Source organism: Arctopsyche grandis, chromosome 6 (genome assembly GCF_051622035.1).
Source record: "Arctopsyche grandis isolate Sample6627 chromosome 6, ASM5162203v2, whole genome shotgun sequence".
NCBI lineage: Eukaryota > Metazoa > Arthropoda > Insecta > Trichoptera > Hydropsychidae > Arctopsyche > Arctopsyche grandis.
Window position 1 is genome coordinate 29,728,392 of NC_135360.1, and position 945,691 is coordinate 30,674,082.

Below are 945,691 nucleotides of genomic sequence, written 5' to 3' on the forward strand. Positions count from 1 at the left end.
AATACATATAAATTAATATCCACATAGACATCTATGATAATTTGTAAATATGCAGCATTTTAAACAATTCAGCGAAGTTCTGTAAATACATATGAATTAACATCCACGGAGACATTTAACATCCAAATTAAATTTGTAAATTTTATGATCATTTGTATTTGTGACTCCAAATTGATCGTTTCTTATCAGAGTTTGCCAATTTTATCTGATCATTGTTTATTTATTTATTATTTATTTATTTATTAATAGTTTTGGACCATTGTGGCATCACAGGAAGAACCTAATGCGCCTTCATTTAACAAAGATAATACAAGTAAAAAAAAACAGAAAAATTAGAAAGCAGAATAAAAAAATAATAAAAAGTAACAAAAGAAAAATAATAATACAAATAAAATAGTACATAAAATGTACAAAGGAGAAAGAAAAAGTAAAATAAATCAACAAAATATGAATAAAAAATAAAATCACAGCGAGGCCCAAATGGAAGAGAGTAGATTAAGATTCCACACATTCATCACATTCAAATTAAGAAAGTAATGATGAGCGCAGGTTACCAGAAAAATATGGTAAAATAACATCCGATAATCTACGCTCCCCAAGGTGGAAAATATCACATTCAGGGACGGCAGCAACGATTTCATTGAGAAGTCGAATAGTTCTTGGAATAGGAGCCATTCGAAAAAGAACTGTGCGAGCAGCAGGTACAACCATCAAATGATGATGTCTACCACGCACATAATTATTAGGGACATAAAGTCCCAACTGTTCCAGCAACAACGGGCATGACGTATTACCACGCAATAGCTGGAGAACGAAACGAATTAACGAGAAGTTTCTCCGAAGTTCAAGGGAAATATACCCAAGCATGCCCAAAAGGAAAGGAGTAGGATAGAGATATGGATAGTACCCATACTTCTTCTTATAAAGAAAACGAAAAAATGCTTTTTGCACTTTTTCGATTTTTTGTTGAAACGGTTCCTCAAAATTGGCAAAAAATCATCTTTCCTGCTGTCATAAAACTTCTGTATTTTTTGGGTGTATAATTTGTAGAAATTATGTACAAAAATCTAAATCCATAGATGTCTCAATGGATTAATTCTGTAATTTATTAATTAATTAATTGTTATTTCGTGTTCTTCAGCTTCTGGAAAAACAGTGATTTATGTAATAATAAAATGCTGCATCGTTTGTAATTAATTGTCCAGGAAGGCGCATTGGAGCTTCCTGTCAAGCCTTCATGGAATGTATTATGTCTACACACATATGTAAAATACACAATCATATAATTTTGTTTGTTTAATAACAGAGGGTATCTGTCCCCATAAGGATAATGTTATCAGTCGTTGTTGTAAAGTACCACGTCGAGTACACCAAAAACGTACTTAATCTCCCCTGCACACATCTCTACAGTGTCTGATACATTTAAACGGCAAATCAGCTTGACAAATGAACATCGAAACACTCAAATATCATTTAAAATGCACGGTCGCTTTGTCGATGTCCATTTGGAGCCAGTATACCACTTGTTTTCTGCGGTCTAATTTGAAGCGACCGTGTTCATTAGTATGCGGACTGTCCGAGAGCAAGCCGGTGCTCTCGGTAGAATGGTCGCCATTAATCATGACCGCATGTCTTTGTATATGTATTTACATATATACCAGGATGGAGATATGGCATGTAGCTCAATGACTGCATTTTTCAATGCAAAAATTGTCCTTTTGATCGATTCTGTTTCGCAACTGTTGGGTACTGTCTGCGCTGTATATTTGCGTTGCGGTGATTCAATTCGAATCAATCGCGATCTCCTATGGGATGAATATATGGGGATATTTAAATTATGCAGTCATGGACAACCAATAGAATGACCGATTTCAAAATTTGTACCGTTATATATGTATGTTGATCGGATAAATGCACCCAAGGGAGCCGCACTATCGAGTCATCCAAAATTTCAAAGGTGCTCAAGAAGAACTAACGCAATAGAATCTCACAAAAATGCGTCAAAGAGTTTTTGTATGTTATCTTAAGTTGCTGACCCTTTTTGTGGAATTTTAGTGTGTGATTTCTTTTTGAGAGACTTTGAAAATTAGGATTTCTCGAGACTGCAACATGACACTCTTCAGTGCATTTGGGTGCATTATTTCTGGAACCGATATACGTACATTTGTATATATGGATTCAGGTAGAATTGAGTTCATACTAGACTGAGACTTCTTGCAAATTTCTCATCAATCTGACCCATTGAATTTGAATATGATAATGATTTTTGTTGGTTTCTTCCCGCTGAGATATGCGCGTTTTAGAAAATGCGCAATTTTTACAGATTTTTTCCTTTTACTGTCTTTAACTCAAAGTCTCGTATTTTTGTGCCAAAATTGAGTATTGAAATCCATAGTCAGATATTTTCCCTATTAATTTTGATTTTTATTGCCTAAAAATACTTATTTAAAATTATAAAGCAAATTTTAAATGTCAAAAATTATACTTCTTTTATGAGACTATAAGGATCCAGAGATCCACCATCTTGCTGAAGAACCGCTGTGAGGTCGAGTGCAGCATTCCTTACGCAGTTTCTGGAGAAGCATCAGCCGTGAGAGGAGTGACCGACCAGAGGACCGCAGAGCCAGCTCCCGACCACGAGGAGGCTGCTATCAACGAGACGATTTGCAGTCAGGAACCTCCCCGACTATATAAACTGTATCCCGAGGTTAGTTCACGTTTCCATATAACCCGACCCTTGGAAGAAGAACGACGTATGCGCCCTCTGGACCTCCCACCGCGAGATCAGATAAACGCGCGTAAACCCATTCGTTACAATGTTTCATTTCCAAATAAACAAATGCTCTTAGATTTATAGCGATTTTAAAGATGATATTGTTTCGAATTTATATTTGAAACAGAAATTCAAAGAAAATGAGTGATATACCGGCGCCAAATGAACATCGACAAAGTGACCATGTATTTTAAATGATACATACTTGGGTGTTTCGATGTTCATTTTTCAATATTGATTTACGGTTTAAATGTATCAGATTTTTGTAGAGATATGTTCAGGGGATATTTTATATACAACGACTATTAGATTAGAACAGGATTTAGATAATGCTGATAATATTGTTCTTATAATTAAAAATTCTGAACAAAAATTGACTAAAAATTTCATTCAACAGTTGAAAACCAAACCTTTTATTTCTTAATTTAATACAACCTGGTCTATCTGTTTGTTTATGGCATTAGTTGAAATATTGATGTATGTAAATACTTGTTAAACAGATAACATGTTTTGTCCTTAACTAATTTCTTTTAACTATGTACTAGAAAGACTTGTTTTGTGGGCGATATGTATCAGATCATTATTAAACATTAGTAAATCCAAAACTATTCGTAAAGGAACAGTTTTTAATTGTTCATGTAGGATTATACATAAAAGTATGTATATATTATCCTTGTATAAAGTCACAACTAACTCAAAAAAATGTCTATTTTGTTTGTTTCTATTTTTAAAACCTTATCGTTCTTCATAATGTACATACATATATACAATACGTTTAAGGTCTATTCTTATTTGTAGTTAGTTAATATAATCTATTTTACACATTTCTCATATTGTTTTTTTTTTCATACATATTAGGGGTACCGGAAAGAAATCCATTTTTTTTGCCGATCAACTTAAATATTCAGTTTTTCATTTTTTTTTGCATATTTTACTCCGAAATATAATCTCCTCTACTTTTCATGACTCTTTACCATCTTTTTGTCGATATATCAATCCTTTTCTTGAAAAATCTTGCCAGTTTTGAATTAATAAATGTTAATAGTTGGTTTACCACATCACTCACGCTGTTGAATTTTTTTCTTCTTAATGTGGCCTCCATGGAACTAAATAGGTAAGAAGGAGCGAGGTTTGGTAAATAAAAAACCATAAAAAAACCATATTATGGTTTGAGGTATAAAAAGGATAGCGTTTTTCCCTGAAAAGTGGAAAAAAAACCACGTGTTCCATCACTCTTCTTTTTCGTGCGTGCAGGACAAAAACCATTGTTTGTTTTTCCGATCCTTTAAAATGTTCCTATATTCTCTGTGATAGTTCTGTGGTAATTTATAAGTTTCTGTGATAGTTCTATAATTCGATAATTTTTTGTGGTTATTAAAAACATAGATAGAGTAAAAATGAGTAAAGTAAATTTCTTTCCGGTACCCCTAATATTTCATCTCCATTTATTATCTTTTACTTTAAATATATATTTCGGGATCGGTTTCAAAATTGTTATTACACATTATCATATTGTATTTAACGTCGTACATACATACGTATACGTATGTACATGTGTTGTTACATCATCATAGAGCGTATTGTTTGGTCCGGAACCCGTTAAAACAACTTCACTAAATCTTAGTGAAAAGTTTGACCGTAGATCGGCCGCAAACCTCTCATTGAGATCCCCTACCCATCCCTTCATGCCGGTCGTCTGCGGCTGACCAACCCACTCAAAAACCACCCCTGAGTGCTTCTCAAATCTTTTACCAACTACTTTCCGATTCTCCGACCGACACTATATATCCTCTTCGGGGGGGGGGGGACGGGGGACTCCAGAGTAGCTTAAATAGTTTCGCAAGGGACAGACATCCGCCACACATCCTTTACATCGTTAATGTATAAATAAATAAACCGATTCGTCCGAAACTATATTTCATGTGATATTTTTGGATCAAAACTCCAATATAATCCCACTCCCCTTATACACGAGCTCGGTGATGCAAAGTTTGTAACTTTTCATTGATGATTGGAGTTACGCTCGAAACTGCTATCCCCTTGCAGCTTACAGTTTCAAAACATTGTTTTTCAGTGAGGCTTATGGTGTATCGGATCTATCCGAAAAGCAGAAACTTTCTGACGTCAATTCAAGTATTCATATGTATATGTTATATGTATACCATCGATCGAATCATCCGGTTGAAACTATGATAAGATGATTATATTAACTATGCTTTCTACTTATACAAAGCTCAGGAGAATAATTAAACACATATTACACACAGACGTACATAATACTAACAAACGCAAAATCTACTATATACCCACCGAGCAAAATATATATCAGTTTTATAATGTATTATTTTTTAGCTATGAAGGGGAGAGCCACAATAGGGACTTTATTTAAATGCAATATTTAAGCTTTGAAAATATTTGTGACGTGTGAAGTTACTTCAAATTAATTCACTAAACTATCTGTAAAGAAGTTTTAATTTTAAAAAAATATGGCTTTAAGTTCATACCTAGTTGATATTACCGTGTTTTAGCCTGAAATTTTAGCTACTGAGAGCTAAAATTGTCAATGATTGATGTTTACTTATATCCATTTTCAATTGTAATTCAACTTATTATACCTCTTAGTCTACAAAGGTTGGGTCATATGAATCAATTTGAAATGCAAATTGGTTAAAATAAAAATTTTATTTCGTTGACTGTAAAAATATAAAGTCCTAATCGGGAAGAAGCTGAGAATTTTAATATATTTTACATATACATATGTATATTATATTATTATGTAAATAATATACATATGTTATATTCTTGAATTTACATAGCTACATATGCGGTTTTTCAATATCAATAAAATTATCACAATGAATACAGTTTATTTGTAGTAAAATCACATTCTAATAGAACCTCAAATAACTTATAAGTTTTCTATTTAATGACAATAAGAAATACTTTTACTCTAAAAGGAAGACAGTCAAATATATTTTTCATTTTAGACATAACTTTACATAAATCTTATTAAATTTGTTATTAAAATTTAGATCCTACTGCTCTTTTCAAAACTTTTATCCCTTTCTATGTTTGGTCATCTCTCAAAAAGTAATTTATTTTATCCCTCAAACGTATGTTATTTTAAGATTTAATTTGAAACCTGAATTAGATAACATGTCAAGGTAATCATGAATATATTTAAATATAATATATGTAGGTCTATTTGTCGTTTAACGGTTCTCGAGTCAACCGAGCCGTTTTAACGACCCACATCTGTAATTCAAATCTCGTTATTTAAAAGGTAGAGAGGCAGTGAATGGGGAATTAGAATGAGTACGTAGAATAAATAGCTTTCGCCTTTGATAGGCGACGAGCTTTGACACTTCATTTCCTCAGGGTGCTTAATGAGACAAACTTCCTGGAATATGATTGTTTAACTAGTTGATGTGATTAGTTCAGGAAAACCACTCCCATTACAGTTATTAAAAAACCTTAGTTTATTTTTCTTTCAGAAAATATCAAACTGCAAACTAACGGGGAGATTATTCAGCAAACAAACTCTATTTTTGTCTAATGCGATTTTGAGATTAATTGACCACATAAACTTCGTCGTTGCATACTATGCATAATTCAAAACAAGGATCACTTGAACAAAAACTATTGTTACCAAAAACCTTAATTCGTTGGCACACACTACTGAATTAAAAGAAACCACTTAAACAGAAAAAGTTAGAGATATGGATGTAATATTATATTGATATGGATGTAATATTGGACATCTGTTCTCTTAATTATCTTATTATTTATAATATTGCGTGGACATAAAGAAGAGTTTCCGAGAATGAAGTGAAAGTCGCAACTAGTAGTGGTAGAGGTAGTTTATTGCTGTTTTGTCGACGAGCCAACTCCAAACTCCAACTCCAACAGCAGCGTGACTCGATAGTTTCGTTTATGCTAAGCACCGAGTAGTCGCTGGGTTCGATCCCGTGAGCTAGCCTCGATTGAAAAGAATTTATTCCGAGTACGATCTTAAATGATACTGATCAGACTTGGATATTTGTGACTCCGGGTAGATCGTTTCCTACCAGAGTTTGCCGATTTATCTGATTTCATTGTTGAAACGGTTCCTCCATCAAATTGGCTAAAAAACATCCTACCCACTATGTGACCAATATTTGAATATGATTTATGTACAAGTTTAATTCCATAGACGTTTCGTTAATATCGAGTTTTTCAGTATATACCTTGTCACGTTCCAGGAAAATATTTATTTAATTTTTATTTACTACTTGGTTAACCAACCAAGTTTCTTTATTATTATTAAAATGTTACATTTATCTTATATTATAGATATATTCGAAAAACGATAGATTATGGAACGATGACTTTTATAATAGGAGACACGTAGAACTATTTCACTATAACTTTAACTTTCGTTCACTTTATTCTGCTGCTATGCTGACCGTTATTTGCGGACGCGTTCTCGGAGTCTTTATGATGACGACTGTCACTCTTGGAGTCGATGATGATGACTGTCACTCTCGGAGTCGATGATGATGACTGTCACTCTCGGAGTCGATGATGATGACTGACTAATGCGATCGAATGGAGATCTATATAAATGATTTGTTATCTTATGGGCTGGGCACATTCCTGTGTTATCTGAATATCCTATTACAGGAATTTTTATAGTTTTGTTATTCACGTATATGAGCGTGTGAAAAGTACATTTGATATTGTGGGAACTAGAGTGATAAGCGGGGTACATAACAACCTATATATGTAAGTCCTTGCGGCCGTATATGTATACATAAATAAATAAACGTACTGAATAAAATTTGCAAAGTTTGTATTTGACCAGGAAGGCGCATTGGGGTTTACCTGTTAGGCCTTCTTGGTATTTTTATTTTATTTATTCAATTTCAATCAATTTATTTATTCAACAGATTGCATCCAAAGAGACGAGTGTACTTTATCAGATCAAGAATCATATCATCGGCCTTGCCGCCTCCCCCAAGTATATTAAATATTAAATATTAAATTACATATAATACATTACCTTCATATACTTTTACATTTTTTGTAGACGACATCTATGGTCAAACATTTCAAATTACATTGCAAACATTTTTAATTATATAATACGATCAATTAGCATTTTATACAGTACGAATATTTTTGTACATTGATCATCCACAGAGACATCTATGGAGAAATTTTTTGCAGCATTTTTGTATAGAATCTGGGGAGGGAATGCCAATTTTTACAGGAACCGTTTCAATGAAAATCAGAAAAATTGGATAATTCCGATAAGAAGCGATCGACTTCAACAAACCAAGGTCTGGCCGACAGCGGGACTCTTGTGGAAATCGAACCCGTGACACTCATGCATGAGATATGTATAATATGCTAACCACTAAACCACGGCGCTGCATATATATGTACATATTTGTGTATGTACGAATGAATCACGGAACAAACCCGCCGATTATTTATACACAGCGTGTACTTTCAATACAGAGAGACCATTGGTCGATGGGTCACGAGACCTTATTGGCTGTTATATACAGATTTTTGTTATATACAGAGGTATTTTTGGCGACCAGTTGTTGAGTGCTATTAAACCAGTGGTTGACGAGCACCAATCACCCAATCTCTACCTTACAGTATATATTATTAAATAATGTTTTTAATGAACATTACAAAGTGGACCATAGTATGTGATAAAAACCTCAATGTTGACTAAGCCCAAATATGTTGGTAGACAAGTTAATCGTAGCCGAGAAACAGCTATTACAAAGGAGTATACCGATATGGCTGCTGATTTGCCTGCTTACTGTCATGTTCCAAAACACAGTTTACATATTTTTTTTAATTACTTGGTTAACAAACCAATATTTCTTTATTATCATAAAAACTTTACATTTATGATATTGGTCGGTGCGGTGCAAGCGCTCGACAATCACCAGACAGACTGAACGACAGATAAACTAGATGGCAGCTTTAAACGCAATTCTCGTCTTCTCAAATGATAGATTGCACATCAGATGACGAGTAACCTTGCGATGTGCACAGATGCAATTATTAAAATGGTAATTATTAAAATTGAGTTGGATCTTTCTGGCGAGAATTGCGTTTAAAGCTGCCATCCAGTTTATCTGTCGTTCAGTCTGTCTGGTGATTGTCGAGCGCTTGCACCAAACCCGATATTGGTAGATAGATATATTCAAAAACTGCAGATTTAATTATAGAACGAAGATGAATTTAAAATGAGATACGTAGAACTTTGTTTCATAAAATAAATTTGGTTCACTTTGTTCTGCTACTTTGCTGACCGTCACTTGCGGGATCGATATTAATGACTACCACTCTCGGAGTCTCGATGGTGATTACTGCCACTCTCGGAATCTGGTGATGACTAACTTATGTGATCAAATCGTGATCATATAAATGATTTTTATCTTTTGGGTTGGGCAAAGTCCGGCACTCCTGTCTTATCTGCCTATCCCTTTACAGGAATTTTAATGGACTTGTTACTTACGTACATGAACGTGAGAAAGTGAATTTGATTATTGTGGGAACTGTATTGATAAGTGAGGTACATAACACTAGACATCTTTCCGTTAGTGAACAGTAATAAGCCATCAAAAGCACGTCTAAAAGGGGCATTACAAGAGATTAGAACGGCAGAGTAGTTTTTTTTTAAGAATCAGGTCGAACTTTCAAATTTAACTTTGGTAAGTATTTTCGACACGTTTTCAAATTGTCCGGTTTTATTTCAGCAGGTTTGCTTGTTCCATTAGCGAGAAGCAGTTAAACATTTCCACGTCTCGAGTGGATTTAAAGTCTTTGGCAGCGTCGCGCTGCAATCACCATAAAGCCTCGCGGAGAAGACTACGTCACGTATTTCCCGGAATACAATTACACTAATAAAATAATTTTGACCGTATACTCAAAATGGAAGCCTCATCCAATATGTAAAGACTGTACGGTCATTTGTGTTCAATAATATCCGAGTGCACTCTCTAAGGCGAAAGTCGAAATTCGCATTATCCGATGTGTTCTGGGATTACGGTGGCGTCTTAAGTGAAAGTTACACACTCGAGGGTGACATTTGTTAACAGATTGAATTTTAATAGGTCGTAACCGTAGACGAAATCGGTGGAAGTAACCATAAACCGTGCATAATGAATGTATGGGGTTATTACGTGTGTAGCTTTGCATTATACGCGGAGATGTTCTCATATAATAAATTATTCGATCAAAAACGCTACCCGATAAAGGAAAACTTCCAATTGACGCAAAAGTCGAGAACCTTGTGAATTGTAATGCAATCAGTAACAAACTTTCATCGTCATCGATTTATCTACTAATTTTATTTTATTTTATATACCAGGAAGGCCCAACAGATAAACCCCAATTCACATTCTTAGCCAGTTACAATCATCGATATACAATTTTAAAAATAATTTTAGCAAAGCATCATAGGATAAAATTTATATATGGATTAATTTTTGATGAACTTTCATGTTTGTAGCATTTTTGTTATATAGATCATCAAATTTCGAGACATTTATGGACAAATTTGCAGCATTTTTACATACCTCCTTTACGTTTCACATGGCTTTCGTGTCAGTGGTCATTTTTATATTTTATCCGATCGTTTTCATACTTTGCCATATTGCTCATTTTGGTCATCAATACAAGTTAATGTATTTGCCATTACGTTGGAGATAAAACGCGTTTTAAATACGCGGAAAGTAAATCTTCTTGACGTTTAATAAGCGTTCGCCCCGTATCTTCCAACCTGTTCGCCTTGATATGGCGATATAAGATTTTAATTGTTTAAACGCCTATAATTCACTCTATATTTTATGAAATTTGCTCTATTGGTTCTCGTTATCTCTAATATATAAATATTTATAGTTTTAACTCTCATATGTATATATAAATTTCAAATTTGGCGTGTAGCTTCTTGTAGGGTAATACACGATATATATTGATTTTTGGCCAAATATGACAGATTTGACATTTCACGGCTAAAAGTATATATCTTCACTGGGTTTTATCTGCGAGATAAGTATTCAATAATAAGTTATGTTGTATCTAATTGTTAATATGATTTACAATAAGCTTACATACATTTAGTTTTTTACAATAAGCTTACATACATTTAGTTTTTTACAATAAGCTTACATACATTTAGTTTTTTACAACAAACTTACATACATACATCACATACAATTATTTTTAGTTATCAGCTGATTTAATTTATCTGATGATTGAAAAGTTCATTTCTGTAAATACATAAACTCATTAATGGACAATCATACATTGATAAACTATTCTTAAAGCAATCTTAGTATTAATAATCTATTCTAAACTGTAAGATTCCCGGCATAACTGAGTATACATATTGCCGGCAGCAACTCATAACCTCAAATTTCATTGTTGATTCCTTCCTAACAAACTTTCTAACCAATACAAGCTACAGATCAAACAGTGATAGTTTTATTTTTAGTTATCAGCTGATTTAATTTTTTTATTACTAGCCTCTTCTTAGCTCGCTTTCGATTTTTTCGTATGACGAAATTTGGGTTCTTATCAGATCGTTTTCAAACTTTGTCATTTTGCTCGGTTTGGTCATCAATGTATGTGGAAATCAAATCCGCCATAACGATGGTGAAAAAAAATCGTAATAGGCACGTTTAAAATACACCATTATCGTTCTCGGTCACGTATTTAGTATTTATCCACACTCTTCCAATCTTTTTTTTCCCTTTTCGTCACCCTCTCGCTATGTCAGATTTTAATTGCTTAAACGCCTATAACTTTTTCTTTTTTCAATCTATGTATATTTTACAAAATTTGCATTATAGGCTCTCTTTATCTCTCTTATATATTTTTACTTCACTCGCAGGTTATTTTAAACAAATCAACGATATTCGCAAAAACTTTAAAATAGCGAGAATTTGAACTCTGATAGGAAACGATCGACCTGGAGTCACAAACCAAGGTCTGGCTAGCAGCAACCAATGGAACTCAAACCCATGACAACAATGTTCGAAAGCATATATGCTAACTACTGGTCCACGCTGCTGGTTATCAGAAATTATCAGAAATATTGATAAACTATGAAAGGAAACGATCGATTTGGAGTCACAAACCTCTGGCCAACAGCTATTAGTGGGAATAGAACCGTGACCACTCCGCTCGAAAGCATAATATGCTAAGCACAAGTCCACGCTTCTGCTTATATAGTAGTATTTATTTATTTATTAAATAGCAAATTGCTAATGAATTATTTCACAATTTCACAATAAACAATTTCAAACTTAAACTAACAACTATAATATAACATAGTTAACAAAATTAACAAAACTACAATTAGTAAACCTAAAATAATATAATATAATTCAACATAGCATTTTATTAAACTTACGTATATATGTATATGTAATTACGTCATCTTCCACAGAGGTATGTATTAACATCCTTCAAGAAAGCACCAATATTACTAGCACATTTAATGCTCTCAGGAAGGTCATTGTATATTCGAACACCTCTGTGGAAAACACCTCCTGCAGCTTTTGCTTTCTTAACTCTACCTATAATTAATTCATTCCTATTTCTAGTTTTATAATTATGTATATTTCTATTCCTAACTATATGATTATTAAAATATTTGGGTAATAGATTCTTATCTAGATTATATACAAATTTTAAAGTGCTCAATTTAAGACTATTTCTAATATCCAACCATTTCAATTCATCTAACATACATACTTCTAATATTATTACGTTTCCTCACATTCAAAATTGCACGCATTGCTCTATTCTGCACCTTCTGCAGTTTATCAATATACAATCCACTAAATAGATTGAGCACTTGTAGCGCAATATACAGTATGAGGCCGTACAATACAATTATATATTAGGATTTATAGGTATAGTTGTTTGCGTGCCACACCCAAGCAATGAAGCGGTTCAATAAATCCTGCTTCAGGATTTCACATTTGCCCTTAAGGTTCAGAGGATATTAGAGCAGACTCCTACGTATCTATGTGCGATGTCAACTTAACATTTAACCTTTGGCCAATACAAACAAATAGATAAGGACCGGAACGCACGCACACGAGCCCCAACCCATCCCGACCGGATCCTTTTAAAGAAATGAAAAGTCGTAAAGTCCCAATTTTACACCGTTTTGAACAGAACCAATGTGGCGAAAGATACACTAAATCCATCGAAATGTATACGTGTTGCGAGTGTGCTCGGTAATATAATGCAAAAACGGCAATTTTCCGTTCTATTGTCTCCCTCTCGGTCGTGGGTGGGGTTTTCGGGTGGTTATTTTTTGCGCGAGACAGCCAGGCAGGACAATATTACACGACGGGAATTAATATCAAATGATAAAAGCGGCCATTTGTAACTGTCACGGAAATTTGCTGCTGATGTTGCTGGTGCTAATATTTTTATCTTAATCCGGGCCAAGTCGGTGTCGTCCGTTATTTATTGCGAGTGCATAATGAACAATAGGTTCACGGTGTTCCGAAGGACACACTTGACTTTTGTACAACTATTCCCCCTCATGATGGTGGCCACTTTTCATACTAATTTACGAGCTATTAAGTCCGCAGGGGAGGAAAATCGCGATCTGTATAAATTTGAAATCGTCTCACGCAATAATTTTTCCATTATTCACGAGAAACTACAAGTCATCAAAACTTGATTTAAGGCACTTGTAATACTGAAACGCTACGTTTGGAACTTTTGATTAATTATTCTTCTTCTCAAAGAGGACTGTTTGATTTCAGACAGTATTTTTTAAGTCTCTGATGAATATATTTTGTTACCACTTATCAAAATCAACTAACAAATAAAAGAATCTGACGCTTATTTTTATATCAACTTTATGAAGAAAAAATTATTTTTGTTCCCGTCTGTCTGTCTATAATAATTTCTAAAGTATCATATGAAATAAAATAGAATCTTTTAGTGAGCGTAGATTATTTTAACCTACATATCTGTCTAGTAGCCTTCCCTCATCCTTCTTTTTAAAATTGTATGTGATGTATGAGTGGAATTTTGATCTTCTCTCTTCCATTTGGGACTCTCATGATTGTTTTGTATTTACGGCTGGTTTTTATATATTGGTGCTACACAGATTACCCAAACACAATCTTCTTTAGGTCATCGACTTGATAGACTTTAATTAATATTATGTATTAGATGTATTATGAACATTTAAAAGAATTGTAAATAGGTTTTTGAGCTCTTTTTCCTATTATGCTGTTCATTAACATTAGAATAATATAATACTATGATTACTAACCAAATTAAATTAAAATTGTAGAATAAAAAATGATCAGTAGATCAGTAGCTATTAAAATAGATATAAGATATATTGTGAACATAATTTCGTAATTATAAAAAGCATTTAAAAATCAAAATATATTGGTGCTGGCTGTAAATGCATAACATTCCATATTATGTATTCTGTCTATTTGATATTTTTATTGTATCTTACATTATTAATGCTATTGTTTTTAATGATTATTTATTAATGTATTTTGTCTGTATAATTTTTCTTCATCTTCTCTATTATATTTTCAACCATTGTGGCAATGGTCTAAACTTCAATAAATAAATAAAAACTATATTAGAATAAATGTATTTAATAGGTTAATAATGCAGTTCCAAATTTTTTTAATTCATAACTAAAAATCAGGACAACAATATTGATATGATCGCACACGCGTTCGTTATAAATTGAATAATTTAAATACCACTGACATAACTCACATGCTTAATTATGTATTCATAGCATTCGTAAAGTCTCAGTATGTTTGAGAAAATAATCTCAAGCTTATTCATGCACAAGAGCAGATCTGCATAAGTCTTCTGCCATGCACAAGTAAATTCGGACTACCGTCATTAAAATTTAACAACATCGACTGTGCTAATTACCAAAAAAGCTTTAGAACTCGCCTGGAATAAGAAAGATAGCACTTTGTTTTCATTTGCAACTGACTATACCTACTATTCAAAATGTATTAGTGTATGTAGAGTTGGTTATTTGGTAAGACCTACATACATACTATGTACTGTCGCTGCTTAACTTCTCGCTTATTTTAAAAGCAAACTCATTCTGTTTATTTCAAAACGGCTATGCATACATCTTACGTAGATTCGTGTCGCGTTGAACTCGTTTTAAATTGCATTATTCAAGTTAGCAGTCGTTTCTTCTGATTATTGCATTCTCTTTTCTGTAAACGGTGAAAACTTTGAATTAATTGAATACCTAAACTACTTCACTTTGTATTGCAAGATATTCGGCATTTGCATTCGCAACAGATCTTAAGGACTTTATAAAATCGTTATTAATGGATGTTCGTTGAATAACTCAAGCGTATATAAATGACTATAAATCTCCATTCTTCTCAAGAAGTCAACTACTTCTTAGTATAACATATCTGGAAGTTTCTTGACTGTCTTTTAAAACTCTAAATTATTTTCATCGCTAGTATTTTTTTATACAATGGAGGATGTTTACAATACTTGAAAACGTTCGATGTTACAGTTGGGAAATTATTATTCTGTATATATAATATATGTATATAATTCTCTTTGTATGAAAATGAGGGCATATAGCTACATATGTAGACTAGAGTTTTGGCGTAGTACTTTTAAAATAAAAATATACCACTCCATTATTTAACAAAGCAAGAGGCAATCGTGAGCCATTTTTTTTACAAACCTGCTTTACGTTCCACTTACTATTGCAATTCAGAGGACTTTTTATCTTTTATCCGATCGTTTGCATACTTTGCCATATTTCTCATTTTGGTCATCAATATACGTAAATGTACCGTTTGCCATTACGATGGTGCAAAAATATCGTGTAAGACGCGTTTGAAAACGCTTCCACGAAAAACTGTTTGACGTTTTTCCAGCGTTTGTTTAGACTATTTTCACTTTTCGCCATGTCAGATTTCAATTGTTTAAACGCCTATTACTTTTTCTTTGTTCACTCTATATTTTATAAAATTTGCTTTACATGTTCTCGTTATCTCTAATATATAAATATTTATAGTTTTAACTCTCATATGTATATATAAATTTCAAATTTGGCGTATTTTTTTCGATTCATAGGCACCGATTTATTTTTTTTCGATTCAATGGATTCACCCCCGGGGGGGAGCAAGGGGTATAGTCCCCTGGGGCTCCGAAGGGGGCGCAGCCACATGGGGCCCCGAAGGGGGCGCAGCCGTCATTGAACAAATGATTCGATTTTTTTTTTTCGATTCATAGGCGCCGATTTGATTTTTTTCGATTCAATGGATTCAAGGTCCCAGCGGGGGCGCAAGGGGTGCAGTTTCATGGGGCCCCGCCAGGGGCGCCACATAGAAGCAAAAAAAAAAGTTTCGATTTTTTTTTTTTTTTTTTTTAATTTTTTTTTTTAATAAAATGTTTACTATTTGATTATAAGTCAAGTTTAAGCGGTTTATGGGGCGCAGCCGTGAACAAACCAATGATTCAATTTTTTTTTTTCGATTCATAGGCGCCGATTCATTCGACTTATTTTTTAAAGGCCAGAGGCTCAGGGGGGCACCGAGGGCGAAGCCCTAGAAGGCAAAGGCTCAGACGGCACGGAGGGCAAAGCCCTAGAAGGCAAAGGCTCAGGGAGCGTCGTGGGCAAAGCCCTAGAAAAAATTTTTTTTTTTAATAAAATGTTTACTATTAGATTAGTCATGTTTAAGCGGTTTATATTATTAATACTGAGCGATGCTGGGTAATACAACTAGTTAAATATATTACCGTCCGTATGTGATGATATAAAAGCGGGGAAACTACAAAGCTAGAGAGCATAAAAAAAGCGTTTCATCATAAAAATGAACAAAGCACGGCGAACAATGAACAATGAACTGCGCAAAGCTGGTCCGCTCTTTACTTATAACCAGTGGCGGCTCGTCCATACGCACTGCGGTACTGCAGCACCCCCAAGGAAATTGAGAAAAATTTAATATTATTATATACATAAATGTATGTATATTATATGAAAATATTATTTAAGCGTGTATATAGCTCGCCCGTACACCGATACATCCAATAATGACCATACATCGCGGTACTAATATCAGAAAGTGAGGCTCGTTTATGATTTTGTGCAGTACGGTCGCTCGACACGCTCGTCACTTTTCGTAATTTCTTCTGTACCTTTTGTCTTTCCTTCTACACCTCTTACACTTTCTACGTTTCTACACTTCCTTCTACACGTCACTTTAAATATTTAAGATGGTATCAAAATCGAGAGAAGCTGAGCCAATGTTTTCAAGAACTTAAATATTCTTCCGAAAATACTGATAAAACAATAACAAATTCTACCAATTTACTGAATAAAATTTTTTATTTTAGTCAGAACTTTTTCACAAGTTAATGCCGCATGTAGAAATCATTTATAAACAAATGCAATCTAGTAATATCGATACATTTTCAATTAAAGAAAACTTAAAAAGTTTTACTAATTTTATTTTATTATATTTTATTGTTACAAATCAATATACACTCGCCATTACAGATTTGTTCCAATGCGACGGGTGTACGTTAACGAAATACAGAATACATAAACAATCAGAAATCAGAAATACAGTAATACATACATATACAATCAGAATATATAGCATATAACAATTAATCAGAAATAATAATCATAGAGACATCTATGGATTATTTTTAGATTTTTTTTTGTATACAATTTTTTTACATATAATAAATAAGAAATTATAGAGATGTCTATAGAAATATCTATAGATTTCAGATTACTGTGTATTATTATTACAAATTATGCACAGGCAGATTTTTGTGACAACAGGATTAGATCTAATACCAATTTTCAGGAACCGTTTCAGCAATGATCAGATAAAATTGGCAAACTCTGATAGAGAAACGATCGATTTCGAGTCACAAATCTAACCAGCAGTGGCGAGGACACGAACCTTTGACCTCAGTGGTGCTAAATATATACGCTACCACTAAGCCAAACTGCTGGCTTAGTGGTAGCGTAATGTCATTATACAAATATGAGATTCTTATAGCGAATAGAAGCCAGAAATATGTGATGCATATATTATATGCATATATTATCGCACATATTATAGAAGCCAAAAATATGTGCGATGTTATTATTAAGGATATAAAAGAAAGATATACTTTTTCTAATCAATTAAAAGCTGTGAAATTATTTAATAAAGAAAATTTTGAAAACTACTGAAAGAACACGCCTATGGAAGATCTACTACTAACCGTTAAATCATATCCAATGCTATATATAAAGAAAAACTTCAAACTTTCAAGAAAGAAATGTATAGTATTAATGATTTATTAATATTTTTAAAACTTATTTTTGCAATCTATTTATGCAAAGTTCGTGTGGAAATAACAAAACTTATTCAAATTCTGCTTACAACTTCAACTACCTCTGAGCCAGAACGGTGTTTTTCATCAATAAATAGAATAAAGACATACATATATAAGAAACACAATGGTTCAGGAAAGATTAACGACTTTGTTTATGCTGTCAATTGAAAAAAAAATGATTATGAACCGTGAAAAATTTAACGAAATGGTGATAGACCTTTTTTCAAGGAAAAAAGACAGAAGATCCTTGAATACTAATAAAACATATAAATCTCTTGGATTCCTACTCCACTCAACAAAACCCTTTGATGATCCTCATGTACTTCAATTACTTTATTTTTCCCTTGTAAGGTCTCACCTTGAATTTGCCTCAATTATCTAGTCACCTTTTATCCATCCCATATTAATTGTATTGGAAAAGCTCAACTAAAATTTATTAAATCCTTACGCTATGGTTTTACTACCTACGCCCATACTACTGCTCCCGATATTTTAAAAATCCTATCCTTTAACAATCTTTCTGTCAGGCGACGACTCTGCTACATTCGTTTTTAAGCTCCTAAATGGTTTTCTTGGTTGTTCCGATTTACTGATTAAGATTGGTTTAAGGATCCTAGTTATGTATTCTAGACACGTTGCACTCTTTTCACCAATCCATTCAAAACCAATTCCCTAAAATATTCCTATCTACAGCGTGTTTATCGTATGCTTGACGGGGAGCTGAATGAGGTTAATCTTTTCGGTATTTTCTTACATCAATTCAGGACTGCCATCAGGAGAGTCTCGATTGATTGATCCATTTATATTTCTATTATATATTCTTTATCCAATTATATTATATCACTTTATATTTATCCAATTAAATTATATCACTTAATGTTCAATTATGCATTGTCCTATTTAGTCATATTTTAGTTTTTATTCTTTTCTTTTTCATATGTTTGTCTATATGTACTAAATACAAACATTATGTATTTTGTAAAAATCTATAATTAATAACGCGTCGAATACTAACCTTTCCAAGCTCCAAGTTATACAAAAAAAATCCCTTAAAATAATTTATAATACACCCATATATACTAACTTGAAAAAACTGCATGCCATAAATAATATTGCGTTTGCTACAGACATTACTAACAAACTAACCAGTAGATTCTAGGACAGAATCGCTAATAACCATACTAACACATTTGTGAAGAGCCTCAGTGATTACAAAAAAAAATGTCTATACCCTTCAGGTATAAACACAGATTACCTACACACAATCTGCTTTAGATTGTCGACTTTAGAGAGTCTTTAAATAATATTATGTATTAGATGTGATTAGATTAGATTATGAGCACATTTGAAAAAGAGTAATAAAGTAAAATACATACATAAAATAAAAAGAAAAAAATACTAAAAGCAGAAAAATATGATTTAAAAAAAAAACAAAAGAAAAATAATACATAAAAAATGAACAAAGGTGTAAAAATCAATAAAATAATAAACAAAATCCTTAACTCCCATTCATAGTTTCAAATTGAACAAAAGAAAAATAGTATATAAAATGTACATACATAAGAAAATAAATAATAAATCACAGCGAGGCCCAAATGAGAGTAGATTAAGATTCCAATCAAAAACACATTCAAATTAAGAAAATAATGATGAGTGCATCTTACCAGATAAATATCTTAAAATAATATCCGATCCGAATTTTGATCTTCTCTCTTCCATTTGGGACTCTCATGAATGTTTTGTATTTACGGCTGGTTTTTATATATTGGTGCTATATAATATTACCTAAACACAATCTGTTTTAGGTCATCGACTTTAAAGAGTCTTTAATTAATATTATGTTTTAGAGGTATAATGAGCATTTATAAGAATTGTAAATAGGTTTATGAGCTATTTTCCCTATTATGCTGTACATTAACATTAGAATAATATAATACTATGATTACTAACAAAATTAAATTAAAATTGTAAAATAGAAAATGATCAGTAGATCAGTAGCTATTAAAATAGATATAAGATGTATTGTGAACATAATTTCGTAATAATAAAAAGCATTTGAAAATCAAAAATCTATAATTGGGCTCACATGTTATTTTGTTATATTTATTCTTTATTTTTATGAATTTCTTCATGTGAGGCGTGTTGATTTTTCAATAAATAAATAAATACAAGCTTGTTTTTAAAAGAGAAAAAGCTTACCAATTTTGTTACACCATTTCCGTAACCGTTTTTCGACGAATCGCCCCCAAAGAGCCTCAAACTTCAACAATGAGAGATCTAGAGGGGAGACAAATATTAATCGCCGATTTTGAAGATTCCCACGGTCACAGGACACCCGTTCGTTGCGGCGCGGAGCGAATTTCGCAAACGGAAGTGAGCGTACATAAACGTCGTTCGGAAATTTCACCTGTTGAATATAAATGAGTGGTTGCCGGGTGTGCGAACTTTAGAGTGGGAGGCGGTGGGTGGTTCGCCGAAAAAAAATGAATTAGCATAGCGCGGGGGCGTGTCGCCCGAAGACGAGCAAGGGCCCCTAAACGCCCCAAATGAAGAAGAATGAGGGGACAGGGGGTGAAGAGAGACAGGGGTGTGGGGCCCAAGGGGGGTTTCGTGGCTTACCGTCGTACGTGAGCCAAATGTGGTTGGCTTCCCGGCGGCTTACCCCGGGATTGCGGCGTGTAATATGGACCCACCCCCCAGCATCCCTCCCCCTGCCTCTTCCCGTTTTTTTTTACTTAAAACTTTAGCGGCGGGAACCACATAAAAAAGTGATGAAAAAAAACCGTCGCTTTTATTCCGCTGCAAATGTGTAGTATGCCTTTTTAGGTACGTGTGCGTGCGTGGATGTGCGCGCGGAAATTTATTTATTTATTATACTAATAATAGTCCAATCAAATTAGACCAAAAAATAAGCGTGAAGGTACATAAATTCACAACAAGCTGAAAGTGAGTAAAATTGTTCACAACATAATTATAAATGACATGTCAAAATTTACCTGAGGTCAAAGGTCAAAAATATGGGTTTTTCGTGATTTTCAGCAAAACGGTAAGTTTTATAATAAAATTACTTCAGACAAAAATTGTAGATCATAAAATTATCTATAAAAAATGTATCAATATTTTTTTTCCTAAGAACCACCGTTTCTGAGGTATAGCGATTCAAAAAGTTGTAAAAGTTGTAATCGTCATAATATGCATAAGTACGCCACGTACATATATTCCAACGCATGAGTATTACTGCAGCATTTCAAGATGAAATAGAGAAATATTTTGAATAGGAATTGGCTCCCTACCCTTTATCTTTGTTTGATGACATCGGGATGCGTAAAACACAGAAGTCTGCTATTTACGATTGTTTTCAAAAGGTAAATATTGATATTAACAACACTAATACGACGTACATCATTGACGGAGGATAATTACTACACCGCGTTTTGTGGGATAGCGAAGAAACATTCAACGTTATTTTAGATAAATATGTTCAGTTTGTACGTCGACATTTGGGTCTAAGAGTTACTGTCGTATTTGATGGCTATAATGATTGTACGAGAAATATTAAAGCTGCAGAACAACGTCGTTTGATATCAACGAGGAGACATGCGATACATCACTTTTTGCGCAATTTACTTACACCCAGAATGAAGAAGAAGAAGAAGAAGAAGAAGAAGAAGAAGAAGAAGAACAAGAAGAAGTATTTGAAGATTATGAATTTAATATTTCTTGAAATATTAAAGAAGATGAAACTATGAAACAGCTTTAATATTTCTTGTGCAATCATTATAGCCATCAAATACGACAGTTTTAGCCATCAAATACGGAGTTTTGACATGTCATTTATGATTATGTTTTGAACAATTTTACTCACTTTCAGCTTGTTGTGAATTTATGTATCCTTGAATGTCTAAATTGACCGGATTATAATAAATGGTGAATAATAAATAAAAATACTAACACAATAACGTAACAATAACATATCACTGCGATAGATCCAGTTATATATATATAGATAAGCGTTTTGAAAAAAACGTGTGTGTGCAATGTGTGTGTAATGTGTGCAGATTTATATGCTAATAGTGAATAGCCCGATGAAACATCATCGCATGGGTATAAAATTATTATATACTCGTATAAAACTAAAAAAAAAAATCCGGAACCGGAACCGTTATTTTCGTAGACTCTCATAGATAGTTTTCAATTCTTTATTTGTAATAATTTTCAATTCTTAAAAATACGCAGACTCCCATAGAGAGTTTTCAATTATTTATTTAAAGACTTCCTATTTCTATTATTATTATTTATTTTCTTTTTCTATTATTATTAGCTATCGCCCCGAGCGATACTGCAAATCGAAATCGATTCACTCGATCCATGACACCCGACTAATTCCGACTTGTTCCGACAACTACCGAAGATATGACTCCGTTTTGATTGGTTGTCCATACGTTCTGTACGATTATTGAATATTAACGTTATTTAGAGCAGTCTTTATATCCGTATCATGGTGTAGTGGTCAGCGTATATTGATTTAGGCGCGAGGGGGGTAGGTTTGAGTCGAATTGAATTGATTTTATTTTTCAAATATCACTAAAATATAAATTAATTTCAATAATTTCAATTAAAAATATATATTTAATTGTTTTATATGAAAAGAAAAAAAAATGGTTCAAAACGTCGCTAAATGAAATTATTAAAATTACGTATTTTTATATGGCGAGAAGGAATATTTCAATTAATGTTTAAAAAAAAAGGCCAAATGAAAAATTGGATTTGGCGTGATGTCCGAGACCATTAGCTCAATTAGATCCATATTCAGGCTATTTGGGGTGATCGGTTCGAGTCGCGACAAAGTCGTCTCGTCGAAAAATGAATTAATCGATTTTTATCAATTCGTTCATTATGTTCGGCGAGAGTTAGGACACACACAGATTACCGTCTTTATATATATGATATGATAATGTAAAATGAATGTGGTGAGTCTGTAGGTAAATTAAGAAATAAGTTCACAATAAAAATAATATCAAGTACCAAGTGACAACAATAAACCTCATAACATAAAAGTTGTACTAATAATATAAACGAAAACGAAAATAGCGAAAAAATTAAGTGTGTTTCAGCTTGTCCAGATCCATTTCTGAATTCACCATTACCTTTGGGGATTTCTCGTTTTTTCGGAGATAAATGTGACAGTTTTTTACCCACACGAACTTGTAACGATTTTTATTAGCGAATTGTTTGCATCTTTTTAACAACACTTTGTTATTCTGTATCAGATGATCGTTGACAAATACAGGAACAGGATTACCGGGAATGAGAAGGTCCTGCGTGCTTATACCTCGACGTTTACGTATACCAGCTATAATGTTGTCTTTAGGGATACGGCCGTTTAGTTTCGCGATGACTACTCGTGGACGTCCAGCCACTCGCTGTCTTGGTTGTACTCGTCGAATGTGAACCACCTCCTGGGGGGACATATTAACACCTGCAGCCTCGGAAATTTTCATTAACACGTTCATCAGATTTTCGGAATCATTCTCTGGTAAGCCCCCAATCTCAAGATTCAACATACGTTCCCGCTGCTGTTGCTGATCCTGTTCAAGTTGCAGGTTTCGTAAATTGGTTTTAAGTTGTGACATTTCATCGGTCATATCATTCTCGTTAAGATTTTTTTCGATTTTGACTACCCGCTCTTGCAGTTTATTAACATGATCCGATGACAATTCCATTGACCGTTGCATTTCGATAATTGTTGTGTTTGTCTCGGATTGTTTCGCGGACATTTCTGCTAGTGAGGTTTTGATACCGTTGTTTTCTTTGTGTAATGAACTAATGTCCGACTTTATATCTGCTATAGTGGCGGATAGTACGTCTAATTTTCCGTTGATATTGTCCAATGATTTTTTCATTGAATCCATTACTGACACAATATATTCCGACGACACGATGTCGGAATCCGGTTGTTTACGTTTCCTCACGTTAACATGTGATACCGACTGGTCTGTCGTACGAGAAATGTCGGATGATTTCGGTGGTGAATGAAGCATCTCAGTACTGAGCCTTCGATGTATGCTGAGTAATGCAATAACTTCAAACGGATGGCGGCAAGGGGTCAAGTTGGTAGGTACGAGATTCACGACGACGGAGTCGAATTCAGCTGAATATACTGTTGTTGTCACCTTCACTCGCGTTCGTCACTGGGGTAATAATAATAGGTATATTACTGACAAAACGACCGTACGTATTGCGTGCCGAATAGCAATTGTGTAGTATGCCTTTTTATGTAGGTACGTGTGCGTGCGTGGATGTGCGCGCGGAAATGTCGTAGGTGTTATGTGGAATACGTGGGTGAAACAGCGGAATTTAAATCAATTGAGCTGTGATTTGGTATTTGAATGCCTTGTGACCTGTAATGGCATGTTTATATCTGCATCAATTGGTAATATTATCTATATACATATATTATAAATCTATATATATAAAAAAATTAATATCTGTCTGTCTGTGTGTCTCGAATAAGCTCCTAAACCACTGAACCGATTAGACCGATGGAACTTTCAGGATTTGTTGTATGCATGTCTGGGAAGATTACTGTGAAAAAAAAACGGGATAAAACCTCTTAACCGCTTAGCTGCCCAGCCGTCAAACGCCACATTCACGCACACGCCCAAACTTTCGGGAATTAATTTAAGTATTAAGACGTAATAATATTTTTTTTTTGTTATTTTTCCCAAAACAAGGACTATTACAACTACCACATTAATTTTTTTCCAATCAAAATTCGTTACTTTTTTTCAAACTTTTAGTGTTGTCATCACTACAAACCAATTTTCCTTATCACAAATAAATTGAAATCAACACTAAATAAAATATCTTTTTTTCTAGCTAGCAACGAATTTCATGCCTCGTTTGTCCTAGGGTAGTCCCGGAAAAATTCATTAAAAAAATTGAGTCACAGGTATTGTCAACCATTTGGTGTCTAACGATACGATCGCATAAACTTAAGTCAAAAATGTATTAGTTTTCGCTTATGCATTTATTCATATACAATTTTGTATGTATATTTTTTTAAAAATATATACATATACATATATGTAATAAAAAGGTAAATTATATATTATTATTACAATTTAGAAAAAATAATTAATTATTTTTTTTATAAAACATAGTGCTATATTCATATCTTATGTTATTATTATATACGTGTAAAAAAAGGAAATTTTAAAATAGCCACTCTTATTTTGTCAAGGGTCTATCTTCAAATGGTGAAAAAATAAATAATTCACTTTATTACGAAAGAAAAAGAACCGACTAATTATAGTGATATTATAATTCGACCACGGAAAAATTTATTTGGAAGTCAATTGTGTAAAACGTCTAATTCTTAGAGCGTTCAACAACAAACTGCATTAAAAATCTGGAAGAATTTTGTCGAAGATATAAAAAAAAAATATGCACGTGTCCTCCGTTTTTGCATATTAGTTGCAATTTGATACCGACTACCGACCATAAAATGTTTATTTAAAGGAAGAAAACATTTTTGTTTCATGATATACGCATTTTTAAAATAAATTTGAATTTTTTTCTATTATTTTCTAGAACCAATGTTTGACGATACCTCTAAAAGTCTAAAAGGGCATTTACGAATAATTTACGATTTTATAATTTTAGCCTAAAAGCCACTGGAAAATGATCCCTACGGACTATTGTAATACGTGTAAAATTGGCTTCTTCGCTTTTGAAATATGTGATATGGTGGCCACATTCTTATGTCATTGTTTGTATGGGAGCCGACTGTCATCTGAGTAAAACGGATTTCTAATTTAATTTGATTACCCACTGCGGTTATATTGTATATTTGGGTTAAGGATAGATGTCACCACAATACTAAATGAAAATATCATAAATTTTTCTAATAAATTTAATAGATATCGTTCGTCAAAGAGCTCGCGACTAAAGGCGCGCGTGGCGTATGGCAGATACAGCTGTTTGCGCCTTAAGGCGCTTGTGGCGTTCAAACGGTTAATAATATGTAATATTCATAATAACGATTTTACTGACGCGAAAGTAAAGCTGTCCTCGCGCCTTCAACGCATCACTACGCATCAACTTATAATAATTTTAATTGAAAAAATAAACCTTAATTAAATTATTTGAGATATGGATTAAAAAAGATAATATTTTCTTAACCGTTTAATAATCAACCGATCAAAAGATTCTTCCTTTGTTCGATTCTATAAATAGATAATCTGGCTTAACTTTCTCGTCAAAATCTTAGTTATTAGAGGCATTAAAAGTTAAAATTGATTCGTTATCTTTTCAAAGAAATTAAGTCACTGGGATTTAAATGCAATAAAACCACGATATTCTTAATGCAACTGCCTTTAGATTACAAGATCACTTTACATTAATTATTTCATTTATTCAATGTCGACCTTCAAAATATTTAGTGTTTATAATTCAAGCTTACAATAAAATATTATTGCGTAAATAAATCATATATTTTTTTTGTAATTTGTAATTATGATTCAAATAAATTTATTAAAAAACCAAATGAATATTTACTATCAGAATCGCCATGTTTAAGCTGTTTATATTACAAATACTGAGCGAAGCCGGGTAAAACAACTAGTATAAAATATGTAAGGTATTCGTGTTAAAAATTGTATTCATATATCAATTCATATGCAAGTCGTAGCTAATTCTAAAACTATAAAATACTTCGATCCGTCGCTAAGAGATGCCGCTGCCCAACCATCCAAACTTTTCCGAGGAAAATTCAATCGATCATTTCCCACGCGTCCATTTATAATATAACGCATTTAAGATCAATTTATTACAATTCCAAACCCATTAATTTATATTACATAAAGTGAATGGAAAAACACGCACAAAACAAACAACCCCACATCTCATCAATACACCTCAATCCAATTCCAACGATCCGTTTCATCTGAACGCAAACACACCTAACTACGTTTAATCACGCTCCCAATTAAGATGATTACGAAACGCGCGTCACGCAAAGAAGAGCGTTTCGACCGCGCTTGAACTTGAACGGGCTCCCAAACCGTGGGTCGCGACCGTTCAACCCCGGACCAAAAGGTTGACGACACATGCCACCACTATTACGTGGAAAACGGCCGTTACGTCGCACTAACGCCCGTATTAACGACGCGACGAAACTTCACACCACGGTAAGTGATAACGTGGAATTACGTGTATATGTATGTCCACGTAAGAAATTGCCCTAGCTTGACTTTTGCTTCTCCCTAAACGTATAAAAATATATTCAGCCATAACGAGAAGATCTCCAGCATATCACGTAAACAGAGTGCAAAGGTGATAACTCCACATATATATTTATAACTCCACTATATAGAGTTATTATTACAGTTCGGTTTCGGTGTTCTTATCATATCAGATTATATTGACAATGCAGAGAAGTTAGGCTATAATTTCAAATCACGCATAAATTCATTTCCAAATCCATCCATTGAAATGTCAACGGGCCAAACACTAATCTACATATATATATATATATATATATATATATATATATATATATATATATATATATATATATATATATATATATATATATATATATATATATATATATATATATATATATATATATATATATATATAAAATTGAATTGTTTGTCTGTCTGTCTGTCTCGAATAGGTTCCTAAGCTACTGAACCGATTACGATGGAACTTTCAAGATTTGTTGTATGCATGTCCGGTAAGATTACTGTGAAAAAAACGGGACAAAACCTCTTAATAATAATATTCGTAATTACGATTTTATTGACGCGAAAGAATGAGGCGCCAGTGTTTAATTAAGGAAATTTTTACGTTGGTAACCAACTTGCGCGCACGCATGCCAACGTACAAATACATTACGTACCACTCATACCAATCCTACATACATATATATATAAATCAATGTTTGTCTGTCTGTCACATATGCGTTCCTATACTTTAGTATTATTTAATTTGATTATTAAATATTTGAAACTGAAACATTCACTTATCGAAACGCATCAAGAAACGGGAACGGGAACGGGAATTGCATGCGTTATTGTACGATGGAACGATGGAAATTTTAGGATTTATTGTATGCTTGTCCGGGAAGCTTACTGTGAAAAAAAATCGGCCAAAAATAGGAATGGAAACGGGAAAAATGGGAATGAGTAGCATTGTAACGCAATAATTTCAAATGTTTTCGCGTCTTGACATGCGTTATTAGGGTAAAATAAATAAATAATCGAATAATTTCAAATGTTTGTTCGCCGCGTTTTTCTGACAAGTGGGAACTGTAACGGGAATGGGAACGGGAACGGGAATTGCATGCGTTATTTTGGCATTGCAACGCATGCCGGGTTCGGCTAGTCTAATATATAATTTCGAAAGAGACTTTGTAACCAAAGAATTGGAGCGGAGAAGGGGCAAGGAAAAGGGGCGGAGCAGTGGAGCGATGAGATTTTGCCCGGAGCAGGAGCGGAGCGAAGCACGTAAACCTTTGTTGTGCTCCACGCTCCGAATATATTTTTGTTTTCAGCCTGGTAAACTGGTTACATCTCGTATGTTAATCGCTTACAGGATAACCGCCGCTACAAAAATATTGCTTAGCAAATGCTTTTTTTTTACGAGATTTGGGCAGTTTTATGTACGGAAATTTTCCTGTCCGACGAATTTTCGTGCGACAGGAGTATGACGCGAGCGATTTTCGTAGCGGCGGTTATCCTGGTTTTGACATACTGTTATATGCATGCTACCAGACAAATAGGTTAAATAATCTCTCATGACCTACGCTCACTGAGGTGGAAAATATCACGAAGACAAGAAGTCGGATAGCTTTTGGAATAGGAGCCATCCAATAAAGAACTGCGCGGGCAGGAGATATAACCATCAAATGATGATATCTAACACGCACATAATTATTAGGGACATAAATTCTCAACTGTTCCAGCAACGTATTACCACGTAGAAGCTGTAGAGCAAAATTAATTAATGATAAGTTTCTCCAAAATTCAGGGGAATTATATTTATGTATGCCCAAAAAGAAAGGAGTATGGTAGAAATATGGCTGTTACACACACTCATTCCTATATAAGAAACGAACAAATGGTTTTTACAGTTTCTCAATCACTATAATATAAAATAAAGGAACAGTTGAAAGATTTATATTATCTTTGAATTTGCTTTTGTGAAGCATTCACCTTAGATTTCTTAAGACATGATATGTTTATCAAATTCATATACCTGTATTGATTCAAAATTGTACGTACTTTCATACATTTTTCAGATTTATTCATTATTTACATACATATATGTATGTAATTTGATTAGTCCAGAGTGCCTTTATTTTATTTTATTTATTTCAAAGGTCTGAATTTGTGTTTAAAGTACGAGTTTACGATCAGTATTCCTGCTATTTTTTTTATTTTTCTATTAAAGTTATATCCTTTGCCCTCCAATGACGTGATATAGTGTGTAAGAATATCATACGTGTGATGAATATGCGAAAAAGTGAAAAATGCAGTTTTCCTAATGCACGTGGTGGCAAGGTGAGCTTTCACTCGAGGCCCATACAATGGAGTGCGAATTTGATTTATAAGCATTTTTTCGTTTTTTTTTTTTTTGGTTGCGAGAAAACCGTAAAGTATACGTTAGGAAGAGTGGGATTCATACGCGGAGAACTATAAAAAGAGGGGTTGAAGAGATTTATCTCTTTTGCAGTAGAATGGAAGAAGCCGAATAACTACTGATACTAAGATGAAAAGCATGTCCGATGGAAAATAATTTATAGCTCGTAAACCGGGGCAACAAAGCAAGAAAATAGCATTTAGCCGTACGACGTTATCCTTATTCGAAGAAATTCGGCAACAATGCCCCCTGTATCCAAATTTAGAATTCTCCTCGCGAAATTTTCGAATTATGTCGGAAATCCTATAATAGATGGATTGATTTCAAAGAAAATATATATTTTAATTTTGACAATAGGTACTACGAACTCGTGAAATTTCTATGTGGGTGTTGTAAGTATAATCCTTTATAAGAGGCTTCGAATTTTTATCTCTCTTTCCTTTTATTGTGTATAAATATAATAATGAAAACAAATTCAAATCAAAATATGAGTATTTTTTATGATACAATCAATAAAACGGGTTTATAAAAAGCATTCAATTTCATATTATATGGTTTCAAAATAAAATATTAAAACTTTAAATATACAACTTATACATTATTTAAATTGATTCATATTTCATTCTTAGAATGCCATGTTGAGATTTGTATGAAACTTCCAATTTATTTGCTTGAAATAAAAGTGCTTTGCTATGTAGATCTTCTGCTGTGGGCCCATTTACTATTATCTGTTTTTTTACTATACGAAATCCTTGAAGTCGTCTGGATATTATACGATCAGTGAAACAATAATAGATTCAAGGTCCACAATGACTATTTTAGATCACTAATTCTCTTGGCTAGCGAACGCGATCATCTGACTAACATTTTTGGGCACTTAAAAGTCACTTCCCAAAACATCCAGTTACATTTGTATCACAGAAAATTAAATATAACCCATTCTATACATACGTATTTACACAAAGGGAGCTCGAGAAATATTTTAATCCTGCCAATTAAATCAGTTAACATTCTTTGACGATATATTTCTGGAAAATTAACAGCATGAGAGCTTTTTAATAAATCGCCAATCTAAATATATATGTATGTTAATAAGTTATCAGAAAATATTGCACTGCTTTTATAATAGGCCTGAGATGTATTAATATATATTTTTTGATTATTAAATGCTTTTTATTATCATTAAATTATGTTCGCAATACATCTTATATCATTTTTAATACCTACTGATCATTTTCTATTTTAATTTTATTTTGTTAGTAATCATAGTATTATGTTATTATAATGTTAATGTACAGCAAAAAAATGTATCCAAAAGCTATTAGAATATCATTTCAGCTAAAGGAAGAATGTTTCTTGGCAATTCCTTCCTCCTTTGGCCTTATTTGAACTGAAGGTTCACCACGTCTTTTTTTTTATTTTTAAATGCTTTTTATTATTACGAAATTATGTTCACAATACATCTTATATCTATTTTAATAGCTACTGATCTACTGATCATTTTCTATTTTACAATTTAATTTAATTTGGTTAGTAATCATAGTATTATATTATTCTAATGTTAATCTACAGCATAATAGAAAAAGAGCTCAAAAACCTGTTTACAATTCTTATAAATGCTCATAATACATCTAATACATAATATTAATTAAAGATTCTCTAAAGTCGATGATCTAAAGCAGATTGTGTTTAGGTAATGTGTGTTTATACCTGAAGGGTATAGACATTTTATTGTAATCACTGAGATCTAAAGCAAATGGTGTTAAGATAATCAGTGTGTTGTGAATTTATATGAATAGTAAAAAGCATGTGAAAATCAAATAAAAAATTCAATACAAAAATTTCAGTACCTTCTTGATGTTTTTGATTTTTATTTTTTAATCCTTTTTATTATTACTAAATTATGTTCGCAATACATCTTATATCTATTTTAATAGCTACTGATCTACTGATCATTTTCTATATTACAATTTTAATTTAATTTTGTTAGTAATCATAGTATTATATTCTTCTAATGTTAATGAAAAAGAGCTCAAAACCCTATTCCTTTATGTTTTAAAACTGTTCAAACAGTTCAAATGATTGCTATCAATATGTGAAAAATTCAATTATATAATATATTTTCATGGTCCATTCTGTATATATATACATATGTACTGCTTTGGCTTGGCATTTGTTCGTAGCAGCTAGTGGTTTATGGGTGTTTAGAACGAGAGGGAGTGAGGAAGAAAGGAGCGTGGGGTAAGTTTGGGTCTGGTAGAAATCAGATTGTAATAAAGTAAGTTACGAAATCAAGCCGAGCGTATTAGCTTAAGTCTTAAGCACGATTAAGGAGAGATATAATCCATGACACACTTGTTCTCGGGTGCTGGCTTAGAACAAAACTTTTTGTCACGCAAATTCACGCACCGCCCCTGGCGAAAATACAACAACAAAGCGAACGTAACGGTGTGGCGGAGCGTTAACTTTGCCCATCCACATACTAATACTATGTAGTACTATGTTATTCAACTAAACCGTTCGTAAAGGTATGCATGTATCCTTGATATTACCTGGGTTTTGTTGATAGATAAATATTAGAATCATCAGTTGGATTTTTTATGTTAAAACATCTTAACCCTGCCATACCGAAGTGGGATATACAAGTGCCCCAATTTTTACATTTTTCGTAATAACTATGTGGTTTTAAAGCTATACACCCTATATTTATTGTATTCCTAGAATGAACTACAGTACATTTATTTTAATAGATTTTGTATGATTTAGAAAAGGGTACATCGTAAAAAAATACATTTATACATTTCTACGTTCCAAAGTATGATCTAGTAGCGATAAGTCATGGTTTTGACTGTTCGCTAGCATATTCTTGTTGATCGATGAATCAATGCGAGAGAAAGAGACAGCTATATTTTCGTAAGCTATTGTTTTCTTCGCTTTTGGCGCGTGGCTATTGAGTCATGCAGTCGCCTGCTGGCCTTACCTATGTGCGTTTGAATGTCGATGCTGTCGTTATTTTTTAATACAAAATATTCAAAAACATGCAATAGGGCTAAAACTTTTTTATGTTGAAATGTATAAAATGATTGATATGATATATATTGAATCCGTTGTTAGCTGTATTTTGATTAAAAAATACTGGGGTCTTTCTCGATCCCGGTTTGGGACACTCGTTCGATCTCGACGCTCCGTCATTCAAAGGTTAAGTTTGTGCTTTGACAATTAAGTGTCGTACAAAAGTTCGATCAATCTTTATTAAGTTTCATTGTTGCTATTGAAATTTCGGTGCCAAATATTCGACATTGACGATCTTGTTAAATACAATTGATTTATGTATTCTTTCATGTTACAACTATAGATATACAAATTTTATATACTACATATACATAGTTCGATTGATTTTCAATTTGTTGTTAAATATTTTTATTCAATGTTTCAAAAATTAAGTTATCAAGCGTTGAATTCACAACTATAATAATAGATTAGTAACCAAATAACAATGCCTTAGGCAACCATTCCGAACTCCATACCATGTCCCCGGGAATTGAAAGTCCAGGAAATCAGAAACTCTAGTACATACATACATATCTATGTACATATAATACAATGTGTAAATTGTAAATTTGTAAGTTTTAGCCATAAAATATTATAAATAATAGTTAGATTGCTAATTTTTCCTAGTTTTAGAATGTTTTCTAATTCATGTTTTACTATAGAGGTCTAAAAATATTTTTCTTATACTGATAAAGCAATCGTCCTTCGCAATGTTTAACAGTCAAAATCTTTTGCTAACAATATAATCATACCAATTGGATGATATTTATTGGGTTTGGTGCATCCGCTCTAAAATCGCCGGAAAAACGAACGACAGATTAACAGAACGGCAGCTTCAAACGTAATTCTCGTTTTCTCGAATGATAGATTGCACATCAGATAACGAGTAACCTTTCGACGTGCACAGATGCAATTATTAAAATGGTAATTCTTAAAATTGAGTTGGATCTTTCTGGCGAGTTTAATAAGGCAAGATTCGGAACTTCTCGAATTTTGCCTTATTAAACTCGCCTGAAAGATCCGACTCAATTTTAATAATTACCATTTTAATAATTGCATCTGTGCACATCGAAAGGTTACCCGTCATCTGATGTGCAATCTATCATTCGAGAAGACGAGAATTGCATTTAAAGCAGCCGTCCGTTAATCTGTCGTTTAATTGGTCTGGTGATTTTAGAGCGGATGCACCGCATCCATATTTATTATATAAGATAATATAATTCTATAGAACAGAAAAATCAGAAACAAAATCAGGAATTTTTTTTTTTATAGAACCTCTATCCACAATATATGTATGTCGTTGCCAGAAAGTAAACAAGACCATATTCTGAAAATTCTATCAATGACTACCTTTATTTCTTGTATAAAATATACAGAAACTCATTTTATCTTAAAGAAATGTATACATTTCTTTGTATGAATCAAGAGGTCGGGAAACAACTCGATATGAATGTTCCTGATTATTAATCTCCATATAAATATCAAATATTACAACGTTGCATGTAAAGTAGTAGAGTAATATAATTCTATAGAACTCTCTATCTCGTCTCTCGACGCTCCGTGAGAACGGACGTGCCGAAGACGTACTCTCTGTGCGAGCGCTCATAATACAGCGATACGCCATACCGTCAAAAAACCCACACCTTTTAACATACACCACAAACACCCCCCACAAAACGAACACCAAACGAACACATGTTGGCACCATGCGAGGATCCAACCTGAAAAAGCGAATTAAGAAGACACTGATAACTACAACCGAAGCTCCTCAACCAGGCTGCTCTCAGACCGCTCAGATGGAGACCGAGTGGCAGTTTCCAAAACATACGGCAAAGAACGTGAAAGATGTTGCTCCTGAATTTAAAATTCAGGATAAAAACAAATTTGAAGGGCTCTTGGAAGTTTCCGATGTCCCCAGAAGCGGTGGAAGAATCCCGCCCATCATCATGACAGCTACTGGCACTCACGGCAGCATGATCGAGTCGATCAAGAAGTTTATAAAAGACTTCACAATGACTTACATTGGTCAAAATAATGTCAAGATACAATGTAAAAGTCTTGAAGACTTTAAAAAACTTCGGGATGGATTGACACCAGACCGACAATTCCATACCTTTTCCAGGAAGGAGGAAAAGGAAATAAAAAGTGTCGTACGTGGCTTGCCGAAATTGCCGGAAGCTGATATTAAAGATGACATCATCAGACAGGGATTCCCTGTAACCAAAGTCATACAGATGAAGACGAAGGAGCCTAGGAGCAACGCCACCGAGCTATACTTGGTGTTCTTCGAGCCATCGGTATCGGCAAAGAAGATTAAAGAAATCCGGTACATCTGTTACACAAAGGTCAGTGTCGTTAAATATACTAGTAAATCACAAAATATTACTCAATGTTTCAGATGCCAAGAATATGGACACGCTGCGAAAAACTGCAATCGGCAGGCCAAGTGCGTCAAATGTGCCGGCACTCACCTCACCGCACAATGCAATCAAGGAATAGTTACCCCTGCTGTCTGCTCAGGCTGTTCAGGATCTCACCCCGCTAACTTCAAAGACTGTCCAAAAAGACAGAGCTATCTGAAAATGCTGGAATCGAGGAAGAATCGAGCATCAATTGTCAAAGCCAACCCTTGGAAACTCCCAGTGGCGCAGCTACAAAATATCCCGGTCGTTAACGATCATAACTTCCCAAAGCTACCGACCATTAAAACTCCTTCACCAAATATCCCAAATATCCCTAAAAAACCCCACCAACCAACCAATCCCAACATTCAACCAACAACAGACCTAACTTCCATGGCGTCTATGACGAAGATGTTGAAGATCCTCCAGGAGATTCGTGCCAAGGCCAGCGGTTGCACCGACAAACTAGAGCTGGCACTCATGCTTGTCGAATATCTCGATGTCTTTGATTAACGGGAGGCGCCTGAACATTCTAGCTTGGAATGCTCGTGGACTTAAGAATAAGATTGACGAACTAGAGTCGGCGATCGGTGAGTACTGTGTTGACATAGTTTTAATCTCCGAGACCTTCTTAAAACCTCATATCCGTATTAACCTACCTAACTTTAACTGCTATCGCGAAGACCGAGAACAGCATGGAGGGGGAGTTGCCATTTTTATAAAATCGTCAATTAAACATTGTCGCGTAATAACTCCGCCACTAAAAAATTTAGAACTAACCGCCATCGAACTAACAATTAACAACACCCGTCACATAGTAGCATCCGCTTACAATCCTCCCCAAAAACGATTATTGGCATCCGATCTTAACAAAATATTTAACATTGGTAGTTCGGTAGTGGTAGCTGGTGACTTTAATGCCAAACATCCGTTATGGAGTTGCGTAAACACTGACCAACAAGGCACAACTCTTTTTAAATACATTCAACTAACAGATACAATCTTACTTCATCCGGATACATACACACACTATCCCACAAATAACTCACAACCATCCACACTAGAGCTTGTCCTCGTCAAGAACTGCCCAAAAATATCGACACCAAATGCCCTTCAAACCCTGTCGTCTGATCATCTCCCGATAATCTTTTCAATCGACGGGAAACCCGAGGAAATCATCAAGCATAGTTGGGATTACGGGAGAGCTAACTGGCGAGAGTTCAAGGCGTACATAAATGACCAAACCATTCTAACTTCTACCACACTCACAAACAAAACCGAAATCGACAGCTCCTTAATACACCTAACGGAATCAATAACTCGATCCAAACACCTTCACATACCTAAGACACAATACATTGAACACAAATTAGAGATAACTGACTTTGTTGCAAATCTAATTAAAAGTAAAAATAAACTCCGTAAAATTTGGCAAACATCAAAAAATCCAGCATTGAAAACATTAATTAATAAGCTCACATATCAAATTAAAATTAGAATCAAAGAAATCAAAAATGAAGCTTGGTCTAAAAAATTAGAAAAATTGAGCTCAGTTGATGGCTCTCTATGGAAATTAGCTAAAGCGATTCGCAGGACAAAAAACTCGATTCCTCCATTAGATGATGCAGGAATCTCAGTGACGCGTAATTGCGACAAAGCAGAACTATTATCAAAATCCTTCCAAAAACATCACACACTCACACAACATTACAATCACATACCAACGCATAATAAAGTCAACCGGTCCATTAAAATCATCACAAAAACTCCCACAAACAGTACTAAAAATATAAAATTGGTGCATCCGTGTGAAATCCAAAATATAATACGTAATTTAAAAAATAAAAAGGCACCTGGGCGAGATTCAATAGATAACATCATAATCAAACAACTTCCATTTAAAGCTTTAGTCTCACTATCTAAAATATTCAACGCATGTTTACTCACCGGGTATTTCCCAGAATACTGGAAAACAGCCAACGTAATTCCCATACTTAAGCCCGATAAAAGCTCAAAAAACCCGGCCAATTATCGACCCATTAGCTTACTTTGCACGCTTTCAAAAATTCTGGAAAAAATAATCTACACACGTTTACTTAAAGTCGTAAATAATAAATTAATAAATGAACAATTTGGATTTCGCACTGGACATTCCACGACCCAACAACTAACAAGACTAACTGAACACGTGACGAAGAACTTTAATATGAAGAGAAGTACCGGAATGGTATGTCTCGACATAGAAAAGGCCTTCGACGCGGTTTGGCACGATGGACTCATTCATAAGCTCCTTATTAACAAAATACCAAACTACCTAATTCTCATCATCAAATCGTACTTAACTCGTAGAAAGCTAGTGGTTAGCGTAAATAATGAATTATCGTCTCCAAAAATAATCGCAGCTGGCGTTCCGCAGGGGAGCTTGCTTGGCCCACTCTTGTTCTCCATATATATAAATGACATACCTATTCCAAAAAACTGTCACATAGCCCTATATGCAGATGATACAGCTTGCTTCACAAGTAGCAAAAAACCAGACACTATTCTTAAAAATCTTGAATTTGCAATTAAAAAAATGACTGAACACTTCACTAAGTGGAAAATTCAAATTAATCAAACCAAAACAGACGCCATATTCTTTAGTGTTAGAAAACATAAGCCAAGTTCAGATCTGAAAATCCCCAATATATCCAATATTTAATCGCCATAGTTCTTTATCAACGCTAAATAAAATAAAATTATATCGCGCGCTCATATTACCATTATTAACCTATGCTTCACCTGTATGGAATAACGCCTCGAATACTAACCTTTCCAAGCTCCAAGTAATACAAAATAAATCCCTTAAAATAATTTATAATACACCCATATATACTTACCTGAAAAAACTGCATGCTATATATAATATTCCGTTTGTTACAGACATTACTAACAAACTAACCAGTAGATTCTATGAAAGAATCACTAATAACCATACTAACACACTTGTGAAGAGTCTCGGTGATTACAACAAAATGTCTATACCCTTCAGGTATAAACACAGATTACCTAAACACAATCTGCTTTAGGTCATCGACTTTAGATAGTCTTTAATTAATATTATGTATTAGATGTATTATGAACATTTATAAGGATTGTAAATAGGTTTTTGAGCTCTTTTTCCTATTATGCTTTAGATTAACATTAGAATAATATAATACAGTGATTACTAACCAAATTAAATTAAAATTGTAAAATAGAAAATGATCAGTAGATCAGTAGCTATTAAAATAGATATAAGATGTATTGTGAACATAATTTCGTAATAATAAAAAGCATTTAAAAATCAAATCAAATCAAAATAGAACAGAATTTTTTTTTATTGAACCTCTATCCACAATATATGTCGTTGCCAGAAAGTAAACAAGACGTTCATATTCTGAAAATTCTATCAATGACTATCTTTATTTCTTGTATAAAATATACACAAACACATGTTATCTTAAAGAAATGTATACATTTCTTCGTATGAATCAAGAGGTCAGGAAACAACTCGATATTTTATTTTTTTATTTTTTTATTTAATTTACACCAAGAAGGCCTAACAGGTTAACCCAATGCGCCTTCCTGGCCAAAGACAATTATATAAACATATATGTACACCATCCATATATACACAAATACTTCCACGTATACACAAATACACATACATACTGTTATGTACCCCGCTTATCACTCTAGTTCCCACAATATCAAATGTACTTTTCACACGCTCATATACGTGAATAACAAAACTATAAAAATTCCTGTAATAGGATATTCAGATAACACAGGAATGTGCCCAGCCCATAAGATAACAAATCATTTATATAGATCGCCATTCGATCGCATTAGTCAGTCATCACCATCGACTCCGAGAGAGACAGTCATCATCATCGACTCCGAGAGTGACAGTCATCATCATCGACTCTGAGAGTGACAGTCGTCATCATGAAGACTCCGAGAACGCGTCCGCAAATAACGGTCAGCACAGCAGCAGAATAAAGTGAACGAAAGTTAAAGGTATAGTGAAATAGTTCTACGTGTGTCCTATTATAAAAGTCATCGTTCCATAATCTATCGTTTTTCGAATATATCTATAATATAAGATAAATGTAACATTTTAATAATAATAAAGAAACTTGGTTGGTTAACCAAGTAGTAAATAAAAATTAAATAAATATTTTCCTGGAACGTGACAATACATACATAAATATAAAAATACACATATATACATATACATACATAGACACCTACACATATATATATATATTCACATATACATACATATATATATATATATATATATATATATATATATATATATATATATATATATATATATATATATATATATATATATATATATATATATATTATATATATATATATATATATATATATATATATATATATATATATATATATATATATATATATATATATATACATATACACATACACATACAATACGTACATCCATATACATACAAACATTATACATGCATATACACATAAACACATAAATCATTACATTTAGTTATTAGTTATATGAATGTTCCTGATTATTAATCTCCATATAAATATCAAATATTACAACGTTGAATGTAAAGTAGTTCTTCTTCTTCTTGTTAATGCCTTGTCCGCATCCGGACGTTGGCGACCACCTCGTCGATTATTTGAATATATCCGCATCGGTCTTCAGCGGCTCGGAACAGCTCTTCGGCGCTCATATCGGTCCACATGCGCATGTTTCGAAGCCAAGATAACTTTTTCCTGCCAATCCATTTTTTTCCTTCTATTTTCCCCATGGTTATCAAACGGAGAAATTCGTATTTTGGACCCCGTATCATGTGTCCGAGGTACTCCATCTTTCTCCGCTTGATGACATAAACAAGTTCCCTGCCTCTCCCCATCATGCCGAGGACAGCTTCGTTTGATATCTTTTTGGTCCACGGAATCTTCAGCATACGCCTATAGACCCACATCTCAAAAGCTTCAATGCGGCTGATCATCTTGGTTTTCAGAGTCCACGTCTCACATCCGTGTAGTAATACTGTCCAGACGTAGCTCTTCGCGAATCTCAACCGCGTATGAAGATTGAGATGCTTGTTTGTAAGGGCCGCCTTCATTTTTACAAATGCTGTTCTAGCCATCTCGATGCGGATTTTTAGATCTTCATCTGGGTCCATCTCTTCATTCAGCCAGGTACCCAGGTATTTGAATCTTTTTACTCTTTCTATCACCTCTCCATCCAAGGTTAGATTCCCGGTGTCTGTTTGCATTCTATCTACTATCATAAATTTTGTTTTCTTTAGATTTATGCGCAGACCTCTTCGAATGCTTTCTTGATGTACACGGTCTAGAGATCTTTGCAGGTCTGCTAAATTTTCAGCGACTAGTGCCGTGTCATCAGCATATCTTATATTGGTGATCGTCTCGCCGCCCACCTTGATGCCCTCCGCCTCTTGGAGAGCATCGTGGAAGATGGATTCGGTGTAGGTGTTAAAAAGAGTAGGTGATAGGATGCATCCTTGCCTGACGCCCCGTTCTATAGGAATCTCATCAGTGAATTGATCATCGACACGTACTACTGCAGTCTGATTCCAATAAATATTTCGTAGCAATCTGACATCTCTGTCATCCAGGCCAATATTTTTTAATGTTTCCATCAGGCGAGCGTGTTGGACACGGTCAAAGGCCTTTTCAAAGTCTATAAAGCAGATGTACACAGGTTTACGGACTTCTCTGCATCTTTGGAGTAGTGTTTTCATACAGAAAAGGGCCTCTCGGGTACCCAAGCCTTGTCTGAACCCAAACTGCTCTCTGCTAATCGCCTCTTCACACCGTGAGTAAATTCTGCCCTGTATTATCTTTAGTAGGATCTTCAATGTGTGACTCATTAGGCTAATTATTCTGAAGTCGCTACACGTCCTCGCGTTACTCTTTTTGGGCAACGGGATAAATATGGATTGTAACCAATCGCTAGGTACTTCGCCTGATAAATATATTTTATTATAGAGTTTTGTTAGATTTTCTATGTTATCGTCGTCCAATAACTTGAGAAATTCGGCAGGAATCAGATCCGGTCCAGTAGCTTTCCGACTCTTTGCTAGTTTTATAGCATGTTCCACTTCGGATTTCAATATATATGGTCCCGTTTCTGGATCTTCAATATGCCCTCCGGTTTCTCTATTGTCTTTAAAGAGCAATTTTGTGTACTCGGTCCATTCTGATTTCTTCTCATCCATATTTAAAATGATTTTTCCATCTTTATTCCTAAGGAGTATGAAATCTTTTTTTCTGAATGATCCTGTTGCTTCTTTTAGTTTTTTATGTACGTTAAATTCGTCGTGTTTTTCTTGTAATTTTTCAATTTCGTTACATTTATTTTCCATCCATTTTTCTTTGATTTCTTTAATTTTCCTTTGTATTTGGCGGTGAATATTTTTATATTGTGTTGGATTATTATGTTTGTGTTTTCTACGTTCTTCCATTAAATGTATAATTTCATCCGTCATCCAAGGTTGTTTTTTATTAATTATTTGATTTGTTTCAAGAAACTTTTTCCCAGATTGGGTCATTGCTGATTTCATACCTTCCCACTTTAAGTTTACATTACTATTTTCTTCAATACATTTTTGTTTAAAATTTTTATTGAGATCTTTTGTAAATTGTTCGTGGATCGTAAGATTTTTAAGCAGCTCTAAATCCAATCTTGGTTTAGGTTTTGATGCTCTTAAAATCTTTTTCAGTCTTATCTTCAATTTCCCACAAAGTAGATTATGATCGGATGCCACGTCTGCACCAGGGTAGGTTTTCACCGATTTTATACTATTTTTAAATCTACTGTTTATCAAAATAAAGTCAATTTGGTTTCGCACAATATTATCAGGACAGTCCATTGGGGATTTCCATGTGTATAATCTTCTTTTAGGTAGCTTAAAGAAAGTATTCAAGATAACATACTGCTCTTCCTGGCAAAACTGAACTAGTCTGTCTCCTCTCTCATTTCTTTCTCCAAGTCCGAAGCGACCAGTTATACCCATTGTTTCTTCGTCTCCAACTTTGGCGTTGAAATCTCCCATTATAATGTTAACATCATGTTTTTTCGTATATGTCATCAATTCTTTGATTTGTTGATAAAATTCTTCAATCTCATTTTCTTCTTTATCAAAAGTGGGGGCATACACTTGTATTATGTTAACATTTATAGGTTTTCCTGCTAATTGTATCATCATGACTCGTTCAGATAACGGAATAAAGTTTCTCACACTTTTACTGATGTCGTCTTCCAGAATCACAGCAACACCATTCTTATGAGTGCCGTCAAGCGATCCCGAGTAGTAAGTCGTATATCCATTGCAATGCATCGTTTTTCCTGCTCCAGGCCATCTAGCTTCGCTTATGCCGAGCATCTGTATTTGGTTTTTTTTCATTTCTATTTGCAGATTTTCAATTTTACCTGCTTGATACATGGTCCTAACGTTCCATGTACCAATTTTTCGTATGTTCACCACTTTGAGTCCGGGGATTCTTAGCACCCCTGTCCCATTGAAGGGACGCCGGAGACTCGGGGCCGTGGTTTTAGGTTTTCTCTTCATGGTGGTTATACTAGGGATATGAGAGCACAGTAGTTTTCCCCAAACCTTCTGCTCCGCAGAATTCAAACCGATTGAGTGGCTGCCACGTCGCTTTGAATCTTCCATCTTTTGCCGTTTTAGTATATTGCATATACTTCCGCCGTGGATGGTACTGACAGGGCTGCTTAAAGTAGTTCTATCTACCCTTAATATAAAGTGTCGCTGAAGGAATTTAAAAAAATGTTTTAAGGTATTCAAATTAGCACCTGCTAAAACGAGAGGGGTGGGTTATAGCAAAAAATATACACACTCATACATACCAAGGTATCTTACATCCACCTTGTCGAAGCAAAGTTAGTCAAGTTTTATGAAAATCTTGTTAATGCGAATCCTGGCGACTGTCTTTTGTCAACTTTAATAAATGGAATTAGCCTGGAGTGGAGCGAGCAACTTTCTCCAGGAGTCCCGAAGCCCGGACGTCCTGTTTCGTCGCACAGATCCGATTTAAGATGTACTGCTAAATAGCTTCTTATCTGATTCGAGACCACCCATTCAATTCAAATTAGGTATGCCGAGAGCGATTTGCGCAATGTCCCTCCCCATCCCACCCACGAGAACTCCCTCAGTGTCTGTCCTTTTTTCGCCTTTTGCGAACCCTTGCCATCGGGTAAATTGCACCCGAGAGAGTTGCCTTTTTTTCCGAGCCGAACCATTTTTTTCCAGACCGCAAAGTGTCGTGTATTATATGACGTGTGCATTTTTTTACGTATAAAACATCGCATTGTATTTTTATATAAACACTATTATTGTTTAAGGTTAATGAGGCGATGATCGTGCTCAACGAGGCAGCGTCGTTCCAGAGACACACTGGGATGTTTTCCTGCTTTCTATAGCAACAGGCTGGATCTGTGCCAAATGCAATTAATCATCCGAGTAAGAAAATTTAATAAAAATGGCAAAACAACATCCCTTACGTTATGGATGTGTTTGGGTGTGTGTGTGTGTGCGGAAAAGCTTTTTTCCGAGATCTTTGTGTAATAATAAGGATTTTCTGCCAGTAATTCGGAATTCACGCAATGTTATATAAAGCTCAGAAAATTTTAATAACATCAACAGTACGCTAAAAATAAATTCAATATAATAATATATTCAATCTGAAAGCACATAAAAATGCCTATATAAGATTTTTCTTCCAACATAAAGTTTTTAATTTATAATCTCTCGACTTTTTTATAACCATTCATATTAACTCCTTTATCCTGAGATAAAATCTACATTTACCATATTGATTAAAATTTCCAATTAAAATTGTAGAGGTATCTGAACTAACTAGCTACTTTTATAATATCCAAAGTCGTCTCATTTTTACAACTTATATCTTAAAAATCGATTATTATATAATGAACTAGTAGAAGTAGATTTAGAATTATATAATGCTTTGTATTTTAAGTCTTCTTATATCTGGTCTAGCTGAATGAAAGTAAACGGATATAACTGGAAATTTCATACAATAATTAGGAGGCTAACAAATAAGTACAAATATTACACACAGGTCTATCAATCGTGATTAATTTGATTATATCGGTATTCTCTTTCATTGGAGAGAATACTGATGTTAAGTTAAAAAAATACTTATTCACTAACTACTATTTTAATAACCAGCTGTTTCTCAATGTTACCAAGTGTTTTTACATTACATTCTCTAGACTTACGTACATACATCCCCTATATTATTTCATTTTCTTATCAATTGCATAGAGTTGATTATGTGAGATACCTTGTAGTTTTACTTGATAGTAAATTACCAACGAGATTTACGAGTTATGGTTACGAGATTTATCAATTTAGAGAACTCTTCGTATTAACCCACCCAATAAACAAATTAAATTAATTTGTAAATAATAATAACATAGTATTGTATTTAAAGATAAAATTCTCGAAAACTAAAACGTATAAAATAAAAAAAAATAGTAAAAAAAATGTTTTTAAAAACTAGCCTCTTCTATATTTTGTTTACAAAATTATTTAACATGTATAAAGAAAGTCAGCATTCATTTCATGATTTAAAGTCGCGTTATTTGCATTGATAGCACCCATATTATGTACCTATGTGCAGTAAATTGAACTAAATTACGATCGAATATATGTATTATATGGGTCTACGTGACGAGACAGAATGTTAATCGACAGAAAACGCAAATATCGGAAGGCAAAAATCGAAAATCGAAAGATCTTAAGTCAAAGATAAAAAAAAAATGGTGCATGGTAAACGGTACATACTCACGTACATACTCACTTAATTTGCGCGTGCAGGATACAACAGGAACAAGAGGAACATGCTTTTCCCTGCCAGCGCACATTAATACGGGAGGGAAACCCTGTTCCTCTTGTTCCTGTTGTATCCTGCTCGCGCAAATTAAGTGAGTATGTATGTGAGTATATACCGTTTACCATGCACCATTTTTTTTATCTTTCGACTTAAGATCTTTTGATTTTCGATCTTTGCCTTCCGATATTTGCGTTTTCTGTCGTTTAACATTCTGTCTCGTCACGGAGACCGGTATTATATATCGGTATATATGTATGAAAGAAGATTCGTGATGAACACAGTCGATAATATCCTTTCAAAACAGTTACGTCGACGGGCATGGTATAATAGTATGTGGCAGCACTTTGCCAAACAGGAAAAGGGAACGGTGCCAATGATGCGATGAGGTCAATGCGATTGTCGCAGACAATAGAGAAATTTCCCGTTGGCTCGGCGTACTAATAAAAGTGTTTAAATTAACAAAAAGAAAAAGAAAAAAAGGAAAATATATCTCGGTAAAAGATACGGAGAGACCCTCGAGCCGAGAGACGTAGCCGTCGGCGGGTTATATTTACGGCGTGGCAAAACTCCTCAGCTTTTGCACCCCTTCAGGTACTGTTTACAGCCGTCCAGTGTCTTCAACAACTGCCACCCCCTGGAGTCCTTCAGCTTCAAGACCTTCAAGGGCTGTTTCATTGTTAGGGAAAAATGCCTTCATTGAAAAAATGGCTTTTGTTCGTTTTTTTTCGAACGACGTGACGCGACGTCTACTTCCTATGAACATTCCTGCAACGACATTCTAAATTGGGTCTTACGACGATTTTATTGTGTAATTTCGAAATAAAATACAAAGCGCTGCGAAAATCACTTTACTTTACTTTACAAGTCCTTTTTGATATAACATACGTATGAATAAAATACACAGAGAAATTTGTCAGCATATTTCACGATTTCTTGAGAAATCAGTTGATCATAAAAAATAAAATAATTACTAAAAATAATATAATAATAAAATTATTGAAATAGTCGATAATATAAAATATCTAGGAATCCACATAGATTCGAGACTGAATTTTAAGGTGCACGCTGAATACACCATTAAAAAAATGGCTAGAAAAGTTGATGTACATATGTATGTATGTAGGGTTAAGAAATATTTTAAGTAAAAAAAGTAAAATTTTAGTCTATAATACAATTGTCTTGCCACACGTGGTTTATTGTGCCACTGTGCTTAAAATGTTTAATGGCCAAGATTTAGGAAAGATACAAAAATTACAAAATAAAGCTATGAGAGGTATTTTGAATGTGGGTAGATTAAAAAGTATTAGAAGTATGTTAGATAAATATTGAGATGGATGAGTATTAGAATTAGTTTAAATCTTAGTACATTGTCTTATGTTTATAAGTTAGATCATAAGTTATTACTTAAGTATTTTAAGGATTATGCAATAAAAAATAGAGATATACATAGTGATTATACTAGAAATAATAACAATTTAGTAGTAGGTAGAGTAAGAATTATTTTGAATAAAAACACCAATAATTTTTTTTTACTATCGCCATCTATGTTTAAAACTAACAAACAAACGTCAACCGTAAACGTCGAATAGAATGTTAGCGGGCAAATTACAAAAGCGTCTTACACGATATATTTGCACCATCGTAATGGCGGAGGCTCCATTTACTTATATTGATGACCAAAATGAGCAATATGGCAAAGTATGAAAACGATCGGATAAGAGATAAAAATGACCACTAACACGAAAGCCATGTGAAACGCAAAGGAGGTATGTAATAAAAAGAAGACAGCTGGTGGTGTTTTTCACAGGGGTGTGCTCATGTACAATGCCCTCCTTGATTGCATCAAGTCTTCTAAGACCGTGGATGCATTTTTGCAAGGTGCGAGGAGACACCTCTGTGAAGGACAGTGCATATAAATTTATACATAAAATTTCAGAGTTAAGTAATTAATAATGTATTTTTTAAATTGGCTAGATAGCTAAAATTATAGAAATATATAAAAAATAAACCGTTTGTAACGACGAGCAATTTGTTTCCCAACTGAAAAGATAACACTATATAATCGGTTGCTTGATACGATAAATTTCATAACAAGCAACTTATTGCTCGATAACGCACTTCATCATTGGCTTTCTTAGAGTGTAAAGCTTGATCAATTTGTATTTGTTTATGTCATTACGTTTCATAGAGTAGCCTCTTTAGTATTATCATTTGTATGTATGTATATTCGTTTTTTTAAATCGTTGATGCTGATATACAGTTCTAGTTCCATAAAACGGTATGAATCCTGTCTAAAACATTTTATAACCAGCAGAATATACTAGTGCTTAGCATATAGTGCTTTGAACAAAGTGGTCATGGGTTCAAATCCTACTGGTTTCTGCTGACCAGACCTTGGATTTGTGACTCCAGGTCGATCGTTTTCCTATCAGAGTTTGCCAATTTATCTGATTTTCATTGAAACAGTACCAACAAGTTGGCAACCTTACCCATTTTATCTCGAATTTCGCAGAATGCTGTAAAATGCTGCAAATTTACAAATTTGACCATAGATATACATACATATATCTGTGTGGGTGTTAATTGATATGTATTTATCTTGTATAATACTTGATATGTATTTATCTTGTATATCTTGTATCAAATGTAGAATGTTTCTGGTCAGGAAAGCGCATTTGGGGTTAACTGTAAGGCCTTCCTGGTAAAAATTAAAAATAAAAAATAAATAAAAAAATATGAGAGTAACTTATAAATATATGTACATATGTAGTAAAATAAATACAGCGCCAAATATAGCTTACAAATGTAAATTAAGTCATTTTAACTTCAGAATGGCACAATGATGAAGTAAGCTTTCATTTGTGTACAATTTTCGGCATCTTCAAAATGAAAAAAAATACTTATTTTATTTTGAAAATAGTATTAAAATCTTGAAATTTCTGTGACACATTTTCGATCGAATGAAAATTTTAATATTACATATTTTTCCATAAAGTGATCTATCAATCATGATATTTCAATAAATTTCTAAAGCAAAGTGTATTATATTCATACATATATGGACATACATATATATATAAAAATATACATACATATACATATATGAACATATTTGTCAATTTTTACTCCAAAACTAGACTAATGATTTTTTCGAAACTTTTCATTTCCCCTAGTTCTGCCCTATAAATTCTAATGGAATGGACGATCTCAACCATGGAAAACATTTAAATATCCTATACATCCTACTCCTACACCTATAATGAACACTGGGTGTGATTAAGATGCAAGATGTAAGCCCAAAATAATGTATTTACATAAGTGGTTTGAAATTTGATCATTGGACTTATGGCCAAACATTATGTATATATATTGCAAATAAATCATTCTATACATCAATCAAAGCCTTCCCGGTTTTGTAATTCAATTTTATATATAGCTTTTGATTTAAATATCGTTTAAGTACATAAGTAATGATTTAAAAGAATATACTACATACCAGTGGCGGACGGTGGGTGTTAATACCGGGTGTGCTGTGTATGCCGTAGGGCATAGGGTATAAAATTAGCAATTAAAAAAAAATACTCGTTTTGCATTACAAAAATGTTTAATTTATTAGTTATTTATACATAAGTTCAATGCGACGTTTCTGAGACATAAACTTTTCAATCACGTCTGCATAGAATGTGTCTTTCTGTTTTAATTCCACCAATAACTTTTTTTCTATTGAAATTAAGCTAAGGCCACATAATCTATCTTGACCTTGCGTACCTCTATAGCAAGTTTTTATTCTTTTCAGCGCCGAAAAAGAACGTTCTGCTGAAGCTGTACTGCTTGGTATCGTTAATATTAATTCTCCCAGCTTAAACACCTCTTTAAAACCAGATTCGAGGTTATTTTTTGTCATGAATTGTATTAATTCATGAACAGGTTTCTCTGAAAATTCAGAGCTGGAATATAGCACAATGAGTTCGTTTTTCAATCGAATATAATCAAACAGTGATCCATAAAAATCTTTTAATTTATTAATTAAAACATTTGGAAAATTTTCTTTATATTCGTCATATTTATCATTACAAAGAAGGTGAAAATATTCTAATTTGGAAAGTGAAGAATATCTACATTCGACTTGTGCGATTATGCTATCAACTATTTTGAAATATAATTGACGAAATGAAGTTTTATCTTCTACTTCTGAATAATTTTTTAATCTTTGTGGCCTACGATCATGATCATCATTTTTTTCATTTAAATAATTATTCCATAACATTTCAAAATTATTATCCCTTTCGTATTTCAGTTGCTGCAAAACATCATTAATTTTTTTACAACAATATAAAACGTCCGAAGATTTAGATTGAAGAATGTTATACAAAACATCAGTTATTCCAAACAGTTTTGAAAAAAATTGAAGAAGTTTAATTGTTTGAAAATCCTCTAAAAAGCCTAAAAACCCTCGTGCTTTTATAACAGTATCTGTGTCCCATAATTCACAATTTTCTATAACATGTCGAAAAAAATCTGTAAATTGACTTCTGTATTGTTGTACTGTGCTACTTAAACGAGATGTAAAATTCCACCTTGTGGGTGAATACTCTTTTGGAAGATTTTGAAAAGTATGTAGACAATCCATTTAAAGTTTGAAAAAATGATTTACTTTCTTTAATATCAGAAAGACCTTGCTGCAATACTAAATTCAATACATGAGCATAACAGTGTGTAAAAAGAGCAAAAGGATAAGCATTGAGGACTTTGGATTGCAAACCATTTACGTGTCCACTCATTACACTTGCTCCATCATAAGTCTGTCCAACCGATTTGTCTTGAATTTTAAATTCTTCAACTATGTTCACCACGTGACGGAATAGACCATTAGATGTTTTATCAGCACTAACGTCTGTAAAACTAATAAACCGTTCATGTACATTGCCTTTACATACAAAACGTAAAACTGTTGAGAGCTGTGATTTTGTCATTATATCTGAAGTTTCATCGAGAATAATAGCAACAAAACTTGCTGACTCTACTTCATTTTTTATATGAACTTTAATAACATGAGCGATTGCTTCGATTATGTCATTTTGTATACTTGGAGAAGTACCACGAAAGGTAGTAGCAGTATTTAAATGAGTATCTAAAACAGAATCATATTCTCGAAGAGCATTTAGATATTCAATGTAATTGCCTTTGTTTACGGAATTACATGACTCGTCGTGACCTCGCAGGGACAGTTCTTGTTTTCCTAGATAGATTATTGCGTTAATAATTCGTTTTAAAACATCTCTATTTTTATTTACTTGTTCATTATGTCGACTTATTTCGGCTTTACGTTGACTGTCAATTAATACGTCGATTCGTTGTTTGCCAAACATTTGTATGGAAAGAAATGATTGAACGTGTGCCTGCGATCCTTCGTGTTTCTTCAGTGCTGCTGTCAAATGGTTGAGATCAGCAAATCCTTCTTTGTTCCACACATTAATATCTTTGGAGAACAATAAACATGGCCAGCAGAAAAGTTTGGATCGAATTTCACAGCCTGTAATCCATTCGAATTTTTTATAATTTGAAACGCAAAAATGTCTAGTGTAAACTTTTGTTTTTTCTTTATGCAAACTGGATAAATTTGGAAGAGACGGACACGGTTTCCCATCTTTAATTATTTTTAATTTTATCTCAAAACTTCTATTTGAAAACGGAATAGTTAAAATGTCTTGAACACTGTTAGCCATTATTAGTTATTAGAGGTATGACTGAGATATGACCATAAAAATACGAATGTGCGAAAAAGTACGAGACCACGTGTCGCATCGCATTGGTCAATTGCCGACTGTTGCGCGGTGCTCTGAAGTCGTAGCACACCGTACGTCTTAATATCGCGAACAAACCTATACAAGCGAATATCCGCCTGCACACTCCAACCAAACCCACCAATTTGCTGCACGGCATAGGTATTCTCTCGTCGCGGCGCACAAACTACATCTAACATCACACAACACGCTGCAGACTGCACACCACACCATACACCATACATTTAGCGCACGCGGTAAATACACCATACACATCAATGCCTGTTTATACAACAACACATTATTTTGTATTAAAATACTACTTTATGTGGTCTTTGGTTTTCACGGGTGTGCGCCGCACACCTAGCACACACCCAATATACGCCACTGCTACATACATATGTATGTACATACACATCTAGTGTTCAGAGGAGTATTTATCAAATAAAAATTTTCACCGATTCGTTCACTCGTTAGGAGGCAGGAATATAAAATTAGTAAAAACATATACTTCGGTTTATATGTATTTATGTTCTTTTACAAAATAAAGTGAAGATAGCAGGGTTTTTTGAGTGGCTGAACAATAAGCTGGATGAATGGGTTAACTTGAAGTTCAGCGAGCATTTAACTGCAAGCCACTCGGCCAGTTTGCAGCGCTAATAGACTCGCGGAAATTACTCGGCATTTCAAATCCAATTATAACGGGGGGATGCACCTGTTAGGGGAGACCGAGACCTAATCCTCCCCCTACTTTTTCTTCAAGATCTCCACTCGAGCGTTCCACAGACGTCGTCTCTCCCCAACCCTCGCCATTCTCAAGAAGAATTACCAGTGCACCTTCCGAGTGGTCATCTTCAACACGAGCCCTCCTTCTTACACTCACCCCTCGATTTTTACATCTCTAATTTTACCGACTGTAATCTTGATGATTTCATACACAATGAATCTGGATTATTTTTACTTACCTCCTTTACGTTTCACATGGCTTTCTATTTAGTTGTCATTTTTTATATCTCTTATCTCTTATCCGATCGTTTTCATACTTTGTCATATTGCTCATTTTGGTCATCAATATACGTTAATGTATCGTCTGCCATTACGTTGGAGATAAAATATCGTATACAACGGGTTTCTAATTTCGAACTCATCGAGTTGCCTGACGTCTACAACGCCGACGTCAACCGCGTTATACTGTCTTCTAACCTTTTCGCCTTGATATGCCCATTACAGATTTAAATTGTTTAAAGGCCTATAATTCACTCTATATTTTATAAAATTTGCTCTATAGGTTCTCGTTATCTCTAATATTTAAATATTTATAGTTTTAACTCTCATATGTATATATAAATTTCAAATTTGGCGTCTAGCTTCATGTAATGTAATACACGATATATATTGTTTTATGGCCAAATATGTCAAATCTGACATTTTACAGCTAAAAATATATCTCTTCATGGAGTTTTATCTGCGAGATAAGTATTCAATAAGAAGTTATATTGTATCTAATTGTTAATATGATTTACAATAAGCTTACATACATTTAGTTTTTTACAATAAGCTTACATACATATGTACATCGCATACAATTATTTTTAGTTATCAGCTGATTTTTTGCTCATTGACTTCGATTTGTGAATCGATTTTGATTAATTCTTTCATATTTACAAATTTTATTCACGACAAACTATATTTGATTTAAAAAAGTCTTTTTTCAAAACGATTTATTTCAAATGCATTTTTAATATTGAAGTGTTAGCATATTTTAACGAGGCGAACGATAAATGCTTCTCTAAAAAAAAAAGGAAAAATTACGATAGAAATATTTTAGTCTCTCGATTTTGTACACTATTATTAATAGAAATTTGAATATATAGATCTATTTTAATTCCAAACCAGCGTGATTTTTTTTCAACATTTCATTGGATAAAATTTGAAAATATAAAAATCTACATAAAATAAAAAAATCTAATATAAAAGAAAAAAAAATAGTTCGAGATTGGAAAGGTTGTATTAATAATACCTAAAATATTGGCATGAAATAAATAAATATAAATTAATTTAATTACAGTTATTAAATCAAATGTGACTTCTCATTATGTAGTATTGAATATAAAATATTGTATTAATAAGGGAATAAAAATAATAACCTTTAGAAGATCAATAACAATGGGAAAATATACATATACTTACATCTATTTTATGAGAAAAGAGTTGTTATATCCTAATTTTTACTTGTTTTTTTTATTTTAGATTGTTTTGACTTTGAATATAATACAAGCTTTCCAATCTCGAAGTATTTTTTTTCCTTTATATGTTCTTGATTTTTACATTTTCAAAGGTATTTTACAAATATATATTTGTAAGAGGTATTTACTCCAGAGCATCATTTTGGCTTAATACATATTCAAATAAACGTTTATTTATCGTAATGTTGAACGTAATTAGGAATCATTTCTATAGTTAAAATCAGATAAATTTTCAAACTTTTAGAGAAAATGCTTACATCTATCGAAATGCAATTTTATAAGTTAATTTATGAAAAGCAACATAATTCCTTGTCCTCCATTTATTATTCATCTTTTAATAAAGCTGAAGACGCTATTAAATTTTATTTGTATGTACTTTGAGTATCAGGAAGATTTTCATCAAAAAATGAGCAGTCAGAAACCAAATATTATACATCACGATCAGAATATGACGATACGAAATCTTTGCGCAAAATTTCCCAAGACATTTCATCCAATAAATTATAAATTACGATATATAGTATGTTTGGAACGTGAGCATTCATCGTCCCCCGATCATTCTAATCCGTGCTCGGTCTTGGATTTATGACGTCGTCTAAATGAAAATATTTGCGGTCGTCGCTCGTGATTTATTATCAAACGTGAACGCGATCGTCGCTTTTAATGGACGACCGGAGGGAAACATGCAAAGTTAATTGACGAAGTGGGGGAGGGGGGGGGGTGAGATAGGGTGTGGGTATATGTGGGAGGATTGCAGCCAAGGGGTTAATAGTGGGGTCAAATCGACGTGGGGTACGCTCAAATAGTTTTGCCGACCTTTTTGCGTTAGTGAAAATCTTCACACATTGCTGAAATTGCTATGCGTGTTATTTCCGCGTAAAAGTGGATTAACTATATTAGAAGTTATCCAGGATGATAATTTATAAGAAAAAACTCGCTATCGACGTTAAATTTGTATTTAAACCATTCATAGAAATGTCGTATAATTTAAATTTAAATTTTCATTCGTACATTAAATTTGATAAATGAAATTCAGAACTTTTAAATCCATTTATAAACGTCCCATAGATCTAAAATTCACTTAGTTAGAAAAATAATCTGAAATTTTTTTACTAATTTAAGCTTCTGGAATTCCTTTGGTCTACAAAAAATTTGATCATGCTTTTACAGATAGGTTTGGTACAGTTAATATTTTTATGAAAATTAATTAATTATAAAAACAGATACGAAAAACGATAAATTTAAACATTAATAAATAATAATATAATTAATATATATGACTATTACTATTCTTATATATTCGCGTATATAAGAAAATTTTACTACTACATCTAATATATTTATTTAAAGTTTCCTAATGCGTCACAATGGTCAAAAATATAACAGAAAAGAAAAGAAACAAAATAATAACTAAAGAAATTAGACATAACAAAAACAAAACATATACATATATACAAAACATATATGTATATACTCATCTGCTATATTTATTTTACATTTTTACATTTTATACCAGGAAGGTGAACCCCAATGCGCCTTTCTGGCCAGTTACAGAAATACAACATTTTTATTTATTATACAAGTCGCTGATTTACGAGACACTGACATAAACTCGCAATTTCACGAGACAACTATGAATTGTACATTAATCATACTCAAATAGTGGTGACAGAGTAGGTAGGAAGGATTTTTAGCCAATTTTTAATCAGGAACCGTTTCAACAATAAAATTGGTGAAAATTGACAAACTCTTATAGGAAACGATCGACCAGGAGTCACAAATATCTGGATGTCTGACCAGCAGCATTACAGATATACTCGTCATTCACGGGATCGAACCCGACGCCTCTCGGTGCTAAGCAGAAGCTTAATGACCAAACTATATTGCTGGCTAAATATATGTATTTATTTATTTAACACTAGAGGTTTTACCCGGCTTCGCTCGTTATTTGTAATATAAACAGCTTAAACAAGGAAAAACAATCTAAAGTTTTTTTATTAAATTTATTTGAATCGAAAAAAAATGATGATGTCGTCTCTCAAAGAAACTTTGATAGGTTTTCGATGCTCTCAACAAATCTTTAAACCTTACATACATACAAAGTCTCCTTCAAAATTATATATTAGATACTTGGAGGAGGTGACAAAGCTGATAGACCTATGGGATTTGGCATATATAAAATAAAATAAAAATAATTAAAGTATTCAAGATAACGATAATAAAATAAAAGAGATGAAAATTTTAGCATGAAAAAAAATAACGAAACTAAATAAAATTTAAAACGATATCGAAATAAAATGGTAAAATGATAACTATGTAAAAGAAAACGAAAATATAGAAAGAAATTAAGATATTGGATAAGAAGAATAATAAAAATTCTTTAAGCTTAATAAATACAATATTATGGTTTTTTATAATTTACTACATTGTTGAGAAGACTAATCCAAATATTAATTTCTTTGTTTGAAAAAAATTAATCTCTTATCAATTTATTCGATTTTTTTTTAGGAGTCTGAGAGAGAGATCTCTAAGATGAGTCATTGAACATTGTAATAATTACTTAATAGTTTAAGCACACGAAGTCGCCTCTTATTTTTTCCGTCTCTTATCGTCTCTAGTGTGGTGAGATTCAATATTTTCAACCTTTCATTATAAGACAAGACAGTGTTTAAGTTCAGAAGGTATTTTATTCAATCTCCTTTGTGCACCCATTCAATACACATACAATTTTTTTAAATGAGGATTCCATATACTAAAAGCGAATTCTTTGTACATTTTTTGTTGAAATATTGTTTAAATTGCCTTTTTACATACCTCCTTTACGTTTCACATGGCTTTCGTGTCAGTGGTCATTTTTATCTCTTATCCGATCGTTTTCATACTTTGCCATATTGCTCATTTTGGTCATCAATACACGTTAATGTATCGTCTGCCATTACGTTGGAGATAAAATATCGTATACAACGCGTTTTAAAAACAGGGAAAGTAAATCTTCCTGACGTTTAACAAGCGTTGTTTAACAAGGCGTAAACTGTTCGCCATGACACGGCCTTATCAATTTTAATTGTTTAAACGCATATAATTCACTCTATATTTTATGAAATTTGCTCTATTGGTTCTCGTTATCTCTCATATGTACAGTCACGAAAATGGAAAGTGGAACAAGGAGATTATGCGTAAAATTTCAGGTTTAAATGTTTAAAACCAACACACAAAGTCATTAAAATAGTAGATAATATCATAGTGCACTATTTAAAAAAGAGAAGTGTTAAAAATATATTGCAGAAAGGGGGCGAGAAAAGTTTTATGGCTGATTGGTTTTAACGACAGTGTGTCGGTGTCGCGCAAGAATGATATTTGGGATTAAAATAACAGTTTAAATGTACATTTTTCATTTTATTTCAGTCATATAAACTATTAACAAATTAATAAAAAAGAAATTAATATTTGGTTGCGGCTAATTTTGCTTTTATCACAGCTTTTATTCTACTAGGCATGGAGTCTATCAAAACTCTCAGAATTTCATCGTTTATCTTTACAGCAGCGATTTAAAACTGCTGTAGAGATAAGAAGAGACCTCTCCAGTGAATTTTCGATCAAAATATGTTTAAATAAGCTTACATACATACATACATCACATACAATTATTTTTAGTTATCAGCTGATTTCATTTTTATTTTATTTATATTTTAGTACATTATTTTATTACTACAGTTTTATTAAACACATTTATTTTTTTACTACAGTTTTTTTTTCGATCTTTTGACTTTCGGTGCCGTGTGGTAGACCCATATATTATCTCAATATTAAATCCAGATTTAATTTTCTGGATGAGAGTAAAAATCAGTGAACAACAACTTCCATTCGACAACTATTGCAGTATAAACAAATAAATTTCCCGGTCGAAATGGGGCATTTAACGAAAGGTAAACGCATAAAGGAAATAGTAATAGTCAGTTTATATAGCGTATTAGGCCCACGTCGAACACCTTAATTCAACGGTCAGAAGATATAAACCGCGTCTAGCATTTCGCGTACCTGTCACCTTTGCAGTTAAATTTAACTGCTCGCGGTTTATTTGCGCGACGTTTACTGCGTGACACGTTCAACGACGTTAACCTGTTCCTTAACATGCCTTTACGGTGTCCAGAGACGTAAAGTCTATCGTCGAACTCGTTCGAAGGATTCAAACAGCCCTTATATTAAAATCTGACATTCAAAAACTAACTACCTCAAACATATAAACAAAGTTCGTATGAACGTATTTTTAGTCATCAATTAGTGTAATGAAATCTAATCTGATGTGTGCGGGGTCTTTCTATCCTTTCCCTTTATATTCGAGCCCTTGCTTAATCAACTAAAAAGGGTTATTCGGCTTTCAGTTCTCCATTCGTTGATGGTTCTTATGAAAGTTTACGACGTGTGACTATAATTTAATCTCATTCACAAATATATTTTCTAAGAACCGGCGTAAACACGTTAGCGACGAGCTTTTCTAGCAAAACATTTACGTAACTGAATTCGACTTCACAAACACGAAATTACATAAAAGTTACCTGCCAGGTACTTCAATGGGCTGTTCGGACTTTCAAGCGTGTTTTAGGTACACGTCTAAGCGTAATGATGAACATTGGGAATTTAGCAACGTTAAACAATAATCATATGAAATGTATGAATTCTAGGAATGAAATTGTTCAAGTATATAAAATCCGTATAGTAAAAATATTTTCAAGATTAGCACTTTTAGTAGAACTCGCTAGGGATATTTAAATTTTGTCTGGAACGTTGGTATTTAAATTAATTTAACATAATATATATTTTTTACGCAGTCTGCTTTAAATTTATTTTCTAATACTACATATTTATGTAAAAAAGTATTAGAAATTTTGAAATAAGGCAGTTTTTGTATAATATGCGATGTAATATTACATTTAACGTTGATGAAAATTTAATTAGTGACGGTTAATCTACAACACCTGTAGCTACCATTTTTAGCACACACGAGAAGAACTATATCATGTAAATTTTATATATGTATATATCCAAAATTTACATAAAATTCGGCAATACATTAAAATTCTAACGTTTCACAAGTAAATTTAATTAAAGTGTACTTCAAGTACATATTTAATTAATACACGTTTGTATTGTATAATGTAAAAAAAGTGTTTTAAAAACATACCTCTTGTATAATTTGTATATAAAATTAATATTTTGAATAAAAACACCAATACTTTTTTTTTACTACCGCCATCTATGTATTAAATTAATGACTACCAACTGTCACCGTGATTAAAAATCTTCGGACTTGAAATGCTTCTTTTACGATATTTTATCTCTATCGTAATGGCAGAGGCTCCATTAACTTATATTGATGACCAAAATGAGCAATATGGCAAAGTATGAAAACGATCGGATAAGAGGAAAACTTTTTCCTGCATTGTAATCATAAGTGAAACGTAAAAGAGGTATGTATAAAATATCATTATCATAATATGTGCTATATGAGCCGTTTTATTTGAATGTGGCAAACGTTCCTATTCTTCATTTTGCAAAACATTGTTTAATAATATTTCAAAATACTGGTGGCCCGTAATATGTATGTATATTCTGCTTAACCGAGATTCTGGACATATTGAACTAAAAGAAATTATAGGAATTTGTAAATTAAGTCTTAAAAAAATGTGTTTTTGACTTTTACATTCCACTTTCAAATATAACATATTATGTAGTATTTTTTTTTGATTTTTAAATGCTTTTTATTATTACGAAATTATGTTCACAATACATCTTATATCTATTTTAATAGCTACTGATCTACTGATCATTTTCTATTTTACAATTTTAATTTAATTTGGTTAGTAATCACAGTATTATATTATTCTAATGTTAATCTAAAGCATAATAGGAAAAAGAGCTCAAAAACCTATTTACAATCCTTATAAATGTTCATAATACATCTAATACATAATATTAATTAAAGACTATCTAAAGTCGATGACCTAAAGCAGATTGTGTTTAGGTAATCTGTGTTTATACCTGAAGGGTATAGACATTTTGTTGTAATCACCGAGACTCTTCACAAGTGTGTTAGTATGGTTATTAGTGATTCTTTCATAGAATCTACTGGTTAGTTTGTTAGTAATGTCTGTAACAAACGGAATTATATATAGCATGCAGTTTTTTCAGGTTAGTATATATGGGTGTATTATAAATTATTTTAAGGGATTTATTTTGTATTACTTGGAGCTTGGAAAGGTTAGTATTCGAGGTGTTATTCCATACAGGTGAAGCATAGGTTAATAATGGTAATATGAGCGCGCGATATAATTTTATTTTATTTAGCGTTGATAAAGAACTATGGCGATTAAATATTGGATATATTGAGGATATACCCCGCATCGCCTTGCATTTCGCTGCCTCAATGTGAGGTGCCCATCTCATTCTTTTATCAAACGTTACTCCTAAATATTTTATTACTGACTGCCATTTCAGACTTTCTCCAGAGGGGATTTTCAGATCTGAACTTGGCTTATGTTTTCTAACACTAAAGAATATGGCGTCTGTTTTGGTTTGATTAATTTGAATTTTCCACTTAGTGAAGTGTTCAGTCATTGTTTTAATTGCAAATTCAAGATTTTTAAGAATAGTGTCTGGTTTTTTGCTACTTGTGAAGCAAGCTGTATCATCTGCATATAGGGCTATGTAACAGTTTTTTGGAATAGGTATGTCATTTATATATATGGAGAACAAGAGTGGGCCAAGCAAGCTCCCCTGCGGAACGCCAGCTGCGATTATTTTTGGAGACGATAATTCATTATTCACGCTAACCACTAGCTTTCTACGAGTTAAGTACGATTTGATGATGAGAATTAGGTAGTTTGGTATTTTGTTAATAAGGAGCTTATGAATGAGTCCATCGTGCCAAACCGTGTCGAAGGCCTTTTCTATGTCGAGACATACCATTCCGGTACTTCTCTTCATATTAAAGTTCTTCGTCACGTGTTCAGTTAGTCTTGTTAGTTGTTGGGTCGTGGAATGTCCAGTGCGAAATCCAAATTGTTCATTTATTAATTTCTTATTTACGACTTTAAGTAAACGTGTGTAGATTATTTTTTCCAGAATTTTTGAAAGCGTGCAATGTAAGCTAATGGGTCGATAATTGGCCGGATTTTTTGAGCTTTTATCGGGCTTAAGTATGGGAATTACGTTGGCTGTTTTCCAGTATTCTGGGAAATACCCGGTGAGTAAACATGCGTTGAATATTTTAGATAGTGAGACTAAAGCTTTAAATGGAAGTTGTTTGATTGTGATGTTATCTATTGAATCTCGCCCAGGTGCCTTTTTATTTTTTAAATTACGTATTATATTTTGGATTTCACACGGATGCACCAATTTTATATTTTTAGTACTGTTAGTGGGAGTTTTTGTGATGATTTTAATGGACCGGTTGACTTTATTATGCGTTGGTATGTGATTGTAATGTTGTGTGAGTGTGTGATGTTTTTGGAAGGATTTTGATAATAGTTCTGCTTTGTCGCAATCACGCGTCACTGAGATTCCTGCATCATCTAATGGAGGAATCGAGTTTTTTGTCCTGCGAATCGCTTTAGCTAATTTCCATAGAGAGCCATCAACTGAGCTCAATTTTTCTAATTTTTTAGACCAAGCTTCATTTTTGATTTCTTTGATTCTAATTTTAATTTGATATGTGAGCTTATTAATTAATGTTTTCAATGCTGGATTTTTTGATGTTTGCCAAATTTTACGGAGTTTATTTTTACTTTTAATTAGATTTGCGACAAAGTCAGTTATCTCTAATTTGTGTTCAATGTATTGTGTCTTAGGTATGTGAAGGTGTTTGGATCGAGTTATTGATTCCGTTAGGTGTATTATGGAGCTGTCGATTTCGGTTTTGTTTGTGAGTGTGGTAGAAGTTAGAATGGTTTGGTTATTTATGTACGACTTGAACTCTCGCCAGTTAGCTCTCCCGTAATCCCAACTATGCTTGATGATTTCCTCGGGTTTCCCGTCGATTGAGAAGATTATCGGGAGATGATCAGACGACAGGGTTTGAAGGGCATTTGGTGTCGATATTTTTGGGCAGTTCTTGACGAGGACAAGATCTAGTGTGGATGGTTGTGAGTTATTTGTGGGATAGTGTGTGTACGTATCCGGATGAAGTAAGATTGTATCTGTTAGTTGAATGTATTTAAAAAGAGTTGTGCCTTGTTGGTCAGTGTTTACGCAACTCCATAACGGATGTTTGGCATTAAAGTCACCAGCTACCACTACCGAACTACCAATGTTAAATATTTTGTTAAGATCGGATGCCAATAATCGTTTTTGGGGAGGATTGTAAGCGGATGCTACTATGTGACGGGTGTTGTTAATTGTTAGTTCGATGGCGGTTAGTTCTAAATTTTTTAGTGGCGGGGTTATTACGCGACAATGTTTAATTGAGGATTTTATAAAAATGGCAACTCCCCCTCCATGCTGTTCTCGGTCTTCGCGATAGCAGTTAAAGTTAGGTAGGTTAATACGGATATGAGGTTTTAAGAAGGTCTCGGACATTAAAACTATGTCAACACAGTACTCACCGATCGCCGACTCTAGTTCGTCAATTTTATTCTTAAGTCCACGAGCATTCCAAGCTAGAATGTTCAGTCGCCTCCCGTTAATCAAAGACATCGAGATATTCGACAAGCATGAGTGCCAGCTCTAGTTTGTCGGTGCAACCGCTGGCCTTGGCACGAATCTCCTGGAGGATCTTCAACATCTTCGTCATAGACGCCATGGAAGTTAGGTCTGTTGTTGGTTGAATGTTGGGATTGGTTGGTTGGTGGGGTTTTTTAGGGATATTTGGTGAAGGAGTTTTAATGGTCGGTAGCTTTGGGAAGTTATGATCGTTAACGACCGGGATATTTTGTGGCTGCGCCACTGGGAGTTTCCAAGGGTTGGCTTTGACAATTGATGCTCGATTCTTCCTCGATTCCAGCATTTTCAGATAGCTCTGTCTTTTTGGACAGTCTTTGAAGTTAGCGGGTTGAGATCCTGAACAGCCTGAGCAGACAGCAGGGGTAACTATTCCTTGATTGCATTGTGCATTATGTAGTATAAATATATACATATGTATGTAGGTAGGCCTCTCATATTTAGTATTATATTTTTAAATTGTTTGATTCAGAATTCCATCCCCGACAGTCAGAACACCTATTTAATGGTTTATTTTATATAAAAAGAAATATATCAAAAATATATTATAAAGATTAGGGTTTTATTTAAATCTACATATAATATAATAATATCGTATGAGGAATCCTCATCTGAATTTTTTTTTTGACATGAAATTTCAACCATTGCAAGAAATAAATTCATAAATTTTAAAAATGAAGCCTTTAAATAAAAGCCTTTTTTATAATCAAAGAAAAAAATTTCATGAAAATTGTAAGTTTTCCACGAACGTCCCAACACGCTCTGGAGATCAATTTTACAACATATGCATATGTAAAACATTTTTATGATTATTTTCGGAATTTCATTTTAGCTTGGCTCACATTTGTACCAAACCCTTCACAAACATGTACAAACCGTCAAGCATACAATTTTTATTTGAAACCAATTCCAAGCCGAATATTGCAATATTTCTCAATGTACAACCGTAGCGAGGCGGAATAGGCGATAATCGATGATCGAACCGGGTAAATAGTGCGCACATTCTAGTAAATTAATTTAGTTACAAACTCGGCAAAGCAGAGGTGTTTTCTTTTTCTCGTCTCATCCCACCATCCCCGTGGTACGACCTGCGGACCGGAAAGAGTCACCCCATCCCATCCTACACTTTTCGAACCCACCCCCTCCCCTCCTGTAGCGCCAACGGTCGCGGTAAATAAGGGGCGAAAGATAAAACCGAAAGTGGGAGAGAGCTGGTTCGAAAGTTTCGCATAGACCAAACATGGCGATAAATTAGAAAACAAATGGCCAGACGGTGTGGCTTAATGAACCGTGGAAAACAAATGACTCTTGTTTCTTATTAAGTTGACACATGACTTATGTAAGCAAACTCCCCCACCTCCCCCACGATGTAGGAGACCCACCCAAACCCACGCGAATACCCTCGCTCATACATCAACCCTTTTTCATTTGCGTCGCACATTGATCTAGACCAGCCTCACTTTCACCTACGTCAAATTGAAGCGGTGGTGTTCCCTCGGATCTTAGGGTGACCAGGAGAAGTTCAGATGCGTCTCATATTTTTATGAGAAAATTCTTTGAATTAATTCTTACAATTCAAAAGTCACAACAGTTTCGCTTGAAAAATCGGAAAATTGGAACAGGAGACGACCGATCTGTGTTTTTTTAAATAATCAGCAGCGTATTTGGCCGGGACTTGAACCCTTAAAACCACTCACTAGTATACAATAACTCTACCAGTACAATATGCTGTGGATTTCTTAGGATGCAAGATAAAAGCCACGTTCTCGTTAACACTCTTGTGCTAACCCTTAAGTTTAAATACAATGAAGTTTTACCGTAGTTTTAACTATACATATATTTTTCTTCTTATTTTTTATTCCTCTCCTCGTAGGAGGTTGGATATCATGACATATATCTTCTCTCTATCCATGGTTGCCCTGAAAAGTGTTGTGGAGTCACATTGGTACCATCCACGGAGATTGCCCATCCATGAGATGCGTCTTCTACCAACGCTTCTTTTCCTTTGTACTTTCCCCTGCAATATGAGCTGTATGATTTCATATTTCGGATTTATCATCACATGACCCAGGTATTCGAGTTTTCTGCGCTTCACGACGCTTAATAACTCTCGTTTTCTTTTCATACGTTTCAATACTCCTTCATTTCGGACTCTGTCCATTCAGGGGATCCTCAACATTCTCCTGAAACACCACATTTCAAATGCTGCCAGCTTTTTCTCTGTAGCTTGAGTCATGGTCCAGGATTCGACCCCATAAAGAATTACTGATAGAACGTAGCAGTGTAGAATTCTCATCCTTAGGTCAAGATTGAAATCTCTATTGCAGAGGAGATCACGCATCTTGAAGAAAGCGTTTCGCGCCATCTCTATTCTGATTTTAATCTCTTGTGAATGGTCCATATATATATATAGAAAGTAAATCATCCTTTACTTTATGCCCTCTATCAAGCAGAGCTTTGTTTTGATATTATATAGTTATCCAAAATAAACTTTTTCAATGCTATAGGATAAAGGAAATTATAAAAAGCGTCGGTCACTTAATTTGGAAATTATTAATATAAAAATAAGAGTATTTTTAGACCGAATTAAATAAACCTAAATTGATGTTGCCAATATTCATTCCATTGGTTGTACATAGATTTACTAGCAAACTAACCAGGGGATTCTACGAAAGAATGACTTATGACCATATTCATAAAATAGTGAAGACTTTTGCGATTACAATAAGATGTCAACAATCGGTCATTTAATGAGCATTTTAGCCATAAAGTCACTAATTCATATAATCTAATGGGATTTTTTAATTATCCCTTTTAGAATCCGCATACTCTAATATTGCTCTATAACAGTTAGGTTCGTAGCAATACGGAGTATGCTTCAGTCATATGGTCTACTAATTACCAAACCCATATATGTAGATCATTTAGAGACAATCCAGAAGCGTTTTCTGCGCCATTTATCCCATAAGACTGGCCTTGTAAAATTGCTGCCAATTGCTTTTTCAAGATCGCTAGTTTGTCTAATCGCAGAAGGGTTTCTGAATTCTTATTTTTATACTACATAGATTGCTAATGGTTTCCTTGACACATCTGTTTTGAACAAAATTAATTTTAACGTTACTGCCCGATTCACCAGGTGTAGAAATCTGTTCTATCCACATATTTGTCATAACAACACTCATTTAATAGTACAATCGCACGTAGATATATTCCGTCTTTACGATGGTATGGATGATTGTCCCGACCTTTTTGCTGACTCTTTCAGTATTCTTAGGGTTGCTTTGATCTGTGGTTGATGTGCTTCTTCACCTTCATTGTCATTCATTTTTCTTTTGTGTTTGCTCTATATTACCATGTGGTGCTCACTGTACATGGAATATAATATTTCAATTTATATTTGTATATTTTTTGTCTCACTGTACTGCTTTCTTTTTTTATCATTTATTCTGTATGTGTGCCAATTTAACTAAAATAAAATGCTTTTAAAGTCACACCCAATTTTCTCTTAATGTCCCAAATTCAAAAAGACATGAAAACATTGGTCACCCGACACGTAGATGGGGGGTCCTTCGAGTCCCACTGCGAGCTCTGTGGTTCTCAGGGTCCTTTTTTTCAGGCCTCGCGACGACGTATATGGGATCTTTACTGCGGTGTTGAACCCTTCCAGATTTATGCGCCCTTCACGCTTGATTTATTTCGTCAGCGTCGCCGTTGAATAATGTCGCTCTCATTATTGTCGACGAGAGTGAAAAAAACCCCAGCGGCCGGGCTGCCCGAATCATCTCCGTGTGATTCGATTGGGGATCCCCATCGAATCCCTCGATATTGTATCGGAGCAGAGGAACGATTAAATTTCGATCGAGTGTGCCCTTCCTCGAATTAACGTCGACATTTACAATGGAATGGTACGAGGTAACGAGATTCCGGTTACGGGTAAGCAAATTCAATCAATTTCGGTCGCCGATTGATGCCGGGTTGATTTTGCACGCGTCATCATAATTGGAGTACAAACAGAGATTCGTTACAATCTTACAATATACTTGGGCAATCGCACTATTCATAAACGATGAATAGAAACAAAGAGGAAAATAGTGCAGAAGTGATATATAGGTCAATGATATTTACGTTTTATCAGATTTAACCCGATTGAACACAATTTAAATATTGTGGACTAGCTGTATTACCTGGCTTCGCTCGGTATTTGTAATATAAACCGCTTAAGCATGACTTATCTAATAGTAAACTTTTTATTTAATTTATTTGAATATATAGTATTTTATTTTATATTATTTTATTTTATATAAATTTATTTGAATACTCATTTGTTTTTTTATTAAATTGACTGTCACGAACAAACAAACATATCTATATAGTAAGTCTCTTATAAAAAATTAGATGTCCGCCCCCGGCGTCTGCGCCCCCTAGGGCTCCGCCCTCGGCGTCTGCGCCCCCTAGGGGGTGGATCCCTAGGGCTTCACCCCCCAGGGCTCCACCCTCGGCGCCTACGCCCCCGGGAACTTCGAATCCTTTGAATCGGAAAAAATGACATCACGGATTTCTAGGAACGAAGGATACATATATATACACATATATATGTATATACAAAGTCTATTTCCAAATTATATATTAGATAAACAATATTAAACTTCGACGTGAAAAATATACACATTTATAATCAGAAATTCATCTGTTATATACTTACTTAATGTCCTTAATTTCCTTTATGTATGTAATACTCACAACGAAACTTTATATATGTATGTATACATATATATTTTTTTTTAAACATTTGTCATGGTGCCATTACGGGTTTTACCCCAATGTGACATATATGGCTAAATTTTTACATACATACATACATACATATGTACTTTATGATAATTTATAACATTATAATTATAAAATAGTGTTGTACCCGATGAAATATTATAGCATGGGTGTTGGCATATTATTTTATTAAATAGAAAAAAATTAAAAGAAATGTGTCGGATCTACATACGTATGTCCGATACGCATCGCGGTTGTATTTTCAAATACTTTTAAAATATAATTAATTTAATATTTATATTTAATTGTATAATATAAAAAAAAATGGTTCAAAACCACGCTTAATCAAATTACCATTACGTATTTTGTATAAGGTGTGACGTAGGCAATTTTTAACTTGTGACAGACCTGTAATAACAGATCCGATGAAAATTTAATCAGGTGTATTATAAGTAAAAACTACCTATATTATATAAATAATATAAAACACCAATAGAACAATTTATTAATTAATTAAATAAATTTTCAATAGATGGCGCTAAATGCTCCAAGACTATTGCACATTAGTATATATGGAAATTTTTTGTTGATCTGTTATTATATTCGTACGTTTTGTTGGCTGTGTTTTAGCTGTGACGTACATATGTCGAATCAAAAAGACTATATTATAAATATGATAAATAAAATAATGAAACCTATATAAGAAAACTACTTCCAGCTGACTCAAGAAAAGCAACACGTAGTTTTCCTGTGATATTATTAACATATGTGGCTTATATCATCTTCGAAATGCACACACAAATTTTCTATAACCAGTTGAAGTGTCTTCACATATTTATACCGAGTACTAATCAGTCAAAAACCCAGATCAAATTTGAAGTTGAGTGAATATGAAATTTGGTTTTTTCACTGTACATTTCCTACTCAATAGGCGATAGCTAAGACACTAAACTCTGAATACTTCCGAAGGAATCGATTCAATTACAAAACGGGAAAAAGAAAAAATCGTTCTCTACAAAGGACACGCCGATGAAGTAAAAATAAGAAAATTGGATCCCTTTAACGTCGCATTATTTTACAACGAGACGCGTCGCCCCTTCCTCTTGTGAAATGCTTGCAAAAATTAAACGAGCTATTGTATCGAACCTCTGCGAATAGATTTCGCAGGAAGACGATGGAAATGCAGGAGGTACTACAAACACCATGTACAAAAAACAATGCAATAAAAGTCGCTATTTTCTCAGACTAAAACGCAAAAATAAATGCAAATAAAAACCAACCCCCCCCCCACCCACCTTCTCGATAAAAGCGCACTTACGAATGAGCGAAACGGCGGATTAAACGCCATTTAGAGAAAACCCCATCTTCCCATCCGGCACGGGAGAAGGGGGAGGATGGCAGGCTTTTCAGGATCTACGTACGAAGTCACAAACACAATTTCTTTGTGCGAAATCCGTAACAGATTTGCCATTCTGCAAATCGGGAGGCTGAATTCACACCCTCTGCCCCATCCCACCCCACTCCCTAAGCGTTCGTCCGAATCCTTTGAACCGTGAAAGGCATTCGTTCCAGATTTTAATTAATTATATCGATCACTTTGAAAATAAGAGGAGCTCGCCGGCAATTTATTGTTGTTGGCCCCGGCGTCTGTGGGGTCGTGTTTACCCCTATCGGATCGCTTTATCTCCTTTCACTTTGTGCGGGATTGATTAAAGGCGCAAATAATTACAATGAAAAATATATAAATGTTCATGTTCGGTCCGACGACTAGCACGATATGTTTTTGCCGTTTGCTTGTTCGAATCACTCGTCAATCACCCGAAGAAAAAGTGTTTTACTTTTCCACACACGCTACAATCTCTGGAAACGACTTTCTTTTTAACCCCCCCCCCCCCCCCCCCAGGAGAATAGCACAATCTTTGAATTGTAAAGAACTATTATTATAATAATTTATTTACCTATTTTATATATATAGTATACATATTTTATTTTTATTTTTTATTAATTGAAAAATCAACAGACAGGATGTACATAGATATGTATAAAAAAACAAATAGTAAATAAATAATATATGTAACATCCGAGTCCAATAATAGATTTTTACAAAAATGAAAAAGATAAATATAAGGAAAACAAATTAAAAAGTAAAGAATAAAGGCATGACAAAATATGTAAAACATTGCATAATTAAACTATAGTATTAAAATATTTGGAAAAGGTTATAAAATAGAATATAAGAAGAAATTGAAATTTACAAATATAAAACAAATGAAAAAGGTAAATACAAAATAAACAAATGAAAAGACAAAGAATGAAAGCTATAATATGATTAAATAGCACATTACATAACTAAACTAAAGTATAAAAATATTGTTAAAATAGAATAGGAGAAGAAATGAATCAATCGGTCAAGATTCTCTTGATGTTAGACCTGAATTGATGTAGGGAAATACCAAATAGATCAACCTCATTCAGCTCTCCGTTAAACATACGATAAACGCGCTGCAGATAAAAATATTTTTGGGAATTAGTATTGAAAGGATCACGTGAAAAGAGTGCAACGCGTCTAGAGTACCGAACTGGGATTCTGAAATTAACCTTATTCAGTAAATCAGAACAATCAAGGAAACCATTTATGAGCTCAAAGAAGAATATATGTAGCATCAGTATGTCGTCGCCTGACAGAAAGATTGTTAAAAGAAAGAATTTTTAAAATGTCGGAAACAGTAGAATAGGTATAGGTAGGAAAAAGGTAGCGTAAGGATTTAATACATTTAAGTTGAACTTTCTCAATACAATTAATATGGGATAAATAAAAAGGTGACCAGATAATATTATTAATATTAATATACATATGTATATTTGTATACAACTTTGAACTTTCAAACAATTTAATTAATATTATACATTTAATATTTAATATTTATTTTAAACAGACCATTGTGGCATAACAGGAATTCCTAAAGCGCCACAATGGTCAAAAAATATAACACAAAAAAGAAAAAAAACAAAATAACAATTAAACATAAACATAAATACATCCATACATACATAAAAAATAGCATATAATAATAACAGATAAAGTAAAAATATCAAATAAAATATAGCATAAGGAATGCCTTGCACCTACAGCCAGTTTCAATAAATATGTAAGACACAACTACAAATACAAAACATCCCTGTAAGGCCCAAATGGAAGAGAGTTAATCAAAATTTCACTCATAAATCACAATCAATCATGAAAACAATGATGAGCGCAGACTACCAGATAAATGGGTTAGAGTAATTTCCGACAATTTACGCTCACTAAGGTGGAAAATATCACATTCAGTCTCGGCAGCAACGATTTCATTAAGAAGTCGGATAGCTCTTGGAATAGGAGCCATTCGAAAAAGGACTGTGCGGGCAGGAGGTACAGCCAGCAAATGATGATGTCTACCACGCACATAGTGATTAGGGACATAAAGCCCCAACTGCTCCAGCAACAACGGGCATGACGTATTACCACGTAAGAGCAGGAGAACGAAACGAATTAATGAGAAGTTTCTCCGAAGTTCAAGGGAATTATACCCAAGCATGCCCAAAAGGAAAGGAGTGGGGTAGAGATATGGGTAATACCCATATTCTTTCCTATATAGGAAACGAAGAAATGCTTTTTGCACTTTCTCAATCATCAGAGAGTAATTTGCTTCATGCGGATTCCACACAATCGCATTATACTCTAGCTTACTTCTCACAAGCGAATTGAAAAGCAAGCGAGAAGACAAAGGATTGGAGAATAATCTTGCATATCTCAAAACAAATCCAAGTCGACGAAAGGAAACGTCAGCGACTTTTTTGATATGGTTGTGAAAGGTGAGCTGAGGATCAAAAGTGATACCCAAATCGACAATAGATTCCACACGCTTCAACAAGACGGATCTAATGGAATATCCGTGACAATAGAGTGAATGTGCACGTCCATAGCTCATAATTGCACATTTGTTTAAATTAAGTTCAAGGCCTAAACTAGAACTGAACTCCAAGACAGCGTTAATATCAGCTTGAAGGAGAGAGGCTTGCCTCTCATCCTTGACAGCAAAAAAATAATTTAACGTCGTCAGCAAACAAGAGACATGATGCATTACATAAAACTCTAGGGAGGTTATTAATAAGAATTGTAAATAGTAATGGGCCTAAAGTGGACCCCTGAGTAACACCAGATCGAGTAAAAAATGAAGGAGATTCATAAAGACCATATCTAAAAATATATAGATAAAATATTATAGATAAAACTAGTTCACCATTTCTTTATAAAGCTATAATATCTTCAGTTATAACAACTTCCATGCATTATTTGCTTTTCAGCTTATAATATATTGAAAATTAAAACGGGAGACACGCAACGAATAATAAGAACATTTTTTCTAAACGAGTCACTGGACTGGACCAGTAACTATTACAGATGTATGTATGTATGTATGTACATATTATGAACATTTATAAAAATTGAATATTGGTTTTCGAGAAATTTTCCCAATAATGCATTAAACACCAAATAATATATTATTATTAAACAAGAAAAAAACACGTAAAATAGATCATTTATAATGAATTGCTCACTTTTAAGATAAAATTCAGATTGTAATGTGAACATAATATATGTATGTACATATAAACAATAAAAATTCACAAATTTATTTATAGACCAAAAATTATATCTCAAATATCAACAAATTGACTACCATATTTATCTGTGATCAAACAATCTTGTCGTAATGATATCCCAAAAATCAACAACTTTACTACCAATAGATGATGATCATATTCATAACCGAATATTAACGGTAGAATTATGTTTAATAGAAAATGATCACCTGACCATAAATTGGAATAGATTTTTGGAATGAAAGTACTGAAATTTCATTTAAAAATATTATTTTTGATGACCTTTTATCATTTTAACACTCTCTGTGCCGAAAAAATCCGCTAGCCATTGTGCTAAAGACCAACTGTCCAGTTAAAAATGTTTGTTTTAAGTTAAAATAATACACAATCTGCCAGGTTTATTATTTTAATTAGCTATAAAATTCATTTTATCACGTATTAAACGTAGAATAATATAAAATAAGTGCAATTAATGAAAAAAATAACTCACTCAAAGGCGGATATCATTCTCACACTGACCGCTGAGTGCGACGCGTACTGAATTTCCCCTCTCTCTCGCATCTGTGGGGCACGTTCATGAAGAGTTTCCTACGAAAATAATTATTTCTGTTAATATTTATCAATGATTTTATTTGGCAATGACAAAATTCGAATCATAGAGGTTTTGATTAGGAATACATAAAATATGAAGACCTTGCATTCAGAATATTTGGAGATATAAAATAAAATATAAGTTCTGGTCACTCGCTATCCATCACAGTGTGGCAAGTGTTAAGGGACGAAGTCAAAAGAAATGTCTCTCGACATATCTGGGGTAGGTTTCTGTCTACCCGAAATATATCCAAAGATCCCACGGGAGACAATAAAAAATAATTTACATATTGTTGCGTTAGGGTGGGTGGATGATCCAAAGAAAAGGCCAAAGTCGCTTCACAGCATTTATTGGGTGAATAAGGAGATGCACGCACTACCAGTGCTCCTTCCAGAATACCTTCATATGGCCTAAGTACCTGCTTATAAAAGGCAGGTCGTTCACTGCATCTTCCTTGACGCGCTTGTTTACCTATTGTTATAGTCACGTACCAGATACGCAGTTCCACTGTCTCGGCATGCAGTCCCATACTTTCGCGCTGTCAGTTCTGAGAACTCTAGCAGGAAGTGACCGAATGCCGTTACCGACCACTAGTCGATTCGGGGGTCTCCATTGCTAGCCGACTGCACTTAAGCCCAGAGATAGTCCTTAAAAACCAATTAAAACGGCGGCTCTTTTTAGCATTTGCTACAATATTTTTATTGCCTCAATCCATGAGACTGATTAAAACATTATTGAAAGAACAAAAACTTGTTTGACAATCTAAGTTGCATGAACAAACATATTTACAGAGACAATGCAAACTTTTACGAAAAACTTGAGAGTGACCCTAGTAAAATACATACTTCAAGTGGAACGTGGTAATCTAGGACACTGGTTAATCCTCGAGAGCGTTATCGATCCAATCCCTGGGTATATAAATTGGGCAATTGTTTCTAGGGTGTACTGCTGTCGTTTCGGCCCTTGTCCTACGCATAATAGCCCAACCCCGTGTCTTCCTCTTCTTCCCTTTTGTCCCGTGTAACCGATCTGCCTCACATCTTTCGACACTTTCAACACCTGAACATCCAAACCGTTCCACTTGCCAAAGTGCGTCAAAGTAAACACCGCCTCGTAAAAAGTTTCGGCGAAAGGTCGTCACATTCGCCATACGACCAACTTTGCCAATTTTCGACCCTAAGATGTGTGTGTGTGTGTGTGTGTGTGTCGTTCAAAAACTTTCCACCTCTGGCTGGATTTTTATTTTAATATCTGCCAAACGTGACTAAACATATTGACTCTCGACAACCCTCTTAGGATGGAATTATTTCCATTTGAAATACGACTTAATTGAAAGCAAACATAAATAGTTGTGATTGCTCGAACAGTTCTCGTTCATTCAATAATAACTCGAAATTGGGGAGATTTCGAATTCCGAACGTTTTAATATCGCTTTGGTACGGAAATAAACATGGAGCCAGGTAACCATTTCCAGTGCTGCAAGGTGGCCCAACTAACACCCACATTTCTAATAAACGAATAGACTTAAGCGTCCTAGGGACCTGAAAGCCTACAAGGGCCCAAAAGGGCCAAAGCCCGAGTACGAGCTTCGAGTATTTGAATTCGATGTTTCACCCCTTTATGACCGACTTTAGTCTGGAATATTTCGCAGAAGACGCTTGAAAGATAATTTGAATTCAAATTACAATCAATAGAAATATGAATGTTTGTATTGAAAACGAACATCAATTCTATTGAATAATATTTTAAGCCTTTAAAAGATGAATCAAATTACCCACTCGCATGCATAAATAATATGCGTATTCAAATAATATGCTACCCGCCAAAGGAACTCACAATTGTAAACAATTATCTAATCATGTCAGTGCTCACCTTTATGGTTTTCAAACTATACCTTACTAGTATAAAATTTACTCAAAATAAATAAAGTGGATTAATCCTAGATTCAGAAACAATAAGTTCATCGAAACAATTATTATAAAGTCAATTGAATAATGTTTTCACTTTATTTTCAACGTAGAGTGGCGTATTCTTTCGAACGATATCCATTATACACTTTGAAAGTTTATCTTTTCTCGTAAACTGATTCTATTAAAAGTTACCAAGTATAAATTCAATATTTCTTCGTAACACCAACACCGTATTAGGAATCCATCACGAAGAATAATATTAAAAAAATATTGCCTTCACCCGAAAGTTTTCCCCAGCAGATATTCCTGGATGAAAGTGGGAAATAAAATCCACCTCTCAAAATAACCTGCCTATAGGCAAGTATATATTTTTTTTATTTTTCGCTGAAACGATACATAAATAAATAAATTATATTCATAGGTAGAATAAAATAAAGTTTAAGGGAACGATTCGGCAGTACGAGGGTTGAAAGTATTCTTCAACTACATACAAGTAGACAACCGTCGAAATTACTTTCCATGGCCATGTTTACTCAACACCTGGAAAACAACCCCAAACCACAGGGTGCTCTTCAAAAACACCGCTTTCCGTTTGCGGTTTTAATATAAGAAAGACGTCGAACCCACCGGTCGACTGAAAAAGCTTGCCAAAAGTACACAAAACAAACATCGAAAGCATTGCAAACAATCAATCACCGAAAAAAGGGAGAACATAGTCAAACAATTACACGCCGATAATACTTTTTCCCGAAATGAAATCGTGGAATTTAATTAAAAATGAAAACGATAAAAAGAGCGGTCGCTAATGATGTTTATTTTGGTCTGTAGCCACAGAGCTGTGTATATTAAATCGTGTCAAAGAACGATTAGGTGTTGACTTCTTATCGGGTGACAAATCAACAGTTCTCCGTTGCGAAATACACGTCAAACAGTGACGCATTTTGAAATATATATAGCATTATATTATTACGAATGCTTAAACTCTTTTGTGTAGAGATCAAATTAACATTTTAAAATTTAAAAAAAAATTGACATTCCACATTGAAATTACCACACCTAAGTTAGTCGAAAATTTTGATAAAATAAATGATTTTTTTACCAATGAAATACAAGTGTTTATGTGTTCACATATTTAGAAAGAGTCTTACGTAATACGACTATTGAATAGTAGTTAGTATATTATACTTTCGAGCTGAGTGGTCACGGTTCAATTCCCACTAGTAACCGCTGGCCAGACCTTGGTTTGTGACTCCAAGTTGATTGTTTCCTACAATAGTTTGCCAATTTATCTGCTTTTCATTGAAACGATTATTGTAAATTGGCATCTCCTTTTCAATTTGTCTTGCAAATCTTAAGTTATTCAGCGTCTTAAGTTTTGCAAATTTCTACAATAAACTTCTGCAAAAGATTTCTCCATAGACGTCACTTTGGATGATGTTTGTATGAATTCGCATTGCATAAATGCTTGTATTGATTATATTGATCGTATCTGTATTAGTACACTTTAGAGCAATATGTAAAAGCGAGTGTACATATTCGATTGAAACATAATAAAAATAAATAAGCATAAGCTTGATTTAACTATGATAAACAATAATAGCACTAAACAAAAAAATATATATTTTTGACTGTTAAAATTCGTTTGATAATTTATTATAAATATTTTAAAGCAATAAAAAATGACAATCAATAGAAAAATAGTCTGACTATTGATTTCAATACTCACTTTTGAGACAGCAAAACTAAATTTTGAGTTAAAGACTGCAAACGCCCAAAAACTGTGCATTTTTTTAAGCTCTCATATCTCATAAGAGCTAACGTACAAAAATCATTATCATATTCCAATAAAATGAGTCAAACTTAGAAGAGATTGATTCGTCTCTACTTCAGCAACTAAAATCATATTTTGTTGCTCAGTGTAGTTATTATATTAAAGCTAATGATATAGCTAATTCCACTCTATTATTGATATTTGAGGAACTCGTATTTCGAGCAATGTGACATTCGAGTAATTGGTTTTTCAACATTTGATTTCAAAATTTATACTGAAAATAAAACATGTTTTGAAAACATTATATGAGTGAAAATTTACATTATATATCTGTGCAAAATACATAAAAATTAATATAAATATGTGAAATCGAGCATATCTGTCAATTGTATACCTATAAGTTATTATTTTAGCAATTACGAACATTTTTCTAATTTCGATAAAATAAAAGGAAAATACAAATATCATAATTTACAAGCCGATAGTATATGTACATATGTACAAATGTATTCTGAAATCTACATCGCGAACACAAAGGGTGCATAAAAGTGAATGAAAAAGCATTTGAGTGCATCGATAACAATGATGCATTGCCGCGGAATAAGCTCGCAATATAGAGTCGTTGCATTCAAGTTTTCACGTTGTCGTTTCTACGTACGTGTATACTTTTTTGAGTTTGATTTTGTTTATTTTTGAGTTGGCGTGATTTAGTGGATACGGTTGTGTTCGAGTTGAATTTATGACCGTCCGGATCGGATTCACCTCACGCACCACCTGAACATCGAAACCCACATTTACGATGAACACAGTTTTTAAAAAAACACACACTTATAAAATACCGTTCACTATGCCAGTGATTATCAACATTTCTATTCAGAGAACCAGTCTGAAATTTTCTCACATTTTTTTCCGTAATAAAACCAAGTAAAAAAAGCGCAAAAAATGCTCTACAGGTTAATTCTCAATATTCATTTAAATATTATTTTATATATTTAATTGATTTAATAAACTGAGAGTTTTCTTATTTTATACCCACCCACCCCTACACAACAACTAACATGTTGTTGGGTAGGGGTGGGTGGAAGATCCAAATAAAAGGCCAAAGTCGCTTTACAGCATTTATTAGGTGATTAAGGAGATCCACGCACTACCAGTGCTCCAGAGTGCCTTGGTATGTCCTAAGTACCTGCTTATAAAGGGCAGATCACTCAGTGCATCTTCCTCGACAAGTTTTTTTGCCTATTGTTATAGTCACGGTCTCGCGCTGTCAGTACTGATACTACTCTAGTGGAAGTGACGTTACCAACCGCTAAGTCCATTCGGGGGTCTCCATTGTTAGCCGACAGCACTTAAGCCTGGGGATAATCCTTAAAAACCAATTATAACGGCGGCTCCCTTTAGCATATGCTTCAATATCAATATCAATCTAATATATAATTTTGAAAGAGACATTGTATATATGTAAATAACTATGTATATAAGGTTTGGGTAGTAGAATCCTTGAGGTAATCGAAAAAAATCAAATTTTCTAAGACGACGATATTGATATCGACTTCGATTCTTTTTTCTGGTCAGATTTCGATTCCAATTCATGTTTTAGTTCCGGATCCCGATTCCTGTTTCAGTTCCGAATCCGGATTCCTGTTTCAGTTCCGGTTTCAGATTCTTTTTATCGTTCCGAATACGGATTCCTGGTTCAGTTCCGGATCTGGATTCCTGTTTCAGTTCCGGTCCCGGATTTATTTTTCAGTTCCGGATGCCGATTCCTTTTTCAGTTTTGGATCTGAATTCCTTTTTCATTTACTGTTCCGGATTGCTTTTTCAGTTCCGTTTCAGAATTATTTTTTCAGTTCTGGTTGTGAGAGTGTAATTAATTTCTGATTGGCTGTCGTTAAAATTTTTTTTTAAATTCAAATAAATTTAATAAAAAAACAAATTAATGTTTACTATTAGATTAGCCATATTTAAGCGGTTTATATTATAAATACCAAGCAAAAGACAGGTAAAACCACTAGTTAACAATAATCCGACCTTAAAAATCTATTTTCTATTCATTATTTTATTGCAAGAATTACTTAAAATGTAACCACCCTATTTTATCTTACTTAATTAAAAACTTTCCTCTGAAGATATCACTTAATAATTTCTAACTTGATTACATATTTCCGGAGAGCAAAAATAGCATGCATTTAATTCATTTAATCGAGTTTTTTTTCACTAAATGCAATAAATCTTTTTATTTGAAATATACGTATGTATGTATATGTATACATTTTTGACATATGTACATATGTACATACTATGTATGTACATGCAACATATGACTATTTTAAATACACAATTTTTTACAACAACGCCTCTTATTCTATTAATTTCATTATTTTACAGATTTTTTTTCCATAATTTTAATGACATTTTTACCATCAGAATCTTACATTAATATAATATATTTATTTTTACTACTTTTTATTTTCTTATAAAAATACTCATAGTATTGTTAATTTTAATTACAACTCTATTCTAAATCACGCAACTATTTTAAGCGCATTTTCCACCTGACAACATTTCAAATCTGATTTTTATAACAATTATTTTAAACATTACAAAATATATATATATGACTTCAAGATAGTAAAGAATATATACATACATATGTATTTATCTGATCTGACGCATTGAGCTTGATTTGCAAAGTCTTTGAGTTTCACTTTGAGATCACTGATTGAGAATTACTCTGCAATAAAACGAAAAAAGCCCTATTCATTCCAAATGGCATTCAGTGTAACGATGCTTCCGCGTGGTGGCCCTTAAAATTTTTCAAATTAAAATGTTCCGGAGATGTTCTTCCACCCCATCCCCCACTCTGGGCGAGTGGATTTATCATTGTGAGGAATTAATGTCTTGTATTGTACGCACCTTATTCATACCCCCCGCAAAATACACTTTTGATGAATTATCGCCCGCCCTCGGATGGGTGTTCTCAAATAAAATATTATATATTTATATTCGCAGGGTTGAAAAGGGCGACCCGAAACCGTTTAATATTCTTTTAGCGACGCCCTGACGTGGAAGTTGGCCCATTACAGTTTTATGCTAATACAGGCGACCGAGTAGCATTGAAACGTTGTTTTGACATGATAAATTAAATACCCACTACGTGTACGTGAGCCGAGCTCTTTTTCAAAACGAAACCTCAATTTTTTTTCCGCTTCTGCCTTTTTTCCCCATTCCATATCATGCGAGAATAATTCTTAATTTCATACGCAGCAGCTTCAGGTCTGAATACGTTCGTAATGAACAAAGGGACAATACGTACGCAGTCGAGTGTATGTTCATACCTACACATGATAAGTTTTAATGATATTAATGTATATAAATGTTACAGCTGATATCGGAAAAAGTCAATTGAAGAGGTGAGAAAATAAGAATTGCCATGAAAAAACACATGATTCGGGGGACGAATGATACTAATGTGTGATGTGTAAAAAACCTTTGCAAAAAGTTATATCCACCCTCGCGACTGGGTAGGTTCCAATCGGGTCGATTGATACTTCTTCCCGAAGTTGGAAGCCTTCCGGCCAATATTTAAAATAAACTTGCTCGTTCTGCTACGAAATGAGTTTCTCAAACTGTATCAATATTGAGGGTTTTATAGGTTGACTTAATTGACATTAAAACATATTTTTACACTTAAAAATTCATATTTTACCATGATCCCATGAACGACACCTATGGAAAACGTGTTGTTTTTAATTTTACGAGAAACTGCTTCAACAATGAAATCATATAAATTAGCAAACTTTGACAGGTAGCGATCAACTTGGAGTCACAAATATCCAAGTCTGACTACAGATTATACTCGGAATGAACTATTTTTAATCGAGATCCAACCCGGCAACTTATCGGTGCTTAGCATTAGCACAACTACCGTGCTATTCTGCTGGCTTCATACATACATTAACACACATAAAAAGATTATTTTGCAAAAACAGAACTACCATTAAAACCGCACTGCTTAACAAATGGAAAAATTCCCACATGTGAAATCATGAAAATGAGTTTTCAAATCAGCACTCATCGCTCGACGAGTATAAGCGAGTTTTCCAATATACTACAATTTTCCACCCCGACATTTCATACTGAAAGGAACCTTCACACACAAACACGAACATTTGTTTTTTGCATAACTACACGATGACTAGGGGTGGGAGGGGGGGGGGTGCAGTTTCAATTTGAACCACTCGCAGAACCGGGTCCGATTCTTCGGTATACGACCGGCTTGTCTCCGGCATGTTCCGATAAACAAAGCGTTTCAAGTGGAGTGAGCTCTCATACGAGCGCCGGAGTAATTACTCCCGAGGCCGGCTCTCAGACCCTCTCTCCCTCTGGTGTGGTACTCAATAATAGACCGGAGGCCCTCTCTGCGGGTGCAACGAGGATCTGCCGTCATTTTCGCAATGAAAAAAGGGCAAAAACGACATTCGAATGTGTATACGGGTAATAAAGCACGAGGAGAGGGCGCCAAGCTCAGGGATCCCGCACATGCCTCCCGATATATTGCGTTCGAAATCCTGTTTACTCTCTTTTTCCCATACCAGGGGGAGCAAACCTTCTTGAGTTCACGTGCTTGGAAATATTAAATTTTAGTTGAAAGAGGTCAAACTTTATATTGGTCAAGAGTCAACATATGTATATATATTTATTTTTTAATAATTATTCCTCATCATTATTATTTATCCAGCAGCATAGCTCGGTCGTTAAGAGGGCTGTACACCCGAAACCTTAATTTTGTTACCGTTCCTTTCTTCGATATATATTGAGTTTATGTATATATTGAGTGAATGCGACAATATATATCAGTACAATAACAGTTGCGCTTCGACCAGATAAAACATATTTTAAATTGACAAAATCGAAGTTTCGTATTCTACTATTTTCTCCTCCAAATCTGGACCAATTTTTAAAAAAATTTCATCATCGTTATGAGAAAGATACTTTCTGTGCATCTATCGGCGTATTTTTTTTTAAATCGACCCTTAAATAAGCACGCTGGACTCGTTTCGTGGGTGTAAAAAAGAGGCGATTTTATAGATGTTTGGTGGCTCCTAGCTCATATAAAAAATAATAAATCAAAAAAATAAAACGATAGATACACCCCAATGGTGGATATCCATAGCATATTAAAAAATAATTTCTCTAGTGCCATAATTGAGGAAGGGAGAAGTATAATACGTTTGTATGGACAAGGCGCTGCTGTCCAGCCCTCTTAACGAAACGTCGACTTTGAACCAAGTGTGAAACAAACACAAGCTTTCAATCAAACAGTCGACAATTTACACTCGCAAACCGAATCGATTCCACTAAAATACACCGCTTTTCAAACCACAGATAGATAGATACATACAGACAGACACAATTTGTTATATATATATATATATATATATATATATATATATATATATATATATATATATATATATATATATATATATATATATATATATATATATATATATATATATATATATATATATATATATATATATATATATATATATATATATATATATATATATATATATATATCATCATCATCATCATTTACAGCCATTCGCCATCCACTGCTGGATGAAGGCCTCTCCAACACGCTTCCACTCGTCTCTGTTTTGCGCAAAACTCATCCATCTCATTCCGCACATTTTCATAATTTCGTTCACCCATCTTCCTTGCGGTCTTCCTTTTACTCTTTTGCCTTCTCTCGGGTACCATTCAAGCACTTCTTTTGTCCACCTTTCGTCCATCCTCCTAGCTACGTGACCCGCCCATTGCCATTTCAATCTCTTCACTCTATCCACTATGTCCACTACCCTTGTCATATTTCTCACCCACGTGTTCCGCTTCCTGTCTTTCCTCGTTATGCCAAGCATACAGCGTTCCATACTTCTTTGAGTGCATTGGATTTTATTTTGCATCTTGGCGTTAAGTGTCCAAGTTTCACATCCATACGTCATCACTGGCAAAACGCATTGATCAAAGATCCTTTTCTTCAGGCAGAGTGGCATTTTTGATTTAAAAACAGCATTCATCCGTCCAAATGCACTCCACCCTAATTTCATACGTCTCTTTATCTCTTCATTTTTACTACCAGACATGTCAATTATTTATATATATATATATATATATATATATATATATATATATATATATATATATATATATATATATATATATATATATATATATATATATATATATATATATATATATATATATATATATATATATATCAAGTGAATGCGACAGTTGCGCTTCGACCAGATAATACGTATTATAAATCGACAAAATCGAGGTTTCGTATTCTCCAGTTTTCTCCTTCAAAACTGGACCAATTTTAAAAAAAAAATTTCATCATCGGTATGAGAAAGCTTTTTTCTATGTTTGTGTGCTCGTATTTTTTTAAAAATCAACCGTTAAATAAGCACGCTGGACTCTTTTTGTAGGTGTAAAGCGGTTTGGTGCATCCTCTCTAAAATCGCCAGATAAACGAACGACAGATTAACAGAACGGCAGCTTTAAACGTAATTCTCGTTTTCTCGAATGATAGATTGCACATCAGATGACGAGTAATCTTTCGATGTGCACAGATACAAATATTAAAATGGTAGTTATTAAAATTGAGTTGGATCTTTCTGGCGAGTTTTATAAGGCAAGATTCGGAACTTATCGAAAATATTCAAGTTATTTGTTACTTTAATTGTGAGTTGACCTCAGTATATACATATGTATATCAGTGCTAGCTGTAGATCAAAGACTTTCCCTTCTATGTATCCTGTTATTTGTTTTTTTTACTTTATTTTTCCTTATGTTCAATTATAAAGAAGTTGTTTTTATACTTTGTATTTTTTATAATATTTTTCTGCTTTTGCTTTTTATTTCTTTTTATTCTATGTAGGCCATTGTAGCGCATAAGGTTCTTCCTCTAATGCCAAAATGATCCAAAACTCTAAAATAAATAAAATTAATTTTAAAATAGTCTAGAAATAAGTCGGATCATCATAGTCCGGCGAGTGCTAAACGTTGGGAGATTAATAATAGGACAATTTTCGTGACTATTTACAATTTTGTGAACTTCGATAAGATGACCTTCGATCCTTCTCGTTTCCAATGTCGAGAGATTTACTCTTTTCAATCTCATATCGTATGAAAGGAACGTTTGAATTCTCTTTCGAACCCTTGAAATGATGCCATAGTTTTGCCACCGCTTTTCTGAGTATATGGAGTACATACATACATACATACATATATTCGTATGCGGTATACATAAATTATCGAAAGTTGGAAAAGCTTAAATATTCGACGATCCCCTGTCACGCTAAAAAGGGTTAAACGTTTAGAACAATTCAGGTCCGTTGGGGATTATGAGATAAAACTATACACAAGTAACAATTGTTGATGATGCGGGTATTGAAAACTGTTAGTCCAGTCGTAATCTACAGCCAAGTCCAGGAAATATATGAGGGCGAATTAATGATTAAATAGAAGTCAACATAAACTATCTTAAAAGGTTTTTTTTTAACTATCAATATCAAGCTAATGAGTCATCGTGGAAAATCACAATTTTCAATTAACAAATGGGTTTGAATTTAGAAATAATAAAATTTATTTGAAATGTATCCAAGTTTATGTACATAATATTATCTCATAAATCTTGATTAAATTATGCGCAAATATTTATAAAGCATGATCATTCCATCAAATTATAATACCTTTACGAAATGACTTATAATCTTATAAAACAACAAATTTTTTGTTCAACTATGGTGTATAACTATCAAATTAAATAGTCATAAGCTACTATATATCAGAATTTTATCAGTTAATTTATCAATTTGATCAATCAATTCTTTAATAAATTAATTTGTGTACATTATGTACAAAAGATATCTTATTGACCTCTTGTAAAGTCGAGTTCATAAACATTGTAACTGTCCAGGAAAGCATATTAGTGTTTACCTGTTAGGTTTTCCTGGCATATATTTACAATAATAAAAATAATTTCAATTCATTAGATTTGAACAATCATTCATTTTTGCGCAAAAACACAATAAAACTTCGTATGTCTACGAACCAATTATAATCAAAAAAAACTATCCACTTGGTTTAAACACAAATCATCTAATAAGTTATTGACAAATCGATATATGTACATATATAGGTGAACATTTATTATATGTATTTACTGAATAATTATTTTGATAACCAAAATCAATTAAATACTGGTCACACCAAATTTGATGCACCTAAAATTGTCGATCTTCATTATGCGAATTTAACTTATAATATCTATGTATCTACATGAAACAGTTTCAATAATGAAGTCAAATTAAATATATAAATATTTAGGATTCAAATCTCTATATAATATCACTAGTGGTTTTACCAGGCTTCGATCGGTATTTGTAATATAAACCGCCTAAATATGGCTAATCTCATAGTAAACATTTACATATGTATTTTTTTTTATTAAATTTATTTGAACCGAAAAAAATAGCATTTAGCGACAGCCAATCAGAAATGAATTACGCACACGCCGATTTTTATATATACATATAAAGGAATCGTAAATTGGAACTGAAATCGGAGTCAGAAATCTAAATCAAAACAGGATCGGAAATCAGAATCGGGAATTGGAATTGAAGTAGGAATCGGGAATCGGAACTGAAACAGGAATTGGAAATTGGAAATTGGAATTGGAAATCGGGACTGAAATCGGAATCGAAATCTGAATGGAAAACGCAATCGAAATCGATATCGGTTTTGTCCGATTCCATCACTAATACTACGAACCAAACCTTACATACAAAGTCTCTTCCTGTTTCAGTTCCAGATCCCGATTTCTGTTTCAGTTCCGGATTCCGATTTATGTTTCAGTTCCGGATCCCAATTCCTTTTTAAGTTCCGGATCCGGATTGGAATTGGGAATTGGAACTAAAACAGGGATCAGTAATCCAAACTGAAACAGAGATCGGGAATCAATATTGAAATCAGAATTGAAATCTGAATCGAAAACGGAATCTGGAATCGATATCGAATGATTTTTACCGATGATGTTATGGATTCTACGAACCAAACCTTACAACGAAGTTTCTTTCGAAATTATATCTTATGTATGTAGATTCCAATCAACTGATATTGGAATACACTTACACTTGAAACAATATAAAATTTCAACACATCCAGTTACTTCTTTTTACATACATAAGTTTCATTGACGAGTAGATAACAGGTTTTTCGAACGAACAAAGTCACAAGCATTGACTTTAAAGCTAAATCCGATAAAATTTAAAGCGTGCAAAGTTCGCTCGACCAAATTTTAAGTGACTCGCTATTCGTGCGTGTTTCCCTCAGCTGTCGGCCCGATTAAGACAAACTTTCCAATTTTTTTTTTTTTTTGAACGAGTTTCCCCATTTCCGGAAAGGGCTCGACTTTTCATCCGTGCTTGCGCTCGAAATCAAACCCATGCAACCGGATATTTCCTCTCGACGGAGGCAGAAAAAAAATCTGAAAGTTTACGGCATCGTGAGCTTTCGTCGGGAAATCGGGAGTGCAGACGATTTCCCGAGATGTTTTTTCATGCGATCCATCGGCAGCCGAAGGCAAGCCTTCCTGCAAAATATTCAACATTTAAAATTCATACTACATATAATATATACATACATACATTCGACTGCATTACTTTACCAAATAGTGTTAGATCCATCAACACATTTCAAAACTTTGACCTATACAAAGTAAAAGGTACGCTTGGGGCAAACGAACTAACTTAAACACTTTTTTATTAGATAAATATGTGTATTATATATGTTATATTATAAAAAAACTGAAAATACAATTACAAAATAAAAAATACTATTAAATTAAGTTTATAGGGGCTTATTAATTTCATTTTTACATACTTCCTTTACGTTTCACATGGCTTTCGTGTCAGTGGTCATTTTTATCTCTTATCCGATCGTTTTCATACTTTGCCATATTGCTCATTTTTGTCAACAATACACGTTCATGTATCGTCTGCTATTACGTTGGAGATAAAATATCGTATACAACGCGTTTTAAACACGCGGAAAGTAAATCCCCCTGACGTTTAATAAGCGTTCGTCCCGTATCTTCTAACCTGTTCGCCTTGATATGGCGATATAAGATTTTACAATGCACACTCGTCTTAACAGATTACAACAATGCGACGAATGTGTTAAACATATTAAGAATTATTATTAATTCTATATAGGGAACAATATTACTAATTATATTTTTACCGAATAATATGCCGCCATCCAATGAAAATTTACTTAATGAATGAATGAATGAATTAATTTTTCTATCGGTATTTTATATTATTTCGTACACCGCGGATTAAGCGAATAGAATCCCAGAGACTGTGTGACCGTTCAAGGATTATCTATTAACGGATTAACTAAGTGCATACCGTGCGACCGGTATAAGTGGTTTCAAGGATTAGCGACAGGCTAAGTGCAAGTAAGCTAAATAATGATTGCACTTCTCAGAACGACTGACCCATACCGTGGGAAGACATATCCGAATACGTGACTATACAATAGGTAAACAGATTAGACGTCCTGAGAGATCTACCCTTTATAAGGCGGTACGTAGGCGATATCGGATCATTCTGGACTGAGCACTGCCAGTGCGTGTATCTCCTTAATCATCAATAAATGCTGTGAAACGACTAAGGCCTTTTCTTGTATCCTCCACCCACCCCTACGCAACAATATTGTATGTAGGTAGGTAGGTATTTTTTACCATTTTTATTTGAAAAAAAATTGGACCGCGTGGGGGATCGAACTCATAACCTTTTATTGTTTTTATTTAATAATTTAATATGCCAACACCCAAGCGATGATATGTGATCGGGTAAGTATTTTTAAGGTAAGGTATTTTTATAAAAGTCAAGTAACACTAATACTATAATAATATAATGTATTATGAACATATATACATTGTTTTTACTATTTTGCCTTAAACATTAACATTAAAGATAATATTACAAATACTAAGATGAAAAATAAAATGATCACTGAATCAATAGCTATTGAAATTGCATAAGATGTATTGTGAACATAAACAACTAGTGAATAGCCCGATGAAATATCATCGCATGGGTATAAAATTATTATATACCCGTATAAAACTAAAAAAAAAATCCGGAACCGGAACCGTTATTTTTGTAGACTCTCATAGATAGTTTTCAATTCTTTATTTGTAATAATTTTCAATTCTTAAAGTTAACGTTAACAAAATGTAATATTTTCCGATTATACACAAACGGTCATTGACCTCGTAACGTTGAATATTATTATTACACATAACAAATTACGTGCATATACATATGATGTGTATTTACAACACGTATTCTGGGCGAGGATATGGCGTGCGACGCGAGCTCGTGAGGGACATTGCGTTTGGATCGGAGGGTCCGAGGTTCGATTCCCGGCGCCTGCGGTGAATGAAATCAATTTTTTTCTCGAATATCGTCAAAATATAAATAATTTAAATTATAATTATAATTTAACTGAAAATAAAAAAATAAAAAAATGGTTCAAAACCTCGCTAAATGAAACTATTAAAATTACGTATTTTTATATGGCGAGAAGGAATATTTCAATTAATGTTTAAAAAAAAGGCGAAATAAAAAATTGGATTTGGCGTGATGTCCGAGATCATTAGCTCAATTTAGACCCATATTCAGGCTATTTGGGGTGATCGGTTCGAGTCGCGACAAAGTCGTCTCGTCGAAAATGAATTTATCGATTTTTATCGATTCGTTCATTATGTTCGGCGAGAGTTAGGACACACACACACACACACACCCACACACACACCCACACACACCCACACATACACATATTACCGTCTTTATATATATGATATATGAAAACAAAACTTTTATAAAAATAACTAGCAACTTTTCGCAGAAAGACGACTAACTGAAGATCACAATTACATGTTTTTCCGATTTCCATTTGCCCCAAGTCCGTTTTCTCCAGACTTGCTACATACAGAATATCTTTTTACAATTATGCAATGCAATTGTGAATGCATTGCCAACCCAAACACCATTCCAACATATTCGGTACAAACACACACTTTCGTATTTATATTCAATGTGCTTAATCATCAATCTTAACGTTTTTCGTGTGTATCATTTACAACTTGTTATAAAACGACGACTTTTTCCACCCCTTTCCACGGTGCGAACGTTACGCCGAGTTAGCATGCAAAGTGAACCTCACACACGAACGTTTTCTGAGGCTTTTCATTTTTCCCGATGACGCCAACATAAAATTTATTGTAAGCCCTACATAAGGTAACCAGATTGCAGATAATACGAAGGCCGAACCCGCACACACATTATACATATATACGTATTATATAAAAATCCTACACCGTACAAAATGAAAATGATAAAAAAAAACACAACGAAAAAAATGGGAAGCACAGAGAATTAAATAAAAATAATAATAAAAATAAATAGGCGGGGGGGGTGCGAGACTATCGCGCGAAACGGTAAAACGGGGTTAGCTTTAACCGCTTAAATATATTGAAATAACGAAATTACGTTGTGACCAAACGTGTATTGCCAACGCGATAACACGAGCTTTTAATCATTCACGAGAAAACCGCTGAAACGTATTCGAATAAATAATATGTTTTCATTGTAATTCATAATATGCTAACCAGCAGCGTGGACTAGCAGTTAGCATATTCTGCTATCAAGCAGAGTGGTCACGGGTTCGAGTCACACTGGTGGCTGTTGGCCAGACCTTGGTTTGTGACTATAATTCGATCGTTTCCTATTAGACTTTGCCAATTTTTCTGATTTTAATTGAAACTGTTCTTGCAAAATTGGCATCTCCTTTCCTATATTTCTTGCAAATCTCAAGTTATTCATAATTGCTTTCGAAGATTATCTCCAGGCTTAAGTGCAAGTCGGCTAAACAATGAGAAACCCCTAAATGCACTTAGCGGCGATAGTGCCACTCGGTCGCATTTCTGTGGAGTTCTTAGACCTGACAATGCCAAAGAGTGGGACTGCACATCCGAGTAAGTGACTAAACAATGGGGAAGTAATCGGACGTCGAAGAAGCCCTGAGCGACCTGTCCGTTATAAGGAGGTAGGTAGACGATATCAAGACATTCTGGACGGAGCACTGGCAGTGCGTGTATCTCCTTAATCATCAATAAATGCTGTGAAACGACTTTGGCCTTATACTTGGATCCTCCACCCACCCCTACGCAACAATATCATATATAATATCGCTATTTCATCTGTGTGTCTGTCTGTCTGTCTGAGATAACGTCGATTCGATTCGATATACATATGTACGGCACAGCTACACCATTGCCAAAACGTATATACGAACACAATAACAAAAGAAAATAAACTTCTAAATATACTGATCGCTACTAATGTTTCCGCTTGGCACAGAATTTACCGCCAAATATTTAAAATGTATCTAATCAATTGATTAATTTTTCTATCGGTGTTTTATATTGTTTATAAGTTGGTAGGTAGGTATTTTTTTACCTTTTTTTCATATTAAAAAATCAAATATAACTATTTAATTAAATGGGTTTGCTACGAATGGTTGCAAACCACGCGGCTGCATGCTCATTTCGATTGAATTTTGACTGTTTGAATTTCAGCATGTAAGAAAGACGAGATATTCATGGGGTTGCACAGATGACATTTCGATGTAAATTGATGATTGGCAATTCTTAAAATTGAGTTGGTTCTTTCTGGCAAGTTTAAAATGGCAAAAGCCGAGACAAGAGTTTGAAATGAGCCTGCAGGGAAATGAGCATGCGGCCGCGTGGTTTGCAACCATTTGTAGCGGAGCGCTGATATGCTAAACAGTCAGAATTTCGAAATCAAAATTGAAACTTTGTATCGCATAGATAGTGCAAAAATTACAATTAATATAAAAGAACAACACGCATAGTAATGATATTCCTTGTGGACATTAATACAGACTACTACTACTACTACTACTACTACTACTACTACTACTACTACTACTACTACTACTACTACTACTACTACTACTACTACTACTACTACTACTACTACTACTAATGGTTTTACCCGTTTTCGCTCGGTATTTGTAATATAAACAGCTTAAACATGGCTAATCTAATAGTAAACATTCATTTGTTTTTTGCTTACCTCCTTTACGTTTCACATGGCTTTCCTGTTAGTGGTCATTTTTATCTCTTATCCGATCGTTTTCATACTATGCCACATTGCTCATTTTGGTCATCAGTACACGTTAATGTATCGTCTGCCATTACGTTGGAGATAAAATATCGTATACAACGCGTTTTAAACACGCGGAAAGTAAATCTCCCTGACGTTTAATAAGCGTTCGTCCCGTATCTCCCAACCTGTTCGCCTTGATATGGCGATATAAGATTTTAATTGCTTAAACGCCTATAATTCACTCTATATTTAATGAAATTTGCTCTATAGGTTCTCATTATCTCTGATATATAAATATTTATAGTTTTAACTCTCATATGTATATATAAATTTAAATTTTGACGTGTAGCTTCTTGTAAGGTAATACACGATATAAATTGATTTTTGGCCAAATATGTCAAATCTGACATTTCACGGCTAAAAGTATATCTCTTCACGGATTTTTATCTGTGAGATAAGTATTCAATAATAAGTTATGTTGTATCTAATTGTTAATATGATTTACAATAAGCTTACATACATTTAGTTTTTTACAATAAGCTTACATACATACATCACATACAATTATTTTTAGTTATCAGCTGATTTCATTTATCTGATGATTGAAAAGTTCATTTCTGTAAATACATAAACTCATTTATAGACAATCATACATTGATTAAATATTTTTAAAGCAAATCATTAAAGCAATCCTAGTATTAATAAACTATTCTAAACTGTAAGGTTCCCGGCATAAATGAGTATACATATGTATTTCGAGCTGCAACTCATAGCCTCAAATTTAATTGTTTATTCCTCCAAAACAAACTTTCTAACCAATACAAGTTACATTCATATGTACACAGATCAAACAGTGATAGTTTTATTATTAGTTATCATATGATTTAATTTATTTTATTAAATTTATTTAAATCGAAAATAAATAATATTCAACTATATCGATATCATCGATAGAAACTTTGACTTGTTTTCGATGCTCCCACCCAAACCTTACATAGTTACATACAAAAGTCTCTTTCGAAATAATATATTAGATTACTTGATAATTTAAATTTATTTTTCAAACATTCCATATAATACACGTATTCAGTTTGTCAAAGTTTAATCCTCGCTATCAAGTTTATCCACTTTGGTTTAGTTTATCGACATACTGATTATTCAATTAGGTAGTGGCACCTGTCTGGACTTTCTTGCTTCGTGCGGTTTGATTTAAACAATCCCACATTTGGAATTCTTAATAATTTGACAGCAAACAAAAAATAGCAAATTAATCACAAAACTACACACAAATTTGAATTTAAACCGTATCATACCAAAGACAATAAACTCTCAATATAAAGCTTTTAAAATAATCCACCGATTTAGTCGCAAAATTTGGCACGCCGACAAACTTTCATATTGAATATCAAAGCCAAAAATCGCACGTTGCCTTTTGAATTAACTGACACCTATAGAAGAAGAACGAATAGTTGGCTCACATGCTAAACAGCGATAAAATCTCACACTGACTAAGACTTTTGAATATAAACTAGGAAGTCTGGCGAAACTTTGTTCAAAACTATGTACATACAAAGACTCGCAAAATTTTAATTTTTACGACCCAAAACTATCTCAGATGTGTCCCCTTATTGTATTAAAGACTCGTTAACTTATAAATATGCAATTCGAGTGAAATATCGATTCTATAAACACATCGGATTTTGGCCACGGTTCAAATCGTCGATTAGAGCTCTGGCCATGTGCACGTTTGCACTATCAAAATCAATTCACTAATTATGTACATATATCGAAAGCGTGCATCAAGTGTACCGGTTTTAGCTTTATGTATAATTTAATATATAATATAAAATGGTGTAACTGTGTTATTTATTCTAATATACATTTTATTTTATAGCATAATACATATATATATATATATATATATATATATATATATATATATATATATATATATATATATATATATATATATATATATATATATATATATATATATATATATATATATATATATATATATATATATATATATATATATATATATATATATATATATATATATATATATATATATATATAAATATATATATATAAGCAGCGTGGCTCGGTCGTTAAGCTTCTGCTTAACACTGAGAGGCGCCGAGTTCGATCCCTTGAGCTGACCTCGATTGAAAAGAATTTTTCTGAGTATATCTGTAATGCTGCTGGTCAGACCAGGATTTGTGACTCCTGGTTGATCGTTTCCTATCAGAGTTTGCCAATTTTCTCTGATTTCATTGTTGAAACGATTCCCGATTAAAAATTGGCTAAAAATCCTTCCTACCCACTATGTCACCACTATTTGAGTATGATTAATGTAAATATTACAATAAAAATGTATGTACAATTCATAGATGTCTCGTTAATTGTCGAGTTTAAGTCAGTGTCTCGTAATTTAGCGACTTATGTATATAATAAAAAATGCTGTATTGTTTGTAATTTGGCCAGGAAGGCGCATTGGGGTTTACCTGTAATGCCTTCCTGGTATGAAATAAAATAAATAAATAAAAAAAATATAGGAATGATTTTTAAACGAGCCGTATGTGTGGTTGTGATAAAGTGTGTGTGGTATGCATGAGGGACCGGATGCGTGTTGCTATGGTCACTTGTTGAAGAACAAGCCGGATGATATGGTTATAATAAATATTTCTGACTGAATCTGCGCTTTTCACTTGGTCTCCTTCACATCCGGATCCTATATATATAATTATATGAAGAAATATAAATATTACACTGTCTTTTTACAAGGTATGCTAGGCTTTGACTCACTATCTTCGAGAAGAATTATTGCCATTTCCATATATTTCTTTAGAGTATTAAAGGGAAGAATCGACAACCCCTCGATTTTATTTGAATTTAAATTTTCGGCGCCTGAATGCGGTAGAGCTTTGCGTCATCATTTACTTTTCCAACCTATTCCTGCGAAAACGTCTGCTTTCAATAACTCGTCTCTTGTAAAGGCTATCCGGTTCCTTAATGTGATTGATGAGCATTTGAACCTGTTCAATTGTCATGTTGATGAGCTGGTTAGGTTCTTGAGATTCAACACGAGACTATTTGATTGAGATGAATGATTGGAATTTTTATTGTTTTTATTTAGTTATTTTCTTTCTTTTCGTTTTGTAAAACTAGTGTGACGCTTTGGGGCAACCTGTCAGGTCACACTGATCATTTTATTGTTATTTTTATTTTAAATAATAAATTAAATAAATAAATAAATAATGCAAAAGTAAGTGCAAAAAGCATTTCTTCGTTTCCTATATAGGAAAGAATATGGGTATTAACCATATCTCTACCCTATTCCTTTCCTTTAGGGCATGCTTGTACATCCTCACTTAATTTGCGCGAGCAGGATACAACAGGAACAAGAGGAACAGGCTTTTCCTACCGTATCCTGCGCGCACATTAAACAAGACTGTGTGACAAAAAGAGAGATAATTTCTCCGCATGCCACTCATATATATTTGTATATATATAATACATAGTACTGTTTACCATGTACCCTTTTTTTTTTTGATCTTTCGACTTAAGATCTTTTGATTTTCGATCTTTGCCTTCCGATATTTGCTTTTTCGGGCTTTTCACTTTCGGTCCCGTGAGGTAGACCCGTTTTATTTTTGTTGTGTCTCATTTTTTTAGTTATTATTTTGTTTATTTTCTGTTGTAGTTTTGACCATTGTGGCGCATTAGGAATTACTGTAATGCTTCAATGGTCCAAACTTTTAATAAATAAATAAAAAATATACCATGGTCAATAAAGCGATGGGAAGTGAATATATATACATAGGTATAGAATAAATGTCTCAACCATCGCCAACACGTTGAATTTTTTCTTTTCACGACACATATTCATCGCATTATCGCGGCAGTATTGTGGATATAATGTGAGGAAAATTTCATTTCAGTGTCGTAATTATTATCTTCGACATCGTCGATAAAATGGCCTATTTGGCGTGCGGCAGTCGCGAAGCTTTCGACTTTGAAAGCTCGAGCGTATATGTTTATTTTCCCGTACATTAACGTTTAATGAAGATTAATCGCACCGATTATATATTATATTGGCCGATTGCGCTTTTCAAACTGATCGATATCGTTATATGCGATGGCGTGTTCGAACACACACCCTAGGTGTTTATTTGACGTCGTCAAACGCCAAAATATACATAAACTTGTTCGGTTTTATGCTTTTCATTCAAACTCGCAATTTTTTCATTCATTGTTTGAAACATAAAACACAGAAAAACATTTTTGTATTCTAGATTTTTTTCATTCGAAGCGAATAAACATTGGAGAAAAAATTCCTGTACAAATTAACGTTGAAATTTCAAGTCACTTTCGGGGAATTGTGCAATTGTTGTTTTGAATTTGCTTAAATATATATTTTTTTAAGGTATTCTCGCTTTTCTTTTATTTTCAAAATATATTATTCCGTTTTACTTTATGTAAATTAGTCTCGATACAATGAAAATATTTATAAATACGTTCTATGAATAGATTCATTATATATGTACATACATACATATACTGTACAACATTTGTCTACAAACATATTATTATTTATGCTGAAAAAGTCAAAAACCTATTCAAAAGCTACATTATAAAATCTTTCTACATACATATGTCATAACATACAAAGTTTTTTTTATTTAAATAATGAACCTAATCAAATGCAAATACAAGATAAAACTAAATATTTATTACTAAAACTAAAACTTTTCAAGTAAATATTTTTGTTGGATTCATCAACATATCCATTAAATAAAATAAAACTAGACCATTAAAATGTGATGAGTGATCGATTCTGAGTTCAAATTAGTCAAAATCTCGAGTTAGAATTTTTGCATGATCACAAAACTTCTACTTCTTCTCATTACTATGTACATACATATGTAGATAAAGTAAAAAAATCACTTCATTTATTTATTTAAGAATACTTGGGAAAGGCTACAAAACCGATGGACCAGGGGATTTGATAATACATACAGTAGTACACAAATACAAATTTCAAATAATATTAGAAAAAAATAAATAATATTTACATATATATAGGTACATACATATGTATATATAAATCAAAAACAAAGAAAACCAAAAAAAATATTTACAACTCAAAATAGATGAAAATAAAATAAACAAGAGAAAATACAAAAGATAAAATTTATTATTTTAAGGAAATCATCAAGTTTATTTTGAAAAAAGTGTAGGTTACTAGAAGTTATAAGAAGAAAACTATTCTAAATTTTATTAATTAATTAATTATTTTTTTTTTTATTATTTATTTTTTTATTAATTAATTATTTTTATTAACCATTCTATTCTCTAATTATTTTGAAGTAAATATCTTTTTGAAGTCTGCGAGTATGAACTTTCAGATGAGTGTTTTTGTTAAGCTTAAGGAGGTTTATCGTATGACAATTGCAATGTTTATTTATAATATATATTTATTTATAATAAATATATGTATATGTAGGCTTCAATTAGAACACTTCTCATCCTTCTCGTCACCAAAGTGTAAAAATTCATTATTTTCAATACGAAAGTGATTTGATCTATCAGACAATAAGCAAACCTTAAAACTTTGTCGGAAATTGATCATTAATTTTCCTAGCATAACTTTTGAATTTAAATTCAACAACGGGCCTTGGCAAAATACAGCTCAAGAGATATAATCGTATTTATAAAAATGGGTTGTTTTTTTTCAGCTTTTTTGAAATTTGATGAATATGGTGAAATTTTCAACACTAGGAGACTTTTTCACGAAGATTTCCGGAAAATTGAGACAAGTTTGGCAATAGTACGCGATCCATTTTCAATGGATATTTGTAGCTTACGAAAGGAGCTAAAACTATCACTATTTCACTCAGAGAGATAATAGATTTTCTGTGTAATACTGATAAAAGTACTCGAACCATTAAAGATTTTTTTCAGCAAATTAAAGAATTGGCTATTTTATAGGCAATGTATATACGTATCTATGTATACACTTTGTACATAAAATGTGAACGAACATTTTAAATCACGAATCTCAATAAAAACTCCGGATCAAACATCACCGATGAACATTTACAAACACTTTAAAAACAGTTGAAAGATATAATATAGTTCCATTAATCCCATTAAATTGTTGGTTATTTATCTCACTAAATGCAACTATCAGTACATTTTGAATCCCCAATATGGTCCTTCAACCAAAAAGTGTGTCCAGATCTGTTTTATTTCCATTTCATTTTGTAGAGATAATATTATATTATATGTATATCACGTCTCACACGCATGAAATTATTCTCCAAATATCTTATACATAGTTTGGTTTTATTTAATGAATAAGTATTTCATTTAATCACTCCTTAATGACAGTACTCATTATCGATCTACATACGCCAATACTACTGTTTCCAATATTTTAAACTTTAACAATCTTTCTGTCAGGCGACGACTCAGTGATGATACATTATTTTTTAAACTCCTCAAAATGGTTTCCTTGATTGTTCCGATTTACCGAGTAAAGTTGGTTTCAGGATCCCAGTTAAGTATTCTAGACACGTTGCACTCTTTTCATTTAATCCTTTCAAAACCAATTCCCTAAAATATTCCTATCTACAGCGTGTTTATAATATGCTTAACGGGGAGCTGAATGAGGTTGATATATTCAGTATTTCCTTACATCAATTCAGGACTGCCATCAGGATTGTCTTGATTGATTGATCCATTTATATTTCTATTTCTATTATTTTACATAAATATATGTATATATACCAGGAAGGCTTGACAGGAAGACCCCCATGCGCCTTCCTGGACGATTAATTACAAACAATGCAGCATTTTATTATTTCATAAATCACTGTATTTCCAGAAGCCGAAGAACACGAAATAACAATTAATTAATTAATTAGTTACAGAATTAATCCATTGAGACATCTATGGATTTAGATTTTATACATTATTTTTACAAATTATACACACAATAAATACAGAAGATTTGTGACCACATGGAAGATGATTTTTTGCCAATTTTGAGTAACCGTTTCAACAATGATCGGATAAAATTGGCAAACTCTGATAAGAAACGATCGATTTGGAGTCACAAATACCCCCAAATCTAACCAGCAGTATGGCGGATTGAACCCACTGATCCCTTGGTGCTAAACATACACGCTACCAGTAAGCCATACTGCTGGAAAAAATATTATATATTCTTTATCCAATTATATTATATCACTTTATGTTTATCCAATTATATTGTATCACTTTATTTATTTTTGTACATATGTATATACCAGGAAGGCCTTACAGGTAACCCCAATACGCCTTACTGGCCAATAACAAACATTGCAGCATTTTTTTTAATATACAAGTTGCTGAATCACGAGACACTGAAAACTCGCAAATTAACGAGACATCTATGAATTGTACATATATTTGATTGTACATTAATTAATCTCAAATAGTTGTGACATAGTAGGTAGGAGGGATATTTAGCCAATTTTACCGGGAACCGTTTCAACAATGAAATCAGAGACATTGGAAAACTCTCATAGGAAATGATCGATCTGGAGTCAAAAATATCCAGGTCTGACCAGCAGCACTACAGATATACGAATGATAATAAATAAATCTTGGTTTGTTAATCAAGTAATTTAAAAAATATATAAACTGCGTTTTAGAACATCACAGTATGTATTTCTGTGGTGGACGCGTGGACAAGCATGGATGCCTCAGATGTAAAAATTCATAATAAGCTTATTTTAAAAAACTAAATGTATGTAAGCTTATTGTAAATCATATTAACAATTAGATACAACATAACTTCTTATTGAATACTTTAAGCCGTGAAATGTCAGATTTGACACATTTGGCCATAAATCAATATATATCGTGTATTACCCTACAAGAAGCTACACGCCAAATTTGAAATTTATATATACATATGAGAGTAGAAACTATAAATATTTATATATTAGAGATAACGAGAACCAATAGAGCAAATGTCATAAAATATAGAGTGAATTATAGGCGTTTAAACAATAAAAATCTTATATCGCCATATCAAGGCGAACAGGTTGGAAGATACGGGACGAACGCTTATTAAACTTCCATTCGCAATAGTTGTCGAATGGAAGTTGTTGTTCACTGATTTTTACTCTCATCCAGAAAATTAAATCTGGATTTAATATTGAGATAATATATGGGTCTACCACACGGCACCGAAAGTCAAAAGATCGAAAAAAAACTGTAGTAAAAAAATAAATGTGATTAATAAAACTGTATTAATAAAATAATGTACTAAAATATAAATAAAATAAAAATGAAATCAGCTGATAACTAAAAATAATTGTATGTGATGTATGTATGTATATAGGCTTATTGTAAAAAACTAAATGTACATATGTAAGCTTATTGTAAATCATATTAACAATTAGATACAACATAACTTATTATTGAATACTTATCTCGCAGATAAAACCGACTGAGGAGATATACAGTGAAATGTCAAATCTGACATATTTGGCCAAAAATCAATATATATGGTGTATTACCCTACAAGAAGCTACACGCCAAATTTGAAATTTATATATACATATGAGAGTTAAAACTATAAATATTTATATATTAGAGATAACGAGAACCAATAGAGCAAATTTCATAAAATATAGAGTGAATTATAGGCGTTTAAACAATTAAAATCTTATATCGCCATATAAAGGCGAACAGGTTGGAAGATACGGGACGAACGCTTATTAAACGTCACGGAGATTAACTTTCCGCGTGCTTAAAACGCGTTGTATACGATATTTTATCTCCAACGTAATGGCAGACGATACATTAACGTGTATTGATGACCAAAATGAGCAATATGGCAAAGTATGAAAACGATCGGATAAGAGATAAAAATGACCACTGACACGAAAACCATGTGAACTTAATAAGAGGTAAGTAAAAATAAAGAATAAATATATAATAAAATGATATCTGAGCCCAATTATTGATTTTTACAAAATACATTATAATATAATCAATAAATAAATACATACTTATCATGGAATTGTTTCAGCCCGAGCCTGTATGGTTCAGCGTAACGCAGAAAATTTCGGCGCAAAATTCCCAAAGTTATCAAATATAAAAAAAAGCTCCAAACTATATAGAATTAAACGAAAAAAGAGCAAGTGAGCTTTGTAAGCTCGGTGGTACACGGGTTTTGCTAATGCGACAGTGTGGAGCACAGGCTGCACCCGACTGCGGTAACAATTAGAGCTTTTTTATTAAAGCTCCGAGTCGACTGCGGCGGTCTTTTTTGCGCTTTCGGTAAATTCAAATTTTATTGAGGCCGCTAAAGGTCTGTTTCGCTCATTTTAAAGTATTTAATAAGCATTATTTAAATTTTGCCACGGGGGAAAAAATTCAACTTGTTCAAATCGAAAGCTTTCGTTAACTTTTCGCCGAGCTACCCACACCTATGTACATACAATACAAAAATATAACATTTTATCCACTTCTTAGTGTTACATACTCAGTTTTAAACGCTACCATTATAAACACTGTATCAAATTCCCAAAATAGAATTATATACCTACATACATATATACAAAGCGGTAACGTCGATTTTCCTCACCCCCCCATTTGAATCAAAAGAATATTTAAATGTCAAAGCGCTTAGTTTTTTATGAAAAATATTAAAGATGATATTTTTCCCTCCTTTATACGGCTTAAAAGAAACGTCTCACGTGGAATTTCAGCAAACCCTAATGACTAAAAAAATAAATATATATCATCTGATATATAGGTATATAAATATACATATATCATTATGATATGTAAAATATCGGTCTCCGTGACTAGACGGAATGTTAAATTACAGAAAACGCAAATATCGGAAGGCAAAGATCGAAAATCAAAAGATCTTAAGTCGAAAGATCAAAAAAAAATGGTGCATGGTAAACGGTACATACTCATTTAATTTGCGCGAGCAGGATACAACAGGAACAAGCGGAACAGGCTTTTCCTCCCGTATTAGTGTGCGCGCGCATAATACGAGAGGAAAAGCATGTTCCTCTTGTTCCTGTTGTATCCTGCTCGCGCAAATTAAGTGAGTATGTACCGTTTACCATGCACCCTTTTTTTTGATCTTTCGACTTAAGATCTTTCGATTTTCGATCTTTGCCTTCCGATATTTGTGTTTTCTGTAATTTAACATCATAATCATCATCTACAGCCTCTTCAACATGCTTCCACTCGTCTTTGTTTTGCGCAACGCTCATCCATCTTACCCCACAAACTTTTGCATTCTCTCGGATACCATTCTAGCACTTCTTTTGTCCACCCTTCGTATATTCTTCTAGCCACGTAGCACCCACATTGCCATTTAAATCTCTTCACTTTATCCACTGCTTCCCGGAAATATGCACTAAATTGCATTGAATAGTAGCGCAGTTTCGACAAGTTCTACTTTTCAAAGGCGCTCAAAAAGAATTCCACAAAAAAAGGTTAGCACCCTCGGATAACATACAAATACCCTTTGACACTATTTTGAGAAATTCTATTGCGTTAGTTCTCCATAAGCATCTTTGAAGGTTTAGATGTTTCAAGAGTGCAACTATGTTGAGTGCATTTTTCTGGTCACCCTATCTACTAGATCCACAAACCTTGTCATACTTCTCACCCACATATTCCATTTCCTGTCTTCCTTCGTTATGTCAAGCATACAACATTCCATATTTCGGTAACGCACATTAATACGTGAGGAAAAGCCTGTTCCTCTTGTTCCTGTTGTATCCTGCTCGCGAAAATTAAGTGAGTATGTACGTGAGTATTTACCGTTTACCATGCACCCTTTTTTTTGATCTTTCGACTTAAGATCTTTCGATTTTCGATCTTTGCCTTCCGATATTTGTGTTTTCTGTAATTTAACATTCTAGCTCGTCACGGAGACCGGTTGAATGCATGTCTGGGAAGCTTACTGTGAAAAAAAAATGGGAAAAACCTCTTAATAATAATATTCGTAATTACGATTTAAGAGACGCGAAAGTTTGAAGAGCCATTGTATAGGCAAGGAAATATGTTTAATGGTAACCACGTTTTCAGTTGGTTTATAACGAGACGGCGTTGAAGAGACGTTAGTAGAGCTCCAACCATCACTTGAAACGGGAACGGGAACGGGAATTGCATGCCTTATTCTGGCATTGCAACCTATGCCAGGTTCAGCTGGTATACATATGTACATATATATATTTAAGTACGAACATATATATTTAAATGTAGGTTTATTTCCGGTTTGTCTGAAAACATTCCGAATCGCTTTCTTTGCGCTTTGTGCGATTCGGAATTTGCACGGAAGCCTTTCGGCAATAGAGAGTAAAAGCCCTGTGGCCTTTGGAACAACGAATTGATTGCCTTTTATTTATTGAAGGGCTCGGCGCCAAGGGAAATTCACCAGTCATTGTGGATAATGTGAAGTGATGCGATAAGCCTGACCGCAATCACTTGTTGATTTAATTACGCGCGCCGGCCGAATCAATCTATCCAATAAGGACGTACACCAGTTGATTTTGACCATTTATTACCCAGATTACCATCCTTTGCTCTCGACTATCCCCAGCCGGCCGTTTCTTCTCTTGTTCGGAAAATTGACGATCAGTTTTAAGAACCGATGATGTGACAGTTGACAAAGTATTGTAAATTTCGTCTTATGACATTTTGCCTTTGTAGGAAATAGCATTATTGCATGTTTTCTTTTCACATATGCCATAATTCCAGGACAGGTCAACATAAAACAACACTATTATTAAACAACTAGTGTTGTACCCGATGATATATCATTGCATTGGTGTTGGCATACTAAGTTCATAAGTCGGTCATATGTTCTATATCCCACGCAGTCAATTTTTTTCAAATACCTTTTAAATATGGATGTGGCTATTTGTACATACAGTATTGACGAATTATTGGCTATTTGTACATACAGTATCGACGAATTATTGGCTATTTGTATATACAGTATCGACAAATTATTGGCTATTTGTACATAAAGTACATAGTACATAAGAAGATTATACGGATTAGGATTTAAGTTAAATAAATTATAAGATTAGAAATTTAAAGTTGATTAAGAAACTTTTCCTTCGGTTGTTGCATTTAACCTAAAAGCGCAACATTTGACAGCGAAAGTGACGTTTGGTATAAACTTTTTAAAAAGTCAACAAAACTCCAGTTCCAATTTGACGGAAAAACACAGACACATTTGAAATTATTGCGTTGCAATGACACACATTCCCGATTTTTTTTGTCACAGTAATCTTCCCGGACATGCATAAAACAAATCCTGAAAGTTCCATCGTAATCGATTCAGTGGCTTAGGAGCCTGTTCGAAACACACAGACAAATAGACATTTATATATATATATATATATATATATATATATATATATATATATATATATATATATATAGATTGTCTAAAATGGTAAAAACTACCTACCTACCTATGTACCTACATGTAAACATTATAAAACACCGATAGAAAAAATAATGAATTAAATACATTTTCAATAGTGGCGGTAAATTCTTTCCCAAGTGGAAATATTAGTTGCGATCAGTATATATAGACGTTTTTTTTCTTTGGTCATTGTATTCGTATATACGTTTTAGCAGTGGCTTAGCTGTGACTTACATATGTATGTCGAATCGAAACGAATATGATAGTACAGCGAGCGTTATCTCAGACAGACAGACACACAGGCGGAATAGCGATATTACATATGTGATATGATTGTGTACATATCAATTCACATTATACAATGTAGGTATACATGTAACAATTACAAACTGCAAGAATATGTAAGCTTGCAACAATCAACAAATTCAGAATATATAGTAAAATTCACGTGTGGGGGGGATGCCAACAATCAGGTCAAAAAAATTAGCCAATTTTTACATAAGACGCTTGATATATGTATGTAGTTATAATAACCATCTAAATATTGCCAGCAGATATACAGCATTTTTTTTCGAGAAATACAAATAACTTACTTATTATTTATATAATAAATAACAAATTCAAGATGCTATTGACTTGTAGCGAGAAATGAGGATAGGTTGCAAATTTGCTGGAACCGTTCCAACTACGAAATCGGATAAGTTGGGACATTATGATGTGACCAGCCTTAAGCCCAATGTATCCAAGGTCTCTTTAGCAACACTGGGCCAGGCAATGAACCCATGACGCTGAGTTGAAAACATTATATGCTTACCGTTGAGCTATGTTGCTGGTTATGCACTCTCCACTCTTCGAGGTTTTAAAAACAAATCCTACATATGTATATACAAACATATATATGTATGTACAATAATACAATTACGTTAGCATACTATCGATGTTGAAACAGCAAAAACAGGTGGCTATCATCACTGCACGCCCCTGGTTTTGTTAGTTTGACAATGCCAACCGACTCGTCAGTAGCGACGCGTGACGCCATCCCATATACATAAACACGCTGTTTTGTCGGTCTAGCTTTGACGTGTTGGATGCAGGCCAAACTGCATTCAAGATCTGATGCACTCTAAGTGCATTCAATTGCACGCAGACCATACATATATTATATGTATTGTGATTCTGTCAATTTTTACTTTTTATTAGCTCCACTCGGTTAGTTTCTAGATGTTGCTAACCGACAGAAATTTGTGATCTAATTTTGAACCACTTCCAATTCTCAGATCGCTTTGATATTTTACCGACATACTAAAAGTAAAGATAAATTTGAAGTAAATTAATGTCTCTGGCATGAAGCTAAAGGAGATTTATCATTAGTGAACTCATTTAAAATTACATCGGAATCTTGTGTCAGATATAAGGATTGCAATACCGGTTTACCGGTAAACTCCCAAAATTTCTAGTATAAAACAGTTATTGCTGGGAACTATTTATCGCGAATTATTATCGCATATATTGGCATATAATTACATAATATTACTTAAAAAATTGATGAAACTGGCATATTGTGGGTTAGGTTGTCTGGATTTTTTTTAAATGCTGTATTAAATGTTGGTATTTCAAATTAATAAATTCACTGGCAATACAGACCAACCATAACGTGATGATTGTCATCAGACGGCTGTTTCAATTATAATCTTAATTTTCAAATGGTCCAAACTCTTATGAATTAAATATTATTTATTTATACACTGGGAACACAGACCAACTAAATCGTAATAAATAAATGTGATCAGACGGTTGCTTCAAATATAATCTGAATTACGTTAACGTTTTTAGGAAAAGGAATCACATACAGTTATCTAATCTACACAAAAATATATTTTCTTTACCGGTAAATACAGGTACACCAGTGGTAAAAAAAATCATTTGCCGTTTTTCGGCCAATGAAATTTGACGGTAAATTGCAATAAATAGTCAGATCGCAGCGATGACAGCTAACTATCCAAACGCGACTTTCTACCCCCCATTCGCAACTCACTTAAACAATGGTAACAGCTGCTCTGTTCACTCTCATTTCATATAAACTAAATATTATAAACTCTCACACTTTCTCTAATTAGATTATTTTCTATAAGTATAATATACTAGCTGTATTACCCTGCTTCGCTTGGTATTTGTAATATAAACCGCTTAAACATGACTAATCTAATAGAAAACATTTTATTAAAAAATAAATAAAAATACATAAATAAATATATAAAAATATATTAAGTCTAGAATCCGGTGGCTGCGACCCGTGTGGCTGGCCGGCGGGTCCTAATGGGGCTGCGCCCCCGGCGGGAACTTCAAATCCTTTGAATCGAAAAAAAAATGTAATCATTTGGTCAATGACGTCACGGATCTACGAACGAACGAACCAAGGATACATATATACAAAGTCTTTTTTCAAATTATACATGTATATTAGATATGGGTTAATGGTAGCGTGTATGTTTGGCACCAAATGATCAGTGGGTTCAATCCGCCATTCTACTGTTTAGATTTGTGGGTATTTGTGACTCCAAAGCGATCGTTTCTTGTCAGAGTTTGCCAATTTTATCTGATCATTGTTGAAACGGTTCCTCAAAATTGGTAAAAAATCATCTTTCCTGTTGTTAGACAAATCTTCTGTATTTATTGTGTGTATAATTTGTAAAAATAATGTACAAAATCTAAATGCATAGATGTCTCAATGGATTAATTCTGTAATTAATTAATTGTTATTTCGTGTTCTTCAGCTTCAGGAAATACAGTGATTGATGTAATAATAATAATACTGAATTGTTTGTAATGAATTGTCTAGGAGGAAGGCGCTTTGGGGTCTTCCTGTCAAGCCTTCCTGGTATACATATGTATGTATATCTATGTAAAAATAAAATAAAATAACATATTACCATTGAGCTTAACTTTTTACAAACCTCCTTTGAGCTTCACTTACGAAAAAATTCAGAAAAAAATTTGCCTCTTATCCGATCGTTTTCATACTTTGCTATATTGCTCATTTTGGTCATCAATATAAGTAAATGGATACTCCGCCATTACGCGTTTGAAACTTCTCCCACGAAAAAGTGCCTGACGTTTATCCAGCGTTTGTTTAGACTCTTCTCACTTTTCGCCATGCCAGATTTCAATTGTTTAAACGCCTATAACTTTTTCTTTTTTCACTCTATATCAAATTTGCTTTATAGGTTCTCATTATCTCTCATATATAAATAAGTATAGTTTTAACTCTCATATGTATATGTATATAAAATTCAAATTTGGCGTATAGCTTCGTGTAATGGCATATATGTAGCCTCTATATATCGATTTACGGCCAAATGTTATATATTTTCTAACAGCTAGAACTACATCTCTTCACTGAGCGTTATCTGCGAGATAATTATTCAATAAGAAGTTATGTTGTATCTAATTGTGAATATAATTTGTCAATAAGTTTTCCACCAACAAACAAAGCTGGGCCGCATTTGACGTTTAACCCATAACCTCAAATTTCAGTTATTTCTTCCTCCAAGTCAAACTTTCTAACCAAAACAGGCTTAATTTATTTTTACTAGGGGTAGGTGGAGGACCCAAGTAAAAGGCCAAAGTCGTGTCACAGCATTTATTGGTGATTAAGGAGATACACACACTGGCAGTGCTCCGTCCAGAATGTCTCGATATCACCTAAGTACCGCCTTATAATGGACAGGTCGCTCAAGGCATTGTTTGGGCATGTACCCGGATATGTATTCCCATGACACTCAGTCCCACGCTATCGGTCATTTCTGAGAAGGGACCGGTTGCCGCTTACTACGCCAATTCAGTGGCCATTGTTTAGCCGACTTGCACTTAGTCAAATCCGAGACAAATCCTTGAAACCAATTATAACTGTCACACAGTATCTGGGATGCTACTCGGCCTAATCCGATTACTCGGTGGTGTACGTAACAATATGTTCACAGATCAAAGAGTGATAGTTATATTTTTAGTTATCAGATGATTTATTCAGTAAATACATACAAGCTCAAAATGTCATTTGACAAAAAAACTTTTTGTTCCACAAAATATTCTCAGAAAACCCACAGATTATCTCTCGACTATATAGAGGCTGTCGTAGCATGTCGTAACTACGACAAATTTCATAGCCAAAGAGCGTAGAAAATAATCACCGACAAATCTTCCATTCAGTACTCAACCACCAATACTCGTTGCATTTATACCTATGTATATAGCATAGATGTTTACTTTTGTACGAGAGAGTTGTTTATTATGTTCGAGATAAGATCCCGCGCTTTATTCGAGTATACATACATACATACATACATATACATACGTGCACATGCGAGTTTGGGAATTTCGCAGACAAAAACAATATATTACAGCGATGGCGTTAATAGATTCAATTAGTCTCTGTTCGTAGCAGAAGATAGTCGAGAGCCTTCTCATCGCAACGACGCAGATTCAACACACACTGTGTATACGCTCAATAAGTATATAATTTTATTTTTTTCCAACACTTACATAAGTGGCCTTCTCTCTTCATCTTGTCCCGAGTCAAGTCGAGTCCGTTCACTGCCGCTTGGCATACATACATACATATGTATGTATGTACATTGGTACGTGGTATCTCTTACATACATACTCACACGCATCTCACCCCTTCTGGGTGTTAAATTGACGACCTCTCTCGCTCTCCTCCCTTGGCTATATAATATATCCATGTCCAGGGTGTGTAATCGTCATTCGCCGCATTCACGTATTTCGTTTATGGTCTACGGTGCGCGTGAGGGTGAAAACAGGGTAAATTTTCAGCACGGTTTCCCTCATTATTGCTTGATTGGGGATTCTTGAGACTTGACATGCCCACTCGGAACCTTTCGCCGAATCTCGTCCTGAATGTTTATTTGATAATTTCGTTGACCATATCTAGATAATATAATATTAGGAAAAATAAATGGGAAAACTGATATGTGATTTCGAATACATACATATATGTACACACATATACGAAACCAGCAGGTTGGTCTATTGGTGAGTATTGAAGTATTTCGTGCTTGATGTCACGGGTTCGATTCCCACTAAGAGTCTCGTTGTTGGCCAGACCTTGGTTTGTCGAGGTCGATCGTTTCTTATCAGAATTTGCCAATTTTTCTGATTTTCATTGAAACGGTTCCTGTAAAATTGGCTTTTTCTTTCCAATTTTCTGTTGCAAACCGTGAATTATTGTTATATCTCAGGTTTCGCCAGATTTCTAACCATAGATGTCTCTGTGGTTGTTTATCGAATGTAAAAATTCGTATTGTCACATGAAAAATGTTAATAATCGTATTTATACGATGTTTGTAATATCTGACCATAGATGTCAGGTATTTTTTCGAATCACATGTGTTTGTATGTAATAATTATGTATTTATATGTCTCGTTAATTATGAGTTTTCAATGTCTTGTAATAAATTAGCCATAATGATGACCTGGAGCTAATATGTAATGTCACTATGGCGAAATTGTAAAAAAAAAATAAATAAATATTATACTATCCATACAATCTAACACGACAGTTTCGATCGATTGGGTTTCTCTCTACAAGCTTATCTTATAATTTTCCAAGACTTAAGTAGTTGCACTACAAACATACAAATCATCAGCTTTAATAAATAATGTGTATTTTTGAATTTTGAAATTTGCTAGATAATTATTTTTACGTACATATGTATGTATGTATACTAAAGCAATAAAAATCACAATAAGTAGAATAAACACCTGTAATATCGATTCCAATTTTAACCTTTGGCACAACAATACTTTGATTTTGAGTTTAAAACTGCAAAAGCCGAAAATTTATAAAAATTGTGCATTCTTTTAAACGTTCATCTGATATATAATTTCGAAAGAGACTTTGTATGTATGTATGTAAGGTTTGTTGGTAATCGAAAAACAAATCAAAGTATCTATGACGACAATTCGATATGATTAAATTAATATTTAATCAATTAATATTTATAATATATAGTATCGATCAAATTAATATTTACTATAAGATTCACCATATTTAAGCCGTTTATATTAAAAATACTGATTGAAGCCGGATAAAAAAACTAGTATCTTATAATGGAAAGGAATCAACAAAAATCGAATAGCAAATACAGATTTTCACCAAATGAAAATTCAAATTCAATTTAGCGACACTGCATTATTAAATCTAAATTTCATTAGTTGATATTTCATTAGTCATACATATGTATATGTATGCAATTAGCCTTATATCTTATTACTACAACCATCAATATGCACAAATTCAACGAAACGTCGATCCCGAGAAGCCTTCAAAGCGCAAAGGCGTACTTGCGACGTATTCACAACTTCGTCGAGACTAACTAATGAAATTCCCATGAAATGCACTCAGATTCTTCATTCCAATTAAAATATGATCTTAAACAAAACCCATGTGCATGCATACATACATATGATACATTGCTCCTTTCGATACACAGCAGCTCCCTAATTGGAAACATCGCATATATGCAACGTCAAAAAAGAACATAGTGCGCAGACGAAGACGAGACCTTTATACGAACATGTATGCTTTAAATTAAAGGATTCTTAGATTAATATATTCATCGTGTACCTATAGTGTGATATAAGAGAGCGGAGGCTGCGTGGGTACTTTCCCGTGGGCTACAAAACAAACAAAACTCTCTGCTTTATTGTTCCCTCGTACTAACTGGATTACACGATATCAGTAAACAAGCTCAATACACGTTTCGTATATGAATGATAATATACATACATGTATGTATGTACATATGTACACAATGATTGTTAAAGCTCGCGTTACTGAGCAATCGGATTATTACAGTAAAATACATCCCTTGCAGCAATATTGTGTGGGTATCTCGTTTAATGATGAAGCTGAATGCATTTCAACGCCTATCGATCATCGTTGCTAATTGGATACGCTTTATGATTTTTTTGATTATTATTATATTCCTATTATTTGCTGTTAGCATTGTCTTTTTATTTCTAGAGGAAGATTTTCAAATGAAAATGGCGAATCGATTTATAATATAAAGTTTAACCGACGAAAATTTGGCATAATGTATTCTCTAAAACGACATATGTATGTATGAATGTATTTACATCGTTAATCGGTGGTTGCGTTGATATTAAGAGGGCTGGATACCCGAAACCTTAACTTTGTTGCCGTTCCTTTCTTCGAATATATATTGATTGAATGTATGTATACATTGAGTGAATGCGACAATATATGTATATATTGAGTGAATGCGAAAGTTGCATCTCATACCTATTTAAAAACGACAGAATCGAGGTTTCGTATTCTTCAGTTACAATTTTAAAAATTCTTCATCAGTATGAGAAAGATATTTTCTATATTTGTGTCTTCCTATTTTTTAAAAAATCAACCGTTAAATTGGCACGGTGTACTCTTTTCGTGGGTGTAAAAACGAGGCTATTTTATAGATGTTTGGTGGCTACTAGCTCTTATAAAAAATAACTAATCAAAAAAATAAAAAATAGAAACATGCCTATGGTGGATATCCATAGCATATTAAAAAAAAATTCTCTAGTGCCATAATTGAGGAAGGAAGAATTGTAATACGTTTGTATGGACAAGGCGCTGGTATCCAGCGCTCTTAAGTACCGAAAGAACGCCCGGTTAGATCCCGTGAGCTGACCGATTGAAAAGAATTTATTCTGAGTATAATCTTAAATGCTGCTGGCCAGACTTGGCAAACTCTGATAAGAAAAGATCGATTTGATGTCACAAATATCCCCAAATCTAACCAGCAGTATGGCGGATTGAACCCACTGATCACTTGGTGCTAAACATATACGGTACCATTAAGCCATTCTACTGGCTGTATGTACATATTAAATACATATGTACATATGTATACATATGCCATATGTATTTAAAAAACAAAAGATCGGAATCATATTTTGTATTCATAAATGCATAAATAGCATACAACATATGACGGTTCTGTGTTTGGAGACAGTAGTGTTCTGAATTGGAGCCAACCGCATTAGTAAGAAGGAAGGGGAGTATTTCTCGTTGTTTGCGCACACGTAGCCGCACGAGAGCAAAGCCACTAAGCCATTTAACCGTTTTGCCGACCTATTATTTCAGACGTCTTAATTGCTGAAATGCGATATTGTACCGGAGGTCCTTTCCCAAGACCCTACGGCTCCGTGGAAACTCCTCACGATGACGACAATGGCGAATTTCCGACGGAGAAGGGGCCAAACCCCGAAAATATCGTTCGCTTATCGCAAAATCAAAAATGAGGTTATCGGCGACCGTTTCGGCGACAAAAGACCGAAAGCCAAAAGAGTAATATTGTAAAATTTCACGAGGTCGTTAAACCTATATTTATTTTCCGCCACTTTTCTATTTGTCGATTTTCCTCTTATTATACGCGAAGGCAGACGTGCAAAATAATACGGACGAAGCGGTCGTTTCTCTTTTCCCAATCTGTTTTTCTTCTTTCCGGCATTCATAAGGGGAAATCGCTTTTATTTAGCAGTTAAGATCTCTCTTTCGTGTACGTCTTTATACAATCAGCTTCTTTTTCTACACACATACACGTGTACATATGTATTTACACAGTTTTACTAGCGAAACTTTGATCGATTAAAAAAATGAAAGAAAACTAAAAAGTTTTCACTGCTGAGAGGCAATAGAATATGTAGAACTCGTAGGAAAAAAAACAACAATGAAATCTACATATAATATGAAACTTTTATCCAAAACTTTTACTTGAATTGACAAAAAATATCAAACTATATTAGATGGCGAATCAATAAACACATTTCCCGTGGGAAAAAGTATATTATTTTATATTTAATTTTTATTTTTACATAGATATATACCAGGAAGACCCCAATGCGCCTTCCTGGACAATTAATTACAAACAATGCAGCATTTTATTATTACATAAATCACTGTATTTCCAGAAGCTAAAGAACACGAAATAACAATTAATTACAGAATTAATCCATTGAGACATCTATGGATTAAGATTTTGTACATAATTTTTACAAATTACACACACATTAAATAAATAATTGGTGAAAACGAACACGTTTGCTTATTCTAAAATAACTTTCAGGTGCAAAGAAAGTGAATTCACAAATAATTATTAAAGATTATGAATAATTCCACGAAGAACAAGGAACATGTGTCGTAATAATAAAATACGACGACGAGATTCAAGACTGACCAATCCCGTCATTCCCAAAAAAAATCTCCAGAGAGTTAGTTAGTTAGTGATTCAGATTTCCAACTATTTTTACATAGATCACATTTTTTTCTCATCTAAATTCTTATTATATTGAAGTAAAAAACCTTCACTTCAATAACGAAACGTAGAAATTTTATCTATCCAGTCCCAAAAAAATGTTCCTACATATATATGAATCTAAAACAGACGTGGTGAAGCACGCTTTCAAAAATTCTAGAAAAAATAATCTACACTCGTTTACTCAAAGTTGTTAATAAGAAATTAATAAATGAACAATTTGGATTTCGCACTGCACATTCCACGATCCAACAACTAACAAGACTAACTGAACACGTGACGAAAAGCTTTAATATAAAGAGAAGTACCGGAATGGTACTTCTCTTTATATTAAAGAGTTTATATTAAAGAGTTTATATTAAAGAGTTTATATTAAAGAGTTTATATTAAAGAGTTAAGACTAACATAGAAAAGGCTTTCGACATGGTTTGGCACGATGGACTCATTCATAAGCTCCTTATTAACAAAATACCAAACTACCTAATTCTCATCATCAAATCGTACCTAACTCGTAGAAAGCTAGTGGTCAGCGTAAATAATGAATTATCGTCTCCAAAAATAATCGCAGCTGGCGTTCCGCAGGGGAGCTTGCTTGGCCCACTCTTGTTCTCCATATATATAAATGACATACCTATTCCAAAAAACTGTCACATAGCTCTATATGCAGATGATACCGCTTACTTCAAAAGTAGCAAAAAACCAGACACTATTCTTAAAAATCTTGAATTTGCAATTAAAACAATGACTGAACACTTCACTAAGTGGAAAATTCAAATTAATCAAACCAAAATAGACGCCATATTCTTTAGTGTTAGAAAGCATAAGCCAAGTTCAGATCTGAAAATCCCCTCTGGAGAAAGTCTGAAATGGCAGTCAGTAATAAAATATTTAGGAGTAACGTTCGATAAAAGAATGAGATGGGCACCTCACATTGAGGGAGCGAAATGCAAGACGATGCGGGGTATATCCTCAATATATCCAATATTTAATCGCCATAGTTCTTTATCAACTCAAAATAAAATAAAATTATATCGCGCGCTCATATTACCATTATTAACCTATGCTTCACCTGTATGGAATAACGCCTCGAATACTAACCTTTCCAAGCTCCAAGTAATACAAAATAAATCCCTTAAAATAATTTATAATACACCCATATATACTAACTTGAAAAAACTGCATGCCATATATAATATTCCGTTTGTTACAGACATTACTAACAAACTAACCAGTAGATTCTATGACAGAATCACTAATAACCATACTAACACACTTGTGAAGAGTCTCGGTGATTACAACAAAATGTCTATACCCTTCAGGTATAAACACAGATTACACAAACACAATCTGCAAGAAATATTCTTCCTTTAGCTGAAATGATGCTAATAGCTTTTGGATAAAAAAAAAGGCATCGCTGATTTAATTAGTAATAAATGAGTATTAAACTCATAATTAATGAATTTTAGATTGAAATATTTAGCCTTCCTTTCAAGAGTGAAAACATTATCCGCACGAGCTGGTTCCATTTAACAAAACACCCACAAAATATCCTATTCGGAAAATCGCTTCACACCCGTGTAACGTTATACAAGCGCGCAATTCTCGCGTGTTTCTTGCGCTAACATTATCATACACACAGTTTATTATAACAACACCATATTACATAATATAATAACCCAAGCACACACACACACACACACACATAGCAAACTATCATACACATCGCAAAAACACACAAAACGGCCGTTATTTTTATTTAAATATTATGCAAATCAACACGCGAAACATATTCGAGCATTTCGCGTTTCGTAACGACCCCTCAGTTCTCACCACCGAATTTTGTACATAGAAAGGAAACTGTGGAGAGGAGGAGGGGTGCGGGGGAGGGTGGGGGGGTGGGGGTCGTAAAGTAATTTCGTTAATTCGACGATTTCGAAGTAACGCACACATTGAACAAACGGCATAACTGCCAGGGACTATCATCAGCGGTTCAGAACCCGCTCGCCAATTACGCCAAGGGCCAAAGGATGCTGCCGAAAGGACACCCAAACTACCCCCACCTACCGAAATTGTGGTCTCTATAAACCACCCACTTTTCCGCCCGCCGCTGTTGCGTTGTAAATCCTAATATGAGGTCCCGAGACGGAGCTTTAATAGTTTTACAAGGCGGCCTCGTAATGCGTGGGGTTTTCCACCCCAGCCACCCCCGCTTTCCCTCTCCGAACTGAAATAATGTCACGGCCTACGAGATTGTATCGTTACCGTTTGTTCGCGGGAGGAAAACGAGAAATAATGGACGATGTGACACCGGAAATGGGTGAATTTTCAGACTTTGCGTCTCTCCGGTTGGCGCGTCGAGACGCTTTTAAGATTCAACGGATCTACGACGAACGAGGAAATATGCCCACGATGCAAATTTTTAAAGGGTGGTAGTTTCCGTAATGGAATTAAAAAGATTCCTCAATATATAGTGAACATAAAAAAACGACATTTCTTCTCAGAAACCGTACACGTAAAGAAAAAAGTTTTTTTTTTACAAAAAAACATGAAGTAACTGTCCCAATCTGCGTTAGTAGTGTGAACAATTTATGATAGTCTTTTAGATATTTATAGATATATTTTTTTTCCCATAAAAATAATGTATAACACACCCAATATATACTAACTTGAAAAAAACCGCATGCCATATACATATAATATTCCGTTAGTTACCGACATTACGAACAAACTAACCAGTAGATTCTATGACAGAATCACTAATAACCATACTAACACACTTGTGAAGAGTCTCTGTGATTACAACAAAATGTCTCTGTGATAAACACAATCTGCTTTAGATGCTCGTATTTAGAGAATCTTTTATTAATATTATGTATAATGAGCATTTATAAGAATTGTAAATTGGTTTTTGAGCTCTTTTTTGTATTATACTGTACATTAACATTAGAATAATATAATACTATGATTCTTAACAAAATCAAATTAAAATTGTAAAATAGAAAATGATCATTAGATTAGTAGCTATTATAATATATATAAGATGTATTGTGAAAATAATTTAGTAATAATAAAAGTATTTAAAAATCGAAAAACAGACAAATGAGTATTCAAATCAATTCAATTTAATAACAACACAAATGAGTATTCAAATAAATTTAAATAAAATAAAACTATTCAAATAAATTTAATACAATTTTTACTATTAGATTAGCCAAGTTTAGTCGGTTTATATTATAAATACCGAATAAAGCCCGGTAAAACCATTAGTTTAATATAATTTCGTATTATACGCTATCAATTATCCAATAAATGACATATTATATCTCACAACCTCACGATGTCAGATATTTACATTTAACGTCCTAAATATTCTCCATAAATGGCACTCCTTTGAAATATTAACATTTTGTACACGTTTGGCTAAAGAACATCGTCCTTTTGAAGATCCTTGAAGATAATAGACCTCTGAAGACCTCTACCTTTGATCCAGCATGAAGAATTATCACTATTCCAATCAAAAAATAAACCTGATTTGACCTGAAATATTGGTCATTTATATCTTCCTCTTGCTGTCTCTACTCTACAATCCATAACTAGAAACAAAGCTGATAGCATGGAAAGTACCTTAAAGTTTGACACAACTACGTATACAAGTAGTCAATTATGTGTCAGAAAATAAAATACTTGTTGAGTAACTTAAAACTTGAAATTAGAAGAAGAAACTGATTTCAGAAAGGCTTCAAACAAATCTAATACAAAAAGTAGAGTAGAATGATCTTTTGATACTCGATCAAGTAGTTTAGACTTTTTTGTAATAAAAAAGCAAGTAATTTTAAAAAATTTTGAATGCTTTAAAAGTGCTGGATTCACCCGGTTTTAATATGAAAATTAATATTTCAGTACTTTTAAAACAACGTTTAGAATTGCTTTCACATCAATGATAAAGTGGAATGCTATATACATGGAGATTTCATCGTTCGGTCTAATTCCAACGCCAAATATTCATTGCAAACGAAAAAGGTGGCACGGTATAATATGAGCAGCTTCCAGTTATGATATAGGAAGGTGCTTCAAGGGGAAACCGGAAGAGCTTTGGGGTAGTTCGAACACATCTGCCCGGAAGTGATGCTAAATCGGAACGCTTCCCCTCGGCGGGAAGCATCCGCGTCGAGTATTATTTATACTGAATACCAATATTTAATTTATAATTGAATACATTACCAACTTTCCATAACTTTCACATAATTTATCAAAGAGCGAAGTGAATGGACGATTTGCAATTCAAATATCCGTTTTGCACAGCCGAGCAAAGGTATTGAAACTTTTGTACTTCCAGTTGGCGCAAAAGTTTCGCGCGCGCGCCAGAGAAATCGAACACAAAAGACACTAAGACACGAAACCCAAATCAAACATTTAAATAGCTTTTTGCTACTGCATATACATACATATATATATTTTATTGTATTAAATACCCAACCAATGTCGAAACTTTTGATAAAAGTAATTTAACTATCACTTAACAAAATGTTATGCTAAATAGTTTTATAACAATCGCATTCGTATTCAAGTGCTACCTTTTTAAAAAATAATGGAAATTTTCCACTGTGGATTTGATAGTGCATTATGACCAGTTTTCGTTGTCTCGAGATGGTTTATTTTAAAACATTTTGCGCAAGATATGATTTGATTTGCGCATGAATAAATGCGAAAGAATAAATGGTGTATTTTCTACCCATAAAAAATCCATCAATGTACCTAATATAAAAGATTTTTAATAATTTTGTATAAATATTGTAGTCATTAAATATTTCTAAGATTATTTCAATTATAAAACATTTATACAGTTTCAATGCCTAGCATATTTTATAAAATTTGCTTTCATGAAATGAAAATGAATTCTTTCAAAGTATATGAACTCATTATTGAGAATAGATGTTTCTCACAGACAAAAAACAGAAATATTAGTTTGTAAGCCCATATCCTAACATTATTTTTGATCTATTTTATATCGACGTTTTTGAACAATTTAAAATTAAATAAGTAGAAATCGAACTAACAGAAAGACAGTCTTTTGAAAATATGTTTTTTATAATGCATTATATTATATGTCTATTTTATCTTAATTATAAGTTGATTATCATTCAAGGATAAAGCCAATACTTTTCCTTTATATGATATTGATTTAACTCCATATTTAATTAATGCTAGTTGAAATCCCCGGCGTTTCTCAGACGGGTTAAATTAAAAAACGGTTAAAAAAGTTTAACTCTCCTATAGTAAGTCTAAGTTGTAGTACCATAATTTATAAGGATTCCAATACCGATATTACTGTCTCAATCCGACCTTCAATAATAACGAATACTACAAAATAGACCGAAATAAAATAATTTCGATTTAATGCAAATGTATCTACTATTTTATATAAATAAGTCGAAAACTGAGCCAACACTCAACATCCTTTGTGATCTTCTATTCAAAAAAACTGCTTAGTGTATCATAAAATTAAATATTCCGAAAATATCGTACTTATCTATGTATAACCAAATTTGTAAATTTGTAGCATTTTTAAACAATTCAGTGAAATTCAGTAAATGCATATCAATTGACATTCACAGATACATTAATGGTCAGATTTGTAATTTGCAGCATTTTATACAATTCATCGAAATTCGAGATTGCTGAAAACTCGAGTTATGCGGGAAAATGGGTAAGATTTCCAATTTTTTGGAACCATTTCAATGAAAATCAGATAAATTGGTAAACTCTGGTAAATAGGAAACGAAAAACGGTAAATAGGAAAATCAGATAAATAGGAAACGATCGACCTGGAGTCACAAATCCAAGGTCTGGCCAGCAGAAACCAGTAGGATTTGAAGCCGTGAGCACTCTGTTCAAAGCATTAAATGCTAGTCTATTGTGTTGGTTAATGTCAAGTACTTTTGGAATCCTTAATAAGTAATCAATCATAAAAATAAATAAATAGATATCTTTATATGGTAGAATCTGGTAAAAACTAACAGTTTTATTTTTTATTAAAATCATTTAAAATAATCATTATATAATTTTTGCAGTTATATTTTTCGTGAGGTGAGATGTAAAATTTATACATCGCAGGGGACATCGTTGAAAAAAGTTTGAAGAGCCAATGAATGTCAAAGCTTTTCAACAGTTCCTCGGAGGCCTGCTCTAAAGCCATAATTAACTGCTTACTACGGTGTGAAAAAATAATTCGCAATTAAGCCGCAAAAGTTTATAGTTGAAGTGCTTCATCAAAAAATGAAACTTCCACGCGAGTCTCCGCTAATACGATATCCAGACGCAAAGTGAAATTTTAGAAAAGCTGAAAAAGTTTTATTTACTCTTCGGCCCGTCGGTTTTTATTTAATCTCAATTCGAAACGCATTACGCAAAGGATAGGGCGAAAAGAAACGAGGATTTTTTTATTTTGCTTTATTTTCACTTTTTTTTTTTTTGCTCCTTTCCTAAAGTAAAATTCTCGTATAAAGTTTACGCCCTGACCATCAATTACGCGGAAACAAACTACCCGTGCGAATTTCCATTTATATTATTTTCACAAAGGTAAACGGTGAGATTGTAGACGGAAGATATAGAAGAAGCAATGAATCGGGACAATTCAATTTTATCTCTTCTCTGCTTTATTTCTTTTTTTTTCTCTTTTTATTTTACATCCGTATTGTTTCTCAACGGCAGTTATCGCTGTCACAGATCCACCAATCCGGCTAAGTAATGCATACATCCTGCGAAGATTGCGATGCAAGGAAATGCACTTTGAATTTAAATCGACTGCATTAAGTCCGAGTAGCACTAACGTAATGTCCTGCGAATGGAACTCTCATAGGACGAAGAAGACAAAGGCTCTCTTTGTCAAAAGATATATTATTCAACTTATTTTCGAAATATGAATATCGCAATAAAAATAATTTAGGTATTGAACCCATAACATATATATATATATATATATATATATATATATATATATATATATATATATATATATATATATATATATATAAATGCTTTTGTAAAAAATGTTCGGCAAACCTTTAACAATGCATTTACAACATGTGAACAATGAACAGCGCGCTCTGGGTCCGCTCTTTAGTAATAACATTGATCAACAAAAAATCACGTTTTTGAGTAACCAGAGCGGAGAACTGAACGAAAGTCTTTCTAACGCAATTACCGCTTGAGTTAGTACGTTTTGATAAAAAAAAATGTTGAGATAGAAAACCAATCCTAATGAACGTGGTGAAATAAAAAACTGGCCAAATAAACGCAAAATAGCACGGATTAAAAATTCATTTTTGACTTTTAAAATTCGCTAGACAATTAATTATAAGTATTTTACAACAATAAAAAATCACAATCAATAGAGAAAATATCTGACTATTGATTCCAATACTCACTTTGAGAACAGAACTATCTTTAGTTGTAGTATATTTTGACCGGTTTGAATGTAATTCACTATATAAAAAACTTAATTTTATATATTTAAAATTCATAATAAAATAAGCCTTTATTTTATGACAAACCGTTTTGTATTTAATATACCATTTTTATTGACTTAGTTTATTTTTGTGTACATCTAAAGACGTTTGAATAGTTAATAAGGAATATTACTCACTGTTTAAATAAAATTTCAGCCTTCAAACCTTTGATAGATGCTGAAAAGTAAAACAAATTGTAAATATTTACTTCATATACAAATATAAAATTTTTATGATATTTAAAATAAAATTTATGTAACATATTTCAATATGTCTCCATAGCCAATGATTCATCTTCTCTGTGTTGATAATTGATTAATTATTTACGCACAAAAATCAATTATTGCACACAAATTCAAAAATATATTTCAAATTATTATTTACAGCGAGTTTCTTTTGTTAATTTAGTTAAGTATAGTTTATTTTATTTTGTTAAAATAAAATAAACTATACTTAACTACTGATTCATATGGAGGGCTTGTTTTTAAGGTTACCAGGAATCTGTAAATATTATTTATTTTTCAAATTTCATCTAATTTTGTTTCATTGTAATTAACCTTCATATAATTTTCATATAAAATCTTTCATATTAGTATATCTTTACACGAAGTATCAATATATGAAGTATCCCCATTGTGTGAAAATTTGACCTTGACATTTTGTCTGATTTTTATATAGAGCTTTTATATTTTACATATATACTGGGCAAATCTATAAGGCCACTTGAAAAAAATGCTTTTGACCAAAAATATTCGAGTATTTAAAAAAAAACCACTAAAAAATCGTATTACGAATTTACCTATTGTTAAACCTTACTTTTTTCCATAGGTTGCTTATTATTTAAAAAAATATATGAAATTTTCCTTTTACGCATATCAGTTCAAGGGTAGTGGTTTCGTCAAGTATTTTTTTAATTATTTCCGTTTCTGTTTTTATTCTTATTTGATTTTTCTTAAATGAAATATAATTTTTATTTTGAAAAATTTCAAAAACACGGGAATCTAGTGAAAGAAACAAGGCTCAGATTGTCTTTATACATTTTCAACGGCCGGGATATATAAAAATTTCCAAATAACTTAAATTATCGCGATGTGTGATACAATCGACAATAAAACGATACAATGAGATTTGTTCTATAAAAAAAATCAATCAAAGAATAAGGAAAAGAACATTATTAAGATCTCATTTTGACGACTATTCTTTTCCAAATCGCAAAAACGGACCTTCTGAGCTATCTGAAAAAGTGAAATGTGATTGAAATTCAAAATTTTCCATTGATTAGTTTCTCAATATATCAAAACACTAAACCACTCAAAAGTTTAATCCTTTATATATACATATGTATGTACAAAAGTAGTAGACTTATGTAGTATCCATTCAAATTTTACAAATCACTGTTTTTTTTAATATCTATTTTAAACCAGTAGTGATTTTACTTGAATTTCGAAGATTTTCACATTGTCTTCCAAAATCATTAATTTTATTTAATTTTCGTTTCCCAATAAGTCTAAGTTTTATAATATAATTTAGACACAGATATAGGCTCCACAATCGCATACATATTAGGTTTACCAATTATATTTCCATTTAAATATTATTAGAGCAAAACTTTCGCACGTACAGTATGCCTTCCGCCATTGTAATTAATATTGCGAATCAATTTAATCGCTCGCGACAAAGGGCTCCATTTCGAAATAGAGCTCGTATTTCGATTCGTGACCCAGTAGGCGTTATGGATACATATTAGAGTCACAGCTGGAATTATTGGCCATTTGTTTAGACGCCGATTGGGTTACATGTGCGGGGTAGTTATCGCCATAATTGCGATACGTTTTGACAGGCCAACCAATAAGACTTCGACGTTTAATTAAGTTATAACCTGTAATGAAACACAGCCTGAGCTATGTGTACGAAACGTCCTGGGAATTTATATATATATATATATATATATATATATATATATATATATATATATATATATATATATATATATATATATATATATATATATTATATGTATATTTATAATGTTAATTAAAATTTTAAGAGTTATTAAATTTGTCAGGGGTTGTTGGGTGTGGGGGAGTCTGTTCGTCTACAAAGGATGGCCTCGTGACAGATTCGTACCATTCGTTAACTTCTACTTGTCGTGTCTCTCTCTCTCACTCTCCTAGGAGAGACTTCGTTTATAACGAGTTTACAATAATTACTCATTAAAAACTTTTAATTATTTCAGTTTGCACTGTGTCACAGCTACGGTGATACTCGCTTTATTGTGATATTCGTGTTTTCGTTGATGCTAAAACCTTTTTATTGATCATATATGTACCAGCAGCTTAGCTTAGTGGTAGCGTATATATTTAGCACCACTGAGGTCAAAGGTTCGAGTCCTCGCCACTGCTGGTTAGATTTGGGGGTTTTGTGACTCCAAATCGATCGTTTCTCTATCAGAGTTTGTCAATTTTATCTGATCATTGCTGAAACGGTTCCTGAAAATTGGTATGAGATCTAATCCTGTTGTCACAAAATCTGCCTGTGTATAATTTGTAATAATTATACACAGTAATCTGAAATCTATAGAGATATCTATAGACATCTCTATATTTTCGTATTTATTATATGTATAAAAATTATATACAAAAAAAATCTAAAAATAATCCATAGATGTCTCTATGATTATTATTTCTGGTTAATTGCTATATGCTATATATTCTGATTGTATATGTATGTATTACTGTATTTCTGATTGTTTATGTATTCTGAAATTTCGTTAACGTACACCCGTCGCATTGGAGCAAATCTGTAATGGCGATTGTATATTGATTTGTAACAATAAAATAAAATAAAATAAAATATTATGTTCACAATACATCTTAGATCTACATATGCATACTAAGAACCACTGACCTAGTAATTCTTATAAATGTTCATAATACATTACATATAAGCTTATAGTGTTTCGGCAATTTGTTTTTATATCTGAAAGGTTATAACGATGACTCTTTACTAGTTTATTAGTATGATTGTTAGTGGTCCTTTCATATCTAAATCTAAATCATGAAATTTGTCTCTTGTAGGGACTCATATCGTAATACATATATCTCTTAATTTGTCTTTCGATTTATCTCTCAATTTAACCAGCAACATAGATCATCAATTAGCATGTACTTCTTTTGATTGTGTGATCACTGGTTCTATCCCTAGCTTTTTTGTTGGCTTGACCTTGGATATTTAACTCCAAGGTCGATGGTTTCCTTTCAGAGTTTGCCAATTTATCTGATTTCATTGGAAACGGTTCCAACAATTTGGCAATCCTGTCCTATTTTTCGCAAAATTTGAATTTTAATGTTTGATGATAAATATTTGTAATTGGCCTTGAATAATACTTATGTACAATTTTGACCATAGATGTCATGTAAGTAAAAAATGGGTGTATAAATAAAAAGTTTGTCTTTGAAGTTGCCTTTCAATTTGTCTCTCAATTTTCCTCTCGATTTGTCTCTCAATTCATTTGAAGCCACGAAAGTTGTAGGAGACGTTATGACAGATCTTAAAGCTTTAAACTTAAATATTCCCAGCCAACTCAGGTATACATGATGCCGAAGTTTGTTCTCTTCTCCTATGGCACGTACTAATTTGATGGTTTCATCGCCTGTTGCAAGGGGCGTCAAGCTTCTCAAACAGATTTTTGCTTACTTGGATTTGTCTGATCTAAAATGTACTGATCAGATCGAAAGATTGTTTAATTTGAGATCATAAACGATTCTATTATTGTATTTGTTTATTTTGTTTTCTATTATTTTTTATGTCTTTGTTTCGTCATAGTGACGACTTGGAACTACTTTATACAAAATGTCATTATGGAATTACAAATAAGTAGCCCTAAAAAATAAATAAATAAAGGACATGTTGATAGTCAAATCTCTCGACTGTTTCTATGAATCTTGAGAAGAACACAACATTAAATTTTGGGTACATATGGAGAATATATAATCAAATTTTATATAAAAATATTCACACAACTCATTTTAAAATAAAAACGATGGTGATTTTAATATACGATTTGAATAATGCAGAGGATTTCACTTAACTGGGATTCAAAGCATTTTTTTCCCATATAGTTGGCCATCTCGAATAAACGAAGTTTAAGGATTCATTTGAACTTCTTCATTTGGTTTTCGTTTCTTGGGATTTGTCTTAAATTGCTGGCATATTCATTTAATTTATCCTTGAATGACTGACAGTGAAGAGCACTAGACTGGTGACATTTTGTTTCCAACAAAAGCATCACATTATGGCAGATAGTTTTTGATAGCAGACATTTTGCTAGTAGTTGTCGATGGCTTGTCTGCTAAATTTTCTCAATTTGCAGCTAGATACTCTTTAAAAGAACTACATCTCAATACTGTACCTATCTCTAGAATTGGCCGTTGTTGCTGTTGTTGTTGGTATGAAATTGCGTCTGGGGCTCTCTCTCTCTCTCTCTGTATAAAAACTAATTACTTTTGTAATTTAGTGGCATACTTGGCCTCTTGTGGATATGACAGCTTAACGGGTGTGCGCTGCACCGCCATGGTATACCCATTGGTTGCTTTAATTGCTTCCCCGTCGCGTTATTGTGCCCTTTTGTTTGCTGATACGTTCCGATTACCACCATTAAAAGAAACAAAAGGATAACGTATAAGGCCGAGGGAAAATAAATGTCATTAAATTCTGAACGTTCGCTCATATTTATACCTGCAGACTCGGGAGTGTGGGCACATGAGTGTGTTTTATACACAATGATCATTCCGAAACACATATAACTAAAATCTATAATCCTACCCTGCTCTGGTTTGTAATAACACATTCAACGCAAACACTCTAAACTATAAAGAGTTTAAAATAAATCATTTATTACCCGCCTATGCAAACTAATGCAACACGATCAGGCCCATAAATCTCCACTCACTACTCTCTGTATAGACGTTTAACTTAAAAAAACATTAAAAATTCAAAAACAAATACACACCAATTTATACAATTACATACATTGGATCCGTCTTGTTGAATCGTGTGAAATCTATGGTCGATTTGGGTATTACTTTTGATCCTCAACTCACCTTTCACAACCACATCAAGACAGTCGCTGATGTTTCCTTTCGTTGACTCGGATTTGTCTTAAGATATGCTAGGTTATTAATAGTCCAACCCTTTGTCTTCTCGCTTGCTTTTCAACTCGCTTGTGAGAAGTAAGCTTGAGTATAATGCGATTGTGTGGAATCCGCATGAAGGAAATTACTCTCTTATGATTGAAAAAGTACAAAAAGCATTTCTTCGTTTCCTATATAGGAAAGAGTATGGCTATTACCCATATCTCTACCCTACTCCTTTCCTTTTGGGCATGCTTGGGTATAATTCCTTTGAACTTCGGATAAACTTCTCATTAATTCGCTTTGTTCTCCAGCTTCTACGTGGTGATACGTCATACCTGTGGTTGCTGGAACAGTTGGAACTTTATATCCCTAATAAAATTATGTGCGTGGTAGACATCATCATTTGATGGTTGTGCCTCCTGCTCGCACATTTCTTTATCGAATGGCACCTATTTCAAAAGCTATCCAATTTCTCAATGAAATCGTTGCTGCTGAGCCTGAGTGTGATATTTTCCACCTTAGTGAGCGTAGGCTATCGGAGATTGTTTTGACCTATTTGTCTGATAGCTTGCGCTCATCATTATTTTCATGATTGAATAAAATGTATGAGTGGAGTTTTGATCTTCTCTCTTCCATTTCGGCCTCGCAAGGATGTTTTGTATTTGCGGCTGGTTCTTATAAATATACTGGTGCTGACTATAGGTGCAAGTCATTCTCTACTTTATATTGTATTATTACTTTATCTGCTTTACTATAATGCTATTATTTTTTGTGATATATGTATTTTTATGATAAATGTATACATATATATTTATATTTTTCTCATCTCACTGTACTTGTTTCAACCGTTGTGGTGCATTAGGGACTCCTCTAATTCTACAAGGGTCCAAACTTAAACTTAAAATAAATAAATAAATAAATAAAATAGATAGAACAGTACCCCGGATAGCCTATTTAGTATCACATGAGGTAGTGCTTGGCTAACTTTGCCTACTTAACTCGCATTGACGAAGCCACCGAGTGCGTTATGTCGAAAATTTAGTACTTATTGTTGACCGAGAGATGCATCGTACAAACAATGGTGGATGTATGTATGTGATTGATCACTATGGTGTTTGCGTCATCGGTCAAATGCGGTATGTACATATGTACTAAAGAGCATACCGTAGTGTCATCAGTAATTAGCAAATGTGTGTTTGCTAACCATCGGCTAACTATGCACGTGTTTATAATTAAAACTGCAAAGCTACGTGCTTTTTGTGGATTCGTATATTCATAGACGAATGTATGAAGTAGACTTTTTATAGTTGGAATTGGAATTTTGAGTTCTCAGCATATTCTAACAGTCACCTACATATTACTGACTATGAAATTGTAAATATTTGTAAAATTCAATATCGAAGTATATTTTGAGTCGACGTCGAGAGCAGTGGTCGGAAACCAGCTACTCTGGAGTCGCATGCGACTCTTTGTATGATGAAAGTGTGGCTCTCATGCTCTTTGAGTAAAATTAAAAAGTACGCATTCAAGTCATCTTTCTCATTTATCCCATCACTGATTCTATATTATATTTTTTTCTAAAAACATTTAAGAGTGGTTTCATTATTATTAGTCATATTTCAGATCTATTTTGTCTTATCAAAGGGAATCTGAAGGTGATCTTAATGAGAATCTCGAAAGAAGGGGTTATTGGATACTTTGAAAAAGGATTTCAGCGGTACTTTGTTAAACTTAAAGTAGAAGAAGCTGCATTGATACAAAATCCATTCTCTACATTTATGAAACAAACGGGAAATTGCAATTTCCTCCAAACAGCGATGCCAGAGTAAATAGGGTTGACGAACTGTTAGCCGAATGAAATTTTTAATTGTTTAAATTTATCAAAAATATCAAATTGTGATTTCTGAATAATGTAACGATTTTTAGTGAATTCTTAATAATTTCCATACACAATTATTATTTTTTATCCTTTTATATTATATAAAAATAATTTCGTTTTTTTCAAAATTGATCAAAACACAAAGTGATTTGAAAATAATATTTGTGTTTGGTAAATAGTAGACGATAAAAACGATGTTTAAGGCACTTGATAGGTTGGCGGCAACTAAAAAAAGTATGCGTGCGATATTATTATTTTATGTTATTTTTAACAAAGCAAATACATTGTAGTTTCTTAATGTTAACCGGCCAAATGTACATTCGGCCAAGTGTCCGTCGGCCAAGTGTATATTCGGCCAAAATCCACGGCAGATAGCTAGTCTAAATAAGAAAAATAAATATTTAATGCTGAAAATTACATTAATACAATGAGCTTCTACATAATTCTAAAGCTAATTTATTTTTCATATATAAGTACATACCTACGATGGAACCGCTGAATTGCATAATATGAATACATAATCAGCTTTGCTAAAATACTGCTTATATTATACATATATTCGTTCTGTGGTTGATTTAAATTTTGATTCCATGCTATTAGTATATTATATTCAAGATCAAATTTCATGTTGTAAACAAATCTTTCAACGGAGGAATACGACTTATTCTTGATTTGGTGGCGTATCAAAACCTGTTAACATATCGATCATTCGTTTGTTTGATGTTTTGCTTACTAAGTGCTCGTATGGAATTCAATTGAGAATTAATGTATTCAAGTCAATTTTCGAATAGAAAATGTCAAAATCATTTCATGCTTCGTATGAAATGCATGTTACGAGACAATTCTGAATCGTTTCGTGTAATCAATCAAACGCTTATCGAATATAGAATGTCATATAAGCACCGGAAATTATACTTTCAACTGTTGAACTGTTTTAGCATAAGAAGAAAAAAAATCATGATTGTCGTCACTATTGTGCAATGGTGGTTATGAATATATATTAAAACGTTTGAAAACTATCGCATTTTAAATAGTGCTGATCAATGAAAGGCGGGCATCCTTTCAGTCGTATCGTTTAATTCGAAATGGTTCTTTATGTTTTTTAATAAGAACGGAAATTGGTTTTGCAGTTGCTTCTGGAAGATATTGTTCGGTTTTAATTGGAAATTCAGTCGAGACAATGCAATGGAGGATCGTTTTGATTATTATTAACCCGGTTATGTTGTGCATAAATGCAACTTGTGTCTGTCTGGTCGAGGTTTTGCGGTCAAAACTGTTTTGCGTGTGTGTTGTTGTATTGTGAGAAACTCATCTGGATAAATCTCACGTGAAATTTTATTCGGGAAACTATCTCCGGGAATGTATGTAAATTTCCGTGAGTTGCTCTAACCCTTGTCTCATTATTTAAACGTACCTCGGACAGGACCCAAATCTTCCCCGCTGTCAATTTCGCATATTTACTCGGTCAGCTCATCAATCAACACGATTATTACAGTCAACTGACCATATTCTGACATTACGTAGGGAATTTCATTTATTTTTTCAATGCATATAAATTTTTCCTTCAAAGGGTTTATAAATCTCCTATCCGAGACCCTTTCGCACGATCCGCATATGGGAATAATAATAACAAGGGAGGTGTTACGATCAAGAAAAAAATTACAATACTTACTTCAACTATCTTATTTTATATTTCGTATATCAAAATGCGAATAATTGATTGATGGAATTGAATCGCCATTTTGTTTGTCTGCCTTTTCTCTTACATTTGTACGTGCGGTCTGAAGGTCGATAATTTACTCATATGATTATATGAAAGATACATAAATGATACAATAAATGACATTATTAAAAATCAATACACGTATAAATACGCATTGATATAAATCATGTATTGACTATTATTCATCAAGTATAACTTGATAAATAATAGTTAGTTAAACAAATAAGTTTTGGCCGAATCGTTTTCGTTTTCGAATTCTTTGCGTCATTGTTTTCAATCTGAAGATCTTATACTTATTATATCGATTCCATTTTGTATGTTTATTATTCTTCTTACATCATATGGAAATTTGGTGTTGAAGTTTTGATAAACTTTGATCTCATTATTATTTGAAAGCCATTATTTCTCTCAAATAATCGTAAATGCGTATATTATATTACGTATTAAATGTATTCAATTCAAAATGTTTGCTGATTTAAAAAATATATACATATTTATTAACAATTGTGTATAATACATCCTCTTATGTCATTAATTTCAAATCATAGTATTTCATTTAATATATTTACATTTTAATTTTAATGTGCTTAAATATGCAATGTATTAGAGTCGACATTGCAGAAGCAAGTTTGATTTTTTTTAAGGTTAATTGAGTTAATTAAAGAACTTTTCGTATAATACTTTGTAATAATTGTAAAATTATCTTTATAAATGTGAATAAATGGCTTTTTTGTAGCGGATATAAATGAAAAATATTTCAAAGCCCTCACACAAACGTCTTTCGCAAATAAATGTACACTCCAACTTATTATATGAATAAAATATGAAGAGCTTCAATTCGATGTCGAACAAAACAATAAAAAAAACCTTATTATTGTGATATTTCTTCGACTGAAAAGGGAAACAAAAAGAAGATGTAGACAAAAAAGAGTAGAAACTCGCGTCCGGAACGTTTCCTTTTGATTTTTTACGACTGCAGAGAGATAAATGAAACTTTTTACAGAGTCCATATCACACACACGCGCGAGCTTTCACAATAAATGTGGTTATTTTTTTACAATTTTGATGGTCAGCATATCTTCTTTCGGTGGCAGAAACAGGGGAAGATTCGGCGACTGACGTCGACAAAATATTAATAATATTCACCGACAAACGAGATTTTGATTGCAGGCAAACGGATGTTTCCGTCGTCTTCTTATATTTTTCTCTTCCTTTTTGTTTATTTATCACTGTTGTTTCCAAAAGTATTATTATTTACCGGAGGCTATATGCCACGCTTATATATGTATAACGTTTATATCGAATTCATAACTTTCGTTTTCCAATTTTAATGGAAAACTTTTATGGCAGAGGCGAAATCAATCACTGGCACGCGAAATAAATAAGACAAATCAATCAAAAATACGAAAAACTTGTTCAACAACAATAATAGAATTTTCTCCCGTCCCCCGACCCAATTTTCACAATCCAATCCGACGCTTTGAAATGATGCGAAATTAAGAAAGTGATTGTTTTTTTTTTCGGCAGGGAATATTTCTATTTTTCGTCCATCATGAATAAGTTTTAAGCACATAGACAGTGTTCGATCGGAAAGATTCAAATCTGAAACCTTAAACCGCACCGTAGTTAATGTTTGAAGGTTTAGAGGGTATATTTTGCATGGGTTCGACCGCAATTAAAATGACTGATAGCTTTTGAACACTGAACGATACCCAATATTCCATAATTTATATACCAGCCCAACTCCATTAACATTATATTAATTTGTAGGGTAAATTTCAAAAGTATACTATATGTTTGCCGAGTATACAAAACCACTACTGCTTTACAATTTTTATTTCAACAGAGCTCATAGTCTGAAAAATATGATACTTTCAACAATGCTATTGTTAATATTAATTTCAAATGTAGATATAAACCAGTTTTATGGTTCATTTTTACATTTTCTAGCATTTTAAAACAAGGTTTATTCATATACTTTAACCACAGTATTGAATGTTGATTAGTTAATTTGGTAACCAAGTAAACAGATACTATATATTTTCAAACATTCAAACTTCTATTACCATTAATGACGATTTACAGACTTTGTAAATACGTTTCAATGGAATGTGATTATTTCTAATTTCAATTAAATATTATATAATCATCATAAATATTATATTTATGTTTGCAAAGTCTCCAAAAAGTGTAAGTAGGTAAAAAAATTATCGTTTTCCATATTCAACATCAAGTTAAATAAAATCATTTAAGAAAGAAATGTACAGAAAGGCAATTCTATTATTCGATAAGCAGCGTATCAGTGGAAAATTCGATGCACTCTTTAGGATGTGCGCGACGCGTTTTTCCGAGCGGAATTTTCCTTGCAAAAAGTTTCTCTCTTACAACAAAAGGGCTGTCCCTCCAAATTACCGCCATCACCTTACAATTGATATCATACGCAAAAAAATGTTACTCGAAAAAGCTTTTCTCGCATTTCCTCTGCTTTTCCATAGCATAGATTTCTCCCCCGCGATAGCGTATAAAATATTTTGAATAAAGCATGAATTTCGCTTCGAAAATGCTATGCATACATCATATGGTGTCACGTTCTTATTATGAGGCCAAAACACATACGCACAAATACCTTATAATTCATTTCTAGGAAGGAGGGAAAATGCGACGAAAGCCGAAAAATGTCTCTAACGTGAATGAAAAATTGTCTGTAACGCTTGTAGGAAATACCGAGCTATATTATACATAGTGCTTTGAGTTTAAAAAAATACCACAAGACATATGTATTATATTCGAAATTGAATTACGTTTATATCTATTTAAATTTAATTCACTCCAAATAAATGTAATATATATTCATACTAAATATGAGCCAATAAGAAATTTCACGAATGATTAAAGAAATCTTTCAAATGAATTAAAAATAAAAAAAAACTTACAAGATTACATAAAAGCACTTTCCTTATTTTCATTTCAAATTTTATAAGAAAATATTTTTTTAATTTAACTTGAACATGTTCATGAGATTTTTCCAGGAAACAATTTGCAATTTCTCAAATTAATCTTCAACTAATCAAAATTTTCAAATTATAAAGAGCATTTATTAAAGATCTGAACTCGATTGATTTTATACGGAGGAATTTAACCCTATATGAAATATGAGATTTTATTATATAAACTAATTAAAAAAGGAATTTATAGACTTTTTTAATATTGCAAGTTTCTTCCTCAGAACACATAAATTTGGTGACAATTTTTTTGTTTGGTTATTAATAACAGTTAGTCAGTAGCTGCCAGATCAAATGGTTAAATATTAAGTTAGTTAATTTATGACTTTTGTAGGATTTATCAGAATACTTTATGTAAAAATTATATAATCACAAAAGCGTTTTCTAAAATTATTATATTAAAATAGAAAAAATTAGCAACATATTTTTTGGTCAGATGTTAATTTACAATTATTCAGTAGCTTTCAAAACAAATGGTTAAATATTTGGTCAGGTAATTTATAATTTTTTGGGATTCGTAGAAATGTAATAAAATAGTAATAAAATTATAAAATCACAACAGCGCTTTCGGATTAAAAACATTATAATATATTATACATATAATATAAGAAAAAATTGGAAACAATTTTTTGGTCAGATCTTAATTACTAATTTATGACTTTTGTGCGATTTATGCTAATTTATGACTTTTGTGCGATTTATCTAAATGATCATTCTTTGTATGTATAAAATTATAAAACAAAAAAAAAATGTTTTCGGATTAAAAATAATAATATTAGAAAAGAACAAATTGACAGTAATTTTTTGTTTTGGTTATTAATTACAGTTGGTCAGTAGCTTTCATATCAAGTGGTTAAATATTTTATCAGCTAATTTATGACCTTTGTAGGATTTATCAAAATGATCATTATTTGTATTTATAAAATAAAAAAAAATGTTTTCGGCTTATAAATATAATATAAGAACAAATCGACAGAAAAGTTTTTGTCGGTTATTAATTACAGTTAGTCAGCAGCTTTCAAATCAAGTGGTAAAATATATGGTCAGTTAATTTATGAATTTTATAGGATTTATCAAAATGCTCATTCTTTATATAAAATTATAAATTAAAAAAAAAAACGTTTTTGGCTTACAAAATACTTTATTAGAATAGAACCTGCATGAAATAACAAGCCATGGATCAGAATCAAATTATCAATCAATATGTCTAAATTGGTAATAATTTGCAATAATTATTAACTGTTCGTCGACTGAACTAAATAACTAATCAAAAGCATTCAATATGTTGAATATATGTATATATGTACATAGATGAATGACTTGTTTCCTGACATTATAAATGATTATGAAATAAGTGACACAAATAAATATATGGTTAAAATATAAATAAAACACTAAGCGACGGTATTGTGATATTTAATTAAGATTTTTAACACCAATCTGTCATAAAATATGACGTTTCGCATGATTTTTTTTCCCAGGTACAGACAGTTAACACAGTCATGTTTTTGTCTTGTTTCTTTTTTTTACTGTTGAACATAAAATCATTTTTATAGCTTTATTTAGCAAAACGTGACATAAAAGCCATTATTTCGCACGCGCTCTAAAATCGCATATAAATTTCGCCACGTTCGTGTGTCCTTTCGTAATTTCCGTGAATAATCAACGCGGAGGCCTCGGCAACAAGCGGGCGGGGTAAAACACACCCCGGTACACAAATATACCTATATATTATATATGTTCGTATTTTTTTTTTCAGAGAAACGCGTACGCGTACGCCACTGTTTCCAGTTTCATAACAATTCCCAGGAATGAATGTGTTCCAATTTATCTCGTAATCTCCGCAACGGCTGAGGTTGGAATGTAAGAAAGCCATTACACGGAGGCCCACCCACCCGCTTCAACCTCATTTTGGAGATTTAATTTTGTGTTTATACATACCTGCGGTTGAGCGGGTGAACATGGACGAGTGGGGGATGGGGATGTAGGGTAAGTTCATCAGATAAACCTATATACCATATTCGTACGTTTTAATCCGAGTTGTGCGTATATCGAGGCCTTAGAACGCAGTGATGGTAAGTCCACGAGACATGTCGTTTTAAATACAATATAGATACTATCAATTACACTGTTCGACAAATGACGACTTTTTTTTGTTCAGAGACGAGATATGACTTTTCTTATAGATCTATGCCCAGTGAACACGAATCTGCTAATAAAAAATGTTGATTGGCTCGATATTCGGAGATATGTGTTTTTTAAATCGCGTGATTTTTCTATCTTGGTTGTTGTTCGGTCGATGTCTCAAAATTTGTCAATTTCGTGTTCTAAATGAATATTGGAATCTATAGTCGGGTATTTTATCTTTCTTTTGTATTACTTTTCAGCTTTCAAATCTCTCTAAATAGTCGTCCAGTTCAAATCAATTAACAGATTACCTAAACACAATCTGCTTTAGGTCATCGACTTTAGAGAGTTTTTAATTAATATTATGTATTAGATGTATTATGAGCATTTATAAGAATTGTAAATAGGTTTTTGAGCTCTTTTTCCTATTACGCTGTACATATTAACATTATAATAATATGATTATTAACAAATTTAATTTAAAATTGTAAAATAGAAAATGATCAGTAGATCAGTAGCTATTAAAATAGATATAAGATGTATTATGAACAAAATTTAGTAATAATAAAAATCATATTTTAATAGCTATTGATCTAGTAATCATTATCTAATTAAGGTTTCATTTTTCTTGTTAGTATTTATAGTATTATCTTATTTTAATGTTAATACTACAGGCATAATACAGTTTTTTCACTCCAAATTTAATATTTTACAAATCAAATTCAAAAATTTTCATTTGAAATTAAATATTTCAAAAATTGAATGAAACGATTCCATAGTTTTCTAATAAATGTTTTAAGTAATCCACCTCACAGAGTACAGTGGTCGGACTACATGCCATCTCGCTTGCACCAATGCTATCCGCGTTAAAAATGTGTACACAACGAAAGCATTTCTATCGCAATTACCGCTTGAGTTAGTGCGTTTAGATAAAAATTTTATGATAGAAAACCAATCCTTATAAACGTGGTGAAATAAAAAAACTGGCTAATAAACGCAAAATAGCACGGAAAAAAAACCGTAAAAAAAATATTTTTGATTTTTAAAATTCACTAGACATATAATTATAAGTATTTTAAAGTAATTAAATATCACAATCAATAGGAAAAACATCTGAAATTGATTCCAATACTCACTTTGAGCACATCAATACTAGATTTTGAGTTAAAGACCGAAAAACCAAAAAACTAAAAATCGCGCATTTTTTTAAACGCTCATTATTATATTCGAATTCAGTGGGTCAAATTTAGAAATAATTGGTTAGTCTCCGCTCTGGTAATTTATTCAGTGTTATTAGTGATTCTGTCATAGAATCTACTGGTTAGTTTGTTAGTAATGTCTGTAACAAACGTAATATTATTTATGACATGTAGTTTTTTCGAGTTAGTATATATGGGTGTATTATAAATTATTTTCAGGGATTTATTTTGTATTACTTGCAGCTTGGAAAGGTTAGTATTCGAGGCGTTATTCCTTACAGGTGAAGCATAGGTTAATAATGGTAATATGAGCGCGCGATATAATTTTATTTTATTTTGAGTTGATAAAGAACTATGGCGATTAAATATTGGATATATTGAGGATATATCCTGCATCGCTTTGCATTTCGCTACCTCAATGTGAAGTGAAACAAGTTTGTTTGATTTTTATGTTCTACTAGTGTTTTCAATGGATAGTTTTGGAATGAAAGCTAAAATTTTTTTTAAATTTTAAAACTTTCATACATTGTATTTTAAATAAATGAAAAGTACCAATATGCTTTGATAGAATTTAAAAGATTGAACACAGCTCTAATTTAAACAAATCGCGAAGTTATCAGCATTGCGTTTTAAGGACACGATGTGTATACAGTGCCGCTTCGGTCTGTCGAATGTGGGGTCTTTTGCTCGCATGACAATAACCGTGCTTTCGCTTACATTATCCCATACAAGAATTTAATATTAATGCTTAATTTAATCTTCATTCTTAATGGGTAGCTAATACGACACCGCCGAGGCAAGGGTAAATTCGAAGGCTTCCGATTCGTCATTGTGAGCGGAGGCTTTTGAATTGATGACGCTTTTCACTCTCGTTTTGTAACGTGTCCGTGGAAGTTCGTATTAATTTTGCGGAATTAATTACCGCTCAAAATGTGTTTTATAAAGGGATGGAACTCATTCTCTCTTCAGAGAATTTGTCCAAATATTATATAATATAATTTAATGGTTTTTTTTTTTGATAATGCATATGTATGTATGTATGTGTTTATGGGCTTGTATTTAAACTTTAAATTACTGTCCGAAACTTTAAATTATTTCGTTCAGTTATTAAGGTCTGACCGCACTATGCGACAACCGAACGATCCGACACTTAACAACAGTACGCGACCAAATATTTTTTGTATGAAATTACAAAGACATAACGCACTGACGTAGTCGCATGACGTAGAACGACGCCTTGCGTCAAGTTGACTTTTCGACCAACTTTGACGCAAGGTGTCGTTCGCAACGTGACGCAAGTGTCGTTGGTTGCCTTGCGACAATTATTCTCCTTCTTCATATCGTGACTTTGTAATAGCATGTAGCCATAATCTTTTGGTTTTTCTCGATTGTTCTTCTTCCTCGCAAATCAAAGATACTGTTGCGTAGGGGTGGGTGGAGGATCCAAGTAAAGTCGTTTCACAGCATTTATTGATGATCAAGGAGATACACGCACTGGCAGTGCTCAGTCCAGAATGACATGATATCGCCTAAGTATCGCCTTATAAGGGATAGATCTCTCAGGACATCTTCAACGTCTTATTTGTTTACCTATTGTTATGGTCACGTACGGATATGTCTTCCCACGACATTCGCTCCCACGGTACAGGTCAATTCTGTGAAAGGAAGAATACCAGCCAACTCGGTCGCCATTGTTTAGCCTACATGCACTTAGCCTGTCGCATATTCTTAAAACCACTTGCACCGGTCACACGGTCTCTCAGGACGCTACCCGGCCTAATCCGATTGCAATTATTCGGCGGCTCTTTTTAGTATACGTAACAATACTATAATAGCGTCCGTTTCGTCCATCTTGCTCCGAGGTACCGAACGAATGATTGACATCATTTACTGCGTAGTGTCGCATCGCTGTCGTTCAAGTGCGGTTTACCTAATATTGTCGCACACTGTTGTGAAGTGTCGGATCGTACGTTTGACGCATAGTGCGGTCAGACCTTAATAACTGAACGAAATAATTTAAAGTTTCGGACAGATTAAATACAAGCCCATAAACACATACATACATACATATGTATTATCAAAAAAAAAAAACAATTAAATTATATTAATATGGATAAATGAGTGTTTTGAAAAGGAATTTATACACGAATTAAAATAAAGTTATATATTATATATAAATATAGTTGAAGGTAATTTATAGGCACGCGCGTGTATTAATCGTAAAAAGTCGAGCGCTCATTAAACGCTCATTAAACACGAATGAATGTGTGTGTGTCTTCATGTCTACATGTCAGACACTTCACACCCCCCCCCCCACTTTCCCGTTACCCCGCTACCTCGCGTCTCCTTGACACACGAATGGTTATCACGCCACATCCCTATGCATATCGTATACTCCTGGTATTCTAAAATTTGTTATTTTGACATATCCATCCTTGTCCACGCGTCCACCATAGAAATACATACTGTGATGTTTTAAGACGCAGTTTATATATTTTTTAAATTACTTGATTAACAAACCAAGATTTCTTTATTATCATTCTGAGTATATATGTAGTGCTGCTGGTCAGACCTGGATATTTTTGACTCCAGGTCGATCGTTTTCTATCAGAGTTTGCCAATTTTCTTTGATTTCATTGTTGAAACGCTTCCCGGTAAAATTGGCAAAATATCCTTCCTACCTACTATGTCACCACTATTTGAGATTGATTAATGTACAATAAAAAATTATGTACAATTCATAGATGTCTCGTTAATTTGCGAGTTTTTCAGTGTCTCGTAATTCAGCGACTTGTATAATAAAACAAAATGCTACAATATTTGTAATTAGCCAGGACGACGCATTGGGGATACCTGTAAGGCCTTCCTAGTATATATGTTAAAAATTAATAAAATAAATAAATAAAAACGTTACATTTATGATTTTGGTAGATATATATATTCGAAAACTACAGATTTAATTATGGAACGATGGTGAATTTAAAATGAGATAGGTAGAACTTTGTTTCAATAATAAACTTTGGTTCACTTTGTTATGCTGCTGTGCTGACCGTCACTTGCGGGGTCGATATTAATGACTACCACTCTCGGAGTCTCGATGGTAATGACTAACTTATATGATCGAATTGTGATGTATATAAATCATTTTTATCTTTTGGGTTGGGCAAAGTCCGGCACTCCTGTCTTATCTGACTGTCGCTTTACAGGAATTTTATTGGACTTGCTACTCACGTATAGGAATGTGAGAAAGTAAATTTGATTATTGTGGGAACTACATTGATAAGCGAGCATACATTGCGTCCATTGTTATATGTATATATTATATTGTACTGTGTTCATGTATAACCTAGGTATATAAATGTGATTGAAAGTATGAATGTAAAATTTAGTCACAAGGCACGTGCTTTTTATCCAAAACGCTCAGACACGTATTTGATTTTGATTTTTAAATGCTTTTTATTATTATTAAATTATGTTCACAATACATCTTATATCGATTTTAACAGCTACTGATATACAGATCATTTTTACTTTATCTTTTACCTTTCCGAAGCCATCCGTCGAAGTCGACGGGCAAAACAGTAGTATAATATAATTCGCGGTATTCAACGGGTTAAAAAAAATTGAAGATTACCTTCAATTTACACGGCACGCGCAATAAAGCACCGAAAAAATCTCAATAGGTCGTTTCTCGGGGGAATTTCCGTTGAAAATATTGTATTTATATTCAGGGAAGGAAAGGCGAACGAGGCTGTAGCGGTTGATGGCGCGTTTACTATCGGGCCGCGCCTCATATGAATAAATACGAGGCGCCGAATTCGGTTAATTGACTTTAAAACTCGATTAGGCGCCGAAAAAACGATACGGCGCCAAAGTGAAATGTTTCGTGCTTAATTTCGCCGTGGAAATATGCGAAAATTTTACGAGCATCCGTGCTTTAGCCGAACTCGACACGTTTTATGCGGACGCATCGAGAGTAAATAGTCCGGAAAATATTGTACGCGCGTTAAACGATTCCGCCGCAAAGAGATTGTCCGGAATTATGATGATCGTTTTTTTCGAATTATGGCCTCTTTATGGCGCGATAAGCTCGTTAGTTTCAAATGGCCCTCGATAAATATCTGCAAGTTTATGGCGATTCTATTTGGTGCATTATAACACTTTTGAAAACGTTCTCATTATTTATTTCATTTAATTTATTCAAGTTTAAATTTGGACCATTGTGCCATTACAGGAGTCCGTAATGCGCCACGATGGTCGAAAAAATAAAATATACATATATAAGAAGACAAAAAATACATTTAAACATAATCATAAAAAGCAATCTATAGGTATATATGTATATAAAATTGAATGTCTGTTCGTTCATTTGAAATAAAAAGCTCGGGGTTCAATTTGCAAAATAGACATGACTTACACTCTCAAACAGAGTGCTTCGAAATCACGATGCGTTCCTCAATCAAAAAGTAATCTATTTAAGAGGGCTGGACAGCAGCGCCTTGTCCATACAAACGTACTATACTTCTCCCTTCCTCAATTATGGCACTAGAGAAATTATTTTTTAATATGCTATGGATATCCACTATTGGGGTGCGTCTATTGTTTTATTTTTTTGATTAATTATTTTTTATAGGAGCTAGGAGCCGCCAAACATCTATAAAATCGCCTCTTTTTTACACCCACGAAACGAGTCCAGCGTGCTTATTTAATGGTCGATTTAAAAAAAAATACGCCGATAGATGCACAGAAAGTATCTTTCTCATACCGATGATGAATTTTTTTTAAAAATTGGACCAGTTGTGGAGGAGAAAATAGGAGAATACAAAACCTTGATTTTGTCAATTTAAAATACGTTTTATCTGGTCGAAGCGCAACTGTAGCATTCACTCAATATATATATTGATATACATATATTGTTGCATTCACTCAATATATATATACACTCAATATATATATACACTCAATATATATATCGAAGAAAGGAATGGTAACAAAATTAAGGTTTCGGGTGTACAGCCCTCTTAAAGCATGAACCTACTTATGTAGGTCTCGTTTTGGCCGAGAAAGTCCTGTTTTTTATGTTCTTTGCGATAATCCCGTCATCTTTGCAAAATTGTTTGATTTGTCACGTTTTTTATTCACGCTTATTTTTCCAAATTAGTTTGTTTCGCAAAATCAAATATTATTATTATCTATATATATATATATATATATATATATATATATATATATATATATATATATATACATATATATAAAATGAATGTCTGTTTGTCTGCCTGTCTCGTATAGGCTCCTAAACCACTCGACCGATTACAACGGAACATTCAGGATTTGTTGTATGCATGTCCGGGAAGCTTACTGTGAAAAAAAGCCATTGTGTAGTAAGGGAATGTGTTCGTTGGTAACCACGTTGCCAGTTGCTTTATGACGACACAGTGTTGAAGAGACGTTAGTAGAACTCCAACCATCACTTGAAACGGGAACGGGAACGGAAATTGCATGCCTTATTCTGGCATTGCAAAGCATGCCGGGTTCAGCTAGTAGCATTATAAAAATAGCATAAAAATTAATAATATCAAATAATAAAATACAAAGTAGGGAATGTCTTCCACCTAGCCAGCACCAATAAATGTATGCATTAGAATCAGTCGCAAATAAGAATTATCATTAAAATAATGATAAGCGCAGGCTACCAGACAAATGGGTCAAAACAATCTCCGACAGCCTACGCTCACTGAGGTGGAAAATCTCACATTCAGGCTGAGCAGCAATGATTTCATTGAGAAGTCGGATATCTCTTGGAATTTGAGCCATTCGATAAAGAACTGTGCGAGCAGGAGGTACAGTCAACAAACGATGATGTCTACCACGCACATAATTATTAGGGATATAAAATCCCAACTATTTCAGCAACGACAGGCATCGCGTATAACCACGTAGAAGCTGGAGAACAAAAGGAATTAATGAGAAGTTTTTATGAAATTCAAGGGAATTATACCCAAGCATGCCCAAAAGGAAAGGAGTAGGTTAGAGATATGGGTAATACCAATACTCTTTCCTATAGAGGAAACGAAGAAATTCTTTTTGCACTTTCCCAATCATTAGAGAGTAATTTGCTTCATGCGGATTCCACAAAATCGTATTATACTCTAGCTTGCTTCTCACAAGCAAGTTGAAAAGCAAGCGAGAAGACAAAGGGTCGGAGAATAACCTAGTATATCTCAATAAAAAATCCAAGTCGACGAAAGGAAATGTCAGTGACTGTCTTGATTTAGTTGTGAAAGGTGAGTTGAGGATCAAAAGTGATAGATCATAGATTCCACACGCTTCAACAAGACGAATCCAATGGAATATCCTTGACAATAGAGCGACAATAGAATCTGCACATCCATAGCTCATAATTGCACATTTATTAATACTGTAACGTATACTAAACAGAGCCGCCGGGTAATTGCGATCGGATTTGGCCGGGTAGCGTCCTGAGAGACCGTGTGACCGGGGTAAGTGGTTTTAAGGATTAGTGACAAGCTAAGTGCATGAAAGCTAAACAATGATTGCACTTCTCATACCGTGGGAATACATATCCGAATACGTGACTATACAGTAGGTAAACAGATTAGACGTCCTGAGAGATCTACCCCTTATAAGGCGGTACGTAGGCGATATCATGTCATTCTGGACTGAACACTGGCAATACGTGTATCTCCTTAATCATTAATAAATGCTGTGATACGACTGTTGGCCTTTTACTTGGATCCTTCACCCACCCCTACGCAACAATACTAAGAAATATGAAATAACTTTTCAATGTGGAAAATTTTACAAAGTCTTCTGAAGTGATTATTATTTGAAATAGTCATATCGTTACTCTAACATGTAACGGGCGTAAATTCAGTCTTTGTCAAAAACAATATTTTTAGAACTATTTCAAATCCTCCTCTATATAACATTTTAAAACCGTAATTCTATAAATAAGGTCAGAAAAGCGCGACAAAAGTGAGACAATTGATACAATACTGTGGTGGATAACACAGTTTTCATTCTCTCTTTGTTCAAGACAGATATATAACTTTGGATTTACGTGTCTTGCCAGTTAAGGTCGTAGGAAATATTATATGTAGTTGGTGTCTTAAAATGTCTTAAATGTAAATGCAATTGTGTATTCTGTATGATAGAATTGTTATTTAGTAAAAATATTTAGATTAAAATTAGCTTATAAAGCGCTGTCATGAAATTTAGAATACTCACCAATAGTAAAGCATTTTCTTTTTCCCGTACGACTTTCGAAGGTTAATTACTCCTACATATGTACATATGTACTTACTTATATTCAATGTAAAAGTAAAGAGTTTCTGTACATATACATACATATAATACATAATTTTATCAAAAGTATGCCATTTTATCGAAAAGTCAAATGGTTATCTTAATTTGAAAAATTTTCGAGAATTTATGTGTACATAAATATTTTCATATAATTTTACAGCATTTGACAATATTTTCAAAAATTTAATCAAAATAACTGAATATTCTACATACATATACATATAATATATAACATTCCAAGAAATTCTATACACAAAAACACTTTAATAACTCAACACGGTTATATTTTATATTGGATAATTAAAAGTATTTAAATTGTATTTGATCCAATAAACTCAATGGTATTTAATATATGGCACCCCAACAAAATCACACATGAAAATTCCGTGCCGATAAAACCACGCATGACAACACCGCGCCGACATAGTCGCGCAGGACAAAATTAAATTCCTTTGCATAGTATTTTATATCAAATATAATTTAAAACATACTCATCTGAGTCATGTTATTTTTAGTATCAGGCGTCAATGATTGACTAAAATTTTTAAAACACTATTTAACCACTTCCGTCATTTAACAATTTTAAAACACATTTAAAAATTTTAAAACACATTTGAAATTATTCAATTGTTTATTTATTTAACCTTAACACCGCAAGTCTCGACGCGAAAGCATTTGAAATTATTGGGTTGCAATGACATTCATTCCCGTATTTTCCCATTTTCGTTCCCATTTTTTTTCACAGTAATCTTCCCGGACATGAATACAACAATTCCTAAAAGTTCCATTGTAATCAGTTCAGTGGTTTAGGAGGCTATTCGAGACACAAAGACAGACATTCATTTTTATATTTATATATGTATATAGAAGAGAAGATATCTACATATGTATATATGTATGTGTGTACATAGTAGAATGAAGAAAATACACAATATAATAATCATTTAAAATAAAAAAAAGTTTTTTAAAACCATACCTCTTCTATAATTTATATACATATATAATTATTAATTTGAATAAAAATGTGAATAATTTTATTTTACTACCGCCATCGATGTTTAAAAACTAGATAAACGTCAGTAACTTTTCATAAATTCAAATTTCAAACGCGTCTCACACGATATTTTTGCACCATCGTAATAGCGGAGGATCCATTTACTAACATTGATGACCAAAATGAGCAATATGGCAAAGTATGAAAGCGATCAGATAAGAGGCAACGTAAAGGAGGTATGTAAAAATGCGGTCTCCGTGACGAGACAGAATGTTAAATGACAGAAAACGCAAATATCGGAAGGCAAAGATCGAAAATCGAAAGATCTTAAGTCGAAAGATCAAAAAAAAAAATGGTGCATGGTAAACGGTACATACTCACGTACATACTCACTTAATTTTCGTGAGCAAGATAAAACAGGAACAAGAGGAACAGGCTTTTATTCCCGTATGAATGAGTAGAATGAGTTTCGTCCCAAAATGAAACATCGCGTTGAAAAATCGTTTTCATTTCCGGAATCCAAGCAAGCAACATTTTTAAATTACTCGCACATGCTTTATGAAATATTTTAACTGCGATAAAAATTAAGAAATTCGCCAGTCGTAAACTTGGCATGTATGCAGTTGGCGCGTGTTAATTTACGAGCGGACATTACCATTGCAACTACATACACACTAACTGCATACTTGCTGCGTTCGGCTAAAAATTTTTCATTAAAATTCGCACCGTTTTTCCGATGCATTTTCCATTCGGATTTTTTTTTATTTCGTCGGTTTTTTCGTCCTAGCACGGGGGAGGAGTTGAACGGGCGCCGATTTCCATTCACGCGGACGTGCATAAAAATACAGGCGGCATTTAATAATGGGAAAATTTCGAGCCGGACGTTTATTGGACTGTAAATTTCGAAAAATTAATTGAATCTTTCCATACGCCGAAACGTCACTGGATCGTGAAACGCCCGCTCCAATAATTATTGCGCGACCGGCATTTTTGCCAGTGGCGTGTGCGAATAGGGATATTCGCATAAATCACGCGTCGAAACGTGTCACACACTAGTTGGTATTACAGGTTGATCGAATTACGATGGCTTCGATCGATTGTGACGATAATTGCGACAGCTGAGAAATTATACAATTTTGGCGATTCGCATCGCGTATTCATGTGATGAAAAGCTCGCGGATCAATTTGCAAAATAGACAGGAGTTGCACTCTCAAACAGAGTGCTTTGCAATCACGATGCTTTCCTCAATCAAAAAATCATCTACATATTTAAAACATGACCTTACATACGTCCCGTTTTGGCCGAGACAGTCCTGTTTTTTATGTGCTTTGCGTTATTCGTAAAATTGTTTGATTTGTCCCGTTTTGTCCGTCCACTAATGCAAAGAAGAATTTTTTTATTTCCTTATTTTTCCAAATTAGTTTGTTTCCCAAAATCAAATATTATTATCTAATATATAATTTGGAAAGAGACTTATACGCATATACATATGTATGTATGTATGTATGTATGTAAACTTCGTTCGTAGACGACAATTTCGATTTACTTATATATTCGATTCATAGGTGCCGATTCGATTTTTTTCGATTCAAAGGATTCGAAGTCCCCGGGGGCGAAGGCGACGAGGGCGCAGGCACCGCCAGGGGCGAAGCCCTAGGAGGCGAAGGCTTCGGCGGCGCAGACGCTGGATTCTGGTAAACATATAATTTTGAAAGAGACAGTATATATGTTTGTTTGTTCGTGACAGTCAATTTAATAAAAAAAAAAACAAATGAGTATTCAAATAAATTTATATAAAATAAAGCTATTCAAATAAATTTAATAAAATGTTTACTATTAGATTAGTCATGCTTAAGCGGTTTATATTACAAATACCGAGCGACGCCGGGTAAAGCCACTAGTTATCTATATATGTACATATATAAAATTAATGTCTGCCTGTCTCGTATAAGCTCCTAAGCCACTCAACTCAACCGATTACGATGGAACTTTCAGGATTTGTTGTATGCATGTCCGGGAAGATTTGTTGTATGCATGTATGCATGTCCGGGAATGAGTGGCATTGCAACGCAATAATTTCGAATGATTACACGTCGCGACCTGCGTTGTTAGGGTAACATTAACAAGCAATTGAATAATTTCAAATGTGTTCGCTGCCTGCATTTTTCCGAAAAATGGGAACGGGAACGAGAACGGGAATGGGAACACAACGAAAACGGGAACGGGAACGGGAATGGGAATTGCATGCGTTATTGTGGCATTGCAATGCATACTGGGTTCAGCTAGTATTTTATATTTAGTTTGATTTATGTTTTTCATACTAACTGTATCCATTTTTTTACTTACCTCCTTTACGTTTCACTTGGCTTTCGTGTCAGTGGTCATTTTTATCTCTTATCCGATCGTTTTCATACTTTTCCATATTGCTCATTTTGGTCATCAATACACGTTAAGGTATCGTCTGCCATTACGTTGGAGATAAAATATCGTATACAACGCGTTTTAAAAACAGGGAAAGTAAATCTTCCTGACGTTTAACAAGCGTTGTTTAACAAGGCGTAAACTGTTCGCCATGAAACGGCCTTATCAATTTTAATTGTTTAAACGCCTATAATTCACTCTATATTTTATGAAATTTGCTCTATTGGTTCTCGTTATCTACAATATATAAATATTTATAGTTTTAACTCTCATATGTATATATAAATTTCAAATTTGGCGTGTAGCTTCTTGTAGGGTAATACACGATATATATTGATTTATGGCCAAATATGTCAAATCTGACATTTCACGGTTAAAAGTATATCTCTTCACGGAGTTTTATCTGCGAGATAAGTATTCAATAAGAAGTTATGTTGTATCTAATTGTTAATATGATTTACAATAACCTTACATACATTTAGTTTTTTACAATAAGCTTACATACATACAATTAGTTCAACAGCTACCCATAACCTCAAATTTCATTGTTAATTTCTCCAAAACAAACTTTCTAACCAATACAATCTACACATGTATACAGATCAAACAGTGATAGTTTTATTTTTAGTTATCAGCTGATTTAATTTATCTGATGATTGAAAAGTTCATTTCTGTAAATACATAAACTCATTTATGGACAATCATACATTGATAAACTATTCTTAACTGTATGGATTACATTGCAATTTCATTGTTAATATGATTACAACGTCAATTTTATCATTAAAGCAATCTTAGTATTAATAAGCCATTCTAAACTGTAAGATTCCCGGCATAAATGAGTATACATAATTCCATAAATTCCCGGCATAAATGAGTATACATAATTCCATCCGGCATAAATGAGTATACATAATACATAAATGAGTATACATAATACATAAATGAGAATACATAACTCTCGTTCCGTAGATGCATATATACAATTTTAAGATTCAAACATCTTTGCAACTGGACTTGATGACTATGATTTAAAGAAATACTACATATTGAGATTTTAAAGTGCCTTTAAAATCATTTAAATGCGATATTACTCAACAATGCAAATAATTATAAATAATAATTAAATTAATTTGTAAATAATTATAATTCAGTATTATAGTAATTTCTGTAACACTAAAAAGTAGAAAATAAAAAAACCCTTGGTAAAAAAAGGTTTTTTAATTACTTACCTCTTATTGTTTAGCTTAGGTGATAGCTTCGAGCTATTCTGTAACATTACTATATAAAATAAAATATATGGCTATTTTGAAAATATACAGTGTAATAAAACGTGAAAATGGGAAAAATCCTGCAATCATAGGCTCAATGTGATCAAATTTTGGACAATTGTGTTATAAGGAGGAAATATTTTATTTTTTATTTTATTTTATTGTTACAAATCAATATACACTCGCCATAACAGATTTGCTCCAATGCGACGGGTGTACGTTAACGAAATACAGAATACATAAACAATCAGAAATCAGAAATACAGTAATACATACATATACAATCAGAATATATAGCATATAACAATTAATCAGAAATAATAATCATAGAGACATCTATGGATTATTTTTAGATTTTTTTTGTATACAATTTTTATACATATAATAAATACGAAATTATAGAGATGTCTATAGAGATATCTATAGATTTCAGATTACTGTGTATAATTATTACAAATTATACACAGGTAGATTTTGTGACAACAGGATTAGATCTAATACCAATTTTCAGGAACCGTTTCAGCAATGATCAGATAAAATTGGCAAACTCTGATAGAGAAACGATCGATTTGGAGTCACAAAACCCCCAAATCTAACCAGCAGTGGCGAGGACTCGAACCTTTGACCTCAGTGGTGCTAAATATATACGCTACCACTAAGCCAAACTGCTGGTATGTATATATACAGAACATACATACATACATACATATATTGAAAAGTTTTAATAAAAATGGGTTGGAAAGGACTGGCGCCAAGTATCATTTGTAGCCGCTCGCCCACCCCATTACGATAGAGTCAAACTAAACTTCTAAATCTAATTTTCCTTTTGTTCTTTTCATCGGTCTTTAGTGTGGCTCAAAGCCATCCTTCTCCCTCGCTCGCCTATCTATCTGCACTTGTCGTCTTATCCCTTTTTTGCACAGGCACAAAGGGCCGAAAGGGAGAGTACCTACGGCCATTTTCTCCCCCCCACCCCCTCCCTGTCTGCAGTAACAATAACGTCTGGTGTCTTATCCTTTATTCCTCAATCTTGCCAGCTGGTGCTGTTGCTTGCCCTTTCTACTCTTCCACACGTACTTGTGGAGTATCTCTCTTTTGTATATACATATAAGCATATTCTTAAATGTGGGTGAATCCAGATCGTTCGTTTTCGAGCTGGTGAACTTCCGGAAGCCGGAACGGCATCGAAAATATCTCGTGCAGGAAAATGAATTTTATCCGAGGCTGTTATTTTAATCAAATGCATGTTTAACCGCCTCAAATAATAATTATAAAATTTTCTAGCAACATTAGTGTTTTTTAGACTGTTTGAAAACATTCAATTCTACTAACGAATGATAATTATTTATGAAAAACTATATGTCTGTATATATACAAGTTTTGATACATTGTATATATACAGACATATTTATGTACATAAATGATTCTTATACATATATTGGTGCTGGCTATAGGTGCAAGACATTCCCTACTTTGTATTTTATTGTTCGATATTTTTACTTCATCTGCTATTTTTATATAATGCTATAGTTTTGTATGATTATGTATAAATGTATGTATTTTTGTCTGTATATACATATGTATATTATTTTTATTTTTCTCATCTCTCTGTATTTTTTTGACCATTATGGCACATTTGCCAGCAGTATAGCTTTATGGTAGTGTGGATGTTTATAACCAATTGATCAGTGGGTTCGATCCGCCATACTGCTGGTTAGATTTGGGGGTATTTGTGACTCTAAATCAATCGTTTCTTATCAGAGTTTGCCAATTTTATCTGATCATTGTTGAAACGGTTACTCAAAATTGACAACAAATCATCTTTCCTGTTGTCATAAATCTTATGTATTTATTGTGTGTATAATTTGTACAAAATCTAAATTCATGGATGTCTCAATGGATTAATTATGTAATTAATTAATTAATTATTATTTTGTGTTCTTCAGCTTCTGGAAATACAATAATAATAAAATGCTGCATTGTTTGTAATTAATTGTCCAGGAAGGCGCATTGGGGTCTTCCTGTCAAGCCTTCTGGTATATATCGATGTAAAAAATAAAAAAATAATAAATTAGGGACTCCCGTATGCCACAGTGGTCCAAACTTAAAATTAAATAAATATAAAAATAAATTAATACTAACCACAAAATTTCATTCAACTTTTAAAATACAATAAATCTTATTTTTACATTCATTTCATGATTCTGAAAGCTACAAGCACTTAACAGTTAAACCATAATTTTCCAACGGAGATTAATTTATTTTTATTTTGATTTTTATATGTGAACTACTGGCAGCGAGTTCAAAGAACGACTGGTGCAGTTGCGCGTCAGGTCAGATGCTTTAAACTTCATAATATTAATAACAACCTTTTTTAAAACGATTATAATCATTCAATCTAATCCTCTTATGGTGCACTGTAGGCGTGCAAATGTGTATTCTTGTTCTGAATTAACATTTATATTTTTTTACACACCAATGTAAATAGTATACAATTCTTATACGTATGTATGTAATGTTAGCGTTAATTTATTTATTCAGTTGTAATGTAAATTGAGCGTTCGCAATAACGATACGTATCGGGTTACGTTTGTGTAGAGATGGCGGCTGTTTTCGCCGAAAAATATATACATTTGAGAATTTTAATTTAAAATTCACTTCAAAACGCCTGCTTTGCAGTCATTTTCAATACGAGCACGTACATTTATTTTTTATATAAAAAATACGTAACATGTTGAGTTTTACGCTCAGAGTAGACGGGCTCGTGATCAGAATATAAGGCTGCTTAATGCACGGGCACAGGAATCACCTCTTTTCAGCATTTTCCGCTGAAAAATCAATCCACCGATAGACGTCTGCTCGTAAGAGATGCCATATTTTAAATTAGCTCCCGCAACCGCCACGTGCGCGAAAATTCTTCTTCGCAAAAAAATAAAGTAAAAAAAAAATAAGTAAGACGATGGAAAAATCGGCTGCGAAAATTGAACGTTTCCAAAGCATTGAGATATTATCGCCGTTGAATACGCATCGATAATATTTCAATCTCGTTATTATTTTCTATTGTGTTTTATATATTTGAGTTAAACTCGTTGTAAATTAGTGTTTTAAAATTTTGCCAGTTCGAAGGGGAATTCTACTGGATCCAATTAGCAACGAGCTTTCGCTGTCCAGGAAGCGGAACCTACATAGATTCTAAACTCTTCTAACGGTTGAAATTAACTATAGGGAATATTAAATCATATTCAACGGCGACGAGAATTGTGACAAGAATAATTCAATTACATTTCGTTTGACTTCAGACGCTGCAAAAAATAGTTTCTATAATGTCCCAGTGTGTATAGTCGATTGCAAATTTAATTACCCGTTTTCCGGAACTTTGCATTGATAAAGTTATTTTCAAATGCAACAGTTGAATTCAATTTTAAGTTTAAACTTAATAGTTTCATTCTTTTTGATACACAGATATCAGATTTTCAATAACATATAACATAAATTATAACAAAGCACTATATTAATTTCTAGAAAACTTACACACTATTAACTTACTATCTTAAAACAACAAAAAATTTAATTCAATAGTATTTAAGCACATTAAAACTTTTGAATAGTTTTGTTGCGGTTGCTCAAGCGGATGAAGTTTAGAATAAAAGACAAAAATTGAGATTTTCCAGAAAATTTTATTAACTACTGTCTAAGTCAAAGTACCATGAGATATTATACCAAATTTGATGATTCGAAATCGAAAACTGTAAATTTTTCACAGTGAAAATAAACATTCATATTTACATACATACATATATACATAGTAGATTAGATAAATTGCCTTGAGCTGCTCAACTGTTTGAAAGTTAGTAAAAATGCAAAAAGTATAGCTTCTCCACAAAATGTGTAAGTATCGTAGGAAAGTAAATCAAATTTAGTTGTTCTAATGTGAACAACTAATTCAAAACAATCATTCATATTTTTATAGAATGGCCTATGAGGAGGCATATTTGGCTTCTTTACAGCCACAGCAGGAGTGCCGCAGGGAAGCGTGATAGGACCTATCATGTACCTGATATATACTTCCGACATCCCAAAAAGCAGAGACATTTATTGGAATATTTGACGATGACACAGTTATTATGTCACCGAGCGAGTCGCAAGCAGGGGTGGTTGATCGCTTGCAGATTGATCTCGATGAAATCTACGAATGGACCAAAGATTGGAAGATAAACTCAAAATTGTCTCATTTACAATCCAACGAAATGATAACAACCTTCAGACTTTCATTAAATTTAAGACTGGACTTCGACTCGGAGGCTTACATGGGGAGCATCATACCAAAAAAGAAAATGGAGCATAATTCATAATCAAACAGAGAAAGACGTACTGGCTAATAGGAAGACACTGCAAATTAGACATGCGCTGCAAAAACTAATTTAACAGGATATTATGAAGACATATGATATTCAACTGTGGGGGTACAGTAGGTCATCCAATATCGAATACATATGTGCAAACATGTCAAAAACAGTGTCTGAGAATCATCACCAATGCATATCGCTTTGTCACAAACGCAGAGATCCAAAAGGACCTAATAATCCAAACAGTTAGAAAGGCGATCTGGGAATGTACCGAGAAAAAAGCATCACGAATTGGTAGTCTGAATATGAGAGATTCAGAAGACCAATTAATGGAGTTAATTTTGTGATGCACTACGTGACCGAAAGAACAGGAATATCATTGGTGATGATTCATCGGAAATTGATAAGTTTGCACCAAAGAAGAGAAGAAATCTACTATGTTAACCTCTACAGTTTAACGCTCGTAGCAGTTGTAAACAGGACATTAGATGCCCTGGCAATGTTTACATACTTTGTGATCAATACCGCATTACAAAGATCAAAGTAACCATTCCATATGATATTCGGATGGTCAATTTAGAGCGAGTGCAAGAATTTTTAGACGACGAACAATTTTAAAGGGACAATGGAGGCAAAAACATTCTGAACCTTTGTTCGTCAATTCATCCATAGCTATTGTATGTAGAAGAAGAAAGAGAGGGGAACAAGAGGACTTTTCATTCAAAGCGTATCGAGGAGACCGTTCTAGATTTATATTAGGTGGATGGGTATACAAAGCGAGCACCTCGTGGGGATCAGAATATTCTCGGTCTATTATATTATATATAATGTAAGACAGGCGGAAGGGGGGAGCAAAACACCGCTAATAAAGTGTCAAAAACAATGCGGATCCGAAAGGAAATACGATTCCGGATGAAAGCCGAGGGAGATTATTATTATTGCCCTGCAACGAGAATCCTTCCGATGCGCGTTTGATGTCCTGTCCGTCACTCACTCTTGATGTCTTTATCCTTTCCTCTTTCGCTTTCAACTAGCGAACAATACCCGAATTAAAATCGCCTTTGAAATATTCGATCTGAGCTGACGTTGGTTCGTTTCATATTTATAAATCTTATTAATAATCTGCAAGCACTGAAATATTTAATTATACGTCGTCAAATTGACAGGTGAAAGCTGAAGAATATAGTAGAAAACCGAATTTGAAAGGTTTTCACCCAGCAATGAATATAAATGTTGATGAATACAATATTCGTATGTTCATATAATCATCCGAAATGACTGTTTAATGTATAAGTCAACTTTTCAAATCTACAGTTAATGGTCAATAGATCAGTAGCTATTAAAATAGATATACAAATAGATATATAAAATAGATGTATTGTGAACATACATATGTAATTTGGTAATAATAAAAAGTATTTAAAAATCAAATCAAAACTACAGTACTATTACCACACTTATCATATATTTTTAAAAAAATATCTTATACCATATTTATTTAATGATAAACAAGGCATATAGGAATTTGCGTTTATTATCCAAGCCCTTTGAATCCCATAATACTGTTGCCTTCTTGTTCAATTAATTTGTTAAAAGTCATCTGGAATTTGGAATCCTTTCTATCGAATATATATATATATATATATATATATATATATATATATATATATATATATATATATATATATATATATATACATATATATATATATATATATATATATATATATATATATATATATATATATATATATATATATATATATATATATATGGCTCCTACATAAACTTTGTTTTTTGTTCTCTATGCAAATCCACAGCCTTTAATATAGAGCCACTAAATTTGATTTACAATATCTAGTACGCTAGCATAAACTGTACTGATTTTTGAAGAGGACAGTCTGTGGATATATCTATATGTATGTATATATATATATATATATATACATATATATATATATATATATATATATATATATATATATATATATATATATATATATATATATATATATATATATATATATATATATATATATATATATATATATATATATATATATATATATATATATATTTATATATATATTAATAAGTCAGAACGCATAAATAAAAAATTTCATTCCTACTGCAATGCCAGAGTTCTTAACAGTTATCATTTTTTTCCTTAAAATCTAGGAGGAAAATTTATGATCGACATATTTTATTTCATTTGAATAAAATATATATGTATAATCGATAGTCCTAATTTATTAAGTGATATCCTATTACAATTTCCAATCAAATCTCTTCATAATTATTCATTATTTCAAATTACTTCCTGTTCTACCAACTATTCCTGTTATTCCTTTTTATATAGATCTTGTTCTTCTTATTACAATACTCCCCCTCTTAGTGATCCTTTTTGTTGTTCCTTTTCTTCTATTGTTTGATCATTTTTCTTAGTAAAATATGTATATTTATGTACATATGTACATATATCCTATATCTACCATTTTTCAGTGCTTTTCTCCTTTGTTTTTATTTATTTTTACTTGATCTAGAAAAAATGTGTGTGCGTGTGTGTCTGTGTGTCACTGTATTTTCTGAAACTTAGTATCGGTTAAGGAAATTCTTATCGATACGGCGTAAATTTTTTTCAAATATTTCTTTAAATATTTTATTTAGAACAAAAACTGTCAATTCAATCTTAATTAATTATTACTAACTGAATCCGGTAATCGTTGCAAATGCCACAATAACGCATTTAATTCATGTTCCCGTTACCGTTCTCATTTGTCGGAAAAATGCAGGCGGCGAACATACATATTTGAAATTACTCAATTGTTGGCGACACGAAAACATTTGAAATTATTGCGTTGCAATGCCACTCATTCTTTTTTCCCCATTTCCGTTCCTGTTTTTGGGTGATTTTTTTTTTCAGTAAGCTTTCCAGACATATATACAACAAATCCTGAAAGTTCCATCGCAATCGGTTGAGTGGTTTATTTATTTATTTATTTATTTTAAACAGACCATTGTGGCATAACAGGAATTCCTAAAGCGCCACAATGGTCAAAAAATATAACACAAAAAAGAAAAAAAACAAAATAACAATTAAACATGATCATAAATACATCCTATTTGTTTAGTAGCCTATACGAGACAGATAGACAAACAGCCATTCTTGTATGGGTCTACCTCACGGGACCGAAAGTGAAATGGTCGAAAAAGAAAATATCGGAAGGCAAAGATCGAAAATCGAAAAATCTTAAGTCGAAAGATAAAAAAAAGGGTGCATGGTAAACGGTACTATGTACATATATATATATATAATATATATATATATATATATCAGTGGCATGTGGTGAAATTATCTCTATTTTTGTCATACAGCCTTGTTTAATGTGCGCACGCAGGATACGGGAGGAAAAGCCTGTTCCTCTTGTTCCTGTTGTATCCTGCTCGCGCAAATTAAGTAACGATGTATGACGGGGGGAGAGAGACTTTTACCGCACGCCACTGATAAATATATTAACCGTTTTTTCATATGTATGCATGATAAACGAATATTTTCGACTTTTTCACGGTCACCGCATTTTTATATACCTATATATAGATTCATTAAATTCTAACCTATAAAAATATCAACCTTCATAAAAAAATGAATATTATATTTACTTGAATCCGTGATTAAAAGAATCGGTAGATGAAATTAATTACAAACTAAAAGCAGATATTAAGATATACCATCTTGAATCCCTTCAAAAAAAATTTACTTAAGTGGTACTTTTCTCAGAATGAGACGAAGCTGTACAAAATCCTAGCTCCCAAAGATAAACTGAAAATACAAGACAACAGACTGCATGTTGAAAATTACATTAAGTTGGCTTAACATTATCTATAATCGCTTTCCTATGTGTGCTTTTCAAAGTTACCAAAAAAATATAACCAAAATTATTATATAGATATATGTATGTAGGTACGAATATGCAAAATGTACATAGAGAATTTTTCCTTATTTTTTGCCAGCATTCGGATAAGAAAACGTCCAAAAAGGAAAAGAAGAAAATGCACACATTATCCTTTATTTATACGATGCACATACTTCGGGCGTATATTGTAGTACCGACTTTGTTGTATACATAGCACTGAGGCATTCATCAAAATGTCTGCGAATATCCGGAGGCCTGTGTCGGCAAATGGCAATCTCCCTCTTGGATGTGAAAGAGCGACGTGTATCGCGAATAAGGAAAACATTGCAAAATAAACAGCGATCTCTTTTTTTCCCCATTCTATTTTATTATTCCGTTTCCGCATAGAAAAACATAGTTTCGCACTTTGCGACGCACTCGAAGGAGCAGCCGTAGCACACCCCAATACTGGAGTCGATTGTTCGACCGAATTATAAATTCGGCAACCGCTCTTAAGATCTGATATACTATATCGGACGTTTCGTTAAAACGACCCAAGCGTCGATTTTAATTGGCGCGTCTTTTGATGTGAACGCTCTGTTGCGAGGGGCGAAGTGATTCGTCTGGCGCCTGGATAAGAGCCCAAAGTTAATTAAATATATTTCGGGAATGGCTTAAATGCTTACAACTATATAATGTCAACAAGGTCTCATGTCGCTCTTTCCTAGATACTCAATTATGTTTATGTTTATTTTCGACCGAGGTATTTTTAGGGGTAACGACGTCAATCGCTCCAACCGTGAGCTGAGTGTCGTAAGCGTCGTTAATTCACACGAGAGCGCAGTTTCCAAAACGATTTCATGTTTTAAATCTGATGTTGATCTTGTTAGTTTGTTGATAAATTCTCATATAAAGATTCTCGTGTATTTATTATTAACCAGCAGCGTGGTCTAGTGGTGAATGTTGAATCATTTCGTACTTGATGTTACGAGTTCGATTCACCGCTAAGTCTCGCTGTTGGCCAGAACTTGATTTGTCTAGGTCGATCGTTTCTTATCAGAATTTGCCAATTTTTCTGATTTTCATTGAAACAATTCCTGTAAAATTGGCGTCTCCTTCCCTATTTTCTGTTGCGAACCTTTAGTTATTGTTATATCTTAGGTTTCGCCATATTGCTCACCATAGATGTCTCTGTGGTTTTTTATCGAATATAAAATTGGTATTGTTACATGAAAGTTATTCATCGTTATTTATCGTATTAATACGATGTTTGTAATATATGTATACTGACCATAGATGTCAGATATTTAAATTTACATGTATCTATGTAATAATTATGTGGACCAGGAAGGCGCATTTGGGGTTTACCTGTTAAGCCTTCCTGGTATATTTGTATATATGTATGTGAAAATATGTATGTAAATAAAAAATAAATAAATTTTTTTTTTTTTTTTTTTTGGTGCCATCTTATCGATTTCCAATAAATCATCACCAGCGATATCGTTGCTCTTCAGATCATGTACGGGCACTACGGAATCATCACTCCGTCCCCAAAATTGTGAATTGGGCTTCTGAATCTCTCACATTCAGAACACCAATTCGTGAGGCTTTTTTCGCTTTAAACGCCTCTGCTGGTGAGTTGTGTCTAATAGCTGCAACGCTTCTATGTTAGGGTGACGGTGCAGTCTCAACTCGTGCCTCCCGGCGCATTCTCGGATGACTTATTTTACTTTTTTGATTTTAAGGTCCTTGTGGATCTCTTCATTTGTGACGAAGCGATATGCATCGGTGATAATCCTCAAAAACTGGTTTTGACATCTTTGCATTTTTTCGATATTGGATGGCTTACTGCATCCCCACAGTTGTATGCCATATGTCCATATTGGCTTCACGATTGCCTGGTATATCAGTTTTTTGCATTGTAGGTCTAATTTGGAGTGTCTTCCTATTAGCCAATGCATTTCTCTTTGTTTAATTCGAATCTGTTCTATTTTTTTTTAATGTGATGCCTCCACGTAAGCCTTGAGTCAAGATGCAGTCCTAAATATTTAGCTGACAAAGCTTGTGGAACTTGGATTCCGTTTATGAAAGTCTGAGTGCTGACACTATTTCGTCGCAGTGCAAATGTGACCTGCATTGATTTTAGCTCGTTGAGTTTCATTTTCCAGTCCTTGGTCCATTTGCTGATCTTGTCCAGTGCACGCTGCAGGCGTTCGAATGCTTCCTCCTGTGACTCGCTCGATGACATAATGACTGTGTCATCTGCAAATGTTCCAATGAATGTTTCTTCGCTTGTCGGGATGTCAGCAGTGTATATCAGGTACAGTATAGGCCCTATTACGCTTCCCTGTGGTACTCCTGCAGAGGCTGTGAAAAAGTTAGAGAATGCCTCCTCATGAGCAACTCTGAATTTGCGTCCGGATAAGTATGATTCCAGTAATTTGACATAATTTCCAGGTAATGACTTGCTGATTTTGTGGATAAGTCCTTCGTGCCATACCCTGTCGAAGGCCTGTGAGACATCAAGAAATACAGCCGGACAATACTTTTTTTCCTCTAGCGATTGCTCTATTTTTGAAATAACACGGTGCACTTGATCGATGGTAGAATGTTTCGACCTAAATCCAAATTGGAAGTCGGGAACATCGATTAAGGGCTTGAGTCTTTTTAATAATAGTTTTTCGAATAGCTTAGAGATTGCAGGCAACAAGGATATTGGTCTGTATGATGTTACTTGTTCGGGTGACTTTTCTGGTTTCTTCAACATTATGATTTGAGCAGTTTTGAAGCACTCTGGCACATGCTTGAGCCGGAAACATGCATTGTATAAGTATGTTAGCATGATAATAGCCTTTTTCGAAAGTTCCTTGAATAGTCCCGGTGAGATTTCGTCAATTCCAGGTGCCTTTTTAGGATTTATGTTGTCATCTATTTCTTTAGCTACTTCCATAGGGGTGACAGTTTTGATTAGTTGATGTGGTTGATACATTGGTGTATAATCAGCATCAGATTGAATATTGTGTGGTTGGAATACTGTCTCTAAGTGTTGTGCAAATAGCTCAGCTTTTTCTTTGTTGCTTCTGATCCACTCTCCTTGCGCATTTTTCAGAGGTGGTATTTGTAGAATTGGTCGTTTGAATTTTCTAGTTGCTTTCCATAGTGAATGATTTTTATCAGCTGCAGGGCCCAAACCTTCCAAATATTTTTCAAAACAATTTTGTTTGTGCTCTTTAATAAGTCGGTTAGCTTTGTTACTTATGTGGTTAAATTCTCTTTTGTCTGCAATATTTCTGGTTCTATGCCATATTCGTCTTGTTCTACGTCTTTCTTTAATCAATTGTCTAATTTCCATGGGGTAATTAATGATTTGGTCTGGTTTTTCTTTTGGTACAGGTGTAGCTTCTTTCGCAGCCTCTCGTACAGAGTCAATAAAATTTTGAGTGTGTAGTTCGAGATCTTCTATAGTTTTAAGTTTCACTATTAAATTTATTGATTGGTCTAGTTTTTTTCTGAACATATCCCAGTTAGTGCGTTTATTTGTCAGGTTCTGTCTCCTTATTCTTTTAATTACCAGTGTGCTCAGTGTCATCAGCACTGGTGTGTGATCAGAAGTAAGGTCCTCTATTCCTTCGACCTCAATGTGGTTTGGGGCTATTCCTTTGGATATAAAAAAGTCAATTAAATCTGGTACCTTTTTACTGTCGGTCGGCCAGAAGGTTGGTTTTTGTGAGGAATGATACTCGCACGAAGAGCTCTGAATCGCGTATAGAAGGTTGTTTCCTTTACCAGGAGTTATAAGTCGTGATCCCCAAGCTGTATGTTTAACGTTGTAGTCTCCTCCAATAATAAATCTTGGCCCAAGGGAATTAAAGATGTTTATAAATTGGTATTTTGTGATAGTATGCTTTGGAGGACAATATGCTGCAGCAATATTTAAGTCAGCATTGCCATATTTAATTGTGATGATAGTAGCTTGCATGAATGGTTCTCTGATATCTTTTTGTTCGAAGTGCTGGATATTTTTTTTGATTAAAATAGCAGTACCACCGCGAGCTCGTTCACTAGGATGTGTTGTCCAATAAGCTGAGTATCCATTTATCTTTATGTAACTTCTTTGTGAAAAGTGTGTTTCTGATATTAGTGCTAGATCGATGTTGTTTGTCTTTAAAAACACTTCAAGTTCATGGACTCTCTGATTGAGTCCGTTTGCATTCCATGTTAATATGCGTAGGGAATTATCTGTCATTTTTATTATGTTTACTTGGTGATTTCCAATGATTTTCAATTTTTTCCACTCTGGTTATGAGCCAGTTGAATTGTTGTTTTATTTCAGTTTGAAAGTCACATAGCAACTGCATCATGCCACCGATGGTAGGTTCAGTTGATTTATTTTTCTGCCCGATATCTTGTTTGCTTTTGTCTGCTTGGGACTTAGCTGCTTCACTATATGTTTTGTCCGCAGTTGTTTGTTTATCAACAACTTCAATTTTATTTTGTTGTACGCGTTGCGTTACTGTTACCTTTTTGGGTTGTGATGATTTTATCTTTTTTTTATAGACCTCACATCCCCTGTAGCTAGCTGGATGTCCTTGCTGGCCACACAGGGCACAAGTTGGGGGAACATTTTTCTGCTTGTTGCATTTTGTTGTGTGATGGTCTGCGGCACATTTGACGCATTTAGGTTGTCGATTGCAAAAATTTTTTGTATGCCCAAGTTGTTGACAGTTTGTACACTGAGGGATGTCTTTTACTTTCATTGGTGGTTCAATTGTTACTCTGCAATGTAGAAGTTCTTTAATACCATATACTTCTTTGCAGTTTTCTTTTGGCACCAGGTCTACAAAAAATAGTGGGAAATGTTTTATTTTTCTTTCACCATCGGTTGTAAATTTCTTCATAATATTTGCCACATTGGCCACTTCATATCCTTTATCTTTGAAAGAATCTTTTATTTCATTAACGTCTGTTGATGGCGGTAAACCTCTAACAACCACTCTATAGCACCTTTCATTCTTGAGTTGATAGGTGTGGTACTCTAGATTGTGAAGGGGGTTTTCGTTGTCTTTACATTCACGTTGTTTTAAATCATTTAGTGTTTTTTTGATTTTGCGATAATCTTCTTCGGTTTGTGTAGTGATTTTGATACTATTATTTGAAATTAATTTAAATTGACATTGAATGGGTGGTGTTTCTGTTGTTGATAATAGATGAGCTCTAAACTTATTGAAGTCAATAACATTGCTCACATAAATAGGCGGTGGAAGCGGTTGTTTGTTAGGTTTATTGGTTTGCTGTTTTTGTGTTTCTTTCAGGTTATTTTGCCGAGAAGATAATACATTATCTATTTTTCTTTTTTTACTTCTTTTCTCTGCATTTTGGCTAAGTTCATTTTCAAGTTCTTCTTCATCCGTGTGGTAGTCTTTATTCATATTGTCAAGACTTTTGCTCCTATTTAGAATAGATGTAGAAGGCCTGGATTTTTTTTCCATTATTTCAATTCTTTTCTTTAAATCGGTTATAGTTATCTCATATTGTTTGCATCTGATTTCATATTGTTGGCATAGATGTGTAAGTTGATCATACGGATCGTACTGCTGCGCCAGTGGCACTGGATTATCTGTGTTCATTTTTCAGAACGGGTGCAAAACTGTGCCGCGCCGGTAACAGCGCGGCAACAGTTTGATTTTGTTGTTGTATATTCACTTATTATATTATATTATTGCAACTTTAAATTTTATTATAATAATAATTATATATTTATAAAATTTATAAATGTTATATCGAACGCGATAAGGCGATAACGCACATCGACCGATTGCAACCGTGAACGGCGACGAACTAATAAATAAATAAATAAATTATTAATTGCAATATATGAATGTGTGTAAATCTACAGGTAGAAATGGCTATAGTACACAAAAAATGTGGTAATGTAGAGAAGTTGTTTGTAATGATTTACAATGTAAAGGAATAAAGAGAAATCAGTAGATCTATGACTAATTAAAAAAAATAACAGAACTCTTAATTATTGCTTTGAATAGTATAATGTAAAATCAGTAAAAGTTTGGAACAATATCTGGACGGATTTTATAAGAAAAATAAGTTTAGAAAATAATTTACAAAGATAAACTATGCAGAATTTACATATGATTTCTTATGATTTCTTTTTGATATGAAAATTGCTATTTTGCAAAGTTATTGCATTAGTTTATAAGTTTATTTATAAGATAAGTTTATTATTTACTAATAGTTTATTATACCCGGCTTCGCTTAGTATTTGTAATATACACAGCTTAAACATGGCGAATCTAATAGTAAATATTCATTTGTTTTTTTATCAAATTTATTTGAATGGAAAAAAATATAATATTCAACCAATTGCACTTTGTTTTGTTTACAATGTTCTCAACCAAATATACAAACTTACAAAGTCTCTTTCGAAATTATATATTAGATTTATTTATTAGTATGAAGAGCGCTATCTATACTGTGCATTTTCTTTATGAATGACATTGAATTTATTTCACCAACCAAACTATGTAATTATTTATTAATGATTTCAAGTGTCTTTCTTGCTATATTCAAATGTTCTATTTCAATATGTATGTACATATAGATATTAGGCCGGAATGAAAAACGTGAATTTTGGATTTTTATCAATGAACCTAGTGGAAAACTTTCATTGTATCAAGGCAACGATAAATAATAAAAAATGTCCTATGCCTCCAAAAAATCGATTTATGTCGCCAAAAATTTCTCAAAAGTAGGTTTTTTCATAAACCTTTTTTTTCGAGAATAGTAGAAAAATAGACGCTTAATATTCATCTACTGAAGTTAATATCCGTCGGTATGATAGGTTTTGACTGATTAAAGATAATTCAAATTTGCCGTTTCGCTAGTCCCCAACTTTGATTTCTTATTAATCAATCAAAATGTTTCATAATTGACTCAATCAAATTCCAATAGATAAATATTGAGTGTTTATTTTTTTATTTTAATAGTAAAAACATCTTATATACATAATCTCCCGCATAATAAACATAGTCCTTTGCCAAAAAAGGATTAACAAGTTTCATAAATGAACTGAAAACTAATTTAAGAAGATTTATAGTTGAATATTTAATGTGTGAGCTTTATTTAGTAAATACACAATGTGAGAATTTCACTATTAAAATTTTTGTTTATTGTAAGATTTAACCTTATCTTATTACATAATACATAAACATTATTCAACTATAACGGATCGTAATATGATGAGTTTCAATAAATTAAAAAGTGGCAATCATGATATGGTTGCGTAGGGGTGGGTGGAGGATCCAAGTAAAAGGCCAACAGTCGTCTCACAGCGTTTATTGATGATTAAGGAGATACACGCACTGGCAGTGCTCAGTCCAAAATGACCTGATATCGCCTACGTACCGCCTTATAAAGGGTAGATCTCTCAGGACGTCTAATCTGTTTACCTATTGTATAGTCACGTATTCGGATATGTATTCCCACGACATTGGGTCTCCCCGTACCGATTCTGAGAAAGGACTAATAGCGGTCATTGTTTAGCCTAAATACACTTAGAGTCCAGATATAATCCTGTCCAGATATAAGTAAGTGCAAGCACTTAGTTAATCCGTTAACAGATATCCGTTGGTCTAAGTGCAAGCATTTAGTTAATCCGTTAACAGATAACCCTTGAACGGTCACATAGTCTCTGGGATTCTATTCACTTAATCCGTGGCGTACGTAACAATATTCACTAAATTTCACGCGTATATATGTACATATATACATATATAAACCATCAATCTTGACATTTAAATGGCTAAAAACAGTAAAAAGGAATAATACGTGGAGAAAATATACACAATAATTTCTGTAAGCTGGTTCCGTTAATTGAAAAGTATGATGATTTTCATGAAAATTTCATTGAGAAGCGCTGAATAGTGTCGAGTTGTGTGAGAGTAACCTTCAAACGTCTCGAATTCTTTTCCGAGACATTTTATTATACATATGTGCTTATATAATAACCACGCGAAAACAAAATAGCGTAAGTCTTCCTCTCCTTCAAAATCAACATAAATGCCCCCACTTAACATATGTACATACATATGTACGTAACTTTTAATAAATAAAGTCAAGGGTCGAAACAGCCCCGCGTTTCACATTTCCATGGAACGATGCCGTATATATTTATATTTATTATATCGTGGACAAAGTACACATGTGCTCTTTTATAATCATTACAGCAACGATAGGATTTAAAGAAGACAAATGGGATCGAAACGAAACGAGGGCGCTGCCGGTCGATAAAGCTGGAATTATCCCCGATATCCATCTTAACATATTGCGGTCGGATTGCGAAGATTTCCGCTTTTCTCCTCTTAAAGTTGTTGACAGAACCCTATGGATGTACATACGTACATATATATGATATTTTTGCTTTGTTTCCGATCGATCTTTCAATACACCTTTTATCTCATAATTGACGGATCCTAATGGCTCACTTTTTTTTTAAATAAAATTGATCGATGTTTACATGAAATTACTTTAAAACTTACTAATTTATTTACATTTTGAATAACAAGTTCCATTAGTTTTTTTTTTTAATTCGTAGGTATATATCTTCTTTGTTTCTTTCATATATATTGAAATCGATACGTTAATGTAAATATACATTTTGATACTAATAGATGGATCGAGGGCATATTTTTGCAAATGCAAATGCAATTTGTAGTAGACATACAACATATGTATGTATGTTTACTACATAAACACACGGTTTTCGTCTACTGACCACTAAATTTGGTATAATATGTACCTTCTCATGGTACGCTGAATACCACAAATAAGTTGTTGTCGGCGTCGAAGCCTTGAGATTTTTTTTCTTACCTTCAACTCCGGGCAAGTGTGTTAGTACGTTTGTATTCAACTCCACAATTTTCGTAAAAGAACCACTAATCATGTGTTGGAAGGGGTCTTAGGCCTTTGAAGCTTTTTTCGCCTTCTTTCATTCGCCGAAGCAATACTAAGAAGCTCCAGGTTTGGTGCAAACGATCGAAAAGCGCCAGACAAATTGAACCACAGATTAACTGGATGGCTGCTTTAAACGTAATTCTCGACTTCACGAATGAAAAATTGCACATCAGATAACGAGTAACCTTTCGATGTGCACAGATGCAATTATTAAAATGGTAATTATTAAAATTGAGTTGGATCTTTCTGGCGAGTTTTAATAATTTAATAAGGAAAAATTCGGAACTAAAGTATCAGAAGCACAGAACGTATACAGGGTAGGTATGTTGGGACTTCGGGTAGATTTCGCTTAGTGTAAGTGCGAACAGTGCACACGCATAAGGTATACGTGTCGTTAATCTGTGCTTCAGTCTGTCTGGCGCTTTAAGATCGTTTGCACCGCATCGGAAAAGAACCCAGAATCTCAGAAAAGCAGAATAAATGTATTACAGGACACCAGTAGTTTTTAATGTTGTTAGACGTAAAACATTATATTTAATGTTTTGAAAAGTATTTTGCCACTTTCAAATATAACGGCTGTAACGCGACGTTCTCCCCATCGTCCCATAGGGCAACACTCGCCCTTTATTTCGTGTGGCCACACAGGAAAAAGCCTTATAGGCGCGCGCGCATGTAGAGCGAGCCTCTCTCACCCGCCATCGACCGACGAAGAAAGATCTCTCCTGTGCACGTCTCCAGGGGGAGACGGGGTCCAAAGATCCACTATCAGTGCTGAAGAACCGCTGTGAGGTCGAGTGTAGCATCACTCCCTCCCCTGCGTTCCAGCACAACGTCCACTGTATTCCTCACGCCGTTTCCGGAGAAACGTTAGCCGTGAGAGGACCGACCAGAGGACCGCAGAGCCAGCTCCCAACCACGAGGAAGCTGTTATCAACGAGACAATTTGCAGTCAGGAACCTCCCCGACTATATATAACTGTATCCCAAGGTTAGTCCACGTTTCCATATAACCCGACTCTTGGAAGAAGAACGACGTAAACGCCTTCTAGATCTTCCCCCGTGAGATCAGATAAGCGCGCGTAAAACCGTTCGTTACACGGCTCATGTAATACATGTTTCTGTAGAATTGAAAATTTATTTTTGAGATTTTGATAATATATAATACAATTTAGACATATTTTTTAGCGTACTTTAATCATGTCAAATATTTTTAACACATGTTTGCCGTGTAGAGAAGTTATTTTGAAAGAGGGTTTTTTATCTTCAATTATTTCATTTTTCCGTAACGGATATTTTTCCTTCAATAAAATATTTTTATATAAAACCACCTCAATTACTATTAATCTTAATTATACCTTTATCAGTCAAAACTAGCAAACTCTAACATGAGACAGTCAACCTGAATTTTATGATCATTCAGATCATGCTAACAACAATAGACATACTCATAATAATTTGAGTTTGGTCAGAGATTGAAACCACAATCCCTCAAACTACGATTTTGGATAGATCACTTATTATTATTATTTTAATTTATGACCTCGATGCCATTACAGTGACTATATGATATTAAACTTGTACTTACATATATAAATTTATAGATTATAAATTTGAAACCATATTCAAGCCAGCAGTGGGCCTCGGTGGTTGCTTTTATGCTAAGTACTGAGAGGTTAATCTTTAATGCTGCTTATCAGACTCCGATATTTGTGAAGTCGATCATTTCATCAGAGTTTGCCAATTTATCTGATTTTATTGTTGAAACGGTTCCTCTATCAAATTGGCAAAAGCCTATCCTACCCAATATGTAACCTATGTATATCTGAATTTAATTTATGTACAATATGTAAATTTTATTTACAAGTCTAAATTTCTAGACATCTCTATGGATTAATTCATTAATTAAATAATAGTTCCTTTCGTGTTCTTCAGCATCTCCAGCATTACATCATAAAAATGCTGCAATGTTTGTAATTGGCTAGGAAGGTGCATTGGGGCTTAATAAATCAAATAAATTGGCAAACTCTCATAGGAAACAGTCGTCTTGGAGTCACAAATATCGAAGTCTGAACAGCAACACTGAAACAATACTCCGAATACATTGTCTTCAATCGAAGTCAACCCAACCTTAAAAAAAAGGTTCACCATATTTAAAAGGAGAAAAATTGACTCATCAAAAAAACCTTATATACATGCGCTTAAATCGTTCTACCAATAATTTAATTAATTTCCCGTTCAATGGAATATCATGTTGTAATCTTTGAGACCTTAGATAACGGCCTTTTCTTCTAGGGTGGGGGAGGACCACAAATGGACCACAAATCGAACGGGTTAGAATAGCACGATAGGGTTACCGGACACGTGTCATCATCGACAGGATGAGCACGTGCGCGTTGTTTTGGCACTGTTGGGCACGTGCTCAATGGAGCGTGGTGCTAGAATGCGCGCGTGCGAGAGCGTTCGTGAGCACGTGAACCAAATCCCTGAAAATCCACAATTAATTCGATTATAAATATTGACTGCTGTGATATATGTATGTATATATAGCGACCCTTAAGTATAAAGGTAATATAAACATGTCTTTTGTCCTGAACCTTGGCCTTTATAACCATTGGGTCTGCCTAGTTTATATATTAATATATGTACCTATATATGTACATATATTAGAGTGTGATTTAAAAAATCAGCTGATAACTAAAAATAAAACTATCACTGTTTGATCTGTGTACAAGTGTAGCTTGTATTGGTTACAAAGTTTGTTTTGGAGAAATAAACAATGCAATTTGAGGTTATGGGTAGCTGTTGAACTAATTGTATGTATGTAAGCTTATTGTAAAAAACTAAATGTATGTAAGCTTATTGTAAATCATATTAACAATTAGATACAACATAACTTCTTATTGAATACTTATCTCGCAGATAAAACTCCGTGAAGAGATATACTTTTAGCGGTGAAATGTCGGCTTTGACATCTTTGGCCATAAATCAATATACATCGAGTTACCCTATAAGAAGCTACACGCCAAATTTGAAATTTATATAAACATATGAGAGTTAAAACTATAAATATTTATATATTAGAGATAACGAGAACCAATAAAGCAAATTTCATAAAATATAGAGTGAATTATAGGCGTTTAAACAATTAAAATCTTATATCGCCATATCAAGGGTTGGAAGATACGGGACGAACGCTTATTAAACGTCAAGAAGATTTACTTTCCGCGTGTTTAAAACGCGTTGTATATGATATTTTATCTCCAACGTAATGGCAGACGATACATTAACGTGTATTGATGACCAAAATGAGCAATATGGCAAAGTATAAAAACGATCGGTTAAGAGATAAAAATGACCACTGACACGAAAGCCATGTGAAACGTAAAAGAGGTATCTAAAAATAATTGCAGATTGAAACATATGGTTAAATCAATGGATTGACAGAAAAGTGTTCGAAGAAACATTATTATGTTGAAATACATACATAAATAAATAAATTAAAATTTTAAATGTTGAGAAGTTTTCGTTTAGCTTTTAGAGTTGGGGATAACTTTCTGATCAAAAATATATAAAGGGATAAAAAAGTCTTACATTTTCATTTTCTGATCAATTCCATCACATTAAATTTTACATAATAGTAAAAGCATTAAAATTTTTATTATTTTTAAATATTTCACAAATATAAAGCTATTTAAGTTTGGACCTTTGTGGCATTACACGAATCCCTAAGGCACCACAATGGTCGGAAAAAAAATAAAAATATATATGTACATACATATACATTTATATATAATCATAAAAAAACTAAATCATTATAATAGTTGCAGATAAAATAAAAAATTTTTGCACCTACAGCGAGTACTAATAAATAAGAACCAGCCGCAAATACAAAACATCCGTGCGAGGCACAAATTCACGATATAAGATCAAAATTCCACTCATGTATCACATTCAATTATGAAAATAAGGATTAGCGCAGGCTATCAAACAGATAGGTTAAAATAAACTCTGATACTCTACGCTCACAAAGTTAAAAAAAATACCACATTCCGGCTCAGCAGCAACAATGTCATTGAAAGTCGGATTGCTCTTAGAATATGAGTCATTCGATAAAGAGCTGTGCGGGAAGAAGATATAACCATCAAATGATGATATCTACTATGCATATAATTACATATGTACATAGCAGTGGCGTGCCGTTATTGTACTAGAGGGACTAAGCGAGTCAGTCCCCTTAAATCATTCACCTAAAATTAAAAATATCAACAATTCAACTATGTATAATAAATTCAAACCATTGTCCATATTGATATTTTTCACTCGGATTAGCCAAGATCACAAGCCGAAATCGGCCCTATCTGAGGTAGTGGTAGTGGTAGTAGAATGTTATGGTACGGTCCGCCGCGTCGTTTGCTTGCACGGACTCGTCTTATCAATTATGTTCCCTTTGCATTACTGGCGAATTTTTATGTATGTATATGCTTTCCATTGAAGACAAAACGTTGATTTTATTTGCCTCTTCAAGCATTTATGGAATTTTCACTAAGAATATTCCGATTTGTGTCTATCAAACATTATTTTGAACTTCTTGGGCACAAATACGACAAAGGACTTCGAATCAATAATGAAGCCTTTAAATGTAACATTCTGGATCGATTGTTCGACAAATCATTCGGAAGATTTATTTTTGAAAACAAACAAGTAGGCTACTTAGTACATTTTTGTTAGCACAAAAATTAAAATGTATACTCATCATTTCAAGACAAATTATTATAATACAAAAAAAAAATGTTCTTCTTGACCATACCTACATAGTCCCATGTTTTAAAACTTACGGCACGCCAGGAAATTAAAAAGAGAATAGTCAGGGATGTCAGGGATTTTAACAGCAAGCTAATAGAAAATACCATTAAGAATAACCGTAGCCTGAAAAAGTGCAAACAGGATCTTTTCTTAGGCAAAAACCAAATGATCGCAATCAGATCAGAGAGAAGAAATAGAGAAGAAATCATAGACAGAGTTTACACGTTCTATGCAAAACTATACGAGAACGACAACGGCCAATTCCCCGCTCTGGAATCGACACACGGCCAAAGGGTTCCTGCAGTATTGCCTAGCGAAGTAGAGGCCGCGCTAAAAACTGCAAAGAACGGTAAAACCCCTGGGGAAGATAATGTTCCCATTGACTTACTAAAATGTGGCGGCCCCCCCCTAATTAATATCTTAGCTAGGCTTTTCAGCAAATGCATCCAGAACCAAGCTATACCAGAAGGATGGAATAACGCAACTATCATTTTAATACACAAAAAAGGCGACAAAAGCGATATCAAGAACTACCGACCCATTAGTCTACTTTCAGCGGTCTACAAGCTCTTCACGAAGGTTATTACAGAAAGGCTGAAGAATATCCTCGACGAGAACCAACCTATAGAGCAGGCAGGGTTTAGGGCAAATTTCAGCACAATGGACCACCTCCAAGTAGTTGGCGAACTAATCGAGCGCGCCAACGAATATCAACGGCCATTGTGCCTAGGTTTCGTCGATTATGAGAAAGCCTTCGATACAGTTAGTCATAATGCAGTACTTAACGCTCTAAAAACACAGGGAGTGCCGGAACCCTATGTGGGACTGTTAGCTGCAATATATAAGAATGCCACAGCTTCGGTTAAAATTTTTTCAGGTACAGATAGATTTAGCATAGGAAAAGGAGTAAGACAAGGAGATACAATCTCGCCCAAGTTATTCAATGCGGTGCTTGAGGGAGTTTTCAGGAAATTGGATTGGGATACAGCCGGAGTAAGCATCAATGGTCGCTTTTTGAGTCACCTTCGGTTCGCAGACGATATAGTTTTAGTAGCTCGTGATTCAGCTGACCTACTTATCAGACTAACACAGCTGGACAGGGAAAGTAGAAAAGTAGGATTAAAAATTAACGTAGATAAGACTAAACTAATGTTCAATAGCTATTGCATGCCTGATAGCATCCCCTTAGATGATAAACCAGTAGAAGTAGTAAATAATTATTTATATTTAGGTCAAATAATTGACATGTCTGGTAGTAAAAATGAAGAGATAAAGAGACGTATGAAATTAGGGTGGAGTGCATTTGGACGGATGAATGCTGTTTTTAAATCAAAAATGCCACTCTGCCTGAAGAAAAGGATCTTTGATCAATGCGTTTTGCCAGTGATGACGTATGGATGTGAAACTTGGACACTGAACGCCAAGATGCAAAATAAAATCCAATGCACTCAAAGAAGTATGGAACGCTGTATGCTTGGCATAACGAGGAAAGACAGGAAGCGGAACACGTGGGTGAGAAATATGACAAGGGTAGTGGACATAGTGGATAGAGTGAAGAGATTGAAATGGCAATGGGCGGGTCACGTAGCTAGGAGGATGGACGAAAGGTGGACAAAAGAAGTGCTGGAATGGTACCCGAGAGAAGGCAAAAGAGTAAAAGGAAGACCGCAAGGAAGATGGGTGAACGAAATTAGGAAAATGTGCGGAGTGAGATGGATGAGTGTTGCGCAAAACAGAGACGAGTGGAAGCGTGTTGGAGAGGCCTTCATCCAGCAGTGGATGGCGAATGGCTGTAAATGATGATGATGACTGATGCATACGTACATATGTACATATATTCACACACATCAGAGACAAGTTTTCCACCGAAAATTCAGATATAATCAATGCTCAGTCTATTCGCGTGTCTCGATTTCATTTCTATAAACAAACCTCGAAGTGCGTCCCAACTATAGATTTGGATTTGGAGAAAGGGTGGGTGGGTGGGTTAGCATTCTAATTGTCTAACCGCGAATTTGTGCGTGTATTTCGATTCGCGATCAATCATAAGAAACTTCTTAATGGTATCGGCGCCATTGTGCGCCTGAATGAGCCTACTTGCTTGGAAATTTTCCCACCACTACGTAGGTATTTAAGTTTTCTCGGCAGTATACCTATGTATATACTGTTATAGGCCTACATGTACTTATCTGTGTGTGTGTGTGTGTGTGTATACACCAGAAATGGTCTTATCTTGTTCCAGCTCGCTGATGATGTAAGCAACATATCCACTCACCTTTTCTTCCACGATTTTGTCACATCAATGGACACGCGCTGTGTCAATACAAGCGACCCCAGCTCGGAATATAATACTAAAAAGCAAAATGGCGATTTTGCTCTATAACGAACTTGTATTTTGCTTCGATTGTCGTAATAATAAAATGATATAAACAATAACATCAGTATTGGAATAATTCATCATTTATTTACTTTGGTCTCGTGTGCTTAGTATACATACGTGGAATGTGTCCAGTTGCTTTTTTCAAGCAATCTCAATTACTTCGCTTATACTTAATGTATGTGATCTTATTTAAATGCATTATATTGTTAGGTGTCAACATATAAAAAATCTAACTCTCATAAATACGATTTTGAATTCAATTTTTTCATGTACGTAAACTCATACTATCGTTCTGATTACTATAAAATCCTTTATCTGGGATAAATTATTAATAGATATGAAATGGTTCAAAAAGTGTCAAAATCTAAGCATTTTACAAGCAACAAAAAAATCGTATTTTTAAGTTACCGGAGCGGAGATTAATCAATCTTTACTAAACTTGACCTGTTCAATTCGAATATGACTGATTTGTTGGTTTGCTTTCGTTTATGAGATATGAGTCTTTAAATAAATTGTACAATTTTTACAGCTTTTTGGCTTTTGCAGTCTTTTAGTATTGCTTTGCAAAAAATGGGTATTGAAATCAATAGTTAGATATTTTCCGAATTAATTTCAATTTTCAATGCTTTAAAATATTCATAATCAACTATCATAAGTCAAAAATATATATTTTTACCAATTTTTTCCCATACATATGTATGTATTTATTGGACCAATTTTATATATTCACTATATTTATAAAGATTAGTTTTTATGTTTTGATTTTTTTTTCTCGCTTTGTGTACAAATTCAATTCATTTCATTTTTACTATAAAAACTCAAATTTCAATGAAATGTAAATTCAAATTTTGCTTTTATCATTTTCTCTTGAGCCAACGTTTATTATTATAAATAAATGCTTTGTCTCGAGAAAGTTTATACTCACTATTAACTCCCTTGAATATTATATACATATACTATGTATGTACATATTTTGAATACATTACATTATTATATAGCATTATTTGATCAGAATTTCGTATATCTTTGATATCCTCACATGTCTCTATTCCATCTTCTTGATTGTTATTGACTATTCTAGTTTCAATTTTTCTTTTTAAATGTTAGTACATACATATATGTATATGTATATATATATATATATATATATATATATATATATATATATATATATATATATATATATATATATATATATATATATATATATATATATATATATATATATATATATATATATATGGCTCCTACATAAATTTTGTTTGTTTGTTCTCTATGCAAATCCACAATCTTTAATATATGTAGAGCCACTGAATTTGATTTACAATATCTAGTACGCTAGCATATACTGTACAGATTTTTGAAGAGGACAGCCTCCTGTAAAAATATCTAAAAAAATATGCATTTATTAATATTCTTCCATTTAAAATGGTCTGAGCAATGCCCCACAATTAAGTTTTCAATACTATAAAATGGCACGTGTTACAAACATATGTAGCACTTTCCCGAGAAACTATTGCGACTTTCAATCAGACCCCACTTTGACATATTGTTTAGAGTTACAGGGATAATATTTTATTTACATTCCGTTTATTTATCGAATGTGTACCAAATTAAATGACATTGTCTGAGGCGAGATGGAAAGCACGGATGTTTGGAGCGGATCGGAGACGTTGTTCAGGGGCGTCCCTCTTGTCGCCCGATATTAATTCGGCCTCACAACGAACACACACACACCCTTCCAAATTTCAGGGGTTGTCAGGGTGGTTTCGTGGAAGGGTGGCTGTATGTTTACATTAAAACAATGTGACGTTATATAAGCAATTAGCGAATCGGGCAAGCGTCTTAGTTAGCTCGAAAATAACAAGTTATTTCCAGTAGCGGTATCCTACATAGTAGTATCTGGGTACTTCCTTAGTAGTAGCGATATTAGCAACATACGTTTGTTTGGAGTCATGACAAACATGTTTACTTACTAATGTTACTATGGGGTGAAAGGTGTAGGTAGGAGGCTGGGGTGGTTCAGATCACGCCAACTATGAATTATATGTACATTATGTAGCAAATCGTCGGAAAATCTAGGAGGAAGTTCGCATAAATTTCCTCTATTTTTCTCGGCTTGCCGAAGATACATTTGCAAATTTTCACTCTTTCAATCTAATGTGTGCAATATAAAATAAATCTTTAATAAATATGAATATTTAATCTATTGGGAAAATTTACAGGTTTCAATTTAGAAAAACTAACTGTATTATGTTAATCTAACTTACTACAAATTTTTCTGAAAATCAATTTAGAGTCTTCGAAACTGTTCCTTATGTACATATATCTAAAGTTTTATAACGATGTCACATATTCAAAACTAGTTAAATTGAATAAAATAATACACAAATTTAAACAAATATAAAATAATTTAATATTTAAACTTATCAACGAATTACATCTTCTATCAATATATTTATATACAACAGATTAAATAAAATTTCAGCACATTCATTCACAAACCCCTTAATTGTTATTTTTCAAGACATTTTGACTTGCGTAAATGGATCTGCTATTTGACAACGTCTTGTTTTTGTTTTTTTTAAGTTTAAAGATCTTTTTATAATATTACAAACATAAAATATTAGACTATGGCATGAATCCTTCATTTGTTTTACCAAGTTCGCCATCTCTTGCAAACAAATCTTTCACGCTTCCAACTTCGTCTTCTTTCGGTCTGGGAACGACTGGGGCCCATTCTTCGGTTGGAGTTATCAAAGCTTTTCCTCGCTACAAGAATAAATAAATTTAAATAATCGAAAAATTTAATAATCATATTAAAATAAAAAGGATGCTTACGACTTTCTTTTTGAACACAATCCACAATAAACCTAAGGGCATTGGAACTATAGTCGATAAACCAATCATCCAACCGATAGCATCAGCCCAAGCAGGAAATATGTAATCTTCATATGAAGCCCTTTCTTTTTGGATCATTGAAAATATGAATACGGCCTAAAACCATCAAAGTGTGTCGTTATTTTAAACATGAATAGTATTCTAGTTGAATCAAAAGTACCAGTCAACTCACCACACAAGCCACAGGTGTTAATATGGTCCAGACGAGCCACCAATATCCTCTTAAGAAGCATCCAAGTTTCATTCCCATGTAATTCAAATCGTCCAAAGCTTTGCTGGCACCGTAGCACCACGCTACACTTGCACACTATAAAATACAATCAAAATTGTAAACATTCTCAAGAATCGTTTTTGACTTAGAGTAAACTGCTTCTCGTGTCAATATCGTTCGTTTCGAATGGAGTTTGAAGAAGAGCAAAAGATTTCGTCTGGGAATTTCATTGGTGTAAAACAATGCTTGCCTTTTAACATGGAATACATTGGATTCCTCTTATTCAAATTAAGGTTTGATTATAATCGAACGCTCCTTCTTTGAGCTGCGAAGTTGCATTTCGTCATTAAAATGCTTCAAAGATAGTATGTAATATAATTGGATTTTTCCAATTTAAGATGCAAACAATGTGACAATGACATTTTTCATTAATTTTATACGCGTTGAGGCAATAAAAAAATAATATATGATACGCTATTTCATATTTTGCTAGTATGTTCGTATTGTCTCACAAATGATAATGAATTATATACATATGTATATTTGATAAATACTCACTTTAATATATGCACGTAAATTTCAATTTAACGTAGATTTATTTATTTAAAATTAATGGGGGAGCAATATTTGATAGAACCACGGAGTTTCACTTACATATATAATAAAAATAAAAACAGAAAAATTCATAACAATTATAAAATAAAAGAAAAAGATTAAGCAGCAGCGTGGTCTAGTGGTGAATGTTGAATGATTTCGTACTTGATGTTACGAGTTCGATTCACCGCCAAGTCTCGCTGTTGGCCAGACCTTGATTTGTCTAGGTCGATCGTTTCTTATCAGAATTTGCCAATTTTTCTGATTTTCATTGAAACGATTCCTGTAAAATTGGCGTTTCCTTCCCAATTTTCTGTTGCGAACCTTTACTTATTGTTATATCTTAGGTTTCGCCATATTGCTCACCATAGATGTCTCTGTGGTTTTTTATCGAATATAAAATTGGTATTGTTACATGAAAGTTATTCATCGTTATTTATCGTATTAATACGATGTTTGTAATATATGTATACTGACCATAGATGTCAGATATTTAGATTTACATGTATCTATGTAATAATTATGTGGACCAGGAAGGCGCATTTGGGGTTTACCTGTTTACCTGGTATATTTGTATATATGTAAAAAGCATGTAAAAAATACGAAATTAGAAGAAATACCAAAAGATAGAATAAATAAGAATATTTGGAACGGTAACGTAATATCTAAAAAAAAAACAAAAATATAGAGAGGATATTGGAAAAGAAGAATTACAAAAATCCTTTAAACTCGAAAAAGACACATAAATGAATATGATTATTAACTTATTTTTTATTTATATATTTAGCTTTCATTATAGTAAGCAATTCAAACTGTATATTAAATCATTACTAAATTCAAACAGATTTATATATACGTCTTATTTATTGAGCGCTTACAAATTAAAACGTGAAATTTCCTTCAAAATGACTGTAAATTTGGAAGCCGAAATTATAATGTGAAAATTCTGATTTTATATAACGTTTACATGTCAAAAGTCTTGGCTTATTTCAGTCTATGTAATTCTTGAATGAATCAACATTTATGTTAGAATCAATGTTGATTTTTTGAATACCTATTGAAAAGTTAGCCCGTGCAATGTATTTTACACGTATGTAAGTAATGAACCGTGCGAGAAAACACTGAATATATCAAAACGAGACAGACAATAACCAAAAACAGATGATACATTTTCTATTAATAGACCAATACAATACCTCTCCAACGCCAATAAGAAGAATAGCCCAAGACGCCGTGTTCCAATCGAGCAATGTAAATAAGTAAACTCCACCGCTGGTGCACATCGGCAAACCCAACAAGAAACAGGTGAAACACGTTCCAGCAGTTACCTGAAAAGCAATACAAACAGTTCCGTGTCGTAACAAGATCAATTATTATGTAAATTCGTGAAAAAGGCTAAGCCAAAAAAACCCCCAGACCATTTTTCGCCGCCTAAACCTTCGGCTTAATAACCGACGTTATCTGTGATGTATGGCGATGGAATCCCGGACACGATACCGACTTTATTAAATGCGTGCAAAAAATTATACGGCTTTTCAACGGCCGGGGTAACATCTATGCGTGTATTGTTTTGTTGTTGTTATTTTTTTTTTTTTTTGCACGATAAAACTTACAAATTTTCGCCGGTTCGCGTGCCAAAGGCCAATTAAGCGCCGTGCCATAAATATTAGGCGGCTTATCGACGCGCGCCGCACTTTGGGAAGCGTCGTCGTATCGACTCTCTGGAAAATCCAACCCCAACCCGCTTTTCCGTCTGTGTGGAAAAGCGTCCGGTTGACTTTGATTGCTTTTGAAAACCGATACGGTCGGAGATAAAATTTCATAAGCCATTTTGCCATTAAGAATTATGTCTGTTTTATATACGCGTATAACTTTCTAACAAAGTATCGAGTTGCTACGAATATATGTACATACATATTTACCATCGTTGTCCTTTAGACTTTGAAGCATTAATTACTCAGGGATGATTTAAAGATTACAATGAATCAGAGGCATGAATATAGGAAATGATAATTGATATTTCAATGGGTAGTTTTCGAAATGGGTTGATACATAATGATAACAAATAAAAGCTAAAATTTATGATTATTGTACATTTTATTGCCAATATGTGATAGAATATGAGAATTTCAACCAAATCTATTCAAAAACTTATCACTATTGAATTCTATGTTATTTCTATATATTTCTTACATATGTACATACATAAGTATTTTTGTAAGAAACTTAAGATGTAGATACACAAAATTATATGCGGGACGTACTTTTTTGCAGATAATTTTGCACATGCAAAAATGGTTAACAATGGTAAAAAAAAAATGGTTAATAATTTGTATATAAAATTATTATTTTGAATAAAAATACCAATAATTATATTTTACTACCGTCATCTATGTTTAAAACTAAAAACTGGATAAACGTCAGGCACTTTTCAGAAATTCAAATTTCAAACGTGTCTAAAACGATATTTTTTCTCCATCGTAATGGCGGAGGATACATTTACTTATATTGATGACCAAAATGAGCAATATTGCAAAGTATGAAAACGGTCGGATAAGAGGCAAATTTTTTCCTGAATTTTAATCGTAAGTGAAGCTAAAAGAAGGTATGTAATATGTAAAAATGGATGGGCGTTTGTCCGATCGGACACTTGGCGGACATTTGTCCAAACGAAATTTTAAACTGTTTACAATTTGATATCAAATTGTAATAAGATCGATATGAATTATGAATGAAGTTTCGGTTTTCAGTTAGTTTTTCGTAATTTTAATACACAATCGGTCAAATGCCCGTTCGGCCAAACGTCCGTCGGCCTAACGTCCGTCGGCCAAGTGTCCATACTGCCAAAAAACCGCTGGCATTGCTTAGTTTATGCCGTCGCAATCTTCCCAAAACTCACCCCTTGGAGTGTTTTCGGAGATATTTTATCCTTTTATTGACAATAGTTTGACAGAGATCGATAACGGTGATTCCCATAGTTGAGATTTGGTGTATTTGTGCCATTATACATATACATATGTACATATACATAGCTATACATACATATTAATGGATAGAAAAATGGAAAAGAAAGTACATGAATGCACTTAAGAAGATTAGAAAGAAATTTTAATCAATGAAAGACAGTAGATGAAGACAATACAAAATGGTCAGATATTCAATTATTACAATCGATGATTGTCAATAAGTATAATGTATTTGTAGAAAAATAATGTGAGCCCTAAGCTTATTTGATTGTTGTGTTTATGATGTGGTTAAAAAATTACATTCTTAAAGTAATTATGTTATAAATTAAATGACCTCTATATTAACTCAATACAATGGATGAGCATTTTCTACATGTTTATGTATGTATATACAAATTAATCCAAATAAGGCAATATCTAGTAATATTGGTTTATGTTCCCCTTCTAAATAAAGCAATGGGATTATCAGTGACGATAACGTTTCCCATAAAAATCAAATTCTATAGATAATTACGTAGTGGCTTCGACCTAAATTCGATGAATGTATTTTACACACTTTTATAATACAAACCAAAAAATCCATTTTGATCGTCAATTGGTAATTATGCATTGTTGGCGTCAAAAGCATTATACATACAATGTATGTATATATAAGCGGTTCTATTTGAAAGTAGCGGTAGTCCAATTTTCAGTTTCAAAACACTATATCACTTATTTTAATTCGATATGTCCAGAATTCCAGAAAATCAGAATAAATGTAATACAAGCCACCAGTATTTTTTAATATTATTAAACGTAAACACTATATTTAGTATTTACGTTTTTTTTATTACGTTATTTAGTATTTATATTTGTTCTGCAAAGTATTTATCGAAATGAATAAAAGTGGACTTTTGCCACTTTCAAATATAACGGCTCATGTTATATATGTTTCTGTAGAATTGAAAGTTTATTTTTGAGATTTTGATATATTTTGATCAACATTCTGGACATATGTTTAGAATCTTGGAAAATCAAAATAGACGTATTTAGGCCATTAGTATTTTTAAATATTGTTAAACGCAAAACATTATATTTAATGTTGATATATTACTCGAAAGGAAGAAAATTGGATTTTTTTTCATATCATATATATTTTTCATAATTTTAAATAGGTTTTTGAGCTCTTTTTCCTATTATTCTGTAAATTAGCATTAGAATAATATAATACTATGATCACTAACAAAATTAAATCAAAATTTTAAAATATGATCAGTATATCAGTTGCTATTAAAATAGATAGAAGATGTATTGTGAACATAATTTAGTAATAATAAAAAAATGAAAATCAAAAATTCTAACGACTTACATATACTCGTATCTGTATGTTGTTTCAATTCTAATTCATTATTCAAAAAAAGTTGACATTTAAGAATTTAAAAGTTCGGTTTTATATCCAACATCTCAAATGGTTAAATGTCAGAAGTTTTATTTGTGTAAATACAAGGACAACTGTTTTTTTTGTGTGAAAAATTTGCCGACATCAAACGCAGTTGCGGAAACAAAACAGAATTAAAACGAAAAATATATTCGAAAAAGTAATTCCAGATACGCGCAATTGAAACTGCGATAGGCTTTATAAGCGGTTTACCGCGAAAATCGTCAAAGGTCGTTCGGAAAAGTGTTGCATAAAATTTTTGCGACAGCACTCGCGGATTTTCCGGTGCCGTCACCATCGGCGCTTATCCAATTACAGCGAGCACCCAGAAAAAAACTTTTATATTACTTTCGGCAATTTCAGCGTCAAAAGTTGTCGTCGTATTCAAGACCGAGAGATAGAGTATGGGAGAGGGAGAATTTCCGAAAAAAAAATTTTTTTCGAGAACTCTGTGGAAAAAATTTCTCACTGCCGCAAGTTGAACTTCAATATTGGACATGTGCTGTCAAGAGCAGACTAGCGAGAATATAGAGGAGGCAATTGAATGACAGGCCGTCCCAGCTCCGAATATTGTCTCGTCCAAACATATTGCTTTTCTTGGTCGAAGTGTGCAGCGAGAGCACAACAACGTGGGGAAATGGGAGGTCACGATGGGAAAAAGCAGACAATGGGGGGAAAAGCGACGGAACCCCATCGAGAAGTTTGTTCGACGAAAGAAAGAGCACTTTAATGCAACCGACCAACACCTACAAATGTTCACTGTGCGAATTTTCACCACTATCTGCACCAACTCTTTCAGAAAACGCTTTAAAAGACTTTTACTAATCCTTCTTCGTGAGGCAACTTGCAATCTGGCTAAACTTATCTCATCCATTCATTCAAAATTTATATACATTATCAGCTTAATGTATCATAAATTGTCTTCTTCGATAGTTGAAAGGGAAAGTCGTACAGACATATAATGTCTATAAGCTTGAAATATTCACTTACAAAGTCGCTTATATCCTTTCAGTTAATATTGACTTTTTTTTATTAATATTTCAAATATAATTTTACAAACGAATGACAGCATATCAATAAGAAATTAAAGCAAGTAATGAATCCCAAAGAAGCTTACATGTGAATTAATTAAATTAATAAATGAAGCCCTGCTATTAGTATGAGTTAATTATATTAGATAAAACTGCATTGTGTTGATAAAGATTAACAATCAATGCACATTGTTAATTAATATCAAAATCGAATACATTTTCTATTGAAGGAATTACAATAAGCCTAATCCTGATGCATGTATGTTTACTCGTTCACATAAGTTCACATAAAATCTCTTATATCCTTTCAGTTAATATTGATTTTTTTTATTAATATTTCAATTATAATTTTGCAAACGAATGACAGCCTATCAATAAGAAATGAAAGCAAATAATGAATCCCAAAGAAGCTTACATGTGAATTAATTAAATTAATAAATGAAGCCCTGCTATTAGTATGAGTTAATTATATTAGATAAAACTGCATTGTGTTGATAAAGATTAACAATCAGTGCACATTGTTAATTAATATCAAATTCGAATGCATTTTCAATTGAAGAATTACAATAAGCCTAATCCTGATGCGTGTATGTTTACTCGTTCACATAAGTTCAGATAAAATCTCTTATATCCTTTCAGTTAATATCGACTTTTTTATTAATATTTCAAATATAATTTTACAAACGAATGACAGCATATCAATAAGAAATGAAAGCAAATAATGAATCCCAAAGAAGCTTACATGTGAATTAATTAAATTAATAAATGAAGCCCTGCTATTAGTATGAGTTATTTATATTAGATAAAACTGCATTGGGTTGATAAAGATTAACAATCAATAAACATTGTTAATTAATATCAAAATTGAATGCATTTTCAATTGAAGAATTACAATAAGCCTAATCCTGATGCGTTTATGTTTACTCGTTCACATAAGTTCAGATAAAATCTCTTATATCCTTTCAGTTAATATCGACTTTTTTATTAATATTTCAAATATAATTTTACAAACGAATGACAGCATATCAATAAGAAATGAAAGCAAATAATGAATCCCAAAGAAGCTTACATGTGAATTAATTAAATTAATAAATGAAGCCCTGCTATTAGTATGAGTTATTTATATTAGATAAAACTGCATTGGGTTGATAAAGATTAACAATCAATAAACATTGTTAATTAATATCAAAATTGAATGCATTTTCAATTGAAGAATTACAATAAGCCTAATCCTGATGCGTTTATGTTTACTCGTTCACATAAGTTCACATAAAATGTCTTATATCCTTTCAGTTGATATTGATTTTTTTATTTATATTTAAAATATAATTTTGCAAACGAATGACAACCTATCAATAAGAAATGAAAGCAAATAATGAATCCCGAAGATGCTTACATGTGAATTAATTAAATTAATAAATAAAGCCCTGCTATTAATATGAGTTAATTATATTAGATAAAACTGCATTGTGTTGATAAAGATTAACAATCAATGCACATTGTTAATTAATATCAAATTCGAATGCATTTTCAATTGAAGGAATTACAATTAGCCTAATCCTGATGCGTGTATGTTTACTCGTTCACATAAGTTCACATAAAATCTCTTATATCCTTTCAGTTAATATTGACTTTTTTATTAATATTTCAAATATAATTTTACAAACGAATGACAGCATATCAATAAGAAATGAAAGCAAATAATGAATCCCAAAGAAACTTACATGTGAATTAATTAAATTAATAGATAAAACTGCATTGTGTTGATAAAGATTAACAATCAATGCACATTGTTAATTATTATCAAAATCGAATACATTTTCAATTGAAGGAATTACAATAAGCCTAAGCCTGATGCGTTTAAGTTTACTTGTTTACATAAGTTAGCATAACAATATAATAAAATGGTATAAAAATCAGCGAAAAGTTCATAATTCACATACATATTTTCATTCATATAATAATCAAAAACATCAACATCAATGTAATCGATCGATAAATTAAATGATAATTTATTTTCTCAGTATTCGAAACAATGTGGAGTTAAATTTCGAATTATCTAACCGTTTAAGTTTTTCGCATAAAAAATTGATATCATTGTTAAAATACGAGATCGAAAATGTTGACAATGTGTTTATCTACCATTTGCAATCAATAAACACTAATCTTGTACATATTTTCCGGTGCGATCGAATCTAGAACGAGTATGTACGATACGATAACAATGCATTTTTGTCCGTGTGATGTCTTATCGGTTCGAATTAAAAGACAATTAATCAAATTTCGCAATAAATATAAAAAAGTTATAATCACCTTCCATTTTTGAGCGCGAAGCTTAGGATAGTGATCGATGATGGCAGTGTTGACCGCTTCAATTCCGGCAAATTGACTTCCTAAACCGAGGATAAACAACATGAAGAAGAATAGTATAGCCCAAAGCTGTGGTACAGGCATCTGAAGAATGGCTTCTGGATATGCGACGAATGCCAAACCTGGACCATCTTGTGCAACCTCTGAAAACGATAAAATACACATTAATGTATCACCATCATACGAACATAAATTTGTATATGTATAGTGAAGATTATCCCTATATATGTATGTATATGGAGCAAACTTTAACCATTCCATATACAATCGGTTCAACGCCATTTAAACTATATAATTGTTATCTACATTATCTTGGGTACCATCTCTCATTGATTCATCGATCAACAAGAATATGCAAGGGAACAGTCAAAAACATGACTTAAAATGACAAAATCTATGAAAATAAATTTATTGTAGTTCATTCTAGAAATACAAGAAATATATGGTTTATAGCTTAGAAAACCACATAGTTATTACGAAAAACGTAAAAATTGGGGCACTTGCATACCCCACTTCGGTGAGGGAGGGTTAAGCACATCTGTGGACCATCTGAAATATTCAAAATTACAAAAAAATACGAACCGCTGACGGAAACTCCCATGGATTGAGCTTGGAATCCGAGCACAGAGAAGATGGCGAAGCCGGCGAATATCGAAGTGAAGAAATTGGCAAACGAAACTATGCAGGCGTCGAAGTGGCAATTATTATTGAATTTATTGTACGAAGCCAGCGTTATGAGTGAACCGCATCCAACTCCGAACGAGTAGAAAATCTGCAAAACAATAATTAATTATGTGGAGTGAGAGTGCGGGAAAAAAATTTTTTTCGACTTGTAAACAATGTCGAAATAATGTCGCTCGGTTAAACGAGCTAGGAAATTTATGTTTGTCACGTCAACGTTATTAAATTTGGTTAATGTCTATTAATATGCGAGCGGTTTTGATGTGGGTGGATCCAACGCGAAAGTTACAACTTCTAAACAGAAATAATCTCGCTTTATTCTCGGACCTGTCTGTATGTATGTATGTATGTGGGGAAAAACGTCACTACACAGTTCGCATTATGTAAAGCGACATTTTTTTCTATGGTTAATTAAACTTTGTTGTCGGTTTGGCGATGTTAAAGCGAGCGTTTAGCTATATTTCAAAGCTGGATGTTCGCACTCACTTACGAGTCGATTTATTTTCTTTTCTTTTAATCAAAAATATACGTAGTTGTACGAAAATGAAGCTCGAAACGTAATTTCGACCGAAAGCTCGCTTCTGATCGAGACGTTTGGATTAAAATTAATTTAAAACATTTGCCGGTGGTTTTAAGCTCGTGGATGAACCATACGCGTTTCAGTCTAATAGTTTACTATGTTTTCTTGTGATAAATCAATTTATTTACGGTTGCTACAGAAATAACAAGGATTTGAGCGCCGTTTTCGTGAGATTAATTCGAGCAATAATATATACGGCTGGATTGAATCATCTCCATATATTTAGTTTTTATATACATATATATCACGTTCAAATTGTAATAAAGGATTAAAACTCGTATAGAATAAACAAACATAGATTATTTTAAAATCGCACGCATTCATTTTAATCGTTGTTTTGACAGATATTTGAATTTATAAGGGGACTATAAAATGAAAATTGTATTTTTTCAACGTAACATAGACAAATAAATTTAAAAATATCACTTCATTATTCGTACGTTCAACTGAAACTGAATCTAATTTTACTGAAAGTTTATACATATGAACTGTTATATTTTAAAGTGGCCAATTTTCAGTCTCGATAACACTATTCCTGTTTGACTTCATTCACAAATTTTTATCACTATTTTAATACAATATGTCCAGAATCTCTGAATAGTAGAATAAACGTATTACATACCACCATTTTTTTTAAATATTATCAAACGCAAAACGTTATATTTAATATTTTGTAAGATATTTCTCAAAATGAAGAAAAGTGGACCTAGGCTACTTTCAATTATAACGGCTCACATATTGAATTACAGCGATCTGTTAAATGTTTAACCAATTATTTAATTCTCTTAAAATCTTTATTACTACGTACATTTTCAAGTCTTTGAAATTTGAAAGTAATATATATGTAGACATAATATATACTTACTATGTAAATGTCATGTTTTACGTCAAAATAGGTCATTTTTGTCTTCTTATATTTCATAGATTTCGTATATTTTTTCGGCATTTTTTGTATTAAATTTAAAGTTATATTTTCAATAACTATATTTTCAAACATGAAGCGATTTTCTAAAAAGACGAGCCATACAAATGAGCGTTGTAAGCGTGGCGCACTTTGTATGGGAGATTCTGGTAATACGGCGACTTTGAATTCTCGTTAAAATTTATCATAATCGACCCACTTTAATAGAAATAGGTAAATATTGAGCGTGCATATTTTTTCAATTAGTAAAAAAATCGGAAATATTCTATAAAAAAAAAGACTTTTTCGAAATATTCGTCGAGATAAATCGATTGATTGTAGGCATTGTTTATGATCGATATTTTATTTTTTTATTCAATATTTCCTTGATATAACGCTATTTTTCCACAAGGTCAATGGATGGAAATCTAAAATTCACGTTTTTCGCCTTGGTTTATTGTATATATGTAGATACAATTAACAATTGATTTATTTAGATTGCTATTTATTTTCCTTTTCATTTTCATACAATATTAAAAAAAATCACATATTAAAAAATTACATGCCATTTGATTTGAATTATAGCGGAAGCCAAAGACAAAACACGTCCCCGAACAAAATAGGTCGCCCACCCCTAATCTGACATATTTCCACCGAACGCGGTTGAATTCAGACGCAAATTTATACAATAATTCGCACCTTTACACAACGACAATACGCTCCTCACGAGAGGGGAAAATAAATGATTTCTTGAATTTCAAAATACATACACAAGCCCGTTTTCGCGCCAGAAGTGTCTAAACACCATCAAAATTTTCCACCCCACACTCCCTCCCTCCCCACCCCACCCACCCATCCAGTTGTTATGGCGTGTGACGCGGTAATCGTAATGACACATTTCAGATGTTCATTTGGGGTCGCTTCTTCTTTACGCGGATACGTCTGCGGGTGGGTGGGATGGGGTGGGGTCTCGTTCGCACAAAGCAAATTTATGTAAATGTGTTAAAATTTCATTTGTAACCTGCGAGGCAGCGTCACCCCAAACGTTGGCGTTTCCTAGAAGCTCCCATTGGGGTGTTATGTAAAAGAGGATGCCCTCTTCTGCTCCAGGCAAAGTCACTCCTCTCACCAGAAGCGCAGTCAGCATCACGTAAGGAAACAGAGCTGTGAAGTAAACTACCTTGCCGGCGCTCTGGACACCCTGTATGCAAAAAAAATCATATTTAGAACAGGAGAACGAAATCAAAGGCGATGTATGATATACGTATGTACATAAATGGATCAATTTTTTCATACTGGAATAGTTCTTAGTATGATGAAACTCGCAAAAAACCTTAAACTACAATCAGGGCCAGCTCAAAGGTACAGCAGACTAAGCACGTCCCTGGGGCGCCATAGACAAGGGGTGCTGCGAGGCGCCCCCATTTTGCTGTTTTTGATTATTAAATTGAAAAAATAACTTGAGATTCTTTGCGCTTATAAAACATTCTATATTCAACTTAATTTTTCTTCTCGAAGTAACACTACTGAGTGTAAAATATTATTATTATTTATTATTATTTATTTATTAATAGTTTTGGACCATTGTGGCATTACAGGAAGAACCTAATGCGCCACAATGGCCTACATTTGATAAAGATATCAAAACATGATATAAAAACAAGTAAATTATAGATAAAGGAAAAAATCAAAAGCAGAAAACATGGTAAAATAAAATAATAAAAAAAAGTAACAAAAGGAAAATAATACATCATTCAGAGAGAGAAAAAAAATAACAAAAGTGTAAAAATCAAAATTAAATCCATAAATCCCATTCTTTGAACACTGAACAAAATTAAACTAGTATATAAAAATGTACAAAGGAGAAAGAAAAAGTAAAATAAAATAAAGCAAAATATGAATAAAAAATAAAAATCACAGCGAGGCCCAAATGGAAGAGAGTAGATTAAGATTCCACCCATACATCACATTCAAATTAAGAAAGTAATGATGAGCGCAGGTTACCAGATAAATATGTTAAAATAACATCCGATAATCTACGCTCCCCAAGGTGGAAAATATCATATTCAGGGACGGCAGCAACGATTTCATTGAGATGTCGAATAGCTCTTGGAATAGGAGCCATTCGAAAAAGAAATGTGCGAGCAGCAGGTACAACCATCAAATGATGATGTCTACCACGCACATAATTTACGAAGAACGCAGGAAGTTGACTGTGAAAAATCAACGACTCACGAATAAAACTTGCCAAAACAGCAAACTGTCGTCGGTACAAATGGTAACTTAGAATCGTATTTTATATTAACCAGCAGCATGGTTTAGTGGTGAGTGTTGAATTATTTCGTGCATTATCCAGCAGCATACTCGGTCCCACTAGAGTCGTTATTGGCCAGACCTTGGTTTGTCGACGTCGATCGTTTCTTATCACAATTTGCCAATGTTTCTGATTTTCATTGAAATGGTTCATGTAAAATTGGGTTTTCATTCCCAATTTTCCGTTGCAAACCTTGAGTTATTGTTATATCTCAGATTTCGCCTGATTTCTCACCGTAGATGTTTCTGTGGTTGTTTATTGAATGTAAAAATTCGTATTGTTACATGGAAAATGTTATTGAACGTATTTATACGATGTTTGTAATGTCTGATCATAGATGTCAGGTATTGTTTCGATTTACATGTGTATGTGATTGGCCAGGAAGGCGCATTGGAGTTTACCTGTCAGACCTTCCTGGTATAATATAAATAAAAATAAATAAATATAAATACTGCTCAAAAGTTATGGTATCATGTGATAGTATAACAAATTTGGTAATAGGCTTATGAGATCTTTTTCCTATTATGCTGTACATTAACATTAGTATAATATACTAATATGATTAGTAACAAAATTAAATTAAAACTATAAAATAGAAAATGATCAGTAGATCAGTAGCTATTAAAATATATATAAGATGTATTGTGAACATAATTTCGTAATAATAAAAAACATTTAAAAATCAAAAAAATTACAAATTTGGTGATCCTTAGTTGGAAATTGTAGATTTTCATAGCAGAAAAAATGGTTTGATCTTTTATAATTTAATAAGTTTACAAACCTTAAATGATTTGTCCTATAAATTGAAACCGTTTTTTTTTTTTTTTGAGTCCGCAAAGTGTTCTCAATTTTAACATGATAAATAAAATACAAACATGCAAGAATTGCTCACATTATATATAGTTAACTTCATGGTCTAGTTTTATCTTTATAATATACATTCAATGACCCAAATTCGCAATTTATAGAAAGTTCGAGCTAAATTCAGCTAAGATCAATTCTCGTAAAATGTTCAGAAATAAAAAGTGAATTTACTTTTTCTTGGGTTTTTGAATATTAACGGTTGAACGACCAACTTTGTATGAATGAAACCCACATTAATGTTGAACTCGACTTGATAATGTATAAATTGACCTCAAAGAGGTTATAATTAAAATTTAGACCTTCCAAATTGATTTATATTAATTGAACAATACACCAACTTATTCATAGGAGATTCAATTTGAAATCCAGTCAGCAGTTATCCTAAATATACATACATATTATATTATATTAATTGAAATCTTGTTAACGATTTTGTTACACAAACCGATGATTACATGATATTTTCTGAATTTATTTGTTGAATTTTATATATGTATAATAAACGACGATTATGATAGAGATTGCATGTATCATGCGGAAATTTCATGACACCATTACTCATCATTAAATCATTGCTGGCTTCTAAATGACGTGAAAACCCGTAAAAAATTCATTCCTTTATATGTACATATTTACTACATAACAGTGTTTTCCAACCCAATTGCAACCCAACTGCAAATCCGATCAATGATAATATTAAATTAAAACCACGCAACCGACTAGTATATATGTATATGTATATCTAAATAAATAATTTACCTTTTTCGCCGTTTTATATGTAAAAGTTCAATGATATATAATCGCATGGAATATATTTTTGAATACAGGTATCCCCCATTAAAAAACATTTAAAATACCAATTACGGGTCAAAAGTCTCACGAGAACATTGTCATTGACCTATCAAGCGTTTTGAAATCGATCAAGACTCATTATCCACTTATCTACAGATTAAATCCAATGACGTTCGTACGAAATTTTATCAATATTTTTATCTGTGAGACATCGCATCAGTTTGTTTACATAGATAAGTCATGACGATCACTCACGTGCACGTGAGATATGTAAAACTTATGCAATCAATAATAATTAGTCTAGTAATTTTGACATGTGAATATTTTATACGAAGGCTGAATCCATACTTATACTTTTATTTTATTTCACAGCGTGTATGATACATAAAGATAAGGCGTGTCAGCTGAAGTATTTTCAACGATATTGGAAAATATTTAATTGACACTAATTGTCACTTTCAGCCTTGATCCGATATTTATTCGATTGTAATAAGTCATAGTCATTATAATCTTTTTACTTTATATATGTATGTAAGTAGTAACAATAGATTAAGTTTTGTAATCGTGCAAAAATTCGACGTCAAAATTGTGATTGCTTTGGAATGAGAATCGATCATTGACCAAGTTTCCAAGGTTTTTAAAAATGTGCCAATTTTTTTAGTATTACATTTCACTTGAATCAACATAAATTTTATTTTATTCAAAAACAACCGACTTGATGTCCTTGAGCTTGGAAAAAAGGGTATATGACGCATTTTTGATGAAAACCTTATTTAATTTATATAAAACTACGCAGCAAATAAAATTTATTTCAAACACTAGCTGAACCCCGGCATGCGTTGCAATGCCACAATAACGTATGCAATTCCCGTTCCGGTTGCATTCCCGTTCCCGTTCTCGTTCTCGTTTGTCGGAAAAATGCAGGCAAAGGAACACATTTGAAATTATTCAATTGTTTGTTTATTTTACCCTAACAACGCAGGTCGCGACGCGAAAACATATGAAATTATTGCGTTGCAATGCCACTCATTCCCGTTTTTCCTGTTTCCGTTCCCGTTTTTGGGCGATTTTTTTTTACAGTGAGCTTCCCGGACATGCATACAACAAATCCTGAAAGTTTCTTCGTAATCGGTAAAGTGGTTTTGGAGATTATACGAGACAGCAGACAAACAGACATTCATTTATATCTATATACATATGTATATAAATATCCATATTTTTAAAAAATTTTAATATTTATAGTTTTTTTTTTATTTTCTTCTTAATATTTTTTCTTTAAATATTTTGGGAAGCATCTGAATGTTTGTTAAAAATATAAAATGTAGTTATAAATATTTAATAGGATTATTTAAAATGTGTATTTGCAACCGTGTCATATTGGGGTAACCTGTGAAGATACTGTGGAATGTATTAATTTAAATAAAATAAAGTCTGTTTATTGATTACTAGTGGTGTTACCTGGCTTCGCTCGGTATTTTTAATATAAACCGCTTAAACATGACTAATCTAATAGTAAACATTTTATTAAAGTTATTTGAATAGATTTATTTTATATAAATTTATTTGAATACTCATTAGTTTTTTTTTATTAAATTTACTGTCACGAACAAACAAACATATATACCAAGTCTCTTTCGAAATTATATGTAAACCAGAATCTGGCGGCCCCCCCGGCGCCTTCGCCCCCAACGCCCCTTGGGACTTGGAATCCTTTGAATCGAAAAAAATCGAATCGGCGCCTATGAATCGAGAAAAAAAAATCGAATATGTTGTCTACGAACCAACCAACCAAGGTTACATATATGCATATATACCTACATATATTCAAAGTCTCTTTCGAAATTATATAATATAGTGAATAGCCCGATGAAATATCATCGCATGGGTATAAAATATATACTCGTATAAAACTAAAAAAAAAATCCGGAACCGGAACCGTCATTTTCGTAGACTCTCATAGATAGTTTTCAATTCTTTATTTGTAATAATTTTCAATTCTTAAAGTTAACGTTAACAAAACGTTAATAAAAGTTTACAAAATGTAATATTTTCCGATTATACACAAACGTTCATTGACCTCGTAACGTTGAATATTATTATTACACATAACAAATTACGTGCATATACATATATAATGTGTATTTACAACACGTATTCTGGGCGAGGATATGGCGTGCGACGCGGGCTCGTGAGAACATCGCGTTTGGATCGGAGGGTCTGAGGTTCGATTCCCGGCGCCCGCGGTGAATGATATCAATTTTTTTCTCGAATACCGTCAAAATATAAATAATTTAAATTTAAATTTAAATTTAATTAAAAAAAATATATAAAAAAATGGTTCAAAACCTCGCTAAATGAAATTATTAAAATTACGTATTTTTATATGGCGAGAAGGAATATTTCAATTAATGTTTAAAAAAAAGGCGAAATGAAGAATTGGATTTGGCGTGATGTTCGTGACCATAAGCTCAATTTAGACCTACATACATATAAAGCGTATACGAACGAGATACATCTCCCTACCTGAATACAAAAAAATAAGGGTCCCTGCTCGCCAGTCAAAATTCGGTCCCACAGAAGCAATAAATCTTCCACATAATTGCTTTCAGACAAAAATTTTTAACGAACTTTACTTAATAGAATAATAGCAAACAGAAACGGTGTTTCCCAACTGTCTAATAGTTCTTTTTCATATTTAATTTATATTAAAGTAATTCGTGTAATTTTATATTCTTTACTAAATTTATTATTAAAATATTAAATTGCAAACCGCACTCACATATATAAATCCGTTGTCTCCAAAGAGGCGTCTCACGATAAAGATCTGTAAAAAAGTAGTATAACAATTGCTAATCTATTATTATCATAACTAACTACTTTCACTTACAAAGTAACCCTGTTAAATGGCATGTAATAACTCATAAGTGATCCAAGTGATACCTAGGATGACTATCTGTCAAAGCTGACCACAGAGAAGAGTCTATGGCGGTAAGAACTCACTCCTTGAATGGAAATCTCTCTCAAGTACCGCCTTTTTCTCAACACATCTTGGATAAATGCGAGAAAAATAATATCCAAACCTCCAACAAGGTAAGAGTGACGATGGATGATAGCTTAGCTAATAGAAACCTGTATTTAGCCACGTACAATGTAAGAACGTTATCGAGTGAAGGAAGTGTGCTTGCATTAGAGAATGAATTAGAAAATATCAAATGGGATATAATAGGACTTAGTGAAGTAAGACGAAAACAGCAAAACCAAATAATCCTAAAAAGTGGTAACTGTCTCTACTGGAGAGGGCTACCAAATGGTAGAATAGGAGGAGTAGGGTTTCTTATCAATAAGAGAATAGAAAGAAATATTATAGAAATAAGCGACATATCGGAACGTATATGCTATATAGTATTAAGAATCTCGAGCAGGTACACTTGTCAAATCTTCCAAGTGTACGCCCCCACATCTAGCCACCCAGACGAGGAAATAGAAGACTTCTACGAAAAAATACAGGACGCATACGATAATAGCCGTCACCACTTTAAAATAATCATGGGCGACTTTAACGCAAAAATAGGACAAAAGGCAAATACTGAAAGAGCAGTAGGCAATTTTGGTACCGGCCAAAGAAACGACAGAGGCGATCGCCTCATAGAATTCGCAGAACACAACAGGCTCTTTATCACTAATTCATTTTTCAGGAAAAACACCAACAATAAGTGGACTTGGGAGAGTCCTAAAGGAGACAGAAACGAGATCGATTTCATCCTAACAAATGCCCTGCACTCCGTTAAAGACGTTAGTGTTTTAAGTAAAGTAGATATAGGTAGCGATCACAGATTAGTCCGTGCCAAGATGGCCATTAATATAAATTGCGAACGTAGGAAATTAATAAAAGGATGCAGTAACTCTCCAGATTTCGCTCAACTAAGGTCTAGGAAAAAGGAATTCGAACTCGAACTTGGAAATCGATACGGGAAATTAAACCCAGAAGCAGACATCGAGGAATTGAACACTGTAATTAGTTCGGTTCTAACCTCAACAGGTAAGAATTTAGGTGGATTCAGGAAACAGATTAAATTAAGCAAAATTTCAGCGGAAACAAAAAACCTAATTAAGCATAAAAGGAATTTAGATAGGGATAATAATAAGCAAGAATACAATCTAGTAAATAAGGAAATTAAAAAGAGAATAGTCAGGGATGTCAGGGATTTTAACAGCAAGCTAATAGAAAATACCATTAAGAATAACCGTAGCCTGAAAAAGTGCAAACAGGATCTTTTCTTAGGCAAAAACCAAATGATCGCAATCAGATCAGAGAGCGGAGTAATAATTAGGAATAGAGAAGAAATCATAGACAGAGTTTACACGTTCTATGCAAAACTATACGAGAACGACAACGGCCAATTCCCCGCTCTGGAATCGACACACGGCCAAAGGGTTCCTGCAGTATTGCCTAGCGAAGTAGAGGCCGCGCTAAAAACTGCAAAGAACGGTAAATCCCCAGGGGAAGATAATATTCCCATTGACTTACTAAAGTGTGGCGGCCCCCCCCTAATTAATATCTTAGCTAGGCTTTTCAGCAAATGCATCCAGAACCAAGCTATACCAGAAGGATGGAATAACGCAACTATCATTTTAATACACAAAAAAGGCGACAAAAGCGATATCAAGAACTACCGACCCATTAGTCTACTTTCAGCGGTCTACAAGCTCTTCACGAAGGTTATTACAGAAAGGCTGAAGAATATCCTCGACGAGAACCAACCTATAGAGCAGGCAGGGTTTAGGGCAAATTTCAGCACAATGGACCACCTCCAAGTAGTTGGCGAACTAATCGAGCGCGCCAACGAATATCAACGGCCATTGTGCCTAGGTTTCGTCGATTATGAGAAAGCCTTCGATACAGTTAGTCATAATGCAGTACTTAACGCTCTAAAAACACAGGGAGTGCCGGAACCCTATGTGGGACTGTTAGCTGCAATATATAAGAATGCCACAGCTTCGGTTAAAATTTTTTCAGGTACAGATAGATTTAGCATAGGAAAAGGAGTAAGACAAGGAGATACAATCTCGCCCAAGTTATTCAATGCGGTGCTTGAGGGAGTTTTCAGGAAATTGGATTGGGATACAGCCGGAGTAAGCATCAATGGTCGCTTTTTGAGTCACCTTCGGTTCGCAGACGATATAGTTTTAGTAGCTCGTGATTCAGCTGACCTACTTATCAGACTAACACAGCTGGACAGGGAAAGTAGAAAAGTAGGATTAAAAATTAACGTAGATAAGACTAAACTAATGTTCAATAGTTATTGCATGCCTGATAGCATCCCCTTAGATGATAAACCAGTAGAAGTAGTAAATAATTATTTATATTTAGGTCAAATAATTGACATGTCTGGTAGTAAAAATGAAGAGATAAAGAGACGTATGAAATTAGGGTGGAGTGCATTTGGACGGATGAATGCTGTTTTTAAATCAAAAATGCCACTCTGCCTGAAGAAAAGGATCTTTGATCAATGCGTTTTGCCAGTGATGACGTATGGATGTGAAACTTGGACACTGAACGCCAAGATGCAAAATAAAATCCAATGCACTCAAAGAAGTATGGAACGCTGTATGCTTGGCATAACGAGGAAAGACAGGAAGCGGAACACGTGGGTGAGAAATATGACAAGGGTAGTGGACATAGTGGATAGAGTGAAGAGATTGAAATGGCAATGGGCGGGTCACGTAGCTAGGAGGATGGACGAAAGGTGGACGAAAGAAGTGCTTGAATGGTACCCGAGAGAAGGCAAAAGAGTAAAAGGAAGACCGCAAGGAAGATGGGTGAACGAAATTAGGAAAATGTGCGGAATGAGATGGATGAGTGTTGCGCAAAACAGAGACGAGTGGAAGCGTGTTGGAGAGGCCTTCATCCAGCAGTGGATGGCGAATGGCTGTAAATGATGATGATGATGACATATATTCAGGCTATTTGGGGTGATCGGTTCGAGTCGCGACAAAGTCGTCTCGTCGAAAAATTAATTTATCGATTTTTATCGATTCGTTCATTAGCTACGTCGATTATTAAGACCTTTCAAAACCAGTTGATAAAACTGCTGAATTATCCAAGTCACCACTGCTGTAGCAACAAACAAAAGATGTTTTCCACAAATGATTATTGCGACAATGAAAAAAAAATAGACACGCCGATCCTGACATTGTTATGACTACAGAATCGGACAGGTGAGTTGTTAAAATTAAACGATACGCAATTGAACGCAACAAGGCAAAGTTACATTCACGGTCGTGACCGTGAAATTCACCTTCACAGATTGGCAACGGAGTGTTTGAAGCGTTGTTCATCCGTATGAGAGACGAGAAAGCAAAAAAAAAAAACACAATAATGGCCTAGTGAAGAGATAAACAAGTGGCTACCAGCATATATGTATGGATACATACATACGTGCACGGCGAGGGAAATTTTCATAGTAAATTTTCGTTAATACTGAAAGGAGTTGAACTGCTTAAAAGCAACACGGAGTGGGTGCGGTAAGTGAAGATAAAGAGGAAACTTTTTAAATAAATCTTCAAGTGGCCCTTGGCTCTTCAAAAGTCTCATCGCGAGCTATGAAAAGGAGTCTGGTTCGCTTCAACAGAGCCCCGCTTGTCCATTAGCGCTAAATTTACCCCAGCCTCCCCTCCAAGTTCCATTCAAGTCTTATCTCGCGGCCGTATTTTGAAAACCGTTGAATTTAAACTGATTTATTCCGCGGGGAGTATTTGCGTATTCGACGTGACTTAATAATGCGATTTATGCACGATATTTAATGCCACATCAAAGACTATCTTATCCGTGCATATTTATGAATGCATATCTTCTAATATATAAAATTCGGAAAGAGACTTTGTATGTATGTATGTATCCTTCGTTCGTTGGGTCGTAGAAATCCGTGACGTCATCGGAAAAATAATTCGCTTTTTTCGAATTCAAATGATTTGAAGTTCCCGGGGTCGTAAGCGCCGAGGGCGAAGCCCTAGGGGGCGTAAATTAATTTTTTTATAAGAGACTTACTATATATGTTTGTTTGTTAGTGGCAGTCAATTTAATAACAAAAACAAATGAGTATTCAAATAAATTTTTATAAAATAAAACTATTCAAATAAATTTAATAAAATGTTCACTATTAGATTAGTCATGTTTAAGCGGTTTATATTACAAATACCGAGCGAAGCCGGGTAATACAGCTAGTAATATATAATTTCGAAAGAGACTTTGCATATACATATGTTACCTTGGTTGGCTGGTTCGTAGATAATACATTCGATTTTGTTTTTTCGATTCGGATTCGAAGTCCCCGGGGGCGAAGGCGCTGAGGGCGCAGGCGCCGGATTCTGGTATACATACAATTTCGAAAGAGACTTAGTATTGTTACGTATACTAAAAAGAGCCACCGAGTAATTGCGATCGGATTAGGCCGGGTAGCGTCCTGAGAGACCGTGTGACCGGTGTAAGTGGTTTTAAGGATTAGCGACAAGCTAAGTGCATGTAGGCTAAGCAATGGCGACCGAGTTGGCTGGTATTGGTCCTTTCGCAGAATCGACCTGTAACGTGTCGTGGGAATGTCGTGGGAAGACATATCCGTACGTGACCATAACAATAGGTAAACAAATTAGACGTCCTGAGAGATCTACCCTTTATAAGGCGGTACGTAGGCGATATCAGGTCATTCTGGACTGAGCACTGCCAGTGCGTGTATCTCCTTAATCATCAATAAATGCTGTGAATCGACTTTGGCCTTTTACTTGGATCCTCCACCCACCCCTACGCAACAGTATATAGTTTGTTTGTTCGTCAGAGTTAATGTTATAAAAAAAAACAAATGAGTATTCAAATAAATTTATATAAAATAAAACTATTCAAATAAATTTTAACTATTAGATTAGTCATGTGTAAACGGTTTATATTACAAACACCGAGCGAAGCCGGGTAAAACCACTAGTAGGTATGTATATGTATACGTATACATACATAGAGTTATTATTATTTTGTTATTTTTTTTATTTGAATTTTTACAATGGGCGATTGTTGTAACATGTGGCGTGAACTATGTGTCAATGCAATTGATCGTATTGAGAAAAGATTTTCATCCTTAGAGCAGTTAATACGAGGCTTGAATTCTCCTGTACTTATTAGAAGTGTTGTGCCTTCTCCTTCTGTTTCTCTCGTTGCTGATGCAGCCGTGAAGATGGGCAAAAAGAAAAGAAATAGACGTAAATCTGGTCTGCGAATTAATCATGAAAAACCTGGACAACCCGCATTACCTGACCGACCTTCGGCTGAACAACCTCCACTTAGACGTAAATTTGAGGTGGGAACAGCAGCTTCCGGAATTATTGTTTCCGTCAAAAGGAATGTCAATATACATATATGGAAGCTCTCATTGGACACTTCGTGTGACGAGGTTTTGACTCACGTTAGTGCCATCTGTGGATTAAAGGATGGCATTGTGGTTTCCCCTCTTAATGCACGAGGATCTTATACATCCTTTAAGGTATCTGTTCCTGCTTCTGTCGCTGGCCTGTTATTTTCTGCTGGTTCTTGGCCTGCTGGTGTTCATTTTGGTAGATTTAAAGATTGGGGAATGAGCATTAAGAATAAAAAATCGAATACTAATACTACTTCTATGTCTGCCACTGACGTTGTTTCATCATTAGAGCTGCGCCCAAGTGTTTCATTTGCTGATGTTTGTACGGGAGCTGCTAGATGTTTGAAGCCTGATATTAAAACTACGTCTGCAAGTATTAGTGAATCTTCTATGGAAACGGTCGCAGTGACGTCGATGTTTGCCTCTTCTCCTACATCTGCCTGCTCAAATGGTCCTGATAGTCGTGATTCTGTTGTGACTGTGTTGGCTTCTTCTTCTGCTTCCTCTTCCGTTTCGTCTCCATTGGCTCAACCTCCGTTGGCTCAATCAAAACTGCCATTTCTTGTCTCAAAGAAAGTCACGCGCCAAACTGGGAGACCGAAAATTGGTAATTTATTACCAAAATGCACGAGGTCTCAGGACAAAGCTGGCTGCGTTTAATTCAGCCGTTTCTACTACATATTTGTGATGATATGGTAGCACTAACGGAAACATGGTTGACTTCATCATTTTTTGATGCTGAACTTTTTGATTCTTCCTGGAGGCTGCATCGTCGCGATAGAGTAGATCGACGTGGTGGTGGTGTATTATTTGCTTGTCGTGATTGGTTTCGGTCAGTCCGGATGACAAATTTTGAAACTCTATCTGGTGAGGACTTATGGAATTCATAACTTGAAAATCATAATCGAGAAAGAATATTACGAAATACAAAAACCTTGTAAACATTCAAGACGATAAACGATATATAATAATAATAATTATTATTTTTAGTTGTTTGTGTATATATATGTTTTGTTTTTGTTATGTCTAATTTATTATTTTGTTTCTTGTCTTTTCTGTTATATTTTTGACCATTGTGGCGCATTAGGAATTCCTGTAATGCTACAACGGTCCAAACTTTAAATAAATAAATAAATAAATAGAGGGAGTCATAAATATCGCAAATTTTTCATTAAATTTCGTTAATAATTCAATTTTTTTTACCGTTAAAAATTGAATGCTTGTTTGTTTATGTATGCTTTTCAAATATACACACAGTTTTCAATTGGATTCACAGTTTCAAATTTTGTCTGCTATATTAATGGTTTTAGGTTAACACTTTCCGCACTGTGATGAATAGCGAGTGACCATGACTTATACTTTATTTTATTTCTCCGAATATACTGAATGCAGGGTCTTCATATTTTATGTATTTCCCGTCAAAACCTCTAGGATTTAAATTATGGCATTACTAAATAAAAATAAATTGATCAAATCAACACAAATAATTATTTTCGCGGGAAGCCCCTTGTATACGTGCCTCATAGATGCAAGAGAGGGGAATTCAGTATATGCCACGCTCAACGGTCAGTGTGAGAATGATATTCACCTTAAAATTACGCCTTGGCTTCAGCCATTGTTTTGTTCATTTCTTACACTTATTTTATATTATTCGAAGTTTAATACATGATTAATTAATTGCTATAGCTAATTATAATAATTTACCTCGTAGATTTTGGATTATTTTAGCTCAACATGCACATTTTTAACTGGACGCTTGACATCCAACATAGTGACTAGTGGTTTTTTAGTATAGTAAAGCAAGTGTCAAGGAAAAACCCTACAAATTTTCCTGACAATGGTTTATTCAAACTTCACTCACCCGAACAACGCCATGAATTTTGACATTTTACTGCATAAATCCTATTTTATACTATGTAAAAGCTAAACAACCGTCTCATTATACGACTTTCAAACTGTATTCGTTGGTGGAATAATAGCCTCATGATAAAGATATTTTGGGTAACCCTTCATTAACCTTGAAAGCAGTTTCAATAAATCAGCCTATCTCTTGACTTTTGGATTAAGATTGTAGACTGTTTTTGTATCGGATCGGAACCCGGAGTCAAGTTCAAGTCAAAGCATAATATAAGTAATAAAATTTCAAACATAATGTACATATATTTAATAAGAAATTGAAATAAAGATGAGAGTCCCTAGCATAAAAAGATAAATTCAAATCTATAGTTTTAAATTTAAAAACAAATTTGAAAATCTTTCTATTGTACTAGCTCTAACTACAAAATTTTCAAAAAAAGTTCCATTTTTACAAGCTTTTTATTTTTATTAGCTTCACTCTATTAGTTCAGTGACAATTCTGCTCGTCAAAATATTCTGATCTGATTTTGAACCACTTCCACTCTTCAGGTCGCTTTAATATCTTACAGACATAAGCTAATGTCTCCGACATAAAACTAGAGGAGTTTAATCATTAAAGAACTCATTAAAATTTTCATCGGAATCTTGCGTTAGATCGGAGCGATGACAGCTAGCTATCCATCCACGACTTTCTACCACCCCTTTTCAACTCAATTAAACAGTGGTAAAGCTAATTCTTTTACTCTCATCTCATATGCCGGGCTGAAAACCAGACTGGTACAAGTGATATTTAAAAAAAATCTGGTTCAAGTGCTAAAATAATAGCATATATGAAATGCTATTATTTTAGCACTTAAACCAGATTTTTTTTTAAAAATGTCACTTGTACCAGTCTGGTTTTCAATCCGTCATATAAACTTAATATTATTTAATTTATTACTAAAAGTATGCCATTTTCAAGCAAAAGCTTTTGATATACTTATATCTCAAAATCCCTATCAAAATTGCAGCAAATTTTACTTGATATGGTGCGGCTAAATTTTTTTATTAAATCCATTTAGACCACACAATGCTTCCGTTACTTATGAAGCACCCTATTAAATTTTATGCTTCGCAGCAACACATGCATAATGCATTTTTTATGACTTTTACTTATACACATGTACGTATGAAATATGTATATATATATATGTATAGTTTTTACCTTTATGACGCACAAAAATGCAATAACCCAAGCGAGTGCAAGACATCCGACCAAGTGCCACTGCATATCTCCAAAGTCTTCCCATGTTGAATTGCCCTTTCCCAAAACTTGTTCGCTGTAAATTAAATTTAAAATACATATGAGTAATAGACAGAAAATTATTATACAGAAAATTTTGGATTCGATTTTGAAACCTATGTATGTGTATATCGAAAAATAAAAGTCGTATATAATGGTTTCCTACCAAAAGTTGTGTCATTGCCAATGAAATTTCGTATTGAATTATGTACGTTGTATGCCATTTGGTTCTATGGCATTTTTCCGTATATAATCCAATAAATTTCGCATGCAAATAATCGTAAACATATACATGGTAAACATACATTTCTACTTGCCATAGGATCGTAGATCAATACTATACTTACATTAATGTGAATAGGAAACTTTGAATATGTCAAACGTGGAATATTATATTTCGTATATATGCAAATAGATTTTTGTCACATTAATATGGGGACGTACAAATCAAGTATTGACATTTGTATGCTTTGAACAAATAAGAAGGCATTGAAAGTGAGACACGTGAGTAAAAAAAATAGTCAAGGTCACCAGCAGAATCAATAAAAACCTTGAATTAAATGCTAGGATGTTATGCTTTCGAGAGAGTGATCACGGTTTGATTTCCACTAATAGCTGTTGGCCAGACTTTGTTTAGTGACTCCAGGTCGATCGTTTCCTTTCAGAGTTTGCTAATTTTTCTGATTTGTATTGAAACCGTTCCTATAAGTTGGCGTCTCCTATACAATGTCTCTTGTAAATCTCAAGTTATTCAAGTTAAAATGGCAAAGTTTGAAAACGATCGGACAAGAAGCCAAATTTCGTCAGACGAAAAATTCGAAAGTGAAGTAAAACGAGGCTAGTAAAAAAGAAGGAATACAATAGAGAGAAGCGTTGGTCGTTGTCGGTTCGTATTTTGGTATTCGCACATTTCATCCGATTTTTAAGTAGCAAATACTTTTTCAAAGATCAAAACAAAGTTTCTAATCCAATCTGTATCCGTTTTTGTAATGTACAGAAACTTTTTTTAAAATACAATTTTTTTTTAAATTGCTTTACTAAATGCACATGTATTTTATAAAATGGACGTTTAAATTGCTCCCTTACATAAATAAGTCCCAACGTCACACTAGACGAATTAATGAAATTAATATTGAAATTTGACTTATTGATTTTGATTTTTAAATGCTTTTTATTATTAATAAATTATATTCACAATACATCTTTATATCTATTTTTAAATGCCTCCTTTACGTTTCACATGGCTCTCGTGTCAGTAGTCATTTTCATCTCTTATCCGATCGTTTTCATACTTTGCCATATTGCTCATTTTGGTCATCAATACACGTTAATGTATCGTCTGCCATTACGTTGCAGATAAAATATCGTATACAACGCGTTTTTAAAACGGAGAAAGTAAATCTTCCTGACGTTTAACAAGCGTTGTTTAACAAGGCGTAAACTGTTCGCCATGACACGGCATTATCAGATTTTAATTGTTTAAACGCCTATAATTCACTCTATATTTTATGAAATTTGCTCTATTGGTTCTCGTTATTATAGCTACTGATCTACTGATCATTTTCTATTTTACAATTTTAATTTAATGTTGTTAGTAATCATAGTATTATATTATTCTAATGTTAATGTACAACATAATAGGAAAAAGAGCTCAAAAACCTATTTACAATTCATATATATAAATGCTCATAATACATCTAATACATAATATTAATTAAATACTCTCTAAAGTCGACAATCTAAAGCAGATGGTGGTATTTAGGTAATCTGTGTTTATACCTGAAAGGTATAGACATTTTGTTGTAATCACCGAGACTCTTCACAGGTGTGTTAGTATGTTTATTAGTGATTCTGTCATAGAATCTACTACTTAGTTTTTTAGTAATGTCTGTTAGTAATGAATTACTAATTGCTAGTAAGTCGACGACCTAAAGCAAAATTTGACTTATTAAATATTAATATCGAGACTATTACTTCGTGCGGACAAAAATTCGTGACTAATTAGTATAACATTTTCATTTCAATACTATCAAAAGGTTAAAGCTTCAAATGAGTTGTAAAAAACAGCCGTATAATCCAGAGTATAATCCTCATAAAATTTTCATGCCGTCGATAGTTTTCCCTCGTGGAAAAGCCAGCAGGTCGAAATTTGGCAAAATTGCCACAGAATAGGCCCGTCTTCTTGCAAGGTAGCATTTTCCCGTCACGAAATAAACATAATGGTAATAACTTCGACTTTAGACCCCGCGTATGAGTTATTCGAACACTAACGACCGTCTTTCGTTCAAACGCACGCCATACAAATTTTTTCCTACCGTTTTTTTTTTCGTCTTTATTTCTATTTTATTTGGAGCCTATGCCGTTTCGACGTCTATCACGGACACCAGTTTAACGGACCGCTGCCGTTAAAACAGTCGCGTTAACGACGAACCGGTCCGAGGCAACGACAACCGGTTGGCTCGCGCCAATTTACATTTTTATAACCGGATTCGCGAGCGTTTTCCCCCACAGTTGGAAAAGTTCGCCGGCGCTTTTTGCGCGACGACGCGTGCTGACGGAGCTCCTCAAACTTCGTGAAAAACCGACGCTTTTCACCGGGGAAAGTCGACCCGACCGGAAGTGCAACGAAGCCAATCGGAAATAAACAAAAATGTGCTACGGAAAATCGATACAACGATGACAAGTGACACTTCTATACTAATCAAAGTTCATTTATACGATACTATTGTGTGAAGTTTTATTTTCTAATATGGGAATTACTGTTGGAAAACCGGAAGAACCACAAAATTTGAGGTATAAATGAATATAAAAATGGAATTTTGTATATACACATATATGAGTGCTCCGTTGACTTATTTTTTGTTTGCTAAGTATACTTTTATAAATATAATACTGTGTGCATGTTCAGGCTGTGCTATTATTTAAGATGTCGTGAAAGTTTCGTCTATTTCAGTCGACCGGAAGTGGTAGTAAAACTGATCGAAACGCAAGATACGATAGAAATATCGCGACGTATTCGATGTCGATTCATGGTCTCGTATGAATGTTATGTAAATGAATTGAGCGTTGAGAATGTCGTGTGGTGGTCGCAGATTTTTTTTTTTCGATTTCAGTTAGTGAAAGTGTTATGTGAATAAATTACGTAAGACAAAACGGTTCGCACGCACGTTTGTTTTCCTTGGATACGATCGAAATTTTTTTTTTTTTTTTGAGTTTTGCAATCTGTGCAGTTTTAAAGTGGCTGCATCTTCGAAATGCAGAATGCAACTGAATTATTGCCGAGCAGTTGGTTGCATTAATTTTAACAGAAAACAAAAGTTCCTTTCTTAATAGTTAAACGAAACATTTTCAACAGCTCATTATAAATTCCATAGGGAATTTAAAAGTTTCGTTTAATAATACTTATCTCACAATATACGAAAGCTATAAAATTCTAAATTAAAATATGCAAACTTTCAAATTTGACTTTTTATTCTAAATTTATAATACAATATAAGTGAAATGTCTCATGATTAATATATGTAAGTGATACCGGTGAGTCACTCCATAAGAAAGTAGTACCATGATGGGAATGGTACGTGCTATTTATATGTATGAACAAATTGCATACTAGAATGGTAGAGAGAAAAGTTTTGATCACTTTTTTAATGATTTTTCTGCAAGAACAGTCAAATTTCCATAAATCTTAGCAGGCATGTATAATAATAATAAAAAATCGTCTCAAGCGTGAACAGATGCGATTTTTTTTCCAAACCAAATTTCAAACGATGAAATTTTATAATTTTTACATGTTTTTACTTACATATATCATTTGAAAAAAAATAACAGCATTAGTTTAAGATTAAGATCCTTTGAAATTCTGTGACAATCACTCTTAGCATTTATTTTATAATAATGTTTAAACATTGACATCTAATAAAGCTATAATATAAACTATATGACCAAATTGACGAACCAATTTTGCAACGTATAAGATTTTAATGACCAAGCTAATTTTCATGTGAAAAATAGATTATTTTATTTTATTTACATATATGTATATATATACTAGGAAGGCCTAACAGGTAGACCTCAATGCTTCCTAGACGATAAATTACAAACATTGCAGCATTTTTATTAAATAAATCGCTGTATTTCGAGTGGCTAATCCATTGAGATATCTATGGATTGAGACTTGTTCATAAAATGTCCATAATTAATTAATTAAACGCAACCACCGAGCCATAATGCTGGCTGTTTACTAGGAAAATTATTGGAAAAACAATATCGAGTCAATGATATATATGATAGAAATTAAATCGGATTCAGCTTAAGAGAGCTTAATCTGAAGAGGATTTTACTTACCTTATCTTTAAAAATAAAAATATAATAATAATCTCATAGTTTTACAAGCGTTAGTCAATTTTTATTTCTTATATTTATCTTACACGCCCACTAAACAACAATAGCAATAATATAAATGATAAAAAGGGGTTGACTTCGCTTTGTGTAGGCTCGCATCTACGAGGTAAACAATGGTTTAATTATTGCCTCAAAAGCAGCGTCTTTGTAATGGTGTGTGTGAGGGAAAGACATTATTCGTTTCTTTATTATATACATGCTGCCATAAATTTAAATTTAATTCGCGACGAAAAAAATATATAAAAATAATACAAACACACAACTCTATTGAAAATAAAAAGCCTCGCCCATATTTATGCGGCAGTATCGCGTGAATTGTCCCGTCAAAATTTTCCTACGGATTTCTTATGTAAACAGACCTGCAGTGATATAAAAAAAGTTTTCCGGCCTTTAGAAAAAAAATAGACGGTGGGAAAATCAATAATTTTACTCAAACACTTATCGACCTTCGGCTAGACCAAGTTTTCCACCAGCCGGTAGTCGTCTACGGAAATTAATGTACGTGTGCCATTCTTAGAAGGTCAGCCTACATTTCCATTTCATTACTCAACACATTTCGAAATAAATTACAGTCACGACAAAAGCCAAAAATGAGCTATTTCACTATCGCCGAGGCAAATTGAATTGACCGTCGGAAAAATTAAAACTAATTTTCAATCGAGATTGTGGACATAAAGTAAAAATACGGCTCTATAATAACAGGTCATTACTATGAACCGCTTTATATTTGTAATTAAATAATAACACAGCTACGAATAAAAAAAATTTCGTGTTACTAATTACATTTCACTTGAATTGGGTTTCAATATCGACCCCAATGTATGAAGCTGGTCTGCCTCTATGCACTTGTATAAATAAAAAAATTCCCGGCTCTAACAAAAGCATCCTATGAATTACAACAAATTATAAATCGTTACCTTAGATATTGAAAATACCATCCCATTACGGAATATTCACTTTTTGAATTGAAATTCCATTCGTAGTAAAGTGTGTGAGGCAATAAATGATTCCGTAATATGAATAGTCGCTCAAATAAGATGTTTTAGCATATTTGAAAGCTCTTCAAATTAAGCGGATCAACGTAGAATGTTTTATAAATACATAGTATAACGAAACTTAGATTCAAACTGTATGAATGAGATTTCTGCAAGTTTAATACGTATGTAATTTATATGACGAATATCAAAAGCAATATATGTATATACATTTACTCGTGCATGTTAAAATTTGTATGCTCAATTTATCAAAATCAACACAACACAAGTATAAAAGTACATATATAGTTACATATATTAATAGATAATAATATAAACAACTTTGAATTTCCCTTTTCCCCTTCAAAGGATACCATTTTTTTGAAGCAGGACTTATAATATTTGTGGTGCCAATTTTTCAATGGAATCGTTGCAACAAGTAAATCAGAAAAAAATTGAAAATTCTGACAGGAGATGACCGAACTGGATTATAATAGGATCCAAATCTTGCCAGCGCATTGTGATACTCAAAGTCATTGAAAAAAATCATATAAATCTTTAATTCATATGAGCAGCTTCTTTTTAAAAGGGATCGATTTGTTATAGCTATGCTAGATTTTTTTACAAAATTTCTGATTTAATTTAAATGAAAAATATTTGAACGAATTAATATCATTCTTATCATTATAAAAAACCGTTATTACCACATAAATTCCCTTGAAAAGAAAAACCTGATTTATTCCAGCATCTACATACAAACTTAAAATTCGATACAAATTCAAAATTGGACAAACAATATCTGTGCACAAAATATCATTATTAAAACTACTTATTAAATTTATAACACCAACAGTTCCTTTTGTTATCTTTAGAAAAATACTAACGGGCAATTGTAACCAATCTCGTTATTTAATGAGACTCATACGTACATATATGATGGATTAAAATAACTTATTGATATTCCTATAATTTATTTACGATAAATGTATCTCGAACTATTGGGTCACAATTTCAAACCAAAACCTTTATATGTATTTTGACATCACAAAAGATTAAACTTTCTTGGGCTAATCTTGATTTTGTTACCCATTTACAAAATACTAAAACAACAATATACTACATTTTATTATATTTGTTTAAGGTATCAAAAATAAATCTATCCTTAAGAGGACTGGATACCAGCGCCTTGTCCATACAAACTTATTACACTTCTCCCTTCCTCAATTATGGCACTAGAGAAATTATTTTTAATATGCTATGGATATCCACCATAATCATGTGTTTGTGGTTTTATATTTTTGATTAGCTATTTTTTATAGGAGCTAGGAGCCGCCAAACATCTATAAAATCGCCTCTTTTTTACACCCACGAAAAGAGTCAAGCTTGCTTATTTTACGGTTGATTTTAAAAAAAATACGAGCACACAAACATATAAAATATCTTTCTTATACCGATGGTGACATTTTTTTTTAAATTGGTCGAGTTTCGGAGGAGAAAACTGGAGAATACGAAACCTCGATTTTGTCGATTTAAAATATGTAGGTATTATCTGGTCGAAGCGCAACTCAATATATATATATATATATATATATATATATATATATATATATATATATATATATATATATATATATATATATATATATATATATATATATATATATATATATATATATATATATATATATATATATATAATATATTGTCGCATTCACTCAATATATATGTACATTCACTCAATATATGTATATATATCGAAGAAAAGAACAGCAACAAAATTAAGGTTTCGGGTATCCAGCCCTCTTAAATATGAAACGACACATTTTTTTCGAAAAAAAAATCAACTCACTTGTAGTATTCTTCTGAAGCCAACACTCTCTTCAATGTTTTTCTCCAAAGGATCGTATTACCAGTATCTTCATCCATACATTGTTGATTATCTCCAAGTATCGGTTTTAAATGTAGAAATTTTTCGCAGATATCTTCCACAGTAGTGCACGTTTTATTATAGTACACCTGGTCCATATGGGTGCCGGGATTATTCTCTTTGCAATCGTTCTCGTAACTTCCACTGTAGCAATCTGAAACGAAAACGACCTTTAGAAACGCATACACAGAATTGCACACATTAAAAGCAAAATAGTAACACGTGTCTAAAGAGGGGTGGGAGTGTGAGTGAAAGCGGTGAAAACACAACTCGTCTCAGAGATGACTTGGAGTCGTCGGTAATTGTCAGCTTTTCCCCCGGTTTCCCGCCAGTTGAACTAACGCAATTTAAATGGTAATTCGCGCCGCTAATATTACCATAATAAGCGTCGCTAATATTACCATAATTAAATTTACGTCTTAATGTTGTATTGCGTTTCGTATCTGCCTCCGGAGAGCAGCGGCTAGATTTTTGCGCTTCGACGCGCGACGATCGATCGTGCAAGCACACCGAGTAGCTAATTTCGCACAGTTGATTGAAATTGAAAAGTTATTAATCTCATTAAATAAGTCCCGATCCAATATTTGAAGTTGGAAGACGCCTAGAAGGGGGGGAGGGGGTGGTGGGGTGGGGAAGGCTTTCGCGTATCAAATTAGGTGAGGGCGTATCGCATTCGACGAAATTGAAAAAGCGCCTCCTACTCAAACCTCCCCTACTCTGCTCTCTCAGAACGACAGATTGCTCTTGCTGAATTGCTTCAGATGGTAGATACAAGTATATACATTCGATATAATTCGATTTCGATATACTTAGTAGTCTCAGTATAAATCTGGAAATGATTATGTGACGTACAAGCCGATTCAATTACGTGAAAAGACTACCAAGATTATCAGTATTTTAAAAATGACTATACGTATTATACATTTCAACTTGCTTTGAAGTCCGGTGAAAGCAATAAAATATATTTAAAAATAAACTTCATACAAACTATTAGGATCAAAACTTAATTGTGGCCAAAGCTCACATACCATTATAAAGTACTAGTTGTTTTACCCGGCTTCGCTCAGTATTTGTAATATAAACAGCTTAAACATGGCGAATCTAATAGTAAATATTCATTTGTTTTTTTATTAAATTTATTTGAAATTAAACAGGCAACTGCTTTTGTCTACTACTGTACAGTACAGTACAGTTTAAGACAGTCAAAAAAGCGTCTTAAAACTAGACTCGTACTCAAGACTAAATGAGACAAATCTATTCCTCCAAACATTGAGTAAACTATTCAATCCATCTGCGGCATTTAAAGAAAGATTTTTGTTTTTTAGAAACCTGCCATTGTTTAATGTATTAACAGAGGCTCAATGTTTGTAAGGATATCAGCACTTTTCAAGACAATTAATAGAGAATATAAAAAGTGAATCCACGCCGGATATATTGGTATTATTGATGGCAACAAAAATTAAATATGAAGAGTTTGGTTGTGCAGTTCTAAAATCTATTTGGTGTCCCGTCAATAGTGTGGATGCTGAAAGATATTTTACTAAATACAATATAATTGTAAATACAGTATAATTGTTTAGTAAATACAATATAATGCTGTGAAGCGACTTTGACCTTTCATTTGGACCCTCAACCCACGCCTACGCAACTATAGTATATTAAATTTGATGATTTTAAATTAAAAACTTGAAAAATCGGAAAACAATAAGGGCAAAAGTTAAATCAATCGATTCGCTACCAGAAAGGGTCATATGCTATATTTAATTGCGTCCTAATAAAATTGTTATCATATTTTTTATATGAAATACGCATTGGATTTAAAAGTATGTATGTATTTGCGTGCCTTGACCTTTACAAATTGAAGTATGACTTTTTCGTAATTTATGATGCCTAATGTTTATTTGAGTGTTCGTAAAAAATGTCAGACGGTGACGTTTTACGTTTCATTTTTATTGTCTTCTTAATGGTTTCGTTAATTTATTTTTATACACATTTATTCTTATGAATAATTTAAGGCTCTTTCAAATGTCTTGAGCTGGAAAAAACACGTTACACATTTTTTTAATTGGGCAATTCAGGTCACCAAACTACAATAAGCTTAAAAAAAATTTAATTAACATCGTGTTGGAATTTCTCAAAAGCTTTAGTTTTTTATTATAATTAATAAAAAATACTATAGCTTTGCAATTAAAAATATATTGTTTTAACCTGTTATTTGAAATTGAATACGTGCTATTTATATATATGTATATATACATATGTGTATAATTCACACTAAAAATGCCTCTGAGCAATAAACTACATATAAGATTTTCAGTTGCTTGTCTATAAATACAAAATAGAAGCTCTCAATTCGAGTCTTCACTTTGAAATTTGACACAAAACAGATCCAGATAAACTTCAACATTTTCGTCTTATGTAAAAAAGACCGGTACACTACATTTTTTTTAATGATTCATATATGCCATTAAGGATTCATCATCCTCGCAATTATTTTTTGAACATCATTGCAATTAACAACAATTACAGTGGAACCGATCTATGTAGCATGAGACTTACGTAAAATTTACATGCTATCGAATTCACCCCCCACTCGACCCGCGATGGCCAACCACATTTCGTTTCAGTTTCGTATTGCATTTTGGTCAAGAAATACAACATTGTTCGTGCGTATAGTGGTCAGTAGAATTTGACTTTTGTTTTTAAGTTCGTGTTTGTGGTTTGAAATATTTACATAAATAAAAATTGAATATAAAATTCGTAAGTTGTTGATATTATTCATTTATTTATGGAATACGTATATATTTTATATTAATGAAAAATTATATTTTAACCCTTTGGCTGCTACGAGGTTTTTCAATGTCCAAGCGAAAAATGCTAACATTTGTAATTACTTTATAAAAAAATAAATATAATATATTTTTTTACATACTTGCTTCGCCGAACGCGCGTAATTTTTTTAATACTTTATATACATTTTTAAGAAGCAGTTGTGGACTCGCGCTCTCTCTTTCTGTCTTGCTTTTACATGCGTGCGTGCGAAAGAGATACCTACATATATACACTAAATAAGTTTTGACGATTGTTTCCGACGCATTATTTTTTTCAATAATCTATTTTTAGACATCGATGTATTTGTCGTTGTTAAAACATGCGATACATTTGAAACAGGTAGCGGTCTTTCTCTCTTTCTTTCTTGGTTTTAATTGTGTATGTGTGAGCGAGACACACAAGGATGCGAAGTTTCTAATAATCAAATAATTTTTCAACATGTATCATAAACATTTTGTATGCATTTCAGTTGCATTTGATTGATTGCTCGAATTCGTGACGTCTCGTGACCTATATAATTGAAAGCGGATTTCTATTGTTTTTTGCCATTTATTTTAACTCTGCAAAATGATATCGGACAGTGAAAGTGGCGAAAGCGAAATAATAGCTCCTCGCCGAGGAACTCGACAAATCAGCAGCTCTACTGATTCTGAAAATGAATTTATCGACAATAATCAATTCCCAAGTAATAACTCCTTATATGACTTTGACAACGAACCCGAAATTTACTTTGATGATGAACCCGAAATTGAAGAGCTTTTAAAAAATTGATAAATATTTATAAAGCTTGATTGAAAAATAAATATAAATACGTATATAAAAAAAATGTTTCGTGCCACTGATGCGCTGGCAAATAAAGTATTGAAATACGACAATTAATGACGACAACAACGATCGTCGTAGCAATCTTCGCCGATTTCAAAACAACGATTTATCGTTGTTGTAGCAGTCAAAGGGTTAAAGACGATAAAACTGATTGTCATCGTCATGTTATGGATAGCAAAACTTACAGTAATATTATTAAAGACCTTGCATTGAATTATATACATATATATTATATATTGTATATATATAAATATGAACGCGATGTATTTATGTTTGTGGTTATGTGGGTATGTGGCTGACGCGTCAACGCTGGCATGTGGGGAAGCAGGGAAGTGGAGGAGTTGTGGAGCATCTGACATGGCCGAGCGACGGGTGACATCAGAGTCATATGCTCTGCGCGGGAGCGTACACACATCCACTTCATCATTTCAAACGGGTGAACGGGTTGAATCGGTGAGCGTGTAATGCGCACACTCAACTTTTTCTATCAATACGTGCGCGCGCACGCCTATAAATTACCTTACATATATTTATATATAACATATAACTTTATTTTAATTCGTGTATCAATTCCTTTCCGAAACCACCCATTTAGATCAATAGGCACAACACTATTGTAATAGTATTATATAGCTAAATAAAAAATAATATAATTTCAAAAGAGACTTTGCATATAAGTAACCTTAGTTGGTTGGTTCGTAGACAACACATTCGATTTTTTTTATTCAAAGGATTCGAAGTCCCGGATTCGCCAGATTCTAGTATACGTATCATTTCAAAAGAGTATATATGTTTGTTTGTTCGTGAGAGTCAATTTAATAAAAAACAACAAATGAGTATTCAAATGAATTTAATAAAATGTTTACTATTAGATTAATCATGTTTAAGCGGTTTATATTACAAATACCGAGCGAAGCCCGGTAAAAACACTAGTAAGAAATAATTTAATAAAAATCAAGAAATTATTTTAGGTCCGTACAAACACATTGCACGCACACGCTACATCGGATCAACTAAATTATCTCGCAGATAAAACCCAGTGAAGAGATATACTTTTAGCCGTGAAATGTCAAATCTGACATATTTGGCCAAAAATCAATATATATCGTGTATTGCCCTACAAGAAGCTACACGCCAAATTTGAAATTTATATATACATATGAGAGTTAAAACTATAAATATTTATATATTAGAGATAACGAGAACCAATAGAGCAAATTTCATAAAATATAGAGTGAATCAAAGGCGTTTAAACAATTAAAATCTGATAAGGCCGAACAGTTTACGCCTTGTTAAACAACGCTTGTTAAACGTCAGGAAGATTTACTTTGTATACGATATTTTATCTGCAACGTAATGGCAGACGATACATAATGAGCAATATGGCATAGTATGAAAACGATCGGATAAGAGATAAAAATGACCACTACCACGAAAGCCATGTGAAACGTAAAGGAGGTATGTAAAAAGTCATCTATGAAAGCTCATACTAAATTTCAAACATTTATCTCGAACTGGCCATTAGTAACCAAGTCATCTAACTGCCCTACATACATATGTAATGGCATAAAAGAAACAATCTATAGGTGGGTGTGTTTCTACATCAAAAAATAAATTCAAATGGAACGCAAACGAATTAAGATTCCACATTTGCCTTGCTATGTACATATGTATTTCGGTGGCTTTAAACGTCACTTTGGATACACTGGGACATTTCCCAAAACATTTTCAAATCCAAAATCCGGACGTTTCAAACGACGGCAATTGAGTTACCTCACGACACGATCACACCTCAACAGGTCAGACAGATTTGACGTTCCAGATTCTTTTAGCGAGTTTAATAAAACGGATTCGCGTCCGACGAAGACAGCGATAGGGAGAGGTGGGCCAGAGGAAAAAATAAAAGAGGGCGTGTGGAGAGCTCTTTGACAAGGGTCTTGTCATTTGTCACATGGCCCCCGGACGGATGAGATGTGGTCGGGGATAGGGAGGGGGCGCACGCTCGGGCCCCAGGCCTCCGCCCCCACCCCTCATGCCCGCATCCACCGCGGCACAGGTGTAAGAATACCTGTCAATCCACGCCAACGTGCGCAATCAACATGTATAATGTATTAGCCTCATATAAACCTAATATTATCGCGAACGCGCCGCCCCCTCCGTCCCTGTGAGGCTTTCGATTACAACGCCTACGAAATTTAATTTCCGGATAAAATATAATTCACTATTTGGATGATTCGCCGTCAACGGTTATTGTATGTATGTGTTGCGTATATGATATTTATTAATACCACATTGTAAAAAGTCTTAGATATTGAATTCATCACGTCTCATACAGCAACAATGCACATTTATGTTTAGCACCGAGTGGTTACTGGGTTCGATTCCGTCTTTAATGCTGCTATACATATATGTAGCAGCGTGGTCTAGTGTTGAATGTAGAATTATTTCGTACTTGATGTTACGAGTTCGATTCCCGCTAAGTCTCGCTATTGGCCAGACCTTGATTTGTCAAGGTCGATCGTTTCTTGTTCTTCGTGGAGAAATTTATAATCCACCAATTCTTAGCGAATTCACTTTCTATGCACAAGAAAATTATTTTAAAATACGCAAATGTGTTCTGTATTCGCCAATTATAGCGAAAACTAACATTCTTTTAAATACTCCTATATGCACAGCCATAGGGCTTTTTAACCATTTAGCTGATCAGACGGACATTGACATATTTAATGTTACTTTTGGTTGGTTTATAGGATCCATTCAGAAAAGTGTGTTTCCTTAATTTTTCCTATCTTTTATTGTTAATTTTATATTATAAGATATTTTTATAATATAAAATTAACTTATAAGATATTATATTATTTATATTATAAGATTTCATTGTATGTTTTTATTATTATTATAAACCAGTAGCGTGGTCTAGTGGTGAATGTTGAATTATCTCGTACTTGATGTTACGAGTTCGATTCCCGCTCAGTCTCGCTATTGGCCAGACCTTGATTTGTCAAGGTCGATCGTTTCTTATCAGAATTTGCCAATTTTTCTGATTTTCATTGAAACGATTCCTGTAAAATTGGCGTTTCTTTCCCAATTTTCTGTTGCGAACCTTTAGTTATTGTTATATCTTAGGTTTCGCCATATTGCTCACCATAGATGTCTCTGTGGTTGTTTATCGAATATAAAATTCGTATTGTTACATGAAAGTTATTCATCGTTATTTATCGTATTAATACGATGTTTGTAATATATGTATACTGACTATAGATGTCAGATATTTAGATTTACATGTATCTATGTAATAATTATGTGGACCAGGAAGGCGCATTTGGGGTTTACCTGTTAAGCCTTCCTGGTATATTTGTATATATGTATGTGAAAATATGTATGTAAAAATAAATAAAAATGTACTTAATCTACAAATTTACCTAAAAAATTAAATTACGCTGTGACGCTTCTATGTGCCTATTTTAAAATCGTGAGAAATCATTTTTTTACAGTGAACTCCACTTCAAGATGCATATATTAAAAATATATATACAAAATACATTAGCCAGCAGAATGGCTCGGTGGTTGCATTTATGTTTAGCACCGAGAGGTTACCGGGCTCGATCCCGTATTTAATCCTGCTATATACATATGTACTTAATCTACAAATTTACCTAAAAAATTAAATTAAGCTGTGATGCTTCTATGAGCCTATTTTAAAATCGTGAGAAATCTATTTTTTGCAGTGAAATCCACTTCAAGATACATATATTCAAAATATACATATATACAAAATACATTAGCCAGCAGTACGTCTCAGTGGTTGCATTTATGTTTAGTAACGAGAGGTTACCGGGTTCGATGCCGTGCCAATCTTTAATGCTGCTAGTTAGACTTGGATATTTGTGACTCCAAGCAGATAATTCCTATTAGAGTTTGCCAATTTATCTGATTTTATTGTTGAAACGGTTCCTCCATCAAATTGGCAAAAATCGTCCTACCCGCTATGTCACAAATATCTGAATTTGATTTATTAACAATATGTAAAAAAATATGTACAAGTCTAAATACATAGATGTATCTATGGATTAATTCATTAATGAAATAATTGTGAATTTCGTGTTCTTCAATTCTTCAATAAAAATGATTTTTGTAATTAATTGTCTAGGAAGACACATTGGGATCTATCTGTTAGGCTTTCCTGGTATATATCTATGTAATATAAAATAGAATATATTAGGCCACTAGAATAAATACAACCGAGAAGTTGCCGGGTTCGATCCCGTGGGTTGAACTCCATTGTAAAGAATTTATTCCGAGTATTTCTGTAGTGTTGCTGATCAGTCTTGAATATTTGAGGATCCAAGTCGTCCGTTTCCTATTAGAGTTAGCCAATGTATCTTATTTCATTGTTGAAACGTTCCTCATCAAAATTAGCCAAAAAAAAACTCATAATCTATAAATTTATATACATATGTACAAGATCAATACCATAGGTACCATAAACTATCAGAAAATATAACTTATTATAATAAATAATAATATAAGAAGTCACATTAAAAATAAAGTAATAATTTTAGATATTTCACTACTCGTAGTGTGAATCTACATAGAATGGTTGATTTTCAATGAAATGGAATAACGTTTATAATATTATTACGATATACATAAGTCAATACAAGTTCTTTAATAATATTACTGAAAGCTTTGCTGTCCATAACATGACGGTGACGATTACTTTTGGCGTTTAAAAAATATAAATTTCCATCTATACAAAATATATACGTATTCCATAAATAAATAAAGATTATCGACAACTTACGTATTTTATATTAAAATTTTATTAATCTAAATATTTGCAAATATGAAACACGAACTCAAAACTAACAAAAAATAAAAGTCAAATTATACACACGATCAATGTTGTATACCTCGACCAAAATGCAATGCGAAACTGAAACGAAATGTAACTGGCCATCACGAGTCGATGGGGGGGGGGGGGTGAATGCGATAGCATGTAAATTTTGGTTCGGTGATTACTGGTCACAAAGCACTGGTCACAAAGTCACTAAAATCTCTATAACGGAACATCTGGCAGCCGAAAAATCCATCATACTAACGATAACTATCATACTAACAAGAACTTGAGTGCCAAATATTGCGTATTAGCGATTTTTTTAGTAAAAAATTGTCTTTGTGATCACCGCAATGTGACGAATAATCCAATTAGCGTAAATTTTACATAAGTCTCGTCCTAGATCGGTTAAAATAAAGTATATTATCAATTCCTTTCCGAAACCAACCGTTAAATCAACGTGCACAACAGTAGTTAACAATAATTCTGTATAATTTTTTTTTTATATTTCATCACTCAATTCGGTCAATTTATTATTTCAAAGCGATAAGTAGGATTGTATTCTTAACATAAAATTTTTATTTTTCAAAGAAAACGTGTTATTTTTACTATACAATACATACAAGGTTGTGCGAATTTTCGTTTAGCAAGTCAAATGGTGCTAGAAGCGATACTATCAGTATGTTCACCGCTGTAAAACCAAGTGCAATAAATTAAATTGGGTATAACAGACGAAGACACAATGCAAGGTTATCGTTTTACCTTCAGACGATCAGACCTTGACCGTGACGATTGACGTCAGCTATATTTCTCATACGCTATTGCAAATCTTCTCAATGTCATTACCAACCATGGAGTCGATGCAAAATTGAACAGATTTGCGTTATTCTTGTTTTTATTTTTATTTTTGTTTTTCATACGACACATGAAATCCTATACATTCTAATCACAACTGGAACGATGCCTATTAAAAACTTCACACAAAGTAATCTCATTTTCTTTCGAAAGTGTTAACTCTTACGGAACCGCATAAATTCTTCTTCTGAAACAAACATATTTTATATACGCTCAACGGCTGTAACTTTTCTCGCATATTTTCGGAAATAATAAGAAGGTCGTAATTTTTCGCATACGACATAAATATAACTGGCAAACAACAAAATAGACGAAAAAAATGTCGTATCTCGAACCTTGAAAACACAGTATTTATAAGCTCGCCACCGGTTACAGATATTTTACGGCTTCCATCGGATAGTAAAAAATTCACATTTAATTAATCGACGAAAAGAATATATATGAAACATTAAATTGAAACAAACCAACGTTCCAAACACTTTCCGTTTTGATGAAGATAAGGTCGCGCGCACTTTGATATTATTTATAAGTTATTATGATTCGCACGCGCGTTTTGTATTTATAGCCATTTCTAAAATACAAATAGAATCAAGTTGGCAATTTTCACACTAGCCAACTATATCCGATTAGTCCAATTTTCACCCGAGCGTGCAAATATTTTTAGGGTGAATTTAAAACGAGACCGCAAACGTCATCACAATCGCATATAAATAAACATGGATGGTAAAAATGCGCAACAAACTATCCGTGGACTCTTCATTGTGTTATTTATAAGACTCAAAGTTCGTGATGATAATGAGGAAATATATGTATTCATTATATATAATACATCAATACGTTATATGTAGTATATTCAGAATATTAAAAAATATAAATTAAAAGTTAATGGCGTTATTTTATCATACCTCTGCCAGACAGACAGCGAGTTATTCATTTTTTGATACATTTTTTGTTTTAATTAAACAACAAAAATTGTAATATAAATAAAATAGGCACCTACAATCTTTTCGTTTCATTATGAGCTTATACTTTTCGCTTTTCAAGGGGAAGTTTAAAAAATAAAAGAATTTTATATTAGGTTTATAAAAGTGCCTTAAAAACAGTAATGACTTTTATATAATAGCGTAATTAGTTTTTTCAAAGTACAATCTTATTACTTTTGTTGAATATTTAAATAAAAATTAAAATGGATGGAAAAATTCGTCGGGCCATTAATTATAATTTGGCAGACACGTAAATTGAAAGTTTGTAAATTATTGTAAAATTGTGAGAATTCAAATATGAACATACATATATAGAATCTTACATGATTTCATTTTTTTATCATTTTTATGAAACGAAAAATCCTGACACACTTTTTATTATTTTTGGCCAAAAAAATGAATACTAATAGTTTATTGTTTAGAATAAAACGTTTATATATTTTTATTTTATTTTATTTTATTTATAGAAAATTCAACAGACAACGGGATGTACATAGATATGTATAAAAAAACAAATAGTAAATATATAATATATGTAACATCAGAGTCCAATTACAGATTTTTACAAAAATTATAAAAAAAAATGAAAATATATAGAAATATGTATATAGATATGTATGTATATTAAATAAAATTACGAAAGAAGCCATACATAAATAATGTGATAAAATCCGCTATATTTGAAAGTGGCCGAAGTCCAATTTTCAGTTCCAAAAACACTATTTCTGTTTGACTTAATACATAAATTATTATCACTTAATTTAATTCGATATGTCCTGAATCTCAGAAAAGTAGAATAAACAAATTACAGGCCACCGGTATTTTTTAATATTATTAAACGCAAATCATTATATTTTATGTTCTGTGAGATATTTCTCAAAATGAAGAAAAGTGAACATATGTCGCTTTCAAATATAACGGCTCATTCATACATATATGAATTTCATATGGTGTATTTGTTTCTAAACATTGAAATGACTATAAAAGCCTGGTTTGGTATTTGATAAGGCAACACGCATGTCGTGTTGGATATTAAAACAGTCGAGTTTTTGTTAATTGTTACAAATGATGATATTCTCGTGAATAGTCGTATGTGAACATATGAAATTAAAGCTTTTATTCTTAAGATGAAGCTTAATGCCAAAATAATGGCTTTTTATAACTTTGACTTTTTCTTATCATGCAAAACATTCAATTGTTCAAATTATTTATTTCGAAAAAGGTCTGATTTTCACAATAATCCTACAAACTGGCAAAATTTAGTAGTGGGTTAAAATAAAAGCTTAAATGTTGTCGATTAGAATGCAACACAGAAAGACCTATTAACCTTTGAACGACGTAGCGTTGAGATCGAACGAGTGTCCCGAATCGAGGTCGAGTAAGACCTCAGTAATTTTTAATCAAAATACAACTTTTCTCAATACAAATGGGATCAATATATATCTTATTGATTATACATCAACATAAAAAAGTTTTAGTCCTATAGCATGCTTTTGACTATTTTTGTATTAAAAAATAACGACAAGCATCAACACGCAAACGCACATAGGTAAGGCCAACAGGCGACTGCATGACTCAATAGCCACGCGCCAAAAGCGACGAAAACAATAGCTTACGAAAATATAGCTGTCTCTTTCTCTCGCATTGATTCATCGATCAACAAGAATATGCAAGCGAACAGTAAAAAACATGACTTATCGCTACCGCCTTTAAATCATACTTTGGAACGTAGAAATGTATAAATGTATTTTTTTACGAAGTACCCCTTTTCTAAATCATACAAAATTTATTAAAATAAATTTTTTGTAGTTCGTTTTAGGAATACAAGAAATATAGGGTGTATAGCTTTGAAAACCAAATAGTTATCACGAAAAACGTAAAAATTGAGGCACTTGCATACCCCACTACGGTGAGGCAGGGTTAATGAAAATCGATTATTTTAGTTACAAATCGTCAAAACAAGCAAAAAATCGTCTTGTTTACGACACGAATACGCCAACGTAGCCTATGTTGATTTTCTTCGCGAATCGAATTTGCATATATTGTTCGGAATTCGTGCGAATTTCGACGTCTGCCACGCGCATTAAATTTTGAATAATGAAATACTTTGAGAACCAAAACGGGAGGCGAGAGGGGAGAGGGGAGCAAAAGGTACCTGTGAGACCGACGCGCGCCAAAATTAAGGAAAATTTAATTTCGCCGTGAAATTTTCCTCAAAGATGCCCCTCCCCCCGCCCTCCAAATTTCCCACCCGCCGACGAGAGGCTGATTATGTTCATTCATCTAGTATTTCGCGTGTAAGCATTGGTAATCCTCTCGAAACGTGTAAACAATTAAATTAATGGGGCAAGAGGGGAGGTGCGTGCGGTGAGATGAGGGGTTATTCCTGAAAAGACGGGAACGCACTATTAATAATTCCGGTCGTGCTCTGCGTCCATAATTATAACAACAATACCGACGTAATTCATACTTGTTACTGAGAAGATGCTGCCACCCAAGATAACCCCCCGTCATCCCTTTGTGCCTTTCGCCGCAACCCTCCCACTCTGCCGCCCTTCAAGATTGCAATCTTAATTAGTGAGGATTTGGTGTTCCTGTTTATTTTTTCTAATTATTCAAATTTCGTTCACCCATTAATTGTTTGTATGCGTTTGTAAGTGATGGAGTGAATCTGTAAAGGGGTGTCAATGAAAACGATCGGATATGGCATATTAAGGGGTGACCGTGAAAAAGTTGAAAATATTCGTTTATCATGCAGTACATATGAAAAACGGTTAGTATATAGTATATCAGTGGCGTGCGGTAAAAGTTTCTCTCCCCCGTCGTACATCCTCACTTAATTTGCGCGAGCAGAATACAACAGGAACAAGAGGAACAGGCTTTTCCTCCCGTATCCTGCGCGCGCACATTAAACAAGGCTGTATGACAAAAAGAGAGATAATTTCACCGCATGTCACTGATATATGTATATTATATATACATACATAGTACCGTTTACCATGCACCCTTTTTTTTGATTTTCGATCTATGCCTTCCGATATTTGCTTTTTCGACCTTTTCACTTTCGGTGCTGTGAGGTAGACCCCATATTAAGCTATTAATCAAAAAAATAAATCAATTATAGTGTGGGTCGTATTTTTTTCCAATACCTTTGAAATATGTATATTTAATTTAATATTTTTATTTAATTGTTTAATTGAAAAAAAAATGGTAACAACTACCTATCTACCTATGTACATATAAACGATATAAAACAGCAATTGAAAAAATAATTAAATAAATGGCGCTAAATGCTCAGAGACTGATTGGCCTAGAGAAAACATTGGTAGCAAACAATATATATATAGAAGACATCGATATATGTACATTTTTTTTAGAGTAATTGTAGCAAAGCATCATAGAGACACGGACTACGGATAAATTTTCTTTCGTCCATCTATCGACATTATTTATTATTAAGATGAAAATTGAGATATTTAAATGACGTATTTCATAAATCGACACTATGACTAAACACATTATACAGGTACACAGATTGATTACAAACCACAAGATATTAATTCCTGCAACAATCAACAAATTCAAACTAGCCAAGTTTTCGGTAGGTACAGAGTGCTGATTTTATTAAAACGTCATGACAATTAAGTTAGATAAATTGGCGAACTCTAACAAACAGTTGAACTGGATTTGAAAACTATTCAGCCATCTTGCCAATAGAAATAGACGTACTCGTCTATTTAAACATATCACTGGCAAGTAATCCTTGGCAAAATATATTGGCAAGTAATCCTTCATGGAGGATGAAGACCAGGATGATCAGCCGCATCGAAGCTTTTGAGATGTGGGTCTACAGGCGTATCCTGAAGATCCCGTGGACTAAAAAAATATCAAATGAAGCTATCCTCAGCATGATAGGGAGAGGCAGAGAACTTGTTTCTGTCATCAAGCTGAGAAAGATGGAGTACCTCGGACACATGATACGGGGTCCTAAATACAAATTTCTACGTTTGATAACCATGGGGAAAATAGAAGGTAAAAAATGGATTGGCAGGAAAAAGTTGTCTTGATATGAGCGCCGAAGATCTGTTCCGCCACTGAAGACCGATGGGGATATCTTCAAATAATCGACGAGGTGGTAGCCAACGTCCGTATGTGGACAGGGCATTGAGAAGAAGAAGAAGAAGAATCCTTCATCCTTTTATAATAAAGTTGTACCATTCATTAGAAAAGTCCACCAATTTCAAACAAACTCAAAATATATTGATTATATTTTTTAATTTTAGTGCTTAGTCCACTGTGCGTCAGTGTTGCCAAAACTTTACATGCACCGACGCCACTTGGCGTACGCTCTCTCAGCTATTGTCAATAACGTTTGACAAGTTGCCTTACCCTTGCTCGCTTTCGTCCTGCTAAGGCGTCCCCGCTTAACGATTATTTATGGCTGGAATTAGTCTGCACTGTTGTCACGGTTTGACATTTCTGCGACAATAATGGCGTCGAGCCGGGCTATTAATTCATCAGCGGCGCTCGCTCGCGATAAAGAGCCACCGCGTGAGACATGGACCATTTGGCGAGCCACCCACCACCCACGTAGTCCAAACCCACCCCTCTCCGACCACCCTTACTATTAATTCCACCATTTGTTATACGAGTCGAGTGGGGCCATTTTTGCGAACGTCAACATTACTCTAGTGGACCTGGCACACAACCGACATTCAATATAATATAGAGTGAAAAAAGAAAAAGTTATAGGCGTTTAAATAATTAAAATCTGATATAGTGAGAGGGTGGTGAAAAGGGGAAAAACGATCGGAAGAGTGTGGATAAATACTAATAGACATCACCGAGAACGATAATGGAGTATTTTCAAACGTGTCTATTGCGATTATTTTTCACCATTGTAATGACGGATTTGATTTCCACATATATTGATGACCAAATCGAGCAAAATGGCAAAGTTTGAAAACGATCGGATAAGAACGCAAATTTCGTCAGACGAAAAATTCGAAAGCGAGCTTAGGAGAGGCTAGTAATAAATAGTCACCGGACCCAGAAGGTGCCGCGTATTGTTCAAAGGTTGTAAATGCATTGTTAAAGGTTTGCCGAACCTTTTTTACAAAGGATTTACAACAATGGAACAATGGATAGCACTGTGACTATCCTACTAGTGTCGTGTCCGTTGATATTTGATTCTGGAAAGGAGTTTCTTAATTTTTTTAAATAAATTCGTTCTGCGAAATATAAATATATAAAAATCACTTCCAGTCTTCAAATCGCTTCAATACTTTCCCAAATACAGGGGCTAGCTATTAGTTAACCAGCAGAATAGACTAGCGGTTAGTATTTTATTTTATTTATTTTATTGTCACAAATCAATACACACTCGCCATTACAGATTTGCTCCAATGCGACGGGTGTACGTTAATGAAATACATAAACAATCAGAAATCAGAAATACAGTAATACATACATATACAATCAGAATATATAGAATATAACAATTAATCAGAAATAATAATCATAGTGACATCTATGGATTTCAGATTACTGTGTATAATTAATACAAATTATACACAGGCAGATTTTTGTGACAACAGGATTAGATTTTTTAATACCAATTTTCAGGAACCGTTTCAGCAATGATCAGATAAAATTGGCAAACTCTGATAGAGAAACGATCGATTTGGAGACACAAAACCCCCAAATCTAACCAGCAGTGGCGAGGACACGAACCTATGACCTCAGTGATGCTAAATATATACGCTATCACTAAGCCAAACTGCTGGCTATATAATGCTTTGAACAGAGTGGTCACGGGTTCAAATCCCACTGGTTTCTGCTGTCCAGACCTTGGATCTGTGACTCCAGGTTGATCGTTTCCCATCAGAGTTTACCAATTTATCTGATTTTCATTGAAACGCTTCCAAAAAATTTGCAACTTTACCCATTTTCTCGCAAATCTCAAGGTTTGAGCAATCTTGAATTTTGCTGAATCGTATAAAAATGCTGCTAGTTTACAAATTTGAACATCCATGTATCTGTGGGTGTTAATTGATATGTATTTACTTTGTATAATACTTGTATCAAATGTACAATGTTTCTGGCCAGGAGGGCCCATTAGGATTACCTGTTCGGCTTCGTGGTATAGATTAAAAATAAATAAATAAATACATTGGTAAAGTGGGCAAACGTATCTGATATGACGCTAGAGGAATTTAATCATTAACGAAACCATTAAAAATTATATCGGAAGCATCTGTTAAATCAACGTGATGACAGCTGGCTATTCAGCGCGCCTTCTCGTCACCATAACGCAATTCTGCAAGTTACACACATAGTTGAACAGCTATATCTCACTATATTTTTTTGGATTCAATTATCTGCTAAGCTATGTATATATAATTATGTATATTTTAATGCAAAAGATGCGTTCCACGGCATACTGCATAAAATAAGACTTGGCTTCATAATTTTTACTAAAAATAGGGATGTGTTCCAATTTACTAGTCATTTATGTATGTAAGTTTGGATAGGAGGAGAAACCCCAATCTCGTCTGGTATGGGCCACATTGTACTGGCCACGGCTTGAGTTTGCGCAAGACAAGGCCGGTTGGGCTTACCTTATACCTTCCTCAACAGCGACATGGATAGATGGCAACGTCGCATTGCGACAAAACGCGAGAAAAACACGGATTTTGCATGTACATAGTGTGTGTAAACAACTAAAGCAATGGTTGTTAATAACGTCAGAAATTATCTTTTATTTTTTTACATTAAAATATAAACCGAATTTCTAATTATTAACTATAAAAATGCATGATTTTTTATGCAATAGGTTTCATAAGTTTTAAATATAATCCCAAGCGAAAGTATATATAATAGTACTTTGAGTCTCGAGTTTTAAAGTTTTTATTCGAACAACGTATAAAGCTAATCATTTATAGAACGAATATAAATTTTTAAACGGGTAAAATTTTTGAAAAATACTCATAAATTATATCAAATAGGGATTTTATAATATAATATCGTATTACATGAATGTATTCATGCGAAATTTTTGAACATTCTGTCGTATAATACATAAATGTATAGTTTAATACTTAGTTTGAAAGTCATATAATAGGAAATTTTGATGATAATTTGATTCGGTACAATGCAGATAAACGAATTTCTTACATTCCATAGATAAATGATTGGCTTTCCACTTGAGACTTATTGATTAATATCAAGTTGAGTGTAAACTCTTGCTTCAACAAATACGTTTATATGAATTGTGAAATAATATTAACGTTAACCATATCTATGGCTGTGTAAACTCAAAGATAGCTTTACCGTATGTTTTTAAGTGATTTGTATTTATTTTGTTGAGTAGTAAAGCAACACTTCGAGTACATTAAATTGAAATTCTAAATTGACCGAAATATACTAAAATTTTGAGAATACTCCATTACCCATTTCAGTGCCTCCCAAATTTTTGTTTGATCATAAAGTTTGACTATCACAGTACGGACTATTTAAATTTTTCAGGGAGTGCTTGTTTCTTTTTACACCAGACTTCCCAATTATCACGAATCTTTAAAACTTTTTAAATGCTTCAAGTATTATCCTAATGAAAAAGTTTTTAAACCTCTTTGAACCATATTATTTTTATAACGGAATAAAATTCACAGCCCTCACTAAAAAATATGTTTATATACATACATATACATACATATATGTATGTAGATTTTGTACGTACAATGTGTGTATGCAACATAAAGAGGATACAAATTTTTGCTAGGATCTTAGCCATTAATCTAATTCAAGATTGCGTCCAAAAATATTGTACGTAATATTATATGTATATATGTTTTTTTATCTACAATTTTTTTAGAGATTTTCATCTCAGATTGCCTCGTCCTTAGTCTTCAAGGGCTATGGGCTTTCAAACTGTTATAAAACAGCGGGTTGAAAGTATTACTAAATACTTGGCTACGTTTGTAATCTGATATTTGAACCAAAACTAGCATTTTTTAACAACTGCCTTTTTCCTTTTTAATACAAATATTTAAACCCATTTAAATAAAAATCACATTTTATTTTATTTTTTACATAGATATATCAAAAAAAAATCATCTTTCCTATTGTCACAAATCTTCTGTATTTATTGTATGTACAATTTGTTAAAAATATGTACAAATCTAAAATCCATAGATATTTCAATCGATAAATTCTGTAATTAATTAATTAATTAATTGTTATTTCGTGTTCTTCAGCTTCTGGAAATACAGTGATTTATATAATAATAAAATGCTGCATTTGTAATTAATTGTCCAGGAAGGTGCATTGGGGTCTTCCTGTCAAGCCTTCCTGGTATATATCTATGTAAAATAAAATAAAATATACTAGATAGGCTTGTCAGGAAACCTGCAATGCGCCTTCCTGGACAATTATGTATGTAATTACAAACAATGCAGCATTTTTATTACATAAATCGAAGAAGAACACAAAATTAACAATTAATTAATTAATCCATTGCACAACTATGGATTTTTAGACTTGTAAATAATTCTTTACAAATCTTACATATACATAGATTAATATAGAAGATTTGTGACAGCAGGTAGGATATTTTTTTTTCCAATTTTAAGGAACCGTTTCAACATTGATTAGATAAAATTGGCCAACTCTGATAAGAAACGATTGACTTCGACTCACAAACATCCAAGTCTAACCAGTAGTATATTAAAGATTAGCCCGGGATCGAACGCAATAATCTCTTGGTGCTAAACATAAACGCAACTACTGAGCTATACTGCTGGAAATATGTATATTATGTGCTACCATTTTGATGTAGTTTCGATATAAAATAATAATCAAAAGCCTGCAATTAATTTAATAAACAGAGAAGTGCACTTCTCGAGCTATTGCCTACTAGTAGAGGTCTTAGGTTAAAGTCCCGGCGGAACACGCTGCTGACGAGGTCTTGTGGTTAATAAAAAACACAAATCCACCATCTTCTTTTACAATTTTCCTAACTTAATTGTTGAGACGGATCCACTAAATCGGTACCCTCCCTTCAGTTTCTCGCAAATTCGAATTATTGGCATGACAAATTTGTTGAATCTTATAAATGCTACCTACATAATTTTTTCCGCAAATTTTCAATGTAACGAAAAATTTACCGATTGTCCATAGATGTCTCTATTGTATTCTATGTACTGTTATGTGTAAAAAAATGTTAGTACTTATTTACAAAAATAATCAAGCCATATGTGTAACCTTGTATGCAATAAATAAATAAATAAACTTTTATAATTTAAGTCGAATAATTTGGCTAGTTTTAATTATGTATATGAAATTTTTACACTCAGCGTATTTTTTCAATGAATCGGCAACTTTTTCATTCAAGACGAGGACAGAAAGAATATAATGGGTTTAGAATGATTTTTTTTTACGAAGATAAAAAGGTTTCGTAGCGGAAAATTGTTGAAAATCCCTGCATTACTGAAAGTCGCCACCCCTACGACAAAAATAACGAAAGGTTCTCATATAAGTCTAGACTAGGGGAGGGGTCGTATGTAAGATCAGTTTAGCTTTTCCACGGAAAAACGGACAGGCAGGGGTTTGTACGAGCGGCTCTAAGCGCATCATCAATCTCTACGATAGTTCGTTACTGCCCCTCATGTTTGCTACCCCTGACTAGAAACTCAGACCCCCCTTCATTGCCCCGATTTTCCTCGCCGAAACCCCCTCCTCCTGCCCCCGTTTCGCGTGTATATTTACAGAAGAAAATATTTCACTTCTGAGTCGTTAAGCATTTGATTGTGGGAAAGCCGACCGATAAAGCCCCGAGCATTTTCACTTCGCGAACCGGCAAACTTGATTCCACTCAGCCGAAATATTTTATACAATTTTCTCTTTTAACTCACTTTCGGCGAATCTCACGCCACTTTTCCGAACTTTCATATACCCCCTCCCCTGCCATCCTCCCTCATCCGTCGTTTTCCTTCCCCGAGAGCTTTGCCGTCACTCATATGGATTTTTTATTATAAGATTTTCCCTCAAAGAGCTAACTCCTGTGTGTGCTGAGCGTTAAGTGATATAGCGTTCCGCTTTCGTAAAATTGCAAAATAAAATATTCAACAATGTGTATGTATGTATATGGCACGCGATACTTCAAAAAAATCAATATAAATCGGCTTCAAACTTTTTTTTATATTATAATGTCGTATTTTTCTAATTAACCAGTATATATCCCTATTGCTTTTGTCTTGGGATCTTTGGGTTTCAACTCCCTGGCAAAGAGAAGAGATTTATTTCTTGGGAAACATTTCGTAAAATTACTTAGAGGAGAGATTCACAATCCCGCTATCTTGGAGAGACTAAAATTCAGGGCCCCGGAAAATCATATAGTTTTGCAAAAGCATGATATCTTTTTGCCAATTAGGGTTAAATCAAACGTGCTCATGAACTCCCCCTCTCGAGAGCTGTTCGAATCCTCAACTTACTGGCACATTACTTGGACATCTTCAATGCCAGTTATGTTAGGTTGGTGGAACACATCCTAATTAGCACGATATAATTTTTCAATATTATTATGTGTACATATTTCTTACTTGATTTTTATTGTTTTTTTATGATTTTTATTATTCTTGATGTGTTTTAACTTGTATTTGTTTTATAGCCCCAGTTACGCTTTGAGGCAACCTGTCAAGTCTCTGTGGTATTGATTTTTTAAGATAAAATAAAATATGTACTTACAGAGTCAAAACGCAAATGTCTCACAACATGCGATAAATTAAAAAAATGATTCTAATCATTTATCTATACGTATATATAAACATTTCTCTGTTACTGCTTCGAACTATCTAACGTCACTTAATCATTTAATAAAAAAAATTGTTAAATAAATTTAGTTACGTTCTAATAATGTGTAATTAAATGACAAAGATACATTTTTAAGATTATACAAAACTTTGTAAAGGTATTAACCCTTTCCACGCGTATGTCGAGCTAGGATCGACATGGCTCTACAAGCTGCGTACTCGTATGTCGAGCTCAGCTCGACACGAACTTCAACCCCACTTTTAAGATGGACTATTAATGCAAACTATATTTTTTTACTATCCTAAATCAACAAGTAAATCCTTGAAAACAGTTTCAACAGAATTTAAGATTTTCTAAAGATCCGGTGTTTCTCAAACTAAAATTCTTGTAAAGCGTTTTTTTTTTCAAAAAAACAACTACATTTATCTAAGTGGTCAAAAATTTGATTTTTCTATAATTATTCTTAAACTGTCTTCTTAAAAATTTTTGAGTCACTGATTATCTATCTTTTTTTAAAAAATACTAAATAAACCGTAAAATTAATTCCGAGCTGGCGAATCTCATACTTGAAATAAATTCCGAGCGAAAAGGGGTAATAACAGTTAGTAATTTTTAAATTAAATGGTCAGTAACCTCAATGGTTACTTACCTACTTAAATCATTACATGCCAATTGACTAATTAACTAAATTCGCAAAATATATATTATTCATACAACACACGTTTGAACATAAAATGTCGCATCTACGAAGATAATAATTTATATATGAATTATTCATATTTGATTCAAAGAAACATTTCAAATAAAGTGTACAATGGTTGTTTTCATTTCATTATATTTAATTCTGAAGTAAGCTATCCGACTGCAATCATATTATTAGAATTTTTAGCTAAATATTAATTAGAATTTTTTGGATGTACATATATAATACATATACATATATGTGTACTTCTCTATAGTAATAATAATCTGAGGACCTTGAATAACATCTTAATAAATGCAATATATCACCCGAAACGTACATATTTATGTAAGTGTTATGTGAGGCGGCAAATTTTTCAAACACGTAACCGTATATAATTTTTCCACCGTTGTTTTAGCTCATTTTTTCTATCCCTTTTGATGTGAGCTTTTGTTCGGGGATTTAACATAATACAATTTCGCGACGAATGTTTTCACCAGATAAATCGCACAAAGAATACACGGGAATTTGTATTTGAAAAAATATATATACTATATGAAAATAATGTTACGTCAAAAGGGCGAATAAAAACCAGTGAGCGACAAATTTAAACCTTAATACTTTCCGCCGATTTATATGCCACGAAAAATCATATTTTGCAAATATTAAAAAAAAAAACTCACTTTTCTCGTTAAGGATAATGTCAAAGTAAATACACAACTTGCTATTGTGTTATACGTTTTATACATTGAATTATAGGATTTTCTTACTTACTCATAGTATTGTAGACGTGATCACAGGATCCCCAGCCGAGGTTGGGGTCAAATGACATAAAAGTGTAGTAGAGAGTCCACGCCACTATAATCATATAGTACATGATAATCAGGGTGATGACCATGAGGGTACAGTAGCCTAATCCCCAAAAGCCTGGGGCTATTCTGGAGAAGACGTCTATCGGTCCGATCGCCGAGTACTGTCCGCAATACAATTCCAAATAGAATATGGGAAGTCCTATCACAATCAACATGATCAAGTACGGTATCAAAAATGCACCTGAAAATAGAACAAAGTATTAATTTATTAAAATGTATATATGTATGTATGTATGTGTACATGTATATAAATTGATGTGCGTTTGGAAAGGGTAACAACTCGTGGAATAAGATTGATGTGCGGCGAATGGTCTTTGCAGGTTCCGATCTCAGTAATGGCTCGAAAGCTCGCTAAAATGACTTGCAAACTTTCCGAAATAGTAAAGTCATTCTATTGGCGCTGATATTCATGTAAAGTAGTTTTTTTTTTCAATCCTACCTTGCCTACACGAGTTTTTTATCCTACATATAAGTATACGTATGCTTTTTATTTATATGAGCGTTTGCGAGTTTTAAAACGACTATTGAATGTAAAAATATATATTTTTCTAGACAAAAATTTATGTTGAACTGTACATGAAGATCTATGAAAGCTATTTTCATTAAAATTTTCAGGAATATTTTTATTTTTCGTCGCATTTGAGCGTCTCAAAATTAGCGAATCATTCCAATGTATCAAGCAATGTCTACAATTTCCTTTGATGTTATTTTGAATAGGGCGAAAACAATTGACTATTGACATATTTAAAATAAACACTTATGTAACTAGTAATTAAATACAAATTGACTAAATTAAAGCAAACTACATACAGAGTCATTTTTTGAAGAAAATGTCACTCAGGTAAATTCGGCACTCTTTTTTCTTCAATTCTTCTATAGATAAAATATATAGTCAACTCTTCTATAAATAAATTCAGTTTAAACATACGCTTTCTTATATTAATAGTTTTATGGAAATAAATCGAATTTAATTAATCATGCAAGCAAAGAGACCTAGCAACATCTCCAAAACGAGACATGACATTCGGGTACATTTTTGGAATTTTTTTCTTGAAATCTGTATCTATTAAGTTATGCCTTATCCTATGGTAACTTTACCATTAAATAAATTTGGAAATTTTATTCAGAAATTCGAAAAATATCTACGTTGAATAAAACTATGAATTGTGTCTGAAAACATGTTAACTTGAAGTCCGATAGATCTCATCTGAGTGGTATATTTTCTTATTAATTATTTTATAAGTGTTCATTTTCAAGATACCAATCTTCCAATTATTCCCGTCCCATGCTTTGGATTGAAATGTTTCGAAATTTTAATTTAAAAAGCACACAATGCTATGCTAGTTTCATTTAATTATTAAAGCAAGCATACGCTAAAAAATACAAAAACAACGGGACAATGTTATTCATTTTAATTATTATACAACCCAACCTCACTCTGGTGCGCAATGCGGGGCAGAAGGCTAATTTAAAATTAAATTACTTAAATTAATTAATTTAAAAAATAAAATTACTTGCTTCAACAAACGAAATGCTGATTTGCTCTTTTTTAAATTTATGACGCATTGAAGTGTCTTACATTATGCAAAAAAAACATGGCAAAGCTCACTGCTTATTATTTACCGGTCGAAAGGTATTATCTATACATATATCTAAATCAAGACTAAAATCAAAAATTCAATAATTTCGATGTTTACAAACTAGTATACCGTTTTTACATCTTGACTAGTAAATGGGCGATATTTCCTTCTATCGAAAAAAATCAAAAAATTTACAATTATTTTTTTGATTTTTAAATGCTTTTTATTATTACTAAATTATGTTCACAATATATCTTATATCTATTTTAATAGCTACTGATCTACTGATCATTTTCTATTTTATAATTTTAATTTAATTTTGTTAGTAAACATAGTATTATATTATTCTAATGTTAATATGTACAGCGTAATAGTAAAAAGAGCTCAAAAACCTTTTTACAATTCTAATAAATGCTCATAATGCTCAAGCCAGCAGCATAGCTCGGACGTTAAGCTTCTGCTTACCGTCAAGAAGGTGCCGGGTTCAATCCCTGAATGAAAATGAATTTTTCAGAGTATGCTGTTGGTCAGACCTGGACTTGTGACTCCAGGTTGATCGTTTCCTATCAGAGTTTGCCAATTTTCTCTGATTTCATTGTTGAAACGGTTCCCGGAAAAAAAAATTGGCTAAAAATCCTTCCTACCTACTATGTCACCATTATTTGAAATTTGATTGATGTACAATAAAAATTTATGTACAATTCATAGATGTCTCGTTAATTTGCGAGTTTTTTCAGTGTCTCGCAATTCAACGACTTATAATAAAAATGCTGCATTTGTATTTGTAATTGGCCAGGAAGGCGCATTGGGATTTACCTGTAAGGCCTTCCTGGTATATATTAATTTAATTTATTTATAATTTATAATACATCTAATACATAATATTAATTAAAGACTCTCTAAAGTCGATGACCTAAAGCAGATTGTGTTCAGGTAATCTGTGTGTTATACCTGAAGGGTATAAACATTTTGTTGTAATCATCGAGACTCCTCATAAGTGTGTTAGTATGGTTATTAGTGATTCTGTCATCAATAATACAATTATTGTTTAGTAATACAATGCTAGTGTACACGTATTCGTTTTCCATACAATTAAAGCCTACCCAATAAAATTAAAAGGTGAGACCACTGCATATTGCTACTGACAAGATCTGGATTATAAAATTTGGAGATCGACCACGTCCTATCAAAGTTTGTCTATTTGACTATAAGAGTTGAGATATTTCCATACAAAATTCTAATCTAATCCCACTTTCGATTCTTTCAAATCCAGAAAGAAAATTTGTAACCACTTGGGATGACAACGAGATTCACTACATACATAGCAAATAGTATAAATGTTTTTCTGTGTGTATTGTGTTAAAAACGTATAAATAAATTAAATTTAGTTACCTCCACCATTTCTGTAGCATAGATAGGGAAATCTCCACACGTTTCCTAGACCTACGGCGTAGCCCAAACAAGCCAGGACGAATTCTATAGGACTTCCCCATCCTCCTCTGCTGATGGTAGAAGGACTTTCCGAACCTGCTTGCGAAACCGTGTCAACTGCCTCCTCGGCTCCACATTCCTGCAAATCAAATGGTAAATTGAACATTTAAGAGGCAAAGGAATCTCACCGAAACGGGTCTGGGGGTAGGCGGTTGGGGCACTTTGCAAACCACTCGAATATTATTCGCAAGGATTAAAATCATGACTTAACTTTGTTATTAAGGCAATTTGTTCGTTTCTTGCTCTCGACCGCACGCGATCGAAATTCGAATAATTTCGGCGAAATTTTCAAGATTCAAAATTCAGGGGGGGTAGGTTTGGAAGCGTGATGGCGCGTTTGAGTATCGATATGCCTGCGAAAACTCTTAATTATAATATCGTTTTAATTAATGGAGGGCCTTCTATACTTTCTCAGATTATTTACTTGTCTTTGAAGAAATTTATGCGATCCGAATTAGCGAAAGTTAAATCCGCGGTTATTAAACTTCCACGAGCTATTTACGGTATCGGTTAATTGAAAACAAGTGTTAATTTATTTCCGTTCAAGTTGACAGACGACATTCTCGCATCTTTTCCGATGTGTTTTATTTTTTTATTTAAAATCAATGAACACATAAGAATGCAGAAATGATCCTGCAAGGCGAATGGTCACCATATGGTGCATCATCATCAAACAAACAACTCCAATACGGAACTATTCAATGACCAGCTGCGGCTCTTTCAATGTTTTTTCCGTTATTAAAAATATAGCACACATTTTTTAAATGCAAAGATTATCCATGAAAATAACACGTTCGACTCATAAACAAAAATATTTCAACTGCAGTATAAATAATAAAAAAATCTTTATATCATATAAATTCCAACTTTAGTTTCGGTAAAATTTATCTTTAACTACATACATACATACATACAAACAAAAGTATGTATGTAGTTAAAGTAATATAAATATTAGATGAATATTGAACTATAATATAACATTTTTCATTGAAATATAATATTTTACTCATCTTACATGCCTTCTACACTAATAAAATAAACAAAATGGTCTATGACACTTTTACAAAGGCATTTTTACTTTTTAAAAACTAAAAAAAATACCAAATTAAGTACCTATTTATTTTATGCTCTTTTTATTTTTATCTGTTAATGCCCAAAAATCGGTAAATCTTAAGTTTTAACTCTTACCATAGTAGGGTAAATTGGTTTGTAACATTCATATGTAAATATATACGCAATAATTAAAAATTATTTTAAAAAGATTTAAATAATTTGGTAAAATTTATTGATGAAACCATAAATTCACTAATTTTCGGGCTTTAACATTTATATAATATTTTATTTCTACACAAATTTGAATTTCGATTTATATTTTATATAAATATATGTGATACTTATTAAATAAATAAATTTCAAAACTCTTGAAAGATTGTTACAAAAAATTTTTCAAAGCATACAAACAGTTTTCCAAATTCAAATAAATTGATTGCTTTATGGGGAAAAATTTTTACATTAACTTTAAACATATTTTTATATGAATATTGAATGAAATTGTGTATGTATGTATGTATGAGAGCATTTTTTTATTTTTTGTGTCATTCTTACTATTACGAATTTTCGGCTAATAAAACTTTCATCAAACGAAATGAACCTGTGGATGAATATGAGGGCAGGTTTTTCGGACGTTGTTATTTTTTTTATCCGGTATAACTAGGACTTTTTCCCCATCGGGGACTCGGTTAATCAAGTTCTTCAGGGTAATCAGGAAATCATTAATAGCGTTCGCCGGGAGAGCAAGGCCAGGGTTGAGCAGCGTTCGCCCCAGGGCGGCGCGCGATAACCGTCAGTATAATAAAACGCTTCTGGCAAACATAGTGTATGAGCGGGGATCGTGCTTATCATCATTTTTCTCAATTTTTCCTTTTTCCGAGGGCGAAATTACCCGAGCATAAATACGGGGAAAAACCGTCCGAGACCAAACCCACCCACAAGCACACCCACCCAGCCACTGGCTGCCCCTCTCTCTCTCCTCACACGTAGGTATCATATAAATTTTATATAAAGCACTCTCACCCCCGTACACTAAAAACTATAATTAATTATATACGAACTCTATCGATCACGGCGAACGGTTTTCTCTTGGCTGAATACAACTTTCGACTTTACAACTGAGGGATTGGCTGCCTTTGAAGCGTCAAGATTGTTTGGGGAAGTTCGTCCGATGAGTATATTCAAACTTGAAAATCTGCAATATATTGTTACCGAGCAGCAGCACCGGGCTGTATCCAAGCAACAACGATCGTAATTGGAATTTAATTTGTTTCGATGCACTTTGATTCTAAGTTCGTTAAAAACAATTTGCCATGGACGAATTTCTCCCGGGTACAATGCGGATAAAATTTGAACCTTCTGCATACTAAAACGATCCAATGTACCCACATTCTCAATTATTATAATATATCACTACTTACGTAACATATATTTATTAAGGGTTTGGTGCATCCGCTCTAAAATCGCCAGATTAACAGAACGGCAGCTTTAAACGTAATTCTCGTTTTCTCGAATGATAGATTGCACACCAGATGACGAGTAACCTTTCGATGTGCACAGATGCAATTATTAAAATTGAGTTGAATCTTTCTGGCGAGTTTAATAAGGCAAGATTCGAATCTTGCCTTATTAAACTCGCCTGAAAGATCCAACTCAATTTTAATAATTACCATTTTAATATCTGCATCTGTGCACATCGAAAGGTTACCCATCATCTGATGTGCAATCTATCATTCGAAAAGACGATAATTGCATTTAAAGCAGCCGTCCGTTAATCTGTCGTTAAATTTGTCTGGCGATTTTAGAGCGGATGCACCGCATCCATTTATTAAACTTCACTTGTATTTGAAGTATATTTGCAGTCGGAAATACGCGAGTATTTTAATTAACCGACAGTTAATTAAGTTAATAATGCTAATTAATGTAACATATAATGTAATAGAATATATATTTACAAATTTGACCAGAGATGTCTCTGTGGATATTTATTGACATGTATAATACTATTTACTTTAATTTGACATGTAACGAAAATTTAAAGCGGTGCTAGACATTTCCACTTAATTGATAAAATAAATTAAAATCAAAAAAGGGTTGTTAGGGTAAAATAAACAAACAATTGAATTATCTCAAATGTGTGCGCTACCTGCGTTTTTCTGACAAATGGGAACGGGAACGAGAACGGGAACAGGAACGGAAATGAGAACGGGAGCGGGAACGGGAATTGCAGGCGTTATTGTTGAATTGCAACGCATGCCAGGTTAATTAATTATTATATTAATTAGCATATAATGCTTTGAACAGAGTGGTCACAGGTTCAAATCCCACTGGTTTTTACTGGCCTTGGATTTGTGACTCCAGGTCTATCATTACCAATAAGAGTGTGCCAATTTATTTTATTTTCATTGAAACAGGTCTAAAAAATAGGCAACTTTACCCATTTTCTCACATTTTCGAATTTCGCTGATTTGTATAAAATGCTGAAAATTTACATATTTGACCATAAATGTCTATGTGGATATTAATTGACATGTGTTTATGTACTTTGTATAATACTAATAATATTTGTATCAAATGTACAATGTTTCTGGCCAGGAAGGAGCATTGGAGTTACCTGTTAGGCCTTCCTGGTATAAATTAAAGATAAAATAAAAATATATATACATTCCACATCACTTACATATTATACATATGTACGTATACTTTTTATACTGTTTACATTTTTATACAAGTAAAAACTTTAATAAGATATAAATAATTGCCTTAAGAAATCATACGTATAAACAGTGAGTTCTAATGAAGTTACCCATACTAAATTTGAACGAGAATCGAATTAGTTTTGTATGAAAATGACAACTCAATAAGTTTTTACCCAGTGAAAGATGACATATTAAAGCTGAAAAAAATACTGTTTTGATAATCTGAATAATATTAGCTGAATGGTAATAATCTCATGTTGAATTCTTTTCTTCAAGAAATTAATAAAATTAATTTATCTCAATCCCAATTTTTTTAAAAACGTATAAAACCACATTTTTCGGTTGAGATATTATTAAAAACAAATTATACTTAATCTACAAATTTACCTAAAAAATGAAATCTGTGATGCTTTTATGTGCCTATTTTTAAATCATGAGAAATCAATTTTTTGCAGTGAATTCCACTTCAAATTACATACATATATTCAAAATATATATATAAGCCAGCAGTATGGCTCGGTGGATGCATTTATGTTTAGTATCGAGAGGTTACCGGGTTCGATTTCGTGCTAATCTTTAAGGCTGCTAGTTAGACTTGGATATTTGTGACTCCAAGTCGATCATTTCCTATCAGAGTTTGCCAATTTATCTGATTTCATTGTTGAAACAGTTCCTCCATCAAATTGGCAAAAATCATCCTACCCGCTATGTCACAAATATCTGAATTTGATTTATTAACAATATGTAAAAAATTATGTACAAGTCTAATTACATAGATATCTCTATGGATTAATTAATTAATTAAATAATTGTGAATTTCTTGTTCTTCGGCCTCTCAAAATACAGCGATTTATGTAATAAAAATGCTGCAATGTTTGTAATTAATTTTCTAGGAAGTTACATATGTTACATATGTAAAATGTAGAATAAAATATCTAGTATGTAATAAGATAACCAATAATGCCAAGACGTATTAGGAATTTGCATTTAAATGTATTCGATGTATGTATATATTACATTTCTCCATAATATCCAAGTTAATTATACTCAGAATTGAAATTCAAATTTCAACATATTGATATTTTTAGACTTGCATACAATTCAGATGAAGAATTCGAATTTACATTCAATTTTTTTTATCATATTACAGATTTACAAAATAATGTTACTAATGAAGCCATATTAAAAAAGATTACATACATACATTTTTTTTTTCATCACTTTAATAAAAATCTTAATCTAAAATCAGCGCATTTTCCGCCCAACAAAAGTCGCATACGACGAAAATCGACACGGTCCGGAAACAATGCGAATATGTACGTCCGACCACGTTGTTTTTCGGAACATTCTGGTTTTGATGTTATTAAATAAAGCATTTCCCAAGAGTAATCACGGCCGTATTCCCGGATTGGGATGCCGGAATGTAAATACCGGTCCGTAATATGTGAACAAACACACGGTCGGCCAAAGACGTGAAAAGCCGTCGTTGGTCCCACGGGCTCTTAAAACCGACGCTATACAAATTAGCCAGCTCGGACAGAATCGCACCAGTCCCCCAAAGTGTCATTCTTGACCACCCCTGATGTATACGGATAATTCCGTATTATATTCAAAATTGCCTCTACAATACAGAAACGGTAAAATTAGTGATTTTCTTTGGAAAACTCAAAATTATCACGAAAATAATCATATTTTATATACAGATGAATCGATATTATAAATACCAATAGGGGGCAAAACCTTGAAACGTGATAGAAGTATTGTATATATGATATAAATATTGACGAAAATTGTTTACTTGGCGAATTACACATATACAAGGTGAACCAATTGTTATTGCAATCGCATGCAATCGATTAATGCGATTTCGTTTAGTAAAATCAAATATAAATATATGTTTTTGCGATAGTATGAATGACGCCAATGATCAAAGATCGTATTTATTTCAATTTTAATCGAAAAAATCAACGCTTTAAATACACTCTGGTATAAATGATACATATCGGAAACTGATAATTTAATCAGCCGCAGATCTATGATAATTGTAAGTTTGACAAAAAGTACATGTAAGCAACTAGAACGAGATCAAAGAGAGTTTATTATAAAATCCCATAGTTTGTGATTTTAATGATAGGAAATGAAACTGAAGAGGATAAGTCATCGATGGGTGCATATTTTCATAATGTATTATCAGAAAATAAATTACTGAAATCAAAATTCAATCTTCATACAATCCGCATGTTGGAAAATTTGATCTCGAAAGCGTAATCCTTTAATAATCCAAAATCAAAAACGTAAAATTTAGTAACGTTAGGTCATATCTGCAACAATATACTGTTGTTATCAAATTTTACGATTACGATCGGAAATGTAGAGGGATGGAGAAGAAGAGCCAGACCCTCGACACAACGGAATGATCTAATAATGAAAGCTATTAGCTTTATTGCTAGTCGTCTTCGCACTGCGAAATATCCAAATAAATGGAGAGGAAGTGGCGAGAATACTTCATTAGCTCGTTCCAGAGGGGCTCGATAATACTCGCTGTAATAGATACGAAAATATTCTGTTTTAAAAAAATTCGAATAAGATTTTATCATTAATTTAAACACATACATAGGTGATGAATCCACAATTTGAACAAATTGAGTTTTGAATGCAGCTTTTTCCGATTCTTTACTTTATTTATTGGATAATTGAATGTACAATGTATATGTTTAATTTCATACGTGATAGTTACAGTTTTCGAATGGTACATGGGCATGAACTTATGCAATCGTATAATATGTACGTAGTAGCTAGGGATTTAAATACCGGTACAACCAAAACTGGTTCTACCGGTTTTTGGCAGAATTTAGATATACCGGTTTTCGGTCAAAATTCGACCTTCGGTACTACCGGTTACCAGTTAAGAATAGACTACAGGTAGTACCGAAATATAATATATATATCGCCTATTTTGTATGGATTAGTCATGGATGAACACTCAACATCAACATTTTTGACTTGCTATGTAAAGAAGCTGCTAAGTTTCTCAAAAAATTTAAATTAAATATAAAATATGCCAAACATATCATACTTCTACTCAACTATTTCCGAGTACATATATTGATACTATTTGAATACTATACACATATTCAAAATCCAAAAATTAATACATAATATTTAAAAGCTAAAACTATCCCTTGTACACAAAATGCTTCAAATCAGTGGACGCGTAATTTTTTTATTTTATATCAAAATTGCTGATTCGTTTTTCGCGCAGTGTAGAACTCAACACATTATATTGTTATTAAAAAATTAAACGCTTTAAATAATTAACATACTACAAGTGATAAATTCATATTTTATTGGAAATTAATTGCACTAAATGCTTAAATGAATCAAAACCAGCAAATATCGGTGCTACTGGTAGTATATACCAATGCTATTGGTAGAACTGGTACTACCAGTAGTACTGAATCCACTGGTAGTACTGGTATATGCCGGTAGTATTAGTATATACCAATAGTACCAGTATATGGCGATAGTATCGGTATATACCGGTAGTACCAGTTTATGTTGAAAGTATTGGTATATACCGGTAGTACCGGTATATGGCTATGGTGTCGGTATACACCGGTAGTACTAGTATATGGTAATAGTATCGGTATATACCGGTATTACCGGTATATGGATATAGTGACGATATCTATCTGTAGTTCTGCTATATGGCGATAGTAGCAGTAACTATCGGTATTACCGGTATATGGCGATAATATCGGTATCTATCGGTAGTACCGTACCGGTATCTTGGGTATCTTCAGTTTCACATTTTATTGGTAATTAATTGCACTAAATGCTTAAATAAATCAAAACCAGCAAATATCGGTGCTACTGGTAGTATATACCAATGCTATTGGTAGAACTGGTATTACCAGTAGTCCTGAATACACTGGTAATACTGGTATATGCCGGTAGTATTAGTATATACCGATAGTACCGGTATATGGTGATAGTATCGGTATATACCGGTAGTACCAGTATATGTTGAAAGTATTGGTATATACCGGTAGTACCGGTATATATGGCTATGGTATTGGTATACACCGGTAGTACTATTATATGGTAATAGTATCGGTATATACCGGTATTACCGGTATATGGATATAGTGACGATATCTATCTGTAGTTCTGGTATATGGCGATACTAGCAGTAACTGTCGGTATTACCAGTATATGGCGATAATATCGGTATCTATCGGTAGTACCGTACCGGTATCTTGGATATCTTCGGTTTTTCGGTAGTACCGGTAGTGATAAATATGTTGATATTGTTGAATCCCTACTAGTAATGATAGAAGTTTTGTGATATTTTATATTTTATCAAAATATAAAAGGTCAGGTCATATACAATTAGGGTTGCCAGATGGTATCCAAAAGGAGTACATGTCCTCCTTTTCCATGTTTTGTCGTCCCGCCCTCCCTTACCTACTGTAAGTCCTCCTTTTTGCTAAACATCGGTCGGGACTTATTTATGATGATTTAGTTTCATGCATTGAGTTCTTGAGCATCAGAGGTGTAGAGATTGACGATATTAAGCTATACGATCAATTTTGTAACTTGATTTCATTTCTTAAATCAAAATCAGATGATGATGAAGCATATTATGATTTGAAGTTGCACGAACAGTGGACAATCTACTTCAAAAGTGTTAAAAAAATTGAATGTTTCTCAGAACTGCTCAAGATCTGCGAGTTTTATTTTTGTATAAGCGCACATAATGCAAATATGGAAAGAGTTTTTTCCCTGATTAATACTCAGTGGAGCAATGAGAGGAATAGACTAAGTGTGCAGTCAGTTAAATCTTTAATTCTTACTCAATACAACTTCAAAAACATGACATGTGAAGATTTTTATAATTATTTGTTAAAAAACCAAGAACTTCTTTCCAAAATTGGCAGCTCAGCTAAATATGATTAAAATAAAGTAAAATAATATTAAAAAAATTCGTTTTATTTCTGAATGTCCTCCTTTTTTACAGAAAATAAAATATAAATAAATAAAAATAAATAAAAAAAAAATAAAAATAAAAATAAAAGAAAATAAAAATAAATTTAGTCCCATCTGTCCTCCTTTATCATATTATCATCTGGCAACCCTATATACAATGTACTTTTATAAAATAAAATCTTAATGAAATTGAAATCGAAAAAGTTAATTGGAGAGTATTGTGAATATCGTTTTTACATACATATATTCAGTTCATCTGATTTATTCTCTTGAAACAATGTATTGCAGAGTTATCACCTATGCGCTCAATATTGAATGGAAAAGATAAGTTAGTTGGAAAATAATTTAAAATAATGTCGCAGCGATGCGATGGCTCTATTGTTCGAGCAAGTTTTCCTCGTGTAACTATTGGCTCGTTAATATTCACTTTTACCGTTAGCGGCCACGTTCTCCGCTCCACACGTGAGATATGCACGTGCAAGCGCCATTCTGGAACTTTTTTACGTTCAATATAAAACTTTTTCTCGAATCATTATTCAATAACGTGCAGTTACCCTTTCAACGGGGAATGAGGAACGAGAGAGAGGTCTTGTTCTTGGGCCGTTCTCCTCCATTACATCTCCAATTGAGCGTTAAAATAAGATCATAATATGATATTTATAATACTTGGCGTGAGAGTTATTCGATTTGCTTTGAGTGTGCTCGACCCTTTTGCTCATTTGTAGAACTAGAATGCCTATTGATACGAAATTTGTTTATTTATTTATACAGGTAAAAACCCATTTAAGCAAATTACATAATTTATTTATTTATTTATTTTTACATACATATATACAAATATACCAGGAAGGCTTAACAGGTAAACCCCAAATGCGCCTTCCTGGTCCACATAATTATTACATAGATACATGTAAATCTAATCAATATCTGACATCTATCGTCAGATATTACAAATATCGTATTAATACGATAAATAACGATGAATAACTTTCATGTAACAATACGAATTTTATATTCGATAAACAACCACAGAGACATCTATGGTGAGCAATATGGCGAAACCTAAGATATAACAATAACTAAAGGTTCGCAACAGAAAATTGGGAAGGAAACGCCAATTTTACAGGAATCGTTTCAATGAAAATCAGAAAAATTGGCAAATTCTGATAAGAAACGATCGACCTTGACAAATCAAGGTCTGGCCAATAGCGAGACTGAGCGGGAATCGAACTCGTAACATCAAGTACGAGATAACATTAAATACATCAACATTCACCACTAGACTACGCTACTGGTTTATAATAATAATAAAAACATACAATGAAATCTTATAATATAAATAATATAATATCTTATAAGATAATTTTATATTATAAAAATATCTTATAATATAAAATTAACAATAAAAGATAGGAAAAATTAAGGAAACACACTTTTCTGAATGGATCCTATAAACCAACCAAAAGTAACATTAAATATGTCAATGTCCGTCTGATCAGCTAAATGGTTAAAAAGCCCTATGGCTGTGCATATAGGAGTATTTAAAAGAATGTTAGTTTTCGCTATAATTGGCGAAAACAGAACACATTTGCGTATTTTAAAATAATTTTCTGGTGCATAGAAAGTGAATTCGCTAAGAATTGGTGGATTATAAATATTTCCATGAAGAACAAGGAACATGTGTCGTGATAATAAAATACGACGACGAGATTCAAGACTGACTAAGTCCGTCATTCCCAAAATAAATTTGCTTGGATATTACCAAATTATGTAGTTAAACTCCAATAGAGACCTGACAAAAGAATTGTAGAGGCAAATTATACAATTGTAATTAGACAGCAAATAAGATTGTCTGATTACAAATGCTAATGATTGGTTAGACTTATTGACAACATTTAAAATATGATTTTTAAATGTGAAATTACTGTCAAAAACTACACCAAGATCACGAATCATAAACACTTGATTCAGAACAATCTCGTCCATTGAATATTGAAAACTTGAGAAGTTTCGCGATCCAGTGAAAGTGATTGCTTTACATGTGCTTAAGGAAAATGACATGCGATTGTTTTGCGACCACAAATAGTTTGATTTTTACTTTATCTATGTACGTAGTAACAATAGATGAAGTTTTGTGATCATGCGAAAATTTGAACTCGAGATTTTGACTGATTCGAACTCAGAATCGATTACTGATCACGTTTTCATGATCTAGAAAATATGTGTGTGTGTGTCTGTGTGTCTGTGTATTTTGGGGATTTTTTGAACATCGTTAGTCCTAACGAACCGAAACTTAGTATCGGTTACTGAAATTCTTATCGACACGACGTAAATTTTTTTCAAATTTTTAAGTTGACCGGAAATGGTACCTCCCCTTATAGGTGTCCTCTTTTTTTTAAGTTTTTGAATTCGATTATCTCCCAAACCGCTAACTTAATCGGATTGAATCTTTTTTACATGTAATATAAATAATAATTTTTATAACCTTATATTTTTTAAATATTTTTATCTGAACCGGACGTAGTACTTTTACTCTAGAGAATTGAGGGTTTTTATATTTTTCTCAGAAACCTTTTGGTTTATTTTTTATTACCAGCCTCTTCTTTCTTCGCTTTCGATTTTTATAAACTTTAGCGGTATGAAAGTACGCCCCGCACCGCTACCTCCGTGCTCCAAAATGTTTCACTTTGACTTTCTATGTTTCATTCATGATATACATATGTATAAGAAATAAAATTAAGATTAATGTTACTAATAAGTTAAGCTTTCAATCAAAAATTCAAATCTTCAGAAGCTTTGCACATTTCATATGTATGTACAATAACTTTATCGCTTGATATTGAAACTATTTTCAATTTATTTTCACCAAGACCTGTGTTATATTACGGATTATACGATATTATTTCAATATTGAAAATAAATGATTCACTATAAATAATCTGATAGCGTTAATATTTTCAGATTATGACTGATGAGAATTTCATTGTACTACATACTTAATTAGTTCAACTCGGCGATAGCGATTGATAAAAAAAATGTAACTGGCCGCAAATTTCACAAATTTTCCTATTTTAATTTTAGAAAACACGATTTTAATTTGAATTTTTTTGTTTTCAAACGGAGAAGTGTAATGGGCTGTCGTGCTGGCCTTTGTTTCAGCGGTCAATTCAAACGCAATGTTTCAGCAACACATGTGTCCTGCTTCTGAAGCCAGATATACGTTTGTTTGCTACTTTTTTTTCCATTTTTATATTTAAATATTAAAAACGGGCGGACAAAGGCTTTCGCATTTCGGACAAATAATCAACCATTTTCCATTTTCAATTCATGAGTCATACGGGCGCCTGTTCGTGAATAGTGACAAATTATATTCGAAAAAATATAATATACTATACATAAATACATATGTCTGAATATAATATTTTTGCACGTATTATATTTATCTCATTTCGAGCTGCTGTAATCCGTTTTTGATGCATAATGAATGTAACGTGTCAACCTTTGTCCGGTAACAATAGATTGTAAAAAAAAATTTCAACCGAAAAATTCGCAATAATATCTACTATCTTTATATGTACATATATATAAGTCTATAAAAAACTATAAAATATTTGAATATCTTCCACTATTATATTTTAATATGCAGGAACGGCTCGTGACATTAAAAATAGGCGACTTTAAAGGGATGGCTCGTGACTTTAAACACCCTAGATATATTTTTTTCCAAAAAATCCAAATTTAATATGGATAATGCCTTTTTTTAGCCAATTATCGACTTCTTTGACTATGTGTTAAACAAAAATGTAATTTATAAAAAATATTTAATGCTAAAAATGATAGAATTGACATATTTTGATTGAAATTTTAAGTATACGTTGCAAAATATAGTTGGAATGTCGAAATACATTGATATATTTTTCGAATCGTATAGAAAATATAGACAACTGAGGCTGACGTGTTCTACCCCGAAGATACCTTTACGCAATCAACTAATAACTACCCTCTGTATACGGAAATACGTATCATTTATTCTGCCTCGACTGACTGTCCACACTCTACACACAATACCACTAGCAAGTGCCAAAGTAGGAGACAGACCGAAGCTGGCGACCACGGGACCACGGCAGATAAACGACTGCCCCGATATGAATTACGACCCAGTTCAACTCACCGCGTAGTGAGCTGGATAAAGAAACATTTCTTGACTTTTCTTGAGTCACCAACAATATAATTTTTTTTATAGAGGCCCCGGTTACCGTCAAAGACGGTATATTCCGTCCCTGGTTATATGTACATATATACATATGTATACAAAGATGAAAGATTGTTTCTGCGTCTGTTTGCTTATATGACAATTTTTAATTTAGAACCAATAAATTTGGTATATTGTCTTTTGGTTCTGTTACATAGGGGTGGGTTCGGGGATTGAAATGATAGACTAAAGTCACTTCACAGCATTTATTCTAAAACTGAAGAGATCGCCACTCACTCAGTCCACCGTGTATTCCTCTTTTTAAAAGCAGGTAGCCGAGTGCTCGGAAATGCAATAGTCCGAGCAGGGCCGGCATTCCCTATAAACTTTATTTTCCACAAACTATAAATGTAGATTACAACATTCTTAAGCTCCGTTATTTACTTTTCAACTTTAAGCCGTCCGAGTAACGTAAGCCGATTTGATCATATCTTGATAAATATGTAGTTAAAAGATATACTAATAATATTCCTGAACAAAATAAAAAGTACAAAATAATCGTGATGATGATAAAAACAACATACAGATTATTTACTCTATCGAAGATTATCAAATGAAAAATCGACCAATCTTAGATTATATTATTTACTCAGTTGTGTAGAATGTTGAATGTGATTGATGTGATTTTTTAATTGATGAAATTGCAACATACATATTTCATTCAAATCGATATTTTCTTATTACATATATAAAGCAATGTAATAATCAAATCTTATGTACTATGAATAATGGATTTAAATAAAAATAAAATCAACAAAACTCACATTTGTGGCTGATATTCTCACTTCTGTCATTTTAATCCGTTACGGGTCTAAAATGTGTGGTGAAAAAGAGATGAGAAAATCGTAACTGCAGATCACAGCTTTTATCATAGATGAGATTCTTTCAAATATGCGACTATCTGCCTAAGCAAAACACATGATTCAAACAATTCAGTTTACCGTTTGATAATAAAACTCGAATCAAACTGACTGCGATCAAAGATAGCCACTTTATATATGAAACCGTATCAAAATCGTAGATAACTTATCCCTAAAGTGCCGCTAATAATCCTAAAATCTCCGAAATCACAAAAAAAAACAACGATATTTCAGTAGCTAAGATTATGAGCCATTGTTTTTCTCGTCGAAATAATTCATTCAAATACGATACATTATTTTTTTAATACATTTCATGAGATAAATTCGCACTTTTTAATGCCCCTTCACATTATGCATATCCAATATCGTTTTCATTATTAAATACATGAAAGTTAACAGTAATCAATTAATACCCGAATATAATAAACATACTGATATCGAATATGACGCAAGACTAAACCATTGTCTCCAATTGGCTGAATTTGATGAAATATTTATCTTTTTATGTGTTATGATGATCTATATAAGTACGATTATGTATGTATAATATACGCACAGGTCATACTTAGATTTTTTTCGCACATATATATTAATATGCAATCTATGTATGTACATATATAATTTGATAAATATTACGCCTCAACAACGAGTGGATATTTAGCCCTCATTTCAAATGTCATTTCTGCATTTAAATACGCCAAAATTTAATATAATTTAAATGCCATATCTCTATATCCATCTTCGACTGTATAAATGTGTTTGTTTTCTGGCGAGATTAAGTGGTTTTTAATTTTAAAAAGTGTATTTTCATCAGCGCATGTGACGTCACGTGTCGCTTATTGTGTCCCATTATTTTTGGATATCTAGAGATACACAAAACATTTATTCAATACGCTATTCTCAAAGTGACGTCCACTTTTAAAATAGTCTGCTTGTTACCTAACGTCATTCTTTGACACTTTTCAAAAAAAATGGCAACGATACAGTTTTTCTGGCACAACATGGCGCACGTGCCAAAATAATAACGACACATATTAAAAGAATGGATTTTTCTAATATATGTATATTATTTATTATGTTTGAAAAAAAATCGTACGTATAATTAAACCTGATGTGATAAATACATACCCGTCATCGTTAAATTTATCTCTGACTTGCTAAATCACTCGGCGTTGCTCGGGCAGATTAAAATCGGTAAAACGCATTCCACACCATTTTAAAAACCATATACCGAGTACTAATTAGATTAATTATTACTAATAAGATAATTTAAATTAAAACAAGTATTCTAGTTGGTCTTTATACGCCATTGGTACCGTGGTCTACATATGTACATTGCGGAAAATAAACAAATAAACGTTCATCTTTATATAGTAAAGTTCTAGAACTGCCTGGCGTTACTTGGGCGGGTAAAAACCAGGGCTGTGGAGTCAGATCAAAATTGACTCCGACTTCGACTCCAACTTAAACGATTTTAGTAAGACAGACTTTTCTAGTCAAAGAATGAAATTATTAGTAATAAAAATAATGGCGATTTCCAGATTAGAAAATAAATTAAAGCAATTAAAAATCACTAAAAGTCGACATGTAACCCAATTTATTCAATTATTGGTGATAAAACAGGCATAAATAAAAAGTCAGTACATTCATAGTATACATAAGTGTATGAATTTCATACATATTTTATTTTATTTTTTTATTTTATTTTATTTATTGAAAAATCAACAGACAGGATGTACATAGATATGTATAAAAAAACAAATAGTAAATAAATAATATATGTAACATCCGAGTCCAATAACAGATTTTTACAAAAATGAAAAAGATAAATATAAGGAAAACAAATTAAAAAGTAAAGAATAAAGGCATGACAAAATATGTAGAACATTGCATAATTAAACTATAGTATTAAAATATTGGGAAAAGGTTATAAAATAGAATATAAGAAGAAATTGAAATTTACAAATATAAAACAAATGAAAAAGGTAAATACAAAATAAACAAATTAAAAGGATACTTACATACATACATACATACATACTTACATATTTACATATATTTCTTCTCCTATTCTATTTTTCCAATATTTCCAATATTTTTATACTTTAGTTTAGTTATGTAATGTGCTATTTAATCATATTATAGCTTTCATTCTTTTCCTTTTAATTTGTTTATTTAGTATTTACCTTTTTCATTTGTTTTATATTTGTAAATTTCAATTTCTTCTTATATTCTATTTTATAACCTTTTCCAAATATTTTAATACTATAGTTTAATTATGCAATGTTCTACATATTTTGTCATGCCTTTATTCTTTACTTTTTAATTTGTTTTCCTTATATTTATCTTTTTCATTTTTGTAAAAATCTATTATTGGACTCGGATGTTACATATATTATTTATTTACTATTTGTTTTTTTATACATATCTATGTACATCCTGTCTGTTGATTTTTCAATTAATAAAATAAAATAAAAAAATAAAATAAAACAGTCATTCCTAATTTCGAACGGGTGAACGGGTTGGATCGGTGAGTGTGTAATGCGCGCACTCAACTTTTTACGATTAATACATTATCTAATATATAATTTCGAAAGAGACTCTGTAAGTTTGTAACTTTGGTTGGGAACTTCGTAAATAAGACAAACTTTCTATGACGACAATTCAATTGGTTGAATATTATATGTTTTTGATTCAAATAAATTTAATAAAAAAACAAATTAATATTTATTATTTAGATTCGCCGTGTTTAAGCTGTTTATATTACAAATACTGAGCGAAGCCGGGTAAAACAACTAGTATATTAATATAGTAAGCGACTAACCTTTATATTAAAGCTAGTCATCTAGTTTAATAGATGAATAGCTTTTCTTTACTTATAGTATAAGGTGATTGTACAAGTTGTTGCCTGTTTACCATTAAAAATCATTCAATTATGCCATCATCCAATATATAATAAAGACTAGGTTGTTTTAGATAGTAGAAAACGATGCCCGGCGTTGCTCGGATGAGAAAATTGAAAGAAAAGTCTTCAAACGGCTAGCCAGCAGCATAGCTCGGTTGTTAAGCTTCTGCTTAGCATCGAGAGGCGCCGGGTTCGATCCCATGAGCTGACCTCGATTGAAAATAATTTTTCTGAGTATATATGTAGTGCTGCTGGTGAGACCTGGATATTTGTGACTCCAGTTCGATCGTTTCCTATCAGAGTTTGCCAATTTTCTCTGATTTCATTGTTAAAACGGTTCCCGGTACAATTGGCTAAATATCCTTCCTACCTACTATGTCACCACTATTTGAGATTGATTAATGTGCAATAAAATTTATGTACAATTCGCGAATTTTTCAGTGACTTGTATAATAGAAAAAAATGCTGCAATGTTTGTAATTGGCCAGGAAGGCGCATTGGGGTTACCTGTAAGACCTTCCTGGTATATATGTAAAAAATAAATAAATAATTTCCAAAGTCCGTTCACGGTCTAAGAAAAAGTGCCATGAAATTGTGTCACAAATTGTTGAATTTAAATTGAAAACTGTAGATTTGCATAGTGGAAAAACAAATATATGCAATGCATTCGATTGCAAGCTAACTGAACGCTTTCAAAACCATTTCGAATTGCATTTTAAGTGCACGTAAACGTCATTAAAGTTTTCGTTCCACTGCCGGCGAGCCTTAATGTTTACACGCCGTTTGCGAAACTTTCCAAGTTTTTACGATCCTACGAAGTTGTTTACTAGACCGCTTGTTCGCTCTGTTGCTCTTTAAAATTTTGCCAAAATGTTCAGACGAGCGTGTAACGAGTAAGTCGTTCCTGAACTTTACCCGAAAAATAAAAATGTAGGATTCACCTTGAGACATTTGGCAATGAAAACATTTTTTTATGTAATTAAACGTAAATATCGTGACGGTGCCCATTCCGACGATAGTAAATCAAAAATAGTTTGGATCGATTACATTTCGTAGTATCGGAAATCCACAGTGATGAAATTAGTTGTTTGTGTAACAATATTAAGATCGATATCGTACTTTAATGACTATTATGTCTGTCATCCAATTTAATTCGATTAGGATAAAAAAAATATCAAAACAAATACTATACAAATAAAATACTAGCTGAAATTCGCATGCAATTCCCGTTTCCGTTCCCATTTGTCGGAAAAATGGAGGCAGTGAACACATAAGAAACTATTCAATTTTATTTTTATTTTACCCTAACAACGCAGGTCGCGACGCGAAAACATTTGAAATTATTGCGTTGCAATGCCACTCATTCCCGTTTTTCCCGTTACCAACCCCGTTTTCGTGCGATTTTTTTTTCACTGTAAGCTTTCCGGATATGCATACAACAAATCCTGAAAGTTCTATCGTAATCGGTTGAGTGGTTTAGGAGCCTACGAGACAGACAGACAAACAGAAATTTATTTTTATATATATAGATATTACAAAATATTAATTGTGTTGCGTAGGGGTGGGTGGAGGATCCAAGTAAAAGGAAAACAGTCGTATCACAGCATTGATTGATGATTAAGGAGATACACGCACTGACAATGCTCAGTCCAGAATGACATGATATCGCCTAAGTATCGCCTTATAAGGGATAGATCTCTCAGGACATCTTCGACGTCTAATTTGTTTACCTATTGTTATGGTCACGTACGGATATGTCTTCCCACGACATTCGCTTGTTGGTTCGTTGGTTGCCTTGCGACAATTATTCTCCTTCTTCATATCGTGACTTTGTAATAGCATGTAGCCATAATCTTTTGGTTTTTCTCGATTGTTCTTCTTCCTCGCAAATCAAAGATACTGTTGCGTAGGGGTGGGTGGAGGATCCAAGTAAAAGGCCAACAGTCGTTTCACAGCATTTATTGATGATTAAGGAGATACACGCACTGGCAGTGCTCAGTCCAGAATGACATGATATCGTAGTAAGTATCGCCTTATAAGGGATAGATCTCTCAGGACATCTTCGACGTCTAATTTGTTTACCTATTGTTATGGTCACGTACGGATATGTCTTCCCACGACATTCGCTCCCGCGGAACAGGTCAATTCTGGGAAGTGCAATCATTGTTTAGTCTCTCAGGACGCTACCCGGCCTAATCCGATCGCAATTACTCGGCGACTCTTTTTAGTATACGTAACAATTGTATTTTATATTTTACTAGTGGTTTTACCCGGCTCCACTAAGTATTTGTAATATAAGCCGCTTCAACAAGACTAATCTTATAGTAAATATTTTATTAAATTTATTTGAATATTCATTTGTTTTTTTTATTAAAAACAAACATATATACTAAGTCTCTTTCGAAATTATATGTATACCAGAATCCGGCGCTTGTGCCCTGGGCGCCCTTCGGGGCCGGAGGCAAATTTATTTGTCGTCATGGAAAATTTGACTTGTTTTCATTTCCCACCCAACTATGTATAGTTACAAAGTCTCTTTCGAAATTATATATTAGATAAAATACATGTAGTATGGCTCGGTGGTTGCGCTTATGTGTAGCACCGAGAGGTTCCGGGTTCGATTCCGTGCTAATCTTTAATACTGCTGGTTAGACTTGGATATGTGTGACTACAAGTCGATCATTTCTTATCAAATTTTGCCAATTTACCTGATTTTCATTGAAACAGTTCCTCAAATAGGCAAAAATCATTTTGATTTGATTTATGTACAGTGTGTAAAAATGTATGTACAAGTCTAAATCCATAGATGTCATAATGGATCAATTCATTATTAATGTCGTGTTCTTCAGCCTCTCACAAATACAGTGATTTATCTAACCTACCTGTCAGGCCTTCCTGGTATACATATATGTATCTACATAAAAAATGAAATAAATGAAGAAAAGATACTGGGCCATCTTTTATTCTTTTAATTTCTTTACGTCAATTGAACCATATAAATTTTCCTCTTTGAAAAACACCTTTTTCTCAGTGTTGTATAAATGCCGCGAATACATGCCGTTAATCACTCGTCAATAGCATGCGATGTACTGTCAAAAGATTGTTTACATTTGGTTTGTTACTAGCGTATATAAACGCTTTGTATATATACCTATACCAATATCAACATGCTTAAATTGTACAGAAATAATTTACATAAAGAAAATTACTAACAGTAGTGAATGGGAGTAGTATTGAGATCAAAAGATTCTCAATGAGTCACACCGATCTATTTTTTTTATGTTCAAAATCTGCACTGGCCTACAATTTAAACATTTTCTCGGGATCAAAAATTATTGAAAACATGAGCAATTATAGTTTAAAAGCTTCAAATAGAAACAGTGTTTTCGTTACATGGGGGGGGTAAATAAATTATTCTAAATTGAGTGGCAATGAAACTCGCGACTTATCATATTTTTTAAAGGTTTAATTGTCCACATTGCCAGATTTATCCACACTATACCGATCGTTTTTTCCCTTTTCGCCACCCTCTCGCTATGGCAGATTTCAATTGTTTAAACAATTTATTATATTTTTTTTATAACTGTACTTTCCATAAAAGTCTGACCTCACTAGGTGACACTTCGCTGCAGCGAAGCAGCGCAGCACATCAGAGTTGGTACAAAAGAAACTTTGACTCGTAGTGTCGCGCCATTCGTAGTGTGTTCTATTTCATACAATTTCATCCAAAAAATATTTGGCCGCGCTGCTTCGCTGCAGTGTAGTGCTGCCTAGTGCGGTCAGACCTTAAAAATAAATAATGTGAAACTTGGACATTGGATTCGAAGATGCTACACAAAATCGAATGCAATGAAAGACAGGGAGTGGATTACGTAGGATAGCGGACATGGTGGATAGAGTAAAGAGATCGAAATGGCAATTTGCGGGCCACGTGAAGAATGGACGAAAGGTGGACAAAAGAAGTGCTAAAATGGTAGCCGAGAGAATGTAAAAGAAAGACCGCAGGGAAGATGGGTAGGCGAAATTAGAAAAATGTGTAGGGTGAGATAAATGAGAGTAGCGCAAAGCAGAGATGAGTGGAAGTGTGTTGGAGAGGCCTTAATCCAGCAGTGGATGGTGGATAGATGATAACATCCCAAATGTGAATCGCTTCCAAGATAGCCGCCGCTATGAAAATCGCTCGCGCGGTCTCCTGTCGCACGAAAACTCGACGCACAGGAAAATATCCGTACAGAAAACAGTCCAAATATTGCTCAAAACTGCTCAAATTTTGCCTTTTTAAACTTGCCAGAAAAATCCAACTCAATTTCAATAATCGCCAATCATCAATGCACATCGAAATGTCATCTGCGCAACGAAATGTCAACAGTCGCAAATTTCGCCGCATGCATGCAGCCATGTCGTTTGCAGCGATTTGTAGAAAATCCCAATAGACACACTTCATCTATTGTTATTACGTACATAGATAAAGTAAAAATAATAAGCAAAGAGAGAAAGAGGGATTTAAACACAAGACTTTAATATGTAGGTTGAAAAGTCAAGAATAAAGGTCTGTTCATACCTAGTCAGCACGTACCGACTTCAGTAGGTATCCGGCCGTACGAAAAGTATTCTTTGGTACATTTTGTATGGGTATATTCATACCAACCGTCACGTTTACGCCACGGCAGGCTTACAGCAGTACCCGATATGTCCTGTTCATACCTTACAGCAACATCCGTCAACGTATCGTATCCGTTTTTTTGGCCATCGTGGAAATATACACGCGAATTACGTGCCATGAGTCTGCCGCTTTGCTGTTTTGGACCAATTATCGATAGTGACAGTTGACAGCCGTTCAATCTTTCGACATGGTTTTAGCGCAAATATTTAAAAAAATTTGTCCATCATCCACAAGCTCCTTATACAGTGTCCAAAACTCTCCTTCGGTTTTTCTATTTTTTAACATGGGTTGCACATCAAAACGCCTCCGTGCTTTTTTATTGCCTTCTTGAGCTTCTTCTTCCAACAAAAACGCGATTATACATAATTTTTCGTTCGATAAACGCCGAAACATTTTTGCTGACTTGTATTCTGACGCGTAGCTACGAATGCACGTGTATGCATTCATATTGTAAGTACTCGACAATACGACGTAAGCAATATTGCGCCGTATCGTCATGGCCTCTAATGTATAAGTAAGCCGATTTTGTCTTGCACTCGGCCAAATTGCTGTAAGCCTGACGTGCAGTGGCGTAACTACCGCGCCCGCAGACCCCGCAATGCGGGGGGGCGCCGAGGCTTGGGGGGCGCCGCAAAGCGGAGTGCCTTTTTTGCAGATTTTTTAATTTCTTCTGTAATTTCTTTGCAATAATTTTTTTAAATACCTCTGTTATTTTTTAGCCTATTTGCATCTCGTTTTATTGTATTTACATATAGCGGACAATTATCTCTTATTATTGTATATATTTTTGTTAAAACAATAAAATAAAATTATCTGAGGCGTAAAAACGTAAAAATTTATAAATTTTTAGCTGTCAACATTAACAGGTGGGAAGTTTTTAAGGAAAATTCATCATCAGTTACTTTAAACATATTGTGCACTGCTTGTTGGTCGTCCAGATTAGACTCTATTAATGCACTTCGATATATATGTAGGTACATATGTACAGATGTCTTAAAATTTCTTACAGAAATAATTTTAAAAATCAAAAGAAATGATGAACTATCAAAAAAAAAGTGACTAAAAAAGAAAATGGAAAGTTTAGAATTTATTCTCCTACTCGTGCTTCTTGAAAAATTCTTCGGTTTCTCAACTTTGTTTCAAAGTTCCTTCAATCAAAAAACGCTGATGATATCAGTGCTCAGTCTATGATTATAAATGCATATTGCGAGATCAGTAATTTTAGAAATAAATTTGAAGGATTCGTAACAATTTCAACAACATTAGGGTCGAAGCCAAAATTGAATCTAAAAGCACTTCGATGAACTTAGTCATGATATACGATTCCAGGATCCATTCAAATAAATTTTGAACAATTTTTAATGCGGCACTAAACGTAACCTAAGTGCAAATGAAGGTTCGTATCACGTTATTTAAACATTGTTTCAAAGTTGGCTTTCCTGCAAAACAATTTCACGATTTACATATATGTACATACATATGTATATCATGAAGCTGTCTCTAGCCAACTAATATGTCAATGATTTTGACAAATCATTACCTGATCAGATACTTGATTTCCGTTCGTGCTTAAAAGAAAATAAACCTTGTAAAAATAAAAAAGATCAACGTGTTCATAATTTGGCAAAGCTCTTCATTTGTAAGTTTTATAATTTAAATTCGTCATTTAAATCATCTTGTTCCTCACGCTTCCGGTAACTGTAGCCACTACGGAGCGCTCGTTCACAAGTTAAAACTTATTAAAAATTACTTAAGGTCAACTATGTCACAACATCGTCTTAAAGTATTAGCAAAGATTAGTATTAAATTTTAACAAAATAGTCGTGTTTGCCAATGAGTCCAGAAAAAAGTTTTTCTACGTAAAAGAGGTATGAATTATTAATTTGGAAAGTTAGTTTGCTGTAAGGAAATAATATGAATATATGGGGGGGGGGGGGGGGGGGGCGCCTGGAATTCACGCTACGCCACTGGTGACGTGACCGCGACGTGTAGGTAGATATGAATAGAAATGTAATAAAATGACATATTTTAAACGGAGTCGTGCAGTGCTGTTAAGTATGAACAGACCTTTAGACGACAAACAAAGTTGAAAATCACATATCGATCGACCCGGTCTAGTTATTTATTGTGTAGTTAACACTGCGGAAACGTTAAACAATCGACTCGGCCTTGGATGTGTTTTCGCGTGGCGCAGCGCGCGGCTGGCAACCCCAGTCTAAATTTACGATTTTTGAAGTATGGCAACCCCCCTCCCCCCCCCCCCCGAGTCGAGACGATAGCAAGTGACAGGTGACGTTTGAACGGAGACGATGTTGGTACGAAGCTTCCGGCGCGCCAGCTCGACCGCAATCGTCGCACGGTGAGGAATGAGAGAGGGGGAAGTGGAGTGGAGTGGAGTGGAGTGGAGAGAGGAGTGTTGATGGTCAGTAGGGCTTCGGCCAGCGCGCGTTCAACACCGCACGAGTACAGGTTATGTGCGGGCGTTTTGCAGGCGGCAGATGTCAAACGGTGACGGGGGCTCCGGGTGCGAGGGGGAAGGCGAGGGGGCGCGGCCCGTGGAGTCGGCGATCCGCCACAAGTTGCAGCGCCAGCTGACGGCCCACCACGTCGAGGTGGTGAACGAGTCTCACATGCACAACGTGCCCGAAGACGCCGAGACTCACTTCAAGGTGCTCATCGTCTCGCAGCAGTTCGACGGACTCACGCTGCTAAGGGTAAGGGTATTCCCATTACACACTACTCACTACTCACTACTCACTACTTGCTACACTTTCTCACTTTTCCCACATGTATATATTCGTGCTCCAGAGAGTGTGATTAGGACCCGCCATCGTCCCCTTTTTCATTTAGTTATGTCCATGTGGCATTTAGTTATTCTCCCATTCCTCGCGGCCTCCGTTTCTTAAATGCACTGGACGGTGCCATTGACATTTGTCACGTCTCTTTTCATTCTCTGCACCACTTCCCAAGTTATTTATTTATTTATTTATTTAACCCTTTGGCTGCTACGAGGTTTTTCAATGTCCAAGCGAAAAATGCTAACATTTGTAATTATTTTGAAAAAAAATAAATATAATATTTTTTTTTACATACTTACTTCGCCGAACACTCGTAATTTTTATAATACTTTATATACATTTTTAAGAAGCAGTCGTGAACTCAGTGCTCTCTCTTTCTGTCTTGCTTTTACATGCGTGCGTGCGAAAGAGATACCTACATATATACACTAAATAAGTTTTGACGATTGTTTTCCGAGGCTTTATTCTTTTCAATAATCTATTTTTAGATATCGATGCATCCTTACAACATGCGATATATTCGAAACAGGTAGCGGTCTCTCTCTCTTTCTTTCTTGGTTTTAATTGTGTACGTATGAGCGAGACACACAAGGATGCGAAGTTTCTAATAATCAAATAATTTTTCAACATGTATCATAAACATTTTGTATGCATTTCAGTTGCATTTGATTGATTGCATGAATTCGTGACGTCTCGTGACCTATATAATTGAAAGCGGATTTCTATTGTTTTTTGCCATTTATTTTAACTCTGCAAAATGATATCGGACAGTGAAAGTGATGAAAGCGAAATAATAGCTCCTCGCCGAGGAACTCGACAAATCAGCAACTCTACTGATTCTGAAAATGAATTTATCGATAATAATCAATTCCCAAGTAATAACTCCTTATATGACATTGACAACGAACCCGAAATTTACTTTGATGATGAACCCGAAATTGAAGAGCTTTTATTTAAAAAATTGATAAATATTTATAAAGCTTGATTGAAAAATAAATATAAATACGTATATAAAAAAAATGTTTCGTGCCACTGATGCGCTGGTGGCTCAAAGAAAGTATTGAAATACGACAATTAATGACGTCAACAACGATCGTCGTAGCAATCTTCGCCGATTTCAAAACAACGATTTATCGTTGTTGTAGCAGTCAAAGGGTTAAACAGACCATTGTGGCATAACAGGAATTCCTAAAGCGCCACAATGGTCAAAAAATATAGCACAAAAAAGAAAAAAAAACAAAATAACAATTAAACATAAACATAAATACATTCATACATAAACATAAAAAATAGCATTTATAATAACAGATAAAGTAAAAATATCAAATAAAATATAGCATAAGGAATGCCTTGCACCTACAGCCAGTTTCAATAAATATGTAAGAAACAACTACAAATACAAAACATCCCTGTAAGGCCCAAATGGAAGAGAGTTAATCAAAATTTCACTCATAAATCACAATCAATGATGAAAACAATGATGAGCGCAGACTACCAGATAAATGGGTTAGAGTAATTTCCGACAATTTACGCTCACTAAGGTGGAAAATATCACATTCAGTCTCGGCAGCAACGATTTCATTAAGAAGTCGGATAGCTCCTACTTCCTACTTTATTTAGTTATACTTTCCTTATTTAATTTGTGTATTTGTATATGTAATTTGTTTATTTAACTTGTATTTTTTCCTTTTGTACTTCTTAATATTTTTAGCACACTGGTCGCTTTGGAGCAATCTGTTAGACTGAATGTGTGTTCATAGATAGTACATAATTTTTACATTATATTAAATTAACATTAAAAATTTTAACAACTTTTTCAACTTTTCCCACCGTCACAGATAGAATTTGCTCAAATTTAAATTTAGCGCATTTCACAGTGTTATTACAGTGTAAAGAATTAATTTTTTATTTATTTTTATTTTTTTTATTTTTTACATATATACCAGGAAGGCCTTACAGGTAAATCCCAATGCGCCTTCCTGGCCAATTACAAATACAAATGAAGCATTTTTTTTATTATAAGTCGTTGAATTGCGAGACACTGAAAAAACTCGCAAATTAACGAGACATCTATGAATTGTACATAAATTTTTATTGTACATCCATCAAATTTCAAATAGTGGTGACATAGTAGGTAGGAAGGATTTTTAGCCAATTTTTTTTTTTTCCGGGAACCGTTTCAACAATGAAATCAGAGAAAATTGGCAAACTCTGATAGGAAACGATCAACCTGGAGTCACAAATCCAGGTCTGACCAACAGCATACTCTGAAAAATTCATTTTCATTCAGGGATAGAACCCGGCACCTTCTTGACGGTAAGCAGAAGCTTAACGTCCGAGCTATGCTGCTGGCTATGTACTATAATGATAACAGGTAATGGCCACTAGAAATTATGTACTATCTATATAAAGGATCTTTGTCCTCTATAGTTAAGGTTTTCTTTTCCCTTTTATACCCACAAGCTATATGCATTTCAATTATAATTGATAGTACATAATTTCTAGTGGCCATTACCTTTTATCATTAATTGATTACACTGTAACAACATTAATTCTTTACACTGTAATAACACTGTGAAATGTGCTAAATTTAAATTTGAGCAAATTCTATCTGTGACGGTGGGAAAAGTTGAAAAAGTTGTTAAAATTTTTAATATTAATTTATATCATGTAAAAATTAGTTACTATGTATGAACACAAAGTCAATTCGATTGTATTTTTGTGTGAAAGAAATAATAAAAGCCCAAAAAACTATTAATAGTGACTTATTGTTTAAATTTAAGGTACATTTTTTAGCCCATTCTCAAAGACTTCAAAGAGTGTTTGTCTGTAATAGTCCCCTGTCCAAAAAATGTTTTTAAGTTAAACCAATGAGTGAGAGGTGACTACGAGCTTGTTAAAATACAAAGTGTTCTATGGCTCAGGTCACGCAGGGCTGTTTTGGTCCTTCGTACAAATGCATCTCCGGACTCCAGAGAGATATATGCAGTTAGATTAAACGTTTCACACCCGGTGATTTATTAGTCGTTCATATTTTTATACATTTGGTCTGGTCGGTGTAGCCGAGAGTTATGTTCTGGGATATGTGTAATGAAATTAAATATTTATAATATAATACTGATTCTTCAAAAGGTATAAAATTCCGACTGTTACAATATTGATCAAAATATATAAAAATAGCATTAATTTATGTACAAGTCATATGAGATGATCGAAACATATGTATGTAGTCATATTATACATAATAATATGTAAATTAAACTAAATTAAACATCCTCATTCAGCTGTCACTTTGACACATAATTATAATATTACACGCTGTCCAGTTCACGCATTCGGCAAAAAATTTGCCGAATCCGTGAACTGGGCAACGTGCTTGCATTTTTCACGCATTCGGCAAAACACGATCAGTTTATTTTTTAAAATGTTATTTTATTCTTCCAAATATTGTCATGTTTATATTTATTGAAATGTCTTTGATATGTTTTCGTTTTTGAATGCATAATTAATATTGCCGTGTGCTGTCATCGAATAGCCTTTATCCTCATCGACTAGTGGTTAGCATATAATGCTTTAAACAAAGTGGTCACTTGGTCTTTGAACAAAGAGTTCAAATCCCACCGTTTCCTGCTGGCCAGACCTTGAATTTGTGACTCCAGGTCAATCGTTTCCTATCAGAGTTTGCCAATTATCTGATTTTCATTGAAACTGAAACGAAATGTAATTGGCCATCGCGGGTCGAGTGGGGGATGAAGTCTCATGATCGGTTCGACTTAAGCATTTATATCTTGTTGGGATTCATACAGAATGCAATAAGTTTACGAGAACAAATCTCAATTAATACTGAGAGGATCAAACCATTGCTTTAATATATTTATAATAAAACACAGTATATACATACAGAATATTATATAAGTTTGGAATGAACACATCATACGTGTTAATACTTGAGATTACATTATTGGACAGAACTTTCCCGTATACCTAATATATACATATATAAGTACAAAAGAACCATCATCATTTAAATAAAATTCAATGTCGAAAAGATCCGATTTATAATTAAGTAAGTAACCTATCTGTATAAAACAGTAGATGGATTCGGAAGAAAATAAATGCAACATTTAATTACATATATGCTTTCTTACAATAGCCGTCTAACATATTATGTATATGAAGAACGAAAACACAACCGGCTCAAATGAGTTTCCAACACATTCTACTGAATCATGTTGGTGTTTCAAATATGTGAGAATCTCTATAAATAGAATTTGGGCAGCTCCGCGATGATTAATGTGATGTAGAAATTGCGTGTGAGAATGTCCTTGACTAGTATATTACTCTCCGCAGAACAATTCCTTCAACTACAGCAGCGTTTCAGATTGAAGATAACACTATCGAATTCAACTATAATAAATACCGAAATGTTCCTTTACCGGCAACAAAATCACCTTATAGTTTCGATATAATATAATCTTTCAACAGTTCGTTATATTGAGAATTTACTCTTATTTCTAATATGAATAATATAATATACATTCCAAATGTTCATTATAATGAAACTAATCTACCTAAATGCTGTTCAAATCGTTATGTCGGAAATATCAGTTATATTCTAGCCTTAGTTCTCAGCTTAATAGTCGTTTAATACGTTGCCAATTCCGTATAGGTCTGTTGCCAGATTTTTGAATACTTTAATCTTCCATATGCATCTTTTAAACATTGTTTATTTTAAATTTGCACAACATTAACGTGTATTGTGTTTGTTTTTTCAGAGGCATCGACTAGTGAATGACATTCTATCGTACGAACTGAGACACGGTATCCACGCCTTATCTATAATCACAAAGACGCCCGATCAATGGACGGACAACCAACCAATCGAACCTAGCCCCGCGTGTAGGGGTGGTTTTGGTAAATAAAACTAGGTCATTCCCTCTTACAATTTTTATATTTTATTTTACTTAGGAGCATATATGAAAAATAGTTTATTGTAACTATTTATAGATAATATAGTGTAATAATATAATAAATACTGATTATATAGCCGTATCGTTTTTAACATTTCATTCTACAGTATTTGACGATTGGGAACATCGTATTCGTTTTGTACATTTCATTGTTATGAATTTACATGCATAAGAATACCATTTGTTAAATATTTTCATCGAGAAGCTGATGCGAATGTTAAAATAAATAAAAAAAAATTAAGACACACGATGAATTTTCATTTATCCTTATATCACTCAACCCTTTGAATGCTGACCAACGCCGATCGGCGTTTTGCCAACAAGTCCATGAACCTGAAACACGCCTATAGGCGTATTTTGAGTATGTAAAAAATAAACAAGAATACTACCCGTTAGGCCTTTCCAGGTTGCATTGAACATGGGTTGTGTAATTTATAAAGACTGGTTTACACCGGAATTTCTGAATTTATAACCATAGCAGAATTTTCCGATGGAAATCCCTAACTGCCAAGTATTTTAAATTGTGGCTTAGCATTTAGACTGTGAGCATTACATTTTAACAACAATTAAGAAGATGGAACTAGTTTTGGAAAAATACATACATTCATTAATAGACTTATTTTGTTATATTGTTGCAAGATATATTATAGAGTCTAAACACCCTTTACAAATCTCGAAATCCTCAGCAGTAGTTATCTAGGGTTTGTTTGGATCAGCTACAATTTTTATACCTGTTTTATATTGGATTTCTAATTCTAGTAGGAAATGCTGGCGAAATTTTCAGCGTGGCGGGCTTTCAACAGAAACGACATCAGCACTCAAAGGGTTAATCATGAATCAGAATATACATACATCATCTATCAAAATGTACAAAGACTCGGATTCGTTACAATATCTAAATATTACACTATATACATACATACATACATCATTGGATAAGTTATTTCGCATACGGATCTGAATAACAATTGATTACAAATTGAAAGAAAATATTCATTTATATAAAATTATAAACTTTGATTTATCTAAATTTATACAAAATTTCATCAACATCGCACTCGTAGGCAACAATTCAATATCACACACTTGATCAATTGTTTAACACTTCGCCGATGTTAAATTTACTCGTACCATCAAATGTTGAAGTTGTCGAGGCGCAGCTTTCCTTCATTGTCGGTGAGATACAACATATCGGCCATGGTCTGTTCGCAGATCGCTTCCTCCGCCTTTTCGCACATCTAAAACGCAACAAATTGAACTTAGCACACCTATACAAGCAATTGAAGGTGCTACTTTAGTATGCGGTCTACCTTAGAATGCGATCTACCCTTGAATCACAGTCGACTATTTTTTTTTTATTTGTATCGTAGCAACGATCTGTTTATTACAATTTTTTAATATAACATAATATAAGTTTTTTCCTGCCGCCCCATAATGTTGTCGAAGCATTTCTATCAAAATATCGTCAGCTGCTAAGAAAATACCGACCCTAACTTAATCTTACATGAATAGGGCCAACCCTAACTTAACCTAACCTAACCTGACCCTTAAATAAAAAGATGTTGGCTGCTAAGATATATTTTTTTAAGTTTTATTTCATCAATATTTTCACATAATAAAACATATATTAACCCTTTGCCCGTGGCAATAAATAAAGCGAAAAAGCCCTGTATGCGGCGGCGCCTTTTTCGCGAATTTGGCAATCGAGTTTTCGACCTTAAATACAGATTTTAATATTTACTCAAGTAACCAGATATGTTAATTAACACATAAAGTATTATTTTAAACAATAAAATACATAATATATTAGTTTTGGCTTAATTGTCAAATAATCATTCTTCATACAATTGAGACGTATCGTCTCAAATTGTATGAAGACGTGACGTCACATAAACGAGGTTTCAGTATGGTTCCACAAAAAACTAATTTTGACTGGTATATATTCATTTTAAGCAAATTGAATACTTGGAATTCAACTCTCAGTAATACATTCAACCAATTTTGAACCTTAAAACAGTTGAAATAGACGCATATAAGCCTCAAAATCCCGTGCAAAGTTCAAAAATTCTATGGAAGACAGCCGGCTTGTTCAGAAATTCTATGGGCGACAAAGTTCAGAAATTCTATGGAAGACAGACTTGTCGCCCAAAGCTTCCATAGAAGACGCCCGCGGGCAAACGGTTAACAGCCAACACCTATTTATTAAAGGGTCAGGTTAGGTTAAGTTAAGGTTGGCCCTATTAATTCAAGATTAGGTTAATTACTCTTATTACTCTTGAGATGATTAGTTTTCAAAATATGTATGTGTTCAAAGCTATGTAATTTGCGACATTAAAAAGATGGATTATTTTACTGCGCGTGTTGATTCAAGTCAGAATACATTTTTATTTTTGCAATATGATCCAACGATATATGAATAGTGATCGTTTTTTTCCAATAACAGCACTAATATTACATATATGTATATGTATGTGTGTATATTTAAATAAAAGTGTGTGGTAAATATTGTTACTATTTCGGGTAACTTTTTTTTCTCGATCTTATACATACATATGATTCAGTTTTCTTCTTTCATATTCTAATAAGGAATCTTGCCTTTAATAGCCAAGTTTTACATTTTCAATTCAGCTAATAAATCTCAGGCTGAGAGCTCAGTGTTGATATGTCTAAAAAATCTAATTTATCAGGGCAGGGTTTTGAAGACTGCAAATAATCAGAGGGACTGAATATAAAAATGAATAGATTTTAAGTAATATATTTAATTAACATTAATTTAAGCTGGGATCATAAATATGATTGAAATTTTAATCATCATTGTATTTCTTCAAGTGTACTTCTTCAAGAGTCGGTATTATTCAGCCTCAGTGTCACACGCGAGAACTGAGATAGTGAGACCGCATATTAAAGTAAAATCGTGAAGGTAGATCGCATACTAAAGTAGATATGTGAAGGTAGACCGCATACTAAAGTGGCACCCCATTTAATATATGAACAAATGAATAATAATTACCCCTCGGAAGTCGAAATTCACATTCGAAGGTGGATATTTAAAATTGGGTCCGAAATTGATGCTGACGGTGCAGTTTTTATGCAACGAGACGGAAGGGTAATAACAACCGCCGTATATATCGATGAAAGCGTCTCCTTGATTCTCGCCGTTCTTGAAAAATATTATCTTGCTTCCATCCAGCGCTTTCAAATTGTTAACGGCCTCCTGTACGTTATCTTTGTCTTCGTAATAGAGATGACTTTTGAATTTTACGAGCGGCTGAATACACACAACACATTCAAACATCAAACATTGTACTAAAAATTACATACATATATACTCAACCGATATATAAACATTGGACTCACTCTATCTTTGTAAGTATTTGGTATGTGATTCACTTGAGTAGAATCCGGTAAGCAGATCATAAATCCTAAAGTATCACCTTCACCGTATCCCGGACTGTAATGTTTGCCGTGAGATTCGTGAAATCTGAAAAAAAAAAAAAAAACGCCGTCTACAATCTGTTCTAGCAAACCTCATTATCATAAACTACATACATATGTATGTGTTATATAACCTGGTGCCTTTTCTAGATCTCCACGAGTAGCCGAATTTATCATAGCCGAGAGGCGCCTGAAGATTAGCATACGCTTGACCCCATCCCATTCTACTCGCTGAACCATCCGGCATTTCTTCGATGGTTGCCTCCCAGTACCAATTTGATCTCGTGACACCTGATTTGCGCGATAACATTATGTATTGTATTCACAAAACACAAAAGCATACATATAGAAAATATTGCACAATTTACCATGAGAAGATCGAACCATGCAGTATCCTTTGTCTCCGGTTACGGCGAGACGATCTTCGGACAGCCGCAACTGTGGAGCACGATCGTGAAGAGCCAAAAGTGCTCCACCGCCTCCGACCATAGCTCGGTACAACCATCCCGGAATAGGTTTCCCTGACCATTCATTACTTTCATCAAATTCCTATAACAATAATTTTACATTATTTATTTATCGATTACAGAACAGAAACAGAAACTAGTGTTGTACCCGATGAAATATCATCGCATGGGTGTTGGCATATTAAGTTATTAAATAAAAATTAAAAATTAAAAGAAATGTGTCCAACCGTTATAATTGGTTTCAAGGATTATCTCCAGACTAAGTGCAAGTAGGCTAAACAATGGCCACCGAATTGGCCGCTATTGGTCCCTTCTCAGAAGTGACCGATAGCGTGGGACTGAGTGTCGTGGGAATACATATCCGGGTACATGCCTAAACAATAGGGAAGTAACCGGACGTCGAAGATGCCCTGAGCGACCGATCCGTTATAAGGCGGTACTTGAGCGATATCAAGAAATGCATATGGCACGCATAATTTTTTGCGCATGTTTAAAAGTATCTAAAAAAAACCACGTGCCACATTCACCACTGTGTGATTTCGCCCTTATAGTACACCGAGTGTTATCGCAGATACACACAGGCAGAATAGCGATATTATATACATATATATTTTCAAAACATTGACACCAAAAATGTTTCTACATATTTATTTATACAATATATTATATATTAACCCCGACCATAGGTGCCACTACAGATTGCCCAAGACGAAACCTATGATCCAACTTCTGTACTGAGTAACAAATACATGTAGGAAAGATTTTCGAACGTGCTGAATGTGTGGTTGCCGAACATGCACGGTATGAAGCGTGTATGGGACACTTGCCGTGAGGCTTGTCCGACGTTAAGACGTATAAATAAACTGTCTGAGCTACTCTATGTGTATTATTTGGAACCCCCTGCATCCAGGATCCTACATACATAATGATTATACACAAAATATGAGTTGAAAACACTATGCAACAACCCCTGTCACTCAACTCTTCCACTGCGAAAGCTGCTATAGCATATATAGATGTTCCTTTTCCAAAATTAACTGAACAAAACTAAATAATTGATTGCAATGCGCCTCAATATTGCTACTGCTTCACTCAATTCAACCAGGAAGGTCGAGTGTGTCGACATTACATCATCATCATCGCCCAATCTTGCAAAAATGTTGAGATTATTGATGCGAATTAACAATGGCAAAAAACACTAAAGATTTTATTCAATATGTTGAATAAACCTATCACTATCACTTAATACAACAATCCTTCAAATTATTTTTTATTCGAAAAAAAAATGACAATTGTTTTTCCAAGTAAATTTTCATAGACAAATTTTAACATGTTACAATTGAATATGTCCGATTTTCTTATCGCAAATTAATCACACTGTTTATATATTAAATTTTGCGAAACGGACACTTTTACGCGACTCGAGCATTGTAAAATTTACCACGAATAATGGACAAACAAAACATCGACTTGCATAATCTAATTTTTTCCTTTTGATGCATGTATTTAGAATAAAATAGCACTATAAGCTAAACAGCAGATAAGTGAAATATAACACCAATGTCAGCTATTTTCTGAAATATACCGCGTACATGTACAGAGTGGGGCAGAAACAATTATACTTTTAATAACTTGAAATTCCATAAATATTTACCGGTACTAGCGAAACCGGTTTTTGATCGAAATTAAACGTCCGGTAGTACCGAAATATGATAATGCCACTTTTAAGTTAGTTGAATTAAGAAGAAAACGTTGAATCACCTAGTTTGTATGGAAGAATGAGTCAACACTCAACAATCTTTTTGACCTGCTATTCAAAAGAGCCGCTAAATATATCATAAATTTTAAATAAATCAAAGATAAACTATACTGAAAATATCGTACTAACACTCGAGACTACATATTTCCGAATATATTATTGATCAACAATGAGAAGCCTCATTGCTTTCCAAATATTTCAGAAACCTAATTTTATCACATGACAAATTATTTGAATACATCTGGATATACATATAATTTCGAAAGAGACTTTGTATGTAGGGTTTGGGTGGGAGAATTCGTGACGTCAAATTCAATAAAAAACAAATAAAATAAAACTATTCAAATAAAATAAACAAAACGTTTACTATTAGCCATATTTAAGTGGTTTATATTAAAAATACTGAGCAAAGCCGGGTAAAACCACAAGTGTATAATATTTAAAAGCTAAAACCATCCCCTCCACACAAAAATTATTCAAAGTCAAAAATTTATTTACTCTTTTTGACACTCGCTGAAATGATTTGACGCATCATTTTGTTATTAAATAATTAATTAAAGCAAATGATTAAAACAATTAATGATAAATAATTAAATTTCTGTTGTTATTATTCTTCAATTATTGAATAGTTTGAAATGGATGAACATACAATTTGTTTGTATTTATCCGGTGAACATTTACTTTTCAATCTTGTATTCATTTTCAAATTACTAATCGTTTTAATTGTTCCACACCATACTTTACATATAATAAAATACATAAATAAACTTATTTATACTACACATACATACAAACGTACGTAGATATATAAGAGTAAAACAATTTTTTAAGTCAAACTTTGTAGAACATTATCAAGAAGACAAATTTAAACCTGTCTGAAGGGTGCATGTGGATCCGGTTCAGCCAATATATATCGATATCCATCCTTATTGAAGGGATGATCGGCGGGATAGCCGTGAGAAGGCAGACGAGGAGTTCCGGCCGTGTCTCCACCGGCTCCGCCAGTGCCGCTCCCTCCGCGGCCCTTCTTACCACCAGCTCCGCCGCCGGAGCCTGACGTACCTTCGGGGCGACGCTTCGTGGCACGTCCCTTCAGACCGCCTTGCAACGGAACTGAAAAACAACACAACAACTCATTTCCGCACTCTCACCGTCGAGCAAAACGAACCGCAAAGCTGCACGGACCGTCCACGATGGCGTCTTCATAATCACTGTACATCTCTACATTGTATAGATTCGAACACATGTCGGCCCAAGTAGTTGTGGCCTTATCAGTGCGAAGCTTATCTTTTAGCACCTACTTGAACGATCGCAGAGGAACTACTGCCCTGTAGACCTCAACATCAAACAAACGACAGTGCTTGCAGTATCGCATTTTAACATTCATTATTCAAAAATGTGCAAACGCGACGATATTGTATTTCAATGCTCAGATTATTTATGCCGCATGATTTATGTATGAGAATATTCTCTTACTATCGGACGTTTACAAATTGTCTAAGCTTTCAACACGAGTGGTTGTTGACAAAATCACAACAACAACAAAAAAAACTATTTGTCTTATATGTATATGCAAATATGTTTCAATCACAAAATAAAACATTTTATAAGCAAATACATATGAAAAATATGCAATGAGGAATGTATCTTAACATATCTTACTTCAAAATTTCATATTAATTATTCAATATGATTCAAAAGTGCATAATAAGTATGTGTATCAAAAAAAGAAGATGCTGCAATTACATACGTAAGTACATATCTCTGCAAAAGGGTTACCTGACAACTCGTTCACAGATTTTCCGTAAACCGAGGTTGCGCTCCAGGCATTACGTATACGGCCATCTCTTTCTCACCCCGTCTGTTCACCAAGATCTCGTTTACTATGCCGTTTCGTATGCAGCCATCTCTTTCACAGACCGTCTGCTATCGGTGAAAGAGATGGCTGCATACATAATGGCATAGTAAACGAGATCTTGGTGAACAGACGGGGTGAGAAAGAGATGGCCGTATACGTAATGCCTGGAGCGCATCCTCGGTTTACGGAAAATCTGTGAACGAGTTGTCGTGTCACCCTGCAAAAGATGTTATATAAAACCATTTTTGAAGATTGTAAGTGATGTTGTATGAATGCAAAACAGTCATCAGAAGCATGGAAAGATTGAAACAAATAGAGATAAAAAGAAAAGTCCAACTAAAGTGACCGAATTAAGATTAATAGTTAATATAGCACCGAGCCAGCAGCGTGGCTCAGTGATTGCTTTGATATTAAGCACCGAGAGGTTGCCGGGTTCAATCCCGTGAGCTGACCTCGATTGAAAAAAATTTATTCCGAGTATAATCTTAAATGCTGCTGGTCAGACATGGATATTTGTGACTACAGGTCGATAGTTTCCTATCAGAGTTTGCCAATTTATCTGATTTCATTGTTGAAGCGGTTCCTCCATCAAAAATATGTAAATAAATATATAAATGAGCATATATTGGTACATGGACGAAGGAAATGCTCAAGCCGTTACTGAAAGGATGCTGAAATTAACAAGGGAGGCCAAATGAATTATTACTTTGGGTGCTGACGACTCGCCTGTCGTGATCACAAAATTTCCGTAGCCCGCGTGCGATCCGCCGACCGTGTTTTGTCTCTTTCCAACAGAAAGGTACAAAAAACTAATACTCACTTGGTGTAGTAACGCGCGAAGCATTTTATTTTTGCGCCTAAAGGTCTCTATACACTCTCTATTTTAAATTTTATATAAGGTTATTTACTGTGTTTTTTATTTACATTATTCCAAAAATATAGATGTTTTGGTGATTATATTTTTATACAAAAAGCTTAGTAAAAGCATTTAAAAAAGTGAATATCATAGATATAGAATACTTATAGGTTATTCTAAATCTATGGTGAATATACTAAAATGTCTAATGAGTGATCCAAATATGATAAATGTATTGATGGGTGTATCCAAATATGATAAATGTATTGATCCAAATATGATAAATGTATTGATTAATGTTTTGATGGGTGTATTATTTTCGTTGTGTATTGATTTGTGTTTAATTGTTATTTTGTTTTTTTTGTGTTATGTTTTTGACCATTGTGGCGCTTTAGGAATTCCTGTTATGCCACAATGGTCTGTTTAGAATAAAATAAATAAATAAAGTTTATATGTGAGCCGTCTACATAGTTTCAAAACCAGATAGATCCATTTTTTTCAATTTTCATTTTATGTTATTTTTGTTAGGTCAAAATACGGATCCATATGTTGGCCAAGTAAGAAAGTTCAAAGCAATTTACATCCTATTGAATTACTTAGCTAAAGTCAAGGTTTTTTTCAAAATCAGATAAGTCTCGTAGTTATTGGTCAAAAGTGAAAATACAGTCAAGGATGTAAACATCTATGACCAGTTTATATAAAATATTTAAAAAAATTAATATTAAAATTAAGCTAGTTATAAGTTTTTCCTTGTTCCTGAAAAATTTCTAAAAACTGACTTATCTGGTTTTGAAACTAGACGGCTCATGTAAAATGCCAATTTATGTCTCGTGATAGATTTTTTTTGATTCAGAGGGCTTTGCATTTTAATAATAATGAAGAAGATGACACTAGCATTCGTCAATATATGAAAGGGAAAAAGGCGAAGTATGGAATTAAATTATATACGTTGGGACAATCTAATGGTCTAGCATTAAAGATACAGAATTAGGTGGCAAAGACCACACCAATTAAGTCGTTCATAAACTGATGGAGGTATTCCATTGACGGAATCATTGTTGAAAAAAAAACTTACGTTACTGGAACACTAAGGGCGAATCGGAAATATAGTCCGATTGCGGTTGTCATTAAAAAAAAGGTAGACACACACACACAGTCGTGGGACAGAACATGGGACAAGAATATCAGCTTTGCACGAAAACAACAGATTTGGGCTCAGCATTCAAAGGGTTAAGGATAGAACAGAGCAAATAGAAGACGATTGAAAAGCATTTATCTGAAATGCTGACTCGGTTAATACAATATGGCTTCACTATTTTTTATTTTATAATTAATGTTTTTCCCCTGGTGTCATTGCCCCTGGGCGAAACATATGATATTATACTTGTATGTATGTATACAAATTTTTGAAATCATATTCAAATAGTGGTGACATTGTGAGTAGGATGGTTTTGAACTGTTTCAACTATGAAATCAGATAAATTGGCAAACTCTTATAGGAAACGATCGACTTGAAGTCACAAATATCCAAGTCTGACCAGCAGCCCTACAGAGATACTCGGAATAAATTCTTTTCAATCGAGGTCAACCGAAGACTTGAATCCGGGAACTTCTTATCTTCATAATCGTTGGTAAAATATATAATAATTGACTGAAATTATAATAATTGAAATAGTAATTGACTGAAAAGAGTTGTCTTAACTAAGAAATGTGACTGCTGAAGATATCTTCCAGGCAGCACAAAATCAAGACTTTCGTATAATCGACAATTGGTACACAGTAGAGTGGTTACAGAATTATATACATACATAATTAAAATATTTGGTTCAAAAGTCATCAATAAAAAATAGCCCATCCTGAATAGCGCAAATATTTAAATGTGCAATCGAAATTCCAATGATGCTGATCTTTGAGATTAAATCGACTACGAACCATGAGCTACTCCCATATCGGTGACTTTTAAGTGGCCACCTTTGATCATCGCCTCGTAATTCGGCCTGATGTTGGTGATATCCGATGAGACGAGTCCGAACATCTGACCGCCTTCTTCGGTCTCCTCGTAGGTAAACAGCGAATGTATATCCTTGATCAGGGCACGTTGCACTGTGGCGTACCAAGACTGGGTAACTCTGCAAAGCAAACGAGACACTTAGCAAACGATTCGAATGTGACCAACCCATGACTTTATCTATGTATTTCAGGAATATATGAAGGTCACAAAACAAAATTCGATAATTAAACATACATACACGTTCACACATACCGGTTACGAGAACATTTTCAATACAAATTGAGCGCAAATGTATGGAAATTTGCACAAGACAAAATTTCTACTTCCGGTTGTCGGATTTTGTTCGAAATTTATTTATTACTTAAAATCACTAATTATTCTTCTTCTTCTTCTAATGCCGAATCCGTATTCGGACGTAGGCGACTACCATGGGCAGACATCGTTTATAGCCCGTGCGAATTCTTTCCTATCATGGGCAAGCCGAAATAACTTTTCGAGACCGAGTCCCATCCATGACCTGATGTTCCGGAGCCAAGAGAGCTTCTTTCTCCCAAGCCACCGTTTGCCTTATATTTTCTCTTCTATGATTGTTTGTAGAAGGCGATATTTGGGGCCGCGAATAATGTAGCCAAAGTATTCCATCTTATGGCGCTTCACCGTATCAAGAAGCTCTCTCTTTTTATGAAGAAGCTGGAGGACTGTTTCGTTTCTTACATGCTCCTTCCACGAGATCTTTAGCATCCACCGGTAACACCACATTTCAAAGGACAGTATCCTGTTCATGGATGCCACTAACAGCGTCCACGTTTCGCATCCGTACAGCAAAACCGACCAAACATAGGAGTGCAGGACTCTTAAGCGCAATTTCATAGACAACCTTCGACAACACAAAACATTTTTCATGCTGCCGAAGGCATTTCTTGCTATTTCGATCCTTTTTCTTATCTCTATTTCGGAACTGACATCCGTATTGATCATTGCTCCTAGGTATTTGTATTGTTCGACCTGTTCAATCATTTGTCCGCGCACACTCAGGTTTAATGGATCCGTTTTTTCTTTACATATGACCATTGATTTTGTCTTGTTAATATTAATAGACAGACCCCATTTTTGACATGAATGTTCAATTGCGATCAATAACGATTGCAGGTCTTCGGCACTCTCAGTCAATATTGCCGTATCATCAGCGAAACGGATATTATTTATAATTTCGCCGCCTATTTTTACTCCTATTCGACTATCGACTGCCTGGTTGAACACCATTTCCGAATACAGATTGAAGAGCATGGGCGACAATACACATCCCTGCCGTACCCCTCGACTAATTTCTACTTTTTCAGTTTCCAAGTCTTCAACCTTCACAACAGCAGATTGGTTCCAATATAGGTTCTTCAAAAGGGCGATATCCTTTGCATCTATCCCAGTTTGGTTTAGTGTATGGATTAATTTGTCATGTTCCACTCTATCAAATGCCTTTTCAAAGTCGATGAAACAGACGTTTATCCTCTTTTTAAAATCCCTACACTTTTGTAGGAGTACGTGCATGCAGAACAACGCTTCTCTTGTTCCACTAATTATTATACACATTAAATATCAAGAAAATAACAATAATTTAAAAGGTCAAAATAAAATAATGAAATATTGTTTTTAAAATAATACTACTTTCGGTTTACGAATTCTGACCAAAACCTTATCAGCTTTAAGTTAGTACATAAAGAGTACAAATATTAATTTTCAACTTGATACGTTCAGGGGTATGGACAGAATCGTGGACACAACATTTTTAACTTTTCTAAGAGGAAAAAATCCTACTTCCGGTTTATTAAATTTAGTGATTTTTTTTTTATTTCCATCACACTAATACAAGAATTATACTTGAATTTTTTCGTGAAGGGAACACATGTTTAAGGGGTCGAAAAAAATAGTGGAAGAAAAATCGAACAAGAGTAAACTGCTACTTTGGGTTGACGGATGCTTATCAAATTTTATACCTAACTTGGTATTAAGCTTAAACTTCTAGATATGAAATTTCAGTTCAATAAACCAAAAGGTTTCTGAGAAAAATATAAAAAAGCTCGATTGTCTAGAGTAAAAGTACTACTTTCGGTTGAGATAAAAATATTTAAAAAATATAAGGTTATAAAAATTATTATTTCTATTACATGTAAAAAAGATTCAATCCGATTAAGTTAGCGGTTTGGGAGATAATCTAATTCAAAAACTTAAAAAAAAGAGGACACCTATAAGGGTAGGTACTATTTCCGGTCAACTTAAAAATTTGAAAAAAATTTACGTTGTGTCCATAAAAATTTCAGTAACCAATACTAAGTTTCAGTTCGATAGGACTAACGGTGTTCAAAAAATCCCCAAAATACACAAACACACACCACACATTTTTTCTAGATCATGAAAACGTGATCATTGATCGATTCTGAGTTTGAATCAGTCAAAATGTCGAGTTCGAATTTTCGCATGATCACAAAACTTCATCTATTGTTACTACGTACATAGATAAAGTTAAAATACCTTCTCGGCATGGTCGTCATAGCCTCCCAATATTGATCGATATATGGAATGATTGCTCGATCTTTACTAAATATTGATTTGTTTTTGCCTTCTTTGGCGCTCTCCTGTTGTAGATTTGCAATCGCCGTAATACACATTTGAGGGAATGCTGTAATGCAAATGAATCGGGTATATAATAATAATTATTACAATAGTGGCATATTTGATGATATTACTGAACATACGAGCTTGATTCTTCTTGAAACTTTCCAACCCAGTCGGAGAACAGTTTTTGCAGATGAACATGTAATTCGTCATGAACGGTACTAGCTTTCCGAGTTGATATCCGATGCATGATTCATGATACCATCGCATACATGAAGCGCACAGCAACTCGACTATATTCAAATTTCGCTCTTTACCGCTGAAATATCAAAGGTGTTATTAAAATAGGTTACACAAATCGTTTCATATCATAGTTTGCCAATTCATCTGATTTCATTATTGAAACGGTTCCTCCATTAAATTGGAAAAATCCATCCTACCCGCTGTTACAAATTTCTGAATTTGATTTATGTACAATATGTAAAAATTTATGTTCAAGTCTAAATCCATAGATGTCTCTATGAATTAATGCATTAATTAATTAATTGTTAATTTCGTGTTCTTCAGCCTCACGAAATACAGCGATTTATATAATAAAAAATGCTGCAATGTTTGTAATTAATTGTCTAGAAAGGCGCATTTGAGTCTACCTGTTAGGCTTCCTGGTATATCTATGTAAAATAAAATAAAATAAAATATATATATAGAAATATTATCAGTGACTCCAATGACTAAGCTTGGCTGTATTATTGAAAGCATATTTTTACAGAAATTTAAGTATTCTATACATATTTGTCCAATATTAATAGCTATTAAAAATGTATACTGTATATTGCACTAAAATAGTTTATGAAACATTCCAATACTATTTTATTCAATCAGTTTATTTTTGACAGTTTCAACTGAGGGTATCTCTCTCAACGAAGATACACCGCGTTACCTAAATAATGTATATTTACATAAATGATTGCATACATGTATATACAAATGAACTTGTACCACGATTCATCCTCGCTATGGGCACCAATTTATACATCTTATAACGTGTGATAATTGAGACTATATTAGTGCACTCCAGGTTATATATACACGTATTCTGTGCATGTATTTGGTAGATGGATACATCGTCATAAGCTATAATTTGGTTAGCAAGTGTAAATGTTCAAATGAAATGTTTACCAATAGCAGTGGCCTTGTTGATCTGGCGCCTTGAGCATTTTGCTCTGGATTGATTGAATATTGTCTTAGGAATTGATCTTTGAAATTGACCAGAGATCTGAAAACAGTTCATTTATGTCAAACAAGATTGAGGTATTAATGAGAAAAGTATGTGTATTTTGTGAAAAGGTTTGAATTTTCAGGAAGACTTACAGAGTACTGAACAGATACAGAAGAGACGTCAAAGCTCGACGAAACGCCGACTCGCGCCCAATATCAATCTGACAGTTAGTAGCTGTTGACTTTTTGCATTTCCAGCCAGTAACTTTCAAAATAATATTAGTTCAATATGTAAACCCCTACATGTTGATTTTGGTAATTGGATTATTAGTCACATTGCGGTGGTCACAAAGACAATTATTGCCATTAAAATCGTGAATACGCAATATTTAGCACTCAAGTTCTCGTTAGTATGATGGACTTTTCGGTTGCCAGATGTTCCGTTATAGAGATTTTAGTGACTTTGTGACCAGTAATCACCGAACCGTTGTTTTTACTCGCACGCCCTTGTTTTCAAGAAATAATTAACTATAAAAGATATAAAAATATTTTTTATTATTATTTTCAAAAAAAAGATTTATTCTACACATGCTTGACAATTTTTCTTGATCAATTTCAGTTGAAGTTCAGTCCAAAGACTGTACAGTGACACGATGGGATCATGTATAATCCATTCGTTATCTCTAATCGATGAATAGATCCTACAAAATTTATAATAAGTACCGCATACTTTTCCTTTCATTTCCAATACACCAATAGATGGCGACAAAACGTAAAATATGCGGAGCGGATATTTATATTCGGTAAATGGATTATTTCGCAAATTGCGATAGCACACACGACCATCGTTGCCATAAAAATCGCGAATACGGAATATTTGGCACTCAATATTCCGTATACCAGATTTATTTTATTTTATTTGACCGCACTCATTTCAGATTTATATACATATGTATGAATGGGTAAATGGACTACTGGTCATATGTGAACCATTCACAGGACAACCAGTCGCTCTAGATCAGTCACACGTGATCACCCGTCACACTAAAACTGGTCACGAGAAAACTGGTCACACCCTAAAATCGGTCAATCAGTTTTCTCGTGACCGATTTTAGGGTTTATAAAATAAATAAAATAAAATAAATCTGGTTTCCAAAAAATTCAATGAAATACATAAAAGCCTTGGTTCCTATTTTGAATTTTAAACATTAAAATCCCTGCGGCTGACAACTTTTGGTTCTCTACCTACTAAATCAAAACCGAAAACGTTTATAAAATAACTCATAAACGTTCATTTTAAGTTATCAAAACACATCTCGTTGACTCATTTTTGATATATTTTTTATCGAGTTTCCACTATTGAAATGAAAGTGTCAATTGATTTATAAAATATATAATCGTTTCTAATTATGGTGAACGGCGCAAATTTCACAATATTGACACCACTATTTACTTGCAATATTGCAGTTGGTGGTACTGCTTGTCATTTAACAACTAATTCTTGCGCATGCTGTTGATAGTATCCATACAGCTCTAAGCTTATCCTTCATATTTTATGTAACAAAATCCATGACTAGATCATCTGCACTACTGATGTAAATACATATTAGTTAGTAATATCTCAATTGATGTGAAGCATATAAAATCAAAGCTTTTAAAAATTACTTATAATATACTCTAGTTGTCTACATACATGGTGACTGGAATGGTGGCCTAAGCCAGGAATGCACCCTCGATAGGTTCCCTATTATGAACGTGCTGAAGCAAAACTCGACTAAGCGAGGTACACTGAGAGGGAATATCAACAGCGGACAGTTGCACTCTGTGAATATTTCGCGATTGGGCATCCCACTAATGGGCACAGGTAGAAACTTCATCTGAAATACAATAGTACTCGCAGAAATTTTTCCCTAAGTCAAATATGAACACGTGAATTTTTGTTTCAAAAGTAAAATCATGTTTTACTCCAGGTACATCGAAGAACCAACTGGGAGGGCTGTTTTATTTCCGATTAATATGTGGAATCAGTACCAGGCTGCCTTGCAACAATCACCAAAAACGACGAATTGTTATGAAGGATTTCACAATGTCCTAAACTCTATGTTTCAGTGTGTGGGTTTTATTAAATGGCATTGAAAGAGGCATATCATGCCACAAACATAAATTGCAAATTTTTAAAATGGGATAAATAGAGCCAAAAAAAAATCAAATACCCAAAACTACAGGAGCAACTTGCTCAAGTTGCGCTTGGCTATGAAGAAGAAGAAGACAATAATATATTTAAGGCGAATAGCCAATTTGCAATAATGTAATATATGTACATACATATTGTATATTTTTAGCAAGTCACAAATCAATTATATGGCAAGAGTCCACACCCACACTTCTTCGGATAAATTACTTGTAGTGAGTTTCATCAACAGGTACATGAAGGAAGATTTTATTGCGGCAGCAAGAACCCAAAAGGAACTATCGCTATCCTGTACATCAGGTTTTGAAGATAAGTCCAACAGAATTTATATCAATGACCACCTCACATCAGCCTCCAAACAACTACTCACACTTGGATTAAACATGGTAAAATTCACATAAAAAAAGAACGTCTCTTAGACTGTATTCGTTGAGGGGGGGGTGGCGGCCCCATGTTGAGGGTTTTAAGGGTCAAATTCCTTGATCTTTAAAGCGGGCTTAGTATAAGAAAGAACGATACATCCAAAGTTTTGATCATAACCAAAACCAGTGATTTAAACAAGATTATATAATTTATCTCCTATGCAATTTATACCAATTTTTTTTCAGAACATATCTTACTACTGTGAAATTTAATAATCACATTTAATTATTTAATTTCTCTGTTTTTTCTTATGTTAATTTCTAAATTTTATGTATGACTACGTGTATGTTTAACCTTAAGTTACTAGCGGAAACCTATAATTGACTTGGAAACCTATAATTGAAGCTTAACTATTAGCGGAAAGCTATAATTGATCTTTTGTAATATATTTTATTATTTGTTCTGTTTTGATTTAAGACTGTTGGTTTTCCTTTTAAAATAAAATATGAATAAGGTTTGCATTTTCCAATTTTTCCTTCTTTATATGTGGGTTTTTATGGATATATTGTATTATATATTATTATGATTACTTTCCTGATACTTTTCAACTTGCTGGTTTCATTTGCAATTTTTTTTTATTTGATAATTCAATAAAATATATATTGTGTTTATAACAAATGTTTAATATATTTTATTACAGATTATTATTTTTATTTACCTCTTGAATTAAATAAATTACTAGAAATGAAATTTTGTAGTTTTTTTCATTTTCATTCACTAATTTACAGATTATTAATATTAAAAAAATTGTTTAATCTGGGAACTCTATTCAGACACAAACTAATAACAAATAAATTAATCACACAAGTAAGCATGAACTGAGCATGTATAAATGGGTAAGTTTTGCTATTTTAGGAAGAGTCATTACTAGTTTTTAATTTTATAAGCTACATATGTTATCAAAATACACATGTTCTTTATTCTTCATAATTTTTTATTATAAATTCTTATACAAATCGAAATAATTTTTTTTAATAAAGTAAAACTGATGTTTCCATTTTTGTATTATTATTTTATTATATAAATTGATTAAATAATTAAAGTTCAAATGAGAACAGTTTGGAAATATAAAAAAGTGGATAAAATTGTGTTACAATTAGTGACGCTTATTCATAGTTCTGACACGAGTTTCAAAAAATATTTAAATTAATCACACAAGTAAGTATGAACGTCGGCGGACGAAAATACTAAAAATAATGGAAACATTGGAACAATCATTGCTATGGTTTTTGATAGACTGGACATTATTTTCATTTATATTAAGAGGGCTGTACACTTGAAACCTTAATTTTGTTGTCGTTCCTTTCTTCGATATATATATTGAGTGTATGTATATATTGAGTGAATGCGACAATATATATCAATATATATATTGAGTGAATGCGACAGTTGTGCTTCGACCAGATAATACGTATTTTAAATCGACAAAATCTAGGTTTCGTATTCTCCTATTTTCTCCTTCAAAACTGGACCAATTTTTAAAAACAATTCATCATCGGTATGAGAAAGATATTTCTTGTGCAACTATGCGCGTATTTTTTTTTAAATCGACCGTTAAATAAGCACGCTGGACTCTTTTCGTGGGTGTAAAAAAGAGGCGATTTTATAGATGTTTGGCGGCTCCCAGCTCCTATAAAAAATAACTAATCAAAAAAATAAAACGATAGATGCATCCCAATGGTGGATATCCATAGCATATTAAAAAATAATTTCTCTAGTGCCATAATTGAGGAAGGGAGAAGTGTAATACGTTTGTATGGACAAGGCACTGGTGTCCAGCCCTCTTAAAGGGTGATGATAAGAAACTGTAAATTTTATGAAGCTCATTTATGTCAGTAAGCTTCTTGTTAAATTGATTCAATATTTTTTGTTTTCAAAGGAATTGGGCCATTTTTTTTTGAAGAGAGGTCGCATTATTATCCTTTCTCTCAATTAAATATGTTCTTATTTCATGCAATAACTCTCCCAAGTCTAACAAAAACATATCCATATGCTCAACCACCTTATCTTAACTCCTTCCAAAATAATTAAAAAAATATTCTTCTTCAAAACACTTTAAATCTAATAGAATTAATTTTATTTTATTGTAAAATATGGAAATCATTATTAGTTTCCAAATTCACAATCGTAATTGAGATCGACTAAATTTTGCTTCGCGATCGATCGGTTGGGAGCCCTTGGTAAATTGTATTATATTGTTGCGTAGGGGTGGGTGGAGGATCCAAGTAAAAGGCCAAAGTCGTTTCACAGCATTTATTGGTGATTAGGGAAATAGACGCACTGGCAGTGCTCCGTCCAGAATGTCTTGATATGATATTAGTACCTCCTTATAAAGGGACAGGTCGCTCAGGGCATCTTCAACGTCCGGTTACTTCCCCATTGTTTAGGCATGTACCCGGATATGTATTCCCACGACACTCAGTCCCACGCTATCGGACATTTCTGAGAAGGGATCGGGTGCCGCTTACTACGCCAATTCGGTGGCCATTGTTTAGCCTACTTGCACTTAGTCTGGAGATAATTCTTGAAACCAATTATAACGATCACACAGTCTCTGGGATACTACTCGGCCTAATCCAATTGCACTTACTCGGCGGTGTACGTAACATTATTATTGTATTAATATAATTATTTATTATTAAATACATATACAGCCGCAAGGACCATTGAATTAATTTTAACAATTAATTAAGTACAGAAATAATCATAGAGATATCTATGGATTTTAGATTTTTTGCGCACAATTATTACAATTTATACACATAATAAATGCAGGTTATAAGATTATAGAGACATCTATAGATTTAGATTATTGTGCATAATTTTTACAAATAATACATAAGATTTTTTTTTTGTGACAACAGGAAAGGATTTATATGCCAATTTGAGGAACCGTTTCAACAATGATCAGATAAAATTGGCAAACTATGATAGAAAAACGATCGATTTGGAGTTACAAAACCCCTAAATCTAACCAGCAGTTTTGGCGGTTCGAAGCAGTGATCGCATGGTGCTAAATATATACGCTACCATTAAGCCAAACTGCAACAAAGGACAAGTTGCACATCACAGCTTCCCCGATCCGTGTCTATTGTCTAGGCACGTAAAGGTCTACCCTGGAGAGTCTATTGTTTACAATCAACAAAGGACAAGTTGCACATCACAGCTTCCCCGATCCGTGTCTATTGTCTAGGCACGTAAAGGTCTACCCTGGAGAGTCTATTGTTTACTCTCGAACACGCTCAGGTCTGTGAGAACTTCAGCGTATCCTTTGTTCGGGCCCTTTAGCGAGTCCCGTTAGCCTAATCTGGGGTCTTTATTATTCACCCACGAATCCACTTAGACAGTGGATACTTTCTCGTGTTTCCACGTTACAATATTAAGGCTTCTAAAATGCAACCATGAAAACTTTGGTTCAGATCGGAGAAACGTCTTCGAATTGCACAAGTAACAGACTCTGCTTTGTTATATTATGCATGGATACCATTTATTATGATAATTAATTTGATGAGCTTATCGCAAAATAAATTTGGTAACGTGTTAAGTCAAATTCAAAGTATTAATATTGCTAATTGCTACTCGCGTTATAATCGTGCATCTTTTAATTAGTCATTAGTCACCATTGTCTCCTGAGCATACAGGATATCGCACATAATGATATTGATATAGCCTTAAGTCTACGCACATCTTGCCTTTTACGTCAGCAATAAGCTCACACATAACAATGACAAATTAGTTGAAAACATTAACCCGGATAGTACCAATTGTCTACGCCAATCAAATCACTCATTAGATACGATTGCAAGCCATTCTTAGCACTGGCAAATTAAATCGTTTATATTCTTCGCGGAACTGTGCCGTTTTAATTGTACTAATATATAATTCAACGGACATTTACTATTCTATATCGGTTGACAGCGTTTCAGGTCAAACGAAGCCACTATTACGTGCACCATGTGTAATGATAATGTATTATTTATAGGTGTAGTGCATTTCTGCGACTATTTTAACCTTTTCGCTGCCAATTTATGACATATCGTCGCTTGCAATCTAACCTAAAACCGCTAAACGTATCGTTGATGACGAAACACTGGGTTGTTAGAATAGGGGGAAGACTTTTATTGGGAAACATACTATTTTTACAAGGCTTTTCTATGTTTGATTACACTAATTTATTGTATTTTTTACTGCAGAATTATATGTATCCAACCCATGAATTTTTTAAAACTTGGGAAAGGCAGCAGTCGATATACCAAATTTTATATTGTCCCAGGATATCATATTCGGGTTGCTCCTGAGCGACATCTTAGGTATTAAATATATAAATTTAAATATAGAACAATATGTCCATATATAAATTTATAACAATATGTACATATATAAATTTATAGATTTAAATTTTGAAATCATTGTAGATAGGATTGTTTTTGACTAGGAACCATATCAAGAATTAAATCAGATAAATTGGCAAACTCTGATAGGAAACGATCGACTTGGAGTCACAAATATCCAAGTCTGAACTGGAGCACTACAGAAATACTCGGAATAAATTCTTTTCGATCAAGGTTAACCCAAGGGATTGAAACCGGCTACCTCTCGGTGGTAAGCATTAACGCAACCACCAAGCTATGCTGCTGGTTATATATTTATATTTGAAATATATATTAATACGTAAATGTCTCAATTACATAAAAATACATACGCCACAGCTGTAAGGGCGGAATAAAACAGGGAAGAACGGCATGTCGTGTGCTTGGCTCCTCGCTGTGGGGGTTCTCCTACATTTCTTCAAATATGGGATACACCGTTATCGATCACTGTCAAGCAAGGATAAATAAAAGGATAAAATTTTAGCGAAAACACTCCAGGGGGGTGATTTTGGAACAGTGTGTGCTGAGCGTGCCGTGAATATGTGCAAGGCATGCCACATTTTTTTCGCACGTTTAAAACGATCTAAAAAAAACATGTGCCACGTTCATCGCTGTGTGTTTTCGCCCTTATTGTTTCCGCGCACTCCGCACTGATTTCTGAGGGAATCTTTTCCCGAGTCCTTAGTCATATTTGTGCCCAAGAAGTTCAAAATGATGTTTGTTAAACACAAATCAGAATATTCTTAATGAAAGTTCCATAAATGTTTGAGGAGACAAATAAAATTAGCGTTTTGTCTTCAATGGAAAGAATATACATATATACATACATAGCAATTCGCTGGTACTGCAAAGGGAACAGAATTGATAAGATGAGTCCGGGCAAGCATATTTTTTTCGCATGTTTAAAAGTACATACATATCTAAAAAAAACCATGTGCCGCGTTCCTTCATGTGTGATTCCGCCCGAAGAACTTTCTCAGTATAAGTAAGTTGAGTAAATATTCATTAGCTGAAACTTATAGATACATTGGAGCTCGATATACTGAAGGGTTTCAGAGAAAAGTATCCCATCAGAGAAAACTCTGATGGGAAATGATCGACCTGGAGTCACATACATACATATGTATATCCAAGGTCATGTAAAAAGTTTCAGCTGATTGTGGAAAAAAAGTGTGATAGGAATAAAGGATGCTATACGAATCATCCTCAAAATGTATACGTTTTATAAAAAAAACATAAAAACGATACGTTTATTTTATCGAGGTAAGCCAGTTATCAATAGAATTTTTGATTTTAATCCACAAGAGTAGTCGAAATATGATTTTTCTAAGTGGAATTTTATTTAATTCTCATATAAAGACAATTTAAAATATTATTACTATTAATTCAATACAGATTCGTGTAAATACGAGTAAATAATAGTACGAGCTTTTAGCTCGCAATTTTACCGATTTAAAATTCAGCACACTTTTAATTAACCCTTTTAAATGAAAACAAAAAATAGTGTGGCCAGAACACTATCCCAATAAACATATTTCAATAGAAAATACTCAATATAAATAGTATTAACAGTGGGAAAAAATCCCATGTGAATATACGTACTTTTGACTTTTGATTTGAAATGGACTTGAAAGCTGAAAAGTACTACAAATGAAAGATAAAATACAAATAAATAAAGATAAAATACCCGACTATAGTTTGCAATATTTATTTTGAACAGGAAATCGACAGATTTTGAGACATCGACCGAACAACACCAATATATAGAAAAATCGCGTGATTTAAAAAACACATACATATCTCCGAATCTCGAGCCAATCAACATTTTTTATTACCCGATTTGTGTTTACTGAGCATAGATCAATAAGAAAAGTCATATCTCGTCTCTGAACCATTTTTCGTTTCAAACAGTGTTATTACTATTATACACCGAATAGACTTTCATTCTAGCAATCTTGAACAGATATCTTCAAAACGCTTTGGCAATAGATTTATTGTATTTTATTTTGGGTTTGATGCAAACGACCGAAAAGCGCAAGACAGATTGAACCACAGATTAACTGGATGGCTGTTTTAAACGCAATCCTCGACTTCACGCATGAAAAATTGCACATCAGATGACGAGTAACCTTTCGATGTTCACAGATGCAATTATTAAAATGGTAATTATTAAAATTGAGTTGGATCTTTCTGGCGAGTTTTTAATAATTTAATAAGGAAAAATTCGGAACTAAAGTATCAGAAGCACAGAACGTATACAGGGTAGGTATGTCGGGACATCGAGTAGATTTCGGTTAGTGTAAGTGCGAGCAGTGCGCACGCATAAGGTACACGTGTCGTTAATCTGTGGTTCAGTCTGTCTGGCGCTAGTCGATCGTTTGTACCGCATCGTTTATTTTTGATGAAAACGTTATGCAATTTTCATTCATTCTTTGATGCTTTGTTTCCAGCGGGTTGTTTTGACCTTTCATCGATCGGCGGTCACCAATGACATGCAACTTTCTTATCTTTCGAAATGTTACGTTCGAAAAGAAAGTGAAATCTATTGAAGGATTTTCCATTAATATTCCCTGTTGGCCTCGTGCCTGTGACACGAATTTTCCAATAGGTTTTCCCGAGAACAATGCGCTCCACGAGTTCGGCTACACGAAAACACGTGCGATCGATGCAATTATAAAACTTTGAAAGATCAAATAGCTACGTACATAATATGTGATCAATTTAAAATTAACTTTAAATCATAAAAGCATATATATTACAGACTTTACGTTGTAAGAGCAGCTCATGACCAGTCCTTGTTATTAGTTGATATATGGCCGAGAGACGTGGCCGTGGACAAAAAAGCCTGAAAACAAAGTTTGGCATCGACGTCGGAGCCAACAAAAGCCTGAAAGGGTCACTAATTTTCAGGACCCATTCCAGCCACCGGCCTATGAAATGCGTTGTTAGAAAGGAAAGTACTTAGATAAATATTATATTAAAAAAAACTCACTGAATAGTGTTAAAAAAAAACGAGCGAAATGTAAAAAGATGAAAGAAAGAAAATGACGCATGATTTTTTCGCTTCGTATTACAGATGAAAAAGAATATGTAAATAAAATATTATTTAAATAAATTCATATGGAATTCGTAAGCGAAAACCAAATATACGAAGGTAGCTGTCATTTCCGGTTGACCGATTCCGTTGAAAGTTTTCAAAAATATACCCATTTTTACGTGGAGAAAAACCGAAAATAATAAGAGATTATATTCTATATCAACGTCTTATATTATATTATACAAGTGTCATGCCTGTTGATTTCAACGGGTAGTTTCGGAAAGGAATTGATACACGAATTAAAATATAGTTATATGTTATATATAAATATAATGTAAGGTAATTTATATACATATGTATATATACATATACTGGTTGTTTTACCCGGTTTCGCTCAGTATTTGAAATATAAACAGCTTAAACATGGCGAATCTAATAGTAAATATTCATTTGTTTTTTTTTTATTAATTTTATTTGAATCGAAAAAAATATAATATTCTACCAATTGATATGTCGTCATAGAAACTTTGTCTTGTTTACGAAGTTCCCAACCAAAGATACAAACTTACAAAGTCTCCTTCGAAATTATATATTAGATAATGTATTAATCGTAAAAAAGTTGTGTGCACGCATTACACGATCACCGATCCAACCCGTTCACCCGTTCGAAATTAAGAATGACTTTTTTCGTATCTTCGTGGATGTGTGTACGCTCCCGTGCAGCGCATCTGACGATGACGTCACCCGTCACCCGCTCAATATCAGGAGCACATTTCAGATCCCCACACTGAATTCAATTATCTCCCAAACTGCTAGCCGAATCAAACTGAATTTTTTTACATGTAATATAAATTATACATTTTATACGTATGTATATATGACTTGGATTTGTCTTGAGATATGCTCGGTTATTCTCCAACCACTTGTCTTCTCGCTTGCTTTTCAACTCGCTTGTTAGAAGTAAGCTTGAGTATAATGCGATTGTGTGGAATCCGCATGAAGCAACTTCGCACCACCACGGAAACGGCAACGGGAATGAGAACGGGAACGGGAACGGGAATCGCACGCGGTACTGTGGCTTTGCAACGCATACCAGGTTCAGCTAGTAAATAAATAAATTCGCTCCGCTACAAATGGTTGCAATCCACGCAACCGCATGCTCATTTCATACTTTTGTCTCGGCTTTTGCCATTTTATACTTGCCAGAAAGATCCAACTCAATTTCAAGAATTGACAATCATCAATGTACATACATACATACATCGAAATGTCATCTGCGCAACCCCATGAATATCTCGTCTTGCTGAAATTCAAACAGTCAAAATTGAATCGAAATGAGCATACAGCCACGTGGTTTGCAACCGTTTGTAGCAAACTCAAATAAATTACTTATATTTTTATTTTATTTTATTTTTACATATATACCAGGAAGGCCTTACAGGTAAATCCCAATGCACCTTCCTGGCCAATTACAAATACAAATGCAGCATTTTTATTATAAGTCGTTGAATTGCGAGACACTGAAAAAACTCGCAAATTAACGAGACATCTATGAATTGTACATACATTTTTATTGTACATCAATCAAATTTCAAATAGTGGTGACATAGTAGGTAGGAAGGATTTTTAGCCAATTTTTTTTCCGGGAACCGTTTCAACAATGAAATCAGAGAAAATTGGCAAACTCTGATAGGAAACGATCAACCTGGAGTCACAAATCCAGGTCTGACCAACAGCATACTCTGAAAAATTCATTTTCATTCAGGGATTGAACCTGGCACCTTCTTGACGGTAAGCAGAAGCTTAAGAGGGCTGTACACCCGAAACCTTAATTTTGTTACCGTTCCTTTCTTCGATATATATATTGAGTGTATGTATATATTGAGTGAATGCGACAATATATATCAATATATATATATTGAGTGAATGCGACAGTTGCGCTTCGACCAGATAAAACGTATTTTAAATTGACAAAATCGAGGTTTCGTATTCAACTATTTTCTCCTCCAAAACTGGACCAATTTTTAAAAAAATTTCATCATCGGTATAAGAAAGATACTTTCTGTGCATCTATCGGCGTATTTTTTTTTAAATCGACCGTTAAATAAGCACGCTGGACTCGTTTCGTGGGTGGAAAAAAGAGGCGATTTTATAGATGTTTGGCGGGTCCTAGCTCCTATAAAAAATAATTAATCAAAAAAATAAAACGATAGATGCACCCCAATGGTGGATATCCATAGCATATTAAAAAATAGTTTCTCTAGTGCCATAATTGAGGAAGGGAGAAGTATAGTACGTTTGTATGGACAAGGTGCTGCTGTCCAGCCCTCTTAACGTCCGAGCTGGTTATTTATTTTATTTTATTTTTATTTTTACATATATACCAGGAAGGCCTTACAGGTAAATCCCAATGCACCTTCCTGGCCAATTACAAATACAAATGCAGCATTTTTTTATTATAAGTCGTTGAATTGCGAGACACTGAAAAAACTCGCAAATTAACGAGACATCTATGAATTGTACATAAATTTTTATTGTACATCCATCAAATTTCAAATAGTGGTGACATAGTAGGTAGGAAGGATTTTTAGCCAATTTTTTTTTTCGGGAACCGTTTCAACAATGAAATCAGAGAAAATTGGCAAACTCTGATACTAAGCCCGCTTTAAAGGTCACGGAATTTGACCCTTAAAGCCCTCAACATGAGGCCACCACCCCCCCGACGAATACAGTCCAAGAGACCCTTTCGTCGGAGAACGAGACGGTTGTTCATGAATATCGCACAAGAACAACCGCACATCACTGTTCTAATAAAAAAACCACACTGTACATAACCAAGTACAAAATTAACAACAACGCATGAACACATAAAGCGCGCATGCGGTAGGAAACAAAACCTGAGATGTGCCGTGCGAATGCACGCACACCTCAACATACATGTACGCATGATTATGCGTGCATAAGCACGCAAGCACACACACACACACACATACACACACACACAAACACACACACACATACACACACAAATACATACACTCACCTGAAAAGCAAACGCACACACACACATTCACAGAATATAATATAAAAAATAATAATAATAATAAATCAACACATAAATGCTTTTGCAATTAAGTGGAGTAGTAGCATTGTAGATTAATCAATCTCAAATAGTGGTGACATAGTAGGTAGGAAGGATATTTTGCCAATTTGATGGAGGAACCGTTTCAACAATGAAATCAGAGAAAATTGGCAAACTCTGATAGGAAACGATCAACCTGGAGTCACAAATCCAGGTCTGACCAACAGCATACTCTGAAAAATTAATTTTCATTCAGGGATTGAACCCGGCACCTTCTTGACGGTAAGCAGAAGCTTAACGTCCGAGCTATGCTGCTGGTTATATGTAGGTTAGCCGACCTGTAGCCGGACAGAACTTCGGCAAGGCATTTCGAGCGCTCGGTTGCAACACTGCCCACCCCGCCACCCCGTTACACGCATTACATCAGATTCTGGCCGAGATTGGACCGGTGGCATTAGTGCGAATGGCTTTCAGCTGAAACATGAATGTGTGCCGAGGGGAGGGTGGAGGGTGGAGGTGGAGGGTCGGTTGCACGTGAATGGTGGCGGCATCAATCGCGGCAGGTGCGCGCGGATGTAGGCTCCGGGTCGATATGCGGCCGCTAGATCGGGCCGTTGGGCGGATCTGGAAGTGGGTGGGTGGGTGGTAGGAGGTGGGTGAGTGAGTGGGTGGGTGGGTGGGTGGGTGGGTCTTGTGTGCGCAGAGTCGTTTGTGCGGGCCCGAGCCGTGGTGAGTGGCGAGTGGCGAGGCGAGTCCGGTGTTATTGTTGCGCGGGCCGCCGCACGCGACGCTCGCCGACAGAGCGGCGAACACCCGGCGCAACCCGGGTCAATCGGGACGAGAACGGACCGGCTGTCGCGGAGGGGTGGTGGTGGGTGGAGAGTGGGCGGCCCGGTTGGTAGTTTGCAGAGGAGTCGGTGACGTCGCCGCCGCGCTTCAATTATGCTAACGGCCGCTTCATCGATTTGGCGCGAACGGAGTAGGGCGTGTGCGTGAGGGGGGTGGTGGTGGGTGGGGTTGTAACAGTGGGTGGCGGTGGGAGGATTCTGTTTGAGGGAGGTGTGTGCGAGTGTGTGTGTGTGTGTGTGGGGTGTTGCGGGGCGCGCGCGCACCGCCCGCCTATCGACCGGGTGGGCGGGGGGGTTGGGGTTCGTTCTCTCTTTTGGGGGCGGCTTTGACACCGAGGGCGGCGGCTCATGGGGCCTGAGGGTTTGGAGCGCGGCGCGTGAATGTCCCCCGGGGAATGGCGTCATGCGAGGAAGCGGCCACCGAGCCGACCCCCATAGACGAATGCCTGAAAGTGCGAAAATGGTGGTGTTTCCTGCTCTCGTCCATATTCACGTTCCTGTGCGGACTGGCAGTGGTGCTGGCGTGGCGGATCGTCACGTTCTTTTGCTGTCGCAAAGAGCCCGAGTTCTCGCCAAATGACCCCAAGCAGAAGGAGCAGAAGGCCGCCCGGGGCAAGCAGGAGTTCGAGGGCACCTTCATGACAGAGGCCAAGGACTGGGCCGGAGAACTCATATCTGGACAGACCACCACGGGACGGATTCTGGTAAATATACCCACATACTACTATATACCCATTCTACTGTTTCCGACATTTTAAAAATCCTTTCTTTTAACAATCTTTCTGTCAGGCGACGACATTCTTCTTTAAGCTCATAAATGGTTTCTTTGATTGTTCTGATTTACTGAATAAGGTTAATTTCAGAATCCCAGTTCGGTACTCTAGACGCGTTGCACTCTTTTCGCTTGATCCTTTCAATACTATGTAATTCCCTAAAATATTGTTATCTGCAGCGCGTTTATCGTCTGTTTAACGGAGAGCTGAATGAGGTTGATCTATTTGGTATTTCCCTACATCAATTCAGGTCTAACATCAAGAGAATCTTGACCGATTGATTCATTTCGTCTCCTATTCTATTTTAACAATATTTCCAATATTTTTATACTTTAGTTTAGTTATGTAATGTGCTATTTGATCATATTATAGCTTTCTTTTCCTTTTCATTTGTTTATTTTGTATTTAGATTTTTCATTTGTTTTATATTTGTAAATTTGATTTGATTGATTTTTAAATGCTATTTATTATTACGAAATTATGTTCACAATACATCTTATATCTATTTTAATAGCTACTGATCTATTGATCATTTTCTATTTTACAATTTTAAATTAATTTGGTTAGTAATCACAGTATTATATTATTCTAATGTTAATCTAAAGCATAATAGGAAAAAGAGCTCAAAAACCTATTTACAATCCTTATAAATGTTCATAATACATCTAATACATAATATTAATTAAAGACTATCTAAAGTCGATGACCTAAAGCAGATTGTGTTTAGGTAATCTGTGTTTATACCTGAAGGGTATAGACATTTTGTTGTAATCACCGAGACTCTTCACAAGTGTGTTAGTATGGTTATTAGTGATTCTTTCATAGAATCTACTGGTTAGTTTGTTAGTAATGTCTGTAACAAACGGAATATTATATAAAGCATGCAGTTTTTTCAGGTTAGTATATATGGGTGTATTATAAATTATTTTAAGGGATTTATTTTGTATTACTTGGAGCTTGGAAAGGTTAGTATTCGAGGCGTTATTCCATACAGGTGAAGCATAGGTTAATAATGGTAATATGAGCGCGCGATATAATTTTATTATTTTATTATTTGTAAATTTGAATTTCTTCTTATATTCTATTTTATAACCTTTTCCAAATATTTTAATACTATAGTTTAATTATGCATTGTTCTACATATTTTGTCATGCCTTTATTATTTACTTTTTAATTTGTTTTCCTTATATTTATCTTTTTCATTTATGTAAAAATCTGTTATTGGACTCGGATGTTACATATATTATTTATTTACTATTTGTTTTTTTATACATATCTATGTACATCCTGTCTGTTGATTTTTCAATTAATAAAATAAATTAAATAAATACATACACTCACTATATCACTTTTGGGTTCGTTTGACCTCGTTAACCCCTCGCGAAGCAAACCTCCACCTTGTATCGTTCTTCCAAGTCAAAGCGGGACCCCCCCCCCACTTGAAGAAATCAACAATATTAAATTTATAGTTAAAATTATCTCTAAGATTATATCCATTGGTGTAGTCGGCGCAGGTACTTTGATATAAAAGTATTTGCTTATATTTCATATGAAATTTTGTATACCAAATATTGTGAGCTTAAGATTTCCATATTTTACAATAAAATATAATTAATTCTATTAGATTTAAAGTGTTTTGAAGAAGAATATTTTTTTAATTATTTTGGAAGAAGTTAAGATAAGGTGGTTGAGCATATGGATATGTTTTTGTTAGACTTGGGAGAGTTATTGCATGAAATAAGAACATATTTAATTGAGAGAAAGGATAATAATGCGACCTCTCTTCAAAAAAAAAAATAGCCTAATTCCTTTGAAAACAAAAAATATTGAATCAATTTAACAAGAAGCTTACTGACATAAATGAGCTTCATAAAATTTACAGTTTCTTATCACCCTTTAAGAGGGCTGGACACCAGTGCCTTGTCCATACAAACGTATTACACTTCTCCCTTCCTCAATTATGGCACTAGAGAAATTATTTTTTAATATGCTATAGATATCCACCATTGGGGTGCATCTATTGTTTTATTTTTTTGATTAATTATTTTTTATAGGAGCTAGGAGCCGCCAAACATCTATAAAATCGCCTCTTTTTTACACCCACGAAAAGAGTCTAGCGTGGTTATTTAACGGTCGATTTAAAAAAAAATACGCCGATAGATGCACAGAAAATATCTTTCTCATACCGATGATGAAATTTTTTTAAAAATTGGTCCAGTTTTGGAGGAGAAAATAGTGGAATACGAAACCTCGATTTTGTCAATTTAAAACACGTTTTATCTGGTCGAAGCGCAACTGTCGCATTCACTCAATATATATATATATATATTGATATATATTGTCGCATTCACTCAATATATACATACACTCAATATATATATCGAAGAAAGGAACGGTAACAAAATTAAGGTTTCGTGTGTACAGCCCTCTTAATATTTGGTGACTATGTACAACTCAAATGGGCATTTGAGTGAGGATACGGAACCGGATAAGGATAAGGATCAAATGCCCATGCATAACAATTTTTAAAAACAGTCCAACAACAACCCATTGACTCTCTCCCGGTCATATTCTATATTAGCACTAATATTGTCAATCTTATTAAGATTAGTAAAATTTCAATAGAACAATTTTTCTGAATTGAATTAATAAGTAAACTCCCGCAGTAACTATATTATGTACTTAGACTGTTTAGTTTTACATAAGAAAATAAAATCAACAAATATTTATTAATTGGAACAAGAACAGTCAAATATAGACATAGGAATATTTTTTTAAATATTAAAAAATTGTATATTTTTCATTAGATTTAACCTTCTGCAAGACTACTTTATTTTTTACAAGTCTCGTATCAGGTTGCTTTCGCTTTTTCGTCTGATTAAATTTGGGTTTTGTATCCACACTCTTTCGATCGTTTTCAAACTTTGTCATTTTGCTCGGTTTGATCATCAATATATGTATGTGGAATGGCCAGGACGATGGTGAAAAATCATCGTAATAGACACGTTTAAAAAATGCTACAATTTCGATCTTCTTCACGTCTAATGGTAAGTTGGCGTAATTATTTGTGTTTCTGCCACCCTCTCCCTATGTCAGATTTTAATTGTTTAAACGCCTATAACTATTTCTTTTTCACACTATATTTTATAAAATTTTTAGTACATAATCATACATTTGGCAACAGTTGAAATCATAATTTTCAATGCATTGTAGAATACTTTTTACTACATCTATAGAAAGTCTATTACTTTCATCAGTCCATTGAATCTTCATTAAAAAGAATATTCTCTCCACGTTGCTATATATAATTCCCTGGTATGGAAAAAATATACTCGCACATGTATTATTTATATAAATCTTCATATTGTTCGGGAAATTCCATTCTATTTCCAACTAACCATTTTCCGCCGGTATTTTTCTACTCCAATTTAGAGGTTGCAATTATCTTTTTCATATATTTTTAATGCAACAAATTGATTAAGAAAATATGTGTCATTTGTTACAATATTTTTCGTACTTAAATATTCGACTGTTTTTTTCAATATCTGACCATTCTGGTACTTTTCCAAGCTCATCCAGGAATATTTTTAATGATATTGTCCATTGGTTCAAATAATCTGTCAATGTTTCATAAATCTTTGCTGCTTCTTTATTAAATCCATCAATTTGTCCCTTTGAAAATATTTATGCATAATAGAAAAATTTGAAAACTGGGACTTTTGGGCGTCCCGAAACTTTCGTTCGGGACACTGGGACACGAGGTTTAAAACCGGTGACAATCCCGATCAATCGGGACACCTGGCAAGCCTAATCATACAGTATGTATTATACTCCACCTTGACCATATTTTTTCGGAGAAAATAAATTACATCTAAAGAATCATTTTATAACTTAAAAAAACTCTGATAACATTTATTATTTATTTATCTTATATATTTGATTTTGATTTTTAAATGCTTTTTATTATCACTAAATTATGTTTACAATACTATTTTAATAGCTACTGATCCACTGATCATTTTCTATTTTACAATTTTAATTTAATTTTGTTAGTAATCATAGTATTATAGTATTCTAATGTTAATGTAGAGCGTAATAGGAAAAAGAGCTGAAAAACCTATTTACAATTCTTATCTTATATATAAAACTGAAGCGGCGTATGTAATTCGTTTCTGATTGGCTGGATTGGTCAAAAACGTTTGTGATTGCTCGGTCGTTAAATAATATTAGCCTTTTTCGATTCAAATAAATTTTTAAGAAGTTTTAATGGCTTGAAGGTATTATTACTACTACGAGTCGACTGCATTTCCATTTCAAGTTACTATATCATTTATTATATCCGTGCTAAAACGGAAGAGATCGTCAAAAGTGGAACCGAGCTAAGCCGGGTAGCAACAGTAGCATATACGTACATAATAAAACTAATAAAGTGTAAGCATTTTGGTGTAACGAATTTGCAAAATATTAGGCATTTCCTCAGTTTGACCTAAGCATGAGAAAAAGACAAAGATAGGAAAATTACATATTTTTTCAATTCAAATAAATTTAATAAAAAAACAATTGAAGATTTTTTTCATGATGTTCATATAAAATTTAAAACTTTAAGCAATCATATTTATTACACATTATTGAAATGTAAAAGATATTTACCGAATACGTACGTTTAGTTAAAAAAATATTGATATAGAAAACCAATCCTTATACCTAAGTAAATTTAGTGAAGTGAAAACTTAGCGTTGATAAGCTCATTACGCCACGGAAAATATGTATGTGAGAGAAAAAGTATATTTTTGACTTTTAAAATTCGCTAGATCATCAATTATAAGTATTTTAAAGCATTAAAAAATCACAATCAGTAGGAAAAACATTTGACTATTGATGCCAATACTCACTTTTGGCATAGCAATAGATATTTTAAGTTAAAGACTCGTATCTCATAAACACAAAGAAACCAACAAAAATCATCTCCTTGTTATCGTTAATATTTTAGTGATAGTAGTTATTATAAAATAAAGGACAAAAGGTCAATCATAGAAAATAAATAAATCTAAAGGTGAAATAAAATACTGTTCTCTTAAATAAAGGATGTATGGACGTATGATGATGAAATAACAACCAGTAGGACAAATATTTGACTATTTATGCCAATATTCACTTTTGGCATTGGAAAACTGGAGATTTTAAGTTAAAGACTCGTATCTCATAAACACAAAGAAACCAGCAAAAATCATTGTCATATGTTTCATGTTTTTTTGTGCCCAGCGTTATCTATACAGGTTAGATAAAATTTATGAATTGCAGCTTTAAATATTTCGGCGTTCATTTTTTAGTGATAGTCGTTATTATAAAATAAAGGACAAAAGGGCAATTTTAGAAGATAAATAAATCTAAAGGCGAAATAAAGGACTGTCCTCTTAAATAAAGGACGTATGATCAGTGTAATTATACCACACACCGACAGTATTTTCGGTATTTTTTGTCTGTGGAAAGAAAAAAAAATCTTATTTTATACGACACATTCCCAAAAAAAAAACCAAGTTATATTTTAAGATTTGTAGCGTTGAGCTTCATCGGTGCTTTAAATACATACATACATAGTTCGCTTTTTTTTATCTTATTAACCTGTCGCGACCCACCGCATGGCACTACTATACATACGCATATCGATTCTGCTTAAAGCTTCAAATGGCGTGTTTTGTATGAAAAAGTGTATTATTTTCACACGCTTAGATGGTTTCATCTGTTTGACCCCATTAACCCGTCGCGATGCAAAGCTCCACTTTGTGTTTTCAGCAGTTTTGTTTTGTCTGTGGAGGGAAAGTCGCCATTGATTGTTTTCAGCCCATTAGGCTCGACCTCAACAAACCTAGTAGTGCTCTTTATAGTCTGATTAGTAGTTTTCACGGCCTCAATTTTTTATTTATTTTTACATAGATATATACCAGGAAGGCTTGACAGGAAGACCCCAATGTGCCTTCCTGGACAATTAATTACAAACAATGTAGAATTTTTTATTATTACATAAATCACTGTATTTCCAGAAGTTGAAGAACACGAAATAACAATTAATTAATTAATTAATTACAGAATTAATCCATTGAGACATTTATGGATTTAGATTTTGTACATAATTTTTACAAATTATACACACAATAAATACAGAAGATTTGTGACATCAGAAAAGATGATTTTTTGCCAATTTTGAGGAACCGTTTCAACAATGATCAGATAAAATTGGCAAACTCTGATAAGAAACGATCGATTTGAAGTCACAAATATCCCCAAATCTAACCAGCAGTATGGCGGATCGATCACTTAGTGCTAAACATACACGCTACCATTAAGCAATACTGCTGGCTATGATGGAATATCGTGATAATCCATATCGTGACCTCATATTACTCGCGATACATTTTTCGTACGCAAAATTCCATTAATTTTAAACGTTTAGATGATTTCATCTAAATATTTGACCTCATTTGCTCGTTGTAATCCAAACCCATTGGTTCTACCTAACATTTTTGGTAGTTTTATTACTTTATCTATGTACGTAGTAACAATAGATGAAGTTTTGTGATCATGCGAAAATTCGAACTCGAGATTTTGACTGATTTGAACTCAGAATCGATTACTGATCACGTTTTCATGATCTAGAAAAAATGTGTGTGTGTGTGTCTGTGTATTTTGGGGATTTTTTGAACACCGTTAGTCCTATCGAGCCAAAACTTAGTATCGGTTACTGAAATTCTTATAGACACGACGTAATTTTTTTTTTATTGTTTGGATAAAAGCTTGATTATCATCCTAATAGTTACATCGATTATTTTACTTTACGTCTACGTAGTACTCACTTTATCTAATTTTGTTAGTATCAATGTGATTTTACACATTATGATGTGACTAAACCGTTCTACTTCTAATCTTCCCCTTGATGATTCAATTTATAACATTATTTCAAAGCTAAATAGATCTACTTATATTTCAAAGTAACTATGCGAGATAATTGAATTATACATATAAAATTTTTGCGTTGCATTTATTCAAAATTGAAAATGATGTGTATAATAATTTAGACTGAATTATAATAAATTATATACTTTAATAGCTTTCAATCAATCTTATTAAAAATGCAACAGAGTGTTACAAAAAGCGTTGAACTTACTACATCCGTAAACTAATGCCGCCGCATTGACACATTTATGTGAAGCTCAAATTTTGAATGAATATATAATTTTATATTTAGAAATACGCCGAAAACATATGCGTTTATATATAGCACGGCGCGCCTTTCATAAAATGCAACATTTAATTGTATCGATTTGACCTGGAGATTTAGGGTTAAGCACTTTAGTAGACTCACAATGATATATCGGTTCTATTGTACTACACAATACGAAAGGTCAGTTCTATTCCACTCCAGGTCCTCAGTATTATATTATATTAGGGGGTGATGTCGACTTTTCAAGGTAATGGCATTCAAATTTAATGGTGATTCATTCTACATTCATTTTTGAGGTATTTTATTTCTCCGGCGGTATTTAGGGGGAATTTTTTATGGCTAATTGCGTTTTATTAAAAAAAAAGTAACAATGCTTTGCTTAATTGTAGACCACAAAATGATTTATTTTATGATCTGTAATCAAATTTTTTTCTGTGGTGCATTTTTTAACATTCCAATACAAAATTCACTATACTATTAAATGAGATACTTTTTCTTTCATTACTAAAAAATCAATTTTCGTTGAAGAGCTAGAGTCCGTAGCTCGTTCAAAGTAACTTCTGTTAATTCAACTATTAAATTAACTATAGTATAATCTTGACACGAGACACTGCATTAAGACATTTAATAAAATCATTATTTTATGATCAAATGAATGGCGCTTTTAAATCTAAAATACCACTGTGCCTAAAGAAAAAGAAATTCGATCAATGCCAGTAATGACGTATGGTTGCGAAACTTAGACATTGAACATAAGAATGCTACATAAGGTCCAGTACATTCAAAGGAGCATGAAACGTTATATTTTTTACATAACGAGAAGATATAGAAAAAGGAATACGTGGGTGATAAGTATGACAAAGGTGGTTGATGTAATTGTGAGAGTAAAGAAATTGAATTAGCAACGGAAGGGTCATGAAGCTAGATAAATGGACGAAAAAAATGCTCAAATGGTACCTGAGCGAATGTAAAAGGACTATAAATATATTTCTATAAAAAAATGTGTGTATTTAGATGGTAAAAGTCGCTCAAAACATGGAAGCGTGATGAATGGAAGCGTGTTGAAGTGGCTTTCGTCTATCAGCAGATGGCAAATTGTTGTAAATGATGATATATTTTATTTTATTTCAATCGAACATGTACTCGCTCCAAAGCGACGAGTGGACTAATACAGATACAATACAATTATTCAAACAATACAAGCATTTTATATAATGCGAATTCATACAAACATCATCCAAAGTGACATCAATGGAGAAATTTTTACAAAATTTTATTAATGATATTGACGAACCTCAAGACGTTGAATAACTTGAGATTTGCAAGAGCGATTGGAAAGGAAATGCCAATTTACAAGAACCGTTTCAATGAAAATCAGAAAAATTGGCAAACTCTTATAGGAAACGATCGACCTGGGGTCACAAACCAAGGTCTGGCCAACAGCTACTAGTGGGTTCATATTTATTTATTTTTTACAATTTCGCCATAGTGACATTACAGATTAGCTCCTGTCACAATGGCTATTTTATTACAAGACATTGAAAACTCATATTTAACGAGACATCTAAATACATAATTATTACATACATACACGTGTAAATCGAAACAATACCTGACATCTATGGTCAGATATTACAAGCATCGTATAAATACGATTAATAACATTTTTCATGTAACAATACGAATTTTTACATTCGATAAACAACCATAGAGACATCTATGGTTAGAAATCTGGCGAAACCTGAGATATTACAATAGCACAAGGTTTGCAGCAGAAAATAGGGAAGGAATAGCCAATTTTATAGGAACCATTTCAATGAAAATCAGAAAAATTGGCAAATTCTGATTAGAAACGATCGGTCAACAACAATACTCGAAAAACAATCAAGCACGAAATAATTCAATACTCACCACTAGACCACGCTGCTGGTTAATACATACCTATGTATATTATTTAAATAAATAACTCAAGTAAAGCACTTCTGCATATTGAATGAGTCAATTCACAAATTTGTAACTTCCGTTTTGCAAACATCTCGCTATTAAATTAATTGGGTCTTAGATCGCATTTGCCATTTCGATATATATAAACGTGTATTGCACTCGATCGTCGTCATTCAAACGACTCTGCAATGCATTTTTAGCACGATTTCGCGTAAATCGAATCGCCAAACGTATGTAGGTACATACATATATACATATATATATATATATATATATATATATATATATATATATTTATATATATATATATATATATATATATATATATATATATATATATATATATATATATATATATATAGAGCTTTTTGACGAGAGCAAGCGCATGCGTAATGTTGCACACTCTGTGACGTGAAAGCTCTCTCTAGTACACGAAATCGAGCTTCCGAGAATTTGGAAGTTCCGCTCTCGTATTGATCTGAAAACAATGAAGTTTTCGCGTCTTGCATAATGTCAATTACTATCGCGTCAATTTCGGGAAAAACACTACACGAGGCAATAAAAAAAAGTGGGCCAAGTCAGCGTCGAGACGCCGGCCAATACGAGCCAAAATATGATTCATGACGCGATCTCGTCGTAGTGTATGTTAATTTAATTATACGAACGACGATACACCCACGTTGAGTCGATTTTTCCGAGTTTTCCCCCGTGAATTCCGTTCGCTTAGTACTACGTAATTGAACGGATACATAATAAGCTTAATCGTATGATATTATCATAATATATACATTATTAAATATCTATACGTAATTTATTTACCAATTTCTAATATGTTGTAGAATTGCATGAATTGCAATTTATTTTTATAGGTAGTTTACGTAATGGATTTTTTTTATTTATTTATTTATTATTTTTATAATAATAATAATAACAATAATATGACCAATGTGACCTGACAGGTTGCCCCAAAGTGTCACAGCAGTCTTACAAAAAAAAAAAATTCCAATCAATCATAGTTTTTATACTATAAATAAGGACAAACTAGTTGTAAGTAGAGTTAGAAAAAATAAGACAGCTTGGGGTGTTTTTCACAGGGGTGTGCTCATGTTTAATGCCCTCCCTGAGTGCATCAGGTCTGCTAAGACCATGGATGCATTCTTGCGAGGTGCGAAGAGACACCTCTGTGACGTACAGTACATATAAGTTAATTATAAATTTTAGAGTTAAGTATTTAAGATGTATTTTTAAATTAGCTTGATAGCTAAGTAAATATATAAATAAATATATCTTATTCAAATAGACTCGTTTTGAATCTCATGAACAGCTTATTATTATCCAAATGTTCATCTATCACATTGAGGAACTGGAAAGCCTTTACAAGAGACGAGTTATTGAAAGCAGACGTTTTCGCAGGAATAGGTTGGAAAAGTAAATGATGACGCAAAGCTCTACCACATTCAGGCACCGAAAATTTAAATTCCAATAAAATCGAAGGGTTGTCAATTCTTCCCTTTAATAGTACAAAGAAATGGCAATAATTCTTCTTGAAGGTAGTGAATGAATTCTAATGAATATATAACAAAAGTAACAACTAAAATTATAACTATAATATACAAAACTATAATTAGCAACCATAACATAATCATATATATAAAGACGGTAATCTGTGTGTGTGTGTGTGTTTGTGTCCTAACTCTCGCCGAACATAATGAACGAATCGATAAAAATCGATAAATTCATTTTTCGACGAGACGACTTTGTCGCGACTCGAACCAATCACCCTAAATAGCCGGAATATAGTCTAAATTGAGCTAATGGTCACGTGCATCACGCCAAATCCAATTCTTCATTTCGCCTTTTTTTTTTAAACATTAATTGAAATATTCCTTCTCGCCATATAAAAATACGTAATTTTAATAATTTCATTTAGCGAGGTTTTGAACCATTTTTTTTATAGATTTATTTTTAATTAAATTTAAATTTAAATTTAAATTTAAATTATTTATATTTTGACGATATTCGAGAAAAAAATTAATTTCATTCACCGCGGGCGCCGGGAATCGAACCTCGGACCCTCCGATCCAAAGCGATGTGCTTCACGAGCCCGCGCCGGACGCCATATCCTCGATCCAGAATACGTGTTGTAAATACACATCATATGTATATGCACGTAATTTGTTATGTGTAATAATAATATTCAACGTTACGAGGTCAATGACCGTTTGTGTATAATCGGAAAATATTACATTTTGTTTAATTAACTTAAAACTTTAATTAACATTTTGTTAACGTTAACTTTAAGAATTGAAAATTATTACAAATAAAGAATCGAAAACTATCTATGAGAGTCTACGAAAATAACGGTTCCGGTTATGGATTTTTTTTTTAGTTTTATACGAGTATATAATAATTTTATACCCATGCGATGATATTTCATCGGGCTATTCACTAGTATTATATAATGCCAAACATTGCATTTATTAAACTTATATAATTACATCATCTTCCGCAGAGGTATCCATTAACACCTTTCAAGAAAGCACCAATGTTATTAGCACTTCTAATGCTCTCGGGAAGGGCATTATAGATTTGAGCATCTCTGTGGAAAACACTTTCTGCAGTTCTTGCTTTCTTAACTCCACCTATAATTAAATTATTCCCATTTCTAGTTTTATGATTATGCATATCTGCATATTTACATAGGTAATACCTTATATACAAATTTTAAAGTGCTTAATTTAATATTTATTTCTAATATCCAACATACTTCTATGATTCTTAAGTTTCCTCACATTCAAAATTGCACATTTATATAAAATTTTGTATAAAAATGTCATAGAATGGATGATGATTGTTACATCTAGTATCAAAGTGTTTCGTCTCATATCAAAGATGTATCATTTCGTGCCTCTTTCCAGTGTCTTATGTGTGCTGTACGTGGTCGCTTTTCTGCTGGGTCCTTTGTCTCAATGCGCTTTTCCGAGCGTTGTTTTTCCGCCATTCAAGTGGAAAAATAATTACATCCTCGCATCCGCCACGTGAAGAAAAGCGCCCTCTTTTTCAACGCCACGCTCGGAAAAGCGTTGCCTTTTTCCCCGAACAAATCGCGCGCTTTTTCAAAACTGAAAAAGGATCCAATTTGCTACACATTACGATTACTTTTTAGATACGCCCACCATCCACGTCAAAAAGAGCCTATTGTTTTTCAAAAGCCCATCAATATCATTTAAAATTACATTTTAAACCGGCTTGGAAAATAAAGTCACGAATTTTCGTTTTGATTTCAGATCGACGTCGATTATAATACATCGAATAATGAAATAATCGCCATTTGATTACATGTAAACCTTATACTGCTATTATATTCGAATTAAACGCTTTATACCGTGAAATTGTATTTTATTTAATTTCGAATCCAATTGAAACTACTGTGGTGTATGTAAATATATATGTTTTACGATCAATAACGAGTTTGCGCGTACGATATTTGTCGCGTATGCGAGTGTGTGTGTGTGTTTGATAAGACTTTTTCAGCCTGAAAACAAAGACCACGTGCTGAAGTGTTTCGTTTGGCACGTTAGCATCATCGTACGAGATGAATCCACATTTTTTTGGCACCATTTTACTGTAGAAAAGAGACAAAACGGTTTTTCTTGGAACGAGCGCGAGCTTAAAGTCTACTTTCCCGAACGACACGTTCCCTCGTACATAATGTAATAATAACATATATGTAACTGTGATGATAAAATTTTAACCAGAGCACACTAAACTATCGTATTACACTTTGCGATTGTTTTTATAGTGCGCAATATTATAAACGGTATATTGAACCGTCGACGATATTTAGCATCTACATACACGCGCGTACGATAAATCTGGACAATTTTTGCATCGCTTCGTAGTTTATGATGTAATATTGTTATTATATTGAAGTAGGCCGTTAGAAGCGTACATAATTCAAAATATATTTACAATATTCATTTTGTATACGTTTCGAAATTTACATGTTATTGGAAGTGTTATTATCTTGGCGTAACAGCATTATGGAAGCCCTACGACAAATATCGTTATGTAAACTTTGTGTTCGCGTTGTAATTTTTTTATCGATTGTGAAATCGAATTTTAACGCTATATAACACACGTGTGGAATTTAATTTGAGCCTTGATCCCAATATATATCAAATACATATGTATGAATTTATTTATTTATGTATATAAATATGTTGTAAAACAGGAACGTGTAATGAAACAATACAAGTTTTGTTTTGTATTAATTATTTATGTACCTATAAGTACTATACATATATGTATATTATAATACATTTTAGATTCCTGTATAAAATATAACATAATCATAAATCGATATAACATAAATATCAGTCAAAATCTTGATGTTTTTTATATTCCTCTTGAACTACTACTATTTGATACTTCATTTTTCAGTAAAAATTTTCACTTTTCTTGAAGAAAAAGATCTTTGATCAATGTGTTTTGTCAGTGATGACTTATTGATATAAAATTGACCAAAATTCACTCAAGTAAATATGGAACGCTATATGCTTGGCATAAATATAAGGGATAGAATATGTAGGTTAGAAGTACATACGACAAGGATAGTTGATATAGTGGAGAGAGTGAAGAGATTGAAATTGCAATGAGTGGGTCACGTTTCTAGAATAATGGACGAAATGTAGACATAATAAGTGCTGGAATGCTACCCGAGAGAATGTAAAAGGGTGAAAGGAATGCTGTAAGGAAAATTAGAAAAATGTGTGGGTTAATAGATAAAAACAGAGACGTATGGAAGCGTATTAGAGAGGCCTTCATCCAGCAATGGACGATAAATGGCTGTATAATCTGTATAATTGGTAAATAATAATTGGTGAATGTTAAAAAGACAGATTCAGATTGTATTTTGTAACATTTTTCTAATGCTTTTTTATAACTACTTTACTTGAACACAGTATATTTAATTAATTTCTATTATATTATACAAAATGGTAACATATTGAAAATTTAGAACACATACATACTCTTAATAAAGTCTTTCGATAACATTATCTAAATATATAAATAACATTATAACTTAATACATTCTTAATATATATATATATATATATATATATATATATATATATATATATATATATTTTTTTTTTTTTTTTTTTTTTTTTCAAATGTAAAGATTTATATTGTTAATAGTGCATTTTTGATTAAAATAAGTTAGATTAATTTAAATTCAACAGACCTACATATACATTTGGTTTTCCATAAAAATATGAAACTAAAGCTTTAATATAAGATCAAAAGTATTTGATTCCGACTCTCGAAATGTTCGAGTGTAAAACAAAAATAAACATTTTACACTCGCCTGTTAAATTTAACACATCGTTATACATGTTTAATTTATTATTTTTATGTCGCGAATAATATACACTAATATATGACGCTGAAATATCCCAGCACTAAAAACGTCTCGGAAACCACGATAATAATTAAAATTCAACTATTTCAGACACGTCACAAGGCTCATCACGATCGGTTTGCGCTTTGCAACATGCATTTTGCAAACTGCAATGTGTTACGCATGCACATTATTGCACCGTTCTTAATTCGCCATATACATATGTACATTCATACATACATACGAAGGGGCCTGGGCATTAGACACGAGCACCTTTTGAATATCAATCATAATAACACGTTGAATGTATTATAAATAAATGCGCAAAGGGAATTTTTGCACGCTTCGGAGAAGGTCTTTATTTAAAATACATTTTTAATTTATTCCTTGGGCGTATTGAAGGCGATAGATAACGAACGTTGAATTTCCAAATGGATTCTGCCGATAATGAAAGGATCGCACAACGGCAACAAAAGAACGCATTTTACCTTTTGATCATCGAAATGGATTCAGGAATGGATTACAATCTTTTGATGAAGATAGAACAAAAAAAAAAAGAAAAGAAAACATCACGGCTACCTCTATTTGCGTCGTGAGAGCTTCAACATTTCGTTTAAGAGATTTCTGACATCAAACACTCCTATATATTTTTTATGCATCTGAAAGAACCACGCGGCTATGTTAATAATAGATTTTTTTTAAATATTTTTTTATAGTCAAACGGATGAGATTAGTCGTTTCGTTATTTTCGGCATTGGCATTGGGTCACATTTTCAATTTTAATTTGTCCAATTTGAAACGAGATATTTATTCATAATAATTAAAACATTACCCTCCCTCACCGAAGTGGGGTATGCAATTGCCCCTAATTTTTAAATTTTTCGTTATAACTATGTGGTCTTCAAAGCTATACACCCTATATTTCTTGTATTCCTAGAATGAACTACAATACATTTATTTTAATAAATTTTGTATGATTTAGAAAATAGGTACATCGTAAAAAAATACATGTATACATTTCTACGTTTCAAAGTATGATTTAAAGGCGGTAGCGATAAGTCGTGTTTTTGACTGTTCACTTGCATATTCTTGTTAATTGATGAATCAATGCGAGAGAATGAGATAGCTATATTTTCGCAAGCCATTGTTTTCGTCACTTTTGGCGCGTGGCTATTGAGTAATGCAGTCGCCTATTGGCCTTACCTATGGGCGTTTGCATGTTGATACTTGTCGTTATTTTTTAATACAAAATAGTCAAAAACATGCTATAGAACTAAAACTTTTTTATGTTGATGTATAAAATGATTAATAAGATATATATTGTACCCATTTGTTCAATACAAATGGGAAAATCTGTATTTTGATTAAAAAATACTGGGGTCTTACTTGACCCCGGTCCTTCAATGGTTAATGTGCATAAATTGAGTAAGAAAATATAACAATTTAAAACAATTATTGGAGACAATTGATATTACAGCTGCATACAATATATCCGTACTTTGATCATGCATCATTGCTTAAAATAGGATATTTAATTGATTGTGTCAATTTCAGCAAGTTTTAAAACGTGGCTAAATTGAAATAAACCTCTTTTTAGATTGTACTGTTATGTTTCTTCAATTGAAGATTTCAATTTGAGCAATCAAAAGAAAATTTGAACTACTGTGTCGTACCTATTGGTGTTTAACAAACAAAAATATATGAAAAAAAATGGCCAATTAAGCATTATTGTTTCAATTGAAGTCAATTCTAAACCAAGCCTATTTCTTTCAATGCTTCAATTTGTAATATACGTATTATAAGATTAGTTGTAATATAAGACGACGTAAGAATACTTTTTCATCTGAAATTATATTGTATGTTTTGAAGGAAGATATGAGAGACGCCGAGCATAAAACACAGAATAGAGGAAAATTGAATTTTCAGATATAATAAATGTACGTACATTTCCTTTCCATTTTTCGTACGTATATTTGAGTTTTGGAAGACGTACAACATAACTCAATAAAAATTTGAAGTGCTCGTAGCAAAGATAGATAAAATGTTTGATATTTTATCATTTTTATCGCATTTGATTTGAGCTACGTTAAAATTCAGAAGTTCAATCGATCACGTGATAAATATTATATAATTTTGATAAATTTGCCTTGCCATTTCAAATTAAATATTCTATAAATCAGGATCTTAAAAAAAATGACTTTCCTCCAAATTTTATACTACAAAAGATGAAGCAGAATCTTTTATCTCCAGATCGACCTATCAAGCCTTCATATTTTTAATAAGTGATAAATAATTCAGATCATTACATTTTTCAGAACAATTATACTTATTTTGGAAACAATATATTATAAATTAAATTAAAACCACATTATAAAACATTTTATTTGTTTTTAATCATATTTGCTACTTTCCATGTATCATAAAAATATATGTATGTTTATTTTTAAATGCTTTTCATTGTTCACAAAATCACAAGATATTGATTGTATAAGTAAAAGATCAAAAAACTATTTGTTAAATTTGTTATCAAATCTTCACAATATATAATACTTTAAATATTATATCATTTATAGACCCTTTTGAGTCGGCAATCTAAATCATCAACGTTTCATACGATTAATTGCGTAATTTAAATACAGTCCCTGCTCAAAAAATTGAGACACTTGCATTATATCAGTTTTTTAATCAAATGGGTAAAAAAAATACTAAAACACAAACTTTTCACACTTGTTTTTAAATATATACATTCATTTACATATAAAAATACAAAAAAATATATTAAATATTTTATTTTATTTCAATTAATCATGCACACTCGCCTAACAGATTGATCCAAAGTGTGCTAAACGGATTAAAGCTTGATAAATTATATATTAAATACAAAATTATTACATACATATGTACACATGTAAATCGAAAAAATACCTAAAATCTATGGTCAGACATTACAAACATCTTAAACAACACAATCAATAACATTTTTCATGTAACAATACGAATTTTTACATTCAATATTATCCACAGAGACATACATATGTATGTACATATATGGAGAGAAATCTGGCGAAACCTGATATATAACAATAACTCAAGGTTTGCAATAGAAAATTTGATAGGAAAAGCCAATTTTACAGGAACCGTTTCAATGAAAATCATAAAAATTGTCAAATTCTGATTAGAAACGATCAAACTCGACAAACCAACGTCTGGCTCTCAACGAGACTCTAAGTGGGAATCGAACTCATGACACCTTGCACGAAAGAATACAACACTCACTACTAGACCACGCTGCTGGTTTAATACCAATTTGTTAAATTTGTGATCAATTCTTCACAATATACATACATATAATACTTTAAATATTATATAATCACTATGTGCGTGGTAGACATGATCATTTGCTGGCTGTACCTCCTGCCCGCACAGTTCTTTTTCGAATGGCTCCTATTCCAAGAGCTATTCGACTTCTTAATGAAATCGTTGCTGCCGAGACTGAATGTGATATTTTCCACCTTAGTGAGCGTAAATTGTCGGAAATTACTCTAACCTATTTATCTGGTAGTCTGCGCTCATCATTGTTTTCATGATTGATTGTGATTTATGAGTGAAATTTTGATTAACTCTCTTCCATGTGGGCCTTACAGGGATGTTTTGTATTTGTTGTTGTTTCTTACATATTTATTGAAACTGGCTGTAGGTGCAAGGCATTCCTTATGCTATATTTTTTTTATTTGATATTTTTACTTTATCTGTTATTATTAAATGCTATTTTTTATGTTTATGTATGGATGTTTTTATGTTTATGTTCAAATGTTTTTTTTTATGTATAATTGTTGAGTATATTATTTTCGTTATGTATTAATTTATATATAATTGTTATTTTGTTTTTTTTTTGTGTTATATTTTTTGACCATTGTGGCGCTTTAGGAATTCCTGTTATGCCACAATGGTCTGTTTAGAATAAAATAAAAATAATTTATAGACCCTTTTGAGTCGGCAATCTATGCAAATCATCAATGACACGAAACATCAACGTTTCATACGATACGATTAATTGCGTAATTCAAATAGAACACAATTCAACCGCAATGCATACCCATCTCGAATACCTCGTGCAATTTATATTCAGCGAAAACGTTCACTTTGAATTATAGCAGTGACACGATTGTTTTCATAATTAATTTTCCACACGCACGAATTGCCTTTGCAATATATAATAGAGAAACGATGCGTTTGTCATTATCATTCAAAACTCATATACATACGTCGTTAATTTTCAAATAGCCGAACGTGCGCGCATCGTCACAATCGAAAGCTCAATTATGAAAGTGGTCGCCATTGTGGAAGCTTTTTAATGTTCTTTTTCGGATTATACATACACAAAACGCTTTGTAAATTCGTCGGGCAAATATTAAACATGCGACCGGTTTCGTTTTCGGTTGTGATTTTCGCGCGAGCGCTCGGAAAAACGCAATGGAACGGAAAAGCTCCCGTTTCGTCCCCGCTTATTTATTTTAAATGAGCTTCGTCGTCGTCGGTTCAATGACGTTTCCGATGTATTTATACAGCGTCCGCATCATCGTCATCGCCGTCGTCACACGGTTGAACTTTTACGAAATCGATGTTTATTAGGAAAAAAAATATTAGGAAAATCTTGCGGTCATTAGCGACCGAATTCAAGCATACTTGGAAATAAACGTCAATTATTAATATTTATTATCAAAGTTTCCCATACAATGAGTGATGAAACGTCCTAGAAAATGTAGTTTGATAGGCGTTTTTCATTTAACCCTCTGATTGGTGAGACATTTCAATGAAAATTGCCAGATAAACTATCGATTCGTTATAGTTGCACTATTTATCATATTTTGCGTTATTCCTCTCTTAGAATTTTTGATTCATCAAAATTGTTTTTACCGTGCTCCCTTTTCCTTGTAATTGGATAATTAGAGAGAGAAGACCATTTTTAATGTTTTCTTTTTCAAAATAATTTATTTATTTATTTAAAAAATCAGGAGACAGCATAGCCGATAGACTGAAGATATTTTATTAATGTATTTACAATGCGTGAACTAGTGGTAAGCAAATGATTTCGAGCAGACTGATCACGGGTTTGAGTCCCGCTAGAGTCTCGCTGCTGGCCAGACCTTGATTTGTGATTCCAGGTTGATCGTTTCTTATCAGAGTTTACCAATGTTTCTAATTTTCATGGAAACGGTTCCTGTAAAAATTGGCATCTCCTCTCCCATCTCTCTTGCTAATCTCAAGTTATTCAGCGTCTTGAAGTTCGCCAATTTCATTATAAAAATGCTGCAAAAATTTCACATAGATGTCGCTGTGGATGTTTGTGTGAATTCGGATTTGTATAAATGCTAATGTACATATATTGATTGTATTGTATCTGTAAAGTACACTCTTCGCTTTGGAGTGATCTGTAAGGGCGAGTGTACATGTTCGAAGAAATAAGATGGATAGCAGATGGACCTAATTTTATATATTTCCAAGATTTATTGGGTTATTGTGTTACCCTTGAGAGACATCTATTAAACTTTGTGTAAATACATTTAATAGGTTTTATATTTTTAGATCATATTCAAATAGTGGTGACATTGTGGATTTGACAATTTTGATGAACCGTTTTAATAACAGATAAATTGGCAAACTCTGGTAGGAAACAATTGACTTGGACTCACGAATATCCAAGTCTGACCAGCAGCATTACAGATAATACTCGGAATATATATATTTCAATCGAGGTCAACCCCCAGGATCGAACTCAGCTATCACTCGGTTCATTAGCATTAATGCTATGCTGCTGTCTATTTGTCAATAAAAATAAAAAAATTACAAATTAATAAATATACATAAGTGGAAGTTTATGTAAAATACAAAAAAAAAAGATAAAATATATGTTATATTAAAATTGCAAATGAAAACAATAGTAATAAATAATAATAATAAAATACTAATTCAATGGGTAGATTATTCCAAATTTCAACTACTCTGGAAATATGTGAACGAATACATATGTTTATGTATACATACATACATAGTTCAGTTTCAATAAAATCCATAGCGGAAAAAAGCATTTGGTTTATTTTAAATAAAAGAAATACCACTTTAAAATTTATCTCTTGGTGGAATTTCCATATCTGATTAATGTTGATGCCATTTAACGCTAATGAATCGATGATTTTTGTATGGCTTCGGATCGGCATTCAGTTTTTACATACCTCCTTTACGTTTCACATGGCTTTCGTGTTAGTGGTCATTTTTATCTCTTATCCGATCGTTTTCATACTTTGCCATATTGCTCATTTATGGTCATCAATACACGCTTATGTATCGTCTGCCATTACGTTGGAGATAAAATATCGTATACAACGCGTTTTAAAAACGGGGAAAGTAAATCTTCCTGACGTTTAACAAGCGTTGTTTAACAAGGCGTAAACTGTTCGCCATGACACGGCCTTATCAGATTTTAATTGTTTAAACGCCTATAATTCACTCTATATTTGACGAAATTTGCTCTATAGGTTCTCGTTATCTCTAATATATAAATATTTATGTATAGTTTTAACTCTCATATGTATATATAAATTTCAAATTTGGCGTGTAGCTTATTGTAGGGTAATACACGATATATATTGATTTTTGGCCAAATATGTCAGATTTGACATTTCACGGCTAAAATTATATCTCTTCACTGGGTTTTATCTGCGAGATAAGTATTCAATAATAAGTTATGTTGTATCTAATTGTTAATATGATTTACAATAAGCTTACATACATACATCACATACAATTATTTTTAGTTATCAGCTGATTTAATTTATTTCCAATACTCTGAGAAAAATGTGATAACATTAGGGCTCATTACTAGGGTTTATTAACCTCTAAATAGACGACTCCTGTCCAATGATTAGAAATATTCTCATCACTTTCTTACTTATGATGTCATCGATGAAGCTTTCGCCAGTTTCAAACAACGACAAATCATCGTTTGGCAGCCAGAGGGTTAAATATAATCGATAATAATGATCATGCAATGAAATTTTACGACTCATTACTTGCGAATAATGATAAACTGCACTCTCAAATGTATACATTTTTCTTGTGTTTTGATTTACTGATGCATACACATTCTATCGTATTTTTAAATGTTAATTGATCCATCCGCGAAAAACCAAATTCAATCTGGAACGTTTCATTCATGATTTCGTGTTTACCTTGGCTCGAAATATTCACTTCTGATCTACATATATGATTTAGTTATCGGAACTACATAAACACGGCTCGAACACACTTTCACCGCGGATCTTAAACGCTTTTGATGGGTTCGCCTCAATTTTTTTTTTAATTCTTTGTCGTGAATGGAACAGTTCCATTGTGAGGAAGAGGAAACTATATTTCACTTTCAGCGCGCGAAAAGCTTAATTGAGTTGGGCGAAAAGAACTTTCTTCATTAATCATTTAATTGTGTTTTTCAACGGAAAATTTTCACAATCGACCTTTGTTCATTCCGAGCCATTTATAACGTAGAGGCGACAATTTTTTTTTTCAATAAAACTTCCTCGGATTACTCGGTAGGGTTTAATTAAAAGCTATTACATTTTCATCGAGTTTAATTAATACTATTGCAATTTACCGCGACCTTATTTATGCATGAACATATATGCAGTTGCATCACTCCTATTAATTTCATCGCACTATGCATTTATTATCATTGCATCCAATTGAACTTGTTAAGGGTGAATTGTTTCAATTGCAACCCATTTTAAAGTGAACATGTTATCATCTTTTGTAATTAAAAGCGAGTGCAAATTCTAACTGAATGATAAATGTATATATACTAGGAAGCTTTGACAAGAAGACCCCAATGCGCCTTCTTGAACAATTAATTACAAACAATGCAGCATTTTTTATTACATAAATCACTGTATTTCCAGAAGCTGAAGAACACGAAATAACAATTAATTAATTAATGAATTACAGAATGACTCAATTGAGACATCTATGGATTTTAGATTTGTACATAATTTTTACAAATTGTACACACAATAAATACAGAAGATTTGTAACATCAGAAAAGATGATTTTTTGCCAATTTTGAGGAACCGTTTCAACAATGATCAGATAAAATTGGCAAACTCTGATAAGAAACTATTTCGAGTCACAAATACCCCCAAATCTAACCAGCAGTATAGCGGATCGAACCCACTGATCACTTGGTGCTAAACATACACGCTACCATTAAGCCACACTGCTGGCTAAATATATTATATTTATTTACTTATTACATCGAACATGTACAATCGCCTTTAGCAGATCGCTCTAAAGCGACAAGTGTAATACAGATAGAATACAATCAAAATACACAAGCATTTATACAAATACATACATAAAAATTCATACAAACATCCACAGTGACATACATATATGGAGAAATTTTTGCAGCATTTTTATTATCAAATTGGCAAACCTCAAGACGTTGAATAACTTGAGATTAGCAGGAGAGATAGGAAACGGGATGGCAATTTTACAGGAACTGTTTCAATGAAAATCAGAAAAATTGGCAAACAATCAATAAGAAACAATCGACCTGGAGTCACAAATCAAAGTCTGGCCAGTAGCGCGACTCTAGTTGGACTCAAACCCATGACTACTCTGCTTGAAAACATAATATGCTATCCACGCCGCTGGTTATAATATATACTATACTTGAATTACAAAAACCTTACACAACTTCACGAGAGCTTTCAGAAACAAAATATGTACCCATAGAAAGAAAAGTTTAGACATAAAAGAGTATTTTATTAAAATAGGTGAAATCTTTCAGCGTCAAAACACGTACCGCGAAACTTTTGCCCTCATACACTTTTTATGTATTTTTTTTTTAACAATTTGAAAGTCAAGTAAAATTGTAACTAGCTTAGTAGTGTTGCTTCTTCATAACTTTTGCCAAAATTGAGTCATATTTAATTGAATATTTTAGACCCTGCAATATACAAAAACACTACAGCTTCGATTAAACTTTTTTCGGATACAGATAGATATAGCATAGGAAAAAGTAAGGCAAGGAGACACCATCTCTCCTAAACTATTCAATGAGGTGCTTGAGGGCGTTTTTAGGAACCCGGAATTGGTCACTTCTTGAGTCATCTTCGGTACGCAGACGATATAGTTTTAATAGCTGGCCTACTTAACAGACTAACACAGCTAGACAGGAAAAGTAGGAAAGTAGAATTAAAAATTAGCGACCAAACTAATAAGATAAAGAATAAGACCAAACCAATGTTCAATAGTATTGCATGCCCGATTACATGATAAACTACTAGAAGTAGTAAATAATTATTTATATTTAGGTCAAATAATAGACATGTCCGAAAGTAAAGAATAAGAAATAAAGATACAAATAAAGTTGCATTTGAACGAATGAATGTTGTTTTAAAAACAAAAATACCACTCAGTCTGAAGAAAAAGATCTTCAATCAATGCATTTTGCCAGTGATAACGTATGTATGTGAAACTTGCACATTGAACGCCAAGATGCTATACAAAGTCCAATACTCTTAAGTATGGAACGCTATATGATCGACATAACGAGGAATGACAGGAAGCAGAATACGTGGGTGAGAAGTATGACAAGGGTAAAGAGATTGAAATGGCAAAGGGCGGGCCACGTGGCTAGAACAATAGACGAAAGGTAGACAAAAGAAGTGCTAGAATGGTACCCGAGAGAATGTAAAAGGGTGAAAGGAAGGCCGCAGGGAAGATGGGTGGACGAAATTAGGAAAATGTGTGGGATGAGAGTTGCGCAAAACAGACACGAGTGCAAGCGTAGATTATGTGATGGGCTATAGATGATGATGATTTTAGACTAGAAAAGGGTAATAAATCGATTTCATCGAAATCGTTGAACAAATTTTAAAAATAAATTTTAGAATCGTACGAAAATAGCATGGCATGTGATAATATGCATAAGGCCTGTCGTGTCATGGCTACGAAATTATATTAAAAATTGAAATACACAATGCGGGATACTTTTTCATATGAAAGTTATGCACGTTTCATCGCGTTGACATGATCAATAACGCGCGTCGCTCTGAATAAATTCATTTTATTAAAATGTAACGTCAAAAATCATATCCTTCGCATATTGAACACGAAAGCTTCGGCCATCTATTGCATTTATATATAAATATATATATGTAGATATACATATATGTGTACATTTTCGTAAGTACTTAGTACAGAGATGAGAGGGCGAGACGTTTGAAGGGAGCGAGCGTAGGCGCGAATTTTCCACGGCGCTTAATGGGAAAACCTGATGTAATGACGTGAATCAAACTAACGGAGAGCAATGACGGGGCGGAGGACGGGAGAGGGATGGAGGCAGTATCCAGAAAACCACTCGTCGAAAATATTTCATGACCCCATTTCCCCGAACGAGCCCAATAAAAACAGATACGCTCCGCAATGGCATAAATGTGGCCTCTGACATTTTCCAACCGAAACTCGGTCCATACGAACGCGTGCTCCGAAAAAGTTTCACATACATACATACATAATACCGCCCATATATAATCTGAAAATCTGAAAAAACAACCCGCTGTTATTGCCGACGTATGTATGTATGTACATATGTACACGTGAAAGAGTGCAGAGTTCAAAATTCAATTTAATCAACGGAACTTTTTTTGTTTTCAAATTGGATGTACCCACGCTTCGTATGTTTGCTTTACTACATTAATAGCCAACTCGCATATAAAGCAAATAAGTTTGAATCCATAACGTTAACTAGAGGTTTGTAACTTCTGGCAAGATTTGAACTTCTCCCATCTGAGTTTGCCTATTTTATAAGACGAATAGTTGTACATATGTACCTTTTTGATGAAGTGCATCAGTTGAGTTAAGTTATTTCTATACCTTCAAGTTTAATATACATATTATATACTTAACAGTTCAGTCTATTTTCTAAGCATTATAAGATTTTTATTGAACCACATACGTATGTACATACCTTCACAATATGTTCTTACAATTGTAAATTGTAGGTTTTTGAGCTCTTTTTCCTATTATGCTTTGTTACAGACATTACTAACAATCTAACTAGTAGATTCTATGACAGAATCACTAATAACCATACTAACACACTTGTGAAGAGTCTCGGTGATTTGAATTATAGGCTTTCATTATCTCTCATATATATTTTATTTCACTAATAGGTTTTAATATAATGAATGCTAAAATGATTATAGTATAATGTTGATGATTCGATATGTCTGTCTGCTAGAACCAGTCGATCTTTGTTTTCAACTGATTTTGGCTTTTTGGCTTGATTTTGAACATTTTGGAGCGTCTATTCTGAACTGCGATATTTACGAACTTTATGTTATACTATTTTTTATAAGCCATTTTTAAAGAGAAGCTGCCTTTAAACACGTATTTGTAAGATATCTATTTTTTGTCAAAAATGGCAAATATAAATTGAAATCTGAACATATGAAATAAATGAAGATAAAAATATTTCAAATCCTAAATTAAAATAAACTCGTTTGTTTTTTCTTTGTATCATATTTTTTAAACACAAGTCACAGCGTTAAGATTTCTCAAGTATTCTCAAATAAATATAAATGTTTTTTATCCTCCAAAAAGCTCAAAGTCTACATATTACGTTACTTTTTCCGACTGTGACCCACTCGAGCAATGCCTGGCATATACTATATTTTCCTAAAGACTATCTTTCCCTCTCCCAAATTAATTTGTGCGCACCTAAAAATAAGATTGTCGTAAATACCTGAATTAACTGAAAACATCATTTAGTAAGTCGACCAGAAGCTACGCACATTAAACGACTACATCTGAAAAGAACGAATATATTTGTTGACTTTTGAAGATGGTAAATTATCTGCTTTTTACATACATATATATCAGGAAGACCTAACAGGTAAACCCCAATGCGCCTTCCTGGCCAATTACAAACATCGATATACAATTTTTAGAATAATTTTAAGAAAGCATCATAGACATATCTATGGATATATTTTTCATAAACTTACATTTTTTTTAAATATAAATCGTAAAAATTTCGATATGCTTAGAAACTCAAAATTTGCGAGACATTTATGGAAAAATTTGAAGCATTTTTTATACGAATCAGCGAAATTCGAGATGCTGAAAACTTGAAAATTGCGATTTTGTTCGAGCATTTCAATGATAATCAGATAAATTGGCGAACTCTGATAGGAAACGATCGAACCATTGTCACAAACCAAGGTCTGGCCAGCAGAAACCCGTGACCACTATTTTCCAAAGCATATTTATTTATTTATTTTATTTTACATAGGTATATACCAGCAAGGCCTGTAGACCTACCCAACAGGTAGACCCCAACGTGCCTTCCTCGACAATTAATTACAAAGATTGCAGAATTTTTATTACATAAATCATTGTATTTTGAGAGACTGACGAACACGAAATTAACAAATAATTAATTAATTAATCCATTTAGACATCTACATAAATCAAATTCAAATATTTGTGACAGCAGTTCGGATGATTTTCGCCAATTTTGACCAACAGTTTCAACAATGAAAATCAGATAAATTGGCAAACTCTGATCGATTTGGAGTCACAAAAATCCAAGTCTAACCAGCAGTATTAAATATTAGCACGGGATCTAACCCAGTAATCTCTCGGTGCTAAACATAAACGCAACGGTTATACATATTTAAATTTAAATTTAAGCAGTTTGGCTTAGTGATAGCGTATATATTTAGCATCACTGAGGTCATAGGTTCGTGTCCTCGCCACTGCTGGTTAGATTTGGGGGTTTTGTGACTCCAAATCGATCGTTTCTCTATCAGAGTTTGCCAATTTTATCTGATCATGGCTGAAACGGTTCCTGAAAATTGGTATTAAAAAATCTAATCCTGTTGTCACAAAAATCTGCCTGTGTATAATTTGTATTAATTATACACAGTAATCTGAAATCCATAGATGTCACTATGATTATTATTTCTGATTAATTATTATATTCTATATATTCTGATTGTATATGTATGTATTACTGTATTTCTGATTTCTGATTGTTTATGTATTTCATTAACGTACACCCGTCGCATTGGAGCAAATCTGTAATGGCGAGTGTGTATTGATTTGTGACAATAAAATAAAATAAAATATTATTTAGCCAGGAGCTAAGCTTATGCCCAGCACCGAGAGGCGCCGCGTTCGGTCCCATGAACTGAAAATTTTTCTGAGTATATCTGTATTGCTGCTGGTCAGACTTGAATATTTGTGACACCAGATTGATCGTTTCCTATCAGAGTTTGCTACTTTTTTTGATTTTATTGTTGAAACGGTTCCCGATCAAATTAGCTAAAAACCTCCCTACCTACTATGTCACCACTATTTGAGTATGATTAATGCAAAATAAAATGTATGTAAAATTTTTGGATGTCTCCTTAATTACGAGTTTTCAGTGTCTCGTAATTCATTGACTTGTGTAATAAAACTGCTGCATTGTTTGTAATTGGCCAAGAAGGCGCATTGGGGTTTACCTATAAGGCCTTCCTTCACTAAGGCCATTATACATTCACAATTCCAAGAGTTCAAACACTTGACTATGAAATAGCACGTCTGAAAACGAAATAGCCATACTTCTAATATGTACCTCACTTCAATGAGAATATTTTTGCATGCAAACAGGATCGGCCCCATACAATCTGAGGTACCGATTTCAGCCAGCTGAAAGCAAAACCTTCTGCAAATGCACTCGAACACGCTTTTGCGGCCAAATGCATAATGCAAAACCAGCTCGCGCATATTCTAAATATTTTTTTACGAGACATAGACCGGAGAGCTTTTAACGAACATGGCTTTGTACCACACTATAATAGCGTGCCGATAGCGCGAAATTACCTCTCACGCCATTCGGCTGTTTGCACATTTTTTCAGCGAGAATTTTCACACCGTGGTCTAATCTAAAATTGGCTAAGCAGTGTCATTTTTAACCAAATAACGCCACATCGTCACCGTCACACGCGGACGATTATTATTAGACGTGCGTATTTTCGTTGTTACTTTGTTACTTTGGTCCGGAAAAAAAGCACACACACACACACACACAGTATGAATATAAATAAATTTAATATTCGAATCGAATTCCGGAATTGTAATTGATCTATTATATATGTAAATTTTCATTCAGGGGTGGTTTTTTTTTCGGTGCGAATGCCGCCTTGCCCGTATATTTTTGGCTGGAAATGGATTTATGCGAACCATTAAGCGTATTCGAAATGAAATTCGCAAGGATTTATTAGCAAGCGCGCGCGCAACGCCATGAATATTACAAAGACTTTAAGCGCATTAAGAATACTTTGATAAGGTAATTCGCTGCCAAGAAGCTCGAGTGAAAGTGGGTCGGGACGCGAACGTTACCCACTAGATGAAATGTGAACTAAAAAATAATTATAAATTGGTGTAAAGTATGTATTGAAAGCTGTACAACTTTTTCGTGACAGGTTTGTAATGGAAAAAATTCGTTCAGATTAAAATAACCCTAGTGAAAGTAAGCTAACGTGAAAAACGAGTAAGAAGTGTCCTTCAGATTAAATTAAAGACAGCATAATTCTTGAAAAATACATACCATTGAAGCCTCTAGAAACTATGTAAATATAAGTTGACCTTAATCCTATTTTATCCTTGTAAGTTACTTTTTTTACAAGCTTTTTATTAGCTTCACTCGCTAAGTTACTTAATTCTAACCCGTCAAAGATTTGCGATCAGATTTTGAACCACTGGAACTCTTTAGATCGCTTTTTCCTTTTTTATTATTACTAAATAATATAAACAATACATCTTATAACCATTTAAATAGCTACTAATATTTAATTTAATTTTGTTAGTAATCATAGTATTATATTATTCTAATGTTAATGTACAGCATAATAGGAAAAAGAGCTCAAAAACCTATTTATAATTCTTATAAATGCTCATAATACATCTAATACATAATATTAATTCAAGACTCTCTAAAATCGATGATCTAAAGCATATTGTGTTTAGATAATCTGTGTTTATACCTGAAGGGTATAGACATTTTGTTGTATCACCGAGACTCTTCACAAGTGTGTTAGTATGGTAATTAGTGATTCTGTCATAGAATATACTGGTTAGTTTGTTAGTAATGTCTGTAACAAACGGAACATTATATATATGGCATGGAGTTTTTTCAAGAAAGTATATATTTGTGTGTTATAAATTATTTTTAGGGATTTATTTTATATTATTTGGAGCTTGGAAAGGTCAGTATTCGTGGCGTTATTCCATACAGATGAAGCATAGGTTAATAATGGTAATATGAGCGCGCGATATAATTTTATTTTGTTTCGAGTTGATAAAGAACTATGACGATTACATAAAAATGCGGGGTATATTGAGGATATATCCCGCATCGACTTGCATTTCGTTAGATCACTTTGATATTTTACCTACATAGGGGGTTAGCTAATATTAAAGTAAGCTTGCTACATGAAGCTATAAGAGATTAATATGTAATTAACGTACTCATTCAAAATTACATCGGAATCTTGTGTCATATCAAAGGGATGACAGCTAGGTATCCAAGCCTCTATGCAACTCGCAAGTTAAAACTTGAAAATTGGTTACAATATGATGAATGAAGAATCCAATAATAAAAAAGTAATGAAATAAAAATATACATGCTGTCTGGAGAAAAACCAGATAATTTAAAAATATTGTTTTCCCAAATATTGGCCCTTTCAACTATACATAAATTGAAAGAGTTTTTTCCATTGCTGGAAATATCTATACCAAATATAGAAATATGCTTTCGGATTCTCATTTAAATATTTCAATATTGTTAAGAGCCTATTTCAAATAATTAATTTAATTTAATGATTACATTTTGTCTAGTTAAAAGATATGAGCCGTTACATTTGAAAGTGGCTAAAGTCCACTCTTCTTAATTTCGAGAAATATCTTGCAAAACAATATTTTTTTGCGTTTAACAATATTTAAAAATACTGGTGGCCTGTAATAAGTTTATCCAGCATTTCCGAGATTCTGGATATATCAAATTAAAAAGTGCGATAGCAATTTGTGAATTCAGTCAAACAGAAATAGTGTTTTTGGAACTCAAAATTGTACTTCCGACTCTTATATTATATATTCATAATATTACAAGCTTTTATACTATCTCATATACCACCGTTTTTAATTCACTAAGAGATAAAATAAAGTAATATGTTTGAGAAATTCGTGGCCCTAATTATTGAAGCGTTTTGGCAAAAACATAATTTGTATACCCAATTGAATAAATTTTCTTTCGGTTGATTTCCCCACAACTTCAAAAAATATATATTATTATTTAACGAATATATTAGGATACAGGAATTTAACATATTGTATATATGTATATTATATATGTAGATACACATTTAATGTTTAATTTACCAATTTGTTTCAAAAACTAATTGATTACATTCCGTTATATATTAGCAGTTTCTAAATTCGAGATATGAAAGTTTCAAATATGAATAAAATTGAAATGTCAAAACGAATACGTCTAATTTAATCAATTAATGAAGAATTAGTTATTATTTTTACCCAGAAACCATCTCCAATACACTAAAATACATAATTCTAAAGCCATTGGCATAATATGTAAATATTATTGGGAAAAAAGTTGACCCTCAAATCCGAACGCGAAACAACTCGTCAAACAACTTTAAGATGAGAGCGAAAGTGAGTACATATTTCATACAAATCAACGAATGATCGAAGATAATATTATATTATCTTTTATTATTTAAATATCATCCGTATGTATAAAACCCGTTTAAGAGATATTCCACAACGCGGAACTGTGCAACTAAGAATTTCTCAGATAAATGAAATCATCACAAACATTTAAAAATTTAATTTACTTCATCATCATTATCATTTTCTTTTTGATCATAAAAGCTAACAATAATATAAAATATTAATAACAATATGTTCTACATCAAAATACACACATTCGATGAAGTCTGAATGGTAGTCATGCATTTTTGACTGCAGTCGAAGTCGCTAAAAATTCAAACTCCGATTTATTTTTACTTTATCTATGTACATATGTATGTATAGTCAAATCAGTGAATCAGTCAAACTCTCGAGTTCGAATTTTCGCACGATCACAAAACTTCGTCTATTGTTACTCCATACATAGATAAAGTAAAAAAAAATATTAAAAGCTAATGATTAACATCTGCTGACTACAACCAGCAGCGTGGTTTAGTGGTGAGTATTGAATTATTTCGTGCTTGATATCACGGGTTCGATTTCCACTAAGAGTCTCGTTGTTGGTCAGACCTTGGTTTGTTGAGATCGATCGTTTCTTATCAGAATTTGCCAATTTTTCTGATTTTCATTGAAACGATTCCTGTAAAATTGGCGTTTCCTTCCCAATTTTCCGTTGCGAACCTTTAGTTATTGTTATATCTTAGGTTTCACCATAAATTTCTCACCATATATGTCTCTGCGGTTGTTTATCGAATGAAAAAATTCGTATTGGTACATGAAAAATGTTATTAATCATATTTATACGATGTTTGTAATATCTGACCATAGATGTCAGGTATTATTTCGATTTACACGTGTATGTATGTAATAATTACGTATTTAGATGTCTCGTTAATTATGAGTTTTTAATGTCTTAGTGACGACCTGGAGCTAATCTGTAATGTCACTATGGTAAAATTGTTAAAAATAAATAAATAAATAAATATGAACCCATTAGTAGCTGTTGGTCAGAACTCGGTTTGTGACTCCAGGTCGATCGTTTCCTATAAGATTTTGCCAATTTTTCTGATTTTCATTGAAACGGTTATGGTAAATTGGCATCTCCTTTTAAACCTCTCTTGCAAATCTCAAGTTATTCAGCGTATTGAGGTTCGTCAATATTGTTAATAACATTTTGTAAAAATTTCTCCATATATGTCACGTATGAATTCGCATTGTATACAATACTTGTATTGTTTGAATTATTGTACTGTATCTGTATTGGTACATTCGTCGCTTTGGAGCGATCTGTAAAGGCGAATGTATGTATGTATGTACATGTTCGATTGAAATAAAATAAAATATATCATCATTTACAGCAATTCGCCATCTGCTGATAGACGAAAGCCACTTCAACACGCTTCCATTCGTTTATATTTTGAGCGACTTTTACCATCTCAAATAAATAATTCAAATTCACACCATTCTTCGGTGAATGCATGTATAACTCAAATTCCAACTAGCAAATATCACAGTTGGAAAAGCTGTCTGGTACATTATACATACTACAAATGTCACACTGACAGTGTTTATCGGCAGACTATTTAAACGGAAGCTTTACGACGCGCTTGAACCGCATAAACATCGTCGTATACAAAGGCACACTGAGTACGCGCATACATACATACATACGAATGTACCACATATATTCAGAGAGTTGCATATGACAATAATCGAATGGTATAACCGAACGGCATGGTGAGGAAGAGACTCGTCTCGCAAGAGCATATTTAGCGTGACCCGTGCGACAGGCTATTTGCGGACCGACGATCATGCTGACACTTCTGGCGCTTCCGCACACAGAACACACTCACCGATCGCCATTAATATGTACCATTATTATTTGCCAGTACAAAATCAATAAACCGACAGGTCAGAGTACACCTGCAACTAGCCACGAGTCATAAAACAATCGTATATTTATAGCCGTTTCAATTTTATTTCATTATATTGTATGAAAATAGAAAAAAAAATGGCGGATTGTTGAACGGAATTTTCGCCAAAAGCCCGATACATTCTCCTCTGTATACATACAAACACTAGTTTTGCTTGGTATTTGTAATATAAATCGCTTAAAAACCTTTTAATAAAAAAAAAAGTTTTTTAAAAACATACCTCTTCTATAATTTGTATATAAAATTAGTATTTTGAATAAAAACACCAATATTTTTTTTTTACTATCGCCATCTATGTTTAAAACTAACAAACAAACGTCAACCGTAAACGTCAAATAGAATGTCGGCGGGCAAATGACAAACGCGTCTTACACGATATATTTGCACCATCGTAATGGCGGAGGCTCCATTTACTTATATTGATGACCAAAATGAGCTATATGGCAAAGTATGAAAACGATCGGATAAGAGATAAAAATGACCACTAACACGAAAGCCATGTGAAACGTAAAGGGGGTATGTAAAAATCGCCAATCTCATAGTAAACAATTTATTTGAATAGTTTTGTTTTATTCAAATTTATTTGAATATTCATTTGTTTTTGTTTTATTAAATTTAACGTCACGGATTCTACGAAACAACGATAGTTACATACATACAAAGTCTCTTTCGAAATTATATATAAGATTATACAAGAATTCGGTGCCCCCCCTCCTGAGCCTTCGCCCCAGGGGCCCGTCCCCCGTCCCCATGTCGTCATGGAAACTTTGGCTTGTTTACAAAACTTTGACTGATACATACATACAAAATCTCTTTCGAAATTATAAATTAGATTCATACATATGTATATAATCATATTTTATTAATTTATTTAAACATTAGTTTGGACTATTTTGGCATTACAGAAAGAACCAAATGCGCCACAATGCCCTCCATAACAAAATAAGAGAGAAAAATAAAAATTATAATAACAATAGTAATAATTCATAGATTAAAAAGAAATAAAAGGTAAAAGCAGAAAATTACTATAAAACAAAAGAAAAATAGTACATCAAAATGTACAACCAGCAGCGTGGTCTAGTGGTGAATGTTGAATTATTTCGTACTTGATGTTACGAGTTCGATTCGCCGCTAAGTCTCGCTGTTGGCCAGACCTTGATTTGTCTAGGTCGATCGTTTCTTATCAGAATTTGCCAATTTTTCTGATTTTAATTGAAACGATTCCTGTAAAATTGGCGTTTCCTTCCCAATTTTCTGTTGCGAACCTTTAGTTATTGTTATATCTTAGGTTTCGCCATATTGCTCACCATAGATGTCTCTGTGGTTGTTTATCGAATATAAAATTCGTATTGTTACATGAAAGTTATTCATCCTTATTTATCGTATTAATACGATGTTTGTAATATCTGACCATAGATGTCAGATATTGCTTAGATTTACATGTATCTATGTAATAATTATGTCGACCAGGAAGTTGCATTTGGGGCTTACCTGTTAAGCCTTCCTGGTATATTTGTAAAATAAATAAATAAGGAAAAAAAATCACAACGAGGCCCAAATGGAAGATTCCACTCATGCATCACTTTCAAATTAAGAAAATAATAATGAGCGCAGCTTACCAGAAAAATACATATGTTAAAATATATTCGATAATCTACGCTCACCAAGGTTCTTATGTATTGGTGCTGGCAATAGGTGCAAAGCATTCTCTACTTTGTATTTTATTATTTGATATTTTTACTTTAATAAGAAAAACTAATAATTGTCAAATAAATTTTTGGTCTTCTACCAATATTAGAACTCAACTGAAATTTCAACTGAAAAAACAAACTTTCATGCAAAGAAAATCCTCAATGACTTCCACAGACGGTTCCTTCGACAAGTTGTACAACTAATCAATACGATTATCGTCCTTTCAAATATCTAAACATCCATGTGACAAACTAGTATTTTCAAGGAATCAAATATCATGAAATAACAAACTAGTATACGTATAAGCTTTATATTATTGCTTTTAGAACGGTCAAAAATCTTGTGACCACACGATTTTTTCTACACTACTGAACGTATTGAGTTGAAAATTTACATTTGTATTCTTCATGTACAAACTTACAATTGGTAAGGTTTTGAGTAGAATTCATAGACCAAAAATAGTAGATTTTTTTAAAACAATATTTCATTATTTTATTTTCACCTTTTCAATTATCTCTATCTTCTTGATAGTGTATGCTTATATATTCAAAGTGATATTAAATAATCTAAAAATTTGAACAAAATCAAATTTTGCATTTTATACTTCGTACATTCCTCAAATATGTTTTTTTTTTGCTTATTCATCAAAATATTATACAAAAAATATTTCTCAGTCAAAGTTATACGATTCATCTCTATATCGGGCGTAGTAAAATCGTTACCTACCATACAAATATCGTAAATAGCGGTCTCTAAAGCGACAACCAAGAAGATTTCTATTCCATCATGACCAACATTTGAAATTCACTTACTGCGTAGATATATTTATATAACACCAAACATCAAAGTCCTAAACTTATACTACATGTATTGATAAAGCCAATTCTACCTTCTATGGTAGTTTTGCGTAGGGGTGGCTGGAGGATCCAAAAAAAAGGTCAAATTCGCTTCAAACCATTAATTGGGTGATTAAGGAGATCCACGCACTGCCAGTGCTCCGTCCAGAATGCCTTCATATGGCCCAAGTACCTGCTTATAAAGAGCAGGTCGCTCACTGCATTGCTATAGTCACGTACCAGATACGCAATCCCACGGTCTCGGCTGCAGTCCCACGCTTTCGCGCTGTCAGTTATGAGAACTCTAGCGGGAAGTGACCGAATGCCGTTACCGACCACTAAGTCAATTCGAAGGTCTCCATTGTTAACCGACTGCACTTAAGCCTGGAGATAATCCTCGAAAACCAATTATAGCGGCGGCTCCCTTTAGCATATGCTACAGTAGCAAATTAAACCCACACTTGTAAGCTACGCAAATCGTCCATAACTTCTAATTCGGAATACATACCACGCTCATTAAGCAGAAGCAACATTATCGTTATTCATGTGTGTAATGACATTATCCAATAAGCGTAAAATTGATCGCCTTTAAACATTTACATACATACATACCATAAAAACTTCCATGACGCTCGCGATAAGAATCAAAATTTTGCGCATACCACTTACGTACGTGTGTACGTATACCCCAGTTAGTGATGTTAATTTAGCTAAATGCCCCAATTTATCACCGACCACCGTACTGTACGTGTTTACACACAAAGAAACCGGCATTATTTTCCTATAATACTACGGGCGCGTAAATAAATAGCGAGCCGTTCGTTCGCGCAATTTCGCATGTTTGCTTTCGACGCTAATGAATCACGACGTTTAAACAAATTGCCGTACTGGAAAGAGGATGGGTAGGAGGGTGGGTGGACGAAAAGGGGGTGGCGGGTGATAGATACGAAGGGGACTGAAGTGCTACTTCGCATTATCCGACGGTGACTTTTGGCAAAATCGTAAAGCGCGAAACGTACATATATTGAACTAAGTACGTACATATGTACATACATATAATACTATATTGTGTTTGCTCAGCCCTAATAATTTTATTCAGAGTCGCTCAAAATAGTTCCGGTAGCAGATCATGATTTATTTAATACATTCTTTGGTTTACTGTGCTGTGAAGTGTCATGGGAAAGATATTATTACTGTGGTTTGTTCTTTTTGTCGGAATGGAATGTGACAGGAGGGATAGCTAGGGCCAAATCCTATAATAGACTAACTATAATATGCACACGTACTGGCTAATACTAAAAAAGCTGTGAAAGCGAACTTTAGTTCTTTTACTATCTACTTATCTACATATTTCTTTACTATCTACATAGATTTGCTACAATTGTGATTTAACCCTCCCTCACCGAAGTGGGGTATGCAAGTGCCCCAATTTTTACGTTTCTCGTAATAACTATGTGGTTTTCAAAGCTACACACCCTATATTTCTTGTATTCTTAGAATGAACTACAAGAGATTTATTTTAATAGATTTTGTATGATTTAGAAAAGGGGTACACCATTTCATCCGAAATGAACAGATATGTATTAAAATGCTCTTTTTACTTATGAACTTGTTTTCTGCTTTTATTGAGAATTAACGAATATTCATTTATCCCTGCCTCACCGATGTGGGGTATGCAAGTGCCCCAATTTTTACGTTTTTCGTAATAACTATGTGGTTTTCAAAGCTATACACCCTATATTTCTTGTATTTCTAGAATGAACTACAATGAATTTATTTTAATAGATTTTTTTTAATTTAGAATAGCGGTACATCGTAAAAAAATACATTTATACATTTCTACGTTCCAAAGTATGATTTAAAGGCGGTGGCGATAAGTCATGTATTTGACTGTTCGCTTGCATATTCTTGTTGATCGATGAATCAATGCGAGAGAAAGAGACAGCTATATTTTCGTAAGCTATTGTTTTTGTCGCTTTTGGCGCGTGGCTATTGAGTCATGCAGTCGCCTGTTGGCCTTACCTATGTGCGTTTTCGTGTTGATGCTTGTCGCTATTTTTTAATACAAAAATAGTCAAAAACTTGCTATAGGACTAAAACCTTTTTATGTTGATGTATACAATGATTAATAAAATATATATTGAACCCATTTGTATTGAGAAAAGCTGTATTTTGATTACAAAATACTGGGATCTTACTCGACCCCAGTTCGGGACACTCGTTCGAACTCGACGACTAACCTTGAAAGGTTAATCTAAATCAACCAGCAGAATATATGTAATAGTGATTAGCATATAATGCTTTGAACAAAAAGTGTTCACGGGTTTCTGCAGGTCAGACCTTGGATTTGTGATTCCATGTCGATGAGCATCTTCATATGTAGTACATGATTATTCACAAACTTTTTAATAACATAATTTTAAGTCCTTTTTGGTAAATTTCTGAAGGAATTAGATTGATTTGTTCAAAATCAATCTAATTAGCTACCTGTTAGACCTTCCTGGTATAAATTAAAAATCAGTAATCAATTCTATTAGCAAATATTCATAGGCATAACATTTTTTATTATATAATTCCTTAATGTCATTACACTTTGTATACAAAAATTATTTATTTACTTGGATGCAATGCAATTTCTGGATACTTCTGTGTTCGATTAGGATCGGCATCCTGAATCTGCTGGGTTATCGCATACTTTTTTTTGGGGGTTGAAAAAGAGACCTGGTGGACAATCTCTGCAGACTGGAGGCAAATTCTCAGCCACGCAGTAGTAGAAGAGTCTGCAGTCATCTGGATGAGGAAGCAAATTTTCGTCCTGAATGATTTCGGCACACGATACCGGCGAGACGCTATTTAGTTTGCACCTTTCGGAAATGTCGTTTTCGCGAGGATTGACTACTTGTTCATCCTCCGATTCAACAATGGTTGTAATCCCATCATGTATCCTGTTGTCGGCTTGAACTACACTCAGTACAACACAGACCAAAGCAAATACGAGTTTATAGCTCATCGCCATTTTGTATTTTGTGCTTCTTGAATGGTCTGTCAGGTACTCATGTCAAATTCGAAGAGAGTGCCGGTATTTATACGTTCTTATGTATCTTACATATGTATCTACAATCACATTTTAAATGAAGTTGTTTTTATTCTCATCTGACGCCCCTTCCACAGCTACTTCTAATTATTTCAGAACGATTCTTCACATCGAATCTATGTTCATTAAAATTATGATCATTAACTTCTCATTTGGTTGTTATTATGGCTATCGAATGAGAGGTTCATAGATTGTTTATTAGTTTATTATCAGGCAATAATTATAGTCGTTTAAAATATCAGACAGATAAAGAGTACTAATTTTATTTTATTCTTATTTTTATTTCATATAATATGAACAAGCACTTTTAGCGACAAGTGCACTTTAAATAAATACAATATGTATGTACAATCAATATACATAAGCATTTTTATACAATGCAAATTCTTACAAATATCTAGTGTAATCTATGGAGAATTTTTTGCAGTATTTTATAAAACAAATTGGCGAATCTCAAGACGCTGAATAACTTGAGATTACCAAGAGAGATAGGAAAGGAAATGGAAATTTTTACAGGAACCGTTTCAATGAAAATTAGAAAAATTGGCAAACTGATAAGAAAGGAAAGTCTGACCAGCAGCGATACTCTAGCAGGACTCGAACCTGTGACCACTAGTGTCCACGCCGCTGATAAATTAATATTTGGAAAATCAATAATCTCAAATATTTTAGGAATAGTAGCGTTCATATATGTACATATATATAAAAAAATCAAAGTTTGTCTGTCTGTCACGTATGCGTTCTTATACCATTCAACCGATTGCGATGGTTTCTGTAAAAAAAATCGCCCAAAAAAGGGGACGGGAACGGGAAAACAGAAATGAGTGGCATTGCAACGCAATAATTTCAAATGTTTTCGCGTCGCCACCTGCGTTGTTAAGGTGAAATAAACAAACAATTAAGTAATTTAAAATGTGTTTGCCGCCTTCGTTTTTCTGAAAAATTATCATTACTGTAATTTAATTTGATTATTAAGTATTCATTTGAAACTGAAACATTCAGTTATCTAAACACATCGAGACACGGGAATGGAAACAGGAACGGCAACAGGAGCGGGAATTGCATGCGTTATTGTGGCATGGCAACGCATGCCGGGTTCAGTTATCTATATGCATACATATCTAGATTAATAATTTATTGAAAAAGTTTAATTTGAAATTTGAGGTAATGAGTTGCTGCCGGAAATATGTATGTATACTCATTTATGTCGGGAGTCTTACAGTTTAGAATAGTTTATTAATACTAAGATTGCTTTAATGATAAGATTGAAGTTGTAATCATATTAAAAATGAAATTGTAATGTAATCCATACAGTTAAGAATAGTTTATCAATGTATGATTGTCCATAAATGAGTTTATGTATTTACAGAAATGAACTTTTCAATCATCAGATAAATTAAATCAGCTGATAACTAAAAATAAAACTATCACTGTTTGATCTGTGTACATATATGAAGCTTGTATTGGTTAGAAAGTTTATTTTGGAGAAATAAACAATGAAATTTGAGGTTATGGGTAGCTGTTGAACTAATTGTATGTGATGTATGTATGTAAGCTTATTGTAAATCATATTAACAATTAGATACAACATAACTTCTTATTGAATACTTATCTCGTAGTTAAAACTCCGTGAAGAGATTTTTTTAGCCGTGAAATGTCAGATCTGACATATTTGGCCATAAATCAATACATATCGTGTATTACATTACATGAAGCTAGACGCCAAATTTTAAATTTATATATACATATGAGAGTTAAAACTATAAATATTTAAATATTAGAGATAACGAGAACCTATAGAGCAAATTTTATAAAATATAGAGTAAATTATAGGCGTTTAAACAATTAAAATCTGATATCGCCATATCAAGGCGAAAAGGTTGAAGATGGATTATGGTAGCTTGCCGTACCGTCATAGACGTCACCGTACCCGAGATTCTGGATATTTGATACGCATTGTATACGATATTTTATCTCCAACGTAATGGCAGACGATACATTAACGTATATTGATGACCAAAATGAGCAATATGGCAAAGTATGAAAACGATCGGATAAGAGATAAGAGATATAAAAAATGACCACTTACACGAAAACCATGTGAACTTAATAAGAGGTAAGTAAAAATAAGACATTAAAAATACGTCTTAATGTGAAACGTAAAGGAGGTTCGTAATGAATGTCTGTTTGTCTGTCTGTCTTGTATAGGCTCCTAAACCACTCAACCGATTACGATGAAACTTTCAGGAATTGTTGTATGCATGTCCAAAAAGCTTACTGTAAAAAAATCGGCCAAAAACGGGAACGAATTGCACGCGTTATTGTGGCATTGCAACGCATGTCGGGTTCAGCTAGTCTAATATAAAATACACTATACACAATAGTATAAATAAAGCATAATTTTTTTTTATTAAGAATTGAAGGCTTAGCGATGTTTCTTAAATTGAAAAAAGGTGTTAATGATACTAAATAAATGAATAAAATAAGTTTTTCGGAAATATATGTATGTACTTAAAATGTGGAAAGTCGTGAGGGTTAAAATACTCCTGACAATTTGGATATATATGAAGGAAGGAGAGTTAGATAAATTAAAAATCACTGACTTAAATTTGAAAGAATTAAATGTGAATATCTAATTGAAATCACTTACTATATTAGTTACAGCACTTGATGTGTGGTTTAAAGACTTCTTTATTTATTCGCTACCAAACTCCTAGTCCTTAGCAACAGATGGAAATGTTGGCCTTAGCACTTCATATAACTACCCTGTTGTCATTACACGTAAAAGTAACATTGGACATATTCCTTTTCACGAGATAATCTGTACTATATAGAAACTGACGACTGTCATATGGTATAACTCGTACCCTAGTTTGAGCAGCGCTGGGCTAATGGACTACATATATTCCAATGCGCAAATTGTATGCGATGTACATACATATGTACTGTGGTAATAATAGCATGCTGCTATTATTACCACAGTTCAGAAGTCAATCAAAAACTGAGGTCGGAAACTCAAAACAATAATATGTTTACGGCTTTGGTTATTAGCCATTATTTCAGTTTGTTGAGATTGTGCATAGTTTATTGTTTTGATTCTGATGCATGGAGCTTGGGAAACAGTCCAAAAATAATAATCGATTATAAATAAAGTCTGAATACGTAATTTGTCATAATAATTAACTTCAAGCGAGAGTGAAATAATATGTTTGTATGTATAGTACTGTGGAACGTTGTCGAAAAACAAATTATGCTTTAATCGTGTATATTAGAAGTGGTTAATAATGGCCTTGCAAAATTTATGATTACTCAATATGTTTATATCATATTAAAGTGAAATATAAAATAACTTTAAATACATATGATTGATTAAATATGAATTATAGTTATGGAAAATATATTTATATTCCTGCATACATATATACAGTCGTGGACAAATGAATTAGGCCACTTGTAAAATATACTTTTGACTGATAATACCAAAATCTGTGATTTTTTTCAATTTTCAAGTTTTTTATGTTGACATCACAGAGCAGTGGCTTTCTTACAGGAAACGTTTTCCTACGGTTTAAGGAGAAAAAGTTAAATATTATTTTATTTTCACTTCTCCAGGTAGCTCGGAAGATCTGTTTTTAAAGACATAGTCCGTAAACGTCTTAATACAGTGTTCTCTTCTTTATTCTTTGTGTTTTTGATCGATTTTTTACAGAACCAATCTCACTATATCCTCTTAATGTCGTTTGGACTGAACATCGCGATAATTTAAGTTATTTGGAAATTATCATCTATCCTAACCCTTGAAAATGTATTAAAATGATTGAGCTCTGTTCCCGTCATTCGATTTCTGTATTTTTGGCACTTTTCTATAAAAGAAGATGCACTCCATTTAAAAAACCAAGAAAGAAAAATAAACAGAAAGGGAAACAATAAAAACAAACCATATCTTTCGAAACATTGACTTCGTAGTAAATTCGATGCATATGCTACACCGAATCCGTGAAATTGTCTATTACACGCATTCGGCAAGAGAATTGCCGAATGCGTGAAAAATGCAAGCATGTTGCCCAGTTCACGGATTTGTGAATTTTTTTGGCGAATGCGTGTATTCGGCAAGAATTTGTCTGCTCAAAGCATGGAGTCGGCAAATAGACAACAGCGCTCCGGTGTTGTTTTTTAGAACTGGACAGCGTGGACAAGTGTCAAAGTGACAGCTGAATGAGGATGTTTAATTTAGTTTAATTTACATATTATTATGTATAATATGACTATCTATATGTTTCGATCATCTCATATGACTTATACATAAATTAATGCCATTTTTATACATTTTGATCAATATTTTAACAGTGAAACATATGTATGTAGTCATATTATACATAATAATATGTACATTAAACTAAATTAAACATCCTTATTCAGTTATCACTTTGACACATATAATATAACACGCTGTCCAGTTCACGCATTCGGCAAAGAATTTACAGAATCCGTGAACTGGGCAACGTGCTTGCATTTTTCACACATTCAGCAATTCTCTTGCCGAATGCTTGTAATAGACAATTTCATGGATTCGGTGTAACACATATACATAGTGGCTGTTTCAAATACCCAAGTATTTTTGGTCAAAATCATTTTTTACAAGTGGCCTAATACAGTATATAAATTCTAAAGAAATTAAACCAATTCAAGAAATTTTCATTTCAGAGAATAGCTTATTGTTGATTGAATTATACTATTTTTTTTCTTTTGACTACTAGCAGCCAATAAGGGTCAGGTTTAAAAGTAAATGTTTTTCCGAAGTTCCGAAATAAAAATGATTTTTTTTTTAAATAATATCATATTCCAACAATGTTAAAATGCTGTCTAAAAAAATCCCATTTTTACTGGAACTTTCTTCTAATATCGCATTTCGCATTTATTCACTAAGTTTATATATTCAATTTAATTTAATGTAAATTAATTTTCATAAACTCATTTTAAATTGTACGCTTCTGGTTATGAAAACTATGTATAAAGACGCTTCAGAATAAAACTAAATCAATTATAAAATATGGTTCATAGCTTAATAACTTAACTCGGTGGAACTAAATCGTTAAAAAGTTCTTAATCGCCGAGAAGAACTTCTTAACGACTCACTTGCAGTTTTTGAATAAGGTACCTATTAAAATTTTATTCGAAGTTTGTTATTATTGAATAAAATAATATGGCACTTCACATGCCTAATGACATTTTATACTAATCAATAATTTAATTAAATATGCACGAACATCATACGTATATCAAATCATATAAAAGCAAACTTTCATACCGTATTCTAATCATCATTGATTTTTTTAACCCTCCCTCACCAAAGTGGGGTATCCAAGTGCCCCAATTTTTACGTTTTTCGTAATAACTATGTGGTTTTCAAAGCTATACACCCTATATTTATTGTATTTCTAGAATGAACTTAAAATACATTTATTTTAATAGATTTTGTATGATTTATAAAAGGGGTACATCGTAAAAAAATACATTTATACATTTCTACGTTCCAAAGTATGATTTAAAGGCGGAAGCGATAAGTCATGTATTTGACTGTTCGCTTGCATATTCTTGTTGATCGATGAATCAATGCGAGAGAAAGAGATAGCTATATTTTCGTAAGGTGTTGTTTTCGTCGCTTTTGGCGCATGGCTATTGAATCATGCAGTCGCCTGTTGGCCTTACCTATGTGCATTTGCGTGTCGATGCTTATCGTTATTTTTAAATACACAAATAGTCAAAAACATGCTATAGGACCAAAACTTTTTTTTGTTGATATATAAAATGATTAATAAGATATATATTGAACCCATTTGTATTGATAAAATCTGTATTTTGATTAAATAATACTGGGGTCTTACCAAACCGCGGTTCGGGACACTCGCGCTCCGTCCTTTTATTATATAGAGGTTATAATATACTGTCATAAATATTAATTTCAAATATGCCTATCTTTTTATAACCGTTCTTCAATATATGTAAATAATTTCACATACATAAAAAATTTACTTTGATTAAAAAATATAACCATTAGAATAAGCATGTCAATGGAAAAATTCACTGATTTTATGACTGTCTTTTAATATATGATAATATAATAATAATAACAGTTCTTTGGTGAGTTTTAACGGTTAATAAAAAAATTCCAAACGTTTTACTCGGACTTAATATTATTATTCGCCTTGTAAAAGTTACGAGTTGCTTTCGTAAAATTTCACACGAACGTTTTCCCGTGACGTGTATTCGCGACGATTTCTCGCTTAAGTGTTTAATCATCGTGTCACACCATTTTCACAAATGTAATATTTTATTTCACATTCGTGTGTGCTACTTTTTTTCTCATTTCACGTATTTTTTGCACTGGCATCTCTTGGCAATACATTCTCGATGACGGGTGACAGTCGGAAGTTGATAAACTATGAAAAACTTTACGCACGAGTTAATAGTTTAGAAATTAGGCAAAGAACACGCGCGTAAAAATACAAATCGGTACTAATTTATATAACAGCACGAATAAACTTTAAATTTTAGGTATATAATGTGATAAAAAAAGTTGTTTAACGTATATGTTGACGTGTCTGTCTTGAATTAAAATTTTGATTTTCTTGAAAATATTCAGACGTGCGTATTTATTTATTATTCATTTATTTTTTTCGCAATTTCGCCATAGTGACATTACAGATTAGCTCCAGGTCATCACTATGGCTAATTTATTGCAAGACTTTGAAAACTCATAATTAACGAGACATCTAAATACATAATTATTACATACAAACACATCTAAATCGAAACAATACCTGACATCTATGGTCAGATATTACAAACATCTATACTTTACTACTATAATATGTTTCAAAAATAAAATAAACATAAGATTCGTCTGAAATTTAGAAATAAAAGAAATTAATGCACTGAAAAAAAATGGTTGTCAAAATATCCTCGACTTTCGACTTTACTATCCTTTTATATGGTTCTTTCAGCTTAGAGATTTTAACCCGATTACGATCCTTTTTTGCTTTATTATATTCGTTGCATTACTTTCTATCAATTAAGATTTTGCAAAAATTGCACAAATGATTTCAAAATGTGCTTCAAATTTGGAAAATATACTGTTGAAAAGTAGAGACGTTTTCAATATTTACAGGAATAGTAACATATTGTGAAATATTTCTTTCGTACTATTGTTTAATAATGTTTTGAAAGCTTAGAACATTTTTGAAAAGCCTTTTGGTACACAAATATCTAAAAAAAAAGGCTAAATATATAAGCATTTACAAACATCTAATATGTGTTTATGAATCTCCAATGTATTACCTATTGGTTTTGAGGCTATTAAATAGACATTATTGTAAAAAATTGATATTTAATCGTTGTTTTATGTTGTCTTAATACCACGCTTTCACTCGTAAATGTAACTTTTGTGTGCTTTGTCATAATATGTATTAATTTGAAAGAAAAAAAGATTTCCAAGAAACCGCTTGGAAATTTTAATTAAAAGCACTACCAATAAAGGAGTTCAACAGTTTGTTTGCTTGTAAAAACAAGGGTTTTCATGCAAATGAAAAATATGAGCTTGCATCTCGCTTAGAGAAGGTTTTTAATTGAAATTGTATTTATTTTTCAAAAGCAAATATTATAGTACCGTAGTGAAGAGTTTTTCCATTGCGACTATAACTTCATACTATCTTGATTATTTAATATTTCAATGACTCACGTATTCAAAAGGCCATAATTACATACACAAGTGCATACATGGTTCTATTCAAATATGCAATACACATAAACGAACCGACCACTTACCGCAATTGGGCCTCGAGTCACTGGAAAAATAAAAATATCGCGAAAAATTACATTCATGAATTCAGCACTCGTTGTCGTTGCACGATTATGCAAAAGAATCGTATAAATAGGTAAGGGGATTCGGCGACTTTTTCCCCTCTTTTGCTTGACGTCATTAACATATGAGTTGGCATCGCCTTATTTATAGCCCAGTTTCCCACAAAACAAACAAAATAAAATAAACCATTCTAGAATAAGTGACCGCGCATCAAAATATTATGCGAAAAAGATCTAGAAAGATCGACACCTGTTCGCGCGAGGAGATTTTGCGAGAAAGCACGATAATATGTAACGGATAGTCGATCAAAACAAAACTATAGCCTTTCGGATGTATCTTAGTGCCAATTTATTTACGACCGTTTGCCAAAAGTTAATCGCACTAGTCGCCAACTACTTCTTGTTATTGAACACGGCCGGGAAAAAATTACAACTGCCTCTTTTTACTGCGATTATGTAAGAGAAAAAATATGTATATAGCAATTCAACCACATCAAAAGGCTCTACGTATTTCGAATTTGATTATACCTTAATCGGTCGACACGCTTCGATGGGAAAATTGCGCGAATAGACCTTGAATTCGCACACACTCCGTGCAAGGCACAATGTGGAGGAAAAAGTCAGTAGATCATTGCCAAGTTTTGAAAGTCAAAGTCGACCCAGTCTCGTAAATTCAATGGTGTTTTCCACGTTAAGGGGAACCGTTAAGCTGTCATATAATAATAGGAGCGACATCTTTATCGTGTCGGTAAATACATACACTGCCAACAAACTTTCGCGTTGTAAATTTTAATTTGAAATTTTTTTAATCAACTAAATCAAGCTGACGAGGAAAAATTCCGATGGGAATTTGACCCGGGTAATAATAATAGGTGTAGGAACTAGGTCCTTACAAAATATTTTTTTTGTTTGCCGTTGTTATTTTTTTTTTCATGTGATTATCTAAATAAGTATGGTCGCTCGGCCGAAACTCGTTTTTAATAAACAAACAAAACGAAGTACGAAAAGGGAATTAAAAACAATAAACCGGCAGCGTGGTCTAGTGGTGAATGTTGAATTATTTCGTACTTGATGTTACGAGTTCGATTCCCCGCTAAGTCTCGTTGTTGGCCAGACCTTGATTTGTCTAGGTCGATCGTTTCTTATCAGAATTTGCCAATTTTTCTGATTTTCATTGAAACAATTCCTGTAAAATTGGCGTTTCCTTCCCAATTTTCTGTTGCGAACCTTTATAGTTATTGTTATATCTTAGGTTTCGCCATATTGCTCACCATAGATGTCTCTGTGGTTGTTTATCGAATATAAAATTCGTATTGTTACATGAAAGTTATTCATCGTTATTTATCGTATTAATACGATGTCTGTAATATATGTATACTGACCATAGATGTCAGATATTTAGATTTACATGTATCTATGTAATAATTATGTAGACCAGGAAGGCGCATTTGGGGTTTACCTGTTAAGCCTTCCTGGTATATTTGTATATATGTATGTGAAAATATGTATGTAAAATAAAAATAAAATAAAAATAAAAAATAAAAAAAATGTTACGGCGCATTTTTCCGTACTTTTGAACATACATTTGAAATGTATAGCCAGCAGTGTGGCTTGGTAGTTGCGTTTATATTTAACACCGAGCGATTACTGGGTTCGATCCCGTGCTAATCTTTAATACTGCTGGTTAGATTTGGATATTTGTGACTCCAAGTCGATCGCTTCTTATCTGAGTTTGCCAATTTATCTGATTTTCATTGTTGAAACGGTTCCTCCATCAAATTGGCAAAATCCATCCAACCCGCATGTCACAAATATTTGAATTTTATTTATGTACAATATGTAAAAAATTATAAACAATTCTAAATCCATAGATGTCTCAATGGATTAATTAATTATTAATTTCGTGTTCATCAGCCTCTCGAAATTCAGTGATTTATGTAATAAAAATGCTGCAATGCATGTAACTAATTATCTAAGAAGGCGCATTGCTTGTAATTAATTATCTGTTAGGCCTTCCTGGTATATATCCATTTAAAAATAAAATAAAATAAAATAAAAATACGTTAATAAAGCTATATTATATTAAGATTTTAGTTAACTCTTCTAAACAAAAAAATTTAATTAAATTAAAAATAAAAATATATTATTAGAGGTTTTACCCGGCTTCGCTCGGTATTTGTAATATTAACCTCTAAAAACATTGCTAATCTTATAGTAAACATTTTATTGAATTTATTTGAATGGTTTTATATTATTTAAATATATTTCATTTGTTTTTTTTATTAAATTTAACGTCACGGATTCTACGAATTAAAACTTACATACAAAGTCTTTTTCGAAATTATATATTAAGGTACATAAATATATGGAAAAAAAAATGGCGGACGCCAAATTATACACAAACGAAATATTTTTTCCGTTGGTATTATTTTCGTTACGTATGTTATATGTCTTCTATTATATTAAAATTCCTGTCTCGCAGACTTAAGCTTAAGAATAAAATTCATAAAAATTAAAATTGTGTATGAATATGTTGATTCTTTCTTTTTTTTATACATACATAACTGTATGTAAGAGGCTAATGAACTTTCGTACGTTTTAAATCATATGGCATTTTTTACAATAATTTAAAGACCGTTGGCTCTAAATTTAATTGAAACTATTGTATTTATTTGAAAGAAAATGTATTTTATACCCACCTCTTACATCTAATCTCTTTCACACAGAAAGATCTGTTGATCTTACTATTTTTTCTCCACATCAAATAGGACTTTTCATCTTCTATTTAAATGAAACGTAATGACAGTGTGTTTTTTATAAACCTACATACATACTTTCTTAAAACAGTGATTATCTTTCAATACATTTTGATTTCAAAAAATAAAATCCTCTCAATTAAATACGAATATTATTATATAGGGCGACGCTGGGTATTTCTGCTAGTATTATAATAAAATAAAAACCATTAATTTTGTTTTATTATTTAATAAATTTAAAATTACATATAATTCTGATTTTCATAAATCATGTTTCTAAACATTATTTTCTCAATTTAAACGTTCGATTTTCCACTTCAATGTATACATTTCATTTGTTAGGCTTTTTGACTGGTTTTTGGAGTGGTTTTTCTTGATTTAGATCTGCTTCGATTTGAGGTTTTGGAATTTCCAGATGCTGTCCTCTTCTTAGACGTGCTTTTCTTCTTTGACGCGGTCGTCTTTTTGGAGTTTCTTGATTTAGATCTGCTTCGATTTGGAGTTTTGGAATTTTGAGATGCTGTCCTTTTCTTAGACGTGCTTCTTTTCTTTGACGCGTTCGTCTTTTTGGGCGTGGAATTAGATCTCGAAGCGGCTCTTTTCTTGCTTCTAGATGTCTCACGTTTTACTTCTGAATTTGATTTAACTTGGACTTTCTCCATTTGAAAGCTTTAGTCTTGAGTAAATAATAGATATAGCTCGGATTTTTAGTAGCTTAATGTCGGACGCTCGATCGAACTAAATGAAGTGAAAAAACTAACAAATGAACTTTGTTTTCAGAAAATATTTTTCAATTCAAATGTTTCTTTTTTTTCAATATAAATATATACATTCAAATTAAACATCAATTAATCATTTTTTAAACTGGAAAATGATTGATAATAAGGTAAAACCATAATAATAACAATTATATATATATATATATATATATATATATATATATATATATATATATATATATATATATATATATATATATATATATATTTAATTGAATTCAATAGTACAATACGAACATTCTTCCGTTCGAAACAGATCGAATTGATTCAATTAAAATTAGCAACGTAACCTTTATTTGACATTATTATATGTATGTAAATTATAAATATATTGAATCTGAATGAAAAGTGAGTCAAGCGTACTTCAATGATTTCGCCCCGGAGCTAATTGGTCGACCTCATTTGTGTAATTTTATCGAAAATGAAAAACTGTAACGTATACTCGGAAATATCATAATAAAACCGAGCAAACTCATACCCAGGAGAGCTAATTAAAAATTGATAGATGCGTTCTTTCGTTGTTAGTCATAACACGCAACGCTCATTCAACTGTCGGAAATCCACTGAAAAATTAAATTTATACAACTAAAGACACGAAAAATTAAACAAAAATACGTAGTTAATAAAAATATAAAGTTTGATTCCGTCATCAGTGTCAATTTCGATTTGATTCGGTTCGTCGGAGGATTTACGCACTATCGCAAAGTGAGGGGAAAATTCGAGATGAGCTTTTCCAGTAATTATTGCCGATTGGATTTCGGATAAAAGCTTATTTTTTTTTCGATGAGAAAATATGCGCTTCGGCAATACTCAGAGGGCCAGCTCGGACCGCTAATATCTTAAGAGTTTTTCCTCGTTTTTAATCCGTCTAGGGATCCATTCGGATATTTTCCATTTCCAATTTTCCCGCTCGCAATTTTGTGGGATCCGCTCTTACATCAGATGAGATAAAATGCGATAATCCACTTTGGATTAGGGGTGCTTTTCTCAAATAAAAAAAAAAAATTATATACCTTTAATGTGTTATCACGCATATTCGAATCAAGAAGTTCGTAAAAAATATTAAAAAATATATATTGAACGTCTTATAAAGAGCAAAAACTTTTATTGCATTTTTTTTTAGATATTTGAAAAAACACTCCTTTCAATATTGTATTTAATTAAAATATGTAGAACGTAAAATAACATTTTAAGATATCACCTTTTCTTCAGAAATATGTTTGTATTATTAATACTGGGATTATTTCAGAATCTCACCATTTTATTTGATTTTGATTTTTAAATGCTTTTTATTATTACTAAATTGTGTCCACAATACATCTTATATCTATTTTAATAGATACTGATCTACTGATCATTTTCTATTTTACAATTTTAATTTAATTTTGTTAGTAATCTTAGTATTATATTATTCTAATGTTAATGTACAGCATAATAGGAAAAAGAGCTCAAAAACCTATTTACAATTCTTATAAATGCTCATAATACATCTAATACATAATATTAATTAAATACTCTCTATAGTCAACGATCTAAAGCAGATTCGCCATTTTATAGATTCTATCTTTTATTCAGAAATCATCCTGAACTCACTAAAATTTTATATTTTTGATAAATTAAATAATTAAACAATTAAAAGTTTCCCTCGGCTAAATTTCCGTTAATCCGTTTTCTTATTTTTTATTTTTTATTTATACCAGGACGGCTTAGCAGGTAACCCCAATGAGCCTTCCTGGCCGGAAACATTGTACATTCGATACAATTATAATTAGTACTATACAATGTAAATGTGCAGAATTTTTAAAAAATTCAACCAAATTCGTGATTGCTAAAAACTAGAGATTTGCTAGAAAGTGAGTAAGGTTGCCAATTTATTGGATCCGTTTCAATGAAAATCAGATAAATTGGCAATCTCTGATAGGAAGCGATCGACCTGGAGTTACAAATTCAAGGTCTGACTAGTGGGATTTGAACCCGTGACCACGTTCTTCAATTATATACCTATATATGTCTATTCAGCTTTTACCATCAGCTAATCCAAATAAAAATAAAGAACCTTATTTAACCACTCAGTCTCTAGCTAGCTTTATATAAATAGTCATAAATAATTTTCTATGGATTTTCTGATCGCAGACTTACTTAAAAGAGTGCCAAAGAAACCAAAATTTTGGTTTTAAAGTCGAGTATTCAATAAAAAACTTATACGTTTTTTCAATGATTCCTTTTGGCAGAAAATTTACCCCAATGTATTGAAAATTTATTTAATTAATTGGTGTTTTATATTTATATACAACCAGTAGCGTGGTCTAGTGGTGAATGTTGAATTATCTCGTACTTGATGTTACGAGTTCGATTCCCGCTGAGTCTCGCTATTGGCCAGACCTTGGTTTGTCAAGGTCGATCGTTTCATATCAGAATTTGCCAATTTTTCTGATTTTCATTGAAACGATTCCTGTAAAATTGGCGTTTCCTTCCCAATTTTCTGTTGCGAACTTTTAGTTATTGTTATATCTTAGGTTTCGCCATATCGTTCACCATAGATGTCTCTGTGGTTGTTTATCGAATATAAAATTCGTATTGTTACATGAAAGTTATTCATCGTCATTTATCGTTTTAATACGATGTTTGTAATATCTGACCATAGATGTCAGATATTGCATAGAATTACATGTATCTATGTAATAATTATGTGGACCAGGAAGGCGCATTTGGGGCTTACCTGTTAAGCCTTCCTGGTATATTTGTATATATGTATGTAAAAAATAAAATAAAATATTGTTTACATGTAAGTATGTAGGTAGGTAGTTTTTACTTTTTTTCATATTAAACAATTAAATATAAATATTAAATTAAACATTTTGACTGCGTCTGAATCGAACCGACATATTTCATTTACTTTTTTTTATTATTTAATAACTTAATATGCCAAGACCCATGCGATGATATGTCATCGGGTACAACACTAGTATATATTATCGTATACAGACGTATACATTCAAAGCCATACTCGAACCGTTTCAAATCTATGAATAATACCTATGTACATTCACATATGTACATATGCCGGTTTGAACGACTGTTTGTTTCCGGAAAAACACCAACCCACCTAGTCGAAATAAGAAATTCGATACTTCGAGGCTTTCAGGAATTCACAACCTACTCGTTCGGTTTTCGTACACATTTGACGTGCCCTGAAACATAAAAGAAAAGCTATATACACTACAGAGCTGCGACGTGTTTCACCAAGTGGTCCGGATCGATACTGCGGGGTGGATAACCCACTTATTCGGTATTCCGGGCTCGTTTTCGGCCCGCACACCGCACTATCGGATTTCGCGAAAGGTTTTAACGTTATTAAGATTTAGGGCGATTCGGCATAATGCAACCCCTTTACCCCGACGTCTTGCCGTTCTACTTTATTTCGTCGTACGCACCGGAAAATTTAATAAAACCGCACCTCCCCCTCCCCTCCCTCCCACTTTTCCTCGAGACCGTTGAATGACCGTCCGGAAAACCCTCCCTTTGCCGCGGTGTAAATGTCAAATGCTAATTTACGGATGTGCGGCCGAAATCCGATCGGAAGTGCGAATTGTTTCGCATTGTGCCCGAACGATTTGTATACGCGTGTGTAAATCAATGTCTACTTATACCGGAGATGTAGTATTTAGTACGATTTCTATTTAAATTGGGACTGCCGATAAACACACGCTTACATATAGGTGAAAGGTCTCGGTGATTACAACAAGACGACTATATATTCAGGCTTAAGCACTGATCTTCAAAATATACTAGTTTGATTTAGATATTTGACTCAAGAGTCTACGTATATATAACATATTTGTCTGGTAGCCTGCACTCATCATTATTTTCATAATTTAATGGGATGTATGATTGGAATTTTTGATCTTCTCTCTTCTGCTTGGGCCCCGCAGGGATGTTTTATATCTGTTGCTGGTTCTTATATATATATATATATATATATATATATATATATATATATATATATATATATATATATATATATATATATATATATATATATATATATATATATATATATATATATATATATATATATGTATATTGATGCTAAGCATTCCCTACTTTGTATTTTATTATTTGATATTTTTGATTAATCTGCTATTATTATAATGCTATTTTTTTATGATTATGTACAAAAAATACATTTGTATTTTTTGTCTATTTATATACATATGTATATATTTTTATTTTTCTCATCTCTCTGAATTTGTTATTCGACCATTGTGGCGCATTAGGGACTCCTGTAATGGCACAATGGTCCAAAGTTAATCTTAAACAAATAATAACATGTTAAATGATTTATGAACATTTGATAAGGATTTTAAATACATATGTGGGTTTTTAAGCTTTTCCTTTTATTAAAAATACTTTAAACCCTTACAATAAAATAAGAAAAATATATAAATATTAATAATTATAATAAATTTCAAAAATTGATTATGCTCACTGAACTACTAACTAAAAGATGTTTTTTTAGAGGTTTGTTTTTTAATAAATATACGTTTATTATTTTACATAAATAGGAATGGAGCGCCAAAACAACGCTTTCAAATTGTCCAAATTTAATTCGAAAATCGTAGTTCAGTTCGCGAAACTTACCGTTAATTGGCCTCCAAAATCATGTGATTTAGCACATTTGGATTATTTTCTGTAGTCATATGTGAAGTTGCTAGTCTATGTCGATAAACCAGAGGCGATGGATGACTTGAAAGCCTTCGCCGCGTTATTGCCGATATACGACATCAGCTGCTCGAAAAAATGGTCGAAAATTTGACTTCCAGATTGTGTTTTAATTTAACAAGCCACCCAAGTACTTGATATTACATATATTTAAGCACTAATGGCATAACAAACTTTACATTTCAAAGGGCTTAAACATTTTCCATAGTTATCAACGTTCATCACATCCAAATATTGGATCTTACATATGTAGACGTCATCGATTTACTAGCATATGTTTTGTGGTTTTTTGTCTCAATCGGTAGTAAACGGAGTCTAAAGTTTCGTACCACCCGGTATCTGTGGGTCAAATATATATCTGTTAAAAAATAGCGCAGTCTGCCGAAGCTGTCACCCGTTTTAGATTGCCCTAATGGCGAGACCAAAATATACATACATATTATAGATGTGTATGTGTTCCTTTTCGGTATGCTTTGCGAGGCGGAAAATCACTATATGGCCGGTTCGTTCTATTAACTCTTACTTAGTGATATTTTCGCAAAGGTACGCTTTCGTAATGAAGAATAATTTAATATATATCTGAGGGGAAATTTATCGACGGTGAGAATTATTTTCAACGAGGAAAATTTACATATACAGTATAAAATTGTTTGAAGACATTCTGATGGGTAATTTAAATGTTTTATCAATGAAAATGCCATTGATATGGTAGTTCCAGATGTCTTATTTAATCCAAAAGGTTGGATTTACAACACAAAATATTTTAATAAATAAAAAATAAAGAACTCGGTGTAATATCAAACTAAGACCAAATACAATAGATTTTTAAATATTATATATTTTTTTGTATTTTCCTTTACATACATACATATTTTTTTATTATTTTTCACCATTTCACCAAAGTGACATTACAGATTATGTAGCTCCAGGTCGTCACTATGGCTAATTTATTTCATAATTAACGAGACATCTAAATACATAATTATTACATACATACACATGTAAATCGAAACAATACCTGACATCTATGGTCAGATATTATAAACATCGTATAAATACGATTAATAATATTTTTCATGTAACAATACGAATTTTTACATTCGATAAACAACCACAGAGATATCTATGGTGAGAAATCTGGCGAAACCTGAGATATAACAATAACTCGAGGTTTGCAACAGAAAATTGTGTAGGAATAGATAATTTTAAAGGAACCGTTTCAATGAAAATCAGAAACGATCGACCTCGACAAACTAAGGTGTGGCCAATAACGAGACTCTTAGTGGGAATCGAACCCGTGACATCAAGCACGAAAGAATTCAATACTAGACCACGCTGCTGGTTAATGTATCGAAGAAAATTTAAATTAGTGACCAAAATAAATACAGTAAAGAGTTTTTAAAAATAATTGTTCGTTTGATAAGTCCTTGACTACTTATGACGAATTCGTTACCGCCGGGCAGAAGAAAATTTGCAGGATTCGCTTACATCGTTTACCAATTCTGACCGGCCTCTTAAAAATTATCTGTACCCCAGGAATTTGTATGTTCTCCCCCCCCCCCGTCTCTCTTTCAACGTATATATACTTACATATAGCACCCTTAATTTAAAAAAAATAATACATATTTAGAAAAAACAAAATCAAATTTACAAATTTTTACTTTTACTCTTTATTTTCAATAAATAAACACTTTTTTTGATACTTCGAAATATTACTCAAAAATTTTGTATATTTATTTATCCAAACAATAGCATGATTATTTAATTTCATAATTTGGTTCAAAAGAGTCATAAAGCCAACAAAAATTTGATTATTCTATTCAACTTCATATTCTTGTCGTATGAATTCACTGCAGAAGTATCTATTTTTAATGTGCCAAAAAATATGTACCTAATTTTCCACGAATTCTAGGAACCAAAATAGCTTATAAAAGGTTTCGATTTTTTAAACACGTTTAGAGGGGGGGGGGTGCGCTTGAATTTCAGCCCATCCCCTAAAAAATGGTCATGGCTGTGATTATACATACATTTATCAAAGCATGAGTAGTATACTATACGTATACATATTCAATATTAATACAAATTTTCGAAAGTATGTTGAATGACTTAAATTTGTCCAATTTGTGAGAAACTATAAAAAATATAGTTAAAAGTTAGTCAATAAAATACACAAAGATGCCAAAAAAAATGAGAGTGTTTTCCAAGTTTTATAAAATATTATAAATTCAACCGTCGGATTATCAGAAAATTCTAGAAAACTATTATCTGATGTTAAGTTCATACTTATTACGTTATTTTGTTTATTTTTCTGTTCTAATTAGCTTAACTACTGTTCCCAATTGAATAAGATATCTGGGGGTGCTGCGGTTGATAAAAAATAAAAAAAATGTTTATTTGGATTATATTTTACTATTAACAACAAAATTATCAAAAATTAAACATGATATGTATTTATTTTATTAAAAAATTGATTTTTCTGTCTTTTTTCCTTGAAAAAAGGTCTATCACCTTTTTATTAAATATTTCACTGTTCATAATCATTTTTTTTCAATTGAAAGCATAGACAAAGCCGTCAATCTTTCTTGAACCATTGTGTTTCTTATATATGTATGCCTTTATTCTATTTATTGATGAAAAACACCGTTCTGGCTCAGAGGTAGTTATTAACTTTTTAAGTTTTCTTTAATTGAAAATGAATCGATATTACTAGATTGAAGCTTCTCTTGATTTTGATACCATCTTAAATAGTGACGTGTAGAAGTAAGTGTAGAAACGTAGAAAGTGTAAGAGGTGTAGAAGGAAAGACAAAAGGTGCAGAAGAAATGAGGAAAAATGAGGAGCTTGTCGAGCGCGCGGCACGCACACAAACGCAAAAAGAAATGTGTACTGTTGGGAGTGCAGTACGGACCAAGCTTCTAGCTGCCCCCGCGCCCCTCCTTCGCCCACTCGGCATATTCCATCGAAAACCGTACTGCACAAAATCATAAATGATGCCTCACTTTCTGATATTAGTACCGCGATGTATGATCATTATTGGATGTATCAGTGTGCGGGCGAGCTTAATACACGCTTAAATAATATTGATATTTTCATATAATATACATACATTTATGTATATAATAATATTAAATTTTTCTCAATTTCCTTGGGGGTGCTGCAGTACCGCAGTGCGTATGGACGAGCCACCACTGCATATGTATGAATGTGAAACATGTTGTATGCATGTTTCATAATGATATATTAATGCATTGTCTAGCATTTTGTTGACCACACACGACCCGTTACGTAACAGTTTAATAGCAATACAATATAGGTAACTCTTGAATATATTTCGCGATAATATATATCGATTATATGTAAAAATGAATTAATTTCAGTACGTTAAACATGCAACAATCAAATTAAGTGAGGCCCACTCTAATGCTTAATGTACGTGCAAGTTCATAAAACGACTCTTAAATCACGCGGCATATTAGCCGAATAATTTCTTGAATATATTTGCGATTTTTTCCTCCCGCTGACAAATAATAAATTGCGCTGGTATACTTCATGCATATACTGTGAGGTTTTCTTTATATTATTTCCGTAATTTTTTTCTTTTCCGTCGGCACAATACAAACGGCGACGACTATTTGTGAACTCATTTGGAAAATGGACGCCATTACCTATCCGCTTCGACGGCGATAATTTTCCACGTAGAGATGCTTGCCAAAAATCGTACAGCTTTCGCCGGTAGCGTTTTGCGAAGAAAACTTTCTGGGTCGTTTAACTATTAATCTTCTTCTGCCGGAGTCGAGATGTTTTTGACGTCACCGAGACGAGTCGAAACTATGCCTACTTTGGATGTTGGGGGCCTGGGGGTTTTCCGGGGGAAGGTGTCTACAATGGGGAAATTCTCCACAGAGAAATATGAAGATAGAGAGAGAGAGATAGTCTAAGAATGCCTCGAGCGAAAGCTCCGCAATATTAAAAGGAAGGAGACGATATGCGAAATAGTTTTCCGATGCCACAAAACAAATCACTCGCGTGCCGCTTCGTATAATCTTGCCGCCAATCATGCAGTTGATATACGAGAAAATACCACTTGGTTTTTCCACAAATGTATATTTTATATCATATATAATACAAGGATACGTTCAAAAAGCTCCCTCAAAATATTAATTAATAACATAGCTTCTCAACATGTCGCTTCCTTGCAGTGCTATAGCTAAATTGAAGTGGTAATGTACAATAGATTCATTCAAATTTTCATATTCTATTCGAAGAAATGTTTAGCTTTTTAATTAAGCATCACATTTTTTGCTCAATAAACTGCACGAAAATTTAATAAAATATTAAATCATATATTATATTCTTTTCAAAACCACCCATAGAAATATCATCTAGTATGAAATAAAATTCAAAATAGCAATTGAAATATAGTTAATATTTTTTATTGAACTCTTTGAAAAGATGCCCTAATAATCATCTTTATGATATTTTGATTTTTAAATGCTTTTTATTATTACGAAATTATGTTCACAATACATATTATATATGTATGTATGTATTTTTTAATAGCTACTGATCTATTGTTCATTTTCTATTTTTCAATTTTAATTTAATTTGGTTAGTAATCATAGTATTATATTATTCTAATATTAATGTACAGCATAATAGGAAAAAGAGCTCAAAAACCTATTTATCTTTATGATATACTTGTGTTGTGCCCGTTGAAATTTCTACGGGTATTTTCAAATTGATACTTGATTTAAAATAAAGTTACAATATGAATTGTAATAATTAATCACAATTGGAACTGAAACAAAGATCGGGAATCGGAATTGTAGCAGGAATTAGAATTCAGAACTAAAACATGAGTTGGGAATCGGAAATAAAAAAGGAGTTGAGAATTGTAACTAAAGGAATCCGGATACGGAACTGAAAAAAAAACCGGAATCCGGAACTGGAACTGAAAAAGGAATTGAAACTACATTCGGAATCGATATTAAGTAACAATTTATTCCACTTAAATTTTTAAAAATTTCTTCTTCACATTCTTCTAGGCCTACTAAACATTTCATTTCGTGTGACTATAGCTTGTTGAAAGTTTGTTTATCTTTTAGAATGATTATACAATAATAATACAATAAAAAAAAACTTATAATATGAGAAATATTTGGTTATAATTTTAAGAATACAGATATTTTCTTCATAAACTTGATAAAGTTGATAATCTCCACTGATAATCTGACTGTGTATCATCTTTGATGTTCTCTCAACGCTCCTTAAAGAGTAATTTCCATTGATGCATTGCCTCTTCTAACATCTATGATAGCCTTAATATATGTATGTAGGTTTTTGCAACCTTAATGATAGCACACACTTCAAATCTATCCGAATCCATAACCAAAGATACAATGATTATTTCAAAATTCCATAAAATCTCAATACATAAGCAATGATTGCGCTCTCATCAATTTATACTAAACGTGTGGTATTATCGATTACAAAACAACCTTCCAAGAGCTTTTTGAACTCCCTGCGTATCTTTAGCGTTCAAGTATTTTATATTAAAGCTTCGTGGAGAGCGCAATAGTACCGCAAGTGGATAAGTAGCTGGTATTGTACGGTGGGAGCATTGTGTGTCTGACAGATACGATATGAGAATTCCGTGAAAAAGGGGTCTAAATCCGATTGTAAATTGGCTTTCAGATGTTCACCGATATGCGGTTTGTAGTCTGAACTATATTTAGTTTCTGTGCTATTTACAGTTTACGTGCAAGTGGATGTATGTATGTACATAATGAGTATTGTATGCTTTTTGTTCGAGAACGAATGACGCTGATAGAAATCTGTATACGTAATTTTTTACTATAAAATATCAACATGCAAAGTTTTAGTTTAGGTCCCAAATAACGTACGCATTAAATTATTTTTTATTACAAATTTACATATAATATTTTTGATTTTTAAATGCTTTTTATTATTACTGAATTATATTCACAATACATCTTATATCGATTTTAAAAGCTACTGATCTACTGATCATTTTCTATTTTACAATTTAAATTTATTTTGTTAGTAATCATAGTATTATATTATTCTAATGTTAATGTACAGCATAATAGGAAAAAGAGCTGAAAAACCTATTTACAATTCTTATAAATGCTCATAATACATCTAATACATAATATTAATTAAAGACTCTCTAAAGTCGATGGCCTAAAGCAGATTGTGTTTAGGTAATCTGTGTGTTATACCTGAAGGGTATAGACCTTTTTTTGTAATCACCGATACTCTTCACAAGTGTGTTGATATGGTTATTAGTGATTCTGTCATAGAATCTACAGGTTAGTTTGTTAGTAATGTCTGTAAAAAACGGAATATTATTTAGGGCATGCAGTTTTTTCAAGTTAGTATATATGGGTGTATTATAAATTATTTTCAGGGATTTATTTTAGGGAAAGGTTAGTATTCGAGGCGTTGTTCTATACAGGTGAAGCATATATATAATATGAATAGTTATGAATGTATGTATGAAAATGTTTGTTTTTGTGCTTAATATGTAAATGTACAGTTTTCACTTTAGGATTAAATTTGGAATGTATCAAGGTACTGTAACTTAAACCGTAGATGGTTTCGGAAAGGTTCCGAAGCTAGTTTTAAATCCTCCCCACATAAAATCAATCTAGTAGGTAAAGTAGAATGTTTGTTATGCAAACTCACAGTTTTCAATTTAGAGCTACAAAATTTTAGATGTATGGTACTCCAACTTGCATCGTATAACACAAAATTTTGCACCTGAGCAATGCTACTAAAAAAAGATAAAGAAACACTGTTTGATTATAAATAAATTTTACTTGTTCTTTGCTAAATACTAATATGATAAGGAATATGGGTTATTCAGTCAAACATTAGTTATTTTTAAATGTGTAACAATCTTCTATTTGATTTGGTATTATCTAAGTCAAAATATGATAATATTGAATATAAAAATCGAAAATAATTTATCAAAAAAACACTTTCATTATCTACAATATTATTTACTTTAACATTCTGCATATTAAATTATGAAAATATTTAATGGTACAGTAAGAATGCTTTATAATTTTCAAATTTCTAATAAATCAAATATATACATATATGTATATAAAGCAGTAAAGATATTGAAATGTATTCCAAATATGTAAGTACTTTATAGAATATGTAAGGTATAGTCCTAGTGGATTTATTGTTCAAGGAAATGTTTCAACAGCTCTTCTCGGGTGAAAACATACTCGTACTTTTAACCGGTAGTATAGTACAATTGTTAAATTGAAAAAGTTCAAAACTGGCGTCCAGCACTTTGCGAAAACACATTAGTCAAAAAGTACGAACGGGCAAGGAAAACGGGCCAGGTCTTAATGCAAGAACGATTTAAGAATAAGCGAGGGTGCCAAATGCCCCAAAAAGGACATAAGGGTTCTCCAGGTTCCGATGTAAAGTTTCACATGCCAGAAGCGAGCAATATTTCGTATCTGCATCGTTTCGCAGCCAAGATATGTATTCTGGCTATCGCCAAAAATCTCGATACGAAATTTCGAAATTGCGTTCTTGACATATTTCGACACGTACCGGAAAAACAATGGAAAACTCCAATACCGTAATCGATTTACGAACGCTCGTTTGTATAAATTGAATTTTGATTGTTTTCCTGATATGTGTGTACTGTAAGATTGGATAAACCAGAGTTTAGCAACTGTAACTCAAGTGAGATTTGCCACACAAACGACCTGTAATACGCCATTTATATATGATATTTTATTGGTAATCTTTGCATATGTATATATACATACATATATATTTATATACGTGGTAGTCATCATCTAGTCTTCACTGTTATTTATCGGATGGCTCCTATTCCAATAACTATCCGACTTCTTAATGAAATCTTTGCTGCCGTGTCTGAATGTGATATTTTCCACCTCAGTGAGCTTAAGTTATTGTAGATTATTTTAACTTATTTGTCTGGTAGCTTGGGCTCATCATTAGTTTCATAATTGGATGTGATGTATGAGATTTTGATCTTCTCTCTACTATTTGGGCTTCGCGGGGATGTTTTATATGTATTTTCGGCTGGTTCTTATATATTGATACTGGCGGTAGATAGAAGACATCCCCAATTATGTATTCTGTTTGCTTGATATTTTTACTTTATGTTCTATTATTATATTTGTATTATTATTAGTATTTTTGTCTATATACATACATACATATATGTATATATTTTTTCTGTTTGTTATATTTTAACCAAACATAATTAAATAAATGATTTTATAGAGTTTTACTAATTACATTTTACTTATAAAATAATTAGATCTCTATTATTCTGTAACTTCAACAAGAAACTTTCAATTGAAAAACTTCCACTCTGAATAGTTTTCCCACATTTAAAAGACATTTTCTATCAAGCCACTTTATTAATAAACACTAGACAAATTTTCCAGTGCTGATTGAAGGCACGATAGTTAAAAAAATGTACAAAACCGTTTCAGAAAATTCTACTAAATTCTTCTGTTTGTGTTTATTTTTCCACTCTATAATTCCTCAATTTTAAACTTAAAACTGCCAAATTTAGTATGCTGTCTCTTTTTAATTTAACTTAAGATAAATGCGATACAATGACTTATTTACTTAAGCCATCGATGAGTTTTGAATGAGATCAGAGGCTTTGCAGGTTATTTTTTCAATCAGCCAAAGCATTGCCAGCCAGTATTTTATAAACATCACATATGATTTAGGCGAGATATTTCTATAGATACCTCCATTAAAATGACCTCATTTGAACTATCATATCTTCCAGAATGTTTCCTTAGTTTAAAAAAAAACTTACATTGATTTCATTCACTTTAAATGAACTATTATGTATATATGTACACTTTCGATGGGTTTTTGAAGAGATCGTAGGCTTTGGAGGCAGTTTCTTTAAAATTTTAATTAGCCAAAGCTTTGCCAGCCAGTATTTTAGAAACGTCACATATTTTATTTTACATAGATATATACCATGAAGACCTAACAGGTAAACCCCAATGCGCCCAATTAATTAGAAACATTGCAGCATTTTTAGTACAAAAATCGCTGTATTTTGAGAGGCTGAAGAGCAACAATTAATTAATCAATAGAGACATCTATAGATTTAGACTTGTACATATTTTTTTATATATTGTATTATACATAAATCAAATTCATTTGTGACATTGGGTAGGTTGATTTTCGCCAATTTGATGGAGGAACCGTTTCAACAATGAAATCAGATAAATTGGCAAACTCTGATAAGAAACGATCGACTTGAAATCACAAATTTAAAAGTCTGACCAGCATTATTAAAGAATCGAACCCGGTAACCTCTCGGTGTTAAACATAAACGCAACCTCCGAGCCATACTGCTGGCTGATATGATTTAGGCGAGATATTTCATTAGATACCTCCATTAAAATGACCTCATTTGAACTCTCGTATTTTTTAGAATGATCTTCTTAGTTCTCAAATTAAACTTACATAGATTTCATTCACTTTAAATGAACTATTATGTATATATGTATGTATACTTTCATAGTGGATTAGCAACATGTAGTGGCTGAAAGATTGTCTACTCCTGATATCCATGTATATTATATTATCCAGTGTTGCTATTTCGTTCCTTTGAAACAAAGAAAGCAAACGGCTAATCAGCTTTTAAGAATTCACCATCGTTCTTTTAAACAAAATACATAATTCGCGCTAGTCAAACTCCTCAGCGTGGTATGCAAATTTAATGAAATTTGAATCGCGACTAGAAATAATGCGCTCCGCGTGAGAACCATTTCAGAAGGTGAACCAAAGGTGAAAGTTGAACGAACGAGAAGAAAATAAAATTGAAACGAAAACGAATTTGTACCATTTTAATAATTGATACGTGCCTTGCGGAGTACATACATACGTAAGGTATGCGTGCCTGTACACTACCCAGCACTCGCTATGAAAGTTCAACATGGAGCTTTTTAATTATGGAGACACACACATCCATGGTGCTTTACGCTGACCGATTTCGATACACTTCCATTGTTCCGAAGATGGAGGATTTAATTTTCCACGCTAAGGTTTACCGTGATATCGATCCAGGGGTATTCTACCCGCTTCACTTTGACGCATGGAGTCACCCTCGCAGCGAGTAGTACAGATGGGCGGTAAGATTGAGTGTTTCATCCCCTCGTTCCGCAGCATCCCCTCACCGTCGTCTCTTCCCCTAAGGCTAGCTTGGTCTTCTGGCATTTGTCTGACGTTGGCTTATGCCCACTATCCGAACCGTCAGACCGTTGCTCGTAAACGGCGACGGGGGTCTGTGTCACCCTGTGCCATCACGACAAAGGAAAAATGTATATATACATACATATGGATATTTCTTTAGGGTTTAGTATGAAGGGCTTACGTGGAGATCCTTATTTTTCATGAAAAAAATTACCATACGTAGTTAAGTATTTTCTTAAGCCACATAACTGAGCTCCATAGCTAAACCCATACAACATTAATCGTCTCTTCATACTATTTAAAATATAATTAAAAAAAAAAAGTCAAGTTTTAATTTTAATTATTAATTTAAATACAGATATGTCATTGAAAAATAGATTTATTATTTATTTATTTATTTACTTAGTAGCAAATTGCTAATGAGTATGTTTTTTTTTATTTTATGTTCTATTTTATGTTTTATTTTATGTTTTAAATTATGTTCACAAAACATCTTATATCTATTTTAATAGCTACTGATCTACTAATCATTTTCTATTTTACAATTTTAATTTAATTTTGTTATTAATCATAATATTATATTATTCTAATGTTAATGTACAGCATAATAGGAAAAAGAGCTCAAAAACCTATTTACAATTCTTATAAATGCTCATAGTAAATCTAATACACAATATTAATTAAAGACTCTCTAAATTCAACAGATTGTGTTTAGGTAATCTGTGTTTATTCTTGAAGGGTATAGACATTTTGTTGTAATCACCGATACAAGTGTGTTAGTATGGTTTAATTAAATGAATGAAATAAAATTATAACTATATGTATAATATCGCACAATTAACAAAACAATAATAAATAGCCATAACATAATATTATATAATGCCCAACATTGCATTGATTAAACTTTTAAAACTACATCATCCTTCTTTTAAGAAAGCACCAATGTTATTAGCACCTCTAATGATCTCAGGAAGGGCATTATAAATTTGAACACCTCTGTGTAAAACACCTCCTACAGTTTTTGCTTTCTTAACTCTACCTATGATTAAATTATTACTATTTCTAGTTTTATGATTATGCATATATCTATTCCTAACTATGTAATTATTAAAATATGTAGGTATTAGCGTTAAAAATTGTAAAAAATTCATATTGAATGGATCCATAACTCTCAAATGCGTCAAAATGTTGAACCTAAGCTTGCTTATATTATACATACATATTTCATAAATTTTGTTCAGTTTTTCGTCATTTTTTTATATTTAAAATAAAGATAGTCATACAAAGAAGTCCTCAATAACTTATTAATATCAGAATCTTGACGGGATTATGAAAAAAAATTACGATTTTCTGAAAATACCACTTCTTTGTTAGCGTGGCGCACTTTGTATACGAGTTTCTGGCAAACTGTGACTTTTAATTGAAATTAATCAATCAAAATTAATTATAATCAACCCAATTAAGCTTCAATATATGAATATTAATAGCTGAATTTTTACAAATAGTAAAAAATCGATACTGTTCTAAAGAAATTGTGATAAATATAAAATTGGCATTTTTGACTTATTTTACTAGTGATTCGTGATATGAAATACACCTTCATTAGATATAAATAGTATACTAGAGTTGCTTTTTTAACAAATTATCCTTAAATTCAGCATTGTCTAGTATATTGATATTAATAATATATTCGTTTAATAAAATATACCCTCATTAATGAATTTACAAAGAAAATTGTAGAAAATAAACTAAAAATCGATCATTCATAGACAAAGGCCTTGGGGTAAACAATAAATATCATTTATGTATTGAATGATAATAACGTTCGACATACAATTACATATAATATAACGTTTAATGATTAAAATATATATATTGAACCGAACAAAAGATATTGCATAGTGAGCTCAAGACCTGTATAATTTCTAATTACACAAAGTAAGTTTTAAGTACCGCTTTCAGTAATTAGTCCCATTCGTACTTACGGTATGGCTGCTACAAAAATAAAAATAAAAATGGTACCGAGTATCAAATATACGTATGTATATAAATATATATGTATATTCGTAATGGAATGAAGTAGGGTGGGTTTTCAGTTGGAAGATTCGCTGGAGCGAGACTGCGAGGAGAACCTTCTTGATTAATTAGTACAAATGATCCGGTTGAATGGAGACCATAGCTGTCTCTACTCTTACGCTTTAGCTCGGATAATTTTTTTTCTTTTTCCAAGTATTTATTCACCGTGAAAATGTGAGTCGATAAAGCGAAAATAACGTTTTTATATCATTAGACGCTTAATTGAGTTGTTAAATGTTAATGACTTTCGATGTGATGCTGGTCTGTAGTACTAATTTGGCTGATATATATATATATATATATATATATATATATATATATATATATATATATATATATATATATATATATATATATATATATATATATATATATATATATATATATGTATATACATATATACGTACCTAAATTGGTCCATCTTGCGCAATTTTATTATATTTTTTAATCTATTAGAGTACTGAGTACGTCTCATATCAGGATTTGTCTTTTGAAGAGTCTTCTAATGGGTGTGGGCCTAAATTTAGAATCTTTTCACCGAAATAAACTCGTTTGTAATGTTTTTCTGAGAATTTATTCTGTTTTCTTTTGTATTTCTGGAAAAAATTCCCCATTTTTAAAAGCAAACGATATTTTCAAATATTAGTAAATTTCACTAATTCGATGAAAACAAGCTAATTCATCTTTCGTCTATAAATTTACTTTGATGTCGTGTGAAATTTTTCAACTGCACAATCTACATAAGCATGTATGTATTTCGATATTGAAACTTTGAAAGTGTATTGTATCTGATAAATCGGTATCATTTCCATCTTTTAATTTATTTACATATGTATTATACTAGCATAACTGGTATAAATACATATATTAATAATTACAGAAATGTATGACATTTCTTTTAACTTAACATTTCTACTTACCCTCTTATCATACATACATACATATATATATAAAATATAGACAAATATATAACAATCAAATACATTTAAAAGCAATAAACAATAATAAAAGAACAATAAAAAAATTTATTTCGTTTATTTTTTAAATATTATACATCGTCATAAAAAACTCGAATTGTGTAGACACGTTTTTAATTTTGAATTACACAAATAAAATGTATCTAATAGCCGTGAATCTTCATGAATTTTATTCTACAGAAGAACAAGGTATGCGTGCAGAAATTGTAAACGGATTTCTTTTCTTCTGCTGACCGGGTTCCTTTTTAATTTTGATACTTGAACTCTTCGAATTCGGAGTCGAAGTCGTTGGTTCGCTTTTGATTTTAGGCTCTGATTTTTTACCCGAAGTGGACCTCGATGCAGACTTTCTTTCAGCACTGACAGACTTAGATCTATCTGTGCTTTTGGCAGAGCCCGCAGTCGAGGAAGGTCTTTTCGGTTTCGATAATGTTCGTATCTTGGAATTGGGTGGACTTTTTCCGTTACCAGAACTCTTCGTAGCTATTCCACTGGGACTTTTCATATTTCCAGAGATCTTCGTAGCTGTTCGACTGGGACTTTTGCTATTTCCAGGGCTCTTCGTAGCTACTCTACTAGGACTTTTGCTACTTCCAGGGTTCTTCGCAGCTGTTCGACTAGGACTTTTGCTACTTCCAGGGCTCTTTGTGACTGTTTGACTAGGACTTTTGCTACTTCCAGAGCTCTTCTTTGACGCTGGACCAGCGGTACCAGTTGGTTCACAGTAGCATGTACATTTAAAAGATCCGCAATTATGTGACGCAACGGAAACTGTAGCCTTATTCATTTTATACAAATTGGAATTAAACGACGGTCAATCGATGTGTTGAAAAAAATATATAAAAACAAAAGAATTTTTTCTTTATTATAGAATGTTTCGAATTTAAATATGCATATGTTTTGTAATAGAATTAAATGAACGCGTGTAAGACCATATCAATATGAAACCAACAGGTCGTGAATAATGTAAAATACACGGTTTCGCGCTGTACTAAATATTGCATGCGGTAGTATTGATTGGTATGGTTGTACAGCTTCGGTATTTTCATATTATGAACCCGATTCGTTTCAACGAATTCAAAATATAGTAGTAAATAGTGCGTGTTCGTATTGCCGAAACAATAATTTGAAAAATTTTCCGAATTATTCGTACTAAAATTGCTATGAACATTATACAAATTTTATGTATTTCACACTGCAGAGTAGTTTAATGAAAATTATACGCACAAATATATTCCTAGGTATAGGTATTTTTATAATAACTGCAATAATATATGTACATATTATGGTTCGGTGATTATTGGTCACAAAGCGCTCGCCCATACGTCATTAAAATCTCTATAATGAAACATTTGGCAGCCGAAAAGTCCATCATACTAACGAGAACTCGAGTGCCAAATTTTCCGTTTTCACGATTTTCATGGCAAAAATTGCCTTTTGGACGATCGTAATGTGACTAATAATCCAATTACCACATATTATATGTCAATGAATTTTTTATTTTATTTTATTACATAACCAGCAGCGTGGATTAGTCGTTAGCATATTATACTTTCGAGCAGAGTGGTCACGGTTCGATTGCTATTAGCAGCTGCTGCCAGACCTTAGTTTGTGACTCCAGGTCTATCGTTTTCTATCAGAGTTTGCCAATTTTTCAGATTTTCATTGAAACCGTTCCTGTAAATTGGCATCTCCTTACCAATCTCTCTTGCATATCTCAAGTTATTCAGCGTCTTGAGATTTGTATAATAAAATGCTGCAAAAAATTCTCCATAGATGTCACTGTGGATGATGTTTTTATAAATTCGCATTGTATAAATGCTTGTATTGATCGTATTGTATCTGTATAAGTACACTCGTCGCTTTGAAGCAATCTGTAAAGGCGAGTGTACGTGTTCAGTTGAAATAAAAAATAAATAAAATATGTGCCATGACAGGAACGATCTTGCCAGCAGCATATTTGGCCGGGACTTGAGCGTACGACCTTTCTACTGGTATGCAATGGCTCTACCAGTGCACCATGATGTGGCTAATATATGTATACAAGAACTTTCCGATATTTTTATATTAATTATATTATAATAGTGTCAGTACTCGACTATGGCGAAACATTTTGTTCATTGTTCGAACTTACCGACAAACAATTTCGCCTTGGGCGACGCCGTGTGATTTTTTTACTATTTAAGACTGTTGAATTGAATACAGTATATACCTATATATTTATATTTTACCTCAATAATTTGTAAATGACATTTTAAAATGTCGAAACGTTTGGTGTATTTTCAATTGTTTTTTTTTTATTTAAATAATGTTTTATATCAGTTTTATAATAATTGGACTCTTCAATTTAATTCATTTTATAGACAAAAAATATTTTTTCCAATTATCTGTATTTACATATATTATATATGGGGTTCAAAGAACCAGCCTGATGTGTAGAAATATAACATATATGCAAAACGAATTTTGAGTTAATTTTTCCTGATTTACTTAAATAAATAAACTGAACACACCTTATTTGTATATATTTTTGTATAAATTAACACTTTTCTTGTGTATTTAATTACATATATTTTTAATTCAATATCTAAATAGACATTTTTTATCTGGCCACTATATGTAGCTATTCAGATGCACTTGCAATGATCTAACAGTTGCTTCAGGTCTCTATGCACACTTCTTACATCTTTATTAAACCCCAAACTGTAATTTCAACTACTAAAATTCATCAAAATATTCCAATCGTCATTCAAAATCGAAACGGTCTGATTAAAGCCGTTGAATCGCACGCGCTGCCAACTATATAATTTTCCGCCCATAAATTCGCTCTACGACAAATTCCAACAACACCAAACGACCTTTAAATTATCGAATATTATATTACATAATAAAAATAGCAGAAAAAAAGATCACGCGAACGAAGCGAGATCGTTAATTCGACCGTTGATCGACGCGTACTTAAATCGTTAGCGTCACGACAGCCAACCCTTGTAATTAAATTTCACGACGACGCAAATTCGATTCCGGTCTCTGATTCAAAATTTCACTCGTCGAGTTAAAAAGCGCGTTCAGCCGGTGCAAAATTTGAATCGCTTCGATTTAAATTTCGGTCACGAGGAGGAGGAAACGTACGAGCGGGACGCGTCGTCGCTAAAGCGGGAATAATGGGGTTCGGAAAATTCGTCTCCAAGTGGGTCAACGGGCTTTTCCCCCGCTGGTAATGGGGCTGTAGTCCAAGTCACGGTAACCCATAAACGTGGCGTGCTGGAGGGATTAAGGGGTTGCTCGTGTGCGTGTCGTAGGGGTTGGGCCTGTTGCCCCGGCTGTGTGTATATGAGGGGGTTGAATCGCTGAAGGGGTTGGTATGGCGCATGCGCGACCTGCGTGCTCAACTCTCATTCAATGTAACCTTGCCTAGTTGGGGACGGTTTCAGTGCAAAAAGGGATTCTCAAACCGTACAAGAAATGTATAGTATTATTATAGTACTCCAACTTGAACCGTAGATGTGTTTAAAAGGGTTCGGAACTCGAGGTCAAGAAGCTTCCCGTAAAAATTAAATCTACTATGTACATATGTGAAGTTAAACGTTCGTTTGTCCGATTTACAAATTTACAGTTTTTAATTTTATAGATGATGATCCAACTTACATACATATATTAGACCGGTCCAGAACTCAAGTCAAACCTTTTATCTGTATGCCAGCAATTTTTAAATGTGCAAAAATGACTTGACTCACACAATTCGAGGCTTCTAAAGACGCTTCTAGTGCGCTCCACTACAATTGGTTGCAAACCACGCGGCCGCATGGTCATTTCATACTTATGTCTCGGATTTGGCCATTTTAAACTTGCTAGAAAGATCCAACTCAATTTTAAGAATTGCCAATCATCAATGTACATCGAAATGTCATCTGCGCAACCCCATGAATATCGTCTTTCGTACATGCTGAAATTCAAACAGTCAAAATTCAATCGATATGAGCATGCATGCAGCCGCGTGGTTTGCAACCATTTGTAGCAAACCTAAGAGTTGATGCAAGAGAGTTTATGGATGTTTTATATTTCTCGATATGATGGATTTTTTTGGCAGCCCTGATTATTTATGTTAAAAGAATGCCAAAATATTTAAATTATAGATTTTTTGTAGCCAAGTTCGTCCATAGATGGTGCTTGTGAAACCATTTTTAAACGTTTAATATTGTACGTTTCGGAATATATGATTCGGAATACACGTGCAAGAGAAAGGGGGAATTCAGTACGCGCCGCACTCAACGGTCAGTGTAAGAATGATATCCGCCTTTGAATGACGGTTTGCTTCAGTCGTTATTTTTTATCACTTTATCACTTGTTATATATTATTCGACGTTTAATACAAGATAAAATGACTTTTACAACTAATTAAAATAATTAAATAAGATCCTAGTTGATTTTTTTTAGCAATTATTGGCTCAAACAACGCTGGGTAATGCCGATAACGCTGGCAGGTTTTAAAATTAGAAATGTTTTGTTGGAATTTTTAGGACAACCATTTTCTTTCTTTTCAATTTACGAGTACGATAAGTATGAAAATATGTGAGCAATATATTGGTATTTTATGAAAGTTTTTTTTGTAGACTATTTAAATCTACAGTTTTTAATTGAAAGCCACTAAATTTGGTATATTATCTCAAGGTATCCTAACTTACATAGACTCTAGACAAATTTCTGAAAGGATTGACTTCTTTTGAACTTTCATCAGTTTTTTTATAGTTTGAGAATCTGTTTTACTTTTCCTTCTTCTTATTCCTATTTGAAAATAAACGTTTGTAAGTCTTTCTCTACCATTTAAATCTACAGTTTGTAATTTAGGACCACCAAATTTGTTACTTTAATTGGGGCCCCAAGAAGCCCGTGATTCAAAAACGACGGAAAAATTTATTTATTTGCCTAATATTATTTTTAGAAGCTATAAAACTAATTTAAGTACTTGAAAATTGTATTTTAGAAAAGTAAAGGTCAAAGACCTTTGAAGGCTGTTTTCCGCTTTTCATCCGTCCTCTAAGTTAATTTATAATACAATCAATATTAATTTTATTTATTTTTTCTTTACAGGTAAGCTTCAAATACATACATGCAATCTATACAACACTGACAAAGCATCGAAGGTGGAAGATAAGTACTTTAAAAAATTACAAATTATAATCAAACTAAATATTGAATATAAATCTTTAGCTATAAAAAAAAACCGAACCTTTACTTCATCAATAGTACTATTAATAAAATTCAACAAAAAATATCAGAGAATTTTTAAATGAGATGTGGACATGATTTTGCCTCATTTTTATTTTATAAGATTTAATATGATTATAGTAATAATATCTTATTAAGCTTTCATGGTGGAAGATAAAACGGAAACAAAATTATTTTTACCTACAGTGAAAAAAAATTTTGTACGAACAGATATTTAATATAAATGAGCTCCGAAAAGAAGATTAATAGTAAAAAATTCCAATATATTAATTCATCATCCGGAAAAATTCACATTTTTCATGGAATACCAAGTGAAGTTTCAGTAGAATGTGAATTTTTCCGTATAATAAACTTTTTCAATACCTATTAAATTCTACTCTGTATGACGGTCTTCTCTAAAGTTATACTTTTTCTAGTCATTTTACGGAAAAGCTCACTTTTTTTCATCAACTTACTACACGATAAATGCAATTATTAATGACAATTTTAAATTAATTCAATGAAATGATTTTTTTCGCAAAATAACCCACATATTGTATTGAGAATCCAGGGTATTAAATACATACCTATTTAATTGTTTCGTACTGTCTAATTGTACGTGGTTATATGACGTATCAAGAATTTGTCAGCCATAAGTAATTGAAAATATCGATCTTTCACAATGAGCACATTTTATGTATGTCAACAGGAAACAACAATTTTTTATACGTTTTTTTCATATATTACATTCTATTAGTTTACTGCTACGATCAGTACGATAGAGACGTTAAATGTGACGTCAAAATTGGCCAAACCGGAAGCGATAACTCACCGTAGCATCGTTTCCGATGTCTGTTCTATTGAAATATTAAAATGATTTAGTCGTTTGTATTCACGACCCAATTTCAGAAATTTCAGAACGAAAGCTTGCGTTATATAATAAAAATAAATAGTCCAAATTGAGGTTGATTTGCCCGTTGTGCTTAAAGGTAAAACTTTATACACCATTTCATCCGAAATGAACAGATATGTATTAAAATGCTCTTTTTACTTATGAACTTGTTTTCTGCTTTTATTGAGAATTAACGAATATTCATTTATCCCTGCCTCACCGAAGTGGGGTATGCAAGTGCCCCAATTTTTACGTTTTTCGTAATAACTATGTGGTTTTCAAAGCTATACACCCTATATTTCTTGTATTTCTAGAATGAACTACAATGAATTTATTTTAATAGATTTTTTTTTAATTTAGAATAGCGGTACATCGTAAAAAAATACATTTATTCATTTCTACGTTCCAAAGTATGATTTAAAGGCGGTAGCGATAAGTCATGTTTTTTACAGTTCGCTTGCATATTCTTGTAGATCGATGAATCAATGCGAGAGAAAGAGACAGCTATATTTTCGTAAGCTATTGTTTTCGTCGCTTTTGGCGCGTGGCTATTGAGTCATGCAGTCGCCTGTTGGCCTTACCTATGTGCGTTTGCATGTCGATGCTTGTCGTTATTTTTTAATACAAAAATAGTCAAAAACATGCTATAGGACTAAAACTTTTTTATGTTGATGTATAAAATGATTAATAAGATATATATTGAATTGTATTGAGAAAAGCTGTATTTTGATTTAAAAATACTGGGGTCTTACTCGACCCCGGTTCTGGACGCTAATTCGATCTCGATGCTCCGTCCTTCAAAGGTTATCATTGTAATTGGCATTAGTGTCTTTAAAAAGTCTTCATACATTTTTAGCATAGCTTTGACGCAGTACTACAGACCGACTGTAAGTCTCAAATTCAGTTATTTTTTCTTATTAAAAATCTATTGTCAATGCATTACAATAATATAATACCAATCTATACATTCCTCAAACAAAATAGCATTCCAAACTTATTTTACTATAATATTTCGATCGATTTAAAAGTTACATTTGAAATAAGAAATATCACACAGTATATTTGTAGCACAAATTTGACGCAATACTACGAATTGAGTGTAAGTGACAAAGTCAATTATTTATTATTTTTACAAATCATCATTCCCATTCTATTGAAAGATATAAATATAATTGCCATTTGAGGAATGATATTGGATTTATAACGATTTTAAAGGTGATACATTTTCATATTACGATAGAATAGACGCAATTGTGCGCAAAATAATTACAATACCTCGTGGAGTAATTTAAACGTGACTTGAGCTCAAGCCGAACTCGTGCCAAACTTTCGGCATGAAAAAGAAAATCTTTCGAGTTGGTTTTCCCGGAAAATTCGAGTGCGACTGCGAAACGTGGGAGCCGAGGAAAAAGTCTTGGCGAAATTATTAAATGAATTATTATATTATAAAGGGAAGGAATTCTTTATTATGCAAATTCCTTGCCTGGAAGGAAAACACTCCGAAAAATGTATCACCTCAGAGTCTGTGAGTTTTTGGTTACCCGCAGCGTAGAAGCTCTACGCCGTGACGTAGACGCGCTTACATACATACATATATACAAGTTGAGTGTCGACGCTCTTTGTGCACCGTGAACCGTGACGTCCTTTGTTCGAATTAGCATTTTAAATACCAAACATATATAAATATAAATTCCAACTATGTGAGTATACGTGTACGGATACCACGTTGTATATAAATGTTTAATACCTGAAAGCAAAGGATTTTTTCACGGTCCAAAGGGTCCGAGAACATGAAAGCGCGCGAGCCTTTGTAACGATTCGTCTTTTTTTACGACGTGAAGTTTAGAACCGAAGACGTTTCCGAATCTAAAAATATATAATGAAAATTAAAAATGAAAAGCTCAATCTGTATAGTATCTGTATATTTAATTTTTAATAGTAGCATTTTTATCTGTAAATTTCAAACAAGCAAAAAATGATACTTTTCTGGAGAACAAAATCAATGCTAATTTCGAATAAAAATATTGTTTTTTTTTTTTTTAAGAAAATCTTTTCATCAGATCTCATCGCCAATTACGCTCTTCAGAAAAGTACCACTTACTCCCCAAGCCTCTTTTGCCTGAGAAAACTCGATATGATAATATTTTAAAAGCTTATTTAATTGAATCAACATTTTCCAATTTGCAATGATTCCCTGTTTGGTCTTTTAATTTAAAAGTACATATATATTTTCAAATAAGCATATAAACATCTAAACAATTGAAGTTAGTTTTGCTTAATAGAACCAACTCACACTAGGCAATATTTGTGTTTAACCAGTGGCGTGGACTAGTCGTTAGCATATTATGCTTTCGAGCAGAGAGGTCACGGGTTCGAAGCCCACTAGAATCCCACTGTTGGCCAGATATACGTTTGTGACTCCAGTTCGATCGTTTCTTATCAGAGTTTCTTTTCATTGAAACGGTTCCTGTAAAAATTTACATCACCTTTCCTATCTCCCTATTATATCAATTTATTCAACGTCTTGAGGTTCGTCAATTTGACTTTAATGTTTGTATAAATTTGCATTGTATAAAATGCTTATGTATGTACATATATTGATTGTATTTTATCTGTTTAAAGGCGAGTTTTCATATTCTATGAAATAAAATAAAGTGAATAAGAAAATTTTCACTAATATAAATTCTCAGGTTGGGCTTTAATATGTACATATTTAATTCTTTTTAGATTTACATTTATATATTTACAAATTTCAGAACAATTTATTATTAAATTGTAAATTTCCATACATTAAATATGTATGTGTGACAGATCTATCGGGCATATTTCATTACATCTTCCAACCATTTTGATTTATTTTCATCATCCTATCATCAATCTTTCACCGTCCTCTCGTAAATGAAGACACCCCACTAACGTTTTTCCCGTCTTGTGCAACTTTCTTAATTCATCTGTCCAACATCCATCATCCTTTTGGATACCATTCTGCGTCTATTTTCCATACTTCACAAGGTCATAATTCGAGCTCCCACCTCGTTATTCCAAGCATGCATGCTCTAAATCTCACTTAACATTCTACCATTCATTTTCAATGCTTTCATTACCACCATATGGCATCATAAATTCCATCCAACCATTCATGCATAGTTTTATCGCTCGTAAACCATAAAAATCCAAGCTGCTATAAAATGTTCACAGTCTACCGTACTAACCGAAAGCGAAAGTGCAGCTTTGCACATTTCATCCTCTTTCGCGCCAATTTCAGCATTCCAATTACACACTTAGTGAGATCTCCAGTTATGAAATCCATATCTTGTGCAATAGGGTAGACGTCAGCCGAATGAGGGTGAGTGCTGGAGCATTAAAATCTCGACTTTGAGTGTTTCGTGTAGGAATTCTGTTTACTGTTGGGCTTCCCGCCTAGGTTATGTAAGAGAGGGCCGATCGGAGATCTGCCATTGTAGTAGTGGTGGTGCAGGATCCCACCATCCCCTAGCCCTCCCCCGCCTCCCTACCGCCCTACGGTCCCACTGGGTCATGCTTGTATTGATCTCGACGGGGAGGAGGTGAGGGGGAGGGCCTGGAGGGGATGGTGGACTCCGTAGGGCGACAGAAACCCGCCATCCCCCTCGCATTCTTTCGAGCAAACGCTCTAGGTCACTCGGCTAACCGTTATAATAGTCTAGGCAAAGGGAAAAACAATGAAAATTTCATTTTCCGTGGGAAGAAAAACAGACACAAATAAAAAGAACCATAACTCTAAATAAAGAAATAAAAATAAAAACTGTAATAAAAAATAAGATAACAGTACAAAAAATGTAAAACGCAAAATAGTAGAAGAGTTTTTTTTTATATGACCAAATATATGTAAGCTCGGGGTTTACATCATATCATATTTATTTATTTATTTATTAATAGTTTTGGACCATTGTGGCATTACAGGAAGAACCTAATGCGCCACAATGGCCTACATTTAACAAAGATATAAATACAACAGAAAAATTAGAATGCAGAAAACATGGTAAAATAAAATAATAATAAAAAAGTAACAAAAGGAAAATAATAATACAATTAAAATAGTACATAAAAATGTACAAAGGAGAAAGCAAAAGTAAAATAAATAAAACAAAATATGAATAAAAAAAATAAAATCACAGCGAGGCCCAAATGGAAGAGAGTAGATTAGGATTCCACTCATACATCACATTCAAATTAAGAAAGTAATGATGAGCGCAGGTTACCAGATAAATATGTTAAAATAACATCCGATAATCTACGCTCCCCAAGGTGGAAAATATGACATTCAGGGACGACAGCGTATTATATACATACTATATGTATAAAGGTATAATATCGCTATTTTGTGTGTCTGTCTGTCTATCTGAGATAATGATTTCGATTCGACATACATACATATGTACATACGTCACAGCTAAACCACTGCCAACAAAACGTATCATATATTCTATATAATATCGATATTCTGTGTGCTGTGTTTCTGCAAGTCTGTCTGTCTGAGATAACGCTCGCCGTAATATATAATAGTCGTTTCGATTCGACATACATATATACGTATGTATGTACATACGTCACAGCTAAACCACTGCCATCAAAACGTATCATATATATAATATCGATATTCTGTGTGCTGTGTTTCTGTATGTCTGTCTGTCTGAAATAACGCTCACCGTAATATATAATAGTCGTTTTGAATCGACATACATATATATGTATGTATGTACATATGTACGTCAAAGCTAAACCACTGCCAACGAAACGTATCATATATTCTATATAATATCGATATTCTGTGTGCTGTGTTTCTGCAAGTCTGTCTGTCTGAGATAACGCTCGCCGTAATATATAATAGTCGTTTCGAATCGACATACATATATATGTATGTATGTACATACGTCACAGCTAAACCACTGCCAACAAAAAGTATCATATATTCTACATAATATCGATATTCTGTGTGCTGTGTTTCTGTAAGTCTGTCTGTCTAAGATAACGCAAGCTGTAATATATAATAGTCGTTTCGATTCGACATACATATATATGTATGTATGTACATACGTCACAGCTAAACCACTGCCATCAAAACGTATCATATATATAATATCGATATTCTGTGTGCTGTGTTTCTGTATGTCTGTCTGTCTGAGATAACGCTCGCCGTACTATAATTACAGCTTCGATTCAACATACAAATGTACGTCACAGCTAAACCACTGCTTAAACGTATACGGAGATATAATAACAAAGGAAAAACAACTTCTATATATACTGTTCGATACTAAATGTTTCCTCTAGGTGAATAGACGGCGTTAAATCTTTGAGAATTTACCGCCATCTATTGTAAATTTATTTAATGAATTAATTAATTTTTCTATTGTTGTATTATATTGTTTATATGTAGGTACCTACCTACATACATACATATAAACATATGTAGTTTTTATCAATTTTTTTTCATATTAAACAATTAAATATAAATATTAAATTAAATATATTTAAAAGGTATATATAGGTTATAACTAGAGGCCGGAATCTGAAGGGGCTGTTTATTGTTCAAAGATTGTTAAAGGTTTGCCGAACCTTTTTTACAAAGCATTTACAACAATTGAACAATAGGCGGCACGTTTCCGGCCCCTTCAGATTCCGACCTCTAGTTATAACTGTTTAGCCTGCAGGTTGTGAAGGGGCGGTAGAAAGACGTGTTAGATAAGATGTCAGCGCTTCAATCTGACACGAGATTTCGATGTAATTTTTAATGAGTTAGCTGATTATTAAACTCCTCTAGCTACATACCAGATACATTAACATACTTCAATGTTCAAGAAAAAAAGCATCGATTGCCTCGACGCTTCAGGCAAGATATTGAGCAATTCGAAATAAGTAGTAAATTTAACATAAGACATTTTCTAATTGATCATATATATTTAATTGACTTGCCATAACGTGCGACCTTTGCCATTGGCAGCTGCTGTATCTTAAAGTTACTTTGGATCGATCTTTATTACTTATGCACGCGTTCGAGTCAAGTTTATTTGAGACGGGTTCGGTTAATGTCGATTTTACGATTGAACGCTCAGTATAAAAAGGTCGTAAGCGACTGTATGGAAAGGGGGATGCTTATCTTTCAGTTAAATTATCAGTATCACTCGATGGTAATATTATTTCTAAACTACTTGATTATTTTAACCATTTTCAAAATCTGATAGGAAACGATCGACTTGGAGTCACAGATATCCAAGTCTGACCAGCAGTATTAAAGACTAGCGCGGGATTGAACCCGATAACCTCTCGGTGCTAAACATAAACGCAACAACTGAGCCATACTGCTGACTAAAGCTACTTGATTTTTTTAACCATTTTTTACATAGATTTATACCAGGAAGGCCTAACAGATAAACCCCAATGCAGCTTCCTAGACGATTAATCACAAACATTGCAGCATTTTTTATTACATAAATCGCTGTATTTCGATAGGCTGAAGAACACGAAATTAACAATTAATTATTCCATAGATACAACTATGGATTTGGACATGTACATATTTTTTTACATATTGTACATAAATCAAGTTCAGATATTTGTGACATAGCGGGTAGGATAGTTTTTGCCAATTTGATGGAGGAACCGTTTCAACAATGAAATCAAATAAATTGTCAAAATCTGATAGGAAACGATCGACTTGCAGTCACAAATATCCAAGTCTGACCAGCAGCATTAAAGACTAGCGCGGGATTGAACCCGATAGCCTCTCGGTGCTAAACATAAACGCAACAACTGAGCCATACTGCTGACTAAAACTACTTGATTTTTTTAACCATTTTTTACATAGATATATACCAGGAAGGCCTAACAGATAAGCCCTAATGCACCTTCCTAGACAATCAATTACAAACGTTGCAGCATTTTTAATACATAAATCGCTGTATTTCTAGAAGCTGAAGAGCACGAAAATAAAAATTAATTAATTAATACATATTTTTTTACATATTACACATAAATCAAATTCAGATATTTGTGACATAGCCGGTAGGGTGATTTTGCCAATTTGATGGAGGAACCGTTTCATCGATGAAATCAAATAAATTGGCAAAATCTGATCGACAAATATACAAGTCTGGCCAGCAGTATTAAATCTCTGTAGTTCAATAGGCTGAAGAACACGAAATTAACAATTAATTATATAATTTAGATTTTGACTTGTACATTAATTTTTAAATATTACACAAAAATCAAATTCAGATATTTGTGACATAGCGGGTAGGACAGTTTTTGCCAATTTGATGGAGGAACTGTTTCAACAATTAAATCAGATAAATTGGCAAACTGTGTTAGGAAACGATCAACTTAGGGTCGTAAATATCCTAGTATTTATAGGGCTGTACAGCAGCGCCTTGTTCATACAAACGTACTATACTTTTCCCTTCCTCAATTATGGCACTAGAGAAATTATTTTTTAATATGCTATGGATATCCACCATTGGGGTGCATCTATTGTTTTATTTTTTTGATTAATTATTTTTATAGGAGCTAGGAGCCGCCAAACATCTATAAAATTGCCTCTTTTTTACACCCACGAAACAAGTCCAGCGTGCTTATTTAACGGTCGATTTAAAAAAAAATACGCCGATAGATGCATAGAAAGTATCTTTTTCATACCGATGATGAAATTTTTTTGAAAATTGGTCCAGTTTTGGAGGAGAAAATAGGAGAATATGAAACCTCATTTTGTCAATTTAAAATACGTTCTATCTGGTCGAAGCGCAACTGTCGCATTCACTCAATATATATATTGATATACATTGTCGCATTCACTCAATATAAACATACACTCAATATATATATCGAAGAAAGGAACGGTAACAAAATTAAGGTTTCGGGTGTACAGCCCTCTTAATATTTGGTGACTATGTACAACTCAAATGGGCATTTGAGTGAGGATACGGAACCGGATAAGGATAAGGATCAAATGCCCAAGCATAACAATTTTTAAAAACAGTCCAACAACAACCCATTGACTCTCTCCCGGTCATTTTCTATATTAGCACTAATATTGTCGATCTTATTAAGAGGGCTGTACACCTGAAACCTTAATTTTGTTACCGTTCCTTTCTTCGATATATACATATATTGAGTGTATGTATATATTGAGTGAATGCGACAATATATATCAATATATATATTGAGTGAATGCGACAGTTGCGCTTCGACCAGATAAAACGTATTTTAAATTGACAAATTCGAGGTTTCGTATTCTACTATTTTCTCCTCCAAAACTGGACCAATTTTTAAAAAAATTTCATCATGGTTATGAGAAAGATACTTTCTGTGCATCTATCGGCGTATATTTTTTAAAATCGACCTTTAAATAAGCACGCTGGACTCGTTTCGTGGGTGTAAAAAAGAGGCGATTTTATAGATGTTTGGCGGCTCCTAGCTCATATAAAAAATAATTAATCAAAAAAATAAAACGATAGATGCACCCCAATGGTGGATATTCATAGCATATTAAAAAATAATTTCTCTAGTACCGTAATTGAGGAAGGGAGAAGTATAGTACGTTTGTATGGACAAGGCGCTGCTGTCCAGCCCTCTTAAGATTAGTAAAATTTCAATAGAACAATTTTTCTGAATTGAATTAATAAGTAAACTCCCGCAGTAACTATATTATGTACTTAGACTGTTTAGTTTTACATAAGAAAATAAAATCAACAAATATTTATTAATTGGAACAAGAACAGTCAAATATAGACAGAGGAATATTTTTTAGGTTTCAGGTGTACAGCCCTCTTAAAGACTAGCACGGGATTGAAACCTGTAACCTCTCGGTTCTAAACATAAACGCAACAACTGAGCCACACTGCTGGCTAAAACTATGTAATAAATTTGTAAATAATAATATATACATATATGTATGTATGTATTTGCTTCTACCCAACTGTTCAATCGTGCATATGAGCTTTTACATACAAAAGCCACTTTCCAACGTTATTATGATATGTCAGCCATCAACTGGAATTACAACTCCAAAATGGTTCTGAAGCTCGTATCAGTGTTGAAAATTAGACAGTTAAAGCTTACAGCATCACTGGTTGGGCTCCATCCAGAGAATATTTCCACAACCTCGCTTCCATACAAACCCCATTAGTGCTTAAACAATGATATTACGCACATCATCGATATCAATGAGGGGTTTTTAAACGCAAATTCCCCACCAGATGAATTAATTCTGATAGCGATTAGCGGGAGCTCCCCTGCTTTAGGGACTAATTCCCCATTAATCCACTTCTGGATTAAGGCTTTCCCAATTTTCTCCAGTGCGCACATCCTGCCCGCCGCTTTTGTGTCTTGCCAGCCCCAAATAAATATATATTTAATTTTATCTCGCCCGTCGGGATCGGCCGCTAATATTTCTGCAGAGAGGACGGGGTCTCCCACACCCCCGGCTGCAAAATACCCCACCATTACTTCCGCATCCGAGACGATAACGAGATACGCCACTCGTATAGCGAATATAACATTACAAGGCATAATCCGGAACTAATAACAAAGAAAACAACGCGTCGTAAAAATATGCTTTATTTTTATATACGTATACGTATGGGAGTTTGAACAGCGGCTTCACCGCTATCGTGACAGTCATCATTTACCAGCATCGCAAATTGATATTACGTTTTCGCAATTGAATGTTGACATACCACTAAGCCAGCAGTTTGGCTTAGTGGTAGCGTATATATTTAGCACCACTGAGGTCAAAGGTTCGAGTCTTCGCCATCTGCTGGTTAGATTTGGGGGTTTTGTGACTCCAAATCGATCGTTTCTCTATCAGAGTTTGCCAATTTTATCTGATCATTGCTGAAACGGTTCCTGAAAATTGGTATTAGATCTATTCCTGTTGTCGCAAAAATCTGCCTGTGTATAATTTGTAATAATTATACACAGTAATCTGAAATCTATAGATATCTCTGTAGACATCTCTATAATTTCGTATTTATTATATGTATAAAAATTGTACACAAAAAATAATCCATAGATGTCTCTATGATTATTATTTCTGATTAATTGTTATATGCTATATATTCTGATTGTATATGTATTACTGTATTTCTGATTTCTGATTGCTTATGTATTCTGTATTTCATTAACGTACACCCGTCGCATTGGAGCAAATCTGTAATGACGAGTGTATATTGATTTGTAACAATAAAAATACATACATTGATATGTCTTGAATGTTGGAATCTATGTACGTGGTAACAATAGATGAAGTTTTGTGATCATGCAAAAATTCGAACTCGAAATTTTGAATGATTCGAACTCAGAATCGATTACTGATCACGTTTTCAAGATCTAGAAAAAGTGTGTGTGTGTCTGTGTATTTTGGGGATTTTTTGAACACCGTTAGTCTTATCGAACTAAAACTTGATATTGGTAACTGAAATTCTTATCGACACGATGTAAATTTTTTTCAAATTTTTAAGTTGACCGGAAATGGTACCTCCCCTTATAGGTGTCCCCGTTTTTTTAAGTTTTTGAATTCAATTATCGCCCAAACCGCTAATTTTTGTTTGTATCTTCTTGAAAAGTATGCTCCAATATTATATTTTTATTTTATTCAATCAATCATACACATTCGTCTTAACAGATTGCTCCAATGCGACGAGTATGCTATACAGATTAATTATGCTTACAGTTAAATGCTTAAAATTTTCCCTACACACGTTTAGTACATATGTATGCATACAAAAACATAAAAGAGCCTTGAAAATACAAACATATATAGCGCATTACAGGAACATCTCCTGACCAAAGATTACACAATTTTATTATGTACAGAAATGAACACCAGTGAAACAATATAAATGTGCTATTTTATTTGATTTTTAAAAGTTTTTAAATTTCGCAATATGTTTTAGCTCTACATACATATATATATATTGATCTACTGATCATTTTCTATCTTAAAAATTTCATATGTTCAGCAGTATGGCTCTGTGGTTGCGTTTATGCACTGAGAAGTTACCAGGTTCGATCCCGTGCTAATCTTTAAATCGGGCCACTGAACGTCATCGTCTCCAAAATTTTTGCGTTCTTAAACGTGTTTATTGCGATTATTTTTCACCACTATCAGAAGCGATTTAAATTTCTATCGGTGACCAAACCACGCAAAATGGCAAGTTTCAAACCGATCGGAAGAATGCAGGAATATTGCCTGAACCATTAGCGAAGTGAAACATATAAAAGCCTTGTAATGATTAAAAAAGGAGACATTGTAATTTGAGATCAAATGAAATTCTTAATTTTTTTGATTTTTAAATGCTTTTTATTATTACGAAATTATGTTCACAATACATCTTATATCTATTTTAATAGCTACTGATCTACTGATCATTTTCTATTTTACAATTTTAATTTAATTTGGTTAGTAATCACAGTATTATATTATTCTAATGTTAATCTAAAGCATAATAGGAAAAAGAGCTCAAAAACCTATTTACAATCCTTATAAATGTTCATAATACATCTAATACATAATATTAATTAAAGACTATCTAAAGTCGATGACCTAAAGCAGATTGTGTTTAGGTAATCTGTGTTTATACCTGAAGGGTATAGACAATTTGTTGTAATCACCGAGACTCTTCACAAGTGTGTTAGTATGGTTATTAGTGATTCTTTCATAGAATCTACTGGTTAGTTTGTTAGTAATGTCTGTAACAAACGGAATATTATATATAGCATGCAGTTTTTTCAGGTTAGTATATATGGGTGTATTATAAATTATTTTAAGGGATTTATTTTGTATTACTTGGAGCTTGGAAAGGTTAGTATTCGAGGCGTTATTCCATACAGGTGAAGCATAGGTTAATAATGGTAATATGAGCGCGCGATATAATTTTATTTTATTTAGCGTTGATAAAGAACTATGGCGATTAAATATTGGATATATTGAGGATATACCCCGCATCGCCTTGCATTTCGCTGCCTCAATGTGAGGTGCCCATCTCATTCTTTTATCAAACGTTACTCCTAAATATTTTATTACTGACTGCCATTTCAGACTTTCTCCAGAGGGGATTTTCAGATCTGAACTTGGCTTATGTTTTCTAACACTAAAGAATATGGCGTCTGTTTTGGTTTGATTAATTTGAATTTTCCACTTAGTGAAGTGTTCAGTCATTGGTTTAATTGCAAATTCAAGATTTTTAAGAATAATGTCTGGTTTTTTGCTACTTGTGAAGCAAGCTGTATCATCTGCATATAGGGCTATGTGACAGTTTTTTGGAATAGGTATGTCATTTATATATATGGAGAACAAGAGTGGGCCAAGCAAGCTCCCCTGCGGAACGCCAGCTGCGATTATTTTTGGAGACGATAATTCATTATTTACGCTAACCACTAGCTTTCTACGAGTTAAGTACGATTTGATGATGATAATTAGGTAGTTTGGTATTTTGTTAATAAGGAGCTTATGAATGAGTCCATCGTGCCAAACCGTGTCGAACGCCTTTTCTATGTCGAGACATACCATTCCGGTACTTCTCTTCATATTAAAGTTCTTCGTCACATGTTCGGTTAGTCTTGTTAGTTGTTGGGTCGTGGAATGTCCAGTGCGAAATCCAAATTGTTCATTTATTAATTTCTTATTTACGACTTTAAGTAAACGTGTGTAGATTATTTTTTCCAGAATTTTTAAAAGCGTGCAAAGTAAGCTAATGGGTCGATAATTGGCCGGGTTTTTTGAGCTTTTATCGGGCTTTAGTATGGGAATTACGTTGGCTTAAATTCTTAATCGAAGACCGTCTATATATGAAAAATCTTTCCTTCTAAAATCCTTCTAAGAACAATCTTGTTCACTTAGTTGTTCACATAGTATTCATTCATATATATGTACATACATATATCGTATATCTAGATTATTGGCATCCGTTTCTTAGATCGCTTAACGACTGGGATACTTTGATGTATATAAAAGAACTTTGCGCAGTTTGGCGTCGAAAGTTCGAAACTTAGAAATGATGTTTCTGATTGAATGGAACTAACTTTAAGTTGTAACTAGTCTAGCTGATAGTGTGGTGCTCCAAACACTTTTGGCACCGTTTCAACGTAGACAAAGCCCGCTGTTGTAGGGTTTAATTAATTTTACCACTTTCGAACTTTGTATGTAGGTATGACATCTTGTGCAACTACAAAATTTTGAACAGATTCTATTTATATCACCATTGAATACTACGGCGGTTTCCAATCTGATAGAATTTATGATTATTATTATTAGATTCATCTAATTTAAAAATATTCTATTATTCATTTTAATACATGTGGAAATATAATACAAAAGTCTATATGGCTCTGAGTAATATATGTGTCTATGTTTAGCACTGAGAAGTTGCCAGGTTCGATCATGTGCTAATCTTTAATGCTGCTAGCCAGACTTGGATATTTGTGATTTAATTAATTGTTAATTTCGTGTTCTTCAGCCTATCGAACTACAGATATTTAATACTGCTGGCCAGACTTGTATATTTGTGACCCCAAGTCGATCGTTTCCTATCAGAGTTTGCCAATTTATCTGATTTCATTGTTGAAACGGTTCCTCCATCAAATTATCAAAAAGCATCCTACCCGCTATGTCAAAAATATCTGAAATTTATTTATATACAATATGTAAAAAATTATAAACAATTCTAAATCTATAGATGTCTCAATGGATTAATTAGTTGTTAATTTCGTATTCTTCAGCCTCTCACAAATACGGTGATTTATCTAATAATTATAAAATATAGAGAAAAAAGAAAAATTTAAAAAAAGAAAAGGTTCCTCCATCAAATTGGCAAAATCTGAATTTGATTTATGTACGATATGTAAAAAATCACGTACAAGTATAAATCAATAGATATTTCCAGTGCCGGTTTTAGGGGGGGGGGGCTGGATCTGTCAATCTGTTAATTAATTGTTCATTTCATGTTCATCAGCCTCTCGAAATATAGTGATTTATGTAATAAAAATGCTGCAATGTTTGTAATTAATTATCTAGGAAGTCGCATAGGGGTCTCCCTGTCAGGTCTTCCTGGTATGTATCCATGTAAAAATAAAATAAAATAAAATACGTTAATGAAGCTAAATCCATAGTTGTTTCTATGGATTAATTTATTAATTAATTAATTTTTAATTTCGTGTTCTTCCGCCTCTAGAAATACAGCGATTTATGTAATCGAAAAAAAATGATGAAATGTCTATATGGCTCTGTGTAATATGTGTGTGTGTGTGTGTAAATATGTGTGTCTGCGATAACGCTCGTTGTAATATAATAGTCGTTTCATTTCGACATATGTACGTCACAGTTAAAACACTGCCAGCAAAATGTATGAATATAATAATGAATCACGAAAAAACTTGTATTTATACTGTTTGCTACCAATGTTTCCTCTAGGAAAATAGTCTTAGATGATATTCACCCATGCGATGATATTTCATTTCATTCATTTTGAACCATTTTTTTTGCTTTTCATATAAAACAATTAAATATATATTTTTAATTGAAATTATTGAAATTGAAATTAATTTATATTTTAGCGATATTTGAAAAAATAAAATCAATTCCAGGACGCCGACTCGAACCTACCCCCATCGCGCCCAGATCAATATACACTGACCAGTACACCATGATACGGATATAAAGGCTGCTCTAAATAACGTTAATATTCAATAATCGTACAGAACGTATGGACAACCAATCAAAACGGAGTCATATCTTCGATAGTTGTCGGGAGAGGTCGGGAGTGGTCGGGTGTCATGGATCGAGTGAATCGATTTCGATTTGCAGTATCGCTCGGGGCGATAGCTAATAATAATAGAAAAAAATAGGTCTTTAAATAAATAATTGAAAACTCTCTATGGGAGTCTGCGTATTTTTAAGAATTGAAAATTATTACAAATAAAGAATTGAAAACTATCTATGAGAGTCTACGAAAATAACGGTTCCGGTTCCGGATTTTTTTTTTTAGTTTTATACGAGTATATAATAATTTTATACCCATGCGATGATGTTTCATCGGGCTATTCACTAGTATATATATAATATTGCTATTATGTGTGTGTTTCTGTCTACGATAACGCCCGCCGTAGTATAATAGTCGTTTCGATTTGACATATGTTTGTATGTACATCACAGTTAAAACACTGCCACACGAACATAATAACAGATCAAGAAAACACTTCTATACATACTGTTTGATACGAATATTTCCTCTAGATCAATAGTATCAGAGCACTAAGCGCCATCTATTGAAAATTAATTAATTAATTTTTCTATTGGTGTTTTATATCGTTTATATGTAGGTAGATAGGTAGGTAGTTTTTACTTATAATAATTTTCATCAGGGCCATAACTAAGTTACACGTCTGTTACTGAGAGTTGGCGCGTTCTCATACTCACGCACATGCGCTCGAAAGATACAAAGCATCTTTTTATTATTGAACTATTCACAGACACTACACAAGCGCATTAAAGGTCTGTTACTTTAACTTACTTTCGGTAACAGACCTATAATAGAAATTGTTTACGTCACGCCATATAAACAACGGTAATTTGATTTAGCGTGGTTTTAAACAATTTTTTTCATATTACACAATTGAATATAAATATTACGCTAATTATGTTTTTAAGGTATTTGAAAAAAATACAACCGCGCAGCGGATCGAACACAGAACCGACACATTTCTTTCAATTATTTTTTATTTAATAACTTAATATGCAATAACCCATGCGATGATATTTCATCGGCACAATACTAGTAATTTAATAACCCTGCTAAATTAATAGGCATATAAATATTAAATTCAAATTTATCCCAGGTTTGTAAAATAATATGCTTTTGAAATTTTGCGTGTACGGTTTTCTCATCATGATTTGCATACCGAATTGAAATTGAATCCCGATTATAATAGGCGAACCTTTGAAACAGTTCCATGAATTGATGATGAAATATCATTGCAAGCGAAAATTTTCAGTGCATTAAATGGTATGTGAGTTATTTAGGTATAACAATGCACTTTGTTTCAATTAATTTCAGCTAAAATTACATATTTAACGAATGTTTCAGTTGAATGGACCGAAAATAACGATGTCGATCAATACTAAACCTATGTAAATTTGTTCAATATTAAACCGAGACGATATAATGTACTTATTCGTGACGTGTTTTTAACATATGTACATTTGTAAAATATATATTTGAATTGAAAATCATTATTTTCTGAAATAAAGTTCATTTTTATGTTTTTTTCACTTTACTTTGAATATTTGATATATTCAATATTCTAATTACATTTACCCGTTGCTGAAGACTAACATACAATACAGCTTTTTAAATTTATGTATTTACGTAGATTGAATTATCAATCGCTCTCTTACTTAATTTCCAGGCATATAACAAAGCAAAATCATACATATTTAATATATTATGATCCATATTACATATATTCCGAGAATTCCGAACCAAATATTTGCTACACAAACAGAACTATTTCCATTGAATCCATTCCGAGGCATTGGGCTTTGTACAAACGAACGCTTAGCATTGCACGTATTCAATTGAGATTCTCGAATTGCCGAATTATTTAAAAAATAAAGCACATCGGAAATTTTAATCACACTGTATATATGCGCAATCTGTGCGGGAAATTCATTAATGTTAAACGCCCAGTCTAAACTTTATCCATACATTTTCACCGTGCTTCGAAACTCTTGTGCGAAACTCGGCCACGAAAAAATACAATTTGCAAAATTCCCAACAAAATGGGCGGAAATTTCCACGGAGAATTTCCAAGTATTTTAATTTGAAATTTATAAATATATACATAGGTCGATTTTCCGAACGGGGAAGGGTTTTCCCGAAAAAGCTGCGCACTTGTGAGAGTTCGTCTCAGGTGACCAGGTGTACTGCGGCACCCTTTCTTATCCCTTGACATACATTTTCACTGTATTTCTAGCTCGTATATATTTGTAAGGACTCGCGTAGGGATTTATGCAAGCGGCGGCCATATGTGTTTTTGTACACGGAAAGGGCTTTTCCTCCAACCCTCGGTAATTTACCCTCGTTGTGCGGAAAAGGAAACGCTTTGCGATAAAGCACTTAATGACTTCGGATACGTTTTGCTTGTACTAAAGGAATATCGCATATCGATAATAATCCTTTTTTAAAAGGATTATTATCGATATAGTTTCTAGACCCCTTTCAAATGGGGGCCACGTATTGAATGAGTAAAATACGCTATTTGGATTTTAAATGCTTTTATCTATAGAAATAGAAAAGTTAATATTATTAAATAAAGTTTAATTCACCCATTGTAAACTTGCGATTATCTTGCAAACCTTTATTGAATTCATAATTGTTTAGTACATTTGTTTATTGAACAATAGTGTAATAAGTAAGAGTCTTGCGATTATTTACGAGGCATTCATACTTTTTTTGCTTAATTATGACGTAATACTGAGGCCTAATTGTAAGTCATCAAGTTAACTGATTATTATTTTAATAAAGCGTCATTCTTACTCGATTCGAAGATGTAAGTATCATTTGCTTTGTCCAAAATAATTTCGGAATTTATTGCAATTTTAAAGGTGCATATTTTTGTGTCACGTTTTTGGTATTAATATACATATATTATAAATGAAACTTATTTAATTTTATTAATGGTTAAAATCTTATTTAAAAAAACATAGATTAGAAACAGATAATAACTTTTATTTATTAGTAATTGTTTTCCAAACGAGTACAATATATCATTTAAAGAAAGATAATTGACGGTGATTTTTTTATATATGACTTTTAAATACATTTACAACCAATCAAAAATGAGTCCCTATTTTTTGTTTAATTGCATATTTATTCTACCAACTGAAATATATATTAATTAATAATAATATATACCTATATACATATGTATGTATATACCCAATCCTTGTTAAGGTATTGAAATATAAAACTGGCCCAATGGATAAATGATAACTCGAGAAAAAAATGTGTAAAAAAAGTACGTTTGACATTTAATATTAGCTAGATAATTTGTTTTAAGTATTTCAAAGTAATCAAAAATCACAATCGAGAGAAAAAACATGTGACTATTAATTCCAATACTCATTTTTGTCACAAAAAATCTAAATTTTGAGTAAACGACTGCAAAAGCTTAAGCGATGAGCTAAGAACATTTCATATTGTAATTTAAAATCATCTACTGCTCGAATTAATATTTTTGGACAAAATAAAAAAATACTGAGAATGGAAAGCAACCCTTATAAGAGTGGTAAAGTGATAAATTTGCGAAATTAGCAACGGAAAAAAGTTTGCATAAAAAGTATAAAAAAAGTTTATTTTTGACATTAAAAATTCGCTAGATAATTAATCAAAAACAAGAGGAAAAATATCTGACTATTGATTCCAATATTCATTTTTATCACAGCAATACTAGATTTTGAGTTAAAGCGGCAAAAGCTCAAAAATCAACAAAAATCATTTTCATATTCGAATTCAATGGGTCAAACTTTGATTAGTCTGACCTCCGGTATTTTTTCGTTAGTTTAGATATTAAATACGCCAAAATAGTTTAGATATTAAATACCGAAATACGCCAAAGCAATGTATTAAAATAAAAAGTAATTTTTAGTGCTGATACCACGTCAATTATAATAAGTGACAAATCTATAACACGATCGTAAATAATAAAAATTCATTCCGCCATATATCTCTCTTTGTGGGGGCTGCGAAAATATTTCACGTTTCGCACAATTTTAACCGTGGGGTGACCATAAATATTCATCGGTCATACGGACGCTGTTGGTGTATTATTATTCGATCGGCACCTGTCAAAACATGATAAATGGCTCATAATATATTATTGACACTAACCGTGGTACGACCGGCCGGCTCCATTCCGATCCGACGCGTAGAGATAAGCCACCCCCTACTCGTTGGTTTGAATTCATCCCTTATGACCCGACGCGTGTGCTCTCGTGCGATATCGCTCTCGCGTTCTCTCGATTGCCTTTCGCTCCAATTGGGGAAAACAATCGACTCTTGTGGAATATAGACAGTTTCATTAATAGATTATCAAAACAATGTGGTGTCCCTTTTATTGGAGGACATTTTTTGTACATTTCAATTGATTTTGTATATGTAATGTTTGAATGGTTTCTCATACATATTTTTAGTTATTTTATTTTTATTTTTACACAGATATATGTATACCACGAAGGCTTGACAGGAAGACCCCAATGCGCCTTCCTGGACAATTAATTACAAACAATGCAGCATTTAATTATGACATAAATCACTGTATTTCCAATAACTAAAGAACACGAAATAAAAATTAATTAATTAATTAATTACAGAATTAATCCATTGAGACATCTATGGATTTAGATTTTGTACATATTTTTTACAAATTATACACACAATAAATACAGAAAATTTGTGACAACAAGAAAGATGATTTTTTGCCAATTTTGAGGAACCATTTCAACAATGATCAGATAAAATTGGCAAAGTCTGATAAGAAACGATCGATTTGGAGTCACAAATATCCCCAAATCTAACCAGCAGTATGGCGCATCAAAGCCACTTAGTGCTACCATTACACGCTACCATTAAGCCATGCTGCTGGCTACGTATGTATGTGGCTGGATATGTACATATTCCAATAATTTGAGCAATTGAAAAGTTGAAAATGTCCAGTGACAGGGAAATTTATCTACAAACAAATCAGTAGTGCGCTCTTACTATGACATTGAACCGTTTTAGTTGTTTACTTGAGAAATCCGGTGTTTCCTGCGTTTTGTCACAAGGCGACGTTGTCATATGTTTGTGTCGGTGTTGAGAAAGTTAGAAGGTAAGCCCAACCGGCCTTGTTTTGTGCAAACTTGGGCCGCAACCAGAACAATGCGACACAAACCAGATGATATTGGACGTTACTGAGCGTTATTCCCTTCCATTCCAAACTTGAATGATCAGCACATTGGAACGCATCCCTATATTTTTTTTTGCTTAAATATTATGAAACGCATACCTACCTACTTTATCTAAGTACGCCAAGTCTAATAAGTTAATACGGTAAAAGCAATATAGCTTTAGTTCAAGCCCTGATTTGACCTTGATTGAAAAAATCATATGCTATATGATTTGAAGTATTTCTGTAATGCTGTTGATCAAACTTTAACATTTTTTACACTGAATCGATCGTCTTATATCAAAGTTTGCAAATTTATCTGATTTCATTATTGAAATAGTTCTTCGCCAAATTGGCCACCTACCGCCTATTTTTCAACACTATTATAATGTATAAATTAATGTATAGTACATATATTTGACCATACGTGTCGCTTTGGGACATTCTGTAACGGCACCGCTTTAAAAATATAAATTTAAACGATAGACCGGAGAATATAAGTATAATATTGTTTTTTAACAATGAGTTTTTTCAATCATTTTTTTTATATACATATGTATATACACGATAATATATGTTATGTCACAATTAAAATTAAAGAACTTTTATTAGACAAGTGATTCTCGGAAATGATTTGTCAAAACATTTGTCCCTTGATGAGTCTATCCTGGCATCTCAAACTACGACAATTTTTTTAATATGTCGGCCTCAATGCCTGACAATAACCGATTGTGACCACTTTATTTAAAAAATGTATTGATATTATTATTTAAGTGTATTAAAATGCTCACAATTTAATTCATAAACAAAATTTACTGTAAGATTTTATTCAAAGCATTAAAATCTTTTAAGTCAAAATGATTTAGGCTTCTATTGGGGATAAAATCCCAGTTGAAAATTTAATATCGTGATTTAACTGTCACTTTATTTTGTATAAGTTTGTATTCATTGGTGATTTCATACGATTTCAATTTAAATTAAATATTTATACATATCGATGGCTTAGCGCACAGATATTGTATGTCCGTTTTTGAATTTGTATCGAATTTTAAGTTTGCAAATGTTGAAATAATTCAAGCTTTTTTCCTCCCAAGGTAGTTTACATATGTATACCACATAAATTACCTTGAAAGGAAAAACCTGAATTATTCCAGCATCTACAAACTTTAAATCGATACAGATTCAAAAATGGATATACAATATCTGTAAACCAAGCCATCGATATATATGTACATAACTTCAATTAATTTATTAATATGTAAATTTCAGTTTTTTTATATAGAATCAGACAAAAAAATCAGAAATCGTAATCATCGTGGAACTTTCAACATTTATAGATATAATTATAAAAAAATATATACATTTCTATTTCGAAATCCATCAACTTATTGACGAAAAAGCTAACCCAAGTGGAATCCATTGAAATGATGCGAGCGATTTGTATAGACTGAAATAGCTGATAGGGATGAATATACATTTATATTTATTTGCATCAAAACCTACACATATAAAATATAAATTAATTAACCTTATTCAAGTCAAAATGATTTCATATTAGCCGGGCAATAAAAAAGTCCGATAATCTGAGAGTTCAGTATTCGCAACGGCAAAATTGGTCGTTATTCAATTTGCCCAATCGTTAGGGCACGTTAAAGCGGTCGTTATTGTTATTAGATAATAACGATACGTGACCGTCCGGTCGCCGAAGGGTTAAACGCAACGCAACAAACCGTATAAAATAAATAACAATAAAATAAACGCCACGTGACGCTTTCAACGAGAATGATTTATTCGGCGGGGGACTATTTTTTTTCTTCGTTTTTATTGTATTCCGGTATGTTTTGCGAGCTTTGTTGAGAAAATTCTCCCGTGTTTTTTTTTTTTCCTTTCGTTTTTTTTTGTCGCGTGTATTATTTTCCTATTTTTTCTCCCACTCTTCGTGGGGGTGCTTTTTGGAAGACACAATAAAGCTTCCGCTAGGAAGTCCGAAATTTTCGGTGCTGTCACGTGAACGGGAAACACGTGGTACTTAGTGTGGACACGTAATGAATAGCACTCGGAGGCGTTTTAACAATAGCAAAATACATTTTCTTTAGTGCAGGGGTGGCTAACCTTTTTCAGCTCCCCGTACCATATTCATTGTTCCGTTTTCAGGTGATTTTCCTACGTTTTGATGGGATTTTCCGATCGAATGCACATATGTACACATGCAAATCAGCCAGCGTATTATGTATTATGTATTTTGTTTATCCCTCCCTCACCAAAGTGGGGTATGCAAGTGCCCCAATTTTTACGTTTTTCGTAATAACTCTGTGGTTTTTATAGCTATACACCCTATATTTCTTGTATTTCTAGAATGAACTACAATACATTTATTTTAATAGATTTCGTGTGATTTAGAAAAGGTGTACATTGTCAAAAAAATCATTTTATTTTATTTTATTGTTACAAATCAATATACACTCGCCATTACAGATTTGCTCCAATGCGACGGGTGTACGTTAACGAAATACAGAATACATAAACAATCAGAAATACAGTAATACATACATATACAATCAGAATATATAGCATATAACAATTAATCAGAAATAATAATCATAGAGACATCTATGTATTATTTTTAGATTTTTTTTTGTATACAATTTTTATACATATAATAAATACGAAATTATAGAGATATCTATAGATTTCAGATTACTGTGTATAATTATTACAAATTATACACAGGCAGATTTTTGTGACAACAGGATTAGATCTAATACCAATTTTCAGGAACCGTTTCAGCAATGATCAGATAAAATTGGCAAACTCTGATAGAGAAACGATCGATTTGGAGTCACAAAACCCCCAAATCTAACCAGCAGTGGCGAGGACTCGAACCTTTGACCTCAGTGGTGCTAAGTATATACGCTACCACTAAGCCAAACTGCTGGCTAATTTATACATTTCTACGTTCCAAAGTATGATTTAAAGGCGGTAGCGATAAGCCATGTTTTTGACTGTTCGCTTGCATATTCTTGTTGATCGATGAATCAATGCGGGAGAAAGAGACAGCTATATTTTCGTGAGCTATTGTTTGTATCGACCCGTATAAAAGCAAACTTTCATACCGTATTCTAATCATCATTGATTTTTTTAACCCTCCCTCACCAAAGTGGGGTATCCAAGTGCCCCAATTTTTACGTTTTTCGTAATAACTCTGTGGTTTTTTAAAGCTATTCCCCCCTTTATTTATTGTATTTCTAGAATGAACTTAAAATACATTTATTTTAATAGATTTTGTATGATTTAGAAAAGGGGTCCGTCGTAAAACAATATATTTATACATTTCTACGTTCCAAAGTACGATTTAAAGGCGCTAGCGATAAGTCATGTATTTGACTGTTCGCTTGCATATTCTTGTTGATCGATGAATCAATGCGAGAGAAAGAGAGCTATATTTTCGTAAGGTGTTGTTTTCGTCGCTTTTAGAGCGTGGCTATTGAATCATGCAGTCGCCTGTTGGCCTTACCTATGTGCGTTTGCATGTCAATACTAGTGGTTATTTTTTAATAAAAAAATAGTCAAAAACATGCTATAGGACTAAAACTTTTTTATGTTGATGTAAAAAATGATTAATAAGATATATATTGAACCCATCTGTATTCGGAAAAGCAGTAGTTTGATTAAAAATACTGGGGTCTTACTCGACCCCATTTAGGGACACTCGTTCGATCTCAACTCTCCATCCTTCAAAGGTTGAAACAACGATGGTGAATTATTAAAAACTGTTTGCTTTCTTTGTTTCAAAGAAACAAAATAGCAACACTGGATAATCTTATAAGCATACATATATCAGGAGTAGACAATCTTTCAGCCACTACATGTTGCAAATCCATTATGAAAGTATACATACATATATACATAATAGTTCATTTAAAGTGTATGACTTATATGTAAGTTTATTTTGAGAACCAAGGAGATCATTCTACAAGATATTAGAGTTCAAATGAGGTCATTTTAATAGAGGTATCTAAAGAAATAGCTCACCTAAATCATATCGGCCAGCAGTATGCTCGATGGTTGCGCTTATGTTTAGCACCGGGAGTTTAATCTAATCTTTAATACTGCTGGTCAGACTTAGAGATTCGAGATTTGCTAGAAAATGAGTAAGGTTGCCAATTTGTTGCAACCGTTTCAATGAAAATCAGATAAAGTGGTAAACTCTGATAGGAAACGATCGACTTGGAGTCACAAATCTAAGGTCTGGCCAGCAGAAAATCAGTGGTATTTGAACCCGTGACCACTTTGTTCAAAACATTTTATGCTAACCACTAGTCTATTCTACTGGTTGTCGAATATTTTTGTTTGTCGGATAGGATATGCAAATTGACAGTTTCGACCCACCACATTGAATGTAAAATCTAAATCTTTAGCCGTAGACGGTTTTCGGAAGTTGCAAAAGGTTCCCATATAAAATATACTGAAAAAGTTGCATTTTCTCAGTTCAGAGTCAAAATTCACGAAACTTTCACCCGCCAATGCCGTGCAAATTGCCTACCATTAAAATCTGATGAAATCGAGGGGAAAACCCTTCCTAATTGACCAGTTGGCAATCGACGGTATACCGGTTTCAAAATTGAAAATTTAAAGTGAAAGGGTTGTGTTTCTGTAGCGGAACCTCATTATTTTTGGGGTCTGGAGGCTTTACGTGTACACGTACACATGGGAGAGGGTTACGTCAACTGTCGCCCTATCTCACCGATTAAGACAGCATCTTCCCGGGTTCTGAATTGCCCGGATTAGACAGCACGATCCTTGAACTTATGCCATTATCCCATCCCTGCGTTTTAAATGTTGTGTCGCATCTGACACGACAAGTAAATTATATACGGATCGCTTTACCTGACCCGATTCAGTGCTCAAATTACTAATTTTCAGTGTGTAAATTTGATGTGGCATTAATTTTAGAATCGTTTCGGTTACCTCTTAAAACAGTGTCAAAACATGGGTCATACAAAATGTGTCACGTACATGCATATATACATATATATATGAGTGAGTCGCTTTTCTGAAACAATTCATATCTTAATTACAACTTTTTTTTAATATAAATACATAATTATTACATACATACATATGTAAATTGAAACAATACCTGACATCTATGGTCAGACATTATAAACATCGTATACAATACGATCAATAACATTTTTCATGTAACAATATGAATTTTGACATTCAATAAACATCTACATAGACATATATGATATGGAGAGAAATCTGGCGAAACCTGAGATATAACAATAACTCAAGGTTTGCAATAGAAGATTGGAGAGGAAAAGTCAACTTTACAGGAACCGTTTCAATGAAAATTGTGGGAAATTCTAATAATAAACGACCGACCTCGACATACCAAGGTCTGGCCAACAACGAGACTCTAGTGGGAATCGAACCTTGCACGAAAGAGTACAACGCGCACCGCTAGACCACGTTGCTGGTTAAACTGCTTAAATGCTTGTCTACTTCTGCTTAAATGCTTGTCTACTTCAGCTTAAATGCTCGTCGATGTCTGATTGGCAACCTACTCAAATCTGTCGACGAATAGGATTTTTGTTTTGTTTTTGTTTATCTCTAAACTCAGATGCTTACTTTCTATTTGTATTCTACGAAGTAATTCAGCCGATTGACGGACTATTGGACGAAAGAACACGGCCGATGGACATTAGGCCGATGGACGCTTGGCCGAACGGACATTAGGCCGACGGACATTTGGCTGAACGGAGACATTGCTGACGGACATTTGGCCGAATTAAAATTTTAATTGTTCAAATTTATCAAAAATATAACATTTTTATGATACTTCGAAGTTATTTCTGAATAATATATCTATTTTTATTGAGTTTTGAATAATGTCGATACACAATTACTATTTTTTATCGTTTTAAAAACGAGCCCAAGGGCGAAAACACACAGCGATGAACGGTACATCGTATGCATGGCTCCCCGCTGTGGTGGTCTCCTAAATTTCTTAAAATACGGGATACACCGTTATCGATCACTACCGAGCAAGGATAAAGGATACAATTTTACCGAAAACACCTCGGAGGGTCATTTTGGGGTGGGTTCATGTTTAAAAGTATCCAAAAAACCTCATGCCACGTGCAGCGCTGTGTGTTTTCGCCCTTGGTTGAGGGCGACCAGACCAATGCATGCAGGTAGATGGGACATGCCACACCCGTCAACTTGTTTGTCGCACATATTTCCATACATTTTTTCGTGTCGCGCGACTAGTCGGCCGACAAAGGGTCCGTCAGTCAAACGTCCATTTGTCAAGTGTCTATTTGGTCAAAAGTTCGAACACGGTCCAGCCATACTTTTATTTCATTGAAATTCTTTATTTATTTATTTATTTTACATAAATATTTACATACATACATATATACATATATACCAGGAAGGTCTAACAGGTAAACCCCAATGCGCCTTCCTTGACAATTACAAACAATGCAGAATTTTTATTACACAAGTCGCTGAATTACGAGACACTGAACAGTCTAAATTAACGAGACATCTAGAATTTTAACTTGTACATAAATCATACTCGAATAGTTGTGACACAGTGGGTAGGATGGTTCTTAGCCAATTTGATGGAGGAACCGTTTCAACAATGAAATCAGATAAATTGGTAAACTATGATAGGAAACGATCGACTTGGAGTCACACATATCCAAGTCTAACCAGCAGCATTACAGATAATATACTCGGAATAAATTATTTTCAATCGGTCAACTCACGGGATCGAACCCGGTGACCTCTCGGTGCTAGGCAAAAGACCAACTACCAAGCCATGCTGCTGGTTAAATGAAAAAAAAATCATATTATTACTACATTTATTTCAACTGAGCTAACTAAGATTAATTCCTCCTTGGTAGGATTCTTCAATTGAATTCTTGAATTTTTTAAAACCAAATTCTACAAGTAATATTATTAAATTTTAAATGAAAAACTGATTAATCATTTTGAGTAATTAACTTTATACTTTTTAAACTACCTCAAAACATGCAACCGCTATACGTGTTTAAACGCACGACGTTTATAAACCCTTAGTTAATTATTCATTAATAAACAAAAACATTTCACTCTAATCTTACAATCTTTACTGAAAATTTAAGACGCAATTTCAGCTAAAAACTTGCATTTTATTTGTTATTTAATTATTGTATATGAAAACTCGCTATTAAACTTCTTTTGACATTTTTAGCAACATAAATACGTATCATTAAATAAAACGCACGTACATATTTAATATTCATATTCACACAAATGCAATAAATCAAAATTTAATCGGCATACAAACGTTTAAAGTATGTATATTCAAATTAATTATTTTAAATGTGAATTGTCCATTTTAACTAAATATAAATCAATTAAAGACAATTTTTCCGGGTTTTTTTTTTCATTTTTAATAGAAAATTATATGTATACCGTTGCAACTTTAGGATGTACATTTGTATTTGTACGATTAAAATATCGTCAATTTTAAAATTACAAGGCTTATATATGTATGTATATCTCACTTGGGCTTTTGGTCACTATTTCCTACATTCTTCCGATCGGTTTGAAACTTTGCCATTTTGCGCGTTTTGGTCACCGATAGAAATTTAAATCGCTTCTACCAAATCGACGGTGAAAAATAATCGTAATAAATACATTTAAGAATCCGAAAAGTTTGAAGCCGTATACAGCTCAGCACCGCTAGTGACCAGTAGCCTTATTTGCATGTTTGACTTTCCGCCACCCACTCGTTTTGACATTTAATTGTTTAAACACCTATAACTTCATATTTTTCACACTATACCTGATGAAATTGCATTATAATCTCTCAATATCTCTTAATATATTTTTTCTTTACTAATTTCATATACAATTTCAAAAGAGATTTTGTAACTATGTAAGGTTTGGTTGGGAGCGTCGAAAACAAATCAAAATTTCTACGATGACGATATCGATTTTGATTCCATTTCCGGATTACTTTTTCAGTTCCGTTTCTAGATTATTTTATCATTTCTGGATCTGGGTGCCTTTTTCAATTCCGGACGCAGATGTTTTTTTCAATTCCAGATCACGATTACAGTTTCAGTTCCGGATCCCAATTACTGTTTCAGTTCCGGATCCAGATTCCTTTTTCAGTTCCAGATCCGAATTCCAGTTTCAGTTACGGATCCGGATTCCTTTTTCAGTTCTAGATCGTTTCCGGATTTCTTTTTCAGTTCTGGATCGGGATTCCTGTTTCAGTTCCGGATCAGGAATATTTTTTCAGTTCCAGTTCACTTATAAATATATAAAAACCCATTCATTTCTGATTGGCTGTCATTTAATTTTTACTTTATTTTTTTTCAATTCAAATAAATGTAATAAAAAACAAATAATGTTTAATATAAGATTAACCATGTTTAAATGGTTTATATTGTAAATACCGAGTGAAGCCGGGTAAAACCACTAGTAGGTTATATAATGAATGTTAAAATGTTTGTAATATAATGCTGATATATGTACATACATACGTACGTGTTACGGCCAAATTATTTGCTAAACATATTGAATAGAGGAAACATTATGATTCTGATATTTTAATTTAAATAATTTGCCATTTTAATTTAAATAATAAATAATATGTGTATTTTTTTCGAATAGTTTTACCCTCGCCCTCAATATAGTAAGATTATTATTATTACATAATGGTAGGAAATTGTATGTTATGTACTCAAGTGTCACAATTCTAGGAAATATGTATATGTGTGTACTCTCGGTATAAATACATAAGTAGACATTCCCAGAAACGCAATTAAACGCACGACACGTATTATTAGAAACTTTTTATACCGAAGGAGGTGGGGGGGAAGGGATGAGGGTTAGTGAGAGGATTTAATTTTAATATCGGGGGTCGTGCGACCCGCTCTCGTTTATGCTCTGAAATTTAAATTAATGTCGAGGCTGTGCGTAGACAGTGTCGCGTCCGTAGAGGGTCCGTAACGACCGTCTACTATGACGACTTTCCGGGAATTTTCCGGAATGTAAATAATGTGAGGTCGTTTGACGAATGCTCTCCGTTACATCCCCGTAGCCTCCCTTTTCCAGGGTTTTCCAGGACCTCTCGTATAACACGAGTTTATGGACCCACCCACCGTTCTCGGGGACGAGACAGACATGGAAACGAGCGAATTACTATACGCGATGGCATTCCCACCGATAAATTTTCCACCGTGGAAAAATGGCCGGGAGCCGTCTCTTCCAGTCGCCATTTTCATCTCGAGCTTTTTCCCAAGGCGACCTTGTGAAATTGAAGATTTTCCGAGCGGCGACGAGCGATGTATGCGAGTTATCCTTTTGAAATACATTGTATCATTTTTTATGTATTTACATACATACATACATATGCCGCCTTCTAAGTTGTGAATTAAATTCAAAATCATATATTTTACATTAATAATTAATATATCATGAAATAGACCAAGAATGACGCATTATAAAAATAATAATCAATTAACCTGGTGACTTGCAATCAGTCCACAGTATTGTGCTTAAGTTATCCGGTTTTTTTTCGGCTTTAAAATTTCGTAATTGCCTGAAAAGATTTTCTTTTTGCATGCCAAAAGTTGCAAAATTTTTGCATGCTAGAATTTTCCGATTTTTTAGCCTAGTTGTTGTGACGGATCTAATAAATGGGTATCCTTCCCTCAATTTCTCGCAAATTTTAGATATTTTCATCTCGAATTTGTTGAATCTTATTTCTCACAAATTTTCTGTGTATCAAAGAATTTATCGATTATCCATAGATGTCTCTATTTACATGCCAAAAGTTCAGTTTGAATACGTTACGAAAAACACAGATCGAAAATAAATCCCTAAAAATAATTTATAATAAAAAATGCATGCCATAAATAATATTCTGTTTGTTACAGACATTACTAACAAATTAACCATTAGATTATATGATAGAATCTCTAATAACCATACTAACACATTTGTGAAGAGTTTCGGTGATTACAACAAAATGTCTATACCCTTCAGGTATAAACACAGATTACCTAAACATAATCTGCTTTAGGTCATCGACTTAAGAGAGTCTTTAATTAATAATATGTATTAGATGTATAATGAGCATTTATAATAGTTGTAAATTTGGTTTTTGAGCTCTTTTTCCTATTATGCTGTATATTAACATTAGAACAATATAATACTATGATTACTAACAAAATTAAATTAAAATTGTAAAATATAAAATGATCAGTAGATCAGTAGCTATTAAAATAGATATAAGATGTTTGGTGAACATAATTTAGTAATAATAAAAAACATTTAAGAATCAAATATCAGCAAGAAATTTAAGACGTTTTATTTTACGTAGTTCAATATTTAAGTATAGCTGGTGTATCCACTTCAACCCAGGTAGTTCAACCCTGTAGTTCAACACTTCAACCCTGGTGTATCCACTTCAATTCACAGTTTTAAATTGAATTGAATTTCGTATGATACAAATAAAATACTCAAACAGGTGGAAGTATTTTTTCAACGGTTGAAATTACATAGTTCCCAGTTGAGTTGAAGGTTTTCGTCAATTTTTAATATCCATTAACAATGTGATCCATCGCTGAAAGACCACACCTTTCGAGGGCGTGTATTCCATTGTATTATAGATTCGAGCTATTTCCGACTACAGTACTGTAGATAGCCATCGTGAAAAAGTCTACCAAGACTCGTGGTCCGGTAAAAGTTGACATTTCCGACAGATTGAAATTGAAAATAAACCTCATGTACGAACATTTTGTATGATATATACAACCACCTTATTTCATTATAAAACACTTAGATAAGTATTTTATTAATTTTTCATACAAAAAGTAAGAATATATAATGCAATTTCAATTTTGTAATGTAATCAAAGATATATAAAACAGGTCTGAAATACAAAGTGTGGTAGATAAACTGTTGCTTAAGAGTCTTTATTGATGTCGTCTTAAGTGACACAGACGTTAACCAAAAGTTTTCTTAAGATAGGTTTATATGAGCAGTGTTTTTAGCTAGTTTTTGGTGACATGTAATATATTTTTTAAATAAAATGTCCCCTATTAGAGTGATAGCAAACGCTATCCATATATTTGGAGCTTATTTTTAAACTTTAGCATTCAAAGTTCATATCAAAATGAATGCTTTATATTTTTTACTCAATAATGTATGTGTGCTATAGTGAAAGCAAATTTCAAGTGGAAATATATTTTCGCCAATTCAAGCAGTGAAAATGTATCAAACGATGAATTTACAACGTTACTATATAAATTTAACCCAACAACCCAATCTTAAATGAATAGGGCCAACCCCTTACTTAACCTAACCTATCCTAACCCTTACATAATACCAAACCTAACAATCTAATCTTAAATGAATAAAACCAACCCTGAAAATGTAACTGGTTATGATTTCACTGAATCGTCATTGAAAATTTATTTTCACTATAACATATACATATACACATGTACATAGCAAAATACATAAGTAGGTTTTTGACCGTTTTCTATTTCATATAAATATTAATTAAGTGAAACATAATTAATATAAACTATATTTTATTTTACATAGATATATACCAGGAAGGCCTAACAGGCAGACCCCAATTCCCCTTCCTAGACAATTAATTACGAACATTGCAGCATTTTTATTACATAAATAGCTGTATTTTGAGAGGCTGAAGAACACTAAATTAATAATTAATTAATCCTTAGAGACAACTATGGATTTAGACGTGTTCATAATTTTTTACATATTGTACATAAATTAAATTCAGATATTTGTGACAAAGCGGGTAGGATGGCTTTGGCAATTTGATGGAGGAACCATTTCAACAAAGAAATCAGATAAATTGGCAAATTTTGATAAGAACCGATCTTATCGATCGAATTGGAGTCACAAATTCCAAGTCTGACCAACAGTATTAAAGATTAGCACGGGATCGAACCCGGTAACCTCTCGGTGCTAAACATAAACGCTACCACCGAGCCATATAATGTACTGAATATGATTGTACATATGTACATAGATGTAAAACATATTACGAACAGTAAAAACTTTTAAAAATCAAATAAAATAGCAAATTTAGATCGTATCACTGGTGTTAATTTCTTTAAATAATAAAATTGTGTAATCTTTGGTCAGGAGATGTTTCTGTAATGTTTCTGTAATATATATGTATTTACAAGGCTCTTTTATGTTTTTGTATGCATACATATGTACTACATGTGTGTAAGGAAAATTTTCGCGGAAAACTGACGCGGCATATAAGCGGTTCAGGGCCATTAACATATTTTTATTGCGTAGTCCGCGTGAGAGCCTTCTGCTTTAAATAACATATGCCGTAAAAATGTCAGTAAAAACCACCCCTTTTATTATTGGGATATGGCGAGGGGCCTCTCTAAACGTGCACTTTTTTTCAGCTCCCGTATCGAATAGCGACGTTGAGCATTTCATCCCTCTTTGATCCTAACCGAATGTCGAAAATGCGAATTTATAATGGCAACCCTTTATGCCAGCGTTTCTCTGAGTTATTTCAGGACAGAAAAGTCCATATACATCCATATGTATGTATGAATGTATAATACATATGTATTATATAATGATACCTTTAAAATAATAACCTTCCCGGAAATTCAAATACAGTCAAACTCTATTATTACAAAGCATTTTCTCGTAAAATATGAAGACCCTACATACATATATTATCTATATTTGGAGAAATAATATAAAATGTAGTTCCTGGCTACTCACTATCCATCATGTAAGTTATATTAACACAGTAGGAGTGAAGTGTTAATATAACTTACATATAAATCTCTAAAATTACATTTTGGAGCGGGAAGACTGTTTCTTCGACTTTACAAATTTTTATTTGCCACTTTAATGATTCCATCTTATTTTACAATTATATTTTTAAACGGTTTAGAGAAGTATTTGGGATTATACTAACACATTATTATTATTATTTTAAGTCAATTTATACGGTTTTGTATTAAGTTTCGGTAACGATATGCAACATTGATTGTTTATACATTGTTAGGTATTTAAAATCATTTCAGACGATTTTCAAAAACTCATATTCATATACATTTTAAAATAATAAAAATATAAATCTTGTCAGGTAGAGTGACCGGCGATGCTCAGGCGGTCAAAATTAATAATAAAAATAAATAATAAAAAGCTTGTAAAAATTGAACAAATTTTGCAGCCCATTCTCAAAGTTTTATTTTTAAATGCTTAATATTACTAAATCATGTTCAATACATCTTATATCTATTTCAATAGCTACTGGTCTACTGATCATTTTCCATTTTACAATTTTAATTCAATTTTGTTAGTAATCATATAGTATTATATTATTCTAATGTTAATGTAGGCATAATAGGAAAAAGAGCTCAAAAACCAAATTTACAACTATTATAAATGCTCATTATACATCTAATACATAATATTAATTAAAAACTCTCTAAATTCGACGATCTAAAGCAGATTGTGTTTAGGTAATCTGTGTTTATACCTGAAGGGTATAGACATTTTGCTATTCTCAAAGTTTGAATTCCAGTATGTTCATATATCATATTTGACACATCTCTTTTTATTTAAACTGTATTAAATATTCATGAACTAAAATAATACATTTGGAATATTAATATCTTCACTGCCAGGTGATGATATCTTTAATCACCTTTAACTTTCAACTATTATGTACATAGATGCACCAATTCACCCAACAAACATTCATTCGGTTATTTTAGCTTTTTCATACATCTTTTTGAATGCATATCATAGAAATAGTCATCATCATTCTTGCTCAATTTAGACTCTACCTTTTCAAACCTCCCTTTATGTACATTGAATTTATTCTAATGACATTTGTGCACGATAGCTTTTTGGGAGTAGATTTGAATCAGAATGGCTTCCGAATGGTCAAGAATTGGGTAATTATCACATAATTTGTTGATTTATTTACGACACATCAAGTGGGTAGAATCGGAATATGTAAACCGGATATTTTACTACTTGGAAATGTCCGTCCATCTGTTCGTGACTGGATCTAGTAAACTTCACAAGCGTGCTTTACATCAAGTGTCGCCACTTAACGTCTTCTTGGGGTAAAGGAAGAACATTAACAGAAAATCGTAAACTGACTTTTATACATTTTTCCGTCGCTCTTAAGTGGCTGAAGTGGATGCAGTCACGATGTCTTTTACATATGCACATACATATGTACATATATACTGCACGTGCACTCCGTGTAAGGGTCACTTTAGTGTGACACGTGTGTGTTTTCACTCGCACCGACACTAATGTGCACTACCAGTAATTGGAAAATCGATATTTTGCCTTTCGTTGCTGTTGTGGACGACGAATTAATAATTCAAACCACTTTTCATTAATATTATATGTATGTAGATTCCTTCCTGGTTTTGCATTGCAAAGGCAATATATGATACCAGAGTGTTGCAAGTTCTTCAGTCGACCTTTTGGATCCCTTTGTAGTTTAAGCACAAAGCAGAGGCCAAGATGACTAATCGAATTAGAGCGACTAAACATATAATCATTGGCTGTTCTATAAGATTAGTAATATCTGTCGTCGTCTTAAGCTAATGCTCTCAAAGAGTCTTATGGTCAACTTAACCAACCTATGTAATATACAAGTTTAAAATAGATACATATTATAATATCAATTCGATCGTAGTAAGATTTGGTTTCAAATATTGCTGGCAAGATTTAAGTGCTTTCGCTAAATCGTAGAAACGATTAAAAATCATTATTCTGTAGTGTTGTCATTTTATCGAATCCAAATACATATACTGAGTGTTTCAGAGCAAATAATAACACTTTTCTAAAATTCAAAGAAACTGGCAATGGACGTTTGGTCTAATAGAAATTAGACTGACGGACATTTAGATAATTATTTTATTTTATTGTCACAAATCAATACACACTCGCCATTACAGATTTGCTCCAATGCGACGGGTGTACGTTAATGAAATACATAAACAATCAGAAATCAGAAATACAGTAATACATACATATACAATCAGAATATATAGAATATAACAATTAATCAGAAATAATAATCATAGTGACATCTATGGATTTCAGATTACTGTGTATAATTAATACAAATTATACACAGGCAGATTTTTGTGACAACAGGATTAGATTTTTTAATACCAATTTTCAGGAACCGTTTCAGCAATGATCAGATAAAATTGGCAAACTCTGATAGAGAAACGATCGATTTGGAGTCACAAAACCCCCAAATCTAACCAGCAGTGGCGAGGACACGAACCTATGACCTCAGTGATGCTAAAAATATATACGCTATCACTAAGCCAAACTGCTGGCTAAATTATGTATCGATATTATTCAAAATTCACTGGAAATACTTACGTTATTCATAAATCAGATCTACCTCATTAAATGTGATATTTTCAATAAATTTAAACAATTAAAATTTTATTCGGTCAAATTTCCATCAGCGAAATGTCCGTTCGGCCAAGTGTCCGTCGGACTAATGTCCGTTCGGCCAAGTGTCTATCGGCCAAGTGTCCATTCGTCCAATAGTCCGTCAAACATTTCTTTTAGCTCAAAAATTAAAAAAAAATATATGCTCCTCACTTCAAAACATTATAATTCAAAAATTAAAAATATTTTTTCATATACATACGTATATATTTTTCTGTCCATACCTTTTCCCCTGTTTTAAAAGTCACAGGCATATGTACGAATATTGGAATAATATATTAAATAGTTTCCAATGTTGGGTAATTTTGACATGTGTTTTTCGTATTTCGTTTTTTTTTATTTATGACGTATATAACTTGATAAATAGCTATAATGAAACTAACAAAAATGATATTCAAAATTTTCTAATACCTCATAAAAATATAGACTTGAAATGATACCTAACACAAATATATAAGTTGATATATTTGAAAGTGGCGAAAGTCCAATTTTCAGTTCCAAAAATACTATTTCTGTTTGATTTATTCACAAACTATTATCATTTATTATAATTAGATATATCCAGAATCTCGAAAAACCATAATAAACGTATTACAGGCCACCAGTATTCTTAAATATTGTAAAAAGCTAAACTTTATATTTAATGTTTTGCGAGATATTTCTTGAAATTAAGAAAAGTGGACTTACACCACTTTCTAATATAATATAACGGCTGATATGCATACGTATAAGAATTTTAAATAGGTTTTTGAGCTCTTTTTCCTATTATGCTCTGTACATTAACATTAGAATAATATAATACTATGATTACTAACAAAATTAAATTAAAATTGTAAAATAGAAAGTGATCAGGTGATCAATAGCTATTAAAATAGATATAAGATGTATTTTGAACATAATTTAGTAATAATAAAAAGCATTTAAAAATCAAAATATACATACATAAATATGTGATGAATCATCTAATATTAATCGAAAGTTTTTTTTTTAATTTTCAACACTTTAATCTTAATAATATAACATGAAATCAAACCTCATCAAAAACTTTAACCGAACAAAGAGTAAAATTCTTACATATTTTTAGTGTTTAAAATCAAATTTACGTTTCGTTTTGACTAGCTTCAAGTCAACATTTTACTTCTCCAGTTATTCAACGTTCAACTTCAAATCAGATACCCCAAAACTTGAAGACGACAAGCTTTCCTTTGAATCACATTCGATAATATATGTATATTCTTCCATGACACCATACATAAATATGTATTTGCATACAAGACGAACAAATCGCAGAGAAACTCCCCATCACATTCCCTTTTTATATGCGACAAACACAACATTCGCTGATCAAACAATTTCCTCCGACAAACAAAATCTCGATTCGAGATGCTTCTTCGAGAAATCCTCCAATCTAACTTTTTTCCCTTTGCGTCGTCGCACAGTGTGGCCGTTTGCAGTCTACCGAGACACGCGCTCATTTTTTTTTTTAAACGCTATATATCAAAAACTTCAGCACATAATAAAGTTTAAAATTTATTTCCGATGCATTAATATTGTAATTGTAAAATTTTAATACAAACCCATGCACTGGTAGTGGTAGTTTACTTCTGCAAAGAATTTAGTTTGCATTGCCTTTTGCATAGAAAAACTATGCAATTGATATACATTAAATTATCATCTTCGTATTCAGTGGGCAAACGTATATTAGAAAAATTACTTTGAAATGATTATACAAAAAAGGTCAAAATTTGTTCATCGGTGTAGCAATTGACAAAATAAAGATACAAGTTTAACGCAAAAAATTAAGACTTTGTGGCAGCAAAGTTTTGCAATTCTTATAGTTGAATTAACTTACATAAACTTATTAAATTATTAACTTATTACTTCAAACAATATACACATCGGCCATGTTCGTTGTTTTTAGCCGTGGAGATATCATTTTCGACAAATAAAATGTACGAATTTGAAAAAAATTAATACTATCGGTATTTCTTTTTTCAATACCGGTAGTACCAAAAACTTTTTTTCGGTCAAATACCGGTACTATCAATATCGGTATTGCAATCCCTCATTTTAGCATACAAGCATTTTTGATCTTACTAAAGCAATTCTTCAAATGTCATTGATTGCATATCGCATTTGAGATATACATATATAAATACAACTTTTTGAATTTATATCTCAAATGTGATATGCGAAACATACCTTTTTAAGTAATATTCAATCAAAAGCTTTTGATTAGACCACAACTGGCCTGTAATCTGGGGTTCTAGGATACTTACCCCCCCCCCCCGGACATTAACCCCCCGTAAAAATAACCCCCCTCCCCCCCGTCAAGGATAAAAATTGAAAGTATCTTTAATAAAAAGTCAGTATCAATGCTAATTTATTTCAGCCAGGAAAATACTGATATTAATAATTAGAGGTCGGAATCTGAAGGGGCCGGAAACGTGCCGCCTATTGTTCAATTATCGTAAATCCTTTGTAAAAAAGGTTCGGCAAACCATTAACAATGCATTTAGAATCTTTGAACAATAAACAGCCCCTTCAGATTCCGGGCTCTATTAATAATACATATATCAGATTCTTTATAAATACTCAATAAGCAATAATAATATACAAAACTCCAATATCAATTGTAGTTTAATCTCTTATTCTTTTCCTTTTCTCGATTTTACAAATTACATCATGGATAGTATAAAAATATATAAACAATAATATTTATTTAAAGTTTGGACCATTGAAGCATTACAGGAATTCCGAATGCGCCACAATGGTCAAAAATATAACAGAAAAGAAAAGAAACAAAATAATAACTAAAGAAATTAGACATTTATTTATTTTATTCTAAACAGACCATTGTGGCATAACAGGAATTCCTAAAGCGCCACAATGGTCAAAAAATATAACACAAAAAAAACAAAATAACAATTAAACATAAATTAATACATAACGAAAATAATATACTCATCAATTATACATAAAAAAATATATATCAATTATACATAACAAAAACAAAACATATATGTACACAAACAACTAATAATAATAATAATAATAATTACAAATTATAAAAAACAACAAAAAAGGGAATGTATTATAAAAGAAACGAGAGAAAGAAAAATATATACTTCTATTAAAATTTACTTTAAATACCGCAGAACGCAAACGCTAACTGGTGACTAAAATTCTTTTAAATTGATATTTATTCTATTTACAACAATAAATTGAAATTAAAAATTGTATATAAATTGAAATTCAATATGCTCTACCACACTTAATTTATTACTTTACTTTATTATTAATTATTAATTATTTATTACTATTTTTAAACAATTTTTATCGATGGCGGGGGTGTTTTTCCGGGGCTAATGTCCAGGGGGTTTTTGACTGGGGGTATGTGTCCGGGGGTACATGTTCGGATACCCTAATCTGGAAGTTACAAACGCACCCAGTACAAATCTACTTCGTTGCCTATCAGTCACAATTTTGATCAAGTTTGACAAACTTTTAACGCGACTAAATACAGTTTTATGAACATTTTTTGTTCAATCTATAGATATTCAACCATGTGCCTATGTATGTATATGTTTTTCAGAAAATATTAAAATCGTGAATGTCTAGGCAGATCTGCAACCGGCCACACTGTGCGTTGACTCGACTCGCCTCCGAAAGGATATTTTTGATGAAACCTTGCTCAAAACAACGAAAGAGGAGCTTTCCGCTGACGTTATTACGGCAAGGATATTGTATACATAATGTCCAAGTATCCGAAAGCGTATAATTCCGGCGGTTATGGTCTGGGTATGGGTGTGGGTGTGGGTCTAACCCGTGGGAGGGCCAAACTTCACAATGGTTGGGCACATTCGGAGTGCTGTGATTGCGTTTCAAAGTTTGCCAATAAAACTTAACATATTTGACCTGGAGTACGGGGCCCAGCCCGCGCTATTACTGTCCAGATGTTGTCCATATAAATCACAAAATAATTTAAAGTTATCCCCCTCCCGGTACATTAATTTCCCATTTCGTATTCAATCAAGCTGAATAATGTGTACTATATGAGGGGCTCCTTAACTTTCAACTATTGTGTTTATATACATACTAGTTTTATGCCCGTTGGAATTTCAATGGGTGCTTTCGGATTGATACATGATCTAAAATAAAGTTAATCGGAATTGGAACTGAAACATACATCGGGAATCGGTTATGCAATAAAAACAAATAATAAAATTATAAAACCCGAAATCAACATCGAAGTCGAAATCTGAATCGTAATCGGATAATATGAAAAGTACGTATTCTTACATCCCGTGACGTAAGCAAAAAGATTTATGGAGCTTTGTATGTTAAATTTATAAAACCCAATACCCACAATTATGTATAAACAAAACCCCGGTCATTGACCACACAACCTTGAATATTATTTTATTACATTTTATACCAGGAAGGCCTTACAGGTAGACTCCAGTGCGCCTTCCTGGCCAATTACAAATAATACAGCATTTTTATTATACAAGTCGCTGAATTACAAGACACTGAAAACTCGCAAATTAACGAGACATCTATGAATTGTACATAAATTTTATTGTACATTAATCATACTCAAATAGTGGTGACATTGTAGGTAGGAAGGTTTTAGCCAGTTTTTAATCGGGAACCGTTACAACAATGAAATCAGAGAAAATTGGCAAACTCTGGTAGGAAACGATTGACCTGTCACAAATATCAAGGTCTGACCAGCAGCACTACAGATGGACTGAAAAATTATTTTCAATCGTGGTCTGCTAGGCAGAAGCTTAACGACCGAGCTATGCTGCTGAATTATAAATTATTGAATATTAAAGATATTTAGAGCACTTTCTCTATTCGAATTGTAGTCGATCGGTCTGCGATTGTGCTTTGGTCTTGCGGGCGTAGGTTCGATCTCGCGATCTGGAATTAATTTTAATTTTTAAAATCGTTAAAATATAAATTAATTTCAAAATTTCAATTCAAAATATATGTATATTCAATTGTTTAGTATGAAAACAAAAAAAATGATTCAAGCCCTCGCTAAATAAAATTATTATAATTACTTATTTTTATATGTCGAGAAGGAAAATATTTCAATTGATGTTTAAAAAAAACTGTTTGAATATTGGACGATGGCGTTAGCTTGCCGAACTCAGATATACCTATAAGAGGATATTTGTGTTCGATTGCGGGTTCACCGGTTCGATACCGCGGCAAGTCTCGACGAATGAATTTATACAAAGTTTAGGCTCTTTATCGATTCATTAATTATGTTCAGCAAGCGTTCGGACACACACATACACACACACACACACACACTGATTAACGTATTTATATACATATGTACATATATGTATATTTATAATAATATATTATACATATGTACATACATTTATTGGGCAATTTTCCTATTTGCACGGTTATTTAATTTGTTCCGGTTTTCTTTTCAGGTGGTGTTGGTGTTCATTCTGAGCATAGCTTCGCTTATTATCTACTTCATTGATGCGTCAAGGTGAGTTTCAATTATATTATTTTGATTAATAGTGTATATCTTTGTCATCCTTTTACCGTTCACTATCCATAATTTATTTTAAATACTTAGGAAGGTGACATTGTTCTGGGTTTTGTAGAAGCTTTGAAGAATCCCATTAATTATTTGTCAGTGCGTGTCTTTTTCAGGCACAAAATGCCATTAGAATATTGTTGACAAAAATTTATAAATTACAAGGTCCATTGATAGCATCTAAAAATAAAAACTTATTGTTTTCTTTGTCGGAATGATCCCTTTAGCACTGTATAAAAAAAATATTATTTTGAATAAAAACACCAATAATTTTTTTTACTATCGCCATCTATGTTTAAAACTAACAAACAAACGTCAACCGTAAACGTCAAATAGAATGTCGGCGGGAAAATTACAAACGCGACTTACACGATATATTTGCACCATCGTAATGGCGGAGGCTCCATTTACTTATATTGATGGCAAAAATGAGCAATATGGCAAAGTATGAAAACGATCGGATAAGAGATAAAAATGATACATATATTATATCGAATTAAGTACATATACAGGCATATTATTGCATAGTATATGTACAACATTGAAAATCGAGACGAATGGCGTATTGTGGATTAGATTATCTGGATTTTTTTTTCAGTATTAAATGTAGCAATTTCAAATTGACAATTTTACTGGAAAGACAGACCAACCAAATCGTAATAAATGCGGTCAGACAGTTGTTTCAATTATAATCGAAACTTTCAAATGGTCCAAACTTTAAATAAATAAATATGATTGGTTAAAAATAAAAATTTTTTAATACACGAATTAAATTGAATGCGTTTACATGCCATTATTCACCTGAGATTTATTTTTAATTAGTTATAATTTAATCTAGATTAACATTTTTAGGAAAAGTAACTTCATGTAATTCACGAAAGAAAAACTTATTTAATTTACCGGTAAATACCGGTATACCGGGAAATACCGGTATACCGGAAGTAGGAAAATCATTTACCGTTTACCGGTTTATCAAATTTTACGGTAAATTGATATCATTTCAGAATTTTTATCATACCTTCTATTTATTCGTCAATCTAAAAGCTCACCTGCAGCCACTTTAACCTTTCAATCTGATAAATATACCACCTTGATTACATTTCTTACTATCTATTTCCCTAGATTGTATGTAATATATCTTCTCTAACATTTCTACTAGACTATCTATTACCTTAGATTGAATGTAATATATCTTCTCTAGCATTTCTTCTAGACTATCTACATATTTCCCTAGATTTTATGTAATATATTTTCTCTAGCATTTCTTCTAGTAATATACATATAACCAAACAGCATATTCCACTTTAAGCCATTGTTTACCAGTAGAGAGGTTGAGGGTTCAAATCCCGGCCGGAATGTATAAATTATTCGATTTATTTTTATCACATACATCATATGTGCCATGACAGGAATTACCCCCCAATTCGAGACATTTTATATATTATTTATACATTTTATAGATTATTTTTGTACATAATCACTAAGAATTTTTCAAAGCAGTACATATGTACAATAGAGACATCTATGGACAAGCAACAAAATTTTTGATACACAGCAAATTCGTAAGAAATACATTATGCAGGGAGCATATTTTATAAGATTCAACAAATTCAAGATGCTAGTAACTCGAATATGCGAGAAACTAAGTAGAAGGATACCAATTTATTGGATCCATTGAGAATTAATTACAAGAAATAAGCTAGAAAAATCTAAAAATTCTAGCAGGAGACTATATAGCTGTGTATATATCTGTCAATATATCTATGTCTTAATTAATATAGCTTAAGCGGGTCAAGTAGTACTACGTTTCATATGAGCTTGACGAGAAATGCGGGATACGTAGGACCTCCTCCTAATTCTCCTCCTCCTCTCCCTCCGTTTTTAAATATTAGTAGAGTGTGTTTAGTATTTACATACATATATGCGTTTGACCATAGGTGTCACTTTGGGGAAACCTATTTTGGCACCTATGGTAAAAATGAAATGAAATATATAAAATAAATCCTTGCAAATAGCATTGATTACGTTTGTAATTTAAACTTTTCATTTTGTTACAGTGAAGAGGTAGAGCGATGTCAGAAATGGAGCAACAACATTACGCAGCAAATCGACCTTGCCTTTAACATATTTTTTATGGTCTACTTTTTTATACGAGTAAGTGTATTTGACATTTCCTTAATTATTCCTTTGATGAGAATTTAATCGATAAAAAAAATTTGAAACCCTTTCATTATTATTGATGATTTTAGTGGTTGAGTTTTTAACTACCTCTGACGATTATCGTTGCATGAATAGTTGTTATGATTAACTTGGTAAATAGATTCCCTGTTTTTTACAATTAATCTACATTGCATATCAGATATGATGATCATCCAATGTGTGATAGTATCTGTTCGTCTTAAATTGGTTTAATTTATAGGAAAAGTGTATGTAGATCGAATAAAAATAAGTTGTCCAATCAAACATAAATGTGTGTCGCCGTATCGACGTTGCTTTAGTTGTTAATTTGAATGTGCAATTGAAATTTTAACAAATCAACTATTACATTATAAATTAATAAAATATGTGTCGTTATAAAATTGTTTATTTTATTTTCAGTTTATAGCAGCTAGTGACAAATTATGGTTCATGCTCGAAATGTATTCATTCGTAGATTATTTTACGATACCCCCTTCCTTTGTATCGATATATCTTGATAGAACATGGATTGGTAAGATCCTCATTGTATTTTCATTTTATAAAAGCTTTCAACATATGTAATTCAATTTCACAACATACTTTTTTTTGTATACAATGATGTTTGAGCTTTGTACGTTGTATGAAAGCAAACGGATAACAAAACTTAATAAACCTTCAGGACTGAGATTTCTTCGAGCCCTACGCTTGATGACTGTGCCTGATATCCTACAATATCTAAACATCTTGAAGACATCCAGTTCAATCCGTCTAGCACAGCTAGTCTCCATTTTTATATCGGTATGGTTGACGGCAGCTGGCATTATTCACTTGGTATGTTTAAAGTTTGATAATGCTTAAATTTCAATACAATTCAATACAAGCACTAATTCTTAAGCTTCTTAGCTCTATCGAATTCAAAATGTTCATTGAAAACTCTCGGAGAATTGTCTCGAAAAGTCTTTGGTGATTGTTATTTATTGTTTATTTACATATGATATTAGTTGGAGAATTCTGGGGATCCTCTGGAATTCAACAACCCCCAACAATTATCGTATTGGACTTGCGTGTACTTCCTCATCGTAACTATGTCTACGGTGGGCTATGGTGATGTTTATTGCCAAACTGTTCTTGGAAGAACGTTTTTGGTATTTTTCCTCCTTGTTGGCTTGGTAAGTCATATTTCAATTTTTCATATTTTCAAGTAATTAAGTCATATTTGTGGCAATGTTTGTGAAGGTATTGAATGTTGACTTTAGTTTCCTTTTAAATTCCCTATTTTTTTATGTTGTTTCATCCATATGTCAATATTTTTATTTTAGTTACTCTTATGATTTCATTATTCATTTCTCATTTAAAAAAATTACCATAGCTCTACCTAAATAATGGTGATCAGTTTAAATTGAAACATTATAACAGATATGTATGCAATCCGAAGAACGGTAAGGCAAACTTGAGTAAACCATATTCATACCCGGCACTGAGAAACATCCATTTTCAAATCAGCAACATGTCAAAACTATTATGCTATTCTAAAATATTTGCTTTCACAATATGGGTTTCTATTTTAACGGATCACCTTGCATATTGACATACTAGGTAAATTAGTGTGAATGGATTTATTTTTATGCATATTCTATGGAGGGATTAAAAATGAAGCTTTGCAAAATATTTGAGTGCAATTTGAAATCATATTCACTAATCAATTTAGCTTTCGCATAAAGCAATTGCAATGCAATGACGAGACAATCAACATCAAGTAGTCAGTTAAATTAATTATTTATATTCATGTGAAATCACAATGTTTAGTTTAATTATAATAGAATAGCTTTTAAGCTGATGTATTATTATGTGGGTAATTGTAATTTTTATTTTATTTGTTAAACCAAAATTACTATCGGGAATGAAATTTGAACGAATTGTGACAGTTAATTAATGAGTTTCAGACTTATCATAAAATGCAAAATGTTATTAAATGTACTGTGAAAAGGCAAGTGTCTATTTGTTGAATTCAATAGTTCAGTCGATTGAAACATAATTTTAGTGTATTTTATTTATATTTTTATGATTTAATACTTTTCTTATTAATTATATTTACCCCACAAAACACTAATTACATTTCTTATCTAGTGCTTTGCTATAAATCTTATCAAAACGCTTTCGATGATTTATTTTAATTTTTTCTAATCGTACATGCATACTGACACATAACTTTTTACCATTCGATTCTTCAAAATCGTTATTTTTTTCTAATTAAAAATTTCCCATCAACAAAACGTATGAGAATGAAGTATGAACGCATATATCATAAGTTTGAATGAATCTCTTGAAATAAAAGCTCTTTAAAAGATCTCCATACAATTCCATGACTAGATTTTACGTATATAAGTACGGGTGTATTCTTTTTAAATAAAATCATTGAGTTAAATTGTTTACCCATACAAAATTTTTATCAAAAACTTTCATAAAAAGATTAGATGAAAACTATAGTCAACATTCAACCTTATAAATTAATTTTGCCAATTTGTCTTACTTTGCTGAATTTATTTATAATTTAAATAAAAAATAATCCAGTGTAAATTTAAATTTAAACCATTATTTTTATATCAAACGAAGTAAAGTTTAATTTTTGATGAAAGTTAAAGAATTTTTTTAATATGCTCATATTTTTGTAACCTCCCTGATATACTAAAATGTTAATATTTTTAAATTAATACTTACTTAAAATGTTTTTATTAAAAACAATAATCTTTAACTTTGCAATACATTTCTATTAAAAAAAATTCTGATTGACAATTTAATATTTCTATATTAACCCAATCAGGGAGGTATTCATCAATATATTATATTTTATACAATTCTGATAGTACACTGTTTTATTTTGTTGCATAAATTTTAAGAAATATTTTATATTTAATGTGAAAATGAAAATTCGTACGCCCTTATATTCATTCCGATGTAATGTTTCAAATATGAGGTTGAATAATAGTTTTAGACTGAATAAAACGTTAAGTTGGCAATTTAAGAATGAGCATTGGTCATGGCTATTTCGTTCCACTAAACCGTTCTCGTCTCAGGTCATTGGGCCAATAGTTGCAGAGCAGGATAGTTCGGACAGTGAGTCAGATAGGTTCCTCACAGTTTTTATAACACACTTGTGTAACTAATATCATTATACATAACAATAATACATGTCAGGATTATTGTAATAGAGCTATCTGCATTTCAATAATTTTATTTTATACACCAAGAATTTAAAAAAAAATCCTATTTTATCATTTAAAAGAAAACTTTTACATTATGTAAATATTATTTATGCATGCTTTTATTTATATTAAAATTTAAAAAGTGCCTGGCTATAATTTTTTGCCTGCTTTTGCTTGAGAATACATTTTGTGGATATGATTTTATTTTTTTCTTTTAATATACACATACATATATATTTATAGTATATATATACATATATATAAAGAAAAAGTAAAGTTTTGTTTTTTGTATGTACTATAGATTTTTTTTTTTTTGAAAATAGCACCATATGCAAAATATTTACATTGTCTGTAGGTGGTCAAACAGTAATATGAATTTGTTTTCACTTTCTTTCGATTCGGCTTTTTGTATAGTCTTATCTTTCAAAAAAAAAAAAAAAAATTTGGTGAAACTTTCAAAACCTAAATAAAAAGCCTGCGAGTATTAACACCACTATCTATTGCAGGCAATGTTTGCCAGTAGCATCCCTGAGATTATAGAGCTGGTAGGAAGTAGGTCCAAGTACAGTGGCGAGCTGAAGCGCGAACATGGAAAGAGGTACTGAAACTCGATCTGCACACATGTTTTATAATCAAAGCCAACAACGGATCCGTGCAAACGTCTCGCATCGCACATCCGCGCCTCTAGGGCCACAGAAAGGCTTGTAATCCTTGCAAATCGCCACATGCAATGCGAGACTTTGTTGCACGGCTCACCGTCGACTCTGATATACGACAGTGTTGCTGGTCAAAGCAAAACGGCGGCATCAGTCGCGTCAGATGTCTTGCGTTATCTACTCACCCGTACACTTTAGTATATCAATGCCTTCGGACATGCGATATCAGTGCGGGTGTCTATCAGAAAAACTCTATTTTCTCTGCCTACCTAATTACATAGTCTTTCTTTGTATTGCCTTCTTTCTAATTTTCGTTTCCGGCGCAGCAACATGCAGACAGTATGTTTTAGCCACTCGCTTCAACAACTCTCTCATCTTGCAAGCCAACCATTTAAAAAGCTGTTATTGTCAGTGTTATGCATGCAACAGTTGAGAGACAAACTAAGCCCTATTGCGCACTGTCGACTGTAATTTACACGGTCTTAGGGACGGGCCGCACCGTGCAACATTGTCGGCCGACTAGTTGCGCGACACGAAAAAATGTATGGAAATGTGTGCGACAAACAAGTTGACGGGTGTGGCATGTCCCATCTACCTGCACGCATTGGTCTGGTCGCCCTCAACCAAGTCGCTCGCAAGTCGCACGGTGCGGCCCGGCCCTTAGATGGGTCGCACTAGGTCGCCGGTCGCCTGAACGGCCAGCTAGTCGCTGTATCGCACAGGCGACCGATTGGATCTTCACACAGTGAGCGACTGTATAAATTAGTCGTCGACGACCAGTCGCCCGTCGACCGGTCGACAGTGCGCAAGAGGTCTAACCAGAGAACATCTTTTACTCGCGCGTTGAGCTCTGTATAGCAATGGGGTCGTCGACGCGTGAGCCTAAGAGCGAAATCACACAGAGAAGAACGGCACGTCGTGTGGTTGGCTCCAAATATGGGATACACCCAGTGGCGTGCGCTGAAATTCTCTCTCTTTTTGTCGTATAACCTTACTTAATGTGCACGAGCAGGATACAAGAGGAACAGGCTGTTCCTCTTGTATCCTGTTCGTGCACATTAAGTAAGGCTGTACGACAAAAAGAGAGAGAATTTCAACGCACGCCACTGGATACACCGTTATCGATCGCTGTCAAGCGAGGATAAATTTTTACCAAAAACACTCCAGGGAGTGATTTTGGGACGGTGTGTGCTGGGCGTGCCATGAATATGTGCAAGGCATGCCACGTGTTTAAAAGTAACTAAAAAAAAACATGTGCCGCGTTCTTTCCTATGTGATTTCGCCAAAAGATATTCGCTAGTTTAGTTGGTCACTTTAGTTTTTTGTACACGCCTTTTGTAATCCACACTATTACTTAATATCCAGATTTAAGACTCTGATTCAATGTAGTATTTATATTATAATAACAGCACATTATTGTTTTATTTTGTTTTTTCCTTTTTATTATCATGTCCTGGTCTGTTTAATTTTCATTTTGTTTTTTTTTGTCTCTATAAAATATGGGTATACATAATACAAGCATCACGCCATCCAATTTGTTGAACCGATTTGGTATATTTGTATTAATATTGTGAAATTTTGTTCCTATGTATATTCATGATTTTACTCTAAATTTGCCAAATCGGTACGGCATATCGAATAGTGTTTATGCATTACCCTGAAAGTTGGCTTTTGAAAAGTTGATCACATAGTGCTGAACGGTCAAATTTAACCTTAGCAAGTTTTCTTTAAACTTCTTTGAGTATACAGAAAATTTGTTAAATATTATTCAAATCATTTGATTAACATTGACTGACTAAAAAGTGAACGTTTTCGATGATCAACTGCTTAAAACCAACCTTTAGTTGGTTCCCATGTATTATATATTATATACATACATATATAAAAATGGTTTCTAAAATATAAATTATTTACACAATCATTATAATATAATATCCACAACGTAAGAACCTACGATGACTCACTACAGCCAAACATATCATGCTCATTGCCACACAGCCTTGTAGAAATAAAATGCTACGCCAGTTATAACTGAAAAAGCATAGTATTTTTAATGCGCATAGTCTCAGTTAAATAGATTTTATTTTTTTTTTACATTTTTAAATCGAAATTTTTAAGACGATTATTACATATATAAAAGTTTAGAACATCAGCCATCAGTTTTGTTTCTGACATAGCTTTTTTATTGTATAAGGTGACCCAACACCTAGCGTGGAAGTTTTTCTCAAATAAAATACATATTTTAATATTGACAATTAAAAATCTTTGTTGTATCCGAAATTTTAATTCATTGTAATTTTATGTGGAATATAATATTGGACGTATAATTACCACAGCTTCGTTTATAGGCAATCATCCGAAAGTGATAACTTTTCACCATCAAAATGAATCAACAAAGCAATTAATCGGTGACTTTTATGCAATGTGATGTCGTCTGGTTGAGACCAGATTTGATTTAAGTACATCCACTTCATGTGATCTAAATGTTTTAATAAAGTTCAATGTCTGTAAATGAAACTTAGTCATACATATGTACGATGTTGTATTTCAAGGGAGGCATCTAAATCAAGAAGTCAAGTCAAAATGAGGAAATCCTATTAGAAGAAAGCTTCGAATGACTTCTGTGAGGGTCCCCATTAGTGGACATTTATTCGTAGGCTTTGTCTATTTACGCTTTAGGCAGAAGCTTCTCCAAACTTTTTAGGACGAGGGCCAAATTGGAATATTTTAAGTACCACGAGGACCGGGTCCAGCCAGATTCTATATTTTTTTCAGACATTCTGAAAATTTATTAGAGTTTATGTTCACCATTTATGACTTTAGCACAAATTCTTGTAATTTGAGTGGATGAACGGAAGTGATAATTTGAATCACTTTGGTCCTATACAAATTTGTGTCCTTGTACAAAATTAATAAACTTATCTATTATACATTCATGACGTATACCTATATATGTATATCATACGAAATCAGAATCCCAACAATTCTGCCTAAATTTAAAAAAAATGTATTACACAAAGAACACACAAATTATAGTCTGTCCTAAGCCATTGACGGTATTAAGTAACTTTTGACTGTTTGACGTTTACTGAAAGATCTTCCACGTTATGTGGCGGCTACTGGAATACTTAATATTTATATAATTTTTATAGTTTTCTGTCAAATTAAATGTATTAACTAATCAAATGACTTTTCTGAGAAGGCCGGTCCATTATATACCAATCTAATTAGATTATGAAAGCTAAATCACTTTCTGAAGGAAAAAAGCCGTTCATTTGTGCAAAAAGCGCTCATTATTTACCAAATGAGAAGCTCCATATATTTGCACTTATTGGTCAGAGCTTATATATTTATGACAGGAATTTCAGAAGCCTTTAATTTGGTGCGCAAATAACGTTTTAATTTTAATACTTTTTTTTTCAAAATGTCGCAGACAATAAAAAAGTTTATGCGCGCACGTACGCATTTCCTAAAATGTATTAAGTACTGCTTTCGCCTTCATTATGTTAAACCCGGCCGCTTAACTGGCGGGGAAGTTGAAATTCTAGTAAAGTAAAACGTCCCCTATTTGCACCCATCCGATTAATAGATTTTCGCATTTTGACTTTCTTGGTTTTGAACTTTTTGGGTATGGATTGGGTACTTCAGATGCGATAAATATTTCATAAAGTATGTGTTTAATTTGAGAGAAGCTTCCACGCTTGCGGTCGGGTCGCCTGCTACATGTCAGCCGTCAGTGATATCGCTTTTGAGAAAGTTTGACAATATTTTTGAGTATATACTGTAACTGATTTTAATTGCCAAATAAGAGAAGTTAGGCGTAAAGTGCCATATGTATAGGTACCTATACATAGTAGAGTAGGCGTACTGGTTAGTGTATGAGCGGTGTTAGTCGGGCGGACGGCGACTAATGGTTGAGGCATGATGCAGTGGCGGCTCGTGGGAATTCACAGTGGCAGGGCTGCAGAGATTAATCGGGCTGTAGTAGCTTGTTGACCGTACCGTAACGGTGACCGAATGCAAACAAAAATAGCATTTGTGTATATATATATATATATATATATATATACTGGGAGGGCTGCAGCCCCACAGCCCATAGGGACGAGCCGCCACTGGCATGATGGTTGAGTAAGTGCTGGGTGTCGGTAGGCTGTGTTCGCCAGCTGGATCCCCGAAATCACGGAGCTGGCGGCCCAGCGGAACAAGTACGGCGGGAAGTACTCCAAGGATATACGCCGCAGGTACCGCCCTTCCGCGCTCCTTCACTTAACACAACTAATGCTTGCGCTGCCACGGGTCTTCCTGGTGACTTAAAGGAGGAGCCCTCTACAGAGCGAATCCCTTATGTCACCGAGAGCTGACCCAAAACTTGCTAAGTCCACTTTCATTTGGTTCTAACTCTATTTTTTTAATATAATATATATATTACATATAAATATATATATATAACAAGAGTTGATTGAGTTGAATGCAGAGTTTGTTTTTGCAATATTACTTATATATTATATATATATATTACCTTTTTACTAGTGTTGGTTTCTTGGTGCCATGGCGCATGCTCAGTAAGGACTAGAAATCCCTCATCGGTCCTTTGTGCTTCCACTCCCATGTCCTGAACAATCCATCACCAGTACGACATCCGCAGCGAGAGCGGCTCCACACCCATATTTTTAGACAGGGTGGGGTGGAAACAATCTGACGATTAGTATCTCGCAAATGAACACCTTGATCGAATGAAAGCAAACCAAGTCCATCGCTCGGATGTTATCCTTCAACTCCCGGACAGTTTGGGGTCGATCAAATGCATAGATCAGGCCAGCGTGGAGGCCAGGCAACATATGGGTGTGCATCCAACCGAACCATTTCAGATATTCCAATGATATGATGATGGTTTATGCCCGAGAACTTTGAAAAGTTTGCTCCGTGTCACTTAACCTTCACAAAATGAGTGCAGCATAATGCTTTTGTTCAGGTTTTATTCAATCAAAGTGTTCATTTTCAAGTAACTAACCGTGGGATTGTCTCCGCCCCACCTTGCACATTGTTATTATGTATTTATTATACTCCAGCGGTTTGTGCGCTTCATCAGACATATAGTTATACCCGCAGCCCGTCACACCCTTCTAAATTTTTGTACATCTAGTTTTTTCCTATTTGAGATTTCTATCATATATTTTGAGAGGCAATACTGTAATGTTGTAAATGAGTAGTGTCGTTTCGTTTTTTTGATATGTTTTTTGCTTGCACACGATGCCTTGCCGCCACGCAGTAGCGCTAGTTCCAGCACCACCATGTCCCAAGAAACACACACAGCCAGTGCCGCCGAACTCTGGAAGGTCGCGTGTCCTTCCTTACTTGCTCACTCACTCACTTATACTCACCACCGATTGATCTGATCTAATCGAACCGAGATAGTAAAATGAACTATGCGAGCGAATGTGCGAGAGACAGGTAGCCGGGGATAAGTGAAAAAAAAAAAACTGATCACACCATCTGAAAATTTCCTTTATTATCTGTTATGTTAATGTGTTCTAATTGATTTTGTTTGTCTGTTCTAACTCCCCACTGTCCCGGCCGAGATGCCCGATGCCCACCAGTTAGGCATCTCGGCCCCGCACCCCATGGTCGGGTGTGCCTCCAGTGAATCACCAAATGTGTATGTCTTATTTGTCTGTCGGCGTGTAGGCGATATTTGCGAGTTGTATCCCAGAGATAATTGACTTGATCGGGACTAGGCCCAAGTATGGCGGCACGCTGAAGAACGAGCGGGGACGCAGGTGAGCGTGACTCCCGGCACCTCTGCTACCTCCTGTTTGTGTTTCGTGTTGTGACAAAACTGTAAACCTTTCTCCTCTGTTCTACTCTCTTTCTCTATCTCTTCCTAGCACGCTTCTTTGTCGACACTTGTTTTACGAAAGAGGAATTAATCCTTACAAAAAAGAATAATATATCTATATATATATATACCTGCATATATATTATAATATATTGGACAAACGAGAACTATATAAATACAAATACATTCAAAATGTGTATTATAAATGTTCGTAAATGGTGTCATTGAAAGATTTAGTGTTGTGATTGTTCCCATTTAGGTGATTTTTAGCATACCTTTCAGAGGAATGTTGTACATTTGGAATGATTGTACACATATGAACAACGTTCTTCTTATTTTTCTGTAGCTTGTTCTGATTTTGGAAGTAATAGGTTACATGTTGATTAACCAAATATATATCTATATATATTTAATTTTTTATTTTAATATTTTAGTCACGTTTGAGACTGCTGTGACGTGATCGTAGTCTGATATATATTTGAATGTAAAAGAGATTGTCTGTCAAACCTGCACGTTGTATACTGTTATCATTCCGATATCATTTTAATATTATATATATATAACTATATTGCAGTTAAATGTTTTGAGCGTAATAATAATAATACTACTAGTTATTTTGTAACCATCTTACGAGACAATAGAGCGTGGCAAGGCTGTGTGCATTTAGGACATGATATTTTTTACATATTATATTAATAGCAGCTAGCAGTTTCGGCTGTAGTTACTTTTTAATATTATTATTATATACCATATATTTATATATACACTAAATACAAACATTTTAGACCTAAGTCGTAGGTTCATTGCGTTGTCTTTAGATTTGGACAAGTATCTATGATGGATCAAGTTTGGTCTTACCGAGTTAAACTGCTTCTGGTATCGCCAGACCTCAAGCATCCCCCAATATCATGATCAACTCAACTTTTGTTCCCATCAGAGGTTTTTAACAGTTATCATCATTTTATGTTATTTTTACTTTTTTTTTCATTTTTTTTATTGGTACTTTTTAATACGTAAGTGTAGAAATTTTTTATAATAATAGAATAATATATCAAAACATTTTAGCCTGCTAAAATAGTTTGCATGGCAGCCGAATTTGCACGCCACATGAGTTGGTAAAACCGACCCACTATTTGCATCCATTACAATTGTAGCATATTTTTACCTTATATTGTATTGTTAGATATGTATTTATTTAGATTACAAATGTGTACTATTTTTTTTCTTCATGCTAACATTGTATTTCAATTTTCACTTCAAATTAATCATACACAAACACACACCCACACACTTCTGTGTAATCTAAGTGTGTTTGCATATACGTATGTATGTATGTTTGCAATATTAGCATGACGTTATCATTTTATGTTCTATTATGTGAAAAGATGCTGGAGCTGGTTGCTATTTCATCGTGGATTTTATTGTATGGTAAACAAACTACTAATATCACCTTAAAATTTTCAAGCCCCATTCAATTGAGACTTGAAAAGGACCCGATTGAATTTAATACAACCCCCTTTTGTGTTTTCTTTGAATTTTTCGTAATAATGGATAATTTTTGATGCTAAATTTAACAATACAAACTTTTCGCTTTTGGCGGTAAATTTAACGGTGCTACAGTAATGTTTTAAGGTGCGTATGTTTAAATTTATCATTGATAATAATCACAAATTGATAATATTGTAATTGCTATAAAAGTCATACGTGTTGAATTAATTCATATTAATTTATCCTAGCTCCATCATGAAGTTGTACGTTGTTTAAGACAAAACGCATGCCTGTATTAGACCTGAAATCCTTATCTCTAAATTTACATTTGTGTATATATTTATGACTTGAATCTATAATTGCATACAAAGCTTATACGTAATTAAAAATGTTTACCAGGCACATTGTGGTGTGTGGACATATAACGTACGAATCAGTGAGTCATTTTTTGAAAGACTTTCTTCATGAAGACAGAGAAGATGTCGACGTCGAAGTTGTATTTTTACACAGGTATAATCTTTGATTTATTAATACACATATATTTCATAACATTTTCACAATGTACCCAATTTTCTACGTCATTACGATATTAAGAATAAATATCTATTATACATATGTATATAAATTTCTGGAATTTTTTTATCAATATCAATTGTTTCGACCTTAATTTCTTGCAAATGGTGTAAAGAAAAATCTTCTAAAACAATTGCATTTTACAAGGCTTTTTACTATTTTGTGTTAAGGTCCTGTACGTCATTCTAAAAATAGAGAATATGTATACTACTTTTACCCCAATACTTGTACTTTTGACATTTTTCCACTATAATTAGCCTATTTTTACAAGCTATTTATTAAATTTAAACTTGTCATTATTAAATATATGTATGTAGTTATATATTTTGGTTAGTTATATGCATACTTGTTGATAAAATATCTATGACATTTCCAGAAAAGGATGAAATATTTTGCTGAAGAAAGAGCTCTATGAAGTAGCTGTTCAATTTTGCAAACAAATTTACTTTTACCCACATATTTTTAATTTCAATAATAACCCAATATCAAAATATTAACTTAAGCAAATCTTAAAATACTACTAACCCCCTTCTTCCGTGAATTATTGATGTATTTCTAGTCTAAGTATTTTATGTGGTTCATCCTCTTGATGAGTAGGTGCAATGAATATGTTGAGCTTTCAGCTATGATTATTTTATCAGCGAAAAGCGAAATTTTATGCCTATGTAGAATGTGCAAGGTTCAATTCGGGACATGAAATTTCAGGAAAGAGCCGGACTTAGAGCTGGAGGGCTTACTGAAGCGTCACTACACCACTGTGGAGTTTTTTCAGGGTACGATGATGAACGCTGTCGACCTTGAACGTGTCAAGGTTAGGCGTTGAACAAAACAATGGCAAAATGATACTAGCACGGCAGTCATTTTAAACACAATATTTTATAAAACCTTGTATTTTTTCTAATTTTTTAATTTTTTTTTACATAAACATAATCTATGTGTAAATCATTATGTTATAATTCACTTCTGTAGGATTGAAAATCTATTTTTTTCATATACATTTTTTTTAAGTTTCAATTACAAACATTATCATACTTTTTGATTGAGCAAATATTGGCTTTGTACATTTGAATTTGTATTTTATTATGGGAAATGCAATATTTCTAAAATTTAATGCATTCTTTTAGTGTCTCTCAACCGATGACAAATGAGCCTCGAACCACAAATTATTTAGGAAACATCAAAATATCTGATTTCAACTCATAAATCATAAATATTATAATTCGAGAAAATCACGTTTTAATAATAACTAATATAGCTAATATAATAAAATTTTAAATAAAAAATATGTAATTTGAAATAAAAAAGGTTTGATTTGAAATGAAAAAGGGTCAAATTTAAATATAAAAGGGTCAATTTGGAATGAAAACCATATAATAAGGTATATAAATCCAGCAATTTAAATAATTTAAAAGCCATAAACAATGAAATTGAACAAGACTCAAATATATTGTATGTATATTATTATTCCAATTTTCTGTTACCCCTCTGTTAACTTTTTTGAATTTAACCATTGCCCCATTGAGATTGAGAACCACTAAATTGAACATGTGTAAGTTACATGTGTGTATGTATATAAAGCTATTGAATATAATATGTAAGGATACGTTTATAGTGAACATAGATATATATGTAGAGCGAAATTGCAATGTTATTACGATACAAGAATTTGTAAATTATTTCAGTATTACATATATATGTACATATTATGACGACGTATTTGTTGATTGATATCGCATCAACTTTGCAAATTCACTTTGTGCTCATCGTAAACGTATCCTTATGTTAAACAATTTGAAACGATACTTTAGGCCGCTTACTTTAATTTCACTTAATGAGTTAGAGAATTTTTACAATATTGCATTTCTCAAATATTTCTCAGTATTTACATTTTTTAAATAGAAATCGCAAATGTCTTGTTTGCATGGTAACTTTGATATCACATAACTGTTTTGCCGAACTGCCATTGCATATCAAGGGAGGTATTTTCACCGAGACGAACGCCGCTGTAGTCTGTAGACGAAGATAGGGATCGTTTGTAAAAATTGACAGAAGGCTTTGCAAAGAGTATATTTATTCATACAACAGGTCATAGAACTCGCATAATTTTTATGATTGTTTTATTTTTGTTATTTTTGAGTTTATAACCTGTCAAACAGTATCAATTTCTATACATATAGCCTTCAAAGCTGTTAGTTGACCGCTTTGTAGTGAATGTTAATGGTAATGTGATGGCAGGAAGCCGCCAGATTTGGAGCTGGAAGGACTATTCAAGAGGCACTTCACCACAGTGGAATTCTTCCAGGGCACCATCATGAATCCCATCGACCTCCAGAGGGTGAAGGTCAGTTACGAAAGAGCAGCTGCCGTGATTTAGTTGTTGTGTGTAATTGAAAAGAATGATTATATACTAAACTATATATATCATTCGTATGGATGTGGTTGATTGTATTTATCGTGCAATGTTTATCAAATGCCTTTTGTTACTCCCGAGACGTCTGATGATCCTTAGTGCTACCTGCATTGTAATCAACGGATATATTTAAAATAACAATTTCGATCGCCAATCACAAAAGTGGCGACGAATTATCGCAATTAACAAATCATCATCATCATACATACATACTTACATACGGAATGGAATCAATGATATTGTATTTTACCAAATTTAACCCTTGATATATTTTCGGACTTACTAACTACTAACAATCATCATACAAAGCATGTTCCCAATATTATTCGTATTTTCTACTATTTACTATGAATGATACACAGGAACTCATTAAGCTCGGTCAACGCTCTATAGAAAAGTGTATTCATAAAATACAATGTTCCTTTTTTGAATAAATCGATTAATTTTCAGTTCAAAACAGATATGTAGTAAATATTAGGAAATTTTACTTACCATACGTTCGACCTAAAACTATTGCTACTGTTTTTTACATGTTATTTATCCTCCATGTTCACATATTATATATTGTGATCAGTTTTATGCCTGTAAATGTATTGCTAGCTAATTTGTAAGTGTCTTTTATTTGTTTACGAAATATTATTATTTATTCGCTCTTGAAATATGTATATCTTCAGTCAATTTACCAAGACAGTACAATAAGGCATATATCGTAGATGATTTAAAAAATATATATAAAATCCATTTCATTCAGCTAATTACACTTTTAAAACTTATTTATGAAAATGTACGGGAATCAAATTGCTACTATTTGACGAAATTTCGAATTACTTAAGACGCTTAAGGGGGTACATTATTTTTCAGAGATAATGTAGAACTTTCGGACTAATAAATTTAGTTAAATAAATAAAACTTGCAGCGAAAAATACCTTAGAATATGCTTATTATATATATGTACATCATTTTATAATTACATATTACTATTTTTCACTTATTAAATGGTAAGAAAATCGATTGAAGTGTAATATCAGGTTCGAGGTGAAAATGCTTCATGCTTGAAATAAATATTATTGACTGATCGTTATAGAATTGTGGGATGGTTGTATGAGTTGTGTAGAAAATGCATATGTGAATATTTTTATTGTTATTTTTTTTTTATTATTAATTTTTACTATATGAAAAATTAAAAGAATCAAAAAATAAGGTGGGTGGCAATTTCATTTGTATTATTTTATTGCACGAAAAGTAATGAAAGTAAATAGTTGATTTGTTTCACAATATTTTACACATATTACATAGTCAACACACCTTTGATTTAAGATTTTTTTACATTATATATGTAGATCACATTTCGTTTTTTTTTTCTTAGATTAGTATGACAAAAAAATTATAATTATTCTGATTGACGCTTTTATCAACTTTCTTCTCTCTATGCTTTCTCGATTTTAAATAGCTGCAAATAAAAATGTATACTTGTACAAATCGTAGATTGATAACTAACATGTAGCTTATTTTCTAGTCAATAATGGCATTTAATTTTAAGTTTTCTATTGAGAATATTTCTTACCCAAAATCATATAGATTTATTTGTAGCTATTTGATAAAAAGAAATGATTCATTTCATACAAAAACTGTTTGTTTAGGAATGATAAATTTTTGTTAGTGTGAAAAAATATAGCTTTTAACTTGCTTATATGTCATTTTTTTAATAATTAACTGTTTATATAATATATTTTTCAGTCATTAATTATAATTATTCATCATTTTATCCGTAATTAAAAATTACTTATTTTTTCATAATCGAGTAATATTTACATATATTACGAGGATTTGTTAGTATATTGTAATATTGAACAGTAATGGTAATGATATTTATTATTATAAAATTAATACACTGCAAAAAAGTAATTTTTAATTTTCTTATAGTTTATAGACAAAGATATTCATTCTAAGCAATTAAATAATCTTAATAATTTTGGCAACTATTGCGCCCTATTGCTTGAGAAATTCAACATACATTAAATTCTTTGATTTTTAAATATTTTCAAAAAGTAATATATTTGATAATTTTTATTCAAACCCATAATTTAAATATTAATTTACATTTTATGACTCTTCAGGTACATGAAGCGGATGCGTGCCTCGTGCTAGCTAATAAGTACTGTCAAGATCCTGACGCAGAAGACGCTGCAAACATTATGAGGGTCATATCAATTAAAAACTATTCAGATGATATTAGGGTTATAATTCAATTAATGCAATACCACAACAAAGTATGTCGATTTTCTTTAAAATATTACCATTCAATTACAACACTGTTAATCATTCGTTTATTATTTTGTTTTCAGGCGTATTTGTTAAATATTCCATCTTGGGACTGGAAGCAGGGAGATGATGTTATATGTTTAGCAGAACTCAAATTAGGATTTATAGCTCAAAGTTGCCTCGCACCTGGATTTTCCACGATGATGGCCAATCTTTTCGCTATGCGAAGTTTTAAAACAGTAAGCATTCACAGAAATTAGTGCTAAAATTGCATTATAATCTTTCAAACGTACCAACCTTTGCAATATTTGATAATGAATTTAGTTTTATGTATAATACCGACACATTTTGATATGCTTCCAATACATATGTACATGTTATACATAAAATTACCAAAGAATATGTATACATAGCTTTATTTTCTGCTATCCAAAAAGCTCGAACAAATATTTATTTGTCATTAATGCGCTTTATTTATAATGTTGAAAATAGGAGCAGCCTAATAAACGTTTAATGAGAGCACTTCGACGACTGTGCTTCATCGATGTATGTAATGTTTAATTTATCTGCCATTCTGGTGGTGGGAATGTAAATTTAAGATTTCCATAAACTAATTTCTTTTCTTGGGCAAATTGGGCTTGGAAATACATATTCAATAACTGTATACATGCTATTAACTGTGGATTTTCGCACTAACACATGTTTTATACTAATTGTTTAATACTTGTGTATTTAAATGCTTTTAGTTTTATCAAAATATAATACAATATGTAAATAACATTCTACTAACGTGGAATTCAGATGAATTGTTTAGCTCTTGAGTGTGTTTTTATTATATTTTAAAACCACATACGTATATATATTAATATAAATACATACGAAGAAAATAAAAAGTTCATCTGAAATTTAACAAACACAAAAATCGTTTACAAATACTTATTCATAAACATTTAGTATGTCGAAATTCATTCATATGATAAAATTCTTAAACACATACACATAAATATTAAAAAATAGCCTGATTTTTGTAATATTTAATGATGACAAATTTCACATGTCCTCCGTAAATGTATTTCTTAAAACAGTGTCTGAATAGGTTTATTATATTGGTATGGTTTTACAGTCCCCAGATATGCAAGTGTGGACAAACGACTATTTGAGAGGCACTGGAATGGAAATGTACACGGAGACGCTTAGCCCTACTTTTATAGGCATGCCATTTGCAAAGGCAACGGAGTAAGTCGGATAATGAATCAAAATATGCCCTTTCTAAATATGAAACAAGAAGAACACAAATGGCAGCATTAAAGTCCTTATCCACAGTTAAAAATTATTATTGAATATACAATGAATGACATCCTTATAGTCAAAATTAATGTATTTAGAAAGGGTTTTTAGTTGCCATTGTGTTGAATTATTCTTGTGAAAAGGGCTGTTACAAGTTTTCGCTTTTTCAATATACCGACTTCTGATGAAACTCTATATGTATGTCCTGCTTCAATTTATTGTATTTTGCTTATACGAAAATGCTTGTATTATTTAAAAAAAAATAGATGTTCTACTCTATAAACATATAAATCTATATATCTTGCGTCAACAACTTCTCCTTAAATTGTGTACTGTCTTCTGTGTCAAAATCAGTGTTTATTTCCTTATGAGGTGCATCAAGCATGGGTGTGAATTATTATTGATATAATTCCAATCACACATACACAAACATCATACACTCACAAACTACAATATTTATAACTAATTTGTGTTTACTATTATAATAAAAAAAATAACTCGTGTTTCTCTTATAGTATAATATATAACATTGAAGGTTTTTAAGAAAATGATCATTTGTGCCTGTTAAATGCAAATCCTCGAATCTGTTAATTTTTTTATTACAGTCTCCAGATACGCAAGCGTGGCAGAACGATTATCTTCAAGGGACAGGTTGCGAGATGTATACAGAGACCCTTTCTCCTTCTTTCACCGGAATGACTTTTCCGCAGGCTAGCGAGTAAGATGCCCCCGCTCTCAATCCCTAATTCCATAGTGTTTTCATTTTATTGTTTTCGTACTAAAACAAATACACATAAATGCAAGATTTGTTTTGTGAAACATATAGAAATGTGTAGCACGTCGTTTGAAAGCTGCTATTGTGATCTTAGACGCATGCACAAAATATTATGTTCAATCATCCCACATACCGATGTTGATGATTTACATCTGCACATTATGTTTTATGGTTTTCCAATTTTTAGCCGTTTCAGACTGGTCGAATGATCTGTGTATAGAATCATACATATATCAAAATATAGAAACACACGTGTTATTTTATAGTAATAAAACAATACACATGTTTTGATTAAAAAACAATACACATTCTGTCAAGTTTTGTCTTGACTCTTTTAATTCCGAATCTGTTATGTATTTGTTATTGTCTATTTTCTTTAATGTTTTTAATTAGACACACATTCGTACATATCAAATTAGACAATTTTCTATGTTTGATGCACTTTACTATTATTTTTGGCATGCAAGTCTATTATTTTGTAGGTTGTGGCTATTTGCAGGTACTGTAAAACACATTTTGATGTCGTTAAATAGACAAGTCATTTGATTATTTCTTATGCATTGTACCTGATTTCAAAGATATAGTACCTGCAAATAGCCAATAATTCGCAGATGCAGTACCTGTAAATAGCGAATAATTCGCAAATAAAGTACCTGCAAATAGCCACAACCTATTTTGTATGCACTTTATTTCATTTAATTTAATGTTGTAATGTCTTCGTATGAACTCATTGTAAAAAAATATTCAAATTTACTTTTACAAAGAGTTATGTCGCTTTTTATTGATTTGCTTATCCAATACATTAAACTGTATTATTATAATTGAACGACCTTTATTAATTCATTTTATTTTCAGTAAACTTACTCAATCCTATATAAAATTATTAAAATTATCGATGTTTGCTATATATATATATATATATATATATATATATATATATATATATATATATATATATATATATATATATATAATATTTACAGTTGTAGTTTGTTTAAATATAATAAATACGATATACATACATACGAATATTCACTCTAAGAATTACCATAAACTTGATTTTTAACAGATTATGTTTTACAAAACTGAAACTTCTTCTACTCGCCATCGAAATCAAAGGCGGCGAGGAGGGTAACGATAGCAAAATTTCCATAAATCCTAGAGGTGCTAAAATTCAAGCCAATACGCAAGGTTTCTTTATTGCTCAATCTGCAGACGAAGTCAAGCGGTGAGAAATTCTCATTTTAGAAATAATCATTTATTTTAGTCTTACATATGTACATATTTTTGCAATGCTGTTTTATATTTCAGAGCTTGGTTCTACTGTAAGGCATGTCACGAAGATATAAAGGATGAAACGTTGATAAAGAAATGCAAATGTAAAAACTGTGAGTATGATTCTATATTGCTCTGACGAGTGTTGTGTGATCATCATATATACACCCCTTCTAAATATATTTAATTGAAAAACTAATCAAATTTTACGACGAGACATCTTTCAATAGTCTGATGCATTTCATTTGTATTTTATAAGCGATTTAATGTTCATTCCATCAGGTACTTGAACGACTTACTCATTATCTATTTATATTATAACTTCAACATTTTTTAATTTGTTTATTATAATAGATCTTCATTTTATTAGTATTAGTGTATATTATGTTTTTCAAAGCATATATAAGTTTCTTTGATAATAAAAAAAAAAAGCAGAAATGATAATTTAGTTTGGCAATATCATAATACTTGTCTGTTGCGGATCGTTTTAGTGGCCGCCCAACAAAGGAAAATCGGGGGTGAACTAGGTAACTGAACATAAGACAATACTCAAATGCCTTTGTATTATCAATATAGATATTTGTAGTCCTGTACTGTGCAATATCTTATTCATCACTAACTTTTTCATCACTCGCCTGAGCCTCTGTGCCATCTTTTTTCATTCTTCTTACTCCTTTTTTCTCTTTTTGGCTCACGAATGCAAATTTGCCATTTTTAAATTTTTCTTAATTAAAAAAAAAATCTTCAACACCTTATTTGTATCGCGTTTTAGTCATGAGAGATGACTTGATCTTGACAAAGGTGAAAGCTGTTCATATCTCAAGTTGAATATATCTATATCCATAGCATGACTAAAATAGATAATGCTGGTATGGGATTGTATTTGAGATTGTCGCGGAATGACTAAAAAATTTGATATCTCACTAAGGCCCCCTATTGCACAATATATATTTATATATACATATATATATATTATTTTCAAGAATGCATGGATTTATTTCATTTTTCTTTTAGAATGTGTTGGATCTTATTTTTCATTTTTATTTTGTTCAAATCAATATATATATATACAACATATATTCACTTTTGTAAAATAAAACATTTCGAAAGCAAAATCCACATTCGGTGTACTTAGGGAGACAGAGTCGGAGTGTATTAATATAAAAGTTTCATAATATGTAAATTTATATTTACTGTATTATATTTAGATCACCCATAAATCATTTTTTTTTACAGAATAATTAATTTAAGTTGTATTTACACATTGTCACATGTATTAAGGATATAAAACAACATCTACATTTATATGATCAATAATGTTTTAGCAATAATAAGTGCTCCTTTTACCTGTACCTATATTATTATATTATATATATTATTTCCTTTACGGCCTCTCATATACACTTTGACATTAGCGCTAATTGCCCTGGGCACTTAACTTCGATATATCAAATCGCCCATACCGTAATTTATTATTATTATATATATATATTATATGTTTCGCTTAAGAATGGATTTCCAAAGGCCCACAAGACAGTCTTTTGTTTATAACATTCAAATGACAAAGGCATGAATTTATTTAAAACCAAAATTTTGTAGAGTAGGTTTTCAAGTATCTCAAAAATTGTAAATAATATAAAGCTTTGTTATTAAAAAATCAGACGGATACGAATTATCCTCTTGTGTTTTTTTGTTGGTATTCTGGCTTTTTGCAGATGTGGGAATGATCATGATGCAGACTGGAATGGTGAAACAGGGTCTGAACACCTACCGAGGTTGTATGGAGGGTACGACATAAAAAAACACCCTATATATGAGCAAATGTTTCTTTATATACATATATATATATACTATATACCAGTAACCTTCCACACATGCTATCACATTTTTGTGTGTAATTAAAATCATTAACAATTTGTTCACCGCCAGTTATTATTATATTTTATTCATAACGCTAGACCAGTACTATAAACGCGTCGTCTCATAGAAATTGTATATTGATATACTTATTACTTTTTTAAAGTTGAATTATTAAAACTATGAAACAGTCTATTATTATATTATTATAACCATGACATTGTGAATCTACAAAAATATAATAAATCAACCTTATTATATTTTAAATAGAATATAATCTGATGGTATTGTTTTGTCACTTCTTACAGATGTAAATGTTTCATGGTTTTAATTTTAGATAAACGCCTATAACTGTTGTAAATGTTGGCTGCAAGTATTACTAAGCAAAATAAATTAAAATATCTATCGCCTCTTAATTGCCGATATATTTTTATTTGCAAAATTTTACGCTATTAAGTATTTAAATTTATTGGCTTTCGTTTCAATATCAATATGAAATTATTTTTCCTTGAAATATAACAAAAAAGCTTAAAAACTAAAAATTAAAAAAAAAAAACAACAATATTTCATATATCATGCTGTATTATTTTTTTCTAATTAACAATAAATTTTTCTGATATCAATAAACAAATTTTCTTAAAATATACATACATAGTTGATCAGCGAAATAAATCATTTACATGTTTTTTACAGTAAATTGAGACGTGATATTTTTTTCATTATTCTTATCAGAGTATAACAGTCATTAGAGCAAAACAACCGACTATTTTTCACATCAATTGTATCATTATCAATCAAATCTGCTCTTATTATACTAGCAAATCAATACTCGCATTTTTCGATCAAAAAACTTGCCCAGAAACAGAAACTAAACCTATGCAAATATTTACATACATATATCTTAACGCTTATTAACTTGTGTGGCGAGCATTAAAACCCGTTTTATATGTTATTTGTTTTTATTTTATTTACTTGAAAGGCTTAATCCACAACGCCCAGGGCTATTCAGTGCTACATATCATTGAACAAAAGTATATATTACAAAAAATAAACTCTCAGTGACACACCCAGGTCATGTATATGTTATCATTGAAAGTGTAATCTAATAATATTTGAAACTTGTCACAATAAGCTATGACCTAATGTGCAAGTTTTTCTTTGATTCCTTTACTCCTTGCATGGTAACTTACATGGTGGAGTGCTCCATGCTTTTTATATCAGCTAACGTATCTGTTTATTGGTTCAGTGGCAACATTCAGGAAGGGTGTGCGGGCAGTGCAGATGGTTGGCAGGGCAAGTACGTATCACTATCACCTAGCATATTTCACTTTGTAAAGTAAAACAAATACAAATCTTCAGGAAATCCCTTTAACAATGATAGTCAATAATGTCTATCATCATATTTTTTAGAAATCAGTGTATTGTTCTGGAGTGTTCCGATAATCACGGAATTAAAAAAAAAAAAAAAGATAAACACTAAGCAAAAGCAAACGCTTATCATTAACATGTTTAAGTGCGTTTAATATTATATCATCATTGCTAAATAGATAAATTGATGTTTAGATGGAGTAACCCCCTGATAGTTTTCCAAAATTTATGTTGTAAATTTTGTTTCGATGGTTCAACTATACATAAATTAGTAAAGTGAAAATTTTGATTTCATTTTTTAAACATATATATACATACAGGTGGGGCCGAAACTATTAGACGAAAAGATCTTGAAAATGAACACTTTAATTGAATAGAAGCCAAATAAAAACAAACTACATACATATATAGTAAAGCATCATGTCAGTCATTTTTTAAAGATAATGTCACTCAGATAAACTTATCACGTTCCTTAGCATCTCTAAAACTTGTTAAATCTTTGTTTGGATATGATCTATTTATTTCTGGTTGATTTGAGGACAAAGGACATGTACTTTTTCCTTTAAATAACCCCAAATGAAGAAATTGTACACTTGTAAATCAGAAAATCATTTCTAGGATAATTTGCATGAAATTATATACAATGTATCAAATCAATCCAGAATTTGTTAATTTTTATTTTAAAATTTCAAAACGTTCAGAAATTATTCAACGAATTTTAGAGATTATGTTAAGAAAATTGCTGAACAATTTGCAACAACTTGCTGAGCTTTTTTTATTTTCACAAAATGACCTGCGTAATACTATACTGTCTAATTAACTTTTCAATTTAAGTGTTCGTTTCCAAAATACTTTAATTAGTCTAATTTTTTCCACCCCACCTGTATTTACCTAATTCTTTTTCTTTTTCTTTGGGATGTCGAGGTGTATAAATGTCTATATATATATTTATTCAATATATGAGAGTTTAGAAACTCATCGCCAGTAATGCACAATCGGCACGTAGACACAGAGTGTGTATATGTGCGTTTATAAAATAACTAGTGACGATCACTTCATTTGGATTATCAATCGCCAGGAAGATTGCTTGAATTTGTTTACATCCAAACAAGCCATAAAATAGTTGAATCGACTGAACTCTTAGCCGTCGGATCATTTATTATGTGGCCTTATGGTGTAAGTCACTGGTTATTAAATTGTTAATCCAGATCGATAGAATCTGGCGATGAGAATGGCTCGTCAGAATGTTGCATTAGGACTTATCGTTAATTTATGTTATTGTCAGTAGGAATTGTGTTGTTGTGTGATATGTGTGAGTGATCTATCTGTTTTGACTGATTATTGTTATATCACATAATTAAATTTCAATGAAAGTATTCATTTTATTTGCAAAATACTTGTCGTTTTTTTATATACATATATATATATATATTATTTGTGCATACATATTCACAGTCACCGTTATATATCGGGCAACATATGTTGTATGTTTTTACTGAGCTTTTAAAAGAAAACAAAAAAAAAACTCTTCAAAACGTTTTTTTGTAATACTTTATATATTTGATTTCACTCTCTTCACTTTGTCTTGTAATTTCTATTTTCTTGTTTTACAAAAGTGTTGTCTGTTTTCTATTTTCCTCCTTTCTTCTGAACACATTCGTGTTTCAACGTACAGGCGACGAGGAGTACATTTTATCAAGTAAGAACAAGTATTATGTGGTGTTGAAAGTAAATAATAAATGTAATACACTCATACCCACTGTCCTCTGCTAAGCGGCTCATGTCCATACTTCACTGGGTTGGGATGCCTCAACCGACACAACACTGAATAATATTTTGATTTGGAATATGACAACCCAATGGATTTAATCTTTCTGATCAATTTCTAGCACATGCAAATATCAATTTTTATGCACTAATCTAATAAACTATAATGAAAGAACAACACCAATTTTGATCACCTTTTTGCACCATAAGTAAAATTCCAAAAAATACAGACATAAAGTAACGTTACCATTCTCCGTTCGAGACCCAATCCTTCAAAATGCAAATTGACTACTTTATTTTTTAATGTCATTATTAAAAATAATTTTAATAATCAAAACTCTAGTTCCTGTGTCTCATTCCTAAAGTAGCTACATTGCAATAAGTAATGAGTAATAAGTTTAATCAGCATTTGAAGTTGTAAAAATCCATGTTACAAATTCAAATGTCGATTGCTTCCACTTCCTACTAATTACACTGTTCGACACGAAAAATGGTTCAGAGACGAGATATGACTTTTCTTATAGATCTATGCCCAGTGAACACGAATCTGGTAATAAAAAGTAAAGTGAAAAACACAAATCCGTGCTCTACTAATACGAATTTTTTACTCGCAATTTTACCGATTTAAAATTCAACACACAGCCAATTAACCCTTTTAAACGAAAACAAAAAATAGTGTGGCCAGAACACTATCCTAATAAACATTTTTCAATAGAAAATACTCAATATAATATAGTATTAACAGTGGGAAAAAATCCCAAGTGAAAATACGTAATTTTGACTTTTGATTTGAACTGGACGACTACTTAGAGAGATTTGAAAGCTGAAAAGTACTACAAATTAAAGATAAAATAGTCGACTATAGATTTCAATATTTATTTTGAACAGGAAATTAACAGATTTCGAGAAATCGACCGAACAACACCAAGATATAGAAAAATCGCGCGATTTAAAAAACACATATGTATATCTCTGAATCTCGAGCCAATCAACACTTTTTACTACAAGATTCGTGTTCACTGGGCATAGATCTATAAGAAAAGTTATATCTCGTCTCTGAACCAAAAAAGAGTCGTCATTTGTCGAACATTTTTATTGAAATGTAGTCATTTTATAAATTAAACCTACGAGCTAAATCTTTATTATTTTCAATACAAAAAAAAATCATTCGAATTTTTTGGGTATCCGATAGCAATTGGTACCATTACTTTATTATGAACATTTTTAACATTCCTCCAGTCTGTGTTTGTTAATTTATGAAAATAATCAGAACAACACTTAAAAGCTCAAGTTTTCTAGCAAGGATGAGTAATTCCTTTTTTGCTCATACTGTACTTATACTCCTCGTACTTTCAAAAGAGGCTGCACATTGGTAAATTTCATATCTATAAAAATAGCATAGATCTATAAAAAATATTTTCCGAGAATTTAATCATTTACTAGTTTAGCATAGATATGATTTTATTCAATAAACGGAAACAAACTTTCATAGATCTTTATTATCACTATTCCGTATCAAACTTGCCATTGCGCTGTCTGCTACAACTACAGTACATTGGGGTATAAGTGTATTTAACAAAATCACCTTCAAATTCATGAAAATTTAAAAAATATGTACAATAAAATAGTAATTGAATAGTCCTTTCATTATAGATTATTAGTTTTCTTTTTTTTTTCTCTAAATTTAATATATATATTTAACTTCTTGCTTGATTCAAATCCTCACACATTCAAAATAAGCATGGTATTTCTATGTGCATGAAAATTATATTATATTATATTATACTAAATGCTTGCTTATACTTTTTACCATTCTTTCGTATACATACATTTGTAATTATGCGCAACATCCCCTGTAGTCGAGTATATATGTATGTAGATTTATTAAATGTTTTGTGTAAATATGTCAATTGATTAGCGTTGAATTGATTATAACGAGTCGATGCATGTATGCGAGATTTATATTGAACTGTATTGTTTTCGTTACTAATTTTTTTTATTCCTCTATGAAATTTAATTACATGAATAATGCTTTATGAATGTAATTAAAGGTTTGTATACTTAGCTTCATTTTTTGATGAATTCCTTTAAAAATATATACATATATATATTATATTTACATTGTTCTTTTGAAAAATACAATAAATTACCATTATATTAATATAATATGATACTTATATGAAATTAGTGAATGCTTTATCTTATATAACAAACAATTGTGATGGTGTTTTGGAATATTGTCTGGGGTGTTTTGCAGATGATCACCACCCTCCTCCTACATTCACTCCGCCAGAGTTGCCAAAGAAGGTCCATGTAAGAGGTACATAAAGAAATGTTCTAAAACGGCTGATTATACTTATTTCCTCAAATGCATACATATGTTACAAACACAAAAATTTAGTGCGGCGTGCCTCAACTTGCTCATTTTAATTCGATTCGATTTAATTCACATGTAAATGCTAAATGTATAATCAATATCGCTTTCATTCTATTTGAAATACTGTATTTAGAATCGAAAACTCATATATTTTTAAGTTTCACAGCACAGTTTTGTGATAAAATAAATGGATCATGATACGTAGGGTGTTCAAAAATTTCCCGGAAAGTGGTTATTATTCGTAAAAAGAATACTACATGTATGTATGTATTTATAATACAATGACAGTGTGGAAAATTTCTGAAGGAAAATTCCATACTGTGAAAACTACGTATAGTAAAAATTATATTGAATACCCATTGAATAAGTAGATAGCATTATAAATCTAAGCAAGCTTTCATTACGATGGGTGTTTATTTGAAACATTGTATTGCAGTGGTTAGAATCGTTAGAATAGAAAGGCTTAGAACGATTGCTACACCTTGTGACTTATTTTAACTTAATTGAATAAAGTGCTTAATTCAATTTGCTTGTTATTTACATTTTCCAGGAAATTTTTTAATGCTCCCCCCATATAAAATACAAAAACAATAAATAGAAGTTGAGAAACGTCCAATTGCTTTGCTATAAAGCCATATTATATATATATACATAGATATTATTATCATTCTCTTATAGTTTCTGGGCTATTTCATTTATATATATATTTTACATCACATACATAGTTTAATTAAATGAGATTTGTAGATAGATTTTTCTCTTAGACAGCACATTTTCGCAGATGAATCAAAAGATGTATGTATGTGTGAGTTAATGCGGTATTTTATACCTCTAAATATTTTATGAAACTTAAAATGTTTCATATAATATTTAGCTTGCAAGTGTGATTGACTTTTTTTAATGTACTGTTTATATCAACGAACTTAAAATAGAACATCTTCGATAATGAGATTCTATTACGACATTATAATTATAACAGGATCTTAACATCGATAAAGGTGTTCGTTTTCAAGTTCTCCGAAGTAAACTGGCCTTAAGACATTGTATGCGAAAGCATTTATAAGAATGTTGGTGCGACTAATTTTCAAGCTAAAGCTAGCATGATATGGCTTTTTTTAAATCAATCTCTAAAATAAATATACACTTAAGTTTGGCATAAACGAAATAATATCCAATATTTTACAATCTTATTATTTTTTTTTTCAAAAGTTATGCCTTGTACATACATACTCATATTTAAACATAAGAAATAAAATATATTGCTTATTTTTCACGTATGTTATATTTTTAATTCGTTCATACAATATGAATTTATAAAATTTCTTAAAGAAGTATCCATTTGATCTAAAAATGATCAAACATTCAGGTATAATATGATAAAAATTACTCACTGAAAATTACTTGATCGTATTTAAAACAATTTCAATTTCAAACACAACAAAAAAATGGATTATTACATAGAATAAGTATATAGACGTATCTACTGATGATAAAATGTATTAATAGAGTCTATGAATTTCCTTCGGAAACATATTTTCAGAATCGTTTGATGAAAACAAAACAAAAAGTACATTGAGATTATGCATTCTATCAGGGACTACCTTCTACATAGGTCAAAATGTGATTATAGTCATTGGGGGAGGGGGCCGGTGACCTCATATGAGGACGGTGCTGTCTGCGGCATAAATTTTTGTTTTTACCAACTACTAATAAAATGTGCAACCCTATCATTAACATTCTATTATTAATATTATAATTTGCCATTTCTCATCAAAATATGAATACTAACGACGCTAATACGTATTGTGCTCAAATTGCAATTAATTTGCTTCAATTTTAATGTGTTTTTAAACTGATGCGTACTATTTTTCACATAGCTTTTAAATTATTTATGCCATATATGCTAAACGCACAAATACACATTTGTCGTAGATGTAGATTATTATATTTATATATATATTATATACTATCATCTGCATTTCACCCTGTGACAAATAAACTCTCAATACACACTCATTCTCAACATACTTTTTTATACAAAAAAATATATAAAATAGTATATATATAAAACAATCAATTATATTCTACTATAAAATATATCCACAAAGAAGCATGATGTTTTCGTTTATTTTTCCCAAGCATGATAGTACAGGTTTCGAAATATTATCTTTAGGTCATACCATATATAATATAAAATATATAACCTTTCATAGTAGAAACTGTACTGCATTTTTTGCTTGTTTACGATAAAAATAATCATTTTTGACTTTAAAAAAATGTACTAAACATATTCTCAATATATGTTTACATATTATAAGTGATCCTTTTAAATTGAAAAAAAATATATTTTCAAAAACTACTCGAAATTGATACATATTTTTATTAACAAAACTTAATAAAACATAGTATTTCTATTACAGTTTTGCTACATTAGTTTGATTTTGAGTAGTTAACAATGATTCTTATTTAAAAATATCAATTGGGTAATTCATAGTAAAATTTAATTAGAAAATTATATTTTTTTGCCTTATTTTTAACATATTAATCTTTCATGTGAGTTTATCATATCTATTATTCATTTTAATTCAATTAACTTGATACAAAATACGTTAACTTGAATCAATAAAAAAGTATACACATAGATATGTAAACGTATATACATATATTGACTGTATTTTGATACTGAAAATCATTCATTGTGTATTTTGACTGTATTTTGAAATGATGAAAATCATTCATTGTGTATTTGACTGTATTTAGATACTGAAAATCATTCATTATGATGAACTTTTGTCATGATATGTCATGACAAAAGTTTTATATTCATATACATATGTGTATTCATAAATGAAATTAATGTAATACAATCTTATCCTTAAATTGATTTTAGACCTACATACATTTAAGTTGAGATATTACTCTGAAATATGTACATATATCTATTTTTCAAAAAATTTACTCTACTTAATAAAAATTTTGTTTGAATTATACATTAAAATCACTTTATATTTAGTTTCGTAGCATAAAAATAAATCTTGTATATTCAATTAGATACATAAAAAATAAAAATACTCACATGTCGGATTAATATTGCAAGTCGTTGTGGCTCTTGTAATTTTTATTTTTATGAATTGCTTATGGTATGAATGTTATTTGTTGTAAATTTAAATGTTCCCTAAAAACTTCCAGGCGAGGTGACAAGAGAAAGAGGAGAGGAAATTAGTCGTAAGTATTACAAAAATGTGTTACATTGCTTTATATTAAATGTTGTGCATACATATTTAGACTAAAAAAATATGGGAGATCATTTTTGACACTCTCTCAATCTTTAAAATATCCACCTTATATCAAAACACTATTCGATTTCGGCTAAATATTTTAACTTTCTATTGCAGTGATCAACAGAAACCATAGGAACGCATCGATAACACCAGCCGCGAACCAATTGATCAATTCGACGACGAAACAAGTCAATAAAGTCAAACCGAACGTTAATAGAGCACCAGCTGACACAGTCACTTCACCTGGGTATAACAATAGGTATTTTACCTATGTTTTGTATTACTTTCTTAATTTTAATTACTATTAAGTTTAAATGTGCGCACTGATAGAGAGATATGTCCATTGACAACTAGGGTTATAGGGTGTCTGGCCACGAAATTTGTCATAGCTTGAAATGCTACGACGAATCCCCGATTTCGTTTCTGAAGATTTTATAGTTGAAATTTATTTATTACAATCAATGTACACTCGTCATTATAGATCGCTCCAATGTGACGAGTATACGATAACGGTCAGAATACAACAATACATAGAATACAATCAGAATACATATAATATAATAATTAATGAAGTACAGAAATAATAATCATAGAGACATCTATGGATTATTTTAGATTTTGTGCACAATTATTATTACAATTTTTATACACATAATAAACACGAAATTATAGAGATGTCTATAGATTTCAGATTACTGTGCATAATTTCTACAAATTATATGTACACACAGATTTGTGACAACAGGAAATGATCTATTACCAATTTTCAGGAACCGTTTCAACAATGATCAAATAAAATTGGCAAACTCTGATAGAGAAACGATCGATTTGGTGTCACAAAACCCCCAAATCCAACCAGCAGTTTGATGACTTGAACCATTGTTCTCAGTGGTGCTAAATATATACGCTACCATTAAGCCAAACTGCTGGCTAATAGAAGCTCTTTCGTCGTTTCATATGATGCCTATTAATCCTTTGAGTGGTGACGTCTTTTCTGTTGATGGCCCACCACGCTGAAAATTTCGCCAACATTTCCAACTAGAATTATTTAGAAATCCAATAGAAAGCAGGTATAAAAATTGTAGCTAATCCAAACAAACCCTAGATAACTACTGCCGAGGATTTCGAGTTTTGTAAAGGTGTGTTTAGACTGTCTAATATATCTTGCAACAATATAAAATAAACAAAAGAAGTCTATTAATGAATGTATTTATCCAAAATTAGTTCCATCTTCTTCATTGTTGTTAAAATGTAATGCTCACAATCTAAATGCAAGCCACAATCTAAAATACTCAGCAGTTAGGGATTTCCATCGGGTAATTCTGCTATGGTTATTAATTCAGTATTTCCAGTGTTAACCAGTCTTTATAAACATTGACACGGATTACACGACACATGTTCAATGCAGTTTTTTTTAATGCTACCTGGAAAGGCTTAGCAGGTAGTATTCTTGCATACTTTGTACATGCTCAATATACAACGCCTATCAGCGTTTTGCAGGCCCACGAACTTGTCAGCAAAACGCCGATCAGCGTTGGTCAGCATTCAATGGGTTAAAAAAACTGTAAAACTCATTGTTTAAATAAAATAGTATGCTTACATATGTATAATTCCCGGTCCATTATTTAATAAAATTTTGAGTCCTTGAAAAACAGCAACCATTACAAATATGACTTGATCGATTATAATTTGTTGTGAACAGAAGTCTTATTTGTTGGCAGACAAAATGCTCGTACGATAGACAGATTAATTACTAGAAACATATGTCTTCAGACAAATCTCTCTGTCAGTGCTCAACTTAACTCAGAAAACGTCCACTATCCGTAGATCAACATCAATAATACAATATATAACAACATTTAATTTCACATGTGAAAATTCGATGAACTTTTTGTAAATTAATTTATAATTCAACTCTCACAAATTCGAATCTTATACATTTTATCAATTTGAAATTGAAATCGTACTTGAATAAATCTACGATGGCAGAAAACTATCTAGAAACAAATTTGTGCAAATACTCCAAAATAATATATGTAATCTATCGTGAATATTTCTATTTTTTTTTTAATATTATTTTGCTTAAAGCACAAGTTAGTTTTTGATGTAAATATAATGAATAATATTCTGTATGTTGTTAAGTATACGCACTAAAATTTAACAAGTAGTAAATGTAGACTATGCACGACTAAGTGGAACGACGATTCAAACAGTGCACCGACTATAAATAAATCATTATGCAATTTAACTTGAACTTTTAACTCAACAACAACAAAAAAGGAAATGAGAATTGGATCAATAAGTTTTGAAAAGTGTTATACTCTGAGATTGTGTGGATACGTACTGTGGATGTGAATGTATAACGTCAAATTATAAAAAAAATAAACATTTTGATTTGATGATTTCTTATTAAATGTGTACCAATATGTGAAAATGAAATAAAAATATATATATTAGTTAGAAAAAAAGTTAGCAGAAGAACAAGAGTAGTTGTGGTTATGTTCACAGGCCTGCGCAGCCGGAGCAAGACACCAACTACCAGGGCTATCATCTCGCCTACGAAGTGAAAAAACTCATGTATGCTCAGAAGATAATCTTACATAGTCGTTTCTTCCATTTCAAAAGTAGATATTAGAGCTAGAGCTGTTTCTCTTATTTATTTCAACCATTCAATTAGCTGTTTCATATTTATCGATATAATAAATATATGCATAATATTGTTTTTTGTTTTGGTTTTCGATTGAGATTATACTGTATACATATTATTTTTAATTTACAATAGAATAACTATGAGTGATTTTTTTTTTAAATTATTTATCGCTATGATACTAAATACAGGAAAAAACATTTTGCCATTATTTTATTTTATATTATATTATCATTATATTAATAGTATTTTCATTAACTGTCATTTAGTCTTGCATATGTTTTCTTATTAAGTAATTTATATTTTTGTTCAAATTACACAGGACAACATTTTAGGCTTGGCTGAAACCCAAAAATATTAACAGATTAGTTGACAACTCATTATAAATATTTTAAAAAAGTATGCTATGTATTAAATTAATTTACTATGTAAAATTTCGATTCATTTTGTAATAAATTTTGAGCTAGAAACCATATAAAATTAATAAATGAAATATTACTCCATTGCTAACTTTGGTTATACATACATGCATACATATTGTAGCGTATGGGTGGGTTGAGGATCCAAATGAAAGGCCTGTAGGAATATAGCACAACTTGTGCTATTGCGAATCAAAACCAGTGATCTCATACATTTCACACCAATCATCATCGCTCCTGTACAAACATGCATAACTGAGGGCAACGCCCCCTTTGACCATTCCAGAAGAAAGAGTTCACGCTCGATCGTAAAACGAACTAAACGCAACAGTGATGTCGTCAGGCAACCGCAACACATGTCCTGAAATACGTAAACACGTGGCACACGACCGCATTCTTAAATGAACGACGTCCTGGCGCTGACCCCATAGCTATAAAACACGCGCCCCGAAAACAGGTCAACACGTGTCCTGGAAACGAAGACAAAGCATCTGCACACGGCACGCTTCAAGCCAGAACGTATATAAAGCGACGCACCAGCACCCAACACCTGAGTGAACCTCTGGAGTTCAACCAGCTCACTTCTCCAAAGCTCAACCTCTTCGTACATAAAATAACCATTGCAAACTCAACTGAGTTTCCATAGGCCGGGAAACGGTCGAAACCTTTAACCCGCCCTATAGGCCAAAGTCACTTCACAGCGTTTATTGAATGATTCAGGAGGTCCACACGTAGCCAGCGCTCGCTCCATAATAAATCTGATATGGCCTAAGTACCTTCTTATAAAGAACAAGTTCCTCATCACAGTTTCCCCGATCCGTTTATGTATCTATTATCTAGGCACATGCAGTTTTAAGTGAGTCTCACGCTCTCCGGTTCTACCGGCCATTTACTGAGTCACGTTAGGCCAATTCGGGGGTCTCCATTGTTAACCCCCGAATGCACTTAAACAGCGGATACTCTATCTCGTGTTCCCACGTTACAATATGTATCTTAAAATTAATAAAAATAAATATCATAAGTGGGTTCAATTAGTAAATATTTTTTGGTTTCAATTAAGGTATTATAAAAAAACCGTGAAAATTTGTTGTCGGGTGTTTTAAATATTAATATTTTCTAATGCTACTCGCCAAATTAATAAATATTTTTTGTGATGGTTTCAATTTATAAAAATGGCATGATATTTTTACCAAATATAATATACATAAAATATACAGATAAAAGAAGGTCACGAAATGTACCAATTGTGCGTATTGATTTTTTTAATACATATTATTCCTACCATCTCTTATCTGTGTATTGCTTTAATTTAAATTTAATATTTTTATTGTGTGTTTTGATTAAAATTGAAAATATTTATATAACGTATTCTATTTGTTAATATTTAACACATACATCTGATAGTTTATGCTTTTCGAAATCTAGACGTGAATTTTTTTGTGATAAACTAATTTTAAGTTTAAAACATAATATAATACATAAATTTCTAGTGCATGCATTTAATTAATATTATTATTAAAATTTTATATCTACTACATACATAGATACATAGTTTTATATTTAAAAATGAATTGTACAAATACATACACCCATTTACATATGTTACAAGGCATTTATCATATGAGTGTGTTGAGCCATCCAAGTCTTCCAATTTCAAAATCATGGTTTAAAAGCGATAACATGATTGAGTGGAGGAATTTGGTAAACTCTACGAACATTGGATGAACATGTGTGCAAGTTTTGCCAGCACTGAGGATGGCCACATATTATGCATACATATGTACATATGTCCAACCATGTCATTGATTATCCACCGTGTACTTTGAAGTTATTCAAGAATGTTATTCAAGATATTAACATTCTTGCAGAAAATTTTGGAAGACTTGGACACCTTGCTTTAATATCTCTAATAGTGAAGGGGAAAAATAAAATTCCAATGCTTTTGCTATTAGAAATTATCATTAACAACAATATAATTGCTCAGATTATATTATAACAACAATATATTTGCAATTGAACATCAATTTAGATATACATACCTAGGCACTACAAATTTTATATGTAATGCTTTCAAACTAATCACCGCTTAAATGTTTGATTGAATGATTTTGTTAAAAAAATATCCATATTATTAAACATATATACAAATATCTAGATACACTTTTGCTTATTTATAATATGTACAGAGCGTTTATATATATTATATATATTGTATTTTAGAAAATCATAATATAAATATCACTTAATTTGAACTGTACTATTGATAATCTGTACATATTGTATTTTACTTATTGTATAAGAACATGCTTTTGATTTGAGATATTTAACTGTATTCTATTTATTTAAGTAAAATTTATTTGCTTATCGACAGGCCCACAAGTCGAAGTAGTGGCAATAATCAAAATAATAACGGAGTTAGTTTGCCTGCTGGTCTGGCAGACGACCAATCTAAAGATTTTGACTTTGAAAAGACTGAAATGAAATACGACTCGACTGGTATGTTCCATTGGAGTCCTGCGAGAAACCTGGAAGACTGTATATTGGTAAATTTTACAACATTCGAAAATCGGACATCATTAAAAATATGGCATCTAGTATAATATGTGTCGATTGATTCTTTTAGGATCGTAATCAAGCAGCGATGACAGTTTTAAACGGTCACGTAGTCGTTTGTCTCTTCGCTGATCCTGATTCACCTCTCATCGGATTAAGAAATTTAGTTATGCCGTTAAGAGCTAGTAATTTTCATTATCATGAACTTAAACATGTTGTGATCGTAGGCTCCGTAGATTATATCAGACGTGAATGGAAGATGCTTCAAAATTTGCCTAAAATATCTGTTTTGAACGTAAGTATATTATGTGTTATATTTGAAGATCTATAAGTATTATTATCTTATATAAACCCTAACAATATGTAAGGTCGTTTAAATGTACCAACATTCTATATCACTATAATAGTAATTAGTAATACATTGTTGCTGTTACATTGAATTATTGGTTCATTTATATTGTTCAGTATCAGTGTTGGCCTTACACCCTCGGGCTTTTTTTCTAGACCCTTAGAAAAAAATGTCGCCTTTGGCGCTCTAATCTAAAATTTTGTATGGCTTTTGGCGCTCTAATTTTAAAATTTAAAGCGCCGTTGACGCATCGAGCGGCGCCTTAAAACCGGCACTGTTTAGTATCATTATATTATTATTTCATTGATTGCTGTGGTGTAATAGGATAACCTGTAATACCATAGAGATCATAATTTAAAAAAATAAATAAAATAATCACTTTTCCCTTACATAATATATGTGCATTCATTCGTCTAGCTACTTCAACTTAAGTATATAACAATATTTTACAAGCCTAAAAGTTTATCAAATCCCATCTTCTTCAAATATATCAGAATAATGGATTTAAAAACCGCATTATTGTAAATTTCAGGGATCTCCATTGAGTCGAGCTGATCTTCGAGCAGTTAACGTCAATCTCTGTGATATGTGCTGTATTCTTTCTGCTAAGGTTTGTAATTTTTAAAGATCGCTAGTGTAATTTAAAGTTTGAATTCGCGGATCTGAGAATCGAATGGTCTGAGGATCGCGGATCGACTTTGAGGATCGCTAGTGTAATTCTAGTTTGATTTTTGATTTTTTAATGCTTTTTATTATTACAAAATTATGTTCACAATACATCTTATATCTATTTTAATAGCTACTGATCTACTGATCATTTTCTATTTTACAATTTTATTTTATTTGGTTAGTAATCATAGTATCATATTATTCTAATGTTAATCTACAGCATAATGGGAAAAAGAGCTCAAAAACCTATTTACAATTCTTATAAACGCTCATAATACATCTAATACATTATATTTAATTTTAGTTTGAAATATTATACCACTATAAATATGTACATATGTATCTGAATATTTTCATAGGTTCCCAGTAATGACGATCCAACTTTAGCGGACAAAGAAGCTATTTTAGCATCTTTAAACATTAAAGCGATGACATTCGACGATACGATCGGTGTATTGAGTCAGGGTGCGACCGAGCAAGACGCCTTAACACCAGTGGGAAGTCCGATAGTATTGCAAAGACGAGGATCTGTGTATGGTGCTAATGTTCCTATGATAACTGGTGTGTACTTTTGTATCATCGATATATAATTTTGAATAAAATTAGGTTGTAAGATACAGATTGTATGCCACTGTGTGATAAAAACATTTGTATGGTTTAAGTATTTTTTTTATGAGACTATCAAAATTTATTGGAATATATAATATGTATGAGTGTGATTGGTGTTTCAGAACTGGTAAACGACAGTAATGTCCAATTTTTGGATCAAGATGACGATGATGATCCAGATACAGAGCTTTATCTTACGCAGCCTTTTGCCTGTGGTACTGCCTTTGCCGTCAGTGTCCTGGATTCACTTATGTCAACAGTTAGAATAATTTTATATAGTCATACATAGCTCCATAATGAACAGTATCCAGTATTCAAATGAAAATTTAACTTTTCAGACATATTTCAATCAAAATGCCTTGACATTGATCAGATCGCTGATCACAGGTGGTGCTACACCAGAATTAGAATTAATCTTAGCTGAAGGAGCCGGATTGAGAGGTGGTTATTCCACGGCTGACAGTCTGTCGAACAGGGACAGATGTCGAGTCGGACAGATTTCTCTATACGACGGTCCGTTGTCGCAGTTCGGAGAAGCCGGAAAGTATGGCGACCTGTTCGTCGCTGCCCTCAAAGCATACGGAATGCTATGTATAGGACTTTATAGGTTTAGAGACACTAGTTCATCTTGTGATGCTAGCAGTAAAAGATACGTTATAACAAATCCACCGGACGATTTTTCATTATTACCAACAGATCAAGTGAGTCCTCAACTGATATACATACAATACAAAGTGGAGTGGAAACAATTAGACAATTAGTATCTTAAAAATTAACGAAACAAACAAATTTATTTTACATACATATACACCAGGAAGGACTAACAGGTAAACCCCAATGTGCCCTCCTGGTCAATTACAAACAAAGCAGCATTTTTTATGACACAAGTCACTGAATTACGAGACATCTATGAATTTTAAACTAGTACATACATTTTATTGCACATAAATCATACTCAAATAGTGTGGACATAGTGGGTAGGATGGTTTTTCTTAGCTAATTTAATGGAGGAAACGTTTCAAAAATGAAATCAGAAAAATTGGCAAACTCTGATAGGAAACGATTGACTTGGAGTTACATATCGCAGGTCTGGCCAGCATCCAATTACAAACATCGATCATAAAACATTATAATCATCATAGAGACATCTCATGGACAATTTTTTGCAGCATTTTTAAATATCAACAAATTATAAGATGCTATAAACTCAAATTTTGCGAGAAATAGGACAAGATTGCAAATTTTTTGGAGCCGTTTCTAATTAAATCAGGAACATTGGCTCCATTTAACTCAAAAAAAAAAAATGCCTTTTAGGGCTTCGCCCCTCCGCGCCCTCCCCCTTGTTTTAACAAAAAATGAAGAAGATGGAACTAGTTTTGGAAAAATACATTCATTAATAGACTTATTTTGTTTATTTTATATTGTTGCAAGATATATTAGGCAGTCTAAACACACCTTTACAAAACTCGAAATCCTCGGCAGTAGTTATCTAGGGTTTGTTTGGATTAGCTACAATTTTTATACCTGCTTTCTATTGGATTTCTAAATAATTCTAGTTGGAAATGTTGGCGAAATTTTCAGCGTGGCGGGCTTTCAAAAGAAAAGACTTCACCACTCAAAGGGTTAACCAGTGAATATTTACTTCACAATTGAACTGTTTGTTTTCAAAATACTAATGGTCAATCAATTCCACTCCATTCTGCATAAATGCATTAAGTTCTACATATACATATGTATTAAGTTCTATACATATGTATTAAGTTGGTCTAAAATAGTATGATACATTATATTTTTGTTGTGTTCAGGTATTCGTACTGATGCAGTTCGATCCTGGATTAGAATATCGACCGGCTAGAAAGCCAGGAGCTGCAGGAACGGGCACGGGTATAGGCGCCGGAGCTGGAACGGGAGTAACGGGCGGCGGAGGCACTAATAAGGACGACAACTCCTGACTGCTGCTATGCAGCGCCCTCACAGATGGACCCTACTCATACATTTGAATGCCTTAAATGTAAGAGTAGTGCTCGCTACAGCCTATCTCACTTCAAGATATACTACCTGCAGATTTTGAAAAATAAACCCCAGTCCAAATTATGTTTAAAGATTAATTTCATTTGAGTTCACAATCGCTATCAAAAGCTTTTTACTTCATTTTTATTTTATTTTATAAATATTTATATATTATATATATATATGTCAAAAAATATAATTATCCATTATATTCCTTAATTATAAGTCTTAACAATATATTTTTTAATATAAAGGACTATAGGATATATATGAAAATGTATCATTATATACGTATGATACCAGATTCCAATATCGAGCACATTATAATTGAAACCTTTTTAAATTTGCATGCATTATTTTATTTTTAGGAATTGTTATTTAAACTTTATATTATTTTATTCTCATATAAACGTATTTAATGGATTAATTAAATGAAAGTATACAACAACAAAAAATAAAGTAAAAAAACAATGCACATGGAATGTGTGATATTTTCAATTTAAGTATGCAACACATTTTAATGTTTAAAATACTTCAATCAATTTTCAATCATATACAAAAAAAGTTTAATAAATATTCATCTTTTCATAATGATAGTTGACTGAAATTTTTGGCTGATTGAAAATATTAATTACTGATAATCAAAATAGCTTATAGAGTCGGACGGCTCCATAGTTGTAATTTAAAATTAAAGTGCTTAAATTCGCTCTCCGCCAGGAGATGACAAAGAATGAGGATTATATGGAAAAAGATCAGTGTTTATAAAAACAAAAAAATTATTTTATTATATTATATATTAGTATATAATTTTTATTTTGATATTTATTCAAAAAATATTGATTTTAATTTTATATGTTTTAAAAATTTCATATATTCATATTATATTATAATCATTTTATTATATGTTATATTTTTTTTTTTTTTATATTTCATTTTATCCTCTCGCCAAGAACATATTTTATCCCAGCACATGTTTATTTTCGCACATCCGCTTTTTGGGCACACCTAGCTGCGAACATATCACACAAAAAGTATTCACACCAAATAAAAGTCCACAAAAAACATCTTTAAATCACAATAGTTGGTGCCGCTGTGTAGTAGCACTGTTTATCGAACTCAACTCTGTAGAAGTTTTCCCTTTTTTCTTAATTTCTATTTTCTGGGAGGCTGTGCGAGTTTCAAATGGGGGAAGCTGCATTTATTAGAACGTTAATAAATTTTCAACTGTAAAAAACCTAGTGAAAAAAAACTTATAGAAAAATTTTAAAACTTTTTTTAAATTGAAAGTGAATTTATATAGTCAGTGTATTGATTAATTGACTGTTCGATAAATTAAAAAAAATAAATAAAAATAAAAACAATAATTAACAAATTGTGAAAATTGACTTTATATAAACAAAATAGTGTTTTAATAATTGGTTATCAATTGCCATTATCGTGTGATAAATTTATTCATATATTTTTGGCTTGAATCGCCTGAATGAAATGATTGTTGTCGTCGCTAAATTATGACATAATTAAATATAAACAGATCAATAAGCGAAGTTGCTGATGAATTATATTTTATATTTGTCGAGCTTTAGTAGTTAAATGGATTAAAAAAAATGAAAAAAAAAAATTAAATAGCTGGGTATGCTGAAAACTGAACTAACAAAAAAAAAAAACTTAAAAATTTCGTTAATTTGATCTTAATGTTGTATTATTTTGATTATATACGATCGATTTAAATTATATACATAGTATAAGAGACATATTTTGCACGTTATTGGTTCGACTGATTTTTATCACGGAAACCTTTCAAAGGACTAAAATATATATATATATATATATATATATATATATATATATATATATATATATATATATATATATATATATATATATATATATATATATATATATATATATATATTTAAAGTAAAATTAATTTGTACATAATCTACTCAGCATTTTTAAAGTTACAAATTTACCAGCAACTCGTTTAGCCTTATCGATGATCAAAAATAAATAGCTTTCTTGTTTTTTATTGGGTAACTGTGAAACTTGATGTCTCGTTTTATTTTGTAGTTCGTTGAACGCAAGCAAATTCGTTGTTATTGATTGTAAGTGTTTTTCATTAGTAAAATTAACATCACTCACTGCCTTTAAAATTAATGGTAACAATGTTGACTTTAGAATACATAATTATATTAAAAAAAAATTACTGGTACCTCAAAATGACCTTTTTTGAATAGTAAATTAGTGATATATTCTTTTTTGTTGAATATCGAAAAATGATTTTCGTTTGTAATATTTTAAAACTTACATGCAAAATTTTGGTATTTAGGAAAATATTATGTTGCGTTTAGCCTAACATTGAACTAAAAAATTATAAAATGCAATGTTTTTAAATCATGTAACGCATTAAACTATTTTCCTTTCGAATAGTTAATTTGATTCTTCTTCTTCTACGTTCGACTTTTCTAATTAACACTATATATCTTTTTTGAAGGTTTTACTCGGACGAAAATTTGATCAAATATTGTCAAGGTTATAATAATACATAATCACCGCACATATTAATATCATCAATTGGTGATTAGTTGTGTACAATATTTTCCAAATTAAAACACACACACACACACACACCTTTGAGCGATCGAACTTTGTTGGTTCAAAGTCTACACTTCTATGTTAAGACTACAAATATACATTTCAGACACAGTCAATTAACTGGCATCGTTTGCCAGACAAAACAATAAACCAAAATATGAGTAGAAAAACGTTACAAATTGCATATTGCCACTTTAATATTAAACGCCTCTCCTCCTGTGATATGTATAGTTCTCTTCCCCAGTAGATTTTAATCGATGGCTTTCTCCGAGCACATCGCTCACTTTCTGTACTTTATATGTATGTATATCTCGTGATTCTTAGATTGTTCCATTTATATAATAAATCTAAACCTTTTAAAATAAATAAAAAGATTGTGCAAAATGTTTAATAGTTCACACAGTTTGTATGAAATCGATGGATAAGTAATGTGTAAGTGTAAAAATTTTTGCCCGCGTCATAAATAATTTTTGCTAATCGGCTAAACGTTAGAAATCTTCCATGTCACAGGGTTCCTTAGTTTTTAGTTCAGTGTCAGTGTCGATATGTATAGCAAAAATAAATAATCATCATCAAGTCCCCAATCGACTCGCATGTGTATCAAATCGAAATCAAAATCAACACACATGCATACATATATAAATCAACAATTATAGAATTAAATTGTTACATTACTTGCAACGCTACTATGAAAATTATCGAGCACAATATATTAAAATTAAAAATAATTGTATATAAGCGAAATTTTTATATGAAAAATATGACTATTTATAAAAAAATACAAATTACAACGATATCATTTCAATTTATATTGATAAAAAAAAAAACGTAATTTTGCAAAATCCCTTGAATATACACACGTATGTATGTATGTTTCTACCTAATATAAAGCCAAATTGTGTAAATATACATAATACAACCTGCTACCAAAATTTTGCTGTTTTTAGGAAATTTAACCGAGTGTTAAAAAGGAGAGAAAATTTAGGGAAACATTTGATTGCATTCGCATTTTTGTAACAAATGTTTATTGTTGTTTTGATTTTCGTCATCACCGTTATTATGCTTTTACATTTCGCCTTTAGAATTGTAATTAAATCGTTAAATATGATAAAAAATACCTATTGTCAATCATTTTTATACAACTTTAATTTTTACGATATTGCTACACCAATTTTATACGACTTACAATAAAGTATTGCTTGTTTTTAAAATAAATAAATTAATATAAAATAATAAAGACTATTTTCAAAGGTTGTCCAAAATCATTACTGATGGATTTTTCGAATTAAGGAATCACATTTCATATTTATATTTAATGAAAAAAAAAAACAGTTATAAATGACTTGCACTTTGACTATTTTTTTATAAATCAAGACCCCAGGCTTGTATCTCATATGAGCTTCATTGATGAAAATTGCTCAAATCTAATCGAATAGTGTACATACACACACACATACACATTAATTACCTGATCTATAGTATGTACTTTTCTTTGATTCGTATGTGCAATCTTAACAGCTTGTTGTGAGATTTGATATGAAAGACCTTACCAAATATCACAATAGACTTTCACACCCATAACTATTTCAATTCAATAAACAAAAAGAACAATAGTCAAGTGCATGACGACCACCGAGTCTGATGAAAATTCCTAAAACTAATGTTAGAGATCAATTAAATAGCAAGCAAAACATCTTCAGTGACGAGGCTGTGACAAATATGAATTGTTTTAAACATCAAAAAAAGATTTTTGATTAGAAAAAAATCTGTAAGTGCATAGTTATGTATGCGTGTTTGTGTGTGCATGTGCGTACACGTATGTTTATTATGTGCATATAGTACATAATCTTTAATTTGGTAAACAATATTCAAATCTGTCATTGTATAATTTCATTTATTCGTTACAATCATTTAACGGTTGATTAAACATCCATAATTCGACTTCTCGCAAGAAGTATCACGTGGATTATAATAATTTTCTATAAAATTAAGCTTTCTTTCTGTTAAATGCCAAATAAAGATTATATACTATACATTTTATATAGTATATTTAATAAAAATATGTATGTGTGTGTGTGTGTGTGTGTGTGTGAGCCGTGAATTGAAAATCTCGATAACATAATACTCGTAGTACTTTGATAATTGAAATCTAATATATTTATTAATTTGTTGTTATAAATGTTAAAAAAAACACTAAATATTTTACGTATAGTTTGTCGCGGAGAGCTTGGATACATATATTTTGATTTCCATTCCTGTTTTGACTTGGCCGTTTTCTTTTAAATGTATATATGATTACCATGAGGTTGCCTTATCGCAAAATAGGATTAATATTAACTTCATATTAATGTTAAAATATATTTTATGAAATAATTATAAAAAAAAAATAGCGGCTATGAGACGTATGTGATCTTGATTTTCAATCCAAATTTTTAATAAAACCGTTTTTTTCTAAATCTTAATCGATATGATGAATTATCCTCTGTAATAAGTGATATTATTCGGTGGCTCATCAATGCTTATTGAATCGAATCCACTCAAATGTTTGGGGATAAAGATACACCATTTGCAATGAAAAATATAACAATGTTGTTGATGTTGATTGTTATTTAATATGCAAATATTGTAAATATCCGAAATAAATCTGTATTTGTATTTGAATTTCCATTTATTTTCCCACCCCTGTGCAAGAAGCCTTCATATCTGATATATAATTTCGAAAGAGACTTTTTGTAAGTATGTATGTATGTAAGAAAATATATTGTAATGTTCGTAAATCTGTGACGTCATCGAACAAATTAATATTCAAATAAATGTAATAAAATGTTTACTATTAGATTGGCCATGTTTAAGCGGTTTATATTACAAATACCGAGCGAAGCCGGGTAAAAACACTAGTAATATATAACACTAGTGTTGTACCCGATGAAATATCACATCCAATGAGTGTTGGCATATTAAGTTATTAAATAAAAAATAATTAAAAGAAATGTGTCGGTTCTGTGTTCGATCCCCATGCAGTCGAATTTTTTTCAAATACCCTTTAAATATATTTAATTTAATATTTATATTTAATTGTTTAACCCTCCCTCACCAAAGTGGGGTATGCAAGTGCCCCAATTTTTACGTTTTCCGTAATAACTATGTGGTTTTCAAAGCTATATGTCTTGTATTCCTAGAATGAACTACAATTTATTTATTTTAATAGATTTTGTATGATTTAGAAAAGCGGTACATCGTAAAAAAAATCCATTTATTCATTTCTACGTTCCAAAGTATGATTTAAAGGCGGTAGCGATAAGTCATGTTTTTTACAGTTCGCTTGCATATTCTTGTTGATCGATGAATCAATGCGAGAGAAAGAGACAGCTATATTTTCGTAAGCTATTGTTTTCGTCGCTTTTGGCGCGTGGCTATTGAGTCATGCAGTCGCCTGTTGGTCTTACCTATGTGCGTTTGCGTGTTGATGCATGTCATTATTTTTTAATACAAAAAAGTCAAAAAAATGGTATAGGACTAAATTTTTTTTATGTTGATATATAAAATGATTAATAAGATATATATTGAACCCATTTGTATTGAAAAAAGCTGTATTTTGATTAAAAAATACTGGGGTCTTGCTCGAACCCGGTTCAGGACACTCGTTCGATCTCGACGCTCTGTCTTTCAAAGATTAATATGAAAAAAAAATGGTAAAAACTACCTACCTACGTGTAAACAATATAAAAGACCAATAGAAAAATTAGTTAACTAAACAAATTTTCAATACATTGCGATAATGCTCAGAAACTTATTGTCTTAGAGGAAACATTAATGGCAAACAGTATATATAGACGTTTTTTTTCTTTTGTTATTATATTCGTAGACGCTTTGTTGGCAGTGATCTAGCTGTGACGAACATACATATGTATGTCGAATCTAAATTACTATTATAGTACAGCGAGCTTTATCTCAGATGTAAATTTTTCAACATTTTAAACAATTAAGCGAAATTCAGTAAATACTTATCACTACACAGAACAGTGATATTATATGTAAACATACTAGCTGAACCCGGCATGCGTTGCAATGCCACAATAACGCATGTTAACCGTTTCCACAATGAAATCAGAAAAATTGACAAACTCTGATAGGAAACGATCGACCTGCAGTCACAAATACCCAAGTCTGACCAGCAGCATTACAGATATACTCAGAATAAATTCTTTTCAATCGAGGTCAACTCAAAGGATCGAACCTGGCGCCTCTCGGTGCTAGGCAAAAGCCCAACCACCGAGCCATGCTGCCAGCTATATATATGATGATTTAATTAATAAAAACCACACATTTCAGATTCAACAATCAATATATTTAATTTAGAATGGAATACAAAAATATCATTTCCATAATAAAATAATTTTATAAATATAAGACCTATGAATTTATCTTCGATAACTTTTTTCTTTTTCTTTTTGATTTTTTCACATCGGGAGAGCTTACATTTTTTACTTTATTTTCATGAACTATTAACTCTGTTTTAGAATGATTGTTAGAATAAATTGGAGACAAATTTTTGATTCTAGTATTACTTCTTCTCCGTCCGGACACGCTTTTATAATTCAATTGCTGGTCTTTTTGTCTCGCTTTAAATTCATTGACTTCCAATGGAGGTAAATATACATTTCTACCTTTAGAAGTACTATTTTTTGGCAAACTGAAATCTTGAGGTATTGAAATCGATCTATACGGGTAAGCTTTAGATAACGCGTTCGTTTCCTGTATGCGTGAATGCCTTTCACTTGTAATTTGTATTGAACAGGCCGATTTCTTTCCCTTACTATCGATGCTCCTCATTACATTGTAACTTTGAGGAACGCTAATATTACTCTTGATAAAACTGGGTTTGCTCAATAGCGAGCTTGAAGACGTTGCGCTGTTATCTCTATTATTAAAATTACTACTATGCTGATAAACATTCAATCTACTGTTATAAGGCAGTGATACGAAGTCCGGACTGGAGTCTTTATGTCGCCAACGAGACGATGACATTTCAGATCTTATGATGGAAGAAGTTCCATCCACTCTAGGAGATTTTGTATAATTTGACGTACTATCAATTGAAGTTATGTGAAGGTATTGATCTAATTCATCTATAAGATCTATAGCGTTTTGCCTGCTTTTAACGGTACTGCCGACTGTATTGTTGTGTAGTTTCATATTAGCTTTCTGTTTCACTAATTTTCTATTCCGTGTTTGTTTTATATTCGGCGTACTCTCAGCTTTAATCGTTAGAGTACTATCGGCATCGCTATCATATTGAGTCGCTAATATCTCTTCTTCAGTGTCGTGAAACTCGTCAGACTCTTCATTTTTCAATTTATATCGTTTACCGATGATTCTAAAAAACATAAGAAATGACATAAAATACATAATATATTTATATCGAGTCTATAATACTAAATACGTACCTCAAATGTGGGTAAAAGCTCTTCCATTGATTGCATTCATCGATCAAATGCTTCTGAAGGACTTTTGGGCCAGGTTCATCGTATAGAGTTCTTTGTATTTTTTCCCATTCCTCTGCAACTAAAGTGGTCGCATCAGGATCGGCCCAAGAAAACATTGAACTAGCACTGCTTCCACTGCTATCGATTTCCAAACATCCTGGTGAATCTGCACAAATACAGTTATCAGAATGAAAACATTTTATACGACATGAAGTGCACAAAAATTACACCTGTACCAGTGTCGCTCAAAGACGGCCAACCGGATCTGTAGAAGAAGTCCTGAAATCTACGTGAGGCGGCGCTGGAAGCAGTCGAATTGAGGATGCGCTTTTTATCGTCGAGTATTGAACTGTCAGTCCTCCTATATTTACTGCTACCTCCATATTCGGTACGCGAACTGCTCGGAGAATAACTAGACCGTTCTGGCAAAATATCTGGCAAATACCTCACGGGTAAATTATGAATTTTCTCAGCAGGCATCAAGTTCCTGCTGAATCCCGACATCTAATATTTGTACGGTTGAGTATAAGTAACCTTAGATTATGAATACGCTTTTGAAGTAATCAATAGTAATGGAAACAAATGGACTCTCCCGACAGCTTTTGATTTATTCTATAATATCCTCGTGTAAAGAATGTTACATTCATGTTGAGGCTGAATTTAAGAGCCTCGGTAGAACAATCTTCAGTGTCTACATTTAAACATGACATTTAAACGACGGAACAAATCGATACGAACTAAAAATCACAAAACACGACCATGCTTAATATCGAAGATATGACAAGCGTTTTCGAATTAATATTTTCAAATTAATTGCTGATAAATAAGCTCACATGCTAGAAATTAAGTGATTAAATGTCCCGTATTTGGATAATTTGCTCCAAATTGAATTCGTAACCTTTTTAAAAAATTTACAATAAAAATCGCCGAGTCTAATTTGTTATCCATTTTATTTTCATTTAGAATTAATCATTAGAATTTTAACACGTATTTGTATACTTATTCATTTAAAACATATGTATATGGTGGTAAACGGATTATTGCGCAAAAATCGCTAATACGGAATATCTAGCACTCGAATTCTCGTTAGTACAATATTTCGTGTATTGGATTGATGGAGTTTTTGAGTGCCAGATGCTCCGTGATCAAGATTTTAGTGACATGGGTGAGATCGTTTTTTGCGGAATAATCACCGTTGCTTGGCGTTGCAATAAGCGTTGCTTGGCATTTTGATAAAAATCACGTGTTTCAAAATTTTTCGAACCGTCTCCTGTACTTATTTTGGAAATTGTTGAACATATTCGATAGCAAGCATCTGGCACCCAAAAACTCCATCAATCGAAAGCTATTCATGTGAAATATTATAATACGAGAACTAAAGTGCCAGATATTCCATGACCGAGATTTTAGTAACGTCCGCGAGATCGATTTTTGCGGAATAAAGGTCTGTTCATACTTAACAGCACTGCACGGCTTCAGTTCAAATATGTAATTTTATTACATTTCTATTCATAATTGGCCAAACCAAAACAGCAAAGCGGCAGACTCATGGCACGTAATTCGCGTGTATATCTCCACGATGGCCAAAAAGACGGATACAATACGTTGACGGATGTTGCTGTAAAGTATGAACAGGAAATGTCGGGTACTGCTGTAAGCCTGTCGTGGCGTAAACGTAACGGTTTATATGACCCATACAAAATGTACCAAAGAATACTTTTCGTACGGCCGGATACCTGCTGAAGTCGGTACGTGCCGACTAGGTATGAACAGACCTTAATCTGTTTACTTTATGATTATAAGAAAATCATTTTTTTTCAAAATCAGACATTGCAAAGCTCTACCCAATAAAACAAACTATTTTGGATCATATTCGGAATAAAATATGCTATTTTATTATATTGATTCAAAAACGGATAGAACTTTTCGCTATATGTTTTACATTTAGCTTTTTTTGACGTGCGTAATTTTTTACATGTTCACAATTTTCGGTAACTTTGGTAAGTTTTTTAAATTTCGGCAAATTTCGTGCTCAGTTTTATCCAATCACTATTCTTTTTATTACAGAGGCGTTTCGAATTACACAGTAGAAAATGTCTATTTTGCAATCAGCGTCAAGCTGAGAGGGGCGCATCGGCAGTGTGCTCGGTTTCCGGTGTGCTGTGATTGGTCGGTTGGCGACGCATACTGGCGCACTCGCTCTGCCGTAGTACTAAAAGCGTGCTCGTGAATACGGAGTAGTATCGAGGAGTCGTGTTCGCGATCGGTTCGATTCGTTCCGAGCTCAGCCGCTCGCCGATCAGTCGGACTTCGTCGGTCGCACTCGTCGTGTCTCGGGAGCTCCTGTGGCTGCCTTTCGAGCTGCCGCAGACGGTGAGACTTCGCCCCCTCGCCCGCCCCTCCCCTGCCCCCGCCCCTCGCCCTGCCACGCGACTTCCATATGCTCCGCTGGCGGATAATCACCCCCTCCCCGCCCCCACCCCACCCCTCCATCGGTCCAGTCGACTCGATTTGCTCCCCCCCCCCCTCCACCCCCTTTGCCGCTAATCAAGTTTGAGGTTATGTCACTGACTGATTGCGTTTTATTACCAGCACGTTTATCTAATTGCACCTGCAGCGTGTTGTATGCTTCTTCTTCTTCCGACTGCGACTGCGTATATATGCAAGTGCCTGTGTGTGTGTGTGTGTGGCGATTATTTAGAAACGATCGACTTTCACACGCTCGAAATTTTCAGGGTTGCCATGTTTAAAAATTTTTCATTTCGAATGTCGCTCTCTAGCGTCGATTTTCGAGTGTGGCAACTTTTCCGTTTTGACAGGCTGTAGTTGCATATTGAGCGTTGTACAAAATCAATATCTGACAATATGTTCACGTTTGAAATGAAATGTCAGTCTTAGATTTCTCAACATTTGCTCACCGAAACTGACTAACTGTTGTCTTTTTTTCCTTTCAGGATATTGTGAACTTCGAGGTGTCTCAAGAGGACATTTTCCCACCTGTCATACTGAGGAGGTCTATTATTTTCGAAAATCTGATACCGTCCAGTGGGGCGTTACCATTTTATATGACTTTAGAACGATTTGCTGGTGAGTACTATGCCTTTTAATTTTCACGATTACAGCTTACAGCGTGTCTAATCTATGACACGTATATGTATATATTATCTTGTAGCGTCGATTTTTTCATCAGTGTGTTGAATTTATCGTGATTTATTTGAATTGCCTCACCGCTAGCTGATAATAATTGTATACCTACATATTATTATATATTACCTTTGGTCATTGTATTGTACTTTCTATTTATTGTTTGTTCACCGAACATGTCCCCGAATTGCCTATTATAATACTTTCACATTTTTCTATAGTAAACAGATACATTTGGAAACTTAATCACACTAATTTGTACTAAAACACATGAGTATTATATTGTTTAGCGATTTTAATTGATTATTCGTTATTATTCACACTTAAAAGTTTATCTATTTTATATCAAGAGTTCTTAAATTTAATTATCTCGATAACAACAACAATTTATTTATCTTATCTATCAACTATACGTATACACATTGAAATTTCTATATCTTTCTTAAATATTTTGTAAACTTGTTGTAAAAACACTTCAAATATCAATATTATAGAATTGAAAGTGTGTTTACATATATATTTGCTCAAGCAATACACAATACTTCATTTTAAGCCCAACAATATATCAATCATAATCGTAACGGAAAGCTATTAAACTAATATTTATGAACTATCCAAATTTTTAGTATACAGATATGGAATGTGATGATGATTTCTTTATTTTATAATGGACTATGCATATTTGGTTGTTTTTTATTCATTCTTCACAATTAGCACATGTTCCTCACATCCCGTTAGCTAGAATTAGTATGTTTTGTTAAAGTTCAAATTTTTACATTGAACATTCACCAATGCTATTCGACTGAACGATAAACTTGGAATATGATGAGTTAAATTTTTGAAAGGCATATTTAGAAAAGGAAAAAGCCTTCGAGATCTATCAAAACTTACCTATGAATAGTTTCCTGAAACAAACTTCCTTACATTAGGCGGTTTTGTTACTCTTATGTCAAAATATGCTTTGAATTTATGTAAAAGGGGCGTCGGATATGGGCAACGTGGTTTGAACCTTTTTTCGTACTGTAATCATATTTTCTGTTCAACTGTTGCAAAAAAACTACATTTGCAAAAATCCTAAATGCTAAATTTGGTTTCTTGGTTTTATTTACCTTAAAAAATAAAAATTCCAATGAAAAAAGTATATTTTTTTGAGGCACACTATCAGGATTCTGCGATAATTTGTATCTCGGCTATTACAATAGTAAACACATTGCTCACCGATCGGTGATTGCTTATTAGTAGAGCGGTTGTGGGTTCAAATCCTGGCCGGAATCGAAACATTTATTTTATTATCTTGGGATGATTATAAGGACGTCTATCTGCTTACAAGATCTGGATGATTGTTAAATCGAAATTGACCATCTCGCGTTAAAGTTTGTCGATTGTTGTTGAAGAATTTGTTGTTTTTGCAAGCATACATGTGCTTGCAATTTGAAAATTGATATCTATATACCAGTGGCGGGGCTGCATATATGCATCGGGTTGTTGACCATATCGGTAATCGAATGCAAACAAAAAAAAAAATAGCATATATTTGTTCTATACCAAGAGGCCTGAAGCCCATATGGACTAGTCGCCATCTAAATTGTATAACGTATTTGAATATGTCACAGTTAGCTATAGAGTCGATTTAGGGCGACCTGTCATTGAACTATGGCATATGTGAAAAATGAATAGCACAAAGTATGCACTGTTCACGTGCTCCATTGCGGCGAGTCTGAAATCTCGCTAAAACTTTGCACCAACACACGTTCCAACGTGGCACGACACGAACGCCAGACGCGCACAATTGATTATTGCTCCTTTTAGGCGCATGTGCAATGTGGAAGCGAAAAAAAAGAAAAAGCAGGAAAAAGGAAAAGAACACGTGCATGCGTATTGTTCCCGGGTGGGCTAATTGCGTCTGTTTGCGCATTGCGGTGTGGAGCTTCTAAAACGGCTGCTGCAATGTCCCCACCCACCCACTCGCCTCCTCCTCGCTCCCACCTCCCCATCCCAATGCAGGCACACTTGACCTTCACTGGAGGGACGGGAGACGCCCATCCCCTCGTCAGGTGTGTCTGGACCCCTGCAGACCCACCCGCCACCCACCACCCCCCTGTTTTGCGGTTACGTGTCGGACCGTAATGAAATTGCACGAGTTTCCCTCGAACCGGGTGTCTGGCCGCCCCCCCCCCAGCAACAGTTTTATCGATTCGCGCACACTTGCGAAAAAAGCGTCACATTTATCGCATCGGCGGGGATGCTATGCGCGAGTTACGCGGATCACTTATTTATAATGTAATAATGTGCGCGGACGAAAATACTCGGTTCCGTGCGATTAGTCAGAGTTTGGTGCAGAAATAAATGCCACGGGGGCATTTCTTTGCATCCCTTCCGGTTGTATAACGAGTGATGGGAAACCGCCCGGTTCGTCGAATTCCCGAAGACATTCTATCGATTTATATGTATCGCCATACTATCTTAGGGAACGAGATAGTATGGCGATACATGTCTGCTTTTTTTTATCGTACAATTGTAGGATTTTTTTGGTAGAAGACGTGGACGGTGGTGGTATTACGTGGCGGAGAGCCGCAGTGAACTGACCGCTCGTTAAGCGTCACTGACGAGATGACCAACTCTACCATTGTTCAACTCAATACATGCCAACCTTATCATTCATACATGCCTTTTTTGCCACTAGACATTCCCCCTCCCCTTTGGCGGATCTAATTATCGTTCAGCAAGTGACACATTTTTCGAATGCGTGTCACAGCGTAAGAGGTCAAGGGGAAGCTATCGAAAATATATTATATTTTCCCAAGTTTGCTGTTGTCTATGGGATTAAACTCGTACATTTTGGGTTTGGTGATTATTCCGCAAAATTTTGTATCAAATTTGCATGTGCACGTGCACTTTGACCGACTCCGATAATGTCCTATGCATGTTCGGTAGTCGCCCTATCTGGTAAGGTCGTTTAGAAGTGACTTTACACTGGAAACCCAATATTAAGAATTGAGCTTTTAACATTTTTTATTACAAGCCTCTTCTATGTTTGCCTTCGCTCGTTCGTCTTGACGACATATGGATTTGATATCCTACGCTTTGAAACTTTGCCATTTTGGGCGGTTTGTTCAACAATATATATATTCAAATCAAATCCGCCAGTACGATAGTGAAAAATAATCGTTTAAAAAAAAATAATGCTACAATTTTGACCATCTTGACGTCTAATGGTAAGCGGCCGTATTTATCTGCCTGTCTGCCACCCTCTCGCTTTGTCAGATTTTAATTTGCATTATAGGCTCTCATTACCTCACATATATATATTTTTACTTCACTCATTTTGCATTTCTGCAAACCTGTCTTAAAAAGTGATACATTCAGTTAGCGATCTCGTTATATAGCGGAAAACGTATCAGCCGTGTTCACAATCAGCAAGTTCAACTATAATTGATGTAATAAATTCTGACTAATGAATGCTACATACACATGTGGGTAATTCCAAAAGATATTTCCGAGCAAATATTTACAAGACTTGTGATAAGTTCGAGTCAAGCACCCAAGTATGCATGTGTCGAATTCGACACGCACTTAAAACACTCTGATAGAATGATCTTTACGAGCTGGTTATCGCTAAATCGCACACACGTAATTCACGTTCGATATGTTTACGTCATCCATCTCGTTATATGTACGTACATATAAAATGTGTCTCGTTGGCAATATTTCCTTATATTACGACGACAGGTCGTATTATGTCGTAGGACATTACGACAACATTTGTTTTTTCTGCGAGGTCTCGAAAATCGCATGGATTTTGCGTGGCCTTAATGAAAATTCACGGTCAATTTATCGCGAGCAAAATTCGCGGACAATAGGCATTGCGACGCGCAATAAAAACTCGTATAACGAACGTTACGTAATGCTATCATACGGCCAGTCTTCGTCGTGTTCACGTTAAAAATAGGCAAGCCGAGAAAAAATAAACAATAAACACAACCAGATATCGCGTGAACGACACGTTTTATCACGAATTTTACAATTTTTATATTATCTAAAAACCAACATGTGCAATCCACAAACAGGTGTGTGTGGTTTAGATTTGACGCGTATCTACGTTTTTTTAGGTATTAAGTTGAGCCCTGTCGTCGTTCGGGTCTTTCGACACGGAAGATTCGATTGGATGGGACACGTGGTAGGAATGAGACTTGTATTTATTTTTAATTTATACCAGGAAGGTCTAACGGGTAGCCCCAATGCGCCTTCCTGGCTAGAAACATTGTAAATTTGATACAAGTATTGTTAGTATTGTTACGCACGCCGCGGATTAAGCGAATAGAATCCCAGAGACTATGTGACCGTTCAAGGGTTATCTGTTAACGGATTAACTAAGTGCTTGCACTTACTTCCAGGATTATATCTGGACTCTAAGTGCATTTATTGATGATTAAGGAGATACGCGCACTGGCAGTGCTCAGTCTAGAATGACCTGATATCGCCTAAGTACCGCCTTATAAAGGGTAGATCTCTCAGGACGTCTAATCTGTTTACCTGTTGTATAGTCACGTATTCGGATATGTATCTCCACGACATTGGGTCTCCCCGTACCGATTCTGAGAAAGGACTAATAACGGTCATTGTTTAGGCTAAACAATGACCGTTATTATAGAGTCCAGATATAATCCTGGAAGTAAGTGCAAGCACTTAGTTAATCCGTTAACAGATATCCGTTGGTCCTAAGTGCAAGCACTTAGTTAATCCGTTAACAGATAACCCTTGAACGGTCACATAGTCTCTGGGATTCTATTCGCTTAATCCGCGGCGTACGTAACAGTATTACTGATGTTGTGCCCGTTGAAATCTCAACGGGTGGTTTCTGAAACAAATTGATGCATGATTTAAATTAAGAGTTGCCGCGAACAAATGTGCTTGTGCAGCAGAGAAATGTTATATCAATAGAAGTGACTTTAGCCGTCATATTGTTGTCAAGTGACGATTGTCCACAGACAATCCTAAATAATTTTAGCATCAGTCGTATTTTATGCTTGGTGCTCGACGTATGTCCGATAAAAACTTCTCTGTTTGTTTATATTACTCGCAAGATGGGCAAGCATCGGTTAAAATTGCACAATGCATTCAAAAACACAATAAACAATTGATCCGATTGTATTCCGTGCGTTGTAGCGTATTCATAGAGACGTGCCGCGTAATATTGACAACAATTGTTTATTCGTAAGGGCCCCTTCTATTATTATTACATTCCTCTGTTGTGTGGTGTCTGTGAATAGGTGCATAGCATGCTGTCACACTGCATTCAATAATAACACTGTTCGACACGAAAAATGGTTCTGAGACGAGATATGACTTTTCTTATAGATCTATGCCCAGTAAACACGAATCTGGTAATAAAAAATGTTGATTGGCTCGAGATTCAGAGATATATGTGTTTTTTAAATCGCGTGATTTTTCTATATCTTGGTGTTGTTCGGTCGATGTCTCAAAATCTGTCAATTTCCTGTTCAAAATGAATATTGGAATCTATAGTGGGGTATTTTATCTTCCATTAGTAGTACTTTTCAGCTTTCAAATCTCTCTCAAAGTAATCATCCAGTTTAAATCAAAAGTCAAAAGTACGTATTTTCATTTGGGATTTTTTCCCACTGTTATTACTATTTTATATTGAGTATTTTCTATTGAAACTTTTTTGTTTTCGTTTAAAAGGGTTAATTGGAAGTGTGCTGAATTTTAAATCGGTAAAATTGCGAGCAGAAAGCTCGTACTAGTGTTTACTCGTATTTACACGAATCTGAATTGAATTAATAGGGATAATATATTAAATTATCCTTATATGAGAATTAAATAAAATTCCATTTAGAAAAATTATATTTCTACTATTCTTGTGGATTAATAACAAAAATTCGTTTATTTTATCGAGGTAAGCCAGTTATCAATAGAATTTTTGTTACTTAGAGAGATTTGAAAGCTGTAAAGTACTACAAATGGAAGATAAAATACCCGACTATTGATTCCAATATTCATTTTGAACAGGAAATTGACAGATTTTGAGACATCGAAATATATATTTTTGACTTTTAAAATTCGCTAGAAAATTAATTAGAAGTATTTTAAAGCAACGAAATATCATAATCAATAGGAAAAACATCTGACTATTGATTCCAATACTCACTTTGAGCAGAAAAATATTCGATATTGAGTTGAAAGACCGCAAAAGCCAAAAAACTAAAAATCGCGCATTTTTTTAAACGCTCATATCTCGTAAACGATCACCAACCAACAAAAATCATTATCATATTCAAATTCAGTGGGTCAAAGTCAATCGATGCGTTTCAAAATGATGACAATGAAAGTGAATCTGCATTCCACATTAGAGTGTGTGAAAAAAATCCTTCGAAGATGACCGTGGTGTGGTGACTGTATGCAATTAAACGCTCATTATTGAATTTTTGCGAAGAGTACCTATTAAATTTTTCGCATCCGCTTTTTGCAATTCGACCCTCGTTTCGTTAAAATGGATTGACTTCGCAACAATCGATTGTGGACTAGAATTTGTCTGATTTGTCTGAAGGTCTATTCGTACTATGCAGTAGTGTCACGGTCACAGTAAAGCGCAGCAGTTCACGTAGACGACAGGTTCTCTTCATACTATCCAGACGAGTTTTGGTCGAGTGCAAAATCGGCTTACATATACATTACAGAGCGCGACGATACGGCGCAATATTGCTTGCGTCGTATAAATATTGACGTTTTCGAAAATATTCATATGCGCGCATGCGCACTTACCACTATGACGTGAATATTTCCACAGTGGCCAAAGAAAACCGGGTTTGCTTGATGCGCTACGGTGACATGTACTGCTGTATAGTATGAATAGATTTTGTCGGCTTTTGTACATATGGTAGGTTATTATATAACAATTATATTCCGGAACATTCTTTAGATACATAGCTCAATTGAGATCTTTCAATATGTAGAGTACGCTACACTGACTTTTCATGTTCGCCGAACTATTTTCCTTTGATCTCCCTATTCAAGGTCTCTGCCAGTTACTTCTAATAGAACCTATCTTCTGTTGCTACTGGAACATATTTCTTGCACCGAAATCCCAACCATTCACAGGTTGAATTTGTCTATTCTTCTGCTCACCATCTTCTGGGTCAATATTTTCGGTAACCTTTCTTCAAGTATATCCCTTTGAGTGCTGACGTCTTTTCTGTTGAAAATCCGCCACGCTGAAAATTTCGCCAACATTTCCAGCTATAATTATTTAGAAATCCAATAGAAAGCAGGTATAATTATTATTTTGAATAATATACCAATAATTTTATTTTACTACCGCCATCTATGTATAAAACTAAAGACTACATAGATGTCACCCAGATTTCAAATTTGCAAACTTCAAACGCGTCTTAAACGATATTTTATCTCTATCGTAATGGCGGATGATCCACGTCTTTTCTGTTGATAGCCCACCACGCTGAAAATTTCGCCAACATTTCCAACTAGAATTATTTAGAAATCCAATAGAAAGCAGGTATAAAAATTGTAGCTAATCCAAACAAACCCTAGATCACCACCGCCGAGATTTCGAGTTTTGTAAAGATGTGTTTAGACTGTCTAATATATCTTGCAACAATATAAAATAAACAAAAAAGTCTATTAATTAATGTATTTTACCAAAACTAGTTTCATCTTTTTTATTGTTGTTAAAATGTAATGCTCACAATCTAAATGCCAAGCCATAATCTAAAATTCTCAAAAGTTAGGGATTTCCATCGGAAAATTCTGCTATGCTAAATTCCGAAATTCCGTTTTCTTTTAACATACTCAAAAAACAACGCCCATTGGCGTTTTTCAGGCCTCTGGACTTGTTGGCAAAACGCCGATCGGCATTCAAAGGGATATCCAGTCAGTTGAATTGAGATCTTTCGATAGGTTTAGTGGATCAGTTTAAAAAGACTTCCTGATTTGCTTCCACTCAAAATGAACCTGCTTCAACCTTTGTATTCCTACGTGGTTCTGTGTTCAACCCACTCGGTACGTATCGAGTGGGTCGTTCTTCTGGAAGTGCACTTCTATTTATAGACTCCGAAGTTTGCATTATCGACTTTGGTGCAGGAAGCCGGTGCATGCGTGCAGGTGGGGCTCTTCAGGGGAGGGAGGGAGGGAGGTTGGGGCAGGGGCAGTGGCAGGGGCAGGGGCTCCAGGGCGCAGCTCCGGCTCGGATCAATCTGGGGGCGCGCAGCCGCACTGCCGCCCCTTTGTTCCTCTTCGCCACCACCACCACCACCACCACCTTCCTACATCCGTCTACCCATACATGGATGCTTCCACCACTTGCAGGATGATGCAACGAATGCACTATTCGAATGTGCCGCATGAAATGCTCGACTTTCGATCTTCGTATTTGTATTTTTGTTTTTATTTTTGACGATAATTATAACCAGTACTATCTGGATCGACCTTTGTGGTGAAAAATATTTTCGTCTTGTTAATAAATACTTGCGTAATGTCATTGTGTTTTTTTCCGATTATGGATGTTTTTGATGATCGTTCGTATTATTTGAAATTACATCTAGTTTTCTCGGGTGCACCTCATGGGATCGAATTAGAAATGCACGAAAAACCAAATATCGGAAGGCAAAGATCGAAAATCTAAAGATCTTAAGTCGAAAGATCAAAAAAAAGGGTGCATGGTAAACGGTACATACTCACTTAATTTGCGCGAGCAGGATACAACGGGAACAAGAGGAACAGGCTTTTCCTCCCGTATTCTGCGCGCGCACATTAATACGGGAGGAAAAGCCTGTTCCTCTTGTTCTTGTTGTATCCTGCTCGCTAAAATTAAGTGAGTATGTACCGTGTACTTGGAGAAAAGTGGCATAGCCGATGGACACAATTTTTTTTTTTTATATATATTTTCTCATTATGCCATTTTTGGGTGTCTCCTAAGCGACTTCCGTGGTATTAAACTTGTACATATGTATATAAATTGGTTCGGTGATTATTTGCAAAAAGCGATCTTGCGCAAGTCACTAAAATCTCGATCACGGAACATCTGGCGCCCAAAAACTCCATCAATCGAAAGTCACCCACGCGAAATATTGTACTTAGAGTTCCAGATGTTCCGTGATCGAGATTTTAGTGACTTGCGCGAGATCGCTTTTTGCGGAATAATCCGTTTACCATATAAATTTTGAAATCATATTCAAATAGTGGTGACATAGGTGAATACTCTGAATAAACTCTTTTTGATCGAGGACAATCCTCAGGATCCCGGCAATCTCTCGCTGGTCTGCATGTGTAGTTTCTTCATGCTATTTACCGGTTTGGTTGGAATACTACATAACTTCAGTCTCTATACACAAGCCGTACCTAGTTTGAAGGAAATGTCTATTTATCAATACAAATATTACTAATTTTTGTCTATACTCTTAAAAGCATTTGATTTGTTGTGATGTGAGTGACATTTTATAGGCGAATGAGTGCTGACGTCTTTTCTGTTGAAAGCCCGCCACGCTGAAAATTTTGCCAACATTTCCAACTAGAATTATTTAGAAATCCAATGGAAAGCAGGTGTAAAAAAATTGTAGCTAATCCAAACAAACCCTAGATAACTACCGCCGAGGATTTCGAGTTTTGTAAAGGTGTGTTTAGACTCTCTAATATATCTTGCAACAATATAAAATAAACGAATGAAGTCTATTAATGAATGTACTTTTCCAAAACTAGTTCCATCTTCTTCATTGTTGTTAAGATGTAATGCTCACAATCGAAATGCGAAGCCACAATCTAAAATAATCGCCAGTTAGGGATTTCCATCGAGAAATTCTGCTATGGTTATAAATTTAGAAATTCCGGTGCAAACCAGTCTTTATAAACATTGACACGGATTACAAGACCCATGTTCAATGCAATTTTTTCAAAACTACCTGGAAAGGCCCAGCGGGTAGTGTACTTGTTTATTTTTTACATACTCAAAATACAACGCCCATTAGCGTATTTCATTAGTATCACAGTCTGCATGTGTAGTTTCTTCATGCATCATATTTTTTACATACTCAACATACAACGCCTATCGGCGTATTTCAGACCCATGGACTTGTAGGCAAATCGCCGATCGGCTTTTTAATAAATAAAACCGAGTAAAAAATTATGCACACACGAATTTTCACATGCAATTAATTTCTGGAACGACCCTGAACTCTAATTTAAAATTAATGAGAGTTTCAACTTCGATTTGATTCAATATCGATTCTTCACATGCATTCAAAGTTCAATCGTCGTTAAGCAACCGATATCAATAAACAATTACGACAGGTACAAATAATATGCTTATGTATATGTATGTATACGGTGAAAATTTTCCATCGGAAAAGTACTTCAGATCTCCGTCTCTCTCTCTCTCTCGCGGAGACGGAACTCACCGTACTTTACGTTTTATGTATACCGTCTGCGTCTGGTCGCTGTGCTATCGTTCAAGGTTAGTGGTGCGTGTGGTGGTGTACGTAATGGGGTGGGAAAGGGGTGGTTCATACGGAAGGGTAAGGGTAGGGGGGGTGTTAGAGGGGATGTGCGCGCGCGGAACAGCTCAGTCACTCAGTCAGGGCTGAGAGCAGCGGTGGGTTGCAACCCTTAGTGTCAGCCGTGGCCCCGGGCGCGCGCCCCCTCCCAGATCAGCGACCAGCATTAGCGCGCGCCCCCCATATGCTCACCAACATTGACCCTGCTGCACCTGCACCACCCTCACCACGTAATGCCTCACTCACAGCTGGCCTCCCCCCCCCCCCGAGTTTGGGAGTTTGCCTCGACGGCTCCTTGTATTTGATTGTTTTGTGATTGAATCGATTTTCGTTTCTCGTTTCAGACACATCTGTACAGCGTGGAGAAACGTGCACCGGCCCACCGACTGTGTTATCAAATTCATCGTGCATGACTCGACTCAACCTGCATAACGGTTATAGGTAAATATCAATGTTTTGTGTTTGCTGATATACAATGCCTAGGGTGAGTCATCTGCCGATTTGTCGGTCAGTGGCAACTGTGATGCAATACTTCTTCCATGATTGAAATGTTCGGTTGGTTTTCAATTGGTGCAGATTTTAGCTGCACAAGTGCTGACTTCGGTAATGAATCTGGTTTTGATTTCGACCTCTTCTAGTAAGTAAGCAGTTTGAGAAACCAATATATTGTATATATTTTGGTTAATGTGTGTATCTAATCTGAGATTAATTTAAATTTGAGACTTAATATCAAGCATTTTTATTTTTATTGATTCTGAGCAATATGGAAAAAATATTTTTGATTATATCCATCATATCTGGTGATTGTACTTATATATAGATATTCCATCTAACTTTCGATTAATCAAATTGAACAATCCAACTGAATAATCAATTTATCATTCAAAACATGTCTGTTTATATTATATTAACCCGTAATGATAACTCGGCTGTCGCTTATCTTATAATAAAATATATCTGATTTGAAAATTTTCCTTTATATTAAACAAAGGTTAAATATTTCATACAATAAATTACATACTGACAATTTGGCTTTGTTAAGTACATATTCTGATACTAATATCTATCTCTGCTGATATTTATTTATACAGGTATACACCCATTTTTATTAACACGACATCTATTAAGTATTATTCAAGGCCAATTACAAACATCGATCATCAAACATTACAATCATTATTATGTAGATACATCCTATGGACAAATTTTTGTAGCATTTTTAATTTCAAACCAGCAGCATGGACTAGTTACTGGTTAGCATATATTGCTATGGTCAGTGAGTTCGAGTCACACTGGTTGCTGCTGGCCAGACCTTGGTTTGTGACCAGGTTGGTCGTTTCCTATCAGAGTTTGCCGATTTTTATGATTTTCATTGAAACGATTCCTGCCTAATTGGCTCTCCCTCTCCATTTCTCTCGCAAAATCTTGAGATATTATGTTATATCTCAAGGTTCGTATGTACAGTAAGTACACTAGTCGCATTGGAGCGATCTGAAATGAGTAATGAGTGAATAAAATAAATAAAAAATATCAACAAATGAGATGCCGTAAACTCAAATTTTGCAAGAAATAGGACAGGATTGCCAATTTTTTGGAACCGTTTCCAATGAAATCAGATAAATTGACAAACTCTGAAAGGAAACGATCGACCTTGGAGTCACATATCCAAAGTCTGGCCAGCAACAAAGCCAAGGAAAGAACCCATGACCACACAATCGAAAGCATTGAATGCTAACCAGTGATCTACTACATATGTTGATAATTGTGGACATCTTAACCCTTGGAGGGCTAACGTCTTTTCTGCTAAATATATACGCTACCATTAAGCCAAACTGCTGGCTAATAGAAGCTCTTTCGTCGTTTCATATGATGCCTATTAACCCTTTGAGTGGTGACGCCTTTTCTGTTGATAGCCCACCACGCTGAAAATTTCGCCAACATTTCCAACTAGAATTATTTAGAAATCCAATAGAAAGCAGGTAAAAAAATTGTAGCTAATCCAAACAAACCCTAGATAACTACTGCCGAGGATTTCGAGTTTTGTAAAGGTGTGTTTAGACTCTCTAATATATCTTGCAACGATATAAAATAAACAAAAGAAGTCTATCAATGAATTTAGTTTTCCAAAACTAGTTCCATCTTTTTAATTGTTGTTAAAATGTAATGCTTACAATCTAAATGCCAAGCCACAATCTAAAATGCCCAGCAGTTAGGATTTCCATTGGGAAATTCTGCTATGGTTATTATAAATTCAGAAATTCCGGTGTAAACCAGTCTTTGTAAACATTGACACGGATTATACGACCCATGTTCAATGCTACCTGGAAAGGCTTTGCAGGTAGTATTCTTGTTTATTTTTTATATCGGCGTTTTTCAGTTCCGTGGAATTGTAGGCAAAACGCCGATCGGCGTTGGTCAGCATTCAAAGAGTTAATCGATTCTTCTGTATATGTAGTTTTTGGTTTTATATTCTTTATTTTTATGTTCGTTCTGGCTGCTTACTTAGCCCGATCACTCAATTTCAAAACTGAGTCACTTCTATCGAGAACTATTCTGATGAAGTGGAAATATAATACATTTAATATGGCGATGTTTTGTTAAATTGGTTCGTTGTTTTTTTTTCTCTTTCAGAACATCAAAGTATCTGTGCGGTAGACATCGGATTTTGCAGCCGTTTAGAGAGACGTGACTATCAACCGTGGCAACGATTTTTGGAATTGAGCGAATGAATTTTTCATTCGGCTATACGCCATCGCTCGTGTCGCCTGCCCGCCCGCAGCCCACCCAGCGTCCTCCCAACCTGGCCCAACCGACCGACATCACCATTCCTTATCTGACTCGCTGAAATATTCCCCTTATTTTACTTTCTTTTCATTTTAGTTTTCCTCTACCACTTTAGTTTTTCTTTTATGTCGTAGAACATTCAACATTGTGAAATTTTTTTTGTTTTTTTCTATTCAAACTTTTTGGTTACCTTTCCCCCTCCACCATACGCAATTTCAATGATTTTGCATCTCTTCAACGACTACGAAAGAGACCATTCCTCAAATTTTCCTTTAGAGTATCCGTCGTATATCTGAAATAAACTGAACATGATAAATTAAGAATATTTACCATTCACGTACATGTGATCCTTATATCAAAGCACTTTCAAGAGTTAAATAATAAATTCATCGTTTGGAAAGCAGGTTAATATTCATTCTTAGCAAACTTGTTGCATTCTTTTTAATACATACATAAATTAATTTGTTTTTTTTTTTTTTGATAGAAAGAGGTTGTATATCGGAAGTTGAATTTGAAACTAGAGTGGCATAAAATCGTTCAAGATGGGGTCCGTCAATGTCAACCGTAGCGTCTCGGACGCGTTCTATCGCTACAAAATGCCTCGTATTTGTGCCAAAGTTGAAGGCAAAGGAAACGGTATTAAAACTGTTATTGTCAACATGAGCGATGTGGCTAAAGCCATCGGAAGACCAGCAACTTGTAATTATTACATATTTTCCTCGTTCAATTCGTATTTCAGTATTATTATTAATCGGTAATTACATGTTACGTTTCCTATTTTCAGATCCAACCAAATATTTTGGATGTGAACTCGGCGCTCAAACGCAATTTGATATCAAGAATGAGAGATTCATCGTCAACGGTAGCCACGATCCGGGAAAATTGCAAGATCTCCTGGACGGGTTAGTACCTAGTATAAAGTGTGCGGATGTTTTAAATTTAATGCTCTCGAGCTTGACTTGACGTTCATGTTGCGGTTTCAGTTTCATCCGTAAATTCGTATTGTGTCCTGAATGCGACAATCCTGAAACGGATTTGATGGTCAATGCCAAAAAACAAACCATTTCTCAAGCGTGCAAAGCGTGTGGTTTCCATGGACTTATTGAATTCAATCATAAACTCAACACCTTCATTTTGAAAAATCCCCCGAATGCTCCCACGGGACAGGTGAAGACTCGTCGATGCGATTTAGATGCGTGTATGTTTGTGGGACTTTTTTTTTCATTGTGTGAACTTTCAGGCGTCCGGCAGTGAAGGCAAACGAAGCAAGCGTTCGAAGAAGGGTTCGGCTACCACTAACGGGGATACCAGTAATGGAGGCGATGGTCACGCCGACAGTGAATACCCAGCTGAGGTCATTCCTAAAATATCTAGAGAAGTAAGTTTTTATCTTGTCGAAGAATACATTTGTTTTTTTTGATGTATTGACATTTATTGTTTATTTTTTTATCATTAGATGTCATCTGAAAAGGCAAAGAACGACGAAGATGATGAGAACTGGGCGGTAGATGTGTCCGAGGAGGCAGTGCGTGCACGTCTTCTTGATTTAACGGACGGTGCAAAGAACATGACTCTGAATGACGATTTGGAGAAGAGCGAAAAGCAACGTATGGATTTGTTCTACGAGTATGTTAAGTCGAAGCGTGACGCTCAAGTGATCGAACTTCCAGCCACACAAAAGGAGATTCTATCTGAGGCTGAAAGGTTTGTTCGTTTGCATGTTATTATATTATGTATGTATATGAATTTTATATATATTTATTATAATACACTTCCTATTTTTTTTTAGGTTAGAGATCAAGTCTAAATCACCATTGGTGCTCGCGGAATTACTCTTCACTGCGTCTATTGCTTCGGAGGTTAAACGCCATCGTATGTTATTCCTTCGCTTCACCCATCAAGATGCTCGTGCTCAGCGCGCTCTCCTTGGTGGAGTTGAGCAAGTCGTCGCTCTGCATAAAGAAGTACTCTTGCCGAAGACTGCTGTCATTCTCAAGGTGAATAAAAAATCGGGTTTATTTTTCTATACGTTTTAATAATATCATTAAAGTTTTGTAATATTCTTGATTATATTTCGTTTCAGTTACTTTATGATGCTGATATTCTCGAAGAGGCCGTTCTGCTCGATTGGGCCGATAAGGTGTCACGTAAATACGTGTCTCGCGAACTGGGAACGGAGATGAGAAAGTTTGCCGAACCCCTGATCAAATGGTTGCGCGAAGCCAGCGAGGAAGAGGACAATCAGGATAGCGAAGATGAAGATGAAGAGGATGATCTTGAGGTCGGTGTTAAATTTATGTTTGGTTTCGTTGTGCTTTTTTCTTTGTCCTGTCGTATTGATGATGAATTTAAACGTGTTGCAGATTGAATACGATGACCGCGCTAAGACCACTCCGATGAAGGCTCAACCCCCGCCCCCGAAACCGAAATTGGAAGACGACGATGAGAACGATGTCGATATTGATGCCATCTAATTATGCAGAAAAATTTTCAGTTTTTAGATTTCCTTCTGTAATAAGTATAAAATGTCGGTTTACTTTTTTGCCGATCTGCAACTTTTGAAATTTAAATGCTGTTGGAATATTTTTAATTTTATGCCATATTGTATCCTGTAAATTTTCCATTCATCGGTGATTATGTTTTGAATATATAAGGTTAATTTATCTTTTTTTTTTTAATATTATTTACAGCTCGGTCTGTATGTACCATTATTTGTGTTTTTTTTAAATGAAAATCTTTTTGTGTAATGTTTTTTTTTTAATTCTTTTAAAATCATTTATATGCATTGATGAATATTATGTGTATATAAAATGTTTTATTTTATGTTGCTTTATCATTACTAGGTCAGTTGGAATACTTTTTTTTAATAATATATTTGATTCTAAACTGATTTGTTTCTTTACAATGGCTGTTTTATTACTCTCATATGAGTGTACTATTGTGGTAACGGTTAATGTTTCATTTAATACATTTTAATGGTTAATACATATATTGCTATTAATTTCGTAGTTAACTTGTATACTTAATGTCGCATTGAATGCCATATTACAAAAAAAAAAAAAAAATGTATCCTATCTTAATGAGATGCAAATATTTGCATTGTGAATTGATTTGTATTAATGTTTCATGCAATTATTTTTTTGTAGTGTTATAGCACATGAATATATATTATGTTTTGCCACATTTATGTTCCATTAATAAATTTATTTGAAGGAAGGTGAGAGTTTAATTTGTAATCCTATAAATATTCCTACATTTGGGGGCATCGGACAGTTTCTCCCGGAGCACGTGTTACTTTTGACCAAAATCAGATCAAGAAGTGCGCGTACACACGCGTTCGTCTATTTTTAACAATATTTCAACATTATAAACAGACGATGGGCGTGTGGGAGTTTCTCGGGAATGAAGCTTTCCTTGGCTGCAAGGAAGCGTAAATAAAATAACACTTATGTTGTTAATGTTTATTTCTTTACTCTGTTACTCACGACTCCAGAATTATCAGGATAATTCTGTATGACCTGCTGCACCAGTAATAGCTGCTTTTTTTGGAATTCTGCAGTATTTATACTAAAAGTGGATGATAACCATTGACAAAGACATTCAAATTCGGAAGATTTTTTCTCAATGTATGTAAGTATGTTGTTACGATACCCACTGGATTAACACTTTTTACTCATAATACCATTAATGATTTCAATTTGCAAATTGTAATTGATTTATTATTAAATCAGTGCTTTGACTAAATAGTTAATAATATAATAATACTTGGACGTTAAAAATACTGAGCAAATTTGGAGAACTATCATAATTTTATGGATAAATGACGTCCTAACATTAGTCGTGAAGTGATTTAAATTTTGATTTTTTTGATTTTTAAATGCTTTTTATTATTACGAAATTATGTTCACAATACATCTTATATATATTTTAATAGCTACTGATCTACTGATCATTTTCTATTTTACAATTTAATTTAATTTGGTTAGTAATCACAGTATTATATTATTCTAATGTTAATCTAAAGCATAATAGGATTAACATTAGAATAATATAATACTGTGATTACTAACCAAATTAAATTAAATTGTAAAATAGAAAATGATCAGTAGATCAGTAGCTATTAAAATAGATATAAGATGTATTGTGAAAATTTGAAGGTATGTTCTTGTCAATGTTTCTACAATATTATATTCTGAGAACAGCCATTTATTTTATGAACACAAATATCAATGAAGACAGCTGAAGTTGTATATTAACACATTTCGAGAATTGTCCCTTTTAGTTTATACCAGGACTGTGGTGGAGTCTGTTCAAAATTTACCGACTATCTTATGATTTTAGTAAGATAGACTTTCCTTGCTAACGTATAAAATTGTTAGTGATAAAAATAATAGCGATTTTCAGAATGTAAAAAATTACAGGAATTAAAAAAATGACTAAAAATTGACATGAAACCCAATTGATTGAATCATTGGTAGTAAAATAGGTATAAATAAAAAAGTAAGTACATTCATAGTGCATGTGTACGAATTTCATACACAAACAAATCAATTTAGTAAATAAAAATACTAGAGGGTGGTGAAACGTCGAACATATAAGGCTACGGTTACCTGACAACTCGTTCACAGATTTTCCGTAAACCGAGGATGCGCTCCAGGGATTACGTATACGGCCATCTCTTTCTCATCCCGTCTGTTCACCAAGATCTCGTTTACTATGCCATTACGTATGCAGCCATCTCTTTCACAGACCGTCTGTTCACCGATAACAGCCATCTCTTTCACAGACCGTCTGTTATCGGTGAACAGACGGTCTGTGAAAGAGATGGCTGCATACGTAATGGCATAGTAAACATTGAAGTAGAATGGGTAGAAGCGCTCTCAGCTTCCAAAAATGTTGCTACTAAAACTCCGTGCAGACGGAGATTTCGGCTGTTTTTCTCAGTTGCAGTAGGATCTCTTTGAAATAGGCTCTACTAGTGAAATTGTGTGGTAGTATTAGTTCGACAAAGTTCGAACATCTGTATGTGCACGTGCTAGATGTTCGGACCAGCCTCACTCATTAAAAAACAGTTATTACTTTATCTACATTGAAGTAGTATGCATAGAATTGCTCTCAGCCCCTAAAAATTTTGCCATAAAATATCCGTGTGCCCGGAGATGTCAGCTGTTTTGTCCAGTTGTTGTAAGGGACGATCACTTCCACGACTTTTTTTTCCTCACTCTTTTGTCTCTCTTCTGACTTTCCGTCTCTCTCTTCGATGGCTCGCTTTTAAGCGATACTTTTGTTAGGAATGACTATTCTATACATTATACTTCAATGATAGTAAACGAGATCTTGGTGAACAGACGGGATGAGAAAGAGATGGCCGTATACGTAATGCCTGGAGCGCATCCTCGGTTTACGGAAAATCTGTGAATGAGTTGTCGTGTCACCATAAGGCTACTGACTATTAAACGTCAAGATGACCAAACTATTTGCAATCTTAAACGTTTCTATTACGATAATTTTCTATCGTTGTTACGATAATTATATATCGTTGACCAAACCACACAAAATGGCAAAGTTTCAAAACGATCAGAAGAACGTAGGAATTTCAGCTGAATCGTTTGCGGAGTGAAATTTAATAAAATAGAGGAGGAAACAATGGGCTTTGGCCACAACACATCAAAATACGTACAATTCAACGATTTGATTTATAATTTAAATTTATGTTTTTTATAAACAAATTATTAAATTTCAATTTATTAAAAGATTTACTTCAATAAAATTGGAGACTAGTTGGTAAATACCGTAATAGGTACCATTAATTAAAGAAAATAATAAAGAGGAGTCGGAATCGGTTGATTTTTTACAACTCCAATTCCAACTCTGACTCCACAGTATAAATGCATGTATGTATGTTTATACAATTCAGGCTGTGTGATAGCATACATGTATGTATTTATATTCCAGTATATACATAGATGGCTTCGTGCATAGATATTGTATGTCCATTTTTGACTTTGTATCGAATTTTAAGTTTGTAGATGCTAGAATAATTCAGGTTTTTCCTTTCAACGCAATTTATGTATACTACATAAATGACCTTGAAAGGAAAACCTGAATTATACCAGCATCTACAAACTTAAAATTCGATACAAATTAAAAAATTGACATACAATATTTGTGCACCAAGTCATCGATATATTTTTTGTCAACACTAATAAACTCAATAAATAAAATATAGTATGTACTTCATAGCCCTAGTTTGTGCGGTATATCCAGATAGTAAACTCGTTATATGCATAGTTGGGCGATTATATGGTAAAATACTCAAACCAGATTGATCGTAACTGTTTCCTCGTAACGGCCGAGACTATTGCGAAATTCGAAATATATTCTATATATTGTGCAACACTCATGCTCTATTGAAGAAGAAAAAAAAAATGGACACACGTGCCAAGTAAAATCGAACAAGCGTGAAAAGATAATACTCCTGAGCCGTTGAACGGGAAGTTATTGATGAATTTTCATTTTCAGCAACGACCTAGACGTTGATGCAACGCTCCGAATAACAATCCACTTGAAAAACAATGATTCTTAAAAGCTCGCTAGAAAAAATCTGGCCACTTTTTGCGTATCAGACGAATCTATTTTGCGATGGAAGGTGCGCGAAAGAAATTGTAGTTTGCGGCACAAAGGAAAGTCGCAGAAGTTTTCCGTGGAAATTCTTTTATCGAAATATTTCATCTAATTCGGGTCGTCTGGATTGGATATATTTTTGCTAGCATCGCATTAGTGGAATAATACTGGGAAAGTTTCCGCACTTATGCCAATTTCATCCCAGAATAAAGTATTGTACGAACTAAGCAGAAATAGTTGGCGAAACATTTCATCTATTAGTATACACAATATATATTATATACTTTTCCAAGACTAGAGTTGCACGTGCTTCTTTCGCTCCGAATTTGACCTAACTTTCATGTCCACAAATCAGATGGAATACCTCTCCTATATATACGCTTTCATTCTTCAATGTTCTGAACTGCGTAGACATATGTATGTATGTATGTGCTCATCCATCTATTCCCACACATTTTGCTTACTTAATCCACTCACTTCAGACTATTTTAATATTTAGGAGTAACGTTCGATAAAATAATGAGATGGGCCCCTCATATTGAGGCAGCGAAATGCAGTGCGATGCGTGGTATATCCTCAATATACCCAATATTTAATTGCCATAGTTCTTTATCAACTCAAAATAAAATAAAATTATATCGCGGGCTCATATTACCGTTATTAACCTATGCTGAACATGTATGGAATAATGCCTCTTATACTAACCTTTCCAAGCTCCACGTAATACAAAATAAATCCATTAAAATAATTTATAACACACCCACGTCTACTAACCTGAAAAAACTGCACGCCATAAATAATATTCCGTTATTCACAGATATGACTAAAAAACTAACCAGTAAATTCTATGACAGAATCACTAATAACCATACTAATACACTAAAGAGTCACAACAAAATATCTATACCCTTCAGGTATAAACACAATCTGCTTTAGATCGTCGACTTTAGAGTCTTTAGTTAATCGTATGTATAAGATGTATTATGATCATTTATAAGAATTGTAAATAGGTTTTTGAGCTCTTTTTCCTATTATGCTGTACATTAACGTTAGAATAATATAATACTTTAATTACTAACAAAAATAAAATAAAATTGTAAAATAGAAAATGATCAGTAGATCTGTAGCTATTAAAATATATATAAGATTGTGAACATAATTTAGTAATAATAAAAAACATTTAAAAATCAAAATCAAAATCAGATTTTCCTCGAGTCTGTTTACACTCTTGGGTACCATTTAAGCATTTCTCTCGTTTACTTTTCATCTAATTCTTCTATTCACTTACAATTTCAATCTATTTACAAGCTCCACTATGTTTGTTGCTCTATTCATACCTCTCACTCGTTTGTTGTTTTATACTATTGCATGCATGAGTTGTTCTGACACGCAGGTGTTATTAAATCAAATGATGAATTGAAATGATAAGAGTCGTTATTGAAATACAAATCAACGATGTGAAACTCCATAGTGTCTTCGTAAGTAAACTTGGGTACCAACAAACATGATATTATTGCGTAGGGGTGGGTGGAGGATCCAAGTAAAAGGCCAAAGTCGTGTTTCAGCATTTATTGATGATTAAGGAGATACACGCACTGGCAGTGCTCCGTCCAGAATGTCTTGATATCGCCTAAGTACCGCCTTATAAGGGGCAGGTCTCTCAGGACATCTTCGACGTCTGATTTGTTTACCTATTGATATACTCGGATATGTATTCCCACGACATTCGGTCCCACGGTACCACGGTATCGGTCACTTCTGAGAAGGGACCAAATAGCGGTCATTGCATGCACTTAGAGTCTAGATATAATCCTTGAAACCAATTATAACGGTTGCACAGTGTCAGGGATGCCTCCGCCTAATCCGACTGCCCTTAGCCGGCGGCTCTTTTTAGTATACGTAACAATATTTATGCAATACTTTTCTATTTTGTAAAGTTGAGCTCCAGCTTTTGTGTATATGTATTCCGTATTCGCTACCCAGAATAAGTTCCATACACAAATAGTAGAAGTAGTCGTTTCTATGAGTATACAGGTCATATCGTGACCTATATTTGCGCATGACAATCATTTGCTTTTCGTGAAAAATTGTCTGTAGGAAAATCTAGTGAAATGTATGCGTGTGCTTTGACATTGAGCTTTCATCATCTATCACAAATAGCCAGTGGTTCACCAACTGTTACTCGCGCGTGCACAATTCGATCTATTCATATGTCGACTATAAGGAACGACCTTTTCGCTCCTATGACATTCTCTTTGGCTTTGTTTCGAGCTTTATTGAAATTTTCATGTCCCAGTTCGTCTGGTGCGTACTTGGCCGCCGTCATTGTTTCAAATTTGGATCTGGTCACATACTCGCCACCATTTATTGGTCAGTTTTCAAGCAGTTCAATGAATTCTGCCGAACTACACCGACTCACTGTCGGATGCTGACGAAAATTCTATAAATATATCTCACGGGGCCGCCTTGTTCGAGAAAAGCCATTGCCTCGCCAAGCACTGACGAGGCACGTTCAATGTGCCCAACGCACTACGTCGGATCAAAATGGGTAACGTGATAAGCAGTGCTCGACATGCGAGCACTTCGTGGTGGAACTCCTCGAACAACGGACATATACCCACGATGACAGCCGTAGAAGACACGGAGGACTCTAAGGAGGACCTCCAAGTGGATAGCGATGGAGGAAGCAGTGGTAGTTCGAGACAAGAATCACCCAACACTCCAAGAACACTCAGCCCAGCTAAGGCTAAGGAGATGGAAGAATTTCGGAAGCAGCTGTTGATAAAGAGAGAAGCTCGCAGGAAGATAATAGCAGAACGCTCCAGTGAGATGCAAAAGCTGAAGCAACAGTTGGAAGAAGAGAAACGAGCGCGGGAGGAAGTGATCAATGAAAACACGCGTTTGCGTGCACTGATAGCCCAAAATAGCTCGGCGTCTCTCGGTGAACCAGTGCCAGAACGAAACGATGATATTCGAACGTCGTTGGAGGACTTGGAAAATCAGATACAAGAAATGAGGGAGCAAAATAAATGTATCAGGTGTGAATTGGCCAAGTGCAATCTGACCCATCAGTCTGTGGTGGAAGAGTTGACGTTGGTCAACAAAGAAAATATTGAATTGAGGAAGCACGTGGATTCACTGAAAGAAGTAAACAAAGTCAGCAAGGACATGCTCTCGATTCGCGAGTCGCAGTTGAATCAGGTAAACATTTGTGTATTCTGGGATAGGTCTTTTTATTTGTGTGCATTGCGCGTGACATGTTTTTTTAATACACTCGAAAATAGATCGATTTTACGAGTCAGCTTATTGTATTCCAAGGACTTGTTTATTTTAACAAGGCTCTTTTTTATTTTTTTTTATTATATTTTACTTCGCAAACGATTCAGCTGAAATTCCTACATTCTTCTGATCGTTTTGAAACTTTGTTAAACGTCTATTACTTTATCTTTTTCACATTATATCTTATAAAATTTCCACTATAGGCGCTCATTATCTCTCATATATATTTTTACTTCACTAATAGTTTATTTACAAGTTTTTTTTTATTATTTCAGCTCAAAGAAAAATTGTTGGAAATTGAAAAATCATTAGCTGATAGAGAAATGAAGACATTATCTAATGACTTGAGAAGCGAATATGAAAGACAGTTAGAAAATATAAGGAGTTTGAGATTGCTGTATGAAGAACGGGCGAGAGTTGCTGAAGTGACGCGTCAAAATTTACTCAAAGATTTGGAAGATCAAAAAAGTTTAGTCGAAACTCATTCAAAGAAGTAAGTTTATTAACATAATATTTGATTTTACAATTCTAGTTTGTCTTGAATGGAATTTATTTTCTTTGTCGTTGCGTTGCATCACGTTTGACCATTGAAGTATGTTTTGTGTGGATGTTAGCCAAATATCAAAGTGTCCGTTACTCGGTGATCGATTGGTTTATAAAACAGTCCAATGTAATTATTGTTTTTAAATTTTGATAGACGTGGCGAGTTGGAAACTAAAATTGAAGAATTGGAGAAAGAAGTGTCTGACAAAAATGATATCTTGGGTACAAAGGATGATCAGTTGGGTCTGTCCAAAGCTGAATCAAGAGGATTGAAAGCTGAAATGACAGTTATTAATCAGGTACGTATCTTTTCTCTACAATGTCTGTGCAAATCAAATATTTTATTTATTTATTTAATTTCACTGAATTTTGCAGTTGTTTTCGAAGATGCTTCTCGGTTATAATAGCAACCAAGATTTGGACAAGTTAGTTTTGAAACTGGAAGAAAATCACGACTTGTTGACAGACATGGTTGTTCGGGAAGAAAGCAGTGAAGTGGCATCAGCTTTGCCGAAACTTATTTTGGATTTATTGACTCAAGCAGAGATCTCAGATAAATCTTCCGACAAAGAAAATGTTCAAGATAATTCTGAAATTGTTGAAAGTTCAGGTAAATTTTAATGTAATATCTGATGTGGTACAATATTTTTAAAAATAAAACGTATTTAAAATGGGTTGATTTTAGAACAAGAAGCAGGTGGATCAAAAGGATTAACTTCGGCTGAAGAAATTGTAGGAAACTTGCCTAAGGTATGGAGAGTGTTGATGGAGCTTTTGAGCCATCAAGCGGGACCCCAATTAATTTTAGATGAAAATGATAAATCTGCTAGTAGTTGTTACAAATCAGTTGAAACTCCAGCTGGTACCCGAATGGTTCCCAGTGTGAGCAAAACTTACATTAGATTAAAGGTAATTAATATTCATTTTTATACATTGTGTAAGTTTATTTATATGCTATGAAAAATGTCAACTTATTGAATTTATAATTATTTTCAGGATCTCATTTTAGAAAAGAAGTCTCTCCAGAAAGAAATGAACAGCTTGAAACAACTGAACGGTCATTTAGAAAACAGACTGCAAGACCAAGAAAGACGACTTGGACTAGTAAGTTCAGAACTTTCTAAAACCTGGCATATTGTCGGTCGAATGCAACGTCAACATCAGCAATTGCATTCACATGAGCAAATATTGAGATTTGAATTGCAACAAAAGAGGCTTTTGCTCACTGAATTAAAAGAAGAACTTGAATACTGCAGAGAGAAATGGGACATGGCCAAGCAGAAGAATTCAGAATCTCAAATAGAATGGGACAAGTTAAGGTTGGAATTTGCTAGTCGCAAAATCAAATCTTCCGACTCGGTGAATAATTCTGCAGAGAGTGGATATAGCGATGAAAAGGTTAGCGATGATGATTCAGTCGGTTCCAATAATGAAAAGAAAATGGAACGAAGACGTTTGAAAAAGAAAAGCAAATCACCAGAAGTAGTCGAAAGTGATCCGACTATCGTCAATAAGAATTTAAATATTTCCACCGATGTACCCAACGATTCAGATGACGTTGCTGATAATTCTACTGATGGCGAAGAGCCAGTGAGTATTGGGGCCGAAGAAAAACCTCCTGATAGTGTAGAAGTTTCACAGCAAGGCTCAAGATTAAATTCTGCAGAGAAAGATTTAGCAGCTGCCGGCCCATCTACGTCAAATACGAGCAATGGTACAAACTACGATGAGGTACTAGCCTCTCGTTCTGCAAGACTTAAGAAATTGGAGGAGCAGTGTTATGTTTTAGTACACAAAGTAACGAAAACCAATAAAAAAGGCATCGAATTATGTAATAGATTAGAAGAATTGCATAACCAATATGGCGGAAGCGAGGAAGAATCGAGTGGGCAATCTTCTGTTGAAAAAGAAGTTCCAACTGTTGTATCCAAAGACGATCAAACGGAATCTTTAAATGCTAACGTAGAAGATGGACAAATAGAATCTTGTTCAAATGCAAACACAACTGATAGTCTTTCTACAAACACCGAAGACAAAGGAGGCACTACAGATGATATTGAGAGAGATAAGATATCTGGCAATATTGATATTGAAACTACAAAGGTCGATCAGCCAGAGTCTTCACTTCCCACTACTTCTACTGGCAAATATGATTATGAAGCTAGATTTGCAGCACGAGATGCCAGATTTGAACTAATGGAAGAACAAGCGAAATCATTAGTAAAACAAGTATCTAATACATCGAATAGAAGCATAGAAATGTGTACAAAATTGACTGATCTACATAACACCTATGGAAGAAGTGAAGAAGAGGATGTAAATAATAATTTGTCAGAAGAGTCTGCACAAGTAAACGTGATTGTCAATGTTGTAAACGACGATGCATTGACAATGAACGTCACACTTATACCAGATACTAGCATTTTATCTCCGGTTGAAGAAGAGACCAGCTCTAGCAATGAATTGAATCCTTCCCAATCTAACGACACTGTTTAATACTACCTGAGATTTCTTACTATTCCTGAACTTCCATGTATTATCATATGTTTTTAAATTATAAATTTTGTTATTAAAATGTAAAGTAACTGTTCATTATGTTAAAATATGTAGTATTGCATTGTGTATCTGTATTGTAAAGAATATATAATACATATCATAAAGACAATATATTTAATAAAAACTGTGATGACATAATATATAAACTTTATACTTTCTATTAATAAAAAAATAATTAAAAAATTTATTTTTCTTTGATTTATACCATCGTATGGCACTCTCTATCATTTTAGTGTTAAAATGTGAATGTGTATCAAAAAAGTTTGAAATAATTAAAAAGCAAAAGTTTTTTTTTAATAAAATTGTATTTTATGGTATTGTCAATTCATTATATTTATTAAAATGATGATTTTTTAAATAAAAACAGTGGTTCAACTTTAAAATTTATCTTTACAAATAAAGTCACTTCATTAATATGTATAATATATATGTATATATAAATTTGAGAAGCTCCGTGACATTACATTACAACCAAACGATAATAAGATATACAATCTCTCTCGCAAATAATAAAATTGTTCATATAAATTATAACTTTACAATTGTCAATAGAATCATCGCTTACTTTAGTAATAATGTTCATATTATGTTACAGTGCATTTTATTTTTTATAGCATTTACATTTACATAAATATATAAAAATAAAATCAAACAAGTATATTTGATATAGTGAAGGTCCCATTTCATTGTTCTGACTTTGGTGTAACTCTAGGATACAACTGGAAATATAATAAAAAAGAAAAATTAGTCAAAATCAACAACATCTAGAAATAATAAACTATACATGTAGAATTTTGCGAAATTATTAGCATGTGTGATTGACGGCAGCCAGTTTGTATTGGAAAGCTATTTACAAACAAATAAATGATAGTTTAAGCTGATACAAGTCTCATTTCGTCAATCTCACCATGTGTCCTATTCGATGACATCTTAATATAAGTATTTGAATCTTATTTACCCCAAGCAGATTACGCGGCACGTATCCCTCCTGTCCAGTCGGAGCTCGTGCCCACCACCATTCTCTCTCAGCATCATCACCTTTTCTTACAACACTCAAACGAGTGCCTGCGATGAATGTTAATTCATCATTTTCATGTGCTTTATACGGAAACACCGCAAACACCGTACCACCGTTCATTATTCCCAATTTTTCTTGTACACCTAAAATAAAATAACATACATTAGAATTCAAACGTAAATATTTAAACAGTTAACATATGAGACAAATAAACTTAAAAATACATACTATACAAATACTCTGAACAGCCGTCGAATCCTTCTTCATCTTCTTCACATTTTTGTGCAGCGGTTTCATGGTCGGACAGTGTTGTTGCAAATATACAGGCACCTATAAAGCATCATTGTAATGTAACAGTGCATACTAAATATTTATAGAGTATATGTTTTAGAACGTTAATATAATTTTAATACCATTTTCAACCAGGAATCGCACCATGGCGACATTATTGCAACTGGCTGCACAATGTAACGGAGTCCAGCCGTCTGAATCTTGTGCGTTTACGTCGCATCCGAATTCAACCAAGAATCTGAAAGAAAATAAAACACATTAAATGAAAATTTAAAGCTTAGAAAATGCAATACAAGCAATAAATAGATTATAATGTTCCACTCACTTTACAATCTCAAAATGGCCAGCGCAAATCGCATTATGTAAAGCTGTGATGCCTTCATCGTTTGCAGCACTGGCGTTAGCAACCTGTAAGATATGAAGCATAATATAAAATGTCTGTACCATAAACATTATAAAATAAAATTAATATCATTCTAAAATACCTGAGTGGCGGTTTTCTGAACGAGTTCAAGTTCACCTTCTAAACTGGCGTCTAATAATAATGCTAAGGGATCGAAGCTGACTCTTCTCGACAAGTTAACTTTGCCACTTTGTTTCAGATTGCCTTTCTTGATTCTTCTGGTTACTCCTCCATTATCGCCAGGGTTGTTCAAATCGACGCAGTTGATTTGGTCTGTAATGTTTGTGACGGCGATCTTATCCGACTGGTCCTCGGAAGACGTTTCGCTCGATTCTGTCGAGAACGTTCCTCTGTCGGTTGTGTCGCTTGAGCTCGGACTGGAATTGTTTGCAGCGAGATTGAACTTATTTGCATTGTTGAATTTCTCATTGTTTTTGGAATCTAACTGATTGTTTTCATTGGTGTTTTGATCCATTTCTGGGAACAAATACGCCGGAGGCATTTCAATGCGTCTTGTCGTCGCAATGTTAACTCCATTCTTGTTGGCTATGTTGGTTTGATTTCTCAATTTTGGTTGTTCGCTCAAAGGTTGCTTTCTAATAGTCAAAGGTCTAGCTTTGATTATCATTTGGCTATCCGTTGATGAGGTTGAGTTTGATTGCTGAGTATTTTGGTTGACGTTGTCGGTGTCTTGTTGGGAGTCTGATGAAGGTGATACTGTCAAATCTGCAGATTTATTCGAGTCTAGATGTTGTGCTGTCACTTCATTAGGAGCATTCTACAAAATAAAATTGTATTCAATAAAAATCAACAAACTACATATAGACAGTATACCGATAATATTAACTATTCGTAATCTTAATCAATGTTATTGCAGTTGGGGTTCATGCTTTGATAATAGGATTTGGGAAAGGTTTTGGATCAAAAACGTATTAAATGATCTTACTTTCGATGCAGGTTTAGGAGGAAGTGCCGGCTTTGGAACGAGTTTATCCCCGGACACATCGGGTGTCGACATTGGCGTACTACTACTTTGCGGCGGTGATAATAGCAAACTTTGGGATGATGAATTCTGTGTCGGCACTTGATATCCGTTACTAGCTACATTCTGAATGATTGATTTTGGATAGTGGGAGTTATTGTTGTTGTTGAGGACCGAATGTGAAACGGTTTGGGGTTGGACCGGTTGGATTTTGGTGGAAGATGTTTGATAAATAGGGGATGGCTTTCCACTAGCGACTTGTACTGAGGTAGGAGCGACACTGGATACTGGTTTCTGAAATTATTTACATAATTTAAGAAAAAAGCATGCATGACTTTGGCACAAAATAAAGTCAAATGTTAGTGAGGACTTTTTTTTTATTTACAAACATGTACAATGATACAAGTGGAATAAATCAAACCCAAATTAAAACAACCATAATTTTTTTAGATTGTCGATTAACAATCAGATGATCAGGAAATCTATGTAATATAATATAATAATTAGTGAAGCAGAAACTCTTATATAAGAAGTATTTTGAAATCAAACAATTTAATTGAGAAGTAAATCTTTACTAGATTTTCACATTTGCTTAAAAGGAATCATTTAAAGTGTTCATTTTTAAGATATTAATCGTTTAGTTGTTTCTGCCTTATCCTGTATTAATATGAAAATTATCTTTTGATTTCTGTGTGTATTATAGATTGAACGGGGAAATTTATTTGACCACTTGTACATATGGATGGAAATATAAACAATGGTAACGAAAACAAGTTTGTTAATGAAAAACAAATAGAAGATGATATTACTAACCATTTGTCCTGTCGAATTGACTGTATTCTGCTGGGTGAATGCTCGTACAAGATCCGCTCGTCCGCCGCTACCGCTTCCTTGCATTTTGTACTGTCCGTTTGAGTTCACTTTATTTTGTTCACTATTTGATCTTAGATTGTTGGCTCCGTTGACATTTAAATGCCCAATGTTTTCTTTCTCTTCCTGACTATCACACTTGGTGGACGAGTCCGATTTTTGTAAATGATATGTATTGTTTTCATTGTTCTGATAAGCACTATTACCTACTTCGCACTGAGTGAGCGGAGTCGCTAAACCTTTGTTGATGGTAAGCGGTGTCGAATGCGCCGTCATGTGGTTCAGATTCGATCCACTGACTGTAGTCATCATATTGTTGACGTTGGACGACGACGGCACCTTGACGATGCCCGATGGGGGTTCATTCGAGGGTTTGTTGCCCGAGTCCTCGTAGAATTGTCCTTTGGGCTTCGACGTACCGTTAACGGTGAACTTAGTATTATAAGGCAATGTCTGGTATTTGGGATCAGACTTACTGGCAGCAAACTCCGGTAAGAATTCCTGTTCGTTAGCATTATTGGTATTATTATTATTGTTATTGGACCTTTGCTTCTGTTGGTTCTGATTAGACGGCAAGACGTTTTGGTTGTGGTTGTGGTTCACCGACTTTTGCAAGTCGATATTGTACTTGTTGATATGTTCTAGGATGATCTTTTGATCGTTTGTCTGCTGCATTTGAGGTTGATATGTACCGATGTCGTTTTGCTTGTTCGGATATTGAGAGAACTGAGCATCGTTCGGAGCCATGTTCCGTTGAGGATAGACTCCATTATAGCCCTGATTTACAAACTGCTTCTGCTGCAAATAATGCACTTCTTGCTGGCTTAGATGGTTGCCTATATTTTCAGTTTGATTTAACAGCTTCATTTGTAAATTGTTCTGTAGAGCGTTATGTTTCAAAGCCTGAAAGCACGATATAAATATTAACTAACATTAAATTAAGAAATAATGCTAATTAATACAACATACAATTTATAAGAAATAAGCAATCCGTAAAAGTGGATCTTGTTATAGTTTGATACAATCTGTAACTTTGAGACTACACTATTGAAACTCTGAAGTAACATGCATTATGTACAAGTTCAACGGACCAACTGACGCATATTATAGATTACCGCCATAATTATAACAACAATAAGAATTGTATGAATTATTTATTATAAATAATTGTAATTTATTTAACATACCTGGAAGTTATGCGCGTGATTAACGCTAGGTGCATGTGGAATATGATTGTAGGGTTCAATGGCAGCTATATTGCCTCTCGTTTGTTGATTTTTCGTTGGACCATTTGGAATGCCACCTGCATTCGGATAATTGGATAATTGAACCGGTGCTACGCAATTCGATCTGAAAGTTAAAAAAAAATTGTTAAAATAAATAATTGGTAGTACATAAGTGTGGCATAAAAGTCTGACGATATTGAAACTTCTATAAATCGCAACCCAATTAAGATAATGCAATTCAATTCAAATGAAATAACGCACAAGAGAATCCAATTCAATTTTCAATAACGACATTGTACAAATATCAGTAACTAATGGTTTTACCTGGCTCCGCTCAGTATTTGTAATATGAACCGCTTAAACCGATCGAATAGTAAACATTAAATTGTTTTTTTTTTATTATTAACAGGAATCTGGATCCGGAACTGAAAAAGGAATCCGGAACCGGAATTGAAAAGGGAATCCAAATCCGGAACTGAAAAAGAATTCAGGATCCGAAACTGAAAAAGAAATCCTGATCCGGAACTGAAAAAAGAACCGGGATCCGGAACTGAAGCCGGAATCGGGAACTGGAACTGAATAAAGAATCGGGATCCGGAACTGAAACAGGAAACCGGATCCAGAACTGAAAAAGGAGTCTGGATCTGAAACTGAAGAAGGAATCCGTAACCGGAATTGAAAACGGAATCGAAAGCGATATCGATATCGTCATCATAGAAAATATATATTTTTTGATAACGTCACGGATTCTACGAACCAAAACTTACATACATACAAAGTCTCTTTCGAAATTATATATTAGATTTGTGCGATCGTTCAATATATATGTAGGTCGCATCCAGACAGGCCCAATCCACAATGCGAATTATCGGCAATGTCGTCGTTCATGTATACCAAAATCACTCCAAACAATACTATTGAATACCAGCTTCGATAGCAAGTGAATTGAGAGACGAGAGACATGAAATCGATGTTAATTAGTACAATGGATTGTTTGTAATGGAGCTTTGGACAATTTCACATACATATACAACACGTGAAACGTCATACAAAGTCCAGATTCAATGCATTGATATGCAAATGTTTTCATTACGATTTATAATTATATATAACATCGTCTTGAATTACTATAATGAAAAAAATTTCGCAGGGTAAAAAAAGCTTCAATTATTCGCAGACTTATTCCTAAAAAGGCTGCACAAAATCGTTCTTGTTGATTTGGACAATTGGATTTGTGTTGGTGTACTTTATTTTGATCAGGGGTGGCTCATGATTTTTAAAACAGGTGAGGCACGAGGAGGCTAAAGCCCCCCCCCCTCTACATATTTTTTTTTCCCAAAACAATGAACTTAATATATTTTTAGTAACATTTTATGCAAGGAAGATGACTTTTTTTAATATATGATTAATAAAAAATATTTAATGATAATATTTAAGACTTGAATATGATTGGATATTAAACAAAACCTTCAGTGCCTATGAAAAATTCTTGAGCGCCTTTAAAAATGAGGGTTTCTCGAGACTATTCAGTTCATTTGGGTGCTTTCTTCCGGGAACCCTATACCACCACTACTGCGTCTTTCACTCTAATCTCGGAAACCCTACTACACGCTCAGGCTACAATACTATAACAATTACGCAATATCTCCAACTATTCTATACATTTTAATTATTTTTGTCAAAATTCCTACAGTAATATGTCCAAAGGGGTACGAGTATGATGCAAGTTTGGAAAATACATGTATGTATGTATATAAAAACGCAAGACGTTTTTCATCCGTCTGGAGCAGCTTTCCAAGCTCAATTCCGAATTGTTATCGAGGCATTTCCTTTCTGACAAAAGGATAATATTAAAAATGAACCGTTTACAGCACCGAGTCGCGAATCATCAATCAAATTGGGCGTTCATTTCATTAGCGCGAAAGAGATCCGAGGCACGAAATTTTGTCACAGCCAGCTATTATTATTATACGCGAGTGCCCAGTCGATTTATAAAGCAGTCAAAGTTAATGGCGCGAAATATATTAGGAGATATTCATTCCTTCGTCACGGCAAATCGCAGATAATGGTGTTATCTGACGGGGAGAGAGAGGCTGGGGCGGGTTGGTGCGATCATTCATCGCGGCCTACCGTTTGGTTTTCTTAATGGGGAAGGAGACGATTATTAAAATTTCACCGAGAGAAACCACCCCCCTAGAAAACCAGCCCCCCTAGGGCTATTAAGGGATATTTTACAGCGGTATATCATTTGTGTACGGCGACAACAGCCTCATCTCCAATTTCCCCGGTAGGGTAGAATAAGAAGATAGGGAATGCGGCAATTACTCGCCTTATAAATCCGTTAATATCTTATTGTTCATTATCCGGTGGGCGTTGTATACTTACTAGTGTACTCAGAGAGTGCGAATTCATCACTGATTTATAAAATCCTGATGAATTTTTATTTTTGCGGGGATTCTGTGTTGTCGCGGTGAAATATTGACGCCATTTGTCACAGCCGTAATTAGTGGGAAAAGCTCCTATTAAGAACGAAAAGCGGGTAGCAAGCGGTCTCCATTTAATTCAATACAGGTAACAAGAGTGTGAATAATTGCATGGAAGGAACTATAATAATATCTAATTGGCCAATTTCATAAGGTGACGTTTTTATAAAAAAAAATTAAATTACGTCGTATTTTATATACTCGTACTTAACATGTTCCGAATTGTAATCGAAATCTTCAGACGAGTATTTAAAAATTAATCATAAATAAGAATACATATTGTATACGTATACATTTGGTTTTAAAGAACTAATCAGATATGTGTAATATCATATATTTTTTAATTTTAATTTTATATTTTTAATTTATACCAAGAAGGCCTAAAAGGTAAGCCCAAAGTGCTTTCCTGGCCAGAAACATTGTACATTTAATACAAATATTATAAGTATTATACAAAGTATATAAATACATATCAATTAATATCCAAAAATAAATTTATGGTCAAATTTATAAGTTTGCAGCATTTTATAGAATTCAGCAAAATTCGGAATTGATGAAAACTCCAGATTTTGCAAGACAATGGGTAAGGTTGCCAATTTTTTGGAATGGTTTCAATGAAAATCAGATAAATTGGCAAACTCTGGAAAGAAACGATCGACCTGGAGTCACAAATCCAAAGTCTGGCCAGTAGAAATCAGTGGGATTAGTCTATTCTGCTAGTCATATATATATAATAGCGCTATTCTGTGTGTAAGCCTGTGTGCGATAATGCCGGCCGTACTATGTATAATAATCGTTTCGATTCGACATACATACATACATATGTATGTCACAGTTAAAACACTACGAACAAAACGTACGAATATAATAACAGATCAAGAAAAAACTTCTATATTGTATGTATATACTGTTTGCTACCAATTTTTCCTCTAGAGCAATAGTCTCAGAGCATTTAGCGCCATCTATTGAAAATTTAATTAATTAATTAATTAAGTAGGTAGTTTTTACTACACCCGATTAAAGTAGGTAGTTTTTGATACACCCGATTAATTTTTCATCGAGTCTATCATTATATTACAGGTCTGTTACAGGTTAGAAATTGCTTACGTCACGCCATATAAAAATACATAACGATAATTTGATAGAAGAACACAGTAGCGACACATTTCTTTTATTTTTTTTAATTTAATAACTTAATATGCCATAACCCATGCGATGATATTTCATCGGGCACAACACTAGTTATATATAATGTAAAAAAATACACTCGAACATCGCAATAAATGGATTGTATTATTTGTAAGTACGTGTCTATTCTTAGTTGTTTGAAAGACAGCACACAAATTCTTATATTTACTTAAAAGAGAGTTTCCACGAAAGCTCACGTACCAAAATCCGTATGTATACATATTTTAAAAGACGTATATACATATATTTTTAAAGATAAATTTAGATGATACAATCCGCAAGGTGCGGATTGGAACGTTAAAAACATCAACACAGCAAATCCATGTCTAATAAAAATAACTCACGATTAAAGTCTCAATCTACATATGTATGTATGTATATAACATATCATATTATAGCTTTCATTATTTTCCTTTTCATTTTTTTTATTTTGTATTTACCTTTTTCATTTGTTTTATATTTGTAAATTTCAATTTCTACTTATATTCTATTTTATAACCTTTTCCAAATATTTTAATACTATAGTTTAATTATGCAATGTTCTACATATTTTGTCATGCCTTTATTCTTTACTTTCTAATTTGTTTTCCTCATATTTATCTTTTTCATTTTTGTAAAAATCTATTATTGGACTCGGATGTTACATATATTATTTATTTACTATTTGTTTTTTTTATACATATCTATGTACTGTTGTTGTTTGTTGATTTTTGAACCTGTCTGTTGATTTTTCAATTAATAAAATAAAATAAATAAAATAAAATAAAATAACGATCATAATGCTAATGCTCATTCTCCTGTCAAATTGTAAATAGGTTTTTGAACTCTTTTTCCTATTATGCTGTACATCAACATTAGAATAATACAATATTATGATTACAAACAAAATTAAATTAAAATTACAAAATAGAAAATGATCAGTAGATCAGTAGCTATTAAAATAGATATAAGATAAGTGTTGTGAACATAATTTAGTAATAATAAAAAGCATTTAAAAATCAAAATCAAATTATTCTGTCTAAACGATTTACGAAGGAGACAGATTAATGAGGTAGATATGTCTAAGAATAGGTATGCTAAACGACTTCATCACATTTGACCCAGTTAGCAAAATTAAATGTATCATAAAAATTCAGAAGCGATCGCTTAAGCGAAGTTCGCAGTCATTTCTCCTCCATCGTCTTGGGAATTTATTTGAACGTCACTCTTCTGACGATTTGACAATTAAAAATTAATTTACCTTGGTGCGTGGTGTTTTCCAGAAATTTGTGTGGCCAGTTGTCTATTAGCCACCCTTTTTCTTTGCAGTCTTCCCTGTAGCTCGGATATCCTCTGGTCTATGCTGGCCATTTCAGCTTGTCTTGCAGTTAAAGCTTCCCTTTGTTGACTGAGTCGAGCATTCTGCTGCTCGTTTAATTTGTTCCGGTACTGTAAACCAAAATAACAGACATGAATTAGAAAAAAAGCAGACTTGGAAGGTTTGAGCTTTCTTCACGAGTCGTCGAGCCAAAGCTCGGCTCGTTTTCAACATGTAAGGATTCGTTAATTAAAACCACTCGTAATATTCCAAGGATTTACGGTCGTTTTTAAACTTAAAAAATAGTTATATGCAACGGGAGTGAAATTTTCGTTTAATTAAAGTACATATATGTACATACATACATACATATATAGCCAGCAGTATGGCTCGGTGGATGAGTTTATGTAGAGCACCGATAGATTACTGGGTTCGATCCCGTGCTAATCTTTAATACTACCGGTTAGACTTGGATGTTTGTGACTCTTATCAGAGTTTGCCAATTTATCTGATTTTCATTATTGAAACGGTTCCTCAAATTGGCAAAAATCATCCTACTTGCTGTTACAAATATCTGAATTTGATTTATGTACAATATGTAAAAATATATGTACAAGTCTAAATCCATAGATGACTCAGTGGATTAATTAATTAATTGGTAATTTGTGTTTTTCAGCCTTTCAAAATACAGTGATTTATATGATAAAAATGCTGCACTGTTTGTAATTAATTGTCTAGGATGGCGCATTGGGGTCTACCTGTTAGGCTTCCTGGTATATATGTACATATCTATGTAAAATAAAATAAAATAATATATACAGGTATTCCTCGATTTACGACGGAGAAATGTTGGACATCGGTCGTAAGTTGAATTTCATACAAAACTTCAAAATATAATATTAAGAAAATTTATTAACTTTATTCACATCAAAATGTGCATATTTACCAACTTCTCAAAAATATGCGTCATTTAACTTCTTACAAAGGGCAGTGGCTCGTGATTTAATGTTTAGAAAAATTAATAGTAATGTTAAAAAAATAATTTTCTGAAAATCATTGATTTTCTTCGGTCGTAAGTGCGAATCGTCGTAAGTCGAGGACTACCTGTATAAGGTTTTTAGAACGCAAAGGTGGTCGGTGGATGCTTTTTGCCCAAAAAATGGTTTACTATGTATGTATTGTCAATTTATAAGAAAAATCATGCTTTTTTGCTTTCTTGCTTTCAACACTAATGGAGCGTTCTATTGTTATTTAAAAATAATCCTTCCAACGCCGATTTAGTGATAAGTAATTCTTGGATTTTCACTAGGGTAATATCCTTTTGGGGAGGGGTAAGTTGCCAATTACTGGGCCGTATTGGGAACACATTATATGTATAAATGAAATAATATCTAAGCATTGATTTGGAACTAATAACACTGATCAACAAAAAAAATTACCAGAGCGGAGACTAATCAATCTTTACTAAGTTTAATCCACTAAATTTAAATATGATAATGATTTTTGTTGGTTCGCTCTCGTTTACGAGATATGAGCGTGTAAAAAATGCGCAATTTTTACAGTTTTTTGGCTTTTGCGGTCTTTAACTCAAAATCTACTATTGCTGTGTTCAAAATGAGTATTGGAATGAATAGTCAGATGTTTTTTCTATTGATTGTAACATTTAATTGCTTTAAAATACTTATAATTAATTATCTAGCGAATTTTAAAAGTCAAAAATATATATTTTTTCATGCTATTATGCGTTTATTTGGCCAGTTTTTTTTTATTTCACCACGTTTATAAGGATTGGTTTTCTATCTCAATATTTTTTTTTTATGTAAATAAAATATGTATGTAATAAAATAATAATATAAATATATGTAAAAGTATTGTCGAAATAAAATGGGACGTTATTTTGAAAAGTTATCATTTTTATCACATAGAGTATTAAAACAGGAACGAAATTGTACCAATAACTCAATTCGGGCAACTTTTGGAGCTATCGCGTTTGCGTTCTAAGGACATGTTATGAAAAACATATAAAATATGTATGAATAAAGGCTCTTCTTACCATTCTTTAGTTTATAGTGAAATATAAAAGTAAACTTTATTCAAAGTACTAACCATATTTTTTTATTATAAGTCTGTCGTTACGTGGAATACATTATTGCACAATTCACCACTGATAAGAAAATAGTTCAAGAAAAATCCATCGACGAAAAAATTGATAAAGTTCGCAGACGTCAATGCAGTAAACCAATCGTAGTTTGATATAATATCATTAAATAATTTGAGCACTATAATTGAAATATTTTATTGTAATCGACCGTTTGCTTGAGCATAAAATTGATTTAATGTTTTATACGAACGTATTATGTATATTTCATTGCACAAAATTAATTTAAATTAAAATATACAATGTATGTAGATATTATATACATGAGCCGTTATATTTGAAAGTGGCATAATTCCACTTTTCTTCATTTCAAGAAATATTTCGCAAAACATCGTATATGATAATTTTGTCTACTGCGTGCGTGCGTGCGTGTCGAGTGCGTGTGAATATTCGTTTACATGTTCCATCTCTCTTTCTCACCTTGGAATCGTATATCGTGGAAAGATATGCGGCATATTACTTCGTTCACATGATCGGCCGACAGAAACAAAATAATTTAACCACTTAATCGCCACGCGTTTGTAGAAACCGATTCGATTATTTCATTATATGTGTTTAGTGCCAATCCTTGACACTACCTCTTGAATATATCACAAACTAACGAAAAATATTGACTTTTTTCAATGTCATTAGTATCACAAGATATTTTTAGATGTCGCTGTGAAGAAACCAAAATTAATTTCAAGCCATAGCCTTAAATAGGAAGGAGCGCGCACCGGTGCGCTTATGGCGATGAAGTGGTTAAATTTTAAATTATTAATTCCAATGATCCGAATTGCAATAATTTTTACCAAGTGCACAAACACCACTAGTTATATATAATGTTTTGCCTTTTTTACAATATTTGAAAATACTGGTGGCTTGTATACGTTTATTCTGTTTTTCCGAGATTCTGGTCATATAGAATTACAATAATTGATTTAAGTAACAGTTCGTGAATTAAGTCAAACGGAAAAAGTGTTTTTGGAATTGAAAATTGGACTTTCAAATATAACAGCTCATATATTAAAGAATTTTAATTATATTCTATTCAATATGTGTGTTTGAATCTTAAACATGCATTTTTTTAACGTTGCAAACGTTGCATAAAAGAAACGTCAAGTATTCAAACTAATTGGCACATTGACATATGCAGTGTGATTGTACAAGTAAAAGCACTTTGTAAACACAAATATAGGTCTGTTGCGAAATTTCAAACTAGATTTTCACACACTATGAATTAAATGATCGAAAAATAAATGATTTAAATTAAAAGGAAAATTTCGTATGAAATTTTTCGTATAATTAAAAAACAACGATTTTCCCCGCTTCCAGCCCGTCGTACTTTTTAGGCATTATTTTGCGATTAATTAAAATTACGGAGCTGGATGTTTGCGAGCGAAAAACGGAATAAAAAGTGACATTATTTTTATTTAGAAAAATATTTTTTACGACGGGCGATTTATATATAAAAAAAATTAATGAATTGAGATTATATGGCTAATTAGTTGTTTCGCTCTCATTCCCGACACTTTCGCTCGTAAATTATCATCGTACACCTGTATAGCCGCACGGACGATTTATTATATTGCAGGTTATATTCCAAACGACAGATTATTTATTATTTTCATTTTTTTTATGACACACAACAACAACAACAACGCTCAATAGCACCGACCGCGAACGCGACACGACAGGACTGAAGAAGTCAGGTGCTGATTCGGCCATGTTCGGTCGATTATCCGTGTATAAAAATAAATTGGTATTTATTTCGGCATCGGGAATTAATTTCACTGTGATTTATTTACTGTTTTTGTTTTGGACCGTTGGAAAAATAAATAATGCCGTGTGGTTGAGCGTCACGAAGCTTCTCGTTTTAAATGACGACTGAGTTGAAAAGTCTGAAGTCTGAGCCAGCCAGGCGATTCGCGTGACAGTCGCTTGATTGACCCGATTTTTCTCGTCCCAAATCCAGATACGTTCAGATATGTGCAACACATTTGGCAGAGCCGATAGATACATAGCGAGTCGTACAAAAGCGAATGCCATGATTATTGTGTGCGTTTTGACATTCGCACTTCGATCTAATGTCATTGAAGTCTGCGCGCAGAAAGGCGTGGCAAAGCTTTACGGTTGCCGCTAAGCTTATCTTAAATTAGAAACGTTTTGAAATATCCATTTATCGAAATATTTAAAAGAAAAACCGCACACGTTTAAAGGCCTGTTCATACTATCCAGCAGCTCGCGGCTAGAGCACAACGCAGCAGCGACATTTTATATTCACACTATAAAGCACATCACGGTTCTAGGGATTGCAATTTACCGTCAAATTTTCTAAATGGGTAAACGGTAACTATATTTCCTACTAGCGGTACACCGGTATTTATTTATTGAAAAATCAGCAGGTCTTGAAATTCATAAAAATAAACATTATAAAATAATATCTGAGCCCAATTATAGATTTTTACAAAATACATAATATATCTAGTACATAGCCAGCAAAATAGCTCGGTCGTTAAGAAGGCTGTACACCCGAAACCTTAATTTTGTTACCGTTCCTTTCTTCGATATATATATTGAGTGAATGCGACAATATATATCAATATATATATTGAGTGAACGCGACAGTTGCGCTTCGACCAGATAAAACGTATTTTAAATTGACAAAATCGAGGTTTCGTATTCTCCTATTTTCTCCTCCAAAACTGGACCAATTTTAACAAAATTTCATCATCGGTATGAGAAAGATACTTTCTGTGCATATATTGACGTATTTTTTTTTAAATCGACCGTTAAATAAGCACGCTGGACTCGTTTCGTGGGTGTAAAAAAGAGGCGATTTTATACATGTTTGGCGGCTCCTAGCTCCTATAAAAAATAATTAATCAAAAAAATAGAACGATAGATGCACCCCAATGGTGGATATCCATAGCATATTAAAAAATAATTTCTCTAGTGCCATAATTGAGGAAGGGAAAAATATAGTACGTTTGTATGGACAAGGCAATGCTGTCCAGCCCTCTTAAGCTTCTGCTTAGCGTCAAGAAGGTGCCGGGTTCAATCCCTGAATGAAAATGAATTTTTCAGAGTATGCTGTTGGTCAGACCTGGATTTGTGACTCCAGGTTGATCGTTTCCTATCAGAGTTTGACAATTTTCTCTGATTTCATTGTTGAAACGGTTCCTGGAAAAAAAATTGGCTGAAAATCTTTCCTACCTACTATGTCACCACTATTTGAAGTTTGATTGATGTACAATAAAATTTATGTACAATTCATAGATGTCTCGCTAATTTTCGAGTTTTTCAGTGTCTCACAATTCAACGACTTGTAATAAAAATGCTGCATTTGTATTTGTAATTGGTCAGGAAGGCGCATATATTGGTGTATTCTGAGGATAAACCAAATACTGTTAATAATGTCACTCTAAAACTTCGCTTTAGTAAATAAAATGCTAATCGTTAATTGCTAAAAAATTGCTATCGTTAAATAAAATGCTATTCATAGTGATATCTAATTCATGCATAGATATCTCTATGATGATGTACATTAAAAAATTACTCTATAAGTTGTTTATCGATTTTTATATTATAATTGGCCAGGAAGGCGCATTGGGATTTACCTGTAAAAAATAATTTACTGGTAAATACATAAATAAATAAATAAATTTCCATTATATATTCTTTATCCAATTATATTATATCACTTTATGTTAAATTATGCATTGTCCTATTTAGTCATATTTTAGATTTTATTCTTTTCTTTTTCATTTGTTTGTCTATATCTTATTTTTTATTTATTTACATATGTATATACCAGGAAGGCCTAACAGGTAAACCCCAATGCGCCTTCCTGGCCAATTATAATATAAAAATCGATAAACAACTTATAGAGTAATTTTTTAATGTACATCATCATAGAGATATCTATGGATGAATTAGATATCACTATGAATAGCATTTTATTTAACGATAGCAATTTTTTAGCAATTAACGATTAGCCTTTTATTTACTAAAGCGAAGTTTTAGAGTGACATTATTAACAGTATTCTGTTTATCTTCAGAATACACCAATATATGTATGTATGTACATACATTTCGTAGAAACTTTAAAAGCGTGATCAATATATTGAGTATGTATCCGTCAAAATCTCAAGTTGTTAAAAACTTCAAAAAGATGTACGAGTATTTAAGTTGATCTTTTTATGGCAATGACTTTATTCAGTTCATATTTTATATAATATCTTCTTTGTATTTGTTTATGAGTTTTATTTCATCTCATGGGAGTATTTTTTACATGGTTTTTTAATTAAAATTTCTAAAAAATATCATATAAACTTGGCATATATGTAATATATATTTGACTATCCAATTATATAAGATTTCAATATAGGCTAAATTAGCTTGGATTAATCAGTTACATCGTTAAATAAATCGCAAGTTAAATTAGCGAGGAAATTTATTTGAAAAGTTAATGACAGATTTACTTTAAACTAACGACAGAACAAACGTTAAAGTTTATGATTTTTTTTTTTGCTTTATTTGCTTTAAGTCGTTTATCAAAGTCAAAATTGCAAAAACTTAAATACTATAATTTGTCCGGGATGTTTCGTGTTAGGCGTATTTTATTTATACAATATGCCGCACATAGAGAAGTCATTAACTAATGTCGTCGATGTCTATTTATGTTTGTCAGTTTACTGCTACTATCGATGTAGTGACGTCTGTTTTTATATAATAATAATTCGTTTTGTCATAGAAGGCAGCCTAAAATCGAAATAGAATTTATGCTAACGTATAATCTACATATTTAGCTATTTATAATCCGCACGAGACCCGGGAGAGAAAAAATAGCTATTATATTTTTCAACTTGATAAAAGATTTCATTAGTCGTAAAAGGGGAAATTTTTCTTTTGTCTCTTTTCAGACAATTTTCAAGTTTCCCATTCCGCGTCCCGGTTACATATATACACATAGACATGTATATATTTCGTGCACTTTACAATATTGAAAAACCAACGTTTGTCATCATTCGTTATACACATGTATGTATATTCAATGAAATAGTCCGACTTAAATTGGTGAAAAATAATCGAGACTATTTAACTATGTTGACATACGACTCTAATAATCTGTGTGTATAAATGAAAATATAAGCAATTATCTTTAAAAAGTCTTTATAGAATTGAGAAATGTAATTTATAGGCAAGGTAGGAGTTCACATAGAGATCTGCAGACAATTTATCTGTTGAAGAGGTTTCTCAGATATTAATAACTTTAATGCAATCTGACTTGTTAAAGTCAGATTTTTATTTATAATGTTTATTCAAATCCTATTTGTGTTCGTCGCTGTCTTTCAAGAACTCAAAATATTATTAAAAAATGGATTGCAGATTAAAGTCTCAATACAAACTTTTTATTACATACCTCATTTACGTTTCACATGGCTTTCGTGTCAGTGGTCATTTTTATCTCTTATCCGATCGTTTTCATACTTTGCCATATTGCTCATTTTGGTCATCAATATACGTAAATGTATCGTCTGACATTACGTTGGAGATAAAATATCGTATACAATGCGTAACAAATATCCTGAATCTCGGATACGGTGACGTTTATGACGGTACGTAAGGCTACCATAATCTATCTTCAACCTTTTCGCCTTGATATGCTATTTCAGATTTTAATTGTTTAAACGCCTATAATTCACTCTATATTTTATAAAATTTGCTCTATAGGTTCTTGTTATCTCTAATATTTAAATATTTATAGTTTTAACTCTCATATGTATATATAAATTTCAAATTTGGCGTCTTGCTTCATGTAATGTAATACACGATATATATTGATTTTTGGCCAAATATGTCAAATCAGACATTTCACTGTATATCTCCTCAGTCGGTTTTATCTGCGAGATAAGTATTCAATAAGAAGTTATGTTGTATCTAATTGTTAATATGATTTACAATAAGCTTACATACATTTAGATTTTTACAATAAGCTTACATACATACATCACATACTATTATTTTTAGTAATCAGCTGATTTATTAACAATAAGCTTTACAATTGTTTATCGATATGTCTTTCGTAGAGTGTGCTATATAGCATCTCTAGCAACGATAAATTTTAATTTATTTAATTTATCATATATAAGATAGGAAATTTTGGGTGAGAAGTATGACAAGGGTTGTAGATATAATAGATAGAGTGAAGAGATTGAAATGGCAATGGGTGGAACACAAGGCTAGAAGAATGGACGAAAGGTGGACAAAAGAAGTGCTAAAATGGTACCCGAGATAATGCGAAAGGGTATACGAATTGCTGTAAATGATATTATTCTATTATTATTTAATTATTATTCTATTAATATGCCACGTGGCTAGAAGAATGGACAAAAAAGATGGACAAAAGAAGTGCTTGAATAGTACCCGAGAGAACGCAAAAGGGTAAAAGGAAGGCCGCAGAGAAGATGGGTAGACGAAATTAGGACATGTGTGGAGTTAGATGATTGAGAGTTAGACAAAACAGATACGAGTGGAAGTGTGTTGGAGAGGCCTTCATCCAGCAGTGGATGGTGAATTGCTGTAAATGATGTGATAGGAAGTTTAAATACGTTTTTAAAATTTAAATAATACATATTATTTTATTTCAACCAATCAAGCACACTTTTAACAGATTTCTTAAAAACGAAAAGTATCGTGTGGTATACAGATTAAAATTATTAATTATATAAACAGATATATAATATTTACATTTAACACGACATCTATGGCCAAACATTGCACAGACGTATTGTATCTATTATACAAACATTGATTAAACAAAGGGAAACATTTGCAGCATTTATGCTGAATAACTATAAATTTTGCCAGAAAATGGGTAAAGTTGCCAATTTGTTAAAAATCAGATAAATTGGCAAACTCTAATAGGAAACAGTCGACCTGGAGTCACATATCCCAAGTGCTGGCCAGCAGAAAACGGTAGTATTGAACTCTGTATACACGCTGATGAGTTTGGTGTATTTTTAAATTTAAGATCTTATCTGAATTTGGCAATTTTATTTAAAAAAGCTATTGGGATGGTTCCATATAAAGTTGGCACAACATTTTCATTAATTAACTGTCTCTTACTTATTTTTTCCTCATTTAGACGACGAAGGAAAGCTACTATTGTATTATATATATTGACATTTGAATATGATAAATTGAAAAATAATATTTATCATTTATCAAACAGTGAAGGGGAATCGCTTGGAATCGAATACGAACGACACTCGAATAAGAACACATAAAGGGAAATTTTCAAATGCGGAAAAATTGTCATCGATTTTCGGCTAAATGCGAGATGAATCGTCCCATGGTTATTAGACCTGAAGGGCTTCGAAATCCAGGGAGACAAAAGAGGGAATTTATTAGGGATACGTCGATTGGCAATGTGTCAGAAGCAGCGGTTACGATTTGGCGCCATCGTAACCAAACAAATCACCTGTTCGACGCCATTTTACTCAACGCCTGCGAATGATGGATGGTTTTTGCACGACTTGACATATTATCTACATACATATGTATACGTATGCCATATGCGATTGTGGAACAAATGGTAGCTTTGACGAATCCGAAGCAATGCATCATCCAACTGTCATCAAGAATGTTAACTTTCAGATTTGACACTGAGTCCTGTCCAAGTGCAAATAAAGCACAAGTCGAAAATGAACACGAGTTACTATTTTTACTATCTCTTTATCTACCATATTGTTGTACATTTCCATTCGCATGCCGAGTTTGAAAATATTAACATTGAGGTTTTCATTTACTAGGAAAATTTCGTTCCGCTTTCCCGCATGATAGCGTTGATTTAAAGGTCGGAAAGTTAGTGTCGATTTTTTCCAAATATATCCGTCTATATATTTTATTGTTTCACGCCTTCGACAAACGATGGGTCAACTTATCAGCGACGTTACAAACGAGAGGTCATTTTCTATTCAGATTCGATCATCGAATCCAATAAGTCACGTCTTGAAAAAAGAGAAAAAAAATGATAGGAACCTTTCACGCCAAAGATAGGGTAGGGAAAAATAAAAATACGAAAGGAATTGAGTTTTTTTCAGACCGCCCGTCTATTTTTGGCGTGTCGAATTTGTTGCAAATAAAAATATAATACATACATAATATACAATTTGGGTGATTTTCTTTTTATCAATTGGTGGCAATATGACGAAAATTTCCGTTGGATTAAATTAATTTTGTACAATAAAACTTCTTTTTTTTATTTGACTTTTATAATATACGTAAGTACGTTTTAAAAGAAAGTCTTCAGAGTGCTTTTGAAAAATAATTAGGCAATTTGTCAAGATGAAACTAAAAAATAAAATTTTTCCTCTTTCAGCCATTTTCAACAGTTTCATTTATCTCTAAGACACGCTAATTTGTTTCATGTCTGCTACAGAGTCGAATATTACATTTTGATTTTTATATATTATACGAGCAGCTGTCAACCATAAAATCAAGCATTTAAAAAGTCATAAATTCGCAATACAGTTTGATTCGACGATACATACATACATAAAATACATATATACATATATAAAATACGAAGTTTTATATTAGATAATAGTATACGAAGTACAAGTTATTTCACATTCTGGGGTACCTCAGGGGTCCAACTTAGGGACGTTATTCTTTTTAGTTTACATTAATGACATTTCCAAAATAATTAAGTATTCAGACTATCTTTTATTCGCTGATGACCTTAAACTTTTTAAGACAGTTAAGTCTCATAGTGACGCAGCCCTTCTCCAGTTGGACTTAGAAGCGCTGTCAAGTTGGTCTGTCGAAAATAAATTATCTTTTAGCATTCAAAAATACTGTGTCCTCAATGTGACAAGATCTTCAAGTCGCTTGATTGGTCCCTATCGCCTAAGTGGTGTTGAATGAAAGTTTGTGGATGAATTTTGTGATTTGGGGGTCTTGTTCTCAAATAAATAAATAATTTATTTATAATAAATAAATAATTTTCAATTTAAACGACACATATTTGTTTGCTAGCCACAAAAATGCTGGGATTCTTACTACGAGTTAGTATGTAAACCTTTCCAGAGTGCGTTGGTGCTTAAAATTCTTTATGAATCTCTAGTACGTAGCATTCTAGAATTTTCTTCCATTATATGGAATCCTACCCATATAACTCATTCATTGAAGATTGAGAGAATCCAAAAACGGTTTCTCAGATATCTTTATATGAAACGGTATGGTTATTATCCTTGGCTATATCCTAGTGCATTCCTATTAGGGGCGTTGGGTTTCAACTCATTGGAGTCTCTTCGGGATATGTTACTAGGAAGGAACTTTTTTAAGCTGTTGAATGGGATAATACACAATCCTCAGGTTATTAATGAATTTAGGTTTTATGCATCTTGTAAATTCAGGGACCTGAGGAATCGTGATTTGTTTATTCCTCCTGTGGCTCGCACAAATATATGCTCCTATATCTAGGGCGATATATCTACTCAACCGGATTGCTGGTAAAATTGACCTCTTCAATATAAACTGGTTACACGACAATTGGTGCAAGTCCAAAATGTTCAACGACAAAATGTACCCGAAAATTAGTGCACTGACAAAATGTACCCGCGACAAAATGTACCCGCGACAAAATGTACCCGCGACAAAATGTACCCGCGACAAAATGTTTAAGCGACAAAATGTTCAAAAATGTTCAAAATGTTCAACCGTATCCAATATTTTCTTATTTAAATTGAAAAAAAAAAACTTTCTGAGCGTGTGAACTGCAGATTACATTGCATTAGTTTATATGGCAGGGCTTCTCAACCGTCTCCAAAATTTTCTTTATTTCAAATGAATAATCTACTTTTCATCGTACACATCGCGGGCGTTATTAAATTAGTATGAATGACAGGGGTTCTCAACCGTATCCAATTTTTTCTTATTTAAATTGAAAAAAAAAACTTTCTAAGCGAATGAACTCCAGATTACATTGCATTAGTTTATATGGCAGGGCTTCTCAACCGTCTCCAAAATTTTCTTTATTTCAAATGAATAATCTACTTTTCATCGTACACATCGCGGGCGTTATTAAATTAGTATGAATGACAGGGGTTCTCAACCGTATCCAATATTTTCTTATTTAAATTGAAAAAAAAAAACTTTCTAAGCGTATGAACTCCAGATTACATTGCATTAGTTTATATGGCAGGGCTTATCAACCGTCTCCAAAATTTACTTTATTTCAAATGAATAATTTACTTTTTATCGTACACATCGCGGGCGTTATTAAATTAGTATAAATGACAAGGGTTCTCAACCGTATCCAATATTTACGTATTAAAATTGAAAAAAAAAACTTTCTAAGCGTATGAACTGCAGATTACATTGAATTAGTTTATATGGCAGGGCTTCTCAACCATCTCCAAAATTTTCTTTATTTCAAATGAATAATTTACTTTTTATCGTACACATCGCGGGCGTTATTAAATTAGTATAAATGACAGGGGTTCTCAACCGTATCCAATATTTACGTATTTAAATTGAAAAAAAAAAACTTTTTAATCGTATTGCAGATGTCATTGAATTATATGTATATATATATATATATATATATATATATATATATATATATATATATATATATATATATATATATATATATATATACACCACCAGCAGCATAAAACGGAACGCTTGTGAATTTTGCGACATACGTGTTTGTTCTAATCATCACTTCGTTATTTGTAAATTTATCTTAGTTATTTCTTCTGTATATTGGTAAAAAAACGTAATTCTCTTTAACTATGTACAAAATACAGTTATCTTGTATGTATGCAAAATAAAACAGACTTAGGTACAAAAAACCCGTAATATAACAGGCGTACCTGCTAAGGGTACGCCTTTGTTCATTGTGCGTCAAATGCTTTCAAACATTGAAAAGATCATGCTCAGCTGAGACCTTTTGCTGTATGATTGTTCTAAGGGTAAGTATGGGTTTAATAGTTTTTATTTTATAAAATTGATGGATTTAATATTTAATTTTGAATTTTTAAATTAACAATATCGATTCTTCAGAAATTGGTCGCTGCAGGGATATTTCCGCCGAAAAAAAACTTTGATTGCTGCGTATTTGAAAGCGAAGAAGGTGTCCATGCGAAAAATTGCCAGAACAGAGTGTTTCGGTAAACACAGTTTCGAGAATAACTCCGGAGTTTAGTTCTTGTACTAACTTCTCGGTTCTGGCTTGGAGACCTTGAAGGGCTTTCAAGAACTTCCACAGGTTTGGAAATTGTGCTCTAATTGTATAGCCAACTTTCATATGGAAGCCTTCCACTTCGTTGTCCGTTTTTCCATAATTATGTAATATTCGGTCTCGAACATTCCATATGTCTATGGAAGCTACACGAGGTTCACGTCTGACATATGGCCAAATGCGCAAGTAACGGGTTGCTTTTTCCATCTGTCCCAAAGTACCTACAGAAAAATCCAGGAATTGGGATTATCTGAATTTTACGATAATCAGGAAAATGCAATTAAATTAAAAATGGTATTGGCATTAGCATTTGTTCCTCCAGAAAATGTAGTCGAAAGCTGGGAGGAACTCCTCCAAATTCTCAACCCATGGCTATTGGCACAAGAACGAGAAATCCAACAGAAGGTCGATGATTTCCTCATGTATTTTAAGGTTAATTACATTGGGAAAATCATTTAACCAACCCTAACTACATAAAAAATGTTAAGATTCCTAGAAAAAGATTTGGTCGAAGCATATGCGCTTCAATACTTCGAAGACAATAGGTTCTTTTGAGCTGAAAAATAAAATTCGATTTACAATCATTTTATTTTAACCATGCATTTTTTTTCTCAACGTGTGAATTTGATTAGCAAAAAGTTGAATTTGATTTACAAAGGAGTGAATACGTAATAAATAATAAATGTAATTATTTAAAAATTCATCATTATCAGTATATAATAAAAAGAAGACAGTAGACATTTCCATGTTTTAATATTCATATAAATTATTGATATATTAATTATCTATTAACATATGTACAGTCCATCCTAAAATGCCGATGTAACACAAAACCGGACTACGGAATGACCTTAAAAACAAAATTAATTATGGTTGAAAATTATAATACATTGCTTGAAAGATAGTCTTCTTGATAAATATTGTGGTTCTAGCTTATTTGCCATAATTTTAAAGCCTATAAAATAATTTTTCGTAAACTGGTCAAGTACGGTTTGCATATTGCAAGATAAGGTTTTTCCTATATTCATTGAAGCTCAGGGTGCTGTTAGTGCTAAATTAAAAAGAACCAGGTCGGTGTTTAATTTTTATGACCCTCCCCTCGGTTTTTTTTTACTAAAAAAAATTCGGGTGTGACCAACCCATGACTTTATCTATGTATTTGAGGAATATAAGAAGATAACAAAACAAAATTCGATATTGAACTGATGACTATGATAGCGATACAAATTGAGCGCAAATGTATGGAAACTTGCACAAAACAAAAAAAGTTCTACTTCCGGTTGTCAGATTTTGTTCAAATTTTTTTTATTACTAAAAATCACTATCAGTATTATACTCATTAAATATCAAGAAAATAAAAATAATTTTAAGGGTCAAAATAAAATAATGAAATATTGTTTTAAAAAAAAATACTACTTCCGGTTTACAAATTCTGACCAAAACGCTACGAGCTCTAAGTTAGTACATAAAGGATAGAAATATAAATTTTCAGCTTAATACGTTCAGGGGTGTGGACAGAGTAGTGGGCACAACATTTTCAACCTTTCTAAGAGAAAAAAACCCACTTCCGGTTAATAAAATTTAATAATTTTTTTTTCTTTTCATCACATTGCTACAAGAATTATACTTGAATTTTTTGTGACGAAAACACATGTTTAAGGGGTCGAAAAAAATAGTGGAAGAAAAATCGTACAAAAGTAAACTGCCACTTCCGGTTGACAGATACTTACTAAATTTTATATATAACTTGGTATTGTTAACTTGATAACCTTATTAGGACTTTATAATACCAGAGTAATTATAAATTAATTACATACATATATGTATATTTTTCTATAATAAATGTGATCGAGCTTATCAACTGTGAATAGCTAAAATTTATTATTCCATTGCTACAAACCGACGTTGAAGAGGACATTGAAGAGATTTCGAACCCACCATTTGCCTATTGTCCTAGGGTTTTACGCAAAGAAAAAAATGCATTCAATAGCCTCTAACATGAGGGTAGTAAAATTTTATAACCCATTTGTCTTTTTACATATTTTCGTCCATTTGTGTAGACAATTCATCTGTCAATCATAGAACTAATTTCAAAATATATTATTGTTTTGCCATCTCTATTCAACGCGCGTGATTTTTTTTACATTTACATTTTAATTGTCTTTTACATGTCAAAATTAAATTTTGTATGCAACCCTTACGCATAATAGTTAGTTGTAAATGATGCAATATTAATGTGAAACATAAAGGAGGTATGTAAAAATAATTTTAGCTGTAAATTTCTAATGTCTGCCTTTTTTACATACCTCCTTTTTTCTACAATACAATGTCCGATTCATACATTTGTTTTTTGCTAAACACTAAGTAAAATCTCTCCATCGTTAATCCGAATAGTCGTAATTCGAGACTTGACTGTAAAATAATACATTAAATTTATCTAAATTAATATTTGATATTCTTGCCTTATAATTGTATAATGAAATATTAAGTTTAAAAAAAACTTTCATTATACATATAGCTTGCGAATGTACACTAGAAGACTTATTTGCAGAAGAAATAAAATAATTGCATTTTTAAACAAAATTTTGGAAAAAAATTATGTGAATTTGATTTAGAGACGCCGTAAAGGTCACATTCAATGTTAAAACTCGAAGTACACTTGACCGCTGGCTGGGAACTGTTTTATCAAAATAAAACGTGGCGTTCAACGTTTATTTATTTATATATTATCTTAGCTATAAAGCTAATTTTAAAAATACATTTAATTACTTAACTGTAAATAACTCTAAAATTTATAATTATCTTATATGTACTGTCCCTCACAGAGGTGCGAAGAAGAGGTGTTAAACTAATTCAATGACATACGCTTAAAAAGTAATTTTTTCAATTTAAATAAGTAAACATTGGATACGGTTTAGAACCCCTGACATTTAAACTAATTCATTGACATCTGCAATACGCATAAAAACATTTTTTTTTTCAATTTAAATAAGAAAAAATTGGATACGGTTGAGAACCCCTGTCATTCATACTAATTTAATAACGCCCGCGATGTGTACGATAAAAAGTAAATTATTCATTTGAAATAAAGTAAATTTTGGAGACGGTTGAGAAGCCCTGCCATATAAACTAATGCAATGTAATCTGCAGTTCATACGCTCGGAAAGTTTTTTTTTTCAATTTAAATACGTAAATATTGGATACGGTTGAGAACCCCTGTCATTTATACTAATTTAATAACGCCCGCGATGTGTACGATAAAAAGTAAATTATTCATTTGAAATAAAGTAAATTTTGGATACGGTTGAGAACCCCTGTCATTTATACGAATTTAATAACGCCCGGGATGTGTACGATAAAAAGTAAATTATTCATTTGAAATAAAGAAAATTTTGGAGACGGTTGAGAAGCCCTGCCATATAAACTAATGCAATGTAATCTGGAGTTCATACGCTTAGAAAGTTTTTTTTTCAATTTAAATAAGAAAATATTGGATACGGTTGAGAACCCCTGACATTTATACTAATTCAATGACATCTTAAAATGATATTCAATGAGTCACAATGACATTCGCTTAAAATGTAATTGTTCAATTTAAATAAGAATATGTTGGTACGGTTGAGAACACCTTTAATTTATAATAATTTAATAACATCCGCGATCTATACGATAAAAAGTACCATATACATCGATAAATATAATACAATAAAAAGTTACTTTTGCCATTAAAATAGGATAATTTAGGATTTTTGAACATTTTGAACATTTTTGAACATTTTGTCGCTTAAACATTTTGTCGCGGGTACATTTTGTCGCGGGTACATTTTGTCGCGGGTACATTTTGTCAGTGCACTAATTTTCGGGTACATTTTGTCGTTGAACATTTTGGCCTTGCACCAATTGTCGCGTCCCCATATAAACTATGCTAATCTGGTTGAGTGGTTGTTGATGAATGCCAGTGGTTGATTTTGCCAATTATAACTGTGAATGATTGTTATTTTTATGATTTTATGATTATAATGATGTTGTGTTATTATTGTTATCATGTCATTGTTGCACAGTGACGTGTTGGAGCTTTCTGTAATGTAACTGTGGCTAATATGTTAAATAAATAAATAATACATGTAAAGTAATATAATTAATCACTATTATAGATTGCCGAAATTTCAAAGTAAATAAAAGTCGAATTAGTGCGATTGTTCATGCTCATTTGACTAAAATTTTACCTGAATTTTCTTTAGATTTAGCACGGTCCCAGGTCTGGTGTCATTTTCGGCGATCTTCGTCTCTCTAATTTATACTCGTGCACATTGAATAGTACACTTAGGTAATAAACGCTTTCGGGCTCGGTAATTTATTGCGACTTGCGCGACGAGCTTCCATTTACGCCGTATTAAAATTTATTTTATGCCCCCTTTTAGCGGCAGAGTGCTTCCAGCGGGCACGCAGAATCCGAAATTGATTCACCAATTAATTTTTAATGGCGATATAACAATTTGCATTAACGTGCGTCGATCATCGCCGCCTCATTCGCTCGTCGTTAGCGCGACGCGAACGTGTCTGGGGGAAAAGTTGGCCGGAAAAGCGCGGAATAGTTTTCCCGGGTGAACTTTCAAATTCGATATCTGCGTGCGTATAATAAATATACCTAGAAGAGGAGTATGACGCGACGTCGGGGACTTTAAAACAATGAAAAGTTTCCCCTCGATCTTTTCAGACTCATTCAAAACAAGAAGTATTTCATTAAGTAAGTAAGATCCGCTATCAAATTTTCCATTGAAAGTGGGGCGAGACTTTCGCAGCGAGAGAGAACGAACCTTCATTAATCTATCACAATACACTTTTGAAATACTTCGACAAAGATCAAAAACGTCAACGACGAGCGGCGGAGACAAAGGGGCGCCCAAATAATTAACCTGAAATGTAATTTTAATGGAAATAAATTGCGAATTCAGATTCTTGGTCAACCGGATGATTAAAAGTGCCGAATCGTGGCGGAAAGCTGTTTAATTCCATTGTAAATAAATACATAATTTTAATAACACATTTTCCAGTTTAAATAGTAAAGATAAATCGTCCTCTCAAGGTAAATACAGAAAATATTATATAATAATCAAAATAAATGTACGGTTTTGAGATCTAGTAATGAACCAGGTCTTAAACCAATAAAATATTATTGAAAGTATGTAGTTTCAATAACTTACACAAGGCTTTTCAGAATTACGGCAAATTGGGTTTTTCATAATTTATAGTTTTTGTGTTTTTAGGTATAAAAGTATAGAAAACGTTATCTAAAGTTGTTAAGAACAAAACAGATGTGTAAAATAACTTTGAAAGATGGAAATATTTCATAATTCATTACGTTTTCGGACACAAATTCATCTCAGCAGTGTTCTTATTCACGATTCCACGATTACAGTTTTTTTTATTACATATTTTATTCAATACTTTACGTTTCACTTACGATTACAATTCAGGAAAAAACTTGCCTCTTATCCGATCGTCTTAATACTTTGCCATATTGCTCATTTTGGTCATCAATGTAAGTAAATGGATCCTCCGCCATTACGATGGTGCAAAAATATCGTGTAAGACGCATTTAAAATTTGAATTTATGAAAAGTGACTGACGTTTATCCAGTTTTAAATTTTAAATATAGATGGCGGTAGTAAAATAAAATAATAAAATTCGAATTTTATATACAAATTATAGAAGAGGCATGTTTTTAATATATTATTGATAGTAGCTTATTTAAATCATTTAATTATTCATGCATATTCAGGATCTACCTTTTTACGGCTTTGATATATTATATAATACAAATTTTATTATTTGTAATGATGATATATAATTATGATCTTATGAAAGTTCATAATGTTTATAACTCAATTTAATTTATAAGCAATTATTTTTTGCATAATATGTATATATATAATTTTTTTTCGATATAAAAATTTAAAACTTAAAAAAATCTTAATTTTCTAAAACCAGTGAATTTTTTTTGTAAAAACAACCGAAAACCACAAATATATATATATATATATATATATATATATATATATATATATATATATATATATATATATATATTTATATATATAAATATATATATATATATATATATATATATATATATATATATATATATATATATATATATATATATATATATATATATATATATATATATATATTTATATGTATAAATATATATATATATATATATATATATATATATATATATATATATATATATATATATATATATATATATATATATATATATATATATATATATATATATATATATATATATATATACTTTAAATTCAATAAATTCAGAATGATACAATTATTCAGTATTGATCTAATAAGGTCGATATCCTTATAACAAGGTAGTAAAATGCAGGAAATAATAAGAAAAAACCGTGTTGGGGGGAGGTTGACTAGCAATTTAATAAATTTATGAATTGTGTAATACGATAACGCAAATTTTGAATAATATAAAAAAGACAATACATTTATACGAACCATAAGTTCTCTTCGGAGCTTGTCCAATTCTAAAGCAGCTGGAGGTTGTCCTCTGGGAGGAGCTCGACCTCTTCTCACTTCTTCCAATTGCCTCGTCAACTCTTCCACTTTGGCCACGGCCACAGACAACTCTTTTTCCTTTTCATTGAAAAGTGCCCGTATCGATTCCAAGTCACTAGCTATAACAAAAAAAAAAACAACAAATAAGCATCGGAATATCAAATTTAACTTGAAAATAATCATCTCTAAAATTTGATATTAATTAAGTGTCATCAATATGACGACTAAGTGCTTCAAAGACGCTGCTTTTCCATAAACGGACACTCAGAAATCTTATTCGAGTTTTGTTTTTCTTCGTTCGTTGACTTGCCTCAGAGTCGAGAGGGACACGAAAGTGCTCCAAAATATTAAATCTAATACTTAAATTCTATTAGACACTCCTGAATAATATCCGACATCAAAGAGAACAAATTGATGGATCGCCGACAAAAACGGATTGAAATGTCATTATAATATCTACATACTATAACGATAAACATTTTTTCACGCCTTATTTGTTATATCTACATACATATCTAAATGTTACCGGAAATGTGTTTGATTTCAGAATTTCGTATAAAATTAAAGAATTTTATTATGCATACATTCCTGAATTTCATACAAAAATATTTTCATAAAAAAAAAGCCAGCAGCATAGCTCGGACGTTAAGCTTCTGCTTACCGTCAAGAAGGTGCCGGGTTCAATCCCTGAATGAAAATGAATTTTTCAGAGTATGCTGTTGGTCAGACCTGGATTTGTGACTCCAGGTTGATCGTTTCCTATCAGAGTTTGCCAATTTTCTCTGATTTCATTGTTGAAACGATTCCCGGAAAAAAAAAATTGGCTAAAAATCCTTCCTACCTACTATGTCACCACTATTTGAAATTTGATTGATGTACAATAAAAATTTATGTACAATTCATAGATGTCTCGTTAATTTGCGAGTTTTTTCAGTGTCTCGCAATTCAACGACTTATAATAAAAATGCTGCATTTGTATTTGTAATTGGCCATGAAGGCGCATTGGGATTTACCTGTAAGGCCTTCCTGGTATATATGTAAAAAAAAAAAAAAAAAAAAAAAAAAAAAATTCTATATAACTTTATACAATATGTAAAATTTAATTTCTTTTCAAAATTACCCGTTCAACTATCAAAGGCCACAATAAAAGTATTACATATACCTACATATAAAATATGTAGAAATAAAACTAAAAATTATTTTTAAAATGCGTTAAATTGTATGCTTTAATTACACTGTTCGACAAATGACAATTTTTTTTTTGGTTTAGAGACGAAATATGACTTTTCTTATAGATCTATGCCCAGTGAACACGAATCTGGTAATAAAAAATGTTGATTGGCTCGAGATTCGGAGATATGTGTTTTTTAAATCGCGCGATTTTTATATATCTTGGTGTTGTTCGGTCGATGTCTCAAAATGTGTCAATTTCCTGTTCAAAATGAATATTGAAATCTATAGTTGGGTATTTTATCTTCCATTTGTAGTACTTTTCAGCTTTCAAATCTCTCTAAGTAGTCATCCAGTTTAAATCAAAAGTCAAAAGTACGTATTTTCACTTGGGATTTTTTCCCACTGTTATTACTATTTTATATTGAGTATTTTCTATTGAAACATGTTTATTGAGATAGTGTTCTGACCACTAAATTGTATTTAAAAAAATTGTAGTACCAACTAAATTGTATTTAAAAAAATTGACCAAAAATAAATTCAACACACTGCCAATAATGGCATCTAAAGAATTCGGAATTACGTGCATGCAACAAGTACATATATTGGCCAGTATTGAAAAAATGATCGATGAGATGAAGGCAAGTCGATTAAAAACAAATATACTATGCATGTAGGTATACATACATATATGTACATGTATGAAAAAGCCTACTCGTCCCCTCATATTCAAATATTTTCGAAGCGCTCTTGAAGTATTGCCAATTTGGCATTTTCTTGCCAGTTCGTTTTCCGCGTGTTTTCTTTTTTCTTTCTCCTTTCGGCGACGACCTTCCGTCAGTCCTCAAAAGGGTGAGCTTAGAAATTTGAGAAGCTCGCAAAGGAAATCGTATTTCTGAGGGGCTTTTTTGCGGTTTGGAAAATTAAGTGGCAGCGTCTACGGCATCACAAACGGTTCCGGCACGCCAAAAGAAGACAGAATGCAATATTAGACTACTATACAGTTCAAACGTGGCGTATGCCATAAACCCGAAAGAAAGAAAAATAATAAAAAATAAAAATGAAAGCCATGTATGTACAGCACTCTTTGTTTTGTACCTTTGTTGCGTAGGTTCTCATAATTATTATTAGAGGAGAGCAACAGCGTAAAAAATAAAAACAATGTTCGACAAAGCCGCCGTTTATCTCCTTTGTTCGTGTATGCGGAAACAAAAATAAATCCTCTCGAGTGAAACGGATAATGACGCTAACGAAGATATATCGACGATGGCACACAATGCGTGAGGATACTCGTCTGACCATTAGTATATGTAGAGGCCGTTTGACAGGACCTTCTTCACGGCAGAACCTCTCCGACAGGAAATAAGAGGATTTGTTTACGATGCGGCGATTAGGACTCATCTGCATCGTGCTTTTCCGGCGACACTTTTATTTGTCACTATGAGAACTTTTCAAATCAAGTATCAAAGTATTTTTTGCATGTATCATTAAGTATATTGCTTGCAAGTCTAAAACGTAAGAAACATCCTAGATAGTATAAAGCATTCAAGATATACGAGCCTTTTCGAGAGGAAAATCTACAAGCAGTGCCTTACGAGGAATGTGAAGTAGGACTCATTTATATCAAAATAAGCTATTGTTGCCTTGTTGTATGTGTGGTACGTTTTAAAGTAGCTTAAAAGTATAGTACGAATATACAATTTTAAATTACATCGAATACGGGACAAAATTTGTATATAATAAGTATAAAACCTGCTGATAAAGTTTAGGAAGAAAATACGTGAACAAGTCTTACGAGTTCTAAAATAAATATTTTCTCAAATTAAAGCCAGTTAGTGTAGGCTCAAAAATATAATTTTAATTTTAATATAATTTGATACATTTTTTCAGCATCCATTTAAAATGTTCTCACATATAATAGTATTTCTGATTAGATGTTTTCCGACCCCTAGATAAAGGCAAAAACCAATATAATCATGAACTCGCCTCTGTTTGAGGCAATCGATCTTCTCAACATATTGCCACATTATATTGACATCTTCAGTGCCAATAACGTTGAGATTGAAAGATTTATTATGTATTTTATACTCAACACCTTCACCCCGTTTTTATTTGTTTCCTTTCATGTATTTTTTATATTAAGGAAATAATTTAGAATTGTATTGAATTATAATGATGTAAGGGTGGGGATTTTTCATTAATTTATATGCAATGAATTAATGCCACATCCAATACTAATTTAATTATATACATACGTATCATCATCATCATCATCATCTACAGTCGCTCACCATTCACTGCTGGATGAAGGCCTCTACAACGCGCATCCACTCATCTCTCATCCATCTCACCCCACACATTTTCCTAATTTTGTCTACCCATCTTCCCAGTAGTCTTCCTTTTACCCTTTCGCATTCTTTCGGGTACCATTCTAGCACTTCTTTTATCCATCTTTCGTCCATTATTCTAGCCACGTGTCCCGCCCATTGCCGATTCAATCTATTTAATCTATCCACTATGTCCTCTACCTTTGTCATAATTCTCACCCACGTATTCCGCTTCCTGTCTTTTCTCGTGATGCCAAGCATACAGCGTTCCATATTTCTTTGAATGCATTGGACTTTGTGTAGCATCTTGGCGTTCAATGTCCAAGTTTCACATCCATACTTCATCACTGGCAAAACGCATTGATTGAATATCTTAATCTTCAGGCAGAGTAGCATTTTTGATTTAAAAACAACATTCGTTCGTCCAAATGCACTCCATCCAAATTTCATACATCTCTTTATTTCTTTTTCTTTACTACCGATACTATTAAAGATAGGCCAAATAACATAATTATTTACTATTTAAGTAAGTAAAAATGTATTGTAATTTAATCAAAATATCTAACTTAAATCTAACATATCAAGTGCTGGTGCTTTAACCCGGCTTCGCTCGGTATTTTTTATGTAAACCACTTGAACATGGCTAATCTTATAGTAAACTTTATTTATTTATTTTTTTTATTAAATTAGTTTGAATCTGGAACTGAAACAAGAACCCTGAACCGGAACTAAATAAGGTATCTGGATCCGGAACTGAAAACGGAATCGATATGATATCATATCATTTTTTTCGATAAAGTCACGGATTCACCGAACCAAAACTTAAATAAAAACAGTGGTGTCACCCCAAATTTTGGAACAACGGGTTTCCAATTTTTTTTCAATAAAATCATTATGAAAATATATATGTACATACATATATACATTTTTTTTGTCCAAGGCATTACATGAAAGTATAATGTATAATTTTTGACAAAAAGTATATGAATTTTTAGATTTCGGAAACGTTTGATTTTTAACAACGGGTTTCTGGAAACCCATGGAAACCACTAGGGTGACACCACCGCATACAAAGTCTCTTTCGAATATTAGATTAGAATATATTGGATACATATTGCATGTATGCATGTTTATAGACAGACAAAGTACATATGTATATATGTAGCCAATATAGTGTGTTGTTCGGTTTATGGTCGTATTACATTGGTTCGAAGCGATGTCAAACACCCCTTCATGGGTTTTATTGGCGGGCCACGTTCACGGGGACTTTTATAAGGAATTTTATGGGGAGCCGCCATTACCTTTGATCCGTACAAATGATCGCCGAAAACATTCGCGGCGCCATTACGAACGGGTCGTTTTCACTTTAACGGCTGACTATATTGGACGAGTCGTTTTAACCTGGCAAGAGGCGAGGTGTGACTTCCTATCGCCCTCCGCGGGGGTAAAAAACACCCCGTGGTAGTCTCGATGGTAAACGACCGTTTCGCAGATAGGGGCGGAGATAAAAGTGCGGTTCGCTCCTCTTTCACGTCTGATTAAATGCGCAGTAAATGCAGACAAACGACTGGCTTATATTCAATTTCATGTCTTTATAAATAATATATATATATTTATGTATTAAAAAAAATTCAACTGAACGTTAAGTATTTCATTAACCAATGCGAAGTTTCAGTGTGAAGTTATCTCCCAAATACACATGCATCCACACTGACAAACATTTTTAAAAACCACGAAAGCGTGATCAAGGATAGGTATTTAAATCCCATAGTACTGTTGCCATGCTTTTAAAGTCATCTGAAATTTGCTAGTACTGTTTGGAATCCTTTCTATCTCGTATGTATATGTTAATAATTTAGAATACATAAATAAAAAAATTCCATTCCTATTGCAATTCCAGATCTCTTCACAACGATCGTTTTATTTCCTTGCAATCTAGGAGGAAAATTTATGGTTTATGTTTTTTGTTTAAGTTTTTGAATTATATAATTGATAGTCCTTATTTATTTAATAAAATACTATTCCAATGCATAATCAGATCTCTCCACAATTCTCCATTATTTCACACTAGTCCCTGTTCTACCAACTATTCCTCTAATTCCTTTTTATATACATACATACATATTTAGATCTTGCTGTTCTATTAAAAATATTCCTTTTTGTTGTTCCTGTCTTGCTTTAAAATATTCTATTTTCTTAGCAATACATATGTAGGTACATACATACATATATCCCATATCATCATTATTCAATGACTTTTCTTCTTTGTTTTTACTTTTTTTTACATTGTTATGATTAATTTCGGTGTCAATGTTACCTATGTATGCATGTATTGTAATGCTGTTTGTTATTTTTTTTCAGTAAAAAATATAAATATTATAAACATCAGTCAAAATATCGATACTGTCCATTTTTACCATTTTCATCTGCAAACTGATTACATATGTGCATATATGATTACATACACTTTTTCTATTTCTATTTACTGTTAAACTCTGTTAAACCAAATTGTTACTACCTCTAGTGCGATTGTATAAGTCTATTCCTCTTTCAAAATATTTTTTTTAATCTAATTTATAAATAACAACCAACATACATACTTTCAGAGTATCACTAATATTTATCCAACTCAAAGATTTTAACATAAATTTTATCCTGGTATGTATGTGTGTATATGCATTTACATATGTAAGATATGTAAGATATATAACAGCCAGCAGCATAGCTCGGACGTTAAGCTTCTGCTTACCGTCAAGAAGGTGCCGGGTTCTATCCCTGAATGAAAATGAATTTTTCAGAGTATGCTGTTGGTCAGACCTGGATTTGTGACTCCAGGTTGATCGTTTCCTATCAGAGTTTGCCAATTTTCTCTGATTTCATTGTTGAAACGGTTCCCGGAAAAAAAATTGGCTAAAAATCCTTCCTACCTACTATGTCACCACTATTTGAAATTTGATGGATGTACAATAAAAATTTATGTACAATTCATAGATGTCTCGTTAATTTGCGAGTTTTTTCAGTGTCTCGCAATTCAACGACTTATAATAAAAAAATGCTGCATTTGTATTTGTAATTGGCCAGGAAGGCGCATTGGGATTTACCTGTAAGGCCTTCCTGGTATATATGTAAAATAAAAAATAAATAAAAATAAAATAAAATGTACTCTTCATGAGATATGTATTCTGCAATTTTTTTAACCTATCTTTAGTTGACTTCTCAATCTAAAGCGAAACCCCTTTAATAATTAATAATTTAATTTAAATTTTAAATTACATTGTATTATGATCAAGTATTATAAGATTCACGTATTCTATCGTTGTCGCCACTGTCATATAATTATCATTGGAATTTACAGTAGTTCGTGAATTATGTTAATTTAAGTTCGATAAATAATCAGTATATACATATATCGATTTTTTAATAGGCCTAATAAATAGACGGAATTCTATGTTGAATAATACAATTTGATATATTATAATCAAAGTTATGTATGAATGTTCATATTGATTCGTTGGCAAGAGCTCTAATTTATCCTTATAATTAATTATGTGATATCTTGTCGTGACTTTGGTTGGGATTTTATCTTGATAGATTGATTCTTGTATTATTATGGTTTCGAATTCAGGGAAAGCTTTCAGTACAGCATTAGAGCTTTCGGATCAAATGAATTATTCTGTATTGATAAATTGTTAACGTCGCTTCGCATTAACTTATTATTATTTCGTGTAATTGATTATATTGCATTTTTACCTTGACTTTGATCGAGGTTTCACTTCACACATTTATCATTGAATTATTGAGGTATTACCAAAAAGCTTTCCTTACAACTTAATACATAAACATACATACATTTAAGTGATCTACACTTTGTGTAAATTTAAAAAATGTAAAATAAGCATATATACATATGTACATATAAAGGCATATTTTATACGAAAGGTTACAATAAAAAATCACACCTTTTTAGACTTTTATTTTACCTATTTGAATGAATAAAAAAATAATATTTTCATCCAATTAAAGATCACACGTTTACTTTAATTGCACACTACTATTTTAAACGTAACCATCTTTCATTGATTCATTTCAATATAAATAAAAAAAAATGTAGTCAAAAAATGCACAGAATGGTCACGAATAGGTTGAATATATTCTATTACTCACAACTAGAATCAACCCTATGTAGCACTTCGAAACCCATGTACATAGGTGCCTCGAATAAACATCCCTGACTTATAGGGGTTTGACTCAGACGATTCGCTTAAATGTCCCAACGTTCAAATCTTCAAATTGAATCCACCGTTAAGGCGTTAATGACCCTGAAAGAATTTACAGCGAAAATTTCCCTACGAAGAAAATTCCACCCTTAATCCACTATCGAATCCCGGTAACCGGAATAAATAGCCACTACGTCAAGCCGATACGTCTTACTGCCAGATTTAGAGACTTATTCATATACACTCGTGTCGCGAAAATAAAAAGTAGGGCTATAAACGTTCGGATGTGTCGCTTTGAAGGATGACTTTTTAATTTTCCCGCATATATTCGAGCACAAAAGCTCGTCCTCGTCCTCTGGGAGCTCTTCGGTCAGCTCTGAAGCAGCTCTCTAAATGAAAAAATTCCTCGGTGTATTACGTTTTATTTACTTATCTGCGGACGTAAAGTATTCCGAGTGTTGGCAGTAAGCGCGCTTCACGTGACACGTAACCCAGAATGGAGGTATTTCACCTCCGATAGAGGTAAACGTTTACGTGACGAAAGGGTTTTTATGTGAAATCGCTGGAAAATGGTCTACCTCAAAGCTTCTACATCCGAATATATAGTCCGATTCGCGTGGAAGTGGAAAAGTCGAAATTTTCACAATGAAACAGTGAATATATTAAATGTATAGGTACATAGAACACAATATTGACGTACAATGTCATGCGATACGTATTAGCATATCTGCAATGTGAAATCGTGACTCCTTTATTTATTTTATTTTATTACAGGTAAACCTATTTCTACATTATCTATGTACGTAGTAACATTAGATGAAGTTTCGTGTACATGCGAAAATTCGAACTCGAGATTTCGACTGATTCTAACTCAAAATCGATCACTGATCATGTTTTCATGTGTGTGTGTATTTTAGGGATTTTTTTGAAAGCCGTTAGACACTTAGTATCGGTTACTGATATTCTTATCGATACGACGTAGATTTTTAAGTTGACCGGAAATGGTATCTTCCCTTATTGGTCTCCTCTTTTTTTTAAGTTTTTGTATCAATTATCTCCCAAACCGATAATCGAATTTTTTACGTGTAATAGAAATTACAAATTTTATACCCCAATATGTTTGTATATAAGAATTAACAATTCAAAATATTTTACAAATACAATTAATTATATATCATCATCATCATCATTTACGACCATTCACCATCCACTGATGGATGAAGCCTTCTCCAAAACGCTTCCACTCGTTTCTGTTTTGAGAAACTCTCATCCATCTCACCCCAAACATTTTCCTAATTTCGTCTACCCATCTTCCAGTGGTCTTCCTTTTACCTTTTCGCATCTGTCGTCCATTATTCTAGCCACGTGTCCCGCCAATTGCCAATTCAATCTATATAACCTATCCACTATGTCCTCTACCTTTGTCATACTTCTCACTCACGTGTTCCACTTCCTGTATTTCCTCGTTATGCCGAGCATACAGCGTTTCATACTTCTTTGAGTGCATTGAATTTGGCGTTCAATGTTTAAGTTTCACATCCATACGTCATCACTGGCAAAATGCCTCTTTTACTTCAGGTAGAGTGACATTTTTGATTTAAAGACAACATTCATTCGTCCAAACGCACCCCATCCTAATTTCATATCATGTATAATTCCACATATAAATACAGCAGGATAATCCGATTTTCAGTACCTTTTGGTATTCATATTGTAAAGATTTTTACACATGAATCAATTTGTAAGTGAATTACGACGAAGTTAACAGTCGAGTTGCGTGTCTTGTTTCTTCGGCTGTTCCATCACATATTATCCATGGTTACGTCGAGTTTAAACAATAACGATGATAGAACCGGCGTTTTAACTTCGACGATAAAATAAGGGATGTGGAGTAATTTGTGACATGCGAACCGACAGTGGTTCGAAGCCAAATTCAAATTATTTTCTCGTAAAAAAAGCACGACGGGGGGTTAAAATAAAAGCGTAATGGCTTCCAATAAAAGACGGGACCTTTTAAAAATCAGTCCGTGACAGGTCTAACGAAATGCGCGCATAAAAGTCTTTAAAATGGAAAGCTCTTTCACATCGAACGAATGGTGGGAGATACGAAACGTTCATTCACAATAATAAAATATGAAAACAAAGCGAGGTAACCGTAAAATTTGATATTCTGATGGTTTACGTTTTTGTTATATTGTAAATCGATCGATGATAGTACGCGTATTTAAATTTGTTTTGATTTATTCCGTAGTAAATTTACAGAATGAATACTATTACCGAACGAAAATTACTACGCCAAATACTAACTGCTAACTACCAGGCGATGTCCACATCAATGAATGTTTTATGCAGTGATTATTTCTGCGATGTCATCAATGAGGGGTGATTGATTGTCAAACTAACTGTCAATCATTCAAATTTCCATACATCGATATATTATGTAAGGCAAACTTTCGAACTATAAAATCAGATATTAAATAATGTACTTGCATATTGAAACATTATACATGGAAGCTTGATGAACTTTGGAAAATGAAATGACTCATTTAATCAATCCCGATTCCTGTTTCAGTTCCGATTCCCTATACCTGTTTTAGTGACGAATCCCGATTGCTGTTTCAGTTCCGATTCCCAATTCCTGTTTCAGTTCCCGGTCCCTGTATCGCAACTCATTGATCAATGATCTCTTTGTGTGAGAGTACCCGATGAGTACAAATATTCGGCGGTTTTGGCCCGCAATACATTCGGAGCTGGCAAGCCGACGGATCAAGAACCATTAACTAAATCTACCACAACTGCTGCGTCTTTCACACCGATCTTGTACACGTCCACGTTACAATATCCACAATAAATGATGGGTAAAGAATTCAAAATAAAAGATTTTTGACATTCCATGCAAGTATGTACGTATGTTTTATCTGGGAGAAATCGTGATTTATTGCCTGGTTAATGCTCATTAGAATTTAATATGATTGTTAGAAAAATTGACTTAGCTTAGGCGATTTGGTTTATAATTACATTCAAATTTTATTAATATTTTAAAAAATCATTTTGAAAATCAAAATCTAATTAGCTTTCATTTGTGTGGTCACGGGTTCGATTCCTAGCTTTGTTGCTGACGAGACCTTGGATAGGTGACTCCAATGTCAAGAGTTTGTCAATTAATCCGATTTCATTGAAACGGTTCCAACAAATTGGCAACCCTATTATTTGCAACCCTCTGTTTAATTACTAATAAATAAATTATTTATCGATGTTTAGAATTGGCCAGGAAGGTGCATTGGGGTTTACTCGTAAGGTCTTTTTGGTATGTATATATGCATTGTATATATTATATAAATGAATGATAGTCAAAACATTAATTTGAACTGAACAATCTATTAAAAAATAAATATTTAAATTTGAATTATTTAATATTTTACACGTTTGGTGAAAAGTTTAGTAATCGTTTTCTTTAAACTGGATTAATGATTGGCAAAAAGTAGATATATGTACCTTAAGCGTCGAGTAATTTAAAGGTTCGACCATTCGATGGATACACAGCTTTTTCGCATTGCAAACGATCGGTTTCCATTAATGCCTTCGGGGTGTAGGGTGACCATTTAGCCAAATGGCACACATTACGAAGGTTAATTCAATTCGACCAATTGTATGTATTGTTTCGTTATTTGATAAGAGTAGAAAATGGGGACTTATTAAATCCGAAGGTTATTAAGGTCCAAACGCATTATTACATATATTAGGCAATGGAAAATCAATAGTGATTTTTCCGAAGATTCGAATACAGTCTGATATTATATTATATATATTGAAATGATTTTATAGCTATGACCAAATCCATTGACGAATCGGTGCAATTTGATAGACTTGCGTAATATTGCTGCTAAACGGGTAGTTCGGTCTCAGAGGACAGATTGTGTTTCGCAATAGGGCTTATCGAAAGGATAATAGTTATAATAATCGGCTATTCCAAACTCTGATAGAATCTGACTCGGGTAATTAATCGATGGTTTTGAATTTAACTTCCCTCGAGTCCGCTAATCTATCCATCCCTTAAAGGGAATGGGGAATGGCAAAGTGGTGGGTGGATAGAAGCGATAGAAATTGATATTTTATTATATTATATATTGAATATATGTATATATGTAGGTCGCAGCTATATTTAGTCCATTTGAGATATCGTGTGGTTAATAAAATGAAATTCAAAAGAAAATTTTCGTATTACTCACCATGAAAGGTGAGATGAAGTCGAATGGAAATAAATTACTTTTGAGCAATGCTGAATATTTTCTATAATCATTGTACAAATAAAATGTTAAGATTTATTTTCATTTATTTTATTTTTATTCAATCAATCATGCACACTTTAACAGATTGTTCCAATTTAATATATATAAAAACGGACACGATGTATGTGGATATGTTTGTGGCGGACGCGTCGACAAGTATGGAGATTTAAAAAAAGTAACAAATTTTAGAATACCAGGAGTATACGTTATGCATAGGGATGTGGCGTGACGACTGATCGTGTCGAGGAGACGCGGAGAAGCGGGGAAGTAGGGGGGGGTGGACCGTCTGACATGTGCTCCTGATAATGAGCACCGAGTGACGTCAGGCCGAGCGACGGGTGACGTCGTACACACATACACACATCCACGAAGACACACACACACATTAATTCATCATTTTAAACGGGTGAAAGGGTAGGATCGGCGAGCGTGTAATGCGCGCACTCAACTTCTTACTATGAATGCGTGCGCGCGCCTATAAATTACCCTACATTATATTTACATATATGTCTATAACATATAAATTTATTTTAATTCGTGTATCAATTCTATTCCGAAAACACCCGTTGAAATCAACGGGCACAACACTGGTTAATTATATATACAGGTATACACCCATTTATTTATGTACATTAAACACGACTATGGTCAAACATTGTGCAGAAGTATTGTAAGAATTATACAAGGCAAATACAAGCATCGATTAATATCCGCAGAGACATCTATGGAAATATTACAGCATCTATATAAATCAGCGAACATCGAGATGCTGAATAATTTGATTTTTTGTGAGAGATAGGAGAGGGTTGCAAAATTTTTGGAACCATTTCAATGAAATCAGATAAATTGGCAAACTCTGATAGGAAACGATCGAGCTTGGAGTCACATATCCAAGGAATGGCCAGCAACACAAAACCTGGGATAGAACCCGTGCCCACACAACCAAAAGCATTACATGCTAACAATTGATCTATGCTGCTGATTGAAATGATGAAATACGTCAAAAACGAGCAAGTTTTTTATAATTATTCCTAAGAAATTGCGGTTTTTATTTAATACTAGTAGTGCTACCCGGCTTCGCTTGGCTCCACTTTTGACGATCTCTTCCGTTTTAGTACGGATATAATAAAATAATTTTACAAGAATGCAGTCTACGATCTAACAATAAAAAATTCTTCATTTGTTTTATTATTAAATGTATTTGAATTGAAACAAAACATTATTTAACGACCGACCAATCACAAACGTCTTTAACGACAGCCAATCAGAAACGACTTGACGACAGCCAATCAGAAAAGAATTACAGGCTTCGTTTCAGTTTTATATAGATACATATAAGATTTGTATACGTCATAGAAATATGAACAAAACTTCTTGGGCTATAATTTCGCAAACTTTTTTATGGCTTTCAACCATTTTAATAATACAGTACAACATAATCGTAAATATTTTTTTATCTGTTGCTTAAAAGCTCATCATTAATGTTTAACTATCAAAAAGGTAACATATTTAAAATTTTAAGAAGCTTTTCTTTTTTTTTAAGATTTTAAGAAGCGTAAAAGTGTTGTATGCGGTCGAATGAAAACTGTATTAAAATACGTAATCTAATATTAAATGCACTAAACTGTGAATTTAATATTGAATTTTACTGCATTTTCATGCACATCATAAGAGAGTAATTACCAAATTCATCGAACAGATTTATGTAATTGAATCGCTATGTTTGCAGCTTTAAATTTCCAATTACGAATAATGCACTAAAACCAATTAATTTAAAGTGAAATTACCGAATTATTATATGTACATATATTACATCACATTACATATATCTATATATGTATGCACAAACTAGTGTTGTACCCGATGAAATGTCATCGCATAGGTGTTGGCATATTAAGTTATTAAATAAAAAAAAACACAAAAGAAATGTGGTCGGTCCTGCGTTCGATCCGCACGCGGTAGAATTTCTTTCATACCTTTTTAATATATTTAATTTAATATTTATATTTAATTGTTTAATATGAAAATAAAATGATAAAAACTACCTACCTACCTATGTACATATAAACAACATAAAACACCAATAGAAAAAAAAAATTAAATAAATTTTCAATAGATGGCGCTAAATGCTCAGAGACTTATTTCCCTAGAGGAAACATTGGTAGCAAACAGTATATATAAAAGTTTTTTCTTTTGTAATTATATTCGTACATTTTATTGGCAGTGTTTTATCTGTGACGTACATACATATGTATGTCGAATTAAAATGACTATTATAGTACGGCGAGTGTTATCGCAGACACACACAGACACACATAATAGCGATATTATTTATTTACATATGTCGAATCGAAGCGACTATTATAGTACGGCGAGCGTTATCGCAGATACACACACACACAGACACACAGAATAGTGATATTATATATGAACATATTTCGCATCGAAGCGATTATTATAGTATGGCGAGCGTTATGGCAGATACACACACACAGACACACATAATAGTGAGATTATATATGAACATATGTCGAATCGAAGCGACTATTATAGTACGACAAGCGTTATCGAAGATACACACACACATACACAGATATACAGAATAGCGATATTATATATATGATGTATGTATATACTCGTATATATGTACATAAAATGTGAAAAAATATTTTCGAATGAGAAAAAAAGTATAAAAAAGTTTCCGATCATCGATTTAGTCCTTTATGTGAATTCGTCAACTTTATCTACAAATCAAATTTCCTGGATACGAAACGTACCATCAGATAAGGATATTACTCTCATCGTTTGGATTCGGTCAAGCTTTCCCTAATTCAAAAAAAAAACCAAGAAAACTTTTCTAATTTAAATTTACATATTGTATCCCATCACGACGTCACGTCAAAACGAAAAATAAGCCGAAATAAAACACCGCACGCTAAACAGCATCGATTTTCCACGATGATTGAAAGTAATCTAATCGGGCTTCCAATACATCACTAGCTATTATACAAATTTTATTTCAGATTGTTTTGTATACTATTATATACCCCCCCCCCCCCCCGGCAGGATAAAATACAATTATGGTAATGTTATGAAGCCTCATCGTCGATGCCTCTGATATCCCTCGGGGGCTTATCACGTCATAAGCCGACATTGATGGGACTGCTGTCAAATTTGATGACACTTTCCCAAATCTATTTATATCCCCGGCTATATTTTATCACGGAGTCCGGTCTAAACTTTCAATACAGCCTACTATGATATTTGTATGTATATAGAGGGGAAGTAGTAGGCAAACGAAACATTAAACTGCATGGCCGGTCCCGGTTAATTTAAATGCTAATAAATCGTAGACGGGGATGCCGATGACGTGACCCTCCGCAACTAATTCAATTATGAGATTAAACTTGTTCTTTTGATTGCTTTTCGGTAGAGCCTTCCCCGAAGGGATGCTTAACTGATTTCCACTTGACCGATTTTCTTTGAATTTTTATTAGAAAATTCCAAATTTTGCACTCGGGCTTTTATACTACACGAGATGATTCACCATTCATATACATATGTACATTTGAAAAGAGTAATTACCGGGGATAAAAACCGCATTCACAAGATCCAAAAATCATCTAATAAATAATACTTAGGAACCTACACTTTATTTTATTTTATTTTATTTCATAGAACATGAACACTAGCCTTTACAGATCACTCCAAAGCGACTAGTCCACTTAAACATATTCAATACAATCAATAATACACCTATACATAAGCATTTTATACAACGCGAATTCATACAAACACCCGCAGTGACATCTATGGACAAATTTTTGCAGCATTTTTATAAGGTTATAAAGACAGTTTACGACCTATAGTTCAGACAGCACACTACTGCACTAGAGACAAGTTTTATTTTTCAATTTAATTTATTTGACATTTGGGTGCCGTTAAAAAGACGTGTCATTTGACTATATGTCATATGTACTGTACCTACAAATAGCCACATCCTTTTTATAATCGAATTGGCGAACCTCAAGACGCTGTATAACTTGAGATTAGCTGAAGAGATAGAAAGGAGAAGCCGATTTTACAGGAAGCGTTTTAATGAGAATGAGAAAAATTGACAAACTCTGATAAGAAACGATCGACCTGGACAAACCAAGGTCTGGCTAGCAGCCAAGACTCTAGTGGGACTCGAATCCGTGACCACTCTGCTCGAAAACATAATATTTTAACCACTATTCCACGCCGCTGGTTATATATTTAAAGCCTTGCTTTTATTTGGTCAGTTACTTCTTTTGATTTCATCAGCTCATAGATGATCAGTAAATTATATGTATGTACTATTGGTCACTGACTACTTGACTTGGTATGTTTGTCAAAAAATATTTAAGCGGTTTACTGACCGTCCATTTGTATGTATGTATATACATATATGCAGTAAACTATTATCACAATTTTTTTGTAAAATTTACTGACCATTATAATTGTTATATATTTAAAGGCCTATATGTACATGTACATATATAGCAAATTGTGTAATATCTTTAAAATCCGTTATTATGTACATATGTATATAATATGATAATTGGTCAGTAAATAAAATACAATGTCGACACATTCGAGTCAGTAGACAAACGGCCAGTTACTATTATATAATAAAATAAATTACCAGCTATAGCTTACATGTATATATACATATATCTAATAATACATATATCAGTTGGTCAATATTTTATTTTTACGATGAGTATAATTAAACGGTCAGTTTATTTTGAAAATTGGTTCGTAGTTTGACATACGAAGTTCTGATGTGCTATTACGCGTAACTAAATGTTTTTTTTATTCTCATGATAACATGAGTGATTTTAAAATTCTATAGAATATCATAAATTGCATATTGCAAGTGATTTAATTAGCTGACCGAACTGAATTCATTCATATAGGTATAGTAAGTGGTCATTTTATGTATTTCAAAAAATCTGACTGACTGTAATTGATAAGGAATCTCCTCTAAACTAAAACAAAAATATATACTTTTGTTGTATTGAATTGTTTAAAATGAATTGAAAATTTATATTGGGCTTTATGTATAATCGAATTTTACGTTTGAAGCGCAATGCGAATACGATATTAATATACTTTAAATCTAATCTAACTTTGCCGATACTCAAATACTTAATCGAAATTCGATTCGAATAATCGGAGAAAACTTTCGACAAAAGCTCGTATTCACGAACTCTCTGTTTGAAATCAACTGTAGTTCCACGAAATTCAAATGACTTTTCCCGCAAAGTTTCGCACACACATACATATATTGTGAATATTGTTTAAAATATGTCACACCTTCTATACATTGGCATCGTCATTGAACACCACATACATTTACATATGAATATTATATTCGTACTCAAGCAAGCGGGGAAAAGTTTGAACGAATCATTTGAAAATAAATCCGTTTTGATCATCGCAAAGACGGGCTCGGAAAAAAAGCTGGAAAAACTCGTCAGCGGAACGCAAAAGAAAAATCTCTTCGGAAAAGGTGAGTATTGGAAGTTCGACGATAAAGTTGTTCTGCGGCATAATGCGAAAAAGTGAAATTTCCGTCAAAAATTGCGTGCAAAACGAGAATGAGAATAATGAAAAGAAAATTTGAAATTCCATCCTCGCTTTAAAAAACTTTATAATATGAAATAAAAATTGATCATATTATTCAATACGAACATATAAATTTTAAACAAAACATGAGCTAGATCACCATATTCGAAAGACATCAAGTGTTTCTTTATATATATGTACATACATATGTATGTAAGTACATATTTATATCAACTACATTTTATTTTTGTTTTGTTCCTAGTCTATGTATTATATATTTTTAAGACTTAATTCAAGTTCAAACATGTAACCTTTAACTATTAAGATTAAATATATGTTTTTAAATAATGATATATGTAGTTATTTTTATACCATCGAAAGCAAGTGTTCATTAAAGGCGTGGATTTATTTCGAAAGTAACGTTGATTGATTGGGTCAGTAAATAGACTATCAGTAAGTTATATAATCGAACACTGGCTACTTGAAAACGTTCCATTTGTAAATAAGAGGTATGTAAAAAATACGTTTAAAAAATTAGCAGTTAACTAACCATTCATTTTTTTCTAGTTTTGGTATAAGTTACTGTTCATTAATTGAAAAGAAATGATCAACTAATATGGTGGCTTTAAAAATGATATATGTTTGTACTATAAAGGATATGAATATAATCTAAATAAAACATATAAAAAATAAAACATTAAATATGCCTCTTTTTAATTATGTATGTTTGGTTACTAATTACTATTGATTACTGATCAATTGAAATTGGATTAACTACTAGTGGAGCTATAGAGACTAGAGAAGCTACCGGGTTCAATCCCGTGCTAATCTTTAATACTGCTGATCAGACTTGGGTATTTTTTGACTCCGGATAAGTCGATCGTTTCTTATCAGAGTTTGCTAATTTATCTGATTTCATTGTTGGAACGGTTCCTCCATCAGATTGGCAAAAATCATCCTACCCGCTGTCACAAATATCTGAATTTGATTTATGTACAATATGTAAAAATGTATGTACAAGTCTAAATCCAGAGCTGTCTCTGTGGATTAATTATTTAATTGTTAAGAAAAGATACAAAAATTATTTTGAATGTGGATAGATTAAAAAGTATTAAAAGTATGTTAGATGAATTGGGATGGATGAGTATTAGAATTAGTTTAAATCTTAGTATATTGTCTTTTGTCTGTAAGTTAGATCATAAGTTATAAGCAAAGTACTATAATGATTATACAATAAGGAATATAGATATACATAGTTTTTATACTAGAAATAAGGACAAACTAGTTTTAAGTTAAGTAAGAAAAAATAAGACAGCTGGGGGTGTTTTCCACAGGGGAGTGCTCATGTACAATGCCCTCCCTGAATGCGTCAGGTCTTATAAGACCGTGGATGCATTCTTGCGAGGTGCTAAGAGTCACCTCTGTAAGGGACAGTACATATATGTAAGTTAAACATATAATTCTACAGTTAAGTAATTAAGAATGTGTTTTTAAAATAGGTAAATAGCTAAAATTATATAAATAAATAATTTCGTGTTCGTCAGCCTCTCGAAATACAGCGATTTATGTAATAAAAATGCTGCAATGTTTATAATTAAATATGTAGGAAGGCGCATTGGTAGACCTTCCTGGTATATATCTATGTACATATGTAAAAAAAAAAAAAATATATATATATATATATATATATATTTATATATATATATATATATATATATATATATATATATATATATATATATATATATATATATATATATATATATATATATAAATTAATTATAAAATTAAGTGAAACTTCAATACACCAAGCGCATAAAAAGTTGAATTGAACATATGTAATGAAATAATCATCCGTTTGCATTTAATCAATGAGTTGACAGTCAAAGTGTGTCGAAAATGAGATATTCGGTTTCAAACTCCGATAAACGACTGCAATAATGGTTAATTTATATCACAGCGTAACATTCGATCTAATCAATCATTGAAACCGGAAAAGCTCCGATTCAAAACATTCACTGGGCATGAATAATGCATGGTTACGCCGAAACACAATTTGAATCCACCTGATTTAAACCTAAGCTTTTATTTTAAGCATACATACATATATAATATGAACATGCAAATGTGTGAAACTGAAATACAATACACTAGGAAATATTCCAGCGTCGGATTTGACTTACTGAGAGCGACATTGTTGAGGTTGGTCTGGTCTAGTTGGCCGCGCAAAGCTCTTAACCTTCTCAGTTTAAGCTCCTGAGCTTCCACTCGCTCCCTCAGCCTCCGAAGTCTCTCATTTTCAGCGGCCACCTGAACAGAATACACAAAAAAACCTTTCAGTATTATTGCTTCGTCGGTCATACTTGGCGTAATTAATTTATACCCGGGCGGATCGATCCGATCAGACTTTTGGGTATATCGGATGGGCGGTCGGTCTTTTAATTAAATTTCAACATGAAAGATACGTTTTGCGTTAAAGGTCAAAATGTCCAGGATTAATATTTGACGTGGAATTCCAATAAACTTGCGAAGGATGGGCGGGGGGGGGGGGGGGGGTCTTTTGCCCACATGTTACGTCTTTCGCGCAAAAGAGACGCTATCGTTCTGTGAAACTTTCTTTCCGAGAGGGCATATATTGAAATAAAAAGAGGAAAAACACTAGGGGAGGAAAACTTGTATAGCAAAAGGAAAACACCGTACTATCTGTCGCTTCCCATTTTTACTTTCTTCGTATGAAAGGGTGTGTGTAAACGTAGGGAAGTAACAGAAATTCGAATCTAAAATTTCGACATACATTTACAACGTATTTTATATATGTATGTATAATGTATACTTTTTGCCATTAATCATGATCAATCATATGAATTTGAAATGTGTACAATTTCATTTTTTCGTATTCTTCTTTCAATACTTCGCATCATTCGATCAAATTGAATCGTCATTATTATATAATATTTAAAATTCGATTTAGTATTTGTAACAAAAAAAATAATGCAATTAATTAATTATACTTATTCATAATAATGCATGTTTTTATACTTTTTTGTAATTTAAATTATATTTACACAGTTCAATAAAATATACAAAATACTAAGGAAGATAAACGTATTTATTTCATATTAAAAAAATCACAAAAAAATAATCGAAATTGCAGTGAAGCAAAAGCTTCCTTCAATATTCATATCTACCCATTTTATTTTAATTGAAATGAATTGTTGTGGCTGAAATGCGTCATAATATTTAGAATATAAAATATAGTAAAATAGATTATATTGTTAAACTTATTTTATATATACATGCATACATACATGCAACTTAGTTAACTCTAAATTATGTGAATATTTTGTATAGTTATTGTTATAAATCAAATAAGAATTGTTTGTAAATAGTTTTTTGAGCTCTTTTTCCTATTATGCCGTACATTAACTTAGAATAATATAATACTATGATTACTAACAAAATTAAATTAAAATTGTAAAATAGAAAACGATCAGTAGATCTAAGATGTATTGTAAAATAGATATAAGATATGTTGTAAACATAATTTCGTAATAATAAAAAGCATTTAAAAATCAAAAATCAAATAAGAGTTGTACTTGTGTGTGCTTAAAATATCTCAAGACTCGTTTTCCCAACTGTTTCGTTGTACTTCATCGTTGAGTTTGTATATACATATATAAAACACATATCCGAAAATGTTTTTTTTACATAGTGAAATACTTATTCTAAGAGATAGACATTAACTATTAAAAAATATAGTAAGAATTGATTTTTAATCGTTTTTTAAAGGTAATAGCTAAAAGTCTATGTACATATGATCGCTGATTACATACATGTATACAAAAAAAAATGTATACAATAATACAAACACCTGTTTAAGCAGACGAAAAGTTAAGATAACGAGTCTTGAGATATTGCAAGTTGCTAGAAAGGAGCGCTTAAAATCTATATTCATTGCTTTTTATTGTGATGCTGTTAAGGAAAAATCATGTTTTATAATAGAAGCTGTTCATTCAAACCAAACTATAATAATAATATGATTCAAAAGGTACTATAATAAAATAATAATAATTTAATGTAATAGATGAGACATCAAGATAGATATATGTATATATACGGTTTCAATTCCGGCATTCAATTTCCATCAATTTCCCCATCGCATCGGGGAGATTTCGGGTCCGAGGGGAAGTGAGCGGGTTCTAGAAGTATCCAACCTATCCCTATTGTTTGTATACATATTGCTGCAACCGGAAAGGAAGAGGGATGTCGAGGATTCCGACTAATTTTCCGTTTAACGGTAGGCGAACTCGCCGGGAGTTTTCTTCGGCCGGATCATCGTCGAAGCAATTTATATACGGCTTGTACGCAATGGAGCCGAAAGTAACGCACAAATGGAGGCTTACCCGCTAACGACCGACATTTATATTAGCGTAGGGGAAACGCTCGCGTCCTCCTCTCTCCTACGCAGAGGTGGAGAGATACCTCTCCGAAAAGCTACTCGGAGCCTGAAGAAAATTGAAAATTGCGCTGTCTGCGTGGCAAGCGTGAAAAACATACAGCCCGATGTCTAAGGGTGACGCGATAGTTGTTTGCCTCTTTTTTACTTTTACGCTTTTATACAAAAATACATAAGCAACTTGATGATTTGATTGCAAGCACTGTATGTAGTGTATACGTTCGTTATTTAGACAATGATTTGCAAAATAGAAATAGTAATGAACTTTATTCCAGACGATAGGAAAGAGGGTGCAATCCCTATCGTTCATATAAATAATACATTTGTATATGTTCATTATACTAAAAGCAAATATGTAATGCAAAACTTTAAGCCACTTCAAGCAATCCGTTTTGAATAAGCTTAGTCTTTTTATGTAAATTTTATATACCAACTCGATAAGAATTGTAAATGGGTTTTTGAGCTATATTTCCTATTATGCTGTACATCAGTGGTTCTCAGCCGAAATTTTACCGTGGCCGCACAGGTGATAATAGTGGTCCCATGGAAATGTCTGGTGGCCGCACCAAATTTAATCAAATAAATTAAAGTTACAAAAAAAGTGGATCAATTTATTCATAAAATAAAAGAAATTTTAACATTTTGGTATCTATTTATTTAATAATAATGCAAATGGAAATTGCTCAATACTGCTTTCTTCCAATGCAAGCCGCATTGCTGCTTCTAAGTCAACTGGTTTCTAAATTTGTTTTTAATAAAGTGCATTACACTGAATGATCTTTCGCAATATTCAGTAGTGGGAAAAATAGACAATATTAATAAAGCAATTGTTGCCCAATCTATATATATTGGTTTTTTTAATTGTCAACGTATATTTCCGACCAAAATTTTTAAACCGAAATATTATTAAAATGGTTATTAAGTACTTGATCATGACTAATTTCTAATAATGCATATTTTACGTTAACCCAGTTAATTAATCTCAATACTGAAAATGATTTTAATCTATTTTGTAGTACTATGAAATTTTCATTTGTCATCATAATAAAAGGGGAAGATACAAAAGAAACAGTTTAAAAAAAATTCAATTCTTCGAACCTTTTATCATGTTCCAGATTCAGAGATTTAAGACACTCTATTATTTTTAATTTAAATTTAAATTTTGAATTTGTGTCTGTCATCTTATCTATCAAATCACTAACAGAAGATAAAATTGAAAAATTGTCATTTTCAACTTCTGCCACAAGGCTTTTCTCTATATTTTTTAGTTTGTCAATGATGAGCATGGTTTCTATTATTGTTAAGTTACTTTTTTGTAGTTTTTAAAATATATTTAATTTTTTTTAAATATTAGTATTATTTACTATTAAGTCGCTGGTGGCCGCATGCGGCCACCGTGGCCGCACTTGAGAACCACTGCTGTACATTAACATTAGAATAATATAATACTATGATTACTAACAAAATTAAATTGAAATAGTAAAATAGAAAATAATCAGTAGATCAGTAGCTATTAAAATATATATAAAATGTATTGTGAACACAATTTAGTAATAATAAAAAGCATATAAAAATAATACCAACTCGAAGCTTTTGATAACCAAAAAAAGGAATTATTATTTATTATTTTTAAACAGTATTATTTTATTAAAAAGTATTAAATGGATGAAAAGTTTTATTCACATTACGTTTATTCATTAAAGTTGAAATAAGCAATTTTTAAAGGAAGCCTTAAGGAAGATTGATGTGCTTTTATAAGATTTTTATTTTATTCTAAGTAATATACATACATTGGCATTGAAAAAAAATTGTGTCATAACTTAAAAGCTATTTTCAATGAAATCTGACTAATTTAATATTTCAGACAGGGTCAAAACAGGTTTTAAAAAACATCTTGGAAGATGCCGTTCATGAGTTTATTATGATATTGGTCGGGTTAGGTTAGGTAAGATTTATGTTTAAAGTATGAATTTAATTATATGTACATATGTGTTACAGTCGATGTGTATTTTCAGTTGCAATATACTCAAACTGGCATTTTAAATCATTCATATTCGAATACAATTCAACTAGTAAATTACATATGTATATCTCTACAAGCGCAAATACACTTGCAACAATGTGCGTCAGTTGTAATATAACAGTTGAGTTTTGACAGTTGTAATGCTTTAGAATTCAATAATGCGTTAATATTTGCTTGATATTACGAATAAAGGTAATGAGTACTGTATTATGATAACTTTTATAATGTGTTCAAAAACAAAAATGTGACTTTCTAAATCGATTTACTAGTTGAGTGACATTTTCACGCCTTAAGCCTCTCCATCTAATATGATACCAACTAATAGTCGAACTGTATTTTCAGTTGTAATACATGTTCACCAGTTGGAATGTAAACGTGGGGTAGACGGAATATATTCCAACTACTCAAAATATATAATAACTGAAAATACATTACAACTATAACGATAGTTGGTTCCAGTTTAGATGAAATATATTCCAACTAGTCGAAATGTATTATATACAGCTGGAAAATACACTTCAACTGTAACATATACATATTCTTTTCAATATTTCAAAGGGAAGACTTATATATTATTACTCTAATTTGTAAAATATATCTCGCAAATTCAACATGCCATAGAGTGAGTCTTCAAGTGAGATTGAAAACTGCTTCATATTGTTTTATTTTCATCGCGCTTTTCCGATCTCTACGAATAAAGTTTTAAATTTGGATTTGGAACAGTTTAAAAAGATAATAGGGACATATTTTTTTAAATCAAAAGTGGATTTAAATTTTTTTTTTATATTATTTCGGGTGACTTTTGACTCGCCTTTACCCTCGCAGTCACATTCGTAGAAGTATAATGCACTGGCATGAAGAAAATACCCCACTTTTTCACATTTAAATATGAAAACCTTGAACCTTGTGGCTCTTACGAGAAGATATTGTGACTACTATTGCGTCTTCTAGACGTGATGGAGATATATTTATACTTTAAATTTAACTTGATGTCAATGATTAGTGGAACTTTGGACTATACCTGATGGTGCCTGGCCTCCTGCTGCTTGAGGAAGCGCAGCCGCTGCTCCCTGGCCGCCAGCAGCTGGTGTTGGCAGTCGATCTGCTGTTGCTGACGCAGCGCCATGGCGCGCAGCTCACCCAGCGTCAGCTCCACGCCTTCCGGCAGCTGAAAAACAAACAAAATCAAACGTAAATTAAATAATTTATAGAAATTTATAAAATCAAACTTTAGCATGAGTGTCTATTCATTTTTGTGGGTCATCAAATCTCGGTATTTATTAAAAGTAGTAAGGATATCAGCTCAAGACTGAAAAGTTCTGGGTTCATGTTTTATTCATTTTGTCGATTTTGAATCTCCGGCGTACAGCTAAAGTCTATCAAACGATACATTTTGTGAAATTGAGCAATGAATATGATTAATTTCATGATGAATACATAAAAAATGCAGTATTTAACACCCTACGAGCACAGACGATGTAACATCTGGACAGGGAAAATACAATATAATAATACAATTAATACAAGAATTTTCATACAATGCAAATTCATACAAAAATCATCCACAGTGACATCTATAGATAATTTTTTGCAGAATTTTATTAAAGAAATTGGCAAACCTCAAGACGCTGAATAGTTTGAGATTTGCAAGAGAGAGATTGGAAAGGAAAAGCCAATTTACAGGAACCATTTCGATGAAAATCAGAAAAATTGGCAAACTCTGAAAGACAACGACTTGGAGTCACAAATTAAGGTCGGGCTGACAGCTATTAGTGGGAATCGAACCGTGAACACTCCACTCGAAAGCATAATATACATACTAGCCACTAGTGCACGCTGCTGGTTGATGCATATGTATGTATAAAATACCAAATCGTACTAGAAAAATGGAAGAAAAAAGTGCTCGAAGTGGTTACCCTGGATAATTTATGTAAAACGAAGTAATGATGTTGGCTATTGAATGCGAATTTCTTGCTGAATGATTCTACATTTACAAAAAAATATATTTTGAATCTATTCAGTCTTAAAGGTTTTTATTATTACATACCTCCGTTACGTTTCACTTACGAATACAATTCAGAAAAAAGTTTGCCTCTTATCCTATCGTTTTCATACTTTGCCATATTGCTCATTTTGGTCATCAACATAAGTAAATGGATCCTCCGTCATTACGATCGTGCAAAAATATCGTGTAAGACGCGTTTGAAATTTGAATTTCTGAAAAGTGCCTGACGTCTATCCAGTTCTTAGTTTTAAATAAAGATGGCGGTAGTAAAATAAAATTATTGGTATTTTTATTCAAAATAATAATTATACCTAGTATAATAATTATACCTAGAGTATAATTTCTATTTACGAAAACTGATGTTTTGGATAAAATTCTGTTAAAGCCAAAATTGACAAATAACTTCTTTATCTTTAAACGGATTATCCACACATCAAATTTTGGTTCAAGTAAAACTGAGGATGTAAAAAAACCAAAATTGGATTTGTCCTATCGATATTTCAATACATGGAACTTTAACTATGTATATAGTAGATTGATTTTGAAAAGAGCCTTTGAAGTACAACTTCTTTACTAAAATTGTCACAAAAATTTACAACACTGAAACATTGCACGAAACTTTTGCACCCATAACACATACAATATATGTAGGTACATACGCCATACTACTTCAATCAACCTCATCCTCCCCTAATCCCCCTTTTGCCTATTCATCAGCTAGAAAATTACCTTACAATCCTAATCTGTTTCTTATATGGCATGTATGTAGGGTATATGTATGTATGTAGATATCCGTCTCATAATATAAAACAAAGATAAAGTAAAAATAGATCGGTCGAGGTCAGGTAAGAAAATTCCGATGATTTCAAATTTATTTTGACAATCAACCAGTCGATCGCAATCGACCGGTTCAGACACCCCTATTTCGAAAAGAAAAAGAGGAAATGGAATGCGATAACCGTAAAAATCGCCGACGCAAACAAAGTCGTGATTTAAAACGAGCTTACGACCCCATCAAAAAATGTACCTATAATAGCAACACGCCATACAAGTACCGAAATACTGGCGAGAAGAAAATTAGCAACGCGCACGCCGGCAATCTAATTTCACTTCGTCCCGGTTAAATTGTCGAAATAAAGCGATCCGTAAATATTAAATTCGGGGAACTTGCACCAGGGATGGGGTAGAGGGAGGGGTAGACTCGGCAGGGTGAAATGGCTCGTTTGTGCTTATTTTAATTAAACGTTTTCGTGGAAAGCAAGTGGCTGTTTATTTATTTATCGTTTATATTGCGCTAATTGTGCGCCCGCAATAATCCGAGCGTTGCTTTCTTTTTTGAGATATTTTATTTCAGAATCGTTCCCCCTTTCTTTCTTTTAATTTTTTTTTGTATTTCCTCGTTGTGTTTATGTTGTGTTGAAATTAAAAATTCGCCATGGACCGGCGGTCGTCTATGAAGCGAAGGGAAAACTTGAACTTTTACAATTAAAAGTTGGCAGTGGAAAACGCGTCGCAAAATGCCCGACAAATAGCCTGTAAATTTACCCAAGAATATGTCCTGCATTTTAAAAGCGAATTTAATTGAATCGAGGAAACTCGCCGCTTCCCGGAGAAAACTTCAAGTGCTGTAAAAATGTACAAATAATTTATTAAACGAGCTCTGAATTACAGCTTGTGAAAACTTTTCACTATATAAGCCCGTTTTCAGTTTATTTATTATATAAATATATGTATATTCCAAATGCAAGAAAAATATGGGACTAGAATTAGAAGCCGAAATTAAGTTATCCAATAGATTATGCTGAATGTGAGGTTAAATTAAAATTCAAAATTGTATTTGTAAAATTTTCGGAATTGATAGTACATACATACGTACTTACAAATGTACAAAAAAATTCGGTTAACCTGTAATAAAATAAATAAAAATTGAAATAAAATTAATTGAAATAATATATCGTATATGCAAAACTTTATTGTACTAAAAGCTCTTATAATTATAATTTTGAGCTTTAGTATTTATCTATGTATATATGTATATTTGTACTACAAAGTATAAAAATAACAGACATACATAATCTTTTTAAATGATTTAATTTAATATTTTACTTGGAAAAAGCTGTATCAGATATTGTACGATGTTATGTATACATATATATTAGAGTAAATTTGCCGAAAAAATAATAATTGAATTAATATTTCAATGAGTACAAATCCAAAGTTAAAATTTTTTTAGTCAAAGTTTTCTATTTTAAGAGGGCTGGACACTAGCGCCTTGTCCATACAAACGTATTACCCTTCTCCCTTACTCAATTATGGCACTAGAGAAATTATTTTTTAATATGCTAAGGATATCCAAGATTGGCATGCATCTGTGCTTTTATTTTTTTGATTAGTTATTTGACTTATTTTTTTATAGGAGCTAGGAGCCGCCAAACAACTATAAAATCGCCTCTTTTTTACACCCACGAAAAGAGTCCAGCGTGCTTATTAAACGGTCGATTTAAAAAAAAAAATACACGCACAGTTGCATAGAAAATATCTTTCTCATACCGATGATGAAATTTTTTTTAAAATTGGTCCAGTTTCGGAGAAGAAAATTGGAAAATACGAAACCTCGATTTTGTCGATTATAAATATGTACGTATTATCTGGTCGAAGCGCAACAGTCGCATTCACTCAATATATATATTGATATGTATATATTGTTGCATTCACTCAATATATATATCGAAGAAAAAAGCGGCAACAAAATTAAGGTTTCGGGTGTACAGCCCTCTTAAGGTCGTAGGGAAAATATAAAAATACATATGTACATATATATCTATGCAATAAACGAGCGCAATACTATGCAATTTTACATTGTCTCTTTAGGGTTAAGAAAGAATTTAAAAATATCTATGTACATTCTTAAAATGATAGTCTGTGAAATTTTTAGCTACGACTTTTTATTTATTGAAATATTTAAAAAAAATCCTTGAATGCTAGCTTTATATGTGCGATGAATATTTAAATACAAAATATCATTTTCAATGTTAATGTCCACAGCAAACATTGAACCGCAATAAAATTCCGATCGCATTCCGTTTACGATCCTAGTTTTCGGCATAAAATTCGCAAGAGCGAGCACACTTTACAACGAATTATAAATTTATTTGTGTCGCATAAATTTCCACGGTAATTTATACAAAATTATTATACAAATTGCCGTTAATTTATACGCAATTTAAAATACGTGCGTGGATACTGCGCCCGGGAAAACCGCATTATAAATCATCGTCGGATTTACAGAAACGGGAATACGGGAAGGGCGAACGTCTGCTCCTACTATAAATATTTCAGAAATAAAATAAAAAACCTCACACAAACGCATAACATTACACAATCTGAATATACATAAATTCATTACATTATATGTATATGCTATACACATCGTAGTTTTGTTTGAATCCGGTTATTTACCATCCCGGCGCTTACTAATGTGTACGTATTTGATTATCGGAATGAAATGAGGGATGATGTTGAGCGAATTCCGGCTACAACCCTAATTGAATCCAACCTTACAACCCCTCGCAAACTTGAGATGAGCAATAGTCGGTTAGGGATACAGATAGACAGACCTGCGAATATGTAACTGTCTGTATTCACGGTTAAACAGGCGAAAGTGTGCCGAACACGAGTCGAAAGTTATCGCGAAATTAGACGGCATTGTACACAACGAGTACACACACACACACACACAATTCGCTTACGAGCGAGTTTAGTTCCTCTTCATCATCTGTTTGGATATTTACATCAATTACGCGAGATGTGAGGAACGATATGATACTCCGAAATTCAATTAAAACTTCGCCGCAGCAATGATACCGAGTGTGGGTGTGGAAAATTCGGATTTGCGGCCGGAAAATCAATTTTCATCGTTTGCCTCTTTACGATTTATATTTTCAACGTGTGTAAGAAAGATTTGGCGTTCAAACCGTTTTGATAAATCGTATCGGAGACGGTGTAACAATGAGACAAAGTTGACACTACAATATTACGCACACGTACACACATACGTTAAGGCTTCCGAAAGAATTTTTATCCCCTTTTTGAATATAAAAAATAATGAATTGTTATCCGCTTAACTGGCAGACAGGGAAACTTCCAGGACCGGGAGTTACACGAAATCCATGTTTACAGACCGATGTCTACCCCAAGATATAAGCATGTTAAGCTTATAATTTATGGTCCTAGTCTGATTCCCCACATAGGTTTCTTTCAACGAATATCCTAATATAATATATTCCTAACAAGGATTTATATAAGTAGCACGAAAAATCTGGCTACTGAAATATGTATATGTTTTATAATACATATATATATATATATATATATATATATATATATATATATCAAAAGTAATTTAGCATGAAATTTAATGCGACAAAATGTTAAACGATAAATAAGTCAAATTAGAAATGCTTTGCATTATAATTTAATTATTATAAACGGAAAATGAATATTAAGTGATTTATTATTTTGACTAAATAAAGTGTCAGGTGTTTAGTTTCAGTTAATTAAATCAGAATTTTCGTATATAGTTTGGAATTATTTGAATAAATTAAGCAATCTATAATATATAAAATGTATTTAAGTACAATAAAAATTAAGCAGTTGAATACTGAACATTTGAAAAGGAATTATTATAAACATGAATATGTATGCATATGTAGTGAACACGAAGTATTTGAAATTTCAAAGATATATATGTATGTATGTAGATACATAGGTTTGAATAACGTTACATTTTATGAAAAAAAATATGAATGGAAAGTAACAAAGAAACGTTATTCATTTTATGCAAAGCATTACGTTGATTATATATGCTGTATTATATAATATTTTAATGGAAAAACCTTGTTCTGTTCACGCTTTAATATATGAATCGATTTGCATCAAAAATATTTTTAGCGTGAAAGCTTTTCCAACCTATAATTTGTTTAATTTTCCACACAATTATGCGAAACTTAAATTTACAAAGCACCGTTCGTCAAGTGGGAAAACACACAAAAAATAATCAAAACTTTTTCTATGAATAATAATAGTTCAAAAGTTGTACGCGGGCGCACTTGAACTTTCCTCGGCCTCAGATTATATTTACATTTTTATTTGCTATGAGCGAAAATGTGAATTATTGAAAAGCTACCAAAGATTTTTCCGGATTATCTCAAATATCAGCAGCTCGTTAACTTCACTGAGAGTATCGTTACTACGCAGCTTTATTCATGTTTTCATATTGTAGCAAAAAACATTAATAACCTTTCAAAATAACGTACCATGTAGTACATGCAGTCTACCTAGTGTATTGAAGTATTTAAAGCCTTGAAAAGTTATGTCTTGTGGAGGTTTTCACTATAGCTTTCTAAGGACGCAATATGTATAGTACAAACACTATAGGTATGTTTCATGCCGTCACACCAACTTTAATTATATCGAATAAATTAATCTGCAGAAACACCAGACGACGAAAATTCCTATTCCAGACTGCGAAGACTACCACAGACGAGGTCCATAAAGATACCCCAACCTCGAGCTACAGCTTTATTTATCTCAGGGTAGGAGTTTATACGCATAAACTGTGTTTATACACTTCTTATTTTCGGGTTGATCGACTTTACGATTGCGCCTTTCTATCGTTATCCGAAACGCTTCATCCCATATCCATCGGCGGTGAGCGATCATAAAAAAATGTTTTAGTGAGATGAAGTGGTTCGATTTTATCTCTCGGTTATATATCCTATGCAGTATATGGTAATACACATGTACATATGTGGTATTTTTGTTATTTGGGTATGAGTAAAAAATCCCATTCATAGCATCTGAACTGTTCGAGGGCAGTTTGGTTTATATTTGATTCGAGAACGATAAAGTCATTTAATTTGGTTGGAGTGGAACTCTGAAAGTATGACTGTATTAAGCGATTGAAATTGAGTTTTAAAAAGTAACAAGAGACAGATTGCTTCTATTTTAAATTAGATTGATTAAAATTCACAATAAAAGTTAAGGTCGAAGCATAAATCTGTTAATGATAAATCGTCAGCAGCCATGTATAATAAATAAAATAAAATATATGTACATATGAATATCGATTAAAAAACATTCAAATTATATTGTGAATACAATACATATTAAGTTAGTGTTGTTTATTTCGAAATTTGAATTTTATTAATTAATGTTATAATATTGCTAAGCCCGCTGTAAAGGTATATATGCTTTATTCCCCCTAACGAATAAAGTCTATTATAACATATTTTATTTTTTATAACCCTAAACATATGGACATTTTGATGAATTAATTTAAAGTATAAAATATTCGAAATGATAAATTTACTTACAAAACTTAATTTTAATTTAGTCAAAAGTTACTGTTCAACTATTAAGTATTTAATAACGAAATAAGTATTTAATAACGAAATAAGTATTTAATAACGAAATAAGTATTTAATAACGAAATAAGTATTTAATAACGAAATAAGTATTTAATAACTATTAAGTATTTAATAACGAAATAAGTATTAAATAACTATTAAGTATTTAATAATTGGTTGTTTACTTTAAATGTATTTCTTATATTATGAATCTAAAAAAATATCAATTTCAAGAAAATATTTTAAATTTAACAGAAAAATACCAATTTGGAGATTTCATTTCTCTCCAAACGTTGCAGAAATATTATTAAAATAATAAATAAGTATATATCTTATGTATAAAACCGAAACGGCGTCTGTGATTCGTTTCTGATTGGCTGTACTAAGACATTTTTGATTGGTCGATTGTCAAATAATATTAAATTTCAATCTATTCAAATAAATTTAATAAAAAAAAACCAATAAAGGTATTTTCTCCTGTTTTACATTTCATTTCCACTTACCGAGCGAATATAAAATAATAACACATGTGCAAAATAATTGTATTACAAGAAAATGTATTTGTATTTTTTTCCATGTATGTAAATTAATTTAAATAAATGGTTCTATACTGAAGAAAATAAAGCAATGGAGAGTTAAATAATAGGTAGGACAATCAATTACTATACAAAGGAGTTAAATAACGAGCAACAAATTTCAGTTCACGAATTTATAGACCGCAGACAATTCAGAAAACATTAGAAAAACTTTTCACGGCCAGGTTCAGTGATACAAATGAGGCCATAAATTGAACATTTTCCGGTAGTTTTCATTCAGATTGACATCTATATCGTTCCGAAAGCACAGCACGCAACTTCCGAACGATCCAATATAGAAAAAGTAATAATTATCAAGGGTTCGATTAACGTCGCGATAAGACATTGCCGAAGTGGGACGTCGGGATTAGGCATTGTTTTGCCTTTATACATATACATATCTATTTATATTCGCTCAATACGATTGATAGAAGGGGATGAGGGTGGGTTTCGGCAGACCAAACACAAGAGATACCATCATCAATTTTAACGTCGGGCCATTTTCCTCGCCTCGGAATAAATCCATAGCCGGCAGGGGTCTCGGAAAAGTGTGTGCGAGAAGAAATATGGCGGCATCAACAGGTGCTTCGTTTTTCCTCACACCACAGCTCGAACCAGATACCGAATAAATACTTTTTCTCTTCTTTTCGACGGAGTGAAAGGAATCGTAAGTGGAAAAGTGTGCGGTTCTTTACCATTCGACACATCTCACAGTGGTTTGTGGCAGAATCCAGCGCGAAAAAATCTTTGACAGTTCGAACCTTTCGGGGTTTTTCATTCTATCGTGTTGCTAGAATGCCAAAAAACAGGAAACGAATGTCTTTGCTGCTATATACATATAGGAATATATATATATATATATATATATATATATATATATATATATATATATATATATATATATATATATATATTCCTATATGTATATAGCAGCAAAGACATTCGTTTCCTGTTTTTTGGCATTCTAGCAACACGATAGAATGAAAAACCCCGAAAGGTTATATATATGTATGTATGTATACATTAAAAAAGGGTAGATAAACTATGTTCTACATACATAACCAATACACTAATAGTTTGATAATGATAATTTAATATATTGCTTTGAACAAAGTGGTCACGGTTTCAAATCCCATTTGTTTCTGTTGGCTAGATCTTGGATTTAGGACTTGGCAGAGTTTGCCAATTAATCTGATTTTTATTGAAACAGTATCAAAAAATTAGCAACCTTACCCATTTTCTCTCAAAATCTCGTGTTTTCAGCAATTTCGAATTTCACTGAATTGTATACAATGTTGCAAATTTACAAATTTGACCCTAAATGTCTCTGTGGGTGTTAATTGATATGTATTTACTTTGTATAATACTAATGATACTTGTATCAAATGTACAATGTTTCTAGCCAGGAATATGCATTGGGGCTATCTATCAGGCCTTCCTGGTATGAATTAAAAATAAAAGTAAAATAAAATATGTATTTTTATTTTATTAAATCAATCATGCACACTGTATGTGCAAACAATCTATGGTCAAAAAATTAAAGGCCAGACATCTATGGACAAATTTTTGCAACATCTTCTAATCAGCGAAAATTGAGATGCTGAATAATTCGAATTTATGCGAAAGGATTAGGAGAGGGTTGCCAATTTCTTAGAACCGTTTCGATGAAATTAGATAAATAGGCAAACTCCGATAAAAAACGATTGACTTTGGAGTCACACATTTAAGGTCTGGCCAGCAGCATATGGGATAGAATCCGTGACCACACAATTGAAACCATTGATCTATATACATATGTATGTATAAATGAGTACACGATTCTAAATTTGATTCAAGTAAAACGATTGAAAGTTAATATATTGGTCGTAAAAATTTTACGATTTCATTGAAACAAGCTTTGTTATGTTTAAACAATATTAAAAATATAGTAACGAGCTGAGTGTGATTATATATTTATATTGACATTGACTGCATATTTCTTGGAAGACTTTTCCACGATAAAATACAAAGGTTTCGCACTTTTTTATGGTATAAAGTTTTTATTGGTATTGTAACTTTACAAAATTGTATCATTTGGGCTATAAAATGACATTCAAAGTATACGAAGCGATGTAATTTTACCTCAAATGATTATATTATCATTTCGAACACCTGTTACGGGGAAAAACCCAAAAATATCATATAACATGATTGAAATTGACATTTCCAATATACGAAATTGGACAAGCCATTGAAAATGTATTTGACAATCAATTATTACTTTTCAATTAGAATTGAGGCCAAATTTTCAATTAGAATGTAGGTACTTAAATACGTACTTTGTTGTACATATAACGAATATTGGAATTACAGAGATAGGAAGTTTATCCTTTATATGAGATTTTTTATTTATTTTATTTTATTTCATAGAACATGAGAACTCGCCTTTACAGATCGCTCCAAAGCAACGAGTACACTTGAACAGATACCTATATAATCAATATATATAAGCATTTTATACAATGCGAATTCATACAAACATCCACAGTGATATCTATGAGGAAATTTTTGCAGTATTTTATAATCAAATTGGCGAACCTCTAGACGCTAAATAACTTGAGATTAGCATGGAAGATAGGGAAGGGGATGCCAATTTTACAGAAACCTTTTCGGTGAAAATCAGAAAAATTGACAAACTCTGATATGTTAAATTTCTTGCGGGTTAATATTTATATATTATATTCAAAATAATGCGAGATCGTTTTGAAATATGCATTCGACTCAAATTCGCCGCGTTTTATTGTGAATAGGGACGCACGGAAAGGATTTTTTATACGGGTACTATCACCTGTATCACAAGTATGTAAAAATAGACGACAGGTAGAAATACGGGACCGTTTAATGTGGAGGATCTTTTGAATTTTAACGACGTGTATACCCGACGAAGGAGTGTGGTGCGTGCATGTTCGGCAAACAACGTAACCGAGATTTATATGGGGGACTCCTCTCCGATGCTCGCTCTTATTATGTAAAATAATACTGTAATCCAAGCGAAACAGGCAGGGAATCGTACCATAGGATCTATTTTATAATTTTGCATGTAAATATGTAAAAAAAATATATAAAATTGTCTTTAAGCTTAATGTTTTTTGATGCAGCAAGCGGTAGCTGAGATATTAAGATAATTCACCTTTAAAATTGCTTTAAATTCTAGATTATCTCTGGCATACTTTATGCCGCAGGGTTTTCCAAACTATGTTCCGCGGAACACCAGTGTTCCGCTGAACCTGAGTAGGTGTTCTGCGACAATTTGGAAAGGTTTAATACACTACAACACATTTAAAGATCTTCTACTTCATATTGAAAGGCGAGTGATGATCAATATCAACATGTTTATGACGTCAAGTATCTAGATCAGTGGTTCTCAGGCGAAATTTCACCGTGGCCGCACAGGTGATAATAGTGGTCCCATGGAAATGTCTGGTGGCCGCAACAAATTTAATCAAATAAATTAAAGTTACAAAAAAATTGGATCAATTTATTCATAAAATAAAATAAATTTTAACATTTTGGTATCTATTTATTTAATAATAATGCCAATGGAAATTGCTCAATACTTCTTTCTTCCAATGCAAGCCGCATTGCTGCTTCTAAGCCGCATTGCAGCTGGTTTCTAAATTTGTTTTTAATAAAGTGCATTACACTGAATGATCTTTCGCAATATACGGTAGTGGGAAAAATAGATAATATTAATAAAGCAATTGTTGCAAAATCTTTATATTGGTTTGTTTCATTGTCAACGTATATTTCCGACCAAAATTTTTGAACCGAAATATTATTAAAATGGTTATTAAGTACTTGATCATGACTAATTTATAACAATGCATATTTTACGTTAGCCCAGTTAATTAATCTCAATACTGAAAATGATTTTAATCTATGTTATAGTACTATGAAATTTTCATTTGTCATCATAATAAAAGGGGAAGATACAAAAGAAACAGTTTTAAAAATATTCAATTCTTCGAACCTTTTATCAAGTTCCAGATTCAGAGATTTAAGACTCTATTATTTTAAGTTTTAATTTTAATTTTGAAGTTGTTTCTGTCATCTTATCTATGAAATCACTAACAGAAGATAAAATTGAAAAATTGTCATTTTCAACTTCTGTCACAAGGCTTTTCGCTATAATTTTAGTTTGTCAATGATGAGCATGGTTTCTATAATATTATTAAGCTATATTATATATAAAGTTACTTTTTTGTAGTTTTTAAAATATATTTAATTTTTTTAAATATTAGTATTATTTACTATTAAGTCGTTGGTGGCCGCAGTAAAATCCGCCAGTGGCCGCACTTGAGAACCACTGATCTAGATGCAGGCGGAGGACCATATTTTATCACACCGTATGCACGAAATAGATGGGGTATATTGTTTTTTCCTGACTGCCTGACATTGTATTTTGCGGGGACGCGACAATTGGTGCAAGGACAAAATGTTCAACGACAAAATGTACCCGAAAATTAGTGCACTGACAAAATGTACCCGCGACAAAATGTACCCGCGACAAAATGTACCCGCGACAAAATGTTCAAAAATCCTAAATTATCCTATTTTAATGGCAAAAGTAACTTTTTATTGTATTATATTTATCGATGTATATGGTACTTTTTATCGTATAGATCGCGGATGTTATTAAATTATTATAAATTAAAGGTGTTCTCAACCGTACCAACATATACTTATTTAAATTGAACAATTACATTTTAAGCGAATGTCATTGTGACTCATTGAATATCATTTTAAGATGTCATTGAATTAGTATAAATGACAGGGGTTCTCAACCGTATCCAATATTTACGTATTAAAATTGAAAAAAAAAACTTTCCGAGCGTATGAACTCCAGATTACATTGCATTAGTTTATATGGCAGGGCTTCTCAACCGTCTCCAAAATTTTCTTTATTTCAAATGAATAATTTACTTTTTATCGTACACATCGCGGGCGTTATTAAATTAGTATAAATGACAGGGGTTCTCAACCGTATCCAATATTTACGTATTTAAATTGAAAAAAAAAACTTTCCGAGCGTATGAACTCCAGATTACATTGCATTAGTTTATATGGCAGGGCTTCTCAACCGTCTCCAAAATTTTCTTTATTTCAAATGAATAATTTACTTTTTATCGTACACATCGCGGGCGTTATTAAATTAGTATAAATGACAGGGGTTCTCAACCGTATCCAATATTTACGTATTTAAATTGAAAAAAAAAAACTTTCCGAGCGTATGAACTGCAGATTAATTAAAAAATTAAGTAATAAATTTAAAAATGATTTTAAAAATACATGTCAAATGATGATCTTTTTTCTTTATCTATTTTGTATGCTCATATTATGTTTAAATGATTTTTGTTTTGTTTTCAACTGAATACAACTTATTTCATATGAAGAAAAGATTTGTAATTTTGGCTTTTATTTATTTATTTTCATTATAAGATTTTATATTACGGTTGAGAAGCCCTGCCATATAAACTAATGCAATGTAATCTGCAGTTCATACGCTCGGAAAGTTTTTTTTTTCAATTTAAATACGTAAATATTGGATACGGTTGAGAACCCCTGTCATTTATACTAATTTAATAACGCCCGCGATGTGTACGATAAAAAGTAAATTATTCATTTGAAATAAAGAAAATTTTGGAGACGGTTGAGAAGCCCTGCCATATAAACTAATGCAATGTAATCTGCAGTTCATACGCTCGGAAAGTTTTTTTTTTCAATTTAAATACGTAAATATTGGATACGGTTGGGAACCCCTGTCATTTATACTAATTTAATAACGCCCGCGATGTGTACGATAAAAAGTAAATTATTCATTTGAAATAAAGAAAATTTTGGAGACGGTTGAGAAGCCCTGCCATATAAACTAATGCAATGTAATCTGCAGTTCATACGCTCGGAAAGTTTTTTTTTTCAATTTAAATACGTAAATATTGGATACGGTTGGGAACCCCTGTCATTTATACTAATTTAATAACGCCCGCGATGTGTACGATAAAAAGTAAATTATTCATTTGAAATAAAGAAAATTTTGGAGACGGTTGAGAAGCCCTGCCATATAAACTAATGCAATGTAATCTGCAGTTCATACGCTCGGAAAGTTTTTTTTTCAATTTAAATACGTAAATATTGGATACGGTTGAACATTTTGAACATTTTTGAACATTTTGTCGCTTAAACATTTTGTCGCGGGTACATTTTGTCAGTGCACTAATTTTCGGGTACATTTTGTCGTTGAACATTTTGTCCTTGCACCAATTGTCGTGTAACCGTATTTTGCATAGGCAAGTACTGGTGAATAATTTTTTTTTAAAAAGTTATGGACGTAGCCGTGAAAGTGATAAACTATAAAATCAAGACCACTTAAATCCAGATTATTGAATAATTTTTGTGATGAAATGGGTAGTGGACACAAAGCACTTTCATAACATGCCGAAGTGAGATGGTTATCCAGAGGAAAAGCACTATTAAGACTTTACGAACTTTGAAGTGAGTTATTGATCTTCTTGAAAGCACAAAATAAATCGGGACAAAATTTTGTTGAAGTTTTAACAAATCCTTCATGGTTGATAAAACTTGCATTTCTGGTAGATATTTTTACCAAGTGCAATGAAGTTAACTTATTAAGAGGAAAAAAAAAATTGTATCTTTTGATAAAAAAATACAATTCTGCAACGAAGTCGAAGTGCAGGAATAGGCTCGATGCCACATCAGATATTGGAATGCAACTTACCAATATTGTGCCTAATAACAAAAAGATATGCAATTCAAGGACTAAAAATCATCAAAGTCATTGAGTGCTTAATTTATTCATATTTTTATGTTTATATTATATTATAGTTTTATATTTAAATATAATTACTAAATAAAGAAATTGTTTTAATAACCTTTTTTTAATTTTTACTAGTAGGAATTACCCAACTTAAGAAATAATCCAAGTGTTCCGTTAAAACTTCCGGGTTTGCGAAGTGTTCCATTGCAGAAAAAGTTTGGGACACCCTGCTTTATGGTGTTGAATAGAGCAAGAATAGCTATTTGTAAAAATTAAATTGGTTGACCTGGCGTGTTACAGCCAGTCTGAAATATTACGTCATAGTTATGAAATAAATGTACGGCACGTGAATGTTGTGAAATTCTTTTTACGTTTAATTATAAATTAATTTCCAAGAATAATTGGTATGCATGTATTTCATTTCATAATAATGTGAAGAAAGATGAATTTATTTCCACGTAATAGAAAATGTATATTCATTATTATGACAGGGGGTAAATCATACTTTATACTCGTAGGGTGGGAATTAAAAAAACATTTTAAGAAATAGGTTGATATACAAAATATGAAGTACCAAGTGTAAGGGTCTCATTATACCTATATAAGAACAAATATTATTTTAAAATATAGTTTGTTTTAGATACTTACATACATATTGTATGTCTAAATCGTCAAAATATCCACTGTTCATTCGTCATTATATTAACACGAGTACGACATCGCATTATATTTTCGCTACCGTTTCGCTTCGAGCGCTCACTTCAATAATAGCAAGCAAAATCATGACCTTTATATATAATACATAATAGAAAATTGCATTAAGGCAAGACGAAACATAAATTAACCTGCCGCCCGGGGCGGTCGCCTTGTCATTACTCCTATTAGCGACACTCAATTAGATCAGAGACTCGGATAGACAATATTATTTCACGACACTGGAACGAGGCTCAGCTGGCCGGCCGAATCAATACGATAAATCAGTCTGGCGAATTCGCAAACGTATTTTTCGACTTTCGAAATACGGATATATAAGTTAATTATGCACGCGAGGTGAGCGTCATCTGATGTCCTGTCAATAAATTATGCCAGTTTGATCTGTCTGGGCAAGGACAGGACAGGACGATCCCGAACAAGTTGCTAACCAGCTCTGATGAAGGTTTCCATATTACATCGACCGCACGTGGTGACGTGTCATAAAATATGAATACATTCACTAACGCGATCGTATCAATACGTATATAAGCATATAAGTTATTGACAGTGTGTTTGTATTATTCATGAATTTTATTATATTCTAGACGACCGCGACGAGTAAACATTTATATGCCGTATTTATACATGTAAATTCAAATATTTTTGTATTACTGTATAGTTATTAGACAAGGCGTCGATATACGATTCAACATTTTGTAAGTCATTTTGATTCTTGGAAAAGCACATTCAAATAAACTATTGATTAAATCTGATGTAAGAACTAGTTAGTTGTGTCCGGCGATATTTTAACGGGTACTTTGTATCTTATTTCAAAGTATAAAATAAAAGTCTTGAAAGTGACACAAAATAGTGAAATAAACTTCAATTAGTGCGGAATTTCTACAAAATTTCGGCGACGCACATAAAATCACAGAATTTTCAGCCCAATTGGATAATTGTCAATAAAATTATACAACGCGTATTGTACTTAATACTTTGAGAGCAACAACTCGAACATTCGAAAGTAATTATTGTTTCTGATTGCGGTTCAAAGCGTACCCTCGTACGTCAAAGTATACGAAAACAATTTCCAATAATAATAAACTGCGATTTTTTCCCTATACAACCCAAATAATATCTCTGCACTGTACTTTATACGTACATGTTCAAAGACGACACTTTCATGAAATATTCACATACAGACTGAACGTAGCAGTTGCGAGAAGAAAACGGAGACAATTGAGTAAATATTAATTAATTTAATACAATACTGTAGAGACTTGGAGTACGAAAAGTACACAGTGTTTACCTGGTATACCTTGGTCTAATGGAATTGTCACTTAAGACTGATGTCAAAAGAAAGCGAAAAAAGCTCAATATAAAAGAAAAATGCAGAACTTTTAGAAATTATTCTATTCATATATTTTGATACAAAATGAATCATCAACAAACTAACTAAAATATTAACTACATTACTTATAAATTAGTGAAAGGTTTTAGTGATTTCAACAAGATGTCTCTATTTTGAAGACAAACATATTAATTACCTAAGAAAAATTTGTCCTACTTTGTCTCATATTAATCACTAAAATTACACGTTTACACTTTGAAGACGAGAATAATAACAGGTGATCTAATTGAAGTCTATAAAATTATAAATGACCTTCTCATGTTTACCAATAACATTCATCTGATAGGTCCATACTTTCAGACTCCAAAAATATATTTACTTCAAAATTAGAGTGGTAAAAATTTGGAATAGTCTATACAATGAATTAGTAAACTCTAATAACTTGAATCTATTTTAAAATACACTTAATGGTTTCCTTAACACAAATGGGTTTGTGTAGCTCTTCTTTGTTTAAGTTTATCTTTGTATTTTCTCTTCTTTTTTTAATTGTTTATTTTAAGTTTTTCTATTTTGAGTTTCGTATATATTTTTTTGGTTTTCTCTGTAGGATTTGATTTTTTTTTGTTTTTATCTTATTTCATATTTGTATTCTTGTATAACTTTATGTATTAAAATATGCCACCTATCTATCCCAAGTATTCTTAAATAAATATAAAAATATAATTGATTTGGTCTGCTGATCTGACTATACTGTACTAGTTGAATCAGATGTCATGACTGATTGTCGCATAAAAGTGCGGTTTATATGTAAAAATGTCTATTGGGTATAATGAAATGATTTTTTTGAAGCTGAAAGCATACGAGTGATTTTATAATATTATAAAACGGACATTATAATGAATTCAATAGATACATAAATAGTATTTATAACAATTAAATTAATAAATTAAAAATAAGAGAAGTATTGAGTAAGTATTAATAACTAATATACAATATTAAAAGTATATTAGAATAGAACTAAGACGTACTTTATACTTATGCACTTTAAGATCTTCGAAAACGATCCAAAATTTATATACGTATGCTCAGCCAAATTCCGACCTTTCATGATTTAAATTAACTAACCGATGCATTTGACGTATCACAGAACAATTCTGCATATAAATGGTAAATTTACATCGTACCAAATGAACTCGGATGACTCTCCCTTTCACTGAGGAGCAATTAAAGTATAATAGACTGAATCCAATATGAACTTCAAACACAATACACCCAGTCGATTACAATCACACGTATTGAATATCGAATTTATGCGGACGGCGAAGAGTACGATTTTCATCGGAGGAAAACAGCGCGCGTGCAGTGTTATTTGAGGTTTTCCCAGTGTCACTTTTCCACGTATAAAATAACACACGGCACCTTTGAGATGAGACGCGATATAAATCAACGGGGACGGGAACGTTTTCGCGCCCGCCGCTGGCGAATTTGCATGCGATTATTAATATTTTCAAGATCGTCTTATTCGGTGGGGTGAAATTCTCGCGGTGTTTTCATTTCCCCGCGGAAATGGCTCGTCGCTTTTTCCGATTTTCCAACGTGCGCGCGAACCAGCCGAGACGAGACCACTTGTATTATATATTATATTATACCTATGCGTGTATTGTATACAAAAATGTAACAAAAACTCGACGTTTCGTTTATGACTCTTTCGACTTGTTCTACTTTAACTTTACTTTATACTTTAACTTCACTAATGCAAACGTATTGTGCAAATTTCATCCGAAGCGGAAAAAGTAAAATTGACTAGCTGTACGTTGAATAACACTTACGATACCACAACTGAATCAAGTTGATACAAAATAATATGGAGTAAAAACATTTCTTAATACATATATAAATTTAAATATTTCATTTTTCATCTCTCGACCGTTTGAAAACGCGACATATAAATTTAAAAATTCAAAAATACATATATACATGTGTTAACTCAATGTAAGTGGGTAAAAAAATAAAGAATCGTATCCACACACGACATCATCAAGTTAAATAAAAGTGTAATTAATTGACAAAATTAAATCTGATTGGTTAAGTGTCACGTTGTTGTATCCCAGTAAATACATATACATAATATTTAGAATGGATCTCGTTCATAATTGCGACAGTCAAAATCCTAATAAGCCATCGAGCTAAAATCCTGACTTGATTGATTAATTCTGTGACAGGTTAGGTTAGGTTAGTTTAAGTATAATAAATGATTTGAGGTTTATGTAATATTTATTATATAATCAATATTTATGAAGATCGATTTTTAATCTGAATAGTGTACGTTTATTATTGAATGGTTTTAATTACATTTTATTCCAACAGATTGTTCCAACGCGAGTATACAGATTAAGAATTATTAATTATATGTTTACATTAAACACGACAACTAAATATGTTCAAAAATTGTACAGAAGAATTGTAAGTATTTTACAAAGCAAATACAAACATCGATAACATTCACAACGACATATATGGACGAATTTTCAGCATTTATACAAATCAGCGAAAATTGAGATGCTGAATAATTCGAATTTTTGCGAGAGGTTTGAGCCAATTTGTTGGAAACGTTTCAATGAAATCAGATAAATTGGCGAATTATGAAAGGAAAGATCAACCGTTGAGTCACATATCCAAGGTATGACCAGCAGCATTAGCAATATACTAGTGGTTAGCATATAATGCTTTGAATAAAGTGGTCACGGGTTCAAATCCAACTGGTTTCTGCTGGCCAGACCTTGGATTTGTGATTCCAGGTTGATCGTTTTCCACCAGAGTTTGCCAATTTATCTAATTTTCATTGAAACAGTTCTAACAAATTTGCAGCCATGCCCATTTTCTCGCAAATCTGTGGATGTTATACATAAATATTTACTGAATTGTTAATTAATGTGAAACGTAAAGGAGGTTTGTAAAAAATGTTGCAAATTTACAAATTTGACCATAGATGTCTCTACGGGTGTTAATTGATATGTATTTACTTTTTATAATACTAAAAATACTTCAAATATATAATGTGAAGGCGTATTGGCCTTCCTGGTATAAATTAAAAATAAAATCAATAATAATATATAAAAAATTATATACAAGCTCCATATATGTACATACATAATACCTTAATATACGTAATTCGAATATATTTAATTGTAGTCTGAAAGATTATTATTAATACTGCGAAAAGGATAAGCTTAACGTACAAAATCCTCTATTTGAATTTACAGAATTTGGTTCGTCAGGATTATAAACCCAAATACCATTGTTTTAATGTAAAATTTTAGCATTTCATATTGCTTGAAATCATAGCTACGTTTAATTAAGCCCATTTATCCCATTGACGATTGATTAAATTTCACATAAAAGTTTTTACATTTGAACATTAAAAATGTGTCGAATAGAATTCTATTCTATTCAACATCATTCCTAGATATAAACATCGAATACAATTTCCGCTTTATTTTCCGATCGAAAACACGATAAACAGTCGACTTAATCATTTACACGACGTTAACTGAAAATCAATAGTTGCGGTTAAACCTTACACGGCCAATATCGAACGTTAATAAACAACCGAGGAAAACTTGAACGAATCCATTGTTGTTTCCACTTGTTTTAATAGCTGCGATTAATTTTCATGCGAACGATATCCCGAGCATATTTTAAAACGTCACAAACGGATCCTATTACCGGGAGGTTTTCGCCCGCTTTCACCGGAAAAAAAAGGGGTTAAGCCCCCACCACCCCCACCCCCCCTAACACACATTTTAATTTCACTATCGCTATAACACGCCGACGTTATAATTTCCATATTTTTATTTTTGGATTTCGTGCCGGGGTCGCGGCATTGCGTGATCGCGTATCCGCTTGACTTTTCATCGCGGATCCTCAAAGTGTGGGGCGCGTGACCGCGATAATAGAACCTCGCCATCCCTCCTCCCTCATCCCAGCCCCGTTCCGTCTCTTGTTACGTCACGTGCATAATTTATACTCGCTCGAAGTGACACGTGTGCTTCGAGTAACAATCGTGAGCGAGACTGCCAGAGACAATGGAATCTTTATTATTATTATTTTGATAATTTGTCTCGTGTCAGGCTTTTTGTACGATTCGATTCTACCGCTTTCTGTTTGGCGTAATTTTCATTCATTATATTCCACAAATATGTCTCAAGTCTGTCTATTGATATTCAAGTTACTTTATAAGAAGTTCGTACGAAAATACGTATAATATGTCATCATCGTCATCTATAGAAACTCACCATCCACTGCTGGATGAAGGCCTCTCCAATACGCTTCCATTCGTCTCTGTTTTTCCCAACTCTCATCCATGTCACTCCACACATTTTACAAATTTCGTTTACCCATTTTCCCTGCGTTCTTCCTTTTACCATTTTGAATTCTATCGGGTACCATTCTAGCACTCCTTTCATCCATTCTTTTATCCATCTAGCCCACCCATTGCCATTTAAATTTCTTCATTATATCCACTACATCCACTAGACTACCCTTGTCATATATGCATACATACTTATCATCCACGTACTCCGTTTTCTATATTTCTTCGTTATGCCAAGCATACAGCGTTCCATACTTCTTTGAGGGCATTGGACTTTGTGTAGTAACTTGGCATTCAATATTCAAGTTTCACATCCATACGGTAAAACTGGTAAAACACACTGATCGAAGATCGATATATGTACATACATATAATACATACGAGTATGTATTCACTTTAAAAAATTTATGTATCTCTCGAATACATGTAGATAATACTTGGAATATTATAATCACTTTGTATTTATAATAATTATTAGTAAGTTTGATTAATAAAAATATCCTAAGCATGGGCATAATCTTAATAAAAATAGCCAGCTAATTTACTACTTCGATACATTTCCCTATTCAATTCCATGTACGAGTATTTCCCTAATTTAGTCTGCTCGACAGCTTTACAACCTTTCTCGCAGTATTCTACTTTATTTTAGGTAAAATTCTAGCAGTTTTGGTATCTATATCTTATTCATTAATCTATGGACCGCCACTTCAACCCAACGTCATATAATTTTGCCTATCTCTCAATTTTACATATGTACATATATAATGGAACCATTTCCGGTATTGCATACACTCTATACACATATACTTAATTCAGCATCCTTACATTGACCTAATCCAAATTGTTCCCAGCAAAAACTCCATTTTTCAATTGAGTACTTAATTGAAAAACATGTGATTATTATTCTAAAAACATTGTAATACAATTAATATTTTTATAGTAGTGTATCTCAAGCTTACAACATGCTCGAGAGAAATAACTTTATAAACTCATTTACTCAATTTTGAAAAAAATATTGGAACACAGAAGGGGGAAGGGTATTAAATAATTTTTACATATAAAAAAAACAGATGTAATTCCAACTCAAATTACGTTCGTAGATAAGCTTGTCATGTTCAAATAAACATTCTATCATATAATATAGAAGTTAAAGCTTCTAAATACAGTTGTGGATAAATAATTTATCGAAAAATTCTCTTGTACATTTTTCAAGGATGAAAAAAGTGACTGGTAAAATATTTTTGACCTAAAATTATTAATTACTAATCTTAAGAAGTATTCGGAGTAATTTGAAAGTAGCTTCCGGCAATTTTTCACTATCGAACCAGTGGCTACATATTTTGTTAATCCTATTAGTAGACGTTACGAAGAAACATCAAAGATTTTGAATGTTCAAAATGACATCTTAAAATCGAATGGACTCTTATCTAGCTGACCATAAAAGTATCCTATTTTGAAAAGAAGAGCTTGCAAAATTAAATCCTGTTTTGTTTCCATATATGTATTTGAAAGTTAGTAAGTGAAATGCAATGTCGAAGATCACATCAAATGTGGTACATTTTATCACTCTTTATTTTATAATTTTTTATTTTGCACATTTTATCTTTTACGTGTTTATAGTGTTATGTTATGATTCTTTTGTAAATTAAGCAATAATGTTTAAGAACCCTGTTCTATGTATACAGACTGCTCCATTAGCAAACTTTTTTTATTTATTTAAGGAGTTATAACAAATATTTCAACACTAATAATAATTAAAGGATTTTATATCATTTAAATCAGAAAAATATGTATGTATAATGTACTTTATAAAATAAATTTATAATCTTTTCATGTGTTTTTGTTAGTTTTATAGCTCGAAGCACATATATATGTAGCTATAGAGTTTTCTAGTCGAGCTTTTTTTATTAATTCATGAATTTATAAAATCATTGAGGCATGAAAAGTATTTTGTGAAACTTTTTGCTTTATATGTATGTACCAGTGGCGTGCGGTGACTTTTCAACCAGAGGAAGCTGTCCAAAACACGATCAGTTTATTTTTTTAAATTTTATTTTATTCTTCCAAACATTGTCATATTTATATTTATTAAAATGTCTGATACGTTTTCGTTTTTGAATGAATATTCAATATTGGTGTGGGTTTTGGGCTCTTAACAATAATATCTTTTTCATTATATGGTAGAGAAGCAAATGTCCATTTTAGTACATTTTTAATTAAACAATTGCAATTATTATTAACAACGGCGATAAATCCACTTGCATTGTTACTTTGGCTATTTATATTTAGGGCCATAATAAATAATAATTTAGGACATAATAAATTACAATAAAATAATAAAAGTAAATAACTTAAGATGTAACGTACGAAATATCAATCAACGAATCAAGGGAAAGTCCATACATAAAAAACGAATCAGGTCCATACATACGCAAAAGGAGATTTTGCTTCCAGAGCGAGTGTCGCGCGAGCGGGACGACTGTAGAGTCGTCTCACTCATGCGCATACGCAAGAGTGACAGCTCACTTGTGCGCAAGCGCCAAAGATTTGTAGAGAACTTCAGCATCTATGGTAATACAAGCTTGATGGGAAACAAGCACCAGTCACGCAGACGGCTACGGCTTTTCAACGGGGATGCTCGTTTATGTCAATTTTGGATCAGACAAAAGATCGTAATTTTTAATGGATGCGCAGCATCCACACTATCCATGGACGGCACGCCACTGGTATGTACATATGTAGGTATATGTAATTGCATCTAAATGTATAAATATCTTGTATCTAGTCACAAAACGTCACCGATTATGAATAACGAACATACAAAGCTCAAGTATCGAAAGATTTGGAAGGCTTCAAAGTTTGGGAATCTGGAGCTGGAAGCAATTTTTCATAAAACTAGGGGACGACTTAAAGTTTTTAGATTGGAACGGTGAATGTCGGTGACGGCCATACAGCCTTCTTTCTACGTAAAAAATCGATCGTGACAAGGCCGTGGAAAAAGCACTAGACTTACAACACTACCAGATGGAGTTAACAAAAAAAAAATCATAAAGAAAAATTGCGAGTCGAGACTTAGTCCGTATAAAAATGGTATTATTTTTCTTTATAAAAAATAAAATAAAAGAAAAGAAACGAGAGTGACGATTCATATTGCGTCTCGAAGACATTCCCTCTCGGGAGGTTCGTATCTCTAATCCCTCGTAAAGAAGTTTAGAACTAAGGGCAGGCCAGATACGAACCTATCAAAAGGCTGTCATTGGAAAGTAGGGTAGTTGGCAGAGTGTTTTCTATCTCTCGATACTATTATTTCTTCGGGTCGGGATACGCGATCAGCGATACGAAACATTTTTAGATTACCAATACGTGAACATTATCTTCGAACATCGCGGCTCCAGATAATGGAATTGGTCTTTGGAATGCACCATAGTATAGAAAACCGATTCAACAAGATTCAACAACACTTTTTCACATAATATGTACATATTGGAAGACACGCTTTACTAAATTCAATAATTAACTGTAAAATTTCACTAACATTATACTTATTATATTATTTATGTTACATAGATATATACCAGGAACGTCTAACATATAGACCCCAATGCGCCTTCCTAGACAATTAATTACAAAAATTGCAGCATGTTTATGACATAAGCCAGCAGTACGGCTTAATGGTAGCGTGTATGTTTAGCACCAAGTGATCAGTGGGTTCGATCCGCCATACTGCTGGTTAGATTTGGGGGTATTTGTGACTCCAAATCGATCGTTTCTTATCAGAGTTTGCCAATTTTATATGATCATTATTGAAACGGTTCCTCAAAATTGGCAAAAAATCATCTTTCCTGTTGTCACAAATCTTCTGTATTTATTGTGTGTATAATTTGTAAAATCTAAATCCATAGATGTCTCAATGGATGAATTCTGTAATTAATTAATTAATTAATTGTTATTTCGTGTTCTTCTGGAAATACAGTGATTTATGTAATAATGCATTGTTTGTAATTAATTGTCCGGGAAGGTGCATTGGGGTCTTCCTGTCAAGCCTTCCTGGTATACATATACAGCACCAGTCACATAAAACGGAACGCTTAAGTGAAACATGTTTTTGCGTGAAATTTCGGTAATCTTATATAAAACCAAAACCGAAAGTCATTTAAATGATAGGTTGTACCATAGTGCATTCGTGTAACACCAAACGTGAAAAAAAAGGTAATAAAAATGAGTTGGGGAGAAATTTAATGGAGGGCAGATTTTACGACCGTGCATTGACTTCACGGTTAAATGAAATTTGAAATGAAAATAGCACTATACAAATACATTTTTAATTTTATTACAGTCACATATTATTATTTACAACTTATAAAAAATAAATTAATATTTTGTAGCGGCTCCTTTCGTTTTTATAACTTCTTTTATTCGGTTTGGCATATGTAAAAATAAAATATATCCAAGGTTTGGCCAGCAACACCGGGTCAGGGAATGAGCCCTGATTAAAAATCAATCAAAGCGATCGGAAGAATGTAGGAATATTGTCAGACCGATTGGCGAAGTGAAGCTACCAAAAGCGTTGTAATAAATAAGAGAGCACATTCGTGGAAAAGAGGACGTTTGGCAAATTTATGGTATATATGTAGATATGTACAAATAAAATGAAATAATAAATAAATCGCTGCATTTCAAGAGGCTGAAGAACAAGAAATTAACAAATAATTAATTAATTAATAAATCCATAGAGACGTCTATGGATTTAGAATTGTCCATAAATTTTCACATATTGTAAATAAATCAAATTCAGATATTTGTGATATAGCAGGTAGGATGATTTTTGCCAATTTGATGGAGGAACCGTTTCAACAATGAAATCAGATAAATTGGAAAACTCCGATAAGAAACGATCGACTGGGAGTCACAAATATCCAAGTCTGACCAGTAGCATTAAATATTAGCACGGGATTGAACCTGGTAACCTCTCGGTTCTAAACATAAACGCAATCACCGAGCCATACTGCTGACTATATATGTATATATATATATATATATATATATATATATATATATATATATATATATATATATATATATATATATATATATATATATATATATATATATATATATATATATATATATATATATATATATATATATATATATATATATATATTGCTGTCGGTTCCCTCATCACTGAGGATCGTGACTATGATGTGCGGTCAACCAGCTGCCTCCATTCAGTTCTAAATTCGGCCAGGCGAAGACTTGCTACCGTGGAAGCGCCCGTCGCTGCAGATACTTGGTCAGTCCAGCGTGCGGGGGATCTGCCTCTGGCTCTTCTGCCTTCGACGCTACCAACCACAACCAACCGCTCCAGGCTCTCCTCACCTCTTCGTGCAATGTGGCCGAAGAACTGCAATATACGTTTCAGGCATATTGTTGACAATCTATCCTTGATTTTCAATTCTTCAAGAATAGACACATTCGTGCGTTTGTCGGTCCAAGGCACGCGCAGTAGCCGTCTCCAGGACCACATCTCGAAGGCATCGATTCTCCGTCTATCCGCCGCCTTCATGGTCCACGTCTCGACACCATAAAGGCAGACAGAAAAAACGAGACTCTTCACGAGACGGATTTTGACAGCAGTTGTAATGGCTCTATTCTTCCAAATCTTCGTTAGTTGTGACATTGCCGATTTTGCTAATGTAATCCGGCGCCGTATTTCCAATTCGCTGCCGCCGTTGTTAGATATGAGTGACCCCAGATAGATAAAATTATCAACCACATCTATACCGTTTAAAGCTGAGTTGTTGTTTTGCAGCTGTTGGTGACGGTCAATTATCATAATTTTTGTTTTGGGGCGGTTTATCTGGAGGCCAAGCACATTACTCTCTGTCTCAACACGACGGATCAGTTCGGCCATTTCTTCATGATTATTAGCTATGAGCGTTGTGTCATCCGCATACCGAAGATTGGATAGTTTTTTTCCACCAATGGACACTCCACCCTTCCAACCATCCAGTGCTCTACGCATTATATACTCTCCATATATATTAAATAGGTCTGGAGATAATATACACCCTTGCCTTACTCCACGTTGTACTCGAAAATTTGTCGAGTTTAGCGAATTGATTCGAACTACTGCATTGTTATCATTATACAAGTTATGTATTATCTTTACAAGATGCATGGGGACTCCCATGTCCAGTAGAACTTTCCACAGATAGTCCCAGTTCACAAAGTCAAAAGCTTTTTTATAGTCTATAAAACAAAGAACGGCTGGAGTTTGAAACTCCCGACATTTTTCAATGAGTTGACGTATATTCAGTATTTGTTCCCTCGTCCCTTTGCCTTTTACAAACCCTGCTTGTTCGTTCGGTATTTGCCATCCAAGGTAACTGCTCAAACGATCTTTAATTATATACAGCAATACTTTACTAGAGTGCGATATTAAGGCTAAGGTCCTGTAATTCTCGCATTTTTTTGTAGATCCTTTCTTGTGTAAGGGAATGAATATTGAATTGACCCAATCTTTCGGCCATACTCCGTTTACCCAGATCTTGTTGCACATACATATTACATAGCGCCTTTATCGCAGTTTCACCAAGCTCTTTCAGAAGTTCAGCTTGTATACCATCGCTGCCAGGAGACTTTTTACATTTCAGTTTCTTTATGGCATTTACAACTTCAGATGTCAAGATGTCAGGCTCCCTGACATCATCAATTAGGGAAACAATTGAGGTCGACGAACTACCACTGTACAATTCCGAACAGTATTCTTTCCATCGGTTGAGTATCACATCAATATCTGTAAGCGTGTTTCCAAATTGATCATCTATTGTCCAAGTTTTGGGTGAAAATTTTTGAGTGACGATTTTTACTTTGTGAAAAATATCCCTTGCCTGATTCTTTAATGCGTGTTTTTCTATCTCCTCACATATGTCATTTATATATTTAGCTTTATCCCGCCTACAACTCCTTTGAATATCTTTATGTAATATTGCATACCTTTCAAGATATTCTGTCGATGTTATGCCAGTTTGTTTAAGTCTTTTACGTTCTTTTATCTTAACCCAAGTTGAATCAGAGATAAAAGACTTACGATGTTCATTTTGCGGTGTTTGATGTTTTCTGGCATACCGAATTATGAGATCTTTAAAAATTTTCCAAGACTCTTCTACATCTACATTAGGATTTATTTGGAATTCTGCATCTTTTTCTCTGATTACATTGCCAAAATTAATTACATCATCATTGGTGAGTTTAATTGCTTTATTTTGATGTCTTTTAATCATTTTCAATTTCAGTCGAAATTTAGCAACAAGTAAGTTATGGTCCGATCCGCAATCTGCACCTGGATATGTTTTGACGTTATGTATCGATGATTTCCATCTAGAATTTATTAATACATAATCGATTTGGTTGCGGTGACGATCCCCAGGAGATATCCAAGTGTACAATCGCCTAGGATGATGTTGAAACCAAGTATTCATAATGGACATTTTATTTTCAATGCAGAAACTTATAAGTTTCTCTCCTCTCTCATTTTGAATACCCAATCCATATTTACCTACTATGTTATCAATGTTTAATATATATATATATATATATATATATATATATATATATATATATATATATATATATATATATATATATATATATATATAATTCAATGAGAGCTCTAGATAATTATGATAATAATTTTAACACATGTTGTTTTGACGAATTTCGGTTTGTATAATCAGAAATTATATTATGTAGAATGTTTACAGTAGCTTGTGATTTTATATGACGACATGATAGGAATATTATACATACATGTTGGCAAGCCCTGAAATTGTATCTTAGCAAAACTTTTCTCTCACAGGAGTACCAGAGAATGGTTTTTGGCGTTGGACAGAGAGCTGATTGCTATTTTATAAGGAACACTAATAGTGGAGAAAAACTACCAAAAACAAAATGAAAAACTTTTTTACGACAGCTTTTAAAAATAAAAGTGAATACAGAGGGACGTACGAAACGAGATTTCCTTATAATAAGCCATATATACAAGGGGTCACGGGTTCACTTCGACTCTTGAAAAATTGCGAAGCTTTTCGCTCAAGAGACAAATTTCATTATTGGAAAATATATGAAGCAACTAAGATAAAGCATGGTAAAAATCTAAAAACCGAGTTCGGAGTTTCGAAACATCGTTTTACTGAAGTTAAATTTTTCAGTGTTTTTGAAGCCTGAATATGTATACGAAACTGTGGGACGAGAATTCAGACGATTGAGAGGTTCAAAGAATGTCGACCATTTCGAGTATCTCGACTCGTTTTGAGTCCCCCTCCGTACCTTTAGGGTTTAGGGTCTGCATTATTTAATTTTGAGGTCGCAAGGACCGATATTCCGTGTTGCCGTGTAAAGTTTATTAATAATTTTACATTAGGCGATGAACGAGAGTGTCCTAAAAGGCAATTGCGCCGAAATTTGTGTACCCAAAGGGGTGTGCCTAAAATGTGTGTAAATGTAATCTCGCTTCTAATTGACGATAAATTTTCCAATCTTTGTCTATTATTTGTTATATTTGTCGTACAAATGCCATCGTTTTAATGGAGAACGTATAATTCAGGGAGGTGTTGCTGAAATAATTGAGTCAAACTGACAGGAATATGTTCAAATGTGTGTATTATATACATACGTATTAAATGGTTAAAAAAAATGATTTATGATTATCTCGTAAAATTGCTAGGCGTTGCTCGAGCGATTGAAGGTTGGAAAAAATAAGAAAACAACAAACTTTTCATATACAATATGTAATTATGTAGTTTTGTAGTGTACGGTAAAAGATATTGTGGGTCATAAAAGTTATTATATGAAGAAGTAGTATACCAAATGTTGTGGTTATAAATTCAAAACTTTAGTTTTGCATAGCGGAAAAATAATCACAAAAACAAACAATATTTATCTTTATATATGTAGAATATAAAATAGAATTTATTTGCTAGAAAAATTAAATAATAAAAAAAATTCTATAGCTTATTTATGAACTTTTCAAAATTATATGCGGAAATGTGTTGAACTCATTGTATAGATTATAGGTACATATGTACATACAAACATGTATATAAAAAATATACATTTAAATGATGATAAAAGTTTGTCTTAATATTGTAGCTGTCAAATTAATGTTAGCAAATCATGCAAAATTTTATTTTCAAAGGTCAAATTTTCATGCGGTTTATAAATTGTGAAAATATAGAGCATGAAAATGAAAGGTTGTTTGACATGTTTTTCGTGTTTTCCAATTATTTTTAAAAAAAAACATAAAAATAAAATTGAATATAGAATAAAAATAATACTATGAAGACGTCAATTTCGATTATCTCATCCATAATATACAGTACATTCAAAGAAAAATAAAATTTACAAGCCAATCAAAATAAAAAGCAACATTCAACGTTTTCGATCACGTCTAAGTTCACCGTCGGAAAAACCACTCATAAAAATATTTTATTGCGAGATCGCATCCGTCGGACCGCGGAAAACACATTTCCCAGTACGATCGTGTCGAAATAAAATATATAATTTTGTCAAATTATCACTTCTGGCATAGTCTGTACACGACGAAAACACATACATAATATACTCTGGTAATTTCGAACACGAATAATGGGTTTGCGGAAAACGCGCGCGCTCTCGCACCCATTCAGCTGGTCGAAGTTTTCCGAGCTTTCCAGGCTTTCGTCTAGTCGGAAAAGTTCCGCTTGTGCCACTTCGCATTTCATTTAACCGCAGAGTCAACCTTTCGCGAAATTGGGGCGGTTGTTAAATTAGCGAGTGGGTACCACAGATCGAAGGAAAGTCGTGGTCGGACAGCGTTCTCAATTATTCATAATAAAAAAAGTTCAAAAATGAGAAAATGGCGGAAAAAATAATAATGCTCATCCAATGTGAAAATAAATTCAATTCTGACATTCTTATGGGAATTTCGCCGTATTATTTTAAATGGAAAAAAATCCACCAACACCGCCTCGATGTCTTTTTAAACGAGAAACGATTCCCAGAATGCCTATTAATTTAAATAATATTGAAAAAAATATGAAATACGAGCAACGAATTAGTAACTCGAAACCAAAACACACCATTTATTACATAATTTTGATTAAAATTTGATTGATTATTTATGTCTGGTATAACAATTTTCTTACTAATTATATTATGTTATATATTTGGTTCAAATTTAAGAAAATATCAAGATTATTTTGATAATTGAATCCAACAAAATTATCGATTCAGGTATCCAATGACTTTATCTATACAATATTATAATAATCCTGAAATGAAATTTAAGAATAAAAAATGACGAAAGGTAGGCAAAAGAAGTGCTATAATGGTACTAGAGAGAATGCAAAAGGATAAAATGAAGACCGCAGGGAAGATGGGTAGACTAAATTAGGAAAATGTGTGGGATGAGATGGATGAGAGTATGGATGTGAAACTTAAACATTTAACGCCAAGATGCTACACAAAGTTCAATGCACTCAAATTAGTATGGAACACTGTATGCTCGGCATAACGAGGAAAGACAGGAAACGAAACACGTGGGTGAGAAATATGACAAAATTAGTGGACATAGTGAATACATTAAAAAGGTTGAAATTGCAATAGACTGGCCACGTAGCTAGAAGAATGCACAAAAGGTGGACAAAAGAAGTACTAAAATGGCACCCGATAGAATGGAAAAGGGTAAAAGGAAGACCGCAGGCAAGATGGGAAAATGTGTGGGGTGAGATGGATGAGAGTTGCGCAAAACAGAGACGAGTGGAAGCGTGTTGGAGAGTCCTTCATCCAGGTGTGGACGGTGAGCGGCTTTATATGATGATGATGATATCATCCCAATACTCTTAAGAACTTAACCTTTGACCTATTTTATATTGTATTTGCATTAAATTATTAAAAACTTGAATTTATTCAAAGATGTATGTATAGGTATATAAAATGTAATTAAAATTTGACGATTCCTCTTGCGAACATTATTCGCAAACAACGATCATTACAAATGTTATCCTCCGCTCAATTCTACATATGTATGTTTGCATAATTTGTAAATACAACCCCCTAAACGGCCATCTTTACAACCCTTCGCAATGCACACCGTAAGCCGCAAATCACCAAAGATACAAGCTAAACTAATTTTCTTGTGCGTGCGATTATTATAAAGGATTTTCCCGCCGAGACGCGGAAGATACACACGCACCCGCTTAATTAGGGGAGGCCAGATGGAAAATTGTATGTGGATGTCGAGAATACGACCCAGAGGTGTGCTGAGGGTCGACAATAAAACACTAGCATAGGTGACACACGAGGGACAACAGAAGACCCAAAGGGCCGCTCGACCGCTAATTACTTCGACTTTCTTCTTTTGACCTGACAATAGGGCTTGACTTTCTTTTGTGATATTTGACTACGTGGCGGAAAAACTGTACGGAAGGCTTTGTCAGGTCATTGTGGTGTGAGAACCGTATAAAAAATGCTAATTAATTTAAATCTCATAAAACAAACACAACTACAACTGTTTGACCCCCGGATTCGACTCCTTTTAATGTCTATAGACTTAGATAGAGTATCTATATATCAAACGAGTATATTATATATCAAACCGTAAGGTAATACTGGTATATACATATATAGATATGTATGGTTATATTAAGTAAAATCGTGTTACCATTTAATAATTTTCAATTAATACTTTAGCATTGAAAGTGGGTGTAAAAGTAAAGGAGGCTGTCCCTACTCTACCTTAACATTCATTAGCGGCGCCTATCGCGATACAGCCTTAATTGGATTGTACCTGGGTAGATGAAAAGGTCCTCAAACGAAGGCCCTACAACTATTTCGGGATTGTCTTGAAATTGCTGGCCACTCAGACGACAACGAAAACGTAACGAATGCTCTCAATTAGCCGAACGAGAACAATTCCGTTCGATTCGATTTTACAACCGAAAAGAACATCAACTTGCTCAAAAAACAAAAAATTGTAATATTATATTTCCTAACAAGGCTTTAAAAGCATTTTTATATAATATAAATGGTAAAACGAAACATTAAGAGGCTTTCGCGAGCGGGAAAAAGTTGAATACTGATATTATATTAATATTTTTCATGATAAACGGTACTTGATAAAGAATGGATGGAAAAATCTAAGGAATTTTCGTTTTGCATAAATTTATATAAGAAAAATATCGATGAAAATTCTTTTTCAAAATATTAATAATACATCCGATGCCGTGCATTCAAATTGAACCGGAAAATTTCTCGTAAATATATATGTATTATGTACATTACCGAACATGAAAAACAACCATTTCGTGTGTTGATAAATCAATTCCTTACCTGAAACAAAGAAAAAACGACAGAATTAGTACATGACATTAGAAACTTTTTGTGCATAAGATTATGTAAATTCGATACGATGATGCTTTTGTGGCGTGACGAAAGGCATAAATAACGCGCTATGTTAACTTTTAACGCGTAATTGGATAATGGATCTTTCAATTATTATCGTGTGCAAAATTTTCGTTTGCGACTTTCTAATGTAACCTGAAAATTTTCGCTTTATAATCGTGCGGTAATTTAATTTTTTTTTACATACGAAAAATTGCGCAAAAAATAGATGTAATCGATGTTATTGCGAAAATGCAAGTAAACGATTAGTATAATAAGCGTGTGTAGTAATTCACACGAAAATGAGCGGAAACCTATTACTGAATATGTTCTCAAATTAATATTGCACAAATGTTATTACGTAGTAATAAAATATATAATATATAAATAATAAAAATATGATTAGCAATGGAGTGATGATATAAAACGTACATATATTTGTAATATAGCAATGTGGAAATAATAATGGGATGCATTTAGACGGAAACTTTATCAATTTTACATGAAGATCATTGCAACATTGCATTGTCAAGTCATTTGACTTCTTCTCGTGTATACTATTTATGAATTTTTGTAAGCAACTTATATTTATTTACCATTTACATACATTATCCATTTACATACATACAGAAAAACCGATGATACTGCGCCAAAATTTGAAATGAAATGCTCAAAAGTTGTCTTTAAAATAAAATTACTTTCAAATTTCAGATACAGTCGAATGTGCTCTATACAAATACAGTAAGAAATGTTCTTTTTAAAACATTCATGAAGTTCCCTTAATAAATGAGTTTGACTATACATACATTAAGGTACATCGAAAAGAGTGAATTTTGGGATTTGGAATCAGCTCGAGTTTATAAAAGACATTCTTTATCATAGGAAATCTATGGGAAAATCGTAAATTTTAGCAGATTTTCGAAGGTTTTTTTTTAATTCAAGCTCCGTTTTAGTGGTTTATTTTTTAATTTACCTCAACATATAAATGTAATAATTTTACATTAAAAAACCTCACCTGGGATGTTTCTTGACATTGCTAAAGTACGAAAAAAAATCTGAAACTTCACCGCGTGTACCTTAAACGCCAATATTGGCACGTTTCCAATAGTCCATTAGTCAATATTATCGATGCTCCTTCAACATCATTTCTCAAAAGTCTTTCTTACTACATACGATAATATTTTGAAACAATTTTATATTTAAATCGATTTTGAAAGAAATACCAAAATTTTTTGACTTGAAGCAGCTCGCGGTAGTGTAAATACATATGTATATTTTATATTATAATTTACGGATTCTTCTTGATACAGAACATCTTTTCCAACTCAAGGTGTTTCCAAATTTCAAAACGCACTGTTTTCAACGTTCCCTACTGTAATATATACATACATATCCAAAAATATTTCAAAAATGTTTATATTGAATATGTAACTCAACTTATAAAACATTAGTAGAATGAAAAGTATGCAACAAATGTATACATATATTCACTATATGAACTTAAAAGCATCATACCATAACTTTTATTAACCACAACTATTTCATGAAAACTACTCCAGCAAAGCATACATACGTATTTACGTAGGTTCATAGTTAAATGTTAGATTTTATACATTTAGGTACATATGTATGTAGACTAGGCAAACGACTAGTCCTTAATTCGAGCAAGTACCAATCGCAAGATTTAACTTACACATTACACTTAAACAAATCAAAACATAAAATCTAGAACGGATCCCAGGAACTAGGCCTTAATCCACTTTGGCACCGAAAGACCCGCACATAACATATTATGCATACGATAAAATTGAATTCCGTGTTTGCGAAAGGGGTAGTTCAAAGGTACCCCACAGCGGATGAACAAACATGCTAATGACATGAAAAGGGATATATAGGTACATACATACATATATAATATAATATCATGTGCATGTATTGTATGTATATTATTATTATATAATACCTGACAGGCGTTGTTCCCGTCGGACTTTGCGACATCGCCATCCTTCTCATCAGTCTTCTGCTTCACTGTAAGGGTATCTTTAGGATACGAAGGACACTTCTTGGCACATTGGCTCTCATCGCCGCTATCTCCGAAGCCTCCTTTGATCTTACTGAGGAGGTCCTCTCCGACCAGTATCAAATTGTCAACGCAGAATATCCTGCCGTCGTTATCCGTTATCTTAACGACGTTATTGCACACCTGATCCTTAACCATGTCGTTATCGTTCATGTGTATCTTCAACAGCTTCTCTTGATTTCCCGGCTTGAACGGATCATCTTCTTTCGAGGCAACTGAAGAACAGACTGATGGTATTTTGGTCGTTTTCGATCTCTGTTCTATCTTCTTGAGGCTTAGTAAGTTTTTGGGTGATTTTTGTTGGCTCGATGAAGATTTTGTGTCTTCGCTCGTTGTCGAGTATGAATATGGTTTCGGTGGTGGTTTGGGTGGTCTCGACTTGAGGCTTCTGGGTCTTTGGAGAGGCCTTCTAGGACCTCCCAAAGGTCCTATTGATGTTGCTCGACCTCCCTTATACAATTTGGTCTCGGCCGGTTGACACACACACGCCAACATGATACAATTTTGGATTTATTCACTTATCATCTCTCACACTTGTACATTTAAAATATGATTATTAGAAACGCACTCTGTTTAAAAAAATTATATATTATTTAATTAATTCGTAGAGGATTCGAGGGATCGTATTTAATGTGCGTGACATTTTTAATTAACGTTATGATAACTTCTGTTCGTTTTCAAGTTAATTAAATTTCGTTCGAGAGTCTCGCCGTCCATTCGCTCGTTCGTTTAGTTTTAAAAGGAAATTGCGAACGTATGGAAAAAGGCGAAGCTTTCGCGAAAAGATGATATCTATGGGGGTAGATGAACCGTGTTCGAAATGACAGCTGTCGATATGAATACCTTCGAAGAAGACGTTCAGCCAATTCGAATAATGTGAAATTTTTTGAAAGGAGGATCTCTTCGCGAAAGGAAGACCGTGAATGTGGATATTTCGAGACTCGGTTCGCCTTAAGCCGTGTATATTGAAGCAGTTAAGCCTTTTCGGAATTTTGAAATTAAATAAATTTATAAGAAAACGAGGCGACAATATAAATAGCTTGAATTTATATGTACATTATTATATATAAAATAATATAAATTAAAAAAAAGCATTCATAACTACATATAATACATTTGATTATTTAAAAATTTATATTATACTGAATTAAATGATAAAATGTGTCATTTTTCTCGTTCATTATATAGTTTTTCTCTTATATTGAATAGTTTACGCAGTATTTTTCATTTTTTGTTATGATTTCAGATACAAACAAATGTAATAAGTAAATGGTGAATCCCTCAAATCTATTATACAATATGGTGTATATCGAAGAGCTACAGAACTAAATAGGACTTGAGGAATTTCCATTTACATTCCAACCGAATAAAAGTAGATCCCGTAAAAGGAAACCACGTACATATGTACATATGCATATATACATACATATATGTACATTTGTATATGGAGAGATTTCTGTGATTCCAAAACTAAGAGCTACATAAAATAGTCATTACATGTAAGCAACGTCGAAAGTAAAGTATAACATATATCATAAAATATCAATCTCAACCAAATTTATAATTATTACTGTTTTACTAGATAATTTGTCCGTGCATATTATTTATATACCGTGTTTTAATTATTAAATTTCATATCTTTTTAACAGTATGTTCAAGACTATGTAATATTTCATTCAAAATTAATTAATTTAAATCACTGATATCTGAACTATGTATGTTCATATATAAATCTCATATAAGGATTGCGTTTAAATACTGAGAAAAAAATACAAATTTTAGTATAAATTTAGATATAAGTTAGTATTCAAACGCAATCAAAACTTGTAATGAAACCAAAACCAAATATATAATACGTTGAAATGTTGACGACACAAATTGTCGAGATCAAGTATCAAATTAGAAACATCAAAGTGCCTTTAGGCACCCTAGTAATTTAATAGATGTATAGACGGGGACATTCGCTAGAATTCCGATCGCTTCCGGAATGCTTTCAAATCTTATCATGCTGCGAAAGTTACTTAGTATTAAGCATGTCGAATATGCACCTTTGTATTATACATACATAAATATAAGCCAAAATATAGCACAAACAAAACCCGGTGCATTTTCCTTGTATTATTTCGAAAATCATTATGTGAGGTTCTGCTCCACGGCGAGCACATTGTTCAAAACTTAATGACTTTCCATTGTCGGAGCTTTCACTTGTGTAAGCTCGAAAAGCTTTGGGATCGGGGGAAATGCCCTCTGCGAAAATATTGACCCACCTGTTCGAAAGCGAATGACTTGCAAAATAATATTTCAAATCGTAGATATATTTTATGTTAAAATTCATTTGGAATATATTTATGTATGTAAACGATCGTTTGTTCAATAGTTACTGTACAGTAATTTACAAACAATCGGTCCGAAATCATCGGAAATATCGCATCAATTGCGTTGTTTATTATCTGTTTTTCATTGTTTTGGCTTTATTTTCATTGTATGAAACCGGAACTGGACACTTTTTGACTTTGAACTATGGCGTTTCGAAAGCCCTAACAAAAGGACGACGTCGATTTCCTGTCGTCCTAACAAGTGTACAAATTTTATACAGTTCGGTATAATTTCCCATTATAAATGAAATATTAAAACGGCATTTAAAATTAAATTTAAAACGAGGACGAAACGTTTTGTTGAATAAGATTAATTTGAATGTTTGTGATGGTTCTATCAAGCTGTCAATTACTGAACAACTTTTGCGGAAATATTTTATATATAATATAAATATATCAAAAATGAAGTATGTACACAATTCAATTTGTATTATACATATATACATATTTAAGCGTTTGTATGAATTCTATACAAAGTTCTTTAATTGAATATTGCGCTATTTAAATACTTTTTTGAAGTTTAAATTATGTACGTCATATCATACCAAAGCCAGATACAATATTTTAGATACCATCGTTTTTTATTTATTGAATTTATTATTTCAACAATACTACAGACTACAATAAGCATAATTTATCACAAGTTCCCAACCGAGTACTTTATGGATAACAAAATGTAACATGGCATTAGGCAAACTGTTTACCCAATCTATAATAATTGAATCAATTTTATCAACTGTTTACACTCGGAGTAAGTCGATGGATTTACTAGACAAGGTTTTAGCAGTATTTAGAGTCGATTATTACTAAAAGTTTTTCGCATGTGGTAAAGAAATTCATTATTTTTAAAGGAAAAAAATGCATGTATTCCTTCTGTAAAACCCTGTATTGTGTGTATTTTAGCACTTCTATAATATACAACCATTCCGGTTGTATATTATAGAAGTATGCTAAAACACATGCCCATTATATGTACATACATATATGTACTAGTGTTGTGCCCGATGAAATTGCACCGCATGGGTATATTAATTATATTAATATTAAATTGCACCGAAAATTAAGTTATTAAATAAAAAAAAGAAATGTTTCGGTCCTATGTTTGATCCGCACGCGATCGAATTTTTTTCAAATACCTTTTAAATATATTTAATTTATTATTTATATTTAATTGTTTAATATAAAAAAAAATGGTAAAAACTACCTACCTACCTACATATAAACGATATAAAACACGAATAGAAAAATTAATTAATTAATTAAATAAATTTTCAATAGATGGCGCTAAATACTCTTATTTTCTTATTTTCCTAGAGGAAACATTGGTAGCAAACAGTATATATATTATATATAAGTTTTTCGTTCATCTGTTCGTATTATATGCGTATGTTTTGTTGGCAAAGTTTTTACATGCATACATATGTATATCGAATCAAAATGATTAATTCTATCAGAACAATTATATGTAGTACGTCGAGCGTTATCTCACACAGTCACATACACAGACACACATAATAGGGCTATTATGAATATGACGATGAACGTATAATGCTCCAATTAATCGAATACAAAGCTGTCAGTTGTAATATTTATTTATTTGTTTTTGGAAAATTAATGTGTGAGACTATATTTTAAATTGAAACTAGATAGGATAGTCACGTTTGAATAATGAAACGACGCCATAAAAAGTCAATACATGCAATGTAATGGAATCATTTCGGTGCAATTCGAGCGTGAAGGAATAAAAGGGACAGGGAACACATCACGAGCGGAATTTCATGGTTGGTTCGAATATTTGAAATAAATTCAGCGGAAACATTCAAAAGCGTCAAAAGAGAGCGAGTCGAACACTTTGCCGAACAACACTTAAACTTTCGACCGACGAAATATATTTCACGACGTAAAAAATATTTTTATGTCGCAGCTGAGAAAGCTTAAGAGGCCTATCTCCGCTCAATTTGGAAATCCACTTAAAATCCGACGCTATCTGGGGTAAGAAGTTGATCGGGGGGAAGCTCCCCCATATTATATATCCGCATGTATACATTCAAGGGGTATTTAGAGTCAATTAACGCAATCGAAATCAATTATGGTCCGGGGAAATTTCGAGCACACTTCAAAGAGTGCGTCTTTGAGTCGAACGTTTGACTTGTTTTAAACTTTCCATCAAAGCTTTGCAAGTCCAGATAAAACCGCACGCAGTTTTCACAAGACTAATTTAACACAAAGTAAGGGAGTGGTCGGGTTTGTAGCTATTCAGGACAGGAAACTACGACATTTGCATGCGAGATGAGACGGCTTTTGACCTTTGTCCATTTTATTTTCTTACTCAAAAGCTTAATTTTTTTTAAATAGTTGATACACTAACAACATACATATATGAATTATTACGAACAGTTAAGTCATAGTTGTTTGGTTTTGCCAAGTTTATACACATAACATGTACCTGGAACTGTGCAAAAAGGGAGAAGTTACTGGCACACACACACACATATTTGTATGTATGTATATACGGGAAAGCTTTGTACTTTATAACGAAAATATACACATAGACAGCCCTTCCTGCAAGATAAGGCTTCACAATAATATATCACTAGAGTCGGCTGGCGTGTATTTATGCGAGCGATAAACTTCAAGCGCGCGGGAAAACTTGTGGAAAATCACCACCGCACAACAAAACCGACGTCCGATAATTACTACGACCTGTTTCTATACATATATATGTATATTTTATTTCACTTTTTTGTTTATTTTACTTCAGCTAAACGGTAAAACACGGTGTTTTCTTGGATATATAATTTAAAAGAGGCGACAACCTGTTAGTGACAGACCGACTACCTTGACGAGGGAAAAGCCAACTGAAAATTTTTCCGACGCAGACTTGAATTGAATTTTTGGACGGAGTCGAATTCTGTGCCGGAAAACTTGCCTTGTCCGAAAAATAACGCAACTCAAACTAGGCAAATGTCCTCCTTTCAGAAGCCACGAAAATTGTACACATAAACTCTCTATGTATAGACATACATATTGAAACATTATTGGTATGTAGCTAACCAACAAATAAAAACTATTTTGGAATTTTTGGATAAATAATTTACTGTACATGTTCAGTACTACTTTCTGACATTTTAATTTTCTATCGGAAAATCTTCAGCGGTGAAAGCTCACCCGTCTGAAGTTTGGCCGAGAAAGCGGTCTTGGACCGCACGCCAGTTTGCGGCCTTTGGATCGTCGGGATTAATTAATAGTTATTTTGTGGATCTGATGATGGAAATTTTTACTAGATTAACCCTCAGACTGCTCGAGCACGTGCCAAGTTTAGACGAGAAATCTCGTGGGAAATCAAAGCCAAGTCCTCGTCTACCACCAAGCGATAAGCCGCAAAGGGTCAAGTTGAAACCCGTCTGCCAAGCCTACTTATAACGACACGAATTGTTTCATGTTATACGTCAATAGGTAAATCGTCGCTTGAATGTTTTACACATATCCGTAAAAGATGTGGTGTGAAAATTTCATCTTAACTGCATGTTTTAAACTAAAAATGATATATTTTACGACATTTTGGCCTCTTTACATTTCAAAAAATTTTTTTGTATCCAAATTAGAGGTATATCCTAAAGGAATCTCTCAGTGAATGTTCTTTTAAAAATAATTACAGAAACATGAAAAAAATTACGATTTTCTGCAAATAACGCTTCACTCTAACTAAGACCCATTGCGAGCACGGTGCGCTTTGTATGGGGACTTTCGAGTGAAGTGGCGACTTTGGATTCTCGTTAATCAGTCAAAACTTATAATAATAGACCTAAATAAACTTCAATAGATGAATACTAAGCGTCTATTATTTTTTTAACTAATAAAAAATTAAAACCATGCTCGAAAAAGATATATATGAAAAAAACAAACTTTTTCGAAATTTTAGTCGATATAAATCGATTGGTTGGAAGCTCAAGACATTATTTAAAATCAATGAAATTTTATATTGAACAGTCCTTTGATTTCCACTAGCTTATATTGCAATGTATTTAGCAAAAAATTGGTATATGAGCTTTTGGAAGCAGATCAATAACTCAACTTAATCAATAATCAACAGAAAAGTCTTTATTTTGGATGTATACTGTTGTAGAGTATGTTTTGACTCCTCAAAAGTTAATATTTAGCATTTGAAGTGTTCTATGACTTCAAGAGGGCCATATGGACTTAGTTTAGAAACACTGTGCCACACGACAAATTAACACAACTGTTGCAGCAGCCCCTGTGTAACTTCTGAGACCAAAGCTTTAGGACAAAGTTGCCGGTTTTATTGTATTGTTAACCCTCTGAGACGGGTCCGGTTCTAAGCTGCGGCATATTATAGAACGACTGGCCTAACGGAATTGTACGTTGGAATTTATGGCGAGTGTGTAATTAGCAGGTGGGTCGACCGAATGTGTACCTGACTAAATGTTCCTTGGAATTTGAGGAAAATTTTGACAGGCGATATGGAGGTTGTGGCGGCACACTTCCGGCCGAACGTTTTCGCCGGAAGTTTACGAGCTGCCTTTATAGTGCGCGACGTTATAACGGAAATTTTCAATATAACGAACGAAGCGAGTGGTGCGAAAAGCTACTGCCGCAATTTACGATTAACAACTCCCTCTCTGTGCGAGAGAGCGGTTTTGTAATATTCCAGAAAATTAAATTCGAATTTATAATACACAAGGTTTTGGCTGGATGAAAAGCCCTGCCAATTATGTCGAATTTTCACGCAAACAAGAGTAGACTAATCCGCAAACTTGCAAACTTGCATAAATAAGCACAATAATGTACACACATACATATACTCATATCTAAAATATACAAATAATATACTATTAGACGTCTAATATTGACTGTTTATTTATAATATATATATATATATATATATATATATATATATATATATAAGCTAACACGAATAAATATGTAGCAAAATAAACACAGACGCAAAAAATATTTTTGCCGTATATGTAAATTTAGTTTAAATACATAGTAAAGTTTAGTGTAGATACATAATATATTATATGAAAACAATTTCTAATATATTTATGTATGTATGAAAAATAAAAACAAAATCTATCAATCTTTTAATATCAAGAATGTTAATGTATATTAATGTTATAAATATTTGTCCAAATTTCAATTTGAGTGGAAGTTTTATACTGTATGTATACATATATACATAGGTGACAAATATTCAAAATTGCAAGATCACATCGTGTTATTTATGATATGAAATTTGAATAAATAAAATATTAAACTTTCATCTGAATAAACAATACAAATGATAAAGAATTTATTTAAATATATGAATAAAATATACGTATGCTATTTATTATTTCAGAAGAGTAAACGTCAAATATCAACTGTTTATTTTATAAATACATATTTAAGTAGAAATTTCCGTTTATAACATGAATAAGTACATACATATATCGCAGAATAAACACATACTCAAAAAGTATTAAATTATGTAATGTATTCATTCAAAAGCATTTTCCATGTATGAAAATAACAAGGTTAAAGTAACATAAATATGACGTCTAAGATAAAATCCAATTTATCAATTTTTAAATGCGAAAGATAAAATGAAATGTATCATCGAAATTTAATACCGATTTCATTAAAATAAAATCAAAATGTAGTTTTAGTAGAGGTTTAGATATGCGACACGTATTTTGAAGGATTAATTATAAGCTTTAATTTATTGTTGACTTTACAAATTTAATTATTATTAGACTTAAATGTCTGGCGGATGAACAGTAGAGATGTTTCGCCAAATCAATCGGGAAAATACAACATTAGATTGAAAAAAAATCGCTTTAGATTTTAGAAATTATAAATAAAAATATATCCCTAGAATGCTATATTCACAAAACGTATTAGAAATAAGTATGAACAGGGCAATGTGGGTTGATTTGTGGCGACACAGTAACGGCTCCAGGGGCGCCGTAAAAAATATCACAAGTGACACTGGAAAGGCAAAGAGCCCAGCAAAAACCGGCTACAAAGTGGAAAAGTAAATCTTCAGGATTAATAAATTTCACCTCTACAGGGGAAAGGAGGGGTGCACAAAAAAAAAATATAAGACCATCGAAGAGACGCCGGTGCAAAGCCTCAGGGGCAATTTTCCCCAAATTTATAAGTCCAAGAGACGGAGAATCAAATGCACGGGGAAAAAACCCACCCAAAAGACGCATCAATGGAAAGCTCTATTCGTTTATTTATCGGTCGGCGGGGAAGCGGATTTCGTGTTAATTAATTTGGTCTCGGTGTTGGGGTATCTCAGAAAAGTGCCGGCCCGTAAAAATAAATTGGCAATTACCGAGTCTGAACGAGAGAATTCAGACTCAAATTAGTCGGCAGTTTTTATTTTATTTTCACAGGTCAATTTCATTGCGGTTTCAGGTGAATGCAAAATCGATAAAAGTTGCAAGGAAATAGACGGTTCAAAGGTAGCCGATCGTCGCTCATATATTATTTACGCCCGAGGCTAGGAAAAAATCTAGGCTAGTAGAAACCAGGCTCGTGTTGCAAGCTAGGGTTCCAAAGGTAATAACACCTTGGGTCTGCTGAATTTAAATCAATTTTTAAAACTTAATCTCGACCGCTAAATATATGTGTGTGAGATTAGAGATCTCGCCATTGGCTGCGTATTGATTTTTTCAAACAACCGGATAGAAAGTGGCGTTTTATCGTATGAATTGATTTGAATGATAGGTGAGAGTGTGCAGGTTTAATAAATTGACAGCATTTTAAATTTAAATCAACAATTAAATATAAGAGCTGACATTAAGATTGACATTTCCAGAGTTGTTCATGCGGGTGAAAGTTGAATGAAAATAAGTAAGAAACGATCCATGCAATATATGCATGTAGATAGCAATATGAGATATTCCACATCGAAAATTTAAAATTTTCATTGTAGATTATCAAACTGACAAATATTAATATTTGTATAGACGGAGAAGAAATGATAAAATATATATTAATAAATTTAGCAAAAAAAGGAAGATGCGAAATATAATATTTGTATGAAGTTTTGTTTTCGATAAATTTATTTTCATTTGAAAATGTATCAAAAGCCTAACATTGTTTGAAATAAATTGAAAACTATAAACTTTCCAAAGCAAGGTTATTTAACGGAACGCGATGGAACAAGCCGGGCACTTAAGGGAATTTAAAAAATAACAACACGAGTACTAGTGGCTTTTAAAGAATCATAACTTTTAACTTTTTTCAAAAATATTTTTCGATGTTTTATAATTGAATAAATTTTACGAAGTTGTACATGTTCAATAACACAAAAAAAAGTTGAAGTAATATTTGTTTTTAATATATATATAATAAAAAAAAATCGGGTGATTATTTATGGACCACCATAAATTATTAGATATCACACGTAAAATATGGCTGATTTATTTTAGGCCTTACTTGGTCAGAGCATGATTTGATCAGTCAATAAGTGACTCGGTAAGTTATATTATCAGTTAAAAACATTAATCGAACATAGGAGTTTTGTAACCTGTTACCTGTTTTAAGATTTTGCGTAAGAAAGTCATTTCATTTGTTAGGTTAGGTTAGGTTTAAAAACACGGTCGATTTTTGTGTCACTCAATCACAAGCTGAAATTTGTTTTTATTTATTATGAGTAGAGATATTTTGTACAGCTTTTATGAAATGGGTTATTACAAATTAGTTTAAAATAATGCAAATATGTCACACTTTTCAATACTTCGAGATATATTTACGTGAAAAACCATACAAAACTCTTATGTAAATTGTATGTACATACAATTTGCGTTCAAAAGAAATCAGTGTCATCGTTGGTGAAAATATCCTTTTAAAAACAAAGAAATTTTAAATATGCACGGACAATGTTATTCACGAAACGACTCAAAGTAAATAAATGAGCTAAATTCACGAAGGAGAACTCGAAACGCGTTGTGTCGAAGAAAAACCGGAAAACGAAAGCAATTCCGTTTATATATATACAAATACATTTTTTATTTCCATTTAGATCGAGCTTCTGCCATCGGCTATGACTCCAGAGTATCCTGTAATACCCAGTATTATTGCAGGGAAGCATTTAGGAGGAATTAAGCTCTCACCGGGGCTTTAACGCTCTCCAGATACGTGGCGTTGTAGCATTACAAAGATTTCACACGCGAAAACCCATCAAGAAATACTATATAGGTTTAATGCAGCCAAATTATAAAATTCCACACGTAACACGCATAGATATATAATAATAAAATTTTCATATTCGAAACGAGGAGATACGCGGTATAAATTTACGTGTCAGATAAAATTTCGGATATTATTTATTCATCGCAGTGCAAAAGAGAACGGTTCGGTTTTGGCTTGTTAATATTTTACTGAAGAAATGTGAATCGCTCGGGTGGCCATCCTTTTCTGAAATTCGGAAAATATCCACGGCGGGAAAATAAAGCGTCTATTGTGGGGTCGGAATTCAATAACGACGTAAAATAAACCGCGTCCTCTGCGAAAGGAAATTTCTACCATATTGTTTAGAATGGTGCCATCGTCATATTATGTATGTATATATATATATATACATATATGTATATTACAGTATGCGAAGGCATATATGCAGTACATACGTTTATGGACAATATATTATAAAAGGTGAAATCAAGCTACGAATATTTTTAATAACCTTAATACCAACCAAAGTATGTCAAACTATTTAGTATGTAAATAGTATATAAAGAATGATCAATGCATCTATAATAGAAAATATGTTTTTATATGTCAAAGGGTATATAAAATTTATATATAAAATTTATTGATCTACCACCAGATTTTCTCGAGATATCTCATTTAATTAAAACCAAGGATTGTGTTGATTTATTTTGAAGTAAATTATATAATACAATTTAACTCTTGGTGAACAGTATTAAAATGACTCATATTTCATTTTATTATAAAGCCAAATAAAACGTCTAGAATAATTGAAACCCATACTTTAAAAAACTTCGTCTACATATCTATATATGTAGATAAAGTAAAAAAAAACATTACAATACTGACGTTTGAATTGAAGTAGATCTAAATAAAAGATAAATATTAATATAAATGTAAAAAAAATACTCGCCTACAACATTATATTCTTACAACATGGTTAGAGATTTTCTTTTTCAATTGTAGTAGTTAAAGTTTGCAATAGTCTACCTACGTACATATGTACATATCTAACCAATTTGTATATTCTAAGAAAATTAATATATTCAAAAACAAAGCAGATTTATCACTCGACATCAATGGATTTATATACAAATGTAGCTCTTCTAAGTACATAGTTGTATATTTGTTTTGTCTTATTTATAATACATAGAAATGTATGTATTATTTTATTATTTGCCCTTATCTGTCTATAGACAGATCCCTAAGGCTCAGTATTTTATATGGAAAAATAAAAATCATTTATTTATAAATTGTCAAAAACAAGGCGAAATATTTAAGGTAAGTAATTCATGATATAAGTTAATTTTTATTATACAGGTATAATATAAAAAAAAAATACGATACCAAATATGTACATATCCAGCAGTATGGCTCGGTGGTTGCATTTACGTTTAGCACCAAGAGGTTACCGGGTTCGATCCCGTGGTAATTTTTAATACGCGGGACAGACTTGGATATTTGTGACTCCAAGTCGATTGTTTCCTATCAGAGTTTGCCAATTTATCTTATTTTATTGTTGAAACGGTTTCTCCATCATGATTTAGGTACAATATGTACAAGTCTAAATCCATAGATGTATCTATGGATTAATTAATTAATTAAACAATTGTTACTTTCTAGTTCTTCAACCTCTCGAAATAGAGCGATTTATGTAATATAAAAAATGTTTACCTGTTAGGGTTTACATTTTTTTTATATTTACAGTTTATCTGTTAGGCATTCCTGGTATATGTATATCTATGTAAAATAAAATAAATTATGTATATGTTACCCAACTATACTAATTAAATGAAAACAAAACTTGTTAGTTCATACATATACATACAAAATGATTAATACAATTTGATTTTCCGTTTGGTAAAAGTGGCATTTCTGGTAAATTGTAGCAATAATTGACAGAAAGCCGACCGAAAACGTTACTGACACAGATAGGGTTCATTTTGATCGATCACCAAGCTAAATTCCGACGGGTACGACGTGCAGGGATATGAAATGAGAGGGGTTTCGAATCAGGAAAATTACATCATTCGTGTGTATGTACATTTGTAGAGCGACGATTATTGCATCCACTGCACCTCTCCCCTAGATCCAAACCAAATTATGAAAACTAAAACTCCATTTTGAATGAATCTTTTATAATTCCGAAATCTGAAAATGCTGGGAATTCATGAAAAACAATATATAAACGTATGTATGCGTACTGTAGAATGCTGTAGATAGATTCACTGACACGGAAAATTTCCAGTTAGCTCAGTCGAATGAACTGATGAATTAATTTGAAAATCTCCAATTATTAACAAAAGTAACCGGCCCGTAATTTTATTTACTTTTAATATTGTCGGCGTATAAAAAATTAGAGCTATAAACACGATCCAGTGTTGATCGAAAGTTGGAAAACGGTAAAAAAAAATCTTTTTCAGAATATCGTAATATACATATATGTATGTATAACACAAAATTTGTTAATATATTATCTTATGATACTATATACATATGTATAGTAAAATGATAGTAGATGTGCATCGAATCGCTTACTTTTCATTTGAGTGAGTTTGACATGCTCACTATAAATTACACTAATATGATAGTCATTTGCAACAAAGCGACAATATAATAAACAAAATGAGATGAAAATGGATTTATAAATTGGAATAAGAAAGAAGTTTATGAAATCTAAACGAACGCAAGAAATAAAGGTCACCTAATATGTAGCAGGAATTTTATACACAAAAAGTGAGAGCAGAATATATGATTGGTTAAAAAACGATTTAAAATAAATCAATAGTCACATTATTTTAAATTCAGTGATTCCAAATATTTATTGGTAAATTGTGATCAAATTAAAACCAAACAATAAAGAAAACTATCAAGAAATAAAATCAGCATATATACCTATATAATATAATATATTTAATGGAATTGCGAAATATTGATGTTTGGCGTAAATTAATATAATTTCAAGACAAATATACAATTATATTTTCATTATAATATACATATGTAATTTATATATGTATGTTTCATTATAATATACATGCATATGAGCTGTTATAATTCAAAGTGGGATAAGTTTACTTTTATTTATTTTGAGAAATATCTCGTAAACAAGTTATATAATGTTTTGTGTTTAATAATATTTAAAAATACCGGTGGTCTGTAATACGTTTATTCTGCTTTTTCAAGATTCTGGACATATCGAATTAAAATAAGTGATAACAATTTGTGAATTAAGTCAAACAGAAATAGAGTTTTTGGAACTGCAAATTGGACTTTTGCCACTTTTAAATATAATGGCTCATACATGGTTGGAATATTATATTTATACCTATATAAATATTTACCAATACATACATATATAGTTAGAAGACGGGAACATATGTATGTATATGAAAAAAGCGACCGGAAAGAAGAAACATATATAAACTTCGAATTTTAATATGTTTTCGTATCATTACTTCGAAGTTAAAGATATGTTTGAAAATGAAAATCCTTCAGTACCAATTTCCATTCATTGAAATACTTCGTCGAATTTAAATTTGCTCATACAATACAATATTATATACTTCATTGATTTATAATGCGAGACGCTTTCAATAAACTTACAAAATTTATGAACGCCGTTTTTTCGTTACCGTTTAATGTAAACTAAACGGCAAATTTACACGGACTTGTTCAAATATTTAACGAGAGATAGCGCTCCGTTCAAACGGTGATATTTTTTCACTTTTCACATTTTCCAAGCACGTCGATTTTCACACGAAAAGAGTACTACTACATATGTACACATACATACAGGTAAAGCCAAAGTTGCGTAAACGCTGTAAAAAGTTTCACAATTAAAGCCCATGTAAGACCTTAGCGAGTTTTCACTTTTTTTTCCACCATTCGCAATCTTTGAAACCTTTTAAGACTTATTGACTATAACTCTCTCCGGGTATCTTTTATTGGGTGTTTACTTAACTCACTTCCACCAACCTGGAATCCCAAGAATGTTTCCAACCCTCACACTTAAAACCAGACATTCATACATGTATAGGTGATTGAAACCGTTTTTTTTATCAATTATCGAAATTAAATTGACCAAATATTGTATTAAAGCATTCGGATTTTTTTAGCGTTATATTCACAAAGGAAAAAGCACTAACGCTCACGGAAATAAATATAATATGATTCAAGCGAAATATATTCCCTTTTATTCTTTGGAAAAAAGACGGTAATATTCTCACTGTTTTCTTAGATAAATCTAGTGGCGAAAATTTATCTGCAAAAATGCGATTATCTTCCAATTTATTATGTACTAAGAGGAGGGTGGCACAGAATCCGATGCTATCGCAGTAACAGTAAAATACCCCAAAGTGCAGATAGTATCCACAGAGTCACTTATCTATAGGACTTTGAATGCAAATTGTGCTGAAAATATTTTTAGCGGTAAAATAAACGATGAAAAATATATATCTTTCGACCTTTTGAATGCCCTTTAAAGATAAAAGACGATTATAAAAGACTTCATAAATAGATACGTTAAGAAATAATAAACGGTATTAAAAAAATACTATATATATGAACGATGAAAGAACCTTATTTCAAACACAAACGCTTAATAAGAAATAGATAAATACATTACTACAGTCGATATAGCGAGAGACTAATTACGTAAAATAATTTCTTTATTTTTTAAAATTATTTCTTATTTAACTATATAATATTATCACAATATAATTCAATGCAAGGTCTTTGATAATAATATTACTGTAAGGTTTTCTGTCCACAACATGACGTTGATAAATACTTTTATCGTCTAAAAAATATAAATTTCCATTAATATAAAATATATACGTATTACATAAATAAATTAATAATATCAACAACGTACGTATATTATATTAAAATTTTATTTATGTAAATATTTCAAAACATGAAACACGAATACATAATAAGAGTCAAATTCTACCAACCGCTATACGCACGAACAATGTTGTATTTTTTGACCAAAATGCAATGAAAAACTGAAACGAAATGTAATTGGCCATCACGGATCGAGTAGGGGTTGAATGCGATAGCACATAAATTTACGTCTTATGTAGATTAAGTCTTATGCTAGATCAAGAATTGTAAATAGGCTTTTGAGCTCTTTTTTCTATTATGCTGGACATTAACATTAGAATAATATAATACTATGATTAATAACAAAATTAAATAAAAATCGTAAAATAGAAAATGATCAGTAAATCAATAGCTATTAAAATAGATATAAGATATATTGTGAACATAATTTAGTAATAATAAAAAGCATTTAAAATCGAAAAAATTATGCTAGATAGTTTGACTATACATACATATACATATGTAATAAAACATTCATTAGAAAAAATAATCTCAAGACTCAAAACAATATCATTGAGAAATTATTAATTACTAAGAGGGTTTTCGTTCAATTCATTCTTTCATACAAACGTACCGAACTTTTGAACTCGCCTGTAAGTTTATTTACTTTCAATTTCAGACTCGATATAAATTCGTCGTGTTTTAAAAAGAACGATATCGTCTTTTCAAACGTGACCTTTATAATACATATAACTAACAAAAAAATATGCAGAGTCGTACTTGAACAAAATAAATTAACTTTATGAACCTACGGAACAACTTTTTCATTGCTAATTAGAAAGTTTTCGCAGACTATAAACATCTACAATAGATTAACTTGTTCAGGTCAAGAAGACACGAAGTCGGCGCTAATGACGATGAATATTTCTTTGTTGCCACCTAAACGATTTTTACGATAAATAACAATAATAAAAAAAAAAAACTAGACATACATATAGCGGTATGATCGTCAGAGTTCGTGACTTCGATCCGTTATATATAGTACGTATCATGGGAAAAGTCGTTAGATCGAATTTCCCATTGTGAGAGATTGCACGTGCGATGCACACGCACACCCTTCCCACCATGTATTGTGTATAACCACGTGTATTTTTATATGATAAAATCCATCACATGCAACAATAACCCCTAAACCCCGCTATGCACTTTGGCAATATCCTACATATCAAATTTTAATTACATACACCCGAACCACGATCCAGAAGTTTCTCAACATTTTCAAACGTGCAATTAATTTTACAATATTAAGCGAATGATTTTCGATTTTATTTTGAAAACAAATAAAATACCATAAAGATTTTGATGGTATTGTTTTATTTTATTTTATTTTTACATAGATATATGTATACCAGGAAGGCTTGTCAAGAAGACCCGAATGCGCCTTCCTGGACAATTAATTACAAACAAGGCAGCATTTTATTATTACATAAATCACTGTATTTCCGGAAGCTGAAGAACACGCAGTAACAATTAATTACAGAATTAATCCATTGAGACATCTATGGTTTTAGATTTTGTACATAATTTTTACAAATTATAAACACAATAAATACAGAAGATTTGTGACAACAGGAAAGATGATTTCTTGCCAATTTTAAGGAACCGTTTCAACAATGATCAGTTGAAATTGGCAAACTCTGATAAGAAACGATCGATTTAATCTATCGATTTGATCACAAATACCCCTAAATCTAACCAGCAGTATGGCGGATCGAACCCAATGATCACTTGGTGCTAAACATACACGCTACCATTAAGCCATACTGCAGGCTTAATTATGTACATGAAAGTACTCTTTTTGGACACAATAAAGGAGGTATGTAAAAAATAATATTTAAATTAGATTCGAATTTGGATGCTACATGAATAACCAGATCCAAATCATTAAGCATATGTGTTCTGAAAATCTACAGTTTTCGTTTTAAAACTATCGAATTTGATAAATGTATGTACAAATCAATCAGTGATTAGCGTGTAATGATTTCAACTGAAGGGTCATGGGTTCATTCCCTGGCCTGATGCTGCTAGCTAGACTTTGAATAAGTGACTCCAGGTTGATCGTTTTCTATCAGAGTTTGCCAATTTATTAAATTTCATTTAAGCGGTTCAACCAAATTGATAAAAACCTTTCCTAACTCTCGCAAATTCAAATTTATCGCATCACTAATTTGTTGATGATTTTAACATGCTAAGCATTCTGTAAAAAATGTATGTATATTAATATTATTGAATTTTTCCATAGATGTATCTACATATGATACTGTATATGTAAATATAATTGTTTGTAATTGGCAAGGAAAGCGCATTGGGTTTAATTGTTAGGCCGATCTGGTTTGTATGTCTATAATATATACATATATAAAATAAAAAAAATGTATACCTTAAGATATTTTAGCTCCAAAATTTTTTGATTAGGTTCCTTTTTTTATAACTTTCGGTCACCCGAGTAATAACATAAAATAAACGCGGTGTAAATTTGTACAAAAGCTTATAATATGTATATGTACATACATAATTTTTATAATTTATGCAATTTGAACAATAAGTTATTTATAAATTAGTAATACATACGTATATGCATAAATTAATTAAATAAAGCTTGTTACTTACTGACATACAAATGAATTTTCATAACATTTCGTATACTTTGACCCTCTTTACCGAGCGATTTTGGATTTTCTAAGTATTATAAAAATACACTAGGTTCAGCGTAAAATACACCAATTTGAGTATCAAATAAGAAAATTAAACAACAGGAAAATTTCAAATGAAAACGCAATCTGCTTTCGCGTCGAGTAATGGTCCTTACACCATTACAACGAATGGCGAGGGCATTGTGCGCGATGGGAAACTTGCAGCATTAGCGTATAAATTAGGCACTCTCGGGAGATGAAACGAAGGGGTGGGGGAGGTGATAAGGGTGTGAATTTTCCCAAGGATTCGTCCCAGCACGAAAGAAAGTCTCGCGATGCACTCATAATTCCACCTTAACTTACTTCACCCGTCAGCGAAGAAATTAATTCAGGATAAACGCGACAGCGCGAAATGGCAGGGTAAGCAAACTTAAGAGCTCGGCTACAATATAAAGCTTAATTTAAATTTCAAATAAAACAACCGTAACTTAAGACGGCCCCCCCCCCTCCCAACCCGTCCTTATCCTCTTCGAGTCCCCTCTTTAACACGCTTTTAATCTAGTAAAGCGCAAAAAGAAAATTGCCCCAGTCAAACGCCCGTACGTGCGACGATTTAACTCATTGTCACATTCTTTATGTATAAAATTTAATATAATACGTTTTTTGTCTACATAAAGTCACATCATATTATCATATATCAGAATTAAACCTTGTACAATTTGTTTCCGGAATTCTACGTATGCAAATGAAATGATACGTATGTATGTATGTACAAATGTAGTAAGTAACAAAATTAAATTCAAAATTAGATTATGAACCATTGAACTGATCGCGTGCGAGTGTTCGCCGGTGATATCAAAATAATCGATTTATTGCACAGCGTCGGTTTGATATCGAAGTTGGCGAATTATGAAATTCAGTTATCAAAACCGGATAATCCGAATGCCCACAATGAAATTATGAAACGCTAAAATAGACATTGACAGGTTTAAACCGCAAACATATACATACATATACAATATCTATGATAATACATGCACAGATCGCGTTTTTAGAGCGCAAAGCCGATAACTGACTTGTCTATAAAATTTTGCTTCCGTTTCTAAATTTTACTATAATTTAAAGTAAAGGATTATATTATATTTAAGGATTATACAATAAGGAATAGGGATATACATAGATTTTATACTAGAAATAAGAACAAACTAGTTGTAAGTAGAGTACGAAAAAAGAAGACAGCTGGGAGTGTCTAGCTATAGGGAAAGCTAAAATTTTATAAATAAATAAATTTAATCACATATCAACACCACTCTAAAGCCATCCATTGATAAGTCAACGGGAGAAACACTTGAAAGATACTTACATAGTGAAAGTGAACTATTCCTATCTTTTAATATTTATAATAAATAATTACACTGTTCGACACGAAAAATGGTTCAGAGACGAAAAATGCACAGTAAACACGAATCTGGTTATAAAAAATGGCTCGAGATTCGGAGATATGTATGTATGTGTTTTTTAAATCGCGCGATTTTTCTATATCTTGGTGTTGTTCGGTCGATGTTTCAAAATGTGTCAATTTCCTGTTCAAAATGAATATTGGGATCTATAGTCGGGTATTTTATTTTTCTTTTGTTGTACTTTTAATCTTTTAAATCCCTCTAAGTAGACGTTCAGTTCAAATCAAAAGTCAAAAATACGTATTTTCACTTAGGATATTTTCCCACTGTTAATATTATTTTTAATTGAGTATTTTCTATTGAAACATGTTTATTGAAATAGTGTTCTGGCCACACTATTTTTTATTTTCGTTTCAAAGGAAGTGACACAGCGTGGGATGTGGGACGTGGTTTTTTTTTTAAATAGTTTTAAACATATAGAAAAAATGTGGTGTACATGGTACCATACCTGGTACCGTCTTTTCAAAACGAAGCATTTGAGCTGTTTCGTTGAAATTCTATGGTAGTGTTTATCCTTGCTAGATATGTTGATTCATCTTTGCACTATAGGGACGCGATGTACATACATAAAATATGTATGTATGTATGATTTCAATTTGCAATTCACGCCAGCTTTGCACTCGGCGCGGATGTTCGATTCTCTCTCGATTTTCATATCAATTTTTTCGGAAGTCGAAGAAAATACTACGACTATTACTCCGTACATAAATGTGAGTTGAAAGGAATTTCGAGTCGGAACATTCGCCTCCCCTTTCCGGCCACATCCGCCGGAAAAATCGTTGAAAATTCCCGCATTTTCCTCTATTTTTAACTCCGTCCTGTTTTCTTCCTTTCCTTTGATTTGAAATTTTATCCGTCGTATTTCTTCGTTGCGGTGTAGCATGCAATAGATACACCCGATATCGGAATACGTGTGAAATGCGATTTATACTACATACATATTTTTAGCCAGACGAGGCTTTCACATCGATATTGCATACAAATTTTCACTGCTATTACGAGCTATTGTTAACGATATTGTTTTGTAGCTCATATTTACGTTGATTGTACGATAAAAGGTGTATATTTTTTATTATTAAAACTGTTATTTTATACATTCAAGTTTGTTCCTATAAATAAATTATTTGTTAATCAGTTCGTGGGATTAATTTTGCATTTATACAACGGGTAAAACCTCTTGCAGATTGTCGAAGTTTATGAAATTTATAACATTGTTACATTCATTGAATCATTGAATATACAAGAATCCATAAATTCAGTTCATATAATATGTATACAGCAACAACCAAACAAAGTTTCTAACTATAGTATGACATCTGTTATCCCAGAAACTAATAGTAAACAGGCTTCTTAATTGAAGTCTTTTAAATAATAAATTTTACATTATAACTCATTATGTTCAATGAAAACACTTATCTTAGAGGTCACACTCTCAGCCTCCAAAAATAAAAATCAAATAAATTGATCACAGATTCTTTCTTTTCAAACAGAATGGTTAAAGTTTGAAATAGTCATACCCAACAATGTAGTAAATTCTGAAAACCTTAATATTTTTAAAAACAAGCTGGATGTCTTTCTTAAACTTAAACGATTTTTGTAATTCTTATTTTCTAATATTCTTTCTAAATTTTTGTTTTCTTTAAATTATTATGTTACCGTTCCAGATATACAATATTTAAAAAAAAATTATCTTTGGTATTTTCTTTTATTTCGTGTTTTTTCATGTTTACTTTTTTTCATTTATCTTGTTATTGTTATGACTGTTTTTTTATTTTATTATTTATGTTAAGTCAAACCCCGTGAGTTTATCGGTTTGCCGCCTTCCCCATGTATTTAAAAATAAATTAATAAATTCAAACAACAACTATGTATACAGGAAATAAAAAAATACAGTTATTAAAACATTTCTTTATTTCAATGCATCCTAATTTATGCCATAATTATCTTAACAACCAAAAGATCGTTTACTTCCGATTGTAAAAGAATTGTTTTACAAATTTATGCAAAATGAAACAATTAACTACTAGAATGATCATTTTTAAATCGTGTAATAAACTCTTAATAATTGATAAACTAAACTTGATACACTAAAAAAATATTATATATTACAAAATTTTCAACTTTTCATCCTCAGAGAAAAATTATCATATGTATGTATAAGATTTGGCTAAGTTTAGTTCTTATTTCCTTAGCTCATCAAATCATAATAAATTAAATGACAATTATTTGGAGTACGATTGTAATAAAATAAAATTTCATATTCCGTCTTCTTAATTTAGCCTGCTTTAAAATACTGTCCTCGTCAATTGAGTCTTATTGATATATTATTTTTTTATTTAAAAGACCCGATAGAAATATGTAGTATACAAAATTGCACGTGGAACTAACCGATAGACCCTCGCCGACTCACCCACATTTTCAACGCCATATACGCAAGTTCCAGATAAACTTATCTACACAGATAATATTCACACAAGCCACAGTAGAGAGAGTGAGAACCACTCCCAAGAATGCACAACTGGGAAAAGGTACCTCTAGGTACACACACACCGACACATTAAAATGCACATTTATCAAAAGCGCAACGTTCAACCGTGCAGAATCGCCGCGGATTTGTCGACATTGTCCGACCTAATCAAGTCGGAATCGCAAATTGCATAATGCAGCGAAATGAATCGTGATTGGAAAGTGGGTGAACATACACCCACACACGTTCGCATAATGTACATATATTCAGAATGCTAGTTAGACTTTCTATCGTTTAATTCGCACCGTAGGGCTCGACAGATAAGCCTCAGAGACTCCGTTCATAATTTAGAAGATAAGCGAGAAAGCTCGAACAACGAAGAGCCTTCATGCTTTCACAATCGGTAGGGGATGTGGCGTTATTATGATTATTCAAAACGTACATGCTTAAAAGTTTCCGCTGCAAACGATATGTTAAATCGATCCGCTTAACGAGAAAGTGGATTAAGACCATTCTAAAAACGAGATGTAAAATTTTAACGATATGCATCTGTACCTTCTTTATTAATGTATATCAGATTTAACTGGTTTTTATCGTTATATAATTCAACGCTTCTTTGTGATTCACGAGATTTAATTAATTTATTACTTGCACTAAAGATCTGCACTGGTTGTTTACTCCTAATTGAATTTTACTCCCTAAAACTTTCAGTACATAATATGGCAAGAAACAATAACGAACATGAATCATCATTTTGAGTAAATTATTATGTGCATAGGAAATTAAATATCAAACATTTATTCTATCATTATGTCTATCGCTGCTGGCAAAACCTATGTACAATGTAAATGGTTACTAAAATCCAAATCCTGTTAGAGCCTGCCAACATACATATGTATCTAACTTAATTGTTGTGAAAATTCAACAAAATCACCATCCCCTCCCTCTCTTTTGAAAATTCGGCTGGTCTGAATGTTCTGATTTTTGCAAGAAATACATATGCTTGAGGTTTGTAATTAATATCTGTATTCTTAAGTTGTATAATATGTTTATATATTTTTCATATTTTTATTTTTACATTTTTTATTTTTATTTTACGAATATACCAAGAAGCCTAACAGGTACATTTCAATGTGCAAAATGTTCAGTATGCGAACATTTTTTTTACATACTGGATAGCATATAACTATAACATATACTAGCACATAACTATAACATATACGATAATATAACATATACTATAAATATATTTATAGTATAAGCATTTTAAATAGGTTTTTGAGCTCTTTTTCATATTATGCTGTACACTAACATTAGAATAATATAATACTATGATCATTAACAAAATTAAATTAAAATTGTAAAATAGAAAATGGACAGTAAATCGGAAGCTATTAAAATACTTAAAATAGTATCAGCAAAATCAAGATGCTAAACTCGAATTTGCTAGAGAGGCGAAAGGTTTTTGCCAATTTTGCGGAACCATTTAAATTGAATAAAATAAATTGACAAACTCTGATAGGAAACGATCGACCTGGAGTCATATATCCAAGGTTTGGCCAGCAACACCTGGACAGGGAATGAGCCCATGAACCTTCAGTTAAAAGAATTACACGGTAAATACTGACCTATGCAGATAGTCATTTATGTACGTGCCTTGCAGGTCATGGTAATGGTATAGATGTAAGTATTATTTTAAAGACAGTGGAATTCGGCATATGAAATAGATTTTAAAGGTCGAAATTACTATACCGCAAGCTCTATCAAAACGCCGTTAAAAGGGACTTGGTCCACCGTCGCTCGAAACGGCACAATTAACGGCGTGGCGTTAAAACCGAGCGAGGTATAGCACTCGTAAAACGCTTTGTCCGCGCTCGAGCCGTTAAAAACTGCCGCATTAATTAATACACCGCGGGGCGAAAGTTACGCCTTGCGGCTCGTATTAATACTTAATTACGCTGTAACCTTTCACCTGCGACCGTCGCGTAATCGTTTATAATTTAATATTACACTTTTTGCAGCGGACGGAAAAACTTTCGCGAATGACGGTCGTGAAAATTCACGACCGCTGACACTGAGCGTTTAAATTTTCACGACGCGCCGGAGAGTTTTCGACGGTCGAAAACGATGACTTTATCTCGCACACGCCCTGCTATCCATACATACATAATTTCGATTTGAGGCGTATTTAATTTTGACGTAAAACCACGCACGTAGCCAGCAGTGTGGCTCAATGGTAGCGTGTATGTATGTTTGGCACCAAGTGAACAGTGGGTTCGATCCGCTATACTGCTGGTTAGGAGTATTTGTGACTCTAAATCGATCATTTCTTATCAGAGTTTGCCAATTTTATCTAATCATTGTTGAAACGGTTCCTTGAAACTGGCAAAAAAAAATCATCCTACCTGCTGTCACAATTGTATTATGTACATATATACAATTTGTAAAAAATTATGTACAAGTCTAAAATTCACAGATGTCTCAATGGATTGATTTTTTAATTAATTAATTAATTTTTGATTTCGTGTTCTTCACGTTCTCGAAATACACTGATTTATATAATAAAAATGCTGCATTGTTTGTAATTAATTGTCCAGGAAGGCGCATTGGGATCTTCCCGTCAAGCCTTCCTGGTATATATCTATGTAAAATAAAATGAAATATATTAAAAACCTTAATACCTACTATGTCACCACTATTTGAGTATAAGGTACAGTAAAATTTATGTACAAGTTAAAATTCATAGATGTCTAGTTAATTTCGAGTTTTCAGTGTTTCGTAATTCAGCGACTTATGTGATAAAAATCTGACATATTTGGCCAAAAATCAATATATATATCGTGTATTACCCTACAAGAAGCTACACGCCCAATTTATATATACATATGAGAGTTAGAACTATAAATATTTATATATTAGAGATAACGAGTTGCTGCCGGCAATATGTATACTCATTTATGCCGGGAACCTTACAGTTCAGAATAGTTTTTTAATACTAAGATTGCTTTAAGAATAGTTTATCAATGTATGATTGTCCATAAATGAGTTTATGTATTTACAGAAATGAACTTTTCAATCATCAGATAAATTAAATCAGCTGATAAATAAAAATAATTGTATGTGTGTAAGCTTATTGTAAAAAACTAAATGTATGTAAGCTTATTGTAAATCATATTAACAATTAGATACAACATAACTTATTATTGAATACTTATCTCGGAGATAAAACCCAGTGAAGAGATATACTTTTAGTCGTGAAATGTCAAATCTGACATATTTGGCCAAAAATCAATATATATCGTGTATCACCCTACAAGAAGCTACACGCCAAATTTGGAATTTATATATACATATGAGAGTTAAAACTATAAATATTTATATATTAGAGATAACGAGAACCTATAGAGCAAATTTCATAAAATATAGAGTGAATTATAGGCGTTTAAACTATTAAAATCTGATAATGCCGTGTCATGGTGAACAGTTTACGCCTTGCTAAGCAACGCTTGTTAAACGTCAGGAAGATTTACTTTCTCCGTTTTAAAAACGCGTTGTATACTATATTTTATCTCCAACGTAATGGCAGACGATACATTAACGTGTATTGATGACCAAAATGAGCAATATGGCAAAGTATGAAATCGATCGGATAAGAGATAAAAATGACCACTGACACGAAAGCCATGTGAAACGTAAAGGAGGTATGTAAAAATGCTGCATTGTTTGTAATTGGTCAGGAAGGCGCATTGGGGTTTATCTGTTAGGCCTTCCTGGTATATATGTATATGTATACATGCCACAGCACATCATACAATGTACATAGGTATACAGATATAAATTAAAAACCGCAAGCATATACATATATTACTTGCAACAATCAACAAATTCAGACTATATTCGAACCGATCTACATAGCATGAGACGTAAAATGGACATGCTATCGCATTAACCCACCCGGTGGCCCATTACATTTCGTTTCATTTTCGCATTAAATTTTGGTCAAGAAATACAAAATTGTGTGTATAGCGGTCGGTAGAATTTGACTTTTATTTTTTGTTAGTTTTGAGTCCGTGTTTCGTATTTTGAAATATTTACATTAATAAAATTTTAATATAAAATATAAAGTTGTTAATATTTTTAATTTATTTATGGAATACGTATGTATATATTTTATATTAATGGAGATTAATATTTTTTTGACCATAAAAGTAATTGCAAACGTCATGTTATGGACAGCACAACTTACAGCAATATTATTAAAGACCTTGCGTTGAATTATATTGTAATAATATTATATAGTTAAATAAAAAATAAAGAAATTATTTTACGTCCTTTCAATGTGACATGCTCGAATGTGACAGCATCCGATCAACTAAAGAACGATTTTAAAAGCGACAGTTCCCACATATTAAGGTATCTTCAATTGTTATAAATTATAACTATTGTTATAAAGCATTATTACAATGCAAAATTGACACTTTATGCTTAAAACGTTAGACATTTTGTATATGCTCGTAATAAACCAAACTATTGCTTATTTCAATGATGATTTGAGCAAATAAATCAACCAAAGTTATTCCATCACTTTTTCAATAGTATAATTCATATAATTATGTACTGAAATTGAACTTACATACAAGTCGACTTTATTACCTGAATATAAAAATAAGAAAAGACGTTCGAAATATATACTTAAATCCATACAATGAAAGGCTCGTGCGTACGTTCAAAGGCAACAATAAAATCTTGATAATACGCTACGTGTAAGAGTATAATAATAATTATGTGTATAGTGAACGAGTCGCTTTACACCTATAGTGACCCATTTCTTTACAAAACGGCTCGCATACATATTATACATGCATACATACGTGTACTTACATACTTGTGAAAGCACTTGAAAAAATGTGCAAACGTTTTAAAAGGTTAAACGTGAAGCTCTTTCAAGCCGATGAAACGGTAATTTTCAGTACTAAAAATTTATGCAATTCTCAAACTGATGAATGTGTTATACATATATTAGTTTTTGATGTGAATTTATTGTAATGAGACGGTTGTACGGTTTTGCTTTGAGTGTAATCGCTGGATTAAGTGGTTGCTATTCAAACATAGTTTGTGTATGTTGCATTATATGTATTGTATATATGTAGTTGCTATACAATCAAAAACATCTTAGAATAGACGAGCTGTTATTACGGCTTTCTGTGGAAACTAACTTTAAGGGTTAAAATGTTTATTAAACCCACTTACATTGCTTTAAACATAATAACGGCAAAGCTAATTATATTACGCATACATTTTATCATACTTTTTCTATATAAAATGAAAAAGGCACAGCTTGTTATATCAACTTGTAAAATTATCGTTAAGTGCCGGGGTCGAAAATGTAATCAAATTAAATCCAACGGTTTCTGTTTTTTTAATACCCAATTAAAAAATAATGTTAATTATTATTAAAAAACAATACATATAAAAGCCATAAAAAAACTTGAAAATAATAAAAATGTACAGAGCTGAATTTAGTACTTCAATTTCAAAATAAATTACCAATATATTAGTTTTGAAATAAACCGTTAAAAGAAGATAATATTGATGTTACTACATTTTAAACAGGTAAAAATATGTATGGCAAATTTAAAATGAGGACACTTTCATAGCATATTAACACTTGTCTTAATGTGCTAAAAAAATCCGCTTGTTACTGAGCTGGACGCCAAGCGTACAATTAACAACATGTGTTTTAAAGTTAAAATAATGCAAAATATGTTATTTTATCATTTATTAAACGTCGAATAATATAAAATAAGTACAAGAAATGAAATAAAATTACAGCTGAAGCAGAGCTGTCATTCCAAGGCGGATATCATTCTCACAGTGACCGTAGAGCGCGGTGCGTACTGAATTCCACTTCTCTCTCACTTGTGTGAGGCACGCGTACAAGCAGCTTTCCGCAAAAATAATTATTTCTATTGATATTAATCAGTGTTTTTATTTCATAATGACATAATTCGAATCATAGAGATTTTGATGAGGGATACAAAAAATATGAAGACCCTGCATCCAGTGTATTTGGAGAAATAAAATAAAATATAAGCCCTGGTCACTCGCTATCCATCATGGTGAGGCAAGAGATCGTGGAAACTACTAGTTCAGATAAAGAAGCAGGTATTTAAAACTTTGTCAAAATACTTGTACTATCCGAGCTAATAACTACTTGAGTAGTGTTGTAAGCTTTCAATTACAAAAAAAATCAAAGTAAAACGACTTTCAAATGATTTCAAATGAAATCAAATGAAAAAACGATCCTTCAAAATGTATTGTGTTGTGGTGGTTCTTTTATGCATCTCGCAGAGCTTACGTCGAGATCGATGGCAGTCTAATAGACTCGAGATACGAGCTGCAGGAGGTGGGGGTTTTTCCAGACATCCGTTTAATGGAAAGGGGATGTAAAGGGTGAGTCGCATTACCTTATCGCCCTCCAGGTGAAGTGTTGCGCCAGAAGTGGGCGGGCGTCTGGTAGGCGGGAAGGTGTGCAATAACGCGACTTTGATGTGCACACTTCAAAGCTTCCAAAGCTCGAAATCTGCTCAGAGAAGCCTCTTCTTGGCTTAACGCGATTTACAACGGCTTAAAATTGAGATATGTGCCGGCGAAGAGTGCTAATCAAAGATTTATTATATTTCATAAAGCGAAAAATTGATTCAGCGCAGCAGTTCTTTAAATGGAAAAGTGCGGCTCTCAATATCACAAACTATTTATGTAAATATAAACATAATTAAGTTTGGGTTCCATAGCTTTAGCGATACAGATGTGTTGTTTAATAATTTCAAACAATAATGAGTTAGAAGGGAAGAATTATTATCAAAGAAAACGGAGACTTTAATCAAACATGGACTGAGCGATTTGCATTTACTTCAAATTAATGGGAAACTTTAAAGCTCTTAACTAAATAAAAAACAGAAAAAGCACATTTAACTAAATGAAAATCCCTTTACTGGTGAAAACCCGTTGTAAATTCATATGTAAATTTGTTCGACAGTTAAAAGTTTATTTATGTTTAAACTTTTGAATGTTTATTCACATTTTTACTGAAAAAATTTTATTGGTGAAAATTTAAAGCCCCAATGCAATCAAAGAATCATTTTATATATTATATATAAAGACGATAATATGTGTGTGTGTGTGTGTGTGTGTGTGTGTGTGTCCGAACACTAGCCGAACATAATGAATGAATCGATGAAAAGCCTAAACTTTGTATAAATTCATTCGTCGAGACTTGCGGCGGTGTTGAACTGGTGAACTTTCGAACACAAATACTTTGTATACTTTGCAAGATATTTCTTGAAATGAATAAAAGTGGACTTATGCCACATTTATTATAAAGGCTCAATTCATGAAACAATCCTTAGAACTGTAACTTCAATTGGAAAATTCGTGTCACTCACTATAAAAAAAACACGCTCGTGACTGGCCATCTTGATCTATAGACATATTATTAGAATATAATTCAATGTTTATTTAAATATATTGTTTGATATTCATATCAATAAGAAAGCGGAATCCATCATAGATTTATAGCAATAAAAATATAATATATTTCCATTGTGTGCTATTCTCAAACAGGAAGACATCAGTCTTTTATAAGCACATCCGCTATATTGTAATTTATTAGTCTGTAGATATTGAAATATCGCAATTCACATGTTATATTTGGATATCCCATTCTACGAATAAATATATTATATAAATCGTTTTATTTGTATATTCATATACAAATATATTTATATATACATAGATGTAAATAATATTATATTTAAAATCAGTCGTAACAGTCATATTTGTTACGTCAATAAAAAAAAGTCAAAACATCAAAGCATTGACTATTTTAATATTTCAAAGTCCCAACTATTAAGAAAAGTCTAATTTAACTATTGGCATTTATGACCAGATTAAAATTCACGGAATCTGACTGTGGAATGTGGATCACAAATCGTCCAAAGTATTTTATTTAAACGAGGCATCCGAATAGCGTCGATTTTTTATCACAATCCACACAATCTGTTTGAAAAAAATAATAAAAAAAAGCTCCAATCGTTTCCATCAATCACGCGCTCGACGTAGTTCAGTAAAATCGCAAATTTTAACGCATCATATATACATACATATACGAAGTTAAATTAACCCTTTGGCGATGTTGAATTACTGAGAGGTTTAACCGACGCGCCGCGTTAATCGCGCCGAAAGTTCGCGTAAATCTTTGTTTGCTGGCAAAATATAATATACATATATGCATGTACATGAGCGTTGCGTAAGTGAATTAACCGGAATTATAAACGTTGTATGTGAAGTTTATAAATGTCGGCCAAATCTCGGTGAAAATCCTCCCCCGACAAAAAGTTTCGTAACGATGACCGATTTGTGAACGAACTCTGTGTACTTTTCGAACGAACGAGTATTTGTCGAAGCGCGAAAGCGCCAAACTTTTGCCTTCGATTCGGCGTCAATTTATCAAAAGTCCTTATAGAGTTATTTTTTAAAGTCACACTGTTACTAAAATATATGGAGAGCACGAGTGTATATAGGTAAATACATATGTACATATGTATGTAGTTCGATGGAACAGTTTCCAAAGTGTTTCGAGACGTGGAGGTGATTCAAGTGGAAATGTATTTATACTACATTGCATAAGCTACCAATGTACATATGTACATATGTCTATTATAGACATACATACATATGTAGTCGCTTATATTACATCTTAAGAGGGCTGTATACCCGAAACCTTAATTTTGTTGCCGTTCCTTTCTTCGATATATATATTGAGTAAATGCGACACAGATTACCTAAACGACGATCGTCGACTTTAGAGTCTTTAATTCATATTTTGTATAAGATGTATTATGAGCATTTATAAGAATTGTAAATAGGTTTTTGAGAGAGAATCTCAGAAAAGCAAAATACATTTATTGCAAGCCACTAATATTTTTTTAATATTGTAAAACGCAAAACATTATATTTGATGTTTTGCGAGATATTTCTTGAAATGAAGAAAAGTGGACTTTCGCCACTCACAAATATACCAGCTCATATATAAACGTGATCAAATTGATGAAAACACTCGGTTTAAAAATAGTCTTCTGCTGTGCCAGCTTCTCAGAAGGATAGTGATCAGGAAATGAAATGCGTCGACAAAATCCTGACATCCCACCATCCTGAAGGAAACGAAATTTTACTTTGCGGCGTAAAACCGTTTTCAATGTCCAATATATTACATGATATCTTGAAAGAAGTTAAAAATAAATATTATATAGCTAAATCGCACATTCTAGATTTAAAATGTATGACTTATATGATATGTACATATGTTGACTTTGGCTAAGTTAGTAAATAATAATACTCATAATACATATAGAATCGGAATATATAGGTACATATATAATAGTTTAAGAAAAAGAATTCACAGATTCTATAACACAATCTGCTTTAGATCGTCGACTTTAGAGATTATTTAATTAATATTATGTATTAGATGTATTATGAGCATTTATAAGATTTGTAAAAAGGTTATTAAGCTTTTTTTCCTACATATTATGCCTTACATTAACATTAAAATAATATAATACTATGATTACTAACAAAATTAAATTAAATTAAAATAGAAAATGATCAGTAGATCGGTAGCTATTAAAATAGATATAAGATGTATTGTGAACATAATTTAGTAATAATAAAAAACATTTAAAAATCAAAAGATTTTTAGAAATGTGATGGTTCTAAATCGGAAACTGTAAATTTAAATATCGTAAACTTTTGTATAAAACTATACGGAAAAAAATTGAAAGATAACGCACAGAATGCTGTAAAAATCTATCAATTCTTTAAAGTGATATATTTCTGATGATCATTTAAACATTATGTATAATGTAACACACATGTATGCAAACGATCGACGATCGGTCACCGAGCAAGCAGTAAAGCGCGCAAATTTTCCGCACACATCACAAACACCCTGGAAAAGCGTCGGATCATCGAGCAATCCGTCGATTTACCATCGTCAATATTCAGAAAAAAGGTTAATCGACGTCACACCATACATAGAGAGAGAGAGCGAGAGAGATGCGGAGAGAATCGCAGTAATGACGATCAATTTGTCTGCATTAGAGTGTCGCGCGGCAATTTTCCACCAAACAAAACGAGTCGATGGAAAAACACAGCGGCGATAACGGCGGCCGTTAATCCCGATCCGTTCAATCATTCGGAGCCGGGATGAGAGGGGTTTCCCCACCGAGGCTCGTGGCACAGCCAGATAAAAAATATAATTTTCTGGTGATCGGTTTCGAGCCTGTTATACCCACATACAAAGTATAAATACGAGCCGAGCCGTCTATTGAGCTCTGTTAAAACCCTGTACATAAACAAGGGGATACGTAGATTGCCAAAGGAGCTGAGCTCTATTATTTTATACGTCGCAAGCACGCGCATATTATTTGGATATACACATGTACATATATACCTACATACATATATATATATATACATACATACATCTACATACATATATATATATATATATATATATATATATATATATATATATATATATATATATATATATATATATATGTACCTATGTAGTATGTTAATAATTAACGTTTCGAAAATCGTTCGGTATCTCGCCGACATCTGGCCTTTAATCCGATTAACCCCACCGATGGCAGAATTTGACGTGGTTAATTCCAAATCGGCTTTCTACTTGTTCGCCTCGCACATAAAGCTTTAAACTTTGTATAATACATAATAGAGGCGTATTTATACATATAATTCTATTTTATAATGTGTTGGTGGCGACTTGTAAAATAGTGAAACAAATTAGTTTTATTTTTATTAATTATTAGTATACCGTATAGTCATTTTTATGTAGAACTATAATTCACAAAGAAGTGCACTAGTAGAACTATTGCATACCAGTAGAGAGGTCGTGGGTTCATATCCTAGCCAAATACACTGCTGGTGAGATCTTCTGGTTATTCAAAACACATATTAACCGCCTTCTGTTAGAATTTTCAGATTTTCAAGCTTAATTTTTGTGACAGATTCAATACATCGGTATTTTCCCCCTCAGTTTCTCGCAAATTCAAGATATTAGCATCTCCAATTTGTTGAATCTTATATAATGCTACCTACATAATGTATTTCTCGCAAATTTGCTGTGTATCAAAAATTTTGTTGCCTATCCATAGATGTCTCTATTGTATTCGACATATGTATGTACTGATATATTTAAAAAATTGTTTGTACTTATGTACAAAATAGCCTTTACCTTGGTGTAATTTCTGTCCAGGCAGATATGACATACATGTATGTAATAAATAAAAAAGTATGGTTTATTTAATATGAAAAGCATTATTTATTAAAATTTTATTAATTTAAGGCATATTAATATGCTAGATCTAAATGTATGAATTATATTAAAATTCTACAATAGTAAGTCATTCATTATAATTATGTTTTTTCAAAAAAATAAAGTCCATAGATTTAACAAGACTAATATAATATACTATTCATAAGCAAAAAGTTGCAATTTTTATATACATACATATGTACATACAATAAGAATAATAAAGATTATTCAATAGAAAAAGGATGGAACTATTTTTTTTAATAATTGTTGAATTGTTTACCAATCAATAGTTAATCGAATTGTAATAATGTATCAACCGATGAAATGAACAATAAATTGGGCGATTTTCTAATAAATATACATATTTTTTTTAATTTATCTAAATATAAAACTGAGCTTTAATTTTAAATTATCAATAGTAACATAACATAAAAGCTCCATAATTCTAGTCCGATCTTGGTCGGGTAAATGAAATTTGAACTTTTTGAGAAAATTTTGTATGGTCCAAATTACAAGTCAAATTTTATATGGTCCAAATTTAATGGACAAAACAATGTAAAAAAAATTAACCGAACTTATCTCATATACGTATTTCTACGCCTCTTTTACTTTACAAAATAATTAAAATTTAATAGTTAAATAGAAAGTGATTTTAATAATTAAATACAAAGTGATTTTCGCAGAGTAAGAAGAGAAGACGGAAAATTCAAACGAATTTTAAACGGATCATACGTCGAACAGAAGAAAAAAAACAATATAAACTTTTTCTAATGGACTTGATCCACTCACTCACTTAATCGGCCATACATTTAAAATAATCCTCGCATTATACGAGTGGTACAGTTAATATGACAGCTAGTTCATTGTAACGTATTTAAATTCAAACTTAGCCGGAAGATTTTACATTAATAATCCCATTCGAAATTACACGCTCTTACACACAAATTCGTTATTATAGTCGTGAACGGACGTTAATTTGAATTTATACACGGCGACATAAAAACGATAATAAACACGACATCACATTATCATATTTTTCACCCCTCTATTGACATTACGAGTCGTTCGAACAAAGGGCTTTCCGTTGACCTGTGCCGTTTGCGTAGACATTTAAAATGAAAATGGCGCAGATTTAATAACGTCTTCGTGTCAACCAAAGCAGAAAATGTATACGTAAAATACCCATAAAAAGAAAATGTCCAAATGCGTCGTTATTTAGGAGTCGTCGTCCCACTTTTGTCATGCTTTTTTCGAGAAAATACGTAAATATACATATATATATATTTCGAAAACATTTTATCGAAGAAGCCTTTCTGCGTACTATACTTATTCACATGTGTGACATAAAATTCAATTTGGAAAACAAACGGGAGTGTCTTTGTAGGTAATATTTTATGGTATTTATGTTCGGAGGATTTCGACCTCATTTGCGTGTGATAACTTTATCGATATTTTGACTGACAATTTAATTAAAGTTAGCATTGCAGGATTTGCAGAGAAGTTTGCGCGGATGAATATAGGCCATCGTAGTAACAAAGAGGATTAATTTCCATTGAATTGAATACCCACATGCTAGAACGATCCACGTACGACATATTCCCACTCGAGACTGGTCTTTGTGCTATAATATATGAATTATATAATACACGGGTATACGTATTACATTATACTCATTTATTGAAACGTTATCTGTTCAAAATCGCACGTTTGAGCTTTCAACGTCAGTAAACACTTTGCGAAATTTCAAAAAGTGAGGCCAAGATATGGACTGAACGTAAAAACTAATTTTAATTTAAATCCCCACAATTTGATGGATAAAATCTTTGGTAAACGTTTTGAATACGAAATTTATCTCCATTCATCTCCATTCTATTTCATTTTTTATCTTATTTGTTTTAAAAAGTATTCAGTTTTGTTAACTAAATGTTTCATAATTTATAGGACATATAGTTTTTTTTTACTTTTCCATGTGATTCATCAAGTGTACACATTAAATACCGATATTAGAATTGAACTTGCTTTGAAATTTATATTAAATTCTATTCAAAATCAAAAATAGAAATAAAATACGTTGAACGTCATTATGAAAATCGGGTACGAAGTTATGCAATCATTCAATAAAAATAATATTATATTACAATTCTTTAATATTTGTTCGTTCCTTATTTAATTTTGATTTACGAACGAATATGACAAGATTATCTATATACATACTATTAGCGTATAAATATGATTGTTAGTTTTTTCGTTATTCAAATCTACAGTTTTAAATTCAAAAACTATCAAATTCAATAAACGATTTCATTATACTCTTAATTATCCCATAGACCACTAAATATTCTAAAAAAGTTCAACACTTTACTTCTTTCTAGTCAATTATATTATACAAAAGTGCTTCTTAGGCTTCCTTAATATGTTTCAGATATCTGAAGTATCATTGAACTAACAAGATTTCAACATCCATTCAATTCGGTCAGTTCACGTTCAAGTTACACATACATCTTCGAGCAAACTTTGATATGATACGAATGAGCGATTGCAATAAGATTCGTGTGCATAATTTACGAATACGATATGGGAATAGATGAGCTCCATTTAGAAGTTTTTTCTCTCCTCGCATGAATCTTTTATTTGATTTATCTGAAGTTTGAGAGCAGCGCGCGCGAGGCGAGATCAACTTCGAGAATGAATTTTCCGCTAGAAAGTTCGTCGTTAAATAAGTAGTTTTGTCATGACGAAGAACCTGTTCCGAAGAACTCACACTTTGAGAACATTCAGAAGGAAAAATCCACCTTTATATATATATATATATATATATATATATATATATATATATATATATATATATATATATATATATATATATATATATATATATATATATATAGACATAGTAAAGTACAGTAGAGAGAAGTTCCGAAATAAACTCTTAGGAAAATTAGATGAAAAATTCAACGAGATGCACTCGTCAGATGTATACGTTGAAACAATTTGCAGATTGTGCCATAGTTTAGGGTGGTAATTCGAATTTACATTCACCCTATGCTGCAAAGCGATCGTCGTAAAAATGTCGTAGCATTCTGTGCTTTCAGGAATACGTTTCATTATTAAAATGTCTCACCCGGTACACAAATGCACTAGAGCAGATACGAATGCGCCTCCTGCACTCTACATAAACCGACTTGCATTTCGTAGAAACGTACATTATTTCCGAATAAATTTTAAATTTTATGATAAAACGTGCAATGCGTATAAAATAAAAAAGTCAAGTATTAACTAAAAAATATTATAGAAATAAAAAAGTTACATGTTTGCATTTGAACCTATCCATTTCTGCAAAGTGCGAGATAGTGTCCAATAAATTGAAGCCGAAATGTCGGCATTTACTCCCCGACCTTTATATAAGTGGAAATTTCTGCTTCTCACAGTGACCTTTATTGATATTTTCCCGTAGATAATAAACGGAAAATTATTTTTCCTACATAAAAATTGAAAGTTCACGCCACTACACAATATAATATTACGTCGCAGCAAACCTTTTCGTTTTTACAATATATTATCATTTATATAGGTATCGTTTTTTGCGTTTTTGTTTTTAATTTTGATAAAGACGGCTTCCGCTCTTGAATATGGTTCCCAATGGGCGGAAAATATGAAAACTTTAACCGTTTTAATATACTTTTATTGCTACTAACAGCGAGCGTTTTAATGCCGCAACAGTAATTTAAGCTCGCAAAAAAATACGATTCGACCAATTTAATTATACTTTAATAATATTTGGCGTTTTAATATTATTTTTCGGTACAAATTAAATGGAATAAAAAGCAAGTAAAAGATAAAGTTAATCGACTGTACGTTTATATATACATATGTATATAAAATGAGCATCATAAAAAGCTTACATATGTACATACAATATCTACATCCTGCGGCACATATGTACGTATTTCGACGAAATTTTAATCAAAAAGGGTAATAATAAATTTAAAAAATGTTATGAAATTATATGATGAAAATCCATAAGCAATAACAAAATCATAATTAATTTTAATTAATATGAAATTTATTATAAAAAAAAACCTCAATATATAGGTGTGGAATAGCTGAATGGCTGCTCGTAAGGTTAAATTTGGAAAAGTAACGAAAAAAATGTTTCATTAAAATAAAAATTGAATTAAAGGCGAATAAAAACGAGCCCAAAATCAAATATAATCAATATATACTATCTGAATTAACGTTGATTGGATTTTCTGAAAGCTTTAAAAAAATTGAACTTTTAATGGTTTGTGGAATCTATGTCTAAGCTAAAGTATAGTAGTTTTAAATTGAAAATATGAATTTGTACAGTGGACAAACAATCATATGTATATGTTGTATATCTACATACATACATTAGAAGCTTAAATAAAAATCTATTATACATATACGTAGTTAAAACTTGCCGCACTGTGATGGATAGCGAGTGACCAGAACTTATATTTTATTTTCTTTCTCCAAATATACCGAGTCCAAATCTTGATATTTTAAGTGTTCCTCATCAAAACCTCTATGATTCGAATTATGCCATTATAAAATGAAAACATTGATCAATATCAACAGAAATAATTATTTTCACCGTAAGCTCCTTGTACATGTGCATCACAAAAGTGAAAGAGAGGAGGAATTAAGTACGCGCCACATTCAGCGGTCAGTGTGAGAATGATATTCGCCTTGGAGTGACGGTTCTCCGTCAACCGTCATTTTTTTTTCCATTTCTTGCACTTATTTTATATTATTCGACGTTAAATACTGTATTAAATACACGATAAAACGATTTTATAGCTAATTTCAATAATCAACCTCGCTGATTTTACATTATTTTAACTGAAAAACACATGGACGCTTGAAGTCCAGCATAGTGGCTAGTGGATTTTTTTAACACAGCAAAGCAAGTGTTAAAGAACAATAAAAAATCATTGAAAATAAAATCAAACAGTACCAGCCGAGTTGGCAAACTTTTTCAATTTAAAAACTGCATAAGTCAGATTACAATGGGATAGTATACCAAAATTATTAGTCCATAAGTAAACACTATAAATTTGTACAGCGAGAATAAGCCAACAAACAATGGACGACCTAAATACATACATACATACATATACACGTGTAGACATAGACAACATTAAAAAATACATTAGAGTCTATTTTCGATCCGGATTATGCAAAATTTCGACTCTGTAATCACGTCAAAAATAATCAAAACTTCATACAAACACACGGGAGCCACTGCTAGTTTGATCACGTATAATTAGATCGGTACTAATTAAAAGCAAACCTGATGATGAAGCTCCGCCAATTATCGTCCGATTGCGCAAGCACACGGTTAATTGCGCCTTAATGATTTATCGGTCAGTCAAGTGTAAAATTTAACTCCATAGTACACCACGATGATAATATTTTTTTCATAGCACGTATAGCATGCATACATATAACGCGTATCATCACCAAAGTTACTTATGCACATACATACATACATATGTACATACATACATGTAAATTGATTGACTTGTTCCGAAACGATCATCATGTTGACTTCACCGCACGTATTTACATATACATATGTAGAGTAGTTAAGTGCGATGATAATAATTAACATTCGAATTTTGTATACAGGGGGTGGCGCGAATTACGCGGATTTCTAGCGGCGTTTATAATACGGTTTTATTTGCGGTACAAAGGTTCGGGCGGGGTCGTGTAATTGAATTTACATAGCGAAATTAATTAATTTCGCACTGCCCCCCCCTCCCACAAACCCACCCTTCCTCCTCTTAAAACTCACACTCGAACCCCCAAGCAGTTAAACACACTATTTTGTAGTCAAATGTCGTTGAATTAAGCTTATTGTAAAAAACTAAATGTATGTAAGCTTATTGTAAATCATATCAACAATTAGATACAACATAACTTCTCATTGAATACTTATCTCGCAGATAAAACCGACTGAGGAGATATACAGTGAAATGTCAGATTTGACATATTTGGCCAAAAATCAATATATATCGTGTATTACATTACATGAAGCTAGACGCCAAATTTGAAATTTATATATACATATGAGAGTTAAAACTATAAATATTTAAATATTAGAGATAACGAGAACCTATAGAGCAAATTTTATAAAATATAGAGTGAATTATAGGCGTTTAAACAATTAAAATCTTATATGGCCATATCAAGGCGAACAGGTTGGAAGACACGGGACGAACGCTTATTAAACGTCAGTAAGGTTTACGGGCCCCGTTTTTAAAACGCGTTGTATACGATATTTTATTTACAACGTAATGGCAGACGATACATTAACGTGTATTGATGACTAAAATGAGCAATATGGCAAAGTATGAAAACGATCGGATAAGAGATAAAAATGACCATTAACACGAAAACCATGTGAAACGTAAAGGAGGTATGTAAAAAGTGCCCCGATTTATTCCGAACGTTTCGAATGCGATCAAATCGGAAAATATGTACACGAGATATGATAGATATGGATAATTGAAATAATATATATATATATATATATATATATATATATATATATATATATATATATATATATATATATATACATTATTTTATTTATTATATACATATATGTACATATATGTAATAAAAACAATTAAATATGGTGTTGAATATAATTCTACGGAGCTTTAATTTTAATATACGCACTAAGTGATACATGTACGCAATAAATATAATACCCACGAAGTACTTAGTACGCATTAAAGCTACATACATATGTTGAGATTTAATTTAAATTTTCTGAAAATTTATAGCATAATGTTTAAAAATGGGTACTTTTCGGTTTTCTTCAGAAAAATGTGTATACATAATTCAGTATCACATTTCTGACAGTTAATTTTATTTTCAACATGTATATGTATGTATGTATATAGTAGAATATATTCCAAAATCGGAAGGCAAATAGATCTTAGTGCGAGGACTTTTGGCCGAATGGATACTTGGCCGACAGACTTTTGACAGAACGGACACTAGGCCGATTGTGTATCGAAATCACTCAAAGCTCACTGAAAACAGATATATTATTCAGAAATCACGTCGATATTGAAATTGTATATTATATTTTAAAAATCAAATTATATTAAAAATTTCATACGGCCAAATGTCCGTTCAGCTTAATGACTGTGGGGCTAATGTCCGTTCGGCCACGCGTCTGTCGGCCATGTGTCCATTCGGCCAATAGTCCGTGAACCTAAATCTTTGATCTCATATTGATTAAAGTAGCTTTTTAATGACATGATCAGTAACCACATACACATATATTATATATACATATATAAACATACATACATATATGTATACCAATTCGGTTCAGTTTGGTTAGTAAATAGCTTGATTGGGTTCATCAAAACCTCCATTTAATACAATTAGAAAAACACTAACATGTCTCCTTCAAAATATCAATTCCTTGAAATCAAGCTTTCAAATACGTATAAGACAAATTATGAATCAACTGACAAAATAAACTAACCATATAATAAAACTAAAATATTAAGACAAATTATGAATCAACTGACAAAATAAACTAACCATATAATAAAACTAAAATACGTTAAATATAAAACGCTGAGCGATTAAAATATATCACTGACAATTTTTATATTATAGGCAAAAAATTAAACGGTAAGTTTATTTCAAAAAACGGTCAGTAACTTTAAAGAAAGTTTATTGATAATATTGTATGTACAACATGAATAAAAATGAACGGTTACTGTTTTACTTGCTTAAGTATTTTTTGACTAGCATAAAACATTCAAGCAGTCAGTGAGCGATAATATAACGTAGCGATAATATATCTATTTACTGACCAAATCAAACGAAGCTACTTACCAAATAAATACAACCTTTATTATAATTTTTCAACCAACCAGATTTTACATTTACTTAAAATTTAACAAATTAAGATTAATCGTTAAGTATTTAATAAACATAAGTTTAATAAAAATAGTTGTGTTAATTTTAGTTTTCTTTTTCTATTTTATATAAATATAAATTTGCTAAAAATAAAAAAATAAACAAATATAATTACCGATTATAACAACCAAACAAAAACATTTACAGCAAATTAAATACAAGCTTATATTTTCAAGCCCAAGCTTTCATTCGAGTCTATATTATTATGTCAAACTCTTCAACGGACTATCGAATTGCATGAAACCATGAAAAAAACAACTGAAAGCAAACTAAACACTACACACATATTCCTTAGTTCAATCGTCCAGAATTTTTCCACCGACCCAACAACTACCCTCAACCCCCTTCTAATCGAGCCTCTACAGAGTATAAACATCGCAAAACCCACCCAGGAAGACTCGAACATACATACGTACTTATTCAAAAATACGCAGGCGCGTATAATATTTGAGCAAAATACCATCGTCTAAAGTCAATTTGTTCCGCGACGTTTGATATAAAATCGATAAGTTTGCTCGCATGCAAATGACACGCCATCGTTTAACACGTGCGTAGGGGGTGTGGGACACCCCATAATGACGCTAGAGCTTATACGCGCTGTATGTTACGTTTCGAGATTAAGACCTTATAAAGCGGAGAAGCCGAAGAGCTTGATTATAGCGATTTTTCTCCACAAAGAAGAGGGAAAGCTCAACGGTATGTGTGCCTATTATATATATATATATATATATATATATATATATATATATATATATATATATATATATATATATATATATATATATATATACAGGTATATCGCAGGTAAACGAATTATCTGCGTGTCCCCTCGCTATTATACGGGATATATTATATGTATATAGGTAGATATGTATGTATGTATTAGGACCAAGTTTTCGAAGGAGACACACTGAGCATTCTTTGTTTACGCAACGTAAGCCCGCATTGCCGTAATAACGTAAATGAAAATTTAATAAACCGTGAAAAGAAATTTCGCCATCCAAAAAAAAGATAAAAACAACAGAAAAAAAAGGAATGTTTTTAAGGTGTCTTTAAAGGCCACTTTTCTTTCAAGAGATCTAATTATAATATTCAAAGACACGTGTTGTAAATTTATAATTAGCAGTTTACTCTTTAAATTGAGTATTAATATTTTTTTTGATAATATGTACATATGTATATATGAGCCATTATATTTGAAAGTGCCGGAAGTCTAATTTTCAATTCTAAAAACACTATGTCTCTTTGATATAATTCACAAATTGCTATCACTTATTTTGATTCGATATTTCCAGAATCTCGGAAAAGCAGAATAAACGTATTACAGGCCACTAGTATTTTTTTAAATAAAGTTAAACGGTAAACATTACATTTTATGTTATGCGAAATATATCTCGAAATGAAGAAAAGTGGACTTATGCCACTTTCAAATATTACGGCTCACATATTTGATATTGGCTCACATATTTGGCATTTAGTATTGGATATCTCTAGGTATACTAAATGTATATATGTATATATTATATAGATATGTATATTCGTTTATAAACAAATGATTTGTAAATTAAATGTATGAAATTCTATTAAATATAAGATTTACATATAGTAGTTGTCAATATTTCGGGATGAAATTTTCGATATTGACAGTATAATTGGTCAAAAATAGAATACAAATATACAAATCTATATTTCTTATACATTTAAAACTTACCCAACAGTGAAAATAGTATACATAGCATTGGGGTTGTTATAACTGTTTTTTTTATCATTTCACAATACGTGAAAATCTCTAAATGGAAGTTTCATAGTTCAACTTTTATTAAAAATTTAAATTAAAAATAATATATCAACTTTAAATCGGCGCCATTACATCTTTTATTGAAAACACTAAAAGAAATGAAATAAAAAGCTTGTTAATTAACATGTATTTTTATTAAAATGTTTTTTTTTTTTATATTTCATAATATATTTTTCCAGGAAATGAACGGAATATATTTAATCAGGGAAAAAATTCGCAAAAGAGACTATAAGATGCTAATTAAGATTTTTACTTGCGTAACTTGCAAATTAAACGCCGTTTCAGCGTTATAAAAATGACGAGCAAGGCTTGGCTATTAATAACAATGATTAACTTTAATAAATTAGAGAAGAAAAAAAAAACTACTTCAGGGAGATACATAATAATTTACAACAATGGAAAATTATGCAGATTTAATACACAAGGGTACCGCGATAAATAATAAATTTACATTCGGCGAACGTTCAAATGAATGTGAGATTTATAGGTATAAATCTTATCTGGAATGAAAATAGGAAAACATAATCCTTTGAAGTAATTAATTACACGAACGAGCGAAAGGCTCCTCTGGAAATACTCCCTTTTTATTAGTTATCTACCCCACAGCATAGATTCCAGTGGTCTCGAAACGTTTTAGGCTATCATACCCCTTGGCGTAGGCTTTTTTCTAGACTGAAATAAAACTATTTATATTTAATTTTCTCATCATCTTTAGAAATTGTTTGAAAAAAAAGTGCAGTAATAGTTTTGCGTTTTATATTTACAATTTCTAATAAATCATAACACGAGTAGGTATAGAAAGCCGTCCGATTACAAAAAATAAAATAAATTGAAAAAACAAAGAGACAAAAATTAAGAATGATCGGTGCGTGAGAATGATTTGTTCATTCTTTGTATGACCTTTCAACATTGATATACATTCAACTTTCAACATTGATGTACATGTACATATGTATATTTTTCTGAAAACTACTAGCACTGGTTTTATCCATCACACCCCACACATTTTTCTAATTTCATCCACCCATCTTCTATTTGGCCTTATTTGCACCCTTTTCCATTCTCTCTGGTACCATTACGGCACTTATTTTGTCCGTTCATTGCCATTCCAATTTTTTTACTATATTAACTACCCTTATCACACCTTTCTCCCACTTATTCCATTTCCAAGATCTAACTATTATATTTGGGAATACAATACAATACCATACTTGGTTGAGTGCATTAGACTTTGTTCATAATTTATTTAAGTTTAAGTTTGGACCATTTTGGCATTACAGCAGTCCCTAATGCACCACAATAGTCGAAAAAATACAGAGATATGAGAAAAATAAAAATATATACATATAAATATACACAGACAAAAAATACATGTGTAAATAATCATAAAAAATACAATGAAATTATAATAATAGCAGAAAAAGTAAAAATATCAAAAAATAATATACAAATTAGGGAATGTCTTACACGTATTATATAGCCAGCACCAAAATACATATAAGAACCAGCCGCAAATACAAAACATCCCAAATGGAAGAGAGAAGATCAAAATTCCACTCATAATACATCACATTCAATTATAAAATATATAATTATATTAACTACTCTTGTTACACTTTTCAACCACTTATTCCATTTCCTATCCCCAATCATTAAGTTGAGAATACAACGTTCTATACTTCTTTGAATGCATTGGGCTTTGTGTAACATTTTGTCATTACGTGCTCAAGTTTTGCATCCATGCATCATCTCTGGCGAAGCACATTGGTTGAAGATTGGTATTATTGATTTCAAAACGGCATACATTCACAAAATTGCACTCCATCCTAGTTTCATAAGACATGTGTATAGGTAGGTACATTGTTAAAATTACTTAATAGATTAAACTTTGCGGAACATTGACCGAATGATTTCGCTTTTGAATCTAATATGCGACCTTTGGGATTAAAATTTTGTATGTCTGTAGGCAAGTATATATGTACATATGTACGTGTATATAATATATCTAGATTTTTTGTCATTATAATCGGCACTCTTTCGGGGACGGTTTATGTGCTCTTTCAATCGGTCCCCGATTCAAATGTAAATGCGGCGAACAACGAAGAACCCGAGCAGCAACAAAAGACCTAGGGCCCTCTCGCCCTCCCTTAGCAGGGCCACAAAGCCGCACATTTCACCGCGAAAACCTTATCGGAGGCGATGGTAGGTGGGTGGGTGGGCTTTCACCTCGCATGGCGCGGATAAAAAAGGCCGAACAACAGGTAAAAAAGCTCTCGCGGTCAAAAGCTCTCGCGCGGGGAAATAAATTGCGAGTGCCATTTGCGAACGGCGAGAATTAAGTGCGAAATTTCACGTCTCGTAAGATTTCGCTGAAAGCGATATCGTCCATGAAATGTCTACCGTAAGAAGATTTTACGTTTCAGACAAAAAAAAATTCAATATGGAAAACGCTCGATATATACATATAATATAGATATACTATTGCAATATATGTACATATGTGTGTACATAAATAAAAAAAACATCGGAATTCGATGCATCGAATAAAAAAAATCGAACAAGAGTAAACTGCCACTTCCGGTTGATGGATGCTTACAAAAGGTTTTAAAGCCTTAACAGAAATTTCAGTTCAATAAACTAAAAGGTTTTTTGAGAAAAACAAAAAAACCCCGATTATCTAGAGTAAAAGTACTACTTCCGGTTCAGATAAAAATATTGGGTTATAAAATTATCACATGAAAAAATTTCAGTTCGATTCAGTTAGCGGTTTGGGAGATAATTGAATTCAAAAACTTAAAAAAGGGGGAAACCTATAAGGGGAGGTACCAATTCCGGTCAACTTAAAAATTTGAAAAAAATTAACGTCGTGTCCATAAGAATTTCAGTAACCGATACTAAGTTTCAGTTCGGTGTACAACTAATGGTGTTCAAAAAACCCCCAAAATACACAGACACCCACACATTTTTTGTAGATCATGAAAATGTAATCAATGATCGATTCCGAGCTCGAATCAGTCAAAATCGCGAGTTCGAATTTTCGCATGATCACAAAACTTCATCTATTGTTACTACGTACATAGATAAATTAAATATACAAATATAAATAAGCTCCTAAAACTGGATACGCGGTTCAATGGAATTTAATGCTCATAAAAGATTGGTGCATAATCGTAATGTACAAACATAATAAAAGTTGTAATATAATGTGAAATATGTAGTTATAATGTGAAAATATAATGAAAGTTGTAATATACAGCCAGCAGTATTGGTGGGTGGTTGCATTAATGCTTACCACCAAGAGGTTCATGTGTTCAAAACCAGAGAAGAGAATTTATTCAGAGTATTTCTGCAGTGCTGCTGGTTAGACTTGGATATTTGTGACTCCAAGTTGATCGTTTGCTATTAGAGTTTGCCAATTTATCTGAATTTATTGTTGGAACAGTTCCTCGTCAAATTAGCAAAATCATCCTACCTCCTATTTGAATATGATTTCAAATTTATAATATATCAATTTAAATACATATGTACACGTTAATAACATAGATGTTGTTCGGGGGTAAAACCCGTAATAGCATTATGGTAAAATATAAATTTATAAAAATATATTTATATACATATGTACATATGCACATACATACATATATCAATGTTGAAATTCCAACAGTTCAATTATGTAAGTATTATATAGGAATCATTATTAAGTTTGATTTTAACCATTGAATAGTTCCAGTTAATTTATATCGTGATACTTAAAGTTTAACAACTATAGTTACAGAAAAGTCACATTAAAATATATTTTAGACACAATAGCTTTTATCCCATATAAGGGAAATATTTTAAAAATTGTAATTATATTCCACCTATTTGAAAACATAAAATAGATGTTTATTCATTTTACTACTATAATCAAATCTCCATTTATTTCAGCCTCAATGCCTTAAGAAGGCCGCACTCAAATGATACTCTAAATTGAGAATGCATAGGTTGTTATTTATATAATAATATTATTTCTAATGGCGTAATAAAAATGATTAAAGTTCCTTTCACCATGTTACAATTTTTATATTAAAATCATAAATTTCATTTATGTTACAATTTGAAATATGTATGTATGTATATGTAAGTTTGAGTATATTGAAAAATTAAAGTAAAATACATCAAATGCCGAGATTATTTATTAACGTGTCAGACATATTATATTGCTAATATAAAATAGCAGAAAAATTACCATATAATATGCTATAAATTTTATGTGAATATTTGCAATGAAAGCTTAAGAATTTCGAGTCGACTGAGATCGCATAAAACTACATACGAAATATGTTCCGTCAAAGCTACATATATATAATATAATATTTACATATTGTTAATAAATTATTATCCGCATGACTTACTTTTTATAGCCTATTATATTCTTAATTACAATTTTACATTGAAAATAGGAAAAAAAATGTAAATAAAAATTCACAAAGGCCTCGACCTCGACAAAGCTGCATCCGAAGCAAAATCTTCAAAATGTAATTAAATTTCGAATGATGAAAAAATGAGATTAAATGAATCGAGGGGAACAAAGCTCGGTGAAAAATAAATCTTTTAAGTAAATCTTTTTACAAGGAACAAAAGGCGAAAAAAAATCCAACTCCTTTCATATTCAATATTTTGACAAATATTTATAACTCTAGCGAGACCTAAATCAAATTTATCATTATGTAATAAAATATACAACGGATATAATGGCGAATCGTGAACCCATAATAATAGAATTTCGTACAATTTACATTGAAATTTATGAAAAGAAGATTGTAGAATTTAATACGACGATAAAACTTTGATTGTTTTATCAACTCGACGACTATTTATGATCGTCGTGAATTTTAGATACGTATCCCCTGCTTTGTGCAAACTCAAAACTGGATCCATTAGCACACAGAACTACCCTTTGGGATATACATACATATGTACATACAGCATGCGAGTTTATATTGAAATTTAAACGGCACTTGAAATATTAAAAGCCCCCATAGCCCGAACGATCACTCGCACCGATGAGACTCGTCGCTATGTAAATTTTTATCTCTAGTAATAATACACATTATTATAAACCCACACAATCACACACACACTGATGTATGTGTGTATATATTATAATTAGACGACAATAGAGACGTTTCGAGGTGTGGGAGGTGTGTAAAAGCGATACGAAAGCATTTTAATTGTCTTTCGCCTTTCACCTTAAAGCTCGTTAGGTCATGGCAAAGCTCGGCTACAAAGCTTTCACTTCACAAATGCGTCTACGCTGATTCAATTTTCGTTTTGCAAAAATCATGACATTATTATTACTCGCTTAGGCAACCAGACAGGGTAAATACGACTTTAATAATCACGTTATAATACGAGTATAATATTCCATTTGAGAACAGAAAATCAACACTCGGCAAAAGCAAAACGAAAAACTAATAAAGTATACCTACATACATACTTACATGGAATGGATTGGGTAATTTAGTCGAAAAAAAAATGCTTGAAAATCAATTGCTTGAATGTTACACTGCCCGAAATACGAGTTGCTTGAAAGTCAATTGCTCAAAATTATCAAAATTACAAAACGTTATGAAATAAGATATTTATTTCATGCGCAATACTAATTTTAATAATTCAAACTATGGTTATATAACTATTAGTGAAGTAAAAATATATATGAGATATAATGAGAGCCTATAATGCATATTTTATAAGATATAGAGTGAAAAAAATATAGTTATAAGCGTTTAAGCTATTAAAATTTGACAAATCGAAAGGGGGGCGGAAAGTCAAACAAACAAAAATACTTACTGGCCGAGAGATGACATCGTCTCTAAAACTTTTGGATTCTTAAACGTGTTTATTACTATTATTTTTCACCATCGAACTAGCGGAGGCAATTTAAATTTCTATCGGTGACCAAACCGCGCAAAATGGCAAAGTTACAAGCCGATCGGAAGAATGTAGGAAATAGTGTCAGACCAAAAGGCAAAGTGAAGCTTGTATGCATTTCTATTATTTTTTTTTCCTATTTGAATCGTGTGAACATTTCTATATATAACATAAATTATAAAAATATATTTACATTAAAAAATATAGCCTGATTATATTATATTATATTCGAGCAAATTTAATTAAACGCAATCGACATGTACATACATGCGATAGCATGCGAGAAATGTAAAATTCAAGCAATCTGTTTTCGAGCAATTTACAAGAACCACATAAAATAATATAATATACGGTTTATAATATAGAATGTTTAAGACATATTAAGCAACGAACGGCACGCACAAACGTAAACATTACATTCAAAATTGAAGACTCAAAAACATTATCATTATATAAATAAAGTACAAAATAAACGACCCTTGTCTTTATCATAACAACAAACATACAAAGAGGTCATTTAGTTCAACTAATTCCAACAGCAAATTAAACACGGCATATATATATATATATATATATATATATATATATATATATATATATATATATATATATATATATATATATATATATATATATATATATATATTTGCTTTCCACAATAGATATAAATTTCATACAATATTTAGCTTTTATTTTAACCGTTGTATATATTTGAAGTAATGCACGAATGTGACACTATAAATCAACGAACATGCAAACCTGTCATTTAAAACGAAAACGGCTTAAACTAATCGTAAATCTAGCGAGGGACGACACGCAATTTTCTTCAAACTTGTACACACATGCGATACAGATTGTGTCAAAAATCAAACAAACACAATTATACATAGACTTAACAATATCAAAAATACGAAATTGTATACTGAAACAATTAGAATATAATTATCGAATAGTAGGTATGTGCGTAGACGCACTTTCCCTATAACGTAATATATCACACATACGGAGAAAGTTAAAAAATATCTCACACAATATACACGTGGTACCTATACACGTTATAATAAATAATGGAAACGTCAGTTAAAATGTCACACCGGATATAATAACGTACATATACAGGCAGACAATAACGAATGAGAGAATTTAAGAGCAATTTTTCATCCGGGGAAACAATTGAAAATACATTCATAATGCACAAAAAAATTGTACAATATATAAATGCGAGAGAGAACACAATAACATTTTTTTTATATATATATATATAATAACACTTCATAATGGTACTTACGCTTTTCGGAGAAAAATGACACATATATACGTATATATATATATATAATTATATACAAAATCAAATGAAGTTATCGCTAAAATATACAATTTATATCAATCATTCGAAGGATCCCTTTCATCCTCTACTCGTGGTCACCAAACCGGCTTTCAAATTTTTACATGTCGTCGGGGAAATTGCCAAGTTTTGTGCGGTAAAAGTCGAAAAACTCGTCGATGGATCGTGCGGAAAAGCTCGTCCGGATTTTCCCGTTCGTTTGTTTACATTTTGTGTGTTGAGTTACGTGTGTTCGGAGGCTTTTTCGAAAAGGGCGAATAAATGCGTCCCGTCCGTTCGGCGTCCGCGACGCGACTGGCCCTAGACGCCGAGCCCTAGGGCAGGTCCTTAGAACGCAGGGGTAAACACTTCTCCCACTCTTTTACCCCGCGATTTTCCACCCCCCCCCCCCCCCCCCCACTTTTATTCACCGTCCCGTGAAAATGCATCGTCCGGATGAAAATTTTCGATTGAAATTATCGCGAGCTTTTATAAATTTTCAGTTCTTATTTTCTCCCGTGGATACCACACCACACCTCTCGAGCTCGAGTAGTTTACTCGGCGTGATAAGTTTCACCCTACTCGAAATGAAAAGCGAACCTGTACCCGACTGGTTTTAGCCTACTTGAAAGGGAAGCCTCAAGGCCTGGGTCAAGTGTTTGACGAAGCTTCAAACTTTGAACAAAAGCGGATTCATCGCATATCGTAACGTCCTTTGCGTGACGTAAGCGACATTTTTATGTACGGAACTAATGAATTAGGTTTACTAAGCCTTGGCTACATACACATACATATGCTATAGAAAATCTAAACATATTTTAAGAACACTTATTAAACTACAAAACATAAAAATTAAAAGTAACAAATGATTTTGATCTATATTATATAAAAAAAATACTAACACCGAATTGGATTATCATGATTCGTTTTTGCAAAAAATTACATATTGTATATACGGATATAAAATAGTTTTTTTACATAAATTTTTTCTCTCTTATTTTTATTTAATATTGTCATTTTGAATGTATTTTACTTTTTTTCTCATTTAATTTACATACCTATATGTATAAATCAAACTCCCCCGAGTATTTAATATATAATTTCGAAAGAGACTTTGTATGTAAATAATCTTTGGTTGAGAACTTCGTAAATAAAAAAAAAAAAAATTTATGACGACAATTCAATTGGTTGAGTATTATATTTTTTTCGATACAAATAAATTTAGTAAAAAAACAAATGAATATTTACTATTAGATTCGCCATGTTTATGTATATTACAAATACTGAGCGAAGCCGGGTAAAAAGTATTAAATAAATAAAATTCATATATAATGTGTACATCTATAAGTTTCTTTTTTATAATTTATTTTTTCTTTCATTGTTAATTTTATATTATAAAATTCATTATTTGTTTTTATTATGTAATTTGCTTAAATGGGTATTTTTCTGATTTTCTTTTTTCTTTTATCGTTAATTTTATATTATAAGATATCATTATATGTTTTTATTATGTAATTTACTTAAATGGGTTTTTACCTGTATAAATAAAATAACTATCTAGTATATTTAATTACGGGACCGTGGACTTATCAATCTTTACTAAATTTAGCCCATTGAAGTCAAATACGGCAATGATTTTTTTCTGGCTTGCTCTCGTTTATAAGATATGAGCGTTCAAAAAAATCATTTACCGGTCGAATTAGTACGTTTCAATTTAAAAAAAAGATAATTATTTATACGTATTTTCAGACAATAAAAAATTACAATCAATAGAAAAAAAAACATGTGACTATTGATGTCAATACTCAATTTGAGCACAGGAATACTAGATTTTGATTTAAAGACCGCAAAAGTTAAAAAAAAAAAACGTAGAAATTGCGCAATATTTTAAACACTCAAACATTAACAAAATAATTGAGAGAAAGCCAACAAAAATCATCATCATATTCGAATTTAGTGTTTCAAACTTAGTAAAGATTGATTAGATCCACCCTGTAAACTCTAAATCGATATTTTTGTTATCAAAATTTTTTATTAATAGATTAATTAAAAAACTTCATAAAAAAATAGTATAACTTTGATGCCATACTAAAAAATTACCGTAAATTAGCAGGTCAAATAATTTTCAATATTTAAATACGTAATTTTTTCTCCATTCAACGATGTAAGCGTTTTTTCTACTCTTGAAATAACCTGGAATTTATTGCCTTTTTAAAGGCTTCACATTTTCATGTTGTGACTTTTACCAATGAATATAAATGTAAATCTACGCCAAAAATAAACTACTATAAGTTTTCAATAAAAATCAAAATAAAATGACGCAGTTAAATATCCAAAAAAACTGTAATTTACTTTTATTCAAAGAGAATTGATTAAAATCACCTTCAATATAATTTTCAAAGAAATTCAATAAAGATAATTTGAAAGGCCTTTTTCTATCACTAGAAATGAAAGGAAAAATGTCAGGCAGCCTTCTCGGAAATGAAAAATTATATAATGCCGGAAAATATCGCCCACGACGTAGTCAGGCTATTCGAATCGTGTTTCATAGTCAATAAAATTTTCCCATTGCGATCGATCGATACAATGCACTTAATCTGCCAGCCCACTTATTTCAAACAACCACTCAATTTGAAAACACACACTCACACGTATACAATAAGGTAAAAATATGAGCCTTTTACCATAATTTAACATTATAAAAACATAACCCGAGAAAGCAACTATCGTTGAGTGCCCTTTAGGTTCAAAATTATAAGTACTTTGGGAAATCACCCGTTGAAATATCAACCCTGTGCTCATCATTATTTTCATAATTGAATGTAATGTATGAGTGGAATTTTGATATTCTCTCTTCCATTCGGACCTCACAGGGGTGTTTTGTACTTGCGGCAGGTTTTTATATATTGGTGCGGGCTATAGGTGCAAGACATTCCCAACTTTGTATTTTATTATTTGATATTTTTACTTTATCTGCTATTATTATAATGCTATTGTTTTTTTTATTTTTACATACATAGATATATACCATGAAGGCCAGGAAGGTGCATTGGGGTTACTTGTAAGGCCTTCCTGGTATATATGTATGTAAAAAATAAATAAATAAATAATTCAAAAGTCCCCACACACGAGCCGTACATACATACATATGTAGCTTGTACCGATCCGAATGGGACGGGTCTGCAAAAAATCCCACTTTGGAGCAGTTTCACGTAACTGTGAGGGGAGGATTAACTGCGGGTAGCTTAACCGCTCGAGTCCCGTCAAGTAATCAGTGTAATAACAGTAACGACGGTGATCTGGCGGGCCAGTAACGGTCCAACTCCTCCGACATCCTCTCGTCCCCACGTCCTGGCGGGGCTTTCCCTGAATAGTTTGTTGAATAAGTCCAACGACGAGAGGTTATGACACCGCAGGGGCGCTAAGGGGTCAAAGCGTCCCGGGACTGGAATACCGCAACAGGGGGATACCAACACGATAATCCCTGTCCCGACCCTCTCCGGAGAGGCTGTGGCCCGATTATTATCCGTAATGGGGTAGACAGACCTATCGAATAACGGGCGCTATGGAAAATTTCTTTAAACATAAAGCCAGGATAGTTCCAAGTAAAGTAAAAAAAAATTCTTTTAATTTTCAGTATGATTTTCACCGCGGTTACCAAACGACCTCTTTTCCACGAATGTGCTCTCTTATTTATTACAACGCTTTTATTAGCTTCACTTCGCTAATCTGTCTGACAATATTCCTACATTCTTCCGATCGCTTTGATTGATTTTTGATCAGGGCTTATTCCCTGACCGATATCGATGTTGCTGGCCAAACCTTAGATATATATATATATATATATATATATATATATATATATATATATATATATATATATATATATATGTATATATATATATATATATATATATATATATATATATATATATATATATATATATATATATATATATATATATTACATACATAGATATATACCAGGAAGGCTTGACAGGAAGACCCCAATGCGCCTTCCTGGACAATTAATTACAAACAATGCAGCATTTTATTATTACATAAATTACTGTATTTCCAGAAGCTGAAGAACACGAAATAACAATCAGTTAATTAATTCATTGCATAATTAATCCATTGAGACATCTATGGATTTTATATTTGTACATAATTTTTACAAATTATACACAAAATAAATACAGAAGATTTGTGACAGCAGGAAAGATGATTTTTTGCCAATTTTGAGGAACCGTTTCAACAATGATCAGAAAAAATTGGCAAACTCTGATATAAAACGATCGTATGGCTGATCGAAACCACCGATCACTTGGTGCTACCATCGAGCTATACTGCTGACTGCTAAATATGACTCCAGGTCGATCTTTCCTATCAGAGTTTGTTGTTCCTAAGGGCCGGGCCGCACCGTGCAACTTTGTCGGCCGACTAGTTGCGCGACACGAAAAAATGTATGGAAATGTGTGCAACAAACATGTTGACGGATGTAGCATGTCCCATATACCTGCATGCATTGGTCTGGTCGCCCTCAACCAAGTCGCTCGCAAGTCGCACGGTGCGGCCCGGCCCTAACGAAACCTAGTTTTTGGCTATACTGCTCTCTGTTTGTTATTAATATTTTAATAAATTGAATTAAGACAATAAATAAGAAATACGAATACAATACATAATCATAAGAGATTTGATAATATAATATAATATTAAAACAATATAAAAACTATTATTTCATTTAAATTTAAAATTTCATCCTAAAATTAACCATATCGGATGCCCAGGATATGTCAACACTATTTTAGCAAGATCTAAATAGACGCTGTGACGTTTCCATATAAAACGGCTAAATTTCTTTTTGCAACCCAATGGTTGAAGGTCGACAGAGGTAGGCAGAAATTGAACATATCTACGCATATTCTCTATTTACATATAACATGATGTATATAACTTAAGTGTTGGTGGTACTTTAAGCAGTATCGCCACGACAAGTATAATCCATTAGTTGTGGAGAGGAAAAACCTAGAGAAAAATAAATGAAAGCGAATACGGAAAAGCCGATAACGTACACTTCAATATGGAGCTAATACCCGAAGAAACGAATTTTAGCACACACAATGAGACATGACACATGTGTAATGCGTTGTGGAAAATCGATACGGGGATTTTTTTGAAAAAGCATTGGGTTTTGTAAAAAAAAAATATCTTTATTGGACTGTATATAAGAGCATTCTGATTTATTGTTATACCAACGATTAATAAACTGATTTCAGCACATATGTACATAAGTATATACATAAGTAATGACTACATGTTAGATACCTGATTATTATATATGTACAATTAAAGAAAACGATTCAACTATTATAAAAACAATACACCTGTTCATTAAAATCATAAATATCAAACAAGATTTCGTTATATGTATGTATCATTTTTTTATTTAAAAATTCATTATTCCAAAGTTGCAGAATTGATTCAAAATAAACATTCAATTTCAAAGGAAAAATGATCAAAAGCACTTATTTACATAATTCAACAACGAATTCTAAATGTTTTTCAATGAAACTGGAACAGATTCTTTGACTTTGAAATATTTAAGGATTCGTATCAATTTAACAACCTCATATTTTATTCAAAATGATTTTTTGTCGGTCTTTCATTTTTATTTTTTACTTTTTAGAATCGTTAACTTGATTCATCAGAAACAACACGCATCAAAGGCAAAATTTTGACAAGTACATTCCTTAAATTATCATGCATTTGAAATATTTGAAACAGCATAAAATCGAATTATTTTCATAAAAGTCTGAAATGACCTGTATTTATAATTGATCACTGGCTTTACATGTTTAGTTATTATAATATAAAATTTTAAAGCTCCCAACTATAATTAATAACCGACCAAAAGTTTAGTAAACATCTGAAATTTACGCAAACTGGCATAATTGTGCAGATATACAAACAAACACACATACTTGCTTATTCTGCAAGGTTTGCAATAGCATTTTAATTAAATCTGCAAAACACAACACGAGTGCATATTTAAATGTAACTAAACTACCCGAAGCAAGATTGAAAATGATTATTTACCTTCATACAGTTTCAGCATACAAAGAGAATTTCATGTTAAAAAGTGATTGCGAAAACCATCAACAATACAAAGTCACGGACAGAAAAATCAATTAATTCGGTGCGAAAAATTCGCGCAAATTTCACCCCCCTCATTTTTCACAATTAAGCATTCGCACGAGCCGCGAAATAGAATTAAAATCCACACATCAAAAGCGTCGCGTTTTCGAACCACGTCTACAATTTAACCTTTTTTATTTATTTTTCTCGCCTTCATTTAATTATTCATGCGATGCGATCGCGCGATTCGAAACCCATTAGAAAAATCAATTTAAAATAAACGTAGTATGCGGTCTCCCGCGTTTAATCGCGTCTACTAATCGCAGTTGCCAACTCGACTGGAGATAATACGTATACATATACGTACCTATACATAATATATAAAACTATCCATTCATACACATGTTGGCGCCAAGAAGCGCTTTAAGCACTCGAAACCCATTGGGGGTATCTGTTACTTGAAATATTGCTTATGTGAGACCCTAAACGACATTTTTTCTAACGATGATTCTCGAACAGCATTCCAGCCACATCTTCTAGTCAAATTTATTCCGAAGAAAAAAATCTGTACACTAATTTTCGACGAACTTACATAGTAATGCACACACATTAAGCGCATTTCATTCTTTATGGTTATCAATTTTTATCTCAGTCAAGTATTTACTTATAAATTTAAACACGTTATATCACTAGCAATGAACATAATAATAAATCTTTTTTTTAAATGGTGTTTTGATACATGTTTTTTGACGCAGAAATACATCTTTTCAGAGTGTACATACATACATAGTATGTATCATCATCTACAGCCATTCACCATCCACTTCTGGATGAAGGTCTCATTCATTCAATTTCCATTCATAATAATTTCCATAAAAATATTTCAAGTCTATCTACTGATATTCAAGTCACTTTATATGTAGAGCCATGCCTGTCCGAATGGCTAACTACAAACATATACATATATAATATATCATAATCAGCATCAACATCTACAGCCGTTCCCCATCCACTTCTTGATGAAGACCTCTCCAACACGCTTCCACTCGTCTCTGTTGCACAACTCTATTTTCGTCTACCCATCTTCCCTGAGGTCTTCGTTGTACCCATTTGCATTCTCTCGAGTACCATTCTAGCACTTATTTTGTCCACCTTTCGTCCATTCTTGTAGCCATTTTAATCTCTTCACTCTATCCACTGAATCCATTACCCTTGTCATACTTCTCACCCACGTATTCCGTTTCCTGACTTTCCTCGATATGCCAAGCATTCAACCTTCCATACTTCTTTGAGTGCATTGGACGTTGTGTAGCAAACTTATATGTATATTGCCTTAACAATCTCATGTAATAGTCTAATTATGTCGTTTAATAATAATTTAATTAGGGCTAAACTGATCATTTACAGATAGTCAGCAGTATTTTAAATGGGCTATAATTTTAATATATAAAAGATTATACAAAATAATAATAATCTTCATTGTAGTTTATTTCTCCAATTCAGATTTAATATAAATTTTATAAACAAAAAAAAAATACAGACTAAATCTTATACGTTTAACATAAATGTCTCAATGTATTAATTAATTCAGCCTCTCGAAATAGAGCGATTTGTGTAATAAAAATGCTGCAATGTTTGTAATTATGTAATTGTCTAGGAAGGCGCATTGGGGTCTACCTGTCAGGCTTCCTGATATTTATGTAAAAAATAAAATAAATACAAAAATAAAATACGAACGTACGTGCATTACGTATTTACAATGTTGTTCTAAATTTAGAATATATGTAAATAAAAACCGAGACCTAAAATAGACTTCATCATTACACATACGTATGTAATATGGTATGTCCAAGAATTACAGTAAAAATTCCTCGCCGTACAATTTTGGTCCTTATCGGCGGAAACGACCATTTTTTTCTTTGAATTCCACAACTCACGAAGGCTTGCAATATGCTTTATCGCAAAACCCCTCACAAACAAATGGGCGCAAGAAGAAGAAGCCCCATAATTTAGATGCAACGTCTCCACAACGACCATTCCAGAAGATACATTATTCGATCCGAACAACCGAAAGCAATTAGGCAGTACGTACACATATGTATACATATGTACATTTCAAAGTTAATTTTAATACAAATGACCAACCGACCCGAGTGGAACTATCCGTACATATCTATGGGCGAAAAAACATGAAAAAAAGTGGAGCACACGCATATCGTGGGAGCGTCTGTGAAAGATTGCATCCGACTTGTTTTCAGACGTTTTTTGCACATAGTCGGCACGTTTCTATGTAGGACGAGATATATTCGGTTCAGGTAGAGAAACATGTCAACTCTCGGATGTGACAAAAGAGCACAGTTTACGAGCGTTCCAGGTCCTTTCATACCCATATGACACATGTGCATCATCAATGGGGTCGTTCCGTCACGATTGACTGCGCACTTGACTCGAAATTTGAGGTATTCTCTCACAAATCTCGTACCTCTTGTATAATATTGTGTGGGAGTGGACAATGCACAGGATTCTTCAATGTTTTTGCACCTTCATATGCATGTACCTGTACGTATACATATGTACATACATATATAATACAGGAGAGCGAAATTCGTTCGTAATCATAGAAATGGGTATTCAGGTTCCGTATAATACTGCGGCACTTTTCAAAATGAATCTACAGATTTTATAAGTCCTAAGGGATGCGAAAGTACTTTAGAAAATTTGTCGGTTATATTCTACGTATACTTTTTCACTAAAAATATAACCGAGGCTAAGAACTACATACCTCAATAAGACCACACTAACTAACAAATTAGTGAAAGGTTTCGGTGATCAAAATGTCTCTACCTTTCAGGCATAAACACATATTATCAAAGAACAATTTAAGATAGATCCCTGATTCTAAATAATACAGCGATTTTAAATCGATTTTTTCCTCCTATATAATGCCTTCAACTTTAAAATTTAACTATTAGAATAGACCTAAGATGTGGTGTGAATATACTGTACATACATATGTAGGTACTTTGTGAACTTCCAAAGATGAATTAAATCTTTTTTTTTTATTGTTCAATTTAGAAATACGTTTATAATAAAATATATTTAATTAATAGAATAATTTTAATTTCAATTAGCGATCTTTATTCAATGAAATTGAACGTTTGAATTATAAGGCGACAATTTCAGGCGAAACGAATTTAATGAACAATTAATCAGAAATAAAATAAGCCGAAAATTTCACCTTTAAGTACTTTCATAAATTAAAAATAATGTACAAAATTAACAGCACAATATAAATTATAGCATTAATTTACTTCAAATCATTTTCAAGGATAACATCATTAAATCATCAAATAATAAAGATGAAGGACCTTTCAAGCATTCATCTACATTTCTTACTACAATTTTCTTATTGAACCATAGATTATATCTTATTTATTATAATTCTATATCTATGTATGGGGGGGTTGAGGTATAGTATTATCATAAATTCATTGTGGTAAAAACACTATCAAGCCTATCAATGTCAGCACACGCATAAAATATCACCGAAAACACTTCCAGTAGGTACGTTTTGAACGGGTCGCAATAGTATAAATCAGGCGTGCTAGTGTTTTTTGTGTGTGCAAAGCTATCTAAAAAAAAAACACTCCAAGTACCATTCTGTGTGTCTGCACCTCTATGCTTATTCTACCTATAAATCCCTAAAAGGTAAACTGAAACTTTCACCGACGGTTTTTTCTTGAAAAAAATAATATAGCAATAGATATATAAAAATGACAATAAAATGAATTTTAAAAATCACTGACATGTGCACTCTAAAAAAGAACCATTTTTTAACTATAGTACATATATGTAGGTACAATATCCACCACAGCAGATGGGGGAGTACCATCCGTGAAATTCACAAACCGCAGACGAAACGAAACATAACCACAACAATTAAGTGCACGGTAACAATATTAATGCCGGTGCAATCAACTGCAATTGCATATATAATTAGCAACTCTACCCAAACTCAATTAAATCCACGGACGACGAACGCAGCAATAGTACAGAAATACAAAGCTTACACGAACGATCCTACAGATGAGCTTCGTTGACTAATTTGTATTACATATATACAATATATGTATTATAATTTCCCATAAACTACAGTAGCTTGAAGTGGACACATTTTACCTATATATACATACATATGTACATACATAATACACCTGAGAGGGATATATTGGGGTCATGTAAAGGCGTATCTCTCGTGAGCCGGATTATTTGCTCCGAGCCCCCAAAAAACAGATAAACCGAAGGCTTAAGCCCTACAAGGAATGCAGGTGAAATAAACTGCTCCCACGCCCCCAAAAGGCATTCGTTTGGACCTCGTCTTGCACGCGACAATGCGCTTCTCAAACCATTGTTGTGTGAGAGCCTGGCTGAAGACTGCGTACTTATTTTACTTACCGACGAGATGTCTGGTAAAATAGATTTTATCGACATAAAGGAGTTCCTACCGAGTGGTGCCGCTTCGTGTGCAATAAATTGGCAAACGACAGAAATGCTATTAGTTCCACTTAATAATTCGCAAGATCGCCTCGGTGACGACATTATCGAATTTATTGAGCGTATTTCCTGTTCATTGTCGTCCGCTGTTGATAAAAGAAAGAAACAGAGAGAAAATCAACGACTTCCTTGCAAATTCAGTTCATCGATATAATTGTTTGACGTAATTTTTTTTAAATTATTACGAAGTTTTACAAAAAAAGTCTTAAGAATAACGTCTCATTTAAACGGAAAATATTTGCATTCTTTCCTATAATTTATTTTTATATGGACATTAAAATATAATAATATAATAGTAGGCAATAAAAACCGATTATAAAAAATGATATAATATCAAATCGGTTCAAAGCATTAAATTTTTTAATTTCAGTTTTCAAACTAACCATTATTTAACGATCGAATTTCAATCTTACCTTAATAAAACCAAGAAAAAACTTAGTACACAAACAAAAATCATTGCGGAACTCCAACTTACCTGAAACAAAAAAAAAAAATATATATAAACATTTTGTTGATAAGGTTCTATACAAAGTTGTGTATTATTTATACAAATATTTCAATATTGTATAAATATAAATATTGAAATATAAATTGAATATTATGAAATATAAATATTTCAATATTGTAAAAATGCCGTGGAGTCGGAAAATCAACCGACTCTGACTCCTTTTTATTTTTTTCTTTATTACGGTATGTCTCAACTAGAGTCTCTAATTTTATTGAAGTAAATTCGCTACTTAATTGAAATTTAATAATTTCTTTAAAAAAATGGTGAATTTAAATTGTAAATAAAATGGTTGAAATATTTTGATTGTTTCCTCCGTCTAATACTTTTTTCCGTTCTCATTTTTTTATTATTAAACTGATATTTTTGTCTATGACATTCATACAAATATACTATGAATGTACTTACTTTTTTATTTATACCTATTTCATAACTAATAATTTAATAAATTGGGTTACATGTTATTTTTTAGTGATTTTTTTCATAAATATTTTGAAAATCTCTAATATTTTTTTTACTAATAATTTCATGGCATGAAAAGTCTATCTACAATCATTTAAGATTGAGTCAAAGTTTGGAGTCGGAATTGGAGTCGAATCATAATATAAAGTCGGAGTTGGAGTTGGTAAATTTTGAAAAGACCCCACAAGCCCTAGATTTAAGCTAAATATAGAAAAATTTTCTCAATAGTTTGATTATGATCTACATATATGTATGTAGTACATATGTATATAAAATATACATATTTTTATTGTTTGTTTTGTTTTTATTACAACTCAAATGAAATATATTTTAAAAAGCGTATTTGGTTTAAATATTTTAAACACTATTTTTTTATATTCATCAAAATATAAACATTTTATACCTATGTATAGTAAATTTATATCCTGTATACTTATTTCGAAAGAAAATTTCACCCAAACGGAGACAACAAAAATAATTGGAAAACAAAAAGAAAGAAAAAAAAATACACCACAGAAAACAACACAATCAAATTTACGAACCTTCACGAAAAAAAAATCATATTTGAACAAACATTTTCGTTACAAACTCCAAATAAATATATGTACATACAATATAACACAACACAATGAACCATAGTGGATATAATCCCTACAGCGTACACATCAACCACAATAATTCACAATAAATAACCAAAAATAACCCACACCGAAACCTCAACAACCACGGTTTACAACAAATCATATCAGATCACACAGACATACTGCGACAACATAATTCATGTAAAATAATTTTTCCAATACACCCACACTGGGGAACACATCGATTACACAACCGCCAAGATGCACAAGCTAAGGTGGGCACTCACGGAGAGATTTCTCGGCAGACTAATCTCTCGTAGGGTCGCTGACTACGACAGAAACATATCCTAACTATCTTTATACTTCAAAATCGCTAACATAAAAATTAAACGATAAAAGTCACAAAATTATAACCACCTTTCCGATTTGTTTGCATTATCTGTAGACAGTCTCCGATACGGGGACGCGACAATTGGTGCAAGTCCAAAATGTTCAACGACAAAATGTACCCGAAAATTAGTGCACTGACAAAATGTACCCGCGACAAAATGTACCCGCGACAAAATGTAAACGGAAAAAATGTTCAAGCGACAAAATGTTCAAAAATCCTAAATTATCCTATTTTAATGGCAAAAGTAACTTTTTATTGTATTATATTTATCGATGTATATGGTACTTTTTATCGTATAGATCGCGGATGTTATTAAATTATTATAAATTAAAGGTGTTCTCAACCGTACCAACATATTCTTATTTAAATTGAACAATTACATTTTAAGCGAATGTCATTGTGACTCATTGAATATCATTTTAAGATGTCATTGAATTAGTATAAATGTCAGGGGTTCTCAACCGTATCCAATATTTACGTATTTAAATTGAAAAAAAAAACTTTCTAAGCGTATGAACTGCAGATTACATTGAATTAGTTTATATGGCAGGGCTTCTCAACCGTCTCCAAAATTTACTTTATTTCAAATGAATAATTTACTTTTTACCGTACACATCGCGGGCGTTATTAAATTAGTATAAATGACAGGGGTTCTCAACCGTATCCAATATTTACGTATTTAAATTGAAAAAAAAAACTTTCCGAGCGTATGAACTGCAGATTACATTGCATTAGTTTATATGGCAGGGCTTCTCAACCGTCTCCAAAATTTACTTTATTTCAAATGAATAATTTACTTTTTATCGTACACATCGCGGGCGTTATTAAATTAGAATAAATGGCAGGGCTTCTCAACCGTCTCCAAAATTTACTTTATTTCAAATGAATAATTTACTTTTTATCGTACACATCGCGGGCGTTATTAAATTAGTATGAATGACAGGGGTTCTCAACCGTATCCAATTTTTTCTTATTTAAATTGAAAAAAAAAAAGTTTTTATGGGTATTGCAGATGTCAATGAATTAGTTTAAATGTCAGGGGTTCTAAACCGTATCCAATGTTTACTTATTTAAATTGAAAAAATTACTTTTTAAGCGTATGTCATTGAATTAGTTTAACACCCTCACAGAGGTGCGAAGACCTCTGTGAGGGACAGTACATATAAGATAATTATAAATTTTAGAGTTATTTAGAGTTAAGTAATTAAGATGTATTTTTAAAATTAGCTTTATAGCTAAGATAATATATAAATAAACAAACGTTGAACGCCACGTTTTATTTTGATAAAACAGTTCCCAGCCAGCGGTCACGTTTACTTCGAGTTTTAACATTGAATGTGACCTTTACGGCGTCTCTAAATCAAATTCACATATGTAATTTTTTTCCAAAATTTTGTTTAAAAATGCAATTATTTTATTTCTTCTGCAAATAAGTCTTCTAGTGTACATTCACAAGCTATATGTATAATGAAAGTTTTTTTTAAACTTAATATTTCATTATACAATTATAAGGCAAGAATATCAAATATTAATTTGGATAAATTTAATGTATTATTTTACAGTCAAGTCTCGAATTACGACTATTCGGATTAACGATGGAGAGATCTTACTTAGTGTTTAGCAAAAAACAAATGTATGAATCGGACATTGTATTGTAGAAAAAAGGAGGTATGTAAAAAAGGCAGACATTAGAAATTTACAGCTAAAATTATTTTTACATACCTCCTTTATGTTTCACATTAATATTGCATCATTTACAACTAACTATTATGCGTAAGGGTTGCATACAAAATTTAATTTTGACATGTAAAAGACAATTAAAATGTAAATGTAAAAAAAATCACGCGCGTTGAATAGAGATGGCAAAACAATAATATATTTTGAAATTAGTTCTATGATTGACAGATGAATTGTCTACACAAATGGAAGAAAATATGTAAAAAGACAAATGGGTTATAAAATTTTACTACCCTCATGTTAGAGGCTATTGAATGCATTTTTTTCTTTGCGTAAAACCCTAGGACAATAGGCAAATGGTGGGTTCGAAATATCTTCAATGTCCTCTTCAACGTCGGTTTGTAGCAATGGAATAATAATTTTTAGCTATTCACAGTTGATAAGCTCGATCACATTTATTATAGAAAAATATACATATATGTATGTAATTAATTTATAATTACTCTGGTATTATAAAGTTCTAATAAGGTTATCAAGTTAACAATACTTGTTCACCATCCCACCGCAAAATGCCTATGTTGAACGTGTGTTCTCATTAATTACATAAACCTCAGTGGATAGATGAGCGCAATTCGCATTCTATTGACACAGTGAAAAGCGTGTTGTAAAAAAGTGTATGTATTATAAAATGTCGTGCATTGAACTATATATAAGAGTCAAGTTTTATTGTTATTGTTAAGAAATATTTTGTTGTTATTGTTTTATTGTTATGGCTAGAAAGTTTAATAATATAACTTTTAAATCAAATCGCCACCCTGGCACTTTGATTGATATAAACATTGTTTTTCGAGTACAATTAAAAAATATTTTGACTAAAATTTCACATAAAATTTTGTATTCCAAATATTGTGAGCAGAATCTCGTTCTAACACTCGAATAGTAATCTGAGCACATTCAAAACTTAAAAGACATTTAGTGAAATTTATTGGCTTTTTTATCTAAAACCACCCAAAACTTCGAAAGAAAACATTCTTTAAACTATTGACCATACACACTTGAGGATACATAAAATGAGGGAACTCAGCTTAAATGAATAGTGATCTCTAAATTCACATGTTAAAATTTGATAGTTTTTTGACATACATGGATTTAGAATTGCTAAAAGGAAATGTTACTGTTGACACACAAAAACGGGATTTGCAAAATCAAAGATGTTGAAGAGGATTAGGCAAAATCAAAGATGTTGAAGAGATTAGTTCAAGTGAGAATATTTATTATTATTTGATTTTTTTTATAAATATTTGAACTACCAATATAAGAATACAACTTATTACTTTATCTATGTACGTAGTAACAATAGATGAAGTTTTGTGATCATACGAAAATTCGAACTCGAGATTTTGACTGATTCGAACTCAGAATCGATCGCTGATCACGTATTCATGATCTAGAAAAAATGTGTGTGTGTGTGTATTTTGGGGATATTTTTAGCACCGTTAGTCTTATCGAAATGAAACTTAGTATCGGTTAATGAAATTCTTATCGACACGTCGTAATTTTTTTTCAAATTTTTAAGTTGACCGGAAATGGTACCTCCCCTTATAGGTGTCCTCTTTTTTTAAGTTTTTGAATTCAATTATCTCCCAAACCACTAACTGAATCAGACTGAATTTTTTTTAAATATGATAGAAATAATAATTTTTATAATCTTATATTTTTTAAATATTTCTATCTGAACCGGAAGTAGTACTTTTACTCTAGAGAATCGAGGTTTTTTATGTTTTTCTCAGAAACCTTTTGGTTTATTGAACTGAAATTTCATATCTAAAAGTTTAAGCTTAATACCAAGTTATATATAAAATTTAGTAAGTATCTGTCAACCGGAAGTGGCAGTTTACTCTTGTACGATTTTTCTTCCACTATTTTTTTCGACCCCTTTAACATGTGTTTTCGTCACAAAAAATTCAAGTATAATTCTTGTAGCAATGTGATGAAAAGAAAAAAAAATTATTAAATTTTATAAACCGGAAGTGGGTTTTTTTCTCTTAGAAAGGTTGAAAATGTTGTGCCCACTACTCTGTCCACACCCCTGAACGTATTAAGCTGAAAATTTATATTTCTATCTTTTATGTACTAACTTAGAGCTGGTAGGGTTTTGGTCAGAATTTGTAAACCGGAAGTAGTATTTTTTTTTAAAACAATATTTCATTATTTTATTTTGACCCTTAAAATTATTTTTATTTTCTTGATATTTAATGAGTATAATACTGATAGTGATTTTTAGTAATAAAAAAAATTTGAACAAAATCTGACAACCGGAAGTAGAACTTTTTTTGTTTTGTGCAAGTTTCCATACATTTGCGCTCAATTTGTATCGCTATCATAGTCATCAGTTCAATATCGAATTTTGTTTTGTTACCTTCTTATATTCCTCAAATACATAGATAAAGTCATGGGTTGGTCACACCCGAATTTTTTTTAGTAAAAAAAAAACCGAGGGGGGGGGGGGTCGTAAAATTTAAACACCGACCTGGTTCTTTTTAATTTAGCACTAACAGCACCCTGAGCTTCAATGAATATAGAAAAAACCTTATCTTGCAATATGCAAACCGTACTTGACCAGTTTACGAAAAATTATTTTATAGGCTTTAAAATTATGGCAAATAAGCTAGAACCACAATATTTATCAAGAAGACTATCTTTCAAGCAATGTATTATAATTTTCAACCATAATTAATTTTGTTTTTAAGGTCATTCCGTAGTCCGGTTTTGTGTTACGTCGGCATTTTAGGATGGACTGTACATATGTTAATAGATAATTAATATATCAATAATTTATATGAATATTAAAACATGGAAATGTCTACTGTCTTCTTTTTATTATATACTGATAATGATGAATTTTTAAATAATTACATTTATTATTTATTACGTATTCACTCCTTGTAAATCAAATTCAACTTTTTGCTAATCAAATTCACACGTTGAGAAAAAAAATGCATGGTTAAAATAAAATGATTGTAAATCGAATTTTATTTTTCAGCTCAAAAGAACCTATTGTCTTCGAAGTATTGAAGCGCATATGCTTCGACCAAATCTTTTTCTAGGAATCTTAACATTTTTTATGTAGTTAGGGTTGGTTAAATGATTTTCCCAATGTAATTAGCCTCAAAATACATGAGAAAATCATCGACCTTCTGTTGGATTTCTCGTTCTTGTGCCAATAGCCATGGGTTGAGAATTTGGAGGAGTTCCTCCCAGCTTTCGACTACATTTTCTGGAGGAACAAATGCTAATGCCAATACCATTTTAAATTTAATTGCATTTTCCTGATCATCGTAAAATTCAGATAATCCCAATTCCTGGATTTTTCTGTAGGTACTTTGGGACAGATGGAAAAAGCAACCCGTTACTTGGCCATATGTCAGACGTGAACCTCGTGTAGTTTCCATAGACATATGGAATGTTCGAGACCGAATATTACATAATTATGGAAAAACGGACAACGAAGTGGAAGGCTTCCATATGAAAGTTGGCTATACAATTGGAGCCCAATTTCCAAACCTGTGGAAGTTCTTGAAAGCCCTTCAAGGTCTCCAAGCCAAAACCGAGAAGTTAGTACAAGAACTAAACTCCGGAGTTATTCTCGAAACTGTGTTTACCGAAACACTCTGTTCTGGCAATTTTTCGCATGGACACCTTCTTCGCTTTCAAATACGCAGCAATCAAAGTTTTTTTTCGGCGGAAATATCCCTGCAGCGACCAATTTCTGAAGAATCGATATTGTTAATTTAAAAATTCAAAATTAAATATTAAATCCATCAATTTTATAAAATAAAAACTATTAAACCCATAATTACCTTTAGAACAATCATACAGCAAAAGGTCTCAGCTGAGCATGATCTTTTCAATTCAATGACATCTGCAATACGATTTAAAAGTTTTTTTTTTTTCAATTTAAATACGTAAATATTGGATACGGTTGAGAACCCCTGTCATTTATACTAATTTAATAACGCCCGCGATGTGTACGATAAAAAGTAAATTATTCATTTGAAATAAAGTAAATTTTGGAGACGGTTGAGAAGCCCTGCCATATAAACTAATGCAATGTAATCTGCAGTTCATACGCTCAGAAAGTTTTTTTTTTTCAATTTAAATACGTAAATATTGGATACGGTTGAGAACCCCTGTCATTTATACTAATTTAATAACGCCCGCGATGTGTACGATAAAAAGTAAATTATTCATTTGAAATAAAGTAAATTTTGGAGACGGTTGATAAGCCCTGCCATATAAACTAATGCAATGTAATCTGGAGTTCATACGCTTAGAAAGTTTTTTTTTTCAATTTAAATAAGAAAATATTGGATACGGTTGAGAACCCCTGACATTTATACTAATTTAATAACGCCCGCGATGTGTACGATGAAAAGTGGATTATTCATTTGAAATAAAGAAAATTTTGGAGACGGTTGAGAAGCCCTGCCATATTAACTAATGCAATGTAATCTGCAGTTCATACGCTCGGAAAGTTTTTTTTTTTCAATTTAAATACGTAAATATTGGATACGGTTGAGAACCCCTGTCATTTATACTAATTTAATAACGCCCGCGATGTGTACGATAAAAAGTAAATTATTCATTTGAAATAAAGTAAATTTTGGAGACGGTTGATAAGCCCTGCCATATAAACTAATGCAATGTAATCTGGAGTTCATACGCTTAGAAAGTTTTTTTTTTCAATTTAAATAAGAAAATATTGGATACGGTTGAGAACCCCTGACATTTATACTAATTTAATAACGCCCGCGATGTGTACGATGAAAAGTGGATTATTCATTTGAAATAAAGAAAATTTTGGAGACGGTTGAGAAGCCCTGCCATATTAACTAATGCAATGTAATCTGCAGTTCATACGCTCGGAAAGTTTTTTTTTTCAATTTAAATAAGAAAATATTGGATACGGTTGAACATTTTGAACATTTTTGAACATTTTGTCGCTTGAACATTTTTTCCGTTTACATTTTGTCGCGGGTACATTTTGACGCGGGTACATTTTGTCGCGGGTACATTTTGTCGCGGGTACATTTTGTCAGTGCACTAATTTTCGGGTACATTTTGTCGTTGAACATTTTGGACTTGCACCAATTGTCGTGTAACCCTCCGATACGCTACGACAGACAATTCGCAAGATTTTTCCACAGATAGATAGATATCCACGTATATTTATTTATTATTTTTAACAATAATAAATAATAACGATTATATGACCAATTTGACCTGACTGGTTGCCCCAAAGTGTCACACCAGTCTTACAAAAAAAGAAAAGAACAATAAAAATTACCATCTCATTCAAATAGACTTGTGTTGAATCTCATGAAACTGACCAGCTCATCAAAATGATAATTGAACAGGTCCAAATGTTCATCTATCACAATAAAGAACCGGAAAGCCTTTATAAGAGACGAGCTATTGAAAGCAGACGTTTTCGCAGGAATAAGTTGGAAAAGTGAATGATGACGCAAAGCTCTACCACATTCAGACACCGAAAATTTAAATTCAAATAAAATCGAAGGGCTGTCAATTATTTCCTTTAATACTCCAAATAAATATTTGGAAATGGCAATAATTCTTCTCGAAGATAATGAGTCAAAGCCTAGCATATGTATGTATGTACCTTGTAAAAAGGCAGTGGGAAATAAAGAGGGGTAATATTTATATTTCCTCATACTTTTTTTTTTAACTCTTTCTATCGAGAGAAAGACTGTAATTTCAGTGGGGACTTCAAATTACAGACCCAAACTCTCATATGCTCCGGACAAGCGAATTACATTAAACTTGGATCTTGGAATATATAAGTGAAAGGCCAACTTAAATATAGTAAAATGCGATTCGATTTGGGAGGTCCAGGGCTATTTATTCCCGAGACGCGTCCGAAAATCATAATACAATCCGAATTCGACCCGCGGTTTACGCACACTGGAACTCTCGCAGGGATTTGACACTCAACCCGAGTCCCGAATATATGCTCCGAGGGTCGGTAAAAAGGGTTGTTGTAGCTAGTTGTGGGCAGGTCCGTATCATTAGGACTCTAATGATGACAAAGCGAACTGCGACCGAGGCTTTTTTTATCCCTGAACCCGGTCACTTACTTACCGGTCATTACTCGCGACCTAACCTTCTAATAAAAAAATTGTATATAAACGTACCGTATGTACCTACATACATACATATGTGGAAAAAATGGCAAGCCAGAGATGAATTAGCCAGGGTTCACTTGGCTCTCGTTATCTGTATGCCCCATTGTTGAACGGGGGCGAATAAAAATTGTATGGGAAATTATATTATATTGTTCTCGATGCGGTTAAAGTTCGCGATGCGCTCCGACGGCCAGGTACCGATCTGTATGAATTTTAGCCGGATTTTTTTTGTTGTATAAATACAATACGAATTTTATGGAAGTGTTCTATTTTTTTGGCGGAAATGCAAATGTGAAATGTGAATCAAAGGTGAACAAACAGGCGTGAAGAGCCTGCATAGATGGAACGAATGGATGAAAGTGGATATCTTTTAATACACACATATGTACATATACATATATAAAACTATATAAAGATTGATTTTATTTTATACAGAATGCTATTTTAAAATATAAACGATAAAGGAAGTCACATAAAAAATCAACAGTTATACATAGTATACATTTAGACGTTTTAAAATATTTTAAATGATTTTCTTACTTACGAAATGACTATTTTGCTCTATGTAAATTACTTCCTTTATTACTTTTAGTAAAATATATCGCTCTCATTTATTAAAAATAAAATAGACGAATAGAAATAGCCAATCAACGCAAAATAGATTTTTTTTTCAATTAACAAACGTAAGGTTAAGCAAAAACTTGAATTTTTATATGCTTGTTTATGTGCTTCTATGTGCTTCAAAAATCTAAATACAATTTTAAATTTATAACCACTAAATTTGTATGCATTTCACAGTAATATAACGTATCATTTCTTATCGTAATAATCTAAAAAAGCCGTTTCGGTTTTACATATAAGATAAAATAGAGTTTAAACACAATATACCTATGTAGTATTGTCAAGAACTTTAATAATACAGTTCAAAAAATAAAATTAAATACATAATTATCTGTTACTAGTTGTTTTACCCGGCTTCGCTCAGTATTTGCAATATAAACAGCGTAAACATGGCGAATATTATAGTTATTTTATTAAATATATTTAAATTAAAAAAAAATTGCCTCGTTGTCATAGAAATTTTCACTTGTTTACTATTCCCAACCAATATACTTATAAACATATATATTTACAAAGTCTCTTTCGAAATTATATATTAGATATAAACTGCACACATTAAAACTCCAATGTCAACAACACAAACTATAAATCTGAAGCTTGAAATGCGCTTTATCAAATCGACAAAGCGCATTTCAAGCACCGAACAATCAAAAGATCACTCATCTACACCCTATTCGCATTTTAATTTGGCGTCTTTAAAACCGCAATAAATAAACAAACAGCCAAATTTACGAGCTTCCATCCGTTGCCAATTGGAATCGTACCAAATGCTACATACGAGCGATCACACAAGTAACTGCATACATATGTACATACATAGGTACATATATTTTATCTATGAATGAAACAAAACACATATGTACATATGTACGGTATTTACTTAATTTTAAGGAATCGCCAAACCGCCATAACGCAAAAGTACCACATGTATATAAGAATAAATACAAATACAAATACAAACCGGCACTCAAAACTTATTTCTAACGTGGCGAGTGTCGGAATGGCGCCCCGGGGCGGACGAACGGTTTACACGGAGTTTCAGGATTCTGAGTACTCATGTAAATAACCCCCGACAGAATGATATTTAACCTGTCTTCCAGAGTAATAACTGAGAGATTTCGGTCACCCGTGACGGGAATCGCAATCTCGCCGATTTATGTCCGAGATAAATCACCGAAAGTTTTCACTAGACTCCCACTGAAAAGTATTTACATATACATACACACTGCCTGAAAATACCTACATTTTCAAAAATTCAACATGACATTAACGAAGACGAATATAGATATTGAAGTCCAATCCGACCAAACTGTATATATTATTTTTGATGCCATTTAACCCTCCCTCACCGAAGTGGGGTATGCAAGTGCCCCAATTTTTACGTTTTTCGTAATAACTATGTGGTTTTCAAAGCTATACACCATATATTTCTTGTATTCCTAGAATGAACTACAAGAAATTTATTTTAATAGATTTTGTATGATTTAGAAAAGGGGTACATCGTAAAAAATACATTTATATCTTCTACGTTCCAAAGTATGATTTAAAGGCGGTAGCGATAAGTCATGTTTTTGACTGTTCGCTTGCATATTCTTGTTGATCGATGAATCAATGCGAGAGAAAGAGACAGCTATATTTTGGTAAGCTATTTTTTTCTTGGCTTTTGGCGCGTGGATATTGAGTCATGCAGTCGCTTGTTGGCCTTACCTATTACTATGTACGTTTGCATGTCGATGTTTGTCGTTAATTGTTAATATAAAAATAGTCAAAAACATGCTATAGGACTAAAACTTTTTTTATGTCGATGTATAAAATGATTAATAAGATATACATATATTGAACCCATTTGTATTGAGAAAAGCTGTATTTTGATAAAAAAAAAAATACTGGGGTCTTACTCGACCCCGGTTCGGGACACTCGTTCGATCTCGACGCTCCGTCCTTCAAAGGTTAAAGAAAAAACATTCATTAATGACATGATTCCGACTCGACAAAATATTTCAGCAAAAAATCGTTTAAAATTTTCAGACACTAAAATGATCTAATGAAGGTCGTAACTCTCGTAAATATATTTTTAAATTATGTACAGCCAAACAAAATCACCCTTTCCTGTTAAATTAAAAGTAATTCTACTAGCATAGAGCCATCGAGTACAATATTGATAAAATAGTCCAATAATTATTATATGAGCCGTTATATTTGATAGTGGCGGAACTATTTCTGTTTGACTTAATTCACAAATTGTTAATCACAAATCACTTAATTAGATATGTCCAGAATCTCGAAAAAGCAGAATATACATATGTACGTATAAAGGCCACCAGTATTTTTAAGTATTGTGAAACGCAAACAATTATATGAAATATTACTCGAAATGAATAAAAGTGGACTTATGCCACTTTCGAATGAAACGGTTCATATATGTATATACATATGTACTTTAAAAGAGGATTAAACCATCCATTTTCATGTATTAATATGTATGGTTGGAAACAAACACGCATTCAAACATAAACTTCAGTCGTTTTCACAATCAAAGCTCACATAAAAACCCGCATACGTACAATATTTATGCGAAGAATAAAAAAGGTGAAGCAATTCGTCGAAACGCTTTTGAAAAGTGTTCGACGGACCATTTCAATCGAATTTTTAGACGAGCAAAATTCGCGCGTCGGAAAATTTCCCGGAAAAGTCGGTCTGTCAGAGTGTTAATGGGGCCGGTCGAGGCGAGGAGGGTCGAAACCGGTCGGGGCCAAAAAAAGACCGGTCGGGATCGCGCAGATGCGTCCCGGTTCGAGAAATTACGACGGGACTCCGGCGATTACCGGCTCTATTAAGATAAGGGGATTTGCAAATTGTTGCGAAACCGAAGCGTATTATTACGGAGACGAGATTTCGCGATCGCGAAAATTCGTGCCAAGTGAGAATGTGCCATGTACATACATACATATGCCATGTACATACATACATACATACATATGTATGGCGGAGAAAAAAAAAGTCGTTGTAAACAGTGTGTTTTCCTTGTAGAGCTGATAATTTTATAAACTGAACATTTAAGAAGCTCGCGCTCGAAACTTTTATAACTATTAACTTTGTATAATGTGTACTTAAAAATTCACCGTGCGAAGAAATTGTATTTGTCTTTTTCGCGCTGAAACTTTTAACTAGAAAATGAGATTTAATTTATAAATTTCAACGCCTCGTACTTCTATACGACCGAAATTTTATATTATCTCTATACGTATTTAAAAAAGTTCTATAAAAATTAGGTATGTGTGTATGTAGACTGGAGCGAAATACACAAAATTTGGATTGTCGTCGATGAACCTATTGGAAAATTTTTGTCATATCAAGAGAGCGTCAAATAAAAATAAAGTACATAAAAAATCTCCGATTTTAAGCAATTTCCTGTGCTTTCAATCAATTCATTTATATAGACGAAAATTTCGAAAAATTACTTTTTTTTTTCAAAATAATTGCAGGAACTAGAGAAAAATTATGATTTTCTGAAAATTGTGCTCTGCCCAACTTTCGAGCGAAATGGTGATTTCGTTAATGAGTCAAAATTTATCATAAACGACCAAATCGACTAAAATAGGTGAATATTTCACAATTAATTTTAACTTTCCTCAAAAAAGTATGAAAAACATACTTTTTCGACATTTTTGTCGAAGTAAATCGATAGGTTGTAGGCACATGACATTATTTAAAATCAATGATTTTTTTTATATAACGTTCCCTTGATACAACAAAAGTTTTCCACTATCTAGTGATCACTATCATCGACTGAAATCCAAAATTCGCGTTTTTCGCTCCGGCCATGTACATACATATGTACATACATGTGTACATACATATGAACATACATGATTCAAAAAATTAAATCTATTTTTATTGCAATTTCAACAAATTTTTTTCAATAATGCTTTAAAAACTAAAATTACAATAACATAAACAGCATAAATACTAACAATGAGAAAATTAATTTCGATTCAAACCGAAATCAATTCACAAAACGCAATCTATACTTACTTTTCAAAAGGTAGTAAAACCTTCGTTTATTTATTATTATTTTAAAACGTATTTTAAATTGACAAAATCGATGTTTCGTATTCTCCTATTTTCTTCTCAAAAACTGGACCAATTTAAAAAAAATTTCATCATCGGTATGAAAAAGATACGTTCTGTGCATCTATCGACGTATTTTTTTTAAAATCGACCGTTAAATAAGCACGCTGGACTCGTTTCGTGGGTGTAAAAAAGAGGCGATTTTATAGATGTTTGGCGGCTCCTAGCTACTATAAAAAATAATTAATCAAAAAAATAAAACGATAGATTCACCCCAATGGTGGATATCCATAGCATATTAAAAAATAATTTCTCTAGTGCCATAAATGAGGAAGGGAGAAGTATAGTACGTTTGTATGGACAAGGCGCTGCTGTCCAGCCCTCTTGATGTTAAGGTTTTTATCAATATAATATTATAAAACAGTATCGTGTAATCTAACCAAATTGTGGTCGAATTTTATAATCAAATTTTATTTTACAATAAATGTATAATTGAGAAAAAAAACAATGCTTCGCTCAAGCTTTTTATGTATTTATTTAAAAGTGAAACAAAAAGAAAAACAACAAAAGACTTCGAAAAGAAACGAAAATTCGATTCAATTAATTAAAAATAAAATAAAACACTCTCGAACAATAAATACGAACATTCCATGATATAAAATACTAGCTGTATTACCCGGCTTCGCTCGGTATTTGTAATATAAACCGTTTAAACATGACTAATCTAATTGTAAACATTTTATTAAATTTATTTGAATAGTTTTATTTTATATAAATTAATTTGAATACTGATTTGTTTTTTTTATTAAATTGACTGTCACGAACAAACAAATATATATAGTAAGTAAGTAAATATAAAGTAAATTATATGTATACCAGAATCCGGCGCCTGCGCCCTCACGGCTTCGCCCCCCGCGGCTGTAGCCCCCGAAGGCTCCACCCTCTAGGGCTTCGCCCTCGGCGCCTTTGCCCGCGGGGACTTCGAATCCTTTGAATCGAAAAAAATCGAATCTTCGTTACATACATATGTATGTATGTACATATATAACGAAGGTTATATACATACATGCATACAAAGTCTCTTTCGAAATTACATATATATTGGATATATATGTATGTACATACATATATAGAATGCAAAAAAAAACAGCACACACATACACATATTCGCACACAATACGACCAAATTCGCTTCGAACGCACCCTCATAATCCGCGAATTAAGCGAAAAGCAACAATCGCATTGATTCGCGAATTATTTCGGCAAACCACGGTAATAATAACAATACGTTATTTAAAACTGAACACTCGAGATCGCTAAATTTTGCTTTTGACTTTGAACACACAAAAAGAGAAATAGAGAGAGAGAGAGAGAGAGGAAACGCGGCTTAAGAATATTCCACTCGACGCGAACAAGAAGCAACAAAAGGACGCACAAAAGTGTTACCAACCACCCTCCCCCTAAAAACCACCCACCCGAAATCTCCATATCGCGAGACTTGTACATAATATGTTCCACACGTCTAGAAATGCACACACACGCACATATGTACGTACATGAGTACGCAGAGAGTGGAGTAGAGTCGAAAGCGTCAACTGAGCAATTTCCTTTGATACGAAACTTTGTACGCGATTAAATCGTTGGCTAAGGCAAAGCAAAAGCTTCGACAGCATCCACAGCTCCTGCCTGAAGCAGCATCCAAGACAAATTCAAGAAGTGCACACGTCTATCTCTCGACTGGGTGTGACTTGGGTCGAGTGTTCGTTCGCTACAACTAAACTGCACAATATGTACAAACCTATGTATGTACGAATCAAGAGATCGATACATTTTAATAATGCATATTGAAGCCACATATGTACATATGTATGTATGGATGTATCCATTTATACATATGTATGTAGATATAGCCGTTTTCAACTTTTCCGATGCACTCCATCGACCCTTGCAGATTTTAAATTATTAATTGGCGCACGAATGCACTTCCAAACGTATGTACATAAGTACGTATACATATGTGTACAAAATCAATACTCGAATCAGAAGCGAAAATGCAGCTTTAATACTACGAATTTTTAATATGTATGTATATATGAAGATTCAGCTTTAAATTAAAATCCTTAGTTAAAAAATGGTGAATCAGTAAGTATTATACAAATGTATTATGCAATATTTGATTCCCAATAATATCGTTCTGGGTTTTTTTTATGATTTTCAAAAAATCACATAGCCGTTCTATCATCATATACATATATGTATAATATCGCTATTCTGTGGTTACCTGACAACTCGTTCGCAGATTTTCCGTACACCGAGGATGCGCTCCAGGCATTACGTATACGGCCATCTCTTTCTCACCCCGTCTGTTCACCAAGATCTCGTTTACTATGCCATTACGTATGCAGCCATCTCTTTCACAGACCGTCTGTTCACCGATAACAGACGGTCTGTGAAAGAGATGGCTGCATACGTAATGGCATAGTAAACGAGATCTTGGTGAACAAACGGGGTGAGAAAGAGATGGTCATATACGTAATGCCTGGAGCGCATCCTCGGTTTACGTAAAATCTGTGAACGAGTTGTCGTGTCACCTTATTCTGTGTGTCTGTCTGTCTGAGATAATGCTCACCGTACCATAATAGTCGTTTCGATTCTACATACATATGTACGTCACAGCTAAACCACTGCCAAAACGTATACGAATATAATAACAAAAGAAAAAAACTTCTATACATATATACTATTTCCTACCAATGTTTCCTCTAGAGAAATAGACGGAGCTAAGTTTCTGAGCGTTTACCGCTATCTATTGAAAATTTATTTGATTAATTAATTAATATTTCTATTGGTGTTTTATATTGTTTATATATTTTATTTTTACATAGATATACACCTGGAAGGATTGACAGGAAGTCCCCAATGCGAAGCTGAAGAACACGAAATTACAATTAATTAATTAATTAATTACAGACTTAATCCATTGAGACATCTATGGATTTAGATTTTGTACATAGTTTTTACAAATTATACTCACAGAAGATTTGTGACAACAGGAAAGATGATTTTTTGCCAATTTTGAGGAACCGTTTCAACAATGATCAGATAAAATTGGCAAACTCTGATAAGAAACGATCGATTTGGAGTCACAAATACCCCCAAATCTAACCAGCAGTATGGCGGATCGAACCCACTGATCACTTGGTGCTAAACATACACGCTACCATTAAGCCACACTGCTGGCTACCATATTTAGGTAGGTGGGTAGTTTTTACCATTTTGTTTTCATATTAAACACTTAAATATAAATATACATATATAAAAGATATTTGAAAAAAATTCGACCGCGTGCGAATCGAACACATTACTTTTATTTTTTATTTTTTATTTAATAATTTAATTTGCCAACACACATGCGATTATATTTAGTCGGGTACAATACTATGTAGTTCATATATAATATTTTGTGTATGAAAGAATTTAAATTATTTTACCTACATAATATTTTGAGTTACGTTTTTATGTTTTACTTACTTATGTATACAAAATACGGTGCAAAAATTCAAATCAACAGCATTAAAAATAATTTATGCACAATAATTTGCATACAGCGAAGCACATACATACGTATGTACATACGTACGTAGGCACGGACGAAAGCGCATACATATTCATAAACTAAAACTTCACCTACATACTAATCTTTCGAACCACCAGCATGATTTACAATGATAACTTTGTACTCCCCCAGTGGGTAGAGTGAATTTAATAACCAGACAGACAGCACTGTATATATCATTAATGATTTAAATTCGACTGAATTAAAAAAGAAAAGGAAAAAATAATAATAACCTTCGATGTGCGCTATTTTCACCCGCAAATTAATTGGCAAGAGGCTCGTTCGATAAAATGAAATAAGGAGAGAATAAAATCAAAGCATTTGCGCCATTTTTATTATTAAATTGGTCCCCTTTTTGGCGCTACGGCTTAAGCAACGTCCGAAATATATACAAAAACATTTATTTTTGCGACATTTTCTTTGTATTTGTTTTCCTTGCCACTTTTTCGACTCGGTCAGTGGTAGCGCGTTCGTATTATATTATATTATTATTATATAATAATATGCTATGAAGGCAAATTGCGAAAGGCGATTTAAATCCGAAACGTACATATGTATGTATGTACATATTTACATACAAAACTTTGCCGAACGAAACTCTAAAATTCATTATCAAAAACTTAATATTTGACTAATTCGAATCTGCTGTATAATTTAGAACAATCCTGATTACTCAGACATGTTTGATTAAAATTGGAATGAAATTTATTATGTGTTTTTCACACTCGAAATTCAATTGAAACTTTATCCATTGTAAAATTACGCTTACGGTGTTAAACATTTCAATTGTTATTAGATTTGATATTACTAAATTTAAACGAAACAATAATACATGTGTTATATGTATGTATGTATTCTTATAAATGATAAAAAAATTATATCAAAAGAAAGAAACGACTTTGAAATGAATATTTAACAACAGTATAAAAATGTAATACGAAACCAAATTCTTTTTTTTTAAACAACCAATCAATCAATAAAATAATCAAGAGATGAATTTTGTATTCAAAAAATAATATTTATCATATATAGATTTTTCAGAACCAAATATCAGAAAACTTGTCCTTCAGGACGATTCATAAATCGGAAATGGAATTGTTAGGTTTTTTCTTATATTTTTCAATCATTTAAATTTATTTTTACCGTAGCTTCATTACGGAATTTCAAATTTATTATTATAAACTTGAAATTAAAATTAAAAAAATGCTGATAAATGAGAGTCGGTGGCCAATTTGGTAGGAACCGTTTCAGCAATAAAATCAAATAAATTATCAAACTCTGATAGGAAACGATCGACCTGAAGTCACATACATATGTATATCCAAGAACAGACCAGCAACACTGGATCAGCACTAGGTAGAACCCATGATCGCTCAGTTGTTAGTATTAATGGGTACCATTTATCGACCCGTCAAAGCTACTTATATACTGACCCGATTGGAAGCAATCGAACATATATCCAGAAACTGACCAGCAACAATGGATTGGGGGGGGGGGGGTCGAATCCGTGACCAGTCAGTTGTTAGCACTATACGCTAACGACTGAACTATGTTTCTGGTTATACATATATAAGTATATAAATTGACATTTTTCAAAATAATTTTTCAGTAATTTTATAGCTGCTTACAAGGCGATTAAAACGGAACAATGAAGGCTTACTAGGACATGTGAGAAGACGATTTATGTACTGCGACATTTTTTTTAACAAATACGGGCACCTCTCAAATCATTTAAAAGCGAAAATATCAGGCAGATATCGAAACTTGCCCTCCCAACTTCATTCTAAACAGCAAAGAAACAAAATTGCAACTGTTACGAGAAATGGAAAATATATTTCTATTCGATTTCATTCTTGAATTTAATATTCATCGCGTGAAAGCACGTAGTACGTGGAACAAAAGTTCCCAAAATTATCAAAAATAAAAAATTAAAACTAAGCACAATTGCAAATTGGGCACGCCAGTGGCCAAAAATTGCTTTGTACATTTTATTTCAAAGCTACGAAGCTCTCCAGTAGCGTCCGCCCGAAGGAAAATGAGAAAAAAATCCCCTCGAAATGGGGCATTAAAGAGGGGAAAAACTATGAAAATTCCCGTCGGGACGAGACCGGCACACAGTCGAAGCCTAGGAAAAAGTAAAGGGTGTAAATGAAAAAACAAAAAAAATCCCCGAAATTTATAGTCGGGGGGGTATTTACATATTAAACACGCGGTCGGTAAGAGCATTGAGGTCGGACCCATGATCAAAAAACAAATACGCAGAATACATTTATCCCGAGAGGGGTCTCTCAACTCAGAGACCTAACTAGTATAATTCATACGTGCGTATGCGTAATATTTACATACATATACTCAGTGGTGTAGTCGGGCCAGGTCGGGGCAGGTCACCACCCTGGTACTTTTTTTTTTGAGCCAGGTCGCCACCCTGGCACTTTGATATGAAAATTGTTTATGAGTAAAATTAAAAAAATATTTTTGCTAATATCAATAGCACTTGAGACGAGAAGAATAAGAGGCGACTTAATCGACGTATTTAAAATAATAAATAATCATCATAGTTGTCCTGTCCTATATCCAAACTCATTACGTTCAATGGAAACACTCATCTTAGAGATCACACTCCCAGACTCCAAAAAGGAAAAGCGAAATTGGCCAGAGATTCCTTCTTTTCAAACAGAGTCGTAAAAGTTTGAAATAGTCGTCCCAACATATGTAGTAGTAAATTCTGAAAACCATAATATTTTTAAAAACAAACTAGAAGATTTTTGTTTTCTTCTTTTCCAATATCTTTGCTATATTTTTGTTTTCTCTTAGTTATTGTGTGACGGTCCCAGATATTTTTAATCTCTTTTATCTTTTGGTATTTTCTCTTATTTCCTATTTTTTTTCTTTTATTTCGTATGTTTACTTGTTTTCTTTTATTTTATTATTGTTATGAATATTTTTTATTTTATTTTATTATTTATATTAAGTCAAACCGCATGGGTCTATCGGCTTTGCTGTCTTGCCCATGTATTATTAAATAAATAAATAATATTTCATTTATGTACATATACCAAATATTGTGAGCAGACTCTCGTTCTAACATTTAGTGAACATAACCGAAAATTAATCTGAGTATATTCAAAACTTAAAAGACATATCCTCAATATACCCAATATTTAATCGCCATAGTTCTTTATCAACTCAAAAGAAAATAAAATTATATCGCGCGCTCATATAACCATTATTAACCTATGCTTCACCTGTATGGAATAACGCCTCGAATAATAACCTTTCCAAGCTCCAAGTAATACAAAATAAATCCCTAAAAATAATTTATAATACACCCATATATACTAACATGAAAAAACTGCATGCCATAAATAATATTCCGTTTGCTACAGACATTAATAACAAACTAACCAGCAGATTCTATGACAGAATCACTAATAACCATACTAACACAATTGTGAAGAGTCTCGGTGATTACAACAAAATGTCTATACCCTTCAGGTATAAACACAGATTAACTAAACACAATCTGCTTTAGGTCATCGACTTTAGAGAGTCTTTAATTAATATTATGTATTAGATGTATTATGAGCATTTATAAGAATTATAAATAGGTTTTTCAGCTCTTTTTCCTATTATGCTGTACATATTAACATTAGAATAATATAATACTATGATTACTAACAAAATTAAATTAAAATTGTAAAATATAATATGATCAGTAGATCAGTAGCCATTAAAATAGATATAAGATGTGTTGTGAACATAATTTAATAATAATAATAAGCATTTAAAAATCAAAATCAAAAAGACAACTTATGAAAAAAAGGGGGGGGGGGCCATAAAAATTAAACACTGCCCTGGTTCTTTTTTATTTAGCACTACACCACTCACATACATATACAAAATACTACAGGGAAAGGCGAAAGACACGTGTCTACAATTAGGCGCTTTTTCCGAGACAATTTATATAGTCGTAAAGAAAGTGATTATGTTAATTTCGACCCACGTTACGAGACGTCATCGCTTCTACATACATACTATATATATATATATATATATGAAGAAAAAATAAACCGAACGGGGTGTATACACACTTGCATATACATACAATATAGTATATATACATATATATATTATTGTATACGTGTGTAATAAGTACAATAATTTGTGATTGGGAATGTCATTGTGCTGTGAACGCGTTATGGCTGATGATGGAGTTTCAACACAGCGAGGTCAAGGGCTGATCGAACACAATGAAAGTTTCACTTCTTGTACGATTTCGATAGTACATACATATGTACGTATATACACATGTACATACATTCTTGGTACAATGTAATGTTTCATATACATTAGAATTGGTTTTGCATATCTCAAAAGCGCACATTTGAATGTTTAGTATTTTGAACAAAGCACGGTGTGCTAGTCGAATGCCATAGTACATACATACATATAATGAACGTGGTGCTTAATTGAACTGCAAAGCTCACTCGAGGACAACTTCTGGATATATTCGTTCGGAACAGGAAGCTTTGTGCTAAATACATTGATGTCGACATATGATATTATATGCAACGTTTGGATTGTAATTACGATCCTTTTGACTATGGCTTTATGGGGACGCGAGATCATTCAAAAAGCAATCTACACACACACACACACACACACACACACACACATATCACAATGAGACGAATGGGTAGAGTGGTATAATAAACCAATTACCACATATTAACCATATATGTATGTATGTATTATTAAATATATCGGGGGATTTTCAAACAAACCCAGAAGTAATACTGAGCAACAAAATTACCCGAGGTGAGACTATCAATGTTTACTGAGTTTGACTTTTTTGTTGGTGTCTTTTCGTGTGTGACATATCAGGGTCTAATAACCTGCAAATGACTTATAAAAAATAATATAATATAATGTTCGAAAAATATCGCAGTGCCGAACAGACCCACCTCGCAAAATGCAAAGTTTCAAAGCGATCAGAAGAGTGTAGGAAGTTTGTCAGACTAATTTTAGAAATGACAAAACTAAGAAAACCTTGTAAAAAATTCGCAATTTTTACAAATTTTTGCCTTTTTCAGTCTTTAACTAAAAATCTGGTATTGTTGTGGGAAAAGGCAGTATCGAAAATCAATAATCAGATGTTTTTCCTGTTCATTGTGATTTTTATTGCTTTGAAATACGTATTTAATTATTTAATTATTTAGCGAATTTTAAATGTCAAAAATATATATGTATTTTTTACAAATTTTTTCCGTAATTATTATATATCAAAAATATACTTTTTTACCAAAATATACTTACGTAATGAGCTTTTTTCGCTAATTTTTCCCTTTACCTCGTTTATAAGAGTTGGTTTTTTTATCTTAATATTTTTTATCTAAACGTTCTAATCCGAGCAGTAAATGATTATAATTATAATAAAGCATAATTATAATAAAGTTAATTATTTATCAGTATTCTAAAGCAATAAAAAAATCACAATCAATAAACAAAAGTCTGATTATTGATTCCAATACTTACTTTTGGCACAGCAATACCAGATTTTTAGTTAAAGCTTGCAACAGCCAAAAATCTGTAAAAATTGTGCATTTTTACTAGCTTCTTCTTATTTAAACCCTGATATCTCGCAAACGAAGAAAAAAAACAACAAAAATAATTGTCATACTTGAATTCAGTGGGATAAAAATTGATTAGTCTCCTCTCCGATAATTTATTTTTGTTGCTTAGTGTAATCAACATCAACGAGCATTTGCATTAACTTTAAAGCACAAATCAAACGTACACATACCGACGATAAATTTGCGGCAATATTGCATCAAATATTCAAAGCTCTATCCATATAATATACATATGTATACCATCTACTCGAATTAATGCTATTACCCCACGTATGTACGTTCGTATACCAGACACGTATGTACATACATATATCCAAACGTAAATACGTTAACATTTCATCGCTAGATGGTATGTATGTACATATATATGTTTATCTACATCCGTCTATCTACGTGTGTATCTATCCACGTTCAAAATGGAGATCCTCCGGTTAAATTATCTGCGAAAATTTACCAATTCGGAGCGTTCGCCATTAAACCGATGGCCATTCTGGAATTGAATACCTGAAAGCATCCCTGGCAGATTTACCGTGAAAGTTTCCAATTGTTGCACGCTCCACAATGCGCTCCGAATCCGTAACTTACGTACATATACTATGTATAGTGGTTGTGAACCTTTTTGAAATGTTCAGGGTGCGATTTTATCGAAGATCGATCCAATTTTTTTATTTTTTTAGTGAAAATAAATTAGCTGCTACTTTAGTATGCGATCTACCTTCACGTTTTTACTTTAATCGCGTGTGACACTGAGACTGAATAATACCGACCCTAACAATTTAATCTTAAATGAATAGGGCCAACCTTATGTTAACCTTACCTATCCTGACACTTAAAAAATTAAATCAGCTGATAACTAAAAATAAAACTATCACTGTTTGATCTGTGTACATATGTATGTAGCTTGTATTGGTTAGAAAGTTTGTTTTGGTGGAATAAACATTGAAATTTGAGGTAATGAGTTGCAGCCGGAAATACATATGTATACTCATTTATGCCGGGAACCTTACAGTTTGGAATAGTTTATTAATACTAAGATTGCTTTAATGATTTGCTTTAAGAATAGATTATCAATGAGTGATTGTCCATAAATGAGTTTATGTATTTACAGAAATTTGAACTTTTCAATCATCAGAAAAATTAAATCAGCTGATAAGTAAAAATAATTGTATGTGATGTATGTATGTAAGCTTATTGTAAATCATATTAACAATTAGATACAACATAATTTCTTATTGAATACTTATCTCGCAGATAAAACTCCGTGAAGAGATATACTTTTAGCCGTGAAATGTCAGATTTCACATATTTGGCCAAAAATCAATATATATCGTGTATTACATTACATGAAGCTAGACGCCAAATTTGAAGTTTATATATACATATGAGAGTTAAAACTATAAATATTTAAATATTAGAGATAACGAGAACCTATAGAGCAAATTTTATAAAATATAGAGTGAATTATAGGCGTTTAAACAATTAAAATCTGAAATGGGCATATCAAGGCGAAAAGGTTGAAGATAGATTATGGTAGCCTTACGTACCGTCATAGACGTCACCGTAACCAAGATTCTGGATATTTAATACGCATTGTATACGATATTTTATCTCCAACGTAATGGCAGACGATACATTAACGTATATTGATGACCAAAATGAGCAATATGGCAAAGTATGAAAACGATCGGATAAGAGATAAAAATGACCACTAACACGAAAGCCATGTGAAACGTAAAGGAGGTAAGTAATAAATAGGTGTTGGCTGCTAAGATATATATATTTTTTTAAGTTTTACTTCATCAATATTTTCACAAAAAAAAAAACATATCTTAGCAGCCAACACATATTAATTGAAGGTTAGGATAAGTTAGGTTAAGTTAAGGTTGGCCCTATTCATTTAAGATTTGGTTAAGAGATATGTATCTGCTGATGATATTTTGATAGAAATGCTTCGACAAAATTATGGGGCGGCAGGAAAAATTACATACTTTTTCTATATATGTAGCTTGATGAGTCCAGTAGTAGATTCGTTTTCACGTAATATCATCGTTGCACAAAACACACTATGACACTATTTATTTATATTATAATGATATAATTAAAAATTTAAATTACTTTTATATGGAATAAAAACAAATGACATTTGATTTTTTCTACTAGTGAAAATTTCGTTGATATTTTCAATATTATTTTAGGCACTGTTTTTATAGTAAAAATAACGGATTTTTTAACGAAATTTATAGCACACTCAATGATGATTATTTTGAGAATAACAAACACTTTGAAAAGTATCGAATATTAGCAATTAAAACTGATTTTAAAACGAGTGAAATTTCAACTGTACTACACAGTAACTAAGCAAAATAACAACTGAACAACATGCATTTATAATATGTACATAACAAGTGACTTTTGAATTTAAAATATTAAATTTCTATTACAAAAAATGAGTGGCTCTTAATTTCTGATCTTTTTTTTATAATAATTATTGATATGTTGAGGAAACTATAATTTTCTATATTTACTATTACTATTTTAACATTTTACTAACAATTGTTTTGCTAATTAAAATGGAAAAATTCGGATTTCGTATTAGCGGGTATACCTTTATAGTACATACAGAACATTTGCATGATGGAAAACTTTTTACATGTTCTTTGTTTTTGAGTTAAAAAATAAAGTTTTGAGTACTAATAATTCATATTTCCCAAAAAATACTTCAAAGCGTTTGCGTTAATATAATTTATGAATTTATCATAGCTTGTAACTTTTTGTTTCAATCGATCTGTATTCTAGGCAATATTTATCTACAAAAACGACACATTTTCTTTGATTTTTTCGCCAATTTGGTATGTGATTTTCCTTGCACTCTTTGACAGATTCTAATGTACAGTTAGAGAACTTTTCTTGTCTATCTTTTCATATAAGAGCACTTTTCTTATATTCCATCATTCTATTTAATATATATTATTCGTATATTATTTTAATACATTGGACATTATACAAAAACTTGGCAATCAATTCTTAAATTTTTCATCTTGAACAGCAGTATCCAAAATAATCTTAAGAACAAGTGCGTCCAAAGTATACGATAGGCTATCGCTGGTTATCTAGATATATTATAAGAGAGCTTTTTAATAGCTTACCGGTTAATCACACACACAGCGTGGGAACCTGGAGTATTAATTAATGGATTAAGTTTGACAACTTTATCGCCATTCTTCGAATGGAAGTTTTCTTAATTAACATTCATACGACTTTGGCCATTAATCACGCGAACTTCTTCGCAGGCTGTCGATCGATCTCGAACAGATCACAGGCCGCGGACAATAAACGAAAAGCGGCTCTGTCGAAAAATTGAATTCGAAGGACTGTCTGTCTGTCTGTCTGCACGCTCGTAAATATAAATAATGTTTTCATTAGAATACAAAACATTGCAAACCCACACGCATATGTATATATACGGGGCCGCCCATTGTGAGGGGCGAGGCGACCGAATCGAGTGCCACACCCCGTTTGTCACACATTCCTAGGGTTGCCAGACGTCGTCAACCATTCAGTGTCAACATGAAACTTGTCTCCGAGATGTATTCATTCATCTAATATAATAATATATACAAATTTAGAATTAACTGGACGGATTAGCCGGCCCGAAAGTGACTTTTCCAAACATACAACATATGTATGTCCATATGTTGACTCAAATTCAACATATGAAACGTATATCTTATATTTATTTATGTTTTACAATTTCGCCGTAGTAACATTACAGATTAGCTCCAGATCGTCATTATGGCTAATTTATTACAAGACATTGAAAACTCATAATTAACGAGACATCTAAATACATTATTATTTGTATGTATGTAAGTATTTCTGGTTGGGAACAAAACAATTCAAAGTTTCTATGGCGATGGTTCGATTGATTGAATATTATATTTTTTCGATTCAAATAAATTTAATAAAAAATAATTAATATTTACTATTGGATTCGCCGTGTTTACGCTGTTTATATTACAAATACTGAGCGAAGCCGGGTAAAACAACTAGTACATACATATATAAAATTTGAATTAGAATAAAATGTCGTGACACTTAAAAGAATTTTCATCTGATCTACTTTAAGTAATTTAAAAGAAGTTAATTGTACAAAAAAAAAATGGCAACGATATAGACGGCAAGAAGAGTTTCAGTGTTGAGGAGTTTTCAAGGTTTTTAAATTCATAAAAGAAATCCCAACATAATATTTTCAACACAGTCAAAAAAAGTTTTTAAAGCTTACGTATAAAAAATGGATAGAAAGGCTTAATGCATCGTTTTTTTTTTGTTTTTACGCATCATATTAAATTTTGAGATTCGTCTAAAATTTATTGAATACCTACTAATAATAATTATTGAGTACATACTAGGTATTTGTTTATTTATCAACAGGCCTCAGATGTAGAAATTCATAAAAATAAAGAATAAATATAACAAAATAGCATCTGAGCCCAATTATAGATTTTTGCAAAATAAATAATATATCTACATAGTACATGTAGATAAACAAATGAAAAAAAAAGAATAAAAACTAAAATATGACTTAATAGGACAATGCATAATTAAACATAAAGTGATGTAATATAATTGGATAAAGAATATATAATATATAACCAGCAGCGTGGTCTAGTGGTGAATGTTGAATTATTTCGTACTTGATGTTACGAGTTCGATTCACCGCTAAGTCCCGCTGTTGGCCAGACCTTGATTTGTCTAGGTCGATCGTTTCTTATCAGAATTTGCCAATTTTTCTGATTTTCATTGAAAAGATTCCTGTAAAATTGGCGTTTCCTTCCCAATTTTCTGTTGCGAACCTTTAGTTATTGTTATATCTTAGGTTTCGCCATATTGCTCACCATAGATGTCTCGGTGGTTGTTTATCGAATATAAAATCCGTATTTTTACATGAAAAATGTTATGAGCCGTATTTATATGATGTTTGTAATATTTGACCATAGATATCATGTACTGTTTCGATTTACTTGTGTATGTATGTAATAATTATGTATTTAGATGTCTCGTTAATTATGAGTTTTCAATGCCTTTTAATAAATTAGCCATAGTGACGACCTGGAGCTAATCTGTAATGTCACTATGGCGAATTTGTAAAAAATAAATAAATATTAATATATAGCCAGCAATACAGCAACATAAACATCGAGAGGGTCCCGGGTTCAAGCCCTCGATTGAAAAAAAATTATCGTATTAATACGATGTTTGTAATATATGTATACTGACCAGAGATGTCAGATATTTAGATTTACATGTATCTATGTAATAATTATGTGGACCAGGAAGGCGCATTTGGGGTTTACCTGTTAAGCCTTCCTGGTATATTTGTATATATGTATGTGAAAATATGTATGTAAATAAAAAAAAAATAATAATAATAATAGAAATAGAAATACAAATGGATCAATCAATCAAAACTCTCCTGATGGCAGTCCTGAATTGATTTAAGGAAATACCGAATAGATCAACCTCATTCAGCTCCCCGTTAAACATATTTTAGGGAATTGGTTTTGAAAGGATTAAGTGTCTAGAATACCTAATTGGGATCCTGAAACCAACCTTACTATATATGTATAAGTATAAGGTATAAATAATTCTGAATCGGCAATATTATTTCATCAATATTTTCCCACTTTCCGTTGACCTTTGCACCTATCGACCATCATTCACTAATGGCAAGACACATCACAACATCGAGACTAATTGAACCGTGACGATGCAATGTCTCACCAATCCAAACATCCAATTCCAATAGCAGAGCTAATGTCGCCATTAGCCTAACGAGAAGTTCAATTCGATACCGGCAGTAGATAAGAGTCGTCACGATAACGACATCCGACAAAACCAGTGCAATGTCGTCGACAACTTGCGATTTTCTCGTTTTCCAAACAACCAACCGACACTCGACCGAGTTGATTCACGAGGCAATATTGTCCCGGACACTTTTCGTTGTTTGGCCATTGTTGTCAACTGGAAAACCGGACTTTACCGGACTCCATATATCACATACAGTCGGCAATTCCTACCGAGGCGAATTGTGGGAACTCGTATATGCATATTTCCCGGTCAAAATGAATACAAATTCAGATTTCAGTGAAAATTCAACTTGAAGTGAAGGCGTGTTGTGTTATGCTTCGTCGCTCGCTTAATAGTGGCGCCCTCTGTGTGAAAATTTAAATTTGTTCTGCTGTGCATAGTTAAGGTAACTTGTCAAGGATTAAGCGATTGAAAACACGTTTTTGATTCATATTAAATTGAATTAACGTTTACAAGAGTAACACAATAATAGTATTATGATCAAAATATCATAGATTCGGTAAATTCTCTTCATAACGCGATATATTGATATTGATTTTTAAATGTTTTTATTATTACTAAATTATGTTCACAATACATCTTATGTATATCTATTATAATAGCTACTTATCTACTGATCATTTTCTATTTTACAATTTTAATTTAATTGTGTTAGTAATCATAGTATTGTATTATTCTAATGTTAATGTACAACATAATAGGAAAAAGAGCTCAAAAACCTATTTAAAATTATTTAAATGCTCATAATTAGAGGTAGGATAGTCACAGTGCTATCCATTGTTCGGCAAACCTTTAACAATGCATTTACAACCTTTGAACAATACACGGCCCCCTCAGGCTCCGGTGACTACTCATAATACACCTAATATATAATATTAATTAAAGACTCTCTAAAGTCGATGACCTAAAGGGATCAGCTGCTTGAAAACCGAAAGTAGTTATGTATATATTATTTAACACAATATTTCATTATTTAATTTTGACCGTTTGAATTATTTCGAACTTCTTGATATTTAATTTTTGTAATATTTATAGTAATGTTAAAGAATGAAAAAAATTTGAACAAAATCTGACAACTGGAAGTAGAACTGTTGGCTTTTGTAAGTGCCCCGAAATTTGCTCTAAATTTGTATCGAAATTTGCTGTCATAGTCGGTATGTGTGAACATGTATGTATGTTTCATTATTTAATTAAGTTTTATATACATCTTATATTTCTCAAATACATAGAGAAATTCTTAGGTTCGTCACATCAATTTTTTTATATACAGGTGCAGTCACATAAATCACAACACTAAAGAAAAGCGTGATTTTGCATTAAATTTCAGTGATCTTATATAAAATCAACGCCCAAAGTCATTAAAATTGTAGATTATACAGCAGTGCATTATTTTAAAACCAATTGTTAAAAAAATGGTCACAAAAATGAACTGGGGACAATTTTAACAGTATGAAGATTTGACGACCAACGTTGACTTCAAGGTTGAAGTACAATTTGGATTGAAAACATCAGCTTGTTTATATATTTTTGATTTAATTGTAGTCACATATTATCATAAACAAATTATAAAGAAGAAATTAATGTTTTTTCGCAGCTTCTTTTGGTTTTATTCGATTAGTAATGAAAGTTTTCAAAATTTCGATATGAAAATCTTTGTGTCACACTTTTTATATTGCTTAATTTAATAATTTAAGACAAGATACGTTGCTTCTAATTATTCTATATTTTAAACCCACCCATAAAATTTCAATATGGTTTAAATCAAGACTATACCCAAGTCATGGTAGTGTCTTGACATCCATTTCTTGCAAATAGTCCCAAATCTAAAAAAAGTAACAATCTTCTTTCAGTTTTCTGGTCGCAATTTTATGAATTACGTACATTTATTAAATAAAATTAATACTTGATCAGCTTGATGACAAGGTGCAGAGTGACATTAGTGATTCATAGTGATTCATTAGTACATATGAATTTTCAATGTATGTATACAGCAGCACATAAAATGACACATGTGTGTAAATTCATATGTACGTATGTACGTACATCCCTTCCCTTTTAGGGATTTATTTTGTATTTCCAAGCTCCAAGTAATACAAAATAAATCCCTAAAAATAATTTATAATACACCCATATATACTAACCTGAAAAAACTGCATGCCATATATAATATTCCGTTTGTTACAGACATTACTAACAAACTAACCAGTAGATTCTATGACAGAATCACTAATAACCATACTAACACACTTGTGAAGAGTCTCGGTGATTACAACAAAATGTCTATACCCTTCAGGTATAAACACAGAATACCTAAACACAATCTGCTTTAGGTCATCGACTTTAGAGAGTCTTTAATTAATATTATGTATTAGATGTATTATGAACATTTATAAGGATTGTAAATAGGTTTTTGAGCTCTTTTTCCTATTATGCATTAGATTAACATTAGAATAATATAATACTGTGATTAATAACCAAATTAAATTAAATTGTAAAATAGAAAATGATCAGTAGATCAGTAGCTATTAAAATAGATATTAGATGTATTGTGAACATAATTTCGTAATAATAAAAAGCATTTAAAAATCAAATCAAAACATCCCTTCCGGTTATTTCAATTGAATTAAAATATAACAAATCTTGTAATACAATTTATAAAAATGATATTTGCAACCATTCGAATATAAAGGCTTGGTGATTTCAATGAAGAATCTTGAAGAAATAAAAAACTAATCAATATTCAAAATCTATTGACAATCTTATATACATAAATTAAAGCTTAAATCGCGTCTAAAAACTACACACAAAACTTCAAAATAATTAAAAACTCAATATTGTACTGTAAATAAAAAGTTTCATTTTGATAAGTAAAACAGTTTCAAATAAAAGTCTTGATAAAACAAAACGAAGAAAAGTGTCGTCTCCGATTCGAGCAGTTATTAAAAACTTTCCAGCATTTTCCTCTAACGAAAATATATACAGACAAACTTAAATTTTAAATTACTCAGACGTACACATCTGCATCTTTTTGATTGTCCAAATTAAAAGTATAATATTTATTTCACGATCCAATTTATTAAATATATAGTATGCACGTTTAATCAGAATTGTAATCATCTCACAAAAATTATCTCACAAAACGCATTCGAGGAAAAACATTTTAATATGAAAAGTGTGTGAAAACCGATACGACATAAAAAAAAACCCAACAGTTCGTACAGTGTTAAGTGGTCGTACTAATTAGTGTCCCGTCTTCTTGAAACACTCCAGTTGTTGTGCACGCTAAAAATAAGCCTCTTCCATTGGACACGTGGAGAGAAAAGCCTTTTCAAAAAAAAACTTCTTTTACATACACGAAGGAAGGTCCCACTTTATATTATAAACCTACAAAGCAATTAAATATTTCTACCGAAGCACCGTATAAAAACTCCAATTGCCCGACTTTGACTTTTGGAATTGAATTTCTTGAAAAAGGAGTCCTTTATTAACGTCCAAATAAACAAGAGAAGTAAGGAGAAAGTCTTATATATAGAATCATAATGTCGAAAATATACAATTTATACGAAAATATACAATTTATACGAATTTTTATATCGAATATAAAAATTCGTATTGTTACATGAAAGTTATTCATCGTTATTTATCGTATTAGTACGATATTTGTAATATCTGACGATAGATGTCAGATATTGTTTAGATTTACATGTATCTATGTAATAATTATGTGGACCAGGAAGGCGCATTTGGGGTTTACCTGTTAAGCCTTCCTGGTATATTTGTATATATGTATGTAAAATAAATAAATAAATAAATAAAATTTGCATTACATGATCTCATTATCTCTCATACATACATATATATATATATATATATATATTTTTATTTCACTAATAGTTTTTGTATACGTAATATATTCAACCATTTTGACGCACAAGGAATTCGTGTAATTCCACAATGGTCCAAATTTAAATGAATAAATCTTATCAAAGACTTACTTATAATCATCGTGAAAATCGTATAAATTTTCCGACTTGGGTCGGGATTTGAATTCAAAGAATAATATAGCGTGTACGAGAAGGCAATCTTTCCAGTTTTATTTAAAGCACATGCACGTGTGTAACGATATAATATTATATTAAAAGTAGTACGTTCACGTATAAAATATTGAAGGGGCAAATAGTCAATTTGGTCGAGCACCCAATTAAGGCGAGAGGGCCGATCCTCCCCCGGACACCGGATATTTTCCCGTTCACCGGCAGGCAGCTCTGCTCTGTGACTTGTATAAATTATCCGGCGGTTCCTCGGCCAAGGACGACGAAGGACGCTAATGAGGAGGAAGAAGGAGGTCTCCAGAAGGAAGTGCCACAGTATGCCCGGAGAACGCCCGGTATTAATCTGAAAAGCCTATTAGCGTTCAACAAGCCACCCCTACCCCACAGCTACTAAATGTCCGAGCAAAAATTAAACTTGGCCAATCTCGAAACTCCGACTTTTCCGTTTCTCGGTCGTTTTTTTTTTGCCGTCTTCATTTCATTGAACGACCCCAGTGCTCAGGCCCGTGTACGCTCCAGCGGGAAAGAGACGTTTTAAGTTAAATTTAAGACCCTTTTCCTAGATTCTTAATCTGCTGGTATCGAGGCGCCTTGTTAGCGCAGAAGGATGAGAGAAGGATTAAAGCGAAAAATTGTGTGCAATTTTTAGTACGTTGTTCAGACGCCAATTAAAGTAAGTCGTCTTTGAAGTTTCGGATTTAAATTATTTAGTTCAAAGTGTACTTGGTAAATTAAAATGAATTTAATAAAATATACCAAAAAATATCTATAAGCAAATATAATTAAACTTTGTAATATAGTATACTAGCTGTATTACCCGGCTTCGCTCGGTATTTGTAATATTATATAAACCGCTTAAACATGACTAATCTAATAGTAAACATTTTATTAAATTTATTTGAATAGTTTTTTTGTATATAAATTTATTTGAATACTCATTTATTATTAAATTGACTGTCACGAAAAAACAAACGTATATAGCAAGTCTCTTATAAAAAATTATATGTATACGAAATTATATGTATACCAGAATCCAGCGCCTGCGTCCCCACAGCTGCACCCTCTAGGGCCTCGCCCTCGGCGCTTTTGCCCTTGGGGACTTTGAATCCTTTGAATCGAAAAAAATCGAATTATTAGTTCGATGACGTCACGGATTTACGACCCCAACGAACGAAGGTTACATACATACAAAGTCGCTTTCCAAACTTTATATTAGACTAGTGGTTTTACCCGGCTTCGCTCGGTATTTGAAATATAAACCGCTTAAACATGACTAATCTTATAGTAAACATTTTATTAAATTTATTTGAATAGTTTTATTTTATATAAATTTATTTGAATACCCATTTGTTTTTTTTATTAAATTGTCTTTCACGAACAAACAAACATATGTAGTCTCTTATAAAAAATTATATGTATACCAGAATTCAGCGCCTGCGCCCCCACAGCTGCGCCCTCGGCGCTTTTGCCCTTGGGGACTTCGAATCCTTTGAATCGAAAAAATCGAATTATTTGTTCGATGACGTCACGGATTTACGACCCCAACGAACGAAGGTTACATACATACAAAGTCTCTTTCCAAACTATATATTAGACTAGTGGTTTTACCCGACTTCACTCGGTGTTTGTAATATAAACCGCTTAAACATGACTAATCTAATAGTAAACATTTTATTAAATTTATTTGAATAGTTTTATTTTATATAAATTTATTTGAATACCCATTTGTTTTTTTTATTAAATTGTCTTTCACGAACAAACAAACATATGTAGTCTCTTATAAAAAAATATATGTATACCAGAATCCAGCGCCTGCACCCCCACAGCTGTGCCCTCGGCGCTTTTGCCCTTGGGGACTTCGAATCCTTTGAATCGAAAAAATCGAATTATTTGTTCGATGACGTCACGGATTTACGACCCCAACGAACGAAGGTTACATACATACAAAGTCTCTTTCCAAACTATATATTAGACTAGTGGTTTTACCCGACTTCACTCGGTGTTTGTAATATAAACCGCTTAAACATGACTAATCTTATAGTAAACATTTTATTAAATTTATTTAAAATAAAATTAATTGAATATTCATTTGTTTTTTTTATTAAATTGACTGTCACCAACAAACAAACATATATAAAAAGTCTCTTTCAAAATTATATGTATATGAGAATCCGGCTCCTGCGCCCCCGGTGCGCCCCCTCATGGAAATTTTGACTTGTTTTCGTATCCCATCTAGCTATAGGTACAAAGTCTCTTGCGAAATCATATATTAGATGAAAGTGGCACATATTGAACATAATATCAGGAACCAAAGGGCAGCATATTATGCTTTCGAACGAAGTGGTCTCGGTTCGATTTTCACTAGTAGCTGTTGGCCAGACCTTGGTTTGTGACTCCAAGTCGATCGTCTCCATTCAGAGTTTGCCAATTTTTCTAATTTTCATTGCAACGGTTCCTGTAAATTGACATCTCCTTTCCAATCTCTCTTGCAAATCTCAAGTTATTCAGCGTTTTGAGGTTTGCTAAATTCTATTATAGAATGCTACAAAAATTTCTCCATAGATGATACTATGGATGATGTTTGTATGAATTCGCATTGTATAAAATGCTTGTATTAATTGTATTATTGTATTGTATCTATATTAGTACACTAATTGCTTTAGAGCGATCTGTAAAGGTACATGTTCGATTGTAATAAAATAAAAATATCATACATATGTAGAATGACTTGAGATGTTTATTGCGAAATATTTTCGTGAAATCCTTATTAATGTTTTATTTATTGAAAATTAAACTTTCAAATAAACTGTGTACTATGCATATATCTAATAATACATGAGAGTAAAAAAAATAACTGTCATAATTGTTTAGCCTGTGAGTTGTGAAGGGGTGGTAAAAAGACGTGTTCGGATAGCTAGCTGTCATCGCTTCAATCCGACTAAAGATTTCGATGTTATTTTTAATAAGTTGGTTAAAGATTAAACACCTCTAGTTTCACGTCGAAGACATTAACTTACTTTAATGTTAGCTAACCCCCCTATGTGAAATAACAGAGTAGAGTTAACAAAAGCTTGTAAAAAGGCATAGATTGATCTGAAGTATAAAATTTTCAATTAAATTTAAAATTAATTTGAATTAGAAAATCTTGAAATTATTTCTTCGCCGAATAAAAGCTATCTTTTCGGGTTTCTATTTATAGTTTTCAATTTATATTAACGATTCGATGAACACTGCCTTGGTTGTTACTAAAGCGATACAAGGTCCAATGAAGAGCCGAGCAATTGATTCGAATTAAAATTTATTGAACTCTCATACCGAGAAAAACCATTTTTACCTATTAAAAAAAAAACAAACAAACCGACAACGTAAATAATAGTATCCATCGAAGCGAGCGTCGTGGAATTAATGTTTATTTAACTCGTCGATACCGAACGACCCGTTTCGTTTATTTCTTTCTGTAATTCGATAAGAAAATGACGACCCATTTATTATTACGCGGGGAGAAATGTATGCCAACATTTGTCTTAATTGAAAAGGTGAAGCAATGAAATTCTATCTGATAATAACCGGTTGGATGCGAGCACTGAGCTCCATCTCGAAGACGTTTAACCCATTAAACACACACGCGAGAGTGAAAACACGTATCTTCTTTTTTTATTCTAGCGTTGGAAGTTCAAGAGGTAAAAGTTTGAATCGCGTATACCCCAATACCCTGGAGTCACGCCCGGAAAATCCTTGGGAAATGTTGAGTCGAAAACTTCTTCGGAAATACGATTGCTCGAAAAAATAGGTCTGTGAATATATTATAATCGCATTAATCTTAAAAATCTCCCTGCCTGAGTATTTGTATCCTCAATGTGAATCTAAAGTATACATATGTATTTGTCGCTTAAGTACACAGATGAAATGAGAATATACAGAAGGTGTATAAAGGCATTACATTACAAAAAAAGTACCGACTATCACATGACATCAAACTTTTATCATATTAAACAAAGAAAATAATGATATTGAAATCAGAATATTCAATATTCAATTATATTTTTGAGCCAATAGTCTTATGTGGATTTTACCAAAATGTACATATAGCAATGTTTAGCTCTAAAGGTAATTAAAGCAATTGTATTTACTTACAAGGAAAAGCATTCTTTATACAGATAGTATGTTCTACATACATATATCTTTTTACCTCTTAAAGAAATAGTATTCTTTATCCAGATAATATGTACATATATCTTTTTACCTCTTAACGAAATACCATATTTTTTAAAGAAATTTACTTGTATATACTACATTTGCTTTTCAAAAATTAAGTGCTTTTCGATAGATCTTGAAATTTCAAGCTCAATTATAGAACCTTAAATTTTTCAAGACATATATATGTACATCAATAATTGATGTATGTAAACATCCGATAGTTATGAATCGTTTTAATACAATAGCTTTTTTATAATCTTAAAATAGGTGTCAATAAAAAAATGTTTATTTAGACAACTTTCGTTAAATTGTTCTTTGTTACAAAATAAAACAATACTAGAAAAAATAACACGTAAATACGTTTGTTGATTTTTTTTAAATTCATTATAAATGTTCAATTTCAGTTCCAAAAAACACTATTTCGGTTTGGCTTGATTCACAATTTGTCATTATTACTTTCAATATGATATGTACAGAATTTTGGAATAGCAAAATAAATTTATTACAGGCCATCAGTATTTTTAAATATTGTAAAATGCAAAACAATCTCGAAATGAAGAAAAGTGGAATTTCGCTACTTTCAAATATAACGAATCAACTGTTTGTAGAATCGAATTAGAAATTTTTATGCTATTAAAAAGATTTTTACATATTCTTTAAGTTTTTACATCAATTCCGATAGAAATTTGTAGTTTATTTTAAAAAAAAGAAGCTTGAACAACGATAAACAAATGATTCGATAAAAACATCTTCAAAAGAAGTGTAGTTTAGTTACGCTTATTTTAGATCAAAGAAAATATTGTGCATATTATATGTATATGTATACATATGGAACAAGAATTTCCCATGATTTCATTATGGGTTGTCAATGAACAACACCTATGGTATTAAACTTGTACATAAATAAATGTATATATTATAAATTTTGAAATCATATTCAAATAGTAGTGAGAAAATGGATTGGATAGTTTTGTCAATTTGATAGGGAACCGTTTCAACAATGAAATCAGATAAATTGTCAAACTTTGGTAGAAAGCCATCGACTTGAATTCAGAAATATCCAGGTTTGATCAGTGGTACTACAGAAATACTTTGGAATATTTTTTTTTCAATCGATGTCAATCGAAGTCTTGAACCCGGGAGCCTCTCGATGTTTATATTGCTGTATTGCTGGCTATATATTAATATTTATTTTTTACAAATTCGCCATAGTGACATTACAGATTAGCTCCAGGTCGTCACTATGGCTAATTTATTAAAAGAAATTGAAAACTCATAATTAACGAGACATCTAAATACATAATTATTACATACATACACATGTAAATCGAAACAGTACATGATATCTATGGTCAGATATTACAAACATCATATAAATACGACTAATAACATTTTTCATGTAACAATACGAATTTTTACATTCGATAAACAACCACAGAGACATATATGATGAGAAATCTGGCGAAACCAGAGATATGACAATAACTCAAGGCTTGCAACAGAAAATTGGGAAGGAAAAGCCATTTTACAGGAACCGTTTCAATGAAAATAACAAACCAAGGTTTGGCCAACAACGAGACTTAGTGGGAATCGAACCCGTGACATCAAGCACGAAAGAATTTAATACTCACAACTAGATCACGCTGCTGGTTAATATAAATATATATTATATAAAATATAAATATATTATATATTAATATAAATATATATTATATAAAATATAATATACATAAAATATAAGGAATTGTTTTAAAGCACATTCTATGTAACTATGTAGGGAGTTGCCTATCTGCATACTTGTCAGAGGAAAATTTTTGATATACATATTCACATGTACATATGTGCCTAGGTACATAGGGAAAGCTTCGCTAGAGGTGTTCTCGTTTTTGACAGAACCTTTAATCCCCGACAACCCTCCCCACTCTTTGGGAAGACTTTGTTAGAAGCGTTTGTTTTATCAAAGTTTGCCTCGGCGTATTATTAATTTCAAGGAAGGACAGGCGAGGGAAATATTTGAGAAACTCGGCGGCAGACATTCTTCGCATGCACACCCTTTACTTTATTCGGTGTCGAGCGTCTTGACACGGATATGACGAGACTTTCAGTGGAAAACTGCAAACGGAAAGTACGTGGTTATTTTTAAATCTAAACAAGGTGTCTGAGTGCTAAAATTCACGTTACATTGTCACGTAGTGAAAATTTTGCATATCTTGAAATATATATACATATATGATAAAATATATTGTACATATGAATGTTATAAACCTATGCATACATACACAATTAATTATATTGTACACGTGTACTCTAACTATAGCTAAATCTCGTTATAACGAAGTCTTAAAAATTGTTTCGTTAAATTGAATATTTTTTATACACATATATTTTTAAAACTGAAAACATCTTCAAGGAGGGACAATTTATATACGCATTTTATAAAACAAATGCGCATTTATCGTACGAATTTCATTATATTTCTGTGAATGAAAAATATGGTATATCATATAAAAATATTAATGTACAATTTAAAAAAAAAATTTATGTTAAAAAAATAGCAATAGAAAAAATTAAAATTAGATTATAAATAAAAAGAACACATAAAAAGTCTCATGTTCCTTTAATATAATATTTGTATACTTAAAAAAAATAAAATAAGCAATAAGACAAAAACGCCTAATAAATAAATAAAAATATTGCTCAATAAAATTAGGTCAGCATTTTAATATCAAATCCAGTTATTTGATAAGCTACTTTCACAACAGGAAAAAAATAGAACGTAATGAGAATTGACGCTGAGCATTAAAGACCTTAAATGCGACCTTTTTTTTTAATTATTAAATGATCGACACTTTTTTTTCATTTCATACTATAAATAAAATATTACTTAATGTGTCATTATTTAATTTAAGATAGATATATTTATTAAACGTGCAATATATTTTATTCTAATGCGCAAATGATTCTTTCTAAGGACCAAAGTTATTTTTTTAAATGCGCCGTTAAATCGTACCCATATTTAAGTGCTTAGTAGCAATATTTTTTACAAAAACTTTAATAATACTTTGTTATACCAGAAATATCGTTATTTCGATATTAGTTAAAGTTAAATTTGACTGGATTCTTATATTTTTAATACTTGAGAATTGCGTTAGTTTCAACTACAAATAAACACAAATACGAATCTATAAGGTTAGTATCAAAATGGAATGCAATATTCGTGTTGCATGCAGTTTCAAATATCCGAAAGAAAGTCCACATTCAAAACAATACTCGGTACAAAATTGCAAATTTCATTCGCAATATAAAACCGCACTTTATTGCCAAAGAATCGAAGCTCGACACAAAGCGAAAATAATGAGGAATTCCGAGACATTTTTACAATTCTTAGAATATAATACGATATCTGACAATACATACATACATAAATACAACATCCAAAACAGTATCGAAATCCATCCCAGTTACAAAATGAAAATACAATAAGTATTTATATATATATGTACTCTGTATATAGATAAAGTAAACATGGACCGGCCAGCATATGAAATCGCACTCCGGTCATGAAAGTTAAATGAAAAACTCGGTGTTTCACATGTTCACATACACGTTCAGTGGTCTTTTCCGAGAGGGTACGTTTACGAACCATTGAACCTAAACTAGGATGATAGAACTGAGGTTTATTGACGGTGTAAAAAGTGCGGAAAGTTCCACGGAGCGCACACGGTTCGACCACTGAATACAAAGCAGTTCGGTGTCGGCGGAATGTGACGATGATTAGACCGGAAAAGCGGGAAAACTCCCATAGAATCCGTGGGAAAACTTAGTTATGTAGGTAGTGTATACACTTAGGTTTGGGTTATAACCCCATCAGACGAAATTCCGACAGTCGAAATCCCAATTATGTCCAAGAAACATTCCGACAAGCAAAATACACACGGCAAATATGTATGCTGATTTGTATTAGACAAGCTTGTTAACATTACAAGGAATATTAATCACCAAAAATTTTCATAATTATAATTATATATCAAATAATACATATACAATCTACGAATAAACATATAACAAACGGTTATAAAATTTCGAAGATATTCTTAAAAAAAGACGATTTATCTTGCAAATTATATTTAAATAAATGATAATGATAATGCATATACTAACATATACTAAATATATATAAATATATATAACATAAATATAATATATATAAATATATATAATATATATAATATATATAAATATATATAACTATATATTTAGGTTATATATATAAATATATATAACCTAAATATATATAACATATACTAAATGATAATGATAATATATATATTAACACTTGGCGCACTGTGATGAATGACAAGTGACCAGGACTTATATGTTATTTTATTTCTCCAAATATATTGAATGCAGGTCTTCATATTTTATAAATTTCTTAACAATACCTCTATGATTCGAAAAATGCCATTACGAAATAAAAACATTGAATAATATCAACAGAAATAATTATTTTCACGGAAATTCCTTTACACAGATGCAAGAGAGAGGGGGAATGCACGCCGCGCTCAACGGTCAGTGTGAGAATGATATCCGCCTTGGAATGACAGCTATGCTTTGGCCGTTATTTTTTTTTATTTATTCCACGTATTTTATGTTATTCGACATGTAATACACGATAAAATGATTTGTATAGCTAATTACAATAATCAATCTCGTTGATTTTGCATTATTTTAACTTAAAACACACATCTTAAGCTGGACACTTGGAGTCCAGCACAGTGGCTAACGGGTTTTTTTTAGCACAGTAAGACAAGTGACAATAAAAAGTAAGGTATTTTGTCATTTTACGATTGAATATGATTTAAATTGTAAATCATATTATTCAATAAAATCATATTTTAGATATTAAAATAAGAAAACTCGATGAAAATTTTAGCGAATAGTTCACATAGCAAATAATTGCATTTCATGTTGGAAAATTTTAGCAAATAGTTCAGATAACAAATAATTGCATTATTCTCAACAATAAGAATTTAAATTTAACTATTATTTTAAAACTAGTGTTGTGGCCGATGAAATTACATCGCATGGGTTATGGAATATTAAGCTATTAATTAAAAAATAAATAAAAGAAATGTGTCGGCCCTGTGTTTGATACCCCAGCAGTCGTATTTTTTTTTTTGCTCAGAAACTTATTAGTAAAGGGCGGATAGAGAGCGTGCTTTTTCCAGGAATCACGGCGTTTTGGGACTATTCACAAAGCTAGAGTGCAAAAAAAAAAGGTTCAGCAAACCTTTAACAAAGGTTCATCATAAAAATGAACAATGCACAACGAACAATAAACAAAGAACGGCACGCTTCCGGTCCTACCTCTACTTATTAGCCTAGAGGAATCATTGATAGCAAACAATGAACTACATATATACAGAAGTTTTTTGGTGATGTGTTATTATTTATTTTATTTTATTAATTGAAAAATCAACAGACAGGATGTACATAGATATGTATAAAAAAACAAATAGTAAATAAATAATATATGTAAAAATAATAGATTTTTACAAAAATGAGTTCAATAATAGATTTTTACAAAAATGAAAAAAATTATGTTCGTATTATATTCGTACGTTTTGTTGGCAGTGTTTTTAAATATTTCGAATAAAAACGACTATTACGGCGAGTGTTATCTCACACAGACACAGAGCGCTATTATATATTATGATTCAGTAAAATACAAAATTTAAGAAATAGTTCTAAATCATTTACTAAATCTTATTTTTCTTCAAAGCTATTTAAATAACTTACTATTTATGTATGTTTATTTCAAAACTATAATAGTAAAAATAAGAAAAAGAATGTCACTGACTGAATAAGACAAACAAAAACCGTTAAAAATGTGCCAAACTGATGAAAGTCATTGAACCCAAGATATGTATGTATATAAATAGCATATGAAAAATAAAAATCAAATAAAAAACTGATTTTGATTTTTTTGATCAATATCGAAATCAAATAAAAAACAAGCAAAAAATAAGAAAAATGTTGAAATTTGTAGATACACATTTATTTAGTAAGATCTTCACCTCAAGCTCTTAAAATGATTTCGATTACAATATCACCTCCACTGCTTAACAATGCCGCGTTGCAATTAAAATCACATCCCGCAAGGATAATCAGAATATCCCGATAAAGGCCTTCCCGTTCATAGAATCACCGAGTCTCTGCAGGGGTAGAAGGAGGAGTCATGTGGTACATAAATGAAAGCCTAATAATCCGAACTGGGTACAGGACCCGGTTGATTAAACCCCCGAATACATTGTGTCGGCAAGACTTTGCATACATCTTTGTGGCTGGAAACTCGCGAGTTAATTACATTTCGTTCAGAAACATACACACACACACGCGCGCGTTGATAAGACCACTCAGAGAGTGGAAAATAAACTCGGCGAATTCTCGAGCCATTGTGGAGAAAGAAGCTGTGTGCGAGCTTTTCGCGGAAAATTCTGGCGATTTTTCCGACCGTGAAAATGTGACTTGCTTCGTGCATCGCGGAACCTTTGTAATCGATAGTAGCTTGTTAAACAGCGTTCAAAAGAAAACAATACAGGAAAATGTATATTGTGAAACGCTGCCGGAGAAGAAACGAAACTGTAAGGTTCAAAAGAAAATATCATTTAAATCACAAACTGTGTATAGAGTATACATGTATGTGAACGTTATTAGAGTATCAGAGTATCGTATTTCAACGAAAAATTGTACGCTTTTCGCTGGCGTATCAAATTTCCACTTTTAAAATTTTTCTCATTATGCCGAACATTATTCAAAAGAATATTTCGCATAGACATATAAGTATATATTCAAAAATATACCTATATATTCAATAGTAATTTCCCAATTGAATACTAATGACTATTAATTTCAATGGGGAAAAATATTCGTTTCCTATGGGTCTGTTAAAATATTATGACCAATAAAAATCGCTTAGTTTTGATGTTTATACATACGTTAACAGCTCAAAGCAATGCTTTTAAAATAAAGGGAATAAAATTGAAAATAAGAGTTTTCCAACTCCAAAGATAACTGGAATAAAATATAGTTTAAATTGAACATACATATATGTACATATGAGCCGTTATGTTTGAAAGTGGTAAAAGACAACTTTTCATCATTTCAAGAAATATTTTACAAAATTTTAAATATAATGTTTTACGTCTAATAATATTTAAAAATACTGGTGGCATGTAATATGTTTATTTTGCTTTTCCGAGATTCTGGACATATCGTATTTAAAGAAGTGATAAAAATTTGTGAATTTAGTCAAATATAAATAATGTTTTTCGAACTACGACTTTTGCCACTTTCAAATATAATGTGTATATGTGTATGTTCATATTTCATTGAATTTTAAAAGCTCTTTGTAGATATTGATATAAATTTTAAACTTCTTTAATTATCTACATACTAAAAATGATCTAAATTGTTTGAAATCTACATATACATATATATAAAAATCAATGTATGTCTATTTGTCTGTCACGTATGAGTTCCTATACCATTCAACCGATTGCAATGAAAGTTACAAGAGTTATTGTGTGCAATGTACAAAAAAAATCGACCAAAAACGGGAAAAACGGGAATGAGTAGCATTGTAACGCAATAATTTCAAATGTTTTTGTGTCGCGACCTGTATTGTTAGGGTAAAATAAACAAACAATTGAATCATTTGAAATGTGTTTGCTGCCTCCGTTTTTCAGACAAATGGGAACGGGAACGAGAACGGAAACGGGAACGAAAACGGGAACAGGGATTGCATGCGTTATTGTGGCATCGCAACAGGCGCTGGGTTCAGCTAGTTTATAATAAAAATAATTGAAATCATACATATAAGATATTGACGATATTATAATATAAAAATTTAGTCAAAAAATAATTTTACACGCATATCTCATTACTTAAACACTTTAAAGGCACGTAATAAATCAGCTGATAACTAAAAATCAAACTATCACTGTTTGATATGTGTACATATGTAGCTTGTATTGGTTAGAAAGTTTGCTATAAAGGAATAAACAATGAAATTTGAGGTTATGAGTTGCTGCCGGCAATATGTATACTCATTTATACCGGGAACCTTACAGTTCAGAATAGTTTATCAATGTATGATTGTCCATAAATGAGTTTATGTATTTACAGAAATGAACTTTTCAATCATCAGATAAATTAAATCAGCTGATAAATAAAAATAATTGTATGTGATGTATGTATTTAAGCTTATTGTAAAAAACTAAATGTATGTAAGCTTATTGTAAATCATATTAACAATTAGATACAACATAACTTATTATTGAATACTTATCTCGGAGATAAAACCCAGTGAAGAGATATACTTTTAGCCGTGAAATGTCAAATCTGACATATTTGGCCAAAAATCAATATATATCGTGTATCACCCTACAAGAAGCTACACGCCAAATTTGGAATTTATATATACATATGAGAGTTAAAACTATAAATATTTATATATTAGAGATAACGAGAACCAATAGAGCAAATTTCATAAAATATAGAGTGAATTATAGGCGTTTAAACAATTAAAATCTGATAAGGCCGTGTCATGGCGAACAGATTACGCCTTGTTAAACAACGCTTGTTAAACGTCAGGAAGATTTACTTTCCCCGTTTTTAAAACGCGTTGTATACGATATTTTATCTCCAACGTAATGGCAGACGTGTATTGATTAACGTGTATTGATGACCAAAATGAGCAATATGGCAAAGTATGAAAACGATCGGATAAGAGATAAAAATGACCACTAACACGAAAGCCATGTGAAACGTAAAGGAGGTATGTAAAAATACAAAAGCCCCCGACAAAGGATTCGATTTTATAACCATGATATTGTTAACAAACGTGAAGATCGGATGTAGCATGAAAAAATAAAAAATAACAAGGATGAACCGTAACGCCAAACGTACTGTGGAAAATTTAGACTTTAGTAACGCTACGAAGATCGTGCAAAGAAAATTTGACAGATGCTTAACAAGAAAATTTTTAAATATAATTGTGCACAACTGTTTGTAGAATATTGAAGATCGTCGTCAGATGAAAGCGGTCCATTTTAGAAGAGTCATATATGTGTGTATAGGTATATTTATATGGGAAAAGGACGAAAGCCACGACGGGAACGACGTGCCATATGAGGTAACGTGACCTTTCGTCGTGTATTGGTCGAGGTCTATGACTCTTTAGTACTTACTCTCTTATGTATATTATAGTCTTTGTTTGCAACGTGTTTGTGTGAACGAGAGCCGAACCACCCAGCGAAACGTCGGTATACTCTAATGACGGGAAGTCAGCAGCCGTATCATCTTTTAGCACGACTGATCAACATGACCCACCGCACCGTCATCAACGGCATCGCACGCCGAGACGACCGGAAAATGGCTTATCAGCTTCATATCCTATTCATCATATAATATTGATGGAAAGTTGATTGATGTTTTTGTGTTTAGCTTCTGCTTTCAACTATTAAAAATGCATACGAATGCCTTTTGTATACGTGCAATTTATGTACATACAAGATTACCTAAACACGATCTGCTTTAGATCATCGACTTTAAATTGTCTTTAATTAATATTATGTATTAGATGAGCATTTATAAGGATGGTTTTTGAGCTCTTTTTCCTATTATGCTACACATTAACATTAGAAAAATATAATACTATGTGATTACTAACAAAATGAAATTAAAATTGTAAAGTTGAAAATGATCAGTAGACCAGTAGCCATTAAAATAGATATTTATTTATTTATAGTTTTGGACCATTGTGGCATTACAGGAAGAACCTAATGCGCCACAATGGCCTACATTTAATAAAGAAAGATATAAGATGTATTTTGAACATAATTTAGTAATAATAAAAATCAACAAATAACAAATCCTGAAAGTTCCATCGTAATCGGTTGAGTGGCTTAGGAACTTATACGAGACAGAAAGACAGACAAAAAGACATTCAATTTTATATATTTTGATTGGAAAATGTCAAAATTTGATAAATATTTGTTATTAATTTTGAATAATGAATTTCTATATTATGTATATGAGCCGTTATCTTTAAATGTGCATAAGTCCACTTTTCTTCATTTCGAGAAATATTTCGCAAAACATTAAGAGGGCTGTATACCCGAAACCTTAATTTTGTTGCCGGTCCTTTCTTCGATATATATATTAAGTGAGTGAATGCGACAATATATATATTGAGTGAATGCGACAGTTTCGCTTCGACCAGATAATACGTATTTTAAATCGACAAAATCGAGGTTTCGTATTCTCCTATTTTCTTCTCGAAAACGGGACCAATTTTTAAAAAAATTTCATCATCGGTATTTTCAGTGCAACTATGCGCGTATTTTTTTGAAAATCGACCGTTCAATAAGCACGCTGGACTCTCTTCGTGGGTACAAAAAAGAGGCGATTTTATAGATATAGTTTGGCGGCTCCTAGCTCCTATAAAAATTAACTAATCAAAAAAATAAAACGATAGATGCATCCCAATGGTAGATATCCATAGCATATTAAAAATAATTTCTCTAGTGCCATAATTGAGGAAGGGAGAAATGTAATACGTTTGTATGGATAAGGCGCTGGTGTCCAGCCCTCTTAAGTATGATGTTTTGCGTTTTACAATATTTAAGAAAAATATACGTTTAAACTCTTTTCCGAGATTCTGGATATATCGAATGAAAATAATTGATAGTAATTTGTGTATTATGTAAGTCAAACAGAAATAGTGTTTTTGGAACTGAAAATTTCTCTTTTATAGATCTTAATCTTCTTTTAACAATATTTATATTGTTAAAAGAAGATTAAAATTTTTCACATTGAATGTCAGGAATCTGTTTCTATTATTTTTTATATGTACCTACACGCGATTTAATCAACGTATAAACTTCTACACACAAATTTTCATTTCAACAAGCACAGGTAGCGTTGAATACACCTAATGAAGTGTTCCACAAAACCGCTCGAAAGTTTCGAAGCTTCAAAGCTTGCAATTTATTGCGCTGCGAATTAAATTCATTCATACGAAAAAATAGCAAATTCCGCATAGCAGTATCATATCACATATATGCACATAGTTTAAGTTGACATTTTGCATACATGCTCCATATATAGACTTTAAATCCAATCATCGGAGTCGTCGCGAGGACACGGGAGATATTATCGATCGTTTTCCGAAGATGAACTCGCGTATTTCTTCGACGTCAACGTTCAGGAAAATATGTGGGGAAGAATTTGCTTCCTGTTGAAACGGAGTCAACGAACAATGAACCAGCTCCCCAACACAACAACAGATGATTTGTTAATTACTTCCGTGGCTCAGAGCTCATCCATTCCTCGTGAGATAATCCCACTGGTCTTTGTGTAGATTTGAATGTAGGTGTGTATGGGCTGAAAATGCTCTAAAACCTGGAATAAATCCCGATGTATATATTGTAGATATATGTAGAGATGAAGTACATATAATGTATGATTGAAAAAGGCAACCGCTGAACAACACAGTTTTTTAATTGGCAGCGTGTGAAGTACGTGGTAGTTTTAATTTGCGGATTCAGCTCATGAAATGTCGAAAAAATGGTGTGAATTTTTCTATTTTGTAATGAAAAAAATTGTATTAAAGAAATCAGGATTTCGTGTATTTTTTTTTACATAAAAATCAAATTTGTGTTATTATTAAAAGATAGCCGATGATTTGTATTGCGAAAAACAAACAAAAATTCATTTTTGTATATAAAATAAGCTTTATCAGGCAATTAGAATCAAAATCTACCATATACATAAATAGGAGGTTCGGTGAATATTGGTCACAAAGCACTCGCCCAAAAGTCACTAAAATCTCTATAACAGAACATCTGGCAGCCGAAAAGTTCATAATACTAACGATAACTATCATACTAACGAGAACTCGAGTGCCAAATATTCCATATTCGCGATTTTCATAGCAAAAATTTTCTTTTGGGCGTTCGTAATATGACTAATAATCCGATTACCAAATACGAAAGTAGGTACATATGTATGCTTTTCTTCATATGCCCGGGCAACGCCGAGCAATTCCACTATACATATATTAAATATAGAAATATATGTTTTAGTAAATGTATTAATAATTACACTACCAAAGTAAAACAGAACTTTATGAATGCCATAAATTAAATTAACAAATTTATTTTTGTTTCAAAATATGAAAGCAACGTTTCACTCCGACTCTGTTCGAAGTTTTCGATTGAACGTTATTTATTAAAATTTCGTTAAAGTCTATCCTAAGTATACAAAATATGAACAATGTTAAAGGATGTTTACTGGAAAAAAAAATAAATTGACGATACTATCCCACAGTAATAAATTCGGCTCGTTTGATCTCATCGCAAATGCAAAAAAAAAATTCCGTAAAATATCAACAACCTTACGGTCAAACTGTAAGCATAAAATCATGCATGTATACCATTACAATAAAAACGGAAAAAGAAAACCCAATCCCCTATTTACGATGCGGTTCTTATTGGAAATACCGGCTTTGACTTACGAGATATTCGCGCAGTTTTCGAAAACCCTCCAATATCGCAAATATCGCACACGCGAACCTCAACGCTATTTTACCCAGACACCCTCGTTAAGCCCTCCCCTACACAAATATAAGATAAGATATACAAATAGCATCTTCCAGCTATTACAAGAGCTAATTTAACAGGGGCGTATCTCCGTTAAACGGGATCAAGTGTTGCGCTCGCGCCCGTCAAGATGTTGCATCTCGGCTGCAAAAGCAACAAACTGCATATAAAATTGGGTTACTCGGGTCAGTACTTAACTGTTTAACTGCGAAGTAGTCGGGTTAACTTTAAGTGGTTACCACTACGGATAATGGATCTATCGGGTTAGACATCCTGTGGAAGTCAACCGAGTTAAAAGCGTTAACGGTCCCACTTGCAAAAGTTTATTCTACAATCTTGTACTTCGAAACAGAAATGTATATAAATACATACATATATTTGAATATATTAACTATTTTAATGCAATTATTTTCATTTTTATCTATTTATAAGTTCATTTCACAAAATATAGTAGTATTTTTTTCTTGAATTCTCATATCTTTAACCATGTATGTTAAAGATAATAGAATTTAAGCAAAATATTTACATATAACCTATACATATTATAACATTTTTGCGTGTAAATCTTGATTGAATTTGATACAAATTCGGAATCTGCATACATATGTATGTAACACTTTTGCATAAAAATAAAAGTACAATCTCATTAAATATTTAAACATTCAAAATTCATTTTTATTGATTAAAATTTATAGAAAAAAGCTCAAACTGTATGTGTCTATTGATCTCTTTTGTCTGTCACTTTCATCAATTCTTGCAATTTTTCCTATTTTTTTTCGTATTTTAGTTAAGAGAAGAACTTCCTATAACAACTTTTAGAGTTTTACGAAGCTTTAAAATACTATAAAAATAATTTTTGGTAGACTGTAAATAATATATACTCTTCATTTCGAGAAATATCTCGCGAAACATTAAATATAATGTTTTGTGTTTTACAATACTTAAAAATACTGGTGGCCTGCAATTCGTATATTCTACTTTTCCGAGATTCTGGACATATTGAGTTAAAATAAGTTATAACAATTTGTGAATTAAGTCAAACAGAAATAGTTTTTTGGAACTGAAAATTGGATGCCACTTTTAAATACAACGGATCATATACTATATTTGATGTTAGCTTGGCTTTTTTATAATTATGTATAAGGCGTGTATTACCATACATTTGCAAATTAAAATTAAACATATAGCACTAAATCATTGATTAGTTGCTTCGGCTAGATATTATATTTATCAAAAGTAGTTTTAATACATGCACGAATTCAAAATATGTAATAATAAAAACTTTATCTGCTGTAGTCTGGATACTCAAATCTTAATAGTGCAATAAAACGAAATAAAACACATTCATATAATACATTTTACGGTGTGAATTACGCACATCTGAAACGAGCGGGTCGCGAACGTTTCCAGCTATAAAATAAAAAGAGAAAGAAAACGAGGAAAATCCTACGGTTTCCCCATTGCGGAAAAGCACCTGGTGTACAGCTCTAGCAGCACATATACGCTTACACACCTGACGTTAGAGAAAAGCTAAAGCCTTAACCCTCGGCTCTCCCCGGCCCTCGTCTCCCATGAATATAAAGCCCGCGTAAATAAATAAGCCATTATTAAATCCGAACGGGAAAAATTGCCTCATCCGGAAGTGGGAAAAATCGATTTCCCGCATCAATACACAATGGGCGTCAGTTAATCTCGACGCGCTGTTGCATTATACTATTATACATCATTGAATATATTTATATACACATCGATGGGCGGACTCCAGTATCGGCTTTGTGGAAAATATTTGCCGTAGAAGATTCCTCCGGGGATGGATTGTGGTAGATTTATTATTTATCGAAAAGCCACGAGACGTTCTTCTCCAAGGAGAATGTGAAAAAAATTAATCTGTGCCGACGGCGGAAAATTGCCGATAAATTTTGTCCGCGTATGTTTTTCCCTTTTCCGATTCCTATATGCAAATGACCGCGAACTAATTGAGCCGATTTTATGAATGGCTTTTGGAAAAGTTAATCGTATTGGAAAAAATTGCCATTCAATCTGTCAACGTTGAACGACGTTGAATAATTTTCTGAAAATCCACAAATAAAGGCAATTCAAAATTTACATTTTAAACTATAAATCAATCAATCAATATTTGAGTGGAAAAGTATGATGTGTTAAATTAGAAAGCATATAATTAAAATCAAAATGTATAAATGTATTATACATTTAAGCAATCATAATTCAAACTTTGAAATTATTTAATAATTTTCTTGATATTCGAAAACAAATAATATATATAGAAAACTCCTGAATTTTATTAGTTATGGATATAATTTATTTCCTTTACATTATATATGATATTTAAACGATATTAAATATTATGTGGATCTATTTTAATTTGATTAAAGTCAAACTTTTAAAAATATTTGTTACTAAACATTTCCCTACAAAACAACTATTTTTATACAACTTAAATTGAATTACATTTCCAAAACAAAGTTCATAGTTTGAAAAACACATTCGACGTGCTTTATTAAAAAGGGAAGATCTGAAAATTTCAATCGATTTGAAATCAAAAAAGAAAAACGTATGTTTAAAAAAAGTGATAAAAGAACCCATTTCGTATGTAATAACCATATGTAATAATTTATTTATATTTGTAATACATACCTATATATTAAGATAATGCAAAAGAGGCGAAGATTTGACCACCCAAGTCGAAATGCATTAAAATATTAACTACCTCTTACCAGCCGGTTTCATAAAATGTTAATTCCGAAGCAGTTAAATTGTACTCACCTGAAACAAAAAAAAAATGCAATAAATTAACGAGTCAACGAATATTTTTGTCAATATTACATAAATTTACAGTAACATGCTGAATATAATAGAGACACTGTTAGAAGCTGTTCTAAGGCCCACAAATACATACATACGTAAACATATGTATGTACGTATGTACACCCCGCTGTTTAAACACAGTCACTAATGACATTCTGTTAATTTACTGCTTCTCTATTGTGTGTAAGATCATTTTTAATAACGGCCATTTGAAACACGTATATAATAACATTTATTCGGAAATAAATCACGGTTGAAATTTATTCAGTGGATGGAACGAAAACAAAAAGTTAAAACGCGACGAAAAAAATGTAAACGCATTCGTATTCGAATAATTCAAGCGCTTACACCGTAAATGTTCGCGTAATAAATTTGAGGTTTAATTTCATAATCTTGCGATTAAATACGACTCGAAGTATCATTTATTGAATGTTTTTATAATATTATGTATATCCGAACTTCATATTACATTTCAGCCATCGAAAAGTACAATTCGATTTTCTCATACTACGTGAAATGTACGTACGATGCAACTCTAAAACTTTTCATTTTCTCTGTATCCGTTTTCCGACATTTTTCACAAGAAGGAAATGGAAACTGTTCAGTTTCGGAAAATGCTTATATATTTATTCAATGTTAGGTATAATGCTAATAATTTATCTGATTAACTCTTCATTTTAATATATAATGACAATAATGCTTTTACATTGTGCTATTATTTGATCATTTTTTTTCTCATATTGACTTATTTTTTTCACATTTTGCTTTATACGTAACTCATTTTTCTTTCAAATCACGGTATTTCTTTATACTCCCTTCTTCCATATATTTAAGTATACATTATTTTAGAAACTACGAGCTGGATTGTCTGGCGTTGCTTGGACTGGCAAAAATCAATATGAAAATACAGAATTTTTTTTAATTAGCATTGGAGATTATACCACATTTGGTGATTCGAAATTGCATGTTTCCACAGTGAACAAACAAACAGACACCTTTATATTATACATTTAGTAGATTTGATTGTAATATTGTAATTTTGTGTTTTTATGTATAACGGTATAAATAAATAAATAACTTAAATAAAAATTCGTTGATTGTAAATCGAAGTTTCAGTTTCTCAATAATTCATTTCAAAATTATTATTATATTGAAAAGAAAGTCAAAGACAAAATTGTGAAACTTATCAATCGCTCCTGAGCCAAAAATGGAATCGAAAGATCTGATCCGCGCGGAGCTTTTCCGGCGAGCTTTTCCTTTGAAACACTATTTTCCGTACGCGAGAGCGAGTGAAGACACTGCAAAAAAGTCGAATAAGAATATCTGCGTTATGAAAAATCCCTGAAATAATATGAATTCATGAATTTTTATTTGCAACAAGACTTTTCATCTCCAGCAGAGTCGACTCTTCAAAGATAACGGAGAGTGAGAGAGATTGTTCCGTGTTCGGAAAACAAAATTTCGATTTATAGCTAGTATAATACGGGCAACTCATTTCTAACTGCGGAAAAGCATACGGACGATATTAAAACTCGATGCGGATGAAATTAATCGAAAACTTGCAACTCGTCCTGTTATATAATACTATCTGCAAATAATATAACTTCGCTCAACTTTAGCATATAATAAAAGCAAATTATTCCCTTGTAGCGGAAGCTCAGTATATAAATTGAAATTAATTAAATTTCGACTATTCTTTATAAAATAATTAAGTGAAGCGTGTTTTAAATTTATTCAATTTTACATTGGAAGACTTCATGATTGAATTTAGTACAATTTAATACAATGTTGTTTCTTTTTATACTTTGTAACATCCGTTTAACCTATTTTTCCATCAAGTTAAATTCACTTAGATAAAGACAATACGTAGCAATTAACCTGAATATACAATAAAGCTTTTATGACAAGACAAACTGTTGGTCAATCAGAGGAAAAGGTTTTGAAATTAATATGCAACCAAGTTTAATTGTAGATTTCTATAAACATATTTATATGAAGAGTTTCATATATTTAAATCTAATCAAAGGTTTTTATTATGTTTATATAAACGAAGCTTTAGGCAAATCGTTTTTGGGTAAATTTTTGTATGCACTATCTTTGAAATAGTTCAAAATAGCCACAAATTTTTTGGTCAGTTATTAATTACAAATTAAATTAATTACAGTAGCTTTAAAATTGAATTGATCATTTAATTCAATTCATGTATAACTGTTAGTACGTTAAGTTATTAAACTACTGGTCATAATGTATAAATCTTTTATTGGATTTACTGACCATTTATTGTATAACTGATCGACAGCAATTCGTGATATATATAGAGTAAAATTTCAGCCACATATAAGTTCATACGTAGAAATATTTAATATTTAATCAGTATAATTAATACATTTTATTTTAATTTTAAAATAATTTTACAGCATCTGAGCTTAATTTAATTCACATTATTTAAAAATAAAAAAGAAAGATAATATTACACGCATTCAGCTTATAATTTAATCAACGGCTCATCTCAATGTAATTTATTTTCAAAAATACGTGTCATACAAATTTGATTCTAGACATTTTCAAAAGAGTCTTTTATTAGTATTATATTATACGAATATTATTCATTTCATCTACAAAATTCATTTTCCTGGCGTTGAGTATGTATGTATGTACTGATATACATATATGTAATATGTATATTGTTAAATGTATTCTTTTTCAAATGAATACAGAATTCAATCTACATATAAATCAAATATGTTGAAATAAAACATCACGGAAAAGAATACGTACACATGGCATTATAACATTTGCTTGAAGTTTTTCCAGCGGCACAAAAGATCCGCTGAATGAACGTCATTTCAGGTGTATATTACTATGCAAATATCCCCATCAGCCCCGACGCAAAATTTTCGCGTCCGAAGAAAAACCATTTCCCGACCGGTTACAACCGCTTTAGGGACCACAATGGGCGCACCGGTTGATTAATGAACCACCCTTCAACCCTCCTTCCCGGGAACCCACCCCAAAGGGTATCCCACGAGCCCATTGTGAAGATCTCTGTTTATTGTCGCGTTAACAACCATCATCCAGAGCGACCGCGAAAAGAATGACCTTCGGAAAAGCGTGACGACCGAGCGACAAAGAGCTTTTCATCATGAAAAGCTCTCTGCCTGCCCGGGCAGTTTGAAACGTGCCGTTTATGTATTTACGGAAATTCATCACACACACTTCATAAACTGACTCGCATCGAGGAATATTTTTAATGACGTAATTGAAATACCCAGCTACACCCAGGGAATATTATTTAGATTATTACACAAAAAAACTTTCTTTTTTTTTCACTGCAGTTTATTTAAATAAAAAAACTATTTTACGTCTATTGAAAAGTCAAATCGACTTTGATATAAATCAATAAAACAATTTAACCTTCTTTATACATAAATATCATATACTATATTTACAACGTATGAATGTGGTATTTGATTATAATTATTGTATAAAATAATTTATTTTCTGATTAAAATTAGAGAAACGTTATATGTAGATGCATATATTTTTAATTTAATTTGAACATATGTATGTAAGGTAAAACTCGTATAACGACAGTATGTAGTATATAGACCAGTATATAAAAATATTCTCCTCATATTGAACCTTTTTGTTATTCCTTTTCTTGCTTTAAATTTCTATTATTCAATCATTTTTCTTAGTAATACATACTTCTTCAATGCTTTTCGTCTTTGTTTTTATTAATCTATTTTAGTGTTAATATTATGTACATACGTTGTAATGCTGTTAGTTTCTGTTTTTTTTTTTTTAATAAATAAATAGTCCAGGATAAACGGTATAATTCATGGCTATAAAAGCTTTATTCAATAATGTATTATCTACTGAGAAAAACAACCGATCTAATCTGCATGAATTTTAGCTTATTCGAAAAAATTACTATACTGATTTTATCTCACGAATGCTTGTTTTATATCAATATACTAGCTGAACCCTAGCATGCGTTGCAATGCCATAATAACGCATGCAATTCCCGTTCCCGTTCCCGTTCCCGTTCCCGTTCTCGTTCCCGTTCCCATTTGTCGGAAAAACGCAAGTAGCGAACACGTTTGAAATAATTGCGTTGCAATGACACTCATTCCCGTTTTTCCCGTGTCCGTTCCCGTTTTTTCCCGTTTTTTTTCACAGTAATCTTTCCGGATATGCACACTACAAATCCTGAAAGTTTCATCGTAATCGGTTCAGTGGTTTAGCAGCCTATTCGAGACACACACACACATACACACAGACATTAATTTTTATATATATTATTATAAAACATGCATATTAATTTTAAATTACACCTACACTCTACATGTACATGTATTATATGTTATTATTTTAAAGACTAGAAAAGACTTTGTTTAGATTTTACATGACAGTGAATTTTACTATCAATGTTCCACAATTATGTATTCATTTACTAAGAGTGTGGTAGATACTTAAAATCATTCACCCATAGAGTCTCGAACATTTCTTTTAAATTGTATATGTATATTATATTTATGGAAAATATATTATAATATATAATATAAAGATCAAACAGAAAGTCGTCATTTCAATTTCATATAACGATATGTAGTTAATTTAAAATATGTACACCGTTGACAGTTTGTGACTCACAAGCGAAGTTCACTCTTGCCAAAAATATAATATTTTCGACGTCGAATCGGTAGCAATACTGAATCATCCCATCGCAGGTTCACTTCCTGTGTGTGCATGACGGCAAGTTTTAAATGTGACATCTCATTAATGCTATATCCGCTTTTATATCTACGTCATTGTTAAGCTACGAGCGAGTGCCAGTCAAAAGTGTCATGTGAAGAGTTCCAGGAAGCCTCATTATTAAGTTTGAATTCATTCGGGAACTTTTATCGAAAATGTCGCACACAAAATGCAGCATTTTTATCCAGTGAGTGGAAAAATTCATATTAATTCTATACCAGTTATAGTTTTTTTCTATTCAAATGTACCTAATATACGTATAGCCAAGTTATCTCCAAGCAATCTTTCAAATGCAAACAGTTCAATTTCACGCCTCTACAGGTTACCAATTCTAGATAAATATCATACATAAGAAAAGCGGATGTAGCGCTAGAGTATTTACGAAGATTTTTAGCATATTTTAAAAATAAAATGAGGTTGCTTTTTGAGTCGAATTACGCATACGTAGTTGGGTAAGTGTTTGAATTGCTCGCGAAGCAATTGCAAAAAAGTACTGATGGTCGAGAAAAGCCCAAAGAGCAAAATCGCTCTATCCAAGTGAGAAAAAAGAAAAAGGCGGGAAGCGGATTTGAATAACGACTGCGACCAACTTTACCGGAGACGTTTACCGTCGCCATTATTGTAAAACTGAAGCTGATTCGGATGCGAAAAGACTGGGAAAAGTCCAAAAAGGAAATATAAGACAAAGGAGTGCGTTATTACGAAATCCGTTTAACGATATAACGATCGAGAGTCATCTCGGAATTTATAGACCCAATTGAACACTCTGACTCAATTGATTTGAGAGAAAACTCGATTCAAAGTGGCCTCGGTTTATTTTAAATTTATTCATCAGTCAAAATACAATCGCATTAATCTTCAAGTTTGCTCTCGAGACGAAGGAAATTAAGGAATCAAAACAATTCCTCCCAATTCAATTTTCCTTCCACAACTCAAACGCTCATACATACACCATTACAAATACAGTTAAACTATAGTATTTAAATCCCGTCTTTTATTCGGATTTCATTTCCACAGTCGAGATGCTAAAACTAGAATGCTCAAATCTGATTGTGAAGATTCAAAAAGAGAGTGCAATTTTCTTCGCAAGCTCCTAGGATTAAACTGCACTCTCGAATGTCAAAAGCTCGAAAGCCCCTTTAGCCTTTGAAATTAAATTTTTCTTTTGCGTTCGCTCTTTAGTGGGAAAATTCAAAAGTTCAAATTAAAATCCGTCAAATTTGTGATAAATTAAGTTTGATGACTGCTTAAAAATTCAACGCGCGCCCAAAAGTTCACTTCTGTTCAGTCAATTTTTTTTCTAATCGTCTCTCGTTTCATTCAATTAACTCGCTCGTTCGTTGTAAAAGTTCAACCGGCCGTAAAGAAAACTCTCTGGAAGCTTAAATACGAACTTAAGTGCGTTTTTGTCGTTCCAGCTTCCCTTCAAAAGTCACCCACCCATCCTCCCCTCTCCGTAAACGGAAACGTTTAAAACGGAAATAATAATTAATATCCATTTCGCACGTGTGAATAAAATTTTTCCTCGATTATTATTTGTAAAATTGTCGTTAGGCTTTTATATTTTCAAGTTAATTCAAACCAGCTGGCGTTTTTTAATTACTGTAAATGCTTATCGGTGAAAATATTTACGTAATAATAGCACAGAAAGGAAATGTATAAATATGAAACGTATTGATAACAATTATTATTATGAACATTTTATTACAATGAGTTCTCCGGCAAAGTGATGATTTTAATTTTGCTTAAACGCTTACCCATTTATTATTAGGCGAAGAATTAATGTAAAAGCCGTTTTAATTCTGATACTCCGAGCTTCCATTTCGAAATAGGAGAATCAGCAAAATTAATGTTTGTAAATTTTCCAATATTATTCTAAATAGAAAAACTCAAAAATAATATTCAATATAGTAGAGTGTTCCTTATTTAAAGCCGAATTTTAATTGTAATAAAAGTAAGAGAAAAATTAATTAAAAATATATTCGATACTTCTTTTATACAATCAACGTAAATCCATCAAGGCATTTACATTTTTCTTTTAATTAAAATAAAATTTACATTGAAACAATAATGGACCAACTTCAAAAGGCAAACAAAAATAAGATCGAAAATTATATATAAGCGAAAAGGCGAATATTCCCTTTCACTTGGAAAATAAATATTTCTAGCATATTTAAAACCTTTCAAAAGAACAATATTATGTATTAGATGTATTATGAACATTTATAAGAATTGTAAATAGGTTTTTGAGCTCTTTTTCCTATTATGCTGAACATTAACATTAGAAAAATATAATAATACTGTGATTACTAACAAAATTAAATTAAAATTGTAAAATAGAAAATGATCAGTAGATCAGTAGCTATTAAAATAGATATAAGATGTATTGTGAACAATTTTTGTAATAATAAAAAGGTTTTAAAAACCAAAAGAACAATTACAATTTTTAAAATTGTATTCGTTTTGATCGTTAGTGTATCGAATTTTTCTATCAATTGGGAAAAATTTAATTGAATATTCTGTTTCATCTCTCGCGGATATTTTTATACGGAATAATGTCTTTCATCGTAATGTATTGCCGTTTCGGAAGATTTATGGAGCTAAAAGCTTTACAAATACGCTGAAAAATATATTCACAATGAATTTTTTTCGTAGATGATACGTCCCTATTTATCAGAAGTGCGCGTCAAAGAACAACCAGCCAGTCGTTCGAGTATAAATAATAAGCGAAAAAGAAGGCAAAAAAAAAACGGAAAAATATTTCGAAAAGAAGAAGATGTGAGGAAACAAAGCCTTATAACATCCGAGGACGCGTATGCCTTATAAATCCGAATATTCAATGGCGTAAAACGCGAATTTCGTCGTTTTCTTTTCCTTTTTCGATGCCGAGTCTCAAACAGAGGGGCGAGAAAAAGGAAACGGCACGCGAAACTCTTGAAAAACGGAAGGCGTTATGTGTCAGATTTGCAAATTGGATGTGGAAACAATTCGTCTATAGATTTCAGTAATGATATGTCAATTTCACTGAACTGTGAACGCGACTTAACCGCTCCGGGGCCACAGGGTCGGCAAATACACGCAAAACACACAAAATTATAACATAAATGTGTGAGAATATAACCGAGCCAAATATCAGCTGATGACTCAAAGTAAATAAAGCAAATAAATCTCTGAACAAATGTGTCCAAAGTTAAAATATACCACTCGGAACGAAATACCATCAGATGACTCTTATTAACTAACTCATAAGTACATATACAAACATACGTACGTACAATATATTATTAAAATTTTGAAATATTGTAGCGCGGATGTGTAAAGGGGTTTCCGAGATCAGAGTGAAAGCTGCAGTGGTAGAAGTAGTTGTTCTATTGTTATTGATCCGTCGGCTTGCCAGCTCCGAATGAAGCGTGGATCAAAACCGCCGAATATTTATACTAGTGTTCCTTCTCGAAAAAAATGCCAAATTGAGAATTCTCATTTCTTGAGAAATTTTATAATTTCTCGAAAAATTTTATAAAACATTTTTTATTATACAAAAATGCATTTTTTTATTTTCAAAAAGTGTACAACCACTGCCCTTTGTAAAGCTACATTTGAAATGGCGGGTTTATACCTAATGCGCATACTTAGAAAGTCTAGTAAGAGGTCTGGAATGAATGAATGAACTTTCGAACGTGCCTTATCTTATGTTATTTTCTTATCTTATTTTGACTACTTTCTGGATTGATCTTTATCTCATTTTGAACTGGACAGCATGTCGAGGAAACGCGGAGAATGTAGAGCTGACATGTGCTCCTGATATTGAGCGCCGAGCGACGGGTGACGTCAGCGTCAAATGCGCTGCACGGGAGCGTACACGCATAAACACGTTCATTCATCATTTCGAACGGGAGAACGGGTTGGATCAACGAGCGTGTAATGCACGCACTCAACTTTTTTCTATTAATACGTGAGCGCGCGCGTGCCTATAAATTACCTTACATTATATTTATATTTATATTTATTTATTTATTTTTAATCTATACCAGGTAACCTCAATGCGCCTTCCTGGCCAGAAACAGTTGATGCAAATATTATACAAAGTAAATACATTTCAATTAACACCCACATATACATCTATGGTCAAGTTTGTAAATTTGCAGCATTTTTAAACAATTCAGAGAAATTCAGTTAATACATATCAATTAACATTCAAAACATTTTATATAAATCAGATTGCTGAAAACTCGAGATTTTGCGAGAAAATGGGTAAGGTTGCCAATTTGTTGGAACCATTTCAATGAAAATCAGATAAATTGGTAAACTCTGGTTGGAAACGATCGACAAATCCAAAGTCCGGCCAGCAGAAACCAGTGGGATTTGAACCCGTGACCACTAACAATGTTCAAAGCATTACATGTCAATCACTAGTCTATTCTGCTGGTTATATAACATATAACTTTATTATAATTCTTGAATCAATTCCTTTCCGAAACCATCCGTTGAAATCAACGGGAAAAACACTAACTATGTAATAATAATGTTAATTTTATTTATTTTGCCGAAAAGCAGATTACGTGAAGCTTAATAATAAGTTTTATATGAAGGTCGACTTAACATCAAGTTTAATGCGTATAATATACATATGTACATACGTATAATATTATATATTCATCAGAATAACTGAGGCCTTATCATACATACAAAATCAACCTCACATACAACGCCCAAACAGTAAACTTATTATTCCGATTTAATTTGATATATGTATATGCATGTTCATACATTTTTTTTATATATGAACATACATATATTTTGCACACAAGTCGTAAAAGTTATGAAAGTACAAAAAAAATACATTGAGGTGGGGGGTGGGTTGGCAAAATCAGCGACATTCACATGCAAAAAGAATTATGTATTTTGTTTAGTTGTTTCGGCTCGACCTGCTCGAAAACGTGTCGACCCTGTTTTGAGAGCTTTTTACACACACACACACACATACAGACAAATATATACAACAAACGTGCGAAGTTTTGGCTGATTTTGCTGAAAAAGTTAGCATCTGGCGTACGAAGCTGAAGCGCGTCAATTTCGGTAACTGTGGCGAAAATTTACGACGCCAATATATGTCAAGGGAATTTAACTTTAAATTCGTCTAAATGGCCCACCATCGCGTTTTATTCGCGTCTATGTATCTTCTCATGCGACAACGATTTTCGCGAATTGTCGCGAAATTACAATTAATCGTTTTTCATTATGTCTTTCAGGAAAGCCTTAAGAGGGCTGGACAGCAGCGCCTCGTCCATACAAACGTACTATACTTCTCCCTACCTCAATTATGGCACTAGAGAAATTATTTTTTAATATGCTATGGATATCCACCATTGGGGTGCATCTATTGTTTTATTTTTTTGATTAATTATTTTTTATCGGAGCTAGGAGCCGCCAAACATCTATAAAATCGCCTCTTTTTTACACCCACGATAAGAGTCTAGCGTGGTTATTTAACGGTCGATTTTTAAAAAAATACGCCAATAGATGCACAGAAAATATCTTTCTCATACCGATGATGAAATTTTTTTAAAAATTGGTCCAGTTTTGGAGGAGAAAATAGTAGAATATGAACCCTCGATTTTGTCAATTTAAAACACGTTTTATCTGGTCAAAGCGCAACTGTCGCATTCACTCAATATATATATATTGTCGCATTCACTCAATACACACATACACTCAATATATATATATATATCGAAGAAAGGAACGGTAACAAAATTAAGGTTTCGGGTGTACAGCCCTCTTAAGCGAACTGTTGGGGAAATTGCATATATCCGATGCACGAGAAAACAATTCAAATAGCATCGATCGCGTTATATATTTGAAAGTAGCAAAAGTCCACTTTAGTAGACCAGTTGGACAATCTTCATATTGTTATGGCCACTTCCCACTTTAGTATATTATATTATATGTTTAAATAGAGGGCTACGGTCAGTTAGAGCTTTAGCTTTGTATAGCTGTTATCAGCTCATTACTAGTTCAGTGATGTGACCAGTTGCACTGCGCCACACGACCGGCAGTCCCTCTTCCACTTTAAGCCGGAATAAAGGAAAGTAAACCAAAAGGAGAGGAATATTATCAATCATTGCCACTTTAACATTTCTCCACCAGTGGTTAGTATATAATGCTTTGAACAGAGTGGTCACGGGTTCAAATCCCACTGATTTCTGCCGGCCAAACCTTGGAATTGTCACTCCAGGTCGATCGTTTCCTATTAGAGTTTGCCAATTTATCTGATTTTCATTGAAACGGTTCCAACAAATTGGCAACCTTACCCATTTTCTAGCAAAATCAGCAATCTAGAATTTCGCTGATTTATATAAAAAGCTGCAAATTTACAAACTTGACTGTAAATGTCTCTGTGGATGTTAATTGATGCGTATTTATTGAATACTATAGGGATAAAAAACTGTAATGGGATCATGGTAAAATATACATTTACATATAATATGTATAAATATATGTACGTACATTGTAAGAATATTTAAACAAATACATACATAAATATAGTATCTGTGACGAGAATGGGTAGGTGGATGAGCCAATTTGTGCCAAATCAGATAAATAAACAAACTTTCATATTAAACTCGACCATAAGTCCAAACAAACTTGAGCATATGTTGTAAATATATCATCTTATTAATCACCTATATATGTATATTCCAAAATATGTATGTCTGTAGGTCATATTATTCTATTATTAATTAATTTATTTATTTAAAGTTTGGACCATTGTGGCATTACATGAATTCCTAATTTCGCCACAATGGTCAAAAATATAGCAGAAAAGAAACAAAATAAATTAACTATACATAAATTAAATATGTACATATTTATACAAAAAAAAAAACAAAAGTTCAACAAGTAATAGAATTAGTCACATAATATATGTATGTACATATATATTTAAATTATACGAAAATCCACTATAAGGTAGCACTAAATGCATATTGATACGTCAATTGACAATTTAATGCTTTCGTCCCCTTTCGCCAGGGGCATCAAGCTGCTCAACCAGATTTCTATTAGATTGGATCTGTTTAATCTAAAATATACTGATCTGGTTGAGGTACTGTTTAGTTTGAGATCGTAGCAACTTGTAACATATTGTATTTTTATATTTTTATATATTTATTTTTCATATTATTATTTTTCATTGTAATTTTATTTCTCATGTTTTTATATTTTTATATTGCATATATTTACAATTTTATATTTTTATATTTTATATTTCTATTTTTACAATTTATATTTTTATATTTTATGTTTTTACAATTTCATATTTTTATATTTCATGTTTTTACAATTTTGTATTTTTATATTTGTTTTATCCATATTTGTCTTTTAATTAATATATAATATTATTATAATATAATAATAATTAATTTCCTTTTTATATAGTGTCGACTTGGAGTTGATCTGTAAAGTCACTATGGCAAATTTGTGAATAAATAAATAAACAATAAATAAATATACATATGTATATATATATATATATATATATATATATATATATATATATATATATATATATATATATATATATATATATATATATATATATATATATATATATATATGTATGTGCAATCTGTAGAATGGTGTTTTATTAATAAATTTAATAAAACTTTTGATTACACACGTTGCCGATAACATTGAATGTAAACAAACGAAATTTTTGAAGAACACTTCACGTACTATCGTCCAAAATATTCAAAAGAAATTCCAATGTCAAAAATAATACGAGTGAGTAGTGTCAAGATAATTTAATATTGAAAAACGGAACTATTAAACACTTCACTAACAGTATGGAATTCTTCACGTCAAAACAAACAAAAAAAACTTGGCATTAGTACTCGAAGAGAAGACTTACACCATGAGATAAATCTTACAGTGTATAAATCTATCACAAATTTAAAAAAAATGTGACACGTCATATTAAAGTGATGATTCTTAGAATGTATCTTCGCTTCAAGCTTTCCCATGTAAAAAGAGTACTTTATTACTAACATTACATGCGGGTAATAATGATACATTTATGGTGATGGAAGTGGCATTCTAGCACTGGATATAAATGAACAAAGATACATTACTCGAAGATACATAAATAATAGCCACTTTAAGTCAATCGTAATGAACTTTTAAACGCTCTTGTGAGGAGAAACTTTTGCATTAATATAGAATTGAAGTAAAAGTTTAATACACCAGACTACACGAATAAGTTAGTTTATGTTTCGACTGTTTTACTGTCTATTTCTGTAAATGTGTCATTGCAAATGTTTTTATAACCTCAGTATGTGTAGTACTCATAAATTCCCTTTCAATGACTCAATATTTTATTGCGACAAGCGGAAATATAAACATATAATACTATCATCAGAACATTGGCTAAACGAGATTATAAATACATATGTACTTTTAAACACAAGTCGAAGCTCTAATCGAGAAAGATTTATTCGAATACAATAGATATGTATGTATGTCTAACGCTGCTGACAAGATCTGGATAAAATCAAGATCAATCTTCTCAAAGCAGTTTTATCTGACAATGATTATATACAAATGCAACCTCTCACCATGATTTATTCCTATTTTCCATTATTTCCACTCCAAAAATCAAATGAAAAACAATTGGGGATAAAAACAAATGTTGTTATCAAAAGTTTGCATTGAAAAACTTATATCATTCATATAATGTTTTAGGATTAAATTGGAGACCGCCAACTTCATCCCACACTGAAGCGATAAAAATCAACATTGCAATAAATATTATACCTTTTTATAACCAGACCACTTGAGGTCTCTCAGAATGGTAGCAGCTCTTCCAGTATCCAAGAATACCAAGGGGCATTGAACGTTCACCAAATTCTCACTTTCTTCACACTCTCCATGTGACTCAGCAGCAGCATCATCAGCGACAGAGTTTTCCTCAAGCTTTCCATCAACAGTAACCTCCACGCGGATTTCCCGACTTTCCTCCACCTCCTTCACCGAATCGACCCCCAAAACAACCGGACAGAGCCGAGTGTATAAATCATCGCCGACACTCTTCACAGAGTATATACTCGTCCTTATCGAGGACACGTTATCCGCAAGGATCGAACATAGGTCGCTGTCATCGTCAGGATACGACACTAGGTAATTGTCATCGCCAGAATGTGTCTCGGAAACCATAGAGTTTCTGTAATCTTGTATAGAGCACACCGTTATGACGTTGGAGTCCTCTTCATCGTCCTTTGTCCTCCTCATAGCCAATATGTGAGCGTATCTAGACGGGTGTATTGTCTTACGATTGGTCCTCCAGGAGAGATCGCTGTTCGAAGACGTGTCGTCGCTGTTGTATGCAGTCTCCATCGTGTATATATATGTATATATTTAATTGTATAAACTATATGTACTATATCACTCACTTATTGCTTACATGTCTTGCGTATATTATACTCAGAGAGTCACGTGCATGTGATCTAGATCAAAGCGAATCTAATATAATACAATTGAAACGCTATCGAACTGTGCGAATTACAATATATTACGCACATACCCGGTCCTTTGTGAGCAATATTGAATTGTGCGTACGTAGCATGGGAATAATATTTTGAAAATGTGATAAATAAACGTGGGCGTATTCGTATCGTATTTCTGCGGTGTTAAAATTGGTATTTGTTCAAAGTTTTTTTGATCGAATTTAAACGGATCTACACTTTATGTATGTATGTATGTACATACATACCAGTCGTTTCCAATATTGAAAATATTAGATTTTTTAAGCTTTTTATTTCAATGTAATAAATAATATTACATATAGAATACGTATTGGTTGATTTACGATTAAATTCATATTCAAATTTGCAATGATATGTATGTATGTATATAAAATAACCAAACCTAATCAAATATACATACTATCACTCGGAATACATTATATTTAATAGTTGGAAGTTTGCCATGAAATTTCTTATTTATTAATACGCAATTTTTCCACTGACGAGTCTAAAATCGTTGGCCTTAACATGCTTTGAATTTGTCTAGATATTTATGGGTAAAAAATGCAACAAATTCAAAACGAAAAGTTAAAGCTTCAATGTAAAATTAAATTAATGGGTTTCGTCTATAAATCACATCAAAGTTACGTTCCGCAAAAGTTAAATGAGATTCCAAACTTTTAAGGCAATAACGAAAATTTTTCCATAGCAGAAGAGGGGAGGTTATTATTTTTGTGTTTTTTTTTTCTTTTACTTTTTTCACTCGAAAAATATAATTTGATTCACATTTTTCATCATTAATGTATGAGGTGGACTAGCTACGCATTACTTCGCCAAGATAGAGAGAGAAAAAGTGAGAATTATTATTATAATCCCGAAAGAGGGAAAAAGAAAAGTAGGAAAAGCGACGCCGGCTACGTTTGCCTTAAAAACTTTCGGACGAGTTGTACTCCGGCGAATAGATGGACAGAGATTTTCCCAAAGTTTTTCCAGGAGATAATTCACTTTGTAAATGGGACGTTGCGGTGCGGTGTTTATAACCGGGAAAAAACGACACAAAAAATAAGCAATAATTCAACACTAATTCACAAAACAAAACCACACTTTTACAACTACGTATGTGAGTGGGGATTTTCTCTAAAATTTTCCCAAATCGTATGATTAGACCGGAGACCGAGGAGAGACCACTTGTGGCGTCGTCGTTCGAAGACTACCGCGCTTCGCAGAAACGAAAATAGAAGTCCAGTGCTTCATGGCAGGCAATGAAAAAGTGTCAGATATACACACGTATGTATATTTATCCAGTGGCGTCCGTTGCGTAGTGCCGTTTTAACAAATGGCTCCCCGTCGACGATAAAGTCGAGTCTCTTATCAACCGGAAAATACGACGCTTCTGCACCCGAAATGCGATCGATATATTTTAACAATATTTCTTGTAGCTAAATACACAAAGCATTAAATCAAAACTGAAAATATTAATATATTCTATGATTTAAAAGCTTTTACATAGACATTCATAATTCACGTGCTTTCATATAATATTTTACAACATTGAAAATAATTTCTATACCTATGTACTTCTTTTGTCATTTTTTCGACTTCAAGGTATTATGAAACTGTTGAACAAAATCTTCAATATATGTATGTATATATAAAACCATTTTGTTACACCGAATCCGTGAAATTGTCTATTACACGCATTCGGCAAGAGAATTGCCGAATGCGTGAGAAATGCAAGCATGTTGCCCAGTTCACGGATTTGGCAAATTTTTTGGCGAATGCGTGTATTCGGCAAGAATTTGTCTGCTCAAAGCATGGAGTCGGCAAATAGACAGCAGCGCTCCGGTGTTGTTTTTTAGAACTGGACAGCGTGGACAAGTGTCAAAGTGACAGATGAATGAGGATGTTTAATTTAGTTTAATTTACATATTATTATGTATAATATGACTGCATACATATGTTTCGATCATCTCATATGACTTATACATAAATTATACATTTTGATCAATATTTTAACAGTGAAACATATGTATGTTGTCATATTATACATAATAATATGTAAACTAAACATCCTTATTTAGCTGTCACTTTGACACTTAGTTATAATATAACACGCTGTCCAGTTCACGCATTCGGCAAAGAATTTACGGAATCCGTGAACTGGGCAATGTGCTTGCATTTTTCACGGATTCGGCAATTCTCTTGCCGAATGCTTGTAATAGACAATTTCATGGATTCAGTGTAACATATACATATGTAGATATGTTTATATTTATTTTTCTTTCACTTTTTTCTTTATAAGACATTCCCTTCTTTGTTGTTTTTTTATAATTTGTAATTATTATTATTATCCGCTATTATATAGCTTATTATTTTTATGATTGTGTTAAATGTATTGTTTGTGTATATGTTTTATTTTTGTCATGTCTCAGTTCTTTATTTATTATTTTGTATTTTTTTGCTGTTATATTTTTGACCATTGTGGCGCATTAGGAATTCCTGTAATGCTACAATGGTCCAAACTTTAAATAAATAAATAAACTTGTTGATATCACATGATATTTTTCTACAATGTAAATACATATGTATGTACATACCTAAATATAAAAGTTTTATCTTTCTTTCAAGCCTTTTCACTTTTATAGATAAATAATTTGCCTCTTAGATGGTAGATCTTTCCATATTATCAACTAGCAACAAAGCTCAATGGTAGCGTTTAACGCTAACAATCAAGGTTTCGCGGGTTCAATTCCTGATACAATACTGCTAGCCAGATCTTGGATAAACGTGACTCAAGGTCGATCGTTTCCTATTAGAGTTTGCCAATTTATCTAATTTCATTGTAGAAGCGGTTCCTATCAATTTGGCCGCCTACAACCATTTACACTTCAACTATAACGGTAGTTGGTACCAGGTTAGATGGAATATATTCCAACCAATCAAAATATGATACATCTGCATGATATTCTTCAACTGTAACATATTAGTCAGCAGTATGGCTCGGTGGTTGCGTTTATGTTTAGCGGGTTCGATCCCGTGCTAATCTTTAATACTGCTGGTCAGACTGGGATATTTGTGGCTCCAAGTCGATCGTTGGGAGAGGCGGCAAAGCCGATAGATTCAAAGGGTTTGATTTTTACATATTATATCAATTTATACATATTTGTATATTACAATAAAAAATAACAATATCATTGGGAAGATTATTCAAAACTGAAACCACTCTGTTTGAAAATAAGGAATCTCTGATCAATCAAGCGAGTGGCCTCTGAGGTGAGTGATTTCGTTGAATGTAATGAGATTGGACATTTGATTTTGATTTTTAAATGCTTTTTATTATTACGAAATTATGTTCACAATACATCTTATAACTATTTTAATAGCTACTGATCTACTGATCATTTTCTATTTTACAATTTTATTTTATTTTATTAGTAATCATAGTATTATATTATTCTATTATATTATATTGGACATTTGATATTTATAATGATTATTATTTAGTATTTTAAATATATGTTGGGCTTTCCTGGTATATATCTACGTAAACTTGGACACTGAACGCCAAGATGCTACATAAAATCCAATGCACTCAAAGAAGTATGGAACGCTGTATGCTTGGCATAACGAGGAAAGACAGAAAGCGGAACACGTGGGTGAGAAGTATGACAAGAGTAGTGGACAAAGTGGATAGAGTGAAGAGATTAAAATGGCAATGGGTGGGTCATGTAGCTAGGAGGATGGACGAAAGGTGGACAAAAGAAGTGCTTGAATGGTACCCGAGAGAATGCAAAAGGGTAAAAAGAAGACCGCAAGGAAGATGGGTGAACGAAATTAGAAAAATGTGCGGGGTGAGATGGATGAGTGTTGCGTAAAACAGAGACGAGTGGAAGCGTGTTGGAGAGGCCTTCATCCAGCAGTGGATGGCGAATGGCTGTAAATGATGATGATCTACGTAAAATAAAAAAATAATGCAAATAATATCGTATCGTAGACCATCCTTGTTTACTATCAATTATTTTCAGAAGCTTTAAAAATACGACATATGTGTACTTACATACATATGTATATCAAAATTTGTATTATGTTGAACAAACAATGTTTAAATCAATTATGAAAAAGAAAACACAAAATAATAAATGGCGTAATTACCTTTGAAGTGTGCAACTGACGTGCCACAGCTTTCGAACAATTTCCCTTTTTGGCAAACGACCGAACCCAATGTACAAAAGATATATCGGATATTTGTAATATTATATTTTCGATAGTTCGACGCGCTGCGTTTGACAGGTCGCCGAACTTGGAAAAAGAGCCAATCAAGCGACCTCGCAGAGCAAATGAAAAGCTCAATTGTTCGGAAATATTATTGTATATTGTTTTGCGTATATTATAACGGGTGCAAAACATGTTTATCGGTTTAATTTCCGTTGTTCGAACGAAAGTCATGAATAAATTATAAATATTCGGAATATATATGTGTATGCGAAAGAGCGGCTCTGAAGTGTCGAAGAGTCGACGCGACGTGTAATTCGATATGCTGCGTTACGATTCCAATGTCAGGCTTGTTGGTTTATTGAAGTGTGATTTTCCGTCAAATATGACGGGTGATAATTTGGCAGTATCGACTGATCGGTCGACAGCCACTCCAATTTCAATATGTGCAATTTATTTTAACAACGCGATTAATATATGTACATACAAAATGCATAAACGAAATTCATAGACATGTACATATATAGGTAAATAAAATCAAATACGGACAGTAAAATTCAATTTATTATTAGAAATACATAAAAAAATTAAATCAGTATTCACCAGATGTATTTAAGCTTGGAATAAAGTACGTTATATCTTAGGATTTAAAAATAACACCTCAATTACCCGTTTTAAAATGATTTGACTGACATATTTTTTCCTTATCGCCATTGTCTTCTATTGCAAACATCATTGGAATTCACAAGAGTTTCGTTAATTGTGGTAATTTACAGGACTTCATGCAAAACATTTTTAGCATATATTTAACGCAATACTACCGACTGTAAGTCACCCGATAAACTAAAAATAATTTATAATACACCCATATATACTAACTTGAAAGAACTGCATGCCATAAATAATATTCTGTTTGTTACAGAAATTACTAATAAAAAAACCAGTAGATTATATGACAGAATCACTAATAACCATACTAACACACTTGTGAAGAGTCTCGGTGATTACAAAAAAATGTCTATACCTTTCAGGTATAAACATAGATTAACTAAACACAATCTGCTTTAGGTCATCGGCTTTCGAGAATCTTTAATTATTATTATGTATTAGATGTATTATGAGCATTTATAAGAATTGTTAATAGGTTTTTGAGCTCTTTTTACTATTATGCTGTATATTAACATTAGAACAATCTATGATTACTAACAAAATTAAATTAAATCTGTAAAATAGAAAATTATCAGTATATAATTAAATATATAATTAAATAGCTATTAAAATAGATATAAGAACATAATTTTGTAATAATAAAAAGCATTTAAAAATCAAACCGGATAAACTTATTATTTTTGTTGTAAATCGTTATTATCATTATATTAAATGATACAAGTACGTGAAAAATAGTAATATAGTATACAGTAATAGCAACAAATTTAGTTCTAGGTCAAAAATATTTTATTAAATACATAAATAGCACAATTTGTGGAATTCATCATTGGCATTTCCTTTGTGGACGTCATTAAAATGGACAATAGTTTACATATATTTAGTTTACATACATTTAGAAATATTATTGTCGTTGACGTCAAAATTTCTTACATTTTTAACATATCTAACGTAAAACTGCGTACTTGCTGTGAGTCACCAGGCTTAGTGTCAATTATTTTTACAAAACGGCATTCTTTCCCATTATATTTATAAAGCATTAAAATGAGAACGATAATCCAAAATTAATAGGAAATTTATGGGCGATAAAAATACATATGTTCTTGTAACTGTTACTGATAGTGTTTAGTCAGTTATAAACGTCTGTAAATCTACCTTAAAAAATTAAACGACAGTTTCTAAGAAAACCGCTCTTACTAAATCAAACCAGAAGAACCATAAATTCCGTACATATTAAAACTTCATCGCTTTTAAGATCTACTCTCGTATAATTAAAGCTCATAAAACCGTACTATTTCGAACGCGCGTTATACATATAATCTAAATTAAACTGCATCTCGGCGATTTCCGTGTATTAGTTCGGAAACACAAATATAGAACTACATTTTAGCCGGTCAATATAAACAAACACTGACTAAATAGCACAAATCCACACATATCTATCTATGTAAATAAACAAACTATTCAGTATTCGATAAGCTTTTGATCGCCACCACACATCGACAAACAAAACGATGTGATGATGAATACGTTTTTATCGATTTTTCCACATCAGCTTTTCCCTCGACGATAGATTCATTCTAGATGCAAAAAAATCAACAATGAACTTAAACATCCGCTTTATATTTTTCAATATATATCGCTGTGTTTGTAAATAATAAATAAAACCGATAATCCACATGAAGCTCTATAAACCGAAGTTGAATATTACCGAGCATTCAGCAAGACCCATTATCGTCGCTTGGAGAAAAGCGAAAAGCGATTTTATTCAATATATGAATTATATTTATAAACTGATGTTTGTGAATTGAATCTTAACAAGCCATTGGATTTTTTTATTCGTAAGGAATCGATAAAATTTTCCATGTAAAAAAATTTCATGTTGAATATTTTCAAAATAATAATAACATGTGCATATATTAGGGTTATATAAAATCACATTAAACGTCAAATATAGGTCAAAAATATACCTACAATTTATAAATTTTTCGCTTAAGTAAAATCAAAAGCTATTTTTAGATATTGGTATTTTAACCTGTGAAAGCTTGACACGGTTGAAGAATGTTTGATGTTTGACGGAATTTAATTAAAATTAGGTAATAGCCCGTAAAAAATTAAAATAGACCACGATTTTCATTATGCCTAGGTACGAATGTATGTACAAACACTTAATTTGTCAATTTGTTTTAGTTAATAATACATAATATGAATTTGAATCTAAACAAAGTTGGAAACTTTCATTAGAAGCGAAATATATATGGTCACTAAATTTAAGAAATAAAATTTAATTTAATAAGTCAAATTTAATAAATAAAAATTCAACTTAAAAGATCAATACTGCATACTGCATACAGAATAAACAAGTTTGACATTTGCACCAAATATTACATCTCAAACCCAATCGATAGAATTGACAGAGCAGTGCAAATATTTAACCTCGCAAACGAATGTCAACGAGTCTCATCAATATGCAATGAAAATACATAACAAATTTTGAATTACATGCAAATTTCATACATCCTATACTCCCTGAAAAAATACCATTAAAAATTGCATCAGATAAAATTTTCCTATGCAACTCTATCTCCATACACAAACAGATTGTTCTGGTTTGACGCACTTGGCTCGGTGCCCCGGTCACGGGTTCGAATACAGATCAGGTTTACAACCTTGCGGTTGTTTTCAAGACCGACTCAAGTTCCAGGTACACATACAATAATAATAAGTACCCAGGGTAGGCACTGGAGCTATAATTAACCGGCGTTGCCCATGCAAAATGTAAACACTCGGTGAATACTACCCGAAAGAATTTGGGTCACTGCGTTGAATGCACTGTGAGATTATACACGTGATTTTTTTTCTTTTTTTCGTTTCGTGGAAAATACCATTGCCCACGGGACTGTTGCGTACCTCATTAGTGCTCTGTGTGTATATAGTTCGATAAATTAAATCGTTAGATCGGAATCGAGTGGTGTATGTGCACGTCAAAGGTGGACTTGATTGCCGGTTCTGGTAAACCGACTTGATTGCAGAGTATTTCAGCGGTTTGGAATCGGAATTGATTTGCATCTCTAAAACTTCCAATGTAGTGTGTCGTATAAATAAACCTGTTAAGTTGACCTTTAAATTGTGAGGTATTTCCCATGATATTTGTAAGCGAATTTCTATCAGCGCTGTTGCGAAATTATAGTAGATCTGCAGATAAATGTTGAAATGCATTAATTAAGGGGAGAGTGTGGCATTTGAGATGTGTGCTAAAAAAGTCTAGAAAACCAAATGTTACTTTAAAAAATACCTAAACACATAGATAAAGTAAAAAATCTAACAATCAATTGAACTTTGTGAAATCTACGATCAAATTAAAATTTAAATATGTAATAAATCGAAATTTTGTATTTGACAGTTGAAAATCATCAAAACGGCACCTCACATTCCTCCAATTTAATCCAAGCACCTTATGAATACATTGAACTATGTTTCAAGTTTAATTTCAGCAAGTCTATTCACCGCTGAAGGCTTTCAAATACATTCCAAATCAAAACAAGTATACAACAACGCAGTACAAAAGTTTCACGAGAGCCTAACAATACGTCAGCATTTGAAGTCAATGTAAATACATAAATACACTAACTACTATACTTAATCTACACTGTTCAACTGGAACAATGTATAACCATTACATAAGAAAACAAACCGCTTAAATTATTCGCAATTCAAATTTGAACCTACCTCGAAAATTCCGCGCGGCAAATTTGACATAAAAGATTCATACGAAAAAATTACCTGCGAAGAGGATTAGTCTGTTGTGTTTCTGGAGGAAATTAAAATTGCAAAAATGCTGTTTCATAAAGATTCAGTTATTTCATAGTTGTCATTGCTGAATTATTATAGTTTTGCTTCGTGGACATCATTGAAATTAACGATGATTTTTAGTTATTACGATCACTTACGGGACTTTCTGCCACAAATTGTCATACAATTTACCATAAATTAAACCACAATAGGTTTTTGAGCTATTTTTCCTATTATGCTGAACATTAACATTAGAAAAATATAATAATACTATGATTACTAACAAAATTAAATTAAAATTGTAAAATAGAAAATGATCAGTAGATCAGTAGTTATTAAAATAGATATAAGATGTATTGTGAACATTTCGTAATAATAAAAAGCATTTAAAAATCAAAATCAATATATGTATTTATTTGCCTTTTGATCATTGAAATTGACAATAATTACGTTTGGTACGATTTTTTTACAGGACTTTGTATAGGTACATATGTACATATATACTAAACTTTGACGTAGTACTGCAGACTAATTGTAAGACACCTTTCAAACTATTTATTTATTAAAAAAAAAACAAATAGCATTAGAACGTACATATATGTATATAATGACACTAAAAGAGTTTTTAAAAATTAATAAAAACCATGAAAAAAAACAAAAACAAAGAAGAAAGGCATTGAATAGTGCTATATATAGGATTTACATATATGTATATGTGATAGAAAACGGTCAAACAATAGTAATTTAAAGCAAGAAAAGGAGCAATAAAAAAGCTTAATGTGAGGGGGAATATTGTTAAAAATATCATTGTTAAAACATGCCTATGGTGAATATAAGTAGTATATTAAAAAGTTATTTCTCTAGTGACATAATTGAGGAAGGGAGAAGTCTAATATGTTTGTATGGACAAGGCGTTGGGGTCCAGCCCATAGATCTAGAATATACTAGATATGGCATTACAACAAATTTCGTTGGAGATCTTGTCGCCACTAACTGAGGGGTGCGGGGGGTTTAACTAGCGGGGAGGAAGTTGGGGAAAAAAAAGTTTTTTTCACTTCCCCCCGCTAGTTAAACCCCCCGCACCCCTCAGTTAGTGACGAAAAGATGAAAAGATCTCCGCATATCTATCGACAAGATCTCCGCAATCGACCTTTCCTACTTAGAAGCTACTAACCTACTGAGAGAAAAGTGTGCATGCGCCATGTATTTTGCATGCGCCAAAAGGGAGACCAGTATAAACCATGAGGGCGGATCTATGTATTATACATCTATGGTCCAGCCCTCTTAAACAAAAAACCTAAATTATAAATTTTCATTCTTAATTGTAAGGGGAAAAAAACGATCATTGTGAAGAAAGAATGGATATTTATGCGTTCTACATTATATAATAATATTTGTATTTATCATAATCTTTATTTCATTCAACAATATAAGCATTATTGCTTTTGTCAGTAACAATCTCGGACTTAAAGGCGACCGCTAATGTCTATCCACACAAATGATTATAGTTCTGCGTCAATAATATATCGAAGCAAACAATTAAATACGTGCAATTCCACATTTGGACATGAGCATGTTTAATTTAATGATTGTATGTAATGATCGTTCCAAAAGTGGGTCTTTAAAGCGACGCGTGATGTGCGCCACTTGTTGAGTTTAAATCATGAATGAATGGAGTAGAGCTGGCACCGTTCGTCGGACGTGGTTATTAGTGAAAAAGATTTGAACTATAATAATAACGGCAATAATAATAGGCTACCTTCGTTCGCCATTAATCATCAGGGCACAAAATGCTACCGTCTGCATTCCCCGAGTAATTTATGCATCACACGGTCAGTAGAGTCCGGATAATACGCGATCGGGGGGCAACCGCACGCACCTCATTTACATATGACTAGATGCGAGACGAGCGGAGACTCTCAAACTGTTTTATTACATTGCATAATGTATGTACATATGCATGAAGTCGAAGGTCTAGGTCACGATCCTGAAATCTCCCCCAAAGTCTCGGCTGAAACCCCAAAGCGCTACAATTACGATAAGAAGGTTCATTGAATTATATTATATATATATATATATGAAGAGTTTGAATATGTACGTATAATGCATTAAATATATCAGACTTGCTATTTTACTCAGATTCATTTGTTTCATATTGTATTTTAGGTCGTTAGAATTAACTAGAGTTCAAACATTTTTACATAACTTTGTAGCAATATTGTGAACTAACTGTAAGTCTTGAAGGTAACTAATGTTAGTTACTATAATTGGCTATTCTTAGTATTATTGCTCAAGCCGAGTACTGACTAGTAATTTATTGACAGAGAAGTCTCTAACAAACTATGAAAGTTGTCATAGACAGATCTTACAAGAAGCAAATATCTCAAGATTGTTGCTGGGTAACGTTTTATGGACAAAATTTTCTGTTTTATCAGTTTCTGTCATCTGATCGTTCATTTTATGGTGCTCATCTTCATTATGAACTCGTCTACACCAGGCCAGTAGTTATTTAATAATATTTTAAGCCTTGGAAAATGGCGACCATTACAAATAAAACACTCAACTGATAGTAATGTCTTATGTTGTAAATAAAAGCCGTTTATGTTGGCGGACAAATTGCTCGTCGTTAAAAAAATGTTATGCTAGATGGATTTCGGTCGATTTTTCTGCAAAAAATGTTCTCAAAAATGCCAAATTTCATATACATATATCCTCACGAGTTAATGTAGTTTAACGTTAAAAAACATTCAGATTGGAGTTTTGAACTTTAAGTATAGCTAACGCTTACAACAGTACGTGCCATACTTATTGAAAGTGTGTAATTTTAGTTAACCGTTGTCTGACAACGGTCAAATAAACTTATAAAGTGTGATATAAATCAAGTTAAGTGCGAAAATGTGAAAATGCATTTTCCACAGAAGGCGGTCACTCATTTGGGTTGTGGGAGACGACAAAGGCGCCTCGATAGGGGACCCTTAATGCCTTTTTAATGCTAGCACATTACGAGATCGTCACGCGCCGCCCCTGGGATTCATTTATTTTTCTACCGAAACCCCCCTTATTTACACCGAAATTACCCTCTCGAGATATGGCGCGGAAAAACACCATAAAAAAAGAGAAAAGAAAAAGAAGAGTTAAATGTTACGCAGTAATATGTATATATGTACGTATGTATGTAGTATGATAGCTAATTGTATGGTGAAAGTTTGAGATGAAGTGATCGAGTGCGAAAATATCGAAGACGCAGCATGAGAAAAACCTTTCGTGGGAAGATACGAGTATTTATGAGAATTTTATTTAAACGATATTCGTCTAATAAATTCTGTGGTTTGTTCCCGAGATTCCCACACGTTAGCCCGCGGCTTAAAACTTTGCTAAATCTACAATTTAGTATAGTAAATTGTGTTCCGAGAAATGTGACGCTGTATTGTTTGTCTAATTAGTGCTTAGAAGTAAACAAATAAATTATAAATACAGTAATCAAGATATTAATCAAGGCTTCTTGAACTTTATTCTATATTAAAAGTATGTGACATAGTGTGAAAATGAAAAAGTTATAGGCGTTTAAACAATTAAAATCTGATAAAACCCAATGCTGGCAGAGAGGCAGATAAATACAGCAACATACCATTAAACGTCAAAAAGATCGAAATTGTATCATTTTTTAAACGTGTCTATTACGATTATTTTTCACCATCGTACTGGCGGATTTGATTTCCACATATATTGATGACCAAACCGAGCAAAAGGGCGAAGTTTGAAAACGATCGGAAGTGTGGATATAAAACCCAAATTTTGTCGGACGAAAAAGCGAAATCAACTTGATATGAGGCTTGTAAAAATTGATTTATTCAGATATTAGAAGACTAATAAAATGATCTTCTTCAGGGGTTTTAATAATTAAGCTCTCCCTCTTCCCCTTAAATATTACTTCAATACATAAATCACCATATAAATACGATTTAAACAAATCAAATTAATATACTGTAAAAAAATTTGATTGTGTTGAAAAATTCTTAGGTCTGCAATGCAATCACTTTAATTTATTTTAAATGAAGATATACATACTTAAATGTTATAGCACAAAATTGACAACAATAAATCGTGAATTTTAAATGCAAATGAATTAATTAACAACAAAACTGGCATACTGACACATATCTTCGACTGATAAAGAGCATAATGAGTTCTGTCAATTTCGAACCAGTTAACAACCATTATGTGATAAATTATTATTCTTTCCCGTTAGGACTAACCACTAACCGTACTTGTACACACACACACACACAATAGCGTAAGAAAAGTTTCACAATTTAGCGTACAAACTGAAAATTGAATTACCCGTTTAAAAACCAGCGGTTCTACCGTTCGTAACTGAATTTCACATTCACCTAACCCGATCTAGCGCCATTGTGACAAGTGTAAAGCTAACGCTATCTGACCGTTTTCCATTGTGCTATTTATTTGCGTAATATGCAAAATGAATGACGATATATAACATTATTGTACGTATAATTCGAAACGTGTTTCCACTGAGCTTTTCATTCACGAGCGTAATAATGTGTGAAGACACCGTGACGTTCGCTCGAAAATAGTACCGTTTTTTGGGCACAACGCTCTGTGATGATATTATAAAATTGAATAAAAAGATAAAATGCACGATTCACCTGCTCGCCCGTCGAGCTAACTTGTTATAATAATAATGGTTTGGTTCAAATCGACGATGTGAGTCGTCACTTTTGTTAGGAAAACGCAATCAAAACGGTAGTCGACCGATGCTAATGGATCCAAAAAAGTGGGTCTTATAAAAAAAGTTAAATTTTGAATCTAAATTATGAACACAGTGGATTAGAAATTAAAATGAAAAGCTGTACAATATGCCAAATTAATACATTGAAGAGAGTTACATGAAAAATTGTAATGATTGATCGATGAACTGCGAGATTTGAAATGGTATCCAATGGAGCATATAGCAAAGGCGAAAAGTTAAAATTAATATATAAAATAATATGCAAGGAAAATTTTTGTTTATGTTACATCATTCCATCCTTATGGTAGATATTATATACAAATAAAATCGCATGTTTGACTTGGACGTTTCCGATAAAAAAAACTCGATTGCGAGTGCTTCTTACCTCGAGGGTATCGGAAAACATTTTTTCAATAAAAAGGATAAAATAAAGGAAAACTACACAGTGCGAGCGTATATTTTTATGATAGGGTTTTATCTATACGACATCGTGTTCACCGGAATTGAATCACTATGATTACACACTTCCTGTGTGGACATTGGCGAAGAACCAAACGAATCTCGCGCGATGAAAATGTGGAAAGCTCAATGCGAATCGAAAAATTTACGAGAACGCTTACACGTCTACTTTAGATAAGCGTCTGTCCATATATTCGGTCACTTCTTTATTACTATTTTTGAAATTGAATTCAATAACAGATTGAAGTTCAAATAGAGTTGATTCGCTGCTGTGCGAAATTTTCAGCGCAGACCAATCTGTAGAAGCACACGCTACGAGTGCAAGCGTGAAATTGAACGAACTTTAAGATTGGAAAAACCGCCAAAAATTCGGAAATTTACCGATTCGTTTGAACGTTACTTTATTTTAAACCTAAAACCATCCATTTTCTTTTTCATAATTATTTAAAATATTTAATTCAATTAAAAATGCACATATCGGGACCGAAGTGGGTTCATACACTTAATAGCATTGAGTTTGCCTCATTTATTTCTTAGTCAATAATATGATTTTATACATTTTTTTTGCATGAACATCATTAGGACTAACAATGCTTTCGTTTATAATGATCATTTACGGGACTCTATACAAAATTGCATACACTTTTAGCATAACTTTTACACAATACAGCGGGAAAACTGTAAGTCACCAGACCAATAATTATAATTTAAACAAAATAAACTCTTCCTTTATACAACAGTGTAAATATTATTTAAATGCGAAAGATAATAACGGTTTTAAATACATTCAATGACCTTTACTGCACGTGACATTTAAAAGTTTTTTTTTACTTATATATTATAATTTTACAGGTGCATATGAGCCGTTATATTTTAAAGTTAAATTTTCAGTTCCAAAAACACTATTTCTGTTTGGCATAATTCACAAATTGTTATCATTTTAATTCGATATGTCCAGAATCTATGAAAAGCAGAATAAACGTTTTATAGGCCACCAATACTTTTAAATATTGTTAAAAATATATATCCAATGTTTAGCAATATACGTCTCGCAATAAAGAGAAGTTGACTTATGCCACTTTCAATTTTAGCGGCTCATATATGACTAAATGACTATAAAATACGTATAAAGGTGTATTCCTACTGACACAGCATAAACCGGCAACCGACATTACAAAAGCTATTCTTTGGTACATTCTATTATATATGGACACATTAATATTTTCCGTGATGTGTACGTGTCGTACATGTAACGACAGTAACAGAGACAATCTAATCATATTATACAGCAGTCATTGTAACGTAGCAAGCGAAACCGGTTTTATTTGTGGAAATATTCACCTACAAAGTGACGTCATAATAGCGAGTGCATGCGTACTATACAATCTTGCAATGTTGGATAGTATGAATAGACTTCAATTGGGTACAATCGTTATTTGAACAATACGGAAAATCAAATATTTGTCGATCTGATTCATCATCGCCAAAATTGATACTTAGTGGAAAATAAAAAAAATAAATACACAGATCCTATTGAAATGTTACATCATACACTATCGGATTATGTACTGAGAAATATTTTCACGGTTGTATTATATTATATTACAGATCTCGTAAAATTCATTGATCTGAACGACCGATTCGGATGATGGTCGGCAAAGCGCATTCAGGGCAATCACGTGTGTTTATCGGTCGGATAATAGACGGACATTCGGTATTTTGAGTGGCGATGAGAAACCGGTTTTGTCATCTTTGGGTTACTGGTGTCTGACCCGGGTCGCGACGACCTGAAAAAATCAAGTGCATACTTTACTCGGAACCGGTTGCCGACTTGTACATATGTACATTCTACATACATTGTATGCCAATAATGCGCCGTCACTTCCCGAGAAACCATCGGGGGTCCTTTTATTATAATTACGCGCCAATTTTAATCTTTAACCCTTTGAATGCACAACCAAGTACGTGTCGTCATTTGCAGTAAAGCCCGAGACTCACGAACGCGCGATCGATGACGTCACACGTGTGAAAATGATGAGAACTTTGTAATCACTGATAAAATTTTCGATCGATTTAATTATATATAATATGTTTGTGAAGCTTTCATTTCACAATAATTGATTTATTTATAGGTACATATTTGAACGCTAATAATAACAAACCGAGTGTTATTACAAGGTTTATTCTCAGTATACTGAAAAATACTAAATATAACATTCTGACACCTGATAATAATTAGCATTGGCCAATTACCGGCTTATTAGCACAAGAAGGTATAAATTAGGCTCAGATTTGAACATTTTCCTGGAAGATAAATTGCTACTTGCTATATTTAAAAAAATAAAATTCGAGTCGAAAACAAAGGCTATTAAATTATTAACATTAATAACAAATGCTATTATATTATGCTGGTGTTAAAAGAGCTTAAAATATACATTATTTTTATTTTATTTTATTACATACATACATACATATATCACATGTGCCATCACAGTTAGGTTAGATTATTTGTATATAATCACTTAAAAAATTTCGAACATAACAGGACAAATAATACAATAGAGACATCTATGGACAATCAGCATTTTTTTTAAATAGAAAATTTGACAGAAATACATTATGTCGGTAGCACTTTATAAGATTCAACAAATTTGAGATGCTAATAACTCAAATTTGCGACAAACGGAGGAGGAGTATACAAATTTATTGGATCCGTCATAAAAAATTAAGCTAGAAAACGACGATCGGTCTGTGTTTTTTAATAACCAGCAGACTCGACTAGTGGTTAGCATATAATACTTTGAACGGAGTGGTCACAGGTTCAAATCCCACTGGTTTCTGCTGGCCAGACCTTGGATTTGTGACTCCAGGTCAATCGTTTCCTATCAGAGTTTGCCAATTTATCTGATTTTCATTGAAGCGGTTCCAACAAATTGACAACCTTACCCATTTGCTCGCAAAATCTCGAGCTTTCAGCAATATCGAATTTCGCTGAATTGTATAAAAATGCTGCAAATTTTCAAATTTGACCATAGACGTCTCTGTGGATATTAATTGATATCTATTTATGTACTTTGTATAATACTAATAATATTTGTATCAAATCTATGATGTTTCTGGCCAGGAAGGCACATGGGGATCACCTGTTAGGCCTTCCTGGTATAAATTAATGATAAAATAAAAATAAAATCTCGGCAGCAGCAAATTTGGCCGGGACTTGAAACCACGACTTTTCTACTGGTATGCAATAGCTGGGTCTAATCTAATTTGCGCGAGCAGGATACAACAGGAACAAGAGGAACATACTTTTCCTCCCGTATTCTGCGCGCGCACATTAATACGGGAGGAAAAGCCTGTTCCTCTTGTATCCTGCTCGCGCAAATTAAGTGAGTATATACGTGAGTATGTACCGTTTACCATGCACCATTTTTTTTTTATCTTTCGACTTAAGATCTTTCGATTTTCGATCTTTACCTTCCGATATTTGCGTTTTCTGTCGTTTAACATTCTGTCTTGTCACGGAGACCGGCAATAGCTATACCAGTGCAATACGCTATGGCTTATATTCTATTCTAAGCTAAACTATACGAAAATTGAATGTTTATTTTACACATCACAATACATACATACATAGGTATAGTTTTCTTAGGCTAAATTTACCAGGTAAGAAATAAATAAAGTTTGGGAGATAATTCTCAAACAAGAAGGGGAGAGAAACGAGTGGGGAAATCTCTACCATAAACGCATAATCAGTATGTATTGTTTTATGTGTCCAGATTTTTACCCAAACAAACCTTTATGATCCTTCAGGCAATCATGCTCGAAGACTATCAAAATACCTCAGCATCCAAAGGGTTAAGCCATCGATTGTACAATTACAACGCTCAGAAATCCACACATAAATAGCATAGTGTCTATACAACAAGTGAGGCATGATCATATCTCGACAATGTATCGCTAGAATAAAATTACATTATCATGAGAAAAAACCGTTATTTTTCTCTGTTAGATTATATCGTAGGACAATGGCAAGTGTAATAGTGTCAATTTGACCTCAACTAACCGGTGCATATTCCAGTGCAGCTATGCAAGAAATGTGATGTAAAAATTGTGCACGGTTGATGTACCGCTAGGCGAACTAAGCGACAGGTGTTCATTTCTACGTAATCTACGTAACAGCTAATGATCGCGATTTATTTTTATTATTGGATTGCGTTATACACTTCTATGGTGTGTAGTGCACCTTCATAGTTTGAGAATCTGTGAATGTGTCGGTGTACATACCACTTCGTCGAGTGTTCCTGGCTCCTTCATACCATCGCTAGTCTTAGTGCTGCGTCCGCCTGAAAAGAGGGAAATTATTCGAAATTAGCATAAAATTATAAAATATTGTGTCAATACTGTACAATTATAATAAATATTTAAAATGTAAAAAAATCTCTAATGACATTTTATGTGAAAAAAGGTAACGTTAATATGTATATTAATGATTATTTGATTCAATTTTAATTGCGATATATAATATGCATGGGTATGTGTATTTTAGATTAAAATAAATATATACATTATACTGGAAAATAATAAAATTTATACTGTAGAAATATATGTATGTAAATTTTAATCTCAATATCTTTCGTATGAAATGGTAGAAAAAATATTAGAATAGGTGTATTCAAAAAAGCTCACTTTTGTATGAATATTGTTCATTGTTATTCTTAGAGAAAAATATATACATAGTAAAATGAAAACAGCAGATATTTTTCAGACTGAGCATAAAAATATAATCTTTATTTGTAATTGTGCATTTTAAATATTGCAAACAAAATTTACAAATATGAAAAAATGCTGTTTCAATCGCTTTAAAGTACGATAAACCGAATTGAAATACAAACTTTCAACAGTTGAAAATCAATCAGTCAATCCTTACAATTGCAAAGATCAAGTTCGTCATATAAAAAGTTAAAAATGAATATTTCACGAATATTCACTACCGGTTCAAATTGAAATATTTAGATGCATGTTCATATTCGATAACGAATATATGCAGCCGATGATGTAATCCGATAATGACACAAATTGCAATTCCATCCCAACGTTTCAGAGCCTTGATATACATACATACATATGTATGGATGTAAGCAATAGTACACATATCCAAATAGTGGTTATTGAACATCGCGGGCCGCTTCGAGCACCACGAAATGTTGACTATCGAATTGGAATTTCGAGTGGTCAGTAATTGATTGATTATTCGCCCGTTAACGGAGATAATCAATTCAATTACATCAACCGTACCGTAAAAATAAGCTTTTTAATATGAAACTGAAGTAAATCGATTCTATTGAGATTATGCAATGCTTGACTAATTCTTACTGACAATACTAAGAAAAACGATAAAAATTATTGCACGATACCTAACATGTAAATTTATAATTATGTGTAGTAAGTAGTGGATACTTTTGATTTTAGGCGTATATTTATATAAATATTAATGTCAGTGTTCATTTCAAATTAATCCCAATTCACCTACCCTCAATTTATATAATATACGTAACAAGCGGTTATTTAAAATATAACTCAGTAGTGAGTTAATTTGAACACCAGAAACGTCTCAGGAGTGAGTTTTTTTTTCGGAATCAACTGACTTGAAAAATCCGAGTGAATACTCTTATTTTGTGGGAAGTTTTAAAGTTGACATATTTCGCTCGATTATATGATTGATTTATTGCCCGGCGGCGGCTTTGCCTTGCATCCAGGACCAAATTCTCTCGAAAATAAATCTATAATTTTACGCTAAATTATTTTTATGAGGGTCAAATGAAATAAATTTAGTCATACGTTTCACTGTTATTCGTTCGGAACATATTTTATAGTTTTTACATGTGGAAAATATTACTTAAGAAAAAAAATTGTCATCATGTTCAGTAATAAAAATTTAACTGGCTTTCACGCCTCGTTAAATTCGGTTTCTTTATTCGAATACAAAAATATATATTCACAAAAGTGAAAGAGAAACCTCAGCAACACTTTAAAAAAAACGAGATGCTAATATGTCGAACAATGAGAGAGGTAGAGTATTTTGAGTGATTGAACGTGTCAAACCGTACGGGTACGGTCATACTCTGGCGGGGCCATTTTACTTTGCCCGTACCCGTACGGTCGTACTCCTGAAAGGGTTAAAAAGATTTGAAAAATTTAAATTTGCACTCATTCGAAATTAATCTCAATATTATACTATGTAAACAATCATCATCATAATGTAATTTTAATCTCAGAACTCTCTATACTATATTATTAACTCTTCTGTGTAATATTTCTCATCCACGTATTCCGATTCCTATCTCTCCTCTTTATACTGAGCATATAGCGTTCCATATTTCTTTGAAAGTATTGGACTCTATATAACGTCTTGTCAATGTGAACAATATTGATATAAAATAAATGTATTTTACAACCTAACCTAATCTTTTGCAATAATAATATATGAATTTATACATATATATGTAAGTCAATAAATAATTTACATATGCAATATCTTTAATATACAAGACATTTGAGATAATTCATATATTTTTAAGCATCACATTACCTTTATAATATTAAAAAAAAAAAACGATAAAAAATCAATTCCTCCTATATATTTATCTCGTAAAATAAGTATTTCACTATGTAAAACAATTTCGTATATTTGTTTGGACGACGAAATACACCGAAAAAGTCTTGAGATTTGCAAGTTAGTGGAATGAGATTGGATAATTTCACTTATAATAATTCCTAGATAGTTATAGTGTAGTTGGAAAAAACAAATCGTTGTAAAAAGCAATTTTTTTTTTGTATTTTGAAAGTTACTTCATTTGTCAAAAATAAACTCGTAATAAAAATGCGCACAAATAGAATTAGTTATGCGAGTGACAATTCTTTAGATTCTCAGAACGTATCAAATCGAACGTACATAACTGTAAAGGTAATTTTCTACGAAAAAGAGATACGATTTGAATATTGACGAATTCGTCAATGCGTATTCCTTTTGCATTCTTTATATGTATATAAAAAAAATCACCGTTTGTACCGTTAATAGTGTTATCATTCGTACCGTTCCATTCGAACCCAAACAATAATAATCGCACCTGCAATTAGCCACCGAAAAAAGACAAAAGGTACACGCCAACGTACAACATTGCACACAAGGCAAATTACATCAGAAAATAATAAAAATAAATAAATGAAGAAAAAAACGAATGTTTTTAGATCACGCAGTCACGTAACGGTTCGACCAGTGCGCTCCACTCGGTCAACGGATACGACGGGTCAACGCTTCTCAAATGGTCATATCCGATGATAATTTAGACAGATTTTCACTCTAATACAGAAAAACTTGCACTCAACGGCCAGTTAAAAGATCAGTTTAATTCGTCGAAGTTAACCATATGAAGTTGAATCGACAAAGCTAACTATTGTACGTACATATATATGAAGATCAGTCCAACGACCATGTTCATACCCCAAAGTTAACTGTATATGAATGTTCAGATTTAAAGGGCGGCTAATCAGTCCGTTAAATCGTGATTTTACTTTATGGGTTTATCGTCCGATGGGGTGTTTTAAGGGTGTGTATATAAATCGACGTCGTTCGCAGATACCGATGATAAATGGATCTGAGCACATAAATTTTCCCACACGAAAGCTGTGTGGTCTTTAGACACACACGGCTACGGATCGGCAGGTTTGAGAATATCTGATATATTAGGTGGGTATGTGTGTGTGTTTGTGTGTTTTGCTGACGTTGACTTAATCTCGTTAACAGAAGATTATCGAGCGTTTCGTCCGACAAATTGCTAATAGGACGCATGCACGCCATAACGGTTATGCAAATTGAACTTTGTCGTAGTTCGGACACGTCGTCGACAGTTTCTGCGATAGTAAATTAAGAATTAGAATATGTATGTGTATGTAAAAAATACGAATCGACCAAAATGTGAAGGTTCGGAGTTCGATTCTCGATATGGCTGAAAAATTCGATCTATTTCTTAACAATTTTACGATTTCAATATACATATACATATATTAATATGCTTTGACAAGATATTGGTTGAAATTCTGTATCAACAATAAGATGTATTGTGAACATAATTTAGTAATAATAAAAAGTATTTAAAAAACAAAAAATCATAGACATAGATGTTTGTTAAAGCGTATATATTTTACATAAGGTAAATGCTTTTCTGACAAAAAGGTAATACTGAATGCATACTCTGCTCTATTTTACATACATATAATTGAATCAGTTTAAAAAATCATACTTTTACGATTGTTTGCTCATGTTCTAATTGAATGATGAAAAGATAAAAGTAGCATTACAGCTTCGTGTACATATACATACATATATGTATTTATATTTCATACAAAATACTTTTTTCAGATTGCGCTAAATTGAGACGAAAAAAAGATAAAAATTTTATGAAATCCTCTCAACGTCTAGTCAAATAAAATTTTACTGAAATAGTCAATTTTCATTTTAATAATGTAAAAAAAAAAACAATGCTTTAAGAATCAATAAATCAGTAACTTTTATCAGATTTTGTACTCAAAACATATGACCAAATAGAAATAATGTGTATTTAAAACCCTTGATTAATCTCTGTGAACACCTATGTATTTACATAAATTTCGGCCAAACTTTTTGATCTTCTCAGGTGAATGAAAGTGAAATCTTTTAAATGCTACTACTCAACTGAAGATGAAATAATGAAAAAAAAGGAAAATGCCTAATAAGTAAAAAGACATAAAAAAGAAACAATAGAATTGTATCCAGTTCAATTGTAGACTTGCACAGAGAGAGTTTGACTCTCTCTGAACGTGGAACATATACATAGAACGCGATGAGAACTTTTGCAACTTTCTCCGTTTTCAACGAAAAAGTTTCGTAACAACGACCAACGCGAAAAGGCCAACGAAGCTCTTGCAATTTTAACACAAAAGCAGCAATGCGAAGTCGAAGCCAACTCGCTTCTATGCTATTTCAAATAATATTGCATCACGCCATTGTACCGCGCTACCTATTGTCAGATTTATGAATACGCTCAAATTGTACAAAAATAATCAAAAAAAAAACCAAGATGAAATTCAACCATCGAAAAATAATGCTACCGGTATAAATTGGATCGAACGTGCAATTAGCACTGTCATAGTATACCATTGAATCTCATAATATACACAAAATAAATTAGATTAGCACAATTCGTTCGGAATCTGATAAGCAAACTTGATTTTAAACAAAATTTAAGATACTCTTAATTTGGTAAGAATATTAAGAAGACCGTTTGTAATCGACCTACATATATAATACATACATACATTTATTGTTAACAAGTAAAACAAATAGTCGGTACATTGATTAAATTTTCAGTTTTTTTTCGACAGTTGGCATGTAATACAAATGTACATACATATTTATTTTCCTTTTATAAGACATTCCCTTCTTTGTTTTTTTATAATTTGTAATTATGATTATTATCCGCTATTTTATAGCTATTATATTTTTAAATTATGTTAAATGGGTTGTTTGTGTATATACATATATGTTATGTTTTTGTCATGTCTAATTTCTAACGTTATTATTTTGTTTCTTTTCTTTTCTGTTGTATTTTTGACCATTGAAGCGCATTGGGAATTCCTGTAATGCTACAATGGTCCAAACTTTAAATAAATAAATATGTAATTTGACATGGAATAAACATTTTGCAGTATTAACAAATCAAAGTCATCAAATTCGCAAATTCACATAGAATTTGCTGATCAGCTGTAATTAATACTGGACCAAAAATTTAGTTAAACGTTAGCTTACCTATCAAACAAATGACAGTAAAAAATAGCTTTAACACTGTTTAATTAAGTTGGATAGCTAGCTGTCATCTAATGTAATTTCTAACAAAATTTCGATGTAATTTTTAATTAGTTCGATAATAATTAAACTCCTCTTATTTCATGTCGGAGACATAAGCTTAGTTCCTTTATGTCGGTAAAATATCAAAGCGATCTAAAGAGTTAAAGTGTTTCAAAATCAGACCACAAATTTTTGACTGGCAGGAATTTCACAGAGCTAACAGAGTGAAGCTATTAAAAAGTTTGTAAAAACCATGAAATTCCCATACAAATTTATTATAACAAATGGATATATATATTTTATTGCCGTTGATAAATGAACGGATAGTAAAATAAACGAATGTAATTTCACAAAAAACCTCAATTGATCAATCAAAACTTTAGCCCGTTCACAATGCAAATAAAAACCACATTTTGAAACAAAAACTAATTGGGAATATTAAAAGCAAATTCAAAGCGATAAAATAAAACCATGCGTCTATCTAAAAATTGAGCGTCAATATATTTTAAATTAAAATATCAATTATCAGATAATGAAAAGGCTCTGTAATTACGATGAGTTTTCAAACTTTTCGCATGAATACATATATGTATATAATAGAACTACAGAATTTCCCAGCCACATATTAAATACCAAAATCTCTCGAAAAACACTCAACGCATCACTCGACAACCACAGATTACAAATACCGCGAATCTCGGATGCATTATATTATAATATTTAATTAAAAAGATCAACAAGTCTGCCTACCACACTGGGGAGAGCGAACGAGGGAGGGCTTTCCACAGAATTTCCATTTAATTACACCACTGACAACGCCACTTAATTATTACAAAGTATTCATTGTGTTCGGACGAGACTTTCAAACGTGCATACGTTTTGTTACGAGTTGATTTACGATAACTTAATTCAAACCGTAATAAAAATTCATAAAAATCACCCCTCAGCAATAAATCTTCAACGTTAACTGGGTAATTATAAATCTATTAAACTTTCATAAAATTCAAACGAGGGGTTATTCTCACGTGCATACATACATACACATAACAATTTAATTATTGGTAACTTGAAAATTAGTAATTGAAAATGAAACATCCACTAGTGAAACAAATGCAAAGTACATAAAATAGTAGACTTTAATGCCATTGTCATTTAACAGATGAAGCTCTGTGAAAATATTGAGGAAATTCGACTTTGAGACTGCGAACGTTGTCAGACTAAAACCATCATTTTTCTCAGCACAATAAAAGATTTATTTTCGATCTATGTGTTTTGCCAGTAATGACGTATGGATGCGAAGCCAAGATGCTACATAAAGTAAAATGCACTCAAAGAAGTATGGAACGCTGTATGCTTGGCATAACGAGGAAAAATAGGAAACGGAATACATGGGTGAGAAGTATGATAAGAGAAGTGGATATAGTGGAGAGAGTGAAGAGATTGAAATTGCAATGGGTGGGCCACGTGGCTAGAAGAATGGACGAAAGGTGGACAAAAGAAGTACTAGAATGGAACCCAAGAGAATGCAAAAGGGTAAAAAGAAGACCACAGAGAAGATGGGTAGACGAAATAAGGAAAATTTGTGGAGTGAGACAGATGAGAGTAAAACAGAGACGAGTGAAAGCGTGTTGGCGAGGCCTTCATCCAGCAGTGGATAGTGAGCGGCTGTATATGATGATGATGATGATGAATTCACAATATTTTGTGGATTTCCTAATGGTAATTCTGTAATGATTTGATTCCAATAAGATGGGACACAACTGGACAAAATTCAATGCAAGTTATCTGGAAATATTCCAGCAACACTCATGTCTCACTTTAAAGATGTTGCCTTATCTCCACACATGTCTGAAGATGACAGTGATGGATACCGATGAGACATTAGACCTATGCATATTTAAGTGCACCGATCGACTCGTTCCGATGGACCCCTATGCCCTACCATGTTCGAATAAATTCTGCAACGAAGATAAATATCAATAGTCTTTCGACGTATTATGAATGGACGGTCTGTGCGAGGAATGTCTCGGTATTTTGTGTATGACAGAGATTCGTCGAATATTTCTCAGGAACCTTGTAAACGTACAAGGGTTCCCTCGGGACGACTGAATCGTGGACAAGGGAACCCCATTAGCACTGAGGTGTCACTGTGACACCCAGACCCACTAACGATGCTAAATGTGCTTTGTTATTTGTTTAGGTGCAACGCTTCCGGTACAAAACAACCAGAATATCAATGAGAGGCGGACGGACCATAACAGTAAATCTCCCACTCGTTGATGTGTACTCAATTTTATTGCAGTTCCATGAAAATGTCTCGATGGACGTCGGAGAGCTTTTTGAAAGTTTAGTTTAGTGCTCTCCATAATAAATAAGAGGTTTACGTGCAATTGAAACCCTTTTATACAAATTAACATGCAACCACTAAAACCTACAGCCAGGTAGTAAAGGCAAGTGAAACGGTGCGTACAACTATGATAAGTAATGGTATCCAGGGTTTTCATTGATAGAATTGATAGAATTGTTAAAATATAGTGAAAAAGTATGTATGTGCAGTGACTATAATAATGAATAAGGATTTTAAGTACTCATTATAATATGCAGAGGAGTGCAGAAGTACGGATTTAATATTTAAAAAAAGTTCAAACATGATAGGTTCAGCTTTTAACTGAAATTACTACTAGCGATAGTACTTGGCATTACATACGTTACTCGATAGCTAAAATTCCATAGATATAAAGGAAAGTTGTTTTGAAAGCAATTACAATGAAACAATCATATCATTAGTCATTATTGACATACTAATATAAATTCTTATCATAAATGTTTGACATATTGATGTGATTGATCGTATGTATGTATAATGTATACACTTCTAGCGATAAGTTTCCCCTTCTCTTTTCTACTAATTTATAAACAAAATACGTATACGTACATATGTATGTATATATGTATGTTAGCAAAATACAAAAGAGATAAGATTAGAACTATTTTTATGAATGAAAAAGATAAATGTTGACGCTTTAAGCGAAATCAAAGAAATAACAAACAATATGAAGATAACGAATAATAGGAAGCATACTACAGATAATAGAAACTTGAAGAAAGGCCCAAGCTTAAGATCAAAACCATTTGAATAAGCAGATATCGTTAGCATAAAGACGTATGTATGTAGGTATTTCTTACATACCTCCTTTACGTTTCGCTTATTCTAAATGCTCCGTATGACTAACGATAAGGAAAATAAATGGCTTATAAACATAGCAAACAATGCATAGAGAAAATCCTTCAGGCAGTACTGAAGAACCAGACAAAGGTTGAAAAAAAAGAACCACAATACTCCAAACTAATCTAGATAATTCATCCACAATTGAACGGCACAGTTCATCGACACCATCAAAAGATCATTCAATTCAAAGCAGAACAGACTTACTACGAGAAGATCATTAAAGAACACGTAAAACGGTCAATAAAAAAAATTCTCGTGTGTTGTTATAAGATCAAAGCGAGCTTAATCGCCGGTCCATGATTGGAGTAAAAACGTACGGGGCTTTTTGGGTTTACAATCTACGAGCAGAGACAGAAGGGCTACAAAAGCTCAGAGCTTTGGTTGATCAAAAGCCCAGGAATGTGTCCTCAGTGTTCTGGGGGGTCTGGTCCTTCACTCTGGGGACCTAATCCCTTGTCCCTGGGCCTGTGAAGCGCCGCTAATGGTTTACTCGAGATGAAAAACGACACTGGAAACTGTTGCGGCATTAACTTATTGTGACAGCGGCCACAAAGCCGCCATACGTCGACCAGGTACTGTCCCTTTTGTTTCACTCGAAACTATTAATTATGTTCAGCCGCTTTGCTGTTCATATACGAGCGACATGTTATATTCATATGTGTAATTAAAGCGAGTGTGTAGATTACGAGCGATTATGAGAAAAATATAAAATACATACCTATGTATTTGATGGAAACAATATGAATGGCTTATATTTATTAATCACTCTTGTTGACCGAATTCTTAATTGGATCGAGTCATATTTGACAAACTGCATGTTATTCTAAATTTAAAATGTTTGTGTCTCTACAAATGGTGTTCCGCAAGGATCTTATTTTGGACCTTTGTTATTGATATTTTTGATTGTTTGATTTCGATATCAGTCTTTTATTGTATGCAGATGATATGAAAGTTTCAAAACTATTAAATTTTCAGCTGATTGTTTATTGCTCCAAAGTAATTTAGATAAATTGCATGAAATGTAAATCTATAACTTTTAAACGAATTAATGGTCCAATTCTTCATACTTATTCGATCGTTGAAGTGAATCTGGGATTGGTAAATAGGATAAAGGATCTGGGTATATTTTTTGAAGATCGTTTAACTTTTTTACTAAATGAATAAACTTTATTGATAGAAGATCATCAATGATTTGATTTTTTTCTATAAAATTGTCAATTGATTGTCTTTATATATTTGAATCTGTTTTCCAACTAAAAGTTCCTCTTCACTTTACTCAATATCTACAGTAAATGATAATAGTTCTAATCGTAGTTATTATCTCCATTCTTCCATCCCTAGATAGATTATGTATGGCAATGAGTATGGTGATTTTATTGACTATGGAAATGAGTCTGGATTCACTTAGACTCCGACTTATGTTAAAATTCTTTATTATTTAATTATTTTCTTTATATACATATATTTTTACATGTTTTTGAATGATTCTGTAATTTATTTAAAGCCGCTTATTGTGCGTTTAAATAAATTAATAAATAAATTATAATATAGTTGACTATTATATCCTTTGAATTGCTAAAACCTTTCGATATGATTTGAGCATACATAAATAGACTTGTGTAGTAAAAGACGAACAATTACATATTCATCGATCTAAAATCGTATCAACATTGTATGTACATCATTTTTAAATTGGTTGAAATAATCGTGATAAGTCATACATTTACTGAGTCAACTGCGAAAACGGACTTTTTGGACAATTCCAAATCGGCAAATAAATATGCAAAGCACCAAAAGTCATCATCATAATTTAAACCGTCCACCCTTCATATTGCTAAATTATACATAAGAGAGCTTGCAAAGCACAGCAGGACAAAAGCAAACTGACTCGGCTAATCGAGAACGATGTTTGCGCACACGCTCGACGCCATCGATATTTATCTTTATTGACACCAATTAAGATAAAGGGACAAAACCGACGACTAAACGGCGACTCTGGTGAGGGGGGTCCTTCTCGTTATAATGCCAAATAGTTTAATGGTGGGTGGGAGCAAAACGGGTGGGTTAAATCATCTGGACTCCGAAATGGGGATCTGCAAATGGCGCCTGGACGCCTGAATGGGTGTGGCGACGTCGATTTGCCTCGGCGCCTAAACTGTCACGACCAGAGATCAGGATATTGCTATTATTTCGGAGAGCCTTTCCCCCAAATGGACCGATATCCTGGCTGGATTCTGGAAGACGAACGACTCCGGACCCTTGTACCTCGAGGAGCCTAATGGGCTGCGTAGACTGGCTTGGCATTTCCCTTTTTTTCAGCTAGTACGAATGATGGAAAGCCTCGATGTAAGTGAAAGCTTCAACGTTCTAAGACTCCTGAGCTCCTTCTCGTTAGGTGGTGGCGCTTAGCTGGTGAATTTCAAATTTTACAAACGATCGACTCGTAAAACAAGACATTTGCTTAAAACATTACATATATTTATCTATATTTTTTAGACGATTAACCTTTGAAGGACGGAGCGTCGAGATCGAACGAGTGTCTCGAACCGGGGTCGAGTAAGACCCCAGTATTTTTTAATCAAAATACAGCTTTTCTCAATACAAATGGATTCAATATATATCTTATTAATCATTTTATACATCGACATAAAAAAGTTTTAGTCCTATAGTATGTTTTTGGATATTTTTGTATTAAAAAATAACGACAACCAGCGACATGCACATAGGTAAGGCCAACAGGCGACTGCATGACTCAATAGCCACGCGCCGAAAGTGACAAAAAAAATAGCTTACGAAAATATAGCTGTCTCTTTCTCTCGAATTGATTCATCAACAGTAATATGCAAGCGAACAGTCAAAAACATGACTTATCGCTACCGCCTTTAAATCATACTATGGAACGTAGAAATGTATAAATGTATTTGTTTACGATGTACCCCTTTTCTAAATCATACAAAATCTATTAAAATAAATTACTTGTAGTTAATTTTAGGAATACAAGAAATATAGGGTGTATAACTTTGAAAACCACATAGTTATTACGAAATACGTAAAAATTGTGGCACTTGTATACCCCACTTCGGTGAGGGAGGGTTAAAACACACTTAGACGATTATACACAATTTGAATCAGATGATCCGGATAATTCAAATCATTATTGTAAACACTCGCGAAGCACTTTATGTCATACCTACATATTTGGATTAAAAGGAAAATCAATTTTATTTTTTTTCATCATTCATTAATCACATACACACCTACTGTATTCAAAACCAACAAACAAGACATTTGATTTATGCGAACCGAATGTAAATAGCGAGTACCTACCGAGCAGGGAACTACATAAATAAAAAATCCTGACCTATGGCGATAGATTGGGCAACAAGTTACAGAACCACCACATTACATTGATTTTGCAAGAAGACCAATTTACCAAAGGATACAATAGATCTATGAAACTCACCACGAATGCGTACCATTATCTTCATTGCGACACTAGAGATTCGACCGGTCCACACTAGGGCTACCAAATTCCAACCATTAAAAAAAGTAGAAAGTATTTTCTATTAGAAAAATATCGCTGCTATCAATTACGTACATCATTTTTACATTTTTTTTTTCTTTCATTGTTCTTAAAAAAAATTGTAAAGCCAATCGAAAGTTTTAATGACACTTTTAAGAGTCACTTATATTATAGATTGTTTACAGGATAAATACACTCGAAACTGGTGGGTTCCCAGTTTAAAACAAACGCTTTATATTTTAGGGTTTTATCCAGGGCTGTAGAATCGTAGAATTTCATGATTTTAAATTACATTATAAATAAAATTGTTGAATTACACGTATTTTGATGTTTTGTGGCCAAAGCCTCTTGTTTCCACTGTCCCTTTTATAATTCTGACTTTTACTTTCATTTTACGTATTGATTTATTTGTGTATGAAATTCATACACACACACTATGAACGTATTTATGTACTTGCTCTTTATTTATACCTTTTTCATTACCAAAAATTCAATAAATTGGGTTACGTGTCAAGCTTTAGTGATTTTTTAAATTTCTTTATATATTTAAATTTACAAAATCGCCATTAATTTTACAAATAACAAGCTTATACCTTGGAAAGAAAAGCCAATCTTATTAAAATCTTTCAAGTTCAAGGTCGTTTAAGTTCAAGTCAAATCATAAAATAAAGTCAGTCAGAGTCGGTAAATTTTGATCAGACTCCACAGCACTGGTTTTGACGAAATTTTGATTTATTGCCCGTATTAAACTATTAGCAATATGCATCTATCGAGCAAAAATATTACAGTAATCCATAATAAGCAAAAAAAAAAACAAAATATTAAGTGAAAATCCGGGCATTTTCATACTGTTTAAAAATTTAAGAAAAATAGGACGTATTGTAATCCTATATAAACTGCTTAAACCGAACTGAACCGAGTGCAGTTGTTTCACGTGGAGATAGCATCTCATCGTCGCATGGCTTGTTTGTACAACTTTGCCGAACGACGACATCTCCATTATCGTAAAGAGTGGTTGTGAACCTTTTCCACGGCTCTAGGTAGATTTTTCTCACCTGTTTCCAGGAGACATTGCTCGGGAAACTAGTCGACGATTTGGAAACGTAGTCGTTACAAACAGCAGGAGGCTATCTGGGGTGTCCATCTATTATACATATGTAGCGGCAGCACGTTGTCAAAAATACCTTTTGCGTCATGAGTGTCTTTTCGACAAGTACGTCAACTTCTTACAAATGTTCCGTTTGTACTACTTTTTCGGTGCTGCGCGACGAATGCCAAGAAAAAACCTCCGCTTTTTCAGTCCCCTTTCTGTTATGTGTGGTTCAAATAAGGATCGGTGTGTGTGTGTGCGTTCGGAAATTGGATCACGTAATTTGTCGTTGTATTGCAACGTAAAGTGCAATTCATCTAATGTATTTTACCATGTATGTACATATGTATGTAGCGAAGTGTGTAATGATTTGAAACGAGAGGTACAACAGATTTATGTGCGATTGTGCAAAAATGCCTATACATATATAGAATACCCTGGTAAATTTACATTGAATTGAGAGACATTCAGTTTATTTTAAATTTCGAATCATTGTATCATTATAGGTAATCTCTAATGCGCCAAGAAAGCACACAAAGAAGAAGAACAAAATAAAAAAATAAAAATAAAAAAAGTTCAATACAGTATATATGTATAACATTAAAATATAATATAATTACTTTTATTCCACTACATATGTATATAAAGATGAATGATTGCGTTTTGTTTGTCCAAATCTACTGTTTTCAACTTACATAGTACCACCATATATAATCATGGTATTCTAAGTTAGATCCTACAGTTCTGAAATATTCTGAAAAAACTGACACTTGTTTATCAACTTTTACTTGCTCAAACAACGCCAGCCAATTCGCCTATATTTTATGAAACTGTATTAAAACCAAAAGGGTAAAGTCATCAATTTTGGCATATACAACGCCTTTTGTATACTGCGAGTAATAAATAATGTTAACAAAAGCGACATTCAAATTATTCTTGCATATATCCACTGTTGTATAAAATGACTCTTCAAAATGCTTCCATTCGTCTCTGTTTTGGGCAACTGCCATCCATCCCACAGATTTTTCTCCTTTCATCCACCCATCTTCCTTGTGGCCTTCCTTGCACTATTTTACATTCTCTCAGGTACCATTCGTGCATTTATTTCACAAATCTATCGTCTGTTCTTCTATCTACATAGGTGACCCGCCCATTGCTATTTCAATCTATCTGAACCTAAATGGATGCGATTTATTCAACGAAAGTAAAGACCGCTATATGTTCTTGAATAAGAAGACTAATCTAACTATTTGACCTATCCTAAAATATCCGTAAATAATAAATCCCAAGACAAGAAAATTTTAAGCAAATTATAATAAATATAATGAAAAACATCAATCTTCGTAAGAGTACGTCAAACTTTGTCAAGAGATCGTCGAGCATAAATAATTGGATTTGACTTATGTTTAGCGTTAATTTTGAGCGACAGGCACAAATTATATTTACACACAACACGAACAAATAAATACTCGAGTCAATTATGCATGCAAAACCAATTTACAATGCAAAGTAATTGAACGGTGTGATATAAATAAATACCCCTTTTTGCCTACCGGCTACCGAGACGCTATAATTCCAATACGATTTTTCTCATCGGTAAAGCATGTAAAAGTGACCACTTTACCACTTTCAATCAGACAGAGATTGAGACTGCATATTTTGCAAATAATCGTCCACACGCAATCATCCCGCTAATGAAAGTCACTCTATAAGTTTTCCACCGGTTTCTATAATGAACCACCTGCACACAAATTACCCCGTGTACCTGTCTGTCTGCATAGTCACAGCAACGACTACTCGTCTACCGTCTATGTTTGTGGTTTTGTTGTTTTTTTTTTATATACAATATCTATCATGTCCCCTTGATTCGATCGGTTTCACGATTTAAACGGTCCGAAACTCGATTGGTTAGTTTCCACTTCAGTAGTTAGTTCTGCATTTCATTCCCAACATGTACAAGTTGTCTATATACCATTTAGATACACATTATATACATATGCTGTAAATAATCTTTTGTAGGTGAAAATTATGACAAGAGTAGTGGATATGGTGGAGAGAGTGAAGAGATTGAAATAGCAATGGGCGGGCCACGTGGGTAGAAGAATGGATGAAAGGTGGACAAAAAATGTGCTAAAATGGTACCCAAGAGAATGTAAAAGGGTAAAAGGAAGACCGCAGGGATGATGGGTAGACGAAATTATGAAAATGTATAGGGTGAGATGGATGAGAGTTGCGCAAAACAGAGATGAGTGGAAGCGTGTTGGAGAGGCCTTCATCCAGCAGTGGATGGTGTATGGCTGTAGATGATGATATAATATGCTATTTCAAACACTGCTTAGATAATACATAACAATTAGTTTCATTATATGAATAAGTTGTAGTATTTTTAAGATTATATTTAAAATGCAATGGTGAGCATTTTGACAATTAATATGTAGTCAACTTTAACCCTAGAAAATTAGAATCAAAAAAATATTTTATATTATATAAAGCAACTTTATATAATAAACAATACATAATAAAATATAATATTTATGCATAATATTCTATAACTATGCATAATATTAAACACAGAAATGTTATAAAAACCATTATCTGCATGAACCATTGTTGTAAGAAAATTGTGTAAACTTTTATAAATTTCGACTGAATATTGTTTGGGAAATAAAATATAATGCTTTTTATGTGTATTTTTCATATTTTGTTTTACTTGTATATATAATGTAATACTAGCCGAATTTCTCGGCGTTTCTCAAGCAGGTGAAAGTTGAAAAAAATTGAACTTTTTCAGAACATTTTGTAATTTACGGTCTAAGTTAGAAAACCGTGAAACAAATTCGGTGGTTCTGAATTTAAAACTGTAGATATATAATAGAAGAAAAAGACTATAGTATTCATTATTATCATCATATCATCATTCATACAGTCATTCATCAACTGCTGGATGAAGACCTCTCCAACACACTTTCATTCGTCTCTCATTCATCTCGCCCTACATGTTTTTCTGAATTCATTCACCTATGTATCTTCATTGCGGCCTTCCGTTCAATCTTTTAAATTATCTCAGGTACCATTAGAGCACCTATTTTGTCCACAATTCGGCCAGTCTTCTAATTACGTGACCCGCCTATTGCCATTCCAATCTCTCCACTCTCTCCACTATATCGACCATCCTTGTCAAGATTTGCATTATCTAATATATAATTTCGAAAGGGACTTTATATGTTTTTTTGGTTTACGTCATCGAACAAATGAATATTCAAATAAATTTAAATAAAATAAAACTATTCAAACATATTTAATAAAATGTTTACTATTAGATTAGCCATTTTTAACCCTTGAAGGACGGAGCGTCTAGATCGAACGAGTGTCCCGAACCAGGGTCGAGTAAGACCCCAGTATTTTTAAATCAAAATACAGATTTTCTCAATACAAATGGGTTCAATATATATCGTATTAATCATTTTATACACCAACATATAAAAGGTTTAGTCCTATAGCATATTTTTGACTATTTTTGTATTAAAAAATAACGACAAGCATCAATACGCAAACGCACATAGCAATACGCAAACCAACAGGCGACTACATGACTTAATAGCCACGCGTCAAAAGCGACAAAAACAATAGCTTACGAAAATATACCTGTCTCTTTCTCTCGCATTGATTCATCGATCAACAAGAATATGCAAGCGAACATTCAAAAATATGACTTATCGCTACCGCCTTTAAATCATCATACTTTGGAACGTAGAAATGTATAAATGTATGAACCCCTTTTCTAAATCATACAAAATCTTTTAAAATAAATTTCTTGTAGTTCATTCTAGGAATACAAGAAATATAGGGTGTATAGATTTGAAAACCACATAGTTATTACGAAAAACATAAAAATTGGGGCACTTGCATACCCCACTTCGGTGAGGAAGGTTTAAGCGGTTTATATTACAAATACCGGGTACAACCACTAGTAATATATAAAATCTTGAAATTATAATTTTGTTAGAAGCACTTTTCAACATCACTTTTGATTTGAAATGGGGTATTTTAAATGTGCAATAGATCACGCAAAATCAGCAGTCATAATTAAATTCCACAAGATACATACATACATAAATGTACATATGTATATGTATATGAATGAATAGATTATCCTTGTACATTTAATATGCCGACTGTATGTACATATGTATATAAATGCATACAAAATGTCATTCACTTGTAATCAAGTTCTCATGATTCCACTGTACTTGTTTTGCCCAAATTGTACATTACATTTCGACAATGCACACGTTGATCTCGACGTGTTAATTATCAACATATCCGAGTGCTTGATAACAATGGGCAACGTGGAAGTGAATTCCTCATTGTTGAGGTCAACGGCTCATTGTGAAACAATGTTTTGTGTGGAAAAACAAAAGCCGACCAAGCTCGTTTCTTTTACACGTACGAAACGAACATTTTCATCAAAATCGTGATTAAATCCTTAAAACCGCTCTTTTCTCCGTCATGATTCTCGACGAACAACATTTACTCTCCATACATACATATGTACATACCAGTCCGATATACGACCATTAAATGATTATTATCATTTGAAATCATCACCCAGTGACCCGCTTTTGAATTACAGCTATGTCCTCTATGTAGTATTATAATTTTAATTGGCGCGTCTAATGAACATATCGAAACAGAAGTACCGACGGTTCAAATCCGTTTTTTATATGCAAATATTGTTGGTTTTTTTTTTTTTGCTCATTTCAGATGTAACGTGATATTTGTTCTGCATAAATTACCGAGGAAAAAAATACGAATCGGCCTTAAATTTAGCATATCGTGAGTTATCTTGTATACGCCTTTCACGTTGTTATTTTCAATATCTGAACGATCGAATTTTTCGGTCAAGGATCGCATCGATCTTAATTTTGCCGTTGGCAAAAAATGATCAAAAAAAAAAAAAAATAACCAGATCGAAAATTGTTGCATAAGTGTTTACCATAATTCCGATCTGAAAATTTAGATAAATCAATTAATTAAATGAATTACGCATTAACTATCCAACGTGCTCGAGTCGAGATGAAAAAATTCCCGAATGAAATTTATCGATTTGAGAAATTGAACGTGTAAAAGCACTTTATTGTTCGTTTTCAATCGGTTCACTTTATCTTGACTTTACAATTTTGTAATTTATTATTATAGAAGCAATCTAAAAACGTAGACGTTGATAAATTACTAGAGCGTTTCAAAAGCTGATATGAACGTTGCAATCTATAAAACCTATTCCTCCTAGTATTTCTACAGTAACAATGTTATTGAAATTTATATACAAAAATAAAGATAAACCTTCTGCTTGAAAATATATACTCCATATTTCAAAATAATGGCTTCATAAAAAAAATTCCAAACATAAATTTAAAAGCATAAAATATGATTAATAACACTTTTACACATTTATATGTATATATGTACATATATACATACACAGTGTATTTATTTTATAACAATTGAGGTTAATAACAGTATCAAATAAATGTCGACTATTAAAATTTGTCATTAGAAAACCTTGAATAGAATAGCTAAAATAACCAAAAGAGCGTGAAAAACGATAAGTCTTAAATCAACGTCCAAACGATTATATTATGTATAAATGCAAATGTTAAACAATTTCAAGTAAATAAAAATAAAATGAGATTGAAAGCTGTCGATAAGAATTCAGATTAAGTTTCCTGATTTAACCACACACACTTAAATATATATTTATAGATAAAAACAATAAAAGCTAAGGCATGAGAAAAGTCGTCGTAAATTTGTATCCAATCTGAATTAATTATACAAAATGATCGAATTAAATTCCTCCGCCTGTTAATAAAATACTAATTTAAATTATGGAAATTTATGCATAATCAACTTATTGTTTTTTTTATTTTTTAGAAAATATACGTTTAATTAATAATTATACGGCCACTTAATTAAATCACACATTATAATATAAATACTATAATGACTTATACATAATAGCGTCAATGTCTTAATTAAATGATTTTAAAACACTGACATTTTAATTGATAGTAAAACTAAAATTCAAGAATAACACCAAGAATAAACCAATTTAAAGTTTTGCAAAAATTCAAAAAGATGAATGTTTGATTTCAAAATTTCAGACAAAATTAAAAATAATAAAATTACAGAAATCAGAAATGTTTTTTTTAAGTTCAATTAAAATACATTAGGTTGTTATTGAAAAATATATATAAAACATCACGAAAAAAAAATCTAATGTAACTTTTTCGATATTTAGCGTAATTAAGAGACAATTGAAATGTCTATTAAGAAAAAACATAATTTTGAACACTCTTACTGTAATTTAAAAATACTATTCAACCTTTTTAAAAGAACGCCTTTCTAAAATTGTACACATTTAAATATGAGCTAACCATCAAGTGCAGATTCGTCATTAGTAAAGCCCGGATAACCAGGGTGCCGTTCATTGTTCAAATGTTGTAAATGTATTGTTAAAGTTTGCCGAACCTTTTTTACAAAGCATTCACAACAATTGAACACTGAGCGGCGCGCTTTGGGTCCGTACTATAGTCATTAATCGTCAGTTTTATATTAGCTTTTTTTAATAAATTCATATTACGAATTTCTTCAAAATCAAAGCCCTTCAAATAACACAGGTACGTCGTTCCCGGCTAGGGTTGCCAGATGATAATTTTATAAAGGAGGGCAGATGGGTCTAAAAAGGAGGATTTTCTGTAAAAAAAAAGGAGGACATTCAGAAATTAAACGAATTTCTTATATTATTTTACTTTATTTTAATCATATTTAGCTGAGCTGCCAATTTTGGAAAGACGTTCTTGGTTTTTTAACAAATAATTATAAAAATCTTCACATGTCATGTTTTTGAAGTTGTATTGAGTAAGAATTAAAGATTTAACTGACTGCACACTTAGTCTATTCCTCTCTTTGCTCCACTGAGTATTAATCAGTGAAAAAAATCTTTCCAAATTTGCATTATGTGCGCTTATACAAAAATAAACCTCGCAGATCTTGAGCAGTTCTGAGAAACATTCAATGTTTTTAACACTTTTGAAGTAGATTCTCCACTGCTCGTGCAACTTCAAATCATAATATGCTTCATCTTCATCTGATTTTGATTTAAGAAATGAAATCAAGTTACAAAATTGATCGTGTAGCTTAACATCGTCAATCTCTACACCTTTGATGCTCATGAACTCAATGCATGAAACTGAATCATCATAAATAATTCCCGCCCGATGTTTAGCAAAAAGGAGGACTTACAGTAGGTAAGGGAGGACGGGAGGACAAAACATGGAAAAGGAGGACATGTCCTCCTTTTGGATACCATCTGGCAACCCTATCCCCGGTAGCAACCCTCTGCAAATTCTTACCTAATTATATGAATTTTAAGGTTTTGGAATTTTGATTATACGTAGATAAAGATGATTGATTAAAAAGCCTTGTAAAAAATAAATAAATACAATATGTTTCGAAAATAAATAAATTAAAAAAAAAAATTGGCAAGAATTTCACATATGTAAATGTTCAAAATAAAACGCAAAAAATTCTAACATATTCAGCCACACACATAAACAACAAACGTTTGAATGAAGATCTTTCAGAATGGCATGGCTGCGTTTGTGGGTGTTACGACCAAGAGCAAGTTCCCGCCAACGAATGGACGAGTTCCCGCCAACGGCCATGTCGTGCGGTCGCAAGGCCGCGCATCCGACAAAAACAACACCAAAAAAATATATATATATTTATATATACACACTCATATGTATATAGAATGCACGCCACTGGCATGAGAGAGAAAATGGAAACTGGAGAGAGAGAGAGAGAGAGATATAGAAAAGACTCGGTTCGCCAATCGCGCGCTCGGAATCTCGCTTCGGAATTCGCCTTCGAAAATCTCGACAACAAACGAAACACACGAAATTACTCATTTCAAATGCACAAACTATCATATTATTATTAAAAAACGAAACGATACGGTTGTCTCGTTTCGACTCGCGGGTTATTTATTTATTTATTCGGGATATTTGTTCTACGTTTGTAATATACATACATAAGTATGTATGTACATATGTATGTATGATGTTATGCAAATATTTTGTTTTGTAAAAATGTTTAAGTTTGTGGGTGTTGTGCATATTTGCATATTACCTGTGCGGTTTGTGTTACGCTCACACGTCCGATTATACGTTATTATGCAATGAGATAAATTATATCGTATCTCCGTCTCTAAACGGGATGCGTCTTCGATGAAATAAATTTGTTTTTGCATCTCGAACGACCTTCGAAGAAATATCCTCGTAAAGTTGAAGCGATAGACAACATTTGAAATTTGAGTTTGATTTTTTATTTTGTATATCAGTCGAATTGTAGGGTAATAATTGAAAAAAAAAATGAAAAACGTAACATTTTCAAATATTTTTATTTACGTCTAAATTATATGGTGTTTTCTGATTTGAAAACTGTAGATTTGTATACACAAACATTCATCTTTCATATGTGGCATTATATGTACATATGTACATATGTATGTATGTACATAAATAATATTGAAGCTTGAAGACATGAAGTGAACTCTCAAGGTAAAAATTAGCGCATGATAAATATTTTGTAAAAAATTATCAGCATAAAAGATTATGTAATTAAATTCTTTAAAATTCAACAACTACTTGACCTTGAGAAGGATCAAAATTATTAATAAAGATTTATATACATGACAATAAAATACATGCTAACAATCAAAACTGACTGAACAATTCATAAAATATATTATGCATATATGTACTATATAATATTATACATTAGAGTAGTAAAAGAAGTATTCTAACCTCTAAATAAGTCTCTCTTTGAAAGTATATATCATAATATTCTCATGTATGTATGTTTGTAAAATAAGCATTAAAATTATTAGCCAATGTGAAATACATTCTGCTAAATATATAAACCTACATACATGGTACATAGACATTAAAAATCACAATATTTCCATTGAAAGTAATCTAATTGTCTATCAAGCAAATACATATACATTTATGTAAGTAAAGAATTTTCAGAAAAATGATCCAAGGATAAATTTGCAAACACAAAATCTATTTCACGCAAGATTGACTATGCTTCAATCTATACAATACAATCTATACACGTTCAAAGATATTTAAGCACCAATGAGCACCGAGTACTTTTTTTTCTATCTTGATTTAAAAAATCTAACCTTGATGCATTCGTTCTTCTTCAAGTGGAAATTATTACAAGGTCTATCGAATTTCAAACGCATCAAATATATTTATATGTACATATATACATCATATCTCTCACATAAAATTTAATCAACTTCTAACATTTTTAAAGTGGCATCATCCTCTCTTGATCTTTTTTCGAAGTGGTTCTATGAAGAAATACTTAAATATTTACTTAAAATTGCATAATAAAATAGTTCAAAGTTACTAAATAAGTATATAGGGAATACATTTAATAGGAAACATACCATATACAATTTTTTGAGTGAAGCTTTATGACTAAACTATCCTTAACATAAGTGGTTTTCTCACAACTAAGTCGTGCAAACAAAAGTCTGAATTCACTTTTCGCGATACATCATTAATAAATAAAATCTTCCGAGCTTTCTTTGCGAAAAATCACAGTAAAAGTAAAACATCCTCAGCAGATAAAAAAATAATATTTGTATTAAAATCATTTTATATAGCTAAATATCTTGAAGTATAAATACTGATAATAATTATATGTAGTTCGTAATAGTTTGTAGTTAAAATAAATACTAGCGGATAGTCATAGAATGTATATTAATAGTTTTTCGTACTTAAAATAAAGGCGCTATGTGAAATATATCGGCAGAGTTAGCGAGATGGCACGAGAAACGACGCGTGATGTCGGATGAGCGCGAAGCGTGCGTGCAGTTGGACGTGTTCTGTGCATAGATACATACAAACATTTCGATTCACATGTAAAACAAAATAAATCGGAATAAATCCGTTCGTAACGGGCCTGTTTTTTCTACAAGCACGAATTTTCGGGCACTAGTTCAAAATAATACCCTTATCCACCTCTACCGCCAATTCTATTGTTAATTTAAAATCAAAGCAAACTTGGGGGTGGAAAACTCAAGGACTGGGTGTGTGCGTTGTGTCTGTGTATTTTGCGGATTTTCTTGAATACTGTTAGTCCTATCGAACTGAAATCGGTTATTAAAATCCTTATCGATACGACATTAAATTTTTTAAAATTTTTAAGTTCACCGGAAATGGTGCCTCCCCTTATAGGTGTCTTTCTTTTTTATGTTTTGGGATTAAATTATCTCTCAAACCGTCAACCGAATACATGTAATAAAAATTATAAATTTTATACGTTAATATTTTTTAAATATTTTTACCTAAACCGGAAGTAGTACTTTAACCCTTTGAGTGCTGACGTCTTTTCTGTTGAAATCCCGCCACGCTGAAAATTTCGCCAACATTTCCAACTATGTAGAATTATTTAGAAATCCAATAGAAAGCAAGTATAATAATTGTAGCTAATCCAAACAAACCCTAGATAACTATCCCAGATAACTACCGCCAAGGATTTCAAGCTTTGTAAAGGTGTGTTTAGACTCTGTGGTATATCTAGCAATAATAAATATAAACAAAATAAGTCTATTGACGAGTGTATTTTTCCAAAAATAGTTCCATCTTGTTCATCGTTGTTAAAATGTAATGCTCACAATCTAAATGCCAAGCCATAATCTAAAATACTCAGTAGTTAGGGATTTCCACCGGGAACATCTGCTATGGTTATAAATTCAGGAATTCCGGCGTAAACCAGTCTTTATAAACGTTGACAAATGAATGACACGCATTAAACGACCCGTGTTCAATGATTTTTTTTGTCAATGCCACCTGGAAAGTCTTAGCGGGTAGTATTCTTGTTTACTTTGTAGATGCTAAAAATATAACGCCTACCGGCGTTTTTCAGGCCAATGGACTTATTGGCAAAACGCCGATCGGGGTTGGTCACCATTCAAAGGTTTAAGAAGTTCAACAATGAAGATTAACATTTGTGGTGAAAATCATCATCATTTGTAGCTGTTCATTTTCCTGCCGGGTGAAGACTTTTACACCATGCGAAAGTTCTCAGCAACACCCATCCACTTAATTCCACACATTTTCCTTACTTTCTTTACACATCTCAATTCTGGTCTTCTTTGCACCTTTTTACAATATCTTGGGTACCATTTAAACATCTCCACCTTTCGTAAAAAAAAAGTACTGCACGATCAATTGCAATCTCTTCACACGCTCCACTATTTACATATGTATGTATATCAGTTACTCTAGTCATACCTTTCATACATTTGTTTGGTTTCATGTCTTTCCTCGTTATATCGAGCATACAATCTTCCATTCTTCTTCGACTGCATTGAATTTCGTGTAGCATTTTGGCAATCAGCATGTATTCATTTGTAAAGCAGAAAGTACGCTCGTTTCTTATACAATTCTAAACCTCTCAATCGATCTATGTATGTATGTCAATTAAGTATTTCAGGCACATGGACTTGTTGGCAAAACGCCGATTGGCGTTGGTCAGCATTCAAAGGTTAACTCCAGAGAATCGAGGTTTTTTTACTTAACTCTTATTAAGTTCACATGGTTTTCGTGTTAGTGGTCATTTTTTAATATCTCTTATCTCTTATTCGATCGTTTTCATACTTTGCCATATTGCTCATTTTGGTCATCAATATACGTTAATGTATCGTCTGCCATTACGTTGGAGATAAAATATCGTATACAATGCGTATCAAATATTCAGAATCTCGGATACGGTGACGTCTATGACGGTACGGCAAGCTACCATAATCTATCTTCAACCTTTTCGCCTTTAAATGGCGATATCAGATTTTAATTGTTTAAACGCCTATAATTCACTCTATATTTTATAAAATTTGCTCTATAGGTTCTCGTTATCTCTAATATTTAAATATTTATAGTTTTAACTCTCATATGTATATATAAATTTCAAATTTGGCGTCTAGCTTCATGTAATGTAATACACGATATATATTGGGCCAAATAAGTCAAATTTCACGGCTAAAAGTATATCTCTTCACGGAGTTTTATCTGCGAGATAAGTATTCAATAAGAAGTTATGTTATATCTAATTGTTAATATGATTTACAATAAGCTTACATACATTTAGTTTTTTACAATAAGCTTACATACATACATCACATACAATATTTTTTAGTTATCAGCTGATTTAATTTATCTGATGATTGAAAAGTTCAAATTTCTGTAAATACATAAACTCATTTATGGACAATCACTCATTGATAATCTATTCTTAAAGCAAATCATTAAAGCAATCTTAGTATTAATAAACTACTATAATCTGTAAGGTTCCCGGCATAAATAAGTTTACATATGTATTTCCGATTGCAACTCATAACCTCAAATTTCATTGTTTATTCCACCAAAACAAACTTTCTAACCAATACAAGCTACATATGTACACAGATCAAACAGTGATAGTTTTATTTTTAGTTATCAGCTGATTTAATTTTTTAAGTGTCAGGATAGGTAAGGTTAACTTAAGGTTGGCCCTATTCATTTAAGATTAGATTGTTAGGGTCTAATATTTTTTATTCTTATTTGTTGCTTAATGTAATCGTCATATAAGAAACGAAACAAAACGTCAGATGCTTGTCCATCTTGCGAGTAATATAAACAAACAGAGAAGTTTTTATTGGACATCGTACGTCGAGCACCAAGCATCAAATACGACTGATGCTACAATTATTTAGGATTGTCTGTGGACAGTCGTCACTTGACAACAACATGACGCCTAAAGCCACTTCTATTAATATAACATTTATCTGGTGTCGAGTTAATAAAGCTTGATTTCAAAAGGGTAAAGCGTCCGATGCGGAACAAGAGTGCAAAATCCAGAGTGCAATGTGACCGATTCAAGGCCACGGCGCAATTAAACAAGAGATCAGATGACGCGATTGTAAAAGCGCAACCTGCGCGCGGTCGGAAAGGCCGCAATTTTGACCGTTGGGAGACAGGTGTGAATGTTGGCCATTGCTGGTTCACAGGCCTCAATGGGAAGTCAAAAAAGAGGAGCTGCCATCGGCCGGCCGCTGCCCACATACCGGCCTTAAAAAACCACTCGGCCAAAACCTGTTCCGGCGACCGCCGTCGTCGACGTCGAAGTCCAAATCCAACCACCATCATCAACCACCATACGCCATCACCGACGTGGAATTCGAATTCATCTCCGCATTCGTCGGACACGCATTTTTTCCGCAACCCGGTGATCCAATCCGATCCGATCCGACCCGAACGCCCTTCGAGGTCACCCTCACTATACGAAGCGTGCGCGTAGTAAATAAAACAAGAACGTTGGAGAAATGTGTCATGTGTAAATTAATAATAGTCCTTTTTTTTTTTTATTTACTTTCCTTTATTACGCTTAAAATGGAAGAGGGGCTGCCGGTCGTTTGGCGCAGTGCAACTGGTCACATCACTGAACTAGTAATGAGTAGAGGTAGGATAGCCAAAGTGCCGCTCATTACAAATCCTTTGTAAAAAAGGTTCGGCAAACCTTTATTTATTTATTTATTTATTTATTCAAATATCAAAACTGCTAATACATACACTACAAAATAAAAAACAAAAAATTATAAATCATCTTCCACAAAGGTATCCATTAATAAGAAAGCAGCAATGTTATTAGAACTTCTAATGCCTTCAGGAAGGGCATTATACATTTGAACACCTCTGTGAAAAACACCTCCTGCAGTTTTAGCTTTCTTAACTCTACCTATAATTAATTTATTCCTATTTCTCGTTTTATAATTATGTATATCTCTATTCCTAACAATATGATTTTTAAAATATTTGGGTAATAGATTCTTATCTAGCTTATATATACATAAACTTTAAAGTGCTTACTTTAAGACTATTTCTAATGTCCAACCATTTCAATTCATCTAACATACTTCTTACACTCTTACGTTTCCTCACATTAAAACCTTTAACAATGCATTTACAACATTTGAACAATACGCGGCACCCTCTGGGTCCGGGCTTTAGTAATGAGCTGATAACAGCTATACAAAGCTAAAGCTAACTGACCGTAGCCCTCTATTTATCCATATAAAATAAAACATTAAAGTGGGGAGTGACCATAACAAAATGAAAATTGTCCAATCGTATATACACAGTTTCTGGAATGAGGTCCTTCAACCACGGTTGGAATAAAACCATCAAGGTTGAAAGTAGACGAGATGAATTAATGGAAAAATGCAATATAAATTGGTAGGTGAAGCCCACAAAAATACATCTCGTGTTCCACGGGAAATTCCGAGAATTTCAGCAATGTGGATTTCTTGCTTTTTACAAACCTTTAATTTATATTTTGCATTTTGGAATACATATATATAATTAAATCAGCTGATAACTAAAAATAAGTGTATGTGATGTATGTATTTAAGCTTATTGTAAAAAACTAAATGTATGTAAGCTTATTGTAAATCATATTAACAATTAGATACAAAATAACTTCTTATTGAATACTTATCTCGCAGATAAAACCGACTGAGGAGATATACAGTGAAATGTCAGATTTGACATATTTGGCCAAAAATCAATTTATATCGTGTATTACATTACTTGAAGCTAGACGCCAAATTTGAAATTTATATACACATATGAGAGTTAAAACTATAAATATTTAAATATTAGAGATAACAAGAACCTATAGAGCAAATTTTATAAAATATAGAGTGAATTATAGGCGCTTAAACAATTAAAATCTTATATGGCCATATCAAGGCGATCAGGTTGGAAGACACGGAACGAACGCTTACTAAACGTCAGGAAGGTTTACGGGCCCCGTTTTTAAAACGCGTTGTATACGATATTTTATCTCCAACGTAATGGCAGACGATACATTAACGTGTATTGATGACCAAAATGAGCAATATGGCAAAGTATGAAAACGATCGGATAAGAGATAAAAATGACCACTAACACGAAAGCCATGTGAAACGTAAAGGAGGTATGTAAAAATATATACGTATTCTATCGACCGCTATACGCACGAACAATGTTGGCCTAAATGTTCTTGACCTAAATACAATGCGAAACTGAAACGAAATGTAATTGGCCATCGTGGGTGGAGGGGGGGGGGGGGTGAACGCGATAGCATGTACATTTTACGTAGGTCTTATGCTATATCGGTTCAACTTTATATACATACATAATACAAATAAATTATTTCGAGTGAAATTAAAATTTCCCTAACTCGGCTAGTAAGTATGGATCTAATTATAAAATTAAAATTCGTTTCTCATTGTTAGTGAAGCGAACGATTCGTAAATATAACTACATATTCCAATAGTAAAGTGTGTGCATATATGTATATAATACATAGGTATATTGTATATATGTATGTATGTAGATGTTTCAAAACTATGACGTGGATAAGAATGAACTCTCATATACGTAATATAAAATGTTTGAATAGCATATGTAGCAAAACAGCATTATAGTTTTACAGAATCCATACACATATGTAAACATATGTAATACGTAAATTCCAAACCACACACCACTAGGCGTTGCCAAACGAGCTATAGAATCCTTAATCCCTCGATCTATCGAAATTAATGGCTATTACGGTGCGCGCGTGCCACCAGTTCATGGCCGCCTACTTCCTTATATGTAGTATGTGGAAGCGATCTGATTTTTTTGCAGAAAAATTTCGATCTAATCTGTTGTTAATTTATCACAAACGACGCAGGGGTCGAAGAGAGCATGTGAACAATGTAAACAATTCTGACCCGGATTCTCGGAAATCACAAACAATAACAACTTCATCGTAATATATGTAAAGCCAGCAAGTTTTCATAACGTCAGTCTTACGTCAACTTCAAAGACGCTGCTCTGAAAGCTTTAACTTCTAACAGTTACGGGGTGGGGTTTCTTAGCCGGTGGAATGCTTTCAGAAAATCTGTTATCAGATCAAAATTCTTAACGTAAGAAATGTTTTATTTATTTAATAAATATGTATAAGATTCTCTGTCTGATGATATACATATGTATAGGTACATATGTATAGCATCATATTCTTTATGAATCTCTAGTACGTAGCATTCTAGAATTTTCTTCCATTATATGGAGTCCAAAAACGGCTTCTCAGATATCTTTATATGAAATTATATGGTTATTATCCTTGGCTATTTCCTAGTGCATTCCTATTAGGGGCGTTAGGCTTCAACTCTGACCTGAGGAATCGTGATTTGTTTGTTCCTCCTGTGGCTCGCACAAATATGTTGACAGCGTCTCCTATATCTAGGGCGATATAAAATCAACGCCAGCGGTTGATTTTACCAATTATATATGTGAATGATTATTATTATGATGTCATTATTATTATTATGATGTTATGTTATTATTATGATGATGTTATGAGGATGATTTTATTATGATGATGTTATGATTTTGTGTTATATTATTATGATATTATATCATTATTATGTTGTAATGATTAAATGACTGTCCACAGTGAGCTCTCTGTAATGTCACCGTGGCTAATATGCAGTGCCGGCCTTACACCCAATGGCACCCTCGGGCAATTTTTTCTTAACATCCTTAGAAAAAATTTTCGCCTTTGGCGTTCTAATCTAAAATTTTGTAAGGCTTTTGGAGCTCTAAATTTAAATTTTAAAGCGTCTTTGGCGCAACGAGCGGCGCCCTGATTTATTTGACGCCCTTGGGCGACGCCTGACCCAGCCCCCCCCCCCCCTAAAACCGGCACTGCTAATATGTTAAAATAAAATACATAAAGGTCAAGAATCCTCATACTGGCCGAAAGGAACACACCATACTATAAAAACGGAAAGCTCGTGCACACGTATCGAATTGCTCGCATCCTCCCTAAGTTCATTGTACTTAATCAATCCTGGAACAAGACGAGAGCGAGATTTTGCACTCATTGTACTGGCACTGTCGACTACTCGAACCGGCACAAGAACGGTCATCCGATACTAATTACGACGTGCCGAGCCACCTCCCCTTTTATTTGTCCGCGAACAACAAAAGTGTTGCATACAAAAGCTCTTAGCGAACAAAAGCCGTAATTCAACTACCGTGCATCAAACAGACATATGTACAAATGTATGTACGTTTGGACAAACACAGAGTGGATCACAACTCGTGGATAAAATTAGTGGCTTTGACCCGTCCCAAAATCCTGACTGAAATCTGAAAAATATATTTAGATTCTAACATTACGACAGATCAGTCTAAATCAATAACAATTGTTAATACGCATCAATAATTTTTGCAAGAAGGGATGTAGAGTACAGTTTCACTGACATCGATGGAGTATTTACAAGACTGGGCAATGACGATGATGATGTAATGACAGTCAACCTTCCTGGTTGAATTTAGTGAAGCAGCAGCAATATCGAGGCGCACTGCAATCAACTCTTTAGTTTTGCTCGATGAATTGAGAAGAGGAACTTCTATATATGACGGAGCTGCTATAACGGCTTCCGCAGTGGAAAATTTGAGTGGAAGGGGTTATCACACAGTGTTTAAATGCATTTTTTTTGTATAATCATTATGTGTAATGATAGTATTTGGTATTTATTTACAAAAGTTTGACCATAGGAGTCGTCTTGCGCAACTTGTAGTGGCACCTATAGGAGTGGTTAATATATAATGTACAAATAAATAGCAAAATAAATATATAGAAAATTATTTGATGTCAATTTAATTGAAATACTGTATGGTTGTTGGTATGAAAATTTAATTTACATAGATCGATTGAGAGCTTTAGAATTGTATAAGATACGGGCATACGTTCTGCTTTACAAATGAATACATGCCGATTGCCAAAATGCTACACGAAATTCAATGCAGTCAAAGAAGAATGGAAGATTGTATGCTCGATATAACGAGGAAAGACATGAAACCAAACAAATGTATGAAAGGTATGACAAGAGTAGCTGATATACATATGTATGTACATAGTGGAGCGTGTGAAGAGATTGCAATGGATCGTGTAGTAAAATAAATTACGAAAAGTGGAGATATGTTTAAATGGTACCCAATATATTGTAAAAAGGTGCAAAGAAGACCACAATTGAGATGCGTAAACAAAGTAAGGAAAATGTGTGGAATTAAGTGGATGGGTGTTGCTCAGACCTTTCGCATGTTGGAAAGGTCTTCACCCGGCATGAAAATGAACAGATATAAATAATGATTATTTTCACCACAAATGTTAATCTTCATTGTTGAACTCGTTAAATTCGTTTGATTTAAATACATTGAATAAGAAACATTCCTTCGAAAACGTAAGTAATATATAACCTGAGCTCAAAATCAATAAAAGTAATAGACAAAGCCCTACATTACTTATGATTCACCTTGTACATATGTACGTACATACTATAGCTACATACACATTCAATGTAGATAACAACTTTCAACCCGATATGTCTGGCCGTCTTCGGGTAAAACGAAACCGCGGTTGCGAGTTCTGCCCTGGCCGAAACCAGACCGCAAAGTCTCAGGGCTCAAAACCGCAGAATGCATTTCACCTGTCGCACTGGAAAGCGCAAGGTTATCTCTTCGAAGAATCCGTCAGGACGAAAGCTCTCGTTGCGCGGTAAGCTCTCGGCGAATTACTCGGCAAACAAATTATCTCCGAGCGGAGCGAGTTTTAAAGGATAATAATGGCGAGATGCTGTGCAACCGCTGATTACGCGCACGCAAGGATCTCCAAGGTCTCCAGGGTGCATAACTGCATACCTATGCAAAATGCACCCTCGAGTGCTCTCCATCTCGCCGCATACCCGATCCGAAGAAACTCGTCGACTTTGTATGCATGTGAGTACAAATATGCGCATACGAAGTCCAGCATTACTCACTCTCGATGCAATTCATTACTGCTATGAAAGTTCCATAAAGATGTTAGCACATAAAATGGCGTATAAAAAATAGTATAATATAAAGTTTGTGAAATATCCCAGTTCCGAATAGACGCTATCAGTCCAACATCTATGTATATATGTACATATGTACCTATATAAAATTGGATGTCTGTTTGTCTGTCTGTCTCGTATAGGCTCCTAAACCACTCAGATTACGATGGAAATTTCAGGATTTGTTGTATGCACGTCCGGGAAGATTACTGTGAAAAAAAAAATGGGAAAAAACCTCTTAATAATAATATTCGTAATTACGATTTTACCGACGCGAAAGTATGAAGCGCCATTGTGTAGTCAAGGAAATGTGTTTGATGGCAACCACGTTAACAGGTTGGTTTGTGACGACACGGCGTTGAAGAAACGTTACTCCACGGCGTTGAGCTCCAACCATCACTTGAAACGGGAACGGGAACGGCACTCGGTGTGTTTCGATAAGTGAATGCTTCAGTTTCAAATTAATACTAATAATTAAATTAAATTACAGTAATGATAATTTGTCTGAAAAACGCAGGCAGCGACCACATTTGAAATTATTCAATTGTTTGTTTATTTTACCCAAACATCCCAGGTGACGAACACATTTGAAATTATTGCGTTGCAATACCACTCATTCCCGTTTTTCCCGTTTCCGTTTCCGTTTTTGGGCGTTTTTTTTTTTACAGAAACCATCGCGGACACACAATAACTCCTGTAAGTTTCTCCTGTAAGAATGGTATAGGAACGCATACGTGACAGACAGACAGACAAATAAATAAATATTGATTTTTATACACCTAAATATGTACATATATATAGATAGTGTAAAAATGATAAAGTTATAGGCGTTTAAACAATTAAAATCTGACAAAACGAGTGGGGGGCGGAAAGTCAAACAAACACGGTTACTGGCTATTGGCAATGGGTGAGCTGTCAAACTGTTCTTAAACGTGTTTATTACCATTATATTTCATCATCAGACCCAATTGAAATCCCTATCGGCGGCCAAAATTCTCAAAATGGCAAAGTTTCAAAGCGATTAGAAGCACGTAGGAAGTTTGTCAGACTAATTGACGAAGTGAAACTAATAAAAACCTTGTAATTATATAATCAATTAGTGAAGTAAAATATATATGAGAGATAATGAGAGGCTATAATGCAAATTATAAAAGATATAGTGTGAAAAAGATAAAGTTATAGGCGTTAAAACAATTAAAATCTGATAAGTGAACGAGTGTGTGTCGGAAAATCAAACATATAAAGCTACTAGTCACTGGTGTAGCTGAGCTGTTATCGGCTTCAAAATTTTTGGGTTCTTAAACGTGTTTACTGAGATAATTTTTCACCATCGTACTGATGGAAGCGATATAAATTTCTATCGTTGACCAAAACCGCGCAAAATGACAAAGTTTCAAAACGATCGGTAGAATGTAGGAGTAGTGTTAGACCAATAAGCGAAGTGAAACGTAGAAAAGCCATGTAAAAATGATTGCGTTCGTAATTTTTTTACCTATTGGCGACTTGAAAGCCATTTAAATTTTTCAAAAGTTTGACTTCGATCTGACTCCTCAATTTTCTACATGTGCACCGAAGAAAAGCACGATTTCAAAGCATGTCAAAATCCTATTCATGCAAATTTTCCAGGGAGTGGCAGCATACTGCGACTATAGAAAAAAGAAAAATGATACGTCACAAAATAAAATTGTCGACGTATTGAAATATGCATAGAACAAAAGGCGATAGATTTCAATCTTGAATATCTTTCCAACGCCAAGATTCGATTCTCGAATATAAAAACACCTGTCTTCAGAGCGACTAGCCCATCCATCTTACTTCCATCTATCCATCTACAATGCGGTGATCTTTTTTCATATATAGGTATTTTGTTTTTTATTTTCTTTTTGCACTCGCATAGAATGCCTGAAGACACAATAATAAATAAAAAAATATAAAAACGCCACCGATAGAAAGTTTGTTCCACTCAAAAGCTTTTTACATTTTCACTACATACTATTTACATATATGTACATACATATTATACATACATATATACAAATAGGCACGTCGAGAAAATCTCTTCAAGTTAATTAACATGTATTCGCAAAGCCTGATACAAACGTAATACCTCAACTGGAAAGGTTTTACGAAATCCATTTGCATCCCTTTTGTAACATTTCAACCGAATTTCTTATGTATGTATGTATGTATGTACATATGTAAATACGAGAACGTAAAAATGAACAAATTCTTTGTAAACAATATTTACACAAAATGCAAATTTATACATACAAGATTTTTAAAGAAAAATAAAGTAACAATCTCTACATAATTTTGAATTTAAATTCGCGTAGATAGCGAATACGTCTATTTTTGGAGTACACACAAGTACAATTTATGCATGTATATCGTTTTATCAAAATATTTCGGGAAATGTATACATTTTTAATTCGAAAACAATAATAATGATTCGCAGAAATCTGATTATATTCGTATTCATCAAAATATTTCGGGAAATGTATACATTTTTAATTCGAAAACAATAATAATGATTCGCAGAAATCTGATTATATTCGTATTCATATAAATATGATTATCAACTGGGTATGTATTTATTTAAGTTTAACTTTGGACCATTGTGACATTACAGGAGTCCCTAATGCGCCAAAATGGTCGAAAAAATACAGAGAGATGAGAAAAATAAAAATATATACATATGTATACACACGGACAAAAAATATATTTATACATAATGATAAAAAAACAATAGCGGATAAAGTAAAAATATCAAATAATGAAATATAAAGTAGGGAATGTATTGGACCTATAGCTAGCATCAATTTATAAGAACCAGCTGCAAATACAAAACATCCCTGCGAAGGCAAAATGGAAGAGAGAAGATCAAAATTCCACTCATACATCACATTGGATTATGAAAATAATGATGAGCGCAGACTACCAGACATAGGTTAAAATAATCTCCGCTCACTGAGGTGGAAAATATCACATTCAGGCTCAGCAGCAACGATTTCATTGAGAAGTCGGATAGTTCTTGGAATAGGAGCCATCCGAAAAAGAACTGTGCGAGCAGGAGGTACAACCATTAAATGATGATATCTACCACGCACATAATTATTAGGGACATAAAGTCCCAACTGTTCCAGCAATATGTATGTATATTTAAGAAGGTAAGGGCCACGGATCCCTTCCTAAGGTGCTATGTAGATACTCTAGTTTCGCCATATTTTAAGGCATACATTACATTTTATACCAGGAAGGCCTTACAGGTAAGCCCCAATGCACCTTCCTGGCCAATTACAAACAATACAGCATTTTTATTATACAAGTCACTGAATTACGAGACACTCAAAACTCGCAAATTAACGAAACATCTATGAATTGTACATACATTTTATTGTACATTAATCATACTCAAATAGTGGTGACATAGTAGCTAGGAAGGTTTTTAGGCAATTTTTAATCAGGAACCATTTCAAAAATGAAACCAGAGAAAATTGGCAAACTCTGATAGGAAACGATCGACCTGGAGTCACAAAAATCCAGGTCTGACCAGCAGCACTACAGATATACTCAGAAAAAAACTTTTCAATCGAGGTCGGCTCATGGGATCGAGCCCGGCGCCTCTCTGTGTTAGGCAGAAGCTTAACGATCGAGCTGTGCTGCTGGCTAAAAAGTACATCAAAATTGGCTCTATTTTACATACATATAGATTTTTCAAAATTTTACATGCACATAAATGTGTGGAATACACTCACATTTACAGTTAAATGTGCATATTTGACTTAATCAAACCCTATTATAGTATGAAGATATGCGTCGAGGCATTTTCCTTCATTGACCCAGTTTCACATCAAAGCGTACCAGTAATTTGACGGTAAATTTGCATAATTTCGGAATGGAAACAATCGACGATATTATCATACATACGAATTCATTTACATTACGTGCATATGATCCTATAAAATCCAATTACCCAAAGACACACGTTAAGACCCGCACGTTCGCATTGCACCGCAGATAATCCATTACGGCGAAGCTTTTCAATTCTGCCGAGGATGTAGAACGAAGGAAGGAGGAGGAGGAATGGGAAGAGAGATGAGATGAATACGACGCGTTTGGAATACCTGTTGATGTTGAAATTCGCATAAATCTCATTGCCAATTCTCGCACGGCTCCGTCGTCTGGAGCTCGGATTAAGCGAGTTAATGAATACGCGATAGTAGAGAATATGTATTTACGCGTAATAAATACATATCTTAAATAATTCATTAAATAGTTTATGCGAAGACCGCTTGCACTACAGTTACTCATAGAGCACGTGCTAATCAGCTGATAAACAAGAATGGATTCAAATCGAAAAAAATACTATACATATGATAACGAGTTGTCTATCATTGTTGATAAGATTTTAATGTTTGTAAAATCTCGTTTCAAATGAAAATTAACATAAATATTTGACATGATGAAGTCAAACCGCACCAATTTCATGGTACTCCAACTTAGACCATACACTTTAACTATAAGTTAAATTTACTCTCGCTCAACCAATAAATTTTAGTATTTTATTAATACTAACAGTATACTATGTCATTTTACCCTAATTTAGACTACAGATGAATTTTGGGAAGGCTCGAAATCAGAGCGAGTCATTACCCATACAAACATGCCAGAGAAAGTGTTTCTATTCTATTCATTTCCACAGTTTTCCGACCAATTTGGTGTACCATCTCATATTACCATAATTTAGATACCGGGCTTCACTAATTAGTATATTATGCTTATAATGCAATTGTAATTCCTTTTCAAAACAAACCATTAAAATAGAAACAGACATGACATTGGTTCAAATAATTTCTGACTTTTAGTCATGTATAAAGTTCTCGTGCCACCAGTCGACAAATGCTGTTTATACATACATACATACATACATGCATACATAGATAGTCGCACCGGGTTTCACAATATATGGGGTAAAAGTGCGTCGAGCAGTTTATTGTAAGTCTATGGGATAAAAGGCTTTAACGGTTATCGCAATTAACCGTCGAGTCACTCGAGATGCTTCTTGCAGCAAACTGCTGCTGCTGCGGGTTTCCCTCCGGTTTCTTCAAATCGACTTTTGCTGCTCTACCAACAATACACAAGTACTGGTAATATAAGTATTATAAATATGTACTATTGATCTCGCACAATGCCGGCGAAGAACCTGTTGTCCAGGCCCGACGCGAACACATCTATTTCTTTGGTGCATTCTCTAAAGACAAGTGCATCGTCGATGCAACGATCGCGAGCACAAATCCACAGACGGACGTTTCCCACAGAGGTTGGTTCTATTCAACAATTTAATCACGTATATGGCGAATGTCGGGCTTCAACATATACCTATAAATCCGAGCTAGAATGAAATGAAAAAAAGTGTATATAAAAGGCGTACACTTGCGTTAAAATTGACGACTAACGAGCAATGCGAGTCAGTATAAACCTTTCAAAGAAAATCATTCTAAAAAATATCATTAAATACGTTATGTTTGCTAGTAAAAAGCATTATAAGTGTGTATTTCAACATTCAAACTAATAGTTCCTACAGTATAGATACATATGAGCCGTTATATTTGAATGTGGCGAAAGTCCAATTTTCAGTTCCAAAAACACTATTTCTGTTTGCTGTTATTATTCACAAAATGGTAACACTTATTTTAATTCAATATCTCCAGAATCTCGGAAAAGCAGAATAAACGTATTACAAGCCACCAGTATTTTTAAACATTAAATTTAATGTTTTGCGAGATATTTCTCGAAATGAAGAAAATTGGACTTATGCCACTTTCAATTATAACGGGTCATATGTATGTACATATGTTGTATATACACATGTACCCGAGTTCATTAAATACTTAATAGATTATTCATAATATTCAACAAGGTTGAATAATCTATCAATTTATTTTGCATTTTATATTACATATATATTTTATATATAAAATAAAATATAAGGTATTGAATGCAAAAAAAGTGATTGATTCATCGATTTCATCAAAAAAAGATGCCACAGTTTTCCTGTGATGATTTAAATTAAAAATGTATGATTTCAACGATAGTTTTAGGTCATTGTTGACCTAAAACTAAAAATTACATGACTTTCACCATTAGATATCGGTTGAACGTAACATAAGTGAAGAGTATGCGAGCTAGAAGTATAGCAGAAGAACACTTGATTGGAGCAAGTGTATGTATAACCTTAGATAGCGTACGACCACTATCTGTAGTTGTGCAAGATTTTATCAAAGCGAAGCAGGTTTTTCACATACTAATCTACTGAGAAAACACAAGTAGATACTAACTTGTTTGCAGAAAACCCCCGACAGACTACTACGTACATACATACATATGTACGTACATATTACAAACACCAATATTCCATTCAACGAAACCTATTTTTCCTTTCTCGTTATACTAAGAAAACTCTGGTACTTTTCTATCACTCAAATTCTCCGGAGAAATTTTTCCAAAATTCAAGTATTTTTCTTCTACGTTTGAGAGATTTATATCAACATTTGAACAATGGTGAGGTAAGGATTTGCTATTCAAATGGAATTCAAGAAACACCTTTTACACAAACTTTCTAGTTATATTTTTTTTCATATACATATGTACATACATATAATATATAGTTAGCTATCGCCATCAAATTCGTGAATCAAGTCGTTATTAAAACACGAAGAAAATCATTTATTTTGTGCCTACTAACCCTTTGAATGCTGCAACAAGTCCACGAGCCTGAAAAACGCCGGTAGGTGTTATATTTTTTTCGCATGTACAAAGTAAGCAAGAATACTAACGGCTAAGCCTTTCCAGGTAGCATTGAAAAAAACTGCATTGAATATGGGTTGTGTAATCCATTTCATTCATTAGTCAACGTTTATAAAGCCTGGTTTACACTGGAATTTCTGAATTTATAACCATAGCAGAATTTCCCGATAGAAATCCCTAACTGCTGACTATTTTAGATTTTGGCTTGGCATTTAGATTGTGACCTTACATTTTAACAAACAATGAAGAAGATGGAATTATTTTTGGAAAAAAAAATACATTTATTTTATATTGTTGCAAAATATATTACATATTACAAGAGTCTACATGTACAAAACTCGAAATCCTCAGCGGTAATTATCTAGTGTTTGTTTGGATGAGCTACAATTTTTATATCTGCTTTCTATTGGATTTCTAAATAATTCTACATAGTTGGAAATGCTGTCGAAATTTTCAGCGTGGTGGGATTTCAACAAAAAAAGACGTCAGCACTCAAAGGGTTAAATAAAACGATTATGTAGTACGTACCACTTCAAAATGTACCACAGTTTAGTTAGCGAAACTACTGGAAGATGACAAATTTTCGGACACCTGCTCCATTCACTAATCTAAACATCCCCACTTGTTTGCACTGCTATCTCATTTCCCGACACAAAACAAGCCCATACATACATACACACATATGAGACCCACAAGAGTCGAACTCCTACGTCGATTGTGTGTTCTGTTGGCCGTCGACCGGCGATGAGGCAACAACACCCTGATGGATGTCCACCTCCGCAGTGGTGAATAAGAGGTGAAACCAGCGTCTGCTTTCTTCGGCAGGCATTCAAAATGTAAATAAGAAGAGAAGCAAGCGGACTGAGGAGAAGGGGACAGGTGTAACAGAGAGTGTTGATTAAGCGCTTATCACCCACCGTACACGGACAGTGTTTTTCGACGGGAAAAACGAGTTTCCGGACGGGCAGTCGTTAGTCGAGTTGCCCTCTGGGTGCGACAGCCCGCTTCGGAGAATATCTGTGGGTCATCGACTCGCATTACCGATTTTTACCCTGATGCGTTTTTTTTTTATGATTGAGGACAATTTGCGAATTCGTATCCAGTGCAATCATAGCAAGAGTGCCAGCTAGGAAGCAGAATACCGTCTTCTGAGCGAGAGATAATGCTCTTATAGACTGTAAGTAGTAAGTGAATTCTGATCTTGACTTTTAGTATCAAGGCTAGGGTTTCTGTATTCCCAGACTTTTTCAATTCCCGGGACACGGGATCTTTCCCGGGATTCCCGCGATCTAATATATTTTTAATAAAATTTAATATATTTTTTATAGGTAAAAGTCGGAATTCTTGACTTTTACTACTATCAACAAGCTGAATGTGAAAGTTGGCAAAAAAAATGGGTTAAGGACTGAACTTTATCGGGAAAAATTTCTAATATTAATCTACGGTCTTATTTCAATTACATTAAGATAGCCGAACCGAGTGGTTCTAAATTGAAACTTGAAGTTTTCCATAGCTGACATATAAATTAGTATTTACAGTTGAAGTGTATCTTCAAGTTGTAATATATTTTGATTAGTTGCAATATATTCCATCTAACCTGGTACCAACTACCGTTATCATTGAAGTGTATTTTCAGTTGTAATATATATATTTTGTCTAGTTGGAATATATTCCGTCTTATCCACGTAAGTTGATTCATATGACGAATTAAATTCCAACTGGTCAAAATATATTACAACTGAAAATACAGTTCAATTAAAAATTGGTACCACATTATATGGAGAGGTTAGGTTTTCGTGAAAACGTCACTCGACTAGTAAATTCAGTTGGAAAGTCACATTTTTGTTTTGAACACATTCTTAGAGTTATGTATTACTCAATTCGAAAGCATCCAGAAACGCTAATAACATCGCATATTATTAATAATCCCTACTTTCTTTTCATTGGATTAATTTAAAAACAAAACGAAATGTATTTTTAATTGAATCGCGTTGTTTTATATTTGAAATTGGCGTAAATCCATTTTCCTTCATTTCGAGAAATATTTCATATACATATGTTTATACATAAATTAAATATAACGTTTTACTTTCTACAATATTTAAAAATACGTGTGACTTGCAATATGTTTATTCTGCTTTTCGGAGATTCTGGACATATATGTAGAATTAAAATAAGTGATAGCAATTTGTGAATTAAGCCAAACAGAAATAATGTTTTTGGAACTGAAAATTGGACTTCCGCCACTTTCAAATATAACGGCTATAAAAACTATACACTATATAAGCGAAACTCTTTGGCTGGAAGTTCAGCCCAAAGGGATAGTTTGTAAATGTGAGGGGGAGTGTTGGGTAGCAGTGCAGGGTAGTGTCACATCATACCCATGCTCTAGTAATGTATAAAAGGTAAAGAAAAGATAACCTAAACATAATCTGCTTTGGGTCGTCAACTTTAGAGAATCTTTAATTAATATTATGTATTAGATGTATTGTGAGCATTTATAAGAATTGTAAATAGGTTTTTGAGCTCTTTTCCCTATTATGCTGTACATTAACATTAGAATAATATAATACTGTGATTACTAACAAAATTCAATTAAAATTATAAAATAGAAAATGATCAGTAGATCAGTAGCTATTAAAATGGATATAAGATGTATTATGAACATAATTTAGTATTAATAAAAAGCATTAAAAATCAAAAGGTAAAGAAAAACAATGTTCAACGGATTTGAATGGAGACATGTTCATTTCCTCATCATATACATTATTTTATTTCAATCGAACATGTACATAAATATGTGCACTCGCATTTACAGATCGCTCCAAAGCGACGAGGGTACTAATTCATATACAATAGGATCAATACTGGAATTTATGCAATTCGAATTCATACTAACATCATCCACAGTGACATATATGGAGAAATTTTTGCATCATTTTATTTTACAAATTGGTGAATCTCAAAACGCCGAATTACTTGAGATTGCGTTTACTTGAAATTGACAAACTCTGATAGGAAACGATCAATCGATTCAAATTAGCAAGCTACCAGTGGGAATCAAACCGTGAACACTCTGCTCGAAAGCATAATATGCTAACCGCCAGTCTGATTTTATGTATACGAGCTGAGATCGTTTATTAATTACACTACTGTACTCACCGCGAATAATGCCAACGACACTGACGAATCGAACACAACCGTAAATGGTTAACAGCGGTTTGTGTGGTTAACAGCAAACGCTATATGATTTATAATTAAGTTAACGGTGACCCAAGACCTCGATAAGGACAGAGATTTGCCCAGCTGTTTGCACGTTATGACCCTCGCGTGTCTAGCGCCAATACCTTCGACCCGGTAACCCTCTCGAAGCAGAAGTCGCAAACCACCACATCCCAAGATCAGACGACCAGTGGTGTAGTCGGGCCAGGTACTTATTTTTGAGCCAACCCTGGCACTTTGATTGGTATAAACATTGCTTTTCGAGTACAATTATAAAATATTTTGACTAAAATTTCACGTAAAATTTTTTATTCCAAATATTGTTAACCGACTCTCGTGCGATTACTCGATAACCACAATCGAATAGTAATCTGAGCACATTCAAAACTAAAAGGACGTTTAATTAAATTTATTGGCTTTTTTATCTAAAACCACCCAAAACTTCGAAAGAAAACATTATTTGAACTATTGACCATACGCACTTAAGATAGATAAAATGAGGGAACTCAGCTTAACCCTCCCTCCCCATTTTTCCGTTTTTCGTAATAACTATGTGGCTTTCAAAGCTATATACACCCTATATTTCTTGTATTCCTAGAATTAACTACAAGAAATTTATTTTAATAGATTTTGTATGATTTAGAAAAGGGGTACATCGTATAAAAATACATTTATACATTTCTACGTTCCAAAGTAGGATTTAAATGCGGTAGCGATATATCATGTTTTTGACTGTTTGCTTGCATATTTTTGTTGATCGATGAATCAATGCGAGAGAAAGAGAAAGCTATATTTTCATAATCTATTGTTTTCTTCACTTTTGGCGCGTGGTTATTGAATCATGCAGTCGCCTGTTGGCCTTCCCCATTTGCGTTTACATGTCGATGCTTGTCGTTATTTTTTAATACAAAAATAGTCAAAAACATGCTATACGACTAAAACTTTTTTATGTTGATGTATAAAATAATTTATAAGATATTTATTGAACCCATTAATATTGAGAAAAGCTGTATTTTGATTAAAAAATGGTGGAGTCTTACTCGACCCCGGTTAGGGACACTCGTCCGATCTCGACGCTCCGTCCTTCAAAGGTTAAATGAATAGTCATCTCTAAATTCACATGTTAAAATTTGATAGTTTTTTGACATATGTATACATGATTTTAGCATTGCTAAAAGCAAATGTTGCTGTTGACACACAAACACGGGTTTTGCAAAAAAGAAAGATGTTGAAGAGGAGTTGCATTATGGAAGTTTGTATAAAATCATAATTTCAACAAGTAAGAATATTTGTTAATTATTATTTGATTTTTTTTATAAATATTCGGACTACCAATATTAGGATACAACTTTTTTTTAATAAGGAAAAAAGGGGAAAAAAGGAGGGGGTCGTAAAAATCAAACACCGACCTAGTTCTTATTTATTTAACACTCCACCACTGCAGACGACGACTTCAAAACAACCAGTCAATGACAATCGTCAAACGCGACCTAAATCGTGGAACGAAATCAGCTCAAAGTCGACCGTATAAGGGATAATTACATCTGCAACACATAGGCACATGTATGTATGTAGTACAACATAACACTGTAGGCAAAATGATAAATGCAAAAGTTTGCCGGGAAAGGAGGACGAAACAAAAAAGGTATAACATTATAATAATAATAATCCACTGTTTTGTGTGCGAAAATGCAAAATTACAAATTCATGAAAATATAAACGGGATTACTAAAGTAAACGTGCTGGAAAAAGTTGGCGTCGAGCGAGGGAAAATTTCAAGTACATAGTTTCAGAGCACGGAGATTTCGCATTTTTTAATTTAAATGGGTGGGTGTGTATGTTGTTTTTTTTTTGTAAATTTTCCCCCCACGGCGAAGTACATTTTTCACGCTGGGAAATTTGGTCGGAAAACATAATATATCTTGGCGACGTAATAGAGACATATTATCGTGACACGCTGTCAACGGAAAGGTGATAGATAGTGTGGTGAATAGATTCACGGTCGTATAATTTATATTATGCAGTGCATACTAAGTGTGTTTAAAAAAGGAAATGTACTGATTTATTGAATGATTGAAAACCTTCACTATTAACACATTCACTACATACGATGATGGTTCGTATGGACGGGAACATAAAGCTTAACGTAATAGCTTTACGCATACCATATACTCGTATGAAATCTATTTTACAATACAACAGATTATAAAACCACACTTGAAAAGCTATATAAATAGTATAATGCTGACTTTACAGGAAACATAAAATATGTTTATTTACTTTATTGCATCCTCTTAAAAATAAAAATAAAATCATTTACATATGACACACTTTTGCGATCATTCAAATTATACACAACATTCTAATAATAAACGTAGCACTTACACAATTTTTCATAATATACTATTTTTTTTCAATAAATCTTGAAATAAATGAGACTCTTACGGCACAAACTATGCATAGCTTTATTTTAATAGATTACACTGAGCAACAAAAAACCTTTTTGAGTAACCAGAGCGGAGACTAACCAATCTTAATAAGTTTGACCCACTGAATTCGAATATGATAACTATTTTTGTTGGTTCGCTCTCGTTTACGATATATGAGCGTTTAAAAAAAATGCACAATTTTGGCTTTTGCGGTCTTTAACTCAAAATCTAGTATTGCTGTGTTCAAAATGAGTATTGGAATCAATAGTCAGATGTTTTTCCTATTGATTGTGGTATTTTATTGCTTTAAAATACTTATAATAAATTATCTAGCGAATTTTAAAAGTCAAAAATATTTTTTTTTTTCATGCTATCACGCGTTTATTTGGCCAGTTTTATTTTTATTTTACCACGTTTATAAGGATTGATTTTCTATGGTTTCCTATGGTATAGGACGTCACGTCCTTGGCTTGTAAATAGTGGGTGTTGTTTGCATTTGTTTAGCAACCATATGCAACCGACAAGTTTCTTCTACATTTCTTCAAATATGGGATTCAACGTTATCGATCGCTGTCGAGCAAGGATAAAATGTCACTGAAAACACTCCAGGGGGTGATTTTTGGGACTGTAACTGTGAACCATGTATGGGCGATGCATTTTTTTCGCATGTTTAAAAAGTCTATAAAAAGAGGCGTACCACATATCACTCAGTGAGTTTTCGTCCTTAGACTCCTCTAAATTAAGTGACAAAATAAGCTTATTTGAAAGACAATTATACTATAAATACTAACAAGAAAAATAATGTGAAATATACAATGCTAACTGAATGAATAGCTATTACAATAAACCTTTGTAAGATGTATTGTGAACATAATTAATGAACAACAAAAATTATAGAAAATTTCTCCTTTTCATTACACATCGACTTTTTACACTCTCTATTTATTGATTCACACACGTTTTGATAATTTACATACTTAACAATGCTAAAAGATTTCAAATTTTTTTCTCAATTATCTCTATCTACATATGGCAAAAATGTTCAGCACTACTTTCACTTTATCTTTGCAGCGTATATATGCTTCTCAATTGAATGTGACGTCAACAAATCAAAAACCGTCAGATCTTCGTTAAGATTACATACACTAGAGATGATTAGCCTCAAGTTTATAGAAGCAGCATACAAACACAAACATTAGAACCGAGGCCGGTCGATGGTTCACATTATATAATACTTTTGTCAGATGTCAAACATTTCCTTCAAGAAAGTTCTACGTATTATTATGACGTCATTCAAAACGAAACTATGCGGTCAAAATACACGAAAACCAATTTTCATAATTATACAGAACGACGGGCAGGTACTTACGTCGGTGGGTAGATAGCCCAGTCGAGTTTACCTGTTAAATTCGGGATCGATTAGGGATTCCACAGTTATGCGGCAATCGTGCGTGTGGGATATTCAAAGGACCGCCAGTACAAATTCAAACTGTTGAACGGTCGTGTCAAATTTGAACCCGCCGAATCGTGATGACGCCCAAGGCCAGGTGCTCTCAAGCAATGTGAATTAACCCTTTGGTTGCCGAGATTGCCAGACAGACCGTTGATGGGTACCGCTTCTAATTATTTCAAGATCTACATACGGAATCAAATGTCCAAATAAAATACTTTTAAAATAAAATACCTGCCTCCCACCCTCTCCCTCTCAGATGTTTCATTCTAGCAAATGCAATTAGAATATCAACTATTTTTCTAATAACTTAATAATGTTCAACGGATTATTTCCCACAAGAGGATTGCCCATACGAGCGTGACCTATGGTTATCTATTGGTTTTGTTTTTATTTACTACTAATTGTTTTAGCTCAGTGTTTGTAATATAAACAGTGTAAACATGGCGAATCTAATAGTAAATATTTTTTTATTAAATTTATTTGAATCGAAAAAAAATAATATTCAACCAATTGAATTGTCGGCATAGAAACTTTGTATTGTTTACGAAGTTCCCAACCAATGATACTTACATACAAAGTCTCTTTGAAAGATTGCTATTCTGTGTGTGGAGTTTTCAAGTGAGCAATACCAGTGCTAGCAATACTCGTGTTGTGGGCAAACCTATCATGAGGATTAATCATTGAACTTAATAATAATATCGTATTAACCACAGAATTTCATTTATTTTATTTTATTATACATATGTACATATACATATTTATATATATATACCAGGAAAGCCTAACAGGTAAACCCCAATGCGCCTCCGTGGCCATTTATAAACATCGATAATTAATTCATAGAGCGAATTTACATTTTTGCATTTTATAAGTCAGGAAATTCGATCTGCTGAAGACTGGAATTTTGCGAGAAATACATATGTAGGACAAGGTTGCTAAATTCCTCGGAAACGTTTCAATTTAGCTAATCGCTGATAAGAAATGATCGACATATCCAAGGTCTGGCCAGCTGTACCAGGCCAGGGATAGAACTCGTGACCACTCGATAAAAGCATTACACGTTAATCACTAATTTAATTTCTATTTCGATACCAAAGCGTTGGCTCATAGATTTTTGTTTTTTAAATCAGCTTAAATTTATCTGATAATTTTCTTTAAATTCGAATTTTAATCCTTGATATGTATGTACCTACATACATATTTCCCGAAATTAATTACAAATAATTTGATTCAATGATTCAAACTTTTCCATTTAATAATCGTCTTCTATTATATAAACATGAATACTTTGTTTGTCTGTGTAAATCCACAGCTAACAATTCAGAACCACTAAATTTGGAATACTATCATATAGTACTGTAAACATTGGCCAGAGACTACAAAAAAAGTTTTTAAATATAATATCAATCACTCGAGCAAAACTATAACAAACAAATATCTAGCAAATAGTTCATTTTCAATTAAAAATATAAAACAATAAAAGTTATGCATCATTAATCACGACCAGTCTACGATAAGTGTATAAAGCTTTCAACCTTCTTGTTCGTCTGACGTCATCGGAGACGCTTTTGGCACTCTTGAACTAAACTAATACATAATCGATTGGCAGCCAAAGGGTTAATAAACGAGAAATTATTGTCGATAAAACCGTCGTGAGAAAAGTCAGAAAGTTTTGGGCAATGCACCACGTGGAAATGGACCACCGTGCGTCGAGAAATTTCGTGTACAGCGTTTAATAAGATGTCAAAAACGTTTGGGAATCACCGTCGAGGAGGATGCATTGTCTTCCAGGAACAGTTTGGATAATGAGAGCAGGCACGCGATCCGCCACATTCTCCCCACAATCATCCCGAGCTCACGATTTCGTTAAACCAAACCACACACAGACGATAAAACGTATACAAAACGTTCGTTGGCCCAGCTTTTGTAAACTGTGATTACCTCTCGTGAGGTTCACACCGCTGGAATTTCACTCGAAATGCAATTGCAACTGTGTGTAAGTTTCGAAAGCGTGCAACGAAATACTCAAACTGACAAATAGAAGGAAAAAAACGCAGAGAAGACTCTTCTTCTTGTCGGTTCGTTCCGTTTAGGAAGAGCGCGTGCAAAAGGTCAACAGTTGCCCACGCAATACGCTAGTAACTGATCAAAATGTCAAACAACTGACATAAAAGTCGTTAATTATATCGTTATATACAATAAAGTAACCCTACTTTCACATTCATTACATTTTTTTTATCCAAAAATAAAATTATTTTAACGTAAACTTTGGCAATGAAATCGTTGATGTGAATTTTATTAAATAAATAATTTATTATGTAGCATAATTTAAAATAATCCAAGCTTGAATAAAATGGAAACTATTTTATTTAAATCATATGATCCATTTATGTACATATACATACATGTATGTAATTGATATATAAAGAGCAGCATATATCAATGGTTAGCATGTAATGCTTTCAATTGTGTGGTCACGGGTTCTATCCCGTATGCTGCTAGCCAGACCTTGATATATGACTTCAAGTTCGGTCATTTCCTATTATAATTTGCCAATTTATCTGATTAAATTTAAATGGTTCCAACAAATTGGCTAATTCTTAAAATAAATAAAATACTTATTTATTTAATAAAAACGAAAAAAAATGTTTAAAATTTTGACAATAAAACATGTCATATATAATATAATAACCCCCATGCATTTTGATTATAAAATAAATTTATGTTTTATTATGTAACGAATGACTGGAATATCTTAGTATGGATTAAACGATATGATACAATTTGTGAAGTAAAAATATATAATATATGAGAGATAATGAGAGCCTATAATGCAAATTTTATAAGATATAGTGTGAAAAATATTAGTTATAGGCGTTTAAACAATTAATTGACGAATTTCCGCCCCAGTAGGGGGCGGAAAGTCAAACAAGTCTAGGCTTCTTATATATTGGCAGTGCCGGTTTTAGGGGGGGGCTGAGCCGGGCGGCCCCTGAGGGCGCAAAATAAGTTAGGGCGCCGCACGATGCGCCAAAGGCGCTCAAAAATTTTAAATTAGAGCGCCAAAAGCCATACAAAATTTTAGATTAGAGCGCTAAAGGCGAAATCTTTTTCTAAGAGTGTTTAGAAAAAATTGCCTGAGGGCGCCATTGGGTGTAAGGCTGGCACTGTATATAGGTGCAAGATATTCCATACTTTGTATTTTTTAATACTTGATATTTTTACTTTATCTTCTACTATTATAATGCTTTAATTCGAAAATCCGAAGCAATTTTCAACACGAAAATCACACAGATAATATTATAAATACACAGTTCCGAGCGCAAGATTCGAATAGACAAAAACGAAGCAGAGAATACGTATGTATGTACGACAATACTTTGAACTTGAAAAGCAAACAAGAAAGATTCCATAAAGAAAACGTAACACTTTCAGCAACAAGTCGCGACGAAACCTCCAACGTGTTTGCAAACTCGACCGAAAACGATATTTCAAAAGCAAACACATTTTCCCCGCACCGTAACCGTACAATTTACAATGAAGAATTTACATTCGCTTTCTGACAACTTTATAACAGAAAACCCTATTCCGTTTATTAGTTACAGGCTTCGTGACTCACAGCGATGCAGAAAGCTGTTAAGTCCGAGACACGGCTAACCGTCGACGACCCAAAGATACACATTCATACTTACTACATAAATAACAATAACATTCACTCACCGATAATCGCAAAATCGAATTATAATTTAATCGATTCGAGTTCATCGCACACGTGCATTTCGCATTCGCTGAACGGTCGACCGAATAGTGTCACGGCTAATCAACCTGCATTAATTAATTGACTGACGTTTAAGCAAACACCGTTCGCAAATATTATCATTGTCGTACGTAATAATGGCCAAAGTGAGACTTCCGGGTGTTGTGAGAGGAAGTACTTGCGATAACCGGATTTCGTATTCCGCTTAACCTGTGATATCATTTCCGTTAGCTTTGCATACAAACATAATCACTTGTCAATAGCTTGAAGCTTTTCTATTAAACGAAGTCAAAATATAATACATTCAAATATGTGTTACTCATTTATCAAACCTTTTCTCAAATTCGATATACATAGAAGCTTCAAACCCAATCATTATATATTGGATAATGAGATAAATGGATCGAATGATACATTAGTACATTGCATTTTGTTTATAAGTAAAATCATAAGTTATTACTTTGATGTAATAACTTATGTGACATAAGTACTTTGATGATTATAAGGACAAACTAGTTGTAAGTAGAGTAAGGAAAAATAAGACAGCTGGGGGTGTTTTTCACAGGGGTGTGCTCATGTATAATGCCCTCCCTGAGTGCATCTGGTCTGCTAAGACCATGGATGCATTCTTGCGAGGTGAGAAGAGACACCTCTGTGAGGGACAGTATGTATGTACATATAAGTTAATTATAAATTTTAGAGTTAAGTAATTAAGATGTATTTTTAAATTAGCTTGATAGCTAAGATAATATATAAATAAAAAAATATGTACATACGATGCTGTATGTATATATATGTATTGCAAAATAATTAGAATTAATAGAGCATGTAAATTAGTAGTTCATAGTTCAAGAGCTCGTCTTTGAAATTCGATGCTTCATATTTGACACGCGATTTATGATTTAAAAAAAAGGAATTAATTCCCAGTTGATTAAAAACATCATGAAAAACCTTCAGTTTGCTAATTACTTAACATGAATATCTACTAATTACGTACATAAAAAGTAATGTATTGCGTGTTGAATTACATACATATAACATTCAGTTAAATTAATTCAATTATCTATCATAGGAAATGTATAATTTAAAAGCTGTATACAAGTTTTTGTGTAATTTAGTTTTTCAAGAATATTTATTTAATCGTAAAATTAATTTCAAGAAAATATTTCATCGAAATAATGTTTTTTTTTAAATAAAAGAAAATATTTCAATAATGTTTTAAAAATATTTTGAAATATAATATGAATCTTTTACTAATATTTCCTTTTACTATGTACATATGTATGTATGTAAGCCCTTTGTGAGGCACATGTACAAGGGGCTTCCCGGAAAATTATAGATTTTTTGTTGAGGAATACATAATAAGTCCCTGCATTCATCATATTTAGAATTATAAAATATAAGTCCTGATCACTCGCTATTCATTGGTGTTAAAAAATTAACAATTAAAAAATCGATACAATTAAAACGATTTAATTCAATCATTCAAACTACAAAATAATGAGATCCCTAAATAAATTTTAAAAATGGCACTAACGGGGGTTGGTTCTAAAAAATCGATTAATATTCCCCCGAACTGACGGCCAAAGGGTGACTGGCACGTGACACGCACCCTCGACGAAAAAAACTTTACATAGGGCTGTCGCGTGCTAAAACAACAATCCAAATATTACAGGTAGATCGGCAACTTCCGGTCCACCAAGTAGAGGGGGAGAGACAGGTTGACTAGAAAGCCACGGTCTATTACACACCATACAACATGAACACACACACACACACGCGATATGCATACATTTGCAAGATACAGGTGCAAACAAGGTTGAATGTCAACAGAATTAACTACCACAGACCGAATTCGACGAACCGGTCCGTTGTTTCGAATTGAAACATCGCGATCGATAGCACAACAGATTATATTATACAAATGTCGTACCTGTGTAATATGCGATATGCAGGTGCTATCCTCAACATGCGATATGAAAATAAAATACGAATATACATATGTACCTATTATAGATACACGGGTATTCAAACTGTGTTCAGTTAAGTTACTTTCCGCTGCGTTTCTCACCACTTTTATAGATACCGATGAGGCGAAAACACATTGAGTGGTACGTGGTAGGTGTTTTTTTTTAGATACTTTTAAACATGCAAAAAAACACAGCACCCCTAGCCCATATACACGGTACACAGTCCCAAAAATCACCCCCTGGAGTGTTTTTGGTGATATTTATCCTTGCTTGGTAGTGATCGATAATGGAACACCCACTGTTTACGGTCACAGCGAGAAGCCGAGGACACTCAGTGTGTTTTCGCCTTTATCCCATACTTGCATGTGAACGTGCACTTTGACCGACTCTAAATTTAAAATTAATATTGTTGATTAATAATAGAAAAATCTAAATTTTTGAGTATAGCAGCATATGTAGGTATGTGGGATATGGAATGGATACATGTTTTCAAAAATCCCGTTTATTTCAACTTGGTCTAGGAATAAAAGGTTTCTGCTGTTGAAATGTTTTGAAAACTGTATAATGGCATATACCTGTGATGCTGCTAATGCATCGCATGTGAAAAACGCATTCCGTGCATAATAACTAAATAACACATTGTCTACGTACATGTATGTACATACATACATACGTATACAAGTCCGTCTTCATTTCACGTGAATAATGACCGTCTATTTTGTAGGTGAGCAACTCCTACTACTCGGATGATGGTGATGATGATGGTACTATGTTCGTACGCGTATTCAAATGGACCGGTGAAGTTTACCGACCAACCTTTTGTGTTGTGGAGAAAGTGGTCCAGATTGTTGCTTTATGGAAATCGAAGATTAGAGAGATCGCTCGCGCGCGCCCGGATGAATACATATACATACATTACATTTTGGTTTATTAAATTTTTTATATTTCGACGTCGTCGTGATGAGGTTAAGTAGACGCAGGACGAACGTGCATATCCTGTCAGAGGCGCCTCGGCATAAAGCATGACCGGAAGTTGATTATTGTAAGCGCCTTTTATTACGAAACGAGACGTCACTTCTGGTTTTTCACAGACCGTGACGAATTTGAACAATTGGACAGCTGACACGAGCCAAAACAGAGTGTTTTTTAAATATTGCAGTCTGTTTTAATTTTGTTTGACATTATATTGTGTAATTACATTTGATTAATAAATGTTTTATTTGACTTTGGACCCGTGAGAATGAACATTTGTAGGAGAACACGTACATACATAAATGGAACGCATCATCTAGTTAAATTATAATTCAATTAATTTTTATAAGAAAATATTTATACCTGTTGATAGAATATGTTAATATAAACAATTCCAAACATGCTTAAGTTTTTAAAAACACTTTTTCAACACTACATAAAAAATTAAAAAAAACATAAACCTATTCATTTATGTTATAATATTCAATTATAAAAATGAATTTTAATTAATTTTGAACCGTATGAATATTAAAATTTCAATGTTTTAAAATAACAGACGCTTATACTAATCGTCAAAATCAATTTTAATTTTATTCATACAATACATTCTGTAGAAATTGATTCTAAAAATACCTCTCATTAAACTTATAGAAATATCAAAATCTCCTTTCATAATATGCAGACGGCTTCATATTAATGAATTTATTTCCATAATTTTTGTCCACGATGATGTCTAGTACTATCTATTCTATATAAAACAATTCAAACTATTTAATTTTTACGTAAAACACCTGCAGAATTCGCACTGAAAGATTACATCTCGTTGCACTGTATTTCCCGTGTGAAAACGAGCGACCACAAGCGAGCCTTCCAATATGCGAGCTTTTATACATATAAAATGTGTGGTTCAAGTGTGAAAAGATTTCACACTATTCATTGTATGAAAAGGTCTATGTGGATCGGAATGTCTTATACCTGCAAACATCACCTATCCACGTTGCAATGGTATGATACAAATTCTATGTAAACACAAAACGGACAATAGCTGTGGAACGAATACATCAGTTGCATATGTACATATAAACCACATCTGTCTCTTATTTTCATTTGAAAAATAGCACACGTACATATTATACACACTAATACGTATGTAGAGCATTTATCAAAAAGGTCTCAGAAGGTGGTTATTATCCGCAAACAGAAGAAGTATTTGCGACACTGCTGAGCGATATTCACGGGTGATGTTATATACTACATATGTCTGTTTGAAGTCCATATATTGAATTTTCTAAATATACCAGTAATCTAATAAATCTTCGTGTGAGGCACATAAAATAGCAGGCCAGCGATACGATCGATGTTTTTCATTAGCGAGCTTTATAGCCTTTTTAGTAAATGAGTGTCAACTAATGTTAGTAATGTAGCGCGAGCTTAACATAATGCCATTATGCCGACGCACGTAAAGGTTACGCGGTCACCGTGTGAATAATTCTCATATTAACCCTTTCGTCGCCGGGGGATGGGTTTTCGAAAACGACCGACGACATCGCACATACATATTATTATATACATACAAGCGAGCGTACTTAGATCGCAATAAAATCTCCTGCCGAAATTCGAGCGACGAAATTACTCGTCGAGAGTAATAATGCACGATAATTTCGAAACGATCGTTACGTTTATGGAATAATTGCTTTATGCCGTATACGGCATTGAGCAATTCGACGTCTAAACGTGCCGTATATTTGTTAATATTTATCTACATATATAAAATATATGCCCCGGAGCGCTTTTATTATTACGTCACGTGTTGGCATTGATGTGATGTCAATTTCGGATTGCGTAACGAATTCCGTAATTTAATTTTATCTTATTTATATACGTACATATATCATAAGGACGATTAATTTCGCAGTGTTACTCTCACGCATGTCGGACTGCAAGTGTTATTATTACATATATATTTACAGCTGTGATGGGACGATTTAATAAACAATTTTGCTGACCGTTAGAAGACATTCATTTTTTATAATGACAAATGGAGAACCTTCACGTCTACGCGAATAATTTCCTCTGCGGTAGCCGTGCTCAAGTAAATTGAAATCAATTTAACAACGCGTTTCTTTTATGCGATAATATAAAGCACTGTTATTGTGATCGAAATACACATGAACAAGTGATAATAATTTAATATAATAATATTTTTTTAAACAAAACTGAAATATAAGCACGAATAGCATTTTGCGATAGATGCTTAACTGCACGATTTTTTCACATTTATTTAAAAAAATTTTCATATTACTATTTATTTCATTATAATTGTCATTTTATGTCAAAAAAATTTTATGATGCTACTTTTAAATTGTATATATTACATAAATTGTGTTTCAAATATTTGAAATTTGTCACTATTTCGAAAATTATGTCCAAAATAAATACATAAATGCTAAACCTACATATTCTATCCGTTAATACGAAACATTTAAATGTTTAAACTGAAAAAAAAAATTAAATAAAATAATATTTTTTTAAATAAAACTGAAATATTTAGGCATGAATTGAATTTTGCGATAGATGCTTAACTGCACGATTTTTAAAGCATTTTTTCATATTACTATTTATTTCATTATAATTGTCATTTTATGTTAAATTTTATTTATTATGCTGCCTATAAATTGTATATACTTGATTAATTATGTTTCAAAGCTTTGAAATTTATCTCTATTTTGAAAATTACGTCCAAAATTAATACATAAATGCTAAAACTAAATTTTGTATCCGTTAAAACGAAACATGAAAACGTTTAAATAAAAAAAAAATCGTATTGAGTCCCAGCCACTCAATACGAAACATTTGACAATTATCTTTACGCATGTTATATAAATATGTAAATACGAGCTATTAAACACATTATCTGTTCTGCAGAGAGTTCTTACAATTGCCTCAAGCTTTATGCGATTAAATTTGGTGCTTTAAATGAAAAAAAAAAACATCAAACGAAACACTTGACTCGACGTTGAGTGCTACTAAAATTTTAATACAAAACGTATAGCTACAATAATCAAAATAACTATCGAAATGATTTAAAATCGATCAAAATACACACACACACTAGCGAATAGTAGTAGTGTAGTAGTATGATACTTCAAACAAATTCGTAGACGCATTTTCGATGCGCTCTCAAACGCTTTGAACACGGTGAAAACGAACACTTCAAAGTGGCAAAAATTCCAAAACACGTTCCATTTTAAAAAAATCGATCGGCTCAAACGGTCAAATTCAAAAACGAACGCTTCGACGGGAGACCACGAGACGGCGCTCGAGAGCGCGCGCGCGTTTCGCTGCCAGTTTCAAAATACTTCACAGACACTCGAAACAACGCGAAAGTTCGACGTTTTCCAGCGAAAAGATTCGAATTCGCTTATCTGGAAACCGATAACGCGATAAGCCAGAGGCGAAATAAACTCACATGCTAATATAATTTTTTTTCTTTTACTATTCTAAAGAGCGCGCGAGCGGCAATTTTGAAGGCGGATACGGCGAGCAACGGTTATTTCGAACTGGTTTTTCGTACGCATCACACAAAAAATATATATAACCAAATGTAGATTTATATATACACACACACACACACACACATTACACACGCGTGCATACCACGGCGAAGGAATAGATAAATAAATAAATAAATAAAATTGTGTGAATTACCTGAACGTGTGACGCGCGCACAATTATAATATATCGCACATTCGACAATAACCGAGCTGGTGCGTCGAACTCGCTCTCTCACTGATTATCACTTTAACTATTTTTTAATTTAATCAAATTTGTTTTATTCGCACTGATCTTTGCACTGATTCGAAGCACACACTTGTCACTGTATATGAATGATTTTTTTATGTGATTTCTGTTTTAAATTCACTGGTTTTGTGGTCGGCGATTCGCCATGCGGCTCGCGCGGTTCGGATTTCGACACGTCCGCGTCTCGAGGTCCGTTCGAGGGGGGCCCGGCTACGGGGGGCCTTCTGGGGGCTCCTGCGGGGGCTCCGGGGGGCCTGGGGGGTCGCGGGACGCACTTACGGGGACTTTGGCCCGATTTCGATCATTTCCCAGGAGGAGAGAGTGCGGGACGCGACGGCCCCGTTCGCGATTCCATCGGAATGCCGACTCGTTCCTCTCTTTTCGAAAAAATGGGCAGCCGACGTTGCCTTCGGAGCACAACGGCTAAAGACCGTTGATCGAGCGGCCCGGTAAATCAGCAGTGGGGTCCCCGTACACGCTCGACACATTCACTAGTGGAGCGACAAGTCATCACTAGAGGTCGGAATCTGAAGGGGCCGGAAACGCGCCGCCTATTGTTCCATTGTTGTAAATCCTTTGTAAAAAAGGTTCGGCAAACCTTTAACAATGCATTTACAATCTTTGAACAATAAACAGCCCCTTCAGATTCCGGTCTCTAGTCATCACTAGTCACCGGAGCCTGAGGGGGCCGTGTATTGTTCAAAGGTTGTAAATGCATTGTTAAAGGTTTGCCGAACAATGGATAGCACTGTGACTATCCTACCTCTAGTCATCACTCGCTCACTCGGCTTGGATACGACCGATGTGGAAAAAAGTTCAGTTCATTTCATCCCAATTGAAAACTCGATTTCGAATGAATGAAACAATTAATGATAAAACAAATGTAGTTGAACGTTCAAAAGAAAGCTCGAATTAAAAAAAATATATATTTGAAAAAGCTTTGATTAGATCTATATACATAATACGAAACAAACACGACAAAAATTATGGCAATATATACAAAATAAATGTATATAAAAAAACCTAATTGAGAAATCACCAATTCTCTCCGTAAACTTTGATCGTGAGTATGGGAAAGTGCTCAATCTGCATAGCGAGAGGGGGGAGAAAATGGAAAAAACGATCAGAACCGTGTGGACAAATGCGACAGTGTGGACGATAGACGTCACCGTGAACGAAGATTCCGTATTTTCAAACGTGTCTACTTCGATTATTTTTCACCATCATAATGGTGGACGTCATTTCCACTTATATTGTTGACCAAACCGAGCAAAATGGCAAAGTTTGAAAACGATCGGATAAGAACCCAAACTTCGTCACACGACAAAATCGATTCCGAACTAAGAAGACGTTAGTAATAAAAAATTGACAAACTCACTGGTTAAGCGATTGTTAAGCTGCCAAAATCGACACATTTATTTGATTGTCCCAATGATTGCAATATATGTATAATATATTTACAATGTTTAAATGCTTTTAATTATTACTGAATTATGTTCACAATGCATCTTATATATATTTTAATAGCTAATGATCTACTGGTCATTTTCTATTTTACAATTTTATTTTATTTTTGTTATTAATTAAAGTATTACATTATTCTAATGTTAATGTACAGCATAATAAGAAAAATAGTTCAAAAACCTATTTACAATTCTTGTTGATTGCGAGTAAGTCTATCACTACTGGCAAGATATGGTTATTAAATCAAGATCTACCGTGTTCTGTAAGATTTTGCCAATTTGTCTCACTTGATTAATGTTACGGATCCGATAAAATCACCATCTGCTCCCTCTATAGAAAATTTGGATACTCTGAATTTGTTGATTATTGCAAAAGTACATTTGTCTGCAGTTTATAATTAATATGTCTAAATTCTACATATGTATAATGTGTTTGAATATGCACACAGTTAGCAATAATGTCGATTTAAAGGTGACCTATCATGGCAATGGCATGGATGAAAAATCTATATAATAGATTCAAATTTTAATTATATAATAAAAAAAATCATTAAAGCGTGATCAGTGAAGACACTGGATTCAAATCAGTTAAATTTTCACACTTAAAATACTTGATATTCCTTCAATATATGTATGTATGTACATATGTAAATAAAATACAGAAAACGATAAAAAATGGTACATATTTTTCTGTTTAATTGAATTTTTATCAATATCAAATGAGATTTGAAGAATAAAGTGCAATATTGTTCCAATTTTGATTAGTTTTGAACTAAAATTTTAATATACATATTTATCTAGCAAAAGTTAGTATACATAAAATCTGCCAATATACATAAAATTAGCTCAAATTCGAAAGCTTCAATACATATCAATCGGTGTACATACATACATAGATTATACATGGATACTGTTTAAAATAAAAACAGTTTCGTTATACTGTTTAAAAATTAAATTTAAATTACTACATTGGCTTACATTATTTAAATTAAATATGTGTGTAAATCCATAAACCGTAACTTATTAGAAAAATTGATTATAATATATTTTTAATGAATACTTTTGGCGGGATATGTGTATGTACATAATTAGCAAGGAGTTTACGACTTGACTCAAAAAAATAATAATACGCATTTCTATTAAAAATAAAAATAAATTCAAACGCCAAATCAATCCGTCAAAAAATCATTAGACCATTCCTAAACTCACCACCAACACTAACACAACTAATTAAACCCAAACACACGTTATTATCGATCGTCAGAACTGAAACAAATAAAAATTACACAGACGTGCGCCATTGGCGCCGACACGTAAGCCACTACTAGACTTACTGACACGCAATAACACAAAAGATAATACCTAAACATAAAAGGAATATATAAAAAAAAAACTGCAACGAAACGAAGCAAAAGACTGCAATAACGTCAGAATCGATACCACACGTGCACTTGCAGTAAAAACACAAAATAAAACCCACTTGCAGATATCGAACGTGTACGGGCTCCGACAGGTAAACTCACCTGAACGGCGCTCGCGCCGGTAAAACAATTCTTTTGTGTTCTCTCTCTATCCGAACGACACTCGAGCACGCACGAGGGGGACAAACATACCTGTACAGGTAAACAAGACGGCTTACAACCTGTATGTAACTCGGACGAGAGTGTGTGCGTGCACAGGTACCTCTCGGCCAGTCGGTGTATACGTACACGTGCACACGCGAATGTAGTTGAAATTCGTACACACAACGACGAACAAGTTGAATGCAAAGAATTTAAGAATGTATTCATTCCTGGAATTCTCGTGTGCGTTAAAAGTTGCCTTTAAAAATAGACCCTTTCTTCGGGACCTCCGATTTTATATAAGGAAAAAAGCGTGCGCCCCAAATATACTGTATGTATTTTTGCGTATTGTTGAATGTACATATTTATCTACATGTATATATATGTAATTGAATTGAATGTCCTTCCCGTTCTTCCAGAGCTTCCCCATCCCGGAAGTGACGCAGGTGTCGATGAGTTTGAGTGGTATTAATCGATTGCGTTACATTGGAATCGATTCGATGCAAATAAACCGGAAAACTGTGTTCTATATGTATACATATATGTATGTTCCTTGGAGGAAGTACATACATATGTATATTAAAAAATGGACTAATTGGATCGCTAAAATGCCAATGCTTATAAAAATGGTACAAAAAGTGCATCAATTTGCATTTGATGTTGTAAAAACTTTATGTAATACGAAGGTCATTGCTATTAGCTTTAAGGTGTTTATTTTATAAAACAATCCAAAGTAATAAATTTATCATATTTCCGTACAATTAAAAAAAATGATATGTCCTCAATTAATTAAAACCTTTTAAAAATAGAAAAAGTTTATACATAAATAAAATATTATAATAGATTTTAAGAATTTATAATAGAATCGTAGCTCCCTTATCAGGCACAAGAGCTACTCTTATCTGATAAGGAATACATGTCCAACTTTGAAATAAACATTATATCCTGTAAATATATGTATATGAATAAATAAAAATAAAAATAAAAATAAAAAATCTAACTAAATACACAGTGGTTTTATAATATTTTCATGTCAATAGTAGTTTTCTATTTAAAACATTTCAAATACGTGATCATGTCAAAAATAATCCGCAGGATTACTAATAATAGTGATCGTAAGTGAAAGTAAGAAAAGGTTAGTAAAAACATGATCTACAAAGTTTTCTAAAGTTCTAGAAAAAAATCAAGTCGAACATAAAAATATAAATAAACCCATTTATTAAACACCACATCTATAGTCAAATGATTAACAGCCACAGATACATCTATGTAAAAATTTTTGCAGCATTGGCTAATCAGCGAAAATCGAAATGCTGACTAACTCGAATTTTTGCGAAAAGGATGGAACAAGATTGTCAATTTTTGGAACTATTTCTATTAAATCAGATAAATTGGCAAACGCTGAAAGGACCTTGAAGTCACATATCCAATTTCTAGCTAGCAGCATACGGGATAGAACCTGTGGCCACACAATTGAAAGCATTACATGCCGACCATCGATATACGAGTATACTGCTACATAAAATATATACATATATAGCACCAAGATATTCGCAATTTACCAAAAGTATTATGAATTTAATATAATAATATAATAAACTTGTTTTACTGATGATTGAAATCTAAAATATTCATAAAAAAATAACCACACACTTAATTTACTAATTGAAAGAGACAAGTCTGCAATATATTATTATTGACACATGGTTGCTAAAAAGCAATATTGCATAAGTGGATTAAATTCGTATCCACAGGAAAAAAAAACGGAGAGATAACATCTGCTTGAATGACATACATATATGCATATGTCATAGATACATACATAAATGTAAATTACATCATACCCCACTAAACAAGTCATTTAATAACCAAGCAACATTAAATTAACCTATTTCAACGAAAGGTCTGAAGCTCTTACAAAATACGAGATACATGCATATAAGATACGATACAATATTTAAAAGACTATGCACATACATATAGAGGAGTTCATTGTAAATTAAATCGAGACTTTCCTCAGACTTCTGAAAGAACACACATATTTACCCATTTCATATACATACTTATGTATATACTTATATATACAATACATACATAATTTCGCAAAACGTGCGCGAAACATATTTGCTTTTACTCTAACCGAATAAATGACCGAAACGAAATTAACCGAAAGGTTTATTTGTTTTCGTTTGCGTCGCTTTATTGAACATCGTGACGAAATATAAAGCATACATATCTACAATAAAAAATACAGCATACACAAATCCTCCGGTACACATTTGTCGAATTCGCATATACAGTGTACTCTCGATTATCCGGGTGCGGAGTATCCGGTTTATATATTAATAAAAATATTAATTAATTTTTTTAAGTTATTATTTTTTTCTTTTATGATAATGAGACGCACTGATTGATTGCGACCGTAAGCATGCGTGTTATTTGAAACAAATTATGTCACACAGAAATGTTTTTCGTTCCCTTATTAAATGTATTTTACTATTGCGTCAATTCGTTCAGTCGCTTTTGATCATTGAAGAAGTAACAAGTGCGTGTATTCAGAGCAGATGTTTTCGAACATACGTATGTTTAATTATTATCAATTATAATACTTTGTGTGTGAAATTATTTTCTTTGCTATTAACTCGAAAATATTTCAGATTTACTTACCTGTTCGAAATGTAGTTAAACAAAAAAAAAAAAAATAAGTTAGAGGCGTTCGCGAGAGATTGTGAGAGTTGTACAAGTCTTTCGAAACGAAAAAGTATGTAACCCGGATAATCGAGAGTACACTGTATATGCGAATTCGACAAATGTGTACCGGAGGATTTGTGTATGCTGTATTTTTTATTGTAGATATGTATGCTTTATATTTCGTCACGATGTTCAATAAAGCGACGCAAACGAAAACAAATAAGCCTTTCGGTTAATTTCGTTTCGGTCATTTTTTCGGTTAGAGTAAAAGCAAATATGTTTCGCGCACGTTTTGCGAAATTATGTATGTATTGTATATATAAGTATATACATAAGTATGTATATGAAATGGGTAAATATGTGTGTTCTTTCAGAAGTCTGAGGAAAGTCTCGATTTAATTTAATGAAAATGTCAAGATACGAAGATTTGATTGCAACTATACTCTTATACATACATAGTTAAATCGAAAATGAACAGAAGGAATACCAATTAGCGGCCAAATGTGTATGGAAACAGCCAAGTTTTTCCATGAAAAATTAGGATTAGTAGACAACTTCAATGCTTCGTCTGGCTGGTTGACTAGATTTTTTTTATATTTTGGCAACAGTAGTACTAACTAAAGGTACTAACGGCCACACATCTGCTTAACTATAAGCGTTTTTCTTAATAAATAATGAGTATTAAAATTATGAAACAAAAAATTGTGTTGTTAATATGATATTATAGTCGAAACAAAGTCATAATTTGATAATTCGGATTATCCGTGTTTTTCAATTATCCATTTCCTCCCTCCCCAGCATTAGCCCGGATAATCGAGAGTGTACTGTACTTTATATACGCATGTATGTAGGTACTGGCGTGACGTGGAACATGTTCGTTGAGCTTTTTATAGCTGCATCGTACAAACTAGCGAATACTATTCGGTTAAATTTACAGTGCACTGCGACAGTTCAGCTGAAAGCTTTTCGCTATTGAAACCATTCGACGATTTCTTTTTACATACCTCCAACGAAAGATTTCGCGATAAACAAGACGAAAGCACGTCATCAGCGTTTGGTACTGCAGGATGCTGGCCATGCAAGTAAATTGGATATTTGTCCTTTGAATGAACACTAAACAGTTCGTACTACTGAGTTCTACACTTCGACACAACAAATATATAGATCTGGGTTTCCCAAACTATGTTCCGCGGAACACTGGTGTTCCACGGAACCTGAATAGGTGTTCCGCGAAAATTTTCCTATGGTTTTATAGGCTGCAACACATTTAAACAACTTCTACCTCAAATTGGAAAGCGAGTAATGGTCAATCTCCACTGATGTTTATGAAGTCAAGAATCTAAGCACATACAGGCGGAGAGTTTGAATAGAAATTGGATACGGAAATAAAAATTGTGGAAAAATTATTACAATATAAAGTGAAAGTAATACAATTTTTGATACAAGAGATAAAATTCAATTTTGGATTTAATTAGTTGAATCTAATAATTTTGATTGTTTTCCTGCCTTAGACGAATCACTTAAATTTTAAAGTAGATGAAAAGCCATTAGTTTTAAAGTATGTAGATGAATCTTAAACAATTGAATGATTTCTGAGCGGGTTTGTCAGAAGAAACCCCAATATGGCAAAACAAGCTATATTTGGCTTATTTCCGTTTTATATATCCTATTTATGCGAACCAGAATTTTCTTATTATGCTGCAACGGTCAAAGTGCGGGAACAAACTTGACGCTACCCCACATATAAGAATTGAACTCACCTTTATTGTGTCTGATATCAAGAAGATTTGCGATTCAAGAACTAAAAGTCATTAAGAGTTTTGTTTACTATATTGAAATAGATGATAAGTGTTTTAATAATATATTTTATTTTATATTTACGCAACTTTAGTGTTATTTTAAAATATGTAAGTATATAAAAGTAATATAGTAAAAATAAGCTAAATTTGCGGGTTTGTAAAGTGTTCCATTGCATAAAAAGTTTGGGAAACCCCGATATAGATTATAGACTAATGGTTCTACAAAACAATAAAACTACTGGTTCATTGAATAGTTATAAAATTTAGTAATACCAATAGGCAAGTTCAAAATTATTATTTTAATTTAAGCGTATGCGCACTCTGCATTGTACATATTGTATGTAGAAGTCGATTCATCTCGAGAACAATACGTATATGTACTTCAACTTAACGCCAGATCATTTTTTTGGATTATACCAAGTTAATTTAAAATCTTTTTTTATCCAAATTTTAATTATAAATTAATCCGTGCGCGAATATTTAGCCAAATAAACAATTAGCCGACGGACGCTTAGCCGAACAATTAGCCGACGGACATTTGTCCAATTGTGTATCGAAATTACTCAAAACTCACTGAAATAGATACATTATTCAGAAATCACTTCGACTTATCATAAAAATTTGATATTCTATGTATGTATATGTAGATAAATTTAAGCAATTAAATATTTCATTCAACTCAACAACTACATACTACCGGGCTTTTCATAATTGAATATAATGTGGAATTTAGATCTTCTCTCTTCCATTTGGGCCTCACAGGGATGTTTTTTTATTTGCGGCTGGTTACTTACTAGTGTTGTGCCCGTTGATTTCAACGGATGGCTTCGGAAAGGAATTGATACACGAATTAAACTAAAGTTATACGTTATGTATAAATATAATGTAAGGTAATTTATAGGCGCACCTGCGTAATACGCCTTTCGCCCGCGTTGAAATAATAAATGGATGTGTGTGTGTGTGTGTGTGTTTTTCTTTATGGATGTGTGTACGCTCCCACACAGCGCATCTGACGCTGACGTCACCCATTCCTACGCTCGTTCGGCGCTCAATATCAGGAGCAAATGTCAGACGCTCAGGTCCCCGCTACCCCACTTCCCTACGTCTCTTCGGCACGATCGCTCGTCACGCCACATACCTATAACAGATGCTTAAAATGCACCCATTGGTCAGAATGTATAATACGTGGACCACTTAATAAAAGCATCTCACTTATGTAGACCGTAGATGTCTTTTAGACGGGGTCTAAGCCGAATATAAAGTGTTCTGAAAATGTTCTTCAAAATCTTTCTTCGCACTTTAAAAACATACATACATAATGTATTATACATTCCATGAAAATGAATATAAATGAGCAACTTTCTCGCTTAATATGTATTGTATAATCCTGCTATGTAATGTACATTTCCGATACAAAACACCTTCCAAAAATCTAAGCCCGAGAGGAACACATAAAACGCACATCGCAGCATTATCTACCCGTCGTAAATCTTAATTGTCGGGGAAATTAACATATTTTGCGGACGGGGTGGGGAAAAATGGCTTAAATAGCGCGATTACGTTACACTTAACGGCGTTTCGGGGCACACGTCGTAATCGTCGTAACACGTTTCGGATAATGGGACGATAACGACGCGCAATTAACCAAAACCGCCGAAAGACAAACGACACACGAAACAACAATCACGTATCTTATCAAAAACTAATTTTATCACAATTTCAACGTCTGCTCTGGAACATACCTACATACAGAGTAATAATTGTACATAATTCATCATCATCATCATCATCATCATCATCGGCCTCCCTCTCAGTCCACTGCCAGACGAAAGCCTCGCCAATTGTCAATTCAATTTCTGCCTGTCTTGAGCAACATTGTACAATTCCATACATTTTACTTAGCTCACCTGCCAATTGTATGTACCTATATATGCCAGCAGCATAGTTCGGTCTTTAAGCTTCTGCTTAGCGTCAAGAAGGTGCCGGGTTCAATACCTGAATGAAAATGAATTTTTCAGAGTATGCTGTTGGTCAGACCTGGATTTGTGACTCCAAGTTGATCGTTTCCTATCAGAGTTTGCCAAATTTCTCTGATTTCATTGTTGAAACGGTTCCCGAAAAAAAAACTGGCTAAAAATCCTTCCTACCTACTATGTCACCACTATTTGAAGTTTGATTGATGTACAATAAAATTTAAGTACAATTCACAGATGTCTCGTTAATTTGCGAATTTTTCAGTGTCTCGCAATTCAACGACTTGTAATAAAAAAAATGCTGCATTTGTATTTGTAATTGGCCTTCCTGGTATATATGTAAATAAATAAATAAATAAATATACATCTTGTTGGATACTTCTTTAACACTTTTACTGTGTAGTTTATCTTCCAATAACATGTCCATCAAATTGTCAGTTTATTAATCGCCAATTCCCTTAAAAGACACTCAAGAAACATTTAAAATGTCCATTCTTTCTCAAGAAAAAGGTATAAATTATATTAATCAATATCATCGCCATCGCATTCAATATCATCGCCAAAATCACAATCATTTTTCTCATAAAGGAATTCATCCTATGATTTTTTATCATTCCTAACATACATATGTACATATTATATATCAAAACATATGCCAGGTATATAGGGATTTGGGTTTCATTTAAATCCCATTTAAAGTCCTTTAAATCCCATAGTACTATTTTGAATTTGCATAGTCGTTTGGAATTTGCTAGTACTGTTTTGAATCCATTATCTAATGCTGGAACAATTTAGCTTATAACCACTTGTTACAAAAGACTTACATTTAGCGAACAACAAAGAGACTACATATGAGACGTTATATTTGAAAAAGGCAAAAGTCCACTTTTCAAAGTTTTTCGTTTAACAATATTTAAAAATACTGGTGGCCTGTAATACTTTTATTCTGCTCTTCCGGACTTGTCGAATTAAAAGGAGTGACAACAATTCGTAAATGAAATCTAACAGAAATAGTGTTTTTGGAACTGAAAATCGAAATTCACCAAATATAACGGCTCATACAATAAAGAAAAATTAATATTGAAAAATAAAAAAACCCCCGCATTGCTCATTAAGACTAGAAAATCACGATAGACTAATTGCACAGTATGTACATACATATGTTCATCAATTCAATTATGTGATAATTACTCTTCACACCATTGATACGTCCACCACACAATTGGGTAAGTGTTTCGACGTTTTCAAGTCGCGTGCAATTACGAGCAAAAATCAACGTCTATATAATTATATATGTATTTTTTACGACTAAATTGAAGCGCATAAAAGAAATTGGTTCGAAGTGGGGTAGTTTGTCCCGACTATGGCCCCCATCATCACGGTCTATTGTTGCCCGCTCGGCATCCTCTTGAGACAATATTGGATTTGAAGCTGTCCGCTAAATTATCGGTCCATTGTGATTTATGGATCACATTGTAAATAAACCGAGGACTCTCCTACACCACCAACCCCACCCCCTCCCCCCTCCACTTCTCCCCCTCCCCTCGAATCCTCTTCATTTTCCATTATTGAATAACGTCGAGGAAAAATTCAATTTTCTACACCGCCGCCGTACTACAGTGTGCACCGTATTGTACATTTTTTACAAGTAAATAATAAACTAGCTTTCGTCGTCGAGTTTTTGTCCCTTTGTGGTGCCGCTCGCTCCCTTATAATGGGAAAATTTACAAGGCCTTTCAACGGTATGATTAGTGTGCTATATCGATCGTCGGTCTCCGGATGGAGCTCATTTTATTTTACAGACAGTGTGTGAAGAATGATAAGATGGTATTTGGACATATCTCATTTTGTATAGTATTTTCTCATGTATGTATGATACAGAGTGATTCAAAAGCAATTAGACGATTAATATCATGAAAATGAACACTTAAACTAAAAGTAAGATGTGTATTTTAACATAAAATATTACTTTCCGCGGTAAAATCTTTGAACTATGCTAAATTTCCGTTCAGAAGTTATCCTTCGACTACTGAATAGTTGATTCTCGGTGGTTAATTTGCATACACCAATCCAGAATATGCAGATTTCTAAATTGAAAACTGTAGATGTGCATGGCAGAAAAAAAATCTTTACATACATATAATATATTTTTTTACATATATACCAGAAAGGCCTCACAGGTAAACCCCAATGCGCTTTCCTAGACAATTAATTACAAACATTGCAGCATTTTTACTACACAAATCGCTGTATTTGGAGAGGTTGAAGAACAAGGAATTAACAATTAATTAATCCATAGAGACGTCTATGGATTTAGACATGTGCACAAATTTTTACATAATCGTACATAAATCAAATTCAGATATTTTTGACATAGCGGGTGGGATAGTTTTTGCCAATTTGATGAAGGAACCGTTTCAACAATAAAATCAGATAAATTGGCAAACCTCTGAGAGGAAAAGATCGACTTGGAGTCACAAATATCCAAGTCTGACCATCAGCATTAAAGATTAGCACGGGATCGAACCCAGTAACCTCTCGGTGCTAAACATAAACGCAACCACCGAGCCATACTGCTGGCTATATGTATGTATATGTGTGCATTTTAAAAAATTATAGTACAATATAAATAAAACCGGTGTTGGAATTATTTTAATCGTAGGCCTACGATTACTGCAATGAAAATAAAAATAGCATATACATATTTTATACCTGCATAATATACAATGTATACTTTCCATTAGTAAAGATAAAAAGCATTTACCATTTAAAATAAATGCATTGTACATACTTGCTCGAATGACACAGTAATGCCTAACAATAAAATAAAATGAAGCCAAACGTAATCTAACAGGAGTTTACTACGTCTGAAATTGACGCAGTAAATACCTCAAGTATAATAGAAATTGAAATATTAGACAATTTTACGCAAGCAATACAAAAAGAGGTAATTGAGGACCATCAAAGACATAAAAAACTTATTATTAGAAAGCGGTTATGATCTAATAAAACTTTTTTATTTGCGGTATAAAATTCGAAAGTAGATTCATCACACTAAACCAAAATTGGACCGTAATAAAATAACGTATTATCACTTTTTTTCTTTTAACTATAAAGACTAAAGCCGCACAAGTCCCAGAAGTGAATAATTCTCAAGTGAAATTTTGGTAGATCGGCGGTATGCGGGGTATCTATACTGCAACGAATTTTCTTTCTCAATTGAAAGTTATCGTTCCCAAAAGACCTCAAAACCGACGTCGAAGTTTATCGCAAGTGCTTCGGTTGTTATACACAGTCTGACTTGGCCTCCCCCTCTCGAAAGCCCTAAGTAAGAAGTTTTCCACTTGTTCGGCCATGTGAAAGCCTGAATTCAATTCGAATATGACACGGATACGGTCCCGAGCTCAAATTTGCAAGTTTCGGAACTTTGCACGCCACTTACGTACAGAAAACGTTTTCGAAATCGCGCCAAATCAGCGATAAACATACATTTTTACGATCTCGCCAACGCAACGTCTACCTTCTGCGAATTTAATCTCGCAATTGAAACTTTTCTAATATCAACCACAGAGAGAGAGAGAGAGAGAAGTGAAAAAATAAGCCGAAAAGCTCCGCGAGAAATCTAAGCTCGATTCGATCGTTTAGAATGGAAAGAAATGTAATTTCGTCAGCAAATTCTTTATTTTTATATACTGCCGATTTAATATGGAACGCCTTTCTGAGGTTTTTTTATTCGAGAGTCCTCGCTGATGAATACGAATGAGAAAGTCTAAATAATCTGTGTGCTAAAATTTTATTTGAAAAATTGAATGCGTAAGGATCGCAGACGCAAAGGGGTGAGGATGCAGGCGATTGTTCTTTCTAATAGGTCCTTTTTTCCAATGAAGCCGAACAACAAAAAGTTAAGTGCCTCACTTACTCCCTTAATACGCTTCTTTCCCTTCTCGTTTCGTTTACTTTAATGTACGTCTCGCGAGGGCGCTTGTGGAAAGCTTCACAATGCCACTTAATACCGAAATAATAGGACTTCGTTGAAAATATAAATTTTGAAGACAATTTATTTTTTCACACCATTTATGATATATATTATACATTATAATTTACGAAACACCATAAATAATGGTAGACGAGTTTATGCAAATTTCAAACTCAAAATCTACCATAGTTGGGAAAATTAATTTTGAATATGATTAATACAATTTTTAATTGAATGAAAATCAGAAAGTTTTAATGTACGTAGCTACATTAAATTGGTGACGAATCGGTCATAAAACATTGATTATTTTACCTTTTTTATTTTTATACATACATACATATGTATAATATGTAGGAACAAATAAGAACAAATGTTTTTGAATAGAACAATTCCTTAAAAAAAAAAATATAATTATGTCAATCACAAAAATTTTGTTATTATTTTCTATCTTTAATTAAAAACTATAAAAGGCAACAAATTTAATATCTACATATATTTTATCTTATAGAAATACGTGGGACAAAGGTGGTTGATGTAATGGTGAGAGTAAATAAATCGAAATGGTAATGGGCGGGTCACGTAGCTAGAAGAACGACGATAGATTGCCGATAAAAGTATTCGAATGGTACCCGAGAGAATGTAAAAGGGTGCAAGGAAGGTCACAGGGGAGATATGTAGGTGGATGAAATCAAAAAAATGTGTGGAACGAGATGGATGAGAAATACTCAAAACAGAGATGAATGGAAGCGTGTGGCCTTCATTCAAAAGTTGGTGGCGAATGTCTATGATTGATGATAATGATTTTTCCGAATTTAAAACAAAAAAGTAGATTTTACGTTTCACACTTGTAATATGAGCCGAATTACCCAGCGTTGCCCAGGCGGGTAAAAGTCAGAAAGGAGTAAAAAATAATGTCTTATGGCCAGAATTAAAGCACCAAAAGATAATACGTAATCATAATAACCGGTTTAAAATTTAAAACAATAAATTTCCACAACTAACAAACAGTTAAGCAAACAAAAAAGTACATGTATTTTATTTTATTTCAATCTAACATGCTACACTTGCCTTTACAGATCGCTACAAAGCGGCGAGTGTACCTACTAATACAGATACAATACAATAGTACAATACAATGCGAATTCATACACACATCATCCACAGTGACATCTGTGGACAAATTTTTGCAGCAAGTTATTATAGAAATTGGTGAACGTCAAGACGCTGAATAATTTGATATTTGCAAGAGAGATTGGGAAAGAGATGCCAATTTACAGGAACCGTTTCAATGAAAATCAGAAAAATTGGCAAACTCTGGATAGGAAACGATCGATCTGGAATCGTAAACCAAGGTCTGGCCAACAGCTACTAGTGGAAATCGAACCGTGACCACTCTGCTTTAAAGCATAATATGCTATCCACCAGTCCACGCTGCTGCTTGCTGTTTGCTTATACATACATACATATTTATAAAACAAATTTCGAAAAATATCATTATATAATATATGTACATATATATCATTGAAACATTCATTCCCTCATTCCCTATTTTCCCTCAAAACATAAAATTTTAAAGAAACACCTAACACAGATTACCTAATCACAATCTGCTTTAGATCGTCGACTTTAGAGAGTCTTTAATTAATATTAGATTAGATATATTATTAGCATTTATAAGAATTTTTGAGCTATTTTCCTTTTATGCTGTATATTAACATTAGAATAATATAATACTATGATTACTAACAAAATTAAATTAAAAATGTAAAATAGAAAATGATCAGTAGATCAGTAGCTATTAAAATATATAGATATAAGATGTATTGTGAACATAAATTTAGTAATAATAAAAAGCATTTAAAAATCAAAATCAAAGAAACACCTCACAAAAGACTGAAATTTCTGATATGCTTGTTTTGCCTAGCATAACTATTATTCGGCATAATTCATAACCACGACAGTCGGCAACCTACGTGGTACAATTCTGCACATAATTCCAATTTTCAAACGAATAACATATTAAAACAAACTTAAAACTATATACGAATATTCCTACAAACACACATATAATAAATACCCAAGCCAAACAAATTTAATTAACCGAAATCCGACAAAAAATAAAAACAAACCAGATAACTAGAAACTCAACACAAACACACACACGGACAACTATTTCCATCAGAAAAAGAAAACTTCAATACGGCACGCGAATTTCATCCGCCTTTCCACTAAATTCTTTTTCCCTCAGAACTCGTCGACTACTACCCCCGTAACCGGATAATAAAAAATTCCCGCAAAACCGCACACATGACCGACGTAGTAATATCCAGACGACATATCGTAAAAACCGCGTTTGATATCATACAATATATGTATGTATATATATATATGTACATACATTCATATATACACATTGTACATTCACCCCACTTGAAAAAATAAACGTACAACGTCGAATAAAACCGCGCGAGTTACGATCCAGTTTAAAATTTCACTTCCACGGTAAGTTTCGGCACTTCGACACCGAGAGTTCAACCGAATTTTAATAAACTAAAACCAAAGTATGCAGATTCGGGATGGGGAGGGTGGTGGTGGGACCATTAACCCTTTCGGTGTTTGCACGAGTCCCTAAAATGGTTTATTGAAGACCTACGCAAACACGACGCACCACTAAAGAGACACTGCGTTCGAAAGCATGACGTTTTTAAAACAATACACGACTGATTTTTCATTGAAATCAAAAATTAAATAAACATTAAAATATAATAAAAATGGGCGAAAAGCACTTGCTATATTAAACCAAATGACTATTGTACGTACGACCTGGCTTAGGACTTATTGCAACATTTAGTTTGTATGTATTACTAGCTGAATCCGGCATGCGTTTCAATGCCGCAATAACGCATGCAATTCTCGTTCCCGCTCCCGTTTCTTGTTGTGTTTCGATAAGTGAATGTTTCAGTTTCAAATTAATACTCAATAGTCAGATTAAATTACAGTTATGATAATTTGTCGGAAAAATGGCAGCTGGCGAACACATTTGTAATTATTCAATTGTTTATTTATTTTACCCTAACAACGCAGGTGGAGATGCGAAAACATTTGAAATTATTGCTTTGAATGCCACTCATTCCCGTTTTTCCCGTTTTCGTTCCCGTTTTTGGCCGATTTATTTTACAGAAACCATCGCGGACATATACACAATAGCTCCTGAAAGTTTCATCGCAATCGGTTGAATGATATAGAAACGCATACGTGACAGACAAACAGACAAATAGACAAACATTGATTTTTATATGCAGCATAGCTCAGTGGTTAGCGTGTAATGCTTTCAACTGAGTGGTCGTGGTTTCATTCCCTGGCACGATGTTGTTGGTCGGATCTTGGATATATGTATGTATGTGACTCCAGGTCGATGGTTTCCTATCAGAGTTTTCCAATTTACCTGATTTCATTGCAACGGTTCCACCAAATTGACAACCTTTCCTGTCTCTCACAAATTAAAATTCGATTATATAAATATGCTACATAATCTTTAAAAAAAAATGTATTTATTTCTCGAAATATCAGTATAATCGAATTTTTCCATAGATGTCTCTATGATACTATAAAAACATAATTTTTATTAATGTTTGTAATGGCCAAGAAAGCGCGTTGGGGTTTACCTGTTAAGCCTTCCTGATATACATACATATATGTACATACATACATATATACATTCATATGTGTAAAAATAAATAAATAAAATATATGTAGTTGAGTGATAGGGGGAGAATAAAGAGAAAAAAGGAGGAAGAGGCTCCCGAAAATATCATTTTTATCTCGATAATTCAATTGTGTCTAGAGATAAAGCATCAGACGCCAAGCGGAAGTCGTCACGCTTTCCAAAAAAAACTGATAAGTGTCAGCTATTGGACAACTCAGTAGACAATTGTTTTGTTACATGACGCTACGTGAATTTATATATTACATCCTCTCGCTATGAAAGTTTACACTTTTTTGAAGGCTTTCACACGTACGAATTAAAGATAGTAAATAATTTTAATAAGCTTTAATAATAATAAGTTGAATTTTAATAAGCCAATAAGCTTTGAACACAAATTCGATTGATGTTTCGGAAAAATCCGTTCACACACTACACGGCAAAAACCAGAGGTCTCACATTAAGGCATTACATGAATCCCTAATGCGCCACAATGGTCGAAAAATACAGAGATATGAGAAAAATAAAAATATATACACAGAAAAAAAATCCATTTATACATAATCATAAAAAAACAATAGCATATAAAGTAAAAATATCAAATAGCAAAATACAGAGTAGGAATGTCTTGCACCTACATACATATGCATATATAGCCAGCATCGATATATAAGAACCAACTGCAAATACAAACATCCCTGCGAGGCCCAAATGGAAGATAGAAGATCAAAATTGCACTCATACATCACATTCAATTATGAAAATAATGATGAGCGCAAACTACCAGACAAATAGTTTAAAATTATCTCCAACAACCTAAGCCCACTAACGTGGGAAATACCACATTCAGACTCAGCAGCAACGATTTCATTGAGAAGTCGGATAGCTCTTGGAATAGGAGCCATTCAACAAAGAACTGTACGAGCAGGAGGTACAACCATCAAATGATGATGTCTACCACGCACATAATTTTTAGGGATATAAAGTCCCAACTGTTGCAGCAACGACGGGCATGACGTATTACCACGTAGAAGCTGGAGAAAAAAACGAATTAATGAGAAGTTTCTCCGAAGTTCAAGGGAATTATACCCAAGCATTCCTAAAAGAAAAGGAGTAGGGTAGAGATATGGGTGATACCCATACTCTTTCCTACGTCTATAGAAAAAATAAACTCAATCATTATAGAGAAATTTGCTTCGTGCGGATTCCACACATACGTACATGCATACGGTCAGCCGTCGGGATTTTCATTTAAAAATGTAAAATGGCGAAAAATACGACCACAGGTGAGGCTTTAACAAATAGGGAAACGCCGGTGAATTTTCAATTACGCTTTCGGATGAAAATTCCCGTCGATCGAAATCCGATCGTCGCACGTGCCGTAGGCGTAATTTACGCGGCGCGTAACAAGCCCTGGGGACACGTGTCGACGACAGTTTGTTTGCAGGGACGTGCTCTGGAAAATTCGTTGAATCTTTAAACGCGGACACCTATGTACATGTATGTGAGCGGGACACGTGTCTCTGCCAACGGGACACCCCTGGAAAATACCCAGACGGATTTAAGTTACGCAACGCCACTGTCAAAATTACGATTTAATGTCGGTGCTGTCGGGACGCTTTGCTACACTGGCAACTAATTTCAAATACATATGGTTGAATATCACCGATTAAATATTTACCAAATAGTACCTATACATTTATTTATTTATTTATATAATTTAGCTATTCAGCTAATTTAAAAATACATTCTTAATTAATTCTTAACTCTAAAATTGTATACATACATTTATATGCACAATGCTTCAGAGAGGTGTCTCCTCGCACCTCGCAAGAATGCATCCACGGTCTTAGAAGACCTGACGCACTCAGGGAGGGCATTGTACATGAGCACACCCCTGTGAAAAACACCACCAACTGTCTTCTTTTTCCGTACTCTACCTACAACTGAATTGTTTTAGTTTCATATTTAACATTCAAGAATCATGTAAATTTGGAGTTTCCAATGGAATATGATCGTTTTAATAAAACAAAGCTTTACTTATTTCATAATATATAAGTGAACTTTATAAAAATAAGCATATGCAAGACTTCGCGAAAAACATTCAAAATTCATTTCAAGTATAAATTTCACAATCTCGCAAAACCTATCAAAGTTCGTTCGCTAAATTTCAAACTCGACCGAAGTTCATGGCAGGTATCAAATGCAGTCGAACGAGAGATACAAAAATAGCGCGCAAAAATTTCCAGAATACTTGGGAAAAGTGAGCTCAAAACCATCTGGCACAGCAACTATCGACAACTTCACACAATTATGCGTTTAAAAACTAAAACAGCAACGAAATATCGACGGGGGTGGTTATTTACAAATCGGACCGCGTGACGGTCAAAGGCAAAAAGCTGGGGTTGACGAGTAGGGGTTGAAAGACGAGATTCGATCCGAGATGTTTGGTGAATAAAAGCCGCATTTGAATATTGCGGCGAAATGAAAATGGACGTCCGAAAGGGTTTTCCATTAGCGCGAGTGCAACTCGCCCTATCCTCGCTAGGTAAAAAGTTTCCACAGACACACCTTTGAAAATTTATTTGCCTAGAGCTTTTCATTTCGACAGGCGCTAGACTGCGTTGACATTAATTATTTATTTGGCTCGACGCGACGCCACTGGAAACTTTGTCTCGACGCACTATGGGACGGTGAGGCAGTCCTCATAGTATATAAATGTATGTACATATGTATGTTATATCGAATTTTACAAATTTATCTCAAAGAATCATCAGTTTCAAAATGAATTAATACAATTAAATTGAAAGAAACAAATCAAATATGCTTACAAGTACATAATCTCCGCAGATTGAATTGAATCTCTTGCCTTCGCTGAAACCTAAAAAGCTATATATGTATACTATACAGGTTTTACACTCCAAATTGAACATTTTACAAATCAAATTGAACACTTTACAAATCAAATTAAACATTTTAATGTGTTTTTACTAGCCTCTTCTTACTTTCACTTATTTAAGGTATATATGTATGTATGTATATGTACATATGTTACAGTAAGAGAATTAAATCTCGAATCAGTATACTCTGACTAGTATGTGTGTACACTAGCTTTCGTTTTTAGCTAAAGCTTATGACGCTAGTTTCCGCAGATACTCTTACTAGACAAATTATACACTGACGTTCAAATCCATGCATTTGCCGCTGTAAATCTGCTAACGAATGAAATTTCAGTGGTATGACAGCTGACCAAAGTTTGACGTTGCTCTTCCAATGAATTTTATGCTCAAGAATATTTATTTATTTTTCATTTATACCAGTAAGGCCTAACAGGTAACCCCAATGCACCTTCCTGGCCAAAAACATTGTTCATTTGATACAAGTATATAAGGTAAATACATATATCAATTAACATCCGCACAGACATATATGTATGGTCAAATTTGTAAATGTGCAGCATTTTTAAATATTTCAGCGAAATTCAGTAAATACATATCAATTAACATCAACGAGACATTTATGGTCAAATTTGTAAATTTGCAGCATTTTATACAATTCAGCGAAATTCGAGATTGCTGAAAACTCGAGATTTAAGAGAAATTGGGTAAGTTGTTGGAACCCTTTCATTAAAAATCAGATTAATTGGCAAACTCTGATATGAAACGGTCGACCTGGAGTCACAAATCCAAAGTCTCGTCAGCAGAAACCAATGGGATTTGAACCCGTGATCACTTTGTTCAAAGCATTATATGCTAACCACTAGTCTATTCTGTTGATTATACCTATATAATATAATATAACTGGTTGTGTTCAAATAACTAATTTATTGTTGAATATATATACGAAATAGACAATAATTAACAAAGTTAAATCCATTGTAGAAGTTTTACAATTGCGTACATCCGTATTACCTACGATTTTAGGTTGGGTTAGGTTACATTTTATTTTGTTCATTAATAGTATGATCTTCGATATAAAGTTGCATTATTTCGGTTTTTAGTTTAATCCGTCATAGGCCGACTATATACTCGTTAAGAATGTCAGCTTTCGTAAACATTTACTGCGTACGGATAGCTAGTGTGTGAATTTACTAGTACTTTTTAGAATTTACTACGTGTTCATTCATTCTCCCGTACTGTTACTTGGTGATTTTGATGATGCGTACACTTACTATTAAGTGTATACTGATTCGAGTTTTACACTTTTACTATAACATATACAGGCAGTATTTAATAAAGTTGAAAAGCAATATAAAATAACATAAAAATTCACCAGCTGTTTGCAATCTCCATAGCAATAGTTCAAGCGCCTCTGCCAATCATCGTCTTCAATATACATTTCAAAATGTTGCACATAATTTAACAAGCACTGATATTTCTTTTTAATACCGTTTAGAATTGTATTAATTATTTTTAAAATTTAAATTCACTTTATATGAAAACAAATGAATTTATTTTTCACACGCGAAGCAAAATTTCAACACGGCTAAACAATTTAAATAGTTAAAAACACGTAATGAAATCACTTTGTATCACAATACGTACGAAATCATGACCAGTCACCGGTGCGAATGATGATTTATCTGAACAAAATACGCGGATGTTGCGTCCGAAGTACGGATTCGCAGATTATGATATTCAATAAAACTATAGCCGGCACTTGAATTGCGATTTATTTTATTGCAAAATTTAAACTGCATTCGCGAATGATATCACGTATCGATTGATATATTTGATGATGAATGAAAAACGTTAAATATTCGCGTACAATTTTTGCCTAGCGTGAGGCTCGACCGCTAAACGTCGACTGAAATTGAATAAAAATAAACAAGTGAATTTTTTATATTTATTTTCAATTGCTATTTATTTAAACGCTTTTATTTCGTTGGATATTTGAAAACTTTGATATTTCATACGTATTTGAAAAAAACAAAGCAAAGACTGCTTCTTGTTAAATTGAAAACTTATCTTCCGAACTACGGTGTACGTTGTATGTAATTGTCCTTGTAATGTTTTGATTGCATGTTGGCAACAATTAAACCATTAATATCAATTTAAAGTTTTAAAACATTAAATTATTTTATTTTTACATATACATATATGTATTTATATACCAGGAAGGCTCGACAAGAAGACCCCTATGCGCCTTCCTGGACAATTAATTACAAACAATGCATTTTTATTATTAAATAAATCACTGTATTTCCAGAAGCTGATGAACGCGAAATAATAATTAATTAATTAATTAATTACAGAATTAATCCATTGAGACATCTGTGGATTTTAGATTTGTACATAATTTTTACATATTGTACATACAACAAATACAGAAGATTTGTGACAACAGGAAAGATGATTTTTTGCCAATTTTGTGGAACCGTTTCAACAATGATCAGATAAAATTGGCGAACTATGACAAGAAACGATTTATTTGCAATAGCATATAGCGTTGCAATTCACTCATTCCCGTTTTTCCCGTTTCGGTTCCCGTTTTTGGGCGATTTTTTTTCACAGTAATAATTCCGGACATGCATACAACAAATTCTGAAAGTTCCATCGTAATCGGTTCAGTGTTTTAGGAGTCTATTCGAGACACACGTACAGAAATTCATTTTTATATACATATATAGATAGATTTTATATGGAGAATTTTTAATAGAAGTCCAAATAACGCACACTCGAAATAGATCGTTGACGCACCAGGCTCGGCACGAACAATAATATTTGATTTTTAAATGCTTTTTATTATTACGAAATTATGTTCACAATACATCTTATATCTATTTTAATAGCTACTGATCTACTGATCATTTTCTATTTTACAATTTAATTTAATTTGGTTAGTAATCATAGTATTATATTATTCTAATGTTAATCTACAGCATAATAGGAAAAAGAGCTCAAAAACCTATTTACAATCCTTATAAATGTTCATAATACATCTAATACATAATATTAATTAAAGACTCTCTAAAGTCGATGACTTAAAACAGATTGTGTTTAGGTAATCTGTGTTTATACCTGAAGGGTATAGACATTTTGTTGTAATCACCGAGACTCTTCACAAGTGTGTTAGTATGGTTATTAGTGATTCTGTCATAGAATCTACTGGTTAGTATGTTAGTAATGTCTGTAAAAAACGGAACAATAATATGAACTATTGGTCCCACAATGCGTTTCATCAGTGTAGAGCAATTTTTTGTGATTTCAGTTTATCTTTATGCTAGTGCATACATATGTATATTGATATAAATTTGTTAATTTTGACTAGGGGGGTCCTTAGCTCCTTAGGACGAGACGAGCTCTTTGGTAAAAATGTGATAAAATCAAATACAAAATTCGCCGAGCACATAACTAGTCGATCCCTGCGTGCGACGCGATAAGCCCTTAATAGTTTTCCATTAAATTAAATCAAAGGTTCACGTCATCATCCCCGTCGCATCGTCGACGTATCGACTAATTTATATGCAAAATTGGGGGAAAGTACGTGAGAGAGGCCCCAACCCACCACATCATCATAGTCTTTGGCAAGTTGGGCGCCAACAACACTCGCTCCAACCCCGGTAATGGTAAATGGGCCCCCAGGGAATCAATCAACATCAACTGTCTCCGCCACCAGAGCTTTCCACGTGCACATACTCCTATGGGACCTACCGTCGTGTGCACACGTGGCTCTAAATAGTAATTAACTTCGGTGATGGACCGTATGGAAGCTCCACGCTTGAGAATATAAGCATGTATTTTATATACATACATATGCACGTATGTATCTATATAAAATACATGCTTCCATTTCTAAATTCATAAAAGCCTCGGAATAGTTTCAAGTTGGAGGTAAAAAATTAAGATTGAGTGTGTGTTGGTTTATTGGATTCGTTAAACTATTCGCTAATGTTGATTAATCTTTTATGTGTGAATTCTTCTATGGATGCCTCTCCTTTTAGGGGTCGCTGACCATCTGGCTACTCAAATATCATCATCATCATCATCATTTACAGCCATTCGCCATCCACTGCTGGATGAAGGCCTCTCCAACACGCTTCCACTCGTCTCTGTTTTGCGCAACACTCATCCATCTCATTCCGCACATTTTCCTTATTTCGTTCACCCATCTTCCTTGCGGTCTTCCTTTTACTCTTTTGCCTTCTCTCGGGTACCATTCAAGCACTTCTTTTGTCCACCTTTCGTCCATCCTCCTAGCTACGTGACCCGCCCATTGCCATTTCAATCTCTTCACTCTATCCACTATGTCCACTACCCTTGTCATATTTCTCACCCACGTGTTCCGCTTTCTGTCTTTCCTCGTTATGCCAAGCATACAGCGTTCCATACTTCTTTGAGTGCATTGGATTTTATTTAGCATCTTGGCGTTCAGTGTCCAAGTTTCACATCCATACGTCATCACTGGCAAAACGCATTGATCAAAGATCCTTTTCTTCAGGCAGAGTGGCATTTTTGATTTAAAAACAGCATTCATCCGTCCAAATGCACTCCATCCTAATTTCATACGTCTCTTTATCTCTTCATTTTTACTACCAGACATGTCAATTATTTGACCTAAATATAAATAATTATTTACTACTTCTATGCGGTGCTGCATTGAATAACTTGGGCGAGATTGTATCTCCTTGTCTTACTCCTTTTCCTATGCTAAATCTATCTGTACCTGAAAAAATTTTAACCGAAGCTGTGGCATTCTTATATATTGCAGCTAACAGTCCCACATAGGGTTCCGGCACTCCCTGTGTTTGTAGAGCGTTAAGTACTGTATTATGACTAACTGTATCGAAGGCTTTCTCATAATCGACGAAACCTAGGCACAATGGCCGTTGATATTCGTTGGCACGCTCGATTAGTTCGCCAACTACTTGGAGGTGGTCCATTGTGCTGAAATTTGCCCTAAACCCTGCCTGCTCTATAGGTTGGTTCTCGTCGAGGATATTCTTCAGCCTTTCTGTAATAACCTTCGTGAAGAGCTTGTAGACCGCTGAAAGTAAACTAATGGGTCGGTAGTTCTTGATATCGCTTTTGTCGCCTTTTTTGTGTATTAAAATGATAGTTGCGTTATTCCATCCTTCTGGTATAGCTTGGTTCTGGATGCATTTGCTGAAAAGCCTAGCTAAGATATTAATTAGGGGGGGGGGGCCGCCACATTTTTGTAAGTCAATGGGAATATTATCTTCCCCTGGGGTTTTACCGTTCTTTGCAGTTTTTAGCGCGGCCTCTACTTCGCTAGGCAATACTGCAGGAACCCTTTGGCCGTGTGTCGATTCCGGAGCGGGGAATTGACCGTTGTTGTTCTCGTAAAGTATATTTGTTCCAAATATTCAAAATCTCACGTGTGTATTTTTGTGAGTTTTTCTATTCTTGCCAATCAAAGATTAGCGTTGCTAATACATATCTAGATTTTTTAAGTAATGAAACATATTGATTTCTGCCTATTTTGAAGGTGTTTGGACAGTTCTTTATTGGTATTATAAGCATTCTTCTAGATATATCATCATCATCATCATCTACAGCCGCTCACTACCCACTGCTGGATGAAGGCCTCTCCAACACGCTTCAACTCGTCTCTATTTTGCGCAACAATTACAAACATTGCAGCATTTTTTTATTATACAAGTCGCTGAATTACGAGACACTGAAAAACTCGCAAATTAACGATACATCTATGAATTGTTATAAATTTTATTGTACATTAATCAATCTCGAATGGTGATGACATAGTAGGTAGGAAGGATATTTAGCCAATTTTATCGGGAACCGTTTCAACAATGAAAAAACAGGGAAAATTGGCAAACTCTGATAGGAAACGATCGACCTGCAGTCACAAATATCCAGGTCTCACCAACAGCACTACAGATATACTCAGAAAAATTATTTTCAATCGAGGACAGCTCATGCTTCTATATGCTGCTTATACAGTTGATCAGTAATTTTCAAATTAAATTGTAGTATGAATATAATAATTTGATCAATTGATTTATCATTTTGGTCAGTAAATACGTAATAATATTAATTGAATTCACCAAAATGTCTATTCTATGTGAAATATATATTTTTTCAATGCTATTTATTATTTATCATATTATAATATACGCACATACCAAACGACGAAATTTAGACCACGACTATCGCGAATTCAACCCAACCACCCGCCTTCCGAAATCAATTCAATTTTGATCGTTATTTTATTTGACCCGCTTACAACTTATGATTCTGTTCCATCGAACGAAATAATATTATTACACCAGCCATACATAATTCATGGCAGGGTGGCAGCGGGATAGTTCCCTCACATGTTACTTTCCCTTACTTATTGACCCGCTAAATGTTTCTAAAATCCTCCAACCGAATGCTAGGACCTGGGCGGGCGGCTTTAGGTGACTTTGACGATCAATCTTCGTCCGAATAACAGGTGTGTTCATTTTTCACGCTCGCCTAACAAACGAACGGGCTTCAGCTGATGAATTTTAATGGAACATTCGGAATTATTTATCGGCTCGAGTCTCGATTGTGCTTTCGCATTTGAATTGGCGTAAGTTACGCTTACCTGTCTTGGCGTATCTGAGCACGAAGTGGACGCCGGATTCTTGAGACAGCAGGAAATCGAGCGGTCTCTCATCCTCGTGTAAGATTTGAACTGCAATCAAATAATAATAATTATAATTTAATACATTTATTTTATTTTATTTCAGAAGTTATAAACCGTTCAAGGGTTATCCGTTAACGGATCAACTAAGTGCTTGCACTTAGGACCAACGGATATCTGTTAACGGATTTACTAAGTGCTTGCACTTACTTCCAGGATTATATCTGGACTCTAAGTGCATTTAGGCTAAACAATGACCGTTATTAGTCCTTTCTCAGAATCGGTACGGGGAGACCCAATGTCGTGGAAATACATATCCGAATACGTGACTATACAACAGGTAAACAGATTAGACGTCCTGAGAGATCTACCCTTTATAAGGCGGTACGTAGGCGATATCAGGTCATTCTGGAGTGAGCACTGCCAGTGCGTGTATCTCCTTAATCATCAATAAATGCTGTAAAACGACTGTTGGCCTTTTACTTGGATCCTCCACCCAACCCTACGCAACACTATTTTCACGGCGACACCTATCGGTTGTTTTGAAAAGTGCTTCAATTTCAGCATAACCACTGACGTTTCGATGCGCATTCGGTATTTGTATGCCACTCACTAGTTTCCACAAAGAAAGATAAGGGGAATGTATTGAAACAAAAACAACCCGTTGAATTTCAACAAGTAAATTAATAATTTTATATTTATATTCTAAGCCCGCTTTGAAGGTCAAGGAATTTGACCCTTGAAGCCCTCAACGTGAGGCCACCACCCCCCCCCCCCCTCCTCAACGAATACAGTCGGAGAACGAGACGGTTTTTCATGAATATCGCACAAGAACAACCGCACATCACTGTTCTAATAAAAAAACCACAATGAAAATCGATTATTTTCTCAATATACTCAAGTAATCTAAAAATGGCAAAATTAAAATATATTCATTTTTATATGAATATTTTATTTTTATTTTTATACAGGTATATGTACATACACCCATTTTTAGTAACACGACATCTATGGTCAACATTGTACATATATGAGTATTATAAAAGGCCAATTACAAAAATCTAAAGAGACATCTATGGACAAAATTTAATTATCAAAAAATTTAAGATGCAGTAAACTCAAATTTTGTGAGAAATAAGACAGGGTTGCCAATTTTTTTTAATCGTTTTCAAATGAAATCAGATAAATTGGCAAACTCTCAAAGGAAACGATTGACCTTGGAGTCAGATATCCAAGCGACACAGCCGGGGATAGAACCCGTGACCGCACAATCGAAAGCATTACATGCTAACTACTATGACATATAGGTAAATGTTTATTATACAGTTTCCTTGTCTAACTAGGTAGAAAATGTATTCAAGTTCAGTTTTCAAATGTTTTTTATTATTTACTAGCTGAACCCGGCATGCGTTGCAATGCCACAATAACGCGTGCAATTCTCGTTCCCGTTCCCATTCCCGTTCCTGTTCATTCAATTCAATATTATATATAGGTATAGATATATTTGTTGACGTGGGCCATCCGCTGTGTGTTTGTGGTACAGCCCTGAATGGTCAGTGCATTCAAGTGCAAGGTAGGCGCGGCGCGATTATTGTCACACTCGCGGCGTGATATGTTGAAGGCGGGAGGATAACTTTAATTTCGTGTCAGTAAAATCGTTATTACGAACATTATTATTAAGAGGCTTTTTCCCGTTTTGTTTTCACAGTAATCTTCCCGGAAATGCATACAACAAATCCTGAAAGTTCCAACGTAATCGGTTCAGTAGTTTAGGAGCCTATTCAAGACACACAGCAGACATTCAATTTTATATATATGTACATACATATGTATATAGATTATGTTCACAACACATCGTAAGTCTATTATAATGTGTAATGGATCATCATCTATTACCCACATTATTTTTCTTATTAGTATTGTCTTATGTTAATGTTATTGTAGACGGCATAATAGGGAAAAAAACTTAAAAAACCTATTTAAAATTTAAGTTAATTAAAAAAAATTATTGTTGAATAGAAAATACCTTTTTTTATTTTATTTATTTATTTATAGCAAATTTCTAATGAATATATAACAAAAGTAACAAATAAAATTATAACTACATACAAATAACATAATATAATTAACAAAAAAAACTATAATTTTACACGATTGAAATGCTATCCAAAGAGGATACAAACTGTTGCTATTTATAATTTATTGAAAATCATATTATATTAATCATAATATACATATATGTACATGTCAGTTAATATTAATTACACAGTTTACGTTATGTTAAGTCAAACTTAACCGCATTTGGTTGGGCTAAATTTATCCTACTTAGCGAACATTGTTTAAGTTGGAACGCATCGGAAATATAATACGATGAATAAACATCTTCATTGACAATACTAATAATTCCAAATACTACATACAAAATAAAAAAATACAAATCCCCGAAACGACTGAAAGACAAAATAAAGCTATAAATACAGCAAAGTTGCGGTCACGGTACGAAAATAATCGCAGCTTTAAAGCCGTATATAACTAAAAGCTCTCACAACCGTACAGTCTATCAAAAAATAATAAAAATAAGCTTCCACCAAACCCAGTACTGAAATTTTAATTTGAACTTGAATTGCATCAGAATTCCGCGAGCACACGCGAATACGCGCAAAGCTTTCGCATAGCAAACTCCCGTCTGTGCTTTAACCAAAAAATCCAACAGATTTACATATTGAATCCAAAGGATTCTTTTATGTTATTTACGACAATCCCACTAAGCTGGCGCATATTTTTATAACGCGGTGAATTCTGCCTTTGTGCGACGGTCTTCGCGAATTTTCACTTTTTTTCCATCGCACGCTATTATATTTCAACGGGTCGCAAAAAATGTACAAAAATAAAAAATAAATAAACAGCACACGTCGTACTACGAAATGTGTGAATATTTAATATGGGAACATTAGCGTGAATGCGACTTAGTATATGATTCATAATATGAACGGTATCCAACTCAATGTGTGCGACTATTGTTAAGAAAAAATATTGCTTGATCAGAAACTTGGGCAAATATGAAATTAACACATTCGTACAAAAACAAAAAATTGTCTGTAAATAATATAACTTTATATAACATTTTCAGATAAGAAACAAAAACATTTAAAGAATGTAAGTATTAAAAAATTATCAACATTTGTACGGTATTGTTGACATTTGATCTGGTCTGTATGTAATTCAAAACGTCAACGATTTATTAGAAATAATGATTACTTTTAATGAATACATTTCAGGTAGCTTAATTAAGAACTTTGAAAGAAGAAAATTTATTATTTAAAAGACTTTTATTATTCAAAACTCAAGATTCAAGATTAAAAATCGATAAACATCTGTTACTTTCCATATTGTATTTCTAACTTTTTCTGTTTTATTATCTCCTTTTATTTTTTCACGTATTTTAAGAGCTTGCTTTTTCCACCTCATTTGAGATATTTTATTGAATAGAATATTAATAATATTATTTTTTTACCAAAATAGTACCTAACATAACACCCATCATACTCATAATTCATACGTAACTTTGAAAGTAAATATTCAGTTGCAATCAATCAAAATGTTCATTCTAAATAATAATAAAACCACTCGCGTTTCAAAAAATCATTTCTTTAAACGTAATAGCACAATAGAACTTCTTATGTCAAATTATGAACGAAATTCCAATCATTCAATTACAGTATTGACTTTTTAATATAAAATACTAATCAATCAATACTGATCATTCATTATAATTATTTACGGTTATTTTACTGACCAGAATGTATTTTATTTACTTACTGACCAAAGGCATTTAAAGCTACTACGACGAATTAAATACAGGCCATTTTTATTATACATATTAAGAAAGCAATCAATCAAGTATGCATTATTAAAAAGTATAATAGTATAACTGGATTTTGTATGACAAAATTAGCATACAATATGTATATACATATATATTATATTATAGATCGACATATTTAGAATGAGAAATCTATTCACATTGAGCTAAGCCATCCGTCTTTTGGATTGGCAAGCGTAAAAATTTAATCAAATGCGATCATTTTTCGCAGCTGTCATAGACTCGTTTCTTTTATTAACTTTTCAGTGGAAACGATCGGTGCCTTGATTGAAACCCACCCACCCTCGGATCGGACGCTCGGAAAAACCCTTGGCTTTCTTTCGGGGATTCACAATTATCCCGTTGCGAATTAATTCGGTCGTCGTTGAAAACGGATTTCGATCGTGCGAATTCGACCGCAAAATGTGCGGTAGTTACAAACGAAACCAATCAATTTCTCCAGACCGGGAATCCCGCTCTCCTTATTACCAAAGTGGGATTTTCGCACGTTGAGTAGATATCCGTGGATGGTGGTGGGTGGATTCGCCAATGAAATTCTTAATTAAAATTTGACATTTTTGGCACAATTAATGCAAATAAACCGCGGTGGGCTTGGTGGGGTGCGATGGACCCCTCGCCTCGCCTGCAAATTGACAACTAAATTTCATTTCAAAAGCGTACGGCGCTAAAATTTGACGATGACATTTTTAATATTGCGTTGAAAATTAAATTTTTATATGTACGTTGGGATTAATTTATATTTTAGTCGGTGATTAAGTTTGATGATTCTTTCGTTGGACGTTAAAATTTACGGAAATTGAATTCGTATCAACGTGTGTAAAGATTGAAAATCGATTTGACTTGAGTGACTCAAATGATTACGTGAATAAGGTTTTATACAAATGAAATATAAGCAATGGGCAGTTTTCTTCAGAAATTTTTCGTCTGAAATTCAAATACTATTATTTTATCACTTTATTTAGATAATCATTGAGACTCATACTTAGCGTCAACGTAAAGCATTTACTTGTCATGATTTCAGTTTCACATTTATTTTTCGTCTTAAAATAGCAAAATTTTCTACCAAAATTATTTAATTTACGTATAATTTTGAATTGTCGATTCAGAAAACTAATGATAAAGTGCACTGTTTCATTTTTCCTATTTATTCACACAAAATTGTAATTTTATTACAATTTTGTACAATATACATATAAATACATATATATGAACGTTGTTTGTGTGTCTATCTGTCTGTTGATCTGTCTGTTGATCTGTCTGTTGATCTGTCTGTTGATCTGTCTGTTGATCTGTCTGTTGATCTGTCTGTCTATCTGTTAGTCTATCTGTCTATGTCTTTCTATGTCTGGATATATACATACATACATATGAATGTGTCTTTCTGCCTGCCTGTCTGTCTTTCTTTCTATCTGCTTGCCATTTTATATGTCTATCTATCTGCCTGTCTATTTGTTTATCTGTCTGGAATGTGTGCCTGTATATCTACCTGTCTGTGTCCATATGTCTGTCTGTCTTTATTTCTATTGACTTGTCTTTTCATCTGCCTATCTATCTATCTCTCTGTCGCTTTATTTGGCAATGTGTCTATCTTTCTGTCGTTCTGTATGTATATTTGTCTTTTTATTTTTTATTGTAAATTTCTTTTCAAGTCCACCCATATGTATGAATATATACACAATATAATATCATTTATGAACTCGTATTCCCATTGAAACTTCGTTTATGAGTCGTTATATTTGAAAGTCCGATTTTCAGATCCAAAATCACTGCTTCAGTTTGATTAAATTCACAAATTGTTATCACTTATTTTAATTCGATATGTCCAGAATCTTTGAAAAGCAGAATAAACGTATAACATCCACCACTCGAAATGAAGATAAGTAGACTTATGCCACTTTAAATTATTACAACCCATATGTACCTACATATGTTGTAGTACTTGAGGTCAACACATACTTAATATATTATTATATCTATTTCGAATGATGAAAAGTAGACTTATACCACTTTCGATTATATTGGCTCATATATTGAATAGATATCAATCAATATATAATACATACATACGACACACGTATTTGAAATTAGTTTTCTTTGGGTATTTTCCAATTTTCTCCACACACACCACGCTAATTGTCAATTCAACAATGAAAGCCTCGAATTTTAACGTGCGCAATATCGCTATACGAAATTCGCCGTACTTAAATACGACGCATTACATATGTGTATAACATTTTGCCTATACAATCGCATTAGGCGCAAGCTGTCGCCGTCTGAAACTTCACGCGACAACAACATTATTTTATTTATTCCACTGTTTAATTATTGCGTTAATTAAGCCTCTTATTCTGCTTCTTATGTTAAGCACGAAGCATCGCAATTTGCTTAATGTGATCACGTGTCGAAGGACTATCACGGGAACAACGATGCGTAAGGTAACAATGACAAGCCCAAAAAAGTACAACATATGTACATTTACCGTGATAGGTGAGAATAAACTTGGTATTAAAATAATTTGTATCGGATTTCATATGTGTATGTAGGTACGCAATAGACAATGACAGAGCGAAGGATCGGCATTAAGAAAATTAAATTTGAATCACTAAAGCCCTCGCCGTGTCGGGCTGAGCGCTTCGAGTTTTCCCAAAGAAAATTATTTGCGGCGAATCTCGCTCGCGCTGGAAAATTGCGGAAAAATCCAATTCACCAAATTCCTTGCGGGAGAGTCGCGAATCACTTTTACGGAGACACATGCGGATAATTTTCCGCGGGATATTTTCCGATCGAATTACGCGACCACTATTTTCTCTTAATCCGCGACCGCATCGTACTATTCCCAAATTAAATTAATTGTATTTTATATTTGATTTATTTTATAACGTAATATAAGTACCGTTTTTAATAGAAAAACAAACAAACAGATTCAATATTGCAGATATGAACATTCCCCATAACCTTGGCAATAATTTTTTTTAGCTTTTTTCCGCTTCCGTTTCAATTATTTTAATACATATTTATCGAAATATTATTAACACATAAAATATTTAAGTCTGCGATAATATTATTAATCAACATGCTTATGATATTAAAAAGACGTTAAAACTTTCATGTGTAAAATGTATTTTTCATTGAATCTACATATGTATATACACCTACACATGTTTGAACTCAAAATAATACAGCATTGATTTCTGGATGAACTCAAATATTATTCGTATTAAATATAAAAACATATGAAAGTTTAAATTGACAGAAAGGTCACGCAAATAAAGGCATTCAGCAAAATTTTAATTAAAACATGTACTCAAGAAAACTTATTATTAAAAAAAATATATTTAACGATTTACACTAAAAAAGTAAAACATCTTACGTAAATATTAATTATTTATCCACAGTAAAATCCTCATATGTGCCAACCTATTCAAGATTGACAACTTTACCCTTTTAATCTCAACAGTTTAGGTTTGTGAAGACAATTCAATAGAGAAAAAGATACTCTCGAATCCCATTATGGTTTCGTGCAATGTTGAATTGAAAATTCATCCATCAGAGTTGAAAATTTTCGTAATACGTTCAGCCGCATGAAAAAAATTTACTCTACCATGTGTAAAGAAGTTTTAATTCAAAAACGAGCTTAAAGCCAAACGTTTAAGAAACAGCTATTAACCTCATCCATACATATGTACATACATGCAAATGTCATTTTCGTTTGCTTATATTTCATAAAAATCACAATTTTTTTCGGCATTCTTTGTGTGTAAAATAAAGAGAGACACCCAACAACAGCTCTCAACAACTTTTATATTCAAAATAATGACCGGAAGATGAAAAAAATAACGATTTTTTTAAAAGACCGCATCCGAGATTCAAATGCGTGGCAAACTTTTTATGGGAGTTTCTGGCAAAACGGCGACTTTGAATTCTCATTATTCAGTCAAAACTTATGATAATCGATCAAAATAAACTTCAACGCGAGAATATTGAGCGTTTACTTTATTTTTTAATTAATAAAAAAAAATCTGATTAAAAATATATGAAAATAAACCTACTTTTTCGAAATTTTCGAGGAGATAAATCGATTGGTTGCAGACTAGGACATTATTTAAAGTCGATTTTTTTTTAACATTAACTAGATACTATAACGAGCGAACACGATAAAGAGAGTATCCACTGTCTAAGTGCATTTCTGGGTGAACAATAAATACTCTGGATTAGGCTAACGGGTTTCAGAAAGTGCCCGAACAAAGGATACGCCGAAGTCCTCCCAAAACTATAGACTCACCACGGTAGACCTTTAAGCGTCTAGACAATAGATACATAAATGGATCGGGGAAGCTGTGATGAGCAAAATGTCCTTTATAAGGAAGTACACACGGCAGATCGGATTATTCTAGAGTGAGCGGTGATACGTGTGGATCTCCTGAATCGTTGAATAAATGCTGTGAAGCGACTTTGCCTTTCATTTGGATCTTGAACCCACCCCTACGCAACAATACGTTGCAAATTTTCCATTAGATCTCTAGTTGGAAATTCATAATTAGCATTTTTCGCTCCGAAATCGAACATATTTTAAACGCCACAAACCACATATAAATATTGTCCCAATCGGTAACAAAAACAAACCAAGGCATACCCACTTATGTAAATATATGCTACAGTTTTCATATTGTCCTGAAAAACATGTGGAACGTGCCGTAAAAAAATCTGGAAAAAAAAGAAAGACACGCGCACTCGCACAGCGAGCAAAATGAACTTGTTTATTGTGTGTTTGTTTCTCCCCATTGAGCTTCGATTCTCCATGCACGAAGCACAGCCAGTACGAAGGGCTAGATTTGTATGCGTGATCTGAAACCCTATTATTCATCCCCCGAGCAGGTGAAACGCGCCACCTGAATCCCAATGGACCGGGGAAAATACGGGGAAAAGCGCGTACACGATGCGATTTTTCATTGAAATGAAATCATACCCTCTCACTCGCTCTCTCCCCTCCCACTCCTCTACATTATATTATATATTTCTGATGACGACGGCCATATTAAAATTCACGGGATATTTTCCGACACGAAAATGAGGTAAAATATTCGGCCGAAAGGCGAACGGAATTTCGAACCAATTATACGGCCCTTCGGCAAACCTATAAATTAATTTACATAAATTTATAGATCAATTTTGGCCGTAAAACATTGGCTCGTTATTGAAAAATTTTCTCAAATTTACATACATTATCTCGTTAATGCTACCGGGTAAAAAACACTAAGCATTGTTACATACCTATATTCGCTTGGTCGATCTTGAGCAGGTGACACTTTTCCTCGCCTGGATCGCGGCAACACTCGATGACGTCACGACACGTGGTGCTTGGAGTCACAGGGACGTAAATGCCAGTATCTCCTTCACACCAAACCCGTATTATCATCTAAAAACAAACAAATTGAACTATAAAACCATTTGATCATATAATACAGTGTGATCATATAATACAAATATATATTTTTTGACGGAGAACTACGTATATTCGTAAGAGTAGCACTAAAATCGCCATAAATATTTGACTAAAAAGCTTATAAGAATTGTAAATATGTTTTTGAGCTATTTTTCCTATTATGCTGTACATTAATATTAGAATAATATAATACTATAATTACTTACAAAAATTAAATTAAATTGTTAAATAGAAAATGATCAGTAGATCAGTAGCTATTAAAATATATACATATAAGATGCATTGTGATCATAATTTAGTAATAATAAAAAGCATTTAAAAATTTAAACATATATTTATTTTTATTTTTTTATTTATTTTTATTTTTACATACATATTTTCACATACATATATACAAATATACCAGGAAGGCTTAACAGGTAAACCCTAAATGCACCTTTCTGGTCCACATAATTATTACATAGATACATGTAAATTTAATTTATCTGACATCTATGGTCAATATACATATATTACAAACATCGTATTAATACTATAAATAACGATGAATAACTTTCATGTAACAATACGAATTTTATATTCGATAAACAACCACAGAGACATCTATGGTGAGCAATATGGCGAAACCTAAGATATAACAATAACTAAAGGTTCGCAACAGAAAATTGGGAAGGAAACGCCAATTTTACAGGAATCGTTTCAATGAAAATCAGAAAAATTGGCAGTTTCTGATAAGAAACGATCGACCTAGACAAATCAAGGTCTGGCCAACAACGAGACTTAGCGGAGAATCGAACTCGTAACATCAAGTACGAAATAATTCAACATTCACCACACGCTGCTTTGAATAGAATAATATTGACAATAATAATCATTTGATCCCATGATTTACGGTCAAATTAGGATAGTATTGAGTAACATTTTTGCACAAGTATTTGATAATTAGTTTTATTTGATAATTAATTTAGACAGCTTTCTTTCCATTCAATTTCTATCCAATTTCGAACTTTCACCATCATCATCATTTACATAATTACATAATTCACCAGAAATTTTCTGGTGAATTATGTAGATGCCCATGGACCTTTTTTAAATACGATCAACTTGTCTCACAGCTGGCACAATATTGTATGTATTTGCTTTTTAGGACAGTCTAATTTAATCTAATTTTGTATCATCATCATCATCGTTTGATATAAATAAAACTAACTCTATTCAAGATGTTTCATATAATAAGTTGCCATAAGACAATAAAAAGCCCACTTTCCGCAGCAATTAATCACCCAACAAATTGATCGATTGCTTGAGCAATTTTACGTACACTCTATTTATTACAAGCCTCTTATTTTATTTTAAAAAAATCAATACCACAGAGACTTGACAGGTTGCCCCAAAGCGTCAATGTGATTATAATACAAATAATAAAAATCATAAAAATTATAAAAAAAACATCATAAAAAATAATAAAAATCATAAATAAAAAAAACATCATAAAAAAATAATAAAAATCAAGTAAAAAATATGTACACAAAATAAAAACAAAGAAATAAGATTGAAAAATTTATATCGTGCTATTTAGGATGTGTTCCACCAACTCAACATAACTGGCATCGAATATGTCCAAGTAATGTGCTAGTAAGTTAAGGAGTCGAACAGCTCTCGAGAGGGGGGAGTTCATGAGCACGTTTGATTTATGTTTGCCTTATATGTTTGCCTTCGTTCGTCTGACAACATTTGGATTTGATATACCACATTCTTCCAATCGTTTTGAAACTTTGCCATTTTTCGTGGTTTGGTCAAAAATATATGTATGTATATTAAAATTAAAATCTGCCAGTTCGATGGGGAAAAATAATCGCAATAGACAAGTTTAAAATATGCTACAATTTTGAACGTCTTGACGTCTAATGGTAAGTTGCCGTATTAATTTTCCTTTCCACAACCCTCTCGCTTTTAATTGTTCAAACGCCTATAACTTTTTCTTTTTCACAGTATATCTTATAAAATTTGGATTATATGTAAGTTCTCATTATCTCTCATATATATTTTTACTTCACTCATAGGTTATACAATGAATGTTAAAATGTTTATATTATAATGGTGATTCGATATACTTGTTATGGCCAAATATGTCATATGTCATTGTGACATTTGTGACACTGACATCTCGCCGTACGAATCGGTCGATCTTTTTTGGTTCAAGTATGCACATTATTAATGATTGGGGCACTTGCACACCCCACTTCGGTGAAGGAGGCTTAATCAGCTGTAGACTTATAAACAAATATTAATCATTGAATCGATCCATTGATAAAAAAAATATGTCGAGGTTAGATTAACTAATCTTTAAGCATAAAATTCATATGCACATTACATATTTATAATCAAAATCATAGCGTAACATTTTCGACCTTGCATCTTACAATCGAATCGACACTAAATAACCCTGTCACACTAAAATCGCTTTACCCATTTTTTCGGCACCATAAAAAATGCCATCCGCAAAAACACGTCATTAAATTATGCAACACAAACAATACAATAATTTTGCGCAACTTTTTGAATGAACAGCATTCACTTCCAGGTTCACTGCTCCATACCAAGGCTAGAGAACGTACAGATGAAGGTCAGGGACACGCACTAATGATTCAACCCGAATATTATTCGCATCGCTGATTCGTATGCATATTTCCCAAAACAAATAAATAAAAAAAAATACACAGCATCAAGTCTGTCTAATTACACCCAGATAGGCCCGAACGTCAAAACATCACTATGATAGATTGCCAGAAAATTATCACAACACGCTAATTATTCACCCCGGATCGAACAAACAATACTAGTATAATTTAATATATACACAATAATATAAAACATTTCCCAGAACGACTTTTTCATTCACTTTCGAGCGCTGAGCGAGCGTGCGAAGGTTCGTTTTTAAAACGTGGAAAAAATAATACAAGTGAGACTCAAAGAGATAAATGTTTGCTATTACCCAGTTAGGCCATTTATCAAGTTGCCTCTAATACTTAAGGAAAGTGCCATCCGTAGTGTGGCCACTGTTTTCAAAGGAATATTCCGCGACGTGAGGGAAAAGTGGCGGAAAAGCCGACTTCTCAACGAAAAAATATATCATTCCTCTCTGATTTATCGGCCATCATGAGAAGTTTCAACGCCAACGCTGGCACACTTTAATACGAAAAAATAGATATATTATACATACATATATATATAACATGGATATTCCTTTCATATGTATAATGTACGTGAGGTTGTTTGAACTTTGGAGAAAATCTCAATTTACAACGTATCTCCTGAACAAATGGAAAAAAGGCAGCCTTCGTTCTGTCAGACAATTTCAATAAACAAAGTAGGATTTTCATACGAAACGTACGCACGTGGAGATCTTTATACAATAGAAAAAAAAAGGTATATAAAGCTCGACTTGAGACGGCATACCATATTAAGATAAGGTGCACATATTCCATTTTATTATCAAAATAAATTGAAGATTTTCTAGTTGATAGCATTTACATAACAATCGAATATTGGGGGTATACGAAACGAATGATAATAATGTCGATGCTACATATAATATATACAAAATTTCGATTATACGATGGCGCATGTGTTCGACGTTCGTACACTACCGATCATTGAAATCGTATTGTTTCGCTCAAAATTTCGTTTTTTTAATTCATATTAGCCATATTAGCCAGCAGTATGGCTCGGTGGTTGCGTTAATGTTTAATACCGAGAGGTTACCGGGTTCGATCCCATGCTAATCCTTAATACTGCTGGTCCGATTTGGATATTTGTGACTCCAAGTCGATCATTTCCTATCAGAGTTTGCCAATTTATCTGATTTCATTGTTGAAACGTTTCCTCCGTCAAATTGGTAAAAAAAATCCTACCCATGTCACAAATATCTGAATTTGAATTATGTACAATATGTAAAAATATATGTACAAGTATAAATCTATAGATGTCTCTACGGATTAATTAATAAATTGTTAATTTCGTCCCCTTCAGCTTTTCAAAATACAGCGATTTATGTAATAAAAAATGCGTTCATGTTACCAGTTGGTTTATGACGACACGGCGTTGAAGAGACGTTAGTAAGGGCGCGATCACACAGCGAGGGAGCGGTATGCTGTACGTGGGATATTTTTTTTAGATAGTTTTAAACATACAAAAAAAACACGCTTATTCCGCGTATGATACGCCGTATCTTGCGGGATCGTGAGGGATTGGAGCGGTCTCGTTGAAATTCTATAGAATTGTTTATACTAACTTGACGGTGATATATACCAATTCGTCGACCCTCGGACGACGCTTGACAGTGATCGATAACGGTGTATCCCATATTTGAAAAAAATATAGCAGAACTTGTCGGAATAATAAGATTATAGAAAATAAAAATTACATTAAGGATATCAAGCTTTTATTGTTTAATAATTCAGTTTTAAACTTAATTAGTAAACAATTAACAAAAATAGACAAACAAGTGTCTGGTTTATAACAACAATTGACTAATATTTCCGGGTAGGTTTAAGAATTAAATAATCATTCGATACTTTCATAAACAAACTCTGCGATCACGGACAAAGATGTATTCAGCATAAAGGGTTTTATGTAGTACACTAATTGTTTACTGAAACCAATTGTTACTAAATAAACAAACGGAAAATAAGTATTCCGTTTCTAGACAATGGACTCAAGTTTTTTGGTACAAGAACTAAATACGTACTTAAATCCCTAATACCATTAACAGATAAACGAACAAAGATCTTTTTTACGTTAAGGGCTATAGTGCACTCAATATGGACTGTAACTAATTGATACTGAATGCATTTCCGTATGAATGTATGTACATGTCGATACAATAACATGTTCGTTTAAAGAGAGTATAAACAATTCTATAGAACTTCAACGAGACCGCTCCAATCCCGCACGATCCCGCAAGATACGGCGTATCATACGCGGTATAAGCGTATTTTTTTTGTATGTTTAAAACTATCTAAAAAAATATCCCCCGTACAGCATACTGCTCCCTCGCTGTGTGATCACGCCCTAAAGATCCAACCATCACTTGAAACGGGAACGGGAACGGGAACGGGAACGGGAGCGGGAACGGGAACAGGAACGGGAACGCAACGGGAACGGGAATTACATGTCTTATTCTGGAATTGCAACGCATGCCGGGTTCAGCTAGTAATAACATATAAAGTGGTGCGGTTTCAGTGGTCGACACTGTACGCTAAACTACAATACATATGTAAATGTGCCCCTTTGGGAGTTGTGTTTTGGAAGAAAATCAATTACATAAAAATACATAAATTCGCAATGGTGAGCACAACTCTCAAGATGAAATTAAGGGTGGTTGCAGTAATTATTTTGCGGATGAATGTTGCATTCTCTGGCCGGGAAGCCCGTGGTCTGGTCGTGGCGAGAGCGCCTTTGTACCCATCAGTTGTAATTAAAATCTTTTTTTTTTGCGTTTCAGCTGAAAGACCAACTTTTCCAACCGGCAGTCTTCGCGTCCGGTGCAATTAGAAAGAAATTAATTATTTTTTGCAATCGTTTCTACGCTTAAATTTTGTTTTTATTTTTTTGTTTAATTTTTTTCGACCAATTCAAAGCTCCACGATTGACGTTGAGTTTTTCGCATTCAAATTATTCGGAACTATGAACAGAACTTAAATTTTCATTAGTGTGACGCAAACTGTTTTACGTCATTTCGAAAGATTTAATTCCGAGATCGCTTTTTCATACGAATACCGAGTCTATATTTAATTCAGCGAAAAAGTATTTGTTTGAACACTTTTTGCGATCTTGAAAAATTCGTTCAACTAATACCCTTATTTATTACCATTTTAATGTATTACTAAGTTCATATTTGAGCCTAAAAACACTTTCTGTTTGATTTAATTCCCAAATTGTTATCACATCTTATAATTCGATATGTCCAGAATCTTGAATTAAATCAGCTGATAACTAAAAATAAAACTATCACTGTTTGATCTGTGTACATATGTATGTAACTTGTATTGGTTAGAAAGTTTGTTTTGGAGGAATAAACAATTAAATTTGAGGTTATGAGTTGCAGCCCGAAATACATACATATGTATACTCATTTATGCCGGGAACCTTACAGTTAAGAATAGTTTATTAATACTAAGATTGCTTTAATGATTTGCTTTAAAAATAGTTTATCAATGTATGATTGTCCATAAATGAGTTTATGTATTTACAGAAATGAACTTTTCAATCATCAGATAAATTAAATCAGCTGATAACTAAAAATAATTGTATGTGATGTATGTATGTAAGCTTATTGTAAAAAACTAAATGTATGTAAGCTTATTGTAAATCATATTAACAATTAGATACAACATAACTTCTTATTGAATACTTATCTCGCAGATAAAACTCCGTGAAGAGATATACTTTTAGCCGTGAAATGTGAGATTTGACATATTTGGCCAAAAATCAATATATATCGTGTATTACCTTACAAGAAGCTACACGCCAAAATTGAAATTTATATATACATATGAGAGTTAAAACTATAAATATTTATATATTAGTGATAATGAGAACCTATAGAGCAAATTTCATAAAATATAGAGTGAATTATAGGCGTTTAAACAATTAAAATCTGATATCACCGTGTCATGGCGAACAGGTTACAATACAAGTGACAACGCTTGTTAAACGTCAAGAAGGTTTACGGGCCCCGTTTTTAAAACGCGTTGTATACGATATTTTATCTCCAACGTAATGGCAGACGATACATTAACGTATATTGATGACAAAAATGAACAATATGGCAAAGTATGAAAACGATCGGATAAGAGATAAAAATGACCACTAACACGAAAGCCATGTGAAACGTAAAGGAGGTAAGTAATAAGTAAAAAGCAGTATAATCGTATTAAAGGCCATCAGTATTTTTCAATATTGTCAAACGCAATATATTATATTTAATAGTTTGCGAAATATTTCTCGAAATTAAGAAAAGTGGACTTTTGCCATTTTCAATTATAACGGTTCATTTGTATATGGTCAAAAACTTACATAAAAATATACAATCTATAATACTTTCTTCCGACTATATTTTACAGTGATTATACGACCTGTTTTTCAAAAGGACGATTTGTACACTGACTGCTCCTCAATATGATAAAAATATATGTACATAACATCAAATATTATACATCACATTTGACGAATAGGCATTCAATGAACTATCCAAATGATGTACAGCTCCTTGATGAATAATCGCTTTTATAAGTAACAATTCGTGTATGAATCATCCTTTGATGAACAGACCTACATATATTCCATATTCTAAATAAACATTTATTATAACCTATAATCGAGATGGTATACATGTTCTTCTTCTATTATATCATATGTAAATATATTAAGAAGTACATATATTTATTTGCTTGTTCTACTTACATATATATGTATGTAAATCTACAGTTTTCAATTAAAAACCAACAAAATTTGTATACAATCTCTTGGTCATCTAACTTAGACAGTAAACAAGAAGTTTTCCAAAATAGTTCGGTTTTTAGCTTTTTTTTAATCTTTAACCAGCCAGAGCATCGTTGATCAATTTGTCTACAATATATATTTAATGCCTACATATTTATATGTACATTAGAAAAAAAATTCCATCATTCAATCGTTTTATTTAGAATTTTCATCAACATTAGCCTCATTCAAATATTAGCGATTTTCAATTCATTTAATTAACTCTCATAACTAAAAACCGATATATGTATGTATGTACATAAATATGTTAACTTCAACTAAAAGTTAATCATTGATTTCTAAAATAATATATTTTATTTCATAGAACATGAAATCTCGCCTTTATAGATCGCTCCCAAAGCAATGAGAGAACTTAAAAATATACAATACAATGAATGAATAAAATCAATATACATACATAAACACATTTATACAATGCGAATTCATACAAACATCAACAGTGACATCTATGGACAAATTTTTGAATCAAATTGGCGAACCTCAAGACGCTAAATAACTTTAGATTAGTGTAAGAAAGGAAATGCCAATTTCACAGGAACCGTTTCGATTAAAATCAGAAAATTGGCAAACTCTGATCAAAAACAATCGACTGGACCTGGAGTCCAAGGCCAGGACAGTAGCATCCAGTGGGAATAGAACCTGTGACCACTTTGTTCGAAAGCATTATATGCTGACCAGTAGTCAAAGGTCTGGTCAGCAGTGGGACTCTAGTGGGACTCAAACCCGTGACCACTCTGCTCGAAAGTATAAAATGCTAACCACTAGTCCACGCCGCTGGTTTTAATAATATCTAATATAAAATAATCATTCTGAAATAGTTCTTACATAAAATTTTCAATCGAATTATTTAACAAACGTCTTGGCATTAAATTGAATTCGTGGAAACTTTCATTAGAATTCATACTTATGTGTCTTTGAACGTTCATATAATATCATTCACTCATATGTAAATGAAATTAATCAGCACCTTCATTACTCTACTCCACATTATTTATGTATGTACGTAAGTAATACCAATTTATGCTCTGTTTCGTACTCAAGTGAATTAAGTACATACGTACATACATACATACATATAATATCAAAACCGAAACAGTAATGCTGCCTATAACGAAACTATGTAACTATGCATAGAGACAGTACGAGCGTAGGAACATTATCGGAAATCCCATGGAAAATGGATGAATACGCTTTCCACCAGTTGAATATCGCCGATTTACATATTCAATCTCTACGATCGTAGTTCTGCCAACAAACAGATACGAATCGTTCAATTTTCGTATCGAAAAATTACACAGAAACGTTCCAAAAACCGAGCCAGTACGCGCTTTCTCAACGCCTGTAGTAAAAATTCAATAAAATTCTATTAAACAAATTTATAACCGAAAGTTCCGAAACGGAAATACATTATTTAACTTCAAAGACGATATCGTCTAATATAGAATTTTGGTAGATAAATAATATCATATATCGTAATAGGTAATGAATAAAGAACCGCCCTATATAATACTTGTATCCGTATAAATAGTAATACACAGAATTCGTCGAGTTTAAACAGCCGGATCGTTTTAAGGCGGCTCTCCTCTAAGAGCGAAAGCCTTACGTTTGATGTAGAATACATTTTCCGAGAGCTCATTACCAATTCGACAAACGTAGATCATTATTTTCCAGAGGTGGATCGCTTGAATACAAATTATAAAGTTTTCCTCTCGCCCCTCACTCGATGCCTCTCCATTTTCGGTGAAATATATCTATGTGTTTAATAAATTGGCAATAGGTAAATTTGTATTATTCATGCTCAGATTAAGAGTGAACCAAGCCTATACAGCCAGCAGTATGCTGGTTATACAAGCCTATACAACCAGCAGTATGCCACCACACTGCTGGTTAGATTTGGGGGTATTTGCGACTTCAAATCGATCGTTTCCAATTTTATCTGATCATTGTTGAAACGGTTCCTCAAAATTGGCAAAAAATCATCTTTCCTGTTGTCACAAATCTTCTGTATTTATTGTGTGTATAATTTGTAAAAATTATGTACAAAATCTAAATCCTTAGATGTCTCAGTGGATTAATTCTGTAATTAATTAATTAATTAATTGTTATTTAGTGTTCTTCAACTTCTGGAAATACAGTGATTTATGTAATAATAAAAATGCTACATTGTTTGTAATTAATTCTCCAAGCATTGGGGTCTTCCTGTCAAGCCTTCCTGGTGTATATCTATGTAAAAATAAAAATTAAATTAAATATGTAGTGTTGTGTAGGGGTGGGTTCAGGATCCAAATGAAAGGCCAAAGTAGCTTCACAGCATTTATTCAACGATTCTCACTCCAGAATACTTGAGCTACCGTGTGTACCTCCTTATAAAGGACAAGTTGCCCAGCATACCATCCCCGATTCGTTGGTGTGTCTATCGTCTAGGCACGTGAGAACCCCAGCGTATCCTTTTTTCCGGCACTTCTGGGACACGAGTCCCGTTAGCCTAGGGATTTAGTTATCCGGGATCTCTATTTTTAACCCACAAATGCATTTAGACAGTGGATACTCTCTCCCATGTACCCATTTTACTGTAATAACTAGTATATGTATGTATGTATCAAAATATCAATAAAATTAACTTTAATCAAATGTTTTTTTTTTATTTTTGATTTATAATATATATTTGTATTTAATTATGAAAACGTGTTTATCACATACAAAAAGTATTTAAATAACGTTCATGATCATAATCTTTTCCGAAAAGTTTGTATTTTTCGGAATTTTGAAATGTACATACATAAGCTTTATAGTAAAAGTCTAATAGTTTGATTCGTTTCCATTCGTATTTTAGAATTATGAAGCTTTATAATATTTTTTTCTTAACCTTAAGTGGATGCAATTATTTCTTTGGGGGTTCGAATGACTGCAAAAAAACTTTGAAAGACAAAACCAAAGAAAATTTCATCGATTTTGCAAAAAAATAAAAGGTCAATCTAACGTTTTATTTTCAAAATCGTTTAGATGTAGTTGGAATTATTAAATAAATTGTTTTCATATTTTAAAAGAAAATTTACACAACATTTTGACAAAACAGCCAAAGATAAAAACAATGTAAACGAATAAGATTAACTAATGTCATGTCAATCATGTTTAAGAGTAATTATGTCCAAACTTGTATCCAAAGATGCTATATAAAATATACAAGTATTTAAATTACATAGCTTATATTCTAATAGAAAATTTTATATGTCAAATGATCAAAATCCAAATTAATATATGTATATAATGTTTTCACAGTCTTTAAATCTTTAAATTGAATATTCCAATGAGTCATTTCTATACCATGCTAAATCAAACAAAATCCTTTTACATATGCTTAAATTTAATACTTAAATTTCAACACGACCACTATTTCTAGTGTCAAAATCAATATTTTCGTCAAATTTAGATCGGTCCACTGTTACACTACATCCATAAAACGTTAAGCGCCTGTATTTTATTGCACAATAAATTCGTCTTTTTGTATAAAACCATCATAAACCAAACGCGTACGACAAACATAAAATACAACAATTAACTTCGATACGACCCATAGATTTATACCTATCGATAAATTTAAAAGACACACATCGACAAACATATTCAGTTAAAAAGTCAAACGATAAAAAATAATATACTTACTTACATAAAAAAAAATCAAATCGATATATTTACAACAACGACAGACCATTAACTGACGTGCGCGCGGTATAGTAATTTCTAATCATATGGAAAATTTTATCGTTTCTTATTATGTACAATTTTACGACGAGCTTATTAATGAAAAATATTTTCGTCGGCCATTCTGTTTAACAACCACTTAAGTCGATCGAATTGTTTTATCTAGCATTATAAAAATTTCATAACGCAAACAAAACGTGCGTCGTAAAAAGGTGATGTGAATACATAGACGTGAAACTTTAGTTGACAACTCGATGTATTCACAATTCAAACAGAGGGTTAATAAATTGGACATGAAACACACACACACGCACACACACACACACACAATACAAACATGCCGGAAATAAAATGTCTTGACATTTGGCAGTACATGGTAGATGGTAAGTCGAAAAAGGAGTCGATAGAGTGGAAAAGCGTATGTAAATCTATGTTGAATTTATAGCATGTGCATTATAGATCCCGAATGATCGAGACAGGGCGTGATGCCTTGTTCTCAACTCTCTGTGATACCAGAGGTATTGTTGAAAAGCATCGAGACTGACTAAAAGCAAAAGCTTGTACTGTGAGTGCCAACTGAACGTAGAACTATGTGTTTAGCTTTTAAGTGTGAGCTTTTGCATTCAAGTTCATAATTACCCTGTTGAATGCGAAGACCCCATTTCCACAATCACACTTATATTTTTTTTTTTATTTGTAATATAAAGAAATGGGTTACATTAGTACATACAATTTTACAGGATATAATATTTAATTTCATCGTTGGTCATGTATACCTTATCAGAAAAGAGGAGCTCTTGTGCCTGATAAGGGAGCTACGATTCTATTATAAATTATTAAAATCTATTATAATATTTTGTTTTGTATAAAAATTACACTAAAATATATATATATATTTTTTAGTGTAAGTTTTTTTTGAAAAAATGTTTAATTTTATTTATTTGTTCTGTTTGGTTTGCAATACAGCGCAATTCAGAGGGGAGATTATTGTAGTTATTTATGGCTTGGAAAATATAATGGTTTTACATTTGTGTTGTTTTAAAATTTGGTGTGATAAATTGGTTTCCATTTCTCATCAGTTTATAAAATTCTTGATATTCTTTGTTATTTTTTTCTTTACACATTTTTATAATGGAAGCTTGCTTAAATATATCATCGATATTTGGTACTGGAAATATGTAGTTTAAAAAGCGATTTTGTCGAGAAAGTAGAGTTTTTTTTAAGTATTACTTTTATAATAATTTTTTGCGAAACTTTTACTGAATTTATATTGCTTTTATAAGATCCTCCCCATCCTATAATTCCGTAGATATATATATATATATATATATATTAAAATTATAATATATGTCGACGTTTTCGAGCATTTTCCAAGCCCATCATTATTCGAAAAGTTGAAATTTGGAAGGAAAACACTTTCAAAAGTCCTTCCAAAACACGTTATATGTGTATGTATCATACATCAGTTAAGGTACGGTCTCTAATAGAAGACGGTCAATTTGGATATTATAAACCATCTTTTTATATTAATATTTTATTTATTAAAAATAGAAACATGCAGTATTACAATATTTGTTCAAAACTTGAAAAATTGACACCGAAAAAGTTTCTACATATTTATTTATTTAATTATTTATTCATTATATGTATATGAAACCCGACCCTATTTGCCACTGCAGGTTGCCCGCGGTGATACATATGATAATTTTTTTGTACATAAGTACCAAATAACATCATTACACATAATGATTATACACAAAACGTGAGTTGGAAACACTATGTAATAACCCTTGACACTCATACTTTCCACTGTGAAATTCGCTATAGTAGTTCCGTCATATATAGATGTTCCTCTTCCCAATTCATCGAGGTAAACTAAAGAGTAAATTGTCTCAATATTGCTGCTGCTTCACTCAATTCAACCAGGAAGGTCGACAGTCCCAACATTAGATCGTTATCGTCATCGCTCAGTATTGCAAATATTCCATCGATGACAGCGAAACTGCACTCTGCAGCCCTTCTTGCAAAAATGTTGAGATTGTTGATGTGAATTAATAATTGCGAAAGGGTATGATTTAATGGTGCATTTAAAAAAATAACTTTGCTCCGAATCATTTGCGCATTATTCCATCCATGACAACCAAACTGCAGTCTGCAGCCGTTCTTGTAAAAATGTTGAAATCATTGATGCAAATTGGCAATTGCGAAATATTATAATATATGTACATATCTATCATATTGTCTTAAACTATGCAAAAAATTTGAGACATGTTTGTAAACAAATCTCTTTGTAGATGACTTCCTTTAAATAAATAGTCACACTTTACCTAAACACAATCTGCTTTAGATATTCGACTTTAGATAGTCTTTATATAATATAATGTATTAGATGTATTATGAGCATTTCTAAGAATTGTAAATAGGTTTTTGAGCTCTTTTTCCTATTATGCTGTACATTAAAATTAGAATAATATAACACTATGATTACTAACAAAATTAAATTAAAATTGTAAAATAGAAAATGATCCGTAGATCAGTAACTATTAAAATAGATATAAGATGTATTGTGAACATAATTTCGTAATAATAAATAGCATATAAAAATCAAACCTAGCGATGTACAATCTTTCACATATTGATTGTTATTTATGTTTGTATCTTATGCTTGTACTCTTGATTTGATGAATATTTCGTTTAGTCTATGAAGTTTAAATTTATATTTTCTTTGTTATAGATTGCTGGCATACGGATACGGATACATTGCATAAATGCTTCTATTGATTGTTTTGATCGTATTTTATCTGTATTAATACTCTCGTCGCTTTGTAGCGATCTGTAAAGGCTTTCGATTGAAATATCGGTTTTTGAGCTCTTTTTCCTATTATGCTGTACATTAACATTAGAATAATATAATACTATATGATTACCAACAAAATTAAATTATAATTGCAAAATAGAAAATGATCAGTAGATCAGTAGCAATCAAAATAGATATAAGATGTATTGTGAACGTAATTTAGTAATAATAAAAAGCATTTTAAAATCAAACAAATATTCATTTGAAAGCTATGTATGTTAGATTGGATTCAATTTTAGATTGTTCGTAACAATACATGTACGCATGTACATATCATATTTATTTGACCATATATATTTGATCAAATCACTGTTTCTGTATAATTGCAGAAAAGCCGACTTGAGCGAAAACATCAAGTCTGAAAGCCTAGTACAGTCTCAACACTTTTGAGCAAGTCTCGGGACAATTGCAACAGCAGCAAAGAGACGCACAAAGACGGCGAGCAAATCCAGTCGAGCCATCGCGATTTCCGTCACATGCCATTATTATCAATCAAGTTAAACTGCACCGATGCGGATTCGAAGCCAGACGCAAGTTTATGATAATCTACGATTACCATAAGCGGAGGCCACCGACTGAAGCGGTGACTATACACATACGCAAGACCAAATATACATATTATAACGAATATGAGCATATACCCAACCCAACATATTATATGTATGTATGTGCTCTAACAAATGACAGAAAATAATACTAGACTTGAGCTAACAAATGAGCTGAAAATTCGACCCAAATATGTACATCAAAAGCCAGCTATGGTCGATCCGATGCACGAGAACCAAGCATGCTGTCACATTCGTACAATGTCATTTAACATTGTAAGGACTAAATAAAGACTATTTATACTCCCACAAATTATTTAAGAGATGTGCGTAAACAAATATACATATGTACATACATATATAAAGTTTAAAACAATTTTGTATAATATATGTATATAAAAAATTCCGGTCTCCGTGACGAGACAGAATGTTAAATGACAGAAAACGCAAATATCGGAAGGCAAAGATCGAAAATCGAAAGATCTTAAGTTGAAAGATCAAAAAAAAATGGTGCATGGTAAACGGTACATACTCACTTAATTTGCGCGAGCAGGGTACAACAGGAACAAGAGGAACAGGCTTTTCCTCCCGTATTAATGTGCGCGCGCAGAATACGGGAGGAAAAGCCTGTTCCTCTTGCTCCTGTTGTATCCTGCTCGCGCAAATTAAGTGAGTATGTACCGTTTACCATGCACCATTTTTTTTTTTTGATCTTTCGACTTAAGATCTTTCGTTTTCTGTCATTTAACATTCTGTCTCGTCACGTAGACCCAAAATTTCGGATGTGACCAACCCATGACTTTATCTATGTATTTGAGGAATATAAAAAGGTCACAAAAAAAAATTCGATATTGAACCGTACAGATACATTCACACATACCGGCAGCATTATGAAATACTAATAGCTATGACAGCATTTTCGATACAAATTGAGCGCAAATGTATGGAAACTTTAACAAGACAAAAGTCCTACTTCAGGTTATCAGATTATATTAATTTTTTTTTATTACTTTATATCACTATCAGTATTATACACAATAAATATCACGAAGATTTAAATAATTTAATAGGTCAAAATAAAATAATTACATATTATTTAAAAAAAAAATACTACTTCCGGCTTAAGAATTCTGACCAAATACAAATCAGCTCTTGGTTATTACATGAAAAATACAAATATAATTTTTCAGCTTGATACGTTTAGGGGCGTGGACAGAATCGTGGGCATAACATTTTTGACCTTTTTAAGAGGAAAAAATCCCACTTCCGGTTTATCAAATTTAGTCATTTTTTTTATTTTCATTGCATTGATACAAGAATTATACATGAATTTTTTTGTGAAGAGCACACATGTTTAAGGGGTCGAAAAAATAGTGGAAGAAATATCGAACAAGAGTAAATTGCCACTTCCTGTTGACGGATGCTTACCAAATTTTATTCATAGCTTGGTATTAAGCTTAAACTACTAGATATGAAATTTTAGTTCAATAAACCAAAAGGTTTCTGAAAAACACATAAAAAACCTAGATTCTATACAGTAAAAGTACAACTTCCGGTCCAAGTAAAAATATTTAAAAAATATTAAGATATAAAATTTATAATTTCTATTACATATAAGAAAATTTCAGTCTGATTTGGTTATTGGTTTGGGAGGTAATTGAATTCAAAAACTTAAAATAAAATACCATTTCTAGTCGACTTAAAATTTTGAAAAAAATTTACATCGTATCGATAAGAATTTCAGTAGCCGATACTAAGTTTCAATTTGATAGCACTGACGGTGTTCAAAAAATCCCCAAAATACACAGACACACACACACACCTTTTTTCTAGATCATGAAAACGTGATCAGTGAACGATTCTGAGCTCGAATCAGTCAAAATCTCGAGTTCGAATTTTCACATATTCACAAAACTTCATCTATTGTTACTACGTACACAGATAAAGTAAAAATTTGCTAGCCCTATTAAACACAAGTCAAAAATCGGACAAATGCTTATAAAATAGGACGTGTGGGAAACCTGACTATAATGTAGAAAATTTCTGACCTTACAACTGTGTACTCATAATTGCAATGTACATATGCATGTAAGTGTCACGAATTTTCATAGTTGCCAATTTTTTGCACCGCAGTGTATTTCCCGGTAAGCATCCGCATAGTGGGCTGGATGCCGTGTAAGAAAAATGCCAGTCGTTAAGAAGCGATTTAGTAATTTCGCATAATTTGCTAAAAGTGTAAAATGCCTCAAAAGGAACCGACGAAGAATATGCCGGTGACATTTTTTTGTTGTCGCGTATTCTTTATCGTCGCTTATGGTCTTTTCGCATGCAATTATTTTTTATGGTTCGCGTGCATAAAATGAACATTTGGAGTTTTGATTTACGGTTGATTGTGTTATGAAATAAATTTTATTACATATTTTTTCCAATTGCAAATTTGGTAGTAAAGCTCACATAATTCGATTCGACTATACTCGTAAAAAGTTATCGAAAAATCATATTGATATTTTAAAACTTCATATTTATTTATCTTTTTTATATGCTAACCAGCAGCGTGGACTAATGGTTAGCATATTATGCTTTCAAGCAGAATGGTCACGGTTCGATTCCCACTAGTAGCTGTTGGCCAGACCTTGGTGTGTCTCCAGGTCGATCGTTTCCTATCAGAGTTTGTCAATTTTCCTGATTTTCATTGAAATGGTTCCTGTAAATTTATATCTCTCTTGCAAATCTCAAGTTATTCAGCGTATTGACGTTCGCCAATTTCTATAATAAAATGCTGCAAAAAATGTCCATAGATGTCACTGTGGATGATATTAGTACGAATTCGCATTGCATAAAAACTTCTATTAATTGTTTTGATCGTATTTTATCTGTATTAGTACACTCGTCGCTTTGGAGCGATCTGTGAGTATACTTGTTCGATTGAAATAAAATTAACAATCAATAAATTATTATTATTAATATATTATATCATTTTAATATAATACTATTAATTTAATTTAATTGAAATTTATTAGCACTTCATACGCCTTTTACCATTTGTATAACTTATATCGATGAATTGAAAATACATTCATACATATAAATTGTCCTTATAAAATCTTCTTTATAAATACAGTTAGGATCTCCAGAAGTTAAATTTCAAAGACCCGCCAAAATATTCTGATACTTAAGAGTTTTCTTTTGGAATAAATTAATAGCGTAAAAATAACAAAAATATTGAACAAAATGCAAAGTTTACAGCTTACTGGAGTTTCGTACTTGAAACTTTTCACTATATGTAAGATGAATATCTGAAAAAGTAACGTACACAAATTCACTCATACAAATATTATTAAAAATACATACATATATCAAAGATCATCAGTGAAATTAGTAATTGTGATTATTTAGATACTACATATATAAAACATTTTTTTTTAAATAATGTAATTTCTATCAAAACTCATCATTAATTTTTCCCTTTTAAGAAGTACCAACTTTTCACTTATCATTTGGAAACTTTGAATATTTAAATATTATACTTACATTCATGTTAAAAACTTTATATTTGAAAGAAAGTCGTCATAGCAACATTTTTTTTCGATTTCGAAGCTTTTGAACTATTAAGTAGGTTTTTATTTCAAATGTACATATGTACATACATAGATACATCACTTCATAAAATACCCGCATATATTTTTTATTTTATTTTATTTTACATAGATATATAGAGGAAGGCCTAAGCGCCTTCCTAGACAATTAATTACAAACATTGCAGCATTTTTTATTACATAAATCAATTAATAAATTAATCCATAAAGACATCTATGGATTTAGAATTTTTTTAAATATTTTACATAAATCAAATTCAGATATTTGTGACATAGCGGGTAGGATTGTTTTTGCCAATTTGATGGAGGAACCGTTTCAACAATTAAATCAGATAAATTGACAAACTGTGAAATGAAAAGATCGACTTGAAGTCTCAAATATCCAAGTCTGACCAACAGTATTAAAGATTAGCACGGGATCGAACCCGGTAACCTCTCTGTGCTAAACATATTTTTTATTTTTTTTTAATATACCAGGAAGGCTTAACAGGTAAACCCCAAATGCGCCTTCCTGGTCCACATAATTATTACATAGATACATGCAAATCCAAACAACATCCGACATCTATCGTCAGATATTACAAATATCGTATTAATACGATAAATAACGATGAATAACTTTATATAACAATACGAATTTTACATTCGATAAACAACCACAGAGACATATGTATATGGTGAGCAATATGGCGAAACTTACGATATAACAATAACTAAAGGTTCGCATCAGAAAATTGGGAAGGAAACGCCAATTTTACAGGAATCGTTTCAATGAAAATCAGAAAAATTGGCAAATTCTGACAAGAAACGATCGACCTTGACAAATCAAGGTCTGGCCAATAACGAGACTTGGCGGGAATCGAACTCGTAACATCAAGTACGAGATAATTCAACATTCACCACTAGACCACGCTACTGGTTAAAAATAAAATGCAACCATACTGCTGGATATATAAAATGTACTACAAATAGACTGATTTCAATGGTATGAATACAAACGTTAAGGCATTCCTTTGAATATAATTTCCGTTTGTTTTGGTGAATGGATCGCAATAATAATAAAGTAATGGTGAATAAGAATGCGAGTGAATATTAATGAAGGGGGGATGCAGTTAGTTCCTGTGCGGCGAATGAGAGCGTGAAGAGACAAAAAGCCCGCGAGCTACTTCCGTTTTTGTTTTTTAATAATGACCGACATTCAGGGACGCCGCTGTACCGTCTGACGACTCTGTCAGTGGCGTGCAACACTAACCTAACTCAACTAATTTTAGAAACTTTCCTAGTTCGGAACTTTTCAGTCGTGAATGATTGAATGTGTTGGCCAACTTTCGACACATTCGTCGTTACTCATTTCTAGATAGATCATATGAACATTTAAAAATTTTAAGCACAAAAAATAATCGACATTGCTGAAATTAATTCGAAATTGCTGAAAACTCGAGATTTGCGAGAAAATGGGTAAGGTTGCCAATTGGTTGGAACCGTTTCAATGAACATCAGATAAATTGGCAAACTGTGATAGGACGCGATCGACCAGTGGGACTTGAACCCGTGACTACTTTATTCGAAAGCATTATGTATGTATGTATATGTTAACCACTAGTCCATGCTGTTAATTTTGCTGGAGAACATTAATCACTTGAAAAATATATCAATTTGACATATCTATGTATGATCAGGGCCGACGAGAGGGGCGGAGAGGGTATGCAAATAACCCGGGCCCGGCTTTCAAAGGGGGCCCGGGGCCCCCGCATATAATATTGTTGCGTAGGGGTGGGTGGAGGATCCAAGTAAAAGGCCAACAGTCGTTTTACAGCATTTATCGATGATTAAGGAGATACACGCACTGGCAGTGCTCCGTCCAGAATGACCTGATATCGCCTACGTACCGCCTTACAAAGGGTAGATCTCTCAGGACGTCTAAATTGATATTTATTCTATTTACAACAATAAATTGAAATTAAACATTGTATATAAATTGAAATTCAATATCCTCTACCACACTCAATTTATTATCATTTATTACTTTACTTTATTATTAATTATTAATTATTTATTAAACAATTTTTATCTATGGCGGGGGCTATTTGCACGGGGGGTTAATGTCTCGGGGGTTTTTGGCCGGTGGTATGTGTCCGGGGGGTACGTGTCCAGGGGGTACATGTCCGGATACCCGGGTACCTATTGAAAATCTTTAATTAATCACTTTTAGATATTAAATGAGCTTAAAATATAAAATATCTAGTTCAGAAATGAATCCTAAATAATCTAAGAATGTGAATAAAATGATTTCTATTGGAATTCCTTGATCTTTAAACTATATTGTAATATTTTTTTTTTGTATTAACATGTCTCAAATATCACGACCGGGATACAAATCTCAATGTCAGCTGGTATAATCACTACAAATATCAGATACATGTGTATCGACATTTATATCGACACATGTGACATTGTACATACATATATACATGTGATGATCTCAACATGAGTGGGGCCCTTATAAGACAAATATTCAAAAAATATATATCTAGCTTTGATTTAGTGTCACGTACATAATAATAATAATAAACAGCGGAAGGAAGAAATCACCTGGAATATTTTATGCAATTGCGAAAATTGCGGCAAAAGTGTGACGTCAGATTATTGGTTATATTATTGCGTAGCACGCGCCGCCAGTGATCCCCCACAAACAGGTAAGTGGGGCAGACGGAGTACAAAATCATCGCATCGCGGCTTTCTTTTTTGTTGGCCCGCGGGTCTATTGTTCCAGTGGCGGCTCGCGTGCCGCTGCGTAGAAATGTCAGGGGCTCGAAACCTGGATCGAACCTCAAATTGGACAGCAAAAAATACACCCAAAGGTGACAATACCGGCAACGAACACAAAATTAAAAATTCGAATAAAATGTGTCGACGTAAAATTACATTATTTCTAAAGGTTTTTATAAATTTATTTAGCCGAGCAGCATAGCTCGGTCGTTAAGCTTTTGCCTAGCACCGAGAGGCGCCGGTTTCGATCCCATGAGCTGACCTCGATTGAAAAGAATTGTTCTGAGTATATCTGTAGTGCTGCTGGTCCGACTTGGATATTTGTGACTCCAGGTCGATCATTTCCTATCAGAGTTTGCCAATTTTTTTGATTTCATTGCTGAAACGGTTCCCGATTTAATTGACTAAAAACCTTCCTACCTACTACGTCACCACTATTTGAGTATGATTAATGAACAATAAAATTTATGTACAATTCATAGATGTCTCCTTGATTACAACTTGTGTAATAAAAGTGCTGCATTGTTTGTAATTGGCCAGGAAGGCGCATTGGGGTTTGCCTGTTAAGCCTTCCTGATATAAATTAAAGATAACATAATTTTTTTTTCATTCATCAAAATTGGATTTTGATGAATGAAAACAATTTAGAATTTAAAAAATGTTAGAATTTTGACTGTCTGAAAGACAGATTATAACTAAAAAAACCCGCACTATCCTAAAAGAACATCGTATTTAATGATATGTAATTTAGTATAACTAAATTAAATGATTAGAATAAAAAACTATTGTAGTTCGTAGCAACTTATTGCCCAGCAAATTGCTTGATCAATATGCTGTGCAATTAATTCAAGTATGAGTAACTTGTTTCACAACTAATAAGGCTTTTATTCACATACATTCCATTAGATGATCAGAATAATAACTATTGTAGTTCGTAGCAACTTATTGCCTAGTAAATTGCTCGATTGCTTGAGTAATTCACTATGCTTATATATTCTGTTTACGAGCAACTTGTTTCTCAACTGACACGGCTTTTTATTCACATCATAATATATTCTATTAGATGATCAGAATAAAAACTTATTTTAGTTCGTAGAAACTTATTGCCCAGCAAATTGCTCGGTAGATGTATTCTGTTTAAGTACGAGCAACTGGTTTCACAACAAATAAGGCTTTTATTCACATTAGATTATCAAAATCAAAACTTATTGTAGTTTGTAGCAACTTATTGCTTAATAAATTGTTCTGTTAATTGCTCTGTACGTTGCTCTCGTTAAATATGTAATTAAATAAAGCAAAATCAAAAGTTAATAGGCCTGACGAATTACCGCCAGTGCGATGTATTCCATCAAAGCTATGCAAAAAATTGTATGAAGTTCTGTAAATAACCATAATGAATGAAACTATTGTTAATTGTAATGATGTTTATGAAGCAATTGTATAACATAATGGTGACAACGATGTGATTAATGCATCTTTATAAAGCAAAAAATCTTAAGTTTGTTCACAAGTAGTTCATTTTTTTTGTAAAACCGAAAGTTGACGATCGCTTGCATTCGAAAATAGTACGCTGATGTGATTCAAAGCAGAGTTTTGTTTGTGATCGGATTTCAAAAACACCCCTTTTGTTTTTCGGACGCAGAAGCTTTGTAGGTCCAATCCGATTGTTGTTTCTTTGCACCGAGTGTACGAGTAGGTACGGTTAAAAATTAACTTGTACATAAGTTTATTTTTCTCTTTTGAGTCAACCGTGAAAGAATTGCGAGAGAGTGGTCCGTTTCGAGAAAGTTGTCACAAAAATGTAATAAAAGTTGGAAAATGGCTCACCGGCACCATATTAAGAAATCGATATGGCCCTCGATCAACTTCATATTTTCGGCGAAGCACTTGTCACACTTTCCACCTGGTCACAACACACCACCTGTAACAGAAAATAAAAATCAATAAACACACTTGTAATATGATGTATGTACATATATATATATATTTTCAAAAGGTTCAACGAACCTGGTCAAATTTGGTTTCAAACAATATAATGAAATTCGAATAATAAGTGAGGTTAAATGTTGCAAATAATTTGTTTATATGTAACAATGATACATTTTCATACAAACAAATTTTTAATAAATTCAAAGTATTATTAAATATGTACAATATAAAATTGTAATGAAAAATAATGTAATCTATCCCGTTTTTAGTTATACTATTAAAATTTTTAATACTAGTATTTAATTTGAAAGTAACTTGAAAAGCTTTTGATCAGTTACAAAAATAAAAAAAATTACTAATAGGAATTACCGTCAAATTTCATAAACCGGTAAACGATAAATGATTTTTCCTACTACCAGCATAGCGGTAATTTACCGGTAAATAATAAGAAAAGCTTTTACATATTTGTGGATTAGATAACTGTACATATGTATTTACTTTTCCTGAAATCGTAAGCCTTGATGTATATGTACATAAAACGTCATATAAATGAATTAAAGTAAATTTGTAATAATAAATAAATTTTATTTTTTTATTTTATGTTTTTAACCAATCATATTTATTTATTTAAAGTTTGAACCATTTAAACGATAATAATTGAAGGAACCATCAGATCATATTTACAACGATTTGGTTGTGTTCGTAGTGTTGCCAGTGAATTTATCAATTTGAAAAAGCAACATTTAATACTGAAAATAAACAAATTCCAGACAACCTAATCTACAATACGTCATTTGCATTGATCTTCAATGCATGCAATAATCTTTAATATTATGCAATCATATGCCTGCATATGTATTTAATTCTGGACAAAAGAATTCCCGGTAATTACAGGTAAATTTTAAAATTAACGATTTACCGGTAAACCGGTATACCACTAATAATAATAAATAATCTCTAACTATAACAATATACATATGTATGTAGGTCAATAGACAAATGCTCAGTTATAATAAGTAATTAGTCAGTATTTTATTTAAATTCAATTCATTTTGACAGTTGAATTGACAAAAGTCGAAAACACGAATGATCATTTTTATGAATTCAATGATAACTGATTTTAAACTAATTTTTACTAACCAAACTGAGAAATTAATAGGTTAAGTTACTGACCACTTAAAAAGCTACTTACCATGTTCTTTAAAAGTTACAAACTATTTAGCTTTAAAAAGTTACTGACCAACTGTAATTTATATCTGACCAAATAATGAATCGCCTATTGCTAATATGATAGATAAATTTCAATTAGTATAATAACATGTTGAATTGTTATTCATACATGCATGCATATGCATCATACATGCATATGCTAAAATCAAAACCATTTTAACTATTGAATAAATAATATCTCTATATTTCGTCAAAAATGTAATTTCAAATATGTACATACATATGAATAAGCGAAGTACTCGTAAAATATTATAATTTCAAACAATTTGATATGAAATCTTATTTGTCTTTAAATATTCACTATTCAAACAAACAGTTACAAAATTAATAAGCATAACTGTTATTAGCACAATATATACTAAAATACAAAATTCACACAATGCGATGATGCAAAAATAAAATCGAACTTCCGTAATATTTTAACAAAACCATAAAAAAAATTCATATAGAAAAGCAACAAGAATTTTAACCATATATAATATGTACGTAACTTAAGTCCTTCTCCGGAAGTAAAATTATACATTCTAGATAAATCAATCCGAGAAATAGTAAGATTCACTTTGGCTCTGACTCACGATGATCCCCCAGAAAGAAATTTACTCCATGCACAAGTTCTATCAATTATATTCGAATTCGTAAGTACATATGTATGTATGTATGTATGTGGAATAAGACGTTCGCCCACGGTCGGCACGCGATCGCCATCGAAACCCATCGAAACCAACATGCATAAGATCCGATGTATAATATAATGCCATGAATGTACATATGTATGCACATATATAATAGGCAAGAGCCAAGACGTCGTCGTCAATCTAACGAGCGAACCATTTAACACTCCCTTTGTGACGTGTCGGAGATTTAAACCGAAATACGGAACGAACGGCCATAAAGTTTTCTTTACCCGCGGGACCGTTAAACGCGTCCCACACGTGAGCTTTCATAGTATCCGATATACGCACGCAAGACCGACACAAGTTTACAGAGACGGACTGTGGGAGGCTGGGAAATTCCCATTGTCTCGAAGAAGGCTTATAATTCAATATTATATCCCTCTAATTCAAGTTTTCCCAACCAAAGGTAGGGTACCTCTAAGGGTATTTCCTCTGATTCTGAACTAATTTCACTCTTCCGATCGCTTTGATACTGTTACGTACGCCGTGGATTGAGCGAATTGTACTTCTGTTATCGGTTAACTAAATGCATGCACTTACTTCCAAAGATTATATCTGGACTCTAAGTGCATTTAGGCTAAACAATGACCGTTATTAGTTATTTCTCAGAATCGGTACGGGAAGACCCAATGACGTGGAAATACATATCCGAATACGTAACTATACAACAGGTAAACAGATTAGGCGCCCTGAGAGATCTACCCTTTATAAGGCGGTACGTAGGCGATATCATGTCATTCTGGACTTAGCAGTGACACTGCGTGTATCTCCTTAATCATCAATAAATGCTGTGATACGACTGTTGGCTTTTACTTGGATCCTCCTCCCACCCCGACGCAACAATACTATACTGACATATATGCATGTGTTAGCACTCATTGCAGTAAGCAAATGTCTCCGATATTTAATCACTAACAAAATTTGATCAAAATCGTCTGTCAGATCGACGTGATGACGGCTGGCTGTGTAAACATTCTCACCACCCACTTTCAGATTCCTCTCGGCGGCCCTCCATATGCATTTGCTTCAAAAATAACAAAAAGTCAAACTTCATTCGGTCTAGTGTCAATTCGGCCAAACGTCCGTCGACATAGTGTCTGTTCAGCCAAGCGTCCGTCGGCCAAGTGTCCATTTTGTTCAAAATTCTGTCAACTTTCCGTATACAAATAATGAAGGAAGTCGATAAAGTGTTAAAAAAAAGATAAATTGTTAAGAACCCAAACTTCGTCATACGACAAAATCGATTCCGGACTAAGAAGAGGCTAGTAAAAATATGTCAATGTTAATTTTTCAAGAAAAAAAGTAAATATATAGAGGGATGGATAATGCTTCCTCATGCACCCCCTCCCCTTCCATATTCTGAAGTTACGAGCCACCCCTGAATAAATAAATAGGCATAATAAGATGCAGAAAATGGAAAATATTTAAAATGTAGTAAATGAAAGTTATATAAATAAAAAATCAGATTTCAAACATTGAATTATAAAAATATAGAGTGAATTATAGGCGTTTAAACAATTAAAATCTTATATCGCCATATCAAGGCGAACAGGTTGGAAAGATACGGGACGAACGCTTATTAAACGTTATTTAGGGAGATTTACTTTCCGCGTGTTTAAAACGCGTTGTATACGATATTTTATATCCAACGTAATGGCAGACGATACATTAACGTGTATTGATGACCAAAATGAGCAATATAGCAAAGTATGAAAACGATCGGATAAGAGATAAAAATGACCACTGACACGAAAGCCATGTGAAACGTAAAGGAGGTATGTAAAAAATGATAACAATAATAAATAATAAAATAGACAATATTCACTGGATCGGTAACTGTAATATAAGAATAGACCTAAGGCATATTGTAAATATAAATACATACATATGTACTTTGGGAACAATGAAAAGCTTTTAAAAATGAAGCAGTGGGCGACTTAAAAACACAATGCAATAAATTTTATTTTTATTTTATATAGATATATATACCAGGAAGGCTTGACAGGAAGACCCAATGCGCCTTCCTGCACAATTAATTACAAAAAATGCAGCATTTTATTATTACATAAATCACTGCATTTCCAGAAGCTGAAGAACACGGAATAACAATTAATTTATTAATTACAGAATCAATCCATTGAGACATCTATGGATTTAGATTTGTACATAATTTCTACAAATTATACACACAATAAATACAGAAGATTTGTAACAATAGGAAAGATGATTTTTTACCAATTTTGAGGAACCGTTTCAACAATGATCAGATAAAATTGGCAAACTCTGACTAGAAACGATCGATTTGGAGTCACAAATACCCCCAAATCTAACCAGTAGTATAGCGGATCGAACCCACTGATCACTTGGTGCTAAACATACACGCTACCATTAGGCCGTACTGCTGGCTAAATTTAAATAATAATAATATGATAATGATACATAGTATTAATAGAATAATATCATTTGTTAAAAAAAATACTCCACTACGCTTTTCCCAAAATTTTCCGACCTCTCATGCAACATTTCGAACACCAGTCCACCTCTGGCCATTTTCCCTTCAAAACACACGATCTGATATTTACAACGACAAACACACGTACAATATGTACATACACATAATATTTTGATATATTGGATATTGCATTATCAGTCATCCGCGATTGTCCGCCATTTGACATCGGCCATAAAGTTAAAGTTGACGCTCTCGGATGTTCAGTCGAGCTTTTCTTTATGGAGTTTTCAAACACGCTTTTGCGACACTCTTCGTCGTACGTCTTGTCCATTTTGTACCGTGGATATCTATCTCCAATGTTCCTATGGTCATCTCTATGTCGTATTCTGCGCAACTCGCTTCATAAAACATAAGCGAATTTGTGTTGTCTTTTGTTCTCACCAATACTCCCCGCTGTAGTAATATAATGAATAGCTCGGCTATAATACTTCGGCGGGATACTAAACTTTTCTATACATATACGTTAACATATAGGAAGAGCTAAATGTATAATACAAAGTACATAAGTGCTTCCAATTCAAAAGATTAATTTAAAGTCAAAGTTGTTATACTTAATTTGATCTGTGAATCTTATTGCGAATTACATGTTGTATTGTCGATTAGTTTTAAGAGTACGATTCTGTAAACATTGTACTCTTAATTACAACCAGATTAGATTCCCTAGCTTGAATTGAAATGTTTCTTAATGAAATCCTCATATTGAAATTGAAACCAGGCATTAACGAGTCCACCATTTTAAGCTACAACACACTCGTACACGCGCTTTTCCATTCAAACGCACCGATTGCAGCAATGAAACAGCATTTAAATTCTCACAATATAATACACATGTGCAATGTGCACTTCTATATCTAGATATCCGTGCCCGCATTCGAAATCATCATTTGAGACAGATTCTCGTAGGACGACGTCTCCCGCTTTGAATACAATGAGCGAATTACGGTCGCGTCACACTCGACAGACTATGCCAATTATGCTAATTGCAATGCAACAAACATACATAAACCACATACCACACTCGAAAAGCGGGGGTGGTATACCACGAATGCTCAGAACAGAATTCCGAACACTCGGGATAAAATTCTAATAGGTGAACGACATGGCGAATCACGAAATTCGATTCGACGAGGTCACGTCCGACATGATACGATTCCGCATCGCGGACAGATGATTGCTCGATCTGAAAATCAAAATAAAATAAATAAAAGACAAAAGTTCATTCCTAAAGATGGCCGGTGCATAATTTGGAATCGTGATGCAGTCGTGATTCGAGCGCAAATCAAAAAATTCCCCCGAAATGAAGCGAAATCATCAGCTCGAAGATGCAACTATCTGTATGTATGTAATTTCACATCGAAGTCGTATTATTTGTATGAATATATACAAACTAGTTTTATGCCCGTTGAATTTACAACGGGTGCTTTCGGATTGATAGATGATTTAAAATAAAGTTTCGATATGAATAGTAATAATTAATTGGAATCGGAATTGAAACAAAAATCGGGATTCGGTTATGCCAATTAAATTATGCAATAAAAAATAATAATAAAATTATAAAACCCGAAGTCAACATCGAAGTCGAAATCGGAATCGGATAATATGAAAAGAACATATTCTTACACACACACACACACACAGATTACCGTTTATGTATATATATATATATATATATATATATATATATATATATATATATATATATATATATATATATAATATGTCAGGGCTATAGTCATTAAAAAAACACGACTCTGACTTTAACACGGTCTTACAATCCAACTCCGCGAATATTTTAGCAATCTGAGGTAAAAAAATAATCTTCTCAATTTGATCTTACCATGAGATAAAGTCACATATAAAGACTGCATCTCAGGCCTGTAGCCATACATACAAAGATATGTATGTATATACCAGGAAGGCCTAACAGGTAAACCCCAATGTGCTTTTCTGTCCAATTACAGTTTTTAGAATAATTTTAACAAAGCATCACAGAGACATCTATGGAAACATTTTTAGTAAACTTCCATTTTCAGAACATTTTTTTATATAAACCGTCAAATTTCGAGATGCTGAAAAACTTGAAAATTCGCGAGACCTTTATGGACAGATTTGCAGCATTTTTCTTCGAATCAGCGAAATTCAAAATGCTGAAAACTCGAAAATTGCGAGTAAATGGGTAAAGGTTGCCAATTTGTTGGAACCGTTTCAATGAAAAGCTGATACATGGAGTCACAAACCAAGATGTGTGGAGCAGCGACCAGTAGGACTCGAACCCGTGACGACTAAGTTCAAAAGCATATATGTATGCTAAAGACTAGTCCACGCTGCTGGTTCTGGTGAGTCATTTGGTATTGGTGAGTCACTCTTAGTTAGTAATTCAATATTCATATACATATATAATATGTACATTATTAAGTAAAACTACCTATGTATGTATGTGTGATTTAAACGTACATAGAATCGGAGTCTGAGTCATTCGAATTTTTACGACTCCAACTCCGTCACCACATCCCTGCTATATTATTCATACATATATACAGATGCATGTAAAATATCCGAATTATGAACAATGCGAACAATTCTGTAAAGTCTCACAGTCATTTTTCCGAAATGGCATTCCGAAAAAAGGCAGTACAATTATATGTATAATAAAAAATATCCTAGTGCGCGTTTCGGTACGCCCAACAATGGCCATTGTCTCGTGTAAAATTTTGGCCGTACATTTTTTAAGTTTCGAAATGGAAATTTACGCAGTCGAAGAACGAATGCTCGTAGTTTTGGTATTGAAATAACTACACGAGCATTTTCTGCCTTCAATTCTTATTGTGCTGCCTTTTAAGGCTTCGTTCTAGGTGTTCGTATTGGGCTCTGAAAATATGTACATACGTATATTTGAGTAACACAGAACGCTTGGCTTTTTACAAACCTCCTTTATTGTCAAATGTTTAAATACGGCTTATTAAAATCTACCGCAATCACTAAAAATTAAATCACATGTATGATAGACTGGAGTTCAATTATCAACTATATCGTTTATATAATATTATGAAAACAATATAGAAAAAAATATATCTCAAATGAAAAATCTCATTTATAAATCATATCGACACATTGAAAGCAAATTTGGTAATATATTACGAATATTTAAGAAAAAAATTTTTATTCAAATTTGTTAATTAAATATTCTAACTACTACATATATAAATATGTATATATGTATGCTAAAAATTCAAAAGCACTAAATTAACAAATAACATCGTAACAAACGGAGTTTAAATATAATAATTCAAATTTGCGCTCAACGACTAGGACATGTTTGTTTGATTTATAACGCTACTTCCACTTATAAATGTACACACATTTATATCCAGGATTCAAATATTTGTATTGATTTTTTTAATGATTTGTAAAGCTGCTGGTAAATTTTCTACATAACAACATAGTATATCAAAATCAATTATCTCAATTAAATCATAGATATGTGCATATGCAGTGTAATACAGATATTGAGATAACGTCATTTATATACATATTATAGATATGTTTATTAATTTTAAAGATCAAAGGTCAAAATTTCGCAAGAACACAATACATACATCGTATATATTGTGAAAAAAGAACACAATACATACATATATAGTAGTGAAAATAGAAAAAGACGATACAATTAATACAGCATTACTCGGTATATAGTCAATATAAATGAAGATATAATTTTATTTAATGTCAATCTCCAACATGTACAATCGCCTTTACAGATCGCTCCAAAGCAACGAGTGTATTAATACAGATACAATACAATAATACAAACAATACACGCAGTTTATACAATGCGAATTCATACAAACGTCACACACAGTGACATCTATGGAGAGATTTTTGGAGCATTTTATTATAGAAATTCAGTTAATCGACGAAACCAGAGAAGTTATTCAAACCGAGTTATTCAGCGAACCTCAAGACGCTGAATAACTTGGGATTTGCAAGAGATGTTGGAAAGGAGGTGCCAATTTACAGGAAACGTTTTAATGAAAATCATAAAAATTGGCAAACTCTGATAGGAAACGATCGACCCAGAGTCACAAACCAAGGTCTGGCCAACAGCTACTAGTGGAAATCGAACCGTGACTACTCTGCTCGAAAGCGTAATATGCTAACCACTAGTCCACGCTGCTGGTTTGATTCTTGGCAATACAAATCTACATTTTTAAATTTGATTTTTAAATGCTTTTTATTATTACGAAATTATGTTCACAATACATCTTAAATCTATTTTAATAGCTACTGATCTACTGGCCATTTTCTATTTTACAATTTTAATTTAATTTTGTTAGTAATCATAGTATTATATTATTCTAATGTTAATGTACAGCATAATAGGAAAAAGAGCTCAAAAACCTATTTAAAATAAATATGGTATTTAAATTTAAATAGACTTAGATTTAGACTATTTTTGAACTTTCGACGAGCAACGCCATACAATTCGGCTATTTTAAATCATTTCTGTCACTGAACGTGAATCATTTTCATCAGTTTTGTCACATTCACTGGTCAACACAACATAAGCATAGAAACTTTGCGTCAATATGAAAAAAAGTAAAAAGGTAAATTTTCCTCAGTTTTCATGTTGGTAATTTTCGAATTATTTTTTTAAGCGTTCAGACATTTCTTTCAAACGGTTTGGAATGCTGTTGAGATATTTGAAAGCCTCGACGATCGTCGCTGCAGGACGTCGAGCGTTGAAAGAGACCACGAGCTTTTTTCCGGTCTAAAATACGATTTGTAAAGGCTGTCTAGATTTGGGTATGCCTCGTCTCGCGGCACACCGTATATAATAAATAAGCTCGCGTTTCTTCATTGAGGAGAGCTGTGGATGTTTGAAAAGAGCGCCATTGTCGTCAATGCCCGCCGATGACTCACGTCCGTCGTTGTCGTCTCCTTTACAAAAACCGATCCGGATTATATCCGGCCGCACACCCGGAATCCGTATTATTCTCACGGCGACGGCCAAACGGCGACAAAAGCCCAAATATAAATCACACACGCCTTTTGCGAGCGAGATCTCCTCCTCCTCATCTTTTTTTTCCACTTGAAGTATGTCACGATTGTGTCGATTCGAATTGAGGGGTGTTTGTAAAGAAACACAACCCAAGGTTGCGCCAATTCACCGAAGGTTTTCGTATTCTTTTTGGTATTCAATTGAAGAGAAGTTCGTTTCAAACTTGACCATGATTTATACTAGAAACCAAACTTACATATGTACTATGCTTTAATTTTCAGGCCCTTTACAAAGTTTTAATTCTGAATACCTCATCTAATATATAATTTGGAAAGAGACTTTGTATGTATGTAACCTTCGTTCGCTGGGTCGCAGAAATTCGTGACGTCATCGAACAAATGATTCGATTTTTTTCGATTCAAAGGATTCGAAGTCCCCGGGAGCAAAGGTGCTGAGGGCGAAGCCTTAGGGGGCGCATACAGCGGGGGCGGAGCTCTAGGGGGTGCAGACGCCGGGGGCGGAACCCTAGGGGGCACAGCCACGGGGGTCGGAGCCCTAGTGGGCGCACTCGTGGGGGGCGAAGCCACGGGGGCGCAGGCGCCGGATTCTGGTATTCATATACTTTTTTATAAGAGTCTTACTGTATAATATGTTTGTTTGTTCGTGACAGTCAATAATAAAAAAAATACAAATGAGTATTCAAATAAATTTATATAAAATAAAAGTATTCAAATAAATTTAATAAAATGTTTAGTATTAGATTAGTCACGTTTACGCGGTTTATATTATACCGAATTATAACAAATACCGAGCGAAGCCGGGTAATACAGCTAGTTTTATATAATAAACAAATACATATGTACATACGTATATACATAGTATAATATCATCTTGACTTTAATAACATCATCTTGATTTTTAAATACATATAAAAGAAAAACATGACTATTTATAACGGTTAAGAAAGCTGAACTACATATGTATGTATAAATTTTTCGAGTAAGCAAAATTTGATAAGAAAAATAAAATCGGAATGTGGAAGACATAATAATGAGAAAATTAGATATAACTCTATTAAAAATTGGTACCAAAAAAAAAGAGTTCTATGGATGTGGCGTGACGACCGATCGTGTCAAAGAGACGCGGGGAAGCGGGGTGGCGGGGAAGTAGGGGGTTGTGGAGTGTTTTATATGTGCTCCTGATACTGGGCGCCTTGCCTGTGAACGGGTGGCGTCGGCGTCAGATGCGCTGCGCGGGAGCGTACACATATACCCACATCCACGAACACACACACATTCATTCATAATTTCAAACGGGTAAACTGGTTGGACCAGCGAGATTGTAATGCGCGCACTCAACTTTACACTATTTAAACGTGCACGCGCCTATAAATTACCCTACATTATATTAACACATTGTATGGGGAGCTGTGACTAATCGCTGGTGACCTACCGCGGGCAATTACATATTAGCGTAATCTCGCAATTACAAATTACATAAAATGTCATGACTTTCAAAGTATTTAACATATTTTGATATTTTTTTCAATATCAAACTCACCAAATCTCGGAGCAGCCGAACATCAAGATCCAATTAACTTGACGACGATAGCCACCAGACGACGTAATCAGTAAAAATACCCTTCCCGCAAGTAACTATCAGTCGGCGTAAAGGGTATTAATACCCGTCCCGCATTAAATGTGTTAATATATAACATATGACTTACAATACTAGTGAATATATAATTTTTATTGTTTTCGAATTATAAATAAGTGATTTTTCAATTTATTAAAACGTCCAATCGAAATATAATTATTGAAATCAATTGAATAAATTATATACATAATTAATTAATAACTTCCTATTAACATTCCCTATACTTGAATATGACATCAATTAAGAAATTAATGAAGCATATAGCAATTGATTATGCATAAATTTTCAATATTCGCTTAAAATAAAAAGAAATTTATAGGAAAGCCTCCGTTAAAAATGTACAGTAAATAAAATCCAATTTTTGTAAGACAACATATCGTTATTTATAAATATTATTGTTGGTATATAAATAATGTATAAAATGAATCTACAAATACGTATGTATATGGTCCTTAACTTGTTACAAAAATTCAACTATAGTTTTCAAACTTAAGACGAACAATGAGCTATTGAACTAAAGGACATATTTTCACAAATCGACTTCTAACAAATTAAAACGCCAAATTCAAATAAAAAAGTGAAAGCAATCACTGGCAAAACACCCGGAGAATCAAATTTAGAAAATATCAACTTCTGAAGATTCGATTGTCCAAATTCACGACGCTCATTTGTAAAACCAAGTTAACATAAATCGCAATTATCGACCGAACAAATTCGACCCGAGTTCAAAATAACTCTTCCCACACACGTTTAAAAGAAATTAATAACACGACACATCTCACAAACGCACGTACAATAATTCGACCAACAAATCGGATTAAGTCGTTTCCTTTCCCTTTTTTTCCCCATCTCGTTTGCCCGATATATTATATTAAAAATGTACAAATGCATAGAGAGTTCGAACGTGTGGGCTTCGGACGACACAAAAACCACACAATTAACATTTCAATAAGAGATTTCTTAAGTGACAAGATAGATTTATTGTTAACCATATACATATATATAATACAATCCACAAACCAGAACCGTATCGCCGATAGATCTAAACGACTAAAATACACTTCTAAAACTACTATTAAAGCCTACGAATTCGAACGACAATGTTCTCACTTTAAATCGATTTAAAATTATATACATATTGTTGAACAATACGCATCAGTTGAAATTATTAGCCTTCACATAGTTTTTTCGTTTCTTCAATGCTATTTTTTCACACTAAACATACGTATGTATGAGAAAAAAAGTAAAAAACGAGAAGAAGAATAAACAATGCTCGAAAAATACGATTCAATAACGAGTTTTTATTTATTGTTTAGAAAATTTGAGGCTCTATTCAGTAGCTATTATTAAGTTGTTTTTTGTTGTTGTACTACAATCTTATAAAAATACACAATAAGATATGTCAAATGATAATCTTTGATCCGCCATAAAGATTTTATTGAATGAAATATGAACAATCAAAAAGTTAGCCGCACAAACAATGCCATATATTAAATCTTTCCACTACCAAGTCTACTTAAATTTAATAAAAGTCCATTTTTCCTATATTACACTTCATATTTGAATGTATTAGGCAATTTTTAGAATGTTGTGTAATCGGTTTATAAACAATTTCATGTTATTTAAACGAAATCCATCATCAAAAATATCAAAGCAGAATTCGAAGGACTATCAATACCGTGCGTGGACTTTTGGCCGAACGGACATTATGCCAATGGACTTTTGGCCGAATGGACATTAGACCGACGGAATTTTATTTTAATCATCAGTGTATATTATATTTTTAATCAGCAGTGGATTGTGAATGATGATGGTGAAAAAAAAGACTAATAAAATATCGTTGCATATTATTTTTTTATTTATTTTAATTATGATGTAATTGTATAAAAATAACAAATTCAATAATGACGCACAAATACTTGTTTTAGGTGCTGCCAGCCCACTAAGTGCCGTAGAAATTGCTTCTAACGTCTACTTTGTACTAAATACAAATATTATTTTAAAATTATTATGTATTTTGATCGATTTTGAAAAGCGGTTAATTTTTTTTATATACATAAAACGATAAAAATTAATAATTATGTATCGACTTCACTCAAAAATTCACTAAAAATAGATACAATGTTCAGTAATCACTCCGACTTATCATAAAACAATTATTTTTAATAAGTTTAAACAATTAAACATTCCATTCGGCCGAGTATCTGTTGGTCTAATGACCGTTCAGCCAAATGTCCATTCGGCAAAACGTCCGTAGGTCTAGTGTCTGTCGGCCAAGAGTGCATTCAGGCAAAACTCCGTCAACTATCAATATGTAATATTGAATTTTTAATTGGTCGTCGCAGATAAAGTACCTGTAAATAGCCAATAATTCGCAGATATAGTACCTGCAAATAGCCAATAATTTGCAGATATGGTACCTGCAAATAGCCAATAATTTGCAGATATAGTACCTGCAAATAGCCAATAATTTGCAGATATAGTACCTGCAAATAGCCACAACCTTTTTAATTTTGGTTTTTTTTTTGTACACTAATTGTTTTTTGAACACTTATTGTGTATAATATGTCAATAGTAAATAATTAAATCTATTTGACACATTTTTACTTGACTTTATATATCTTAACGATTTTTTTTATATAGACAAAGGTTTTTTTACTGTTTTTACGTCACTTAAAGCAATTTTCTTAAAATTTTGGAAACATAAATCAAAATTTCAGCTAAAAGCTTATTTATAGAGGCCTTGATTTGTTAACGATAGTAATAAAAAAAATGGGAAAATGGCAAATGTTCATCTGGTTGCCATATAAATTTATCAACATTCAATATTACAGCATTATAAAAAAAGATTAAAAATGAAACACTTAAAACAAGTTTAAACATAGTTTTACGCAATATTATTTGTAGTGTCATATTTAAAGCATTATAGAAGAAAAAGCTTAGTACATAATTGAATATCAAACGACCGACAGATGAATAAAACAACATTATTATAATCATAGACTACAAAACGGTAAACTTTATTAATGAATGTTATATTTTTATCAACGACATGTGTCGAATAGGCGTTTTGACATAGAGATCTAAACTTTAAGATAAACCAACAATAATAAATATTGAATACATTATACAAAAAAAAACAAGCATTCGATACTCTTACGCACTATAACTGCGTATTTTTTTATTCTAAAATAAACATTATAATCTAGTTTATATGTTTGTGAGACTCATGAATTATTTATCGAATAACCATTATAATACAAGGCGACGAATAGAAACGGGATAGATTAATTATAAACGACACAGTTCGCACGCGAAAATAACTTAATGTGTAGACACGTACACTTTCAGACATATATACATATGTCATCGTCAATGTTTTTACACGAATTGTTATCGTGTAAAATTTTCCGTGTCATTGCAAAGCGAAACACGCTAAATAATGATTTTAAATTAATTTAAAACGAACTAATCTCACGGTCCCCCTAAAACGCGAATCATATCTCGGATGATTTGTATGTGATTTACCATACAAGTCGTATTATACACTTTTGCGTTTCAAATTTAATTAGATTACAAAGCAATCTCACGAGAATTCACATCATTACTGAGAGGAGATAAGGGATTTGAACACAAAAGACAATTCTAAAATAATCAGTTGTAGAATTTGAGGCTCGACTTAATTAGTAGGACATTGAAGTTTTCGAACAAAAGGAATCGTAAGCGACTCTCAGCATTGCCGAATAAGTTAACACAACCTTTCCGGGATGCTCGATGGTAATTTTTCTATTACTCCCACATTAGTGTCACTATAATGATCTGAAAAAAAATGGTATACGCAAAGTTGAAAGTCATATCACCATTTTGAGACGGCGCTATGGAAAATGGCATGAAAAAATCGTACAAATTATTTTAATGACAGTTATATACACCAAAAAATAATTCATCAATATATTATAATGTATATTCGATTTTAGACAATTTGAGAAACGTCACTGATGAATTATTACCGATGTAGAAAAAAATCCTCGTGATCGCCATCCATAAATAATTTCACACTGAGTCGCATAAAAAATACGTGGTCAGATTTAAATTCATACAAATCATCTCCATCAAAATTTTAAACTCATTTTATATGACCCACATATGCATGTATGTATAGTTGGAGAAAATCCCATGCAAAGATGGTATCGAATTAATTTAATCAAAGCCTTCCGAAAAAAATAGTTTCTTAGTTAGAACACGACGGGCGATTAAATTTCATTCATATCTTTATACAGTTTTTATTCATCATGGGTGAATATGGAAATTGAATAGAAGAAAAATTAGAGTATGGTGTGTGTGTTCAATAATCTCATGCACTTCCTGGGTATTTTTTTTTTATTTTTAAATGCTTTTTATTATTACGAAATTATGTTCACAATACATCTTATATCTATTTTAATAGCTACTGATCTAGTGATAATTTTCTATTTTACAATTTAATTTAATTTGGTTAGTAATCACAGTATTATATTATTCTCATGTTAATCTAAAGCATAATAGGAAAAAGAGCTCAAAAACCTATTTACAATCCTTATAAATGTTCATAATACATTTAATACATAATATTAATTAAAGACTCTCTAAATTCGATGACCTAAAGCAGATTGTGTTTAGGTAATCTGTGTGTTATACCTGAAGGGTATAGACATTTTGTTGTAATCACCGAGACTCTTCACAAGTGTGTTAGTATGGTTATTAGTGATTCTGTCATAGAATCTACTGGTTAGTTTGTTAGTAATGTCTGTATGGGTATGGTGAATGCTAGCATTATCCATTCCTAACCATACCTGTTGACATGACGAATTTATTTTGTAAAATGACGAATTTGTTTTTTAAAATGACGAATTTGAAGTGTTAAAACTGTATTCATATGTATGTACATACCTATATAATATTATATTAAAATTTATGTACATATAAAATGAAAATAAAAATCGTTCCACTCTTTAAATACGCCATTTCCACGACAATGGTCGATTTCTTAATCCAAATTGAATCCGAATTTTCCCATGTTCGATATATTCGCCGGCCAAAGTCGAAATAAACAAGTAATTAGTTTATCCGTCGGTCTGTTGTGGTGATATTAATTTGCGGCACACCAGATGAGCACAATAGATATATTATACATACAAACGTATAGGTGCGATGCGAGACAATGGGAAGATTCCCGCGAACTCCGAGACGCTAATTATCCACCTCCTCGGGTGGAGAATGAGGAATGTGCGTGAAGAAGTTGACCTTGTCTTCGGTTTTGGTTAGTCGACCACGTGGTGACCACGTTTCCTACGAGATGATGCCATTAAAGACTTACGGAATTCAAATTGCCATTCGCCACAATCGCCGAAGACTCGTAAAATCCATTTGGCGCGAATAGTGTGTGTTTTTCCGCATTCGTAAAAACCACACATATTATACATGACAAAAAAAAAACAATCAAATTACACAAAAGAATATATTTCGAGTGATTTGACCACTATCGTGAACATTTTCGTAACATACATATATGTATATGTACCTATATACATAATACATATATAATTTGCTATATATTATGTAGAAAATATTATGGTTATTAGCCATATCTATACCCTACTCCTTTCCTTTGGGCATGCTCGGGTATTTGATTTTGATTTTTAAATGCTTTTTATTATTACTTAATTATGTTCACAATACATATTATATATATTTTAATATCTAATGATCTACTGATCATTTCAATTTTAATTTAATTTTGTTAATAATCATAGTATTATATTATTCTAATGTTAATGTACAGCATAATAGGAAAAAGAGCTCAGAAACCTATTTACAATTCTTATAAATGCTCATAATACATCTAATACATAATATTAATTAAAGACTCTCTTAAGTCCATGACCTAAAGCAGATTGTGTTTAGGTAATCTGTGTTTATACCGGAAGGGTATAGACATTTTGTTGTAACTATTTTATCAAAAATATATAAAACTTTCATCAGACCTAGACTTGAATACGCTTTTAACATATGGAATCCTCATTTTAAAAAGGATATTACATGTATTGAAAGGGTTCAAAGATTGAAAAAAATGAATCTCACTTCATTGGAGACGAGAAGAACTAGAAGTGACTTAATCGAAGTCTATAAAATTCTTAATAATCACTATAATTGTCATATGTCTAATCTTATTTCATTTAACATAAACACTCACCTCAGAGGTCACTCGCTTAGACTCCAAAAAGATAAATCTAATAAATTAATCAGAGATTCATTATTTTCTAACAGAGTGGTTTCAGTTTGGAATAGTCTTCCCAACGATTTAGTAACCTCTAATAATATTAATATTTTTAAGAATAAACTTGATACTTTTTTTAAATCCAAAGGATTTTTGTGATTCTTCTTTCCCATAATCATATTTCTGTATTTTTATCTTTTTTGTTTATATATTTTATTTTTCTTTTCTTATTTTATTATAATATTATAATTTTTTTTAATGTATTTTAATTTTTCTCATTTTTTTATTGCATATACATACATATGTATGTATAATTTGTAAATATGTTTATTCAAACCCCTTGGGCCTATCGACTTTGCCGCCTCCCCCAAGTATATTAAATAAATAAATAATCACCGAGACTCTTCACAAGTGTGTTAGTATGGTTATTAGTGATTCTGTCATAGAATCTACTGGTTAGTTTGTTAGTAATGTCCATAAATAATAAACGGAATATTATTTATGGCATGCAGTTTTTTATAAATTATTTTTAACGTGCTAGGGAATAATTCCCTTGAACTTTGGAGAAACTCCTCATTAATTCGTTTTATTCCCCAGCTTCTACGTGGTAATACGTTGCTGTAACATATGGGATTTTATGTCCCTAATAATCATGTGTGTAATAGACATTAATAATTTAATGGCTATATGTACCTCCTGCCCGCACAGTTCTTTATCAAATGACTCCTTTTCCAAGAGCTATTCCATTTCTCAATGAAATCGTTGCTGTTGAGCTAGAATGTGATATTTTTCACCTCAGTGAGGGTAGGTTTCATTTTTATTTTCACCTCAGATATTATTTTTACCTATTTGTCTGCTAGCCTGCGCTCATAATTATTTTTATAATTTATGTGATGTACAATGTAAGAGTGAATATTTTGTATTCATGGCTGGTTCTTGTGCATACATATATTTTATTTATTTATTTTTATTTATATATATTTTAGCTATCAAGCTAATTTAAAAAAAAAATACATCTTAATTATTATACTTAACTCTAAAATTTATAATTAACTTATATGTACTGTCCCTCACAGAGGTGTCTCTTCGCACCTCGCAGGAATGCATCCATGTTTTTAGCAGACCTGACGCACTCAGGGAGGGCATTATACATGAGCACACCCCTGTGAAAAACACCCCCAGCCGTCTTATTCTTTCTTACTCTACTTACAACTAGTTTGTCCTTATTTCTAGTATAAAAACTATGTTTATCTCTATTCCTTATTATATAATCATCAAAATACTTAGGTAATAACTTATGATCTAACTTATAAACAAAAGACAATGTACTAATATTTAGACTAATTCTAATACTCATCCATCCTAATTCATCTAACATACTTCCAATACTCTTAAATCTACTCACATTCAAAATAGCTCTCATAGCTTTATTCTGTATTTTTTGCATTTTTTCTAAATCTTGGCCACTAAACAAATTAAGCACAGTGGCACAATAAACCACATGTGGCAAGACAATTGAATTAAACACTAAAATTTTACTTTTTTTACTTAAAATATTTCTTAATCTACATAATACACCAACTTTTCTAGCCATTTTTTTTATTATATAGTCAGCGTGCATTTTAAAATTTAGTCCTGAATCTATGTATACACCTAAGTATTTTATATTTTCAACTTTTTCAATTAACTTATCATCAATTCTAATTTCATTCAATATATTTTTATTTTTACCATTCAACCACATCATTTTTGTTTTATTCACATTCAACTTTAATTTATTTTCACACAACCAGTCATTCACATAATTTAATTCTATATTTAAAATCTCAGACATTACATCAACATTCTTTCCAATTATATATATCAATGTATCATCTGCAAACAAATGTATTTTACACATCTTAATTACCTTAACAATATCGTTTATATATAATATAAATAATAAGGGTCCCAATTTGGACCCTTGCGGCACTCCATGAGGTGTTACAAATTCAGAGGATAACACCTTATCAATTTTTACTCTTTGCCTTCTATTATTTAAGTATGATTGAAGCCACTTTAATACTATACCATTTATTCCTAACTTATATAATTTTTGTAATAAAATATTCCTATCTACTGTCTCGAACGCTCGCTTAAAATCTAGAAAAACTGCTCCAACAACCATGCTAGATTCATCCATCGTCTCCATCCAATCAGAAACCACCAATTGGATAGCGGTTTCTGTTGAATGTTTCACTCTAAATCCAGACTGTTCCACAACCAAACAATCATTTATACTAATGAACTCTTTCAATTGAATCATAACGATTTCCTCCAGCATCTTCTCAACAATTGGTAACATATTGATGGGCCTCATTTCACTGGCTTTATGTGTGCCCGTAACCTTTGGTACCGGTACAATAGTAGACACCTTCCATGCATCCGGGACGGATCCCACTTCTAACGATTCATTTATTAATTTCAGTAACTGAGGTCCAACCATGTCCCAAGTGTTGATTAAAATATCTAGAGTCAATCCATCCATACTAGAAACTGATTTCATGCCCTTCAATACACCATTTAATCCCTCCATTTCCACTAATTTAAACCTTTCAAACTTATTTAAACCCAAATTAATATCATCATTCACACTATTATGCCTTGTTTGTATTGAATTAACTATATCATTCACACTATTGATGTAAAACTCATTCAATCTTTCAACCATATCCTCTTTATCATTATATACTACTCCCTCGACTTCTAATTCATTCAAAGAAACATTTTTTCCCCCGGAAATCAAAGTTTTAATTATTCGCCACATTTTTGTGGGATCTTTTTTTGCACCATCAATATTTCTTTCATGCCAATCCCTCTTCGCATTACGTAAAACATTCACACATTTATTCCTCTTTCTTTTATACTCTAACCAAGCCTTTTCTAATTGGATTCCATCCATAGCCTTAATAATTTTATATCTTTTATAACTAACATTCTTATCAACTAAGCTTTCCTTTACTTCCTTGGTAAACCAAGGTTTCAGCTTATGCTTATGCATGATTCTTGTGGTTTTTACGCATTTACTTTTAGAATATGTTATATTACGATACATTATCTCCCACATTTCATTCACACTATCACCATCCTTTCCCCATACACACTCCTTTAACAATTCATTCATCAATTGATAATCAATGTTTTCTCTTTCAGTCACCTGCATATTTTTAAGTCCTCCGTTACTAAACCGCTGTCCCAAAAACATGTTGACAATAGAATGGTCTCCTATTTTCGGTACATCTTTCACCTCACACCGCAGATCCATTATATTTGTTATAACCAAATCAATGAGAGAGCTTGATAAATTATTCACTCTCGTTGCTTCCGTCACTTTTTGTTTAAAACCCAATTCATTTACCCAATTTCTCAACTTTTTTACATAAAATTCTTCTGTCTGTAACCAATTAAAATTCCAGTCCCCAAACATAATTATATTTTTACTCACATCTATACTTCTTTCACTCAATTCTTCTAAAAATTTAAGAAATCTTCCACTTCTACCATTCGGAGAGCGGTAAATTACTAGCAAAAACACAGTAACTCCATTCACAAGCAGATCCACACCAATTGTCCAAAACTCACCATCAACCTTATTAACTATTACATTACCGTAACTTAAATCATCCCTTAAATACAATAGTACCCCACCCGTATGTCTAGAATTAGAGTCACATCTCAAAACACAATATCCATCTATATTCAGCTCAAAATCTTCAAAATCACTAGTTACATGCGTTTCACTTAAACCTATAAATAATGGTTTTTGACTTACAGTTAAACTCCAAACCTCATCCTTGTGAGCAAAAAAACTTTGTACATTTATACCGATACCTTTTGGTGGTTGCTATATATTATTATACTTAATTCTATTTCTCATTAATTCTATATTTCTTTTATATACACTGCACTTAGTGTCCAACGGTCCGTGATTTGTGTTCAAATTTAATTTTAATTTATTATATATTGGTTCTGACTGTTGATGCAAGACAATCACAATTTTTCTCCTTATCTTTAACTATCTTTAAGGGTCTAATTCTTTGACCTTTGAAGCGGGCTTTGAATATTTTTTGACTACTTCTATTACTGTTTGAACTTTTACTGCTGCAATTTTTTTAATGTATTTTATTTCTGTATAATCAATATTTTTTGTTTCTTCTCTCTTATATTATCGACTATTGTGGTGCATTAGAAATTACTTTTGCAAACACTTTGCATTCCCCTATTTCTAATGGAATGGGTTTAAATTACCTTTGCTCACATTGTGATATCCTGTTTTTGCATCTTATTTACTATGTGTTAAATAAAAATAGTCAAAAATCTCGAGGTCGAATTTTTTCACGATCACAAAATTTATCATTACTTCATAAATAGATAAAGTAAAAATTGCTTAAAATGTTTTTGCTGTTCAAGTTATAAATGGTTTGGTGCAAAAAACATCGCATTTTTTAATTGCCAAATTTTTTGTCACATCGAGGTGAACCCAATAAAAAAAATTTCGATTGACAAAAATTTATAAAGCGTTGTATACTCAAAATACTATAAACTGCGGATGCTTTTAATACAAAAACATAAATATTACATACAAACATGTAATTTACAAATTTGAATGAATTAATTACATAATTTTTGAGAACGAAAATTCAATTCGCCGAGAAACTCAAACGAGCGGTTAAAAAACAAACCCACTAATTTCAACGCTCTAAAAAACTTTTCCAATTTTATTTTCTTAAAAACACACCAATTATTTCATCATAATCGTATTAAAACAAACATTTACGGTTGATGAGCAAATTAGAGGTGTCACATTTTAGACGTCGACCTCGAAATGGGCCAAAAAATACGACCCAACCTCGAAACACACAACACAAACAAAAACGGACACGTTTGAGAAACAAGGCGAATGCAAGCAAACGCGACAACTAAAATTTCGTATCGCTTACACACCGGTCAATATCAATTCGATACGTTTCAGCAATAAACACGATTTATCGTACATAATCGACACGAAAAATTCAATAATAAAATTTTACACCGAAAAGCAGCAGCAAACGTAACTCGACCCATCCAATTACAAAATTACTGAAAATAAACACCAATATTTATCTAAACGTCTCAATCCGAACATCCAAAAATATGTACATATGTATGCAGTGGCGATAAAATTTAACGAGAGAACCGAACCAAATACTTTAACAACTTTATCATTCTAGTTATGGTAATGTACACACGTGAGAATCCCAACTTACAAAAATGACTACTTTTAATATAGCAAATCATTTCGATTTGATCAAACAAACCTTTACCATATTCATAAATGTCAATACATATATTACGAACCGCAAAGGATACCCCGTATGGCGATAACCACTGTTATTATGCATTTAACCATTACTAACTGAGAATTTATGAACCGCACAATAATAATTTACAAACCCTAACATTAACATTTGAAGACCGTTTGATTGACTGCGTTAGCACTTTATTTTACATAAGGCAGTCGTAAACAGACGCCGGTAAAAAAATAGCACAAATATCATAAACATAAGCACGAAGGAGATTATAGTTGTATTTTTTTTAATATTTGACATGTCGTTATGCGATAACAGCACGTCATAATTATCGTTATGACCCTTCAAACGTAAAGGTGTATCGAATAGTTTGTGGTACATACTAATGTCAACGGTTTTCTTATCTCATACCATAAATCTTTCGTTAAAAGACTTGAATACTACGCAGTAAGCGTAGGCTTTATAATGGCGTGAAAATTTTAATACAAAACTCCACTTTTCCCTATATAATTTATACTATAATTACATTCATATTACAATTGAAGGCCAGAAAGGGAAACGAATTACACATATGTACATACATACCGAGTGATTGTTAATTTGTTACCATGAAAATGATAATCGACAGCTTCCTGTCCATGTCAACTGAAAGTCGGGATAATTAACAGTTCGCTATGCGGACGCGAAAAATTGCAATTTCACTCTAAAATCGTCAATTTACATTTCTCATAAAGAGGTATAAAAATAGTCACGCTTTGACTGATGGAAATAGCTAGTTTTGCAACTTTTTTTGCTCGACTATTTATTTGCAACTGTAGTTCAAGTGTATTAAAAAATTGTTTCTTCGTTACGTTGAGTAATTTAAATATTTTCTCGACTGTTAAATTATGCCGACTTAAATCGTAAACAGTTCATCAAAACTGCAAAGGGCTTGTGTAATAAAATACAAAAGATTTTACTGTACAGGCACTTGTTATTATGCACTTATTTAGTCACGGTATTGAAATAATCGACGTTCATAAAAGTGAATGCAATAGTTGAAACACATTAACGTAAATAGAAACAAAGGTGAGCTCAGTTCAAAATTAGCAGTTTAATATGGAGAAATCGGTACACATTTCTTACTCTACTAATACGTAGTTGCAAAAGCGATCGTACTTTGACATAAATAAAAATATGAATGTTTGTTTATTTGTAAGATATATAGTATACCTACGATTTTCAATTTGAAAACATCTCATAGTAATCTAACTGAACTAACTTAATCTTTAATTAATTAAGTTTATTTTTACAAGTTTTACCCGCCCGAGCAACGCCGAGTAAAGGTGCAGACATACAAATTGGTACTTTTTTTGAGTGGTTTTGCCATACAAAAAACACTAGCACACCTAAACTATATCATTGCAAACCTTGAAAAGACTCACCCCTGAAGTGCTTTAGGTGATATTTTATCTTTGTACTGACAGATATTTGAAAATGATCAATAGCGAGGAGAAAGTTGTCAAAATAGGATCGGACGAATTGACAATGACATGAAAAATATCACAGCTGGAGTCTACCTAGACGCGCCATGCCATACTTTTGATATTTTTACTGGCTTCACTCTGTTGGTTCAGTGACATTCCTTCCCGTCAAAAATTCATGATCTAATTTTGGAACCCAATACATATATAAAATATTATTTTAAATTGAAGCAAGCTAATGTCTCTGATATGGAGCTAAAAGAGTTTAATCATTAACGAGCCTATTAAAAATTTCATCGGAATCTTGTGTCAGATCGAAACGATGACACCTAGTCTATCTAAACGCGGCTTTCTACCACCCGTTTTCAGTTCACAGGGTAATAAACGTGTTCAGTGGTTTCAATAAGCAAAATTCAATCACAAAATCAGCAACTTTTAAAATTTAAATACATATATGTAAACTAAATATATATAAACTAAATTAACTAAATAATCAAAAATAGGTTTTTGAGCCCTTTTTCCTATTATGCTGTACATTAGAATAATATAATACTATTATTATTAACAAAATTAAATTAAAATTGTAAAACAGAAAATGATCAGCAGATCAATAGCTATTAAAATAGATATAAAATGTATTGTGAACATAATTTTGTGAGAATAAAAAGCATTTAAAAATCAAAAAAAAATATTTATCAAAAAAGCAGTAATGAGCAAAATCATACATACATTATTTTTAAAACCATGAAAACATCATCAGGTATCAATTCCGAGTGCAAATCAGTCAAAATCTCTAGGTTGAATTTCTGAAATACTGAAATATCTATGGATACTTAATATTTTTTTTATTTTTACATAGATATATACCAGGAAGGCTTGACAGGAAGACTCCAATGCGCCTTTCTGAGCAATTAATTAATTACAGAATTAATCCATTGAGACATCTATGGATTTAGAGTTTGTACATAATTTCTACAAATTATACACACAATAAATACAGAAGATTTGTGACAACAGAAAAGATGATTCTTTGCCAATTTTGAGGAACCGTTTCAACAATGATCAGATAAAATTGTCAAACTCCGACTAGAAATGATCGATTTGTAGTCACTAATCTAACCAGCAGTATGGCGGATCGAACGCGCTGATAACTTGATGCTAAACATACACTCTACCATTAAGCCATACTGCTGGCTAATATGTACAGATAACGTACTAAATTAGAACTAATCGACTTGGTTCAATAATCTAATAAGTGAATTTGTCTTCTAAATTGCATCCGTCGAACGTTTTTCCGACACAACGAACAAAAACGCCACAAACACAATATTTCATTGGAAACACCGCGATAGCAAACCGACAAGAGAAAATTGCACAAAACGAACCGAACCGAAAACAAATCGACCCATTAATTATACAACGGCTCCCACTTCGTTTCGGACGCTTGTAATTCAACACGACGCGAAACAAAACGACACAATGCTCGATCAAAATGGAAAACATCAATCACCCGCTGATCTTATTTTGTCGATCGCCCCCGTTTTCGGAAACCCAACCTCCCATAACCCACATACCCACGAGAGTACCTCGACGACTTGTGACGGATCGCAATAAAAAAAAAAAAACCGCAAATGATAAACGAAACCCGGCTGTAGCAATATTATGCATAAAGTTGCACTTCTTATTTAACCGATACGATTTGACATTATAATAATAGGAGTGTGCGTCAGCTGTCAGAGGTCCCGCGACGTGGGCAGACGATCCGACAAAAGGAATGCCAATACTCGCAGTAAATCTCACTGTTGTCTTTAAAATGCGTGGGTGGCGGCGAGGGGGCGCCTCAACCTCACTGTCTGTAGCCAGGGGTTGTCAACCGACTAATTATTCCATTCAAATCGGCAAAACAAACTCCACACCCCGACTCCCTCTAAGAAAAATTCAAACCAGCAGCGTGGTCTAGTGGTGAGTATAGAATTCTTTCATGCTTGATGTCAAGGGTTCGATTCCCAATAAGAGTCTCGTTGCTGGCCAGACCTTGGTTTGTTGAGGTCGATCGTTTCTTATCAGAATTTGCCAATTTTTCTGATTTTCATTGAAACGGTTCTTGTAAAATTGGCTTTTCCTTCCCAATTTTCTGTTGCAAACCTCGAATTATACATAGTTATATCTCAGGTTTCGCCAGATTTCTCACCATAGATATCTCTGTGGTTGTTTATCGAATGTAAAAATTCGTATTGTTACATGAAAAATCTTATTAATCGTATTTATACGATGTTTGTAATATCTAACCATAGATGTCAGGTATTGTTTCGATTTACATGTGTATGTATGTAATAATTATGTATTTAGATGTCTCGTTAATTAGTTAAGTTTTCAACGTCTTGTAATAAATTAGCCATAGTGACGACCTGGAGCTAATCTGTAATGTCACTATGGCAAAATTGTAAAAAATAAATAAATAAATACGTACATATCATTGACGAGCCCTAAGTGAACCTCTAATAGACATGAGTCATGTTAATAAAAGGGAAGTAATTATTCGGTTAAAAATTAAGATTAATGATCAGTAATTAATTAAATAGGGGATCAGTTAAACAATATAGTAAATATTCATTTTTCGATCAGTAAATAACAATTTTTCGATCAGTAATTAATTAAATAAGTGATCAGATAAATAATATAAATGATAAGTAAAACCAAATAAATTATAATTTTTGACAATTGGATGATATAGATATGTATATGTAGACACGAAGATATGATACAGATCACATCTAAAGCCACCTAGTTTTTTTTTATTTTAATAAATAATATTTTCTCATGATGCCATTACAGTTTGCCCATGAGCGACATTTATGGTATTGAACTTATACTAAGATTATAAATTTGAAAGCATTTTCAAATAGTGGTGACGTATTGGGTAGGATGGTATTGCCAATGTGATGAGGAACCGTTTTAACAATGAAATCATATCAATTGTCAAACTTTAATAGGAAGCCATCGACTTGGAGTCACAAATATTCAAGTCTGACCAGCAACGCTGCAGAAGTACTCCAAATAAATTATTTTCAATCGAGGTCAACCCAGGGCATGAACCCGAAAACAAATAACCTGACAAATAACCAACCAGATTTCTCCAGGAGTGATATTTGAAAAATTTTCGACGGTTAACATCGAGAAATTTTCAAAATTCGGCAGGGATTTGAACCCACGACCCCTCTACTGGTATAAAATGGCATAATTAATGAGTTACGCCGTAGTTCTATCTATATATATATATAAAATTGAATGCATGTGTGTGTCAAATAGATTCCTAAAACGCTGAACCGATTACGATGGAATTTTCAGGATTTGTTGTATGCATGTCCGGGAAGATTACTGTGAAAAAAAAACGGGAAAAAACATCCTAATAATAATATTCGTAATTACGATTTTACTGTCGAGAAAGCTATCCCGCCTTCAACGCATCACGCCGCAAGTGTGACAATAATCGCGCCACGCCTACCTCGCACTCGAATGTACTGACCATTCAGGGCTGTACCACAAACACACAGGGGATGGCCCACGTCAACAAATACATATATCTATATATAAAATTGAATGTCTGTGGAACGGGAATTGCACGCGTTATTGTGGCATTGCAACGCATGCCGGGATCAGCTAGTTTTATATATAATCAACCCAATCTCTCTAACACATAAAAACACTATAAAATAGTCATAAAAATATTTACACAAAAAGTATATAATATAAAATGAAATTCGATACATTTACACACCTGAGCATTTAACACAGCCCACTGCGCGCCGCGGAATGCCATCAAAACGAAACAAAATGAAGAAAAAAAGGCGATAGAAACGGTTGTCGATATCTGAATTAAATATTTCACGATCGTTTTCTTAGCGTATTTACGATTTCAAATTGTGAATGTACTACGTAGTCGTATCCGACTAATTTATATGGAAATACGAACACGCTTCCATATGGTAGCCGAGTACTGAAATGTTTGCTTAATTTGTTTGTTTGTTCGAATATGTCTATCTAGCTGTGTGTGAGCGTACACCGAAATTCTCACGCATTAAAAAAATAATATAACAAACACAATATATGTATGTATGTACTCACGTTGGCGGAATACCGAGCAAATACAGGAATTTTGTGTGTTAAAAAAATGCCAAAAAATCATTTAAAACAAACGAGTCGGTTCTTGTACAAATACGTATCCCACACCGGTACACAGAGAATCACTTCCAAAAGCATGCAGATGACAAATAACATATTGAACTTAATCAAATAAATGTTCTACTGTCTCTGTATAGCGTAAATTTCATTATTATTTCTGTTATTAATGTCAATAGTGGACAGAAATAAATAAAAAACGTATATGAATCAAACCGTGCCAAATGATGAAGCAAAACTATCAAATGAATCAAAATTTTATTTTATTTTATTTAAATTAATACTTGGTGAGAGATGACATAGCCGATGGACCCAATTATATTTTTTTTATATTTATATTTTTTTTTATTTCATACCAGGAAGGCATTACAGGTAAACCCCAATGCGCCTTCCTGGCCAAATTACAAACAATACAGCATTTTTTATTATATAAGTCGCTAAATTACGAGACACTGACTTAAACTCGACAATTAACGAGACATCTATGAATTTTACATACATTTTTATCGTAATATTTACATTAATCATACTCAAATAGTGGTGACATTTGAGTATGATTAATGTGGGTAGGAAGGATTTTTAGCCAATTTTTAATCGGGAATCGTTTCAACAATGAAATCAGAGAAAATTGGCAAACTCTGATAGGAAACGATCAACCAGGAGTCACAAATCCTGGTCTGACCAGCAGCATTACAGATATACTCAGAAAAATTCTTTTCAATCGAGGTCAGCTCAAGGGATCGAACTCGGCGCCTCTCAGTGTTAAGCAGAAGTTTAACTACCGAGCCACGCTGCTGGCTATTATATATTCTTATGGCATTTTCGGGTTGCCCCTGAGCGACATCTATAGTATTAATCTTTTTTTTTACATAGATATATACCAGGAAGGCTTGACAGGAAGACCACAATGCTTGGACAATTAATTACAAAAAATGCAGAATTTTTATTATTACATAAATCACTGTATTTCCAGAAGTTGAAGAACACGAAATAACAATTGATTAATTAATCAATTACAGAATTAATCCATTGAGACATCTATGGATTTAGATTTCGTACATAATTTTTAAAAAATTATACACACAATAAATACAGAAGATTTGTGACAGCAGGAAAGATGATTTTTTGCCAATTTTGAGGAACCGTTTCAACAATGATCAGATAAAATTGGCAAACTCTAAAACGAAACGATCGATTTGGAGTCACAAATACCCCCAAATCTAACCAGCAGTATGGCGGATCGAACCCACTGATCACTTGGTGCTAAACATACACGCTACCATTAAGCCATACTGCTGGCTATATATCTATATAAAATTATAGATTAAAAATTTGAATCAATCAATCAAGATTTATTTTGCCAATTTGATGAGGGACCGTTTTCAACAATGTAATCAGATATAAATTGGCGAACTCTAGAAGGAAACGATCGGCTTTAAGTCACAAATATCACAGTCTGACCTGCAGCACAACAGATAATAATCAGAATAAACTCTTTTAAATCGAATCAATGCACGGGATTGAAGCCAACAACCTTTCGGTGGTTAGCATTAATGCAACCACCAAGCTGTGGTACTGTATTGTTTAATTAAATAATGAATCAATAAATACTGATTGAATTATCACTAAGTTTAAAATTTATTTCATACACATTAATGAAACAATTAAAATAATTTAGTAAAAACAAGACAAAAGTTCTACTTTCGGTTGTCGGATTTTGCTCAAATTTTTTTCATTGCTTAAAATCACTATAAATATTATACCCGGTAAGTATCAAGAAGATAAAAATAATTTAAAAGGTCAAAATGAAATAATGAGATATTTTTTAAAACAACACTACTACTTCCGATTTACGAATTCTGACCAAAACCTTATGAACTATAAGTTAGTACATAAAAATACAAATATAAATTCCAGCTTGATAAGCTCAGGGGTGTAGAAAAAATCGTGTGATCACAACATTTTTAACTGTCCTCAGAGGAAAAAATCCCACTTTCCGTTTATTAAATTTAATGATTTTTTTGTATTTTCATCACATTGATACAAGGATTATACTTGAATTTCCTCGTGAACAGCACACATGTTTAGGAGGTCGAAAAATCGAACGAGAGAAATCTGCCACTTCCGGTTGACCAAATTTTATATATAAATTGGTATTAAGTTTAAACTTTTATATATGAAATCTCAATTAAAATGTTCAAATGTTAGACATGCTCGAGCAAAAATATGTATGTATAATTTATTGTAAAATTAAACTATTATATCTACATATGTAGCTTATGAAAAAAAATCATCGTTTTCCAAATATTTGAAGCGAAAAAAGATAACAATAATTCAACCATAAATCGGCAAAAATATATTGAATCATATCTCTTGAAAAGTCATATCTCGGCTCTGAAACATTTTTCGTGTCGAACAGTGTAATTTGAGTATTTTTTATTTAGATCTATAATACAGTGCTATCAACATTTTACTCAAGCCGTTTCTAATCTCAATATACAAACATATTATATACATATAATACGATGACTATATATTTTATGCATGCTTAAAATTCGATACTATGAAACGTCTGCAGGTGTCCAATTAAGTTGATTTCACTTTCGCTCGCTTCGTCTCATTTTCTCGACGGCTATTATCACCATTATACACATGTATGTATAGTCGAAGAAGAAGAGGATGCTGTATCGAAATAGTTAATTAATTTGACCAATTATGGTTAAACATTCCTCAATAGCGAGAGATCTGTTTCGATCGCTCGCTTCAATTTCCCACGGCACTCGAATCGAACTGCTTGACAATATAATTGCATTCAGTACGATACATCTTACATGCGAAACAAAATAATAATAAAAAGATTATGTATATATGTTTTAAAATATGCAAGTGTTTTGTATAATTTATTTTGGTTAGTTGAAGAAAATATCTAAAAAAAATATATTAAGAAATTACTTGTTTGGAAAAAATGTATGATAATTTTATGGTATTCTATTGTTCTCGTTTCATAATTATTACACATACAAATAAGATGCGTATAAACTCCACAACACATTCCGTTATTAATTATTCACGGCGAATAAATTTCGCAAAACGCGGACAGCCTTGGCACATTAAAATAAAACGAACGAATTCCTAGTGATAATTTTACATAACCAGAATTGCAAATCGTACACGAATTTTCAAATAACAAATTTCATTTTTCCTCGCAAAGGTATCAGTAGTTTCGTTTGTGATCATAATACGTTCACAATTTACTATCCCGGAAATGATTTGCTAATTACTGGAATGACGTTTGGCTATTTAACAGACTATATTTCGAAAGCAATCGACATGGCAAATCGAAAATTGCGGTTCATATTCAATCCTGAATATGAACCGATATGATTAATTTACAATCGTGTGAATGTAATTTGATGGTTAATTTGAGCAATAATTTTTAATTTCAATAATATTTTATATTAATTTTAATAACATTGTATGTATGTTCATACATATATGTACATACATATATGTATATGTTACAGTGAAAGCATATTTCAAGTGAAAATTTATGTTCCCCAATTCAAGTAGTGGAAATGTATCAAACAATAAATTTACAACGTTTAACACTATACATTTAAACCTAACAACCCAATCTTAAATGAACAGGGCCAACCCTTACTTAACCTATCCTAACCCTTAAATAATACCAACCCTAACAATCTAATCTCAAATGAATAAAACTAACCCTAAAAATGTTATGACTTCACTGAAATGTCAGTGAGAATATATTTTCACTTGAAATATAATTTCACTGTGATATACATATATACATACGTACATATATGCGGAATTATAAAATTAAATTTAAAAATTTCAGGCGCAATAAAATTTAAACAATTAAAAATTTTAGTCGCCCAAACGTCCGTTCGGCGAAGCGTCCTTTGGCCTAGTGCCCGTCGGCCAAACGTCCGTTTGGTCAAAAGTCCATTGGGCCAAAAGTCCGCCCACGTTAAAAACTTTCAGAGTGGAGTGGTCATGGGTTCGAGTCCCACTAGGGTCCCGCTACTGGCCAGACCTTGGTTTATAACTCAAGGTCGATCGTTTCTTATCAAAGTTTTTCAACTTTTCTGATTTTCATTGAAACGGTTCCTGTAACATTGGCACCTCCTTTCCTATCTCTCTTGTTAACCTCAAGCTATCCAATGTCTTGAGGTTCGCCAATTTAATTATAAAATTTGAAGTGTACTCGTAAAGGTATATTTGTATAAGCGTACTCGTTCATGTTATATAAAATAAAATAAATTAAATTAAAATAAATAAATTGGACTTAAAATACGGGATTATAACCCGAACAAAAAAACATATTTTCAACTTCATACATACATACATATATAAATTCATACATTTATTGTATTAAATGAGCAATGTTTCTGGCCAGGGAGGCGCATTGGTGCTACCCGTAAGACCCTCCTAGTATCAATAAAATAAATAAAAAATATAATAAAATACTAATAAAATAATTGTAAATCAAACTATTTTTTTTAATAAAAAAAACCCATAACGTATTTGGAAACGCACTATTTTTTAAATCATTCATATAAAAGTAAGAGTCGATACATTTCGAAGCCCCAAAAAGGATATGTATGGTAATATTAAATTAATTATATTCAATCCTTTCCTACGCATTAATTTCACTTTTATTTGACGACCGAGAATTCCAATCAAATAAGGACCTCAAAAAAACAAACAGAAAACAACACAAATGAACCATTATTAACACCTACAAAAAACATACTACGCAATAAATGACTCACATTTTCTTAAAAACAAAACAAAACATCATGACACCATCTACTATAATATAAGCAAAAAACTATACAAATCACTCATTATACAAAAAAACCTACCGGGCACGAAGTGGATTGTTAAAACTTAAAACTACGCACGTTTCAGCTTAGAATTTCTTAGAAAATCAAAACATTAGAGTTACTACTATTCAAAGATTCATAATCTTGAACGCTTGCTTTGTAAGCATCATCGGAATCAACAATAGATTCATTAATTACCACCTAAACAAGTATAATAACAACACAAGAGACATTCACAGATTTAGAACGCTTTTAAAGACAACAACACAGCTTCGCGAATGCATGTAATTCTGTGTCAAAATGCACAAGCTAAAAACAGCATACTGAGAAACTGCATCGGATGAATAACCTTAGTACACAACTCGGCAACATTGAGAAGACCTTTTTCAATGCACTTTGTTAATATTTAAAGAGACATTCCTCACCTTCGTAATACATACATATTATACATATAATATAAGTCAGCAGTTTGGCTTAGTGGTAGCGTATATATTTAGCACCACTGAGGTCAAAGGTTCGAGTCCTCGCCACTACTGGTTAGATTTGGGGGTTTTGTGACTCCAAATCGATCGTTTCTCTATCAGAGTTTGCCAATTTTATCTGATCATTGCTGAAACGGTTCCTGAAAATTGGTATTAGATCTAATCCTGTTGTCACAAAAATCTGGCTGTGTATAATTTGTAATAATTATACACAGTAATCTGAAATCTATATATATCTCTATAGACATCTCTATAATTTCGTATTTATTATATGTATAAAAAATTGTATACAAAAAAAAATCTAAAATAATCCATAGATGTCTCTATGATTATTATTTCTGATTAATTGTTATATGCTATATATTCTGATTGTATATGTATGTATTACTGTATTTCTGATTTCTGATTGTTTATGTATTCTGTATTTCGTTAACGTACACCGTCGCATTGGAGCTTATCTGTAATGGCGAGTGTATATTGATTTGTAACAATAAAATAAAATAAAATAAATATACAAAAATAATCCGTCTTTGTATGAACAAACCAAAAAAGTACATAAGGAAAATGTTCATTGACTATGATGAATTGAGCGTTCGATGGAAACCGATGTTCCAGCACATACTGGACTACTGGGTTAGCATTGCTACAACACACATGATGCATATAATATAATATAATATAAGACACACAGTAGACCCAGATAAAATCTCTTCGGCCACACAACAACAACACAGTGCCATTTTTTTCTCGTCTATTAAGCCGCGTAACAAACGAACAATACGTAGATTCTCAACAGTCATTGCGAACGAGATTATTAGAAGCCCACGCATTCTATATCATAAATATGTACATATGTTTATGTACGTATGCATATAGGGCTACCATACGCCCTCTTTTAAAAGAGTACTCAAAATCCTATTCGGCCGAATTTTCATATTTTTATTTGTTTGAATTTTACTCTTTAATCTTTGGAGGACGGAGCGTCGAGATCGAACGAGTGTCCCAAACCGGGATCGATTAAGACCCCAGTATTTTTTGAAAACAATAGCTTACGTGTATGTTTTGGTTTATTACTACCAGCGGAAACCTATAATTGGTCTAAGTATAAAGTTATGTATTTTATTATTTGTTCTGTTTTGAAATTAAGGCTGTTGGTTTTCCTTAAATAAAATAAAATAGCTTAACCTTTGAAGGACGGAGCGTCGAGATCGAACGAGTGTCCCGAACCGGGATCGAGTAAGACCCCAGTATTTTTTAATCAAAATACAGCTTTTCTCAATACAAATGGGTTCAATATATATCTTATTAATCATTTTATACATCAACATAAAAAAGTTTTAGACCTATAGCATGTTTTTGACTATTTTTGTATTAAAAAATAACGACAAGTATCTAAATGTAAACGCACATAGGTAAGGCTAACAGGCGACTGCATGACTCAATAGCCACGCGCCAAAAGCGACGAAAACAATAGCTTACGAAAATATAGCTGTCTCTTTCTCTTGCATTGATTCATCTATTAACAAGAATATGCAAGCGAACAGTCAAAAACATGACGTATCGCTACCGCCCTTAAATCATACTTTGGAACGTAGAAATGTATAAATGTATTTTTTCACGATGAACCCCTTTTCTAAATCATAAATTTCTTGTAGTTCATTCTAGGAATAGAAGAAATATAGGGTGTATAGCTTTGAAAACCACATAGTTATTACAAAAAACGTAAAAATTGTGGCACTGGCAAAACCCCACTTCGGTGAGGGAGGGTTTAACATTTTTTGGGTGTCCTCTTTTCTAATGACTTCAATATGGTAACCCTAACACCATATAATCCTATGAATTCTGCGAATTCGATTGAATCGATGACTCACTCTGGCGAGATCTCCGATTTGAAAATGGATTGAAAAAAATCCCTCACAGCCTTGAATGGCAATTCGGGTTTTGTTTCTCGTCGATCTCAAGTACATACCAGATCACGCACACGCGCACGTGTACAATTGCGCGCGTTTTTATCGCCATAATTGCCATAATGATCCAGATGGGATGTTAAAATACCAAGTCGGAGAATAATTCCGAGCGGACGATTCGTAGATGTGAATACAAACAAGTAAAAAAGAAAATTGGGTAAAATGGCAGATGTATAACAGTTGGAAGGGCATTCGAATTCGACGCAATTTACAGCTGCTGTTTTACATGCTTGCTATAGAGTACATATGTACTTATAAACTAGTGTTGTACCCGTTGTTTCAACATGTGATTTCGGAAAGGAATTGATACACGAATTAAAATAAAGTTACATGTTATATATAAATATAGAGTAAGGTAATGTATAAGCACTCGCGCTTATTTATAGTAAAAAGTCGAGTGGCTCATTAAAACGCTCGCCTTTCACCCACGTCGAAATTATGAATATGTGTGTGTATGTGTTTTCTTGGATGTGTGTATGTGTGTGCGCTCCTGCGCAACGCATCCGACGCTAACTTCACCCGTTCCAAGTCAGGCGCTCAATATCAGGAGCACATGTTTGACGCTCAGATCCCCACTTCCCCACTACCTACATACACCTATGCATAACGTATATTCCTGGTATTCTAATATTTGCTTTTTTGAAATCTCCATACTCGTCCACGCACTCGAACATACAAACATACATCCCGTCCGTTTTAAATATATTTATTCACTTTTTTATTAATTTTAAGCTATGTACATTCAATATTTTGAATATTTTTTTCATTATTCCAAGATTTGTTTATTTAAAAAAAAAATTAATAACATACATATGTATGTTGGTACAGAAGCACCTTTCTGAGAGTTAGTTTCTGTAACTAACTCTAACCAGTAGAGTATATGACAGAATCACTAATAATACTAATACACCCATATACATATACTAACTTGAAAAAACTGCATGCCATAAATAATATTCCGTTTGTTACAGACATTACTAACAAACTAACCAGTAGATTCTATGACAGAATCACTAATCACCATACTAACACACTTGTGAAGAGTTTCGGTGATTACAACAAAATGTCTATACCCTTCAGGTATAAAAACACAGATTACCTAAACACAATCTGCTTTAGATTATCGACTTTAAAAATTCTTTAATTAATATTAAGTATTAGATGTATTATGAGCATTTATGTATAAGCATTGTTAATAGGTTTTTGAGCTCTTTTTCCTATTATGCTGTACATTAACATTAGAATAATATAATGCTATATGATTACTAACAAAATTTAAAAATAGAAAATGATCAGTAGATTAGTAGCTATTAAAATATATATAAGATGATGTATTGTGAACATAATTTAGTAACAATAAAAAGCATTTAAAAATCAAAACCTCTCTGAGAACTAAACATTTAATACAATACGTACACAAACGATTCATACAACATACAAACAGTCAAATCTAATCAATCGATCCTTGACATTCAACGAATCAATTGGACCTAATTTTTTTTCCGTCCGTCACGATTGTGTCACTCCAATTCGCCGCCAAGTATTTATAAGCGCATTCAAAGAACCAACGAACCGAATCAATTCCCGTATCAAATACAGACCCAAAACCACCATAAACCGAGCCTCAGTTGAACACCCCTGTCATCCGAATCGGGGCGCAATTACAATCTAATTTGAAACATTACCTTCGGGGCTCATTCGAGCGTAAATGGCCGATTTCCGCGATAGTCAAACGAGCCTAATTAGAAATTTGCAACTCGAAATTCGACAGTGGATGTGAGTATCATTATTAACCTGACTAATATAAAATTATAATTATATTTCAATATTTAAACATCCACAAGTTATGCTCATGAATTGTTTTAGTACTGTCCATATTCCAATTGCTACTGATCCAGTGATCATGCTCTATTTTAGAGCGAAAGCACACTGAGTGGTATGGGACGACACGTCCTTGGCTTCCTGTTGTGACCGTAAACAGTAGGTGTTCCCCAAACCAAATTCGGGTGTAGTTGCACGTGCAGAATGCATATGTTTGTGAGTTGGCACGTGTATGCATATCCATATGCAACCGACAAGTTTCTCCTACATTTCTACAAATATGGGAATCACCGTTATCGATCACTGTCAAGCAAGGATAAAATACCACCAAAAACACTCCAGGGGATGATTTTTGGGACTCTGTACCATGTATGTATATGGGCTAGGAGTGCCGCGTTTATTTCACATTCTTAATAGTATCTAAAAAAAAAACACGCACCACGTACTACTCAGTGTGTTTTCGCCTGTAGACATTTTTACAAGCTTTTTATTAGCTTCACTCTGTTAAAATCTTGGACCATTTTCAGCCTTTAGACCACTTCAATATTTTACCGACATACCCAGCAGGATACATCAATGGCTAGCATGAAATGCTTTCATTTGTGTTATCACGGGTTATATCCCTGGCGTGTGCTGCTGGCCAGGCCTTGGATATGTGACTCAAAGGTCGATCGATTCCTATCAGAGTTTGCCAATTTATCTGATTTTATTGAAACGGATCCAGAAAATTGGCATATCTGTCCTATCTCTCTAGAAAATTCACGTTATTCAGCATCTCGACCTTCGCTGATTTGTATAAATGCTGCAAATTAAATGTACATGTATATCTCTGTACAAATGTAGGATATCGATCGTTGTTTGTATTTCCCTTGTATACAACTTACAATACTTCTGTACAAGTTTTGACCTTAGATGTCAAGTTTTAATAATTCTTAATCTATGTATATAACACCTATCACTTCGGAGCAATCTCTTAAATTGTAAATGTAAATTAAATGCAAAAAGATTAAAATGTAATAAAAAAGGGGGTTAGCTAGCATTCAGGTAAGCTAATGTCTCAGACATGAAACTAGAGGTGTTTATTAACCACTTCATCGCCATAAGAGGAGAGGAGAGATTCACAATCCCGCTATCCTGGAAAGACTAAAATTCTGGGTCCCGGAAAATCATAGGGTTTTGCGAAAGCATGATATATTTTTACCAATTAGGGCTAAATCAAACTTGCTCATGAACTCCCCCCTCTCGAGAGCTGTTCGACTCCTTAACTTACTGGCACATTACTTGGACCTCTTCAATGCCAGTTATGTTGAGTTGGTGGAACACATCCTAAATAGCACGATATAATTATTTCAATCTTATTTATTTGTTTTTTTATTATATGTACATATTTCTTACTTGGTTTTAATTATTTTTTATGATTTTTATTATTCTTGATTTGTTTTATATTTGTATTATAACCACAGTGACGCTTTGGGGCTACCTGTCAAGTCTCTGTGGTATTGATTTTTAAAATAAAATAAATTAAAAATAAGCGCACCGGTGCGCGATCCTTCGTATATAAGGCTATGACCATTGATGTATAATACACTAGATCCGCCCTCACGTCTTATACTGGTCTCCTTTTTGGCGCATGCAAAATACATGGCGCATGCACAGTTTCTCTTAGTAGGTAGGTAGGTACCGCTGCGTCGTAGGGAAAAAATCCCAACTTCCCCGCTAGTTAAACCCCCCGCACCCCTCAGTTAGTGAAGACAAGATCTCCGACCAAAATCACACGTCAGGGCCCATCTATGTGTATTATACATCAATGGCTATAACTCGAAATTAATTTTGCTTTCTTCACAGCGACATCTAAAAATATCCCATGATACTAATTAAATTGAAAAAAGTCAATAGTTTTCGTTAGTTTGTAATATATTCAAGAGGTAGTGTTAAGGGTTGCCACTAGACAGACACACACATATAATAAAATAATCGAATCGGTTTCTACAAACGCGTGGCCATTAAGAGGGCTGGACAGCAGCGCCTTGTCCATACAAACGTACTATACTTCTCCCTTCCTCAATTATGGCACTAGAGAAATTATTTTTTAATATGCTATGGATATCCACCATTGGGGTGCATCTATCGTTTTATTTTTTTGATTAATTATTTTTTATATGAGCTAGGAGCCGCCAAACATCTATAAAATCGCCTCTTTTTCACACCCACGAAACGAGTCCAGCGTGCTTATTTAACGGTCGATTTTAAAAAAAAATACGCCGATAGATGCACAGAAAGTATCTTTCTCATACCGATGATGAATTTTTTTTAAAAATTGGTCCAGTTTTGGAGGAGAAAATAGGAGAATACGAAACCTCGATTTTGTCAATTTATAATACGTTTTATCTGGTCGAAGCGCAACTGTCGCATTCACTCAATATATATATTGATATATATTGTCGCATTCACTCAATATATACATACACTCAATATATATGTATATCGAAGAAAGGAACGGTAACAAATTAAGGTTTCAGGTGTACAGCCCTCTTAAGTGGTTAATTAACAAACTCATTAAAAATTATATCATTATCGGATCAAAGCGATGACAGCTAGCTGTCCAAACACGGCTTCTTACGGTCTCTATTTAGCTCACATGTTGAAAACTCATTCACTCTCATCTCATTTAAATTTAATATTACCATATTTTACACTTTCTCATCTACGTTTTTGATTCACTATACGACTATTGTGTTTTATCTGTGTATATTGTAGTTACCTACGTGTACAGGTCGTGTCCCGGGTGTGTTTTTAACTTTGACATATTGAATGATAGGGATGGTACCGAAGTCTCGAAGCAAGTCCAATTACCCGATCAGCTGAACTTGATCACGCAGAGCCCGTTCCGTAATTGCAATATTAAGTTTATTGGATTGCGCAAGTACAGCCATTGTCCGAAGAGCGACCGTGGGATAGAACGACTTTAAAAACACATAATTTACGCAGTCGAATGTTGCGTTGCCATTTCCGGTTTGTGAAATTTTCCCTGGCTTGGTGGTGCGACGATAATTTTCCGCGAACTGTCACTTTATACTTGTCTGTATAGTATATCGCGTCCTTATAGCGCAAAGGCGATAGCTCCACAGAACATAATTGTTCAAAGGTAGATCGTTTTAAAGATAATTAATTAAGCGTGTAATGCTTTCATTTCAGGGGTCATGGATTCAATACCTGGCCCGCTGTTGCTGGCCAGATCTTGGATATATGTGACTCCAAATCGATCGTTTCGTATCAGAGTTTGATATCATTGTTGATTCAGTTCCACCAAATTGGCAACCTATTCCTATTTCTCAAATATTTGAATTTAGAGCATCTCCAATTTTTTGATTGTTATAAATATGCTACCCACCTACATACATATTCTGTAAAATTATTTATTTATTTATTTTTTACAATTTCGCCATAGTGACATTACAGATTAGCTCCAGGTTGTCACTGTGGCTTATTTATTACAAAACATATTTAACGAGACATCTAAATACATAATTATTACATACATGTAAATCGAATACCTGACATTTATGGTCAGATATTACAAACATCGTGTAAATACGATTAATAACATTTTTCATGTAACAATACGAATTTTTACATTCGATAAACAACCACGGAGACATCTATGGTGAGAAATCTGGCGAGAAAATTATTATAGAAATTGGTGAACCTCAAAACGCTGAATAGCTTGAGATTTGCAAGCGAGATTGAAAAGGAGTTGCCAATTTACAGAAACCGTTTCAATGAAATTCAGAAAAATTGGCAAACTCTAATAGGAAACAATCGACTTGGAGTCACAAACCAAGGTCCGGCCAACTAGTGGGAATCGAACCGTGACCACTCTACTCAAAAGTATAATATGCTAATCACTAGTCCACGCTGCTGGTTATCTGTATAAAATAAAATAAATTAAGTTAAAACCTATAAAACTGTATTGCCAAAAAAAGGTGATACTATTTCCGAAAATCACCAATGTGTTTTGATAGAAAATGAAAACAAGACAACAAAGCTGTATTAATTATGAAATTTAGTCATATTGTAGAGTTATCACATTTGCGCCCTAAGGATATTTATGTAGTACATGTGAAACTTAATCCCCGTTATATTACTTACCTCTTCCTTAAGTATTCCTACGTCTTCTCAAAATAGCGTTATTCATACACGAGTTTCAAATATGTAGAACAAATTCTGATAGAAGTTGAAGTATGTGTTTATATTTTACGTAATATACTGGTGTTGTGCACGTTGATAATTCGACGGGTGTTTTTGGAAAGGAATTTATACATAAACCACACCTGAGGCTATTGTCGCTAGCGGTTTCAGCATATACAGCCTTCTCACCCTCCCCCCCCCCCATTCATCCCCGTATTATATAAATGAGCATATATGAATATTCGTGTATGTGAAAAATCGGTAAATAGTCTAGATCTTCACCCAGAAAATAAACGAAACGAAATGAATGTAGAACATGCATATACATATGTATAGACAGAATTACAATGACTGAAATTTAAAACTTCATTACGTTCGACACAAGAAAGAAACCCACATTAAATTCCCGATTCGACATCACAGAGTCTAAAAATAAATCGCAAAAAATAAATCGCTGTTCACATAGTACAACGCGAAAAGATCGGTCTCGAAGCGCAATTTAAATTTCGCGAATTCGGCATTACTGGACCGTGCAAAACGCGATTTAGCTATGTATGAGAAACGTAATCGCATTACAATCGCACGAAACGAGAGACGAATCTGCGACCTTCGATCATTCAAAAGCGATCTCAGTTTACGCGATTTTCGAGAGCGAAACGTCGCACTTTGCACGACAATCCGATAACAAACGATACCTCAAAAGACCTCAAAACAGCCTTTGAACGTTTCAACAGACGACCATTGAGGTATCCAAATCAAAATCACAATGCATGCCAAAACACAAGCCGAAACCAAAACCGAATCAAACGAACCCACCTGTATTATAAAACAGTATGATATGAATGGAACAGGTAGGTTTCTGTACACGCCCGCTCTGTTAAAATTAATTAACGTTTGATTATGTCGTATTCCAACGTGAAAAAAAAGTGTTCATTAGCATCCTCCGGAGGCTGGAAGACCGATATCTAAAACGTAATAGCAATAAAGCGATCGAGTTTTATGAGAATTGGAGCGTCCGGTGTTAAATTATCGTATTGGAATTGTATTACCGGATAACTGCTACGTTTTCGCTGTTTCAAAACGTAACTCTACACCGCTTGTCGATATTGAATTGCAAACTCATTCGTACTGTTTGTTATGTGTGTGTGTGTAGTTTTTGCTATTAATGTCTATCTAAATTGTAGATACAGAACGTTAGACATTTAACAAAAACAATATATAAATCTAGGTGTTCCAAAAAACCGCTCGAAAGAAAAAGCCGGTTTTCGGTTTTTTTACAAATAAAAAGCCGTTTGACCGGCTTTCACCAGTTTCAGAAAATAAAGATTTTTTTGAAGTTTAAATATATATTTTATTTTGCACAAAAATAATTGCTTATAAATTAAATTGAGTTATAATTATCTCGCAGATAAAACCGACTAGGAGATATACAGTGAAATGCCAGATTTGACATATTTAGCCAAAAATCAATATATATCGTGTATTACATTACATGAAGCTAGACGCCAAATTTGAAATTTATATATACATATGAGAGTTAAAACTATAAATATTCAAATATTAGAGATAACGAGAACCTATAGAGCAAATTTCATAAAATATAGAGTGAATTATAGGCGCTTAAACAATTAAAATCTGAAATAGCATATCAAGGCGAAAAGGTTGAAGATAGATTATGGTAGCCTTACGTACCGTCATAAACGTCACCGTATCCGAGATTCTGGATATTTGTTACGCATTGTATACGATATTTTATCTCCAACGTAATGACAGACGATACATTTACGTATATTGATGACCAAAATGAGCAATATGGCAAAGTATGAAAACGATCGGATAAGAGATAAAAATGACCACTGACACGAAAGCCATGTGAAACATAAAAGGAGGTATATAAAAATTATGAACTTTCATAAGATCATTATTACATATATATATATATATATATATATATATATATATATATATATATATATATATATATATATATATATATATATATATATATATATATATATATATATATATATTAACATTACAAATGTTGAAGACGTAAAATAGCAGATTCTGAATACGCACAAATAATTAAATGATTTAAATCAGCTACTATTAAGAAGAAGAATGCGCAAAAACTACAAATTATGAAAAACCCAATTTGCCGAAATTCTGAATGACCTTGTGTAGGTTATTGAAACTGCTTTTAATAATTTATTGGTTAATGACCTGATCTTCGTACATTACTATATCTCGAAGCCACCGCTAAGTGCCATACCTTTTTTTGTTGTTCGAAGAAAGTTTGGATCCAATACACATTGCTTTTGATTTGTCATAGAAATTTGAAATTCATAATTGTTAGTTTTGAGGAAAAAAATCATTAATCAAAGGAAACCTTAAAAAGTCAGTTGATCAAGCCGAAAGAGCCGGTTTTCAGTTTTTTGAAAGATGGTCAAAAAGCCGGTTTTTCGGTTTTGGTTTAAGCCGGCTTTGAAGTCCTAATATAAATCATTAAAGGACGATAATTTTTCACTAATGAAATCATTTCCGGTGTTGTATTTATTGAGTGATTTTTAAGACGCTTTTAAAAATATAATCGTAGCCATTTGAAGCTTAATCTTCATTATGATATAAAACGTGAATTAGTAGTGTGTAATGATAATAAGTATTGTTTAATGTAAACGTTAATTAGTATTGTGTAAAAGAGAAGTTTGGAGTTAATGGACTGAATGAATATTTGAAGAATTGAATAATTTTGATTTGAGCAAAAAAACATGTATTTAAATATAAACTGAGGATAGATGAATGAGTCTGCAATTAACGAAAATTTATAATTTGATCTAAGAATTTCTCACGAGAATTATTTATACATAGTAAAAAAATCTTCACAGTGATGAATCTAAAACGTCTCGTCTATTATTTGATAAAATTTTGATTCTTTGAAAGAACTCCCAGTATATAGATGTATTCCAAGAACAATAATCATATCAATTAGTTTGTCAAGACATATTATATAAGTCTGAGGGCCATATTTTGAAAACGTTATGAAAAACAAGTCATTATAAAAAAGTGCTCCATAGAAGACACTTCTTTATAAACAGAATTTTCCTTTAAAAATTCTCAGATATACTTATGAAATAATATATTAATATGCGCCTGTTAAAGTGGGCCATTTTATTTTATTATATAATATGTAGTTTTTAGAACAAACAATCTGGAATATTTTTAAATGTTTTTAGAACTTTTTACATAAGTTTATTTCCATACACTCAACCAAACAAGATCCTTGAATACAAACTGAATTTCCATAAATAGTTTTACATAACTGTACTTTTTGACAATAATTTGCTACACTCTGTATAACACATTGACAGAGTATCTATTGCATTAAACATTCGACTTACATATGAAATGTAGAACGATTGCATTACGTACATATACATATACAAATACAATACCAACGCCTATAGATAGTATTTCCAGGAAAATTAAATTTCTGCAACATAATAAACACTAATAATACCTGTGGAGAAAACACGTTTGTATCATGTCAGATTTTTAGATATCATTCTCGTCTCCGTTGCTTAATAATACTTAATTTTCATCGCGTTTCACAACAGACACTTACCAATTTATAATAATTACGTAGTTAGACTAAAAAAAAAAAGAAAAATTACCACCACATATTAAAACCTTTTAGAGATTGCGTGCAAACCACACAACACGTACAATTGCAACTCGTTTCGAATTTAATACTCGTCGTCCCTGAATTTCAAACGATTATATAACGACACTTTTCACACATTTAACCTGCGGGACAAAAAATCCTCGGCAATGAAAAAAAATATATTCACACGTAATATACCGGAAATGCCGAGCAATTTTTCACTTTTGACCGTCATATTGTTCGAATGTTTATTTTTTTATAATTTTTTCCAAACAATTTCCACGCATCGTCTGCCCACGCAACGTGCCGAGAATTGTCAAAATTCGCTACCTGGGATTATAATCGTTGAATTTGTGCATATTTTATACGAAAGCACAAAGGGAAAATGTCGCATAGCATCGTATAATAATAATAACAAAAAAGATTATATACATATAATAAATTCCACAGTATTGTATAATAATATGCGATAAAAGCATACATAATCGGAAACCTTATAAACGTAGCGTTTGCAATCCTTTTAGACAAAAAAAATACGCTACACGTGATTCAATTACGTTGTATTATATAAATATACGACGAGAAGAGTCAATAGTTTGTTAAAACGGATGTGGAATGAATGTTGCGTCCAAATATTTACATCAAAAATTAACTTTTCCGAAACGGAATGATTCTTAGAAAGTCATATGTATGTTCGTTCTCGGGGATATACCCAATTTTACGGTCCACAGAACGAGCGGAAATAGGCAAAAGTGTCTCTATGTGTACACACGTTTACGATTTCCGTTTCCTTTCACAGTTGTGAAAGTTTTCTTTTTCTTCGTGCCGTTTTTTCCGGAAAACTTTAGTCGGAAACTTGCATTCGGCTGACAGCGAACGCGCTACCTAATATATTTAGTAATCCTTGTTGGGAAAGTTATTTTATTTTTATAATACACATAAAGATTCAATGTAGATGTATAATACATACATATGTATATGTATCCCTTGAATGAAAATACAAAAAAAAAATTATATAATTTCATTGAATGTATCATAAGTATGAAATGTGCGATTTGTTTAATCTTAAACGTCGAGAATAAGAATTCTAAGAAGCGTCATGGTTAGGCTGTGAATATCTCTCAGACTTTATCATATTTTGAAATCACGTCTTACGGAAAAAAAATCTTGAAATAAACTATATTATAAATCATTCTGTCTGGAATCAGTGCTATCTTGCATGCAATAACCGAATAAAAAAATCAAATATTCCAAATGCCATGATTTTTTTTACACTTAAGATTAGGAAATTATATCTGTATAAATAATAGTACGCAAAAAAAGTAATATTTGGTTAGCTGATTCGAATACCATAAGTATGTGTTTTTAACCTTGCTTCAAGGTAATTAAAAATTAATAACTTGGACGGATTGTTTTTAAAATTTATAGTTTACAATGTTTGAATGATCTCACATTTCTGAAATAAAAGTCTTCAAATTAGTCTCGTAGTCAAAAACTCACGTTCTAATTTTTACTTTATCCATGTATGTATGTACAAAGTATCGTAAAGTACATGTAAAACTTTACAAATTGAGTTTATGTTGGTATCCCAAAGTAGGTAGATAGATATATATGAAATTACCCTTACCTGGGTTATGCTCACTAGCCAAATGTAGTCGCAGTTTGTTTTTGTTCGAGGAATTTTGTTGTTAAACGACTTTTGTCGAAAGTGTTTTTGGTGGAAAAAATTAATATGTACGTTGAAGAACAAGATATATATATACACTAGATTAAACCAAGTTTAATCCCTTTAAAGGCCTCATTTTATATGTTTCGACCTGTCAAAAAACCCTACTACTTATACTTTAGAATCTCTACTTTCATTCTAGTAATACAAAGTTTGTCCGATTGTTCACATTAAAAAATAATAAAGCATATTTAACCGTATTGTGGAGGTCCTATTTTTTAAATTTATGTTTATCACTTTATGTTTATCCAATTATATTATATTACTTTATGTTTAATTATGCATTATTCTATTTAGTCATATTTTAGTTTGTATTCTTTTCTTTTTCATTTGTTTGTCTATATGTATGTACCTACTAGATATATTATGTAGTTTGTAAAAATCTATAATTGACCTGTGGTGCTATTTTGTTATATTTATTCTTTATTTTTATGAATTTATACATCTGAGGCCTGTTGATTTTTCAATAAATAAATAAATTCATTCCACCTTCTATTGATTTTTTTAATCAAGTCAAGTCAAGATCACCAACTACGTTTTTCCGACAAATGGGAACATGAATTGCATGCGTTTTTGTGGCATTGCAACGCGTGCCGGGTTCAGTTAGTCTATATTATAAACATTTATTTAGAACATATGTACATCTAATTTTTATATCTCTGAGCTTTGAACAAATTGTCAAAGTAAAAATCCCAAATCAATTATACCCTTAAGAGGGCTGTACACCCGAAATCTTAATTTTGTTACCGTTCCTTTCTTCGATATATATATTGAGTGTATGTATATATTGAGTGAATGCGACAATATATATCAATATATATATTGAGTGAATGCGACAGTTGCGCTTCGACCAGATAAAACGTATTTTAAATTGACAAAATCGAGGTTTCGTATTCTCCTATTTTCTTCTCCAAAACTGGACCAATTTTTAAAAAAATTTCATCATCGGTATGAGAAAGATACTCTCAGTGCATCTATCGGCGTATTTTTTTTAAAATCGACCGTTAAATAAGCACGCTGGACTCGTTTCGTGGGTGTAAAAAAGAGGCGATTTTATAGATGTTTGGCGGCTCCTAGCTCCTATAAAAAATAATTAATCAAAAAAATAAAACGATAGATACACCCCAATGGTGGATATCCATAGCATATTAAAAAATAATTTCTCTAGTGCCATAATTGAGGAAGGTAAAAGTATAGTACGTTTGTATGGACAAGGCGCTGCTGTTCAGCCCTCTTAACGAAACGTCGACTTTGAACCAAGTGTGAAACAAACACAAGCTTTCAACCAAACAGTCGACAATTTACACTCGCAAACCAAATCGATTCCACTAAAATACACCGCTTTTCAAACCACAGATAGATAGATACATACAGACAGACACAATTTGTTATCTTCGAGCCCCGTTGCAAATCGACAAATAATAGAGCGTGACTCTTTACAATTCCACGTTCAAACACAAGCGAATGCACAATAATTTTCCGAGCGCACGTTTTTCCTCTCCGCATGCAGTATCATCATCGGTTGACAGATTCGAAATCCAATATTACCCACTCTAATCCAGTACCTACCTAACTATACACATTATATGTATTATATGTACGTGGATAATCTGTCCCGACACCGAAGAGGCACGAAGAGCGAGAGATGCGAATTAGATTAGAGCGAAATCTACGCCACAATTTAAATACACGTGCCGACACGTAATCGGGTTACGTTTTCAAACGAATAACACATAAACAAATACAAAAAAAAATATGGCGCGAAACAAATGCGACACTACAGGCGAACAAAGGAGCATAAAAGCCTTTGAGGAGAACAAACGATCGATGGGGAAGGCTCGTCAACAGAGACACACACACACACATTTAGGTATAATATACAGGATAGGACAAAAAGCACGACGTCTCCAAGGCGTACTGTCATTCAAACGAATGCACGATGTGGACCGAAATACGTGTAACATATTAGCAGAATAATTCGACGATTTCGGAATTCGTACACGGAACGATCAAATGAAGTGTGAACGATTCGTGGGATTTTTTTCGGTGACTTTTACTACGCTACGAGTGTTCAGAGCAAGGGTTATCAACCGGTGGCCTTTTCAAGTTAGTCGATCTGTAAAAACGTTTTGAGAAGTCTGGGAAATATTGAGATATACATGTATGTATTATGTATATACGAGATATATATTTTAAGTACGTTTTTCCGGTGCATTTAGAAAAATAACTTTGCTCCTTAGAACGAATCATTTGCGCATTAGAATAAATATATTTCTGTTAAATAAAAAATGTTGCATTGAGTAATATTTTATTTGTGGTATCAAATATAAATATATTTTGATCATTTAACTAAAATGATTATAACTAAAATAAAATCACCGAGCCTGGTTTGGTTAACTGGTTTTTTGTACATACCTCACAAGTTTAATTACAAAATATGTGGATGCGTTATCTATTTACATACAAGGCTTTTATGTTTTTCACTATTTCAACAACGAAGTTTTGACATATCTAATCTTCGACATGTGGGATTACAGAAACGAAATGGGATGACTTTAAAATGCCTTTAAAAAATGGGATGGGATGACTTTAAAAAATAAATGGGATGACTTCGTAAAATATCGCAGATATTTTTTTTTATATTTTATTTATTTATTAAAGGGCTTTAGTCTTATTTCTTATTTAATTCTTTAAGTGTATAAATATAATATTATACTAAAGAAACGTAATTATTTTTATGTGTTCTTTTGTTTTATAATATATTCATATTTTTTTTCTAATGCTGTTTTTTTCTTTAGCATATTACAAAATATTTTCAAATTGTACATTTATGTATATTTTCAAATAATATAATATATTTTTTGATATATTTGTACATTTATGTATATTATTTATATATTTATCCATATATTTCAAGTGAAACTAAGTACAGTGGCGTACTTGAACGTGCGACAAAAATTTCCAATGATATATTGGAGGCAAATCAAATATTAAAGGCATTGTTTGTGTGTGTTTTTCAAATTAATTATTATAAAAGCACACAATTAAAATGAACAAATGGCACCAATTTAGAAATTTCTGAATAAAAAGTCTTTCAACAAAATTAATGACTTAAGTGTACCTAAAGTTAAAATGTACACACATGAACATGAATAATTCATTTGACAAACAAAAAAATACCATAAGAAATAAAATCACAATTTTTAAATATACCTAGCTTAAAAAAAGAAATAACTGAAATTTAATCTACATTTTCTTCTTTTTTCTTCACAAGAATGTATAATCAACTTCTGAAGAAAGGGTTCATGACTTAAAAGGGTTGTGCGGAATAAAATCGGCTTAGAATCCCTTTTATGATATATGTATACCTATACATGTTATACATATGCAAGATATAACATAGTAACATAGAACGTAGTTAAAATGTCATAACACTTCAGCGAACTAATTCGGAATATTCGCATGAGAACCGAAATGATTGATAGCATCAAAAAAACCACGTACGTACATATGTATAATAATGTGCTAAAATAAATAAACAACGAAATGATTCATGACTTATTTTTCCATTGCTCGTAAACTATCAACGTATTCAACTGACCGATGTTTTTTTTTTCATACACATATTTAAATTGTAATAAATTCAAACAGTTTGAATAATTTATCTCGCAGTTAATCAAACTTAGTTTAACTAATTACCCCGTAACTTGTATACGAATCGGAACTTTGATAAACAATTCGCGATACGCTACATTATCACGGGTTTTGCATCGAATTAATTTATTGTTGGAATTTGCGCACTGTGTAAACATAATTAATTTTGGAGTACAAATGTGTAAAATATTCACATATTTTAATCTAAAATTTGTTTAGTAGTTTAGCCTTCCAACTGAGGCAGATAAAAATCAAGTCGATCGTCGGACATGTAAAAAATTAATCATCAAACGTTATACAAATATATAAACAGATCCATATTCGATTATCTTAGCACAACATTTCAGTAAACGGACCGTCATATTTATAAACATAAATATGTAATTGGAAAATGCGGTCCCTGCTATGATTGACGAAGTCAATTTATTTACGCGACAACTGATCAATATTTCAATCATCATTTGCGGAAATTTTATTGACACTTAAATTATTTAACATATGGAATATTATCGACGAACGACGTTAATGCATATACGATACATAATTGTCCATAAATAATTCCGCAATCCATTTAGAACTGTATCAAACAAAATTAATATTTAAAACTTTTCAAAAGAAACAATTTTTAACCTATGTATATAAATTCGAAAACAGTATCAATATGATTAAAATGAGTAATAAAAATCAGGTTTTTACTTACCGGAGCTGAAATTAATTTATCTATACTAAGTTTGATCCATTTGATTTGAATGTAACAATGATTTTAGTTGGTTCTCTCTCGTTTATGAGATATGAGCGTATAAAAAATGCCCAATTTTTACGGATTTTTGGCTTCTGCTATCGTTAACTCAAAAGCTTGTAGTATATCCGCGCCAAATATAAGTATTGTAATTATTATTCAGATCTTTTTTCTATCTATTATGATTTTTAATTGCTTTAAAACATGAATAATTAATTATCTAGCGAATTTTAAAAGTAAATAATTGTAAATGATTTTACGGCTAATTTAATGCTTATTGTTCTTATTAAATGTATTAATTTAGTTGAATGCTTTTTCTATAACACTGTAGTCGAAAACAATCGGTCAGTAAATACTTTTTTCAAACCCATCAAATTATCTATTCCATTAAATAAAAAAAGTCATTTCATTGCAAAGTTTTTTTTCATTTCAAAAGAACTTAAAAACTTGAGGTTAAATTACGAACCAACCGTAAAAATAAACTGACCGTTATATATAAAACACAAACCAATCGATAAACATACATACATACATATACAACTGACAATTACTGATCGTTCGTCTACTGACCCGAATGACCTGACAGATTATTTTAATGATAGTATTTTAGTAATTTATAAATAAATGATCAGTAACTTTTATCATAGTTACTGACCGTTTATTATAATTACAAGCCTTCGTCTACTAGTAAGAGTATTAATTTAAATTCAATCATTTTCATGAATGCGTACATTTACAAAATCACATATGAAACGCATGTATGTATAATTTTATGAAATGTATAGATAAATATAAAACGTACATTTCCTTATCAAAAAATAATGTATGCCTATACTAGTGTATGTGTCACAGTGAAATTATATTTCAAGTGAAAATATATTTTCAAATTTTCACTGACGTTTCAGTGAAATAATAACCAGTTACATTTTCAGGGTTGGTTTTATTCATTTAAGATTAGATTGTTAGGGTTGGTAGGGCCAATAGTTACAAGTAACTTGTAACTATTGGCCCTATTCATTTAAGATTGGGTTGTTAGGGTTAAATTTATAGAGTTAAACGTTGTAAATTCACTGTTTGATACATTTTCACTGCTTGAATTGGTGAAAATACATTTTCACTAGTGAAAATATACTTTCACTTGAAATATGCTTTCACTGTAACATATGCATTTACTGACGCATACATATGTATATTGTATATTTCTTAACATAATATTCATTCAATTCAATAAACAAGAATCGTACGCGAAGGCATCGACAGCGAACAATCGATTTCGTTATCGAAAATGATTTACGAGTACTAGGCGTTGGCCGGGTCACCTTGGACAGAGCTCGCACATCATCCGGAAGTCCTTGAACTTAACCGAGTTTTTCCAGTCGAAGATGACGAGCTCTAGGTCATATAATTGGCGCACAATTAGCCGCCGCTAACGCTTCTTAACGACAGACGCGTAACGGCCCGTTCCCGTTAGGCCCGTACATGAACATGTGTATATATGTACATATGCATACATCATTTTTTTGTTTTATTATTTTTATTTACGCACATATTTGTTATTTCGGCTAGAGGGAGAGCAATCGACGAATACCTGTTTCGTACAGTCAACGACCATTACTGACGATGACTATGCAACCTGGAAAATACACCAAAAAAGACATGCTTTTCCCATAAATTCTCTCTCCCTCTCTCTTCTGCTTTTTTATATAAGTACATATGTACGTACATACGTCCACTTAACTGGCAGCAATTAGTAAAAAAGAAATATTATACATACATGTGTCCAGTGAAAGATGCAAGGTTGACAACTCATGCATGTTGGATGTGTGCAAAACTGAGTGATACACCACGTCCTCAAAGCGCAAAGGTAACAACTTCACAATTCGTCTTATTTTCATATTCATTTCATAGCACCTTTCAAATCCGTTCCATTTTTACGAGGATTTTATTAGTTTCATTTTCAATAAGATTTCTTTACGAGCAGTATATGTAGTAGATTGATTTTGTTATATGCACATATGTGGCTAAATATGTATGTAACGAAGTTCAAGTCTAAAATAAAACGATAAAGAAAGTGCCCATACGTCTCATTTTGAGAATGACCCCAAAAATCTAACTTGCTGATGTGTTTAAATGAATATATAAATCTAACTTAAATAAATAGATAAATCTAACTAAACTGGTTTGTTTTTTCATACTTTATAGGTAGTTTTAATTTTTTCAATTCAATTTTCAAATTACCTCTAAGTGACATATATGGTATTAAACTCAAAAGCGCACGCCACTGATATATATATATATATATATATGTATATATATATATATATATATATATATATATATATATATATATATATATATATATATATATATATATATATATATATATATATATATATATATATTAGAAATTTTCAAATCATATTCAAATAGTGATGACAAAGTGGGTAGGTTTTGCCAATTTGATGAGGAACCGTTTCAACAATGAAATCAGATAAATTGACAAACTCTGATAGGAAACGAATGACTTGGAGTCACAAATATCAAAGTGTAACCATCAGTACAACATACACAATTACTTCCGAATAATTTTTTTCAATCGAGATCAATCCAGGGCTTGAACCTCTCTGTAGTCAGCATTAATGCAACCACCAAGCTATACAACAAACGGTCTATTCAACGTACAAAAGTCATAAATTTAAACTTAATGTCATGCCCTTCAGATATACATACATATGTACCTAAACACGATTTGCTTTAAATCTTCGACTTTAACCTTTGAAGGACAGAGCGTCGAGATCGAACGAATGTCCCGAACCGGGGTCGACTAAGACCCCAGTATTTTTTAATCAAAATACATCTTTTCTCAATACAAATGGGTTCAATATATACATATCTTATTACTCATTTTATACATCAATATAAAGTTTTAGTTCTATAGCATGTTTTTGACTATTTTTGTAGTAAATAATAACGACAAGCATCAACACGCAAACGCACATAAGTAAGGCCAACAGGCGACTGCATGACTCAATAGCCACGCGCCAAAAGCGACGAAAACAATAGCTAACGAAAATATAGCTGTCTCTTTCTCTTGCATTGATTCATCTATCAACAATAATATGCAAGCCAACAGTCAAAAACATGACTTATCGCTACCGCCTTTAAATCACACTTTGGAACGTAGAAATATATAAATGTATTTTTTTACGATGTACCCCTTTTCTAAACCATACAAGATGTATTAAAATAAATTTCATGTCGTTAATTCTAGGAATACAAGAAATATAGGGTGTATAGCTTTGAAAACCACATAGTTAAGCGTAAAAATTTGGGGCACTTGCATACCTCACTTCGGTGAGAGAGGGTTAAAAAGTACTAACCTAATCTAACATTAAATAAATAAATGTTGGCTGCTAAGATATTATAATGTGTTTGCTTCCGCATCCGGTCCCTCACATGTGGCATCAAAAAAAATCCAAATCGAAACAGATAGTGGAACATGAGAAGAGTGGGTATGGACAGGAGCGGGGTTGCGGGGAGGGCGTGTAAGCGATGGAAAGGAGGGGGGGTTGTGACGTGGGTGGCGCGATTCGTATCGGCGACGCACTATCATCCAACTTTAAATAAGATTGTTGAAGATAATTGAAAATGATCAGTAGATCAGTATCTATTAAAATATAAGGATATTCCATTGGATCCGTATTGTTGAAGCGTGTGGAATTAATGGTCGACTTGGGTATCACTTTTGATCCTCAATTCACCTTTCACAACCACATAAAGACAGTTGCTGACCTTTCCTTTCGTCGACTTGTATTTGTCTTGAGATATGCTAGATTATTCTCCAACCCCTTGTCTTCTCGCTTGCTTTACAACTCGCTTGTTAGAAGTAAGCTAGAGTATAATGCGATTGTGTGGAATCCGCATGAAGCAAGCTACTCTCTTATTATCGAAAAAGTACAAAAAGCATTTCTTTGTTTTCTTTATAAGAAAGAGTATGGGTACTACCCATATCTCTATCCTACTCCTTTCCTTTTGGGCATGCTTGGGTATAATTCCCTTGAACTTCGGAGAAACTTCTCGTTAATTCGTTTCGTTCTCCAGCTATTGCGTGGTAATACGTCATGCCCGTTGTTGCTGGAACAGTTGGGACTTTATGTCCCTAATAATTATGTGCGTGGTAGACATCATCATTTGATGGTTGTACCTGCTGCTCGCACAGTTCTTTTTCGAATGGCTCCTATTCCAAGAGCTATTCGACTTCTCAATGTAATCGTTGTTGCCGTCCCTGAATGTGATATTTTCCACCTTGGGGAGCGTAGATTATCGGATGTTATTTTAACATATTTTTATGGTAACCTGCGCTCATCATTACTTTCTTAATTTGAATGTGATGAATGAGTGTAATCTTAATCTACTCTCTTCCATTTGGGCCTCGCTGTGATTTTATTTTTTATTCATATTTTGTTGATTTATTTTACTTTTTCTTTCTCCTTTGTACATTTTATGTACTATTTTATTTGTATTATTATTTTCCTTTTGTTACTTTTTTATTCTGCTTTCTAATTTTTCTGTTTTTTTTTTACTTGTATTATCTTTGTTAAATGTAGGCCATTGTGGCGCATTAGGTTCTTCCTGTAATGCCACAATGGTCCAAAACTATTAATAAATAAATAAATACCTAAGATGTATTGTGAACATAATCGATAAACAATAAAAAGCATATCAAAATTAAAATTGAATTGCAAAACCATCCCATTCCATTAAAATGTTTAAACGCCAGTAGAAAATAAAACCTAAAGATACTAATTGAAAGATAGGTAACCAGAATGAACTGTCTTTTTTTTAATCAATCCACTTGACGTATAAAACTATAAAACTTTGCTCTGATCAATTATGTAGGCTTGTTTCGGAGTTATCACCTTTGCGTTCTAGAACGCAAAATGTTATGTGACATTCCCTTTTTCCTTTCGCTTGTCATTCGTTTAAAATTTAAGAGACGTTAATTATTTTAAGCAAGTATGTTGTAAGATAGATACAGTATTTTTTGTGGGCATGTCTTAATTGCGGTAAAAAGTCGTTATAAATGTGAAAGTAATTATCTTTAAGCGTTCGGTGCGAGTTTATTAGAAATTATCCGAGTGCGTTTTCCTGTAATTAGTGGTATTTCTTTTTTCAGTTCATGAAATTAAAAATGATTGAGCGGTCTTTTGCAATGATTCGTACGACCATTATTTTGGAGTCGTAAATATTGTACTTTTAAAATTTATTTTTTATGCGAGTGGCTTTAATCAAACGGGTGAACTTTTATGACTACACTTTTAATATTTATTTTAAAATACATGTATACATAAATCAACTTCAATATTAATTTTAATTAAAAACCATTTCAAAATCGTATCCACTTCGAATCACCACTTCTGAACTTTTGTAGATGTGCGTACATACATACATACATACATAATTCACAACATTCAGCTGAATTACAAAATTACGATAGTCAAATAAGAAACAACACAATACTTCTACAATAATATCTATGTATGTAGTTAATCAAATACGAATATTTTTTTAATATCATATTCGTGAGTTACATTTCATAAAAGCTATACAGTTTTTAAACTTCAATTTCGTCATTTTACGAATCAAATTTGTCATTTTAATCAAATCAAATTTGTCGTTTTACAAGTCGCATTAGTCGTTTTACAAATCAAATTTGTCGTTTTACAAATCGAATTCGTCATGTTGCAAATAAAATTAAACAATTGGATGTATTTTTTTAATATTCATTTTATTATACACAGCAACTTTATAGAGAACATTATGTATGTATAGAGAAAAAGTGAATATTTAATACAATATGTATGTATAGAGAATATATTATACATAGAGAAAAAGTGAATATTTAATACAATATGTATGTATAGAGAATATATTATACATAGAGAATGTTAGAGAACGCCATATTAAACAATGGTGAATCCAATTGAAGAGGTGTTTTCAAAAATTATTTTTTTTGCTGGGAATTTGCTGGCGGATCCTCTATAATATCCTCTATAAAGTTCTCTATGTATTATAAAATTAATTGTTTAATTTGATTTGCAACATGACGAATTTGATTTGTAAAATTATGAATTTGATTTGTAAAACGACGAATTCGATTTGTAAAACGACAAATTTGATTTGTATTGAAGAGTATTCAGAGGTAAGTGGAGTCAGGTCGAGGTACAAGAAAACACGCAGGCAGGTTCCAAGTCTTTATTAGCTGCTCGTCAAGTGGAGGCCAGGATCCGAATACCACCGTTCGAGAGCGCACCATACTTATAAAGAATCAGCGCTCAGCGCATACACGTATTACATTACAGTCATTGGTCGAGGAGTCTGGCGCAGCCATTGGCCGCAACGCCCGACTCCACCATTGGTCGGCGTCACCATGACGTCACCGGTCTACGGGCGTCTCTCTTAATAACTTTACAGTATAATGACGAATTTGATTTTAAAATGACGAAATTGAAGTTTAAAAACTGTATACATACATACATACATACAATATTTGAATACATAGTCAATTTCAATTATTGTACCAAAGCTTTCAAATAGCCAGCGGTATGGCTCGATGGTTGCGTTTATGTTTAGCACCGACAGATTACTGTGTTCGATCTCGTGCTAATCTTTAATACTGCTGGTTAGACTTGGATATTTTATGTAATGAGTCGAGGGGAATTTATATTATAGTATTTTTTATTTTACATCTATAATATTTGTATGTATATGTCACAGTGAAATTATATTTCAAGTGAAAATATATTTTCACCGACGTTTCATTGAAATCATAACCAGTTACATTTTCAGGGTTGGTTTTATTCATTTATGATTAGATTGTTAGTGTTGGTATTATTTAAGGGTTAGGATTGGTTAGGTTAAGTAAGGGTTGGCCCTATTCATTTAATATTGGGTTGTTAGGGTTAAATGTATAGAGTTAAACGTTGTAAATTCATTGTTTGATACATTTTCAGTACTTGAAATAGTGAAAATATATTTTTACTTGAAATATGCTTTCACTGTAACATACATATGTATATACCAGGAAGGCCTGACAGGTAGACCCAATGCGCCTTCCTTGACAATTAATTACAAACATGCCAGCATTTTTATGACAGAAATCACTGTATTTCGAGAGGCATGGTGCTAAACCTGTGATCGCATGGTGCAAAATATATACGCTACCATTAAGCGAAACAATTAATTAATCCATTGAAACATCTATGGATTTAGAGTTGTACATAAATTTTTATATATAGTACATAATCAAATTTAGATATTTGTGTCATCGGATAGGATTATTTTTGTCAATTTGAGGAACCGTTTCAACAATGAAAATCAGATAAAACTCTGATAAGAAACGATCGACTTGGAGTCACAAATATCCAAGTCTATCGTTTCTTATCAGAGTTTTATCTGATTTTCATTGTTGAAACGGTTCCTCAAATTGACAAAAATAATCCTATCCGATGACACAAATATCTAAATTTGATTATGTACTATATATAAAAATTTATGTACAACTCTAAATCCATAGATGTTTCAATGGATTAATTAATTGTTTCGCTTAATGGTAGCGTATATATTTTGCACCATGCGATCACAGGTTTAGCACCATGCCTCTCGAAATACAGTGATTTCTGTCATAAAAATGCTGGCATGTTTGTAATTAATTGTCAAGGAAGGCGCATTGGGTCTACCTGTCAGGCCTTCCTGGTATATACATATGTATGTTACAGTGAAAGCATATTTCAAGTAAAAATATATTTTCACTATTTCAAGTACTGAAAATGTATCAAACAATGAATTTACAACGTTTAACTCTATACATTTAACCCTAACAACCCAATATTAAATGAATAGGGCCAACCCTTACTTAACCTAACCAATCCTAACCCTTAAATAATACCAACACTAACAATCTAATCATAAATGAATAAAACCAACCCTGAAAATGTAACTGGTTATGATTTCAATGAAACGTCGGTGAAAATATATTTTCACTTGAAATATAATTTCACTGTGACATATACATACAAATATTATAGATGTAAAATAAAAAATACTATAATATAAATTCCCCTCGACTCATTACATAAAATTTTATACATTAAATACATAACAGATATATATATCAAAGAATTTGAATATCCTACAGAAATATTTCTAATATGTAAATTCGAAAAAAGTGTCTTTATATTTTAGTCGATTATTATCAAATAAAACGATAAATTTGACATTCTTTTTGTGCCAAAATTTTTTTCACAGCCTATCTATACAAATAAAAATACGATCGAAGAATTCAAACGACACTTTAAAAATGACAATAAAAAAATTTACCTACAGCATTTTATCGACGGCGAATACCTATCGCAAAATTCTTTAAATATTCAGACACACACCAAGAAAAACGCCTCGAACCAAAAACTCCATTAAACTCCAAGCCGCATACAAGCAGTCGTACCAATCTGCAGAGAAACTGTTTTAATGTCCCCAATAAAACTTCCATTTACGTCTTGACCGCAATTACCGTTGAGGGCCATCCCTCAAGTGCCATATATAAATTCGCCACTCGTAATTCCCCAAATTAACAATGCCACCGAAGCAATGAAAACTTTACAAGCAGACGTATAATTATTCGTTTATAAATCGAAAGATCGACAACAGACTCACATACTACATATGTGTATGTATGTATAATACAAACAGATAATATCTCTTTGCAATTCGATCTCGTGTGCAAACGATTTTTAAGCGTATGCAGAAAAAGATACAGCGCACTGTCCCTAAAAACAATTTATAATACACCCATATATGTACATATACTAACTTGAAAAAACTGCATGCCATAAATAATATTCCGTTTCTAACAGACATTACTAACAAACTAACCAGTAGATTATATGACAGAATCTGTAATAACCATACTGACACACTTGTGAAGAGTCTCGGTGATTAAAACAAAATGTCTATACCCTTCAGGTATAACACACAGATTACCTAAACACAATCTGCTTTAGGTCATCGACTTTAGAGAGTCTTTAATTAATATTATGTATTAGATGTATTATGAGCATTTATAAGAATTGGTTTTTGAGCTCTTTTTCCTATTACACTGTACATATTAACATTAGAATAATATAATACCATGATTACTAACAAAATTAAATTAAAATTGTAAAATAGAAAATCATCTGTAGATCAATAGCTATTAAAATAGATATAAGATGTATTGTGAACATAATTTAGTAATAATAAAAAGCATTTAAAAATCAAAAAATACAGCGCACTGAGGGACGAGAGCGATTTGTAAAAGGCTACATGAATTTAAAATGGAACAATTTTATCTATTTCTAATATTAATACGATTCATATCTTATCTTTTGAAGTCAAAACTTTTCTTTGCGTTTTTTATTAATGTAAACTTTATATTAAAAAATGTTATTTCGTTTATATCAAATATGTATGTACATACATGTTACAGTTGAAGTGAATCCTCCAGTTACAAATATTTTGACTAGTTGTAATATATAATGCAGCATATGCTAAAAGGAGCCGCCGTTATAATTGATTTTCGAGGATTATCTCCAGGCTTAAGTGCTGTCGGCTAATAATGGAGACCACCGAATAGACATAGTGGTCGGTAACGGCATTCGGTCGCTTCCCGCTAGAGTTCTCGGAACTGACAGTCGCGAGACCGTGGGACTGCATATCTGGTACGTGACTATAACAATAGGTAAATATAATAAATAAATATAATAAACGTGTAAATATAGTAAATATAAGATAATAAACGCGTCGAGGAAGATGCACTGAATGACCAGCCCTTTGTAAGCAGGTACTTAGGCCATACCAAGACATTCTGGAAGGAGCACTGGCAGTGCGTGGATCTCCTTAATCACCCAATAAAGTGACTTTGGTATTTTATTTAGATCCTCCACCCACCCTTATGCAACAATATTAGCCAGCAGCATGGCTCGGTGGTTGAGATTTTGCTTAGCGCTGAGTGGTCGCCATGTTCGATCCCGTGAGTTGACCTCGATTGAAAAGAATTTTTTATCTGTAATGCTGCTGGTCAGACTTGGATATTTGTGACTCCAGGTCGATTGTTTCCTACCAGAGTTTGCCAATTTTCTCTGATTTCATTGTTGAAACGGTTCCCGATTAAAATTGGCTAAAATCCTTCCTTCTATGTCACCACAATTTGAGTATGATTAATGTACAATAAAATTTATGTACAATTCATAGATGTCTCGTTAATTTGCGAGTTTTTCAGTGTCTCGTAATTCAACGACTTGTATAATTCAATTCTTGTGTAATAATTCACAATTAATTATAAGAATTAATTATATCAATACTTGTGTAATAAAATATATAAAAAAATGTTATAAAAGGCCTTCCAGGTATATATGTAAAAAATAAATAATAAATATGTATATCATATATAGATAAGCTGATCAGTTCGGCATAACATAACAGAAAATTATGGTAATTCCAAAATCAAAAGAAAATCGCAATGTCACGTTACTCCATTAGTCAACGAAACAAAAATATAACTTGACAAATTTACACGAAATTCAAATAAGTCGAACCGTTTCAAAGTTGGCATATTTTTGAATAAAATTTGGTGATATGACAAATGGTATCCACGTAGTTGATTTTTCCACCGTGCACAAAGAGGAAATAAACCTGATTTGTGGTGGAAGAGACGATGCATGCTTAATGTCTTCACGGACAGGATACGGAGTGGTCAATTGATATTGATTTATAATTATAGCCGTGGACTATTAGCGCTATTCGACCGTTAGTTACCCAACGAGCCTACGAAAAATAGTCTATATACATACATAGAAAAGTAAGTCTATATACATACATAGATACAGACATCTATAAAGAGACGTGCCGATTAAGTCCAAATCGATATGTAAATTCACCGGTCGCCCTACATTCGAAGTACAATTTCGTATTTTATAATGCACCTATATGTATACATATATACAGGTGTAATATAAAGGGGAAAAATCGCTCAATCACCGTCCGTTGTTATTTCACAAAAATTATTCATAGAAATGATAAGCGTTTTCACGCGCTTCCTTTTGCTTTCCGTGGGAATATTACGAAAGCTAACGACGATTTGTCACAACTCGGGCTTAAATAGTCGCATATATGCATGTATAAAATGGGCGTTTTGTATTTATTACTGTTTTACAACAATGTGTGTGTGTGAAATCGTACGATTTTTAATGCTAGAATAGGGTTGCCATAATTGTCGGACCATAGACCGGGACACCCCCCCCCCCCCCCAATAAAAATAATTTATTATATTTTTTGATAGTTTAATTAAAAGAAATTGAATCATGTTTAATTATAATATTAACAGATTGTAATTGAATCATGTTTAATTTGATTTTATTTTACTCATTCTCTCTTGTCTTCACTCTTCCCCAACTTCTTGAACTCGATCTTCAATGCTCTTCGTTGCCCAATCATATTTTTCTGACTTTTTTACTTTTTGAAGGAGTTCCTTTTTCTCTTTTACATAATTATAAAATTCGATGCGTGACATTTTATAATTGAAAACGCACTGAATTATGCTTTCTACTGTGTCAATTGAAAGCTTGTTTCGTTCATCTGTCCACTGAGTATTAATTAATGAAAATACACGCTCAACGTGTGCATTATGTGCTGGGACAGCGTACAGGTATTGGCACAATTTCAGTAGGTTAGTTTTTCTTTCTGTTTCTTTAGTATTTTTAAAAAAGCATAACCATTTATCATGTACATCTTTGGTATCCCATTCTTCATGTGTTTCATTTTCAATAAATGATTTCATGTACACTAATTACTTCCTCGTGAATTGAATCCGTGAAAAATATATTGATGTTACTTAAATATGCAATAGTTTCTTCAACTCGTTCCCATTTGAGTACATCATTGAGAAGGATCCATGAAAAAACATCATATTTCGCGATTGGAACAAACCACTGTTCCAAATATTTAATTTCAACTTTGAAGAAATTATCCACTTCTTCATCAAACACTTTTAATTGTGTTATCGTAACTTCTTTGCATTCTTTCAGTTTGTTTTAGGTTTGTTTTGCTTGTATTTACTAGTTAATCTTTCCATTAATTGTTTTTTTTGTATCTTCTAAAATATGTTTTACTTCTATTGTAGTTATAGCCTTTTCAGGCTTTTTAATTTGCTTTTCAAATAAAAACATTTGACTGTGTACAAACATGGTGCTAAGTTCTGACAAAGGATTTTTAAAGAAATCAATTATCGCTTTTGGAGCATTTTCTTCATTTGAGAAAAAGTCTTTCAACGCCTCCCACATACTTAGTATTCTTGTAATTGATGGAAGGAGTGATAACCATCTGCTTCTAGTGCAAACCCACTTAATTATATATTATCGGAAAGTATTATTTTTAAATAATATCTGGGACAAATATCCTTCTGAAGGGGACACTGGGACGCAAGCCTCAAGACGGGGACATGTCCCCGTAAACTGGGACGTATGGCAACCCTATGCTAGAATGTACATATGTATGTAGTTAGTAAAAAGTGAGAAATGTCATTGAAATTTTTCATGTACATAATTTTTTTTAAAACTAGGCTTTTCTATGTTTTGTATATAAAAATATAAATCTCGTAAAATGTCGCAGATCGGTCTCAGCGTTTGGCCATAAGACGAATATTAAATTATAATATAAACATTTTAACATACATTATATAATTTATTGGTGAAGTAAAAATATATATGAGAAATATTGAGAGCCTATAATGCAAATTTTATAAGATGCAGTGTGAAAAAGATAAAGTTATAGGCGTTTAAACAATTAAAATCTGACAAAGCCAGAGGGTGGCGGAAAGTCAAACATATAAGGTTACTGACCGCTAAACGTCAAGATGTCCAAATTTTTTGCATTTTTAAGCGTGCCTATTACGATTATTTTTCACCATCGAACTATCAGAATCGATTTAAATTTCCATCGTTGACCAAACCACGCAAAATGGCAAAGTTTCAAAACGATTCGAAGACTGTATCAATAGTTACTGAATCGTTACCAAAGTGAAACATTGAAAAGTCTAGTAATAGAAAGTAGCGTGTACTAGTGGTTGGCATATAATATATAAAGCATTTCAATCGCTTGGTTAAAAAAGCGAAGTTTTTCTCAATCTTCTATGTCAATATATAATTTCATCGAATATTAAAATAAAAATAACTAAATAAACTGGAAAAAACGTATACTAGTTTATAAAAGGAAGGATCTTAAATGTAATTTGCTAAGTTTACGCTTTTAACAATATTTTTTATCATTCTTGTAATATCTGTGCCTAAAATATGTACCTTCTTTAATTCTTGTTTTATTTTATATTTATTTCGTAAGACTAAAGCACCCAAATCTTATGTAAAATAGAAAAACGATTAATTCAAGCAAATGAAAAAAAACAATATCGGATGGTACATGGTGGGGGGGGAGGGGGGTACAATTAAAATGTCCCGGCTTGGATATCAATAAACCTGGTAGCCCTATTTGTGACTCTAAGTTAATCGTTTCCTATCAGAGTTTCCCAGTTTTTCTGATTTTCATTGAAACGGTTCCTGTAAATTGGCATCTTGTGGATTTCAAGTTATTCAGCGTCTTGATGTTTGCTAATTTCTATGTCACTGTAGATGATGTTTGTATGAATTCGCATTGTATACAATGCTTGTATTGATTGTATTGCATCTGTATTAGTACACTCGCCGCTTTGGAATGATCTATAAAGCGATTGTACATGTTCGATTGAAATAAAATAAAATAAAAATACAGACGACATACCTATACTAAATCACTAAAGCTCAACTGCATTCACATTTAAAAGCTCCAATTACAAAATTGCACTACGGTAAAAAAAAACAAATAACATTCATAAATATACAAACATTGCAGTATCGGTTCCGTGAAGATCCACCGAAAGAAAAACACGGATAGTAGAAGCTGTGGGTGTGTGTGTGTTGTGTGTGAGTCAGATAAAGCCGAATATATGCCAAGGATTGGCCTATTGATTATATTCACATAATCGAATCCGATTATGTATCAAAATGTTGTCAGACCGGTTGGATCTGCGGCGCACTCAACCACTTGATGGCACGCAGGCCAAATGTCACGCATTTCAAATCCGGACGAAAATCGACACACGACTTTCGGACAATCGAATTTCTAGCCAATTTCGAACCATCATCATCAGACGAAATCAAATCTGCATTGACTTAACTTCGGTAATCACGATACGAAAACATGTCACCTTTCAAATTGGTACGATTGCTCTACTCTAATCATCTCTCGTATTATTATTATCGAATGAAAATACTCTCAACATAGGGTCACCATCTATCAAACAAATACATATAATCTGAACGATACAATTGTACAGCTATATTGCACTGGATCAAATTTGATAACAATAAAATAAAATGAAATGTAAAAAAATGATAATATAAGAAGAGAGAAAAAATTAAAAAGGAAAATGTGCAGCCGGAGGATAAGAAGAATCAGTGAATGAGAGATAATGAGAGCCTATAATGCTCTCTCTCAAATAATTTATTTATTAATTTTAAATTATTTCTTATTTAATTACATATATATGTAACTAATATAGTGCTTTAACTAACTATATATTTAATTAACTATATATAGTGCTTTTACCCGGCTTCGCTCGGTATTTGTAATATAAACCGCTTAAACATGACTAATCTTATAGTTAACATTTTATTAAATTTATTTGAATAGCTTTATATTCAAATAAATATTTTTTGAATATTCAAATAAATTTATATATGATATTTTTTTTTGATTTTTAAATGCTTTTTATTATTACTATATTATGTTCACAATACATCTTATATATATATTTTAATAGCTAGTGATCTACTGATCATTTTCTATTTTACGATTTCAATTTATTTTGTTAGTAATCATAGTATTATATTATTCTAATGTTAATGTACAGCATAATAGGAAAAAGAGCTCAAAAACCTATTTACAATTCTTATAAATTCTAATAATACATCTAATACATAATATTAATTAAAAACTCTCAAAAGTCGACGATCTAAAGCAGGTTGTGTTTAGGTAGTCTGTGTTTATACCTGAAGGGTAAAGACATTTTGTTGTAATCACCGAGACTCTTCACAAGTGTGTTAGTATGTTATTAATGATTCCGTCATAGAATCTACTGGTTAGTTTGTTAGTAATGTCTGTAACAAACAGAATTCATTTCATAACTATTACTGTAAGTGTGTATAATATGTACATACATATGTTCATACGTTGGAACTATAATATTTAACAATATGGATCTAATAATATTAAATTTTATTCCAGATGACAAGAAAAGTGCTAAAATTCCACTTGTCGATATATGTAAATATATTTGAAGAAATTGACAAATTTTATATCAATTTTATATCTTAAATATTAAAATCAATAATAATAAATAAACTTATGAATTCTTGATCCGTGAGAAATCAAAACTAAGAATCAAAACCGCGTATAAGAAATCGGCATAAATAAAAAAAACGTGTGCTGAAGTGCATACGTTTTAAATTGTTTTGAAAAAATCAAAAAAAAATTAACAATATTTTAAAGAAAATTTAATTTTGTTTGTTGCCAATTTTGTCGATGACCTAAAGCAGATTGTGTTTAGGTAATATGGTAGTTAAAATAGATATAAGATGATGTATTGTGAATATAATTTAGTAATAATAAAAAGAAAAAACGAAACAAACATTCGCCAAAGTAAACAAGCAGACACAAAGTCTAAAAGGACAACAATATAAGCGAACGCGACAACCGTGACCAGGTACATAGAGCCAGCAGCATTATATTATAACTCGCCTATTTAGCTATGAGTGATCGATCGATCGAGATTTCTAAGGGCCGATAACACAATATGTATGTATGTATACCTGAGTTGAACCGGTCGTGTGCAGAAATAAAATAAATAAATATAAATACTATAATAATATAATATATCGGCGTGTGTGAATTCGAGGGGTCCCACAATAGAGGTATGCCAACACGGTAGCGCGTTGAACCATTAGAACGGGAATGTAAACATACACACTTACATATATTTTTGGCCAGACTAGATACACACATTCATACTACATACATAGATTCGAAGAATGGGCGTGAACGATATATGTACTACGTATTAAAATATCAAAGGCCGATACCAGTCACTGTCTAATCTGTATCGGGTATCTCTTCTAGGAATCGCATCTCGATTTCCGCGATCCAAATTATAAATTCCGTGCGCTTTTGAAAATGCTCGTTAAACATAAATTAATGATGAAGCTCTTGACGTGTGCGATGTGTTGATGAACAGTGATGCATCTAAATTTTTGCAAACTTTCTCTTGCTCGTTATCATAACAGATAACATACAATTTTGATTTTTAAATGCTTTTTATTATTACTAAATTATGTTCACAACACATCGTCTTATATATATTTTAATAGCTACTGATCTACTGATAATTTTCTATTTTACGATTTTAATTTATTTTGTTAGTAATCATAGTATTATATTATTCTAATTTTAATATGTACAGCGTAATAGGAAAAAGAGCTCAAAAACCTATTTGCAATTCTTATAAATGCTCATGATACATCTAATACATACTATTAATTAAAGACTCTATAAAGTCGATGATCTAGAGCAGATTGTGTTTAGGTCATCTGTGTTTATATCTGAAGGGTATAGACATTTTGCATGCCAACCTAATCATTCTTATCAACCTATGACCCGTGGGTCACACACTGACCCAAGGAGGCTTTTTGAATGACCCACGTGTTGACGCGCGAAAATTGAAAAAAAAATACTAGTAACGTTGAAAGGTAAGTGTACTGGTCTTGACTTTTTAATTTTACATTCAAAGAAATGCAAAGAGATACATTTAAAGAAATTGATATCAATTTACAGAAAATTGTATCTGTAACAACAAACGGCGCTCCCAATATGGTGGGAAAAAATATTGGTTTTATTCAGCAGCTTATTAAGCAAACTATTAGACATTCTCTGATTGAATTGCATTGTATGTATAATCCATCAGCTAGTTTAAACATTTTCCAATGTAATGCCAGTTGTAATAAAAGTCATCAACTTCATAAATGCAAGAGGTTTTAATATAAATTTTTGACGTTGACCTTCATTTTTTGCACTTGACTTTTAAAAATATGGTAAAATAAAAAGAAAACGTAAACCTTTTTGGAGGATCAACTGTTAAACTTTTCTGTTAGCAAATCTTAGGATTTCCAAATATATTAGTATTATTTTTACCCCCCTCCCCCCCCCCCGCACCCCCTTTTAATGACTTCACTTATTTAGTGACCCATGGGCTAGTTCTAAAAAAAATAACGAACGAAATTTGACCCACTTCTCAAAAAGGTTCGCCATCACAGTTTTAGGTTATAAAACCCATAAATGAGCCGTTATATGTACTTGAAAGTGGCGGAAGTCCAATTTTCAGTTCCAAAAACACTATTTCTGTTTGACTTAATTCACAAATTGCCATCAATTATTTTAATTCCATATGTCTAGAATCTCGTAAAAGCAGAATAAAATTATTACAGGCCACCAGTATTTTTAAATGCAAAACCTTATATTTAGTGTTTTGAATAAAAAATAAAAAAAAAAAAAAATATATATATATATATATATATATATATATATATATATATATATATATATATATATATATATATATATATATATATATCTCGCCCCATTGATAGTAAAATATAGAGTGAAAAAATAAAAAGTTATAGGCGTTTAAACAATTAAAATCTGACATAGCGAGATGGCGGCGAAAAGGGATATAAAGTGAGAAGAGACTAAAACGAACAATCTGGACGAACAGATCAATTCGAATGATAGACGTCAAGAAGAAACATGACGGAGTATTTTCCAACGTGTCTATTACGATAATTTTTCACCATTGTAATGGCGGACGTCATTTCCACTTATATTGATGACCAAACCGAGCAAGATGGCAAAGTTTTAAAACGATCGGATAAGAACCCAAACTTCGTCAGACGACAAAATCGTTTCTGAAGTAAGAAGATGTTTGTAAAAATAAAAGCAATACTCAACGAAAACGTTAGGTCAGAGGTTTAAGCAGTAAATATGATATTTCTCAGAACAATGACATAGATAAAGAGGGGAGATTGAATTAGAAACATTATTAAGCGTTCTCGATTAAGCTGTCTGGGGCGTGTTGTACGAATAAGCCAAAGAAGAAAACAACCGACTGTACCCAAAGTGAAAAGGCCAGTCGACTTAGAACCAGAACTAACAGAATCATATCAACTGATATTCCAAATTCGATAATCCAAAAAAAAAAAACAGATGGAGCATTGACATGACTCGAAAATATCCAACTAATAAATACATATATAAATATTATATAATAAAAAGCGCTGTTTCAAATTGCCAGTGTTGTAGCTATAGATGTTTCCCGTCTAGATGGTTTCGGTTAATTATTTTGCGAAGCCCCGCATCCGTTTTGATTTATGTGCGACCTCAAATTCTCGCGACCTGCATTATCAATTTCGAGATTTGCGAACGAACGCGCGCAAAAAAGCAAACTAGTTCGTGTAAATTGGGCTATATCAGACGTCGTTCTTCACTAAACAAAAAAAAAAGATCCATCCGTAAGTTTGCGAAATACACAGAGTGCAAATTTTGCACCGAGCGTTTGCAATTTTCGTGGATGCAAGCACGAGTGGTCGTTTGCTCTCCAGTCGTACATAATAGACAATGGTGGCGTAAAAAAACTTTCACCGAGATGAAATTGCCATGTGAAAGTGAAAAATCGATTCGGGTCATTTCTTCACGAATATTCTCAACGTATGTACGTATAAAAAGCACGTTCGAAGAGGCTAAATTTAGAATCAATGTGATGAAAGTTTTATTGTGTTTTTGAGCATGCGTTCTTTCAAATCGGCCGATAACTCGATCGAAAAAGCTCAATGCAAAAATCAAGTAATAAACAAGGGAGATGATGGAAAAATGAGGAGCCGACATAAGATAACTCGTATCTACGTATGTATGTATGTAATATAAATTGACTAAAAATATAATATGCGTGTTGAAATATAGCAGATTGAAAAGATATGTAGGCATAATCGTATATGTACATATAATACATCATTTGGCCAAATCGAGGCTTGACCATTGAACAAATTTTTCACCCAAAGAGCACTTTATAAACTACTTGTCACAGAGAAACATTAAAAAACTATTAAAAATACAATTAAATACCCCAAATTAAAAATAGAGTTCTATTACTAACAATTTTGAAGTACAGATACAATGGATTATTTTTTATTGATAAATTTTAATCTCAATATTAAAGAATCTGGAGAATATGTTGAATGGAGAATAGATTTAATTAATTTATTTAGTGAACTTTCATTAGGTTTTACATACATATATCTAGAACTAAAAATATCATATTCAAATCTAAGCGGTCAGTTTTCTTTATAATTTTCTTATTATTCATACATACATATGTATGTATACCTACGTTTATGTATATTATTTTTTCTAATCTTATTCACTATTTCAAATGTCAAAATGATTTTATATAAAAGCTACTAGCTGAGCCCGGCATGCGTTGCAATGCCACAATAACGCATGCAATTCCCGTTCCCGTTCTCGTTTCAAGTGATGTTTCAAGTGAACTAACGTCTCTTCAATGCCGTGTCGTCATAAACCAACTGGTAACGTGGTTACCAACGAACACATTTCCTTGACTACACAATGGCGCATCAAACTTTCGCGTCTGTAAAATCGTAATTAGGAATATTATTATTAAGAGGTTTTTTCCCGTTTTTTTTATCACAGTAAGCTTTACGGACATGCATACAACAAATCCTGAAAGTTCCATCGTAATTGGTTGAGTGGTTTTGGAGCTTATACACGACAAACAGACATTCAATTTTATATCTATAGATGTATAATATGTACATATAACTTCATTCTATTTTTTTTTTTAATATATTGCAAATCCTTAATAAATGAAATAATACTTGTAAGATTAAACATACATATGTACATATATAGGTATATTAAAAAAACAGCCTGTGTATATTTGGTCACTAACTCCGGTTGTAGATAGATGATCATAATATACATATGTATGTATATTATCGGTCACGAACTGTTTGACTATCGTCTGTTTGTCAAAAATATACTTAAAACAATAAGCGATTTACTAACTGTTCGTTTTTATCTACATATATGCCACAGTGAAAATATATTTTCACTGAAATCATAACCAGTTAAATTTTCAGAGTTGGTTTTATTCATTTAAGATTAGATTGTTAGGGTTAGTATTGTTACGTACGCCGCGGATTAAGCGAATAGAATCCCAAAGACTATGTGACCGTTCAAGGGTTATCTGTTAACGGATTAACTAAGTGCTTGCACTTAGACCAACGGATATCGGTTATCGAATTAAATAAGTGCTTGCACTTACTTCCAGGATTATATCTGGACTCTAAGTGCATTTAGGCTAAACAATGACCGTTATTAGCTCTTTCTCAGAATCGGTACGGGGAGACCCAATGTCGTGGAAATAAATATCCGAATACGTGACTATACAACAGGTAAACAGATTTGACGTCCTGAGAGATCTACCCTTTATAAGGCGGTACGTAGGCGATATCATGTCATTCTGGACTGAGCACTGCCAGTGCGTGTATCTCCTTAATCATCAATAAATGCTGTGACACGACTGTTGGCCTTTTACTTGGATCCTCCACCCACCCCTACGCAACAGTATTATTTCAGGGTTAGGATAGGTTAGGTTAAGTAAGAATTGGCCCTATTCATTTGAGATTGGGTTTTTTTGTTTAAATTTATAGAGTTAAACGTTGTAAATTCATTGTTATATATATTTTTATATTATACAAAATATATTTTCACTAGTGAAAATATACTTTCACTTGAATTATGCTTTCACTGTAATATATATATATACTAAATTTGCGTAAAACTTACTGACCATTTATTTAAAAAATAACGATTATTTGAAATTTTGCCTTAAAAACATATGTTTTTGAATTTTCTAAGAAAATTTCTTGAATTCTGAAAATTCTTGAAAATTAACCACCGATCAAACGAAAAGTAGACAAAAATATCAACAAAAAAAGAACTATTTTAATTAAAAAAGTATGTTGATTTTTCGCACACATATTGACCTACTTAAACCTGTCTATGGAAACAACGACAAAGTACCTACAGTACGAAACGAGGAAAGAACGAGAAAAGCAGGAAATTAATCCATACATACATTTATATTGAAAACAAATACCTACACAGTCATTTATAAAGAAAATCAAAAGGTTTAAATACCAAACAATACACCAATTTTCAACCATTACAACACACACTCCATCAAATCACATTCATAACATTTAAACCGATGCTGTGATCCCTTAACCCTTGCCACATCTTCACAGGAGGTCCGAGCAAAGGTGGAAGAGGCCTCTCGAGAGACACACACATCCGGCTGCACGATCATCATCATCATCATCATCATCCGCCATCGATTCGCACTCGGATCATTAGTGTATCTGTGATCTCTCCGCTTTGTTTCGCATTGTTGCGAAACGGCCGCGAAAAAAACACAACACACAACACTCATTATTTTGTCATTATCGCCGGATTATGACCCAAAAAACAAAAACAAAACGAGAAATCGAAAAATTTCGTGTTCTTGAGTCGAATCACCATCGATCTGCACTTCTTCTGGAGCTAGGCGATCGGTCCACCTGAACGAAAGGTGGTGAGCATTCCTGAAGTGTCGACTACGGTGAAGGTCGGTCAAAATGCGAAATAGAGACCTATGAGAATGGACACACAGTCGGAAAAGAAACCTGTTCCAGCCGTAAAAAATAGGTTTATCCAAATGAACGACATTGGAGTTTATTACTTAATAGTCTCACCTCCCAACCACTTCCTATCGTCGTCGTATAAATTAAACACAATGCGCGTGTGAATGCTATAAATATCAATCGTCGAAAGAAGATTTTGACCCACGGCTACAAACATGCACTTCCTTTGCATACCGTATGATTTATTAAAAAATAAAAATAAATATAATACAAAATACAGTTATTGTTTTCATACATATATCATATACATATAATATGTATGCCATGAACGTCACCCTAAATCGACACTACGGTCGATCCTGCATACATATGTATATAGCGTGAGACTTGAGCATGCTGTCGCATTGGTGCAATGTGTTGAAATATTGAAAGGACATTTATATTATTTATTTATATAAGCCATATATAATATTAGCCAGCAGTTTGGCTTAGTGGTAGCGTATATACTTAGCACCACTGAGGTCAAAGGTTCGAGTCCTCGCCATCTGCTGGTTAGATTTGGGGGTTTTGTGACTCCAAATCGATCGTTTCTCTATCAGAGTTTGCCAATTTTATCTGATCATTGCTGAAACGGTTCCTGAAAATTGGTATTAGATCTAATCCTGTTGTCACAAAATCTGCCTGTGTATAATTTGTAATAATTATACACAGTAATCTGAAATCTATAGATATCTCTATAGACATCTCTATAAGTTCGTATTTATTATATGTATAAAAATTGTACACAAAAAAAATCTAAAAATAATCCATAGATGTCTCTACGATTATTATTTCTGATTAATTGTTATATGCTATATATTCTGATTGTATATGTATGTATTACTGTATTTCTGATTTCTGATTGTTTATGTATTCTGTATTTCGTTAACGTACACCCGTCGCATTGGAGCAAATCTGTAATGACGAGTGATTTGTAACAATAAAAAATAAAATAAAATAACTTTAGCTATTTAGCTAATTTAATACACGTTCTATTTTTACTCAAATAAATTCTTAATTACTTAACTCTAAAATTTAAATACATATACTAAATTTATATGCACTGAAGTGTCTCCTTGCACCTCGCACGAATGCATCCACTGTCTTAGAAGACCTTACGCACTCAGGAAGGGCATTGTACATGAGCACACCCCTGTGAAAAATACCACCAGCTCTCATATTTTTCCTTACTCTACCTACAACTAAAGTGTTCTTATTTCTAGTATAATAACTAGAGGTAGGATAGTCACAGTGCTATCCATTGTTCGGCAAACCTTTAACAATGCATTTACAACCTTTGAACAATACACGGCCCCATCAGGCTCCGCTGACTAATAATAACTATGGATATCACTATTTCTTGTTGTATAATCCTTAAAATATTTAGGTAATAACTTATGATCTACATAACTTATAAACAAAAGACAATGTACTAAGATTTAAACTATGTATATATTTCTAGTACTCATCCATCCTAATTCATCTAACATACGAGTATGTACCTCTAATACTTTTTAATCTACCAACATTCAAAATACCTCCCATAGCTACATATATTTTGTAAATTTTATATTTTTCCTAAATCTTGACCATTAAACATGTTAAGCACAGTGGCACAATATGCCGAGCATTCAGCGTTCCATACTTCTTTTAGTGTATTGGACTTTGTGAAGCATCTTGGCGTTCAATGTCCAAGTTTCACATCCATACGTCATCACTAGAGGTAGGATAGTCACAGTGCTATCCATTGTCCGGCAAACCTTTAACAATGCATTTACAACCTTTGAACAATACACGGCCCCCTCAGGCTCCGGTGACTAGTCATCACTGGCAAAACGCATTGATCGAAGATCTTTTTCTCCAAGCAGAGTGGCATTTTTGATTTAAAAATAATAACATTCATTCGTCCAAACGCACTCCATCCTAATTTCATACGTCTGATTATTTCGTCTAGTAATATATGTATATAAAAAAGTATATTCCACAAACTTTCGCCGAATTTTACATACGCGCTTTCTTGAAATAACATACATATGTATATTGAAATTAAACCCTTTTCAAAATAAACGACGGTAATATTTCAGCTTTTAGCTTTTCCATCCTCCAAAATGAACGCTAATCGAGTCGAAAATTCAACGGTTAAACCTGCAGCTACGACGTTAACTTTTTCATTATAATAAAATAATAATTTAATGAGTTTTCGATAATGAAAATTAACAACTTAATTGTTCGCAATTTCTCAAAGATATTTCTATTACAAAATACAATTTCTATTACAAATTTAATTACAAAAATAGATCGGACGGAAGTTATGTACAAATTATAGCGCACATAAAATGTATTGGTATTAAAATTTAATATACACATGTGATAAGTATGCGATGAGTGTCCACATTCAATCAACTGGAAATTAATGTTATAACAATTCTCATGACATAACACAATAATATCACTTTGCAAACGGTCGATTTATTTTAACGCAACTAAACGATTACGATTTATTACGAACATGCAAACAATGACGCTATAATATAGTATGATTAATTTGATTTTAATCAGAATCGCCACATTAGCTATAAATGTGAGCATTCACGGAAAGATTTTTCAGATTAAAAGTTTCTCATACGGATTTTGTCTACAAAATTCATCGTCCCTATCAAATTTGTCCATCATGTTTCCTAATATCTTTTGTTGTTGTTTTTATTTTATACGATTTTAGGGCCATTCGTATTCTGGTCATCATTTTCATTTCAATAAAAGCTTTGTCTGTTCGGAAAGGAGTTGCTGGTGGCTAAGAAACAGCTGCTACAAAAAAATTGCTAGGTTTTTAAATTGACAATTTACATACTTATCATATATACATAATAGCGCTATTCTGTGTACGAATGTAAGAATATAATACGAACATAATAACAGATCAAGAAAAAACTTCTATAAATACTGTTTGCTACCAATGTTTCCACTAGAACAACAGTCACAGAGCATTTATCGTCATCTATTGAAAATGTATTTAAAATTATTTTTATTTTTGTTCTAATTATCTTACTTAATTTATTACCTATTTGCTTAATTTGAATATAATTATTATTATTATAACTATTATTATAATAATACTAATTATATTCTATAATATTTAATTCTCATATAAAGATAATTAAATATATTATCCCTATTAATTCAATCCAGATTCGTGTAAATACGAGTAAACACTAGTACGAGCTTTTTGCTCGCAATTTTACCGATTTAAAGTTCAGCACACTTCCAATTAACCCTTTTAAACGAAAACAACAAATAGTGTGGTCAGAACACTATCTTAATAAACATGTTTCAATAGAAAATACTCAATATAAAATAGTAATAACAGTGGGAAAAAATCCCAAGTGGAAATACGTACTTTTGACTTTTGATTTGAACTGGATGCCTACTTAGAGAGATTTGAAAGCTGAAAAGTACTACAAATGAAAGATAAAATACCCGACTATAGATTCTAATATTCATTTTGAACAGGAAATTGACAGATTTAGAGACATCGACCGAACAACACCAAGATATAGAAAAATCGCGCGATTTAAAAAACACATACATATATCTCTGAATCTCGAGCCAATCAATATTTTTTATTACCAGATTCGTGTTTACTGGGCATAGATCTATAAGAAAAGTCATATCGTGTCTCTGAACCATTTTTCGTGTCGAACAGTGTAATTATATTTTGTTATCATTTTGTTATCAACAGTGTAATTATCATTGTTATCAATAAAACTGTAATTTTTCCAAACAAAATTAATAAATAAAATTTTTGAATTTGTTAGTAAAAAAATGAATTTACAAATTGGATCCATTAAAATGTAATAAAATAAAATTTGACTGAAGACAAATCTTACGTGAATGCTCACCTTTACACACACACACACACGCACACAAGGAAAAATGCGTAGCAAATATGCAAAAAGAAAAGTAAATCCAGTGATTTTGAATCCAACAAAAAAAAGCCATCCGACAAAACAGACATTCAAAATGCCAATAAGACTCATCTGCATGAGATTACGTGAAAATAGCGTGTCGTATGCGAAAAAATATTTTATTATGTCTACTTATAAGATAATCTGAACCGGTTTTCTTTTATTTTTTTTCCTTCCGTCAAAACGATCCGTATCATATTTGCCAAGGCGGGATTAAAAATAAATTTAAAATTACTATTTACTCGTTTACGACCTTACAAATTATACTATAATGTCCGCGCCGCAATCCCAATAAATTATAAAGCCGTAATTTGACTCGCTTCGCATTATACAATATTTACGCAAGCGCATAATGAACCTTTGAAACCAATAGAAGAACGTGTGCTAATGTTTATTCATGTGTGTAAACATTAAATAAATCGATAAGCGTAACATACACTTATCGATTTATCACTCTATCTACATACCTATATACACATAGACATATAATATTTTTACCACTTTAAGTTAATGTTGGTTTGGGTGTTTGTCCACGATGCAAATCTGCAGTCATAAATTTATTTAGAATCGCCAAATTTGATATAGATTAAATAAATGTAAGATCTGTAGTTTTATTTATTTTTAAGGACCATTGTGGCATTACAGGACTCCCTAATGCGCCACAATGGTCAAAAAAAAATACAGAGAGATGAGAAAAATAAAAATATATACACATATACACAGACAAAAGCACATTTATACATAATCATAAAAAAGCAATAGCATTATAATAATAGCAGATTAAGTAAATATATCAAATAATAAAATACAAATAAGTGAATGTCTTGCACCAATAGCCAGCACAAATATTTAAGAACCAACCGCAAATACAAAACATCCCTGCGAGGTCCAAATGGAAGAGAGAAGATCAAAATTCCACTCATACATCACATTCAATTATGAAAATAATTATGAGTGCAGGCTACCAGACAAATAGGTTAAAATAATCTTCGATAACCTACGCTCACTGAGGTGGAAAATATCACATTCGGGCTCAACAGCAACGATTTCATTGAGAAGTCGGATAGCTCTTGGAATAGGAGCCATTCGATAAAGAACTGTACGAGCAGGAGGTATGTACAACCATCAAATGATGATGTCTACCACGCACATAATTATTAGGGATATAAAGTTGCAGCAAAGACGGGCATCACGTATTACCAAGTAGAAGCTGTAGAACAAAAAGAATTAATGAGAAGTTTCTCCGAAGTTCAAGGTAATTATACCCAAGCATGCCCAAAAGGAAATGAGTAGGGTAGATACATATATGGGCAATATCCATACTCTTTCCTATATAGGAAACGAAGAAATAATTTTTTACAATCATCAGAGAGTAATTTTCTTCAAGCGGATTCCACACAATCGCATTATACTCTAGCTTGCTACTCGCAAACGAGTTGAAAAGCAAGCGAGAGGATAAAGGGTTGGAGAATAACCGAGCATATCTCAAGACAAATCCGAGTCGACGAAAGGAAACGTAAGCGAATGTCTTGATGTATTTGTGAAAGACGAGTTGAGGATCAAAAGTGATAAAATCGACCAAATCGACCATAGATTCCACACGCTTCAAGAAGATGGATCCAATGGAATATCCGTGACAATAGAGCGAATGTGCATGTCCATAGCTGACAATTTGCATAGTTATTAATATTAAGTTCTAGACCTAAAATAGAACTGAACTCCAAGACAGCGTTAATATCATCTTGAAGAAGAGAGGCTTGCCTCTCATCCTTGACAGAAAAGAATAACTTGACTTCGTCAGCAAACAACAGAATGATGCATTAAATAAAGCTATAGGGAGGTTACTTATAAGAAAGGCAAATAGTAAAGGACCTAAAGTGGACCCCTGAGTTACACCAGATTTAGTAATAAAAAATGGAAGACATTCAAAAAGACCATATCTAACTAATTGCTTCCTATCACTTACATAAGAAGCAAAGAGTTTAAGGATACGTGGTGAAAATCCCACTTCGGTTAACCTGATCGGAAGAGCGTCATTACTGACACGATCAAAGACTTTGCGAAAATCAAATGCGAATTCAAATAAGTGATAACAATTTGTGAATGTGAAATCAAACAGGAATAGTGTTTTTGGAACTGAAAATTGGACTTCCGCCACTTTCAAATATAACGGCTCATTTGATGGCGTTTTGGAATGGATCGGAGATGGAGTCAAAATTTTACAAAGTTCATTGCTTCATTCATACTTTCACAAGCCTGAGCAACGCCAGGCAGATCAGCTAGTGCACATTGTATAACATATTATAATAAATTCAAACTGTCTGATTTTTTTTACGTTTTTATAACTTTCCATATGCTGATTTTTAAGATTAAAGCAAACGTGGGAAGTTACATATAATATGTGTCAAAATTAATTTAAATTCTCATAAAGAATATTTTTAAAGTACCGATATCAAGTATGCGTTATCTCCTGTTTTATTTCAATTTAAAATTTGTGAATAAATATACATAAAATACGTAATAAGTACATACACAAATGTGTAGGTACTCGGATCAGAATTGACGTGGGTGTTGAATTTCGCACGACTTTGACATGACAATGGATCGTTTACATCGGCGAATGTGAACGTCAACATATGTCAAAATGGCTGGAAACTATTCACCGAGGAAATTGTGGAAACAGTGTAAAGTTTAAAGCTTCCAATATCCGTGCGAAATTAATGTACATACATACATATATAATTATTTTTTAACTCACTTGAACTGCGATATAATAAAGAAATAATTCCATTACTCTTATAAACTTAACGAGCTCTAAATATAAATTTAATATGTATTTCGAAATATGTCCGTTTGCGAATTTAATCTTTTTGCTTCCGTTGTACTTTTACAACAGTTTCAACAATTAACTTTATGACTCATTCGAGTGATTTTTATTTGTACTAAAATTTAATTGGCTATTTGACAAATTCGAGCAATATTTCGAAAATGTTATACACTAGTGTTGTGCCCATTGATTTCAACGGGTGGCTTCAGAAAATAATTAATACAATTAAGTGCATTTGACGCCGACGCCACCCGTTCCAAGTCGGGCGCCCAATATCAGGAGCACATGTCTATAAACTTATATATATATATATATATATATATATATATATATATATATATATATATATATATATATATATATATATATATATATATAATTTCGAAAGAGACTTTGTATGTAAGTTTCTAAGTTGTTTTTGGCTGGGAATCGAAAACAAGTCAAAGTTTCTATGACGATGATTCGATTGGTTGAATATTATTTTTTTTCGATTCAAATAAATTTAATAAAAAAATAAATGAATATTTACTATTAGATTCGCCATGTTTAAGCTGTTTATATTACAAATACTGAGCGAAGCCGGGTAAAACAACTAGTATTTATATAAAAGCTAAAACCAATGCTTCCACATAAAAGTCTCCAAAGCAAGGAGCACGCAAAAACAAAAGTACTGTAGAATGACTCCATATAATATTTTGTAATCAATAAAGTACATTATTAATATAATTAATTGTTTAACTAAATTAATGATTAGCCTACAATTAATCAATTGATATTTTATTGTAACAATTGCTTGAACAAATTAATTTCGGTAATATCGGTAGTAACAAATATCGGTATTTTGAGAATTCTTAATACATATATATCTCATAATTGCTACTCTCTCGATGAATGTTATGCTCAATAATGGAACTGGTTGTACTCAAATAACCGATTTGTTGTATTCAAATAATCAATTCACATGTTCAAGGTATACACTGGGTAGCAAATTCATGCACTTACCGCGATGCAGCAGTAAATTTTCTGATAAAAAAGACAGCTGATCAAAGTTTGACAGATAAGCTGGCTTCGACGCTACTCTTTCAATGAATTTTATGTTCAAGAATGGAACTGGTTGTATTCAAATAGCCAATTTGTTGTTAGATTGATACGAAATAGACAATAATTAATATGAATAAATCTACTGAATAAGTTTTACAAATATGTACATCCGTATTAACTACGATTTTAGGTAATGGTAAAGTTATGTAGTTAAAGGTTATGTCTTCCGTGTACACTGTCACTAAATGATTTTGACGATGCATAGACAATGTATACATCAAAGAACTTAACACTCTTACTGTAACATAGATATTAATTAGATGACAGTTCTTAAATTAATATGATATATTTCTATCACAAATACAATAGTGAAAATTTGTTTGCTTGAATTTTTTTTCGGCATTTATTATTATTCTGAGATTTTATGCTTAAAACCTATCAATGGATTCGTGATCATCCTGAAAAGTAATTAAAACTTTTATTGCTAATATATTAGGTACTTAGATATACTTTTTTTGTACAACTCATTAATTTTGAAAGCCTTACGAAACCTTGAAATTCATTATATTCTACACTAGTTATTTTACCCGGCTTCGCTTAGTATTTGTAATATAAACATGGTGAATATAATAGTAATTCATTTGATTTTTTATTAAATTTATTTGAATCGAAAAAAATATAATATTCAACCAATTGAATTGTCGTTATAAAAACTTTGTATATTTTACGAACTTCCCAACCAATGAGACTTACATACAAAGTCTCTTTCGAAATTATATATTAGATATACAATTTATATATGTATGATTATGCTTCACCTGTATGGAATAACGCCTCGAATACTAACCTTCCCAAGCTCCAAGTAATACAAAATAAATCCCTAAAAATAATTTATAATACACCCATATATACTAACCTGAAAAAACTGCATGCCATATATAATATTCCGTTTGTTACAGACATTACTAACAAACTAACCAGTAGATTCTATGACAGAATCACTAATAACCATACTAACACACTTGTGAAGAGTCTCGGTGATTACAACAAAATGTCTATACCCTTCAGGTATAAACACAGATTACCTAAACACAATCTGCTTTAGGTCATCGACTTTAGAGAGTCTTTAATTAATATTATGTATTAGATGTATTATGAACATTTATAAGGATTGAAAATAGGTTTTTGAGCTCTTTTTCCTATTATGCTTTAGATTAACATTAGAATAATATAATACTGTGATTACTAACCAAATTAAATTAAATTGTAAAATAGAAAATGATCAGTAGATCAGTAGCTATTAAAATAGATATAAGATGTATTGTGAACATAATTTCGTAATAATAAAAAGCATTTTAAAAATCAAAAAAAAATATATGTATGATAAAAAGGTTTTGTAAATAAAATTCAAACAATACACAATAAGAATTTGAATTCAAATAAATGTGTAAACAAAAGATGTTAATTTATTGATTTGTTTCAAATGATTGATTTTTTCCTACATTTGAACTTATTTATGTAAATAAAATAAACAAGCTGAGACTTGAGCATGAAAAATAACAAAGCTTACTTATAACGTTTGAAATCTGAAAAGTGTACGTACGTTTTATTTGTTTACGTCCACACCGCATGCAAGTGACTGCCGTTATCACTCGAGATAGGGAATTCTGCTCCGACACAAAACATAAACACACACACAAACACAACGCACAAATTAAATTTGAATCGAATCAAATCGAACGTGAACTCGTCGTAACGAAAATCACTTGCACAAAACGACTCGGTTCGATATAACGAGCACGTTATACGCGGCGCGGACCGGCGCACGTTATACGCGAGTGACGCGTGCGCTCGCGCATCACTGACTGACAGATTTTCGCCAGCGGAAGCGGATCATTGCGCACGCGCATCTGGTGAAAACTCACGCGGGAAAATCCCGGCAGTTTTCCGATGCCAGGGAAGTTTTTCCGACTTCGCTGTATTATAATTACAATTACAAACAAATGAGAACCTTTTGCAGCGACGGATCTAAAATGTTTTTAGAGGGGGGGAGTGATATTTTGGAAATATAATTTAATAAATACAACAAAAAATTTACATATCTACAGGTTGGGCCAAATTCCACTGTAGATGTTGATGAGTCAATAACTTTTTTTTATTAATAAACAATCTATGTACTATCTTCTATATATTTTTATTTTATTTTATTTTATTATACATCAATTAATCAAGCACACTCGTCTAACAGATTGCTCCAAAGTGATGAGAAATAAATAAAATTCTTAACTGATCAAAACAAACTCAACCGTTCTAATTGGTCGCGACCTCCGTAACTTAGGAAGTGGTGCAGAAAATGACGAGAGATGTGACAAATGTCAATGGCACCATCCAGTGAATTTAAGAAACGGAGGCCACGAGGAATGGGAGAATAACTATAAGCCACAGTCCTAGCCAGAGGAGTGTGAAAAAGGGAACGGTGGCGGGTCCATATCACTCTCCAGAGCATGAAGGCGCAACTGAGACAGGATAGACGGACAGGAGATAAAGCCTCTAAATATGGAAAACAAGAACTTGATGAGGGCAACACTCCTCCTGTGTTCAAGAGAAGTGTAACCGACCATACCCATGACGAATTGTGAAGGAAATAAATATGGATAAATCCCATATTGCTCCTTATAAAGCAGTCGAAGACAGCGTCTTTGGCGTCAAGTTTGATAGATAGAGATTTAGTGGAAGGATTACAGATCATAGAGGCGTATTCCAAGATACTCCTAACTAGAGCATTGTACAGCAGCCTCAAAATATGTATATATGTAGAATTGAATGTCTGTCTGTGTGTCTCGTATAGGCTCCAAAACCACTGAACTTTCAGGATTTGTTGTATGCATGTCCGGGAAGATTACTGTGAAAAAAAACCTCTTAATTATGATATTCGTAAATATGATTTTACTGACGTGAAAGTAAAGCTATCATCAAGCCTTCAACGCATCACGCCGCGAGTGTGACAATAATCGCGCCACGCCTACCTCGCGCTCGAATGTACTGACCGTTCAGGGCTGTACCACAAAACACACAGCGGATGGCCCACGTCAATAAATATATCTATACCTATGTATATATAAAATTGAATGACTGTGGAACGGGAAGGATAACGGTAACGGGAACGTGAATGAGAACGGGAACAGGAATTGTATGCGTTATTGTGGCATTGCAACGCATACCGGGTTCAGCTAGTATTTATATGAAACTGAATGTCTGTCTGTCTGTCTCGTATATGCTCCTAAACCACTCAACCGATTACGATGGAACTTTCAGGATTTGTTGTATGCATGTCCGGGAAGCTTAATGTGAAAAAAAAAACACGGGAAAAACCTCTTAATAATAATATTCGTAATTAAGATTTTACCGACGCGAAAGTTTGAAGCGCCATTGTGTAGTCAAGAAAATGTGTTCGTTGGCAACCACGTTACCAGTTGGGTTATGACGACACGGCTTTGAAGAGACGTTAGTTGAGCTCCAACCATCACATGTGTTCGCTGCCTCCGTTTTTCCGACAAACTATTGTTACGTACACCGCCGAGTAGTTGTAATCGGATTAGGCCGAGTAGCATCCCAAAGACTGTGTGACCGTTATAATTGGTTTCAAGGATTATATCTAGACTCTAAGTGCATGTAGGCTAAACAATGGCCGTTATTGGTCCCTTCTCAGAAGTGACCGATACCTTGGTACCGTGGGACCGAATGTCGTGGGAATACATATCCGAGTACGTGACCATAACAATAGGTAAACAAATCAGACGTCGAAGATGTTCTGAGAGACCTGCCCCTTATAAGGCGGTACTTAGGTACTTAGGCGATATCAAGACATTCTGGACTAGCACTGCCAGTGCGTGTATCTCCTTAATCATCAATAAATGCTGTGACATGACTTTGGCCTTTAACTTGGATCCGCCACGCACCCCTACTCAACACTATCGTTACTGTAATAACGGGAACTGGAATTGCATGCATTATTGAGGCATTGCAACGCATACTGGGTTCAGCTAGTATATAATATATGTAACAGTTGCAGTGTATCTTCGAGTTGTAATATATTTTGTAATATATACTCTCAGTAACAGTAATTTATGTATAAATTTTCTCTTTGAGCTGCTCAATGAGAACATGCATATACCTACCTGTTCTTTCAGACATCCTTACAGGAACAAACATACACATGGGGGCAATTTACCCTATCGCCCCCACCTCCCCCATTTGATCCTTCCTTGACCTTTTGTGACTTTGATGATGATTCCGTTTAATACTAAATATGTTACAATACTTAATACAAAAAAAAAATTGCATCTTTTGACAAAAAGTTATAATTTATATCTCAAATGTAGATATACACATATTTGGACTTCGAAACAATTCTTCTTAAATGCTTAAAAGTAAATGTTTGTTGTTCAGATTTTATAATTGCAAAATATAAATTTTCAATATTTTTTAGTGTTCCATCCCTGCCCTAACTAATATGCATGTTTTCGCTACCTTATATATGTATGTGTTACACTCCAAGGGTTCACTCCGGTTCGTTCATGAACATACTAGTTTGTTCATACACGAACTATTGATTTTAGTTTAAGTGCTAACAGTCAAAATTTTCAAATAGACTCACCAGATGTCGCATGAAAATTGGAGCTGTCGAAACCTTTGAGACATCAAAACGTCAAGTATTTTAAAGGGAAATCCTATGGAAACCACATTACAACTTAGCTATAATTCCAGTTTTCGCTAATTTTAAAATATTACAACCCAGGGTAAGTATACATGCATAGAGGACGGGACAAGCGATATACAATAGAATACTTATGCATGGACAAACTAGTTCGTTTGTCAATTTGTTATCTTGTGTACACTATAACGGGCCAAATTGATACGTGTATGAACAAACTACATCGTGCGTTCATGAACGAATGAAATTTACACTTGGAATGTAGCATGTGCATTTCAAGAAATCGAAAGATAAAGAAGAGGGTGAAAAACCCGACCTTGAGAGTGGAAATACAGCAATTTCAATGGATCTTCATAGATTAATGCAAGTTCTTCTGTAAGTTGAATAATGCATAATTATTTTTTTAATGATTATTCATATTCATAATTTCTTTTAAAAAAGGCTTTTAAATTAAATTAAATTTACTCGACTACAGCGTGATTCACCATACTTGATAAATACAGATCGAGATCTATGACTTTAAGCTTCTTTGGAGAATATTTTTCAGCTCTATTATAAATATTCAGACAACCAGTAGAATAGACTAGTGGTTAGCATATATACTTTCAAACATAGTAGTCATGGGCTCGAGCCCCACCGATTGCTGCTGGCCAGATCTTGATTTGTGACTCCAGCTCGATCGTTTACTATCAGAGTTTGCCAATTTATCTGATTTTCATTGAAACGGTTCCAACAAATTGACAACCTTACCCATTTTTTCGCAAAACTCGAGTTTTCAGCAATCTCAAATTTCGCTGAATCGTATAAAATGCTTCAAATTTACAAAGTTGACCATAAATGTCTATGTAGATGTTAATTGATATATATTTACTGAACAAATTTGACTATAGATGTCTTTATGGACATTAATTGATATGTATTTATGGGTAATTGGATTATTAGTCACATTTCGATCGCCCAAAAGACAATTTTTGCCAAGAAAATCGTGAATACGGAATATACTCGAGTTCTCCTTAGTATGTATGATGTTCAGCTGCCAGATGTTCCGTTATAGAGATTTTAATGACTTTTTGGCGAGCGCTTTGTGACCAATAACACTGTTCGACACGAAAAATGGTTCAGAGACGAGATATGACTTTTCTTATAGATCTATGCCCAGTGAACACGAATCTGTTATTAATCCACAAGCATAATCGAAATATGATTTTTCTAATTGGAATTTTATTTAATTCTCATATAAAGACAATTTAATATATTATCCCTATTAATTAAATTCAGATTCGTGTAAATACGAGTAAATACTAGGACGTGCTTTTAGCTCGCAATTTTACCAATTTAAAATTCAGCACACTTCCAATTAACCCTTTTAAACGAAAACAAAAAATAGTGTGGCCAGAACACTATCCCAATAAACATGTTTCAATAGAAAATACTCAATATAAAATAGTATTAACAGTGGGAAAAAATCCTAAGTGAAAATACGTACTTTTGACTTTTGATTTGAACTGGACGACTACTTAGAGAGATTTGAAAGCTTAAAAGTACTATAAATGAAAGATAAAATACCCGACTATAGATTACAATATTCATTTTGAACAGGAAATTGACATATTTTGAGACATTGACCGAACAACACCAAGATATAGAAAAATCACGCGATTTAAAAAACACATATGTATATCTCCGAATCTCGAGACAACCAACATTTTTTATTACCAGATTCGTGTTCACTGGGCTTAGATCTATAAGAAAAGTCATATCTTGTCTCTGAACCAAAAAAATCACCGAACCGTATTTATGTACTTTGTACAACACTAATAATATTTGTATCAAATGTACAACGTTTCTGGCCAGGATGGCGTATTGGGGTTACCTGTTGGGCCTTCCTGGTATAAATTAAAAAGGTAAAATAAAATATAAATCTACAAAGCTGCTACATTCAACTAGTTTTTTTTATTTTTTAAATAAATGTTAAGGACATAATTTAACAGTGTTAAGACATTGAAATGTGACCCGATATGACTTATGATCAATATAAATTATTATTAAGAATTATGCAAGATTATTCTCCAATCCTTTGTCTTCTCGCTTGCTTTTCAATTCGCTTGTGAGAAGTATCCGCATGAAGCAAATTACTCTCTGATGATTGAGAAAGTGCAAAAAGCATTTCTTCGTTTCCTATATAGGAAAGAATATGGGTATTACCCATATCTCTACCCCACTCCTTTCCTTTTGCGCATGCTTGGGTATAATTCCCTTGAACTTCGGAGAAACTTCTCATTAATTCATTATCCTGCTCTTACGTGGTAATACGTCATGCCCGTTGTTGCTGGAGCAGTTGGGAATTTATGTCCCTAATAACTGTGTGCGTGGTAGATATCATCATTTGCTGGCTGTACCTCCTGCCCGCACAGTCCTTTTTCGAATGGCTCCTATTCCAAGAGCTATTCGACTTCTTAATGAAATCGTTGCTGCCGAGACTGAATGTGATATTTTCCACCTTAGTGAGCGTAAATTGTCGGAAATTACTCTAACCCATTTATCTGGTAGTCTGCGCTCATCATTGTTTTCATGATTGATTGTGATTTATGAGTGAAATTTTGATTAACTCTCTTCCATTTGGGCCTTACAGGGATGTTTTGTATTTGTAGTTGTTTCTTACATATTTATTGAAACTGGCTGTAGGTGCAAGGCATTCCTTATGCTATATTTTTTATTTGATATTTTTACTTTATCTGTTATTATTAAATGCTATTTTTTATGTTTATGTATGGATGTATTTATGTTTATGTTCAAATGTATTTTTTTTATGTATAATTGATGAGTATATTATTTTCGTTATGTATTAATTTATGTTTAATTGTTATTTTGTTTTTTTTGTGTTATATTTTTTGACCATTGTGGCGCTTTAGGAATTCCTGTTATGCCACAATGGTCTGTTTAGAATAAATAAATAAATCATTTTATTTCAAATATATAATTTAGCAGTGATGTAAAGTTGTGTGTTGCCGCTTCAAAGGTTTTTTGCTGCCACACTTAAAGCATCGGCCACATTGTCGGAACCCATTTAAATCAATTTGTCAATCACACAAATTGAAGACACGCGGCCTCGTTCTAAAAAGTTCACTGTACGAAAATTGCTCATCACGATGACCATCCGTCAAGATTTATGACGTATACACATATAAAAGCAATAAGAGCCGGCCTAATTGTTTTCAACGCAATCATTAAATTGAATTTAATGCGAATACAAGTACTATAAGACCGTACTTATGTACATATCAAATAATATATTTATTAAATAGTGAACATTTTCATTTAAAAAGAAAGTTTTTTTGTTTTAATACATATATTTATTTTCACGACAGGTACATACTATACTTGAAAAAAGAATGTTACATTTTATATTTATGAAATCCACTTCAGCGCTAGCGCCGTATTATAATTTTCATAATAAATATATTAATATATATTATAATACATTTCAATAACTAATTAACGAATACAAGATTAAGTTTTGGTTATTTTTGAATAGAACTAAACAAACTTAAAATGAATTAATGTAATCATTAAATAGTACGTAATTAATGGATGGAAAAACATATCAAACGAAACAAAGTAATGCATTATAATATAATTCACTACACTGATATAAAAGTACGAAAGTTTAAAAATATATTAATAAGTGTATAATATCTCATTATTCATATACATATAAAAATATTGAATTTGAAGAGTACTTTTTCAAAATAAATGCTGCCGAATGAATATCGACACTCATGCGTAGAATACGTTTAAAAGATTATACATTGATAGATCAGCGGTGAATACTTTTGGAATATTTCGATCAGACACTGCTTCGTTGAACAATTCGGCACGGTATACGACTGACTGGCCCCCGGTAAAAATTGGAATTTGACCTTAAAATTGACTAAACCTCAACATACAAAAATACATTTGTATTGATCGCACAAAAAATCAAGCAAAAACGCAAGGGCGGGCGTAAAAAAATTGTGACATTTTCCTCAAAAACGCTACGATAGTTACAAAGTGAAATATAAACGTCAGAAACGCCCACACTATCGTGTGACAAAAATATAAACACATTGCATACATACATTTGCGGAATACTTATCCATTCTTAACATTACCCAAACCGACGTTTGATTGATAACAATGTGTGTATATGTTACAGTTGAAGTGTATCTTCTAGTTGTAATATATTTTGACTAATTGGAATATATTCCATCTAACCTGAAACCGACTACCATTATAGTTGAAGAGTATTTTCAGTTGTAATATATTTCGATTAGTCGGAATATCTTCCGTCTAACCCACGTAAATTGATTCATATGGGGAATTACATTCCAACTGGTCAAAATATACTACAACTGAAAATACAGCTCAACTATAAGCTGGTACAAAGTTAGATGGAGTGGTTAGTTAGGTTTTCATGAAAACGTCATTCGCTGGTAAATTGAGTTGGAAAGTCACATTTTTGTTTTGAACACATTCTTAGATACATCGTAATACAGTAATCGTTACCTTTATTCGTAATATCTAGCAAATATTAACGCATTATTGAATTCTAAAGCATTCGTAAAAACATCAAAACTCCAACTGTTATATTACAACTGGCGCACATTGTTGAAAGTGTATTTGCGCTTGTAAAGATATACTTTACTAGTTGAATTGTATTCGAATATGCATGAACTAAAACGCCAGTTGGAATACATAACGACTGAAAATACACTCCGACTGTAACATATATATTAAAATATTAGATGACTATGATTAATTTCTTATCAAAACATATATTAAAGATTATGTTTATTTTCTTATACTACATATATAAATTTTTCAATTATCATATGTACAATCTTCCATCTACATCTCGATCTGAAGGCCTTCATAGTATATATGTAATATAAAACAAAACATTCCTCCAAAGCACCACAGCATAAAATGTAATCAATAATATTCCAACTTTAATACTTCAATACTCCGACGTATGTATATCAGAATTGCATGTTTTCATTACATCAGTACAATACTACGATTTGAAAATATAATAAAATCAATACTTGATCGTTCATAACAATAATTTTACAACTAAGCAGCTAAATTCAAAACATCAGTCTTACAAACAAATTCTACAAGTGTTAGATTTTCTCGTAGAAGTCTTCGATTTTTGATATATTCAACTCAATCAATTTCTCCTTATCGTTCGCAACTGTTTGATGTTTGGCGGCGACGGGTCTAATTTCATCGTCTCTATACACTCGAACCAGAGTATTCTTCGACACTACCGAGTCCCGCATAGCCTCGTCGATGCAGTCGATCAAGTGAGCGAAAAAATTTGGAAAACCCTCATATCCCGGATAAAAGTTTATATCAATAATAGCGTAACGATTCGTTATATTATCTACGACTATGTCGATTCCGAAAAGCGTCAAATTCAACTCTTCGCGGAGGATCTTCAGCATGACTTCAATCTTCTTCTCGTCAAGGGTCGCCTTCGTCTCCACGTTCGGTATCTCGTGTGGATCTAATATGGACAAAGTCGACTGACTGTCAGCTTTACACACGTCTCCACTGTGGAAATGAATAGTTTCCCTTTCATTACAAGCGTAGAAATTCTTAAGGCTAGGTCGATCGGTTATATAGTATCTAAAATGAAAAAAATATATATTATTACATATATTATACTACTACAGAAATGTGTGGAAACAATTATACAAGTAGTAACTAGAAAATCAATAGTAAATATTCATTAGCTAAATAGCTATTCTACGTAGTTTGTTTCTAATTAGCTCGTGAATATTGACATTTCGATTAATATGGTCATTTAGAAAATACTAATGTGTACATAATTGTTTGTGAATTCAACACACCTGTTGCCAACGACAAATATTTTATACAAAACTGCATTGTGATTGATGAACTTTTGTACAATGCAAGGCGGTTTGCAATCAGCGAGGCCAGCCTCGTTGAAAATCACCGACATTTTGTGAGCCGACCTGGATCCGTGAGCCAGGAGTGTCTTGCAGACGACGGGAAACGTCACGCTACGTGCGAGCATACTGTTCAAATTGTCGTTCAGATTGTTCGAAGTCAATACGCAAAATCGAGGTGTGAACACACAGTTGGCTGAAAACGCAGGATGGTTCTCTAAAAGCGAATAATATTTATACCTAAAATCAAAATTCAATATTAAATATGTGCGATATTATAATTACACACTAGTTCAATTAAATGATTACCGATCGATTAGTATTTTGACGTTTTCTATCGGATCAATGACTATCATTTCGGGATGATTAGATATATACTGCTCCACGTTTTTCATCACCTCTCTAGCCTGAAAGCAAAACGAACATTATTATCACACAACAAAATTAATTTGAAAGATTTTCATTTAGTATTACATATAATGAAAATAATAAATAAGAAAATAAGAGTGAAAGGTTCATTCAACAGATTGAATAAAATCTTTAGTGTTTCGCATTTTATAAAACAAATTCGCATTAACCGTAAGCATTTATCATAAAATTGTACGAATTAAAAAATATATTATATAATTTAAAAACATAAATGTGCAATTAAAAAATAATTTCAAATATACTTAAAAAAAAAACAGCAATAGGAAAAATATATAATTAGATTATAAAAATAAAAGAACGTATAAAAAATCTTATGTTCCTTTAATATAATATTTGTACAGTTAAAAAAATAAAATAAGCAATACGACTAAAAATCTGGTTACACGACAATTGGTGCAAGTCCAAAAGGTTCAACGACAAAATGTACCCGAAAATTAGTGCGCTGACAAAATGTACCCGCGACAATATGTCGACGGAAATAATGTTCAAGCGACAAAATGTTCAAAAATCCTAAATTTTCCTATTTTAATGGAAAAAGTAACTTTTTATTGTATTATATGTTATATATCTATCGATGTATATGGTAATAAAGACAATTTTGGAGACGGTTGAGAAGCCCTGCCATATAAACTAATTCAATGTAATCTGCAGTTCATATGCTTAGAAAGTTTTTTTTTCTTCAATTTAAATAAGTAAATATTGGATACGGCTAAGAACCCCTAACATTTAAACTAATTCAATGACATCTTAAAATAATATTCAATGAGTCACAATGACATTCGCTTAAAATGTAATTGTTCAATTTAAATAAGAATATGTTGGTGCGGTTGAGAATACCTGTAATTTATACTAATTTAATAACATCCGCGATCTATACGATAAAAAGTACCATATACATCGATAGATATATTACTTATAATACAATAAAAAGTTACTTTTTCCAAATTTAGGGTTTTTGAACATTTTGTCGCTTGAACATTATTTCCGTGGACATTTTGTCGCGTGAACATTTTGTCGCGGGTACATTTTGTCGCGTGAACATTTTGTCGCGGGTACATTTTGTCAGTGCACTAATTTTCGGGTACATTTTGTCGTTGAACCTTTTGGACTTGCACCAATTGTCGCGTCCCCTAAAAATCTATACCAAATAAATAAAAAAATACTCGATCATTGGAAAAATTACAAATTCTTATTTTAATTACATAGGTCGGCATAGGATAATCAAATGCGGGCATTTGATAGGTTACTTTTAAAACAGAAAAAATACAAAGCAACCTAAAATGAATTAAATGCGCATTAACGCTAAGCATTAAAGATCCCGCATATGGGATTGGCAACCGTTGGCAAATTGGTCCACTCTGTACATATTAATACATCACTACTGTACATATTAGTACATCAATAGTTGTTTGATGTTAATAACTGGCGAGTTAAGAATTTGTGAATTGAACTGAAATTGGCTGTAGTTAAAACCATGGGATTTTTAACTGCGCACTTTTTAACTGTTAAATGATTGAAACTGTTTTTTTATTCACACTACAAATAAAATACTGTTCAATTTAACATTGTTTATTCAACAGAAATATGTTTATTTAATACGCAATTTCTTTTATTCTAATGCCCAAATGATTCGTTCTAAGGAACAGAGTTATTTTTTTAAATGCACCGTTAAATTGTACATATGTTTTTGTGTAATCATTAATTCGTATTAATAATCTTAACATTTTTGCAAGAAGAGCTGCAGAGTGCACACAAAGAGTGCAGTTTGACTGTCATCGATGCAATATTTGCAAGACTGGGCGATGATAATGATGATGTTATGTCGGGACAGTCGACCTTCCTGGTTGAATTGAGGCACATTGCAATTAACTCTTTAGTTTTGCTCGATGAATTGGGAAAAGGAACATCTACATATGACGGAACTTCCGCAGTGGAAGAGTTGAGTGGAAGGGGTTGACACACGGTGTTTTCAATTCATATTTTATGTGTAGTCATTATGTCATTTGGTACTTATGTACAAAAGTTTGATCATATGTTTCGCCTTGGGCAACCTGATGTGACAAATATGGTCGAGGTTAATATAAAATGGATAAATAAAAAAATATATGGAAACTTTTTCGGTGTCGATACTATGAAAAAATTAAATTAAAAAAACGCATTTTGAATTGCAAAAATTGAATAATGACTCACTTTGACATCGCCAGCGTCCGCTGCAGCTATTGTATCGGTCAATTTATGAATCAGAACATCGATTGGACCTTGTTCTTCTAGCGGTCTTTCTACATCTAACTATAAATAAAAAATAAACAGTTTTAGTGTACATATAATAAAACATATTGTCATGAATGTGTAATAAAATTATATTTGCATTTAATAAAATATTATGTCAATTTTGCAAATTTTAACACCTACATACATATCGTATAATGCCGAGTGATTCACGTTCAAATAAAGCTATATTTTATAATATTTTACCTTTGAATTGTGTTTTTGTATTATAAAAATATATCCTGTGTACTCGACAAAGAAGGAAAAACTCTTAAATGACACATTATATTACGATACTCACCTTACACCCGAAAGAAATAAACAATTGCATTTTATTCCGAATGAATCATGGAGATTGAATCGTTGAGAAATTTGCAAAGTGATTTAAATAATGATAAGAATTGAATGACAATGTCTGACTAGAATATTGATACTAAATATGTACTAAAATATTATATACTTGATTCGTCACCATAAAAATAAAGGAAAATACACATATTAATTTTAATATAAACGTACATATAAGGTCAACAAATTAAAAGACATAAAGAGTTTCAAGGAAAAATAATATTTTATGTGATTTGAAGGTAATAATAAAGTAACAAATGGTGCCTGGCATAATCCGAGTCGAATTTGGCAAAATCTGAGTATAATTTTAAATTAGACTCGGATTATGCTAGGCATATACATACATATATGTTCAATACATTGATATACAATATACGTATATTATTGATATTATCCAAGTATATACATAACAATGCATCTAATGCGTAAGAATAACTCATTACTGAATAAAAAATATCTAATTATTCCAGACGATGGGGAGTAGGAGTAGTTCCATCCATCGAACATACAATGAAGAGTGCAAATGAGAAGACGCAGCAGCAAGAAGACAATTAGACGATAAAAATACACGAAGACGTATAGAGGCTGCTCTCATACTGAGAATGGCCTCAAAGTGAAGCATGTGCTCCTCCACGAATATCTGCAACTCTTCGGTAGCCTGAAGAGAGCATGGTAGCAGTTATTATATTGAACCTTTACCTTCCTCATCGTCTGCCGCTTGTATCTGGTCCATAGTTCTCCAGTATATATAGAAGCTAGTACAAAAGGACATAAATAATTGTCTCTTAAGCTCTACACTGGAATGGTAAAACCGTCTCGCCAGCATATTTGCCTTACACAAATAGCTCTCCTTTGCCTTTCGATGTCACGGTCATCTTGACTTCCCTCACAGTTTCAAGATTACCTCCATCAGTGGCGGACGGTGGGTGTTAATACCGGGTGTGCTGTGTATGCCGTAGGGCATAGGGTATAAAATTAGCAATTAAAAAAAAATACTCGTTTTGCATTACAAAAATGTTTAATTTATTAGTTATTTATACATAAGTTCAATGCGACGTTTCTGAGACATAAACTTTTCAATCACGTCTGCATAGAATGTGTCTTTCTGTTTTAATTCCACCAATAACTTTTTTTCTATTGAAATTAAGCTAAGGCCACATAATCTATCTTGACCTTGCGTACCTCTATAGCAAGTTTTTATTCTTTTCAGCGCCGAAACAGAACGTTCTGCTGAAGCTGTACTGCTTGGTATCGTTAATATTAATTCTCCCAGCTTAAACACCTCTTTAAAACCAGATTCGAGGTTATTTTTTGTCATGAATTGTATTAATTCATGAACAGGTTTCTCTGAAAATTCAGAGCTGGAATATAGCACAATGAGTTCGTTTTTCAATCGAATATAATCAAACAGTGATCCATAAAAATCTTTTAATTTATTAATTAAAACATTTGGAAAATTTTCTTTATATTCGTCATATTTATCATTACAAAGAAGGTGAAAATATTCTAATTTGGAAAGTGAAGAATATCTACATTCGACTTGTGCGATTATGCTATCAACTATTTTGAAATATAATTGACGAAATGAAGTTTTATCTTCTACTTCTGAATAATTTTTTAATCTTTGTGGCCTACGATCATGATCATCATTTTTTTCATTTAAATAATTATTCCATAACATTTCAAAATTATTATCCCTTTCGTATTTCAGTTGCTGCAAAACATCATTAATTTTTTTACAACAATATAAAACGTCCGAAGATTTAGATTGAAGAATGTTATACAAAACATCAGTTATTCCAAACAGTTTTGAAAAAAATTGAAGAAGTTTAATTGTTTGAAAATCCTCTAAAAAGCCTAAAAACCCTCGTGCTTTTATAACAGTATCTGTGTCCCATAATTCACAATTTTCTATAACATGTCGAAAAAAATCTGTAAATTGACTTCTGTATTGTTGTACTGTGCTACTTAAACGAGATGTAAAATTCCACCTTGTGGGTGAATACTCTTTTGGAAGATTTTGAAAAGTATGTAGACAATCCATTTAAAGTTTGAAAAAATGATTTACTTTCTTTAATATCAGAAAGACCTTGCTGCAATACTAAATTCAATACATGAGCATAACAGTGTGTAAAAAGAGCAAAAGGATAAGCATTGAGGACTTTGGATTGCAAACCATTTACGTGTCCACTCATTACACTTGCTCCATCATAAGTCTGTCCAACCAATTTGTCTTGAATTTTAAATTCTTCAACTATGTTCACCACGTGACGGAATAGACCATTAGATGTTTTATCAGCACTAACGTCTGTAAAACTAATAAACCGTTCATGTACATTGCCTTTACATACAAAACGTAAAACTGTTGAGAGCTGTGATTTTGTCATTATATCTGAAGTTTCATCGAGAATAATAGCAACAAAACTTGCTGACTCTACTTCATTTTTTATATGAACTTTAATAACATGAGCGATTGCTTCGATTATGTCATTTTGTATACTTGGAGAAGTACCACGAAAGGTAGTAGCAGTATTTAAATGAGTATCTAAAACAGAATCATATTCTCGAAGAGCATTTAGATATTCAATGTAATTGCCTTTGTTTACGGAATTACATGACTCGTCGTGACCTCGCAGGGACAGTTCTTGTTTTCCTAGATAGATTATTGCGTTAATAATTCGTTTTAAAACATCTCTATTTTTATTTACTTGTTCATTATGTCGACTTATTTCGGCTTTACGTTGACTGTCAATTAATACGTCGATTCGTTGTTTGCCAAACATTTGTATGGAAAGAAATGATTGAACGTGTGCCTGCGATCCTTCGTGTTTCTTCAGTGCTGCTGTCAAATGGTTGAGATCAGCAAATCCTTCTTTGTTCCACACATTAATATCTTTGGAGAACAATAAACATGGCCAGCAGAAAAGTTTGGATCGAATTTCACAGCCTGTAATCCATTCGAATTTTTTATAATTTGAAACGCAAAAATGTCTAGTGTAAACTTTTGTTTTTTCTTTATGCAAACTGGATAAATTTGGAAGAGACGGACACGGTTTCCCATCTTTAATTATTTTTAATTTTATCTCAAAACTTCTATTTGAAAACGGAATAGTTAAAATGTCTTGAACACTGTTAGCCATTATTAGTTATTAGAGGTATGACTGAGATACGAATGACCATAAAAATACGAATGTGCGAAAAAGTACGAGACCACGTGTCGCATCGCATTGGTCAATTGCCGACTGTTGCGCGGTGCTCTGAAGTCGTAGCACACCGTACGTCTTAATATCGCGAACAAACCTATACAAGCGAATATCCGCCTGCACACTCCAACCAAACCCACCAATTTGCTGCACGGCATAGGTATTCTCTCGTCGCGGCGCACAAACTACATACACACATCACACAACACGCTGCAGACTGCACACCACACCATACACCATACATTTAGCGCACGCGGTAAATACACCATACACATCAATGCCTGTTTATACAACAACACATTATTTTGTATTAAAATACTACTTTATGTGGTCTTTGGTTTTCACGGGTGTGCGCCGCACACCTAGCACACACCCAATATACGCCACTGACCTCCATCCAAAATTAAACAATCATAACTACCATATCTTAGAAATCGAAAAGTCCTCGGATATGGCACGAGTCCACGTGTATACTTTGGGCTTAAATTATGAGGGGTAACAGCTTAAAATCTGAACAAACAGTTAGCAAAAAAAACTTAAAATCTGAACAAACAGTTTCTGAACAAACATATACGCATACGTATATGATATACGATGAGATAAGATATGCAGTGGCGGACTCGGACTGAAATCAGTGCATTCCAGGAGTCAAAGGGGGCCCACCCAGGGTTAAAAAAAAGTGCCCCCCCCCCCATATAACAAAATTTTCTTCTTTCCACCACGCTAAAAATCAAGGGAAAAAAATAAATGAAATTTTCAAAAATGGGAATAAAAAAAATTTAGGTACAAGAAAAATGGCAAAAGCAAAATAGATCCATAAATTTCATTGTATATTTCGTTTTAACCCTTGTCCTGGGTAAATAGAATGCATCATAAAAGAATGCGGCATAAAAGCGGCTTTTCAGCTTTTTCTTGGGGGGGGGGGGCAGGCAAAGATTGGTCAAATTGAATTTTTTTTCAAAAAATCTTTTTTATATCGGAATAAAAATGGAAAATATCCTTTACTTTATTGCATTATAAAATATGAAAAAAATAAGCTTATTTTTGAAAAAGTAATTATAAATGTAAAAAGAGAAAAAAGCGCCGCAGACGAAAATTTTTTTCCACAAATCTTCACATGGTCAACATTAATCGACCATCAAACTGAGTCATCAATAAACTTAATTTCTACCAACTGTCTTTTCACTTTATCTATGTAAATACATATGTATATACGTAATAACAATAGATAAAGTTTTTTTTTGTTTTTCTTCAAAGCACATAGCAGCGACTATTTTATTAGTTACCCAAAAGTAACATACATAAGAAATAAACGTAGCACTCATAGATCATTAATCATTAAATTCAAAAAAATGCATAATACTTTCAATTAATGTCAATCGAAAATCGGGATTTTTGAGAGGGGGCCCCTATCCTATATTTCTATTTACATGGATGTGTCTAGATTAGGAATAGATTTTATATTCGGAAACTGTTTAAAATTGTGTATTTAAATCTTACTATATCATCGAAGTATAATCAAATGTTATTTTGAAAATATGAAGTAAATTTAAATCGCTGGTTGATGATGAATCGTCGTATCAAAATTGTTTTAAGCAATTCTGTTTATATTATTCACGAAAATTTGTTTATTCCCATTTTTATTTCAGTAGTTAGTTGTTACATAGGTATTGGTATATACATAATATTGACGTTGGAAATGGGCCCACGCAAATGTTGAAACTTACATTTCGAGCCTAATAAAAAAAGTTAACCGATCCTTGGGCTGTTAAAGCAGGTATTAGTTGTTTGTGTATATCGTAAGAAATTTATTTTGTTGAAATACCCAAACTTTAGGTCCCAAAGGTGCAATATCCTATAAATAGTTAAAAAGTTATTTAATTTTACTGAGGGCCCATATTTCCCAACAGATAATGGGGCCCACATGCCATCGGGCATGTTCGCTTGTATGGCCAGTCCGCCACTGAAGATATGTATACATGGGTGAAAAAATAATTAAATTTTAAGTCATCATCGCATCATAATTTCGTTTAAACTATGCAAGTACGTGTATTAATTCGCATAAAACAGTATTGCGCAATGCAAAAGTTGCTGAAACGAGGTTATGACACGAATGTGTCGCGGTCTGAAAAACCTAACCTTAGCAGAGAACACGCAGAAGTTGGAGAAGCGTTTCGTAAGAATCGACAGTTGGTGGAATATGTGTGTGTGTGTGTTTGTGTGTGATTGCGAATCAAAGTCACGTATGTGGAAAGCGGGGATTGGCGATGCGATGCGATGTGATGCGTTGCAGGTGGACTAGATGGTTACCAGTTGAACGCTTCTGCACGTGTTGACATTCGAGCAAAGTGGCAGTAGAGTGGACGAATGGAATTGTCGAATGAGAGAATGAGAGAATGAAAGAATGAAAGAATGAAAGAATGAATGAATGAATGAATGAATGAATGAATGAAAGAGTGTGAATGAATGAACCTTGAAGGGGAGGAAGCGTTCGGGCGCGCAGGCCTCCTCGAGCAGATTCCACTTGAGTTTGAGCAGCTTCTTGTCGGAGAGGCCGAGAGCCAGACGCCGCATCGCGCCAACTTCCATGACGCGACATCACCCGTGACGCGTCACCCGTCACCCGCCAAGCGCCGAGGAGACCACACACGGCGCCACTCGGACGCACACTGACGTTTCTCTCACAACACGCACTGCTGCCAACTACCCACTGGCGACCAGCAAATGCCATCCACTGGCTTGGCCATAGCGTTCGTTTATACGCACACAGCTGACGGCACTGTTTTATTCTCCTCTTTGATCTAGATCAGTGGTTCTTAACCTTGTTGGAGGTACTGAACCCTACCAGTTTCATATGCGCATTTACCGAACCCTTCTTAATTGGAAAAATAAAATATGATTTTTTTCAAATTCAAAACATAGGTATCTTATTATCGTTTTTATATAATGATTTAGTCGACGGACACTCGTAATTATGTATTTAAAGCATTTTATTATTCTTTACGTAAGAAAAAGTAACGCTGATCAATCGAATTTAATTGCATTATTACTTGAATAAGTTGAATTAATTACATAAATGGCGTATTGATTGCTGTTCGTCAGTGCTTTGTCGCATTGGATTATTACTATAATCTCACAAAGATCATTATATCTTCTGTAATCTAATTGTAAATATATGGATGTATTTTTTACACAATTCATTAATCAATCAATATATTGTGGCGGCTCGCTTATACGACATGGTCGAGTTTGGTTGCCTTCCTGCGAGTGGGGACCAACCCGGCTGGGTTCGGAGAGCCACTACTCACTCTGTCTTCAGCTGTCATATAATAAACACGTGCATTAACATGCCAGTCGTCTCATTCGTTCATCCTCCATAATATATATATATATAATATTGTAAGACAGGGAAGGTATGTTGACCGTATCCCGGTCTAACGAAACACGTGTTGTGTAGTTTGAAAGAGGATCGTTTATTTGCGTTCAATTGGTACAATGGTTATTGTATGTACGAAGAGGTTTCTTCGGAGATGTGATCTGTTTGAACTCCAGAGGCTCACTCTGCCGGTGGAGGTTGCTGCGTTGCTTTATAAACGTTTTGGGTTGAAATGTGCCGTGTGCACATCTTTTGTTCTTGGTACTCGCGCTGCCCTAGTTATGTTTTATGGGTTCATACGCCTGGACGTAGTTCGTGGTTTTTATGGGTTCAGTGTGTTCTTCCTTTGTTTCCCAGATACGTGCATAGAAACACGTGTCGACCTTTTGACGAGGCGAGCGTGTGCCATGCGTTAATGACTTTCCTGGATATGTGTCGCAGTGACCTGATGAGATCATTTCAGTTGTACTATATGCCTACAATATATATGTATATCAAGTAATAAGAAAAAACAAATGAATTCCTAGGAAAATAATTTAAATATTTTATTCATTTCTTTTTTAAAAACAAGATCATAATTATATCGCACTTATAGGAAATGCTCTAAAAATATTTGCAATGGAAGATAAACGAAAGTGTAATTAAATATGCTTAATTCCTGTTAATTTATAATATCTACATACATACAGTGTTGTTATTGAAGCTAAGCAATTAAAATTACACAACAATTCACAGAAACTTTTCGATAGATGTTTCAGGTGATAGATAGGTGTCTCAAAAGAAAGTTTATATTTAGTGGATCGATTAAAAAAAAAGTAAGCCGTGTATCGAAAATTGTTTATTAATTATTTAAGTACACAATTTGGGAATTTATTTCTTAAAAATAATACCGTCCAAATGAAGACCCTTGGGTTCGCGGCACTCATTTAATCGAACAGTAGAATTACTTATGACGGCTCGGCAGGTGGACTCAGTGATGGCTGCCATTTCGTGACGGATATTTTCTTTCAAATACGCCAGGGAAGTCGGTTTATTGACAAAAACTTTAGATTTAAGATAACCCCATAGGAAAAAGTCCATAGGGGCATGAGCGCCCGCAGAAAATTTTCTAAGGGGGGGGGGGCAAAATATTTTTAGTAATGTTTTAATGTAGTTTTAATTTACTGTAGCGTATTTGTATGGTGGACGAACGGACAGGACACTGTAGTAATGAAGGGCATACTGAAGCAACAATTTTTTTATTAACACAATATATGTATATAACAAAAAATATTACAACATAAATTTAAAATAAAATTTATTCTTTAAACAAGAACTGAAATCGTCTGTTATCGCTACCAAACATATCGACAATTTTGTCCATAAAGTCTTTTTTGTTACAGTTCACTTTGTGTCTGTGTACGATTAACATGCACAATTTAGACAGACGTTCATCTGACATTGTAGATCTAAGCCATATTTTTACACGACGTAATGTGCTGAACGATCGCTCCACCGTACATGTTGTTACTGGTAATGTTAGCAAAACTAGTAAGGCATACCTGACACTCGGATTAAACGTTGTAAAAGGTAACAAGTCGATGAAATTTTATATTCTCGCGTTTTCCAAAAATCAAACCAACTCAAGGCTTCAGTTTCAAAATTATCAATGTGGTATACCTGATTAATAGTAGACATTATATCCTTAAGCTGTTGACGATTCTGTTGAAGGATGTAGCAACGCTAAGTTAAATTGTGCACGGTTGGCTTCACATAATCGACTCTCCATTGAGTTAATTAGAGAATCTAAGTATGGAATGTAAACTGTTTGTCTGAAGTACTCTTCAACACTTATGGTTCCCGGATTACTTCGATGCTTTTGTCTTCCACAATGTCTTGGGATAATCAATTCAATATCCACTTTCTGTGCGAGTTGTACTGTTTTCTCAAAAATATCCCTGAAATAGTTATCGGAATCACCTCGGTGAAGTTTTACTACACTGAGCAGGCTTTGAACTTGCAGTTGGGCTTCTGGAAGATCAACTTGAACAGCTTGAAGAGCCTGAGTAACTGGTTCCAGTATGGCAGAGTACTGCGACTATTATTTGACTATTTTCAATCAATCCAGGGGGGGCACGTGCCCCCCTTGCCCCCCCCCCCCCTGCGGGCGCCCATGCATATGGGTTAAATCAGGACTGCGTGGAGGCCAATTTATGTCACCTCTCCTGGAGATCAATTTGCCTGAGGAAATTTCACGAACTCGTGGCAGAGACTTATTGGAAGTGTGTGGCGTTGCTCCGTCCTGTTGGAACCATGTTCTTTGGTTATAGCCAGGAAAGTTTTGCAGTTCAGGCACCAAGAAGTTGTCTAACATCTCCACATAACGCTCTGAATATAAATATAAACTTTCTTTTGAGACAGCCTGTATTTTAGTGGTGCACAAAATGAACATTACTGTGATAACAAAACAAAACCATTGAAACATGATTTTCACACAAAAACAAAAACATAATAATTAATATTTACTGCAAATCAGTGTGGCTTCTGCTGTTGCCTTTCAGAGACCTTGGCAAGTGCCACTCTCGTGTCATTTTCGCAACAAAGTCTGTTCCTTTTCTTCGTTTTTATGTCCAGCATCCTCGAAAAGGATTGCTCGCAAAGATATGTTGTAACAAACGGTATTAAAATCTCTAGAGCTTTCTTAGCAGTAACAGGGTACGTTACCATTTTTTGACACCAAAACGTTGAGAGCGTTGTTGTTCTGAAGTGTTGCTGTTGAACCTGGCTCTGCTGAATTTCCACCGAACCCCTGGGGTTCAATCGAACCCAGGTTAAGAACCATTGATCTAGATTCTAGTATAAGGTCAACATTCGTACTGATTTACCAGGACAGTACTGGTTTTTTGGTCATCTGTCCTGGTAAGTCGTGAGATAAAACTAGTACATTTTTTTTATCTAATATTTATTTATTTATTTTTTACAATTTTGCCATATTGACATTACAGATAAGCTCCACGTCGTGACTATGGCTAATTTATTACAAGACATTGAAATCTTATAATTAACGAGACATTTAAATACATAATTATTACACATGTAAATTGAAACAATACCTAACATCTATGGTCAGATATTACAAACATCGTATAAATACGATTAATAACATTTTTTATGTAACAATACGAATTTTTACATTCGATAAACAACCACAGAGACATCTATGGTGAGAAATCTGGCGAAACCTGAGGTATAACAATAACTCAAGGTTTGCAACAGAAAATTAGGAAGGACAAGTCAATTTTACATGAACCATTTCAATGAAAAAGAAACGATCGACCTCGACAAACCAAGGTCTGGCCAACAACGAGACGCTTAGTGGGAATCGATCCCGTGACATCAAGCACGAATTAATTCAATACTCACCACTAAACCACGCTGCTGGTTATATGGATAAATATCCAAATTTTTCGGCGAAAATGATGGCGGAATAATCCGTTTACCACATATGTACATATATACATATTTTCTAAAACCTTGAACGGGGTCCTTTCTTTTTTTTAACAGCAACATTAATTTGTAAGGAATAGCACTGGATAATTAAAAATTCTTAAATGAATTTCAATAAAATATTTTTATTATATAAATACATAATTACAATATTACAAGTACAGTAAAAAATATTAAAACAATAGCACATACAGAATTGAGAAATGAGAAAATATATTATGTAAATTTAAAGCAAATAATGTTAAATTTTACAATATTAACATTATATTACACATATATAATATATTATATTCCGGACATTAGTATCCATAATTAGTGATAAGCGAGAATAAATTTTCTTAATAATAAATATTTTTCAACTCTTAGGTTGTTTTTTTACAATTACACTTTAGGCCACATAGAAACTAACTTGCAATATTATTAGTATGACTAAACTATGACTGGAGTTAATTTTTATTAGGCAATTAATTCTTATCTACCAATAAACATTAAATTACATTAATCTAGCACTATAGATAATTTCAACAAAAGATTTATTAATCAATATTCGCAAAAAAAAATGATTCAACCATGAAATAAAGACTGGACGACAACTATCATCGGCAAACAGAAAATTCAAAGCTTTGGCTACTTCATTTAATTTTATAAATACCAAATACAGAGGTAATTACTAATATAATAACTATAAATTTTACCTTCTAAATTTACTAATACAACATCTAAAAAGCGAATGATTAGAATCATACAATTTTGACCCATCAGTTGTAGAATTTTTCATGATATCAAAAGCTCAACTTACGTACATAATTGTTTACTAGGCACTTAAGCACTACTATATACCTGTATTGTGAACATGTTTTTAAAAAGTAAACTAATCCATAAAATAATACAGACAGATTACATGAAATGGGTCGCAAAAATATACGTATTTTCAATTTAATAAATTGCTAATTCGTTAGATTTGTTTAATTATAGTCATAAATGCAAATAAACCAAAGTTATCGAGTAAATTTGAGGAAAATTTGGGCAATGGATTACTATAATATATCATACAATACACTTTTACATCATACGTACATATATTTTTATACAATATTGAATTATATATTTGCTATAGGTATAAATTTGTAATAAAATAGCACAAAATACTCAGAAATAAGGCTTCTTTATAGTTTGTTTGAGGCTATCATCATGCAATAGTGCAGTTGAAATATTAAACTACTATTAATCGAAGGATTTGTGCAAAAATTTTAGTATCTATTCAATGATGAAAAGTGCACATAATTTAAGGCTATATATTTATTGTATCATATATTGTGTGTCCGATCAGTGCTTGAAGCGGAAGAATAAAGGTTGATCTTGCCGCAT

At 32.7% G+C, this 945,691-nt stretch overlaps 11 protein-coding genes and 1 long non-coding RNA gene across 21 annotated transcripts; 5 read left to right on the forward strand and 7 right to left on the reverse strand.

Moving 5' to 3' along the window:
• Positions 1–23,274: 23,274 nt before the first annotated feature.
• On the reverse strand, positions 23,275–24,216 carry LOC143912676 (uncharacterized). Its single transcript, XM_077431971.1, has one exon. It carries the CDS (start codon positions 24,214–24,216, stop codon positions 23,275–23,277), a length of 942 nt encoding a protein of 313 aa, XP_077288097.1.
• Positions 24,217–173,096: 148,880 nt separating this feature from the next.
• On the reverse strand, positions 173,097–246,892 carry LOC143913126 (sodium- and chloride-dependent glycine transporter 1-like). The gene is made up of 12 exons (XM_077432730.1): positions 246,687–246,892; positions 232,834–233,011; positions 229,764–230,042; positions 207,089–207,320; positions 199,787–199,901; positions 185,375–185,554; positions 182,774–182,963; positions 182,135–182,334; positions 175,604–175,735; positions 173,775–173,909; positions 173,543–173,698; positions 173,097–173,473 (listed from the first exon to the last, which is right to left on the reverse strand). Exons 1-12 carry the CDS (start codon positions 246,714–246,716, stop codon positions 173,333–173,335), a joined length of 1,968 nt encoding a protein of 655 aa, XP_077288856.1. The 5' UTR covers positions 246,717–246,892; the 3' UTR covers positions 173,097–173,332.
• On the forward strand, positions 202,250–262,337 carry LOC143913128 (bolA-like protein DDB_G0274169). 3 transcript variants are annotated; one of them, XM_077432734.1, is made up of 3 exons: positions 202,250–202,657; positions 256,842–257,064; positions 261,924–262,337. In XM_077432734.1, exons 1-3 carry the CDS (start codon positions 202,614–202,616, stop codon positions 262,068–262,070), a joined length of 414 nt encoding a protein of 137 aa, XP_077288860.1. In that variant the 5' UTR covers positions 202,250–202,613; the 3' UTR covers positions 262,071–262,337. The 3 variants fall into 3 exon arrangements, with proteins under 3 accessions (XP_077288860.1, XP_077288859.1, XP_077288861.1); XM_077432733.1 differs by lacking the exon at positions 202,250–202,657 and adding an exon at positions 256,615–256,709; XM_077432735.1 differs by lacking the exon at positions 202,250–202,657 and adding an exon at positions 256,620–256,772.
• ash2 (Set1/Ash2 histone methyltransferase complex subunit ash2) lies at positions 262,083–276,569 on the reverse strand. 2 transcript variants are annotated; one of them, XM_077432732.1, is made up of 11 exons: positions 276,486–276,569; positions 276,294–276,390; positions 275,255–275,433; positions 275,031–275,178; positions 272,465–272,622; positions 268,651–268,892; positions 265,922–266,102; positions 265,688–265,844; positions 265,476–265,599; positions 265,129–265,386; positions 262,083–263,356 (listed from the first exon to the last, which is right to left on the reverse strand). In XM_077432732.1, the coding sequence occupies exons 2-11, from the start codon at positions 276,329–276,331 to the stop codon at positions 263,252–263,254; spliced, it is 1,590 nt and encodes a 529-aa protein (XP_077288858.1). In that variant the 5' UTR covers positions 276,332–276,390; positions 276,486–276,569; the 3' UTR covers positions 262,083–263,251. The 2 variants fall into 2 exon arrangements, with proteins under 2 accessions (XP_077288858.1, XP_077288857.1); XM_077432731.1 differs by having other exon boundaries at positions 262,331–263,356; positions 272,426–272,622.
• A 1,214-nt stretch (positions 276,570–277,783) lies between these two features.
• Positions 277,784–279,558, forward strand: LOC143913372 (uncharacterized). Its single transcript, XR_013260707.1, has 3 exons — positions 277,784–277,945; positions 278,014–278,196; positions 278,303–279,558. It is a non-coding gene; the product is annotated as an uncharacterized LOC143913372 (long non-coding RNA).
• An 11,120-nt stretch (positions 279,559–290,678) lies between these two features.
• Positions 290,679–448,726, forward strand: slo (calcium-activated potassium channel slo). Its single transcript, XM_077433937.1, has 25 exons — positions 290,679–290,987; positions 406,453–406,514; positions 408,623–408,719; positions 409,164–409,275; positions 409,423–409,574; positions 409,745–409,912; positions 412,453–412,544; positions 420,326–420,436; positions 422,735–422,840; positions 425,027–425,179; positions 425,255–425,410; positions 426,295–426,407; positions 428,303–428,461; positions 428,545–428,621; positions 435,758–435,820; positions 439,067–439,102; positions 439,273–439,417; positions 441,667–441,735; positions 444,596–444,767; positions 444,848–445,072; positions 445,659–445,736; positions 446,155–446,356; positions 446,527–446,663; positions 446,743–447,105; positions 448,210–448,726. Exons 1-25 carry the CDS (start codon positions 290,679–290,681, stop codon positions 448,354–448,356), a joined length of 3,504 nt encoding a protein of 1,167 aa, XP_077290063.1. The 3' UTR covers positions 448,357–448,726.
• Positions 448,727–455,335: 6,609 nt separating this feature from the next.
• On the reverse strand, positions 455,336–457,436 carry LOC143912520 (uncharacterized). 2 transcript variants are annotated; one of them, XM_077431804.1, is made up of 3 exons: positions 456,723–457,436; positions 456,454–456,658; positions 455,336–456,383 (listed from the first exon to the last, which is right to left on the reverse strand). In XM_077431804.1, the coding sequence occupies exons 1-3, from the start codon at positions 456,994–456,996 to the stop codon at positions 455,420–455,422; spliced, it is 1,443 nt and encodes a 480-aa protein (XP_077287930.1). In that variant the 5' UTR covers positions 456,997–457,436; the 3' UTR covers positions 455,336–455,419. The 2 variants fall into 2 exon arrangements, with proteins under 2 accessions (XP_077287930.1, XP_077287931.1); XM_077431805.1 differs by having other exon boundaries at positions 456,729–457,247.
• A 1,188-nt stretch (positions 457,437–458,624) lies between these two features.
• Positions 458,625–476,158, forward strand: eIF5 (eukaryotic translation initiation factor 5). Its single transcript, XM_077433124.1, has 12 exons — positions 458,625–458,865; positions 459,447–459,579; positions 470,504–470,600; positions 472,791–473,347; positions 473,428–473,642; positions 473,728–473,845; positions 473,927–474,110; positions 474,184–474,321; positions 474,400–474,647; positions 474,733–474,940; positions 475,027–475,224; positions 475,307–476,158. The coding sequence occupies exons 5-12, from the start codon at positions 473,486–473,488 to the stop codon at positions 475,415–475,417; spliced, it is 1,362 nt and encodes a 453-aa protein (XP_077289250.1). The 5' UTR covers positions 458,625–458,865; positions 459,447–459,579; positions 470,504–470,600; positions 472,791–473,347; positions 473,428–473,485; the 3' UTR covers positions 475,418–476,158.
• A 5,772-nt stretch (positions 476,159–481,930) lies between these two features.
• LOC143912702 (uncharacterized) lies at positions 481,931–486,107 on the forward strand. Its single transcript, XM_077432003.1, has 6 exons — positions 481,931–482,768; positions 483,122–483,339; positions 483,544–483,688; positions 483,765–483,999; positions 484,075–484,298; positions 484,386–486,107. Exons 1-6 carry the CDS (start codon positions 482,112–482,114, stop codon positions 485,883–485,885), a joined length of 2,979 nt encoding a protein of 992 aa, XP_077288129.1. The 5' UTR covers positions 481,931–482,111; the 3' UTR covers positions 485,886–486,107.
• A 133-nt stretch (positions 486,108–486,240) lies between these two features.
• On the reverse strand, positions 486,241–922,413 carry ASPP (Ankyrin-repeat, SH3-domain, and Proline-rich-region containing Protein). Of its 6 annotated transcripts, none has more exons than XM_077432018.1 (18): positions 922,149–922,413; positions 839,262–839,355; positions 816,228–816,372; positions 807,035–807,124; positions 723,437–723,495; positions 540,784–540,930; positions 535,467–535,593; positions 515,629–515,807; positions 495,647–495,834; positions 490,697–490,859; positions 489,453–490,412; positions 488,604–488,933; positions 487,740–488,435; positions 487,580–487,662; positions 487,377–487,492; positions 487,192–487,293; positions 486,904–487,106; positions 486,241–486,664 (listed from the first exon to the last, which is right to left on the reverse strand). In XM_077432018.1, exons 2-18 carry the CDS (start codon positions 839,268–839,270, stop codon positions 486,629–486,631), a joined length of 3,633 nt encoding a protein of 1,210 aa, XP_077288144.1. In that variant the 5' UTR covers positions 839,271–839,355; positions 922,149–922,413; the 3' UTR covers positions 486,241–486,628. The 6 variants fall into 6 exon arrangements, with proteins under 6 accessions (XP_077288144.1, XP_077288143.1, XP_077288146.1 ...); XM_077432017.1 differs by having other exon boundaries at positions 515,617–515,807; XM_077432020.1 differs by having other exon boundaries at positions 515,629–515,803; positions 535,463–535,593.
• Positions 704,561–706,485, reverse strand: LOC143913743 (uncharacterized). Its single transcript, XM_077433725.1, has 2 exons — positions 706,378–706,485; positions 704,561–705,255 (listed from the first exon to the last, which is right to left on the reverse strand). Exon 2 carries the CDS (start codon positions 705,143–705,145, stop codon positions 704,561–704,563), a length of 585 nt encoding a protein of 194 aa, XP_077289851.1. The 5' UTR covers positions 705,146–705,255; positions 706,378–706,485.
• Positions 922,414–928,602: 6,189 nt separating the features above from the next.
• Positions 928,603–940,165, reverse strand: LOC143913166 (inositol-tetrakisphosphate 1-kinase-like). The gene is made up of 5 exons (XM_077432808.1): positions 939,934–940,165; positions 933,833–933,931; positions 931,523–931,620; positions 931,154–931,453; positions 928,603–930,929 (listed from the first exon to the last, which is right to left on the reverse strand). Exons 1-5 carry the CDS (start codon positions 940,048–940,050, stop codon positions 930,422–930,424), a joined length of 1,122 nt encoding a protein of 373 aa, XP_077288934.1. The 5' UTR covers positions 940,051–940,165; the 3' UTR covers positions 928,603–930,421.
• Between the last annotated feature and the right edge of the window lie 5,526 nt (positions 940,166–945,691).

Coding starts and splice junctions, on each gene's coding strand:
- LOC143912676 (XM_077431971.1), bottom strand. CDS start 24,216: ATGCTTCATTCACCACCGAAATCATCCGACATTTCTCGTACGACAGAC.
- LOC143913126 (XM_077432730.1), bottom strand. CDS start 246,716: ATGACAGAAGTGAGAATATCAGCCACAAAT. Junction 207,321..229,763: donor TCACGTCTACAATACTATGA/GTAAGTAAGAAA, acceptor TTTTCGTTTCAG/ATTGCTACAGTGGAAGTTAC. Junction 173,910..175,603: donor TTCTTATTGGCGTTGGAGAG/GTATTGTATTGG, acceptor TGTATTTTATAG/TGTGCAAGTGTAGCGTGGTG.
- LOC143913128 (XM_077432733.1), top strand. CDS start 256,660: ATGTTGGTACGAAGCTTCCGGCGCGCCAGCTCGACCGCAATCGTCGCA. Junction 256,710..256,841: donor TCGACCGCAATCGTCGCACG/GTGAGGAATGAG, acceptor GGCGTTTTGCAG/GCGGCAGATGTCAAACGGTG. Junction 257,065..261,923: donor ACGGACTCACGCTGCTAAGG/GTAAGGGTATTC, acceptor TTGTTTTTTCAG/AGGCATCGACTAGTGAATGA.
- ash2 (XM_077432731.1), bottom strand. CDS start 276,331: ATGCTCAAGGCGCCAGATCAACAAGGCCACTGCTATTG. Junction 272,623..275,030: donor ATGACGACCATGCCGAGAAG/GTATTTTAACTT, acceptor TTTGCTTTGCAG/AGTTACCCAGTCTTGGTACG. Junction 265,387..265,475: donor CAAATACTTACAAAGATAGA/GTGAGTCCAATG, acceptor GTGTGTATTCAG/CCGCTCGTAAAATTCAAAAG.
- slo (XM_077433937.1), top strand. CDS start 290,679: ATGGCGTCATGCGAGGAAGCGGCCACCGAGCCGACCCCCATAGACGAA. Junction 409,276..409,422: donor TCTTGATAGAACATGGATTG/GTAAGATCCTCA, acceptor ATAAACCTTCAG/GACTGAGATTTCTTCGAGCC. Junction 447,106..448,209: donor CATTATTACCAACAGATCAA/GTGAGTCCTCAA, acceptor TGTTGTGTTCAG/GTATTCGTACTGATGCAGTT.
- LOC143912520 (XM_077431804.1), bottom strand. CDS start 456,996: ATGTCGGGATTCAGCAGGAACTTGATGCCTGCTGAGAAAATTCATAAT. Junction 456,659..456,722: donor TTTGAGCGACACTGGTACAG/GTGTAATTTTTG, acceptor GTATTTGTGCAG/ATTCACCAGGATGTTTGGAA. Junction 456,384..456,453: donor AGCTTTTACCCACATTTGAG/GTACGTATTTAG, acceptor TATGTTTTTTAG/AATCATCGGTAAACGATATA.
- eIF5 (XM_077433124.1), top strand. CDS start 473,486: ATGGGGTCCGTCAATGTCAACCGTAGCGTCTCGGACGCGTTCTATCGC. Junction 473,643..473,727: donor CATCGGAAGACCAGCAACTT/GTAATTATTACA, acceptor TCCTATTTTCAG/ATCCAACCAAATATTTTGGA. Junction 474,648..474,732: donor ATTCTATCTGAGGCTGAAAG/GTTTGTTCGTTT, acceptor ATTTTTTTTTAG/GTTAGAGATCAAGTCTAAAT.
- LOC143912702 (XM_077432003.1), top strand. CDS start 482,112: ATGGGTAACGTGATAAGCAGTGCTCGACATGCGAGCACTTCGTGGTGG. Junction 482,769..483,121: donor GCGAGTCGCAGTTGAATCAG/GTAAACATTTGT, acceptor TTATTATTTCAG/CTCAAAGAAAAATTGTTGGA. Junction 483,689..483,764: donor AAATGACAGTTATTAATCAG/GTACGTATCTTT, acceptor TGAATTTTGCAG/TTGTTTTCGAAGATGCTTCT.
- LOC143913743 (XM_077433725.1), bottom strand. CDS start 705,145: ATGGAGACTGCATACAACAGCGACGACACGTCTTCGAACAGCGATCTC.
- ASPP (XM_077432017.1), bottom strand. Junction 487,663..487,739: donor TTCAGAAAACCGCCACTCAG/GTATTTTAGAAT, acceptor CATATCTTACAG/GTTGCTAACGCCAGTGCTGC. Junction 487,294..487,376: donor GCGATTCCTGGTTGAAAATG/GTATTAAAATTA, acceptor GATGCTTTATAG/GTGCCTGTATATTTGCAACA.
- LOC143913166 (XM_077432808.1), bottom strand. CDS start 940,050: ATGGAAGTTGGCGCGATGCGGCGTCTGGCTCTCGGCCTCTCCGACAAG. Junction 931,454..931,522: donor GTCAAAATACTAATCGATCG/GTAATCATTTAA, acceptor TTTTGATTTTAG/GTATAAATATTATTCGCTTT. Junction 930,930..931,153: donor ATATTTGTCGTTGGCAACAG/GTGTGTTGAATT, acceptor TTTTCATTTTAG/ATACTATATAACCGATCGAC.